The 983,501-nt window shown below is 37.0% G+C and overlaps 3 protein-coding genes and 2 non-coding genes across 15 annotated transcripts; 4 read left to right on the forward strand and 1 right to left on the reverse strand.

Moving 5' to 3' along the window:
- Positions 1 to 12,496: 12,496 nt before the first annotated feature.
- On the reverse strand, positions 12,497 to 38,002 carry LACC1 (laccase domain containing 1). 4 transcript variants are annotated; one of them, XM_007501559.3, is made up of 7 exons: positions 37,795 to 38,002; positions 34,994 to 35,599; positions 26,439 to 26,617; positions 23,001 to 23,166; positions 19,329 to 19,554; positions 17,823 to 18,005; positions 12,497 to 16,201 (listed from the first exon to the last, which is right to left on the reverse strand). In XM_007501559.3, exons 2-6 carry the CDS (start codon positions 35,544 to 35,546, stop codon positions 17,831 to 17,833), a joined length of 1,299 nt encoding a protein of 432 aa, XP_007501621.1. In that variant the 5' UTR covers positions 35,547 to 35,599; positions 37,795 to 38,002; the 3' UTR covers positions 12,497 to 16,201; positions 17,823 to 17,830. The 4 variants fall into 4 exon arrangements, with proteins under 4 accessions (XP_007501621.1, XP_001363487.1, XP_056663623.1 ...); XM_001363450.4 differs by lacking the exon at positions 37,795 to 38,002 and adding an exon at positions 37,457 to 37,635; XM_056807645.1 differs by lacking the exon at positions 34,994 to 35,599 and having other exon boundaries at positions 37,795 to 37,932.
- A 162-nt stretch (positions 38,003 to 38,164) lies between these two features.
- CCDC122 (coiled-coil domain containing 122) lies at positions 38,165 to 76,417 on the forward strand. Of its 2 annotated transcripts, XM_056807648.1 has the most exons (6): positions 38,165 to 38,298; positions 44,011 to 44,096; positions 46,601 to 46,716; positions 49,733 to 50,131; positions 51,072 to 51,188; positions 75,161 to 76,417. In XM_056807648.1, exons 3-6 carry the CDS (start codon positions 46,603 to 46,605, stop codon positions 75,308 to 75,310), a joined length of 780 nt encoding a protein of 259 aa, XP_056663626.1. In that variant the 5' UTR covers positions 38,165 to 38,298; positions 44,011 to 44,096; positions 46,601 to 46,602; the 3' UTR covers positions 75,311 to 76,417. The 2 variants fall into 2 exon arrangements, with proteins under 2 accessions (XP_056663626.1, XP_056663627.1); XM_056807649.1 differs by lacking the exon at positions 46,601 to 46,716.
- A 119,494-nt stretch (positions 76,418 to 195,911) lies between these two features.
- On the forward strand, positions 195,912 to 196,018 carry LOC130456037 (U6 spliceosomal RNA). Its single transcript, XR_008914314.1, has one exon. It is a non-coding gene; the product is annotated as a U6 spliceosomal RNA (small nuclear RNA).
- A 94,526-nt stretch (positions 196,019 to 290,544) lies between these two features.
- On the forward strand, positions 290,545 to 868,364 carry ENOX1 (ecto-NOX disulfide-thiol exchanger 1). 7 transcript variants are annotated; one of them, XM_056807986.1, is made up of 19 exons: positions 290,552 to 290,602; positions 319,223 to 319,254; positions 392,435 to 392,551; positions 506,190 to 506,341; positions 601,540 to 601,683; positions 603,183 to 603,320; positions 663,871 to 664,044; positions 665,283 to 665,489; positions 671,235 to 671,468; positions 696,709 to 696,921; positions 722,584 to 722,690; positions 726,617 to 726,734; positions 751,292 to 751,315; positions 759,718 to 759,902; positions 804,286 to 804,393; positions 811,304 to 811,360; positions 844,253 to 844,355; positions 854,413 to 854,498; positions 867,365 to 868,364. In XM_056807986.1, exons 5-19 carry the CDS (start codon positions 601,671 to 601,673, stop codon positions 867,494 to 867,496), a joined length of 1,899 nt encoding a protein of 632 aa, XP_056663964.1. In that variant the 5' UTR covers positions 290,552 to 290,602; positions 319,223 to 319,254; positions 392,435 to 392,551; positions 506,190 to 506,341; positions 601,540 to 601,670; the 3' UTR covers positions 867,497 to 868,364. The 7 variants fall into 7 exon arrangements, with proteins under 7 accessions (XP_056663969.1, XP_056663968.1, XP_056663964.1 ...); XM_056807991.1 differs by lacking the exon at positions 601,540 to 601,683 and having other exon boundaries at positions 290,545 to 290,602; XM_056807990.1 differs by lacking the exon at positions 811,304 to 811,360 and having other exon boundaries at positions 290,549 to 290,602.
- On the forward strand, positions 712,907 to 713,012 carry LOC130456045 (U6 spliceosomal RNA). Its single transcript, XR_008914321.1, has one exon. It is a non-coding gene; the product is annotated as a U6 spliceosomal RNA (small nuclear RNA).
- Positions 868,365 to 983,501: the final 115,137 nt, after the last annotated feature.

A 983,501-nucleotide genomic window follows, 5' to 3' on the forward strand; every position in this document is an offset into this window, starting at 1 on the left:
TTTGGAAGATGTAACAACATAGACAACCCTATTTAATAGCTGCGTGCTTGTTAAAATCAAGCAAGGCACAGAGCAAGATTGCATGTATGCCCATCAATGACATTGGCCACTTGCACAAAGTGGTTCAAATATAGTCTAAGTCATCGGATCATAAATTTAGAGCTATAAGGAATTTTAGAGACCATCCAGTCCAAAACCCTCATTTTATCCATTAAGAAACTGTGGATCAGACAGGCTAAGTGACTTGCCAGGACCATACAATAAGTATCAAAGGACAAATCTAAATATGGGTTTTCCTGACTCCAAATCCAGTGTTCTAATTATTGGGTCATGCTATCTCTTGAACACAAGGGTGGCATAGGATAGAAAAGTAAGAATGACTTGTAATATGCATCCTTGAAGGAATAAGTCACAAGAATGAGAACATAAACCTATTGCAATAATTCTACTTTGGGGAATTTTCAAGTGAGTCAGCCATTTAATGACATTGAAGGATAAGCAATGGACTTGTTGTGTGGGATATTGGTACCCATGTGATGTCAAGAAACTTAAAGGAAGACCCTCAGCTTGTTAGGTGAACTCAATGTGGAAGATTTATGGGAGAACATGGACGAGAGGATGAAAAAGCACCGAGGAGCTGTGATCTGTGGCCTTAGAACAATTGAGATCATAGATCCACGGAAACATGTAATGTGCAACTCTGGTCCATTTCTTCCCATGCGATATAGTTCCATCTAACATTTTGGGGACTTTCCTCAGAGTCCTTTACATCATAAGGATAAAAACTTAGTATATGAGCTTGTCTTACAGTTATCTCTTGCTTTTGTGATGTGATTGACCCACTTTATTTTTCAATCTTATCTCAGAGATTGCATTTTATATACCACTTTGCCTTATTCATTGTAATGAACTGCATTCTGTTCATGCCCACCATGTATCTTTCCCTTGTCTTTTTGATAATCCTCATTTTCAATCTTTCATACTATAATATTCCATGACATTCAGCCATGGTTCTGAAATTTGCAATTTCCTAAATTCATTCCAATCCACTCTTCTTCCTGTCCAGTTCTGAGCTCAATTGACTATTTTTTGTGTCTATTTAAGATATACTGTTCGTCCAATTTCATACCATCATCTTGGCACTAGGCATTTTCCTTTGACTTGTTTTTCCCTGAGTGAATAGTGAAGCCCATCTCTTAGTGAGTGACTTCATATCTCATTTAGAAGGCTCTGAAATACTGTATAATCCACAAATAGGAGGATCTGAAGGAGGATCAACCATAAGGAATCCCCTATCAACTGAAGCCACTAAGCCACATCTCCTCCATGATATTGTTGAATATCTCTGGCAAATATACATTCCTGGTCTTAAAATTAATAGTAAGAGTGGGAGTAGAAATACAGAAGAAAATGGGTCAATGGGGATATGACTGGGAATGTAGATTCTAAAAGATCACCCTAGTGCAAACATCAATAATATGGAAATAGGCTTTGATCAAGGACACATGTAAAACCCAGTGGAATTGCACGTCGGCTGCAGGAGGGGGAGGTAGTATGGAAATAGGCTTTGATCAAGGAGGGAGGGAAGGGAAAGAACATGATTCTTGTAAACAAGGAAAAATATTCTAAATTGACTAAAATTTTCAAAAGAATGAATAGTAAGAGGTTATCTCAGGTTATTAAGAAGGTTGTCTCAGTTGTTCTTTCTTTTGTCTTTCATGAAATCTTATTTAATTTTTATGGAAGACACTTTCTTAGAAGAGAACCTAAAAAAACAGGATTTTGTTCTACAAAGTCGTGGGTTTTTTAATGGTTAAGAGTTTCACAATGGGATTTTGTATGCTCTACATCTTTTAGATTATGTGATTCAAACAAGTCATTTCATCTCCTGATTCTGGGCATTTTCATTGGTTGTTCATTATGCACTGAATTCTCTTCACCCTTACCTCTTCCTCATTGATTCCTGAGCTTCTTTTAAATTCCAGCTAAAAATCCTACCTTTTACAAGATTTCTTTCCCAGTTTCCCTTAATACTTATGCCTTTTCTCTGTTAATTATCTCCAACTTATCTTGCATATATCTTATTGGCCCAAGGTTGTTTGCATCTGTCTTTGCATCCCTAGTGATTAGCACTTAAAGATGTGGACCATTATGGATTATCACATGAGAAGCAATAGAAGGAAAGACAAATTTAAAGAAAATATGGTGAGGTCACTGACAGAAAAATTATCCTATGGCCCCTTAAGGATGAAAATGGAAGGAGGACCAAAAACAGCTGGAATATGAAAAAAAAAATCTGCAAAGATTTTTATAACAAACTCTCTTCACCATTTCTTGAAGAGCAATAGAGCCACATCACACATCCAGATGTGCTTTTTAAGGAAGAAGAAATAGCATTGGCAGAAATATAACCCAATGCTTGGGAGGGAAAATCTCAGACTTCATGAGAGAGAAAGAAAGACATAGACAGAGGCAGACAAGACAGACAGAGAAAGAACAATAATAACTGCTGATTGAATTTCCAGCTTTCTCATCTTAGTAAAAACTGTATTAGAATAATCTTAACATCCATCGAAGCCATCCTTGATGAGTGATACTCAAAGAGAACTGCATAACACAAAACATTAAAATGCAGAAAACGGAGAGCTTTGAAAAATAGAGCTGTGCAACTTGGACAAATGTGCTTTCTATCTTACATTTTCTACAATGTTTCTTTTGCAGTCAGAGTGCTCTTTTTTCCCAGCCTCAGATAGGCAGTGTGGTGGTTTGACTGTAATGCCAGTAGGAAAATGTAATTGTTGAACAAAATAAAGTGACCATCTCAGGCTTACCAGAAACAACTCAAACAAAAAGGTCTGCATCAGATAAAGAAAGGGATAAAGTTCACCTGCTCAGGCACTTGGCATCAAGTCGGAGAGAACGTGATGTGAGCATTTCCTTTCTCTAGCAAAGAAGATACTCCTAGAGAGACTGAGAAGTCCGTCGTCTTGACGTGACCTTGGTGAGTGAACTAAATGTATGAAGCCTGGGAATGCTGTACTGGGGATGCTTTTTCTTTCAGCAAGCAGTGATAAAGCACAGAACATTCCTTGGAGCAGTTCACTCATCTTTGACATCGCGGCAATGGAATATAGCACAAAGGGTTTGGATTATCACTAAAATGGGTATTTCTTAGATTGGCTGCTAACGTAACACAATGATCAAGTGGTCCATGGGTCACATCCCTTAATGTCCTACCCTTTAGGACTTTGGGAATGAACAATTCCATTGCTCCACTTCATCTACTGGAGTCTGTATAAAATGTGTAAGGGTCGGGTTTTTTTTTTTTTTAATATATTTTATTTGATCATTTCCAAGCATTATTCGTTAAAGACATAGATCATTTTCTTTTCCTCCCCCCCACCCCCCATAGCCGACGCGTAAGTCCACTGGGCATTAGATGTTTTCTTGATTTGAACCCATTGCTTTGTTGATAGTATTTGCATTAGAGTGTTCATTTAAAGTCTATCCTCTGTCATGTCCCCTCAACCTCTGTATTCAGGCAGTTGCTTTTTCTCGGTGTTTCCACTCCCATAGTTTATCCTTTGCTTATGAATGGTGTTTTTTTTCTCCTGGATCCCTGAAAGTTGTTCAGGGACATTACACCGCCCCTAATGGAGAAGTCCATTATGTTCGATTATACCACAGTGTATTAGTCTCTGTGTACAATGTTCTCCTGGTTCTGCTCCTCTCGCTCTGCATCACTTCCTGGAGGTTGTTCCAGTCTCCATGGAACTTCTCCACTTTATTATTCCTTTTAGCACAATAGTATTCCATCACCAACATATACCACAGTTTGTTCAGCCATTCCCCAATTGATGGGCATCCCCTCGTTTTCCAGTTTTGGGCCACCACAAAGAGCGCAGCTATGAATATTTTTGTACAAGTCTTTGTGTCCATTATCTCTTTGGGGTACAGACCCAGCAGTGCTATGGCTGGGTCAAAGGGTAGATATTCTTTTGTCGCCCTTTGGGCATAGTTCCAAATTGCCCTCCAGAATGGTTGGATCAGTTCACAACTCCACCAGCAATGAATTAATGTCCCTACTTTGCCACATCCCCTCCAGCATTCATTACTTTCCTTTGCTGTTATGTTAGCCAATCTGCTAGGTGTGAGGTGATACCTCAGAGTTGTTTTGATTTGCATCTCTCTGATTATAAGAGATGTAGAACACTTCTTCATGTGCTTGTTAATAGTTTTGATTTCTTTATCTGAGAACTGCCTATCCATTTCCCTTGCCCATTTATCAATTGGAGAATGGCTTGATTTTTTGTACAATTGATTTAGCTCATTATAAATATGAGTAATTAAACCTTTGTCAGAGGTTTCTATGAAGATTTTTTCCCAATTTGTTGTTTCCCTTCTGATTTTAGTTATATTGGTTTTGTTTGTACAAAAGCTTTTTAGTTTGATGTAGTCAAAATTATTTATTTTACATTTTGTGATTCTTTCTATATCTTGCTTGGTTTTAAAGCTTTTCCCCTCCCAAAGGTCTGACATGTATACTATTCTGTGTTTACCCAATTTACTTATGGTTTCCTTCTTTATGTTTAAGTCACTCACCCATTTTGAATTTATCTTGGTGTAGGGTGTGAGGTGTTGATCTATTCCTAGTCTCTCCCACACTGTCTTCCAATTTTCCCAGCAGTTTTTATCGAATAGTGGATTTTTGTCCCAAAAGCTGGGATCTTTGGGTTTATCGTATACTGTCTTGCTGAGGTCGTTTTCCCCCAGTCTATTCCACTGATCTTCCTTTCTGTTTCTTAGCCAGTACCAAATTGTTTTGATGACTGCTGCTTTGTAATATAGTTTGAGGTCTGGGACTGCAAGGCCCCCATCATATGTGTTTTTTTTCATTATTTCCCTGGATATCCTTGATCTTTTGTTCTTCCAAATGAACTTTGTTATGGTTTTTTCTAAATCAGTGAAGAAGTATTTTGGTAGTTCAATGGGTATGGCACTAAATAGATAAATAAGTTTGGGTAGGATGGTCATTTTTATTATATTGGCTCGTCCTATCCATGAGCAGTTAATATTTTTCCAATTGTTCAAGTCTAGTTTTAGTTGTGTGGCGAGTGTTTTGTAGTTGTGTTCATATAGTTCCTGTGTTTGTCTTGGGAGATAGATTCCTAGGTATTTTATTTTGTCTAAGGTGATTTTGAATGGGATTTCTCTTTCTAGTTCTTGCTGCTGAGCTGTGTTGGAGATATATAGAAAAGCTGATGATTTATGTGGGTTTATTTTGTATCCTGCAACTTTGCTAAAGTTGTTGATTATTTCAATTAGCTTTTTGGTTAAATCTCTAGGATTCTTTAAGTAGACCATCATGTCATCCGCAAAGAGTGATAACTTGGTCTCCTCCTTGCCTATTCTGATGCCTTCAATTTCTTTATCTTCTCTAATTGCTACTGCTAGTGTTTCTAGTACAATGTCAAATAGTAGAGGTGATAATGGGCATCCTTGTTTCACTCCTGATCTTATTGGGAATGCATCTAGTTTATCCCCATTGCAGATGATATTAGCTGTTGGTTTTAGATATATACTGTTTATTATTTTTAGGAATGACCCTTCTATTCCTATGCTTTCTAGTGTTTTTAATAGGAATGGGTGTTGTATTTTATCAAAGGCTTTTTCTGCATCTATTGAGATAATCATGTGGTTCTTGCTAGTTTGCTTGTTGATGTGGTCAATTATGTGGATGGTTTTCCTAATGTTGAACCAGCCCTGCATCCCTGGTATGAATCCTACTTGATCATGGTGAATGATCCTTCTGATCACTTGCTGGAGTCTTTTTGCTAGTATCCTATTTAAAATTTTTGCATCTATATTCATTAGGGAGATTGGTCTATAGTTTTCTTTCTCTGTTTTTGACCTGCCTGGTTTTGGAATCAGTACCATGTTTGTGTCGTAAAAGGAGTTTGGTAGAACTCCCTCTTTGATTATTATGTCAAATAGTTTGTATAGTATTGGGATTAACTGTTCTCTGAATGTTTGATAGAATTCACAGGTGAATCCATCAGGCCCTGGGGATTTTTTCTTAGGAAGTTCTTTGATGGCTTGATGGATTTCAATTTCTGATATGGGATTATTTAAGAATTCTATTTCCTCTTCTGTTAGTCTAGGCAGTTTGTATTTTTGTATATATTCATCCATTTCTCCTAAATTGGTGTATTTATTGCCATATAATTGGGCAAAGTAATTTCTAATGATTGCCTTAATTTCCTCCTCATTGGAGGTGCTGTCCCCCTTTTCATCTTTAATGCTGTGAATTTGCTTTTCTTCCTTCCTTTTTTTAATTAGATTGACCAGTACTTTGTCTATTTTGTTTGTTTTTTCAAAGTACCAGCTTCTTGTCTTATTTATTAAATCAATAGTTCTATCACTTTCGATTTTATTAATTTCTCCCTTAATTTTTAGGATTTCTAATTTGGTTTTCTGCTGGGGGGTTTTAATTTGATCGCTTTCGAGTTTTTTCAATTGCATTTCCAATTGATTGATCTCTGCTCTCCCTTGTTTGTTAATATGAGCTTTCAGGGATATGAATTTGCCTCTGATTACCGCTTTGGCTGCATCCCAAAAGGTTTGAAAGGATGTTTCGCCATTGTCATTTTCCTTGATGAAATTATTAATTGTTTCTATGATTTCTTCTTTAGCTAAACGGTTTTGGAGTATCATATTGTTTAATTTCCAATTGGTTTTAGATTTGGTTTTCCATGTACCATTACTAATCATTATTTTTATTGCCTTGTGATCTGAGAAGGCTGCATTCATTATTTCTGCTTTTTTGCATTTGTGTGCTATGTTTCTGTGACCTAATGTATGGTCAATTTTTGTGAATGTGCCATGTGGTGCTGAGAAGAAGGTGTATTCCTTTTTATCCCTATTTATTTTTCTCCATATGTCTATTAATTCTAATTTTTCTAAGATTTCATTCACTTCTTTTACCTCTTTCTTATTTATTTTTTGATTTGATTTATCTAAATTTGATAATGGTTGGTTTAAGTCTCCCACTAGTATGGTTTTATTGTCTATTTCTTCCTTCAATTCGCCTAGTTTCTCCATTAGAAATTTGGGTGCTATATTATTTGGTGCATACATGTTGATTAATGATATTTCCTCATTGTCTAGAGTCCCTTTTAACAAAATATAATTACCTTCCCTATCCCTTTTGATCAGGTCTATTTTTGCATTGGCTTTATCAGATATCATGATTACCACTCCTGCCTTCTTTCTATCAGTTGAGGCCCAGAAGGTCTTACTCCATCCTTTAATTCTGACCTTGTGGGTGTCAACCCGCCTCATGTGTGTTTCTTGAAGACAACATATGGTAGGGTTTTGGATTCTAATCCATTCAGCTATTCGTCTACGTTTTATGGGTGAGTTCATCCCATTCACGTTCAAAGTTATGATTGTCATTTGTGGACTCCCTGGCATTTTGATTGCCTTCCCTAATTCTAACCTTTTCTTCTTCGGCTCTACCTTTTAGTCCAGTGATTTACTTTGAATCAGTCCCCCTTGTCCCCTCCCTTGATGTTTCCCTTTTTAGTCCCTCCCTTTTTGTTCCCTCCCCCTCCCCCCTCTCTTTCCCTCCCTTTTTGTTCTCCCTCTCCCCCTCCCCCCCTTGGTTTTCCCTTCTCCTTACCCTTGTTGGGTAAGATAGAATTCAAGATCCCAATGGATCTGGATGTTTTTCCCTCTCAGAGTTGATTTCCCTGAGATTGAGGTTTAAGTAACCCCCCCCCCTCTTCCTCTCCTTCTTATAGGAGTTTTCTTCCCCTCCCCTTCCCCTGTGAATCTTTGTGTGAGAACCATTATTCTATTTGGTCTTTCTTTACCCCCTATTTATACATTACATTTTCCCCACATATTAGTATACATAGGTTGATATAAATGTAGTCCTTATAGAAGAGAGTTTGAGTAAAAGAAGATAACATTTTTTCCCTTTCCTTAATATTTACCTTTTCAGGTATTCCTTGCTCTTTGATTTTCGGTATCAAACTTTCCACAGAGCTCTGGTCTTTTCTTTGCAAAAAGTTGGAAGTCTTCTATTTTGTTGAATGCCCATACTTTCCCTTGGAAGTATATAGTCAGTTTTGCTGGGTAGCTGATTCTTGGTTGGAGACCCAGCTCTCTTGCCTTTCTGAAGATCATGTTCCATGCCTTACGATCATTCAGCGTAGAACTTGCAAGGTCTTGTGTGACCCTGATTGGCATTCCTTTATATCTAAATTGTCTTTTTCTGGCTTCCTGTAGGATTTTTTCTTTTGTTTGATAGCTTTGGAATTTGGCAATTACATTCCTGGGAGTTGTCTTTTGGGGGTTTAGTGTAGAAGGTGTTCTGTGAGCTCTGTCAGTGGATGTATTGCCCCCTTGTTCTAGAATCTCTGGGCAATTTTCTTTGATTATATCTTGTATCACCATGTCCAGTTTGGTGTTTATTTCTGGCTTTTCTGGGAGTCCAATTATTCTTAAATTTTCTCTTCTCCCCCTGTTTTCCAGATCTATCACCTTGTCGGTGAGATATTTTATGTTCTCTTCTAATTTCTTGGTGTTTTGGCTTTGCTTTATTAGTTCTTGCTTTAAAGCCTGGTTTTCTTTTACAGTTTGGTCAAACTGGTTTTGTAGATGCGTGAATTTCTTTTGCATCATTTCCCACTTTTCCTCCCAGAGGGCTTCCATCTTTTTGGTCCTTTCTGATTCAAATTCTTCATGGGTTTGTGGAGAGTTTCTATTTCCTTTGGAAGATTTTGGAGAATTTTCTTGTATATCTTCTTCTATCTGCTCTGTATTTTGTATTTTGGCTCCATAGAATGTGTCCAGAGTCGCCCCTTTCTTCTTATTTTTCTTGGTATTTTGGGGCTTCTGTGCTTCTGTGGAGTTTGTCATCTCTGAACGTGGAGGATTGGCTTTTCTTGTCTTTGTCTGGTGATCAGAGGCTTTAGTCCTGGGCAGATGTTGGTTCTATGAGCGTTCCCTGGGTTAAACTGAATATGCCTCACTGGAACTGGAATGGAAGGGTCGGACCACGAGGCCACACTCTCCCCCTGGCTCGATTTCCGGAAGTTGCCTTCAGAATCCCTGGCCGTGAGGCTGTTTCCTCGGCCTGCGGGGGGATGGGCTGCCGCTTCCCCAAGCTCCGAGAGCACAGACTTTCACCGAGACTTGGATAGCAGGATCCAGCCCGTGAGGCTGTCTTGCCCGCCCTGAGGGTTGCTGTTGTTTTGACCAGCTCTCTGCAGCGGAGGCCCCAGGCAGTAACTTTCACCCGGACCGACCGGCTCTTTGCAGCGGAAGCCCCAGGCAGTAACTTTCACCCGGACTGGGACTTGGGTAGAAGACCCTGAGGGTTGTTGTTCCTCAGACCCTGCTCTCTGAGCCCCGAGCGGCTGCCGCTTCCGGGAGCCTTGGACTCTGCGCTCCTACCCCTGAGGTCCGAGGGATCTCGGGTTCTGGCTTTTAAGGGGAGCCGTACCTTTTGAACCGGGTCCAGGTCCAGGAGGAGGGTTCCCAGGGTCTGTGCTGTTGATCGTTTTGAATTTCGGCGCCTTAGGAGCTTCTAGTTTGAGATCGGTCGGGAAGGGTTTTCCGGAGATCTGAACTTCAGCTTTCTCTAAGCCGCCATCTTAACCGGAAGTAAGGGTCGGGTTTTTATATATTTATATTTATATATTTATATTTATATATACTTATATATATATATTTATATATTTTCTTTTAGACACAAACTCTTGTGTTTTCCCAGAATAACACACACACACACATATCCACATATTGTGAATAATCTGTATTGTGTGCATATTGCATTTGTGCATATAGTATTGATTGTATTTTGTATGTGTGTATATATGTGTGTGTTTCTGGATATAGATCTGTCTATGTCTAGATTCACACCCAGCAGGGCCTCATATCCATGGGGTAGATGTTCCAATGGCTGAAACCTTGGCTATGAGCGTACATCTGCTGACCGCCTTATATATGTATGTTCTCTCAGCTCCTGCCCCTTGATTTGTACTCTGCAGCCTCACGCCCCCACCAATGAAAACTCCTAAAAAAATTTAAGTGGAAGTAGGCGGGACCCCCAGCAGGCAGTCCTCTGCTGCAAGTAGACTTCCGGTCCTTCATGAGCAGACTTCTGGCACTTGGGGACAAGAGAGACCTCCAGGAATTTGGGTTGACTGAGGAGAACTGAAAGCAAGGGAAGCCAGATCATGGATGCGGGGCCCTTACTGTATGTTGACATTTGTGCTGTGTGTATGGTGTATGTGTGTGTTGTGTTCCCAGTTACACACATTTCAATACTACAGAATGAGAATGATCCTTCCTTTGGTATAACTCATAATCCTTCCATACTTTCTCATCATGTGATTCTGTCCATACTGTCCCATAAATCTCATGGCATGGGGTCGACTCATGCCTGGACACCAGGGCGCACTGGGACTCATCCTCTGTGATGCCTTTTTCTCTCCGTGACTTATTTACCTTCTTTTCCAGTCGTGCATGTTTGTTACCAACATTTTACCCAGTTTTTGATGCACGATTCTTCAACAGTAATGTGCCATGTACCTCTGTGGCCCAGTAGGGGCTTCAAATTTTGATTCTTTGGAAACTGTGGTTTCCCGTGTCTTGTAGCCATCTAGCTTTATTGAGACAATATCAGTGTTAAAAATGGAGGATTTGAGGGCCAGGAACAGCTTTGGGTGCATTGAAGTTGTAATGCCTCCAAATAAGTACAGATTTTCCTTCCTTTTGAATTCTAGGCCCAGTTCAGTGTGTGTGTGTGTGTGTGTGTGTGTGCAAGCATGCGCACCCACTTAAAGCCCTTCACAATTTGACTCAAGGCTATCTTTCCAGACATTTTCCCAAGTCCTTCTCGTGCATTCTTCATGCCAGTCAAACTGGTCTAATAATTGTTCTCCCTCATTTCTATGTTGGAATCCCTAGCTCTCAAGACTCAGGTTCCGCCTGATACCTCTTACCTGAGATTCTTGAATTCTCTCCCATTGCTAGGTTTTTTATATGCTCCCAAATTACTTTGTCTTTATTTGTTAATGTTCATGTTATATCTCCTTCCTCTTCTCTCCAACAGAACATAAACTTTTTGAGCACAGAAGAGTGTGACTTAAAAAGGAAGGAGCCAGGGCACCATCCATCCTGCTGCAATGGATCCTACCTGATACTACCAGACTTAAAGGAAGTCACTTGGCACTTTGGATGAACCCTCTATGTAAGATTTATGGAAGAATGTGGACAAGAATCATATAGAATAAAAAGGTATGGCCAGTAAATCAGTATTTAAGGACCTACTATGAACCAAGTACTGTGCTAGGTGCTGGGTACACAAAGAAAGGTGAAAAGACAATCCCTGTTCACAAGAAGCTCACACTCTAATGGGGAAGAAAACAAGGAAACAATTATGTACAAACATAGTATATGTGATAAATAAGAAATAACCAACAAGAGGGAAGGCACTAGAATTAAGGTTTGGGAAACACTGTAGGATATAATCTGTACTGTTGGAGTATCAACATAGATGAGAGCTCAGGTCCATTAAAGTTTTCAAGTATGGAGAAAAGTGACAAATATGAACTATCACCATCAGGTCTCTATCACTACAATTTTAAGCATAAGTTGGATAATTACTTGTCAGAGATGTAACAGAAGAATAAAAGTTTATGCTAGATGACCTTTATGTACAATTATAACTCTTAAAATTTCATGAATCCAACATAGCAGATAATAAAGGAATTTTCTAGAAATAGAATTCAGACTTAATTCCTTTCTGGAGGCCAAAAATCAAGTTTCTGGAATATTTAAGGTTATACTGTGGTGAGACTACTCTGTAACTTCTTACCCTTTCTTTTCTAATACTACTAAACATTTCTCACATCAGTAAAATCCAGGACCTCAAAGGAAGCTGTTTTGACAGAATCTACACACTTTGTAGATCCTTTCAGAAATTGCTAGTGATATGAAGTCTAAGCTTAGATGAGCTCAGTATCAACTTGCAAATCTGTGTAACTAAGGGCAAGCGACTTAACTCCTAGGACGTATTTTGTCATCTGTTACATGAGGGAGCTAGTCTAGATGATTGCAGAGGTCCCTTCCAGATCTAAATCTATGAGCCATTGATTTAGAGAAATCACTCAGGGAATGCTTACAGACTGTGACTAAATCAGTGTCTGTAATTCTGGCTTCACTTCTTTTAGTTTTCATACACATTTAAAAGTTTCTGAAAGAAACTACCTGGAAATATTTTTTCTTTGGTCTGATCCTATAGCATTTAGAATCCTCTGTGAAGAAACTCCCTCCACTGATGCAGATCCTGCAAACATGCGACAGCTTAATCTAAGAGCGATGGGACTTGAGAGGTTAAGTGACTTGGATAGAAACAAATAAAAGTATGTTTAATGCTCATTTTTTTAAAGCACTGAATAACATTTGTCAGAACATAAAACACTTCAGAGGGCTTGGAAATTTATTTAAAATAGAGAATGGTTTGGAGTCACATCAAAGAACAAAATACAAAGGTGATAAATATTTTTTAAATAATCTTTAAGTCACTCTCTTATCCAAATGAGAGAAGGTACAGTTTGTTCCAAGTCTGAAAAAAAAAAAAGAAATCACAGCAACAGTACATTCATATAGACTCCTGGTAAGACCACCTTCCCTTTTACATTTATTATACAGTATTAATTAAAGTACAGAACAATTAGAATATAAGATGGAAGTTATATAAGAAGCTTAGAGCTCTTCATTATAGTCAACCCTCCCTCCAAACTTAATCAATTCAAGGGTATACATTTTACTTACTACTCAGTCTAAATCAGCCACCAGACATTTCCTGTTTCCAATGCCATAAACATTTATTAATCACCTGTACAAGGTACTCTGCTAGTTGCTGGAAACACAAAAGCAAAATGAAAATCAACCCCTGCCCTTAAAGAGCTTACATTCTCCCAGGAAAGTGATATCATAAATAGAAAAGCATGACAATTAGAGGAAGTGATGGCAAGCACCACAACTAGGGGAAAAGGAGAGATTTTCAATGGGAGTTGTCAGAATCCCCAAGAGAAGTTTATTTTTGTCAAAAGGGACAGTGAAGCAAAGACTAAAAGGTAAAAGATGATGGGACAAATACCTGCAATTAACATTAACATTCATATAAAGAAACCACTTTCATAAAGAACCACTGATGTTCTCTAGAAAGAAATAAGCACACAGAATATGAAAGCCTTCTCTTTTCAGGATGTGCTAAAGCATGGCTTTCGAAAAATTTAAGTCTTTTTAGTAGTAATTGTTGATGCAGTATTTTCCCCTCAAAGCTAAAGAAAATGTATTTTGTGATCCCCTGAAGTTATATCACAGTCAATTCTTGCTTATCTGCATTGGCACAAATATAGTTTGTGACTCATCTTTTCCCAAAGCTGGGCCAAATACATCAAGTATTTTGATTAAATGACTTCTTACTGAGCTTTAAGGAAAAAAAAAGAGTAAAATGAGGTATAATTGTATCAACATGGGACGTCTTCATGTTAATTATATTATTTTAATTTACAATGCAAGATGTAACAACTGATCACTACAAAACTTTTTAACTCAGTTATTTTTCAAAAGTGCTAAGTACCTTGAAGTGAATGGCAAATTTAAGGATTTTGAAAGTCAATAAGAATTCTTTTAAAATGTCATATAACAAAATACATTAAATATGCTTGATATGTCTATGGTCTGTTTTAAATTAATAAATTCAACAAACATTTCTGAGAGGTCATGAGATTATGTGAAACATGCTATATTAGATCCTGTGGGAAATCTAAAAAGGTTGACAGTCTAACAAAGAAAGTACACAAACAACTATATATAAAGTAGACTGTGATAAGTGCATGTGAGAAATGTAAAGTGCTAAGAGATTCCAGAAAAGAGAAAAAAATCACATTTGGCTTAGGGAAATCAAAGAAGGCATAAAGAGGGCTAGGAAGAGATTTCTCTGACATGCTCTACTATAATTAATGATAATAGTTAATATCAATATAGTATTTTACAAAGTACTTTACATTTGATCCTCAAAACTTACAAGGTAAGTAATAAAAGAAATATCCCCATTTTACAGATAAGAATCTAAGCCTAAAGCATGCATGCTTTGTTTAAGAGACAGAAAATAAATACTAGGTTGAAGTCAGATCTCCTGACTCCTAATTCCCAAGTTTTTTTCTCCTATATCAAGCTGCTAATAAATAATAAATGAAGCAATCTCAATAAATAATGAAGCAATCTCAAAGCATTGTCATGGGAAGGTATATGCTAGTCTGTATAGTAAAACACATCTGGAAATGAAAGTTCTTGCCACAAAAGTCCTTATCACTGTGAAATGGTTTAATATCAAGAACAAAGATGGTTTTATCAATGGGAGTAACATTAAAGACATTAAATTACATTAATTACCACCTCTTATTTTCTGCTTCTATGGGGTTTTTCCACTTGCAGTTGAAATTACCTATCTCCTCTCTATATTCTCTTCTCCTGTTAGAAGAGAGCCATGGAAAGCAGCAGAGGGCTCATTTTTCTTACTGTATCCTCAAAAAGGTAGCACAAAGCCTTGTGCATAGCATTTAATAAGAGCCCCCGCTCTCTCTAATATGCTTTCTTTCTTCTTACATTAGCCTAGATCGTACTGATTTCATATCCATTCTAAAAAGAACTAAATAAATTTATTTCATTCTGAATGTTAATGAAAATACAATTTTCTTGAAGATAGTGAACTAATTTTTCAATTATCTAACCTTAGGTAAATCAAATGGCTTAGGTTTTTCCTCACTGGCAGGCAGAAAAGATCTAAATAAGCCAAGTCATCCCAAGGTCATTTACAGATGAAACTAGAATCTTATTATTATTTCCCTCCCCAAAAATGGTGATCAAGTAAACATCATTAATTCTTGAACCATAGAGTTATGATAACATATACGCTTACTGAGAAGGGTTTTACAAATGATATTCCATTCATTACAATGCCACAACTGACTGACAATAGAAGAGAAAATATAAGATTCTACTGTACTTACTACTAGATTGTAAACAAGTATTTAACACAGTAAAGCAAAATACTACCTTAAAGGCTGTCCTCCAACAAGCTATCTCCCATATGTACATCAAAAGCATGTAAGATATAAGAGATGACATTGTCAACAACTCTGATTAAAAATATCAGAAAAGCCTAAAACAGAAAAAAAGTTGTTCTTTCCAGATATGTACATAACTCTCAAGAAGGGGATCTAAGAAGTTAAAGACATAGGTAGATTCTTTATAGATGATAAAGTCTTAGAGATGACATTGGGCTGGCTGCAAAAAACAAAGTAACAATCCAGAGCCTCCTACATACGATCCATAATTACTTAAAAGAGTATAGTATAGCTATCCATACTGAAAAAAGAATGGTTGGTGAATGCCTACGGCCCAAACTATTACATATAGTTAGATGGACAATCTATAGAGAATCTACATTAGTCATTAGTATAGAAATCTTGGACAAACACCCCAAATGAAAAATGGCTTGGGCCCAGAACTAAACAGGATGAGGGGGGCCAGGTTAGATTTCCTCTGGGAAACTACAAAGATTTTTTTCAATGACTTCATATTTCTTTCTGAAACAAAAGTCCATCTTCTGGTGATATTGTATAGCTGTGAGCTATGAAATATTATGTTTTCTAAGAAATTACAACAGCATATTATCCAGAGAGAGAGCGAGAGTGAGAGCGAGAGAAAAAGAGAGAGAGAGAGAGAGAGAGAGAAATAGAGAGTCACATGGTATGCCAGGGCAATGTGACATACATCACAAATGAAGAATTACACAAATAGCATAATGGATGTTCTCTGAGAATTGTGAAAATGGAAAAAATGGCTAATCATGTAGTAAAAAAGAGAGATAACTAATGGGTAGTCTACATGCTATATTGTTACCCATGATACCAGAAGGACATCTGTCAGGCCTCTAATGATGAATTTATTGGAATGTATAGATTAGAATCCCAAGGAAGAGCAGGCATGCAGGGTTATATTTTCCATCACTGGGAAGAATATTCATATTGATGAGATCCTAGAGCCACTGGAATACTGGAAGCAGTCATATAGGCAGCAAGGAAACAACCCAGGTAAACATCCAGACTTGTACCTGTAAAATACAATGTAATCAAATATAAAAAAAATTGCTTAAAATATCAGGGAAAAGCATCTCATCCACACTTTCTGGCAGCAGGTATAAATCAAGAATTTATATAAAGTCCATTATGAAGAGGAGAAATAAATAGCACATTACATAATTTGCACTATTAAAATTACTGTGGGGAAAAATACTAATGCACATTCACAATGGTGTCTTATCTTTTGACTTTACAACTTAACTGAAAATATAGGAGGAGTGGAATAAGAAAGGAATGCTACTCACTGGATTTTGCTATTTGTTAGTGAGAAACATGTTTCTCCAACAGATATTAATTTTAAAAACCAAATTTGTTTTCTAGTATTACCTGCAAATAGCTGAGGCAAAACTAGCTAAGTTCCAACATGGTCTGCATGCCTAACAGTCTGAGATTTTAATGAAAAGTTGTTCCAAGGTTATTCCTTCAACTGGTAAAAATATAAATGAACAACTCAGAAACTGAGAAATTTACAGTCTCAACAAATTTATATTCCTGGTGTCAACATTTAATGAAGTGGCATAATATACACTCATTACTATATGCCCTAAGTAAGTTAAATGATCCATTATTAATATATAAATATAAATTTTTCACAACTGACAATAAAAATGAGGGCTCTTAATCATTGGACTACAGAAAAATGAGTTTTTTGAGTTCTGCTGTATATCATTAGTGGAACAACTTTCTTCATGTTTTTAACTCTGTGTTTGCTCTTCAGAACTTGCTGATAATTATCAGTCTAATATCACTTAAAATTACAATATTATTTCTTTTTTTCCCATTTGTGTTAAACTACTGGATACCCCCAATATATCACAACATTTTTTCTGGCATATACCAGCAAGACATCCCTTAATCACAAGAACAAGCAGAACTTTAAGAATTGTAAAATGTATGTAAGAATCCAATGTTCTTCAGTTTTCCCCCCCTAATAACTACTAACATTCATCATTCAAGGATCAGACTTTAGTGCCAAAGAGGACATTGGGTATCATTCAATACAGCCCCTTAAGTTTTAGTTAGAGATGAAGATATCAAGGGTTTAGAGTTGTTCAAAGACTTGCCAAAGGAGTTTTTTTTTTTTTTTTGCACACCGGCAATGGAATATAGACTAGAACTCGAGTCTTCTGAATCTTGGGACCCACTAAATAGCACTCTTCTGTCTTAAAATTGATACTAAGACAGAAGGTAAGAGTTTAAACATCTTTTTAATAAGTCACTTAACATCTCTAGTAATCTTTGTCCTACACCAAGTTCAAAGAACTATAATGAGGTTAAGTGCTTTGGAACCCTAAAGAACTACCAAAATGTGAATAGTCATTATTATTATTGTTTTTGTTATTACCTATTAACCAAAAAGAGGCAGCTACCCTTTAAGGAAGATCATCTTAGAGAAAATAATGAACATGTATGTTGCTATGATCTCCCGATATTGAAGCAGGCTCAAAATAAACTTCTGAATATTCCCCAGGTATTAAAAAAAACAACTTGTTATATAATTGTTAAGGAATTAACCCGTCATGGAAAACCTCCATTCACAAAGAAGCTCTTAATGCTTTCTAATCAGGTTTGGTGAAAAGAAAAAGGACTTACCATATTCATTACTCTCTAATTAATATGAAGCCCATTTGTGACCCAAAATTAATGCCGTCCCGGACATGAGAAAAGAACATATCAGGATGACAGGATGTACAAAGGTCAAGATTTTGGTTCTGGTCAGATTTAGAATCACCTTGAATATTCTGAGGAAGAATTCCTCCTCGTTCTAAAAGAATTCTTAAGACAAAAAAAAAAAACAACAAAGAAAGGGACCAACAATTTATATACCAGTAATCATAAGAGGGGAGCAGTTTGATTTTGGCATGAAACTGTCCTAGTAAAGATGTACAAACTACAAAGGAAATTAATTATATTTCAATTACGATACCTAGGCTATTCTGCAAATGGGTTCTTTATTCTTAATGAGAGAACAATGAAACCTTCCATATTGTACTCTACAGACTTGGTTTAAGTACACACTTTTGCAAACAACAAAAAGTATGGTGATACTTCTAAAGCAAATTTAAAGGTATTTTAATGCAAAGCTCATTTAATTAAATCATAGCATTAGACAGGATTCAAATATTTTAGAATTAACAATCATCTAATTCTCTTTTCTCCTTACTTTCTCTGACTTGATATTAAAAAAAAAAAAAAACCCTTACCTCCCATCTTGGAGTCAATACTGTGTATTGGCTCCAAGGTAGAAGAGTGGTAAGGGCTAGGCAATGGGGGTTAAGTGACTTGCCCAGGGTCACACAGCTAGGAAGTGTCTGAGGACAACTCCTACCTCTAGGCCTGACTGTCAACCCACTGAGCCACCCAGCTGTCCTCTGACTTGATATTTTTTAACAAGAAAAATAATTAACAAAGTAGTATATTAGAAACAAGTCTAGAAAGTGATAAAGTTGGTTCTTAAAGCTATAAGAAGAAATAAAGTATATTACTTTATGTTTATACAAAAAAATTTAAATTCTTTTCAAATAACTGCTTTTGAAAGCCAAAGAACTATTTGCTATGTGTAATTGCAACCAGGTGATTTTCTAAAGGTATTAATAAAATAACAAAAAATTCAAATAGCAAGGATCCAGAAAAATACCTAAAAGGCATTAGGTTTCTATCACCCTAGTTATTATTTTAAACTAAAGAACCACATTCCTCTACTCAGCTGAAAAGAGGAATGTTCTCTGCTATATACTGCTTTGCTTAAATAAATCAACTTAATATTGAACTATTCTTGGGAAACTTTAGCTTATATACTTCTCATGATTAAAAAAATAAATTTTGGTCTCTCTATAAAAAAAAAACCTTTTTGAAAATTGATTAAATCACATGCCCATTATTCCTCTTTCTTTTTAAATATAAAGACATTTGCAAAGAGTTTAAGGATAATTTCTATACTGTTTAGTTAGAACAGGTTTTGTGTTTTATCCACATTTTTTATATAACTGAGTTCTCAGCTATTTAATGTCAGCATCCTGACTAACCTCAGGTTTATGATTTTAGTCTTATAATGCAAAGTATGATATTTTATACTCTAAGGAAAGAAATCAGACTTACCGAGTGGCCTTACGTATGTCAACATAGGGATTTGGAGAGTCAAATAGTCTTACACACCGAGGGTCAAGATTATGAAAGGCCTTTGCTGAATCTCTTGGGAGAGTAAAACAGCAAGGTCCAACTGAAGGGCCCATTACAACAAGAATATCTTCCAAGTGACATCCATATTCTGCTACAAGAGCATTGACAGTAGCCATAGCAACTCCTAGCAAGGTTCCCCTCCAACCTACAGCAAAGGGGAAAAACTCCAAATTTAGAACTGCTAGACAATTATGGTTTAAACGGTACTTCTTGCATTACTGTAATAAGGGATCAACCCCACAGTGCTGCAAGTACTTTAAAAAGCTGTTATATATCAATATAAGGCCATGATTAGAAGAAACTAAGGAGAGTATGTACTGAGTACAACTTTAAAAATAGAAATGTGACATGATTCAGAGGAAAGACAATAGTAACATATATGCATACTTAATCACTTGGAAGATCAATGATTTCATCAACCAATGTAGATCAATCACAAAAATATATGACCAGCTTTGTGGTGACTGGCCTCTCCAAATTTAGCAAGGCCTCATTATTGTAGGATAGCCACAAAGTTCATAGCCAGAATCATAGCCAATGCTTTTCCAGGTTGGTAGGATCTACCAGAGAGCTTCAACTCCTCTCAATATTTGAGAACATAAAACATAATAACCCATAACAATAGTATGTGAATGAAGAAAGAAAATATTATATAAACATACATATGCTGTTATTAACAGTGGGACGACTTGATAATTTTTAAAATACTTAAAATAGAAGACATTTTATAATGTATAATAGTTAAATGTTATAATTTATAACAAAATAATTAACTATTTTCCACTTAGAATGGAATAGGAAGAACTGATCAAAGAAGGAAGAAAGAATAATATTGGAATTTTTAAAAGTTAACCATATATGCTGGTTAATGTTGAAATAAATTCTGATAGATGACTATGGATTCTCAATGGTCTGGGTGGCCAGGACCATCAATAGATGTTTAATAAATGCAAAGTATGAAAAAGTATGAAATAAATCATATTAGGAACTATAGTTGGAGTTCTACCCAGAGGCAAAAGAATTAACTAGGTGATCTCAGAGGTCTCTTCCAGTCCACAGAGTTTATAAAAGAAAATGACCTGATAAGGTAAGGTCTTTTACAATAAAGAAAGGGTTAGGAATGGACCTGAGATTTCTTACACAGAACTCACAAATCAGGAAAAACTCCTTCTAACAATGAAGGGGCAGATACCCATCTTCTCTATAACTTTAGTCTCATAGTTGTCGAGAGCAGAAGTCCATAAACTTGACTTATGAAACTTGACTTTCAACCTACAGCAAATAGGCTGAGAAGATAAGAATGGTTTTTACATCTTTAAATAAAAGAGAACTTTATTTATATAATAGTTTTTATACTTTTGAATAAAGTTCTCCTGTATTTAAAAATATAAAAACCATTCTTTGCTCATTGGTTGTACAAAAACAGGCCAACTCTTGGTCAAGAGTAGTAAGGGGTAAGTAACTGGTTTGTCCAGGGTCACACAGACAATATGTCAGAGACTGAAACTGAGCATAGGTATTCCTGGCTTCAGTCAGCTCTTGATCCATTACCCCAGATTTTTTTTTGTGCAATACAAAAGAAATAATGAATAGTCAATTGAAATTATAGGTAAGCATACTGTATATGTGCACAAGCAGGTGTGTAGACTCAGCTACAAAAATCTATACCTTTCATAGATACATTGAATATTGTGATTTGACAGAAATTAGGTACTCTGATAATATATGTACTGTAATTATTATCTATTTACTACAGTATACTAAAAACAGATGATCACTGCTACATCACCCAGAAAGAGGAAAAAATATAAAAGGAATTATATGTATGCATAATTCTCATGCTATTTACATTTAACTCTGCTTTTTATTCCATTTTATCATTCTTATTCTCTGACGGATGCTGCCACTAAAAATATGCTAAGATGGCCATTCAGTACTGAAGCTACAATGCCCCCTAATTTCTTTTGCCTATCAACCAATATTAGTCATGTTTTAATCTGGGACAAAAATTTCTGAGTCCTCTCTTCTACCTTTTAATTCAACTCTTCTTTTTCCTATCTAAGAAATGCTCTCAATTCATAGAACTGTTTCTGAGAACTTCCAAAGAAGATAACATATAAGAAGATAAGAATCTGCTCTATTTTCAATCCAGATTCTATTTCAAAGCCTAAATTACCACTTCAAGGCCCAATCTTATGGAGGTAAGTTTCAGAAAATATTACCATGGATAATGTGCTTTGGTAGCTAGTACTTAATAAATATTTATTGAATTAAAATGAATTTGAACTTCTAAAACCACAAAATAGGATCTGAATTTTGTTATCAGAATTATTATAATTAATTATTAGTTATTAGTAAATCTGGCTATGAATCATCAAATGATGTTCTTACAACCAGATTAGAAGCATTAAAAGATTTTTTTCTTTTTCTCAAAGCTTTAAGTTCTATAGCACAACGTAATGGACTGATGCTTTGCATCTCTTACTTTAAAAAGAAAATTAGCATCCACTGTCCAAAATATAACTCATTATCTTTCACCTCAAAGTCAACCTTCTTCAAAATGTCTCTATTTTTGTCAAAAGCACTGGTCTCCTAGGTTCATAACCTTGGCTTTCTCCTTGCTTCTTCTCTCACTTCATTTACACAATAGCCAAATCTTGCTGTTTCTATATCCACATCATCTTTTGCATATAAACTTCTCTATCTACTAATAGGCATCACTCTAGTACTAGTCTGGATAGCTTCTTGCCTAAATTACTACAAAGATCAAAATTTTTTCCTTGCCTCAACCCTCTTCCTCAGTCTATCCTACACACTGCTGCCCAAGTGATTTTATTTAAGCACAGACCTAACCATATCATTCCCTACTCCACAAACTCCAGGGATATCCTATTGTCTCTAGAATAAAAGATAAACTTCTCTGATTTTAAAGCCCTTCACAACCTTGCTCCAATCTACCTTTCTAGCCTCAGTAGACAAGCATCTTGTCACTCTGATCCAGAAAAACTGGCTTTCTCTTTGACCTTATTTGCACATAGCGCCTTCCCTTTCTGTGCTTTTATACTTGCAGTCCTCTCTGCCTGGAATGCAATTCTTCCTTGCCTCCACTTCAGAGAATTCCTCTATCCCCTCAAGAGGTACATCAAGTAAAACCTTCCAACTAAGCTCTTCAACTGCTAGTTCCCTTCAGCACCAATTATCTTTTATTTATTTATTCTATACATATTTCATATGTCCTTGTTGTCTCCCATGTCAGAACCTAAGCTCCTAATGAGTAAGGATTGTTAGTTATATTTGTATCCATAATGCTGAGTTAGGTGCTTAAGAGACAATTACTGATTAAATGAAATAAGAATCTAAATCCTGTTCTAAAAAACTTTCAGGAAGTTATCTTCGCCAAATACTCCAACCCATGAATGATGAGGGATCTTTGCTATTAAGAAGTTTTTCTTGATAGTTTAAGTTATTCAAGTTTCAGCTGAAGCTTCTTCTCCACTCCCAGTATATCTCAAAAGCAACTGACCAATATGTGCAAAACCTTAAATATTCTCTGATAAAAGAAGCTGACATTGAAATAAATAATGTCATTACCAGAATGAGCGACACCACATGCTTTTTTAGTAGGATCTGCAAAAATCAAAGGCATACAGTCTGCACCAAGAGCTGCTATGGCTACTCCACTTTGGTTGGTTGTTATTCCATCATACAAATTAGGTTCCTTCTTGCCCATTATCCAGACACCATTGGCATGATCAGTCTAACAGGGAAGATTTAGACAAAAAAGGGGAAAAAAATTTTAAGAGGAATTCATTAATAACTTTGAATGTAATAACTAACTGAAAAACACAATTGTTATAATCTTAAGATTACTATTAAACTTTTAAGTCCATAAGATATCTGACTCTTTTACATATAAATAATAAACACTAAGTTACCCTTGGACCTACAAATTATCATATCTTAATGTAATAATGCAAAAGCAAAACATTCATTTATTTATTCTTAATTCTTTCTCCTTTTATTCTCTTTTAGAAGCAAGTTCAAGGAATACAGTTGAGAGGTGCACTACTCATAAATCAATCACTCTCACTATAGCATAAATGAATGAAATGTATCTAGAAAAGTATCTAGAAAACACCTTATCAAAGTGACATCAACAAAGTAATATAGTAACAAATATAATATCAATGAGAATATTTACATACTACATAAACATTTTCAACAAAATCTTCATTTTGGGACCTTGCTGATCTTGGCCCTCCTTGTCACATATATGGTAATTTAGACATAAAATGACATAAATCTGTTATAGTGGCAGCAATGATGCAAGAACAGAGACAATTTTGAGACTAAAGTAGTTTTGTTGGTTGACAAATAAGAAAGCATAATCATTATATATGCGCAGATTGCTTATTTCCCACAGTGCACTGGAGTGGTCCTCTAAAATCTTACACAAAGACAATGTTTAGTCTATCTAGGTATGTCAAAGGTTTGGGGTTTTTTTTGCACTTCTTTGCTTTTCCACCTCAGATGTATCAAGTAGTTTTACAGCACCAATAACTCCTATTTATGCATTTGCAAGCAGTGACCTCTTGGGAAAGATAACATTTATTTGGATAAAATTGTAAAATACACAATCTGTATCTAGAAACTAAAAGCTGACAGCAAGTTGTTTGTATATTTATAATCAAACACTTCTCAAAAAGCATTTCTCCTTTTTATAGCTAGAAATATATCACATAATGAGGATAAAGCTTTTCAGTTGTGAAAAATGATACTGAGAAGGACTAAAAGATAAATTTCTATACATACACAAAAGTGCTACAACTTTTCATGTCATGTATAGCCTATTCTTTAAGCATGGCCTTAAGCAACAAGAAAATATATGCTTTCTCTCAGATTTCAGGGCATAGATTGCTTAAGTTAAATATCAGCTTTGATACCTGCAATTTCCTATAGTTATTGGGATATATACCATAATGACACACAATGGATAACATTGTTAATCTACCCAATGGCTCTTCGTTTTGCATTCATTATTGGGAGCAATGACTACACAAAGAACTAAAAGGAAAAGCTTCAATGCTAGTGGGAAAAAACTTCTTAAAAAGATAATCATAGTTATAAATCTGTAATGAAAGGAGAAATGAAAGGAAGTGTAGAGGATGGTAACTACTGGAATACTCTTTAACAAAGAAAAACATGTATATATATTTTCTCCTCCAATTCATACATTTTTTTTTCCAGACTCAAGTCAGGAGCTCTGACTCCAAACCATCAAAAGACACTGGTTTGTTTTTGTTTGTTTTTAAATTTATTTTTTATTATATACTTAGTAACCACCACCACCACCACCAAAAAAACTCACTTAAACAAATGCATAAAAAATCTGTGTAAAAACACAAACTACACATTGTTTTTAATTTGTTTAAAAATGTAAATTATATATGTATGCTAATATAAACATACTGCTTTTGAGTTCCCTTTGGTTTAGTTTTACTTGGATACTTTTTTGTCTTGATTTTGTGGGGGTTTTTTTAATAAATAGTCATGGTATGAATTATTCTTATTCTCTGAATCTCTTCATATATTTCCCTTATTTTCTTTATATTTCCAATATTTTTCGATTCTAATAACATAATACAATCCAGTACATTTAAATATCGCAATATATGCAGCCATTTCTCCCAATCATTTCATTTGTGTTATTTCCTGTTATTTTTGTCATAATAAAACTTCCATGAATATTTTCATACACACACAGCTTTTTACCCTTTTAATAATGCCCTTAGGGACTGACCCTAGTAATGAGATCTCTAGGTCAATGAGCATGAATGATCTTGTAGCTCTTAATGTATATTTCCATCTTCTTTTCTAAAAGTAACATTCACAGCTACTCTAGCAATATATTATTATGCCCATTTCTCCATGTTCCTTTCAGCATTTAATTTGGTCACATTAACTCATCTGGATCTCAGGAAGCATATATTAACAAAACCATTATTTGTTAGACTGGTCCTTAGGCTGCAGACATAATCTGCTGCCAGGATCATACTCTTTCCAAATCAAATTTTTGCAGTTTGGTCATATCCAGTGGTCGCTCTAGTTGCTCCAGTGTCACAACCTCTCAGGGATGCAGGACTACCTCCATAGTATGATGAGTGTTAAAGACTTTTGCATAATATTTATGCTCTCAAAGTCACTGTCACACCAGAAACTGTTTGGCTTATGTACATACTTAGACTTAGATCTACTACTAACTACATGCAGGTGCATATGAGAGAAGCAATAAATTTTAAAAATTTATTATTAAAATTTCCCAAATTATTAAAGGAAAACAGATAATGTACAGTAGTTCAAAATCCAACAGGTTCCAATTTAAACAGTTCACACAGGGGAAAGTAGGTAGCACAGTGCATAGTGCTGGGCCTGGAGCTAGGAAGATCTGAGTTTAAATCCAGCCTCCAGACATTTATTAGCTATGTGACCTTGAGTAAGTCATCTGCCTGAATTTCTTCAACAGTAAAATGTGAACAATAGCCATATCCCAGGATTATTGTGAGGTTCAAATGAGATTCTATTTGTAAAGTGCTTAGCACAGTGTCTGCCACTTAAGAGGTACTTCATACATGCTTGTTTCTCTTCTTCCTAGGGACATAGGCTTTGGCAGGAAAAGGCATCTTTTCATCAATGATGGTTCAATTTGCTTCTGATGCTGTTTGAATAGATTCCATGTGGTTTTAACCACATTCTATTTCTTGTAAATCAAAAAGGTTAGCCTGTGAAGCTACATACAATTAGGAGCTAATCCTAGAGCATTTCTGTGGTATTTCTATAGTACTTTTAGAAGTTCCAAGCAGCAAATATTATGTAACTTATCTATAAGATCTAAAGTGTCCATTGAAGAAAATCAAGCATAAATGTCTTTAGACTATAGGTGGAAAAACTGATGCTAACATTAAGAAGCCTGATCAGAAGTCACATGGTCAAATATAGTCTAATTTTCTCATCCACAGAGCAACAAAATACCTTTATATGGTGAAATTTTTCAGGATTGAATCCTGCCGCTTGAGCCAATCTGCACAGATTTTCTTGAACGACAGCCTTTGGATCTTTACGCTTAGTACTACTGAAGAGATTGAAAGAACTGAGAGTGGGGATGTAAGATATCCCACCTGTCCTTGTTGTGAAGCCATGTATGAAAGTATCTGTTGAAAAGATTAAATAAAGGGATTAAAAATAAATTCCATGCATGAAGACTATATAATGTTCCTGTCAGATGATACTGATAAAAGGGGCACTGATCAGAAAACCTTGAGGATTTTTATTGTTTTCAAATTCTGTAGGGAGAGCTACAAAGGGCTGTGCTAAATAAATGGACCTGAGTTAATCTAGTTTGAAAGGCAATGGAAGCCTTCTGAAAATTATTAAAGTAACTATGACTACATCAACAAGCCATTGCTATGGGTCTTCTAGCTGATAAGATATCAGGGTCTGGAGTGCTATGCTATCACCACTAGATAACTTTTCTACTTCCTCAAAAATTATTTAGACACCACTCCAGACTCTCTTAAGTACTCTACAGCTAGAACCTTGCCTGATACCTTGCTTTCCATGAACCAATCTTTCCAACTGTACTATCATTATCAAGACCCATCCTGGCAATCTTTGAAAGTAATTTAACCCTCACATGGTGACTGACTGACTGGCTATAAGTTTATTCCAACACAATTCTATAGGATGGAGGCCCACACAATGGGAATTCAGACCCTGTGGTCAGTCCCAACAATAAGTAGTAGAGAATAGTGTTAGCAAAATTGTCAACTGAGATTCAAGTGCTACATAAATCCTGGGCTAAGAACAAAGATACCTGTTACAATAAAAATCGTTCATATATATGCAGTTTAATTTTCAAAAAGTTTTCCAAAGCCAGAGAAGTAGATAATGTATCATTTTTTTCTTGTCATTTTTTAATCTATTTTCTCAAATTTATCTAAGTCCTCTTTAGTTTCTAGCACCATTGATCCATATCTTCCATGTTCTTCCCCACATGAAGCATAAAGTCTATCAGGGAGATTAGACAAACAAAATTATGTAATATTATTATAATTTATATTACTATTAGAGCTCCAAAATGAAATTTAATGTGAGGTCCAAGGGAAAAATTGTCACCACTTTTAGGTAAATGAAGTTCTTGGAAGTTAATGGATAGCTAAGAATTAACAAGTTACAGAAGGAAAAAATTATCTTAAGAATAGGAAACAGTTTGAACAAAGCCCTATTATATGTAGAGTACAAAAAAGTCCAGTTTCTCTAAAGTGTGAAAAACAGGGTGGTGCTAAATTTTGAAAGGTCTTAAATTTGAGAAAAAATAGTTTGAATTTAAGTTAATTGGCAGTAGTCTAAGGCACTGAAGTTTTCTGAAAAGAGTAACATGAAAAGATCTATATATAAGAAAGAGTATTCTAGTAGTAATATAAAACTTGGGCTGAAGGAGGCAGAAAGAATGGGCTGAACCTATTAGGAAACTAGGATAAGAACCCAAATGGGTGGTAAAAAACTTATAGAAGAATAGTGGTACAGGGAAAAGAAGCAGTGGATGAGATTAACAATACTTGATAAATTAATAGAACTGAGATAAAGAGTCAAAGGTAGCCAAGTTTCTGAACACGAAAATTTGAGTAAATTGCACTGCTATCAAAAGACAGAATGAGAATCAGGTTTAGTGGGTGGTTTGTTTTATCACTTTGAATTTGAGATACTGGTTGGGACAATCTGAGATGGTGGTAGTGGTGGTAGAGATGTCTTAGAGAGTGTGGATTTGTAGTCTGGGAGAGAGGTTGAACCTAGATATAAATCTGGGAGTAAGAAATGGTATTTAAAGACATGAAAGTAATGAGATTGCAAAGAATGAGGACAAAGCTAGAAGAGGGCCAAGGAGCGAGTTAGCTAACAAACTCATTAAGGGATAAGAAGATAAGGAACAAGGAAAGGAGAGGAAAATATAGGCTTTGAAGCCAAGAGAGAATGAGGATTTAAAAAGATCTGTGAATTTGGTGATTAGGTTATAAGCAGTTTTATTGATCTTGTATAACTGAAAATCTGTTACCATAAAAAAAGAACTCCATTTCCCAGGAGCCCACTGACTTCCTGCCATTTCGTACTTCCTATAGACAGAGGATATTAGCGAGTAGGTGATCCTCTTGGGGCTCTTTCTTGGGTTTGCAGCCAGTGTGGTGGTGATAAGCTAAGCACAGGAATTTTAAATGGGCTAATCAGCCATGGGCCCGTGGTCTTTATTTTGTATCCTCTTTATTCCTTGATTTCTAATGATCATTAATAAATCCCTTAAAATATAATATTTTATTGAGATTTAATTTTAATTTTTACAGAGATGGCAACCACTTGGAGAAAAAAATTCTCAATTTTTTTTAAGATATCCTAAATAAAAAAATTTTAAGCCACATTTTTCTTGCCACAGCTTTTCACCCCACCCCCTCAAGAACTCTGAGAGGACTCCAAACTCTCTACCTAAGTTGCTATATGACAACCTTTGAAAAATTTAATGAGCTAAATATCTCAAATTGATTTTAAGGGGTCTTTAAACATGAATTTTAGATTTTTTTCAACAACTCTGATCATTTTTTCTATGTCTGAGTTATTTGTAACAAGAGATAAAGGGTCTATTTTAGTAGCTGAAGTATTATAATTATACATTACTATAATCGTGACCGTGAAAATATGGGTTCAAGACTTTGAATTGCCAAAACTGTAAAGATAATTTTAGTGTCTTGAATTAAAATAAAAAAAATAAGTGGTCACCATGGGAAAAATTCCCAAATATGAAATACCCAAGTCAGCTGGGTTTTATGGAGATTTTAATTAATACAAATCAAGGAATTAAGGAAAGGGAAAGAGACAGAGTAAGAGGAAATAGTAGGAAAAGGCTAGGGCCTTTTCTCTTTAAGAGAGAAAGTAAGTCAGTCTTTAATCACTCACCACAAGATCTTTCCAAGCAAAACTCTAATGTTCAGAGACCCAGCAGCCTCCTCTGACTCCTGACCTCCAATTCAGCTACCAAAGCTGAACTAAATCGAACTACCTTGAACTGGTTCAGACAGATCCTTTTAAAGAGAAGTTTCTCTGTGTCACCTCCCCTAAATTTTCACGTGTACCAATCATAGTAGACGCTTTTCCTAGGACAGCCCATTCTTAGTTTTTAGTTCTCACCTTCTCTGGGTAGAGTATATCTTCTAAGTACTTCACACCTCTTTGTTAAGCTTTCCCCTTGCAAGTTGCCTGACCTTTTAGTGATTAATTTGACCTTCACAGGTACTTAGCACCCTTTTGTATTAGATCTAAAAATAGACCTAGCTTAAGGGCTTTTGCCTCACTATAAGTATGGGTTAAGTACTTTTTCATTGTTCAATAAGGAGTTTACAACTTTGTCTTCCCCTAAAGTATGCCTAAGTATGGGTGGAGTAATGTTAGAGTTCCCAATACATTCCTGACCAAGTACCTCCATTGTTTAAATGGGGAATAACCTTAACCATAACCTTAAGATAATGTTCCAAGATAGAGTCTGAGAAAATTTAAGATTCACACAATCCCCACTTCTGCATTTGTAAAAATATGAATGGATGGGACATAACGGTCTCATACCAAAGGAGCTGGGAAATTGATCATCACAGGGCATGATGGTACCCTTTGATGGCTCCCAAGAGGGAGGATCTCTCATTTTGTAACTCTTCTACTTATTCTATCCTTCCATTAGAATGATCTAGATTCTTGGTGACATTTTTAGACCCAACATCAACAGTACAGAGGCTTCTTGTTTTTTTTTCCTAGACTCCTCTGCCACATTTTTGTAATGATGGCAGTAATAGATTAAAAAAAAATATATCTCAGCCAAGGTTGAAACATTGCTACACCTGAAAAACTTGTGACAAGTACCCATTAGTTTTAAATGTCACATAGCAAAATCATGTGAATCCTAATGATAGTGGGTTTGTTTGCTATTGTCATTAAATGGGCTATTATAACTTTGGGGTTTTTGATTCTTTTTGAATGTCCATTACCTGTTGTACTACTGTTCTTTAAAAATACTGTTACTTTGTGAAAATCATTTGCTTGCACTCACAGTGGATCATGGCCTGGTTTGAAAAGGAAATGGATCTCATTTTTTGGTGAGAAACCTTTGTATTCTTCCTTTCTTAGCTGACACAGTGTGTCAATGATTGCAGGCTATATATTTTTTTTTAATTTTAAAAACTCTTTTATTATTGTTTTTGCTGGCATGTGCAATATACTTTTTCAGTTTTATTTTTCTCTCCTTTTCGTAACTGAAGCACATGCTAACAGTATTGAGATCTTTCTTTTTTATTTTGCAGTAATAAAAGTTTAAAATATGTTTGTTTTAATATTAATGCATACGCAAAAAGCTTTAGACTATAAAGATGATGCCATTGATTATTTTAAAAAATTATGGAACTTTGCTTAATGATTTTGTCTGATTCCAGGAGAAGGGAATACCAAAAGAGCCATTGCAGAGTGCCAAAGAAGCACAAAGCTAAACTGCATAGTGCCAATCGAGCCCAAGGTCAAAGAGACCAACCAATACCAATGAGATTGATGAAATTTTGAGCCAAGACAAGAGGACTTGAACTTCTTTGGGGTTTGAGGTTGCAGCTGTTTTGACATGTCAAAGGCAGGTCTTTCTTGTTCCACAAGAATCTCAAATTTGGCTCCTACCTAGCTCCTATAATCTAGTCCCTATTCTGTCTTTCATAGTGTGGCAAGTTCTTGTAGTCTTGGCTACAAATGGGTAAGTAAAATATTACTGCATTTTATCCTACAGACTTGTGAACTTACTTTAATTGGATTTTGAATTTTTTCTTTCTCCCAAAGAAGTTTTTCTTATATGTTTTTCCTTTATGTTTTTGGTTTTTTCTTTTGATAATTGATTCGTATACCTCATAACTCAGCCATGTATTCCTAAGTGATCTCTGTGTTTTTCAATACCCTCTTCAGGGGGGAATGAATTATTATTCTAATATACAAAGTTTAAATTCTTTTGAGAACAATTTTAGGTTAAGAAACATGCTACATCTCCGAATCTAGAAAGTGAACTGTTTGGAGAAGGCACCATGAAGATGCCTCCACAGACCATACACTGCACCAGAAGATCCAGAGTGAACTTTGGGATGTGGTGATCTGAACCTTGTGGGATTGAATAATTTGTTTTGTATGTATACTCTTATGCCGAAGGGGGCTGCCCCCTAACTGGCTTTTTGTCAATGAGCCTAGCAATCATTTGTTTTGTTCTCTTTTCCTTTTATCTCCAAATTATTGTAATTTCAAAGTTGGTTATGTTTACAAGATCTATTGGAGAGACCAGTCTTCCACGGATCTCAGTGGGGAATATATAATTGAAAATCTCTTACCCTAAAAAAGAGCTACATTTTCCGGGAGCCCACTGACTTCCTGTTGTTACATATTTCCTGTAGACAGAGGATATTAGCGAATGGGTGGTACTCTTGGGGCTCCTTCTTGGACTTGCAGCCAGCATGATGGCAGTAATAAGCTAAGCGAGGGTATTTTAAATGAGCTAATCAGCCATGGGCATGTGGTCTTTATTTTGTATCCTCTTTATTCCTTGATTTCTAATGATCATTAATAAATCCCTTAAAATATAATATTTTATTATTTGAGATTTAATTTTTACAATCTCTAAAAGTTTTTTTTTTTCTCTAGCTGTGCTCCTGAGACTTACATTAATGAACAGGTACTTTCCTACCTAATCACATGAAGATCTTTTTGGGAGACGATTAATAATGGATAAAAGTGCTTTTGGGGACCATAGACTGGATCTTTTGAACTCTGATGCAAGCAGCATAGTACAGGAGACTCTTGAACTTATAATAGTAGGATCCAATTTGAAATCCTGACTCTGCCACTTATCAGTGCCTGTGGTCAATTAACTTCTCTAAAACTCAGTTTCATTTGTAAAAAGGAAAAATTAAAATTAGATAAGTTATGGACTTCCAGCTCAAAACGAAAATGTTACAATGACCTTATAACAGCATGCTCTACATAGCTATCTTAATGAGATAGCATGCTTCCTTTTTTTAGTGATCCTTAGTCTCTCTCCTTTAAAGAGAGGAGGGAGCAATGTCTTCCCTCACATAAGATAAAAAATCCTTTCTCTTCCCTTTCCTTTGAGGCAGGTTTATGATATCAATGACCAACTCACTATTCTCCTCCTAAATTAAGAATGGTATGTTTTTTACCCAAACTAGATATGATATTTTGATGCAAATAAACATGATTACACCTTTTCTATCATAAGATGAGGTTTTTTTAGTATGTTCTACAGAAGCAAACAATTATCAGATGTCTACTTTTTAGTAGCCTCAAAGCTTTTTTGATACAAATAAAACAAAATGTTTGTGTATGTGTTCCAATATATGTATATTTACTTGCTTACAAACTATATACAAGTGCTATTCCATTATGTACATTATAAAAAGAACAGAAAAATAGGAATTAAAATATTTTATTTATTGGAAATACAAAAAGGTTTTTTGCTCTCACTAAAAATTATCAAAGAGGTATTTCTAATGAGAACAAAATGAATGCTTTGATTGGCTTTGAAATATATTATTTGCATTTTGTGATCAAGCACTTCACAGATCTGGCTTTCAGGTCAGTTTATTTAGAAACTTGGTTTTAATATAGATGTCATAACTAAAAAAGATACTTCACAGAGTCACATAGATTCGAGTCAAAGAAATGCACTGCTGGCAATACTTGCAAAATAATGATACTTATTTTTTGGACCCATTCAACGATTACACAACAATTATTGTTGAAATTCTGTTAGTTCATCAGTTTTTGATAGTTATAATGTACCAGGAATTCTGTAAGGTTCTTGAAAAATTATCAGAAGAATTTTATCTTTTAAAAAATTTTAACAAATGGGCTCAAAACACACCAAAAGATATCACTTGCAAAATTTTTAAGTAGATCATAAGAAATCTATTTCCAGGTGCTTTAAGAATATAGATACATTATTATAGGTGACATAAATATTGTGTTCAGCAACCCAGCAAGGAAACAGGAGGTATTCAATAGGAAAATATTACAACATAGATGAAGGAGGTAGAAGTCCACCATTGGTTATCATGGAGAGCATATCATATATTCTGCCTTCCCACTACCTTATTCATTGTTCACATATGATTTGGGTTCAAGCTACAGCATCCACATCGAAGAATACTGCTTTAAAAATGTGAATATTTATTGTTATTTATCAACTAATAGGGAAATCATCTTTACCAAATGGTTTAAATTCTAGGGGGGGAGAAGTATTTAAAAGTGAATACATCTAGAAGTGTTCTGGTACCAAAGAGATGTGAAATCTAACAAGTGGACTATGCTTATTCTGAAATGTTAAAAATATGTTAATGATACAAGCAAAATTATCAAGGTTAGATTGTTTCTATACTTGTCAATAAAATCAGTAAAACAGAATAAAGCTAGGTAGGTTGGGATCAGGTTGTGAAGGACCTTAAATGTCAAATGATTTTATATATCATACTAAAGGCAAGAGGGAAATATTGGAGTATAGCAAGCAGAGAAGTGACATAGTCAGACTGACACTTTAGGAAATCAATGATCAATGCTATGACCAAACACAATTCCAGAGGGTCAATTAAGAATGCTACTCACTTTCTGACAGAAGTTCTAAGACTCAGGATGTACAATAAGACAAATATTTGGACAGTCAATAAAGGAATTTGCTTGTCTAACTAGAATTATTTATTATGAGATTTTTCCCCTCTCTCAATTGAAGGGATAGGAGAGAGAAAAAAATGCTTAATTTTTTAAAAAAGAAAATTTCATTTAAAAAAATAATTGATAGTGTGAAAAAGTATGATAGTGTATATGGAAAAGATTGGAAAAAAGGAAAGATTTGAGGCTGGGAGACCAATTAAGTGGCTCTTGAAATAACCAAGGCAAGAATGCAATATGAGATTTCCCTGCCCCCCCCCCCCTCAATTGAAGGGATAGGAGAGAGAGAAAATGCTTAATTTTTTAAAAAAGAAAATTTCATTTAAAAAAATCATTGATAGTGTGGAAAAGTGTGACAGTGTATATGGAAAAGATTGGAAAAAAGGAAAGATTTGAGGCTGGGAGACCAATTAAGTGGCTCTTGCAATAACCAAGGCAAGAGATGAAAGCTGAACTAGAGTACAGGTGATAGGTGTTTAGAAAATTCTAAAATTTTCAAAAGTACCTTATCCTTCTTCTTTCTCTTAATATATCCATAATTTTACTGACCTGGGTACTTTATCTACCAATGAAACCAAAGAGAGAGACTTTTTTTGTGTGTGGTGCTCAATAGATATTTACTAAATGAGTATCAAATGAAGATTATATATGTGTATGTGGTTATAACTTTCTATGTGTGTGTGAAGAGACACAATAATAAGCCATGAAAAAGAGACCAAATCAAGTAAAGGGATGTGGAAAAGAGAAGAATATATGCATACATGAAAATAAATGGATATAACCTAAAATACCTGGGATCAAGGAAGATGTGAGAATGATGGGTTCTCCCTTCAGTCCTGGTAGACTTCTCAAATATGTTTTGATATCATTCTGGATTTCTTCTAATTCTTGGTTTGTAACACTGTTTAGCTCAATGGATTCTTTTATATGACTTTCTCCCAAATCTAGTGGTAAGTCTTCAAACTCAAAATGGTAAACATCAGTGAAGAGTTGATCAATAAAAACTTTCATTAGTGCTTTTCTCTGTAGTGTTGTCATTATTTTAATACTATCCAAATTTTTTTCATCAAGTTTTTGTTTAACTGTATATAAGACAGCAGCCATGCTGGAATTACTTATAACCTCAAATCCCATTTGAAGGGCTGGTAAACTATTAATCATTTCAAGTTCACTATCATGTTCACAGTCATTTTCACATTTGAGATTATGGCCACACATTATGCAAAGGAATTTAGCATTTGTGGCATGGAGGTAGTGGACAGCATTCAGTGTTTTTAGTAGCATACAGTTAATCTGAGAGTTCAATTTCAAACCAAAGATATCGATCAATACTGCTTCTGCCATATTTGAGTACTGTATAAAGATCCTCAAAAAGAATTCTGCACCAAATAAACTACCTATAAAGAAAAAATATATCAACAAATTATATCACCTTTTCTCAATGGTTACAGCAAAAAAAATTGTGTAATGTTTAGTTTTAAAATTTTGATTTGGATCTCGAAAATCAATCTATCAAATATAACAAAGGTAGTGATGCCTCCCCTATTTTCCATATAAAAACTTCTATGTCTTTTAAGCACAAATGTCTTTATAATGTAGTTTTATATATGAAGAGTTAAACATTAATAAGGGAAGAATACTAGTATACTTTTTTCATTATAGGTAGTAAGCTTAGGCAATATTTCTAAAAGTCACAAGACTTTGTCGTATGTCATATTCTTTGATGTGAAATATCCCTCAATCTGGGGCCAGGTTCCAGCATTGTTGCTTACTAGTCATGTCATTTTAATTTCTCTGAATCTGTTTCCTTATTGGTAACATAAATTTAATATAAAAATACTTCTATTATAGATCCTAGAGGATTGAGGTACAGATCAAATGAGATAAAATATATGAAAGAGCTTTGTAAATCAAAAGCTATATCTATCTATCTATCTATATAACAGCTTCGGTATATTGAACTTCAGTACAAAGAAATCACTAGTTTCTATAGCAGCTAATAAGAAAATAGCTTATACGAGTTAAAAGTTTTGCAAAGTGCTTTACATATGTTCTCATTTGATCGTCATATAAAATCTATAAGATAAGTGTATTATCTCCATTATTATGAGGAAACTGAAGCCCAAAGTGAACTGATTTGCTCAATATCACCCAGCTAGTAAGTAGAAATTCTAGAATTTAAACCCTAAACTTTTCAATTCTATGTACTATATATTACCTATCTTTAAAAGGAGAAAAATTAATAGGGAAATCTTTTTTTTATTATATATGTAAAATGGTTATTTATTATACATGCATTTAGATTAAATCAGTATAGATAAGTCTAACCCTCTTCTTCCTTCAGCCATTAACAAGGCATTTATTGGAGGTCACTGGAGGCCAAAGCACAATACTCCCAGCCCCTATTCTTTCCTTAGGCTTTACAGTGCCATCCCCTTCTCACATCCAACCCACTTTCTTGTTCACTAGCACTGTTTTATTTCCTAATGCACTTAATGCTTATATTTTCCATTCTTTATTAAAGATGTACTTACTGCTAATTTGTAACAGTTTTACCTAAATACAAATAGGGGGACAAGTAGGGAAGAAGAGTAGTAATGGGCATTAACAAGGATTTGTCCCTCAATACTCAGAGATGATCCTGCTGCTTTAAGTATTTTTCTTTTTCCTATAGTATTAAGATTAGTGTCGATCTTTTCTTCCTTCTCCCATCTCCTTTACTGGTTTTACAGATTCCACCGTCCAAAAAAAAAAGGAAAAAGGTATGTACACATCTACACAACTATACAGATTTATATCATTATCTATAAGCGTATATCTATATACATTTATATAGATAAGATATATGATTCACTAAAATGTGTATACAACTCGATCCTTAGGTTCAAGGCCAAGTTCATCTTTGATCTTGAACTCATCCCCTGACCTTGTTGGCAGCAAAGCTGTTCTCCCCTGTCCTGGTGGTTGCTTTCACTTCATTGGAAGTTGTTTCGATGGTACCCTAGCAAGACATTTCGCTTATGAAGTTTAAACTCAATTTTTTTCCAGCCCCATGTCCTGCTGGTTACTAGTTTTGTGGTCATCAGTGTCAAGCTCTAAAAATTAGACAATGCCAAGAAGCTGGGACCAAGTGAAGATCGCGGCTTACGAAGAATTCCGCAGGTACCACCGTCCTCACGACTCACACCCAGCACCCACCCCCATGACGCCGGGACTCACGGCAGCTCCTAGTTACTAAGTCATGCCTTACTTACAATCCGGGGATGCGGTGCAGGACAAAATACCTCTCTATATACTCCTCCAAGGCGAACTTCCAGGGAAAGCTCCACGAGCCTGCGCACTCAGTTCCATTCGGGATCGAGTTTGGGGTGGCACCGCAGCTGCGCCCAGCGTCGTGACACCACGGAGTTGCGCAGCACTTCCGGGCTGAGAAGCGGCGGCCCCGCACCCCTCCTCCCATCAAGCGCTTCCCCTCCCCCCACCCTGAGGCGCTGCCCGGTCTTAGAGCCCCCAAGGGAGGGGAGGAAAATAAACCCGGACCAAAAGCAGAACTAACCTAGGCTCGGAGAGGGGAGAAGGGTAGAGCGCTCACCTGAGATGCTGAGGCCAGAGCCGGGAGGGAGAATTTGGGGCAGCGGCGGCAGCAAGAACTAGGTCAAGGGTACCAGGGGAGGAGAGGAGAATGAATCCCGAGGGCGAGACCGAAGGAAAAGGAGAAGGAGCCGATGGCCGAGTGCTGCGACAGCGAAAAAGAGGATGGGAACAGCGCAAGGGCGGAGAAATGACAGGCGGGGGGCGGAGGAGAGCGATGGTTTGAGAACGAGGCTAGGGGTCTTGGGGGAGGGGAAGAGAACCACGGAAACGAGGCTGGAGGAGGAGATTGAAGAGTTACGCGGGGGTGGGGCCGCTGTGAAAGTGAGGCTGGCTCCATCTCTGCCAAGAAAGCCTACCACGTGCAATGTGTGTGAGGCTGCGGGGCCCTTAGACTGGTTCCTTGAGCTCCTCGGCAGGAGGGAAGTGGTCTTGGCGGCCATCTCTGGAACACCGTGCAGCAAACGGTGTTCCAGGGTTCCAGACCCTGGTTGTGTAACCACTGGTAAGTGGTTTGGGGGGCTCCCGAGGACCTCAGTTTCCAGGTGTATCAACTTAATGCAATCGTACTTCAGTTCATGAACATCTGTGAAAGAAAACACCTACTCTGTGCCACCAAGTGCTGATATTGATAGGATGCCCTACTGTGTGTATTACTCTGAGCTCCCCATTTTGAAATGAATACTCCAAATGTAATCTGACTAATCCAGAGTCCAGTGGGACTGCCCCTTCTATTGCTTTGGATTCTAGACTCTCCGTGAAGCCCAAGAGCACATTATCCGTTTTAGACTCTACAGGTCACTCACAAGCCTTTAAAACTGCCAGTCTGAAAATTAATCATTTTCACAACAAATGTGTTGTTTAACCACAGTTTCCCATCTTCTATGCTCTAAGTTAATGCTTAAATTCCCCCACCCCACCCCCTTAATGTATGTGTATTTGCATTAAATATCACCTTAATAGATTCAGCCCAACATTCTAACTAGTTAGAAAATTTACATAGGTTTATGTTGATATAATATCTAGTATTATACTATATAATGTATACTACACTATGTATTATAGATATGATATGCTATATATTTCTAGAAATATCATGTAATATGCTATATATGATAGATTTGTAATATAGTATATATTTTAGCTATATGTAACATACTCTATATTATAGATATGTAATATATGTATTATACATCATATATTATAGACTGGATACTGCCATCCATAATTAACTATCATCAAAAAACTTGTAACAATGCTATCTTTGCCTTCAAAGCATTGCTAAAAATGTTGAAAAGCACAGGACCAAGAACTGATCACAGGACATTCCACCTTAGACTTACCTCCAATTTGAAATCACCCCATTAATTAATAACTGTTCTTTGAGGCTGTTCCTTAAATCAGTTAACAATCTACCTGACAATAGTATTTATTGACAAGCTCACATATCTTTTCTTGCCAAAAAGGATACAATTATTTTGCTATATTTAATCTATTTTAACTTTGCGAATCATTTATTTATTGTCAGCATTTTAGGTCATTCATTTATTTAGATTCATTTGTAAGACAGTGTAGTTCACCAGAATTAGTACTGATCTGGAGGTCAGGAAATCTGGCTTCTACTCCCAGTCTTGTTACTATTTGACTTGTATCTCTTCAGACTTCAGTATACTTGCATTACAAAGAGGAGTTTGATTAGATGACTAATAGTGTTCCTCCTAGCTCTAATATCCTGTAATTCTACTACAGACAAGAAATTGTGTGGGTTGTACAAAGATATATTAAACTGAGGTTGCTGCTATGGAGCTTTCAGTCTAGCAGGGGATCTATGTACATTGAATGTATTGTAAAAGATCTGATAAATGTTATAAGCATGGCACAACCAAAATACTGTAATAAAGTCAGAGGAGGAAAAGCTTTTTGGATTTCAGCATAACCAAAAAAGACTTCAGGGGAGACAGTGGCATTTTGAGTTGACTTTGCTGTTCTTTACATCTACTGAAAGGAGCTACAATGTTGGTAAAATTAAGTTCTTGGTATTCCAAATCTGAGGAAGAATTGTATAGTAGATAGAGGACTGAATTTGAGTTAGTTGTGTGAGGGTGTGTGTGGGGTGTGTGTGTGTGTGTGTGTGTGTGTGTGTTTTGATCTGAGTAGAAGCTTCACTGAACTACATCACAGCTGTACTTTTTCACAGATTTTAGGGTTTTTTTTGGGGGGGGGGAGCCTGCTCAGCAATTGAGTCTATAGGTGGCACCCAGTAGTTTAGCAGTCACACAATACTTAAAAGACAAAGGAATCCCCAAAGCTAGGTTCAAGTAGAGGTTACTTCATGTCTTAAATTAAGTTGAGACTCATATTTAACCTGTCTTTATATAAATAATTACCCAAAATTCCCTGTCTTTATACTTTCCTTTAGAGCATATTCTTATATTTTGCATACTCAGTCAAGTTTTTTTTTTTAAATCCTCACCTTCTACCTTGTAACCAATATTGGTTACAAATTAGAAGAATGATAAGGCTAGGCAATGGGGTTAATTAACTTGCCCAGGGTCACATAGCTAGGAAGTGTCTGAGGTACTCCCATCTCTTGGCCTGGCTCTCAATCCTTTGAGCTACCCAGCTTCCCCCATCAGTCAAGTATTTTAAAATATATCTTAAACTAAAATTCAAACCCATTCTCTTTGATCATAAGAAATAGAACTAAAAGAAATCTCAGTGATAATATAATTTGAACATTTCATTTTAAAGATAAGGAAATTGAGGCCCAGAAAAGTTAAATTCCTTTTCTAAAGTCACATCAATAATCTGCAGACATATGTTCTGAACCAGGTCTGTTAGTAAAAAAGCGCTTATACACAAGGCACTGTGCTAGGTGCTGGGGAGAGAGACAAAAAGTGAAACAACCACTGCCCTCAAGGAGTAAACATTTCTATAAATCCTCTGATGCCAAAGCCAACATTCTATTTTATCATATTGCCTCTTATTCTCTACTAAGTGGAAGGGCAAGAGAGAAAGAGAAAATGAATGACACTCTTTATAAATAAGCCTACATAATCTCCCAGAGGCTATTACATTTCTTTTCTCTTTAAAATTTCTTTAAGGGGCAGTTAGGTGACTCAGTGGAGAGAGAGTCAGACCAGTTTGACCTCAGATACATCCTAGATGTGTGACTTGTGGCAAGATACTTTACCACAATTGTCTAGCTCTTAATGCTTTTCTATAGTATTGATTTTAAGATAGAAGCTAAGGGTTAAAAAGAAGTAAAGCTTCCTTAAAGCTAAAAAAAATCACAATTATTATCTCATGTCTTTCTAAATCTACTCTCCTGACTTTCCATTTTCTGTATGTGGCACCATGATTGGCATATATCATTTTCCACCTTATTTCTCATATTCGAAACCTAAATATTATTTTTATTTCTATTTCCCTCATCTCCTACATAAAAATTATCAAGTCCTATCCATTTCTGTGCAATACTTCTTGTCAGAGATGCTTAGTGCTAGAAGGGATCTTTAAAGGTCATCTGTCTCACACTACAGGAGGATATTCTAGGGCCTCTATCAGACAAGTAGCCCTCAAGGTTCCTATTTCCATTACTTCATATAGTGATTAAGAATTCAGGATGAGATATTATCCAATTGTGCCAGTAAACACAAGGTACAGGGCCCATTCCAGCTCAAATGTTTCACATGGAGCAGAGATATTAGTTGGCAAGGCAAGTGTAAAAAGTACCAGTGTTTTATAGTCAGAGGTAGAAATTAATTTTCTGTTCCTTTCAAAACCAAGCAATGGAGAAAACAGAAAAAGAATATTTTAAAACAGCGAAGTTGTCATGGGAGAGAGATGTTCTCATATTCTATTTGCATAGCCTTTCCCTTCACAATGGAGAAAATATCAGTGATGATATAACTTCTCTGGAACATATGTACTTCAAGAAATCAGCTGTCCTTTCTACTAAGTATTCTCTGCCATTTGGTTAGCATCTCAAGGCCGCTATTTGTGGATCTTTTGAGCCTTGGATATGATTCTTTGCCTCATTATTTCCAACTTTTACCCAAACTGAGGCACTCCATACATAATGGAGTTTTACATAATGGTTTTGATGGGCATGTTTCAAAATAATTAAAAATGCTTTAATTCCATGAAATAAACTCTACCCTACATACATGCTGTTACTACCACCCCCTTCCTTTGCAGCATCAGCTTTTGTTATGAAACCTTAGATTCAAAGGAATTAATTTCACAATCATGTGAAAATTATACATATAATTATTTTAATACAACAAAGATTTTTAAGCACCTACTTTGTGCAGTGCACTTTGAGAGAGGCTGGAAAAGTAAAGATAAATAAGAACACTAGGCCACAAAGAATTTATAATCTTATAAAGAGAGTTTAAAGTATTGTGGGATCATATGAGAGAAAGATTACTTTCATAAGAACTAAGGGAAGGCTTCAGAGAATAAGAGAAGCTAAACCTAAGAAAGCAAATAGGAAATTAATAGGCAGGATATATAATTTTCCCTATTTTTGAGTTAAAAATCAAGAAAACATGTTGGAGTGGGGGTAAGGTAAGAAAGCATACAAGATAAGGAAAGGCAATTTTGAATGTACTTTAATGATGGCTGCTTACAAGATCCCTTCCTTCTTTTGACCTCCAGCAACATGGAGCTCCTCTGGAGTGAGTAAGTAGATAGATAAGAGCAGTTTTTTTTGGGGGGGGGGGGGTTAGCTATTGTTGTTCTTCTGGACCAAATGGCCAGAAGGAATTTCTCTAACAATGTCTTCTACCTTCTATGAGGGTTTTTGATGTGTTTGTAACTGTTACTTGAGTAGGCATTGAGTGTAGTAAACCAGCTTTATTCCTTTTCTCTGTGTATGGCTATGCTGTGGAGAGGAGCAATTCCCTGCCTTTTTTGAGAATGAGGACATCTCCCTTTAAATATTAAGATATTTTATGTTCCTTGCCCCAGAAATAGTAAGCATGACTATGAAATGGTGACTATTATTAAGAAAATACTTGATGACAAAAGACTACAATGAATTCAGTCTTGTGTTTTAAATATTTTTATTACTCACATCAACTTCTACACACATTTAGAAAATAGCACTATATATGTTACTATTACAATATATACATATATTAACATGAGAAAAAGACTTGGATTTCAAATCCCAGCTCTGACACACTCTGACCAGGTGACCTTAGAATTTCAAGTTGCAGAGTAGCTGTTGATCTAAAGTATTAGAAGTTTTCTAACTGGGGGTTTCATCAGTGAAAGCACAGATCTAGACCCAAAACAAATGTCTCCATGTAAGACATAGTATTTATTCAGGCTGCAGAAGTTATATTTTATAAAGATCAAAATGTCAATGTTTAGTAAAAACATAGATTCTTGGTACCTACCAATGTTTGAGACTCACATTTTGAAAATCTTATACTCCTGCCATTACTACTACTTTTATTTTTATTATTGTTGTAATTACTAAAATCATTATCATTTATATAGCACATTAAGGTTCGCAAACTACTTCATATTTATTATCTCAGTTGATCCTGGCTACAAACAATGTCAACATTTTACAGATGATAAGTCAGAGAGGATAAATGACTTACATAACTAGTAAGCAACTAATATGTTATATATAAATATACACATATTTATGTGATATATTGTCTACTATAATAAATATATTACTTATTGATAATTGAATTAGTCAACACTGTTAGATCTCTGCAGGCTTTTTCTTAGTATGTGAAATTCCTGAACCTTAACAATAGATGGCAGGATTTCTTTTTTTAACCTTTTGATTTCCTCTTACTACTTCTGTAGATTGTAGGGTCTGATCAAAATAAAAGTGATTTTTTTTCTCAATAGCTGCATATCTTTATCGATGTATTTATTTGATGCAAATGTACCACTAATTTAAGTCTGTCCTTCATGTTGTCAGTATGTTTTTTTATACTTTCTCTTTCATTAGAATATTGGGAATATATGCTGCCTAAGCAAGTACTCATTTGGATATTGGGGAGCAGTCTATTGTGTTGTAAACTACGCAGGACCCAAAAGAGCCAGCCTATATGTACTTTAGTGGTATACAATCTAGTTTAACTATGAAGTGAAAGAGCAAGGGCCAAGACAAGAAACAGAGACATGTGCAGGTGGAAGGACACTAGTCGTTAATTTGATTTTTAATTCTATTTCCCCCCAATAGGACCATAAGGAATCACTTGACCTCCCTGAACCACAGTTTCCTCTTCTGTTGAGTAATAAAGTTGGACTATATCAGGTGCTTTAAAGGTAGGCTCCACAAGCTTGTATATAACATATATATATATATACATAATAGGTAATTTTGATGAGTATATTCAATATAATAGATTTATTTTGTATTCCTATATATGTTATATTGTTCATTTAAAAGGATTCTGAAAAGTGCAGAGGCTTTACTACACTGAAAGGGTCAGTAACTCAAGAAAGGTTAAGAACCACTGGCCTAAATAATTCATTCATTTTGTGATTGAAGCTGTAGCCTGTGGCCACAAGAATCCAATGGTCTCTTAAAGAGATTTTGTGGTCTTGGCTTCATTAGTACTGCTACACCAAACACCTAAACTGATAAACTATAGTTCATGTATGTAAAAGCAGAAGGAACATGGAATAATGCAGTGAAAAGAGTGAATGGTATACTTCACAGCAAAAGTGAGACATAGAGTGAGGTTAAAAGGAAAAGAAGAATATGGATTGGCATGGAAGAGCAATATGGTTTTAACTTCTTAACCATAGTGGGATGCTAATTTAACCTTCAAAATTTTTTGCATAAGGATAATAATTTAGGAGAGGATTAGCTATATGCTTGAAGAGTGGATTAGGGAATTCATCTAGTCGCTTCCACATAGAAAATACTGTGATTTTATTTCAATTGCTTTATAGACATTTATCTCAGTCTTTCCTAGTCTCTAGTAAATCTCTTGATTCAGGAGCCATCTTTTCCCTCTTTATTTTTCTTACACTTTTTCACATCATGGTCTAGCTAGGTAATAAAGGATAAATATTTAATATAGAGACTATCTCTTAAGAAGATACTTGTTCAATAATGGCTTTCTCTTCATTTGTATGCAGATAAGGTTTAAATAACTTCCTTATTTTTTGCAGTATAAAAAATACTCATTTATTTAAATCTTTCATTAGTCTGTTTTCTTATGTTTTCTCTGAGTTATTTGTGTCCAGTACTTTAGTTAATGAGTGAGCAATTGTATAATCAACTTATTATGCCACATATTGTGCAGGGCAGAGAAAGACTTTTTGCTTTTTTTTTTTTTTTTGCTCCACCACTGTTCCTAGCCCCAACTGTTTTCTGGAGGGTTCTTCTTGTTTTGTGTTTAATTTTAAATTTCATTTTTCCAGTTTATTGGCATGGTGAAGGGGTAAATATATAGCTGATGAGATTTTTAGGTACAAATGTACAACCCATTGAGTCAATGGGTCAATAAAAAGAAAAGTTACTTTTCCTTCCCTGTATGATTTTTCCAGTATTGATACATGTGTACATTCTTGGGGATAGGACAATTCTATTTAGGCCGTGTCTAACTTTTTCATTTTCTTGCTTACTTCTCAGTGGATTGTATTGCAAAGTGGATTGTATAGCAAAGACCAAAATACTATTTTTAAATCTGCAGAATGTGAGGTAAAATGGAAATATCCTGAGGGTATTTGAAAACTGGAGTGACCTTCAAGTATAGACAGTAGGTTAAATAGAGAAAAATTAAGGGATATCTATCTAGAATTGGCAAATCAGTTAATAAAAAATGGAGCAGATAAGCCAGAAAAAGAGAAATAGCAAACTGTAGAGATAGAGGGAAAAGACTATAAGGGCTAAAATCTCATGTGTGCCAATCAAGAAAAAGTGGGAAGAGTAAGAGGTACTTCAGAACTTAGTAAAGGAGCAGGTATGGGAGGACCAGGACAGCACCAACTGCAAAAAAACATTTTGTAAAACGGGATAATTATGTCAAAAGCAACATCAAATTAAGATAAAGAAGAGGCTGTTAAATTTAGAAAGGAGGAATATTGTATAGTTATAGAAATAAAAATGTATATGTTAAGATTATGTGTAAAGATGTATCAACCATAATTATAATATGGCAGTCTTGTTGTTACTGTAATTATAATACATTTAGAAATGATCTACCAAAAATAAGAAAGCAAAAGCATCATCTTCAATCAATAAATAGATATAACTCCCATCAGAAATCTATGAGGAAAGTTTGGATTGTCTCTCATTTTTTTGGGTTCAATTATGTTAGTTTAGGGTTCAGAATATATGTATATATATATATGTCTTATTTCCATTTATCAGTTCTTTCTCTGGAGATACACATATACCACCCATTCTTCAAATAATATTTCTATTGTTCTATATAATATTCTCTTGGTTCTTCTTATTTTACTCTCCATAATTTCAGGTGGGTCTTTCCATGTTTGTTTCTCAGTTAACCTGCTCATCATTTCTTACAGAACAGTAATATTTTATTACAGTCCTATGTCACAACTTCTTTAGCCATTCTACAATTGATGGGAATTCCCTCAATTTCCAGTTCTTTGCCACCAGAAAGAGAGTTGCTTTCAACATTATAGAACATATAGATTCTTTTTCTTTTTTCCTGATTACCATAGGAAATAGACCTAATAGTGGTATTGCTGGCTCAAAAGTCATATGGTTGTGTAACTCTTTGGGCATAATTAAGATTGTTCTCCAAAATGTTTGGATCAATTTTCAAAATAGACCTAATTCTTATCTCCAGATATGACTAAGAAAAATGATTCTTCGTTTTCTGATGTTGTAAAGGAAGTTGTAGAGCAACAGCAATCCCAAACATCTGAAATAGAGAAAAATAAAAAAATTCTGAAACAATTGCAGGTAATTTCATTTATGACACTTTTAATAAAATAGCAAATGTATTTAAAAATACTGCATTAATATAAGAGAAATAATTAAAGGTGATACGACATTTAATTTTTGAGGATGATTTTTCAACCATTCAGTTGTGCTTAATTATATTTATATGATCATTCTAGACATGTGGAAAATATACCATTCTCTACATAAAATTAATACAAAATATCCAATGCTTTATAAAAGCAGTTACTAAAGCAGTTAGATGGCACAATGTTGTGGATGGAATCCTTTCATCAGGAAGACCTGAGCTTGAGTCCTCTTAGCTGTATGACCACTTAGCCTCTCAGTTCCTCAGTTTCCTCCTGTGTAAAATGAGGATAATAATAGCCATTTTATAACTCAGGGTTCACATGTGTGTATATATATGATTTTTTGCAATTAATGCTAAATGCTTAACTCAGAAAATACTAACAGATTTTAATTTAATATTTTCAAAACTCTATCCCACTAGGGACTTAACCTGGATGGAGACTGATGACTTTCCTCCCTCCTAGGACATGAAACAGTTGTCTATACTTTACTTTCTCTTTTCTTCTAAGTACTTTCCAGTCTGGCTTTTAGTCTAGTAACTAAAGTTCCTCTCTCCAGAGTTACCAGTGCTCTTAATCACCATATCAGAAGGTCTTATTTCATTACTAAACCTTCTTGACCAGTGAGTATGCTTCATTTGAGGCAACTGATAGCTTCTCCTTCTAGATACTCTTTCTTCTCTAAGGCTTCTTTCTTTCTTTGTTTCTTTCTTTTGTAAAATACCTCTCTCCTCTCCTCCTTTGCCTCTTATCTTTTTGGTTACTTCTCAGGCTCCTTTCCTAACTCATCACCTACATCAGACCCCTAATCCATAAGAACTTTCCAAAGTTCTACCCTGGACCCTCTTATTTCTTCTATGTCCTATGATCTCTATGCATATAATTTCTGCCTCTGGTCTTCTTAGGGACACCCACTGTCCCTTCCCTTCAGAAACCTGGGATCACTCCACTACCAAGAAGAGATGTTGTTCCTTGAATTGGGCAGTTTGGATCACTGGGATCCTGAGCTAATCTTCCCTTTTTGGGGAAAGATGTGATTCTCCCCAAATTTTCTTCCCCCTTCCCAAGTATCAGAAACCAGCCAGACTTAATTCTAAAGTAATAAACAATTTATTTGGGTTCACACAGGGAAGGAAAGGTAGGGATGTCAGGCAAGGAAAGTGGGGGAGCAGGAAACCCTAATGCTTGTTCCCTCTGGCAGACTGGTGCCCCAAGTTCTTGGGGTTCAAGGCTCAGTGCCTTGAACCCTTTTCCAACCAGTTGCAAGTTGATTCCAATTTCTCAGCTAACTAGCTTTTAATTTAGGAGTCCAGGAAAAGGTCAGGGAGAGAGAAAGAGAGAAATCTCCAGGAAAGAACTGGATGGCTCTGGCCAGCATAAGTCCAAATCCAAAACCCCCTTGAGAATTCAGGTAGCTGTTCTTGAAGAGCCCTGGTGGAGGTATTTTTGGGTCCCAGAAGGAACAACAGGTCCCAAACGGATGGACTCTTTCTCAGCTTCCAGGAAAACCACTTCCCTCCTTCACCTCCCAGGCTGGAAGACTGTTGACCATTGGTTCAGAGTTCTAACTCCTTTAGAACTCCCAGGTATCTTATCTCTCTCTCTCTCTCTCTCTCTCTCTCTCTCTCTCTCTCTCTCTCTCTCTCTCTCTCTCTCTCTCTCTCTCTCTGCCCCTCCTCCACTGCTCTTCAGCTCATCTCTCCTTCAGCCTGGCTTCTCCTTGCAACCCCCTGGATCTCCCTTTCTTACATTACAAACAGATTTTAATCCTTTCAGTATTTTGTGACCTATTACAGCTTCCAAAACTCATTACAGGGTGGCTGACTTCATGGTTATTAGCTTTTCTGAATGTGGAGTGATATATAGGCTGTCCTTGTAGCCGTTGGCCAAAGCCTTTTAACACATAGGACCTTTCAGAGTCTGAATTCCACTAGCATAGTTTTCATGATCCCAATGATATCATGTTAAATCATCGGAAGAAGACTTCAGTGGAAGGATCTTTAGGAAGTAGATTTTAATTTGAAAATATACTACTACCATTATCACCACTTGCAACAATAATAATAAATAATGATAAATATCTTGTATTTATATAAAATTCAATATCTTTCAATTTTTTCAAACATATACTAAGACTTAACTGCTCAAATTAATTGTATAAATTGGAGTAGATAGGCATGTTTATAGAACTCCCTAATTCATATACTTGGATATAACCCTCATTAAAATTTTGAAGGAAATTGTCATTTAGCAAGTGTTTTTCCTTCCTCTTAGTCTCTGACTAAATGATATGAATTAGTATAGTTCTGGATTTAGATATCAATATCAAGATATCAACTATGATTTGATGACATTGATATCGGTATGACAATGTAGATTTTTGATTGATTATTAGGTATTAAACTTTTCTACAGTATAACGATGAAATATCTTTCATGCTTGAAGTCACTTTCACATATGTTATCTTATTTGATCCTAACAACAGTATGCAATAAGCTATATCAATTAGACTTTTTATACACCTGCAAAAAATGAAGTTTAGTGGTTAAATATTTTTGTCTTAGGCTCTTGGCTAGGAGTAGATTCCAAATCTTTGGGTACATAATCTAGTGCACTTTCTACTTTGCCATACAACTGCTGTGCATTGCAGTATCACTTCTTAGTTATGCTTATTAATACTTTTTTTTACAAAATAAAGCAGTAGAATCAAATAATAAAAACCAAGTAGCTAGAAGTACATTTTAGAAAATAAGAGCTCCAAATTTTAATTACTTTGAGACTTCACTGTATTTTTCATTTTCTTGTACATCAATTTTCCAAAACTTATAAATATATATTTTTCATGTTCTTGAAGTGATTTTTCTGTATGTATTATGCATCAAAACAATGATTTTCCTCTGATGTTGAATATCATGAATTAATAATGGTCATATTGAACTATATTACAGAATGAAGTCCGTGAGCTTGAGAAACAAATGGGATCTGTCATAGCAGAGACCAAAGAAACAGAAAAGCATATTTATCACCAAGAAAGTGAAATAGAAAAAACCAAGTCTCACTATCAAAGCCTAGAGGCTCAAATCAAATCCTTACATGCAGAAAATGTAAAGCTCAAATTTTCCATAGAAGTAGCACAAGAAGAGTTTGAGGAGTATCTTACAAGAAATAATGCATATGATGAGAAGATAAGAGCATATAAAGAAAGTATTGCTGAGGTAGAAAATAAGTGGCCTTCTATGATTGAACTGCATCAGAAAGAGGAACAAGTTAAAAAATTAATGAAAAAGAAAGAAGAACTTATCCACGATCTCCAAAATCCAGATGGAAACATGATAAAACAAGCACAGGTTTGAAATAGTCTTTTTTTTAGAGATCATCCTTTTTATTATTATTTTTTTCTTTCAAGGGCTACATGATTGATACATTAGCTGGCAAGAGAGTGTTAATTCATAATTAAGCAGCAAGTCTTTTTAAAAACCCCTACCTTCTGTCTTAGAATCAATACTGTGTATTGGTTCCAAGGCAGAATAGCTGAGAAGTGTTTGAGGTCACATTTGAACCTAGGGCTTCCCATCTTTCTTTCAGCGTGGTTCCCTACCCACTGAACCACCTAGTTGCCCTCTAAGCCTGACTGTTGAACTCTGTTATAACTAGGTTCATAAGCTACTCAGGTGGCTTTCATAATCCTTTCAACTTTGCCAAATATGTGAAATGAATGACGACAGTGCCTAGTATGTAAAGGCATAACTGAAAATAAAATAAAATTAGATTTACAAAAAATATATAGGCAGAAAAAAAACCCTGAGAGCAATTAATCTATTTGTGGTTTAAAAATTGTGATTCAGAGAAGTACTGGAGCATTTGGTTCCACACTGATAGATCCAAACCAACTCAAATCAATTTAGTATGCCTAATGCTGATATGCAAATAATATGAATTAATGATTACACCTTAAGCTATCTTCTTCTTTTTCCTGCTGTTCTTTGAAGGCTGGGAGCTACAAACTTAGGATGCCAATCATTTCTTAGTGCTGTTGCTGGGCAATAACCACCATGACTACCTCAATCATTGCATCTTATTTCCATTTGATTCTTGGTTTTGTTTCAGAATCTAAGGATTTTTTACTATGTTTCTAATTTTAGTTGTGCCTAACAGAAATACTTAAATGATTCTTAACAGCTCCTAGGCAATGTTCAGTGTTTTTAAATCACAATAATAACTGTGTCTTAGATTTTATATACTAGTACTCATCTTCAGTTCATCCATGTACTATCATTTTACATATAGGAAGAAATTATGTATCTAAAAGATAAAATTGTAACTGCGGATGCATCTATCTCCACAAAAATTAATTTGCTGGAGGAAGAGAAAAAAGTACATGAAAAATTGAGAAAAGAAATAGAGGTAAGTTTTTGGTATTTGAGTTAATTTTTTAAAATTCAGTTCTAGATTACATAATAATTTTGATGAAGTTAATTGTTAGTTATCCATTCTAGTGAAGGCAGAAGAATGAATAATACAATTTAAAAAATCTAAAATTATTTGTTGGATTTTTAAATGTTACTCTTCAGAAACTCACAAAACTTTACCATAAAGAGTGATCTGACTACTCATTTTTACTAATATCATCTCCTTTAAGGTCTAATCCACTGATTCTTAAACTCTTCATTGTCTTCTGATCCTAGAGCTCTATTTCCACAGAATAGTAGAAATGGAATACAGCCTGATAGAGCTGAGAGAAACCTTAGAAAAGACAATGTTTTAAACTGAAGAGTCCTTGGACATCATTGGATCAGCACAAGGCTAAGAAAAGGCCAAATGTCTGATTAAAACCCAGCAGGATTAATAAGAAATATCTATGGAAAAGAATTGGAATTGAGGATATTTCTTTTAGGCCTTGTATATTATTTAGCTGAGAGCTAAAGAATCCAATCCCATAATGATTTACATGCATTCAGCCTTCTTGCTTACATTTGTCCTGGAGTAGATTATAAGCTGAGTTTTCCTTCCCAAAAAACCATTTTTGTACAGTAGGATTTGAATCTTGATTAGGCCATTTATTACCTTTTGTCAAGTCACGTAATAACCTTAGTTTCACTTTTCTTACAACCCATTTTTATTCCTATGGATGCTGCAAAACCTGTTTTGTGGCCTTGCTTAGGTTTAAAGTGGAGCATTAGGCATGATGAATTATTGTTTAAAGTGGAAATTGATGTTTGAGACACTGAAGGGAAATTAGCCACAAAAAGAAAGACAAAATGGGCATATAGCATAAAGGAAAATTTCTGAGAGTAGTTAGGTCCAAAGACACTGCAAATAGTGACGTCTCTAAGGTCATGAAGCATGTGTGACTTCGTATGATTGATCTCACTCATTGATACTATTAACTTGAAGCATTATACATTTCTGGACCCAATCTGTAATTTCATATGGATGTTTATGAAGACACAAGTAGTAGTTATTACACTTAATTTCAGTAATAAAAAGGACTTGTTTTTTCATCAGAATAAGTCCTTCATCCATGTAGATATGATCTCTGCTATACCGTAGTAAACAAATGAGTGAACAATGAATAATGAATAGATGGATGAATAAATAGAAAAAAGCACTTTTTAAGCTTTCATTAATTTCTAGTCATTGTGCTGTGCTTTGGGAATAAAAAAAATGAAGAGCAAAACAGTCTCTGCATCATGGAATCAGTTCAATTATCATCTTTATGCTGATAATTCTCATTTATTTATCTAGCTCTGAATTCTCTCATGACCTCTAGTTTCATATCACCAAATACCAATGAACCTAGGAGACTAGATGTCATGTAGGCACCTCAAGCTTAACATGTCCAAAACAGAATTCAGTATCTTCTCCCTAAATTCTTCTTTTTTCTGAACTTCCTTCTTCCTATTGAGAACCAGGCTCCTAACCTTGGTGCTATTCTTCATTCCTTACTCATATTCATCCAATGTGCCTGATCTGTGGCTGGCTTGTCATTTCTGCCTCCATCCCCTATGTCAACCCCTTCTAGCCCTACTCACACAACTGCTCTGTGAGCCCAGGTTCTCAACCTCACTCCTAGTCCATTTCAGGATCCTCAAGCCTCTCTTCACTTAGCTGCCAAAATGATCCTAAAGCACAAATCAGACCATAAACTCTAGGCTTCCTATTCCCTTCAGGACCAAATAGTAAATCTTCTGTTTGGGTTTTAAAGGCCTTCACGATTTTGTTCCTTCCTACTTTTCTAATCTTACTCTTTTCCCTTCCAGTATTCTACAATCTTGTCTTCTTGCTGCCCTCACACATGATATCCAATATTCAGGCCCTGGCTTCCCTTCTTCAGGATGCCTTTCTTTCCCCTCCTCCTCACTGCTAGTGCTTTTGCTCTAAGATTACTGCCCACTTACACTGTATATATTGGATATATATGGAGTTGTTTACATGTTGTCTCCCTCGTTAGAAGCTGAACTTCTTGAGGGAAAGGAACATGTTTTGGCCTCTCTTTGTATCTATCCCCAGCATTACTAAGCACAGATCTTGGCACATAGTAAGTACTTAGTAGATGCTTATTGGCTGACTGATCCATCATTTCCAGGAACTAGCCCCACAGTAAAAGGAGTAATAGCAGCTTTGGGATTTGGATCAAGCTGGGCCTGACAAAGAAGGCTTACCCAGAAGAATCAGTGATATTTTGAAAAATATTTCATAAAAGTTCATCACTTATTGACCTTTCCGTTTTTGAGTTTTTCTGAAGTTAGTAAAGGCAGATCCCTAGATACCATAGGTACAATCTGTTGCCTGCTCCATGCCTTAGACTACCCAGCTTGGAAGGAACAGACGAGACTTGTATTCTACTAACCCAGTCTATGAGAAACTCAGTCATCTTCATGTCACATTAAGATATGGAGGGAAGACATTTAGGGAAAGAGCAGTCACCATATTATTTTATAAAGAGTATGCAGAGCTTCAAGTAGGATTGAATATTTTTTTTCAAATCTTTATCTCCTCTCTTGGAATTGATACTAAGTATTGGTTCCAAGACAGAAGAGCAATAAGGGATAGATAATTGAAGTTAATCAAGACCACAGTCACACAGCTAGGAAGTATCTGTGGTCAGATTTGAAACCAGACTTCCCATCTCTAGACCTGGCTCTCAATCCACTGAGCCACCTCACTGCCCCTAGGACTTAATTTTATAGTACTATGTTACCACAAGAAGACTTTAGTGACAATTCATGTTCAGATAGTTGGTTATAGGAGGAAATTTAGAATAGAGAGAAAAATAGATAAAAATAAAAATCTGTAAATTTTACAGATTTTACAGATGTACACATCTGTAAATAATGCATCTTAAAAGGATTAATTTAGAAATATTTTGTTTCTCACTTGTTTTCATTTAATTCAGAAAAATAACAAGATACAGATTGAATATTTTTATGTGGTGGCTCTTAAAGACCACCATGAGTGTAATTTATATTTCACTGAGAATAAAAATAAAAAAGTTACTTTTCTGGCCAATATTAATATTCTCAAATGTTAACTCCTCTACTTTAAAGGTTCACATGTATTTCATTGGCATGGATGTTTAGTTTTAGATGGAAGGGTGGATGAGTCTGAGGTTTTCATTTTTTATTACTTCATCAGATAACTTCTGCACTGAAAATTAATGAACTGTTTCAAAGCCTTATAATACCCAGTTTTGTCAAGAATATCTTTTCCATTATAATTTTAGCTTCATTGTCTTGAATATAGTTAAAAGTAGTTCTATGTTAATACTACTGTACTATTGGAGTTGAAAAAATAAAACTTAAAAAATTAAATACCTCAAGATTGTTATAAAAACAAAAGACTTAACTTATTAAATCATATATGTATATACATCTAAAACCTTAGTAGTTTGATAACATTTCTATCCATTCTTTTTCTCTTATCTGAAGAAATCTCAGAAAAACATCAGCTAACATATTATTTTTGAAATAGCATATTTCTTGAAAGGATATATTTCAAAGCTAAAATAATTTTGTATTACCCATTATACCTTTTGGATTTTAGTAAGGCATTAGAGGACACAGTGGAAAGAACACTGGACTTAGAATCAAGCAACAATCTTTAAGTATCTGTTATGTGCTGAAGTCATGTAATATATGAATTTGAATTACACCCCTGACAATTAATAGGTGTTTTTTATTTCCATATTATTCATTTTGTAAGTGAATAATCTATAAAACCAAAATCCCAAAACATTTACCCAAATAAACTAGTGATGTTTTCATTTGCATTCTACTCCAACAGTTCTTTCTGTAGAGGTGGGCAGCATTCTTTGACCTAAGTCCCTCAGAATTGTCCTTGATCGTTATATTGCTGTCAGTAGCAAAGTCTATCACATTTGATCATCCCACAATATTGTACTTACTATATATGGGGTTTTCCTGATTCTGCTTATTTCTTGTCAAATACTGAGATTTGGGGGTTAACACTAGATTGCTCAGGTCAATTGTTGCTTTACTATTCCATTGATCCACCAGATTATTTTGATGACAACTGCTTTATAGTAAAGTTTAAAATCTGGTACTGCTAGGCCACCATCCTTCACATTTTTTTATTAGTTCTCTTGATCTTCTTGACCATTTGTTCTTCCAGATGAATTTTGTTATTATTTTTTCTAGTTCTATAAAATAGTTTTTTGGTAGTTTGGCATGGCACTGGATATGTAAATTAATTTAGGTAGGATGGTCATTTTTATTATATTAGTTCTGCCTAATCATGAGCAATTAATGTTTTTCCAATTGTTTAGATCTAACTTTATTTGTGTGAAAAGTGTTTTGTAATTATGTTCATGTAATTACTGCATTTGTCTTGGCAAATAGATTCCCAAATATGTTTATTGCCTATGGTGATTTTAAACAGAGTTTCTCTTTTTAACTCTTGCTGCTGAACTTTGTTGGAAATATGTAGAAATGCTGATGATTGATATGGGTTTATTTTGCATCCTGCAGTTTTGGTAAAGTTAGTAATTATTTCAAATAGTTTAATAGTTGACTTTTTAGGATTATATATACATATAGAAATATATATATATATATTCCATCAGAGCATCTTCAAAGAGGATAGTTTAGTTTCCTTATTGCCTACTTTAATTCCCTCAATTTCTTTTTCTATTCTAATTGCTAAAGATAGCACGTTTAGTACAATATCAAATAATAGTAGTGATGACAGGCATCCTGCTTCACTCTTGTTCTTGTAGAGAAGGCTTCTAACTTATACCCATTGCAGATTATTCTTGCTGATGGTTTTAGATAGATACTACTTATTATTTTAAGTAAAGGCCCCTCTATTCCTGTTTTCTAGTATTTTCAATAGGAATGGGTATTGTATTTTGTCAAAGGCTTTTTTTCTGCATCTATTAAAGATAGTCAGGTGCTTTCTGTTAGTTTGATTATTGATATAGTCAATTATGCTGATAGTTTTCCTAATATTAAACCAGCCTTGCACTCCTCTTATAAATCCCACTTGGTGAGGGCAGCTGGGTAGCTCGGTGGATTGAGAGCCAGACCTAGAGACGGGAGGTCCTAGGTTCAAATCTGGCCTCAGACACTTCCCAGCTGTGTGACCCTGGGCAAGTCATTTGACCCCCATTGCCTAGCCCTTACCACTCTTCTACCTTGGAGTCAATACACAGTATTGACTCCAAGACAGAAGGTAACAATATTGACTCCAAGACAGAAAGTAAGGGTTTTCAAAATAAATAAACAAATAAATAAATAGATAAATCCCACTTGGTCATAGTGAATAATCCTTGTGATAACTTACTATAGTCTATTTGCTAGTATTTTATTTAAGATTTTTGCATCAATATTCATTATGGAAATTAGTCTATAATTTTTTTTCTCTGATTTTGGTCTTCCCGGCTTAGACATCAACACTATATATGTGTCATAAAAAGAATTTGGTAGGATTTCTTCTTTGCTTATTTTGCCAAATACTTTGTATAGTATTGGGATTCATTGTTCTTTAAATGTCTAATAGAATTCAATTGTGAATCCATCTGACCCTGGGGATTTTTTCTTGGGGAGTTAGTTGATGGCTTGTTCAGTTTCTTTTTGTGAGATGGGATTATTTAAGTATTCTACTTCTTCTTTTATTAATCTAGGCAGTTTATATTTTTGTAAATATTCATCTATTTCATCTAGATTATCAGATTTATTGTCTAATAATTGGGCAAAATAGCTCCTAATTATTGCTTTAATTTCCTCTTAATTGCAGATGAAGTCATCCTTTTAATTTTTAATACTGGTAATTTGATTCTATTTCTTTTTTAAATCAAATTAACCAATGCTCATTTATTTTATTTGTTTTTTTTTTATAGCACTAGCTCCTTGTTTTATTTACTAGTTCAATAGTTCTTTTGCCTCCAATTTTATTAATTTCTTTTTGATTTTTAGGATTTCCAATTTAGTCTTTAGTTATGGAATTTTAATTTGTTTTCTAGTTTTTTTGTTTTTTTGTTTTAGTTGCATGTCCAGTTCATTGGTCTGTTTTTTCTCTATTTTATTGATATAGGCACTCAGGGATATAAATTTTCCCCTGAGTACTGCGTTGAACCTGTTTTCATATTTGTGAAATGTGGCAAATAATAACTTACAAGGTTGTTGTGAGGCTCAAAAGTGATAAAAAAATAAAAAAGTTTTTAAATCTTAAAATGTCATATCAATCTCAGCTATTATTAATTCAGCTACTTTTGCATTTTTGTCCTTCACAAAATTTCTAATCAGCTGCCTTGTTGTGGAAGTGAATCTGAGTAGTGGAATGAATTAACCAACAAGCACTTAACATAAACTCATTATGTGCCAGATATTGAGGTAGAAGATCTACTAATGGGGCCCAAGGTCCCATTATTTATATCTAAAGATGTAAGATGTGTCGGTCATTCAAGGACAAGGGGTTTAAGCTTAGAGGAGCTCAGAGCCAAAAGCTTGGACACGTGCTTATCAGTTTTTTTGGATGTAATGTCTCCTGAGTCCAAGAGGTATCAAATGAGCCCAAGAGATGTCAAATTGTGCTCAAGTGGAGGGTCCAAGGTACACTGAGGAAATTATAGATATATTTCAGTACTTCAGCCCCTATGGCCTAAGCCTTAGTATATTGGACCTTTGCTTGGGTTATTGTACTGGTGCATTTCAGTTTTTAATGCTTTCAAATATTTTACACTTGGAAAGTCTTACTTTTATGCTTTTTATATTAATGTACCTTTGGAAGTATTAATTCAAATTAACTGTATTTAGCGTAATTTTTTCTAAATAAATTATTTTAATGTGTTTTTAATATGGGTCTATATGAAATAAGTACATGAAAATACTGTTTCTCTTCAGACACCTTAGAAAAAAAAGAAATGTAGGTAAATCTGGCTCATAGGCAGTAAATAAGATGGTAAAAAAGAAAAACCAAGCATACAAATTTCAATAAATGATTTTTAGAAGACAAAAATAGTATTTGCCAAAACTATGGATTTGGGCTCAAAAAGAAAGCTAAGGTAGTAAAAGAAACTTTTAAGAAAGTCAAGCAGGCAGAAATCTGTGACAAAAGGATTTTTGCCTGTATTGTATAGAGTTCTGGGCTCTACTACTTAAGACTAGAGAAATTGGAGAACATTCATTAATTCTAAACTCCTAGAATTCAAGAGAGTATATTTAACCTATTTTGTACAGCATAAGCACTTGATAAATGTATTCTTTTAGGACAGGTACAAAAGTGACTAAGGATTTGGAAAATAATACTTAAAGTATTTTGCCCAAGGTAGAAAACTGTCAGGGGGATTTAAGACTTAAAGTATATAAAGATTTTAAGCATAGTAATTGAAGAGCAGGCCTTGGCACCAGAAAGACCAGGTGTCAAGGTCCACCTCCCTCGAATTGACAATGAGACTAAGTCCCTTACTCTCTCACTGCCCAAGTCATGCTAACACTCTAAACTGTAAAGAAGATGCAGATTGTAGAGAAAGTCGCGAGCTGCTCCCCTGGAGCTCCCTACTCCAGTGAAGCCACAAGACTAGCCAAAATCAGAGAACACAAGTTGGTGACCAGATACATTCTACTAAAAGTAGAGACAAGAAGAAATAATGATAATTCTTTACATTTAAATGCTACACATTTAAGAAAGTTTTCCTATCTCAAATCATCTTTAATGTTCCTTTTCATTATCTTCATCTCCCAATTTTTCTGGCTCCTTTCAAGACCCAGATAAAATATCACTTTCTTTTAGAAGTCTATCCCTGTTCCTCTTATTTCTGATGCCTTTCCTGTGTTAAGTATTTCCCATTTACCTTGTATATAGCTTGTTTGTGTGTGCAGATTTGCTTGTTGTCTTCCCCCTCTGACTGGGAGCTCCTTGAGGGAAGGAATCATCGTTTGCCATTCTTTATACCCCCAGAATTTATCACAGTGCCTAACACATAGTAAGTACTTCATGTTTATTGACTGAGTCAGGAGTAGTACTCAGCTCACCTAACTCAGTCCAGTTCTCTTTCCTTTATTTCATGATGCATATAAAGAGTTAATTAAGGTTATAAAAAATTAGGACAGGTTAGTAAAGGAAAGGTGAAAGCCATTGGTAATATAGAAATATATTTTTCATGACTCCATATGCTAAATGAATATTGTATTTCTTGCTTTCTTAATGTGTGGGGGAAAAGAGAGGGAACTGAAAATAAACAATTTTTAAAGAATGTTTAAGTTTAAAGCCTTCCTTTTGAATGCTTAAAATACAAAAAAAAAAAAGTTACAATTTAGCTGAAATGGTTGAAGACAGCCAGTTATAAGCTATGCTTGGGCAAAAGTTTGACTAGATTAGAACATCATAGGACTCTGCCATGTTGGTTCTACCTTCAATCTTTCATTGCCATCACTGATTAGTTGAGGAAGCTGCTGTTGATATTAACCCTCCTGCACCCAGTATACAAAATTATATAGTTCAGAGAGCTGCACCTGTGGTATCAGCTGTGCCTCCCACATCATAAGTGTGATCCAGGTTTAGATATGTTTTTGTCTAATTGATTAGATCAGTTTTCAAAATCCCCTCTAGCCCCATGATCCCATTCTTTCATTTATTTAACAGTTAATGTCCTTTAAATAACCAGTGCTAACATCAGGAAACTTGAGTTTTTCTCTTCAGGTCTCTGAAAACATACTGTGATTTATCCCACACTCTTAGCTTCTTTATTTTAATCCCAAATATGTGTGATGCATACATACACTTAAAAGATACCTTAGAATTAATATACAACATGTGGAGAATAATTATTTCACATTTTTAACAACCTTGAAAGCAAAACTACTGTTTGAAACTTCTCTTTTCTTAAATATCTGTGAAAATGATAAACACAGTACAGATTTTAATTATTATCCCTAGATTATTTGATGTAATTTATGGTACAAGAATTGTTGATTCTACCTTCTGTTAGCCTCCAGAATGCATTGTAATAATATCATAGATTTTTAGAGCCAGGTATTCCTGTACATAACATTTATTTCAGTATTTCAATGGATCTCTGATTTAACCTATGATTGGTATCTTTCCATCAGTATCATTGGTAACACATCTGTATCTTCTCATTTTGTTTAAATCTAGCTCATATTCTTCCTTACATTGTCCATAGGTATCTATTCATCATGCCAAACACCATCCTGTAGGTCTTTTTTATATTTTTGAAAAAAGTATTTGGTATCTGTGATTCTTGCTATATAGCTAACCCATATCAATTTTTGTTCATTTCTTTTGGCTCTAGACTTAAAGGACCTGGCTTTAAATCTGATTCTTATTCCTTGTGTAGCTTTAGATAAGTCACTTAATCTCTCTGGGCCTCAGTTTCCTTGACTATAAACTAAGAGGTTGTTTTGAACTAGATGGTTTCTGAGGGCACTTCTGATCATTTCCTCAGTGCTTAGATCATAATCTGAAATATATCATAATTTATGTAGACGTATGACGCTTTGCAGTTTGAGTCTCCCACAACTTTGATTCTTAAAAAAACATAGTAGTCTAAGATCCATAACCATATAGCATTATCTATAAGAGCATTTGTGTCAAAATATAAATTTTTACACTGGATAGAGATTGATTATTGAAACACCATACAATTTCTCCAAATCAATACAGACTTTTCTCTTATGATTTATTCAAGAGTCAGCCTGACTCATTGTTTAGCCTCTCATAGACAGATATACTGATGTACTATATTAATGGGCTGGCTGTTATATTCTTTGGAATGATCTTAGACTTGTGATTTAGTTAGTAAAGGGAATTCATGATGAAGAATCTCTATTAATGCGCATACCTTCTACCTAATTCATGGTGTTAGATGCCTTTGATATGGGTATTAAAATGCTTTGTTAAGGTCCCTCAGCCATTGAGGTCCAGAGGCAGAACTTGAACCTGGGTTCTTCCCAACCATGATGTCAACTTTTTCTCTCCTATGTCACATCACACCCCACATAAAAATCTATTGTTACCATCACTGACAACAAAACCACCACATTCATATTATAACCTCTCAATCCCAGTTTACGATCCAGGAAATTGAAAGGGCTTAAAAAAGATGAAGTCAGGAAGAGTAGCCAAGTAAATACTAAGGAAATTGTACTGAGGGCAGTATAGTCTTGAAAGCATTAACATCATTTTGCTAGATATCTCCATTGGGGGAAGATAAAAAGAATAGAAATATTTATAAATGATATTAATATTCATAGAAGTGATAAGGAAAACACCAATAAATATTGACCAATATGCTTATTTTGTAAATCTTATGAGAATTATCAACATATGTATTTTCAGAGTTAATCACTTTCTTTGTATCACCAGTGCTTAGTGAAATGCTTGTTGATTTGGTGCTTAATGAAAATTCAAAAGGGAATAGTGTGAAAATGGTAGTGTGCTAGTTCATAGAGTCCAGATGCCTGGCAAATACCCATATATAGGGATCCGTCCAGCAGCGCCTCTGAAGATCCAAGGTCTCTCTGCCCAGATGTGACATCACGTTAGGAATAAGGAGATGAGACACACTGTGCATTCATCCACATATGCCGGCATCACACACAGTGCTCTACCATAGTACTGTGGTTTGCTTATTATATAGGTTTTTTTGGTACATACGTCTTTGACACACAATCAATCTTCTATGTATGTGACAATTTACAATTTGATTGGATATTATCAAATCACCTAAACAACACTCTTGTGATGTTACTACAACAAAGAATTCTATGATCATTTACTAGGTTTCTACAACACTTTGTGATAGATATGATTAATGTGAATAAAGCCATTTGTAGGTCAGTACCCCTTGACCTGCTGAGAGGATCATTGTGCTTTTGGTCAGCTTTCACTATCAATCACAATTGCTTGGGAGATGAACAACAAAACATCTTCGTATCTAGGTGTGAGGACTTAAAGCAGAGCAGTTTGGGGGTTTTCTTCAATTTATAAGTTCTGAATTTAAAAATCACTGCATTGATTTTGACAAAATACAATACCCATTTATATTAAAAACACTAGAAAATACAGGAATTAAAGGATCTTTCCTTAAAATAATAAGTAATATCTATCAAAAATCATCAGCAAGTATCATCTTCAATGGGGATATGTTAGAAGCCTTCCTGATAGGAACAGGATTGAAACGATGTTTCAATTATCACCACTATTCTTTAATATTGTACTAGAAATGTTAGCTTTAGCACTAAGAGAATACAATGAAGTTGAAGGAGTTAAAAGTAGGCAAAGAGGAAACTAAACTATCACTTTGCAAATGATATGATGGTATAGAGAATCTGAGAGAAACAACTAAAAAACTAGTTGAAATAATTAATAACTTTAGCAAAGTTGCAAGATACAAAATAAACCCACATAAATCATCAATATTTCTACAGACTTCCAACAAAGTCTGTTGGTTGTCTCTCGAACCATGGATGACGATTATCTTTGTGCGTTTTTGTGCACAAAGACACCTGTGCATGAAGATTTAAGTGGAAAAGTCGATGCACAGAGACAGTCCCACTCTCTCGGCGTTGGAAGCCTGGGTCCATTGGCACTAAAAGTCGTTACACCTGGAGACTTCCTCAGCTGCATTGGATGGCCGTGTTGTCTTTTGTGCTCCATCACGCCCTAAGCACTCCACAGTGTCTTGCCGCATCGCCATCTCAGCCGTTGAACCTTCTTGTTGGTTTCTTCCATCTGTTCAGCCGAAGCAGTCTTCACATGCTGGGTGAGCAAAGCCCTAGTTCACCAGGGGTCGATGTCGACCCGATGGCTACCCTCACAAGGTTTAGCCGGCCTGTCGAAGCCGTTGCCTGGGGTGTGGCCGCTGCCGCATGCTAGCAGCTACTAGGAGCCACAAGTGAGAGCTGGGTGTCAGGTGAGGGTCAGTGGCTGGAGAGCTGCCCTAGAAGGGCACGACAAGCCCTCCATACCGGAGATATTACCCCTTCCTGAGCACCCCATACACCCAACAAAGTCTAGCAGAAAAGAAAAGAGAATTTCCATTTCAAATCACTCTAGACAATATAAAATACTTGGAAACATATTTGTCAAGACAAACAGACAATATGTAAACAATTACAAAGCCTTTTCATATAAATAAAGTTAGATCTAAACAATTGAAACAACATTATTTGCTTTTCGGTAGACAGAGCTAATACAATAAAAATGACAATCCTAGGCCTGATTCTCAATCCAATGAGCCACCTAGCTGCTCATATCATCATCCTTCTAATCATCAGAGTTTATAACCTCAAAAATCGCCTCTGATTCCTACTCTTCTTACTCTCTCATCATTCACTCTTTAGCTGCAAGTCTCATCAGTTCTACCTCCATAGAATCTCTAATATCTGTGCCTCTTTGTTCACTCAAACATTAGATGAAGGTCTGACCTTTGTAAAAATAAATTGGTGAGTTATAAAAATGAAATATTTAGAGGAAAAAACTGTTCAAGTATAGGTTCAAAACTTCATTTTTTCTGGCATTCAAAGGTTTTTAAAAAAAAAATTAGTTTATTTAGTCAATTTAGAACATTATTCCTTGGTTACAAGAATCACATTATTTTCCTCCCTTCCCTCCTCCCACCTTTCTTGCAGCCTACACACAATTTCATTGCATATTACATGTGTCCTTGATCAGAACCTATTTCCATGTTGGTGTTTGCATTAGGATGTTCATTTAGAGTCTACATCCCCAGCCATATCCCCTCGACTCATGTATTCAAACAGTTGTTTTTCTTCTGTGTTTTTATTCCCACAGTTTTTTCTCTTAATGTGGATAATGTTTTTATTAGAATTAGTTGTTCTTTGAATGTTTGATAGAATTCATTTGTGAATCCATCTGGACCTGGGGATTTTTTCTTAGGGAGTTCTTTGATGGCTTGTTCAATTTCTTTTTCTGATATGGGGTTGTATAGGTAATCTATTTCTTCCTCTGTTACTCTAGACAATTTATATTTTTGTAAATATTCATCCATATCACCTAGATTGCCATATTTATTGACATATAATTGGGCATAATAATTTTTAATGATTGCCTGAATTTCCTCTTCATTAGAGGTGAGGTCTCCCTTTTCATATTGGATATCAATTTGGTTTTCTTCTTTCCTTTTTTAATTAGATTGGCCAGTACTTTGTCTATTTTATTTATTTTTTCAAAGTACCAGCTTCTAGTCTTATTTATTAAATCAATAGTTCTTTGACTTTCAATTTTATTAATTTCTCCTTTGATTTTTAGGATCTCCAATTTAGTCTTCATCTGAGGATTTTTAAATTGTTCACTTTCTAGTTTTTTTAATTTGCATGCCCAATTCATTGAACTCTGCCCTTTCTAATTTGTTAATATATGAACTCAAGGATGTGAATTTTTCCCCTGAGTACTGCTTTGGCTGCATCCCATAGGTTTTGAAAGGATGTCTCATCATTGTCATTTTCTTCAATGAAGTTATTAATTGTTTCTATGAGTTGTTCTTTAACCAATTTTGGAGAATCATATTGTTTAATTTCCAATTAATTTTTGATTTGCCTCTCCATGTACCCTTACTTATTATTATTCTCATTGCATTGTGATCTGAGAAGGTTGCATTTATTATTTCTGCTCTTTTGCACTTGTTTGCAATGTTTTTATGCCCTAATACATGGTCAATCTTTGTGAATATTATACCATGTGCTGCTGAAAAGAAGGTGCATTCCTTTTTGTCTCTATTTTTCTCCACATTTCTACTAACTCTAATTTTTCTAAGATTTCATTGACTTCTCTTACCTCTTTCTTATTTATTTTTTGGTTTGATTTATCTAGTTCTGATAGAGGAAGGTTCGGGTCTTCCACTAGTATAGTTTTTCTATCTATTTCATCCTTGAGCTCCAGTAGTTTCTCCTTTAGAAATTTGGATGCTATGCCATTTGGTGCATATATGTTGAGTACTGGTATTTCCTCATTGTCTATACTGCCTTTTATCAGGATGTAATTACCTTCCCTATCTCTTTTAACTAGATCTATTTTTACTTTGGCTTTGTCAGATTATCATGATTCCGACTCCTGCCTTCTTTTTGTCAGTTGATGCTCAATAGATTTGGCTCTATCCTCCCTGTACTAGGGATATAAATGAAAGAAAAGAAACTTTCAATGAAAACAAATAATCAATGAAAACATATTTGCAGAAATTCAAGTGCAAAACATACAACTACAGAAATTCAAAATGCAAAATACAAAATGTGAACTTTTGAAAAACTTTTGAAACAATAAAATATAGTTACAAACTAACTTGTGTTTTACAAAAGAACTAGTCTGTCTAAAATAAAAAACTGTTCAAAACTCAAGCAAACTTCATTTTACCAATCCTATTTGAACAATTCAAATAAAACTTTTTAATCCTATCATTAATGCAGAAAACCAAAACTAACGACATTAAAACTCAAAATCAACTTACTATACTAATAAAATCAAACTTTTTAATAATTTAACTATATATACATCTATATAAATATACAAATATGTACAATTTCTACATCTTTGTATATGTTATGTATAAAATAATTACATGTTGCAGGAGGAAAATAAATTTCCCACGTTAAGATAGTCTAAGAAAACCTTAAAGATTTTCTTTTATCTGTATTTATTTATATTGTACTCATCACCTGGTTATGATGTTGCAGAGTTTGTGAGAAATGTATCCTATATGTGTATGTTATTTTGTAGTGAACATTTACCAAATCTTTAAAGTCTCTTCCTCTGCTACTGTCTTTTCTCTTTATATTGTTACTATGTAGTGTTTTTTTGCAACTATAATGAAAATGTGTAATGTTAGAATGGGGCAAAAAAATCTTATAGTTCATGTCTATAATCAGTCTGTGTTCCTCTTCTCTGTGTTGATTTGTTTTTCAATGTATTTGTTACAATTTAATTGTCCTTTTCCCTGTCATCTATGTTTCTTCTATGTTGTCTTCTCCTTTTCTTAATCTTGATCTCTGTCTTCATTTCCTCCTCCTCCTCCTCCTCCTCGTCCCTCTTCTTCTTCTTCTTCTTCTTCTTCTTCTTCTTCTTCTTCTTCTTCTTCTTCTTCTTCTTCTTCTTCTTCTTCTTCTTCTTCTTCTTCTTCTTCCTCTTCCTCTTCCTCTTCCTCTTCCTCTTCCTCTTCCTCTTCCTCTTCTTCTTCTTCTTCTTCTTCTTCTTCCTCTTCCTCTTCCTCCTCTTCCTCTTCTTCTTCTTCCTCTTCTGATTCTGCTTCTTCCTCTTCTGATTCTGCTTCTTCCTCTTTTTATTCTTCTATCTTTTTGACTGTCTGATGTAATCTGTTCTTCTGCTGCTGCTTTTTTCACATGCGAGCAATGCAGCCACAATTCTTTCGATAATACACTTAATACTTAAAGTTTTTTATGTAAACCGAATCCCCAGGTTTTATCGTATGGAGTGCATAATCTAATAGACACCCATCACACCCACAACCTCTAAACTGGACTTTTGCAATAATCTGCTATCTGGTGTCCTGCCATGAGTCTCCTATCTCCAGCCTATTCTCTACATGACTGCCAGAGTGATATTCCTAAAGCACAGGCATGACTATCTTAGTTCCAGGATTACTCAATCTAATGGCTCCCAGTTATACCTGGAATCAAATACTCTTCTGTTTGGCACTGAAAATCTTCAGCAGCTGGTTAACCTGTGTTTATAGGCTTGGCCATCGCTTCCTTCCTGCTTTCTGTGGTCCAGCCAAGTTGGCTTAATTCCTGTTCTTCATACATACCATTCTATCCCCAGTTCCCTGCCTTTGTGCAGAATGACCTCCTGCCTATAATTCATTTCCTTGTACACTCTACCTCTTGTTTCCTTCCCAGATGATATGCAAGTTACTTCCTAGTAAGGCCTTTCCTGATCTCCCCAAATACTAGTATTTCCCTCTAAAATTTCTCTTGTATTATTTTTCATATTTTATATTTGCCTATATTTATTCAATTGTCTACTTCAATAAATAGCAAACCCCTTAGGAGTAGGGACTGTTTCATTTTGTCCCAGCTCCTATTATAATACCTGGTATGCCATATGCACTCAGCAAATGCTTGTATAGGGATTAGGAAAGAAATTATGGTTAAATAGTCCAAGTTTTCAAGTACTTCAATTTTCACTAACATTCCAAAATACATTTCTCATAACCTTCCCTATTCAGAAATCTTCTGTGGTTCTTCACAATCACTCAATCAATCCATAAGCATATGCCAGAGGCAGTGTGTGGCATAGTGGATAGAGAGTTGGCATCAAAACCCGGACTATCTGGGTGTAACAACCCATACTGGTTGTGCGACTACAGGCAATTTACTTAACTTCTCAGGGATCGAGGCAACTCTCTAAGATGACAGATTGCAGAGAAGGGGCTCTCCTCTTTTTTTTTTTTTAAATATATTTTATTTGATCATTTCCAAGCATTATTCGTTAAAGACATAGATCATTTTCTTTTCCTCCCCCCCACCCCCCATAGCTGACGCGTAAGTCCACTGGGCTTTAGATGTTTTCTTGATTTGAACCCATTGCTTTGTTGATAGTATTTGCATTAGAGTGTTCATTTAAAGTCTATCCTCTGTCATGTCCCCTCAACCTCTGTATTCAGGCAGTTGCTTTTTCTCGGTGTTTCCACTCCCATAGTTTATCCTTTGCTTATGAATGGTGTTTTTTTTCTCCTGGATCCCTGAAAGTTGTTCAGGGACATTACACCGCCACTAATGGAGAAGTCCATTACGTTCGATGATACCACAGTGTATTAGTCTCTGTGTACAATGTTCTCCTGGTTCTGCTCCTCTCGCTCTGCATCACTTCCTGGAGGTTGTTCCAGTCTCCATGGAACTTCTCCACTTTATTATTCCTTTGAGCACAATAGTATTCCATCACCAACATATACCACAGTTTGTTCAGCCATTCCCCAATTGATGGGCATCCCCTCGTTTTCCAGTTTTTGGCCACCACAAAGAGCGCAGCTATGAATATTTTTGTACAAGTCTTTGTGTCCATTATCTCTTTGGGGTACAGACCCAGCAGTGCTATGGCTGGGTCAAAGGGTAGATATTCTTTTGTCGCCCTTTGGGCATAGTTCCAAATTGCCCTCCAGAATGGTTGGATCAGTTCACAACTCCACCAGCAATGAATTAATGTCCCTACTTTGCCACATCCCCTCCAGCATTCATTACTTTCCTTTGCTGTTATGTTAGCCAATCTGCTAGGTGTGAGGTGATACCTCAGAGTTGTTTTGATTTGCATCTCTCTGATTATAAGAGATGTAGAACACTTCTTCATGTGCTTGTTAATAGTTTTGATTTCTTTATCTGAGAACTGCCTATCCATGTCCCTTGCCCATTTATCAATTGGAGAATGGCTTGATTTTTTGTACAATTGATTTAGCTCATTATAAATATGAGTAATTAAACCTTTGTCAGAGGTTTCTATGAAGATTTTTTCCCAATTTGTTGTTTCCCTTCTGATTTTAGTTATATTGGTTTTGTTTGTACAAAAGCTTTTTAGTTTGATGTAGTCAAAATTATTTATTTTACATTTTGTGATTCTTTCTATATCTTGCTTGGTTTTAAAGCCTTTCCCCTCCCAAAGGTCTGACATGTATACTATTCTGTGTTTACCCAATTTACTTATGGTTTCCTTCTTTATGTTTAAGTCACTCACCCATTTTGAATTTATCTTGGTGTAGGGTGTGAGGTGTTGATCTATTCCTAGTCTCTCCCACACTGTCTTCCAATTTTCCCAGCAGTTTTTATCGAATAGTGGATTTTTGTCCCAAAAGCTGGGATCTTTGGGTTTATCGTATACTGTCTTGCTGAGGTCGTTTTCCCCCAGTCTATTCCACTGATCTTCCTTTCTGTTTCTTAGCCAGTACCAAATTGTTTTGATGACTGCTGCTTTGTAATATAGTTTGAGGTCTGGGACTGCAAGGCCCCCATCATATGTGTTTTTTTTCATTATTTCCCTGGATATCCTTGATCTTTTGTTCTTCCAAATGAACTTTGTTATGGTTTTTTCTAAATCAGTGAAGAAGTATTTTGGTAGTTCAATGGGTATGGCACTAAATAGATAAATAAGTTTGGGTAGGATGGTCATTTTTATTATATTGGCTCGTCCTATCCATGAGCAGTTAATGTTTTTCCAATTGTTCAAGTCTAGTTTTAGTTGTGTGGCGAGTGTTTTGTAGTTGTGTTCATATAGTTCCTGTGTTTGTCTTGGGAGATAGATTCCTAGGTATTTTATTTTGTCTAAGGTGATTTTGAATGGGATTTCTCTTTCTAGTTCTTGCTGCTGAGCTGTGTTGGAGATATATAGAAAAGCTGATGATTTATGTGGGTTTATTTTGTATCCTGCAACTTTGCTAAAGTTGTTGATTATTTCAATTAGCTTTTTGGTTGAATCTCTAGGATTCTTTAAGTAGACCATCATGTCATCCGCAAAGAGTGATAACTTGATCTCCTCCTTGCCTATTCTGATGCCTTCAATTTCTTTATCTTCTCTAATTGCTACTGCTAGTGTTTCTAGTACAATGTCAAATAGTAGAGGTGATAATGGGCATCCTTGTTTCACTCCTGATCTTATTGGGAATGCATCTAGTTTATCCCCATTGCAGATGATATTAGCTGTTGGTTTTAGATATATACTGTTTATTATTTTTAGGAATGACCCTTCTATTCCTATGCTTTCTAGTGTTTTTAATAGGAATGGGTGTTGTATTTTATCAAAGGCTTTTTCTGCATCTATTGAGATAATCATGTGGTTCTTGCTAGTTTGCTTGTTGATGTGGTCAATTATGTGGATGGTTTTCCTAATGTTGAACCAGCCCTGCATCCCTGGTATGAATCCTACTTGATCATGGTGAATGATCCTTCTGATCACTTGCTGGAGTCTTTTTGCTAGTATCCTATTTAAAATTTTTGCATCTATATTCATTAGGGAGATTGGTCTATAGTTTTCTTTCTCTGTTTTTGACCTGCCTGGTTTTGGAATCAGTACCATGTTTGTGTCGTAAAAGGAGTTTGGTAGAACTCCCTCTTTGCTTATTATGTCAAATAGTTTGTATAGTATTGGGGTTAACTGTTCTCTGAATGTTTGATAGAATTCACAGGTGAATCCATCAGGCCCTGGGGATTTTTTCTTAGGAAGTTCTTTGATGGCTTGATGGATTTCAATTTCTGATATGGGATTATTTAAGAATTCTATTTCCTCTTCTGTTAGTCTAGGCAGTTTGTATTTTTGTATATATTCATCCATTTCTCCTAAATTGGTGTATTTATTGCCATATAATTGGGCAAAGTAATTTCTAATGATTGCCTTAATTTCCTCCTCATTGGAGGTGCTGTCCCCCTTTTCATCTTTAATGCTGTGAATTTGCTTTTCTTCCTTCCTTTTTTTAATTAGATTGACCAGTACTTTGTCTATTTTGTTTGTTTTTTCAAAGTACCAGCTTCTTGTCTTATTTATTAAATCAATAGTTCTATCACTTTCGATTTTATTAATTTCTCCCTTAATTTTTAGGATTTCTAATTTGGTTTTCTGCTGGGGGTTTTTAATTTGATCGCTTTCGAGTTTTTTCAATTGCATTTCCAATTGATTGATCTCTGCTCTCCCTTGTTTGTTAATATGAGCTTTCAGGGATATGAATTTGCCTCTGATTACCGCTTTGGCTGCATCCCAAAAGGTTTGAAAGGATGTTTCGCCATTGTCATTTTCCTTGATGAAATTATTAATTGTTTCTATGATTTCTTCTTTAGCTAAACGGTTTTGGAGTATCATATTGTTTAATTTCCAATTGGTTTTAGATTTGGTTTTCCATGTACCATTACTAATCATTATTTTTATTGCCTTGTGATCTGAGAAGGCTGCATTCATTATTTCTGCTTTTTTGCATTTGTGTGCTATGTTTCTGTGACCTAATGTATGGTCAATTTTTGTGAATGTGCCATGTGGTGCTGAGAAGAAGGTGTATTCCTTTTTATCCCTATTTATTTTTCTCCATATGTCTATTAATTCTAATTTTTCTAAGATTTCATTCACTTCTTTTACCTCTTTCTTATTTATTTTTTGATTTGATTTATCTAAATTTGATAATGGTTGGTTTAAGTCTCCCACTAGTATGGTTTTATTGTCTATTTCTTCCTTCAATTCTCCTAGTTTCTCCATTAGAAATTTGGGTGCTATATTATTTGGTGCATACATGTTGATTAATGATATTTCCTCATTGTCTAGAGTCCCTTTTAACAAAATATAATTACCTTCCCTATCCCTTTTGATCAGGTCTATTTTTGCATTGGCTTTATCAGATATCATGATTACCACTCCTGCCTTCTTTCTATCAGTTGAGGCCCAGAAGGTCTTACTCCATCCTTTAATTCTGACCTTGTGGGTGTCAACCCGCCTCATGTGTGTTTCTTGAAGACAACATATGGTAGGGTTTTGGATTCTAATCCATTCTGCTATTCGTCTACGTTTTATGGGTGAGTTCATCCCATTCACGTTCAAAGTTATGATTGTCATTTGTGGACTCCCTGGCATTTTGATTGCCTTCCCTAATTCTAACCTTTTCTTCTTCGGCTCTACCTTTTAGTCCAGTGATTTACTTTGAATCAGTCCCCCTTGTCCCCTCCCTTGATGTTTCCCTTTTTAGTCCCTCCCTTTTTGTTCCCTCCCCCTCCCCCCTCTCTTTCCCTCCCTTTTTGTTCTCCCTCTCCCCCTCCCCCCCTTGGTTTTCCCTTCTCCTTACCCTTGTTGGGTAAGATAGAATTCAAGATCCCAATGGATCTGGATGTTTTTCCCTCTCAGAGTTGATTTCCCTGAGATTGAGGTTTAAGTAAACCCCCCCCCCCCTCTCTTCCTCTCCTTCTTATAGGAGTTTTCTTCCCCTCCCCTTCCCCTGTGAATCTTTGTGTGAGAACCATTATTCTATTTGGTCTTTCTTTACCCCCTATTTATACATTACATTTTCCCCACATATTAGTATACATAGGTTGATATAAATGTAGTCCTTATAGAAGAGAGTTTGAGTAAAAGAAGATAACATTTTTCCCCTTTCCTTAATATTTACCTTTTCAGGTATTCCTTGCTCTTTGATTTTCGGTATCAAACTTTCCACAGAGCTCTGGTCTTTTCTTTGCAAAAAGTTGGAAGTCTTCTATTTTGTTGAATGCCCATACTTTCCCTTGGAAGTATATAGTCAGTTTTGCTGGGTAGCTGATTCTTGGTTGGAGACCCAGCTCTCTTGCCTTTCTGAAGATCATGTTCCATGCCTTACGATCATTCAGCGTAGAACTTGCAAGGTCTTGTGTGACCCTGATTGGCATTCCTTTATATCTAAATTGTCTTTTTCTGGCTTCCTGTAGGATTTTTTCTTTTGTTTGATAGCTTTGGAATTTGGCAATTACATTCCTGGGAGTTGTCTTTTGGGGGTTTAGTGTAGAAGGTGTTCTGTGAGCTCTGTCAGTGGATGTATTGCCCCCTTGTTCTAGAATCTCTGGGCAATTTTCTTTGATTATATCTTGTATCACCATGTCCAGTTTGGTGTTTATTTCTGGCTTTTCTGGGAGTCCAATTATTCTTAAATTTTCTCTTCTCCCCCTGTTTTCCAGATCTATCACCTTGTCGGTGAGATATTTTATGTTCTCTTCTAATTTCTTGGTGTTTTGGCTTTGCTTTATTAGTTCTTGCTTTAAAGCCTGGTTTTCTTTTACAGTTTGGTCAAACTGGTTTTGTAGATGCGTGAATTTCTTTTGCATCATTTCCCACTTTTCCTCCCAGAGGGCTTCCATCTTTTTGGTCCTTTCTGATTCAAATTCTTCATGGGTTTGTGGAGAGTTTCTATTTCCTTTGGAAGATTTTGGAGAATTTTCTTGTATATCTTCTTCTATCTGCTCTGTATTTTGTATTTTGGCTCCATAGAATGTGTCCAGAGTCGCCCCTTTCTTCTTATTTTTCTTGGTATTTTGGGGCTTCGGTGCTTCTGTGGAGTTTGTCATCTCTGAACGTGGAGGATTGGCTTTTCTTGTCTTTGTCTGGTGTTCAGAGGCTTTAGTCCTGGGCAGATGTTGGTTCTATGAGCGTTCCCTGGGTTAAACTGAATATGCCTCACTGGAACTGGAATGGAAGGGTCGGACCACGAGGCCACACTCTCCCCCTGGCTCGATTTCCGGAAGTTGCCTTCAGAATCCCTGGCCGTGAGGCTGTTTTGTCGGCCTGCGGGGGGATGGGCTGCCGCTTCCCCAAGCTCTGAGAGCACAGACTTTCACTGAGACTTGGATAGCAGGATCCAGCCCGTGAGGCTGTCTTGCCCGCCCTGAGGGTTGCTGTTGTTTTGACCAGCTCTCTGCAGCGGAGGCCCCAGGCAGTAACTTTCACCCGGACCGACCAGCTCTTTGCAGCGGAGGCCCCAGGCAGTAACTTTCACCCGGACTGGGACTTGGGTAGAAGACCCTGAGGGTTGTTGTTCCTCAGACCCTGCTCTCTGAGCCCGGCGCGGCTGCCGCTTCCGGGAGCCTTGGACTCTGCGCTCCTACCCCTGAGGTCCGAGGGATCTCGGGTTCTGGCTTTTAAGGGGAGCCGTACCTTTTGAACCTGGTCCAGGTCCAGGAGGAGGGTTCCCAGGGTCTGTGCTGTTGATCGTTTTGAATTTCGGCGCCTTAGGAGCTTCTCGTTTGAGATCGGTCGGGAAGGGTTTTCCGGAGATCTGAACTTCAGCTTTCTCTAAGCCGCCATCTTAACCGGAAGTCTCGGGCTCTCCTCTTCTAAGGAACTTTCTTATACCAGTGAGATCAGTTCTCGTTCCTGTCCTTGTTCTATGGTGTGCTAGGCCCTGCTAGGTGCTTGAGATTCAAAGGGGAACTGAAAACAGGCTCTACCATCAATGGGTTTCTATCTTGATAAGGGAGACAACATATATACATTAATTTACAAGATAAATAAAGAGTATAAGGATGGGAAACTCTAGAGGGAATGGCACTAATATCTGGCAGGTCCAAAAAAGACTTCATCGTGGAAGTGGGTCTTAAGGGAAGGAGAAGATTCAGGGCTTGGGGAGCAGCGGGTGGAGACCCACAAATGCAGGAGATGGAATGTTGTGTGTGAGGAAATGAAAGGAGGCCAGTCTAGCTAGATGGAGGGGGTAGATATGGGGGCGAATAAATTGTAAGAAGGTTAACAACTAGGAAGGGCTGGCTTTAAATAGCGTTGGATTTTCTGTTTGATTCTGATGGTGAGAGAAAGCCATTGGAGTTTATTGAGTAGACAAGTGAGTCGGTTGTATCTGTGCTTTAGTAAAACCAATCCATTCTCAACCTGGCTTGATCCTATCCATTTTCAAGACTCAGATCACATTCAGCCTCCTTTGAGATTGCTTTTGAGAACCCTGAAACCTAAAGAATTACTTACTGCCTGTTGCTTGTATTATCATCTTTTCATGTCCAATCATGTCCCAGCTAGAGTGCTAACCCTTGTGCCAGATTGTGTCATATCTTTTAAATCTCCCAAAGCAATCCAGAGTGATGCTTGCATATAAAAGGCACTCAATAAATATTTGCTTATTTGAAGTTTTATTATTTAGTATATGATTATTTCCCACATATCATTTAATTCTCACAACAGTCTTGTGAAATAAATACTACAGGTGTATCCCCATTGTACGGCTGAGGTTCATCGAGATTATTTGGCTTACACAGGGCCACACAGCTGGGAAGTGACAGAGCCAGAATTCAGGTCTCAGACTCTCCTGACTCCCAATTCACTGCCGTACTTACATAGAGCTAAGACTTATTCACTTATGAGGACAGCTTTTTTATATCCATATATACTATTCATTACAATTCCTATTAAATTGTCCAATTTGTTTTTAATAGGTACAAAATAAAAGGTATGATGCTATTTTAAAGCGCCTGCATTGTCAGGTGAACAAGCTTCAGGCAAACAGAAGACAATGGCAGTGGAATATTCAACAGATGGAAAAAACTGCAGAGGAACTAAGAAGATGCATAGGAATGAGGGAATAAAACAGTTCTCTAACAAAATGAAGAGTATGGTTGACAAATTTTGTCATCCTTGGCACACAGTAAAATAATTTGGGAACTAGTCCTTTGGATCTGTGACTAGTAGGGTCTACTTTCAAAGAGTTTTACATAGTAAATAAATTTCCTTCCTTTTATAAAAACAAGCTCTTAGTTGTTCATTAAGGCACTATAGTCAAGAACAGGTATGTGGTCAAAGAGACTTAAATTTTGAGTATGTACTTGGGAGCTATATTGATTTATACAGATGAGTTGTTGAGAAAGAAGCCCTATCTACAGTTGGATTATATGGATAAACTGACTAGGAAAGTACTTTATTCAGAATCAACCAGTTAAATGTTGAACTGTTTGAAAATTGAGTGTCTAATTCTGTTCTTCTCTTCTTTGTTTCATTTAGTACCAACAAATTGTAAAGCATTTAGCAAGAAAATATTTCTGACTTTGTGATCATTTCAATTTTAATGTATTTTTAATCTAACTGAAAGAAAGTGAATATTTCAAACTGAATATTAAAAATTGCTTTCTAGGCATCCATCTGAGTAGTACTCCATAACAAAGAGATTTGCATTAATTTTGTTGTTACAGGTTCAAAAAAATGTTATTTTTCTATTTTGTCCAGTAGGTGGCAATTCAATACCATTTTAATCATTTTCCTTCTTTGTTATTATAGAATAGAAATTGAAGTATTAGAGTTGTGATGAAAATAAAAAGCATCAATAAAACTTACTGTGTTGTTCAGTATATATCTTCTACCAATTTGTTTTAAAATAGCATATTTTTATTCCACCATTGCAACCAAAATCAGTTTTAATGTCAAGCTAAACAAATACTGTATTCTTTTTTTAGTAATACTTTTCCCCATTTACATATAGAAACAATTTTAACATTTGTTTTCTCACATTTTGAGTTCCAGATTCTCTCTCTCCCTCCCTTCCCTCTGCACTCTCTGAGAATGTAAGCAATTTGGTATAGGTCGAACATTTGCTATCATGAAGTACATAGTTCCTACTTCTCAAAACACTGTATTCTTAAAAGGATAAAGCCAATTTGCTTGTATTAACCCATTTTCCTCTGTTACAGAAAGACAAATAAATATCATAGTAGTGTAAGATGAATTTTGACTGACCACTTTGGAATGAATGAAAAGGTATTTATTTATTTATTTTTTCATTCATTTATTTATTTTTAAAACCCTTACCTTCTGTCCTGGAGTCAATACTGTGTATTGGCTCCAAGGCAGACTAGTGGTAAGGGCTAGGCAATGGGGGTCAAAGTGACTTGCCCAGGGTCACACAGCTGGGAAGTGTCTGAGGCCAGATTTGAACCTAGGACCTCCTGTCTCTAGGCCTGACTCTCAATCCACTGATCTACCCAGCTGCCCCCGAAAAGGTATTTATTATATGCCAACTCTGTACCAGGCACAATGGTAAGCACTGAGAGCACAAATTTACAAGTTTACATTCTAGTGAGGAGAAACAATACATTTAAGGGAAGTGGTAGCTAAGGACAGATGAGTGGAAATTATACCCCTCCCCTAATATTTGTACTCTTTCATCCCAAACCACTATTTGAAGATTTCTTTTAAAATACATAATTTGTGAGACTTCTTGATTTAAAAGGGAAGATGTGGTAGATATCCATCTCCTTCATTATCTGTACTTTCATTGTGCCTGAGAGTTAATGAGATCATTTAAGACCAAATATTTCTGTCCTAATCCTGTGATTAAGTTGCTTTGGCCCATTTCCCAGAGAATGAAATGTAGGGGAAACGAACATGAGAGTTGGGCTAGGTTAAGGAGAAACAGGCTCCTTACAAAAAAGAATTTGAGTTGTAGGACAAATGAAGGGGATGTGAGACAGTCAAGAAAAGAGCAGAGGGAGAAAAAGAAAGCCAAAGACACCATAATGTAAAAAAAAAATTAAGGAAGCCTAAGTAACAGAAGAATAGACAGCAGGTAGAGACAAATGGCTTTCTCTGTTTAAGTTTGCATTACCAATTTTACCTCCTTCTAGTTTATATTGCATTTTCAGTAGATGCCACAAACTGTTTCATATTTTCTGCTTAAATTCAATGTTTAGATTTTCCTCAGGCATGAAAAACTGAACACAGATAGAAATATTGTGCTATATCTAACCACTTTGGATTTTTACTAAAAAACTTCCTATGCATTATATAATTATTTCTAGACATGTTAAATATTAAATTTTAATGTTTATATAGCAATTTAAAGTCAAAACGTGGAAAATGAAACATAAAATATATGTATATGTTTGTTCTATATATATTTATATTTATCATATTACATATCATATATTATATTATATATTTTCTCACTGAACTTCAAATGTTATCAACATGGTTTTATTTCCCTAAAGAGAAACCAACTTCTCCAGATTAAAATATAAAGAGGAAGCATGGTGTAGTGGGAAGAGCATTGGACCCTGCCTGAGTCAGGAGATTTGACTCAGACTCCTGGCTCTGATACTTATTTATCTAGGTGACCTTCAATAAATCTGGGCCTCAGTTTCTTCATCTTTAAAACAGAGCTAATATGGTATACACTAGCTATCTCACAGTATTGTTACAAGAAAAGTGCTTTGTAAAGTTCAAAATGCTATATAAATGCATTATCAATTGTCCCTCCCACGATCAATTGTCTCACCCTTATGTGGTCCAGTTTCCAGGACCTACTTCTTGTCTCATTATGGAGATGACTTGTAAGCTTCAAAGACCCTGCCAATGAAGCGCCAGCTCCAAGGAGCCTTTCCAAACTGGAAAGTATCCATAAGGACCCATATGTGTGTGTGTGTGTGTGTGTGTGTGTGTGTGTGTTGAAGGTTGTCCCAGCCAACTTCAGATACACTGAGCAACAGGATGAATTTTCCAGTCACAACAATTCTCAAAAAGCCATCTTCAAAGATATAGGGATTGTGGCTTATTTTGGGGAAGAGCATGCCCAGGGCAGTAAGATTAAAGAAGCATGTGCATTAGCCTTCAGCTTTCTCGGTACAATGTGGCAGGGCTCTCCCCCCTCCTCCAATAGCTTTCTCTCTTATTCACTGCTAGTACCCACAAGAGAGCTCCCACCTCCAAGTGCCTTGGCGAGGCAATTACTCCAGTTTACTCTTCCCTAGATAGAGGGAACCGCCTCCTGTGCTTCCAGACATGGAAAATCCCCAACCCTTAAAACTTTTCCCAGCTTCCTCCTCTGAATTTGGCAGTACCAAAGATCCTTAACTACTGGTTTGTAGTTCATTAGAAGGAAAAGTGTTAATTTGCTTTCTTAGTATTCTTAATTATCTCTGACTTTTGTATTTATCCAAATCCACCCCCAAATCTGTCCTACTTTTATTTGTTAGAGATTGGGTTCCCTTAAAGCAGTCTAAACTACAAGGATCTGCATCCTTTTTCTTTCACAATCAAAAGAAAAAAAGACACCGCCCACCCCCCACCCCCATCCTAGAACTTGGTGACTCTCTTTTTTCCTATTAGATCAAGGTTACTCAGGTTTATACTTCTCTATGGACCTGCCTCCTTTGAAGCTTAATGCTTACATATATGATACTCTGAAGAAATAGCTAAAAGTATCCTTTCATCAGCCTAGTAGCTGCCAACAGTTGCAGTTTTCTCTTTTTTTCCTGAAATTTGCTTCAGGACTGAGACTTCTTAAAGCAAGTACTTTTTTTGCTTTTTGAGTTTTTTAACACAAGGGGTGGGGGGTGATATTTAAAGCATGCATAGGGCAGTTTCCTTACTGCTTACCAAAAAACATATGAAAAAGTCATAGGAATCCCTAATCGATGTTCATGCTAAGCAGCAATGCTGTATTATTGTTCATGTAAGAAATACCTTTAGTTCCTTATAGGCCAGTTGGGCAAAGAGCTTTAAAATTTTAATGTTATTTACATAGTAACTATTTCCCATTATTAATTACTTGTTTCTGAACGTCAAGGTTCACCTGTTTTAATGGAAGGCAGGATCTTTTCCTCATTATTTATCTAACAGCATTCTTTAAATATTAATTCTGGGGAAGGCTAGGTGGTTCAGTGAATAGAGTGCCAGACACAGAGATGAGCATTCCTGGGTTCAAATATGACCTCAGATACTTCCTCTAACTCTGGGCAAATCACTTAATCCCAGTTGCCTAGACCTACTACTACTCTTCTTTCTGCCTTTAACATTGATACTTAACATCAATTCTAAAACAGAAAGTGGAGGGTTTAAAAAAAATTCTCATTCAGATCTTTGTTCTATCAACTCAGTAGCCTAATTAAACAGAGACCATCAATTCAGGGATGATTGTCCCATAAATATCGAGTTTTCCCATCAAGCTATAATCATTTTGGTCTTTTTCATTTGACTATTAAACTATTTAACTCTAACTTTTTAAACAAGTAATTGATCATGAAAATGTGTAATGAATACAAAAATATCTATGGCAAGTATAATGATTTTATACAAAAATTTCACTAATCTGAGGCAATGACCAAAAACAAAGAGACTGTTAAAACTATATCTTGTCCTGGTCCTCCTGACAATAATTCCCTCCACTCCTTTTCTAGTCAGTATAATAAGTAAGGTTATAAAAATGAGTATAAAATAACAATAGCATAACATAAAATACAAAGGCGAACCTAGAAGTCACTTTCCCAGACTGTCCCCAAAATCTCAGGAGCATAATTTGCCAACTATATAATATGTCAACCAAAAGTAACATCCTGAGATTGGGTGCTATGTCAGGGGATGCCATGTAGACTTTTCTGTTAGGGCTTTTTGGCTCTAGGCTATATAAACTTCAGATAAATGCCCCCATAGTGCTGATAAGCTTGAAATCATGTAGAAACATTAACTTTAAAGATTTGCAAACAATTTTGAGATGATCTGGATATGTTAATGAACTAAATCCAAGGTGGCATGGGTAAGAGTTAGTCTGCCCCCAACCAAACCCAATAAAATGAGACCCCAAATTCCTGCTCCCCCTGAGTACTCTTCTACCTCCATCTGGGTCTATGCTGCCAAGTGTTCCCAATTCTAATCTATGGTTACATGAGTTTCTCTCTGTGACTTTCCCCCCCAATCTCTTCCCAATGTTGTCTGCCTTCCTCCACCACCCCATCCCAGTCCTCAAGCCTCTGCTTCTGAATCACACCCCTCCTACTATTGTGCCATTTGTTTTTCTGTATTTTCCCCTCTATTCTCTGTGCCTCATTAAAGTATGATTGAAGCCTTACTCCCTACTGCCACTGTGGTCTTTCCTGGAAAGTACCAAAAGAACTAAATGCCTCATTTCATAATTCCATAAGTTAATGAGCAATTCAGAGACCAAAAGAGCATAAAAGTGCCTTAGTCAGCAAACACTTGACTTACTTGCCAAGGGAGATGACAGCCAAAGTTATAACATAAACTCATTTCTAAAATTTTACAAAGAAGGCTGATATATGATACTATGGAGTGCTCCTTTGTAACAAAAGCAATTAAGGGCAAAACCATATTAAAGGATATTTGGGAAGAGATTTCCATTTACATTATTTTAGTTATTATATATAGTTTTCCTGGCACTACCTATTTCACTTTTCATCAGTTCATAAAAATGTGCCTATGCATTTCTATATTTGTTATTTTTCTCAGATGGTAAAATAATATTTAATTATGTTCATACTCCACAACCAATTTAACTATTTTCCAATCAATGGGCATCTATATTGTATTGTTATATACAATATAAATATTTTTTAATCATTCACTTCCTTGGGTATATACCTGCCAGTGTAATTTTTTAAGTGAAAAAATATGAACATCTTAATCACTTGCTTAATAAAATTCCAAAGAATATTTGGACAAGCTTATAGTCCTTACAACATTATGATAGTGCACTTACCTTTCCACAACCCCATCCAGTCTTGATTGTTCATTTTTTGGGGTTATCTTTTCCAGTTTGCTGAAAATGGGGTGAAAATTCACAATTTGCAATTTCTCTTTAGAGTTGTTTGATCAAATCCTTTGAACTCTTTTATTTGGGAATGCCTGAAATTTCAGTGACAAACTTGTCTCCAGAAAAGAGACCGTAAAAGTATCTCTTTACCTTCTTTGCAAATGTGAGGAATTACTGATTTGAAGCACTATAGATAGAATTTTTGATACTTTTGTTTTATTGAACTTTTAAAAAACTCTTTAATGTATGGTTTGGAGTTTGGGAGAGATACATAGTTAAATCTAAATTATATAAAATAAGAAATTTATTTTAAAAGTATTTGCAAATATCCCTTTTTTCTTTAGTTATCCTAGTTTCATCCTTAAGAGCCCTTATTCCTGTTATTTGTGTATTAATCTTGGATATAGGACCCTTATGACATATTTAATCCAATTATTTTCTTTAGTTGACCACTTCCTTTCCTATCCTAATTCTATGCAATTCTGTGAAAAAAATTCAATTCTGAGTGGTCAAATTCTTTTAATTGCCTCTTTCTCTTGTTTGGTTGAGAATTCAGACTGCTAGACAGAGCTGTGGACAGTACCTGATCTGACTCTTTTATTGGTGGTATGGCCTTTAATAGTCAAGGCACATAGGCATTTTGAGCTTATTATATTACATGATAGAGAATGTTGGTTTAAATCTAATTTCAGTCAAATTACTTTGTAGTTTTCCCAGGAGTTCTTATCAAATAGGAAGTCCTTTCCTAGGTAATTTGTATTTTCAGGTTTATCATATAGTGGGTTACTGAGTTCAATTATTCCTAGGTCTTCCTTGTCTAATCGGTTCCATTGATCTGCTTTTCTGTTTTATTTAACCTGCATTAACTATTTTGATGATTCCTGTTTCATAATAATTGTTTGAGGTGTGGACATTCTCTTCCAGAGAATGTTCTGGAAAAGATCTATAACCATTCAAAATAGTTTGATTTAACCATCTATAGAGGAAAGATCAAATGAAAGAAGAATGTGTGTTGTCTAGGTTATAACATTCATTGACTAGGTAACCATTAGAATTTATCCATCAGGGTATATGAATATATATATACAATTGTACATAGAGACACACATAAATGCACATACACATATATGTAGCATATCTCTTGATCTATATATAACAAGTACAAGTGGACAAGGAATCCATCCCCAAATAAAAATGGGGAAACAGAGAGCCAGATTGCCTTCACAAAAATTTGAAATACTTCAGGCATTTTTTAGAAACAATTGTCCATCCTTTTCATATCAATGTGTTGCCATTTTTGTCGTATACATTTTTTATGCACAATCATTTCCAAGGAATTCCAAATAAATATCTCACAGAGGGAAATGGAGAAGTAGACACATAGGATGCATAAACAGGTTGTAGCATATAATTAATGGGAAACTTCAAAGAACCAAAGTAAAAGATTTCATCAAGGAAATGTATGATAGGAAGAGAAGATAGATCAGACATATGGCAAGGGCAATGGATGACAGGGAGACCATAAGTGTTCCACTGGCATCCTTAGGATGTCTGCGAAAAACAACTGAAGCTTTCATTGTAGAGGGTGGATTCTCTGTGATAAACTCATGGGAAAACTCAGACAGTTTTCACACAGGATGATTAGGCATGAAGAAATGCTATTTGCATTACTGGAAGAAACACTCAGACTGATGAGATTACAAATGCATTTGAGTATTTGGGGCTTTTATATATGCCCAAATGCCTTGGACATTGTTATGTCACACAGTGCCAGGCACTGTGCTAAATGTTTTATGAATATCTTATTTGATCAATAAATCTGTGAGGTAGGTACTATTACTATCCCCATTTTACAATTATGGAAACTGATGCAGATAGAGATTAAGTGATGGACCCAGCATTACACAGTAAGGGATTGAGGCTGAATTTGAGCTCAGGAGGTCTTTCTGACTCTGGACTCAACTCTCTAGCCACTGGGCAATCCAGCTGCCTTGGAATAAAAATAAATATTACAATAAAATAAATAAGTATTAACAATAGGAAAGACCCAACTTATGGGGAGATTTTCAAAATATTGGTATAGAATATGTTTCAAAAATACAGTAACCTCTAGCATTAGATTTATATATAATGTTATTACATTTATTATAACTATCTGTATATGTCTTACTAAAGGAAAATATTAAGAAATATTAGTTTTTACTATCTTAAGAGCTGGGTATTAATATTAGTAACAGGTGAAAATTTAAGAACACCTCTAATGATAGTCCTAATAACAATATTACTTGCTTTTTCTGCATTTCATATAACATTAAGTGGATTTTGTGGAATAAATTACTAAAAGGACTTTATTCCCTTCTCTCTTTGCCTCATTCTTTCCAAATTTGAGAGCCTTTTTGGAAAGTGAGAACAAATCAGATTAATCTAAAAATGACTAAAAACTGAACTTTCCTTCAGGGCTAATGCTCAATCTCCAGAGAAGCCATTGTGAGGAAATGTGAGAAAATATTCCAGTAATAACACACATAGGCACGGGCTTTATGGTTTGAAATCACCAGACTGGAACACATTTGAGCCTGTTTTTTCAGTTATATTCACAACCACATTGGATTGGGTCATAGTTAATGAAGTCAAGTCACCACTAAAGGTGAATGAAGATGGTTGAAGTTTTCTTCTCTGCCAGACCACAACTTTTTATGGAAGATGTGGCCCAGTGGACAGAGTTCTTGAACTGGGAGGAGAGAGAGACCTGTATTTGAATCTCATCTCTATAGGATTGTCGGGGATAATCCACAGAAGCTCAATGAGCCTTGGGCGTCATCTGTAAAATGGGCTAATAATACATTTACTGAACACTTTGCAGGCTAAGTCGTGAGGCTCAATGAAATAATAGCTATGACCCTGCCACTATGACCATCAACTAGAGCCTTGACTATTCGGGCACTCCATCTAGCACTGGAAGGACATTTCAAGCTTTCTGGTTCCCCAAAAGCTGGTAACATGCCTCTCTTGCTCTGCCTCTTACAAAAATGGTACTGCCATTTGCTTTCGTTTAAAGGATATGGTCTATAGAGATTGATCTAATATTAAAATAGCTGTTAGCACTCCATCCCACCAAAAGAAAAGAAGAAAAAAAAACAGGGTCTCTGTGTTTCACTGAGTCTTAGTAACCTGGGCAGGGCAAAATGGAATGAAAATTATGCACAGAAATTAACTAAGCATTTATACTTTCTTTCTTCATAGGCATATTAAAATAAAAGAAGTGGCGTGTCGGCTAGGGGGGTGGGGAGAGGGGAGGGAGGAATAGAATATGATTTTTGTAACCCAGAATAATGTTTGTAAATTGATGGAATAAAATTAAAAAATTTTAAAAATATAATAAAAGAAGTGTATATATGATTGACAGATGGGTAGAATAATGGATAGAGATCTGGCCTCAGAGTAAGGAAAACATGGATTCAAGTCAGGAAAATCTATGACACACACTAGGCAAGTCATTTAAAGTCTCAGCACCCCAAGCAACTCTCTAAAACTGTATGATGCAGATCTGAATTGGTAGAGAGAGTTCTGTACCAGCAGCTCCAATTCCAATGGATTCACAAGCTCCAAAAAAGGCAAAAAAAAAAAAAAGATGAATTGCAAAGTAGATTTGGCTAGAGCTTCTTCCATATTCTGCCTTCCTCCCTCTAGGAATTTTAGGAAAGTCACATTCTTCCTTCTCACACTCACCCATCAGGAACACAAAAGGTCTCACACTTACCTTTGGAAAGGTCAAAGTGAGTTATTGAAGGACTCAGAAGCTCAATTTGACGGAATTGTTAATAGAACAGGAATGGAGACGGAATTGTTAATAGAACAGGAATAGGTAAATCCTAACAGAGAAAGAGGCTCCTTGGTTGCTCATGGCTGCTTTGTTCTAGCTCTGCTTCCATCATGGCATAGTGGATGGAGCAATAGGCTTGGAAAAAGAAGACTCAAGTTAAAATCCTTCATTAAATACTTACTAGCTTGGTCCCCCTGGATTATCCATTTAACCTCTATGAGCCTTAGTTCCCTCATCATTCAAATGAAGTACTTGATGACTACTAAGATTCCTTCCAGCTTTAAATCTATGATCCAATCTAAGGGCTCAAAAATAGACAGAATATAGACTCCCAGTCTCAGTTGCCAATTTCTTCTCTTTCCTATGTTCTTAAAAATGGGGTCCACCTGTCTCTTTGCTGCTGTGTCTGGATCAAACCTCCCCAGAGCTACTCTTCTGTCGCATTTTTTAAAGCATTTCAGCTTCATGTGAACACCCACCTTGAAATGCTTTGGGAGTAGTAGCATCTGAAGCATCCATGATCCCTAGCTGGATCTTAATATAACCTCTGCTACATAAATGTAATTTATTACTGGAGACTCACTTTTGGCTTGACTGACCTTGCCTATTTTGAACTCCCAACCACATCTGACTTAAGGAACAAAAAACTTCACCCCAGGTTTAAAGTCAAGTTTATTATAATTATGGAATCATAATTTACATCCAAATTTAATACATCATTTTAATGGCTCATAAACCAAAAATAGAGCTGAGTTGAGTTTAGATGATATGTAATCTTTTATGGTGAAAAGCAGCACCCAGATGAATGGAGAACATAGCACAACTGTCAGAAGAGGGAAAAAATTGGCCAAAAACATTGATTGAAATGGTGATGCCCACAAAGTTTTTATTGTGACCTTTTAGGTTCAAGCAGGAGATTACTGTTAAAGACCTTGACCCCTGTGCAATATTGCATAGTAATTTATTGGTTACAGAATCAATCCCTTTTATCTTCCCTGAAGGAATGAAAAGGCTGTATTGACCCTTTGGAAATTTAAAGCTATCGTGCATGAGGTCAAAGGGTTCAGAAGAATTTGAAAGCCCACCTTAGAGGCTGGGAGTTTGCTTATATTTGATTCCTCCTGAATCGATATTCATGGAACACAAATACCCACACACATTAGGGACTTCTAACATTTTCAGTGTCATAAATATTTTATTTTTCATTAGCTAAGCTAATGATTGCCAAAGCTAATGATCAGAAGCTAAAACTGAAGTTATGTGCCTATCAAAATAACCTATGTTACAAGCATTTGTTTGTTTTAATTTATCATGTATTCCTCAAGGAAGAAATCTCGTTTTTTCTTTACAGAAATACATTTGTAATGCAAGGTATCAAGTTTTGCCATGTGTTTCCTATATCACAGATATCTCCTTAAAAAGGTTGTCTACTGAATATTGCTAAACAATATCAGGCACTGGGAGTAGATGGGAATAAAAGGATTGGAAGAATTAAAGAAACCATTAGTAAAAATGTTCACCATACAATAGAATGGATGCTCCAAACTGAACTTTTTTTTGTACTAGATCTCATTTTAATAATTAATCTGAAGACTAAATCTTAGAAATATAAAAATAGCAGATGATTTGGTAATGATAGAGTTGCTGTTTATATACTTCAGTGAAGATAGACCCAAAGTAATGAGTCTTCTGCCTCTTAATTAATGAGATAATGTACTCCACAGCCAAAATCAGAGTTCATATGATAAATAGTTTTAATAGATTCCTTACCCCAAAAAGCTCTCTGACAGAGAAATTATGCTAAAATGGGAACAGAGAGTAAGAATTACAGACATTTTGCCAATATCGCTGAAACACATAGCATGTGGTCATTTTGAGGAAGAAGCACAAAGCCAGTTTTGGCTTAATTTTAAAATATTTCCAGAACTGAATGTTTGAGTCAAGAAATATAATTCACCTCCTCATTTGTTAATACCATATTTACTTCTTCTTCTATGACATGATTTCAATAAGTATAGATTTGACATCATTCTTACCGCCGAAGTGGCTAACAGAGTCAGTGCCTACAAGAGGTAAAGGCTTTCCAAGCACATGTATTCTGGGATCCAAGATATTTTGAGGTTTTCTCCCTGCTTCACCCATCTCATAATATTTGTGTTCAAGGCAGGCAACAAAGCAGTGAGTAAACGATTTGCTTGGGTTACTCTGTCTTCAGCATCCCACTGCTTCGTGACTCATGCAACAGCCCTACCTGATGTCAGTACATCTTCCTAACTGAAAATACCCCAAGGGTCTTGCCTTCAGCTTTTTTCAAAGGCACAGACATTGCCCTGCCACAAAAAATCTCTACCTTCTAGAAACTGAATTCTTTTCTCAGATCAGTTTCAATACCACCAATCTTTTCCTGATAGTTCCTCTGCAGGGTGGATCAGGCATAGTCAAGAAAACATCCCAAAGGGATGGAGCAACAAGATCTTTGGAAGGTCTTAGCCATAGGCCTCCTGCAATGATAATTTGAGTATTATTCCAGTTTCTGATTGGTCTTGAATTGAAGTAAAATTCCAAGAAAATGTCATCTATTTCTTAGCTATCCCTAGTAAACAGTCTTCAGTGGTTCACATTGAGGTTACTCATTTTCTAAATCTCCCTCAATTATGATTTTCAAGAATTCCCTGTTTTTTCTTTCTTCCCACTTTATCAAAATTGTTAGTCTCTTCTATCTATTCATTTCTGGAATCTGCACCATTTGTGTTGTCTTCCCCCATCAAATTCATATTTTTTGTGGTTGTCACCTTTCAAATTGTACAACTCTACTGAATACCGTATCCCTACCTGTATGACTTTGTAAGTCACTGAGACTCCTTTTGGGAGCCCCATTTTCTTCCTGTATAAAACAAGAGGTTTGACCTTCAAGGTTCCTTCTAGTTCCCAAATCTATTCATTTTTTTTTTAAATTTCCTACTTCTCTTCATCAATTTGCTTAAATCTAGTGCTCGAAGATTTCCTTTGATCTCTTATATGATTATAAATAAACTTTCTTGGGTAATCCAACCTTTTCTTTCTAAAGATGAAGCTTCTTAGAAACCTTAAACAGGCAATTATATAGTAAAGGTCTGCATTCCTCCACCCATTTCTTTCTATCATTCCCCCTTCTCTATAAAACAAAGCCAAGGAGCTTTGCACCCCTGATAATCTTAACCATATTCCTACGTGATGTGGTTATGGGGGGCACTAAAATATGCAATGCATCTAACTTGAAGAGAAGGCCTGTAGGGCAGGTACTTTATTTTCTATGTTTAGTACAATGCAAAGTGCACCGTTGGCTTTCAGAAATAATAAATTACTGCTTCTTATTATTAATCTCTGTCAGTGTGCTCAGGGGCTAGCATGCAGGCACATCCAATAAATCTAATAAATAAAAACATTATGATAATGAAAGCCCAACTTCCAGTTCAGGATATTTACTCAACTCAGATAACATCATATGCCCGATTCTAGGGCTGATATACTCATTATTACAGGCACTACAGATGTCCTCCACCCACCAACATTTTAAAGTAGCTGAGCAGGCAAAAACCTTTGGATTTAACTAAAATTAGTCTTTGTATTTTACTTTTCTGAATTTTTAATATTTATTCAAAATTCAATCCCATGGCTCAATTATTCTAGTCTACACATTTTTCCTCTACCACCACCATCACAACAGCAACTGTATATGTTTTACAGTTTTAGGATGACACCTAATACATGCAGGGTACTGTCCTAGGCCATGGAGATATAAAGAAAAAAAATGAAACTGTCCCTAGTCTTAAAGAACTGACATTCTGTCGGGAAGAAGAGGTTATGGGAATGATAAGATCACAGAGAAGTCAGGCACAAAAATAGTATCATGGAGGTTAAAAAGCAGACTCTTGGGTTCCTCTGGCTAGAGCATACCCAATGGATTGCTAAGCCTGGGCCAAGGCTTATGCTTTGGAGCCACATGTTCCCAAAATGGATGGGATGCAGGCTCAGCAATTCACAGGGTATGAGGACCCATTCCTCTTCCTCAAGGGTCCCATCTCAGCTCTGGACCAGGGACAGACCTGGGGGAGCCTTGCTTCTAATGGAAGACTTTGCACTGTTCCATATTCTTTGGTTCTTTCTGTCCCCCACTCCAGAACCCTGGGGAGAAGTACTTAAATTACTTTTCAGTTTAGCTTTCTGTCTTTAGAATTTCTTTAAAATAGAAATAGAAAAGGAATCCATTTCAATATAAATCAATTTCAATATAAATCAATTATAGAAGAGTTTTTTTTCCTTCCCCCCAAAAGAAGTGGCAAGCCAGAAAGACTCAATAGCATTCAAATTAAAACAAGTTCAAACCACTTTACTATAACTTTGTAACTACTTTTATACCTTCCCAAGAGAATGAGACTTAAACCATCAAAGTGGCACTGCTAAATAGTCATTGTTAACATTCTGTTCCCATTCTGCACTGTCTCTCTCAAAGACCATGTTTTCTACCAATCCAGACCAGGGTTTGGGGTTGCCTCTCCATCCTGTTTATGGTGATTTTGACTAAGAAGAGGAGGTAGTTGCAGGAAAGTCAATTCCTTCTGACAGAAGGATCCAGGACTTCTGGATGAATTGAATTCCAATTCCATGCATCTATCTCAGGATCCCTGTTCAGTCACCTCTTCCCCGGGGAAGAAACATGAGGAAGCAGCAGCATTTGGAACTCCCAGCTCAAGCCCACTTAAGCTAACAAATGCACTCCAACGACATGTGCTCCCATTAGCTATTTGAAGTGAAGTAAAAGAAAGGCTGTGCGCTTCACCTCCCTGTCTCAAAGGAAAAGCAGAGAGCCAGCGTGCCTCATTTTGAGCCACAGGTAGAGAGGAAGAGGGAGGATATTTCTCCTTTTCACTGACAGCATCTTTGCTACAGCATTGCAGCGGGAGGGGAAACCAAAGGGCCATCCAGGTTTGATGTATCATAACAAAACTCCAAGTCTGGAAGCCACCAGAAGAGAGTTTTAACAAGTCCTAAAATGAGCTCTAGTAAGAACAGACCAAGGCAAGCTCCATTTCAGTAGCATTTGGGGCCGAATGAATTGAGAATTAGTTTATTGCAAATGGTATGCCACAGTCAATAAGCATTTATTAAGCATCAGGCACTCCGCTAAGAGCTGGAGATACCAGGAAAGGCAAAAGACAGTCCTTGCCCTCGAGGACCTCACAATTTAGTGGCAGAGACAAAAAAAAATATGTACAAACAGGCTGGATAAAGGATCAATAGAAAGTAGTTTAAGGAAGACACTGGAATTTAGGAATGGGGAAAGCTAGGTGGCTCAGTAGATGGAGAACCAGGTTTAGAGAGGGGGGAGTCCGGGGTTCAAATCTGATCTGTAAGTCCCTTAACCCCAATTGTCTAGACTTTACTGCTCTTCTGCCTTAGATCCAACATATTATTGATTCTAAGACGAATGGTATGGGTTTAAAAAAAAGGAGGATTGGAAAAGGCTTCCTGGAGAAGGTGGGATTTTACTTGAGGCTTATAGGAAGCCGTGGGGCGCCAGAAGGTAGAGATGAAGAAGGAAAGCAATTTATTCCTGGGAGACAGCTAGAAAAAATGCCTTGGAACTGAGAAATATGTAATAGCAAGGAGGCCAGTGTCACCAGATCAAAGAGTAAGTGATGGGGGTGTGAAGTGTTAAGAAGACTGGAGAGGTAGGAGAGGGCAGGTTATGAAGGGCTTTGAACGCTCCACAGAGGATTTTCTGTTTGATCCTAGACATGACAGGAAACACTGGAGTCTGAGAATGGAGGTGACATTGTTGAAGCTGCTCTTGAGGAAAATCACGCTGCAGCTTAGACAAAAGGATGGACTGGAGTGAGGAGAGACATGCTGGCAGGCAGACCCATCCAGTTATTGTAATAGTCCAGATGGGAGGTGGTGAGGGTCTGCACCAAGGTGGTAGTGGTTTCAGAGGAGAGAAGGGGGGGTAGTAGAGATCTGATGCAAAGGTGAAATCAGCAGGCTTGGTAACAGATTGGATATGGGGGGATCCAGTGGAATAATGAAGTCAAGAATGACACCTAGATTGTGAGGTAGGGGGACCGGGAGGATGATAGTGTTTGGAAATACTGGGAGAATTTATGGCAAAGATAATGAATCACAGTTAGAGATCAGTGATCACTATAGTACTTATAAGTTACTCTTTAGTAAAAGATGAATGGATTTGTATTCCAAATTTGAACAAATGACCAACTTTTCTTCTTAAAGTATTTTGGGAATAAGGAGCACCGGGAAGATTAAAAACCATGCTAGGCTATGGTCTGAAAATGGCTTTTTCTTCAGAAGAGGGAAAGAAAAAAGGATCATCAGCATTTCCAAAATAAGGCCTGCAGCTGTTTTATAATCCAAGTTTCTAGCCTGAGCATAGGGCAACCTAGACATCAAACTATCCTTCTGCTCTCCCTGACAACACTTCTCATGGGTCATCATGGGATTGAAATGCGTGAAAATCCTACTCTGTGCTTCTTCAAAGAGCCAGATTCTCAGTCCTTGCCAGACCACACGAATAGACATTTTATGGGAAACAGGATAACAGGAAACATCTCTACATTCCCCCAGATCATGCTATGGCCTTACTGAATATTCTGCTTTTTTTCAGTAGCATTCCTTTTTCCTGTAATATCCTTTTGTAATTAACAATTCTCCTTTCCAATCATTCAATTATCCCTCCTGCAGCTCAAGAAACCAGCATAATAATCTGATGAAGCAAAAGAGTAATTAACATTCAGAAGATGACAAGGGAATGTGGAACAACTCAAAATATCGACAAGAAGAGAAAACACTGTAAAATCAAAAACAGCAGATGTCAACAGTGTTTCTGAGGTTTTGCAATACATTTGAACATAAATCACCAATAACAAATTATGACATTAGTGCAATATATTCTAAATGACTCTCTAAAATCTGAATATAGCAAAACTCATCTTAGAATTTGTTTTCATGCTACATTTGACTATATTAGGCCAAAACCAACCAAGCAATACTCAGTGATCTCAAAGTATTTTGTACATAAATTTGATAGCTGTAACAGAGAGGTACAAGTGTGTATGTATGTGAGTTAGAGGGCGGTTACCACACCGTGACAGGTGATATGATATTGAAGTTTGTTTTAGTTCAAAACATAAAGAGAGATCACAATAACACAAGTTAAAATTGTTTTAACTAGGTTATCAGGGTGGGATTCTATGGCTCTAGGAAACTGGTAAATCAAGACCCACAGAAAGAGAAGGGAGAAAATAGCCATATAATTACCAAGCATCTATCATCATCAAAGGCAAGAGGAGAATTAGGCAATCAGTGAGAGCTGCTATGGTGAAATTACTAGAAAGGAAACTTGGAGCCATGGACATACTACAAGGTCAGATGAGTAGAGAATCAACACAAAACAAGCTTGGAATTGTAAAAAGGGATTATTTGAATGGTAAATGATAAGTAAAGATCAGGGCTGTTAATCTTCCTTCCTCCCTTCACCCTCCCTTCTTCCTTCCCCCTTCCTGATGATTCTTCTATTGGTTTCTTTAAATCAATTCAGGGAGAGTTTTATGATGTCTCAAATAAAATACTCCTTCTCTTCTCTAAATTAAGTAAGGGGTTTATTGGGGAAGAAAGGAAAGATAAGAAATGGAAGGAAAGAGGGTTTGGGGTTTCCCTAATACTAGAACAATTCTTAGGTTCAATTTGAGAAAATAGGCTGACAGGTCTGGAAGTTCAGTCACTGTGTCATAACAGAGCAAGTCAGAGAGAGCTAGACTTTGTCCTTCTTCTGTCTTCCAAAGCCAAGAGACCACTCTCCTTTCTGTCTTCAAGGCTAAAGCCAAAAAACACAACAGACTTCTTTTTGTCTTCAAAGTCAAAGACCTCAGACTTCCTTTGGTCTCCCAAGCAAAGAGAAAATGGGGCAGGGAGCAGAAAAGAAAGCAGATTCCCAGATCAAGCCAAAGTCTGGGCTATGGTATTGAGAGTACACTTTGAGAAACTCAGTGATTTTCCTCTATCACCCCTTGACCATTGATGGCTGAATCCTATGCCTCCAATAAAATGCTACTATTTTCAATTCTTGCTCAATTCAAGATTTTGCAAAAGGAATTAATTTCTTCATTGTGGAACATGACCCCAAGAAAGAATGCTGTGTTGAGCCATTTTCAGTGAATTTTCTACAATGAATATCATGAAATAGATGAATATAAACAAATATAACCCATTTATAACAACACACATTTATATATCTCCCTGTGGGATAGTTGGCACATTTTTATTGTCCTTATTTTACAGAGGAGAAAACTGAAGCCTAGCAAGTTTAAATGGCTTGCCTGTGAGTCATTCAGCTACTAAGCATCAGTGGTGGAAAATGAACACAGACTTTTCTGACAGCAAATCCATTGCTCTTTCCATGACAGCATGCTGATTCTCCAGTTTTGCCATGGTCCTTGTCTGTGTACTAAATTGATATTGTGGACTACCGCCATTTTGTCTTTTGTAATTCAACTTCTCTGGAGTTGTGCTTTTGTCTCATAGCTATTTTGTTCATAAGTATGGGAGAAAATATTTCTGATTGTGTCTTGGATAATCAGGAGCTATCCCTTCCCCCTTCTCCCTCTTTGTCTTCCTGAAGAAAGATCTTAATATTACGACTCATCCTTTAAAGAATAAATTGTTGCCAAAGATCTGAAATGGAAGATGGTTAGAAAAAGAGAATCTGAATATGTTTGGAACTAAACTCTAAGATGAGCAGTCTAAACCATATCCCTCTGAAAAAAAAGAAGTTTAAAGCCTTTTGAGAGAGATAGGCAATGAATGGATGTCTATAACAAGAATAAACTGGACCTGGAAAGCTGGGAGTCTTCATTGAACCAAGTGAAAGAGGGACACCTTTTACACTCACCATCAGCAACAGCTGCTGCTTAGCTGCCCCACCGGCAGGTCAGCACAAATAGCAGCATCCCTTTTTTCAGGAAACCAATGGCACCACTGGTCCCACTTCCAGCTCATTCATTGCAGCCATCATTCAGCAGAGAAGAGACTGGCTATCCCCACCAGCTGCCAAATAGCTCCCTTTCATAGGGCAGGCAAGCCAACTAAGCTGACACATTAGAGCACCCTGAGAAAGAGATGGGAAATACAATGTTCCAGGCACACTAAGCCACCACATGACCACCTTTTCTCCTCAGAGCCTTGATGAGACAATGTAGGATCCTGAGCCCAGCAGTCTTTGGACCAACAATACTTCTACCCCCCCTGCCCACAGCCATCATCTTGGGACGTAACCCCTATGGCGATGCAACCCAGCATTTGCTCCTGAAAATGCCACCTGGGGAAAAGAGATGGGAACAAGCATTTATATAGCACCTTCTATGTACCAGGCACTATGATAAGTATTTTAGAAATATGATCTCATTTTATCATCACAAGAACACTATGAGGTGAGCTCTGTTATCCCCATTTTGTATCTGAGGAAACTGAGGCAGATAGAGTGACTTACCCAGGGTAATAAAGCTAGTAAGAGTCTGAGGCTGGTTTTGAACTCAGGTCTTCTTAATGCCAGGTCCATGCAATGTGCCACCTACTTGCCTCTATAGCCACATATGAAGACCCAGAAAAGAAAGTTTTGTCATCAAAGTCCTTGATGCCATCAAATTATTCAATATTAGAAAAAGGCAGAATTTCATCAGTAGAAATGACATTAAAGAAGATGCATCTGCTTTGACAACACACCCCAAGGACCACAGGACCTTTCTGTTTGACTTGGAGCAGAAGCCTTCCCTATATATTGTCTCCTCATTAGAACATGAGCTCCTTTAAGAGCAGAGATTTTCTTGTTTTGTTTTTTTTTTCTCTTTGAATCACCAGTTTTTTGCACAGTACTTTGGAAAAAGTAATCTCTTAATAAATGATTTGTTCATTCTTTCTTTCCCCAAGGTCACTAAATGAGGAATTTAGACAGAAAAACCTCCTAAACTGGACTCTGCATCCCTTATATCTGTGTACATTTCATTTGTTTGTGCCCATTTCTCTCTCCCCAGTATTAGGATAAGATTTGGGGTTTTGCTAAAACCCCAAATTTTGTTAAAAATAACCAAAATATTATCCTAATACCACCCACCCCCACTTGAAAAATAGTTTCTACTGCATGCAGGAAGACTGGCTTCATCATTGCTCTCCTTATCACTTTTTCTGGGGAGTAAATAATAACCATAAGAGAAAGCCCAGAGGGTAGCACACAGTCACAGTATTGGTTACTTTCTTGAGGGTAAGGAAGTAACAGCCATTTAGCTGCCAGCTCTCAATAACTAACTCTATAATGAAAAGTTGGAGCATAGACATCTAATTTGCCATATTTTCTAGCTCTTTTTGGATCAAGTGTACAGACAATCTCAGAAGATAGTGTGGATTTAGTTTTAGACCATCCCAATTAAGTGAATATCACAATAAGGCAAACCACACAATTTTTATGGCTTTCCAGTTTGTAAAAAAGTTATACTTGCATACTATAGTCTATACTATACACTATTCTGCACTATACTGCATAATAGAATTGCCTAAAAATGCCCAATGTAAATATCTTAATTTAAAATACTTTATTGCTAAAAAATGTTAACCATTATCTGAGTCTTCATTGAATCAATCTTTTTGGTGGTTGTATCTTGCCTCAATGTTGATGGCGGCTACCTGATCTGGTGATGATTGCTCAAGACTGGGGTGTTTGTGGCAATTCTTAAAATAAGACAAGTCTAGATTGATTCTTCCTTTCCCTTGAACCCTTAGAGGCCATTGTAAGGCCTAATTTCAATATTGTTGTGTGTCAGAGAATTGGGTGACCCAATGAGGAGATGGGAACAGTCAGTCAGTGGAGCAGTCAGGATACATGTTACTAATTAAGTTTGATATCTTATATTGCTGTGGTTTGTGTCATCCCAAAACAATTGATCACTGATTGTAGATCACCACAGAAAATACAATAATAATGAAAATGTTTAAAGCATTGTGAGAATTAACAAAAAGTGACACGGACAGTATGAGCACATGCTATGGAAAGAATTGTGCTAATAGACTTATTAGCCACAAACCTTCCAAAAAATCCGTGAAACTCACTAAAGCAAATTTTAATAATATGAGGGAGGCTTGTACTTTCTAATAATGTGTTTATTTGAAAATTTGGAGGGGAAGTTTTTCTTTTTCTTTCTTTCTTTTTTAATTCTTACCTTCTGTTTCAGAAATAATACTGTGTATTGGTTCTAAGACAGAAAGTGACTTGTTAAGTTAAGTTAAGTGACTTGCTCAGGGTCACACAGCTAGGAAGTGTTTGATGCCAAATCTGAACCTAGGACCTCGTGTCTTAGGTCTGACTCTCAATCCACTGAGCCATCCACCTATCCCAGCATCTGTTTTTCACTAAAACATAAGACCTTGAATCCACTGGTTGTGGCAAATAGTCCATTGTATCAGCATTTCTAAGATTATAGGAAGACATGTTGAGAGGTTTGTGCTATTATTGTATCCATTGTGAAGGGCTAAAAATATTGGGTAGGAGTTTTATAAAAGAATGGAGATCAGTTTGGTAAACCATCAACACTTATTTATTCTGAAGAGAGGTAGGTATAGGAAACAGGAGGGAGGAGAGTAAGATTATAGCTCTTAAATCTCATACTATGTCTAAAATCCAAACCCTAATCTAAAAATCCTAAGAAACCCTAAATCTAACTGCCTTCTTGGGCAGGATCTTCTTGCCTGGCAAAGCAGGCCTAATTAACCTACAATGACTATCTAAGATTAAATTATCTATCTCACTACCTAATATAAATCACTAAGTCTTTATCACCTCCAACTTCCTTACACCAGTATATGACTCCAAATTGTCAGAAGTCAACTGTTAGATTCTCTTGAAAGAGAGACTAATGCAGACCCCCCAGAACTCCTCCTCCCTCAGAAGCCAGAGAAAAGAGAGCTCCTTTCTCTTAACTAACTCTTTCCTTTATAGTTGTTCTCTTAAAGAGACAGAGGGTGAGATCTGACTGTTACTGCCTCCTAAAGAGACAGAGTGAGATTAAAAAACTCCCTCTAACTTATAAATTCTTCTCTTAATGAGACAGGGTAAGATTAAGAAAACTCTATCACACTATCTTATCCAGAGTCACAGAGCTAGTATGTATTTGAGGCCAGATTTGATCTCAGATATTCCAGGCTTAGAACTCTATCCACTGTACTACCAGATACCTGTGCTTTTTGTTTAATTGCTAGTAAAAGTCTGACTAGAATTCAGGATTATTATAGATGATTAGAACCTGAAGAATCATCTAATCTAATCCCTGTAGTTTATAAGGAAAGAAAGAAAATGAAGCCCAGACATTGACCTTCAGAATAACTGGGTCTTTTTTTTTTTTTACTTTTAAACATTATTTTATTTGGTCATTTTCAAACATTATTCATTGGAAACAAAAATCATTTTCTTTTCCTCCCACCCCACCCCCACCCCCACCATCCCTCCCATAGCCGACACACGATTCCACTGGGTATCACCTGGGTCCTTGATTCAAACCCATTTCCATGTTGTTATTAGAGTGTTCATTTAGAGCCTCTCCTCAGACATGTCCCCTCAACCCCTGAAGTCAAGCAGTTGCCTTTTCTCAGTGTTTTAACTCCCACAGTTTGTCCTCTGCTTATGGATAGTGTTTTTTCTCCTAGATCCCTGCAGATTGTTTAGGGACATTACACCGCCACTAATGGAGAAGTCCATTAAGCTTGATTGTACCACAGTGTATCCGTCTCTGTGTACAATGTTCTCCTGGTTCTGCTCCTTTCACTCTGCATCACTTACTGGAGTTTATTCCAGTCTCCATGGAATTCCTCCACTTTATTATTTCTTTGAGCACAATAGTATTCCATCACCAACATATACCACAATTTGTTCAGCCATTCCCCAATTGAAGGGCATCCCCTCATTTTCCAATTTTTTGCTACCACAAAGAGCGCAGCTATGAAAATTCTTGTACAAGTCTTTTTTTCAAAGTACCAGCTTCTTGTCTCATTTATTAAATCAATAGTTCTATCACTTTCGATTTTATTAATTTCTCCCTTAATTTTTAGGATTTCTAATTTGGTTTTCTGCTGGGGGTTTTTAATTTGATCGCTTTCCAGTTTTTTCATTTGCATTTCCAATTGATTGATCTCTGCTCTCCCTTGTTTGTTAATATAAGCATTCAGGGATATGAATTTACCTCTGATTACCGCTTTGGCTGCATCCCAAAAGGTTTGGAAGGATGTTTCGCCATTGTCATTTTCCTCGATGAAATTATTAATTGTTTCTATGATTTCTTCTTTAACTAAACGGTTTTGGAGTATCATATTGTTTAATTTCCAATTGGTTTTAGATTTGGTTTTCCATGTACCATTACTAATCATTATTTTTATTGCCTTGTGATCTGAGAAGGCTGCATTCATTATTTCTGCTTTTCTGCATTTGTGTGCTATGTTTCTGTGACCTAATGTATGGTCAATTTTTGTGAATGTGCCATGTGGTGCTGAGAAGAAGGTGTATTCCTTTTTATCCCTATTTATTTTTCTCCATATGTCTATTAATTCTAATTTTTCTAAGATTTCATTCACTTCTTTTACCTCTTTCTTATTTATTTTTTGATTTGATTTATCTAAATTTGATAATGGTTGGTTTAAGTCTCCCACTAGTATGGTTTTATTGTCTATTTCTTCCTTCAATTCTCCTAGTTTCTCCATTAGAAATTTGGGTGCTATATTGTTTGGTGCATACATATTGATTAATGATATTTCCTCATTGTCTATAGTCCCTTTTAACAAAATATAATTACCTTCCCTATCCCTTTTGATCAGGTCTATTTTTGCATTGGCTTTATCAGATATCATGATTACCACTCCTGCCTTCTTTCTATCAGTTGAAGCCCAGAAGGTCTTACTCCATCCTTTAATTCTGACCTTGTGGGTGTCAACCCGCCTCATGTGTGTTTCTTGAAGACAACATATGGTAGGGTTTTGGATTCTAATCCATTCTGCTATTCGTCTACGTTTTATGGGTGAGTTCATCCCATTCACGTTCAAAGTTATGATTGTCATTTGTGGACTCCCTGGCATTTTGATTGCCTTCCCTAATTCTAACCTTTTCTTCTTCGGCTCTACCTTTTAGTCCAGTGATTTACTTTGAAACAGTCCCCCTTGTCCCCTCCCTTGATGTTTCCCTTTTTAGTCCCTCCCTTTTTGTTCCCTCCCCCTCCCCCCTCTCTTACCCTCCCTTTTTGTTCTCCCTCTCCCCCTCCCCCCCTTGGTTTTCCCTTCTCCTTACCCTTGTTGGGTAAGATAGAATTCAAGATCCCAATGGATCTGGAGGTTTTTCCCTCTCAGAGCTGCTTTCCCTGAGATTGAGGTTTAAGTAACCCCCCCCCCCCCCTCTCTTCCTCTCCTTCTTATAGGAGTTTTCTTCCCCTCCCCTTCCCATGTGAATCTTTGTGTGAGAATGATTATTCTATTTGGTCTTTCTTTACCCCCTATTTATACATTACATTTTCCCCACATGTTAGTATACATAGGTTGATATAAATGTAGTCCTTATAGAAGAGAGTTTGAGTAAAAGAAGAAGATAACATTTTCCCCTTTCCTTAATATTTACCTTTTCAGGTATTCCTTGCTCTTTGATTTTCGGTATCAAACTTTCCACAGAGCTCTGGTCTTTTCTTTGCAAAAAGTTGGAAGTCTTCTATTTTGTTGAATGCCCATACTTTCCCTTGGAAGTATATAGTCAGTTTTGCTGGGTAGCTGATTCTTGGTTGGAGACCCAGCTCTCTTGCCTTTCTGAAGATCATGTTCCATGCCTTACGATCATTCAGAGTAGAACTTGCAAGGTCTTGGGTGACCCTGATTGGCATTCCTTTATATCTAAATTGTCTTTTTCTGGCTTCCTGTAGGATTTTTTCTTTTGTTTGATAGCTTTGGAATTTGGCAATTACATTCCTGGGAGTTGTCTTTTGGGGGTTTAGTGTAGAAGGTGTTCTGTGAGCTCTGTCAGTGGCTGTATTGCCCCCTTGTTCTAGAATCTCTGGGCAATTTTCTTTGATTATATCTTGTATCACCATGTCCAGTTTGGTGTTTATTTCTGGCTTATCTGGGAGTCCAATTATTCTTAAATTATCCCTTCTCCCCCTATTTTCCAGATCTATCACCTTGTCGGTGAGATATTTTATGTTCTCTTCTAATTTCTTGGTATTTTGGCTTTGCTTTATTGATTCTTGCTCTTTTACACGATCGTTGTCTTCCAGCTGCCTGATTCTGGCCTTTAAAGCCTGGTTTTCTTTTACAGTTTGGTCAAACTGGTTTTGTAGATGCGTGAATTTCTTTTGCATTATTTCCAACTTTTCCTCCCAGAAGGCTTCCATCTTTTTGGTCATTTCTGATTCAAATTCTTCATAGGTTTGTGGAGAGTTTCCATTTCCTTTGGAAGGTTTTGGAGCATTTTCTTTTATATTATCTTCTGTCTGCTCTGTATTTTGTATTTTGGCTCCATAGAATGTGTCCAAAGTCGCCCCTTTCTTCTTATTTTTCTTGGTATTTTGGGGCTTCTGTGGTTCTGTGGAGTTTGTCATCTCTGAATGTGGAGGATTAGTTTTTCTTGTCTCTTTCTGGTGTTCAGAGGCAGTCCTGGGCAGATAGTTCTATGGGCTTTCCCTGGGTTAAACTGAATATGCCTCACTGGAACTGGAATGGAAGGGTCGGACCACAAGGCCACACTCTCTCCCCGGCTCGCTTTCCGGAAGTTGCCTTCAGAATCGCTGGCCGTGAGGCTGTTTCGTCGGCCTGCGGGGGGATGGGCTGCCGCTTCCCCAAGCTCCGAGAGCACAGACTTTCACTGAGACTTGGATAGCAGGATCCAGCCCGTGAGGCTGTCTTGCCCGCCCTGAGGGTTGCTGTTGTTTTGACCAGCTCTCTGCAGCGGAAGCCCCAGGCAGTAACTTTCACCGGGACTGTAGAAGGCCCTGAGGGTTGTTGTTTCCGAGGACCCTGCTCTCTGAGCCGGCCGGGCTGCGGCTTCCGGGAGCCTTGGACTCTGCGCTCCTACCCCTGAGGTCCGAGTGATCTCGGGTTCTGGCTTTTAAGGGGAGCCGTACCTTTTGAACCGGGTCCAGGTCCAGTAGGAGGCTTCCCAGGGTCTGTGCTGTTGATCGTTTTGAATTTCGGCGCCTTAGGAGCTTATCGTTTGAGATTGGTCGGGAAGGGTTTTCCGGAGATCTGAGCTTTAGCTTTCTCTAAGCCGCCATCTTAACCGGAAGTGACCAAGTCTTTTTCCTTATTATCTCTTTGGGGTACAAACCCAGCAGTTCTATGGCTGGATCAAAGGGCAGACAGTCCTCTATCACCCTTTGGGCATATTCAAGTCACAACTCCACTAGCAATGAATTAATGTCCTGACTTTGCCACATCCCCTCCAGCATTCAGTACTTTCCTTTGCTGTCATGTTAGCCAATCTGCTAGGTGTGAGGTGATACCTCAGAGTTGTTTTGATTTGCATCTCTCTGATTATAAGAGATTTAGAACACTTTTTCATGTGCTTATTAATAGTTTTGATTTCTTTATCTGAAAACTGCCTATTCATGTCCCTTGCCCATTTATCAATTGGAGAATGGCTTGATTTTTTGTATAATTGATTTAGCTCTTTATAAATTTGAGTAATTAGACCTTTGTCAGAGGTTTTTGTTATGAAGATTATTTCCCAATTTGTTGCCTCCCTTCTAATTTTAGTTACATTGGTTTTGTTTTTACAAAAACTTTTTAATTCGATGTAATCAAAATTATTGATTTTATATTTTGTGACTTTCTAAGTCTTGCTTGGTTTTAAAGTTGTTCCCTTCCCAAAGGTCTGACATGTATACTATTCTGTGTTCACCTAATTTACTTATAGTTTCCTTCTTTATGTTCAAGTCATTCACCCATTCTGAGTTTATCTTGGTGTAGGGTGTAAGGTGTTGATCCAGACCTAGTCTCTCCCACACTGTCTTCCAGTTTTCCCAGCAGTTTTTGTCAAATAGTGGATTTTTGTCCCAAAAGCTGGGGTCTTTGGGTTTGTCATAGACTGTCTTGCTGAGGTCATTTACCCCAAGTCTATTCCACTGATCCTCCTTTCTGTCTCTTAGCCAGTACCAAATTGTTTTGATGACCACTGCTTTATAGTATAGTTTGAGATCTGGGACTGCAAGCCCCCCTTCCTTTGTATTTTTTTTTCCTTAGTTCCCTAGACATCCTTGATCCTTTGTCCTTCCAAATGAACTTTGTTATGTTTTTTTTCTAATTCAGTAAAAAAAAATTTTGGAAGTTCAATGGGTATGGCACTAAATACGTAGATCAGTTTGGGTAGGATGTTCATTTTTATTATATTGGCTCATCCTACCCATGAGCAGTTAATGTTTTTCCAATTGCTCAAGTCTAGTTTTAGTTGTGTGGAGAGTGTGTTGCAGTTGCAGGCTGCCTGGGGTGGTGTGTTTGACACTTCTGATGAAGACGGCACATGGGTGGAGTATTTAAGGAATCCAAGTAGTCCTAGAAGAAGAGGTAAGAAGAGCGTGAATTCCAAGCATAGGAGAAAACTGATGGAAAGACCTAAGAAATAAAAGATGGAGCAGCATCTTTAAAGAGCAGCAAATAAGGCAGGGGGAAATAATGTATAAGAAGGCTATAAAAGAAGGAACAATGTTGCAAAGAATTATAAAGAATTATAAACTCCAGACAGAGGAGTTTATTAATATTTTATCTTAGACATAATAATGTACCACTGACATTTATTGACTAAGAAGATGACATAGACCCATGCTTTGGGAAAGCCAATTTGGTGGAGATGTATAGGAGAGGGGAGAGACTTGAAGCAAGAAGACCAGTTGGAAAGCTATTGAAAGAGATTAGAGGGGACTAAATTAGGGTGATGGCTATGGAACTGCAGGAGGTGTTTCAGGAAGAGAAATGACAAGAGTTGGCTGGCAAGTTGACTGGGTACGTGACTTGGACTTTTGGGACATCTTGTTGCCAGAGCTAGGAGTCATATTCATGATAATGAAATCCATGACAGGTCACAAAGAGAGAGAATATATAGAAAAAGAGAGGACCATATGCCCTTCATTAATGTATATCAAAAATGCACCTCGTTCTTCAGCTTGTACAGCTTTACATACTTTGGAAAATCCTCCCAAGGAAAATCCATCCAATGTGGTAAGGTGGGAAGGATTTCTTCCAGATCTCTTATTATTGCATGGATAAACGTGGAGTGTTGCATGGTTATCCTTCACTTTTACTACATGACTACCTTCTGTGCTGGCCCATGACTTTCTCTGAACATTCACACTATTCCACTCATAATTCTTCATTAATGATACTCTACAGCCTACATATGCCCATTACATGCCTCCATCATAATTTGGGTGATTTTCTATTTTAATTTTTCAGAGATTGTGCTGTTTCATGATTCATAAGTATATAGAATGATAAGAACAATATCATTGTTAAAAACTTGACCTTTGTCATCTTCTATCTGCAATGTCTGTCCAAGATATATGTATTAACAAACCAGCTCAGTGAATTTTCCATCCTATTGTAGAACAATAGATTAAATTCTGCCTTTTTTCTCTGTAGATAGATAAAATAAACTCTTTTTGGTGATTATGGACATCATTCATGAGGCTGTGAAATGTTTTGAGACTTGATATATTATATCTAGAGAGCCTCACCATCTATAGGGCATCTCTCTTCAATTTGGACGTAGACCATGATAGTGGTAGATCCACTGGTGAACATTCATCTCCTATAGTACCTAGTACTTTATTGTAATAATAAGAGGATTGTCCAAATTATCTCTATTGTTGTATGTTTCAAAGAATCTTATGGTTTTGACATATTCCTGTTTGGAGTAGAGCTTTTGATATGATGTTTTGATCACTGATCACTACTGTTCCTTGATTGGTTAGGAAATTTTCTTCTAGGCATAATTTAAAAAATCATTTCTTTTTGTTTTATGCTAATTCTATTATGAAACAACCTCTTGTATTTAGATCAAGTATCCATTTGGAATTTATGATATGTGGGGCAAAATCATGTTCCCAATCTAATTTTTGTCGTCTTTCCCAGTTTTCCTAGAAATTCTTGTCAAAGAGAGAATCTTTCCCCAAGTAGTTTTATGTTTTGGATATACTGAAATCTCTGCTGTTGTGTTCTATTTTTTCTAATTCTTTTTTCTCCTGCTATTTCATTTTCACTTATCTGCTTTTATGTTTTTAACTAACAGAACATCATTTTCATGATTAATACTTTATAATATATCTGGAGACCAGGAAGTGCTATTCCCTCTTTATTTAATCTCACCCCCTTAGATTATCTCCTTGAATATTCTGGCCCCTTTACTGTTGCAAATGAATTTTCTAACTCTATAAAATATTTACATAGTACTTGTCTTAAGGGTAACTAGGTGGTGCAGTAGATAGAGTACTGGGCCCGGAGTCAAGAAAATATGAGATCAAATCTTGCTTCAGACACTTACTGTTTGACCCTGGTCAAGTCACTTAATTCCTATTTGCATCAGTTTCTCATCTGTAAAATAGAAACACACTGGAAAAGGAAATGGTAAACTACTCCAATATCTTTGCCAAGAGAACCCCAAGGACAAAATCCATGAGATCATGGAAAGTCAGACATGTATGAACAAAAACAAATGTAAACATTAATTTTGGTAATATTTCCATTTAAATTATATTGGCATGGTCCAACCATGAGAAATGAATAGCTTTATAGTCATTTAAGTCTTCCTTCATCTCCATAAGGAATTAATAATTAATAATTAACTAATAAAAGATTCTGAGCATTGACTCTAGCTCTCTTTCTTTCTATCACCAGGACCAAAAATTTATTGAGTTCATTCTTTCTTTATTTTGGGAGCCATTATAAATACAAATGAAGAAATATCTTTTGTTCTTCTTTAACCCTTAGAAAGAGAGTCTGTTTCCCCATTTACCTAGTCAAAAATTCCTTCTCCCTGTTAGATTTAATCCTTCAGGTACATGCACAAATAAAGGATGGTATTTTAGAGAAATGGATTTCTTTGGAAATAAATGGTAAAACAAGAGGCAAAACAAACTCTTAAAGGAAACAAGGATTGGTAAAGCAAGTTCATATCTCCTTCAAGAGGAAATGAGAGGACAAAGAGAAGAAAGTATAGGATAGGAATGTAGAATTCACTAGGCTCTATCTCTATCACTTAGTGGGCTCAGTACTTTACACAAATACATCTGACATACTCAGTCTTGCTCACCAGCACTGATATGAGGATTATTAGCATCAGATTTATGTCTGTCCTCCCACTCTCAGTGCTGGTCACTTCCCCTCCAGGAACTGTAGATCCTCTCTCTAGAGTGGCATTCTCTTTTCAGAAGTATAGCCCTTGTGCAGATGTAAGAATAGGGAATGGAAGTCAATGATTCAATCACTTCAGGGCAGCCAGGTGGCTCAATGGATAGACAGATCAGGATAAATAGAGACAGGAGATCATGGGTTTAAATCTGACCACAGACACTTATCTATGTGACCCTGGACAAGTCACTTAGCCTCTACTATCTACCCATTACCACTCTTTTGTCTTGGAACCAATACACAGTATTCTTAGAATGAAGGTAAGGGTTGTTTTTTTTTTTAATGAATCAATATCCCCCAAACACAATTGACACAGCTAACAAAATGCTCTTACCTAAAATTTGTCTTGCATATCAGTCAATATGGCAGGCTGAATCTCCAGAGTGTGGCTACTTCTTTCTTCCAGGTTTTAGAGGATCCAAAAAGGCCAGGAATTGTTTATCTTATTATCTAGCTCGTGAGCTTCCACCAGCTTCTTCCCAAAGGGGTTACCAGTTGATATCAGTTAGGCAGAGATTTATTTAGTTTTGGTTAGGAACATTTACTAAAGTGGTATACTAGTAGTATAAAAAGTTGGTTTAAAACATCCTCCCTAATTTTGGGAGGAATACACTTTCCCACAAGAATATATAAAATTCACGGAAAAGTAGGCTCAAGCTTCCAGCACATGTGGTGAAAGGGCAACTCATTCACAGCTCCTGCTTACTAGTTCTTTTCTCCCCTTTGTGGATTCCTTACAAAGTCACCCTTAGGCATGGTGCACAATTCTGTTTGTTATTTAGAGACCCAAAGATACCTTTCCTCAGTATGCCTGTTTGTCTCCTTCATCCTTGGCTCTTGATGAAGGCATAGCTCTTAGCCATTGATGTTCCAGTGATACTTCTTGGACACTAATGAAAAGTCCAAACCTTTCAGATCAGTTCACAAGGATGGATTATGGGTAAGGCAAAAGACTAACAATCTTCTCTCCATACTCCCAAGCAAACCCTTTATGGGAGTTTTGTTGGATCTTTCTTGCCTCATATAGGGAATGTTGGAACCCCGATTGGCTTACTATTTTATGTAATAGAGTATGATTAAATCACCTCAACTGATCTCCTTTGAAGAATCTTTCTATTTCATCTTCTAGCTTTCACTCCTTCCAAATTGTTCAAGGGTTACTTGTACTTGGTTTAATATTTTTGATTGACTGATTTGATTGGCTACTTCAAAATTATGCTGCTTTTAGGAGTTTGAATCTTCTTTCTAGTTTTGTTCATTTATGCCATTTTGACTTCAAGTAGTATATAATACAAGTACTGTATTGTTTGAATCTAAATATAATATAGCCTTACAGTAACTGATGGAGAAAAGAAATGTTTGAAGTTCATTTTCTTTTTATTCTCTTCATCCTCTTTCTGATTTCATTTTTAAATGCCCTTGGTATGATTAGCTCAGTTGAGTTTCTTGCAAATCTTTATGTAAATTTTCTTTTGTCTCTACTATTTCTCACTGTGTTATTACATCCTTAATAATCTTCCACTTGACAAAGATAGCAAATGTTTTTCGGGCTAAGGCATTTTCAATACTCTTTGGTTTTTTCAATCTGTCAATTGATTTTCATTAGTCAAATATCCTTAGGAAATAGAAATAATCTGCATTAATGTCTACTCTTTGATCCATTTCCAGTTTCTCAGTGTTAAAACCATAAATAAGGCTAGAATCCATTCAGTTAGGCATTAGGCACAATATCTTCGCATTGTGATTCCTTCTACTAATTTGAGATTTATTGTAATCATGGATCCAACAAGTTGTCTGGGTATACACAGATTATAGATTTTGAAAAGATTCCCTCATCAGCAGCCAATATTTTTCTATCTTTTAAAATATAATTAATTTCATTTTTATGATGTTATTTTATACTTAACATATCCAGCACATCCCATCTTCTTATAAAAATTGTTCATGATCCATAAGCTTCCCTATAGTTTTTGGCATATCTTATTCCTTACTCTTAAGTTATATTTTCCAACACTTTTTGTTCCACCCACTTTGGTGAGGAAGTAGCCAAGTATTGTTGACTAAACTGGTCAGATTAAAACAATTTCTTTATAGAATTCCTCTACTTACTTACCCTCTGCAACAGATGTTGGCACATAAACCACAAACATTTTCATTGTTATCTTTCAGTAGATCTTTATCATGACCACTGAAATGGGAATTGAACCACTGTCTCTTGAAAGTGATGTTTTTTATTGCTTTTGGAGGCCTGATAAAACCAATTCCATCCATTCCTTTTGGGTTCACCCTTCCATTTAGCTACAGCTCCACTTTCTCTTTTGGTTTCATTTATGATGAAAATGTCAAAATGGCTATGATTCAGTCCTTTAGTATTATGTCCATTAGTTGACACTGTATAAGAGTCATTTTGAGAGTTAAGCTGATGCTTCTGGAGTCTAAAGACTATGGTTCTTAGTACCCTCTATCATTGTAGAAATGGATGTATACCATACAACACTGAAGCCAGTCTGGAGTTTTCTTTTTTTGATGGACAGTCATTTAATGTAACACTAATTACTCTTGTCCTCGATACCTGACAGCCACATCTGTTCCCTTTCACCTCTCCTTCTTCCAGGGTTCTCTGACATCTTTAAGGAAATTAAGGTGTATCTACACTCTCTCTACAAATAGTTTCATCTGCCACCAATAATGTTCTTTCAGGTGTGTGTGTGTGTGTGTGTGTGTACATGTGTGTGCCCAGGTGCATGGGCATGTTTGGAGTATGGGGGCATTATCATCTCCCTTGTACTAAAGTTCCATTTAACCACTAACAGTTAAATTAGCTTTTATATAAAAATATAAAATTTATATATAACAAAATCTAAAGGTATAATCACAAATATATTAACTTACTTTAAAACATATGGGAAACTTCATGCCCTCCACCGTTGCACCATTTTGGTTTCTGGGGAGGAGGAGAAAGGATTAGATCTATGGCTTAGCTTAGTTCCTCTAGAGCCCAGGCTCAAGTTTCAAATCCAGAACCTCCTTCAGGATTGAGTTTCAGGCATCCTGGCTTCTCCTGACTTCTCTGCCAGGCTGACTGCCTAGAATCCTGATTCCAAAGTCAATATGGCTGGAACGCCAGTCCCCCACTACCCATCTGGCATCCGAAGCAGAATAAAGGCACAAGAGGGCTTGGGAGGAAGATATCTCCCCTCTTGGTTCAGTTCATAGTGCCTACACTACGAGTGAACAATGTGTGATCTTCACCCACCGGATGCTGTAAAAGAATATGAAGGATAATGAGAGATTGTCCCTTTCTGGTAGTTTTTAAAGAGGCAGCTTATTCTGACTAGGCGGCCAATCAAAGGAGGCTACTCCCATCCAGGTGGTAGCTGATGCAGGGAAGCAGGAGACTTCCATGTTAGGCAATCTGACCACACTTCAAAGGCTCCAAAGAATTCTCCATCAGGTGGTCAGCCGAGGTGGTACCAAGCCTGCTCTTACTTACCTAGAGTGGTCCTCAGAAAGCAAACCACATCTGTTACCAGTATGATTTTCAAGATAATTCATAAAGGAGAAAATTCCCAAAGAAAGCCTTTGGCCCTCAGCTTTTATCATCCAAAGGGAGTTTAATTCCATGACTTTAAAACCCCTTCTAATAAATCCGTGATCCTCTGACCCTTTCCAGCTTGGTAGAAACTTCCAGAGCTTGCATCTGCTGGCATGACCTTTAGGATCCAAGAGTCACTTCTTTACTGTGAAGAGGCACAGGAAAAGGATTTTTATAGGGATTGTTCTATGGAGAGGCTAATTATAAAAGGTTTGGTTCAAAATATTCAACCACAAACAAGAGGAAATGAGAGGCAAACAAGATTTGATAAAGCTTCGTTTTTCTGCAGCTCCATAGTTTGAAAGAGACTAAATGATTTTTATCATGATTTCGGAGTCAAAATGCATATTGATTTGCAACTTACAGAACTTCTATAAGCCCCTTGTGATTTAGAACAGGCAAAAGGGAATTGAAAGCTTTCACAGATTAGGCTTCGTGGTGGCCAGGATGTTCCAACTGTGACATGGAATGCTTTGATTGACATATGAAGATACCAAATAGCATTAAATCCATTTATTATTTGTGAAAGAACATGAAAAGTGCCTATTCAGTGACGACTTTCCAAATCTATTTTTTTGCTATTTTAATCTAAAATGTGTGAACGTTTTTAAAGGTTGAAGTCTTAGAAAAATTGCTTTTTTCTTTTTTCCAATTAAGTGATTCTTTTAGGTAGCTCTGCTGAGAATAAACATGTTTAATAAACTGCAATAAATGTGCTTTTTATGTCCTTTCATTACAAATAACTTGATTGAAATATGCTCTTTCAAGAAATCATGCCTGTGCTGGTAAATTATGCAAAGTGCTCAAAACACAAAATCCTGAAAAATAGGGTTTGTAATGAGCATCCTGATCACACAATCACAACCTCCTCCCTAGCAATGACTTGCTTGGATTTATGGGGATGAAATAGAAAATATCTGTTAAAAATGGAAATTATAATATCTCTTTGAGATTGTACATAACAAATCAGTAACAAGCTGGGATTGTATCTAAGGTGATCTTCAGTGACTTCACCCTTGTTTTTGCTATTTCTATATGGAATTCATGTTCATTGATTTTAACTGTAATTTTAAGGTAATGTTTTCCAGTGATGCACTTTATATCTCTCTCCTAATTGTACCTGTAGAGAAATCACTTTCAGAAAACCATTTCGCTCCTTATGCCTACCATATTGTTCTTTGTCCCACTGAAAATAGCTTCCCTTTTTCATTTTAATCGCTTTTAAATATTCTTTACATTTGCTATTTTTTCCTCTGGAATTATAATGTTTCAGGAGCTGATAGCAGAGGGGTTTCAAGTACGTTTTATAGTTTTGGCATCAGAAACATACTAAGGCATGCTTATTAGTCTTCAGAGACTGCTAATTTTCTCGTACAAAGGGAATTTTGAACTCTCATTAGGATGTTTCCCAGATGCTTTAATTTTTGATACAGTTTAGTACAATTATGCTTGCTTTTACTACAGAAATTTGAAAAATAATGCACAGAGGGAAACAAAGAGCCAGTTGTTTAAAAGCACAAATGAGTAGCTGATAAGAGAACAACAGAGGCAACATGGTTTTAAATCCTATATAACACAGAAAAAAATGGATACATAATAATACTAAGAATTATAATTACTAGTGCATTATGAACATGGGCAAATAAATCAATTAAAACAATAAATCAAGGAAGGATGCCAAAATCATTTAAATTTTAGGCAACCAACTAATCTGAATTAAATAGGAAATAGCATTCTTCAAGAGCATGAGAGAGGAAGGGGGAAAGATGCTAAATTGAGAGTGCTTTAAAAAAACAAACAAATCAGAGTACTGTAGAATGAGAATGTGGCAGCAAGTGGATGAGGACTATAAGAAATAATTAGGCTTCAACCATTTTTTAACACTATATTCATTCTTATATTCTTACCATTTGGCTTTAATGCAAACCATTCAATATTGGGGACTAAGATTTGGTCTGGAGAAAGGAAGTACTATAAGCTAAAATCAAAATCATTGTTCAGAGAAAAAGGTAGCTAAAAAATACAAGAACCTTATTCCACCCTTCTATGTAGTAGGCTCTCTCCACTCTCAAAAAGAGAAATCAGTATTTTTAAATGGGTTTCTACAGAAATTAGGAAGTTGTGATCTCCGTTTTCAACAAAAATCTTTGAGCCACAGTGGATACTATTCTCCCTAGAATTTTTTTTCATATTATATCTTGGTAAAAGAGCTGCTTATATGATAGGGTTCCATACATCATTTCTTACTTTCATGCCAGTAGTATTTAGGCTTATCTTCCGATGTCTATAAACATATCCATTTGTGAATTCCTCTTTTCCAAAATGTAGAATAGAAATTTTGTAAAACTGAGAAATTTAGCAACCAAGACCCTAAACCAAAATCAACTCTTTTAAATTAAGAACAATTAAACATATCCCCATGGTAGTTTCTGAAGACAGAAAGCACAGCTTGTTTTCTAATCTAGTTGTTATTGGTTACAAGTTGTTTTTTTAAATGCTTTTATTAGGTTTCTTGTGTTTTTATTTTAAGTCACGTTGGAGGTCATTCCCTCTTCTTGTTGTCTTCTTCAATATATAATCAAAGTTGAATAATTTTATATGTTGCTTTATATATTAGCTTTTTTATATAAAAGTCAAAATACATGAACAGGATCCTTTCTAACTCTAAATCTAGGGTCCAATAAACTTATTCACTTAATTTTATAAAAAGAAAAACTGAGGCACTCATAAGTCTTATGTGTATTTTTATTCCATTTCTACAAAGGTAGATTCCTCACTCTTGTGAAGCGCCAAAGAAATGTGTCTGTGTCCAGATGGGGAATTCTATTGTGTTATACAGGTTTATGGCAAGAATAGTATTGAAAATTCTTGGGAAATTCAGAGAAAGTTGGAGAGAGATGAACGCATTGGCAAGCTCCATGCTGAGCTAGCATGCCACATAGGATTATGAGCTAGCATACCACACAGAATCGCACAGGCTTTCTCAGAAGCTCCACGAATATTTTTCTCATAAAATTTTGTTTCCAGAAAAAAATATACCAGAATGAAATGAATCTCAGATACTGGGATTGTCCCTTAGTAGAATGTAGATTTGGAAAAGGTATTCCCCTATTTGTGTTCACTGGAAATCCCCCACCCAGAGCCCTTTATCTACTAAACATGAAGGACCATTTGAATTAAGAAAAAGAACACATTTAGTCACTCTCTTGGTCAGTCTTCATCAGACCTAATGTTGGAAAATGTTAGGAAAAAATGAAGTAGACCTCTGAGAAGGATATATATAATTTCACCTTTGTTCCTCACAGCAGCCTTTTGATGTAGGATACAGCCTGTCTAAAGGTCCATTGCTACACAGAGCCACTGTTCTTTCTCACCAAAAAGCCAGATTCATGCTGACCCTTATGATATTTCAACAACCCCATTTTTCTTTTCTTTTTTTTTATAATGCTTTCCTCCATTTCCCTTCTTTTTACTATGTTTATAATAATGGAGTGGCTACTCTAGTCTTGTTATGTTGAGATCTAGCCAAGATGTCTGGGTCTTCAGTTTTGGGGGACTAACTACAGCCTAAATAAAGGACTAGTCATTTACTGTACAGGCAGCGTATGGCAGGTCATGCCTCTCATAACATCCTTATCTCCTCTATGTATAGGGAAGAAGACAGTCGTGGCAAGAAGCATCAAGAACACACGGGACCCTGCAGTTCAAGGGCAAATCCAAAGAAATTTGACCTTGAAGACTCTCCATTGCTGAAGGAAAGGAAAAATTATCTGACTAATATATTCAATTTGAGACCTAATATATTTCCATCATATGAGAGTATGTAGAGGGACACATCCCCCACCATACTCTTTTTTAATATTAATTAATTTGTTTGTTGGCTACATTAAAATTCTCAGTCATTGCACCCCATTCCTTCTCCTTCTCGCACCATAGAAGGCATCACTGAACCAAATAAAAAATGCATATATAAATTATAGCTTTTGTATTTCAGTTTATCAGTTCTTTCTCTGGAGGAGGATATTCACAAGTTATTCTTTAAATATTAATTCTGTAGCTGCATATAATATTCTCTTGGTTCTACTCATTTCAGGCTTCACTATTTCATGTTGGTTTTCCAGTTTAAAAAAAAATTAACCTGCTCATCATTTCTTACAGCACCATAGGATTCCATCACAATCATATACCACAACTTCTTTAGCCGTTCCCCAGTTGATAGACATTTCCTCAGTTTCCAGTTCTTCACTCTACAGAGGGAGCTGCTATAAGTATTTTGGAACATAGAGGCTCTGCCCTAATTACTCTTTAGTTTTTTGGGAGTGATTTTGAAAAATCAAAACTACTTACAAGTGTTAGTAATCAGCAGCTTGATCCCCAATCCATGCTCCTCGTTGATAAGTGTGGAGCCAAAGATTAAAAAAAATTAAATCAGAGAAAAAGGGGGATAGATATATCATGTGTCTAATTCAAGCTGTCTTGGAATGTTGGTCAGTGAGTAGTTCTCAGTGGTGGACAGTGCAGTAGACATTGTCAGATTCCCATGGCCGTAGAAGATAAGGGAAAAAAAAGGATCTTCACATATCCATTCATATTCTACCTTTTTAAGCACATGACCTCAAGGGATTTCTGAAGTTTCTGCCATTTTTAGCAACTTGAGAGAAAAGAAATAAAAAGAGTTATAAGTGAAATAAACTACTCGGAAGTGTTATATAGTCTAAATGATTCCAGAATCCTTAGGAAGGAACTGAGAAAGCATGAGGAGAAAAACTTCTGAAGGTATTAAACAGGCTTGAAGTTGCTGGTTTACAGAGATCAATCAAATAGTTGCAGTTAATTCTTCAGCCATTCTGTGAAGTACATGGATGATATTTTCTTTCAATAGGGAATAAATATTGATCCTAAGAAAATGGAAGCATTCCTAATTTAGTAGTATTCCAAAGAATGATCATAAGCAGAATACTTTTCTTGGACTTGGCATCTACCCTCAGATACTGGATAGTGGCACTGGCCAACTATGAGTTCAGTGTGCATTACAGGCCACAGGAGATCAACATGTAAATAAGATATTTCAAGTCCATTAAATTTCATCTTATTATATAGGGTCTGGCCTGCTAACATCTTTTTGAAACCTTATTCTGTTTCCCCCAGCCCTATGTCACATGCAAATTTGATAAGCATGTCATCTATGCTTTTATACAAATAATTGCTAAAGATATGTGACAGCAGAGGGTCAAGTCCAGATTCCCAGAGCACTCCACTGGAGACCTCCTTTCAAGATGATATTTAACCAACAGTAAATCCTCTTCCAGCCATTCTCCAAATTCTGAATATACTTAATTGAACAATAATCTAACCCACATATTCCATTTTCCGCACAAGAACAGCAGGAGAGATTTTATCAAATGCTTTGCATTTAAAACAGGTGAGATGCATCTACAAAATCTCCCTGATTTATCAGTCTTATAACTCTGTTAGGAAAGGAAATGAAATTGTCTCACAAGACGTGCTCTTGACGAAACCTTGTTGGCTCCTTGTAATCACGGCTTCTTTGTCTAGATGTTCATTGACTTTTCCTAAAATATTCTGGAATTTTGACAGATATCAAGGTCAAGCTCACTGGCATACAATTGCAGACTTTACTGTCTTCCATTTTTTGAAAAGTGGAATGATCTTTTCCCTTTCTCAGACCCTGGCACCTTTTACATTCTCCATGATCTTTCAAGGAACATTGACAATGGCTTTGCAAACACATCAGCCAAGCCTCTTAATAGGATGGGGTTCATCTGGGCTTAGTGACTTGAAGGTACCAAAGGCAGCTAGGTGTTCTCTTTTTATTTCTCTGCTTCTCTTCTGGATTAAGTTTGAGATAGATTAGAGGAAGACTAAGCTTCCTAGTTCATTGTGTGACAAATGCACTTCTGTCCCACCAGAGGTCAGACCTGATGTCAGTGAGCCCAATCTTCCCTATGATGCTTTGCTAATGATTAAGAGGTATTAGGGAGGAGGCAGCTGGGTGGCTCAATGGATTGAGAGCCAAACCAGAGATGGGAGATCTTGGGTTCAAATCTGGTCTCAGACAATCCCTAGCTGTGTGGCTCTGAGCAAGTCACTTAATCCCCATTTGCCTAGCTATTACCATTTTTCTGCCTTGGAACCAATACACAGTAATTGATTATAAGACAGAAGGTAAGGGTTTAAAAAAGAAAAAAAAAGAGTTATTGGGAGGAGATTGGAATAAGGAAGGAAAATAGAGTCCTGCTAGTGAGGGGCAAACACAATCAGAACTAAAGATTGACTAGATAAGTAGGTTATTGCATGATTTATGAGAGCGTGAGGTAGCACAGCTGCAAAAACTTCACTTGTTCTTCCTATTTGCAAGTAGAAATATGAGTGCAGAGTTAACGAGGAGTCCATAGCACATTCTTTCCAAACATGAACCCAAATCTGTGCATGGGTATGGCTAGTTGGCACACAGGTGCCATCAAGATTGGTTAGCAAAGGAGGTGATCAGGGTCGTGTTTCATATGTCATATCTCTAGGTTGTAACCAGGCATTACAAGTTTCAAACATTCTTTGGATTGTTTCTGGTTCTAAACACCAGTGAAAGAGAGATAGGCCTTCCTTACTATTCCTTTGACCCTCTTCTTTCCTCCTAAGTGACTCCCCTATGTCAAGACTTTATAGTATTTAGAGCTGGAAGTGACATTAGAAGTCACTTTATCCAACTGTATCATTTTAAAATCTAGAAAACTGAAGACCAAAAAAGTCAAGTGATTTGACTAAGGCCATACAGATAATATGCAGGGATCTTTGATATCATTTTGTGATTTTAGAACTAAAGAAATTGACCAAAGAACTCAAGTGGCTTGTCTTGGATGGTAACAATTTAGTTCTTTTTCTCTTGCTGGTAGATTTTGTTGGGAAGCTCTTTGATATCTTAGCCTTTCAAAATATGTTTTCCCACCACTGAGCTTCAAAGGTGGAAGAGACCTAGAGCCTGAAGCACTTTCTTTATGTGCCACAGAAAAGCAATTATCCTAAAGTGCAGATATCAAAAAAAATTTTTTAATGAAACTCCCAGATCCCAGGTTAAAAAAATCTCTATTCTAGATTCTCCTTCTATAGGCTTGTGATGTACCACTTGGACTTTGAATTTCTAGATGAGAAATACTTCATTATTTTTGGCCTCCCAAGTTTTGGGGTCAGGTCTTGGGTTCCTTGGATTATTGTTCCATGATCCTTAGTCTTGGCTGTGTTCTAGGTAATGAAATCCTATCTTTGATCTACTGCCCCAGACTAATCTTACTAATCTAGTAGCCAACACTAGCATACCTTTAGAATGATATACAGAATAAATTTTTACAGTGAAAAAATGGTACACTTAAAAATAGTCTAGAGTGGTATGAGTTAATAACTTGGTTGCCAGGGAAACTCACTCCTGATTAGAAAATAAAGACAGTCACAAAGAAACATGGCATGAAAAAATAGTGTTTGACTCCATGATTATTTTTTTCTTTTATGCCATGGTTGATTATGAAAGTGAGTGATGAGGGTGGTTTCCCCCATGAATCATATCCCTAAGTGGTAGCAAGGCATTTGACAAAATCTCCCATGATGTTGTGTTGGACAAGATGATGACATGCAAACAAAATTATAGGATAGCTATGAGGATTCAGATGGGTTGAAAACCCCGAATAAAAAGTAGTCATTGAAAGAACATAATTATTCTGGAAGAAGGTCTATAGTGGAGCATCCTAAGGATCAGTTCTTGGTTCTATTAATAAAGTTCTAGAGTTAGAGTTTTTAAAAAGTATCAACTTCACAAATATAGAACTGAGGAGGCAAGACTAGACAATTGTTCCTGTGGAAAAGACTTACAATCTTTATTATACTAAAGGTTCAACCAGAATCAACATTGTGATATAGCAGTCAAAAAACTTAATGTTTTTATAAGTTTTTATATAAGTTTTTATGGACTTAATGTGATCAGAAATAATGTTCAGGATGAGGGAGGGAATTATTCCCCATGCACTCTCCTCTGGCCAAACATTTGGAGAATTTTATACAGTTCTGGCCATAAACTTTTGGGGAAGTACACTGACAAGCTGAAACATTTCTAAAGAGAATGACTAGAATGGTGAGAAGAAATTAGAATCCATATTAGCCATATTAGAATCCACCAAAGATGCTGGGGATGTCTAACCTGGAAAAGAGAAGTGGGGAATAGGAGATCTATCTTTAATCACTTAAAAGACTGGTACACAGTAGTTTAATTATAATTGTTTTGTTTGACTAAACAACAGAACTTGAAAATATGCATCAAAATTGCAGAAATGCGGATTTTGGTCTGACTTAAGGAGGAAAAAAACCCAACTTCCTAATAATTAGGATTATACGAAAATGGAACAAGATGCTTCAAGAAGTATATAATTTCCCATTACTTGAGGTCTTTAAGCTGAAGCCAAATGACAACTCATTGGGAATTTTTAAAAGGGGATGTCTTTTCAAGTCTTGGTTGAACTAGATGATTCCTGACATCTTTTCAAAGTCTGAAACTGAACAATTCTTTGATTATATACCTCAATAGGTTTAAGAGTAATATTATATCAAAACAGAGTTTAGTAACTAATGCTCTTAATGATGACCTAGGTTCTTAAAAACATGCCAGTTATGAAAATGAAAGACCAACTTTAGAGTAGTAAATTATTTCCTCCTAGACAGTATGACTCCAATTTGGGGGGTGGAAGGGACTTTTTCAAATGCTTTACTAAAATCTAGGTAAACTATCTACAGCGTTCTTCAGAACTATTGTCTGGTAACTCTCAAAAAAAAAAATAAAAAAAGAAACACTCTTAAACTGGTATAACCTGTTCTTGATGGAGCCAACCATCATGATTCTTGGAATTCATCACTTCCTTTTCTAGATGTTCAGTAACCATTCCTTATTGACATGTTCCAGAATCTGCCAGGAATTGAAGTCAAGCTCATTGTCATATAGCTTGCAGATTTTACTTTCTTCCTTCTTTGAAGGGCATAACAGTTTTTTCCTCCCTTCATGTTCTAGTATTTGAAAAGATGAAATTGTATTTATTGCTTTTCCATGCTTTTTTGTGAAATCAAGTCATTTCATATAAACTTTTAAGTTATATCTATAACTAAGATGGTAGAAAGGTTAGTCCCAGTAGTATATTAACTATGATAAAATAAGGAGGAAATTTGATTTAAGAGCTCCTATTATCAACCCTAAAATGTTAAGTATACAACTTGACTGAATCCTAATTCCTGATAAAGATAAGTCATATAGTGTGGGTATTTGTTTTTACATCAGTAATAGGATGCTTAGATATTATCTTTAAGTCTCTTTTTGAGGCATTAATAATAGGATCAAAAAATCTCTTCCTAGAGCCTTTGTCTGAAAGTATTGGGATCAATAAAGTGCATGGACTTTGTACTAGAATTTAGCAACTATCAGGTAACCTGCTTTGAACATTTGGTTCGATTTGTACACAATGACAGCAATATTGTGGAATGCTCAAATGTGATGGACTTGCTACTATCAGCAGTACAGTGATCCAGGGACTTGGGAAATTCTGAGGAACTTATAACAAAGAGAACTCTCCACTTCCAGAGAAAGAACTGTTGGAGCTGGAATGCAGATGATAACATCCACTTGTTTATTTGGCTATATGTTTCGAGGTTTGGGTTTTTATAAGATTATTCACTTACAAAAATGAGCAATATTGAAATATGTTTTGTGTCTATATGTGTATATATATATATATACATATACATATACATATATAACCCAGATCAAATTGCTTGCCAACTCTGGGAATGGGGAGGGAGGGAGGAGGGAGACAATTTAGATCAATAACTTCAAAAAACTTATGTAGAAATTTGTTTTTATATATAATTGGCAGAAAATAAAAATAAAATTAAAAATTTAATGAACATTTGGTTTTATTAATCAAATGATCTGTATTAACTGTCAAAATCCTTTAAAAAACAGGCTAGACAATTATTTCCATAATTAAAGATGGGTCTTCAGCTCAGAATGGTGGCCCAGATTTTCTTTATTTCTTACATATTTCTTCTTTCTCTACTCTCTGAATTGCTGATTATGACTTGGCAATCATCTGCCACTTATTTCAGTACTCTGGAATATAGATCATTTGGGCCTGATTACTTGACTCTTAAGAGAGAAAAATATTCTCTTACTTTCCCCTTAAGTATTGGGTTTCAACTTCCTTTGTCCTTCCCAATACAGGGAAAAAAAAAATTTCCATGAGCTGAGAAAGTAGAAGCAAAATAATTATTAATTAAACAACAATATAGCTTGTTTTATTTCTATTATTGTTACTATCGTGTCCATCAGAACAATGGTGTCATTCCTTTGTTGATCTTCCTATTTTCAACAATAGTTTTTAAGGAAAACAAAAAGCTTTATTATTTTTTCTTTTCCTCACCAATAGCTAGCATTTATAGAGAATACGTTTTGCAGAACTTTTTACAAATATATCATTTGATCCTCATAACAATCCTAGGAAGTTGGTGCTATTCTGAACCCCATTTTACAGATGAGAAAACTGAGGCAGATAGCAGTTAAGTGACCCTGCTAAGAGTCACAGTTTATAAGTGTCTGAAGCTGGATTTGAACTCTGGTCTTTCTGACTCTAGGTCCAATAAATCAATCTGTTGTATTGCTTAGTGGCCATAAAGTCATTGAGGTCTTTAGTACTCCAAATACTATTCTTACAGGACCCTTCTCTATTTTTTTTAATCAATATATATCTTTGAAACATTTAGGTTGGTCCATGAGTTTCCTGTGAATCCACATTAAAAAAAATGACCCTCGCCTTCTGTCTTAGAATCAATACTGTGTATTGGCTTTAAGGCAGAAGAGTGGTAAGGGCTAGGCAATGGGGGTTAAGTGACTTGCCCAGGGTCACACAGTTAGCAAGTGTCAGAGGCTAGATTTGAACTCATGATGTCCTGTTTCTGGGTCTGCCTCTCAATCCACTCAGCCACCTAGCTGCCCCAGTGAATCTGCATTCATAGCTTTAAACTACTCTCCTCTCCAACTTACATACTATTTTGATTTTTTCTCAAGGAACTTCTGGAGGACAAGGACTGCTTTTTCATTTTTCCATTTAGATCCTTAGCACCTAGTCCAGTTCCTGGCACACAGCAGGTGCTTAATAAATGCTCATTGAATACATGAATGAGGTTCGGAAGGGGGCTCTCTCCCAGAGACGGTGGTTGGCTTGGGGGAAGTGTATGAATGATGGACCATACATGGAGAGCATCCAGTGCAGCCCATTCATTTTGGCTGAAACCTGATGTGGCATACATCCTAGTCACCAATCTCTGATGCTGAGAGATAAGGCTGGAAAGAGGGCTGGAAGCATACTGTGGAGTGGCAAGCTATAGAAAAGGGATTTAAAACTATTTAAAAATTGAAAGAGTTTGAAATTGACCAAATAAAATAAAAAATAAAAAAATTTAAGAGTGTCAAGGAAGAGCTCTAAAGAGATATGCCAATGGAATAAAAGGCTTGACTTGGGCAACAGATTCTGTGACATCTATTTTGTCTGCTCAGAGGCTTCTAAAAATCTTGCTTTGCTTTGAGATGATGGGGATACATTAATAAAACAAACCTTAGGTTGCACAGACAAGTGTGAGTCTGTCTCCCCATTAAAACACCGTAAAATAAGACCCCAAACTGTTCCCCACTGAGCCATCCTCCATCTCCATTTGGGTCCATGCTACCCAAGTGTCCCCAACTCCAGTCCATGGTTATGTAAATGACTCTCCTCTCTTCTCCTCTCCCCATTCTCTTTCCCATACTGCCTGCCTCTCAACACCACTCCATCCTGGTCCCTATGCCACTGCCTCTGTACCCCCTGTGCTGTGTCTCTGAATTCTCTGTGCCTTATTAATGTGTGATTAAAGAATTTTTAAAATCTTGTTTTATTAATCTATTTTTGCCTCATTTCTAAACATCTCTTTCCCCTACCACCTACAGAGCTATCCCTAATGACATTGATTTAAAAAGAAAAACAATAAAAGCAGTTTAACCACCCTGAACTGCATCTAGCAGTTTATGTGACTTCCTATACCCAGAATTCCTCACCATCCTTCATCTCCTTACCTAGGGAAACAGAAGTAAATTTTCTCAATTCTAATCCAGGTCCAAGTAGTCATTCAAATTATACAGCATGCATTTTATTTTTCCATTCACATTGATGTAGGAATTGTGAACATTATTTCCCTAGTTCTATTTACTTCACTCTACCTCATTTCATATATTTTCCTATGTTTCTCAGGATTCTTTATATTCATTCTTTCTTACAACATAATAATATTCCATTATATTTGTGTAGTAAATTTGTTTAGCTAGTTGCTTTGCTACCCCCCCAAAGTTTAAACTATTAATATTTTTTTGTGTATATGGGTCCCTTCTTTGACCTCCTTGGGGAATAGGTCTAACAATGGGAATTCTGGGTCAAGGGATATGGGCATTTTTGTCATTTTTAAGCATAGTTCCAAATTGCTTTCTAGAATGCTTGAAGCAATCATTGTTCCAACAATAATGAACTGGTGTGTCCGGCTTTCTGCAGCTACTCCAGCATCAACTATTTCCATCTTTTGTCATCTTTGCCATTTTGCTAGAGGCAAGGTAAAACATCACAGTTGTTTTGATTTGCATTTCTCTTATTAGTGTTTTGGTACTTATCTTTCATATTAACTACTAGGTTAATAATTTTTAGTTCTTCCTTTGATGATTCTTTCTATCCTTTGACCATTGGAAGCTGGCTTTTATTTTCATAAATTCATTTTAATTTCCTATATATGTCAGATAGTAGTCTCTTACCAGAGACATTTAAAACAAAGATTTCCTCCCCAATTAATGATTTCCCTTCTTATCCTAGCTGCAGTGATTTCCTTTGTACTAAAGATGTTTGGTATCGTGTCATCAAAATTATCTTTTTTATCATTGTGATCACCTCAGAAGATTTTTTTGCTTATTTCTAGGTTTCTGGATGTCTTCCAAATAATAATATCATTACATTAAAATCTTGATTAATAATGCTTGGGGATGTATTCTTGTTAATTTGATTGTCTTTGACTGAAAGCTAAGCAGATAACCCTTCTTATTTCAGTTCATTGCTAGAAATCAATTCATAGTGATTTCTTCTTAATCTCTATCTTTGAAATTATTTTGCATTTACTTTTGGTTTTTTATTTAATTATATGTAGTCTACATATATACACACATATATAAATATATGTGTAAATATAATTTTTACAATAGTAGAATGTAGATTTCTCAAGCGAAGAAACTTTCATTTTTGTCTTTGACACACAGTACTTAGAGTGCTTTGCATATAGTAGGTCCTTAATTAATGCTTGTTGAATTAGGTTTCTAAAATGCATTAGTCTATTTTCTTTCCCTACTAAATACATCATATTCAAAACAATTTAATCTTTCTCTAAAAATTAAGAATCTTACTGCAATGTCATTATCTGAAATATAAATATTCATTGTAAAATAGCAAAGATTCTTAATTCCTCCCAATATCATTCACAAGTGACTCTTCTCAAACTTGTTTCTTTCTCCTTAAGCCCTAACCCTTATTGATAGCCCCCTCTTCTACTGAAAAAAACAAACAAACCAAAATTATCTCTAATAAGAGTCTTTCTCTTCCTCTACTCTTCAAAACTTCTCAGAATCATTGCTTCTTTCTGCCTCTCTCCTCTTACTAGCCTTGGAGGACAAATAGTCCTTACTAAGCATAATCTCTATACCTTTGATCTTGATTCCATTCCCTCTTGCTCCTTCTGGAATATTTCTCTAAAAATAATTCCCTCTCTTTCAATCCTTGGTACTTTTTTCTCCCTCCTTCCTACAAATATGTCTAGGACTCTCTAATACAAAATAAAGTCTCCCTTTGTTTTCTTTATTGTATTCAACTCACCTTATATCAGATATGACTTCCTCTGATCACTATTCCTCAAATACTCACTACGCAGAAGGCACTGGGCCACAGAACAACACAACTCCAGGGTGTGGAGCAGGACATATTAGCTTCTACTTCCATATTGTGCTCATCTTTCTATCTCCTTCCACACATCCACAAAGGCACTAATTAGGGCCTCATTATTGGGCTGTAGAGTTCCAACTCCCAGATCTGTGACTTTCTCCAACTAGCCATACCCCTATCACTCAATGCTACTGTTCTCACTTTCTCTGACTCATGTCATTAGACCTTCCGTCTACAACACTAATATTTCCATTCTCTCCATAATCAGCACCACATATCAAGGGGCCAGGCAATCAAGCTAATCATTAACTGCAGAATCAAAACATCTTAAGATCTCCACTGGTGCTAGGATCAGATATAAACTTCTCTATTTTGCATTTAAAATCCTTCATCCTGTGGTTCCAATATGCCTTTCTTTCCATATATCCAGCCAAACTGGTCTTATTGTTCCTCATACAAGAACTTCATTTCCAGGCTCTTTGTTTTCGCAGTCTTTCTCCATCCTCCATGCCTCAAATGTACTCCCTCTTCACCTCTACCTCTTAGCCTACTTTATTTTCTTCATGGTTCAGCTCAAGCTCTACCTTTTTCTGATCTCCTCAGGTCCCTCTCCCACACCTTTTATTATCCTTTATTTTTTTTTTATATTTATACTTATTTATGCATATGTTGTCACCATGAGGGCAGGGGCTTTTTTCATTTTTATCTTTGTATCCCTACTGCCTAATAGTGCCTGGCACTTATTAGGCATTTAATAAATATTCATTAATTGATTTATTTTTATCTTTATTCATATGACCCAAGGAATAATTACTGGTTAAGGATAGTTGGAAGTGTTTTCTTTTTTTTTGTCTTCTCATACATCTGTCAGCTGTTTTAAAGTTCAGAGTCTCATAAACCTAACATGTTCCAAATCAAGTTTATTATCTTTTCTGAAAAAGTTATCCTTACTTTTGACTTTATTATTTTTGTCAGTGGCATCACAATTCACCCATTCTCCCTTGTTTGAAGCTTTGATGTCTTTGATTTATCTCTCTCCCTTTTCTCTCATAGCCAATCCATTTCAATGCCCTGTCAATTCCATCTCTGTAATAGCTATAGCATTTGGCTCCATCTTCTCAGTTGCCACTACCTTAAGACAGAACCACATTACCTTAGGTATGAACTATTGCAATAACCTTCTAATTGATATTCCCAAGTCTACTTTCTACCGCCCTCAGAATCATCCTTCACTGCTCTGCCAGAAACATCTTCATGTCTAGATTTTGTAATAGTTCAGGTTTTTGAAGGTATCAAAACTCTATAGTAGTTCCCTAATGTCTACCAAGTATAACCTCTGAGTGCTTCTGGAACATAAAGAAATGTAAGCAGGAATTGAAATTTTGTGGATCGGAACAGAACTTTTTGGACTGTGATCATGAGAGTGAATGCTGGGACTCTGGGGGTAGGGCACTGAGCTGAGGTGGCTAGGGATGTATTCTGGACAGGAAGACTGAGCATGATAGGAGCAGTAAAAGAGATTTATAGAGGCGGAAGGGAGAGAGAGAAAGAAAGAGTCTCTAGCTAGCATTTTGTGATGTAAGCATAGTAACAAGAAACTGGGTATTTCAGGCAGCAGCATCTGCCAGCTTCAACATTATTCTAAGTTGCTCATCATTCCTGATTTACATAGAATCATAAAAGATCTCTCATTCCTAATACTAAATTTCGATTGGCCATAACTTCTTTGTGATATGTGTCAGTTCTTAATTGTAAATGGGAGGACTGTCAGAGAAAGAGCAAATACAGAGGCAGAAAACATAAAACTTCTCTTTATTAATAGCAAGATGGCAAGAATGTTTTCTCCCCTCCCCTTTTCCCCAACACAACTGGGGGCTCCTTAACTAAAAGAATTCCCATAAAAATTATTTAGTTTTGATTTATTAGTTTATTTTATAAGCATCTTCCAAAAGCAGAATTAAGCTGGATCTAGTTGTTTTGCTGTGCTCTCTTAACCTTTTAGAGGGGGAATGGATAACAGATGAGTCCCACTATCTTTTCCTTGTTTCCCTTTTTTTCATGCTTAATGTAATAAGGGTGATGACTAGGAAATAGTGTGTCCAGGGGGAAGAATAAGATGTGATTTGGAAAAAAAAGTGGACATGCCCATCTTTCAAAAGTGGGGACCAGAAGAAGGAAGGAACTTTTTTTAAATCTCCATCTTAAGCTTCTAAATTCTGGTAGATAGCATTATCAAGTGATTATACAAGTAAAAGTTCAAACTTTTTATTCTGACATTTAAGATTCTCTAAAATCTAGTACCTCCCTTCCTCTCCAGCCTCACTTCCTATTCTTCCTTTGTAACTCCCTTACAAATCTATCATTTATTATACTGCATTATAGTTATCTATTTATTTCTCATAGCTCTTGGTAAACTGTAAGGTCCATCAGAACAGTGAGCATTTTTTATCTAAAAATTTCCAGTACATGGCAGGCATTTAATACATGTTTGTTATATTGAATTGGTTGGAGACAAAAGGAGTGGATTAGGTTAAGGGTGTACTGATTCCCAGACATACTCTGTGAATTTGAATTTAAATTTGATTCTTAAGCCATGGATCTTAGTTTTATATATTATAATTTTTTTAGTGTGGAAAAAGTACAAGACCTGTAATTAGGAATATGTTGGGTTCAAATCCTGACATTTCCATTCACTAAGGAAGTAGTGACCTTGAGCAAGCCACTTAGTAACCTCTCTATCCTTTGATTTCTTCACTTGGAAAATGGAAATATTAGTACTTGTAGAACCTACTCTAGAGATGTTCAGAGAAGACTTTGCCCAAATTAAAGAGGTACATAAGTGTAGTTTCTCATTATTTGTTTCAAAAGTAGAACACTAAGGGGAGAGGGAAGTTGTGGCTAAAGTTTCCCTGACTCTGATTCTTATTGTCTCATTTAAATATCATTTAGTGACTATATAACACTATAAATATACCTATAAGACATACTCTTGCTCTCCAGGAACTTAAAATCTAATAAAGCTGATAAAAAAGATAACAACAGTTAAGTTGGGCTGTAAGGCAGTATATGAGGAAGCATATTTTAAAAAAATCTTTTTTAGAAGAATATAAAGTATTAATAATTATTTTCTATAGCTAAAACCTTTTTTAGAGCTTTCCCTTTAGGAAAATGGGAAAGTTACACTCCTGACTCCCCAGACTAGCTCAGTCATACTACAGAAAACTCTTTAACATAGAAGTTCCCTCACTTTTGGATCTCTCTCATTGGAAAGTATTCTCTGACCCTTTAGCCCCTCCTTCTGATTGGCTGGTTCCTCTCAGCATCTCCATTTGAAAGGATTTTCTCTTGCCAGATTTTTTTTTCTCCATTTCCTACCAGCCTATGCTCCTAACTTTGACTTTTTCCACCACACTCCCATGCTGGTACCTTCATCTCCATCTCCACTACTCTTTTGGCTTTCTTTGATATAATAGATTCCCCCATTAGACTAGAAGCTTCTTAAGGGCCTCTCTTTCTGCTTATATTTGCATTTCTAGAACTTAGCATACCACCTGGCACATAATAATCCTTGGTAAATGTTTGTTTACTTGAACAAAAATTAAGGCATTTCTTAAAGAAATGGATGAAGGATGATGACTAACCTTAAGAAGTTCTAGATGAAATAATTGTCTCCCCACCACTGGAAAGATGCAAAGACTCATCCTTCTCCATTGAGAAATGATACTGATAATGATTTCAGGAAGGAGTCCCATAGATTCCATGAAAATAATGATCTAGGAAGAAATAGGTTAGTGAATTTATGAACAACATTTGGAATATTAACCCTAAACTATATTTTAACATTGTGATTTTTATTTCTTTGTTTATGATTCCTATAAATGCTACCTCAAATCGTCTTGGGTAGAGTCATGTTGGAGGACGTAGAGGATCTATGCTAGTTTGGACATTTCTCTTTAAGCCAGAAAAGTCTTGGATATTAAATTAAATTGATTTTGGTAGACTTGTACCAAAAACACAGAGTATAATAGTGTATTTTTTCTTTGACAACATGCTTTACACAAAAATGAATGACAAAGACGAAAAGTGCTAAGGAATTTCATAGAAAGGGGCAACTTCATAAGGCAGGTGGTACTTGAGTTGGCACTCTAAGGGAGTCATAGAATTTGGAGGAGGATACAAGGAAGGCAACTAAAGGCGTGGGAGACACAATGATGAAAGACTTGGAATAAAGAATCAACACGTGTTTAGATACCCCATTTTAGGTTGGGAATAAATGAAGATGTTAGAAAACAAAATGCACTGCGCACAATGTTAATTTAAGACCTAAGGTTAGAGGTGGAGAAGAAAAGCTAATCTCTAAGTGCTCAGCAAATTTGCTATTTCTAGCTTTTAAATAGCTTCAGATATACCATGCTTAAAACTCGCTTATTCAGCCAATAGTTTATAATGTTCCTATAAATATTGCTACTCACAATAATCCTATAATTATACCTTTCAAAAAACAGAGTCTGGACCAATCGGTTCTTTCTCTGATCATTAATGTGGGGTTTTATATTGAACTATGATTTTTTTTTTCAAAGGCAAACCACAGCAAACCAATCTATCAATCCAAGTTAGAGTCGAAACCACTGATTTAGCATAGGCCACAAGAGTCTCAAGAGGTCTTTTGATTTTTAAAAATGTTCTTAAAATAGACTAAAATGAATTTTAAGAGGTAGGGCATTAAAAAAAGAATCTTATAGTTCTTTTCTAGAGCCACATTATGTTTTTAAATGTTATCTACTGTATGTGTCTCTCAAAAAAAGCTAGTTAAGGGTAAAGCATGTTATCAGCTGCCTTAGGGGAGTGGAAACAAAATCAGATAGTTTTCATCTTTGCAAATGCCTTTACAAAATCACCAGACTCTTGGCTTAATGCTCTCTGTAATCTGAACCCTTAGACATACTGGTGCCCTTTAAGGGTTGAGAAGGGGGAGGGGGAAGAATATCTTAGAGGTCTGATTTTAAGATCCTGATTGGTGTCATCTTTGGAACAGCCACTTCCAGGGCTTTGAATTTGTACTCCTATCCCCACAGGAAAACAACAGGGATATGGGATACAAATTGTCTGAATTTACAGTCGATTGACTGTAGCTTACATTTTACTCCTACACACATACTCTTTGATCCAGTGACACTGGCCTCTAGGATGTTAAAAGAGCAAGACACTCCATCTCTCAGCTCAGGGCATTTTCTCTGGCTGATCACCTTGGTTTTCTCAACTAAAATCCCATCTATTACAGAAATCTTCTCTGTTAATTACTTCCTAAGTATCCTGTATGTAGCTTGCTTTGTATATGTTTGCACATATTTCATTTCCCCCATTAAATTCTGAGATCCTTGAGGGCAGGAACTTTTGCCTCTTTTTTTAATGCCAAGATCTTAGCCCAGTGACTGACACATAATAGGAAGTAGGCAGTTAATAAATGTTGATTGATTAAATTTGGCCCATTTGGATTCTTTCAAACCAGAGGTTCTTATCCTGGGACACATGAACTTTAAACAAATATATGTTTATATATATTTAATATATACTATGCTATATTATAATATTTATTATATATTTAAAATATACTTATATAATATATCAATATATTTGAAATATATTTATATAATATATTGATATATCCAAAATATATTAATATAATAAATATGTGTATTGCATAAATATGCAATGATATTTACATAAATATGTAATGTATTTCATTATAACTGGATTCTCCTATAATCCTATGTACTTTGTGTTATGCATTCAAAACCTTTTTTTGTGAAGGGGTCTATAGGGGTTATCAAACTGCAAAAGGGATCCATGACACAAAAAAGGTTAGGAGCCCCTGCCCTAAATGAAGACTAGGGAATGTTGTATATTTGAATCATTCTATTGTCCCCATGAAAGTTCTACAATATAATAAAAAGAACTAAGCTTATTATTTATGCCTTAAGCCTTCCAAATCACATAATTCCAAATAGTCACTTGAATTTTCTTATTTAAATCAGATCAAAGATCCCCCAAAAGCATAGAGCAAAATAACTCCTAGTTCTCTGGGGGCACAGGTTTTGTCCATGAAAAAATGAAAACATAACCAAAAAAACCCTTTCTTTGCATAGTTTTATTCAGGGTCCATTCAAGTTGTGATTATTGCTCAAACTGCTGAAAAATTCACAACCATATGCTGAACGACAAATTCTGTTCCTGAACCATTTCTAAGCAATATTTGAGATTCTGACAAATTCTGGTATTCGGTGGATGCCAAACATTGTCTTCTAATTTAAAAGTCTCAGTATATTCCCCTTTTTGGAACATAACAATATGCAACAAAAGCCAACTTTCCCTTTCCTCCTTCTGTCTACACAGTCACACACACATACACACACACGTAGTAATGTGAGCATAAAGCTGAGAGGACTTTTGTCAGCTGTACTCATCCTGGGACACAGTCATGGGTCACAGAGCATGGTCACAGAACCAGTTACACACTGCCATTTACTTTCTATAAATGCCTCATCTAGGCTTTGCCCGTGTCCTTACTGCAGCAGGATACCATCATGTTTTGACAATTTTCTAGCCTATTGATGTTATCTGTTAATTTGAGAGATAGTTGGCAAGGAAGCTATTTACCCTGTGTTGGGAAAAAATCATTAGCTAGACATTTACACAGTATAGAAGAACAGTTCTGAAGGCACTAACCTTCACCACGAGAAGGTCTTAGATGGGGCTATTGTGTCAACACCTATTTTGTCTCTTCCCAAGCTAAGTGGAGCTGCATTATCTTTGGTAGAATTAAAGGACAGGACAACAGAAAAAGAATGTAGCTGGGAGTATTTCATGAATCCCAGAACTACCTGGCTTATTGATTTCTTTGAAAGCATAGCTACACACACACACACACATATAAAACAGTAATATAATATATATTTGTTATAAATGTGTAATAAATTATAATAAATATGCTTATTAAAGAGAAACAAATTCTTACATTAGCTATGTCCAAAAATCTATGTCTCGTTCTTTTTTTCTCCCTCTCCCCTCCCCAAGAAGGCAGGTAATATTATATAGGTTGTAGATATATAGTCATAGAATGCATAATTCCTTGTTCTTCATATTGTAAAATAAGAGACATATTGCTTACACTAGTGAAAAATTCATGGCAGAAATAAAGTGAAGAACGGTATGCTTCCATCTGTATTTGGACTCTGTCTGTTCCTTCTTTGGTGGTGGATATATTTTTTCCTCATGACTCCCTTGGGGTTTTCCTGTAATCTTACCTTAATGAAAAATGGTTAATCCATTCACAGTTGATCATCATACATTATTGTTATTACTCTGTACAACATTCTCCTGGTTCTGCTCATTTCACTTTGCACTCCCTAATATTGTCTTCCCAGGGTTTTTTGTGTGTGGATGGATGGATGGATGGATGGATGGATGGATGGATGGATGGATTGATAAATGGATGGATGGATGGATGGATGGATGGATGGATGGACAGATGCAATTTTTATGACACAATAATATTCCACTACAATCAGAAACTACAATTTATTCAGCCATTCTCCAACTGATGGACAACCTTTTAGGTTCAAGTTCTTTGCCACCACAAAGAGAATTGCTGTAAATATTTAAGAACATAGAGTTTCTTTTCATTTTTTCTTGAATGCCTTAGGAAATAAACCTAATAGTGGAATCACAGGTTCAAAAGGTATACACAGTTTTATAACTCTTTGATTATAATTCCAGATGCCTCTCCAAAATGTTGGGAACAATTTACAATTCCACTAACAATGGATTAGTGTCCACATTTTTCCACATCCTCTCCAACACTTGTCATTTGTCCTGTATCATTTTAGCCAATCTGATAGGTGTGAGATGATCCCTCAGAGTCATTTTGATTTTCTTCTCTAGCTAGTAATGATTTAGAGCAACTTTTCATATATTTTATATGGTTTTCATATATAAATTATTGATTTTTGATGTAGCATTTTGATTTTTTATCAATACACATCTGTGATTTGGTAAGAATAATAGAATTGACCTTAGGACTGGCCAGTTTGATTAAAATTAAAAAGATAGGGTGATAGAAAGTGAGTGTGATGGAAAGGGTCTTTGTCATCCAAAGAGATGCTAAGGGAGAGAGGGGGAGGAGCCCCAGAAATTCTGAGAATCTGGTTCATTATCATCAGGAACAGTCACTTAAGATCTCTATGAATCTCAGGATCTTTACCTATAAAATAAGAGAATTGTGCTGGACAGTCTCTAGGGTCCCTTCAGCTCTAAGTCCTGTGAATATGTTTTCAAAGGACAACATGGTTTACTATCTCTGTATCAAGTTAATAGTCCCTCACTGCTCTTCCAAGGCACACCCCTTAAATTGGTTACAAAGCCTTTTACAGTCATCTAGAATGTGCCCTTCACACTCATAAATGCCTATTCAGTGACTAGCAGCCGCAGCCGCAGCAACAGCACCTCATTCTTTGAATGCTTTGAAAATTAGTTTTTTTGTTTTTTTGTTTTTAATGCTGGAGCTATAAATCTTAAAATCAGTCCTTCTCCCCTCTGTGATACTCGGTGCTAATGATGTTAGAAATGCTGGGAGGGAGTGGGAAGGGTTATGGTTGGGCCCTTGTTTCTACTGGTTACTGTCAGAAATCTCAAGATTCCAATAACATGAAATAAAATCAATACACTAATCTTTACTGAACAAAGGAAAGCGTTATTCTGGATTTTATTTATTTATTATTTGGGGTCCAAATAATTTCACTGAACAGAGAAATTTCAATGTAGAAACTCCCTCCGTCAATGTCAAAAGATATACACTCACCAATTCTAATCTTACTGTTTCCTGGCAACATGGAGGGGTTACCCAGCTAAATTTTACATACGTCTATACCTATACACATACATACATACACACACGGAGTATAATTTACTCTCATTTTTATAGTTTCTTTTTCTAGCAAATAAATTCCGTAGAGAGAACATGAATACTTTATAAATGTATATATCTATAGCTATATAAATTATATATATGTGTATACCTACATATAGATATATCTAGAAGCCTCTATTAACATAAAATTTATGCATATGCATATATTTATATTATATACCTAAGTATATATAATCTTACATTTAGATTTTGACAGGCATTATTTATAATATATATATAAAGTAATCAGCACATAGAGAGTTGGATATATACATATATTAAGTATTCCACTATAGAAATAAAACTTATTAAGCATTCATGCTTTCTCTATGGAATTCATTTGCTGCAAAAATGAAACCATAAAGATGGGAGTAAAGAATACTGTTTGCTATTGCATCGAGGGCAATTAGGATGTAAAATCCTGAAAGTGGCCCTCAGAAGAGGTAGGAGATAGCAGGTTAGATATAAGCACGAGCAGAGTTATCTACTGGGTAGCAGATCTGAGTGAAAGCCAGGAGTCCTTGCTTCTTTCTCTTCACAGTTCTGCGCTTTTTGACTTTTTTTGGTAACAATTTTACTCTTTGATATTGGGTCCATTATAGCATCTCCCTTTAAAAGCATAATGTTTGTAAAGGCCAAGGCTCCAGATCTTAAGAGAGTTTAATCAGTTTAAAGAAGACAAGATGTGGCCCAATGACATTTAGGTAACTTCTACATGATCAGACAACTAACAAATGTGTTGAGTTAGAAGTAAGTGAATTATATCACTTCATGGGAAGTTAAGCTGCTGTGCTTGGTAAGCCAGTTGGTGGTAAATGGAGATATGGCCCAGAGAATACACAGGAGCTTTCTGAACTCTTCCAGGGGTTGAACTTGAACCAGTGGTAGAAGCAAGATGGAACTAAGAAACAGTCCTCACAGATAGAGGGAAAAGGAGGTAGAACCCAAGAATTACGGTGATTTATCTAGAACTCTGACTCTTTCATTAAAATTTAGGGATGCCCAGTAAAGTTTTCTGCTCTTTCTAAAGCTTAATAGTTTCCCATGAGTTTTCATTTTGTAGCTGGCCAGGGCCTTGGTGTCCTTATTAGGAAATTGGAGGTTACAGAAGACTGCGCCATGCTATGAACTTGGTCAAGGACCTAACTTTCCCAGTTTTAGTTTCTTAATCTGTAAAATAAGGGCTTACCTATTAATCATAAATATAGATAATAAGTGTGCTTGAAGCAGTTATAATAGATAGATAGATAGATAGATAGATAGATAGATAGATAGATAGATAGATGGATGGATGGATGGATGGATGGATGGATGGATGGATGGATAGATGGATGGAGAGATGGATGGATGGATAGATGAATGGATGGATGGATGGATAAATGAATGGACAGGCTGAAAAATGGATGGATGGACAAGATGGACAGATGGATAGATGGATAGTTAGAGAGATGTGTATATATGTACATATATCACATGCATGGAACATACAACATATATTTTATCATTGAAATATTTTGTGTATAAATATATGCATGTATACATATATTATGCATGTATGTATATATTTCCTAAGTTAATATTGAAATTATAGAATGCAAAAATTCAAGTGAGGAGACTAAAGAACCAGTAGATGGCAGTGTTTGCCATTTAAAAAACCTAATCCAGTACAGAACGTTTCCTCCACCCTGTTTGTTAGTATATATACATAGTATAAATCCAAACCTCCATTTTAATTCTTTATTTACAAATCCAATCTTTATGTCCCTTCCTGATATTTTTGTTGAATGATTCTGTCACAATTCTTTAAATAGAAAATATTTAGAGAAAATAAGCCCATTATTCAAAGACTCCTATTTCCTTTAAAAATACTTCTTTTTTGTCCACATGTAAAAAAAAAAAAGACTAAAGAAATATTTTAAAAATCACATTCAGGACCAAACTGTATCTTTATTCAATTATATAATTATTTATAACTAGGATATGCTAATAACAATAATAAACAAATTAATTAATCTTAACACCATTCTAAAGATTTTAATAGATTTCTAAAAGTATAAATTAATTGTTTCCCAAAGTAGCTAAGACCTCCAAAGTACTGTCCATTCCCTAATGTAGAAGAGGTTTATGGGGGACTGCTGCTAGGTCTCCTCTTATAGAATGCTGAAGCTAAAGGGGCCACCTAGCCAGCTCTTTAATTTTCCAGATGAAGGAACTGAGACCTAAGGCCACAAAGCTAACTTTGGGGTAGAACTAGGATGTGAACTCAGGTCTCCTTATTCCCATTTCCCCACATTTTCTACTCTGCTAGCCAGACTCATCACTCCTCTCTCAGAAGGGACTCAGGAAAGGAGACTCTGAGAATCCATTAATAATTAGTTCTGTCCTTCTGAACAGTTAGCTAACTGTCTCCCTAATGAGCTGGACACGACTGAACTCTAATAACAACCCACTTGGCCAGGAGAAAGGCCACCTAATTCATGACGTTTTCCCTCTTCATCCTCAAGTGATTTCTTCAGCTTCCTCTGCTTCTGCCACACATGGAAGAGTTTCAGCATCATTTACAGTTGAAGGTTAAAACCTCTGTACCCTATAATCTCCTATTCAACAAGCAATACCAATTTACTACCGAGAGGGGAAGCGTACGGCTGAAATGTTTAGCACAGTGTCTTTATTTCTCATCTTTGATTTAAAATTATGAAAATTATATATTGTCTGCAGAAGCAGATATTTCTAGTCAGCGATAGTTTCCCCACATCAGGACACTAAATGCATCCAAGTGCCAAGGTGTTTTACTCTGAATTAAAATTTGATCTCTGTCTGCATAAAATTTGATTAAAATGCAGGAGCCAAGCAGAGGAAGATTAACAAACTGAACTGGAGTATCCAGAAGGAAAGACATGCCAAGCAGGGAAAATGAAGAAGGAAAAAAAATCACCCCAACAACAACTTGGATTTTCTATATTTATCTGTGAGCTATGTGTATTTGCTTCACTTGGTTGTCAATTTTAATTGGTCTGCAACATGCAGGGCTTCGGTTCTCACTAGTTTTAATGTATTCAGAATTCCTGTTGTTATTTCTACCCTGTACTGTGCTATCCCAGAATGCAGTCCTTTCCAGTAAGTAATAGACTTTCCTCTCATTAGTGAAATAAGCAACTCATTAGAATGCCAGATCCTGGGATGCATTCGTTTTTATGGCTGTTGACCTAACGGTATAGGGAAGAGAAAAAGTAGGAAGTAGTCTTTTCAGCATAGGCAAGAGAAGTATGAGATAAATGTTCTCCATAAGCCTTGGTAAATAAAAGCAAAGCATGAGTCACTGAGGGCAAGAATCTGGCCTGATATTTATTAATGTTTTTCTGGGTAAAGACCATAACAGGTACACAAAATATTCTCAAAGATCCTCATGTTCATTAGTTCCAAAAAGGTAAAAGGAAACATACTAAAGAGATTTAAAATTTAATTATATTGCTTCTTGAAGACAAAGGCTATTTAAAAAAGAAATGAAACCTCTCTCTAGAACAAATATTCATTTTATTAAGAATAACAACCAGAGATGGCAATAGAATTTCATCTGAAACCAACTCATGGTACAAGTCAACCCCAGGAGAATCTAGCTATATGAAAATTCAGATTTACATGAAAAATAAATGTCTGATTATTTACATTACAAAAGCATTTGTTATGTTAAAGGAAGGGGAGCTACCATTTTTGAGTCCCTTAGGATTCTTGAAAATTTTATCTTCTTCAGGGTAGGTGAAATGTGATTTGATTTCTAAAAATATGATTGGCCAAAATATCAGCAGAAACCATTTGTAGAAAGTGGAATATATTTGCATGCTAATGGACTACCAAAAAGCAATTCTGACTATTGTTTGTATGTCTGGCTTTTGTTTGCTTCCATTTATAACCAAATATTTCCCCCTGGTCAGCTCCCACTTAGCATCTTCACAATAGCTTCTTTTAGTACTTTAATTTAGTTTAAGTAATTTCCCCCCTTCAATGGTATTCTCTAATTTAGAAATTATATAGTAACCCAACATAATCCCAACAATTCTCTTTGTCAACAGAGACTGAGACAAAGAGACTCTGAAAACAGTGAAAGTTCTTGCAAATACTTGACCATGTTAGTCATTGACATCAGAGTCTAAGCTTGTGGCCAGATAATCTAAATAAATTTGACATCCCAAAACTGAAGTATTTAAAAATATCTATTTGAAGTTTGAGAGGGGTTAACACAGGAACTTCCAGTTTTCATTCAGATCCTTATTTTCATGTAGAACCAGTTGAGAAACAGTCCAAGAAGCAATAATTAAACCCTAAAAAACAGACAAAGTCAATAATTCACACCTGTTTGACATTTCAAAAAAGTAGCCTGACAGAGGCCAAGCCATATTGTTTCTGGTAAATAATTTGCAATGACATTTAGTTACAAAATTTAGACAAAAATGGGATCCACTCATAAAGAAAGATGAAAAGATAAATAAATAGAGAAGAGATAGCATAGCCCATAGAATTTTTAAGATGGGGGAGGGATGGAAAATTTTGATATGGGTTTCCAATGCTTTTATCTTTATACCTTATATCAGCTGTACTTGATATATAGAATTGGACAAGTCACTTAAAATTTCTGCAATAGATTTGATTTCTGCAATCCAGGAATAATAAAAGTGAGCTGCCCTACATAGACAGTGTGTGGATAAAATAATCCACATTTATGCATCCCTATTTTCAAATAATCTCTTATTTGTTGGAAATGTTGTTTATCTGGTGGTGCATTCTTTGTTTTTCCAACCAGTTATTTAAAAAGACAACTGAAAACTGGACTAAGGCCATCAGGTTAGTGTGTAGTGTATGATTTGAGGATGTACAGTCTACTCAACAGGTCAATGGCCTGAGAGATGTCTAGGATATATTGAATCTAGCCACTGACTAGAGGGTGACCTCTTTCTGAATGCCCCATTAAATAGGCACAAATATAATTAAAGGGGTTGGTTGGTATTTGGAAAAATGCCATTGAAGAATAAAGTAATTTTACAACCTCCAAGTGGGGATCACATACACACATGAAAGATGCTAATTTCATTCTTTATAATGCAAAGTATAGCAATAACAACTGGTTGCAGAGAAATATAGAGTACCATAATGTATTATTTTTTACATCATTTTGTTTATTTATTTATTTACCAATTACATGTAATAACAAATTTCCACATCAGCCTTCCTAAGTTGTATGATCTAAATTGTCCCCTTCCTTTATTCACTCCTCCTCCTCCCCAGAGCTGGCAAGCAATTCAATGTGGGTTATACATGTATTATCGTGCAAAACATATTTCCAGATTGTTCATATAGTCTTATAAAACCCAAATCTCAAAATAATTATGTTGTATCATTATTCTGGAGTGCTAGTAAGGTGGTGGCAATTGGGACTCTCCTTCAGGGCACCAGAGTTTTCTTCCCATCCACCACTTCCCTAGCATCCTTCTTTTTGACTATCAGCTAACAGGCACCACGACTGTCCTGCCCCTGATCCAAGAGCCCACCATCTTCAGGGAGAAGCCTGTGCCTGCCTACATTGCACTATAAGAGTTCTGGAGTCTACTTTCTTGAGAGTCCTGTGTGGAGAAGAAAACCTGGGCTTTCCCCTAACGGAGTCAATTTTGCCCCAGATATCAGAACTCCTAGTTATGGTGCTCACACAAACAAGGTTGGGGACTGAATACAGTCAAACCAGTTGGTTTATACATCTAATGTGTGCAGAAAGAGCCATGTCAAAGACTAGCATGGCTGCAGAACTGCAGAAACCCCACCAAAGAGGAGCATTCGTGTCTGTATCTCATCCTGATTCCCATCCACTTCTTTTCCCACTCCAACCCCGAGTGAACGAAGGAATGTTGTTTCTGATCACGTCTGTACGGGCAGAAGTCATCTGAGACATGTATTTTGACAAATATGCTTCTTTCCTGGCCCCTAATGAGGCTCCCTCCCCTCCTTCAGTCAATGTCCACCTCTACATCTTATGATCAGCAGCTTCCCAAACATAGTACAGAATGCATCCTGCTGCCATGTGTATCCAAATCACACTGGATATTGAAGGGTGGGAAGCAGACTCAGTAGCACATCCTAAGCCCTGGGGGATGTGTGTCCTAGTATCCACATCTGGCTTCCACGGAACCCTGGCATCTCAGCACAGACAGGACAACATGCACATTCACCAGATCTGGAGCTGGGGAAAGGTTGCGTTTCAATGATTTTTAGGATCGTCCTTTATTTTATTTTGTAAGATACACCTAAGCTTATTAGAAAACCAAGTCTGAGATTTCTGCAGCAAAGAATGGTAGAACAGCTTTCTGATTCTGTCATCTGAAGAATAAGAAGGGGCAGCTGTACAGTGAGTGACACTCTGCAGGGACTATATTACTGAAAAATAGTACTGTGAATTGGCAAAACAGGTTTCACTAAATATAGTGGAAAACTGCTGAAATGGAACCTTTGGTTATAATGGCATAATGGATCGAGCCTTGCAAGGAGCCAGCTTGATTAAACATATATTGTCTTGGATATACACTGGGTGTGTATACACATGTGTATAAATGTAAATATATATATATATATATATATGTATGTATGTATAAATTGACTCTCTGATATGGATGGTCTTTGAGTTTTTTTGATGGTAGGAATTCCTTTGGAAGTTTGCCAAAGCCTATGCAACTTCTTAATGTTTTTCAACACAAAAGAAGATGCATAGGATTATAAAGGAAAACTGTTATGCTGAAATAGAAAATATATTTAAAATATACATACATACACATATATGCATGTATACATACATAAATATAGCTATATACACATATATGTTGACATAGATATATTATATAACCTGGTTCTGATTGGGTTGGGAAATATACTCCTAGGTATTGGATCTGCCACTATTAAGTGACTGAATAACACTGAGCAAGTCACTGAACCTCACTTTCCTTGTCTGCAAAAGGAGATAATTATCATAATGAGAGCAGTGAGGTGGCACTTGGGTTCAGATCTGGACTCAGACACTTCCTAGCTGTGTGACTGTGGGCAAGTTACTTAAGCCTATTTGCCTCAGTTTCTTCATCTGCAAAATGACCTGGAGAAAGAAATGGCAAACCACTCCAGTGTTTTTGCCAAGAAAATCCCCCAAAAGGGGCCACAAAGAGTTGACTATAACTGAAAATGACTAAACAACACCAAAAAAAATAATACTATTTGACCTATTTTTCTTATAGTTGTTGCAAGGATTAGATAAAATCTAATAAAATTAAATAAAATAAAATAATTAGATAAAATCATGACTATGAAGAGGTTTAGAAAAAATACAGAGAAAATTATTTTTAAAAATTACTTATATAGAGAACAGGAATAATAATTTACATAGATTCATCTTATGGGTATGTTATTTTTATTGAAATCTATCAAACAATAAGGCTCTTCTGCCACATTTAAAAATAGAATTAGACAGAGTTTTTGCCCTGTGGGTTTAAACTGGAAAAGCATACATGATGCAAAGATGGGAAAACATTCAAGGTAGACAACAGTTTCATGTGAAGATCAATGATACAGTGATTAGAAAGAAGCTCTGAGCTTCTTGGATGACAGGTGCACTATGAGCAATTATTCCTTTGACTATCTCATCATGGTGAAAAGTGGCATTCTAAATGATGCAGAGTAAAGCCTGGGGGGAGGAATAAATGAAGGCTACAGAGGACTGAGAGAAAGAAGTAGGTTTTACTGTGGAAAAAGAAAGGCACAGGCAGTAGAATGGAGATTTGGAAAAAGAAAAAAACAAACCAAAAAAAAAACAAAGAGAAAACCAGAAATGGAATAAAAAACCCTGAAAAAAAAAAGTCGGAGTTAATTAATTTTGCATACTTTTACATTCATTTAGATTTTCATTTTGCCTTGGAAATTGTTCCAAGAAGCCCAGGGTTAACCTTTTTTTCTTTTTCTTCCTTTTAGTTTTTCAAGGGAAGGCAGGGTTTAGTGGAACTATGATTTTATTCCTGTAGGGAGCTGCCTTCAAAGATGCAGATTTGCCACTTATTTGTAACTTGGGGCCTTAAAGAGTTGCTCAGTGGCATCAAGCCATGACATGACTTATCCAAGGCCACACAACTAGTACCTGAGTCTTCCTGAACCTAAAATTGACCCTTTCGCATAGAGTTGTTGAGTTGCTTTTTTTTAATGTCATGGAATCCATTGGGAGTTTGCCAAAGTCTATGATATTTCTTAATGTTTTTAAATGCATAAAAGAAGATGCATAGGATTAGAAAGGAAAATAGTTAAATGTTGAAATATAGTTACCAAAATTAAAGAAATAAAAACAGTTCATGGACCCCGAGGTAAGAACCTTTGCTCTATTCCACAACCTTTCTCAGGGTTATTTAGGGTGTTGATATCAGGCCTAGGAAAAGTTGAAATCATCAGTTTTCCTAGACTAATCCACCACCACAACGAAAAGTGTCATTCTGATGAAATATGGAAAAGAACTTCAAGGATAATGAATTGGGAAGTAATTTTAAATCATGAGATGAACTTGGTGATGCTGTCAACATAATTGAAATGACATGTCAAAGGCTTGGTTGGCATGCTGAAAATCTCATTCTCTTTTCTAAAATCTGCATAAATCCATAGTAGGATCGTAGATTTGCAGCTGAAGGGACCTTAGAAGCCTTCTTCATCCAATACTCTCGTTTAATATGTAGCCAGTATGCTCTAGCCCTCTCCTCGAGCGAGGGATGATACACCATCGTCAGGATTCCATTGGGATGCCCTCTGGGTTTGGAAGGATCTCCCTTCTCTCATGTCATCTGTTTCGACCTTCTTTCCATAGATATGTTTTTTTTATCCATCAGGAGCCAGGAACTCTAATAGCATGGACCACTTGGAACTTTGAGAAAGGGATATTTATTTTAATGATATACAAAGAAACTAGTCTCAGAGAAGCAAAATGTTAATGTTAGATGCAATGTTAAAAATGTTGTTCGTAGGCATACAATGTGTCAGAGGCAGTATTGAGCTATACATCTTGACTCCAAGTCCAGCATTCTGCCTCCTACATCATGCTACCTCTAAAGACATTTCTGACACCCAAGGAGAGAAGAGCAAGGCCAAACAGACAACGACCCAAGAAGTCCTCAGAAAGCCAAATCATAGCAGCATACTCAAAGGCACACATATATAAATAACGTGCAACCTTGAGGTTGATAGAGGGCCCTTCACTCATGAGAGATTCCCTTCAAAGACGAGTTTGTAATTAAGACATTTCAGTCTTGACAACAAATGAAGTCCTTTGATACTTCAAAGAAGCACAACCAGAATAACGAATAATATTTACACACAGAACCATTTAAAAATGATTTGTTAATTCTTAAGCACTTATGGTGAAAAATAATATCCACTTTCAGAGAAAGAATTGATGGAAACTGAATGCAGATCAAAGCATGCTTTTTAAAAACTTTCTTTTCTTTTTTATGTTTTCTTTCTCAACATGGCTAATATGGAAATATGTTTTGCATGACTGCACATGTATAACCTATATCAAATTGCTTGCCTTCTCAAGGAGAGGGAAGGTGCAGGAGGGAAGAAGCGAATTTGAATCTCAAAATTTTAAATAATGTTAAAAAAAACTTTTCACTTTTAAAAATGGGATGATTTGTTAGCAGAACTCTCTTTTGGTCTAGATCAAGAACCGCCTTTGCTGTGATAATGGAAAATTTATGATTAAAAAAAAAAAAGCAAAACCCAACAACAAATTGTAGCCTGGAATTTTCCAATGTTCTCTCTCTCTCTTTCTCTCTCTCTCTCTCTCTCTCTCTCTCTCTCTCTCTCTCTCTCTCTCTCTCTCTCTTCCTCCCCCTTTCCCCCACCTCTTTCTCTCTCTCTTCCTCCTCCTTTCCCCCCACTTCTCTCTCTCTCTGTCTCTCTCTCTTCCTCCCCTTTCCCCCCACCTCTCTCTGTCTCTCTCTGTCTCTCTGTCTCTCTCTCACTTGTCTCTCTCTCTCTGTCCCCACTCTCTCCCCTCTCCTCTCTTCCCTCCTTTCTTCCTAATAATAGACATAGGATGGTAAACATAATAGAACTATATCCTGGTCTGAACCAAGATCTCCATTCTAGAAATCCCCAGACAAACTTGCCTCCACTGGAAGGCTGCTGAAGGCCAATTTCCCTTTTTGTTCCTCCCTAGCCATAATAGCTTTGGCATAAAATTACACTAATAGTAGATTAAAATTAAATTTAAAAACCACAGCCACCACACCTTTTTTCCTAGCATCTAAGAAGAGCAAGGCTGAGGACTATGAGCAGGGTGGAGACAAGGGACTGAGAAACTTCCAGTTTAAACTTTAGGAAAGGCCACACCTAAATTATGCAGTCTGATGTTTCTGAAAAGGGACATGGAAAGAGAATCCACACACAGTAACTACTTCCTCAGTAACCAATTCCAATGGTCAACAATCCCTACAGTCAGGAAATTTTTTTGAAGCATTTAATTAAATTTTTCAGGCTGTAGCTTGAAAAAAAAAAAGTAAATCTATATAAGGGAAAATAGCGCTTCTATCCATTTTATTAGAAGCTATATTTCTTGGGGTCTCTGAAATATGTAAAAGAAATCACAAGGAAAGTGAGTTCAGCTATTTTTCATAAGCCTACATTCTGGCAGTTGCCGTGTAATGGATGATAAGCCTGAGGTCCTGGGGTTGTTGAGCCTTGGCCTAGGGTCTGGAACTTAACTTTGCAATATGAGAAACTGGATTTTATGAGTTTACTCAGGGGTGATCAGCTCCGGAGAGCTCCTTTATGCTGACCTAACTCAGAAGAGACTGAATTGATAGTCAGAATGCCATTTTAGCAGCGTGCAGTGAAAGATGTACCTGTCCAATGACCAGAATAATCATGCCTCCGATTAGGGGCCAACCCCCTACACTGTGGTAAGATGTATAAGGATTTAGTAACACCTGATTTATCTAGAAGTCACTTAGCTAACAATCTGACTAAATGGGACAGTTGTTAAAAAAAAAAAAAGAGGGATGTAAGATTCAAACCCAGATTTTCTGATATTTAGTATTCTCTAACTGGGTAAGGGAAAATTTATTATCAGACAATCTGGGTCTGAATCTTACCCACCACCACCACCCTTTATGGATTTTGTTGTTGTTGTGTCTACCTCAGTTTCCTTTTCTGTAAAAATGTGCTATAGAAGGAAATGGCAAACCACTCCAGTATTTTTGCCAAAAAAAACCCACAAAACAAATGAAGTTATGAAGAGTTGAACATGACTGAAAAACAACAAGTGGGTGAGGAATTATATAATGCATTTTGAAAGATTTCATAGATTTTAGATCTGAAAGGTACCTTTTATGTTGTCTGTTCAACAGTCTTTTTTTTTTTTAACTTACCTTCTGTCATAGATTCAATAATAAGTATTGGTTCCAAGGCAGAAGAATAATAAGGGGTATGGAATGGGGGTTAAATGACTTGCCCAGGATCACACAGGATATATCTGAGTCAAATTTGGACCTCTTATCTTCAGGCCTGGAACTCTATCCACTGTTATGGTGGGATCGTAAAACAGGAAGGAGACAGGAGGAAACATATAAATATTTTAAATGTATTGATGGGAAATGGAGAGGAAGGAGGGTACACCACTAAGCCACCTAGCCTCCCCTCAACAATTTTGATTAAAAGCAAGTAAACTGAGGCTAAGTAACTAGTGTGGAGTTGCATGGCTAGAGAGTAAGTAGCATTAGAGAAACCAGTAGTCAGTCTGTTCTTTATATGGCATTACACCGTATATTGATAGTGAAAATAAATACAAATGTTTCAGCATTTAAAGGAGAAACTTCCAATTATCTGGAAAATCCAGTCCTATGGAATCTCATTCCCGGATGATGCTTGATAAATGAGACACGATTGCTGCAGAACTAGAGAACCTGAGGGCTGCCAGGGACCTCAGAGATCCCCTAGTCCACCAGCCTCCTTTTGCACGGCTAATTTGTGGCAGAACTGGGACCAGAACCCCGAGTTTCTTGGCTCTGAGGCCAGTGCAATTTCCATCACACCACAGCTGTCTAATCGGAAGGTTGATTGGTGGGCCCAGAGATGGAGCAAAGGGAATTGAATAATCTTGTGCTGTATTTCACACAGGCTGAGAGAGAAGCCGTAGAGTCGTCCCTGTGCCCCTGGAATACACTTTCCCAGCGACAAGGATATTCATATCCTCTTGGGTCTAGACACAACACAGTATCTCTCTCTTTTCTGTAGCTGTGCTGGATAAACTCTGACAAATTCTTACAATATGACTCCTTTTTCAATGTTCCTTATCGCTCTCTTAAACCTTGCAGCATAATGGAAAGCCCTGGCTTTGAGTGATGATTTGGACACAAATTTACAGGACATAACTTCTCTGGGCCTCAGTTTCCTCATCTTCAGAAGCAGCGTGTCACCGTGGATAAAATCTTAAACTCAGAACTAAGGAGACTTGGGTCCTAGCGGTGGGACCATGTCAATGGACATCTCTGATCCTCAGTTTCCTCCTTTGTAAAAATGGGCATCATAATATCAATAGCACAGCAAAGTTCAAATGAAATAATCCATGTAAAGCACTTTTTTCCCCACCTGTAAAATGAAACATTAGACTAACTTATGTCTAAGGTTGTTCTGTCTCTAAATTCTAGGAACCTATTTTAAAAAATCCATGATACAATGCCACTTTAACATTTCCAAGTTTTTTCTTTAGCTGATATTTGGGGTAGCAATGTCCCACTCTCATGTAGAATGGAACCTTAATGTTGTGGAAGCTTTCTCAAAGCACACCATGGAAGGGCTTCTTTTTTTTAATTTTTAAAAAATTTTATTTAATTAGATGATTTAGAATATTTTTCCATGGTTACAAGACTTATGTTCTTTCCTCCCCCCCCCCATCCCTTTCCCATATCTGACACATAGTTCCACTGGGTTTAACGTGTCATTGATCAAGTTCCATTTCCATATTGTTAAAATTTGCACTTGGGTGATCGTGTAAAGTCTACATCCCCAGTCATAGCCCCGTCAACCCATGTGATCAAGCAGTCGTTTTTCTTCTGTGTTTCTACTCCCACAGTTCTTCCTCTGGATGTGGATAGCGTTCTTTCTCATAGGTCGAAGGGCTTTATCTTGAAAGGATTATTCTAGAACACACATGTCAGACATCTTGTACCAATTCTTGATAGCCTCAGAGAGTGGTGTTTGCGTGTTTTGAGCCCTGTAATTTGGGACATACTTTTCTTCTCTGGGCAGAAACAGCATGGTGCAGTCAAAAGAAGTGTGGATTTTTTCCCATGTGACCTTAGATAAGTCATCACATCCCTCTTAGGTCTCAGTTTATTCATCTGTAAAATGAATGTGTTGGGATGAGATGATTGTTAATGTCCCTTGCATCTTGAAAGACTATAATCTTAAAATCTCCCTGAAATGAACTAATAAAATCAAATTTCTGAAATTGCCAAGGATCCACCAACTTGTGAGACTCACTTAAAATTGTCTTATCATACATTGTAAAGCTATTTTTCAGTTGTTTCTGACTTGTGATTCCATTTCTGAGGTTTTGCTGGCAAAGATAGTGGGGTGGTTTGTCACTTCTTTCTTCAGGGATAAAGTGTTCAGTCTCCTCTAAGGAGATGAAAAGGAAGGGCAGGGAGAGAGGTTGTCACACAGTGGTTTGCATGGAGACCTTTTATAACAGTTACAACCCAAATCAAGTTTGGCGATTTTTTTTCCTTTATTTTTTTTTTCCTTACAGATGAGGAAACCAAGGCAAACAGGGTTAGGTGACTTGCTCAAGGTCACACAGAGAGTTTTTGAGTCTGAATTTGAACTCAGTTCTTCCTGATTCAAGGCCAAGCATTCTATTATTCACTGTGCTGCCTAGGTGCCCCCTTATCATGCATTATATTATTTTAAGTGATAAAATGTAAAAAATAACTTTGTATGTTTTAAGGTCTTTATAAATATGCTATTATTATCATTATTCATTCATTACATTGGCAAGATTAGCAAGTATGCTGCTATTATTTTTTTCATTAACAATACTGATAGCTTCTTGGAATAACTATTTGAGGTCAATTGGAAAAAGTCAGAAATTCCTTTGAAATTATAATGACTAATTGCAGAAAATATGAAATTGTTTGCCTGCTTGAAAAAACCCCACAAAAAACAAATGAACAACCCCACCCTCCTCCATGTGTCTGTATTTTGTAGTACATTAGAAGACAGTCCCTCATATGCTCAGGAACTCTTTTAAATCAATTCTCTCTTCTATTTCATGTAAAGTACCAGGTCCAAGGTTAGAGCTGGACTTAATTTCTCCATGTGGAGGTTAAGTAATGCAAAATACTCCCAGAATGTCCAGAGGCTAAGGAGTAGGGCTTGTGACTCCATCCACGTCAGTACAAGGTGAGGGTAATTTTTAAGAGCCTTTTAAAGAGGGTTCATTGGTACATGTAGTGAGGAAGCAAAAAGGAAATGTTTTAAGGATGAATGGCTAAAATCCTGTTTTGAAGGACAAGCTGCCCAAGAGACCATCTTGGAAAGGAAGGGTGTGAAAGCATAAATATTATCCTTTTAGCCCAGGGGAGCGAGTGTTTATTTGACTGCTGTGGTTAAAAATGTTAGCATTTAAATGGTTGAATTTAGTTTTGAATAACTTATTTAGAAGAAAGAGTAAGTCTCCCCTTAGTTGCTATTTGCCAAGAGAGTGTTCTGCAAGGCTGAATTCATTAGGCAAAATACCCCTGGACAGACATTATAAAAGTTGTCCTTTTTTTTATCACAAAAATTCCAAAAATGAATTAAAAATTGAAGTGAATTCAACAAAATGAATCCCTCGTATGTGCAAGACACTGTATTAAGCTGTCCTGTCTCCAGGGAGTATACATTCTAGTAGAATAGTCAAATACAAAGAATTGGAATTTGGAAAGACACCCAACCTATCCTGGAGAAGACAGACTTAACCCACAATTTCTTATGTTTGAATTTCTGCACCCTTTTTGGCTATCTGTTTACAATTTCTTAAATAGCACATCAAAATGCCATATTTCTGGAGACATTCATAGAAAATTACCCATTCTAATCAAGTATCTCTAACTTGTGACTCAGTAAAAGTATCCATCTGTTCATTAATCCCTTACTTCTATGTATTTCCCAGCATTCTTCTACAACTGGATGAAGGGAAAGAAAGAAACCAGCATTTGTTTATTCATTTATTTATTTATTTGGAGATATATACATATATATATATTTAAATTTATTATTTATTCATTTAATCATTTATTTATTTATTTATAAGGGTTTACAATGTGCCAGGCACTACGCTAAGCTCATTCAAAGGAAGAGAAAGTCCTTGCTTTCAAGGATCTTACATTCTAATGGAGGAAGATAATTTACTAAAGGGAGCTGAAAATAGGAATGGCGGAAATTGATGGTTCTGGGCCAAGATACAGGGAAAATAAGCAACAGATCTGGAAGAGGAATGAAGGCAACCACTTTGGGACCCTTTACAAAATGGAGGTTCCAGGAAGAAGTCACTTACTTTGTGAAGGGATAATCCATGGGCCAGAGTGGTAGGATGTTCTAGGCTGAGGGAGGCCCTGAGCCAGCCATGGGAGGGAGACATGGCTTTGAACTTCAGAGGATGAAAGGAATCCTGGTCAATCAGGGATGAATGAGAAGGAATTGAGGGGAAAAAAAGTATTAGTGCTTAATGGGTCATAAAATTATAAATTTAGAGCTTGAAGGTACCATTTAACAGATGAGGAGACTGAGGCCCAAAACTGTTATATGATTGCTTAAGTGAACACAGGTAGCACGAGAAAGAGGCAGGATATGATGAATGAGAGAACTGAAAAAAGGAAAATAAAGACATAGTGACTTTAAGGACATTAATAATAATGTTTGTTTTTTAAACCCTTGCCTTCTGTCTTGGAATCAATATTGTGTATTGGTTCCAAGGCAGGAGAGTATTAAGGGCCAGGCAATGGGGGTTAAGTGACTGGGAAGTGTCTGAGGCCAGATTTGAACCTAGGATCTCCTGGCTCTAGACCTGGCTCTCAATCCACTGAGCCACTCAGCTGCCTCCAATAATAAGGCATTAAATGAAAGAGCATCCATTTTAAATGAAGTTATTGTGCATTTAATAAACATTTTAAAATAGAAATAGATATGCATTCTTGCTAACACTTTCATATATATTGGATTGAGAATCAGTGAGGCCCAGTAGTCAGTGTCCCAAACTTGGTGTCATCAAGATCTACCTTCAGAGCCCACCTCTGTGACTGACTAACCTAGAGACCATGGGCTAGTCATTTACTAAGCTTCAGGATTTTTATCTAACAGGAGAAATGAAAGCCATCGTACAGGCTTACCATGAGGGTCAAATGAGATAAAGTACATAAAGTATTTTGCAGAATTTGAAGAGCTAATATTGAATATTATGTGATCCTCAAAAAAAAAAAAAAACAGAACAAAACAATCTATTACTCAGTTGATTGCTATCTGACCAGCTCTTAAAGATATCCAGGAACAGGGATTGTACAGCTTCCTTTCTAACATGGCCCATGATGCTGGATGTACAGAATCCTTTTTTTTTTTTCCTTTGTGATCAACCTAAATACATTTTATATTCAGCCTGAACTTAAATGGCCATTTTTGACACTCTGATTTTGTGTCCTACGGTCTGCCATAGGGATGCTACTGCTTCTAAATGATCCCTCCAAGGAGAGAGTATACAGCAGTGAGCTAGGAGAGCCAGATCCCAGCAGCAGCTCTGCCTGCTACCAGTCCTGCCCTAGGAGCCGAGGTAAGTCACTTGACTCACCAGGTCTCAGGCTTTTCAGGCTCCCCAATCTTTGGCAATTGAAGGATGCTTTTTTTTTTTTTAAACACACACTGAGACTCTTGCACGAGAGCAGTTTCATTCATGCTGCCTATGGCTAGATAAAGATCTAAATGCTTAGTACACATATGGGTTCTCCTATCCATATAACTTTAAGACCCCTCAGAAGTGCTCAGGCGAATGAACATCCTGGTGCAAACGTCAACACCACGGAAATAGGTTTTGATCAAGGACACATGTAATACCCAGTGGAACTGTGCACTACCGGAAGGGTGGAGGGAGGGGAGGGAGGGATAGAATATGATTCTTGTAACCAAGGAATAATGTTCTAAATCGACTAAATAAAATAAATAAAAATTACATATAAAAAATAAATTAATAAATAATAAATCTAAATAAATAAATAAATAAATAAATAAATGCTGAACTTATTTCACATGCTTTCATTAAAATCACATTAAACTAGTATTTCACAAAAAGCACAGTAACTTTTCATTTCCAGGCTCGGTTCAAGGTGTTTCTAACTTAAAACTAGGAAATCTTAGCTGATCTGGAGTCTGATTACATCAACACCATGGAAATAATTTCTGATCAAGGATATAAGTAAAATCCAGTGGAATGGCATGTCTGTTACAGGAAGGGGTGGGGGAAGGAAGGGAGGGAAAGAATATGATTCTTGTAACCAAGGAATAATGCTCTAAATGGACTAAATAAAATAAAAACTAAAATAAAAAAAAGAAGTGCTCACAGTACAGGTTAGGCGGTCTACAAGAGGAGGTGATCTCTAAAGCTCTTTCTAGCTAAACATCTATGAGTGCTTTGGGCATGCTACTATGCTCATATATAGGGGAATGCCCATCAATAATCAGCAAAGTATGCCTGTGTTGTTTAATGGTTTGTTTATTTAACTGATAGCTTCACCAGGGGCTGTTGGCACACATTTGTTTAGCCTGGCCAAGTGATATGTTCTGTTTGCATTCACTCTTTTTCTCCCCAGGAAAATTACTATAATAAGATTGTAAGCTTCTTAAAGACAAGGCTGCATGTATCCTAAGCTTCACTGATATCCCTCACAACATGTCAAACGATGCTAGGCATGTAGTTGCTGATTGACTTTGGAGACTGCAGTAGTATTGGGCAGTAGGGAGACTATCAGATTGAAGTCAGAAGGACCTATGTTAGAATCCTCATTCTGCTCCTTCTCTCCCTCCCTCCCTCCTTCCTTCCTTCCTTCCTTCCTTCCTTCCTTCCTTCCTTCCTTCCTTCCTTCCTTCCTTCCTTCCTTCTTCCTTCCTTCCTTCCTTCCTTCTTCCTTCCTTCCTTCCTTCCTTCCTTCCTTCCTTCCTTCCTTCCTTCCTTCCTTCCTTCCTTCCTTCTTCCTTCCTTCCTTCCTTCCTTCCTTCCTTCCCTTCCCTTCTTAGTAGTAATTCTTAAGACAGACATGGGATGAAGTGACTTGCCCAGGGTCACACAGCTAGGAAGTGTCAGAAGCCATATTTGAACCCAGGGCCTCTCAACTCTAGGTCTAGCACTCTATCCACTGTGTTATTTAGCTGCGCCCACTCTGCTATTTCTTATCATATAACTTCAGCCAAATCACAACCATTTCTGAGCCTCGGCTTCCTTATATGTAATACAAAGATAATATTACTGTTGTTGCCTATCCATAAAGGTTGCTTAGGAAGATAATGTAATTAAAAATCACTTTGCAAACTGAAAAACCCTATGTATATATACATTATTATTATTATACTTCACATGGACATTATTAAATTAAACAAATTATAAATAAAAGTGATTGAATGCTGATTGCTTATTTTCCTGCATAAAATGCCCATATGTTAAGGAAATAGGTCTAAGGTCTTAAGATAACATTGGCAATTAGAAAAGTATTTAACTACATATTCTTAAAACAAAGTATTTGAATTTTTCTTTGATTTAAACTTTGAAATTCATGATCCCTGGACCAACAGACAGCTAGACTGTGGCAATGAGCTTTATTTTAACCCTCTTGAATCCTGTTAAGATCCTCCCATAGTATGCATGCTTGCCCTATCAAAGGGCAGGACGGAGATGTGAGAGCAAAATGGATTTCCAAAACTTGCCTTTCTAAAAGGAAAAAGGGATACAAATTTATATTAAATTCACACACACGCCCACAAGGAATAGTCATTAGCTGGCCAATGAAGCTAAATGTCCACTTCAATACATCTTGTCCCTTATTCAATTGAACTCAATAAATGGTATTTAGTGCTTCTTCTGTGCAAGGCTCCTAGCTTGGACCTGGAGACACAAAATAAAAAATGAAACAATCCTTGCCCACAAGGAGCTTACACTCTGGAGCAAATAAAGAAACATGTCCACAGTGAAGCAAATTAAAGTAATATATAATTTTAAATTTTATATATTGTGTAGTAGTAGTAGTAGTAGTAGTAGTAGTAGTAGTCTTTCGGTAACCGAGGATGATGATTGTCTTTGTGCATTATCATCTATGGTGTATAGATGAGTGTGCACAAAAACACTTGTGCGGTAACTTTTATAAAATTTATATAAATTATAAATGTTATAGTCACAACTAGGGAATTGAAGAAAGGCTTTATACAGGAGGTAGGGACTATGCTGTGCTTTGAAGAAAGTTAGATAGAACTAAGAAGGGAGTGGAGTGCATCCTGGGGAGGGAGGGGCTGTCCTAAAGCATTAGGGTGGGAGCTGTAATATCAGGGAGAGGGAGGGGGACAGTTAGTAAGTTGGCTTGACAGGACTAGAGTATGCTAACAGAGAGAATATGAGCAAAAACTAGAGAGGCAAGTGGAAGCTAGCTCATGGAGACCTTTAAACACCAGATGAAGGATGCTGAACTCATTTCACATGCTTTCATTAAAATCACATTAAACTAGTATTTCACAAAAAGCACAGTAACTTTTCATTTCCAGGATCAGTTCAAGGTGTTTCTAACTTAAAACTAGGAAATCTTAGCTGATCTGGAGTCTGATTATGGATGAAATTTCCTGTCTCCTTATGCACACTCAGGACTGCTAAAATCCACTATAGAATCTGAGCTAATGGTTCCTTGCTTTGAACTTCAGAGAACTGGGTACAGGTTTTCTATATAAGGGCTTACTTTTGAAATTTGTAGAACATCAGAGTCTACTTTTATCAATCATTCAAGGCTGGATGCAAGCCATAGATGCAAAGCCATCTTTTTTGGCTTAGTCTTCTGGGGTAGATCAAACTTCAACTAACTAATCATTTTAAAGTGTTCCCTCCTCCCCCCAACTCTGTATTTTTAAAGAAGTTAATATTTGACTACTTTACCAGGCTATTGCAAATTGAATGAAGCAATTATGTTAAATAGCAATTCACTTTTTAGTAGGAAAAAGTAATTTTTTTATTACTATACCATGACAGCCTGTCTCTATTCAACTGGTAATAAGAGTATAAACAGATCTCATAGTGCTTGTGTGATTTGATTAGTTAGTATTTTAATGTCAAAGTGGTTTATGCTAATTTTCCAAGTGATCACGATAGAATAAAAGTTCCTTGAGGGTGAAAATTGCTTTATTTTTGTTGTTACATACCAAGATCTAACATAGTGCTTAACACATAATTTGCTCTATTTTATACTGCTCATTTCTTATTAGTATTTATTTCTAGAGGGACAGAGATGCTCCCCTTGGTGGACAAAAAGGATGTTGCAGCTTTGATAAAATACTTCCTAGTCGGGAAAATTGTGGTATATGTATATAGGAGTGCTGTCTGAATTGCTCTTTCATACTCACAGAATCACACACTAAATACAGCTTTTACTAGAAAACATCAATTCTGAGAAAACCAAAACTGCAGAAATTATCTTGGAGAATTTTGCCTCACAACAACTCTAGGGGCTGCTTGTCAAACAACCATTGGTGGGTTCTCAGGACTCTTCTCTAGATTCTAACACATATTTTCAAGTAAAAACTAAAATGCTTCTAAACTTAAAACATGGCAAAGAAGTACACAAATTTCAATCTTTTAAAAAAATGTCTACTAAGGATCTGAGTTGAGAGACAGAATGCAAATCTTTTAAAAAAGATCCTCAATTAGAGAACAAATAAAACCTAAATCAATTCATTGTAATTTATACTTCACTTGTTACCTTTCACAGCTGTGAGATCACCAGCAAAATTCTCATATCTTTAGGAACTGACAAGAAGCTAGAGGGAAAAAAATAAACCTCTAAAGGAGTAAAATTTACCTGGAAATATAAAATTGAAAATTGTTTTCAAAAGGATCTTTGCAGAAACCAAGCACATTGACAAGAGTGGACTTAAGATTCTACTGAATAATTCTTAAGCAGGGCAAATTATTCAAAGAGGGTTAGATGTACCACCCATATTCTATGAAGTGAGTGTTCAGGAAACACTTTCCTATACATATCATTAAAGCAGCTAGCTTTTGACATCCCCTGAGACAGGATTTTCTCTTGGAGAAATGTTTCCTCCCTCTTTCTGAGTATATGCAATCTGCAACTGCATTGGGACTTTCATATGTGTAAAGGTATCCTTGTCCAAGACAGAGAAAGATGAACTTTTGCTGAATGGAAGCATCAAATTAGGCTCAATACTGTGTCCTTTTAATGGACATCCTTGTGTTGGCTTGTATGATTTGGAGCAGCATTGTTTGTTGTCTTTGTTTAAAATGGAATTGTGGCACTAACCCAGTCAGCCAGAGGGGTGGGGAAAGGGCCACCCAGAGAAGAAAAGCAGAACAAACCAGTAGAGTTAAAATTAAGCAAGCCTGGGGCTAAGGGGTTGAGGAGGGGTGGGTTGGGAATTTATTCCATCAAACATTTATTCAGTCTTCTACCAGGAAAAATACAGTGCTTACTACTACTCTAGGCTAGGTTTGTACCCCCAAATCTAGAGGAGGGATTAGACAATACTCCGTTTTATTCATAGTTTATAACAACACATATATAATTTTAAGAATTTACAAAGTACTTTTGCCACATCTCTGCTAGGCAGGTAGGATCTTGTTTTTATTTTTGGAATGGACCAAAGTATATTTTACATTTATAGGGCACTTTGCTGGATGACTTGGGGGATACAAAAAACCTGGGAGAGATTTCTGCCTTATAGGAGGTTACAAATGGGGAAGATGTCCCCTATCTTTCCTCAGCCTCTTAATCTCTCAAACCCACCCCCCCCCCCACTCTGTTCAGCTTTAGGAAATTCTTTGCTGAATAACACTATATCTGTGAATGTGAAAGACCAATCAAATCAATCGATGAGCATTTATTATATTCCTATTTTGTGGCAGGTACTAGGTAGGGCATTGGGGACGTGGAAAAAAAAGTAAAACAGTCCTTACTGTACAGGATCTTATATTTTTTCATAAATACTAAGCATTAATAACAATAGCTAATCATTAATAAAAGCTAGCAATTATATTGTTTTAAGAGTTGCAAAGCACTTAAAAATACTCTTATTTTTACCCACACAATAATCCTGGAAGAAAGGCGCTTATTTTACAGACCAGGAAACTGAGGCAGAGAAGAGTTTAAATGAATTATCTAAGGATCACACAGCTAGTTTGAGGTGGGTTTTAAATTCAATTCTTCCTGACTCTGGGTTCAATGCATTATTCACTTAGTTGTCCCTGAAGTTTACAGTCTATAGGGAGAGACATGTATGTAAACAAACAAACAAACAAAAATATATATACTACATACAAAATACCTATATGTATACATTTAGGCAATTAGAAACACATATAACACGTATTACAAAACATGAATAGATATAAAGAGAGAGAAAGAAAGAAAGAATGGAAGAAAGAAAGAATGGAAGGAAGGAAGAATGGAAGGAAGGAAGGAAGGAAAGAAGGAAGGAAGGAAGGAAAGAAGGAAAGAAGAAAAATAAAGTTTCTTAGTACAGTTAAGGGATGGTGGGGGTAATCAGACTTCATGTAGAACGTAGCACTTGAGCTCTATGTTAGAGAAACCAGGTCTTTCTACTGGGAGGGGTGAGAAGGCAGTGCAGACTGCTCATTGGAAATAGCCAATACAAAGGCTCAGAGAAGGGAAATGGGGCATCCTGTGTGTGAAATTATGAAAATAACACTAGGGGGTCACACCTAAGGAGAGTTATTGTATAGAGGTTTTATTTGTTTATCTACTTTGCAGCTTTCAGGAGTCTTTCTAAACCAAGTGGGTCAAGGAAGGTGTCCTCTGACTACTCCTCCCCTCTTTGATGGTACCCCTCTGCTGTAGGATGGACTCTTGACTGAATCTTCACAGAGCTCGGGCATCTTTTACCTTTTTTCTCCTTAAACAAAGTTATGGGAGGTTAAGTAGACAAAAGGGGGGGGGAGAAAAAAGAAAGAAAAACCCATGTTTGGTCAAGAGGGGAAGAGGAAAGGGAAAATAATCTCAGATCTCTGAAGCAAAATACCCGCTTAATTCTCACTGCCTCCCTCTTCTCCCAGATCACCTTTTAAGAACCTGGATCCTGAATACCATAGGTTTCAGAGCCATCCTATGTGGTAGGGCTAGCTTTGATGCAGAGGCTGTTAGATCTGACTTCCCTTAGCCAAATTCCTCAGTTCACCCATTCCACCCCACCCTTGCGGGTCTGGCTAGGGACTTGGGGTATGTGTGTTGGAGGGTGGTATATGAGTACTCTGGCCCTTTCTCTTCTTCTGCCAACTAAGTACCCTGCTTCCCCGGGCTCCTTCAAGGTCGCCGTGGCAACCGTGGGTTACAGGTCTTCATCACGTCCCTGCCCCCACCCCCACTTCAAGCTGGAGTAGTCAGAGGCGGTAATGAGAGGGAGACGTCGGAGGAGGGGGGAGAAGGCGGGGGTCCTCCCCGGCAGGCAGCGAGCAAAGGCTCGCGCCTGGGCCACCGCCGCTGCAGTACCGGTGGGCACTCTGGTTGCTCTGCTCCGGGGGCTGGCGCTTCTCCTCCTCCTCCTCCTCCGCCTCCACCCAGCAGCTCCGCCAGACGAGACACTCCTCCTTCCCTCCCCCCGCCCCCCACCCCCGGCCTTCCACGGGTTGACGGCTTTCCTAGAGGGAAGAATTTTACCTCGGTCCCTGAGAGCATCTCTCTCCTCTCTTTCTCTCTCTTTCATTCTCCCACCTCCCCCCTCCTCGCGGTGACTCTCCCATCCCCCCTCCCCCAGCGCTCCCCTGCTAGCGCGCGCTCACATACACACTCACGCACGCACACACACTCACACTCACCCACACTCACCCAGTGGCACGCATACGTTCGGGATCCGGAGCTGCTGTTTCTCAAGCTCCCTTAAGCTGGTCCCACTCTGGCCGCCGCGGCTGCTACTCGCCCAGGCTTCCAGCCGCCACGGGGCGTCCTCCGTCTGCAGCAGCGGCGGCAGCAGCGAGATCAGCAGCGGCAGCGACAGCAGCGGCAGCGGCAGCGGCAGCAGCAGCAGGAGCAGCCCCGGGAGCAGCAGCGGCGGTGGAGGCAGCCTCGGGCTCGAATCGCTTCTCTCTGCCCGGGACGAGGAGGGGGGACAGACCCGGAGGGGAGGCGAAGCGGAGCAGCGGCGCCGCGCCGCCCCACACCGGGAGGACCGCCTCCGTGCTCTCGCCCGGCGGCCGCAGGTAGGGAGCTCTCAGGTCCGCAGCATCTCCGAACCAGGATACCCCCACCCTAGTCCATCCCAGGCTCCGGGGCACAGATTCGCAAGGTGGCGGGGGAGAGTGTTGAGATGGGGGATGTTGGTGGTGGAGTGAGGCCGGGGGTGGGGGAGCAGGCAGTGAAGGGGAGGGGGTTTCTGGACTCCCCGAGCCCCCCCTCTCCACCACCTCTTTCACTTTTGCCAGCCCTTCCCAACAGCTGCTCTAGGCTAAGGGAGCCCGTAAGCTTCCTCTTTGCGTCCGGGGCGGGAGCTTCTCGCTTCCCTACCCCGCTGCGCTCGGGACCCCTTTGCTGCCCCGCTACTCCTTGCCTTGACTCCCCCATGGGACTTCTGCCCGCTCCCCTAGCCAGTTTCCTCTAGGGCGCTGAGGTATCAGTTCCAGCGGCCAGCTGGCGGAGAAAGTTTCCTGGGCATTAGCTGGAGGAGAGCTTGTATTGTTAGACACCGATGCCCCCTCCCCGCTCCCGCTCCGGATCTTAAGGCCTCCTGGACGGCGCTCCCTGATCCCGTCCGGTCCCCTCCGACGGGCGCGCTGCACCTTCCAAGCCCACTGGCAGAAGAGGCATCGGGCTGGCCCGGGGCTGCGCCGCGCCCTGGGCGCAGGGCGGGCACCTGGGTAGCCACTGGGCCGCCTCTCCGGACAACACGTGCACGCCTCCCACGGTCCGGATCCCTCCCCGACCACCCCTCTATCCTCCCCCCAACACGGCCACCACCACCCCATAGGTCGGACTCCCGGGGCTCCCGCTTCCTGATTGGCTGAAGGCTCAAACCCTCCCTTTCCCAGTGTGTGGGGGTGGTGGTGGCTGTGGAGTGTTGTGGTTGTCTTTGACAGGAGCGCACATGGGGGAGTGGGGGGGAGGGTCAGCGGGTGAGGGAACTTCCCCCATCCCCGTAGCCGAGTGTCATTCCCATCTAATGCACTTTCTTTTCTCTACCCCATACTGAAGTCTAACCCTTCCCCTACCCCCCCTCGAAATATGTAAACAGTAGGGTTACATTTCCAAGTTATTGTTTTTACAACAGGAGACAGTTTCTTGAAATAAGGATAGGAGATCCCAACGGGGGGTGGTTAGAGAGAACTCAGTGTCAACCTGGGGCGATGTCTGTCGAATTGGATGATACTGAACTGGGATGCTTAGTATGATAATTTTGAAAAGAGAACAACAAAGGGGATGCCCCAGGTTTCAGAAGAGGGTGGAAAAAATGGAATTGGGGATGTATTTATGTGCCTTGGTGATAGTCTCTCCTCACCTCCAAGAGTTGTTGTAGAGCACAGGAAGCTATGAGAGAGAGAGAAGGTACAGGATCAGTCTCCTTAGGGAGATTGGGGGGGGGGGATAGGATGGTTATTCCTAAAGTATTAGAAATTAAACAGACAATGTTAGTGACTTTGTGAATTGAAGATATTGTGGTGGCCTTGAGAAATGTTAAGTTGTCTTTCCCTTTTATTTTTTCCTTATTTCTCATTGTATCATTGCCTTTTAAAAGATAAACTATCATCCTATTGGAAAGTTTTTGTTTTGGAAATTATTGACTGGTTTCTTGTCCTGTGTAGATTTCTGAATGATTACAAAAATGATGTGTGAGACTAAGAAAACTGAACCCAAAAAGTCTCTTTTGCAGGATTCATAATAATAAAAGTTACAGTTTTAGCAAATGATATAAAAGTAACAAAGTGAAAATAATACAAAAGTCTAGAAAGATTTATAAAGAGATTAATAAAGATTATAAAACCTGGGGGATATTTGCAATATATACACATAAATGATACCGATTTAATCATTTCCAGGCATGATTATATAGAATTATCAAGTTTTAATTCCTTCAAGGTGTTTTGATGCTAGCCTAATCAGTTCCTATACTGTGTATCTGCATTTGAGAATATTGTAATTCTAATCTTTAGACGCCTTGTCAATGCACAACAAACCGCAAGTGATACAAGTTAATGTTGACAATTTTATATTGAGTACGCTGTGCAATTTTATTTGTAAGCTGGTGAAATATGCAAGAGTAACATACCATGACTGTTATTCCCCAGGGACCCATATCAAAACAAAGTGAAGATCATGTGAGGCTATTCCAGGGAGAACAATTCAATTATTTTTTTAAAATGAATAAATTGTAAGATTCTTGTATATGAAGAGTAGCAAAAATTTTCCAATTTGAATCATAATCTCTATTCACTGCGGGAGCACATGTAATGTTATATAAAACAACATTAAATTTGCTAGATGACTCTAGATAATAGAAGCTTTTTCCATTTTTTAAAATTATTTTTTTTAAGGAGACAGGACTGTTTCTTTTTGAACTCCAGAACTATTTCCAAGGGATAGGACTGACTGTGCTTGACAAGTTGGAAATGATCACTGTTATTGAGAAAATAATCCTTAGTGTGCCTTTGTGCGTCTAGTGAACTTATGTTCATGCTGAGTTTTCCATAGAACCAAAATTCTTGTTATAGGCTTGTGAACTTTAGATAGATTTGACAAGGATAGGTATATTAATTCACACATGTACACAAACACTTGCATACATATATGCTTAATGTTTGGGTATTGTCATAGGTAATAGACTTTTGGGGAATTTTTCACCCTCACATTTCTGAGTGTCCAAAAGGTGGTCCTGTGTTAAATTGTAAAAAAAAAAAAAAGCGTTATCACCAATGGAACTGGGCAATAGATCATAGAATCAGACAATAGTATTTTGTTGCCAGGCAACCACCTACTGTGAACAGAAAACAAAACGGGTGGCAGCTGCTTCTGCATCGAGATAGTCATACTGTAGCTCAAGTATTGAAACCCTCCAAATGAGGGAGATTTACTAAGTAATTTGTCTAGAGTCAAATGGATTCTGTTTTCCTCACTTCCCAAAGGAATAAGAAACTCTAAACTAAACTCTAAACTCGATTCTAACTGGAATGATATTGTTATATATTACTGAATGAAACCTTTCTTATTCCCCTTGATTATCTGACAGGCCTACTACAAACTCAAAAAAAAAAAGAAGCAATGGCAGAAATGATGAGAAACCTTACCTCTCATCACTTGTAATATTAGTATGGTACAAATATATATATATATATATATGAATATATATACATATTTATTATAACCAGCTATTCTTAGACCCTTATGAGAACTTGACATTCCTTCATTAAACTTAGAATTATGTAATTATTAGATGTAAAAAAGCTCATTAGATTACTTTCTTCCATTTAACACATGTAGAAATTGAGCCTTATGGTAGTAGTGGTAGCCTCCCTGGTGTTCACAACACTGCATTGTTATTAATAGGATGTATTGTGGACTTGGAAAAAATAGACTTTCTCCTTGTTTTGTTGAATTCTAGTCAAAGCAAAGAGAGAACAAACATGTTCTTATGGCCATCAACTTTCTGTGTCTTATTTACTTACTTTTCTCCCTCAAGTTTTCTAGAGATCAGAATTAGATTAGGAACCTCATATGGTCTTCCTCTATTAGAATATAAACTCCTTGATGTCAGGCACTATATCTTGCTTGCTTATAATTGTATTCTTAGTACTTAGCACTGCACCTGGCATATAGTAAGCACTTAATAAAGGCTTTATCCATTTCACAAATGAAACTCAGTTTTGGGCATTAAAATGGATTTTAGTCTTAAATGCACTATATTTTTGCTTCCAGTTTCCAAAAATCTCCCTGAAATGTTGTTATCTGAGTAGGCTGGAAAACTTCCTCTTCACTTTTATATTTACAGCTTTTGACAATCCTCAGCACCCATCATTTTGGGTATAGATGCTAACTGTGATAATGATGAGACTTGTATATATCATCTATGACAGCAAGAACTCTAAGCATATTAAGTTTCTCTCATCACACTTGTTCAAGTCTTCCTATTATGATATGTAACAGAAATAGTATTCATTCATACTGAGATTTTTAATCCATTAAAGCACATGTTGTAATGGGAAGTGTATTGGATTTCAAGTCAGAGGATCTGGGTTCAGATTGTCACTCATTTTCCTGTGTGACCTTGGAGAGACCATTTAGGCATTAATTTCCCTATTTGTAAAATGGAGGGGAGGCAGCTAGATGACACAATGCATAGAGCACCAGGCTTGCAGTGAGGAGGACCCTGGGTTCAAAAGTAGCCTCAGATATTTCCTAGCTGTGAGATCCTGGACAAGCTACTTAAACACATTTTCCTAGATCTTGCCCATCTGTCTTAGACTAGTTACTAAAATAGAAAACAAGGGTTTAAAACAATTGAGGGGTTGAACTAGATAATCTTTTTATTTTTCAATTTTTATTTTTTATTTTTTCTGGGTTATACACATATTATCACACAAAATGTATTTCTACATTATTTATTTTCGTAAGTGGATACCCTTATAAAACCAAAACTCCAGATCATGTACCCAGATTAACAAGTGATAAATCATATTTTCATCTGCATTTCTATTCCAACAGTTCTGGAGGTAGTGTGACAGAGGCTGGCACTAGAGAAAAAGTTCCAGGCTGAAGAGTATGCCAGACTCTGTCACAATAGATAGCATTCTTTTTCATAAGACCTTCAAAATTGTCCTGGACCATTGTATTGCGGTTAGTAGCAAAGTCTATCACATTTGATCATTACCCAATATTTCAGTTACTGTGTATGATGTTGTCTTGTTTCTGCTTATTTCACTCTGCATCAGTTCACATAGGTCTTTCCATGAACTAGATAATCTTTAAGGATTCTCCCAACCATGGATCTGTGGTTTTGACTTTCTGAGGTACATGGTGTTTATGCCTTTTGTTCTCTGCCAAAGTTTTCTTCTCAAAGTTTTTTTGCTTATGTAAAACTAGAAGAAAACAACTATTCTCAGAAGTGATAATAGCCCATTTGATTCCTCAAGAATCTAATGATAGTTGATCTTGCCCAGAAAGACCTAATCTTTTCTAGCTTCTGTTTCTTTATCATTTGGGGATAATGCCCTTTGTACTTGTTTCCTGGAGTTGCCTTGAGGCTTAAAAGAGAGTTGTAAATCACTTCACAGACCTTAAAATGTCATGTTAAAGCATTTTATGATCATTTGGGTGACAGACCACACAGATTTCATCAGATTTAGAGGTGAGGGGACCTTAGACATTATGTGATCTAATCTACTTAAAAAAATTTTTTTTAAACGAATGTGGAAATGGAGTGTGACTTGCTCCAAGTTACAAAGGCAGAGCTAGATTCAAACCCATGTCTTAAAATCCAGTGTTCCTTCCTCTACCCTTTAACTTTAGAAATTGTCTAAGTGATTCCTGGGAGCTTTTTAAAAGAGCTATTGGTTGGAGTTATTTAAAAGAACCTGTATTCCATCATTTATTATTTAAACTAAAGGTAGGCATCAGTCCCTAATGTTACTTTTACTTTTCCATGAAAGAATGGTCAGAGAAAACAATGTAGCCACAGTTTTGAGTACCACTCAAGCTGTTTTCACCAGCAATGCCTGCACTTTCTGCAGCTTTATAGGGGTGAACAAATTGATTTACAGCATGTTTAACCTAGTTTTAGAAGCCTGCTATTAACTTGTTCTAGCTAGAAGGATCTTCAAGGAGAATAATAATCCAGCATATTTCTAGCCAATTCCCCTGATATTTTTGGGAAACCATTTTATTCTCAGACTAGTTAGTCTTAGGCAAGTGTTTCCTTTATATCCTTTTTAGTGGACATAGATTCAAAGCCACACATTTTGACTTTACTCCTTTTTCCATGCTTTGTATCTCTTGGAGTATAAAATCTTAGTGGATTTGATTTACATATGGGAAAGCTCTACAGACTTTAGCTGGGTGAAAAGAGAGCTGTAGCTGTCCTCAGAAAGATGAGGGTTCAAGTTCTACCTCTGATACTTCTGATACAGGTGATCTTGGACTAGTTTCTTAAACTCTGTGCTCCTACAAATTTCAGAGCAGATGGATATCAATCATTGCTTCCTCTGATTAAAATCACAGGACCCCCCCCAAAAAAAATTTTTTTTCTCACACACACACACAAAGAAAAACTCAGCATTTTCAGAGAAAGTAAAGAGAGGCTCCAGTAACTTTTAAAGTATGATATAGTTATGTTTTAAATTCCCCAAGCTAACTTCTGATTCTGTAGCCTACAAACTCTCACCCATACAGTTATGGTTGCTTAAAAAAAAAGAAATAGGAGTATCAAGTCTCTTAGCCTTCATACCACCCAAGAGGGTCAAATTCTTGCTATTCTTAATTTTATACTGAAATATCTGTGAGAGTTAAGACTCATGAACTGTCTTGATTTCAAAGATGGACTGGTTGAAGAATTATAAGAAAATGATGCTGGATGTAAGGGACAAATAAAAATTTTAAAAATACCCTGCACTTATATAATGCCTTAAGATTTGCAAACCACTTGGAAATATATCATTTGATTCTTACAATGGCCTTGAGATAGGTGTTGTTATTATCACCACTTTACAGGTGAGGAAACTAAAGAAGATAGAAGTTAAGTAAGTGACTTGCTGCTAGTCACACTGCTAGTAAATATCAAATGTAGGATTTGAACTTAGGTCTTGCTGACTTCTAGTTTGGGAAAAATTACACAACTAGAAGTACAAAGAAAGGAGTAAATTGAATTATTTTACTTCAAAAATTTCTACCACCCTACCTTCTGCAATCTGCTTTTGTCTGCTGGGCCATACTCCCAATATGTGTATGTGCATACACACACATATACATATGCATATTCTTCATATATGACTATCTATATGATGCATGTAGATGTATGTATATACACAAATACACACATACACATAATATACACATATGTGCATGTATGTATCATTTCAAAAGGGAAAAGACTAATTTTTCTTATCTGTGTAAAAATACAAATATTAATAAATAGGATAATCAGAAAATTCATTGTTCCTTTTTGACAGTTAATTTTTGAGGAAAAGAAGAAAATGGCATCTCTAGCTAATAATATTTTAGAATATACTTCTTTTTGCCATTGTGGAAACAGCCATAGAAGGATATTGATCTTTCCCAAATACAGCCATCTGAAGTATAAAATAGCTATTTAATAGCCCTCAGCAGCATAACAAAGGTTATGGTGGTAAGTCCAAGGAAATACTTTATTTAGTTGGAGCTAGAGGGTGAAGTTTGCTAGACCCGATGTAATTATCTAGACTGGAATATGGCCAAGGCATTGTGGTTAATATCCCAGACAGTGGGAGAAAAGTCATGGATAAAACTTTTAACGACTATAAGGGGACCATGTCTTTGTATCGGACTTGTAAAAATACAATACCTTCTGTAGCACAGAAGTCCTTAACCCTAAGGAACAGAGTTTGCACTCTTCAGTGCTATCATTGTAGTTACAGAACTTTTTAATGGAATGTTATCATTGAGGATGTAATAATCCCCAGAGATGAATTTTGCTGAAGTAAGAATTTTTGGTTTATCTCATGGCACTTCTGAAAAAACAAAAACCCAACCAACCTCCAAAAAAGCTATGAGTAACACAAAATTCAAATAAGTGAAGATAGGAAAGCCCCCAACTAGGAATCTCCCAGAAGAGCAGTGCTGACAAATGTGTGTGGTGGTGACCCCAAATACTTAGAGGTGAAAGGCTTTATTCCCAGGACTTAACCCTTGGCCAAATTTTGGAGCAGATAAAATGTGGCCATCCTCTCCCATCTCTGCTTTCTGAATTTCTCTTCCTTCTTTTTAGAAATTATTTCTTCTTTCTCTCCACATGCAACTTTCTTTTAGGGCATTCCTGATAGCTATCAACTCACTTATGCAGAGATATTGGTTAGCTTGGACTTAGAACATTATCTCTTTCAGGGGCATTTATATTTTAAAAAGGAATTCTCCAAGGTCTTGTTGGTCTAGTTTTAAGTTGCAGTGGGCTAAGCTGAGCAGGTGTCCCCACTGAGCCCCCCTGAAGGGTTGAGTGGAGAAGCACTAGGATACTGCCTAAGGAGGAGGGAACTGACTCAATTTGGAAATGGAGTAGATCAAAACTTCCATATCAACCAGTGGTAGAATTGGGCCTTGGAGTAGCCACTATCCTTCCAGGTGAGGAAGGCTCAGACTAAGAAGGAAAGAGGGAAGGAAGGAAGAAAAGACAATGAATGAAACTCATTATGATCTAAAGGAATAAATATCAGATAGTAGAATTTTATTAGGTCAGGAAGAAACTATTTGGGGAAGAGGGTTGAAGCAGACTGGCGGTCCTGAAATCATGTCATACAAGCACCTGCTTACTTGCAAGGCTGATAGTATCCTCATTTTACAGAAAGATAAAACAAGGTGCAGGAGTAACACTTACAATGGTAAGTCAGAAGCTTGTTGGTCAAACTAAAATTTTTTTTCAATTTCACTTGTAATCTGACAAGTAGTCAGGTAACACCATTTCACAGGATTGTCCATTGTTGTTCTTGGGCTTGTGATGAGAATTTTGTTGCTAAGCTCATTGTCTTTGTCAGACTACCTAGAATTAAATAGAATAATTCTGTGCATAAATAAAAGAGAGAAGAAAGATAAATTGAGGGATATAAATTATTCACAACCAAATGATTAAGGAGGGAAAGTAATATTTTATAAGAAAGATTTGAATATACTAATAGTTTTGGAGCAGGGTACCCAAGACACATATTGGCCACTATGTAATGAATAAATCATTAGTAGCCAATTGGAGGTTTTAAAGCCATTTCCCTCAGTTTGCTGGCCTTTGAACAGTAGCCCTTTTTGCCAGAATTTTTGCATCAGCTAGGAGAATAAGAGGGTAGATGAGCAGAATGAAGTAAGAAGAAAAAACTTTTAAAGGATCATTAGGAAAGAAACTTAGAAATGAATTCTCAAATAAAGGAGAGACTAAAGGCATTTAAAATTAGGGATGATAGAGTCATGCTTTATTGTCTTATATAGGAATATTAAAAATCTGGCTCTTTTTTTACTGCCAAAGATTTCTATAATCAAAGTAAGTGAAGCTGGCTGTGCACAGAGAGACTTTAGCAGAAATTGAGACTGATGATGAGCAAGAAAAGTGAACTCTATAACCAACAAGAGTTTGCAAAGATTTATTAGAAGTAAAAGGAGAAAAGAAAAACAATGAGTTATGATCTTTCAGAATTAAAATTTTGAGACAGGAAGAAATGCTGAAAAGTATAAGATGATCAGATGACTAGCCAGAAGAATGACACTGGAGAAGAAGAGAGAATATGAATAGAGGGCTTAAAATTTGTGTTTAATATATTTATAAGAACCTATGAGCTTGTACTGCAAGAAATTATGCGCAGATTAATTTTTTAAAAAACTTGGAAAGAAATACAAGAGATAATGAAGAGTGAAAAGAGTAGAACCAAGAGGATATTATATATATATATATATGTATGTATGTATGTAGCTACAGACAATATTTGAAGAACAATTTGTGAATGTTCATCTTCAGAGAATGAACTAAGAAATAGAAACATGAAATACATTCCATATTTGTTGCTAGATGATGCCTCCTATGATGTGGGGAGTCGCTAAATAAATAAATAAAACCCAAGTTCTAAAAAAGAGCCGATGAACTTAATTTAATATTTGCTCAATAGTTTTTACTTTGGTTGTAGGAAAAGAATTGTAAATATACTAACTGGCATGCCACATGTACTTTTTAGAATTAAAAAATAAACAAGATTTTTTTCTCTGTTAAAAACAGAATTGTTTGGATAGTTGGGTAAATGACTTCTAAAACCTTTTTAAACTCTTGAGATTTTGTGATTCAGTAATAGATTTTGATCTGAATAGACAGGCTTGATTGGATTAATAGAAGATATAAACCAGATGTTTGACCATCCTTCTTTCCTCTATCCCTGCCCTTTCCTTCCTTCCCTCCTTCCTTCCTTCCTTCCTTCTTTCCATCCTTCCTTTCTTCCTTCCTTCCTCCTTCCCTCCTTCCTTCTTTCCTTCCTTTCTTCCTTCTCTCCTCCCTCCCTCACTTCCTCCTTCCTTTCTCCCTTCTCTCCTTTCCTTCTTGATTTTTAGGTTAAGGGTCACCTCAAAGAGAGGGAAAGATAAGACATCTCAATAATGCAATAGTGTCTGTCTGATTTATTTATTCTAATATGAACTCAATAAATGTTAATAGCAGAACTTTTTATACAGGTCCTATGAAAAAGAACCTTTGCTGTTCACCTTGATACTCCTGAGTGTGATTGAAGACTGCAATATAGTGGGAAGAAGGCTAGATTTGAAATCTGAGGGCTCAAGTTCAGGGTGAAATCACCTTCTTTAGTTGTAAAATGAAGGGATTGTGACCATTAAACTCTATTCTCAATCTTTAGTCAATAACTATGACCTCTACCATCATGTCCTGTCCCACCGTCCAACCTTAACATAAGCAAGGCACAAATATTCTTTAATCACTCCCTCATTGAACTTCAGCAAGTCTTTCTCTTTTATGGGCATCCCAAGTTTTCTCTTCTTCAATGAGAATAGAAAGCTTCAATATTTTTATTACCTCTTCCCCAATATCAGAAATGTGTTCCTTTTGATAATTTCATAATTTTCTCAGGACTAATCTTCATTTACCCATATGTAAGCAGCGCTCAGGGAGGTCTTTTCAGTCTTTGTTTATCTGGTTCAGAGCCCTAGATCAAATGTTTTCCCATTCCCACATTTGGTTTTATTGAAGGCAGCAATTTAGGAGGTGTTTTTGTTTTCTATTTTTATGTAGGAAAACCTTATGGCTTTATTAACTTTTGGTTTCATGACTCACTCTTTTTGTCTTTTTAATTGTATTGACTAATTTATATAGTTTGTTTTTACATTACAAACATTTCTAGATAACTCTCACACCATGAAACCTTTCCTATGACAAAGTAAAACAGTTAAACTTACAATATAGTGACCTCATTTAAAAGTGCGTGGGACATTCCATTTCTGCAGCACCCTAACCTCTCTATTTAAACTTTTTCAATTAATGGAAATCTATTTTCTCCTTTCTGAATCCATTAAAAAAAAGAGAAAAGCAAGGAAATTTTCCATAGCAAATATGCATAATCAAGCCACAGAAATACTCTTATTAACTGTATACAAATATACATGTAAAACAAATATATCCTTATATAATGTTATTTATAGTACTTTATAAACTTATTTTATTACACATAATTATATGTCCTGATATATCCGCATATGTGTGTATATATGTGTATAAAATTGGAATCCCTACAGACCTTGCCAGATCTGGCCCCTGCTGCTTCTGGTCACTGCTGTTTCCTCCTCTGCCCAGCAGTCAGCAAGATTAAGAGCTGTCAGAATCAGCCTGGTGTCCCCTCTCCTCTTGTTGCCCCTATGTAGGGTAACTGCCCTCCCTTCCTTCAAGATGGCATCACTGTTGCTCTTGTCTTCCTTCCTTCTCTTCTTTAGCTTCCTGGTTTTTAAGCCTCAGCCCTCTTTGCTGTAGAACTCCTATACTTCTTGACCACACTTGTTTTGGTTCCTTCTTTAATAAATTGAAAAACAGAGAAACACACACACACATACTCACTTGTATGTATGTTTCATTACTGCTCCTTTAGAATCATTGATGGCCATTGTATTAATCATAGTTCTTCTAGCTTTCCAAGTTGTTTCTTTTTCCTGAGTTGTTCCTATTGTATAAATCGTTTCCCTGATTTTGCTCATTCAATTCTTCATCAGTTAGAAGGGATAGAATACTCTGAAATCTACATGCGTGTTGTAAGTTGTGTACTATAGATTCTTGGTTCTGACATGGTATATATTTCTGCCTAAGATTTATCTGTCTTGGTACATGGGCCCTGAGTCATAGTAGTTCCTGTAGAGTAGACAATAAGAGGGATGCTTTTGAGATTGCTTTGAGAAAGTAGGGGAAACTTCCTTTAGTTATCTTTCAGTAAAAAACATGCATATGGAGCTGTAGCAGAATTATAGCTAGGAAGAAGTTCTTTTTTTGCCCCAGGATCACAGGTAGTTTTTGTCTCAGGGAAAATAGGGCTTAACTCTACTCTCTCTGGTGGCAAAAGAGAGGAGAGAGACTAGCTTGACCTTCTTCTCCTCTTGCCTAAGACCCCAGCCTCAACTTAGAAGGGAATGAGAGGAGAAATAGCCTCATGGCTACTCAGGATTGGGACAGGCACAGAGATGGAGAATCAACTCCTTTAATTCTCTTTAATTCTCTGTCTGTTGGGCTCTGTTGTGGTCTCATGGGCTAAACACCATTAGAGCTATTCCTGTCTTAAGATGTTTTAAAAGGTGTCTGAATAATGAAGTCACAGGTATAGTAAAAATCCAGAGATTTCACTAGAAAGGAATTCATCATATTAGGATACATATATGAAGATGTCCTTAAAATTAACAGTCATGCAAATCAATACTAGACCCACTGATCTAGAATAGGTAAAAATTTTAATGGGTTTTGAAAATGAAACCTGGAACACTGGTAATAAATGTGTTCAGGGTCCCAATGCTTGCTCTGGCAGTGGAATTGGGATGGGGAGGGTTCATTGAGTGGATGAGTCAAATTTTTGTGGGTGGATAGATAACTTTATTTGTTTTTAAAACCTGTTTGTAAGGTTGCTTGTATTGTGCCTCCCATAATGATGAAAGAATTGTGGGTGCCAGGCAGGAATACCATGGATTAGGCAGCAATGTGTGCACTGACAATGGAAAAGAAATAAGCTTCTTTTAAATGGGCATAAGCTTTGAAGGCAAGTAATTAAGACACACTTCAACCTCATGGACAAATTAGGGTTCTAGTTAATACAAGGAAAAGATTGGAAAAAATAAATCACTTGCACACATATAATCACTTAGAAACAGTTTGTTTAGTAACAAAACACCAATTATCCCTTCTCTTTATGTGAATTCCTCCTCTATTTCCCTTTTTTTCTTTATCTTGAGGGACTGATTGAGTTCAAGTTCCCTCTCTTTTTCTCTCCTTCTTTTCCTTTTCTTCTTTTTTTTTTAAGGTAGTACTGTATTCTCCTTTTAAGAAAGTAGTGTCAGAGGCTTTTTGTGACATCCTACCCAGAAGGCTGGTCTTTTGCCCATTTCAATTGAATGCTTCTATGAAGATGAAGACTACATTTCTTTGCTTATTACTCAGTAATGTGTTGTGGCACAGAGAGTAGAGTTTAAAATAGGAATTTCTCAGACATTAGAGGCAGTTCCATCAGGAGATGGAAAATGATATAGGAGAGCTTTGCTATTATATCTGGTGAAGTAGCATATAAACTAATGGGAAATAACCCCTTTTATATGGATGCCATATAATGCATTAACACTAAGATGTTTATATTTTCCCATATGGCTATAAATGGCAAAATGCTGACATCCATATTTTCAGCCTATCCATACACTATAGCCAAAGTGACTGCAGATGCTAAAGGAAAGACATGTAATTTGGAGGAAAGGTATCACATACACTGTTTTTGATTATTTCTAAGTATTCACCTTATGAATGGTTTATAAATTCTCCCATTCCACTGCCCAGTTTCATCAAGTAGGGCCAATTAGAGCCAAGGTGGAATGGGAATGGGACCAGATCCACAGTGGTTCCATGAATGAATGAAGGTACTCAAAGATGCACTTTTATGTATGTCTCTGACTTTGCTCCTGAGCCAAATATAAATGATTTTGGAGACTATCATATTTGAGACTATCTTTGGTTCTGGGCTATTTTAACCTACCTCTCAATCTTCTTTGACAATGTAGTTATATGAGGGTTGATATAGAAGCGGTAGCCGTAGTTTATTAATAATGATATTACCATGAATTATAGTATAACTACATTACTATAATTTCCTGTGATACTACTGACTTATTGCAGGAAATGAGCTTTTAAAGCAAACCATTTTACAGTAACTTTGTAATTATTCTATATGGATATTCATATCCTACTTTCTTTACTTTGAAAAATTGTGTCCACATAAAATATTTGACAATAAAAGCCTGGTTTTAGAGATTCTGTAGTGGAAAGATTGGGCCAGTTGTTATAAGGAAAGTCTCCATTGTTGTGTCAATAAATAGGTCATGATTTTATCTTTTGTTCATATTTTGTATTTCTTTATGTGCTCATCTAACAGAATCTTAAAAAATCCTTTAGGGAAGTAATTCCTAAACTAAGACAGTTTAAGAACTGCTGACAGTGGTAGACACGTTTGACAAGTTTCTGTTTTCCTGCTTTAAACCTTGCTTGAGTTGGTTAGTTGTTGACCAAAATGATTTCTTTTGAGGACTTGTCTGTATATGCACAGGAGAAATCCTGTTGATGGGGAACCTTTAAGGTAACATTTTGCAGTACTGAATCAAAATGAATTTTTATGGTCAAACACTATCAACACTCAGAACCCTGCATACTCTATGTCAGTGGTGTGACTAAATCAATCAAGCAAGATATAGTCTACTTGCTGTTTCTTTTTCACATTAGTTGTCTAGGGTTCCCTTAATGAATATGCAAATTATTTTCATACAGTTTTTGCAGAGATAGAAAAGTAGGCACATGGGGTGGTGGTTACTGTTATTTTCTCATCACTTAATATTTTGTAATAAGGACTGAGATTTATTCTAGGGTTTTGATATTTTTCCTTTTTTTAGCTATCTTGAGAATAAAACCTTCAAGGAGGAACAGAAATAGTTTAAGAAAAGATAAATAAAAGAATTGACAAACAGATTTAATAGTTTAGTTCATGTTAGATAGTGTGAATTTGTACTATCACTTTTTCATTACTTTTTTTAGTAATACTTGCTATATATCTTGTAACCTAATCAATTATTCCTCACCACATTTTCTTTTTCAATTTATCTTTTTCCAGTTTGCTTTTAAGTTGCAATAGCAATCTTTATCAGTGCCTTAACTCTTGACGAAAAATATCTACCACATTATCAGAGAGAAGGAATTTTCAGATTTGATCCAAAAATTTGACTTAATCTTATCCATAACTGCTGAACTTACTTGAATAATTTATATTTCTAGCCAGGAATATATTAGTAAAATGAAATGAAGATTTGAAATGATTATCTTACAAAACCAAGATATAAAATACATGTAGATGGTATGTAGAATATTCTCATAATAATTTTGTGCAAATAGGAAAGTAGACATATGGTTAGTAGTTATTACTATCTTCTTAGTCATTATTTTGTAATAATTGAATTAAACTAGAATAAGGCCTTTGTTATTTTCCTAAGGCTTTTAGATCTTTGAGATTCTTGAGAAATGATTCCTTAATGCATTCAAAATTGCTTATCCTTTAGCATGGACATTTTATGTGCCTATTTGCTTTAATTCAACTGCCTTTCCCATCTTTAGTTCTATTTTCATTTATTTATGCAGCATATCATGGACTGGAATATTAGAATCCAAATGTAGTTGTTTCTCTATCTTTCTTAGAAAAGATAGTTTGTTAGCTTTTTGACATCTTGTTCCTTTTTTTTTTCTTTTTTCCTTAAGTACTCTGAGAATGATTTGGTTTAGTTGGGATTCTAATTGTAAAAACTTGTTTGTATCTCTACTGCTTCTTGCTTTTTTATGAAGGTAATAATACCAATAATCTCCCAGTGTTTTCCTTTGTATTTTAAAATTGAGCTGACATGCTGTATTTTTGTGCCTTTGGCTGCTATATCTCTACATGAATGAAGCCGACTGAGTGCTGATTGAGGTAATTTTTAGGCTCTTTTGTTCTTTTCATCTTATTGATTGATTTACATTTATTAAACTTTTTTAGGAGATTATGATAGACTATGTTGACATCTGCTCTTTTATCTATTTCCCTTTTTTATACCTCAACAGATTATTTAAATAGGTTGAGATTGAATTGCCTCATTCTCATTTTTATTCTTTTAATTTAGTATTAATTTTGAACTTTGTTCTAATGGGTCAGGGTTTTCTCTACAATAGTAATGAATCATTTTTGGTCATTTAAATGATATTATTTGGTGATCATTATATCAACCCTACTAAATTATCTTCTTGAATAAAGATATGTATCTTTATATATATTAGATATATGTATGATATATAGACTTTATTCTTTAAGCCTTTATCCTTTCTTGTTTTTTGTTTCTGATTTATCATTTTTTCCAACATATTTTCCCTGTCTTCCCCCTTTACAGTGAAGTTGTCAAGTATTACTGTATGCTTTGATTTAATTTGGAAAGTTTTATTATGTTTGTCATAAAATTTCTTATGTCCTTATTCTCTGCACAGATGTTGATGCATAAGGTATAATTTTATTCATAGTAGCTTCTCACCCCCCCTCCCCCAACTGTTCATAATGAATTCTGCCATTCAAGCTGCCCAGGTCCTGTGAAATGATATTATTTGTTGCCTTTGGATACCCTATAAAACCAACCCTAATAATATATTTGGCTCTTCAAGTGGAGAACCAATGGGTTATCCTTTCATTCAGCCTCAGCTTTCTTTTGCATTTTGGTTTTAGTCATAGGAAGAATGTTGAGATTAATACCCAAGTCACTTCCCCAGTACTGTGTCCACTTACTGGTTACTGGACAATGAAGTATATCACATTCAGAGTTGTTCAGTTGTCTCCAACTCTTCATGACCCTGTGGACCATACTTCCTGTGGGATTTTCTTAGCAAAGATACTTGGGTAGTTTGCCATTTTCTTCTCCAGATATGCCAAGTTCCAACTGTTAAATTGATAATTATAGATGATCTGGGAATCTGAGTTCCTGTTTTTACCATTCTCCACTGGTCTCAGGATTTTTTTATGCTTTCCTTTGTTTTATGATGTGTGATCAGTAGTCTAGGCTCACTATATTCTTTTCTTGCTGTTTTGCTCTTGGGCTTCTAGAAACTTAGCATTACTATAAAGGGCTTAGGAGCTCTCAGAAAGCTCTAGATAGAAGAGCAAAAAGCTTGTATTCCTTACTTGTATAAATTTTGACAATCCATCCTTTGTTAATATTTTAACCTTCAAAGAATCATCTGGAGGCTTCTCTAGGACCTGCTATGCCTCAGGAGTTAGTTTTTGATTATATCCATTACTTTCATGGCCAGTTCTACAAATTCATTGGCATATTCTAAGTCTTCCTTCTACTTTATCTCCCATCATTGAATTCTGCTCCTTGCATCATCTGATTATTTTAATTAAAATCTTTGCTCTGCTTCACTATTTTGAGAATTTCTTGTTGTGCAGATTTTTTTGGACCTCCTACAGTGAGTTCCTCTCTTATGGCCAAATGAGTGAAAGATTGTGTTGGCCTTGTATTTCCAAGGGTACCCGTGGTCATTTTTTTTTTCAATAGTCTCTTGCCATGGCCAAAAGAATGTTACTGATTGGCCAGACCACTGGTAAGGAGCCTTTCTGATTTTTTTTTTCTAGATTTGTCCTTAGAAAGAGAATGCAATATGTTTCTGGGACCATATTGGAAGATTTTCAAGCATTTTAGAACTTGTTAAAATTTGTGGTCATTTGGCATAGTCTTTGAACACTCAGGATTAGCGCTATGCCATGATGAGGCTTTGGAATGAGACTTCTTCATATCTGATTTGACCTTCATTTTGTAAATAATGACATGTTTTATTATCATCAATTTTACTGATGAAGTATCTGGAGTTATATAGAATGACTTACTCAAGGCTTTATAACCAATCATCTATAATGCCAATATTTGAGGCTTGTTTTCATTCCAGTGCTTTTCCCACTATACTACATGGCCAAAAATATGATTGCAATATGCCTTCCATGTTACTTTTATTTTTAATTTAATTTATTTTCATTTTAAAATTTAGAATATTTTCCCATGGTTACAGGATTCATAATCTCCCCTCCCCACTCTCTCCTACCTCCTCCCAAAGCCAATAAGCCATGTTATTCATATTTGCAGTAGAGTGATCTTTTAACATCAAATTAACATCAAAACATCAAAAAACAACCCCAATCCTATCCCTATTGCACTTTGTGATTGAACATATATTTTTCTAATGCATTTTTGGTTCCACAGTTCTTTGTCTGGATGTGGATGGCATTCTTTCTCCCAAGTTCCTCTGGATTGTCCTGGGTCATTGTATTGTTACTGGTAAAAAAAGTCCATTACATTCAATTGTGCCACAGTGTATCATTTAATGTTCTCCTGGTTCTGCTCTTTTCACTCTGCATTAATTCCTGGAGGTCGTTCTAGTTCACATGGAATTCCTCTAGTTCATTCTTCCTTTGAGCACAATAGTATTCCATCACCAACATATACTACAGTTTGCTCAGCCATTCCCCAATTGAAGGGCATCCTCTCATTTTCCAATTTTTTGCCACCACGAAGAGCGCAGCTATAAATATTTTTGTACAAGTTCAGGGTACAAACCCAGTTGTGGTTTGGCTGGATCAAAAGACAGGCTAGTCTATTAAAGCTCTTTGCACATAGTTCCAAATTGCCTTCCAGAATGGTTGGACCAATTCAGAACTTCACCAGTAGTGTAGACTGTTCCAATTTTGCCACTATTTTTATTTTTTAAAAATCTATTGATGGTTTGTTTTTATACTGCCTAAATTTTCATCAGCATCTCTCATCCTTTGCCCCTCCCAGAGAAACACATGATATTTTCAAAGAAAGAGAGGGAAAAGCAATCAATAAAATCATTCAATACATCAAAAAAAATGAAACCATTCTTTATTTCTGTGAACCTCCCCGCCTCTTCAAAGAAATGGGAATGAATGAGTTGTTTTCTTCTACCTCTTCTTTGGGATCATGGTTATTTATTTGTTTTTATAATTTTGTATCAGGCACTTTGGATCATTTTATAATTCTTTTCATTTAAATTGTTGGGGTCATTTTGCATGTAGTTTTCTTGACCCTGCTTACTGTTGTATATTATTCCATGTAAATCTTTCCATGCTTCTCTGTATTCATTATATTCATTATTCTTTAATATCACAGTAGTATTCAATTAACTTTGTTTCCATTTGTGATCAGAATTTGTGACTATAAATATTCAGGTATAGTGGCCTCCTTGGGGTATTGCAGGGAAATGGAATCCTTGGGTCAAAAGGCACATTACTTTGCAAAATAGTTGAACTAATTCAGAATTCCACCAACAATTCTTTTAGCACACTGCTTTTTTGTTTTCTGTGAGGTAGACGGGGATAGAGGGACAAGAAAGGAAACTAAGCAAATAATAGTGAAGTATCTCAATTTCAAAAAAGTTGGAAGTTTCTGCAGAGTCCTATCCTCCTAGTAATATTATCTCAAAGGGCATAATTATCAACAGTGATTAAACTGTTAATGATGTGTGGTTTACTGCTCCAAAACTAAGCTTTATCTCTCCCTGCCCCCACCCCATCATATAATGCAAACATCCCCCTCTACCATCAAGTTTTGTGCATTTGTAACAAATACTGTATCAGTCTTCCTTTATCCCTCAGAACCTGTTTCCTTTTCTCTCCCCTTCTTTCTTAGATCTTAATCCAGGAATCTGAAACATTCAAACCTTGTAGAAAAATGTACATTTTCAGCACACCACATTGTCTCTGCTCTAGAAAGATACACATGATTTCTGGCTTCTTTGATTTTTTATCTTGTGTAAGTCCAGGGTTTAAAGTAGCATTCCATAGATTCACCATGAAATTTTATTATAGAATTCTATTTTGGGGGCATGGTTTGCGTAAACATTTTTTTCTTTCAGGCTTATTCTAGTTTGGAGTTGGTTATGAAGTTAAAAACCATCAAGTTCATTCCCTAAAAAAAAAAGATGGAATCAGTAAATATCATGGTATGAAACTCTTAATCAAACACCATTTGGGGACAACTTGATCACAAAGCCTGTGTTGAAACAGGTTGGGTTAAGTTAAAGGGGGAAAGAGAAGAAAATGCTTTTGTCATTTCTCAAAAACCACCAGGATGTGAAGATGGATTAAGTGTACCTTTCATGTTATTGTATCCAGGGGGCCCAGAGGTTATATAAGGAAACAGCTAACAAATTTTAAATACTCTCTACCTGAATACATAGCAGCAAAGCAATTCCCAAGCTTTATAAAGAACAGCCTCCTGTCTCCCAATGCATAAACCCAAACCAAAAGGAAGCTATCATTAACTAGCTTTATGACCTTGGGAAATTCCCTTTAATTTAACAAACATTTTATTAAACTACTTAACTGTAGTATGTCCAAGGCAGTGGACTAGGTGCTATGGATGCAGAGATACCAAAGAAGTAATTTCCAAGAATGAAATGATTCATTTTACCACTGTGTGTTTCCTCATCAAATAAGGGAATTACATTATATTATTCCTAAGGTCCCTCCAAGTTCTAAGATCCTGTGTTTTGGTGTACTAGAAATAAATCATTTTTAAAAAGCATAATTTATGTGAGTATTCTCTTACAACAATGACCAATATGGAAGTATATTTTGCATAATAATACATGTATAACCCAGATCAAATTACTTACCATTTCTGAGATGGGGAAGGAAGAGGAGGGAGACAATTTGGATCTTATAATTTCAGAAAACATGTTGAAAAATCATTATTACATGTAATTGGGAAAATAAAATATCTTTGAATAAGAAAAACATTTATTATGCTCAGTATGTTACAAGGCACTTTATTAAGGATTGGGGCTACAATTAAGGAGCTTACATTTTAACAGGGGTGGGCAATACAGCAATCAATCAATTAGTATTTATTAAGCATCTACTGTGTACCAGGCACTGTACTAAGTACTGGGGATACAGAAGAACCAGAAGATAATCCCTTACCTCAATTAATTAATTGAAATAAAAAGGAAGTCAGGGAGGTTAGTAGTTGGAGATGAGAAGGGAGAGCATTCCAGGCATGGAGGACAGCCAGAGAAAATGCCCTCAGTGTCTTGTTCCTCGAACAGTTAGAAGGCTTTTGTCACTGGATTGTAGAGTATATGACATGGCGTGAAGTACATGAAGACTGGAAAAGTAGAAAGGTGCTAGGTTATGAAGGACTTTGAATGCCAAGCAGAACATTTTGTATTTGTTCCTGGAGGCAATAGGGAGCCACTGGAGTTTATAGAATAGAGGAATGATCTGCATTTTAGGAAATCATAAAAGAAAGTTCAACTGCAGGGCAGAAGGCAATACCTGGAGGTCCGATAGGTATAGTGACCCACATGTGGCAAAACCAAATGTCCATATATTTTGAATGATAGCTTCAAGGCTCTAGAGGGCATAAAAGAGGGGCAGATGATAAAGTCTAGAAGACTTTAGGATGCAGTTCAGGAGAAATGGTAAGTCCTAGTGGTTCTCCATCTTACCAGAAGGAAGAGTTGGGGACTCTCATCTCACTCAAATTATCTGAGAAGCCAGGAAGTTTGAATGGATATTGGCTAGCTGGGACTGGGAGAAGATGAGAGGATCAGGTTTTGGGTGGCTGGTGTTAAAAAAGTGGGTGAAGAGATTACTTTACTTTTAGAACAACTATTTTAGAAGGTAGGAGTTAAAAAAGAGAAGCTTGATAGTTCTGAGATCTTCAATTCCACGTAACAATCAATAAATCCTTAAAGAACAAAACTGGACTTAGGGGGAAGGGAAGAAGTAGTAAGAATAAGAAATGTAATTAGTGTGCTCTATTGGAAAGAAATATTAGGAATCTGTATAAAATATTCATAATTAAACAGAAATTACAACTCTTCTAATAGGAGAAAAAATATCAACAATGATGGGGAAGGCTTTCAGTGTCAAAGCATAAGATGCAGCTTAAAGTGTGAAGGAAGTGGGGAGAGGAATGTGTCCTATCAGGGTTTGGACTTCCCAAGGAAGAGTCCTAACATGGAGAGGACCACTGATTTGTTATCCATCCCTAGCTCTATGGGCTAGTGATATGTGTACTGGGAAACACAAATAAATACCATCTGGCACAATTTTTCTCTTTTGACACACTCATTACTCCATACATTGCTGTGTATTCACCCTGTTTTGTGAAATGAAGAGTGGAGTGAATTCCAACGGAAGGTCTGAGTGTTGATAGACCTATACTCATCCTCATGCTCCCTCTGCCCTCATTTTTTTCTGGATCTTTGCCACTTGATGTTCAATTTAGAAAAGCAAATAGCTTGGAATCAGCGTACCTTGGAGATGGCAGCATTTGGGTCACCTGTCTTGTTTATCTTGGCTGGATATGTGACTTTGGGGGCAGTCATTGGGAGTTCTATATCATCAGGGTGATATTTGTTAGGTTAGAAAGTTTATTTGGTATAGTAGATTGCATGAGCATGGGTTGGAATAGTTATGGGCACAGTGTTACATTTACATTTACATATATATATATACATATATATATACATACATATATATATAATAGGTGGTAGATTCATCTTTCTGAGTTCAAATCTGACCTCAGACATTTACTATCAGTGTGATCCTGGGTAAGTCATTTAATTCTCTGTTTGCCTCAGTTTCCTCATAAGTAAAATGATCTAGAGAAGAAAATGGCAAACCATCCCAAAATTTTAGCAAAGAAACCCTCAAACAGGGTCAGGAATAGTCAAAGGATTGAACATGCTTTAAATGACTGAACAACAACAGGAATAATCCAAAGTGGAAGCAATGAGAAGAGTCCTGGTTTAGAATTTGGAGGACTTAATGTCATTAATTGAGTGACCTTAGGACAGTTATTTCACCACTGTGGGTCCCTTTGAATCCTATAATTTTCCTTGAAAACTAGGAGAAGGATCTTCAGTAGTAATAATGACTGGTATCATTCAAAGTGTTGATGCAAGAGTAGGTTTTATTCAGCATGTTAATGAATGTTTCTAAAGTAGAACAAACTGGCCAGTAATTTTGGAGAATAATATTGAAGAAATTAAAGTGACATGTGCAAACAGGAAAGGCAAAAAAGTATTCAGGGACCAAAAGAGTTAAGTCAAACACAATAGAGTAGAATTCATCCAGGGAATCTGAGAAGAGACTTTTTTTGTAGGAAATTGCCCTGAAACTCAAGTGTTTCATGGGCATGAAAAACAGGGAAAAGGTCTCAGGCAAGTGAAGAGAGATAAGACTAAATTAGATAGTAGATGTGAAAGTGCTTTGAAGAATTAAAAGCACTATAGGAGCATGATTAATCCTTATGATTGTTATATTTATTGGGAAAGGAAATGGGGAGGATAGAAAAACTGGGGGATAATGGGAGGTTTGTATGGGGTATGGAGGAGTTAAGGGGAGAGAGGGTATATTGCTTCGTGAGGCAAGGGAGGGAAATGCCCCCTGCTGAGAGGAAGCAGCAGGGGTCCAATAAGGACTGTTTGTCCTGGAATGACTGAACTGAAGTTCAGCTCCCTCTATGACCAGAAAAGATAGTCCACTTATCTGACTGTGAATTCAAATAATATAAAATTTAATAACCAGTTGGAATTGGAGTTTTTCCTTAGCTTCAGAGTATAAGGCCAGGCCCCAGAGGCTGGCAGAGGGTTCTCCCACTCCCATCTACTCTATATCAGTCCAGTTTTGTGTAATTCAGAATCTTAGCAGTAGACAGAAAGCAAACAAGAACAGTTCTAACCTTCAGAAGCCTATCTTCCGGCTGAACTAAAAAGAGCATGCCACCCCAGACTGGGCTGAACAAGCTCCTCTCTCCTCCAACACTAGGAAGCAAGTCCTACCCCAGCAGGAAGGAAGTGCTAGTCCCAAGACCTAACTGCCACTCCCAGTTGCCCCTTCCCCCACCGACTGTCAGTCTTGTTTCCTTTCCACATGATATTAGAAAGAAACTGGCAGTAGAAGGGAAAAAAGGTACTCCAGAGCTAGATCTGGTTACAAAGTGGGTGAAGGATGGTACTTTTTTGAGTAGCCTGGAGACACCTTTTATTTGGAAGGCAGTGGTGGTGTTCCTTTTTAGAGCAGAAATCCAAGGAAGGTAGAAATCTATTCACTTAAAATTATGGATCATGCAGTCAGCTGATTCACAACTAATTAGTGTCAGAAGCAGGATTTAAATTCTATCTTGCTGATTTCACGTTGGACAGTACCCACATTGCCATAGGAAGAAGCAGAGGTGAAATTCTAAGCCTATCGTTTCATTTAAAACAAGATGGTCCCAAACATTTCAGAGTTCTTCATGAGGAATATTCTGTCTGTATGGAGCCCAGAGAAAGCCTGGATCCATATTTTAGGACTTAATTCACTAATGCTACATAAAAGTGGAGGAGTTGGAAAGATTGAGTTGTCCTTGTGGTTCTATGGAATTTGGCAGCAAGTAGAGAGAGCAACACTGTCGGCAGTGTCTCTACTGTCAATGTTTTCCTTAGTCTGCCGGTGGGTACTGGTTTAGAAGACATGGTAGCTGGACTTGTGCTTGTCAAATGCCCAACTATATATGATACACATTCCTTAAGTATCTTGGTAGACCCCGAATTCATCTTTTCCCATTGATGCTTTAATGAACCAATTATAGAATATATATTTTCATTGCTTCCTTAGTCATCTTTGTGGGGAACTGACTCATGGCCCAATAGCTGTAATCACTAGAGATTTTCTTTTTAAGACTTAACCTAAGCTTTTATTTCCTTGTCTGGAGGCAATTGATTGTAACTTGCCCTATTTGACAAATACCATAGTTGTGGTGGTGATTGATTGCCTAGTAAAATGAACTGGATAAAGTTTGGATAGTTTGGCTCCCTGCATCCTCAGGGCAGAGTTTCTTGCCTTGGGGCTGCCAAGACTAGAAATAAAAAAGGTGACTAAAAATGTGATCCAGTAATGTGTCCATGATTTGGCTTGGGAATCCAATGGTGACATCTGCTCTGCAATGTTATTTATAAGTGCTACTACAAACCCCTAAATGTTCCAAATCTATGCTCTTGTCTCTTCAGTCTTAAAATCTTAGCATGAAATATTTAGTACCCTAGGAAAGCTAAATTAGTGGTGAGTCAAAGTAATTAAGGCAAAGTAAATAATCTCCAAGGTTCTCATTCCCCGTGAAACTAATTTCATATCTTATCCTTCATGTGTTAAAAATAGTTTCCCGCTAATTCAAGATGCCTGTGTACTGTGTTGGTGAAGTGCACTTCAGTTCTATTGAAAGGATGCAGATTAGAGAGTTATTTTCAATGGGGTGGATTTTTAAAATTATTTTTTAAGAGAAATATTCATTTTGGCACCATGAGAGTGTGAGTTTTTCTGGGTGAACTGAGAGTCGGAAACAGCTGCATCAAGGCAGATGATGGGCCAACTAGCTTGTGATAACTTGCAGCTGGAATATCCTTTTTATCTTTTCTATGGAAGCAGAAAGATCCTATCCTTCTACCCCAAGAATAAATTATTTTCATTCTTTTTCAGGGTTCTTTGTTGACATCATGTCTACCTAGCCTTTTATCCAAAAAACCTGAAAAATAGATCTTAATTCTTCTGAGCAATGAGAATGTTAGGACTCAGACATATTTTTTTTTCTGTTTTGGTCCCCTTAACAATATTGGTAGAAAGTAAAATAAGAAGGATCTTTGAACTTTTTGGTTTGTAGATGTCAGAAAAAAGCTTATTTTTTGACATTTTTGGCCATGTAAATTAGCATCGGCCTCTGATTCTAGGGATTGATAAAAATTAGGTCAGTCTACAAAAGTCTGACTGTGAGAAAGCAGGTTAGTATAAAAATAAAAGTGGCATGTGACAAAAACAGCATTGTTATTCTGGCCAATGATATTCACTGTTGTGGGATTTCTCCTAGCTGTGATGTTGTTCTGCTTAGGAAAAATTTGCCAACATGAGAAAAATGTAATACTCTCTGGGTAAGTCTGAGCAACCTCATCCCAATATGGCAAATGAGTATTGTTAGAGTAAGGGGGGTTACTGATAGGGCAGATGTTCAGAGAGGAATGTTTAACATCTAAATCCTACAGCAGCAACAGGAGATCATTATCACCTTTGTTGCTCACCTTCAAATTCCCTCAGTTATCTTCTTCTCTCCAGAGAGATGACTAAACCACCGAGGGCATTTCTGGACTTCTTCTTCCAGTGCAATACAGTGTTAATAATGTTTTGAAACAGCAAGATGGAAACAGAGATGGAAATGAAGGCTAATGCCCATTGTCCACTTTGGTTGTCAGGAAGGAAGCAGTTTCATAGAAGAATGTATCTCATAAAGAAAGGAGAATTTGACATTATCATATTTCTATGTGATGTTGGTATACATATAATGTGTCCCAAACATCTTGGCACATCAAATATGCCCCCCCCCCCAATCCCTACCTTTTTTGATGCAGAAAAATGTCTCTTTTCTGCAAAAGTGACAAGGAATTCCATAACGCCAATATAAGTAATTTTATTGAATGCATATCAAGCTTTTATGAAGATTGTAATAACTAAGAAAGAACATTTAAAAATAAAAAGTTTTAAAAGAAGCCTTTCTGCATATGTACTGGTTTGCTTGCATATGCTACTGAGAAGTTTTGAGATTCTTGAGGGAAATTGTTTCGTAGTCTATTTATTTGATTGGTTTGTTATTAGCATGGGCCATGTCAGGGCTAAGATCATCAGAGGCTTAATTTTTACAGGCTTATTATTATTATTTTTAATAATGCTTTTATCTAATGTCTTTCCATAGAGACAATTTGCCTGAGCTTCTGTTTACAAATCTGTGGAGAAGGTTACTATCTATAAATCAATCAGGAGTACAGAAGATAGACTGGAGCCTGAACCCCTTAGATATTTAAGAGTGCACCGTGCCTGCTCAAAAGTGGTAATTTCAGGTGGGTAGCTCAGTAGATTGAGAGCCAGGTCTAGAGATGGGAGGTCCTAGATTTAAATCTGGCCTCAGACACTTCCCAGCTGTGTGATCCTGGGCAAGTCACTTAACCCTCATTACCTAGCCCTTACCACTCTTCTGCCTTCGAACCAATATATGATATTGATTCTAAGGCAGAAGGTAAGAATTTTTTTAAAAAGTGGCAGTTTCATTGGCTAGGCATGATTTGCCCAAAGATTCACAGATACGGGCAATATGTGGTAGTGAAATCTGAAAAGTACATATTATCATAATCTTTGAAGAGTGATATGTTGCAAATTATTACGTCTAGATAAAAGTGCTATTGTTTTATTGTTTTACTTTGTTTTTGCAGGGAGGGAAGAATATAGCAAAGGAAGTATTAAAAATAATTAAAAAATCAAATGATTGATGAAGGTAAAGCAGAATTAAAGCATGGTAGTCAAAGGTTGATTATTTTGCTTGAAAGCGAGCCATTTGGGTAGCTTGCCTACACTGTATGTGGTATAAAGAACAAACCTCCCCATCTTTTTTTTTTTCTGAGAAGAGCCACGATGTTATCTCAGTAATTGAAAATAATCTTCTAAAGTTGCTCTTTAACTAGAGTTACACAATCCCCTTTCAAATCAGCTGTTATCTTTCCTTACATTTCACAGAAAATGTTGCTGTCTGCACAGCCCCTGCTAACAACAAGATGAAGTGTAATTCTTTTCTTGATTTGAAATAAAGTATTTCTTTTGTAATTAGAGTGGTTCCTGGTTGTGTGGTGACAAGGGGGAGGTGTTTTTTCTACTGAGTTTGTGAGGATGCTCGAGGTGAAACATGATAAGAACCTTTACTCAAGCAAATTTTCTTATACAATAAATGTTTTCAAATATAAACCATATTCTCTGCTTCTCAAGATGTTTGATTTTGCTTTCAGGAAAGGTAGCTACTTTCTAGATGAACAATATTGAGAGTTATGGATTTTTCTCTTAACACAATCCCCTGGAAATGTTGGAGTGGGCTTGGATTGTGTTAACATCAGTTCCTGTGCCCCCATCTGCCTCTCTGTAGAATTAGAATGTTTCTGTGTGCATGTATGTTGCATCAAGGATGGAAGCATTTTCTGATAGAGTTAAAATTGGGATGAATTACAAAGGAATGTTGTTGAATTCCCATTTCTGTAGGACTTTCAGGATCTCTAGGATTCTTATCTATTTCCTAGGATCATAGATTCAGATTTGGAACTTAGAGGTCAGTTGGTCAGACCTTTTTATTCCAATAGTTAAAACTGAGGCCAAAATAGGGAAATGATTGGCCCAAGGTGATTCAGTAGTTAGTAGAGGAGCTAGAATTCTCAGCCTGTTTTCTCATCTGTAGAATGGGAATAATATTGTTTGGACAACTGACCTCTTAGGAATGTGCTTTATAAATGTTTATAAATGCTGTTATTCTCAACATCAGGGATTGCTGGATGGGGTGGGATTGGAAAGTGGGACAAATTATAAGTACATTCATAGTCTCAGAAAATCAGTAATAACAGGTGAGGAAACTGAGATGCAGAGAGTCGGTAGAATGTCTTTCTATTTATTCTAGCACTTCATATTTACTTGTTCATGTTGTGGTCCCTCTTGACGCTAAAATGGGATGAGATCAGCTAAATAAAGCTTTTTGCTTGAAATGCCTTCTGACCCAAGTTACTCATTCATTAAACACTTTTTAAGCACCTACTATGTGCCAGACACTCCTAAACTCTGGGAATACAAAGAAAGGCAAAAGGCAATTCCTACCCTAGAGGAACTAAGACTTTAATGGAGATTACTGATTTAGGTGGAAGTCTATAGTGTATGTCTTTTACTGATGAGGATAAGTACCAGAAAGTTTAGCATCTATCCTAGACTTACAGGTCTAGTGAAATCCAGAGTTAGTAACAGCCAGCTCTCCTCCTTTCGCTACTCTCCCCAAAACAAAATTAATAATTCATATTTATTTTCTCTTTAGTTAGTGGTAAGGATTTTACTGTATCTACTTGGCTACCCACCCAGATGACAATTAAGATTTACTTTTTGAAATTGGAAAACATAGAACATACTTCTACAGAACCTCCTGACTTTTGGATTTCCTCTCATTCACATCTGCTCCCCAATTACCCAGCCACAGGCATTCCTCCCATGCTTACTCACCTCTAATAGTCTGCTAAAGTTTTATTCCCATGGAGATGGCCCTGGATTCTTACAAAGTGTGCTAGTGGAAACCAAGCTGTTGTAATGTCCCACCAAGCTGGAAAGACTTCAAAGAGGAGTCTTAAATCTATACTAATTAAGTCTGGAGCTATCCATCATTAGAGTACTGGTCATCCAGTGATTAATAACTTTGGTCATGACCATTCATGAAGACCATGATATTGTAAGAGGCAATTCAAACTTTGTGACTTTTATGGTTCCTTCTGACTCTAAAATTGTATGATTCTAGGGAAGGTAGGTGGATAAAGAACCAGACCTGGAGGTTGGAGGTCCTGAGTTTGAATCTGATTTCAGATACTTCCTAGCTGTGTGACCCTGAACAATTCATTTAACCCCAATTGCCTGCCCTTTACTGCTCTTCTGCCTTTGAACGAATACTTAGTATTGATTATAAGACAGAAAGTGAGGGTTAAAAAAACAAAATATGACTCTGCAACTTCAAATCCTGAGCTCTCCCTATGATCAGTGTTGACTATGTTTGTGTAAATTAAGTTCCTTAAAAGACATTCTAGAAAAAATTTCCCGAATATGAATTTTGTGTGTCTTCCACAGAACTTAGTTATTTTGGGTTTTTAATTTCCCTTAAGCACATTTTTAAAAATAAAATGCCTTCTGACTTGGGTCACTCACTTAGGTCTATAAACATTTATTTAGTACCTACCACAAGTCCAGCACTGTGCTAGGCTCCGGGATACACAGAAAGTAAAAAAAAAAACCACTCCCTGCCCTCAAGGAACTCGCAATTCAATGAGAGATTAGTGATTTAGTGATTCCTATAGTGTAGCTACTTTATAAGTGAGGACAAGTAAGTACTAAAACATTAAGCAGTTATTTCAGACTTACAACCTTAGTTACTGGCAGTACCAGGATATATTACAGTGAAAGAGAATGAGCTGGGAATTAGAAGGCTTCCATTGCACTGCAGACCCTGCTATAAGCTAGCTGTTTGATTTGGGGGCAAATTGTTCATCAATATGGGTCTCATTTTTACATCTGTTAATTAGGAAGCTCGAACTCACTAATTACCAGGCTACCCCTTCTCTTTAAGATCTGGTGAGCTTAGTAATCCAGGGCTCTCCCATTCCTTGTTTAATGCTTCTACAAAACACTTCATTCCTTATGACATGAAAAGGGGAACATTGTTGGGAACAGTTGTGTAGTTTATAGATTACGAAGGTCTTTTGCTTCTCCTTTGTGAAATGCTCTTCCCCACCCAATTTCAATGACTGAACACCTCCATCTAAAATATATAAGGGACATGGAACTGGGTAGTGATATTCATATCTAAGTTCATGGTTAGTAGAAGAGCAAGTATGGTTGAGAAAGAATTTGATCTTGATAGCCAAAATAGGGGTTTTCTGTCAATTTAGCTTTTCCCCCTTCAATTTTATCCTAAGTAATTAAGATGTGACCCTAAATAGTGCTTTGAAGTAAAAAAAAAAAAGAATTCTATTCCACAGACATCTTTGCCTTCACACCTGAGTAGTTGAGTGACAGCATAAGGACAAAAAGGAAAAATGGTGGGTTGGCAAAAGTAAATGGCTCTATCTGCAGTTTACATTTATCCCCAGCTTCCAAATGGAGAACAAAATAGGGGGAAAAAGAGGAAGAATCAGTGACTATGTTTAAAGTGCTCCTGGGCAACTGTAATTTATGGTTTTCTCACTTAAGCAAGATGTTGCCAGATGAATTCCTCAGATTTTTGCCAGCACTGAGCTATCCTTCCAGACATAACTCAGCAGTCATATCCATCACAGATACATTCATGCACATTAAGTATCATGTCTTTACCCACAATGCATGATAAGCAATGTTAAGTCCAGTTTTATTTGACATCTTCCTCAGTGATGTAGAAGGAGAAGAGAAAAAGAGCATATTAATTAAATTTGCAAGGAGAGGCAGCATGGCTGAGTATGCTTATGGTAGCAGAGAAGCTTAAGAATATTTTGTTCCCAGTTCTGCTGTTGACTCTGTGGGTAAGTCATGCAACTTCTCTGTTTCAAAACCCAGTAGTGAATAATACTGTAGGAATGGAGTGGGAGCAATATATTTTATTTGTGACAGAATCAACACTGGGAAAAACTTTCAAATGTTTATTAAGAAGAATTTCATAGTAGACAAATTGTCTCAAGTCTCTCCCTAAAAAAGATACAGGTAAAGAGAGCGGAAAGAATCCTAAAGCTATCACCTTTTTAATTACAAGTATAGACAGATCCTAAAAGAATGAAATTTGTACAGAGAAATGTGAGCTGACATGTCAAGGGCAAAACTCATAAGAACATGGGTATTGAATGGGAAGAAAATGTTTGGAATATAGTTAGGTCAATAAGTTTCTGTGAAAATAAAGTTTTATGTGTGTATCTTGATTCCTCTGAGAGAGTCAATCTTCTAATGGCTTAGATTTTGAGTGGCAAATGTCTTCAATTTTTGTTGATCTTCCTTTCCCAGAACCTAATTTTTTCTTAGCTCAGCCCACACTCTTTTGGAAGAAAATAAGATAGTCATTATTATAGACATTCCATTTTGATAGTATTGTCAACTGGAAAGAACATGAATACTAGAAGATAAGGAGATAGCAAAGTCTGACATTCTATCTGAACTTGAGCAGCTCACTTACCTTTCAGCATCTTACTTTCTCCATTAATAAAATGGAAACAATCATAGCTCTGTCATAGAAATGTTAAGAGAAAACTCAGTGTTTCAGGGATCTGTAATTTGGACAATATGACTACACCTCCCTCCACTAATGCAAATTAAAACCATCCTTGACTTAGCAGAATAATCTTTATGAGTTGCTGTGGCTAAAAAAAAAAAAGCCATTGCTTGGTGACCAATCCTCTTGTGATGAGCTTCTTCAAATAAACTAAGCTGATCTGCAGGACACAGATAAACACTTTACTTAGCAGTAATTGCCATCTTTTGGTAAGACCTTTAACTCCACTGACCTAGTCTTAGTGAATGGAGGCACATGTCTTTGACAAGCTGATGCACTAGAGTAAAATTTTAATGTGGAGCTAAGATAATAAATGAAACAAACTAAGTGAAAAAGTTTTAGATTTTATTAATAAATAAAGTCTATAAATGAGAAGTAACTAAACTGTATGACTTGTCAGTTAGTCAAACTCATCCTGCCTCCTTCAACCTCTCGCCATCCCCATTTGCTTAGAATATTATCCATTCCCATCTTGACGTGTTGAAATCCTCTCCTACCTTTAAAGGTACACCTTAGATACCATCTCTTTCATGAACCATTTTAAGGTTCTCCCAATCAGAAATGAATTCACTTCTCCTTTTTTGCTCATGTTTCTTCTATGTATAAAAACCTCAAAGCATTTGTAATTTTATTAGTTTGGGTAATTCCAAATCTGGGAATGCTTTTCATCAAAGAACATCATCTTCAGTCATTTAGTTAAATAAACAGGAAGCATTTATTAAGTGCCTAGTATGTTCCAGGCACTGTTACTAAGTACTAGAGATATAAAGAAAAGCTGAAGACAGTCCTTGCTCAAGTGGTTCGAAAACTAATGGGGCAAATGACATGAAAATAATTGTTTAAGTAAAATATAGTCCGGGTAAATTTAAGATAATAACAGAGGGAAGACACTAACATTAATGGGTATCAGGAAGTTGAGATTTTAGGTGGTACTTGAAGGAAACTAGAAAATCCAGGAAATGAATATGAAGAGGGACAGAATTTCTCATGGCAGCCAGGCATGAAAATGCCTGGAGTCAGTGGATGGAATGCCTTCTCTAAGGAAATTCAGGGAGATCAGTGTTTGCTGGATTGCATAGTATGTAGGGACAAGTAAATTATAAGAAGACTGGAGAAGTGGGAAGAGGTCTGGTTGTGAAGGGCTTTGAAAGCCAAATAGAAGATTCTAGGTTTGATTCTGGAGTCTTTGAGGGGAGAGACTTGAGACAAGCAGGCCAAACAGCAGGCTATTGTAGTAGCCAAGGTATGAGGTGAGGAGGGTAGGTGCAAGAGTGGTTATAGACTCAGAGGAGAGATGGGGGCATATACAAGAGATGTTGGGAAGATAACATTGATAGGTCTTGAAAACAGGTGCCAGAGAGAATAGGAGTCCAGGCTGGTATCTAAATTGCAAATTGGGTGACTAAGACAATAGTGATGCCCTAGACCAGTATGGAAGCAACTAATCAATATCTAAGGATCTCTGTGGGCTGTATATTGACTTAGTTTTAAAATGTCATTATTAAAAGCCATTGATTAAAAAGTTAAATATCCATATGCTTCAAAATATCTATAATAGCAGTTTTGTGATAATCAAGAATTGAAAACAAAATGGGAAAACCTTTTATTTGGGAAATGGATAAACAAATTGATAAATTGTGGTTCATGAATGGAATGCAGTGATACTATATTGTAAGAGATTATGTGTATGATTAACACAGAGAAGCGTGGAAGGATCTATATGAACTGATGCAGAATGAAATAAACAGACCTCTGATGAAGAGGAAACTAAAGTAATCATTAGGAGTTATTTTGCCCAGTTATATGACAATAAATTTGATAATATAGGTGAAATGGATAACTATTTACAAAAATATAAATTACCTAGATGAACAAAAGAGGAAATAGAATACTTAAATAATCCCACCTGGAAAAATAAATTGAACAAGCCATCAATCAACAAACTCCCCAAGAAAAAAAACCCCAGGGCCAAATGGATACACAAGTGAATTCTATCAAACATTTAAAGAATGATTAATCTCAATAGTATACAAACTATCTGGCAAAATAAGCAAAGAAAGAGTCTTACCAAATTCTTTTTGTAACACAAATATGTTGCTAATACCTCAGGCCAGGAAGACCAAAAAGAGAGAAAGGAAATTACATATACCAATTTCCTTAATGAACATTGATGTAAAAATCTTAAATAAAATACTAGCAAAGAGCCTACAGCAAAGGATTGCTCATTATGACCAAGTAGTATTTATATTAGGAATCCAGGGTTTAATATTAGGAAAACTATCAGCATAATTGACCATATCAATAATAAAACTAACAGAAATCACATGATTATCTCAGTAGATGCAGAAAACGTCTTTGACAAAATACAACATTCATTCTTATTGAAAACAGTAGAAAGCATAGGAATAAAAGGGCCTTTCCTTAAAATAATAAGTACTATGTATTTAAAACCATCAGCAAGTATCATCTGCAACAGAGATAAGTTAGAAGCCTTCCCAGTAAGATCAGGATTAAAACAAGGATGCCCATTATCACCACTATTATGTAATTTTGTACTAGTAATGTTGGCTTTGGCAATTGGAGAAATATATGATATTGAAGGAATTAAAGTAGGCAACAAGGAATCTAAACTCTCATTCTATGTGAATGATATGATGGTATACTTAGAGAATTCTAGAAAATCAACTTAAAAACTAGTTGAAATAATTAAATAACTAGCAAAGTTACAGAATACAAAATAAACCCATATAAATCATCTATATATATATTTCCAACAAAGCAGGAAGAATTAGAAAGAGAAACTTCATTTAAAATCACTCTAGACAATTTAAATACTTGAGAATCTATTTGTCAAGATAAATGAAGGAATTATGTGAACACAATTACAAAACACTTTTCACACAAATAAAGTTAGATCTAAAGGAAAAACATTAATTACTCATGGATAGACTGAGTTAATATAATAAAAATGACAATCCTACCTAAATTAATTTACTTATTCAGTGCCATACCAATCAAACTACCAAAAACTATTTTTTAGAACTAGAAAAAAATAACAAAATTCATGTGGAAGAACAAAAGATCAAAGGAAATAATGAGAATGAAATAAACAGAGCTAAGAAAACAATATACACATTAACTACTATATAAATCAAAAGAACAGACACACCAAAAAATCAAAAGAAAATATAAAAAAATTATAAAGATCCTCCACTGAAGAAATATGAGAAATTCCTCCCACTCCAACCCTTTGTGGACATCGAAGGTTCAGAGGTGTTACACATTTAGCACATATTTTTGGACTTATTCCAATATATTTACTAGGCCTGCAGATTTTTTCCTCTTTAAAAATACTAAAAATACTAATTTTCAGATGGAATGGCCATGTGATGAAGATAGGGAAGGATACTTGGGATAACTATGATGATATAAGAAACAGGAAACATCAATAAAAGATTTAAAATCTGACATCTATATTTTATTTTGTTCTTATTTTATTTAATATTTCTTAATTACATTTTAATATGGTTTCTATTGCTTTCCAGAGCCCCTACCAAGTGTTTTATACCTCTGCCTCAGACTATAATTGGGAAATTTAGAAGGGGGAAGGTATGGAAAGAGAATAAATTTAGTTTTTGACATGTTGAGGTTTAGATGTGAATCTGGAATTTAGAAGAGAGGTTAAGGATGGAAAAGTAGATCTGAAAATAATCAGCATAGAGATGATGATCAAATATTTGGGAACTGATATTTGCAAAGAGAAGTCCAGGATCAACCTTGTGAGACATCCATAGCATGCATAACCTGGATGAAGATCTAGCAAAGAAGCCTGAGAAAGAACAGTCAGGCAGGTAGAACAAGAACTAGGAGGGAGTTAGTGTCATGAAAACTTAGAAGAAAGTATCAAGGAGAAAAGAGTTGTCAGTGGTGGCAAAGAGGTCAAGTAGGATGAGGACTAAGAAAAGGCCATTAGATTTGGCAACTGAGAGGTCATTTTTAACTTTGAAGAGAGTAGTTTTGGTTAATTGCTGGTTAGATGTCAGACTATGGAGTTAAGAGAGTGAGATGAAAGAAAGTAGAGGCATCTTAGCTACAAAAAGGAGAGATATAGAATAATAGCTAGTGGGAATAAAGAGATAAAGTCAGGGTTTTTAGAGGATGGGGGAGACATGGGAATGTTTGTAGGTAGCAGTGAAATAGCCAGTAGAAAGGGAAAGATTCAAGATAAATGAGATAGAAGAGATATAGAGGGGCCAATATGCTGGAGAAGATGGCATCATCTGTCCATGTAGAGAGAGGTTAGCCTTGTCAAAGGAAGAGTTTCATCTTCATAGGAGACAGGGGTGAAGGAAGAGAGTGGCTAAAGGCATCTGGGTGATGTGAGATAATGAAGAGATGAGAAGAAGAAACTCAATGAATGGCTTTAATTTTTCAGCAAAATATGAGATAAGGTTCTCAGCTGAGAGGACTGAGGAAGGGAACCTCTAGAAGACTTGAGAATGGATTAAAAAAAAGTATGGAAAAGGTATAGAATGAATTAATTAGGGAGGTGTAAATGGATCACCTTGACACAGTGAGGGCCAAGTTGAGATTTCATAATAAAAATTTGCAGTAGATACATTTTACAAGGCTTTATGATTTTCTGCCCTACTCCCCAGCTTTGTTTAGCAGGAATGATGGCAGAGAATGGTGGGAGTAATCCAAGACTGAGGATTATATATAGGATATATATATGTGTATATATATATATATATATATATATACACACACACATATGATGATGATGATAAGATAAGAAATAGTATAAAAGGGGCAAAGGACTGGAGAGAAGAGGAGAGTTGGACTGTGTAGAGTTGAATTGGACCACCAGGGAGTCAAAATAGGGAAAGGAGGAGGAATATGGATAGCGCAGGGTGTAATGACTAGAGAATGGTTATGTTTTGAACAAAGAATGAAGTTTGGGGTTGGAAGGCAGAGGGAGAGGTGTAATGACAACAGATGGTAGTCTCTTCCACTCACCTTTAAACCCTGTGCAATCTGGCTTCTGTGCTCATCACTCCACCCAAGTTGCTCTCTCCAAGTTGACAATGATTTCTTACTTGACAAATATGATAAATGGCCTTTCTTTGAATCTCATTCTTCATTTCTCCATAACATTTGACTATCTATTTTTCTGGATATTTTCTTTTTGGAGGGTTTCTATGACATTGTCCTTACTTGGTTCTTTTAATTAATGCTTATTGAAATACTTAGTGAACTTTTGGGGAAAAAAATGCCCAGTTTAATTCATGGATTTGCTGCTTACTCAGAAGTGTTCCTAGTTTTTTGAAATTTAATGCCCTATACACAGTAGATATTTTTTAGGAATTTGCAGAAATGAATTGAATATAGTTACACCTAAGCTATGATAGAGATGCTGATTGGTGCAGTGTTAGTCATGCTGGTCTTGGAGTCAGAAAGCCTGAATGTTAGAGCTCTAGCTTCAACACAGCCTCTATGAATATAAGCAAGTCAATCTCTCTAAACCTCAGTTACTTTTTTTCTTCCTTTATTATTTAAAAAAAAAACCTTACCTTCTGTCTTGGAACCAATACACAGTATTGGTTCCAAGACAGAAGAGTGGTAAGGGTTAGGCAATAGGGGTTGTGACTTTTCCAGGGGCACATGCTAGGAAGTATCTGAAACCAGAATTGGACCCCAAGACCCCTGTCTCTGATCCTGGCTCCTAATTTATTGAACCACCTAGATACCCCCTTTTATTTATTTATTTTAAAACCCAATTTCTTTATTTGTAAAAAGTTGGCATAATAATGGGAGAACGCTTTATAAATCTTAAGGTACTCTTTAAATATGAGCTATTATGAAAAATCATTCTTTATACCATTAGGAGATAAAAAAACTGAAGCAAATGAAGAAAGTGAAGACCCAAGCCCTTTGAGTATGCCCCATTTATATCTATTCCATTGTGAGCATTTCCTCTGTGCCTGATAATCCATGGATCACCAACCCCAGAGAGTTCAAGATTTTATTTTCCCGGCAGAGAAAAGAGTTTTTCTGGGAATAATAAGATATTCCCAATGTGTTAGTAAAATGTCTCCAAGGGGTCATTTCTATGTGCTTTGGGGGAAGGCCTAAAGACTATCTTTAACTTTATTTCCACATATAATCTAGTAAATTTTTGAACTTTGATTAATAAACATTTTATTTTTGGTGGGAATTCAGAATGGACAGGGTGATAAGAGTTACTGTAGCTTATTAGACTAACTAGTATATTATCACCTTTTAAAATTTTACTATGTATGTCATTTTACTTATATTTCAGAAATTTCTTTACCTTGGGTTTTTTAAAACTAATATTTGCACACACACATACACACACACACAAATGCAGAGCAAGAATATAGTAATTATAATGTTAAGAGTGCCTTTACTTGCTTCATGAGGTTGCTGTGAGGTTTAATTGTTTACTTACTGATTGCTTAGGTGCCTTAAAGTTGGACAGGGCTGATTATTGCCATTATTACTGTTTTTATTGTTATTAGTTCAGAAAATAACATTAGTCACATTCTCGGAGATCACTGGCTGGTTTAAGTTTTAAATTAATCCAGGCCCTACTAATTGCCAGGTAAGGAGCAAGGCTAATCCCCTGCTGGGAAACAGGTGTGTTCCCCATCATAGCAGCTCCCTCTGACGTAGCTATTCCTGGTGTCACCAAGCACTCCATTTCCATAGTTCCTTCTCTGCAGTGCAGCCTATACCATAGGGGCTCATCTCCATGCACCTGTGTCAAAATGGAAAAAAATAGAAGCCTCCACATGCCCTTGAATTACAAAGTCTTTTTACTTCAGGGTAAAATAGCAGCAACTAAACAAAAGCAACTAATACCAACAGCTTCTGGGTCCTCATGAGGTTGCATAATCCTGGTGTTAGGTAACAAGGACTCAGGAGTTTTGTTAGGACCTGTTATATCATCTTGGAAAGAATTGTAACTGTATTTGCTCTTTGCCCCTCCGTGCCTTACTCTGAAACTGTTAATCAAAATCGAACAACACTTTATCCTATTGACTCTACTTGTTCAGTTTTTAAAAAACTAGTATAACTATTTTTTTCATGTAGGACAGCATATTCCTCCTGGCTCCTTTTAAAAGCATAAAACCTAACAAATCTCAACACTTCTTTGTTATAGTGTAGCATAAATGTTTAAATGGGGCTACTTGAAACACTTTCTACAATTAGAAGAAGCTTGTAGACCTTGTCTGAATTATTGCAGATTCCAAATGAGAGCATTCACTGCATTCATGGAAGCCTGTTCCTAGTTCTTTGGATCCCTGGACTGTGTGATCTAGACTGTTATTTAATCTCTGTCTCCTCCAAGTGAAAAATAATCTTTATTTGGGGCTCTGATTCTGTCCAGGTATCAACGTCGTGGAATTTAAACTTAGCCTCTGGCTTATGAACTCTCATGATAAGAACTCACATTTATATAGAGCTTTAGAGTTTATAAATCACTTTCCTCTCAACCACCTTGTGAGAGGAAGTTCAAATATTATTGGTCCCCTTTAACCAGTAAGAAAATTGAAAGAGCTCAGATTCAAATTTAGGCTTTATAATTGCCATACCAGTGCTTGCTTCAACAGCACATATACTAGAATTGGAATGATGCAGAGAAGATTAGCATAGCTTCTGCATGAGGATGACACTCAAATTAGTGAAATGTTCCATATTGGAAAAAAAAAGTTGCTATGCTAGTGATCTTTCTTCTATACCATGCTCAATAGCATTCACATCTTATCATTTCTGCCCAAGTTTGTGGGCTGAATGAGCCCAGGATTTCATAGTGTGAAGACATTTTGTGTTCTTTTGTGCATTTAAACATTTTGGTCTGTGATCTCACTTATGTGTGTATATTCTTTACTGGTACAGATTGTAACCTGTCCACATCTCATCTTTTGTGACTCTTGTCCATGACATTCTGTAAATCCTTTCTAGGGGGGGATACCTCAAAAGTGGTGGTGGGGAGCTTGATTGTGATTTCTCTTTTAAAAACCAATCTGAACTTAGTAAATGCCCACTACAATGAGTGTTTCCATATATAAAGCAAAATAGAAAAAAAGAGGATTGCACGTGCAGCCAGGAGCCTTTTGTAAAAGTGCTTTCTAGCTTGCTGCTCCTTCCAAGTATACAAAAATTCAACATGTTTTCAAAGTTGTCTGGCTTGTCTGTTTTCCTTACTGATCTTTCCTCTGTTCTCTGCTTTGCATTTAAAAATGTTTCAATGACCACCTCTTCTTTTTTTTTTCCCACCTCAGTAATGTGGCTCTAGGTGTACAATGGTTAAAAGTGGCAAATCTAGGAAGATTAATCTTCCTGAGTTCAAATCTGATATCTGACACTTAATAGCCATGTGACCTTGGGCAAGTCACTTAATTCTGTTCGTCTTGGTCTCCTTTTTTGTAAAATGAACTGGAAAAGGAAAAGCAAACCACTGCAATGTCTCTGTCAAGAAAACCACAAATGAGGTAATAGGATTGAATATGACTGAAATGACTAAACAACAGCAATAAAAAACCCTCTGCTCCTTCTCATTTCCCTACCCCCTTAAAAGAAAGCAAAACAGATCCTTACAGCAGTCATGTTCTGTACCTTGAGTTTATCACTTAACTGTCAGAAGATAGATAGCATGTGTCATCCTCACGGAATCATGGTTTTATTACATAAATTGTGCTCTTGGTTTTGCTTACTTTACTTTGCATCAGTTTATACTAGTCTCCCAAGGTTTGTCTGAAACTAATCCCCTTGTCATTTTTTACAATATTCCATTATGTTTATATCTCATTGTGTTCAGTCATTCCTCAATTAATAGATATTGCCTTAATTTCCAGTTCTTTGCCACTTCAGAAAAAACTATATATTTTTTTGTGCTTAAAATTCCTTTTTCTCTTTCTTTGTTGTTGTTTTTGTGGGGGTATAGGCATATTAGTGGGTGTTATTAAATCAAAGGGTACTAATAGACTTTTGGAGTTTTCTTTTCAGAATTTCAAAGATTTATCAGCAGTGTGCCAGTCTTCCCATTACTCCTCTAAAAAGTAATTTTCCTTAATTTTTTTCTAATCCAATATTTGTGAAGTAGAATGTCAAAGTTATTTTAATTTATGCTTTTATAATGATTAATGTTTTGGAGCATTTATCATATATCTATTGACAGCTTAGGGTTTTTTTTAAGTTTTGAGAACTAGTGTTCATTTTGGGGGGCAATTTATCTACAGAGAAATATGTTTTCCTTATATATTTTGGATATCAGTTATAACTTTTCTTTCTAATTTTAACTGCATTAATTTTATTTCTTTAAATCTTTTTCATTTTTATTATATTTGAAAAAATCTTTTTATCTTTTATGATCCTCTCTTCGGTCATGAATTCTTCTGCTATCCATAGGTGTGATAAGTATGTAGTTGTTTGCTTCTCTAATTTGTTTATGACATGACGTTTATATTTAAAGTCATGAATTCATTTGGAACTTTATTGGTATATGGTGTGAAGTCTTGGTCTAACCCTAATGTCAGCAAAGCTGTTTTCTAGTTTTCATAGCAGTTTCTATTTAATTGTAAATACTTGCCTACTTTTGGAGTGGTTGGGATCTCTGGTTTTATTGAACAATTACTTTCATTTGCTTCTGACTAGTTCTATTGACCACCTTCTGTACTTTTGAATCAGAACCAGATACTTAAAAAAAAAATTAAACTCTTACCTTCTGTCTTTGGAGTCAGTATTGTGTATTGGCTCCAAGGCAGAAGAGTAGTAAGGGCTAGGCAATGTGGGTCAAGTGACTTGCCCAGGGTCACACAGCTGGGAAGTGTCTGAGGCCAGATTTGAACCTAGGACCTCCCATCTCTAGACCTGGCTCTCAATCCACTGAGCTACCCAGCTGCCCCCCACAGAACCAGATACTTTCGATGATTACTGAATTATTGTATAGATTGAGATTTGGTATTGGTAAGGTCCTTTCCTTTCCCCTTTTTCATGATTTCTCTTGAGATTCTCAACTTTTTGTTCTAGGTAAATTTTGTAATTTTTTTCTATCTCTATAAGGTAATTTTTTTGAAATTTTATAAAGAATTAATGAAGAAAAAAAGAATAATTATAAATGCCACACTTGATTTTACCACAGTTTCTAGTATTTGCTGGTGGTGTACTATTCTAAGTCTTTTCTATTTTTTAATTTTCCTTGCTCTGTAGAGCTTGTACAAGGAGCAGAGCAACAAGGCTGCCCAGATGTTCCATCTCTAAGACATAGTCATGAAAATTGCCTGAAATTGAAACCAATTTTTCTGTTTAAAGGCAAAAAACTGGAGTGGAAAGTTCAGATGCTCAGTTCTAGGATTAAAAATACTCAATGACAGATGAATAGCTTTTGAGCCAATTTATAAAACAAATTAATCAGTGCTTGTCTTAACTTAAGACACATTAGGAATGGGGTGTGAGTTTTCTCTTTTCCCTAAATATCAGTTCCAATCCTCAGCATTATTTTTCTCTTGGCTCCTTCTTTCTCTTTTGTTTTTCAGAAATTCCTGTCAAGGTCATTCTCTGTTCTTAGACATCCCTCCTGGGATTTTCTTTTCACTAGCTACCTTTTTAATAATTCTCCACAATCCTCCAACTTGTTTTTTTTTCCTCATCTCCAATAATTAAGATTATGTATTGATTCCTGTTGTCCCTCCCCCTTTGAAGATCCTGTTGGTGTAGTCTTGCCTCTTCTCAGACTTGCTCTTAACCAGCTTCTAGTCTCTTCAGTCTTAGGAAACCCTTCACATAAGGGGCTGCCAGGGAGACCAGTCCTGTCCCTCCTCCTGTGGTATGTTCAAGCTTCATTCAGCACCCCATACTGGTATTGCTTAATAAATAAATAGTAATCATTTGTGAGGGAGCCCTTTCCCATTTCTTTCCTTGAGAATTGACTCCACATTGCCTATATAAACATTGCCTTCTGGATAAGCTTGTACCCTGTTGGTAATCCATAAATGCTAAGATGCATTTTAGATGTAATTTATATTCACAGAAGTTTACACAGTGCATTATTTAGGCAGTTCAGCACCAAGGAGAGTGATTATTTGCTTTCCTTTGGGTTCAAGGTCAGTGGAGGATTTACTGTGTTTAGGCCTCTGCTATGCTGTTGGCAAGATGTAATTTTTCCATAATAGATGGAGAGCCAAGCCCTGTATAAACACACTTTAATAATGGTGAAAGCACTGGCATAGCCTTACAGTGAGGAAATATTAAAGTTCATATTCCCTTAGCTTAGGCTTAATTGAAGCAAATGGTCTAGGTATTTAAATGTTGTTTGTTTGTTTTTATACACTTTTTTCTTAGTGCTTATTCACAAGCCTCTCATTCTTCCAAAGATATATCTTTAACTGCCTTTCCTACAGTTTCACTTAGTCTCTGTCTTGTCACCAAATCCTTGGGGCAGATTTACAACATTCTTTGTGACCCTTTGGAAATCTCTGTCCTTGTATCTCAGCATCCATTCCTCTGACTGTCTCTAGGGCTTAACCATGCTGCTCCTTCACTGCCTGGCAGTTCACTATAGAGTGACCTGAGGTGCTCATTTGTGATACAGGCAGGAGGCTTCCATGTCTATCTGCATAAAAAAGCCATTGGAGCCAATTCAGGGCACTTTGGGGCATGATTTTCCGGGAAGCCCCAAAGCTTACACTTTCAGATGGAAGGAATGCTAGCCAGCTAGTACATCTGGTGCCTAGTAAGTACCATGCACCCTGTGGACTCTCAATAAATGTCACTTGATATGGAAATCCTGACTAGGATGAAAGGAATTGATAGTTACTAAAAATCAGAGGCAAAGCATCTTTTTTGTGTGCAAGGGAAAGGAACAAATTCTCCTTTCTTTTCTGAATACTTTAGTCTATATCCAATTTCAAGTGCATGATGGACCTCTCCTAAAGTAACGGAAGTCAGATTAAGTCTCTTCAATGGACACTAGAACTGCTGTGTCTTTTCTGTCTTGCAATAATAAGGGGTTTTTGAGTTTTGCCTGGACCATCTTTTCAAGTAGCCAGAATAGGGCTCTGGGACAGATATCTGAAACCTCCCCAGACAGTCCTCATTGGAAAATTTCTTACAAAGAGTGCTTCTAACAGCTGCTGAGTTAATAGAGTCAAGGTACTCTCTGATCCTTCAGTAAAAATGTCATATATTGTATTATTTTAGAGGGTCTGTACATAGAGATGAATGTGTCGACAGGCTAAAGCAGAGATGGAGTGCAAATCAATAAAGTGACTGAGGTTGGGCCAAATCCATTTATTCTCACATTCTTTAGACCATTTAAACTTTTTCCTTAGCCTCTCCTACTGGGCAAAGGGTTGGTTCTTGGTTTTAATATTGATATCTTTTGTTTCTCATTCATTTATTTATAGCTTCTAGCCACATTTTGAAGCTTTTAGTTGGCTGAGGTATATCTCTGACATTTCAGAATTCACTTTCTTTATTGACAAAGGTCCAGGTAGCAAGGTAATTGTTAAGCTCTGATTTAAGTCAATATGATCAGAGGAAAAAGGCTTTGCCTGACATTGAAGGTCTTCTGCCATTTATCCCTTACCTATTTTTTTTTGTTTTGTTCCTTACTATTCTCTTTCTCATACCCTAAGGTTTAACCAAATTGGACTATTTGCCTGTCTCAGAAACCACCCTATAGTATTCTCATCTTTTTGTTCTTCATCAAGCTGTTACCCCAATCTGTAAAATTCTCCCCTTTCCTCTTGCACTGTTTAGATCTGCCTTTCAGTTCCTGCCAATTCTTTAGAGATTTCTTCAAATTCCATATCCTCCATGAAGTCTTCCCTGACCTTCCATCCAGCAGTAATCTCATTCTTCTTTGAACTAACTCATCTCCTTGAGGGTACTAGGAACCACACTCTTTTTCATAAGTTAATTGCTGTGCCTAGTAGAGTATCTTGCATGCAGAAGGCAGTTGTTGAATTACTTTTGCTATTATACTCTCATATTCTGTCTTTACCACTCTTGATAAGTATATATGATTCTCCAAACTAGATTGTAAACTCCAAAAGGGAAGGGATCTTAGTTTGTGCATCCTTGGTTTGTGCATGCTTGGTTTGTGCATCCTTGGTTTCCGAGTTACCACCTAGCTTGATACTGCATATTAATAGGTCTTCTTTGATGTTTGTCAAATGAATTAATAAATTGAATGAATATAATTTTGTGAATTGACAATTTTTGTTGCTTTCCATTAAAAAAAAACATAAGATAATATGCACAGTGAACACCCATATGTTTGTTGGCTGTTGACTGACAACTTTATTCAAGATTCCCCTTCTCCATGAAATATTTCCAGATCAGCTTTGACACCAGTCACCACAGACACACCCTTTCTTTTATTCTTCTCCTATTTCTGATTATTAGCATTTGTGTAAAACTTATTTCTGTCTCTGTTTCTATAAAGGGAATTGGACTGATTTTCAGGAATAACTTGGAAGGTAGTTAATTTCTTTTAGAATCCTATAGATAGTGGCTTGCGATTCTTATGCTAAAATATTATTTGTGTCTTATTCAAAAGGAGAGAGCCCTGCACATGGGGTACACTTTCTGAGCCTCTATTCAGATAATATAATTTATGCCAAGACCATTTGCTTGAGATGGCTATCTTTCATGATGGCGTCACCTATATTGTATATATAGATGATTGTGTAAATGTGTATCTCCTCCTTACAGCTTATTTCAGATGTCCTGAGGGGAGGGACCATTGTTAGTGCCCAGAGTAGCCATAAGTCATGTCCAGAGTGTCAGGTATGATGTGCAACTAAGTGGTGTTGTTGGTAGTGGCTACTTACAGTGACCCACCTGCTCATGGTATCTCACTCAGAATAAGTAATTTCTTTGGATTTAAGCATTGGTCTCCTAGAAGACTCCTTGAAATGCAAATGTGATACCTTGAGGGATAATGGATTAACTCCTCATTAACTAGTCAAACATTTTAGCTGTTATTAGTTTTTCAGAGCAGTTAGTTGAAATATGACTGAGGGCAGAGTTCTAAGGGAGGGGAGAGAGACCAGATAATGTTTTCATAGGGTACCAGGAATTGGGGGAAGAATCTGTATCATGGTAGAGGAGGAATTGAGGAAACTCTACCTTAGTCCTAAATCAGATATCACAGGAGGATCCTAAGTATCTAGGGAAATGGGGAAAGGGAATAACCATTTATTAAACAAGTTCTATGTGCTAGACACTGTGATATGCATTTTACAAATATTTCATTTGATTCTCACAACAACACTTGGAGGTAGATACTATTATTATCCCTCTTTTATAATTGAGGAAACTAAGGCAAAGAGTTTAAATGATTTTCCTAGACCACACACCCAGAAAGTGCCTAAAACTAGATTTGAACTCAGGTCTTCCAAATTCCCAGAAAGTATCTAGGTAATATCAGGAGAATGAGAGGACCACAGTACATATAAGGTTAAGAATGCCTATTGAGATAATCTCAAAGATCCCTTTAAAGATGTAATGTTCTTTGATTCTCTGATTTATTGATTAATGGACTATCAAGTACAAACCTGTAAATGCAAGACAATATAGTTCTAGAACTTAGAGGTTCAGTGATATACTTTGCATTCATTTTTTAGCACTTTAACAAATTTCACATCCTTGGAAGTTATGTAGGACTGGTGTTATTGTTATCCCTACTTTATATGTGAGCAAATTGGGGCTCATTGGCATTAATGTCTCCAGGCTAATATATAGTACAAGGAAGGAGGGATCCAAGATCTTTTACTTCATTCATTCATTCATTCAACCAGCCAACTTTTATTGAACACATTTTTTTATTTTTTCAATTTTTTATTGTCATGCAAAACATAATTCCACATTGGTCATTATTGTTAGAGCAAACTCATATGTAACCAAAACTCCAAAATAAAACCATAAATACACTGAAGTGAAAGATAACTACAATAGTTCTTTCTCTGGAGGTGGATAGTATTCCCCATCAGAAGTCTTTCAGGATTATCCCAGATCATTGCATTGCTGAGAGCAGCCACATTTTCACAGATAATCATGGTCCAATATTGCTATTACTGTTTATAATGTTCTTCCAGCTCCGCTTATTTCACTCTGTATCAGTTCCCACAGATCTTTCTAGCTTTTTCTGAATTCATCTTGCTTATCATTTCCATTAGCAACATGTACCACAATTTGTTCAGCCATTCCCCACTTGATGAACATTCCCTTGTTTTCCAATTCTTTGCCACCACAAAAAGAGCAGCCATAAATATTTTTGTACAAGTAGGGCCTTTCCCATTTTTTATGATCCCTTTGGGATATTGACCTAGTAGTGGTATTATTATTGGATCAAAGGGTATTCACAGTTTTATAGCAATTTGGGTACAAATTGCCACCCAGAATGACTGGATCAGTTCACAACTCCAACAATGCATGTGTCCCAATTTTTCCACATCCCCTCCAACATTTACCATTTTACTGCATATCAGTCAATTTGATAGGTATGAGGTGGTACATCAGCGTCTTTTAATTTGTATTTCTTTAATCAAGAGTGATTTTTTTCAATTATTTTATTGTCATGCAAAACAATTTTGCATTGGTTATTATTGATGGCTTTGATTTCTTCATTTGAAAACTAATTGTTCATGTCCTTTGACTATTTGTCAATTGGGGAATGGCTTGTATTCTTATAAATTTGACTTACTTCTTTATAAATTAGAGAAATTAGACATTTATCAGAGGTGTTTATTATGAAAATATTTCCTAGGTTGTTTCCCTTCTAATCTTGTTTAGATTTGTTTTGTTTGATTAAAAGTTTTTTAAATTTAATACAACCAAATTATTCATTTTATATCTTATAATACTCTCCATCTCTAAATTGGTCATACATTCTCCCTTCTCCAAAACTCTTCCAGGTAATTATTAAACACATTTAATTTATTGTGTATAAAGTGCTGTTCTAGGAACTGGGGGACACAAAAAGTTTAGATAAGGCATGGTCATTATACTTATTGAGCCAATAGTTTAGTAGAACATCTATTTCCATTTTTTTCCCTTTTTACATCACATTGTCATTGTTAATATATGTCTGTTGTGGCTAAATTGGTGGAGGACAAATAATTTTTGTACACCTCCCCTAGAAAATATATCTGCCATCTTGGATTGCTTGTTTGACACTAATTCCCTTTATTTTTTCCCCCCAAAACATCTCTAATGAAATGCAATTAAAGGATTATTGTTTTGAAGAAGCTTCTCCTTGAAAACGAGTTAATGAAAACATTGTTTCTATTTAAATGTGATTGAGAGTGGGTCATTTAAACACTGAGGGTAAATATTGTTTTTGCCAATATATCTTTTTTAGCTAGTAATTTAAGAACTATTTTCACTGTAATTGTATATTTGGCATAAGGGGAAAGAAATTATTATTCAAAATCAAGTCTTTTTAAAAAATCTAATAGAATTTTTTCTCCCTTCATTTAATCTCATAGTGCTTTTTTGTTACAATTACTATATGTTGTAGCTTCACATTTACTTGTGAAATACTGAAGAACTGTGCTTTTTACTTTAAATCCTGCTTTGTCAAAGTCAAATTAAAGACTACTCTCATCTCAGTTATAAGATGGTTTTTCTCGAGGTTAAATCACATACTATATAGAATTTGAATTTGGGCTAAAGATTTTTGAAGACATTTATCTTGCAAAACAACAGATTTAGCATTTAGAATGGTTAATATTCCTATAGCTGAAAAAAACAAATAATTTTTCTTTAATGACGTTTACCTGTCTGTTCTAGCTGAAAATGTATAAGCTTTTGACATTTTAAATAGTATAAGTCAAAATGTATTTATGCTATTCCATGGAAATGACTTGTTTTGCTGACAATTGTAAGTTCAGACATTAGACCTTTGTTCAGGTAGAAGTTACCAGAAGTTGTTAAAGATAAGTTGATTATTTCATTTATAAGTAGAATAATCTTCTCACTCTTTTGCATTTGCTTTCTCCCTCTCTTTCTTTCTCTCTCCCTGTCTCTTTCTCTCCCTCTCCTTCCCTCCCTCCATTTCCCCCTCACTTTCTCTTACTTTTTCTCCCTCCAATGTCCTAGTGCCCAGAGAAGAGAAATTTAATGGAGAAGGACCTTAAATCCATGCCATATGATGTTTGATTGAAGTCACTGATGATGTTTAGGCTAAAGAAAGAAAGACTTTATTAAGTGCTTTCTTGTTGTAGACCAGTGGTTCTCAACCTTTCTAATGCCGTGACCCTGCAATACAGTTCATGTTGCAGTTGACCCCAAACCAAAAAATTATTTTGGTGGCTACTTTGAAACTGTAGTTTTGCTACAGTTATGATTCTGAATGTAAATACCTGATATGCATTATGTATTCTCATTGCTACAAATTGAGAGTTTGAGAACTGCTGTTGTAGAGGAATTAGATTTGTCCTGCTTATCCTCAAGGAGATAGAAGTAGGAATAATGAGAAGTTACAAAGAGGTAAATGTAAGCTTAATATGAGGAAGAATTTTCTAACAATTAGGATTACCTAACAACAAAATGGTTTATTTTGTAGGTAGTGATCTCCCCTTCATTAGGCACCATGAGCAAAGACTGGATGATAACACTGTGAGTGGATTGTAGGATATTTTTTAGGTATTGATTGTACTAGATATTCACACATTTTTTCCAACTCTGAAATTCTGTGATTCTGAGTTGAATCTAATGAGAACATTGCAGTGTAATGAGTCTCTGAAGTCTGATCACATTCACTGGTGGGTGTAATAATTATAGAAAATATGGGGAGGATGAGAAGAACAGGGGATATGGAAGGTTTGTAGGAGGGAGTTGAAGGGAGAGAGGGAATATGGCTGCCGGTGAGGCAAAAGGAGAGAGGCCCCTGCCAAGAGGCTATTTTTGAAAAAAAAATGGGGTGTTTGAGAACTGAGCCAATTGTGATAGCTTGCAGGGAAGTCATCTCTATGGATTGATGTTGAAGATGCCCCAGAATAGGTAAACACGGACCCTCCTGAGGGACAAGCCTTTCCCCAGACTTTGGTTGCCCAGTAGGGGTCTGATAAGGACCATTTGTAATTGGATGACTGAACTGAGGCTTAGCTCCCTCTATGCCCCAGAAAAGATAGTCCACTTATCTGACTGCAATATTCAAATAAGACAAATTTTAATAACCAGTTTGAATTGGAGAGGTTTCAGGGAAAAGGGAAGATGAATGTCCCTAAATAAGGTTGGAGTCTTTCTCAGCTTTTGAGCTGAGGCCAGGCCTCACAGGCTGGTGGAGGGTTTCTTTTATTCCTGTCTATGCTATATCTGTGCTAGTTTTCTTAATTTCAGAATCTTAGCATTAGACAGCAAACAACAAGAAAAGTTCTGTCTTTTAGAGCTGATTGGGCCTGTCTCTTTGGGCTGAAGAAAATAGAGGCACTTCAATACAGACTGGGAAGCCAAAACTCCTTCCACTCCCCATGCCAGGCAGAAAGTGCTCTAGTCACAAGACCAACTGCCACTCCCAGTTTCCCCTTCCCCCACCAACTGTCAGTCTTGTCAATTTCCTCTCTCTCTAATATTCCCACTGTTGCTTGTTCCAACACAGTGGCAGAAAGTCCAGAACTTGTTCTAGTTTCCTTTCCACATGGGTCACCTTATTTAGATCTATCATAGGACCTGTTTCTATATCATTGACCTATTAATCCTAGTTCTATAGAATTGTTATGGATTTTTGGATAATTTGTTCCTTGATAATAAATTTGCAGCATCTTATTAATTGATTAGCTCATGTACCCACTCCCATTTATTAAATAATAATTATTTACAAACTAGAAAAACAATCCTTTCCCCAGACTTTACTTTTATTTTCTAATATTTAAATAAACATTAAAGTTACTAAATATATCAACCATCAGCACAGGAGCAGTTAAATATATATGTGTTCACATATATTTGTTGTTGAGTTGTGTCAGTCATATCTGGCTCTTAATGCCATTTGGGGTTGGTTTTCTTGGCAAAGTGGCTTGCCATTTCCTTCTCCAGCTCATTGTACATAGGAGAGAACTTGGACAAACAAGATTCAGTGAATTTCCCAGGATCTCATAACTAGTAAATGTCTAAGGCTGGATTTAAACCATGTTCTCCTGACTCCAGGCTTATTGCTTTATCTACTATACCACCTCCTTGCCCCAACCTGGCACACAGAAAGTACTTCATAAAAGGTTGACACCTAGCTTTGTCCTACCTCTATCTAGGAAGATGGGTAGGATTTAGTCCCAGGTTCCTACTATTCCTAATGAGATCCACCCACAGTTAGGATTATAATGGAAGTGTAGGCACTTTAGTTTATTGTTAGGAGAGTGGAATTTCCCAAATTCCCTTGTAAAACTCTATTCTAAAGAGATTAAAACATTGTGACAAAAAGATAGGCAAAATGACTTGTTAAATATGACCCTTCTTAAAGAATCTCTTAAATAAACCAAGGATTGGAATTTTAGCCCTGAGCTAGAAACTTTCTTCCTGGTAAGTTTTTTCCACAGACCTTAAACTCATGGGCATAGAGAAATACACATCTGAGTGAAATTTGAATGCTTGTGAAAATTAAAATTGGATCAGTAAAGAAATCAAGTTCAAAGCAAAGTTAAGGATATGCCTAGAAATACATCTGAACTCAAGCAGGGGAATGGGAGAAATATAAAGAAAGTTAAGTGTTTCTGCATTCCTTGTAAAGGGAATTTGAGGTGAGCTTCAGCCACCACAGGTAATGTGCCACCATGACTCAGAGCTATTTACAAGTCTCTGGGACCTCCTACAATCTTCCTTTATCCCTGTGGGCTTGGGATGGAACTGGAATCTCAGCTACCACTGCTGCAGTTCTTAAACTGATCATAGCCTGTGAATCCAGCTCCCAGCTCTGCAAAATCTAGCCCCCCACCCCCACTCCACCTCCCCAATCTAAATTTCTGGGTGATTCTCCATTTGCTTCCAAGCAAAGAGGGTATGATGCTGGGTAGAATTCCATTTCCCAAGATGATTTGCCAGAGTCTACAACATTGGCCCTGAGATTTTAAGAATAATTTATAGGGGGATGTTTGTATATAAATATATCCCTTCCTCCACTGATTTACAATTTTAGAGAGTTGCCTGGGGCAATGAGAGATAAAGTTACTTGCCCCAGGGACACAAAGATAGTGTGTATTAGAGGCAGATCTAGAACCCTGGACTTGCTGATGCTTCCACTGGCATCCCATCCACCATGGCTGCCTCTTAAAAGTGCTTACACAAAGAATATCATGGAATCTTAAATAACCAAATCTTAGCATTTCAGTGCATGTGAGAGGCCAGTATGTATTTGAGGCATGAAACCAAGGGTGTGCTAATTTTAGTGTAAGCATTTATACCTTGGACATTGGCCAATGCTGTGTAGCAGGGCTTGATTTATTGTTTTATTAATTGTTTATAGACTTAAGAAAGTAATGCAAAAAAAAACCTGTTAATAATGCAGCTCGAACTTAAAAGTGTGGTGTGCAATCATTGAAGATAAGCTGGTTGTTAAACATCTACCATTATACCTCTGCATGAACCCCCTCTGTAGGGCACTTGACAAGTGGTCACTTAGTTTCTGCTGAAATACCCCTGTGATGAGATATCCATTTAATAATGAATAAGCCATCTATTATAATGCTAATTATTAGGAAATCTCAAATTGAGTCAGTATTTGTTTTCCTATAACTTTTCTTCCAATTATATTTGCCAGAACTATATAGAATACAGAATAAACTTAATATATGCTCCACATGATAATAACCATTCAGGGAATTTAAAGACAAGTTGCATCTTCATGATCTAGATTCTTTCCTTGTCCAGAAAAAAGCATTCCTAATTTCTTTAGCTGATCATCACATGACATAAATTCCTTTCTCCTTGTTGTTTTGGTGATCTACCTCTGAAATTGCTTCACTTTGTCAGTCTCCCTTCTATAGTGTATTGTCCACAACTGAACACAATAGTTCAGATATACTTTGGCCTGGACCCCTTCCCCCCCCATTCTGAACACAATATAGTAATTTTTAGCATAAGTTTAATTTAGCTTTCAACTTCCCTATCACAATGATGACTCAAATTGAGTTTGTAATCCACTAAAAGCAAAAGGTCTTATCCAGGAGAACTGCTCTCTGATCACATTTGTTCCACATTGCTCTTGTGAAAATGATTTTTTTAACTCACATGTAGGACTTTGCATTGATCTTTATTAAACTTTATTTTATTGGATTCAATGTCTTTCCCATTTGTTTGAGTCTTTCTGACCCTGATTCTGTCACCAAATATATTTGTGATTCCTCCTAGTTTTATTCCATTTCTAAAATTTGATGAAAGTCATCTATGCTTTCATTTACATCATCAATAAAAATCTTTAACTGAATGAGGTCAAGGACAAAGACTTTTGGCTTGCTCTAGAGACCTTTCTACATTTTAAAGGGATCAGTTAATCAAAATTCTTTGAATCTCATTATTTAGTAATAAAAACTTCACATTTTTATCACACTGTAATGTTCACAAAGCAACTTTCTCACAACTTGATTAGGTAGGTATTGCTTTTTTTTTAATAAATGAAATTTAAGTTTGTAGAATTTAAATGATGTACCCACAGTCACACAGTTTCTAAGTATTAGAGCTGGGATCCAAATCTACCAACCTGTATCACTTGCATTTTATCTGTCGATCTTATCAACAAGGATATTATGGTATTGATATATGGCATGATATGACGGCATGGTAAATGATATGATATGTGGTATGAAGTATGGCACAATATTCATCAGATTTTTTTTAAGGCACTCGTTTCTAGTTTTGCAAGTCTGGTTGTTTTTTCAATTGTCCATGTCCTGCCCAAAGGATTTTGGAAATGACAGATATCCTTGGAATTTTGGAAGAATATTTGTTCTAGCAATTCTTCCAGAAACCATAGCAAATGTATATGTGTGAGTTCTTTGGATATTTCTGAAAAGGATATTCAGTATAAATGAATGAAAGATTTGTTCCTATTTTCCTGAAAAATCACCTATTTTTCCATGATTAATATGATATAGTACTCATAGCTAGAAGAAACTCTTCTTGCATTTCAAGTATAAACCAAACATGGGACCCAGGGAGTTACCCTTTTCCTACTTTTTTCTCTTTGACTCTTTCCCCCTTTGTCTCTCTCCCTTTTGGGTTTGGCTTAATCACCCCAATTTGTCCTCACACCTACAGGTCTGGTCTAGATATTTTTTCTAGTTTGGAGTATAAGGCAGTAGCATAACTATGTGGCTACCACCCAGACTCTCTCAGGATCCTAAGGTTGGTATGGGGGACATAAACTCTGTTGCTTACCATTATAGCTCCTAAGTCCCACTGGTGTGCCTCCTATTTTCACAAAATCAGTCATAATAAAAACATTGACTCCTAAACATGAAACATTTACTAAATGCTAAAAAAAAGAACAAATATAACTCTTATTATAATTATGTGTTGCTTAGTACATGTCCCCAATAAGAATAATAAAAATATAACAATCCACTTATAAACCTGGATCACATTCTTCACTAATATAGGCAGTGTCTGTAGGGGAGAGGAGACATTTATTTACAGAAACCTAGCAGGAAATTACAGGAGTAGAAAAACCCATTTGCCGAGGGCGACTCCTGACCCTCACTAACGGACCTTGATATCCTTAGTCTCTTTACAGAGCATTTTCCACCATGTTTTACCTCCCGGGCAAAAAATTCTAATTGCAAACTTATGATGTGAAAATCATATCTGTCAGGAATGACCCCAGCTGCCTTTATATAATCTTTTCATAGACCCTAAACATTTATTGATTGATAATATATCAACAATGCTGTTCCATTAGACTGAAAAGCTTCATGAGACTAGGGCTATTTTTTTTTCTCACCAATGTTTAACACAGTGCCTGGAACATGGGAGATACTTAATAAATGCTTGCTGACTGACATACAAATAGAGTGCTCTGACTTCAGATATGTTCCCTTGGTAAATTTATCTGAGACAGTTTTCTCTCTAGGCTCATGTGTCTCTCCATCATCACTGTCATCACCATCATCATTATTATATTACAGCCAGCATTTATTCTTAAATGTTAGCAAAGTATTTTATACATATTATCTCATTTGGTTCTCACAACTTTGCAGTATAGATGGTATTATTATCCTCATTTTACAGAAAAGGAAACTGAGGCTGGGAATGTTTCAGTGATTGTCCAGGATCACATAGCTAAATGAGTATCTGAAATAGGATTTGAACTCAGGTCTTTTCTGATTACATGTCCAGCTGTCTATACACTGTACTGTCTAACTGCCCCTATGTTTTACCTTAGAGACTGGACTTTGAGTCAAGCTTTTTTATATCACTTTTCCTACATAGTAAAAAAAAAAAACCACAGATACAAGACTGACTGTGATATGGTCAAATTAGACATTGACCAATCATCCCTTTTTCAGTCCTTGTGATTTATTCAAACCATCCCTGAATTGAGAGAGAGAATGAGGGTACAGATGGGGCAGAAGATGAGTCATTCCCACATCAGCCTGAGCCAGGCATCTTTGACAGAGAGAGGAAAAAATATGTATGCAGTCATGGATTAAAGCAGTAAACTATGTCTCTCCTTTCACTAGTCAGTCCCCAATCTGAGCCCCGTGTCTTTATTTTGGGGAGAGAAAGCTGGAGAATTGGTCTTGGGGGCAAAAAATTCCTTTAGCCTTTGTTACTATCTGGTTGTAAAATTGAGCCTAAAACAGAAGTTCTGTGTTCCAAGCTATTGTTGAGATCCTTTTAAGTACAAGCTTTGGATATTAATGATAGCTCATAAAACAGGCTACTAGTACTTCTCTTGGGCTCCACATATAGCAGTAAGGAGACCATACTGTACAGGGGAAAGAGCACTGAATTTGGAGTCAAAGCACCTGGGTTGCAATCCTACCCCATGTCACTATGACTTTGATCAAGTCACATTCTCTAGGAGTCTGAGTTTCTTCTTTTATAAAATGAAGGGGTTGAAGAGATGGTCTCTCAGATACATTGCAGCCCTAAATCTGCCAGCCTATAAATAGGTAAATATTTATTAAAATACTAGCTGCCTTTTAACTACCTGTGTCGTCCTAAGAAAGTCACAACTCCTCTGGCTGTCAGTTTTTCATCTGTAAAACCAGGGAAAGACCTTGATGACCACTGATGTCCCTCATCTATTCTCCATCTATCATCCCCAAATTTTAACCCTTTTTTTTGCAAAATAGTGGGCTATTATTTACAGTTCTTTTGACCAGGTACCATCCCACAGCCCAGCTGAGTGTATTGGTCTCATGATTTGGCTAAACTTGTATAGTTTACATTTTCAGAGAAAATAATTGCTTGCTGGTAGATTGTAAATTGATAGATAATCTCCATACAAAAAGATCTAGGTAAATGAATTTTTCTAAGGGGCACACAAAGCTGAATTACCTTGACAAAATTAACTTTACCTCATTGGGCCTCAGTTTTCTTTGTGAAACTGAGAGAGTTAGATTAGATGGCCTTTTAGTTCTTTTCCCAGAATTCTGTTATTCTATGAAACTAGCCATTTGTATATTTCACAGGGCTGTGAATAGTCATTTAGGGATTTCATTTGATTTTTTCTTTTAGTTTCTTCTTTTTTTTTTTAATGATCAAGTTCTGATCACCAGCTTTTCTGGATCATGTGGCCTATATGAATAATTAAAAAAATCATTAAATGTACTTTTGCAAAACTTTCTACACCAGTATTAACTGTGTGCAATTGAATCAATAAGAAACATTAAAAGATGTGTCCTACAACTGAGCTAACTGAGAGATAGCAAAGTGGTTTCTTTTTTTAAAAAATCAATGAAAGTGGGGAAATGGAAAGAGTTAGTCCTGGAAATGGGTTTTGACCATCATCCTGTAGTTCACTTTACTTTTCCTAAAGTAGCAATTTTAAGGGAAGTCAAAAGAACAGATGATTTTACCTGTCATTTTCTGTACTACAGTCACCTAGCATAAGCAGGTGAGAGGAGGGTTGATGGGCAGGCCTGTTTTTCTTCCTTAACTCTGCTTTTCCTGCGTGATTAGACAGCAAGGGTATTAGCTGTTCTTTACATGAAGCTCTTTGGGTTGGAACTTGTTATTTTCTCACCATGACATTTTCTTTTTCTGTTTTTCTATTTTTTTAATACCCTTACATTTTGTCTTAGAATCCACACTATATATTGGCTCAAAGGCAGAAGAGTGGGAAAGTCTAGGCAGTGAGAGATAAGTGACTTACTTGCCCAGGGTCACACAGCTGGAAGTATCTGTGGTCAGATTTGAACCCAAGAAATCCTGCTTCTAGACCAGGCTCTCTATTCCCTAAGCCACTTTGTTGCCCCCATCCCACTTTGTTTTTCAGAACTGGCTTTCTTCTTTGAACCTCCCCTCTTCTACTTTGCTTTCCACCCAGCTGTTGTTTAAAGTGAATCGTAGTAAAGATGATTACTTGTTTCTGTTTAGCAGTAACAGTAATATGTCTTATTGATTGTTATTTTGTTAAATATTCTCTTAGCAAAGATACTGGATTTCCTTATCCAGCTCATTTAACAGAAGAGGACACTGAGGCAAACAAGGTAAAATGACTTGCCTAGAGTCATATACTAAGCATTTGAAGCTAAGTTTGAACTCAGAAATTTGAGTTCTTTACTCTAGGTCACTGTGCCACCCAGTTGCCCCATCATAAATGCCTTTTTACTAGGTTACACTTTAAAGTTGTATTCAAAAATATATTGAACATGACACATGTAAAACCCAGTGGAATTGCTCATTGGCTACGGGAGAGCGGTGGGAGGAAGGGAGGAATGGTTCATGTAACTATGGAAAATGTTCTAAATTAATTAATTAAATAAACTTAAAATATGTATATATTGAACAGCTTGTTTTCTTGATTGGGTAGCAATATGCTATATTGCAAAGAGGATGAGACTAAGGGACTAGGAAATCTGGATTATAGTCTATGCTCTGCCACTAAATAGCAGAACATATCTCTAAACTTGATGTATAAAATGAGGGAGTTGGAGAAGATTATTGATAAGGCATCTTCCAGTGCTTTGTTGACTTTTGTTCAGCCTAAAAGTTGGTTTCCTTTTGTTCCTGGATCTGTTGACCCACTTTAGTTCAGTTAGCTATTTATTGAGCCTTGAAAAAAAACTGATTTAAAAAGGAGACTCTCAAAGAGCATTACAATGCATGCTGTGATACACACTTTATTTGAGCAGCTAGGTGGTGCAGTGGATAGAGCACTAGACTTGGAGTCCAGCCTCAGACACTTACTAGCTGTGACTTTGAACAAGTCTCTTAACTCTGTTTGTCACACACACAAAAGACTCTCTTTGAAAACCTTGAAGCAATATATAAGTTCAAGCTCCAAGATATTTGTAAAGTGTATAGCACTATGTGCTTCCTTCTTCTTTGCATCCTCCTCCTTTTCTTTCTCTTTCTCCTCCTCCTTCTCTTCTTTCTCATCCTTCTCATCATCTTCCTCCTCCTTCTCCTCCTCTTCTTTCTCCTCTTCCTCTTCTTTCTTATCCTTCTCATCCTTCTTTTTCTCTTCCTCCTTCTCCTCTTCCTTCTTTTCTTTTTCCTCTTCCTCTTCTTCTTATATTAAAGAGAAGATCCCATGATCTTATGACAAGACTAGTTCAGAATTGGGAATAGAAATATCTCTTTCTTACATCTTAGTTTTCTTATGTGTAAATTGAGTGAATTGGACCTATTTCATGGACTATATGCTCTCTTAAATGTCTTTTCAGCCCCCCAATTCCATGATTGAATAACTTCCAGAATTGCATTAAACCCAAGGTGGGCATGTTCCTTCTTCTATTCCAAACAAAGTTGATTAGAATCTCCTTTCTAACATACTTTACTACCACAATTTCAACCTAAAAAAACCTTTGTAAGTCTAGTTTTCCACTTGAGTGGTGTGTGATGGGATTGCATTGAATGACATAGAGGTATAATCATCTATGGGCCTATGCATCCAGATGTTAAAATGGCATGTTATCAAAGGCACTTATCTCTAAAATCTGGGCAGTATGAAAAGAAATAGAAATCTGAAGGTTGGCAACTGATTAGGACTTCTAGATTTATCTCATTACCTCTTTCTTCCTGGATGCATTTCCCTTAGAAAAGGAAAGCTGGATAGAGGAGAGCAGTTGGTGCTTGGCATACTCAGCAACATTATCCAATAATGCCTGTGAGTGTAAGGGTTAATCCTTCTGGTGATGTTACTGCTTTTTTTTTTTTTTAGTTTTGAATGTGAAGTGCCTGAAAGAGTTTTCTACGACACTGGAAATAGGCCCCAGGGCTGAAATCTTCCCCCACTCATTTATTGAGGATTGATTTAGTGGAGACCTATCTGAAGGTAAAGGAATAAAAATGATAATTTCTTAAGGTTCTTTCTAATCACAAGGCTGTGACTGGCCATTGCGAAGGGCTCCACCCTCATGATCAGCTCTCTGAACAGTCTACTTGGAAAACAAGTCTAATACAAGGAAAGATGAGGAAGCTTAACAAAGGACAATGCTTTCATGGTATTGAGAAATTGGTACTCCATTTCTCTGTGCAGCTTTCAAAGTCGAGGATAAAACAACCATCGGTTGTGGTTTACTCTAATGCCTTTTGATGCTTCTGACAAGTTTGTAAAGCCCAGGATTCATTTGTGCATGGAGGTTATTATCTTTCAGTTGTGTGGAAAATAACCAGACTGTCCTTGTTTTCCAGTAGCCCAGACCCTGTACCCTTCATCTAGCAAAAGATATCTCCTTTTTGTGTTTGTTCCCTTGCTGGATGGCACTACAGAGAGTATTTAAAGCTGTCTATACAGTTTATGGTACTGTTTAGAAATATTTTTTTGTCTTCCCATAGGCTGCTAGGATAAAAATAACTGATGGCAGATGGAAACCTTGTTGATGTTAAGATCTAAAAGAATCCACCATTTGTATCTGTGGTTTTTATCTAATTAAGGTAAATGAGCAGCTTTACCTGTGCCAGGAGCAAGATAAAAAATATTAAACTTGAAGGGACCTCAGGACCCAACTCTTGCATTTTTCAGATGAAGAAACTGAGGTCCAAGGAGTTTTAAGGAACTTACCTATGGCCATGTAAGTAGTAAACACCAGAAGTGAGATTTGAACTGAGGAGCCCTTCCTCCTGAGCCTAAGCACACTGTCAGGAAGGGAATAGTTAAAATGCAAGCTGCTCCTTCAGACTTACAAAGCCAATTAGACATGTGCTGTCTTTTACTCTGCACGCATGCCCCTGTGCAATTAAATGTAATTTATGTCAGTAATGGATGCTGTCACTGCTTAGTGACCTGGGCTCAGGCTGTAATACAGCCTGAGGAGGCTGATGCGGAAGGTAGAAGATTGCCTTCTGCTTTCATCCATCAGACAAACTGTTAGAACGGGAACAGTAGAGTGAGAACTGAGGGCCAATAAGGCTTTTGTTGGACCTAAAACACACGTACATACACAGCTACTACTACCACTGCTGCCACCCCAAAACCCAACCCAGCCCCCTGAGCTGAGCACGGCTGCTTAGCTGATTACTTCTAGGCGCTAGCATGGAAAGGAAGTCTGTCTTGTTGAGAGAATCTCAGAGTGCAGCAATTTAAGGAGAATTTATCTGAGTAAGAATTCTTTTCCTTAATAGAAAGCACATTGGCTGTTTTCTTGACTCATCTCTTTTAGTCTTGGTTCTTCAATGGTTAGCAGTGGGAATTCCTCCTATTAGAGGGGAGTTAGTTTACTTTTAAATTGTACAGAATAGTAGGGGGCTACTTTGGATGTTTCATTATCATTTGGCACATGTTTTTCAGTGATGTGGTATGAAGTGATAACCAGTTTATGAGTACTGAAATAGAATTTTAGAGACTTAAAGGGTTTTCATGCCTTGCCTCAGGAAAAGCTTTTTCCTAAAAGAGAATTTTAGGACTCATGCTTATAAACAAACATGTAGAGACTTAAATATGCAGATATGGTATGTGTTCTCTCCTGGAATGCAGATTCTTAAGAAGCAAAGCTAGAGAAACTTAAATTTAAGGAGACATAGAATTGAGATTCTGGAATTGAAAGAGACTCCTGGGGTTTATCTAAACCCAGAACATGACCTCTAATCAGGTCTGCAAGTTAATCTATCTCATGCGGAAAATGAGAGAACTGCCCCTTGGATAAGGAAACTTGTTTGTAGATCATAAAATCATCATTTAAAAGGCTGACTAGAGGTTGTCTTGGTGATCAGTGGCTAAAGCCAAGGACTGGTACAGAAGTGGCATTAGGCATTTAAAATGGTTTTTAGATTTCAAAGACTCCTGCAAAGCATGAGATTTGGATCCTGGTACAAAGTTCAGGTAAATATTGACTTAAATTTTCTTTCTTCTTTAGCTCCTCCCCTGTTGTACTTGAAATAAAATGTTAATTACCTCTCACCTATGGAAATTGTGACTCATTTTGCTGGTTTAATTTAGAGTATAAAGCTCCCTCCTCAGCAGTGTTAAGGACTCTAAATGGCAAAATGTTTATTTTAAAATTATTTATAGAACTGTAAAATAATATAAAACATTTTTATTATTTGTAATAATGATGAGGTCCTGCTAAAATATTAGGCTGATTGCATCTACTCAAAAATGATTGCCCTAGTTCTTTATAACTCGAAAAACACTTATTCCCCCTTAAACTAGTTAGACAGTGTGGAGATCTGAGTTTTGTACTAAAAATCAAAACGTGTTTTGAATACATTTTGAATTATGTTGGTTACTGTGAGCCAAAAGCAGCTATATTACTTCAATCTAAAATATATGTTTTAATCATTTTCACTCCTAACACCAGAATAGATTTTTCTCAAATGACTTTCACAGAGAAGAAAGAAAAAAAGAAGAGAAATGGATTGAGGCCAAGTTAAAAACAAAGTTTTGGCTGAGGAAAGAACTTATTCTTGAGTGAAAACAGGTGACTAGCTTTCTGGTTATAGACAACTTTACCTGGATCCTCTTGGACTGTAAATTCTATTGTTATACCTAAAGCAAGATGTTCCCTGTCTTTATAGAGAACTGAACCATTTATCTAGGTAATAATTTCATACCTCTTCACTGATCCAAGACTAAACTAGTAAACATTTAAAATGTAAAAACAAACTTTCTAGAGATATTGAAACATTTCCCCCAGATAATTGATGAATACCTAAATTTCTGGTCAATAAGCTCAAGAAAATAGCCAATGAGGGGAAAAGTTAGCTTAATTCTTTGATGTTAGCAAACACCTCTCCTTTTCTAATATACCTATAATTCCTCTGCATGTTATCAGTACATTTGATATGACCTCTTCTCCACATAATCCAATGGGACCACCACCTGCACATCAATTAAGTAAACATTTTAAAAGATCCTATCATTATTGTGTTCACCTTTAGAAAAGAAGTAAGGAAAAATGGATTGAGGTTCCTGCCCTCATGGTGTTTGTAGTCTTGTAGGTGTTCCTTATAGCTCTAGATCTATGATCCTATGAAATTAGCTTAATTTCTATATTCTCTTCCAATTTTTAAATGCCATAATTTGGTTATTCTATTTTTCTACTTATTATGGATGACAACAATCCTTCATGTAACCTAGGGCTCAGACTCATTTGCATGAAGCTCCCCTCATTGTTAAAGAATGATTATTTTATGCTTTGTATCTTCATTGGAGGTGGAGTTGGTAAGAGCTTGGTAGAAGAAAATACTAGATTAGTTTCTAGCTTCAAGAGAGAACACATAGTCTTCTAGGTTCTCTTCAGAGGGTCCCGGAGAGAGAAACATTCTGGGAAGAAGACAACATCTCTAGGAGCAGATGAGCCTTGAGTCATGTCCCTAATCCCAATTTACCTTATTAGAGACTTCAGGAAATTTCCTCATGCTTGAGATTGGTGACATTCTCTCTCTCTCTCTCTCTCTCTCTCTCTCTCTCTCTCTCTCTCTCTCTCTCTCTCTCTCTCTCTCTCTCTCTCTCTCTCTCTCTCTCTCTCTCTCTCTCCTCTCCCCCCCTCTCTCTTCCCCTCTCCCCCTCCCTTTCACTCCATCTCTCTGACTTTCACTCCTCTCATTCTCTCTGTCTCTGTCTCTCTCACATACATGCACACTCTCACACACATACACACACACATATCTGTCCTTTTAAATTCTTGGCCCTGCTCGTTATACAGTAACACTATGTGCTAATAATATACAAACTGTTATAACTATAAGATGTCCATTCACATTTAAGCCTTATCCATCAATAAGCAATTATTTTACCCTTATAATGTTCCTGGCACTGTGCCCATTAAACTCACTAATAGACATTCTTTGGCCATATAATAAAGCTATTAATCTGGGGTTTGTGAATTAAAATAAAAAACTTGATAATTATTTCAATATGATTTATTCCCTTTATAATCTTATGTATTTTGTTTTATACATTTAAAATATTATTCTGAGAAAAGTTCTATGGATGTTATTAGACTGCCAGAAGAGTTTATGACACAAAGTGAACCTTTGAATTATTTTTTTAATATACATTTATAGACCAAACTCTTCTTGGAGTGATTAGGGATCACTTTCATAGGATAGTTTCTGTAAAATGGTTGGGGGGACAGAGAAGAGCCCACCCAAGGGCTCTGAGTCGTGATGGTAAAGTAGTGAGATCAGATGTAGACAATGTATTCTGGGAGTTTAGCAATGAAGAGGAAGAGACAGATGAGATCATAGGTGAGTGTGACAGAAAGGTTAAGGAAAGGCTTTTCTTTGAATTGTAGAGACCTATGTATGGCACAGAGTAGAACAAGTTGTATTTGGAAGAGATCCAAAATGAATGGAAGAGAGAGGATAAGTAATTGGAGGCAGATCTAGAGGAGTCTGAAGTGATGGGGTCAGTGGGTGATGCAGAAAATTTAATCATAATGAATATTAGTGAAATGGAGGGAAGTTAGAGAGATTAGGTGGTGGTAGACTAAGGCATGAGGAATAGAATAAGAAAACCGTGAGTGGTCAGGCCAAATAGACCTTGTCTTCTCAGGTAAATAGGATGGTAGCCATATGCCTTCCTTGTGGAGGAAAGGACTGTGGTGGAATTACAGGGATGGATATAGGAGAAAAAAAGAGTTTGGAACTGTTAGCTATTGGCTGTTGGGAATGAGATAATATGTTCATAAGAGCAGACTAAAAGAATTGCTAGAGGGATCTACTTAGTTTAAGTGTCAGGAATTTGTACCACAGTTTTCTCTTTTGTTTCTCTTGATTCACGGGATCTAATTCAACTTCAAAAAGAAATTAAAATGCATTGATTATTTTCTACCTTGTCTTCACCTTTCTTTGCCTTGCCCTTATCTTGTATCTGCCCTTCCTATGACTTAATTAAAAATATTATGAACAACCAAACAAAATGTAACAAAGCATGAAAATGATCCACATCAGCCAGTTTCTGCCTCTTTCTATGCAGTCATTACTCATCCTCTGACCACAAAGAGAACTTTTTAATCTATTCTTTGAACATATATATATATATATATATATGTATGTATGTATGTATGTATGAGATAATGACTATATAATATTGATCTGGTAATGACATATATTAGATAACTAAAAAGAAATAGAAGTTTTATTCTTCATTATTTTCATACTTTCTCAACCTATCGATCAGTTATGTTGACTTTTCTTCTCTAAAAAAATAATTCACTATTTGTCACATAGGATGGCTCTACAGGAAGAAGAGAGGGAGGGATATGTGAGATAATATGGTGGGGTCAGAATCAGAAAACAATAAAAATTATTAATTTTTAAAAAAATCTACATTCCTCCATGGAGGAGGAGTATAGTATATTTTGGGGAACACAGTGGCAAAGCTAACCCTTAGCTAAGAGTGAAATGGATGAGAATCATGCACTTGTTGTCTGATTTAAAGGAAGGCATTTATCCGATCTCATATGGACTAACATCTGTTGTATGGAATTAACAAAAGACACAGAGAGAGAGCGATGGGGGTAACTAGAGGTTGATAAAATGATTTGGGGGAATCTTTACTCCTCTAGTGCCCTGAGAGTAGCAATAAGTGTTCTAAGTAATCCTGCAAGATCAGAATTGCCGCTCACAGGATGACAAAGAAAATAGGGTGAAGTTTAGGGCCAACTTTAGTGTAAGACTTTCACTGTAAGGAAAACAATTCAAATGCTTCTGCCTAAAAGAAACAATCTGTTTCTTCCATCTATTTTCCAGTGCTGAGCCCCGATCAAAGGGAATCTTCTTCCTTTTCCAACCCAAGTTCCTCTCTTTCTCCATAATTGTTTAAGCATTTGTGCCTGTGGGAGTGGTTGGAGGGAGTGATTCCAGGGTTCCCCTGCAGTTCCTTTTTGAAGCTGGCGTGAATAATAAGAGAGTGGTCATCAAGTGACCATTAGAAGAGAAACAAAAAAGATTGTTAATGAGAGTCAGACTTACACATGCTAAGATTTCTCTTTATCCTTCGGTATGTTCTGTTACAGGCTTTTTACGTTTCTGTAGTGGCATAAGCCCAGTACTCTGTCTGACTCTGAGACAAAGAGGACAGACAGACACACATACACACACACACACATACACATGCATGCATACAGGCATACATGTATGTGCACTCAATGAAAATATATTATATTGTAAAGATTATATAAGAATATAGAAAATAAATGAATTCAAATATAAATAGATCTAATATATCAATATATTCTGTATGTTAAAATATATACAATATATACAAATAAAATATTTATTATATAAATAAATGTTTTATATTAAAATATGTGACCTCTGTCTCTGAATTAAACAAGGCACTGGTATATGTATGTTTATGTTTATGTGAACATATTGACTACGTATGTATGTGTATATATATACATATGTACAGGTAGGACAGGTAGATGGTACAGTAAATAGAATGTGGAGTCAGGAAAAGCTGAGTTTAAATCTAGCCTCAGATACTGACTAGTTGATTGGCTCTGGGCAAGTCACTTCACCCATTTTTCCTGTTTCTTCATCTGTAAAATGAGCTGGAGAAGGAAATAGCAAACCACTCTAGTTTCTTTGCCAAGAAAACACCAAATGGGGTCATGAAGAGTTGGACGAGACTGAAAATATCTGAACAACAGCAAATGTATATACGTATGTATGCATGTGTTCAAAGTGTTCCCAGGCCAGGTCTGATCACTGCCTATTCTTGGGTACAGCCATCTCCAAAGGGGGAACTGATTATATCATCATAACTTGGCAGGGAAATAAAGTAGGTGCAGGGCTAGTAGAGCAGAGAAAGCAGTCAGTCTTGTAGAAATTTCAAGCTGTGGAAGAATACTGCTGCTCTGGGTCATTTGGACCTAAAGGTTATATTTGGGGGATCAAATCATCTTTTCTGATTTGAACTTTGTGTTCTCTCACTTCCACTCTTCCAGGCTGCCCCACATTCATCTACTCTATCTAAGTAGGGCCAGTTCTGAAGCCTGTCACTTGGACCACAGAGAGAGCCTTGAGCTGACGCCAGTGGCTGTTCTGGTAGGGGAAGTGATAGAATTAGCATCATCAAAGATGTGGATGATTGAAAGCAGAAGTTAGCCGGGCACTGGAGCAAGTGAGGAATCATAGCTGGAGAGCCTGAAGGTTGTGCTGGTAGCCACAAAATACTAAAAGAAGGAAAGTCTCTAGTGCATTGAAGAGGTCCTCTCAGATTTTTTTCCTTTAATTTTTATTTATATCTTTTTATCCTTTATATCCTTTCATCTTCATAGTTAGCCTTCTTCCATCCTCTGCCTTGTCAACTATTCCTTGTTCAAAGATTTTTTTAAAAAGGGGAAAGCAAAAAAGTAGCTGAGCAAAACTAAGTAGTATATCTGTCATTTGTTAGTACATACAAGCGTGAAGCACTCATGGCTTCCCATTTCTGCAAAGGGAAGAGGAAGGTGCCCCAATGATTCACAGAAACACAGGGGCATAGATGGGTTGCCATCTTCTGTGGTATAGAGAGTTTCCTTTTTAATGGCTTCCCATCTCTTGCATTTCATGCATCACGAGTAAAGAAACCACTTCGCAGCCTCAGTTATGACTATCCCAATTCATTGGAATTTGTGAAAATCCAGAATCTTGCAAAATCTCAGAAGCAGCTTCATGTGATAAATCGATTCTTGCCGATGGCCCATGGGAAAGGAGATGCTTGATTGAAAAGCCAAATTTTCCCCTTCTCCTACTTAAAGATTCTAGTCAGAAAAAAAAAATCTCAGCTAATTCCTTTCTGCCAAGGTCAACTGCCCTTGAATTACAACCTAATCATCAAGAAAAGTGGCAAATTCATCCTGTGCAGCCCATAACATTTCAGACCCACCCCTAGAACCTAATAGTGATTGTGGCTAGGTGAGGGAGTGCTGCTAATACAAAGTCCACATCTGATTGCCTGAAACACCCAAAGCAACTAAAATGAACTCTTTACAATTCAATCTTTTGTGTGCTCTTTTTTTAAGGGACCTGGAGAGAAAAAAATAAAGACATAAATGGTAAGCGTTGAAGCAACCTCAGACAGAATTTGTTTCCTCCCTTGCTCATTCGAGATGCCAAAGAATAGTGCAAGGAAAGAATTCTCATAAGAAGATGACATATTAAGTTGAACAGGCCTAGAAGCAGGAAGATATCATCAAGAAGTACCACATTTATATGGGAATGATACACCTGGGAACTTAATGCCAAGCCTGAAGATGTTTAGGAAAGGGATTCAGCCTTGCGCATGGGAGCCATACTGGTAATAGGAATGGGGGGAAGTGAATTTCTCTTTAAAGAAGTCTAGACAATGATTTGAATAGAATTATGATTACTAATATATAACAACTTTTGAGTATCTCTTGTGAAAAACGGCAACAACAATAACAAAACTAAACCACAAACTTTTGAATAATCAGGTATTGTAGTGGATAGAGCATTGGGTCTGGTGTCAGGAAGACCCAAGTTAAAATCCAGCCTCAGATACTTACTAGATGTTTGACCCTGAGCAAATCACTTAACCCTGTTTTCCTCAGTTTCCTCGTCTGTCAAATGAGCTGGAGAAGGAAATGGTGAATCTTTGCGAAGAAAATCCCCAAAGTCACAAAATTGCATAAAACTGAAAAATGATTGAAGAACAACAAAAAACCAGTAAAATTATTCTATATTTAGCTATAGAAAAGTATGCCATTTTTTTCTTAATAGCATGTAGGCTTCTAGATAGAAGGGGGTGTTTTATTTTTTCATTATATCTTCAGTGCCCAACATGGTGCCAGACACATGCTAAGTGCTTAACAAATGTTTGTTGTGTGATTAAAATGTGGTAATTAAAATTTAAATATGTTCAATTTAGTGTGATATGGTAGAAGGCAAGTCAGATTTATAGTTAGGAGACCTGAGTTCAAATTCTGACCCTGAGACTTAGTAACTACATGAGCAGAAGTAAGATATTTCTTCTTTACAAGCCTTGGTTTCCTCATCTATAAAAATATGGATAATAGTTTTTTTTTTATTACATAGCTCCCAGAGTAGTTGTGATGAAAGTGCTTTATAATCCTTAAGATGCTCTACACATAATGAATCATTACCATAGTGATAATACAGAGTGTCTTTAAACCATAATAGCTTAAAACTGCATTGAGACTAGACTAGGTATGGCATATTGATTACAAAGCCAGCCAATGATCTGCCCTGGCTGTGGGAGCCTGAGCGATATACTTTGCCTCTCAGTAATCCAGCCACTTGGAGATTTGTGGTTGCCCAGCAGGCATCGATGTGCATTGGTAAATGGACTTTCCAGGAATTTTCCCCAAATAATGAAGTCACAGGCCTGGGTAACCCAAATTACTACGTAGCAATTGTTTCATGCCTCTGGCTTCAATTTCCTCATCAACAAAATGAGAGGATGAGAATATAGGATCCCTAACCTCCCTTTGATGTTATATATGCAGGGTATTAGTCATGCCCTGGAAAGACTCTAGGATGGAAAGGTGGCACCTTTAGAAAAAAAGGTATTTTGGGGGCAACTAGGTAGCCCAGTGGATAGAGCACCAGATGTGGAGTTGGGAGGACTTGGGTTCAAATTTGGCCTCAGACATTTCCTAGCTGTGTGACTCTGAGCAAGTCTCTTAAGTCTGATTGGTAAGCCCTTGTAGCTCCTCTGTCTTAAAATTGATAGTAAGACAGAAAGAAGGAAAGGGAGGAAAGAAGGAAAAAAGAAGGAAGGAATGAAAGAAAGAAGGAATAAAGAAAAGAAAGGAAGGAAGAAGGAAAGAGAGAAAGAAAGAATGAGAGAAAGAAAGAAAGAGAAGGAAGGAAAAGAGGAAGGAAGAAAGATATATTTTGATTCTAATCACAGTTGTAATTGTCCAGCTGATGCTGAGAAGCTGTGTGGCTTTGGAAGAAGTGAGGAAGAATGGGTCATTCTCATTTTGAAGGGAGTATATGTTCCTGTTGGTGCCTCCATGGTTTCATGTGTACAGATGATGTGTAGACAGGTGATGCGTATAATGGAAGGAGGTTCAAGAGTAAGAGCCAGGTACTCCAGCTTTAACTAGCATCAAGACAAGATGAAAAATGGGCTCCCAGAAGCTTCTCCTGGTGTTCACGGCATTATTTAAAAGACCTAATGTGCTGTCATGTATGATTTATGCTACGTAGGTGTTTTTCTACTGCATTTGGAGCAGAGAGATATTAGAGCATAATATATTATGCAGTTTCAAATGTTAAAAAAAAACACTGAAGTGATGTGAGGAGATAAAGGTGTTGTACTGGTGATCAGATATCCCAGAATAACTGTTTTCAGTGAAAAGGCATATATTTGGACAGTCTTATACCAGAAAACATGCAAGGGCTTTAATTTTTTTTTCTCTCTTACTTCTAGTATCGGAGGTTGATCCAGCCCTCTATGCAATTACCTGTTCTTGCACATATGTTACAAATCAGCTGGAGGAAATCTGGCACAAGGATGAGGGATTGAAATAGAACTTGGGAGACATAGGTTCAAGTAGAGAGAGGACCTGCCTGGGAGCCAACAATCTGGTTCAGGTTTGGCCTCTGATACTTACTGGTTTGGTAATTTTGAGTCTAGGTCTCTGCTTCCTTATGTGGAAAATAATGCTGATTTTTGAAGTCCCTTCTAGTGTTAACATTCCATGATGCTGTGATCCTTTTCCTGTCTCTTTCATTAGCTACTTAGGAGATCTCTTGGGGCTTCAGTTTTCTCATTGGAAATTGAGGAGAATGATTTGCAAATTTTCTTCTAGATAGAAAATTCTAGGATTTGGGGGAGGGTGAGGAGAAAGGTAACACCTGCAGAAAAAATGATATTTTGATCCCAATTACCATTGTAGTACCGTAAATTTACTTCTATTTACTTCAATAAATGTATTTCTTGTCTCAGTTTTCTTACTGGTAAAAGTGGGATAACAGCAGTCTTGTTTTTACAGTACTTTGTTACCTACTTGAAATGAATACAGGGAGATTAAAGGTTTGAAGTATCTTAGGGAATAGCAGGGGAAGTGGACTTGCCTTTTAGATTCATAAATTTTCCTTTTATTGTATAGTGATGTCATTCCAAAGCCATCCTAACAGGTTGAGTAGTGGTCGTTGATAGGATTCCTGAGAAGTGTTTTTGAAAATAAAACCATTTAAATGAGCCCCAGAACTTTGCTTTTGCAAAACCTGGTTTTCTCCCACACTCAGGGCTTTAGTGTTGGTAGAAAGAGAACTTCGTCCTTCTGAGAAGTATAGCTTGTCCCTATTTTACTTCTGTGTTCCCAAATATGGCTTCCTTAAAGTGAGGTCCAGAGATTTTAAAAGAAAATGCATTTTAGCAGGTACAGCTGATGCTTTGAGCTCACCTGCAAAGAGGCAGATAGCCTGGTGCCAATAGACATAGCATTTTTTAATGTAGTTTAAAATTTGGAGAACCTGTCTTTCTCCCTTGGCCAACCATGGTTTTTGGTTTGTTTGTTTGTTTGTTTGTTTGTTTTTTGTAGTTTTGGTTTCTTCCTACATAGGATAAAAATAGACTTTGGAACCATGATCCCTTCTTTCAAGAAATTTATAATCTAATAATACCTTATTTTTATACACCAAGTCTCTATTTTATCTATTCTCTCTCCCCAACTCCTGGCCCTGATACATTACTATGCCTCTCTATGAATATTTAGAACTATCCTTTAGTGTAATTCCCTTACATTACAGTTGAGGAAACTGAGGTCCATAGATAGTGACTAGCCCCAAATCAACAAGGCAGTAGGTATCAGAGCTATGATTTGAACCCAGCCGGGTTCCCTGACGCAAAGTCTAGTGTTCTTTCTACTCCAGAACAAAGCATAAATATAATGATAATAATTAATAGTAATTAATATTTATATAGCGCCTATATAAATGTATGAGGCACTGTGCTAAGTGCTTTATCTCATTTGTTCCTCAGAACAACCCTGGGAAGTAGATGCACATATTATCACCTTTATTTTATAAGTGAGGAAACTGAAGCAAATAAATATTAAAACTATATATTAAGAACAAGCATAATTAAAGTTTTAAAAAATGAATGTATAATTGTATTTAATAGGGCAATGACTTTAATACCTAAGATTTGAGAGAAATTGCTATTGTTCTTTAATATCTGTTTTCCCCATATCGTATTGAGAGGTAATAAAAGAAGGGATGCATTTTTAACTTCTCAGTCTATCATTTCAGCAACTTCTGGATCACAAGGAAGCCACAGACTTTCTGAGCCTTAGCTTCCTCATCTGTAAAATGGAAATAGTAGTAATTATACTATTTAACTCATGGGATTGTTGGGTGGAAAGCTCATTGCAAGCTGATGGGTCCATTGTGTAAAATGTGTCATCATTTAAACAGTTTCCAAAGTCTTTTGTTGACCAGATAATATAGTCAGGGTATATCATAACATAAAAATAGGTAATTTAGTCACAAAGTTTTATGAATTTTCAATATGGAATTGTAGGATGTGGGGAGAAAGAAGCAACTTGGTTTAAGCCTTTTTCATCAGCCAAGGTAGCTAAAAAGAACACTTGTTGAATTAAATTGAAATGAAACTATAAAATTGGGTTGATAATAAGTGTACATTGCTATAATTCGTCTTTTATAGTTCTTGACTTCATCATCTCTTCTCTGCTTATGCCTTTTCGCTTAATATGTTAAATGTTAATAACTAACATCATCATTTAATTAATAATTAATTGGTTAATATAGTTAATAATGAAAAGACCTTTGTGTTGCTAGCATTTATCTAGTGCTTTAACGTTTACAGAGTTTTTCATATATTATCACATCTGATCTCACAAGAGCCCTGCTTGGTGGGCATTACTATTTTTATACCTATTTTACAGATGAGAATGCCTAGGCAAACAGAGATTTAGTGATTTGCCCATTGTCACAGAGCTAGTAAATACCTTCCTATCTCAGAGCCCTTTGCTTGTCCGTTGTGCCACCGTGGTGCCTCAGTTGGGCACTTTGGGAGTGCTTGCCTTTTTCAGTTTTCACTCATTGCAGAGATTGTAATGTACAGACCTCATGGTTCTCTGCCTTCCTGATCAAACCACTAACAACTTTTTCTTAACTTTCTATGGGGAAGGGAGAAGAGGTGCAACTAAAATGCATCCCTTTTGTTTCTTTTTAGTGCCTGAAACCCATTTTCCAACATGGAAAATGTTTGAAGCCTGGATCAGGAGTTCCAGTACTAGCCTAGTACTTCTTCTATCTCAGCTATAACACTGTCACTGTCTTGGAAAATTAGGACATTGAACTAGATATTCTATATGGTTTTGTCCAACCCTAACCTTGTGTGACTTTTTGTCACAGAACTTGTTAAGTAACGGTTCATCTGAGATTTCTATGAGAGGTATATGTACAACTCTGAGATCTGTTTCATGTTCCAGAAAGCCAGTCTACAACATTTTATTTTAGAATTAAAAATAAACAATTATAGTATTTTTTAATTAGATATATTCCCTTAGAGTCAGGAAAACCTCAAATCCAGCTCTTATATATGTACTGGCTATGACTTTAGGCAAGCCCCTTAATCTTTCTCTGCCTCAGTTTCCTCAATTATAAAATGGGGATAATAACAGCACCTGCTTCCAAGGTTCATTGTGAGGATGAAAATGAGATAATATTTGTAAAACATCTAAAATATACCTGATACATAGAAAGTGCTTAATAAATGCTTGTTTTCTTTCATTCCACCTATGTCTATTCCTAATTTAAGAAAATGAAGCCAAGGGGGCAGCTGGGTGGCTCAGTGGATTGAGAGGCAGGCCCAGAGATGAGAGGTCCTGGGTTCAAATGTGGCCTCAGATACTTTCTAGCTGTGTGACCCTGGGCAAGTCACTTTACCCCCATTGCCTAGCCCTTACCATTCTTATTTCTTGGAATCAATATATAATATTGATTCCAAGACAGAGAGTAAGAGTTTAAAAAAAAGAAAAGAAAATGAGGTCAAAAAAAGCATGTTTCAAAGTAGGGTTTATAGAGGATATCGTGCTTGCGCCAGATAACTTTTCAATGCAAAAATTTTAGAACAACTATGAAAAGGATTTAGTGTGGATTTTGGGCTAATGTTCTGTGAACTCCTGACCTATTTCCTGGTAAATGGTACCTAGAGAGCTTTGAATCAATGTTGGCACAAAAACAGTAATAACTCAGGAAGGAAAATGTCCTGATTGATGGACGATTTCTCACTTGGTAGGCTAAAAACTTGATGGGTTATCAGCTACACTATATTTATTGAAAGAGTATCTCCCCTTCTTTTTGCATTTATTTAAATATCAAAGGAGGATGGATTATAAATTAAAGAGATGTGAATAGTAATTAAGTAATCTATTTATTTCCAGGAAAAAGCTGTTCTTGCTACTGTTGACAGGCACATCAGCTCTCCAGATGGAATTTAAACAAAAGAAAATTATCATATAATCTCCTTAAAATTTAGGGAAGAGAATATTCAGGTAAATGTAGTATAACATAGCTAAAGATTAAACACTAAGTAATGTTCAAAGCGAAGGAAAAAAACAATTAGTAAGTCCATGAATTGTGCTTGAGTTAATACTTATCTTTCCAAAGATTAACTAAAAAAGACTTTTGGTGTGATCATAGCTTTTTATTAGATAGAAGTATTGACTAAGCTTTGCTTTCTCATTTGAAATTTGAGATGTGATGTTCAAACTTATTTGTGGAAATATGAGTATTTTTTATTCATTAATGCCTGAAATCAAGGTAAGAGGCTTTTATTAAATGGATGAGTGCCTTTGGGAAGACAAGTGTAAACTTGAGAACAATTAGTGAGTTTGCTAATTATTCTTCCCTGCCTATTAGTTGCAGTTCACTCTTCAGCAGTGAGGAATATAGCAAACCCTAAGTATTCAAGACATGAATTCATTTCTCTTCAGTTTTAAAATCTCTCTATGAAAACCTAGTGGCATTTGAAAGCTAATCTCCCAATGTGCTGAAGTAATTAGAGCAAAGTAAATAATCTCCAGTGTTCTTATTCCCCATAGAAATTGTTCTAATATCTTATCTTTCAAAAGTAATGTTCAGCACATTTAAAATGCCTGTGTAAAGTTCTTCACTGTTCAGGAAAGGAAGTGACTTTAACCAGCCCAAGAACACAGCTTCTCTCCATCACAAGGAAGTTTCCCTGGGGTACTTACTGCTAGAGGAGGAGAGAGAATTGTTTTCCCAAGGGTGGGAGACATGTGGTAAAGCACTGAGCCAGAAATCAGAATCCTGAACAATAAGCTACTGTGTGTAAACATGAGGCATTTTGTTTGGTGTGTTTATCATTCAGTAGGTGGCATTCTTCCTTCTCTCTGAGTCATTATTGAACCGATGCCCCTGTGTGATATGAGGGGGATGGGGGGTACCCGAACCGGTGGATGAGATGTAAGCAAAGGGTTCGTAGAGTTGTGCTGATTTATGATCCCGTGGGCTTTTCTCTTATTCCATCCTCTGTAAGATTTGTGGTGTTTGTCCCAGTGTCTGAGTAAATTCCACTATGAGTCATTATATTTCTGCCTTCCTAAATGAAAAGGCAGTGATAAAATGGGATGTGTTCTCAGCTTTATCTAAAGGGCTAGGTACCAGCACACGAGTGGTGAAGGGTGAAGGGTTCCTGGCCTTTTAAAAGGGCAAAGTTGTTTTTATTCCTCAGAACTGGCTCACCTGGTCACAATGCACTCAGGGAGAGTTATCATTTTTTCAAATGACAAAACGTCTGAGAAGAATTTCTCACCTTACATGACTTGGGTTCACTTGTGAGATAGCAAGATTTTGGGTGAGCCTTTGTCTCTTTGAATGTGCAAGGGGTTCATAACTGTGATGCCGTGTAGAAGATGTCATATTTCTCTAATATTCAGTCTTGTCTAATTTTATCAGTTGTTCCACTTGGATAAATTTTTTTTTCCTTGAAAATCTCTGAAAATTCTCTGGTTAAAAATAGTCTTTTTAAAATGTGGAATCCTGTCTTTGGAGTCAAAGAATGCAGGTTCAGATGTTGGCAAGTCATTTGATTTATTTGGACCTTGGTTTCCTCATATATAATAGGAGGCCATTGGAATAAGTGATCTTCCAAGTCATTTCCAGCTCTAAATTGATTATCTTATGGATGATAATTTGAGTTTTTGTAATTTAATAATGGCAGCTAGGTGGCACAGTGGATAAAGTGCCAGATCTAGAGTGAGGAAGACTCATCTTCCTGAGTTTCAATACGGCATTAGACATTTAATAATCATGTGATCCTGGACAAGTCATTTAAGCCTGTCTGCCTCAGTTTCCTTATCTGTCAAATGAGCTGGGGAAGGAAATGACAAAATAGCATCTTCACCAAGAAAGTCCCAAATGGGGTCATGAAGAGTTGGACACAACTAAAACAACTGAACAATCACAATTAAATAATGCCTCAAATTTCTGGAGTGTATTAAGATTTGCAAATCATTTTTTCAACACAATTCCTTGAGAGAGGTCCCTATTTTACTGAAGAAGTACAAATTATGTCTCCAAACTCTGTATCTTGATGATAATACTGGAAAACATAACAAAGAAAAAAGTATGAATGTTATCTCTAGGTTGGTAATATTAATTTCAGCTTGTAGCCTCACTATTGTGTTGCCATTGATTTTTCTCCCCCTTTAATATATGTGATATGTTTTGGGGTCCAGTAGAATTTTTGACATTTTGTTAGCTACAAATGGAGATAGGACCTTTGGGGGCCTTTAGCCCAATTTCATGCCATTGATCTTTCTTCTGTCTTCTTTAATATGTTTTCCTTTCAGTGTTTGAAATGTCTCCATTAAGAGGCATCTTATGGGCTGCCACTCTCACTGATTGGCTAGCAAAAACAAACAAGGGGAAAATAGTTTCATTCACTTGACAAATGAGCTTTCATTTGTTACACAGTATCAGCTCTGAAAATAGTGAGGGAAAAAGCCCAGTGAAAACTCAGTAAACAGGCCATATTCAAACAATAATAATATTTACCTATATTCTCCTAAATATGTCTCAACTCCACCCATTGTTATTATCTTCAAAGATCTCTCTCTATCCTGTGAGATACTATTGAGTGTTGCATCTACTTATTTTAAACTCTCTTCCCCCCAAAATCTTTATTGGCTTCGAGCCCATTTCCTACTGTTGTGTCCTATAAAAATTACATTCATAACCACCTTGTTATTTTTGTGCTATATCAGCCCATTCATAACTCACAAAAAGGAATAGATGGGAGGAAGTATTCTAGAGAAAACAATTAGAAGGTAAAAAAATCTTATTTGCTAGTCCAGATTGACCCTACCTCCACCATCATGGTGAGGCTATTGAATATACTTTTATAGTTGGGTCAGATGAGGGCAGTACAGATGAGATTGGAGTAGGGTATATGTAATCTTTGATGATCTTAGATCACCAGTGGGGTGCCATTACTGAGACTCCATGCCAATGAAGAGTATTTTGGTAGGAGAATACTGAGAAGCTTTAGCTTCTGAGGAAAGGATCAAAATGCTAAGGAATTAGAAAAAGGATTCAGAGGCAAGTGAAAAGCTTATATATTGTTAAAGCAGCTCAAGGCATATAGAAGAGAATGCAGTTCAAGGATTGCTGTCCATTGTTGCCTTATTTATTTATTTTGTGGGGCTTGTAGGAGACAGACTTTTTACTTAATTGATTTTTTGGTTACTTACTGGCTTATATTGCCTCTTTGGCAATAGACCAATGCATTTCCTTTGATGCATTTGTTTTTCCCCAGCTTGGCACTTTTTGCATTAGTGGGGTCTTGGCACTAATCCCGATTGCTGGCTATTGACAAAATGTGACATTACTCTGGAGCCTGTCATCAATTGAATGCATCATCTCTTTTCCATCCTCCTTCTCTCTAAACTTGCTCCCCTTTTAATAGTACTCATTCCAGGAAAACCAAAATAAGATTCCCCATTATCTACATGAATGACTTTTTCCATTCTGTGTTCAATCTTGTCAGCAAACGTTATGGATCCTTTCTTCAAGATTTCTCTCAGATTTAATACTTTTTTCCATTTCTATACTCATTACTCTATTTCAGTCTAATTATTTCAAAACTAGAATATTAACAATAGATCCCCAATTCATCTCCCTTGAATTCAGCTTTTCCTACCACACTATTGAACTAATCTTCCTAAAACTATTACTTTGATAGGTTACTCTCCATTCAAAAACCTAAAGTGCCCCTTCATTGCCTCTTCATCAGGTTTAAACTCTAATGCCTCACTTTCAACACTCTCCCATTTCCCCCTCCTCCACTTTGCCTACCTAGCCTTATTTCCCTTGTACCCAACAGCCCACAATATAACATCTCCTGATCCTGTCAGCTATTGATTCTGCATCCTTCTTCAGTATACTTCCCCTGGTTTGGAGTGTCTATTCTCCAACTCTGCCTCTCTGAATCCCCTTCATCCTTCAAGCCATCGCTCAAGTTCTCTCCCCCACACTTCTGAATCTTGGTAACCTCTTCCTTTCCTGTAGTCCTGTTGAATTTCTCTTTTGTATCATCCCATTGAACACTGGATATACCATCTTAAATTGCTCTCTAATTTACTTGTATGTGTTACCCTTGTTCCCGGATTAAATTGTAAGCTTCTTGAGGGCAGGGACTGTGTACCTTTCTCTTGGATCCTTTATAACATCTAGCATAGACCTGGAGAATCACAGTGGACTTAGTTTTGGCTTCATTACTTGTGAATTGGTTTCTATTCTCTTTGAAGATAGTAGATCTCAACTTGAAAAGTCTTTTTTGACTATATTAATGATACTTTAAATTGCCCTTTAATTTCCACACATTAAATCATTCATTCACTTCTCAATTATTTCTTGAGCAACTCTAACTTGGAAAAGGGAATATGGTACAGTAGAATAAACGTTGGACTTGAGAGTCACTTTAATCTTTAGTCCTATCACTTACTGCCTTCTTGGAGCCTCAATCTTTTTTGTATAATGAGGGAGTCAGTCCAATTATTATGTTGCACTACCTAGCCCAAAGGATTAACTACCCAAAAATATGAGCTGTCATCTCATGTAAAGAACTGTGCTAGACAATGTGGGAATTACAAAGATTTAAACGATTCTTTTTGGCCTATCAAAGAAGAAAGAACTTTACAAATTTATATAAAATAAGGCAGAATGGGATATGTACTATGTGTATAGTTGTGCATTAATGTTCAACTTTTTGTGACTCTATTTAGAGTTTTCTTGGCTCAAATGCTTGAGTAGTTTGCTATTTCCTTCTTCTTATTTGACTAATAAGGAAACAGAGGCAAACAAAGTTGAATGACTTGCCCAGGGTCACCTAGCTACTAAGTTTCTGAAGCCAGATTTGGACTTGGGAAGCTGAGTCTTCCTGACTCTAGGCCCGGCACTCTCTCCACTGGGCCACCTAGTTGCCCTTATTACTACAGAATACTATTTATGGAATTTTAGAGGGTTTTGAATAGGATATAATTCAGCAGAACCTAGAAGGATAAACTGTATTTTAACACGTAGATAATTGGAAAGAACTTTCCAAGCATCCTGAATAACTCCAGGAGTGAGATGTGGAGGAAAAAGTATTTTAATCAATCTTAAGTGACTATATCAAGGAATTACTGTTACTATGATTGCTTGAATTCAGCTTCAGTAGGTTGAGATTAAAAACAAAAATAAAAATAAAACCTTTTCAGTTAACCATTTGGTAACCCTAGAACCACCTCAGTCTTATATGTAGTGGGCAGTATCTTCAATGTACAATGTACTAAATTGTAATAAATTGGCACAATGTAATAAATCATCCATCCATTTTAATCTTTTAAAATAAATATAAATTTTATTTACTAAAAATAAAACTTTATTTTGATTTAATAAATTAAGCATTTATTAAGCACTTCATTATGCACAAAACACTCTGACAAATGCTGGGGTTACAAAAAGAACAACAACAGAACTTGTCTTCAAGGAGCTTACAACTCAGTCTATGGGGTGGGGGGCATCTAGGTGGCTTATGGCTTCAGAACCAAGCCTAGATCTAAGAGATCCAAGGTTCAAATATGGCCTTAGATATTACCTGGCTGTGAAAACCTGGACAAGTCACATAATCCCATTGCCCAGCCCTTGCCACTCTTCTGCCTTAGAGCCAACACAAGACAATTAGAGTTTTTTTTTTTTAAAGAATGTATTTTTGTGCTGTTTGTCAAAATAAATTATTAGAAAGTGTGGAACCATCCTTGATTGGAGAGTAGCGATACCTCTGTTAGTACAGGAGAAAGGAAGACCCAGAAGACTTGGGTGCCAGTTCTCTATTTCTTAATCCATCCAATGAGGGATTTTGTCTGATCATGAAGATCCCTTTCAGCTCTAAATCCTCTCATGTTCTTCTGCAGCTTGCTCACATTTAACTTGGTGCCAACAACAGATGCATTTCCTCCAGTGGAGCACAAACCAGCCTTAGAAATAACTTTGGTAGCCTGTGAGGCTTTTAATGAATAATAATTGAATTGATTTTGAAGTATAGATCGATTTGCCATGGACTCTGATATGTTATGTGCCCCTTGAAGGCTGGTTGCAATTTCTGGACCTGGAGCAGGAAAATTAAAGAGTTTCTTCTGCTGCTTCTTGTGCCTTCCTTCCTTTGCTGGCCAGGAGCCTGTGGCCAGGGGTGGGCCATCTGGCATGTTAAATAGACACGTACTCCAAAATTAAAAATAAACTTAAGCCACAGAGCTCTTGTAATTGTACTCCAAATCTAGTATGATAAAGTTAAACAGCTCATTAAAGTAGTCTTCAAAATGACTTTTTCAAGCGTTTATTTTGTGTCCAAAACATGACCTTCTTTCTCCACAACTGGGATGAGACACATTTGGTATGCAGTGGTCAGGGTTAAAAGAAGCTCAGAAAAGGACCATGGGAAGGTTGGGTTTTTGTAGGAGAAATGCAGAAGATATAACATCTGGGAAGAACTCTGGTAACTAAGCAGCACTCTCACTTGACTGGTAATTACTTAGGACAATATTGGAGGGAAATGGGACAGACTAGGGGGAGGACTCTTTGCCCATCACTAGGAAGAACTTCTGAGCAGTGAAGATGAATAAATTATGGCCTGATCTCACAAAGGAACTGAACTGATTTCTCCTGTCTTAGATATTTAAAAGTGGGTAATCTCTTTGGGGATGGTTGAGGCCGGTTTTACACGGGTACCTTTTTCACAAATGGTGTAGTTGGCATTAGGTCTTTTCCAAGCTTGATTTCCATTTTTTTTTACATTATGGAAAAGAAAGTGTGATAAATGAAAAAAGCTTCTCTATTGAGAAAGCTTGGCACATTTTTCAAATGTTTCTTGACACTAACAGCTTCATTCCTCAATTAGCAAAGGGAATAAAGCTGATTATGCATATCTGTGGAGTGACACTTTGTATTTGATTAGCAGCTGTAAGGTAAACATTGGAAAGGTCTCTGTCTTAATAACTTTAAGTTTTTTTCTTCCTGGAAACACCAGAGATACTTAATTATTGCTTGTCCCCCCCCCCAATCTATCCCTTACCCCCCTCAAGTTTGATAAATACTGTCTAAAATGAACATAGTCTAATATAGTATAATAAAATCTGTGGAATTTAAAAACACTGTTAGATTTTATTTTTGATCTTTGAATTTTTCTATCCATATTCTAACATCCATCTGTTTCTGTGCAATTATAACTCAGAAATGTTACAACTTATAGTCTTATGCATCAGAAATGGGGACATTTTATGCATAGACTTATAAAGTGTTTAAATTATCTAATACCATGTTCATTGTATCAAACTTTTTTTGAGCTGGAGGGTCATCTAATCGAGTGGTATAAAACTTAAATAGAAATGGGGGTCACTAACTTGTACAAAAGGATTCCTGCAGGCCACATTTGACTTAGTTTTAAAATGTAATATTTTCTATGTTTCATTGTATTTTTATTTTGTTAAATATTTCCCAGTTACATTTTCATCTGGCCCAGGTTTTGGGACTTCATTTGGGAGTGTTGTGGGCCAAACTTGGCTGTATTGGACCACTTCTTTCATAGTCTCTCCTTTGACTCTAGGCACAACAAACATTCAAAGGGAGGAAAGAAAAAAGTGCAGCTGTCTATACTTAATGTTATTTATATTATATATTTTAAAATTTCATAATTTTGTTGCTTTGAAATGAAAATATGCCCAATAAAGAAGAGAACATTTCCATATACAAATATGGCAAAATGCTTTGGGGTGACTCCCCTGCCTCCTACTTGCACTGAGAAGTGGCATCCCCAAATCATGGGTTTTTTTATCTATTTAGAGCTTTAGGAGTATGCTTGAGGGTTGAGGGTTGTCTTTCTACAGCTATTATCTTATGAGCCCCCATTAGTGTTTCCTTCATGATTGCTGATCAGCTGATTGATGATAAGATTGATAAATTCTTCAGCCAAGATTAATTCGGTTTTAGAAGAGAGTAGTTACTAAGATGGGGGCAGCTAGGTGGCATAGTGGATAGAATGCTACCTAGAGTTAGCAAGACTCATCTTGAGTTCAAATCTGGTCTCTGATACTCACTAGTTGTAGGATTCTGGGAAAGTCACTTCACCCTGTTTGCTTCAGTTTCTTCATCTGTCAATTGAACTGAGAAGGAAATGGCAAACCATTCCAGTATCTTTGCCAAGAAAACCTCAAATGGTGTCATGAAGAGTCTGATACAACTGAAAATGACTAAGCAACAAATTTACTAAGATGGTCTAGTAAGGACACTTGGTATAAAACATTCCTTCTAAAAGTCTTTTAACATATCTTCTATTTGTAGATATAAAGTCCAGGGGAAAAATGGGCTCAAGTTCAAGTAGTACCTATGACAAAAGGTTAACTAACAGTCCCTGGAAGTTGTTTTGCTTAACTCCTCAAGATTTCTATCTCATGTAGGGGTGAGCCTGAGCTGTGGGAAATAATTATCAAATTTTCAGTGAGCAAATTGGCAAATGGAACAAATCAGGGGTTGATTTATTGTTTTATTGATTGTCTAAACTTAAGAGAATGATAGAGAATATAATAATGCAGATTAAATTTAAAAGTGGGTCAGGTCTGCTTTTTTTTCCCCTTCTGGAAAGCCAGTTGTTAAACTGGTACACCACTGACTTTAGATATGGTATAGCTTTTATTTTTTTTATATTTTTTGACTTTTTTGGTAAAGTTTTTAATCTGCATCCAGTCTGTCTTTTGCAGCCAGTGCAGGCACTGTACTAGCTATTTTAGGAAGTTTTTTGGATATCGCTGAGAATATGGGAATTCTAAAATACTCCTGACTTTTTGAAGCTCTAATGGCCCTTCTTCAGTGGGTATGTGTGTGTCTTGAGAGAGCAGGAGACCAAGAAAAAAGGTTCCTTTTCAGAGGCTGTGCTGGAGTGCTCTCTTCTGATTCACTCTTTGTTATAAATCTTAGTTTCTAACTAGCTTGATGGTTTTATACCAGGCCCAGAGGATCTAAGTCCCTTACCTACTCTCTGGACAGATTTACTGTCACACCTAAGGAAGTGCCCAGACCTTGCTTACACCCAGTGATCAACTGATATTTATTCTCACTTAATAAATATATCAAGGTATATAGCATCTTATACTTTATTTTAAGTAGTATGGAAATGATTTGATTGGTTTATTTAGTAAGCTTCTTCCCTTATACAACAGAATTATATATGAAATTGCAAATCTCATTATGTATGGGTGGAATATTTTTTTGAGAGGAGGTTTTAAAAATGCATGCCAAATTCTAAAATATTAGTTCTGTGATTTCCTCTGAAGCTTATATTCTTTTTGTTCATTAAAAAAGTTTTATTCTCTTTCCTTCCTTCCTTTCCTCCCAATATCTATCATTACTCACTTAAATGTCTAAATCTTGCCTTGTTTGAGTTTTGATGCTGGAACAAAATGAGACATTTTCAATTATTCAGAGATTAACCTAAGGAGATTAATTTAGCCATGGAAAGAGAAAGATATTTAACGAGGATAGACATTGAAGATACAACAAGTAGATTCAGTTGAGTAAAACTCTCTTGCCAGAGCATTCAACCATAGTCCAACAAAAGAAAGAGAGAACATTTGGAGGACTTCATGGCTGTTTTGAACTCAGATAATAAGGAAGTGATGTCAACTGTCTGAGTCTTCAGTGTAATCTTAACATCTTTTAAGAAATAAACTATATAGTAGGAGCAATATCCTATCCCCCAGTTCCACGTAAATTAGGTTAGTTATTTTCTCCTTCTATCCTTCCTTCAATTCCTTCCTTCTACCAAACCTTCCCTTCCTCATAACAGATCTCAATATTGGCCATATCCAAAAATATAGATCCCATTCTGCACTTTCAGTCTTTCATCTTTCTGTTAGGAGGTGAGTAGTGATACACATCATTCTCATTCCTCTAAAGTCATGCATTGATCAGAGAACTTAAGCCATTAACATATGTCCTTCTTAATAATGCTCTACTTTTATAAATTATTCTCCTAGTTCTACTTTCTTTATTCTCCATCAATTCAGACCAAACTTTCTAGGTTTCTCTGGGTTCTCCAAATCCTCTCTTTTAGCACTTCAGTACTGTGCACGGTGCTGTGCACAGAATAGAGATTTAAATGCCTATTGATTGAGTGACCACGTTATACAATTCTATAACATTATATCTTTATATCATAAGTTGCCCAGTCATTTCTTAGTGGATGGACACCCTCTTATATTACAGCCCTTGACTAGGACAAAAAGTGCTTCTATGAATACATTTGTTTGATTTCTTTCCCTCTTTCTTTGATCCCTTTGGAGTATATAACTATTAGTGGTATTGCTGAATCAAAGGTATATGCAGCTTAGTGACTTTTAGTTTCCGGAATAGAGACATCAATTTACAGCTCTAACAATATTATGTTAGTATGACAGTCTTCTCACATGCTTTGCAATATTTATTATTTTCATTAAAACTTTTTGCCCATTGATGAGTATAATATGGAATCCCCAATTGGATTAATCTGCATTTTTCTTATTAGTGATTATTTGAAGCATACTTTCATATGTAATTGTTGATAGCTTGAATTTTTTTCCCTTAGAGACCTGCCTCTTCATGTCCTTTAATCATTTGTCTATTGGGAAATTGGGAAATGCATATTCTTATGCATTTGAATTATAATAATGGCTCATATTCATACAGTACCAACTCTGTACCAAGTACTGTGCTAAGTACCTTACAAATATTATCTCATTTCATCCTCATAATAACCCTGAGAAATAAGTGTTAATATCATCCCCATTTTACAGTTGAGGAAACTGAGGCAAGCAGAAATTTAGTGATTTGCCCAAGGTTACATAGCTTGTAAGTTACCAACTTTGAATTCCTGGTATAAATGTAGTCTTCAGAAAGTATCATCTTTTTAATATATTGTTGTAACCTCTTTCTTATTTTATTCATTTTCTTTGTATCTATATTCATTGGAGATCTTGCTCTATATTTTTTTCTCTTTCTTTTGAGTAGATATAAAAACTTCATATGGGGGGGCAGGTAGATGGCTCAGTGGATTGAGAGTGAAGACTAGAGAAAGTTGGTTTTGAGTTCAAATATGTTCATTTCCTAACTGTGTGACCCTAAACAAATTTTTAAACCCCCATCACCTGGGGCTTTCCACTCTTCTGACTTGGAACCAATACATGGTATTGATTTTAAGATGGACATTAAGGGATTAAAAATTAATAAATAAAACATTTGAATCATAGCCTTTTTTCTAATTTTGCAAACATATTAGAATTGATTTTTCTTTCAATATTTAAAAAAATTCACTTGCAAATAGAATTTCCCCCTATTTTAGAGAGCATGTTTATGTCCTATTCATTCCCTGACCTGAGACTTTTTTCTTATTCTGCTAATCCAAGTACATATATTTTTTTATTATACACATTTCATTTTATTATTTTTTCCTATGTGATTTGTTAAAATTATCTAATAATTCCTTATTTCCTTTTTATTTGTTGTGAATACAGTTTTTAAATTTTTATATTGGTAACTTGGTGTTCTTTAAAAAATTAAATTAGTTGATGGTTCACATGCTTTATTTCTTTTTATATAGCCAATAATACCTTTCATAGAAATGTTTACATTTAAAAATTTTTTAAATATTTTTCCAGATTATATGTAGATATTCTTAATAATTGTTTTCTGACATTTTAGGATCTATGTTCTCTCCCTCCTTTCCACTTTTCCCCCCTTCCCAAGACAGCAAATAATATAATGTAGGCTGTATATAGATCCATATTATCTATATCTATATCTATATCTATATATATCCATGTTCATCATGTTGTGAAAGAAGGCACATATTACTTACACTGGAGAAAAACTAATGGAAGAAGTAAAGTGAAGAATGGTATGCTTCAATTTGCATTCAGACTCCATCAGTGGATAACCTTTTTTTTTTTTAATTTTTATGAGTCCCTTGGAGTTGTCCTGGATCTTTGCACTATTGATAAGAGTTAAATCATTCATAGTTGTTCATCATACATTATTGTTGTTACTGTGTAAAGTGTTCTCCAGGTTCTACTCACTTTAGTATTACTTCATATAGGACTTTCCAGGCTTTTTTGTGATTATCTTGTGTGTTGTTTCTCATAGTGCAGTAATATTCCATTACAATCATATACCACAGTTTATTTAAATGTTCCCCAATTGACGAATATCCCTTTAATTTCCAGTTCTTTGTCACCACAAAAAGAGCTGCTATAGATATTTTTGAACAAGTAGGTCCTTTTCCTATCTTTGATCTCTTTGGGATACAGACTTTGTAATGATTTTGCTGGTCAAATGATAAGTACAGTTTTATGGCCCTTTGGGCATAGTTCCAAATTGCTCTCAATATTTTTAACTTGCAAATTGATTAATCTTTTCTGTGTTTAATTAGGATTTTATCAACTGTTGCTTTTCTAGTTTTCTTTAAGGGGTCATTTTCACTTGATAAAGTCATATACATATATTTAGATCGAAAAAATTTGTATTCCCATTCAATAATAGATATCTAGCATATTTAACTTTTCAACTTTGCTATTCCTATCTAATTTTTCTTATTTATTCATGTAAGATTTGTCTAGATAGTCAATAGTCAATAAAAATCAATTAAGCAACTGCTATGTTTCAGGTATTGTATGAAGCATCAGGAATACAAATATAAATAAAAACAAGCACAGTCTCTACCTTCATCCCGTTTATAATACAGTGGGGGAAGGTAACACACAAAAAGAAACTGAATAGAAGGGGGGGGTAGGAGTAGTATAACTGGTGGGAAATGGGAGAAGTCTGTAGTCAGTCAAACAAGAAACTCAAATAGAAGTCCTGGACCCTATGCCCCTGACTTTCCAGTCAGCAGGTCCAATAAAAAGGGCATGATGGGATGTGAGTATCAGGCAGATTCAGTTGTGCAGGATAATAAGATTTTCCAATGATGAATTTCCTGGGAAAGAAAGGATAAAGAGAACAAAGACATCCAGAAGCTGTGTAGCTGGTGGGAAATGGAGAGATGGAAGAAAGGTACATTAAAGCACCCAACTATTACAGCTTTTCTGTCTTTCCCTGTAATTCTATTAACTTTTCTTTTAATTATTTAAATACTATCCAATTCAGGGCATACATATTACATGTTGACATTATTCATTATCTAAGGTGCCTTTTATCTTGAGGTAGTTTTCTTGTTTCTAGTGTAATTTAGTTTAGTTGGACGACATAGATTCTGGAGGCAGTTCCAAAACCAGTCGGTAATATGTTATTTTCTCAGGGATGTGTAGTTACTCTCTAACGTAACTGCTGTATGTGTGATTTGGCATATTTTTAGTTTAAAATAGCTGTTCTGCCAGACCATAGTTGTAATTTCTCAATCCACTTATATTTGAAGATAGTATAAAAGTTGAGGCTATAACCACACTGGGGCATTTTGAGGCATTACGCAATTTGTGAAGGTCTGAATTCTTTCCATTCTTAATGGGGTCACTAGGGAGTCCTTAAAGAGCAGCCTTTTGGATCATTCTATTTGTTGTTGCTCCATTGAGTGGACATGAGACAAACAGTGGCCACCTTCTATCCTCAAACAGCTTCCTTATTCTTGACTTGAGCAATAGAAAGGACAGGAAAGGGGAAGCTGCATGTAGCTTCAGATAGCATCAGTCCAGTCAATGATGGTATAAATCAGTTTAAATTTTTGCTAGAATCCACTGCAGTTAATTCAACTTTTTCAGCAAATAAAATACTGACAGAGGCAGCTAAGTGGCTCAGTGGATTGAACCTGGGTTCAAATGTGATCTCAGATACTTCCTAGCTGTGTGACCCTAGGCAAGTCATTTGACCTCAATTACAGAGCCCTTACTGCTCTTCTGCCTTGGAACCAATACTTATTATTGGTTCCAAGACAGAAGGCAAGAGTTTTAATTAAAAAATTTAACAACAACAACAAATGAAAATACTGACAGCAGTGGGGTATGTATATGTGGAGGAGGGGAATGTGCTAGAGGGAAAGACTTTCCCTAACTTCAACATTAGGATGTAAAAGAATGATAGCATAATCACACAACTTAAATTAAATCAGAATATAGACCTTTTGGATTAGTTCAGCTCTTCTTTGGAGACCTAGTTTTTTGGACTTTTATTCTCTTGACCGTTGAACATGCCTTATATTTCTGTAATTCCTTAGGAACAGAAATATCAGGCGTGGTCAAGCTTGGGCATCTCCTACCTGAATGATAATGGACACATGGCCAAATATTTAATCTAAATATTATTTAAGAACATTTCTTATTGTCTATACAGAGACTGAAATTTCAGTCCACGCTTCATATGTGGAAGCTTTTCCTTCTCTATCCCCTTAGGAGCTTCTATAAATTGTTTTTTTCTGAGAAGTGCAAATTTCATCCAGTCAGTTGAAAACAAGTTGAAGTTTTTTTCCCCCCCAGTTTCATACATTATCTGCATCAGCAGCTAAATTCCAAGCTATACTTTGCAGATGATGATATTTGAAGGAAGCAGACTTTGAATAATGATGACCCTATAAAAATGGCAATAAGAAAGACTTGTTGGAGCCAATAAAAAACTCATCAGATCAAGAAGCTGAGGCAGAAGTATAGCAATAGAGGTTTCAAGTTTTACTTTTCTCATTTCTCCAAGGCTTATGTCTCCTAAATCAAAGACACAACTAATTTTGCTAATCAGAAGGCTATTAACATTGGTCATATTCACAGCGATGATGAGTACCTACTTGAAGAATAAATGAAGAATGAATATTTGGATGACTTGTACCACTGAGCTGCTAATCACATGCCCGTAGCAATCAAATAGGGGAACAATAATAATACATCAGTCAAGTATTTACTAAATGCCTACTATGTGCTGGGTACTATCCAAAGGACTGGGGTTGCAAATATTAACAGTGCCGCAGTCTTGCTACTCTATAAGAGCTTACATTCTAAAGGATCATAGATTTAGAGCTGGAAGAGAGATCCATAGAAGCCATTATTCCAACCATGTCTATTATTCCAACAACTTTTATTGATTAGAAACATTAGGTTTAGAGAACTTAATATGACTATCCAATTGAGAAAGTCAGTATTAAGGAGAAAACTTTTAGAGCTTTTTTTTTTCTTTACAATATATTTTTGTATGAATTGTTCTGATTTTGTCCACTTAATTCTATATCAGGTCTGTATCCAGGATTCTCTGAAATCATCTTCTTTCTCATTTTTTTATGATGCCATAAAATTCCATTATGTGCACATCATCTTAAGCCATTTCTCAATTATCTAAGAGGATATCTAAACTAAGTTACAATTGTTTTCTAGGCATGTGTTCTTTTACCTCCCTCTTTTAGGGTCAGGAATTTTGTTTTGCTTGTAGGTATTCCCTCTTGGGTATCATATGCTTAATGACTAGTCCCATTATTCCCATGAACTCCCACCTACCTATTCTTGTGTCTCTCTTGAGTTTGATATATTTCTGCATCATACCTTGTATATGTTTAAATCTTTTTGCCTACTTCAAATAATAGTGAGGTTTGTCTGATGCCCACTCCCCTCCACCCTTTTCTCCATGCTTTTATGCTTTTCTTTTCATGCATCCAGATTTGAGAAATAACAAGTCCTTTCTCCCTTCCTTCATTCTACACTAATATATTCCTTTTATACTCCCTTCATTTGACCCTCTTTACACCCTTCAAACATAACCAACATACGGTAGGGTCCTCTATTTTTCTTTAACTCATTTAATACTTTATAGAGAACATTCAGAATATTTGGGTTTCAAAAATGCACTTTTTTTCTTCTTCCTCTAGGTTTCTTGAGATTCTTGTATTTGTACATCATTGTTCCTAATTAGTTCTGATTTTCTTTTCATCAGAAATGCTTGAAAGCCATATATTTAATTTTAAATCCATTTTTCTTTCTATAAAACAATATTCAGCTTTGGAATTTTTGTTCTTAAGCCTATATCTTTTTTCTTTTTATAATATTGCCTTCCAAGATCTCCTCTCATTTTAAGTAGTAACTACTAGGTCTTGTGTGACACTGCCTGTAGTTCCTTGACTTCTTTCTGGATGCTTGCAGTATTTTCCCCCTTGATAGGAGAACATTGAATTTTAGCTAGCACATTCTAGGAGCCTTTCTTTATGGAATTTCTTTTGAGAGCTGATTGATTCTATTTATTTTCATTTTGCCTTCTGATTTATAATACATTGGGGCAGTTTTCATTTATGATCATTTTTCAAAAATAGTTTTGAGGGAGTCCAGTGATTTTTTGTTACTTCTCCTTGATTTGTTTTCCAGGCCAGCCTCTTTTGCTATTTCGTTCTGTTTTAATCTTTTGATTTTGTTCTGATATTTCTTCATATCTCATGAAGTCATTGATTTCTGTTTGTATTTTCTAGTTGTCAAGGAGTTCATTTCTTAAGAAAAGAAAGTCTTGTCATTTCTCTTCTAAGCCTTTTATTCTCCTTCCAATTCTTTTTTCCCCAGCTTTTATTTCATTTTTCATCTCAACCTAAATTTCTTCAAGGTATCCATGTAATCCTTGTAGACAATTTATTTTTTTTCTCTTTTAATCAGTGCTTACAGTTACATACATCTCCTTTTTTGGGATCTCTAAATTGGCATTAATTTTTGATACTTTATGATTTTCCTTTGATTTTCTTATTTTTCTTTGTTTAGCACTTGAATTGGGACTTTGTGCTCAATTTTGTTACCTGCTGTAATGTTAAGGGTGGTGGTTGGTCCTGCTTATTCTCACTTGGGATTCCTTGGTTTCCTGCATTAAACTTCATTTTCTCATGTTAACCCCCCAGAATCTTTGACCTTTAGGACACTTCAAATCCCTCCCTGGCATTTCAGGGCAGAATGTTGGAGACCTCCTATTGCCTGGACCAGAACTGGCCTGTTCTGAGCACCAGTATACCACACAGGTTGGCATGATACTGGTTGCTGTTTTTTCCTTTCAGATACTTTCAGGATCCCTCAGAGCTTTCTGAGGAAAGCTGTTTGCTTTGCTGCTTCAGAAATGAGGGCCTTTGCAGGCTACATGTTTCCCTGTCTCTGTCTGGCCAGTCTTGTAGACTATCCAATTCTGGCTCCATCCTTGCTGATATCCCATATTCCTATTGCACTTTGGTTTCTGACTGTTCCCTGGTATGGTTTAAGAGTGGAAGAAGACACTTTACCATAGTTGCTCAATGAATTTCTTGATTATGATTTTGTCTGATGTGAACTTTAGGGTTTTTCTGTAGTAGGAAGGTTAGAACTGGGCAGTCTCCTTCCCATTCTGAAAGCCATGTCGTCAGGAAGTCTCCCTGGATATATTTATATACATGGTGATTTTGATTATTAAGTGGTAAGTATAGGAAATTATTTGACCTAAATTGCTTAGCTTATGGGTACAGAAGAAAATGGAAGGTCAAAATTGTATTATTCAGACTCAAAGTATCAGTCTTTCATGCTAATGAATATCAGGTTCTGTTAAGCAATACATTTTTTTGATGCATGAAGAAGGCAAACCTGCTTGGGGCTTTCATCTAATTATCAGAGGGAATAAAGCCAATGTCACTATATTCATATTAAGTAGCAAATATAGTCTTAGGAGGCCAGAGTTGTGTGTAGTGATAGAAGCTAAAATTTTTGCTTCAAGAAATAGTGTTTTAAAAAAAAACAATTTATCATTTGAAAGGAAGAGCACCTATACAGTGACCAATTCTTAAAAAAAAAAAAGCAAGACTGGGGATGATGGGGTTGGTAGTGGGAAGTGGGTCAATGATCCTGCGTATCCTACAATTTAAAACTTAAAAGAATGATGGTAGTCACCAAGTAAATCAAATTGGGAATTAAATTTTATGGATGAGCTCAACCCTGTTATGGATACCTACTTTTGGGTGTTTGTCTGACCCTGGGCCATAGTGGCCCAATTTACTAAGCAAATTGGCAAGAATGAACTTTGAAAAATGAATGGAAACCAGGCAAGAACTTATACATGTTCTATTTATATATTTTTTAAAAATCAGTGATATTGGTGTGGGTGCTCCTTCCATCTTCTACAAATTGCTGTGTCTCTCTACATCTTAGCCAGTGAATTCTTTATGAACTCTCGTTCTCATAAAATTTTACTTGGTGTGGTGTAGGGAATGAACACTGAGGGCCCTTCCATAAAGGTGTAGGCTAGTTTTTCCCTAAAAGCATATTGAACTACATTTGAGATTTAATTGTCCCAGAGGACTCAGGCTAAGCCATTGAAACTAAAAAAAACAGATCAGGAAGAGTCCCTACGTCCACACCAAGGATCTAGCTCTTTAAAGTATCCAAAGTCACCTGCATGGCCAATACTAAATCAACCCTCTAGCTTTGTTACCATATTATCACTAAGGAAATTTCCCTTTGGTTATCTGCTAGGTGGTCTCTGCCAGTTCTCATTTTTTTTCCATTTCACTAATGGATGCTTTATTATATTGTTCACAAAACTTGTTAATTATTATATCATTTAAATCTAACAAGATCATTTGTACCCAGAATGTTAACCTAACCTCAGTAATTCTCCAGGAATACTAGAGATGGCTATATATTTTTTTTCTAGATCTTGGATCTACCCATAACATTCTTGTTTTGAGTCTCCACACCCAGGTCTTATTTGGGGTCTACTCAAGCGTGTGTTAAGACTTTGTCCAAATTTTATTGAATGTTTACATTTATTCATAGCCACCCCAATCCACCTTGCTTTCAAGTTGCCCTTTTAGCAAAACTGCTTAACTATGGATTTGTGGTTCATATATGGGTACCCTTATCTAAGTCATGTATGAAATAAACCTTCTAGAGCCTGGACTAGAGGTAGCCACACCTCCTTTCTAGTTCACACTTTTTTAAAAATAATTTTTATTTGATCATTTCCAAGCATTATTCATTAGAGACAAAGATCATTTTCTTCCCCCCCTCCCCACAGTTCTCATTTTTTTTAACCCTTACCTTCCATCTTATAATCAATACTGTGTATGGGTTCCAAGGCAGAAGAGTGGTAAGGACTAGGCAATGGAGGTCAAGTGACTTGCCCAGGGTCACACAGCTAGAAAGTGTCTGAGGCCAGACTTGGTCCCAGGACATCCTGACTTCAGTTCTGGTGCTCTATCCACCTAATGGCTCTTACACATGAAATTTATAGGTACATGTATGTGTATTAATATTCATTTATTAACAGAATACTCAAAGGCACTTAATATGATGTAGAAAGTAGCTCTGTACCCTAATCTAAATGAGAAACAAATGAAGTCATCATAGAAGGCATAAGGGAAAGGCACGGGAGAAGGAAGTGGGGAGAGTAAAGACAGCTATATTTCTAAAGCTGTGGATAATCAGTATCTTATTAAGTTCACTTTTCACCAATTTTCATTGTCTTTTGATAATAAGAAGGGAAGGTCTTCCCAGTTTCCTGGGTCAAGGGAGAAGAAGTAGAGGGAAAAGTTAGTTACTACCCTTTGGCACAAAGATGTAGTTAGTTCCTGCACTTTTGACATTTTTCCCAGGCAGGGGGTGGGTGGAGTGGGGGTCTGGAGGGGAGGCAAAGAGGGAGAATTCATCTCGGAGCATGATACAGTTGAACAGATTAAACAATTTGCTCATCTCTGCAGAAACATCAGTAGCAGTTTTTCCTTGACATGCTAATTTGAGTCACAGGAAAGAATTGCATGGATTGTTCCCATGATGTCACCCTTCCTCCCCAGGGTCAGCTAGGAAGCTTACAGTTGGTGTTGCTGAGGCTTGGGTGTTGGCTACGTTAAGGTCCAAACTAGGATAGCTCACAGCTGGAGGAGTATGCAATGCCCATGCTGAATTCTGAATTGAGATGGGAACCATGATTAAACCATAGATGATGCTGGCCAAGAACAGATCTCAGACTTACTTTGCAGTGATTCAGCTATTTTAGAACATTTACTGAAGGGCTAGAGTTGGGATATCAGGACTTAGGGAAATTCAGTTGGGACTTTAGAGTAATTCTGGACTTTTTCTTATTCCCTGTGTTCTCTCTCTCCTACATTTCTTGACAAGATGCCCTGAACAAAATCCCTGAAATCTTAATTGACCGTAACTGTGTAAAATAATTACAGCTTTTTCATTACTCCATAGGATCACAGATTGATAGCTGGAAGGGATTGTAGGAGTTATTTGGTCCTGAGGAGGAAATTGAGTCCCACAAAAGTTTAATGAATCACTCAATGTCAGGAAGCTAGTAAGAAGCAAAGCTGGGATTCAAACCTTTGGCTTAAAGTATATTTTTGATTGTATCATTTACCCCATAGAAAATCCAAATACCTTCCTTTTACCCAAAACTTCCAGGAGAGGGAGAGAGACAGACAGACAGACAGAGGGAGAGGGAGGCAGAGAGAGAGACAGAATGAGACAGAGAGGAGAGAGCAAGAGAGCAAGAAAACAAAGAACCTATAAAAATACCTTCTTATGTAGTTAATGATCTGAATTGCAAAATACATTATCTCACTCAGGCCCCCTCCTTACTCCCTTTTCATTATGTAAACTATTAATAGGTCACTGCTCAGATGGTAGAAACTCTGCTTTAGGTGACTGTGTAGTGCAAAAATACCTCTCAGCTGTGTTCTCTCCACTTGTGCAAACCTGTTCCAGGCTGATAGTCAACAGAAGCCAGCCCACCGAGGAAATTCCATGTATTATTAGTTGTCCTTCTTTTCCAGAGGCCTCATTAGCATCAAAGAGCTCCACCCCTTCTCTGGTACTCTTAGGTGGTGAACAACCTAGGAGAAAATGGGCTAGAAAAACCAGGGAACATTTTTTTTCCCTGGGAAGGTAAATGCTTGTTGGAAGAAGCAAATTAATTGGATCTGGGGGAAGAGAGATATATGGAGAAAAACTGTGTGGGAAAGTGTTAGTTCAAGTGACCTTCCAAACCAAAGCAGACTCTTTGGCAACAAATAAGTGAACTCCTTGGGGAATGATCTTAGGGTTCCTAGGAAATTGAGAAAAAAGCAGCAGAATTTTACATAATTAGGCCATAAATAGAAAGAAGCTAGGTTTTAGAAATGTTTGTAGAGCATGAACAGAAGTAATCTCTCAAAACTCTCACCTCCAGGGGAATACATCACAATTCCCTTTAGTTTATATTTTTAACATTTAATTCTCTTTAGTTTAAAGCTACCGAATAGATCAGAGCTTAACACCATTATCTCAGTGATGCCCATGTAAAATAAACATGGTTCCCTCTGAGGGCAACATGCTTGCTCTTTTTAGCCACCATCAAGGGAAAATGTCCCCCAAAGCTTCACAGTGTTAGTTTCTCAGTTTAGCTGTGACCAGTGCACATGAAGGACCCTTGGCTTAATTTGCTTTTAGTTATTTATGCTCTCCAGAGAGGATACCAGTGGCTATTAGTACAGGCGTTACAAACTAAATCACCTCAGAAGGTTTAGTCTTGTCCCTGTAAGTTGATGGTTCTCAGACAAGTGAGAAAGAATTGAATGCTGACCTCTGCATGCCAGAATTTGGGGAAAAAATGTATATATTTGAAGTGGTTATCCTGGTGATCGCCATCACTTTGATGTATTTCTATACTCTTGTGACATTCATGAAACTGCATGAGAAGAGACAGTAACGCTACCAAGAGTTAGAAGCCCATGGATATCTAGGAGAAACTTGGTGGAAAAATTCCTGGCTCCCCCAAGTCCCACCTACCTTCAAGTATTCTCTGCTATTATTCCCCTCAATATATTCGTTGTTGCAATCAGTCCATTTTCTGTATGCATTTCTTCTCTCCTTGTCCCTGCATCTCATGTCTGGAATGCATACCTCTGCCTTGTTAGACCTCTCATATCTCCCTTCAGGTTAGGTTCTGACTTTCTGGACTTCAACTCCATCACTTCAACATTTCAACTATATCCTCACCTTGGAAACTCCCCCAGAGCCAGTGACCTCCTCAACTTGGGATAGCAATCTGTAATGGATCTTCTATGATTCATTCTTCTTTCCCCCATTTTGGGGGCTGAGCTTCAGACTTTTTGGCCTTCTATACACTTTCCTTTTTTCATTTTCCTTTTGTGCTTTGTCTACTCCCGTTAGAATGTAAGTTCTTTGAGGGCAGGGAGTGTCTTTCTTTTTGTCTCCAACATTTAACATAGTGCCTGGCATATAGTAAGCATTTAATACATTTCTTGGCTTTGCATAAGAACACCCAGAAAACCTTTCTCAATTCTTATAGTTCTTATTTCACACTCCCTCTTATAATGACTTTGTATAAATCTGTACCTTATTATTTATGTTATGTACAATTACATTATTTATAATAATTTACATTATTCACAGGGTTAGAAACAAGCATTTAAGTGTCACTTATATGTCAGGCACTTTACTAAGTACATTCAAATATCTTAATTGATCATTCCTACAATCCTGTAAGGTAAGTGCTACTTTTATCCCTATTTTACAGTTGAAGAAACTGAGGCAGAGAGTGAATAAGAGACTTGCTGGAAGTCAAGTGCTTTTAGTTACTTGTTCAAATGTCCCATTTCCAATTAGTAAGTGTGAGCAGTTGGATATGAACTTAGGTCTTCTGGACTCTCTGTATGGTATGACACCACCTAGTTGTTTCTAAACTTGGATACCAGTTGGAGCTATCTTCCCCTTCCTCAGGAAAATGTGGACTCCTTGAGGGCAGAGACTGTTTTGTGTTTGTCTTGATATGTGTGCCCTGTTTCAAGAAGAGCTTACTACCTTACACATATTAGGAATTTGGTAGATATTTGTAGATAGAATTATGGTAAATAGATATGTTGAGTCAAAATGATGAGAGGCAGTGGGATGGTTCATTGGATGGAGTGCTGGATCTAGAGTAAAGAAGACCTGAGCTCAAACCCAGGTTCAGACGCTTAATAGCTGGGTGACCTTGGACAAATCAATTACCCTCAGTTTGCCTCAGTTCTTCACCTGTAAAAAGGGGAACATCATAGCATCTATATTTAGGATCATGTATGGATAAAATGAGATGATATTTGTAAAGTGCTTGACAAACCCCAAAGCATCTTATAAACCTTTGTTGTTGTTGTTTAGTTGTTTTTCATTCCTGTTCATCTCTTATTCACTCCATTTGGGATTTTCTTGGCAGATACTCAAGTGGTTTGCCATTTCCTTTTCTAGCTCATTTGTTAGAGGAGGAAACTGAGGCCAGCAGGGCTAAAAGACTGGCTCAGGATCATATATTCACCATTTCTTTCTCCAGTTCATTTAACAGTTAAGAAAACTGAGGAAAACAGGTTAAGTGACTTGCCCAGGGTCATCCAGCTAGTAAGTGTCTGAGGCCAGATATGAATTTGGGAAGATAAGACTTCCTGACTGCAAGCTTGACTCTCTTATCTATTACCCAACCTAGCTATCCTTATATAAATGTTAGTGATTAGCTATTAATTGCTTTTGTTCCCTAGATCTGAGATATCCTTCAGCCTATTTGCAGCAGTTTTATCTTCTACCTTTAAGGTCCAATTTGATGAAACCTTTCCTGATCTAGACCACACTGGGGGACTCCATCCTGCTGTCTGTACCTCTTAATCGAGTACCTGATTCCATTCTGCCTTGAATAGTTCTCTAGCTCCTGCCCATAAGAAAACTTGATCTCTCCAAGCTAGAGAGAAAATTCCTTGAGAGAAAGGACTTCCCCTTTCCCTTCTGTAACATTTCTTACAGTACCTAGAAAGGCACAGAGGATAGCTCACTGGTATTTACTGACTTGCCATGAACTCTAGCCAGAGGCAGTGAGTTGAAAAGAGTATACTGACACAAGTAATACTGGGTTGGTGATGGAACTGGAGGATTAAATTATGTGGTGAACTAGAGAGTTGTAGCTTTTCTCCATAAAAAGAGAAAGATAAATGGCTCACCAGAGTGATTTTAAATAGCTCCCTTCCTTTCTATTGACCTTCATGAACCTAATTGTTTTCTTGTTCTGACAGACAGAAGACAGAGGATGTTTTACATGTGGAGCTAAGAGTTGAAGGACCTGATTGCTTGTAGAAAATCACCCACTGTGGGGAGTACTTCATCATAGGACTAGGAGATAGCTCGCCAGAGATGCTGCATTTAGCTTCATGGTCTTGTGGCTCTGCCTTTTCGTTTGCTTCCAATTTGTTTGGCACTTCTGTTGGACATCTAATTTTAGAAAGGTCATGCCTGACTCATAAACAATCCATTGGATGACTTTTATTTAGTAAGTTCCTGAGACCTTCCTCTTACTCTTACATGAAACATAGACCTCTGTATAATGAAGAGGATACCCACGTATCAAGAAAAACTCAAGCCTGGTCCTGGGTGGAGGATCTCTCCTTCTTTTCTTCTTGTAGGCACTTCCTCAGAAGAGCCTGATAAGCTGGGATGGGGCAAAAGTCCAGGAGGAAACTTGCCTCACAAGTATCCCATGAAAAAGACTCATCAAAGTGCCCCAGGAACTGTGAAAGTAGTACAGCTGCCATATATAGCCATATACAAGATGTCTGATAAACCTGCTAATGAATCCTTCTCTACAGAGTGTATAATACTAATCTTGGCTTCATTTATCATGCTTTGGCTGGCATTCCCCAAGATGAAGGATGAAGTACCCACAGCATCCTATTGGAAATTGATGCCTTGCCTTCTCTCTGGGTAGCTGTTCGTTTTATTGGCCAATGACTATATTTCTGCTATATTCTAAATCTAAGGCTTAGGTTATGATTATGGCAAGTAGCTTGCATATAGAATTACTAGTCTATGAGGTCTAAGGAGAGACATACAATATTGTTTTAAAATTTGAAGTATCCTTGTGCTCATTTTTTTTAAACAGACAAATATTTTTTGGGGAAAAAAGGAGATTTCTTTTAATTGGCTCCCACCAGGACTCAGGTTTTGTCATGATTGCTGCTTGCTCTCTTTTGGTGGGTATCTAGAGATCTGGAATGGATTCTTCTGGCTGATGGGTGGTGTAAGAGGATGGGGTGGCATAAGGCAATATGTTTTTTTTTTCTTTTAAGTTTTGGCTCTTGCCTCAACTCTGACTGTGCTGGAGGGATTTGATTTTTTGAGACTGTTTTATAATGTTGGGTTCTGTAGCTCCCATTCAATTTCAGTCCTGCTATAATACCAATTGTGGCTCCCACCACCCACCATGAACCAAATCTGTGTTGTGGAAGAAAAATAAGAGACAGGGGGGGAAAGACACAGTAGCATAATACAATATAGACCGATGTAAATAATACTTTCCCAGCAGAGTTTGAATAAACCAACTTTATGCATGTCTAGTCCACTAGAAGTAAACACTCATTCAGACAACAGAACAGAGTTATTTTTAGAGGCCCAGATTCAGATGTTCCTATAGTCTAAACAACTATGAGAAAGCTGCCAAAATCTCTCCATTAATCACAGTGAGCTTGTGCTTTTTTTTTAATCGGACACACTGAAGCAAATGGGAGAGAGGATAGAAGTAGTGGGGAGGGGGCTTCAATTCAAAATATATGTTTTAGCCAGATATGTAGGGTTCATTCTTATGGATCTCCGTTATAACTAAAAGCATAATTATAGTATTTTCTTTAAAGTGCTGTTATTAAAAGGGATGGAGGGGATTTTGTCTGCCTGCTAATTTTTTTTGGTTAGAGGCCTGTTGGATTGAAGTGAGAAGAAGCTCTAAATTTCCATTCCATTATGCAAAGGAAAACTTCACTGGGAGGTGTGCATATTAATGTATTGTACAAACCCCCAATTGTTTCCCCCACCCCCAACACACACACATTTTGTTCCCTAGAGCTATAAGTGGAAAGAGGGAGTATGAGTTCAGAACTGTTTCCTTGGATGGAGTTGCAAGAGAAGAAGGCAAGGAGGTATTAGTATTTCAGTGGCCAGAAAGCAGAGGCAGCTAGAGCTGATAACAGAGTGGAAAATTGCAAAGACTTGGATTCAAAGTCAATTCATGGCACCCAGTACCCACATGACTTTGGGGGAGTCACTTAATATCTTTTGGACTCCATTTCCTCTTCAACAAAATTGACAGGGTTAGGCTGGATGACTGTTGAGGTCCTTTTCATCTCTATGATTTTAGGGTCTATGGAATGAGGGGGGTTGGACTAAAAGGACTTCAAGATCCCTTCGAAATCTATTGAGTTATATTATGATAGCCACACTATCTTTGAACTTGGGCATGACTTCATTCAGAACTCAAAGCAGAATAAAAGGCAGAAAGGACACCCCTTTATGGACAGATTGTAGGATGTGCCTGTGTGTTTGTATCTGCGTGTGAGCTTGCACTCGTGTGTTTATAGAAAACTATTTTGGTTCTTGGAAAGGAATTGCCTTATAATCACTGGCATTACCTCTTCTGGTCTCTGCTAGAGCCAGCAGGTACTGTTTTCATTGATTGAATACAGAAGTGCCTTGAACCTTTTTTTTTCCCTTGACTAATGCATTTTTTAGGTATATGTTATATCACAAGTGGGAATAGTTGCCCAACTGCAGTCAGGTTGGCCTGTCATTAGTCAGACAGGACCTGCCAAAGCATAAGGAAAAGCTTAATTTAGGGTTTAGCAAAGGATGAATTTAATAATAAAAAAGCACTCTTATTAAGTCTAAAAACAGGGAGACTTTCATTAAAGGAGCAGCAGGGGAAGTGGAAGGAATGCTGGATTTGGAACATGATCTTGGCTGTCAACCATCTGCATAGTTTGGGATATGTCACTTTGCTTCCTGGGCCTCAGTTTACTCATCTGTCAAATGACAGGGTTGGATTAGATAATGCAGCTGTATAATCCTATGGTCTTTAAAAACAACCCTTAACTTCTATAGTGGAATCAATTCAAAGTGTCAGTTCTAAGGCAAAAGAGCGATAAATGCTCTGTAAGTGGGGTCAAATGACTTGCTAGGAAGTGTCTGAGACCAGATTTGGACCCCAGATGTCTTGATTCCAGACCTGGCCCTCTCTCCCTTGTGCTTCCTAGCTGCCCTAATCCTATGATGTTTTAACATTAAAAACAAATGAACAACCCCCCCCCCCAAGAATTTCTCTTGGGAGTGGGTCATGCCTTTCAAATAGTAGATGAACAAGATAGACTACAAGAAGGCAGGTATTTTCTCTTGGCTATGACATAAAGAAATATTATGATTTGGCGCAGGCAGACTGTACCCGGAGTCATGAGACTTGGATTCTAGAACTCCGTGACCTCAGACCATCAATAAACATTCATTAAGTGCCAGCTATCAAAAGCTATCCACATCCATAGATGGAACAGAGTCTGAATGCAGATCAAATCATGCCATTCTTTTTTTCGTCTGTGAATTTTTTTCTAATGTAAGCAATATGTGTCTTGTTTCACAACATGATGGACATGGAAATATATATCGTATGAAAACATGTACAGCTTGCATCATATTACCTGCCTTCTTTTGGAGGGAGAGGGAGAGAGAGAGAGAGAACGTGGATTGAAAAATTTCAGAAAATGAGTTTAAAAATTGGATCCACGTGTAATCTTGGAAAAATAAAACCAAGAATTAAAACAACAACAATAAAATACATAAATGCCAGTTATGTTCCAGGTACTGTGCTAAGTGCTAGAGACACAAAGTTTAGCAAAGGAGGGCAACTTGGCAAAAGGTAATCAATCAATCAACATTTTTAAAGTACTTAATATATGCCAGGCCGTATGACTGGAGGCAAAGGGTCTAGGTTCAATCTTGCCTTTAATGTTTACTAATTATGAAATCTTGGACCAGTCCTTGAACTCTGGTTTTCAGTTTTCATACCTATAAAATGAGTGATTCCCTGAAGTTCTTTCCAGCTCTAAATCTATCTTTTAAATTATTTAACTAGTCTCTGACTGTTTCCTCATTTCTAAAATGAGTATAATGCTCCCTTTCTACTTGTCACTGCTTTCATCATCTTCATTACCTATTTTCTAGAGTTGTCCTGAGGAAAGTTCCTAGTGATCAATCAAGGCCTGAAATATAACCAGAAAAGGGAAGATAGTGTAGCTACCATAATGTAACTCAATATTTACTTTGGGAAAACAAAAGAGGACCTCTTTCCCTTATTTTCTTTTCTCTTGCCTCACCTTTTTAACAAACAAAGCTGTGTGTGGGCAGAGGCTATATCAGGGCGTAGACCCATTTAGAGCTACAAAGTGCCTTGTTCAGTTGTGCCCAACTCTTTGGGTCCCCATTTTTTTTGGCAGAGATACTGGAGTGGTTTGCCATTTTCTTCTCCAGCTCATTTAACAGATGAGGAAACTGAGACAAACAAGATTAAATGAATTGCCCAGGTCACACTGATAGGAAGGGTCTGAAGCCAGATTTGAACATGAAAAGATGACTTTTTCTGACTCCAGACTGGCACCCAATCTATTGTGCCACCTAGCTTCCCTTTATCTTAGAGAGGATACCATTATCTACTGCCCCACACTTCATTTCCCCCCTCTTCTCCACCATCTAACTTGTCTTGAGTATCCACCTTTGCTAGTTCCTTCCTTTGGGTTCATGTCATCCTTTCTTTCTTCTTGTCCATGCTCGACCTGCCCTGGAGAAGGAGACTCTTAGAGTCTCTCCTGGTAGGCTCTCTGCCTGTGAAGTATCAAGGGACAGTGTAGCATAGGCAATCTGAGTGCAATTGGTCCAGTCCTAGGCTGAGGGCGCCCTCCTATGCATACTTGTTGGCAAACATTTTCCCACGTCCCAGAAAAATATACATTTTCCCAGCAGAGAGAAACCCATGATCCCCTAGCTTAGGATATTTTCTTTTAAATGTAGAGCATTAACTCAGTGGTTTAAAAGAGTTGAATTTCAGTGTTGCAAATTAAACCAGCAGCATCGTTTAAAAAAAATTCAGTTGGTAGATTACATGTGTAAACCAGTGGTTATTTGAAGAAATAACAGGGGATAGAAGGAAGGGATCAGGGGTGGAGTAGAATTTAATTAGAGGAGGGCTTTCTTTTTTTAACTTCATAGATCTTATTCGCCTGGCAGCAGCAGCCTGGTATTTGAGATGTACAAGGCTTTCACTAATTATGAATATTTGACACAGCAAAAATAAGGATCAATATGTTTACACTTCAAGGTCAATGTTTCTTACTGTAAGGAGCCAGAGGAACAGAATGAGAAAACTTGGGGTTTTTTGGGGCGATGTTATAGTAGACTCTTGCAATAATTATCATTTGGGTATAAGACTAACATCTGTGTTATTGGGTTTCCATGTCAAAGCTAGTATTTATATAGTGCTTTAGGTATACAAAATACTTTACAAATATCTCTTTGGTTCCTCATAGTAACCCTGGGAGTTAAGTTTCATTATTATTCCCATTTAACCAGTGAAAAAACCAAGGATGTCAAATGTTAAGTGTCTTGCCAGGGGGACACAGCTAATGAGCTTCTGAGACTGAGTTGAAATCCGGTCTTCCTTCCTAGATTTCTTTCTAGTGTTATATCTATTGTACCACCGGCTAAGTGACAGAGTTGTACGTATACATCATTCTATACTATAACACTCCAGTTCTCTAGTGGTAAGCTTTCTGGCAGCCTCAGCTATTGGGAATGTAGTCCCGAACCAAGAATTATAGAGTTTAAAAACAAAATAAAACATGCTAGGGTCATAGATCATATTGGAAAAGATTTTTCCTTCCTCAAATGTCTCATAGTACTTTGTTTTAATTTTCTTGAAATTTTATCATATGTGTGTATTATCAATTTATGTTATTATAGACATATCTATACATTGCATTATTTATACATTATAATCCCTACTAGTTTGTAAACTCTTTGAGGTGTAAAAATCAAAATTAATATACAAAAGCCAAATATTATATTTTATTAAGTTTTATTAATAATAATTAAAGTAAAAGAACTACCTAAATCCAGCCAGATCACAAGAGAAAGAGGGTGTGGCAGGAGGCACAGCAAACTTAAATACAATCATGTAATCATGCAAATGTGGACATGCAGGAGAGATTATAGGGAATTTTGGGAAATGGAGTTTTAAAAATGTTTTTAGGGGTTCAAAAATTTCTAACTATACAGAGTGTAGCTTTTGCATCTTTTTTCCAACTTGACAAAGTTCCCAAGTTATATTTCAATGCCTTGAACATAGCAGCGTGCAATTATTAAATATGACTAGGATATTGTCACATATTTTTAACAATATATTTAAATAGTTTAATGTTACTCTGTTTCAAAGACTCCATAAGAAAGGCCTGTGAAGTCTTTGCTTACTAGACTATAAGCTCTATGAGGTTGGGAAACGTGACTTAAATGAACTTACATTGCCTACTCAGTTTTCTGGACACAGTATCTGGTTAATGAATCTTTGTTGCATTTAATTAAATAGTGTTGCTTAAAGTTTTACCTTCTCCTGAAGCCCTTCATTTTGGAAAATGCCTTTCCTGATGGTGAGAAATCTAGGGGCAGCTAGGTGGCATCAGGCCTGATTTTAGGAAGACCTGGGCTCAAATTTGGCCTCAGACTCTTTCTAGCTATGAGATTCTCTGCTAGTCACTTAACCCCCCCTTTCCAAGCCCTTGCACTTTTGCCTTAGAGTTTTTACAAAAATCTAAAAATACATGAAGAATTCCAGGTAGAGTGTTGGAAAGTAAGAGGCCACAATGCTGACTCATGCAGCACACTTCATAGGCTGTTAGGCTGAGTTATCCATTGAGAATTAGAGGGCATGGAGTTTTCTTTGTGTAACAGAGGCCTTGCCATGGGCGGTTGATTTCAGCTGCTACTTAACATCCCCAGTATATTCTACTATACTTGAATACTTGGGTTTTTTTTGTACTTTAAGTTGTGCTTAGTATTTCTGATTTCTAATTTTGCCTCCCACCCATTTATTGGTTATTTGAATAATATTCAGGAGGAGAATTTATGTAAAGTGACAATGGAAAAAATTAGCAAGCTACCCATTGGGAAGGTTTGTTGTGAACAGTGAGTATTATTCCTCCATTACTTTTGTAGGGAATTTTAGATTTAGATATAGTTGTAATTAATTGGATTGGCTGGAGAAGACCCAGGTATTGATTAAAACTCTAATACTAACTTTCCTTGAGAGCTCTGGTTTGATTTTAGTTTCCTCATTCATAAAATAAGGGGATCACTGGTCACCAAAATCAGAAATATACCACTTGGGAGGTAGAGAGGGGGAATGAAGGGTAGTGGTAGTGTGCCAGATGGACCAGGGGGATATGGGAAGAAATTTTAGAACTTCTAGTTTTCTTTCTTTCTTTCTTTTTTTAAAAAAGAGAACTAAATTAAGCTTTACTGATAATTACTCTATTGATGGACATAAGTGCCCTCATTTGGTCTCTTTTTCAAATGTTCACATAATATATGGTACTTGAATCACAATGGAGAAAGAGTTGGAGTTCTAGGAGAGGTTAACATTAGATTTCTTCCTCATTCATCTCTTTTCAGTGGATTGCTGTTTACATGCACCCATTTCAATGACCTTAAAGGTTATATTATCTGGTTATATTACCTATTTTTTAAAGGAACAAAACCCCACAAAAAGGACACAAGGGGGTTGAAAAGAATCTTGCAAAAACAAAACAAAGCAAACAAACAAACTAACTAACCCTGGGTTGAAGGTTCTACTAATATTTGAGCCCAAATAAGCAAGAAAACATCCTATGCTTTTCTTACACTCTTCTAAGATGACTTTTTGTCTGCTGCACAGTATGGGAAAGACAAAGGTGATTTAATCAGAGCTGAGAAGAAGTTAGCCTCCCAAAATTGAAAAGATCAAGATAATTTTCATTTTATCCACTATCATCAGTGATGAGCCTCACTCTATGTGTATATTGAACCTTGAGAGATTAGGTAGTGATATAATTAAGCCATCATGATTAGTGAGGTATTTAAAAACTAAGCTTTTGTTATCAAAAGTGATGTGTGTCAACTATAAAAATTCCCAGATCTATATCCTTTGAAAACTTGGAAATAGAATTTTCTAACTTGGTTAAAAATTGCCTCAAACACTAATTTCTATGGGTTTCAAACTCATTTGTTTTAAATATATACATACATATATATATCACATATATTTTCATCTTCTCCAACGTCACTCAGTGATTTTATAAATTAGTCTGAAGGCATTGCATTTATGTCTATTATTATAGATGTGCAATTACACCTATATTTTGCTATTTTATATTTGTATATAGAAATTATATATTAAATTACCATATGTATTGTAATGCCTTCTGACCAATTTGTAATAATAGTTGATTGACATTGGGGATGATGAAAATTTCTTAGCTGTATCTCATAAAAATATTTGATAAATGGATTTAGAAAAAATGAGTAGCATGATTCAATAAGTACAGTCAATGATTCACTTTTCATATTTGTCTCTACATATCTTTATGACTGATATTTTCAGCTCTAGACAGTCATTAAGACCAAGTAGGAGAATAAACTGAACTTAGAACCAGATCATTGCATTTTTAAAAATAGTAAAACATTCAGTCACATTGACAAAGAGGTTTTTGTGCCATTAATATATGAAAAAATAACTTAAAATCTTTCATATTATTCCATCGTTTTAATGTTCATTTTGTGCCTGTTTTATAATATATACATGTATGCATGTAATATATTAGTAAATACTAAAATATACAAATGAATATAAATACTTTGGGATGCTTACTCACTTTTTTATTACTTGGGTATATAATGTTTTGAAAATGAAGACTACTAAATGGGATATCACTGAGATTCCTTCCAGACATAAACCTACAACCTTGTTAATCAGTGAATCAACATACTTTTGAAGGAACTGAATTATCTCAAAAGTGACCTTTTCCCTTTGAATGAAGTTAAATAAAAAGAAGTTGCAGCTAAAACTTAGAAGAATAGTCCATTGGTCCTCCTTGGAGAAGTCTAAATCAGTACTTAGTAAGTTGCCCGCAATGGATTAGGCTCTGGGAATATAAATATCAAGAATGAAACAATCCCTTTTTTGTAAGGAGCTTATATTCAAAAGGATGAGACAACATAGATGTGTATTCAAAGTAAGTATAAAGAAAACATTTAAATAATTATAAAAGCAATTAAATTCAAGGTAGTTTGGGAGATAACATATTAGTTGGGGTTGGGGTGGAGTGAAGATGAGGAAAGTCTTCATGTGCTTAATGGTGCTTAATCTTTCTCTCTCTCTTTCTCTCTCTCTCTTTCTTTAAACCCTCACCTTCTGCCTTAGAATCAATACTATGTATTTTTTTTAAGGCAGAAGAGGAGTCAAGGCTAAGCAATAGGGGTTAAGTGACTTGCCTAGGGTCACACAGCTGGAAAGTGTGAAGCCAGATTTGAACCTAGGAACTCCAATCTTTAGGACTGGCTCTCAATCCACTGAGCTAACCAGTTGCTCCCCTTAATCCCTGCCTTGAAGGAAGAGAAAGATTCTCTGAGGTAGAGAGAGGTAAGGAAGTAGTGAATTTCATCATGAAGGATGACTAGTACAAAGTCAAAAAGATGGGAGATAGTGTGTCAAGTGTGACGGGTAGAGAGATGGCTAATTTGCTTGAATTTCATAGCATGAGATGGGCAGTGATGTCCAATGAGTCTAGGAAAAATAGGGTAGGGCTAGATTGTGAAGGACTTTAAAATCTAAACAGAAGAGGTTATATTTTTTCCTAGTGGTAATAGGGAGCCACTACAGTTTTTATAGTTGAGAAATTATAACTTTCATGGCTGCATGGTGGATGGATTTAAGTAGAGAGAAACCTGAGGCAAGAAGGCCACTGAAATAATCAAGATGAGAGGTCTTGCGAATCTGACTAGCTGTGTGAATGGAGATATAGCTGTCAGATTCAAGAGATGTTATCAAGGTGAGAATGGTCAAGATCTGGTAACTGATTGGCCATATATGGAATGAGAGAGAATGAGAAAGAGAATAATGTTAAAGTTACAGATCTGGATGACTGTTCTTCTATAGGTCTCCTGTGACAAGTTTCCTGTTAGCAAGGTTTGGAACTGGCATTTTCAAAGCCAAGAGCTCTGGTCCACAGATTAGCAAAGAGTTGGAGATTCTCTTAATTTGGGGGCCAGACTATCTCTACTCTGGCATACTACTCTTTCTTTGCTTGTCTCTCCCCAGAAGTCATCTTTAACAAAGGTGCCAAATGATAGTTGGATCTCTTAGTTATAAACACCCCAACATGAAGTGTGCTAAGCATCCCCCTTAGAATTAATCACCTGAGGTTGTAAGAGCTGTAGATAAATTCTCAACTTCGTACTTTCCAGGTGTGAAGAATATATGGGGATGTTAGGGAAAGACAAAGCTGGCCAGTAAATGTTCCATCTGTTCTTAGAATTTTGCCAGGAATAAACCACAAGCCTGCTGGTGTCTGGTTTCTGAAAACTGCCTTTTCTTTTTTTAATCCTGGGACAACAGCATTTTCCCATTTCCATTATATTGGCATCCCTGTCAACTAGACCAATCTCTAGGCTGGATAGGATAGCAAAAAATTGTTCAAGAGGAAAATGAAGTCCAATAAAGCATCAAGCTCCTCTAAATAAGTTAAATTCTCTAGGACGAAATGAATTACACCATTCTGCAGAGTTGCCAAAAAGTTATGGGTAGAGGTTTAGTCATCACAATTACAAAAAATTAACATTTGTGAGTATATAGGTTCAGAAGATCTATGTTCACGTCCAAAGGGCACCACTCACTAGCTGTGTTACTTGGGACAAATCACCTGACTTCTCTGAGTTTCTATTAGTTTCTATTGTTTGCCAAGTAACAATAATAATACTTACATTCTACTTCACAGGGTTATAGTGAGGTTCAGATAGTAGTAACTTAAGTTTAGATAACATTTTACATTTTACAAAGCACTTTCCTTACACCAACCATAAAAGGTAGGCAGTTCAGGGATTGTCCACAATTTGACAAATGAAAAACATAGGATCAGAGTTTATTGGATTGCTCTGTGTCATTTGACTAGTAGAGAGCAGAACTGGTATTCAAGTCTGGATTTTCTAATACCATTCATAGTGCTCGTTCCACTTTTCCTGCTTAGGATGCCTCTATAATTATAATGTAGGTTGTCATTCGGTCATTTCAGTTGTGTCTGACTCTTCATCACCCCTTTTTGGTGTTTTCTTGGCAAAGATACTGGAGAGGTTTTTCATTTCCTTTTCTAGCTCACTTGACAGATGAGGAAACTAAGACAAACAGGACTAAATGAATTGCCCAGGGTCATATGACCTAGATTTGCATTCAGACAGATGAGTCTTCTGACTCCAGATCCAGCATCCTACAAATGTGCTCCCTAAGCACCCCTAATGTATATAAATTGCTTTGTAAATAAGTAAAATATAAGTAAGCTATTGTCGTTATTTTGAGATATGATTCATCATCCCTCTGGAGAAGATCATTTATTGATCTAATCATTTAGAGTAGTGAGCTATTCCTTTACCATCTCCTTACCTATTCATTTCCATCATATTATTTTTATTTTATTTTTTCCAATTTGAAGATCATTCTTTTCAGAGGAGAATAGAACAAAATAGACAATAAACATTTATTAAGTACCTACTAGGTGCCAGATACTGTTATAAGTGATAGGGATAGAAATAAAAGTGAAGCAGCACTTGCTCTCAAGGAGCTTACAGTCTAACAGGAGAAGACATTCCACAAAAAAGAGGCTGAAAAGGAGAGGGATGCCAGAGGGTAACTGGCATGATGAAGAAGTGGTAGAGGCAAAACCAAGCAAAGCAGATGGTTGCAAATGGAGAGATGGCTTACATTTTGGGCCTTCTGTAAAGGGATGCTAAATGAGGAGTTTTTTTTGTCTCTACCTTTCAGACCTCCAATCCTGGAGGAGAAAAGTCAAATAAAATAATAATGATAATGCCAGAAACAGCAATAAGTAATGACAATAATTTAAAAAACAACAACTAGGATTTACATGGTGCTACTAGACCTGCAAAGCACTTGACTAACCTCTTTTTTGGTCTTCATGACAGCCCTGGGAGGTAGGTCCTATTATTATCCTTTCAATGAATGAGAGAGCAGAGACCCAGAGAATTTCAGGTACTTATTGCACAAGGTTGACCAGCTGCTGTATGAGGCCAAATTTGAATTGATAGCTTCCTGTCCCCACTGCCAGTACCCTAGTCACTATCACCTAGCTGAATTTTACAAATTGCATTTTATTTTAAATAAAATATAATTTTCAAATGAAATCTATTTTAAAAAATCTTAATTCTATGCCTTCTTCTCCAAGCAACAAGCTGCTTCCCTTTTATCTAAAACACAAAGAAGCTCCTTTAGGCAGTCTGCCCCTTTCACTCCTCTCCTATCTTGGTCTGGAAAACAGAGCAGGAATTCAAGTCACATCCCTGTGGATTAGCAATCATTTATGCTTTCCATTGTCTTCTGAAGCTCTATTGGCTATATGTGTTGTATTTAATAAGTCTCTAAGATAGCCATAGTTTGATGGGGTCTGATAACTTTGCTAGAGAGAAAGGAGGTAGACCAGCTAGGTAGCACAGTGGATAGAGCACCTGGCCTGGAGTTAGGAGGACCTGCATTCAATTTGGCCTCATATACTTCCTGGCTGCATAACTCTGGGAAAGTCATGAGATCCCTTTTGCCTAATTGCTTACCCTTTGCTACTCTTCTGTCTTAGAATTGATACTAAGAAAGTAAGGCAGGGTGAGAGAGACAGAGAGAGAGAGAGAGAGAGACAGAGAGAGAGACAGAGACAGAGACAGAGATGTTACATTTTTTTCTTCTGTGGGTGTGTGTGTGTGTGTGTGTGTGTGTGTGTGTGTGTGATATGCATTGAAGCCTTATGCCAGAAGCTTTGTATGAAATCAAAAGGAAATTGAGACAAGTCAGATATAAAGATAGAACAAGCAGATGTACAATTTCATACATTTCTACTAATGCATGGAGAGAGGAAGGAGGGTTCTCTCAATGTCTTCACCTCCTTTAATGTTTAAATAGTAGCTTGATCAAAAACATAGGTGAATGTGTGGTTAAAAAAAAAAAAAGCAAACTACTGTCTGTAGGCCAAGTGTATCCTGGAGGGGATAAGAAGACCCATGATTTCATTAGTGGCTATATTTCTCAAAATTTTTTCTTTTTTCTTCTAACAGACTTTGTAGCAGTGGGCAAACCAAGTAATGCAGAATTTAATGTTCTCATTAAAATGTTAAAGAGGCTTTATTCCTGTAAGACTAAGGCTATAATTACTTTATCTTTGTCAACTCAGAAAATTTGCTAGGAACTTTTGCAGTGGTATTCTCCTAATTTTCATTGTTAGGAAGGACTTTTGTGGATGGATTGAAGGGATCAGGTACAGAGCTGTGTTCCCCTGAGTAATATCTTTGAATTACAGACGGGGGAAATCTTAGCCTTGGAGAGGACAAAAAGAGTCCAGTCCAAATTCCTCCTGGTATATGATATCCCTTCATGATGTTCCTGAAGAATGCCCATCCTATTTTGTGATAGAATAGAAATAGTCTTTGTGTAAGAAAACATGAATTTAAGTCCCTAATCTGACATGTCTTAACTAGAAAGTCTATAAAAGCTTCATTTTAGCCATCTGTATAATGGGGATAATGGTATTTGTATTATCTATTTCACCTGGTTGTCCTGAGCAAAGCACTTTAATCTTTAAAATACTATGCAAAATGTAAACTATTATGAAATGTGAACAACCTCCTCTGAGGCATTAGATGGAGTGTGCTATGGAGAGAAAGAGTTGTTCTTGCTGGCAGAAAGTACTTAGTTCAAGGCTCCTGATCCTTACTGGCTTGGTGATCTTGGGACAAGTCATTTACCCTCTTAATGTTCTAGGAAACTTCTTAAGACTAAAAATCGCAGAGCAGGTGTCAATCTTTATTTAGCAGAGGATTTTTCCTTAGCAGGAGGTTGCTCTATTGACTAAAAAACACCAGTTCTATCCCTATCCTTTCATCTCAAAGCACTGTGTTTTACTTTGGGACTGCTCTAAGTTGTTAAAAAAGTTTTGCCCCTGCTTATATTAAATATAAATTCTGTTCCCTTTAATTTCTACCCATTGGTCTTACTTCTCTCTTCTGAAACAAAGCAAAATCAGTTGAATCCCTCACTGGTGTGACGATGTTTAAATATATATATATATATATATATATATGTATATATAAATTTTATTTACTCAATTTAGAACATTATTCCTTAGTTACAAGAATCATATTCTTTCCCTCCCTCCCCTCTCCCCATCCTTGCTGTAGATGAGGCATAATTCCACTGGGTATTACAGGTGTCCTTGATCAGAACCTATTTTCATGTTGTTGGTGTTTGCACTATGGTGATCATTTAGAGTCTATATCCCCAATCATATCCCCCTCGACCCATGTAATCAAGCAGTTGTTTTTCTTCTGTGTTTCTGCTCCCACAGTTTTTCTTCTGAGTGTAGATAGTGTTTTTTCTCGTAGATCCCTCCAGGTTGTTCAGGATCATTGCATTGCCACTGATGGAGAAGTCCATTTCATTCAATTGTACCACAGTGTATCAGTTTCTGTGTACATTGTTCTCTTGGTTCTGCTCCTTTCGCTCTGCATCAGTTCCTGGAGGTTGTTCCAGTTCCCATGAAATTCCTCCAGTTCATTATTCCTTTCAGCACAATAGTATTCCATCACCAACATATACCACAATTTGTTCAACCATTCCCCAATTGAAGGACATCCCCTCATTTTCCAAATTTTTGCCACCACAAACAGCACAGCTATAAATATTCTTGTGCATGTTTTTTCCTTATTATCTCTTTGGGGTATAAACCAAGTAATGCAATGGCTAGATCAAAGGGAAGGCAGTCTTTTAGTGCCCTTTGGGCATAGTTCCAAATTGCCCTCTAGAATGGTTGGATCAGTTCACAACTCTACCAGCAATACATTATAATGTCCCAACTTTACCTCCAGCATTCGTTACTTTCCTTTGCTGTTATGTTAGTGAATCTGCTAGGTGTGAGGTGATACCTCATAGTTGTTTAGATTTGTATCTCTCTGATTATAAGAGATTTAAAACACTTTTTCATGTTCTTATTAATATTTTTGATTTCTTTAACTGAAAATTATTCATGTCCCTTGCCCATTTATCAATTGGAGAATGGCTTGATTTTTGTACAATTGATTTAGCTCTTTATAAATTTGCGTAATTAAACCTTTGTCAGAGGTTTTTGTAATGAAGATTGTTTCCCAATTTGTTGCTTCCCTTCCAATTTTGGTTGCATTGGTTTTATTTGTACAAAATCTTTTTAATTTGATGTAATCAAAATTATTTATTTTACATTTTGTGATTTTTTCTAACACTTGCTTGGTTTTAAAATCTTTACTTTCCCAAAGATCTGACATGTATACTATTCTGTGTTAACCTAATTAGAGTTTCCTTCTTTATATTCAAGCCATTTACCCATTCTGAGTTTATCTAGGTGTAGGGTGTGAGATGTTGATCCAAACCTAATCTCCCCCACACTGTCTTCCAATTTGCCTAGCAGTTTTTATCAAATAGTGGGTTTTGGTCCCAAAAGCTGGGATCTTTGGGCTTATCATAGACTGTCTTGCTGAGGTCACTTACCCCAAGTCTATTCCACTGATCCTCCTTTCTGTCTCTTAGCCAGTACCAAATTGTTTTGATGACCACTGCCTTATAGTATAGTTTGAGATCTGGGATTGCAAGGCCACCTTCCTTCACATTTTTTTTTTCATTATTTCCCTGAATATCCTTAATCTTTTGTTCTACCAAATGAACTTTGTTATGTTTTTTTCTAATTCAGTAAAAAAGTTTTTTTAGTACTTCAATGGGTATGGCACTAAATAAATAAATAAGTTTGGATAGGATGGTCATTTTTATTATGTTAGCTCATTCTACTCGTGAGTAGTTAATGTTTTTCCAATTGTTTAGATCTAGTTTTAATTGTGTTGAAAGTGTTTTGTAGTTGTGTTTATATAGTTCCTGTGTTTGGATCAGCAGATAGATTCTTAAGTATTTTATATTGTCTAGGGTGATTTTAAGTGGAATTTCTCTTTCTAATTCTTTCTGCTGAGATGTGTTGGAGATATCTAGAAATGCTGATGACTTACGTGGGTTTATTTTATATCCTGCAACTTTGCTAAAGTTGTTGATTATTTCCAGTAGCTTTTTAGTTGATTCTCTAGTATTCTTTAAGAGTGATAGGTTGGTCTCCTCATTGACAATTTTAATACCTTTTATATCTTTTTCTTCTCTAATTGCTACAGCTAATGTTTCTAGTACAATGCTAAATAATAGAGGTGATAATGGGTATCCTTGTTTCACTTCTGATCTTATTAGGAATCCATCTAGTTTATCCCCATTACAGATGATGTTTGCTGATTGTTTTAGATAAATACTGTTTATTATTTTTAGGGAAGGACTTTCTATTCCTATACTTTCTAGTGTTTTCAGTAGGAATGAGTGTTGTATTTTGACAAAGGCTTTTTCTGTGTCTATTTAGATACTCATGTGATTGTTGTTTGTTTATTGATATGGTCAATTATATGGATGGTTTTCCTAATATTGAACATTCCTTGCATCCTGGTATAAATCCCACCTGATCATAGTGAATAACCCTCCTGATCAGTAGCTGGAGTCTTTTTGCTACTATTCTATTTAAGATTTTTTGCATCTATAGTCATTAAGGAGATTGGTCTATGGTTTTCTTTCTCTGTTTTTGACCTGCCTGGCTTTGGAATCAGTACCATATTTGTGTCATAAAAGAAATTTGGTATAACTTCTTCTTTGCTTATTATGTCAAATAGTTTGTATTGTATTTGGATTAGTTGTTCTTTGAATGTTTGATAGAATTCATTTGTGAATCCATCAGGACCTGGGTATTTTTCCTTAGGAAGTTCTTTGATGGCTTGTTCAATTTCCTTTTCTGATACGGGGTTATTTAAGAATTCTATTTCTTCTTCTGTTAATCTAGGCAATTTATATTTTTGTAAATATTCATCCATATCACCTAGATGGTCATATTTATTGCCATATAATTGGGCAAAATAGTTTTTAATGATTGTCTTAATTTCCTCTTCATTAGAAGTGAGGTCTCTCTTTTCACCTACAATACTATTAATTTGGTTTTCTTCTTTCCTTCTTTTTTGTTAGATTGACCAGTACTTTGTCTATTTTATTTGTTTTTTCAAAATACCAGCTTCTAGTCTTATTTATTAATTCAGTACTTCTTTCACTTTCAATTTTATTAATTTCTCCCTTAATTTTTAGGATCTCTAATTTAGTTTTCAACTGGGGGTTTTTAATTTGTTCGCTTTCAAGTTTTTTTTTTATTTGAATGTACAATTCATTGACCTCTGCCCTCCCTAATTTGTTAATATATCAACTCAGTGACATAAATTTCTCCCTGAGTGCTGCTTTGGATGCATTCCATAGATTTTGAAAGGATGTCTCATCGTTGTCATTTTCTTCAATGAAATTCTTAATTGTTTTCATGATTTGTTTGTTAACCAAATTTGCAGAATCATATTATTTAGTTTCCAATTAATTTTTAATTTGGCTTTCCATGTACCCTTAGTGATTATTATTTTAATGCATTATGATATGAAAAGTTTGCATTTATTATTTCTGCTTTTCTGCATTTCTTTGCCATGTTTTTATGCCCTGATACATGGTCAATCTTTGTGAATGTACCATGTGCTGCTGAAAAGGTTTATTCCTTTTGGTGGCTATTTATTTTTCTCCATATAGCTATTAACTCTAATTTTTCTAAGATTTCATTCACATCTCTTACCACTTTTTCATTTATTTTTTGATTTGATTGATCTAAATTTCATATCTAAAATTGATAGGTAAGTTCAGGTCTCATACTAGTATAGTTTTACTATCTATTTCCTCCTTCAACTCCACTAGTTTGTCTTTTAGAAATATGGATGCTATACTGTTATGTGCACACATGTTGATTACTGATATTTCCTCATGGTTTATACTGCTTTTTATCAGGATGTAGTTCCCTTCTCTATCCCTTTTATTCAGATCTATTTTTACTTTGGCTTTCTCAGATATCATTATTGCAATTCCTGCCTTCTTTCTCTCAGTTGAGGCCCAAAAGGTCTTACTCCAACCTTTAATTCTAACCTCGTGAGTGTCTACCCTCTTCATGTGTGTTTCTTGTAGATAACATATGGTAGGATTTTGGTTTCTAATATACTCTCCTATTTGTTTTTGTTTTATTGGTGAATTCATACCATTCATGTTTGAATTTATGTTTCCTACTTGTATATTGATATTCTCTTCTAGTTCTGTCCTTTCTTCTTTTGCTATATCCTTTTAAACCGGTGGTTTGCTTTTAATCAGTCCCCCTAACCACCACCCTTAATATGCTTCCCTTTCTGGCCCCTCCCTTTTTGTTCCCTTCTTCTTATTTTGTTTTAAGGTCTGTTAAGTTCCCTCCCCCACTCTCTTTCCCTCCCTTTTTGAACTCCCCAACCCCCTAACCCTTTCGTTTTCCCTTCTCACTTTCCCTGTGGGGTAAGATAGAATTCAATAACTCAATGGATATAGATGCTGTTCCCTCTCAGAATTGATTTCACTTAGAGTAAGCTTTAAGTATTACCTATTGGCTTTCTCTTCCTCTTTTCCTTATAAGAGTTTTCTTCCCTTCTTCCCTTGTGTCTCTTTGTGTGATAAAAATTATCCTATTTAACTTATTTCTTCAAATATCTATTGGTGCTATCTTTGATTCCCCCCTTTTACTTTTATTGTATATCATCTTATACCACTTATTACCTCAATCTCTTCCTGTGAATTATTCTTCTAGTAACTATAATAGTGAATATCAATTTTGAGAGTTACGAATAACATTTCCCCCATATATTAATATAAACAATTTGATCTTATTGAAGCCCTTGAAGAAGAAAGTTTGGATTAAAAAACATTTTCTCCCTTTTCCCTCTCTTTCTTATTTACCTATTCACGTTTCTCTTGATCTTTGTGTTTGGATACCAAATTTTCCACTTAATTCTGGTCTTTTCTTTACAAATACTTGGAAATCTTCTATTTTGTTGAATGCCCATCCTTTCCCCTGTAAGTATATAGTCTGTTTTTTATGGGTAGGTGATCCTTGGTTGAAGACCCAAGTTTTTTGCCTTTCTGAATATCACATTCCAAGTCTTGTGGTCCTTTAGTGAGGAAGCTGCTATATCTTGTGTAATCCTGATTGGTGCTCCTTGATATCTGAATTGTCTCTTTTTGGCTCCTTATAACATTTTCTCCTTAGCTTGGGAGGTTTTGAATTTGGCAATTACATTCCTGGGAGTTTTCTTTTGAGGATTTAGTGTAGAGAGTGTTCTATGAACTCTTTCAATGCCTGTTTTGTCCCCTTGTTCAAGAACATCAGCTCAGTTTTCTTGGATAATTTCTTGTAGTATGATGTCAAGATTTCCATTTATTTCTGGATTTTCAGGTTGACCAATGATTCTCAAATTGTCTCTTTGATTGGTTTTCCTGATTCATCATCTTGTAAGTGAGATATTTTATGTTTTCTCCTATTTTGTCAGTCTTTTGCCTTTGCTTTATTAATTCTTTCTGTTTTGCAAGACCATTGACTTCTAATTGCCCGATTCTGGTCTTTAAGGCCTGGTTTTCTGCTATAATCTTTTGATTTTTCTATTCAGTTTGGTCTATCATGCTTTTTGTGGCTTCCAGCTTTTTCTCCAATTTGGATTTCTTGTCCTTTAACATGTTATTTTCTTTTTGAACTGTTTCCCATTTTTCTTCCCAATATTCTTCCATCTTTTTGATAAGCTCCAATTTAAATTCTTCAAAATTTTTCGGCCAATTTCCAATTTTTTGGAAGCTTTTTGTGCATTTATTTGTATTTCCTCTTTTATTTCCCATGTAGCCTGGGTTTGTCCTCTGTAAAAATGATCTAGGGTCAACCTCTTCTTATTTTTTCTTGGTGTTAGGAAGTTGGTTCTGAGCATTGTTTGCCATCACTATAGTTGTTTTTCCTTCCTTTTCCAGTCAGAAATCCCAGTGAGGAGGGCAGGCTCTCTGTGTACGGAGGTATGGAGCTAGGATTTTGCCTGAGGCTAACTCTGGAATCTCTGCAAGTTCTACTATTTGCTGCCTTTCTCTGTGCTATCTCCCCATGGAAGCCCATGATCTTCAGTCTTTAGCCTGTTGGGGTTTCAAGTCAAGGGCTCTCAGGGATAGGTCTTTGGTGGTCTTATTAAGCTGCCAAGGACATAGAGGTGCCCCTCACTTGCTCTAGAGGTGTCCCTCATGCACTCACTGCTTGCATTGGCTCTGACTTTGGCTCCATGGTGGGGTGGGGGAAGGTAGGTCAGCTCTTATTTTGGTGAAAGCTTTTTAACCCCCTTATAGTGTTTAAATGCCCAAATCCCAGATACCTTTAATTCTGTGCCCTACTGTAGAGTCCCTTCATTCATATGAATTTTTTTTTTGGTCTTTTGATGTAGTCTATATCAGTATATGCTGAGGAGAGGAAGAGTACTGCATTTAGACTGCTGCCATGTTTACCTGGAAGCCTCCAAGTTTAAATATATTTAAAATTAGTAATTGAATCCAAAAGATTTATGGGGAGATTCAAAGGTAGGAGGTAATACATTTCATATATTTTCAGACTTTTTCAGTACATTGATCAGTTCATTGATCCCTTCTACCCCAACTTCACTTTCCTCTTTTTTTAAAAATCATCTTTTTTATATATGGGGTAGCTCTCTGGTGTAATTGAGAGAGCGATGCTGGGAAGAATTTTGGTAATGCAAAAATAAAAGATAGCAATAAAATATATCTTTTAAAAGTAAATAGAATCATTCCTCTGTAAATACTCTGTAAATGCTGCCTTCTCCATTTCTTTCACTGATCCTCTTATGGAATAATGGTCTTCTGACCATCCAAAATGCCTTTTCTAGAAATTCTATGAAAAAAGTGAATAAAAAATTTACATTTATGCTCTGACCAGGACACATCTTAGAGGGACTTTTTCTCTTTTATTCCAAATGAATGTCATATTTCTGTTCATGTGTTTGGGGACTGCATTGTCTTTCTGACTATCATTTCCCTCTGCTTACTTATTGAGTTTGCAGTGCTTTGGAATCCCCAGGTCATTCTCACACAAATTGCTGTCTACTCATATTACCCCTTTACTTTTTCTGAGCAGGTGATTTTTTGAACCAATGTATGAGTCTTTACATTTATAATAATGATAATATTAAAAACTGACATTTACATAGTATTTCAAATTTTGCAAAGCTCTTCATAACATTATTTCCTTTGATCCTTACAATAGCTTTCTTGTGATTCAAATGATTATGATAGAGTTGGCAGGTAATTAAATTTTAATATAGTAGCCCATTGTTCCATTCTGATGAGACCTTCCTTTATCTAATACATTAAGTATCCTTCCAATTTTGTGTCTTATGCACACTTGATAAGCCTGTGTCTTCAATGGTTTAAAAAATAGTGCAAATCAGTCAAGAACAGAGCTCTGTGATTTACAATTATAAACACCGCTCTATAATAACCTTATGCATACTTGTTCAGCCAATTCAAAACCTACTTTAATCTTTTAGTTGTTAATCTCCAGCCCACATTTTGTCCATCTAGATCATGAGAATATCATGAAGGTCTTTGCAAATGTATAAAGGCATATGTTATTTCCTTAATCTGCCAATATAATAATTCTACTAAAAATGAAAGGAAATTGCTTTGATGTGACTTGTTTTTTAATGAATCCATGTTGGTTTGTAATGCTTGCTCTTTTTTTTTTGAGTGCTTACAAATCATTTGTTTAATAATCTACCCTAGAATTTTTCCAAGAATCAATGTTAAGTCCTTTGACTTCTCTGTAGTTTGAAGATTCCACATTCTTGCTTTGTTAAAAATTGGGACAAAACTGTCCTGTTTCCATTCTGTTTATATTTTTCTCATTTGACATGATTTCCTCATTATTTCATTGCCTTGCTCATAAATCTTCAGTGATGCCCTATCTTGGATTAAATACAGATTCCTCTCTTTGGCATTTAAAGGCTTTCACAATTGGACTCCATCTGACCTTATTTTTACATTATCAGATTTATTTCATATCACTCAGCTTTGTGTATTCTTCACTGTAGGTAAACTACCATTTAAACTAAATCTACTCTTCTTTGAACTTGGCATTCTATTTTGTCCCTATGTTTGCGAAGGTGCAGGCTTCCTACCATGTCTGGAATGCACTCCCTCATCTCACATTCATCTTAGAACCTTTAGCTTCCTCCAAAGCTCAACTCAGACACTGCTGCCAGAGACCCTTTCTGATACTTCTCATCATGAACACTCTCTCTCACCTCAAATTATCTTCTTCTTCCTTGTTTACGTGTTGTGCTCTCTAAAAGAATGGAAGCTCCTCTAGTGGCCTTTTTCATTTTTGCCTTGTTATGCTCAGTAAAATGCCTTGCAAATATTAGGTGCTTTATTAATATTGAAGTTAGTGGCTTAAGAATTGTATTTAGAAGTTCTTTCAGTAGCCTGGGATATTATGTTTTTTTTCTGGACGAGGTGATATGAAAAATTAATAAAATGACTTTCACTTTTATTTCACCTATCATCTTTCCTGGCTGATTAGAATCAGGTCCAGAATAACTGTTTTGTTCGCTGATTTCTCCTCTGTCTGATTGATTACATTATTAGCTAGGCAAATAATAATAATGTCAGGTGGTTTTGCTTTAGCAGAGATTGGCCTCCAGCTTACATGCATATAGTTGAACTTTCCCATCACAAATATATCCTGCCTTATTTCCAGCTTTTTGATCTATTAAAGCAACTCGTCATCTCGTGGAAGTGTCTGTGGTATATTTCTTCTGTATTGTGCTTTTGTTTTTCTAGTTTAATTGGTTCTCTAGTCTCTAATTCACCCTGTTTATTACCCATTCTCAGGGCATTGGTGGACAGTTAGTTAGCTGAGGGTTTAAGTATAGTTTCTGTCTCTCTTCCTGGTCACTGACTTCCAAGCAATATTGAATTCTTTCCCTACTAAGATGCTATGCTCTATGAACATGGTAGAATTGCAGTAGTTCAAAAGAAAATGTGAGATGTATAAATAATATAGAGATGTCTCTATCTCAAATGTTCAATGAGGCTATTTGTGCCTGACCTGTGGTAGAGTTTTCCTATTCTGACACACTTCATGTTGACCCTGACATTGTGATATTGAAATCACTTTAAAAGACTGATATATATATTAATTTAAGATCACCAAGGAATTCACTTATATAATTCCTAAATGAAACACTTAAGTCAGGTGCCCAAATTTTATGGTGTTTTAATTACAACAGGAGGAAGAAAGTATTAGAGGGATAGAGAAAGAGAGAGAGAGAGAGAGAGAGAGAGAGAGAGAGAGAGAGAGAGAGAGAGAGAGAGAGAGAGAGAGAGAGAGAGAGAGAGAGAAGGAAAAAAGGAGAGAAGGAAAGAGAGAGAGAGGGAAGGAAAAAAGGAGAGAAGGAAAGAGAGAGAGAAGGAAAGAGGGAGATAAGGAAAGAGGGAGAGAAGGAAAGAGGGAGAGAAGGAAAGAAATTTAACTCAGAACCACTCTGGCTCAGGTTGAGCCAATGCGGGCATTAAGGCCTTGGATAGCCAAAATAGGGAAAGGGATCAGTCCTTATCACTCACGTGACCAATCTGAAGGAAAGCAGTCTGTGGGGCTCCTCCAACCTCAAGCACCAGCCTCGAACTGAACTCTACCTTCCTCACAGGAAGTCCAGAGAACTACCTTCCTCACAGGAAGTCCAGAGAACTCCAGGCTGGACCTAGGAGTGCCCAGAGGCCTGTCCTTTTTTTGCACATGTGTGTTGAAGGCCATATTCTTAAATAATTAAATCTTGAGTTTGCTGCAGCCCTTCCTAATCTTGTTACACTGAGTAGGGTGGAGAATGCAGTTTCCAAGACCTGATTCTGTTAATCCAAGTATCTCTGTTGTTATTGATCAGGAAATAGCTAAATCCCATCTTCTAAAGAATGGTCTGAATAGGGTGGAGTAGTTTTGAAATTCACCATTCCCCCTGAGGCCAGAGAAAGACTAGTCTTTCTGATGGGTCTTGTAAACATACCAGCTATGAAATTACAATAGTTAGAGATAAGGGAAAAATTGGAGAGATAGAGAGAGAGACAACAAAACCAATGTTTTGCTGGGCACATTGACAAAAGCCAATTAGGGGGCAGCCCCCTTTGGCAGAAGAGTGTACATTCAAAATAAATTCAATCAACCTTCAGTTCAAGCAACCATACCCCAAGGTTCATTCTTGATCTTGATGTAATGTAGGTTTTCTGCCATCTTTCTGCAACAGTTCATTCTCTGGATTTAGGAGTTAGCAAGTTTCTTTCTTGAAGATCTTTCTCAAACAAAAAAAACTTTTCAATACTTGGATTTTTATTAAAATACAATCCCTTCCCCCCAAAGTGGGTGTTAAAAAAAATCTAGTTCAGAAGCTCAGGATGCACTGTTGAGTTATGGGGGGTATATTCAAGTACAAAGGACAGCAACCAACCAAACAGATGTACCTTACACTTACTCTTCACTATAGTATCTGACTTTGAAGTTGTATCTTGGTATTTTCTTCCTTCCTACCCCATTTTTAGTTTAAAGCTCTCTTGAGATCAGTAAGTCTCCTGGTTTTTTCCTGGCTCTGGAGAGAAATACTCTATCCCTTGCCAAGAGCCCACCATTCCTGTCTCTTACATTATGATTCAGGAAGCCACCCTTTGTTCTTTAACACTGTCTTCTTAGCCAGCTTGTCACTTCTTATCTCCTCTTTTCTATTCTAATGATCCAGCCTTCCATCAGCAACTGTAATGAAAGCACCACCTGTACTTTGAAGTCCTTCAGGTGCTTGCCCCAATCTTTAAAATTGCCAGAGATTATTTTCAACTTGCTTCTAGTGGTAGCATTAAATCTCACACAAATCAGCAGAATTGAGTAATGGTTGTCAGGTTTCACAAGTCTTGTATTATTCTTTGTCATGTCCTGGATGCCATTCCCAGAAAGATACACCTCCTAATTGGGCCTATCAGATCAATATGCATTTGCCTTTTATTGAGAAAAGCCACTGACTACATGAAAAATATTTTTTTTGTGATGTGTGTGTGCATGTGTGTGAATGTGTGTGTTCAGTGTTCTCCTAATTGTTAGATCTGATGGCCTTTTCTCTTTCCTTTTATTTCTTGACCTATGCTACATTGGTGATATTATCTATCCTCTCTTCCTAGATACTATATCCTCGCTGTTTTCTTTTTCTCTGATGGTGCCTTCCTTTTGTGGCTTGGCTGTACCATCTTGGTAGTTAATTATCATCTCATATTGTACTCCCTGTTGGATTGTGTCCTTCAAGGTTCTGATTTGGAATCTCTTACCTTTATACACTTTTTCTCTTGATTATCTCATTAAGGCTTATGGGTTCAATTATCATCTCTTTTCAGATGACTTCCTAATCTATATCCCAAATCAATATGTACAACCTTAGCCTCTCTTCTGAGTTCCTTCAGTAATGCACCAGTTGCCTAATAGATGATTGTTGACTATCTAGCTATTATATCTTTAAAAGAGGGTATCCTATAGACCACTAACACTCAACATGTCCCAAAAATTATCATTTCCTCCAAAGCCACCCTTTCTCTCAATTCCCTGTTTTTGTTGAGACATCATCTAATCACTCAGATTGCCAGTTTCCAAATCATCCTAATTCCTTCTTCACCTCACAAATCGAATCAGTTCCAAGCCTCATTGATTCATAGCATTTTTTGCATCCAACACCTACCCTTATTGGGCTACCACCTAAGCTTAAGCTCTCCTAAATTCTAGCTTCCTGATTGATTTTCCTGCATCAAGCATTGCCCCTCTTCAGTCTCTACTCCACACATCACAGTTTGGCAAGATGATATTTCTAAAGCCAGTACTGAATGTGTCACTCCCTTGCTCGGTAAATTCCAGCAGCTTCATAGTACCTAATACAATTTTGTCTTTTTTTGCATTTGAAGTTCTTCACAACCTGGCTTCAGGCTACCATGTCAAGCTTCTTATACCTTATTCCCTTCATGTACTCTTTGGTCCAGCTAAACTTGAATTCCTGTTCCTCACATTTAATATTCCATCTCCCATCCCCAAGCTTGGCACAGGCTGTCCCTTGTGCCCAGAGTATACTTTCTTTTCTTTTAGACTCTGGTTTAGGAGTTAACCTTTTATATGAGATTTTTCCTGATATCCTGCCCACATTGCCTTGTATTTATTTTGTATGTGCTTGTAGGTATACATGTATTTTCTTGAAAGAATATAAATTTGTTGAGTAACGCAACTGCTTCTCTTTTGTCTTTGTATCTCCAGTGCTTGCCACACAGTGGGTGATTCATAAATGCTTGTTGATTTGTTTGCTCCTCGTAATGCTTGATCTTCTATAGAAAGTTCCTTTTACCTCTCATGCTCCAGTTCCAATCTTTATGGAAAAAGCTTCACACTTGTAAAATATCTCCAGTGGTCCAGTAGGCTTCTGGTTTGATTCCTCTCTTCTCCCTCACATTCCATTTACCCTGAGCCTCCCTTTTGGAGAATTTCTTTCAAGTTGTCAAAGAACACTTTGTCTTCTTTGATAAGCTGGAAAGTAGAGAAAGAGCCCTCGGTTTTTTTCATCTTCAGTACTATAAGCACACCACATTGTCTTGACTGCACACATATTGGTTCACTACCTCTAAAAGAAAGCCCAATATAATCTTTTCTAGCCACTGGAGTAGTTCCCACTGCTCTTCATACCTGAGATATGCTTGTTGTGTTTACCATCATTACCAGCAAATGATGGTTGTATTCATGAACTATTTGCAAGATCCTTTCACTATAGAATTTCAGAAATCTATTTGATTCACTCCTTTCTTATCTATTTCATCTTCCCTTGCTCAAACCCTGGTTGCTTTCTGGTACAATACACACACCTGTATATGATTCGCTCTATGCTAGTCAGGCTTCTTATGGAAGCTTTCCCAGATTCATGTCCTGTTATCTGATAAAACTTTATTCAGTTGTTCTAGATCAGTAATTAACATACATTGTCTTGACTTTCATGCCAACAGTATCAACAACCAGGAACATTTGTTAGTCTTGCAAAATCATACCAAATTACCAGGAATTCCCCAGCTGCATGTCTTCCTCCCTTCTACACTAGCTGTCCAGCCTCTTCACCTCTATTTGTACTCATCTGTCATTCAAGGCAGCAAATGCGTTATTGTTTTTCCTGCTGGGTCATTTTCATATTTAGTGCTTCCTCTTCTTTAAAATCTGTTGACTATTCAGTCTCCAGTTCTAATTTGGAAATCCTGTTATGGTTCTGGCCAGAATTCATATGTATATACACACACACACAATATGGTGGTGGAGGAGGCATAATATTAGGTAGTTCACGCTTTACTTTTTCCTTAAGCTTTGTTTCTCACAGTGTGGGATGATAGTAGAAGAATTCCAAAGATGGAACAGCTGAACAGAGAGCAAGTTTTGAGCCTCTGCCTGAAAAAGGTAAGAACTCCTTGTTCAGGCAACCCAGATGGAGAAAGCACTTGGAACTGGCACTGGGAAAAGATAGACTGCTTTCTGCTATTCTTCTCTGTCCCCAAGGCCCCAAAACAAGTTATGCCACAGCTGAAAAATACTGCTATAGAACTTTATGTAGTGAATACAGATGGTATGTAAAACTACTTCCTGGTAATGAATTGTAATGATGTAGAAATCAGAGTGAAATGACAGAGCTAGAACAGCAGTGGCTGTGGCTGGAAAACTGTCAAAGAGTAATTTAAGGGACAAAAAGATCAATGAATGCAGATGGCCTCTCTCTGGTTTTCTCATGCCTGGAATTAAAAAAAAAAAAGACCTTGTTAGTATGGGAGCAAACTAGATTCAGGAATGGCAGCTATAGCTAGTGATTGATCTGAAGTGTTACTTTTTTTCTTTTTCCAGTTTATCAATTTTAAAAAATTAAGAAAAATTAGGCATAGTGTGGCTAGATTGGATAGTTCACTTGGGTCCTTTGCTCTGAGTTTGAAGTAGGGTACTTTATTATTATTTTGCTTTAAGTCATCAAAATTGTAGCTTTCAGTGAGGTCAAATTCCTTTGTTCTTATGTGGATATGGGGCTTTTATTAAAACCTATTCATATCCAAGGGTGTAATTAAGTTGAAAGATAATATAGTAGACTAAATGCAGTTTATAGTTTGGAGTGCTTTAGAACTGCTGATAGGTCAATGAAGGCTTCTTTTGGGGGGAACCATCAATCCTAAATCCAGTGATGGTAAAAGAGAGGATATAAAAATGGATCTCAACTTTTTCCTAGACCATGAAGAAAAGTAAATTCCATTTTCTGCAACAGTGCATATTGAATATCATGAATTTATTTTTAAAGCTTTTGCAAAATTCAGGAGCAAATGCAAGCCCAGTCTTCCCTAGAACTTCTACCCAGAGAGTATGCAACATAAGTCCTAGGAATTGCCTTCCAGGTCCACACACAGTAGGGTACTCTTTTATCTCTTGGACTCATGTACACATGTGCATGTAGGTGCATGTATTCTTTTGGTTCTTTGTTGTACAGAGAGTTACTTTTTCTGACGCCTGAACATCCCTAAATCCAAATTTTGAATTCTAGGTTTTAGTGTTGGTTGGGACTGGCCTGTGAATTTCCAGACCTTCTTTGTCCATAGATGTATATGCCTACTCAAGGTCCTCTGTCAGAATGTGTCAGCTTTAGAGCCCTCTGGCTAGTCTCAGGAGATTTTTGATATATCTTGAATTATGGGTATACTAGCTAGTTAATCCTTGGAATGATTTGTAATTATTCATTTGTTTTAGTTGTGTCTGAATCTTCATGACCCTGTTTTGGAGTTTTCTCAGCAAAGATACTGGGGTGGTTTGCCATTTCCTTTTCCATCATATTTTATAGATTAGGAAATTGAGGCAAACAGGGTTGAGTGACTTTCCCAGGATCACATAGCTAGTGAGTGTCTGAGACTGAATTTGAACTCAGGAAGATGAGTTTTGCTGTTTACAGTCCTGGTATTCTGCACACTGTGCCACCTAGCTGCCCTTAGAATGATGGAAATACTAATTAAACAGAGATGTGCAGTATAAGTACTACTATCCCCATTTGACAGATGAAGTGACTGAACTCAGATAGGCTAAATGATTTCCCTATGACCAAATAGCTTGTGAGTTATAAAGAGACTTCAACCTCAGCTGTACCTCTAAGTTTAATTTGCTTTCTTCAATTTCCATGTGAATCTCGTAATAATACTTTGTTGTACAGTGCATTATAGCTCACAAAGTACTTTCACACAGATGATTTTATGGGATGTTTCTTACAAATCTTTGCAATGGGTGGATCAGCCAATAAAATAGCTATCATATAAATGAATAAACTGAGGTCCAACAAACTTAAGTAATCCATGGTGACAGAAAATATAAACTTGAACTTTAGAATCATGGGGCCAAAGGCTATAAAGGGGATAAAGATTATATAATACAAATGATTTATTTTACAGATGAAGAAATTCCATCCAAGTGGAGGAGCTTGTCTTCAAACTCAGGTTTCTTGATTCCCAAGTCCTAGGTTCTTTTTATTATATCATGTTGTCTCATTAAGGAATCAGTTAGGGGAGAGTAGGAATAGCCATGACTAAGGGATGATTTAAAAAAAAATAAACACACTATGAGTCACAGAAATTTCACAGAATTGATAGAATCAGAGTTGGAAGGGACTCCAAGACCACCTAATCCAACATAAGTGGTCGCATATCCTCTGCTTAAAGACCTCACTACTTCCCAATTCTTTCTGCCTTTCGATAACTCTAGTTGTTGTTCCCCTCTTCCCCCTTGAATTCCACTGAAATCAGCCTCTTCAATTTACATTCATTCTTCTTCCTTTCGTCCACTCTGATCAAACAGAACAAATCTCATTTCATTTCACATAAAATCTCTTTGAATTCCTGAAAACCACTATTGTGCTTCCCCTCTTGAATTGTCTCTTCTCCATGAAAACCTTAATTTACTTCAAATGTCATCCTTGTGTGATATGGTTTCTACTTTCCTCCATACCCTGGTTGTTCTTTAGATACATGTTAGTTTGTCAAAGCTTTTCCTAAAATGTGGAACCAAGTGCTCAAATCATGATCCAGGTAGGGTGGAATTCATGGAAACCTATCCCCTGCTATGTGGGCACTATGCCTTCATCAACGTGATGTTAGCTTTTGTGGGGATCACTTTGTCACACTGTGGTCTCACATTGAAGCAGGGCATAGTGGAGAGAACAATTCAGGAGTCAGAGGATTTGGACCCAAATTTAGTCTCAAGATTTTGTTTTCTGTGAGACCTTACTCTTCCTGGATCTCAATCTTCCTCATTTCTAAGATATCAGGATTGGACAAGATGATGTCTGAAGTTCCTTTCAGTTTTAGATCTGTGATCTAGTCCACTAAAATTGCTAGCTCTCTTTTACATGGGAGAGGGAGGGATGATGAGCCATACCTCTTCCATCCACCCATTGATTTCATGTTGTTTTTGTTTAACTTGTTTATTAAACCCAAGACTTTATGTCTGTCCCTATTAAATTTCATCATATTATATTAATTCTTTTTGAGATAATTTTAGATCCTGATTCTTTGATGTAGTGCATTTATCTATCTCTTCTAGCTTGGTACCACCTGCAAAGCTGATGAACATACTATCAGTGCCATCCCTAGTGATTAATAACATTTTGACTGAATAGGGCCAGACAGAGCTGGGGACTACTCAAAAGAACATTCTCTAAGCTCACATTGCTCCATTAATGAATGATATATCCTATGAATCGCTCCATTAATTATGCAGAGTACCTCCAAAATGTGTATGAATTTGCCCATTATTCTATGGTTTGGGCCATTCAACAAGTTTAGGATCCTCTTACCTATTCTATTATTCCCCGTGTATAGAATGATGCTGTCTCTCCTCAGTCTCTGCTTACTGACCTCCATGACTTCCTTTAAACTCTATCTGAAATCCCACTTTCTACAGTGAGCCTGCTCCTCTCAGTTGTAGTGCCTTCCCTCTGTTAATTATATTCTATTTATCCTATATATAATTTGCCATATATCCTGAACTCACTCTCTCTCTCTCTCTCTCTCTCTCTCTCTCTCTCTCTCTCTCTCTCTCTCTCTCTCTCTCTCTCTGTATATATAAATATATACATCCACACATTTTATATATATATATATGTATATATATATATATATAATTTGCATGCTGTCTCTCTCATTAGATTGTAAGCTCTTTGAGGGCAGGGGCTATCTTTTGCATTCCCTGAACTTACATAGTAGGCATTTAATAAATATTGCTATCTAGACCACATGTCCATCTTTTTCATATGACAGACTTTGCCAAATACCTCACTGGATGTGATGTGAGATAAAGAATCAGACTAAGCTCCTTAAAAGTTGACTTTTAGCCACCTTTCTCTACTCATTACTTCCATGGTTTCAGAAAAGTCAAAGCTAGGCAAGAATTTTATCTCATTAATGTACTACATTTCTAGTGTGTAGCTTTTCCAGGACACCTGGGAATTGGTGATTTATAAATTCTATAATAGATACAGACCCAGAAGCTTTCCAAAATCATGATTCAAATTAGAAAAGTACTATATTCCTGGTCATTTAAAAAAACAACAACATTGAATTATGCCCAGGATTTAAAATATCCTTACATTGTTTCCTAGCAATTTCATTTATCTTTGATTGTACTATGTGATTCAAAGAGATACTGAATTCCCCTAACAAGAGAGCCCTGGTATATCTTTGCCAAGGTAACACTTATTTCTATCCTTATTTTCTATAAAGTTAATAATAGTATTTTATAATAGTGCTCTATATTGATATAGTTGACTACAAGGAAATCTCAGCAATCTGCAATCCTTACTGAAAGAACTATTCTGGATAGCTGAGTTTTTTAGATAGCTGAAGCTTTGCAACCTTTTGAGTCCCATTCATTATTTTTTTATTTAACCATTTTGAATAAACAAGGCATCTGCATTTTCATCCATATTATTGACAAATATGCTGAACAAAATAGTGTTAAGAAAAGGGTATTGGGGTACCTCATTAAAGACATTTAAAAATATTTTACACATCTGTCTTTTTTTGTAAAGTATACTGTAATTTAACATAATTTAACCATTTATTTATGTCTCAGGGTCATCATTATGAATGTCAACTATTCCTCTATGTATGCCTTTACAGAATGACTAACATTTATTGAAGACAATGTTTGCTTATCCATTAAGTGACCACTGCATTCTCTGGTTTTGGTATTCTTGGGTCTACTTTTTAATAGTCTTCTATCCCTTTTGTTCTATGGTCACTTCTGGTCAGTTTGCTTGTAAACTGCTCACTTCCCCTCTTCATTCATCACTAGAAGACTCATTATCACAGAGATTGTATTAGATTTGGTTCTAGTATCTCATCTATAAACCTCAGATACTTTCCCTCTAATTAGAAGCCTAGAAGATAGAACAAAAAGGACTTCCCAAAGCTTTTTTTTTAAAAGAGGGTTTTGAAGCTCAGCTGACTTTATTGGATTTGAGTCTTGCACCTTATTTTCAGCCTCTTGTGTGTGGCTTTTCCCAATTAGATTTTAAGATCTTTGAGGACAGTGACTATCTTTTTAATTTATATTCTCAGCACTTAGCACAATGCACCTGGTACATTATAGATGCTTAAAAAATATTTGTTGTATTGTACCATATTCCAACTCAATGAGGTGATAATTCTTTGTTCATTGAGAGAAAGTTTCTCCTTCCAAATGGCTTGGTATCTGTCTCTATCAACTGGGACTTATGCCAAGCTTTGGGACTGTGCAAGGAGGCATAAAAATTGGAAGAAATTGTTGGAATACCACCATTTTGGACTGTGTTTTTCTTCATCCACTTGGTCTTCTGTCTTTAGGCTCATGGTCGTAGTTCTTGGTCTGTGGGACATTGCTGATATTCTACAGCAAATAAAAAGAAATGACTGACTTTACAAAGGACACTAAGTTGCTCCATTGTGTTTCAAAGAAAACAAAAAACCTGAGATGACCCTGTCCTACCATATGCTATCATATTTATCATAAGCATGTTAGACTTGGCATTTTTGAAATGCTAATATTCTTCATCTAGTCTTTAAGTGGGAACATGTAAGGCTTCCTGTCAGGGGCATTAAATGGGGGTTTTCATGGACTGCATTATGCCTTCTTTGTCAAGGAGGAATCTGTTAACTCCTGCCTGTGTCATTCATGGGACTTGTACTGGTAATGAGGCCTATTTCAGTCACTCTGGGCAGGTTTTTGGTATTTGCACAATGAGGGATAAGACTAATGAAGGGTAGGATTCATTTGGAGAGAAAAGCAGTCAGGGAAAGAAGAATACCAAGAATAAAACCTATTTTTCCACTACATTTTATTTCTTTATACCTTTCCTAGCAAAGCCAGCTGAATATACCTGAATTGTCCCACTGTTAGAAAAAAAAAATTTTCCCCCTGCTTTTGCCCTGGCAGTGTGCTAGGAGACTGGTACCTCCCAGTGGCATATTCTGTTTCCTTTGAACAGTACAGGAGTCCAGTCCTTGTTTCTCTCATGTCTATACTCTGAGCTAGGAAGGACTGGCTGTGTGCTGATAACAGAGATTTGACACTGGGGAGGAAAGAAGAGCTATAAAAGAAGTCGAGAATGGAAATGTGCTAATATTAATGGATAAGAGGAGAAAAGCCACAAAGGGGAAAAGGGAAGTAGAAAGACACCTTTTTGGTCCCCCATTCCCTTTGCCTAATGCATAGGAGCAGGGAAAAGGAAGAGAATGAATAAAGGGGTAAAAAAATGTAGACAGACTAGGAGACAAAATAGAGGTGGTGAGCTGGGGTATGAGGAAAGGAGAAGGCGATAAGGGAAAAGATGAATTAGTCAGAGACCACAAGAATAAGAGAGAGGAGCAGGAGAAAGGAAAAGAGGCAGTTAAGTAGCTTAGGAAGAAGAAAGAGGGGTTCAGAGAGGGGTCCACATCCTTTGGTTGCCATGAGAAATTTTCAGTTATTCCTGATGGTATACCTGCCAAATAGCCAGTGTGTCTCACTGAAGACATTTTACTAACTTTTGTATTAAATTTAATTGGATTCTCTTTCTAATTCCTGGATGACTGGTTGCAGTTTCACAAACACTCTGTGAGATCAAAAAAAGCAAAAGCCAACCCCCCGTTCTGTCCTCTGTGACCCCTTGCAGTGTTCTCTAAACTGCTGAACTTCTGCCATCTGCATTTGATGTTTGCCAGTCTTCCTTGCCAACAGGGAGAGTTAGTTGAAAGGGAAAAAATAGTCTGGAGAATTGTCATATTTATAGCAAATTCATGAGAAAATGCTGAACAGATAGATGTATCCCAAATACTTTTTAAAGAAAAATGTCCTTTTGTAGACAAACTCATTGGTCATTATTTAAGGACTGCAAACAATGATTTGTAAGAAAGAAAGGACCGAGAATCCTAAAATTAATCATGGAATTTATAAGCAGGTATCTTTTAGAAAAAATATTTAACCTTTATCAGATTCAGTTTCCTCATCTATAAAATGGGGACAGTAATGCTTATGCTACTTTTGCACAGAGTTATGGAATAGAAAGTACTTTTTAAATCACAATAGAAATTTAAACTATGATTATTAATGGATACTAGTTCACAACAACTATAGATATGGGAGAGAATGGTTGGCTTTGTATGATAAAAAAAAGACTTTTTAGTCAAGATATAAGTTCTAGACTCTCCATAGTCTTTGGAGATACCTCCCTGGGTATGGTCTCTAAAGGCTCTCCACCATTCTTACTGTTTCCTTAAATTGGTGGATGACCTCTGACTATCAGTAATGGTTTTAAAGATTCTGGTGATTTGTGAAGTAAAGGGGAGGAAATGGACTTGCAATGTCATTGATATAGGGAACTCCTGGATGAGCAATCTGTCTCTACTTATACAAGATGATATGTTCTCTATAACACACAGGGTTACATTAGTGCCACCAAGAGTACTGAGATGTTAAGTGTGCAAGTTCACACAGTCAGTATGTGTTGGGGGCAGGATTTGAACCCCGGTCTTCCTGGATTTGAAGTTGATCCTAAAATATTAAGGATTATTAAAATTTCAAGGCCTGTCTATAGATAATATTCACCAATAACTTCAGAAAACGTTATCCTGAAAACCTCAGAAAGTTTTAACTTACCTTTCCTACACTGGATAATGAGGCATCTTTTACTTTTGAGTATCATCAAAAGTGAGAAAAAGTAACACTGTGCTTGAAAAGTTTTTTTAAAGTTTAAATCTTTATGAACCTCATTGCATAATTCAATTCAAATTCCTGTATAATTTGGGGAGGGACACAGAGGAGAACCAGGACTGTATTATTTTGTGTACAATTTACTATAAATGAAGAGTTAAGTATATTATTTTGGGGAAGTTTGAAAAAATGATATACTGTATTTATCATAAGACTTTCATTCTTAAAATCTGTCAGATAAATTCTTTCAGAAATAATAGTTAGGAATTACTATTAATAGAAAAAAGTCATATCCAAAACTCAGCCAACAAACGTTTAGTAAGTGTTTACTATTTGCCAAGCCCAGAGCTAAGCACCAGAGATGCAATACAAACAAAAAGACAGTCCCTGCCCTCAAGGAGTTTACATTCTAAAGGTAGAAGACAACATATGAAGAAAGCTGAAAAAGGTTAATGGGGGAGGGAGACAAGGGACATTATGGTGAAGTCTGAAAGAGTGCAGCCTGGTAAGAAATGAAGAAATGACTCATTTGGTCACCCTCTTTACTTGGAGGTTCTGGGAGGATTAGTCCAATCACAAGGAGGAACTGAAGGGACAAAGGGCACATAAGACATATAAGTTCTCAGACTGAAGTGAGCATCCTTGCTGAAGAGTTTGCTGGAGCATGGTGGGGACCTGGTAGGAAATGAATCTGTAAATTAAACCTATGGCATGTTTACAGAGGTCTCTTTGAATGAAATATTTCATGACTGTTTTAACTTTGGGTTACTTCTATTTTGCAGGTCATTTGCAGTCAATTTGATGTCTTTGAGATATATGCTTCACTGAGTCTGGAAAGAAGAGTCATTAGCCAGGTAAAGTTCTCATGTACTCTCTCTGTCTCTCTCCCTTTCTCTCTCTGTCTCTCTCTCTCTGTCTCTTTCTCTCTTTCTGTTTCTCTCTCTCTTTCTTTGTCTGTCTCTGTCTCTCTGTCACTCTTCCTCTCCTTCCCTTCTCCCTTCATGTCTGTCTGTCTGTCTGTCTGTCTGTCTTTCTCTTTGTCTCTGTTTCTCTCTCTTGCTTTCTCTGTCTCTCTCTGTCTCTATTTCTCTCTATTTCTGTCTGTCTGTCTGTCTGTCTGTCTGTTTGTCTCTCACACACATATACACACACACAGCTGCAAAGGCAGATTTTTCAGTCTTGGGGGACTTGACACAGTATGGAGATCTCTTTGCTATCACCCTTTTATAACATGTCTAAACTTACTATGACAGAATTGGGCCAAATCGTGGATGAAGGTGGATGCAGAGTAGGGTATCTCTACCAATCTGTTGTCAGCAAATATTTCTCAAGTGCCTGGAGTCATGTAGACTCATAGAATGTTGGTGCTGGAAGGAAGTTCCTAGGTTATCTCATTCAAGGCTACTTTCCACCCTCATATTTTACAGATGCGCATGCTGAGGCTAAGGAAAATTGTTTATTTAATGACTTGACTGAAATCGCCTAACAAATATGTAGTGGAGCTGAGAGTAGAACCCTGGGTCAATAGTTTCATTCCTGAATCAACAGAGTTTCACTCCTAATTCTCTTCCTCCTCTAACATGTTGCCTCCACTCATTGCCCAATACCCTGCCTGGGGGGAAACAGGGGATGTGGTCATTGGAAAGCTCTTTCCTCATGGCCACCGTGTTTCCTATAGAACTGTCAGTGTTTGTTGACTAAATATTGGTCTGGGTGTATCCATCTGTTCAGTATTTACTCTGATGAACGAATACTGCAGTGTCCACTTAAAGTCCTTCCCGTTGTCTGCATCCCTTTGTCTCAGGCAGCTGCTCTAAATTCCCCTTGCATTTCTCCCCTAACATACACTTATGCCCCATAGCTCTGATCTTTCCAGGAAGCTCAGACAGATCATCAGGTTTAATTTTCTATTAACCTTTATTGTCTGGGTTCACCTCGAGGTTGTCTTCTTGAAGCATTAAATAATCCCTGTTTGGCCAGTCTCCTTTTGGGATGTAAAACACTACCCCATGGATGATGATTGTCCTGAGGCAGAACTTGGCAACCTGTAGGCAACCAACCCATGGCCTAAAGCTGGCTAAATGAATCATGTTAAATCATGTCAAAGAGGTCCTTTCTATATCCAAGCATTCCTAGCAGTTTTTTTTTTTGGGGGGGGGAGCAAATAATTGGAATAGTGAGTGCCTGTTAACTTACCAAACAGATTATGCCTCATGAACATAATATTATTGTGCCATAAAAATGACAAATGTAGGAATTTAAAGAAACTTTGGGGGAATGTATGAATTGACTGAAGGTCCCCAAGTTTGATCCTCTGAAGGAGGGTATGATGTACTGGGAGAGGCTTCTGGAGATAAGAATAGTCACTTGGCTTGGGCTTAGCCTCCACCTCAAGAGGGTTGTCTTTCACCTAAGGGTCCCCCACTCAGTCTGAAACTGCTAGCCTGATATTCCCTTCAGGGTGGATTCCCAGGGGAACAGGGAACAAGAACAAACTTTGGGGTCTCCCACCTACAAGCTAGTCCTGAAACCTGGGGTTCACTAGATTCCACTAGGACACAAATTTGGGGTTTCTAGATTCCAAGTTGACAACATAGAGTGAAGTAAGGAAAACAATATACAAATTGAGTACAACATGTAAATGATAAAAACAACAAAATTAAACTGAACAAGGAGACCCTTAAGAAGAGACTACCTTCCTTCTTCAAAGGAAATAGGGGCTACTACAGACATGGAATGTTGCACCTGCAGTCAGATACAATTGATGAGTTTGTTGATTTTTTTTGCTGATTGAAAATGATTCTTGGTTTGAAGAGAAGGCTCACTGAATGGGGGCAAAGGAAGGTTGTATTAAAAAATGAATGTTTTATAAAAAGAAAAGGCATAGATAAACAACTCCTCCCCCACCCAAATAACCATTCTAATCATTCTGTACATAGATTTAAACAAAGTTTCTAGTCAATGATGGCTTTTTAAATTCAAATTTATGGTTAGCCTGCTTTTCAGGGGTGAAAGAGATATGAGTTCCCTGTGCCAATGAAATCCCAAGTCCAGACCCTGTCTATCCCTACTATTATTTGCCTTGATATTATTCTGTTTCATATGTCAAAGCTTTCATGGATTCCTCTTTTGCTTTTGAAATATAATCTAAACTTTAAGATTGACCTACTATAATTTGGCCCCAGGACAACATTCCAACCTTTTCTCATTCTAGTTAACTTTATGTACTCTAGGCTCCCTGTGAGCTGGATTATACATATCCTTCTCCCGGAACACTCAATAACTTCCAAGACGCTGTGCTTCTGCTCATACATGCCTTCCATCTGGAAAGTCTTCTGCTCATCGCTCTGTTGAAATTCTTCCCTACCTTTGAGGCACAGGTCAAGTGCTCTGTCTTCTGGGAAGCCTTCCCTGCTATCCGGCAGAAGATGACTGCTTGCTCTGAACTAACACTTCATTAGCTATGGGCTATTTACATTTTAATCATCTGCACACAGTCACTAAGTGGCAAGGATGAGGCTTCCTGACCAAAGTATTAAGTCTTATCTCCCCACTAAACCATGAGATCTTTGAGGGCGAACATCTTCTGTCATGTATTATCCCATCTCAGCCCTTTGCTGGGGGAACAGTACTATATAGGGGTAAGAGCTGTGGGTTTGGCATCAACAGAGGCAGGGATTTGGGTCTCACGTCCAACACTCAAGAGTTGTATGACTGTAAACCAGTCACTTAATTTCTCAGAGGCTCAGTTTCCTGGACTTTGAAGTAGAGGTAATGAACTAACAACCTTGCCAACCCCAGGGTCATTGTGAGAAAAGAGCTTTGAAAACCTTGAAAAAGTCTGTCATCATGGACTAATTATTATTTTTATAGCAGGCACATCAGATTTAAATCAGGTGCTGCTGAATCCTCCCTTTTGTGATTCTCTCATTTATTGCTCCCTAAAATTATTTTGTATTGGCTTATCTCAGTGCCAGCTACATCCCTCAAGAAACAAACGTTGTTTTTTAAAGAGAGAGATGGCTTCAACTTGTTTTTGTGCCCTTACTATGGAGTGCGACTCTTGTATGGTATTGTTGTTCAATCATACCATTGTGTCTTATTCTTTGTGACCCCATGGACCAATCATGGGATTTTCTTGCCAAAGATATTGGTGTGGTTGGCTATTTCCTTCTCCAGTGGATTCAGGCAAACACAGGTTAAGTGAATTGCCCAGGTTTACCCAGCTAGTAAGCATCTGAGGCTGGATTTGAATTCCTGACTTCAGGTCCATTGTTCTATGCACTGAGGCACCTAGCTGCCTCCAGCTACATATTAGCAGGGACATATTAAGTACTTGCTTGCTTACTTGTTGAATGAGTGAATGAATGGTTGAGGTAAATACTTACTCATTTGAATTAGAAGTTCAGAGTGAGGACACTGGCCACAGGGATCTTATAGTTTAATTATTTTAAGCTCTCTCTCCCATTCCAGCTCCCTCCCAACTCCCACCAAATCTTATAACATATATGTCTAGTCAAGAGCAGCAAATCCCTTCATTGGCCAAATCTGAAAATTATATACCTTATTCTTATCATGAATCTATTATCTCTTCTCTCTCAGGAGATAGGTAAAATATTTCATTGATCTTCTGGAGTCCTGGTTGCATTGGAGTGATCAGAGCCCTCAAAGGTTTCAAGGGTGATTGTCTTTAAACAGTTGTTATTGTAGAAATGTTCTCCTGGTTTTGCTCACTTATGCATGCATCAGTTCATATAGAGCCCAGTTTCTTTTGAAATCCACTTCATCATTCCTTATAGTGCAATAACAATCCATATAAAAATTTTGGGGAGGCATTCCCAAATAGATGAGCACAGCATTAGTTTAGGGCAGTCTTTTGCTTCTATGAAAATAGCCTCTATAATTTTTTTTATGCCTATGCATCCTTTTCATCTTTCTTTGACCCCTTTGGGAGTACAGATCTAGTAGGCAGCTAGGCAGTCTAGACTTAGAATCAGGCAGAACTACCTGAGTCCAAATCCTATATAAGATTTTTACTTGTTAAATAAGTTAATCTTTTTCATCACAGTTTCCTCATCTGTAAAATGGGGATAATAATGGTATCAACTTCAGAGGGCTGTTGTGAGATTTAAATGAAATAACATATGGAAAGTGCTTTGTAAACTTAAAAGTGATATATAAGTGCTAGCTTCTTCTTCTTCTTCTTCTTCTTCTTCTTCTTCTTCTTCTTCTTCTTCTTCTTCTTCTTCTTCTTCTTCTTCTTCTTCTTCTTCTTCTTCTTCTTCTTCTTCTTCTTCTTCTTCTTCTCCTTCTTCTTCTTCTCCTTCTTCTTCTTCTTCTTCTTCTTCTTCTCCTCCTCCTCCTTCTCCTCCTCCTCCTCCTTCTCCTCCTCCTCCTTCTCCTTCTCCTCCTCCTCCTCCTCCTCCTCCTCCTCCTCCTCCTCCTTCTTCTTCTTCTTCTTCTTCGCAGTGCTGAAGATTGTGATCTAGCCAGATCAAAAGATATGCACAAGTCAGTGTCATTTTTTATAGCATAATTCCAAATTGCTTTCCACAATTTGTCAAGGGTATCTTATCCCTTGTGGATCACCATCCTTAGTGAACCCTATCTAGGCTTGAAAAATAACCCCTGCTGAAGACCATCTTGTAGATGCGTGCTAACTGGTCCCCTAGAAAGAAATATAGTGTTCTTGGTTTTACTTAACCTACCCCTCTGTATGTGGGTTTAAGCCACTTTCTTGTTAGCCTTTTCTGATGGCACTGCACATTGAACCTAGAATATAAATGCTGTACCTATCAGTACATCAAGATTTCCTTCCAGCTAATTCAATACCATTTAAATCATACTAGCTAGGGTGTTCTTTCTTCCCAACTGTATCACATTGCTCTTATTAAATTTCACATTCTCTTTCCCAGCTTTAATCTATAAAAGTAATCCTGAAAAAGATCTATTCCATCTGTGTCTTCTTCCCCATCTTTTAGCTTTCTTAGGACAGAATTATTTGAATTTATCTTGTGAGTTTGGGAGTTGATAAAAATATTGGAGTACTTGTCTTATAGTAAAGCCCTGAGAGATCCACTCGTTATGGATGTTTATTTGGAAGAAAGATTATTTCTGGCATATAACACTTAGGCTATTGTCATTTCCAAATAAGAATTTATTTTCTTACCAGAGAGTAAAGATAGTGCTCACAGAGGACAAGCAATCTCTTTTTTTTTCAGTGTGTAAACTACTATAAGGTGGGTAACTCTGGAAATTATGATGAGTCCTTTAGAAAACTAAGATATCTTATATTAGAAGCATGCCTAAGCTTGAATCTTGACCATAAGCTTGAAAAGTTGAATGCCATGGTAGGGTGCCATCTTAATAAAAGTCTCCCTTTAGATATAGTCTGAAATTTTAAAGTCATTTGAGTAACCAGGCATGAGAAGATTGGATGATCTCTTAAGTTCCCACCTGGTCATAAATCCTCTGATCATAGGATTAGAAACACTATTTAGATTCCCAAAGGTTCATAGCAACATGAACATATGGAATTTTAACAATATTTAACAATAATAACTAGCATGTATATGGTGCTTTAAGGATTGTAAAATACTTTATTTTTTGATCTTCATTTGATCTTCACAACAACCTTGGCATGTAGATACAATTATCACCCCCAATTTATAATTGAATAAACTGAGGCAGACACATGTTAAGTGGCTTGCCCAGAATCAATCAGTTAGTAAATATATGAAGCTGAATTTGAACTCATGTGTTCCTGTTTCAAAGTCCAGTGCTCTAAAATTGGGTCACCTAGTATTTATTAAGTATATATAAAAAATATATATTTATACTTATATATAAAACACACTGCATTAGTTACTAGACATAATCCTTAACTTTAAGGAACTTATTTCTTCAAAACACTAATAAAAATCTGAATCATTTCTAAAAAAACTCGTCTAGTATTTTTATTACACTTAACTAGCCCTAAATAAATTGTTTAGTCAATCAGTGAAGAAGTATTTATTGAACACCAACCATGTGAATGGCATTGTGGAACCAAATGCTATGTCAGCTTTTAACTTTAACCATTTGGCTATCTTGCCTTTTATTCCCATTTCATTAGTATTTTCTATTTCATCTATCAGGGAAAATTGTATGTATAATTTACCATGCCAAGTCTATCAGAGACATATTAGAGAGCTTGAACAAAATATGTCTGATTAACCTTTCCTCTCCCTGTCATCATCATAAAGTCTAAATCAAAATGGCAATAGAACAATCCAGTTGATTTTTTGATAAATGAATTGTAAATAGTCAATCCTAAGTCTTAACTTGTCCTGCATCATGAACTCCCTTTTGCTATAAAAAGATATGAAAAAAAGACATTTCCCCTAAAATCTAGCCACAGACTTATTATATCAGGGGGCTGTGGATCCCAGCTTAAGAATCCCAAGTGTGGATCAGCAATTATATGAACCATTATTTTTCATAAGGCTGTTTGACAAAATTGACCTTAAATTCCTTTTAATGTATTCTAAATTTTTCTCATTTGTCTTCTTGAATATACTAGAATAGTCTCATATATTTCATATTTTGCTTAATTTCCCGTTTTAAGAGTTCAGTTCAAAAGAAGGACAATATTTCATGTTTTTATTGATATCTACTATTTCTACTAACTGCCCCCCCCGTCAATAAATGACAACCCAGAAGCATGACCTTGAGTGTCCTAACAGTAAAGACTGATTTATAATTTACTTATCTCTTATCTACCTTTATTCTACATTTTCCATTTTTTTACTAACCTCAATTCCTCCAGCCACCCTTATTAAAATGCAGGAACTTGTTTGCCAAGGAAGCACTATCAGTATCTTTTTCCTAAAGTTCTGAAGAAAAACTAAAGAAAACCATTTCCTTGCCCTTTTTATCAGTGTCACCTATTTAACTTGGTGTGATTTGTTTTAGAACTATTACATTAAAGGAACATTGTAGTGTTGCAAAGGTATTTTAATTATAGAAACATCCTTTGGAATAAAAACCTAATAAGCCCTTCTTTTTAGATAGTTTTAATTTGGTGACAGTGGCACATGACTACTAGTAAAGAGAAAATAGTGTACTTACATGGTCAGCATTCAATAAAGGTTTTCTGATAAGTTAATTGACTCTCCTAGATCCCCCCCTCCCCCCGCCTTTCCAATTGTACCTTTTTAGTATCTTTTTCTCATTATTTCCTCTTCTTCCACCCCCTTAATATGGGCATTCTACAAAATAATTTTAGCTCTCACTTTGTTGTTCAGCCATTTCAGTCATGTCATGACCCCAGTTGGGGTTTTCTTAGCAAAGATGCTGAAGTCATTTACCATTCTTCTCTACCTCACTTTACTGAGGAAACTGAGGCAAACAGGGTCAAGTGACTTGCCCATCAATATAGATATTTGTCCCAACTTAGAAGAGCAGTAAGGGCTAGACATTTGGCGTCATACAGATAGGGAAGTTGATGATGCCAGATTTGAACCCAGGGCTTTTTGGCTCTAGACCTGGCATTCTATCTACTGAACCATGTAGCTGCCCTTCAGAGTACTCTTTCTTAAAGCATAACCTGGCTCCTATCACTTGACTGAGGTTCAGTGGACAATGGAGACAACATTTTACTTGAAGTCAGAAGACTTATATTTTAATTCTGACTCTTCAAAATCTTTGCAGCTCTTCTAAACCTCAGTTTCCTCATGAGTGAAAAATGGAGATAATAATACTTTCATTTCCAACCTTGTATGAGTCAACATGGTATAAAAAGCTTTCTACAAAATCAGAAATAGTTGTATTGAAGGCCCATTTCTCACATATATGTGCTTTGCTGTCCCAGGTAAATTTCTAAACCTCTGGTAGCACAGTGGATTGAGAACCAGTCCTAGAGACGGGAGGTCCTAGGTTCAAATCTGGCTTCAGCCACTTCCCAGCTGTGTGACCCTGGGCAAGTCACTTGACCCCCATTGCCTAGCCCTTACCACTCTTCTGCCTTGGAGCCAATACACAGTATTGACTCCAAGACAGAAGGTAAGGGTTTAAAAAAAAAATTCTAAACCTCTCAGGCCTTCAGACAACTCTATAGGATAGATGAGTGTGCACAAAGATACTTGTGCATGAACGAGATTTAAGTGGAAAAGTCGATGCACAGAGACAGTCCCACTCTCTCGGGACCTTCTAAATTTCATAAGATATTCCAACCCATATTGATAGAAAACTTTTCTTACTGAAGCTTTTGAGGTTGGGTCCCCAAGCCGTCCAAACAAAAATTGGTCTCACAGGAATTTCTTTAAGTGCCAGATTAGATAATAAGTAAAATGCTTTGAGGTTTGTAAAGCTCTACATAAATGTATGCTTATTGTTGCTATTTTTATCTTTATTATGCAAAAGATCTCTGCCTTCTCTCATCTCTTACTGAACATTCTGAAGCCCTTAGCTTAGAGTTCATGGCTTTCCAAATTTTGTTCACAATCTACCTCTTTAGTTTATTCTCTCTCACTAATTCCATATAATACTACATTTCAGCCAAACTGAACTTCACTCACTCTCTCCCAAATGTGCCTTGTGATTTCCTGTCTCTGCCTTTGCTTTCTGTTAGTCTCTGCTTGAAATATTCTCTGCCACATCACAGTCTGGGCCCAGTTCCAATGTCATTTCTCCATGGAATCTTCTTGGACCCAGGTGAAATGTTTTCTCCCTTCTTTCATTTCCTATTTGGAATCCCAGTTTTTGGTGGGGAGTAAGTAGAAGTGATGGTACAAGACAGGCTAAGAAGAGAAGGCAGGGATGAATGTAGCAGTGAGGATCAGTCAGAAAAATAAGTCAAACAAGCTTAAGTATGCAGGTTTAAGGGATGATGTGAATGAGAGAAAGCCTTAAGACAAACATGGCACAAGTGGATAGTGAATGACAGATGACAGATGACATCTGACTTTGGCATGTGACATGATAGGGAAAAAAGGTGTTCTTTGCATTTTGTGTTAAGACTCTTTGGTTCTTTATGCAAGAAGATAGATAGAATACTTGATTCAGTAGAAGTTCCTCAAGGTGATGGAGATGGAGACAGTAGAGGGAAATGGGAGATATATTTGTGAAACTTAGTTGCCATTATATTTGAAGGGCCATAATATTGTTACTTTTACTTTAGAATTTGAAAGGGGGTAAATATGAAGAATTGAAAGGAGATTTTGATTGAATTATTAGCATATTTGGGGATATTGGGATAGAATTAATTAAATTAAATTCTATTTAATGTTGGACTTAATAGACTTCATTCCCTCCATTTAATTTTGTTCCTTTTTGAATAAAGTGTTAGAACATGTAAAATAAGTAAAACTGAACGGAAGAAATAATAATGGCAATAACTAGCATTTATATAGCACTTTGCTATATAAATTGTGAGTTGCTAACAGCAAACTCACACTCCTGAGAGGTAGATTCTATTATTATCTTCATTTTACAAATAACAACAATAAGGTAATATGATCTGCCTAAGGTCTTATATTTAAAATTTTTGAGGCAGGATTTAAACTTAGGTCTTCCTAGACTCTTAAGTCTGGCTCCCTATCCACTTTACTGCCTACTATTGATTTAAAAACTAAAACCCTTTAATTGTTATTTTACTAGAAGCTCAGTTTTGTTGTTCCCTTCATTGTTTTAGTCACGCTTTACTCTCCTGCCCCATTTGGAATTTTCTTGGCCAAAGAGATCTTGGAACCAAGGCCAATGGAGTTAAGTGACTTGCCCAGATCATAGAACTAGTAAGTGTCTGAGTCTAGATTTGAGATCAGGAAGATGAGAATTCCTGACTTCAGGCCTGACACTCTGTCTACTGTGCCACCTAGCTAAGTTAGAAATTTTTTTGCACTTTTGCAAGTAATGAAAAGATTAAATCCAAAAAAACAATGTTATGGCAAGAATTTCATAAAAATATAGTCAGACCAAAAAAATTTCATTGGTTCTTCTTTCAAAATATCTATTCTTTTCCAGTATGTTGCCACCACTCTTGGCTTGACTCTCATTATCTTGCAATAGAGTCCTGACTATCTTACCTTCCCTGGCCTCTACCATTTGTTTTTATCTCACATTAGATCAATTTTCCCAAAATGCCCACTTTAATCTTTTGGCTACCTCTTCTGAAAACTTCATTGTCTCCCAATTGCCAAATAAATGATATCTCACCTCTTCTGAATGACATTCAAGGCCTTCAGTCTCACTTTATGTTTAGCTATATCTACTTTTGGAGAGCCAGGTGGTTCAGTGGATAGAATTCTATACCTAGAGTCAGGAAGACTCCTCTTCCTGTGTTCAAATCCAACATCAGGCATTTACTAGCTATGTGATTCTGAGCAAGTAATTAAGTTTCCTCATCTATAAAATGAGCTGGAGAAAGAAATAGCAAACCACTCCTGTATCTTTGTCAAAAAAAAAAAAAGCAAAAAAAAAAACCAACCCAAATGGGATCCAGAAGAGTGGGACATAACTGAAACAACTGAACAACAAAGCATCCACTTTTTACATCTCTTCCCCCAAGACAAATTTGGCAGCACATCCCAGCAGTTCTTACTGTCTTGTGGACTTTGAATGATCTCTTTCATCTTTAATCACATTTCCCTTTTCTAGAATATACTTTCCCCCTCATACTCAAACATACCCATCTTTTAAGTCCTAATTGAAATTCTACATTCTTCACACGGTCTTTCTAGACATAGTAGTATCTTTCTCCCAACTTCCTATTGCATTGAATGCCCTAACAGTTCATTTTAGTCCTTAGTCATAGGCTGTCTTATAATTATTTTTAACCATTTTGTGTGCATATATCTTGTGTAGCAAATAAAATATGAAATCCCTTCAAAGACAAGTAATGTGACTTCTACGTCCTTTTCATTTCTCATGGCATTTAATGACCAACCATTCAGACATTATTAATTGAATCAAGATTCCAGGAGAATTGGCATGTGTACATTGGATTGGTTGGTACATGGTTGAATACCACAGAATTCTTTTAATATGGTATTATTCCTTTATCTTCCTTCATCTGGCAAATGTCTAGGAAAATGGGGAAGGGGTATAGGTTGTTTCCAACTATCATAAAATATTAGAGTTGGTGTTCATGGGGGAAAATTGGGGTATTGGTAGCCAAGAGAAGAATGCTGTTGGTGAAGGTTCTTTTTGTCTGTGTCATGATGAAGAGAAGTGGAGGCTTGGTTCATTCTGACTTCTTTACTCTTATATTTCCTGGGGTTGAAAACAAGTAGTCTCTCAGGTAACATGAAATTGGGAACAGGACAGATCTGGTTGTTTTTAATGTCATAATACTTTTTTTTTAAACTTGAGGGCTAATCCACAATTTGTGAAGTTCTGGTTATTGTAAGGAAGGGTAAGATAAGAGTTTATTTAATTCAGTAGTTCACTTTGTTAGTTGTTAATTAAGTAAAATATTGTGTGTATGTGTGTGAGAAAGAGATAGCGGGAGAGAGATAAAGAGAGATAGAGAGAAAGGAGAGAGAGAGGGGGAGAGATGATATAACATTTTGAAATTATCAGGGACTTTGATTTTATTGTCTAGTTTTATCCTCTTCAGTAGCATGGTTAACTGAGAGTTAGCAATAATCTATTTGAAAAAGGTATCAAAAGATGTATATCCCGAGTCTCTTAAGAAATAGCTAGAAAGAAACAAAAAACACTGAATACTTGCTTGCTTAGAAGAATTTTGTTCAGCTAAGGGAATAGACCTATACTTGATAATGCTTAGATTTGAAACAATGGCTCCTTAATTTGCTACTCTGTTAATGGACTGGCTGATTTTTTTCCAGGTCTCTGATATATTCTTAAAAACCTCTTAGGGGTTTTATCCTTTCAGTCTGAGGTATTTGTGCTTCATTTTGCCTTTTGTTCTTCAAACACCTTAGCCTCCTTTCTTACTTTCATCTTTTGAGAGGTTTCAGAATAAATCTGCCTATGGTGTGCACTAAATAATTTGGATAAGGCTTCTGACAAGTTTTGATGATGTTAAGCCTCTCAACATCCTGGAAAATATTCCCAGCTTGTTTTAGTGAAAGATTAATGGAGGAGATCTTCAAAGTTCCAATTTTTTTAAAAAGTACATTGTCTCTACTGATGATTGATAAATATTAACATTCTTCTTTGCTGGCATTACTGATTACAATTTCAGATTTGTAAAGTGTGAATGATGGTTCCTCATTTTCCAAGAGATACAGACTATTATTTGTCCCCGGCTTAATAGTTATTAAAGATTTTATGAATCAGTTTTTCAGAATGCATCCATAAGAATATATGTATTGTGTATAAGAACAAAAAATGGTAATTGTATCTAAGCAAATCTGTATGTTGCTTCCAAATAAGGCACATATTTACATACTATTTGCTTAAGAAGTTTTGTCCTGAGTAAAACCACAGAAGGAGTAGATTTAGCTTCTTGTAGTACTTGTTTGTAGGGTATGCATGTGTGCATGTGTGTGTTAGTATGTGTGCACAGAGAGCTGAGGCAGGTAACTACAGTGTGACGTAGCCTGATGGAGGTAATACAGAACTGAGTAAGTGCTCCTGTATCCTTGTCCTTATCACCTTGCATGTCTGAATATTTCTGGCATGAGCTCAAAAATGTGGGTGGCCTAAGCTACAAATGACTGAAAGCCCATGTGAAGCCCTAAGAAAAAGGGGCAGAAGTAGCTCATTGCCTTTTCTCTCCTTCTATTGTATGGTATTTTCAAGTTTGATCAATACTTTTTATTTTGATGAGTTAGCATGGGATAGTGGAAAGAATGATGGACTTGAAGTAAAGAAGCCCGAGTTGGAATCCTGCCTCTGCCATTTATAAACTCTGGGATAAGTCATTTAATCTGATCAAATCTCTACTAACTTTCTAACATTTATTTGCTAAATTATGAATTGACTCACCAATGAAATCCTAGGTCTTTGATTTCAATGTGCCTGCTTTGACCCAATAAGCATATGCCCCTAAGCCCTGCCACTACAGTATTCATGTATATATATATATATATATATACACACACACATCACACCACACCACACCACACTACACACAAAGAACATTGCCTCAAAATAATTGAGCAAAACAACAGAGTGAACATGTGTGATCATAAGTTCTTTTTTCCACTTTTGTATTTTTTAGTTGTTACTGGAAAGGAAAAAATGTACACTTTGATTTGGATTGTATGGCAAATTGTCCATTGTATCTGGAGTTATGTTAATTTTAATGCTTGGTGGGTTGTTTTTATTTTACATTTTTGTGACCATATTTTTGGTCCTGTACTTTTACACTCTGTCTCAAGACAAGTCTTCCTACATTTCTCTGAAATTGTTTTTTGTGGCTCTTTGTTTGCCATTCCTTATAACATAATAACATCTAGAGTCAACTTGGTTATAGACTGGATAAAGGCCTGGACATAGATGTGCATTCAAATTGAACTTTAAACACTATTTTTGAGACTGTGGGCAAATTACTTAATTTCCATGTGCCTCAATTTCCTCATCTCCAAAATAAGGATAATAATAGCCCTTACCTCCAAAGGTTGTGAGGATTAAATGAAATAATGTTTGTAAAGAGTTTAGCACAGTACCTGGAACTTAGTGAGTATCTAATAAAGGCTTTCTTGCTTGCTGATTTTCTCTCATCCTTCCATTATATTCATCTGACTCAGTTTGTTTAAAACATCGACTTTTGATGCATATACTTTGCTTCCTACATTTTGCTCTTACAAATGGTGCCATCATGAATGAATGTTTGTCCTTTGGGGTCTTGATGGCACTAATCCTTGCCTGAGTTATAAAGAATCTAGTAGTGGCATCACTAGATCAAAGGGTATAGATAGTTTAATAAGTTTTCTTACATAATTCTAAATTGCTTTCCAGGGTGGTTTGAGATTTCATTGTTTCACCATCCATGAATTTTCATGTCCATTTTCCCATAATCCTTTCAAATTAAATTTTCCCATCTTTTACTATCTTTACAAATTTGATAGGCATGAGATAATATACTAGAGTTGCTTTAATGTGCACTTTTCTGATTTTAGTGATTTTGAACAGCTTTTCATGTGGTTCTTGATAATTTGCATCTCTCATTATGAAAACTTTATATCCTTTGACCACTTGCTTAAGAGGAAATAACTCTTAGTTCTAAAGATTGGTCAGGTTCCTAAAGATGTTCAATATTAGACTTTTATCTGAGTTATATTTTCCGTAGGATGTATTTTTCCTGTTATTCTAACTATATTGTTTTTGTTTATGGGAAATGACTTCCATTTTATATGATCAATGTGTTTAAAAATAATTGCTACATCTATTTATTAAATTTCCCCATATTCTCAGTTGTGAAACTAACTCCTTAGTGTTTTCATATGAATAATTTTTTTGGTCATGTGTGTTGGGAACAAAATTGTTCTCAAGCTTGTAATTAATTTTTGTATATGGTGTCAAATGCTGGCATAAATTTTTTTCTGCCAATTTTCAACTTAGTTATCCAAGTGGTTATTTTAAAATAAAAAGTTCTTTCTGAAATACTTTTATTTTTAGTTTTATTAGAACTGCATTTCTATACTTTTTTTTCTAGGTCCTGCTTATCGAATTGAATTTACTTTTTTTTTCTTTCTAAAAATCTGGTAGGGTAGCTTGGTAGCTCAGTGAATAGAGAGCTGGACTTGAAGTTGGGAAAGCCTGGGTTTAAATCTGGCCTATTTCTTACCCCTCTTCTGCCTTAGAATCAATACTTAGTAGTGATTCTAAGACAGAAGGTGTTAAGGATTTAAAAAAATATAATGCTTGATAGAATTTAAAAATTCATTAATTCTTTGTAATTTCCTTTGATATTTCTTACATTTTTTCCTTATAATATTCATAATAATTTTGTATAATTTTATATCATCTTGTCAATTTGATGAGTCTAATAATAAATTGGAATACAAGTACAGAGAATGTCATTGGCATTTTTATTATATTGAATTATTCAGACATGAATATTGATTATCTAATTATTTCACTCTTAAATCTGTAAGAATTTTTTATAGTCATTATTTTTTCCTGTGTCTTAGTAAATTAATTCCTAGATATTTAATGTGTTTTTTCAAACCTATTTTTATTTATCTATCTTCCACATAAATTTTTGCTAGTGAGAAACAAATTTCAGATTTTTATGTCTATATTTTATCTTGCTACTTTAATGAAAATTTTTTTGTTGACTTTTCAGGGTTTTCTAAGTACACCATTATAGTTTCTGAAATAAATTTGTCTTATATTGCTGTGTTCCTTTATTTTTCTTGTCTTATTGCTGTATTTATAATTTGTAATCTTAATCCAAATAATATCTACATAGATAGTGGACTTTCTTGCTTTGTGCCTTATTATTGGTAAAGTTTCCAATGTGTTTGTACTATATCTTCATTTTAGATGAATATTTTCAAATGTTATAAAAAGATCCTTTCACTCTTAAGCTATCTTTTCTGCATTTGGGATATAATTATGTCTTTTTTTGTTACACTTTACAATAGACAGAACCAAACTATATGGAAATATATCCTCTCCTTCATTATATTTTCTACTGCCATTGTCCTTGACATGCTTTGAAAGAGAGCTTACAAAAGATGAGATCACATTGTGACCCTTTTATAGTTATGGTTATAGACACTTACTATAGTAAGATAACAATTTGTGCTCTGACCATTTCTACCTGAACTCCATTAGATATAAGAACAAGAATAACAATTCCAAAAACAATTAGTGAATTAAAGTAGCACTTGGACATTTATTTACATTGTTTAGGGTTTTTGAGTCAGGAAGATATGAGCCTCAAACATTGTGTGACACTGGGAAAGATACTTAATGTCTGGTTTCCTCATCCATAAAATAGGGGCATTACTAGCATCTATCTCACAAGTTGTTATAATGTTATAAAGTGTTTTATAAAACATAATGGTTTATATAAATAAATGCTTGCTCTTATATTGGTCTTCAAAATAATCCTAGGAATTAGATAGTGATGGTATTATTATCTCCATTTTACTGATAATGAAACTGAGTCTTAAAGGTTAGACAACATGCATACAGTCACTTATTTAAGACATGATAGACCTGGGAGAAGGAATGTCATCTTTTTTACTGCTCATTATATGCTCTTTCCACTGATATTCTGGATGGGGAGTTTATTAAAGGGTTAAAGTTGGTCAAGGAAAAATAATAAGCTCCATTTCACTTGTGCTCTGTTTTAAGTGACATCTGTCCCCATGGAGATATCTACAGTCAGCCAAGAATGCAGGATTGGAGCAAAGGTTAGAGGTTAGGGCAGGAGATGTAGGTCTGAGGAGTGCAATCCTCTGTGTATACATAATAATGAAACCATATGAGTAGATGAATATTCCACGTCGGCTAGTGGAAAGAGGGAAGAGAGATGGTTCTGGGCTAAATATTGCGAGGAAGCTGGAAGTAATAATATATGGAAGTCAGCAAGGAAGAAAAGGAGTGAGGTAGGAGAGGTATCACAGCTATTCAATTGTTTGATTTAATTTGTGAATGAGTTGTCAGTTTCTTGACAACTGACAGCCTGCTTTGTACTAGTAAGACATAATAAAGGAAGAAACAAGCTCCCCCCCTACCCTAGGGCTTAGAATAGAAGGAGGGCATATATTATAACAGTTGCTTTTTCCAGTCATCTGCAGGTCTACACAGATACTCAATGCCTAGCAGAATTTTCCTAGGCTCCACCAAGCTGATCAAGTACCATTAAGCCCTGTGGCCTCATGCAGGTAATTGTGAAAATTCTGCCAAAAATGTCTCATCTACTTTGGTGGGCGAGGAAGGAGGATGATGGAATAAGCTTCTTTTAGGAAAATTTTCTGGCTAATAACAATCTTATCTGAAGTTATGAAGCAATGGGATCTATTTAAATTTTCCATTATGATCAGAATCACACAAGAAACAATTATTTATTTATTTATATTTTTTACCTTTCAGAGTCTGTTATTTACATTTCTTATGGCTAACAAAGAAAAAGAAAAAAAAACATGGTCAACTGTATTCTGAACAAAGCTTCTTAGAGATGAGATGATGGTGACACAATGAATTCTTTCTGTTGTGTTAATGGTTACAGAATTTAACCTCAGGAATTATTTCCCTCCCAAATGATTTAGCAGGAGATAAAGAGAGTGAAAGGCCTTATAGAAGAAGGAGTTGCTTTTATAACTGTGTATGGGCTGTCTAAGAAGTCCTCTATTTTGTTTTAAAAAATCATTTTGGAAAGGGGATGGATTATACTTTGAATTTACTAAACCATCAGCATGTAGAAACATAGCCTGGCACCTGTTTAGTAGAGCGTGTGACAGTTGCATGGAATATGGAGGAGTTAATATTTTCTGAAATAACTTTCATGCTGGAATTTACTGTCTTCTGTATATATAAATTTGAAACATTAATGTGCTATTCTAGATGTTTACTTTTAATATGCATGCAAATTTGGGATGCATCCTAGGTGCAGTGAACATCATTTACGGATGCTTACTTTCCATGTTTGTTAGTAATTTTAAATGCTTTAAAAATTAACACATTAAAGAAATATACATTTTAAAGTATTTGTAATTATTACCTTTTGTTTGAAAAGGGAAACTATTCAGCCACTCCTCTCCCAGGGGAAAAAATTGTTTTAATGTTTAACAAAGTTATGTGGAGTACTAAAGGTTAAAATATTTTTGTTTATCTTTATTATGAATTGTTTTAGATTTGGTGTCACAGATGTTTGTCTCAGTTAACAATGCCAGAAAATTTGGTGTTTACAATGAATGATTGCAAGCTATGACATTTTGGAACCATTATGGATGAGTCATTTCAGTGATAAACATACAATATGTTGCAGAGCACCATACTGTATTTTTAAATGTAAAAAGATATGTATAGCACAATATAATCAAGAGCTTAGAAAGAAAGATTCCCAGATAGGGACTTGTAGTGGCTCTAGCTGCCATTTAGGCTTGTTGTCTTGACAACTCAAATACAGCCATCATGACTTTCCCCAGGCATAAAACATTAGGGTCACCTTTGACTCTGTGCTGCCCTTTCCTCCTCCCTCATCCAATATGTCAATGAATTCCGCTTCTGCAACTTCTATGTCTTTTAGATTTTTATTTCCTTTACCATCTCCATAGAGCCAAACCCCAATATTGAGGATTGCTTTCTTGGACAAAACAATTGAAGCTTCCTGAACAAAGACTTTAGAGTATCCCTATTGCACATATTTTTAGCCATTTGACAAAAATAATGAAGACATCCTTCTCATTTCACAAACCTCCTATGACTCCATATTATCCTCTGCACCAAAGTAAGTCTATTCTTCTTCCTTTACATCTGCCCAGCCATATGATTCTTTATCTCTCCCATGTTCTTTGTTCTATGTTATCCTTGTATTCCATGTTTCTCATTCTTGTTGTTTACTTCTAGACTATCATTTGTATTTTTAATAACTTTCCTTTATATCTATATCTACATGCTATCTTCACCTTTTGTAACCTTATAGTCTCTTCCTCTTCTCCATAGTCGCTTTTCTTTAATTGAGAGTGAATAGAGGACTGGAGTCAGAAAAGTTTTAGTTCACATCCTTTACTCATAAATGGTAGAATCTTGGGCAAGTCACTTAATCTATTTGCCTCAGTTTCCTCAACTATAAATTATTACCTTTATTTGAAAAGAAAGCATATTCAGCTACTCTTCTCCTGGGGGGGGGGGATTGTAATTTGTAACAAAGTTATGCAGAGTGTTAAGGGTTAAAATATTTTTGTCTATTTGTTGATAAACTGGAGGTCATCACAGCTCTTACTTTGTTGGAAAATTGTGAGTATCTGGTAAGATCATATTTGTAAAGGATTTAGTATAGTGCTGGGCACATAATAGTCTGAATAGAATAATATGAATAGTAGCTACTCTTTCTCCTTCTCTCCTACTATCCTCTACTCTTATATACTATTATTTATTAGTACTAGTACTACTACTTCTCCTATTTTACAGACTTTTCTCCCATCCTCCATTTTGACTTTTCAATTGCCTTTCAAACATCTTGAACTAGATGTCCTGTAGACAGTATGTCTACAACAGAACTCATTATTTCTTCCCTAGTACTCCCTTCTTTCTATTCCTTTTATTGCCAAGGGTACCACCATTCTCCCAGTAGCATAGGCTTGCAACCAGGTATTATCCTTGACTTCTCAATGTCATTCCCCACTTTCAATCAGTTGCCAAGTTGTGTCATTTCTCTATTTGTAACATTTCTTCTATATTCCCATATCTCTCCCCTATACTACCACCATCCTAGTTCAAGACTTTATCATCGCATTCCTGGACTATCTCCATGACCTTCTAATTGGTCACCTTGCCTCACATTTCTCTCCAATCCAATTTATTTAAGGAAGCTAGGTGGCAAAATAGATAAAGCGCTGGGTCTGGAGTTGGAGAATTTATCTTTCTAAGTTAAAATCTACCTCAGACACGTAGTAGCTGTGAGACCTTGGGCAAGTAACTTAACCTTATTTGAGTCATGAAGAGTCTGACATAACTGAAAAATGACTGAACAATAATAATGGTATGAGTTTGACCTTGTCACCCTACTCCATTCAGCCAAAAAGATCAAATATAAAATCTTGTACTTTTTAAACCTTTTCATAACCAGGCCCCTTCCTACCTTTCCAGTTTTCTTACACATTACTCTCCTCTCTGTAGTCTGAGTTCTAGTGACACTGGCCTTGTTATTCCTTGCATGTGATGCTTCATCTCCTTTCTTTGGGTATTTTCTCTGTCTCTCTCATGCGGAGACTTTTCTCCCTTCACATCTCTGCATCTTAGATTTCTTGGCTTCCTTCAGATCATAGCAAAAATCTCATCTTCTTCATGAAGCTTTTCCCAGTCTCCCTTATGAGAGCCTTCCCTCTGTTGATTTTTTCCAGTTTATCCTGCCTCTATCCTATTTGTATAGTTGTTTGCTTTTTTGTCTCCCCATTAGACTATGAGTTCTGTGAGAGCAGACGTTCCTCCCACACACGCTTTCTTTGTATCCCTAGAGTTTCACAGTGCCTTACACAGAGTGTGTAATGAATGCTAGTTGGTTGATTGATTTGGAAGTGTGCTCTAACTGGACTTGTGGTCATTATTCATGTAAGGGAAAGCATAACTTGAGAGGACCTATTACTGCTTTTATAATTAATGCATGGAAGGAGAAATCCTAAGGATTCATTACAGCTTTTCTGCCTTTTTGTGAATAAGCCAAATTAGAGCTGCTTTTCCCATGCTACTTTGGCTGAGGAAAAAAAAAAAGGACAGTGAAAATTATGAGGAATATTTTCAAACTACATCTTAGTTATATTTTGAGGAGGGGATGAGAAAAGTCGTAATTTCTATTAACCAATAAAATGGTGGGAGAGAGAATTATATCCATTTATTCCTCACCTAACTGCTTTGGGAACCTCATATTGTCTGATAGCCTCACAGTTGTTTGGCTGAATGTAGTGGCTAGTTTGAATTTACATTGTCATTTCTGTTAAAGCTTTTTGTTGTCTGTTTTAAGGGATTGTGCATTTGTCTTTTCTATCCCCAAAGAAGGAGCTGGCATATTAGATAAAGGACCATTCCTCTGGTACTTTAGTGTAAAAAGCTATCCTTTCCCTGGTAGGCACTAGCTCTCTGTCGGAGTCTTTACCAGGGAAATGAATCTAGTTACAAGAGCCAGTTTTACTGATCCACACAAGAGCCTGGTACAGAAGAAATCTGTCACAATAACAATGATCTAGCCTTCTACCAGAGTCCAGCCATATCCATATTCAGATTAGAACATGGAGTACTAGCTATAAAAATGATATCTTAGTGTTTTTGGAACATGCTGCCTTTACAGAATTCATAAAATATGCTAAGATCAGGAATTTCAGATTGTTTCCATGGGTTAAGAAAAGCACGTGTCCTTGTGTCATTTCCTGTCAAGTTTTCAAAAATAATGAAGCAATCTCTAACATAATCTCAAAGATAGACAGGCTGTGGTTGAACTGCTCAAGATGAGCCACTTCTTTGTGATGTGTTAGCTCAGGGTTAGTGTGGAGATCTCAGGGAACCTCAGACCTTGTGTCAAAGGAGGGGTGACAGAGAAGACAGATTCAATGTTGATTTGATACCTGCTAGGTGCAAGTATGTAGTAGCTGCTGAAATGTTTTACAATCTAATTTGCCAAGTATTTTTAAGAGTCTTTTATGTGAAAGACACAAAGTAAATGATCTGGAAACCTAGCTTTGTGGAATTGTGTTAAGAAGCTCATCTTGTTATTTCCATTTACATCAGGTCTCATGGAAAAGAGAAAAATAGCCCTAATATTTATTCATTCACCATTCATTCAACAAGTCTTTCTGAGGCTCCTACTATGTTCAAGGCACAGTGTGAGGAACTATGATGGATTAAAAAATGAACTAATGCTCAGCCCTTTGGTGATGAACATTTGCCATGTACTACGAATGGGAAATGAGAAACAATACAAACCCTGCCCTCAAAAAAGTATATAGTTATATGATAGCATATACATTTTCTCAAATCTTTAATCTTTCCTTTTCCACTGACCCTTTCTCTTCTGACTGTAAGCATATGGCCAGTTTCTCTCATCCTTAAACACTCTTACTTGATTATACAATCCCATCAAGCCATCATTCTTTCTCTTTCTTTTTACAGTTTAAACCCTTGAAAAAAATTTCTTCACTCACTGCCTCTCTTTTTTTCACTCTCTTCTTAACCCCTTTCATCATCATCAGAATTTACTCTCTTACTGATGATCTTTTAATCACCAAATTCCATACCTTTCTCTGAGTCCTCATTCTTTTTGACTTTGCTATGGTGTTTGGCATTTATGACCACTCTCTCTTTGGATATTATCTTCTTTATGTATTTTTGTCATAGCTCTCTATTAATTCTCTTCCTACCAATGTGACTCCTTTTTCAGTCTTTTTTGTTGTCATCATCCACGACCGACTCCCCAGCTTTGGATAGTCTTCAAGACTTCCTCAGACCTTTTTTCTCTCCTCTCTCAACATTCTATCTTGATGATCTCATCAGCTTCTAAGGGCTCTAATTTAGATGACTTTTAGATGTATATATCTATTCCTACTTTCTCTCCTGAGCTTCAATCACTCATCATTAATGACCTATTGGACATTTCCAACTAGATATCCCCAAACTATCTCAAAATATATGCAACAAAATATATGTTACCTCATCTGGCAAACACTCCTGCTTGAAATGTTTTATTTCTGTTGAGGCAATACCATCATCTTGATCACTCATGTTATCAACACTGAAGTCAACATCAACTCAATCTCTCACTCTACATACATACTCAGTTGTTAAATCTCAATGAGTCTTCTGTCACAGTGTCTCTTTTCTCCATCCCCATTTTTTCATTTATGTTGACACCATGTTTACTCAGACTCCTATAATCTCTTACCTAGTCTGTTGTAGTATATTTCTAATAGATCTCTTTACCTCAACTCCCTCCCCTTTCCAATTCACCTTCCATAAAACTGCCAAATTAATATTTATAAAACGCAAATCTGAACCTATTCCTCCCTGACTTAAAAGCTTCTGTAGTTCTTTGTTACCTTTAGGATCAAATACATTTCCTTTGTTTGATATCTGAAATTTTTTATAACTAGTTCCAGCCTACCTTTCCAGATTTATGATTCATTGTTCCTGCTTATGTATTCTATAGACTAACCAAACTGGCCTATTTCCTCACATGTAACTGTGAAAATTTAACACTAGCATGTACCTATCTCAAGATTAATTTTGGATTTTTTATAAAGGGTGATTTTTGATATTAAGTTTGAAATTATAATTTACTCCCTGAATTAAGTTATAAATTTCCCCATCCTCTGATTGAATTAAGTTGCAATTTATAGCACCCTCTGATTGAATTAGGATAGTGGTCGAGGAAAGATAGTTGAAGCAGTAGAGAAGAGTGGACATGGGCACTCTGAAACCATTTTAAAAGGTCTTGTGACTCCTGGCATCTAGAAGACCCATATGACTCTGGAGAAGTGACTTACCTCTGTATCCCCATTTCTTCAAATATAAAAAGGGGATCATAATAGTACAAACTTTACAAGATTGTTCTAAGTACCAAATGATAATTTAAAAAAAATTAGCACAGTGTTCTACTCATAGTAACTGGTTAATAAAATGATTATTCCTATTCTCTGCTAGAATATCAGCTCTTTGAAGGCAGAGATCATTCCTTTTTTGTATCTGTTTCACCATCCCCTAATACGGTACTCTTCAGTATTCGATACTCTTCAGTATACTCTATCTACTTATCTGACTTATCATTGACTGATTCATGGAACATAAACTTAGGATGTCATCCCAAAGTTTCATATGACAACACTTGAGCTGGGTATGCATTACCATTTTGCTTCATTGTTTAATACTGAATGCTTCAATGATATAGTAAAGGATCGATGAGAGCACAGAATATTGAAACCCTCAGTTCCAGGTGAGCCTGCCAGTAATTATAGGGTTCACAGCATTAGAAGGGATCATCATTGAATCCCCTCTGCCCTAGAAATGAGGAAGTGACACCCAGGATGGTCAAGTAAATTGCCTAAGATTATTCAGTTAGTAAATAATAGAGCAGTTATTTAAATCCAGGTTCTCCTGGACTCCAGACACCAGTAATTTATTTCCATACCCAAGACTCGTTTCATTGAGGGGAAGGGGCAGTGTGAAAGGGTGAGAAGGGCATAGATTTTTCTTCCATCAACTGTATGAGAGGCACACTTGTTTGAACAAAGCGATTGCTTTAGATACCCTCTATAACATTTTCAGGTCAACCCTTTTTTAGCATTTAATCAATTGGAGCAGTGGTTCCCAGTGGTGTATTTGGATTACCTTGTGCTCTATGCAAGATTCCCTAGTGATTCCTCTCTATTACATAGTGGCATTTACAGCTGCTGTTGGCCTCCATAGCCCCTAAGAGGAAGGAGGAAAGGTACCCTTGCATCCCAGAGTGGCTGTAGAGATAGCCTTGCCATATAATGTAGAGATGAGCTTCTGCTGCAGCTGACAGTTCCTATTTAAAGCAGCATTCTGGCCTTTCTCCCATGGAAGTATATAAGAATAGCCATGATGGCTCCTACACCTGACTTAAGAAAAGCTAAAGTAATTTTGTCCTGTAGAGAGGACCTCAGAGGCTCAGTTTGGGGTCAACTGACCCTACCAAGGTTTGGAACTATTATGTAATTAAGAATTTTCTAAATATAATGTTATGTTTTGAGTAGGTTTTTTTTTTTAAGACAGTATAGTCCTTGGTGTAGTTAAATGAAATAGTATAGAGTACTATGGAATAGCTATAATTGGTATTCTCTTTAGAAAATAAAGTAGCAGCAATAATAACTGATATGTAGGACTTAGAAGTTTGCCAAGGATTTTATATATGGTATCTTATTTTAGCTTCACAGCAATTCTGTTAGGTTGCTATTATACATATCATCATTCTCATTTTGCAAATGAGGAAATGGAGGTTAAGGAAAGTTAATTTGTTTCATATTACAGTGGAAAGTACACTGAACTTAAAGTCATGAGACTTAAATTTGGATCTCACTTCTGCCACTTAAAGGAAATAGCTGGATAGCTCAGCACTGGACCTGGAATCAGAAAGACATGAGTTCAAAAACAGACTAAGATACTTACTAGCTGTGTTACCCTGGGCTTAATTAACTTAACCTGAATTCACTGGAGAAGGAGGAAATGGAAAACTACTCTAATATCCTTACAAAGAAAACAAGAAAATCCCATGGACAAAATTGGCATGCTATGGATCCATGGAGTCATGAAGAGTTGATTACAACTGAACAACAATAATCCGTGCATCATTGGGTAAAACCATCTTATGCTCTCTGGGCCTCAGTTTTTCTTTATTTGCACAATAAGTGGGTTGGTAGAGATGAACTACAGATCTATGACTTGCCCAAGGCTCTGTACTTAGTCATGCCAAAAGGAAGATTTGAACCTGTCTTTCTGGTCTCCTCTCGGCACTGGAAGTCTCAAGCCAAGCCTCCAGTTCAGTGTCACATAGTCTATCTGTGTATCCATTCTTCTGCTTTCACGTGGAGGGTATTTTGTCGCTGTTGGGGTTAGGGAGGTGGGAAGTAATGGAGCACTGAGCCAAGGGGCAAAAGTGGAGAAAGAGCCCAGTACTGCATGGTAAAATGAACATAGGTGGTGTTGGGGAATGCAGATGTTTTTCAGAATTAATTACATAAAGTCAAATTTGCATAATAAAATTTACATAAAGTGAGAGAACTATCTCTATCTGTGCTAAGTCCTGCTCAGTGTCTTCAAGAGTAGGCTAGCCAATGTGGCTGCTAAACATTCATGATCCATTTGACTTGTTGAAGTTATTTCGAAAAGGTAAACATATACATGATTTGAGTTGTTATTGCTAATACTCTTTAAAGGTAATGTTCGATTCTTTCACGTGATTTATTTAATTGCTAGTGGTCATTCCTCCTCCTCCCTGTCTCCTGACCTTGGTTGTGCATCTCTAAAAATAGCATAGAAATCAATGGGAAAACAAAACATTTATTTATACTCTATAATTCAGGCATCTAATTCATAAAGTATGCTCAAGCTGTATTTATGTTTGGGACTGAAAAAGAGAAACTAGCTACCATGCCTACTTGTGTCATCTGTGATGAATAGAAGCAAAAAGAATCTGATTGTCTTTGATATAATTGACCTTTCAATATTATTTAGACACAATCTTGGTTATGGGTTTTGTAAGTGCTGTTAAGGCCATAACTTCTTAGATTTTCCCTATTAATAATGAGTTAAGCATGGCAGACACATCTTAGGTTGATGCTTTAAGTTTTTTGATTAATTGGCTCTTTGGAAGGGCTTCAAGCTTTGGATATTTTGTTAAACTTTCCCAACCAAAGAACTCATTTATATTCTCCATTACTTTTCTGGTTATGCAGTTGTGTTGGGGGAATTAAAATCATCTTTTAAACCATTCCTGGGATATCCTAAACTCATAAATTGATAGATGTCATTGGGAGAGTCAAGAGTCTTATTCTAGCTTAATATTATAGACATGTACCAAGCTTTTTAGGGAAAAGGAAAGGTTGACTTAAATCCACAGATAAAGATACTTTGCAGGTTTTGAAATATGTCCAAATTAATTCAGATATTCAGTCACACACACATACATACTCCAGCCCTGCTAACTAGAAATGTCCATAGAGAACGTTGAAACTAGTATAATCCTATAATGACTCTAAATAAAATATAAATATAAGATAATGTAAAAATAAAATGATAAAAATAATGATGCTCAAAGGTGTGATGGTAACAACTTCATAAAAACAATTAAAATGAATATTTTAAAAGTTAATTGTAATTAAGATAATTTTAAAAATCCATAGAGTTTGACTAAGTTGACAGAAATGTAATCTCTGTTTCTGGAGAGAGATGTGGAAGAGAGACTAGATTTAGCAAATAGGTTACATGCTTTGGAGACATATAAGGATCAGGTTACTTACTTTAAGCAAAAGCAGGAAAATAATATTTGGTTCAGTTCTATTCTATTAAGCAATAAATGTGTATCATATTCCAAATACCAATACACCTTAAGATAAAAAAGATGAAGAGCGAAAGCAGATTGTCTGATATCAGTCCTAAGAGTCCCAGCAGATTTTGATGGTAGTGAGCAGTAATATTTTATCTTAATTCTTTTAGCTAATTGGTTTTCTTGGTGGCTATTTTACTTTGGAATTTTGAACTATGTGAGTATTTGCTTAAACTGGTACAAACTGAAACCCATCTGCACCTTCTAATCTGGCTTGGTTGTCTTCTTCATTTTTCCTTACCTCTTATAAATTGTCTTTTAAAAATTATGAACTTAGAAGCACAAACATTTTGGGATACAAAGAACAGGGAATAAAATTACATAAAAATTGTAAAATTCAAATATATATACATATATATGTTTATCCAGTTTAAAATATATATATATTTAAATAATAAAGTTGAATAAAGTTGAAACAAAATTACTTTATTTGTGCTCCCTATGTGCTTTTTCCTCCTTAAATGCATTTACAAATATTTTATTGAGGATATTTTTTCTCATGCCTGTCAGTGCTCACTAGCACATTTTTACTCACCACCCCAAATAGAAGCCCTGACTGATAACAGATAAATTTGGTCAAATGTCTTTAACTTTTGCAGAGAGTATCTATCCAACAAAATGAAGTGGGAAGGTTCATCATTCCGCTGGTTCTTCTGATATCTGAGAGCTAGTGTAACACCCAAGCTGTTTATACTGTTAAGTATTTTTGCCATCATATGACTAACCCTTGACCCATCCTCTTTAGACCAAATATATCTTTAATTAAGGCAGCTAGGTAGTGCCATAGTGCACAGAGTGCTAGGCCTACAGGTAGGAATGACTGAGTTCAAATTCTTTCTCAGGAAATTACAAGCTATATGACCCTGAGTAAGTCACTTGTCCTCTGTTTCCTCAGTGTCTTCAACTGTAAAGTGAATAATAATAACACCTATCTTGTAGAGTTGTTGGGAGAATCAATTGAGAAATAAATTATTAAAAAAGCACCTATTTTTCCTTTGGTTTTTTGGTTATTAATAATTTTAATTCTTCCTAAGTTTATACTTTTCCATTACTCACAACCATAGAGTATAACTTGAAGAATATTAGTCTTTCACATGTTCATGAGATCATCAAAAACAATATACAGATTAAAAAAAATAAAGTCTCATTACCCCTTCCTGATTACCTCTAGTCTTAACATATTGCCCTTCTTTAGCACTTGTCTCTAATAAATCACAAAATTATAGGATTTGAGAATTGAATGAGCAAGACAGCAGCTAACTTGTTGGAAACAACTATGGAAAGAATCTTCTCTATAACTTAATGTTTCATAGGATGACTCATGATAAAGTTCATGGACTGACTATCTGCAGGTCATAATTTGGGGATGTGTGTTTTTATCTATCTATATATCTATATTAACACTTTGGTGTTTGTTGATTTATTTATTTATTTTTAATATAGATGGTTAGGCCAGTCTCATGGGCATTTCTAAGTTTTCCACTGAGAAAGTTTTGCATAGAGTTATTTTTTTTTTAAAAATAATTAACTTCTAATAAGGGCTAGGCACTGAGCGCTAAATGGCTTACCCAGGTCACATAGCTAAGAAGAGTCTAAATTTAGATTCAAACCCAGGAGCTCCTTCCTCTAAGCCTGGGTCTCAATCTACTGAACCACCTAGCTGCCCCTACATAGTGTTTTGAGGTTTCATGTAACTTTTCTGTATCTATAATATTTTCAGTATTCAATATTTTCTATATCTACATTTGAAGAACCTCTCAACAAAAAGGAATCTATCTTTTGTTTAAATTCTTTACAGGTTATCTTCCCTGATACCAGAAGACAACTAAGGTGAATATATGACTGCCAGTTTTGCACTTTATTTGATATCAATATTGAACAGAATTAGATCTATAGTCACATTTGTCAAGGAGGCTAGTGTTATTTTAGTATGCATAGGGTAGACCTTGTGCGAGACGAGCCTTTAAAAGTGCATTTTAAGTGTTTTAGACAAAGTAGGATTTTATATTCTCTATTTCTCTCAGGCAGTTGTGCAACCATAAAGATGAAGTCTGTTGTAGAAACAAAAAGGAAAAAATGTTTTCTATTTCCCATTTTTTGCATATTTCCTTTTCTTTCTCCCGCTCCCCCTGTACCCCCATCAAAGATGCCCTTGGTGCCTGAAAAGGACATTCTCTTAAAAAAAAAATAAAGCTTTTATAGAGGTGAGAAGGGTAAGCAGATGGATTGGTAGTCGTAGGGTTTGTGTAGGAGATGCTGTATTCCTCTGTGGTTTGGTAAAGGTCTCATCATTCGTGATTTTTCCATTCTATTGATATATTCCCTTTGAAACAGCCTGAGAATCAATTTGTAATTTAAAAAATTGTTTCTTCAAGGAAAGATTTCTTTGTTGAGTGATTGATGGAGTCCAACCACTCTTCCAAGCATCAACTTCCTAAGGGTTGATGTTTTTGACCTAGTACATTGGGTAATAGAGATATTTCTGTTTTCATTGCTAATGAAAACATCACTACAGAAGTGTCAGCAGAAGTTTCATCTATAGATACTCTCAGGATGATCTGGCTTATCTTGATTTCATGTTAAGTCTCTTCCTGATCATTTTCTCCTCAGTTTCCTTTTTTCCTTTTTTTTAAATGAAGTAATGCTATTACTAATTGCCGTTGTCTTCTTTTTTTGGATGTTTTGAAAATGACCTTGAATTCTAAGAAAGTATTGACTTTCACTGATCTGTTTTTCTATTTGGCAAAGACTTGGTGTTTGCTGGCTGAAGCAGTTTTTGATCTATTTCAGATTCCTCATCTTGCCTGCTTTTTTATGTCATTTAATTTTGCCTAAAAATGGTATTTGAGTCAATATATTTACTTTTATTTATATCCTATTTTTGCTGTCAACAGCTTGCTTAAACAAATTGATTTGAACTGGTGTAATAATACACAGTCTTCTAATTTTTAACCTTTGAGTATTGACCTTCATCTTTGTTCTAAACAGTCAACAATGTGACTACATAAAAAGCTGACTCTGAAAGAACTGCTATATCTGTAACCAATAATCTCTTGCCTACTAAAATATAATCAGTTCTTTCTTGTGATTTGTAGAATGCTCACGACCAAAAATAATTACTGTTATACAGAAATTACAGCTAGGTTTTGATTAGTGTGAATAATGCATTCCCGTCAAGTGGTCGCATATATTTGATTTCGCAGTATTAGAAGTTATAATTATTTAAAATGTGGCAATTGGTTCTAACCCAATGGAAATATGCAGTGAGAACTTGAATATGACCACTCCAAAGGAAGTCTTTATTTGCATTAATTAGGACTTAGCTGTATCCATGATTTATAGACATAACAGTTTATAGGCATGGTATAGACATGACCAAATGCTTGTAGACTAAAATATATTGAATAGCTCTCCTTTGGTACCATATCACTGTGCTGACTTATATTGAATGATCATTGGCCTTTTTTCACTTGAATCATTATCTAGTTACATCTACTACAAGCTGAACTTTGTACATTTTTTAAACCCCAAAGTAGTTTTTAAATCCCCAAAGTAAAACTTTATATTTACTTCTGACATTGTTGGTTTCAAACCACTGTTCTAGTTCACAAAACAATAGACTTGAAGAGCCTACAGAATTTTGGTTGTTTGTATTTCTAGATTCAGAACCATATTTTCTCACCCAAATTTAAGGTCTTAGTTTATATGTTAACTAAATTTGGAAAATCTTGTTAAATTCTTCATAATTTTCATTTAAATTCTTACTTGTTTTAAAAGGCATTGAAGTGAGGAGTCCACTTTTAAGATAACTATATATTCTGTTCATTGTGCCTACAGCAAGATAAAATTACTTTGTGTCCCATGGAATAGTGTAACTTGTCTTTGGGCTCACAATAAAACCATCGCCTTTCTAAGAACTCCTATGCCATTTTTTTTAATAGAGTTGCAGTTTCTCAAAGGCCATATATCCCAATGTGTGCCTGAATTGGAATTCCTTCTGTAATATCCCTGACAAATCGGTATTCAACTTTTGTTTGAAGACTTTCAGTCATGGGGGTCCTGAGGCAGTTCTACTTTTGGACAGTTCCAAAATTATTAGGACGTTATTCCTTACCTTGACTAATACTAACTCTCTGACACATTTACCTATTGCTCCTGATTTTACCCTCAAGCACTAAGCTGAATGAATGTAATCCTTCTTTTAAATGACAGTCCTTTGAATTCTTGATGTCCATTGGTTATCTTGTTGCCTTCCTTCACACATTTAAGAAGGGTGAACACATCTTCCCTAAGTCTTCCTTTGGACATAACCCAGCTCATCAAAATGACTTTTCAAAAATGTGGAACACAAAGCTTGCCATGATGCCTTCAGTGTGGTCTGACTAGGGCATAATTCAGTAAGACTGTCCCTTTCTTTCATCTGTAACTTAGGCTTCTACTAATGAATCCTAAAATGGTAATAGCACTCTTTTGGTGCCATGTGACTATGCTGACTTGTATTGAACATTCATTGGTCTTTTTTCACTTGAATAATTATGTAGTTATATCTACTCCACATTGACTTTTTTCCCCATTTTTAAAAACTCCAAAATGGGACTTCATGTTTTCCTTTCATATTGTTGGCTTCAATCCTCTATTCTAGTCCATGAAAATGATAGATTGAGAGCTAGAAAACACTTTGGAGATAATTTATCCCAACTTCTTCATGTTACAAATGAAGACGAAACATAGTCTCAGATAGTTGAAAAGATTTATTTAAGACCATAAAGATGGTAAATGGCTGATCAGAGTTTCAAACCTAGTCTCTGTGAATCAAATTCTAGTATTTTTGTTGAGATATTTTTATTCTTGTCCAACCCTTTGTGACCCCCATCTTGGCTTTTCTTGGCAAAGATCCTAGAATAGTTTGCTATTTCCTTTTTTACAGATGAGGAAACCAAGGAAAACAGGTTTAAGTGACTTGTTCAGGGTCACCAGCTAGTATCTGAGGCCAGATTTGAGATTAGTAAGATGATTACTTGACTCCAGGCTCAGTACTCTATTCATTGTGGCACTTAGCTATCAGTATTTCTCAGAATATCTCCCACTCCCTCTATCTTTCTGAATCTTGATTCTGATATTCACTATTTTAATTGTCTTGTCTTATCCCCCAGCTTCATGTCATCTGCTATTTTGAGTAGCTTACCATTTGTATTTCAATACATTAAGGATCTGTGATTTCATCAGTGGGACTATTCTCTTTATTGACAGAGATAGCCACCCATCAGTGCTTTAAGAGATTAGCTTTACAACTTGCTTGACCTGATGATGTTCTTCTCTTAGTTTAGCTGGGCTGGTTCTCAGACAGAAGATATATAGTTCATTGCTGAGGTCTAAACTCTTTCCAACTTGAAGACCAAAGCTAAGACTGCTAGTATATTGAGGCTAGTCTGGCAAACCTTGATAGTAATTGCCTGTGCTGACTCTGTGAATACATCCTTTCATTTTAGCACCCATAAATCATCCCCCTAGTAATTTATTGTCTTTTTCTTTTTATCAGGGAAAAGGCATCAAACTCACTGACCTCAGGGACCTGAAGGTGTTTACCTTTTTATCCTTTTTGAAAATTGAAGCAGTATTTGCCCCCCTTAAATCTTATGATGTGTCTTCCATTCCTCATGATTCCTCTGATTTCTCCTTTTTCATTCAGTTAGCATACCCACAAGTTCTTTCAGTACTTTGAAGTTATTTATATGACCAAGGAGACTTGAACTTCTTAGAACAACTAAGTACTCTCTTGATAGAACCTCATTTATCTTGGATTTCAATTTCCTCTTAATGACTTTTGTTCTAAAATTCCAATCTAAATATGTCTGCCTTTTTTGGTAGAGAAAGCAAATAAACAAGTTTTTTAGATTTATATATGAATGTATATGTATATATACATATGTATATTTAATAAAATAAATCATTCTTTGTAGAGAAAACAAAATAGTTATTGCATATAATGCATATATCTTAAGTATATAAGATAAACTTAATGTATATTAAATATATAACATATAATAACTAACCAATTTTTATAACAGATACATATGTAAATACATAATATATGTATAATATACATACATATAAAGTATAATATACATAAGTAATTTTAATTTTTTTATCTACCAAGTAAGACAGACAAATTCAAACTGGAATATGTGTATATGTATGTATACACACATTTCCTATGTTATCCTTTTTGATATATGGCTGAGCAACAGTATCTGGGTACTTCCTATCATTCAGTCAATTAACAAACTTTTATTAAGTACAAATTGTATACCAGGAACTGTCCTACATATTGCAGACATGGAAACAAAGAATAAAGTTATTTCTACTCTCGGGCAGCTTACATTCCGTCATGGGAGACAACATATATGTGTGTGTGTGTGTGTGTGTGTGTGTGTACACACACACACACACACACACACACACACACACACACATATATATAAACAAATCTAAACAGAATGAATATATGGATACCATTTTGAACATGTTGAATTTGCGATGTCTCTGGGATACTTGTCTAAAATGCCTAATAAGCAGTTGGTGATGTGGGACTGAAACTCTGGTGAGACACTAGGCTGTGCTTATAGATCTGCATCAAGATGATAATTAAACACCTGGGAGCTGATGAGATCACAGAGAGGTGAAGAGAGACAGAGAGAGAGACAAAGAGAGACAGAGAGAGGGAGAGAGAGGGAGAGAGAGACAGAGAGAGAGACTAAAGTCTTTTGATAAAAGCCTTCTTAGTCAAATTTGCTGGTCTCTAGGTAAATACATTGTTCCTGATCCTCATTAGATATGAGATATGTTCCATCCCAACCAAGAACACTTTAGTTTTGAAGCTTTTAAGTCCTTATCCTGCAAGCCAAATTCTATTCTTCCACACCATTTTCTTAAGCAAGTATATGCTTCCCATAACTTCCCATAAATAAATTACCATAAACTTACCCATAACTTACCTTAAAATAACTATTTTATATGAATTTTATATGAATATATCATGTAGCGTAGTGAATATTTCAGGAAAGACCTGGATTTAAATCCTCTTTACCTTTACAAACCAAGGCTAAATCAGTGTTTCTGAATCTCAGTCTCTTCTTCTGTAAAATCAGAATACTAGTTCTTACCTCACAAGAATACTGTGAGGGACAAATGAAATAAAGTGCTTTACAAGGTGATTATATGCAGTTTAAATGACAAAATATTTATTAAGCACGTACTGTTTTCAAGGTATTCTACTTAATAGTATTATCATTTTACCTCAGAAATTATTCGAATTGTTTTCTTTTTTTAGCCAAATCTAGTTTTTTTCTGTGATATTATAAAACTACTATATTATGAAAGACCCTATAATGAGGCCATGTCAGTCTTATTCATTCTATAGGATCCTGAATGAAAAGCTTCTTCAACCTGTAAGAGAATCATAACTGTAGCATGAATGAGAAATTGGAATGCCAATGGAGCTAATGGAAATTCAAATTCCAGGCTCTTACAAACATGAAAATGGATATTCCAATTAAAAGAGTTGTTGAGATTTGGGTGAGTTCACTGCACAAAGTTGCCATGTCAGCATTTTAGTGCACTGTCTTGGATGAGTGGTTAATTAAGTGGATGAATCCAATCACAGTTGAACCTCGAGGGAAAGTAGCCTATATTTTAGCCTTCTGTGTACATTGGAGCCATTGGGTCTTTAGTTCCATGGCAGCTGTCTCTTGGGTGCCTCTGTACCAACTTCTATTCCTTTTCTAAAACCCTGTTTCATTATATTGCACTTAATGTCACTGGCATCCATAGGAAAATTTTAATTGCTTTTATGAGAATAGGGCTTTATGTGACCTTATTTTTTGGTTAAGTCCCTCTACTCACAAGTAATGAGACATTGTTTGTTAGCCCAAACTTGGTTTTAAATTCTGCCTATATCTTATGTGTCTCAGATATACCTAGGTTACTCTTATGAAGGGTACGTTTTCTTCTATGAAGATAAATTAATTGTGTGGCACCCAGAGAAGTACATACATACACATTTTCTAATAGGCAGAAGTTGGGGTTTAAAGTTAGGGTGAGGGAGAGTATCTCTGGATAGAATTTTAGAGGAAACATAGGAAGAGGGCAGGGATTAATTTGAAGTAAAATTTTTGTTTCAGGATCTTTGAAAATGAGATACTTATTTTTATTTTGTAACTTAGATTCTTTGGCCATTTTTATTTTGTGAGTCAGATAACTACACACTAGTTATGACCTACCTGTCATCCATCTGACCACCATCCTTGCCACCTCTAGATTATCTCCTCTGTGGCTGTTCCTTCAGGGCTACCTGAAACTATGGCCTTGGTTGCTCAATCTATTCTGCTTTGGTACCATATTTTCCTGATTGGTGAGCTAGCTGGCATAAATGCTCTCTGTCCACTACATCCAGCCAGCTTCAGCTCCATATTCTATCCAACCATCTATTCCACCCATCTTCTTGCCATCTTTCTGCAATCACTCATCCTGACACATATTCCCTATGCTTCACCTCTTGCTCTGGGATCACTAATCAAATCAATACTACCACTGCTTCTAGAACAGATGTGTCCCTGTGGCTCTAGTCACCATCTCTGTGACTTGCCAAGCCAAAACTCCCTTCTTTGGCCACCACTTCCTTATATGTATTACTTAAGTCGCTTGAGGGGAGAGGCTGTTTCACTTTTAGATTTGTATTCTCAGAGCCTATTTAGCAAAGAGCATGGTAAGTTCATAAGAAATGCTTTTTATTTTGCTTATGCAGTATTAATTTATATTACTAATTGGGCAACCTTTTATTTAAATTTTGGAGAAAATTAAATAAAAATTAAAGTACCAGCCAGAGAAGACTTTATAGTCTATTCATTTTTATGCAACAAAAAATACAATCATTTTTTTGGTCAGGTATACTTTAATACATGATTCAAAGGAAATACAGGCTTAATTTTTTATTAGAGGTATACTATGTATTTTAAAGTGATGTGGTAGGGAATAACTTAAGATGTTTTGAAACTTATGCAGAAAATTAAATGACAGCCTTGCCATGCTCTTTGTTAAGGTAAATTGGAGCAAATACTTAAGTCTTTGCATTTATAAGTATACTATTTCTAATTCAGAATGGCAAGGCCATTTAGGAAAACTGCTGGCATGGTTAGGATGTGGATAAAGGTGGATATTTAGCTAATACCTTCTGCCACAATTCATTAAGATAGCAACTACCTCCATAAATAATCATTATTGAAATAATTTTATTTTTTAAAAGTCTCTATATTTACATAAATATTTTCTTCAACAGCACTTAGCATAATGCCTGACATATAGTAGGGAATTAAGAAATATGAATTGATGTAATAATAAACATTTATGATTATTTTAAAGACAGAAATTTTAAAATAGTCATTTCATTTATAAATGTGAAATGTAGTGTCTTTGAAGGAATGTTAAGAATAATTAGATTGGGCCAGACATTAGGGTCATGACTGTTATGGCAAGGAATGGCTTATGAGAAGTCACAGTTGATTTTCTAGATGATAGCTTCAATGGTTTAGTGGGTCCTTAAGTTTTTTTTTTTATTATTATTATTTTCCGATGTAAATCCCAAGTCTTTTAGGGGCAAAAATCCTTAAGAAAATGTTGGAAACTTGATAGTTTACCAAATGTGGGAGGTATAAGTTTATTTTCATAAACTAACTTTATCCCTTTTCCTATCCTGTTTTTCTTCTGGAATACAGGAAAAGCATCTCTTAGTTAATGGGACATGCTAGGTTAGGGTGGAGAAGGATTAGGCTATACTCAACTAGATGATCCAGAGGGCATCTTAGACCTTAGAGATTCTGTGCCTCTATGATTGTTGTTTTCTAATTTAGGATGGTACTTCTACCAAAAAAATGTTAATGACTCATCTTCAAAAGTAAACCCAAATATGGGGTGTCCCAAAAATCTTAGTGTGCATTTTTTAACTATTATACAAGAATGAGGTTACAGGAAGTCAAAATTCAGTTGGATATGCTAGTTAATCAGTACCACCTATTGTAGCTGCATGTAAATCCCAAATCCAAGCTTAATGAAAACAACACTGGGAGGGATTTTTAAACTGATAGAATGACATCCAAACTTGAAGGAATAGTATCTGTAGACATGTGTGTGCTCACCCATATGGTCATGTGAATGTGTTTACCTTCACATGTATAGCGTAACAGAGACAACTAGAGATAGGAAGTTAAAATCATCAAATTAAATTTTTTTTGAGGCCACCTAATAATATTCTTTTTTCTGGAAAGTTGACTGATCAGATCTAGCTTTGCATACTATATATCCTGTCTCCAAATTGACTTACCTGATTCAACAGTCAAGGAAGAATTTGGGGTTAGAAACCAGTTCTTCAGTTTATGGATTTTCTCAGAACATAACATTTTAAAAGAAAGAATGACAGACTTGGGGGTCAAATAGTATAGTTTTCAAGGGAAAAAATCCTAACTGCCTTTGTTGATGGCTTCAGTTAATTTCATTTCCTTGGGTGAAATTTCACTGTGGTAACACAGTGCATTACTCTGGCTGAGACACGTTATTTTCAATAAATATGGAAATGATGCCTCCCAGTACTGTGGCCTGGTATAAGATCTCACGGGAAACAGCTTAAAACTACATGATAGGCTTGAAATTAATTCTTGCCCCTCCTTTACCATCCTCATCCTCCATTTACAAGATATACTATTATTTCTTGGTATTTCCAAGAGGATGAGTAACTGCAGTCCTGAATTGCAGAAGGAGACTGCAGTGATAAAAATCTTCTGGCACAAATGTTCTCTCTAAAAGAGGAGATGAACAAAATGGGCTATAATTTTGTAAGTTGGCAAGGAGTGCTCTTTGGCCCTTATACCATTTATGATCACTTGTTGTTCATTTTCTGTAAAGTACCTAGACAAAAAATGCTGATTTGCATTATCTGTGGCTGAAACACTATAGTAGGCCTTTTATTTCTGGTCAGATAGACTATTGGAGTGGGGAGCTGGATTGCAAATTAAGGTTGGGAAGCACTTCCATGTTGTTCTCTATGTTTGGAAGCTTTACACTCTTGTATTAGTACCAAGTTAGGATAAAAAGCATCAGAGGAGAAATGAGTACATGTGGCATTTAGCAAGCATTTAGTCAATCAACAAGCTTTTGTTAATTATTTGTTATGTTAAGTGCTAGGGATTACAAAGCTGGCACAGCATGATCACTGCATTTAAGGAGCTCACACTCTAGCACAAATGTATATACAGGATATATACAGCCACAATGGAAGGGACACATTGTGGAAGGGCCTAGGAAAGGCTTCTTCCAGAATGTGGAATTTGAGGTGAGCCTTGAAGGCAACAAAGGTTAGGAGGAAGAATATTCCAAGCATTAGAGATGGTTAGTGAAAAAGTCCAGAGTCAAGTGCTAGAGTGATATATGCAAAAAGAAAAAAAAAGAAAAAAAGCAATGTCCCTGCATCTTAATGTATGGGGCGGGGAATAAAGTATAAGATTATTGGAATGTTTTTGAGCCTAGAGGTATCTGGAGCCAGTCAAGTTGGGAGAGGGAGGAGGCTTCCCCACATGGTCAGACTTATGCTTTGGATTATTCACTTTGGCAGATGGGTGGAGGATAGGCTTGAACAGGGAAAGATGTAAGGCATAGAGACCAACCAAAGGCTATGATAATAGTCTAAATGTGGGGATATAAGATCTTGTGCCCCAGTGGTGGCTGTATGAGTGGATATGAGATGGTCTGAAGGAAGAAATAAGATTTTACACCAGAGTTTGGTGTGGGCGAATGCCAATAAAGAGGTCAAGATGATTTGGTTGTAAGCTAGGTGATGCCCTTGAAACTAAGAGGGAATTCAGAAGAGTGTAGAATTTGAAACAAAGATAATAAATATTGGAACGATTGACTTTAAAATGTCTGTAGGATATTCAAACTGAGACATCCAAAAGACAATTGGTGATATGAGACTAGTGCTAAATAGAGAAGTTAGAACTGGACTTATAGATCCAGGAATAATCTGCATAAAGATGAAAATTGCACATAGGCTAGCTGATGAAAATACTGAATGATGAAGAGGACTCAGGACAGATATTTGGGAGACACTTATAGTCAAGTTAGTGCATGTAATGTGGATACCCAGCAAAGGGAATTGAGGAAGAACAGTTAGATAGGTGGAAGGAGAACCAAGACAAGGCAGTGCCATAAAAATAGGGAGGGGAGGATATTTATGACATGATGATTAGTGCAGAGAGATCAAAAAGGATGAGGATGAGGACTGAGAAAGGACCATTAGATATGACAGTTAAAAGATTATTGATAACGTTGGAGAGAATACTTTCACTCAAATGATGAAGTCAGAAGTCAGATTGCTGGGAGTTTAGAATCAAGTGAAATTGTGAGAAACGGGAGGCGTGGGGAGGGGAGGAAAGATATTGGAGAAAAACTAGTGGGGATGACTGGTTCAGTTGAAGATTTTATAAGGATTGGGGAGGCTTGTTTAAATGTTCAGGCAATAGGGAAGCATCTAATAGATAGGGAGAGATTTAGTTTTTAAAGAAATATTTAGAAGCCCTCTACAGAACTTGAGTATTCTGAATATTACTCAATCCTATAGTTAATCTCGATATTAGATTGAGTGGATATTACTTAAAGTAGCTCAGTTGATTGAAGCAGATAGAGAATAGCCAAGAGTTCCCCAGATTGTTTGAAGGTTTTATGTAAGCTCCTCGAGGCAAGGAACTGTTTTGTTTCTGTCTTTATATGCCTAATACATAGCAATCCCCTGCTTGTTGAATTATAATCCACCACCAGCATGGCAGTAAATGATCTTGAATTTCAATTTGACAAGGACCTGCTCAGTTTAGGCAAATCTAATCCATGGTTACCTTCTCCTGCTATATTGACTATATTGACAACAGAAGAGTAAGAATTGCTATTTGTCTTAGCTACTACTGGTGGTTGATAGTTCTCACCACAAATCAACAGTAGTAATGACATAAAAGTAAGGTGTTGTTTTTACTGAAGCTAGAATCAGGAAATGTAGATCATATTTCTGGCTTTCTGTCCAATGTGGGGCAAATCACTTATCCTACCTGATGTTGGCCCATCTGAAAAATGGTGGTAACAAATCTAACCCTGTTTTGCTCATTTCCACTTAAATGGAAAAGAACGTTGTAAAGATTTAGTAGATTAATAAAAATAGGTACATCTAGAAAGTGTTTTGAGCTCCTTAGAACTAGGTGCTGTATAAATTCAAGGTATGAATATATGTGTCAAACTCTGAATTGCAAGAAAGATGGGAAACAATGAACTGAGAGCATTTGGCTTTCATCCAGTCGTGCTACCAAGCAGCACCATTAGAAATCTAAAGCTTGTCTATAAAATGTCAGGGGTCTGTATTATCAGGATTTTGTTTCCATTTTTTGAGGCTTTCAAAGAGCATTCATCCTTCTAAGCCTATTAAATACTCATTGCAAAAGCTTCTTGGTCCCTTAGACAGGTATTATTTCAGAAGGATGACCTTTCACAATAGCCCTCACCTTTGCCTCCATTGTCTGCCTCTAACAAACAGTAACGTGCGACTGCCAGAGTTTGGTTCTCATACCTATTATCAAGTATCACTCCAAATGTCAGGAACAATGAATATGAGATGAAATATCTTAATATAGCAATTGTAGATACATATGTGTGTTCATGTGTATGTAGTCATAGAAAACTTCTTAGGTCATACAGCCAGTATACATATAAGGTAAGACATTAACAGAGCGCTCCTTAGCTCTGAGACTAGCCAGCTATATGCATATAATATATGCATGCACAAAAGTATTTTTATAAGGAGAACTTGTATTAGGGGATGATTTAAGTGAGAGATGCTAATTTCAAAATCAGAATTGCCAATCTCCTCCCTCCCTCCTTCCCCTCCCCTTTCCTCCCTCTTTGTCCCCCTTCCCTCCTTGATTCTTCTGTTGTCTCACTGAAATCAGTTCAGAGTGAGTCTTTTGGTATATCAGATAAATCACTTTCTCTTCTTTAAGATTAAGGGATTTATTTAAGAAAGGGGGAAAGGAAAAGAAGTTGAGGAGAGAGAGGGTTTTGGGGTTTCCCTAATCTTGAATCAATTCCTAAATTGGAGGATGGTGGAAATAGAGTTCAGATTTGGGAAAATGGTCAACAGGTCTTGAAGATTCAGTCACTGTAGTATATCAGGGAGAAACCAGAGAGCAGGACTTTTGTCCTTCCTCCTTTCTGTCCCAAGGCAAAGAGACACAGATTTTTTCAGTCTGCCTCTTCTCTTCCAACTGACCTTCCTTGTCCCCATTCTAAATAGAATGTCCACCTTGATTAACAGTTCTGGAGTCCTTGCTTTTTCAGCCTTTGTTGCAGACTTTTTCTCATCTCTCCTTCACACATTGAAAACTCTTTTTACTATGCATTTCATGAATATACATATGTAATGTATACTTTAAAAATTTTAAAAATATTTTTAAAAGAGGACTTGAGAGAACTAAAAATAATATAAATGGTCTATTGTATGTTACATATCTCCCACTGTTAGGAGTTCAGAACAGTTTTCTAGAGGTTAAATAGAAAATATACACTCTTCTGTGTGCATGCTTGTGTGTCTGTAAAAAGAGGTCTTTCATTGAAATGTGACATTATGGATAAAGAACAGGAATGAAAACCAGGAAGATTGATATATATTGTCTGTGTGACCCATGCTGTAGACTAGTGGGATCAAATTAAAATATAAAATAGAAGCTAATAGATCACAGAAGAAGATCCCTGCAGATCTTATATTATCTTAATTTTTATTTATTTGCTAAGTACTTCCCAACTGCATTTTAATCTGGTTTTAGCCAGACCCAGGAGTACCACAGACCACATGTGGCTATTTGTCTATGTTTGATAACTGCTCAAGAAAGCTTTCTAAGATTACAAGTTGTAGAGAAGGTGCTGACTGATAGAAGTGGAGGGAGTCAAGAGTTTCCTTGCTAGAAAACAAATCGATTCATACATGTTTGTGTATATGTGTATATGTACATGTAGATACATCTACATGTATGTACATATATAAAGACACATACATACACAATGATAATAGTGGTAGTGTGATGGGGATAGAGTTGGATAGAAGACTCCTCAATACATATGTATATATAATTTATATGCATTATATATATATATTCTGATAGATATAGAAACCTACCTATTTCTTTAAAAAAAAGTCTTCAGTTATGGAAGGAACCAAAAATAATATAAATGGCGTATTGAGTGTTGTTAAATATTTCACACTGTTAGGAGTCAAGAACACTTTTCTGTTGGTTAAATATAAAATTCATCAGGTAATGAACTTAGAAATACAGTTACAATGACTCTTAATCTCTGAGACTGTGGTCAACCTATAAAACTCATTCTCAACATGACTTTAAACTTAGATATTTTCCAAACTCCCATTTCTGAATCTATCTTCTTTCCTAAGTGATTGATCCCTAGTACTAAGTGTTTTTTTTTTTTGTGATTGACTTCAGTAAAACTTTGTCATATCCTTCTTCCTTCCCCTTTTTGTTCTACAGACATAAATATTTCTCACAAAACTTGATGATGAATGTAATTGGCAAAGCCCTCAATTAAAAAAATTGATAAAATTAAATAATCTATTAAAATCTTATCTTGACCTCTAGTCAAAAGTGGTTTCTCTACTTTTTGCTGAGTAATTCCTGGGATAACTTGAGCAAAATCCTAACTTTCCCTTTTGAAGAAAATAATGTCACTTTACAAAAATGAACAGCATTCTTGTAATATATGTCATATTTGCTCTATCTTTATAATTAACCTTTTCCATCTTTTGGAATTTACTGTTACTTGAAGGAGTATTTGTTAGGTCAATATACATATGTTTTACTGTTGCTGATCCTTTTTAACTATAGATTCTCTTGCATGAGGAAATTATAGGGAAAGCTGCCTCTGAACATTCCCTTATCCTCACCATCCTAGAGCAATTCCTCAGTTCCTCATGCATTCTCTCTGACTTTTTCAGGCTCCAACAAGTCCCCAAGCCTGCAGTTTCTTCCTCTCTGATCCATCCTTCACACAGCTGTATAAACAATTTTCCTTATGCACAGATTCAAGTATAGTACTTTCTTTGGCTCTCCATTGGCTCATCTGCACAGAAAAATGGCTTAGCTTGGCATCTACCAATTTACTCTACCATCTGACTTTAGCCACCCTTTCTAGATTTCTATTCTGTTTTATTGCATAGATTCTGTCTTCTAGTTAAACTGGACTGGTAGCCATATCATGATTGCTCTTGCCCTCTCTGGCCTCTGCATCTGTGCAGCCCATATGCCAAGCCTGGAATGAATTCCTTTTGTATCTCTGCCTTTTGAAGTGTATCACTTCCCTCAAGGCTTTGCTCAAATGCTGCCTCTTCTATGTGGACTCCCGTGTCTTCCTGTTTTCTCTTCAGATTTCATGTAGAATTTGCCTTTAATGCTTCCTTAGCTTCTCTACCTCTCTAACTTGTTTCCTACTTATTTGCCTCTACTTTATTTACACTTAGTAGGTTTCAAACTCCTTGAAGGCGGGCACTGTATTATTTTTCATCTTTGAATCTCTAACACCCATCACAGTGCTTCATCATAAAAATATAATAAATGTTTGTTAGCATTTGTTGAATTATTTTTCAAAGAAAATAAAAATGAAACTATGCATATATGCCCAATTATTTGTTTTTTTGTTACAAGGCAGAAAAATTAAATGTCATATATTCACCAAGCATTTGCTTTGTGTTTCCTAGATTTTGCTAAAGCAAACTCTCAAAGAAACTACATGGATAAAACATTTGTGGCTTTGTCTTCCATAATGTATATTGGTTTAAACAATTAATTGTTTATCAAGTGAAAAGTTAACTTTGATAAATTGCTTCAGCTTTTCTGCTTACCTGCTGTTTCCTAGTGGCTCTAAATCTCAGTTTTGCAGCGAAAAAAAGTGGATCTCCTTCAACTAAATTTGTTTCTCCTTCCTGGCTATTTGTGAAGTTTTTCTTACCCAGAGAGGAATCTAGGAATTCTTTTCCAGAGGCCAAAAATCTTTGAGTTGGATTTAGGATATGGTACCATAGAGGATAGCATGCAGGACTGCAGGTACTCTTTCATCACCAGAGGAAGCAATCTGTCCCCTGGGAGAGTCTGACCCTTGACACCACAGGGTTTGGGAGGGGGAGGCAGTGCACACTTAGAGAGGAGCATCACACCAATAAGACCCTGAGGACCAAATCTCAAAGGAGGTTTCTCAGACTGATTGAGCTGGTCCTCACTGCAAAGAGAAAGCAGCCTTCTTTGGATTTTGACTTACTGGGACCAATCTATTCCAAACACAGCTGTTTTCCTCAGCCACTCAAATGCTTTGTTTTGCCCTCTTCATTCACTCATATTCTCTCATGTATCCCACTGCCCTCCTTTCTTCCTTCTCTTCCTCCTTCTGTTCTACTACTTATTTTTCCTTATCCCTTTTCTTCATCTTATTCTTCATGTCAATACAATTCTGGCATTCTCAAAGCAGCTGTCATAGAAAAATCCTCCCTATTCCTCTTTAACCAGCAGAGTTTTCCTCCTCTTGAATACCACTGAATAGCTCTAATACAGGTAAAAGGAATTATTTCTCTCTTTACTTGGTGAGAGCACGTCTGAGAAGTGGAACTGTCCATTTTGCAAATGTCTGTTCTTCAAGATGCTTGGGAGTCTTGAGGAGAGATAAGAAAGTTTGGAGTAGCTAAGGTGGAGGGTGGGATAGCAAATAGGTTAGGCACGAGAAGAATGATTGCTTTGCTGCTTTGGGAACCCAATTAAGGTCAGATAACAGACATATAGTAGACCCAGTTGGCATGTTTTGTAACTTTCTCCAGCTCCATAAAACCTTCTCCAGGCTAAGCTCTTTTACTTATCCTTAGATGATATGATTTCAACCCCACTAACATCTGGAGGTCACTCCCCTTGGAATATGCTTCAATTTAAAAGTGAAGCCTAGAACAGAACCACATGTTCCAGATCCATTCTAACCTGGTGCAGAACAGTGAAACTCCATTCTCTCTCTTCCAGGACATTGTATTCTCTTAATGCAGACTAATATTCCATTAGTTTTTATTGGTACCCTATTGGTACTCTTCATTTATCTTGGACTTGGAGCCCACTAAAATTCCCAGGTCATTTCCTTATGAATTTTTGTTATCTGGTCCTGTATTTTCCTCATCTTGAATTCATGCAAATTATTTTCTGAATCCGATTGTAGGACTATATTTATCCTTTTTAACTTTCCTATTGCCACCTTTGGTATCAGCTCTCTCTCATAACCTTGTTTCATTCACACACTATATTCTGTCTGATCCCTCAACCATGTGATCAATAAAAAGGTTGAACAGAAGAGAGCCAATGGCAAAACTCTGGGGCACTTTAATAGAGATTCTCCGCAAATTGCTGAATGGCATTAATATCTATTCTTGTACCATGAGGTCTGAAGCCATTAATTATGCTATTATCTAGCCTATCTCTGCCTTGCTTGTTTTTAAGAATATTGTGAGACATGTGATCAGAAACTTTTGGCAGAAATCCAAGTGTGTGAATACACATGTGTGCAGACATTTCTATGCTACTATAGTCTTCTGAAAAACAATAAATTGTCAAAAACCTGAATGATGATTTTCTGACATGATTTTGTTGTTGTTGTTAGCCCACAGCAGTGGGCTTAAAGCAATCATCAAGTCTCTATTTTATTTTTTAATTTTTATTTATTTATTTTTTAATCAGTGGGGTTAAGTGAATGGCTTGGGGTCACACAGCTAAGAAGTGTCTGAGGTCAGATCTAAACCCAAGTCCTCCCAGTGTCCCTCTTTTAGTGTTCATAAATGATCATTTTAATAATTCATATTTTAATTTTATTAGAAATTGAAATCATAGCTCACTAGTCTTTTGAAAATTGGTGCAGTATTTGTCTGTGTCAAATTATCATGCTTAATGATTTTTTGAGACCCAACTGACATATATTCAGGGGCTACATCTGTAGTGCATCTGGACTTGCAACTAGAACTCCTTTTGGGTAATTAGGCTATCTCTGCCTCTCACTTTAATTTTCTTGAGTTTCAATGATTTTTTAAAATTCATTTTTGTTCTTTATTTCCTGGTCTGGAGGTGATCTACATTGATAGAGAAAAAAGAGCAAGAAAGAAGTTAGTAGTTTTGCCTTTGGCCCATTGTCCATTATTATCTTTCCAAGTATCCCTAATAATCATTTATACCATATTTTCCCTTGCTCTCAAATAGCATATGCTTATGCTTTTGATGACCATTGAGTTCATTAGCATCAACACTCTATTTTTATTGCATTTCAGTTGCTTTTCGTGCAAAGAATATACTACCACTTTTATTAGTTTTATAAGCATGTGTAACCTTGTGCCCTGGATTGTTATCACATGGTAACCATGGCAGTCAATATTGGGAGCACTGCAGAAGGATAACGGCACTGTATGTGTATGTGGGTTCATTTTCTATGCTGTCTTCTGGAAGCAAGAATGAAATTAGTGGCCGTAAAAGAAACAAAAATGTCATCCTTCTGACCATCTCCAAACATAGCAGGTTGAACAGAGATCCCTTTTTTCCATTTTTTCCCCTTAAAATGGTCTTAGCCCTGGCCTGAAAGAAGCCCTGATAGAAAGGGGTTTCTTTCACCTTGAAAGCCTATCCAATTCATTGCCCTTCTGCTAAGATAAAGGAAAAATGGGTGAATGAAGTCAATGAGGTTGTGTAACATTTAAAATAGTTGGAGACATAAACTGTAAGAGTTTAAATGGTCGGATGTCTTAAACTGTAAGAGTTAAAATAGTGGAAGATATAAATTATAGTAGATATAAGAGTGGGTGAGTAAATTTGTGACCACAGAAAATATGTTTTCACTACAGTGTCTTGTTTTAAATCAAATATAAGGTGGTTGCCAGGGAAATATTCCCAATTATGAATATACCCAAGTCAACTGGGTTTTATAGAGAATTTAATTAATTATATAATGAGGAATCAAAGAAAGAGAGAGAGTAAGAAAGGAATAAGTATGAAGGGCCTTAAGCCAACATGGCCTAGACCTGAGTCTTAAGAGAGAGAGAGATCAGTCAGTCAGTCTTTTATCACTCACCACAAGGTCTGTCTAAGCAAGGATTCTAGTGACAGAGTCTCCTCAGAGAGAGTTCCAGCCAGAGTCCTCCTCAAAGAGCCTTCCAGCCAGAGACTGTTTCAAAGGGCCTCTCTCAAGAGCCTCTAGAGGGACAGAGTCCCCTCCGAGGAGCTCCAGTGAAACCTCCTTAGAGATTGTCCTCCAAGAGCTTCCCTTCTTCAGAGCCTCTCTCAAGAGATTTATTCTCAAGCGATTCCCCTAAGAGCTTTCTGCTTTTTCTTATATAGGGGGTTTTGTCCTATGTCACCTCCCCTAAGTCCTTACATCTACCAATCACAGTAGATATTTTCCAAAGGACAGCCCTATTCTAAAAAACACTGCTGGGTCGACTAATCCCTTTAGTAAGTTTGAATCAGAAAAAACACTGCTGTGTTGACTAATCCCTTTAGTAAGTTTGAACCAGAAAAAAACTTCTGAATAAGTTTTCACCTCTTTGCTCCTGGCAAGTTTACAAGTTGCCTGACCTTTAATAGGTACTTAGCACCCCTTTGTATTACTTCTAAAAATAGGCATGGCTTAAAGAATTTTTTGCCTCAATATAAGTATGGGCCCAAGTACCCTCATTGTTTAGCAAGGAGTTTTTTCCCCTAAAGCAGTCCTTAAGTATGGGTGGAATAGAGATCCTCCCATTTCTGATCCAAGTAGAGTTCTCACTGTCAAAATAGGGAATGTTCCCAGTAGGGAATTGTTCCAATGGAGAATTCCCCAATGTGGAAATTTTTAACATTCATAAGTCTGAGAAATTTCAAGATTTACAGTTGCATTATTTATAATTTAAAACATTCACTTAAGATTACTGGATGATGTGGGTTTTGAAATTAATAATCAATAACTAAATATTATATTTTATAAAGTTTTATTAATAATAACTAAAGCAAAAGAACTGCCTGACTTCAGCCTGGTCATAGGTCCAGAAGAGGATGAGGGAGGGGTTACAGCCACTTAAATACAATCATGCAAAACATGAGGATCCAAGAAAATGGAACCCAGGGAAAGATTAAGAGACTTCTGGGAGATGAAGTCCAAAGGCTCAAAATCTCCATTTATACAATGAAGCTCCCTTCCCCCCCCCAAAAAAAATTAGTACACATAAATGAAGATTCAGATCTTGAAGGATAACAAAACATGACCTACAGGAGAAAACCTGATTGCTTCCATTATTATTCTTGTGAGCAACCCCTGCCATAAATAATTAGAAATCTCATTGTCTTGCCAGGAACAAGGCATCTGGGCAACACACTCATGATTCAAGAAAAAAGTTTTTGATAAAACAAATCATTTTATTTCTGTTTATCATTGAATTAAAAGTTCAAGGACCTGTTTTATTTCCTATCCAGCAACAATGAGTTCTTGTCACTTAAGAGGAAAACAAGCAGAACTCTGCCTTCCCAGACCTGATGTGGAGGTGGGATATTTATTAGCTCTTCTGTTCCCCCTCTGAACAAGTGAACCTAATCAAGGATGTAGGACAGTAGTATAGCCATGGGAACAAGACACAGCAGGGAAATAGAGAGGATAGCACTTCTCCTACTTATCCATTGGTTGACAGGGAAGGCACCAGGCAGTTCAGTATTGACATATCTAAATGAGACACATTTTGGAGAGTTTGCATCATTACTCATCCACAGAGTTGTCACAACTATAACCATATGCCTGCTGAAGCTTATTCAACAAAGAACCATACACGGAAACATTGTGTTTGCTAGTTTTGAGGATGGCTGTGCTCATGTGGATTTAACTGTGCACAGGCTTCTATAAGCAGATTATTATTTTTTTTTAATTGTTCCTTTTTCTGCTACTGAGTCCAAACAATAACACAAGAAAAGTAAATGATCTCTGCGGTCCACAAGATGTCGAATCTTTTACTGGTTTTCCTCTTCCAGTGAAGCAAATGTCTTATGCCATTTTTGACTTATTTATTGCCTTTCTGGTGGTAATTTAGTAATAATAAGGGCAGATATATTCATAATTGTAGCATTAGAAGGGATCTTAGAGATCATCTGGTCTAACCCCCTCATTTTATAGATAAAAAAACTGAGTTGAGAGAGATTATTAGTTCCTCAAGGTCATACAGCTAGGAAGTGTTCTTTTTTAAACTATACCATATGCTCTTTTGTAGGGATGTTTTAGGACCATTTTGGTAGGGCTTCTACTATCAAGCTTGGGAAGAAGCTTTGCCAAAAATGTCATGTACCTACAGATGGTGATGAAAACATCATGGGAGACCCTAAATGTGCATAGGTTAAAACATGTGGAAATGAATGACAATAGAGTTGATGATAAGCACCAAAACCTTTTCAAGTGTTTTAGCAAATGTGTCTGTCAATTTAAGCTAGGGCAGCTAGATGACACAGTGAACACAGCACTGGTCCTGAGGTTGGGAAGACTCATCTTTCTCAGTTCAAACCTGGCCTCAACTACCTATGGGACACTGGGCAAGTCACTTTTGTTTACCTTACTTCCTCATCTGTAAAATGAGCTGGAGAAGGAAATAGTAAACCACTCCATTATCTTTACCAAGAAACTCCAAATGGAGTCAGAGATGACTAAACCACATAAAAAAAATCAATCTAAGGCGTGAATAAAATAAAATAAAATAAAATCTACCTATTCTTATTTCCTTATAAAGAACTCCTCATCTTTAGAATGAAAAAGTAGCATGAATTTTCTTGCACCATTATCTTCACCAACCCTGTTCTAAGCCATTTACTTCTCATCATCCATTTGATCATGCCTGTGCTCATGATTATACTATTCATTCACCCAAAAAGGAAAACTGAGGTCAGAGATTAGTTCTCCTTATATAAGGAAAGTTATCACTCAGCTTGTGTAGCCTGGATATTTTCAGCTCAGGAAAACAAACAAAAAATTGTTCCTGTGACTTTGTTTGGTCTCTAAACATGTAGACCATTACTTATTTTCATGGGAGATCTATTTTCCAGGAAGGACTATACTTAAATTAGATAAATAGAGGGCAGACTTTCTACTAACTATTGAACACATTTCAGTTTCTTTAATGTAATAGGTCATTGTGTGATACACCTTTGAAAGAATGAATGAAAAATGAAACTTTTCTTAAGCAGTTAATATTTGCCCAAGCACTTTTAGAATGAAGTGGAATAATATGACTCCTTTCCTTAGTTATAATTATATATATGGCATGCAAAATTGCATTTTTATAACTTTGTTTCCATATGAGATGGCAATAACCAGATTTTGTTGATACAAAATTGTTTTCTTTGGTCAAGCTAAATTATTTTCTTCATTGGTCATCAGTGGTGTTATTCAAGATATAAATCTGTTTAAGACTACTACTTTCAAGGGGGCAGCTGGGTAGCTCAGGGGATTGAGAGCCAGGCCTAGAGATGGGAGGTCCCAGGTTCAAATCTGACCTCAGACACTTCTCAGCTGTGTGACCCTGGGCAAGTCACTTGACCCCCATTGCCTAGCCCTTACCACTCTTCTGCCTTGGAGCCAATACACAGTATTGACTCCAAGGTGGAAGGTAAGGGTTTAAAAAAAAAAGACTACTGCTTTCAAAAATCCTTACTTCAAAAATGGATAAACAATTTAAAAAAAGTGTTACTCCTTCCTCCTCCCTATCTTAGTGCCCTTCAATATCAAGCTTTGTTCTAGGTCTTGAGTAAACAAAGGACAAAAAATAATATCTGACACCAAGGAAATTACATAGCGTATTATGGAATTCCCATTGTATAGTTTGAATTGGGAAACACTGTCTGAAAGTGCCCTCAATAATTTCCATTTTCTAGTCTTATAAATAGTTTTGGAAACACCACTCATAAAAATTCAGTTTGGCTGCAAATATTTCATTATTCCTAGATTTCTTAAGTGTTCTACTCTTTCTCCCTATCATTAAACTGAGAAAACAAAAGTACTTGGTTGTAGATAATATGTCTAAAATATGTTCCACAGACAGATTCCTTTGGAAGATAAAAAAAAAAGAGATATAGAGAAAGAGCTGGGCTTATTTCTATTAGTAAGGAAGGCTTTAAAGAAATTTCTCACCTTTCCTGCCTTATCACATTTGTTCTATTGGTGCCTTATGTGTTCTGTCTTCCAAGCAAGCTCACCATCCCTTAGAGATGGCCATATTGTGTTCCATGACTGAATGCCCTCCCTATCTCACTTTCTCTCTGTTGACATTCTACCATACTTTAAAATCCAGCTCAAATGCTCCCTCTTCAAGAAAGTCTACACTGATTTTCCTGAGATGGCAGTTTTCTTGGACTTCACAAAGTCTCTTATGCAATTAGGCATTTTTTATAGTTGTTTATAATCCATATCTCACGTACTCCATGGACCATGTCTTATTTTATCTTTGTTCCTCCCTTCCCCCTGCCCCCTCCGTGTCAAAACAAACAAAACAAAATAAAACCAACAAGGGCTGTACTCTGTGTTCTTCATAAATATTTATTGAAATTGAAGTTTATCCTGAATTGGACTAGGTGTGTTGCCCATTAAGGGCTGAGTTTCTTCATCTGCAAAATTAGAGAGTTGGGCTAGGTTCCTTTCGGCTCTAAATTTTTGATGCTCTTAGCGTGATTCTGGGACCCTATTTTTAAAAATAGTACTTAAATATGTGGGCTAGTAATTATTTCTCTATTATTTTTCATCAATACAGCTTGTGACAGAAGGGACTATATTTATTTGTGTGGTCATTTACTCAGTAGCTACCGAATGCCTACTGTATGTATATTATCATATTTAAACCTTTTTTTAATGTAGATTATAATCTCCCTTTATAAACATTATAATTTGTCTTGATCATTGTAAACATATATTCTAAAAAATTTTATTTTATTGATTAAGAAAATATTTCCATTGTTACATAATTCATGTTCTTTCCCTCCCCTTTTCTACCCCCCTCCCGTAGCTGACACAAATTCCACTGGGTTTTACATGTGTCATTAATCAAGACCTATTTCCATATTATTGATATTTGCACCAGGGTGATCGTTTAGAGTTTACATCCCCATCATATCCCCATTGACCCATGTGATCAAGCAGCTGTTTTTCTTCTGTGTTTCTGCTCCCACAGTTCTTTCTCTGGATGTGGATAGTGTTCTTTCTCATAAGTCCCTCAGAATATATGTGACATAATTCTGTAACTATTATATTTAGTCCTTATTTATTTTCATTGAAATCATGAGAAGTTACTACGTTTCACTTTCTGAACACTACTGACCACCTCCCACCCCCCAGCATGAATTTAAAGTGAGTATATAAACATGTCCAATTAGATCATAAGAATAGGTATTTCTGCAGATTTGGGTTATTGGAAATAAGGAAAACTTGAGGAAAATAACCCCCCACCCATACTTTGGGGAATGGTAACAAGGAAACAAAACAGACCACTTTCACCTTTAGTTAGTCTTAATAGTAGTAGTCTCTTGGTAACCGAGGATGACATTTGTCTTTGTGCGCTTTCATCTGTGATGTAGATGAGTGTGCACAAAAACACTTGTGTGTGAAGGAGATTTAAGTGGAAAAGTTGATGCACAGAGACAGTCCCACTCTCTCGGCGTTGGAAACCTGGGTCCAGTGGCACGAAAAGTCATTACACCTGGAGACTTCCTCAGCTGCATTGGATGGCCGTGTTGTCTTTTTTTCACCTTTAGACTCTGGTTATAGCTCATTAGCTATATTAAAGCTTGGTTGGTCATAGAGCTTTGGGATCTCAAAGCTGAGAGCCTACATGATGCTAGAGAGTGTACACAAGGTAGAAGAGTGAGACCAATGACAACAGGTCTTAGAATCTTCCTTAATTGATTATAACCCCATGAAGGATTGGACTTGGTGGACAAAACACACTCCAGACCAAGGGAACTGTTGCCCTAGAATCTACCATGACTCCTCTGAGTCACTGCAATGATATAGTCCTATTTATTCTTGACTGATGGACTGCTTGGCTGGTGGACAACAGTGCCCCAGCTTTAGGCTTGCTCAGGAATATATCTGGAGGTTCCTTGCTCATTCACAGCCCTTCCTCCTAAAATCTCCCCTTTGGAAATCTGTTAACATGAAGAGTACTACTATTCAACCCTGAGTCACTGAAACAAATCTGAAGCTATCCTTTTGGACAAAACACCCAAGAAGTATGGGATCTCCACTAAAACAAAGACTCTGCTCCAGCAATTCCTGTTCCTCCTGGCCTCACCATTCCTGGTCCTAGAAAAGTGAGGCTACTTATTCTAGCTCTACTCAAGGACTGTGAGCCTCTTTTGATCTGAAATCTATTGTCCTGTTTGGAGGCAGGTGATATATGGCACATCTAGGAGGTGAGAGGGTGAATGGGACTGAGAAACTTCTGGGAGGGGCTCAGTTTTCATGAATGCTAGAAAATGGAAGGAATGTGAGATGTCTGATGTGAAAATAAGAGAATAAGACTTCTAGAGGGCACAGTGGAAGGAGAGAGGTCAGAGCAAGATGGGGTCCTGAGATAGATAGTTATGGAAAATAGGATATGGAAAGCAGGAGGCTCTAGTAGGGGCAGGGATATTTCACTTTGGCAGCCCTCAGTTTTGAAGCATAGAATTTAGGATATACTTGGGAATTTGCTAGTTGTAGTAGCATAGGTGCTCCTACTCTTAAAAGTTGTGTGTAAATGGAACATAGCCTCAGTTTGTATTTTCTCAGACACAAGGGAAAAGGGGAACTGGGATTGGGCAACCTGTCAATCAGGCTTCCAGGGGTATTATTGCACTTCAATTTAGTACCACTTAATTTACCTTCTCTCAATATGGTAGAAATGATGTGCAATCAGGGGAATCCTTACACGTTGGAACATATGTTTAGATCCTGGTTGGGTCTGATGTCTGACATCCTTTTTTCTAGATGAAGTCCTGACAGGAAGAAGTCTAGTGTCTGAGGCACCAGTTGTAGTTAATGCTTTGGAGGTGAGAAGCTTAGTGCCTTGACGACATTCTATAATTATAAAGGCTATTATGGAGGGCTGAGGCATTAATTTTTCCCCTGGATGTTTTGGTAAAGCCTTCACATATGGAAGTTGGTTTGAGCCTTCAAATTTAATTTCTGAATGTTTAGTAAGAAATGTGTTGAAGAATTATTTTAGTTACATAAAACAGAGTCAATTTTACCTCCACTAAAGTAAAGATGCTTTCAGACTCCCTTCCAATAGGGGCAGGATTATATGCCTTTGTGCGTAGAGTATATACTCTACCCAGAAGGAGTGAGAGAGAAGGAAGGAATAGGCACAGGGGCAAGGAACTCACTGTTAATGTAAGTTCCTACCTGCCTAAGTGTGTGTTTTTCTTTTTAAAAATTTTAGTGATGTATTTTTAAACATTATAAACACAGATTACTTCATGAGAGATTTCTTTTAACCAATTTGTAAAGTTAAAGCTAATAATAACTTGATGATAATTGGAGAGTGATTTTTTAAAAATTGTTAAGTTACGCAGAATACTTGAAATGTACACTTTTATTTGGGATATGCTTCTTTGGATACAGCATCTTAAACCTGAATTCAGCTGCTTAACTCCCATTTCATAGTGTTGATTCATATTGAATTTGTAGTCTATTAAAACTAATGCCTTTTCTTTATAGGAAAGGTTGTCCAGGTATGTTATACTCAATCCTATCTTGAAGTTGTGCTTGTGTTTTTTTATGTTTTTTTAATTGAATTATAACAGTTTCCATTAATCCCTACTATAATCAATCCATTGTTCTAGCCTTTCCAGATCTTTCTGGATATTATTGTATCTTCAGATTTGATAAGTATGCCATCTATGGATTCATATGTCATCAGTAAAAATATTGACTAGTACAGGAAAAAGATACATCTGTGTACTGCTCCACTAGAAACTTTTTTTCCTAGTTTACATAAAGATATGTCACTGTTTCTAGTCAGTCATTCAATCAATGCTTAGCCTACCTAAGTGTATTTTCATAGAGTCCACATCTCTTTACCTTTTGATTTTCTCTGTCAAATGATGTGCTGAAATATGGCAATATCTTTCCATAGCATTCTCCTGGCCGAATAATTATCAATAGTCCATCCATGCTATCAAAAACGGAAGTCAAAGTAGTTTGACATGTTTTGTTCTTGATGAACCCATGCTGGCTCCTAGTGGTCAATACACCCTTTTGCAAGCATGCAGAAGTCTGTAAATCAGTCATCCATTTAATAATATATTAAAGAAATTCACTAGAAAATGACATCAGACTTGCTGGCTTAACGTTTCATTCAGATACTGAAAACTTTTTGAAAAAATATCAGAACTCTAGTACAATGATCACAAAGTTCTCTGCTCTTGATTCCATTTTAGAGACCTAGGAAATGCAAGAATATTCTACTATCAGTAGCCTGTCCTTGTGTTTATTGAGGGTAGGTGTCTGGAATTGCCTTCAGGGACACCCATTGTTTTCTCTTTTCAAAGGAATTAATTTCATAATAATCAAACACAATTTGTTTAACTTGCTTATTAGTTAATTCTAAATTTAGATTAAAAGCACAAGAACAAAGGACTCTGAAGAAGCTACTTTCTGATAAAATTTATCCTAGATAATAAATCTATGATACTTTTGTTATCAAAATAAACAATAAGAACAAGGATGTGCCTTTGGATATTCTGCATCTTTGGGAAGGATGACTAAATTTATCTTCCCTTACCCTGGCCCCAGGACTCTCAAGGAAAGGGTAATACTGTCTTATGGAGCTGCAAAATCTTCATGCAGTATAGATGGACAATATCCATGAGAGAAGTGCTAGGGATATCTTTTAGGAGATGTTATGACAGAAAATCTACATGGGAGGAAAAGGAAAGAACAGATTTGGTATCAACCATATTTTCAAAGTATATATAGTTCCCTTTTGAGACAGGGGGTGAGTATGGGGAGGATTGGATATAGAGACAGACACAGAAACAGAGACAAAGAAACGGAGACAGAGAGAGGGAAGAAAGAGGAGAGACAGACAGACCAAGAGACAGAGAAAGAGATAGGAGAGAGACATGGAGAGAGGGAAGGGAAAAAGAGATAAAGGGGATGGAGGAAGACATGAGAGAAAAAGACAGAGGGGGGTGATGGGAGGAAGGAAGAGAGAAAGTCCATCATTTAGATTTGAGTCACAGGTTAAGTTCTAGGCAAAAGTTTGTCAGAAGGTAGGGTTCTTGCTTTTCTTTGCTCTTAAAAAAATATCCCAAATCCTGTTATTTTGCTATTTTGATGTAAATTTCAGGCAAATTCTTACAGCAATCAATTAATGAGTAAGACCTCAGTAGTAGTGGCTTTTCTAATCAATTGCTTTGTTATTTAAAGTAAAATTTTTTCACTGATTAATCTAATTCTAAAAACAAGCTAGTATTTTTCAGATCATCTGTAAATCTCTCATTTGTAGTAAATCCTAATGTTTTTGAAAGCATATATATGTACATATATATGTATATATATATTTATATAAGGTACACACCTCTTGATATATATGTCTGCATGCAGGAATATGATCATGAAATAACACTGTAAGTCTGCAAATGTTTTTATTTTGTTTCATGGTCACTGGAAATATGCACTTTTTAAATGGACTGTTACTCTTTGAAATTTTGACTTCTGTCAAATAGGAAATATTATATTTTGTTCAAAAAGTGCCTCTCCTTCTCTGTTCATTGCTCAGTATCAGGTTGATTGTTGCTTTTGCTTCCTAGATATGCCCTTGGTTTTTTGCCTTGAAATGTATGCAACCCAGTCAGTGATCAGAACTAGGATCAGTAGGTGCAGGGTGCAAAGTTGTACATTCAGGCTTGATCCTGGGGTGGTGAGGTGGCGTTGGGATTAGTGTAGAAATCAGGACTATACAAAATTGAAACAAGCTGCCTTAGAAAGGTGTTGCACAGCTCTCCTTCCCCCATTGGAGGTCTTCAAGTAAAGGTCATAAAATCAACTGTATCAAGGATTTATTTTGCCAAATGGATGAGAAAGATGGCTACCCAGAGCCCATTCCAACTCTGAATTTCTGTGATTGTGTGACAGGGTTCTTTTCTTAAATGACTTTGACTTAATCTGCTCAGGGCCACCCACCCCATTAAAGCTCTCCATAAACTGTAGGCACTGTTGCCAGATCCTTTAGATAATTGCACCATTCACTATCTCATTCAAAAACAGCATTCCAGAGGGTGAGAACTACCCTTGGGTGTTAAGGACCAAAAAGACTGTAGGATTAGCAGAGTGGCCAAAAAAAAAAAAGATGAAGAGAGTTTCCACTGAATGTGATATCAGAATCTTGGAGAGTGCTTTGAGAATCTGTCTTTGAGTCCAATACATTACTGGGCTGGATAGAAATGTAACATTGCTGGAACTGATGAAGAAGGACTGAGGATGCTCTGCCAGGGAGAGAGCCCAGGCTTCAGGGCAAAGCTTCCTCCTGCTGAGAGATTTGCTTGTTTTACAAACTGTACAAGTAATTGGCTCTTAAGTCATATTTTCTGATTTAAGGCACTGCCTTAGAAAATGGCTACAACAAAAGGTAGTAATGAAATGAAGTAGAGCTGTTATTTTGAGGATAGAAGGGCTTAGCTTAGATAGGCTCGATGAGATTCAATAAGATGCTACAATATTTGCCCCCAGATGGCTGAAAATGTTGACTTAAGCTATTTAAAATGTCAGAATTCTACAGTTTTCTTCAGAAATCAGAAGGGTCGTTAATGTTTCAAATATAACCCTACAGATTTTAATAGCAACTTTCCTCAAGATTGCCAGGATTTGTGCTACCATTATCCTTTTCATTGTTGATCAATCTAAATGACTATCACATTTTGACATCTAAGAAGAATTAATTGGGAGCAGTTAGGTGCTTCGGTGCATTGAAATCCAGACTTAAGAGAGGGGAGGACCTCTGTTCAAATCTAGCCTCAGACACTTCCTAGCTGTGTGACAGTGGGCATTGCCTACCCCTTACCAATCTTCTGCCTTGGAATCAATACACAGTATGAATTCTAAGATGGAAGATAAGGGTTTAAAAAAATTTTTTTTAAAGAATTAGTCAATCAGTGAACATTTATTAAGCACCTACTTTGTCATAATCACTGTATTGGATTCTTAAAATACAGAGTTAAAAATAAAATAGTCCTTGCCCTCAAGGAGTTTGCATCATATTTTAAGAGATGTGTCCAAAATAAATATACATTGAATACATATAAACTTAATAGAAGGTAATGGGGAAATTCTAACTGCTAGGGGAATGATTCTTGCTTTCCTTCTAATAGGTGTTGGAAATATGATTTAAAGGCCAGTAGAGATTCTAAAAAGGTTCTAGAAGAAAGAGAGGAAAATGTTTTAAGATCTGGGACCTGGGCTATATGAAGGTATAGTGATGCACAGGAAGAAGGCTTATCTGGCTAGATTTAGGAGTACAGGAAGGGAATGCAGTGTAATAACACTGGGGACCAGTTTTGAAGGACTTTAAATACCTAAAGCAGGTGTATGAATTTGATCCTATAAGTATCAGGGAACAAGTTAATTGTGCAGGGGAGAGACATGACTCAGACCTGTGCTTTATCTATATCACTTTGGTTGGTGGGTAGAGAATAGTTTGGACCAGATGTGCGGCCACATGTGAATTTGAAGTTGGGAATATGGAAATCTTGTTGTTGTTGTTGTTCAGCCACTCAGTCGTGTCTCGCTGACTTCAGACCTGGTGCTTTATTCATGAGCCATCTAAATATCAGTAAACATATTAAACACATGAGGGCAATTATCAGGATATCTTGACTTGAAGGAATTCTAATTTCTTGAAGCTAGACAGAACTGGCTCTGTGCATGTTTGTTGTGAGGCTTAGTATTGAAAAAGCAAAAACAAAACAAAACTTTTTTCTTTTCTATTTGTCATCACCAAACAATCTGAAAACACTACTCTAAAAAAGCCAAGAGCTCTTTGATTTTATAATATCCCATTACAAGAATGTCTGGACTCTGACCCAGTGGCCAGGGTATTTAGTGGTTATGATGTGCTAAGAGCTGGCACTTTGCTATTCCCTGTGTATGGAACCCTGCCATAGACTTTTGAAATAGGTCAAAGGGAGCCCTTAAGATGTTTTTTATATGCTAGAGAGATGATGCAAAATATAAAATTTGAGGGCTCAGCAAAAAAAAAGGGAGCCACTTTTGCACTTTAGAAGTCTAGGAAAGCAGTTGTCTCAATACAGACATATTTGGAATATGCCCTAAACTTCACCTAAGTCCCAATACCTGTGTTTCATAGAATTCAGGAGAAACTCCAACAGTAAGCCCCCAGAGAATAGAGTGGTCAAAATAGTCTCCTTGTACATGTCGTAGTTAATTTCTAGGACAGTGAAGTGGTACAGTGGATAGAGTGCTGAGTCTGTAACCTCAGACACTAACTACATGACCCTGAGCAAGTCATTTAACCCTGTTTGCCTCAGTTTCCCCTTCTGTAAAATGAGCTGGAGAAGGAAATGGCAAACCACTCCAGTATCTTTGCCAAGAAAATCCCCAAAGAGATCATCTAGAGACCTGTCAAGATTGAAAATGGCTAAATAACAAAACTTTTTAAAAACTGGAGGTATCTGAAGGAAGAATTGAGTTGCCTCAGGACAAAGTAAACCTCTTCTCAGTTGAGAATTTTGAGCATACACGGAATAAACAGTTGTCCAGTAGGTTGAATAGTCTGTTCTTGGTCAGATGTGGACTGAATTCTCTGACCTTTGAGGTCCTTTCAGAATCTAAGATTCTGTGATTCAGTGGTTTTGTGATGAAGCCTGAAAACAAAACTTTTGTGGAGGGAAGGCTCACGGTGACCTATTAGATAAATTCAGATTGTGAACCTGGTATTAAAAGGACTTTAGAATCTCTCTCCAATCTTTCCTTTCACCTTTATTTCATAGTTTTCCCCTTCATACACTTTATATTCCAGTCAAACTGTAAAAACAACCTTTTGGGATTTTAACCCATCATCTCCCTTCCTTGAGCTTTTTTTTTTTTCCAGGGGCTGTCCCTTCCTGAACACTGTTATATGCATGGGGGTTTCTTGGCGGCACAGTAGAGCCCTGGTGTTGAGAGGTTCAAATCTGGCTTCAGACATTTCCTAACTGAGCAAAATCATTTAACCCTGTTTGTCTATCCCTTCCTTTTCTGTATAAGACTTAGTAAGACAGAAAGTTAAAAAAAAAAAAGAAAAAAGCCATGTTATTTGTATGGATGTGGAAGGCTCAAGAGAATTTTCAGGTTTTTCTAGTTTTTATAGACTACATCTATGAAACAGCTTTCATTGCAACTTTCTCCAGAGAATAAAACTCCCAATAATTGTCCAACAAGAAAACTTGGAATCCAAGTCATGGCACCTATTTCCCTGGTTTCAGATTATTGACTAGTTATGTTAAAGCAGACAAGTCTCTGACCTTTGCTGAGCCTCAGTTTCCTCTTCTGTTAAATGGGATTTTATGGCCACATAACTTACCTTTCAAGGTTGTGGGGAAAACACTTTGCAGGCAATAAAAGAGCTATACAAATATGAACTATTGCTATTATCATGCCTGTTTAACATCCAACTGCTTCTTGATGGTGAACTTGCTCAGGAACTTTCCCTGGGGCAGCTCTGACAGAAATAGGACATTTTTTTTCTTTGTACTTTAGTACATAAAACATAGACAAGCCCAAACGAGCTTTGGCTTCCCAGCACAAATAGAGAAAGTTGATCATGCCTGATAAAAAGAGATAGGACACAAGAAAAAGAAGCCGCCTAAGGACCTTATCTTCTGTGCTTATGTGTTATTCACTCTGACTGCAGATTTTAAACACAACTGTTTCTGGGCTTTTAGAAGAAGAAAAAAATAGAAGAACTGCAAGCTTGTTGAGAACACGAGCAGAGGCAGAACACTTTGGGGGGACTCAACACTTCAGTTGTCATGGTAGCCAAAAGCTTTTAAGTAGATCAATTTTTTTCCATCACAGAAATTGAAGGGCTGTATTAGTATGCTGAGAATGAAACGATAGTCACTAGCAACATAAATGAAATGAGAGGTGAGAATATATACTTTTTCTTTTCCAACCATGGGTGTTGGGAAAATGACATCCTTTTAAAGTTCAAAAGTTTTGAGTTGAGCTAGGGGTAAGCAATCTGGGAGCTTGGCAGAAAATCTCAGTTTTTGTGTTGGTTTCTTGTCAACACAAGTTGTTTCTAAGTTGGTTATGAATAAAATTCGAGTAGGTTTCCAGATGAATGTATTTTTTGATGAATTTTGAAGAGAAGTACGGAGTGCCAACACATACCAGCATCTTTGGTAATAGCAGTCAGAACTTGCAAAGTTCGAGCTTTCAGTCACTGACTTTTAAAGATGATCATTGTATTGCTGAGAGAAGCTAAGTTTTTCACAGTTGATCATCCCACAATATTGCTGTTACTGTGTAAAATGTTCTTTCGTCTCTGTTTATTTCATTCTGCATCAGTTCATATAGATTTTCCCAGCTCTTTCTGAAATCATCCTGTGCATCATGTCTTATAGCACGATAGTTAGTATTACATCACTATCATATCCAATTCTTTGCCACCGCAAAAAGAGCTTCTCTAAATATTTTTGTACAAGTAGATCTTTTTTAAAATCTCTTTGTTTTACAGACCTAGTAGTGGTATTACTAGATCAAAGGGTATGCACAGTAATAAAATAGAAATTAAGATGATCTTTCCAAAATAATTAGTTAAGGAACTAGTTTTGTTAAAGTAGACAAGTCACCTTTCTTATAACTTGTTAGTAAATAAAGATGTGATTGAGTTTTAGCATTATGGCATCATTAGTTTTGCATACTATACTGATAAAACTAGCTTAGTCAATATTTTCATATAGAAAGGCAATTTAGTTTAGTTTTTTAAATTAAAATACACAAATATTGAATCTTTCAAAATTAAGGACTGGAAATATATAGCTTTAGCAAAAATTCAGTTGATATATAAGTACTATGTTATAGTAAAGTAAGATTCATTACTGGTTGAAATATTGAGTGAACTTAAAAGTGGTAATTAATAGTTTGGCTTCAGATTGGGGGGAAGGCTCTCAATGAGTGTCCCAAGGACTTGTCCTTAGCCCTGGGTTGTTTAACAGGTTTTTGGTAGCTTAAAAAAAAGGAATAGATGAAATATTTACCAGGTTTCCTGATGATACAGCATTGAGAGAGATAGCTAATATATTGAATAGCAGAGCTAGAGTAGAAAAAAAATGGTTAGACTATGAGGCCAAATCTAATATGATATATAGTAGAGATAAAAGAAAAATTTAAAGATTAGAAATCCATCTTTCCAAATCCATAGTGGACAAATGATGGCCAGGTAGAAATCTTGTTTGAAAAAAAATCTGGGGGGCTTTAGTAGACAAGAAGTGAAATACAAACCAATTGTGTCATACAGTAGACAACCAAGATAATTGGATCTGGACATAGTGTTCCAGATTAGGAAGGTTACCAGGTGCATTATACTCTGAAGTTTGCATTTCAGTTCCACGCTTTACATTTTAGGAAGAACATTGAACACCTGGAGGACAGCCAAAATGGAGAAGGAGCCTTGAAAGAGCCTTTATGGAATGAGTCAAAAAACTTGAGCAGTTTAAGAGAAGGCTTAAGGGTGCCATGATGACTCGTTTCATTTATTTGAAAAGCTAGCGTTGGAGTGAAGCATTGCAATAAAAATTCACTTCTTAATGACTAGTGGTATCTGAAAGTCAAATGAATTGTCCTGAGTGGGTGCTGTCTTCCTAGAAGTTCCCAAAAGGGTATTTCTCTGGTATGTTACTGGGGACCTTCTTGTTCAGATGTGGGTTGGAGTAGTTGGTTATTGAGAGCCCTTACAAGTCCAAGATTCTATTTCTTTAAGATTCTAAGAAGGAATGAGACAGTGAAAGGAAAGGGGGAAAGCATCAGGAAAGTTAGATCAACTGGAGAAGAGGAGAGGACTAGAGATAATGACTGAAGTACTGAAGTGACAGTATTTATTTAGCCCATTTCATCTATTGCCTCCAGTCCATCCCTCCCACACTGCCCATATCTCTTCTTTGCTGCTGCCCTCGCCTCATTCTCCACTTTGCCCTTGCCTATTTCTCTTATTTCTCTTGTCTCTGCTACACCTAACAGAGCTGCCTTACATATGGAAAAGCCATTCTATCCCTAGCAAGTATCTGTTATCTGTTTTGGGGTAACTTTGTAGAACTGGCTTGAAGAGTGCAGATAAACCCAAATGAGGGAAACAAATGGCCCTGGGCTCTTTATACATGCTCTGGATTTTTTTCTCTTTGTTTCATAGGATTAAGGATTTAGAACTGAAACGAACCTCTGAGATCATTTGGTCCAACCTCTTCATCCTATCCTGATGATTTATTGCTTTGTCTTTACTATAATTTTTGTCTGGATCTCATGTCCAGTCAGCTCTCAGGCTCACTTCTCTGTTATAAGCACATCTTGGCCTTTTGCCTCTGGTCTTTTTGTATTCCTTCTTGGCTGATCTGTTGTAAGCCTTCATTTCTTGTCTTTTCCCCCAAACCACCACTTTAGTCAGTTCTCTCTCCAAGATCTCAGATCTAGCCCCATGCTCATTGTAGCAAGGTAGGGCTTTAATTGCCAAAGGATAGGCAACTCCCTCAAAGTCTGCATAAAAATCTACTATATGTAGCTAAAATATTCACAACCAAACTCACACTTAACTCTTTGGAATGAAGAATTATATAAATAGAAAAAAGTCATGAATTTGGAAAAATACTATAAACTAGTTTTCTAATTGCTCTTCTTTGCCATAGATTTTTGGCTACATTTTGTTTTGATAATTTTTTTGATTGCTCTTTTGCATGGGTAATGAAACCTACACACACATTTTATTTTAATTTAGAAATGAGAATCCTTTTCTTTCTAGAATCAAACTTCAAAAGCTTGAGAGGACTTTGGAAATCATCTAGACATGGGTTTCTTAATTTTTTTAATGTCATGGATCCTTTGTGTGGTGGAGCTTATGGACTCTTAAGACAATAATTTTAAATGCATAAAATAAAATATATGAGAAGACAAAAGAAACAAATGATGGTAAAATACAGTTATCAAAATATTAAAAAATCAATTTTATGGAACCCAGGTGAAGAATCCTTGAAGTAGTCCAAACCAGCTCAATTCATTGAAGTGGGAACTGCACAACTATAACCGATTTAGACGTTATAGCCATTGACATCCACTGGAAGACCATTGCTTGACTGGTGGTTGTGATGTCACTCCCTCCGCCTCTTATCCTTGTGCATGAGAAGTCATTATCCAGGGAGAGAGAAAGAAACACCCCATTGTCAGCTTCTTTTTACATACCAGATTGCGGTTTCCCAGCAGTTGATTGCTTAGCCAGATTATTTGAAGAGGAATGTCAGTACATCCTCAAAATGTTGCTTTTTTTCCCTGCCTTGGGAATACCACATATGGGTGTGTGCACACATGCACATACATTATACTTTAGAAAAACAAGACTTAACGATGGGTGTGATTCAGTAAGGGAGAAAAGCACACTTTAAGCACATCTGTCTGCTATGTATGCAGAAACCCCAGTGTGACTCTAATAGGCAGGAGAATTGCAAAATGTTTCTGGTTCAGACTGCTGCTAACTTTGAGTCAGAGTACTTTACTCTTTATGCCTCAAATTTTCCATTTCTTTTTTTTTTTTTGGCCACCAGAGATTATGATTTAAACCTGTATAAGAGTGTTGGCGAAAAGAAATTAGTCAGGCTGTAAGAGAAAGGCAAATGGATGAGGAGGTCACTCTAGGCAGAGATCCGGTAGCAGAATTGGGGTTGCTATTCTCCTCTGAACTAATAATTAGTAGGAATTTTAATCCAATTACACTAGCAGGTCTGGGAATTAGTTGGCTCTTATTCTGCTGGTATTGTGTGAAATATTAGCCAAGTCATGTAGCTGAATAACTAGAGAGGATTTAATTATGATAGTTACTGATGTTTTTCAGAACATCAAAGACATCGCTGGCAGATTATGAAGTCAGATGTATTACACAAAGTAAGACTTGATCATCATTTTCTAGGTATTTATATCCTGTATGGGCAAAGGTGTAATTATTGAATAACTTCTACTAGGGAAGCCTTTTTCTCCCCCATAGCTCTGCAGACATTGACTTTGTCTTTTGGATTATGAATTTGCCTTGAGGAAGGTTTGGGAAAAGGATAGTATATTCTTCACAGTTCTCTCAAGACCTTCATTCTGCTGAGAATGTTAGTTCTCACAAATTTCAAGGCAGGATATTAAGTTGGTTAACTTAAAATCATATAGGCTGTCTTCATTTAAAAAAAGTTTTAATTCCTTTCCTGGGAAATATGAGTCTTTTTCTTGGCTTTTGTAATAATTTTGTTTTGTTTTAATTGTCTGCATTTCTTTTAAGCATAAAATTCTACACTAACTGCAATTTTTCCTGTGTTTGGCTTATTGAAGTAGGAACAGTAAAACAAACCAAAAACTCAGTTGAACTATAAGTCTGGTAACTTTCTTAAGTCTCCGGAATGCAGAGGTGATTTATTATCAATAATAAACTGGATTGCTGGACCTAGGGAATCCTCCAAAGAGAAATTGGTGCTTGATATCCAACTGATAAAAGCCTAAAGAGAAAGTGACCATATTATCAAAGAGTTTTTGTAACAAAGGAAAAGGAAAAATGAATATAGTTAGAGTATGTGAGACTTTTAAAAAGTGAGATTCCCAAAATTTCATAAAAGATGGGGTGAAAATCCTAATGTCTGAGGTCCTTAAAGGAAAGTTGGCTTAAGAACAGTGAGAGGCTATGAAGACTGAAATTCTGAAGACTGAATCTTGAATTTTATTACTGTGAACAAATAAGGGAGAAATTGTCAAAAGAACCTGTATCACATTAGAAGAGGCTTTCCAATGAATTTGGATTTTAAAAGGACCAGTAAAAATTAATCTAGGTCATATAACCAAGAATGGATAAAAAAAAAAGAGATAGATCATGCATGGTTCAGGAGGAACAGTGTCAAGAGGGCTAAATCTCTGAATAAACAATACTAAGAATAACAAAGGAACTTAAAAAAAAATCCTTGCTGTGGCCTGGAAAAACAAGAAAGTTGAGCGTGAATGAAACAGTAATAATGGATGATACAAACCAATCCTACTTTACTTTCTTTTCTCTAGGTAGGAGGATGATCTCTATATTTAAAGAGAACAAAATTAATTAAGAGGAAATGGAAATCTAAGAAATATAAGGAGATATTAGGAAACCATCTGGTATCCCTAAATGGATTCATTACATCTCAGGGCATTGAAAGAATGTGCAGATATAATTGCTGAAGGGTTTTGGTGGCCTTTGAGGAATTTTTGAAATTGGAAGAGGTGATTTAGAATTGGAGGTCCTTCCCCCCACCCCGAAAAGCCAGGAAAAAGGCATATTCTATAAAGTATGAACTTAACATTGACACTTGACAAAATTCTAATTACTGAAGATATTGTTCATAACTTCTTAGAAAAAGAAGTTAGCATAGATTTATCAGAAACATATCATTATAGACTAATCTTATTTGCTTAATTGATAGTTCTACTGGACTCAAGGTAGATCAGGGAAAAGCCATAAACTCAGGAGATTTGGATTTCAAGGATATATTTGACAAAGTCCCTTAATTTGGCCTAATACTTATGGCCAAGATAAAAGTGCTATGGCTGTGTAATTGTGCTTTTAGATAGATTTAAATGTGGCTGAATGACCAGATCCAAAGAAAGCAAATTAATTTATCTACCTGGAGAGTAATTCTTGTAGTATGAAGCAAGATTTTATATTCTGTTCTGTTCAACGTTTTTATCAGTGATTTTGGTAAAGTTATAGATCGTATAATTATCAATTTACTGATGGTATGAATTTTCTTATTCAGCAAGTATATATGCACAAAATATTGCAGTAGGTATTGAAAAAATACAAAAAGGAGATGAAACAGTATCCTGCTGTCATAGAGTTTACAGTATGGAAGAAAGGAATTGTACAGATATAGATAATGATAATATATGATGCTATATGGGAATTTTAGAGGTTTGCAAAACTCAGTGCAGTGTAAAGTCCAAGAGGGGGAGAGGAGATCTATTAGAGCAGGATATCTATCTATATGTGTATATGTCAGTGTGTATAGCCTAGAAGATTTCATGAAGAAGTTGGCATTTGAAATGGGGTGTTAGGAATGAGTAGGAACCAATGAAGTGGGGGTGATATATTACTTAATGTTGTTTATATTACTTTACCTTACTAAGCATCAGTTATTCAACTCTAAAATGAGGATAATATTTCTAGCAGTTAATGCTATAAATGTCAGAAATTATTATATTAAGAACCATTGTAATTATTAATAATAATCATTGACATTTATATAGCATTTCTTGGATTACAGAGCACTTTACAGAAAATATCTCATTTTGATCTTCACAACACACCTGTGAACTAAGAGCTATTATTGCCTCCACTTTACAATTGTTGAAATGGAAACTTAGAATTCCTAAGTGACTTGCTAATAATATTATAATTAATAAATAATTGAAAAAGGATTTGAATTCTGGTCTTTTAGACTCTAAATCTAGTTCTTTAGACCTTATGCCATAGTTCTATTAGATGACAGCACTGGATGACTTAAAATAATATCAGTGTGTTGAAATGATTTTCTTTAATTAGAAATGTAATAAGATACATAAAATGGCATGCTTTGTTGTATTTCAGTCATTGTCAGACTACATGGGCATGTTTCCCTCAGGCTGAACCACATTGCCTTGGGGGTTGTGAGCCGCTAGAGCACTTCCCAAGGAGGGCAAACAGAAGGGTGGGGGCACCAGAAATAATGTCATATTCAGTTCACTCACTATACACTTATTTATTACCTTTGGGTGTAAGGCATTGTCCTAGAGCTGAGCATAAAAGATAACAAACCAAACACTCACCCCTTCCAGGGGCTCGCCATGGCATTTGCTTTAAGTGTAGCACCTGGTAATTTTTAGACTTCGGAAAAGAGAATTTGAAGGAGCATCATCTTTATCTTTAAACACCGGAAAGCTTCTTGTGTGATATGGTATTAGGATTTTATTATGAGTACTCTCTCTAGCCACAACTTAAGACTTCCATTAAGATGATCATTCCAACTGTGTACAGTACAGGGAAACCAATATTTAAGTTTCTTTGCTCAGGTTAGCTCTCTTAATTTTTTTGGACAGACCCCCTGCCTACTCACCTACTGACTCACTGGCCTCTTGTCCTTTAAGGAGTAGATCTCTGGTCATCTTATTCCCTGGGAACGTCACTCATTTGTTTCCTTAATAACTTCACTTAGACCTTGAGATCCCTTGATAACCACACAAACCCTTCTCTCCCTTCCACTTTCTCTGTCTCTCTCTGTCTCTCTTTGTCTCTCTCTGTCTCTGTCTCTCTCTGTCTCTGTCTCTCTCTGTCTCTCTCTCTCTCTGTCTCTCTCTCCTCTTTTTCTCTCCCTCTCTCAATCTCTCTTTCTCTACTTCCCTCCCTTCCCCATTTCCTTACCCCTCTCTCCCTCTACCTCCCTTCCTCCCCACCCCCTCTCTCTTTCTCTCTCTTCTCTGTCTTCACCCCCTCTCTCAAGCTCTCTTCCTCTACTTCTCTCCCACTCTCCCTTCCTCCCTCCTTCTCTCTCTCTCTCTCTCTCTCTCTCTCTCTCTCTCTCTCTCTCTCTCTCTCTCTCTCTCTCTCTCTCTCTCTCTCTCTCTCTCTCTCCCTCTTTCTCTCCCCCTCCCTCCCTCCCTCCTCTCCCTCCCTCTGTTAATTTCCCTTGCTCTGTCTCTCTCTTGTTCTCTCTAGGATGTGTGTGTGTGTGTGTGTGTGTGTGTGTGTATATACACACACACAGAGATATAAGTATATATGTGTGTGTGTGTGTGTTTGTGTGTGTATGTTTGTCACTACAATCATCCTTGTAGTCATGCAGACTTGTACCTGTGCAATCATCCTTGATTCCTCACTTGTTGATTCTATGCCCACAATAAATTTGGTATCTGTCCCCTTCTCTCCAGTCTTGGAGCATCATCCTAGTTTGGGACTTTATCATCTTTCCCCTGGACTGTTGCAAAAACCTCCTAATGAGTCTCTCTGACTCAAGCCTCATCCAGTCCTTAGATCTGCAGAGCTTCCAGTGATAGTCCTGAAGTTCAGGTCTAACCTTGTTGCTGCTCAACTCAATATATTCTAAGTTCAAACACACACTTTTCTGTTGGTATTTAAAATTTTTCACAGCCTGGCTCTAACCTAACTTCCCTTGCTTTATAATTCATAGCTTTCCTTGATGCACTCTTTTGTCTAATCAGTACTTCTGGAAGTCTTTCCCCTAGACACTCCAAATATTTTGCTTTGGCAAGGTCATCTGCAAGCCTGGAATGCATTTTTTCTTCACTTTCATATCAGAATCCCTACTTTCCTTTAAAGCTCAGTTGAAGCTCTGCCTCCCTCCCTGTTTTCCCCAGCTACTAATGCCTTCCTGCAGAAATCACTTTGTATTTATTTTGCATACAATTTGTATATATTTATGTGTGGAGATATTGTCTTTCCATATAATTGGCCAGCATTCTAAACTTGGAGTTCATGGGGTTCTTTTAAAAATAATATTTTGATAACTCTATTTCAATATAATTGTATATTATTTCAAGCATTTAAAATCATTGGTCTGAGAAGGAGACTATAGGCTTCACCAGACTGCCAAAGGGGTCTATAGCATATAAAAAAGATCAGAAACCTCTACCAAATGGAATGCAATCTCCTTTGTATTGCCTGGTACATAGTAGGTTGTGCACATAGCACAATGAAAATAAATGTTTTTTGATTGATTTGTTGATCCTTACACAATCCATGTAAGGCATATATAAATATTATGCCCATTTAAGAGATGAAGAAACTAAGGTTCAGTGAATTTAAGTGAAGTTAAAAGCCACTTAACTAGTGAATTTATAAATATATCTTCTAGGGTCTTAAAAATGTATATGTGAGCATATTCAAAATCTATCACAATTAGGCAAATCCCTTTAGATATCTTACCTTTTACGTGTCAATGTGAAAAAAAAGTTTTGTGATCCAATTATTTTGATATTAACTGAGACATATATTTTCCTGGAGCAAATGGGCCATTTGGGACCTTTTTAGAGAAAGTATCCCTTGTTCTGCTTAAATTGTTGGTTATAAGTAAGACATAGGCTTAAAAATCAATTCATTGCTCAAAATTTAGAGTGCATTTTATATATTAATATTGGTTTCTATTTAACATCTTTTCACTTATTAGAAGTAGGTAGTAACTTCCACGATTCTTTCTGTTTTCTCCATATCCTTGCCATTATTGATTTTTAAAAATTAATAAAAATGTAAAACATTTGTTTTATAACATAATAAAAAAGTTTAAAATCAAGTATTTGTATGCAGTTGGGATTTATTCTCTTAAAATCATTCAAGGAGAGTCTGTTAATATATGGGGGGTAGTGATACTAGATGGTTTAGATTGAGAGCCAGGCCTAGAGATGGGAGGTTATAGGTTTGAAATTTGGTCCTAGATACTTCCTAGCTGTGTGACCCAGGGCAAATCACTTAACTCCAATTGCCTATTGTTAAATTTTTTGGTTAGACTGAATATTTAATTGGTGGTCTCTAGGGATTTAATTCCTAAATCCCAAAGTGAATTACTCAAATAAATGAAATATATAGTAGTTTATTTTTACAATAGGGGGAAGATATTAAGGAAGAGAGAAAACAGAAGAGAGAAAGAGGCAGAGCTCCAGCTTCCTCTGAGCCAGGCAGAAATTTTAAGCTCCAGCCAGGGGAAAGGAATCTCAAGATGATGGGCCTTTCTCAGGGGTTCATACCTCCAGAAAGGGCAAGGAAACAGCCTTTATACTCACCAAGTTGACCATCTAAAAGGAAAGCAGTCTAAGGTCTCCTGCATGAGCTCCTCCAGGGGCCAGTTCCACACCCAAGTGTTTTCACTCCAAGTCTAAGCGTCTGTCTTTCAGTCTCTCCTCAAGTGTCTGTCTTCTAGTCCTCCTCTGAGTGACTCTTCTTGTAGTCTCTCCTCTGAGTGACTCTTCTTCACTCCAAGCCCAAGTCACTGATCTCCTGTCAAGCTCTGAGTGACTGATCCTTTGATCTATTTCCATGTGCCTCTGTTTCCTCTATTTAAAGACCTTTTTCTCTTGTGTCACTACCCTGGAATTTTATGTCTACGAATCACAGCAGATGCTCCTCTCCAATACTGCCCACTCAATGTATGAAATGGATGCTCACATCTTTTGTCATTAGTTAACACTTTTTTGTAGTTAAAATGGATAGATCTACTTTAAATACTGAGTTAACACTTTGGGGATTAAAATCTAAAAATAGACAGGGGATTACAATTTAATCTTCACAATAAAGGAAGAGCTCGGTACCTTCATTATCACAGTCAGGGGAGAGCTAAATCCAATCTTCACACTATCACTTTCTGCTCTTCTGATTTGGAATCAATGATTCTAAAATGGAAGGTAAAGGTTTAAAAGAAAACCCGTATTATGGGGGAAGTATTAAGCTTACAAGATTAAAATTGTTGAAATCTGGAGACTAGTTAAGAGTATGTATGTATATATGTCAAGTAACATATACAATGAATGAATGAATGCATGAATGAAAACTCATGAAAATATTGCTATGTTCTTATCACTGTAATAAACACTGAGGATACAAATAAAAAAGCAAAGTCTTTGATTTGAGTCTTAGTGTTTGGAATTAGGTTTCCTCCTTGAGTGGACATGCCTTGTGGCATTGTGTATTCCTTGGACATGACAGAGTAAAGCTTAGGGGTGTAATCACAATGTGCAGATGAGCCAGACTGTCAACACACAGGATATTTCTCTGACAAAACATGCGATTTGTTATTGTTCTAAAGAGAAATAAGTACTTACTATCTCTGGTGTGATTTAAAAAAAAAAAGGAACTGAATTTACTAATGAGTTTTCTGGAAAGACAGGTAAGAAGAAATCCTTTCCCTCTTTCTCAGGGATGTCAGTTTCTATAAGAAATGTGGAGCTAACCCTAGGCTGTATTAACCAAGGTATAACATACACAGATCATGATATAATCCTCTCCCACTGTGCTCAGCATTGATAAAGTCCTTCCTTATTAGAGTCTAATTTTCAGCTCTACATTTTAAAAGCAATATGTGGAAATTTGAGATGAGTCAGAGAAAAAGAATGAAAATTACTTTAGGGTGGGTGGAGATAAAGGGTCTGTGTTAGAAATTGAAAAAGAACAGGAATCATTTGCCACTGAAAAGAGAAAGTGAAGTGGTGACATCATAATAGTTTGGGGCTGATCTACCATCTAGAGCACATAAGCCACTCATCATACATCAATTGAGTCTGACAAATTCCCCTTGAAATCAGTTGCTGATTGGCACCCTATGGTTCTCCCATGCCCTACATCTGTTGCTTGGAGAGGTCCCCTTGGTGGTTATGAAAGACATGGTTGTTTCTTGGTTTCGAAACAAATTCAGTGCCTGCCCAATAAGTTATAGGGCAATTGTAGTCTGGGAAGTCAGGGCAAAAGGAAATAGTTTCCGGACTTATCTACTAGTAGCAATGCAAAGATTCAGAACTATTTAGAGGGACATATGAGAAAGAACACTATCCACATCCAGAGGAAGAACTGTGAGAAAAGAAACAGAGAAGAAAAACAACTGTTTGATCACATGGGTAGGTGGGGCTATGATTGGAAAAGTGGACTCTAAAAGATGACCCTAGTGCAAATACTAATAATAAGGAAATGGGTCTTGATCAATGGCATATGTTAAATGCAGTGGAATTGTGTATCATATATGGGAAGGGATTGAGGGGAGGGAAGGAACATGAGTCTTGTAACCATGGACAATTATTCTAAATCATCTAATTAAATAAAATTTTAAAAAAGGAAATAGTTTCCCATTGTACTCTAGCTAGTCTTAAATCCTCAAGGATCAGAGTGTCTTGGGATTTAAGCTGGAAAATATCTTAGAGATTATCTGATCTACCACTCATTTTACAGATTAAACACAACAGCAGCAACAACAAGTCTAAGGTCCAGATAAGTAAGGTGCCTGCATTTTCTTGGGACCTAAGTGATTGAGTTTGGATTTGAACCCAGGTCTTCTGCCTCCAAAGATAGTGTTTTCTCCATAGACTATCTGTAGAGCCAGAGAACCCCTATAACTAGCATCGAGATACTCTTCTTTCTCTGACCATGAATATGGACAAGACTTGTAAAGTCAACAATATGAGGCAGTGGCACCAGTTTCAAATGGAAGCAATGTAACATTGGTCGAGAAAGTCACAAATTATCATTATCTATGTTGGATTGTAATTTTATTCATTTTATTAAACATTTTCCAAATATATTTTAATTTGATTCAGGCTCCTCTCAGGAGATTGCTGGCCTCCTTTGAATCTGACACTTTTTGTATAGGGAATTCTTTGGATAAAAGACATGAATCCAGATCCATATTTTCTCTGCTATCATCTTTTTTTTTAAACACTCATCTTTCCTCTTAAAATTAATACCATTTATTGGTTCCAAAGCAGATGATAAGGGCTGAACAATGGGGTTTAAGTGACTTGCTCAGGGTCATACAGCTAGGAAGTGTCTGAGGTCAGATGTGTGTCCAGGACCTCTCATTTCCAGGACTCATTCTCTATTCACTAAGACACTCACCTGCCTCATGCCTCTCCAGAATTTAGCAAGTGCTTGGCACATGGTAAGTATTTAATCATTGCTAGTTGACTGACTACCTTCCCATCTTTTTGCCTATTTGTCCACCTCTCTCATTTTTCAAATAACATTTTTTTTTGTTTTCAATCTCTACATGTATTACCTCATTTGAGATATCTACCTCCTTGAAAGGTGCCATTATTTTCCATTTTATAATTGAAGAAACTGAGGATTGTAACTTCTCCAGGGTCATTAAGTCATTATCTGAGACAGGACCCAAAGGCAACACTTCTTTAATCCATTGCACCAAAGTTGTTAGGGATTTAGGGAACAGGTATCACTGAAGGAAGAAATGCTTCTTCTGTTTGTCCCTCTATTCTATATCTCTTGTGGTGGTTGGAACAAGAAACCAAAGCACATCCCCTGCTTTATTAGTAAGTAATCCAGAAAAGGCTTGGGGAAGATTGTGAACTTACAAGTGTGGGAAATGTGAAGTATGGGGTCTATATCTCTGCACCAAAGCCGGCTTTTCATGAGAAGATGAAATCTACTATTTGATGCATTTAGAAATTTGGCGATTCTTTGGACATGATTGAATTTAAAATTGAATGAAAGAGTTTAGACTCATGTTCTGGATTGAAGATATACAAATGACATGCTCACACCAAAGAACGCATGTATTTGAAACATGGAAGCCCAGCTCCATGATACATTACAAATTATGGATTTTCTATGAAATTTTCGAGCATGGGTTCACAATGTTGGCATTTTGTATTTGATGGAGAATAAGACCCAGCAAGGTGTGGGTGTGTGGAAAGGGCAGGAGGTGTGGAGAGGAGGTAAAGAATTTACATCCAAATATACCTAATCAAACTTACAATGAAGTCATGGGCTCCTTCCCTGAGCCTCATTCTGTATGGGGCATTGACTGTTCCAACTGCCTTCTTGCACTTCCAGTTGCTGCGAAAGCCAGCTTTGTTGCTGTCTGAAGGTAATTAGAGTCTCTCAGCCTGATGCCTGGGCTCACTTCATGCAGCCAGGATTCTGATGGTGGGATAATAATGGAGCAGAGATGGCTGCTGTCCTGCTGATTTTCAGATTCTGGCTTTCTGTGCATGTATAATTACATTTTAAGAAAAAACACCAATGGATAGGGCCTTAGTTTTCTTACATTTTCACAGCTTGGATATTTGTGTATTTTTGTACTAACATATCCTTAAATTAGAATATGATGTGATAGGGCAGGTTCTTAACTGACCTTAACAAATTAAAGCGGTATCCTTCCCTCCCCTCTCCTTCCTTCCTTCCTTCCTCCCTCCCTCCCTCCCTCCCTCCCTCCCTCCCTCCCTTCCTTCCTTCCTTCCTTCCTTCCTTCCTTCCTTCCTTCCTTCCTTCCTTCCTTCCTTCCTTCCTTCCTTCCTTCCTCCCTCCCTCCCTCCCTCCCTCCCTCCCTCCCTTCTTTCCTTCCTTCCTTCCTTCCTTCCTTCCTCCCTCCCTCCCTCATCCCTCCCTCCCTCCCTCCCTTCTTTCCTTCCTTCCTTCCTTCCTTCCTTCCTTCCTTCCTTCCTTCCTTCCTTCCTTCCTTCCTTCCTTCCTTCCTTCCTTCCTTCCTTCCTTCCTTCCTTCCTTCCTTCCTTCCTTCCTTCCTTCCTTCCTTCCTTCCTTCCTTCCTCTTGAACTTTCTCTTTTTTTTTCTTTTCCTCATCTTTTCTTCTTATGGACATTTATTAAGCACCTATGATTAAGAAACTATGGTAATCGCTAAAGAAATATAAGTGATGTCATTCTTACTTTCAAGGAGCTTCTAGTCTTATGGGGAAAATAATGTGTAAATAAATAATTATAATACTAAACAGAATTGTATTATATAAGAGGTACAAAAAATACTGGAAAGACTTCATGAATTAGTTGACTCCTGAAGTATGACTTGAAGTGTACATAGAATTTGTTAAACTCATTTTTTCAATTAGTAAATATTTTACTTTCTTCTAACTTCCCTGATCACTGAAAAAGAAAACCCTTATTTTATATATATATATATATATATATATATATATACACATATATATACATATATATATTCAAGAAAAATAAACTCCCATATGGACCACGTCCAAAAATGCATGTGTCATCCTGTATATTTAATATTCCCCTTCTTTGTTATTAGTCCTCTGGAATTATGTTTGTAGGGAAAAAGTAGCCTTTAAAAGAAACTTTAAACTGATAAAGTTGGTTTCATTGTTTATACATTCTTTTTTTACTCCATTAAGTTTGTTATTTTTTCCCATTTGTATTTTTTTATATATCAAATCATCTGTTTTCATGTTTATTATTTTGGAGAAATAATTTTGAGTGATTCCCTATTGTTATTGATGTTCCTTTTATTTCCATTAACCAACAAGCTCAGCCTTGCAGAATATATTATTCTAGTGGTACCTTCCGAGCCTCCTTTCTGTGTTTCTGTCTCTTTCGGTAGATAAAGTATTGTTCAAGGCTTTGAAAATAGATTTTACTAAAAAATTAAAGGCTTTTCTCTTTATTATTTGTGATATTTTTGCCTAATGTTGAAAGTTTTAAATTTAACCACTGGATCTTTTGGTAATTGAAACTTGGAGTTAGTGATTTTTGAGTTCTGCCAATGTTAGTATGTGTTGTGTTCAGTTATTCTGTGGCTATTTTCTTTCTTTCTTTTTTAAAAACCCTTACTTTCCATCTTAGATTGATTCCAAAGCAGAAGAGCAGTAAGGGCTATGCAAGGAGGGTTAGGCAATTTGCCTAGGATCATAGGTAGGAAATGTCTGTGGCCATATTTGAACCAAGGATCTCTCATCTCTAGACCTGGCTCTCAATCCTCTGAGATAACCAGCTGTCCCCAGCTATTTTCTTGAATATTCCTGAAGTTACTGTATTCAGGCTTTTCACTTAATCATGTTATTTTCTGGGAGTTATTGTCCTTGAAATAGTTACAGGAGTATTATTCTCAAGATCAGTTGATCTGTGTGGAACTCTTATGGCATTTCAAATCTATATTTCTTTGATTATGTTTTTTCTTCTAGTTATATACTTTTATTTTCCAAATATATACTTTTAAATTCTTCATCTGTTTTTGTCATTTTCAGAGGCTCTCTTGTCTAGTGATATCCTCTGCTGTGTTTTCTAATTTGTCTACTCTCTCATTTATCTTGTTGAGTTATTCTTTTCTATCTTCAGTTACTACTCTTATTTCTTCCCACCCTTTCCCTCCACCAGCATATTTTCATTTAATTTCGTTTTGTCTTTTGAAGCATTATAGACTTTTTGTTACTCTTTTTATTCATTCATTTTGTGACAACAATATAATATGTAATTTTGATTTAATCATTGCTGGGTGATTCATTTACCATTATATGATATTTCTTCATTGTGTTATGGTCTTTTTTGGCTGCTGTGCTTATTTTTTCTTCTTTCCTTAAAAGTATCCTTGTTGGATTTTCTACATGAGAGCTTGCTTTATTTGCTTTATTTCTCTGTTGTCCGTCTTATTCTCAATTCCTTACTTTTTATGATCGCTACTAATGTTGCTTTAATTTTTTTCTTGATCTTCTATTTCCTGAGCCATATCTTAGAATTTGATTTATTCCTGCATTTCCTTGTCAGTTTTTTTATTCTCTACTACTGTTATCACCCTTTACATATTGTGCCTTTAACTGAAATAGCACTAGTGTCTGTATTTTCTGGTCCCTTCCCTAAGCACAACAGTTTATTTTCTCCTGTCTAGACCAGACCTTGAATTGGGAGTTAGAAGTCTTTGTAGCTGGCTGACAAATGGATATCATAAGTAAGTTTTAATCTTCTTCTTACTCTTCATAGTGGTTTGCCCCTATTGCGATTGATTCTCAACTCCATGCACAATTGTTCATTTTTTTTTACAAAGGCATTATTCTGCTACTATATAGCTCATAGTAACAGACTCAATACTGGAAAGAGTGATCGAATATACTCCAGTAAGATCATTGAAGGAAATTTGGTATTGTCAGTCACAGAGGGCTATTGTGGGAGGGGGGCTTAGGGTCATGAGTTTTCTATTTTATTTAGTGCTTTTACCTGATGAAAAAACTGAATTACATGAAGATATTTTCTGATGTCTTCTATTATTGTTACACTTTAAATAACAGCATTTCTTTTGAGTTGTTTGATGACTTTTATAGAAATTAATGGAAGTCATATTTTGAATAAATGTTTTCTACTCTCTTTTGTTCAAAGATCTTCTCGATCCACTTTTGTTTGTTTTGTTTGTTTTTTCAAACTACCAGCTTCTTGTCTTATTTATTAAATCAATAGTTCTATCACTTTCGATTTTATTAATTTCTCCCTTAATTTTTAGGATTTCTAGTTTGGTTTTCTGCTGGGGGGTTTTAATTTGATTGCTTTCGAGTTTTTTCATTTGCATTTCCAATTGATTGATCTCTGCTCTCCCTAGTTTGTTAATATAAGCATTCAGGGATATGAATTTACCTCTGATTACTGCTTTGGCTGCATCCCAAAAGGTTTGAAAGGATGTCTCGCCATTGTCATTTTCCTTGATGAAATTATTAATTGTTTCTATGATTTCTTCTTTAACTAAACGGTTTTGGAGTATCATATTGTTTAATTTCCAATTGGTTTTAGATTTGGTTTTCCATGTACCATTACTAATCATTATTTTTATTGCCTTGTGATCTGAGAAGGCTGCATTCATTATTTCTGCTTTTCTGCATTTGTGTGCTATGTTTCTGTGACCTAATGTATGGTCAATTTTTGTGAATGTGCCATGTGGTGCTGAGAAGAAGGTGTATTCCTTTTTATCCCTATTTATTTTTCTCCATATGTCTATTAATTCCAATTTTTCTAAGATTTCATTCACTTCTTTTACCTCTTTCTTATTTATTTTTTGATTTGATTTATCTAAATTTGATAATGGTTGGTTTAAGTCTCCCACTAATATGGTTTTACTGTCTATTTCTTCCTTCAATTCTCCTAGTTTCTCCATTAGAAATTTGGGTGCTATATTATTTGGTGCATACATGTTGATTAATGATATTTCCTCATTGTCTAAAGTCCCTTTTAACAAAATATAATTACCTTCCCTATCCCTTTAATCAGGTCTATTTTTCGATCCACTTTTATACTTGATGAGTTGAGATGATTTTGTTGGTGTTCATTTGTTTCTATCTTCCCCTCAGAAAGGAAGGTTTATCTGTATGTCTAAGTACTGTGTTTCCACTCAGTGCGGGTAAAGCTCTGCCATTACTTTGAACAGATTGTAATTGTTTCCAATCAGTGATGACACATAAGAAATATATTGTGTTTGCACTAGAGCCATAGCATTCAACCTTCTTGTTGACACCCAGACTTTCTTAAGGAATTTCAATCTCATAGTTACAGAATCCCAAATATGGATTTTTTAAAATTTCCCAGCCCACAATAGCCTAGTTCCTTCACCAACTGCAGAAATATATTTTGCAAATGGCCTTCATAAAAGACAGGAATACAATTGTCATTTGTAATCTATTAGTTAGCACAGAAGGATGTTCTATATCTTTAGTCCTCACAGTCACAGCTTCATGAGATCTAAGTGTCCAGGTGCTTGTGAGCTGAGTTCTGCATTAGAAGTACAGGTAGAGTCAAAACCTGTAGAAACAAACACAATCTGTTCTTTTGTTAGAGAGAAAATTACCCTGGGAATCCCTACTCTGTCCCTTATTATAACTTCATCTCTTCGAACCCCAGTTAAACAATAATTGGCTTCTCTAAGTAAATAATTTATTAGGAAGGAAAATGGGATAATATTTCTTTAAATGGACAGCATTAAGGAATTCACATGTGAGAGACAATTAAGGAATATGTTAAGGCAAAAACATTGCACAAACTGATCATCATAGAAATAGCTCATGACTTGGATGGTCAGAGTGAAGTGGGATCGATATTAAAGGATTTTCAGAACAAGTGAATTTGGAAATATATTTTGAAATAAGTGATGGACTTTGTTTTAAAGGAGAAGAAAGGGCAAAGTCTAAGTAATTCTATATCAGAATATTAAGAAATTTATTTGGGGAAGTTAGGTGGGTTAGTGGAAAGAGAGCCAGGCCTAGAGAGGGGAAGTCCTGGGAGTTTAAATTTGGCCTCAGATATTTTCTAGAGGTGTGACCCTGGGTAAGTCATTTAACCCTAATTGCCTAGCCCTTACTGTTCTTCTGCTTTGAAATGGATACTTAGTAAGGAAGAAAGTGATTTAAAAAAGAAATTAGCTTAATTGTCAAGGGGAGAATTGTGTTAGATTAAAAAGGAACTTGGTGATGACTTGTGATATGATACTAAATATAAAATCAAATACAGTAACTTTCCTGTTGCTTCTGTGTATTTGTGTATGTGTGTTTGTATATATGTATGTATACAGATAAGGATAAAGATCAGGAAATGGGGCAATAGGGATCAAGTGACTTGCCAAGTATTGTATAGTGAGTGTTTGAGGTCAGATGTAAATTCAGATCTCTGTCTGTCTGTCTGTCTGTCTGTCTCTCTCTCTCTTGCTCTCTCTTTCTCTCTCTCCCTCCCCCTTTCTCTGTCTTTCTCTTTCTGTCTCTCTCTGTTTCTCTTTCTCTATTTCTTTCTCTCTGTCTCTGTCTCTGTCTCTCCCTCTCTCTACCCACACACATGTATATGTGTACATGTATCTGTAATATACATATATGTATATGCATATAAGTATATACATACATATACAGAATGTTGCAGCTAGGTGGTTGTCTGGAGAGAACACTGGGCCTGAAGTCAGAATGATCTGAGTTCAAAGTTGACCTATGAAATGGGGATACTTGAAGAAAGAAATGGTAAATCATTCTAGTATCTTTGCCCAGAAACCCCGATGGATGAGCTCATAAGATCACAAAGAGTCAAGCATGACTCATATATTGTATGGATGAAGAAGTCAAGTACAGATATAGTCCATTGACTCTCATTAATTAGTTCCACAAAAATACAATATTAAGTGAAATAATATAATAGAGCACAAAGTTAAAAACTGTTTTGTTTTGTTTTTTACTGAATTCTTGCATCTTTGGAACATGTTTCTTAAATTAAATAATTGTTCCTATTGTGAAAAAAGGAATGACCGAAAACAAAGGAAATCTGAAAATTGAAGAAGATGCTTCTGGAGGGGCAAATGGAACATTCAGAGGGCCTATGGGGGGATGGGAGAGTTTCAAGTTCAAACAGTTGGAACCAGAGAGAGGAAGATTTCTGGTCTTCTTATCTAGGACTCTGAGAGAGCTGGGTAGGAGAAATACTCTTCTCAAACCCTTTTGTCTGAACTGAGTTGAATGAAATTTCTTGTCCAACTGAAGACAACCCTTAGAATAGAGACTATATTTTCCCTTAGGGGAACTCAAAGACATATTCCTTGAAGAGGTTTTCCTTGGCTAAGCCTTCAAGAATTGTAGTTAGGATGGAAATAGTAGGGACCTTCCTCCTTCTTTCTACCCTTTCCCTTCCTTTCAAATAAATTAGATACTTTGAATTATATCAGAATTGATTCAGAGTCTATGTAATAGAAGGGGAATTTCAATCCATCAAGTTTAGAAGGAAAACTACCCTCTGGCCTGACTGACTCCATTAAAGCTGCTCAGCCTAGTGGAGGAAGAGGAAGTGTCACACAGAACTCAGTCCTAAAAAACAGCTGCTCTCTGGTTCCTTCATCTTTTAATTTCCCCTCACTATTACACTATGGAGCTCAGCTATGGTTATATAAACACATCTTTCTCTATAGCTTCCAACCCTTTTCTGCTCCAGAGTTCCAAGGGATTGTTACATGGCAAGTAAGTATAAAGGAAATTTATACCACATATAACCATTGGTGTCTATAGCAGTCTTGGGGAGGAAGATGGCTTGGGCTCTCTTGGGATCATGGAGGCATGACCAGCGCTCAAAAGCAAACTGTGTGTTCATCGTGGAAGAGATGCCTTTTGTTAGTTCCTGGCACCATCTTAGGCTTACTTAGCAACTGATATTGGCATGAGTATTCAGGTTTTCTAAGGGGGATGTTATCTGGTCTCTGGAGATCACCTCAGGATTTTCCAGTATTATGGTTGGACTTATATTAACATGGTTATCATGAAACTATATTGATTGGGAATCCCTGGAATGAGGTATGCCTGAATACCTGAATAGTTAGAATATAAAGCAGGCTATGTGTCATATTCTATTCCAAATCCAATCCCTATCCCTATTCTATAAATATACTAAATACAATACAAGTGCTATGGGGATTTAGAAGAATGAACAAAAGTATAATTGGTTTAGGTCATGCTCTACCAAAGAGATGAATTTTGAAGGAGAAAACAGTATTATATAGTTAATAGAGATCCAGCCTAGAAACCAGGAAGACCTCTGTTGAATTCCTACCTTGGACATGTTTAGAATGTTTGAAACTAGTCAACACCCTTAACTTCCCAGAGAGCCCAGAAGGTGCTAGACTATATCAATTTGGAGTTTTCTTACCTGAGAATTCCCTATACAAATGAAACCACAGATCCATCCCCCATACCTATCCTATCAAGGATGAGGGGAGAGGATGTTTTGGGGAGAAGCAAAGGCAATAGGACAGAAAAGCACTGGGTATGTTTAAAGAATATTTCAGAAAACTATTGCATTCCACAGGAATCTGTGAACAGGGGAAGCTTTCCTATTCTTCTTTGCTCTCAATAATAGATGTTCTGGAACCTTTCATTCAAACTCTAACATTAAGCAAAGTAATGAGTAACCAAGTTTTCTAAATGGATTTAGCCACCTGGAAAACATTAATTTTTCTTCTTGACTTCATATGGGAATATCAAGGATAAAACATTGTGAAACCTGATATGTCTGTAAAATCATGAGCGTGGGGACTTAGCCAATAAAAATCTGTGGAACCTTGGGTTAGTTATATAACATTTCTGAGACTTATTTAAAAAAAACTGAACAGATTGGACCAGATAAATCATAAGTCTCATCCAGCTCTAACACATTTTTTAAAGGGGAGGAGGAGGACCTGATAAAATTAAATAATGTAAACAAAAAGAATCCCTGAGAAGGTATTAACATGACTGAAATCATGCTTCCCTTTTCTTTTGACTTTTTTTCTCACCTCGATTTAGAAACAAGAGGACAGACTTAACCAATTAGCACAATTCAGTATCCCTAAAAACCTCATTCTACCATCATTCTTCAGGGTATAATGGAAAGGATACTGGATTTAGATTTAACAGACCTGAGTTTAAATAAATATTCTGCTACTTTATATGACCTTGGTCAAGTGATGCTACGTTTTGTGGACCTCAGGTTCCTCATGTTATTTTATTATGAGGGTCTTTGACAAGGTAATCTACCATTCCATCTGTTCTATATTCCAAATCAGAGATGTCAAACTTGTGGCACATTGGCAGGCTCACAATAGTGCTGAATATGGGCAAAATCAGATTAATGTGAAATTTAGAAATATTGAACAAAGTAAATACAAGTAAAATAAAACAGAGATAATATTAATGTGTGGTTTTTAAAAGTTCAGATGCAGCCCTCAGGAATCCTTGGGTTGGTTGTTGTCCTTCATACTCAAAGAAGACCAAAATGACATCCCTTTGTTAGGGTCAATGTACAGCATGTCTGACCATCATTGATTAGACCAATATGAGTTTGAAGGTTCTCCCACTTGTTGGACACAAATAGTCCCCCTGTTTCCATTTGAGTTTGATACCTCTTTTCTAAATAGACTACAGCTGGCTTGGTCAACTTGATTTTTGGAAACCCCAAATTTGCCCTGATCCCTTGGGAATTTATTTGCCTTGAGGGATGTCCCAGATTGACATTATCTCTGACTGAATAACAAACTTGAAAGGATTTAATGGTCACAGGTTACCTGGGATTAGTAGATTGTCTTTGAAGTCCTCTTCCAGGTAGCCCATCCCTCAGCTGGACTCTTCCTTTTGCATCCATTTTAGCCCAGCCTCTGGCTATACAGTCTCTTTCCAAGCCTGTTTATAACTGATATTGTATGTTTGCCCTAATAAATTGACCCAAAGGTATGTAAGACCTCTGTGTTTTATTATTCTTTGGAAAATCATCTATGGTGGTGGGTTTGCCCAGAGACACTGCCCCCAGAGTCCCAGAGCTTTGGCTCTGTGTGGAATGACGTACTTGACTCTGTGTGGCAGCCGACTATTGAGCACTGTTTTCCTAATTAAAGATTTGGTCTCACTAACTAAATAAATAGAAAAATAGGTAGATAGATTGACTACAACTTATTTCCAAAATCAAAGTGTTTAATATCTAAGATGAATTGACTGTTCTTCGTTGTAACTAAGACCTTTGTCAGATAGAGCATGAGTATGTAATTGAAAGACTTCCTAAAGTTCTAATATAAATTTGTAAAAGCTCAAGTTAATTCTTCCCCACAGAAGATTTCAAAATTCCAAAGGAAAACAAACCCTTTCATCAAAAATAATTAAAAAAACCTGGAGTTAAAAGATCCCAAATGCTGAAAGAGTGGAAAAGGTACAAGTATTATTTGGAGTCAAAGGGCTCTGCCTTTTATCCTCTTGCTATCTATGAGACCTTAGGTAAACCAGAATTTTCCCTGGGGCACCACTGTCTCATGTGATGGGGATTAGGTAAATGATCTCATAATTCCTTCTTCCCTCTTATCTATCTTTCATCACACTATCAGCAGGCTTTTCCTAAAGCAAAAATTACTTTCCTGCTTGGGAATCTTCAATGACTCCTTGTTTTCTCTTAAGAAAAATACAACCTTTCCAGATTGGAACTGAAAGTAAGCTTCTGCCTACCTTTGCATGCTCACTCCACATTCTTCTTCTTTATTCATTCTGTGTTCCTTTATATTGGTTATTCCAGGATTTGTCATCCCCTTTTCATTGACTGCCTCTAACTTCTGAAATGTGCTCTCTTCTTACTTCCCTGTCTTTGAGTATTGACCTTCTTTCCAGATTCACCTCACGTGGCCAGATCACTTTAGTGGTTTATATTAGTGCCTCCTAATATAGATGTAATCCCATGTGAACATATCATATTTCCCAAGAGACAGTAAACATTTTTTATCTTTGTATTCTTAGCACCTAGCACCTTGTTTTGTTTAATTTTAATATTTATTTTATTTTTGTGTTTTTTATATTTAATGTTGTTATTATGTTTCTAATAAATGCTCATTTGTATCAAAATTGCTTGCCATATCTAGGAGGGGGAAAGGGAGGGACAGAGGCAATTTGGATACTATAATTTTGGGAAACATATGTTGAAAATTGTTATTACATGTAATTGGGAAAATTAAACATTAAAATAAAAACAAATAATCTGGTACTGACTAAGGAAAAATTGAAATGTTTACTTTTTGGTTGTTTTTATAACTGTATCCTATGATCTTATTTATGAAAATTTTCAATGATTATGGTAACAGATCCTCTATATAAATAAATAGGAATTAGAAGACCAAGGTCGTACCTGCTTTGCCATTTAGCATCTGTGACAGACCTTGGATCTTTTGGGCCTCCTTATTTAATCATCTGTAAAAAATTGCATAAAATAGTCATGTAGATTTCTGTCATTGTTACAGTTATTTCCTCCAATGATATGGGTCCATACCTTCTATCCAGACCTTCCCATCATGTAGAATTTCTCTTAATGTCTTCTCATAAATTTACCTTAAGGGCAATGTGCTGAGGGCCTTCCTTGCATTATTTTGTCTTCTCTACAATGCTAATGGGATGCACAGACTCTTCATCATCTTTCTGAACACATGACCAGCCGATCTGCTTTTTCATTTTGACAGTATTTGCTACCTAGTTTATAGCCTCTTCAAACCCACCAAAAATCTCACCTTTGACTTTCTTAGTGATTCTTAATTTTAATTCTTTAGCTCTTGTGATATTTTATTAAAGCAATATTATCAAATTGGTGTTCAATCATGTTGGTATTTTTGTGACCCTATTGAGGGTTTTCAAAGATATTGGGATGGTTTGCCGTTTCTTTCTCCAGATCATTTTACAGATGAGGAAACTGAGGCAAACAGGGTTAGGTAACTTGCCCAGGGTCACACAGCTGATAAATTTCCGAGGCTAGAGTTGAACTTAGGTCTTCCCCACTCCAGGTTCTTTCAGTCAGGTCTGACTCTTCATAGTCCCACTTGAAGTTTTCTTGGCAAAGATAATGGAATGGGCCATTTTCTTCTCCAACTCATTTTACAGTTGAGTAAAGTGGTATAAATAGGGTTAAGTGATTTGCCCAAAGTCATATAATTAGTAATGTCTGAGATCAGATTTGAATTTAGGACAATGATTCTACATGACTTAAGGCCTGGCCCTATATCCACTACACCACCTGGCTGCCATTTATGTTTTACAGATTAATATTCTATTACATTCATGTAGCACAATTTATTTAACCATTTCCTAATTGTTGGGCATTTTCTTAGTTTCCAGTTCTATGCTACAGCCAAAAATGTTATAAATATTGTTTTGTATTTCAGACCTTTTTTATTATTAACCTTGTTGGGGTATATACCTAGTATTATCTTATTTTTGTGTTTTTTTATATTTAATGTGTTTATCATGATCTTAGGATAAAAACATTTTAGATAATTTCTTATCATAATTCTCTATGTTTTTGGAATGATTGGCCCAATTATCAGGACCCACAATATTATTAGCTCCTGTCATTCTTTAGTCTCATCCAAATGAATAATAGGTCTTTCATCAGGTTTTCTTTTGTTGATAATAAGGCCAAACTCTTACTGATATGGATCTCTTTTTGGAAATTTTACATTATTCCAAGGGTTAATAAAATTAACACAATATCATGCACAAACATAAATAGCTAGAAAATCTACTATGTATAGACAACTTCCCTTTCATGTGAATTCTTTCCTGAAATTCTTCCATGCTAATGGTGAATACCTTTGATGAGCTTTAACTTTATTTTATGACTCAACTTTTATTAATGATTAAAAATCAAGAAAATTAGTTTGTCTTTGTCATATCAAAGAATCATATATAATTTTGACATGCATTAGATGTGCCTTATTGGAAGAGACCCTTCAATGTAATATTTTGCCGTATTAAAATAAATGTGCTTTTATAGTTAACACTGAGCACAGTAGTATCTTGTATTCTCTCTTCATTTTTCATTCTGTTGTGTAGTGGTAAAAATGTAACGTGTTGTATAATATCACTTGTGAAACTCTGATTCAAGTACTCTTATCAAGGATGCCTTTGATGTATGTCTGGGTGATTCTCATAAAAATTATATATATATATATATATATGTATATATATATATATATATATATATATATACATACACACATATGTGAAATCAGGCATCGGTGATAACTATTACTTTTTTTCCATTAACAACAATTAAGCTATTGTTTTCTCAGTAACCTTTTTTAGTCAATAATATATTCTGAGACTCCTTCCCTCCATGCCTTTGGCATCTTTCCTTCCTTCAGATACCTCAAGAATATATCCTTCAACACCCTCAGCCTTCTCTGTGTGTAGTTGGTCTAATTCATCTGCTTTCCCCTTCTTTGATTTCCTCATTAGCATCATTAAATTACTGTACAATCACATCTGGAACTGTGATGTTAGTTAGAATCCAGATATGGAAAGCATTCTGTTCTTGAAATTCAAGAAAGTTTGTTATAAAAATCTTTGTTGGTCTTTCCCCATCTTTTGTCTGTTTATTTTCCTTTCAGCTTCATCCTTAAATTCTCTTGGGGTGACTTTATTTAGTTGGATCCTTCCAAGCTTTATTTAAACTAGTTTATCCTACCACAATTTCTCTTTTTATTAGATCATAATATTTGTAATTTTCCATTCTTTTTGTCTGTAATATTTAATAAACAAGTTTATATTTTAAATCTATATTGCCCTTGGCTGTTGTACCTTTCCACTTGGCAAGTAAGTTTAGAGTTTACTAACTAAGTTGTCTTTTGTTTTCATTATGAAAATTGATGGGTCAAATTCATTCCTCCTTTTCCTCTGACTCAGAGAATTTCTAGCCTCCTTCAAAGTGCCTCTGACATAAAGCCTTTTATGATTACCTATTCCATATGTTTTTAGTGCTTTTTCTACTCAAAATTATTTTGTATTACTTTGTAGATATTTTACACTTTACTGTGTACATGTTATATCCATCAGTAGAACTTAAGTTCTGAGGTCAAAGACCATTTATATATGTATACACACACACACACACACACACACACACACACACACACATATATATATACTGAGAAAAATTATTGGTGTATTATATTACTTGTTACCAATATTTCTAGGTGAAATTATCCATTTCCTCATACTCTTAACCTCTGAAGGTTAGGCATTTCCTAAAGGGGGTAGCTGAGGAATGTAATCTATTCCCAACTGCTTTTCCCCCTGCACCCCATCTGCCTGGACATGGACCTTTACTTTTTGTTTATCCTATAAACAAAAACCAGCCTGAGCATAAAGCACCATTTTTGGCTTTGCTCTTCCCATCCTAAATTTTTGGAGTGACCATCTACAATAGAAGAAATTTAGTCATTGCAGACTTTGAGATAGCTTATGTTTTTCTAGCCAAAGATTGCTAGGGAAAGCTGGGGAAAGTTCATAAACCAGCTAGTATTCCATTTCTTAAGTGCCAAAAAGTTGTGGGTCAGCCACATTTCAAAGTCGTAGTAAAACTGTAGGGATCCTCCCTCCTGAAGAGTTGTTCTTCCCCTCTCAATAATGAAGTTATAGGGACAGAGCTGAGAACACAACCCTACTTCCTCATTAAAACATCCACCAGTTAGGACTGCCAGAGGAGGACCAAATAATGTATAGTGTCAGGCCAATCAGGAGGAAAACTCACCTATAATAGATGCTGGTAGCTCTCACTCCAACTCATGTATTTCTTTAGGTGTTTTGCAAACTAGAGGGAAAGAGCATTGATTGCCATTCTTGGACTTGGACCTCCTGCTCACTCAGTCCTTCAGCATTCACAAGGTTTTAACCTAGTTCTAATCTCCAATATTCCTTCACCTAAAGTTTAGAAGTAATTTCAGAGCCTTCTAGTTATGGTTTTGTGTTGAACTAAGTGGGCAAAGTTGACCAATTCTCTAGCCAGGTTGGAGTGGGGGGTAGAGGGAAGTAGGGAAGGGAGGGAGGGGGGGTGAAGAGAGAGAGAATGAACAGCAATTGATTCTCTTCGAATTCCTATCTAGTTCCAGCTCAGGTGTAATCACCAGTCAGCTTCTTTCCCACACAGTTAATGAACCAGAGTCAGCCATAGACAATTATACAGGTATTCCTTCCTCATCTTGGGCATAAGAAATAAATGAGAATTTTTTGAGAGTTTTTCTGAAGTTGCAGAAGACATGCTTAGGCTAGTAGATAGCACACAAAAAATAAAAATTAAAATGTGTTTTAATTAAAAAATCTGTACTTAACCCTAAAATTTGCAATAAAGTACTGTAAACACTCCATAAAATGAAAAGAAAAAAATCCAGACTTCTTTAGTATGGAGGGCCAAAAATTTTATATGGATTTTCTAGATTGTAGGGGGTACCATACCTCTAACTTCTGCAATGTGTAAGGGATGCCTGTATATATTTTGAGGTGGAGTGCTGGGTCCCTTTGCTTTATGACATCAGATTCTTCCAGAAGAATATTCTCCAAATGTTCCTATCTACGACCGAGTCCTCCTTGGTCTGTCCCTCGTTAATTACAGTAATGATATATTTTAAGGATGTAATCTTCCTTTGCCTCATCACTTAGTCTCTAAATAACATATTTAGCTTTGTTCTTATTCTGGCTAATAGTTGAAAGTGATGAGGCTCTCTCACATAAGTTATATCCCAGAAGAGAAAAAGCCAAGTTCCTTGACAGGTATTTTACTTTGAAGAGGTTGGTGGTGAAGACAACCAACACCGAATCTATAGCTAATTACTGAGGAATGTCTGCTGTAGCTCTTTCCTGAAATCACCAGGGTCCTGACATCAGCCTCCATGATAAATGGCAACTCACAAGTAACAGCATTAAGAGATAGTTAGCTAGATCCTGCTGAGAAGAGTTTAGGGATTAATGGGACTGAGGAAAGGGAGAAGAAACCTCATAAGAGCAGTCTAATAAAATGGATTTCAGATTGTAGGAAGAGGTGGATGGTATGTTCCCTGCCGAGATGCACTAATATTTCGATTACATGATTAGATGGGGGATAAAAGAAATCCAAGGGCTTTCCAATGCACAGAAGTCAAGTGAACTAAATAAAAATATATTTTAAAATGCATAATAAGTTAAATATATTTTGATTCATTATTTTGGAAGAGAAAGAGATCAAATGCCTAGGATTTTCTCTCTTTCTATGCCTTTATCAATGAATTCCAGAGTAAAAAAAGGAGGGGATTAAAGTGATGAGAAGGAAAGAATTTGCAGAAGGAAATAGAATTTTTCAACTGTGGTTTTCCTTCATGCCTTTTCTTAACATTTAGAGAAACCAGCAATGACTTTCTAACTTTGTACCCTTTCTACACAGGAAGATTTCTATATGGATACATCTCAGAATGTTTTAGGAAATGTAGATTAGCCTGGTATCAAAGAAAGCATCAGATAAGGTTCTAGTCTTACCTGAGGCACTAACTAGCTTTGTGAAATCAAGGAGATCCTATCATCTCTCAAGTCTCTCTAATCCATAAAATGAAAAAATTCTTCTTCCCATTCATACCTTTTCTGTAGTCCCTTCCCCAGAACAGATTCTTTTTTTAAGGGTAGGAACTTTTATTATTTTTTTTCTTTCTAGCCCCAAAGTAACAGAGTGCCTCACCAGTATTAGATACTTAATAAATGTTCAGCTTGTTGGATTTGTTCTTATTATCTCAAAGGTATATTTCAGTCCTAAGGATTCCGTGACTTGTGTGGTCATACTTGGGTTAAAAGGACCCCAGTCTGTATAGAACTTTTACATGCTGATCTTTCCCTCTTTTCCCAAAACACTTGAAGGAATACATGAGTAGGTCTATCAAAAAAGAGACTAAATGTGATTCAACAAAACTTTTCTACTTTCCATTGGAAGTCCAAAGTTTCTCCCTACTCTATTGGCTATCCCCCACGCTGCTGCTAAAATAATTTTCCTTCATTATAGCTTTTTCTGTGTGAGTCTCATTTTTTGTTGTTCATTTATTTCAGTCATGTCTGATTCTTTGTGACCTCATTTGGGGTTTTCTTGGCAAATCTAGGAAATGTTTGAGGCCAGATTTGAAAATAGGAAGATTAATTTTCCTGACTAGGCTTGACACTATCCAGTGCACCATGTACCTGTGATTGTCCAATTTAACCAAATTCAGGGACTTCCCATTGCCTTATAACTAAAATATAAATTCTCTTTTAGTGTTTAAAGACCATGTAATTTACCCCCAATATGTCTTTCCATTGGTTATTACTGGTTTCCCAAACCTCTCTTCTCCAACCTCCTGCTCTGCTTTCCAGCCAAGCTGGCCTTCTTCTGTTTCTTACTCACTCTATATTCTTTCTCTGTACCTTTTTGCCATGGCTGGCTCCCATGCCCAGAGCTCTTATTTCTGCCTCAGTGTCTCTTTTCTCCTTTACAATGCAGCCCAAGCACCATCTTCTGCATGAAGCCTTTCTGCATCCTTTTCAATTACTCTTCCTCTCAAAATGTCTTATGTGTAACTATTATAATATTTGTATTTACTCACTTTATATTTGTGTTGTATATACTTTGGAAGGAAATTATTCTCTATTATAAGCTCTTTGTGAGCAAGGATTTCATTCTTTCTACTCGTGTCCCAAGCACCTAGCATAGTCATTGGCACATAGTAGATATTTAATAAATGCTTGATTGACTGACTATTTGATCACACTCAATTTACCTTTTGACTTCACTGGTGACTGAAGTATTACAATTAATTACTCATTTGCATGTGTTTCAGCAAGAATAATTGCTGGTCATTCTCCTCCATCCCCATACTTTCCTCCAATGCTGCTGTTTGCTCCATCATTTCTTAGGAAAGTACAGAGAAGTTGTAGAGAATAGTAGTGAATTCTGTTCTGAAAAGTCTACATTTTCATATGTGTGTGTGTGTAGCCTAATTTGTTACCAAGAAGCAACAATAGATATGCCATAAAACAGATCCTTCTTCCCTACATCTCCAGAGAATAGTCTGAGGTCAGTTTGTCATATTTCATAACAGTTCTTCATTACATGCTTCTTTTGTGATAGCCATTATCATTTTCCTTTCAAAAATGATTCATTACAACATGTATTCAATATAGTATGATGTGGTATAAATGAATAATTCTAAAGGTGAAAGAATGGGTCACGTTCTTCTAGGTGAATGAGTTCTCCTTGTGGATAAACAGAGATGTGTTTTCTTAGGCAAATATAACTTTTTGAGGGAAGTGTGGTCTAGTAGGACTCCATATATTAAATTCTAACCACAGTTTACTAAGCGACTACTCCAGTGACTTACATATAATAGAAATTTACTAATATCTTCTTAAATTTTATATTTTTAGTAAGCTATCAATATATTCTGCCTCAACATAACAGACAAAAAAATAGTAGTGACAGAGTAAAGAAACCAATGTAACTGAGCAGTAGGGGCTGCAAAGCAGAACCTTTAGATTGTGGCCATAAAGACTACATCTGTCTCTCTCACACACTTGAATTCCCTACAGTTAGCTCAAAAAATCTAGGAGAAATAGAGATCCTTTCCTAGTATAAAAGGTTGGTCCATTGTATTTCCATTACAGACCAACCAAGTTTGTCTGTTTAAAGATGGAGAGTCAAGTGGGACCTCTTTGTGGAATAGCTCTGGATCTGGGGGTATCTAGTATACTTGAGTATTGTGCATATATATTTTTATTTGTGTATTTATGTCTATAGAAAATGTGTATATGCCAAAATGTATTGCCTTAGCTATTAGAGAGTCTCTGATCACAAGGATAAATCTGGGGCACAAGGTCACTAATAGCTGTACCCTTGAAAGCACCTTCTTGGCCATTTGTTCTTTTTTCAGTCATGCCTGTCTCAGGTCACAGTGGTCTCAGGAGAAGGGCCAGTTAGTTATGCATAATTAAAATTTGTAGTTATTAGCTTGCAACTCTCAGGTTGATTTTGCCCTCCTAATTGCTGACTCTGCTCTTTAGATAGAAGTATATTTTGGAGTAGCATTCTATAGCCAATATTCTGACGGTCATTTCTGATGTATAAACTGGTGACCTTCTACTCAGACTCATCGTGCCCATTTATAATTATGCATTTCCACTGTTCTATAAAATATTCATAAAATCTCTAAACCTTTTTCATATGATGCCTTTCTGTTCCTCTCACCATACTATTGTTTGTATGTATTGTCAGTGTAGGACTCTGGCATATTAAATTTCATTTTATTAAGATTTGACCCATTATTCATATTTATTAAAAACCTTTAGAATCTTGATTCTTTCACTTAAATGGTGGGTTTGTCTAGCTTTGTATTACTTACAAATTTGGTAAATTTGCACTCAAACTTTTATTGTATTCATCAATAAAAATATTTAGGCCAATGATAAATTTCTAAGCCTCTTTACTGTAGACTTACTTTAAAGAAGAATTTATTCCATTAATTAGTATCCTTTGGGTTAGCTGTTCAGTCACCTTTTAAAACAGCAGTACATTCATCCAATCTATAGATATCCATCTTGTATACAAGGCTATAATGAACAACTTTGTTAACTGTCTTGCTGACTAGTAACGCTGTCAAAAAAGCAGATGTGATCACTATTTCCATTTCTTAGTGTTTATAAGCCATCTTTTTAAAAAGGCATTTTAAAATTATACTCAAGAACCAGATTCAAACTCATAGGCTAACATCTTGAAGACTCTTTATTCTGAATATATCTTATTTGTACATAGTGCTTTGCATTTGTCTTCCCCATTAGATTGGGAACTCTTCAAGAGCAGGAACTATCTTTTGCCCTCTCTTTGTATCCCCTAGGTTTTAATTCAGTGGCTATCACATAGTGATTAACAAATGCTTGTTGAATGACAATAGACATAGAAATATAAACTTTTTTTCCTTTTAACGCTATTTAGTCTGCGGTGGCAAGGAGGAAAACACCAACTGAACCTGCAGAAACATCAGTTTCAAGCCTAGTGACTATGACTCTAAAGATATTTTATTTTCATTGTGATGTTGTGATGTTTATACCTTCATGAATACCAACAGCGGGTAGTGGAGAGTCAGAATGTTTGCCAAGTCTCACAATGCTATCCATCATGCCTCAGAAGTACACTCTGAGAAGACAGCATCACTTCTCTGTTTTATATCAGGTGAATGTGTAGATAGAAACCTTTGTACCCTTCTACAGGGACCTCCTTGCAGAACCAGTGAATCCTCATTATCTATGGAGCTTGAAATCTGCTTCCTGCTAAGATGGTCCAGATCAACTCCCATGGGAGAAAAGGCTGATTAAATTTATTACCAACATTTCAATATCTCTTCTTCTCTCCTTTTTGATTCATATTCTTCTGTCTTCTAATTCTATTGAAAGAATTTTTTTATTCTTTGGCTTATTTGCTTTCTTCTTGAAGTATTTCTACATCCTTTAAGAAACACTTTATTCATCTTTATAAACTAGAAATTAGAGAAACATTCCTCCAGACTCTTCTTTTCCAACTAGGGAGGTCATTCAACCTGTGCTTTGAATATATGAAGTTCTTCCTTGAATCTAGAGGAGACATAAAAAAGTCCTTGTAGTTCACTGCAACATTTTCTTCACCCTTTATCCTCTGAGCCCGAGATAGTCAATTTTCTATGGGTCCTTCATGTACTGGTAACCCCATTCTTTACGTTATTTGAAAATTTAATGAGCAACAATGACTTCAAGTAGATTATTGACAAAATTACTGATATAAACGAGCCAAGGAGAGAGTCAGATTGTGCATCACTAGTGAATTAGTTTCACACTGACATCAGCTTGACCATGTTTGGTCAGTGATCCAAGTCCAACATCCATCTAACTGTATTATTATCCAGTCAATATAACTCTATTTTTTCTATAAAATATATCTTATTAAAACTTACCCATCCTATTTACCAGTCTATAAGTCTAATAATTCTGTCCAGAAAGTAAATGTGTTCATGTAAGATGACTTGTTCTTAATGAACACATCCTCATTGGTAGTAATTGATTCTTCTATTTCGACATGCTCACAAATAATTTCTTTTATAATATATTTTAGGAATTCATCAGAAGTTAATAGTATAAAAGAAAGAAAAGATAATAATCCTCTAATATCTCATGTCCATTTTCTTCCTCACTATGGAAACTGAATATTTACTTATTTCTAATCCATTGACTTCTTCAGTTGAAGAAGTTGAGTAGTTCTTGCTTCATTGTCATGTATCATGTTACAATTTACCACACACATAGACCTCAGTTCTTTTATTTGCTCCCATTTCTGTTTTTCTTCCATGATTTAAAAATCTGAGTTCATATTATGAGTTTCCTATGCAGCCTCATTTATCTGTTTAGGATTACCTCCACCCCATTTTTAATCTTTATTAGTGTCAGTTTCAACTATATCTGCAGGATTTCCTTTTTGAGAATTCTTTTTTCCTAGGCAATGATATTCTCCTTATATTGATTCTGAATTTATTGAAATAATCTCTTCTAAAGTACAAGGTACACATCTAATAATGATGACTTTTCCTTTACAGCTTCCCTTATTCACTTATTTATTCTGTGCTCTAAATCAGTGATTGTTAACCTGAGGTCTAAGAACTTGTTTTTTAAGAATATATTTTGAAAACTTTTTTTCTGTTTAATTGGTTTCCTTTGTAATCATACATATGTACTTTATTAATTTAAAAATATTATTCTAAGAAAGGGGACCTTAGGCTTCACCAATCCTTCTAAAGGTGTATATGATACCCCAAATGTTAAGAACTACTACTCTGAGGTGCTATATATACTGTTGAAATTTCTGATTTAATGTGTGTGTGTATACATACATACATACATATATATATATATATATATATATATACATATATATATATATATATATATATATATATATATATATATATATATATATACTGTGAACCTTAAAAAATTCTCAGACCCTACTTCATAAGGTTTGGTTAAGACCATTCCCCATTTAAACAATGAAGGGACTTAGATCAGGAATGTGAGACCTCTACTCCACCCCTACTTAAGCATACTTTAGGGGAAGAAACTCCTTGTTGAACAATGAAAAATACTTAAACCCATACTTATAATAAGGCAAAAGTTCTTAAGCTGTGCCTATTTTTAGATCTAATACAAAAGGGTGCTAAGTACCTATAAAGGTCAGGCAACTTGTGAATTTACAAGTAGAAAAGAGGTGAGAACTTACTCAGAGATTTTTTCAGGTGTGAACTTAATCAAAAGTTTAAGCCTACTTAGGTGTGAATTAAGAATGATCTGTCCTTTGGAAAATGTCTACTGTGATTGGTAGATGTGAGAACTTAGGGGAGGTGACATAGGAGAAAATTCCCTTTAAAAGGAGATGAAAAGCTGAGAGAGGGGACTCTCTCTTGGGACTCTCTCGGGGACTGTCTCAGGGAACTCTCTCTGGAGATTCAGCTTGCCAGAGCTGCCTTGAAGGGCTTGGTGGCTGAACTTAGTTCAGCTTGCTGAAGCTGAACTGGTGGGTCTCTCTAAACACTAGAATCTTGCTTGGGACAAATCTTGTGGTGAGTGTATAAAAGACTGACTGATCTCTCTCTTAAGGCTTAAGCCTTAAGGCTGGCCTAAGATGGTCTAGCCCTTTTCCTACTATTCCCTCTTACTCTGTTTCTCTCCCTTTCTTTAATTCCTCATTTGTATTAATTAAAATTTCTATAAAACCCAGATGACTTGGGTATATTTAATATTTGGGAATTTTTCCCTGGCGACCACATTATATTTGATCTAAAACAAGACACTGTCTTGAAACCATATTTTCTGCGGTCACAATTTAAGCCAAACACTCTTTTATCTACTACAGTTTATAACTCCCACTATTTTAATCACTACAAAACATACATATATGTAATTTAGATAACCATTAATTTTTAAAGATGGATAGAAAAATTTTGAGACCAAATACTAAGATATATATACATATATTTCTTCTTCACTTTGCAGTATCTCTAAAAATATATTCAGAACTTTGTTTGAATACCAACCATCAGGACATCCTGAATCCAACATGGCTTAACTTCTTTGACCCTCTTGTTATTTTTTTAGTTTCTGCCTTTCATTTGCCTGTCTATTCCTTGAGCTTGTTAAGAAACCTTTTTTTTTTTTCATATAAATCATGTAGGTCCAATTTGTATTCTGTGTTCCTTGGCTTTCCTTATTATTTCACTGTTTAATTCTTTCCCCATTACTTACTTTCTCCAATAGCCTTAATGACACCTATGGCCTATAAACTCTGTGTTTTATTGGTAACCACGCTAACCATTGGTTAACAGATTCAGAGAGGCTAAAATACATTTTCTCTTTTGATACAAATTGCTTCTAAGAGAAAACAAATTCTGGTGAAAAAAAGTTTTATAAAAGTAATGACTTTTATTCACTGAGAATTATAAGGTCATATATGTTTGAAAACTCTACTGGGATTGAAATTGAAAGCAAAAATGCAATTTTTACCTAGCACTGGATGTTTTCAAATCCTGAATATAGTACAACTGTCTAGAATATTTTTTATGTTCAGTCAATTGCAAATAACTAAAACTAGAAACCTTCAAACTTCCTTTTTAGAACCAATATCCTTGGTAATTACTTAATAGAACAACTTCCATTGTGGCCTCCTAGGTCTTGATTTCTACTTAACACATTGATATCATTGGAAATCAGTGAATTGTCCCTTGAAGGTCAAGTTATAAGGCTAGGGATGGACGTGCTACTATGTGGTCCAGAAGAATAGATTCCGCAGTTTGGAGAACCCCTTGACATTGCCTGAATTTTCAGTAATTGGTTGGGGAAAAATGTTTTGTAACATGCTTCTTTGGTTTCCTGATTGTCATTTTTATAACCTTTTAATACCCTTGCCTACCTGAAAAGTCCCTCTTATGACCTCTGTCATTCCTATTAGATTGACACATATATTATTATATTTTAAGTAGCACTTAGTCTGTCAAATGCAGCATTAGCCTTGGAGATTTGCAGTCCATGTTGTCACTTTGAGGGGGGAAAATTGGTTAAATGACAGGAGAAATATTGCGCTTCATGAGCAGAATGGTTTTTGTATTTTGTTGGCTGTTCTGGTCATCCATATCCCTGTCACTAACCTCATTAGGTCAAGGGCTGAAGGCATTTTACACAGATATGACATGCATTTGGGGGACACTGAGGTGCACATTAGCATCTGAACAGTGGATTTTTTTAAAATCACACTTTTTAAAAAAAAAATATAAGAATAAAATTAATGGTGTTCAATCTCCAGAAAAAAACATTGAATGTAAGATCGTGAAGTTTGACTTTCTTTCTAGTTCATCATTAAAACTTTTCCAACATCTTACCTGAAACTACCCAAAGAAGGCTGATGCTAAAAATTAACTTCCTCCCATGGGACTCATTTATTTGGATGTTGTCCTTTTTTCCTTTTCCTGAAATCAGCAAAATCTATGGTGAACAAGATGTTAAGATTCTGAATCTTTCTGAGATATTTGTATTAGCCAAGTAATTGACAAAGTAAAGGGAAAATTAATCAGGCACATATTAAATGAGAGCCATGGAATGAAGCATCTGCAGCGCTAGGTGGCTGTCTGCATACCATCCTTGTAATGCTGTTTTGCCAGCTTACATCTGGAGTGGTTCATCAGCACCGAACAGATGCTAGTGTGAAATAGGTCATCGTAGCAGCAGGGCATTAGAACACTGAAATTTCTTTATTCTTGCAGCGACAGCTCTTCCATTCTATTCACACCAATTATGAACATTTTAAGCCCACTCTGAAATAGGAATACATGTGTGATGGCCAGACTTGGAAGCACAGAGAGATAGAAACCTAATCATCTCTGAGGATTTACCAAGGAGATTTCCCCATAATATAGAGAAATAACCTTCCTCATTTCCAGAGAGTAGGGGGTGGTTGTTTATTTGTTGCCATGGTGTGGGGAGGGTGGGAGAATTCGAAGGGTTGTTGAAGAGACACTTCTGAGTGCCTTCCTGGTGGCAGATGCCCAGAAAAGAGAGAGATGCTAATTCTCGGGAGTTCCATCAGTCATTGGAAAGGAGAGGTCACATAGATAAGAAAAATGAACAGCCCATAGTATGTGAAGCGGTGACATTCAATGAGTCCTTGTCACCAGCAGCCATTAGCATGCAAGCCTGCTGTTAGGTTTCTGTGCTTTATGTGTTTCCCTTGACCAGGCAGGGAGCCTTTGGAGCTCTGGTAGCAGTTAATATCATACAAGTTATTGTTTCTTTCTGGAATATCTTATATTTTTTAGTACCTTTGAGATGCTTCTCTGCCCCTTTGTGCCTCTAAAATTTTAAAGAGAATCAAAGAATGTATAATTTATATCTGTCCCAGAGGTAATTGAGTGACTTAATGATATCTATGAGAAGGATTTAAAAAAAAAATCATGTCTTATGCAAGAAGAGATTTTTATGGGAAAACTGTAAGGACTGGCCTCAGAGATACTCAGCTAATTATCCCTCTAACAGTGAATATAGATTCCTTAGAGATTCTAGCAGAGAGCAGTTGTGAATAGGACTTACCCTTGTGTATCTAGGCTGCCATTAGGAACCATATTGCAACTGATTCATTGCGTAGAACATAACTCAACTCTGACCCCGGAAGAGTATATACTAGAAGCCTTTGGACTTTTAAGACTAAGCAGAGTTGCTGAATGGGGGCAGGAGTGTTTTCTTGTGGAAGAATTCATCGTTGAGTGAGGATCTTTTTATAGCAAAAAATGCCACCCTCTCCTTTAGTCCCTAAGAGCATACACATCATTTTTTTTTGGTGGGGAGCAACCCTTATTGAGCTCAAAGTTAGGAATTACTCAAAAGTTCAGCCCCTTGCTATATGGCATATTGACACAGGCAGGAAAACAAAATGACATGTTAGTATCCTTCAGTCCAGTTAAAATGTATTCATGTCCCCGTCATCCAGAATAGTTGTGACAACATTTGTTAGTAAGTAGCTTTTTTTTTTTGCTATTTGTTTTCTCCTGAAAGATTAGTTAATAGCTTGGCTGCTCATTCTTTATTTGATTCTTCATGTATAAAAAGAAGAAAGGCTTTTGCAGGAAGTATTGTTTAAAATTTTGAAGCCAGTTTAATTTAGAGGAAGCAAATTTCCATGGAGATTTACATATAACCATATACATAAAAGGCAGTGTGATGGTGTACATTTATAAGAAACATAGACTTGGGTTCAAGTTCTGCCTCAAATATATTCTGACTATAACTTAACTTTGCGGTGACCTAGATAATTCTCTAGTATTGTAAGTTGCAGAGTAGGTGCCAGACAGTTTTCTTACCTGAAGTTTTCTTCATCTGGGAGGTAGTTCAGTTTTGTATCCACTGATGCTAAGACAATGATATCATGGTGATGGTGATGGTGATGATGATGGTATCAGTACTAATACTGACTGTATTACATCAGGACAGGAGATGTGACAGTTGTGACCCCAAAGGACTCAAGAGAGCCATGCCTTTGAGTTAGAGGATATACTCTGATTAAAAGTATTATCGAGAATAGAATAGATAAAATAGAGAGGTAGGAAGTATTTGAGATATTGTCTGTCTTTAAAAAAATAAAATTTTATTGCTTCCTTTCATTTTTATATCAACTTTATTTCCTGCTGTAATCTTTTTTGTCTTACTCCCAGACAACCACTTCTTATAATAAAGAATAAAAAATGGGGAAAATTCAGTAAAATGAATCAAGCTATTGAAAGTCTGTTGCTATATGTAGTGTTCTACATCCTTAATCTTTTGCCTCTGTAAAGAAGTGGTAGGAGATATTTTCTTATATCCCCATTAAGACCAAGGCTGATCATTTTAATTTTTCAAGATTCAACTTTGGTTTGCTATTGAACACTCTTTCTATTTAAAATTGTTATTGTAATTTTGTGAATGCTCTTCCTGGTTTTCCTAACTTCACATCAGTTTTTACAAGTCTTCCCATTCTTTCTATATTCAGAATTACAAATTGCTTTCCAAGATGGTTAGACCAATTCACACTTTCAGTGTATGTGTTCCCTTTAATTTCCACAACTCTCCTGGATTAGCCCTTATTTATTCCATTGGGGCAGCTAGTTGGTACAGTGGATTGGATGCTGGGTCTAGAATCAGAAGGCTCATCTTACTGAGTTCAAATCTGGCCTCAGACACTTACTAGCTGTGTGGTCCCAGACAAGTCACTTAACTTTCTCTGCCTCAGTTTTCTCACTTGTAAAATGAGCTGGAGAAGGAAATGGCAACCCCTCCAGTATTTTTGCCATGAAAATCTCACAAGGAATCATGAAGAGTCAGACATGACTGAAATGCCTAAACAACAGCAATTTATTCCATTGTAAATCTCCTAAATGTGTCCCCTCTTTACCCCTGAGATGATGAGTTAGGTTAAAAATGATGATGATGATGATGATGATGATGATGATGAAGATAGCAACTTAAATTTATATAGCACCTTAAGGTTTGGAAAGTCCTTTATGGAAATTATCTCATTCTGTCCTCCTAACAATCCTGAGAGATGCTCTTCCCTTCATTTTGCAGATGAGGAAACTGAGGCAGATAGGTATTAAGTGATTTGCCTGCTCAGGGTCACAGTGTCTGAAGCTAGATTGAACTCAGGTCTCCATGACCTCATGCCTGGTGCTATTTCTACTGTGTCACTTTGCTACCTGTAAAATAAGTTTATATGATTCTTCTAAATGAAATATATGGAACTGAGAACTATACGTGTATAAGTACAAAGAAATAGATAGTCTTATCTATTTTTGATTTCTGTTTGCTGCAGGAATGGCCAGGACAAGCTGTGACCTCCTTTTTGAAGCATACTGAAGTAGTTGCCTAGGACCACCCTTCATTGGCCATAGTCTAAGAGGTGAAGTCAAACCATTCCGTGTTTCTGAAGGTAAGCCATTTATGCATATAAGTTCAATTATAACAACAATAAAGGCACAGCCATTGGGCAGTATGGAAAGGCAGCAACTGAATTTAGTTCATGTGATGAGGACAACAGCTTCATGCTCTTTCTGGAGGCCATCTACAATTAGCACCTTAAATACTAGGGAAAATAGAACTACTTAGCTGTTCTTAAAGGCTATGCCTTTTTCCTACTGTTCCACAGATATTTGACCTTGCAGATGGGGAAGAGGGTAAAGAGAATAGAGCTTTAGAAGAGAGAAAGAGGGACAGACTTAGAGACAGAGAAAAAAATAATTAGATTAGTTTTGCTGAAGGATCTGTTGTTTTCCCTTGATGGCATTTCCCGTGTATTTAGTTGCCACATATAATGTATGCCCTGAAATGGCTGTGATACTGGTGGTGGTGAAAGGTGGGGAGATATTTTATAGAGTTATACTGTCAAACTGCCTAAAGCCTTAAATACACATGCAGGTACCAGAACTAGATAGAGCCTATTAAAATGGAAAGGGGCTTCAGTAACCATTTAGTTGAAACCTTATACAAAAGGAATTTCCACTCCACAGGTGGTTACCCAGCCTTTGCTTAAAGATCCCCAAGGAGAGAGAACTCAATACCTCTCGAGGTAGCCCATTCCATTTTTGGACAGTTCTAGTTGTTAAGAAATTTTACCTGATATTGAACTTAAATTTTCTTCTTTGCAACTTCTACCCAGTCTTCTTGGTCCTGCCCTCTGAGACCAAAGAGAGCCTAATCCCTCCATATAATAGCCCATCATATTTTAAAGACAGCTATCATATGCTTTTGGGTTCTTCCTTTTGCCAAGCTAAACATGACTGATTCCTTCAACCAGTTATCCAATGTCATGGACTAAAGTCCTTTTACAGTCCTGGTTATTCTCCTCTGGACACTAGAGCTTCTCAATGAACTGTGTATGAAAGAAAAAAAAATACTTAAGATGAGGTCTTCCGAATGAAGAGTATAATGGTTCTATTGCTTCCTTAGCCCTGTATTCTATGCCCCATTGACTGTAGCCCAAATTTGCATTAAATACTCTAGATTCTACATCATACTGCTGATTCATATTGAGTTTTTAATTCACCAAAACTCCCAAATCTTTAGCAGAACAATTACTGTCTGCCCCTGACTTCATCATTTTGTGGGCATGAGGTTGTTCTATCTATAATGCATTTTGTCTTATTAGAATTCAGACCAAGACACATGTGATACCTAGTGGAATAGTGCATCGGCTATGGGACGGGTGGAGGAAAAGAAAATGATCTTTGTTTCCAAGGAATAATGTTGGAAAATGACCAAATAAAATAATTTATAAAATTAAAAAAAAAATTCAGACCAATGCTCCAGTTCATCCATATTTTTAGGGTCCTTACTGTGCCATTCACTGTGTTCACTAGTGCTCCTATCTGTAGTTTTGATAAGTATACCATCAGTGCTTTTATCCACGTCACTGCTGGATATATAGCAAAAGTATAGTGACAATTTTGTCATTAACCAGGAAGGATTCTTGAATCATTTCTATTGAGTCCCAATGGGGGAGATCACACACACACACACACACACACACACACACACACACACACACACAATTTACAGAGTGATTCAGGTGAACCCTGAAGGAAACTAAAGAGTCTTTGATAAGGAGATGAGATGGGAGCATATTGCAGTCACAGGGTCACTGGCAAGGCTTGGATGTGAGAGATTGAGATCATGTATGAAAGGAATAGTAAGAAGTCTAGTTTGGGTGGCCCATGGTATGCATGGAAAGGAATAACGAGTAATGAGGCTCAAAAGTAGGTTAGGATAGATTGCAAAAGGCTTTAAATGCTAAACAAAGGAATTTTCACATTAGTAGTTGTTGGACTCTGATTGCTTTATGAGATTTCACAGGCCTCAAAGGAAAAAATTATTTCAGGATTGCTTTCTCTGAGGAAAAGGATTTTATTTGACAGCTTTCATCAAAATATTATAAATCCACTTAAATTAAGTATAATTTAATTTGACCCAAGTTTATAAATAGTGGTTCATCAAAGAATTGAGAAGAGTGTTATTCCATTAAAAAAGAAAGATATATCACTTAGGAATTTCTCATAATATATTTTGGAAATGTGTCCAATAAGCATTTTTTTTCTGTTTGAAAAGCATTCTCTGTTTTTTAGTTATATAAGGTAAATACTCTTAAATGTCACAAAGCTTTACAGCCAAAGCAGACTATAGTCTCATTAAAGAGCTGCATATCCAATGGCCAGAATTCACAAGTTGAGATTTCTTGCTATAAAATTCACTGTAAACAGAAAATTGGGAATGGGCATACTTAAAATTCAAGAAATACCAAGCTCTATGTTCCTAGCTTAGAAAGCCTCAATGATGTTTAAAGATGTGTAATTATTCCCTGAATCATGTTATCTGATTTACAAATCTGTTATTTGCAAGTTCTTTTTCTTTTTAATAGCTTTTTGTCTGTGGGAAAGAAGCTAGGTACAGTTTTGCATGGGGCTGTTAGTATGAATTGTGCCTGTGCAAGATGCTTCATTCCATTGTTCCTCAACTGAATTCAACAAACATGTTTTTAAATGTCTTTGCTATGCAAAGCATTGCATCTCAATATCATCCCTATAAAGTCAGATAATTATGATTATTATTCATTTACTTCTTAGAGTTTTCAGGGTGTAGTGTCTAGTCCTATTTTGAATGGAGGAAGGCAATGTTTTTATACATATGTATATATATATATATATATATATATATATATATATATATATATATATACATATGTATATTCTCTGTTCAAGAGATTTTTACTGAAAACTTGTATTTGACTATCCTGCTTCTCTGGGAAGGCAGGAGGCATGGATCATATTCAGGTCTGCAAGAGAAATGAGATGCATGGAATCAGTATGGTTAATGCAGGATTCTGAGGCTATTGACCTTGGAGAGAGCCTATGCTTTTAGCTGAGCCAATTGAGGAAATTTAGGCATAGATCATCAAGGAATTCAGGGTCATTAGTAGATCAGAAGGGCATTCTGGGAAAGAACCTTATGCTGATAACAATTTTTGGGAAAGCTAAGGTTGGAGAGAAAGACATGGACGCCTATATTCATGGTCCCAGGACTCCAAGTTCCTATATTGATCTTGAGCAGTAGTTTGAGGATGTTGTAAATCTTAAAATTTCTCAGACTTATGAATGTTGGAAATTTCCCCATTGGGGAATCTTCTACTTAAAAAAATTCCTTAGCAGATAGTGAGAATTCTACTTGAATGTGAGGGCTTGTTGCCTTGGGAATATCCCTGCTCCACCCTACTTAAGACTGCTTTAGGACAGAAAATGGCTTGCTGAACAATGAAAGTACTTTGATCCATGCTTATGGAAGGGACAGGAAGTTCTTTGAGTCATGACTGTTTTAGAATTGATACAATGGGATACTAAGTACCCATATAGGTGGGGCAACTTGTAAACTACTTAAACCTAAAAGGGTGATAACTTATTCAGAGGTTTTTTCTTAATGAAATTTGTCGACACAGCAGCATTTTTTTTCTGACTTACTAAAGAGATTAAAACTACTCAGCTGTGAATTCAAAATGGGCGGTCCTTTAGAAACATCTACAGTGATTGGTAGATGTAAGGACTTAGGGGAGGTGACAGAGGAGATTTTGCTCTTAAAAATAAGAGCTCAGAGAAGAGCAAGAGGAAGAATCTCGATTTCTGACTCTCATTCTGAAGGAGAGTTCCTTGAGGAGCTCCTCTGAGGGGCTCTGTCCCTCTGGGGTAGGAGCTCTGGAGGCTCTTGAGAGAGGCCCTTTGAAACAATCTCTGGCTGGAAGACTCTTTGAGGAAGGACGCTGGCCTGGTGTCACTAGTATCCTTGTTTAGTCAGACCTTGTGGTGAGTGCTAAAAAACTGACTGATTTCTCTTTTAAGACTCAGGTCTAGGCCATATTGGCTTGAGGCCCTTCATACTTATTCCTTTCTTACTCTCTCTCTCTCTTTCTTTGATTACTCATTGTATTGTTAATTAAAATCTCTATAAAACCCAATTGACTTGGGTATTTGAATAATTGGGAATGTTTTCCTGGCGACCACCTTATATTTGATTTTAAAACCCAAGACACTGTAGTGAAACATATTTCTGCAGTCAAATTTACTCACCCTCTCTTATATCTATCACAATTTATATCTTCCACTATTTTAATCACTACAGTTTAAGACCTCAACCATTTTCAATCTCACAATGTGTTATAACCATTGGTCACAAATTCAGCCACTACATTATGAATAAGGATAATTTACTTGAGTTAATAGAGAAAAAGAATTAGGTGGAGATCATAGAGATTTCTAGAAAAGAGGCTAAAGAGAAAGAAACTTGAAATCTGAGAGAAAAAAAACTTAGACTAAGAGAGTTGTTTTTCTCATGTAGGAGTCAAAGGAGAAATTTAATGATTTTATAAGTCTATTGCTCAAGAAGGAGCTGCAGATTTAAAGTCCATAAGGAATTGGGGTTGGGAGGAAGGGAGCAAGGGTTTGAGAAAATTGGGAGAAAGAATCTTCCTCCATGACTTTAGGTTCTCATATCCTTATCTGCAGGTGTGGATAAAGAGATTCCTGAAAGCTAAAACACAATTCACAATTACAGAAAAGGAAATGATAAAACAATAATATAGGACCCAAGTATTGAAAAAAGGGAAAAAACAAGAGTGAAGCCTACTGACTATAGATCATCATATACAACCAGTATTTGCTAATCAGCATGGAATTGTATGAAACAATCTGGAAAATGTCATCCTCACACAGGAACTTTTGAACTGGAGTACCATCCCACAGGGAATTTCTTTGCATCTTGGACTCCATGCCATATTAGTATGTAGCTGATTTCTGTTTGTTAAAATACATTATGCTTGTCAGGTAGAGTACCTTTGGATTATTTTCTTAAAGAAAGTATTCATGACATCTTGGTGTAAGCCTATATTTCTTCCTTGTGCTTTATTTAGGTGAGTGATAAAAGCAACCATGTCAATGCTTTATTCATCTCACTAAGGAGTGCTTGTAAGCTCTCTTTCCATTTAGGTTCTTTCTGTTTTTAAGACTTTCCTTCATTTATAGCAAAAATGTTAAGATTGATATGATTTACTTCCTCCAATAGTGTGTCCACTCGTTGGCCATTGGATAAGGATCTCATATTTAGATCATCAAAAGCTAAGTTAAGGATCAAAATCAGGACAAAGCATTCAAAACAATTGTATTTTGATCTATTTAAACAAGTTAATGACAACAATGAAAGGGATGTAGATGGAAGAAAGGGCATAGACACAGACTACAAAAATTCCACATACATATTTAATTGATATAAATTAAATTAGCCATAGTAAGTTGATCAGAAGAATCTATAAAGAGAGATAGCCAGCCAACAGTAGACTTTTCAAACAGGGAATTATGTCAGTTAATGGCAATACTAGTTTAGAGTATAAGCCCATCTATAAAATCTTATGGGAAAGGATGGTAGAAGATCATAAGCAATAAATACCTCATAAAAACTTTACAGAAGGATGGAGAGTAAAAGTGATTTAAAGAAAGCTTAATGAAGGGGCAGCTGGGTAGCTCAGTGGATTGAGAGCCAAGCCTAGAGATGGGAGGTCCAAGGTTCAAATCCAGCCTCAGACACTTCCCAGCTGTGTGACCCTGGGCAAGTCACTTGACTCCCATTGCCTAGCCCTTACCTCTCTTCTGCCTTGGATGGAAGATAAGGGTTAAAAAAAAAAAGAAATCTTAATGAGATACCAACTAAGCAAAGCCATTCTAAGGAGATTTATGGATCAAAATGGAAGAATAGGAAACAAAATAAAATTGAAGAAGCTCTGGAAATCTCTCTCTCTCTCTCTCTCTCTCTCTCTCTCTATATATATATATATATATATATATATATATATATATACATACATATGCTTAGATGTGTATTTACATATATATATATTCATTATCAAGAATTCTATAATGAATTAATGAAATATAGAGAAGCTCTTGGTTAATATGATTAAAACAAGAGAAGAAAACCAAATCACTAGAATAAAAAATGTAAAGGTTGAATTTACCACTAATGAAGGTGAAAGCAAAACAATTATTAGGATTATTTTGTCCATTTTTATGGCAAAAATATAATTATTTAAGTGAAATGGATGAGTATTTGAAAATAATAAATTGTGTAGATTAACAGAAGAAGAAACAAAATACTTAAAATACTTATTTGAGAAAAAGAAATTGAACAGGCTATAAAAGAACTTAATTAGAAAAAAAAAACATTGGGACCAGATGAATTCAATAGTGAATTTTACAAAATATTTAATGATCATGTAATAACAATACAAAATAAATTGTCTAGAACAATTGGTAAAGAAGGAATCCTATGACACTCCTTTTTTGAAACAAAAAAGCTTTTGACAAATAATTGAAAGCATAGGTATAAATGGATTTTTCTTTAAATTAATAAGATTCATATATTTAAAACCATCAACAAACATTGTCTGTAGTAGTGATAAGTCAGAAGACTTCCCTAAAAGATCAGGAGTAAAACAAAGATGCCCATTGTCACCAATATTATTTAATATTTTATTAAAAATACTAGTAATAGCAATAAGAGAAGAAAAAGAAATTAGACAAAATTGGAATGGGCAAAGAGATAATAATAAAACTATCTTTTTGCAGATGATGATTATGGATAGTAAATTTTAGAGATGAATTGAAACTATTAATAATTTTAGCAAAGTAACAGCATATAAAATAAACCCATTTATGATTATTTCTATAACAACATCTTTAAGAGATAGTAAAAGATAACCCATTTCAGGTAATCATAGATAGAATAAAGTACCCAGGAGTATATCTTCCAAAACAAATCCAGAAAATATGTGAGCATATTTATAAAACAATTTTTATATAATAAAACCAGATTTAAATAGTTGGAGAAATATTAACTGTCCATGGGTGAGCAGGACAAATATAATTAAAATGACATACCTTCCTAAACATAACTCCTTATTTAATGCTATCCTAATTAAATTACTAGAAAAGTATTTTATTGAACTAGAAAAAATAATAGCAAAATTCATATGGAAAAACAAAAGGCCAAGATTATCCAAGGAAATAATTTTTAAAATGTTAAGGAAAGAGGTCTAAGTAGTAACAGATTTCAAACTATTTTTAAAGCAGTAATTAACAAAGTTATCTGGTACTGACTAAGAAATAGAAAAGCAGATCAGTGGAACAGAATAGATGAACAACAAATAGCAAAAGATTATAATAACCTTGTGTTTGACAAAGGTAAAGTTCCAAAGTTTTAGCATAGCAATGAACTATTTGGTAATAATTGTTGGGAAAACTGGAAAGCAATTTGGAAGAAAATAGATATAAACCAATATCTTACACCATTTACCAAGAGAAGATCAAAATGGATAAATGACTTAGGTATAAATGAAGATATTTTAAGTATATTAGAAGAGAAGGGGACAGATTTTCTATTAGATTTATGAATAAGAGATGACTTTGTAAAAAACAAGAGCGAGAGAAACCATTGTGAAATGTAAAATGGATATTTTGGAATACACTAACTTGAAACTTTTTTCATGCAAATAAAATTAATGTAGCCAAGATTAGAAAGAAAGTAATACATTGGGAAAATTTTTATCAACATTTTCCCAGAGAAAAATCTTACATCTAAAATATATAGAGAACTTTCTTAATTATATAAGCCCCAATTGAAAAATGCTCAAAAGATGTGAACAGAAAGTTTTTGGATGAAGAAATCAAATCTATATAATCCTATGTGAAAAATTGCTCTTAAATCATTGATTAGAGAAATGTAAATCAGAACAACTCTTGAGATATTGTCTCATATCTGTCAGATTGGCTAAATGATGAAAGGAAAAATGACAAATATTGGAGGATATAGAAATGGAGAAATAGGGATACTAATATATTGTTGATGGAATTGTGACCTGGTCTATCCATTTTGGAGACCAATTAGGAAGTATACTCAAAGAATTATAAAACTATATACTTTTTTACCCAGTGTTAAGAATATTAAATTTATTTCCTAAGGTAATCTAGGAAAAAGGAAAACATTCTAAAATATTGATAAGAAGGCCCTTTTGTGTTGGCAATAACTAGAAATTGGAGGGAAGTCCATCAGTTGTAGAATAGAAGAAGAATTTGAAGTACACGATTATAATGGAAACACTATTGTGCCATAAAAAATGAAAACTAAAATGATCACACCAAAAAAAAAACAGCAACAACATGGAAAGCCTTATATGAAGTGATGCAAAGTGAAGTGAGCAGAATGAGGGAAATATTGTACACAGTAACAACAATAATGTATGCTGATGATCTGTGAATGACAACTATTATCAAGGTTAGGATCCAGGACATCTCCAAGGGACTTTAGATGAAAAAGGCAATCTACTACCATAAAAGGAAGAGAGTTGAAATTCAGATTGAAGCATATAATTTTTCATTTGATTTCCTCCATGAATTTTTCTGTAATGTAAGCAATATGTGTCTTCTTTCACAACATGAGGAACAGGGAAATATGTATTATTTAGTCACATATGTAAAACCTATGTAGAAAAAAGAATACTAGAATTATAATCTTGGACTCCAACATCTCAGTCCAAAATATCCTTATAGAGGAAATGGCACTAAAGAAAATACAGACAGAAAAATTCAGATGAGTTTTAGACTAAGTATACATAGAGCAGATCAATTTTAATGGTTTTAAAGAATTGATTGATAATATATGAGAAGGAAGGGGAAATTTTTAAAGCAAAGCATAGAAACCATCACAGATCTCATTACTAAGAAAAAAGAGATCATTGGGATAATATCCCAATTCTCAACTTGAGAACCTACTTTTTTCTTTTTAAAATTCTTTAAATTTTTAAAAAAACATTCTTAAAAAAATTTTTTTGGAGTTCCCATTTCTCTCCTTCCTTCCCAACCTTTTCCCCTAAGACCATAAATAATATGGGTATAGATTTTATATGTGCAATCACATAAAACATTTTTCCATATTAGTCATTTTGTAAAAGAGCTAAAAAAAGAACAAAAAGAAAGTAATATATAGTTTGTTTTAGTCTGCATTCAGATTCCATCAATTCCTTGATGGAGGTGATGGAGATTTTCATCATGATTCTCTTGGATTGTCTTGAATCACTGTATTGCTTAGAATAACTAGGGCATTGGCAGTTGACTTGCCCATCAAAAAATATTGCTCTTACTGTGTACAATATTCTTTTCATTCTGCTCACTTCATTTTATATCAGTTCATGTAAGTCTTTCCAGAATCAGAAATATGCTCATCATTTCTTATAGTACAATGGCATTCCATTACAATTATATACCATAACTTGTTCAGCCATTCCCCAATTGATACATATCCCCTTAATTTTCATTTCTTTGCTACTACATAATAGCTTCAATAAATGTGCTTGTACAAATAGGTCCTTTGCTCCTTTTTTTATTACTACTTTGGGACATAATCCTAGTAGTGTTTTTATTGGATAAAAGGGTATTTACAGTTTTAGAGCCTTTTGAGCACAGATGAATTTACTGGTGAGGAAAAAAGTGGCATCCCATTGGGTCAAAGTTCCTAGGACATGGGTCAATTAACACATTTTTTACCAGATTTACACAGGTAATAATAATACATAAAACACTCTTTTCAGTCTGCCATTAAGAAATGGCTGGGTTTTTTTGGTCTGGAGATAGTTGACTGATATGATGCTATCTTGTCTGCCTATTGTGAAGTCGACTGAAAATTTAAAACTATTGTAGAAATGTTAATAACTTTGGGAACAATAACACTCTGTTAGTCAAAAGTTCATGTTGTTTTTTTAGGAAAGGGAAATGTTAAAAATATCAGGTTTTTAAATCAATGCTGAAATGGGGAAAAGGAATCACTTGAAGGTCAAATTACACAATAGAGTATTTCAGAATAAGCTCTTCTATCCTCAATTCAATTGGGAAAAATGTATTTTTGCCCTTACTGTTAAGGATTTGATCTCCTGATCTTCACTCTGGTTTTACTCCAGGCTTTCAGGAGCTAAATATATCTATCACATTTTAGCTATACAGTTCCTCCATCTGTTCAAGTCAGTTCAAAAAACTTCTGTGAGAGACCAATCAGAATCTGCCACAGGCTGGTTTCATTATTATGAGTAAACAATTTAATATCTTGGATGAAAAATCATTTTGGTTGTCCATCTCTTTGTTTCTTGGTGGCAGGTTGCTGTGTTCATTTTTATTTTAAAAAAGCCTACGTCCTGAGCATTGAAGAAATCACATTTCTCTCTATAATTTTTGGAATTATAGGGAAGGAATCATGTATCCTTCTCTCCATACCCTATAATAAGAATCATAATAACACAGACTCAAATATCAAATACGATATACCCTTTGATAAGAATCTTTTGAACATAAGAATTGTCATATTCAGTCAAACTCATGGTCCATTCAGCAGGAGAATTCTGTTGTCAACAATTGATAGCCCCAAGGACTATTTTCTGTCCTTTCTGATGTCATATGTAAAAATTAAAAATGAATTCTGTAAGGTCCTACTTTTTCTTTATAATTGTATCCAGGGAGAGGAAGTGTGCATGTGTATGTGCTGTTATTGTTGTGGTTGTGATGTTTCTGTCATCATGATTTTTGTGTTGTTTTAGTCCTTATAAACTAGGATGTCCTAATTGCAGAATAATTGGCAAACAATTGACTGTGCCTTGGCAGAAATTAGAAGTCACATATTTACTGTTATGCTGTATGCTTCAACTTTGGGGCTAAAGTCCAGAAGAAAGAGAAGAAGAACATAGAGTATTCCTTTTCTTTCCCCTTGATGTTGTTATAAAGCACTTCTCTTATTATTCTATTCCTCCCCAGCCATCCCTTGCTTTTCAACAGTGAACAGGTGCAAATTCATAATCAGAGGTCAGGGGCAAATTTAGAGAAATATGCACCTTGTTCTGCATTTTACTCAGGATTGGTTAAATATTCTGCACTGTAAAGTAATCATATCTTCTTGTCTTCCTTTGCTCCTAAGATAATTTGAAGTAAATTATTTCCAAAAATTTCAAAATTGCTCTTTGCTACTATTCTAAAATAATGGAAACAAATCAGTTTTGGAAGAAAAAAATCTTATGCCCACATAAACTTTAGTAACCCATGATTTTATCTAAATATCTTTGAGCCCCTTTATGTCTTCATCCTGTGCCATTTTGTGGGATGAGGAGAAAGCTTGTTAACATGGTCTCATATTGCTGTTGTTTGAAACCTGGGAATACAGGTGAAAGAGAAACAAAATGGAACTTTAGTATATGTAGTGTTGTGCTTTTGCATTCTTGAATACAATGTGCTACAAAGAGATGGAGAATTGACTTCATGGTGAGTGGTTACTTTTTTATAAACATCTTCCACATGAAATTACAATCTTTGCTTCTGGGTTTTTATTTGTTTATTTTATCCCATCAACCTGTGTGTGTGTGTGTGTGAGTGAGAGAGAGAGGGAGAGAGAGAGAGAATCTGTGTACATATATGCAAAAACTCATTCTGACCCATTTCCATCACTTTTCTGTAGCTAATACTCTTTCCTGACCCATACCCCAACCAGTTTCTCTCGAGGTCCAAGTCTTAAACCTCTTCTTACTTCAAACCCTTTTGGGTTTCCCATTGGACTCCTTTATCAGTTGTTTTTATCTTAGCCTACCTACAAAACAGCTTCCAAATTTCCATTATTTCCCTCTTACAGTTATAATAATTATGCTTAATACTGCCATTGTGATGAATTCCACCACTTTCTTGCATGATCATTACTACAAAAAAAAAATCATTCTTCTTTTACAAATAAGCAAATTGAGGATCTAAAAGATTAAGTAGTTTGCATAGGGTTCTACATCACTGCTAGATTTTATCAGGAGACTAGAGTTTGACTTTGATCTGAACTTCTTGTGACTGGGCAAGTTCTTTTATATTTCTGAGTCTTGGTTTCCATTTTTGTTAAATTAGAGAGATTAGATCATGTAATTTTCAAGTTTCCTTACAACTTTAAATTGTTGACCCTGGGATACTAAGTATTAGGACTAAGATCCGAATTCCAGTGTCTCTTTACTCCAAGTTCAGAAATTTCTAATGTAATATCTGTTTCACCAGGACTTCTTATCAAGACTACTGACATAATTACTATATCTTTAATAGCCAAGAGAAATGTTAGAATGTTCAGACAACAAGCATTTATTAAGGACTATGTATCAGGCATTGTTCGAGTACTGAGTACACAAAAAAGGCAGCAAACCTCTTCTTCTTTTTTTTTTTTCTTATTTCTTTTCATAAATTTTATTTTACCAATTATATACAATAACAATTTTTGGCATAAATTTTCTGAAATAATATGACTCAAATTATCTCCCTCCCTCTCCATTCCCATAGATAGTAAGCAATATGATCAAGGTTAGGTATGTATTATCATGCCAAATATATTTCCATATTGTTCATTTTTTGTAAGAGAATATTCATATAAAACCAAACCCCCAAATAAAAATCTTAGCTGTGATCTTCATTCTAACTCTAATAGTTCTTTTTCTGGAGACAGATAGTATTCCTTGTCATAAGTCCTTCAGAATTGTCAAAGATCATTATCCTTGTGTTGTTGAGAATAGCTAAGTCTATCATAGTTGATCATTGTACAATATGGCTGTTACTGTGTATAGTGTTCTCCTGGTTCTGCTTATTTCACTCTGCATCAGTTCCTATAGGTCTTTCCTGTCCTTTCTGAAATTATTCTTTCTTATATCAAAATAGTATTCCATCACCAAAATATATACCACAGTTAGTCCAGCCATTCCTCAATTGATTGGACATCTCAATTTCTAATTCTTTGCCATCACAAAAAGAATTGCTATAAACATTTTAGTACAAGTAGGTTCTTTCCCCTTATCACCCTTTAAAAATCTCTTTGGGATACAGACCTAGTATTACTGGATCAAAGGGTATGCACAGTTTTTTAGCCCTTTGGACATAGTTCCAAATTGTCCTCAGTATGGATGGATCAGTTCACAATTCCATCAACAATGCATTAGTGTCCCAATTTTGACACATCATTTATTACTTTCCTTCACTGTCATTCTAGTTAATCTGATAAGTGTGAGGTGGTAGCTCCAAGAACAACCTCTTTGCTTATGAAGCTTACAGTTTAATGGGAAGTTATTAAAAAGAAAAGTAGTTTGGAGTCATTGGCACTTTCATTCCAGAGACTGCTATGAAGCAGCTAGGTGGTGTTTTGTTTAGAACTTGAGTCAGGAAGACCTGACTCTGACATTTGCTAACTGTGTGAACCTGAACAAGTCATTTAAATTCTGTTTGCCTCAAGTTTTTAAGCTGTAAAAGGGTGATGTTAATAAAACCTACCTACCTTGCAGGGTTGTTGCAAGGCTCAAATGAGATAATTGTAGAAGTAACTTAGCAGATTGCCTTCTGGAACATAGTAGATGCTATTTAAATGTTTTTTCTTTCCCTTTTCCTGAGGGGTCAGGAGAGCTCTATGGATGTTTTGAGTTTTGACTTATGAGATAAGTGTTTCATGCTATGGTTTCAGTGAATGTGTGCATGTTTAATTGGACGGCTGAGGATCACTGATAATAAAATGTCTCAGATCCTAAGCTAGAAGGTATCATTGAGGCTATCTTTTCTACCCCCTCTTTTTTTTTTTTTTACAGATTAGGAAGCTGAGGCCAAAGGAAATTAAGTGATATGCTAAAGGTCACACAAATGATTTAAGAAGCAATATATGAACTCACATCCTCTCACTTCAGAATTAGGTCCCTTTTCCCCTTACTATGCTGTCTTCCCAGAGATAAACCTTTTAACCATTAGGTAAAGAGACACTTTTATTTCTTTTTAGAATTTTCATAATTGTTATTTTATTAAAAAATACACAGTATTTTATAAGGAATGTGTCCAGAAAAGATAATTTTTAAAAAAAAATTAAAACCCTTACCTTCCGTCTTGGAGTCAATACTGTGTATTGGCTCCAAGGCAGAAGAGTGGTAAGGGCTAGGCAATGAGGGTCAAGTGACTTGCCCAGGGTCACACAGCTGGGAAGTATCTGAGGCCAGATTTGAACCTAGGACCTCCTGTCTCTAGGCCTGGATCTCAATCCACTGAGCTACCCAGCTGCTCCCGAGAAAAGAGAATGTTAAGAACAATTGCTTGAGAAAAAAGATAGTATTTTTTTTCTTCTCATGGTTGGATAGAAGTTGGAGAAGACAAAAAGAGTAATGGAAAAGCCTTATTTCTTTTTTTTTAAACCCTTGCCTTCAGTCTTGGAATCAATATTGTGTATTGGTTTCAAGGTAGAAGAGTGGTAAGGGCTAGGCAATGGGGGTTAAGTGACTTGCCCAAGGTCACACAACTGGAAAGAGTCTGAGGCCAGATTTGAACCTAGGATCTCCCATCTCTGGGCCTGACTCTCAATCCCCTGAGCCCCCCAGCTGCCACCAAAAAGCCTTCTTTCTTGATGAACTTATTTTAATCTTTTCTTTGAAAAAAGAATGAAGAGAATTTAAAAAATATTTATTTAATTTTTTAAACTATTTTTCTATGGTTACATGATTCATGTTCTTTGCCTCCCCTCCTCCCTCCTCTCTACACCCTCTTGTAGCCAACAAGCAATTCCACTGAATTTTACAAGTATCAAGACCTATTTCCATATTATTATTATTATTGCAACAGAATGATCTTTTAGAGTCTATATCCCCAGTCATGTCCCCATCAAACTATGTGATCAATCATGTTTTCCTTCTGCATTTCTACTCCCACAATTCTTTCTCTGGATGTGGATAGCATTCTTTCTCATAAGTTCCTCTGAATTGTCCTGGGTCATTACTTTATTGCTAGTAGAAAAGTCCATTACTTTTGATTGTGCCACAGTGTCTCAGTCTCCGTGTACATTGTTCTCCTGGTTCTGCTCCTTTCACTCTGCATCAATTCCTGGAGACCATTCCAGTTCCCATGGAGTTCCTCCATTTTGTTATTACTTTCAGCACAATAATATTCCATAACTAATAGATACCACAGTTTGTTCAAACATTCCCCAAAGGATATCCCCTCATTTTCTAATTTTTTTTTTTTGCCACCACAAAGAACACAACAATGAATACTTTTGTTCAAGTCTTTTTCCTTATTATCTCTTTGGGTTATAAACCCAGCAGTGCTATGGCTGGATCAAAAGGCAGGCAAGTCTTCTAAATTCGTTTGGGCATAATTCCAAATTACCCTCCATAATGGTTAGACCAATTCACAACTCCATCAGCAGTGTATTGGTATCCAAATTTTTCCACATCACCTCCAACATTTATTACTTTCTTTTGCTGCCATATTGGCCAGTTTGCTAGGTGTGAGGTGGTACCTCAGAGTTGTTTTGATTTCTGTTTATCTAATTATTACAGATTTAGAGCCTTTTTTCATGTGCTCATTGATAAATTTGATTTCTTTATGTGAAAACTTCCTATTCATGTTCCTTCCCCATTTATCAATTGGGGAACGACTTGAATTTTTGTAGAATTGATTTAACTCCTTATAAATTTGAGAAATTAGATCTTTGTCAGAGGTTTTTATTATAAAGTTTTTTTCCTCAATTCGTGGCTTCCCTTCTAATTTTTGTTGCATTGGTTTTATTTTTATAAAACCTTTTTAATTTAATGTAAAAATTATTCATTTTATATTTTTTAATATTCTCTAACTTTTGCTTGGTCTTGAAATATTTCCTTTCCCAAAGATCTGACAAGTATACTATTCTGTGTTCATCTAATTTACTTATAGTTTCCTTCTTTGTAATTGTCACTTACGCATTCTGAATTTATCTTGGTGTATGGTGTGAGATGTTGATCTAAACCTAATCTCTCTCATATTGTTTTCCAATTTTCCTGGCAATTTTTGTCAAATAGTGGGTTTTTGTCCGAAAAGCTGGGATCTTTAGGTTTATTGTACACTGTCTTACTGAGGACATTTACCCCTTGTCTGTTCCACTGATCCTCCTTTCTGTCTCTTAGCCAATACAATATTGTTTTGATGACTACTGCTTTATAGTACAGTTTAAGATCAGTACTCCCCATCTTTCACATTTTATTTTTCATAATTTCCTTTGATAGTCTTAATCTTTTGTTCTTCTAAGTGAAGGTTATATTTTTTTCTAATTTCTCGATAGTTTGATAGGTATGGCACTAAATGAGTAAATTAATTTGGATAGGATTGTCATTTTTATTATATTAGCTTGTCCTACCCTTGAGCAATTACTATTTTTTCAATTATTTAGTTCTAGTTTTAATTGTGTATAAAATATTTGGTAGTTGTGTTTGTGTTTTGTGTCCTGTGTTTGTCTTGGCAAATAGATTCCTAAATATTTTATATTGTCTAATGTAATTTTAAATGGAATTTCTCTTTCTAACTCTTGCTGCTGGGTTGTGTTGGAAATATATAGAAATGCTACTGATTAATGTGGGTTTATTTTGCATCCTGCAACTTTTCTAAAGTCATTGATTATTTCCACTAGCTTTTCAGTTGATTCTTTAGGATTCTTTAGGTAGAACATTATATCATCTGCAAAGAGTGATAGTTTAGTTTCTTCACTGCCTACTTTAATCCTTTCAATTCCTTTTTCTTCTCTAATTGCTACTGCTTAGGGTTTCTAGTACATTATTAAATAATAGTGGTGATAATGGGAGTCCTTGCTTCACTCCTGATATTATTGGGAAGCCTTCTGATTTATCCACAGGGCAGATGATGCTTGCTGATGATTTTAAATGTATTGTGCTTTTTATTTTTAGGAAAGGCCCATTTATTCCTATACTTTCTAGTGTTTTCAATAGGAATGAGTGTTGTACTTTGTCAAAGGCTTTTTCTGCATCTATTGAGATAATCATGTGATTTCTGTTGGTTTGGTTGTTGATATGGTCAATTATGTAGATAGTTTTCCTAATATTAAACCATCCTTTCATTCCTGATATTAATCCTACCTGGTCATAGTGAATAATCCTTGTGACAACTTGATGGATCCTTTTTTGCTAGTATTCTATTTAAGGTTTCATTGGTCTGTAATATTCTTTCACTGTTTTTAGTTTGCCTGGTTTTGGAATCAGTACCATATTTGTGTCATAAAAGGAATTTGGTAAAACTCCTTCTTTGCTTATTTTGTCAAATAGTTTGTATAATTTTGGTATTAGTTGTTCTTTAAATGTTTCATAGAATTCACTTGTGAATTCATCTGACCCTAGGGATTACTTCTTAGGGGGTTCCTTGATGGCTTGTTCAATTTCTTTTTCTCAGATGGGATTATTTAAGTATTTTATTTCTTCTTTCATTAACTTAGGCAATTTATATTTTTGTAGATATTCACCCATTTCCCCTAGATTGTCATATTTATTGCCATATAATTGGGGATAATAGTTCTTAATAATTCCCTTAATTTCCTCTTCATTAGAGGTGAGGTCACTCCTTTCATCTTTGATACTGTTCATTTGATTTTCTTCTTTTTTTATTTGATTAACCAGTAGTTAGTCTATTTTATTTGTTGTTCCAAAGTACCAGCTGTTAGTCATATTTATTAGTTCAATAGTTCTTTTGCTTTCAATTTTATTAATTTCTCCTTTGATTTCTTTATGATTTCCAATTTAGTTTTTATTTGGGGATTTTTACTTTGTTCTCTTTCTAGGCTTTAAAGTTGCATGGTCAATTCATTGACCTCTTTCCTCTCTAATTGTTGATATATGTAGTCAGGGATATAAATTTTCCCCTGAGTACTGCTTTCACTACATCACATAGATTGTGATAAGTTGTTTCCTCATTGTCATTCTCTTCAATGAAGTCGGTAATTGTTTCTTTGATTTGTTCTTTAACTAACCAATTGGTAAGAATTAGATTATTTAGTTTCCAATTAGTTTTAAATCTGCCTTTCCACAAGCCCTTAATTTTTCTAACATTTTATTCACTTCACTTACTTCTTTCTTATTTATTTTTTCATTCAATTTACCTATTTCTGATAGAGACAGATATAGATTCATATTTCTTTGTTATTTATACTGCCTTTTTTCAAAATTCAATTACTTTCCTTATCTCTTTTAATGAGATATATTTTTGCTTTAGCTTTGTCTGAGATCATGATTGCTACTCCCGCCTTTTTTGTCTCAATTGCAGCCCAGTAAATTCTATTCTACCCTCTTACCTTTATTCTGTGTTTATCTATATTTCTTATAGACAACATATGGTGGGATTCTGCTTTTTAATCCATTCTGTTATCCGCTTCATTTTTATTGGTGAGTTTATTCCATTCACATTCACATTTATGATTACTGTCAATGTATTTCCCTTCATTTTTATTTCCTCCCTATTTTCTGCCTTTTTTCTTATCCCTCTTACCCTTCCCTTTTGATTTAAGTCAGTTTCCCCCTTTTCCTTTCCCTAATGTTATTCCCCTTCCAGCACCTCCCTTCATATTGATTCCCTTTTTACGATAGTGACTTTTAAACTATGCCCTGCACCCTCTCCCTCCCTTGTATTGCTTTCCTCCTCACCAGCCCATCTATTATCCTTCTACTTCTCTATAGGGCACAATAGAATTCTCTGCTCCAATTGATCTGATTGTTCTTCCCTCTTTGAGTCAATTTCAGTGCTCATAAGAATTAAGTATTACCTTGCTCCAACGTCTTTTACCTTTCTATTTTATTGGTCTTCTCCCCTCTTCCCCCCAATGGATTTCTTTATGAAATATAAATTTACTTCATTCTGTCTCTTTTGCCATTTGTTTTAGTATTATCCTCTTTTTTTACCCCTAGTTTTTATATATAATATTTACATTTTCTCCTATACAGTTTGTTACTATTCCCTCTAAGTATCCTGATAATAATTCTTAAGAAATGCCAATATCATCTTTTATTGTAGGAATACACGTCATTTGAACTTATTGGGTCTCTTTAAAAAGTTTTCCCCCCCTTTTTTATTTACCTTTTGGTAATTCTCTCAAGTTCTGTGTTTGGGCATCAAATTTTCTGTTTATGTCTGGTCTTTTCTTTATGAATTCTTGGAAGTCTTCTATTTTATTAACTGACCATACTTTACCCTGTAAGAATATAGTCGGTTTTGCTGGGTAGTTGATTCTTGGTTGTAGACCCAGTTCCCTTGCTTTCTGGAATATCATATTCCATACCTCCTAATCCTTCAGTGTGGATGCAGCTAAGGGCCTGGCTCTTCCTAATCATGGTTCCATGATATCTGAATGGCTTCTTTGTAGTTTGCAGTATTTTTTCCTTGGTCTGGTTCTTAAATTTGGCTATAACATTCCTGGGCATTTTCAATTGGGAATTAAATGTAGGAGGTGATCTGTGGATTCTTTCAATCTCTACTTTTCCCTCTTGTTTGAAAATGTTGGGGCAATTTTCTTGGATAATTCCCTGTAGAATGATGTCCAGGCTTCTTCTTTTATCATGATCTTCCAGTAGTCCAATTATTCTTTAATTGTCTCTCCTGGATCTATTTTCCAGGTCTATTGTTTTTATCAATGAGGTGTTTCATATTTTCCTCATTTTTTTTTCATTCTTTTGATTTTGTTTTATAGACTCTTGCTGCCTTGTGAAGTCATTTTCTTCTAGTTGCTAGATTATAAATTTTTAAGACTGAATTTCATCCCTGACTTTTTGGTCATCCTTCTTCTGGTCTGATTTTCTTTGTAGATCTTTCTTCACTTTCTTTGCCTTGTTTTCATGCTGGTAATTCTGGCTTTCAAGACACTATTTTCTTGCTTACTCCATGTGCCTCTGTTTCCAGATGACTTATTTTGCTTTTTAAATTCTTTCCCCAATTGTCTTCAACTTCCCTTAATTGTCTTTTTAATTGTGTTTTTAGTTCTTCCAAAACATGTGTCCAACTCGCTGAATTTTCTGCATTTTTGCTCGGTGTTCCTTGATCCCCTTCTGTTCCATTTGCTCTTTATTACCTGGATAGAAGCTGTCAATTGCAATTTCTTTTTTCTTTTTCTGTTGTTTACTCATATTTTTTTTAATTCTTTTCCCCTGGTCATTAGTTGTAATCTCACTCCTCTGTTTATTTGCTGGATCTGTGGGTTTGGGCTATTCTCTTCTGAAGGGACTTCTTCTCTGTTATGCTGTTTGACTAGATTAGGCTGATAGATTATTAATGAAACCTGAGGTCAGGTATTCTCCAGCTCACTGCAGAAGCTGAAGGTATAGGCACAGGTTTGGAGGCTACAGGGAGCTGTATTTCCTGCCCTGTTATCAAGTTATTCTCTATTGGTAGCCTTCTCCCTGGGAGCTTAGTCAGCAAAGCTCTCAGCAAAGTCAGTGGGGGAGGGGTGTTGGAGATTGATATTCCCTGCCCACCGGTGTCTTTTTATCTGCCCTATTGATAAGATAAAGCATGTTGGAGCATATCTGAGGAGCTAGATATGTCCTATAGGCAAAACCTCAAAGGGGGATGGGGTAAGATGGAGAGTTTTGGTTGCTTGGCTGCCCTCTCCATGCTTCTTTTCTAGTTGACTCTGTGCTGACTGTGGTCAGCACCCTAAGCCTAGCATAGTTGTGACAGCAAGGCACTCCCTCTGGTCTGACATCCTTTCTCCTTTCTCAGGAGATTGCAACAACTGCCAGAGACTCAGAACAGTGGGTGGGGGAGGAGTCCTGGGACCTTCTTTCTTCCTTTTCCTTAAACCTGAGCATTCAGGCTTTTTAAAATTTCCTTTGAAGTTGAATCCAGCAGGAGGGTCCCCTACCTCTGATCTGTTGTTAGATTTTGTTTTTTATTGCTATGAAAGGGTTTTTTCAGAGGACTGGACTTTTGTTGTGTTTAAGTGGCCATCTTTACTCTGCTCCCTCATGAAGAGAATTTTTAAGGAGACACTTTGCTATTTTGAATTATCTAAGTGGTGTGATACTCTGCCATTACAGAGAGGATTTGAAGGAAGATTTTGGTTCCAATTTTTATCAAAGCAAAAATATTGTAGTTGCTTCTGTGTTTTTGTTGATTTTGTTGTTAATGAATTGTGTACTCAATAACTTTAATACAATATTTAAGTATAGGAAATTGAGAGATATAATTAATTGAAAGATGTCAGTAATCATCACAAATTATGGTTTCTCTAGTTTGCTAAATGAATAATATTTAATTAATTATTAGGAATTATAAACTTAGTTGCTTAAAAGAGGAAACTTCTTTAGTAATGAGAAAAATATATAAGCATATTCCTAAGCCCTGGGTGATCCAATTAACTTTGAGGCTGAATCAAATAGTGTGCCCTTAGGGGTTACCTATAAGTCATTGTCATCTATCAAGATCCTTGAAACCCTGCCATATTAATGTGCTTAGAAGGTGTCAAAGGCAACTTTGAAAAATCTCAGTAGGAAATTAGGTGCCTCTCAACATAGAACCATATTTCTCTTTTGGAAGTAGCTTTTATGGAAAGGGATGCCATCAGTAGTTTCTACTGGGCCACCTCTTCTGTACCCCAAATCATATTGGGAGCCTTTATTCTTAACCCTATCCTTTTGTACTTTAATAGAGCCCCTGTCCCCATCTTTCCCATACTTCTCTCTAAGAAGTCTTCTTTCCCCAAATGTTAGAGCCCTCTTCGTAACTCTTATGCCAATCCCCAGCCATCATCACTGGTGAGAAATAAGAGTAGTTTCTCATTCCCATGGTTGGGGCTCTCTATAGGGAAGATGTATCCCCAATAATTCAAGTTGGAACCCATTGCATTTTTTTATGAAAATATTGTAATAGTTGTCAATGAAGAATTTAGATATGTTATGGATTTTGTTTAACAGTAAACTAACATAATATGTAACGTTGTTTTATATGAAAGTGTTTTGAATCTGAAACATTTGGCTTACATTTCCCTCATTTATTTTTATTTGTTTATTAAATATTTCTCAATTACATGTAAATTTTTTTAAAATATTTGTTTTTGAAAAATTTGATTTCAATATTCTCTCTCTGTAATGCTTTCTTGAGATGGCAAGCAGTTTGATATAGATTATACAGATGAAATTATGTTAAATATGGTTCCCTATTAGCCATGTTGAAAAAGAAGTAATATACCAAAAACTCAAAACAAAGTAAAACAAATCCAAGAAAAATAAAGTTAAAAAACCCTTTCTTAGGAGAAGTGTAGAATTTTTCATCATAAGTCCTTCAGAATTGTTTTGGATCATTGTTTTGCTGAGACAACCTAAGTAATTTGCAGATGATCATTAGTACAATATTCCTGCTACTGTGTAACATGCTCTCCTGGTTCTACTCACTTCGCTTTTCATCAGTTCATATAAGTATTCCCAGGTTTTTGTGAAATGCAATCATATAACACATCCTTTTCAATCATTCCTCATTTGATAGGTATCCCCTCACTTTCCACTTCTTTGCCACCATGAAAGGAGCTGTAACAATTTTTTTCACATATAGGTCCTGTCCCTTTTCCTTTGGTTATTTTTTGGGGGGGGGTACACAGAGCTAGTAGAGGAATTATTGTGTCAAAGTGTATGGACAGTTTCACAGTCCTTAGGACATAGTTCCCAATTGCTTTCTAGAATGGTCTGATCATTTAACAATTTCACCAACACTACTTTGGTGCTTCGATTTTTCCATATCTCTTCTAAAATTTTACCATTTTCCTTTTCTTTCATATTAGCCAGTCTGATAGGTATGAGATAAGACCTCAAAAGATTTTTTTCTAATTTGCATTTCTCTAATCAATATTTTTGGAACACTTTTTTTCATATTACAATCGATATCTTTGATTTCTAATTTTTGAAAATTGCCTTTTCATATACTTTGACCATTTGTTGATGAGGAATGACTCATATTCTTATAAATCTGACTTGTTTCTATATATATTTTAGAAATGAGACATTTATCAGAGAAACTTGCTGTAAAATTTACAATGGTTAACTCTTTTCCAAATCTGTCCTATATTGATTTTATTTGTGAAAACCTTTTTCTTAATTTAATTTAATGTAATGAGAATGATCTACTTTCCATCCTGTAATCTTCCCTGTATCTTGTTTGGTCATACATTTTTCCTTTATACATAGATCTGACTAGTAAATTATTCTTTTTTTTCTTTTTTCTTTTAATTTAGAATATTTTCCCATGGTTCCATGATTCATGATTTTCTGGCCCTCTCCTCCTCCCTCCTGTAGCTGACAAACAATTCCACTGGGTTATGACTGTATCATTGTTCAAAACCTATTTCCATGTTATTTATATTTACAATAGAGTGATCTTTTACCATCAAAACCCTAATCATATCCATATTGAACTACATGATTGAACATATTTTGGGTTTTTTTCTGCGTTTATGTTCCCCTAGTTCTTTCTCTGGATATGAATTGCATTCTTTCTCATAGGTTCCTCTGGATTGTCCTGGTCATTTCATTGCTGCTAGTAGAAAAGTCTATTACATTCAATTGTACCATAATGTCTCTGTGTACATTGTTCTGGTTCTATTCCTTTCACTGTGCATCAATTCCTGGAGGGCTTTCCAGTTCACATGGAATTCTTCCAGTTCATTATTCCTTTCAGCACAATAACATTCCGTCACCATCAGCTAGTAAACTATTTTATGCTTTCCTAATTTGTTTGTGGTTTCATCCTTTATATATAAACAATTTTGACACTTTTTTGGTGTATGATGTGAGATGTTAATCTGTACCTAGTTTTTGACACGTCATTTTTCATTTTTCCTAGCATTTTTTGTAAAATATTAAGTTCTTGTACCAAAATATTGGGTCTTTGGACTTACCAAACACCAGATTACTATGGTCATTGACTCTAGAATATTGTGTTTTGATGATTACTGCTTTGTAATACTGTTGAGGTTTGATACTGCCAGATGGCCTTCCTTTGTATTTTTACCATTGATTCCCTTAATGATCTTGACCTTTTGTTATTCGCAGATTAATTTTGCTGGTTTTTTTTCTAGCTCTATAAACTACTCTTTTGGTAGTTCAGTTGATATGGCACTGAATAAATGAATTAATTTAGGTAGAATTGATATTTCTATTATATTGGTCCTGCTTACTCATGGACAATTAGCATTTTTCCAATTGTTTATACTTAACTTTTTGTGTGAAGTGTTTTTTATAATTATGTTTGTAAAGTTCCTAGATTTGTCATGACAGATAGACTCCCAAATATTTCATATGCTTATTCATAAAAAATTTTCTTTTGCTGCTAGACTTTGTTGGTAATATAGAAATGATAATGACTTACGTGAATTTATTTTATATCCTGTTACTTGGTTGAAGTTATTTCAACTAGTTTTTTATTTGATTCTCTTTAATTATCCAAAGAAACAAGATGAGGCACGGCACAAACATTTTAATCCAACATATTAATATAATTTGGAATAATAAAAGCTCAGAATATAAGCTTAGTTATTTTCTTTTTTTTTAAAAGCCCCTATTTTAGAGTCAGTACTGGTCTTATTCTATTGTCCATGTGTTAATGTCTAGAAAAATATATTTAAATGTAACCGATTTCTCTACTAGCAGCAATGCAATGATCCAGGACAATTCTGAGGGACATAAGAGAAAGAACGCTATGCACATCCAGAGAAAGAACTGTGGGCGTAGATACACAGAAGAAAAGCAACTGCTCAAACACAAATGTTGATAGGGATATGATTGGGAATATAGACCCTAAATGATCACCCTATTGCAATTATCAATAATATAGAAATGGGTCTTGTTCAATGACACATGTAAAACAGTGAAATTCCACGTAGGCTGCAGGAATGGGGAGAGGAGGGAAAGAACATGAATCTTGCAACCATAGAAAAATATTCTAAATTAATTAATTAAATAAAATTAAATATTTAAAAATTAAAAAAGAAAAAAGAAAAATATTTGTATTGATGGATCAGATTTATGGATTTCCCATCTTACTATGTATCAGTCTGTATGAGAGGCAGTCATGAAACACTTTTCTCTGTGTCTAGACAACTCTTATTTTGGAAAATCTGCAGTATTCTGGGGCTAAATTCAATAAGAATAATGTTATCTATCAATAGCAGCTTCCAGAAGACACATTTATGTAATGGCGATCCATCTTCCATTTGGATTCAATAACAATACTTCAAGCCTTTGGGAAATGATAGTCTTTACTGATATCTATTCTTTTAAAAGCATGTTTATTTTTAATATTTATTTTAAAAAAATTTTAAAAATTTCAAATTTTCTCCTTCCCTCCTGCCCCTTTCTCATCCATCGAGTAGGCAATTAATATGATATAAATTATATAATTGACAGTTGTTCTTTTATCCTTTATTATTTTTGGCATTAGCAACTTTTTGAAACAGTCGGTTTTTTTATTCTTTGAGTTTGTTTTAACAGTAATAAAATATTACGTAACAATTATTATATTTTAAGTTTATAAAGCATGTTACAAATATATTTTTTTCATTTGATCCTCATGACCTTTGGAGGCAGGTACTATCTTTTTTTTTAATCCCCATTTTTATCTCCATTTTACAGCTGGGGAAACTGATGCAGATATATGTTTAGTGACTTGACTATAATCACACAGCTAGTAAATGTCTGAGGTTGGATTTGAGCTTAGATTTTCCTGATTACATGGTCAGTACTTTATCTACTGTCCCTCCAGTTGCTTTGTTGTATATATTTACACAGACAGCTGGCTCAGAAATAAATCTAAGATTGACTAATAGTCACATCATTTCTATCAAAATAATTTTTCACTTTTTCTGAAGTTTCTTGGTGCTCATATAGTACAGAGTTTCTGAACTCCCATTTTGGAGAAACTATTCATTATTCTTAGTCTTGAGTGTTCTCCTGGCTTTCTTATTCCTAAGCTATTAATGAAGGTGCTTAAATATAAGAGTTACAAAGCTAGGCATTACTATAATTTAAATCAGGTCTTAGGAATCTGTGTAGGTCCTTTTTTTTAAATTAAAGAAAATTTCTCTTGTAGGTTCTTGGTTTCATACTGTTTATGTGGAGGTAGAGCTGGAGGAGAAGTAATAAGCAGAGATAATTAGAGCTGGTTCCTCATGATTTGAGTGGCTTTTGTTGGTTTTATGGAACAAGGACTGTCATGGAATGCTTCCCACAGAGAAGAATCTAGGATGTATTTGGAGGGAATCAAGAGGATAATGAGAGTTTTCTAGTATCTTCAGAAAGAATTGGGTCTTCCTCTCTTAACTCTCCCTGCCTCTTGTTGATTGTGTCATATAAAGTCCCATTAACATGCCCTGAGAACCTTTTATGGTTAGCCCTGTGATCCCTGTCACATTAGATTAACTAAAATGTCATTAAAAGGAGCTTCCTTGCTGTCAAAAAAGGCAGATTCTTTCAAAGTGATGGACATCTTACCTAGAAGTGTTTCTCTTCCTGGAATTTCTTTTCTGAATTCCAGATCTCCCAAATTTTAACACTCCAGTTTTTGATAAAATTTGTTCCTGTCTTATTTTGATCCTCTTCAGTTCTTTAAACCCTTACTTTTTCTTTTCCTTTGTGAAGAACCTGTATTAAAAGGAAATGAATATCTTGGATTTCCTACTTAACAAACCACAGGACCTTAGGCAAATTATCTGTTCTTCTAGGTTTTTACAAAATGAGCATAATAATGCTTCCAAGGTTGTTATAAGAAAAGTGCTTTAAAACGAATCATTATTGTTATTAATAGCCTCTAAGAACCTTAGTTTTCTCACCTGTAAAATGTGGCTAATAATAAATGTACTAGCAATCGTGAAAAATTTGGGTGAGTTAAGCACCTATAAGCCTTAATGTGAAAGTATTATGAATATGACTTGTTTTTGCCTAAAGTTTCATCCTTAGAAGATAATTCCTAGGTGCTTTGAGGTACAGAGAGGTACTATGGGTACTTTGGTACTATGAGAGACACTATGTTTTTATGGACTTAAGTGAAATTTTTGATGGGGGGGGGGACCACACTTGTGATTATAATAGTGTGGGGAACTCTCTCTACTATCGCCCACTGCAGCTTATTCACTTCGTGTCTCTAAGAGGCGACTGAGAATTGGTGTGATTTCCCTGACTTCACACAGTCAATACACACACAGACACATCATATGTATCAGGTATACACACCGATACACACACGTATATTAGAAGTGGACTTAAACCTGCATCTGTGATTATGAGGCTATTTCTTTATCCATTGTGCTACACTATTTTTTCAAAGTGGCAGTTTATTAGGTGCTAAGTAAATATTTGTTGATGGTAGATGAACTCAGCACATGGATTGGAATGTCTCTGAAATTCAGATTTCACCTCTGTAACTTGGAAAGGAGAAAGGAGGAGAGATGGGGCTTCACTGATGGTGTTTCCTAGACTGCTCCAAAGGATTTGAAATAACAGTAATATCTGAAAATGAGAGACAAATTTAAGGATACCAAGGCAGGTCAGCAGTGGGTCAGTGGCTAGCTATGTAGTGTAGTTTACTTCTGTGTTACTTCCATATTTGAGAGGCTGCCTGCTTATAGAGTATGGATGACCGTGGTCCAAATGCAAACACCCTTCCCCCTTGGTCCCTCCTAGTGGTAGAATAATTCAGCAGAGACCTGCCGACCGGCCAGATGTGTGTACATTTTCCATTGTTTGGCTGGGTGAATTGTGCATGAACTGAGACTGCCCCCAGTAACATGTCCTGCTAACCCTTGTTTATGGGGCTTTTTGGAATATGAAAGTCAAATGGGTTGGAAAGAAAAGAGATTAAAGGGCAGGGAAATGAAAGGGGTGAGAATGATATTTCTGTGGGGCTTTGTCACCCTTGCAAAGTGGATGTGTGCCCATTCGCCTGTATGGGTTTGAAAGCCATAAGTGGTAGGAAACAAACATTCATACGTGAGTGGAAAAAAAATCTCCCTCCCTATGGGTATATTTACTAGGCTACTAAAGAGAAACCTAGTGGGGGGAATGTGTTTAAAGACAATTATGGAAGCTCTTTTATAAAACATGCTTTTTTATATTATGATCTCAATGTCTGCTGTTGAACTTGCCATGTTAGATTTAGTAGTTGTACACTTGACATTGTGCCTTCATTATATTCCTCTGTATCATTTACCTGAAAAAAAAAACCTTAACAAAAGGAATGAATTTTAATTAATTAATTGGCCAATTAACTTTAGGGTAAGAAGTCAACAGTGTCTACTTTTTACAGTTAATTTTTTTTTAAGTCAAGCTGTAGGATAGGAGGGAATATGAATGGAGAAACTATAGCAAGGCAACAGACAAGAACCTATCAATGATTAATTTGTGAACATTGGCTGAAGCAGTAGAAACCTTATATCCCTTCTGTAATGACATTTAAAATCTTCATAGAAATTATTCTGGTTTCTTTAAGATATGGAATTGGGGTGTTATCCCAGGCTACTTTTGAAGCCATCTTTGTTATGCCTCAAGTAGCTGAGCAACTGTATAATAGTTTTCAAATTAACTACAGTTTGAGCAAAGATACTCTAAGGAATAATAGCTCAAACTAGAGACTGCAAAATTCATAAGCCAAAATCCCAGAGTCAACCCTGAAGATGACGATTGCCTTGCTGGAAAAAAAGTCTGAAAAATTCTTAAAAACAAGATAAAGGGAAACCATGGAGTAGAGATTACGTACCTATTAATAAGATGCTACTGATTTTCTTCCTACAACAGATTTTGTAAACCAAGGGCTACTCTTTAGCATGGCAGCAAATGAGGCTTATAAAGCCCTAATATTATTCTTCATTGAGGTATCCAACCAAGAAGCTATATTTCTGGAGGGCAATGATTTTCCAGGTGAACACTGATACTTGATATAATCAGAGTATCTTTTCCTATAAGTAAATTTCTGCTCATCACTTTAACTATGTTTGATGTCATTTGTTGGGTGGTTGGCTTCCTGACTGAACTCAAACCCACTTTTTACTCTATGACAGGTTAATCTTCTGTTTTCATCAGATTTTGCCCACAGTCAGTGGGCAAACATTGAACATTCATTCACATAATGTTCAAAATTTTTGTTGTTGTCGATCCTTTGTTTCTGAAAAGACCCAATGACATTGTGGCGTGATGTCTTGTTTTGTGCATGACTTATATTTAAGTGAGGCAGAGTTGCTCAAAGTCATCAGTCTCTCTCTTCCAGAGTCATCAAAATCTAATGGCAGCAGAAAAGCCAGGATAACTGATGATGGCCCGAGATGCAAGGGATGATCTTGGCTTTTTTAGTGTCCAAGCAAGCTCTAAGTACCTCACAGTGTCTGCTTCTACAGCCTTCATGGCCATTGTAACAAATTGTTCTCATCTGCCCCTCCAAAGGGGGAAATCTTCACATGCCTAGTCTAGATACCACACCTAGTTCATCAATGTGTTTGAGGCTTGTTTCTGACTATCAGCCTTGGTTAGCTCACTGGCCAAGATATTAGGGTGTAGCAGCTGCAGCTTCTTGGAGCCACAGATGAGAGCTATATGGCAGTGAGACAACAAAAGAGGAAAACAAGTGCTCACTCCATAGATACTAGTCTTTCCTGAACATTCCATATACCCCAGCAGGTAGGTGATACAGTGGATAGAATGCTGGCTCTGGAATCAAGAGAACCTGAGTTTGAATCCAGCCTCAGATACTTACTTATCTGCATGACCCTGGGCAAGTCATTTAACCTTTTTTGCCTTAGTTTTCTGATTTTTAAAATGAGCCGTGGGAAAAAAAAAATGGAAAACCACTTTAGCACCAAGAAAACTCCAAATGGGGTCACAAGTTGGACATAACTGAAATGACTGAACAACAATTTTAAGGTTTACAGAACATTTTACATATTTTATCTTAATTTGATCCTCAACAAAACCCAGGGAGGTATTATTATCAAAATCCCTAGTCTGTCATTCAAGACCTATTTTGGTTTGGCATTAGACTCCTTTTCCCATTCCATCCCTAAAGTACTCTCCTTCTAAAAGCCCAGGCTACTTACTCTTCCCCAAACTTGCTACATATAGCATATTGCTCTCTTAATGTTTTTGCTCAATTATTTCCCATACCTGAAATGCTCTCACCCATTCCATCTCTGATTAGCAATCCTTCCTGATTCACTCAAAGTTTACCTCTTCCATGAAGCCTTCCTTTTCTACTCCAAACCCAACATGATTCTCTTTGTCATTAATTTTTGTAGCACTGAGTTATAAAGTTTTATAGACTGAGCCACTAATTTGGCATTTATATAAAGTACTCTGTTGAGACATCCCTTTAGATTGTTGAATTATGTCATTCCTTAATTCTTTAATTGTTTTTCATATTTTCATGCATTTGACATTCTCTCCATTGAGAATTTCAGAGTTAATCCATTCTTTCAACTAAACATTATTAAACCCCTAGTTTGTTTAGAGCCCTGTGGTAGGCACAAGAGGAGGGAGATATGAAATTTAGATGAGTTACTGTTCTTGCCCTCATAAGAGTCTAAAATTCTAGTAAAGGAATTTGGCACTGATTCAGATAATGCAGCAGATTAAATAAAAAGTATATTAGAGAGGTATAAAAGAAATGCTCTACGAGTCCTGAAATGGAAGGTCATTTCTGTCAGTATTAGGAAAACCTTCAGGACACAGTTATGATATAGGTTTAGCTTCAAAGAACAAAGGTAGGAATTTAGGAGATGCATTCAGGAAGGGAAAACATTCGGACATAGGGAGCAGTGTGAACAAAGGTAATAACACAGCAAAACACTGTGTGTTTAGGGACAGAGGTAATCTAGTAACAAAAACACACTCTTGTCATTACATGTTATGAATGCCAAGCAGAGTCACAGCAGAGTTTAGTTAGTAACAAAACCAAAATGTTTTATGCTCAGTAGGTTTGGAGTATAGGGAATGTAGTGGGGAATCATGTGAATTAAGGCTGGAAAAGGCAGTGTGGTATCAGATTGGTATCAATATTTGGTTCTGAATGCCAGATAGAAGAGTTTGACCCTCACTTTGAATACAAAGAAGTTGCTAAAGATTTCTGAGTAGAGGACCAACATCAGTGCAATAGAATTCACCTAGACCCCATTCAGCACTTAGGACAGGGCTAGGTCCATAGTCCTGGTGTCCTGAGTATGTTTAATTGGGTTATAGCATTCACAGCCCTGAATGAATGAATGACTGAAGGAAGTTTGAAGTTTATGGATCATTTCTTTGTTTGATGTTTTCATATCTCAGCTTCCCTACTTGTCCTCTTAGTGCCATGCCTTATTGGGATGTTGTAAGGATTAATGAGATAACGCCTAAGTGTTCCAAGCTCTCCTGAGAAATATATTACTGTCATTACATGACAAAGGTGTCACGAGAGAGTCACAGTGAAGTCAAGTTAGTGACTCAACCAGGATGATTTGTGTGGGAAGTGCTTTGAGGGACATTAGCTTTAAGGGTGACAGAGAGTGTACTTTTGGGAGAGGGAAAGAGGAAGCAGGATCTTCCTCAATATGAATCTTTGAGATGTATTTCTTTTTTCTTCTGTGACACAGTGAAAAGGAGGATTATTAAGAAGAATTTGTACATGTATGTACTTATAAATATATGCATTATATATATATATATAAACCTACACATACATGTATATGTATATGATGAACAAGTTGATGAACACTTCTCTCCCTCTTCCCCTTTATCACACACCTGCTTTTTGAGAAGCTACAGAAAAGGTAGCTGCGGTTAAATGCTTTGGAAAACATGGTTGCTATTTTTCATCAAATGCAGTCAGATCACCATAGCATTTGGCTTGTTGCCCTTTATTCTTCATTTGCCCACTGGCATCAAAGTGCACCTTATTTTGGGAAATTATCCCCCAGTGAGATTATCTGAATTAAGACTAGGTAGGTCTGGGAAGATTGAAAATGCTTAAATGGGGGAGGATGTGAGTTATAACTGCCTAACCTTCCTTTTCTCAGATTCTAATGCTTTATGATATCTCTATAAAACAATATGTCATCCGGTGGCTACAGGGGAGCAAGTTCATACATATTTACCAGTTTGCAAATTATAAATGCTCAGCCCAGAAAGTAGCAGCGTTCTTTGTCTTCCTGCTTTTCTTCTTTCTCTAATGATTCAGAACTCAAACATATCTAGCACTGGAAGACCAGCCTTGCAAGTTGCTATTTCCTTTTGTACACCAATTAGGTCTTTGTAATTTAAATAGGGTTTTATTTTCTGAATTTGAAGCTTCCATGGAGGTAGACTGAGGTTTTCCCCTTCCTGAGACTGAGTTTGATATAATGATTTATTAAGGTACTAGGGGAAATATTGATCCTGCTAATAGCTTCTGCCTTGCCACACAATGTTTTACATTTTACTCAGCTAACAGGACCATATTCCTCCTCTCGTCATCTGATTGACCATAAATGCTTTGGCCTTTCCTCAGCAATTATCTCACTTACCAAAGCAGTGGGTAAAAGTCAAGTATTTATAGACTAATTAGAGAAGTCAACAGATCTAAATAGTGTACTTTACATAATACAAAGATGCATTGAATGGTAGAGTGAAGTTAGGTACAGTAAAAAAGTCAGTTGGAGAGAGCACAAAGGAAGCACTGTACATTATTGATTATGACTGTCTTTGGTGGGATTATTATGAGTAACACTGAGCCTGTGATCTAATAATAGCAGCTATGCCTACTTTATTGGCTTTTTCCACTTTAGCCTCTCTTCTTGATCCTTACCTCTTCTTCCTTATAAAAGTTTTCTGACAATACCAAGTTTTGAGCTCATTTCTCCTGGAATTTAGAATATAAATTCCTAGGGCATAGATGTACAATAATACAGTATTCAGTACTGGATTTGGGTAGAAAGACTCTGAAAAAATGCCAATGATTATTGTATTATTTATAAGGCACTTTATAGTTTTGAAATGCTTTATAATCCTTGATTAATCCATATAATAGCTTGGTGACATAGACCTGGATCTCTATTCATATTTTGCAGATGAGAAAAATGTAACCCAGGGAAGGAAGATGACATTCCAAAGTCAATGCATGGTAGATCCTGACTTATAATCCAGACATCATTCATGCACATACCAGCCCCCATGGCTGACTATGTTGTTGATACTCAAAAAATGTACAAATAAATTGGATGCTATTGGATTTTTTCTATTTGCCCTCTTTCTCCTCCCACTGAACCATACTGATGTATGTTTCTGTAGAGATGGAAGGTAGTGTTTCTCTTTCCTTCCTTCCTCTGGTGACACATCGAGCTATGTTACACGGAATTATATTTCTCCATCCCTTTCTCATCAAGCTTACCAGAAAGAGCATTTAAGGACTAGCTTTACCATACCTTTCTTTTTTTTCCAATCATTCATTCATTCATTTACTTTTTTATTTTTTTTACCAATTACAAGTAATACATTTCCACATAAGGTTTCCAAAGTTATATGATCCAAATCGTGTACCTTCCTTCCCTGTCCCCATCCTGGATATGGCAAGCAATTAAATCTGAATTATACATGCATTACCATGCAAAACATTTCCATAGTGTTCATTTTTGTTATTGAATAATCACATAAAACCACCAAACAATAACCCTAATAAAAAAGTGAAAAATTGTTTGCTCTCATGTGTATTCTGACTCCCAACAGTTCTTTCTCTGTAGGTGGATAGCATTCTTTGACATAAGTCCCTCAGAATTGTCCTGGATCCTTGTGTTGCTGAGAGTAGCTAAGTCTATGACATCTAACTTACATTTTTAGACTATTTAGCCCATCATATACTCTACAGTGCAAACTGGCTTACTTATTCTTCACCTACAATATTTCAGTTTCCATTTCTGTTCCTTTTCTCATAGCTGCCTTTTAAAATCCATAGTTTCCTTCAAAACCAAGCTCATGAATCCCATCATATTAAGACTTTTTCCTGATCCTCCAGCCTGCTAAATTACCTCTAAATTACTTTGTATATAATTTTTCTCTTTATTTTTAACCACGTTGTCTCCTCCACAAACCATAACCTGCATGGCTGATGGAATAGGAAACTCCTCTCTATGTATACCTTGAACAATTCCCAGAAGGGTCACTCCTGGCAACCTCTACATGGTGACCACTTTTCTTTCCAGAATCTTGGGAATATCTGTTGAGCCAATGTAAAAACACCATTTAGTGGTCACTCCTCTCTATGCTGCCCTGTGTGGTAAGAGTTGAGAAGTGACAGTCAATTTTTTGACTCAGTTTATGTATATATTTTTCCCTATCAGGATTATATCTTAACTTAGAACCAAGTGGATCTCTTCTGGAGTAAAATGAAACAACTAAATCCCCGGACCCTGAAAATTTTTCCAAGCATGGAAATGTAAGACATTGGGAACCAGAACTGGGAATGTCATATAACACAGTGACAGCAAAGGGCTTTTTAGCTATTGCTGTTTTTGCTGCTGCTGCTGCTACTGTTACTACTACTACCACTAATTACTACTACTACTGCTACTGCTACTTCTGCTATTGCTACTATTCCTCTGCCTCTTCCTCCTCCTCCTCCTCCTCCTCCTTTTCTGAATTCTTCTCTTCCCCCTTCTCTGTATCCTTCTCTTCCTCCTTCTCCTTCTTGAATAATTAAGACTATATGCTTTGAGATAAGACAACATATGTTGGGTCTTTAAAACATTTTTTCAAACATTTTTTACATTTCCTCATTCTCCCCCATATTAAAAAAGAATGACAACCCTTGTTGAGAATGTATTAGTTAACCAAAATAAATTCCCATATTAGCTATGTCAGTTCTACATATTTAGCCCATCATCTGTCTATCAGGTGATGGGTAGCCTGTATGATCTGGATTCACAGTTGGTCAATATAAGAACATGAATTGTTAATCTTATTTTATACATGGGGAAATTGAGGTTCATTTTTATTAACTTCTGCAGGTTTTTTTTTTAGCATAGGTCTTTCTTGACTTCAAGTTCAGCCCTAACTGCATCACCTTGCTACTATTCAAAAGTTTCCTTGTCATACTATTTCCTTAAAATCTTTCTGTGTTACCTAATTGTCAAGAATTTCTACTTGTAAAAATGAGTGGTAAAATTGAACAGGAATGATGAAATGTAAAGTGGCCTGTCAGTTTGGGGCTCTTGTTAGATAAGTTGAAACTACAAAGAGTAATTTTGCATTTCTTTACTTAAAAGTCAAGTATTCCAAGATAGAAAGATAGATTCTATTGTAACATGCCACAGAAATGTAAATTTAATTTGAATCTCAAATGACCAAGGTATTCCTAAAATATAATGTTCTTTGGTGACATTTGTTCCTATATAGGAACCTGCAACACAGTGCTGGGTTCGCTGACTCTATCCTGTAAATTTAGCATCTTTACTTGGCTCTAAACAAAACTTGAAAGTCAAAGCAGAAGTGTATTTTGTCTTTTCCCATTCTTCCTTCTGCACACATTTCAAATCTCTTATTTCCTTCTTGGTGTCTTATAACTTTACTGATTTTTGCATAAAGCTGAACCCAGTGCTCATTCCACTAAGGTCTACCTCTCCCATAAAAGTACTCCTATCCAAAAATTATTTTTCTTACTCTTCTGCTTACCTTGAATTCCCATTCCCATGGAAGGGAATATACATTTGTACCAAGGACTGAATCGTTTGTATGACCCAGTAACTTCATTGTACTCCTCCCAGGTAATCTTCTGTATTGACCCAAATAACTCTAATCAATGTACTTTCAGATAGTAAGACATAGTCAAATGAAGAATTTCTGAGTTAGAAATATTTTAGATGGAGAGTAGGGGAAATTCCTTTCTGACATGCCTTATGCTATACCTTAATCTTCAAGTAACTGTCTACGCTACCTCCATGTAAGACCAACCTGGTATATATCCATTTTCATCTTTAATAGAAGGATTGACTTTCATTCTACTTGAACCTGATGATGTAGGTAGTATCAGTGGCCCAGGATGGAAGAACAGAACAAAGAGATGTTAGAGGTGAAGCAAGATAGAGAATGGAGAGGGAAAAGGGAGAAGGATAAAACAAAGAGGGGAGAAACATAGAAAGGAAAATAGATGAAGAGGAAGAGAAGGGAAAAAAATCAAAAGGAAAGAGAAAGAGGCTCTATTATAATAGTAGTGGGGCATATTGGGAATAAGAGGGCAGGCAGGGTGTTTACCCAAAGGTCTCCAGGATAATAAATATATGATGATGCACTATTTAACCTCCAACTTCAGACTCTAGTCTCTTTGTGTGGCTTCTAGGAATTTCTCCACTCAATCAGTATGAAGCTTTGGCAGCAAGCCCCTTTCAGTACATCAGAGGTATTTTCTTATGGTGGAATCAAGGTTGTCAATAAATACTTCAGGGTTTTCTTTTTAAGCTTTTGTTGTTTCTGAAGTGAGAACACTCTAGGTAGAAGATCAAAGATACCACAGAGTGACAGTGCTAAAATCTCCACTTCTCCCAGTCAGGGGTCAGGAGTGGCTCATCCAGTAGGATATGAGGATGTCAAACCCTGCGGCAGAAGTGGGCATGTTGAGTGCTGAATGTGGATGTTGATGCTAATGAGTGCAGTGTTTGATCAATCCTATTTTTTCCCCTTCTCTCACTACATCAAAATGCAAAGAGGTTAGAAAAAACCCTAACTATTTTCATAATATCTCCTAAATCCTTAATTTTTTTAGCTTTTTATTTTAAAAAATATATTTTTCTTTTCTTTTTTACCAATTACATGTAATAACAAATTTCCACACAATTTTTTTCTAAGTTATATGGTTGAACTTATCTCCCTCCTTCCTTCCCTCCCTTTCCACCTCTTGTGCTGGCAGGTAATTCAATCTGGGCTATACATGTATTATCATCCAAATCATACTTCCATATTGTTCATTTTTGTAAGTCATCTTATAAAACCAAAACCCCCAAATACAAACCCAAATAAACCATTGAAAAATCATCTTCTTTCATCTTCATTCTGATTCTAACAGTTTTTTATCTCTTGAAGTGAAGAGCATTCTTTGTTTACATCCCTCAGAATTGTCCTGGATCATTGTATTACCAGTAATAGCTAAATTTGTCACAACTATCATTGCACAATATTGCTGTTATTGTGTACAATGTTTTTTTCTGATTCTGCTTATTTAACTCTGCATCAGTTCATGCAGGTCTTTCCAGTTCTTATCAAGATCCACCAATTTATCACATCACCATCATATACCATAGTTTGTTCAGCCATCCCCCACTTGAGGAACATCCCTTTAACTTCCAGTTTTTTGCCACCTCAAAAAGGGCTGCTATAAATATTTTTGTACAGCTGGGTCTTTCCCATTTTAAAAATCTCTTTGGGATACAGACCTAGTAGTGGTATCTCTGGGTCAAAGGGTATGCATTGTTTTATAGCCCTTTGGGTCTAATTCCAAATTGCCCTCTAAAATGGTTGGGTCACTTCACCACTCCACCAACAATGCATCAATGTCCTAGTTTTGCCACATCCCCTCCAACATTTATCATTTTCCTTTCCTGACGTATTGGCCCACCTGATAGGTGTGTGAGGTGGTACCTTGGAGTTGTTTTAATTTGCATTTCTCTAATCATGAGGGTAAATCACCCTTTTTTTTAAACCTGAAGTTGCAGTTGAGAAAGGATGGCAAAGTTTTCCTGAGGGGGGAAAGGGAGATAAAATCATCTGACTATACATATTACAAGAAGCTGAACTGGTACGCTTGAACTAGCCTACCTTCCTTCCTGAGCTCTGTCTTTGTCAAGATGGTGGAACTCCATTTAAGGGGTTTCACTAATGAAGGAGACAAATGGCCATGTGCACTTTTGTGGACAATTGGTCCATTCTGATGTTAGGTGCAATTTAAAATGATATTATGATACTCAAAGTGCTTTTGTTTGACTCTCATCAATGTACCAAACGCAATCTCTAAGCCTTGGAGCTTTTATTAAATATATGAAGACCAAATTTGATTAAATTGTAATGTACCTTTTGAGAGAAAAGACATTTTTAGTATATAAACATGCTTTGTAGCTTAAAAAGGTCAGTAGCTTCCTAAGGGGAAAATATGCCATATTATCTTCAGAAGATTAAAAAAAAACAGCAACCCCAACTCAATTTAATTGCTTCATTTGGGGGGTCTCACTAGAGACAAATGTCAGCTATGTCCTGTTTTGTGTGCTTTTATATTTGAAGGACGATTTGAGGAGGAATTTCTTGATGACATAGCACCATTGGTTATAGTTAAATTTTAAAAGGCCAAAGTGAATGAAATTTAAGGTTGGCTGGCTCCTTTTCCTTTCCTTTTCCCTAACTCTCTCCCTTCCTTTTCCCTCTCTCTCCCCCAGCCAAAGCCCCTCTCCCTCTCTCCTGACCCACCTTCCTTTCCTTTTTTATCCCTATTTCTTTCTTAAATAATTGTCATTGAGGGGGGGAAAAATGCATCAGCAAACCTACTTAAGAAACAACACACAATCCATGAGATTTCAGGGCTGAATTGTGAGCTGTTTATGATCTAAAAAGTCCTAAATAATAGCTTCTAGTGTCTAGAACTGTTGCTTAAAAAACACAAATTTACCTATTTGTTTCAAATCATTTTGTATTGGCTCAAGAAGAATAGCAGATACTTTCTGGTTCTCTTTTAACACAATGGAAAGTAGTTAGAACTCTTTTACCAGTCTACCTGAATAGAGTTCTTTCCAATCTGCAACCTATCCTTATTTTATTTTATTTTGTTTTATTTTAAAGGGAGGAAGATTATTGGCAAGAAGTAAAGAGATGGGTTTCGGTGCTTTTCTGGTCTTTGCCCTGCAATATCACTTTCTTTGAAGCATAATGACCCAGAGTATGGAATTTATTATAGAGTTTTGTGCTCTGTGATGCCAAAATTTCTCTTTGCATCTTTAGATAGTTTCATAAGCTGAAAATTTCTGGGGTTTGATGGACTGTTAAGACTCATTCCTCAGATGTTCTGAAGCAAAAGACGCCAAAAGTTCAGTCAGATAGGTACCTTAAAAAGCATTATGATTTAGCAGTTTTATGTCCAGAATATAGATTTTAAATGACTAAAAATTTAAGTACTATTTTAAGTGGCATATTCTATGACATATGTTTTTATATGTATGTATATAGGTATGCATGTAATTTATATGTATATGTAGATTTACATATACATGTATAGATGTGTGTATATATAGACAAATATGTATAATCAAACCTAATATACAACTTTTAAAGTTATTTTCTGGCTTAACAAGATTATAAACCAATAATTTAAATTCATTGATGTGGAGATGACTCAATGTAGCTGAATTATCTTATTAACACTTTTCAGTTTTATATTTTACTTTTTTAAAACATTAACTTACCTTTCAAATATGTTGTCTGAAAATATCTTAGGGGATAATGCTTATACCTAATCCACTGTTAACCTTGGTGAAAAACTAAGATGGTAGTCTTTCTCATTTATTGGTATTTGGTCTATCTGTTTACTTAACTACTTATAGGATGGAATCAAAGATTTTTCACTTTTTAACTATAGTCTCAGAAGAATTTCAGCTCCATAATTTGTATATTGAAATGATTGAGGATTGTAGACATGTTCTTTGTTGTAACTAGCTTTTATATATAGTTAGGGATAAGTGGATTCAATGATGTATAGGTTGTTTTTTTAAAACATATTTTAATTGTTTTTTTTTCTGGTTTAAAACCAAACAACTGTATTTATCAAATCGACACATTTTCCTGGAAGGTAGCCTGCATTTATCTTTGGGGGAAGTAAGGAAATCTTAACTTATTTTTAAACCAGAAATGGTTTTTTGAGGTGGTGGGCGGGCGATATGTCAGGAGGAGAGTGAAGTAGGAAAACATCTACAAGTAAATCATGTTTGTTAAAAAAGAGAGACCAGGTTGAAATTTAGATCTTATTGGTTGAGGAATTTTTAGTTTGGAGTTTTTAAAATTTCAATTATTTTTTAACATTTATTAAAAATTTTCTGTAAACTTGTAGTAGCCAAAATGATTCATTCTCAAATGGCATATTCACCAGGTCCTACAAAAACAAAGACCAAAAGGAGACCCAGGATCTCTTCCTTTTTCTCAGCCTGGCTATGGCAGGATTTTAGACAAAGAATCAGAGACTTAGGACTAGAAAGGACAGAATAAAATAAGTATCCAGAGACCCTGAGTGATTTACCTTTTTTTTGTCTCATCTTTTCAGGACTCATTGTAACATATTTTAATGAAAATAATTTCCATTTCCTAGTATCAGTGGCTCTTAACAATTATTTGATTTTCTACTATGTTTTGTTTAAGAAATCAAAACAGATATAGGCTTAATAAGGCCATTAGCTTGACAAAATTTAGCTAATTGCTCTTGGGAAATGTTATTTCAAAAGAAGGAAATCTAAACTTTGGTTTTATTAAAAGAACAAAATTCAGTTTTATCTAAATTAGTATATGTGAAGATGTAAGATTCTATACAGTTTTAAGGATGATTTAGCCCAGAGGAAGGGTGTTGAACCACAGCCTAATTATTCCATGATTTCATGGTTGAGTAGACTAGTTTAACAAATAACAAGTCTCAATTGGTATTGTATGCATTTTTTGAAACAATAATCACTGATTGTCCCAAAGGGAGATGTTGACTACACATATGGGCAGAAAAGCAATTTAGTCCTGCCTACATTATCCAAGTCTGTGGGATCTATCAGCTATACAAGAGATGCTCATTTCCAGAAAATCTAATCTAAAGATGGAACTTAGCCAGTGAAGCCCAGGGACCATGTGTAGTGCGAGGAACATATGTCTGGTGAAGAATTAGACTGTATTATGGTATCTCTATAGCCATTGTCTTTTCTCAATATTTCACTAATGGGAAGAGGAGATCAAAAGCCAATCCTGCATTCAGGAAGACCTGTGATCAAATTCTGTCTCAGGCATCTACTGTGTGACCTTGGACAAGTCACTTAATCTCCATCAGCCTTAGTCTCATCAATTATAAAATGGAGATAATAATAATACCTAACTATAGGATAGGCTTGGGAAAATCAAATGAAATAACATTTATAAAATGCTTAATACAGTGTCTGATACATAGTGTGTGCTACATAAATATTTACTCCACATCCTTCCATTATATTCTGTGTGTGTGACCTCTATTCAAATTAAAAACAGTTGCTTTGGGATTTAAAAGTTCCAGGATTTCAGTATAACGGTAAAAATCGGGGAACAGATTGAAATTACATTTGAAAAACTGAAAGTTTTACTCTGACCTTATTTTTAAACTACATGTTTAAAACATGTAGGTACATACATGCACACACATAAACAGAACTAGGTAGTCTTTTGTATAGGGAAAGGGGAGGGAATAAACATTTATATAGTATATACTATATACCATAGTTTATAGTATTATATTGGAGACTGTAATTGAGTACCTTTGATCTGAAAATCAAGTAAAAGTGTTCTTTCCTTTGCATATGAAGGCAAATTGATTTTATTAACTTAGGTAAGACAAGAAGTCATAAAACAATGATGATAATAATAATGTAAGCAATTGAGGAGGTAGATTTTATATGTAGTTGAGTCAATTCAGTATTTATTCCTTAACATTAGTCAAAAGTAAAACAAATTCTTATTTGCTGCAACTCCATTATTATCTGCATAGCCTAACTTGAGTAAACTATTCCATTATACTTTATCATAATAATAGGAAGTATGTGACAAATGAAATTATTTGGTTTTCAATGAATGCTTCAAATGAGTCGGTCATTTTTAGTGGCCAAAGAAGTGTCTGTGGATACTAAAAGTTAAAAACTTGGTTTGCTTGTAGGACTCATCCTCCAATGAAAGGCTTCCTGATATAAAAATTAGTTTGTTGGTGGTCAGGTGGTAGAGGGAATGGAGTGCTGAGCTTAGTGTTAGGAAAGCTTGAATTCAAATCCTGTTTCAACCATATTCTAGTTGTATAACTCTGGGCTAGTTGAATTTACTCATTCAAGAACCTCAAGTTCTTTATTGTAAAATGGAAAAAAAATAATTGTCTCTAATTCAAGAAATTGTCATGAAGGTCGAAGGAAATAGGTATATGGAAAGCATTATCAGTGTCATCATCATCATCATCATCATCATCATCATCATCATCATCATCAGGAGTACCATTATTTTCTCTCCCACATCTCTATGGCAGTGGTTCTCAACCTTTCTAATGCTGTGACCCCACAATATAGTTCCTCATGTTGCGGTGACCCCAAACCAAAAAGTTATTTTGGTGGCTACTTCAAAACTGTAATTTTGCTACAGTTATGATTCAGAATGTAAATACCTGATATGCATTATGTATTCTCATTGCTACAAATCAAACATAATTTAAACATAGTGATTAATCACAAAAACAATATTTAATTATATGTTGAGAAATATCAATCCAGCAGGAGGCAGCCTGAGAGCTGGGGCAGAAGGTAAGTCCTGCCTGGGGAGGGGGTCTGCAGATGCTGCCTTCTTTTTCTTGTCGTCTCCCTCCAGCTCAAGCTGAAGCTTCACTTTGCTGGGGTTACTTGGCTCCATTATCCACTCCAGGAGTTATCTACTTCAGGACTCATTCTTAACCCCTCTGGAGCCAGTGCCTGGGTGCTCTCGGTTTCTGTTTGAGTCTGGTCTCCAGGCAACAGAGTAAATCCATCGCCCCTCATAGGGGGAGGGCTGCTGATAGGTAACTAATATTAGTACAATGTGCGAGCGGTAGGGTCCCCATTCTTTCTGAGATTTTGCTGTAAAGTAGCGCAATTTCTCAGTGGCTAAAGCCATAGGAAATATGTATTTTCTGATGGCTTTAGTGACCCCTGTGTTTTGGTAGTTTGACCCCCACTGGGGTCGTGACCCACAGGTTGAGAACCACTGATTTATGGTCTTATAAATCAATGATATGAAGATAACACAATGACACATCTCTGGAAGTCTCTATTTTCCTTCTTGACAATTTTTTATGTTCAGGATCAAATATGAAGTTCTTTTTGGATTTTAAAGCCCTTCAAACTTGATCTCTTCTTACCTTTCAGGACTTCTTTGATCTTGCTTCCTTCTACCGACACTGTAGTCATATAGCACTGGCTTCCTTATTGTCCCTTGGATGAGATACTCTGTTCTCTGTGCATTTTCACTGACTTTCCCTCATGCCTAGAATTCTCTCCTTCTTCATCTCTCTCTCCTGGCTTCCTTAGTTTGTTGTTGTTCTATATTTCCACCATGTCTGACCCTTTATGATCCCATGGACCATGTCATCTCTGACCTTCTATCTTCTACCATCTCTCAAAGTCTGTCCAAGCTCATGTTTGTTGCTTCCATGATGCTCTTTGTCCATCCCTTCCTCTGCCTTCCCTTTTTTATTTTGCCTTTCATCTTTCCCAATACCAAGAGCAAAGCAAGAAACCTTTATTCATCCATCTTAATTGTAATGCCTTCCCTCTGAGATTACCTTAAATATTTCCAATATTTTTCTTATTTATATGCTGTCCCCATTAGATTATAAGCTTTTTGAGGGCAGGAGTTGGTTTTACCTGTTTGTGTATTCCCAGGGCTTATCCCAGTGCCTGGTATATGTTGTTCAGTCATTTCAGTCATCTCTGACTCTTCATGAGCCCTTTTGGGGTTTTCTTGGTAAAGCTTCTGGAATACTTTGCCATTTCCATCATCATCTCATTTTACTGAGGAGTACTGAGACAAACAAATTTAAGTGACTTGCCCAAGATCACACAATTAGTTAGTGTTTGAGGCCAGATTTGAGATTTTCCTAACTCCAGGCACCATTCAGATATACTTGGTACATAGTAGTACTTTAATGTATGCATCTTGAATAATTAACTTGACTTTGTAAATCTTTGTAAATTTGAGCATTTCTGGGCTGGGTCCCCTTTCTTTCTGCCTGCCAAGAAAGTAGCAGGAGGAATTGGCTATGTAAATATCAAATTTTTCCAGTTGAGCACTGTAATAATGTTTGTCCTCTATAGGCTGCAACACCTAGGCTTCTGATGTTTATGGAAGAATTGGCCATAGCTGCTCTCTTTAATCCTTTTCAAGATTTCAATAACTCTCTTTTGTCCCTCCCTGCAACTCTTCCTAGCCCCTTGGGCCCTATAAGCAAGTCTATAAGGGAGGAAACAAAAAGAAGCTTGACAAAAAGATTATTTTGGTGGTTTATTTTAATGGTAGAATTGACAGCAAATGCTACCCTAGGGTCAGCTGGAGAGGATAGTCGGGTAAGACTTTGTCTTTCATTATTATTTTAAAAGCAGTAGGAAGAAAACTGTAGAATTCCAAATACCTGGGAGTATTTTTAAATGGCTTTTGGTTTTCTGAGAGTTGTATGTGCTGGATAACAGAGAAGTACAAAAAAAACAACTAAAGAAAAATAATGCTTTAAGAAGAAATCTCTTAAATGACAAAAGGAGATCCATGGGCACTTTCCTATTTCTGATTCTTTTCTTATGTCAAAGTAGAGATTGGGGAGCAAAATAATAACCAAAAAAGAGGACATTTTAAGGAGAAACAACTATCGTGGTTGTGGTGTAAGAGGAAAAAAAACCAATGTGATGTAAGGAGTAAAAGAATGATTAGAAATAGAAGGTGATGAATGAGAAGGAAGAAGGAAATTAATTTATAGAGGAAGATGGGACCATCCTACATTTGATGTTGTTTACCCTAGACATAGAATTTTTGTATTTCAGAATAAATGACTTTCAAAAATATCTGGTGGGCATTGGACTGAATGTGGTAACATATAATGTGGTAATATATAATGCAGTAGAGGCAGTTTGGTCATACAATAACAGAGTCAGAAAGACCCAAGTTTATATTTGGCCTCAGATTCTTACTCTATGATCCTGGGTAAATCTTTTAGCCTCTTTCTTCCTTAGCCACATCAAGCTAAATGGGAGTACTAATCTAAACAAAATCTAAACAACATAATCTAAATAAATAAATATCCCCTACAGCTGTGAGGATCGAATGAAACAATATTTTAAAAGTGCTTTTAGCACAGTGCCTGACACTTAGTAGGCTCTTAATAAAAATGGTTGTTTTATTTCTTAAGTAAGGTTAGACATTCGTTTATATTACATTAAAAGACTCAACTTTACAGGTAAGGGAATAGTTTTGAAATAATTTATTAAAAAAGAAGAGAAGGGACTTAAGTGGCCTACTGTGTGTATAAGTGAGAGAGAAAGAGAGAGACAAAAAGGCAGATTCAGAGACAGACAGAGAGAGAGAGAGAGAGAGAGAGAGAGAGAGAGAGAGAGAGAGAGAGAGAGAGAGAGAGAGAGAGAGAAAGAGAGATTTGTGTTAACAGGGATAATTTCCAAGAATAAGGGAGTTTAAAGTACTGATGTCCTCTGTTCAATTCAGACTTCATCTGATGTCTTATATTCAAGATAGTAAGTGATAAGTTAGAAGACATGCAGAGGAGAGCATCCAAGATGATGAAGGGACTTCATTCCATGTCCTGTGAGGATATGATGAAGGAAATCCAGAATGGATTAGCTGGAGAAAGTGATTGAAAGGGAGAAGAAAGGGTGAAGGTGGCATGATACCTTTCTCTAAGAATTTAGAGGTATATCAAGTAGAAGAGAGATTGAAATCACTCTCTTTGGCCCCAGAGGGTAAATTCTGGAGCAGTAGATGCTATAAAGAAGAAAGTTTAGATTTGATACAAAGGAAAACTTCCCAGCAATTAGAACCTTACATAACTGGAACAGGATGCTTTAAAAGGCAGGGTTCTCTCTTCTTGGAGGTTGTTAGCTAAAGGTTGAGTGACAGCTGATGGGATTCCTTTTGGATATTTTAAATCCTATAATTCTGCCCATTCTTTTAGAATCTATTTCCCTTTGGAGATACTCGGGGATATCATTCCTGCTAAAGCACAAACACTCCTGCAGTCCTGCTGTGCTTACGATTCTTGACTTTTTCTCAGGATGAAGAGATGTGCTTTATTCATGCAGCATAAAGTCAAACATAAGCCAGGTCTCACAACCATCTCCCCTCTTGTTTTTTGAATTGCAAAGAAAACAGAGCATACTTTATCATGGTTATAATGCAGCCTAATGAAGCAATATTCTGGAACTACTACCCCACACCTCAATTTGCCTTAGCAGTTTTTCTTCCCAGGGGAAGACTGGCTACTTGTGCCTTCATGGTTCTAGGGGTAACCCTAAGGGGTTGGATAAGGGTCATTATAAGTCTGTAGCAATGAACCTCTGCTGGTGAGCTTCCTCCTTTAATTATCAGTTGATAACAATGAACTAGACAGACAATTAGCTTTTAGAAATCAGTATTTACTAGGCTGGCATAGGAAAAATAGTGTATATATTCCTTCTCAAAAAAAAAAAGTCTGGGACACATTCTCTCCCACACAAAGTCCAGGAAAATTGGGCTGAAGTTTAGATGATGTGACTTAGCATAAAGGACTACTAATTCCTCCTAATTAGCATTGAAGCTTAAATACTTTGTCCCCATAGTAGAGAATACAGGGATCATTAGGAAAAAAAAACACTGATGTTGAGAAAGATTGAAGGCAAAAGGAGATTCGAATGGCAGAGGATGAGATCAATTGACAAGATCATGGAAGCAATGAATATGAGCTTGGACAGACTGAAAAATAGTGAATAGAAGGATCCATGGGGTCATGAAGAGTCAGATACAACTGAAAGACTTAACAACAAAAAGGGCTCCTAGAAGGATATTTGTTGGAAATCCTTTTTATGCCTTTCCAGAAATTCTCATGAAGTTCTCATTATTTATGGTGTTGCTTTCTGCTAGTAATCTTGCAGAACCCCCAAACTGCCTTTCCTCAATGTGTCTAGTTTGTCTTCAGTTCCTAATTCAGTCCTCTGCTGGTCCAGGGATATGGTTAGGACCCCTGTGAGAAGGTCAAAATGTTCTGAACTTCTGAAATTGATATGATCTTATTCTAGTCAAGGGAGCAAGGGAGGAGAAGATAAACTCTTCTGCTTTCTAGTACCCAAAGAAATTCCCTCTTAGGCATTTTGCTAGAACTTCTTTACCTTGTTGATTTGGTCTGTGTGTTAAATGTCAGCTTCTAAACTGCCTTGCTATTTTATTTGGTGCCCGAATTTCTCTTGCTTAGTCAAATATTGCTGTTTTGTCCTTAACCAATCTTCGTGCATTTCTTTTATAGTAGCATTTCAGGTTATCCAGTGACTTTCATTCCTTCCACACTGTTGAAGGACTTTTCAGCAACTATAGTTCAATGTCTTTGATGGATTGATTCAGTGACAATGCTGTCCTTGGACAAAAATATAAATGTGTAGCATCTGGTTATTTAGTTTAAGTGAGGTGGTTGATTGATTGCATTTGATTCCCTTCCTTAACACTAAAATAATTAATTCCATAAGTTGACAGAATACTGCCTTTCCATAAATTACCAGGATGCTATTTTACTCCTTGTCCTTTGCCACCAATGTCTTACTTCTTGCAGGAGGCTGAAAGGCAGGATGTTCACCATGTTAGAGAAAGGAAAGGAACCATTTCTTGAGGGTGTCACTGTACTTAGTCAAATACTGCTGTTCTTTTCCTAACCATTTCATCTGGTGTGTCTCTCACCTCCTTCCTCATAGTAAATGCATATTTATCAAACATAAATAGTAATAATAAATATTAACTGGGTAAGACTAATTATAACGTGCTGTCATTTTGAAAAGGGGATCTGCCACCATTTGGCAAAAGTTTCCATATAATATGGCCATTCATGGAGCCAGTGCATTTAGGGCTTTTTACAGAGAAGTACCCCCTCCCCCAATAAAACAGAAGCATCTTATGGTCCTCATTATGTTGAAGAGTTTGTGTTCTGCTAGGGCAAAAAGCCCAAGAGATCTGCTTACCATAGAAATCAACTTAACTGCATAGAACCAGATGAATGTCAAATACCTTTTGAAAGGGCAGTGGGAACACTGCTCTCATTCTCTCATTAATGGAGGATGAAAAGAAGAGAACACTCTTCTTTGCCCACTGGGGGAAAGAATCACTGACTCTGTGGTGCTCTGTAGATTTTGATTTTTCCCTAACGGGTTTTCTGTCTTCTCCCTCTTCTTTCTTTCCTCCTCCTTTCTCCCCTCCTCTCTCCCCTCTTTTTCTTTTTCTTTTCTTTTTAAATCAAAGATAGAAGCTTTTTTTTTTACTATCAAAACTTGAAAAACAAAATGGGATGTAGACCCAATGAATGATTTGAGTGCTATCAATTCATTTATGAGTCAAGAATTATGTAATAGAAATTGTAGTGCTTTAGGTTGAATGTCAGAAAACAAACAAACAAAAAAAGAAACAAAAACAAATTTTATTCTGCCAGAATTGTCAATATGGATTTCATTCTTGAGGAAAAAAATGAAAGTAAAAACTTTGCAAGCAGCATGAAGGCCTTGTGCTTTTATTATGATAGTCTGGTGTCAGCCTGCTCTGAACATCTAAGCATTTCTGATGGAACTTCACAGCTTCCTTGGAGAAATGCATAATATAATATCCAGTGTAGCATTTAATTCCAATTGAAGTTCTCTTTAGTGTGATACCTCTTTGTAGGGGGAAAAAAGCAAGATTTGTTTTCTTTTAATCATGGAAATAGAAGGAGGTTTCAGATATTTGTCATGTCTTCATTTTAAAAGTAAAATGGAAATATAAAATGTTAAATTGAATTAAACCTATTTTCATATTGATTTTGTCCTTAAAGGGAACATTTTGTACAATTTTCCTGTTGCACTCACCAATCAAAAATTACCCAGATAATTCTTTTAAAAGAACAGAGCTATAAATGCTTTGGGAGTTAGTACTGCATCTGGCAAAATGAAGGGGCAAAGCTTGATTTCAGGGGAGCTCATAGTCTGAGTTTTTCTAGGTCACCATCTTCAGTAGTCTTAATTTCATAAGTTAAGTAACTTCCAGTTGCAGTCATCTAGATTGTGTAGTGCTTGAGAACAAGGTTTGCATCCTACCTAATTTTGCATCTCCCGGGCCTGGTACAATGCTTTGTACATAGTAGGAACTTAAATATATTTTTATTATATTGATGCCAAATTGGAAATATTTATTCATAATATAGCTATTTCTATATGAATTGTAGACTTTTCCTCCTTCATTCAATCGCTATAATTTCTCTTAAATTTTGCTGACATCTTATTTACTTTACTGCCTGCTGTTTTGAATTTTTCATTCCTGGAACTCTTTTTATCTTTTCTTTTTCATGTAGTTACTGAAAGTATTTGCAAGTGCATTTAGTTTTTTTTTAAAAAGTTCATTACTATAATGATATATAATATGATACCATATGATATAATACAACATAATATGATATGGTATGATATGTAACATAACATAACTTATCATAATATATAAACATTTTAAAAGATTGGAACATACAGGAAATGTTCTGCATTCCTGGGCTATATAACTGATTAATTTTAGAACAAGAGGGAAGAAGTAGTGGTAAAGAGGATTATAGGAGAATCAGTAGTAGAGGAGAAAGCTGACAGGAGGAAGAGAAAGAATCAGCCTGTCTTGTAATATTTCTTTCCTGAATTTCCATCCAGCAGTCATTGGAAGAAAATAAAGGTCAAAGAAACTATAGAATTTAAAATCTTATGGATAATCATGTATAACCCCATCTTTTTTAGGGATAAGGGGAAAAATGACTTATAAGATGATGTACCTGGCCAGTGACAGAGTTGGAATTCAAGTCTGGATTACAATGATAAAAATCACTAACAGATGTGCTGTAGAGTGTGCTATTTATCTCCTATTATCTGTCTAATTTATGTTTTATCACTCCTTTGCATTTATAAGCAGTAGACTTGATAGTCTATCTGTACACCATAAATGTTAAGTTACTCTGATGATTCCAAGACAATGAGACTTAACTTATTTTTAACAAACCTATTGGTTCTCCAAATGAGTGATGTGATCTCATTCAGAGAGATCACCTACAGAAGCCATGGGGTTATTGAATTGACAATACTGTTGTTCAAAGCATTTTTGGAATGCCTCTTTCTTCAGAGCTCATATTCCTTTCCCTTGAATTTCCCTAGTGGTGGAGCAGTTTCATCCTTTTGAAGGTGGATTTCATTTTGGAAAACTATAAAAAGATGATTGAAACCAGGTCTAATAAATGAGTATATGTGTGATAAAGTATGACTGTAAAGCAATGAAACTTTCTTATGGAATTGGCTCTAAGGGAAGGGTTTTTTTGTCTTTTTTTAAAGTGGAAATTCCAAAAACTTGAAAGTGACATGTTTTTTTGTACCACGTACATGGCCTTCCTTGCATGACTATTTTTAAGGCGATGACATTCATTGAGTCAATCAATAATGACTTATTAAGTATTTATTTTTTAAGCAAGGCTTTACACAAAATCTTGATGATGTAAAGAAGCAAAGACTTAGACTCTGTCCTCAAGGATCTCATTCTACAAGAGAATATAAGAAAATAGCCAGGTACATATTATATATATAAGTACAGTATGTAAGAATATATAAGAAATAACCAGGTAATACTTTATATATATCATTGCATTCCTGCTCTAAGGCATCTGCTAAATTGTGATGGCTCCCCACCCAACTAGTAATTTGAGTCTCTTTATTCTGTGAACAGGATCTATACTAAACCAGATACTCTTTGAGGTGATAAGCTTTTATATTTTTATACACATTTGCATGTATGTATGTATATATGTATATATACATGTACATAAATATATTTATATTGTTATATATGTGCATATATGAGTATATATGTATACATGACATATAAGCTTATATATCTATATCTATATATCTATGTATATATGTTATCTATATGTCTAGATAAACGATACCGAAATTCTATGAGATAAGATTCTGGATATGAGAAATCAATTTATTGACTGGCTTGCATTAATCAATAAATCAACAGTCAGTGGACTTTTTCAGACAAAGAATCTTTAATGCTTCTCCTATATTTTGTTTATGCTTGTTATTGGGTTTTCTCCTGAATAGGAAAAGAAAGCCCTAATTTGTGAGTACAAAATGAGGAGGTGGGCTAAGAGCTTTTAGTTCCTCCCAGGTTATCACATTTTTAAGGGTGGAGGTCAGCAGAGAAAGTGGCCAGATGGTAAGACTTTTGTGGTCTTCTGCAGTCAAGGCAAGAAAAGCCATCTCACTCATCAGGCTTCGACTTCATGAGCCAAGTTAGCCCAAACCTTAATGAGGGGGACCACAAGCAGAAACTCATCACCTCTGGGGAGTATCTGGTTTAAGTTAGATCCTGTTTATAGAGTGAAGAGATTCGAATTCCCAGTTGGGTGGGGACCATCCCAATTTTAGCAGATGCCTTAGAGCAGGAATGCAATGACATTTCTAGAACAGTCAGAGATGGGCATTTTCTGAATACTGTTGACAGAGAAGGGGATCTTACAAATTGATATTTACAGTCAAATGATACCATATTAAATTAATTTTCCTTAACATATATAGGAAAAAAAAAGGAAATCTTAGAGGGAAGGAAATAGCTTATGTATCGGACTGGGAATTGGGAAATACCTATTGCTAAAAATGAGATTTCAACTGATTTGAGAAGATAAGTGGCAGAAGGGAGGAGAGAAACCTTTTTAAGTATGATAAAGAAGTGGAAAGGTACAGATTTTAAAAGTAAATGTCATGCATGTGAAAAATACCAGCTATGCATAGAGAATATGGAGTGGATATAAGTGTATGCTGGCTGGAAAGAAAGCAAGAAAGATTGTATATGTAACCCAACTCCCAACAGGGTTAGAGAGAGAACTTTAGGCTGGGAAGGAAGATCTGACTCCTAATTGGTTCAGAATATCATGCTGAATATCTAAAGAAGGAATATAGGTGAGTTTGTTATATATATATATATATATATATATATATATATATATATATATATATATGTATATGTATATGTATATATATATACTTGTTGGAAGAGACATATAGAGAAAATTGTTCCAGAAAGACAGTAGAGGAAAATGTTGGAATGGCCTTGCTCCAAATTATAAAGATGTTGATTTCCATGTTGAGGAAAAGGAGGTCATTGACTGGACACTTGCTCTTTCCCTTGGCTATCTCCAAGAGTGATATTGGGATATATTTCTAACTGTCTGCTACAATTCAAATATTTATATTTGATTCAGGACAAAGATGTAGCCTACAGATCATAGTTGGCTTATGACACTCCCAAGTGTAGCCTGAATTAGAATACAATGTAATTAGGTCATATGTAACAAAATAAAAATATGATAAAGCACAAATAATGTTAATATGTAGTTTTCTAAGGCAATAGGTTCTGACAATGGTACTAATATTTGGTTTTTGGTCCCTGTTTCCATTTGGGTTTGACACTACATGTCAAGGAGGTGATGATCACTCATAAGGAGGTTGGTAAGCCTCATATTATAGATGTCATCTTGCCCCTTCCCCACCAAATTCTCATACCATAAAAGAACATCACAAATATTGAATAAGAAATAACTTCATTCATCCAAATAAAACAGCAAACAAATTTAAAAAAAATTTCAGATTAGAGTCTATCAGGAAATATAAAGAAGCTCAGAAGCTGGGAACAAGTTAAAATTTAACTCAGTCAAGGAGAGTTGAAATTATTTCACCCAGAGGAAGTCCATTTTCATCAATCTCTAGAATTACAAATCTAATGATATGATAGGGTTGACTTAATATGCATGTCTATCTTTTTATAATCTTTCCTTCTCCAGGACCCCTGTGGAACTATTTTCTCCATATGGCTCTCCTGAATTGCATATGGTACCAACTCAGTCATTTACAACAGCTTTTCCCCCCACCAATTAGTGTCTTCATTTCTTTTTTTTTCATAGAGTGCTTCATAAGCTATCTTTTCTATAACTTATCTGGGTAGGAACCAAGTTACATATATTCAATTTTGGAGGTAATAGATAGCTTTAGAGATTATTGAGTATGGGATTGACCTGAGGAGGCTTGGACTTTAGAAAAATCACTTTGGCTGCAGAATAGAGAATGAATTGGAGTCAAGAGAAACCTGAGGCAGGTAGACAAATTAGTAGGTTATTGCATTAGTCCAAGCAAGAGGTGATAATGGCCTATACTAGAGTCATGACTATGTGAGTCAAGAGAAGGGAATGCTTATGAGAGATGCGAAAGAAGAAAAACAAGAAGATTTGACAAGAGATTGAATATGTAGAGTGAGTACACATAAGAAGTCTAGAATGATGATGAGATTTTGAGCCTGGATAGTCATCCAGGTCATCCCAATAATAGGAAATTTATGAAGAGGGGAAGGTTTTGGGGAAAGAAAATGAGTTATCTTTTAAAAAAGTTGTATTTGAGATGTATATCATATATCTGCTTTGAAGTGTCCTGAAGATGGTTGATGGTATGTGACTAGAATTCAAGAGAAAAGATAAGAGCACAATATAGAAATCAGAGAATCATTTGTATAATGATAATAATTGAACCATTAGGGACTGAAGAAATAAACAATCAAGATAGGATAAAGGATGAAAAGAATGCAGGAAGAACCTAGAAGATAGTTCCATTCACTGCAATGTTTGTATGTTTAAAAAACAAACAGAAGATTGATGAGCAAAGACATACAAATCAACAACACAACACAATGTACACGTAGGAAATGCCTGATATGGTGAGAGAAGAGAAGAATAAGAGGACAAAAGAATGAATAAGTTGGATTTCTTTAGAGGAATTCCCTTTAAATAAAAAAAAAAAAACTACTTGTTTCCTAAATTGACTGGAATCTATTAATGAAAGGCTAAGTACATTTGAGTATTTAACAGAAATGTGAAAAAAAAATCATTGTCAACTTCTAAAAGTTGTTGTAATATAACTCCAGAGCAGTAAACAGTTTGCTATGGCAGTGCAAATTAAGAATAGTAGTTGTAGGGAATGTAGGCTCAATTTTAGAATATCTGCAAAAATTGTTCTCGTGTTTATATTTCTGCCTTCATTGAATAACAACTATACATATACTACGTTGTGTAAGGTTGATGTTTTTGCCATAAAATATATTGGAATAAAGCAGAAGGAAAGTCTCTCTTCTCTATGACCTATTTTGTAGCAAGATTTTGTTGAAAAATGGAAAAATATTGTTTAGGTAAGAAAGAAGAGAAGGTCCATTGAATCTTTCAACCCATTAAAAACAAAAACAAAAACAGAAGACTTCCCTCCCCTAGAGGTTAGTGCTAAATTCCCTTAGAAGGGAACAGATTCTTATAATTCCCCAAAATGATGATGGAGGTTCTCTAGAGATCATCCATATAGAGAATATCCAATACTCATCATGAAATGAAAAAGATAAAATTCTGGTGCTTGGCGACATTGCTAAAGGATCTAGAGATTGCCTCAAGTCGTATGCCTGCTTTACCTAAAAGGCAGAGAGGTCTATTGTCTTTCTGGGGTATGTTTTTGAGACATGACAGAGTGCCTCCTGAGACTTGTCAAATCTGACAACTACTACTCATTTCTGCTGATTTATGTGAGGACAGATGCTGGTGCTAGAGGGAACTTAGAAAAGATTGCTAGGGATTTTCAAGTTTTGGGAAGGAATCAGAAGACCTCAGGGGCACAGGTGCTATTTTCATCACTGATGCCAATTAAAAGTAGGGACTTCAAAAGACAAAGGAGGAATTATGAAATGGCTTCCGAGAATGTGATTCATATTTTATAACCATGGCCCAAGACACCATATTTATGTGCTATTTGCCAGGGATGGAGGATTAATAATAATATTGCCTGAATACTTGTAGATCTGATGGAGAAGGCATTAAATTAAAAATAGAAAGGATGGGGAAATTGCCTTTTACATATGCTACCACCAAAAGTATCAGGTGTGACACAGGTAGAAGAATATCAATGGAAAGAATCCATAATTCATAGGAAACAGTTTTGGAAACAGGAAAAGGGGAAAATAATGTTCACGACCTCAGATATCTATACACAAATGTGCATGGTATGTATATAAAACAAGTGAACTAGAAATATTAATGAAAGGAGGTCAATACTGGAATCACTGGCTCTAGGTAAGATGTATAAGTTTGATGACTAGACATGACTAGACAAAGGCAATGGAAGGTATATACTATACAGAAGAAATAAATGAGATAAGGAAAGCTATGGACTAGCATTGCATATTGAAAGGATATATTTATGTGAAGAAATATTTAAACTGGAGGCAGGAAGCATGGGAAAGATTAATGAAGGAAAAAAAAAACCTAAAACATTTGATCAAGAATCCCCTCTACTACAGTCAACAAGTAGTCTTGTCAGGTGTGGTGAAGCATGCTTATAATCCTTGCTGAAAACTGCATCAAGGTCAGCTACTATGCTGACCATAAATTATTTTATTTGAAGAGGCTTCTGACCAAGACTAAAGTGGAGAGAGAACTGGTACATGACTTTCTATTTGCAAATGATTGTGTGCTCAGATGCAACAGAATATGGATCCATTTTCTGCTGATGGGCCAAGAAAGCAGAGGCTTTTCACCAGCCAACATGGCGCCATGCATACTTGGAACCCATCAGTTATAGAAAGTGGAGGAGTTTTGAAGACTTTTGGTTAAATTCACTTATGTTGGCAATATACTTTCCAGTCTTATACACATAGATAATGATGTTGACACATGCATTGCTATAGCTAGCTCAGTGTTTGGGAAGCTCAGAAGGAAAGTGCAGGAGAGAAAAAATATTAGGCTGCTAACCAAATTGAAAGTCTAGAGAACTGCAGAACTGTGGTGCTGATGCCATTGTTGTATGACTGTGAAACCTGGACAGTATATACCAGTTCCATGCTAGGAAAATGAATAGCTTCCATCTGAATTATCTAAGGAAGATTCTGAAGACCACCAGGGAAGATAAGGTCTTGGATACTGAGGTCCTTTCTCTAGCTGCACTGCCAGACTTTCAAACTCTACTGCAGAGAGTACAACTCCAATGGACTGTCCACATTTTCAAATGCCAGACATACATCTGCCTAAAAGATCATTTTATGGAGAACTTTCAGAAGGCAAGCACTCACATGGAGGCTAAAGTGACACAAAGTCACTTTCAAGGTGAAGAACTTGGGTATCGATTGTGGGACACGGGAGTCACTGGCACAGGACTGTCCAGCGTAGTGTGCCCACATCAAAGAAGTCATGTTCTCTGTGACCACAGCAGAGTTGGAGTAGTTCAAGGGAAATGCAAGGGACATCACCTTCTACAATGGGAAATCCACTAGCTCTTCAAGTAATCCTCGAAGACTTGTAGACCGTTTTAATTACCAGGATATTTCCTTTTTTTTTTCTTATATGAATTGTAGATCTTTAACAATTACCAACCCCTGCCCCTGTTCCTTGCTGTGCCCTCCAAGGTCAAGCAGAGTGAGACTTCCCATCCTACCACATGATAGCTCTTCAAACAACTGAAAGTAATGTCTTAAAAAATCATGTCTTGTAAATTAGTCTCATTTCCAAACTAAATATAATCAGTCCTTTCACCAATCTTCTTATGCAACTTTCTCCAGTTTTCTCAAGATTCAAACTTTCCTATTTTGTACATGTTCCAGCGTTTCAATACCTTTTTTTAAATGTCTCCTCTAGGAATAAACAGTGCTTAAGATAGGGCTAAATGGGGCAAAATTATTCTGCATACCAGACTACTTTTCTTGTAGCCAAGCATTTCACTTTTCTTGTCTGCCATTTTGCACTACTAATTGATATTAAACTTGGAGATCCTTCATCTCCAAAAGCCTTCGACTTTGCTAAAGATTGTTGGATTTGGGGTCTTACCATAGTATGATTCCCTCCAACCCCTTTAGCATAGTTGTTGAATTGCTTAGCTGTGTCCCACTTGTCATGACCCCATATGGAATTATCTTGGCAAAGATACTTGAGTGGTTTACCATTTTCTTCTCCAGTGGATTAAGGCAAACAGAGGTTAAATGACTTGCCCAGAGTCATACAACTAGTAAGTATCTGAGGTTAGATTTGAATTCAGGTCTTTCTGACTCCAGGGCTAACACTTTGCCCACTGAGCCATCTGGATGCTTCTCTATATCTTAAGGTATATATCTATTATAACTTATATATCGCTTATAGCTAGCTCTATATCTTATAGCTGACCCTTCTGTAAATTACTTTTATATCATATTATTTAGGAATATACCCACATATGTGAATCTCTATATATTACATATATATGTTTATAGAGACACATTTTTCCATATATATACAAAATTAGACATCATATATACAAATGTAGACATGTTGGTGTGTATATATACATATTATATAGACAGATATAATAGATATATGTGTCTATTAAAAAGATATAAATATAAATAAAATATATTAATAAATATTTATATAGATATACATCAATAATAGACATATATACCTATTATACAGATACACATATATATGAGTAGGTGTACATGTGTGTCCTCCCTGTAGAAGTTCCTTGAAGTAAGGGATTGTTTTTCCAAATTGTATTTCTAGCACTTCGCACAGTACCTCATGCTCAGTAGATATTCAATATATATTATTAAATTGAAATTATATAATTAGAATTTGCTCCCCAGGACTCTAAATCCCAACTTACCATGTTCCTTCTCATGTTACGGACTAATATAGGGAAGATATAAGTTGTGTGTACCCCCGACCTCTCACTCTTTTCTCCTGATTGTGGCTGGGAGGTGGGATGAGTGCCAGGTAGGAGAATTTCTCTCATGTGGCTTTACTCAGGCTTTTACTTTTTTTCTTGTATTTTTGTCTACTTCAAGTGATCATTAATAAACTTTATAATATACAGTACTTGGAGTTATTGGATATTAATTTTAATCTTACAAGATTGAATGTATTGGAATGGTCGTGTCATTTAGTAAAATCATTGCAAAAGAAAAAGAAAACCACAGAAATATTTTTAAAATGTGCCTAAGATTTCTTATTATTTCAAATAGCACGAACACTCACCAATATGTTGATTTTGCCTATCACTCTACACACAGAGATGAAACTGATTTCTGATGGAGATAATTGAGCTGCCTACCACTGAGGCTCAGAGAGGATGAGCGTATCTCATGCATAGATTTGGTGTCCACTTTGCAGGAAGTCGCCCAGCAGAGTAATCGCTCTACTTGAGACTGTTTCCTTCATGGAGGAGAGTTTTAACATTAAGACGCTGAATATGTTTAGTTGATGCTTTTCATGAACAGGCCTGTATTTTGTGTAGTGTCCAAATGCCACATGCTAATTAGCCCATATTCTCTAGCCTTTTGATGCATTTCTGTAAAATGTGGACTTTGAGCAGGATGCAAGTAAATCAGTAGCAAATGACTCCATAGCAAATACTGTAAACTTTTCTAGCTGAAAGGACCAAATTACTGAGATGCAAAGCTAGTTACCTGCTTCATTAAGAAATATGAGTGCAAACAATTTTTATGAAAAAATTATGGAAAGCAATTGGCTAGAGAATGATTGCAGAGGTTAATCTGTGTACTAATTGGCTTGTTTAGGACGTACAACCAAACCAGATTCACCAATCATTTCTACTTTAAGTAAATGATGCAATATTATGGCAATTAAAGCATGATTCATTTTTTTCCACAGTGTTTTTGCATTAACTTAAAAATGATCATTTGGGCTTAATCCAAATCAAGGAAAAATATACAGCATCTAAATTAAGCCTTTACCTTTCAAGTATTTTTAAGCATTTTGAATGTGTAGAATACTATGTGCTATAATGCAGTGTCTCATCCCTGAACTGCTGAGCTTAAAAGATATTTTCATAAGACAAACCTTCCTCCCAACCCCCTTTTATTTATACTACCGGTCATTTTTCTATTGAATGTGACATTACAGCCATTTTTGCAGTAACAAATTATAATGTGGGTGCAAATTATAACTTTCTGCCACAGAATAAGGCAAGCAACTGTACTTGGAAATAGAAGACCTGAAAAACAGGAACCTTTGAATTCAACAAAAGCAAGCCAATTATGGAGAATTGATAAACTGAGAAATTCTTTCTCTGAGAGTCAGAGTATAGGGATGATTTCCAAGATGATTTCTCTTTTCTTTCCTTGAAATGTCCATCAGGTATAATAATGGCTTTTTTTTTCTCCAGAGAAAGAACTGATAAATAAAAATAAGACATAATTTTGTATAGACCTATTTTGTCAAATGTTTCTTTCTTTAATGGGTGGGAGGGGAAGAGGGGAGTGAGTGTTAACTGAAAATTTTAATGTAAGAAACAAATAAATTTAAATTTAAAAAATAGTAAAAGGATTTCTGGCCAATTTAACCTGGAAAAGAGTTCCACAGCTAATGAATGGCTTTCCATTGTAATACAGAGAACTTTTTTAGAACTTCTGTCTAGAGATTCCTCTATATAGGGGATGGGAGGATTATCCCATTCTTATTTTTTAAAATTAATTAAGACTCTTTGATATAGTCTGTTGGGAGCTTTGGTGGCTTGTTTGGTCAGTGCTCCTAGAAAACTCTCAACCTCTCAAGGTTATATCAGAACTCTGAGGAGTAGTCAGCTATTCTCTGGGACCTCATTCCACCATGACGATTGGGAGTTATGGAAGTAATCCTGTGGTAGGATGAGGATAAGGAACCACACTTCTTTTGGCCTGCCCTACTCTACTTTATCCTTTGACAGTAGGTGGAGGATTTTATATTCATCTCTGTTATTTTTCTCATAAAAATTGGTCCATTGTTTCCTCTCCAAATTGACTTAAACTTCAATGAGAGTCTAGATGTGAGACAGAAAGTCCCAGGAATAAAATCCCCCAAATTTATTTTAGTCACTGCTTGACAAGGCTATACTTGCCCATTCTGGAGAGAGATATCCTGAGAAGTCAGGAGGAACAGAGTGGGTCTCATTGAATGGGATGCCATATATCTTTCTCCAAGTATTAAAAATAAATGTTTAAAAAAAGTTAGTATTGACTCATGTGCATAGGAACATGAAGAAATTAGTCTGAACCCCAAAGGAGCTAAGAAGACAATCTTAGAGTAGTTTAATACATCTAATCATTTTTCTACATATGTGTGTGTTCAAAGAGAACCTTTAAGCTTATGAGAAATCCCAAATGATGACGTAACATCTACTAGCTCTGTGACCCTAGGTGAGTCACTTAACTCTGTTTTCCTCAGTTCCTCATTTGTAAAAGTGAGTTGGAGAAGGAAATGGCAAATCATTCTGGGATCTTTGCCAAGAAAACCGGAGTTGGACATAAATGAAATGACTGAACAATGAAACTAAGAAAATTTTTGCTGATATGAGGAGGAGGGTCTGTGAGACTGAGAAGGAAGGTTCGACAGATTTATTTTTAGGGCTTATGGAATTGTTTGCCATCCATTGCTTTTGCACCTTATTCAAAAGGGATTTTTAGAATTACACATTTAACTATACTATATAGGATTTAGGATATAGGATTTTCCCTATTCTGAGTTCTAACTATTCCAAGGTCCCATCTCTGACTCCTGTGATGTATATTTTAACTTTAAAATATTTTAACTGTTTAAAAATGCATTAATGTACTTAGAGAGTAATAGCAATTGTAAGTATTTCAGCATATATTTTAGCATGTACAAGTTGGTTTAAAGTTACTTAAATAGTCCCACTGAGAGACTATTTCATGTTTTAATGACGTTCATTGTATATGCATTTAATTCTTTTAAAAGTAATATTAATAAACCAGAGAATAGTATATTATATGGAATTTATAATCTACAAGATATTGCTGTGGCTCTTCTTGTTATTTATTATTCATCTTTAATTAATTATGTTTTTGAATTGGTTAATATAGGTATGTCTCCATTTAAAAAAATCTCATGTCAAAATCTAAATCAAAACAGAAATATGAAACTCTTGGCATTTCAGAAGTATTCACCATTTTAAAAATAGGTCATTTCAAATAGAAACTTACTTGGTTCACATTCATGGCATATAGATTTCTTCAGTGTGACCAAGGAAGGGGTAAAGATTGTTAGAGAAATAAAGTGTTTAGCAGCAACTGCTGGTTGAAGGTTAATTAAGTATAAAGTTAGATTCTGAAATTATCATGGAAATTGAGTGAAAGAAATAGGTGGAAGAAGAGCAAGTGAGTCTCCATACTATATGATAATTGTAAAGATTATAAAACAAGCAAATTGAGTAAAGGTAAAACCAAATTACAGTTTTGTTGTTCTTTGTAACTGAGAGAATTTGACTCCATGTTCCTTTCTTTCCTCCACGGTTTTCTCGTAATTTGAGTTCTCTGAAAAGCTTATAGGGAAGATTCCTTATGGCTGTTTTTGAGAGCTTCATCTCAGACATAAAAGTTTGGTTTATTGAATGGCCACTGGGTGCAAAATACTATAGTAGGTACTTCTGAGCAACAGTACCCCCCAAAACTAAAAATTAAATTCAATAAAGTACTTGACTTTGAATCAAGAAAACATGAGTTTGAGTTCTCCTCAGATACTTCCTAGGTATATGACTGAGCAAATCACCCAAGAGCTCTTAGCCTTAGTTTCATAATCATGAACTAGGAATAATAACAGCACTTCCTTCACAAGTTTATTGTAAAGCTCCAACAAGATTTTTATCTTTAGAAAGCCTTGTAAAAATTTCAGTGCAATGGATAAGAGTGCCAGAAGTGGGGTCAGGAAAATTCATCTTTCTGAATTTAAAATCTGGCCTCAGACACCAGTTGTGTGAACCTGGGCAAATCACTCAACCTTGTTTGTCTCAGTTTCCTCACCTGTAAAATGATCTGGAGAAGGAAATGGCAAAATAGTCTAATAACCTTGCCAAGAAACCCCATACGTAGTCAGTAAGTATTGGACATGGCTGAAATGACTAAATGAGAACAAACTTTTCAAGTGTTAAATATATATTAGCTGAAATTGGTATGTAACTGTAAACAAAAGTATTTTTGCTGTAAACAGAAATTACCTTTTCCTTATATTGATTTTAAGTAGCAAATCTTGATGTCAGCCAGGAATATTTGTGTAATATTAATTTTCAAATAAAATGCTTTCTTATCATTTTTAAAACATAAAATCTTAATATTTTAAAATTTTAGTAATTTGTACATTTCTGTTTCTTTTTTAAGATTAAAATTGTTGTGTTGACCTTTTCCATAGTTTAATTTTTGCGTTTATTTAATTGAATTTGGTAGAATTGGGGGGATAATCCTCTTCCTATCTTTAAACACTAAATCTACCTAATTTTTCCTATTTTGGAGTGGGGCCAGAGTTGGAAGACAATTGTTCATTCAAATTCTTTATTAGCTCTTCTTATTTACACAGTGTGAAGTTTTTTAGTCTATAGGTATTCTGATGTAGTTGTATTTTGAGTCATAAGAATGCTTATTCTCTGCCATCAGTTGTATAATGAGCGTTAGGATATGGGTGGTTTATGACTCAGAGGTGTCTCTAGGACAGATTCTTATCAGAAATAAGGATAGAATAATTCCGTGCAGCACCTTTCTATTATGTAATTTTGTTTCTTTGGGAGGAAGTTTTACCTTTTCTAGCTGTCTAAAAGGAAATCTCTGAAACCTTTTGTCTGTTTTCATTTTATAATTCTGGGTTTAATAGAATCTCTATCAGGCTTGTTACCTCTGCAGTATCAGAGAATTTGGACAAAAAGTTTATTGGTGTTGTTTAAAAGTCCAAGCAAAGGCAAGAAATTCAAACTATGTCCTTCAGGGTTGTCTTGAGACAGTACACTAAATTTCAATTTAATGTCAGAATGCTACTGGTCAGTGGACAATTCATTCTAACTGCAAGCTCTTGTAGGAAAGGATTCTGCATGAGAAAGACTCAACCTGAAAACGAAAGTTATTGGAGGTTGAACAAAAGTTATTGGAGTTACAGAATTTTATGAACTATATAGATATTTTTGATAGAAGTGATAGAGTGCTAGCTAAAATGGAACTTGCTAAAGAATAAAACAAATGCAATTACTAGTCTCTGGATCTACTGAGTTTTGAAACATTTATGCAAAAATGCTCTTACATCCTCCATTTTTGGGAATAAAATATGAAAGAATACTTGTAATATAAACATATAGGTCAAAAAATCTAAATCTTAACTACAGTTGCAAATAATAAGTTGAAATCTATGTTTTGAATAATACCATCACATTAAATAGTATTGAATTAAGCTGAGAAAATCCTGTGCATTTTATTTTTCACAATAAAACAATGAAGTTACAATCCTCCTAGTAGTAAATCATCCACACTACATTCAAGAAATATAATGTTGATTTTCCAGTTGACATTTTCTTAAAAAATTGTAATACAAAAAATGGAGACATTAATGGCACTCTGATAATTTCTACTTGTTAATTTCTTACCCCTTGTTTATTTTATATTAGCTTTTCAATAATGATCATCAATGATGAGTTTGTTCTTGAAAGCTTATTATGTGTAGGAAACTATAAACACAATATTTAATGTAGAATACTTTTCAATTTTTGTAAGTGCTAGAGGTAAAAAAATGATATAAATTATGACCCCTTCCCTGCAGAGGGTTTTGATCTAGTTGGATGAACAAGATATGCATGTCAAAACAAAAAAAGAATGATGGAGGTTAAGTTATATAGGTCTAGATAAAACTCAGGTGCTAAGCCCTGAGGATACAAAGAAAGACAAAAGTAGTCCCTTTCCCCAAGAAGCTTACATTCTAATGTGGAGACAACATATAAAGAAATTTACGTATATACACAATCTCTCTATCATCTATCTGTTATCCATCCATCTATTTTTTCTTTCTTTTTCCTTCCTTCCTTCCTTCCTTCCTTCCTTCCTTCCTTCCTTCCTTCCTTCCTTCCTTCCTTCCTTCCTTCCTTCCTTCCTTCCTTCCTTCCTTCCTTCCTTCCTTCCTTCCTTCCTTCCTTCCTTCCTTCCTTCCTTCCTTTCTCTCTCTCTTTCTCTCTCTCTCTTTCTTTCTTTCTTTCTTTCTTTCTTTCTTTCTTTCTTTCTTTCTTTCTTTCTTTCTTTCTTTCTTTCTTTCTTTCTTTCTTTCTTTCTTTCTTTCTTTCTTTCTTTCTGTACATTTTACATCCTTCTATCTGCCTATATTTTGGGTAAATTGGAGGCAGACTCAGAGGGACAAGACAAAGCCAGGGATGTAGGGTTGGTAGGATTTGAGTTGAATCTTGAGTGAAGCCAATGAAGCCAGGAGGTAGAAGTAAGAAAGGAGATCATCTCAGTCATCAAGAATGTCTAGAAAAGGCACCTTCCATCTACTTTTTCAGATGTCTCTGAAAAGGCAAACAGGTGATATGAGGTTTGGTGTGAGAAGAATAGCATGAAGGCCAATGTTATTAAATCATAGATTTTGTAGATGAAGGCATTAAAATATAAGAAGACTGTAAAGATAGGAAGGGATCAGTTTGGGAAGGATTTCAAAAGCCAAACAGGATTCATCATTTAATTCTAAAAGTAATAGGGAGCCACTAAAAAGTATTGAATTAGCAGGAGTGACATGATCAGACCTTCCATTTGGAAGATCTCTTTGGCAATAGAGATCTTGGGAGAAGACCGTAGGTAGTTAAGCAGAATATAATTATAATAGTTGAAATATAAGGAGATGAGTACCTGTACCTGAGTGTCAGCTCTATCAGAAGAGATACAGCATAATTTCAAGGGATCTCAATTTAATATTCATATAAACTCAAAGCCATTTTGCAAAAGGAAAACAATAAATTATTGATTTCTCACGGGGGCAAAAGACATTAATGTATGTACAGAAATCAGCCTTCACATTTGGAAGTCTTGCTTGAGTGGTCATTGAAGATCCTGATTCCAGAAAAAAAAAAAAGAAAACATTACCCACACGAAGATTACATTAAAGAGGTAGAAAACACTGAGCTTGGCAAAAGGTTGTAGATATGAAAAGAGCCTGAGTGAGGAACTGAGGATGACACCTATGTTTTGATCCTGGGTGTCTATACTTGTCATCTTGACAATAATAGGAAAATTTGGATGAAATGAGAATTTTGTTGGGGGAAATATTGAATTCTGTTTGGGAAATGATGAATTTAAGGTTCTTTGGGACATCCTGTTGAAGATGAGAAAATAAATGTCATACTCTAAATTTGATTTAATTATATGTAGAGATTGTTCATATTCACAACAACAAAAAGAAGATTTATCCCCCAAAATAACTGAACAAAAACATTTAGTTTTGAGCTGGAATCAAGTATAGAAAGTTTCAACCCCAAAGGTTAAAACCTTTTAGAAAATTGTGAGAGTGAAAATGGTATTATAATGGTAGTATTTCTACTCTATAATTTTATAGTATTCCAAACAGTATATCATCTCACTTTGCATTATGTTTACTTAATTAGATGTTTGAAATATGGAAAGCAATATTTAGAAGAAAGTAGAAACACAATTTTAATGAGAATTAAGCAGCATAAACAGAAAAAGATAAATTCAGGTGGCTTTGATCATAAAAATCATCATTCTGCTAAAGAAAGTGAAGTGAATTTTTGTCATCTTCTTAACCATCTTCTTGATTCTTTTCACTGTAAAATTTGTTTTATAAGTATACTAGGCTAACTTCAGTAAAAAATAATAGAAGAGAAAAGAATAGACAATATTTCTATATTCCTTTGCCACTGGAGTTGCATTTAAGAGAGTGATGAATTTTAAGGATTAACAAGCTTGGAATATATGTTTCTAGAGTTGGTATCAGAAAAGTTTCAATAAAAAGACTATAAGGGGCCTCCGAGGCTCTTTAATACAATTTATATCTTGTATTCTATAAGAGACCCAACAAATGATTCCCAGACTTTGCTTGAGAGTTTCAACTCAGCTCCCAAAGAAGTCCATTCCACTTTGGGACAGCTTGAATTGTTAGAAATTTTTCTTTATATTAGCCATAAATCTACTTCCCAGCTGTTTCTTCTTATTGTAAAACAGGTTTAATCATTCTTCCACCTAACAAGCCTTCTAATAGTTTTGAAAACCAGCGAACATACTTGCCCCTTAGTATTCTTTTTCCTGATTCACAATCCTACTTTATTTAGTCAGACATCATACATCATTAACCTGCATCTCTCTTCCATGCTAGTTGTCCTCTCTGTCTTTCTTCTAGTTTAGCAATAATCTTCCTAAATATGGTACTCAAGCATAAATATAATACCTCATATAATCTGGGAGGCAGTGCTTTACAATGGGAGGAATGCTGACTCTGGAGTCAGAAGACTTGAGTTCAGACCCCACCTCCTTTGTTTACTATTTCTGCAACATTGGCCAAATCACCGTTGGACAAATTAAGTCTCCTGGTTTTCATTTCATAAGAAATAGACTCATATTAGATAACCTTGGGAATTTCCTTCCAGCTCTGATCTATGACTTTGAACTCCCTAGTTCTAAACTACTTTATTCTCTTTATATAGCAAAGGATACAGTAATTTTCTTGGGTGTCACATCACCCTATATGCTAAAATATAGACTCATTTTCAGAAGGGTCAGACTATAATTTGGGAACATCAAAAGAGAACATTCTACCATCCATTTTATTAAGAACACTCATAAATGGAATGACCTTGTTGAAGGTCAGATAGAATGTAAATTGACCTGGATATAACATGATGCTTCTCCAATTGGTTTTTAATAGAATAAAACAAAACTTTAATTGAAGCTCTTTACCTTCTTGGGAAGGAAAGAAAATGAATTATAGGAGAGTGGGCAGAAAAATATATTCTTTTTCCTGTAATGTCTTCTGGAACAAAAGAATTCATGTCAGAAAGAAATATTTATATGTTAATAAAATATTGAAATCTTTAAAAAGTACTTTAAATTATGTTTTTTAATGTTTTTAATTACATTTAAAGCTTAAAAAAATAAAAAACCTATTTTTTAGTGTTTCAGAATTAAAAGCTCAGTTAAGGAACTTTTGTTCATTTTCTGTTTAATCAAGGGATTTCAAGGTCAGGATGAAAGGCAAAATAATGAATGGGAAACAAAGATTTTAGAATGTTAGATGTAGAACCTTTAATTAAAAGATGATGCCAAAGTTACTAGTTTTACAGATTTTTAATAAAGCTAGTTAATTCTATACTAATTCTCCTGGAATAATGCTCTAGTGAACTGAGATATTTTATTCCTAATCAGGCAGCATTATGTACTGTCAATAAACAGTGGTGCTTCCATTTGTCAGCCATTACTGAAATAAAAATGATACTTAAAAATAGAATTTTGAAGCTTCATCACCATCAAAAACATGTGAGCAGCACATCTGCCTCAGCACAGTGATTGTTAAACACTTTGCCGATTACAGTTAATGGTCATACTACCCTTGTCTCTCTAGGAGTTTATAATCCAAGAGAGACAACCGTAATGTAATGTGGGCAGAAAATAGGACATTAAACTATTGAAAAAAACTCTAGTGAACAAAATAGAAATTAAATTAATGAAGTAGTGGCTCTACCAGAATAAAACTGATAGCTTTAGAGGGGAGCAATCATGGAAGTTGAATGAAGGCTGAATGGAGACTGGTTGGACCAAATGAAGAAATCTACTTCTCTTCCATTTTAGTAGGAAATGATACCTAGAAAAAAAATGGATTTTAAGAAACTATCTGAAGTAATGAAGATGAATCCTTTGCTCAGTCTGTGAATTTAATAGGTATTCCAATACTTTGAGTGAAGACTCAGAATGGGAATGCAGTTCTATTCAGTATGCTCTGGGCATGCGAGAAGTAATGGGGAAGAGAGAGGAAAATGAAGTATGAGCAAACAAAAGAAAAGAATTTGAAGGATGAGAATAATTCTACTGCAAGTTATAATCAAAGATAGCATGGTTTAAATGGCAATTACAGCAGATGACAATACTTAATAGTCAATCAACAAGGAATTTATTAAGTGTCAGACCCTGGATCAGGGGCTGGAAATGAAAAAAAAAAATCCCTGTTCTCAAGGAGTACACATTCTAATGTAGACGGTATGTATCTAAATAGCCCAAGAAAGATAAATATAGGAGAGACAGAAGATAACTTTAGAGTAGAAGGAGTGAGGAGATATAGGGGCTGAGAAAGACCTGCAGAAATTAGGATTTAATCTGAGTGTGAGCTTGAGGAAACCAAATAAACTAAGTGTTGGAGGTAAGAAGAGAGACTTTCTAGGAATGGGAGGGAAGCTAGGGAGAGCCTGTAGTTTAGCTTTGCTGGACTGTGTAGTATAGAGATAGCAGTAATGTGTGGGAGGACTAAAAAGGTAGGAAGGGGCAAAGTCATGAAGAGCTTGAAAGGCCCAAGACATTGATATTTGATCCTGGAGGTAATAGGGAGCCACTGGAGAAAATTGAAAAGGAAAGTGACATGCTTTGACAGCTTTATGGAGGATAAATAGGTCTGAGGAGAGACTTGAGGATTGGAGATCAATTAGAAGACTTTCCAGTAGTCCAGGTGAGAGGTGATGAGCATGTGAATTAGGTGCCTGGGAAAGCTGAAAGGAGTGGACATATAGGAGAGATGTGAAGTTTAGAATAGTAAGATTTGGCCATTTGTTTGGATATAAGGTGAGCAAAAGTAAAGATTGAAGGATGTCAGGTTTTGAGAATGATGATGTCTTCAGTGTTAATAAATTAGGGACTAGAATAGAGGGGGAAAGAACTTTGAGGGGAAAGATGAGTTCTATTTTGGATATGTTGAATTTGAGAAACTTATGGGATTTCCAATTGGAGATGTCTTTTAGGTCATTAATGATGAAGGATAGGAATCTCTCAAAGGATTGTCTAGAGCTGAATGTATAGATCTGAATCATCTGCATAGTGATGATAATTAAACTTTTGGAACTATTAAGATCAATAAGTAAGATAATATAAAGAGAAAAGAGAAGAAAGCTGAGAACATAGACTTGAAGGACACCTAAAAATCTGAGCTTAAAGTACAGGTGGAGGGAAGTGATTTTAGTGAAAAGAAGATCATAATACTAAAGTTTGGATTAAGGCTTTAGTGGGTATGGGAAGGAAATATCAAATTTAGGGAATATTTTGAAGTAAAAAACCAATGAGTCAACAAGAAGTTTTAAATGGAGATTCTGTGTCAGGTACTATATTAAGTTTGGGGAAGCCAAAAACAGAAGTGTAACAATTTCTGCCTATAAGGAGCTTATATTCTCTCAGGACAGACAGTATGTATGTAGGTAAATAAAAATGTATCTCAAATGGGAATAGATTCATGTTCAAGTAGGAGTAAAACAGGAAAAGTCTCACATACAAGGTGGTGTTTGAGTTGAGTCACTTGGCAAAAGTCTATGTTTGTGGTTAAACCCCCCCCAACAATTTTGATGACCAAGATATGTTCTGTGGTTTTATTTTTTTATTTTTTTGTAGATAAAGATATGGTTTGAGCATCAAAATGGGAAAACTAGAAATCAGGAGAGACTTAGAGTGGAAAAAATGAACATCTTGATTTTGTCTTTGATATAAACTATTGATTAGATGTGTGCACCAGTTAAAAGGAACCAAAAGGAAAAGGTCACACGTGTTTCATACATGTTACTAACTGTATATGTTACTAACATGGGACCATCTGACATCACTAAGCGTCTCAAAATATAATAATCAACCAATGGACAAGCATTCTTTAGGCAGACCCTGTGCCTTCCTCCCACCTCCATGCCAGGCTTTGTGTTATAGGTGAGCAACAAAGATAAAATGATGATTAAAGTATTTCATGTCTGTACAGTCCTTTTTATTAACTTTCTTGAGTGTTTTAATAATGTCTGTTTTTCCCCCAAAATTCCTCTCTTAGTAGTTCAAATTGGTAGTATTTTCTCGAGGACTCCAAGCTCTAGACTCCTTCAGTTGGTCTATTTTAGTCCACAGACTCAATTAAACAGTTCAGGTTTGTCTCCTGGTTCCCCTCTCTTGGCAGACTTCTTATGGATCCAACTGTTAGAAAGTCAGTTCTGGAGGCTACAACAAAAGAGAAAACAACCAATGATTCTATTTGTGGTTAGACTCCAACTTAAAACTTAAAACTTAGAATTTACTTTCTAACACTGTCTCAGGACCCCCTTACCTGTAGCCTTTGTTCCAGCTAAATTGAATGACTAAATTGAATTCCTGAAGATGTTCAATGTTGTTCTTCTCCTTCACTTGAATGCATGAGATTCCCTCTTCATTGGATTTGATCCCCCCATTTCTACCAGTTCAAGTTTTACTCATCATTTAAGGTTCAAAATTTACCTTCTTCATTGAAGTTCCCTGAACATCCTTACCCACTCAATTAGTTATTATTTCTTTCTACTCTCACTCTCATAACACTCTGATAGTATTTCTTTCATGACATTTCAGTTATTCTACTTTATATTAGTTATTTATACACTTGTCCTTTTTGTCATACTCATCCCTTCTAGGAAAGAAGAAATAGACTTTTCATTAAAAATAAAACATACCAAACAAAAAACAACCCTGGTATAACTGATGGGCAGCCTCAGCTGGGGATGATTAATTTAGCATCATGTAGTAAAAAGAAATTTAGAATCATCTAGTGAAAAGGAGCAAGTAGGTGGAACAGTGGATAGTTCAAATATAGAACCCATCTTTTACAGTTCAAATCTGACATTTCAGACATTTAGACTTGACAACCCACTGTTTACCTCAGTTTCCTCATCTGTAAAATGAGCTGGAGTGGGAAATGTCAAACTAATCCAGTGTCTGTCGAGAAAACCCCAAATGAGGTAATGAAAAGTTGGACAAGACTGAACAACATCAATGAAAAAAATATTAACCATTGTACTGGAAGTCAAGATAACTGGGGTTCCCATTCTGACTGCTAACTAGTTGTATGACCTTGCTTGAATCAGAATACCTTTGCACTTTAGTTTCTTCATTTGTAAAAGGGATGATTGGATAAGCATCAATTGTCCCTAAGGTCCTCTCTAGGTCTAAGAATCTTTGATTTTGGAGGGATCTTTGGTAAGACATTTACGCTCTCGGAATTCCAATTTCCTTATCTATAAAATGAGGATAAGAATATTTTGATTTTCTACTTGCATATGAATAAATTGCTTTATAGATATCAAATTGCTATGTAAATAAGAGCCACTTTGAGTATATGGATTTTTTTCTCTATTTTGGAACAAATTTAAAAATAAAAAGAATATGAAAAATAATTAGCCCTTCATGCCCAAACCCCATTGGTCACTATATTTTGGCTTATTTTGAGGGAAATATCAAAACAGCAATATAAGCTTTTATAGGTTTTCTTAGAATGTTACATAATTCAAAGCAACTTGTTATTCCCTAGCTAACTAGATGCTGTATTGTTCTGTTATATAAGCATTGAATTGAATTGAACCCAGTCAATTCAAAGCCTCTTTTCCCCCAGTCCCTCAATTTCAAATTGAATTGTTACTGTATTTCCAAGACTCTCCACTTAAAAATAGATGTTGTCTGAATGATGGGTGTGAATCAAAATATTAGCCCCTGACTTATCAAAGCGTGGGCTTCCTGGAGGTACACAATTAATCTCACTTATTTTGGCCACCAGAGAAACATCAGAGAGCAATCGTTCATATTGGTCATTGCCTTTGCTCTCTGTTCAAACTAGTTGATTGAATACAATCATGTCCACATCATGTTAGAGAACTTTGCTAATGTTATTTCTGCTTTTGCCTTTGCCTCAAGATCATTTCTACTGTTGAAACACAGATTTTCAATTAGATCCAGTTAACAGAAGATGATTATCACAAATTAATTTTCCTTTCAAGTTCTTATCTAAGCCTTTTAAAAAATTGTCTTCATAACTAACCTATTGGTCTCTGTTTATGATTTAGTAATTGTAGGAACTTTTGCAATTTTGTTTTATAAATTTCCAACAATTTGGGGTGTTTGGAAGCCTTCAAAATGAAACGATTGTAAAAGATGGTTCTATATTTTTAAAAACTGGTAATAAATCCATATTAATGAATTAATACATGTTTCTTTCATTGAATTGAATAATTTTTCTTTCTTTGTTTTGAGGATGCAACATCCACCAATAGTATTATCCATATGTGCAGCTGTGATTCCCCAAGAAACAATGGGAGCTGTTTAATCATTCTTAGTGCTGATGACTGTTAGGCATGGCAAACCCAAGCTGGACTGGAAAGAGTGATTTGGTGATCAAAGTATCTCAGTTCAAGTCCCTTGTGTAACCAGCCATCTTTTTTTTTTAATTTTGTCTTCCTGTGAAAATGACTTCGGGTTTATCAGTTTAGTCCCTGTTAAGTGTCTACCATGTGTCAGCCAGTGTATTCATATATTCTGTATTGAGAGCCATAGCCTCCATTTTCAGGACCTGTTAAGTCCTGTCATTATTGGGGCTTAGTAAAGCCTTTCCTCACTTATGATCCTGGATTGATTTATCTGCAGTAGAGCTGTCTGCATTCCATAGGCATGCCATATCACCTGAAGTGGGGCTTCATACTTCAGTATGACCAAGAATTTCTCTTTGAGTTGACCCACTAAAGCCATACAATAACTCTATTTTTTCCTTCTCATCATTCCTCAGATACTCATGTTCAATTGAGTGGACCTGTTGTAGTAAAATATTACTTTTGACATCAATATGTTAAGTCTCTCCAGTTGCTGACAATCTTGCTGGACAGATACTAGGGGGAAAATAATGTATTAAACTTATAAGAATATTTTCATGCCACCTCCATAAAGAGGTAGAATCCAATGATTTCCATACTAGGAAATACAAAAAAAAATATTTTCCAGAAAAGAATTATTGGAAGTATTTTCTAGAAAAGAATTGTTTAGAAAAGAAATCTAAAATATAATTTGTTTTTAATTTTTGAGAATAGGGAGGGTTCTTTAGACTTGACACATTCATACAAACCAAAATAAGATAGTGAGTGACTCAGGATAGTATGACATCATACTATGGATAAGACACTGAAGTTAGAATTTAAAAGACTTTGGTTCAAATTCATTCAAATCCAGCCTATTGACAGTTGCTAACTCTAGGACCTTGGGCAAATCACAACCTTTTGGTGCCTCAATATCTTCATCTGTGAAATGATGGAGAAGAATACTGGCCTCTAGGATTACTTCCAGCTCCAAATCTTTGATACTACATTCCTTTGTTCGTCTTTAGTTCATAAGAGATCTGGGAAACTTGTGGAATAAAGAGATAGTGAGTGGGACTTGGAGTTAGGAAGACCTGAGTCTAAGTCTTGCTCCAGAAACCCTATAGCATCATGGCTGTGGTCAAGACACTATCTGATTGCCTCCAGGTACTGTGACTCTTAAGTTGCAGATTAGAGTTTCTGATTTAAATTGGTTCAGGGAGGTGTCTTCCATTAATGAAGTCACAGGTTTCCTAAGCCTATACATGCCCAAGTTTTCATATGTCCCTGTATAAAGGAGAAAATAAAATGAGAAGCTATGCATACATTTCCCTCTCTTCTGCTTCTTAGTCTCCTAACTTCAGGTACTTTTTTCTGTCTTCTGCACTGAATAATATTAATGGACTTGGGAAGTTAGAAGGAGTTGATGTAAAACTAGCCAGATTCCTTGTACACTTCCCTACACCTCAAGGCTGTAGTGAAAAGGTGGGGAATAATGTGAAATTTGTTAAATATGAGAGGAATGGAATGTGGCAGTTAAACAGATTTCTGATATTTTATTACCTATAGCTATTTAATAAGAATTAGGAGGATAAAGATTATGAATTCATTTATATAGGGACTTCCTAGTCAGGCAATTCCATCTACCAGTACAAGTCAGCACCTTCTCTATAATAAAGGATTTTAGAAAGTTGTCTCCATACACCATAGAAGGATTTGGCCAGGCTGACATGAATGTGTGTTGGAGAGAGAAGATCCACCCGGGCATAATTGCTTCTCAGGTCAACACCATTCATTATGAAAATACTGCCTCATGGAAAATAGCAGCTGAATGCATACTAATCTATTATAAATTTATTTGAAAAAAAAAAACAAATGTATTTGATTTGAGAAAGTCTCCTTAGTCTAATTATGATTATGGGACATGTTATACTAATGTCTTATAGTCCATCCATGGAGAGGAATGAAGTCTACACAACAAAATTGTCATAATAGAATTTAACAGCTAAATTTTTGTTAGTGGGATGAGGCTCTTGGGTCTGCTATGGAAGTGAGTTTGCAGATTAATGAAGTTCTTCTATATTATATTGCTTTGACCTTTGGTTGTAAAACTGGCCCCATAATTACACTCAAACCATTTTAATTGTTGGTCTTCTGAGGCATTGCTTTAGAGATTTGATGTATGTAAATCAGTGTCTAGTGATTTTGTCACCAAAAACTAGACAGAGAATCTTTTATTGCCCAGTCACTCTTGTAAATCTGACACATGGTGCCATGCTTGAGTTATCCACTCTTAAAATGATTTTTAAAAACTTTCTTTATTTCTTCCAGTAAGGGCTACTTTGAGCCATCATGGAGGTAAGCTTGCAAAGCTAGGGGAACTCAAGCACTAGGAGGCTCTGTTAGTCTAGAAACTAGTATTATAGACTCAGTGATAGATTATTTTATCTATTGATTGAACATCAGCCTAGCTTATTTGATGGATGCTCATTAACATAGGGTTGGTAAACATAGCATAAAGACCATCTTCTAAAGCATGGAGATATTCCAGTTTTCATCAGTTAGGATGGATAATTGATGCTTCATATCAATGAATTGTTAGATCCTTGATATCTTTGTTAACATAGGTGATAGTTTATTATGATTTCAAAATAGTATGTGTACATTTCATTAAAATACAAATTGAATAATCACATTGGTCACAATTTCTATCAAGAATACAAAGAGCAAGGAGTGTTTTCCTTCTTCTGTGTATTCCACTCTGCTTAGAACCCATCTAGAATATTGTGAATAGTTCAGGATACTGAATTTTAGAGAGTCATTTATTTAGAGAGTCATATCAAGAATGAAGTAGACAAAAATGCAAAGACAAAAGTAATAGAAACCAAAGAGTGGGGAAGAATGATTAAAATGAAGAGATTAATAATCATCTGACTTAGATTATAAATTCTACAAGAATAGTGACTGCACCTTAATTATTTCTATTTCTTAACACTTCCATAAAAAAGCACACCAAACTGAAAAATATCAAACCAATGCTAAACACATAGAAGACACTAAGTAAATGGTTTCAAAAGGAATAAATAAGTGACTAATAAGGCTGCTGTTATATATTGTGGAAAAACTAAGCCTATACGTTTGTTAAATTAATGAAGAGACAAAGAAGAGCCATTGGTGGCATTTGTATTCATGGTTGCTATTTTGAGATGAGTTGGAAGGGAAATAGATGGGAGTTTATAGTTTATAGTTTAAGTTGTATAGGTGAGAAAGATAGTAATGATAATAGCTAACATTTGTCTAAAGCTTTAAAGTTTGCAATGGACTTCACAAATACCTCATTTTATCCTTCCAGCCACTTTGGGAGTTAGATTTATTATTATCCTTATTTTATAGATGAGGGAACAAAGGCAAATAGCATTTAAATGCTTTTCCCAGGGTTCGCCCAGCTAGGAAGTGTCTGAAGCACTCAAATCCATTCTATCCACTGTGCTACTTAGCAGTGAAAGATCAAATATCAGTCCAAAATATAATAAAGAAATTAAAAGCATATAAAACATAAAATATAAATGTATAAGATACACATAAAATATGTAATATATAAATAAATATAAATTGGAGTTTGCACTTGAAAGGTACTGATATTGCCAGGACTTGATTTATATACCTTTGTTCTAAAGAGCTCAAGCTACTGCTTAGCTCTAAAGAGCATATGCAGATGAATTACAAATTTGGTCCCTCTTCTCATGAAGTATATGATCTGGTTTCATAGCCCACAGAATTAGAATTAGATTGGAACTCATAGGCCATCCAATTGAACCCTTTTAGTTTATGGATTTGGATCCTGAGACTCTGAGAAGCTGTGACACAAATGTAGTAAATAGCAGAGCTAGAGTTTCTTTCCTTATCATACCTTATTTTTTCCAATTATGTATAAAATCAATGTTGATATATTTTTAAAACTTTTCAATTCCAAATTCAATATTTCTTTCCTTTCTCCTTTCCCTTCCCTGCAAAAGCAAATAATTTATTATACATGTAGAGCCATGCAAATTGTATTTCCATATTAGTCATGTTGTGAAAAAAAGACCAAAACCCCCCCTAAAAAATGAAATATAAAATAGTATGCTTCAAACTGCTTTAAAGTCTATCATTTCTTTCTTTGATGGTAGATAGCATTTTTCATCATGAATCTTTCACAATTTTCTGAATCTCTGTATTGCTGAGATTCTTTAAGTCAATTTGCAATTGATCATTGTACATTATTGCTGTTATTATCTACAATATTCTCTTGGTTCTGTGCACTCTGGTTTGTATCAGTTTCTATCAGATGTATATAAATCCTCCCACATTTTTCTGGAAATGTCCTGCTTGTCATTTCTTATAGGAAGATACTATTACATCACAATCCTGTACCACATCATGTTCAGTCATTCCCCAATTGATGGACATCCCTTCAGTTCCCAGTTCTTTGCCACTACAAAAAGAGCTGCTATACATATTTTTGTAAATATAGGTCTTTCTTCTTTTTCGTTTGTTTTTTTAATGCAGAGCCAGGGTTTCAACTCAGATCTTTGGATTTCTTCTCATGTCAGCGATAGAGTTCTTTATAGTAGGCTGCCTCCCAGGTGGAAAGAAAAAAAAAAGACAACTTCAGTACAATTAAGCATATATAAAAAGTGATACAAATACAAAGCTAAAGGTATTTAGAGAAGAAAACACTTCTTTCAAAAAGCACAAAAATTTTGTGGTGAAAATTGCATTCATATTGAGCTTTTAATGATGGGTAGAATTTCAAGAAGTAGAATGTGTGTACATATATATAGAATATACAAATATATACATATACACAAATATAAATATGTCTATATGCTTGTGAATAGGTTGTATATGTGTTTATATATACATATAGATTCTTGTAAGCATGTGTTTATATATGTGAATATGTATGTGTAATCATGTGCATGTGTATATATGTATTTTCTACATCTTGGGGAAGAATGCAAAGATGAGGAGGAACATTTCAAACAGAGGGAACAATGGGAGAAAGCACATAATGGCAAGAGGCTAAATTATTCATGGGAAATAGTGAGGAATCCAGATTGGCTGGACCACATAGGGAGTGTGTAGAAAAGTCTAGAAATGCAAGTTGGGTCCAGATTTTTTGAAGACTTTGAAAATGAAGCCAGAATTTAGCCTTTACTCTGTAGATAATTCACGGTGAAAGGGCAAGATTGAATGGAGAACAGAGTATTGGTGGAGAGGAGAGGACCAGAGAATGAAAAGACAGTTTGGGAAACCATTGCCAGATCCATGTGGAAGGTAATATGGCTCTGATTTGTCTTTGTCACATTTTTTCTTGCAAGCAAACTAGAGAATTGATAGGATTTTTTTCAGATGGCTTGACTGATGCCTAGAAAGTTTATGAGTCTCCTGAGATTATATATGAGGCCAAGTTGGAGCTACAATTCAACTGTTGGATTCCAGTGCCTCTCACATACTATATCATAAAAATATGCTATATCAGAATACTTAAGGATTCTAAGCTTTGTGGGCGTGTTGGTGTCCCATCATGCTGCTCCTCCTGGGAGAACTCATTTCAAGTCTTTATATTGAAATGAAGTCATGAGCAACTGATGAAGAATAGACCAAATGAAAGGAGGGAAGAGCAAGTTATTTGAAAGTGTAATGTGAGGGATTTATTAACTGATGACAGTGCTGTTCTTGGTAGAGTCCAGATTTCTTGTTCTGTTTCTGGTTTCAAAGATATTTTTGTATTTCTTTTTTGCTTATGGTGGTTGATCTATCCATTTTTTCTAAGCTCTTTCCCCAAAGGTCATATTATCAAAATAGCTGATAATAATGTCCTTGGCCTTAGAGCAATGTAAAGCTAAACATCCCATGATAAAATCGAACTCATGACTTTGACATCAGTAGCCATGAGCACTAAATAACTGAGCCAAGCAATTAGAGGAATTGGCTAGACTTTATGAGTATTATAGAATTGTATATTTTTGTGACAGTACATGAATAATCCAAACCCAAAATTCTTAAGTATGTGGGTGTATGTTTGTCTAAAATAACCAGTCTGGGAATTTATGAATATTTTTTCCTTGCGTTAAAAAAAATAATTACAGTGTGTTGACTTCTTTTTGTTATCTGAGAAATACTGCTATATTTGTATGGCAATGTAACGTCTTTATTAAAAGTTTTTTTAAATGGCTTTAGTATGCATTTTTAGAGAGAAAATTAATGTGGGTTGCTCTTCCTAACCCAAAGTCAGTTTCTTACTTTTATGTAATTTCTTTGAAAAAGAAAAAGAAATGCCTCCATGTAGTTTCTGAAACTGAGCATGGGGTTTTTGAGAAGATGGTGAAACCTGCATTCTGTTGCCTGAGTGCTTTGTTTTTGTTCCTGGGATTTAATTGTGGCTCAGATGGATTTCAAGTCTTATAGGGAAAAAATTACACACAGGGGTGTGTTGAATCTTACACATGAGATGCCACTGTTTAAAAGCACCCCTTTTAGATTGGGAGGTAGGGAGAGATGACTCTCCACCCAAACAATTCCATTTTTTGGAGAATTTGATGTTCCCAAAGCATCTTTAGCCTTTGTAAATGCATAGGACAGCTCAAACTCAAATGCTAACTGTGTTTTTCCTTCAGGCATGGCAGAGAAACCATTAAAGACTGGTGCATCCTGGTGGGATAGATTTCCCTGGTTAGTGCCCAAAGACTGTCACATCATCCCCTAGTGGTCCTCCAGTGGCCAAGAGGGCACTAAAGGAATCCTAAATGCTACCCTCTAGAGGAAGAATGTCTGGATTCAAAAGCCAAACTTCTTTTCCTCTTCTTTGTCTGGTTACATATTTATTCTTTGGAAGCTCAGGGACATGAGAAAACTTTCCTGCTCTGTCTCGCTTAATGCAGGAGAGCTCCTAAGAGGTTTGTGCTCACATACCTTTTCTCATTGGTCTACCTGTTGATTTCTTAGGGTTTTTTTCTTAATTGTTGGTGAGACAGGAGTGGATTTTGGTTTTATTGCCCATTTTATCCAATGATTAATCAATTAACCCAGCACTTATTAACCCCTTATATTGGTGCCTAAAGTATGGCAGAGAATAATGGGAAATAGAAACATGAATACAGAGATATTCATCTCCTGGGACAGTTTTTCTTGTTTTAACTGATTTTAATAGTGAAATAATTATAGAAACATATTAAAAGGGCAGCTAAGTGGTATAGAGTATAGATCACCAAACTTTTAGTTGAAAAGACCTAAGTTCAAAGCCAGCCTCAGACACTTACTAGCTATATGACACTGGGTAATTCACTTAACCTCAATTTGCCTCAGTTTCCTATGCTGTAAAATGAACTGGAAAAGGAAATGTCAAGCCACTCTTGGTATCTTTGCTATGAAAACCTCAAATGAGGTCACAAACAATAGGAGGACGTGACCGAACAATAACAAAAAGATGGCACACAGGCATACCTACAATCTCTGTAAAGTATTTTTAAGTGGGGCATGCTTGAGAATTTATTATGCCTGATGATACACCCTATTTTTTCCAGGCAGGGAAAGAACTAACAGTTTTTATTTCTCAAAGATAGTAGCTATCACTCTGCCCCTTTTCTAATCATCTGAATTTCTAGAAATAAGAGGGGAATTACATATGTGTATGTGTGTATATGTATATATGTATGTATATAGACTATATTTATTATATATTACATATTTAGTATCTTACATATATTTGTTATATTGTTTATATGTCCTATATTAATATAAATATATATACTTTCCATAGACAAAAATGAATTATAACATTTTGCTTATGTCTAATTTATATTAGATTTAATTTATAGTATATTAATAATTTATCACATAATTTTATTATATATAAATTCCACAGATATAATTTAATAGTATGTATATATAAATGAATTCAACTCCTTATTTCATATACATGTAGATATGGTTATACAAATTAATGTAAAAATGGCATGTACCCATGTTGATATATGAATTTTCTTCAATTATATATAAACATATATATATATGCTTATGTATATATAGTTGTTTTTTTTCAGATACATGTACATTATATATAAACATAATATGCATGCATGTATCTGTGTAAACTGGGAGTTCCATAGTGAATAGAAGAATGTTCAAAAAGGAAGATACAATGAAGAAACCTTGTATTCCATTCCTTGCTTAAACCTTTGGATAAGTTATTTAAATGTTGTAGCACTTTAGTGAAATTTATGTGAGGCAACAACCAAGAATCAGATACTTGTCCACTCTAATCCTTACCAACCCACTCAAATACTATATAAATAAGCAAGTCACTTAATGTTATCCCACGCAAAAACTCCTCATATAGAAAATATAAATTAATTAACTAATTAGGCTTTTTTGAAATGTTATGAGAGATATCATTAAGGTAAAGATCTCTTTTATAAATTATAACAAAACATCATTAATTTGGAACAACAATCATCAAGCTGTAGAATCAGATTTGGATATTCTAAATTTGTGAAAGAAGTAGAGTACATTCAAGTGACTTAAAAAAAATAATTTGTTTGTTACATAAAAATTCCCAAGTATCTTCTTCCTTACCTCTCCTCCTCTTGTGAAGACATTGACAAAAGTATATATGCCTATAGAAAATTATTTTTTTTGAAAGTGTATATACACAAATCATGATTTAAACAATATTTATATTGCTGTATATTAACATTCTCTGGGTTCTGCTTGTTTTACTCTTCATAATTTCACATATTTCTTTTGATGATTTAAAAAAATTAACCTCATCATTTCTTACAGATCAGTAGTATTCCATCAAAACTATATGCCACAACTCGTTTAGCCATTCCCCAACTGATGGGCATCCCCTCATTTTCTAGTTCTTTGCCACCACAATGAGAGCTGCTATAAATATTTTTGAGCATAGAGGCTGTTTTCCTTTTTCCTTGATTACCTTAGGAAATAAACCTGAGAATGAAATATATGACTGTTGGACCATAGAAAGATATTTAAAGTCTGCATCCTGTTTAATTTTCTTGATTGTCTTCTTCATTGCCAGCAGTTGTTTTGTGTTATATGCCATAGAAAAATTTCTAAAGGTCTCTACTAATTAGTTTTTTCATGGGAAGTCAAGTTGGAGCTAAGCTATAGTTGACCTTTTCATATCTACATTAATTTTGTTACCAGTATTAGAATGATAAACAAGATTTAGAGAGAAGGGATGGTTATTAACCTATTTAAAAGAAAAAAAAATTAAAGTAGTTTAGAAAACAAGCTAGAAGAGTTCTTTTTTATATTCAGCTTTTTAAAATATATTTTTAAATTTTTAAAATTTTATTTAATTGATTAATTTAGAGTATTTTTCCATGATTATAAAAATCTTGTTCTATTCCTCCCCTCTCTCCAATCTCCTCCTGTAGCCAACGCATAATTATACTGGGTTTTACATGTGTCTTTGGTCAAGACCTATTGCCATATTATTGATGTTTGCACTAGGATGATCATTTACAGTCTACATCCCCAATCATATCTCCATCGAACCATGCAACCAAGCACTTGTTTTTCTTCTGTGTTTCTACCCTCCACAGTTCTTTCTTTGGATGTGGATAGTGTTCTTTCTCATAAGTCCTTCAGAATTGTCCTGGATTATTGCATTGATGCTAGTAGAGAAGTCCATTATGTTCTATTGTGCCACAGTGTATCCTTCTCTGTGTACAATGTTCTCCTGTTCTGCTCCTCTCACTCTGCATCACTTTCTGGAGGTTGTTCCAGTCTCCATGGAATTCCTCCACTTTATTATTCCTTTTAGCACAATAGTATTCCATCACCAACATATACCACAATTTGTTCAGCCATTCCCCAATTGAAGGGCATCCCCTCATTTTGAAGTTTTTTGCCAAAACAAAGAGAGCCGCTATGAATATTCTTGTACAAGTCGTTTTCCTTTTTGAGATCACCTATTCTAATCTTTCTCTCAGTGTAGAGATGCCTTCTATAATTTGAATGACAGATAAATGGCAAACTTGCTAAGGTTCTCTTTAGCTCTAAAATTCTGTGGTTCTTTGGAATGGCTATTCTGTGAGTCGGCCATTCTGGTTCGGTTTCTTCCTAAACACTTTAAGTAATAGGAAACTCACTAATTCTCCCACTGCATTCCCTACCAACTCCAATTGTTAAAAAGTCCTTCATATGGAATGGAAACCTGCCTCTTTATATTAATAATAATCAGAATAAACCTCTCCTTTCTTTTCAAAGGGATTTACATGCAATTCATTATTTGGAGGGAATCTATGCTTCTATTGTTGTGGATATTCACTTTAATTGTATAGATTATGACCCCTTCTGCTTTCTCAAACTGTGATTCTCATCTGCCTTTCTGTAAATTCTCCATAGATGATCCATCTATGGCTTCGGAGGTCTACTTCTGATTCTTTTTGATATTTCTGGGTTACTTCTTGATAGCACTTCTGATATTTTAGGACAAGTGCTTTTTACCACTGAACAATTCTCTACCTCAGGCTAAATGACTGCTCCTGTGCCAGGACCTCTTGCTGTGCTTGTCGTCCTTTTCTGGACACCTTCTGTTTTATCAGTATCCTTCTTATTGTTCCAGACGTTATCCCTCCACTTCAGAGTGTAGTTATTTTTAATAAAGCATACATGAAGAGTTTAGCACTTTCACAGTTTAACACTTTTCTTGCCACAAACTTTGGAGCAGATAAAATGTATTATGGTTGTCTTCACTTTATAGATGGGAAAATTGGGGTTAAAAGAACCCAAATGACGTTTCTCCTGTGAGTTCCATAGCTAGGGGTTTGGGAATATGGGGGAATTCAGGTCACCAAAGTTTAAATAGCCTTTCTACTACAACTCTCTGCCAATCTCTTCCTTGGTTCTGTTTACTACACTTTCATTAATGTAGGTCAAGTTTTTTTTTTCTTTTTAATATCCTTACCTTTTTAGAATCAATTATATATATTGGTTCCAGTACAGAAAAGTAATAAGGACCACGCAGTGGGTATTAAGCAGCTTGCCCAGGGTAGCACATCTAGGAAGTGTCTGAAGCCAAATTTGAACCCATGACTTCCTATCTCTGGTTCCAACTCTGTAGCTACTGTGCCACCTATCTGTCCCCTAGTCTAAATTTTAATTATCTATTTTAGTAGCTTTTACACCCAGTCAGCTCATATTGGGTGGTTATATATGACAGATTTAATAAAGTGCCTTGGACCAAGAGATCTGGGTTCAAGGATTGTGTCTGATATTTGACTAACCTCAAGTCGCTTACACATTAAGCATCCCAGTTTCCTTATCTGTAAAATAGAGATAGTAGTTAGTACCTACAAACTTTACTTAATAGAGTTATTTTAAAGAAAATATTTGGCAAATCTTAAAGGGCTACTTACATGGAAATTATTATTTTCACAGTCAGGTCAAATACCAGTGTAAACTTTTGTTAATTTAGATTTCTTTTATAATCCTTTACTTGTACAGTTGAAAAATTAGGCCTAAGTACAAAACTCCAAATTTACCCAGGCCAAATTTCAGCTTATCTACCTGGGACAATTGTCTAAGACTGTCAAGATTTTTGAATCTTAGTTCTGTCATTTAGCATATTATTATTTAGCACTAATAATTTTTGTCATCGTCAAACTTACAAACATACCATTTTTGTCTTTATCCAACTTAGAGACAAAATGTTAGACTGGAAAAACCTCTCCAGTATGGTATTGCTTCATTAGTCTATGTTCTTCAGTTTAGTTGCTCAAGCAGTGATGTTTACCAAATGATACATCCATTTAGTTCACATTTTTCCATTTTTTTGTGAACAAAGTTGCCAAAGTTGTTAAATTTCTTGCATTACTATAGATATTTTATATCTATATCATTCCACTGATCTATTAGCCCCATAGTAAAGGGAAATAAGGTTTAACACGTCTTGTTTTTAGCAAATGAATATTGGCTCCCAGTGATCACTGAATTGCTTTCTAAGGATTGCAAACTATTTGTTTAATAATCCATCATAGATTGTTTTTATGATTAATGTAGTTTCTAGAGCCTACCCTTTGGAAATCAAGACAATATTCATCTTTCTGGAAAGACTGCAGACTCCTTCTTGCATCCCATTCAATATTATTTTTCACAGGTTCTGTGATGATATCTACATTTCCTTTAGTACTGTAAAATGTAATTTCTTTCTTCCAGGATCTTTGGATTTTTAGGATCATAGAATCATCAACTTAAATTTCACAATTTGAAATTATTTATAATAGCCAAGTACATAATGTAACTTCAAGTAGCCTCACATATGAAAATAATAATGCAATTTTCCAGACTTGGACAATTTATATGGGATTATTTTGCATGTATTCTTACTAATAGAGTTCTTAGTAATTATTGCATTAAATATCCGGTCTACATATGGACCAAATTGGACCAAATATAACAACTCTCATCTCAATATAGAGAATAACTCTACAATTAAATTGTAGAGAAAAATGAAATTTTTAGATATATACTTGATGATTAAACACACAAAATTACCATATTAAAATATAGTTACTATGATTTTTTAAATTTATTTCTATTCTAATCATTATAGCTTTCATTATTTGTAATCATTTTCTCTTCATCTTTTTCACTGTCACAGTTGTTCTCTTGCTAAGAGTGTAATTATATAAGATGAATACAACCCAGTATGGTAGGCACATGCATTAGTTTCCATTGAAACAGGGTCACTAATGAGTTGGAAATTAGCAGCAGTGACAGGCTCACAATGGCACCAAAAAGATGTTTCATAACCCAAAATCAAGTCAGTTAGAAAATTTAAGATATTCAGAATTGTCTTTAATTGAATTACCATATATAAATTATTTTGAGTAGGATACAACAAGAACTAAAATGAAAACTTACCTAACCATTCAGAGTATCTATCACTGAACAGTTTGATCCAAAAGGATTAAAATTTACCTGATTTATTGATGTGCATGCTGGTGAATTATCAGTATATATACATATATATATACATATATATGCATATATATACACATATGTATATATCAGTGTGTAGATTTTTGTACTTATAAATGCATATATTCTAAAAGATTTTCATATCTTTTCTTGTTTTTTTTCTTTTATAAGTATTTACTTGGGAATTCCAGATCTTTATATCTTTAATGCATTAAAATGTAAGAAGTGACAATTCTTCTAAAAACATCACAATCAAGTAGTACAAATGGAGATCAATTTAAAGATAAGGAAAGAAAAATTATTTAGCCCTATTGTATTATTTGTTCATTCAGAAGCTGCTTTAAATTTTTTTTCTCACAGTTTTTACTACTCCAAAATAGCAGTTGATATTATAAGTGTAGACATTACTAATGTAATGTTGCAAGACTCCTTATTTTAAAAGTAACATAATTTCCAAGGAACAGATGGAAGGTTAATTGTTATTTTTAGTAGTCAAAGATTGCTCCAGTTATAAAGAGGTAAGTATATTTTTAATGAATGACAAATTGTCTACTTTTGATTCATATAGTTTTTATAAAAACATCCTACCTTCCATTTACAAAAATTATGATCATGCATCAAAGTTAAGGCTATCTGCTTAGGAAAAACATTTTCTCTTTAATTCTTCTTTTAAAAAAAAACAAACCAATGGTGCTTGTCAACATCTGAGGAGGAGGGAAGAAGGAATGGAGACAATGTGATTCATATAACTTTGGGAAAATAAAGATAAAATTAGAAAGTAAAATATTTTTTAAATTAAAAAACAAACAAACAATGGACTGGAGACTAAAAGAGCATCTTTCATTGCTTTGCCTTTCAAAGTTATGGTGAGGAAAGTCCTAGGTAAACCTTAGAGAGATAGGTGTCTGTTTATTTTTATTATCACCCTTAGCCTTACCAGAGTACTATGTGTATATTATATAGTTAATAAATTCCATTTGGTTGGCTCATCAATTGTTCTATAATGAATGAAAGTAAAGGGTTAAACCATCAATAAGATATTAGACTCCAGGTAATGAATGATATTTTCAAGAGGTCAGGCAGTTTTTTCAGGATACTTCCTTAACTTAACAATGTCAACAAAAAAAAAGAAAAGAAAAAGTGCTAAATGTATAGTAATTATAGTTAAATTCTGAGAAATCAGAATTATCATGCATGACAAAAATAGTTATGGAATAACATTAGAAAACTAAAATATTTAAAGTTTACATTCATTTTCCTCAGTCCCCCTCTCACTCTCTCTCTCTTTCTCTCTCTCTCTCTCTCTCTCTCACACACACACACACACACACACACACACACACACACACACACGCGCGCATACATGCCTCAAAAGGTTTCTGTCCAGCATCAAAACAAAGTGTAACTAAGTGGAACCAATAGAGGAGTTGTGTGTGAAAACAAGCTAGCCTGGAATTCACTATGCTTTCCCTCCGTACTCCATGCTAAAATGTTTTGAATAATTTCTTTATTATTATAATTTCATCATCTTGCATTCATATTTTCTCTTTGGCATATTTTTTCTGAGAAATGGTGATCTTTTAATTATATCTGTATATTCTCTCTTCAAGGTCAGTCACTTTGGCTTAAACAGATTTCATGTGTTCTTTAAAGTCTATTATTACTTTTTGCTTTTCTTCTGCAAAATTTTGTTCAACTTTTGCATTAAAAAAAATCCAAAATATACCATGCTTTTCAGTGCTTTTCTTACTTTTCCAGAGCCTCCTACACATGACATCATTGTGTTCTAAATTATCTACTCTATTATTTGTCATCAATATTTATCTATTTGTTCATTTATATTTTCATTTCTATTTATTCTTTGGGAAAAGATAGGGCACTGATACTGGAGTCAATCTCACCTCAGACACTTACTCTCAGTTTGAACCTGGGCATATAATTACTCTCCATCTGCTTTAGTTTCCTCATATGTTAAATAGGTTTCTGGGCTTCAACCTCCCAGGGTTGTGAGGATTAGTTGAGGTAACAATTATTAAAAGCATAGTACAGTATTTGACACAAATTAAGGCATTATGCAAGCATTTGCTATTATTATTTTGGCTTTGAAATGTCTGTTTTACAAGCCAATTTCTCTCCTACTATTGCCTATTAAAAGTTTAAGTTCTCTTAAATTGTTTTGGAGTTTCTACGTTCTCTGAGGAATCTACAGAATTTTTTTTTCATTAAACTTTTTTTCACTCATTCATGGCTTTAAAGAATGGCAATGGTGTTAGAGAATTGGGAGAGAGGGAAGGAACAAGGAATAAATAGCAATAAAAAAGGATACAAAGTAGGAAAAAAAAGTAATTCAGGGCAACTCTTGGCAACTGGCTAGTATCAAGAGAGGCTTCCTATAGAAGGTATCTCTTTAACTGACATTTGAAACAAATGAGAAATTCTAAGAGGAGGTGCTAAGAAAGAAATATATTCTAGACATGGGATGCAGGAAATACTCAGATGAGGAGATGCTCTGAAATGATGGTGATATCAAACAAAAGGCATCAATAAAACAAATACAAAGATACTCATTGGCTGGGACGACAATATAGAGGAAGGACTCAAAGATGATTCCAGAATTTGATCCTTGGGTGACTCTAATCTTTTGAATAGGAACGTCGTGGGTTTGGTTTTATCCATGATGATTTTGATGTGATGATAGAACATCTAGGCTGAAATATGCCACAGGCAGATTGGTTGGTGATACTCTGGAGTTCAGATAAAAGGCTGAGGCTTAAGATATAAGTCTACAAATTTAAGATTTCTTGAGTCAGATGACATCATACTTTTTCTCAGTGTCAGAAGCAACTTATCAGCTGAAAGCCCAGGGGCAAAATTGGGTTTAGGAACTTGAGCAATATATGAAAAAGGTTTTGAACAGACACTCGTGGCCCTGGAGATAAGATCATGCCAAATATGTCTAGTATTGGGGGTGCAATTTGCCTTGAAATGACTGTGATGTGAAAACAGAAGGCATTAATGAAGCTTTAAAAAGTTAGGGTCATATTTTATAATAGGATTGCTGCAAACCTCTGCGCCAGAATAAAGAGACTGTTAAGGAAGCTTTCCTTGAGTGTATCTCCTAATAATCTTGACTCATTTCTCCTATGTAAGTGTTTTTGCTGATGGCAAATGTTTTGGATAATTCAACTGTTGTTGAAATGCTTTAGGGTTCTTTGTAGTCACTTACTGTTTGGTGACATCTAAGGCATTTTCCATGGCAGTCTGTTCTCTTGCATATAAGACTGCATTTTGTTAAGTTTTGACAGTAGCATCTGTTGCCAATTTTTACTCCAAGTGTGGACACTGCTCGAATCCATGATTGAAAACAGGCAATGTCAGGACAGCCTTAGAAACTATTCTAAATCAGATGTGTTCATAGTTCAGGAGTAAAACACCTCAGAATCTGCTTACTACTACTATACCTTTGGGTAGAGTTCTGTTCAGCTGTTTTGGTCAATTTGAATTTTAGCAGCCCTTTACAGAATTCCACATGATGGGGAATTTCAAGCTGAGCTCACAAAATTAACTCTGTAAGCACCTGTAAACCTGTCCTGGGGTATGTGCATGATCACCTGTGGAAAGAAAATCTCCAATTCTTTCCTTCTGGCTCCTCTAGTTTAAACCTAGATTATTATTAAGGTGGTTGACAGCTGCTGTGGATGACAGTTTTTCCCCCAGTAAGAAGGTAGATTGATGCAGACCACTGGTCTAATGTTTCCCAAAGCATCCAGAAGTGGGGGTGGGGGAGAGAGAAAGAATGAGAATCAATAAAACTGCATAATACAGGCAGTTATCATGTGATATGGAAGAAACACAAGCTTGGTTATGCAGGGCTGCTTTGTGTGGGACATTTTTATATTTCTCAGGCAAAATGATTTCTTTTTTTTTTCCAAGGCATTTGCTGTTGCATTGATAAAATTGGTTAGTCTACTTAATCACACAAAAACCAGCCAAGTGACCTACTCTAAGCTGCCACTCTGGTAGAATCCAGTCAGGCTGAAAGCTTTGATTGCTGCAATGACAGCCCTGTAGTTTGTGATAGGAGGAAGTGTCGAGAGCTTTTCTAATTTTGTTTTTTTGTTTTGTTTCATTTGCTTTTAAAGGTGCCTGGATAATCCAGTGATATTTTCACTGACATTTGCAGTATAATTCTGTTGTAGCAAAAAGTCAACTTAAGATATATGTACCTGCTAGGTGAGGAGCAATCCAGGGCAACTCTGTGACTACACTCTTCTAAAGTAGTGAAGAAAATTGTCAGTTTGCCAGCCCTGAGGCTGTCACCATAAACGTTCTTAAGAAAATTAAGCATCTTATGTTATACCACATTGGCCTTTTATTCAATTCAGCAGAAGTTAGTATTCATGTTGTAAAGCTGCTGGTGATCTGCCTTGGTGGATGGAGTAAACTTCCTGGGAATTTCCGTTACCAGTGAAATCTCTGGTCCAGACCCCATCGCTCCGAAATAAATAAGTAAAATCCTCTAAAACTATTCAACAAATACATCTTTAGGACCCAGTGTGTGGAAACCTGAAGCAAGGTCTGTCATTTATATAAGATTTATATGATGCCCTTACGGAAATTAGTTTAGTAGGGGATCTGACACAAAGCTATATAATATTCTGTATACTATACTATCTAGTTGTGGTAATAGATTAGGGAAGTGTACTGTAATTTGGAGGGTGGGGAAAAGCTGTCTCCACTTGTAGGATCAGGAAAGGCTTCCTGTAAACTGTAACGCTAGCTTTCAAAGATGGATAGGAATTCATAGACTTAGAAGTAGGGAAAAGAAGCAATTATAAATGTAGAAAAAGTATAAATAAAGCCACTATGGAATGGTCAGGTTCCATTATGGCAAAACCTTTAATACATGGAATATTAGGGGAGCTAGGTGGCACAGTGGATAGAGCACTGGGTCTGAAGTCAGGAAGACTTCTTTTTATGGATTCAAATCTAGGTTCAGACACTTCCTGGCTGTGTGACCCTGGTCAAGGAACTTAACCATTTTGCCTCAGTTTACCCATCTGTCAAATGAGCTGGAGAATGAAATGACAAATCACTCTTGTATCTTTGCCAAGAAAATCCCAAATGGGGTCACAGAGTCGGGCACAACTGAAACGACCCAACAATAAAAATATACCCTTTACTACTTCCTTTCCTGATTGTTACTCTACTCTCCCCAACACATATCTCCCTCCTACCTCTTCCTCTGCTAGATTTATCTTCATACCCATTTTTCATTTTACTTTCAAACTTATCTTCCTTAGGCACATATCTGACTTGTCACTTCTTTGCTCAGACATCTTTAGTGCTTTCCTATTACCTGTCAAATTCTGATTCCTTAAATCAGCATCCATGACCCTCCCCCACCTGACATGATGCCACCTTTCCAGCCTCATTTCATACAACTTCATTTTACTCATTCTCTGTTCTATTCAAATAATTTCATCCTCACTTCCCCAAATGCACTGCTTTCCTGCATCCATGTCTTTGCTTATAGGAAGGCTTGATTGTTCTGCCTCCTTCCCCTTAAGCTTTTAAAGACTTAGCCATCCTTTAACATCTACTCCTATGCCTCCACATTGCTATTTGAAATGATTTGCTTCCTAAGAGCTTGTGAAGCACTTTGTTTTGTCCTTCCTAATGCACTCATTATATATTATTAAGTATTATATTTATTTATGTATGGACCCCTATCTCCATCTTTTCACCTTCAAGTTCTCAGAGAGAAGATATCCAAATATCTCAGCTAAATCAGTGCCTAACACCATGCTTTGCACCTAGTAGGTGAATGACAAATGGGCATTTTAAAATTCTACCCTCATACATACACGAATAAGCATAGAACATAATAATATATGATGAATACACCAGAGAAGGAAAAAAAAACTAAGTGTTTTATGAGCTTCAAGGAGTCGAGCCATTACAAATAGGAAGAGGAGGGACATTTGATTTGCAACTGCTTTGGATCAGATTCAAGTCCCTTGATTGGGTGCCTGGATCAGTACTGTCTTCCCAGGGACACTTAATTTGAGATGAACTGGGATATTCTGTACCCTTTCAACCTTTCTTGTATTTGAACTGGCTTCCTAAAGTGAACTATTAGCCATCCTAATATTCATTTGGGCAATGTCTTCTCAGTGTAGTAAAGAAATGCATAGACCCTCCTTGAATCTTTGAATTTGCTGAGACTTCTCTGAACAGGAATCACTGACAAGTTGTCTGTCATCCTGCCTAGGTTGGAAGACTTCCAGCAGTGATGGTGAATTCATTAACTCCTGAAAGATCCCATTCCACTTTTAGACAGCCTTGGCTTTAAGGATGTTTTTCCTGTTATCAAGCTATAATCTAGTGGTTGGCACTTTCTTCTCATTCCCTGCTTTCCCTCATGCATGAGAGCTCTTCACCTTCTGGAAGGCAACTGTCATTTCCCCCATAAATTTTCTCCTCAATTGAGAAAAGCACATTCTTTCAACTAATCTTTGTAGGGTATTACTTAAATTATTATTGTTGTTTCTTGATTAACCAGAATTCCTTCCTCTGAATATACTCCAACTTATTCCATGAATTGACTCTAGGTAACAGTAACCCTTCTTTAATTTCTGCTCCACTTTATCAGCTCAACATAAAAAAAATTTTTCAGACACCCCTCCCTTTTGTTTTCTTTTATCACCAGCCTCAATTCAGTCTGAATTTTAGTCTTCAAATGAAATAATAGATGTAAAATGCTTAGGATAGTTCTTGACACATAGTAGAAGCTTAATAAAAGTTTGTTTCTTCTTCTTCTTCTTCTTCTCTCTCTCTCTCTCTCTCTCTCTCTCTCTCTCTCTCTCTCTCTCTCTCTCTCTCTCTCTCTCTCTCTCTCTCTCTCTCTCTCCCCAATACTAGATAATGTATTTAAAAGCATATCATAGATATTAAAGCCATATATAAATGCTATTTAAGATATATTTTCATCATCATTCTAACTTGACCTTAGTTCCATCCTCTATATAAGTTACATTGTGGGTTACTTTAAAAACTTAATTGGTCAATTAGTTCAGTCTGCATCATATCAGTACATTTTTCCTTTTCCTATTTGTCTATCATTAAATGGTTTGATTGCTTTCTCCCAAGTTTTCTGTTGTCTTGGCATTAGCAATGATATGCATCTTTTAAAAATACATATTTTTAGCACTCTTCTTTTGAAATTTTGAATCACAAAATCTCTCTCTTCTTCCCACTCCTCCCACACCTACTAAGAAGGCAAGGCAAATGGTATCAATTATACATGTGAAGTCATGGAAAATATATTTCCATGTTAGCCATACAATAAAAATGCAAAAAAAATGTAAATTGAGAAAATTATACTTAAGTTTGCACTTAGAATTTATCTGTTCTCTTTATGGAAGTGGATAGTATATTTCATCATGAATCCTTTAGAATTTGTTTTGGAATATTGTATAGGGCCACAATATCCAAATCCTTCATAGTGATCATCATTACAATATTGCTATTATTGTACACAGTGATCTCTTACTTTTCTCAGTTCATTTTGTATCTCTTTATATAGCTTTTGCCATATTTTTTATCTGAACTGACACCCCCTATCATTTCTTTTAGTACAATAGTACTTCATCACAATCATTTGCTACAACTTCTCTAGTTATTTCCCAATTGATGTGCATCCCCTCAATTTCCAATTCTTTGCCACCACATAAAGAGCTATTATAAATATTTTATACATATAAGTATTTTTCCTTTTTTAAAAAAATCTTGTTAGGTTACAGACCTAGTAGTATTATTGCTAGGTTAAAGGGAACATACAGTTTTATAACCCTTTGGGCCTAGTTCCAAATTGCTCTCCAAAATGATTGTACCAGTTCAGCTCATCCACCAAAAGCTTCTCCATAAAATGGAAGTAGATAGCAGTATTAGAAGCCAGAATCTAATAATATGTTGTTTACAAGAGACAATTGAAATAGACACCCACAGAGTTAAAATGAAGGACAAGAGCAAAATCTATCATGTTTCAGCTGAAGGAAAAAAATGGCAGGAGTAGTGATCATGATCTAAGATAATACAAAAGAAAAGCCAGACCTAATGAAAAGAAATAGTCAGGAGAAACTATATTTTGCTAAAAGATAAAGGCAATGAAGTATTATAAACATATTTCATAGCAAGTTTCTTTGATAGAGTTCTCATTTTTTCAAATACATAGGGAACTAAGAAAAATTTATAAATCCCCATTTGATAAATGGTCAAAGAATATTAATAGGTAGTTTTTAGAGGAGGAAATTGAAGCTATCTATAATCATAGGAAAAGTACTCTCTCTCTATCAATTAGAGAAAGGTAAACTAAAGCAACTCTGAGGTACCACTTCACAACAATCAAAAATGACAAATGCTGGAGAGGATGAGGGAAAATAGGTACATTAATCTATTGTTGCTTTCCTCAACCCTTCTAGGAATTCTTGTTGGAATTGGATATAATTAGCTTTTTGTCTTTGAGGACTTGCTTGTAGCTGTTTTCACATTGTTGTCTTCTGAGTTTGTGTCTTGGTCTTTCTTGCTACTTTAATAGCTTTTTATGGCCAAGTTCTTTTTTAGTTGTCTGTTGGTTTTTTTCCAGCCCATTTTTTTGAATTTAGATTTTATGTTAAAATGTCTGCTCACCTGTGGATGAGGAGTCACTGGGCCAGGATTCAGACTTTTTTATGCTATTATTTTCAGACCTCATTCTAGGAATCTGCAAGTTTTTGGTGCTTCCAAAGTGGTATGATCTAAGGAGATATGTGATCACTAGTTTTCTTCTCTGTGCTATGGTCTTTACCCAGGAGGATCTCCTGCTTCCCTCCAGTTGCAAGCACTAGAACTCTTCTTGATACTAGAACTTAGACCAGGGACCCTACTTCCTTGGGAATGACCAATAACACTCTTCTCCACCCTGGAACTGGGACTCAGAACTCCATATAGGCAATAAAGTTGCCAAATAGCCAAGACCTGTGTCTAGGAACAGAAAACATTTCCCTCTATTTTCTTTCTGATCAATTGTATGACCCCCTGTGGAAGAGGAATGAAGGAAGAGAGAACTTCATGCATGCAAGACAGAAAGCTGGGGACATCATCTGTCAATCAAGATGAACATTCCAAATAGAATGTTCCCAGGAAGGTCAGTCTGGCCAGAAGATGAACTGAGAAATTTCCTTGGCTTCTGACCAAGGGGGAGACTTCCTTGGTTTCTGACCAAGGGAGAGACTGTCTTTTTTCTGACCTAGGCTAGGGCTTTGGTGTGGCTGATGTTGGTGATTGATCATTATATACTAGGCTGATTAGAAGAAGACAGAAGAAAATCAATTGTCCTTCATAACTCCCTGACAGACTTTTGTGTCACAGCTGTCACAGGATTGACACTTCCCAAAATCCTCCTAATCCTCCTTATAGATTAGGGATAACCCTATCCTTTTCACATCATCTTTCATCCTTGCCTGGTTGTTCCAAATAAATTCCCTTACTTGAGAAAGGAAGAGAAAAGAGCATTTTCCTCATAAATCTCATAGTCCACTTAGGGAAGGAGGGGGGGAGGGGTGAAGCTAAAGGCTTAAGAAGAGGGTGGTGAATGGTGATATTGATGGAGGAGGAGGGTAGGAAAAATATTAATTTATTAGCCATCCAAGGAATTTATAGACACCCTCAAGTATTCCCCTAGTATATCTTTCTATCTCTCAGAAGTATCTCTATCTCCATTATAACTAGACACCTTCAGGTTTTCCCTAGTATCTCTCTAGTCAAGTCAGAGTATCTCATTTATTATAACTAGAAATATCTCCTCAATATCCTTTTTAATACACCCCTCATCATCTCTGGGCTCAAAGTTCCAGACATTGTTGCTACTACTGCCATTGTAGGTCTCTCCATGGCCCACCCTTGGTGCTTCTGCCATGCTCCTGGGTTAGCTGCCTTTCTGCTGTCACAAAACTTTTATCAATATCTTAAGGTGTCTTGGGGAAATGTCCTACCCTGACCTGTTGTTGACTCTGCCACTCCAAAATTTGCTTTGCAGAGTTATTCTAAAATTTTTAAAATGGGAATGTTAGGGAGAGTTCAGCTAAGTGGCTGTCTATACTCTACCATCTTGCTTTTGCCACAGAGAGTTGCATCTTACTGACTAATATCAGTCCTAGAATATTTACTTCCCACATTGCTTCCTTCTTTTGGTAAGAAGGATGCTGTACCATCTGAAAGTTTTCTTTATTGCCTTTCCTTCTCAGTTCAAAGCAAGATTTGCAAATCCTCAGGAAAACATGTTATTTCTCACCCTTTCTTAATGTAGTCCATTCTTGGTTAAAAAAGAAAGAAACGAATAAAAAATTAACTAACAATCTTATATCTTAAATCCTATTTCAGGAATTGAGGTACTATCTAATCTGATTCAGTTTCACTGACCAACTATTTACTTCCCAAATATTTCTTTTTCAAGACTAATTTTAATTGACAGCACTGATGAAAATGCTACCCATAATAATTCCTTTCCCCAGACTCTATAATTCTTACCCATACTTTAAAAGTTTCTTTTGGTAAAGTCATTTTTTTCATGCTTATCTTCAGAAGTAACTAGTTATTGTTAAATCTTCCCTGACTCTGCAAGTTGTCTTTCAGGTGCCAAAAGTAGCCAATTGTTCCTTCTAGATACTTAACTGTTGTGAAAGGGTATTCGTTTCTTACCTCTACCCTTTTTAGATTGATTTGAGTTGTATATACAAGCTCTTTCCATGATGGTTTGGGATAGATACAGGGATTCTATACTATGGTTTATGATGTTTTTTGGATCCATAGTCTCTGCTGAAGGGGAAAAGTTCCAAATCAAAAATAATTATACTCATTCCCCCTTAAAAAAAGAAAAAGAAAAAGAATCATCCATCTCTAGGGTTGTATGTCTCGACATTTGCCAGCTGCTGGAAAACTTTCATTTAGGAAGGAAACAAATCCTGTAATTTCGTTTCTTCGGGAAATTCATGCCTGCATTCATTTTAACAACCCCTGCATGATCTTAAATACATTATTCTGTCTCAGTAGTCCAGATGTTTGCCACAAATGTCATTGGAAAAACTCTACATATATAGTATATACCCCTCTGCCCCCAAACTTGAAAAGGTGAACAACAATGCTATCATCACATGCAGACTCCATAGATACTCTTCATTCTTCTTAATGTCATAACTTCATTTGTTTGAAACTGATAAAATGGAGTGGGAGGAAATGCAGATGCATATCTCCCATTTTAGGTGACACGAATTCTCCAGGGGTCTACAGTGTTTAGATTTCAGCATTCTTATTTGAATCATGTTCTGTGAAGACAAGGCATGCTGAATCCTAGAAATGAAATTTTGGAATTGAGTGATGAAACTGCTTCCAGTGGGCAGTTTGTCAGCTGGCTCTTTGAAAAAAACAAAATGAATTAAATGCCAAACTCAAGATGATCCTGGAATGTCCACTTTAAATAATCTTCACTTCAAATGTTTGTTTTAAATGAAAAAGGCAATAACCATCCACAAAATAAGCAATCAAATAAATGAAAAAAGTAAAGGGCAAAATCTTACCCCCAAACCTCAGATTTAATAAGGAAGAACCAAACAATTAAACTAATATGTGTCAAGCAGAGAAAAATGTTCCCCCCCCCCCTTTTTCTTTCCAGGTCTGCCTGATTTGGGTTTGGTTTCTTTCTCCCTTTCTCATTCCCTCCCCCTCTTTCTTCCTTTTTCTCTTCACTTCTCTTCTTTAAAATAGATAATGAATAGAACTAAGAGAATGTCATATTACAGATATAGAATGAACAGTTGAAGAATAACTTGTGAATGTCCACTTCCAGAGAATGAACTGAAAAACAGAAACATGAAAGACACAATCACTATATACATTTCTTTTTGTCAGGTTATACCTTCTATGGTTTTGAGAGAGTAGGAAGGGGCTGAGATAACTGAGAATAAATTGTATTGAATAAATAAATTTTAAAAAGAACAAGAAAAATAGAAAAATAAAATTAAAAAGATGGGTAAATGGAAAGGAGAAAGCACAAAAGAGAGCATTTCAAATTCTGCTTCTGCTGATTTACAGTCTTTATTTTTTGTTCTTTAGTGCTAAAATGATTGCTATATCTTCCTTTCACATCTCATGGAGAGTTGTATGAATTTTCACTTACACATTTGACATATATCTTATGAAACGTTTACAAATTGTTCTGTATCGCTTCCCAACTAAATGTTCTCCAAATATACCAACATAAAATATAAACAATGTCCAATATACCGTAAAGATGTTATGGCAGTTCAGTATGATACTATACATTTTAGAATGGAATGCCTTTTTGGGACTCACATGTATAAGTTGGTTTAATGACTAAAGTACTGAAACATTTCTTTTGTCTCAGACCCTAATATTAGCATTAATATGTGGTTTCAGTATATAAGGATGACCATCTAGGACCAACTTAAATCTCATCTATTTTAAACAATAATTTGTATGATATAGTCCCTATTAACTAAACTTGATCAAATCTCACCTAGGGACTTTGAAAGTCTTTTTTTTACTTTGCCTTTGGAAATGGCACTATTCATAGTGGAAATTTTAATAATGGAGTTATACAAAATCATTAGCTTTTAAAGTGTACATTTTAGGCTATTGACATAAAGTATTATATTTCTTTAAAGACATCTTGAGTTTTTTGTGCAATATTATGATTTATTCTATGGTTCTTATCATACTGTAATGTACTGCCTTCATTATACTAGACATTTCTCCAACTGTTTGTAAAATTTAAATGGACATCAGAATTATCATATTATACCTACTTTATTTACCCTCTATTATGTCTACTAATTAGGATTCTCCTAAAAGAGAATCCTAAACAAGGAATATTTGCAATGAGTCCAATTGGTCTCAGGGAAAAGCCACAGGAGTGGAGCTTATAATTTTAGAATCTGAAATTCTAATTGTACAATTAACATTTCTTTAGTATCTACTATAAAGAAATCCCCATTCTAGACACTTTGAGAGTTAAAATGAAGTATAACCACTGTCCTTTCTTGAAGGATCTTACAGTCATATCCTTTCATATTCAGTAGTTCCATGGTCTGACTCAATGATGTAAGTAGCATATAAGTCCTACAGTTGATCAGGTTGCAAATATATCTTTATTTTCCTTTATAATTGCTGACCATGTGTCATCAGTTCCTTCATATATTATCTACTCAAACTACAAAATCCCTTTTGCAACGTCTTTTAACATTACATTGATATTAGGTCAATATTTTGACTGTCCATGTTTTCCCTCAGTCTTGTTATTCCAATTTTTTCCAGTATTGTCTTTCCTGCATGTAATCTCTAAGATCCTATCGTCATAACCATTCTCCCATTAGAATCAAGTTCCCTGTGAGAAAGAATTCTTTCAGTTATCATATTTGTATCCTAGCATCCAGCACAGCCCTGGATCCATGTTTAATAAATGCTTATTGGTTGAATGATGGCAAAATGAGATATATACATTTGAAAATATATTCTCTAGAACCAAACAATTCATTTCCCCCCAAATCACACATGCATAATGCTTATCCATAGCCTATAATAGATGTTATCTTAGGATCTACTTATTTTTTCTATTTCAGAGATATTGCATTATAGTGATACAACCTATACTAATTCTAGAATGGCTTTTTTGATGTGGTAATTAAGATAACAAGATGATATATGAAACATAATAAACTCAATAACATTGAAAGGAAGCAAAAATCATTTTAGGTAGTCAGTTAACAAGCATTTTAGAACACTTTCTCCATGGTATGTACTATCCTAAGATACTAAGGACTCCTAGGGATTCATAGAAAGGTTAAACACAAAAACAAAACAAAAAAAAAATCTCTATGTTTAATTGAGGAGACAATATACAAACAGCTATGGATAAGCACTATTATTAAACAATAAATTGCAGCTAGGTAGCATAATGGATAGAGTTCCAGCCTGGAGTTGGGAGGACCTGGGTTTAAATTTGATCTTGGATGCTTTCTCACTGTGTGACCCTGGGCAAGTCACTAAACTTCCATTACCCAGTCCTTGCTGTTCTTCTATTTTAGACTTGATACTAAGGCAGGAAATAAAGGTTAAAAAAAGGACAAATTTGGATTAATGACAAAGAGAAGGTTCTAAAAGTTAGGGAGGACATTTTGGTAAGAGTGAACTTGAGCTGGACCCTGATGAATGGGTTTAGTTCTGGTAACTAGAGAAGGAAAGGACTATTTTAAGCTTAAAGAATGATGCAAGTAAAAGCATTGAAACTACATGACATGTTCAGGTGATGGAATAGCGACCAGTTTGGTTACAATTGTTGGGTTCATGAAAGGATGAATAGCTGAAGACAAATCTAAAATATGAATTTGGAGCCAGATCAAGGAGGGTCTTGTAGAACCCAGGTGGCAAACTTGGATTTTTCCCTGTTTATATTAGAAGGAAATGGTTTCTCAGTAGAAGAGTGACAATTAAAATGAAAATTTAGAAAGGAGCTACTTATTATTTCAGGAAAAGATAAATAAATGTTGCCATATGAATATAATAGGTTATTGCTATACCCTAAAACTTAGTATAGATTCAGAGAACCATAAGAATACTTACAATGAACTGTTGAAAGTAAAATAAGTGAAACTAGGAAAGCAATAGATGCAATGACTCTTCCAAGTTAAGATGGCCTCAGCATAGAAACAAGGATCTTCCTCTCCTTACCACCAACCAATGTAAGGTGCCTCTGTGACAAGGAAATCACTTTAAAAGACTGATATATATTAATTTAAGGTCGCCAAGGAATTCAGCTATGTAATTCCTAAATGAAAACTCAAGTCAGCCATCAGCCTTTTATAGAGTTTAATTACAAACAGGAGGAAGAAAGGAATTAGAGATAGAGAGAGAGAAAAGGGAGAGAAGGGAATAGGGCTTAAATACCCCTTCTGTTTAGGCTGAGCCAAAAGGCCCAAGCCCTTAGATAGCTGGGGCAAAGAAAAGAGATCAGTCCCTATTACTCACGTGACCAAAATGGAGAAACAGTCTCAGAGGCCCCCACCTTCAGCTTCCTTCAGAGCAAGCTTCTCAGAGCACACTCCAACCACCCAGACAACTTCTCAACCACCACCCCTGAGTCTTCAGACCCCTCTATCCTTAAGGAAACCATCCAAGTTCCCTCCCCTCAGTTCTCACATCTACCAATCACTCTCCATCAATTTCCCTGTGCCAATGGAGGCTCTAGCTTAACCCAGGACCGCCCAGAGGTCTCTGGCTTTGCACATGTCTGTTGAAGGTCATATTTACAAATAATTAAATCTTTGATCCTTTGCTACAGCCCTTCCTAAATCCTGTTACCCTGAGTAGGGTAGAGATTGGAATAATTAAATTTTGATCTATGCTGCAGCCCTTCCTCAATCCTGTTAGGACTAAGTAGGGTGGAGATTGATTCCAAGTATCTCCATTGTATCAATTCTAAAATCAATCATGACTCAAAGAAATTCCTGTTCTATGCTTAAGCATAGGTCAAAGTCCTTTCCATTGTTCAGCAAAAGGTTTCTGTCCTAAAGTAATCTTAAGAAGGGAGGAGGAGGAACCTCCCATGCCAATGGGGTTCACATTCCAATAGCCAAGACCCACTATCAATAGGAAAATTTTCAAGTATGAAATTTCCCAATGGTGAAATTTCCAACATTTATAAGTCTAAGGAATTTAAGATTTACACCTCAAAAGGACAAAAACCCAAAATCAGATGAACAAAGGGGCTCCAGTATAGGACACAACCTTGTAGGTAGGTGGGTTTTGGCATTTCCATGGGTTAAATAATTCCTACCAAAGTGCAAGCTGATCACCCCCAGCCCCTAGTCTTCCTATGGTGCAAGAGTCAGAGACAGCAAGCCATAATCAGAGTGAGGGTGAGGCAGTTTCTAGGTACTCAGGAGCTGACTAAGAACACAAAGACTTACCCCTGAGAGCAGCATTGGTACCACAGGAGGCTGAGAAACAAGGATTTTGGGCACAGAGATAGAGCAGAGAGGAGAGGCACATAGCAGACAACATGGAGACTTGAAAAATAGCCTCAAGTCAAAGATCGCTCCATAGCTCCATACACAAAGAGCCTGCCTTCCTCACTCAGACTTCTGGCTGGGAAGGGAAGGAAAAAGCAACAAAGCAATGGCCACCAGCAGCCAAGAAATACACTCTATAACTACCAAAAAAAGAAAAAAAAAAGAAAAAGCTGTTGACTCTTGATAATTTTTACTTAGAGAAACAACAGACTACAATAGGAGACAGCAGAGGATGACAAACAAGCAAACACATTCAAACTTTCCAAAAAATTTTGAAATTGGTCAAAAGCTCTCCAAGAAATCAGGTTGGAATTTGAGAACCAAATTAAAAAGATAGGAGAAACTTGGCAAGAAAAGTGGACAATAGTTCAAAAAGAAAATAATAGTTTAAAAGACAGAATCTCACACTTGGAAAAAGAAGCCCAGAAATAAAATTAGATGATAAGCAAATCGAAGACCAGAAATGACCTGTTAGAAGCCACAAAAAGCAGGATAGACCAAACAGAAAAGGAAAATAAAAAAAATCATAGCTGAAAACCAGTCTTTAAAAGCCAGAATTGTGTAAGTAGAAGCTAATGATTTCTGAAGAAAGAAAGAATTAATAAAGCATTTACAAAAGATTGACAAAATAGAAGGAAACATGAAATATCTCACTGAGAAAATGACTGATATGAAAAACCAATCTATAAGAGACAATTAGAGAATCATTGGTCTACCTAAACACCTAGAAATAAATAGTAACCTTGACATCCTACTACAAGAAATTTTCCAAGAAAACTGCTCTGATATTCTTGAACAAAGAGGGAAAAATAGACATTGAAAGAATCCACAGATCACCTTCTACCTTAAATACTCAAAAGACAACCCCCAGGAATGTAATTGCCAAATTCAAGAGTTTCCAAGATAAGGAGAAAATATTATAAGATGCCAGAAAGAGACAATTCAGATATCAAGGAGCACCAATTAGGATTACACAGGATCTGGCAGCCTCCATACTAAAGGACTGCAAAGCATGGAATATGATATTAAGAAAAGCTAGAGAATTGGGTCTGCAACAGAGGATAACATACCCATTAAAACTGACAATATACTTCTAGAGGAAAGTGTGGGCATTCAACAAAATAGAACATTTCCAAATATTTGTAAAGGAAAGATCAGAACTAAATGGAAAATTTGATATCCAAATACAAAAATCAAGAGAAACATGAAAAGGTAAATAAGAGAGGGAATTTTTTTTCTTTAGGGACTTCAATAAGGTCAAATTATTTATATTTCTATATGGAAAAATGTTATTTGTAACTCTCAAAAACTGTATTTACTCTTATAGTAAGTAGAAGCATTATTAATAGGTAGAGATTTTGGTGCTAACTGCTTTAAGATGATATGCAAAAAAAAAAACAAAAGGGGGAAATTGAAGATGTCACTAAGAGAAACTTGATGTAATAAGAAAAATATGATAATCTATATCACAGAAAGAGGTGTATGGGAGGGTGAGGGGAAGAATACTATCATAAGAAGGAGAGGAAGAGAGTGCTAATAGTTAATACTCAAACTTTACTCTCATTGGAATCAATTCTGAGATAAGAAGAACATCTAGATCCATTGGAGTATTGAATTCTATCATACACTACAAGGAAGATGAGAGAGAAAAACCAAGGGGGGAGGAGTAGGGCTGGGAACACAAAAAGAGATGGAAAGAGAGGGGGGGGGTTAATAGATCCTAAAAAAAATAAGAGAGGAATAAAAAGGGAGGAGTGGAAAAGGAAGTAAAATAAGAGTGAGTATTAGGGGGACTAATTAAAAGCAAACCACAGTTGTAGAAGAAAATAGTGAAAGAAGAAGAGGCAGAACTATGAGAGGAAATCAAAATGTGGGGAATACCCAGGTGGTTACCATAGCTCTAAATGTGAATGGAATGAACTCACCCATAAAATGGAAGCAAATAGCAGAGTGGATTAGAAACCAAAATCCTACCTTATGTTCTCTATAAGAAACACACATGAGGCAGGTTTACACGCACAGGATAAAGTTAAAAGGTTGGAACAAAATCTATTGGGCTTCAACTGAGAAAAAGAAGACAGAAATCACAGTCATGATATCTGACAAAGTCAAAGTAAAAATAGATCTGATTAAAAGAGATAGGAAAGGTAATTACATCCTGTTAAAAATCAGTATAGACAATGAGGAAATATCAGTACTCAACATGTATGCACCAAAGGGTATAGCATCCAAATATCTTAAGGAAATACTAGTGGATCTTAAAGAGGAAATAAATATTAAAACTACACTAGTGGGAGACCTGAACTTTTCTCTATCAGATCTAGATAAATCAAACCAAAAAATAAATAAGAAAGAGGTAAGAGATGTGAATGAATACTTAGAAAAATTAGAGTTAATAGATATGTGTAATACATTTTTTTCTTAGCAGCACATAGTACATTCATAAAGACTGACCATGCACTAGGGAATAAAAACATAGCATACAAGTACAAAAGAGCAGAAATAATAAATGCAACATTTTCAGTTCATAATGCAATAAAAATAATAATTAGTAAGGATTCACAGAGAGGCAAATAAAAATTAATTGGAATAAATAATAAAAGTCTCCAAATAGGTTAGTTAAATAAAAATCAAAGAAATAATTAATAATTTCACTGAAGAGAATAACAATAATTAGACATTCTATCAAAATCTATGGGATGCAGCTAAAGCAGTACTTTGGGGCAAATTTATATCCTTGAGTGCATATAGTAACAAATTAGGGTGGGAAGAGGTCAATGAATTGGGCATACAAATTATGAAAATTGAAAGAAAATAAATTAAAAATTTCCAGATAAAAATTAAATTAGAAATCCTAAAAATTAAATGAGAAATTGATAAAATTAAAATTGAAAGAATTATTGTTTTAATAAGACTAGAAGCTGTTAATTTGAAAAAAAAACAAATAAGATAGACAAAGTACTGATTAATCTAATAAAGAAGAAAACCAAATTGATAGTATCAAAGATGAAAAGGAAGACCTCACCCCTAATGAAAAAGAAATTAAGGAAATCATAAAAAAGTATTATGCCCAATTATATGGCAATAAATGTGGCAATCTAGGTGATATGGATTAATATTTACAAAAATATAAATTGCCTAGATTAACAGAAGAAGAAATAGAATACTTAACCCTATATCGGGAAAAGAATTTGAACAAGTCATCAAAAAACTCCCTAAGAAAAAAATTCCCAGGACTAGATCAATTCACAAGTGAATTCTATCAAACATTTAAAGTACAACTAATCCCAATACTACACAAACTATTTGACAAAATAAGCAAAGAAAGGTTTATATCCCATAGAAATAATAAGGAAAAGTCTTGTACAAAAATATTTATAGCTGCGCTCCTTGTGGTGGCAAAAAATTGGAAAATGAGGGAATGCTCTTCGATTGGGGAATGGCTGAAAAAATTGTGGCATCTGTTGGTGATGGAATACTATTGTGATAAAAGGTATAACGAATTGTAGGAATTGCATGTGAACTGGAAAGTCCTCCAGGAATTGATACAGAGTGAAAGAAGCAGAACCAGGAGAACATTATGCACAGAGATGGATACACTGTGGCACAAACAAATGTAATGGACTTCTCAATGAGCAGCAATGCAATGACCCAGGACAATTCTGAGGGACTTACAAGAAAGAACACTATCTATATCCAGAGTAAGAACTGTGGGAGCAGAAACACAGAATAAAAACAACTGCTTGATTACATGGGTCGATTGGGATATGCCTGGGGATGTAGATTCTAAATGTTCACCCTTGTACAATTATCATTAATAATGAAATAGATCTTGATCAATGGCACATGCAAAACCCAGTCTAATTGCTCATTGGCATGCAAGAGGGTTGGGGGACAGGAAGGAAGGAACATCAATCATTTAACCATAGAAAAATGTTCTTAATTAATCAATTAAATATTTTTTAAAAAATAGATGCAATTACTAATGCTGTGTAACTTGAAAGTATCAAAAATTGAAACTGACCACTATATTATTATAATGACCAAGTTTGAAGCCAGAGACGAATCTGGAAAATATGCAGTGTCTGGAACATAGTAGGTGCTTAGTAAACATTCATTGATCAATAGCCATTAAGAGAAATGGCTTGTTTGTATACTTTTGTGCTGTCTTTCCCTTTAGATTGGGAGCCCCTTAATGGCCAGGTCTATCTTTTGACTTTATATTTCCAGCATTGAACATAATGTCTGACACATATCTGGTGCTTCATAAATGTTTATTGAATAACTGACCAATAAATAGATACATAGCCTGGACAATGTTAACTGGTTTTATAAAAACAAAATGTTAAATGAAACAGTTTTAGGTATCAGTCAGTTTTTTAAGAGCAATTTTATAATTAGGAGATATATTCTTGAGAGAACAAATTCAGACTATAAAAGCTTAAAATAGGTTTTTAAATGGAGACTTAAGACTATAACCAGGAGCAACAGCAGTGGAACTAAACTAAACCGAGCCAAGTTAGCTTGGAATAGAGAGAAATGGACTGGCTTAGGCATGGGGAGGTTGGTACCAATATTGGTGCTGCTGCCACCTTCAAGGAGGCCACAGTCTTTTAGGGAAATGAGAAGAAGATGCTGCTACATTTAGTAGTAAGTGTTCAGTAGTAAATTCTCATGATTCCTTTTGATTGGCAAGAAGTCAAGCCCTGATGGTAAGGGAAGGGAGCTACTGAACTAGCCATAGAGCTAAGCTCTTTTGCAATCCCTGAAACAGGAGCATAGAAGTTTGGGGTGGGTCATGACTCACCAGTATCTAATTGGAAAAGAGATGCAGCTGGCCCTTGTGCTCTCCTTCTTGGCCCTAGACATCTGTGGTCCTGCAGGTGGTGTGCCAGTGGGATGTACATTTGATGCCACCAGGAGGCCACTCCAGGTTCACAATGCTGTCTCTTTTCCAAAGGGCTTTTCCCTCTTTTCAGTATATTGTAAAAAAGGAGGCTTGTTTTACAACTTTCTCTTTGGAAAAGAACAATCATGGGATTTGTCTTGGACAGTTGTTCCAAGAAGACTACTACCTCAGGTTTCGTGATATTATTGTGAAGTATTATGTTATTATAAAAGGATTGTTGAATGTCATTGGACAGGGTATACTAATGGAGAGAAGTCTTGAGGGGCAACCATTTAGGGTGCAGCACAGCGTATTATATATTTTATTGGCTCAAATATAAGTAGTCCCAGAATATAGGCTATATACCTAAAATAAAATATTAGAAAGACATATACATGTATATATATATATATATATATATATATATATATATATATATATATATATATATATAATATATGTTCTTAGCCTGAATTCTGCTATTTTTAAAGTTATTTCAATAAATGTATTTTGGCATAATGGCTTTCATTTGTATTTTATTTAATGCATATAAATCATTATTCTGAGAATGGTCCACAGACTTCAACAGACTGATAGAAGGATCCATGATACAAAAAGGTCCCTGAATTATAAGGCTCCATGCCAGTATTTTATAACCCAGATTAATTTTTTTTAGTGGGGAGGTTGGAACAAGGAGATGTTTTTGGATCAATATGGTATGTTGAGTTTGAGACAATCAATATTTTCTTATTCTATTTGATAATTCAGCATTAAAACAGTACTTGGTACATAGTAGGCACTTAATATGCTTTAATTGATTGAAAGACTTTAAAATTGTCTTAAGTTTCTAAAATGTTTTTTCTTGCCCTTAAGGAAAAATATTGTTTTATCTTAAACAGTAGTTGTAATAACAAATTTTCAGAGACATTTAGTTAAATGGTAATTAACCAAGAGATTCTTTGGGTACATTATATTGTATTTCATATATATATATATATAGAGAGAGAGAGAGAGAGACATATATATATATATATATATATATTATTTCCCTTTTCTCTTATTCTCTCTGTCTCTGTTTCTGTCTCTGTCTCTCTCCCTCTTTCTCTCATTCCCCGCCTTTCCCCCTCTCTCCCCCCTCTCTCTTTCTCTCTCATATCTGAGTGTCAAAGATATGTTTATTTTTAAAGTACTTGAAAGCTGTGTAATCATTACATTTCACAACTTCCCTCTTAGGGTCATATTACAATCTGCATCTTACTGAAAGACCAGTGGAAACAAAAATACCTAAGGCTTCTGATCCAGGTTGTGACTGTGCCAGTGTTCCCATCTAAATTTCTCTAGTCTACTCCACCCTTTCTTTGGCAGGGCACTGGTATATTTTTAAGAATCATATGCTCAAGGTACAGATGTTCATTTTGCCCAGTAGCACCAACAATCTTACAATTAAAAAAAATCTTGCATCAAGCTTTAGTTCACCCACATGTGCTCTGGGTGAACAAAGAAGGAAGATATCAATATAAACTAGAGTAGTCAAAAAAAGACACTCTAGAGGAAAGTGTGAATTAGCTTGCCTTGGAAAATGGATAGGACTTAGAAATTCATCAGAGGAAAAGAGTATCCTAGGGAGGAACAGCAGGAATAAAGACAAAAAGGTGGGACAGACTGTTATGTAGGAGGAAGCTAGGGAGATAACTGGAGAGAATTTGTTCTGGGAGTTCTAGTCCTAAAGCTCCATAAGGAGGCAATCGGCAAATGCTCTGAAGAGCTGTCTCTTTGGAAAGCAACAGAGCAGGGACATGATCAAAGAATTTTTTTTGTTTTATTTTTTGGCTATATTTTGTGGCAGTCTGCTAGACAGATTTGGAGGAAGAAGAGACTAGAGGAAGGAAGACCAATTGTGAGGTTATGAGAAGCTCATTAATTCAATTAGGAATAGGAAGAAAAAGACAAATATTGGAGATATTTCAAAGAAAATAGACAATTTGTTTGACTATAGAGAATGAAATAAATGTCAGAGGCAAAAGTGACTTCATCATCCTTGCTTCTTCCAATCCTTAACATATGCAGAATTCCTAGAGACTTGGAAGAGTATGAGAGAGTTCGAACCCTGATATATTTATGACCCTTTAAAGAAAAAGACTGGGCAAAGAGCTTGCGAGCAAAATCTGATGTTATTGTGGTGGGCACAAATGATACAAGTCAGAGATCTAGAGACACACACTAGCATGGTTTGAGACCTCAAGTATTACAGGTTACAGATTTTTATGCCATAATCGGTTGGGCAGCAAAGACCTTTTGGGTTCATAAAGAGGTTCATATTCTCAGGCTTTTTATCACAGCTATATGTGCTGGGTCTCATCCCACTTCTTCTCCCCACCGTGTCACGTTCACAAGAGTGTCAGTAGCAACTACAAGGCAGGTTTTCTCAGTTTCTTCAGATCACAACCTGGTGATGAAAGTGTATAGGACAATGAGAGTTCATCGCAATATAGAATTTCTCTAATTCTAAATATCACACTTTACATATGACTATTTCTAAGTTCCATGACCATTACATCTATGATTATTATATTAATGATCACAGGTATTTAACTGGGTCTCTTACTAAAATCACACAGTTATAACTTAGTAAACCATTATAAAGGAAGCCTTACGATTAATTTCTAGTGATTAAAATCTACTTATTTAATTTTTTCTTACTCCTTACATTCAATGGAATTTTATGTTTGACAGATAAATATAACAAATACAGTCTTGATGCTCTCTTAATAAAAGGAAATATGAGGAAGAGACCTATTTTAAACAACTAAATTTTCTGAAGTTCAGTAAATTCAGAATGTAGGATAAACATTTTGGTTTAGGAAAAAGTATAAGAATTTTTATTAATATGATTATATATATATATATTTTTAACCATAGCTACAGTTTGTGACAAGGAAATCACTTTAAAGGACTGATATATATTAATTTAAGGTCGCCAAGGAATTCAGCTATGTAATTCCTAAATGAAAACTCAAGTCAGCCATCAGCCTTTTATAGAGTTTAATTACAAACAGGAGGAAGAAAGGAATTAGAGATAGAGAGAGAGAGAGAGAGCAAAAGGGGAGAGAAGGGAATAGGGCTTAAATACCCCTTCTGTTTAGGCTGGGCCAAAAGGCCCAAGCCCTTAGATAGCTGGGGCAAAGAAAGGAGATCAGTCCCTATTACTCACGTGACCAAAATGGAGAAACAGTCTCAGGGGCCTCCACCTCCAGCTTCCTTCAGAGCAAGCTTCTCAGAGCACCTCTCCAACCACTCAGAGCCAAAACTCTCCAACCAACTCCAGCGTCCTCAGACCCCTCTATCTTTAAGGAAACCATCCAAGTTCCCTCCCCTCAGTTCTCACATCTACCATTCACTGTCCATCATTTTCCCTGTGCCAATGGTGGTTCTAGCTTAACCCAGGACTGCCCAGAGGTCTGTGGCTTTGCACACGTCTGTTGGAGGTCACATTCTCAAATAATTAAATCTTGATCTTTTGCTACAGCCCTTCCTAAATCCTGTTACCCTGAGTAGGGTAGAGATTGGAATAATTAAATTTTGATCTATGCTGCAGCCCTTCCTAAATCCTGTTAGGACTGAGTAGGGTGGAGATTCCAATTTCCAAGACTTGGTTCTGTCATTCCAAGTATCTCCATTGTATCAATTCTAAAATCAATCATGACTCAAAGAAATTCCTGTTCTATGCTTAAGCATAGGTCAAAGCCCTTTCCATTGTTCAGCAAAAGGTTTCTGTCCTAAAGTAATCTTAAGAAGGGAGGAGGAGGAACCTCCCATGCCAATGGGGTTCACATTCCAATAGCCAAGACCCACTATCAATAGGAAATTTTTCAAGTATGAAATTTCCCAATGGGGAAATTTCCAACATTTATAAGTCTAAGAAATTTTAAGGTTTACAAGTTTCACTAACTTTTGTTTCTTGGTTTGGGGAACATGGAGTCATAGATTTAGAACTAGAAATTGCCTTATAGAAAATCTAATCCAGCCCTGCCTCATTCTATTGATGAGGGAGCTGAGGTTCAATGGGGCTATATACACTGAGCTTACGCATTAAAGAGCCAGAATTTAGATCCAGGTCCTTTGACTCTAATTGCAGCAGACTTTACAGTGTACCATGCTTCCTCTGCCAGCCTCAGTGCTGGCAACACTCGAACATCTTTTCATTTCTCTGACCAGAATAAAGGAAGGTGTCTTGTTTCACTTTACAGTGACAGACATGTTTTCCTAAACAATAACCCATAAAGGTCACATAGGAGATTTGAGTCATAAGCTCTATGATTCAAATTTGAGCCTAAGTTTTTAAAATGAAACATCCCCAGTTTGCCAAGTTCTGTTAAAATCCATGGTGTTAGGTTAGATTATGAAATAATGGACCAGGATCCAGGAGGATCCTATACCTTCATTGACAACACATACATAGATTTCTGACTTTATATTATTTGCAGGACCTGTATTGTAGCTGAAATGTGATTTTCACAGCAAATCCTGGAGTGATGTCTAATTTCATGGACTGTTTCTGTAAAAAGTAGTTCATTTTCTAGCTTATCAATTATCATCAGAGGATTTATGTAAGCATCTAATCCTTGCCATTTGTGCAAAGTTATCCTTGTATCTTTGAAATTTACCAGTGACAATTCTTTGGGGTTACGGGAATATGAGAGGAAGGGTGGAGGGTTGAGAGAGCTCAGGAGCATAACCTGAAATTGTTTAAAGTCTAGTTTAAAAGAAAAACCCAGACTGTTCTGTGACTGAGCTTTTTATCAAGTTCTGTGGTTTTTATTTGTTTATTATTATTCCTTTTGGTCTATTTCTTTCCTCCTTCAATTAAATGAACATTTATTGAGGTTTTGCTATGAACCCTTAACTTTTTTTTGTTCTTTGTCCCCATAGCAATGGGTTAGTCTAGTCATCAAAGGTATTTCCAAGTGGCTCCTTTTTGTTCTTTTTCTTCATGTAGTATTATTCCCCCTCTTCAATTCTGCAGAACTGAGAAATATCAGCAGCTTTCCCATTCCTGACATTGACTTTTTATTCATGACTTAAGTTTCTTGCTGCCAAAGAATGAATAGACTGCAAGTGACCTTCTTGCTCCCCATCGTTTTACAGCTCCCATCATAGCAAGCTCCTCAAATATCGCATGGAATATGAGCTAGTAGCCCTCCTTAGACACGGTTTCCCCCATGGCTCTGAGCGCTGGGGATTGGATGCGGGCAGTTGGCAGTGTTTGGTTGGTGGGCCCTAGAGAGATTGGGTTTCTCACACTTGTGACATGCTGTGATAAGCATGAGTGCTGGGACTACTCATGGTACACATCTTACCAGGCTGCCTGGCAAAGGGTAAGTTACGCTGTTCTCTAGGCTGGCTTTTGGAGCCCAGGAAAACATGCGAGTATTCACAGTTAGGAGTGAATGGTGAACGTGACTTTCTTCACTATGATAGGGGAGGGAGATAGGGGGAGAGAGAGAGATAGACAGACAGAGACAGACACAGAGAGAGAGACAGAGACAGACAGAGAGAAAGAGACAGAGAAACAGACAGACAGACACAGAGAGAGAGACAGAGACAGACAGACAGAGAGAGAGAGAGAGAGAGAGAGAGAGAGAGAGAGAGAGAGAGAGAGAACGAGAACGGGAGGAGGAAGCAAGGAGGCATTATAATAGGACTGAGCTCCAAAGGCAAGAGGGCTGAGCTTGGTACCAGAAGCCCTGGGTGTGAGGTAGAGCTCTACCCCTTTATTTCCATCATTGACTGCATTGATAGTAGCGGTGATCCAGAGTAAAAGAGCTGATGTGAGAGTGCCAGCATTCTTTCCCTCGGTCTCTCCATGTCTCAGGTATTGTTTTTGGTTCTAGGAATTCTGTTTTAAGAAGCACATTAGCAAAGCAAATCAGAACCAGAGGAGAACAACTATGGTGCTAGGGATGAAGAGAATGGAAATTAGGATGGAGGCTATTTTTACCTAGAGAAGATTTAGTGTGTGAAGTGATAGCCATCTTCAAGTATTTGAAGGACAGTTAAATAGACAAGTTATTGGACTTGTTTTACTTGTCCCCAGATGGAAAAAGGAGCAAAAGTGGATAGAAAGTACCAAGAATCATATTTTAGCTGATTATGAGGAAATTTTTCTAATAGGTAGAGTTGTCCAACAGTGGAATGAGTTACCATGGGAGGGAGCAGATAACTTACTGATAGTTTTTAAATAAAGGCTAGATGACTGTGTTTTTTTGGGGGGGGGATGGGGAGAATGTTGTAAAGGTAACTCCTGAAGTTGCTTCCAATTTAATTTCTTTCATTCTATTGTTCTCACTGCATGATTATGAATCATAGCCTCACTTTTCTCATCTGTCAAATGGGGCTAATAATAATTTCACTATATACCTTTCAGAGTTGATATGGGAAGAAAACATTGTAAATTGTAAATTTACAATTTTTTGTCATTGTAATTGTAAAAAAAATGTAAAATACAATTTACAAAGTAAATAAATTATAAAATTCCAGATTAATGTGGATTATTGTTTTTAAGTGTAGTTATGTTGGTATTAAAGGTTACTGGGAACACTTTGGCATGTTGCATTGTTGAAGCCAGGTATTACCTCGTATTGTGTACCTTGATATGTAGTAACAGATTTGGGTGGGAAGATGAAGTTTTAGAAGGAATGGAAAGGAAGAAGTAATAATAAGAAGGAGGTTAAAGTTTGATGCGCCAAACTTTCAACCATCTATAAGCACCTCCAGGGCCACAGTTAGATGTTTAATTACTCGTCTCTTGTTAAATTTTCTTTTAAAGTTTGGTGGAAGAACATGCCCTTGACAGTAATGGCTGTGTCCTTTTGCTTTTGTTCATATATTTTCTTATTTGAAAGGCAGTGTTGCACCAGGTGGTGCATTTCTGTAGTATTTGCCGGACTAGGACAATATAAGCCACACGTTTCTTCCTAATGTAGGATATAAAAGATGATTTCTTATGGAAATGAGTCTGCATTTAGGTAAATCCTACCTACTCTACATGGTGGTCTCAATTTTAGTCTCAAGATCATTCTCTAAAGATCTACCCACCTGGTTTCCTGGCTACCTATCTATCTATCCATCCATCTATCTACCTATTTATTTTCTCATTCATTAATTTTTTTCTTATTTGCTGAGCTGTAATTTTGCTGCCCCTTTTCAAGAATACTCTCCGTAGGCTCTATTCTTCTCCTCTTTGGTCCTCATGTTACTAATGCAAAACCCACCCGTTTGCTATGTTATGAAATATTGTTACTTTGGGGATTTTTCCCGAGTGTCATCAAAGAGTTGTCTGTAAGAAGACTGGGATGAACAAAATTCATTTTAGCAGTTAGTGCCGAGACTAATGGTGGTTGCACAGCTAGTGTTCAGTTTAATGTGCCTTCATGAAGATGGTTATTTCTGACATGTTTTTAGCACTCTGCTCTTTCTCTGACCTTCTTTTTCTTTATTTCTAGAGACATTCTGGTTATGTCAGAACTTCACACAAGTCTTGCCCCGGCCTTGTTCTGTGAGCAACTTCCATTTTAAAAAGTCCTGTGAGTGCATCCTTTTATACAAGTTCTCAGAGAGCCTGGAGAGCCCTGCCTGATGTGCTGCCATTTTTAAGGTTTGTGTGGTTTCCATTTTTTTTGTGTGTGTGAAATTGCCATTGATTATATAGACTATTTCAGAACTATAACATCATACTGCTGTGGCAAAGCGCTGGGTAGGGGTGAGGTGGGAGGAGTTTGCGTAAGATGAACGCATCCTTCATTGGACGGAGGCTTGTCAGCTTCATTGGCATTGAAGAGAAAGGAGAGGCTAGACCTGTGATTGGCCCATCACCAAACCAAGGCCTCCCCAAATGTGTTATAAACCAAGGTATGTCCCTGTATTCCCACATCTTATGGTTTATCCACATTTTGTGAAAACTAAATGCAAACACACACATAGAGTCCTGATTAGTGCCAATAATGAATTCCACGCAGTGGTTGTCTTATTTGATTTTTCCGTTGAGTTTCCTTTCATTTGGGTAGAACCAATGACAATGTTTTACATATCATTATCACTTCAAATTGTAAGATCAAAATTAATATTCAGTAACTCGAAGTATTATATTTTATGAGATTTATTAATAATCACTTGACGTAGAGGAAATAATAAGACAAATGTAAAAGCCTGAGTAAAGAGACGTTTTTCCAACAGCATTAGCGGGAGAAGAGAGCGAGAGGTGGGGTTCTTTATCTCCAAAATGTAAGGTCATGAAGTGATGATGAAAGTGGGCTTCTGGGAAATGGAGTCCTGGGGTACAAAATTCTATTTACACAAAATAATGTGGATTTGAATAATGAAAACCCTTCACAGAACTCATTTCTTGCACAATGAGAACCTAGTTATACACAAAATGTACATAAGCACGTGTATATATGCATATATCATATATACACACACATATATTTATCTTTGATGGAATTGGATTGAAAATGGTGTAATATTGTCTCTTTGAGCCTTTGGCAGACGATGCTAGAGTAAGATTATGATCCTCCAAGGTTCATCCTTCTGTCAGAATGGAAAGTTTAGAGAGAAGATGAGTCCATTCATCCACTCATACTCCCAGTGGGTTGGGGCTAGGGGCCATATAGTGAGGAAGTAGACACGGGGATCTCACAGGAATCATAAGTTTATTGTTCGTCACCAATCTGGTTGTTACCCTGAATGGGGCCCAGTTTGGTAAGCCAGTTCTGCCCCCTTGAGTTTATAATTCTATAGAGTGACATGGCACCATTTTCGCTGCAGTAATGTGTCACATAAGCTGACTCCTCTCCTTGAAAGACCTTGTTTCTTAAGAAAACAATAGAAGTCAAAAGAGCATCTCATCTTTGGAGTGGATGCCTCAGGGCTTGGCTCTCTCTTAATGAATACCTTGTTTCTCTGCTTTTGTTATCTTCCCATCAGACTTAACAGTAAAGTCAGGCTTGGAGACATACAAGGACTTGGCCCAAAATGACAAGCATAGTAGAAGGAGACAGCTAAAAATGTTCTTGAGTCAGGGCATTTTCATGTGCTTCTATCAGGAAAAAAAATATGTGTAGAAATATTATAAATAATTGGTAGAAATATTTTAAACATATGCATCCATGAGATTATCCTAGGATAAAAAAATATATAAAAGCATAAAGCACGAGTACAAAATATTTTCCATAGATGCTTACTTGTGGATCATGATTTCTAACAACATAGTCTTTTTTTTTTTTTTTTGGCAAATATTTTGGATGTTAAGAGAGCAGAAAGTGAAACACTTTTATTTTGAAAATACTTGCCTGGTTAGAACTGGCCAAAGGCTAAATTCACTTTATATATGGTTCACAGAAAGAAAAATCAGCAGGGCATAGGGAAAATAGTCAGTATAGTAAATGGATAAAAACTAAATGAGGAGCAGGAGAGGAGGGAGCACAGCATTCTCCCTGGAATGACAAGTCTTTTTTCCACAGGCATCCATTTCATTTGGTAGGACTTTTATTCTGTCCACAGTGACAAATGTTTTCTCCCTTAATAGCCCTTTACTGTTGGTTTTTTATTTTATTTCTACTGAGAAATCAAAGTAGATTGCACTGCAATGTATGGGCCAGATTCCAGTTTTCCCACTGCACCCTTCATCTCTGCACCACACATTTAACTCACTTTGAAGAGCAGAACAGGGTATGGAGGGAAATAAGAATTTATAACTCCATCTTCAGGACTCTGCCCTGTCATTTTGGGGGATGCCACCTGGATGTAGTGCCCGTGGAGTCGTAGACATGGAAGAGAGTAGAGAAGTCATCAAATCAGTTCTTTGTCTTCAGGCAAAACCATGCTTAAACTCTTCCAGACAGATATGAATCAATTGGTTTTAGAGCTCTTCATAGTCAGGGATTCTAAAACTTCTTTTAGTAACCTATTTCTTTTCCCCCTGTCTTATAACCCTCACTGACAGGAAAACCTATATTATTTCTAACCTACATTCCCTATGCTTCACCTTAAATTCATTTCTTCTTGTTCAGCCTCTCCATGGAGATGGGGAACATGTGGTCACTGTCCACTGTATAATAACCTTTTCTGTATTTGAACACTATTATTAAATCAATTCTCTGCCTTCTGGTGAAAATATCTCCTTTCTTTTTGCCTTTTTTCTCTCTAATAGGTATTATTTTTCAAAACCTCTTATTATATTTCAAACCCATATTACCTACCTCATAAGCTGGTTATAGCAAAAACACTTTGTAAACCTTAAAGCACTAAATAAATAAGATATATTATTAGAGAAAGCTCTTTTCTGAGCCTCCTCAAATACTCTGTATTAAGTTGAAGAAAACAGAATCAGTCACAATTGCCTGTAAATTGTTTGACCTGTACTGGATAGAATCAGATTGTTCCAATCAAGGAAATATATAATAAACACAATAAATAATACAAAACCTCAAGAAATAATAGAATGTTAAAATGGGAAGGGGCCTTAGATATCATCTTCTGGAACCCTCTCCTTTTGCAGATAGAGAAACTAGAGGTCCAGTGAGGGTTGTATAGTCACAGTGAAGAGGAGGACCAGTGGAATTGATTGCTATAGACTATAAGTGTAGGAAGATTTTTGTCAGGATGTGACTGAAGAAAGAGGGATGGAAACAGAGTGATAAAAAAGCAATGAGGGATGTGTAATAGATCAAGATTACCAAAGGATATATATATGCCAGGCAAAATGAGTAAATTGGGAGGAGCCAGAAAATCTGAAGGATTGATGGCAGACATCCATGTTGCGCGTGCACACACACACACACACGGAAAGGAGAAGAAAGATATTTTTCTATGACCTTTCTGTCTACATCTAACCCTATTTCTTTCTGTTCCTGCTGCTTCTTCCTTCCCTAGGCAAGACCACCAGAGGCTATTCTGTTGATATAATTAGGGTCAGCTTGCGGAGGTGAGCCAAATAGAATTAGAAATTCTTGGATACCTGGTTAAACATCCCCCCTTAACCCCTGCTCCATTTTTCTAACCATAGTCCTGTACTCAGAGATTGTCAGTTCCTCTTGTCTTAGAATTGCCCTGTCCTGTCCACCTTATTCTTCATTCAGCAGTATGGAAACTGCATCTATTTCTTATCTCGTTTGCCTGGTGAGGGAAAATAATAAGAGGAGAAGATTTAGAAATCAGAACAAGATCCAATCCCCGTCCCCTACCATTTGCTTAGGTCTGGTCTCTCCAAGTAGTTACTAACATAGCAGATCTTCCTTACCAGTGCTTTGAATAGTATCTAATGCAGTGTTGTACAGTTGTTTTTCACTTGTGTCTGACTCTTTGTGACCTCATTTGGGATTTTCTTGGCAAAGACAATTGAAGAGACTTACCATTTCCTTCTCCAGCTTGTTTTACAAATGGGGAAAGTGAGGCCAACTGAATTAAGTGGCTTACTCCAGAGTCATAGAACTATTAAGTATCTGAGGCCAGATTTGAACTCAGGAAGATGAGTCTTCCTGACTCCAGGTTCACTATCCACTGTGCCATATAGCTGTATTGTAGATCCTCCATAAATGCTTGTTGGCTGACAGACCATTCTAAATTATAACAACTGGAAATTTTGCCATGCTTTAAGCTTTACAAAACACTTTACATACATTTTCTCACTTGATCTTTTACAACATATCGATGAGGTAAGCACTGTGGATTTTATGATGTGCCCATTTTCATACAATTGGTAACAAAGGTAGGTTCAGACAATTCCATGTCTAGAATTCTTTCCCTTATATTAGGCTGAGTTCCCCATTAATATTCCTTTCTTCTAACTCTGTCAAAAATAGACTTGTCAAGCAAGGTAGCGCTTTATAAATCCAAATATCCTACCTTTTGGGACAAGAACCCACTATTTGTCAAAAACTTCTGGGAGAATTGGGAAACTGTATGGGAGAAATTAGGTTTAGATCATAAATTAGGTGAACCTAGATTAGTATACCTGTTAGATCTATTGGAAAGGAAGGAATTTAAGACCAAGCAAGAGCTAGAAAACACTACAAAATGTAAAATGAATAATTTTGATTATATTAAATTAAAAAGTTTCTGTACAAACAAAACCACTGCAACCAAAATTAAGAGGGAAATAACAAATTGGGGAAATTTTTTTTATAACAAAAATCTCTGACAAAGGTTTCATTTCTCAAAATTATAAGGAACTAATTAAATTGTACAAAAAAAATCAAGACATTCCCCAATTGACAAATGGTCAAGGGACATGAATGGTTTTCAGATAAAGAAATCAAAACTATCAATAAGCACATGCAAAAGTGTTCTAAATCTCTCATAATTAGAGAAATGCTAATTAGAACAATGCTGAGGTACCACCTCACACCTATCAGATTGGCCAATATGACAGTAAAAGAAAATAATAAATGTCGGAGTGTTTATGGAAAATTCATATACTAATGCATTGCTGGTGGAGTTGTGAATTAATCCAGTCATTCTGGAAGGCAATATGGAATTGTGTACAAAGGGCTTTAAAAGAATGCATACCCTTTGATCCAGCAATACCACTGTTGGGTTTGTTCCTCAAAGAGATAATAAGGAAAAAGAAATATACAAAAATATTCATAGCTGTGCTCTTTGTGGTGGCAAAAAATTGGAAAATGAGGAATGCCCTTCAATTGGGTAATGGCTGAACAAATTGTGGTATCTGATGGTGATGGAATACTATTGTGCTGTATGGAATGATGATCTGGAGGATTTCTATGTGATCTGGGATAACCTCAATGAGGTGAAATGAGCAGAACCAGGAGAACATTGTATACAGAAAGTGTGGGACAATCCACTGTAATAGACTTTGCTACTAGTAGCAGTGCAACAAGTCAGGATACTCCGGAAGGAGTTATGGGAAAGAATGCTAATGACATTGAGAGAAAGAACTATGGGAGTAGAAATGCAAAAAAAGATCATATGCCATGGGGTTTAGGCTTTAAAAAATCATGTTAGAGGAAAAAATGAATAATATGGAAATAGGTATATCAAGTGATAACATTTGTACAACCTAGCGGAATTGCTTGTTGGCTCTGGGACGGGAGAGTGAAAAGGGGAGGAAAGAAAATGAATCATGTAAACATGGAGAAAATATTTAAAAATTTAAAAAAGAAAGATAATGAATGACAGCAAAGGTTGATGTCAGAAAAACAAATTGCACATAATAGAAATTCCATTTCTTTTTTTTTTTTATTTTTTTTTCCCTTTTTTATAGTATTTTATTTGATCATTTCCATGCATTTTTCATTAAAGACAAAGATCATTTTCTTTTCCTCCCTCCCACCGCCCGTGGCCGACGTGTGATTCCACTGGTATCATATGTGTTCTTGACTTGAACCCATTGCCATGTTGTTAGTATTTGCATCAGAGTGTTCGCTCCGAGTCTTTCCTCTGTCATGTCCCCTCAGCCATTGTAGTCAGGCAGTTGCTTTTCCTTGGTGTTTCTATTCCCTCAGTTTGTCCTCTGCTTTTGGATAGTGTTTTTTTCTCCTTGATCCCTGCAGATTGTGCAGGGACATTACACCACCACTAATGGAGAAGTCCATTACGTTCGATGATACCACAGTGTGTTTGTCTCTGTGTACAATGTTCTCCTGGTTCTGCTCCTCTCGCTCTGCATCACTTCCTGGAGGTTGTTCCAGTTCACATGGAAATCCTCCACTTTATTATTCCTTTGGGCACAATAGTATTCCATCACCAACATATACCACAATTTGTTCAGCCATTCCCCAATTGATGGGCATCCCCTCATTTTCCAATTTTTGGCCACCACAAAGAGCGCAGCTATGAATATTTTTGTACAAGTCTTTTTGTCCATTATCTCTTTGGGGTACAAACCCAGCAGTGCTATGGCTGGATCAAAGGGTAGACATTCTTTTATCGCCCTTTGTGCATAGTTCCAAATTGCCCTCCAGAATGGCTGGATCAGTTCACAACTCCACCAGCAATGAATTAATGTCCCTACTTTGCCACATCCCCTCCAGCATTCATTACTTTCCATAACTGTCATGTTAGCCAATCTGCTAGGTGTGAGGTGATACCTCAGAGTTGTTTTGATTTGCATCTCTCTGATTATAAGAGATGTGGAGCACTTCTTCATGTGCTTGTTAATAGTTTTGATTTCTTTATCTGAAAACTGTCTATCCATGTCCCTTGCCCATTTATCAATTGGGGAATGGCTTGATTTTTTGTACAATTGATTTAGCTCTTTATAAATTTGAGTAATTAAACCTTTGTCAGAGGTTTTTATGAAGATTTTTTCCCAACTTGTTGTTTTCCTTCTGATTTTAGTTACATTGCTTTTGTTTGTACAAAAGCCTTTTAATTTGATGTAGTCGAAATTATTTATTTTACATTTTGTGATTCTCTCTATGTCTTGCTTGGTTTTAAAGTCTTTCCCTTCCCAAAGATCTGACATGTATACTATTCTGTGTTTACCCAATTTACTTATGGTTTCCTTCTTTATGTTTAAGTCTTTCACCCATTTTGAATTTATCTTGGTGTAGGGTGTGAGGTGTTGATCAATTCCTAATCTCTCCCACACTGTCTTCCAATTTTCCCAGCAGTTCTTATCAAATAGTGAATTTTTGTCCCAAGACCTGGGATCTTTGGGTTTATCGTATACTATCTGGCTGAGGTCGCTTTCCCCCAGTCTATTCCACTGATCCTCCTTTCTGTCTCTTAGCCAGTACCAAATTGTTTTGATGACTGCTGCTTTGTAATATAGTTTGAGGTCTGGGACTGCTAGGCCCCCCTCATTAGTGGTTTTTTTCATTATTTCACTGGATATCCTTGATCTTTTGTTATTCCAAATGAACTTTGTTATGCTTTTTTCCAAATCAGTAAAGAAATTTTTTGGGAGTTCCATGGGTATGGCACTAAATAGATAAATAAGTTTGGGCAGGATAGTCATTTTTATTATGTTGGCTCGTCCTACCCATGAGCAGTTAATGTTTTTCCAATTGCTCAAGTCTAGTTTTAGTTGTGTGGCGAGTGTTTTGTAGTTGTGTTCATATAGTTCCTGTGTTTGTCTTGGGAGGTAGATTCCTAGGTATTTTATTTTGTCTAAGGTGATTTTGAATGGGATTTCTCTTTCTAGTTTTTGCTGCTGAGCTGTGTTGGAGATATATAGAAAAGCTGATGACTTATGTGGGTTTATTTTGTATCCTGCAACTTTGCTAAAGTTGTTGATTATTTCGATTAGCTTTTTGGTTGAATCTCTAGGATTCTTTAAGTAGACCATCATGTCATCCGCAAAGAGTGATAACTTGGTCTCCTCCTTGCCTATTTTGATGCCTTCAATTTCTTTTTCTTCTCTAATTGCTACTGCTAGTGTTTCTAGTACGATGTCAAATAATAGAGGTGATAATGGGCATCCTTGTTTCACTCCTGATCTTATTGGGAATGCATCTAGTTTATCCCCATTGCAAATGATATTAGCTAATGGTTTTAGATATATACTGTTTATTATTTTTAGGAATGACCCTTCTATTCCTATGCTTTCTAGTGTTTTTTTTTTTTAAGATAAGTTTTTAAGTTTTATTTTTTTTTCTTTTTTTATAGTATTTTATTTGATCATTTCCATGCATTTTTCATTAAAGACAAAGATCATTTTCTTTTCCTCCCTCCCACCCCCCGTGGCCGACGTGTGATTCCACTGGTATCATATGTGTTCTTGACTTGAACCCATTGCCATGTTGTTAGTATTTGCATCAGAGTGTTTGCTCCGAGTCTTTCCTCTGTCATGTCCCCTCAGCCATTGTAGTCAGGCAGTTGCTTTTCCTTGGTATTTCTATTCCCTCAGTTTGTCCTCTGCTTTTGGATAGTGTTTTTTTCTCCTTGATCCCTGCAGATTGTGCAGGGACATTACACCACCACTAATGGAGAAGTCCATTACGTTCGATGATACCACAGTGTGTTTGTCTCTGTGTACAATGTTCTCCTGGTTCTGCTCCTCTCGCTCTGCATCACTTCCTGGAGGTTGTTCCAGTTCACATGGAAATCCTCCACTTTATTATTCCTTTTGGCACAATAGTATTCCATCACCAACATATACCACAATTTGTTCAGCCATTCCCCAATTGATGGGCATCCCCTCATTTTCCAATTTTTGGCCACCACAAAGAGTGCAGCTATGAATATTTTTGTACAAGTCTTTTTGTCCATTATCTCTTTGGGGTACAAACCCAGCAGTGCTATGGCTGGATCAAAGGGTAGACATTCTTTTATCGCCCTTTGTGCATAGTTCCAAATTGCCCTCCAGAATGGCTGGATCAGTTCACAACTCCACCAGCAATGAATTAATGTCCCTACTTTGCCACATCCCCTCCAGCATTCATTACTTTCCATAACTGTCATGTTAGCCAATCTGCTAGGTGTGAGGTGATACCTCAGAGTTGTTTTGATTTGCATCTCTCTGATTATAAGAGATGTGGAGCACTTCTTCATGTGCTTGTTAATAGTTTTGATTTCTTTATCTGAAAACTGTCTATCCATGTCCCTTGCCCATTTATCAATTGGGGAATGGCTTGATTTTTTGTACAATTGATTTAGCTCTTTATAAATTTGAGTAATTAAACCTTTGTCAGAGGTTTTTATGAAGATTTTTTCCCAACTTGTTGTTTTCCTTCTGATTTTAGTTACATTGCTTTTGTTTGTACAAAAGCCTTTTAATTTGATGTAGTCGAAATTATTTATTTTACATTTTGTGATTCTCTCTATGTCTTGCTTGGTTTTAAAGTCTTTCCCTTCCCAAAGATCTGACATGTATACTATTCTGTGTTTACCCAATTTACTTATGGTTTCCTTCTTTATGTTTAAGTCTTTCACCCATTTTGAATTTATCTTGGTGTAGGGTGTGAGGTGTTGATCAATTCCTAATCTCTCCCACACTGTCTTCCAATTTTCCCAGCAGTTCTTATCAAATAGTGAATTTTTGTCCCAAGACCTGGGATCTTTGGGTTTATCGTATACTATCTGGCTGAGGTCGCTTTCCCCCAGTCTATTCCACTGATCCTCCTTTCTGTCTCTTAGCCAGTACCAAATTGTTTTGATGACTGCTGCTTTGTAATATAGTTTGAGGTCTGGGACTGCTAGGCCCCCCTCATTAGTGTTTTTTTTCATTATTTCCCTGGATATCCTTGATCTTTTGTTATTCCAAATGAACTTTGTTATGCTTTTTTCCAAATCAGTAAAGAAATTTTTTGGGAGTTCCATGGGTATGGCACTAAATAGATAAATAAGTTTGGGCAGGATAGTCATTTTTATTATGTTGGCTCGTCCTACCCATGAGCAGTTAATGTTTTTCCAATTGCTCAAGTCTAGTTTTAGTTGTGTGGCGAGTGTTTTGTAGTTGTGTTCATATAGTTCCTGTGTTTGTCTCGGGAGGTAGATTCCTAGGTATTTTATTTTGTCTAAGGTGATTTTGAATGGGATTTCTCTTTCTAGTTTTTGCTGCTGAGCTGTGTTGGAGATATATAGAAAAGCTGATGACTTATGTGGGTTTATTTTGTATCCTGCAACTTTGCTAAAGTTGTTGATTATTTCGATTAGCTTTTTGGTTGAATCTCTAGGATTCTTTAAGTAGACCATCATGTCATCTGCAAAGAGTGATAACTTGGTCTCCTCCTTGCCTATTTTGATGCCTTCAATTTCTTTTTCTTCTCTAATTGCTACTGCTAGTGTTTCTAGTACGATGTCAAATAATAGAGGTGATAATGGGCATCCTTGTTTCACTCCTGATCTTATTGGGAATGCATCTAGTTTATCCCCATTGCAAATGATATTAGCTAATGGTTTTAGATATATACTGTTTATTATTTTTAGGAATGACCCTTCTATTCCTATGCTTTCTAGTGTTTTTAATAGGAATGGGTGTTGTATTTTATCAAAGGCTTTTTCTGCATCTATTGAGATAATCATGTGGTTCTTGTTGGTTTGCTTGTTAATGTGGTCAATTATGTGGATGGTTTTCCTAATATTGAACCAGCCCTGCATCCCTGGTATAAATCCTACTTGATCATGGTGGATGACCCTTCTGATCACTTGCTGAAGTCTTTTTGCTAGTATCCTATTTAAGATTTTTGCATCTATATTCATTAGGGAGATTGGTCTATAGTTTTCTTTCTCTGTTTTTGACCTGCCTGGTTTTGGAATCAGTACCATGTTTGTGTCATAAAAGGAGTTTGGTAGTACTCCCTCTTTGCTTATTATGTCAAATAGTTTGTATAGTATTGGGATTAACTGTTCTCTGAATGTTTGATAGAATTCACTGGTGAATCCATCAGGCCCTGGGGATTTTTTCTTAGGAAGTTCTTTGATGGCTTGGTGGATTTCATTTTCTGATATGGGATTATTTAAGAATTCTATTTCCTCTTCTGTTAGTCTAGGCAGTTTGTATTTTTGTATATATTCGTCCATATCACTTAAATTGGTATATTTATTGCCATATAATTGGGCAAAGTAATTTCTAATGATTGCCTTAATTTCCTCTTCCTCAGAGGTGATGTCCCCCTTTTCATCTTTGATGCTGTTAATTTGCTTTTCTTCCTTCCTTTTTTTAATTAGATTGACCAGTACTTTGTCTATTTTGTTTGTTTTTTCAAAGTACCAGCTTCTTGTCTTATTTATTAAATCAATAGTTCTATCACTTTCAATTTTATTAATTTCTCCCTTAATTTTTAGGATTTCTAGTTTGGTTTTCTGCTGGGGGTTTTTAATTTGGTCACTTTCGAGTTTTTTTATTTGCATTTCCAATTGATTGATCTCTGCTCTCCCTAGTTTGTTAATATATGCACTCAGGGATATGAATTTACCTCTGATTACTGCTTTGGCTGCATCCCAAAAGGTTTGAAAGGATGTTTCGCCATTGTCATTTTCCTCGATGAAATTATTAATTGTTTCTATGATTTCTTCTCTAACTAAACGATTTTGGAGTATCATATTGTTTAGTTTCCAATTAGTTTTTGATTTGGTTTTCCATGTGCCATTACTGATTGTTATTTTTATTGCCTTGTGGTCTGAAAAGGCTGCATTTATTATTTCTGCTTTTCTGCATTTGTGTGCCGTGTTTCTGTGACCTAATGTATGGTCAATCTTTGTGAATGTGCCATGTGGTGCTGAGAAGAAGGTGTATTCCTTTTTATCCCTATTTATTTTTCTCCATATGTCTATTAATTCAAATTTTTCTAAGATTTCATTCACTTCTTTTACCTCTTTCTTATTTATTTTTTGATTTGATTTATCTAAATTTGATAATGGTTGGTTTAAGTCTCCCACTAATATGGTTTTACTGTCTATTTCTTCCTTCAATTCTCCTAGTTTCTCCATTAGAAATTTGGGTGCTATATTATTTGGTGCATATATGTTGATTAGTGATATTTCCTCATTATCTAAAGTCCCTTTTAACAAAATATAATAACCTTCCCTATCCCTTTTGATCAGGTCTATTTTTGCTTTGGCTTTATCAGATATCATGATTGCCACTCCTGCCTTCTTTCTGTCACTTGAGGCCCAGAAGGTCTTACTCCATCCTTTAATTCTGACCTTGTGGGTGTCTACCCGCTTCATGTGTGTTTCTTGGAGACAACATATGGTAGGGTTTTGGATTCTAATCCATTCTTCTATTTGTTTACGTTTTATGGGTGAGTTCATCCCATTCACGTTCAATGTTATTACTGTCACTTGTGGACTCCCTGGCATTTTGCTATCCTTCCCTAATTCTAACCTTTCTTCTTCAGCTCTACCTTTTAGTCCAGTGATTTACTTTAAATCAGTCCCCCTTGTATTTCCCTTTCTACCCCCCTCCCTTTTAATTCCCTCCCTTATTTTCCCCTGTAGTCTTTTTAAAAATTCCTCCCCCCCACCCTCTCCCTCCCTTGTACTGCTTCCCTCCCCACCAGTCTGTTTTTTACCCTTCTACTCCTCTATAGGGCGCAAATCTATTCTCTTCCCCAATGGATTGGATTGTTCTTCCCTCTTTGGGTCAGTTTCAAAGTACGTAAGAGTTGAATATTTCCTATCTCCGACCTCTTTACCCTTCCAGTGTATCGATGTTCTCCCCCCTCCCGCCATGAGCTTCTTTGTGACATATAAATTTACCCCCATTTGTTTCTTTTCCCATTTCTTTTAGTCATAACCTCTTTTCTTTTTTAGCTTTAGTCATGTATATATATATACATATATATACATACACAGGTATATGTATTTATGCATGCATATCTCTATATACCTATTTATGTCTTGTCCTTTCATCCTATACAGTTTGTCCCTTCCCTCTGAGTGTAGTTCTTCTAGCTGCTTAGGTGATAGCAACAGTTTTTAAGAGTTGCCAATGACCTCTTTTCTTATAGGGATACATATCATTTTAACTTATTGAGTCTCTTAAAAAAAAAACCTTTGTTGTTGTTGTTGTTTTTCCCCTCTTTTTTAATTACCTTTTGATGATTCTCTTGAATTCTGTGGTTGGACTTCAAATTTTCTGTTCAGGTCTGGTCTTTTATTTATGAATGCTTGGAATTCCTCTGTTGTGTTAAATGACCATACTTTCCCCTGTAAGAATATAGTCAGTTTTGATGGGTATTTTATTCTTGGCTGTAGGCCTAGTTCCCTTGCTTTCCGGAATATCATATTCCATGCCTTTCGGTCCTTCAGTGTGGATGCAGAAAGATCCTGTGTTATCCTCACCATGTTTCCATGGTATCTGAATGGTTTCTTTTTGGCAGCTTGTAATACCTGTTCTTTTATCTGATTGTTTTTGAATTTGGCTATAACATTTCTTGGTGTTGTCAGTTGGGGATTAAAAACAGGGGGTGATCTGTGGATTCTTTCAATCTCCACTTTCCCCTCTTGTTCTAGGATTTCGGGACAGTTTTCCTGGATAATTTCCTCTAGTATTATGTCCAGGCTTTTTCTTTTGTCGTGGTCTTCTGGTAGTCCAATTATTCTTAAATTGTCTCTTCTTGAACGATTTTCTAAATCGTCTGTTTTGTGAATGAGATGCTTCACATTTTCCTCAATTTTTTCATTCTTTTTGTTTTGTCTTATAGTGTCCTGCTGCCTTGTGAGGTCACTTGATTCTAGTTGTTTTACTCGGGTTCTTAAAGATTGGATTTCATCTTTGGCTTTTTGGTCGTCTTTTTCCTTCTGGTCTGAGTTTCTTTGAAGATTGTCTTTCATCCTCTTTATCTCGTCTTTCATCTCCTTTGCTTCATCTTTCATCTCCTTTGCCTCATTTTCCAGCTGGATGATTTTGGCTTTCAGGACACTATTTTCTTGTTTTAGTTCAAGTGCCTCTGTTTCCAGATGACTTATCTTAATTTTTAAGTTCTTTTCCCAATTGTCTTCAGCCTCTCTTAGCTGTGTTTTGAGTTCTTCCACAGCCTGTATCCAATTCGCTGGGATTTCTGGTTTATCGTTTGCTGATCTCTCCCCCTCTGTTCCATTTGGTGAGTAGTAGCTGTCTATTGTAGTTTCTTTCTTCTGTTTCTGTTGTTTGTTCAAATTCACCCCTTCTTTCCTCCCTGTATTTGTCTGTGCTCTTGTTCCTCTCATTTTTCTGTTTTTTAGGGACTTCTATCAGTCTCCCCTCTTGGAGCTTTAACAGAGGATCTCTTGGTGTAAACTCTGAGGGAGGGTTGTTGGGGGTTTGAGCTTTCCTGTCCTCTGGAGGCTTTTGATTGGCTTAAAGTTCAGCAGTCAGTGAGGATGGATGGGGAGCCTGGGCTTCCCTGTGTTCTGGAGACTTTTGATGGGATTGAGTTCAGCTTATTTGGGATGGATTTATTCTGAGTTTTAAACTTCCTGGACGGCTGGAGCAGATATGGAGGATCTCTAAAGCTCTAGCCAGGCTGCCAGGTCTATGCTCCTTCTAGGCTGCCATCTTGACTTCGCCTCTAGGTTTCTGTTTTTTCAGAAGACCCAGCTCTCTAAGGGGGGAGGGGTTGTGGCTTGCCTGGACTCTGAGGGCTCCTGATGAGATTAGGTTCAGGTGGTTCTTTCAGAAGACCCTGCTCTCTAAGGGGGGAGGGGTCGTGGCTTGCCTGGACTCTAATGGCTCCTGATGGGATTAGGTTCAGGTAGTGTGGGCCGAATGATCCCGGAGCCAAAAAAGAAGAAAGAGAAAAGCAGCAACCTCCTCTTCTACAGTCTGTGTTGAATGCCCGGAAACTGGCCCGGGTTACTTTCAAGGCAAGCTCCCCGGAGCACCCCCCTTGCCAGCCCTGAGTTCTCCGTCCTCTCAGCAGCTCTAAGGGCTCCTGATGGGATTAGGTTCAACTGGTTCTCTCAGAAGACCCTGCTCTCTAAGAGGGGAGGGGTAGTGGCTTGCCTGGACTCTGATGGCTCCTGATGGGATTAGGTTCAGGTAGTGTGGGCCGAATGATCCCGGAGCCAAAAAAGAAGATAGAGAAAAGCAGCAACCTCCTCTTCCTCAGTCTGTGTTGAGTGCCCAGAAACTGGCCCGGGTTACTTTCAAGGTAGGCTCTTCGGAGCCACCCCTTTGCCAGCCCTGAGCCCTCTGTCCTTTCAGTAGCTCTGAGGGCTCCCGATGGGATTGGGCTCAGCTGGTGCCCCGAAGCTGGGACCTCCCCCGAGACCCAGAGGGAAGAACCCAGCCAGGAGGCCACAGGCTTCCCCCTTCTCTCTATGCTTCCCTGCCGTCTGTGTTGGGCGCTCCGGAGACTGGCTCAGGTTGCTTTCAAGGTGAGTCCTCAGAGCCCTGAGGTTCCCGCTGCTGCCGTGGGCTCAGCACTCTGGGTTGGGGGGGATGGGTCCTGGGACCTTCTTTCTGTCTACCCCTTAGATCTGAGTGATCTAGGGTTCTGGCTTTTGGGGTGCGGTACCTTTTGATCCAGGTCCAGGAGGAGGTTTCCCCAGGTCTATCCTGTTGTTCAGCTTGAATTTCGGTGGCCTAGGAGCACTTTGTTTGCGATCGGTAGGGAAGGGTTTCGGAGGTCTGAACTTTCGCTGCTTCTACACCGCCATCTTGACCGGAAGTCAGAAATTCCATTTCTTATGCAATACTAATTTTTGTTCTTCATTGTATATTGAAATGTCTGTTTACTAATGATTATGTTCATGATTAAATTACAAAAATGGTAAAAAAAGAAATAGACTTGTCAGACATATAGATTATTTTATTCTATGATAGACTATTTCTTCTGCTGAAGTCAGAAGCCCAAAATGAAAGCTATGGATTCACTTAGGAGACAAAGATCCGTTGACCCTCATATGTTTTTACCTCTATCACGCTTACATATTAAACACATAGTTGAAAAGAAAATTAGGTTGAAAGACTTCTTTTCTTTGTTTTCTATCAAAATGACAAAAACAAAGGGCAAATTTAAATATTTAATTATATATAGATAGGCTTGTCTACAACCTATAATATCTATCCTCTATCAACAATAGATAAGGTACTCTAAACAATATTTATCTGTAGTATCTAAGAGGCAACTAAGTTGCCTGGTGGACAGACTACTAGGCAGGAAGGTCAGGAAAACCTGAGCTCAAATGTGACCTCAGACACTTCCTAGCTATGTGACTTTGAGCAAGTCACTTGGCCTCTGGTTGCCTGACAAAACAATCCACTGGTTCCACTGGAGAAGGAAATGACAAACCACTCCAGTATCCTTGTGAAGAAAACCTCATGGATAGCGATGGTCCACGGGGTCATAAAGAGTCCTACATGACTAAACAACAACAACAACAACAACACCCAGTGCTGGAGAGAAGGGGGGGTGGAATGACCAAAAAATTTCCCTTTATATTCTAGTCATTCAGTGATTTTAAACTTTCTGAATAAATTTATGAGCTAAGTTTCTAAATATTGAAGAGCCGATATCTACTTATATGTGAAAGAAACACAACTTGATGGACTCCTTGGAGGTTCTCATTTCCTGAAATGCAGTGCCATAAGGGTGCCAGCTCTATAAAGACAAAGAAATAAATATTAGCTTTATGAGATCAAGTTCCTATTCTAGTTGAGAAATGGCTCATAACAAAAGATACAAGGATGTAATATAAGAAATTATAGACAAATAGAGCCTTTCCTTGTGGGCATATATCTAATCTACACATCCAGAGACAGCTTTCTTGGAAAATCATGCTTGCAGCATAATACAACTTGTGTCTGTGATATATTGCTATTCATCAGTTAACAATATATCTCAAGTGACTAGCTCCTTACCAGTGAAACATTTCAGACATTTTTCCCTATATCTTGTTAAGGAACTCGCTTGTTCTCCATATTGTTGATTGCAAGAATGATATATAATAAGTGATTATCCATTCTATAAATCTTCTAGGTTCCCTACCTGTTTATCCTGACTTTACCCTCTTCCTCCAGTGTACTCCCACACCCTTTGAACATTTCATCTCTTTGGGAATTACATTAGAAAATGTCTATTGACATTTTTAGTAGAAGTCTTTATGGGAAGAAATCAATGCTCTTCTACACAAAATACCAGCATTTTACGTGTATGATAACTGTTACTGTTATGTCTAGATGAAAGATATTTTGTGGAGGCAGAAAAAATCTAAAAGATTCACATTAACTCTTACGCTACCATTTTAGTACAAAATTATTAAATCTCATTAATAGTATACAAATCTAAACACAAAAACCCAGTATGTTTACATATTTCAAATTATATTTGTGTGTTCAAGTTATTTACCCTTTCTAAAAATGTCTATGGCAGCTCTTAATGAAAAGTCAATCAACCAATTGGCAAGTATTAAGTACCCCCAACAAGGCATTTTACTTAATCCCTCCAACCAAGAGATCTGAGCCAATTTCTTCTACATTAATTCATGATTTTTCTCCTGCTTTGAGCCAAAAACAACCAACCAGATAGTCTCTAAGGCATAACACAGTGGATTGAATATAAGGTCCTTGAGGTTACAGGCTGTTTTACTTTTGTCTTTGTGTCTCTAGTTCCTACTGTGTTACCTGATGCTTAGAAAATCGAATGGATCTGTGATCCCACTGATTCAGATACTCTCCAGAGATACAGATGACTTTTATCCCTGACTGTAGATCCTATATAATATCACCTCACTGCAAGTGGGCAATCTAATATAGTGGAAGCCTTCCTTGCTTCCTCTTAACTCACAAAGATACCACCAGAAGCCCTTAGACTATTTACCTATCATCCCTGTCCCTCACCAACATGACCAACATTTGTCTTTTTCTATCATTCATCTCCCTCTTCTTTGAAGTTCTTCCTTCATGCAGCTCATTCACTCCTGTAGTGTGCATATCCTTTGTCCTGGTGTAATCATTCAGTTCTTCAGGGACTTTTGTTTCACAAAATTTAAATTTTTGTTCACTTGAGTTCAAATGAGTTTTCAGGAATCATTCCATTCCATTTCCTGAATCCTTGCATTATCCTCCCCCTCCTTCAGTAATATGCATTTTCCTGCTTCAACCAGTTCTTTTCATATTCTGGGTATCTACCTTTCTAGTTCCTCAATCTTCAGGACCCTTGGTAACTATTTCATTCTTCTTCACATGGGTACCAGTATAATAGCATATCATCTTGCTACAAAAAACAGGTTTTTTGAATGAGTTGTTCTACTAAAAGAAATAAATTATTTTTCTTTTCTGTGAATTCATCTCCACAATCTAATTTTATTAACTATTTGTATCCTGAAAAGGGTTTTTAATATGAATTCCTAGATTCAGTAATCTGATCACCACAGAATGTGATTGTGTTTGAAGTGGAAGGAGATAAAAGAGAATGTCGAGAATTATTTTTAAAAAGAATATATTATCAAAGAAATGAGAGGATGCCTCCTAGTTCTTAGTCACTGAAGTGCTCTTATATTTTGCATGCTCCTCCCTAATGGATGCTTACCCCTCTTACTAGTTTCCAGTAACTAACCCCTAATTGTAGAGGGAGCCTGTGTCTGTGTCTTAATCTCCAGACCAATTTCCTTTTGTTTTGTGATACATTTTGGTTATATGGAAACAAAAAGTCAACTGAATTTTAATAATTTTTCCAGATTATTAAAGATTTCTGAGATACTCACCTGAAGCTCCATTTATTTTTCAGCCTGCCATCTTGAAATAAAATTGGAGACATTAAAAACTTTCAAATGTCATTGTAATTTCTTTGAAATTTGCTACATAGTATAAATTAGAGAGCCTTCTCGTTGAACTTCATAGATACTACTAATTCACTAAATTGTTCCCTAGTTTAATCTTTTTCTCATTAATATCGTATAGTTTTGAACACTTCAACCTACTGGGATGCAAATGAGAAGTTTAAAATAGCTCTTCTAGAAGCAAACAGCAGAGTGTAGAGCTAAATCGGAGCATGTAAAATGATCCTTCCTTAAAAGCTTCTGATGTTCTACATTAGCACAGTCTCAATACAGTATTCTCAAATTCCTTTTGGGAGATCAAATTGTATAAGACACAGATAAATTGTCTACTCTCTGGAATCTTGAAATTGCCTATACATCTGAGGTTTTAGCCTGTTTTCAAGTTGTTTCCCAGAATCTGCTACTCTATGAAACTTGGGTTTCTATTCCATTAATGATCATCTTAAAGTATAGCTGCCTGCTGAGACCACTGACACAACTAAAGCTACAACTTCTGAAAGGTTTTTTCTTAAAGTGACTAAGTAAAAAATGTAACCAGAAGGCATATCAGGTATAGGCTCAAGTTCAATTTTTAACTTTTTTATTGATTTTTTTTCTCCAGGATTCCAAAATTAACCAAATGCATTTTTGATATAAAAACAACAACCATCATTGAGTAATTTTTATTTGTCTTTTAGGTATACAGCTTTGGATTGATTCATTCTGAAAATCAATCAACAATGAATTGTCTTGTATGTATTGATGATGGCTTTCTGATAGACTGGGATCTGGGGTGCCAAGTTCAGATCTGCAGCAGACTTCTGAAACTGAGCATAAACTCTTTTAAAAAAAGAGGGATTTTGTCAGAAATGCTGACTCAGATTTCCCTAAAACTACTCTTCCAAGGCACCATCATATTATGTGGGCTTTCATGTATGACTAGAAACAATGGAGAAATGTTTTTCAATCTTACTTAGTTCACATGTATTTTTAAAGACAACTTTTGTCTTTGGGGCTGGTTTTCCCAGCCCATGAGAAGCAATGTTATTTTCCAAGCTATGCAAAAATGGCAACTTGACATTTTGCATTATATTAGACTTGATGTGATTTTTCATAAAACTCTCATTTATTATTCTTTGTGGTAGGAGTTTGATGAATTATCCATTTCTTCTTTTCTGGTGGGTTTTCCTTTGGGGTGCATGCCTATAGCTGGCATTCATTTAATCCATCTGCCTGTCCATCTGGGTGCATTCACTGAAGTGTGTCATATGTGTTGCCCTCTTCAGGGTAGAAGCCAACATAAACAATTCTCTGTAGTTCACCATTTCCAGTAAGTAATGAAATGTGTAGCGCCAGGTCCCTAATACAGACAGCTCTTGAGTCTGTGGTCCTTACTTGTAGTTGATTTGAATGATAACTGTGATATGCTCTTCAAAGTAATGCATTTCTTCCTATCCCTTCTATTTCCAACCTTCCTTGTGTTTCAGAGGCTTGAGGGCTGCCATATACAAATATCTCAAGTTTTGTCTAACTGCATTTCTTATTAGTGGATACAGGTTCAAATAGTGGCTGAGTCAGCATTTATGACAGGAGCTTTTGTTAAAGACTATACTCAGCTGAAGATCTGAACGCGGCAAGAGAAACCTGTTGATCAGAAAACCATCATCAATACACACAACTAAATTAATTTTTGATTGATTTTCAGTGGACAAATTTTTTGGTGATATATAAACTTTATTAGATTATATCATACATTTATATTTATGTGTATACATATACCTATAACCAAATATTGGTATGGGGGTACAAGGACCCCTGGCCACCCCAAGTCTCTAGAGGAATCTCACATCAAAGAGTATGTGAGGAATTTCCCAATCTTGTACCACTGCAGTGCTGACTAAAGAACGTTCGCCCCAATGCATCTAAAGAGACAAACTGCATGGAAAAAAAAGTGGTCTTTGAGAGACACATTCACTTATGTTTTAACTCCATTTTGCTGTCCTCCACTTGTTAAAAATCCCTTACCAGATAAAAAACAGCAGAGTGGAAAACCCCCAGTTCTGTGGCAGTGGCAGGTATGATAGCCAAAAGAGCCACCTCGCTTCCCACCTGGGTTTAAGTACCCTGTCCCTGACCACTGGCTTTCAAATGTCATACCGTCTGCTTTTCTGTGGTGAGATATTCCACTGGTTCTCCCATGTTGACATTATGGACACCCATGCTGATGACTAGCCCTGCCACATTGTCACTCACACTGAGAGTGATTTCAAGGGATGCCAGGATATGCCAGCATATGACAAATCTCTTCTTCTGATACTTTGGGAGATCATCATGTTAAATCTCCCCACTCTTGGTTCTCCAGGATATTAACATGTCTGTCTCTAAAATAAATCATTCTACATATGGAGTTTATACATTTAGGATTTTCTCAATAAAGTTATGAAAACAAAAAAAGATATTGTGCATTTTGTGGAGGGAGTTATAACAATTTTGGGAATAAAAGAGAAAGAGAGAAAGAAAAATGATAGGTGCATTTACAAAAGGCTGATTGGGGGCACTCCCCTTTGGCATAAAAGTTTACAAACAGTATAAATGGTGGGCTCAAACCCCCCTCAGTTCGGTTCATTATATCCAAAAGTTTACTACAAATTTCCATAAGAAGTACCTGATTTCTGCAAACATCCCTATAGTTTCTTCTCCAGAAGATTCACTTTCCTTGTCCAGGATGTCAGTGATTTTCTTTTCCTAATATTACTTAAAAAAATCTTAAACCAACAATAGAATTGACATGGGATACATGGCTATGCTATAAGGTATATGAATCAATTCTCCCAAAACCAAGAGAAGAGAGAAAAATTAAACTAAATATATACATATGTGTATATATTAAAATCATATGTGTAAAAATATGAGTAGAAATCAAAATCATAACAGATTCTTGATTAAACCATCAATGTTATATCCTACAAACATACAGGACAGTTAAGGCAATATTGCAGCTACCTGACATCAGCCAGAATTAGAGAAAATTGCCACACTAAAGAAGGAAAAAAGGGACAAAAGTCTGAGAAAAAGGGGAAATATGATTCCTAGGTCTGATTTCTACTTCAATCACAGGGATAGTAAGCCAAATTTAAAGTCATACAGATGTATATTTTAGTCTCATAGGAAGCCAGGAAACAGGAAAGTCTACCATCAGAACTTCCCAAACAACCACTTTCCTGAATCCTTCAAGACAGGTCCTCTGACTTGGCATAGATTCTCACCAATCCCACAGGAATTGTTCATCTCCTTGACCTTGTGCTCCTTCCCACTGGTCAGTGAATCATTAGCAGTCCTTTCTCCTTTTGATGATTCTCTTGTGTTCTGTGCTTGGGCATTAAATTTTCTGTTCAAGTCTGGTCCTTTACTTTACAAATGCTTGGAATGCTTCTATTTTGTTAAATGACCATACTTTCCCCTGTAAGAATATAGTCAATTTTGCTGGGTAGTTAATTCTTGGTTGTATTCCTAGTTCCTTTGCTTTCTGGAATATCATATTCCATGCCTTTGGGTCCTTCAGTGTAGATGCAGCCAGATCCTGTGTTATCCTCACTGTGGTTTCATGGTATCTGAATGACTTCTTCTTAGCAGCTTGTAATATTTTTTCCTTTGACTGATAGTTCTTGAATTTGGCTATAACATTCCTGGGTGTTGTCAGTTGGGAATTGAGTACAGGAGGTGATCTGTGGATTCTTTCAATCTCTACTTCTCCCTCTTGTTCTAGAATATCAGGGAAGTTTTCTTCGATAATTTCCTGTAGTATAATGTCCAGGCTTTTTCTTTTGTCATGGTCTTCTGGTAGACCAATGATTCTTAAATTATCTCTCCTGGAATAATTTTCTAAATCTTCTGTTTTGTGAATGAGGTGTTTCATATTTTCCTCAATTTTTTCATTCTTTTGAATTTGTTTTATAGTGCCCTGCTGCCTTGTGAAGTTGCTTGCTTCTAATTGCTGTATTCTTATTCTTAAAGACTGGATTTCATCCCTGAGTTTTTGGCCATTGTCCTTTTGGTCTGATTTTCTCTGGAAGTCACCTTTCATCTTCTTTGCCTCCTCTTTCATCTCCTTTGCCTCATTTTCAAGCGGATTAATTTTGACCTTCAAGACACTGTTTTCTGTTTCCAGATGACTTCTCTTGCTTTTAAAGTTGTCTTTGGCCTCTCTTAATTGTGTTTTGAATTATATTTTGACTTCCTCCAAGGCCTATATCCAGTTCACTGGGGTTTTTGTTTTTGTTTTTTGCTTGGTCTTCTCTCATCCCTCTGTGTTCTGTTTGCTCTTTGTTCATTGCCTGCATAGAAGCTGTCAATTATAATTTCTTTTTACTTTTTCTTTTGTTTGCTCATATTTATCCATAATTTACTCCCTTCAATTGCTTGTGTTCTTGCTCCTCTCAATTTTTTGTTGGATCTGTGGGCTTTTCTGTCAGCCTTCACCCTTGGAGCTTAGTCAGCAAATCTCTCAGTGCAGTCTCTGGGGGAGGAGTGTTGGAGCTTGTGCTTCCCTGTCCTCTAAAGGCTTCGTTGGGATTAAGGCCAGCAGTCTGTGGGGGAGGGGTATTGGAACTTGAGCTTCCCTGCCCTCTGAATGCTTTGATGGGATTAAGTCCAGCTGGGTTGAGCTGGATGTTCCCTGAGGCCAAAACCTCTAGAAGGGTTGGGGGGGCAATATGGAATGTCTGCACTGCTGCAACTAGGCTGTCCACTCTGAGCTCTGGGCTCTGTGTTTGTTCTCCAACTGCTTCCCCACTGCCTGTGTTCAATGCTCTGAACCTGGCACAGCTTTTCCTACAAGGTACTCCCTCCAGACCAGCACTGTTGCCTGCCCAGAGGTTCCAGCTGCCCTGGAGGCTTATCTCTCTGGATGGGGGGGGATGGGACCTTCCTTCTTCCTTCCCCTTAAAACCAAGTGTTTTAAAATTCAGGCTTTTTTGGGGGATGGGGTGGGGTGTACCTTTTAAGTTGAGTCCTGCAGGAGGGTTCCTTAGCTCTGTCTCATTGTTAGGTTTGATTTTCAGTCCCCTAGGAGCATTTAGTTTGTAATCAGTAAGGAATGGTTTTCAGAGGTCTGAACTTTTGCTGCCTCTATGCCACCATCTTGACTCCACCTCCAGTGGACAAGTTTTTGAGCTTCTTTGGGTCTTAATTTCCTCATATGTAGATGGAGGAGTTTGGATTAGATTTGTGGTATCATAATAAGAATGCCTGTGGCCAGCATATTGACTTAAGTTTTAAAATGTAATGCTATCTATGTTCTACTGTCTTTTAATTTAGTACAGGTAAGTTCTTATATTGGTTGAGAAAGCTATCATTATAGGAGCATTCTGATAGGAGCAAAGAAAAAAATGACTCCAGAAGATAGAAAGACATATCTATGTATGGGGATGTCACCACTTTCTAAACTTGTTTCCTTTAGCATTCTAAGAGGTAGAGGGGAGAACATAAAAAGAACAGTTGAAAGGACACCTGGGGCATGAGTAAAGGAGGATTGATTGAGCCTAGGCAAACTCACTAATAAGCTTTCCAAGTAGAAGTAGACAGAAGTTTTGGTAGAAATTGAAAAGGACAGGAAGCTAGTGGAAACTACTAAATGGTTCTCAATACAAATGAGTGAATCAGTAACCATTTTGGATGGAAGAGCACTTGAACTCGGTGTTGTTTAGAAAAAAGTAGCTGAGATTTGTCTTTCACACATCTTAAGAGGCCATCTGTCTAGTTCGGAGGTACATAACTTCATCAGAGTGATGTGGCAAAGAATTAGCATGTGTAGTAGCCTTGTTGTCAGTGAAATGTGAACTATTTACCAGTAATGCTAATCTTCAAATTTGCATCTGCCTAACTAGAATAACTGCTCACAGCCTATTGAAAATACAGTATACTGTTAAGGGGACTTCCCTTGTATGTATGTGCTAACTGAAAGGCTGTTGTGAAGGCGCCAGCACATTTGGATGTCCTTACAGGAAAATCACAGCAGTGACGACTAATACATCTCTTTATTACACTTTGAAATATATCTGGGGAAGGGTATGCTCTCTGCAAAGCCTTTTATTTCAGATAAAACATCTTATTTTCAGTACTTTAGATGCAAGCCCAAAGCAGATTCAAATCCCTTTCCTACAGAATGGTTTCATTATATCTGCTAATTCAGACACACCCCTACTCCCTGGCTTGTTTTAGCTTTTACAGGCTATCATCAGCTCTGGGAATCTGATCAAGAATGCACATTTGCTTGGCTACCAAAGATAAACAGTTCCATTCATAAGCTATTCACTCTTCCTAAATTTTTTTGGAGAAAGTTAAAATTGGTTGTCAGGTCTTGGGCAGGAAACTCCCAAACTGACAATGCTAGAATGTTGGAAAATGTTAGACGACATGTGCTTTCTGGTGAGCAACTGGGGCATGGTGAATGGACAAGTTAGAAAAGGGAGTATCCACAAGGGCTATGAAAAGATAAAATTAGTGCCACACAAAGCTGGCTTTTGAAAGAGTTGGCTTGAATGAAGGGAAAAACCTAAATTATGCTAAAAATCCAAGATAATTCCAGTTGTAAGTGCATACAGAATCATAGAATAGTGACTAACAAAAGCCTTACCAAGAAGAGAACCTCTCTGGCCTTTTCATGGATATCATATTTGCTCACTTAAGCCTCACCCTTTCCCCCATATTTGTATTCTAATATTGTCAAGGACTTCATGTTAGTTAAGTCTCCAAGTCCTCATCCACTGCTCCCTGCAGAAACCATCCTTTGCAAACGCATAGCGTCTCACCCAGTGACCAGCTGGTATTCCCCTTTCGTCAGCAGGATTCATTCTACCCTAGCACTGACTAGGAGTATCCTTTCTTTAACAGCATTGCTTCTACCATTTACCTAGTTGGTCTTGCTCAGATGTCTGTTTCTTCTTAGCTTTGACAATTCCTCGCTGCTTTTATTGAAAACTTTTCTTCAGAAAGCATGCGTGTGTGTGGGAGAGTCCCACGCAAAGAAAAGGGGAATGATGCTGATTATTTGCAAGCGACGAAAAATTGATGTTTATATTTGGGACTTCTTTTCCATTCAGAATTACGGGTTGGCAAGTGAGAATCTTTAGTCCAGGAGGGAAAATGTGGTAATTGTTTTAGTGTGAGTTCTTTACTTCAATCCCATGACATAAAGGTATGCTAAGGGACTAATAGCACTGTATTCTCTGCCCATGTCAGATTGAAAGTAAAAAAAAGTTAATCCTTCCCTCATTTTAGTACTTTTAGCAGAGGAAATTTCAATATCTTATAAGGCAGGCAAGCTCATGTAATTTTTAAACAACTTCTAACATTTTTCTTCATATCTGGTTGAAATCGCCTTCCATCCTTATGGTAATCAAGAAAACTTTTCTGATTTTCTCAAACTAGCCTTTCTTGTGCCTGGTACTCGGTTTTAGAAACAGCCCTTTTTCCTACCCGTTCCCCTCCTTTTTTCCCCCTCTTCCACACAAATACCTTTCTTTCCCCAGAAATTCTAATGCCCCAAATCTTTCAAATGAAGAACTTTGGTGTCCCACTCAATGTTGTGATTGGCTTTTGTGATATCAGTATCAAGAAAATAATTAGTTATGCCTAATCAAGGTCTCATTCATGGAAACAGGTAGCTCACTGGATTGAAAGCCAGGTTTAGAGATGGGAGGACCTGGGTTCAAGTATGACCTCAAATACTTCCTAGCTGTGTGACCCTGGGCAAGTTGCTTAATCTCTGTTGCCAAGTCCTTGCCACTTTTCTGTCTTGGAACCAATACACAGTATTGAGTGTAAGAGAGGAGTTAAGAGTTTTTTAAAGCTCATTCATAGTATAAAAAAGTTCATCTTCATCTACATTCCTGAGCCATTCTGTTGTATGAGATTTTCTCACATGTTCCTTCCTACATGGACCCAGGAAGCATAACTTGACTTTGGCATTCTGTATTCCAGATGAGGAGGATATCTCTCACAGCATCTTTGATCACTTTCCTCTTCTTGCTGTTTGTTCAAAGAACACCTCACTGCAGGACCCTTCTGCTTTGGCTGAATTATGGATGAATACAGTACCCTCCAGAAATCTGTCTCCATCCTTGTTTCTCTAGTGACTCTGATCTGGATGCCTCTTTAGCCCTCTTCACACGTCCTGCCTTATGCCTTTGGGTGTCTTTCTTTTTGTAACCTTAAATACTCCTATAAAAAGACCTATTCCCTTTAACATTACTGGCTCATCTGCTTCTTCTTTAGAAATCTCTCAGTCCCTATAAGTGCTTTAGCAAGCGAAACAAACTTCCATCCATTGGTCCTAGTTCTGACTTCTAGAACTATGTGGAATAATTAATAATCCCTCTTCCTCATAACAAGTCTTCAGTACTTGAAAATATATAACATGGTCCTCCTACATCTTCAGTTTTTTCATACTAAATATTGCCAATTGTTTCAACCATTCCTCACATGACATAGCTTTGAGATCCTTCATTTTCTTGGCCAGCCTTCCCTGAATATCCTCTGAAATCTCAATATGTCTTTTAAAATTAGTCACCCACCTTGCAAATGAGATGAAAGAAGACTATAGTCTAGGTAAAGCAACCTGCCCAAACCTACACATCTAATTAGTGCAGAGTTTCTTTCTTTGCATCCCTAGCCGTTAGCACTTGCCTGGTATACACTGAGTCTTCAATAAATGCTTGTTGCCTGCCTGACTCAGTTTGCACTAAAGTTCTCATAATTAACTTCAGTCTAGTGCCAATCTAAATTATTCTCAGGTAATATGCCTTAATTCAAAAAAGTTTCACTGAATATACATGTAGACTATAAGATTGTCTTGAAACATCTGATATCATCATATTTTTGATAATAATTTAAGTTAGTTTTCAAAATTGCACTAATGATAAGATTTCCCATATAGCTATTCTCAGGACCATTTCTACTCATTTGGTTGGACTACATGACCTTCATAACTTGGAGATTCCACAATTATATGATTTTCTATTCCACACCCAGAGTCATACAATACAGTACTATTTTACCGAACAATATACCAGTGTTAGGAATTCTGGCTTATATTTATAACAGGCCATTTATAACTCTAAAATAAGAATATATCAAAGGAATGGAATTTGTTTCTTAATTGATTAGTTTTTAAAACATTATTTCTCTGAATGTGGAAGACCAGAAAATTTATATCAATTTTACAGAAGAATCACTAATACAATATGTCAGAAAACTAAACAGATCTAAAGGATATAACAATTTATAGGCTCTAATACTGTTGAACTTTATCAATGTTTTGGCAAATAAGGCATTAAATTCAAAAGTGTAAAAGTCCATGTTGAATAATGTGTCTATTTGTAATAGTCCTAAATATTTAAGATAAAACTGTATAGAAAAACAATTTTTAAAAAGATAGTTTTGCCTAAGCATTTCTGAGTAGAATGAATGAAACACAACTTAGTTCTATCTGTTATTCTCATCAACTAATTCCTATTGCTTAGAAGCACCAGAAGGTCCTTAAACCATTTATAGAAGAAACCATTTGGATTGTATTTTTGCAATGAATGATTTAAAATTTTAAATTTAAATTAGCCTTTGAATAAATACTTTCTGAACTTTCTGTAAGTCGATTGCATTACCTTTACAATATTTAAGGTGTTCTCCAATTCTAGGGATGGGAGTGGGCTGGATGCCAGGCAGGAAAGGCTCTTCAGGATATTACTCTCCAAATGCTCATTTTATTTTTCTTCTCTCAGGCCCCGTTCTATTCATTCCAGTGGCATCTGGCAGACTCTTGAAATTTTTGCTGGGCCCAGCATGCAGTATATTAGAGTTTTCCTGGAATAACAGTCAGGGAAATACCACTTCTAAAAATACATTTTATAGAGTTTGGGTTGTTTATTTTTAATTTCTGGTAAAGTTTATATTCTATTAGCTTATTCACATAATGTCCCTGACAAAGATATTTATTCAAATGTAAGTCACAGCAAACCTGATATTCTCTGTGCATAAACTACTAAGCAATTAAACACATGTTTGCAAGTTCAGGGACGTTATAAAATAGTCAGGTGGATCAGCATTTCCCTGCTGTTGGCTCTGGGCTTATTTTCATGGGAATTTGCTTTTGTGAGTTGGCTTCAGGTACACAGAGCAGCTATACTTCATTTTTGTTGGCTTGGAGTAATAGTATGGAAAGTAGCAAGTGGTGCATGTGGTTGAGTTTGTAAGGAGGCTGATGGGTAAACCTGGTAGGTGTGGCTTTGGAAGCAATAAAAGTTTCCCTTGTGGTTGAAATGAATATTTTTTGCTTAAGAAGCTAATGTGAGATAAATCTGTAGAGGAAAAAAAAATCAATTCCCCCCATTTGTAATTTTCTCCAGGCTAAGGGGAATATACAGCCCTGCCTACAGTGTTAATAACATAAAGCAAAACTAGAGAAAAGCCATCCTTCTGGTGAAGAGACTCAAGATCAAGCCATACAAGGTAGGTTGAAAGAGGTGGGGATGTAGCCCCTAATGAAGATTGGGAGAGGGAGAGGAAGGAAGGCAGAGCAGGGAAGGAAACAGCTCTATGCATTTCACAGATACAGAGAACATTGGAGTTAGAAGAGATCTCAGAAGTCATCTAGTTCAACTGGTACTTGAATAGGAATCCCTTCTATAACATACCCAACAGCTTTCTTTGAAGAACTGACATTATTAAGGGTTGAATCTTGTTCAGCTTGACTCTGTCAGATGCTCACATGCACGTTTGTTGTTTCCTCTGTTAGAATGTAAGCTCCATAAGAGCAAGAATTATTGGAAGAAAGTGAAAAAGGGAGAAAAGAAAGAGGAATAAATACTCAGCTCTCCCCACTACTTCAACAAAGATGTAAGGAAAAAATCAGACCAAGTCATGATGGGGAAATCCAAGTTGAAAACAGTGAGTTATTTTCCCAAACTGGGGAGCAGGAATGGGAGCCAACCAGCAGCTGTGCCTCCCTTCTTTCAGAACTGGGCTGCAGATCTAATATAGACATAAGAGCAATTCTGGAGCAATACTTAGGGATGACCTGCAGCTGTGTTTGAGGGCAAGCAGTGGTTGTGAATCCATCAGGGAGTAAGCTTGATTGTTCATGCAATGAGAATGGAAGAGAGTCTGCTCATGTTACTATCTAATCTCAGAGTTGAGTCGCAGATTTAGTATGGGCTTAGGAGGGACCTATGGCGAGGCATAAGACTGACCTGGGATGATGTTCCAGGACAAAGAGTAGTCACCAATTCAGCAGGACTGGCTTAGCTCTATTTTGATTCTGGATTCTTGGCAAAGATCAATAATAGAATTGAGTAGCAGCTGTGTCACAATGACCCCAGAGTGAGGTTATGGATTTTATTCCATGATCTGAAGCCTGCATCTAAGTAAGGGGCTCAGATAAAGGGGGTTCCTGCAATTCTATTGTTCTGGAACTGGAGAACCTTTTACCTGACTGGCAGGAACAGGGGCCAACATCATTCTACTGGGAATTTAAACCAAGGTAAGCCTATAGTACCATTGCACAGATTCATGCTTAAATCAAGAACTTGCAAAACTTACAAGAGCAAGTCTTTGTCTTAGCTCAGAATTTGGAGACTCTTAAAGTTTTTATGCTTTTAGACTGAGCTTCTCTGAAGTCTGAAACAGGTACTCAGTACCTGGAAAAAGTCATATGAAGATCAGAGAAAATTTAAAAAGCAGCAAACAAGACCCCTTACTTTCCTACAGAAGTGTGTAGAGCCGAGTCCTAATACAAAGCATCAGTATGAGAAGAGAAGGAAGGTTGGAAGACTGCACGTTTTTTTTTTTTTAAGTTCTAGAGTAAAGAGCTATTATGGCATTATAGGTATTCATGATACAAACTCAAAAGAAAATAACACTAAAAAACCTATAAGAAAAGCCTCAGAGGCAAACACAGCTTCATCCTAAAGTCAACTAGAATTACTGGAAGAAATGAAGCAAGAGTTTTTTTAAATGATATTATAAATGAAATGTGAACCCTAGGGTTAATAATTGGAAAAGAAATGAGAATTTTGGAGTAAAAACTGGAAGAGATAATTAACAGTTTATAATAAGAGATAAAAACTTTATTCAAGTAACAGACTCCTTGAAAATTAGAATGGACCAAATGAGTTAAATCAGTACAAAACATTAAATCAAAGTTAAAAGACAGTAGTAAAAATTTAAAGTATTTTATATTGGAAATGATGTCAAGGAGAGGTCATTTAAGAATTATTGAATTGCCTGAAAACTAACCAGGACCCCTCAAAGAAAGGACGTGGATATTATTTTTCAAAAAACAATGAAGGAAAACATCCCAAATCTATTAGAACCAGAAGACAGGTGAAAAATAAAGAGAGAATAAGAGGCAGAGAATATATTTTTCTTTGTCTTTGTTTCCTTGTACCTAGCACACTAATTGATGCATAGTAGTCAATTAATTAAGTGGTTGTTAGTTGATTGATGGTTGAATTGAGAGGAATGGATGAAAATTGCTAAGAGCCAGATTTAGATTTGATGTGAGAAAAACCTTGCTAAGAAAGATTGCCATCCAAAAGTTCATTGAGTTCTTTTAGATACTGATAGATTTACAATTGTCCCTCTATGTATTGTGGTTCACCTATCAAGACTTCAGTATTTTGCAGGTTTTTAAATATATATATATATATATAATTCTGTATTTTGGTGTTTTTGTTATATTGTGGGATTTTGCAGATGAATACCATGCTATACACAATGGAAATGCAATATGCCACTACTGCTTACACAAGTTTGCCAATGTAAGATTGTAAACAATGCATTATTGTCTAATGGAATAAAAGGCGACCAACCACATCACTGTGTTCCGTATCCTGGGTGCTGATTGGCTCAGAGAGTGTAGCATCTGTCTGTATGCTTTTCTGCACTGTGCCTATTCATTTAGCATCTCTCCTTCATATCACTTTACATCAACATCTGATTGGTGTGTGTAGTGTTGCTCAGTGGTGTTGTGTTTTTGTGAAGTTTTTTGTAAAAGTTTGAATTTATTTCAAACCCTATGCCGCCCAAACTTTCTGAACCTTCTAAGACTTCTGGCAGTGAACCTAAGTGCAAGAGGAAGATGCTTAATAAAATAAATATAAATGCTGCTATTTTGAGGATTTTTACCTATCAAGGGGAGTATTTGGAACATAACTCCCCAAATAAGTGAGGGATCATTGTACTCTCACATGAGGTCTTTAAATCCCCTAAGAATTCCCATTCTGTGATATTTTACCTTATTCCTGTTTGCAGAAAATGGTAATTTAATTCAACAATTATCTAAGAGGAACCTATTTTATGCAGAACCCTATGTATAGACAGGAAGAAAGTCAGTTTAAATATCCTGCCTTTGTGCAACCTATAGTTTAGTAGGCAGATTTGACCCTTACATTGATTAATGTAATATAAAACAATATATGATATTGGAACCTGAGAAAACAGAGTCATATGTAATGTCCTGGAAGAGAAAGGTGATCATTAACTGGGCAGGATCAAGAAAAGCTACTTTTGAAGTATAGCTTTGAAAGGTGATTGGAATCCAGTTAGTGGAAAAAACAGGTGAATTCCAGAATAAGGCAAGGAAACATGAAGGTGCACGGCCAATATCTAGGGGTTGATAAGCCATCTATCCAGTCTGGCATGAGCATGCTCAAGTCTCCTTGGAGGAGAGTAGATAAGGCAGAAAGAGGCAGCCTGTTGCAAGACTGTGAAAGTCCTTGAAGGGTAGGCACATGAATTTGAACTTGATTATGTCAGCAATAGCATTTGGAGCAGAGATGTACCACGAGCAGCTCTGTACATGAGGGAAATCTGGTTCTGGTACATGATGTCTGGTAATACTGATAAATGAACAAGTAGAGGAGATGATTGGAATGGAGGCCATGTCAATACTCCAAGTAGATTGTATTGAGTTCCTTTATCACCTAGGATTGTGGCAATGAAAGCAGAGAGAATCTGAACTAGTAGAATTGATAAGATTTAGGAACTGATCTGATATGAGAGTTGAGGGAGAGGGAAGAATCACAGGTAGCATAAAGGTTTAAGATGGATGGCAAATACTTGCAGAAACAGTGAAGTCAGGAGGGACAGGATTGGGGGGAAATATAATCATAGATTGGGGCATGTTGAGTTGGAGATGCTCATAAGATCTCCTACAACCCCAGTCTCATAGGTTCGCAGATTTAGAATTGCAAGGGAATTTTGTTATTATCTGATCCATCTTGCCTCAATTCAAGTCAGTAAATATTTATTAGTTACCTCACTTTTTACATATTAGCTTACAAGGTACTGAGTCTTGGCTTGAGACTTTTATCATGTCTCACAGAATCCCAGAATTTGGGATTTGGAAAGAACCTCACCAGCCATCTGGACATATTCTTTTGCAGATGAATTGGTTGGCTTGGACTAATATGGATCCAAGCCATTACTTCATGCTGGGCCTATTTTTAAAAGGAGGGATTAGAGGATTCTCTTCTCTATAAGATACTGGTACTTTCTTAGACATTTCCCTTTCAAGGCTGAGTCCTAAAACTCTGATCCCTTTGCTTTAGAGTGAATCAACCCCAAAACTGATGGTGGTGAAAATTTCTTCCTCTTTTTCTTTAGTAAGCTGAAGTTCAGAACTTCTCATTGCATGAATACATAGTCTTCCTTTCCTGAGGCCACATGGTTGAGGGAACGTGAATCCCTAGCATGCCTCAGAAATTGCTGATCTAAGATTTAAGCAAGTGCACTTAGAGTTCAGGAACCCAGGGCTCATATATACTCACTACTCCACCACTAGCCTGGCTACTGCTACCTCTTAGAACTACAGGCTACCACATAGAAGGTTGAGGATACACATAGAGGCAGTCCCGTGGGGGCATGTACAGGCAACTTGTAGAGACCATAGTCCATCCTGAAGTTTCTCTGACTTGAGTTCACCTCTCCCTGGAGCTCTCAAAAATTTAAAAGGAGAAAATTGGCCCCTTTTAATAGTCTTAGCACAAAAATATGGCATAATGGATAGAGTTGAGTTGTTGAGTTTGAATGCTTCTTCCAACACTTTTAAACTGTGACTCAGGGTAAATAATTTAACCTTTCCCAGCTACAGTTTCTTCATCTACATAATTGTACTTGCCTGAATCTAGAGTCTTTGTGAGTTCATATCCTGGCCTCAGGCACTATCCGTGTGACCCTAAATAAGTCAGTTGACCCTCTTTGCCTCAGTTTCCTCATCTGTAAAATGAGTTGGAGAAGGAAATGACATCACTCTAGTATCTTTGCCAAGGAAATGCCAAAATGGGATCACAAATAGTTAGACCCAACTGAACAACAATTAGATTATAAGAAATTAGAGGGGAGGGGGAGCAGCTAGGTGGCTCAGTGGTTTAGAGATGGGGGTCCTTGTGACACTTGTGGCCTTGGATACTTCCTAGGTACGTGACCCTATACCACTCTTCTGCCTTAAAAATAATACACAGTGTTGATTCTAAGACAAAAGGTAAGGGTTTTAAAAAAGGAAGGAAAGAAAAGAGAGAGAGAGAGAGAGAGAGAGAGAGAGAGAGAGAGAGAGAGAGAGAGAGAGAGAGAATGCTTTGAGGAGGCTCAAATGAAATAAAATGCATGAGGCATTTTGCAAAACTTAAAAGCACTATGTAAATGCTAAGGATTATTATCATCAGCAATGACAATCCGAGCCAACCATCCTCAGTTGTCCCTAATGACTCTAAAACTTTACATGACCATATATCACAGGGACCTACAATAAAAGATCCAGAAAGCTACACCATCCTGCAGACTCGTGAAGTTGATGAGAGAGATGTCCTGGGCAACCCCTTTCAGTTCATAGCCCTTTGTATGTTTCCGTCATCTATTTTGTATGTTTTCATCACTATTTCCTCATTTGTGTCATTATGATGATAATGACTAATGTTCCCATTCTGCATATCTTAGCCAGGTTCCTGGAGTCACCCAGATTTCTAATCAGGTGTTCTGTAAAATCACTTTTATCCTGTTTGTCATCGATTGGCTACTTTCCCAAGTTAATCAGCAGATTAGTTTCAGTTGACTAGCTAACCCTAAGGCAGCCATTACATTTTTAGAAATCATTAAAAGAACCAATACTTCCTTTGTTTTAGCCAACAAAGATTTATAGAGTATTGAGATAAAAAACACAATAATTTTTTTCTTTGAATAAAAAAATCCCCAGCATTATAGTCACTTTGAGGGGGGTAGGGGAAACAGGTACCATCATATTATTCTTTCAGTCAGCACACGTCTAAGGTAGTTGTCAATAGAAACGGGAGCAGACATTTGTCTTCATTAGTTATTCCAAGGTGCAACTTTTTAGATGCAGGTGGCCTAACTGTTCACAGGCACGTTAATTTGCCAATTATTGTACCTGCAGCTCTGCATAGACACTGATTAGTTTCACATTTTGCTCAGTGGGCAGTTTAATGTTCTTGTCACCTTAAATTGAGCTTTAAATCTGCAGAGTAGGGGAGAGAATGTCAAACTCTTTTCTACAACTTGGGGGTGGCTCTTTGAAACTCATATGTTTTCTGAGTACAGGTGTTAATAGGTTGGAGAAATAAATTGAAGAACAAGCTAAGGAGGTGAAAGTCTATCAGAAAGGTAACATGATTCTTTGTTTTTTTTTTTAAAAGGCCTGTAATCATCGTCTTATTTTCTTTTACAAAAGGCTATTTGCCAAGTACAAACTTATAGGTTTGGATCACTGTCTTATTTTAGTCCTTCAAAGATCTGTGCTTTTGTTGATGTGGACCCTCCTTCCAATGAGACAAGTTTCAACCCTTCCTTCTTCCCCCTTAGTGCATTCCTGTAGCCATAAATATTCACCACCATTTTGGTGATGAGCCAGATTGCTGCTCAGTTGACAGGCTCCCTAAGATGCCCAGGGGACCGCACTGGAAACCTTGCCATCTTAGTATCGTGGTGCTTTCCCTTGACAAAGAATTCAGGAACCTGGGATCACTTCCACCCCACAGAGTGATAGCAGAAAAGTCAGGTAAACAAGATTTTAAATCAAAGGATTTAACTTCAATCCTCATCATTACTGGATACCATTCCTATGACTTTAGGCAAATTATTTAATCTCTCCTCTGTTTCAATGTACATTTCTCATCTCAGCTTCTTATCTAATCTCTGATTCAATTTCCTCATCTATAAATTGAAGGTCTTGAACCACATGTCCCTTCAAGCCCCTTCCACCTCTAAGTTTGGGGATATACTATAGGATGAAAAACATACTGGATTTGAAATCAGAGTATCTGGGTCTGAATCCTCATCCTGCTATTTCTTTACTGGTACAGACGTGGGTAAGGCACTTACCCTTTGGGTCCTAGTTGATTCAACTTTAAAAAAGACATACTGAATACTTCTTAATGTGAATTGAGAGAGATTGAACCATGTAACTTCTTAAAAGTTGCTTACAACTCTAAATCTGTGAATCTATGAGACTAAGACTTTAAGAGAAAACAAAATCTTATTACGATCATGACAAACATGCCTTGATAACGTTCTCATTTGAGTAACCTGAAACAACTGAGACCTTCTGCAAGCAAAGGGTAGTTGCTTTAGTTTTTAATCGAATGAGCAAAGTCACTTACCTACTTACATTTTAGTCAACTTTGCAACATCCATGACTCATTAATGCATTCTCCTGAAATCTGCCAGGGAATAGTTCCCATTGGAAAAGTCCAAAACCACAGTGAACATCTGCTGGTGAAGGTATTCATTAGTTTTGTCTGCTGTTCTTTTGGCTAATTGCCTGGGAGTGAAGTTGACGCATTTATCGTGGCTTAACCTGGTGCTAGTATTAGCAGAAAAGATCATGTAATGTTTGAGGAAGAAATGGAAACGTCAGGCATGTAGCATCCCAAACATAAACTTTATTTACTACTCTCTTGAACAGTTTGTTTGCCTATAATATTGTTCACACAACTGATAAGAGAAAATGTATTTAATAACTACTCAGTGCTAATATGCTGTAGTATGCATGGCTGCCTAATTTAATTTATCTCTGATTAAGCCTATTATGTTTGAGATCACTTTACAGAAGAGACTTTTTTTGCCAGCTGTAAGCTTATTTGAATTGTAATATAAGTTAATAATGTGTGAAATAACCAGCGGTGCCTGCTTCTAAATGTTAATTTTACCAAATGACTTCCTGAATTAATTCATACACAGATCATTCATTGGCATGTAGTTGGCATGTTATAGGTTTTAGGGGGCATTGTGTTGTGGTGGAAGGACTGTTTGGACTTGGATTCAGAAAACTTGTATTAAAGTCTAGTCTCTCACTTATTCAGTTTGTTACCTTACCAAGATCTCTGAGTCTTAGTTTTCCCATCTATATGTTCCATAAATAGTTGTTTCCTTTGGGGAAGGTAGAGAAAAAAAAGAAAGAAATGAGAAACTTCTTCCTTCAGAGTCCATCATTAATTAAATTATCTATTTATATCTAGAAGTGAATTGGAGATCACCTACTCAAAATCTCTCATTTGATTTTCTGTGTTTAACTTTATCTTCAATCCAACATTTAAAAGATGAAGAAACTGAGGTACATTTGATATAAATCAATTATTTTACTAGTAAAAAATGACAGGATTCAAACCCAGGTCATCCTGATCCCTAATTTAGTGATATTTTCATTATTCAATTGCATTACAAATATAATAGAAAATGAATTATCGACATTTTTCATCTTGATAAGTAAACACCATTGTTGAAGTTGCATAACTCAGGTGTCTTTCATTTGTAGATCCCCTTAAATGCTACTTGAGGTGGAAGATATATTCTAGGTAAATCTCCAGCCAAATTCCAGCTCACAAGGCTCCACAGATATTTCTTTTACCACACTAACCAGAGCACATCCACTATTTGAGAGTAAAAAGCACCTACTTTTAGGGATACCTGAGAGAGACTAGATCATGGTGGCTTGCTTAGGGAAAGTGGGAGAAAGGTCAACAACCTTTCAGTCATCTGTAGCCAGGACAACTGTTGCCATTTTATTACACATAATTCTCGGCAGATGAAAGATGTATCTCAGAGTTAGTGAAAGAGTTATAGTGTTCCCTGTTGAGCTTACTAACTCCAGCATCCTTAGAGGATCTTGAAGTTGGGTATTCAGTGACCACGGAGAGAGCTGCCTAGTTGTCCAGCTGGAGCAGAGATGGGGATACAAGACAGCAGCATCTTTGAAGGGTTAGAGGTAGTGTCTCTCCCTGGTGTGCCTTCTCCCCCTCTTCCCCTAAGTATCTTCATCCCACAGCTAGTATAAAACAAGTCTAGGGCTCCCTTCTAAATGGAATTCTTGCCTTGTCTTTGATCCTGCTGAATCCTTCCTTTCATAGCCGCTGATGGCACTCTCTGTTCTCATGGTATATCATCAGGCTAATGGCTTATTTTTTTCAACTAATGCAATCTGCTTGAGTCCTGTGCTGATCTATCTTCTCTACTACACTGCCATTTCTTGGTGTCTTTAACAAATTTTTCTCTTGTTGCCAACTGCTATCTCTCCACTAAATTGTAGTTGCTTTGTAGTCTCTTAGTCTCATAGGAAAAGAGTCTCAGCCTTTTTAGCTGTGAGCCCCAAGGGTTAGTTCAGCTCTGTGTGATTCAGAGACTTAATCTGTCAGACAGAGAAGTCTTTCATATTACACCTGCTTTTCCAGCTTTCTTCTACCCGAGCTGACTCTCCTTAATTTCTGTTTACTCCTTGAGCTAGGGTGAGAAAATTTCTTTCCAAACCCCTCATGCCGCTTTTTTTTTTTAATCATTCCAGAACCTTCACTACTAAGAGTAAAAGAGGTTGGGTAGAGTTGGCAACCTAGTCCTGCTCTGCAGACAGGAAATAAAAAAAGTTCTAACACTCTACATCTTTAAACCCTTTAAATGATTTGAAGCCAGATGGACAAGTAGGTGACATAGGAGATTGCCAATAAGTTATAAAGCATTTCATGCCCATGTGTGGACATGTTTATTGACACATGAATAGTGAAAAAATACTTGTAATTTTGCTGTTCTGTGCATTGATCTCTTAGGCAATGGCTGCATTTGGCCTTGTCTACATTATTTGACTGAATCAACTGTTTTCAACATCATTCTCTTTTCCACTTATAGTAGCTGATTGCTGAGTCAATGATTGAATTATACACAATTCAATTTGTTTGCTCAGCAATTCACTTTATTTCATTGTATTTTTTCAGAACTATATGTAAATCTTAGGGAGAAGATAAAGTTGCTATTGTGGAGCAGAACATATTTTTGTATTTAAATGTAGTCCTAGACTATATTAGGGCTGCAGTAATCTCTGATATATTCCTGATCAATGAGATCTTCTCTTCCAGCCTCAGAGCTGAGAGGCATGATTGTAGTGTTTGGTTTTCTATTGTTGGATTCAATTAACTTATATGTTGATTTAAATATTTATATTACCACTGTAGATCTGCTTCTTGGCATATCACCAAAGTCAGATTTTTCCTTGTTTGAAGTGATCCTGCAACTTCAAAAGTAACTCTAGTTGGTACATGGATAGTAATAGTAATATCACAATTTTCCTAAAGTTTAGAGATTTATTACTTTTGTAAAACCCATTAGATCCTCTTAAAAAATGAGATCCATGAGGAAGAAGAACCAGAAATCAAAAGGGAAAGGAGGAAAAAAGCCCCACGGTAACAAGATCTTATAGAGATCCAGCAGTTAAGGGGAAGCAAGGGACTTTAATTAGCACATTTAATTAAAGAACACTTGTACATTTATTCACTTTCATGTCTGCCATGTGTGTGAATTTAGAATATGAAAAGAGACCTTCCAACATGGGCTAGAAATCTCAAATTTGACAGCAAAAACTATAATTGTAACCTCCTTAAGGGCAGAAACATGTTATAATTATCACACAATTTTAGAGATGAACAGAGACTATTTAATCAATGTTTTAATTCTTTTAGTTTTACATATGAGGAGCAGCTAGATATCTCAATAGATAGAGCTCTGGGCCTGGAATCAGGAAGACTTAAGTTCAAAGTAGCTGTGAGATCCTGTGCAAGTCATTTTACCCTCATTTGCCTTAGTTTTCTCATCTGCGAAATGGGGATAAGTAATTGCACCTTTATCAGGGAGTGTTTGTGAGGATCAAATGAGAAAATAATTGTTAAGCACTTAACACAGTGCCTGTCACATAGTAAGAACTATAGACATTTTAGCCAGTAGTATGAGAAAGCTGAGACCTAGAGTGCTCTGCTCAAAATCACACAACTAGTTAGGATTAGAAACAGGGATAGAAGGCAGACTTCCTGATTCATAGGGACCTAGTTATTCCCTCTACAGTCTCAAAGCACATCACTCCCAACCCAAGTCTCTATCCTCCTTGTGCCTAACATAGAATGGTCACTCAATCAATATTTTTAAAAACATATCATTATTAACAAAAATCAAAGCTTGTTGTTTCCTGAAAACTGAAATTTGTATTGAAAGGATTCCAAATATTCATTAATAAGAGGAGAATTTTCATCATCCGTTTAATTGTCCCTAGTTTTAGACTGCTTGTACAGTGTGCTGAATCATCTTCTGACTTGCAAAATTACCAGATGTGCTTTGGTTCATTTGGCTGCCTCAATGGCCAAATCAAATGATCAAATATGTAGCATTATGGTGATGGGGGTGGGAGGGAGAAGGAAGAGAAAGAGACCAGAGGGTGGGGTGGGGGTGGACCCTCTGGGGAAGGACAGGGAGGAGAAAAGAAGGCAAAGGGGAGGAAGAGAGAAAATATTAATGGAAAAATAGTCAATTCAGCAAACTATATTATATGATTTTACATTATATGATAACTTCATTAATATAATTAGATTTTTCTCTCATTGCAAAACATGAGTTCAATAAGAAAGCACAGAATCTTGGATTGTTTTTTCTTTTAAAAATGAATTTTAGTATATTTAGTCTGCTACTTTTTCATTGTATGAGTACTATATAATCTGTTGCTTTAATCAAAAAGACTCCTCATGTTCATTTTAGGTATAGTGTAGCATAAATGTTGGTCAAAAGTCTGGGTTTGAATGCTGCCTTGATAGCAAGCGAAATGCCTCTCAAACCCCAGTCTTATAACAGAAGCTACTACTTGTTGTTATGGTCACTTAGGACTTTTCTGCATTTCCTCAACTTTGCTACCATGTCATAGTGATAATTCCTAAAAACATAAAATGTAACTCTGCTCTAGTTTTCCCTACGCCAAATTGTTTAAGTCTCATTCTTTCAGAGTATTTCTCAGCCTTCATCCATTGGTGTTTACTATGACCAGAGGCAATGTGGGGCTTAATAGAAAGGGTGCCACAATACTTGGAGTCAGGACACCTGGCCCAGAGTCTTTGTTATCATCAAGGATGATGATGTATATGTGACTGTTACGAAGTCATTCCATTTCTTCAGGCTTTGTTTCCTCATCAATGAAATCAGAATAATGCTTGTCCTACCTAGTGTGAAGGGTAGCTTTGTAGCCTCATATAAGTATAACTTATTACTTATTATTTTCATTATGCCTTCTAGTTTTATGACATAGTTATTTCTATGGATATTAGTGTCCACACTTGTGATTTGATAAACCCAGGTGGAGACTATCCACTAATGTAGATTCAAAATCTCACTGAAAATTTATAAGTGATATGCACTGGTCACAAGGTTAATTAAATTCAGAAATGGATCTTATATCCAGATATTCTGATCCTTTGACAGGGTCTCTAACTACTAGGATACAAAACTGCCTTGGAAATGAATACTGATGCATTTCAGCTCAATAGACATTTGTTGAATACCCAAAGTGTGCAAGGGCTCTAAGGATACAAAGAAAAAGGAAAATAGATTCTGTCTCCAAGGAGATTTTTAGTATTTTTTTTAATATTATTTGTATTTCTATCAGTGCCTAGGGAGCAGCTGTAACAGAGCGGATAGATGTCATGAAGACTCCAGTCATGAAGACTCAGCTTCCTGAAATCAAAGCTGACCTCAAATATTTACAAGATGTGTGATCCTAGGCAAGTCACTTAACTTTGCTTGCCTCAGTTTCCTCATCTGTAAAATGAGCTGGGGAAGTAAATGATAAATCATTCCAATATCTTTGCTAAGAAAACCCCAAAGAACTGGACATAATTGAAAAACAACTAAATAGCCAAAAACCAGTACCTAGCATAATTTAAAAAGTTTTTTATATTTTAGGGGCATCTTTTTAATTTTAATTTTTTCAATTAACCAACTCTTTAAAAATCATTATTTTTCTCATTTTTCTCTTTTCTGCCACTAAGTCAATTAAAAAGTAAATAAATAAAGCTCCCATTACATCACTGCATATCTAGCAAAACATTTCCTTATTTGGAATGCCCCAGTTTGTTCTTACATTTTAAGTTCATCATCTCATTCTCAAGAAGTGAGTACTTTTTTCCTCGATTTTCTTTTGAACTTCTACTTTAGCATTTCATTGATCAGACTTCAGACTTTCAAAATTCTTTAATTCTACAATGTTAACATTGCATACATTGTTCCACTTCTGCGCATTTCATTGTGTATCAGTTCACTTGAGGTCTTCTCAATTCTCTCTAAGATTGTCCACTTCATAGTTTCTTATGGCACAATAATATTACATTACATTCATATATCACACTTTAGTCATTTTTCAATAAGAGGACTCCTCTTTGGACTACTACTAAAAGAACTCTTATAAATATTTGTATTCTAGAAAATAGAATATATCATTTGTATATTATGTTAATATTTACCTGTACCCTAGCTGGTCCACAATGTGTCCTCTTCTCTTCTCCTCTATACTACTTCCCTTGGTGATCTCATTACCTCCTATGGATTTAATTACCATCTCTGTGCTGACAGTATTCAAATCTACCTACTCTGACCCATATTCTCTGCTGCCCTTTAATTCTTACATCTCCAGCTGCCTTTCAGATGTCTTGAGCTGGATGTTCAGTAGCCACCTTAAAGTAGATATTTCTAAAATAGGACTCATTACCTTTCCCCTAAACCCTCTTCCCCAACTTCTCTATTATTGATAGGGCAATACCATCTTCCCAATCCCTCAGACTCACAACTTAAATGTTCTTTTGGACTCCTCCTTATCATTTATCTGTTACAAGGGAATCACTTTAAAAGACTGATATATATTAATTTAAGGTCGCCAAGGAATTCAGCTATGTAATTCCTAAATGAAAAACTCAAGTCAGCCGTCAGCCTTTTTTGGAGTTTAATTACAATAGGAGCAAGAAAGGAATTAGAGATAGAGAGAAAGAAAAAGGGAGAGAAGGGAATAGGGCTTAAATACCCCTTCTGTTTAGGCTGGGCCAAAAGGCCCAAGCCCTTAGATAGCTGGGGCAAAGAAAAGAGATCAGTCCCTATCACTCATGTGACCAAAATGGAGAAACAGTTTCAGAGGCCCCCACCTTCAGCTTCCTTCAGCGCAAGCTTCTCCGAGTCCACCGCAATCACCCCGACCAAACTCCTCAACCCCCCTCAAGTCTCCAGACCCTCCTATCTTTAAGGAAACCATCCAAGTTCCTCCTCTCAGTTCTCCCATCTACCAATCACTGTTCATCAATTTCCCTGTGCCAATGGAGGCTCTAGCTTAACCCAGGACCGCCCAGAGGTTTCTGGCTTTTGCACATGTCTGTTGAAGGTCATATTTTCAAATGGTTAAATCTTTGATCTAGGCTGCAGCCCTTACTCAATCCTGTTAGGACTGAATAGGGTGGAGATTTATTCCAAGTATCTCCATTGTATCAATTCTAAAATCAATCATGATTCAAAGAAATTCCTGTTCTATGCTTAAGCATAGGTCAAAGTCCTTTCCATTGTTCAGCAAAAGGTTTCTGTCCTAAAGTAATCTGAAGAAGGGAAGAGAAGGAACCTCCCATGCCAATGGGGTTCCCATTCCAATAGACTATCAGTAAGAAATTTTCCAAGTATGAAATATCCCAATGGTGAAATTTCCAACATTTATAAGTCTAAGGAATTTTGAGGTTTACATATCCCTATATCCAAACTTTTATCAAGGTCTGGTGATTTCACTCTTATAACATCTCTCCAATAACGCCTCTTTCTCTCCTCTGACATTGTCACCACCATGGTAGAGTCTCTCATCGCCTCACACCTGAATTATTCCAACAGCCTGATAGTGGATCTACCTACCTCAAGTCTCTCTCCATTCTAAATACATCCTCCATTCATTCATTAAAATGATTTTCCTAAAGTGCAGATCTAACTATGGCATTCCACTGTTTAACAAACTCCAGTAGCCCTTAATGACCTCCAGCATCAAATACAAAATCCTCTGTTTGGTGTTCAAAGCCCTTCATAACCTCTTTCCCTCCTACCTTTCTAATCTTTTTATGCCTTACTCCCTGCCATGTATGCATTTCTTGATTCAGTGACACTGACCTCCTGCCTATTCCACAAACAAGATGCTCCATCTCTTAGCTCCAGGCATTTTCTTTGTCCTCTATGCCTAGACTACTATTCCTCCTCATCTCTACCTGCTGAATTTCCTGGCTTCCTCTAAATCCCAACTTTTACAGGAAAGCCTTCCCAAATCCCCTCAGATTGTGCCTTTCTTCTCTTTTTTTTTTAAATTTTATCTGTATACAGCTTGCTATTTTGTATTTGTTTGCATTTTGTCTCCCATTGGTTTATAAGCTCTTTTATGGCAAACCTGTCACATGGCAAGTACTTTATTGGTTTTGATAGATAGATAGATAGATAGATATGTGTGTATATATATATATGCATATATATATATATATATATATATTCCTTTCTTCTTTCTTTGATATCTTTAGGTAGTGTAACTGGGTCAATGGGTAAAGGTAGTTTGGTAACTTTTTGAACATAGTTCCAAATGACTTTCCAGAATAGACCAATTCCCAGCCCCAGCTGCCTGGCACAGTTCTTTGCACATAGCATGTCCTTAATAAAGACTTGTTGAATGAGTGAGATCAACTCCACAGCGTTACTCTGCTCTGTTTTTAATAAGTACTTAACTGAGCATAGCAAAATAAAAAGAAAGCCACAAAGATACAGTCCTATAAAGAGTTTATAGTCTGATCGGCAATAATGACATTTATAGGAAATTACATCTGGCATAATAAAAACTTTAAACCAAGACTACAGTTTAGATGGATATTATTTAGAAATAAGGAAGAATATGAACATTCAAAACAAGGTCTTGTCCATTTCTAGGTGGACAAGGATGAATAGATAACTGCCAGAAGATCAGGAAGGTAGCTTTGGGAAATCCATGTTCAAACTGCATAGCATAAAGGGAACCTTCAGCTTTTCCATCTGGTTATTTGTTTCCCTAGTGGATATGTTTTCCATTAATGAAGTTAGAGGGCACTGTAAAAAGAATTGCTCACTTAGCACTCAGTAATAGAAATGGCTGGGTGAGTTCCATAGTGTCTATCTTTATTTCTAGTGACCTCAAATTGTATGGCTCATCTGATTTTCCATGGTCTCAGTTCTTCCTAATGCAACCTGCAGAGCAGCTTTTGGCTTGGTCTGTTGTTTAAGAGGACTGATAATTTTATTTTGGTTTGATAGTCTTTTTCCCAGAAGTTTGAATCAATGCTTACTGTTTGGAAATTTGGAAAACATATGTCTCAAATTGGGCATCTTCCCAACAATCTAGAGCTCAAATAGTGGGAAGATAAAATAGGAGAAATTTTATATTAAAAAGTCATCTTCTATTGCCCCTTTCATTCTCAATAAAATTGCAAAGAGGTAACTTTCTGTTAGGAGAGAGAAATAAATGCTTCAGGCAAACCCCACCCTGATAGTCTTTGGCTGAACTGCTAAGAATTCTTTGTATTGTTTCATTGTTCTGTTAAGGTAACTCAGGAAAATTTTATGGATAAACACTGTACAATAATATGTGTATGTGTGTTTATATAGATATATCTACAGATCAAGTATATGCCAATATTCATTACACAAAGTCTTAGAAAAGAGTAGCAAAGAAACCACTGAGGACAAAGATACACTAGGTCAAAATTAAGGGTGTGGTTCTTTTCTTTTAATTTTTTTCCTCTAGAAATAATTTCCTAAGAAATATTTCTGACTAAGAAAATGATTGCTTTTTTTTTTGGCCAATTCATTTTTTTTTAAATTCAGAGGTTTTCTTCATTCCCTTACTTTGCCCTCAATCCCATTCTGTTACTTTGGAGATTTCATTAGATTCAAGCTGTCCCAGGGTTACAATTTATTTTTTCAGAAATCTAAATTGCCCTTGGGTCTCAACCCAGAGAATCAGAAACAATGGAATAAATGCTCTTTAAGAATAAGAGAATGAAGAAGTTCCTCTCCAATTACTTCCTTTCTAAGTGATTCTGAGATGTGGCTTTTCTAAGAGCCTGATTATTCTCCTTTTTACACAAATAAGAGCAAGGAAAAATACATTATAGAGTTGAATTGACTTAAGGAGACACAGGAAATGTTACTTACCTACCATCCATTTACATATACATTATTACGTATCATATGATATTAATATGCTTACATCTTGTGTATTAATGCATTTTGTATATTATGTATATATATATATATGATGTAATGAACTGAAAAACATTTTGTGAGAGCATAACTGAAAATGAGTAGGCTCATTTTCACGAATGAATGAATATATACATATTCATTCAATCAGCCAACATTTATTGTATTCCTATTATGTGCTAGGTGTTGTACTAAGTGCTACGCTTATGAAGATAAAAATGGTTCATTCCCTATTCTCAAAGTGGATTTATTTTGTTGAGGGCTGAGGATGGAGAACAGCAGACAGAAAAATGAATATAAAATATATTTCTAAATATTAAATATATTCACATGCAGTGTACTTAAATCATTACTGAAGAGTCTACAAAATCAAAATGAAAGTGACATTTCTGTGATCTCATAAAAATAGGCAATTTGGTGCTAATTGTATTTTCTTCTCCAAAACTCAACTCTTATACTTGATTATGACCTGAAGCTGGCCTGGGGTTCTCAAGGGCTACATCAGAAGAACACAGCTTCTGGAAGTTTTTACCTAGCTGAAAAAGAGTTTGAGTATGGGCCAAGTGGCAAATCATATGCACGTCATCCAAGGATCAGCCTGGCTATAGTCCAAAGAGCCATGGCGGGCCATGAGGTGCTAGATTTTTGTACACAGCTAAGAAATATGAAAGAGTTTCCCTCTGTATCAGTGAGAGTTATTCATAAAGAAGAATTACTGGATTAGATAAACAATCAGTAAACAATGATGCACTCATCATCATCATAATTGATTTAATGGAGTAATTTAGAGTTTGTACAATATCCTTGTGAACAATTATTCCCATGTTACAAGTTTAAGAATTAAGATTCGGGTTAACGCCATGGTCACTACAGTCACAGGCAGGATTTGTACCCATGGCTTCCAGCCAGGAAAAGTGTATGAGTCATTGATTAATTGTCCTGATTGAGTCTAGTTGTAGATTCATGCTGTCCAAGCTCCAAGTCTAATACTTTAGTCTAGTATCCTGCATGAATGACAAAGTCCATCATTTCGCCACATATTACAATAAGAAACATTTTATACATGGTCCTAAAATTTTAAAATATTTTTGATAGGTAGCTCTAAATAGTGGTCATTATTACTTGGATGCTGCAGGGAAGATTGTGGATGAAGAAAATAACTAATTGTACCATTTCTCTTCCTGGTGGTTCCTTGCCCCTCTATCCAAATATCTCTAGCCTACATTAAATCCATTCCATTAGTGTCTGTTTTTAACCTTTCTTTTCAAAGCTTCTGATTTAGAAAATGAATCCAGGAAAAGTATATGAGTCATCGATTCATTCTCCTGATTGAGTCTAGTTGTAAATTCATGCTGTCTAACTCCATTTGGATGTACCACATTGCTATGCTTTGATTTTATTCATATTTGTTGACTCCTTATTGGATTTTCAACAATGGCTGTTCAAAACCTTCTCTCCTAGTTTTCACACTCTCTGCTTTAACTCTACCCCAACATTTCAGCTTCCCACATCACCAAAAACTCTGAGGTCATATGACCTGAACACATTTAAAATATAACTGCTGGATTTATGAATTTGACCTCAGTCTTTCTTCCCAGACTTAGAATATCATCATTCAATTTCCTGCTGATCACTTCCAGGTCAGTTTCTTATCACAACTTATGCTGCTCAATACTGAAATGATACAATTTCTATACAAATGATCATTTCCTTGTCACCTCAGCTGGAAATCCTGGAGATGTTGTTAGCTCCTCCCTGTCTTTTGCCTCTCTATTCATTGGGTTCTCTCTGTTTAATGAGTTCTCCTTTAAAACAGCATTTCTCACATCATTCCCTTTTCCCTCATTTTCATTGCAGCTACTCTAATTAAGACATTCATTACATCTTGACTGAACAAGGATACCAGGATTTTAGAGTTGGGAGAGACTTTAAAGGCAATCTATTCTAGGTCCCTAACTGACACATGAATCTTTTCAACAACATATCCAACAAGTGATTGCCTAGCTTTGGCTGACATGCCTATGGTGATGGAAACACAATGAGTAATAAGGCAAGCATTTCTATTTTAGATAGCATTAATTGTTTGGAAACTAATCCCTATAATGAACCAATATTCAGAGGGTCATATAACTAGGGAGAGTTTGAAGTGGGGTCAATATTAACCACCTGGCCATCATTGTTTAGAAAAAAAGACACTCTTTTAAATAATGAATTTTTAATTTTCGTTTTTTTTTTTACATTGAAGTTTTAAGATGGCTCTTCCCTCCTTCCCTTCCCACCCAGCACACAAAACAGACAAAGTTTGGCCAAAATAAAATATGTTTATGTAAAACCATATCTTGCATACTTGTTTATCAGTTCTTTTTCTGTAGGTAGACATTCACAATAATTCTTCAAACAATATTGTTTACTGCCATATACAACATTTTATTCGTTCTACTCAGTTCATTCTTCATCATTTCATGTTAATTTTTCAATGCTTTAAAAAAATTAACCTGCCCATTATTTCTTACCATGGAGTAGTATTCCATCATAATCATATACTACTACTTGTTTAGTCATTCCCTAACTGATAAGAGACATTATTTTTCCCCTCTGTGGAGAATGGGCTGGAATCGGGCAAGATTTTGAGGTGTGGAGACAGACCATGAGGGCACTGCAATGATCTAGGTGTGAGTTGCTAAAGGCCTGTACTAAGATGGTAGCAATCTCAAAGAATAGGAGGAATGTATTTGAGAGCTGTTTTGAGGGTAGAACTGATGAAATTGACAATTAATTGAATGTGGAAGGTGTGAGCTAGTGAGGAATTAAAGAAGACATCAAAGTTATGAGCCTGGGGTATTGGGAGGATGGTAATAGCCTCTGTAGTAAAAGGAGAGTCTAGAAGAGGGTAAGGTATAGTGGAAAGGGTAAAGAGTTCAGTTTTGGACATATTTAATTTGAGATGTCTACAGGACATCCAATTTAAATGTCTAATAAACAGCTGGAGATCCATATTTTTAACATTTGCAACATGATCTACATGTATGATCTCTTTTGATCTTTAAAACAGTAACCGTTGTGGACTTTGTGCTCTTATTATAATTATTTTACATGTGAGGAAACTGATGACAAAGTCAGAATCCAGAAAGATCTCAACAGGCTAGAAGATTGGGCTAAATATGTTAAGGTTACTAGAGACAAATGGAAATCCTCAGAAATTGAGAAACTATACTTTTTAAAGAAAGGTTTTCTTTTGCTTTAAGCCAGAGAACATTAAAACTATTTGTGAAATACTATGTATTTTCATTTTATTTTCTAGTCTTTTCATTTTTTTCTTGGTCAAGGAAATAGAAACCAAATTGATAATCTTCTCTATATACCAACAAAAATCAACTTTGTTAGCTCAGTTGGGGAAAATGAGTCTAACGATGCCTCATGAAGGCAATATATTCACAGGTAGAATGTGCCTAAGGATAAGACATTTGACATTGCTAAACTACTCTGTAAGATTTAACTCACTTTTAAATAAAGATTATCAAGGATAACTATGTACAAGGTTGTAAATCTACTTAATGTTGCATGACTACGTTGTATGCCAATAATACTCTTTAAGCACAAGCTTTGAACACTTCAGAAATTGCCAATACAAATGATTAAGACCTCAAAGATAATAGAACCATTTGAATTGAGACCCACAAGGTTAAGTTGTTGGAAAAATAAATGAAAAACCTATTGTCTACTCACATTCATTCCCCCCACCTCATTGGCTTTTCAATATTATGTATACATTTTAGGGAGACATATGTTGTGCCAGTAAGCAGTAATTATGTTAGGTTTGCAGCTCCTCTCCTGGCATGAGTATTTTTATCTTGTCTCTTGTATTTTGGGGTATAATCCCGATTCATGAAAGTAAGCTAGCTAAAGTGATAGCCAAGAAAAGCAAATATTGGATGGCCATTGAAAGTATTTTTCCCCATCTTGTATCTCATAGAAGAAAAAATACTCTAGGTAATAACCATTTTGCCAGTGCTTATTTACTAAATAGTTGATATCCACATACATACATATGTTTGTGTGTTTATATATACATGTATGTGTATTTATGTATGTATATAAACTTTTCCTAGGAAAAACTTTTTATATTTTTTGGTGTGTTTTTTATTTGGTACTAGAAGTATACCAAAAATGGGAATTTGGAAGAGCATATTTTATGGTCCCTTCTTAGTCTGAAATTCCAATTGTCATTGGTTTTGACTTTTATGCCAACCTGTCAATGTTCCACATACGCAATGTTCTACACACATTCTAAAATGAATATTTGGACTTAGCCTTTTTTTGTACCTAAAGATTCTATAATTATTAGATGCATATTTCCATCAAGATAAAATAAAACTTGTATTCTTTCATTGTTCAAAACTGTGATTTTATTAACATGGGAATCTCCTGGTATGGAAATTTCCTCTATCAAAGTAGTTTGATAGGTGATCAATAATTCAGTGTTAGGTTCTTGCTTGAGGCACTGAAAATTTTGTTCAATAATTCACCCATTGTCTCATAGTCCATATATATTAGAATACTTGAACAGAAGTCTTCCTGACTTCTAAGCCAGCCCTCTATATGCTCTAATTTACTCCATATTTTTTACTTCATTATGGTTTTAGTAAGAAAATATCTAAGAGCACCAACATTTATTCCCTACAAATCAGATATTCTTAACCTGAGATCTATGAACATTTTTCACATTTAGATAACTATTATCAATATAAGTGTTTTCCTTTGTAATCTGTATGCATGAAAAAAAAAAAAACATTATTCTAACGAGTTCATTGACTTCACTAGACTGCCAAAGGGGTCTATGTTGCAAAAAAGAGGTTATAAATGGAGTCCTTGCTATAAATGGAGTCACTAGGGTTAATATTATTGATTCAGAAAGACCTGAAGTCTAGGAGGGTCCAGCATAAGCATCAACATCTGACTTTGCGTGTTTGTTTCTTAGTATGCACTTTATATTGCTGTCCCTTGACCCTTTCCTAAGAAATTAAACTTGCCTTAGGGAAATCTCACAGAAGAAAGTGTTTGCATCTGCTTACGGAAATGATTTGCTGAATAATAACTTATTTAGAGCCGGAAATGGAAATGCAATGGGCTGGACCAGCCAGATTGAGCAGGCAGAAAGCAACTTGTACCTATGCTATAAAGGGACCTACACTGGGAAGTTAAGTTGCTCACTTTGGATCTAGCAGAAACCTTCACACCCAAGTAGCATTTGGCCTCTCCTTAAATTTAAATTTAAAACTCAGTATAAAATTCCTTTCCTCTTGCTAAAGCTTCAAGGGATACCTTCTTCTCCCAAGCTTTACATTCATTTCTAAGATGGTGCGTGTTACTCGATTCAGCCCTCCAGACCCCAGTGTAGAAATTTCTCTCAGAGGTATGTTACTGTTTTAAACTTTGTTAATCCTTGGCAGTAATTGCAGGGTGCTTCTCAGCATGGTTGTTTATCTTACCTTGGTGAAATTACTTTTCTGTTAATAGTAGTGCAGTGTGCTAATGTGTAGATTGCCTGAAGACAGTTTGGTTCAACCATTTTCTAGACTTTCTGAACTGGGAATGAACCAAGAAGGCAACCACGATCTCAGGAAGAACAAAATTGGAGGCAAAGCAAAATCAACAACAATGCCACTGTATATCTGTTTTGTTTCTGCTCTCAACTCCTGTTTTATTTGTTACTTTTCTGACCCCCAAAAATGAGTTGGTCTGTGTGTAAGATAGCCTCAAGGCCAACAATTCTTTTAAAATGACCAAGGTGAGAACAAAGGCTCTTAAAATCAAGGAGATAAAAAAGTCCAGAAGTACATGCTTATTCATGTATGTCCAAGTCTCTTTTATTCTGCTGCTTGATAAAAAGATGGTGCCATTATCCACATTTGATCAGACAGATTGAATAGGACTGAGCTTTTGAGAAATGTAATGAGATTTTATGTTTCTTTTTCCATGTCCTTCAACAATGAGTAGATTATGAGGAGGTATTTCCCATAGTCTTCAAGGAGTTGCCTAATTCCTTCCTCCTAAAATGAGACCTGGTACTGCTTCTATGTGAGTTTACATACACTTGGATTAACTGACTGATACTGATAAAATAAAATAAGAACTAATATACAGTGGATCCAGGATGGTATATAGATGGCTTTTGTTCAGCAATATTTCAGTTAGCCATACATTTTTGGTTTACCTTTCAATAAATTTCACTCTCTTAATGGAAACATTTATTTTAGAAATTCATCTCTTGAGATGACTGTCGGGAGCCACAGCTGGAACTGAACGTTTCAGTGTCTCTCTCTGCCTTTCTGCTCAATTAAAACCATTGATTGCTGTGAGCACTTTAAAGGTAGATCATTTATATTTTGTGGGAAAGAAGCATTAACACATTTTAATATCATTTTAAAATCTTGCACACTTGATTAACCTCAGGATACTCTTACTTAAATCTTTTATAACTTCAGCAAAAAAAAATAATAATTGTCCAAGGCATGACACCTGGAATGAGGAGGCTGTTGGGCATACTAGACTTAGCCTCCATCAGATCATATCTTGAATAGTGTGTTCAGTGTCAGTGGCCATATTTTAGGAAGAATACTGGGAACCTGGAGAACATGTAGTGGAGCAACAAGTAGGATAGTGAAGGTATGGGAGAGCCCACCACACTGTTGGAACTGAGAATGTTTAGCTCATAAAAGACAAAACTTGGGAGCAGGGTGCAGGATATTTTAGTTGTAATCAAGCATTTGAAGACTCGTCATACAGACTTGTTCTTCTTACTTGAGAACAAAGAAGAGATATGTTTAGGCATGTCAGGAAAAAAACTTCCCAACAATTTATGTGACCTCAAAATGGAATACTTAGGAGAGAGTAGTTTTCCCCTCACTGGAGCTTTTAAAGTAGAGACTAGATAACTACTTGCTGGTGATATTCTAGAAGAGATTCTTCAAATGAGTTTAATTATACAGCTTCTGAGCTCTCTTGCAATACACAGATGGCTTGTTTCTTATTCTTTATATTTCAAGATGATTGGCTATCAGATGTACCAATGGGCACGAATCCCTCCCAATATACGTTCTCACATCTGATCAATGTTATTGGTTTTACTGGATGCTGAGATAGTTGTGCCTAAATTGATGACAGAATGAGAAGAGAAGCATGGCAAAAGCAAGGGACCTCTTTTGACTTAGAGCAATTTGTCCAAGTTTCGGTACTCGATAAGTCTTGGCTGGTCATTTAGGTTCACTGAGTATGCCTCAATGGTCAAAACTGCAGACCCTGAAAACTCTGAGACTTAATATGTCAGAAATCTAATATGAGGTAAAATCCCAAGGATTAGGAATTCAGCCCCTGGATTTACCAAGTTAAGAAAGAAGACAGTAAGAGGCTACAGACAGATTGGTAACAATTACATGACTAACTTGATAGTTAGTCATAGATAGCATAGAGATTAGATAGATAGATAGATAGCATAGAGAATTGATTTAATATTATATATTGTATATAGTGTATCTTCCTTAGAGCCAGATTGAGGCATGGCTGATTTTACACATAGCTGTGTCAATTGGTGTGCTTACTAGGTTAGACAATGGGAGCAGGGGGCTATAGAAGTTTGGAAACTCTTCTATACAAGTCATTCATATAAAGCTATGTAAAAATTAAAATGGGTTCCCTGCGCCCTAGGAATATATAATCTAAGAATGATAGACTATGTATAAACCATATTTATATATTGAGATCACACTTTCTTTTAGAAATTATCTCTGGTTTTTCTTTGTATTTTATTTATTAGATTCTCTGTTTCTTTTTGATATGATATTATGAACATTTATTCATCATTTGCTATGCACATAGTCCTATTTTAGTCTAGAAATAAGACACAGTCATAGGGATTTACAAACTAGTAGGCATGTATACAATGCTCCTCATAGGAAAATGGACAAATAGCTATGTACAAAGTGCAAAATGATAAATAATGAAAGAAGTACTAAATTCTTTGTAAGGTCTGAGTTGGAAAAATTGAGTAATAGAATCAGGAAAAGTTGCTAGGAGGAATTAACATTTGACCTGAGTCCTAAAGACTGGGAATTATTTCAGTAAACATGGAAGGTGGGACAGAACAGTTATTTCAGAGAGAGAGAACAGCATAAGGAAAAGATAGTGTTGGGGAAATAGAATATTTATGGAGAAAAGCAAATGGTCCAGTACAACATTAGGAGGTAACTTTTGGCACCAAATTGTAGAGTATTTTGAAGTCCAGGTTGATTGGTCTCTGTTTAAAAGAATGTCATGCTCTATTCTGCTTATAAAAATGATTAGAATATTTGGTCTGAGGCACATAGATGTATAGAGCACTTGGTCCAGAGTTGGGAGAACTGGGTTCAACTCTGTTCTCAGGTACTTTGTAACTGTGTCATCCTAGACAAGTCACTTAAAAACAGTTGCCTAACCCTTACTGCTTTTCTGCCTTAAAATTGATACTTAGCAGAAGGTAAGGATTTTTTTTTAAATAGAATATTTCATCATTGAGAATAAGATAGCAAAAGATGGAAGAATAGTGAGGAAGAAATTGGATAAGGTAGAAAGAATGTTTGCCATGGAGTCAGGAGAGTCCCAAGTTCTTTTCCTGTTTCTGACACCAGTTCCAGGATATTGTCCAAATCAGATTGCTTGTCTTAAACAGGAATTTCTCCATCTAAAAAAGGGGATAAAGATCACAGGGCTGTTGTAATGCTCAAACGAGAGAACAAATATAGAAAACTTTGCAAACCTTCAATTTATATATGTCAGCCATCATTGTCATTATCATTGGCATTGTGATTACTTTACATGTTAGAGGTTCCAGCATGCAAATAGAAAAAAATTACCTGTCTGCAAAATTGTCTGGGGACAGTTTTCTTGTAGAATATTTAGCAGGGAGAGCATGAGTTTGAAGGAGAAAAAAAAATAAAGGAAAGGGTAAAGTGCTCTCGCTCTCTCTCTCTCTCTCTCTCTCTCTCTCTCTCTCTCTCTCTCTCTCTCTCTCTCTTTCTCTCTCTCTCTCTCTCTCTCCCCCCCCCTTCCTTTTAACCAGCCTCCCATCTTTTGTGTCAAAGGAAATCTCTGTGAGGTGCTAGAATGTCACTGAATCGGTCAAATTGTGCCTGCCAGCTATTCTCATTCTCTTTCATGAAAGCAGTATCCACTGATCAACATTTTCTGGAGACTTGTTTGATGTCTGCATTGAAAGAGTCCAGGGTTTCTTTCTCTCTTTCTTTCTTTTTTTAAAGAAAGCTTACTCTCTCATATAACATTTATAAAGTCCCTGTTGAGTTAAAGTTGTACATAGCACATGGTAGAAACAGCCTATACATTATTTATTTAAAATGTCATATGTCACCAAAATTGGTCAGTGGAGTACAAAGAGAGACCTTTTCAAGGTCAGGTTGTAATGAGGGAGGCTCACAAGTTAAGCTGCCAAAGCTCTTTGATCCCTGCAAGACTTTTTCCCCTCTCAGCAATTTCAATCCAATTATTATATGGAATTATATAATACACATATTATATCATATATAATTGAGTTGAAATGAACCCTATAGGTTATGATTCAGTCAGTCAAAAATGTTTATTAAGTGCTACTATGAGTTAGTCATTGTATTTAGCTCTGGGGATAAAGTACAAAACAAAAGACATTGCCTGCCCTCTCAGTCTAATGAAGAAAACAACATGAAAAAAAATATATTTATAAAAACAAGGGTGTGTGGAGTGCATTGGGTGTTCCCAGAGGATCAGCCCTTCTGATGTGAGGACCTTCAAGGTTCTGTTCAGGGCTGCTCATCCACTTGTCACCCAACTTTCACCTGTGACTTCAAGAAGCTGTAGCATGAGTAGTGGCAACAGCCCACTAAAACCATCTCAGCAGATGGGTTTAAACCAGGTACAGCCGTCAAACCTAGTAGGGAGATCTTTACCCCAAGAATGTGAAGAGTTTGCCTAGCAGAATGGGCAGATCGGAATAATTTGTTCCAATGACCATGAAGATGGCTGAAACAGACATGGTGGAGCTCTTAGATCTTGGTCAGCCATAGAAGATGGCAAGGTCATCCACTGCATCCTGAGCCACTGCCAGTTCTGACTTTTTGTCTTGCCATTGGACTTGGATGGCTCTGGAAGAGAAAGTGAGGCTGATGGCGTTGAGCAACTCCGAATCACTTAAATCCAGTTTCTGTACAAGTCAGCATATCTCACTCTGATCTTCATTGATCCTCTTTAAAATGAAGGACAAAGAACAACAAATAAGATATATTAAAGATAAATTTGAGAAAATCAGTTGAGGGGAGACACTCGTATTAAGGAATGGTAAGAAAGGTTTCTTATAGAAGACAGATTTTAGCTGAGGCTTGGAGGAAGTCAGGGAAGCCAGAAGGTGGAGATGAGTAATATTAAGGAAGAATAATGTTATCATTACAGTGATTCCAAAAACATAAATTCCTGGAAGCTTGTGTGATGATTCCCTTCTGTTATGAAGTAAAATTGCCTAAGAGTCAGTTTGTCTTTTGCATTTAATAAACTAAAAAAGCTTACTAATATCTCATACTTTTTTCTTTAGTAGGATATTCATTGTTATTTAAAAGGGTTGGATCTGTAACTCATACTTCCTTGTTTGGCTGGTTTCTTCCTAGATACTAAGATTGAAGGTACAGATTCCTTAACTGGGAGGTAAAGTCCTCCACAAATTAGGCACTGGCTTAACCCTATCCTTGCTCCATAGTACTCCGCAGGACATGTATATTCTAACTATACATTGTAATTATCTCTTTATCCACCCTGAATTAGTACTGTTTTTCCACTTGTAGATTGCTTTCTTATCATGAAAAGAATCAAGTTTTCCTCTCCATTTTACTTCCTATATTTGGCAGCAAGTACATCTCAAAATGAGTGATTTTGTAGTAAATCAGCATCCACACAAGGAAAGGAAACCAAATGATATTTATTGAAGTATATTTTTTATTGCCTTAGGGGGATAGACACAGCATTCTACAAGTTTTCTAGTAGTACAACAACAAATATTACATCCAAACTTTACCTTTTTTATGTGGGAAAGGGCCTAGTTCTGATATGTTAGTGAAGGTGGTGATGGTTTATCAGTCTTCCCTTATTTCCCATTGATTTTGAGACATTGATTTGTAGAAAATCAGCCTGTTACTTCTACTCTAGCAACTACATTTTGGAATTTTTGAGCATCCCAACTGGATGAAAGAGTAAAGAAAAAAAAGGGGGGTGGGAGTGGAGAGGAATATGGCTTACCCCATAACTAATGGCAGAATAATTACATCTGTTCTCATTGTAATGGAAGCCTGTTCTTGTGGCCTTAACTTGATTCTAAATAATTCTCCCAGAACGCCAAGACTCATTGCAATGCGCCAGTTGGCCATGAACTTGTAAAAGATTCCATGTCAAAAATATGAGCCCAAAGAACACAAATGTTCGAGGTCTCAATTTCTCATTTAGCACTCAGACTCCTAGCTATGTGACCCTGGGAAAACCACTTGACCCCAATTGCCTAGCCAATGCCACTCTTCGGTCTTAAAATTTATACTAAAATAGAAATTTGGGGGTGGGGAGAGTGTCTGAGGTAGGATTTGAATTGAGATCTTCTTGATGCTTAGCTGATGTATCTTTGAGAACATTATAAAAGGGTTTCTAGCCAGAAACCAAACATTAATGCAATGAAGAGGCGGTTAGAGCTTAGCTGGCTTGCTGCCCTCCCATACACATCCTGAACATTCATGTCTCCTTGCCTTTGTATTTTTCCAATACACAAAATGCCTATGCTCACTTCCTTCATTTCTACCCTTTGATATTCTCAAAAATCTTCCCCAAATGTTATGTCTTCTGGGAACCCTCCCCTTATTTCCCCATCCATAAATTAAGTTTTCTTCCTCAATCCACTTTGTATCCCTGGTAAAATGTCCCGTCCTGGTCTGGAAGGGCACACCTGGCTCTGCATTTTTATGAGTTTGTGATGATGTGAATTGAGTTAGGAGTGAAGCCACTGTAGTGATGTGATGGCTTTGATTGTGGCACACAGGCCATCCAATTAGGCTCTTCTCCTTAATAACAGAGAACTATGATATTAATAAACACAATTCAGACTTGATTTGGCATTTAAAAGTGATTTATTGGTATAGCTTTCCTTTTAACCCCTATCTCTACATCAATCAACTGATCAGTTTTGTCTTCTGGGATGCAGTATTTATGTCTAAAGTCACACATGTCACTTGCTTTGTGCAATAGATTCTTGAAAAGTTGAATGTAAATCAAATGTTTGTAACAATCCGAGTCAATTGCATTCTGTAAATTATGTGAAAATGGTTTACCTCATAGGGTCATAGATTTAGAAATGGAAAGGACCAGAGAGTTCATCTAGTCCAACTTTGAATTTAAAGTTAGGACAACCAAGGCACAGAGGGGAGGGGCTTGCTCCCACAAATTTCTGTAAATCATGCCATGTAATAAATGCATGGGTGGGGTGGAGGGGGGGTGATATTTTTATAAGGAACCATAGCCAAGCCTTTTGCAAAGTGAAGAATGTATTTTTTTTAAAATGAAAAGCCCCTGAATGTATATGGGAATGGTGTTTTCAAAGATGGAATTCATTATTATTCTCTTAATGGGAGGCACACCTGCAGTTAATTCAAAATTCCTCTGGCATTAAAGTTGTACTTTTCCATAGTACATGTATAATACTGGACTTGCTACCAAGACGATTTCTAATTTACACAACAGATATTCTTGGAGCAACAAAGTGAATAATTCTTCTTTCTGCCATAAAATTGGTATGTATTATGTATCATTACTGGGTTCAGTTAATAAAAAATTACTTGTGTGGGCATTTAATGATTTTAACACAAATCTTTCTTGAAGGTCTCTGAATATTATGCCTTTGATTTTCAAAAAAAAAAAAAAACAACTAAGAACTGATGTGAATATATGTACAAAGCTGGGAATTTGGGTATGTGTACCAGTCATAAATCTGAGCAAAATATCGTCCAGAGAAAGCCAAAAATGTCATGCTAGGGCTGCAATTTGATGTGGGCTCTATTTAAATGTTTCTATTTTCCCTTTTCTAGACTGGGCACCAATGAGTTCAGGAGGTGACTGAAAGATTCAGGAGAGGCTCAGCTTAGTATTGTTGTCGTTGCTGTAGTCAACAATTCTCCAATAAATTAATATGCCCTTTCAGTTCTTGATCCAATATTGCCTTGGCCCATCCTCAGACACCCCAGGAGTGGGCAGAGCAAAGGTTTTTTAATACGAGATTCACCGAGTTGAAAAATAATGTCCTTGGCTCTGGAACTCTGCATTTAACACATTTCCAGCATATGCCATGTGGAAAACTCATTGGACTTAGCCGGTGCTTTTAGATTGAGGCAGTGATGTGCATGAATAAAAGACTGGAGTGTTGACCTTTTTTAGTAAACAATACTAGAAATGTTGAGCACCTTTAAAATTCAAATGCGCTTTTTAAACCATGTTCTCATTTTTATGGACAGCTGAGACCTGCCTGCACTAATACCCAGATAATCTGAGGACTTTACAAAGCTTGTGAAATTAGTCAGACCTGGTTCATCTATACTTGTTTTATCTCTTTGAGTGAAAGCTCTGCTGCTCTGCCCTGGTTCAATTTTTCCTACTGTTTGGGGACTTTAATTTCCCAGGAGACCTTTTTGCATGTCAGAGCATTTGTATTGTGTGCATAATATTTGGACCACTGCTTCCTGTCCCCAGCCTTGATTTTAATTATGTAGGAAAGCTGATCTTTATTTATTAGAATTTGTACTCGAAACACAAATATTCCTTTCCCTTTCCCTTTGTGATATCTTCTTCCTCCTCATACAGATAAATCTCTGACGATATTTTCAGTTTGAAATTTCATTAGTGTCAGTCATGGGTCCGAGTAAGATCATAGATAGCCAAATAAAGGATTCGATCAGGTATGGATCGTCTCACGCATGACATTTTATCTATTTAAAGCTCGCCCTCCCCCTCCCCCCCAGCCCATCCACTCATACCCACCTACTGGGACTGGAACACCACCTCAGGGCATGCTAGAGAAATCTTCATGATACTAGCTTGTACCCAGACTTCCTAGTGACAAGGCTTCAGCTGACCTATTCCACTCTATTAAAAATTAAAATCTGTTTAAGGTTAAGCTGTTCACTTTCCACCCAAGGCATCTAACAACATTTTCTGGGAAGAAAAATGACTTTTAGGAAGCTCCTCCTCCTCCCCTTGCTCCAGCCACTCTTTTCTACTCTCTCTTTGTTATAGAATCATAGTCTTTTAGAGCTGGGAGGTACCATAAAAATCTTCTAGCCCAGGAGTTGTTGATGGTATATGTCTCTCTCTCTCTCTCTCTCTCTCTCTCTCTCTCTCTCTCTCTCTCTCTCTCTCTCTCTCTCTCTCTCTCTCTCTCTCTCTCTCTCTCTCTCTCTCTCTCTCTCTTCCCTTCTTTCCCTTCCTCTCTCTCCCCCTTCTTTCTTTCTCTTCCTCTCTCTCCCCTCTTCTCTCTCTCCCCTCTTCTCTCTCTCTCTCTCTCTCTCTCTCTCTCTCTCTCTCTCTCTCTGTCTCTGTCTCTCTGTCTCTCTCTGTCTCTCTCTGTCTCTCTCTGTCTCTCTCTCTCTCTCTCTGTCTCTCTCTGTCTCTCTCTGTCTCTCTCTCTGTCTCTCTCTCTGTCTCTCTCTCTCTCTCTCTCTCTCTCTCTCTCTCTCTCTCTCTCTCTCTCTCTCTCTCTCTCTCTCTCTCTCTCTCTCTCTCTCTCTCTCTCATAAACCTCTTTGTAAGTCTGGTGAAACTAGTGACTTCTTTCCAAAAATTATGTGTTTAAATGCATAAAGATACAAAGAATAACAAAGGAAATATAAACAGCTAATTAGTACAGTGAATAAAGAGCTGGGTCTGGCATCAGGAAGACCTACATTCACATCCAGCCTCTAATACTTAGGAGTTCCATGACCCCAGGCAAGTGACTTAATTTCTGTATTCCTCAATTTCCTTAATCATAAAATGGAGACAATAATAGCATCTACTTCCCCCAGTGGTTGTGAGGATAAAAATATTTATTAAGTGCTTTAGAAATAATAGTTACAGGGGCAGCTGGGTAGCTCGGTGGAGTGAGAGCCAGGCCTAGAGACTGGAGGTGCTAGGTTCAAATTTGGCCTCAAACACTTCTCAGCTGTGTGACCCTGGACAAGTCACTTGACCCCCATTGCCTAGCCCTTACCACTCTTCTGCCTTGGAACCAATACTCAGTATTGATTCCACAACCGAAGGTAAAGGTTTAAAAAATTAAAAAAACAAAAGAATGATTGTTACCATTATTATTAAAAACCAATTATATTGAAATAAAGATGTGATTTTTGTTCCATACAAGTTCATGGATCTTTTGAAATCTATAAGGAGTCCATGAAATCTAGGTTAAGAACCTTTGCTCAAGACCTACCCTTTTATTTTTTGCATGAATAAACAGCCACAGATGAATAATGTGACTTTTCCAGCTCTACTAAGTAAGGTAATGCTAAAACTAAGCTTAGAATCCAGGTCTCTTGAATTCCAGGCAAATCTAGGTAATAAATTTAGAACCAGAAGGACTTGAGTTCAAATCCTGACAAACTGCTTATATGATGCTTCCCTCTTTATTAATTTTCTCAGCATCAAAATTGGTCTCTAAGATCACTTTCAGCTTGCAATCTATGATCATGTGATTGTTTTCCCCTACGTCACTAATTGAAATTACAAGTTTAAAGCTGGTCCCTGATGCTACCCCAGATGCTACCCCAAAACACACTGTTTTTGGAAGACTATGAATGAATATGCTTTGTTTTATGAGAAAGGAATCATAAAGTTTCAAGTAACTACAACAGTCAATAAGGATTTCTTTCTGACACACCAATTTTAGATGAAATTGGCAAATCACAAGAAAATAATTTCATATCTGGTTCTAATTATAGTGTCTTGTATATAGTAGACATTTAACAAAAGTTTATTGAATGCATTTGATTGTTTTAGATAAATTCTGTAATACCTGTTAGAATCAGCAATAAAAAAAAATCAGACTAATTTTCTGTGCCTTTCCATTTATCTTGTTGATTTTGATCATTATCCTACCTGTTTGAGGTAGTTTCAGATCTTAATTCTGTTATTTACTGTATTAATTATATTTTCCAGCTTCATATCCAGATTTGATCATTTATTTTATATAGCTTCATCCAGGTTGATAAATTTTTGAATAGGACCAAGGACAGAGTTTTGACATTATCCAGTAAAGATTTAGCTTGACATTGTCCATTAACGGCAGTGCTTTGGGTATGATTACCAGTTATGAGTCATCTAAAAGTACCACACTATGCTATCCTTTCTTATCACAAGGATATCATAGGGAACTTTATTAACTTGATTCATTGCTCTGAGGCAAAGATCCACAAAATAACCAGTTGTGCTCTCAATTGCCATTTCTAATTGAATAATGAAACTACTAACTCATCTCACTCATTCTGATTCTTATGTTTGACCTTTTGCAGTTGCATGAAATCAATATAAACTTGTACTTTTCTCCTACTCTATCATTCTTGTAACTGATGAAAAACTAGGGGATGAGAAGAGGGAGGATAACTTATTCTTAGCAGACCTATGCTGGCTCCTCATGACAAAGTATAACCTTCCTCCTGACTCCCAAAAACTTTCCATTTGATAACCTGGTGCAAAATTTTTCAGTAATTAGTATATGGCTTACTGGTTTTGTAATTTCTGTAATCTTGTTGGATTTAGAAAGCATTTTCTAAGTCTGCAATTTTTAAATATTCTTTCACTGGATCTGGACATTTAAGCTGATTACAGTCAACTGCAAACATCTTACTATTTCTTCACATTCCTTGTTTAGGTTGCAATAGAGAACCTACTCAAACTTAGCTCACTTCATATTTATTATCCATTGGTGATGATCCAGGTTATACTCTCAGAAAAAACATAGAAAGCTTTGTTAGGGAATATAAAATCTGGACCAAAACAAAAACACAAAATTGCAGCTGAAGGCCTTATGAGAACAAGCAGTATATTCATTAGAGTTACAAATTTAAGATAAGAGATTCAGAATAAAAATAACTGTTCGTGTTCAGAAGTCAATATATAAGAATGAGATTCTTTCCCTCTTAACCTTAGTTTAAGATAGAAGAATGATGTGCTATTTTTAAAAATTACGTTGATAACGGTTTGGTTTTATATCAATTTCATATCCAAATATATTGCTTTCTCTACCCTTCTCAGGAATTAATTTTTTTTAAACAAGAAGGAGAAAGCAAAAAAAGTAATTCAACAAGACTAACAGATATATCAGCCAAGTTTAACAATACACGTAATGTTCCATACACTGATTCCAAGAAGGAAAGGAGGTTCATTTTCCCATATATTCTCCAACATTAGGCCCAGACGGTATAATTACACAGAGTTCAATTTCAATTGTTGTTGTTATTGTGCTCTTCATATACATTTATATCGTTGTAACTGTGTAGATTATTTTCCTGGTTTTGCTTACTTCACTTTACATCAGTTCATTTAAGTGCTCCCATGAGTCTGTGTTCTTCCTATTTATCGTTTCTTATAGCTGAATACTGTTCTGTTACAGTCATGATGCTTCTATTTCTTTGTTGCTATGAGGAGTGTTGCTTTAAGGGCGATGGTGTTTATGAGACCTTTCAGTCTTTGATGACACTGGGGTTCTCATTTTCAAGCCTTAAAATAGGAACTAATAAAATCCTTTGGTCTTGATTTTGCTTGTTTTCTCTAACAGGGAAAATGATTTTTTTAACTTTAAGGTTAAGAACAGAACAAAAGTAGTTAACAAGGTGTTGGAATCCAGTGTATGTGAGGAGATGTTATGAAAGTACCTAAGTGCCCTTGGTGGGGTCAAGTCATCAGCCCCGATCCCCTACATTCAGAGTGTTAAAGGAACTGACAAATTTGTTAGCACAGCTGCTCGAAATGATTTTTTTTTTTAATTGCAGATGAGGGAGTAAATGTAGTAGGATTGTAGACAAATAATTGTTCTTATTTCCTAAAGAGGAGAAAAAAGTTACATTCTCAAAATAGAAGCTGTTGAACATGATTTATATTCCTGGAAAAATTCTTGAATACATTAATAGAGTAATGGCTTGTTAACATTTTAAAAGGGCCATGTTAATCACTAAGAGCCAGTTTGGGTTCATCAAGAACTGGTTATCTTAGACTTACCTTATTTACTTCTTTGATGGGGTTACTAACCTGGTAAACCAGGAGAATGCCATAAATGTAGCAATATAATTAAGTTTCAACAAGACATTTCACAGTATCTCATTCTATCTTCATGGACAAGATGGGGGTGTGGGCAAGATAGCCGTAAAGATGGATTCACAACTGCTTGAATTAATGAACTTAAGGAGTAATCATTGATGGAAAGATGCCAGCTTACTTATAAGGAGGCACTTCACTGTGGTGCTTTACATCCCTAGCCCTAAAACTATTCCTTGAAACACATTTTATCAATAAATTGATTGAAGGTAACATTCTTGATAAAATGTGCAGTTAGCCCAAAATTGACAGGCAGTATGGTACAGAGGGAAGAGCACTGATTAAGAGTTAGAGAACTTGAATTCAAATCCTATATGTGTTACTTATGACCTATGTAACTTGGCCAAGTCATTCTGAGAGCCAAAAGGGTTAGACTGCATGATTTCTGAGGGCTCTTCTGTCCCTCACTCTGTGTTTATGAAGGATACATCAGACCACAGAGTCTTAAAGGAAAAATAAAGTGGGGGAATTCCATGTGAACTGGAACAACCTCCAGGAATTAATGCAGAGTGAAAGGAGCAGAACCAGGAGAACACTATACACAGCGACTGATACACTGTGGTACAATTGAATGTAATGGACTTCTCCATTAGTGGTAATGCAGTCAAGTGATCCTGAACAACTTGGAAGGATTTACGAGAAAAAACACTATCCACATTCAGAGGAAACACTGTGCGAGTAAAAACACAGAAGAAAAACAACTGCTTGGTCACATGGGTCGAAGGGATATGATTGGGGATGTAGACTCTAAATGAACATCCTAGTCCAAACACCAACAGCATGGAAATAAGTTTTGATCAAGGACACATGTAATACCCAGTGAAATTGCACATCAGCTACAGGAAGGGTGGCGGGAGCGGAGGGAGGGAAATAATATGATTCTTGTAACCAAGGAATAATATTTTAAATTGACTAAATAAATTAATTCAAAACAAAACAAAATAAAATAAAATAAAATAAAATACTTCAAATATTTTTAAAAAGCCAAATAGAACTTGCATTTTGTCTCAGAGGTGATACTGGAGTTTGCTGATAAAGGGGTAACATGCTCAGAACTCCACTTTAAGAAAATATCTTTGGCAGTGCTGTTGGAAGTTATGGCAATTCCAATTAAAAAGAGTCTGAACTAGAAGGTGAGAGAGTTGGTAATGACTAGGAGAATGTAGGTAAAGGGACACATTCTGGAGAAGCTGAAGTAGAAAGTGTAAGATTTTGGATCTGCTTTTATAGGTGGAATAAGTGGAAGTGAAAAACCAAGAGTGATTTAAGTTGTAAATCTGGGTGACTAAAATGGCATGCAGTGTCCTAACCAGAAATAGGACATTTTATAAGAATATATTTTGGAAGAAGGATTGTATAATGAGATTCTTCCATGCCTTCTCACCCAGTGTGACTAACTCTGTCCCACCCAAAACAAAAAGGATGAGGCAAAATCAGTGTTCATGCAGAGGCTGTCCTACTATCCCATGGACATCTGCCAATAGATGATCTGGAGGGTATATCGTCAATGTGCTGAGACATAGGGTGGGAATTTATCTAATGGTTCCTTCATAATTGCCCACACCTTGTCTATTTTTTTTTGTTTTCAAAATTTTATTTAATTAGCCAATTTAGAATATGTTTCCTTGGTTACAAGAATCATGTTCTTTCGCTCCTCTCCCCTCCCACCCTCCTGTAACCAATGCACAGTTTCACTGGGTTTTACATGTGTCCTTGCAAGCATTTGTTTTTCTTCTGAGTTTCTGCTCCCACAGTTCTTTCTCTGGATGTGGATAGTGTTCTTTCTCAAAAATTCCTCAGAATTGTCCTAGATCATTACATTGCTGCTAATAGAGAAGTCCATTATATTCTGTTATACCGCAGTTTATCAGTCTCTGTGTTCAATGTTCTCCTGCTTCTGCTCCTTTCACTCGGCATCAATTCCTGGAGGTCATTCCAGTTCATATGGAATTCCTCCAGTTTATTATTCCTTTGAGCACAATAGTATTCCATTATCAACATACACCACAATTTCCACACCTTGTTTAGAAAAGAAATTAGGAGCTTGTCCAAGGGTGGGAGAGAAGGCAGAGAGAAGGACCTGGGGTGATAAATATAAGGGTAAAAATAGTTAGTTGTCTTAGTGAAAAGCCCCATGACTGGGTTTTTAGATAGTAGGATGCAAGCATGGAGAATGCTCATAAATATTTAACAAATAGCTCTCCAGGGGAAAAATTTTCATACTTTTAAGCTGTTGGTTGTTGTTATTATTGAGTCATTTCAGTCTCTTTGTGACCCCATTTGAAGTTTTCTTCACAAAGGTACTGGAGTGATTTACATTTCCTTCTCCAGCTCATTTTACAGATAAGGAAACTAAGGTAAATAAGGTTAAGTGATTTGCCCAAGATCACTTAGTGTCTGAGGTCAGCTTTGAACTCAGGAAAAAGAGTCTTCCTCACTCCAGACCTGGTGCTCTATTCACTACACTACTTCATTGCCCTGGCAAGGAAGATGGGACCCAGGTTAGAAAAAGAGGAAAAGATAGAAGAAAATAAAAAATAAATTTGATATTTCATTCTTAGAGGAGATCTGTTGATTTTTAGGAAATGTGGTATACTGGATAGAGGATAAGACTTAGTGTCATTATATCTATATTCAAATTCTGCCTCACATTCTATAGACAGAGTTCCTTTATGATCCGCTATGTCTTAGCTTCTTCAACTGTAAAATGGAGCCAATAATATTTGAACCCCCCCACTTGTGGTAAGGAAAATTCCTTGCAAACTTTAAAGTGCTTTATCCATGTGAGTTATTGGCATCTGTAAAATGAGTGTTGGTCTAGATGAGCTCTAAAGACCCCTTTTAGTTCTAAATCTGTGATACCATTATTAATAGTCAAGTCATTCTAAATGAATACATATTTCCTTCCCTGGGAAATAAAAATAAAGTAGCTTAATTTATCAATTCATTTATTTCTTTTTTTTCTGGAAAGTTAAGCCATGTGAAGTATCTAGCACAACATGCATTGGCATCCCAATAGAAAACAAATAAATTTGACCTTGCTCCCATCTTGCCACTATCTCCAACCCAATTTTCTCTGGTTTAATTATTTTGCATCAAATCAAGTCTGGCTCTTCATTTTGGAAAGAAGGAAGATTAAAATCTTCCTTCTTAAAGTTCTTTACTTACAGTTACCACGGGGGGGGGGGGGAGGGAGGATGGGGGGGAGAGTTAACTTTTCTTGAATGTACAGGATGGCTTTAGGGCATGACTCAAAATTACTTTCTGTTCCACTGAGTTCCTCTGACTTTGTGTACTATTGAAGTGGAATGGAAATTTAAAGATTGCTACTGATGGGGAAACCCAGAAGTATAAGGAAAGAGCCATCAGCAATCAATAAATTGCTTTATTTTCCATTAAGTTATGGAAGATTTTTGCATTTGATATAGTTTATTGAGTATAAAGTAAACATGCACTTGGATTCCATTTGCTTTGGGTAGGGAGGTAGGGAGTCATTAAAAAAAAGGAAGAAAGGAAAGAATGAATGGAGAAAAAATGAGAAGGAAGGAAATGAAAGAAAAGAAGTAAATAATTTCAAAACTAATTATGGCCTTTGCTTTTTTATGATAGCAAATTAATAGGATTTGTGAACATAATAACCAAAATATTGAAGTCTTTTAGTATTTCCTCAGTTACTGCCCCACTTCAAAATGGCATTCATAGGGAAGAGAAAATGAACTATTAATTTAGAGGCACATGGTATAGTTGATACAGTGTTGGACTTGGAGTTAGGAGATTGAGATTAGAATCTCACTTTGAGGACTAGTACAGTCATGGACAAGTTATTTAAGTTCTCAGCTTGCTTCTCTGTAAAATGGAGGCAAAAGCACAGTGCTTCACTGAGTTGCTCTGAGCATCAAATGAGATAATTTAAAGTATTTTTGCAGACCTTTTAGGCTACCTAAATAAGTTGCCATCAAAAATTCTCATCTTTATTATAAAAACATAAAATATTTAAGATGCTATTATTATTAACTAATAAACAAGCATGAGGGCCTTCAGAAGAGACCTTGCTTTTGTTTCCTTACATTTAGTATTTTAGTGGATTTGGAATACAACAGTGTAATCAATCTTCCCAAAGATGCAAGTGGCAGCTCATCTACATCTTCTTATCCTGTAATAAGCTTTGTTTAAGTGACCCATGAACCTTCTGAAAGGTGTCCATCCAACATGCTGAGTGCCTTTCTCTTGCTTTTAACAAGCACGTTTTTCAATTGTTATCATTTGTTCTTGTATTATGACTGGCTTTCTTCCTTTTCCAGTCACATATCGTCTGGATGATAGATTATATACCAGTTTTTATACATAAATCATTATTTGTAATATACCCTATCACTATGCCCACCATTCATCTCTCCATTTCCTTTTAGGTGAACTGCCATTTTGATTCTTCAGAGATTGTACTCTTTTTTGACTCACAGCTATTTAGCATTCCTGGAAAAATATTTGCGTTTAAAAGATACCTTTTCAAGTTTGGCATCAAGCATTGTTGTGTAAATTCAATGCAGTTTCTTCTTTCCTCCTCTTCAGTACTTAGCCCAGTTCATTGTCCATTTGTAGTGTTGCTACAAGATGTATCTATCTCTCTCTTTATTGATCAGTCTATTGATCTCTTATTGCTCAGCCCAATGGATTGTCCATTCAATTGCACATCAAACTAAAGACATGAAAGTTTCTCCCATTTGTTCTACTTCCTGTGGATTATTAGGCCACATTCTTTTGAGTTGTAAATTTATTTGAGGAATTCCACAGTGTTCTAGAGTTTAACGAGATCAGTAAAATGTCACATACAAACAGGAACTACTTGAGACATCTCTCCATCTATAGAAAATAATTTTTCCTAATACCCAAAAAAGGCTATTGAGAGTTCCAAAATAACTCCTGTTCTAACCCACATACTCACTTTCTTTTACCTATACACATATTAAGGATATTTGTTGAAAATACAAGAAGAGAATTGGCTGACCTTTATAATTCAAGTTCAGACCAGGGACAGAGCTTTATAGTCACAATGACTAAAAGTAATAGACAACATACAATGTATTTGTTGTTTCTTGACTATAAAAAGGAATTTGATTTGCCAGAGGAGTGTATAGCTTTAGACATTCTCTTACAAGGGGTCTCTCATTTATATGTTAAGATTATACAAAATTGAGGCAGGTAGGTGACTCAGTGGATAAAGAGTCAGGTCTATAAATGGGAGGTCCTAGGTTCAAATTGGGCCTCAGATACTTCATAGCTGGGTGACCCTGGGCAAGTTAATTAACCCCAATTGCCTGACACTTGTTGCTCTTCTGCCTGGAATGGATACTTAGTAAAGATTTTTTAAAAAAAATGTTTTTAAGATTCCTTAATAGACACAATGGGGAACTTTGATGATTCTATTTTTAGTAATAATTTTATTGAAAAGCTTTTAAAAAGGGAAAAATGTGCTTGCTTGAGATGTTTGCCATGGTCATGGGTGTGGTCCATACATGAGTCTACAGGTGGAGGTGCAACATTCACTGCAATATAAATAGACACATAAGTAATGGGGGCAGGGAGGGAAAAAGGAAGAAAGAGGGAGAATTGTGACTTGAGGAACTTAAATCTTCCAATTACCCTACTATTTCATTTTAACGTTTCCTTTCTCCAACCAAAGCTTTAATTAGATAAACTGGTATCTCCATTCTTGAATTTGTTTTCTATTATTTTAAGACTTCAGGTTCACCTTCCTCCTGAAAGCCTTTCCTGAGTTCTCAGTTATCAATGATCTCCCTCCTCTTAAATGTATATAGACTACTTTCTCGATTATTAGCTTACTCTGATCACATTCTACCTTTATTTGCATGTCTTCATTTCTCATTCTCTCCATTATAGTGTATGGTCCCCAGAGTCTGTTGTTGCTTCCCCAACACCTACAAAAAGCAATTAGCACAGAATACAATGCACTTATTTGTTGAATTCTTTTATTTCTAAGACCTAGTAATTTTCCATCCATATTAACCACATCTATGTGTCATGCAGCTATTTTGTAGAATGTTAGCTTCAATGGACCAGTGAAAGAATATTAAACAATTCTAATTACTTTTGATCCCCCTGTTGAGTCTTTGTTGCTTATACAGTAGCATAAACATATTTTCATTGTTTTGGTTTCAAGCATATGCAGTTATAAGATTGCTAGAGAAAACCAAATAAATAAATAAATAAACAAATAAGAATATGTTATTCCACAGGGCAACACTATGATCATATCACCATTAGGAAGTTTCCTCAAGTTTTTCGAATTTCATACGTAAATTCCTAGCCATTACATTGCACTGAAGTAGTTCTGTATGCCACCCTTTTTACTCATAAACAGACTTCAGCAATTCAACTCAGCATGGCTCCTAGTGTGTCTATAAAGAAATCATTTGAACTCAACATGCTTTTATGGGAAGAATATGACTGCATCTACTGTTTTATCCTGCAGCTCATTTTCTATATTTAATTCACAGTTCCCTTGAATTTTCTGCCCTTCCCCACACATCCTCCCTATCTTTCTAATGTCCCCAATAATGTCTTCTAATGGTAAAATCCATCACAATAAGATCCCTGTCACTGCTGGCCATTACTCCAAATTTAGTGTGCTGGATTAATAAGTCATGATTGCACTGGAAACCGTCACTGCCCTGTTTGATCTACTGAACCAAAATAACTCTTTCTCCTCTAGTTAATCATGGAACTGGACTTAGTGGTGGTATCCCTCTCCTACTTGAAGTTTAATCAAAGAATTTCCCATCATCCCCCCCTAAAACCATTTTACTCACTTTCTCACTTTCAAAATTTTAACTTCTTTCTTCTTTGAAACCATATTTCATGCATTTACCAGAATTTTAATTACTTAAGAAGTCTTCTCAATCAAACCAAATGCTTTTGGAGAGAATGAATGGAACAGAATACATAATGATCCACTGATGCCTGACATGAAGTTTTTTTTTTGTAGTTGGAGTTCATTCATTTGGGGATAGTGGTAAGTTTTTCAGAGTTCCAGGGTGAATTAACTAATTAAAATATCTTTTATTTAGTGTTGACTATACAACATCACTATTCTTAGTGCTGAGGATACAAATAGAAAAGTGAAATGATTATTCCCTGCCCACAAGGAGCTCTTATTCTACTTGGATGAGACCACATATATTGGAGCAACCAAACATATAGTGTGGATAGAAAGGCCAAGTGTTTGATAGGCTTTTGAAGTGCTTATCCATTTTACTGGCAGAATTTACACTGGCTAGAATATGAGTTCCATGAAGACAGGAATTGTTTTGTGTTTATTGTTGTTGTTGCTTTTATTTGAATCTCTGGCATCTAGCAGAGTAATTTGCATGCAACCTAATATATGCCTGTTGGGTTGGAGATCAAAACTTTCCTCAGCTCATCCTTATTTAGTTTTTTAAGGATTACGAAGCACTTTCCTCACAACAAGCCTGGAGATCTTACAGATTAGATATTATTGGCAAAGAGATGCAGAGTCCCACCAGGAGCCAGAAGGCTAATGAGTATCAGAGCCTGATCTTCTGACTTCAGATTAAGGCTTTTTCCACCGGGCCACCCCCAAAAGAACTTTCCTATTAGTCCCCTGTGCAACTTTTGATATGAGATCAAAGTGATAAAGCTCAGAAGCTATAGTTCAGGGAAATGGGGCAAGAGCTTTCCTGTGATATGCAAATTGTACAGCCAAATTTCCTTCCACATCTTTCAGAAGAGAGGCAAGGTTAGAGTGAAGTCACTCAGTCAGCTCTCAGAGTTTAAATGTATAGAATCATAGAGACAGTTTGCATAGTGGATAGAGAGTTAGAAGCAAAAAAGGCCAGAGTTAAAATCAGAACTCTAATGCCTTCCTACCTATGTGACCCTGGAAAACCATTTAATTAGGTACCTCAAAAAAGCTCACACAGGTTGCCATCTGTGTTGATAGAGAGTATTCTCATACCAAGAGTTCCTCTACACTGAAGGAATTATGTATATATGTGCATACTCTTATGTATATATGTGCATACACACATACATACATAATACATATACTATAAAGATATAATATTAATTACATAAAGATATATAGATATACTATAAATAAAGATGTATAGATATACTACATATAAAGATATATAGCTATACCAGTATAGACACATATAAGGATGTACTATATCTATAAAAAGATATAATATTAATTATATGTAGATATACCCCTATATATGTGTATATATATAAATATGCATCAATTAAAGATATGTGAATATACCACATATAAAGATATACAGATAAACTATTATATATGAGGGCAGCTGGGTAGCTCAGTGGATTGAGAGCCAGTCCTAGAGATGGGAGGTCCTAGGTTCAAATCTGGCCTCAGACACTTCCCAGCTGTGTGACCCTGGGCAAGTCACTTGACCCCCATTGCCTAGCCCTTACCACTCTTCTGCCTTGGAACCAATACACAGTATTGACTCCAAGACAGAAGGTAAAGGTTTAAAAAAAAAACTATTATATACATATAACATAATAAAAAGATAAAATATAGACACATTAATAATATATAAATAAAAATATACTATTACTACTGTAGTCATAAACTAACTGTTGTTTATATCACTGTTTCAGTAGAAAAACTCATTCCAAGTTCTTCCTGAAAATTCTAGGATCACAAAGATTTAAAGCATTTTGGAACCAAGAGGAACCAGCAGTGGAAGGTAGAGTTAGGAGGAATATCTTTCAGTTAGGGATTTCCATGCTTAGAAATGTGATAGTCTTTAGAGAAATGATGGAGATGTAGAATCTCTGGAAGCTGAGACTAAAGATGTGGGAGTAGTATACATATAGATGAAATTTTGAGATCCGACTCTATGGAACATCAATAGCTTCAGCACCCGGGAGAGCAACAACAGCTAGGAGAGCTCCTAGGGCAGCAACCAGGTCTTCAAAGCAGGAAGAAGGGTCTTGGTGGAGGCAATAGCAGCACCAGCCATTTGTAAGGATGACCTATTTGTAAGCTAAGTCTTAATAAATAGGAAGCTGCCTGTATTGGCAATAGGGACATGCTATTTCCTAAATTTTGATTTCTAAGGGATTATGTAGAATTGTGAATTTGTCCAATTCTTTAGTATTATTTTTAATAAAGGTATTGAACTTGGAGCCAGAAGACCTTGGCTTTGCCACTTTCTACCCAGAAAGGCAAGTCCCTTCTTTCTGGGCCTTATTCTCTTCTGTAAGATGAGGAGATTCGACTAATTTATCCCTTAGCTCCTTTCCTGTTCTAAATTCAGTCATCCCTTCTGATGTCCCTTAGTTCACAAGTTGACTCTAGTTTCATTATTTTTCCCTTTTTTCCATGTCTTGTGTTCTACTGGCACCTTTTGTCAGTAAAGGAAGGATTGGTAGAACAAGAGATAATCCTAGTATTGTGAGTCTTGGCCAAAGGAGGGAGTCAATAAACTTGTATGGATAGGGACCCAATGCCATTATCAACAAGTGGTAAATCTTTTAAAGGATCATAGCCAGAGACATTCACTACAGTGAAATTAATACTTGATGCAAGGACTAAGCAAGAAAACACTGTATGAGGATAGGAGTATTGGTTTAAAAGAAGAGCAGTTCACTCAGAGAACAACGGAGAAAGAAGATTTGGTTGCTTCAGATCAGAATAGTATCTTTCATACAAAGCATCTGAGTGAGGGAGAATAATTTTCTGAGAAAAATTTGCTATATCCTCTTCCCAGCATATGCTCAGCCAAAAGCAACCCAACCAATTATAGACAGATAATTGTAAGACAGACAGACAGATAGGTACACAGGCACACATTTATTTGAAAGTTGTTTTGCATTGTTTTTCTATAATGGATTTATGCAGACCTATTCACATCATCTCACCCATCTGGTCCCCTTTTGTGACCAACATCTGATATTTTCAAGACTGCTGGCTGAAGTTAGTACAGAGAGTAGCTGTAGAAAAGAATAAAGCTAACTGTCCAAGTGGAAGTCAAATACTTGACTTCTTCCTCCCTAAATCTAACCAAATGAACTAACCAGCTACAGATAAGAGAATCCAGAGAACCCAAGTTGAACCAGAATGTTTCTAAATAGTGAACATTAGACAAATTAGATGAACCAAGGAAGGAAAGCATCTATTCCTCTGGCCTAGGTATCAGTCTCGATCAAATGGCATTCTCTGGGCTAATTCTTATTTTGAGAAAAATTTCCCCTCAGTTGACCCATACTCCTAGGACATTGTTGGCATAGAGAAAATAGTTAATAAATTCTTATCTATCTGTCTGTCTGTTGTCTATGCCTTATATCCATCTCTCTACTACAGATCTTTTTAAGCTTTTTGTGCATATGTCATGGATGCCTTTGTCAGTCTGGTGAAGTCTATGAACTCCTCAAAATAATATTTTAAATGCATGAAAATGAAATACATAGGATGACAAAGAAAAATATAGAAATGAAGTTATCAAATAGTTTTAAGTTCATAGACTCCATGTTAGGAATCCCACGATCTAATATATCCTGGTGCCCATTTGTGAAGGACTCCTGCCATTTACATAGTCAGGGACTGTCCTCAGTCAACAAATGAGATATGCATCTCTTCCTTTCTTTGGCTGAATGTGAGATAAGGCCTATTTTAATCATCCTGCTTTTTTCTAGATGACTTGTACTCAGCTCTTAGGGTGTCTTCACTTCATAACATACATCTCCTGGAAACTCAAAGGAAGACTTTTTTCCAGCTGCTTTTCCCAACAAATTAGTAGTTGTGTTTTCTCACCACCCATATCACTGCTCCAGTGCTGTTCCTAGGAATCTTGACCTGTTCCTGCCTTTTCTCCATTTGACCTGAGTAAAGCCACCTATATAACACCAGAGAGAAAGAGTACTTCAAAATTGGCACCTGTGCTTTCTTTCCCTAAATAATCTTACCTGTTACAGACCCAGGACCAGAGGGAACCAACACTATGGTTCCCTTCACTGTTCTTTTTTCCCTCAGAACATTCCCTGCTGACAAGTTCTAGGAACGTCATAGAGAACCACTGAGGTTCCCCACCATGTTTTGATTTTATTTATTTATTTGCACTCAACTTCAGGGGATTAGAAAAACTCCCTGATTTTCTCCATCATTTCTACAACATGGAAGAAAAGAATGAACTATTTAAATAAAGTTTGGCTGAGGGAGTGAATGTGTGTGGGTATGTGCTAAAGGACTGATCAAGGAATGGCATTAGCATAACAAGATTTTTCCTTAAGTATATGGAACCTTCCATTTGGGGCATGCCATTGTATACATGTGTGTCAACATGACCAAGTCTTCCCATAGTAATTGGAGAATGGTCTTTATGTGCATTCACTTAACCTCTATAAAATCTGCACAAATCCTAAATAATATTTAGACTATCTGGATCATGAGTGGTAGGAGAAGAATGATTTTTTATACCTTAGATGACCATATAAATATGATTTGGAATAGGCACTAGAACTGTGATTTCAATGATACAGGGAATGCTCAGATGAGAAGGGGCACTCTTTTAATGTAAGTTGGCAAACTTTCTGCAAATTTTAGTCTGAGAGTTGCTGAGAACATTGGCAGGTTATGTTATTTGCTTAGGGTTAAAGAATCAGTAGATCTCAGGAATTCCTGTGTCCAAGATCTCTATCTTTTATAACATGCAGCTTCTTTAAATGCATTATCTTCATGACTGGCCACATAGTGCAATGGACCAGAGGCAGCTAGGTGACATAGTAGCTAGAGAGCTGGTATTGAGGTCAAGAAGACCCAGGTTCAAATTCCATGTCATTTTTGGCTCGTGGCCCTGAACAAGTCATTTAACCTCTCTAAGACTCATCTATAAAATGGGAGACTTTATGGCCTCTTTAAGTTCTTAAATCTGTGATCCTATGATCAATGACTCAACACCAGACCATACATAGGGAATGGAACCAAAGTGGTTAAAGTAAGAATCATTCCTAAATTCATAAATAATCAAAAGATATGAAAAGGCAGTTTTTAGAGAAAGAAATGTAAAGTTATCAATCATCACATGAATAAATGCTCAAAAGCACTAATAATTAGAGAAATGTAAATGAAAACAATACTGAGGACCCATCTCATACCAATTAGGTTGTCTCAGATGACAGAAAAGGAAAATAACATGCTGGAGGGCATATGGGAAAATAGGTACACCAATGCTGTCGGTGGAATTATGAACCTGACTGACGATTCTGGAAAACTGTTGTAACTCTTCCCCAAAGGGCTATAAAACAATACATACCCTTTGATCCAGCAATACCACCACTTGGTCTGTATCCAAAAAAAAAGATTAAACAAAAAGGAAAAAGTAATTATACATCCAAAAATATAACTACTTTTTTGTGGTGCCAAACAATTGGAAACCAAAGGGATGCTATCGATTCTTGAATTGATGAACAAATTATGACATTTGATTATGAAAGAATACTATGATTCCATAAGAAAGTATGAAGGGGGTGCAGCTGGATGGCTCAGTGGATTGAGAGACAATCCTAGCAACAGGAGGTTTTGGTTCAAATCTGGGCTCAGACACTTCCTAGCTGTGTGACCCTGGGCAAATCACTTAACCCCCATTGCCTAGCCCTTACTGATTTTCTGCCTTGGAACCAACACATAGTATTGATTTTAAGACAGAAGGTGAGGGTTTTTAAAAAAAATTAATTTTAATTTTTAAAAAAGGATGAAGGGGAAGGTTTTGAAAAACCTGAAAAGACTCATATGAACAAAGAGGAAGTGAAGTGAGCACAATCAAAAGGACAATGGGTACAGTAATAGCAATATTGTAATGATAATTAACAGTGGAAGACTTAGCCACTCTGATCAACACAATGGCCAACCATAATTCCAAAGGATTCATGACGAAAAAATGCTGCTTTCCTCTGATGGTGAACTGATGGATTTCGAGATCAGACTGAAGCATTTTTTTGCTCTTTATTTTTTCTTGCTTTTTTGCAACATGATTAATGTGGACATGTATTTTCCATTACTTCATATTTTTATGAGAATCTTTTTTCTTGCCTTCTCAACTGAGTGAGAGAAGGGGTCGAAAAAGGGAGAGAATTTGTAACTAAAAAAATGTTTTTAATAGTTAAATTACTTTTAAAAAACCTATAGAACTACTCACCAGAAGATCTGGGTTTGACTTATCATGGCCTTAACATTTACTAACATACATGAATTTCTATTATTAATAGTAATTATCTATTGTGATTAATAACTTCACTCTATGGTGATAAATGAAATAATTATCTTAAGGATAATGATATAATAAATCACAATCTGATATATATTTGTAAGTTTAAAAAATTATTCTTAAACGCTATGCAAATTCTTGACTAACTCCTAGTTGCTGGTTATTCATTCACCCATTACTTGAGAGTGAAATTTATTTCATAAAAAACCATCAACTAGGCATTGCTCAAGAATGAGAAGGCCAGTGAATTCGAGAACAAAAGCCTATTTTTTATTCCAAGTAAGACCAGAAGGGGGAAAAATGTGCTAATGCTAGTGGGAATTCTTCTAAAATATTTGTTTTGGTTGGGTTTAAACCATCTAGCTGTGAAAATAACAAACCATCATAGCAATAGCAACATACTATAATTCCCAGAAAACACATTCAGCATAATTTCTATTTTATATAAATAATAAAATCATAAATAAATATTATCACTCCAAGCCAACCTAAAATGATATGTAGCACCCTGGGCCAAGTTTTCTTTTTTTTTCCCCTTCTTTTCTGTTTCTGCTTCTTTAAGGTCAATTCCTCTCTGTTTTTTCCTCTCAGTAACTTTTTTTGTAATCTGTATAAAAGTAACAGAACATGGGATGTTTCTGAAACGTATTTGAGGAGGAAGTCATCCCTGCAAATTCAACCAGTCTTCCAACTTGGTGTCTTAGTGCATGAGATTGGAGAACAAAGTCCTTAAGTACTGTGGCCAGTTCCAAAGATGGCTTTCCTGGGTTCTAGTTACTGTTGGTTAGCCTGTGCTTAGCTGTGGGTATGGGGGTGCAGATGCTTTATGCAGAGTGTTACAGGGACATCATTAAGGATGCATTAGTTTAAAGAGTAACTTAAGGTGCTCATTGTGACCCTCTCAGTACATAAGTTAACTATGATATGGCACTAGTTTACACTGGCTACACTCTGTTTCATGTTTGGGTTCAGGCACTGATTAAATAGCAGTACCTGGGGTGTTTTGGAACACGGATAACTCATTTACCAAAGTTCCTCAGTTATTTGAAGGCTGGTTATTCACCCTCTGCAATTAAAATGTTCCACCTCATCGCATAATGTGTTTTCCATGGGTAGGTCAGAGTATAAAAATGAGCACATAATGAGAAGCTCGAGGACAAAATGGTACCAATCAGGGATTTATCTATGGCTGGCTCTCCTCAACATGAGAAGTAGTAGCTGCTGGCAGGGGTTTCTTAAAAGGGGTGCTATGTAACCAATATGGGCTCCATAGGGCGCCCATGCAAAAATTATTCTTTCGTGGGTTGTTGGAGCTGCTGGTTCCAGGGCTTCACGCCATTGACAAACTGGCCTTAGAGATTGGATGTCAAATGTTGATGCCATTGTTCCAAAAGAGCTACTCTCCCCTTGCAGGATTGCCAGCTGCTCTGTTTAGATTCCCTTTGCCTGCAGCTTTATCAGGGTGCTTGGGCTTCTCTGTATACCCCAGATGTCTCGTGTGCCGCCTACCATACTTTTTAGGCTTGGTTGTTGTGTGAGGACTGTCAGTTTCAAAAACAAAAGAGCTTTTGTCCAGTGAAAGGCTGTTGGAACTTGACAGACTTGTCTTCATTTAATTTCACTGATTCCTCTGTGTGGTTCAGGTAGCTGCGAAGTCCTGGGTTCCCTGTTATAGTGAGAGAAAAGTGATGTTAGACCATTTTCCTCACTGACTTTGGAGGGAGGAGAGGGATGACTTTAGTTCTCTCAGCTTTCAGATTCTGGCATATTGCAAGTACTCTCAGACTGCCCTCAGATTGAATGAGCTGCCTTCAAAAGAAGTGAGTTCACCATCATTGGCCATATTGGAGCAAAGAAGGGATTTCATCTCATCTCACCACATTTGGTGGCAGCTTGACCAAATGACCCCGTCTTAATACTAAGAGTCTATGAATCTAAAGTAATCACGAATGGCATTCTGATTGACAGACACTACTTAGAGTGGGAGTGCAGTTGTTTTAATGGAACCAATGCTATTTTTACTCCTGGGTTGCTTTTTTTTTCAATAATGCATTTACAATATGAGTCTGGGGTTATATGGCATTTCCATCTGGTTATTTTTCTTTCATATAGCAGAAATACTTTAAAAAGCAGAAATCAGTAGTATATGCCAATCTGTACATTATCTGCTTTTTATCTCTATCGAACAAGAGAATTATTTGAACTTTCAATATTGCATAGTCAATAAATTGATATTCATATAGAATTTGAGTTTTTTAAAGTACTTTCAATATTTTACCTCTTATGTTTCAACCAACCCTTTGATGCAAGTAGTATAGGTATTTGTCCCCTTTATCCCCTTTTTATGAGTGAAGAAACTAAGGTTTAAGGACTTGTCTTGTCCATAATTATGCAACTGGAAGGCATCAATGGTGGGATTTGAGCCTATGTCTTCCTGACTGCAAATCCACCACTTTTATCAGGCTGCTACTCCAAACGAGATTGACTTTCAATCTTCTAGTAGCTTAATACTCTATTCAGATGAAACAATAAAAAGCATCTCTCTCTCTCTCTCTCTCTCTCTCTCTCTCTCTCTCTCTCTCTCTCTCTCTCTCTCTCTCTCTCACACACACACACACACACACACACACACACACACACACACACACAAACACAGAGAAAAAGTTCCAGATTTTTAAATCTTGTTCATCTAAAGAATTTGAAAATATCACAGTATATACTACAGTCTTCTAAAGGAAAATAATGTAGCATTGCCATATTTTGTGGAACTCCAGGACTCAAAGATTAACTACACTGTGAATATCTACTCTAAGCCTTTCTTTATTCAAATGAGGAGACCAGCTCACAAAGAAATAAAATAACTTTCCAAAGGTAAGTAAGAAGCACCCAGATTTCTTAAACCCAGCCTAGTTCTCCACTCTTCTCCCTTGCTTCTTTTCTTTCATTTGGGAAGAATTTGCAAAAATAAGTAAAGTAAAATAAAGGTTTTCTTTAAGTTACTTTTTCTTTTTTACTCTCCTCCTCCCACCCCCACCCCCAGCCCCCAGCATTGCTCTGCTTTCCTCTTTGCAATTCCATGGAGTGTTTCTCTCCAAGTCAGAACATAATTTGCTTTGTTCACCGTTTCATGTGCAACCTATCCTGTTGAAGTCATCTCTTCAGAAAATTGTGTCATTTCATTTGATTGCATGATTTCAGAGGGAGGCCTTCTGGTCATGTCTCAATTTTATTTTTAATGTTGAGTTCTTCAAAGACTGACATGTCATTGGGTGAAACCTTATCATTTATTCTGTAACCATTCCTTGCCTGAGATGGAAAGTGAATGATTTACAATTTAAAATCAGGTGCTAGACAAAGTGAAAAATGGAGGCTGTAATCACAGGTCCAGAATGGCATTTTGTATTTAAGCAATGGGCAGATTTGCCTTTTATTATTGGCAGTTCATTGCCAAGCTAACACTCCCCCCTTCCTTCCAGTGATTTCACTATTTTAGTACTGTATGTGCCTTTGTTATTACTAATGCCTCACTTAATGGGTCTCAAGATTCTGTTATTTATAGACTTTGGCTCATTCAGGCAGCAGCTGCTGGAATCCTCACAAAAGGAGAAGCATCATTGTAACCTGCTGAAGACCCAGCATCGGCTGCCAGGAAGGGTTAGGATTTGGGAAATTAGCAGCTGACTTTGTAAAGGACACCCCAAGTACATCACGCACTGGCTTTCACTTTCATCTGACAGACCTTTGGGGGTTTTTTTGTTCATTTTGTTTTTCTTGACTTTTTTTTCTTTGGTTCTGCAAAGCAGCTTGTTTTGTAGATTCTGGAGGCAAAACTTCTCTTGTTGTGTTTTTCTGATTAGCTTCAAACAGCCAAGATGTTAGGGTGAACACTAACTAGAACATCTGATTTAAGAAATAATGGTCTTCCAAATGGCAGCCTTTGGGTTGCTTCTTACTTAAAAACTAAAAATTCAGAAATATTCTCTCTTTTGGGTTATACCACTTAGTGTAATGATGTGATTGTTCTTCCACTGCTCAATAATTAAGAGCAAAACACAAGAACTCAGTGAGCCTCCTGTTCTTGGAATGTTCCACCTCTTATAATTTATATTCTGAAAGAAAGAGGAGGAGGGGGAGGGAAAGAGTTACTTGAGATACTCTGAAAGGTTAAATATACATCAGAGCTTAACTGCAACCTGGATCTTGCTGTCTCCAAAGCCAACTTTCTATCCACTATGCCATTGCTTCTGGGACATAATAAATATTGTTGAATTTGCTTGAACTGATTCAACTAATACAGAAGGCTCAACAGAAAAGATTATGGAATACTTATCAATTTCATGACTTTGGGATAACATTTTTAGATGTTTATGTCTGATTGAATTAAATTTAGCCCAGCTCATGTGTCTGCCCATGCCATTCTCAAAGCATGAGGGTTTTTTTTCCCCTTCTTTTACAAGGAGGTTTCATAGATTTCCCAATGTTAAACAATTTTGTTTCTCTTTTCTTTTTTTTATATTTCTATTATGTTTTTGTTCAGTCCTCTCTTCTCCCCATACCATAAAAGGCCTCACTGGCAAAAATATTTACATTATTTCTTTTGTATTTCCACTTCTCAGTTCATTATCTGGTGGTGAACATTCACAAATTATTCTTCAAGTATGGAATTTATAGCTACATAGAATGTTCTCTTGGTTCTACTAGTTTCATTCTTTTTTATCTGATACACAACTTTGTTTTTCAATAAATGCTTTTTAAACCTAATCCAAATCACCACTACCACAACCTAATCCCATTTCATCTTACCTGTATAGTGGAATGATTGGTAGACTTACAGCCTAAAAAGACATGATTTCAAATCTCAATACTTATTGGTTGGGTCATTACAGGTAAAAATACAGAATCATGGAAATTTTAAGGTTAAGATACTTCAGTGGCCATATAATCTATATCATACCTGAAAAAAAGAATCGTTATTCCATCATACCTTTGGGAGGTCACCCAAACTCTTCTGGGTATTCTCCAATGAAAGACAACCCATTACCTCCCCCCAGTAACCAATTATACTTTGGCCTAGCTTTTTTTTAAAGTTTGATTAAATTTTGTTTTAGTTTTCCCCTATTACATGTAACAACAGTTTCCAACATTTTTCAAAGAATATTGAATCTCAAATTCTCTCCCATCCTTCTCCCCAACCCCTCACCCATGTTGAAATGGTAAACAATCTAATACAGGTTTTACATGTGCAATCATGTAAAACATTTTCCATATTAATTATTTTTGTGGAAGGAAACTCATTTTCAAAAATTGTTAAGTGAAAAAGTTTTCTTTGGCCTGGATATATACTCTGTCAGTTCTTTTTCTCTGGAAGCAGAAGGCATTTTTTATCATTAGTTCTTTGTGACAATTTTGGATTATTGTATTACTGAGAATAGCTGTTATTCACAGTTGCTCATTGTGCAATATTCCTGCACTATGTTCAATGTTCTCCTGGTTCTGCTTATTTCACTCTGCTTCAGTTTGTGTAAGACTTTTCAGGGTTTTTTTTTTTGAGGTCCTCCTGCTTGTTATTCCTTATAGCACAACAGTATTTCATTACAGTCATGTACTATAAATTACTCAGCCTTTCCCTAATTGATGTGTATCCCCTCACATTCCAATTCTTTGCCTGCCCAAAAAGAGATGCTTGAAATAGTTTTTGTACATGTAACTTCTTCCCCTTAACTCTTTGGAATACAAGTCTAGTAATGCTGTTGATAGGTCATGTTATAGCTTGTTAAACATACATCTCAATTGTTCTCCAGAATGGTTGAATTCCAGTTCACAAGTCTCACAAGAGGACCTTAGTGCCTCAACTTTCCCATATCCCTTCCAAGTTTTGTAATTTTCCATTTCTGTCATAATAGCCAATCTGATAATGTGGGGTGGTTCCACAGAATTGTTTTAATTTGAATTTCATTAAGCAATAGGGATTTAGAGCATTTTTGCATGGCTATAGATACCTAGTTCTTTTTAAAAATTCAATTTTATTTTATTTTCCATTTCAAATTCTCTTTCTATTTCCTTCACCCATCTATTGAGAAGGTAAGAAAAATGAAGCCAATCATAAATACATATGGTTATCTAAAACAAATTCTCACATTAACTTTGATAAGGAGGGAAGGAAAGAATGGAGGAAGGAAGGAAGGAAGGAAGGAAGGAAGGAAGGAAGGAAGGAAGGAAGGAACGAAGGAACGAAGGAACGAAAGAAGGAAGGAAAGAAGGGAGGAAGGGAGGGAGGGAGGGAAGGAGGGAAGGAGGGAGGAAATAAGGAAGGAAGGAAGGAAGGAAGAAAGGAAGGAAAGGAAAGGAAAAATATGCTTTGATCTGTGTTTTGAGTTCATCTCTTCTATATGGAAATGGAAAGCATGTTTTATCATGAGTCCTTTGGAACTATAGTTAGTCATTGTATTGATTCAACTTCTTAGGAATGATGTTTTTAATTATATAAATTATTCTCTTGGTTCAGTTCATTTCACTTTATGTCTGTTCATGCAAATCTTCCTCCATCTTTCTTACAATAATATTCCATCACATTTCATATACCACGACTCATTCTAATTCTTTGCTGCCACAAGAAGGAATGCTATTAATTTACTTTTGTATATATGCGTCCTTTCCTTTAGCTGTTCTTTGATCTCGTCAGGATATCCTTGTAGCAGGATATCCAAGTCAAAGGTATGCCCAGTTTAATAGCTAGTTCTAATTGTTAAGAAGTTATTCTTGACATCAAGGCTTAATGTTCTCCTCTGTGACTTCTACCCAGTTCTCCTAGCTCTGTCTTCTAAGTTCAAATTCTATTTAAAAGAATTCTATCTAAATAGAATAAGCTTTTATTTTATTATGTTGCATATTATTCAAATAATTCATTTCAAGTCTAATCCCTTTTTCATGTAATAATTCTCCAAATATTTGAAGGCAACTGAATCTTCTACTCTCGATTTGAAAGTTCTACTTACTGAGTGTCAGTTTCCTAAACTGTAAAGTACATATTAGACTTGTAATACTACTAGGGGCAAGAGACTCAAATAAAATTATGTACATAAAGTGCTTTGTGAACTTTAAAGTGATACATAAATCTGTCATTAATATCACTACTATCTATAATGAATACTGATATATAGAATATTTAAGATTATATCTTTAATACATAGAATAAAACTGTTAATTTACTCCAGGACTAATTAGATGTGGACATTTTGTCCTGCTTTAGAATTACAAATTTAGAATTTACAAATTATTCTTGTTACTTGAATATTCCATGGCTCTTCTGTATCTTAAAATTACCCATCATTTCCTCTCCAAAAATATTTTTTTACTTTGTTTCCCCACCTTTAAAATGGTTGGATATTGTAGAGTAGTTTTAGGACTGTACCATCACAAATATATAGGTCCTATAGAAGACTCAATTCTGTGATGAAACATATTTTTATATTTTGAAGACATAATGTTCTTTTTCCTTGCAGACTAAAGTGAGATATTTTCTCAGGGACTAAAAAGAAGAACTCTGACTGAATCTAGGATTGTTTTGACTATAAATATGCACCATTTGTGGGTGGAAATGAATAGTTTCTGAAAAACATAAAAGGATTCCTGGATGTTGAAATAGAAAACATGTTTATATACCAGACCTGGTGTCATATTGGAGGGAAGCAATTGAAGCCCCATTTGGCCTGGACTCTTTATGAGGGATGGGTAACCTGCTTTGCGCACTAAAGTTATTCATCCATGAAAGCAAGCATGTGCCTAGGGCTCAAAGGACATCAGGCAATGTTCCAAAGAAAATTAGGCAGGAGGCCTAAAAATAAATTGAATATGTCCTACCTCTCCTTTCAGCTTACTTTGTCTTTGGTTTTTACAGGAATCTTATATGGGTGGTGCAACTGTAGGTGCGACCAATACTGGTCCAGTTGGGTTCTAGGGAGCAATGGCAAGGGTTAGGAGGAGTTTGCATTGGTAAGTATGAGAAAGGCCAGTGCAGACTGTACAGGTCAAGTGGAATTGTTGGAGCCTGGATGGATTTCAAAAGCTATTTGCAAGGCTGGTCTAATCCTGTTTAAAATTAAATATAAATCCCCTTGTTAAAGTGATTATGACATTGAATGCGAAATTCTGTCCTGGAAAGCATCTTAAAAAGAAACGTATTGCAAAAGAAATAATTTGACCTTTAGTAGAACTATTTTTCCATTATTTCTAGTCTTTAATAGCCATGATTAGTTTATGGTGATAATCTATGTAGATAGTTCTTCCATTATACAGAGCCCCATATGTGTATGCTTTCCCATCCCCTGTAGTTGTAGTCCATGTCATCCTATAAATCTTTTCTGGAGGAATCATCCAAGGGTGTTGGAGGCCTTCTTTAGAGTCTTTTAATATTTCATGACTATTGTGGCAACATTATCTACATTATCCCCATCTATCTATGTTATCTACACTATTGTCTATTCGTGAGATGACTTTTGCCAGGTACACATGTACTCAGTACTGCCTTTTACTCCTTTTTTTTTTGTGGGGGGCCATTGTTTCTCATTGGTTACATCTATCTCATAGTGTCTCTGAGAGAATATTTGTGATTTAAAACATGACATTTTGTGGCAGCCGGTATATTGGGGTCATTAAAATTACTGTGTGGGTTCTCAAAGGCATTTCAGACTGCTCTCCTCTTCCTTTTCCCTTGTGGACCTTAGCTCATTTGTCCAGCTACAGCATCTGTGCAAGATATGAGCACTGATGGGCAAATCCATTAAGCTGCCAACTTTGCTTCATAATCTGGGTTATAGGCATTCTTTATCCACTGGGTTTTTCTTGTTAACCTAATCTTTTTGAATAATCTTTGATCTCATTGGCAAGGATTGCAGGCTTGAAATAATCAGCGAAATGTCATTTCCTAACAGAAATTCTTCACCTTTTTTATATTATGTTATGTTATAAACCACCTTCTGCAGTTTGATGAAGCTTCTTTACTCCTCAGAATATTGTTTTTAAAGCATAAAATGTAATACCTAATTTCATTAAAAAATTTAATATTGTTATCATATGCATATATATATATATATGTATATGTGTGTGTTTTAAATTCATAGACTCCAGGTATAAAAATACTGCTTAAAGGGAGCATCTTAAGAACCTTACCATTTATAAGGAATGTTCCTTTTCACTATTCTTTGCATAAAATACCCACCATGATTTATGAGAAAGAACACTATCTACCTTCAGAGGAAAAACTGTGGGAGTAGAAACACTGAATAAAAACAACTTCTTGATCACATGGATCGAGGGGATATGATTGGGGATGTAGACGCTTAAGTGAACATCCTAGTGTAAACACCAACATGGAAATAGGTTCTGATCAAGGACACATGTAAAGCTCAGTGGAATTGCATGTGGGCTGCAGGAAGGGGTAGGGAAAGGGGAGGGAGAGAAAGAATATGATTCTTGTAACCAAGGAATAATGTTATAAATTGACTAAATAAAATAAAAATAAAATACCCACCCTAATGTTGTTGCACACTCTTGGAAAACTATATATCTTCTTGCTTTATGTCTTGGTGGTTATTGTGACTGAGAGGATCGTTGAACGGTTACCTATTTGATCAGATATATCAAGAAACCATGAATGATTTTGACATAGGCAGAGGAAACACTTTATTGGAGCTGCTTCTTCAAGGCTGTGCTTTTTGCCATGTTGAATGCTTTAAAAACCAAACAAAACAATCAACAAAAAACAAATGTAGCCACATCTTGTATTCTCTGTGTCTCCTGGCAGCTCTCCAGGGTTGCTACTAGTAAGATGACAAGGATTAAGAATCTTACTTACAAGTGTGAAAAGCAGAGCAGATTCTGTAGTGACCTGCAAAGAGTGTGTGATGTGCGTAAATTGCCATAGCCAAGTTACTGCCATTTATGTTCAAACTGGAGGTTGGGCTTTCTCCTAGAAGAACCAGGAAAGGACCTTGAGAAGTGCCTCTATACTGACCAGGTTATCAAGGAGAACTAAGTGTTCCTTTAATAAAACTGAAGAATGGCTTCAATGGGAGAAGGAAAAGGAAAACGGGTCTATTGAAGCACCAACCAATCCTGGCATCTCAGCAGGTCGAAGGGGACAAGAATATCACACGGAGGAGAAAGAGGAAGAAAAAGTACTGTTGAAAGCTGAGAGCTAAGGATAAATTTGAGTCTCCTCTTGAAGAGGGAAGTTCTATAATCTCAAGGGGAATGCTTGGTCTCCAAGGAATGACTATGTCACATCCCCAGTTATGCTGTCAGGGAGATCCCATCAAGAAAGGGTCAGATGAGTAGTGGCTGTTACAGACTCTGTGCTGATGGGGATTCTGAGGGAACCTTTGGTAGCCCTGCTAACAACACCACTAGAGAGATTTGCTGCCTGTGTATTCAGACTGTGACAGACTACCTCCTAACACCTCTTAGACCTTAAAAATACTGGCCCCTTCTAATGAATCCCATAGTTACGAATGAAAATATGCTACAAGGAACCGAGGAAGCATTCCTAAAGATCATTAAGTCTTTTTAAAAAAGACATTTTATGTTGCCAATTAAATGTAATGACAATTTTCCACATAAGTTTTCCAAAGTTATATGTTCCAAATTGTCTCCCTCCCTTCCCTCCTCCATCCTGGAGCTGGCAAGCAATTCAATCTGGATTAAACATGTAAGATGATAAAGTCTTAGGCAAGAAACTGAAGACCCCGGGAACATAGGTGGTATTTTCAGCATTGTTACTCTTAGAAGGCAAGGGCTTTGGAAGGAAGGTAGATTTGAGAAAAGAGGAGCTGTCTGAGAAAATGATGTCTGAAAACAGGGTTTTAGATTTCTGTCCTCAGGCTTAAAATACAGCAATAATAGGTTCCTGGCCCCATTGTTCACATCTGATGAAAAAGAAAAACGCTACTATATACCTATAATTCTGCAGATCACATCTAAAGACATTAAGACCAGAAAGGAGGGAGAAAACCTCATAATCAAAAGAAAAAGGGGAGGTAAAATGATGGATAGTAACACGTTGAATGTTAGGAAGTTATTCTAATGTGAAAAATTCCAGAACTAGATTGTAAGCATTGTGGAGAACATTTGAGTGAAAAATTAATGGAGACAGAAACAATAATGATATTATCACAAAAATATACTACAGGCCACCTGGTCAATAATATGATAGTAAATCTTGTAAAGTAAATCACAAGCCAGGCAGTGAGCTGCAGTATCTAAGTAAAAGTTAACTTTAATTATCTGGACATCTACTTAAGCAATTTTCCTTGTCCTCCTCTCTCCTCCTTCTCCTTCTCCCTCTTCTATTTTTATTTTTTCCTTCTTCCTCCTCCACCTTTCCTGCCTCTTTCCCCTCCTTCTCCTTTGTCTTTCTCCTCCTCTCTCTCATTCTCACTTATACAATTAGAGCATCTAATAATTTCTTGATTTGCCTTCATGATAATTCCATCTTTCAAAAGGTTGAGGAGCAAACAAGAATATCTTCTTTTCAATTATCAACAAAAACCTCTACTTGCTAAAGTAGAAATAAAAACTAAAACAGGCTTAGGTTTCAACAAGAGACAGTGTCCAGGACTATGGAGATGATTTTCAACTTGTTTGTTGCCTATATGATATCTGGATTATTATGCTGAGTTTAGGTTCCACCTTTTAGAATTGACACTAAGAAATTGAAGAATGGCAAGAGGAGGTGAAGGATTATGTGAACATCCTTCAGTTCTTCCATATTTCAGATATGGCAGTCTGCTAAAAGAACTGACAATGCTTAGCTCAGATAACAGGATGAGACAAGATAGCTTTCTAAGTATTGGAAAAACTGTCAAGAAATGGAAGGATTAGACTTGTCTTGCTTGGCTCCAGTTGGAATTTGCAAAAGGTCATATACAGGCTTGATGCAAAGTAAATCTTCCTAGAAGTTGGAGCTAAAGCTAAGGAGGATGTTCCCTCATTGGAAGTCTCCAAGGCAATAGATTATATTGCATCTTTCAGTAGAACAAAAGCTCCTTAAGGGTAAGAGCTGTCTCATTTATGTGTTTTTATCCCTAGTATCCTGCATAGTACCAAGCACATAAAAAGTCCTTAATAAATGTCTGTGGATTGATAGATTGACTGAAATAGTCACAGAAATTGTTGTCTTGATGTGTTTTATAGTACTTGGCTCCTGTGATCCCTTCTAACTCTGAGATTTTCTAATTTTCTGATTCCATGATTGTATGACAATAGAGATAATGATTTCAAAAGACTGTCTTTCTACTTCTCTTCTTTTCAACAAGGGTGTCCTTGATACATATGTATATAGGCCATTCTCATAAAGAATTTGTAGAGACAAGGCATTACTGATTTCTTTTCAACTGCCCTTTCTATATAATAAAATTTTCTTCTCTCCTAGAATCTTTTCCTTCTATGGGATATCTTGAAAATCAATTTCACGGCACATTTTTTTTTTATCAAGGACTAGCTTTCATACAATTTCCTTCCTAATTTTATCTTATGTACTCAGTGTCACTCAGCCACTAAAATGGTAGAGACAAAATTTAAACCCTAGTCTTCTTTCTGATTGCAAATTGAGTATTACTTCTAGAATACCATTAGCCTACTTGTTGTTCATTATACACAACACCCTATCTCCAGACTCTCTCCTTTTCCGTTGCCTGTTTCCCATCCCCTCCATCTCCTAGCTTCTCTGGATTCCATTAAGACTCTGCTCAAACCCCCCTTGTGCCTTTCCTGTAAGACTTCTTTTTACCCTGTTAGTATACACTATTTGCATGGAGTCTCCCCCTCTTTAGAATGTGAGCTTTTTGAAGGCAAGAACTGTCTTTCTTTATTTCCCCAGCACTTTTCCCAAAGGCTACCATTTGGAAATGCTTGTTGAATGACTGAAAAGTTGTTGTTCATTCTTTGTTCTCAAAGAGGATGAATAACATCACAAAATACTGGCTTGACTTGCTTGTGAATTGGATTTAAAGTGAAGCAAAGTTGCACAAAATGGTCAACTTTACTCTTTCTTCCAGAATCATCAAAGTCCCGTGGCAAGACAAAATTTTAGGACAACTGGTGATGGCCTGGGATGCATTTGATAACTTTGGCATCTTCTATGTCTGACAAAGCTCTTAAGATCTCCACAGCACTGACTTCAGCCCCTTTAATGGCCCTTGGAACAAACTATCCTCATCCACTCCTTGTAGTGGTATAAATTTCACAGCCTTAGGAATAGATATCCCCCAAATTCAGTGTTGGGTTGACTTAAGAGTGATTGTGATTGGTTGTGCTTGTCACCAAATACTTTTCCAAAAGTTGCCATTTTAAAAAGTCAATGATTTCTCATGATAGGTCAGGATGGAGCTGTTTTGTCTTCTTATCATACCTTTTTCTATATTGGTTTTGATTTTTTCTGTAACTAGTTAATTTGATCACATGTAGTTATTTCTTGTGTATGAAAATACATTTATTTTAATTTCTTTAGTCATGTTTGGTACTTTCCATATCTAGTCCCCAAATGATGTTTTTTTCATAGTTAAAGGGTTTTTTAAATAAAATCTTAATATTCACATGTGGCTGCTGAGCAATAGATAATACTTTTCATCTTTTGATTTATTATTGTCAGTACTTCCACTGAAGGATACTGTAATTTGTAGTCTACTTTTTATAAAATCATCAAGAATTTCTTTAAAGTTTTGATGATTCACAAAGTAGGTAACCACAGGGAAAACTTTTTTTTTAATGACTTTGTAAGGGGAGGAAAAAGTCAGTGAACATTTCATAAGAGGCTAAGGTATCAGTTTGCTACATAGGGCGCTTGTATGCATGCAGTTAGTTGTGGAAACATGTGGTCTTTAGTATTGCAGAATTAATTACATAATTACCCACCACTACAGAGGGATCCCAGGGTACCTTAATGGCAAAGCTACACTCCAAAATGAAATAGTAATAATAATCAGCATTAACTATGTTCAGAAGACTTTGTAAACTTTAATTTAACCTTCCCACATCTCAACGATGTAAGTAAATATTCCTAGGAATATTAATCTCATTTTTAGTTATGAAACAAGAAAATTGAGATGTTCATAATTCTTATTTATTGTTAATAAATTAATAATATAATCATTAATACTGATTATTACTGAGAAAGATCATTTTATATAGTCCTGGTCTAGAAATTTTTTGACGCAGGGCAAATAATTTGTACTCTCTTCATCCTCAGATTTCCCATCTATAAAATCAAGATAAAAATAACACTTCACAAAGTTGTTAGTGAAGATCAAATTTCATATTCCCACATGTACATACATGTATATACATGCATATATATATAAATATAGATACATATCGATCTGTTTTTATATGTATGTACATATATAAAGTGGTTTGTAAACTGCATAGTGGTATATAAACATTAGCCATTTTAAGTAATACAATGGTAATGAAATAGTTAATCTGTCAGAAGGGAATGATGCCCTGGGGAGAGAATGTTTCACTAATTATTAATATCATTAATATAGAACCTCTCTTCCAAGGCTAATAATTCCCAAACTTTATAGTCCTTTTGATTTGATTTTCTCAATTTGGTACAATAGACTGAACTTTTAGTGGTGGGAACTTAGATCCAAATCAAACCCCTGCTACTTATTTCCTTCATGAGCTTGGGACATGCCCTTCCAGAGTGTCACCTTCAGTAATGGGGAGGCAGGGCAAGGTAGCCTCAGTCTTCCTTTATAGCTCTATATCTATAAGCCAATGAATCTATCCCACTCCCCAAAAAGCTATATGGTGTGCACTCCCATTTAATTACTGGCAGTATTCAGAATTTTTAAAATAGAATTACCTGACATCCCTTTATATGACTGATGATACCCCAAATTTTCACAAAACTGTTTTTAAAAAACATCCCAAGTTATGGAGGTTGTATGGGAGATTATTGTGGAAGTTCCCCAGGCCACTTAACTGGGAGAACTTAAGGGAAAGAATAGCTAGGTGATTGGTCCAAGGTTATTGAATGAAGCAATAGAAGGGACCTCTATGATAGTCAGGGAGAACAGCTGAATTAGTCCAGAAATATACCATTAAGTGGAAAATCCTAGATTTCCTGCATTTCAAGGGGTCCTCTCATCTAGGAGGCTTCAGCCCCAATCCATTTTGTCAAGTTGCTCTGTACCTAGAAATGCCAACCACAATTAGCATTGCACTTTGCACGGTGGAAAGCTAACACTTTTCTCAAAGCACCATGTGAGAGTGGCAGGTGTAGGACAAGAACTGGTTGGCTTGTCCTTGACTCCTAAACTCGACAAACGCAATCAGGTAAGATCCAATCTCCAAGGCTACAAATCCTTTTGAGGCTTCACAATTGAAGATTTGTTGGACAGAGGGAAAAGGTGATGTATGCACACTTGGGTGCAAATGTAGCTCGCCTCCTGGACTGGGAAGCTGGCCAATTCACTCCTATTTTGAGAAATAAGGAAGATAAATAGCCACTTTGAGATGATCAAATGAAAGGTCTCCCAAATCAGGGATATTTGGGCATTTTAAATGAACAAATTTCAATCTGTTTAGCTCTGCATAGACCACAAAAGTTTAAGCAAGAATAAACTGAGGAGGCTTTGTAGGGTCAGAACACAGATTTTGGTGGCATCATGGATAGCCGAAGGGTAGAATTTGGGGTATACCATTTTTTCCTCTGCAATTCAATTTGTTTTATGTGGTGGGAGGCTCTTTGTCTGATGGCAGTTATCGCCTGTGTTAATTGATATACTATCTATGTGAGTTCTAGATTCATATGGGTAACAGTTTAATTGTCTGGTGTAAAATCTGTATGCTGAGTACAATTGCTACCACAGTGATCAGCATTCATTGTCGTATGGGTAAGGACAGTTTATTTTCTTGGCAGCCTGTTTGAGGAAACTCTAAATGTCTCTCATTTCCTACTAATGGTGACAGTACAGCTTGCAACTTCATCAAGACAATGGGAATGGTTTGGGGATTGTTCTGGGTTCACCTGTGATCGCTTAGGACTTCTGCTCAAACAGGTTTCTACTTTTTGCCATCGAGTTCCTGCCAGCTGGGCAGGGTGTAGTCATGCCATAAACAGATACACCAGTCAGCAAAGAGGCACACCAAGAAGGTCAGCTTATACTTAGGCAGACCATATAATATCAAATTCTAAGGAATACATTGATATTAATTAGTGACAAATACACACTTTTGGAGATAAAATGTTTCCTAATATCAGCAAATATTTTTACTGATAGGTAAATATTTTCACTCATTGGTTGGCTTAAACCAACTTGCTATGCCATATGTTTCACTCTGTTAAAATGACATAATTTTTCTTCTAGTTTTGAACTTTAAAAATCTATCTATATATATTTTTTCAAGTACAAAGAATGTTCAGACTAAGTCATATTATGTCTAGGCTACAATTATATTCCAGTAAATATTGAAAAATAACAATATATACAGGGGCTACTAGGTAGCTCACTGGATTGAAAACTAGGTCTAGAAATCAGAGGTCCTGTGTTCAGATCTTACCTCAGATACTTCCTAGCTATGTGACCCTGGGCAAGTCACTTAACTTCAATTACCTTACCCTTTCTGATCTTCTGCTTTGGAACCAATACTGAGTATTGCTTCTACGATGAAAAGTAAATGTTTAAAAAAAAAGGACATATCTCTAGCTCCCAGCTAGACCCAAGATCTTTCAGGAAGGAACGTTATCATCTTTTATTCAAGATCTGCCATTATTAATTATTGCATTTCATTCATTTTCTGGGTTCAGCTTTAATATCTATAAATGTTGTTTTTACATAAATTACTTGTTCAGTAGGTACTATAGAGATTATTATATTCATTTTATGGATTAAGAAAATGAGTTTGGATGGAACTTGGTTACCCAGGGAATAAGTTTCAGAGATGCATTTTGGATCTAGCTCTTTCTGACTACAAGTTCAGCTCCTATTCTGTACTCCATGATGCCTTTTTTTACACTCCTCTCAACTCCTTTTATCTTTAAACACATTTTGTAGGCAACTATCTTCCAAACTTACGGGGTGAATTAAGTTCTTAACATGAAAGCTAAATTCTTAGTCAGCCCACTCCATTGATGTGTGTGTGTGTGTGTGTGTGTGTGTGTGTGTGTATACACAGAGAAGGCTTCAGAGGAGTTGGACCTAAGACCCCATTTGTGAAGACATGAGAGCTGGAGGCAGGGCATCTGACATCTTCACAAATGGCACTCTTCATTAATCTGTCACAGAACATAGATGGGCTAGTCCTTAGTTAAGGGGACTTTACTGGACTCCTACTAGTTCTATCTTGCCTGGAAGTGGGTTTCTTTTCATTTGGCTGTTTGTTTTGAAAAGACAGTGGTTATTCCCTTGAAGGAGACTGGATTTAGTTTCTTATCAGTCTTTTCATCCCCTCTTTGTAGAGCCTGATGATCTCCTTGTGGACCCTGCACATACTAACCAAAGGGCTCCTGCACCTCCAGGTGTTTATAATGCAATAGTAGAGGAGCGTGGAGTTGAAAGTGTCAAAGAGCGGCCCAAGGAACTCACCCAAATGATGGCTGCAGGTAAATACTGGTGACTACCAGAACACCTTAGCAACACCATCATAGGGCTCTCATTGGGAATGTTTACCTAGCCATGAAAATAAACAAAGACCCACATTCCCTGGGGTCTAAAGGAAATCAGGGGGTGGGACTATCATAAAGACTAGATTTAGGATTAAATCAAATTAAGCATTCATAGCTTCCCTTCTTTTTATTCCACTCCCTCTTTTAAATCAGTGGTGGTTCTGGTCTTTGGGGGAAAGAGAATGTGGTCATGGAAGCCTTGCTTGTGGACAAGTTCAAATTATATATGCTCTAAATCAGTGGATTCCAGAGTAGAAGCTGGAATCCCTGAGGAACCAATGAAGAACCCCAAGAGAGTTGGGATGGGAGCCCAGAGGGTATGAGATCAAACAATTGGCACAATGAAAGATGGATTGAACTCCCCCTTGCAATGCCCAATCTTCTAACTTGTCTCCAATTTTACCATATCTCTCCTCCAGTCTTATACTGAATTAGTTCACCTTTACCTATTGTTGCACCAACACTCAACCATTCTCCATTGGAGAATGGTGTTGGACGCTCAGGGGAGTTAAAACCCAAGTCATACAGGGCACCCACAGCAGGAGCTGTTCAAGAGCCATTGGAAAAATTCCACTTCCTCCTCAACCCTGATAGGACTGCAAAATGATTTTGGAGACCCCTGCTGTATATATAGATATTTCATTTCTTTTAAAGTAGTGAAATGAGGAGTTTGAAGAAGAGGATCCTTGATATTTTAAAAGGGGGTGCATTGGGAACAATTCAAATGAAATATTCTGATCAGCATTTTAGTGTTGAAAACTATTTGTGAAATACTTAGTCACTGAGAATCACCCGTTCCAAAAATACATGTCTGAAAACCAGTGTCTTTATTTTTAGTCTAGTAATTGAGTTAATCTCTTTGAAAAAGAAAGAAAAGATCCCTGCTTTGCTTATCATAATAACTTACATGCTTTTTCTTACCTGATCCTCCTAGTAATATTCTGATGCTACAAAGTATACACAGAATAGGCATTATTTTATAGATGAGGACAATGAGGTGCATAAAGGGGGAGTGGTTCTCCCAAGATGGCAGATCTTGGCAAGAAAATCTGGATTTTCTGACTTTCAGATCTGCTATTTTTTTTTTTGCTCCAACAAGGCTGCTTCCTTGTAACTTAACTAATGTTGTTTCACCAGGAGAAGGAAGTGCTTTTCTCTCCTCTTTTCCAGGGGTGCCTCAGTAATAGCTCGTTGTGTATAATATAAACTACATGTCATTAAGTTCCTTCTCAGAACTCATTCAGAAACTCTTTATGTTTATGTCTGGGGAAAGTGTTGCTGTAGATTACAGTGCTTTATTTTTTGGTGGTATGGGGATGTGGTAAATGAAGCCTCACGTCTCTGGAAACATAATTTCCTTTAAAACAAACATTCTTGCCTGTTGACTCCAACTTATAATTTGTTTGTTGTTGTTATTGTTTTTTTTTCCTTTGCAGCAGCTGATGGTTTGGGGAGTATAGCAATAGATACAACACAGCTGAACATGTCCGTCACCGATCCAACAGCCTGGGCAACCGCCATGAATAACTTGGGGATGGTACCAGTGGGCCTGGCAGGGCAGCAGCTTGTGTCAGGTAAGCTTTCTATAAGTCCCTGGGGTGGGAGTTGGGGGTACAGAATCCTAAAGATAGCCTCTATCATCTCCTGTGACATCACTGATGTTTGGAGGTGATGATGGGGACTGCCAAGGCTGGCGAATATGGCTGGGGGCGGGGGGGAAAGTACCCAATTCCTGCTTACTGGTCTGATCTGCAGAGCCCTCACAATATTAAGGCTATCTTTTGGTTTATGACTTTGTTGTATCGCCCTGCCTCTTCCTGAGAATGTGTGTCCCATTACTGTACCTGTCCCAATCAATGTAGTTATGACAGCCCCCTCCCCAACCCACCTCCACACCTCATGGCCATATCACATCCTTGTCAGTCTTCTCCTGAGAATCGGCATTTGGCTATACTTATGGGTTATTCTGTGAAGTCAAGAATATTGGAACAAAGAAATTATAGGAAATTTCTCCAGTTAGGAAGAATTTAGCATTGTGGAAATGGAAGCTGGACTGATTTTCAGTACTGTTTAAGGCAGAATCTAGTAGACTCTAGCCATTGTATGACTTGGATGACTGTAGCCATTCATTCTCATTGACCCAGAAAATGCTCTACTGTTGGATCTGAAGAAGGAAGACTTCTGCACTGGTAAAGGAGATTCCTGCCAGGATCTCTCTTAACTGATATAGACCTTATTTTTTTAAAAAATATTAATTAATTCAGTATTTACTGAGTAATTGTTATGCCCAAGACTGTCCTTTTTTTTTTGTCATGGGAGCTACAAGGGCAAAGTAGTTTATTATGCCTTCAAAGATTTTACATATTGTTAGGTCAACAAAACTAATGCATAGAAAATGCACCATTAAATTAAATAGTAAATAGTTCCTATTTAAATGTATCTGAAAGTCATATGGATATTCCCTCCCTCCAGTGGCACAGATTGCTACCTATCCATGCCCTCTCATTCTCCATCCATGCTAACCCAGAAATCATCCATAGAAGAACTACTCAATATGGCAGAGGTCTTTCTCTAGTTCTTTTCATATTGTGTGAGGACAACAATTACAAGGGAAGATACATGTCCTGGGCATGTGTTGTGTGCTGATAGGAGGTCAGTGTCCTGTTATTAGAGGAGTTATCAAATTCTCAACTAGCAGGTCCTCTTTCTCTGAGCTAGGGGTGGAACCTGGGTGGTCTTAAGAAAGAGATAAAGGATGCCAGAAAAATTTCATTTACTTTTTGCTATCGTTGGCCCTTAGAAAGAGTGCTCTAATAGCCTGAGTATCTAAAATGGGTATTTTTCCTTTTTATGTTGATGCTGGAATTAATGTTCAAAGAAGAAATGAAATTATATGAGAAAAGAGATGAGAGAAAGATCTTAAAGAGAAAAAAATAAAGAAGGAAAACAGAAAGTCTATTCATTGTAGCACTTCATAATCTGTACAAAAGATGGTACTTACTTAATGGCACTACCAAAAAAAATACAATTTGTCAGATTTGTTAGAATGACCTAAAGATATAATGTGTGTGTATGTATATGTGTACGCTCAGTATTTGCGCATACTACCAATGTACCAATAAAGCAGAGATAGCATAGTTTTCTCTCCCCATATCTAGTACCTCCAGATGAATTTGTCTGGTTCGAGGTCCCCTCAGATCACATGTTTCCTAGGTCTTCTCACCTTTAGGCTAATCTCACTAGACATTTCTTTCATTGAATTAACAAGTGGAGATTTTATTTTTTGCCCTCTAAATTTTTCCAGCCTCCTAATTGAAATATTAATAGGTTGGAAATTACTTTAATCTTCCGAACCCCTCCTACTCCTCCTCTGTTCCCTGAATACTTTGTGTCTTCTGGAGTAAACCATTTCCTCAACAATTCATTATTTTTTTCCTATGATTCTGAGACTTCTGACGTTTTAACCATGACCAATTTATGATTTTCCCAACAACTTACCATGAAAAGAATTACAGCCCTGCTCGTTATAGAAGATTTACCGTGTCTGCACTGAATTACATTCTCTATCTCCTGTATTAGCCAAACTGTTTAAACTGTCTCTGAACCTTTTGGGGTCTGACTTGGCTCTCTTTCATTATTTCCCAAACCTCCCAATTTAATTATATATAGCCTAGCTTTCCCTGACACTATCTAGCCACATTTGTTTAAGTTACAAAAATAGAAATCCTTATGCCATCTCAGGATGAAATTCTTTTCACATTCCCTTTTTTGTTTTTAGCATTGCCTATATTTGGTCCTTTTCTACATATATAACCAGAGTTCACCTAAAACTGTTAATTGGTTCCTCAAAAACAAAATGTTAGATGGAACAGCAAGCAGGGGAGAGTTATTTCCGTACAAGGAATGTTATAGTATAACAAGATTATTTCTTGGTTTCACCACAGATATTAGGACAAATTTAATGATTTTGTGGATGTGTGTGTGTGTGTGTGTGTGTGTGTGTGTGTGTGTGCACAATGACTTTGGCTGAGGCGAGGTCATGCAAGTTTTGCCAGGAGGCCCAGAATTCTTGAAGTAGGGAGGTGCTTCTTATTCATAGCCTCCCATGTTCTATTCAATTGTCTAGGTCAAGAATCAGAGACTGGTTGATGATGGCATGTAGAACAAGGGTTTTTAACCTTTTTGTGTCAGGGAAGCCTGAGGAAGCCTATAAATCCCTTTTTTAGAATAATTCCTTTAAATATATGAAATAAAATAGGGAGGATTTACAAGAGAAACCAGTTAAATCAAAATATAGTCATCAAGATATATATTTTTACGTTCAAGGGCCACAGGGTAAGAACCCCTAATATAAAGGCATGCCTGGAGCCCCTACTACCTTTAAAGGCTTTGTTTCAAAAGATTCTCCTTGCTGACAAATAATCATGTTTCTTTATTAGTCCAGGGAAAGTATCTTACAGACCATCCCAATTTCTTTCAATTTTATAGCACCAATAGATAAGATAAGATAAAATATAGCACCAAAGGATAAATAAGACAATCAACAAGCAGCCCACATGGAAACAGTCAACCATCATTAGTCCTGTTTAAGCATCTGTGAGAGCGGTTTTTGGAACCTGAGTGTTTATAGAAAGCTCTCCTTAAAATGACGAAAGTAGTTCTGAGCAATAATTCTCAATACTTCGTGTTTGACAAAGGCCAAGACAAAGGAGAGCTATAAATTTTTTACGTGTCAACACAATTTTTAATAATTATTTGCTGACATTTTGTGATCCATGTTCTCTCCCTCCTTCCCACTGCTACTTCATCCCCACGATGGCAGGCCATATGATATAGATTGTACATGTATTATCATAAATGGCATTTTCCCATGTTTGTCATTTCGTGAAAGAAGACACATATCACTTACTCTAGATAAAAATTCTGGAGCAAATAAAATGAAGAATGGTATGCAATCTGCATTCAGACTCTTATCACTTCCTTCTATGACAGTGGATCGTCTTTTTCATCAGGAGTCCCTTGGAGTTGTTTTAACCTTGAGTAGCTACTGCTCATGGATGATAGCATCATTGGAAATGCTTACTTTAAGCATTTACCATGAAGATATTCTTCCTCAAATCTTTTTAAAAAGTGGGCAGAGGGTTGGGCTCTTTTTAGCTTTCTTTATCTTTGAGATGGAGAATGGAAATTCTTTGTGGTTATATATAGCACTGTGGCACTGTGAATCCTTCCTGGCTTAACACACACACCACTTTCTATCCTTATAATAGTGTCCTTTTAGTCTCACAATATAAATGTTAATTTCTCATCTCCTGGCCAATAGGTGTTTAATTATTAAGCACAATGTCCTAACCTGGTATATATATCATATGTTTTGAACTATAGGATAGTGCTCCCTTCTCACTGTCAAAATTGTTTTGCATATATACACATATATCTGTATGTATGTATATATATATATATATATATGATATACACATGCAGTACATGAGTTGACACACACACATGCACATTTAAATAAATGTAGACCTATAAACATACACACGTGAAACAAGACCACTAAAGGCAATTCCAGTTGCTGGCCTTTCCTCCATCATGTCTACAGTTTGGTGCCAGTGACTAATCAGTTCTAAGTGCTGCAACCTTTTAAATACCAGTCTGATGTTATCTATACACTATTTAATCTCTTATCTATTGGTGCTATAAAATTGAATTTTTGATCTGGGCAAATGTCAAAGTCTTCCATTTGTAAAGAGAGACTCTTGTTAATAATTGTATAATGTCTTCTCTGCTTCTGTAGCCTTTGTTTCCACTTGTTATTCATTGGCATTTTCTGTTCTTGTAATAGTTCATTCTTGCATTATGAATTCACAGTATTACATGCATGCATTCCTATAATATAGTCAGGCTGAAAATTACCTAAAAGAATGCCATTTCATAATGCAACTCTTGCAAAAGGGGTTCAAGGAGAAGAGAATATGGTCATATTTGAAAAAAAATTTACTTTACCTCCAAGGTACAATTTTCATTGTATTTAGATAGGGCTTATTCTCTGGTTAGGTGACCTTCATATTTAGTATAACTTGATAATGGGAAACCCTTCTGCTAAAAAGTATTCCCCCTACTGAATCTGGTCATTTCACCATTATTGATTCATTCCTCTGAATTGTACTACTTGTCTCTTGGAATCCTTTAAAATGTTGGATGGATGGATGGATGGATGGATGGATGGATGGATGGATGGATAGAGAGAGAGAGAGACAGACAGACAGACAGACAGACAGACAGACAGACAGAGACATTTCACACACTCACACACATGCACTCACATATACACAACACACACACTTCTTCATATAGTTGAGTTCCTTTTGACTTACTCAGGATGTGCTGATCTAGTCCCTTCTTCCCTGAGTAACCGGACAGGTAGAGGTAATAAGTCTCTTTGGGACCCTGATGGAATATAAGCATCTTGTATGGGAGTAAGAGAGTGGTGATGAGGAAGGAAAGAGCCTAAAACAAACCTCGTATGATAATAGGTTTGGAATTTATCTAGATCACCTATTCTGGGTATTCTCAACCTTTTATATGACTGACTCATTTGGCTATCTAATGAACTTCTAATGGACTTCTCAGAACAATATGCTTAAATTCATGTAATAAAATACATAGAATTACAAACACAACAAATAATGTTGAAATAGTTACCATTTTTTTTTAAAAAAGCATACAAGTTTATAGATCTCAGATGAAGAATTTCTGATCTATTTCATCTCACACATTTTACAAATGAGAAACTGAGACCCAGATGTCCAAGTCACCCAAAGGTATTAAGTATCAAAGTGGGCATTTGAACCTGTCCTCTGGCTTCAAATCCAGGATTCTTTATGCTCTTGCTTGCCAACTCTCATCAGCATTTCTTTCAGTTTTGAGAAGGACCAGTGCTGTCTTTAGACTGTCTTTTAAAAAATAAATAAATATAATTAGATAGAACTTTAAGTTTGGTTTCAGAGGAGAATTTTATTATGGAAAATTGAATGCCAGAAAATGGATTTAAAATTTTAATTCTTTGTGACTATAATCTTTGTTAGAAATTCTCTTTGAAGTTGAGGGCTCTTCCCAAAGATTCCTGGACTTAGAGTTTGGAATCCAGAGATACTTGACTGTACTATCTAGGGGATACCCAGGAGGAGATTAGTAGTATCAGGTAGTTTGCAATGAATTAGTGATGGCTATCTTGCTTTCAAGTCCCTGAATATGATTTAGCAGGGCAATAAATACAGAAAAGGGGATAGGTTTCAACATTAAAAAAGAAAAAGGAAATCTCACACAAAGCAGCAACCAAATGGAGCTTTTTAATCATGAAAACAGAGAAGATGAATTAGAGTCAGTGCATAAATCCAATCAACTAAAAAAGCAGAATTGGAAGCAATGAAATATAGAACTAACAGGATTTAGGTTGAATATAACTCCAGTGTAAAATAAGACACATATAACTTCCCAGCAGAAACATCAGACCTTTTTTTGCCTCTGGCTTCTTGCTTAAAAAGCTCCTTCATTTTTATGAGCTATCAGAAGGGGAGGGGGAGAGAAAAGGGGGAGATGAGGAGAAATGAAGAGAGGAGAGTAAAAAAGATGTAGGAAACATGGCAAGAGGAGGGTTCAGCCTTTGTAGGTGGCCAAGCCCTATTCAAGTGGTTCAGAGATGAGCAGCCGTTGCTCCACATGTCTAAAGTAATAAAAAAAAAATAAGATCCTTTCACAGGGCATACTTAGGTGGGGTGGAGAGAAGGCTTTCCACCAAATTGTAAAGTAGTCAAAGTAGATATTCAAGGCTCTCCCCCTTCTCTAATTATATTAGTGCCTTAGTCTTGATGCCCCCTGCCTGACCCAGTTAAATCCCTCCCACCGCCATCCCCATCAGATACCTCTCCTGTGTCCCATCATTGTTCTCAGCTGACTGGTAGCCAAATCTTTAAAAAAGTGATAACTGATGCATTAAGGGATGTTTCCCCCAAGGTCATTTACAATTGAAAAGAGGATTCTAAAAGCTGACAAAAAGCACACCCCAGAGGCATACAGGGCTGTGCCTCTGCTTTTTGGGTGTGTGGACCCTTTTTAGAGATTTTGGGGTTGCAAAGGGAGTGAGGCAAGTAGTCTGCCCTCCACCCCTGAACAGATGAAGGCTTGAAATAGTGCCACTGAAGGGTCCTAGTACCCCTGATGGAGATCTCAGCCATGATAGCGACTAGAAAACCTAGTAAGTGAGGTTGGAACTGCCCAGCTATATTTAGAAAGCCCAGTTCTCCATGGGCTCTGTAGGTGCAGAAACACCATTCTTCCATTTGGGAATGGACAGGAAAACTTTCCTCTAGTTGAAGCATTTCTATGAAGCAATGGTTAGACTGGAGTTGGGACATAAATACCACAAAATGCAATGGTCCCTTTGAAGTGGCGACACTCAATGTTTAGCTGGACAGAAATCTCTTGATACCCACAATACATTCCATGAATGACCATTTTTTTCTTAATCTCTGGAAAATACTGGCTTCATAGAACTGCAGAGGTTTATAGACATCATCTATTCCAAACCCCTCAGATTTTAGATGAGGCCCATTTTAAGGATGTGAAAGAATTAAAAGGTTCAGAGAGGGGAGTAGATAGGTGGCTAAAGAGGTCTTGGGTTCAAATTTGGCCTCAGATACTTCCTAACTGTGCAACCCAGGCAAGTCACATAACCACTACCTCCATTGCCTAACCCTTACTGCTGTTCTTCTGCCTTAGAACCAATACACAATCCTAATTCTAAGACAGAAGGTAAGGAAGGGTATATTAAAAAAAAATTTCCAGAGAGGTCAATGCAGCTAGTGAATAGCTCAATTGAGACCTGAAACCATGTCTTCTGATTCTAAATCCAGGGTATTTTCTACTATATTCTTCCACAGTCTATTTTTAAAAGCTAAGCAAGAACTGGATAGCACCTTAAAGTATCAAGAGTTAGTCATTTATTCAATCTCAGTAGAAATCATCTTTCAAGGATGTCTTCTTGTATTAGAATATATAATGGAGCTGAACTGAGATTTCATCCCTCTCCTGATTCCTTGTACAGACCCCAATTTGGGCTTCTCTCTTATCTGTGTGCCTCTGAGGAAGTCACAGCCTCTTTGAGCCTATTTCTCAAGACTAAATTGATTGGGTTGGATTACACGACCTTCAGTATTCCTTCAAGCTCTAGATCTATGGTGTTCTAATTAAGACAGATGCTGGAGACATTCCATGAAAAGAACAGAAGCAGCAGCAATCTAAGGTATATATCCACCTGGCCCAACAGCAATTAAATAGTATGGAATAAATAGATATATAGATTAAATAGTATGGGATGGTGGAAAACCCATTGGCTTGAAAGTGATGGAGCCTTAGCTTCTGTCATTGGCTTTGCAAATTTCTCTGGGTCTTAGACATTTTACCTGGAAAATGTAAAAGACGTGGGATGGACTTGGACAATTCCGCTAGCCAAAAAATTGAGTAACTGAAAAAAGAAACTCAGAACCAAGAATAGGAGAAGTGAATGCTAACATTATACCTATAAAGGCAACCCTTTGACAAAGTAATCAACATAGAAAAGAGGGAGACCATCCATAGCCAATCATAAGCATCTCCATTTGGAACCAGCACTATGGAAATCCCAATTAGAATGATAGCCAAGCGTTGATTATTTGTGGTTGGTTTTGTTTTGGGTCTGTGCTTGTGCGTGTGTGTGTGTGTGTGTGTGTGTGTGTGTGTATTGACCCAGAGAGTCCCTGCTGAGTTTATCATACATTCTGTCCGATGAGCCTTCATGAAGGAGGATTCACCAGAGGAGGACTTTAATCGTTGAAGCCTTTGAGAAATCACTCCCAGATTACAGAAGGAGAGGGAGGACTAGCCAAAGGGAATGAGAAATGTGGCTTAGCCTCATTGCCTTTGTCATCAGACACATTGTTCAGGGTGCATCTGCTGCAGTGGATAATAATTGAGGTCAGAGATGAAAAGCATGTCGTCTGAAAGCCAGACACTTCAGCCGCTTCTCCACATTAGGGAGATTGCAGGGGATGCCTCGGACCTTGTGCACGTTCAAAGATAGTGGGAGCAGGCAAGCACAAGTAGTCATCAATTAAGTGTCCCAGGATTTGAGAACAACAGTTGAGTATCATCTATAAATCTGCTACCAATTAGGCTGGGGAATGCTTCATTCATTTCAATCCATTAGTCAGTCAGCAAACATCTATTACATATATGAGATGGTGAAAGAAAAATATAAACTGGTCTCTTCCTGGAAGGACTTTACATCCGGAATCCATTGCTCCGATTGGATATCCTCTCCTTTTCAAGGACTTGTATTTTTTGGCACTAGGAATAATCCTTTGTGGGACTTCCCTTATCTAATGCAAATGTGGGGGTTGAGTCATTTCAGTTGTGTCCAGCTCTGTGATCCAGTCGGGCTTTCTTGGCAAAGATACTGGAGTAAGTTGCCATTTCCTTCTGGGTCTCATTTGACACATGAGAAAACTGATGCAAACAGGGTGAAGTGACTTGCTCAGGTTCAAATAGCTAGTCAGTATCTGAGGCCAGATTTGAACGTGGGGAGATGAGCCTTCTTCACTCCAGGTCTGTTGCTCTCTCCACTGCATCCCTCTAATGTAGATAGCTGGCCTTTTACAAAGACTCTTCTTGGAGATTTCCCTGCATCTCAGAGACAGAGTTATTGGTCCATGGTTATAGCATGGGCAAATAAAAGGCAATAAAAATATGAAGTAGAAGCCTCTTAGTGTCCCTAGTGCCTAGCGATTGTAGGTGTTTAATAAATGAGCTAATAAGAATAAGAATAAATTGTAGTTGTTTAATAAATAATTATGGGCTTTATTTATGTCACTGAGAACTTGAAAACAGAATTTCCCAGGAAATTTAGTGATGGATATTCAAGCACTGATTATGTAATACGATGTAATTCATGAAGATGATGCTCTTGCTACCTTTGGGCAGAAATCAGAATTTTGGAATCTGAAATACCTTTGGATGAGAATATTTTCCATATACAGTGTAACGTGTCTTGGAAAAAGTTATCTTTGGAATTTCTTCTGCCTGTGTACTCTCTAACTTGATAACTGGCCTGGAGATGGCTCAGTGGATAGAATGCCAGGCTTGGAGTCAGGAAAACATGAATTCAAATCCAGATTCAGAAAACATGCTAGATGTGTAAGCCTAGACAAGTCATTTAACCCTGTTCACCTTAATTTCCTCTTCTGTAAAATGAGCTGGAAAAGGAATGATAAACTACTCTACTATCTTTGCCAAGAAAATTCCAAATAGGAAGAGTTGAACACAACTCAACAATAACTTGATTGCTAGAATCTCACCTCATCTGACATATTAAATAAACTGAGGTTCAAAAATGTGTGACTGCAGTAGCAAGACCCAGATCTTCTTGACCAGCACTCTTTCCTCATGTGCTTTTACTATTCGTTTTCTCTAGGAGACAGCCAGGCATGACAAGAGAAACTAGTCCAATGACGTTTCAGGTTTGCAAAGCATTGCACATGCATAATTTCAACTCCCGCTGACACCCTCCTTGTGAAGTGGGTCTTCTTATTAGCCCTGATTTGTAGACAGAGATACAGTAAAGACTGAGAGAGAAGGGACTTGCCCAAGGTCACATTGCTAGTTCATATAATTTTTGGATTCAGAATCAGAAGAAGGGAGTTCTTATCCAGGTTCTGCTTTTTCCCTATTTTAGGACATTTCCCGAATGACCTAATCTCTACAGACATCAGTTTCATCTGGCCTCTGGTTCTAAGCCCCAAATCCCAAGATGTTAGCCATGATGAGTTTGTTCCAGGACAAGAGGCAGAATAGTAGAGTGGAACAAACAGTGTGGACTAAGGGTCCACGGAGACCTGGCTTTGAATGCTAGCTCTTCGGGCTTTTCCATGCGATCTTAGGCAAGCCACATGATAATAATGATGATGATAATATCAAGTGCTAGGCAGGCACTATGCTAAGTGCTTTATAATTATGATATCATGTAAACTTCGCAGTGACCCTAAGAGGTAAGTGCTGGTTTTCATTCTCATTTTACAGATGAGGAAACTGAGGCAGAGAGCGGTTAAATGACTTGTCCAGGGCCACACAGCTAGCAAGTGGTCAAGACTCTCGACCTTATTGAGACTTAATTTCCTCAGATGGATAATGGGAATAGCTACAACTCCCGTAGAATATTGTAAGAAAAAAAAAACACTGAAAAGTTTATTGATGTGACTGATGCCTAACTTTCCTGAAATGTCTGCTTGGGCTTGGGTATGCCCCTTGGTGGACATGGATAGAGGCTGTCTGTGTGAGTAATTAACTAGAGGACTTGACTCCTAACTTTGGATTCAGTAGCATCAAACTCCAACCAAATGAACAAACAAACAGCATGCAGAAAATTATATTTGTGATTCCTCAGGAATAGCTGTGTATTAAAATAAAATGAAAGGGGGCAAGGAGATTGCACAGTGGATAGAGAGTCTGGGCTGGAGATGAGAGGTCCTGGGTTCAAATGTGGCCTCAGACACTTCCCAGCTAGGTGACCCTGGGAAAGTCACTTATCCTCCATTGCCTAGGCTTTACCGCTCTTCTGTCTTGGGAGCAATACATGGTATTGATTTTAAGACCCAGGGTAAGGATTTTTAAAAAATGAAATAAAAGGTAGACTTTGCCTCACTCACAGTCCCATACCAACAAACATATAAGCAAAAACATTATATATATATATATATATATATATATATATCTTTTAAAAATCCACTAAAAAGGGGTAATTATTGACCTTTCATAAAAAGTATAAAATTCTGTCAAAATATTATTGAATTATGTGGCCTTTGCTTCATACTCAAATCTCTCCTTTACTCATTTTAAATTCTCATCACCTCCTTTGCCTCCGAACCCTTCTTATTCTCCCTTATGACTAAGATAGCCTTCTCTTGAGTATGCCAATGGTTTGCAGAAAATGTTTTGTTCTGCAACAGCAAAATAACAAAACACAACAAAAACAAGACATTGATCCCCCTCTGGGGTAATTTAATATGCTACTCTTAATATTCTTTAGATTCATTCATTAAGTGCTTACAGTAACTACAATGGCAACTTTAGCCCAATAAAGCTCCAAATGGAAATTTACAAACCTATAATAATACTTTAAACTTGCACATGCTTGTTGTAATGGAAGAAAAATATATGTCACATAATTGGGCAAAAATTTACTGGTTAAGGTACCATTAAGGACTTTTTTGCTCAAACGTCGTGCACCATTGTGATTAATGCCCAAAGGATTCACAAACGACAAAATAGGAATCACTGGAGTATGGAATAAACTGTATACCTTGTCCCCATCTCCCTTTCAAAAGAATAAGAAAACAAGTCCCCTGAAAAGTGTTTTACCTGTAATTATCTCTTGCTTAGCCTTAGGCATGTCTACCCTGACTGTGTCACAGTAAAGCAGCCAGGAGTGCCAATACTTCTGGGAGTATGTTGTACCTGTACTTAAAGCCAAATGAAGACCAAGAAGGCAGTGAGGTGCTATTATTGTTTGAGTGTTTCTACTGGAGCTAAATAAATTAATTCTCTGCCTTCAGCAATTCAAAGAACACTTTGCCTTTTCTGATCTTTTCATTTTTTCAGTGGTTTTATTCTTTCTCTTTTTAGTACACGTTTTGATTTGAATTATTTCTGATTGCTAAACAATGAAATAAAATATCAGACTTTGCAGTTTTCTAGCCTTAGCAAGGGTTATTGCGCCCCCCCCCCCAGGACCCAACTTATGGTCACAAAAGGACAGCTGCCCTATTGTTCCCTATTGAAAATTGGGCATCATTTGCCACCCTTGTCTGAGTATGTATCTCGTTGTTGTTGGGGTTTTTTTATACAGTAGAAGGCTTTCTTTCTAGGATGTCATAAGATGATAGATTTAGAATTGGAAGGAGCCTGAGGGGTTCTCTAGTCAACCCTATTCACTTAAAATTCAAACAGGTTAAGTGACTCACCTAAGGATTATATAACATCAAGTGTCAGAGCTGGAAGTTCAGTCTGGGTCTTCTGAGTCCAAATCCAACCCTCCTTCTATTATCCTACACACCTGTATTTATTAAGCTTCATAATAGAAAATAATTTAGGGCCTTTTTTAAAGAAAAAATATAACTTTAATATATAAGTGAAAAAATAAATGAGAATATATCATATTGAAATATGGAAATTAAATGAAAATTTTATTTATACCAATAAATATCTTTATGTATTTAATAAATTAATACATAAAAGTTTAATAAATTTATATAACTATAAATAAATTTATATGCATAAGACAACATTTTTAAAGAATAACAGTAAAAATCAACATGAAGCCTACTTTTTAACATTTTCTATACCATCTCCCATTTTCTTGGTTTCAGAATAATGTCTAGACCAGTGATGGTGAACCTTTTAGAAACTGCATGCTGTGCTCGACCCCTACTGCATGCCATGCCCCACCACTACAGAATGGGGTTTCCCCCCTATTTTATTCCAGACAAGGAAGGAAGAAAGGGAGGGGAGTAGCCTGAACACTCCACTCAGGGGAGGGAGTAAGCACTTCCATTGCACTCCTTGGGAGAGGGACGGAGAGGTGAGATGGAGAGTGAGAATGGAGTAGCTCCAGCAGGTGATGGCTACATGCCCACAAAGAAGTATTTATATGCCATCTTTGGCACACATGCCATAGTTTTGCCATCATGGCTCTAGACAGTCTTCCCCTGAATCTGACAGGTTTATTATTAAATGACTCTTCAGTTTTCAGAAATCCTAGGAGTGAGATCACACTTTGATTCTGTGTCATAGATGGTAAAACTAAGTTACATAGGATAATGGAATCTTTTTGCTAGCTCAAGCAAAAAGCCAGCTTTAGGGTTCATTTTCATAATTAAAAATTAGTATAAAATTTAAATCAAACTACCTGGGACCTTCTTCATTCAGTACCCTCACTGACTTTTCAATACCTATTCCATGATGATTATAATATCTTACTACCCAAATTATGAATGATCATAGGACCCATAGAGTTAGAGCTTGAAAACTCCTTAGAGATCAATTCCAACCCCTTCTTTTGAAGATGACAGGTATGAGACCTGAAGAGGTTCAGGAACTAACCTTAAATTTCTTGTGGGAGAAAATGATAAATTAGATAAGTTTTGGCTTTTGACTAATCTTTGCTTCTTTCAAAAAGCTATTGTGCTGTATTGATCTTACTTGGACCTTGAGCTGTCACATCTTTTAAAAATAATTTATTCTGAATGAAGCTTAGCATACAGTTATTGTCATCTTTGCATGAAGTTTATGCTGGACATTTAGAGTACAAAAATGATAACATTATTCCTTCCACCACAGAGCTTACAATCTAATAAGAAATAAAAGACCCATAGATAAGTAAAATTCAGAATGAACATTAATAAGGACAAAAGGAAAAAAAAGGTAGATTTTTATAAGAAATACCTCGATTTCATTTTGAGTTTTTAGTCCACTGAGCCCTTTTTAAACTTTTATCTGCCATGGCTCCCCTATCTTCTGCTTGTGAAGTTGATTTTTTAAAAATTGTATGACTATATTTTTGTTGAAATTCATCTTATTAGATCCAGTTCAATGTTCTAGCCTTTCAAGATATTTTGAAATCTTGAGAGTCATGTAATATGTTCACTATCCTCCCTAGTTTTGTATCTTTTGAAAATTTCATAAATGTATATCTGTGTCTTCATTCTTTCCCACTCTCTTCAGCCTCAGAGGGCCAAGCATTAATTCTCTGGAGCACTGTAGGGGAAGAACACTTCTTCCAAGTGGACATTGACTATTGGTCAATCTAATCAATTCCAAAGCTTCCTAACAATACTATTATCTACCTTGTATTTCTTATCCTGTCCACAATGGTAGCATGAAAAGCATTGTAAAATGTTTAAAATCTGGGTCAATTGTGTCTTTAGAATCCAACTCTGCCTCTTCCAGTCTCAAGCAGTCTAGCCTGCTCTATTCTCCCTGCAACCCCCATTGTAAGTTGAGACTTTCATGATCTACTCTTACTGTGCTATGCTGGGCCTTTGAAATGACTGCTTCCTTTTTTTGATAGCCACTGATCATACATTTTATGTTATATTCTAGCAATTAGCAAGCATTTTAAATAAAGCTCATTGACTTATAGTTTGTGGACGTCACTTTTTTTTTTTCAAAATTTGTACTTCTCTGCCCTTGTAAAACTACTTTTTCCGTATAGTCTTTCAAAGATTTCTACTAAAGGTTTAGCAGTCAATTCCAAAAATTCTTTCAGCACTTTAAAATGTAGTTCCTTTGAGCTTGGTGTTTTGAAAATTCATCAAAGGCAGTTAGGTGCTCTCTTACTAGCTCCTTACTTATATCAGAAATCAACCTTTTGTTAGCCTTTATTCCCCCTCTTTTTTGGCCCTAAGATCACTCTTGGAAGAAAGAAGGAAAAAAGAGAAAAAACCAAATAAGATTTGAACTGAGCAGTTCAGCCATGTCTCTAAATAGAATTCTTTGATTTTCATCTTTTCCCCAGTATAACTACAAAAAATCTGAAATCTGTTTGTTCTTAGATTTTCTTGCTAGATTCAATTCATTCTCTTTGGCACTACTGGCATAATTTTACAATAGAATGTTGGTTCTAGACTTGGGAAGTACACAGCAGTTGGCTCCAGAGTTGGTCTCAGTGTCATCCCAAGGGGTATAGTGAATTTTTAGACTGTTTTAATGAGTCAGCAGCTAGCATGAGAACTTTCGGGTGCTTTCCTGGCTCTACTACCCTTCTGCCTCATTCTAAGGTTCTAGGATGAAGCCAGTGTGAGTAGGGAAAAGAGAATGAATGCAAGAGATGTTGTAAAGTTAAAATTGATAGTACTTTGCAACTGTTTGTATACAAGGAATGAGGAAAGAAAAAAGTTTAACATGACTCTAGGATTTTGAACATGGAAGACTGACAAGAATATGGGTACCATCAAGCCTCATTCTAAGGCTTAGAAAGGAAATAAGCAAGGACCAATGGCTCTTCCCATTAATTTGAAAGAGTTAGCTAATAAGTAGATTACAAGTTTATGGTTTTCATCCAAAGAGATAAATTAAATGAACTTTATTTTATCTGCCTGTATTTCAATAGATTTGATTGATAGATCTTTCCGAGTATAAAAACCTGGCATCAGATTTATTAGTTGTGTTACCTGGGCAAGTAGTTTAATCCTATTTGTATCAGTTTCCTCATTTATAAAATGAGCTAGAGAAGAAAATGGCAAATTGTTCCAGTATTTTTGGCAAGAAAATCCCAAAAGAGGTCTTAAAGAGTTGACCATAATTGAAGTGACTGAACAATAACAATATATATGAAAATCATTGAATGAATATCTTCTAAGGGAATAAATGTTTCTTTTATACCTTAGGATTTTTATTCTCACAACTTTAAAAGATGGCAAAAAAAAATCTCAAATTATTTCACAGCTTCTGAAGCAGATTACTATCATTATCTTGTCATTTCATCTATGTGGAAAGATGACCTGGAGAATGGACATAATGTTTAGATCTCTTACATTCCAATTGTTTACTGTATCAAAGTGAACTTAACTGATCTTTCCCTTCTCTCCGTCTCATGAGAGGAGGGGGAGAGTTCTGCTCCCACTCATGGTGCTACATTGAACTCAGCAAGAGCTCTGCCCTTATCAGTTATCCCCTGAGGCCAGCCAGAGAGAAGATGGTGGAAGAGCCCTGTCCAAGCAACCTCAGCCTTAGATTCTGGTACTAGCTCCACCAGTTATTAGGCGTGTTACCTTGGGCAAGTCATCATTTATAGGAGCTTCATTTTCCTCATCCATAAAGAGCCACAATAATAACTCCCCTGCCTGCCTCATAGCATTGTGAGAGCGGAATGGAATCCAGTATGTGCAGGCACTTCAGACAGCATAAGTGACATTTCCAAGTCCAGCCTTAACTCTCTTTAAATTGGTTAGGCAGATGCGCATTGCATGCTTGGCTAGCTTGGGGAGGCATCGTGGCACATTGGACCACGTCTTGGACTTGGCTTCAGAAAGAACTATGGTCAGCCATCATCCCCTCCGAACGCTGCCCGTAGAGGCAGCAAGATGTAGGTGCAGAGAGATGTAGGTGCAGAGAGCGCCTCTTGATTGAGCTGACTCGTGGGCAAGATGTAGGTGCAGAGAGCGCCTCTTCAGCTGACTCGTGGGCAAGATGTAGGTGCAGAGAGCACCTCTTCAGCTGGCTCTGGAGGGGATGTCATGTTGAATAGGAAAGGTAGGAAAAAATAGGTTAAAACCTTGTTAACAAATAAACTTAGTCAAGCAAATTGTCTTCTTGTGTATTTTTGTGTTTAAGTTCAGTATGACAAAATCAAGTTTTTAAAATGGCATGTTGAAATATAGAAAGAACCAGTTCATCCCGAAGGGCAGGTTGGTGGTTCAGTGGATGGAGGACTTGTCCTGGAATCAGGAAGACTGTAGTTCAAAATCAGCCCGAGATATTTACTAGCTATGTGACCCTGAAGGATCACTTAATCTCTCTTTGTCTCAGTTTTCTCAAGTGTAAAATAAAGAAAACAGGGCAGCTTGGTGGATCAGGGATTGAGAGTCAGGACTAGAGATGGGGGGTCTTGGGTTCAAACTTGGCCTCAGACCCTTCCTACCTGGGTGACCCTGGGCTAGTCACTTTACCCTCATTGCCTAGCCCTTGCCACTCTTCTGCCCTGGAACCAATATGTAAGTATTGATTCCAAAATAGAAGGAAAAGATTTTTTTTTAAAGGGGAAAATAATAGCACAGGGTTGTTGTCAGGATCAAGTGAGATATTTGTATAGTACTTTGCACAGTGCCTAGTACATAGTGAGTACAATATAAATGGTAGCTATTATTATGTACTTTAGAAGGAAAAAACATGAAATAAAACAACAGGAAAGGCTGATTGCAACCAGGTGGTGGGCCTTACATGGTAGCATGAGGAATTGGTATCTTTTCTTAGAGATGGCGGTGAGTCATGGCACATTTTTGAGCAGGGCAATGACATAGTCAAGCCAGATAACTTTGGTAGTTTTGTAGAAAAACACTGGGAAGGAAAGGGCAGTCAATGGAAGGCCTGAAGGACCAAAGAAGAGGCCATTAGAATAGTCCAGGAGAGAAGTAATGAGGAGAGACTAGACCAGTGCAATGCTGGTGTGAGTAGAGAAGAGAGAATGGATGTAAGAGATGGTGTGAAGGTAAAATTGATAGTTTATGGCCACTCTTTGTAAGAAAGACTAACATGACTCTGGGATTTTGAAACTAGAAAACTGTCAAAAATGCAGGTTCAGGGACAGCTGGGTGGCTCAGTGAATGGAGAGCCAGACATAGAGACAGGAGGTCTTAGGTTCAAATCTGACCTCAGACACTCCTAACTGTGAACCCTGGACAAGCCCCACTTAACCCCCATTGCCTAGCCCCTACTGCTCTTCTACCTTGGAACCAATGCAGAGTATTGATTCTAAGATGGAAGGTCAAGGTTTTTTTTTTTTTAATCAATACCAGCAATAGAAATAGGTTCATTTGGAAGAAGAGTAATTTGGGGTTGGCGAAAATGAGAAAATGATGAATTTTTTTTTCAGCTTGCTACATCTGAGATTATAGGAGGGCATCCAGATAAGGTGCACTTAAACATGCAAGGCTAGAATTTTAGAGATGTAAGGCCAGAATTCAAGAGTTTTCAAAAGACTAAATCTGGATTCATAGACTTCAGTGTCATCTTTATGGTGATCATAACTGAATCTATTAAGAGTTCTTGAAATCGTCATGGATAAAAAATAATCAGGGAGAAGAAAAGAGGGGCCAAGACTAAGTCTTGGAGGATAGCAATGCAAATTGACATTAAGCCCCCCAATAAAGAACCGAGAAGTGGTTAGATGTATAGGAGAACCAAGAGAGAAGCAGTATTACCAATGATTCATATGATCTTTTCCTTTGTTTAGGCCTTCATCAACTATCAACTGGACTATAAACTACTTTTCCAATTGATCTCATCTCCAGTCTTTTTCCTCTCTGATCCATTCCTTCTCAAACCCCAAGTCTGGCCTTGTTACTTCCCTACTCCAGAATCTTCAATGGAGCCCACTTCTGAATCTAACTCTAATCCTAAACCTGACCCTGGAACCACCAGGATAAAATATAAATTCTGTACTTTAGTAATCTGGATCCAGTATATCTTTCCTGCCTTATTTCATATTATTCTCTTCCACTAGCTATTTTGCATTCAATCCTTATTGTCTTTCATCTCAATTTGATTTCTGCATTTTAAGCATTTTTTCTGCTTAAATCTTTCTCCTATTTAGCATTCTGGCTGATTATGCCAGTTAGTAAGATTAGTCTTTTGCTATAAGCAAAGCATCTTCCTTTCTCCATAGTAGTTTGGATGTGTCCTTTATCTGGCTCAAGTCCCTTAAGTGACCCCAATCCACTTAATCCTGGCAGCCTTCATCTTCATTATTGATTCAGGCGTTCATTTTGCCTTCATCTTCCAAGTCTGCTGTTTTCCCTAAGAATATACCTGCCTATATCATTCATATGGCTTTCATTATTAATCTCAAGAACACTTTACATGTAGAGAACCTCTCCAAGTGGAAATAACTTCCATCTACAGCTTGGCTTTTTGTGTCTTTCTCCTAAGTTGCTTTAATATTATGCAATATTTTATCATACCTCCTCTTTGATGATTTTTGTCCATTAATTCCTGCTATAAAACATTGCCAAATGCTTTTAAAAGTCTTGTATGCCACATCCAGTGGATTCTGCTTATCAGTTACGGTAATATTATCTCTAAGGGATTCTAGTACTTAGTTAAACATTATTCCCTTCTCCCCTTTCCAAATCCAGCAAGTCTTCTCATATGACATTTCTTGTGGGAGCTTCCAAAATCTTTCCTCTAGTTAAGGTTAAAATTAGCTCAGGTTTTGACATATGAACCGCAATACCTGGTCAGAATTTCATTTCATCTGGCCAGAGTCCATTATCACACATTTGCAGAACAAAGAGCTCACAGATACATTGTCGTTTTTTAGAATTCTTTGCAAAATCCCAAATAGAATCAAAGTAGAGTGAATTTCACAATGTAAAAATTGATAACATTTTAGAATTCATCTATAATAAAAAAAGTGTCATAGAAACTGACACATTACTTTATCTTTTTTACCTATGGTTTAAGAAGTAATTTTAGTTGTGATTTTTTAAAGTGGTTGCTGAAAAAAAAAAGGCCCTATAACATATATGTTTTTGATGGAGAATAGCTGATATTTTAGGGTATAGTTCCAGATATGAAGTAATTAGATTAAATAGTATCCAAGAAAACTCTGGAGTGGTTTTAAATAAGTAGAGTCAGGGCATTTAAGTGGCTCAGTGGATAGAGAGTCAGGCCTGGGCACAGGAGGTCCTGGGTCCAATTCTGACCTCAGATACTCCCTAGCTGTGTGATCTAGGACAAGTCACTTAACCCTAGTTGTCTAGCTCTATTCGTTTTTTAGTTTTGATTCTATGACTGAAGGTAAAGGCTTAAAACAATGTGCAATGAAGGTAGACCATAACCTATATCCTAAATTTCTGTTGCAAAAATTAATCTAAAGGGATCTGATTTTGAATCTTTGCTCTTCTACTCAGTATGAGTAATACTTATGGCAAATCACTTCAGCTCATCATTAGGAAGAGGGTTTGGTAAAATGAAGTGAGGTGCACCAAGGCAAGGAAGAATCTCTCCATAGCCATCGCCACATCTCCTTCTTCTTGCCATGGCTTGAGGATGCCCTTTCCTTGCTGGTCCTGCCCTCTACGCTGTCAACCCTTCCCTAGAGTATCCTCTTAAGTCTCACATTTTCCACTGTGTGAATTAAAATGTACAAATAAAGGCCTCTTGATTTTAGCATTACTGGTCATCTGAATTCTTTTTGCAAAATTCAGTCTTCTGAAACAACTTTAATAGAATGGGACAAAATTTCAAACTTTTCTAATTAAGGGATGAGTGAAACAAAGGCAACCAAATTGTTAATGGTTGTGTCCGTACGTTAAAAATGATCTGTAGTGTTCAACCATTCTTGGGTTTATTTTTTTAAAATATGATTAAAAATCATTTCTTCAGTGCCAACAACTGTGTTAGGCCTTAGATCACAACTATAAAGTTAAACACAATATCCACCCCCACCCCTAAGTAACTTGAGTTCTAGTGGGAGAAAAAACATAAAGAGGGGAATGGTGGCACTTTGATCTGGAAAGTTATTGGGGCCACGAGAGAACAGATCAACATACCCTGTCCAGGACAATAGCAGAGTTCATTTTATCATGGCTCGTGCTTCCAAAACAGCGGATGGTGAGCAGGGCTAGGGAAAGGAGAAGCAAAGATGTACAAAGCTCATCAAGGAAGCTGACAAGGTGGCTGTTCCGGTGACCAGACAGGAGGGAATGAAGTGGACCAGGTCCGAGGCTTTCCTGAAATAGTGTTTTAGGAGGGGCAGTCAGGACAGCCCCAGAGCTAGGGCTCCTCCAGGGAAGGGTCTCTGGTGTGAGCCCTGAGCAAGCTGGAGAAGCAATGGTTTGTCTTCCTCTTTGTAGATTTAGCAACTTTGAGTCAACTTCTATGCACAAACACGCTTCTCTACAAGGATAAAACAAATGAAATTGCTGTTTAAAGCCAATAACTTTCATGTGATACTCTGCAGCTGCTAGATCGAATGGATTTTGCCTGTCTTGACATTTCTCTTCTCAACCTAATAAATCATAGAAGCATACCCTGGCTGAGAGGAGAAAGCACAGCTCCAGCCTCCAGATCCAGGACTCCTTTTCCTACACTATGATGCCTCCCTTTGGGGATCATTCTAGAGGGGTGGTTGGCTTGAGAGAACACACGTTTGGCCACCTGTTCTATCCATATCAAACCCTAGTAAGTCTATCCTTGGTGAGAGCTGAAAAGGACCTGCTCATTCCTTGAAATTCTGCCTCTGGCAGTTTTCTGTTTTTTCTCATGCCCTGCCTCAGAAAGTTCTGCTTCACTTTTGACTGCCACGTATAGGCAATCCCATCCCTCTCCGTTAGTTCCCCAAAGGCTTCAACATTGAAGGGGGCATCTGTTCATCCTGGACACCTTTCCTTCCCAAAGCCCACTTGTGCTTGAGAAGCTCTTCATCCAGAGACCTTCTGAACAGACTGCTAAGCTCCTTCTCCCTGTATTTCTATGGCAGCCCAGATAACAGTTCTGCTAGAACTGAAGAAGGGGGCCAAGAGTCCCTATTGGGACCAGAGGCGAGGGCAGCTCAGCCCAGTGGATCTGTAGCATGCTCTCACTTGGTACACTAATAGAGAATGCCTCAAGAAGACATTCCAACAAGGGGGGCTGGAGACAGTGCTAGAGTACTCCCACCAAGACAGAAAGAAGGGCCATGAGAGCATCTTCTGCTTCGTCTGAGCTCCATGTAGAGTCATTGACAAGGAGAGGCAGTGAGTGACGGAAGACTATCCGATTTCCCATTAGAAAACCCGAGCTCAGATCTGAATTCTGCGCCTTTCTTTGTGATTTTTGAGAACCTCTGGGGACCTCCCTTTCTGGATCGTGTAAAATGAAGGGACGGGACTTGATGGTGTCTAAGGACATGTATGTTTATATATAACATATACGCTATAGGCACATGTATTTGTGTGAATACATATCTGTCAATCTCAAAAATAGCATGTCAGCCCTCCTTATGCTTATTTCAATGAAGAATCTTCACCATCTGCCTCTCATTCTTTATAATCAAAAGGGATCCTGCTGATGTGGATGGTGTCATTTCCCTTTTCACCAAGCTCCCTATTTCTGTAATTGCAGCCCTATAAACATCAACAGCAGGGGCTCACTGGGGAAGACTTTGTTATTAATACCATGGGATGTGTCGCCGTTGAGTAAATAAATAGACAATCCTTCTTGAGCATTTCGAATACTCTGTTCTAGGAAATACATTAGCAAGACTTGTGGAGTTCTCATTAAAAAGAGAGCCAACCATTTTTCTAGCATACTATTGGTATCTCAGGCATCTGTTTATCTTGCCTTCCATTTTAATGCTTCATTCACTCACCCCAGATGATTAGCCCGCTTCCTTTTTCTATATGACTAGGCCGTGTTAACAACTGCAGGTTTGCTTGCGTATAATCATTATTAACATAAGGTTTAACCATTCTGTACCTCAATTTGGTAACTATTTTCCTTCCAATAAGAAGAGGAAGCCTCAGCAGTCCAACAAGATAATGAAAGCATTTGAGGGGAACAAATTCAGATGTGCAGAATCTGTGAATTTTATGTTACCTGAGCATTACCATTACTTCCTTCCTCCCTGCCCCAACACTCTCTCTCTCTCTCTCTCTCTCTCTCTCTCTCTCTCTCTCTCTCTCTCTCTCTCTCTCTCTCTCTGTCTGTCTGTCTCTCTGTCTCTGTCTCTGTCTCTGTCTCTCCCTCCCTCCCCCTTTCTCTCCCTCCCTCCCCCCCCTCTCTCTCTGTCTCTCTCTCTGTCTCTCTCTCTCTCTCTGTCTCTCTCTCTGTCTCTCTCTCTCTCTCTCTCTCTCTGTGTCTCTCTCTCTCTCCCTTCCTCCCTCCCTCTCTCTCTCTCTCTCACTTTCTCTCCCTCCCTCTCTCTCTCTCTCCCTTTCTCTCTCTCTCTCTCTGTGTCCCTCTCTCTCTCTTAACTGAAGAGTAGAAAATGGGATTTGGCCCTGTTGATATCCAGCCTCTAATTTTGCTCCTTATTGATTTCAATATTGTAAAGTATAGTTTGACACATGGTGGCTTATAATATATTGGGTTAAATTGAGTCCTACCCATAAAAGTTCACGTTGGATGTGAACCAACATAGCACTTCTTTTGTTCATATTATTAATTTAAGGGTTATGATTGGACTATCACAGTCATCCCTTACATATAGCACTCAATAATATTAGTAGCATATAAGAGATAAGAAAATCCATAATGGGCCAGACCCACAGGTCTAAACCATCCAACATTCTGTCCCTGACAGAGAAGGCAGTTAGTGTGACAAAAAGCTTTTTTCTGAAATAATCCTCAGAGGTTAGGGATGTAACTCTAAAAATTCATCATGAAAATAACCCATTTTTATGGGCACTTATGCTTATGAAGTTTCATCCATAATTGAAGAATCATCCTCTCTTTTCCTAACCCACCCTCCTTTATCAAGGTCAAAGTAAAGAAGGCTTTCAGCATGTTGGGGCAAACTTCTTCCCACCCTGAGGCAATCTCTGCCCTGGGGAGCTGACTCTTATTTTAATAATGATTAGCATGCAACTAACACAAGGAATATCCAAAAAAAAACTGGGAGAGAGCTAGCCATCTGACTATCTAGTCCCCAGCCTGGACCACCATTTTATGAGGGGCCCCAGGCATGTGACTTCAATATGAGCTCAAATTAAATCATTTTACCTCTTCAGTAGTCAACTTTTCCCCTGAATAGTGTGTGTATGTGTGTGTGTGTGTGTGTGTGTGTGTGTGTGTGTGTGCTTTCCCATTAGAGTGTGAGCTCCTCATAAGGGTAAGAACTGTCTCATTTGTTTATATGTGTGCCTCCAGAATTTAGCACAGTGCCTGGCACCAAGTAAGCATTTAATTAATATTCTATTTATATGAGAAGACATGAACAAGAGTAAGACAGATGAGTAGGATGGATTGGGATCCACATTTCTAGAGGGAACATCTCAGTTGGTAAGAACACAGATCAGTTTACACCTTACCAAGGTCATCTTCCATCTTAATTCTTATCTTTTATAGAACCAGGGTCATTTATACACCATAAGAATAGACATCTCAGAATTACCCCTTTTAAAAAAAAATAATGAATTTGACCTGTTCCAGAACCAAGTTTTTTCAGTAATGGTTACCCTCAGAATATAATTTGCTCAGATCAAGATTTTTTAGCTTCTCAGACCCCTTTCCTCCAGCCACAGGCAAACAGAAATACACCCCTTGCAAGGAGCTTTCAGAAATACACACATTGGATACCAAAATGGGAATGTTCAGAGAGAACATCCCACAACTGGGCTAAAGGAAGGGATGAGGATGGAAGGGGACATCCTGACATAGTGAATGAAAAAGTTCTGTGAACATTCTAGCAGTGGGACACCACAAGATTTATGTTGACAGATTGCTAGAAAAAAAAATCAGTAGTGATGGGGCTTTCCAGCCAATGGTTCTTAGTGACTTTAATGAAGATATGGAACTCAAAACTCCCAAGTGCTGCCTGAATCCTATGAGTGTATATATAGAGGGGTCTGGGTTCACATCTGACCTCAGACATTTGCTACCTGTATGATCCTGGACAAGTCACTTGACCCTAATTGCCTAGCCCTTACTGCTCTTCTGCCTTGGAACCAATACTTAGTATTGATTTTAAGACAGAAGGTAAAAGTTTTAAATATATCTACATATTATATATGTGTGTGTGTGTATATATAATTAGAAAATATTTAATGAAATAAAAACATAGTGCAACATAGATATTGTTCATCTATGTGACCCACAAAGATCAGCTTTTATTTGAGTTTGGCACCACTGCTAATTGAGCTAGGCAAAAGATGATAAGTAACATTTTCCAACTCTGGAACTATCTATTCCTTCTAAGCAACCCACATAAAGACTTTCAAGCAGTTCTCATTGAAAACACATTTTGCATATATTTTTAGATTTACCTTATGTTCTCCCCAGGAGCTGAAACAACCTCACCATATTACTTTTAAATCCCTTGAGGGCACACCATAGGCTTCTTTGTGTCCCCAGAACTTAGCACATCATGACCTAAAGCGACAGAGCTCATCATTCCTTTGACATAGCCCTCAAAATCCATGGGTCACCTCCACACAACCAAGAGACCTGTGTAGACAAGTAATGTTTATGGTCCATGTGGTCTCCAAGGTTCCTTCCAACCCTAGTGATGATGATGATGATGTAGTAAAAATACCCATACTATTTATATTGTGGGCCAATATATATTACATTTCCCATATATATTTTGGGAGGAGTGGGTTCTGATGTACCTTTATTGGCTATAAAGAACTTGAGAACTGGGGGAAGCTACCATGGCAGAAGAAGGGGGCTAGATAAGGATTAAATGGGACCAACTCTTAAGAGGGGAAGGAGGGTTCTCTTCAGGTATGAGGCAAGGGAGGAGAGGAAAAGGGAAAAATAGGAAGGAATGGGGGCAGGAAAGGTGAAAATATAAGGCAGAAAGGTGACAGAAGAGAACTCAGGAAGGAACTTTCCAGGAATCTCAAGCTGCCATCAGGGCCTGTTCTAGTTGTTCACAGATGACGAAGCACCTCACTACATTCCAGGAGCCCATGCAGAGGAAGGTGGGCATGAACACTTTTGAGAGTGCAGTGGCCAGCGCTGGCATACTGGCTCACAGCAGAGTTCATGTGTCTCATCTTTACCACTTCCACTGGGGAGATAATGATGGCGGTGCAGAGAGATTTCATATATAGTTGATCCCAGAACCAGTCTCCATGGTACACCACTTTTGCTCCAGGAGATTATCACATAAAAGCTAACCGTTCTTTGACTTCAACTCTTATGTCAGTAGAGAATAAAAGAATTGATGGATAGAGATATGGAATCGGCACTGGACCTGTCATTCCAAGTGAAGACATTCTCTCCAACAGCAAAGTTCAGCACTTTTCTTTTTGTGAACAGTCTTAACCCTAGAGCACAGAAAAGTGAAGTGCCTTGATCAGAGTTCCATAGCTGGAATACATCACAGACCGTACTGGAATCACAGGTTTTCCTTCTTTCAAAGTCAGATCTCTATCCTCTATGTAATAAATACAGCCTCTCAAGTTCTGCTCTGAAACCTAGAAACATAGTCACTATGTGATCTCTGCCTCTCTTATCTAGGTAATCTTTCCATTTTCGATAGACTAAAATTAACTTGTTATAGCTGATTGGCAAATAGGCCTGAGTGGCCAAATCTTTTTTTTTTAAATGAGAAGACTTTGCCATTTATTTTTCATTCAGTATTGATTTCAGATATGTGAAACCATGGCTAAATAATGCTAGCATAGTCTTAGTAGCCCAAATGAACATTTTTGTTGAGATCTGTGTGGCTATTGCAGATTTTTGTTTCTGTCTTACATTAAATATAGATTAACCAGCTCAACACTTTGTTCAGTAAGTAAATCCATGCTTTGTATCTTTGTGCACTTCAGAATGGGTAGTATTGGCATAAACTCAATTAGAAGTTGGCTTGCTGAATACAACATGACTGTATTGAGGAATGTGGAAAGACCTAGAATAAAAATCTAAGAGAGCCACCCATCCAACACCAATAAGTACTCAGTGGCTGGTCATGATGTAGTAAAAACAACCCCACTATTTACAGTTTGGGTCAGTATATTGAAAAACATAGCAATGGCTTAGGACACCTATTTATATACTGCTCTACTGTGGTTGAGTGTGATTACATCATATCTCACATGTAGCAACATTTTTATATAAGGTCTTTCTTGATTTAAAGGGTGTTATGTGTGCGTATTAGTGTCATATCCCTAGCCTTGAAATGGCAAGTCTTTAAAGGATGTGAGTAGGAATCCTAGACTATTCAATCACATTGGCAATTTCCACTCAACCTGTAAAACAAATTTATCGCGGACCTTCCCTTATCATAAGACTAAAACTAGACTCTGGTGCATCATAAGAACTATGACCTGAAGCACATGAAAACACACATGATTTTTGTTCTTTGTCCCTTTCCTTGAAGACTAACCAATAGTGGACAGAAAAGAAATGCCCCCAAACCCTAAGCCACCATAATAATCCCCCTTTCCTACTGTATGGAATACTACTAGGTGGTGAATCCTTAGTTGTTGTTGGTTTTTTTCCAAGAAAAGGATCACTTTGAGCGAGTCTCTGAAGTATAATTCATTAAAAGCTACCCCAGACCTACTAAAACAGTTCAGATTGCCTGCCTTCAGATAATCGTAACTCTTCACATGATAACAAAGTCCTGTGGTACCATGTTCAGAGAATTAATGACAAGAAGCCCCAGAAGGCTACAGTATTTGCTGTAGCACTCATGAACGGTAATGAGTACAAGAAAGAAATGGGCTCAAACCACGGTGTATTGTGTTCTCAGTGATGATTTTTCCCCCTGTCATTCTAATCAAACAAACAAGTGATCAATAGATATTGATTTTGTGTCTGGAATGGTGTGCTAGGGATACAGGAACAAAGATCTAACAATCATGGAATTTATATTCTTTTCATGGGAGTGATATGAACTCTTTTAAATAAGTAAGTACCAAAAATAAGTATCTGGTTATTTGAGAAGGGTAGACCTTAACACTGGTCAGGGTAGGAATCAAGAAAAGACAGGTAGTGGGTTGTACTTGAGCTGTGAAGATTATAGACTATCTGTGCTGTGCCATTCTTACTCATGGTCTTAGCTAGACTCTTCATAGTGGATCTACCCCAATTCCTTGAAGGTCTTCCTCTAGGTATTATCACATTCCAAGAGTATCGGTTCTGTACTTTTTCCAGCTATTACCTCTTGTTCTTATTATACAATCAGCCCATTTTATTTTCCAGCCATGCATTTTTCCAGTGGTGCCCTCTATAGCATTTCTTGTGCACCAGTCACCATCAGTAATATTTTGCAGCCTACTTGAAACCACCATGAATTTATCCATTATTACCCTTTATTTAGTCTACAATTTTCAATCTTCAGACTGAAATATTCTATGATTTGCAACTTTGTAGCAAGGCTGAGAGAATGTTTGTATTAAAAAGATGTGTTTTTGCACTAAAGAGCAATGTGATCATTGTGAAAAGAACTATAGGATATACCAAATGCAAGTCAACAACCTTTTTTCCTGTTAATTCTTTGCCCAAACCCTAAAAATATTAGCATGGTGAACAATGGAATCCTGAAGAGTTCAAGGTAACTTCAGTGATTTGTCAGTATGATTGAATCAGTGAAGACATTTTTCATATAATTGCTAAAATTGTTTGGGTCACAATGTATTCTTCGGGTTGCAATGATCATCCAATTGATATAACTGTAAGCTGTGTTGTAAATACCTTCAGTGAAAAGAATATGCTTATTAATGGTGGCCATAGGAAAGAACTCTTCTTAGGAAAGAACGAATTCAAACTACTAGAAATCAGTATCCATGAGATTGTGAATACAAGAACAATTTACTTTCATAACATTGTCAGTAAATTTCTGAGAAAGTTCTCTGATGTATTGGAAACTTGCAAGAGGAGGCCAATGTGATGTTATTTGGATTCAGATACACAGTCATAACTAGTGCCCCAATCTTGTACTCATTGTTTCCATCTCTGTTCAAAAAGCGAACTTGCTGGCGCCTCTGCATATTTTCAGCCTCTCAGTCAGCTCTTTGCGGTCCTGTTTCCACATCTGTTAACTTAGCATCTTCTCCTCATTGTCCATTATCTTTACCACATTTTCTGTAGGATTCCTTCTCTCATACAGTATCTTCTTCAATTATATCCATCATCTCTAAGACTCTGTGGAGGTGCTCATTTGTCATAAAGTTCCATAGACCCTTTTCATAGCCTTCTTTCCACTGCAGTCTAGGTGAATGTAATCTTTTCTCCTCAAAACACTTTTGATTCTTTTTTCTTCTTCCCTCCTTCTACCCCCATATCTAATCAATTGACATCTTTTTTGATTGAGCATTTTCTTGTGTCTACCCTTTTCTCCACACGCACCTCAGAAAATGCTAGTTCAAAGCCTCATCATCTTTTGAATGGATGGTCATAATAGGCTTTTTAATAGTCTCTCTACCTCCTGTCTCACCATTCCGAGCCATCTTTTGTATAGCCACGAAAGAAAAAAAATCTTTCTAATTCATGAGTTTTGACCAGATCAAAACTCTTTAGTGATACCCTATTGCTTTTAAAATAAAATATAAAATCCCTGTTCTGCCATTTGAGACTTGACAAACTGGTTCCAATCTGCCTTTCTAGATTATTTCATATTATTCCCCTCTATGTTTTCAAAGCAAGCCAAACTACTCACCGTTTCTGAATTCAGCATCTCCCATTTCTTTGCATCCCTGACATTTTTCTCTGGGACCTGGAATACCCTTCTTCATCAATGCCATTCAGCAATTTTTCTTCCTTCCAAGTTTAATGCAGGTGCCACTTTCTCCACAAAGACTTCTTAGACTGCTCTACATTAAAATTCTGTCACTGTCTAACTTCTTCAGATATTCTTTTTAAAAAGTTTACTTTTTAATTAATAAATTTTTAAAAATCTATCCTCCCTACTTTCCCTCATTGAACAATTTAACTTTTTTTTTAATTAAAACATTCAATACATAGTTGCAAGGAGTAGTAATAATATGGAAATATGCTTTGAACAATGATATATGTAAAACCCAGTGAAATTGTTCATTGGCTCTGGGAGGGGAGTGGTGGAAGGGAGGGAAAGACCACGAATCATGTAACCATGGAAAAATATTCTAAATTAATTAAATTTATAAATTTGATTTTTTAAAAAGGAAAAAATTCATAATTGCAAGGATTTGCAAAACAAATTCTTCTATTAACTATATCAGAAAATGAATGTCTCTTTCTGCATTTTAGTTTCACCTCTATGTCAGAAGAGAAGAATGCTTCATTCTTCATTTAGTCTTGTAATTTATCTTTGCATTGACCAGAGCTCTACGTTTTTCAAGTTGCTTTTCTTTATAATGTTATCATTATATAAATTGTTCTCCTATTTCTGTTCACTTTTCTCTCCAATAGTACACAGAGGTCTTCCAAGTTTCCTCTGAAATAGACCACTTCATCATTTCTTTTAACACAATAGCATTCCATTACATTTATATACCACCATTTCTTTAGACATTCCCCAATAGGAGAATACCTCCTTAGTTTCTACTATTTGGCTTCTATGGAAAGGGCTGCTATAAATATTATTGTACATACATTTCCTTTTCATACTTAATTTTATTTTTTAAGTACGGGCTTCTACGTAGTATTTCTGGGCAAAAAGTTATATATAGTTTGGTAGCTCACTGGGCATAGTTCTGAATTGTTTTACAAAATGATAGCCAATCCACAGTTCCACCAGCAGTGTGCTAATATCCTTGTTTTCCCAAAGGCCCTCTATCATTGGTCAATACCTTCTTTTGTCTTTTTCAGAGTTGATAGTTGGAGGAAGAACATCAAGTTTTCTTTAATTTGCATAGCTAATTATTAGTGATTTAGACTACTTTTTCATGATTGTTTATAGCTTATATTTCTTTAGTTAAAAACTGAATTTTAATTTTTTTATCAATTTTCTCTTGAAAAATTGCCACTGATCGTACACATTTGAATCAGTGCCCTATATTTCTTGAATATTAGGCCTCTATCAGAAATATTGCAAAGATTTTCCCCAGTTGTTTCCCATTAGATTTGTTTATTAAAAACTTTTACATTTTATGTAAACAAAATTGTCCCCTTATCTTGTGTAATTCTCCTTGACTTAAGTCATGAATTATTTTCCTAATTATAGATTTCAAAGGTAATTTGTTCTTTGTTGCTCTAATTTGTTTATGATTTGTCTTTTGCTTCTAGACCATATATTCATTTAGAACTTATCATGGTGTGTGGTAGGAAGCCTTGGTCTAAACCCAATTTCTGCCAGATTGGTCTAGTTTTCCTAGCACTTTTTGTCAAATAGTGAATTCTTTCTCCAGTAACTATAGTCTTTTGGTTTATCAAACACTGGGATTCTATGTTTGTTTCTACATGCTGTATACCTAATCTTTTTCCACTCATCTCTTTCTCTCTCACAATAATTTTGAAACCTTTATTCAATTTAATCTATGTTTACTAAGTTATATGGTGATTTCAAGGGGATCAGTGATTGATGTTAGATTGAATAGAGTTAAGATTGATGGGTATAATGCTATGTTATGTATGTTGGGACTAGATAATACCCTATGTATTAGAGATATCATTGTAGATATCTGCTATAGAGAATTATATTTCACTAACTGAAACTTTTTTGTAGCAACAATAACCCCATCACTGCTGCCCACTTCCTGAATGATCATTCTTTTCACCCACAACATCCCTATTTCTGTGAAAACTCTTGGTCAAACATTAGGATTTTAAGACCTATAGAAGGCCCTAAGAGGCTGTCAACAAAATCATTGCTGAGGTGTCAGGAGGTGCACTATCATCAAGAAAAACCTGCAGTTAATGACCTGGAATTAATGACTTAAAAGCTTCCTGACAAGCTGGTTTTTATTAATGCCTATGCCCCCTCAGCCAATCCATGGAATTTTCCACACTTCTGATGTTAAACAATCATAAAATGGTACTGCCTTGTTCTATTTTTGGTGTCCTCTCAGTCTGTATAAATGCTAGCCACTGTCAAGCAACAGTCATCCTTGATTATGAAGACGGTCTTGGACCAAATTAATCAGGAGACCACAAGAATCCCTAAAAATTCAACTGATCTTGTTAGAGCTTTGTCTCAGTGACTTTTGTTACAGATCAGACTCTGTCTCTGTTTTTGAATTTCTCTCTACTTCCTTTTCTCCCACCTTCAATATGAATAATTTTAATAATCAGTTCTTTTTGGTAAAGTTCAAGATTTGGTATTGATAGACCCTTGAGGTTCTTGACTTTTTGTTATTCCATATGAATTTCATTACATTTTTCTTGGGCTATAAAATCTTTTTTTTCTGCTAGTTTAATTGCTAGAACACTGATAACATTTCATTTTATTATATAGGTTTGACTAATTATTGAGCAATAATGTTTCTCCATTTATTTAGGTCTGTTTTTACTTCTTCAGAGTTTATTATAGTTAGTTCATATAGTCCCTGGAAAAACCTTGGTAGATTTACTTGCTATTTTTTAAATAGTGTCTATAGTTATTTTGAATGGAATTTCTCTTTCTAGCTCTCCCTGCTCTGTTTTATTAGTTATATGTAGGAACGATTTATGTGAATTTATCATATATCCTGCAACTTCCAAAATTATTTCAGTTAATTTTTTTGTTGACCCTATGGTTTTTAAGTTCATTATTCTGCAGTCTAGAAAAAGTGATGATGCTGTTTTCTCTTTCTCCATGCATATTAATTTCTTTTTCTTCTTGTTCAGTTGTTAAAGTGATATCCAATCCATCATGACTCCATTTGGAATTTTCTTGGGAAAGAGCCTAGAATGGTTTTGCATTTCGTTCTCCAGCTTATTTTACATATGAGGAAATAAGGAAAATGGGGTTAAGAGCATGAGGCCAGATTTGAACCCATAAAAATGAGTTCTTCTGACACCACGCCTGGAACTCTATCCACAATGCCACCCTTGTCATTGCTATAGTTAGCATTTCTAGCCTTATGGTAAATAGTAGTGATGATAATGCTCATCCTTCCTTTTCCCCTTTCCTTCCTGGAAAGGCTTTCAATGTTTTTTCTATAATATGTTTCCTCTCACTATATAATATTTTTCAAGTTTTTAAAACATTTTTCACTTAATTGGATGAAAAAACAATTTTAAGCTTCATTTTTTTCTTTTAAGTTAAGTCAAATTCTCACCTTTCCTTCTTTGATCTCCCTCCTTCTTCTAGAGAGCACAAGCAATCTGAAATAGATTTTGCATGTGTAATAATGTAAAACATCTTTCCATGTAAGTAATTTTGTGAAAAAACTTGAATAAACAAGAAAATTAAAGGAATGAAATGAAATACAGTGTGTCTCAGTCTGCATTCAGACTCTATCAGTTCTTTCTTTGAAGGGGGTCAGCATTTTTCATCACAAGTCCTTGAGGATTCTCTTAGATCACTGAATTGCTAGGAATACCTAAGTTATTCATGAGTTTTCATCATATAATATTGCTCTTTCTGTGTATGATATTCTCCTGTTCTGCTCACTTCACTTTAATCAGTTCTAGTAGGTTTTTCCGGGTATTTCTTAAATCCTCCTTCTCATCATTTCTTTTTTTTTTAATTTTATATTTTTAATTTAATTTAGTTTAATTTTAAATTTAATTTATTTAAATTTATTTTAAAATTATTTATTATTAAAACATTCCATATTGGTCATTGTTGCAAGAGCACACTTATGCATAACCAAAACCCCAAAATAAAACCATAAATACACTGATATGAAAGACAACTCCAACAGTTCTTTCTCTGGAGGTGGGGAGCATTACTAGTCATAAGTCTTTCAGGATTTTCCCAGATTGTCTCTCAATATTGCTGAGATTAGCCAATTTTCCACAGATAGTCATTGTACAACATTGTTATTGTGTGCAATGTCCTCCCAGTTCTGCTTATTTCATTCTGCATCAGTTCCTGTAGATCTTCCCAACTTTTTTTCTGAAATAATCTCATTTTTAAAATTCTCATATTAGTTATATTGTGAAAGAAAACACAAACAACAGCAAAAAATTCCAAGAAAAAAGTTAAATAAAAAATTTAAAAATCATATTATCATATCTTATAGCACAATAGTATCCCAGCACCAATATGTATGACCAACTTTGTTCAGCTATTCTCCTTCTGAATCAGGTTATCGCCTCAATTTCCTATTCTTTGCCTCTACAAAAAGAGCAGCTATAAATATTTTTGTACAAGTTGGTCCTTCCCCCCTTTTTTTAATTATCTCTTTGTGATACAGACCCAATAGTTGTGTTACCAGATCAAAGGGCACACAGTTTTATAGCCCTTTGGGCTTAATTTCAAATTGCCATTCAGAATACTTGGAGCATTTCTTAACTTCACCAACAATTTTGCCACGTCCCTTCAATATTTACCACTTGCCTTTTCTGCCTTATTGGCCAATCTGATAGGTGTGAGGTGGTACCTCTGCATTGTTTTTATTTACCTTTCTGTAATCAGGAGTGATTTAGAACATTTTTTTCATCTGATTATTGAGGGCTTTGATTTCTTCATTTGAAAATTACTTTTTCATATCCTTTTACCATTTTCAATTGGAGAATGGTTTATATTCTTATAAATTTGACTTAGTTCTCTATACATTTGAGAAATTGGGCCTTTATCAGAGATATATATTATAATTTTTTTTTCCAATTTGTTGTTTCCCTTTGTAAGATTAAAATTAACATCTAATAACTCCAAGTATTATATTTTATAAGATTTATTAATAATGATTTGAAATAAAAGAACTAAAAAGACAAAAGTAAAAGCCTGAGTAAAGAGAAGTCTTCCCAGCCATGTTAATGGGAAAAGAGAGAGAGGCAGGGTCACACCCAAACTTTATATCCAAAACATAAGGACTTAACATGAGAAAGAAAGTGGGATGCTGGGAACTGGAGTCCTGGGGTGAAGATTCTAATTATGCCATCCCCCTATGATTCCAATGGAAAACGAGCATGTAGAAATCTCCCAGACTTACATGCCTCATTTCCCCATGAAATCAGTTCACATAACCAACTTATATCTCTAAAGATATCTAACTAGCATTACATTCAATATTGCAGTTTCTAAGGGGAAATTATAATATTTTGGTGATGAGGGAAATAAAAGGGAAAGAGAATGAAATCAATAATTGCTGCATTGACAAAAAAACAATTTCTGGACAGCCCCCTTTGGTGTGAGTGTACATTCAAAATAAATGCATTCAAACCTCCTTCCCCAATTCAAATCACCACATCCCAAAGTTCACTCTGGATATTTTGTGGTTTCTACAGGCATCTCCATGGTGCCTTCTCCAAACAGTTCACTTTCTAGATTGTGGGAAGGTGCAAGTTTCTTATACTAAAATTACTCTCAATTCAAAATAATTTAAACTTTGCACCTTCTAATCTTGATAATATTAGTTTTGTTTGTACAAAAGCTTTTTCATTTAATGTAATCAAAATTATTCCTTTTACTTCTTATAATACTCTCTATCTCTTGTTTTGTCCCTTATCCAAAGATCTGCCAGGCAAATTATTCTGTGTTCCTGTAAAACACATATCCATTTTGACCTTATCTTGGTATAGGGTATAAGATATTGGTCTATATCTGATGTCTGCCATCATGTTCCCCAGTTTTCCCAAAGTTTTTGTTAATGAGTAAGTTCTTATTCCATAAGCTGGGATCTTTGGGCTTATCAGATACTAGGTTGCTAAGACCATTTACCCCTGTATACAAATATCTAATCCACTCCATTAATGCACCATTCTATTTCTTAGCCTGTACCAGGTTGTTTTGATAATTGCTGCTTTCTAGTACAATTTGAAATCTGGTACTGCGAGGACTCCTTCCTTCATGTTTTTCCATTAATTCTCCTGATATTACTGACCTTTTGTTCTTCCAGATGAATTTTATTTTTCTTGTTCTATGAAGTAATTATTTACTTGTTTGATTGATATGGCACTGAAATAAATAAATTAATTTAAGTAGAACTGTCATTTTTATTATATTAGCTCAGGTTATCCATGAGTAATTAGTACTTTTCCAACTCTTTAGATCTCACTTTATTTCTGTGAAAAGTATTTTGTAATTGTGTTCCTATAATTACTGCATTTGCCTTGCCAGGTATTTTATATTGTTTAGAGTGATTTTTAAATGGAATTTCACTTTCAAACTCTTGCTGTTGGTGTTCATTGGTAATATATAGTGATGCTAGTGATTTATGTGGATTTATTTTGTGTCTTGCAACTTTGCTAAAGCTACATTAATTATTTCAACTAGTTTTAGTTGATTTTCTATGATTTCCTAACTATACCATCATATCATCTGCAAAGACTGATAGTTTAGTTTCCTCGATGCTTACTTTAATTCCTTCAAAAAAAGAATTTGAAATGATTCAGTCTATGCCAAATTTCCAGAATACTTTATGTAATATTGGGATTAATTGTTCTTTAAATGTTTGATAGAATTCACTTGTGAATCCATCTGACCATGGGGGTTTTCTCTTAGGGAGTTCATTGATGGCTTGTTCAATTTCTTTTTCTGATATGGGATTATTTAAGGACTCTATTTCCTCTTTCTTAATCTGGGCAATTTGTATTTTTGTAAATATTCATCCATTTCACTTAGGTTGCCAGATTTGCTGCATATAATTGGATAAAATAGCTCCTAATGATTGCTTTAATTTCCTCTCATTGGTGGCAAGGTGATCCTTCAATTTTTATACTGATTATTTGATTTTTTTCCTTTTTAAAATCAGATTACCCAAAGCTCTATTTTATTTTGTTTCATAAAACCAAATCCTAGTCTTATTTGTTAGCTTAATGGTTCTCTTCCAGATTTATTCATTTCTCCTTTAATTTTTAGGACTTGCAATTTTGTCTTTAAATGAAGATTTTTTAAATTAAATTAATTTATTTAATTAATTAATTTAGACTATTTTTTCATGGTTATATGCCTCATGTTCTTTCCCTCCCATCATCCTATACCCCTCCCATAGTCAATAAACTATTCCACTGGATTTTTTGTGTGTCATTGATCAAGACCAATTGCCATATTATTATTTGCAAGACAGTGATTTTTTAGAGACTACATTCCCAATCTCATCCCCATTGAACCATGTGATCAAGTAGTTGTTTTTCTTCTGTGTTCCTACTCCCACAGTTCTTCCTCTGAATGTAGATAGCATTCTTTCCTGTAAGTCCCTCAGAATTGTCCTGGATCATTGCATTGCTGCTAGTAGAGAAGTCTATTACATTTTATTGCACCACAATGTATCCATCTCTGTGTACACTGGTCTCTTGATTCTGATCCTTTCAATGTGCATTACTTCCTTGAGGTTGTTCCAGTTCACATAGAATTCCTCCAGTTCATTATTCCTTTTAGCCCAATAGTATTCCATCACCAACAGGTACCACAATTTATTCAGCCATTCCCCAATCAAAGGGCATCCCCTCTAAATGAGGATTTTCAATTTGTTTTTTTTTTTCTAGTTTTTTTAGTTGCATGTCCAATTCATTGACCTATGTTTTCTCTATTTTATTGATGTAAGCATTTAGGGATATAAATTTTCCCTTGAGTATTGCTTTTCACTGTATCTCATAAATTTTGTTATGTTGTCTCCTCATTGTCATTCTCATCAATAAGATTATTGATTATTTCTATAATTCATTCTTTGACCCACCCTTTTAAAAAATTAGATAATTTACTTTCTAATTATTTTTCATTTGTCTTTTCATGGAGCTTTGTTGTTTATAATTTTTATCATGTTATGATTTGAAAAGAATGCAATTGTTATTTCTGCTTTCCTGCATTTGGCTATGAAGTATTCATGCCCTAACCTATGACCGGTTTTTGTATAGGAGTTGGACCTGGATTCACACATTCTAGGACCCAGGGACTGCCCCTGCCTGGGATCTGGGGGCCCAGCTCGTGGGCTTCACCAATGGTGATTGCAGAGTGCTACACAGACTATCTGAAAATGGGATTCAGGTCCTCACTACAAGCTCAAACGGGGACTTCTGGCCTTGCTCTAGTCCCTCACAGATCAGGCACACAGCATAGATTGCCTTGGGCTGGATTTCTGAACCTAACCCCAAATTTATTTGGAACTTTATAGAATGTGCATTGGGTTGCAATGTTGTTGGCTTAGACAGGGTCTCATCATCTGGATGTTGACCTGAGCCTGGGTTCAAAACCTGGAACTATAGATGTGGGTTATAGGGCTTCCTATTGACTTATTCCTTGTTCCTTGTGTTAACTTTATGCTGGCTTTGCTCCCCTCTTACCCCATAGACAAATGTTCTCTGCCTACCTTTCAAATTGTTCTCTACACGAAAGTTGCTTCATTCTGTCTCCTTGTTGGTTCTTTTGGTTCTTCACTCCTGTATTTGTGTTATGGTGGTATTTTAAAGTTTTTGGACTGGATTCTCATGGTGGTTTTGAGATTCCCTATTTCTACTCTACCATCTTGGCTATTCCTCAAGATGATCCTCATCATTTCTTATAACACAATGGCATTGCATTACAATCATTTACCAAAACTAATAATTCCCCAATTAATGGACATCCCTTTGGTTTCTAATTCTTTGCCACCACAAAAAGAGGTGTTTTAAAATGATTTGTTTTGTTTTGTTTTTGTTTGTTTGTTTTTGTACAAGGAGGTACTTTTTCCTTTTTAAAAATCTCTTTGGGATACAGATGGAGTAGTGGTATTGCTGGACCAAAGGGCATGCACAATTTTAAAGCCCTTAGTGTATACTTCCAAATCATTCTCCAGAATGATTGGATCAACTTATAATTCCACTAGCAGTTGATTCACTTCCCGATTTTGCCATCTACCCTCCAGAATTTATTGTTTTGCTTTTCTGTCATGTTAGCCAATCCAGTAGACATGAAGTGGTACCTCAGAGTTGTTTTATATTGCATTTCTCTAATAAACATCTATTTAGCCTTGATTTCATCTGAAAACTGTCTATTCATGTCTTTTGACCATTTAGTACTTGGAGAATGATTTTTATTCCTATAAATCTGACTCATTTCTATATATTTGAGGAATAAGGCCTTAATTAGACCCCACCCCCTTTCTCCTTTTCTCCTAATCTTGGTTGCATTGGTTTTGTTTGTACAAAAACTTTTTTCTTTGAATATAATCAAAGTTATTAATTTTACCTCCTATAGCACTTTCTATCTACTGTTTGCTCATAAATGCTTCCCTTATCCATAGATTTGACAGGGAGACTATTCTTTGCTTCTCTAATTTGCTATGATAGTATCCTTTATATATAAATCACATAATAATTTTGATATTATCTTAGTATACACAGTATAGTCTATATCCAGTCTCCATCATACCTTTTCCCAGCAGTTTTTGTCAAATGGTATTTTCTTGTCCCAAAAGCTTAGTTATTTGGGCTTATAAAACATTAAATAAGTATTGTTAGGGGCAACTGGGTAGCTCAGTGGATTGAGAGCCAGGCCTAGAGACAGGAGGTCCTAGGTTCAAATTTGACCTCAGACACTTCCTAGCTGTGTGACCCTGGGCAAGTCACTTGACCCCCATTGCCTAGCCCTTGCCACTCTTCTGCCTTAGAACCAATACATAGTATTGATTCCAAGACAGAAGGTAGGGGTTTAAAAAATAACTATTGTCATTTCATACTATATATTATATAGATAATCTACACTAGTGACATATTGCTCTATTTCTTAGCTAGTAGGAGATTGTTTTGATGCGTGCTTTGTAATCATTTTGTAATACAGTTTTCAATTTGATATTCCTAGACTACCTTCTTTCACATTTTTTTCATTGATTCCCATTCTTGATCTGATGTTTTTCCAAATAGATTTTTTTCTAGATCCATAAAATATTTTTTTGGTAATTCAATCGGGATCTCACTGAACAAGTAGATTAATTTAGGTAGGATGTTGTTTTTATTATATTGGCTCAACCAGCCCATGAATAATCATTATTTTTCCAGGTGTTTACATCTGACAGTTTTTGTGAAAAGTGTTTTGTAATTGTGTTCACATAATTCCTGGATTTGTCTTGACTTCTTAATGAACTCTTAAATATAGTGTCATATTTCAGTGATGTCCTGATCATGGAATGAATTTGGAAGAAATTTACATTATTTCAATGCAGAAGGTAATAGTTCAGCTGATTACAGTAGTGCCCATCTCTTCATGTTCTCCATCCCACCTTTGGGGTTTTCTTGCCAAAGATACTGGATTGTTTTGCCATTTCATCTCACCTAGTACTTGGTGTGGAAGAGAGTGGTCCAAAGAGAAATGAGCTATCCAAAAAATTAATCCATAAGATTTATATCCAAAAATATTATCTTTTATAGGAAATCTATACTGTTATTTCAGTAGGTAATAATTCCACCATCTCGACTAAAGAATTATAGTACATCCAAGAATTGTTTGCATTAAAGTATTATCTAGAAACTATTTTTGGTGGTCTGAAATTCTGATATTAAACACATTTTAAAAGAAGAGCATATCCCATGTCATTTATCAAAATCAATAAATAATGCTGATTTTATAGTTTTCAGGAAAAAACTTAATTGTAGTTGCCTCCTTTGTAATATAGTTTGATAACTATATTTAATATAATTTGTTAACTATATATATAACAATTTCTACTACAGTAATCACAACTCTAAGTCATCTATATGAAACACAATATTTGTCATATACTCAAATTCCAGTCATGAAATCTGCCTACTCTATATTAAATTTAAGGGAATATGAAGTGAAATTATACTTTCACTGTTTTACTTCATGACTCCCATGTATTCAGGTTAAGAGAATGGTAATGCCTGCTAAGGATGCTAAAGCAAATAATAAAAGGAAAATATGACCATTTTTCATTACTCAACATGTTATTTCATAAGATTCATTGTGCCCAGAGTCTTAAAACTTCCTGTGACTGTTACCATTCCTATTTACTAGAAAATTTAGAAGAAATACATATCCTAGATGCTGCTTTGTCTTTATTCATATTTCTCACAAAATAGCCTTTCCAGGATAATATGGTGCCCAAACCATGTTGGATTTCTGCCATTGTAATTGAGATCATAAGGTCTAGAGCACAGATAGATCAACCACATTGACTAATTATGAAAGTGTCATTCTCCCTCCATCCTTTCCTGGTAATGTGACAAGGGCGTTAGAAGAAACTCCTCATCTTAAAACATCTTTCTTGAATTCTTTTACCTGCTACTGTTGGTGCTATTAAATAAAGCAAGTTATAATTCTTCTTGAACTTTTGCACATGTTAAAGTGGTGTTTATATTAACAGAGAATCAACCTTATGGAAAGGCTTCTTGGGGTTGATTTTTTTAAATGTTAGCTTGTCAGAAAGTGTGTGTATGTGTGTGTGTTTATCTTCATATCTTAGAGCCCTAGTAATGCAATAGAGTGATAAGACTCTTTTCACTTTATTAATACTTCGTTTTTAATATCTTGTGGCCATCATGGATGCTACAGTGATTTACGGAGCTTTTGAAAGAATAAAGTTCAGTAATGTTAAAAAGCTGTCTTCCCCTGTCCATCAGTGCCCAACATGACAAAATGTTTTGAGGTTGATTTTTCCTTGTGTATAAAACCATAGCTAAAATGATAAAAAGAAAAAGCCATAACTCGTAAATGCATAGATTTCCCTCATAAGAATGCCCCTTGTCTAAAAAGTTCTTTGAAACTTCTGTTTTAGGTCCTTCAGCAGTGAGAGTTTCCCATTCCCAATTCTTACTTTTCCCCTACTGTTATTTCCTTGCTCTTTATCCCCATGTTAAACATTGTTGTTCTAGCTAGCATTTTCCTTTGTCCTGGAAGATGGCCATTTTTTTGGTTCCACCACAAACATCAACTATAATATTTGAATATTGTCTTACCAACTATCTTTAGAAACATAAAGATAATTTGGGGACTTCCTAGTTGAATTCATCATTTGAGGAAACTCAGTCATGATGGGAAATAATATAGTCATTGCTCAACCCAAACTTAGTATCTGACCTGTGGCACATCGACTGCTTAATGTTTCCATTTACCTAAATGTAATTTTTAATGGAAGGATCCTACTGAAAAGTGTGAGATCTAAAACTTTGTTTACTACTCCCTGTATTTCTTTGAAGATTTCAAAGAGAAGAACTGGGCCTCTGAGGCAACCCATTCTGTTTCAAAATAGCTCAATTATTAGGTTTTCTTTTGGTGATGGTGGTGGTAGTGGTATGTGCCTCTGTGTGTGTGTGTGTGTGTGTGTGTGTGTGTGTGTGTGTGTGTGTATGTGTGCAAGTACAGGTGCACATAGGTGGTTATTTATGTATTTTCCCCTTGCTTAATTCACATCTCTATAATCTTCTACTATTACTCATAGTAGTGAGAACCAGTTAGCATGCTCCTTGTCCAAATCTACTTTTCTGATCATGGCATTTTGAAGAATGTCGGTTATTATTACTATTTTCTGAATTAAAATGTAAATCCACAAGTGAAGAACAACATCCTAGCCAGGATTTAGAAAGCCAATCTTTTGTTACTGTCTCTCCTCTCTTGTTTTTATGGGGGTCTTCTTGATTTCCTCTGAAAGAATCACTTCTTAAAATTATTCTTAAAGTAAAAATGATTATATTATTCCATTTGAACTTAAGACTGACTCTGTAAGAAAAAATATGACTGATATTCTTGTTCTCATTTTAGAAATGTAAAATCTGAGGGTCAAACATGTTAAATGATTTCCATGTGATAACACGGCTAGATCAAGTGTCAGAGATAGAATTTAAACTCGTCTTCCTGATTTAAGTGTAGCTCTCCATTAAACTGTGCTCATTTGAATTTTTTATTTGTTTCTCCATTCCTTCATGAGCCACCCCTCCCCACCCTCTATCTTTACACACAGATCTTTAAAAAATACTTGGAGTGTCATGCTATCTGGGGCTGTGTGATTTGGGGATGCCAGAGCCATGTCTGTCCATTTGAGAAATTAGTAGAGTTATATCAGAGATTTCTATTTGTGTCTACATTCTATGTCTACATAGTAAGCGGTTTGGGTAAGTGCCATGTGAGCATCACTTATTTTAATTTTGTTTTCCCATAGTGTCTAGCATGGTTCTGGGCAGGTTTGTTGGTTAATTGACAAATAGTGGATCTCTAATGTCCAAGTAGATAGTATCAAGCCTACGGTGTCCATAGCATTGCCTTTTATGTACCCTCATTAGAGTATCTAAAAGAATTTAAATTATAAGTCACCCTTGAAAATCTGTACTTGTGATTCTGTATCTACACTCCACATTACCTATAGTTAAGGTGGGAATCCTCGAACCCTCGGCTTAACTTAACTGGTCGAAGGAAAACACCAAAATGTGGCATGCACCTTATATGCCAAAATCACAAGGATGCAATATGATTTTAAGAATCTTGAGAAACAATATGCTAAAATGTCAGTAAATTGGAATATTACTCCATGAACCTATATTGTGGTTTTTTAAAAATTCTTTTTCTCTGTCTATATATAAATAGACAAATATTTAATGTACATATGTATTTTTTTAAAACCCTTACTTTATATCTTGGTATAATACTAAGGATTGGTTCCAAGGCAAAAGGGTGGTAAGGGCTAGCAATGAAGATCAAGTGACTTGCCCAGGGTCACACAGCTAGGAAGTGTTTGGGGCCAGATTTGAACCCAGAATCTCCTGTCTGTAGACCTGACTCTCAATCCACTGAGCCACCCAGGTTCCCCCTGTACATGTGTATTTAAATGTATATATTATGGCATATATGTCTGTATTTAGGTCCTTCGTTTATTATTTTTGCCCTTTTGAATCAAGGACCATTTAAAAATATTTCATATTCTCCAAACTAGCTGTAAAATAACAATTAAATTTTGAAACAAAGACTTAAATAGGACAAGTTTTAAGACATGATATTATTCTTTTCACAGTCCCCTTAACATTCAACATGTTTGTATGTTATATAGGCAGAAAAATTGGTGAGTTTTAATATTAGTGATGGTAAGATCAAAACATATAAGTGGCAGCCCACTCAGATTTGCTTTATGATCTTGGGCACCTCATTCCATTTTTCAAATTGAGAAGAATAGATTAGATGAATTCCCAGGTCTCCTCCTGCTCTCTAGTTCTTTCTATCTCCTATTCCAACATGGTACTAATGTTTAAAAATATGAGAATGAGGGCCCTGATTCATTTTTATAATGATACTATGAGACATTGCAAATAAAATACTTTGTAGCATACAAAACTACTATATCAACCCTTTAGTATTGTTAAAGATCTATAATTCCATCGCAGTGTAGACTCCCTTATCCACTGTTCATCTCAGTCCTCCAAACCTTGCTCATTGGTTTGTCAATGAACTGCTGTGGCCAATCTTCTGAGGGCTTTGAATGATGAGACTTTGAATGCATCCAGCTCATTTCTTAGGACTACCACCCACAGAAAAGAATTAATTCCTTGGTTTAAACCCAAAGTGTTTCCATATTAGCAAGATGTGCCAGACTTTGCATAGCCTGTGAAGACTCCCATCTTCTGCCAATGCCATGGTTTAGCATCAGAAAAGATCTTCAGGGAAATAATAAGGCAAAGATAGGTAAAAAAATATCATGGATTGAATAAAGTCTGGGCGATGGAACAAGAAGAACAGCAATAACGATAATGATACCTTATCTTTGGGCGGTACTTTACCATTATCATAGGGCTTTCATAGACCCTAACGTTGTCTCATTTGTTGGAATGAATTTCTGAAAATAAGTGAATGGTAATCAAGCCTACTTAGTAAAGAAAACACTATGGAGCTAACATTAAATCATGTAATCCATTTAAGGCCATGCCAAAGTTTTAGTGTTGGTTCTTTTTACATGTACTGCCTGGAATTCTTGATATATTTAATTCTCTTAAAATGCTATCTTTATACTCACATAAAATTACCTGTGACCCATTAATCTTATTTATCAGGAAAAACCTGCAAAATTTCAATTTCTTAAAAGACTAGAAATAAAGAATACCTATATAACCAGCTTTAAAAATAAAAGGATGAGAGCATCATCTTGGAAGGTAAATATTGAACAAGTTTTGTTTCTTCCCACTTAAATTTATGGAAAGTTACCCATCATCCAGCTGCCTCTGCAAACTGAAACCACAGTTGACTTATAAAATCAAAGCCTAATCCTCAACAAATATCCTCTGCACACAACCAGGGATGTGAGGTGCAATTGGAAGATCCCTGTGCAGAGAGATCTCACACTCTGAAATGCCATCTGTGCTCACCACTCACTGACTGATCATTACTTCATTTACATGGGATTTGGCTCCCAGGATGGCCTGGCATTCACTCAACTGTTATCTTGACTTTGGTGAAAGAATTGAAGCAGTTCTTTGGATTGGGAGCCATTAAATGCCAGTGACAAGTGGGCTTAAATAAATATTTGGAGTTTTCAATGTATATTTGCAACATCTCCGCTTCTCTGAGAAGGATGTACTATGTGGCTGTTTGAACATTCAAGAAAGAAGTTTGCTAAAGTCCCCACAATTTTTTTTCTATCTGCAATGTACTCCTACAATAGTGATCATTTAAATCACTTGGGGCGGGAGGAGGGCAGAGATGGGACATCCACACACAACCACAAAGAACACCAAGAAACTCTTCAGAACATTTTATCATTTTTTTTAAAAGCCTGACATTACAAGGTCACATACCATTGTGCAAGATGAAAATTCATCATCCACTAATGAGAAAGGTTATGAAAAGAAGTTAGAGAAGAAATCAATTATCCAGGCTCCATTCTTTGTGTCTATTCTCTTGGATTTCAGGTGGGCAGCTGATCCTGAATGGAGTTGGACCTGATCAGAAGGGGAAGATAGCACCTACATTAAAGAATTGATTTGAGACTCAAAAGAGATAATACAGACATAGATACACACATATGTAAATATAAAAAATTAGATTTGCAAAACTTGAAGTTCTATAGGAATGGCAATATGATTGTGAGACAGGGAACTCAGTAGTCTCTAAAGAGACGAACAAAGGGGCAGCTGGTAGCTCAGTGGATTCAAAGCCAGGTCTAGAGACAGGAGGTCCCCAAATATGGCCAAAGACACTTTATAACTGTGTGACCCTGAGTAAGTCACTTAGTCCCTATTGTCTAGCCCTTACTATTCTTCTGCCTTGGAGCTAATACATATTACTGATTTCTAGATGGTAGGTGAAGGCTTTTATTTAAAATAAAGAGATAAAAACACAAACATTATGCAGAGGAAAATAGAGAAGTACATGGTGGATTTGAGTATCTGCAATATCTTACTATCAAAGAGTAGGAGTAAAAGATGTTCTCAGGAAAATAAATGATAGGAAGAACTGGGCTGCTTATGCAAATTGTAAGTGAAGAATGACAGGGGGATAACCAGAGAGCTGCACTGATAACCTCAACCTCAGGAGAAAGGCAGGGGAGCTACCAGCCACAAGACCCCTGTTGCAAACTTATAATTTATTGTAGAAAGCAGACAACAATAACAAAAGATGGGCAAACATGGATGACTTGTCCTTTACTTCATTGGAATAAAAATCAGTGAGAGCACAGATCCATTTGAGTATAAATGGTAGTAATAGTAGCAGCAGCAGCCCTAGTAGTAATTTTTGTTGTTGCTGCTGTTACCACCATGAGTAAATTGCTATCTGTCCTTAATCTATATTTGGGAGCCCTTCTCTGGATTTCTTGATTTTTTTTTTGTTATACAGATTCTGAGAAATGCTTAGGAGTTGCCTTCTCTGGCTGCCCAGCTGCTTAAGAATATCCCAGATATACTAGATTTGAGATCATTTTGAGTTTTCTTCATTTATTTTTTTTCTAAAACCTTTATTTTATGTTTATATGTCAATTTTAAGACAGAAGGGCAAAGGCTAGCCAGAGTTAAATGACTTGCCTAGAATCACACAGCTAGGAAGTATTTAAAGCCCAATATGAACCCAGGTCCTCCCAATTCCAGGCTTGGTGGTCTATCTACTGTGCTACCTTATCTGTCTCTGAAGTTTCAAGGAGATTTTGTTCATATTTGGAAAGAGAGAGGCAATAGTAGTTCTTCCAGATATCCCAAATAACTCCTCCTTTTTCTGTTGCTCTCAAAAACTGACATGGAGAACCCTCCATCCTTCGCTGAATTCTCCCCGACATTTATTCCTATTTGGAGAAAGAAGAGAACTGTACTTTGGGGTTCTAAAAGAGTGTAATTTTCAATAGAATATAAGAACTAACCTTTCAGGTTTCTAAATTTTGCAGTGTAATATGAGGCAAACCACTGGAAGGAAGGAAAAGACCCTGATATGGTATCAGATTTACTGAAGCAAAAGTGAGGACTCTCTCTTACTAGTTTAAAAGAACTAACCTAAGGCTCCCAAAGTACCTGAGGGTAATATAGAAAGTTTCATTTTACAGCCTCTTGGAACACTTTGCATATATTTTATTGTCTATTGGTCCAGTGATGTCTGCTCCTATGTCTTGATTTTTCTGGAAAAGCTGATATGTCGTGTGTGATTCCTGTCATGAGGATATTAGATACTCTCTACACTCCCTCTCCTCTATACCAGCCACCTTAAAAATAAAAGCATCTGTAAGATTATTTTACTTGAACCTGATAGAAAAGCCATTGAGGGCTCTTTGACCTGCAATTAAGCAAAGTTTCATTAAGAATCTCTTACATGGGAGTTCTGTGCTACATGCTTGGGACACAAAGTTGAAAAAGAATACTTTCCTTACTTTTCCGTTGATGGCAATACCATCTTTCTAGTTAATGCCCAGGAAGTCATCCTTGTCACTTCCTTCCCTCTCATCTCTCTTATCTAATTGTTCCTAAGACTTGTCTGAGATGTGCTGTACCCTATTTAAATTCATCTTCTTTCTCTTAGATTGCTGCAATAGTATTCTACTTAGTAATTAGTCAGCCTGCCTTCAGTTTCTTTCTTTTCCCAGCCATCCTCTCGATATTCTAAAAAATCATCCTAAGCTAAAAGATGAAAAAATTCCCTGTAGCCTATAGGGCAAAATATAAAACTCTTATATCTGGCATTTTAAACACTCAGTAATATAGTTATCTTCTACCTTTCCAATCTTTTTTTTTTTAACCCTTACCTTCTGTCTTGGAGCCAATATTGGCTCCAACACAGAAGAGTGGTAAGGGCTAGACAATGGGGGTCAAGTGACTTGCCCAAGGTCACACAGCTGGGAAGAGTCTGAGGTCAGATTTGAACCTAGGACCTCCCATCTCTAGACCTGGCTCTCAATCCACTGAGCTACCCAGCTGCCCCCCTTTCCAATCTTTTTTAAAAATTTTATTTAATTAGATGATTTAGAATAATTTTCCATGGTTACAAGACTCATGTTCCTTCCCTCCCCTCCCCCAACTCCCTCCCATATATGACGCACAACTCCACTGGGTTTAACATGTGCCCTCGATCAAGACCCATTTCCTTATTATTAGTATTTGCACTAGGGCAATCTTTTAGAGTTCACTCTCCCAGTCATAGCCCCAACGACCCATGTGATCAAGTCTACCTTTCCAGTCTTGTTATTCTCTCTCTGTCTCTTTCTGTGTCTGTTTGTCTGTCTCCCTCCCCTCCTTTCCTCCCTTCCTTTTTCTCCCTTTCTCCTGCCCCCATCTCTGGTCTTTGTGGTTTTGCTCAGTTGGTCTCCCATTTCCAGAACAGACTTTCTCCTCACTATTGTCTCACAGAATCTTTCCTTCCAGTTGCAGCTTAGGTATCATGTCCTTTGTATGTTATTTTTTCTTTTGCTTCCCCTGGGTGATTGTCACTTTCTCACTCTTGAAATTACCTTGCATATGCTTTGTGTTTTGTTTCTCTTCCACAACTTTACACTTAGGATTTTACACTTCCAGCTTTAAGATTTTAAAGATTTCTTCAGTGGTTCTCTTGGCCTTGGTCAGTCCTTTTACCTTTACATTTAATGAAACTGAATCTGGGAAAGTAGCAGTGACTTTCCCAAGGACATAGTAGTAAGGGGTAGAAAATTAGGTCAAATAAAATGAGGTGAAATTTGATAGCTTTCAAGGTACAGTCTTATAATAGGGTTCAGATAATCATCTTTGAAAACAATCTGTAGGAGGCAGGACTAGTTAGCATTTCATCTGAGAAAGATTGGAGTGGGGTGGGGCAGGAGAGTGAGTGGACTATCAACAATGTAACATGGCATCCAGAAATTCTACCCCAATAGTGGGCTGCATTTAGAGACTTGGAATACAGAAATAAGGAGTCAGGAAACATATGAAAGCAAAAGTGATAAGGGTTTGAAATTCAGTAAGAATAGAAATAAAGAGAGGAAGGGGAAGGGATAGCTGGCCTCCAAACAGCTTAAGCTTATTACCTCTTATATGCCAGATGCTCCATTAAAAGCTTTCATGTCCCATTTGTGCTGGTCCCTCTGGTATTTCTGTATTTCAGTAGGTCAATAAAACATTTTGATGATTTCCTCCGGGTGGTGCAGGCTGAATAACTATACAGTCAGCTTTTGTAGTTCTTCTTATCCACTCAATTCACCTAATCAGCCTAGGATGAGAAGCTCTCAGGGAGCATCCACCCAAAACAAGCATCTTTTTTACTCTTACCTTCTATCTTAATATTAACTTTTTTATACTTTCTATTGTTTTTCAATTACACACAGAAACATTTTTTAATAATTACTTTCTGACCTTTTGCAATACAAATTCTCTCCCTTCTCCCTCCCCAGTGTCATATTTAAAATAGTGGAAGATATAAATTATGATAGATATAAGAGAGGGTGAGTAAATTTGACCGCTGAAAATATGCTTCACTCCAGTGTCTTGGTTTTAAATCAATTATAAGGTGGTCACCAAGGAATATATTCCCAATTATGAATATACACAAGTCAATTGGATTTTATAGAGATTTTAATTAATAATACAATGAGTAATCAAAGAAAGAGAGAGAGAGAAAAAAAAAAGTATAAGTATGAAGGGCCTTAAGCCAACATGGCCTAGACCTGAGTCTTAAGAGAGAGAATCAGTCAGTTTTTTATCACTCACCACAAGATTTGTCTTAAGCAAGGATGTCTGGGGAACAGAGTCTCCCCAGAGGGAGTTCCAGTCAGAGTCAACCTCCCAAGGGACATCTTCTCAAGAGATCTTCAAAGGGCCTCCTCCAAAAGGATCTATCTCCAAGGATCTATCTCCAAGGATGGCTTTCTCCAAGGATCTAAGGATCTATCTCCAAGGATGGCTCCAAGGATTCCAAGCCTCACTTGCTCAAGAGATTCCTTTTCTTATATAGGGTTTTTTTTTTCCCTATGTCACCTCCCCTAAATTCTTCCATCTACCAATCACCATAGATGTTTTCTAAAAGACAGCCCATCTGAATTCCAGCTAAGTCGACTAATCCCCTCAGTAAGTCCGAACCAGAGAAAACACTGCTGTGTCGACTAATCCCATCAAGAGAAAACCTGCCCGACCTTTGTAGGTACCTAGCATCCCATTGTATCAATTCTAAAAACAGGCATGGCTCAAAGAACTCCTTGCCTCATCATAAGCATGGATCCAAGTACTTTCATTGTTTAGCAAGGAGTTTTCTCCCCTAAAGCAGTCTTAAGTATGGTTGGAGTAGAGGTCCTCCCATTTCTGATCCTGGCGAGTTCTCACATCAAAATAGGGAATATTTCCAGTAGGGAATTTGTTCCAATGGAGGATTCCTCAATGTGGAAATTTTTAACATTCAGAAGTCTGAGAAATTTCAAGATTTACACCAGGATCTGATATTTATCAATTCTAAAACAGAATAGCAAGGGCTAGGCAATCAGGGTTAAGTGACTTGCCCAAATTCACACAGCTAGGAAGTGTCTGAGGCTAGATTTGAACCCAGATCCTCCCAACTCCAGGTTCGTTGGTCTATCCACTGTGCTACCTAGTTGCACCAAAACAACATTCTTAAAGACCTTTTTTGTTTGATTACCACCTAATGAAGTTTGTAAACTGGCTGGCAGACTTAATTCAGGAACCATTGCTCTGGATCAATTCACCAGTCAGTCAGGAAACATTGGACATATAATATAGTGTATATAGAATATGCCAGGCATGTTGCTTAGAAATAGGCATACAACAAAAGTAAAAGATGCTCCCTGCCCTCATGGAACCCCCATTATAATGGGGGGAAATGCAAACAGCTATGTACAAACAAACTATGTGCTGGATAAAGTGGAAATAATCAACAAAGGGAAGGCATTAGAATTAAGAGGGATTGGGAAAGATGTCATATAGAAATTGGGTTTAAAGTTCCCATTACTCTTTGTTTTATCATATTTTCATAAATCTCCTCACCCAAAATTCCATAAACCTTAGTCAGCTCTACAAATTCTTCATCTCTCTGGATCCCACCAGTGTTGATGAAAAGTAGACTCAGAGGATCTGAGAACTGAAATGAGGTCTTTGTTTATAAAATGAACCTAGCAGGGCTTTAAGAGCACATGTTCGTTATGCCTCTGTTGTTGAGGTAAAAAAAATGTACTCCTTATGACTTTTGAATCACTGGGCAAGGATCACAAAAGCATTTTTTAAAAAAGACAGTTTTATTCTCTTAAAGATTTTGCTATGGGAGTCAAATTCTCATGTGAGTTCAATAAGATGTTCACCTTATCTCTAATCTCCTATGTGATTTTTTTCCCTAGCTTGTATTTCAGGTCCCTTATTGAATTTAGAGTGAAAGACAGCCTAAAAAAGGTTCATTTCCTAAGAAGGCAATTTTCAGAAAAGCTTCCAAACAGGAAATTAAAAATCATCCTTAAAAATTTTTGGCTCCAAATTGTGCATAAATATGTATTTTTGGAATTGCTTTTCAATGTTTCTGAAGCACCTCAACATCAGTCTCATTGTGGACCACAAACTGATTTGCCAGAATTCCAGAGACTGGAATGATCCTACAATAATAAAAATGGGTCTTTATAAAGAGTCTTTATTGCCCCTCACTGTTTTAACATGATTAGTTAATCGGCAGATCAGGTGTTAAATCATCCACTGCTCCTTTAGATTAGAAGGGCATCCTGATTCAATTCCTTTGTCTCATTTGTTTCTGAAAGGATCCTGTTCTCCCTGGAGATAAGAGACTGGGTAGGGGGACCAACAGAGATGGTCTCAGGGAATGAGGATGTGATGCCTCAAAGAGCCGAAGAGCCAGAGAGAAGAATGCTGAGAATGTTGGAATTGCACTAGAAAGAAAGCTGTTCTCATAGCCTGCACCCAACACAGTGTCTGTGTGGCCAAAGATTCCAGTCCGCCAACTCCAAACCTCTAGTTGGAAAAATGGGAATAACAAAGGGTCAAGCACTACACTAGGATTCAGGAAATTGTGAATTTGTGTCATAACTCAGAGAGATCCACTGAAGGAGATAACTCTTACCTCTGAGTGAGAAAGCAGTTATTTTGTATAGACAGCTTGATATAGTTGGAATAGCAGTGGAAAATGGGTCTTCAGGACCTGGTTCTGCTTATGAGTTATGGGACATTTACTTCTCAGTTTCCTCAGCTTTAGTATTTATGCTAACTACTTCACAGGATAGTTGTATGGGATCAAATGAGATAAGAGATGGGAAAGTACTACTGTAGCTATATAATACCCTATATAAAGACCAACATGTCAATCATTATCATGAAAAGAATTTGAGTCTCCTCTGCTTTGATTTGTCTGTTTTCACTTGTTTGGGACTAGCCTTACTATCTCATTCTCAGTGGAGATGGAAGGGTGGCATTGCTGAAGTCACCTGGGCAACTTTCAGGCAAGACAAGAAACAAGAGACAAGTCAATAAGGCAGAGTCTGCCCTTCCTTTGCCGTCTATGTCTGTCTGTGTATGGAAGCTCTTTTTCCAGACCCCTACTGTTATTTTTTTTAGTATAATTAGTAAAAAAAAATTCCTTTGCCAGCCAAGAGTTCATTTTCAGGTCTTCTTATACTATTAAAAAGTTCATGGATCTTATAAAATAAAACTCTAATCCTTTCCCACTCCCTGTCAAATTTGGGTCCTGTAAGATTCCACAGCAGAGGATAGTAGAAGGAGAACTGGTCTCAATGTGTGAAAGCCTTGTTTCAAATCCCTTTTCTAAGAATCCACTAGCTGTATGATGTTGCACCAGCTTTTTAACCTTGCTTAGCCAATTTCTTCATCTGCAAAATGGGGTTAATAATACCTCTTCTATCTACCTCACTTCATCAAGATAAATATTTCCTCAACCTTAGAATACTATATAAAAGTGAATTTTATCAATTATTCTTCTTTCAAGCTCCTTTCAAAGTACTGATTTCACAGGGAAGCTATCACTAAATCCCATATTCTCTGCACAATTTTGTCTTAGGAAAACCTGAGTAATTTTTAAGTTAAATTATTTCACTCATGAGATAAGCCATCCTTACCCAATAATCCATTTCTGAAGTTATTTTTACTTATTTTACCTTCAAATAGAAAGAGAGAAGGAAGGAAAAAAGGAACAGAGTTAAAGGAGAATGTGAACAACTGGACCTTGTAGTTGTGATAAATATTTTTTAATATAATTCATGGACTTTTCTGTGCTTGATGATTTGAGCTGTTTCAGTTTTAACTGATTTTTTTTGGTTGATCCATGAAGGGAAGGCTTCATGACAAAAGAAACAAACTCTATAGAGAATATAACTATAAAGTAATGAGATTACTATTTATATTTAGCCAAACATCCCAGAATTTATTTGTCTAAAATGCTTTCTGTCCCCTTCAAAGCCATCATCTCTTTGGAAGATTATATCTCTATTTTAGTGATGTTATCAATGTTCAAAACATTTTTTACCAGTTCCTCCTTTGAAATTGCCTTTAAGGACACATTCTTTTGAATATTCCCTGTGGTAGCAAGTATTTCTCTTTTGAAAAAGGTTTTGATTTTTGGAAACAGCTGAAATTCGTTTGGAGTCAAGTGTCAAATCTGGTGAATACTGTGGGTGATCAAGCTGAGATATGTGGTTTGGAAGGCAAAGAATGAGATGTGACTGTGAAATGAGACTCATTGTCATGTATGGTTCATAAATGGATCTGAAGGCATTTGAATTCCCAAGTAGGAGCTCTTAAAATATCTTGAGCTCTATCAGCGCAGAGTTACAGAATTTTCTCCTTTAAACTGGATCTCAGAGATTTTCTGTATCAGTAGAATACTATGTTCAGACCCCAATCAAAGGTCACTTATTTCATGAAGCCTACCCATAGTTTAAAATGATCTTTCTCTCCTAATGAACTCTCATAATAACATCCTGTTCCTGTCTTCAATTTGTATTTATATTCAGTTTTGGATTATTAAATCATTTTACTCTTATCCACTTTACCAATTTGTTGGTAGAGTTCATTTTTATTTAGCTCAGCATAAAGTATTTAATATTTTTCTTTCTAGCTAGTTAGCAGGTAAGTTTTCTTTCTATTTCTCTCCATGTTTACCACTCACATCAATTTGTTATAAGCTTGTGCTTTCCATTCCGTGAACTGACATCTCAAGTCATCTATAATGTAGTATTGGAGAGTTGTCAGAAGCCCAATGAGCTTCCCAACGTAACACAACTGTTAAACACCAGAGATGGGATTCAAACTCATCTTTCTGACTCTAAGCCTTACATTTTATCTGCTATACCAGTCTTGTGAGGCTTAACACATAGTAGGTCCTGAGTAAATATTTATTAAATTAATGAATGGATGGACCTACTTTAGAAGCTATACAGTCCAACCTCCTCATTTTATAGATGAGGAAATTGATGCCTACATCATTGGAATGAAGAGTGAATTTACCAGGTGGACTGCTTTTAAGGCCAGACCTTATGATTTCATAAGTCATGACTTCACAGTCACATTGCATATAGGTCCTAGGAGGAGTGAGGAATAGCATCTCATAGCTGAACAAAGATACTAGGGAAGATGAGACAACAGCCAGTTGCAAATAAAAAGAGGCAGAATCATGCTGCTCACATTGCTATCCCCACCCAGGGTTCAACACAAAAGAACAAACAGAATAATCAAGAAAACAAGAGGAAGATTCTCCAATGGGATATCCACTCAGAACAGATTTTCCATGATCAGAACATATAACAACTCCCTAAGTGTTCTAATTTGACTATTTATGCAATCCCCCAAACAGCCTCCCCTCATTCCTGTCCCACCAAGTTGAAAATTCTGTTTTCTTGTCCATTTTGTGCCTTTTATCATATTCTTCTCTGAATTATGCTATGGATAATTCTTTAATGCATTGTAAACAATAGGCCACTTGGGAGCAGGACAATACATCTTAATTATCCCTGCATCACCTCTCAGTATATTTTATCCATGGCAAGTCATTGATAAATTGTTGCCGTTACGTGGATAGTCTGGGCGGGGGGTGGTGTGTGGGGTCATCAGCATTTTAGCTTTAAGTGTCACTAGTACAGTTCTTTGGTGCATGCCACCGGTAGACCCAAGGCACTATCAAGGAAAGTAAAAATAGAAAAGAAAAGAAAGAGAATGTAGGAAGATATAAATGGGGGGCTGAAGGAAGAAGAAAAGGAGAAGACAGACAATAGAAGGGTCCATATATGGAGAGAAGCAGAGGGCCCTCACCAATGACCTACAGTGCTACACCATTGTGTGTGTGAAATAAATTGACTTTTCGCTATGCTAGTCCATCCCTAGAAAGATTAGCGTGCTACAGAGGAGAGTAACTGCTTTCTTTAATAAGTGAAACTCCAGGTAAAGTGAGTCTCATAAAGCGTTCCTCGAGTACTCTTTCTTGCGATTTAAGAGCTCCTTGTGTTTAACTTATTTCTCATTTGGGTTGAATTATCATACCTTGAAACCAGCCATTAAAAGGTGTTTCTGTTCTTTTCTTACTGTAACTTAGCTTCACCCTGTGGTTGCCAGAAAGTCTGATTTTTCTTCAGTTTTTAGAGAAAACATGTAGGATGATGATTCCAGCAATGATTCTGTTAACCAGAATCAGAGAATCTCAGATTTGGAGGATTCTATATACTTACCCAGCCAATGGGCCAATACAGACTAGGGATCAGGACAATCACTAGGGCTAAGGAAGGACAATTCTTTCCAGGAAAATAATGATAAAATGTGAATTGGAGTCTAAATAAACCCAAAGGCTTGGCCAAGTCAGTATCAAGTTTCTTATTTTTTTTAACCTTTACCTTCTGTCTTGGAATCAATCCTATGTTTTGGTTCCAAGGCAGAAGAGCATTAAGGCTAGGCAATAGGGGTTGAGGGGTTAAGTGACTTACCCAAGGTCACACAGCTAGGAAATGTCTGAGACCAGATTTGAAACCAGGACCTCCTATCTCTAGGCTTGGCTCTCAATCCACTGATCCACCCTGCTGCTCCTCATTATTTTTATGAAACACCAAAATCCAATGATTTTTGATGGATAATGAAAAATAGTTACAGTAACAAAGATTCATACTAAGAGATTAAAGCCAGATATAGGGAATGTCAGTGGACTTAATTCTATGGCTCAATCTGCTTACCCAGACATTCATTCTCTTATGGTGACTGCATTCATGAAATCACAGTTGAGAGTTAGAAGGGTGTTCAGAAGCTGTCTAGTCCAACCTGTATCTGAACAAGAGTTTCCACTGAAACAATTGTCAAGTGTTATCATACCTTCAAGTCTTACCACCACTGAGAAAACCCACCCCTTCTGTAGTCATTACATTTTTTGATAGCTCCAATTGTTAGGGCATTTTCCCTTAGATATCAAGTGTAAATTATTGACTAAATTGTCCCAATTTATCCCCTCAGAGGTGAAACAAAGCAAATGAAATTCCTCTCCTATCTGAAAGCCCTTCAGATCCTTTTAGGTAGTCTTCTCCTCCCTGAAGTCATCTCTTCTCCAGCTAATCACCCCTAGTTTCTTTAGCTAATAATGTTCATAGCCATGGTCAAAAATCTCCTTACCTTCTTGCCCCACTGAACTTTAAACAGGAAGTCAGATATCTAGGCAGATTTGATAGATTCCCTCTTTATTTTAGGAAAGTACTTGTCCTTCCTTCATCAGTTCTACCCTTGTTCTAGGAGGGTCTGGGATCATGAAGTGCCCTCACTTTTCTTGTATAAAATTGTCTGAGCTACCACACCATCACCACAGCTTCTGGCTACCCAGAAGTCACTGTTCTTCCCAAGGCCATATTTGTTTCTCCAGAAGCTACTATCTTCTTCTTCTTCTTTTTTTTTTTACTTCTAGAACTAATCCCTGAACACACCCTCCCTTTCTCTCCCCTTAATTGAGAATTGTTGGGTGAGGGAATATCTCCTCCCACTTCCCTCTATATCAAGACCCTGGATCAAAACTGCAGTCACTCATCTAGTTATGATTCTGAAGTCAACCCTTCTCTGAATTTGCTCTAGCTTCTCAACATCTAGTTTGTTAAATGGTTGTCTAACCACTGTGTTATTGCTTGGTTAATTTCTAGAAGCCACTTGTACTTATCAATTGAAATTCTGATAAGTGCATGTAGTATGCGCTATGTGCATCATTCAGTTTAATAAACTATTAGACTCAAGGGGATGGGGGAAAGAGACCATATGGTCTCCAAGTGCTTCCCCTGCTCCCAAAGTGAAGGCATTTCTTGTGTAAATGAGTAGGGACGATCTCCCCCAAGAGGCCCCATCTGCTCTCAGAGACGTGGTTCCCACAGAGTCAGGCATCTTCATGAGGCATCGCTTTGGTAGTAGCAGTCAGCCCCTGCTGTAGAGACAAAGCTCATCCTACTTTCTGCTGTGGCCACCGAAAATCCACCTTCTCTTCCAAACAGCCCCACTTGGTGGGTGACAGAAAGGATCGGAGAGAAGCAAACAAGCATTTATTAGGACATAATACATATGAGGAATGATGCCGCGAGCTTAACCCATTTTGTCTCATTTGTTCCTCAAAACAATCCTTTGAGATAAATACTGTTATTATCCTCATTTTATAGTTGTAGCAACAAAGACAGACAGAGATCAAGCAACTTTTTCCAAGGTCACCCAGCTAATAAATGACCATTTCACTTCGCTGCCACACAAGAATCCTCTGGATTCCCTAGTGCACCATTACTCTTTTTTTAGCTTTCTGGACATAGAAATCATGAGAACCTGTATTAAAATTCTGTCTCAGACACTTCTTAGTTCTGTAATTCCAAGTAAATCCAAGTGCAAAATGAAGAAATTGGACTTCATGGTAAGTAAGGCCCTTTCCAGGTGTAAATCTAGATCCTTTGTTCTTAGGGCCTTTTCTCTTCTTCCTACTTGTCCCTTAAGGAGAAGGGAGTGAGACTCAAGCAAGAATTTCAATCCTCTCCTGAATTTTACAGCTATTCTAGCTTTACCTTCATTATGCATTTTGATTGGAGACAAATATATCACATAAGCAATCATGCTTTTCTTTTCACTTCTAATTGGTCCTATCCAGATGATCATGAAGGCTTTGCTAATTACTACTAACTGCTCATCCTGCCCTCTGTGTAAAGTGGGATTAAAATCTTTTGATTAGCATAATTATGCCAGTGGCCATCAGAGAGAGCCTCCTATTATGCTTCCCTGACACATCCAAATAAGACAGGGGAGCCAGTGATGGCTGTGTCTCCTTTACATCTTCTTATCTCCCTCAGGATTCTTAGCATAATATAACCTTAAAGTGTAGAATATATCTCTCTGAGTCCCTTGATTGTTTCTCCCTAATGATTTTCTGCTCCTATTGTTCATCTTGTGGTTCATTGTTTCCACCTTTCAATACTAAGCCCAAGGCATACCCTATAAAAAATACTTGTTGGCCACCTACTATTTAGAAAGCAATATGGTAGACAGTCAGGGGAATTCCAATTTATATAAGACAAATTTCTTGCTCTCGATGAGTTTATCATGAAAAAGGAGGAATATAATATAAAGTGTGATTAGAACAAAAGAAATATTCTTCCCCCAAAAAAGAACTGTAGAAAGTTAGAAGAGGGGGAAAACATTCTCAACTGAAGAGAAGATAACACATGAATAAGGGAAAGCTTCTTGAACGTTCTGACACCTGATAACTGGGCCAGGCATCAAGAGAAGGATATTATCAGGAAGGAGTAGAATAAAGAGGAAAGAGTCATATAAACTAATGTTGGAAAGGTAATTAAAATTAGATCATGCAAGCCTTAAATACTAGGTTAAACAGTGTGTATTATAGTCTGTAAGTCCACTTAAGGTTGTTGAACGGGCAGTGAGATAGCCTGGGCATTGGGCATGGTGGTCATTGTGTTGAGTATGGATTGAAGAAAAGGAACAGTTGAGGTCAGGGAGATTGTTTAGTAGGGCTATGTGGTCCAAACCAAGAATCATAAGAGCCATAAGGTAGGACTCTGATTGAGTAAGAGAGAGGATGGATGCAAGCGGTACAATTGACACAACTTGGGAACTAATGAGAAACAAGGACTGAGACGTGTGAAAGAATGAAAGATGAGCCCACGATTTCAAGTCTTTGTGAATATGTGCCATTTATGTAAATTAGTCATTGGGATGGGGAAATAAAATCCATTTTAGAGGGGATGTTAATGAGTTCAATGTGGGGTACTCAAAGGAACACTGAGATATCCAACAGGTAGTTGATGACGCAGACCTGAAACTCGGGCAGAAAGATTGGGCTATGGATAATAGATGGATTCTAGCCTCATCTGAAAAGATGTGATTACTGATCCCGCAGAAGTAGAACTCACCAAAGGAGAAAGTACAAGCCAGTCAAAGGGCCGACCCACATTTGGGGATGCCCACTTTTGAACATGAATCAGTGAAAGAGAAATAGTGGACTGAAGGGGTAGTGGGAGACCCAGGCAGCGATCAGTATAGAAGCCAAGGCATCCTCTAGTAGAGGGTGGTCAGTGGAACTGTGGTATAGAAATGGCAAGGGGGCTAGGAAGTAAGAAAAAACCATTGGGTTTCCATTTTAAAACTTTTAGTAACCTCAGAAAGAGGTCACTAGTAACATGGAAGGGTCAGAAAACAAATTGCTGGGGCTTGAGCATTAATTGGTGAGGAGAAAAGCAGGGGCACATCATCTGGTCCAAAACTGAATGCATGAGCGCTATGAAGCCCATTGTGAGCCATAAGTGGCGAAGCCACTGGTTTCAAAGACAAGAGGGTTGGGCAGCCTCTGCACAGGTGATCAGGGACGAAACTCTTCCAAAATCAAGGGCATTTGGAAAAGAAGACCACCTTAACAAGAAGATTTAGAGAGCACTTTGGTGCTAAAAGATATTCCTCCACATTCTGGGTCACAACACAATGTAAATAGCATGCTGATGTTCTGAAATAGAAAATTGCAATTCTATGGAATAGCCAAACGTCATGGTGCATGGTGATATACTCTAATGGGCTGTGGCTACTTGGCCATATTAATATTGAAATGATCTAGCATTTCCTTCATGTAGAGTTCGAGGTTCACTGTTCTGCAGGAGTGTGCTTAGGGGGTGAGAGTTGGGAGATTGTGCCGGTGCCTTTCCTCTGGGATAGCTTGCTGGAATACAACATATCAAGGCAGGATCCTGAAAGAGAAAAGTCTAAAACCGAATGGTCTTTGGTATCCAAATGTGAACAAAATCCGTCAGGACTTCTAACCCAAGATTTTGATTTGTGTCTCTACAGATTCAATCTGTGTGCCAGGCTTTGATCCCAGCCTGAACATGATGACCGGAATCACTCCAATTAACCCAATGATACCAGGCATGGGATTAGTACCACCACCACCACCCACCGACATGTCTGTCGTCAAAGAAATAATTCACTGTAAAAGTTGTACGCTCTTTCCTCCAAACCCAAGTAAGTGACCCTAGTGAAGAAACATTTACTGATGGCTTCCAAATTATTTGTAAAATGCATTTTAAAATGTCTTTGTGCGTGTTTCCAGGCACTCACTGACATGGATCCTTCTTCTGAGCTTCATGTAACATACCTGCAAGCTCCCAGAGATCCTGTGTCTCCGTATGAGAAGGAACATAGGCAATGGCTTTCCCAGTCAAGAAACTGACTTTGACACAGCAGGGCTCCTGATAGAGCAATCTTTGGGAATAGGAGCCACAGTTAAACATCTTTTCAGCTGAACTAGAGTCTAGCATTGAGTACAAAACAATGTGTAAACAATGTGCGTTCTTCCATCCATCTTCCCAAGCAGACGGGCAAAGCCCAAAATGTGTTTTGCTAGATAGAAAAAAGAATTAGCTTGACAGTAGTTTCTTGGCCTGCATCTATGAACATTTCCAGACTAAATTGTGTTTAGTTGAAGGCAACATGGATTAGATGAGTCAAATGGGTCCAAATTTTTAAAAATATAATTTCAGATACCATGTTTATAAACTTCAATAACCGGAGTTGTTTTTGGGGCTTGGGCTTTTTTATTCATATTAATCAATGTTAGTTTTTTTTTTAAAAATGGTCTTTTCAGAAGATTGCTTCAGTAATCTGCATATAAACTAGGTAAAATGTTATGACAGTGTGCACTTTATCTTTTATACAGCTTCCCCCAAATTTAATAGTTTGCTCATTTAAATGTAAATAATAAAAAAGTGGTTTCTTCAGACTCTGGTGTTTCACAGCCAAGTGAGTACTCTGCGAGCTGTTAGGTTATGTTTTCTGTGTTCTGGCTTTCTGTTCAATTATCTGGCAACAAGACAAAGTAGATAACCAGCAGAGGTTTTTCATCATGTTGTCATTTCATCATGTTTTGTACTTCTCTCCTCCCCCCCACCCCCCATTTGCTGGGGCTTCTGTATTATGAAAGAGAAATGAAATTATGCTAACATTTGCTTTATCTTTGTTCACGGACGAGCGTGGCCATTCTACATGTAAGAATGTAAGAATGAACACAGACAGTAGAGGGTTCGGAGGAGGGGAGATGAGCTTGAAAATGACATGATCAAAGATGAATGCAAATGAGTATCAAACTATGAAATCTCTCTGGTTTTAAGAAGTTCCAGCTGAGCCTAACTTTTTGCCCACCGAATCTGCCGAAGGAAATTGAAATAAATAAAAAACAAAATCTTATGCTTTGTCGTGATTAGATCTTCCACCACCTTCCACAAGAGAGAGACCTCCTGGGTGCAAGACGGTGTTTGTGGGAGGATTACCTGAAAATGCTACCGAGGAGATTATTCAAGAAGTCTTTGAGCAGTGTGGCGATATCACAGCCATTCGGAAAAGCAAGAAGAATTTCTGTCATATTCGTTTTGCAGAGGAGTTCATGGTTGATAAAGCCATTTACCTTTCTGGTACTCTACATTCTACTTGTGGTTTCAGGGAGGGCTGGTTGGGACTTGTCCTTTGTTGTGGTAATATTTGCTTCCCACCTTTGTCCTGCTGCTCCAAGGATAACAGTTGGCGACTGGAAAAAAAGGGGGTGGGGAAGGGGCTACCATCTTACTCTCTTACTCTTTCACTTGTCTATCAAACAGCATCTATGAACTGTGCATTTACCCCACTCTGGAGCAAGATAACACTCTGCCATAATAATGAGTCCATCTTATTCTTCCTCATTTCTACTTCATATTTGCCAAATATCCTTAAGGTGGAAAGAATTATGATATATTTATTTTGACTCATTACTGTTATTGGATGGGGTTCACTGGAAGGCAAAGTACCTTTTGTCATATCACCTTTTTAAAAGAAGGTTCACTCTTTAGGATGCCAAGATTTCAAAATTAGGATAATGTTATCTTAGAAAATAGTTTTTGAACTTTAGGATCCAATTTAATATTATCCGGAAGAGTTTTGCATAATGGACAGAATGCTGTATTTGGGTTCAAGAAGACTCACATTGAAATCCCATGGCACACACTCACTAGACAGATGTGTGACCCTGCAACCTTTTATCTGCCACAGTTTCTTCATCTTAAGATGGGGATAATAACACCTACCTGTTGTGAGCATTAAATAATATAATATTTGTAAAGTGCTTTGCAAACCTTAAAGCACTATGTAGATGACAGCGATGATGATAAATATCATCCAGACTTTGCCAAATACCATTAGTAGGACCCTAAGCAAGTTACTTACTGGCCCTGATTCTCAGTTTCTTTATCTACCTAAAAAGAGTATCAGAAAATATGATCTTGAAGTTCTTTGCCAGTTCTAAAGTTACAATCTCCCCATTCAATGCCACTTGTAACTTAATTGGGAAGTCCTATTGATCTCTAGTTCTTTGGCATTAATTTTTGCAGACTTCTGAAGATTTTTGAAATGAGATATGATGGAGTCTTATATATCGAAATATGGGGGCTCGCTATGTGGAGGATAGCAGACAAACAGTTATCAAATAAAAACAAATGCCATTGGTACCAATGGTGACTTCAAAATATCTAGTCTTTGAAGTATATATATTGTTGCCACCTCTCCTTGACCTTTACTGCTTTCTTTTAGGGCTCTAAAATTTTTCAGCTTTATTCTCTGTTCTTTTGATTTTTTCCATTCTGCCCACACATACACAAAATAAACTTCCCCTTGCTCTTCTGTTTGCCTTCCTTCTCAATTTTCCTTCTTCTTCTCCCTCCATTTATTCCTTTTCTTCCTCCTCATAAGCTAAGGAAAGACTCTAGAATAATTCTTCTAGTCATTTCTCCTTCCTTGCCCATCAGAACCAAAGGTGGATCAGTTGAGTTGAAGTTAATGAGTAGAAAGGGAAAAACTAGCTGAGAAGCAACGTCTAAACATCATTGACAGATTTCAGCTAATTTCTGCAGGCAGCCCTTAATGGCCATGAAATTCCATCACCAACCCAGAGCCTTGAGTTGATTCCAACACTGCAGAGACTTTCCTCTGCTAAATAAAGACATAAAACAAGTCTCAGGCATGCTTATTCCAATTAATCCCTAAAAGAGGGAAGAAACAAATTTGCAGGCATTCTAAATTATGGTGGAGAGCACAGTGTGTTGGACTTAGAAAATAATTAATCAATATTTATTGATTTTAGAACAAAGATACCTCTGTCATTCACTTGCTTTGGGTATGTGGAAGTTTAAGTAATAACATTATGAGATTCTTAATCCAACCATTCTGGAGGGCAATCTGGAGCTATGCCCCAAGAGCTATAAAACTGTGTAAACTCTTTGATCCAGTAATAGCACTACTAGGTCTGTATCCCAAAGAGATAAAAAGGTGGGGGGGGGGGGCTGTTTGTACAAAAATATTTAAAGCAGCTCTTTTGTGGTGGTAAAGAATTAGAAATTAATGGAATGTACCCCAATTGGAGGATGGCTGAACAAATTGTGGTATGTGATGGTGATGGAATGCTATTGTTCTATATGAAATGATGAGCAGGATGATTTCAGAACGAGCTGGAAAGATCTATGTGAACTGATGCAGGGCGAAATAAACAGAACCAGGAGAACATTGTTCACAGTAACAGCAATACTATGGGATGATCAACTGTGATAGACTTAGCTACTCTCAGCAATACAATGATCTAGGACAATTCTGAAGGGCTTATGACAAAGAATGCTACCAACTTCTAAGGAAAGAACTGATAGAGTCAGAATTCAGCTCAAAACATACTATTTTCACTTTAGTTTATTTGTGTTTTTATTTTGGGTATTTGGTTTTATATGAGTATTCTCATACAACAATGTCCAATATGGAAGTAAACTTTGCATGATAATACATGTAGAACCCAGATCAAACTGCTTACTATCTCTGAGAGATGGTAGGAAAGGGAGGGAAAGAGACAATTTGGATCTTACAATTCAGAAAATCTATGTTGAAGATTCTTATTTTGTATAATTGGGAAAATAAAGTATATATTAATTTTTAAAAATAAAATATGATGTTCTCTTGACTGGCAAGCCAGTGAAGGTTTTCATACAGATCCTTTAATTTAAGCAACACTTGGGCAGCTTTGCTTTTGTAAATAAATTATTCTTCCACTCCCAGCGAGCCAGGTGACCCCCCAAGTTGTGACTTTAGTTTGTTCTGTAAAATGCTGGGGTTTCATTCAGTAAGGGATTTCAAAGGCCCCTTTCCAGATCCCAAATTTGAACCAATTACAAAGCTAAAAGACACTAATGAAGATTAGTAGGTGCCGCTTTAGATACCTGGCAGGGATTTTTTTTTCCTTCTTCATATTCTGATTATTTCTCATGTCTGAGAAGCCCCACTTCAGTTGCCATATTATTCCCAACCTACTTTAGCAATTCCTGAGTTTAGTCCCCGTTTTCTCTCTTATTTGCTTTTTTTTTCTTTCTAGAAAAGGAAGTAGATAGAGATATAACCCCTTCAGAATTCTGACTTTGTGACTGGATTAGAACCTTGGGATGATCCAAAAGTCAAACTGGGAGACAAAAAAGAAAAAAGCAGGAAAGAATGTGTAAGAGCTTCAACAAATCTGTGCACAACTGGAAGGACAAGCAGAGTTTGAGAATATTTTATATCTAAAGGCCAAGCTAATTTTAGGTTCATTATCAACAGGGGCCCTTTAAGACTTCTAGTGACGTTTTGGTAAAGGGGAGCCATGCTTTTTGAACCAGAGACATTTGCAAAACAATCTTCTGAACATGGGCACAGGGGAAGTTTTTTGGCTAGTAGTCTAAATTGGACAGCTGGACTGCTCTTAGGGATTCTGGACTGTGCTCAGCTGCTAAGTGTGGTGTGGGAGGTGATTTAAATGGCTGACATTCTTCCTAATTACTTTCCTTTCATTTTTTTTGACTCAGTTATCTACAGCAGAGAGAAACATTTTGCCTTAGTATTACATTTTACATTTTTGTTATCCAGATGGGAGAATCACTTTTTTTTAATGTTGCTTTTTTTCTTTCTTTTTCTTAGGCAGCAGTTGACATTGAGGAAAGAAAGAATTGAATTTGTGGGTGAATGCAGTTTGTGAGCTGCACATTATTTCAAACTTTTGTGATTTTTGAAAGGTGTGAAATGCCCTATTTGGGGATCTGAGATTTACCTGAGATTTTCACTTGAGTTTGAACCCCAAAACACTAAAGCAGCTTTAGAAAATATTGGATGATCTCTCAATAGCTTATTAGAATAAGGTTTCTGTGCACCTGCAGGGCACACACACACCTCTACCTCTCACCTCATTGGTGGCCCCCTTTTTTTTCCAATGTTAAAGATGCCATCTTTATTTACAGGTTAATTAAAAATTGTTCAACTCAACTTAACTAGATAGAATACATTTGTTGCAAATATTACATCTCTTTCAGATGACCCCAATCTAAATATAAGGATATTAAATTATATAATAATTACTCTTTTGAAATAACATTCAACCTACAAGTGAATAGAAAACATCTTTAAGTTTCTAAGTCAGACACAAAAATCCCCAATGTGATAAAAGCACCACCACCAAGGAAATCCAATCAGGTCTTTTGACAACTATTCAGTTACTTCTACCACTAAGGAATTTTCATCTTTCTTAAATCTACCTTCATATGGTCCTATATTGTAGAAGTCAGTATTTAGTTAAAGTCTTAAGTCATTGAAGATGAGGAATTTTGAGAAAATGGTCCTGATAGAATGTGTATATATGTGAGAGTCATTATCTAGACCATTTCACAACACACACACACACACACACACACACACACACACACACACACACCCCTTCCAAATCATCCTTTTTTCTTGCCAGTCTGGTTTTGTCTTAGAAGTAAAAATATAATTGGCCTAACTGATATCTATCTATATATCCATCATCTATCTATCTCTCTATCCATTCATCCATCTATCCATCCATCTATGCATCCATCCATCTATCTATCTATCTATCTATCTATCCATCCATCCCTCTAAGCATCCATCTATCTATCTATCTATCCATGTACCCATCCATCTGTCTATCTGTCTATCTATCTCTCTATCTCTTTATCTCTCTATCCATTCATCCATCTTTCCATTCATCCACCTATCCATCCATCCATCTATACAACTATCTATCTATCTATCCATCTATCTCCATCTATCCATCCATCCATCCATCTAACTATCCATCATCTATCTATCTCTCTATCTATCCATCCATCCATCTATCTATCCATCCCTCTATGCATCCATCTATCTATCCATCTACCCATCCATCTGTCTGTCTGTCTATCTATCTATCTATCTATATCTATCTATCCTATCTTTATCTATCTCTCCATCTACATCTGTGGTGACTTGATTCTGTAAAAGACTCAATTTCTGTTTTGAAGAATTCCAAAGATCCCCCAATTGAGTCTAACCTAAGAATTCTACCCTTCCTCATTTGAACTAAGACTGCCCAGAAGATTTCAGTCCTATTTATGTGGATTTCTAAGATCAGGTTCCTGCTCTAATCCTTGTAAGTTGGGTAGCTCACAGTAAATCCTCTAAAGATTTCCAGGCCCATTTCTGGTCTAACTCTGTTCTGCAGAGCTGATCCAAGCACGGAACTCCTGTGGACTTCAAAGGTTGCAGGAGCTATTTATACTGAGCTCGTGCCAGATGATCCATTGCGGGGCCTTTTAGGAAAGCTTTTTGTTAGACCTCCTGGTTGAAGGTAAAATATTTTTTTCTGGAGGACCCCCAGAGGATAAGTGGAAATAAAGCAACACTACTTAAGTGCATTTGTAATTGTGGCTTTTGTAACTGCAGAGAGATAATTGAAGCGGTAGCAGCACACGTTGTAGGGCAATGAAGTTATGGCTCAGGGGTCCAAGCACTGTGGAATTTCCGGCATGGTAGATGGTTATAAATAGAATAGGCCGTGGTTTAGGTAAGCTTCTCCTTGGAAGCAAGAGGCAGCTCTATGTGACCTCTGGAAATTCTTTCCGCCTAGGATGCCATTACTGACTCTGCAAGGTGCTCAGCTCCACAAAGCCCCGGTCTCACCTCCGAGGATGAGGGAAGCGCTAATGGTTCCCTGCCGACATGGCCATGCTGTAGGGAGGACATAAGCAGGATGCCTAGTGCGCCTTCGGGCCTCAGAAATAAGGTCCCCTGGCCTCCATGGAGTGTACTGCTTGCTGTCTAACACGTGCGTTCTTTGGTTCTAGGGTACCGCATGAGATTAGGCTCCAGCACTGACAAAAAGGACTCTGGTCGCCTTCATGTGGACTTTGCTCAGGCCAGGGATGACTTTTATGAATGGGAATGCAAACAGAGAATGCTGGCCAGGGAAGAAAGACACAGACGTAAGCTGGAAGAAGACAGGCTTCGACCTCCCTCCCCTCCGGCAATAATGCATTACTCGGAACACGAAGCCACTCTCTTGGCTGAAAAGCTCAAAGGTATTGCCTGGCTCCTTCTTGCTTTTCTTCTCTTCTGTCATTATTCTTTACCAGTTGATGCCTCCCGGACAGGAGCCCTGTGCTGGCCAGCTCGTGTCTCTCTTCTCTCTGCTTTTGAATTCCATGCTGAGGAAGGAAGGCGGGGCATTATATTTCCAGCCTTTGCAAATTCCTTGGGTTTGCCTTCTTGATTAGCGATAAGTATTTTCCAAACACAGAGCAGACAGAAAGAGCGATGGCGTACAAAGCTGAGCCGCCCCCCTGCCATCACCACGCCGAGGGAAGCCTTACTCTTTCCCAGAGCTCTGACCCAGATTCTTCCTGAAAGTGCGCGCTCAATTGGGAGTTCAGTTTCGATGGGGAGGAAGCCAGGCCCCTGGAGCTAATGGCTCCCTTAGAATGTGGCCATTTTTTTTCCCTGTAAGCATCTCACTCAAGATACAGCCTACTCCAGTGGGTCTGGTCTCGGTGTTCCTGCAATGTTTAAAAATTCTTCCCCCTGAATCATGATTCAACAAGTGCTCGTGGTACTGACCACCACGCTGGATGCTGGGGGGGAGCATTAAAGAACTGTAAAACACAGCCCGCTCTCTGCCATCTCGGGTCCAGTAGGGCAGATAGAATGACTGTGGGAAACCATTAGAAACCAGTACGGGACTGGGGAGGACCCTGGGGTGCCAGCAGAAAGCCTACGAGGAGTCCGGAGAAGGGAGGACAATGACGCAAAGTTTCGCAGAGGAAAGCTTGAGCTGGACCAAGAAGGATGATGAGGATTTCAAAGGGGATGGGGTTGTGAAAGGAAAGGAACACCAGGAAGGATTCGTGTGGAGACAGAGGGAAGGAGCCTTAGACCTGGAGTCAGGGGATCAAGGCTCAGATCCATGCCCCGCTATTTACTCTGTGGCCTTGAGCAAGCTATGATATTGGGATGGCCTTTGGTGTCTGCCATCTATAAAATTAGGGATTTGGATAAAACAATCTCCAGTTTTCTTTCCTAGGCAGCCAGGTGGTTCAGTGGATAGAATACTAGGCCCAGAGTCAAGAAGGCCTGAGTTGAAATGTAGCCTTAGTCATTTCTGTTTGCCTCAGTTTCCTATTGGTAAAATGGGGCTAAAACAGCACCTACCTCTCAGAGTTGTTGTGAGTATTAAATCAAATGATATTTTACTTCGCACAGTAACTGGCGAACAGTTTTAGAATAGGTGCTCCATAAAATGCCTATTCCCTTCTCCACCTTATCTTCCAGCTGTGAATACAACGATCTTATAGTTTTCCCATTTTTTTGCTTTTCTAGCTTAGAAATCCACAGTGAGAAACTGACTTTCTCCAGACGGGGAGGGGTGAGGCAGAGCCCAATCTTGTATGTCAATCCATGAATCTTATAAGGAGAAAGCACAATGTGAAGCCAAAGCACTTCTTGACCAAAGAAAGCTTTCTTTAACCCTGGATGATGGTTCTCCATTATGTGAAAACCCGAGAAATTGAGAGCACTGGGATGATTTTCATCTGCCTCAGATAAATGATCAGTGATGCTCCGATGAGGAGATTTATTCACATGTGGACAACCTATGTGCATTATTGGAAATAATATTTTCTGGCTTCCTATCTATTCATTCAGATTCTCTTAAGAGGACCAGTGGATGGGAGATTTCCTTCAGAAGAAGAATCTGTAGATTACTTCTTAAACAGATTAGTTAACTTCCACCATCTTCTCTGTCTTTTTAAATTTTAATATATTTGGCAATAAGCCTGTGTTTTCAGATGTCTCCTGTTCTAGGCTGGTGAGCGTCACCAGAGACAGCTGAGAACAGTCACTGACACAACAGATTACCTTCAAAAGCAGGAGGTTTTGAGGGCTCCCCAGGACTCCCTTTTCTGGCCTCAGAGGACGTGGGTTCAAGTACCACTTTAGGTGCTTAATTACTCGTCCCCTTGCAGAAGTTACTTCACCTCCATAGACCTATTTCTTCATCTGTGAAAGGAGAGCTTTGAAGCCAAGACCTCCCGGGGTTCCCTGATTCTAAGGGAAGCCTTTCAGGAGACTGCAAACACAGACCTAGGATATCTTGGAGACAGTGTATAAAACCACCACTTCTCCATTAAGAGACACTACCATATGGAATGGAAGGAAGGAGATGGATGGAACCAATTCATCTCAGTCAGGAGTATTACAGTGAGCATTCATTAAAAAAAAAAAAAGAAGCAGTGACTCAGTATCCAACATCCTAAATTTACATCTCCTGACTCAGTCTGCACTCATCATCCACACAGCAGACTGTTTGTATTCATGCGTGTCCACACCCAGGAGTGACAGCTTGGAAAACCACTTCTCACAACTAGGTTCTTTTCGGCCTTGCTTAAAGTGGCTGAAAAAATAAGCGTCTTCTTTGCCATGACCTCTCTTGTTGAGGCGTTATTCCCAAGCTGAGTGCTTCTTCCCCTGCTGCCATTTTACAAAAACAGACCCCAACTTTCCAAGGGAGTTCTTGTTTTGTCTTTTTAGGGCATAGCAAATTGGGAAGCGAGTTTGGTAATACAATTTGCAAGGCTTGCCATTTCCAAGCTATATATATTTGTATAGATCAGTGTAATTTGCAGAACTCGGGAGCTGTACCATTGCCAAGTACGGTGTGATCCCTTGAGAAGAGAACAGATTGGAAGTTTAAATAGATGGAGGATACAGTAGACTGAACTAACTGGGGATACATCTTAGGCAAGAGCCAGGTAATATTGAGCCTGTCAATTTTAGCCCATGTGCCGAGCTTGGACTATAAAAAGCAGTTAATTGCTTAGGAAATTGGCTAGATCGCGGAGAGGAAACCCACCTACCTTTCCTTATAATGCTGCAGAACCAGTTGGTGGGAGCTCGGATAACTGCTTCCCCAAAGATGAATTTAGGGATATGGGACTATTTAATGTAGTCAAGATTCAAGGTGAAAAGAAGTCTAAATAGAATCTGTAGGGCACCTAATTGGATTTGGATCTTCCCCCCTGAAAAGAAGGAATATTTCGAACATAGTCAGGAAGGTTGGATCCCAGTCCGTGTCAGATAATAGGAGCATTTTTTGCCACTTTGATAGTAGATGTTTTTTCACACCCTACTTTTTTTTCACTTCCTATCTGCATCTTCTTGTTGTTTTCCATTGTGACCTTGTACCCCTGGCCATAAGTGCTGATCAGTAACAGATGTAAAAATGCAATTTTCCAGCTGTGACAGGTGTTAAGGAATTCTCAGCACTCGGTGATAGGGCTACCCAATCCAGGGGAGGCCTTGCTGACTAGGTCAAAAGCAAACACATTTAATTTGAACTTGATTAGGTGCATGTCTCAGAATTGCCTAGTCTTCTTTACATTGATACACATTTTTAAAAATTAATGGGAACCCAAATGATTAAATTGACAGTGTTTTAAAACTATTCCACTTAATGAAGACTGACTGCAAAATAACTGCTAACGGAACTAAAAGTTTACAACATGGCTTTGAGAAAGAGAGAAAGAGCTCAATAACAGCATAATTACACTTTATTGGAAACAGTGGTACCAGCCAGAGGAGATAATGAATTTCTGTGTGTCTAACACACAACGTCCACCCCTGGAGGAAGCTCCTCCTTGGAGTGTGGAAGGAAGGAAGAGATTGATTAGACAGTGAGGAAAGATTAAGGTACTAATTCATTGGGGATTTCTCTTAGTAAGAGCATTTATTCCCCCCACCCCCTCGCCTTTGGAAAGCTTCAACTAATCTTTCATTACTTAAAGTAGAGAGTTTCTTTCTGAAACCAATATAGTTCTAACAAATCATTAAATCCTAAGCCCGAGGTCTTAACTTTTCCTGGCAATGCCATTGGGATTACGTGATATGTTATCTAGACTTCAGGAGTCTGGATCTGAACCAAGTGTAATCCACAGAAAATTGCCCTAATTTACATCTCATATGACACAGTCTCATCTTTCCAAATTCAAGACCAGAGGAAAATGGTGCCCGTATTTTGTTGAGAGTACTGTCTGTATTTGTGTGAAAGCAAACACCCCAAAGGCTCAGGCCATTCCCCTGCCAGGAAAGAATGAAGATAGACAAGGTAATGATCCTCTTTTGAGAGTCAGTGCTTCAGGCTATGTTGACCTTCATAGAGAGCAGGCCATTTTGAATAAAATTCATTTGTCAGACCAGAAAGTCTAACTTAGGCACACCTCCATTTTCTTTTCTTTCCTAGATAGGAACCGCAGCATCTTAGAGTTAGAAGTGACCTCAAAGGTCATAAGATTATAGGATTTAGATTTAGGAAAGACCTTAGACTAGTCCAGACTCCTATTATACAAAGAAGCAAATTGAGTCAGAAAGGAGAATGACTTGCCCAAAGTCACACAGATAAAAAGTGATCCAGGACGTAAACTTAAAGCTTCAGATTCCAAATCATTGTTCTTTCTCCTACACCATATTGCCTTCCATACTAGATTATCAGTGAATCATTCAGTTAGCATTTACTAAGCATTTCCTATATGCCAAGCACTGGAAATGCAAATGCAAGCAGAAAAAAAATTAGTCCCTGATTCCAAAAAGCTTACTTCTAATACTGGAAGACAATACATCAATGGAAACTCTAAAAGGGAATGCCAGGGAAGTAGCCAGCTAGAGGCAGGTTCAGGAAGTAGAGAGTGAAACCTGACAAGGAAAGAGACATGACTGCCTTGGCTACCCCCTTTAAAGGGAAGTTCAGGGAGGAGACATCCATTTAGAGGAAGACTGCATGGAAAACATGAGCTTCCAATGTGCAAATTCCGGGGCTGGATCAAGACTTTAGAATGAAAAGCTGAAGCAGGCTAGAAATCCAGAGTGAACCCTCAAGAGGAGAGAGGTACTAAATGAAGTTTAATTATACAGGCATGCATATGCAACTATATGTTCTGATGTCAACCAGCAAGGTAGGATCCATCATAGGATCATAGACTTAAAGCTAAATGGGAGCTGAGAGGGCATATAGTCCAACTCCCTCATTTTTTAAATCAGTAATACATTAAGAACCTACTATATGCCAGGCACTGTGCTAAATCCTGGAGTTTGGCTTTTTTTAAGGCAAAATATAATGTCTGCCCTCAAGAAGATAATCCAGTGGGGGAGCCAACATGAAAACAAATACACACAAAAAGAAGCTACACACAGAAAGACTAGGAAATAATGAAGAGAAAAGACCCTGGATTAACAGAAGTTGAGGAAGACTTCCTAAAGAAGGTGGAATTGTAGTTGGGGCTTAAAGAAAGCCAAGTGGTTAGTAGTTGGAGCAGAGGAGGGAAGCATGGGGGACAACTAAAGAAAAGAACCCAGAGCCCAGGAGCTGAAGTTCAGAGGCAGCCAGTCCAAGGTCACATGGGTTGTAAGCACAGATTTGTGGTTTGAACCCCAAACCTTTGACTTTATATTTGTCACTGCCCTAAAGGTGCCCAGGATATAGCCAGTCCCACACCTGTCTGAGCTATCACCCATCTCCCATTTAATTGAGAAGCTCTGAAGTTGAGAGTTCAGCAGACTTAGACACTGGGTAAAAATTCCCAGAAGTGGTAGCAGCTGCTGTTCTTGCCATAACTGCTACCTGCCTAGTATACATAGCCAAGCCATAGGTAGGTGGCAGTGGTTCTAAAGCCATCCCTAACCCTGCTCCTAAATTCCAAGTTTACTCCTAAGCTAGAAGGAAAGGCAAAATGGATAGTGCTTAGGAGCATTTGTGTGTATTTGCAGGCTATTTTGAACGAGAAAATAATGTTATTAAAAATAGCTCAAATGCCAAGAGGTAGAACTTTCAGGTTGAGAAAGCTCTCTACTCACCTCTATTCCATGAGGTAGGTTAGGTAAGACTTATCTATATCACACAGATGAGGAAACCACCACCTCTGACGCTCAGGAAAATTCGTGATTTTCCCTGTTATTTAACCATTTAATGTCTAACATAAATGCTCAGATTTTATATCCACTGAATGCCTTTTCCAAATTGCCAAGTAGCAACCTTCCTTTTGTCCACCCTCTGCAGGACTTTGTGTAATGCCAAACAAAGCATTTTATCATCTGACTTTTTCTAAAAATAAGCAAACTCCTGGGCAGCCTTATTTTTAATGCTCAGTTCTGGTAGGAAAGGGCAGCATTCGAATCCTGTGTTAGACACTTAGAAATTGTAGGACCAAGAGTGTTGGAGAGCGCAAATTGTGACGTTTTCAGAGTTAGCATTAATACCTCAGAAATCAGCAATCTTCATATATTGATTTGTTGTTTTGTTGATTTCTAGACTTGAATAAGTGTTAATAATTCAGATTCAACCTCAAATTCTGCCTGTCTCTTTCCCTCTTCCCCCATATTTACATATTTACCAGCACAGACATAGTAATAGCATTTAGCTCAGTAGGGGTACAGTAGAGAGGCAACTAGGCGATAGGGTGGATAGAATTCCCAGCCTGGAGTTGGGAGCACCTGGGTTCAAGTTTGACCTCAGAGATTACTAGGACAGAAGGACAGAAGTCTAGGACAGACAGACAGACAGACAGACAAAGATAGAGAAAAGGAGAGAGGGAGGGAGGGAAGAAGGGAGATGAGGGGAGAAAGGGATAGAGGAGGGGAGAAAGTGACAGAGGGAGGGAGGGATGAAGCAAGCACTTTAACATTTCCCAAGTCCTTGATGTCCATTGTCTTTCAAGCTTCATAATCATTCTGTGACTCTAGGCAAGTCACTTAACATTCATCTGCCTCAGTTTCCTCAACTATAAAATGAGGATAATAATAGCATCTCCCTCCCAAGGTTGTTATAAGAATCAAATGAGATGTTTATAAAAAGCACTTAGCAGAATGCATGGCACATAATAGGTGCTTAATAAACTCTTATTCTTTCTGTGTCTCTGCCTCTCTGTCTTTCTCTGTCTCTGTCTGTCTCTTTTCCTCTTTCTCTCCCCCTCTTCCTCCCTTTCTCCCTCTCCTGCTCCTCCCTCCACCCCCATCTTCTCCATCTCCCACATGATGAAGTCATTTTCACAGAATCACTAGTATTAGGCTAATATTTAGTCACCTAATATTAGTCATGAGGTCTCTAGTTTGATGAAGACTTGGTCCTCATCTAGTTTCACCTAAACCCCAGAAGAATCTATAAAATTACAAATTATAATACATTATACTATAACATTATTGATTATGGTAGAACTTATCATAATATTATATAATCAGCATTATAAATTATAATATAGCCCACTTATAACATTCCTGACAAGTGGTCATATACACTATGCTTGACCTCTTCTCTTTTTGGCACTTCTGTTTATCTATTTATATAATTTATTTATTTAGTTCCATTTATCTATTTTTATAGTCATCTTTTTATTTTTTGATGATTTGTTAATTTACCCATCCATGACCACCCAAACTTAGTTTGAATCCTGTTGGTTCAGATAGAGTTTTGGAATGAAGTATTACTAATTACTCTTGAATGAAAATTTTGGGGAAAGGAGAAGAAAGATTACCTGAATCAAGGCAAAGAAATCAAAAACTTTTTTTTAAAGGCAAATAAAATAGAATTGGTGAATGAAAGAAAATTATTTTAATTTTTTTTAAACCCTTACCTTCTGTCTTGGAGTCAATACTATGTATTGGCTCCAAGGCAGAAGAGTGGTAAGGGCTAGGCAATGGGGGTCCAGTGACTTGCCCAGGATCACACAGAAATTATTTTAATTTCCTCAGACAAGAATGCATTTACATGGAATGGTTCCAGGGAGCTGTAGGCTCCTTTTTGTAGATGGAAATTAAGGGAAGTTTACAGAAGGAAGAGGCTTAGAGCCAGAAGGGCTTGGAGATCATGTTGTCCAACCCAATTATTTCACTGATAAGGAAGCTGAGGCCCAAATAGGGAAAACAACTAGCTGAAGATCAAATATCTGCGGGGGGGGGAAGCATTTTTGACTGAAATTGAGGATTAAAAATGAGATTTTCTGACTTTTTAAGTCTAGTTCTCTTTTCCCTATATCAATCAGGTTGTATTGATAAGAGAACTAGCAACTGAGAATAAATCCATGCCTTCATATGTTACCTTGATCCCATTTATCTCCATTGGCTACAAGTTACCCACATGACAATATTCTGTGTTTTCCCATTTTATCTGTTGTTCTCATTCTTCTCAGGCTACAGCTGACATTTTGCCTTGCATCTCTCTATGCTTATCACATAATTTTGTGAATGTTTTTTCCCATCATTTGCCCCAGTGGACTGTAAGCTTCATAAGGGCAGGGATTATGTCTTATCTATCTCATGTTTCTCCTGTTTAACAAATGAACAAAAACTGTAAAAACTCTTGACTTTATTTGTCAATTTCCAATTAATCAGACTAAGTTGAATAAACTTTGCTGATTAAGTGAATGTCTTAAATTCCTAGTTTTACTCAGGATCATCATAACAGAGGATGCAAAGAAATGACGTCACCCATAGGGATGCATATAACAGAAACCAAAACTGCATTAACAGAAAGTATGTGCTCGCAATGAAGCTTCATCTCATCAAGTTCAGACTTAAGAGTCATAGAATCTTTTAACTGAAGGAGATTTGAGACATCAGCTAATTCAGCTTCTTACCCAATGAATGATTCTTCTCTATAACATGTGTACCAGATATTGCTGGAGTGCTTCCAGGAATAAGAACTGAGTATTTTGAAAGACAACAAATTATAAGAAGAATATTTTAGTATCATATAGCACAGTACAATGTAATGTAGCATAACAAAAGATTTACATAATATGATATAGTGTAGTATTTAACATAAGGCATAATATAGCATAGTATAATATATTGTTTTTCAGTCATTTCCAACTCTCTGACCCCATGGACTATAGTATACGAATACTGTCCATGGGGTTTTCTTGGCCAAGATACTGGAGTAGTTTGCCATATACTTCTCCAGTAGATTAAGGTAAACAGGTTAAGTGACTTGCCCAGGGTCATATACCTAGTAAATAAATTTCGGAGGATGAATTTGAACTTAGATCTTCTTGAGTCCAGGCCCATTGCTCTCTACACCAAGCCACTTAACTCTTTCTAGTATATTAAAATATAATAGCATAACATGATATAATATAATATAATATGATATGATATGATATAGCATAATATAATATAACATAATATAGAGTATAACACAATATAATAAAATATAATATATGTAACAAGTAGTCATTTAAAAGGCAACTAATTATAATAATTGGCTATATAATATATAGCATCATATACTATACATACTATAATGGTATAATATATTTAATATGATTATATATAATACATAATTTATTATAATGTAATACAACATAATAGAACAAAATGATATAACAACATATTTTGACATAATACATAATAGATGTTTGAAAGGCAACCGATTATAAAAATCAGTGAGATGCTAATTAGTAATAACTAATTTTATTTGATATATTATTAGTTTTAAGGAAGCTAACGTCTGCCTTCTAGTAGCTAACTCATCTTGGTTCTAGTTCTCCCCTCTAAAACTACTAGGAATGAGTCCAATCATTCTTACATATAAAAACTCTTCAACTGTGTAAAGAAGTTTTTGTGATACCCTGAAGACTTCTGTTTTCTAAACTAAATACATCCATTTCTTTCAGTGGTTCCTTTTATGTTATAGATTCAAATGTCCATACTATCTTGGTTACACAACTCAGGATGCAATCATTTCATTGATGGATCCATGACTTCCATGCGTCTATGATTTCATTGATGGAGTTTTCCCTCTATTGGTTCAGATCACAATCATATCTTGTCATTCTTTGCTATTTTTCTACCATAGTCCACATTCATATCATCTCTAGGGCACCTCTCCAACATGCCAAAGGTTCTATTTTACTTTTAGAAAGTGCCAATGGAGCCCTAGAACCAATCTCGTGTGACATGACCAGCCCACATCATTTTATGATCTTATGCATAAGCTGTTCCTTGTTGCTTTAATGCTAATGTTACCTTCAGCATGAGTTTTCTCTTGGCATGCGCTCTTAGCCTTCCCCCAATCACACTGCCCAACTTTGCCCTTCTAAGTGCCATTTTAGTTTTCCATATAGTTCAGCATTTACTGAAGTATTTCATCCCAGGAGTCTTTCTGTTAGTAATAATGAGAGAAATCTAGAAAATTTTGTTCCAGGTTTATGCCTGTTTGTGTTCTTTCAATACATTGTATTTCTTGGAAAGCTCTTGAGATGATATGGCTCATTTGGTTCTCACTCCAGGTTTCCTTTAGATTTATTTTTATTTCCATTGCTTTTACTGTTTTATAAGGTGATGTTGCTATTGATAATGATAGTGTAATTTTCCAGCATCCTTCTTAATAGTTTACCATTTATTTGGTATTGCTCTTGTCTCTTATATCTCCCCCTTGACAAAGAGATAATCATTTGTTAGCTGAAATGGTTTCTGGGTCTTTTTTGTGGTGACTGCTTTACACTGAATAAACCTTTAGAGGAAATGGTGATAATAAAGGTCAATAGCTTTGTCTGTTTGGTTGTTTTCCATTTCCCACTTATTGTTATCAGTGACATATTTGACTAGGTGAAGTTGAAGATGTTTCCATTTTTTATAATGCCCTCTTATCTTTAGCCTTTTCTCTAAAATGATGTTTATGTTTACCTTAAGAAAAAACAATTGATGTACTAGGTACATACAAACATGACTTCCAAATCAGTAATAAGAATTTATTAGCTATTAAGATATAATCTATTTTGTTTGTGTATGTCTGGGTTACCTAACAATTTTTAGCTCTCACTTGGAAAAACTATTCGTGGGATTAGTCTACTAACAATTGGCATCTTTGGCCTTATTTTCTTGTGTGTCTTAATCTTCTTTTGCTTTTAAGTCATTGAGTAAGTATTGAAATGTATTCTATCAAGTGCTCCACAATTTCTCTACCTTTTCATCCCCTGGAACAGGTGTTGATATATAAGATGCAGCTATTTTTATGCTAATCTTTTTGCTTCCTGCAAATATCCAAGTGTTTCATGAAATTGTGCTTTGTTGCTTTAGGCCACATGATGAAACCAATTCCACCAATTTTTTTGTCTTTTCAAGTAGAAAACCTGTGAGCAATCCTTTCCTTTAGCCACAACGTTCTTCTGTCTATATACCTCTTAAAAATAATGAACTGTAGATTTCCCATAATGCTCCAAATATCTATCAAGTTCAATCTAATAGTGCCATTATCTTCTTTTTCTTTCATTAGATGTTATTCTTCCTTATTAAAACTAGGACGCAATAATTTTGCCTATCACATCACACAAAATAGCAAAGTTAGAAGGAAAATCCAAGATCATCTTGTCCCTTCTATACCTGAACAATCATTTTCTCTCCATTATACCTAACAAGCCTTTGCCTGAAGACCTCATGTGAAGAATATGCTTCCTCCTAAGGAATCTCATTCTACCTTGTATATAATCTCTAATTGTTAGGGAAAAAAAAGTTTTCTCTTAATCAGTTCTAAATCTTCTTCTCTATAATTTCATGCAATTACTTACAGTTTTGCCCTCTGGATTCAAGAAGAACTAGTTTAATTCTTTTTTTTTTTTAACATTTGAGTATAGTACTCATATTTCCCATAAGTATACTATTCTCCAAACTAAATACTCAGTTCCTTAATCTAGTCTTCAAATGGCATGAAGCAGTGTTTTTCTTTCCCATTTGCTTTCCTTTGCTGTTTATCAATAGTCTTGTGAAAAATATGATGCTTACAACTAGACAAACTATTCCAGATGTAATCTGACCAGAGCAAAGTGTAGTAGGACTTTCCTTTCCATATTTCTGAATACCACCTTTCTTGTCTAGAATGAGATTGATTGCATTGGCTTTCTTGACTGCCATATCTCACTCTCAACTCACATTGAATACGTAGTCCACTAAATAACAACAATTGCTATTATTATGGTTGATAGTTTTATAGCTCTCTTTAAAAAGCACTTTATATAGATTATTTCCTTTGAACCATATAACCATCCTCGGAGGTGTGGTACAACCGTTTCATTATTCTCATTTTATAGACAAGGAAACTAAGGTCCAGGGAAGTTATGTGACGTTCTCATATTTTCACAACTAGTATCAGAGGCAGGACTCTGTCAGGTCCTCCTGACTCCAGATCCATCCTTGCATCAACTATGCCTTTCTGCCTTATAGAACCCAGAGATCTTTTATAGGTGAGTTGCCATCCAGCTGTACCTCCCTAGGTTTACAGAGTTGATTGCTGAATCCAAATTTGGATCTTTATATTTATACCTATTTTAGTTCTACTGGATTTGACCAAGTGCTCTAACTCTCAAGACTGTTTACAAATCAAGATCTTGTTAGCCATTAAGATAGATATCCTTCTGACTTTGTGGTATCTCCAGATTTCATTAATATATACATTTTTATTGAATTATAGGTAAAATTATGAAATCATGCACAGCCCAACAGATACTTCATTAGAGACCCTTGTTTCTCCTAAGATGACACTGAGCCCTTTAATGATTATACTTTGGGTCCAGCTAATCAACTAATTCCAAATCTACACAGTGTAGCTCATACCCCTTCATTTTTTTCTATAAGAATAGCATACTATAGAATATATTATTATAATAATTATATTTATCTGTTACATCATTATTTAAAATTACATTATCTTATTTATTTAAATATCTAATGATAATATAAATAATTAAAATTTTTCTAATAATCTTCTACCAGCTTAATACCACAGACTATAATAATAATAACAACAGGACTGGAAGCAGACCTGTGGGAATAGTCATCTGTAAGGAGATGTCCACTTTTTACTCTAGTTCCCATAGTTGGGCTCCATAGTTTGGCTGCCATTCCTAATGGAAAGTGTTGAGTATGGGTAGAGAAGTCTTGTATTCTTTTGCCCTTTTTATTTGTACCTTTTCATCTCTTATCTAACTCAAAAATATATTTTAAAATATCAATTAATTGAAATTATTGAAATAACACAGATTTATTAAATGCCTCCCGTGTTCTGAACGCTGTGCCAAGTGCTAGAGGAGTTAGAAGCACTAGGCAAACTATTTTTCTTGACCTCATGGTAGTTAGTCTAGTAAGCTACCAAAACCAATAACTAGGTCACATAATGATCACTGTTTCAAAGAGTTAAAAAAATAAAGACTCAGGTGAAGTTAGAGAAGGAAAATTTTTATAAACAAGATTCATAAAAGACTTTGGAGAGAAAGTAACCTTGAAGTTTTTTAGGACATATAAGAGATCATTAAGAGCAGGATGAAATGGGACAATGAGGTGGCCCAGGGAATTGAGAGCCAGGTCTGAAGATGGGAGGTCCTGGGTTCAAATCTGTTCTCAGACACCTCCTAGCTATGTGACCCTGAATAAGTCATTTAACCCATTGTCTAACTCTTACCACTTTTCTGCCTTGGACCCAGTATGTAGTATTGCTTCTAAGATGGAAGGCAAGGGTTTAAAAAAAATGAGCCGGAAGAAAGAATGTTCTAGATATTAGCATTACTAATTATTATTATTAATTTTATTATTTGGTATTATTATTAGTAAAGGCAGGTGACAAAATGTGTTTTGTTATCAAAATGTACCTCATTTTGGCTAGAGATCTAAAAGACTTGCAAAGTGGGGGAAAATAACAGAACAAATTCCACAGTGTTTGGTGGAGGAGGAGAATCCTAACCTTATTCCTTGGCCAGAATTTTCTTCCTCCTCCGTTATTGCTGTAGCAATAAGTAATACTATGATTGGAGTGAGAAAACGAATTACCTTTCATTTCTCCTGAGAGGGTGGTCAGAAACGTCAAGTCAGAATCTCGTCTGTTTTCAGAATGTAAAGTTCTTGGTTTTTTTCTTTATTACATGAAAAGAAGCATATGGAGGACAGAGTCATGGAAGCTGCCTAACTACATTAGATTTCTATGGCAAAAAAGAGAAATTTGTCTTTAATATGAAAAAAGATAGCTGATAGGTGGCACAGTGGAGAGAGTGCTGGGCCTGGAGTCAGGAAGTTCAAATCCAGCCTCTGACATTTACTAGCAATGTGACCCTAGACAATCTTCTTAATCCTGTTTGCCTCAGTTTCCTTAGCTGTAAAATGAGCTAGAGAAGGAAATGGCAAGCCACTCCAGTATCTTTGGCAAGAAAATCCAAAATACAACCACAAAGAGTTGGAGGTGACTGAAAAACAACTGAACAATAATAATAAAGGAAGATAACAAAGTAAATCTCAACAGTTGGGCTAAAAGTCCTTCCCTAGAAAACTAAAAACAAGTATAATAAATTAGATGGAAAAAGATCCAAATGACCAGAAATAAAAGAGCATTTGGGGCTAGTTAGTGTGTCGGATTCATTTTGTTCCTCAAAAGTTTAAGCTGTGGCCATTCAAAAATGAATTTTAGGGATGACTATCTTAGCAGATGACTCCTTTGAAGAACGATGATTATTTTGCTGGCCATACTGCTATGTCCATATGTGGAGCATATCAACAACTCCTTCAAAGACCTGAAAAGGGAGAAGAAGGGAGGAAAAAAAAGAACAAGCTCACAAGAATTAATATAATTTAACTATAACTGTCTCAAATTTTACTCATTCAGTTTTATTTAGCTATCTCTATTAACCACAGAATATATACATAAAGGAATTAATTACAATAAAAATAAAGATATAGAGGAGAATGCCTGATGAGAAATTAGTAGATTTAAATTTATTCTGGGAAATCTATTTTCAAGTTATCTTTTTGCACTGATGGAAGATGTTTATGTCAGCTCAGAGTGCTCACTGTTTTAATTATGTCAAAATGCCTCCTTTTCCCTCACTTTTGAAATTAGTTCTTACAACTAACCACTTCTGACTGTTTCAGAAAGAAAAATACCTTGGTTCAACTATGTGATTGATTCAAGAAGACATCTGAAATTCTCTAGCCCCTGATCACCTGCTGGTTGTCAGCAGTGGGCTGCTAGTATTTAAATACTTTTGATGTAACTTAAAACCCAGTGGGCCACAGAGACAATCTGGAGTTTAAAACAGTTGTTGCATTGTCATCCTAAGTATAGACTCTATTTAAAACGTCTGGGCCAGGAAGCCAAATGCTCAACAGACACTTAATGAGCATTTATTATGTACACAGCACTGAAAAAGTAAGTGGCAGGTACTCATCCTCAAGGAGTGCAGTGGGGAAGAAAGGCATGGAACAATGGCGAGACTTGATGGCATGCACTCCAGTGAGAAGAATGGTGGCAAGCGTTTCTTAAGCATGTTATGGTTTGCAAAGTGCTTTACATAGATTCTCATTTGGTTCCTACAATAACTAACTCTTTTGTTATTTTCCCCCCATTTTGTAAATAAGGAAACTGAAGTTGAGAGAAATTAAGTGACTTGCCCAGGGTTACACCATATCTCAGTTGGGATTCAAACTTAGATCTTCCTGTTTCTCAGTTCAACACATTTTTCCGCTACACCAAAGGTTTTATGTATCTGTGTGGTGGATCACTCTAGCTTATAGACTTTTGAGAATAATGTTTTTATGTGTATAAAATATGTAAGGCCATAAAGGAAACTGATTATTTTGAAACACAGTCATTGTCTTTCTCTATAAAGAAAACTGTTTTGAAATAATTATTATTCTAAGTTTGTAGAGGTCACCAATTTACTAAAAATGATGATGGTGGTGATAACATTTATGTCATCTTCTATGTTCCAGGCACTTTACCAATATTTCATTTGATCCTCAAAACATTCCTGGGAAGTAGGTGCTATTATTAGCCCTGTTTCACAGTTGAGGAAACTGAAACAGAGGTTAAATGACTTGATCAGGGTTAAATAGCTAATAAGATCTGAGACTAGATTTGAACTTAGGTCTTCCAACTCCTACCTTAGGGCTGTATCCATTGTAGCACCTCACTGCCTCTTTCTAGATGGAGCAACGTCTGAGACTTGAGATAGGCAGATGAGGAAGATTGGATACAGGTAAAATCAGGCAGAAAGTGAGCAGGATTATATTAGTGTTGTATGTTTCTGGGGCTGAGACGATGAACCCAGTGGGAATGGACGATCCATATTGGTAAATAGTGAAAGATAACATTTCATGGGGGTAGCCTATATGCATTCTCTGATGTTCTGCCCTATGCCCTTTGCTTTTCTTTCTCAGGGATTGGAGATCTTATTTATATCTGTAGCTTCAACTGTCACCTCTAAGTCATCTCCATTTCTTTCTCTGAGTCTTAACTCTCATCTGAGTTTCAGCCTCACATTTCCATTTTCCTGTTTGATATTTCCATCTATGTATCATGTCAATCATCACAGACTTAATATGTATAAAACAAACTTATCATTTTGCTCTCTAAACTAATTTCTTTTTTCAAGTTTTTTAACAATAGAATTTATTTCCAGGTATCTCAGTTATTTCCTCACCTTCCTACACCATAGAAGGCATCATCTAGTAAATAGATGTGTATATATAGATTATGTCTTTCATGTTTACATTTTTCAATTCTTTCTCTGGAGTTGAGTATTTACCAGTTATTCTTCAAATATTAAATCTGTAGCTCTTTATAATGTTCTCTTGGTTCGACTCGTTTCTCTCTTCAATATCTCATGTAGTTTTCTCCAAGGTTTTAAAAAATTACTCTGCTTGTCACTTCTTATGATGCAGTAGTATTCCATTACAATTGCATACCATGATTTGTTTAGCCATTCTCCAATCAATGAATATCCCCTTGATTTCCAGTTCTTTGCTACCACAAAGAGGGTTCCTTAGGAAATAGACTTAGCAAGATATTGCTGAGTCTAAAGGTATGCACCATTTTGTAACTCTCTGGGTATTATTCCAAATTGCTCACCATAGTGGTTGTATCAGCTCACATTTCCACAATAGTGTATTAGTGTCACCACTTTTGTACATTCCCTCCAATATTTGTCATTTTTCCTTTTTTTAATGTTAGCAAATCTGATGGGTGTGAGATGATATCTTGGAATTGTTTTGGTTCAAATTTTCCTAATAAGTACTAATTTAGAGTATTTTTTCATATATATCTATATATGACTTTGATTCTTCTTCTGAAAACTGTTCATATCTTTTGCTCATATTTCAATTAGGGGAATAGCTCTTATTCCCATAATTTGACAAAGTTCTTTATATATTTTAGATCTGAGACCTTTATCTGAGAGACAGTCAATTCATTTCTAAATCTCTTAAGTTAATATGATAATATAATTTAAATTAATACAATTCCCATAATTCTTTGTTGAAACTTGGGATTCATGTTTGAAGACTCTTTTGTCCTTTAAAAGATAGCATAACATTGTGAATAAAACACTGGATTTGGGTTCAGAAGGACTTGGGTTCAAATTCTAACCCAGACATTTTATAGTTGTGTGATCCTTGGCAAGCCATATAACCCTTCTGTTCCTAAATTTTCTCATTAGAAAAATAAGAATAGGAAGTACATTCATTGAATTCTAAGGTCTCTTCCAGTTCTAAACTAACAATTATAAGAGATTCTTCCTCTCTCGTATCAATAATTTTCCATTCATCCAATGGATCTTTCCTTTATACTAGGAGTTCCTAACATAGGGTCCACAAATTTCAGGGAATCCATAAAATTGGATGAGAAAAAGCAAATGTTTATTTTCATTAATATCTGCCTGGATTTTACCATTTCTTACAATTATTAATGAAGGCAACAAACCACTGGGCTTCATAAGAACCAACAAAAATGTCCATGACACAAAAAAAGGCTAATAACACCTACTTTACAATGTCTCTAATTTCCATTCCTTCTTTTCCTTTCTCATTTTCACTCCCAAGGCTAAGACTTTATTTCTTCATGCATAGGCCATTGCAGTGGATTCCCAATTATTCAATCTCTTCATTCTCTTTCTCAGGCTATCAGTACTGATAGATAAATTCCTAAAACTTATCGTTTTCATCATTACCCTCCTCTATAAAGACTTACACAAAATATTCAGAGTTCACCAGTGACTCCACATTGACTCTAGGGTAAAGTCCAAGCAACATAATTTGAAAAAGTCCTCTACAATTTGATGGCAAACCTCTCAGCCCAGACTTATCAAATCTTCATTATATCTAAATCAATCTATTCACTATCTCACTGCACACATACATTTTCCTTCTAGTGTGCCTTCTCTTATGCCTTTCCCTTCTGCCTTTTGAGAAGAGATGCTGTAACAGAAATGATGTTTAAAGAAGATTTATCTAGAAATAATGTTCTTGATGGATTTGAGGAGATAGTTACTGGAGTCAAGGAGGCCAGCTGTGAGGTTGTTCTAGTAATCTTGGCATAATGTAATGAGGGCAAGGACTAAATTACATCAAGTGTAATTCATCAAGAAAAAAAATGACCCCTAGTACTTTTTGAGAACTTAGTACAAGAAAGGATTTCTGCTTAGAATTTTTAAAGAGCTCTCATGACCAGGTTGTACCCTAGCATGTTCAGAAAATGTATTTGGAAATTTTATGAGTGCATCTTTGATGTGCTTCTTATGAGCAATATTAGTTTCTCTCTAAATGAAAATCTTTAATAAGGCTACAGCACTGATTCTATTTAAATTAGTTTATATTATTCTCTGCTTCCTCAATTATCTTTCTACCAAATAAAAAATTAAATTTACAATTGGGTATTGAAATTGGCCTTTCCTGATCTGCTCATGTAACCATCCAGAAAGTTACTTGGTTTTTTTCCTTAATTAATATAAATTAAAACTACCCCCCTATGTCCCAACAAATGTTAACTGATGTTACCCGCCATGACTTAACTAATGCAAGTCCAATGCAATTTGAATGGCAGTATATCACTCGAGGTTCCATTTGCCAGTTAAATGTTCTTTCTAACAGTAAAATAGCATATTTGTGAATCCTATGAGAGCAAGGAAGAGACAAAATAACCATATGCATTTGAAAGAGATGAGCAATAGTATTTTCATGTGTTGTAGGGTCTATAACAAAATGCTAATGATTTTCTTTATATTATGAAAGAGGGGAGAGTTATAGCCAAGGAAAAAAAGACAAGCACTTAGAGGTAAACATTTTTAAAGGATTTCTTATAAACTTTTGGTTTATCTCTGCTATCTGTTCAGAGGTCCATTCTCCTAGCATCTATTGGCAGGGGGAGAAGTACATTGTGTGAGGGAGGCAGAATTTATTCTGACTGTAACTGTTGCAGTGGACCTTTCACCAACATAATGCTAAATTATGATTCTCTCCATGGGCTGAACATAATGTTAAGTTATATGATGGATTTTTCCTTATAAGAGCTGCTTTGGTTCATGGAATGAGCTAAGAAACCACTAGCTCTGAGTTCACTGAAGGTCGAACTTAAACTGAATTTCTAAAGTTAACCAAGTTACGTGAGCTGCCAACTGATACTACTTTACCTGATCCAGTGGTATAAGACTTTGAGAAAAATTCTCTGGTTCATTTCCAGAGTCCGAGATGGGCCATTCTAGGCTCTCTGTTGGTGAATGCAGGACGTTTAAAAAGTCCCAGTTTCTTGGGTTCATATCCACACACTAGTTAGATTTTCAAAGAGGAAACCTCTGTTCTATAACCAGGTCACACCCATAAAAATCAATCCTCCTTAGTAGAAGAAAACTCAAATCACATATTCTGTGACTGTGCCTCAGTCATGTCACCTAACTTTGAATGCAAAACAGTAAGCATGATGTAATACTTTTCTTAGGAAACTTTCTGTTGTGTCAAAACAAAGTAGTCCATTCTATATTGGATATATCTTCTAAGCCAAATCAGCATTACATGCAGAATGAAAACTCTGGTACTACAGTTATATCTAAATATAGGTTATAGATAAGTATATCTTTTAAAATAATTTAGCATCTTTTGAATAACAAATATTTCTTTTATTAATCTGTCCCTCACAAAATCTCCTCTTAATTGATCAAATTTTTTAAAATCCTGAAAAGCAAATCCTTCAATACATAGCCACATAATCTGATAAAACAAAATTCTACATTAGTTGTGTGTAAAAAATGTGTATCTCTTTCTCTATTTTGGATTCATCACTCCTCTAGCCAGAGGTGGGTAGCACAATTTTTCTTTGTTCTTTTAGACTTATGGTTTATCTTTTGTTCAATTGATCAGAATTGTAAAGTCCTTCAAAGTTGTTTTTCTGTATAATTTTATCATAGTATAAATTGTTCTAATTTGACTTAATTCATTTTTCATCAATGCATAAAAGTCTTCCTTATTTCCTCTGAAATTGTCTATTTCATCATTTCTTATGGTATAATAATCTTCCATTGCTTTCATCTACTACACTGAGTCTAGTTATTCCCCTATTGGAGGTTACTCCATTTTGGATTTTCATGAAAAAGCTGCTATAAATATTTTTGAACACGTAAGTTCTTATAAAAATTTCTTGGATGCCTTTTGAGGTTATAGGGTGAGTAGTAGTATAGTTGGGTCAAAGAGCATGGACTGTTTGGTAACTTTCTAGACATAGTTACAAATTATTTTCCAGCATGGCTAGAACAATTTATGGCTCCATCAGTAGTGTACTACTATACTTATTTTCTCTCAATATTGGTCATTTTCCTCTTTTATTATCTTTAACAGTCTGATAGATTTGTAATGGAACTTCGGGTTACTTAATTTGCTTAGTGATATAGAATATTTTTTCATGATTGTTGATAAATTGGTCTTCTTCCTTTGAAAATTCCTCAATTCCTTGGGCAATTTATTTATTGAGGAATGACTCTTCATTTCATACATTTGACTCAGTTTGCTATATATCTCCAGTATGAGAACTTTATCAAAGACTTGTTATGAAGATTTTATCTAATTCTCTTCAAAATTTTATTATTAGATTTGTTAATGAAAAATTTTTATATTTAAAAAATTGTTCATTTCATCTTGTATAAATCTCTTTTTGACATACTAAGCATAAGCTCTTTATCTGTGGACCTAACAGCTAATTTTTTCCTTGCTCCTCTACTTTGTGATATGACCTTTTTATGTCTATATTATAAAACCTTTTGGATTTCATCTTGATTTATTGTCTGTACCTTATCTGCTCCTCTGAGGAACTTCTTTAAAAACAAAACAAAACAAAACAAAAAAAACCTCTTACATTTCTGTCTTAGTAACAATTCTAAGAGATGAGCAACAAGGGCCTAGGTAATTGGGGTTAAATGACTTGTCTAGTGTCACATAGCTAGGAAGTATTTGAGATCAAATTTGAACCCAGGGCCTCAGTGCTCCTGGACTGGAGCTAAATCCACTGTGTTGCCTAACAGCTCTCCATCTCCCCTAGCCATCTTCTCTCTTCCTTTTTGTAAACTAGGACCAAACACTTTTCATAATGATCACTCTGTAGTCCAATTTGAGATCTGATATCGATAGATCGTCTTTCTCCCCACTTTTTTTCATTATTTTCCTTGAGATTCTTGATCAGTTGCCCCTTCAAATGAATTCTGTTATTATTTTTAGCTCTATAGATAGTCTTTTGGGAGTTTGGTACAGCACTGAGTATAGATATAGATATAGATATATAGATATAGGTTATTTGGTCACTTTTATTTATATTGAATCAATCTACCTATGAAAAATTGATATTTCTTCAATTGTCTAGGTCTGTCTTTATTTCTATAAACAGTATTCTGGAAGAAATACATCTCAGGGGACAGCTGGGTAGCTCAGTGGATTGAGAACCAGGCCTAGAGACGGGAGGTCCTAGGTTCAAATCTGGCCTCAGCCACTTCCCAGCTGTGTGACCTTGGGCAAGTCACTTGACCCCCCATTGCCTAGCCCTTACCACTCTTCTGCCTTGGAGCCAATACACAGTATTGACTCCAAGAAGGAAGGTAAGGGTTTTAAAAAAAAAAGAAAGAAAGAAAGAAATACATCTCCCTGGACTCTCTACTGCAACTTCCTCAGACACACCCCACTTCCTTTGTGGGGGTGGTGGGGGTGCCTGAGGGAGAATAAAAGAAGAGAGAAATGCAGTTTTTGGTGCCTTTTTCCTGAACCTGGGTAGAGAGTATTGGTCCCTACATAGCTGCCAGAGAGCAAACTTTCCTATACTTTCCCAAACCTTCTCTTTCCTACAATCCCAAATAAACCTACCTGACTTTCTATTGAGTCTAGCTTTGATTTGATTTAAACTCTCCACCTAATTTAGTTAAGAAGAAAGCCTGGTCAATTTCCCTGCCACCTGGGGCTGGGGTGGGGGAGAATGGGACCCTGGCTATCTCCCTTCCCTTCTTTTTCCCCTATATTTTCCCTCCTTTCCCCCTAGCACCCACTTCCAATTCTCTTATAGATTCTGTCATAATTCCTAATGGAATTTACAGTTCCTTCTTGTTTCTGAGTTTTGTTGGTTATAGATGGGAATGCTGATGATTTATGTCATCCCCTAAGTCATCATCTATTATCTCATTGATCTTTGTGGGAACCTGGAGTTTCAGAAGGGCCTTGCTTACAAAGCCAAAGCTCTCACAGATTCCACGGAAATGAGGAAGTCTTGGTGTATAAGGCTAGTGCCAGACCTTGGGTCTCTTACCTACAGAGGCCAGCTACATTCCTGTGGGCTTATTGCCCTCTTGGCCAAAGGGAGATGAACCCTTCTACCACATGGGACTCTGAAGCCAGGAAGAGAATGCAGCCTTCATTGGTGGAGGAATACCTTTTTCCTTCAATCTTGAAATGTTTCAACTTTTGAAGAAATAGTTCTGAATAATGGCATGTAAATCAATATTAATGTAAATCATATTAGTTACTTAATGAGAAAATGCTGCATATATTTGCAGCAGCCTCCCCCTGACCTATTCAAATAAACCATCAATGCAAAACTATGGGGAAATGTAAAAAGGCAAAGATATTATCTCAGTCATCTCAGTTTCCTAGACAATTTTGCTGATATGCATCTTCCCTCCATGAATAGTCTCCAGAATAAGAAGGACAAAGGAAATCAGAAACTCCTGGGCCATTATCTCAAAGCTCCATGGCCTTTGTTCTTCTCATTATTAAGTGGGAGGACTCCAGTTCCATTCAATGACTTTGTGTCATTTTACTTTTAGTAAGGGATATTAGAATTAGAAGGGAAGCAGCTAGGCAGTTCAGTGACTAGAGTTCTGGACCTGGAATCATGAAGATCTGAGTTTAAATCTAGCCTCAGGATTTACTAGCCATGTGATCCTGGGCAAGTCATTTAATTTCCCTTTGCCTTAATCCACTGGAGAAGGAAATGGCAAGCATCCATGGACTGTATTGGCATGCTGTCGTCCTCAGGGTCACAAAGTTGGACTGGACTAAACAACAATGTATTTCCTTGACAGACCCAAAAGATGAAAAATTCAAACATTATCCTCTATTGTTCTTCCCTTTACCAACCCAGCTTCTGGGGAAAGTGGGTTCAAACTTAGCTCAGCCCTTATGTTATTCTGGCCTACCTCATTCACATCTAGATGTAGTATGACTCAAGATGAATCCTCATCTCAACTACTTCTGAGCAGAATCATAGCCCTGCTCCTCTCTGGACCCTGATGCTGCACTAATTGCTAATCGCAGATCCTAGGAAACGGAATGTTCTCTCTCTCCTGATATTAAAGCTCACAAGCTCAGAAGGTCTAATCTCTCTAACTAGAAGAGGAAAAAAAACCCAAACACTAGAGGCAAATAAATGGTCAAGGCTTATTTCTCCGGGTCATACAATTTCCTTCTTTTTGTGTGAGGAATTTAAATGAGCCAAACATGCTGAAAACACTCTGCAAATGCACCAGTCCCACTCCACTGACAGGAAACAAGAAAAGTCTTACTTCCTTTCACACAGAGATGCATGGCAGCCAGTCACTATGCATTTAAAATACAAACTCAATAGTAAGCTACCATGGAGGAGGAAGATAGGAAATTACAAGCAATATCAGTTCATAAAGCAACAAGAAGCAGCAGTCACAGAGGAAGCTTGTCAGGTCATCTACTTGGAAAACATCATCTAATAAGCATTCAGAAATGAGAATGGCCAAAGGGCTACTAAGAGGTACCAAATATTAGGCCTTCACAGAATCACCCTCTTCCATGGCTCCTTCAGCCCTTACTTGAAAACCTCTTAAGGGGTAATCAGGGGAACTTTCAAAGGTAGCCAGTTTCACTTTGGGACAACCCAAATGGAGAGGAAATTTTTCTTTACACAAAACCATTGGAAACCACACAGGGCAAATCTTATTTGTCTTCCGAGAAACAATCCTTCAAAGAATCCAAAACTTGAATTGATCTCAAATCTTAAATGATTACTTTTGGGGTCTGACTATGGAACCAGTTTGAAATTTACCTAAATACTCCAAATGTCACTGGACTATGAAATAGAAAAACAAAAATAAATATAATGGTAAAGTTTCCCTCTGTATATTACCTGTAAATATGAATAATACTTTGTAAAGGCTACTAGTACTGTCTATCCCATTCAACTCTCTAATGTATGTTTCTGGGTGTATCGCCTATATTTAGTTCTGTATATTGTACATTTTATGTCATCTAGCACAAATAGGTGTGTATTCACACACACGAGGATATGTACACACACACACACATATATAAACACAGAGACCTGTATGTATACACACACAGATTTACCCTTCTATGTCATATTATTGGGTGCATGTTGGTATGTGGTTTTGTGTCTCTTTATATATGTACAGATATAGATATAGACACATATATGGCGAGACACCATTTATGTGTGTATGTACCCTTATGTATATCGTGTGCATTTTTATGCAATCGAGGGCATATACAAGTACATATACATACACACACATAGACATACATGCAAACATTCTCTCATTTAAGAGCATATAAGCTTTTTGAGGGCAAAGACTGTTTCCATTTTGACTCAGACCAGTGAATTGCACATTGTAGATGCTTAATAAATTGTTGATCTATTGATTAGTAATAAAATATGACATATGGTGAACTGTCTGCTTAGAAGATAATTTCACACAAATGGAAAAAGAATGAGACAGAAGGTGGAAATCTGATGGCAGAGAATATTTGTCCTCAGATAAAATAATTTGACAATTCTGGGCCACACATCTTGGATAAAAACACCACCTTGTGTTCCTTCAAGGGAACAAAGGAAAACAGGCTTCAGATTTTTTAAAGTATGTGTGTGCATGAAGGGGAATTTATATATCTTTAAGCATTCTATAGCTATCCTCATTATATGTCTTTAAGCATTATTTAAGAAAGGGTTTCCTTTTCCAGACGACAGCAAGTTTTCTGAGGCCATTACAGTGCTGCTCACCTGGATTGAACGAGGAGAAGTCAACCGGCGATCCGCCAACCAATTCTACTCCATGGTCCAGTCGGCCAATAGTCACGTCCGCCGCCTAATGAATGAAAAAGCCAACCATGAGCAAGAGATGGAACAAGCGAAGGAGAACTTCAAAGATGCCTTAACTGGAATTCTCACTCAATGTAAGTAGCCATTTTGGGGGCCATCTCTTTGGTTGTGCCTTTGCCTTCCTTTGTTGGTATGTTTTTGGTGGTTGTTGTTGTTATTGTTGTTTTTTTGGGGGTAAGTAGTTATAACAACTTCCCATTCTACTCCATCCTCAATGGCAAACCTCATAACCTACTTCATATTCTATGGCAAGTTGGAGGAACATGGACCCATTCTCTAAGAGTTTGTTTCTCAAGGTGAGCAAAGTTTCCATAGCCTTCCATCAGCCGTGCAGCATCTAGCCTCCATATCAGGAGCGGGTGGCCAGACGCACCCCAGGCTTCGACTCAGCACATATTGTCTATTTATCTGCCGTGCACTCATCCACGTTTAAATATAGATTGTAGGTCACACAAATGCTGACAGAATAGAAAGCACATACTGATTAAATTGTCCTTGGACCATGCTTGGGAAAAAGTTACAGGTAGGGATCCTTTTCCTCCTCCTTGAGTCACGATACTCTGGAGGTAGAGTACCTAAAGGCCCAGAAATTGGATGCTCAAGAATAATATTGGCCCAAATAGTAAGGTCTAATTTTTTTGTTTGTTTTTTTGCCTTTACTCATTTAAAATGGAAGGCAAATTGCCTGGTGATTTTTTTTTTCCACGTCCAGATATGTGTAATTGATGAAAAGTTGTAAATGGAGCTTCCTTACAGAACAATTGTCAGGGTAATTACCCAGGGCTCTATTCAAAAAAGATTGTGTGTGTGTGTGTGTGTGTGTGTGTGTGTGTGTGTGTACATTTTTTAATGTGCACTATAGCTGTGCTTGTAGTTAATGTCAAAATGCTATAATGCTTCCCAGCTGCCGATGTTCTTTTGATTTGTAAGACCCATTTAACGGTGCTGTAACAATACTCTTGTAAATTCTGAACCAGACAAGAGGGTGATGTGTGAGTTAGGTATTAACTCTTTAAAAAGCTCTATTTTTCCCCAAATGAGAGAATCCACAGAAAGTGTTGTGTAATGGAGAAAGGGCTGGCATTGGCCCTATCTGGCAGAAAGTACGTACTTAATTAATGCTTGTAGGCTGATTATTCCAGTCTCTGAAGGTGATGCAGAGTTAGATGATGCACAGTTCCTACTTAACACAGAGGCCACCAGGACAATAAGACACTGTTATAGAATGGTTTAATGCTCAGGAATATATGAGAGTGTGTCAAAGATGCTAAATAATTCTGTTTTTGAGATTGGAAGAGGAGGACAGTTATTTTTGTCCATGAAGAGTTCCTAGAGGTCTGACACCTGGCTTGTAGGAGCACAAGGAGGCTTTATAGAATCAGGGAAATGCCCAGGAGAACTCTGCACTCACAAGTAGCCCCTTATGTGTGACTCTGTGTCCAGTGTGAGATCAAGGCGAGGCATCTGACTATAAGGACTAAGAATTTGAAAAGGACCAGGATTGTCCCTGTAGAATAGCAGGGAGAGGGTCATCTGAACCCAGACTCTTCATTTGGCTTTACCTTCTCACTATTTGACTAAACATCCAACTAATGTAAGGACAGATGGACCAGGATTAGGATGTAGAATATTGGTAATGATATTTTGTCTAGAGAAGGGACACAAGATTTTATCCTTTACAACACAAATGGGAGTATAATGCAGTGTTCCAGTAGGGGATTAGAGAGGCAGCATAATATAGCAGAAAGAAAACTAGAATTAGGGAATCTGCTATCAAGTCCCACTTTGATGAGATAGTGGATAGAGACTTAAATAGAGCCAGAGAGACCCAAGTTCAAATCCCATGTCAGACACTTGATAGCAGTGTGACCCTGGACAGGTCACTTAACCTCCACTTGCCTCAATTTCCTCAACTGCAAGATGGAGACAATAACTGTAACTATCTCCCAAGATGTTTGTGAGAAACAGATGTATTTGTAAAAAGCTTAGAACATTATAGGCACTATATAAATATTAGCTCTCGTTTTCATTATCACAAATGAGGGTAATAATATCATCTGCCTCACAAAGTTATTATGAGACCCAAATGATACAGTATTTGTAAAATACTCCACCAACCTCCAAGTGACTTTTAGGTGTGAACTTATTATTATTAAACATTATCATTTCTGCCTGATGATCTTGGGCAAGAACATTTACCTCTCTGAACCTCATCAGTAAAATTAGGAGTCTGAATTAGATGGTCCCTAAGGTCCTTCCACCTATGATCTAAAGTCCTGCTGGGTCACATAATCCAATCCAATTCAGCAAACATGTATGCATCACTTTTTGTATTCAAGGCGAGTAGCACAGTGAGTAAAGTTCTGGACCTTTAGTCCGGAAGACTCTTCTTTCTGAGTTCAAATCAAGGCTCAGACACTTCCTAGTTGGGTTACCCTGAACAAGTTACTTAATCCTGTTTGCCTTCATTTCCTCATCTGTAAAGTGACCTAGAGAAGCAAATGGCAGACCAATATAGTCTCTTTGCCAAGAAAAACCCAAATGAGGTTATGATCATTTGGACATGACTTTAAAACAACTCAACAGCAACAAAAATGTTCCAGGGCATTTTGTCTCTGAGAATACAAAGATGAAATAAGTATAGACTGTACCTTAAGGGACTTTAAAATCTAATTGTAAAAATACTACCTTGTTCTAGTTAACAGAATGTGAGAATTCTGTAAAGAAGAGGTCCAGATAAACCATTATAAGAAAACTGAGTAGTCAATTATAGGGATTGATCGTCACAGAGAAGGGAGCATCTGAATTTGAAGCAAAAGGCATTTCATTGGGCAAAAATGGTGGAAGGGAGTGTCCATTGCAGACACGAGCATGTGAAGAGCAAATACATGGAGATAGGCAAGGGCAAGAAAAGAATGAGGGATAACAAATAGTTCAATGTGGTTGGAATGTAGTTTGAGAGAAGGGAAGGATAATAGATTGCAGCCAGATGAAGAATGACTTTGAATTCCAAAATAGAGATTTTGTACTTTGTTATGCTGGCTCCATGGATAAAGGAGAAAAACAGACTAAAGCATACTTCCCTAAACCACCCTGGCAACGATCTAGAAGTATTTCCAGGTGTACTTTCAATGTATAACTGTAGAGATCCAATTTTGCTACAAATATTGAAGATAAGCCAGATAGTGAGTAATAAGAATCCTCGAGGTTTGGTTTTCTCTGGCAATGGCCATTAAAAGGGTAACTGCATGTCAAAATGAAGGGCTCGTAATAATGGATGTGTACTTTTTGTTGGAAGAGCATCAGTGATAACTAAAATTTAGGACCATGAAATCCACTAGGTTAGAAGGCCACCTGGTTGAATAGAAACCCTGAGATATAGTAGAAAGAGCCATGTCCCTATAGGAAGAGGACCTATGTTCCAGTCCTGATCTATTATGATTATAATAGATTACAATCACTTATTCTCCTTATTAAGCTTCCATGTCTGTTTTTTAACCCTTTTATCTTAAAATCAATATTTTGTTTTTTTTATTCTATTTATTATTTATTTATTTTGGTTCCAAGTCAGAAAAATGATAAAGGTCAGTAAATTGGATAAAATGACTTTAAAGGGGTAAAGGGTCACATGATTCAGGAAGAATCTGAATCCAGATTTGAACCCAGGGACCTCTAATTTCTAAACCTGACTCTCAATCCACAGAGACATCTAGCTATCCCCTCTTTATCTATTTTTGGTTTTGTTGTTGTTTTTTGTTTCTTCTTTAAAAAGGTTGGACTAGATGACCTCTATGTACTCTTCCAGCCCTGATTCTATAAGTAGAATCCATGGGATTAGAAAGATCTGCATTAAATTCCACTCCAACTAACTCTGAACAACTCCATAAATCTCTGAACCTCAGCTTCTCTACCTGTAAAATGTAGATAATGATAGCACCTACCTCAAAGTGCTAGTATAGAATCAAATAAAATAATCTATGCAAAAAGCCATATAAACTTTAAAGTGTTTGGGAAATAGGCATTATTGTTAATAGTTAATTGGTTACATTAATTGATTAGTTAAATTAATAATTCTTGCCTTACCAAGTGATTGTGAAAAATCAGAGGAAGGAACATATGTAAAGTATTTTGCAACTACAAAGCCCCAAATTATTATTATTCAGAAAATGTATTTTGGTCAGTTCCCAGCTGTGACAACTATGACAACCTGTTAATTTCCCATTTCTTTACTACTTGGTGATGTTCTTTTCTAGCTTTATAACTTGATTCTGAATTCCCACCCGACACTTTCACCAACTTGCTAACTTCAGCAGTGACTGTGGCAGGCCCAGATGCAATCTGAAGGATACCATTTGGCAGCATAGCCAGCACATTGGCAGGCATTCCAGCAGGCTTGAGAGGGCCCTGGGAGCCACGAGAATCTCAAAGTGACTTTGAGATAGGTGATTTACCTTAAAAGCTACAGGGAGGTTTTGGCATTGTGTCACATTTACCCAGCCCTTGTTTATTCTCAATGATGGGCTCATTCTTCTCCTCCACTGATAAATGAACTTAAGAGCTAAGGAGGAACTCAATGCAAGAATTCCTCCAACATGACTGGTAACTATGTGCTTAGTTGTACAGACAAGCAGTAAGTCCTTTGTGGAGCTTGGGGTTTTGTGTATCAATTTTTTTATGGATTTATTTATTTATGTTTTTTGGTGATGGTGGTTCCTAAGTATATAATTTTTAAAAATCAGAAAAAAGCATTAATTCTCTAGATGATGTCCTCTTTATTTGAATTGAATTTCTGATCTTGGATTTCTTTCAAAAAAGTTATATTATAGTTTCTGTAGGCACTGGTGGCTCATATCATGTTGTCCACATTCTCATCTATGTATGTGGACTGGTACATATAAAATTGAGTCAACCATAAATGGAAAAGATTCAAAAATTCCATGTATGCGAACCAGAAATACTACCCCAGAGGAGTAGGGTAGGTAAGGAGCAGCCTAGGAAGAACCATCAGGTTATTATTATATATAATTGGTCAAATAAAATATAAAAAGGAAGGAAGGAAGGAAGGAAGGAAGGAAGGAAGGAAGGAAGGAAGGAAGGAAGGAAGGAAGGAAGGAAGGAAGGAAGGAAGGAAGGAAGGAAGGAAGGAAGGAAGGAAGGAAGGAAGGAAGGAAGGAAGGAAGGGAGGGAGGGAGGGAGGGAGGGAGGGAGGGAGGGAGGAAGGAAGGAAGGAAGGAAGGAAGGAAGGAAGGAAGGAAGGAAGGAAGGAAGGAAGGAAGGAAGGAAGGAAGGAAGGAAGGAAGGAAGGAAGGAAGGAAGGAACATTGAAAGTAGGAGGACCTTTTAGGAGGCTATTTTAGCAGTCCAGGTGTGATGTGATGAGGATCTAAAGGAGGTGTATGGTTTGGTGGATGGAGAGAAGAGGCTACATGTGAAAGATATCATGAAGGTAGAAATCATTTATTAGCTCTCTAGACTTAGTACAAATGAGAAGTCAAGCAAAGATGTTAGCCAAGGATACAAACCTTGGTGACAGAGGAGATGGTGCTGCTGCCCTAGATAGTAACAGGATAATTAGAAGAGGAAGAGGTTTTTTGTGGAAAGATGAGTCCTGTTTTGGATATGGTGAATTTGAGATACCTGCAAATATCCATATCAAGATATCCAGAAGACAGGTAGTTGGTGATGAGGGCCTGGAGCTCAACAGAGCTATTAGAGCTGAACATAATAGATTTAGGAATCATCTTCACAGATGTAATCATTGAGTCCTTGGTAACTGATGAGATCATCTTAGGAAATAATTTAGAGAAAAAATGCTTTAAAAATATTTTCATTATATACTTAGAAACCACCACCAAAAAAATTAAATAAACAAATGCATAGAAAATTGATGAGTAAAACCACAAACTCCACATTATTTACAATTTGTTTCAAAGGATGTGAATTATATATGTATATACATATATATATGTGTGTGTGTGTGCTAATATAAACATTCCATACTTAAAAAATTTGTTAGGATTATAGAGATAAAGTCCAGCAATCATAGATTTAGAGCTCAAAGAGGCTTCAAACCCCCCCCCCCTTCCCCTACTTTAATTCTTGCATTTTATAGATGAAGAAGCCAATGTCCAGAGAGGTTAAAGACATGTCCAGGGTCATAAGGTAGCAAGTCCCAAAGGTAGGACTTGAATCCAGGACCTCTGACTATAGAGCTAGTTTTCTGTGTACTCCAGCCCCCTAGGATAAGTCCAGGACTCCAGAGTGAGGGAGATAGCAACATTAAAACTGCTATGGCATTTCCATAATCTCAACGACAGTCCTTTATGGTGAGCCTAATGACCACGTTTTCCAAAAGCTTCTTGGTAGTCAACTGAATGTCAGTAACATGCCTGCTTATTAACATTAATATTCCTGGCAAACATTGCATGGATCACATTTTGGCTTTTTTCTTTCGGGAATGAGCCTGGGATTGTTAAACATGAAAATTATATGAGAAAGGCATCTCAGTTCTCTGTCTCCTAGGTGACTGGAAATATTCCAGTTCTTCTGGAAGGCCTCCCTGAATGCCACTTCCCAATACAGTATCCTGATTTTGCAGTATCAGTATGCTTCTCTGTAGGCATCCTTAGGGGCTGAAGCATCACACTGCTGGGAACTCTCTGAGAAGCGTTTCAGGACAATTCTAGAACAGGGTCGGTAATGTTCTACTTTTGTAAACTTTGCACCAACGAGCATGTGGGAGGTTCATGAGCAAGAGATTCCAAAACTGTTCAATTAAAAAAAAAAACTGAGGAAAAAAGAAAGGCAGAACCCAGAGCCACCAGAAGAGCTCTGAAGTCCACCATCTCTATCCACCATCTTGACTGGCATTCCCCACAGGAATGTGAAACTATGTCAAACCCCTGATTAAAAAAAAAAAGTTTCCGTGTAGCTGCCTCCTTGAAAGAGAGGAGGACATCAGTAACTTTATGCGCCCTCCCAGGATTATGCATTATCTGCTGCCTATTTAAAGATCTTCTCAAGGTAGAATAGACATCCAGAATTCTTCATTTTAGAGATGAATAAATTAGTGAGATGCCTTCCCATGTCAGCCAGCTGAGGCTGAGGCAGAGCCTGGGTTAGAATCTAGGTTGTCCACTCCGGTAATACTCTCCTTGACCCATCTACACTGCCCCAGTTCCTACCTCCCCAAATGATTTGTGCAGATAGGCGAAGGCGAGGCATTACAACAGCTAATTTGTAGGTCCTTATAACAGCTTGCTCCAAAAGAGTGAGTTAGCCATGATGGGAACTAATCCTTCAAACACTTTTTAAATGTAACAGGTTTTAAGGGGTGTTTCTGGAAGTTCTGTTCCTGCACCCCAAGATGGCACACAACATCCAATAAGTATTGCCTCACAAATAAATTACAAAGAAGTTGAGGCCTTCCACCTACTGTTTATTTTCTGATTTAAATTCATAAAGATCCAGTGTTTGGTACCAGACTCAATGTCCAAGTCAAATGGTGCTTCCATTCTCATCCTCCCGTCCTCCGTCTGGGTGCTGTTGCTTGTAGCGTCATACAAGTCTAGAATGGCCTTGGATTATAGAGGTAAGGTTAGGAAAGACCTTAGAAGCTGCCTCATCCAACTCCCCTCATTTTATACTTGGGGAAACAAAGAATATATATATTCTCTGTTCATATATATATATGAAAAAAATATATATATACACACACATATACATGTATGTATAAACACATTTTTTTGGTTGTTTTTCAGTTCTTTCAGTCATTTACAACTCTCCATTACCCCATTTGGGGTTTTCTTGGCAAAGCTACTGAAGTGGTTTGCCATTTCCTTCTCCGTATTTACAGATGAGGAAACTGAGGCAAACAGGGTGAAGTGATGTACTCTGGGTCACCCAGTTAGTAAGTGTCTAAGGCCATATTGAACTCAGAAGGATGAGTCTTCCTTACTCCAGGCCCAACCCTCGCTCTATTCACTGTACCACCTAGCTGCCCACATATACCTATATATCCATTGGTATATTTCTGTGTACAGCTACATATATGAGATTTTATTCTCACAATCACATGAAGTAGATGCTATCATTTCCACTTTTCAAATGTGGAAACAGTCTGAGATAGGCGGATTGAAGCATGCCTAGGATCAGACTGCTAGGGAGTGTCTGAGACAGAATTTGAACTCAGATATTGTTGACTCCAAGCCCATTGCTTTATCCGCTGTACGTAGATTGCCTGCCTCCTTGGGACATCATGCTTCATCTCTACCTTTCCAGCACCTATCCCAGGGGCTCTCACATCCTAGGTGCTTCATCAATATTTGTTGATTTGAATCCACTAACTATTTTCTTCCCAACCAGTGCCACGTTGATCATTGCACAAAATAAATCAGGGACTTAAGTAGCAGTAAAAATCCCATCCAGGACTTTTGAGAGTATGGCATGCACTCCCTCTCCATTCTTGGGTCATCCTTCATTTCGAGTTACAGATGCATAGTCATTAAAGCGGGTAGAACAGAATAGGATGCTGACATTTAAAGAAGATGTGTGTCTTCTTTTCCTTTTCCGACTGGCCAGCTAACTCCTTTTTGGTGGAAATAAATACAGGTGTAGTGGACCCTTCAACGCAGATGAATTATCTCATCATTATGTCATTTTGTGATATGGGGCTGTCAGTTTCATGGCATAAAACATGCCATGTTTTACATCTCAAAGACTATCCTATTGTGGGATTATCTGCTTTATATATAGATATACTTTCCAGGAATCCCCCACAGGCCTTCCGGATTTCAGTTTTGTTTTGAGTATAACTTGTCATTTCATAGCTCAGATAGGAATTGTTTCTAAAATTCTGGAAGCATGTGCTGCTGCATTGAATTATTAATGTGCTACAACACTCAGAGACCGATGAAAATTTAAACAATCCATGATATTCCCACTCTGGTTTTTTCCCAACATGTTTCATGGTATGAGAAAATTGAGTCAGGGGAGCTAATAGACTGAAAGGCATAAAGGAAAAGAGAAGGCACAAGAAATGAGAAGAATGTTAGTTTAAGAATATGTGCTATGTTTATGCTTTATAAACACACCATAGAGTTTAGTTGTATTCAACAAATATTTACGAGTAATTAGGAAGGTTTTTTTTTCCTTTTAATTAACCAATATTTGCTCCTTTGCAACTTCCACACACTTGTGTGGTTCCTCTTGGGACCAGACAGAACACATCTAAATCTTTTTCTACACAGGAAATCTAGCTATGATCGCCACTTTGAATTTTCTCTTCTACAAAATGTACACCCCCAGTTATTTAATTTAATCTTCATGTACCGTCGTGTCCAGTATCCCATTTTCCTCAGTCATCTTCCTTGAGATGTTCTTCATCTTATCAGTGTCCTTTCTAGAATGTTATAGTCAGAACAGAACATGGTACTTCAGAAGAATGAATAAATTAACTACTAAATAAATTTAGCATATTATTCTAATTTGTCGAGATCAATTTCAAGTTAACTTTTTCAGTTGTATCACACTACTAACCCACAGTGAGTTTCAGTCAAATAAAAACTCTTGGTTTCCTCCACGCCCACAACCTGTGGTCTAACTCTGCCTTCCTTATCTTGAATTTGTGAACTTGAACTTTTAAACATAAGTATAGACTTTACGTCATATTTGATCTGATCCATTCCTCTAACCTATTCCACTGTTTTGGGATCATGAAGCTGATATCCAACATGGTTTTTATCCCTCCCAACTACATGATAAGCATGTCACTATTCAAAATAGGGACAAGAATTTCAAATGTCAACTAATATACTTGGAAGTTAATAAATGTTATTGTTTAATATGTTATCACTCCTACATTATATATGCAGTCTAGGTTATTTTTCATGTCCCCGATTCATACTGAATAACTTAAGAGAACCTTTCTATTCCATCTTTGTCCTACTTTTCCAGTGTTTTGTGTGAACTATTGCAGCTCGGTTTATTTATTAAGACTGAATTTCCATAAGTATGATTTGTGAGCCCACTGAATCCCCGAACAAGCTAGGCCAGTGTGGAGTAAGGTCATAACTATATGTCCAGTTTTAAATGTTCCAAAAATTGAATATAATTCATGTTGAGGACTATTGACTGTGTTCATAGCACAAAGAACAGTGAAAAGGCTTTTGGCCACACTACAAAAAGGTTTCCCTGCCACTTCATTGGAGGCAAGGGGTTATCCTATGAAAGCTTAGGAGGGATCAAAGGATCAAAGGCTTGAAGGGATATTAGAGGTCATCTAGACCAGGTGAGAAAAGTATGGAAGCTACTGGAATAATTAAGTTCCAGGCAGCAAAGGAACTGGCCCTTAACACCGCTGAGTATTCATACTTATGAGCATAAAACATACCATAGCATAGTGAATTTGGAAACAGGAAGCCTGGGGTGAGAATCCTACCCTAGATATTTACTAATTGTGGAATTATGGGCAAATTACTCAACTCAGAGCTTCAATTTCCTCACCTATAAATCTGGGAGAATAATACTCCTTCTCCTTATATAAGAAGATTGTTGGGAGAAAAGGACTTTACATACGATATGACTGTGAGTTTTTGTAGATGCAATAATTACTATTATCATGGTATACTCACTATGACACGGACATGATCCTGGATTCCAGACAGCTATGCTACTGTATTTGCTTTCAAAAGACAAGCCTCACCAATTACCAGACACATATCACCAATGGACTGGTTACTTGTGGAATTATCTGCCCTTGGAAAACTATGGGACAAAGGAAAAGGGACCTGAGTTGTACTAGGTCCTTTTCTGCATTCATGGTGCTAGATAGTACTGCAAAAAGAGATCAAGGGCTTTAAACTAAAAATCATAGAGGTTTTTAGATCATCTCTAACATTAATTTTTAGCACTCTCAATGTGAGATACTTGTCTGATGGCCAGTGAATAGAGATGTTATTGGAAAAATTGAGTTCTGTCAGTTTTGATACACTCACAATGAACAAGACCAGAAAAGGGAAAGAAATAACTTAAAGGAAGAGTGCCTTGTCCTTGGAGAGGCAAATAAAGGAAGAGGGGGAGTTGGCTTTATTGATCTAAAGGAAATAAGAAACATCATTTCATGAGACATTTTGTCATCTTATCTTTTAGTGGTCATGATAAATATTTGCAAAAAGACCATCATGAAATTCATAAATTATAAATTTAGAGCCAAAAGGAATATTAAAAGTCACCTGAAACAACTCCTCTATCAATGAATAAAGTAAGAAGCATAAAGATTAAATGACAGTCCTTTGGTTTCATGGGTAGCAAGTAGCAGAGTTAAGATATGAGCCATTGTCCAGTATCTTTAATCCATGTTGTCCTGCTGCACCCAATAAATAATTACATTTTATTCATTTGTATCTGTTGTAAAGGATGAAGAAGAGAAATCCTATCATACCTTCCAAATTAAATGCACATATTCATTGAAGCAGCTAGTTGGCACAGTGGATAGAGCCCTGGGCTTGGAATCAGGAAGACTCATATTCATGAATTCAAATCCAGCCTCAGACACTTACTAGCAGTATGACCCTGGGCAAATCACTAAGCCCTATTTGCCTCAGTTCCTAATCTATAAAATGAACTGGAAAAAGAGATGGCAAAGCTCTATGGTATTTTTGCCAAGAAAACCATAAAAATACGCTCACAAAGATTCTGAAATGACTGAGCAGTAACAATAATTCATTGATACTCTATAGCTTCAGCAAAAAAAGGTGGGAACAGGTAGAGGTGGTGAAAATGTGTTGCAAAATATGATTCAGGAATAGAAAACAAGAGTGACCAAAGATCTGTAGATTACACATACATCATGAATATTTTCTTTGAGAAATGAATCCAAAGGTATTTTATGTGGTGCATACAAGTAACCAACACTGGAACAAATGAAACATTGAATTTCATAGGCAATTAATGACTCTCAATTGATTGGGGGAGTAATTTCTGAATTATCTACCATGTACAGTGAGACCACTGCCTTATTAGAATAAGGAACAAAATTGATACAAAGCTAGAAGATAGAGCGTGCAGTTAAATAGTCCAACCTAATTTACTTAAACAAGTTATAGGTGCTGAAAATGGATATAGAAAAAGATATCAACAATAATCATAATTTCATATAAAATTTGAGTGATATAAATCTACTGTTATAATGAGATCAAAAGTCACTAAAATCTACCTTGACTCAACAAGTTGCTTCTCTAGCATAGAGAAGTAGTAATCAAGGACAACACCAGTTTCAGTTGTAAATTAATTTGTAAAATTTTACAAGGATTGATGCAGGGAGATTATTAGCAGAAACACTTCATAAAATAGTGAGAAGAATTAGAGGAGAAACCTGGTTTTATAGAAAGCTTGGTGAGAGATGCAAAATCATTCTAAGAACACTTAAGGATCAAATTGTAAAGAGGCCAACAAACATAAAAGATGGAAAAGATCTGAAATGATTATATATAACTAATTCTTCTCACCAGCAAAGACAATGGAGTCACTACATTAAACCCAACACAAGTATCAAATATATGCTTAAGAGGAAATAGAAATGGTACTTAAAAAAAAAAACAAAGATGGGAAAAGACATATTCTTCATACCAAGTATACATAGAACAGGTAGATCTCTTGGAAAAATAAGCAATAGAGAAAACTTTGTTAATCATCCTCTGATCATTATCATGAAGAAGTACATAAAACAGGGAGATATACACTCAGTAAAGTCCTCTGCCAAGGCGTCAGAGCAGACCGAGCCCAGAGTTCAAGTCAAGGCAGAATTTTCTCTAGATAACAAAATCCTCCCAAGTCTCCTGTTTGCAGTTGGCCTTGTAATGATTGCATCAAGACCCAGGATACTGCACAGACTTCTAAAAGAGCTCCCTAAAATTGAAGAGAATTTGACCTGTCTAGGTACAATGGAAAAAACAAATGGAAGACAAAATGTCCATTGCCCATAGAATGGCCCCTCACTTCTCCCTGAAATAAAATCCCATCTTTTTAATACTTCTATTCTCCCATTTTTCTTTGATGGTTGTAAATCATGGAATACTACAGACTCCATAGAATTTAAATTGATGATGCAAGGGATGAGCAAAAGGCACGGAGTAAATATGACTGGCTAGAACAGGTATCCGTACAAACTTGGGAAGGAAAAGGGATGTAAAGGATGACATCAAGGAATTGTAAGCATAAAAAAAGAAGATATATTGGTCAGATGGTGAGGACTTTTGACAACAGCAAGCTTGTGCCAGGTCATCGATAGGAGTTGTGGATGTGGATAGTTGGTCATTGGAAGCATTGGAGGCAGAAACTGCGTCTATAAAATTACATTAGCCTATTTCCATGATTTGGGATTGTTAGATCCCATCCATAAAGTGGTCTGTAAGATGAGAGGTGGGTGCCTGTGTGTGCAGCATACATCCACCTTCCTTAATGATTCACATCAGAGATCATGTCTGGCTCTCAAACTCTTTTCCTCAGACACCCACTTTGATGGTGGTACTTAATTTCAGAGCTTTTTTTGACCAAAAAAAAAAAAGTCTCTAAAATGAGCAGGGTGGGAGATGCCTCACTATTCACAAACAAGGACTCTGTCTTCCTGCTTAAAATGCAATAGTTTGTATAGTACAGTCGATTCTTGTTTTTGCTAGTATTTCCTAAAACTTAGACTTGATGGCATCAAATCCCTCAGCGGATAGGGTATAAAGCGAACTAGGTGTTATTCCGTACAGATTTCTCCAGTCTGTTTTTAAATACTACATTGTGGCTTAAAGTCACTTTTCAGATCTGAAGATCCCAGTTTGGCAATATGCAGTTGAGAAATATTCGAGGGCCAAATTATAATGAGCAGAGAGCAGTGAGATCCCTGGGTACTCTCCTACGTGAGCCGCCTCACCTTGCTTTTTGAAGTTAGCCCATAAAAGGGTCCAAGGATGTAGAAATCAGGAGAGTGAAATGCGAGGTGTTTCTGATATCTGTGCGAGAGCTGTTATCCCCTTCCGACAGATTTGTGGCTTCTACATTTCTTCTGAATGTGGAGCACTCCTTGAAATCAGTTATCTCTCAGGAACATTGCAGCTAAACATTTTTATTCCCACCAAGGGAAATTTGGCTTCTGTGCTCTGCTGTCCAAAGAGAATTTTATGAAGTGTTAAAATGTTTTTTCGACATTTGTGGCTATCATCTGTATAGCTCATCCAAAGAGGAAAGTCCCCCATATAACTGTTGTAGCAGCTCTGCAGTCTTTCTTTCTCCACAAAAGCATCCTCTATGAATAGTATTTGTATTTGCTGATCATTTCAAATGCTGGAGACTTTTCCACGCAAAGACGTCTTTTTGGTCTCAGAACAACAATGTCTGGTTGAATTATTCTTTTTTAAAAAAAAACTCTTACTTCCTATATTACATAGCAAAACTAAGACAGAAGGTCAAGGCCAGGCAAATAGGATTAAGTGACTTGTCCAGGGTCACCCAGCTAGGAAGCATCTGAGGCCAGATATGGATCTAGGTCATACTTATTGGAATCTGGTGCTCTATTCACTGGGCCACCTAGCTGTTCCTAAAGTAATTGGTAAAACAAATCAATGATGATGGTAAACATTTCCTTTTACTGGGGCAGGCAGATGAGATTGTTTGGGATGCTGAGAGTTGTTGGCCTGTCCATGGAGCACACACATTTGATGTAGACCTTTCAGACCTTCTTGCTCCTAAATGCATATGCTCAGCAAAGTAACATCACTACGTATTAGTACTTTAAAAGTGCAATAGTGGGAAGGCATCAAGAAAGTAAAAGAAGCTTGTACTCTGGAAAAAAGATCCCTAGACTGCCCACTCAATTCCAAGATTTACCAGAAGAGAATTCCAATAAAACAAAAGCAATTTAGGTAAGCAATCATTCCATTTGGGATTCTGAAAACTGTCAGCCTCAAAGTTGTTTGACTATGTAAAAGGCTGAAAAAGGAAATTATTTTTAACTGTAATAACAACAATTTTAATAATAATAACTGATGATTTATCTATTTAGGTTGCATCTTAACATTTACAAATTGCTTTCCCAAAATTATCAGTCACAAAGAAGTATAGTACAGTGGAATTTGGCCTTTGGCTCTTTAGTCCTCATCAATTAGAGGAAAAGAAAGTAAGGACTATTTCTGTCAGGCATTGTGCTTTATAGATATATTATTTGATCCTCATAACAACTTTGTGATCTAGGTACTATTATAGTCCCCATTTTACAGCTGTGGAAACTGAGGCATACGGGGATTTGGTGATTTGCCCAGGGCCACACAGCGAGTAAATGTCTGACATCAGATTTGAATTCAGGTCTTCCCCATTGCAAGCCCAGCTGTCTGACTACTTCCCCACATAACTACCCAAGAGGCCACTTGCACCAGGGAGCCGTCCCAACTCTAGGATCCTTTGATCTCACATGACAACCCTTTGAAGTAGGTTCTGCCGGTGATGAAAAACCGGCCGAAGGTCAGAGAGTTTAATGGACCTCTTCGTGCTCTCACAGCTAACATGGCGGCCGTAGTGAACCTAGGCGTCTTCTGATTCCCAAGTCTGGGTCATTCTGTTTTAAGTAGCAAAACTAAGGCAGCAGATCAAGGCTAGTTAGGCAAACTGGTGTATGATTCTGCTGCCTCTAGACATGGGCTGTAGGGGAAGCGGACTTGACGCCGTGCATTGGGACACATCCAGAACTCCTTGGTTAAAATCAAGATGCTTTTTAACCGTAGACAAATGAGGTGTCATGGAAGCCACTCCAGGAAGAAAATGGCGTGTTCTCAAGGCTGTACAAAGCTCACAAAAGGCAAGATCAGCCTTCCCATTCAAGATACAAAAGAACTTACATAGGAATACAGCATTTAGAAAGAGGTGACCACCCAGGAGGTCGCTATTGCAATATCTCTGGGTTTGAAGGGAATCGGGCAAAACAGGAAGGTGTTAGCCATAAAACCATTTCCCTAGAAGGGCTGGTGAAAAATCTGATCTACCCTCCTCAGCCCTATCCCATTTTAGAAAGGGAAAAAGGTGCTCGCTTTGGCAGCACATAAACTCAGATCGGAATGATATAGAGAAGATTAGCATGGCCCTGCTCAAGGATGACAGGCAAATGTATGAAAAAAGGAACAAAAATGGAGGTGGCCACTTCCCCCGGGGTCACGCGGTCCGTGGCAAAGTTCAGCAAAAGCCTTGAAGAGGGTTCAGCCTAAGCGTGGATAGAACACTAGATAGGCAGATCAACCGGGCTGAGGGTCACCAAAGACCTCAAAGCCATCAGTGATGGGGGGAGGGGGGCCTCCCAGGCACGTAGACTTCCCCTCGCCAAAGGGGCACGGGAGAACAATTTGTTCCAGGGACATATGAATACACACACCTATATATGTACATATATATGTGTATCTACACATATGTGTGTATATATATATACACATATGTCTGTTCTTATGTATGAATAAGTAAATAGACATATGAATCCATGTCCCTGTGCACGCATACACATATAAAGCCATATTGGGAGTCATCCCTACTGAAGGAGCTCCAGATGTCAGGACAAAGGGGCAGAGACCCTGTGGGATGAAGTGAGCTCCCTCCCTCTGATATTTTCCACTGCATGTTGGGAGCATCCATTGTCCATGTCCCTAAGAGCAGAGAAGGGGCCGTCCTAGGGCTCTGGCTCCAGAATCCATTCATTTTGCTCTTCTCCCTTTCCTGTTCCCAGAGTGAGCCAAATATCCAGCCTCCTCGTGCCCGGATGACAGTAGAAGGCACTGCTGACAGCACCAGAAATATCTGTTTGTCCATGTTCTGGTCTGGGGTTTAACAGGGTTGTAAGAGATGCAAAATGTCCCCCTACGGGCCCTTTAGCCCCTCTCAGGATAATGCCCCGGCGTGCCTCCATCCCTCCCAAGCCGACCTTGAAATTCGCATCTCTGCCTCCATAATGCTGAGGGTTGACTCCTTTCATTCCTTATTTACTGGGCATCTTGCCAAACGGATTGGCAGGCTCCCGGGTTCTGCGAACCCAGAGCCACCCTGCATAGAAGTTTTGTGAGAGACTCTTTGCAGAAGCCTTCAGCAAGGGGATGTCAAACAGCTTCAGACCTCTCTTTTGACTTTCACACGTTCTTCTGCCTGTCCTCTGAGAGTGGCTCCACTTCTTCCTTTTCTTCCTTTTAATTATTCCATCAGGGACTTCTTTGTATCCTTCCCAGCACTCCATCTAAAAATCCTCTGCACCTAGTGCTGGCCCCTTTGTCCTCTTCTCTCCTCCTGTCTGCTATTTCACTTAAACAACAACAAAACAACAAATACTAGAAAACCTCAGGTGGATTCTAATTTAGTTCATTTGTTTCTTGTGTCTGACAGGCTCTTAAGAGCTATTCCTGGGGAATTTGGAAGTTTTTATCTCTCAAAGAAAAATCCCTTCTGAACCCTGCAGAGTTGAGTCTCTACTCTAAGCACTGATGGTATTAAAAACAAAAATGAAGGTACTTTGTTTAAGACAGGCCTCCTGCTTGTAAAGATTTAATCCGGTTCTCCAGATACTTGGAGGGCTGAATGGATTAAGGATATTTATCCAATGAATGGATTAAGATATTTAGCTAAGGCTGGGGGCCTGGAAGGTACTGGGGGCCTGGGAGAAGGAGAAAGTGAGGATTCATGAGTTGTCCAGAATGTGAGTTTCCATTATCTGCAGCGTTCTGTCCCTGGGCCTTTTGGCTGGACCTGTTTGGGCTTTTTTCTGCTCAGAGGCAGAACTCCCCCAACTCCTGAAACCAAGGACTCACATTCCTGTACTCCTGGGCCTCTACTTCTTCCTTTCTGAAGAAATTAGTGGAAAAAAATACTAGAATATGTCAGAGGACCTAGTTTCAAATCCTGGGATTTTTATTTAATATCTCTATGACATTGGACAGGACTGCTTACCTTTCTGGGCATGAGTTTCTTCACCTGTAAAAGAAGAGGTCACATTAGTCTGTCAGTTAATAAACATTTATTTTGTTGTTGTTCAGTCATTTCAGTTCTACTCAACTTCATAGACTCATTGGCATTTTCTTGGTAAAGAGACTGGTGTGGTTGGCCATTTCCTTCCCTTGTTCATTTTACAGATGAGGAAACTGAGGCAGAGTCACATAGCTAGTATCTGAAGCTGAATTTGAAATCAGGTCTTCCTTCAGGTTTGGTGCTCTATCTGGTGCACCTCCTAGATGTCCCAAACATTTATTAAGCACTTGCTGTGTGTCAGACACTGTGCTAGATGCTAGGAGAGGGCCTCTGAGCTTCCTTCTAGCTTCAAATCTACGATCTTGTGAACCTCCCATAATATCTCAAATCAAGGATTGACTAATGTGCTCTACCAGGCTTTGGTCTGTTTTGGTAAGTGCAGAGGAGACAGAAGAGAGCCAAGAAGAGGTGTAGTAAACAGACTGCTTGACTTTTGAAGACAGAAAACCTATTATCCAATCTCTGTTCTCTTGTTTGTCATCTGTATGACCTTTCTGAGCCTGTTTCCCCATTTGGAAACTGAGAACATTGAACTAGAGAATCTTTAGAGACCCTCCGAGATCTAAATAATGGCAGAAAATATGGCTGACCCCTCAGAGTTATGCCCTTAGCCATGTGCCCCATGCCCACTCGTCTCTTCCATCCGCTATGCCATACCACCTCTCAAATACCACGTCCCCCAGTGAGGAAACTCCTTCTGCCAATGCAGGGTGGCCAGCTGTGCACAACGTAAAGTCTCCAACAAATGTCTACTTGTCATATACTCCCCTTAGCTCCAAAGTGATCTTGCTAAAAGTATGGCTCTTGACCATGTCACCCCTCAATTCAGTAAACATTGTTTTCCTATCCCCTCTAGGATCAAAATTAAAAAAAAAAATCTTTTGACATTCAGAGCCCTTGTTAACCTATGTCCCCCTTTCTCATGTACACACACACACACACACACACACACACACACTCTTCCTAGTTTTCTTAGGACTTATATATACCCTGCAATCCAGTAACAGTGACTTCCTGGCTGTTCCTCTCCAAAGTCACCCCATCTTTCTGCTCCACATGTTTTCTCTGGCTTTTCCCCTGGAACACTCTACCTCCTTCTTTCCACTCTTGACTTACCTGGTTTCCTTTAAGTCCCAGCTAAAATCCTACCTGTTTTAGGAAGCCTTTCCTGATCCCTCTTGATTCTATTCTCTTTCTTCTATTGATTATCTCTCATTTATCTTGTCTATATCATGTTTGTAAATAACTATTTGCATATTGTCTCTTTTCATTAGAAAGTGAGTTGTTTGAGATCAAGGACTGAGTTTTTTGTTTTTTACCTTTCTTTGTATCCCCAGAGCTTAGCACTATTTCTGAAACCTAGTAGGTGCTTAATAATTGATCACTGATATTGACTGACTCATCAAGTCAATCAGTAAATAATAATGTTTATTGACTGACAGACATATTCAGTTTGCATCAGAAGCATAGATCTTCCTGGCTCTAAGACTGGCTCTCTTAGCCAGTCTCTGTCTTGAGGGAAAGGAATAGAAATAAATATGGCGCCCATATAGACAATGAACCCATGAAGTAGGATTTGTTAATGTAGCATTATAACTTAACTAACTATGCCTTTATATGTATTGAGTAAATATATATTCATATGGAAATTTTTGCCTTTTTAATTTATAAGTGATTTAGGCTATTGAAGAACATTGTTAAGTGATTTTGTTTTCCTTCCTATTTTCCCATTTTTGGTTATTTTACCTATCCTCATTCATATACACACATAAGCATTCTATTTACATATATATGTGTGTGTATACACACACACACACACACACACACACATATATTTATTTATTTATTTATTACTGGACAGAGAACAGTAGAAATAACACTGCCTCTTGAGTGAGAGAACCTGGTTTCCATACCCTCTGATGGTTACTGTTGGTATGACCCTAGGAAAGTCACTTAATTTCAGCATCCTAGAACCTCAGTTTACTCATCTTCAAAATGATGAAATTGGCCCAGATGGTCTCAAAGGTCCTTTCCAGCTCCAGATCTATGGTTCTGTGATATATCTAGATATAAGTATAGATCTATGGAGATATAGGTAATATATATGTTTATGTATATATATATGTGTGTGTGTGTGTATATATATATGTATATGTATATATACATATATATATATATACATATATATATATATAATCCATTAAAATTTGACTCTGGTGCCTTATTGATAGAGAGGTCTTTTAGATTCTTAAAGACAATGCCAATGGGATTTCAGCTATAGCAGGCCCCATCAAAATTGGAAATGATTTCAGTACAGCAGCAGTGATAGATCAGGTGTCTCCCATTTGAAGACCAGTCTTGCTTAACTCAGAGAGTCTCATTACCAGAGATGACTCTTTTTGACCACAGCAACTAATGAAACTGTCTTCTGAGGCATAGAATGGGTTCCTCACTGTGTCAGTGGAGGGAGTTTTCACACTGACTATATAAAAATAATAATAACCACTACTTCTATAGCTCTTATTTATTATGTGCCAGGCACTATGTTCTTTACAAATATCATGGCATTTGATCTTCACATCATTGTAGATGCTACTATTTATTCTCATTTGATTGTTGAAGAAACTGACTCAAATAGATGTTCAATGACTTGCCCAGGATCATTAATGTCTGAGGCTGGATTTGGACCCAAGTCTTCCTGACTTCAGGCCCAGCAATCTATCCACCACACCAACTTTTGAACTTTATATATTACATGTAAAATTTCTATCAGATTTCTTACTATCTCAGGAAGGGGTGGGAGGGTGGAAAAAAAGGACAGAATTTGGAACTCAAAATTTTAAGGAAAAGAATGTTAAAATTTTGCTTTTACATGTGAATGGGAAAAATAAAAATGTTTTTAATAGGAAATATATATTATATAGATAGAAGTGTTTTATATCTGTCTAGATAAATATGGATATATATGCACATACATAGAAATTTACATACTGGCCTTCATTTCATCTACTTCAAACATGGAATCTACAACATTCTTTCCTGAGGGCAGACTTTGACATATTCTCAACACACTAATGTGCAATCCCAGTACAGTAATTGTCAATGGATTCTAGATAGAATTCTCCACCTTTTCCTGGCCCATTTGTAGTGGCAGGTGTGTTATATTCAAGCCTGACATTTTGGAATGTTATCACATTTGAGAGCACACTGGAATGTGAGTATCTACCAGAGTAGTGCTTTGCTATGGGAGTTAAAATTAAACCACATTCATCAGAAAAACTTTACTGAGAACCTTTTTGGTCTAGATAGAGTTCTTGGATTTTAGTGGTAATTTTTCTTGTTAGAGAGCCCAGTCATTCACATTGGACCTGTTTGACCTTTCTGTATACCAGCTAAACTGTACTATATGGGAATTCCAAACAAGATTTAAACATCTAGGAACATCTGCTTATGACCACAAAATCATGGGCCATTGAGATCAGCCAAAGCCTCACCCTCATTCCACATAACTCAGTGAAAGATGTATGGCATTTTTGTGAAAAGATTTAATAATTCAGACAGATTAATGTAACTTTTTAATAAGCTAATTAGATCCATCCCTGAAAATGCATTCATGAAAATACAAATGTATTTAGCCTTAACACTAAGTCAAAAATCTTAGTTAAAATTCTACCTTCCTTACTCAATATTAACTTGACAAAATTTCTTTTTTGGGAACTCAGCTTCCTCAACTATAAAAGTCAATCAGTCAGTAAGCATTAATTAACTAATTAAGTACTATTTGCCAATTGTTGTTGCTATTCAGTTGTGTCCAATTCTTTGTGACCCAATGGACCTTAGCATGACAATATTGTCCATGGAGTTTTCTCTGTAAAGATCCTGGAATGATTTGCCATTTCCTTCTTTAGTAGATTAAGGCAACTAGAAGTTAAGTGACTTGTCCAGGGTCATACAGGTAGTAAGGGGTAGAATCTGGATTTGAACTCAGGTGTTCCAAACTCTAGACCTACTGCTCTAGCCCCCTACGCCTCACAGCTGCCTCCATTAAGCACCTACTATGTGCCAAGCACGATTCTGAGGACTGGATATACAAAGGAGGGAAAACACAGTTCTTACCCTAGAAGATCTAATGGGAAAGGTAAGAATCAAAAAAAATTAATCCTCCATACTGTAAGTTATCCCTTTTAATGAATATCCTTATAAATAAATAAAGGGAAAAAAAGATACAGCAAAACTAACATATATATATATAAATAATTTCTATTATTATATGAAATATTTCATACTCCTACTCTCTCATGTCTAAAAAATTCTCCCTCCTTTTCCCTACCAGCAGCTTCATTGTGGGAATGGGCAGAAGCCATTATCACCATTATTTATTTATTTATTTATTTACTTATTTATTCATTCATTCATTCATTCATTTATTGACCACTCCATTGGGTTGTAAGCTCCTCGAAGTCAGGGACTTTCTCTTTGTATCGCCAACTCATTGCTTGGCATCTAGTTTTTCGTTCGTGTCCTCTGCTTCATGACCTCATTTAGGGCTTTCTTGGCAAAGATATTCAAGTGGTTTTTACCTCTCAATCGTTCACTTTCCAAATGAGGAAATTGAGCCAGGCAGGGTTAAGGGACTTGCCCAGGTCCACACAGCTAGTAACTCGGGAAGATGAGTTTTCCTGACTTCAGTCCCAGCTGTCTATCCACTCTGTCACCAAGCTGCCCGTGATAGGTGCTTAATAAATGCTTCTGAACAACTGTGAGAGCTCTTGGTAGCAGCTGATGCTTTCCTGCCCACGCCACTCAACGGTCCTTTCTTCCTGTTCAGAATAACAATAATTCCCTTTCTTGTGACCCCTCTGCTACCCCTCTCCTCCATTTAATAGTAAGATAATCCAGGATCTCAAAGTGCGTGTGGAACTTTTTAATTCCTTCCACCATGATTTTATTTTTTAAAACTCAGGTCAGCTCGATAAGGATGCACTAGCTATTTTGGGGTTTCCTTGGCAAGACATTTGCGTAGTCCTATCTGTTCCCCAACCCTAGTCATCCTTCAACAAGAGGATGGAGTATAAAACAGCCCTCCGAGGCGTAACCTAGGCCACGTCTAGGCTTTTTAGACCCTTTGCACAGCTACGTTGACAGGACACGATTCCTTTACAACACGTACTTATCCGTCCCTAAATCATAAACAAAAAACATCTGTGGTATTGAAGGCAAAGGACCAGCCATTTTTTTAAAAATCACATTTAACATCTGTCTGCAAAGCAGAGTTATGAACTCCATTAAAACAAGAGCCTTGTTTTAAGCAAGCTTTGTATCTCCCCCAGCGCACAGCTCCATCCACAGCATGTGCTAAATTAACGTCTCTTCAGTGGAGTGGGGTTTTAGAGCTGGAGAGTAACTTGGAGCCTCTGATTCATGCAAACCCCTTATTTTAGAAAATAAAGGAAAGATGAGGCTGAGGTGGAAGGATTTCCCAATAAATAGCCACCTCCAGTCTCAGCCCGGGTTGCCCACCCTGAATCTAGTTGTCTCTCCACACTATCAGCAGATGGCGAGTTCTCTGAGAGCGTGGATTTGCCATTGCTGTCCTCGTCGTCCTCGTCCTCGTCGTCGTGGTCATTTGCCTCTTTCCCTCTCCAGAGCCTAGCGCAATGCCTGGTACCAGAGTAGACGCTCATGGACGGACGGACTGGCTCACATACCCAATACTGTGCTCCTGAGCAGGACGTAAAGCAGTATAGGTTCCGCGTGGCCAGACTATATCACCAGGGAAGGAGGGAAGCCAGGCAGAGGTGCAAACAGGACCCAGGACAGAATCCCAATTGTAGAAGTCACTAGTTCAGCCTTCCACAAGGCAGCTCCCAGCCCAGTTGTCTGGAAATTTCTGTGCTTCCTTCCGGGAGAGGCTGGCTTTCATGGATCATAACAGACGGCACCTAAAACAATCTGCCATGACTGCCTGACTGTACCTGCAGTCAGGTAAGGGGGGCGGCAGAGGAGGGGCCGTGGCTAGCATCACTTGAGGCCCTGAGGGAAGCACAGACCTGAACTGATGACAAATTGTCCCATTAAAATTGAGTTAAGTAAATGCATCACTTGACATGATGATAAGATTTGATGAATGAGAAGATTGGGTGTTGGGATTCTTTTGTATGGAGGCCAAAAAAAAAACCCAAAACAATAAATATAAAAGCTTTTGAGAGAATAACCCTGGTGTTCTGAATAATAGCTGAATGTAGGAGCAAGTTAAAAACTGTGTTGTATGAATGAATGCCTCTTCTTCCCCATTTTCCATCCCATCCTACCTCATATTTACTTAAATATTTTTAGATGCTCTCTCTTTTTTTTCTAATTTTATGGAACTTTGTTGTGATCATTAAATTATTTTTTCTGGTCCCCCCTTTGGGGATTATTGTATCATTCTAGATGTTTTTGGCACATGAAACTTTGCCAGAATGCCTGTTTTGTTGCTAACAGCTTGTTTTTTTACAGATGTATTCATTTACTCATTTTTTTGAATAGAGCCTTTGTAATTACCTAATAAAGATCTACGGCGGGTTTTAGCTCCAACAGGAAGATTCTAATAATAAACAATTAATCATTAAAAAGTTCAGATGTTCACCTTGATTCAGGGACCACATGAATCTCTTTAATTTTTAATTCAAATAGTTCATCTGGGGTCCCTTTAACTCTTAAAAAAAAATCTTCAGGTTCCCTTTGCTGACAAAAACAACAGCTTTTAGAACAGTCTAGGCTGCATTTGGATGGCCCTAATCCCTAGCACACAATACGAATGGCTCAATCTTTTCTCTGGGTAGTTTAGTTAACAGATACTGGACATTTATCTTTCCAATAGCACTGTGCCTGCAAGCCACACAGGTGCTAAATGAAGTCAAGGAGACAAAGTTAGAACTTAAAGTGGTTTGGGAGCCAGAGGGAGGGGACCTTTGTGAAAGTGATAATGGAATAATAGCGAATGGTATATAGCCCTGATGAACTATGGAGGGCTCAAAAGGTATGTAAATGAAATCTGCATGCCAATGCAAGAGGGGGAACATTGGTCTTTTCTTGCCTTGAAGAAGAGGTATTGGCTCTAACCTTCTCAGTAGGATAGATGGGTTGGATGTGTTTGGGCACACATGATGGGGCATCCCTGGGGACCTGGGGAGTAAAAATGGAAGTGGTGAATGAGAGAAGAGGCGGCCAAATCCTAATGGGTCCCATGAAATCCCTCTAAGCTCCGTCCCTTTCAGAATTGTGCCATTGGAACACTGAGGTCATGGCCTCTGGGAATTCAAAGATTTCCACCTTGTCATTCAGAGACTCCTCTCTCTTTCTCAACTTCCAGCTCCCTACCTAGACATTATGAACCTCCGCATGAGGACAGGTGAATGGATAGATGAGGCATTCACACCTTAAAGTGATAGCTCAAGGGACTTAGAGGCAGATGCCCAGCCCAAGAAGTATCCAGGTCACATTTAGAATTGGTATAGGCTAAAGTTGTGGAGACAGACTTGAAGGGAGACATCCCCAACATTGATAAAATGTAAGTACAAAAGGCACGTGATTGGATGGCTATCGATGATGTTGTCTCAATAATGACATCATCCATAGACTCCTAGTGTCTTTGCTTTGCTTCACTATAGATCACAACATAAATTACCTGTCTTGTTTGACTTCCTTGTTCACCAAAGTTGAGCAGATTGTGGCCGTTTTCAACGCTTCTGCCAGACAAAAAGCTTGGGACCATTTCTCGAAAGCTCAGCGCAAGAACATAGACATTTGGCGAAAGCACTCTGAGGTTGGTGATTTTATTATTATGTTTTAACCACCATCACACAGCTGGACTGGCCCAGAATAGTGTGGCTGCAGCTAGGCTGTGACCTTCTGCATCTACCCCTTGCTAGTTACAGCTGGCAAGGCAGTCCACCCATCATTGTGCAATCTCATTATCTGCTCCAAAGCCAGCAAAAAATGTGTTCCATACCAAGAAAAGCGGCTGAATTAACACTTGGAGAACAGAGTGATTTTCTTCTGTGAAACAGAATATTATCATAGTCTTTGACTTTTCTGCTAGAAACTAGTTTGGAAATCAAGCAAGAACCTCTGTTCACCAAAGTATTTTAAATTAAAATTTAAGTTTTCACACATGTACCTTGTTTGTGTGTGGACATTTTTTTTTTGTGGTCATTTCAAGTGCCATCTCTAGTGATGGAGGTTTGTGATTTTGTCAGAGCTGAAAGATGGCAAATATTTCTTTCCATCTATATTATCTTACTCTTACCCATTTATTAGCCACTTGTGTTAAGTACATCTCCCTGGAATGAATCTAATGGGACTGATCAGGCTAAAAAAATACCCTCTTATTCATCCTTTACGCCAGTACCTATGCTTGTTTAAGGATTTTTAAACACCAGGAGAAAGAGACCAAAGCTCTGAGACTCCACCTTTATCACCTGGGAAACAGCACTGTGTGTCTAGTCAATGGTATTCCAGTTTCCATGTTTAATTCAGCCATGTAGTAATGTTCGCTATGAGCCTGTACTTAAAAAAAAAAAAAAAGTAAGTACACTGTTTGTCTTTGTTTCCTTCTTTTTTTCTTAACAAGAAAAATTTTCATCCAGATGCTTTTCCATTCCTAGCACAGCATGTTAATATTACAGTTCTCAAAATGATTTTTCCCTGTTTCAAAATCAAAACTTTTAGAAGGTAAGGTGTATTTATTTAATGATTTTGGAGCACAGTTTTTTTAAGTGTAGTTTGAGAAACAACGGAGTGCTATGATATAAATTATTTGGGTAGCATTTTAAGTGCCCATTAACTAATGCTAAATTACAGTTGAATACCAATGGCACTAGATGTAACATCCACATGAATACCAAATGAATTCTTTATTATCACTGTTATTATGGGGAATACCAAATGACTTCACCATAATGGGACACTTAAAATGCTACAGCAATTTATTGGTAAGAAAGACTTTTTTTTTTTACTTTGTTCACAAATAATATTTTAGAAGGTGGTGGCTGATAAAATAGTGTTCCTCTGGAATGGATTCTGGGGAGGATTAAAGAAGGGGTTTTCTCTTTGGTCTCCCAGAAGTGTAGGAGATTCTCTTGATTAGAGATCTTGAATTCAGACTCATACAATGTTTTCAGAAGGAGACAAGTAGCTATATTATGTAAAGACTACGAAGGACAGCTAAGTAGCACAGGAGATAGAGTGCCAGGCCTGGAGTCAAGACATCCTGAGTTCAAATTTGACCTCAGATACTTCCTATCCTGGTCAAGCCACTTAACTCTAATTGCTTAGGCCTTAACAATCTTCTGCCTAAGACAGAAGGTATGGATTGAAAAAGAAAAAGAAAAGATTATGAACGACCAAATGAGAATCCATGCAAATTATTTTAGACTTAGAAAGTCACTTAGATTATTTTACCTCCTCTACAAACAAAGCAAAGTCTTCCTTCCTTTCTTCTTTTCTTTCTTTCTTTCCTTCTGTCCTTCTTTCTTCCTTTTTTTTATTTCTTCAGTGGAAGAGGAATGCAAGGAGACACTAAACCTAACCCCCTTTTTCAATTCCTACCACTAGCCTGAGAATGTTAGCCAGAGACAGATGTCTTACATCTTTTTTCCTGATTATTCCCTGCTTGCTGATTTGTTTAAATGCACCTTTCCACCTGCCTTTACTCTTATGCCCCCTCCAAAACACAACCCCTAACAAAATCCTGATGACTCTTGAGAGGAAGGCTTAAAGGCTTCTGGCTATCTTAGGAACGTGACTGGGTTTTCCATCACTTTAAAGAAAGGTAGTAAAATCTATGTTCCCTGCCTATTGAATGTTCTTCAGCCCTAGAGCATGCCAATGTCCCATCTTTTAAAGAGCCCTTGTGATATTCTAACCCTGCCTACCCACTCCCATTTACTCTACGTTATGAAACAGAATTAGAAATTACCTTTGATTTTTTTCCCTGTGTGCCATTTAATTGATTAAATACCAGTTTGCAACTTACATTGTGGATAATTTCTCAGTTGCATACAAGCTTGATAATTGGCTTGATTTTTCAGCCTCCCCATGTACAGCATCTGTTAATTATCTGCAACACCTTTACAGACTTATTAGAATGTACTAGTGATTTACTGCTGAACTGGAGGCACCCTGTGGAAACACCCTCAGGTTTTTTTGTGTTTTTTTTCTTTCATTTCTTCCTCCCTCTACACCCCCCATAGCAACAGCTACTGTATGACACTTTATCATTAATTGCACAGAATAAACAACTGGCCCTTTCTGCCCCATTTATTCTTTCCACCTGACTTTTCCCTGTTTCAAATATTTTCAAGCTACTTCTTTGGGAATTTGGCCTTTTGTCAATAGAAAAATTAGCTGTCTACCTCTTATAAAGCAGCAGACTAATCATGGTGTAACATCCTCATTCAACACCTGGCAGTATGATTCAAGGCAAAATAGGCCCTTTTCTGTCTCCTTAAATAATGTGTTTTAAACAGAAGTCATTTCAAATAGGAAAAATTCAGAAACATGGGAAGACTTACATCACGTTAGGGAGCGATAGGAACAGTATACAAAATTGTGCTTGGTCCATGTTTGTACTGTATGATGAAAATAAAAGACTAGTTCTCAATAGTAACAATTAACTATTTTAATGAATGGGCTTTGGAGGAAGGTTTGTTTGAGTGTTTATTCAGAGGTGTCTGTTGTGTCAAAAAAATCGGTATCGATACTTTTTAGAAATTGATGAAGGAGGGAGAATAAGGAGGATGGAAAGGAGAATGACAGAGCAAGATGTGTGAAGAGCTTAGGTTTCAAGTAAACATACAAAAAAACCCAACAAACCCATATGGTGAAATTCGGAGGGGAGAAAAAAGGAGGCATCATCCACCCTCGTATCTCTCCTTGAAAGAAAACATAGAAGAGAGCTTTTATGTAGGCTCTGAAGGATGTGTAATCTTATGGGGTCCTGCCTCTCTGAGAGTGCCCTTTGTTATCCTGCAGAGTAGATATTTCAAGAGGATACACTCAGCCCTGAGCACTTCCTTAGAACAAAATTAATGCATTGCCAAGGAGATACCTTCTTCTGAGTCCCAGAGAGAGACAGGAGAAGGAATGAACACCAGAGTGACCAAATTCCCATCTTTTAAATGAGAAATGGCCTTTCTGGTTTTAATCAGCTCTAGGAAAGTTTAGTTTCAGAATGTTGTTAAATATTTGCACTACTTGGAATTCAATAAAAGCATAGTTGAAGGAGTGGATCCTTATTGAACTCTGATAATATTTTGTAAACCATAAAACCTTGTTTGGTCTTTTTTCTTCATATTTTCTTCAACTGGATAGAATATACAGAGGAAGACAGCACAGGGAATGGATTCAAGAAAACAATATACTATCTTGATTTAAAGTAGTATGACTATTTAATATTTATTAATATATTTACTATTTTTATTATTAAATAATACTAAAAGAAAAATGTCTTTTTTTCTTTATTTCATATCTTAAAATCTAAGATCACAATGATCCCAATGAAGGAAAACACCCCAGAGCTTCATTCTAGATGAAATGTAAAAAGAGGTATAAGAAAGAAATCCCTATTCCTATATTGACATAGGTGTGTTCCTCTAAGATGACCAGGGTACACTGAAAGGACTGTTGAGAGAATTTGGGTGGTTTTTCATTTTCCTTCATTCTAAAAAGCTATTGTTATTTTATTTCTAGGAGCTCCGGAATGCTCACAGTGAACAGCTCATGGGAATACGGCGGGAGGAAGAGATGGAAATGTCTGATGATGAGAGTACTGACACCCCTAATAAAAAAATGAGAGTAGACGAATCAGGTAATACTGATACCTTGCAATGTGAGATGGCAAAGGGGGTGTTCCAAATCTTAGATGAATGAGAAGTAGCAGAAAGTGTCCAGGGAACACCAAGGAAGAGCTTCCATTGAAAGAATTCTAACATTTTATCTCATAGTGGCTTTGTCCTTTGTCTACTGGACTTCAGACTCTTTAGAAGGAATATAATGATTTGAAAGCCATTCTCCCTCCCTCCCTCCCTCTCTCTCTCTCTCTCTCTCTCTCTCTCTCTCTCTCTCTCTCTCTCTCTCTCTCTCTCTCTCTCTCTCTCTCTCTCTCTCTCCCCTTTCTCTCTCTCTGTTCCCCTCTCCATTCTTTCCTTCTCTCCCTTTTCTTTCTTTCCCCTCATATCTAGAACTGTGATAGTTTTTATAGTAAGATTGTCCTCTTTCCATGAAATTATTTTCCTTGAAATGGCAGCTATAGCTTTCATTGAAAGATAGATCAATTATAATTCTTATTTAAGGGATTTCCCATCATTTGCAACTTTTTTTAGCCACCAAAAAAGTATTTAAGCTGTTGTTCTAACTCCCTTGGAATATAGACTGTTTCCTACAGAACTCCCTATTAAGATATGAACAAAAACTCTGGATTCAAAGTTAGAAGATCACAGGTTTGAAGTCCCAACTCAACCACTTACTATCTATGTGACTCTGGGCAGGGAGCATCCTTTCTCTAGGATGCAGTTTCCTCATTTTTAAAAGATTGAACTGAATGAACCTTAATATTATTTCCAGATCTAAATCTACAAACCTATCAACCTGTTCCATGTATTCATCTAATTCACAGTCAAAGAGCTGGCTTTCTTTATATCAAACAAGATGATTAGGTCCATTTCTTATATTTGATAGACTGAAGAAGCTTGTAGAGGAATTTGATAGGATCAGAAATTATAGAAATATGTTTTGCCTAATCTAAGATGCTGGCTTGAAATCCTTCCTAGTTTTCTTTTCCCAGACAGAAGAATTTGAAATAGAATGGGAGCCCTTTAGGAAGGTTCTGGGTAGAGAAGAAATGGGATGCTATGCAGTTATGGAAAATGAAAACCAAAGGGTTGTAATTTCTTTGACCTCTCTCTATATTACCAGATAACACAACACTGCCCTGCCTTGAATTCTGCAACTAAAAGATTACCAGGGAGCCAGGCAGAGGACAGTGATGTATGATTCAAAATAGGTTCTTAGCTGCCATAAACCAAAGGATTCTGGGAAGAGGGTCAGCCTGGTTAATAGCTTGCCCCATAAAGCATCGAGACTCACCAGTACCACAGTAGAGAATTCCAGGGCCCCTGATATTGATTAAGAATACAGCTTCTGCTACCTACATATTCAGGAGGGTTTATTAATTCTTTTGATAATTCCTTTTCATCTTTAAATTGAATTCATTAAGTACTTTCATGCATTTAGGCTAAGGGTGGACATCATAATAGTCCTTTCTAATGCCTCTCCAGCTGACAATTATTTTTTTACTTTACATATCAATATTTATCTATAGTTTAGGATTGGGAATTAAACTTTTTAGAGGTTTTTTTGGTTTATTATAAGTTTTAGATTATTTTTCTCCTAAGAAAATCAACATTATCATGGTTTTGTCTTACTTATTGCTAGAGATAGATAGATAGATAGATAGATAGATAGTTAGATAGATAGATAGATAGATAGATAGATAGATAGATAGAGATACTATAAAACCTTTAACTTCTATCTTAGAACTGATATTAAGTATTGGGTTCCAGGCAGAAGAGTGACAAGGGCTAGACAACTGGAATTAAATCACAGGAAGTGTCTGAGTTCATATTTGAACCCACAACCTTCCATCTGTCTTCAAGCCTTAGCTGCCCTACATATCATATACTTTTTAATTTTTTAATTAAATCAAAAATTTCTCCCAATCACCTGTAAAAACAATTTCCAGCATTTTAAAAAGAATTTTGAGTCTTGAATTCTCCCCCTCTTTCCCATCTCCCCCTGCCCTGAGATGGTAAGCAATCTCATATAGATTTTACATGTGCAATCATGTATATAAAATATTTTCCCACTTTAGGGATATATTTTTACCAGATTGAAGTTAGAAAAGTCGAAATTGCATTAGATTGGAGGCAGAGGACCTAAGTTTGAATCCAAACCACTCAGTAGTTGTGAGATCCTAAGCAAAAAATGTATTTGTCCAGACTATATCTATATCTATCTATCTATATTTATATCTATCTATATCTATATCTATATCTATATCTATATCTATATACTTTTTTCCTCCTCACTCTCCTAGTCTATTTCATTGGATTAGTGCTGAATAGCTAATCTAATCATTTTGGATTGGAAGATTTGTAAGGCCCTTTCCAGCTTTGAACTACTTCAAGTAAATGAGGCAAATTTTGTTTTTTCCCCAATGAAGGTTGTATTAATGTGATCACAAAAACGAATCAAGGTGAAATGAAGTTACAATTCTTACCCCTCTTTATAGGGTAGACTTAGAAGGATTTGAATACAACAGAAGTTCTCATTTGATCATGTAAAGTTTTGGGGGGACATTTTTCTTAAGCAGCAAGTACCAAAATTTCCAGGTAAGAAATTTGTCTAATTTTGCCCCCTGCCTAGGACATGAACAGCATGACAATTCTGAACAGCTTAGTCCCTGTTCCCATAAATTATCACTGAGCATGGTGATTTGTGCCTCACAGATCAGATGCTAACTAGTAATCTAGATCCATACCTCTTTTCATTTATTCATGGAAAAGTAGATTCTTCAGAGGCCTGATCTTTAAATCTAATCCATTCATTTCTTCTCTCCAAGTATCTCAGCAGCATCCACACAGATGCAAAGGACATTTTGATAGGATCCAGGGAGTTTCTCCATAAATCTGAAAAGCCAAGAAGGACTCTTTTTTTTATTCTCAATTCATCTGCCATGAGCATGAAAGAGAATATGAATTTGGGGGTGTTTTGAGTATGTCCAATTCTTCTATCAATAAATATTGAACAAGAGAGAGATTACTCTAGCCCACTGAAAAGGTTATCATCTGATTTGTATTTCTTATATACCTCTAAGTGATAGAACATACTGAGAAAGGCAGTTTGGGAGTTTAGATAGAAGGAAAAACAAAAAACAGTCCTATGCCTAGTAGAAATAGACCCTGATCCTGTTCACAGTGATCATATTGTGAATTTGAAATTGTCACAAGCTCTCTGTACCTCAGTTTACTCATTTCTTTAATGAGTATCAAAATATTTTCCCCATCTTTTTTTAATTAAGTTTATTTAATTAATTAATTTAGAATATTTTTCCAAGGTTACATGAGTCATGTTCTTTACCTCTCCTCCTCCCACCCCTCTCCAATAGCCAAGAAGCAATTCTTTCCCATCTTTTTAACATGCATTCTTTCCCCTTAACATGAAAACTTTGCCTTTTAAATGGCCAAGATACAGATCTATGCCTAAGAAGCCCAGCATTCAGAATCTACCTGGAATTTTAAAGGATTTAGGTTCTGGAATCCTGCTCCCAGGGACTCTTCTGTAGCTCAAAGTCCTCAGTATTCCTAGTTTTCTTCCTTTATTCCAGTTCAGCCCATGCCTTGCTGTCATCTCTATTTCTTACTAACACTTTATCCAGTGACTCTGGACAACAGGCTTCCAGACCTGAATGTGGTTTGTCATTTTTAGCTTTAAGTGCTCTGGGGCACAGGCTGATGAGAATTCCTGCCTGGTCTTTTAACCAAGTAGCAGACAAATGCCCAATAACTAGTGTATGCAGCGAGGGACCAGAGGCTCATTGCCTAAGGGGTACAGATCTCCCAGTGGTAGCTCATTAGGCAATACATCACTCATCTTTAGATTCAGGATTTAAATCTGTCACTCATAAACTAGCTGCTTTCTCCAAGTGTGCTGCCATCTTTCACTGATGTTAGGAAATACCAAATCCCCAAATTCAAGTGAAACTTTATACCTCCGAAAGAATCTCTGGCCCATCACTTCCAGCTGCCTCCTACCCCGAGAGACTGTGCCACAGAGGCAGTCAGTCGAGTATTAGCAGATCTATTCTGGGAGAGTCGAGAGGGATATTGTTAATAGTCATCCCAAGCTGGAAGGAGCTCAAGAGGTGAGTGAGTCTGTCTCACCGTAGAAAGATGCTGATTTTCATTCCGCCATCTTTGACTGGAAGGTGTTTTGTTTATTAATCTCTCCCTGCTTAGTCATGAACCTTTATTAAAACCTGGCTCTGGCCTCTATGCTTTTCTTCAGGGCTTTTTGGTCAGTGGGGACTGTGGGAATGGCGAGACTTTTTGATTTTTGAATAATGACCTTCCTCCTCCAATATCATTAATTTTAGATGAGGTCAGTGAGCTCTCTCTCATCATTTTGAAAGTGTGAATTTTGTTTGTTTGCCTGGATCTCTGATTTCATTGAGGCAAAGAAGCTGGCTCCTTGGGGGCTTTTTTCCCTCTCTTTTTTATCTTTAGCACTTAGCCCAGTGCCTCACACATAGTAGGTGCATAATAAATGTGTATTGATTGTTAGAAAGCTGCTTAAAGCTTATGTGATTTTCCCAGTCTCGTGAAGCTAATGCTTTCAGAGAAAGGACTTGAACCTAGAGCTGACTAAAGGTCAGCTCTTTATCCCCCATACACCTAGTGTATGGTGTTTTACTTATTATGCATGGTAATTACTTATAACCTGAGTTTATCAAAATCTCATCAGTTTTGCCTTACATCTGGATCCCACTTTTAATATATGATGATACAATAGTAACTGGCTTTAACTCCCCAACTGGCCTTAGGCATTCTGTTTTCTTTACGGAGAAAGAAAAAGAGAGAGAGAGAGAGACTAAAATGTATTCATCTCACTATTTGGAACTTGACAGGAAAATGGCAGTGATTGAAGTAAAACTGGGCTGATAAAAAAAAAGAAACCAGCTTGGTTAATAAATTCTCAAAGTGTAGTTATTGAAGCATCCATTCAAGAAGATACTGTCCTGATCAGAGGCCTGGGAAAGAGAGAGAAACTTGCATAAAACTGAAATTTATAGATGCTTGGTCTGCCTCTTGTTAGAGAAAAGTCAAGGTCCAGGAGTCAGGAACTTAAAGATCCATTCTAGTGTTAAAGCTATATCTGGCCTTTGATAAGATGCTAAATATAAGAGGATACAGTTTAAACACACACACATATGTTCCCTGATGCTTACAAATGTGTCTATGTCTCACCTATACCTTTTTGAAAAAAGAAAAAACCTTTATTAAATCCTCAACTTATTACTGTCTCTCCTCCCTTTCACATCCAAACTTATAAAAAAGTTTTCACTCAGTCTCCATTTTTTCCCTATTCATTTCTCAAACTGTTAAAATTTGGTTCATTAGACACATTACTTAACTGCAACTGTACTCTCCAAATTTCTTCTTAATCTCTTAGTTGCTAAATCTGTTTACCTTTTCTCAGTCTTGCTTTGCCTTGACTTCTCTAAAGCCTCTGATGCTGTTGTCCAGATCCTTTTACTGATTGTTTCTCTTTTCTAGGTTTTTGAGGGACTTCTTTCTTTCTTCCTATCTGTCTTGTCAATCCTTCAGTTTCTTTTGCTAGATCATTAATGTTGTATTCCACAACCTAATCCTCAGGATCCCTCAAAGCTTTATTCTGGGTCATATTTTTCTCCTTCCTTCCTTCCTTCCTTCCTTCCTTCCTCCTCTTTCTTTCCTTCCTTCCTCCTTTTTTCTTTCTTTTCTTTCTTTCTTTTCTTTCTTTCTTTCTTTCTTTCTTTCTTTCTTTCTTTCTTTCTTTCTTTCTTTCTTTCTTTCTTTCTTTCTTTCTTTCTTTCTTTCTTTCTTTCTTTCTTTCTTTCTTTCTTTCTTTCTTTCTTTCTTTCTTTCTTTCCTTCTTCCTTCCTTCCTTCCTTCCTTCCTTCCTTCCTTCCTTCCTTCCTTCCTTCCTTCCTTCCTTCCTTCCTTCCTTCCTTCCTTCCTTCCTTTCTTCCTTTCTTATGTATGTATATAAGCATACATGCATACATACCTCTCAGTGACCCCATTATTTCTCATACATTCAAGGATACATAAGATAACTCTGAGATCTATATACCCATCTCATATATCTTCTGAGCTCCAGTCTTGCATCTCCAAGTGCCTATTATATACTTCCCACTGGATGTCTCAGACTGGATGTCTGAAATACACATCTCCATTCTGAGAAAACCACCCCATTCTGAAATCCCATAAGTCTGACTGCCATTCTTCTGGTTCATTCAAGTTTGTAACCTCAGTGTAATCACTGACTTCGCTTTCCTTCTCCAAAGTCTAATCAGTTGATGCATTTCATTGAGTCTACCATCACCATCTCATTGGACCCATCACTTTTTCTCTAGCTCAATAACTACTCTCATTCAGACCCTCATCACTTCTAGCCCCAATTATCTCAGCAGCCTCCTAAAAGTTTTGTTTAAGACCCTCCATTTTTATACACAGTTGTCAAAGTTGGTATTTCTAAGATATTGACCTGGCCAGACCATTCCTCCAATAAGAAGCTCCAATAATTCCCTTTTTCCTTTAGGATACAAACTCCTCATTTTGATATGTAGATCCTTTGCAGTCTATTTTCAGCATATGTTCTAGGCTTATGGAACCTTACTCTTCCCTTACACCCAGAATTCCATTCACAATGGTGTAGTTTTTATTCTGCTTACATGATATACTCCCCTTCTCTCCTCTGCCACGGCCATCACTCCAGTGCAGGTTCTCATCACCTCATCATCTCATCACCTCATGTGGGTTGGCCTCCCTCTCTCTAGTTTATCCCCCCTCTAGTCTATCCTCCATTCAGCTGACAAAACCTCCTAAAGCATTGAGCCCTCCCTACACAATAAATTCTAATGACTCCCTGTTACCTCCAAGATCAAATATAGTGTTTTAGCATTCAAAGCCCTTCATAACCTGGCCCTCTTCTGTCTTTGTAATCACTCACATGTTCTGAGATCTAGTAACTTTGACTTCCTTGAGATTTCCTCACACAAGACCCTCATCTCCAGGCTGTAGGAATTTTCTCTGGCTGTCCCCTCAGGCTGGAATGCTCTTCCCCTTCTCTTCACCTGCTGATTTCCCATCTTCTATAAGAAGCCTTTCTTGATTCCCCTTAATGGGAAGGCCCTCCTATTCTCTCTAACTGACCTTAATATATTTAGTTTGTACATAGTTGTTGGCATATTTTCTTCATTAGATTATGAGTGCCCAGGGACTGTCTTTTGCTCTTCCTTTGTATGGCCAGTACTTAGCACAACGCCTGGCAAAGAGCAGCCAACTAATAAATACTTACTGATTGACTGCATACAAAAACGTTCCTTTTCTCATCTCCATGCCTTTGCCTAGGGTGTCACCTATGGCTAGCATGTTTTCTTAACTCACCATTACCTCCTTAAATCTGTAGCTGCTTTCAAGACCAAACTAAAGCGTCTCCCTCTACCTGCAATGTTCCCTGATACTCCCAGTTATAATGGTCATTCCCCCCAAAGTGCCAGCCATTCACTTTGTATTTATCTGGGATAAGCAGTTTTAGCTTTCCTTAATAGAATGTGAACGTCTTTGTATCCTTAGAGCCTAATACAGAACTATCTATGTATATATCAATATTATCTCTCTATATATTGTGTGTGTGTGTGTGTGTGTGTGCAAGGAGCTTAATATATGTTTGCTGGATAAATGAATGCAATTACTACGCTCTCCATCAAGTATCTCTTTCTTTGGGCATTTCAGTTTCTGATGAAATGGTTCTAAACCTAGCAAAGCAATAAGTTCAAGTAAAGCTGATTGGAATAAAAAAGTTTTAAATCCATGTAGAAGAAGAGAAAATGCTTCAATGCAAGCGTGTCTCATTCTCCAAATGAATTCAGGATTTTTATGTAGCAGAGTCAGTCTTACATCACAACTAAATCATGAGAGGACGATATTGCTGGACATCATCGTTGTTCTCCACAAATTGTAATTCAGGATCTGTGTCCTGCGTCGGGCTCAGTGGTTGTGGGATTCGTAGCAACTCAGATATATATCATCCTTAAAAGAGGTTTAGAGTTAGAGTAGAGTGAGTAGAGCACCATCTTGAATCCAGGAATAACTGGTTCAAGCTCCCCTGTGACCCCCACCAGCTGGGAGACAACCCATCTCTATAAGACCATAAAGAGCCAAGAAGATGCTGATGTGCACTGACGGGTCTCTCATTTGGGGTTTCCTATGCCAATGAAATCAGAGAAATCATCGGTTCTTATTCCTGTCCCTTCTGGTCAACCAAGCTTTAACCATGACTGTTGTCTTTAAAGAGATTATGGCCTCTCATCAGTAACTACAGAGTAGTGTGTGATTGTTAACCGAGTGGCCAAGGACACTTTTACAGGAGAGAATGAGACCTAGAAATTAGGTAGTTTGTATCCATATTGGCAGTGTTGGACAGACGGTGGTGAACTAAAAGAGGGTCTTTTTATTCTTCTAACTCCAGTCCCTCTCATGGACTCCTTACTAAGTCTAGTTTGCAGTGGGCAAGGATGGGCAGTTTGCATGCTTTCTAAGACATTAAATTGTGGTTACACGCTCGCTCTCTTTTTTTAAACTTTTACCTTCCATCTTAGACCTATACTTAGGACAATACTGTGTATTGGCTCCAAGGAAGAAGAGCAGTCAGGGCCAGGCAATGGGGGTCAAGTGACTTGCCCAGGGTCATCCAGCTAGGAAGGGTCGGAGGCCAGATATTAACCTGGGACCTCCCATCTCTGGAACTAGCTCTTAAATCAACTGATCCACCTACTCTTCTGCCTGTGGTTATACTCTCCATTAAACTTTAAGTCAACTATAAGCAATGTTTTGGTTTTTAAGTTATGAAATATTTTCTGGATTTTAGATTCTTAAAGGAAATTCAGAAGAATAATGATATATGTCATAAGAATAAGTATTTTTAAGGAGGTAGATATTCTAAAATATTCTAGATCCTTCAAGAGGCATGAAGCCAAGTTGGCCCTTAATTCTGCCATCATAGTGAATTTGAGCTTGTTTAATTGTGCCACAATCTAAGCAATTTCTTATGTATCTGGACACTCTGGATTAAGAATTATAATACCTTAATAAATGAATAAGTAGTTATTGAGGGGCAGTTGGGTAGCTCAGTAGATTGAGAGTCGGGTCTGTAGACAAGAGGTCCTGGGTTCAAATGTAACCTCAGATGCTTCCTAGCTTTGTGACTATGGGCAAGTCATTGAACCCCCATTGCCTAGCCCAGGCTGCTCTTCTTCCTTGGAACCAACACACAGTATTGATTCTAAAATGGAAGGCGAGGGTTTAAAAAAATGTAGTTATTGACTTGAGAATTTCAAGATTGCTTTAATTTTATCTTTCATCCTGGGGATTATTCAAGCTACATGACTTATGTTATATTTATATATAATATATATTATATAGATGACATAATTCTATAGATTATGTTTGGTATTTTGGCCTTCTGCTTTAGAGTACAAAATTATATTCTATTGCAAAAGCAAGTGTAGGTTTATGCCAATGTGTGTAGGGTGAAATTATGAAGAGTGACCATTGTCTTTTAGAATCACTCTGTATGGTAGTGATTCAGAGAGATTCTCAAGGACTTTACGCAGCTTCTACATCATGTGCACATGCAGATTGCCTCCTACCTGAGTCTCACAAGGGTTCTTGCTGCACGGCATGAGGCTGGTCATGGATGGAATAGGAAGACACTCAATGCTAAAATAATGGTTTTCCAGTGAACTGGAGGAAAATGGTGGCCTGGAGGGCAGTGAGATGACACTTTCTCATGAGACACTGAAAGATGATCAGAGATGATGGCAATAATTCAGGAGGGACACCGCAGGAACAGACAGGTCAAGAAAGGGAGGGGGGTGGCTTAGTCTGAACTGACATGCTCTATTGATGCCGCATCTAAGAGGATGTACTGAGAATACCAGCAGACCCCAAAGACCTGCAGTGGTGGGACGAAGTGCAAATGGGATATTTGATCATATTTTGGTCTTTCTTCAGAAATTTGACAGCATGGGCAGCGACATCTCCCAACCGAAAATAAGGTAATAATGGGCTGCCATCATCCACTGCTGGAAAAAAAAAATTCAGATGGTGGAAAAGAGCATTCTATTTCCATCAGCTACAAAATGTCATTGCAGAACCTAAGTGAAGAGCCAGAACTTCATCAGCTGAAACTAGTAAAGGGTTAAGGAAGCTAAAAGAGATTTTCTACAGTGGGCTTGGATTGGTCATCTAAATTCTTTAATTCATACAATAGGTTTTCATTGATATCAAATAATAAAGACCTCCCTCCCTTATTTCTTTTTATGTTCTAAACCAACTAAACAACAGTTTCCCTCCAATTTCCTTATAAAAACATCCCTCAATTTGTTGCAATAGAAGTTTGCTTGAAAGGCAGTTTTTGTCAATGATTATGCATGGGGAACTACTGCTTAAAGGAGTGCTTTTGTAAAGTTAGGTTTATTTTTTATGTGAATGATCACCCCAATGGATCTGCTTTGTAAATTAGTTTTTTATAGGTTAGCTTATCTTTAAATCAGAACTACCTATAACTTCAGCTTCTATAACAAAGCCACAAAGTTAGACGCCCCTCATAAGCTGACTTTAAAAGGCCTTTGTAATGGAGCTCTCCATAAAATGGATCTCCACTGCCATAGTGACATTGTATCTGGAAAATAACAGAATCATAGGATCATAGCTCTACAGATAGAAGTGCATTGTAGATCATCATTCCAGCCTTTCATTGGACTAAGTATGTCATCATGGTATTAGGTACTAACTTGTCCCTTTGTTGATGGAAAGTCGCTCTTCATAGCCCACTTTGGGAGTGGAATAAAGTGCCATTGGGCTGTAACACAGGAGCAAAGAAGTTTATAACCAAACTTTGAGGAAGAAAAATTGCCAAGATGCTGACCCCAAAAAAGTTGCCAGAAAGTGTCCTGCAAACCACATGTGTTAGCAGTGCTCCAGCAGAAGCTAAAGCCTGGGGTGCTCTGATGCCTTTCAACTGCCAGGAATACTATTATCTAGATTACATTTTATTATGTTTTCTGGGTATTTCATACTGATAAGGTTTTATGCAGGATCATTACATAGGAGAATAGATTTAATCCTGTTTTCTTAGCGGGCTTTAAGGACACTGAGGAATTATTTATGTAATAAGATGCAAAGTTGCTATGGAAAACACTATAGCAACCCACCATCTTCACAAAACCAAGCAGCCACTTGTGACAGCAATCTAAATTTACATTTATTTTAGTGTCATTTTATCGACACTCTGAGTATCTCATTTTGACAGGCTGTTAAAATATGTTTTCAGCTTGCGCTTGAGCAAAATTAACAGAGTGTTGTTGGAATTAAAGTGCATTTTACAGAAATTCTGGAAGTATTATAATACTTTTTGAGGGATTTTAGACCAAAGAAGAACTGGGCAAGTTTGTAAGTTTGGAGTTTGTTTTGCTTTCCCAGATCAAGCAAAACCATGCCAATTAAATACAGTTTTAATTCTCCTGCATTTAGCATATATAAAGTAAATAATGAAAAGGACCCCATAAGCATAAAATGGAATGACATTTGTAATGCACTCTGCAAACTTTAAAGCATTTTATAAATCCTAGCTATTGCTATTGTTGTTAAGTATTTAATCCTTTTCCCAGTCTGAGTGAGGAGAGTATTGGCAAAAATGACTTTAAATGGGTCATTGCCCTCTAGTATCTCAGGAACTTGAACTTACACTCCTGAAGGATGGAGTTAGGAATGGAAGCAATCTTGAAGACCTCCTAGTCCTAATCCTTTTTATAAATGAAGAAACTGACTTGTAGAAGTTGTTGCCTGCCTAAGATTACCCAGATGACGTGGTAGGGATTCAAATCCAGGTTTTCTGATCCCATCTCTCTTACTTTTTACTTTGTACCCCTGGGTCAACCACATTAATACAGCCCTAAGCAAAAAGAATTTTTTTTCAGATCAGTCTAATGCAAAATATCTAAAATCTCAGTGGTTTTTTTTAAAGTTATGTCTGCATTAAATTTAAAATGTGGAACAGGTTATTATAAAATCTGTCACCTGTCACTACACCTTTGGTGGTGGCACCACTTTCGGGGTTCAGAAAGGCAGCCTAGTGATGTTTGCACCTGGGCTTGTCAAGCTGCCTGGCCAGGCACTCTAAGAGCAGATTTTTAGCCCACTTCAATATGAGGGTGACCAAAGAGCTGTAGATATGTAGCCCATTTAGGAGTGGAAAGATAGAAAATATTGATTTTTATCTCTACCTCTTGGTCTAGGATTGTGAAGTGTGACTATAACATTGTTAAAGTGGAACCGCTGGCAGAGAGAGGGAAAAAATCAATATGGGGCCATATTAAAACATGTGCTGTTCCCAACTTCATAGGACTGTGATGTACTGCTTATTAGCACCATTCTCCTAATTCCCCTCTGCCTTTCTAAGGCTTCGAACATCAAAACAGTCAGCAACATAAAATTATCGTACCCGACTCTTAACTCTGTTTCCCATAAACTTCTCTCAACAAAACCCTAAAAGGGCTCCTCTGCCTTGCAGAATTCCAGGTTGTTGAACACATCGGATGTGAAGAGTCGTTTGGTTTTCATGCCCTCCCCTTTCCCTCTAATTAAGGATGAGAATATTTGCCATCAAATGGCACCTTGTCTAGTCCTTTGATCTCCTTGAACGTAAGATTCTACTGAAATCCACATCTGTATTATTGCGGCAAACGCTCCCATATCCCAACATTTTGGGAACAAGCCTCTTCCCTAGATGGACCGCTCCAGGAAAGAGAAGGGATCCAAGGGCTGCATCCGAAGCCCTGCTCCTGGTTGGGTCCTAAGTCTCCTTGATCTCCCCATGAAACATTCTATGGAAAACCACAAGGTTGGCCCCTAGGTCAGGGCTATCATGGACTCCTTGGAGAAAGCTGTGACAGTTCCCATAGCCATCTTAGCTCACAAATGCTTGGGGGCTGTTTGTTTGTTTTTTTTCACCCTTTACCTTTCATCTTTGAATCAATAGTGTGTATTTGTACTATGGTGGAAGAGTGGTAAGGGCTAGGAATGGGGTTGAAGTGACTTGCTCAAGGTCACACATCTAGGAAGTGTCAGAAGCCAGTTTTGAACCCAGGAGCTCCCATTTCTAGGTCTGGCTAGTTATACCCAAGCCCCTGATTTTCATTTGGGGGTTTAGTTACCAATTGATTGCATGCCCACAGCAGCTTTAATAGTTTATTCAATTATTCAATTCAATACACATTTATTAAATAACCACTATGTAAAAGTCATTGTGCCAGATAGTGCCTAGGGTTCAAATCCTATCTCCAATATTATTATGATGACTGATTATCATCATCATAAGTATTAACCATGGGCATGTCAGCTAAACTTCCAGAGCCTCAGTTTTTTCATATGAAAAATGGGGCTAATTTCCATAGTGTATTTCTCACAGAATTATTGTGAAAATCAGATAAATTAATGTAGGTGAAGTGTTTTACAAATATCAGCACTGAATAAACATTATTTCATATTATTAGGACCTGAGGATACAGTTAGATAAAATACTGCCTCTGCTTTCAAAAAGCTTATAAATCTAACAGAGTGGGGAAAGATACCAAAAAAATACTGGGTGTAAAAGTCTTAATATAGTTTTAAACTATTAAAGCTGTATCATACTTTTATTTGCCATCTCTTTCCCCATTCTCTGTAACATCTGCTGCCTTGAACTTCCTACATAAAGCTTAAAATAAGTAGTAGCTTAAAATTGCATTAAGATTTTTGGGACACCTTGCATTGTTCATTTTGTTAAAAAGAGATAAGAAGAAAAGTGCAAAGCAGAGTGTCAGCATGGAAATCTAGAAATCCCCAGTTTACTTAGTTTAAAGGTAGAACCCCAGGTTTTGACCTTGTCAGAGGAGAATTTCCCCCCACTTCACCAGACAATAGACATCCACTTCAGGTGGGGGAGGTAAATCCCATCCAAGTCAAGTAACTCTTTTGTCTTTCCCAGTATATCACACCCTCCTTCTGAGGATGGAACTCTGGACCTTCAGCTTGTGAGACTGATGTGCTACCTACTGCTCCAAAGCTGAAGTGGATGTCTGGTGTCTGGTGAAGTGGGACCTTCCCTCAGGGGGAAACTCTCTTGTGACAAGGTCAAAACCTGGGGTTCTACCTTTAAACTAAGTAAACTGGGGGTTCCTAGATTTCCATGTTGATGTGAGATACAAAGCGCTATGAGAAAAGTGTGTGGAGTTCATTTCCTTCACCTTGGTTTGGGTACCAGGGAAACCTTCATGAAGAAATTGGTGCCTGAAATTAACTGGATGCACCTTGAGTTGCTGGAGGTATTCTCTCTGAGCTATTTTCAGTAGTTTTACATAACTGATAATTAGGTTACTATTGCTGGTTTGGGGGAAGTTTACTGTGTTGTGATATTATCTCAAATATGGGGAAAGTCAAGATTTTATTTTGCATCAAAATTCTTCCCTTTCCCTGATCATAAATTCAGGTTCTAGGCTCAATGTCCAAAGATTATTTGCACAAATACCAAATGGACACTAAACACATCTCCAGTGTTCTAGACCAGGTGAGAATTTGCAGGAGATGGTCAATGGCCTCTTCTTGTTTCCCTAATGGATATGGTGGATATGAAGTTCATAGAAAGATTTCCCTCCGCCATTTTTTTCTTTTTTGGAAGTGTGGGGAAGAAGGAGAGAATCCCTTTCTGTTTTTCATAGCTGCAAAGACATCTGCTTCCATACAGGTTATGTACAAAGCCAGTGATCTTTAAAAGCTATTCCCCCCAAAAAAACTCAAGTTGCTTTTTGTTTTTGTTTGGTTTTGGAACCATTCTGGAAACTGGCATTCCCCTTTTGAGGAAGAGAATGTTTCCTCATAAGAGAGCATACCGTAGGAACAAGTCAAGAAGAGAAGTGCTCTGTACACTGTGCCCTGCTCATATTAGGTGTTTAATAGGTTTTTCTTGGATGAGCAGGGAATGAAACGTACCGACTGTGTCACACTTACCCTGGGTGAGGCTGCATCTATGGTTTGTCACACACCATCTTTTTCATTTCTAAAATCTGTGAACAGGTAAAGAGAAAAACAAAGATATTGTCAAAGACACTGATAACATCTGATGGCTACATTTATGAATGAGTTGAGCTGCAGTGTCAGTCCTTTTATTTCACATATTTTCTCTGAAACATCTACTACCTAGAACATTCTACATAAAGATGACCAAGTTATTGATTCCTGCTTTACTATCAACAGTTTCCAGGATAATATTTCTCCCTATTTGCTTTCCAAACAGCAAGAGGCTTCAGATAATGGGGAATATCTTTTAAGATGCCTTTAAAATAAAAGCTGAGAGAGTTAATATAATGCTGGCCTTGTAGACACATTACTCCAAGTAATTTTAATTGAGTTATAGAATATATAATGAAAACATACACTTGGATTTCATTTGATTATTAAAAGTTTCCAGTCACAACAGCTTGAGCTATAGCAAAAATATAATAAATCTTTGGCAGATGGGGAAGATGGCCAGATATTTTGCATACATACTAGAAAATATGTTCTCCCTTAAGTGATTTGCAGGTCAGTTGTTATAACTAGTTTCCATCCTGCTTTATATGGGCTTCTAATACACTTAACTAAATTTTCACCTCCCTAAATTGCTTTGAGATGTAAGCAGTGTGCTAATAAGATAGATTCAATTTGCTTTTTAAAATATAGCATTGCTGGAATTGGAATCTAGAATACCCAAGTTCTGATTCTACCAAGTCACACATGACTGGGTGAGTCATCATTTCCCATCTATACAGGGGGAATAATAATGCCTATGGTGACAACAGGGCCTCTAGGTGGGGTGTAGTGATAGAGTGCTTGGCCTGGAGTCAGGAAGACTTATCTTCCCAAGTTCAAATCTGGCCTCTGCCATTTCCTAGCTATATAACCCCAGGCAAGCCACTTAGCCCCATAAGTAAGCATTCTATTCATGAGATATGTAAAAATTCCTGCCCTCAAGAGGCTTACAAATGTCCAAAATTGTTTTCCTTTGATTTTTGGAAGAAGGAGAAGACCAAGGTTGGGTGGAAGACAGCAAGGGTCTAATAAAGAGCAGTTAGCTTGAGTTTTTCCTTGGTGATTATCTTGAAGACTTAAACTATGAAACATATTTCACATTCCCAGTAATCAAAGTTATTAGGTCCCAAGACAAAAAAGTTCTATAATCATATTGTGGGGGCATCTAGGTCACACAGTGGATAGAATACCAAACCTGATGTCAGTAAGGTGAGTTTTCCTGAGTCCAAATCCAGCTTCAGAGACATACTAGCTCTGTGGCTCTGGGCAAATCACTTAACCCTGTTTGCCTGAGGTTCCTCGTATGTAAAATAAGCTGAAGAAGGAAATGACAAACCATTCCAGTAGTTTTGCCAAGAAAACCCCAAATGGGGACACACAGAAAGGGACACACTAACAATGACTCAAAAACGAGATCAATCACATTGTAATTCTATACATTTAATTCTACAAACAATGAATATGTTATATTCATTTTTATGATATAACAATATATTATGGTTATGTATCATTTTATGAATGTACAGTTGTATAATATTTCCACTGTTAGCACCTTGTTTATAATGCACTTTCTTAACCACTCAGTGTCTTTAAACTGCCTCCCATTTTCAGTAACATTTCAGTTAACAAGAGACCTTCTTTCCCAGAGGATTTCCTTTAACCTTTCAGAAACAAAATATTTCATGTTAATTTTTAGCTTAATTTGAGTGCAGTCATTTCCTTAAAATCGCTGAATATGGGCTGAAGTCTGCTCCATCACTGACCTCTTTAATTCAATCAAGGTCACCCCCATAAAGTTGCCCAAACAGCTTTATTTCTCAATTAGAAAAGAGGCAGAGCTGTTTAAAAGCATTTAGTGTTTGATTAATAGTGCTTAACGGGTGCTTCAGCTCTTACTGAGGTTTTTTTAAGTAGTTGCTAGTAAGAATAAAACATTGCTAACTGAAAAATTAAACTCATCAGAAACTCAAAACAAATCATTTTAATGAGCAAAAGCAAAAAGTGCTTTTTGTGGGCTCCTAAAAAAGGTGTCCCAATAGAGAGGTTTTTAATACTTAGCCCAAGTCCCCTCTGGTAGAAATGGGTATAATTTAGTCATAGAGATAGTTATTTAAACTAACTACACTCTTGATGCTGAGCCTGAGGAATCCACAGAGACAAATTATCCTCTTTGGGGAGGAGGATCACAGAGAGAAGGGAAACGTGATCTTCCAGAACACGGCACTCTGGGAATGAACTGGAGTCTTGATGGAGATGGGTCTAGTTTCATAATAGCAAATCTGAAAGAATGAAGGTTTGAGATCCTTGAAAAAAAAAAGCCTCAGTATTGATTGGAGAATGGCGGAACAATTTCCAGTCCCTACAGGAGTGTCCTGGAGGCACCTGGAACCAGCTCATTATTAAATGTTCTTTGTGAGCATGGACCTGTCAGAAATCAGTAGATGCTACACATCAGAACTTGAATTATTGTTTTGTTGATTGTATAGACTTACAAGAGTGATGGAGAAGATTAATAATGTGAATTAAATGGGGTTTTTTTTGCCCTTACATTCCATCTTAGAATCTATACTGCATATTGGTTCCAAGGCAGAAGAGTGGTAAAGGCTAGGCAATGGGGTTAAGTGACTTCCCCACGGTCACACATTTAAGAAGTTTTTTAGGTCACATTTGAACCCAGGACCTCCTGTCTCTGGGAACTGACTCTCAATCTACTGAGCCACCTAGTGGCCCTCTTAAATACATACATACATACATACATACATATATATATATATATATATATATATAATGGCAGTAGCAATATACATTGAAAGAAAAAAAAACTGTGTAATTATAATGAATATTATTGTCCCTGAAGAAAAGAAGAGAAATTGTACTTTTTTTCTTCATTCAGAAGTGGGAGATAGTATTTGTAAGACATTTCATATAGCCTTTTTTCACTTGATTAGATGTGCTGAACTACTTTTTTTTCCCTTTCTTTTTAAAAATTCTTTGTTCCAAAAGATGGCTCTCTGGGCAGGGAAAGAATATATTTGTAAATGATGGTATCATTTAAATTAGCAGCACCAATTTGATAAAAGAATAAGTGAGGAAGGTGACCAGATTTTTTCCTCCTTGTCTCCTGGACAGGCTTGAAGGCCAGTATTACCATATGAGCTAGCTCTCCTTAGAAGGGAGCCCCTGGGGGGAAAAAAAAGGCAAACTTCCAGGATTAGAGTGAAATATCTCCAAAAGTGGGGATTGTTTGGTGTCATCAGAGAGAAAGAAGAAATGCACTGAACTCTTGAATTATAATCCCTACCCAAAATTTCCCATGTGACTTTCCTCTAAGTTCCAGTTCTCTCAGCTGTAAAATAAGGTCTCCCTAAAAGAGTCTTGACAGAGTTATGAGAGGCCACTAATCAAATGATCCTCCAAAGTCTCTTTACAAATTTCAAATGCTGTATAAATTATCAATAATTATTCCAGCAAGTGATCAAAGAGATTCTAAACTATGGGAGTAGATTATAATAAATTGAGAGAGAGGAAAAGAGTTTCAAGGCAAGTAAATAAAATGTGATTAGAAAACAAAAGTTATCAGGAAATTAAACTGAGAAAGAAGTCAAAATGGGGCCAATGATATCAAAATATGATTATTCAAAAAAGGAAAGAAAGTCCTAAGTTGTTGATAGGGAGAAGAGACAAATAACTTTATGGTAAAAGGTTGACCTCAGGAAAGACTTTGCCAGGTGCCAAGTTTAGCCATATCTCATTTGGAACAAACCATGACTCTGAAAAAAAAGATTATTTGAAAGAAAAGTAAAGTGATCAAAAGCAGAAAGACTGTCCATGAATGCCCAGTGAAAGAATTTCCCCATTCCCCTGATGTGAGGAGACTAGTTGACCCTTTGACTTGCAAATTTCAAAACATACCCATGAAGAACCCCTCTAGTCCTTTACTAAAGGAAGTGACTGACATGGGCTAAGGAGGTGGTGTTGAGCTTTTCTTTTTCCTCCCAAGAACATAGCTGTTAATTCAAGACTGAATATGTCATGTGGCATTCTAGGTAGAAACGATGTCTATATACTTGCAAAGAAAAATAATACAAGATAATATCTAAGATGAGAAAAATGTGCTTTGGAGACATTGGGTAGAGGATTTATGAAGTCATTCAATCATAGTATCATTATAGGAAAGCCATTAAGAGGCATTCATTCAGAAAGGAAGATGTAGCTTTTTTTTATCTAAAAAGCAAAACAAGAGGAAGAGAAGAAAGCTGCTTTAGATATCAGACCTTGAAAAGAATGTCAAAACAATGGAAAGACTTAAAAAAAAAAGATGGAAAGAAAGCAGGAAAGTGATAACGGCTAACATGCATGTGGCACCTTAAGGTTTGCAAAGCATTTAACATACATGATCTCACACAGCATCATAGGGGAGAGTAGGCACCTTCAATTTCATCCTTTTCTCCCCATTTTACAAATGAGGAAACTAATATTTGAATTTGTTTCTCCTGATTTATCATCCAGGTTCCTTTCTATTCTACCTCAGTCTCTTTTTAATTTTTTAAAATATATGTATTTATTTGTTTATTTGCTACATTAAAATACCCAGTTAACTCTTTTCCTTCATTAGAGAGGACATCATTTGACAAAAATATATTTGTATATATTAGTTCTTTCTCTGAAAGTGAACATACACCCCTCAAATTTTATGTGTGTGTGTGTGTGTGTGTGGTATTCTCAATCTCAATTTTAAAGAACATCAACCAAGAGTGAAAAGTCCTATAAACTGAGCCAAGCTCATTTTGTCTAAAAACAGGGAGTAGCCTCCAAAGTTATCAGAATCCAGTCATTTTTCCCATGCCAGTTTCATCTTTTCTGATTTATAAATCCTAAAGGACAGGATATTTATCCTGCTTTCTACTGTGTTTCCTACTGGATACAAAACATTGGAATTAGAGCCAGGAGATACACAGGTTCAAAATCCGTGCCTGACATTCATGAGTAAATCTATGTGTTGTACAAAATCCTAGATAAATCTCCTATCTTCTCTTAACTTCAGTTTCCTTATCCACCAAAAGGGGAAAATAATATATGTAATATACTCAACACAGAGTTGTCAAATGATAAAGTAATCTGCATAATTAAAACCCAATATAAATATTCATCATAATTAGTTTTTTAATATAATACAGTGCCAAACACAGACGGGTGCTCATGGATATTTTAGTATAAAATGAAGGAGTGGCTTATTGAGTTAGATCAAAGATGGGGTGACAGGTCTCTTTTTTTGGTATAATGGAGACAGTCTTCATACATTCAATTCTTTGAAATTCTGCCATTTCCCTTTGTAGCTAGCTTTCTTAAAGTTGGAACCTCAGAGGACATTAAATCCACTTGTATGTGAATAGAACCCCCAACCCCAATATCCTTGATAATTTTCTATGTTCTGCTTAAAGCAACTTACTCTTCAATAAACAAAATTTATTTGCCCCCTAAAGAAGCTCTCTCTACTTTCATATTGCTCTAATCATCAAGAATTTCTTTTTTTCTTTATACTGAACCTTTATTAGCCCCTAGTTCTAATTCCTTTTGTGCACCACAACCTTCAGATTCTTGAAGACAGCTCTAACACCCACCACCACCAACACCAATTTAATACATTTTCTTCATCCAGTCTCCCATCACAATATCTTCACCATGTTATTCATTCTTCCCTGGACATTGTCCATCTTTATCTGTGTCACATTTGGACTCCATCTTGCCAGTGTCTTAGTGGTCATCAGCACTGAACACAATTCTTCATATATACTGTAACCAGAGAGAGTACAGCAGGACTAACATGTTTGTTGTTGTTCTAAACACTATTTCTCATTCCTTCATCAGATTGCATTAGTCTTTCTTTAGTTACTATACTATGTTCTTTTTTCACTTCAAGATTGTGGTCCAAATAAAGCCCTGAAGCTGTTTTCACCCAAATGATGGATCCTGGTTTTAACTGAGTAGCTGATTCTTTTTAACCTAAAAACTTTGCATTTACCTTCATGAAATTTCATCTTATCAGATTCAACCCATTATTCTTAACTGTCAAGATTTCGAGGGGAGAGGCAATCCTGACAGCCATTCCATATGCTGTCTCTGCTTCCCAGATTTCTATCATCTTCAGAATTGATAAACATTTCATCTACATACTTTCATCTGAATCACTGATGAAAATGTTAAATAGCCTCGGACAAAGGACAGACCTTTGAGAGACTCCATTAGGTACCTGCCTCCGCCATGATGTGGACCAACTGGTAGCCCTTTGGGTCTATTCATTCAAGCAATTTTATTAAACAAATTTTTGAAATATTAGCATACTATGTCTGCAATAGTTGCCTGATCTAGCTTTAGAAAAAAAATAAATCAAGTTAGTCTGGCATGTCCTATTCTTAGGGAAACCATCTGTCTCTTAGTAATTACTACTTCTCTTTCTAAATTCTCAAAAATTGGAATAATATGTTCCGAAATCGTGTCAGAAATCAATATTAAGCTTATTGATTGGTAATTTGGAAAGCTGACCTGTGCCATAGGCATGAGATTTGCTAATAGATAAGTGTTTGTGGCATGAATGAAGGTTTCCAAAGAATATAAATGAAGTGAATGGATGATAATACATTATACATCTATAGTGCTCTTTTCTCAGACATTCTCTATATAACAACTCGTTAAAGTATATGGTGAAAATGTTGCTAATTCCATTTTACAGATAAGGAAATAAGAGCTCAGAGAGGTTAAGTAAAAGCACCACTGTTTACAAAGCTAGAAAATAAAAACAAGATATTTTCTTCCCAAGTCATTTGCCTAAGATTTAGACTATTTTGCCAGTCACTGAGCTGGTGCCCTAATAATCTAGACCACCCAGCTTCTTTGGGGTTTAATTAGCTGAAAGATGAATATTTGTATCTTTCTCATGAGATAATTATTTTACAATAAAATAAGTCAGCACCCAACACAATGCCTCGCATATTTTAAGTCTTATTTTTTATGGAGTGACAATCTAAAAAAATCTTAAGAGTTACAAAAGCAGTGAATCCCAAGTTACCAGAACTTTGCAAAGTTAAATAGCAGGACAACTCTTGAAAGAGATATAAAGTATTTTCACCATCATTGATGGCAAAATATGCAATTACGCTTGGCCACATAGAATGAAGGGGAAATTTTTTTTTCCTCCTATCAAAATTAGAGACATATTATGTGGTAAAATTATGGTGATGCTACAGCATCAGAAGGCTGACATCCCTTTAGTGCATTGGTAGGAGAAAATGGCAGAGGCTTAAAATGGGCGTACCAATGGAGTAGGGTACTCAAGACTTATCCATATAGCAGCCACACATTTAATGCTGTTTACTACCGTACTAAGTGATTGGAATACAAAGAAAACACAAGAAACCAGCTCCTCTCTTCGAAGGGCTTACCAACTAATGGCAGAGACTTTGGGTTAGTAGGCTGAAGGGTGCCCACTTGTGGGAGCACTTTGCTGAGCTTGGGATCCTCTCTGTGATAGTACTAACCAGTCCCTCTGGAGAAGCCTCACTCTGTGTCTCACAGAAAACAGAGGGGAGAATATGAATGGATCTGTGCAGATTTAAAATCAACCATTATAATTCAAAGATTGTTCAGAGAGAGCCATCAACTCAAAGACCCCATAATGGTCTGTAAATGATATTAGTATCAAAAGTAAAGAACTTGCGCATCACTAACCAGAAATGGGCCAAAAGGGGGAAAATTATGACAAAGGAAAGCAGCAGCAACAGGACTGGTGTTCTGCATGTGTGGAGTGGAGAGTTAAAGAGACATTCTACCTGCCCTCTTTTAGAAATATGACACCCTGACGCAAACTTGTCAGAATGACAGATTTCTGTAGGCACCTGGACTGACATCAAGCATGTGCACATTTTTTAAATCCATATTTAGATAGCATGCACACTCTGATGTAAATGTTTTATAAAATTGAAACTGCCAGTCCAAAGATGGTAAGTGAAAAAAGGGGGGGGGGATCACTACCTCATGCACAATTACAGGGAGGGAGGCTTTCTGTAGGAAATCAGATTAAAAGGTGCCATTTGAGAAAGGACTCAAATGAGAGAGGAAGACATGGACTATGTGGGCCAGCATGATACAGGGAAAGTCAGCCTGCTGTACTGGAAAGGATGCTAGATTTGAGTTGGGTGCAGTGGAAGGAGTGCAAACCTTGGGTAACCCCAACCTCACTCCTTGCTCTCTGTATTACCCTGGTAGGGGGCTGTTAGGGGTTAGTGGATAGGGAGGGTCATGTGCCTTGAGTCAGGGAGATGTGATTTCAAATCAGGTTTTAAATCACTTAACTTCTGATTGCCTGACAAAAGGTTCCACTGGAGAAGGAAATGGCAAACCACTGCAGCATCCTTGCTAAGAAAACCCTGTGGAGAGCGATGGTCTAAGGGCTCATGAGGAGTGAGGGTTGAGATGAGGGTTAGGGTCTGAGTTGGAGTTGGACATGACCAAACAAGGGAACAACAACCTAACCTTGGCCAAGTCATTGTCTGGAAGTCGTTTTCCTCCTCTGTAAAAAATGGCATTGGACAAAGTGACCTCTGGGGTACCCTCTAGCTCTAGGTCCAGGATTCTCTCTCAGCAGGGCCACTTCTGGCTACATGATCATAACTTGATCTTAGTGAACTCCGAGGCCTCATCTTTGCAATCAAAGAAAGGAGCACCTGTACCGTCTATCTCACAGAGCTGTTATGTGCAAAGCACTCCTCACTTGAAGCACTCTTTCAGTTTAGAGTGGCGGGGAAGATGGGGATGGCGGGGATGGTTCTGTTGATGTTGCAGATGGATGAGGAATGGGGGGTGGGGAGCTTAAAGCCTTCCCCTTCTGATTAAGCTGTGAAATAGTTCAAATAAACCCTGAGTACTAAATGAGAGATGAAATCAGACTAAGGCTGAATCCTCCAGCTAAACATGAAAACCTATCTACTTATCCTATAACGTCCTGCCTTCCCTTCCTCCATGGCGCGATCCTTACCCCCACCTTATTCTTACTAGCAACAAAAAATACTTAAAGAGAATAATTGAAAGCATCAGAGGTTGCAAACAGGTCAGGATCTTCAGTACAAGAGATAGAAAATGCAGATCAAAGAGAAAACTGAAATCCATATGCTTATTCTTTGATGCCTGGATCATCAGAGGTTCCCTTCTCCAATGCAAATCACAATCCGTACTTGCCTTCTTTTCCTGTGTGATTCTTGTCTATGTCTGTCTTTTACTTCTTCATAGAGAAGATCCCTAAGGCAGTGTAGGCCTTCCTCAAATGAAATTCAAATAGAAATCCTGTCTCTTAGAGTTAGGCTTGGGGTAGAGCAGGAACAAGTAAGAAGAGATGAATCTTGAAGCCAGTGGATTTTCAGAATATTTCTCTCATTTTTTTAAGGTCCTAAGGACGTCTCTAAGAATGGTGAGTGTGTTTTACCTAAACTTTGTATTTTCCACCCCCTAGTTCAGTGTTCTGCATGTATTAGTTACTTAATTAATGTTTAGTGAATTATATATTGCCGTTCTCTTTAATCCTATATCTTTTGTGAAAATTCAGAATTAGCCTAGTGTGGGAAAAGAGATGGAATTCTCGGTTTTCTTTTTGTAAACAAAGTAAAGGTTATTGGGGAAGAGAGCTGGTGATAATCAAAAGAAAAGTATATATATATATATATATATATATATATATATATTTGGTGGCCTGTTACTATTTAAATTTGAAAGACATAAGGATTCATGAGTGAATATTTATTTTTTTTATTTTTTATTTATTTATTTTTTTAAATATATTTTATTTGATCATTTCCAAGCATTATTCGTTAAAGACATAGATCATTTTCTTTTCCTCCCCCCCACCCCCCATAGCCGACGCGTAAGTCCACTGGGCATTAGATGTTTTCTTGATTTGAACCCATTGCTGTGTTGATAATATTTGCACTAGAGTGTTCATTTAGAGTCTCTCCTCTGTCATGTCCCCTCAGCCACTGTAGTCAGGCAGTTGCTTTTCCTCGGTGTTTCTACTCCCACAGTTTATCCTCTGCTTATGAATGGTGTTTTTTTCTCCTGGATCCCTGCAAGTTGTTCAGGGACATTACACCGCCACTAATGGAGAAGTCCATTGCGTTCAATTATACCACAGTGTATTAGTCTCTGTGTACAATGTTCTCCTGGTTCTGCTCCTCTTGCTCTGCATCACTTCCTGGAGGTTGTTCCAGTCCATGAGTGAATATTTAAACGATAGTTTATGGCTTGAAATAAACAGTACACACATAGTCATATTGTCTTAGGTGACTTTAAAATCTCCTCAGGAATATATATATATATATATATATATATATAATCTGATGTAGTACTTCAATTATACTCAGCATAGACCCAGAAATTAAAAGGAGAGAACAAGAAGAAAAATATCACATGAAAAAAGAAAGTTTGTTTAGGTTTGCAGAGTTTTGTTTTATTTTATAAGGGACACTTCCTGCTGGTTCATCTCCTCATCTTAAGCCATTTCAGTAACAGAATCTAGGCTTGTTTCTCTCCCCTAAATACCCTTATTGCCTGTGTCTCCCACCAGACAGAAACAGACGCCTTATTATGTTTTTGTTTTAGTCTTACTAATAATATCCAGTACAATGACTACATAGGACTCTGCAAATGCCATATGTTATTTCATTGCTGAGTAATAATAATAATGATGATGATGATGATGATGATGATGATGATAATCCAGAGATGCTGGAACTAAAAGGCTTTCTATAAGCAGATTTGGGAAGTTCACTGCTCTATACTCTTTACTTGTTCTATTGCTTCAAATTTTGACACAGATGTTTCATTAATTCCTTCAACTGTACCAACCAAGCTTAGCATTATGGAAGACAAAAAAAATGATAATCATAATTAGCACTTAGGTCATCCTTTAAGGTTTGCCAACCACTTTACTTATCTCATTTGATCTTCACAATATCCCTGAGGATTAGGTACTATAATTATTCCTATTTTACACATAAGGAAACTGAGGCTGAGAAAAGTTGTGACTTGCCCAGGGTTAAACAATTAGCAAGTAAACAAAGCAAGATTAAAATTCAGATTTGAATCCTGAGTCTGAGTCTAAGACCCTGCGGATATGGTCTTGTCCCTCATAGAATTCATAGTCTAAAAAAAATCAGTTATGTTATTTCTTCTGGGAATTAGTCTGGTTAACTGAAACATCCCAAGGCATAATTGTCATTATTTTCATAGTTCTGATAGTTATCTTTATCTGTAAGTGAGAGAGCCATTCAGTTCCTGATCTCTTCAGTTTCTTTATCTAAAAATTGATGTTCTACCTATCTTTTTTATACTTTTTTATTTTATTTTATACTTTTTTATATATATTTTATTTTATACTTTGTATAAGCAGAGAAGGAAAACAAAGAGTCCACAAACTCCGGAGTGCAGCCTTGGTTCAAGATTAAAATGACTTATGATTAATATATAGTTGGAAAGTATTTAACACAATAAATAAAAATACAACAGAAAATAGATTTTATTAATATGTGATTTTCTAAGTGAATATGAAGTCCATTTTGCATTGTTTTCAGTCATGTCTGAATTTTAGAAATTACCCAATTTAGAATTTTCTTGGCAAAGATACTGGAGTGGTTAGCTATTTTCTTCTGCAGTTCATTTTACAGATGAGGAACTGGGCAAAGAGTTAAATGATTTGCCCAGGGTCATACAACGTGAATATCTGAAGCTGGATTTGAACTCAGGAAGAGAAGTCTCCCTGACTTTAGATCTGGCACTATCCACTACACCATCTACCTACCCACAGGGATCCTTATTTATGGTTTAAATTTGAAAGGCTTATAAGGATTCATGAGTGAATATTTAAACAATAGTTTATGGCTTGAAATAAACGGTACGCTCATAGTCATATTGTTTTAAGTGACTTTAAAATCTCCTCAGGAAACATTTATCATATATATTTAGTATGTATTAAAGCTTTGGAGAATAGAAAGAGAATATTTAGTTCCTGCCCTTAGGGAGTTTATTCTCTAGCTGAGAAGACAAAATGTATGAGGAAAAATCTCAGGAACATTTATAAAGTAATACATAAGCAACTACTTTTGAAACAAAAAATATAAGTATATAATATAAAATATTTCCATAAGCCTTTTGTCCAATCAGAATCTTTACATGGTTCCCAGTCCTTAAATTAAACTTAAATTAAACTCAAATGTCTCGACAATGACTCATAAATCTTTACCAGGTGTAGATGTCAAAAAATTACCTTCTTGGAGGAGAGGAAAACAAGGTATAGAGAAGCCATTAAGGGGTTAATCAATGTCGGAGAGGCATAAAATCCAGTCCCCAAGACTTCCATTTGAGTGTACTCTTCCCAAAATGTAATTCCCAACAGTGTTCAGAAAGGGTCCTTTTGGGACATATGACTACATTTGGAGGTCCACTTCTCCTAGGTTCTGAACTAAAAGGTGAAAAAAGTGAAGGAGACCCTTTCCCTTAGGACCTTAAAATATTCTGTTGAAATACAGCATATGAGCAGATAAGTATTACACAAGATAGGCCAACAGAAGAATGCAGAGAAAGCCCTCTAGGAAAATTTGAGGTAGGTGGGAACCCTTAAAGGAAAAGGAATCAAGGAAAACTTCTTGGAATAAGTAGCCCCTAGAGTTAGGTGGCAACACAGACTCTCCGTTATATTTCCAGTAGTTTCCTGTGCCTAGACCAAGACTAGCCTCAGCAGCCTCATACATCCCAATGTTTTGCTGACCAAATCCAGCCCCTCCGTTTTGTAAATTAGAAGATGAAGGCTTGAAATATTAAATAATTTGCCTAAGGTGACATGAGTAGTAAGTGACAGAGGCAGAAGGGAGGACAGACATAGCCCTTTCAGAACCAGAGCTCTTGTCACTCTCCCCAAAACAATGCCCTCCTATGCCGTCCAAGGTGAAGGAGATCTTTGAAGTGCTCTATTTGACTAAGAAAATGAAGACTAAAGAGTAAATACATGCTCTCAGGCTCCTAGAAGTTCTGACATTGTGAACAGAAATTTAAACATGCACATTTCCCCAGTGACAAAAAGATTTACAATTCTTGAGAACTATAGATAGTGTTGGAAATAATATGTTAAAGTGTTCTCTTGTTTAGTTGTATCTTGCCTGAGCATGAAAAAGATATTAGCATATTATCAGGATACTGGGACAAATCCCAAAATAGCTTGCCTTTTTTTCATATAGTGCTAATTATTTTTCAGAAGCCAGCTCTAGTTGTTAACCTGGAAATTTCAATGTTTTCACCAGATCCTTTACTTAAAAGAAGTAAAACATGGCGCCATCTTCATCCAAAGAAACTTTCGATGATTTCTAGCTCCACAGGAGGCAGAGATCATGTCAATAAAGACAATAGTAGGTCATACAATATGTATTCCATTATAATCCATCCAACCCAACTGCAAAGAAACACTTTTCCTAACAAAATTGCATCTGCAAATTCATCATATTTATGCTCATGTCAGTTTTAGTTCCATTAGTTCCCCTGTGCTAATTAAAAACAAAAAACCTAGTTCATTTGGTTAGAAAAATTCCTCCAAAGTATAATAAGCTATAGAAGGCTTATAGTAGTCACCGAGCAAATGCTTAGTTGATTGATTAATGACATCAAAAGTCATTACTCTCAAATTCACTGCAATCTGACTCAGCTAAGATTAAATTGGGCTCAATGTCATTTTGTAATGTTGTGGATACTCTCTTGTACTCTAATTCTTTGATAATTTGTATACATTATGCGGTTCCAATCTCAGCTTAACCACTAGTTAACTGGGTGAACCTTTGACAATTAGGTCATCTCTTCCTTCTGCAAAATGAAGAAATGGGACTAAGGTTCCTTCCTTCTCTCATATTCTGTGGCTCTGTACTAACTCTCAGTTAACAAGATTGTTTTATAAAACAATATCTGTTGGCTACTCATTCCAAACAAGAAGTTTACTATCAATATTCTTTGTTTCTCAGAACAAAAGAAAAACTAGAATCTATCAAACATTCATTTGGCCATTGATCCATTACACAGGCATTCAGTAGGTACATTTCATCAAGAAAGATTTGATTTTTATGCTTTTCAAACCTTTTAATTTGACATCATTTCCTCCAGATGTTTCATGAGAGGCTGCAAAAAACTGAACTAAAGTAATGTCTTAAGGATTCATTTTAAGTCCCTTCTACATTATAAACCCCAATAAATTTCACTGGGTCCAAATTTGTCAGAATTTCCCTTCTTCTGGAACTATTGCACCTTTTCCAAAAATCCTAACATTGTCTTCAGTAAATAGTTGTTCTCTGGCGTATAGCCTCCGGGTTGTGGTCGGATATTGAATCATGTTTACAAACAGGTGGCTTAAAGTTAAGTGGAGTCAATATATGATTTCTCACCCTTTAGAATATTACCACATGGGTAACAAAAAAAAATCTGTAAATATCAAGCTTGAAATCCTTTAATCAGGAACATGAATCAGTTATACACCCCAATTATAAAAATGTTGATAGAATTGGCTATGGTGTTGAGGTTTTTTCCTATTACAGCTGTTTTCTTATAATGATATCACATCCCTCTTCCAGAAATGCAGACGCCACTTGTGTCTTGCTTGGCAGGCTTGGTGGTCATTTGGCTCAGGCAAGAATAAGAACTATCAGTGGTACCATTCCATAGGATTGTGAAAAAGGCCCCAAAAGAATAGATGGCCCTTTTCTCTCTATGTATTTATGCTCAGATAATTTATTTAAATAATGGTGCTGGCACATTTTGCTACACAGATTTCAGCTTATATTGCAGACTCTGCAATTCATTTGGAAAATGTAATTTCCACCCCTGCATACTAATCGATTTCTTCACAAACACCTGCTATCAGTTATGATAATAAAAATGCCATTCTAAATTGAAAAAGGGCCAAATAGAGCTTGCTAAGGAAATGACTTAAGTGTCTTTCAGTGTTGCTAATGTAGTAATGTGTTTGTTGAGCCAACACTTTTTTTCAGCCTTCACATTTTCGATAATTTTGCCCTGTTACATCATCCCTCTGTCAAATGAAACCTCCTTACAGTAAGTCAAACAAAAGGAGGAATGATTGTTTTCTTGGGTGGTGAGAAAATGATTGGAATTAGGCTATAAGGGGTTAAAATACCTGGTCCTAGCTCTCAAATCTAACTTGGCTCTCTTTCTGCCTTTGTGGATAAATCTCCAAAGAACTGTAAAACTGCCTGCTCCTTTGCTGCACACACCCAGAGAATAAACTTTTGTTTATCCAATTCCTCTTTCCCCTAATCCATTCAGCACACCACTCACTGCCACACTTATGTTGCTAAATCATAAGTTTCATCATGTCACTCCCCTGCTCAAGAATCTATAAGAGCTCCCAACTGGCTAACACATTAAATCGAAAGTTAGTCTGATGTCCAAAACTCTCTTTGAATGAGTCCTTCCTTACCTGTGCAGTCCTCTCTCCTTCCGCACAGCACCAAACCTCATTCAGATGTTCTCCTCTGTATCAGAAAATCAATCCAGCCCAATAAAGGTCATGTGACACATTCAGGGTCAAATAAGAAGTGATGAGCAGAGCCAGTTGTCCAGCCCTAATTCTTTGACCCCCATTTCCCATTGTGCTCATTTCCGTATCTCAAACTGAAAATATTCAGTTTTTCTCCTCTCTTTCACTACTCAATGTCTACCTCAGCAGACAAAGAAAAATGAAGAAAGCACTTTGTTGACTCCTTAATCTATAAAACAGAGACCTATAGGAGATCTGTCTGTAATAGTAACTAATAAGTTTTGTGTCAGGAGCGAGTGTTAGATAAAAATCCAGGCTCCTGAGACTTGGTTGTTTGGGATTTTTTTTTAAATCCTCACCTTCTGTCTTAGAATCAATATTGTGTATCCATTCCAAGGCAGAAGACTGGTAAGGGCTAGGCTATGGAGGTGGAGTGACTTGCCCAGGGTCTCACAGCTGGGAAGGGTCTGAGGCCAGATTTAAATCCAAGACTCCCATCTCTAGGCCTGGCTCTCCAAGACTGTTGGCCAACCAAACCACTTTGGTGGAAAGAAAAGATGGTTCTTAGCCTAGTAAAATGTGATCTCCCCAAAGGAAGGGACGCTTCTTGTTGTTCCTGTGTGCACTTGATCATTGCCTCAAACATGGAGGCATCTCCTAAATGTCTGTGGAATGGAATGGGGCGTGTGAAATCGGCGTCACTTTGGCTCCAGGCAGAGTTTTCTTTCCTCCTTGGAAACCACCTTGTACCGAAGTCCATCACTCTTCTTGACACGCTGGACTTGGCACCTCTTCTGGACACTCTTCAGAAGCCTGGCTTAGCAAGCTACTAAACAGGCATGAAAAGAAAGGAATCGGCATGTAGAGGAATAGCATCATTTGTACAAAACTCATGACTGGGCTTCCCATTCTATCTGGCACTGCATCACTCCATGAACAGTTGTGTATGTGTGTGTGTGTACATATGTGTACGTGTGTGTGTCCACGCGCGTGTGTCTACTATGCATTAGATACTGGGGCTACAAAGGCAAAAACAAAAGTGAATGTCCTTAAGCCGTTTCTATTCTATTGAACATATCAGGTCTAAAGAAAGACGTGCTTACGGGCGTAGAGCTTATGAAGTAAGGGGCAGACGAGGCTCCTCTGAAGCACACTCCCTGCCAGGTGCTGGACAGCTCCTTTAAGTTTCCCTTTCTGTAAAAGCAGGGGCGTGGCCTCGATGCTCCCAGAAGTCCCTGTAGCTCTAGCGGTGCGACCCCTTGTATGCTTGTTCTTGAAAGCATAGCGAGATGCATCAGGACAGTCACCATATTGACGTAGGTTGGGACCGTGCGTTCTATTCTACGGAAATTTCTAATCTTCACCATGGAGTCCTGACTGCTCCGTGAGGAAGGCGAGGCAGCTGTCATTACCTGCTTCTTTTTATTGAAGAAGAAACCAAGGATCAGAGTGGTTAGGGGGTGGGCCCAGGGTCACAAAACTGTTCAGTGGGGGCATGACGCAAGTCCTGGACATGAGACTACCAGATCATGGTCTTTTATATGGTACAAGTCAATAAAGAGTGTCCTGAAAGTCTCGCTGCGGTTTTAAGCTCTTAAGGCTGAATGCAGGGTGTCCCAAAAGTCTCAGTGCAGGTTTCACCTTTAATCTTTAAGAGAATTAAACCACACTAACAGTTTTTTTTAATTTGCCATATATTTTTAATGACAATTATAAAAGACCATAAACATCTTTTTCCCCCCAGACTGCCTTTTTAAACAAATGATTTGCTTTTAGTTACAAATACTATATGACAATGCTTTTTTTTTTCCCAAAACTAATACAAGAATAATTTTTGAACAAAATGGCTGATTTTTTTCTAAATTCTTTAGGAATGGGGAAGTGAAAGGGGAGAGAGAAAAGTCTGATCTTTTATAATAGGCACTCACAGTTTTAAGCTCTTAAGGCTGAATGCAGGGTGTCCCAAAAGTCTCAGTGCAGGTTTCACCTTTAATCTTTAAGAGAATTCAACTGCACTCACAGTTTTAAGCTCTTAAGGCTGAAGGCAGGGTGTCCCAAAAGTCTCAGTGCAGGTTAAACTTTAAGAGAATCAAACTGCACTAAAGCTCATGGGATGCCATGAGAAAGGACTGTGGGTTTTTGGTTTTGTTTTTCTGTTTTCATTAGCCCAGGGTGGCAGGGGGTTTCTCTACTCCAGGACCCAACCAGCACCAACCCAACCAGGTCTAGGAAGCATCCCCAGAGATGTCACTGAACCCCGTTCCTGAAATTCCTGTTTATTCCCTCAGCCCTGGCTGCTCAGGCCTATGCTCTTAAGGAAGAGAATGACAGCCTCCGGTGGCAGCTGGATGCCTACAGGAACGAGGTAGAGTTACTGAAACAAGAGAAAGGGCAGCTCTTCCGCACCGAAGAAAACCTCACCAAGGACCAGCAGCTGCAGTTTCTTCAGCAGACGATGCAAGGCATGCAGCAGGTAGTATTTCAGCCCCAGCCCGGGAGCCCTGCATCCCGGAGACGGTCATTTCCCAGAGGGAGGGTGGGGGACGCCTGACACCAAGATGGAAGGACGCTAATTTTGTTGAATGGGAGAGGATTTGCTGTTTACTTTGGGGGGGGAATAAAAAGGGAAAGGCAAAGGTCTGGAGGTGGCTGAGTAAAACTGACCTCTAGGTGCACAGTCAGACAGAGACTGATAGATGGACAGGCAGGCAGACACACAGACATAGATAGACAGAGGGACAGGCAGGCAGATAATCAGACAGAGAAACAGACAGACACAAAGATAAAGAGACAGAAGGACAGTCAGGCAGAAAGATAATCAGACAGAGACAAACAGATATACACATAAATATATATGTTTATGTTTATATATATATGTATATATATACACATAGATACGTGATACCTAGATATATAAAGAGGATAAATTATAAGACTGATGGAGAGGTTTTATTAATCATTTAACATTAATATCTGAAATAACTATTTCAATAAATTAAAAATTATAGACAGCTTATATTTTATGTGTTTATAATATATACACACATATGTATGTATGTTTATGTGTATATATATATATATATATTTATCTTCTGGTTTATTTATTTATATAATGAGAGATAATTAAGGGATCCCCCGGGGAATGTGTCCTGGATGGCCCTTGGGCATATGGGACTAGTCCAGAAGATCATGGAACCTCCCCTGATCTGCAACCTCCCTACACCCAATATATGCACACTACAACGAGAGAGACAGAGACAGAGACAGAGAGCACTATACATAAATATTTGCTATTCAGTCATTTCAGCCCAACTCTTGATGACTCCATTTGGGGTTTTCTTGGCAGAGTGGTTTGCCATTTCCTTTGCCAGATCATTTTATAGATAAGGAACTGAGGAACAGGAAGAGAGGTCTGGCTCTCCCATGGTCACAGGGCTAGTAGATGTCTGAGGTCAGATTTGGACCCAGGAAGATGAGAGCTCGGGATTAAATCTGGTGCTCTACCTGCTGCACTTTGGATCTATTTACATGCGTGTATAGCAGGATAGGTAGGTAAGTAGATGGGTATCTGAAGTTTAAGCAAGTTTCAGTGTCAGATGGTTCATAAAGCCTCATCAATCTTTCTTCTGGTAGTTTTTGATAGTAGGGAAAAGTTTTTAAAGAAAAAGTACCCTAAAATGATTTTTTTCATAAGTATGAACTTATGATTTCATGTTTCATTAGCATGTTCTTTTGTTCTTTGAAGGTTAAAACCACACCTTCTACTTCTTTTCTATCTCCACATTCCCTAGTATAGTACTGGGCAAATAAAAGACACTCTGACTCTATAAATGGAAAATGTCAGTGGATAGCAACTATCTGATGGAAAGCTATCATTGCTAGTCTCCCTAGAAAGATGGCACAATTACATGAGTTGGCTTAAGAGAGTGTCTATCAGTCAGATGTTGACTTGGGTAGACTGAATTTTAGGGTCTGTCTTTGCTTGGGTGTTATTGGAGAGGAAAAGATGTGGGCATTTTGGTGAAGGCAGAAAGCATGGATTATGGGGCATTGGGATAGGAAGAGGAGAAAGCAAGAATAGTGGTTGTCCAAAAAAATGGAGTGATTCTAGTCAGGATTTAGATGCAGGGTCATTGGGGAAGGGATTCAGGGAACTGGCAAAATCTATTCTTCTGATATCTCTACTCACGGATTGCCTTGAGAGGAAACCAGTTCCCTCTCACTAAAGGTCTTCAAGCCAAGGCTGAATGACTACTCAATGGCTACGTTATAATATGGAATCATTTCCTATTGGACTATCTTTCTTTTAAACTGTTATTTTGTATTATTTTTAGATTTTAGGATTAGGTATCTTCTTTCTTAAAATAATATTTTGTTTTTCCCTAATTATATGTAAAAACAAATATTTAACATATTTTTAAAATTCTGAATTCCAAACTGTTTCCCTTACTCCCTCCTACCCCATCCCTTCCCTAAGACAGTAAACAATCCGATACAGATTTACATGTGCAGTAGAATTAGGTATCTTGAAATATTAAAGAATCTTTCCAGAGAACCAATTGGCTCTTTTTTCTAGTTTGGTCATCTTCATTTTATGACTCAGAGGTAAAGGTCACTTAACATCACCGTCCATTTCTCTCCCAGCCCTTCTGTTAAAACACGTGCATTCCCTTAGGTAATAACCATAGCTCACATTTATTAAACACTGTAAAGTTTGCAGAGTATTTTTCATGCATTATCTCATTTGATAACTATTTGAGTAATAATAAAAATCTACCAAGTTCCCAGCAATCCAAGAAGGGAAGGGTACAGTCTTCATCACACTGTTAAATCACACGTAGACTCACCCCGCCTGCTGTCCAAACATATCCTGAGTTCCTTGGGGCCCGGTCTATACAGTTTAGATCACACAGAGAAGACAGGAAGGCCAGTTTGTGTTGGCACAGAACAGGAAGAGCAGCCCCTTAAAAGCAGATGGAATAAATGAGGGTGGTAGACCCTCAAAGAGAACTTAAAAAGTCATGATAAAAAATTTAGCTTGTAAATTGCCTTGTGAATAGATTATAGCTAAAGCAAATTCCAAGGTAATTTTAAAATGCAAATATACCTAGGTACCTCCTTACTATTTCATAACTTGAACACGGAATGTAGTCAGATCCTAGGGGAGACTACTATATTAGCTTCCTTCTGGAAACAAGATTTCCCCTTCTGTGATGGTGCTAGCTTTAGGTAATGATTTCTGATTTCAAGCCCCAAGTTATAATACAGAATCGACAAATTCTCATGATGTGAGAATATTTTCCGAAGGAAGATGGTTTTCATTTAAATTAAGATGGGGGCAGGCAGAGAACATCTAGTAACACTTTCATTTCTAGAACTACTTACTAGTGTCCTCAGGGAGAGCCCCTCATTTAGAAGGAGCTTATGGAGTCAAAGCAACAACGGATAAACAGCTCCCTGCTATACAAGGATCAGTGTTTTCTCATGGATGGGAATGAGTGCCTCGAATCAGAGATGCCATCCTATTTGTAAATTTCAAGGTTAGTGCCACCATTCACATGGATGACTCTGTAAGGGCCAACATGTAAGGGGTTAAAATTGAAGGGTTGGACTAAATTATTTAGGAGTATGGTCACCAGGAATTATTACTCAATTCCAAATGATTTTTTAAGGTAATTTATTTACAAAAGGAGAGAGAGTGAAAGTGAGAAAAATCAGAGAGAGTAGATGTTTATTCCAGCCTGGTAGGAAGCAGGTGAAGCTTAAGAGGCCCCAGCAAAGGGGGCCCAGAGGTAAATTACACAAGGGTTTTAGCCATGAGGTCTCCTCCAAGACACAGGCCTCTCTGAAAGCTAGTATCTCCAGAACAAGCCAAGGAAAGGAGTCAGCCTTTCTTACTCACCCACAAGGTAGTCCTAATAGAAGATAGAAGCAGTCCAAGGTCCTCCTGGAGCTCCTCCAGGGTCAAGTTCAAGGTGCAGGACCTGGTCACAGGAAGTTCTTGGCATTTTTAAAGACCCTTCCTTTTTGTCACTTCCTGTGCCTTCCTTCCATTTTACATGGACCAATTACAGCTAAAGCTTTGCTTAGGACTGTCCAGAGGGCAGTGGGTCACAGACCTCCCCCACATAAGGATAAGTGGGGTGTATATGCTTCTGGTGATTAAGTCTAAAAATGGACAGGGGAGAGTTAATCCCATCTTCACAATTCTAAGTTTAAGACCATGATCTGGCTAAAAAAAAAAAACATTCAGATGACTGTCAATTAGTTTTTCAGACCTGTCAGAATCTTTGTGACCTTATTTGGGTTTTTCTTGGCAAAGTGGTTTGCCATTTCCTTCTTTAGACCATCTTATAGATGAGGAACTGAGGCACACAAGATTAAGTGACTGGCTCAGGGTCACACAGCTAGTTAGTGTCTGAGGCTAGATTTGAAATCAGGAAGATCTGTATTCCTTACCAGCCCTGGTGTTCTATCCACTATGCTACCTACCTTCCCTCAAGAAATTAAAGATTTAACTAATATAGAAACAGTCAAGCAGAGAAGAAACAGTTGAGAAGAAGAGAAATAAATAGTTCATAACAATAACAGCCTCTCCTCATTGGGCACTGTCTGATCAAAGAAACACTTCTATCATTTTTTCTCTGAACAAGGTTGTAAGGAGAGGTTAATAATAATTCATATTTCTCTAACTCAAAAAGACTTGAATGTTTGTAGAACACTTGGCTCATAATCCCATGAGTTGTGGAATACAAGAATTATTCATCCCATTTTGCAAAAAAATAAAACATACCTTCGGGTTCTCATGTGGGGAAAGGGATGTGCCACAAAGTGCTTTATAAATCATTTTGTTATCAAACATTTGTTCTCTTCTATATTGAGGTCTCCCAATAAGGAACTTCCTCTATCTGTGCAGGTGGGAACCTGCCTGGTAACTTCTGGGTTTAAAGAGTAGCCTAGGGTCCTGAGAGATTTCATGAATTGCCCAGGGTCACACAGTCAGTGTAGGTCGGAAGCTCTTAGGCTAGTTCTGTATTCAACATGCTATACTGCTTCTTATGGGCAGCGAAGTGGCTCAGGGGACAGAGCACTGGGCTTGGAATCAGGAAGACTCATCTTAGTGGTTTCAAATCCAGCCTCAGATATTTATTAGCTATGTGACCATAGACAAGTCACTTAACCCTGTTTACCTTCGTAACTTCATCTGTAAAATGAGCTGGAGAAGGAAATGGAAAACCCTCCAATATCTCTTCCAAGAAAACCCAAATGGAGTCGCAAAGAGTTGGACAAGAGTTGGACATGACTAAAATGATTAAACAGCAGAAATATTGCTTCTCAAGGCATCCACAGTCTCATGTCTTCTCTAAACCATAATGTAATGTACAAAATGCCCCCAGAGTCTTAGGGTGACCTTAAAGCTTTCAACTTGGAGCATCATTAAGAATTACAGGTTTTCATTGTATCTCTCAGGATTTCTTTTTGTTTCCCTGTTTTCTCTATTTTCTCTCTCTCCTTGTCTAATGTTCCAGTATTTAGCATTTGTGTTATTGTCTCCACTTTGCAGATAATAAAACTGAGGCTTATCAGACAGTTTACATGGCATGCTACAGTGACTCAGTCTCAGAGCTATAACTTGAGCCCCAGGCCTTCTGATTTCAAGTCCACTCTTTCCACTAGGCTTTGATGCTTGCCTTGTAGTCTGAGATTAATTTACTAGCCAAGACACAGAAATTATGTACTGACATCTGTCTCCTTCAAAAAATGTTTGAATCTTGGCTTTGAGCACTAACTGGTTGATATTCTCAATATGTGTGGGACAGATCAGTGAGTTTCAAAGGCCAGCCAGAAAATGGTATTCAAATGACTTCTCAGGTTCCTCCATTTGGAAATAGATATGACAGCTGCTGTGTGGGTGGAGTTCCTGGGGATGTCCATCTGGTCAGGACGTTGGACGTCTGTCTCTGCCCTATGCCAGGATTAGGGTCTGTTGATTTCCCCAAAGGCATTAACATCACACCTCTATCTGCAAGCTGCCATATAACAGCAGGGCCCCTTTTTCTCCCCAGGGAACTCTTTCCTGTTCCTCTCACTGTTGATAAGTTCAAGAAATCCTTGTTCAAGGAGTCAGCAGCTGACAATCATTGCACTACATTGCCTTGAAATCATGGCATACCAGGAACAATGTGGGGGCAGAAAATGTGGGGGCAGGTTCTTTAGGAATCAGGAAGGGAAGGAGATGAACTCTTGACTATTCATCAGGAATAATCATCTGAAGAGGAGTTTCCAATTCAGTTACAGAGAAATGAGGTCCCATCCCAATCTGATTCCATACGTCTAAGGTAGAGCTGCTTTCTGACATATCAGTAAGGGTTCACCCTCTCTGATTGCTTGTTACCAACCTGTGAACAACTATTTAAAATACTGATCTTTAACAAAACAGAGCCAGCTTTTGAAAGATTTAGTAAATGAAAGACCCCCCATGACAGAGTTGGTCCATGAAGGCAGGAGTTCCCATAATGAGTGTTCTCTATGATGCTCATGAAATTTTAGGTCTGGATTCAACCCCCTTCTTCCCCCTGCACATGCCCCCCAAAAGATGTAAACCTGCAATTCTTGGCCACTTAAAACTTTTGTATTTTTATCTTTAGGGTTCTTGTTACCTTCGTTTTAAAAAACCTTTTCTTGTGTCTTGGAATCAATACTAGGTATTGGTTCAAGGCAAGAGATCAGTAATGGCTAGGCAATTGGGGTTAAGTGATTTGCCCAGGGTCATGCAGCTAGTACGTGTCTGAAACCAGATGGCACCTTCATTTATAAACAAAGCCCTACCTCATCTTCTCCCCTTCCTAGGAAGTCATCCATTAAAACAAAAAAAAAGGAAAGGCCAAAAAAAATGCTTTAGCCAAAGCAATCAGCATATCAGCCATACCTGACAGCATATGCAGTATTGCAGCATTCCTTTTTAAAATAAATTGAAGAAATATACCACAAACATTTACTAAGCACCTACTGTGTGCAAGACCTGAGTGTGCTGGGGAAAGAGAAAGGGAGAGTGGATACAATATGAGTAGTTCCTGTTATTCCTCCTCAAAGGACATTCCATATTGTTAAGTAGTTTCTTCCGGGTAGCACTTTCATATTATTCTAAGAGGTTTCTCAGGAGATGATAGACGAGTTGATTTGCCTCTATATACTAATGGTAATTTTCCCAGATGCACTATATATGCACACATAAAAGAGGGGGAAAAAACCAAGGAATGATTCAAAAATATCTATTCATTCTTCACTTTTTTTTTCTGCTTTGAAAGGAATCATTCTAATATGTCGTGTACTAAGCCTAGCCAGACAGAGTGGCACTCAGTTAGGTGATAATTTGCTTCCACATAGTTGAAGCAGCCACTTTAACCACTTTGCAAAACAGCAAGAAAAATAGTGTCCAACAAGCCCCGCCACAGCAGAATAACCACGGCAAGCACAGCTGACATGACTTGGTCTCCCATTCAGAAAATAATAACATGCAATTCAGCTCAGTCTCTCTTGCAATCCAAACCTAGTCAAAAGAATTTCAATTTTTCAATTTATTTTTGCCAATTAAAAACGTTAGCTGCTGTGAACCCATTTCTAGGTCTAAGAGTCAAGCTGCCTCAAAGGAGTTGGGATTCCAGTCTGTGATGCCTTCCTTTATAAGGCGTCTTTGCTGTGAACCACAAAAGTGTACAGTAATATACTGTATAGAGTCGGTGAAGTGAATAGATAGATAAACTGTATACTCTATAGAGCAGACTGTAATATAATGTGTACTTATTAAGTCAAAGAGTAGGATAGGAAGCCACTCTTGTAGCTTTAAAAGCCATACAACTACTAGAAAATATGAGAGATTAAATTAAGCAGAGATAATTCTTGTCACCTCTTGATTTGCATCCTTCTCCCCTCCCCTAGGTGCATTCCATGACATTAAAATCTGTCATCTCACATTACCTACCCACTTGGCAAGCTAAAAGGTCACTTTCTTCCAAGAAAGCAAATAGATAACAGTTTATTTCTATCATTTCTTTTTTTTTAACCCTTACCTTCCATCCTAGAATCAATACTGTATATTACTTCTAAAGCAGAAGAGCAGTAAAGACTAGGCAATGGGGGTTAAGTGACTTGCCCAGGGTCACACAGTCAGAAGTGTCTGAGGCCAGATTTAAACCCAAGATCAAATCAGTCTCTAGACCTGACTCTCTATCCACTGAGCCACCTAGATGCGCCCCCCCCCATCATTTCTATTCTTTTTTTTTAATTCAAGCCTCATTTTCTTGCCAAAGTAAAGTTACGCTGATATATCTTAGAGCCCTCCTAACAAGGAAGAAAAAATTTTGGATGATTTTTATGCTTAAGAAGAACCTCCCCTGGCTTCTCTCAGAGAAATCCTCAGCAGATCACACAGCTCCACACTTATAGGTGAAGAAGAAGGTATGGTCAAGAGTAATCTAGCCATCCATGTTCCCGAAAATGAAAGCCTGTTGTGTTATTGCATTGAAGTTTGATGCTTCTCAGTTCACTCCTTGCATTAAATGTGTGTCACAGTTTAATATCAGCCCCACTCAGAGGTCTCAAACAAAGGAGAAATAATAGCTCGTCTCCATGGTAACACAGGATAGCCTCTACCTGATCTGAAGATGGCAATGAAATTAACTTGTATCTCTGCCACACAGGTGGTGGTGTTAGCTTCCATTTATACCTGTGCGTGCCCGAACGGAGAACAGGCACTGCCGAAATCACTCATCTTCTGATCACCCCTCTGGAGTTTAAGGCCAACTGCAGCCTCAAGATGAGCTTTCAGAATGCCTTAATTCCGACTCAAGGGCGGAGGGCGATTTCTCGTTAAATGAGATCTGATTTCTAAAGCGTAGGTTCCTTTTGAGCTTGCATCACTCTGATTGGTGAAGTGGCTGGTAATGTCCCGATAACAACAGGATCTCCTTAGAAGCGCTGATCATAAACTGGCACATGACTAATGATGATTGTGCCAGCAGCCCCCCCTTAGGTAAGGCACAGATGATTTCATAAATACTTTAAGGCGATCCTTTATAATAGTATTAGCCAAGCTCGCCTGGAGACCCTGCTGGTAAATCGCCAGTGCGTGCAGAGCAGTCTTTCTAACAGTGTTTGACTTCACATGAATACCGATGAAATCTAGTTAGCTGTTTTGACCACCTTCAGGAAGCAAAGGTCAGGAATAAATTAGGATGCGTGGACCAAGGTAGGCACACTAATGCTTCCAGGAGTCACCCCTTTTCTTCCACTGTGTAGACCGCACGCTCTCAGTGTCCATTACCCTGAAGCCATTCTGATCATAAGTTTTTCTGAATTTAGCTATTACATATATGGGCAACTAGGTAGCACAGTGGTGAGAGCACTGGACCTGGATTTAAATCTGGCTTCAGATACTCACTAGCTGTGTGACCCTGGACAAGTCACTTAGCCCAGTGGGCCTCAGTCTTGTCATCGGTAAAATGAGTTAGTGAAGGAAATGGCAAATTACTTCAGTATCTTTGCCAAGAAAATCCCAAACAGGGTCAGGAAGAGTGGGACACAACCAATATGACTCAACAACAACAAATTGGCATGTATATGTAAATAAATATACGCATACAATTGCTACTAGGCAATTCATGAAGCCAGTGACATCCACTAATTTTTCAAAAAGTGAACCAGACATTCTGATCAAGGACACAAGTAATACCCAATGAAATTGTGCGTCGACTGTGGGAAAGATGGGTAGAGGGGAGGCAGGGAAATAATGTGATTATTGTAACCAAGGAATAATATTCTAAATTGACTAAATAAATTAATTTAATTTAAAAAAGTTAACCAAACACATTTTTACACACAAAACGAATATAGGCATTGGATATAAACTATGTTCTGTGTACTATACAACAGAACTTTGTTATTTCAATTCTTCTAATGGCTCATCTAAATTAGGGAAAAATCTAAATTCTAGAATATTTGAAAAGAAATACATTCTTATTGCTTTCTAGCATATAAAGTGACTAAGCTAATCACATGTTGGGCAATAGAGGTCTTTGGGGACCTGCATTAATGAATAAGTATTCTATTAATTAGCATAGCAATTATTTCCATGTAAACGGGTGCTTTTAAAGTCCTTGAAAACAGTAAGATTTTGTAAATTAAAAGTACTTGGCTTAAAAGACCCATAGAGCAAAAGCAAACTTCATTATAAATGATTCTAGCATATTCCATATGGGTCTGGATCTGGGTCATAGGGATGAAGATATATTGGAGAGAGTTGAGTGCCTTAGTTGATAAAATTTCAAACCTGGAGTCAGGAAGGCCTGAATTCAAATCCTGCTTTTGACATTTGTCATCTATGGAGCATGTAGTAAGTCACCTAAACTCTTTCAACCTCAGGTTACTCATCTGTAAAATGGGGACAAAAACAGCACTTAAATTGCAGGAGCATTATCAGAATCAAATTAGATGATGAGGAAAATTAATGTTTAATTATTTTGTTCATTAGCAACATTTCTATGAATCCATTTATTTCCTCAACTCCTGCTGAAGATCAGACAATAGGAGAAAGGTTATCCCCCTGCCTCCCCCAGGGTAGAGACCTCTACTCTTTATCTACCAAAAAACCATCCACCCTGCCAACTCCCCAACCCCACAAGTCTTCAGCCAGCATGAACCCTTCTTTTTTGTCTTTGCTAGATATCTCATCTAGATTTGGGGTAACCTGATGTACGATAAAGGAAACAACCACTGAAAACCCAATGGAGACAGTGTATGTTTTTCTAGCTGAAGATTGCTAGAGGAAGCTTTGATTCATAAATTCACTAACACTCCATTTCGTAAAGTATCAGAGACTGATGGGTCAGCAATATTTCCCTAGCTTCCAGGGGGGAGGGGATGGGGATGGGGTTGAGATTCCTAATTCCACCTCCTCATTAAAATATCTCCCAATTCAGACTGCTAAGGGAGGTCCAAAGGCCATATTGTCAGGCCAGTCAGAAGGAAGACATACTTGAGTCTAAAAATGATCAAATGGTCATTTAGTGTCTTTCCTTGCAGAGGCACAGGAGATTGACCTCACATCCCAAAATCTGGCCTCAGACACTTACCCTGGACAAGTCAGATAACCCCAATTGCCTAACCCTTGCTACTCTTCTATCTTGGAGTCAGTAATTAATATTGATTCCAAAATGGAAGCTAAGGGTTTGAAAAATAGATCACATGCCCCCATTAATAAACAGTATTAGATAAAAAAGGGCCTTATTTTATTTATTGGTTAAAATTCCAGGCACTCCAGTGACATATCTAAAGAATTCGAAAATAATACTTTTAAAATACTACATAAATGCTAGCTAATGATATTTTGTATTTTTGAGGGTTTTTTTTTAACAACTTAGAGTGTTCCTAGAGCAACAAGAAGCACCTGTCTCATGTCATTTTCAGTCATGGCTGGCTCTTCCTGACCCCTTTTGGAGTTTTCTCAACAAAGATACTGGAATGGTTTTTCCATCTCATTTGACAGATGAGGAAACTGAGACAACCAGGGTTAAGTGACTTGCCTGGGGATACATAGCTACTCAGTGTCTGAGGCCAGATTTGAACTCACAAAGATGAGTCTTCCTGACTCCAGGCCCAGCACTCTATCCACTGTGCCATCTAGCTCCCCAGTGGGTGCTCAGTAACACCTCAAATCACAGAGCCTGCGTGTCAGGAGCAAGGTTTGAACTCAGTTCTTCCAGGCTTTGAGACTGCCATATACTAGAATTCATCTGTAAAAAGGAATATTTTGAAAAAAAAGAAAATAGCTAGAATGGCTTATAAAAAGGCAGGCACAGGAATTCATAGTTTATCCTGTATTTCCTCTAGAACCACTTATGGCTTAAATCAGGGGAGTGCTATGTTCAGACTCAAGCATTAAGAAAATAGTTTTGTTTATTTGGTAAAGGAAAGGGAAGAAACAGAAGGAAAGGAAAAGAGAAAGCTATTACAAAAGGGCAGTGAATAGGGAGCCAGACCTAGAGATGGGAAATTTTGGGTTCAAATGTGAACTTGGATACTTCCTTGCTATCTGACCCTGGATAAATCACTTTGCTTATTTTTTAAACCCTTACCTTCCATCTTAGGATCAATACTATATATTGGTTCCAAGGCAGAAGAATGGTAAGGGCTAGGCAATGAGGGTTAAGTGACTTGCACAGGATCACACAGCTGGGAAGTGTCTCAGACCATATTTGAACCCAGGACCTTCCATCTCTGGACCTGGCTCTCAATCCACTGAGTCACCCAGCTGCCCCCTGGACAAGTCACTTTAGCCCCTATTGCCTAAGCCTTACAACTCCTCTACCTCATAACCAATACACATTATTGATTCTAAGAGGAAGGAAGGAAAGAAGGAAGGAAGGAAGGAAGGAAGGAAGGAAGGAAGGAAGGAAGGAAGGAAGGAAGGAAGGAAGGAAGGAAGGAAGGAAGGAAGGAAATGAGGAATGAAGGAAGGAAGGAAGGAAGGAAGGAAGGAAGGAAGGAAGGAAGGAAGGAAGGAAGGAAGGAAGGAAGGAAGGAAATGAGGAAGGAAGGAAATGAGGAAGGAAGGAAGGAAGGAAATGAGGAAGGAAGGAAGGAAGGAAGGAAGGAAGGAAGGAAGGAAGGAAGGAAGGAAGGAAGGAAGGAAGGAAGGAAGGATGGGAGGAAGGATGGGAGGGAGGAAGGGAGGGAGGGAGGAAGGAAGGAAGAAAAAATAAGAAAAGGAAAGAAGAAAAGAAAGAGAAAGAAGGAAGGAAAGAAAGCTATTGCAGAAAGGTAATGAGATGAAAATAGCAGCTTTAAGATAAACAAAAAGTTCACCTCCATAAAAAATGATAGCTACAGTAGGCAATAAGAAGTATTTATATAAGGAAACAGAATGGAAGAAATAGTCTAAGCACAAAAATCAAACCCGTGTAGATGCTTAGGTGATGCATATATATATATATATATATATATATATATATATATATATATATATAAAATCTAAATATCTAAATGAGCAAGAGTATATGAGAAGCAAGGTTTGTTGAGCAATCTTAAAAGACGAGGTCATGCTGGTCATGAAAAATGGAATATAAATACTTGGAAATAGAAGCTACCCAACCAACATTAGCAGGAATTCATCCTTCTCTGCAATGTTCATCATGGTGGTTCCTGAAACTCAAATATGGTCAAAGTAAAGGAGGGAGATAAAGAGCATGTCTGAACGGAAAGAGGGAAATGGTCAGTCTTTCTCTCATTCAGGAAACCTTCAGAAGGGCCATGTGCATTGTCTAGCATATGTGAATATACTGTACACCCATGTAATTATTATTCCAGACTCATAAAACTGGTCTGGGAAAGAAAATATGATAATTAGAGAATGGAGAAAGGACTTTCCCTTCATCTCTTACTTTATGAGTCAGTACTAAAACCTCCATTTAAAAAAAAGAGAGCTAGAAGTTTTCCAAAGCGAACAACGGAGATTGCATCCCATTTTGCTTATTTCTTTGTTATCATCATTTGCATACACTCAAATAAAACATGGACATTTTACACATCTCTACAAAAAGCCACTGATATTTTCCCCTCAACAGAAACACCTTAGAATATGTGACTCTTATGATTGACTCTATTAAAAATGTCTGAAAGATAAACTCTAAAGTTGCTAAATGAGAGGACCATCACAGACTTCCTTTTCCAGTCATTTGCATGAGTGAATATATGTTGACTGCAAAAGGGTTTTTCAGTCCTTCTTGCTGCCTACTTATCACTAAACCATCCAGGACTAATATATATATATATATATATATATATTCTAAAAAGCAGTATTTATAATAATAAGTATCATTTATATGTACACAGCACCTTCCATTTAGATGGCTCCAAGTCACTTCTGGGCACTTCTAGAACATATGCACTGGGTAATATATTTATGAAACTCTCTCCTGGAGAATTGCTGATGCATGATGTTAGCCAGGATTCTACTCCAGAGCACACCCCAAAGTTGGGCAACTTCTGACTTGGTTGGAGAATTCTCATGGTTTTCCTTAGGGTATAGATCATGCATTAATTCATTCAATCCAAGCATTTGTGAATCTACTCTGTACCAGGCACTGTACTAGATTAGGTATACAAAGGCAAAACAAAAAACCTCTTGTCCTCAAGAAGATAACATTTTGAAATAACTTGCAGATAAAAAGTCAAATGCAGACTATTCTACAAAAGCAATTTCTTGGGGAAGACACCATCAACTGAGGGGTCATTAGGATAAGTTTTCTGTAGGATGAGGCATTTGCAAGGAGTTTATCAAAGGGGCCAGCTCCCCAGTCAGAGGGAAAAGACAATAGGGGAGGGGATTAATGGCAGAAATATTTACAGAAAGAGCCAATTGTCCAGCTCTGATCCAGAAAAAAAAAAGGCAAAGAGAGTTGTTGAGGGGATGAAGAGGAGTTAGGGAGAAGAGGATTCTCATGATGGGTCATCCCCATTTTGCCAAATTTATTTTCCCAATTAAATGAGGTCTTCTGCTAAGGAGAAAACACAGTGGAGAGAGAGCTGACTCAGAAGGCAGGAAGACAGGAGTTCAAGCCCTTCCTCTGACACAGACTTATGATCCTTGGCAAGTCACTTTCCATTTCAGTGTTTCCTAGCAACTTTCTAAATCTAGTAACAGAGAAGGTGTTTATCTGCATGGCGAGAGGGAACTTCCAGTTCCTCAATCCTGCTTCTACTGAGAGAAAGGATGGATTGGAGTAGTTGGCTTTGAAGAGAGAAGAAAAGTTTTGGAGTAGTTGCTAAGGAAAATGGAATCTATATTTGATAAGGAAAAATATTGATGGGTAGCAAGAATGACCCTGATTATTATGATTATGATTATATTATAATTATATAATTTTATAATTATGTTGTAATTTAAAATACATATTATATTATAAAGATTATAAAACAAATCTAAAAGCCTCTTTTATAGCCAAGTATTTTTAACCTTAAGAGATCTTACTGTTTTCAAGCACTTTCAAAGCCAGACCAGTTGTGGGACTTCTCCATTAGCACTCAGTGCACATTTAGGAGTGGAAAAAGGAACATGGTAGGAATACTCTGGCACAGATATGGCCCTATTGTTAGACCTTTGGTAATTTCCTTGTCTACTTTGGCCCTTTTTTCCTCATCTGTAAAATGAAAGAGTTGGACTCAATGGTGTCCAGGAATTCTTCCTATTCCAATTGCTGTGATCTTGAAACCCATTTCTGCTTCAGATGATATAGCCTTACTCTAAGAAGGGAAGGGTAATCCATAGGATACCCAGAATCCAGGACACATTGAGTACCCAACTAGATATCTCCTCTTTGAAAGATAGAGTAAGCTTTTTTTCATAGGTGGGTCAGGTCCCCAAGTAGCATGGACCTAAGGATATATTTATAAGCCATATGACCCTGCGTAAGTTAATTCACGGTATTTGAACCTCGGCTTCCTCATCTATAAAATAGGGACAGTGATATCTGCCCTGTCTGTCTCATTGAGTTGTAAGCATTGAATGAGATAATATCCCTGAAATGCACTGAAAAAGCTATAAAGAGTCACATAAACGTAAAGCTTTTTATTTTTTAATGGTTATAGTTTTTAGGCATTAGGTAGCTAATTCTTCACCATATCACTCGGAAGTAGAAGGGGACCATTAAATGTGATCACCACTATTTTTCCAAGAGAGGCTGTGGAGACACAGAGATGAGGAAGGACCTGTGGAGCAAGCAATCCAGAGACAACTAAGAGAAGTTTTTATTCTTAGTCAAATTCTCTACTTTCTTACCTTCTAGGTAACCTCACCTATGCCTGAGCAGAAATGGAAAATGGGGGGGGGGGGCAGCTGGGTAGCTCAGTAGATTGAGAACCAGACCTAGAGATGGGAGGTTCCTAGGTTCAAATCTGGCCTCAGACACTTCCCAGCTGTGTGACCCTGGGCAAGTCACTTGACCCCCATTGCCTAGCCCTTAACCACTCTTCTGCCTTGGAGCCAAACACAGTATTGATTCTAAGATGGAAGGTAAGGGTTAAAAAAAAAGAAGAAAGAAATGGAAAAGGGCTTCTTAACTCCCGAAACAGATCAGTCTGAGACATCTCCTAGTTCCTGTCTCAGGCACTTACCAGCTTCTGTGACCTTGGGCAAGTCTCAATTTGGCCTCAATTTCCTCATCTCCAAAATGGGGATGATAAGAACATTTACTTTCTAAGGTTGTTGTGAGGATCAAACGAGATGACTATTATGATAGCTTTTGTCCAAAACCTGCATATATGATCTTTCAATTACTCACTCTTCTGGTCGCTCTGTTTCTAACCCTATTTCTTGAGACATGGCATTGGCTTCCATTTATATAGCATCAATTCTCATTTAACTAATCTTCCATGTTTAAAACCTTTGTTTTCTTAAGCACTTTCCTTCCTTATATGCAATCAATTTCCAAATATTGTTGATTCTGTCTCTTTTTTATAGTTCTTAAATCCATCCCTTCTTCTATTTTTCTGTCACTGCCTTTCATCTCAGTTCTCATTGCTATTTGGTTGAATTATTAAAAGGATGCCCCAAAGGCCTGAAAACTTCCACTCTTTATCTTGTAATTCATCCTTCAAACTATTGCCAGATTAAATTTACATGTAATCAAATCTGATCATATCATTCCTATGCTTAAAACTCTCTTTGGTAGAGCCTGGACTCCTTGGCTTGGCATTTAAGCATCTTTATGATTTAATATTACCCTAATTACACAACTCCTTCCATATTCTCCATGTAGACTTGATGATCTCTATTGTCCTCCTATTTCTTTTTTTAATAAAATTTCTTACCATCTATCTTAAGAATCAATACTGGGTATTGGTTCCAAGGCAAAGGAGTGATAAAGACTAGGTAATGAGGGTTAAGTGACTTGCCCAGGGTCACACAGCTAGGAAGTGTCTGAGGCCAGATTTGAACCTAGAACCTCCTTTCTCCAGACCTGGCAGTCTATCTACTGTACTTCCTAGAGGCTCCTCTTCTTATTTATAAATCTTTGATCTTGTGCCTTCCTGCTCTCCTCAATCCATTCCTTGACCCTCTGCCAATGCCATGCTTTTGTGTATAGAGTTCCTTACACCTAGAATTTCACCTATTTATTGAATGCCAATATGTCCATTAAGGATCAGAAAAATGATGTGCTCTGTAGGAAGTCGTCTTCTTCATTTATTTAATGTTTTTAAAAAAGAACCCTGATCTTTTCTCATGTCCATCCTCATTCCCTTACAACTGTAGAAAATGTTACTTACTTCCCTTCTTGGATCCCCACAAATCACATTGATTGTCTATATTTAGTAGGTGCTTAATAAGTTCTTACAGAAGTTATTGAAAAATCACTTCTATTTGCTCGGGCTTCTCAGGTTATAGGACCTAATTTCCTTTTTTTTTTAATTTGCATAAAGGAAAACCTGGTGTAAATAGTGGGGGAAATGCTACCTTTTATTTACTGATATTTTAGCTCTGAAGAAAAATTTTAAGCTTCTGGAGGGAGAATGAGAAAAATAGGAAAGGGGCCCTAGTAAAACGTAAGTAGAGGGGAATTCCTATCCTCACAAACTATACTTGAAGTACTATTAATTCAGTTTATCACCAAACACAACCTCACTAGTTAATATTCCTTCAAAAAATAGTGAGGCTATCAAAAGGTTCCAAATAGGGGAAGATAAATATCACAGTGGAAATATGACATTCACCTGGTAGACCTCAAGAAGTTTCACTTGCCACTTTTAGTTGCATTCTTCTAGACCTTAGCAGAGAAGGCATTCAGCATGGCAGAGAGGAAAGAGGGTCAGATCTAGCATTAGATGACTTGGGGTTTGGTGGCACCTTTTGCTACCTTCTAACCATTTCACTTTGGTCAAGTTCACCTTTCAGAGTTTCAGATTTTTCAAATCCAAAAAATGGAGGTAATCTTGTGCCACCTCCCTTCCAGGGTTACTATGAGGACTGAATGAATTCTATTCTGGGTACCAAAAATTTTTGCTAAGCTGGACGGTGGGCAGAGGATGAAAATAGTGACTTTTGGTTTTGTTTTGTTTTCTAAAACCCTTAACTTCTGACAGAAGAGTGGCAAGGGTCTATGCAATAGGGGTTTAGTGACTTGCTGAGGATCATACAGGTAGGAAGTCTTTGCGGTCATATTTGATCTCAGGTGCTCTGGATTCCAGGGTTGGTGCTATCCTTTGTGCTACCTGGTTGCCCTGACAGTCTAAGGAAGAGACCATTGCTAAGAGATTGACTCCAAAGTTTAAGGTCAAATAATTTGAATTGATAAAATGATGATGTTATCAATAGAAATTCGGAGGCTAGGGAGAGATACAGTTTGGGGGATTTTTTGTCTGTTTTTTTTCCCCATGAAAGATGATTAATTTCATTTTGGGGACTAGCCCTGAGTCCAGAGCAGTATGGTTTGGTAATTCAGTGCTACATCCCAGTTCAATCCCAAACACTGACTTCTTACAGAAGGCATTTCTGAATGTATATAACAGGTGTCAGACTCTCAGCGAGACTGCTGTAATTGCCCATCTCTCAACTGGGCTATAGTTGGTAGTGCTCCAGAATTTTCTATACACAGCTGGTGAGAAAAAGGAAACATGAGTATCATGAAGGACTAGCCAGTTTCCTGTGTCTGCATAAGCTATGGCTACAGAGAGAAAATCCTCTTGGGAGGGAAAATGAGTTAAGAGGCAAAAGGAAGAGTTAGCAGTAATGAGGTTAAATAATAAAGAGTAGTGAAGAATTTAAAAGAGACTTTTCTGAGGTACCAGTACAGTATCTAACCAGGGGAAGATGCAGAGAGAAGACAAGAAGCAATCCTGATAGGACAAGAACCAAAGTCTTCGCAAGTTTCCCGAGGCCATCCATGTGTCATTTTGAAAAAAAAAATAATAGCTGACATTAACTATCTCTTGATAGTTAAAGTTAAAATTGAATGTATGGAATTGAAAATTGAGCCCCCAAATGTATGGTATTTAGTTAAGGGCTATGTGTTCTTTGTTGAACAAAATGTAGTCATCATGGGCAGCTTCAGTGGTCAGTGCCTTCCTTCCTCCAGTGCAGTTCATCCAGCTGTCTTATCCATTAAGATGCAGGCTCTGGAAGGGATGCTTCTTTTGTTTGGATGTTTGTCTTTTTAGCTTTTCGTGCCTTCTATGTGTACTAGCTTCTTGGAAAAGAGAGGAGAGGAATTTTTCTCCCTAACTTGTCAGAAGTAAAGCCCAGCTTTATGAAGAACCCAGGAAAGAAAGAAGAGATTATATATTTATGTAGGTTATGGTTTTAAAGGAATTATATTACATGATCCTTTGTCCAAAGAGAAGGTATTTATGCACAGCCTTTCTGTATGACAATAGAATAGCTTTCAGTTTTCTAAACACTGCATACTATTGAGTTTTTAGACTAGTGGATCCAATAAAGGGTACTACAGGACCCTTTTGGTCTTCCTCTTAACTCACCCCCCACCCCACATAATTCAGTTAATTTATTTCCATTTTAGTTTTAAGCCAGGTATCACAGTTGGTTTCATTGGCCAGCACAGAAAGTTTCATCAGCAGGTTTTAGGAATATATATATTTTCATCTAAGATTTACATTTCATCTTGAGTAAGTCATTTATCGAACCAGTGCATTACACATTTTTCAATCATTTAAACACAGATGGAGAGAGGTACTCCATGATTTTGTTCTTCACTAATTCTCCGCATCTCTTGTCTTCTTCCCTCTAGGTTTATATTTCTTCCCTAGAGGTTTGTAATTCTTATCTTCAGTGCTTCTCACAATTTATTTCAGAAAGGTTTTGGTAATAGCCTAACTGCAAAGTCCATAAAAATGCTGGCATGCTGAGTTTCTTTTTACTATATAATTTTTTTTCCAGTAATCCTCCCATTTATCACTCCGAGTCATTGAGGGGAGGGGGTGCAGAGTAATTTAGGGACTAGACATCTGTTAATGTAAGCTCAGTTTCATTTCAAAGGATTTCCAGAGTATTCAAGATCTCCCAAGGCTTATCTTTCATAGGACTCTGTTTCCTTGTTGATGAGTCTGGACTCATCAAGCTGCCTATTTGCCCAGCCGGATATTGCACTTCCTTTATTCAAATCTGCAGTATTCCGACCATTTCTGATAGTACATCCAGATCTCTCATCACAACGAGCATGACTGATTAGTTGTGCATTCTATCTATGAAATAACACTGAGTTTAACATGAGGATGCCTGGGATTTTTTTAATTGATTTTCTCCCCTAGTTTCACATACTTTTTCCCACTTTTGTTAACAAACAAGGATTCAGCATCATAGAATGTTAGAGATGGAAAACGTGGTAAATCTACTCCTTTGTTTATAGATGAAGAAACTGAGAATTGGTCGAGTTATGGGTCAATAAGTCATCACCTGGTCAGTGGCTGAGCCAGGAGTAGGACAGAGGTCTCCTGACTTCTAAATCCAGTCTCTCTTTTGACCACAGAAAATTGTCTCCTCAAATTGTTTTTCATTCTGGAATCCTTCCTTTTATATTTCCATTATTTTTATTTTTAAAAATAAGTGATTTTCCAAGTCAGTAGAGGAATTATTGATTTTTTCCCCCAGAAACTGGGCAGACATTTATTATTTAGAATCTTCCCCATGGTTCATTACTGAATGTCTGGACTCACACAGATCCAAATTCATCCTGGAAGGTTTTTCAGTGTCCCCACTTAAATTTTCCCTTGGGATCCTCTGCTTTTGGCTTATTTTTTTTAGCACTTCTCTAGGCTTCCTCAGTTTCAGTGCAAGCATCAGGCTAACAAGACATAGAACCTAAAACAAGTTTGTTATATATAACAAAGCCTGCAGAAAGGACTCATACCTCAGCTCATATAGTGAAGAAGACTATGGTTTATGGTAAGTCCTAAATGCCTCAGGAATTTAATTGATATAACTGCATGTCACACTGAGATGTGACATGGGCAGGAAAAGAATCCCAGGTTTGGAGGTATCCCTTCTCCTAGAAACTAGTAGAGTTCCATCAGACTTGTTTATAGCCTCCCCAAAAAGGGAAAGAATTCAGGGTAACTAAAAAGGTACCCTGTTCTGTACAGCCAGCATGACTCAGAGAATTACAAGACCTTAATATCAAGACCTCTCTGGTCTTTGAGCTTAGTGGTACCCTTCCTTGCTCATCTCAGTGTCCCATTTCCTCTTGGAAATGCCTACTGCCTGCAAGGACTCCAGGCTTGCCCAGCATCACTCTGCATCTCTACTTTATATTCATCTCAGTGCCACTGGCTCTCTTATGCCCATCATGATTTGGAGGCTCAGTGCCTCTGCTGTTCCTGTTATCCCTCTCTGGCTGGCTCCCATTTTCTCTAGTCGCACTTTTGGAGACACCATCCGTTTCCTTGGCAAAGCGTTATCACTCTTTCGGAATGAGATTGCCCAGGTCGGTGCCCTGGGAGGTTCGCATTTACAGTTCTATGGTTAGTGAGATCTGTTCTCCAGACTGCTGACATGAGAAAGAGTTAGCACGACCATCCTATTCACCCTTAACAAACCAAAGAGCCTCAGCCAAGTGAGGAGGGCTGAATTTCATTCTCTGCCTCCACTACTCCCATGCATACTTCCTCCAGAAGCTTTTTTGGTAAGGGCTGGGGGGACCTTCTTTTCTTGAATTCTCTTTACCCTTCCCTCCCAACACTACCATCATAATCCACATAATTATCTTGAAGCTTAGAGAGACTTAAAAAAAAATGAAGGGTAGAACTGCCCTGAGAGGATGATGGCCAGAATGAGGCTTAAAAAATGATGACAAGAATCTGGTGGGAAAGAAGCAAACAAAATAAAATGTCTCCCAAAAGGAGCAGTGTATGTGTGCCAGTCTGATCTCTATGAATGTGGGGGCTCATAGCTCTCCCTGGGAGCTCATTTAAGAAGAGGAACATCAAGAGTCTTTATATTCACACGCCAACACTTTTCCTCTGTGATCATCAGAGCATTTCAGAAACTTTAGCTAATCTTGGGAAGTGACTCAGTTTTTATTGTCTTCATTTTACTTAGGCAAGGCAGCTAGGTAGTCCAGTGGATAGAGCATCTGACCTCGAGTCAGGAAGATCTGAGTTCAAATCCAGCCTCTGAAACCGGCTGTGTGGAAAAGTCATTTAACCCTGTTTGCTAATCTGTTTTCCTCATCTGTAAAATGAACTGGAAAAGGAAATGACAAACAACTCCAGTATCTTTGCCAAGAAATCCAAATGGGGTTGTGAAGACTGAAATGACTAAACAGCGAAATACTATGAACCCTCCCAGCTTTGTCCACTAACCTGTTTTCATGCTGCTGCCTCTTTAATATTAATAACAACTCACATTTATATAAAGCCAGAAGGTTTACAAAGCACTTTGCCAGCAGAAACCATATGAAGTAAGTAGTACAAATATTATTATCTCCATTTTATACACAAGGAAACCGAGGTTCAAAGGAGATTAATAAGTTGCTTAGTGTCATACATTTGGTACGCCCAGGAGCTAGGATCTGACCCTGTAGCTTCTGATTCTTTCTATCAGGCCACCAAAAGAAGAGTGTTTGTTGTAGATCATCTCTTCATCACTTGCTGTACAAAACTTCTCTTCCATAGCAAGATCAGATTTCCCCAAAAGATAATGAGGTTGTCTCTTCTTTGTTTTCTAGGTTTATTCACCTTTTTTAGTCTTGCATTGTTCCTCTATTCCTATGAATACCAGCAAGGACCATGACCAGAATATAGCTTAGTAGGGCTACTCCTGCTAAGAATACTTCCTCTATTATGAAAAAAAAAATTGGAGCCAATAATCAGCCTTTCCTTCTTATCCACACAAAAAGTGAGGGAGGGGAATAAAACGCTCATTCTCTTTATTTTGAAGAATTTAGTCATCAGTTTAGATTCTGGCATTTCATTCTGTCCTTAGGATGTGAGTTTGGAAAAACCAAATGTCATCTATGGCTTTTTCTTCAGTATGTTGATGTCCGGAAGCTGGACTTTTAGCTGATTTCAGCAAATCTGCTTTGGCTGAAATTTTCATTAAAAAGACATTAGTAGGTCTCTCATATATAATGTTAAAATGCCTCCACTTACAGTTCATGGGACAAATTACTAAGAATTTAGGGTGTGTGTTCCATCAGCATGTATTGAGGTTGAGGTTGGTATTAAGTGTGAAGGTACAGATTTAATTTATCTGAATTTTAATACTGAGAGTTTCAGATGTTTGGTAGATTTTGTTTTGTTTTGTTTTAGAGTTTTGTTTGTTTATTTGTTTTTTGCACTAAACTTATTAGCATTCCTGGTCATGCTGACACCATTCATTGCACTGGGTCTGAGTAATTCAGCTTGCTTCTATAATGTTTTCTATATTTAATGTTCAGAAGCAGAGAAGATTGGTTTAAAATGATAATTTTCTTTCTGTACTCTCAGGATCTGTGCAAAATGGGTGTTGCTGTATATTTTTTTCAATAGGTTTCAGCTCCAGAGATGGAGAATGTGTCAGCTCTTTTAACTCCCTTTGCAATACAATTGATCAAGTTTATTTTTCTTTCTTCTTCAAATGGCTTTAGTCACTTTCAAGAAAGCTACCAACTCAAAACTGTGCCTGGATCACTGGACCAGAGGCAGGCTCCTTAGAGAATGTATTCTTTTCAGGAACTGTGCTTGGCCATCCATTATGGGTCAGAAACCCAATGAGTTCTTAAATGTTTAGAAGAATTCAAGGGCTGTATGTGATGTCCAAGTGAAGTATGAAGCTCCTTTAGGGCACTCCATTGGAAAAGGATTCCTCAACCAGACTGTTGAGTTCTTTGCTTTGAGGGTAGGAACCTTTTTCAACCTGGCCTTTGTATTCATAGCATCCTTCATTGAGCCTGATATATAGAAGACACTCAATGAGTGTTTATTGAGATCATTTAATTACTAGATTTGTTTAAAACTCATTAGCATGTTTTGAAACCTGCCAACTACAGCTCAAGCACAATAAGGACAACTAGTCCTTGAATGTGGCAAGGGCTTCTGATGCTTCTTCCAAGCCCAGAACCCCCAAAAACTCCACACTAGGACTTTGAGTCATTCATAGGTCAATTTAGAAATGAGAAATTTAGAAATTTTTCAAGATTAAGATAACTCCAATAAAAATTCACCTTTAATAAGCCTTCAAATATGTGCATGATAATACCCTTCTAAGTTAAACCAATAAGTATTATATCCACAAAGTTAACTATTAGTCAGAGACCTAATATTAAGATTAACCAGATAATCTTGACATTACTTATTTGGTTCCACTTGATAATTCCTCTACTTTTTGTGATCATTTATCCTTTTCCACCATTGTAATCCAACCAGCATAACATTTCAATGTCCGAAGCTCTTTTCTTGAGACTACAACCAAGACATCATTTGTGTCTTAAATGTTCAGTGTTGATGAGGCCAGGTATATGGTTTGTGGTGTGGATATAAAACTTCTGAACTGAACTGAGCCAATTTTTTATGCAAATGACCAATGATAGCTCTTTATCCTGTAAGATTAAAATGAATATCCAATAACTCCAAGAATTATATTTTATAAGATTTATTAATAATCACTTGAAGTAGAAGAAATGAAAGTACAAAAGTAAAATAGCCTGAGTAAAATCCACTTTCCCATCCCCAGCAGGGGAAGCAAGTATGACAGCTACATCAAAATATACCCTCCCTACGTAAGAACTTAAGTAAACACGTAAATAGGATACTGGGATTTAGAGTCCTGGGAAGCAGATTCTAATTATATAATCCTCACTAGCCTGTGCAGGATTAGTAAGTCAATCAGTGATGAAAAGCTTGCTAGTTTCAAACATTCTATGAAAGGAAGTCATAAACATTAAGAAGAGAGAACAATTCAGTTGGCCTTTGGGGTACAATATAAGACCCATCTGTTCAATCTGGTTCTTGCTTGATTGAAGTAAATGGGCTGACCTGGCTAGGGATCAGCTCTCATGTTAATATTCTACATTTCTATATTAACAGAAGTACATGTGCCCAGAGGCTGAGGTGGTGACCGTGTTGTGTAAAAAATAAAAAGATAAATAAAAGATAAATCATTCCAGGCAAATTGAAGTACTATTTTTGATGGAGTGACCAGCTTAGAGAAAAGAATGCAATTAGTCCAATCCAGAAATACTAGCATACTGGTGTGCTCTCTCTCTCTTCTCTCTCTGTCTCTCTCCCTCTCTCTCTCTCTCTCTCTCTCTCTCTCTCTCTCTCTCTCTCTCTCTCTCTCTCTCTCTCTCTCTTTGTGTCTCTCTCTGTCTCTCTCTCCTCTCTCTCTTTCTGTCTCTCTCTTTTTCTTTGTCTCTCTGTCTCTGTCTCTGTCTCTCTGTCTCTCTCTGTCTCTCTCTGTCTCTCTCTCTCTTGCTCTCATCTCTCTCTCTCTCTCTCTCTCTCTCTCTCTCTCTCTCTCTCTCTCTCTCTCTCTCTCTCTCTCTCTCTCTCTCTCTCTCTCTCTCTCCATCTCCATGGAGAGCTAGTTTGAATTGACTTGGCTATGAACACTGTTAGATCAGTTGAAAACCAGACAAAGGACCCAGGAACAACATGACCCTGGAGGCTTGATCATTAAGTGCTCTGAATTCTAATTTAGACTCTGGAAAGCCATTCCATACTGGCCAGATCATTTGACCATTCTCAGTTTTAGCCTCTTCATCTGTCCCACAAGGATAATGATATCCCTTTCATTTTATTTGGTCCCTTTTGTCATCTAACGAGCTCCAAATACTTAATGGATTTTCTTGCTTCTCCCAGACATCAAGAGTACTGGGATATGTGCTCAAACTGAAGCTTGCTGTAAAATGTCTTGCCCACCATCCTTCACAAAATCAGTGGCAGGGTACAATTCAGGCCCATAAATGAACTCTTGGTGATCTACAACTGGGATCTGTCACATCTCTCTTCACCATTCCAGAAGATAATCAAGTCAATGCTTTGCAGTCATTTGCAAAATATTCTTCATGAGATACTCATGAGGGAGACTTTCGTCAGGGAAAATGATTCCTTTTTACAAATGGGGAACCTGAAGTTCAGAAGGTAAACTGGCAGGATATGGTGATACTCTGTCCAGCATCTCTGAATCTTTTAACTCTGCCTATAGTTTGGGTTTCTTTGATCCACACCACTTATCATGTGCATTTTCATCCTCTCATAATGGTTTAAATTGCATAACTGTCACAAAAATTTGTAAAGATACCCAGAATTATTCATTAATTTGGAAGAGTTTGTTTAGAAAGAACAAGTAGTGAAATGGGGAAGATTTGGGGCATATCAGTACACAGTAAAAATCCCTCTAGCTTTCTGTTACTTATCACTTCTATACTTTCCAGTAGAAAGATAAGGCAATGTGGTATAGTGAAATGGCCTGTGTATGGAGAGTCAGAGCACCTACAGTTCAGTCTCAGCCTTACTATTTTTTTTTCATGTGACTTTCTTTTTTTTTTTATTTAATATATTTTATTTGATCATTTCCAAGCATTATTCGTTAAAGACATAGATCATTTTCTTTTCCTCCCCCCCACCCCCCATAGCCGACGCGTAAGTCCACTGGGCATTAGATGTTTTCTTGATTTGAACCCATTGCTTTGTTGATAGTATTTGCATTAGAGTGTTCATTTAAAGTCTATCCTCTGTCATGTCCCCTCAAACTCTGTATTCAGGCAGTTGCTTTTTCTCGGTGTTTCCACTCCCATAGTTTATCCTTTGCTTATGAATGGTGTTTTTTTTCTCCTGGATCCCTGAAAGTTGTTCAGGGACATTACACCGCCCCTAATGGAGAAGTCCATTACGTTCGATTATACCACAGTGTATTAGTCTCTGTGTACAATGTTCTCCTGGTTCTGCTCCTCTCGCTCTGCATCACTTCCTGGAGGTTGTTCCAGTCTCCATGGAACTTCTCCACTTTATTATTCCTTTGAGCACAATAGTATTCCATCACCAACATATACCACAGTTTGTTCAGCCATTCCCCAATTGATGGGCATCCCCTCGTTTTCCAGTTTTGGGCCACCACAAAGAGCGCAGCTATGAATATTTTTGTACAAGTCTTTGTGTCCATTATCTCTTTGGGGTACAGACCCAGCAGTGCTATGGCTGGGTCAAAGGGTAGATATTCTTTTGTCGCCCTTTGGGCATAGTTCCAAATTGCCCTCCAGAATGGTTGGATCAGTTCACAACTCCACCAGCAATGAATTAATGTCCCTACTTTGCCACATCCCCTCCAGCATACATTACTTTCCTTTGCTGTTATGTTAGCCAATCTGCTAGGTGTGAGGTGATACCTCAGAGTTGTTTTGATTTGCATCTCTCTGATTATAAGAGATGTAGAACACTTCTTCATGTGCTTGTTAATAGTTTTGATTTCTTTATCTGAGAACTGCCTATCCATTTCCCTTGCCCATTTATCAATTGGAGAATGGCTTGATTTTTTGTACAATTGATTTAGCTCATTATAAATATGAGTAATTAAACCTTTGTCAGAGGTTTCTATGAAGATTTTTTCCCAATTTGTTGTTTCCCTTCTGATTTTAGTTATATTGGTTTTGTTTGTACAAAAGCTTTTTAGTTTGATGTAGTCAAAATTATTTATTTTACATTTTGTGATTCTTTCTATATCTTGCTTGGTTTTAAAGGCTTTCCCCTCCCAAAGGTCTGACATGTATACTATTCTGTGTTTACCCAATTTACTTATGGTTTCCTTCTTTATGTTTAAGTCACTCACCCATTTTGAATTTATCTTGGTGTAGGGTGTGAGGTGTTGATCTATTCCTAGTCTCTCCCACACTGTCTTCCAATTTTCCCAGCAGTTTTTATCGAATAGTGGATTTTTGTCCCAAAAGCTGGGATCTTTGGGTTTATCGTATACTGTCTTGCTGAGGTCGTTTTCCCCCAGTCTATTCCACTGATCTTCCTTTCTGTTTCTTAGCCAGTACCAAATTGTTTTGATGACTGCTGCTTTGTAATATAGTTTGAGGTCTGGGACTGCAAGGCCCCCATCATATGTGTTTTTTTTCATTATTTCCCTGGATATCCTTGATCTTTTGTTCTTCCAAATGAACTTTGTTATGGTTTTTTCTAAATCAGTGAAGAAGTATTTTGGTAGTTCAATGGGTATGGCACTAAATAGATAAATAAGTTTGGGTAGGATGGTCATTTTTATTATATTGGCTCGTCCTATCCATGAGCAGTTAATGTTTTTCCAATTGTTCAAGTCTAGTTTTAGTTGTGTGGCGAGTGTTTTGTAGTTGTGTTCATATAGTTCCTGTGTTTGTCTTGGGAGATAGATTCCTAGGTATTTTATTTTGTCTAAGGTGATTTTGAATGGGATTTCTCTTTCTAGTTCTTGCTGCTGAGCTGTGTTGGAGATATATAGAAAAGCTGATGATTTATGTGGGTTTATTTTGTATCCTGCAACTTTGCTAAAGTTGTTGATTATTTCAATTAGCTTTTTGGTTGAATCTCTAGGATTCTTTAAGTAGACCATCATGTCATCCGCAAAGAGTGATAACTTGGTCTCCTCCTTGCCTATTCTGATGCCTTCAATTTCTTTATCTTCTCTAATTGCTACTGCTAGTGTTTCTAGTACAATGTCAAATAGTAGAGGTGATAATGGGCATCCTTGTTTCACTCCTGATCTTATTGGGAATGCATCTAGTTTATCCCCATTGCAGATGATATTAGCTGTTGGTTTTAGATATATACTGTTTATTATTTTTAGGAATGACCCTTCTATTCCTATGCTTTCTAGTGTTTTTAATAGGAATGGGTGTTGTATTTTATCAAAGGCTTTTTCTGCATCTATTGAGATAATCATGTGGTTCTTGCTAGTTTGCTTGTTGATGTGGTCAATTATGTGGATGGTTTTCCTAATGTTGAACCAGCCCTGCATCCCTGGTATGAATCCTACTTGATCATGGTGAATGATCCTTCTGATCACTTGCTGGAGTCTTTTTGCTAGTATCCTATTTAAAATTTTTGCATCTATATTCATTAGGGAGATTGGTCTATAGTTTTCTTTCTCTGTTTTTGACCTGCCTGGTTTTGGAATCAGTACCATGTTTGTGTCGTAAAAGGAGTTTGGTAGAACTCCCTCTTTGCTTATTATGTCAAATAGTTTGTATAGTATTGGGGTTAACTGTTCTCTGAATGTTTGATAGAATTCACAGGTGAATCCATCAGGCCCTGGGGATTTTTTCTTAGGAAGTTCTTTGATGGCTTGATGGATTTCAATTTCTGATATGGGATTATTTAAGAATTCTATTTCCTCTTCTGTTAGTCTAGGCAGTTTGTATTTTTGTATATATTCATCCATTTCTCCTAAATTGGTGTATTTATTGCCATATAATTGGGCAAAGTAATTTCTAATGATTGCCTTAATTTCCTCCTCATTGGAGGTGCTGTCCCCCCTTTCATCTTTAATGCTGTGAATTTGCTTTTCTTCCTTCCTTTTTTTAATTAGATTGACCAGTACTTTGTCTATTTTGTTTGTTTTTTCAAAGTACCAGCTTCTTGTCTTATTTATTAAATCAATAGTTCTATCACTTTCGATTTTATTAATTTCCCCCTTAATTTTTAGGATTTCTAATTTGGTTTTCTGCTGGGGGTTTTTAATTTGATCGCTTTCGAGTTTTTTCAATTGCATTTCCAATTGATTGATCTCTGCTCTCCCTTGTTTGTTAATATGAGCTTTCAGGGATATGAATTTGCCTCTGATTACCGCTTTGGCTGCATCCCAAAAGGTTTGAAAGGATGTTTCGCCATTGTCATTTTCCTTGATGAAATTATTAATTGTTTCTATGATTTCTTCTTTAGCTAAACGGTTTTGGAGTATCATATTGTTTAATTTCCAATTGGTTTTAGATTTGGTTTTCCATGTACCATTACTGATCATTATTTTTATTGCCTTGTGATCTGAGAAGGCTGCATTCATTATTTCTGCTTTTTTGCATTTGTGTGCTATGTTTCTGTGACCTAATGTATGGTCAATTTTTGTGAATGTGCCATGTGGTGCTGAGAAGAAGGTGTATTCCTTTTTTATCCCTATTTATTTTTCTCCATATGTCTATTAATTCTAATTTTTCTAAGATTTCATTCACTTCTTTTACCTCTTTCTTATTTATTTTTTGATTTGATTTATCTAAATTTGATAATGGTTGGTTTAAGTCTCCCACTAGTATGGTTTTATTGTCTATTTCTTCCTTCAATTCTCCTAGTTTCTCCATTAGAAATTTGGGTGCTATATTATTTGGTGCATACATGTTGATTAATGTTATTTCCTCATTGTCTAGAGTCCCTTTTAACAAAATATAATTACCTTCCCTATCCCTTTTGATCAGGTCTATTTTTGCATTGGCTTTATCAGATATCATGATTACCACTCCTGCCTTCTTTCTATCAGTTGAGGCCCAGAAGGTCTTACTCCATCCTTTAATTCTGACCTTGTGGGTGTCAACCCGCCTCATGTGTGTTTCTTGAAGACAACATATGGTAGGGTTTTGGATTCTAATCCATTCTGCTATTCGTCTACGTTTTATGGGTGAGTTCATCCCATTCACGTTCAAAGTTATGATGGTCATTTGTGGACTCCCTGGCATTTTGATTGCCTTCCCTAATTCTAACCTTTTCTTCTTCGGCTCTACCTTTTAGTCCAGTGATTTACTTTGAATCAGTCCCCCTTGTCCCCTCCCTTGATGTTTCCCTTTTTAGTCCCTCCCTTTTTGTTCCCTCTCCCTCCCCCCTCTCTTTCCCTCCCTTTTTGTTCTCCCTCTCCCCCTCCCCCCCTTGGTTTTCCCTTCTCCTTACCCTTGTTGGGTAAGATAGAATTCAAGATCCCAATGGATCTGGATGTTTTTCCCTCTCAGAGTTGATTTCCCTGAGATTGAGGTTTAAGTAAACCCCCCCCCTCTCTTCCTCTCCTTCTTATAGGAGTTTTCTTCCCCTCCCCTTCCCCTGTGAATCTTTGTGTGAGAACCATTATTCAATTTGGTCTTTCTTTACCCCCTATTTATACATTACATTTTCCCCACATATTAGTATACATAGGTTGATATAAATGTAGTCCTTATAGAAGAGAGTTTGAGTAAAAGAAGATAACATTTTTCCCCTTTCCTTAATATTTACCTTTTCAGGTATTCCTTGCTCTTTGATTTTCGGTATCAAACTTTCCACAGAGCTCTGGTCTTTTCTTTGCAAAAAGTTGGAAGTCTTCTATTTTGTTGAATGCCCATACTTTCCCTTGGAAGTATATAGTCAGTTTTGCTGGGTAGCTGATTCTTGGTTGGAGACCCAGCTCTCTTGCCTTTCTGAAGATCATGTTCCATGCCTTACGATCATTCAGCGTAGAACTTGCAAGGTCTTGTGTGACCCTGATTGGCATTCCTTTATATCTAAATTGTCTTTTTCTGGCTTCCTGTAGGATTTTTTCTTTTGTTTGATAGCTTTGGAATTTGGCAATTACATTCCTGGGAGTTGTCTTTTGGGGGTTTAGTGTAAAAGGTGTTCTGTGAGCTCTGTCAGTGGCTGTATTGCCCCCTTGTTCTAGAATCTCTGGGCAATTTTCTTTGATTATATCTTGTATCACCATGTCCAGTTTGGTGTTTATTTCTGGCTTTTCTGGGAGTCCAATTATTCTTAAATTTTCTCTTCTCCCCCTGTTTTCCAGATCTATCACCTTGTCGGTGAGATATTTTATGTTCTCTTCTAATTTCTTGGTGTTTTGGCTTTGCTTTATTAGTTCTTGCTTTAAAGCCTGGTTTTCTTTTACAGTTTGGTCAAACTGGTTTTGTAGATGCGTGAATTTCTTTTGCATCATTTCCCACTTTTCCTCCCAGAGGGCTTCCATCTTTTTGGTCCTTTCTGATTCAAATTCTTCATGGGTTTGTGGAGAGTTTCTATTTCCTTTGGAAGATTTTGGAGAATTTTCTTGTATATCTTCTTCTATCTGCTCTGTATTTTGTATTTTGGCTCCATAGAATGTGTCCAGAGTCGCCCCTTTCTTCTTATTTTTCTTGGTATTTTGGGGCTTCTGTGCTTCTGTGGAGTTTGTCATCTCTGAACGTGGAGGATTGGCTTTTCTTGTCTTTGTCTGGTGATCAGAGGCTTTAGTCCTGGGCAGATGTTGGTTCTATGAGCGTTCCCTGGGTTAAACTGAATATGCCTCACTGGAACTGGAATGGAAGGGTCGGACCACGAGGCCACACTCTCCCCCTGGCTCGATTTCCGGAAGTTGCCTTCAGAATCCCTGGCCGTGAGGCTGTTTCGTCGGCCTGCGGGGGGATGGGCTGCCGCTTCCCCAAGCTCCGAGAGCACAGACTTTCACTGAGACTTGGATAGCAGGATCCAGCCCGTGAGGCTGTCTTGCCCGCCCTGAGGGTTGCTGTTGTTTTGACCAGCTCTCTGCAGCGGAGGCCCCAGGCAGTAACTTTCACCTGGACCGACCAGCTCTTTGCAGCGGAGGCCCCAGGCAGTAACTTTTACCCGGACCGACCAGCTCTCTGCAGCGGAAGCCCCAGGCAGTAACTTTCACCCGGACTGGGACTTGGGTAGAAGACCCTGAGGGTTGTTGTTCCTCAGACCCTGCTCTCTGAGCCCGGCGCGGCTGCCGCTTCCGGGAGCCTTGGACTCTGCGCTCCTACCCCTGAGGTCCGAGGGATCTCGGGTTCTGGCTTTTAAGGGGAGCCGTACCTTTTGAACCGGGTCCAGGTCCAGGAGGAGGGTTCCCAGGGTCTGTGCTGTTGATCGTTTTGAATTTCGGCGCCTTAGGAGCTTCTAGTTTGAGATCGGTCGGGAAGGGTTTTCCGGAGATCTGAACTTCAGCTTTCTCTAAGCCGCCATCTTAACCGGAAGTCCCTTCATGTGACTTTCTAAAAGTTTCACGTGTAAACTCTCTGGGTCTCAATTTCTTCATCTGTTAAATAAGGGGATTGGAATAGGTGATTTCTAAGGCCAGATCTCTGATCCTAGAAATCATGTCTATAATTAGGGCTGTGATATACTGAAAGACCCCAAGTACCCCTGAATGAAAAAGGTTCAATTGTGTTCACCATAGTTTTAGTGTTTATCGCCTGCTAGTTGTTGGAAAAGCGGCCATCTCTTCATTGAATATCAATCTAATCTCGTCTCTTAACCAGAATATTTGATATCTTTGAACCACAAAAAAGAAAGTTTACGTAGAGAGAGTATCCTATGAAAATCATTGGTAAAGGCAAAAGTTAAGAACTTGCACATTTAGCCATCATTAGCCATTTCTTAATTATCCAGTGACAATAGGTTACTTGCCTGATACTTGGAATGAGGTTGAGAGAGATTTAATAACTGATTCCCTCTCCTTTTAGCTTCAGCCAGAACAATAGGTGTCTGAAACGTGAGCTATGAAAAATTTTCCTATTGCTAACAGAGGGTTGAGCTTCCTTGATTTAAAACTCAAGATATATTTTTGTAAAGGACTGGCACTGCCACTGCCTGTAAGAGCTAAGAGCGCAGGCTATAAAGGCATGACATTGCCTCCAGACCTCATGATGTGCTTACAAATAGGTTCCAAAGTGTAGCTAGAAAGAAGATAATTGCATGAGGCCCCAATAGACAGCAGACGTGCAATGCTCAGGTCTTCCAGATGGCCCTGGAATCTTTTTCCTTCTCAGACCTTCTTTTTAACAAGTATTTATTAAGCATGTGCCAGGCACTCTGCTGGGCACTATGGATACAGAAATCAGGAACAAAATAGTTCCTACCCTCAAGGAATTTACCTTCTATTGGGGAAAACAACATGTTACGCAGAAAAGGGAAGATGAGTGAATCTGGAGTTGCTGGATCTGGGTTCTTTTCTCAGCTTTGCCACTTGTTTTCTGTGTGACCTTGAACAAATCCCTCTCTTAATCTCCATTTTTACCCATTGTGAAATGAAAGCTTTGGATCTAATGACCTGTAAGGTCTCTTTCAGCTTTAAATGTGATTCTAATTATGAAAACATTGGGGGAGAGAAAAGATACTGGCAACCATAGAAATCAGAAAAACCTTTCTGTAGCATAGAGTGCTCAGCCTGTTATCCAGAAAACTTGAGTTCAAACCCAGCCTCAGACACTTCTATGTATGTAACCTTGGGCAAGTCACTTCATCCTGTTTGCCTCAGTTTCCTCACCTATAAAATGAGCTGGAGAAGAAAAGGGCAAACCATTTTTTGCTGAGAAAACCGCAAATGGGGTCACAAAGAGTTGGACACCACTAAAACAATGGAACAGCAGATTTTTTTTTTAACCCTTATCTTCCATGTTGGAATCAGTATTGTGTATTGGTTCCAAGGCAGAAGAGTGCTAAGGATTAGGCAATGGGGGTCAAGTGACTTGTCCAGGGTCACAGAGCTAGGAAGTGTCTGGGACCAGATTTGAACCCAGGACCTCCAATCTCTGGACCTGGCTCTCAATCCACTGAGTCAGCTAGCTGTCCCCACAACAGGAGATTTTATGTGACCTTAGAAGAAGGCAGAGATTCTAAGAGCAAGAAAAAGTTCTTTCCAGGAAGAGGAGACACAGCCTATTCAAAGGCATAGTAATGGGAAGTTGAATATTATTTAAGTGTATAGTAAGTATACCCATTGGGCTGAATGTTCAGGAAAGTCTGGAAAAGTAGGCAGGAGCCAGATTTTGAAGGATAAAATGGAGAATGTCTTTTGTGCCCTGGAGGCATAAGAAGCCACTGGAGGTTCTTGAGCTGTGAAGTGACATGGTTAGACCTATGCTTGAGGAACATCTAAGCCTGGCAGCAGCTCTTTGCACAATTAGCTCTTGACTCTTCCTATAACAAGCAGAGACAGTATAGTCAATTTTCCTTCTCTCTTTCCCTGTTTGGTTTGGCACTAAGAAATCTGAGCATCCTCACCTCGAAAATCACCCAGAAGAGATCACTTCATGGCAGCAGTCCTTGTGCGCCACAATTTCATAGAAACATTATGATGGATTTTCACATTGAGTCAGGAATTTCCTTCTGTTGATATGCTTTTGAGTCTTCAGTAAATGTCTCCCTCTCTTTCTCTTTCTCTTTCTGTCTGTCTCTGTCTCTCTGTCCCTTTCTGTTTCCTTAATGAGGTTCAATTAACCAAGTGTCCTCTTGTTCACTAGTTAAAAATCATGAATTACTGAGGGAGATGGTGTTAGTTGCATCCCTAAATAAAGTAAGAAAAGAAGTCCAAAGCATCTCCCAACTTGCAGGGCAAGCCCCCTTCCCCCACCCCAGGAAAACATCTTCAGTCCACAAGCCCCCACTAGTGGATTTCCCTTTAATAGTTAGCCAGAGAAATCAATTAGCTCAGAGCAAAGGTACTGACTAGGATAGCAGGATAAGATTTACAAGAGAACAATCCTCTTGCAGTAAACTTTGGACACACTATCCACAAACAGCCACATCATCAGAATGGAGAAAGTGAGCATGTACACACCTATCTGAAGAGCCTCCATGTAAGGAACCTACACAGATGGATAGCTGCCAGCTCCAAAGCTGTAGGACCTCTAACACTCTGTGTCCTCTTGTGATGATGTCACCTTGTCCCAGGAGACTTACTTCTCTGTCTGTCTGTCTGTCTGTCTTTCTTTGTCTCTTTGACTTTCTCTCTCTCTCTGTCTCTCTCTCTCTCTCTCTGTCTCTCTCTGTCTCTCTCTCTCACTCTCTCTCTGTCTCTCTCTGTCTCTGACTCTGTCTCTCTCTCTCTGTCTCTGTCTCTCTCTCTTTCTCTCTCTCTCTGACTCTCTCCATCTCTCTGTCTGTCTGTCTGTCTGTCTCTCTTTAATATCACTTTTATTTTATTTTACTTTTAAATGAACAAGTATAGGTTAAAGATCAAAATGAGGCCACCCCATTTTAGTCTTGTTATCAGTAAGTACTTAGTAAACGATTGTTGATGGACTAAAATAGACCATTGAAAGCCTGACAGCAGAGCCCTCCCCATCTTAGAGGGATTTAGCCTATATCCCATGACCATGTATCAGAGCTACCTGTTAAGAAGCCCCAAAGCCAGAAAATGAAATTCTTGAAAACAGTGTCAGTGGCTCAGGTAGTACTCTGCTCCCCCTTCCCCCCCCCCACTGTAAGTAAAAGCTGAATCCCATCAGAGGAAGAAGATTGCCTTTCTGCCTAGCAATGAGAATGGCATTTAAAACTCAATATCAGAAAAACTATTGATGAGATTAAGGGCCTGGAAGAATTGATTTATGAGGAAAGATCAAAGAAATTAAATATGTAAGGCCCAGGATAATAGGATATTAGTCCCTAAACACAATTTCATTTTTGTTATCCAGTGTTCCTATTATCAGTTATCTGAATGGTCTAGTTCCTCTGCAGAGACAGCTTTTCCCTAGAGGGCTCCACGTGTGAGGCATTGCATGGCCCAGAGAATGAAGCCTCAGAATCGATACAGCAGCGGTACCAGAGGCCTCCTCACTATAACATATGGCCAGACTTGCAGGGGGCCTGATTTCATTACTGTGGATACACCCTCAGCCATGCTCAACACTTGCAGCGACCAAAAACTTTTACCTCCTCGTGGCCCAACCTGCTGAATCTCTCCAGACTAACCAACACGGCTTCCCAGAGGACAAACATCTGATCAGTTTGTTCCTAGCCCCATATTCAGAGCCTTCTAGCTTGTTAGAACCAGCCATAGTTTGTTATCCATTAACAATACCTTAGAGAACCCAGGGTCACTTCATTGATTAGATGAGGCATTGGAGTAGGACTTGAGCAAAGGCACTGTGATACAGATGGCATTCCCCAACCCCAACCCCTTGGGAAAGTGAATGCAGTTTTCAGTACAGATAGGTTCCAAACAGTCATCCTGCTCTTGTGGGGCACTAGAAGGAATGCTAGAACTAAAGGCAGAGAACCTGGATTCAAATCCCAGTTCCAATTACAATGGTTCTGTCACTAATTACTTATGTGACAAGGACTTAACCTTTTGGGGTAACAATTTCTTTCTCTGAAAAAATAAAGTTAAGGAGTTTTTTTAAAAAGTAAATAGAATAGAAACAAGTATAGAATATAGAATAGAATAGAATAGAAATAAATAAAAAGAAATAAGAAATAGAAAAAAGTAAATAGAAAAGTAAATAGAGGAAGGGTTAGACTCTATGACTTCCACAACAGTTCCTCCCATCTCTAAATCTATAATTCTATGATCCTATGATGAACAGTTCAAATTAGTTCAACTCAGCATTCAAATTATAATACATTTCAGGGAGGAATTTTTTTCTAAAGTCAAATAATGATAACCATGAGACAGTTGGAACTCTGCCCCCATTCTCCAAGGTCTCTGGGGTATATTAAGCATCAGTACCAAAAATTTCTCTTACTCTGATTAGAGCCTGCCCTCTGTGTTGTAAGCACATGAGTCTATCAAGTTCACACCCCTTGGTTCGTGTGGCAAGCCAACTCCATGTTCACCTTGTTCTTTAACACATGAGTTTTTTCTGTTTATAATTAGACACGATCTTGTTACATTAGTAAAAAGAGTACTGAACTGGGAAATAAAAAGACCTGGGATTCTAGTCTAGTTCTGCCATTGACTAGCTGTATGCCTTTGGAAAAATGATTTAAATTCCCTAGACCTCAGTTTCCCCATTTGTAAAGTGAGAAAGCTAGAGCAGATGAACTCTAAGGCTTCTTATAGCTTTAAGATCTTACATTTATATTAATATGGTTAAAAGAGAATTGATGGTTAGTAGAGTATCTCTGCTACCAAGAAAAAGGAGGAAAAACAAGGCACATGTACACCAGTATGTGTGAAAGAATTTGGACTAATGTAGAGTGCATAACAGTATTTAAATAAACTGAACAAAAAAGGAAGTATCTTTGGCTCTGCTGCCAAATTGATATTTCACATAACTCTCCTGTTTAAGAAACCACAATGACTCCCCATTGCCTCTAGAACAGAAAACAATCTCTTCAGGATGGTATTTGAAGCTGATCACTATTTGACTCCAGCCTTGCTTTTTCCAGACTTTCCTCCATGCCTGGAATGCCCTTCCTTCTCACCTTGACTTCTAAAATACACTGCCTCTTTCAGAACCCAGCTGTCATATCACTTCCTACATGAGGTTTTTCTCCTTCCTATTTTACTACTTCTTTTGTTATTCTAGAGGTGTTCATTTTATATTACAAAAGTTTTTTCCATTTCAAGTAATCAAAACTATCTATTTTATCTTTTAGTATCATCTCTGTCCCCCATTTGGTACAGGATTCATCTTTTACCCAAATCTATGAGTTATATGACTTGCTTCTCTTCTAATTTACAAATCATATTATGATTTTGAATCTACTATAAAACATAGTATATAATGTGTTAGTCTAAGCCTAATCTGTTGAATTACTTTCTAATTTTTCCAGCACTTCTTATCAGATAAGGAGTTCTTTCCTAGATAATTTATAGTCAGATTGACCAAAAATGGGATTGTTGAATTCATTATTTCTGATTCTCCCTTGTCTCATCTGCTCCAATGATCTACTTTTCTTTTTTCTAACTGACACTGAATGCTTTTGATGATTCCTGCTTTATAATATGATTTGGTGTCTGGACTTGTTCTTTCTTGAACCCTTTCTTGATTCCCAAAGTTATTAGAGCCATTCCTTACCCCCTATCATTTTGCATTTGCTTTGTGCTTCTTTTATATTTGCTCATGTGTGATATTATTTTCTTATTTCCAATAGAATATAATCTCATTCAGGGCAGAAACTTCTCTTTTTTTATGTTTGTATTTCATTGCCTACCAAAATGCCTTAAATGATGAGATACTTCATAAATGCTTGTTGAGTAATTGAAACAGCTTAGGATAAAACATTCTCAGGAAAAGAATAAGCATTTATTAAGATCCCTCTATATGCTAGACATTATGCTAAACACTTTACAGGTATCTCATTTAGTCGTCACAACAACCTTAGGAGAGAGATGTTATTATTCCCATTTTACAGTTGAGGAAACTGAAATAAACAGGTTGAGTGATTTGTCCAAGGTCACATAGCTAATTAAGAGTCTGAGGTTGGCTTTGAACTCAGGTCTTCAAGACTCCAAGGGTAGCTAGGTGACAAAGTGGATAGAGCACTGGCCTTGGAGTCAGAAAGACCTGAATTCAAAGCAACCTCAGACACTTACTAGCTGTGTAACTCTGGAGAAGTCATTTAACCCTGTTTGCCTCAGTTTCCTCACTTGTAAAATGAACTGGAAAATGAAATGGCAAACTACTCTAATATCTTTGCCAAGAAAATGCCTAAAAAAAGGGTCACAACATATCGGATATGACTGAAAAAATGACTAACACAATAACTTCCTGACTCCATGCCCAGCTCTACATCCACTATGCCAATTAGTTGCCTCTAGATTTAGTCATGTGTATAGATATGTGTGTATGCATGTATGTATATACATGTCTATGCAACAAAGGGATATTTTATATAAACGTATATTTTACATGTATACATGCAAATATATATTGTCCCATTGTTATTTCATGTAACAGATTTTTTTAAGCCAGTTCTAACAAGGACATGTTGTTCCCCAGAACTAAACCTCAGGAAATTGCAATGATTTTGTATAGCTCTTAGAGCATCATTGAGAGCTTTGGAGAAATAACAGTAACTCCAGTATCAAAGACACCATGAAGAGTTCATTAATGACAATATCTTCAATGAGATTTTAAGCTTCTTAAGAGAAAGGGTCCTCCCTAAGACCTCTTCAGTTCGCCCAATGCTACATACGCTGTAGATACTCACATGAAGGAGGAGAGGAGGAAAAAGGAAATCCTGTCTCCTCAAATCCTACCAGGGGCACCTGAGCCAGGGTAGCCTCACTGATTTCTTGTGAGGAAATGGAGCTGACATATTTCAAACAGTAAGAATTTGCACTGCTGGGTCTGACCTTCATGAAATGTAACCCTCTCTAATCTGTTGGATAGATAAAAGCCTCACCCTGGTAACACAGTGTTTAGAATGAAAATATGAAATTAAAGGAAAAAAAGAAAATGAAGGGGTTGACGTTCTCGCAGGAAAGTGAAATCGCCCACACGGCTCACAACGTCTACATGAAAAGCGTGCTTCCAGCAGCCTGGGTAGTCATTGAAAATGATGAATACCCAGGTAGATGCTGCTGCTCTGAGGACCTTGAGCTTGCCATGCCCTGATTTCCATTTCAAATTGACAGTACAGTTTGTCTGCTCCAGCACTGACTAAAAGTAGAAGCAGGAAACTTGGGTGGTGGAGGTGGAAGCTCACTCCCTGGGAGGGTGACCATGGTTGGGTTGCCTAACCTCTGTGAGTGTCTAGGCTTTTCCCATCTGGAAAAAATGGGAAAAAAAATAAACCTAGCCCTATTACACTAGGTTTTCAAACAGCACATGAAATGCATTTTGCATTCATAAAAGAGAAAGGCCCATTACCCATCTGACTCTGTCTCCCCAAAGAGCATTGCTGAATGCTCCCATTAAATCTATGGCCTGGAAAAATCACGATGTGTCAGGTCTGCTATTTTATTTACCTGTTTATTGACCACCAGAGCGTTTATATCTTGATTGACATATGGATAATTATCTAATTGGTACCCACTCATTTGAAACCACCCAAAATGTAATGCGGCATCTGTTTAAGGCTGTATTCTCAAATGTTAAATTGAAACCACACTGCAGTCAGCCAATATAGCAAGGCAGTCAACCGAAATGAGCTCTCATTGCTCTCACTGCCCATGAACCTTTGTCATTCGAAGCACTTTAGTATCTGACAACTCAACCCCACCTCCCCTAAAGAAAAAAAAAGATCCCCAAGAACTGGAAAGCTTCCTGCATTTCAAATGCAAAGGGGCCCAGAACCAAAGGCAGGGACTTTCCATTAACCAGGTTTTGAGTTTCCCACTGTTTTCCTAGATTATCTGGATGAATGGAAAATGAGGCTCCTTGACTCAGACCCTTTTTGGAATATACAAATACTAAATTCATGAGCTTTTGCTACACAAATAAATTAGCAGCCATTAATGGGATTGAATGCAGAGATGTTCCAGATGGTAGATGGTTTTTTAATCATTAATAGTATTGCTTCTTTTGGGGGTAGGGAACAGGAAAGGGATGACAAAACACTAACTTAACTGAATGGATTTTCATGACCTTGCTCACAAATACAGTGCTTTCTTCTAGGTTAAAAAAGACAATAACAACTTCTTCATTTCATCCCAAGTGAAGCAAAAAGAGTTCAAATGGAATAGCTATCTTCCTTTACATCTACTCATTTTGCAGAAATAATAGTCACCAAATTATGTGCCTCCAGGGCAGTGTTTTTGCTTTCCTTTTGGGACTTTGGATCAATCCCCTCAGAGTAATAGGAAAACCCAAGATTTATGCCCAGCTGTGTGTAATCCCAACATCTGAAGCCCCTGGAGGTGGTATCCACTGCGCAGTTCCCAAGGGTCCCTTAATTCATTTGACCTGCAAAGAGATCTTGTAGTTTCTACCATTTTAGGGAACTAGCCATAAATATACTGTGTAGCACTGACATCATTGTAACCACACTGAGGTCATCCCATTCATCCTTTAGCCACAATCCAGGCAGTGACATAATTGAATTAATAGAGCTGGATAAAGGATATTAAACATGATGTAATAGTCAGACCTAAGGTAGATTGGGTTCAATTGGCCCTAGACCTGCATGCTGACCTATAAAATGGTCGATACATTTGCATTTCCAACCTCACAGTATGGTTTCAAGGAAAGTTTTTTGTAAACCTGGATAGCTAGATAAAAATGATAACACAAGAGGCTATCCTCCCCCTTCTTAGATCTCCTATCATCACTAACGAGTTCCCCAGCCAGCTCCTTCACCCACTGAACTGGGAGAGAAGATCCAGGAAGCAGCAAATAAATAAATTAAGCTGTGCCTAGCACGTGTTCCCAGATATTCCAGGGCGGCATTTTAGAACTTCATCATGTCGAATGCTCGTGCTGCTTGAGACATTCCCAACATACACCAAACACAGCTGAAAAGCCATTTTCGGTCAAAGCACCTGACTCTAGTGACTGAGGTCCTGAAGTTAAAGGTCCCCAACTTCCTCATGTCACTTAGTTAATGGGATTCCAGATCTAAAGCTAGAAAGACCCACAGAGGTCATCCAGCCCAACCCCCTCATTTTACAGGCTTGCCCTGAGTTACTCAAGTAGCAAATGTCAGTAGTGGGGTTTGAATCCACATTGTTTCTGAGCTCCCTTTTATGCTTCTAATAGGACAAAGGTTGTAGAGACAACCTGGCACAGCTATTCCAGTTCTGGCCTTGAAGTCAGGAAGACATGGGTTCAAACTTCATTGTGGATACATCCTAGCTTTGTAATCCTGGATAAATCACTTATTCTCTCTGGGCTCCACAGCAACTACCTCAGACTTGTACGAGGGTGGAAGGAATTCTCATACCTGCATTCTCCAAGCTGAGACAATCACAGATTCCTGCTCTATCCAATCACTGATCTTCCTTGTATTTGTGCATTAACAAGGACAGAGGGGTTTAAAAAATATAATTTAGACCTCAATCAGGCCATCAAATTTTTATGAATTCAGTCAATCAATAAGTATTTTTGAGAGCCTGTTTTGTGTCTGACCTTGTGCTAAGCACAGTGAATACGATTATTACTGTGTAAGAAACTCCCTTTCTTCATAAGCTTTCATGGTACTTCATTCTCATTGTTTGATACTATTGTGAATTACCCATTGGATTCAAGGATATTCAGCTTGAAGATACAATTTCTCACCCTTCAATTAGTTAATTTTTTGACAGCAATTCAAACCCTGTTTTTATAAGGATCCAATGAACTGAAAACTTACCTTGTATTTGCTAAGCCGGGTATTCAAACTCCCTCAAACTGGTTCTGGGAAGCATGAAGAAACAGAGGAAAGGAAAAGTATCTTGCCCTATTGGTTGACTATTCATCATTTGTAGCCTCTTGTCTCAATGTCAAAGTACTGTATAAACTTTCTGGACTCTGTATTTTAATTGAATGTTATATGAACAAATCACATGAGGATCCCCAAGATGCTTTCCACTTCTAAAATTTTGAACCTTTTAAGAGAAATTGTGTGGGTGCATATTTAATTAACTTTGCTTCATTTTTTTGGTAGGCAAATTAACTGAAGCAACATGGAACAGACTAGATAATATTAAACTATCTAATATTTTAAAAATGTGTCTTCTACAATGTGATGAAAATGGAAATGTGTTTTGTGTCATAGAACATATATAATCAATATCAAATTGCTTAAAGTCTCAACAAAGGGATAAGGAAGGGGAAGAGAGGGAGAGAATTTGGAACTCAAAATGTTAGAAAGCGAATTCCAAAAATTGTTTTCACATGTAATTGGGAAAGAATAAAATATTACCAAAAGAAAAACACATTTTTTTTAAAAATTGGGTGTTCAAAAAGTCAAATATAAGTGACAACACTTGGCATTTCCTATGGTGTTTTTTTTCTGACCTGATACATTTTCGAAAGTTTCCTCCAATTGCTTGTTTTGAACATCAAGAATTCAGTGTCTACAATCATTGATCATTCAAGCCTTGCCAGCTCAGGCTTTCCCACATGACTCCGTAGCCAGATTTGACGAGGAACTGAAGAAGCCTCCTTGATGTATGAGACAGCTAACTCCGTGATGTGAATGCCTGAATATTTTTATGTTATTAATGTGGGGTTGATGATGAGTAAATAGAATTTGTACTTTACAACCCACTCACCCTTTGTTTCTGAAAAGAAATAGTTGTTTTTCAAGAGACTTTATTTTAAAGCTCATGAAGATACTTTGTTTTTTCCTAGCTTATGTTTATATTAATATATAACTTTGTTCCAAGTGGGAGTCAGCATGATACAGTGAGACATGTATATGATATGGGGTACAGCTCTGGAATCAGAGAACTTAAGTTCAATTATTACCTTTGCTAAACTTAGTACTACCTGGGACACCTTGGGCAAGTCACTTAACCTCTCGATGTCTCAGTTTCCTTATCTTTAAAATGAAAATGTTGGACTAGATGACCTCTGAGGCCCTTTTAGCTCTCCAGTTGTATGATTCCAAATGAAACCAAGTTGGGCACTACTCAGTTTCAGACAGCTGCAGTTAGCCTGCCTGTACATGAGTAACAGTTTGGAGAGTAAAGAGAAGCCCAGAGTTTACAAACATCCTCAGTCCCAGAAATACTTGAAGTGTTCCTGCTTAAAAATAGCAGTGCAAGTCAAAACTCAGTGTTTTGATGGCTTGTATCAGCAATTTTCTTGGCTGATCTATTGATTGCTGTTGGATTTCAGTCCTGCGGATCTAATATAAGACATCACCGTCAGAACAGAGTAGGAAGAAGGATCTTTACCATCCCCAGAAACTTGGTACGGTGGCTTCAGAATATAAGTTTACAGAGGATGGAATGTCTTTAGGCCGGTGACTAATTATATTAAAGGTCTTTGCCTTTAAAATTATTTATGACCACCGGCATCTGCCTTGGTCTTTTAAAACTACAGAGTGTGTTTCTCCAAATAAGAATTTGTTCAAAAGAATATGACAGTTCTTCCATGGAAGATATACTACCCCGGAGTTTGGTGCTCTAATATAACAAATAACTTAGCCATGTATTAAGAAATGCAGCCCTTCTAGAGCTGTGCAGTGGAGGGGGAAACCCACAGAAAATAGAGAATCGTTCTCTAATGACAGAGTGGCTTTGGTGACTATTTGAAAAACCCTTGGCCTCAAGACCCCCTAATCATAAATGTCCTTTGTGTTCACAGCAATTATTGTCCATCCAAGAGGAGCTGAAAAACAAAAAATCTGAGCTGGAACAAGCAAAAGAAGAACAGAGTCACACACAAGCATTATTGAAAGTTCTACAGGAACAAGTAAGCTATTAAGTGAATGAGACAACCCTAATTTATCCGTCAATTCAGACACACTGGTGTGTGTCTCCTATGTGCTTCGTGTATGCAAATATCGGCAGAAGTTAATCTAGGGTATAATTTGCCTCTACCTCGTCAGCCCCCCTCCTGTCCTTACTAGGTGGAATTTGCAATCCCAGGGCCTTCTGCCTTTGTCCTCAATGCCATACCTCAATAGACGACTCACACCAGGGATGTGTGAAGGTTTTCTTCCAGAAGACAGATGCATTTTGATAAAAGTTTTAAAAATATTGGGAAAGCAAACATATTTCAGAGCAAGCAGCTGTTTCCTCTTAAGCCTAATAGTGAGGAAAATGAGTTTAGCATAGCCTATGGTATTTCTGCAGACACATGTATACAAAAGACTGATTCATGGTGACATTTTAAAAAAAATCCCCTTGTATCAGGGCACTTATCTAACCATAGTGAAAAGCAAACCTTTTCTATAAAGTCAGTAAATCTGATCATTCCATTCGGGCTTTCTTTGATACTAAAGTGTGGCCTGACATTGATAAGTGGATTTGAAAGTATTGTCTTACAGCAGGGGAAGATGGATCGCTCAGCAGCCCAGGGAAATCTGAACCCTCCATCTCCAGGACTGGAGAAGGAGGGGAAGACAACTGCTAGGAGTCAGGAAAGCTCTCGAAATATATTTCCAGCACTGATCTTTGTTCACTGCCAAACACCTAATGGATCTTAATTAGGCTCAAGAAAATTGCAGAGCAAGACCAGCCTTTTGGGTCTTTTCAAATTTAGGGTTATTATTATTATTATACTGATTTTAACCATTAATGATTAGTTCCATATAGTCAGCAAAGATTTATTAAATACCTACTAAGTGCCAGGCACTGAGCTAAACAGTAAGAATACAAAGAAAGACAAAAATAGGCCTTTCCCTAAAAGAATTTACAATGTAATGAAGAGGAAGCAAACTTACAAACAAGACATATATATATATATATACATATATATATATATATATAAAGAGAGAGAGAGAGAGAGAGAGAGAGAGGATAAATTGGAGATTATCTCATAGGAAAATCATTAACATTGAGAAGAACTAGGAAAAGATTCTTATAGAAGGTGGGACACACATACAGGTACAAGTATATGTGTGTATACATATATATATATATATATATATATATATATATATATAATTCAGTTTAAGAGTACTATACAGGGGACATCTGGGTAGCTCAGTGGATTGAGAGCCAGGTCTACAGATGGGAGGTCCTAGGTTCAAATCTGGCCTCAGACACTTCCCAATGGTGTGACCCTGGGCAAGTCACTTAATCCCTATTGCCTAGTCCTTACCACTCTTCTGCCTTGGAACCCATACACAGTATTGATTCCAAAATGGAAGGTAAGGGTTTAAAAAAAAAAAACAGAGTACTATACAAATAAAAAAGTGATAATTTTTTCAAGATAGAGAATGTAGAAGGAAATGTTCAAGTAGAAGGAAAGTGAACCCAGCCAGATCTGATCCTGGTAACCTCAAACATGACTTTTTGAAGAATTGTTTTGGTTCAATGAAATTGATTTTCTAGTCATTATCTCCTTGAATTAAGTGCTTCTGAATTTTCATGGAAATTTTTGAGGGCTTCATTTAAAACCATTGGAAACTTCTGGGAAAGAAAGTTACTTATTAAAACAAAGGCCCTATTTATCTTAATATGGGTGCTATGGTAGAGATGAGTGATTGAATTAGAGAGAAGTGAAAAATAGAGTTAGTGAAGCCAATTCACGCTAGCCTACCATAATACAGGGCAGACCTGGAAACCTAGACTTCTGAAATCCCAGCCGTACCTCTTGCACTGTACAAAAATAAAGGGTCAACAAATGGATCCAGGAAACAGAGCTTTAAGGTTTTCTTGCTATGTTTTGTTACCCTTAATTGCCCAATTAGCTTATTAATTACTTTTTTGTTGCTATAGGACTTCTTTACTCTAAAAAGAAAATAATAATAATAAGCCTTTATTTCCCTCCTGATTGCAAAGGATATCCATATTCTTCACTTTGATTAGAGAGTTTCAACTCCAGTCATTAACAAAGATTCTGAGTTTTGCAGATAGTCAGGGAGATGGTACCAACTCTTGGGATACATTAGATAAGATAAAGCAGGAAGAAGATATGGAGAAATTGTACTTAGGGCTGGGCATGATGCCCTGAATGCTTCTAGACAGTAAATGCAGAGTTTAGAAAGAGATTGGTGTGTACAAGGCTGCAAAAATAATTAAAATGATGGAAAATAAGGTTTTTAAGGAAAAGTTCAGAGAAATGATTCATTCGCATGCATACATATGTAAAGGAGATTATAACTAGAGAAAAGAAGGTGAAGGGACAAGTACATAATGGTCTTCAAGTATGTGAGAGGTTGTTCATTATGTATATGAGGCTAAGGACCAGCTGTTTTCCATTTCTAAGAGAACAGAACAAAGGGAAATTGGCTTCAGTTGCTCCATGAATGGTTTAGATTAGAAGAATATCTTTATGCTGGAGATTGTTGGAATCAAGTGTTCAAAGACAAGATTTTGCTAAAGATGTTCAAAAAAGAAGAGTTAGTCCTCCAACTAAGATAGGTTAAGTAAAAGTAACCAGATTGCTGAAAATCCCTTTTCAAAATCCCCTAGCTTAATGATTGCTACCAGAGCTCTAGAATCTCCTCCAAAGGTCAAGCCCTTGATAAAAAGATACTTCCTGATATATATTATAATACTGACCTAGAAGTCCGAAGACCTGAATTTGCAAAATAGTCTAAAGACAAAGGTGCTAAATGAATGAACTTGGGCAACTTGCTTGTTCTCTTCATATACATGTTCTTAGACTCTTACCTTCTATCTTCAAATCTATATTAAGTATAGTTCCAAGGCAGAAAATCAGAAAGGAGTAGGCAATTGGAGTTAAGTAACTTGCCCAGGGTCACACAGCTGGGAAGTATCTGAGGGCACATTTGAACCCAGGACCTCCTATCTCCAGGCTTGGCTCCTTATCTACTAAACCACCTAGCTGCATCCTTCCTTCATATGCCCTGGAGATTTCATACCAAATTTTGGCTGATTCTTTTAACTTAAATCTTATTTAGTGGTAGAGAACTCTTCTTAAAAAAACAATTCAAGAATTATTCTGTCCATCAAATCTAGGGTGGTGGTTTTCAAGCAAAAAGCATCAAGAAGGCATAAATCTAAGCTATAGAATGTCCAACCACATTGGGCTGCTGGCCACAGAGATAGCCACAAAGAATCCTCAGTGTACAGTGGTGTGAGGTCCAGGCCATACACCTTCAGGCACAGGCCCTCATCCCCCTCACTAACTAATCTTCACTTAAATTTTACTTAAGTGCTTTACTACTATAATTAAAAAATAATTAAAATTTTAAACTAAAAATGACCTTAGAGACCATCTAGTCATGTTACATATAAGGAAACCGAGTCTTTTAAGAGGCAAAATGTTCAAGGAGCCTGTAAATCCTAGGGAACCCCATTACTGGAGCTTCCCATGGCTCTTGGGCACATTTCTATCAACCCCAGCTCACCCTCCCACCCCCGGAAATGTGGGGGCTAGGGTGCCTGTTCAAACTCGCTCCACAACAGACTCTCAAGGGTATTTATGTAAAAGTAAAAAAAAATAAAATAAAATAACCCATGAATGTTTCCTCATCAAAAAAAAATGAGGCAAGAGAAAATATGAACTGGAGATGAATATGCAAATAGATTCAGTGTAGTCTTTAATGGAGTGCATAAACAGAGCTTCCTAAAGTCCTGATGAATGACTATTGAATACAGTCATCATCATCAATAAATGCTTCTTCACTGCCTGCCTCTCTGGTCCTTCTGTAGCCCCCTTCATCTTGCTGGTCTAGACACTGGGTCCTCAAGGAATGATTGCAGATGATATTAATGAAGAAACTAGCCTTTTACAAAAAAAAAAAAAAAAACATGGAGCTTGAAGTGCCGGCAATGATGCGTTTTGGTCTGTTTTATTGATTGTTGCACCTGGAAGCCATAGTCACCAGTTGGAGATTGACCCCTGATTGAAAGGACCAGGTCAGCAGGCAGGCTCTGACCCAGGCATTGGTGCAGATAGGGGATGTGCTCTGGGCTCAGCCTCTCCCTTGAATCGTCAAGCTCTTAGTGTAGCTTACACGTGGGCTCCTGTATCTGATTTCCTGCCACCTTGGTAGCAGCAGGCGCTTCCCACCGCCCAAGTTATTCCTTAGCCTTCTTTCTCCACTCACACACGTAGCAATGCCAGCCAGAAGGCCAGCCCCATCTTCCCAGAGAGGGCCAGCTCCTCTAGCCTGAGGCAAAGCCTCTCACCTGATCCAGAGAAGCGCCAGCAGGCCAGGATGGGTAGGTTATTCCACACAGTTCTTTTCTTCTTGAAAACTATAGCAGATGTGCCCAAGCAAACAAAGGTGACGGGGCGAAGGGAAATGAGGAAGAAGATTGTAGATAGTGATGGAGGTGACTCTGGGCTAAGCAAATGGTTTGTCTTTTAAGGGGTTAGGGAAAGAGACAAAGGTGAAGAAGGAAAGTGGAAAATAAAGGGAGTTGAGAGGAAGATAAAGGGATCTTGGACTATGGTAAATGTGGTAGGGGATGCCTCCTTCACAGTCATAGAGTTCTAGTATGTTCTAGTTATAGCCCTCCCTTTTTTAAACTCTTACCTTCTGTCTTAGGGCAGAAAAATGGTAAGGGCTAGGCAGTGGGAATTAAGTGACTTGCCCAGGGTCACACGTCTAGGAAGTATCTGAGGCCAGATTTGAACCAGGACCTCCTGTCTTCAGGCCCAACTCTCAATCCATTGAACCACCCAGCTGCCCTTAAAACTCTTTAGGTTGAAGAAAAGGTTCCAATCTGTATTGGAAAAAGGAGTTCTTTACCCAGGAAGTCCCTAGAGAAATGAAAATCCAGGATCTATTTTTAAAAAATAGTCCAAGGACTATTCTAGGTCATGATGAAACAAAGACCGAAGGGAAACAATCCTTGTCCTCAAAGAAATTCCACTTTACAGGGGGAAATATATGTATGTGTGTATATATATATACACACATAAAATATATATGTCTGTATATATGTATATAATATGTATATATGCAGAATAAATAAAATGTAATGGGGAGAGAGGTGATAGCATTTAAGGGGATCAGGAAAGACCTTGTAAAGAAGGATGTGCTTGAGTTGAGCTGTGAAAAAAATAAAAGATACTCTTGCCATTTTCTCTTTTGCTGGCCTTGAATTGATAAAGGTGAGAGAGCCTGTTGGATGTGGGTCCTGCTGTCAGAAGAACAGTAAGAAGGCCCTCATTGATGGATAGAATGCCAGACCTTGAGTCAGGAAGGCTCATCTTCCCGAGTTCAAATTTGACCTCAGACACTTAGTAGTTGTGTGACCCTGGGCAAGTCACTTAACCCTGTTTGCCTCAGATTCCTCTTCTGTTAATGAACTGGAGAAGGAAATGACAAACCATTCCAGTATCTTTGTCAAGAAGACCCCAAATGGAGTCACAAGAAGTTTGACGCAACTGAAATGACTGAACAATAACCTAGTCAAGCCTACCAGACAGGTTGTTTAGGTCAGGGATCTGCCAGCCCAAGTCACCTTCATGTTTTTTGAAAGCTTTCTCCTGCTCAGTCAAGTGGATGTGACTTTCAGACTATGAATGTGGATCTGCTTTAAGGGAACTAGAATGGTTAAAATACACAAGTAACCAGAAGCAGCAGATGTTCTAAGTCTTACACAGTGGTGATATGTATGCGTTTGTTGTCATTTTCTTTTTTTTCCCCCCTTTCAAGCTTTGAGCATTTATCTCCCACCATGAAGCATTTATACTGGGCATAAAAGATGACAGACCTGCATAAAGCAGAAGGAAATGTAGGCAGACAGCTGGAAGGATGGCCAACCCATCCATCCCTTATTCCCTACACCCAAATATCTGCTTTCATTCAGGCTAGGGTCAAATGCCCATTAATGGGTTTCCAGATCATTTGTGAGCCTTCCAGGATAAAGACTAGTGTTAACAAATGTTTGCTGTTTTTAAAAAATCTCATTTTATGTACAGCAACAAAAATATTGTTTGAAGAATGACTTCTCTATGCCCACCCCCAGAGAATGAATTTATAGAGAAATAAATAAGATATAGTTTTATATTTACATATATCTTTTTGTCAAATGATGCCTTCTCCAATGGGAGAGAAGAGGGGGGGCATCAACTGGGCATTTTAGTGTAACAAACAATTTTGTAAAAGATAGCCCCCAAAAAGATCTCATTTGAAAAATAGCTTTTCTCTAAGTGCATCAGTGACCAAATCTTCCTAGTTCTTCCTCCCAACAAAGAAGCACAGGATCTCCTCCTTTTCTACCTTGAGAAGCAATGTCATGCATTGAAACAGTCTCAAGGAGGTCCTGTATGATAACACTTGGGTATTTTGAACAACCCAAAACAAATATATCATTCAAAACTAATCATTAGTATAACACCATTGAGCTAGTGGCAACTTGCAAACACTGCAGAATGTAAGTTAATAGCAATAACAATAATAAATGAAACCATTTATTATTCTTGAGAGCTAATTTTTTATACTTTATGCCTTTCAAACCATTTACTAGTTATTACTAAAACTAGTAATGTCCTCGATTGTGTGTGTGTGCACGTGTGTATGTGTGGACCAGCTAATCAACTTTCAGAACATGTTGGTTTCAAACTGGTTTCAGAAAGACTCATTAGAATTACGGCTCCCATCTGCTTCTTCTCTTTGGAAGCCTTATAAAATGCAACCTCAGATAAATCAGAGTTAACCATCAGTGTAGCATACTCTCGAGTAATGTGCCTTCTTGTTTATTTGTTCTATGTCTCTCCTTACACTTTGCAGTTAAAAAGTGCCAAGGAATTAGCCGAGACCAATGGCCACAGCCACGAGGATGCAAATGTAGGTACAGCAAGTTTGTTTACCACTTGTCATTTGATATTGGTTGGGTGCCCATTTGCATGTGATATTTTATGGATCAAATCAAAGGAGATACTGTTCCTGTCCATCGGTGGCATCCTGAGGTTGCTGCTTATGTCTAACAGTGGGATTGGTGGATGAGCGTTCGTGCTGTTACCTTAGATGCCTAAATGTTAGATTGAAAAATGCTTCTTACCAGCCCAGAATATCACAAATTCAAATCACAGGAAAGCAATTTGAATTTTACTTTCATGTCTATAAACGACAGAATTCCAAGAATGCTGAAGGGAAATGGAACATTTTAATGCCATAAAATGTCTTGGTTTATACATGTTATCACCCTCTTTATTTTAGAGAGCGAGAGCCTCTTAGACCATCATTTTCCCCATTAATACCCAATTCAATTCGTGATACCTTACATTTCTCTAGTGCAGGTGTTTTTAAACAGAAGTCCATCAATTTATTTATCTTCTAACTTTGATGAGAACATTTCAATACATTTGGTTTCCTTTGTAATGCATGCATAATGCATTATTCTGAGAAAGCTTCACCAACTGACAAAGGGGTCCATGGTAGGAAAAAGGGGCAGAAGCCTTGGGCTAGTATTTCTACTTTCCTAAAGGTAAGATCACTATTCTCAAAGTTCTTATGATTTGGGATGTATAATCACCATTTAATCAATCAGTATGTATTTATTTAGAATTTACTACCTGTTAGACCATAGGGCTAAAGGTATAAAAGTGAAAGGTTCCCTAATTTTAAGAAGTTTATAGTCTATTGACAAAGGGTACAGACCTATATTTATTTATTTGTCCTTTGAACTGTCCTTTTTTCCCTTTCATTTGCATATATATGCTAATATTATTCTTATCCAAAAACCACACTGTACACTTTTGTTTATGTGGCACAGAACCAGAAATATAGAATTTCTGAGTGAGCTTGGATCAGGTAGGAGGAATTTTCCATCTTGTGTACATCCTATTTAATTATTTTCAATATAGACCCCAGTACCAGTCTCATGTCTCTCTACTTTGCTTTAATAAGTACACATCTAAGCTTTCATCCAAGTCATTGTCAGAAATGCTGAACAACACAAGGTCCAAGATCAAACTCTGGAATGCACGCTCAAGAACTGCTTCCAAACTGACATCTCGATGTAATACTGGATTTAGTAGATTTTGTTGTATTGTCATCTAGCCCACATCACTCCTACCTTGCTCACAAGAATAGATACCATGAGAAAGACGATCAAATGCTTTGTCAGAATGTAGATAATCTATATCAAGAGAACCAAGATCAATCACCTCCTCATTAATAACCTAGAAACCTTCATAAACAAAAGGAGATGTCTGGTATGGCCCGTTCTTTATGAAACTTTATGAAATTTTGTAATCACAATTTCCCTTTCTAAAAGTTCACAAACCATCCCTTTCATAATATATTCCAGAATTTTACCACAATTCACTGCCAAGTTCACTGACTTATTATTTTCAGCATCTACCATCTTTCCTTTTGGGAAAATTAGGACCATAATCACCAGTTTACATTTGTGTAATACCATTAAGATTTTCCAAGAATTTTCAGAACCTCCTGGCATTCATTCAGCAAACATTCCCAATGGGTTTTTTCATTAACTTGAGATTCAGTTCATTTCAGCTTGGTTGCTTAAAATGATTCCAGACACCTAGAATGTTCTCTTATGATCTTATCTTATTTATATGGAGATGGAGTAAGGGTTTTATTTGTTGTTATTTTATTTTATATTTGTGGTTTTAATATTGTTTTGTTTTGTTGGCTTTTAGTGATATTAAAGAAAAACCTTAACCTGAGTTGGAAGAATAGTAAAGAGGGATTGAAAGATACATATGTAAAATCATTTGGTTTACTCTTGTTTTCACATGAGGGAATTGAGGCCCAAAGAATTAGTAAGAGACCAGATCAGGAAATGAACCACGTTCTTTTGCCTCCAGATTAATTTTTGTTGTTATTCCAACATAATGGCTTATAGAGAACCATGAGAAGGATCATGTGCTGGTTCAATGCAGTGACCCTATCTATCTCTGCTACTTTTAAAATATAAGGCGTTCAGCTTCTTCAGATCTTGGGTTAAAGTAGATTATCTTCAACGACCCCTTCCAGCTCTTACCAATATTCTGTCATCATAAGTTGTTGAATGAAAAGAAACTTGGAAGTGCATCTAGTTCAAGTCTTTCCTTTTTACAGATGAAGAAACAGATACCCACCTGTGGAATTCAAACATAGGGCTGGTTGTGACTACCATAGTTCTTAATTATATAAGGATCAATTATTCAATCAAGCCTCCATCTCCTCTCTTCTTCATCTCCATCTATTTTTACATATTCTATTTCTTACCCAGGATGCCATGTTGGGAAAGGAAAATGAAAAAGTCAGGTATTTGGACCATTTCTTAGTAGCTCTAATAAAAGGTCTGAAGGAATATTTGGAAAAAAAAATTCTGAAATAACATTTTTGTTCTGTCTGAAGATTTTAGACAGCTCTGTCTTAGATCTGTATTGACAATTTGAAGCAAGGTACTTTCACAGCTCATTAGCCTCCCTAAAAGCCTATATTTAAAATATTATTGGGTGAAACAAATGGATTTTTGCTACTGTCATTCACATCAGAAACTGGTACATAGTGGATCTGTTCTGACTGGGTAGACCATTCTTGGCATAACTCAGATTGGCATTTTGGGTTACCATCCAGGAACACTCGCTGTATTAGCTTCTGGCATTAGGTTTTGGCTTTCTAAAATTGCTTGGCTCTCACACATCAGGTGTGCACCTGAACTGTTTTGTCAGTCTTCTGAAGGATGTCTTCTAGAAGACATTTCCAACCCTGAAACTTACTAGCTTTTTCTTTTAGCCCTTTCCGTCCATCTTAGAATCAATCCCGTGTATTGGTTCCAAGACAGAAGAGCAGTAAGAGCTAGGTAATGGGGGCTAAGGCTCTTGCCCAGACTCACACAGCTAGGAAGTGTCTGAGATCAGATTTGAACCCAGGACTTTCCATCTCTGGACCTGGCTCTCAATCCACTCAGCCACTCAGCTATCCCCGAAATTTACTTGCTCCTTTCCAAGTCCCAAGGAGCTCCCAGATTCCAATATATTATTTACTCCTGGAATTATTTGAGAATCTCATTACATTAATTAATGCCTTTGGCTATAGTAGTTGCTATTTTTCTTGAGTACAAATTTTATTTAGCACTATATTTAACACAGAAAGAGGTACAAATCCTACCAAATATTCTCATGGATTATTGACGCCCTGGATGTTAGAGATTTATATAGTCCAACACAATTGCACAGATAAGGGAACTGAGGACTAGAGACCTGCAGAGATTTACTCAGTGTCACATAGCCAGGAATCAGACTCGGGTGCTTTGACACCAAATCCAGTTGTCTACAGTTTTGACTCAGATAGCCCCTTAAATAAACTACACCCTTTCCCTATTTCCTGGATATGCTAAAATCCTTTGCTAGATTCCCGAGCATCAGATTTTCCTGGAGGAAAGGATAAATATATCTCTGTTAGGAAAATGGAACAACTCCATCAAACCCTGATTTTGGTCAGAGTCCTAATTGGTGAGGCCAAACATTTTATTTGCATGTGCTATTTTGGATATCAATAGGAGAAATTACATCTTTCATTTTCCCCAGACTTAAAACTATCCTTTGCCACAGGCCTTCGGGAGAACATTTCATCAGTCTTAATCTTGTCTCCCTCCTCAAATCAGGCTACATATTGACCTTTCAGTCTTACCATATTCCCCAAACCTTGAGAAAGCTAAATGAAGGAACTCTGATTACCTATTCATAATAATTTAAATAATCAATCTTGGAGTCATTTTTTAAAGCCTTTCCTTAGGTCTTAGAATCAAAACTAAGTATTGGTTCCAAGGCAGAAGAGCAGTAAGTACTAGGCAATTGGGGTTAAGTGACTTACCCAGGTTCACACAGCTAGGAAATGTCTGAGGTCTGATTTGAACCCAGGATCTCCTGACTCTAAGCCTGATAATTACATAGCTATTGAGTCACTGAGCTACTTCTAAGGAAATTTTTTTTTAGTTTTCTTAGTTTTTAAATATTTTTCCAAAGTTACATGATTCATGTTGTCTCTCTCCTCTCTTCCCTCCCTCCTCCCAGAGTTTACAAGCAATTCAAATGGGTTATACATATAAGCATCATTTTTTATAACAAGGACCATAATATTTAGTTCTGAAAGGGAACTCATGCAGCCTGATGTTTTCATTTGAAAGAAGACAAAACCGAAGCCTAGAGAAACTCAGACAATTGAGATCAGCTTGTCCAACTCCTTCATTTTTGAGAGATAAATTATAGAAGGCCACATAAGTTTGGTGTAGCAGATCTGGGATCAGAACCCGAGTGTTCCAGTAAGAATTATTTCCTTCCTAATTAAAGTACTCCCCACCTTCTTGCACTTTGGAGAAATGCTACTGTGTTGATATAATCCTGGATGAAATGATTTCTTCTTACAGTAAAAGACAGCATGAATTCTTACAATGAAAGATCTGAGAGTTCATGTTTACACATGTTGGTACATTTATAGGCACTTCAACATGTGTGAAAATACCCGTCACAATTTTAAAATGTGACTTTCCACCATTCAGCAACTGAAAGATAGACATATATACAGATGGGAGGAAAATGTGGAAAAGAAGAGACCCCAAAGTAAATGGGGTCACACCTTCAAAGAAAAAAGAAAAGTCACAATGAATGTTCTCATGTAGTTGCTTCTCTTCATCTAACATATGAGACAAGGAGCCACTGGTGCAATAGATTTGCACTAGATTCAGAAGCCCAGGATTCATATTCTTCCTTTAATACTTCAGTGGCTTTGGGACCTTCCACAACTCACTTAAACATGTTGAACTTTAGTTTCCTTAGCTGTAAAAGGAAAGGGTTGGAATATATGACTTGAAGGCTCTTCCAGCTTTAGATTTATGATCCCAAGGACCAATGAGATGCTTTAATAGTCCAATATTTACTGCCCTTCCCTTTCCACTCCATGAGTCTGTTCTTTTATAAACTTAACAGAAATCCAAAGTATATCATCCTTATCCTTTTCCATATACCTTTGTCTCCTTTGCCCCAACCTCCTGCCTTCATTCTGTCCTCTTTCACTCCAGGGTTTCTCAGTCAGTCAAACCACTAGCACTTTCTCTGAACCATAGCACTGGGGATTCGAAGGGAAAAAAGGAAATGACCCCCCACTCCAAAATTGCATTCTAATAGAGGAGGAAAGAATGTCTAGAAATATATGTGGCAAATATGAAGTTAATAAAGACAAATGTATGCTTTATATATAGTTAAATGCAAGGTAGTTTGGGGAAGGATCAGGAAAGGCTCCACGCTGAGGACTGTGGGAAAAAGAAGATGCTTCATTAATATTTGTTGGTTGATTGATTAATATGAGTAGAGAGTATCCCCTTTTTGATGGCCATACCCTTATTTCACAAACAACCCCCACCCAACTTTTCATGTGTGTTATCTTCTCTTCCCTTATTCTGGGTTGGGGAACTGGTAGGGAGTGAATTGTAACATCAAGAGCACTGGGTTTGAAGTTAGAGGGCATGGCTTTAAACCCACTTCTCTTACTCAGTACTTAGATGACCTTAAGGAAACAACTTCATCTCTTGGCCTTAGTTTTGGGTAGGTAAGTGGATAGAATACCAGACCTGAGATTGGGACAATTTCACTTCAAATCTAGCTTCAGACACTTACTAGCTGTGTGATCCTGGGCAAGTCACTTAACACTATTTGCTTCGGTTTCCTCATTGGTAAAATGAGCTGGAGAAGAAAATGGCAAACCTACTCTAGGATTTTTGCCAAGAAAATCCCAAATGGGGTCATGAAGAGTCAGACAGAACTGAAAATCAACTGAACAACAAGGCCTTTGATTCCTCATCTATAAAATAAAAAAGGTTAATCATATGGTCTTTATGGTTTTCCAAGCTCTAAATCTTGTTTCCAAATTAGTCCAAGCCAAAGTGATGCTAAATGATAATGTATCAGTGGTTCACCTTTCCCAGGAACTTTCTCAGAGCCAATGGTATAGACTAAAAGAATGCCTGTAAGAAGAGGCACAAGCTCTTCTGAAATCCTAGGTGATAACCAGAAGCCATATTGCTACCAACTTGAGATAGGTGATAGGAGAAGATTCAGTTTGCCCTTTAGCACTCTCCCTGTTCCTTTTTTATTGTCATTCAACAATTTTATTAAGGTTGTGTAATTAGAAATCTGTTTCCCTAAAAAACTGCATTTCCCAGGAGCTCACTAACTTCTTGTAGTTATGTACTTCCTATAGACAGAGGAATATATCGAGTGGGGTTCCTGGTCTTGGGCTCTTTTTTTTTTCTGGGTTGCAACTGTGGTGAAAAGTGGGGGTTTTGAACAGGTAGATTAGCCATGGGCATATGGTTTTTTATTTTGTTTCCATTTTATTCCTTTACTTCTAATGATCTAATGATCTAATAAATCTTTTAAAATATAATTCTTTAGTTATTGTACATTAATTTTAATTTTTACAAGGTCATGTGCTTGGCACTTGGGCATACAAGAACAAAATGGAAAACAATCTCTGGCTTCAAGGAGCTAATGTTCAACTTGGGTAATATGATATTTCTACATGGTGCAGTGGTTAGAGCACTGAGCTTGATATCAGGAGCTCATCTTCAGGAGTTCAAATTTGTCTGTGGACATTTACTAGTGAGCATGATGGCAGACAGGTTGATGGCAGATTCCCTCCCCAAGAGGTGAGATCACCCGTTCTTTCTCCATATAGACTTTACTCCAAAGGTGTCATTTAGAGAGGGAGTCATTTGCATGGGACAACTTTTTCCTTTCCCCTTAAGGACGATGCATTCTTCTATTAACACCTCTCTCCTAGAACCTGTGTCTTTTCTCTCTTCCACCTCCTGGTGCCATGAATCATTATCCTTGGTTTCCTAATGCTGATGCTGCACTTCCCTCTGATTTTGCTACTTTCTCTTAGGCTTGTTTACTGCTTCATCTTGAATTAACCACATCCCCTGCTGCCTGCCAAGAAATCCACAATCCATCTGAGCAAACCCACAGAGAAATTCCATCCCAGTGCCCCTGACAGCTGTTGATGATAATTGGGACCCTTCCATGAACCTGGGAAACCAGTTCTTGACCCTCCCATACTCTAGGGGAGAATCAGGAAGAGAATTCCTCTCCCAGACAAAGAAGCTGGCTTCAGGCAAGCTTTGCTTAAGCTTGTTTTTCATGAATACTCAAGAAAGGAAAACTTACAGTGGGTTACATTTCCAAATAAGAGGATGTTGGGAATATATGATGACCTTGTGGTTTTATTCTGACTGACAGACTGGGAGTGGGTGGTTCTTGTTTGAGTACTGAAAGATTATCTCTCCTAATGTCCAGAGTTTAAGTGTCATGTGAAGGTGACTCCTAGGCTTCCTTTTTTCTTTTTTTTTTTAACCCTTTACTTCTCTCTAAGACTCAATTCTAAGATAGGAGAGTGTCAAGGACTAAGCAACTGGGATTAAGTGACTTTCTTGTGTTCACAAAGCTAAGAAGTCTCTGAGGCCAAATAGACTTTCTATGGCTATTGTAGGGGAAGATAAGCTCTGGACCAGTAATCAGAAAGACGTGAATTCAAATGTTGCCTCAGGTACTTAGTAATTGTATAATAGACAAGTCAACCTCACTTGGCCTCAGTTTCCTCAGCTGTAAAATGGGGATAATAATATTACCTATCTCCCAGAATTGTAAAAATCAAATAAGATAATATTTGTAAAGTGCTCAGCATAGTGCTTGGCAAAGAGTAGGAGCTTAATAAATACTCATTCCCTTTCTTTCCACTCTTTAGTAAATTTGCCACATAATAATGAATGCTTCAATCATAATAACTCTCAACAAGCCAGGTACTAAGTTGCAAAGGGGTTTATGATCTGCATGAGTGGAAGGAATGATGAAATCACAAATCCTAGATGTTTCTGAAGTGTTGAAGTAGGGTACATGTGACAGGATTAATATATGTTTGATAAATCTGTCAGGTTTTGTTCAGAAACTTACAATATCGTCTCGTCCCAAACCAGATTTTTTTTTGGAGAATAGTCCAGAGAAATGAGAACATCATCTCTAAGCCAAAGAATTCTTTGTGGCTATGACTATACTATTCATTGAAACCAGAACAGATCCAAAAGATATTTATCCATTTTGAAGATTATAACTATTTCCCTAAATGGTCTGGAGTAATGTTCTTACATGTACTAGCCCCATTTCTAATCGCATAGACCCTTAAATGCGTTTCCATATCCAGCTATGGATACTTTTCAGTAGAAATGTCCTTTTTGTGTTGTCCCTAGGTCATAGGAAGGAAAGAAATCTAGTGTCTCTTTTCAGTAACAATTAAGATCCCGTTTCCAAAAGGTGAAAAATTATAAGTAATGAAGTGGTGATAATTAAACACATAATAATAACAATAATAATATTATACTACCTGGCAAGAGTCAGCATGGAGTATTAGATGAGGATTAGCCTTGGAGTGCGGAAGATTTGGGTTCAGAGTTCTGACTTTGACATATTCTAGCTTTGTGGCTATGAGCATGTAATTTCTGAAGGCCCCAGGCACTTATGGAAGACTAAAAGTCACAGATGAATCGCTAACCTGTATTAGTACAGAGAATTTCTATACTTAAAGAGTTCCCCCACACTGATGAAATCATAGTTGCTTCTTCCAAGAAAAAAAATGCCACCCAACTAAGAATTTGGGACTTCTTTGACAGGAAAGAATAATGAGATACAGGCCATTCTTGAATAATTTTGAAAATCAAAATTATATCTATTCTCTAGGAGATTCTAGAGGATCATGGATTCAGGGCTCCATGAGGGAGCAAAAAAGTATTAGAAACTTTAAACATGGGACCTCAAAATGAAATATTTAAGCTTTAGAGGTCCTAGATCTTGGGTATTCTGCTGTCTACCCAGATCTAGGCTAAGAAAAACAAGTCACTCACTGTTTAATAGCCCAGAGTCCCAATGTGATTGGTTAAGATTTCAATTTATGAGCTTGAGAACACTAGCAAATTTAAGAGAACAAAATGGATTATATCTCTGAATAGTAATTAAGCCATTTTAAATGATTGAATAAAAGATATCCACAATATCCAAACCAAGCTCAATTTAATCAACAAAGGAATATACCAGAGGTTCAGCTATATAAGATAAATCACATTAGGAGACATAAGCAGTTCTGTTTTACAATTATGAAAAGAAAGTACAGAGATCTTATTCCTGGGCTTACTGCCCAGTACATGGCAGCCTATTTGTGACCTCACATGAAGGAGAGAAGGGAGGGAAGGGGAAAGAAAGGAGAAAGAGAGAGAGAGAGAGAGAGAGAGAGAGAAAGAGAAACGATGCCAAAAATATGCCTATCAGCCTGTGGGCATCCAGCTAAATGACATTTGGAATGGGAGGGAAGATTCTTTAGGTTAACTTCCCTTCTTTCTAGTCACTAAGTTTCCTGGAATTTTCTAGTGTGGTAAATCACCCACCCCAAAAAAGTCCATATAATACAACCTCTACCAGATAAAAATTGGAGGAAAAAGATAGGAGATAGGGAAGTAGAGATATATGAACTTTACTGACCTGAAATACATCTAGGCCAGTCTCCCTTGGGTAGAATTGGAAATCAGTGATTGACTCTGGTCTTATGAAAGGATTTTGCACCTTGCACGTCTTTGATTTTATCAGATCTTTCTGTAGCCTTGAGAAAGAGAACACATATTCTCCTTTCCTACTGACATAGTTCATTTACTGCCTGATCAAATTACTCCCCCAACACAAGGGAATACTCTACTGCACGGCATTGGGGGGTGTAGGTGTTGCTGGGAAAATGCTGGAGAACACTTGACTGGCGGGATGGAGATGGGGGTAGAGGTAGAAAGGAAGTTTGCATAAATTTCACTCTTCTTTATTAGACAGCCAGCTCAGGCTAATCAACCCTGGCGATTAGTGGGTGACAGATGTCAGAGTCAGATCTCCCTCACAGCCCATTCCTTCTTAAAGCCTTTGCCAGAGGTGTTTTTTCTGATGAGAATTAAAGCTCATGCATGTGATTGTAGAAAAGCTTGTCCCAAAAATAGATTATGCAATCAAATCAAGCAGTTCTATCACCCATGGGACACATTGCAAATGGATTGATTAATATTGGTAGTCTGTAGAGCAATACTTTCTCATAAAAAGGTTATGAAGGCTCTCGGTTGGGTTTAGCAACAAACGTTTTTAAACCACCCCCAAAGAAATGGAATATCCCAAGTTCCCTCCAACCTCACTGTTCATGGAATTTCTTTTTCTTCTTTTCCTTTCTCACACCAGGAGCCATCACTGGTTATGGAGTGGTGTCTAAAGCACCACTCAAAGAGATGGACTGCCCAAAGGTCCATAGAGAAATCTGTGCAGTCGTTCCTCAAAACCTCCAGTAGTAAAGGCTGTTACTGACCACCACTTGCACCCTGGCCTGTGGGACCTCACTCAGCAGGGAAGGAACAGGGCTGCCCAGCCTGGCTCATGAGGCTGTAGTGTTTAGGCAGCCAGATATGATTTTCCTAACTCGTGGAGCCTAAGATATTTGTTTCTGTAATTTTGTTAGAATAGTCCTCAAGATGGTTAGTTTCCATTCACATTTAAAACTTAATCAGAGAAGCAGTGAGGCTACACAATGGCCAGAGCACCAGGCCTGGCATCATGAGGATCTGGGTTCAATTATGGGCTCAGGAACTCCTTAGCTATGTGACTAGGCAAATCACTTAACCCCTTTTACCTAGCCATGCCCTTCTGTCTTTGACTGGGAAAAGCCATTTAACTCCTTTTGCCTAGCCTTTGACTTTCTATCTTAGAGTTATTACTAAGACAAAAATAAAACTGTTGTTTTTTTCTTTTAAACCCTTGCCTCCCATCTTGGAATTGATATTGGTTCCAAGGCAGAAAAGGCAGAAAGGCTAGGCAATGGGGGTTAAGTGACTTGACCAGGGTCACATAGCTAGGAGGTGTCTAAATTCATATTTGAATTCAGGGCCCTCCTTTCTCTAAGCCTGGCTCTCAATCCACTGAAGCCACCTAGCTGCCTCTAAAAATTAAAAACAAAAACAAAACAAACAAACAAAAAAACTTAATCAGGAAAATTCCTGACCACATCAAGCCATTAAAACACCTAGATAGCCAGAGGATGAACTGAAAACTATCTCTCCCTTCTTTAGGGCCTTAGTATCCAGGACAGTGAGAGCTAAAAGCCTTCCACAAAACTAGAAGGCATTGTCACATATGAAAAAGGATGGGGTTGAAATGGAGTAAAAAAAAAAATCTAAGCTTTAATTCTGAATCAGCCATTTCTTGAAACCTCCATGAGCCAGGGGGAAGTCACTTAATCCTTCTACACTATAATTTCTTATTGAATAATATCAGGATTAGACTAAATGACCTCTAAATTGCCTTCTAGCCCCAGATCCTATGAATATAGAAACTTTTCTCCTCCTTTTTACTTCTTCCTTCCCCCTACTGTATGTGATTCACTAAATTCTTCACCTCAGAAGAAACATCTCAGGATATTCCCATCATTCACTATTATCTAAACATGGAAGGGTATGAAGGAGAGAAAAGTTGCAATTACTATGATACCCTTTGATACAATTAAAGTATCAATGTGTCAGTAGTGACAAAAAGTTTCAGTTTTCTCTGTGCCTCAACAGGTCCACTGCCTTCCCGACTTAATCTTAGCTTTGCATGGGGATGGCTGTGTACTTCTCTCCTTTTCCACATTAATATACATGAAGGATTTCTGGGACATTCTCACACATTCCTGAGCTGATCTGTTCCCCCTGCCCCACTCCCTTGGCACATGCTCAGCAATTCTGGAGACGAAAACTCCATACTGATCTTGAGACTAGTGCGTTATCTTGAACCAGTTTAATGTCTATTAAATAAGAATCAGTTCTTAAAAGGAACTGAATTATGCGAAAGAAGTCAAATTATTTTTAGCAATGGGCCAGTCCTAGGCATCTTTGATCAAAGAATTGCCTCAGAGGAGCCTGTATGTTTTACTTTTGGGGAGCTTTGAATAGAGCTACTTTACTAAGGATACTGTGGATAGAGCATCAGACCCAAGTTTGAATCTAGCTTGACACTAACTAGCTGTGTGACCATGAGAAAAGTCACTTAATATTGTTTGCCTCAGTTTCTTTGTCTGTAAAATTACCTGAATAATGGCAAATCACTTTAGTATCTTTGCCAAGGAAACCCCTAAAAGGGATCATGAAGAGTCTGAAAGGACTGAAATAACTAGACAGCAACAATTGCATTTATTCATAAATTCAATGAATCTCTTTAACCTCAAGAGTCAAGGCCTAAGGGAAGATTTTAATTCCATTGGAGCATAAGGTAGAATAACGGAGACTCATTTTCAAAAAGATGTAAAAGTAGAGGTCTTATCTCTGAGTTAGCAATATTGGGGCATTGCTTCTTCCCTGAGGGTTAAAACAAAATGCGAAATGATGGGATGTTGGCCACCTCAGACCCACATCTCCATACAGACCAAACATGTTGGCCACAGAAGGGTCTGTCCCTCTGAGCCTCAGGAATCATTGTGTGTTGATTTCAGTTGGCACCAGCCTATTTTGCAAACACCCATAGAGTTACTGGAAGGCATAGGAAACAAGGTCCTTGCCAGGTAATGCCAATTATTCCATGAATCCTGGAAGGTTTTGTGGGGTGGGTGAAAGAAGCTCCCCCACCTTAGAACACTTAATGGTTTTGCAGATTTCTGTTCATTTAATTTGTTCAAGAAAATCCTATCAGCTTCAACCTTCCTTAGCCCAGAAATTGCCCTTGTAGGAGATTTATTGCTATGATGTTCCCCATCCCTGTCATAGAGTGTTTGTGTGTGTGTGTGTGTCTGTGTGTGTGTGTGTGTGTGTGTGTCAGTGTTCCCATTAAATCATAGAGGGTGAGTGACGGACATTTTTGTTTGGATCATTTCCATAGTGCTCTGGGGAGGCTGATGAGCTGCTTGTTTTTATGAGACTTTCAGATTCTAATTAGCACAGGCAATTTCTTTGTATTCCTAACTTTCAGGAAGAAGATCTTAAAATGTGAGAAGAGTTTGTGAGTGCAAATGTGCATGAGGAGCAACCTTCCCCATTTATTATGTGAATTTAACTTTTTTTTTTCCTACTCTTGCACATTTGGCAATGAAGAGGCAATCTCTTTTGGATTAAGTTCCAGTTTAGAAAAAAGAGGCACCGATTTATAACGCGATCCTTAAATTTGCCCCTTCCAGATAAATGTAGTCACCATAGGGCTAGATTGGTAGCCAAGGGAGACTATAAATGGCATTTATCTGCAAATCTGATCTAACTTCAAGCATGGAAAATATCACCTATCATTTGTTCTCATTGATGATGATACATAATAATAATTATTCATCAGCAATCATTTTTTGATAATCACGTCATTCATCTTGCCTGGAATACCAACTCCTTTCCTTCCACCTATATAATATTATTTTTTCATAACTAGCATTTATATAGTACTGACTGTGCCAGATGGAGGCAGCTAGATTGGTCAATGGATAGAATCCTAGACATGGAGTCAGAAAGACCCAAGTTTAAATCCCACTTCAGACACTTATTAGCTATGTGACCCTAGGCAAGTCACTTAACCTCTGTTTGCCTTAATCCACTGGAGAAGGAAATGTCAAACCACTCCACTGTCTTTGCCAAGAAAAACCCATAGACTGCTGTGGTCCACAGGGTCAGGGAGAATTGGACACAATTAGAATGTGCCAGGCATTGTGCTAAATGCTTTATAGTTATTATTTCCTAACAACCCTGGGAGGCAGGTGCCATTATTATCTCCATTTTACAAATGAGGAAACAGACCCAAGGAGGCCATGGAGGTCCAAGATTATACCACAAGTAACAGTAAGAAGAAGACTGAACACTTAAATAGTTTTACTATGTGCCAGGAATTATGCTAAGAGCTTTAAAATAAGGATCTCATTTGATTTTCACAAAAACTCTAGGAGGAAGGTTGCTGTCATAATCCCCAATAACCAAGGCAAACAGAGATTAATTTTCCCAAAGTCACACAATCACTGTCTGGTAGACCCTAACCATTCTTTAAGGACTGATTTGAGTTCTACCCAAGATCTGGTCTAACACCCTCAAAAAAAGAGGCAAGATTCATTTTCAGTCCAATTTTGATCCATATTTCTGACTCCAGAGCTAGTATTTTCCCCCCACTGTTCCATACTGCCTTCCATATCTCATCTGGTTTTCTCCAAGTTCTCCATCCCTCTTGAATCTTCCTCTGCTGTGAATTCTTATTGCATTTGGAATTGGACCACATAATTTAATACTTAATATTTATACCACTTCATGTTGTTCATTGGGCTAACAGAATCTTAGAACTGCAGGGGCCCTTAACCTTCATCTACTCCAGTAGTGTCAAACTCAAACTAACTCATATATAAGGATCCTTGCCATCCACATATTGAAAACCACTTATTAGAAAGCCACATCTTAGAAATGTGGAGTTAGAAAGCCACACGTTAATGTTATCTATATTCTATTTTTATTTATTCTGTTAAATATTTTCCCATTACATTTCCATAGTGTGACTTACAGGTTGCATGGTGGACACCTCCACTTTAGTCTCACCTCCTCATTTAACTGAAGAAACAGTGAGGCTCTTCAGTCTAGAAGAATGAGTGCTGGAATCAGTCATTCTGGATTACCCTAACTAACACTCATGTGACCTTGAGTGAGTCACTTAAACACTATGGGCTGTCGGGTCGCCGTCTGTAAAATAAGAATTCTAGGTGACTTCTATGAACCCTTTTAGTTCCAAGCCTCTGATGCTAGGGTGCTTATAATGACCTCTTCATTTTGATGTAATTATTCCTGGTTTGTTACTTTCAGTGGAATCCAACTCTTCATAACCCCATTGGGGCTTTTCTTGGCAAAGATACTGGAGTTGCTTACCATTTCCTTCCCCAGCTCATTTTACAGGTGGGGGAACTGAGGTAAAAAGGGTTAAGTAATTTGCTCACACAAAGGTAGTAAGTGTCTGAGGCTGGATTTGAAACCCAGACCCAACATTCTATCCATTATTCTACCTGACTGTCCCTTAATTATACTGATGAAAAAACTGAGACCCAAAGAAGTACTACAGTGACTTTTTCAGTATCATAATGGAAATAACTTATGTTTATGAAGTGGGTAGAACAAATATGATTTGTTCCCATTTTACAGATGAGGAAAATGAAGCTTTGTGATTGCACAGATAGTAAATATCAGAGCCAAGACATTTCTCCTATCTCTGCTCTTCCTACCACACCACCCTACCTCCTGTCATCTTCTTAGGTGCCAAGCTTTATCTCCAGATAGCATCTCTTACCATGGTAGGAAAAAGGAGGCATTTCTGAAATGAATGAATTGATCTGAACAATCCCACTTGTTTCGTCCCCTCTATCTACTGCAGCAGAGGCAGCAGCAGAGGTGGGGAGAAATAAAAAGAGGAATTTGATCAACACCACTCGGGGGCTAGGACATCTATGATATTTTCTTTGCACAACCCCAAAATTGCTAGTCGTGACCTGCATCATGATTCATTAATGTCAGGGGCACCCAGTTCTTCCTGGAATATTTCTCTTGTTCTATATAAGGAGAGGAGAGGTGACAATAGAGAATTGGATCTTAGGAAAAATTGTTTAATATTTACCAAGCACCCACAGTGAGCCAGGCAAACCTGGTGGGGCTTGATTTTGCTTTAATAATAATCATCCATTGACTTTTTTGTCCTGTTCATCAGTTCACATCCCATCTATTCTGGCAACCTATATTTGCCATTCGAAAGGTCAAATATAACCTCTAAATTTTCATATTATCATTAGTAACCTAAACTCAGCAGGTGAAAATTATGATAGTGGGTGCTTTGTAGTCGAGAAAAATAAGAAGTGTCTTTCTGAGAAATGAACTGGGAAACTAACATGCCAAGAGCACCATAATACAATTAATCTTTACCTACAATAGAGTTAGCATCATATGAGATAAATCAAAGGGACTAATTTTGGATGCACACACACATTTACAAGAATTTGGCTGTGCATTCTTTGGATTGTTTCTCAAATTGTATTGGTTATGGGGATTGTTTTTGCTCATTTTTTTCCCAAGCAGTGAGAGGGGATGCAGGAAGTATATTGAGGGGAAGGACAATGAAAAGCAAAGGAAGTGGAAAATTAATGACTTATTTTTTTAAAATATGACCTAGAAATACAAAAGTATTTTTGCTTAACTTAGCATACTGGGAAGAATGCTATATTCAAGAAATCATTGTTCTGATTTTCAACCCTGTGACCTTGGGTAAGTCATCTCATTCCCTTGAGATTCATTTCTTTTCAACTAATAGCTAGGCCAGGAAGACTCATCTTCATGAGTTCAAATACATCCTCAGACATTTACTAGCTATTGTGACTCTGGGCAAGTCACTTAATTTTGTTTGCTTCTGTTTCTCATCTATAAACTGAAAAAGAAAATGATGAACCCCTGCAGTTTTTTGTTTGTTTGTTCTTGTTTTTTGCCAAGAAACCCCTCAATAGAGTCATGAAGAATTGGGAAGGACTAAAAAACAGCTGAACAAGAACATGAAAAGGTTGGATTTTGGAAAAGATATAGATAGAACAGACAGAGCAGAATAGATAGAACATTGGACTTAGGGTCAGAAAATCTGGATCCGTGTCCCACATCTTCCACTTACTAATAGGGAAATAGTGAAAAAGTTGCTTCAACCTCTCTGAACCTCAGTTTCCCTAACTGTAAGATGCTGGTAATAATACTTGAATTTCTTACTCATAAGGTTGTTGTGAAGAAAGTACTTTGTAACTGCAAATGTAATCTCTTATCTCTAGGGTCTTTTCCAGCTAGGTGTGAAAAATAAAGTAATGTCCCCAATTAAGATATGATTCATCTAGCAATGGAGAGCTTACCATTTAATAAGGCAGCATTTAAGAAATGGAAATGCATTATCCCCTTGAATTGAAAATAGTTATGATCTGTAACAACAATACAAAAAAGCTCAGTATGTCTTAGATCTAAAATAATAGACATTATTATTTTAAAACATTATATATAAAAAGCTCAATGTGCCCCATACCTAAGCTAATAAAAGAATTATTTTAAAATAATGAGTATGATACTGTATGACCTTATAAAGTTATGTCTACATGGCATTATACATTTCTGTGGACAAAAATGGTGCATAATACCCAATGGATTCCATTATCTGTTCATCTCCTTTTCCAAACATTGATTCTGTTGTCATGGGGGAGTTCTCAAGATAAATGTCTACAGATTGACTTTATACAGATTTATAGACAATCAAAGCATATTGTTTAAGTATCTACCATGTACAGGTATCTATGGTAGACCCTGAGGATTCAAACACACACAGAAATCAAATAATGCTTGTCTTCCAAAAGCTTATGGTCTTTAGGGAAAGATAATAGGAACATATATAAATGTATATAAATAAATAAGATATAAACACACACATATAGGGAACTAAGTGGGTCAGTGGATAAAATGGTGGGCTTGGAATCAGAAAGACTCATTTATGAGTTCAATCTGGCTTCTGACACTTATTAACTTGTGTGACCCTGGACAAGTTATGTAACTCTGCCTCAGTTTCCTTATCTGTAAAATAAACTGGAGAAGAAATGGCAAACCACTCTAGCTAGTGTCTTTGCTAAGAAAACCCCAAATGAGGTCATGAAGAGTTGGACATAACTGAAAAAAAAAACTGGGGTTTTCTTGGCAAAGATCCTGGAGGGATTTGCCATTTTCTTCTCCAGCTCATTTGACAGATAAGGAAACTGAGTCAAGCAGGGTGGAGTGATTTGCTCAGACTTAAGCAACTGGTAAGTTGTCTGAAGTCAGATTTGAACTCAAGAAGATCAGTCTTATATGCCCTGGTGCTGGCCTCTTTATTTCTTCTTTTTAAGTACGGCACCAATCCTGTTGCCTCTTACACTCAGACCGTAATCACTTCAAATGATGCTTCTCTAGTCTCTCTTTCTCTTCCTCTCTCTGTCTGTCTCTGTGTGTTTGTGTGTCTGTCTGTTTGTCTGTCTGTCTCTCTCTCTCTCTCTCTCTCTCTCTCTCTTTCCTTCCATCTTTCCCTCTGCCTCCTCCCTTCTCTTCACTTACACCATTATTCTGTGGCTACTCTGATACGGCTGGTCCTTGATCATCAGCCCCCAGATAGCTTCCTGGTCCGCTTCCCTCCTACTGCCTTCATAATTGTATGAGAACAATTGCTAATCAGACTCAGCTGGAGACCCTGCTGTCTCCCAAGTGTGCTGGGAATCCAGACAGCCCGGGAATGTGGGAATGTGTGTTCTGAGTGTTCAACAACATTTTTCTGAAAGCAAAGCCTACCCATCCTGTGCCCATGAACCCTGTTGGACTGCAGTCATCTTGGGATAGTTTAGAATTCCCCCCCACCTGCACCCCACAAAAGACGGAGGCTAACTTGACCTTTGAAACCAGAAAACTTTCCAAGCCTGGTTGTTAGAACAGTCTTAAGACATAACAAATACTCCGCATGGCTCAGGGGTCTAGCAATTGAACACCAATGAGGTGGAAAGTCTCAGCATGTAGGCTGTGATAGCATCGTGATGAATGACTGCATCCATGCTGAGGAGCAAGAGCCTGTAGACTTCTCCCATTAAACAGTCTCTGTGGAGCTCAGGCGTGACCAGCATGCCTCCGGACGCCTCCTCAGTGCCAATGCCGAGCACTAAAGCTCCCCTCCGAAGAGGTCACCTATGGGTGGCAGCCCAACCCCCGGGGGGCTGACAGTCCCAGGCTCCAGTGATCACTTTGCTTAAAGAGCCCTTAGCAACTCTAACCCCATCCTTGCTGAGGCCCCCTGGACCCTGCTGAGCATCTGCTAGACTGACTTCTGTCTTTTTTAACTTTTAAACATTCTAGAACTTGTGTCCATTCCTCATTCCAACGGTTACTCATCCTATTCTCATCTCATTGTCTTACAGGCTTTCCTTTCTTCTTCTTTCTTTACTTCTTACTAAGAGTAATAATAATTCACCCAGTGGTTTCTTCTTGCCAGTCCCAGGAGTCCCTGGAGAAAGGTGGTATGAGTTATTAGCACCCCTCTTTTACAGATGAGGATTCTAGGGTTCAGATGATAAAATGCCTTTACCCATGATCACACAGCTGGTAGCTGTCAGACCTCAGATTCAGAACCATGCCTTGTCTCCTAGTCCAGGCTTCCCTCTGTTCTAGCTTTCCGCCTTTGTTAGATGGCAAGCTTTGTAAGGAGAGAGTCTATATTTCATCTCAACCTTACATCACCCCCCAGCTTCCTAGCATAGTGTTCTACTTGTAGGAAGCATTTGTTGAAATTAATCCAGTTGGAAACCCAAGATAAATGTCCTTCTATTTTCTTTTGCTTCACTGCCTTTTTATATAAGGGAAAAAAGAGGGTGGAGAATGGGGTGATGACAGAATTCCAGCCCATACCTGAAGGAAAAAACTCCCCCTCCAACACCCTAGTAACCGGTCATCCAGCCTTCACTTGGAGATTTCTAAAGAAAAGAAATGTGTTCTCTCTCATTCTTCATTTAGACAGATCTAATGGTTGAGATTTTTTTCTGACATTAAACTTAGATGGCTGCCTCTCCATAATTTCTATCCACTATTCATAATTCTGCCCCTTGGAATGAAATAGAATTATTTGAATCCACATGATATCCCTTCATAGACTTAAAAATAGGGACTCTTGGTTCCTTTCCCTCACTCTACTTCCTGCCCCTTCTCTTCTCCATACTAAACATCCAAGTTACTCTAACAGATCCTCATAGGGCATGAAGGTGAGGACCCTCACCATTCTGGGGGTCATCCTCTGGATGGCCCACACCTCATCAACGTTCTTCCTGAATTGCGGTTCCCAGACCTGAACAAAGTTCTCCAATTGTGATCGCACTTTGAAGATAGTATAATCATCTCCTTATTCCTAGGAGCCCTGACTCTTCTTATAATGAGCAATAGATTGCATTTCCTTTGTCATTGGTCATATCATAGTGTTGCCTAGACTCCTAGATCTTCTTCAAATTTCTATCCAGCCATACCTCATCCATGTTATATTTATGAAGTTGTTTTTAGGGGGCAAGTGTGTGATTTAGAGTTATGCTCATTAAATTCCATCTTATTCAACGAAGTCCAGTGGTCTAGCCTCATATTGGATCCTGAGTCTGCCATTCAACATATTAGGTTTGTGTCATCAGCAAAAGAAAAAAGAAAGTGTCATCCATACTTTAAGTCATTGCTATGTCAAGCAGCCTAAGACCAAGCATGGCTGCTCAGGCAGTCCCCCAGAAATATCTCTCTCAGGTGAGAGAAACCATTGATTACTATTCTTTGAGTTGCATGATTCATTTTTTAATTCATACAAGCATCCTTGTGTCTAATCCCCATCTCTATATCTTTTATGCAAGAATAGCATAAAATACTTTCTTACAACTTGGCTAATATCTAGGTAAATTATTTCTAAAGTATTTGCCTTATCTTTCAGACTGGTAAAACTGTACTCTAATTTTTGTTATATTGACTCATCCTACCCATGGACAATTGGAAGTTGTCTAATTATTTAAGTCTGTCTTTATGTTAACAGTGGTTTGTAGCTATATTTATATAGTTCTTATGTATGTATTTGGGAAGTTTGCTCCCAAGTACTTTATTCATTCTGTAAGTATTTTAATTCAAATATTTCTTTCTAACTCTTCCCTACTGAGGTTTATTGTTTTTATATAGAAATGCTGATGATTTGTGTGGACTTATTTTAGATTCTGCAAGGTTATTAATTGTTTCAATTATTTTTAGTTGACATTTTAGGATTCTTCAAGTATATTGTCATATCTTCTACAAAAGTTCTAATTTTGTTTCTTCCTTATTTATGGTTATTTCCTCAATTTCTTTTTCTTATCTTATTGCCATAACCAGCATTTTGAATAAGTAGTATGTTAAATAGAAGGGGTGATATTAGGAATTCTTATTTCACCCCTGATCTTATAGGAAAGGATTCACATTTATCTCCATTACATATATTGGTAGTTCTTCTTTTTACATGTAAACTATTTATCATTTTAAGGAATTATCTAGTTTTTCCCATGTTTTCTATTGAATTTTGTCATAAGCTTTTTTTCTGCATCTAGTCATATCATCATATGATTTGTTTTTGTTTTTTTAAATCAATATAGCTAATTAAGATTATGATTTTCCTAATATTAAACCAAAAATGCAATTTTGGTATAAATCCCACCTGGGTATATTTTATAATATTTGTGATATGTTTCCTATGGGTATGAATAACCTAGGTTTCTTCTCTTGAGAATTGTTTGTTTATAACCTTAGACCATTTACCAATTAAGAACTGACCTCTTTGCTAATATTTTATTTAAAAATTTTGCAACTCTTTTTTTAAGGGTATTGGTCTACAGTTTTCTTTTTCTGTTTTGATTTTTCCCTGCTTTATATATCAAAACCATATCTTCCATAGAAGGAATTTGGTAGGAACCCTTCTTTTGCTATTTTTGCAATCAATTTATGTCATATTAGAATTAATTGCTCTTTGAATCTTTAATGGATTTCACTTGTGAATCCATCTGGTCTTGGAGTTTTTTTCTCCCCTTTGGAAGTTCATTTCTATATCTCTTTAGCAATGTGTTTTAGAATTTTGACAGGAATCATCATGTTTGCTGGCCTATAGTTTTCATAATCTGCTCTTTCTTTTCTTTAAATAATACTCATTATTTATAATTATATTATAATCAGAACACTTATTCTCCTCCAATAAGATATTCATTTTATTCTCCATAATCTTTCAAATATCATTTACAGAAATTCAGCATCCACATAATAATAATAATAACAACAATAATAGGTAACACTTACAGAGTGTCACCTATGTTCCTGGCATTGCACTAAGTACTTATACAAATATTATCTTATTTGATCTTCACAACTCTGTTAGGTAAATGTTATTATTATCCTATTTAATATTATACTATTTATTGATAGGCAGATTGACTATGGGTACATAACTTAAATGTTTCAACTATGAAATTCTTTTACAGAAAACAGAATTAGTAATACTTTCCCAGAGTTGTTTTCCAGGAAAGCAGTATGTAAATTTTAAATGGTTCTATTTCCTCTATGCTATTGTTATCCTCAATTTACAGATGAAGAACCTGAGCCAAACAAGAGGTTAATTTGCCTAGGATCACACAGCATGTAAAGGGTTAGAGGCAGAATTTGAATTCAGGTCTTTCTGACAGGAGGTCTGGAGATATTCTAATTCTATTCACTGCACCACTCTGATGCTGCCTACCAATTCACATCTACCATTTCTTTCAATACCAGAGAATCTGAGACAAGTGATTTGAATTCCTCATCATGAGCAAGGTGTTCTCTTACTATCCATTTAGATTAGACATCAAATCTCCATGTACCATTTTGTTCCATTTTTATTCTAGCCCAAAGGTTATACTCCTTGACTAAAAAACAGGAACCAAAGCAAAGAATTAAAAGTCTTTTACTGTTCATTATCATTGTCTTGTTCTATTCTTTCTTTGATCTTTTGTTTCCTCTCATATCTTAAAACAAAAAAGAAAATACTTCCTTTTGTGTCCATAACTTTCGTTACCCACCTCAGCTATTTCTGAGTTTGACACTCTTGACATTTATTCTGCCATATTGTCCCATGTGTTTATATTCATCTTATATGCCTTTGCTTCCATATTACATAAACACATGTGTATATACATTTGTATGTATATATATTTATACTATTTTAAAAATCAAAATTGACTTTCTTTGTATCCATAATGGTCTGTTTTGATGACTCATTTTTTTCCCTTTTCATCAGAATTGTTTCCATTTCTGTCTTCAGAATTTCATTCTTTGCAGTTCTCATATGATTATGTTCTAATGACAAAAATCACTTTTGCTTCTTCCTCGTTGGTATTCATTCAAATGCTTTCCACTTCTTGTTCCAGAGTTCTCTTCTAAGTATACTTTCTTTTTAAATTATATATATTTTAACTTTTTTTTTAACAATTACATGCAATAAATTTCCACATAAGTCTTCCAAAATTATATGATCAAATTATTTCATTCCCTCCCCTCTCCTGGAGCTGGCAATCAATTCAGTCTGGGTTATATATGTATTATCAAGCAAAATATTTCCATATCTTTCATTTTTGTGAGTGGATAATATTATAAAACAAAAATCCCAAAATATATACCAAATAAACTAAAGTGAAAAATAGTATGCTTTCATCTATATTCTGATTCCAAGAGTTCTTTCTCTGGAGGTGGATAGTGTTGGGTTTTTTTTTTTCATAAGTCCCTCAGTATTGTCCTGAATCATTGTTTTGCTGATGATAGATGAATCTATCACATTTGATCATTACACAATATTGCTGTTACTGTGTACAATATTTTCCTGGTTCTGCTTATTTCATTCTGCATCAATTCATAAGGATCTTTCCAACTTTTTCTATAATCATCCTGATCATCGTCCCTTACAGCACATTAATATTCCATCACCATCATAACCACTATTTGTTCAGCCATTCTCCAATTGACGGGCATCCTTTAGTTTCCAGTTCTTTGCCACCACAAAAAAAGTTGCTATACATGTTATTGTGCAAGTGGGTCCTTTCCCTTTTTTTTATCTCTTTGGCATATAGACCTAGAAGTGGTAATACTGGATCAAAGGGTATGTGTTATTTTATAACCCTTTGAGCATAATTCCAAATTGCCCTCCAGAATGGTTGGATCAGTTCACACTAATTGTACTTTTTTAAAAGATAATGCTCTCTACACCATTCCCTTTACCTGTTTTCTTTCTTCAAATGAGGTATACCCTCCTAACTCATAAAGTTTTAGTGATACCTACAAAGCCAAATTTGACTCCTTGAGTTAGGACTTCAAGTTCTTTATTGCATAAAATGTGTATTTTGTTCCTGGAACTCTGAAGCCATAAGTTTTGCTTCTGACTTCTTTCTTGGATTTACTTTCCTATGGTCTTTTGAGTATGTCAACTGCCATTGTCCTCACATTGTAGCTACTCTCTTAAGTATATCATTCCGAGGGTACCATAGCATGGTGGAAAAGCAGGCAGTTTTTTTTTTCTTCTTGCATCTATTTCCATTTAAAACTTTTCATTTGATTTCCAGAGTACATCAAGTAGACATTCTTATCATCCCTCATTATATATATTCCACACCTGTTCAAGAGTCTGTTTTCTGATATTTTTAGATCTAGCTCAGAAATACAAATCCCATTCTCAGACACCATCTTTCTAGACAACTGTTCATTTTCCTAATCTGACTTTTTCTTCTTCTTTTCTTGCTTTCAATGGGAATACACCTCACATTTTTTCTACTTTTAACTTCACTGGGATTTTTTGCCATTGGAACCTCACTTTATTTATCTTGATAAACTAAATAAAGTACAGGGAGACATTTCTTGAGCCCCTTTGCCCTTTTAGTCTTTATCTTGTAGTAGGTGATTAGACTTAGTTTTTCAACCCTTCTTCTCACCCAGAACAGATGGAGCTATCATTCTTTCCAGATTATCTCTCCTACTTGTTGCTGGAGCAGAAATTCCCAAATAGTAAATTATTCCCAATTGAAAGTTAGGCCAAATTCTAAATCCTGTATACATCATCAAAGGAGATGGGTTTTATGTTTAAGCTTTAAAGAGGAAAAATTATCAAATAAACTTTATGTTCTGAGCCCTCTAGACCATAAATTTTCTACCAACCTCTACAAAGTAGTGTTACAAAATATTAGTATCTGCATGAAGATTTCCTCTTAATTCCTTAGGGTAAGAAACAAGTCTTTATCTAACAAATTTGGCCCAGGTTATACCAATGGGTGGGAAAACTTGGGAATTATTGTTAACATCAATGAGCTCTCAATGTATCCATTCCCCTCTTATTGCCTCTCATTTATGGAAACAAAAGCTAGATAGCAGGAAACAAAAATGAGGATGCATATCAAGGGAATGAGTGCTAGAGTTTGGGTTCAAAAAGCTTGGAGTTGAAATGGAAGGGTGAAGAAGAATGGTTATTCGACAGAAAGCAAGAGCAAATGTTTTTAGAAGATAGAAGATGCCTGACTCAGCCCTTTTCTTAAAACTAAAGCTTGGTAAACTGTTGAAGGAAATCCATCCATAGTGAAAGAGTTGAATCATCTTCTATCATTCTTCAAAATAATTGACAAGGACTTTTAGAGAGGAAAATTCAGCAGCAAGTAACTAACCCATTAAGAAGCCTGAAAAAGACTATAGCATCTGGCTTCCTGATATTGAAAACCTTTTTCTCAGGTCCCTTAATGACTCTTTTCAAATATCAGAGAAACCAGAGTTAAAAGTTAGAGTTAGAAAAGATTTATTAGGCCATCTTGTTCATTCTTCTACCAATTCAGAATGGTTACCTGTAGTGCATTTCCTAGTCTCATGTGCTTTTTACTGTCTCAAGTAAATGGTATTCTCACCACTTCCTTTGGAAGACTATTTCACAGTCCAGTAGGTCTCACCGTAAGGAAGCTCTTGATCCCTAGGCTAATGTTTTCTTCTTACTTTATGCTTCATACACCCCTAACATTTCCTTCTCTCACCCTATTCTTCCCATCCACATTCATGTCTGTTTCAGATATCCTAAGCATCCATTCTGATGCACTTATTGTACATTGCATTATTCATCACACATCTCTTTTTTCAGGGTCAGAGAATGTTAACCCAGTTAAAGTAGGAAGTATCTTTCTAATATAAGAAATAGATCATTGAAATATCTATTCTTCTGAATGCTTGCATTGTCTGGAAATCATGGTTCTACTGTGGAAAACAAAAAGAATCATTTTATGTTTCTTGAGTAGCTTTAAGCTAGGGAAATTTAGATTAAAAAAAAAACAACAACTACCAGGTTTAAATTACCAACTCTAAAATCTTCTAAAACCTTTAGGATCTGAATTCAGCTTGATTAGATGTGATAGAGCCCTGATAAAAATATTACACAATAGATAATTTAGACTATGGTCTGTTATAAAAGAAACAGGTGAATGGGGAAAGAAAGTTGCTGATGTTTAGTTAGTATTTTGTAGTAGTTCTATCAATGGCTAATGATGACAGTTCTTTTCCTTGATTTTAGTATGCTAATAAAATTATATTGTATTCAAATGATATGTTCTTTCTCAAAAAAAAAGTTCCCAGCTCATCAAAATAACTCTGATTTACAGAGAACAAAAGTAATATAAATTAGGAAAAGTGAGATTCTAATGTTACTATGCTAAACTCTCTAGTGAATATCCTCTCACTTTATATTTAATTGTGTTTATTCTTAGTATTTATGATATGACATCAAAGCTAACATGTTATATCAATTCATCCAAAATTTACTATGCACAGGACACTATTTTAAATACTACAAAAAGTTAAACTAATACAACAAGGTGTCTGTGTTGTTGTTGCTCCATGCCTGTTGCACTGTGCTGGACCCCTGAGCTGGGTCTGGTCATTCTTGTTCTAGTCTTTGGGTCCAAGACCCAAACACAAAACTCTGTGTCCTGCTGCCCATGAAATCGCTCCAACCCAGAGCTGTGAATGGTGTGGGGATGAAGCCTACATTGTAATTCAACAAAGGCAAAGTCAAAAAAATCTTAGATTTTACAAGAGGAAATAAATGAGAAAACTGGGTACCAATTATAGCTTGGATGCTTATGTGAATGATCTCTTCCCATTTTTCATGAGACACACATAAAAGATTGCACCCTATCGCTACCTAATAAAGACAATCCCCATAGAATCAGTAACTTACAACTTCTACCCAACTGGTACCCCAAAACCAAATCAATTCGGGAAGATACCTGGCTGCATAGTCTGGAATTTATTGTCACCTTTAAAGCTGTTGGCCCATGAGAAATTTAAAAAGAATAATGATGCTGGTGTGTCCTGTGATTTGTTAACAAGGAAGAATGAGTGATCACAGATCCATATGGAAAACCAGTTGCCCATATTGCTTGTACTGTTGAAATGTACAAGAGTTACAACCCCATATGAAATATCTGTGATGGATGAAATTCAGATATTTAAAGACAAACTAGGGAATGAACCTGAGTCAGACACTCCTGGGTTTCTGGAGGGAAGAAATCTATTTGTGTGGAAAAGCTGCTTCTATTGGTATTATGATGGAGCTGATGTATACCAAGGAGAGGAAGCAGAAGTTGGAAACTATAGGAGACTGATCTCCAGCACCTTACTGAATCACACTCTCCAGTATTAAGATAACCTTTGGCCCTGGGACTACAGTATGGTTTAGCAAGACTGATATTTACTCTGAATCATCACATTGAATCTTGAGGATTAGAGTCAGCCATTATGGTAGTCTTCCTCCTGGATCAGAGCTTGACCAGGCAAAAAAGTTTAATGATTCTGATGATTCTTGTAAAATCTTGGTGGGTAGTGATATAATTGGCACAGAACTGAATTGGAGGACAAAAAAAAAATTTTAACTCTCTCTTGAAGCCCTGTAACAATAAGAAGGGGGAGAAGAAAGTGGAGCCAATCAGCACAGGCTCTGAAGATCTCAGACAGTGGGTAGATTCAGCTTTGAATTTAAAGAAGGACATATTATAGGGACATATCTAGAAGATTCAAAACTACCAAAGGAGATTTGGAATAAGCCTGTGGAACCTAGAAGCAGCTGCTGTCCAGATTTAAATTTTCACATGCCATCTCCCAGATACTTTTCTTACCAATCTTACTGATATTTTTGTGGACTTTTCCCAAGTTGATGGGCAACATTTTGTCTGCAAATTGATCATTTTACATTCTCAGCAGATGTCATCCAACATATCCTACTAAGTCTCTGGGTGAAGTATGTCTTCTGCACAGGCCCCATCAACAAAAAGCAGCCATTTGTCTGCTCTTCCCTGTAATGGGCTGCTGATATTTAATTCCTGTTTACACCAATATACCAGGGGACTCCTACCCCCCCACTGAAAAACATTAAGGACCTTGTAGAATCAGAGTCCATCCATGATGTTTGGATATCTATCCATGGCTAAGCTACTGGTTTGTGGACATTTTCCCCAATGTCAGACTCATTGGAGATCTCCAGAAAGACCATGATGACATCATCCAGAAGAACAGGCACAACATCACTGTCTGATTCACATATTTGAATCCCAGGATATGTGGAACTTCTACAGTTCACTTGCAGGAAGAGGACCAGCTGCCAACAGCTGCAAAGCCTGCCTGGTGAGGAGCAATAGGACCCAAAGCTGTTGAAGCCATCATGACAGAGTCTAGCTTCACAGCCATTGCCCTCAAAGTTGGTGCAACAAGGGCAGCTCACTTTACACATGCAGAAGCAGCTGAGAAAAGAATGGTTAAAGCATCAGAGAGAGGAAGAGATGGCAAGGGCAGAGTATGGGAACCACTCAGAGCAGATGAAGAGAAAGAAAAATAATCCTAACTCTGATTTTATTTTTGATTACAAAATAAAAACAGCATCTGTCTTGAACTACTTTTTTCATAAGCTAATACAACATGGTGCCTGCTTGCTAAACACATACAATCAATCATCAATCAATTATTTGAAAGGTAAAGGAGAGACTATTCTATGAGATACTCAGAGAACATAATCAACATTAGAGATCTTAGCTATAGTGCTTGTTGATTCCTGTATCTGTAAATGGAAAGGTCGTTTCTAAGAAAAGAATTCTTGATCTTGGTTTATTGCAAAATAAAATAAAATTCTAGCTTACAGTGTCTTAGCTACATCAAGAGTATACTGCTGGGCATGTTGTCTCTCCCTTTTCATCAAATGCCCATTGGGAATTTCCAAGTGGATATTCTATAGGCATTCCAAATTCAGTGTGTCCCAAACCTAATCATCTTTTTTCTCAGCCCCACCTATTTTCCAAACTTCCCTATTTCTGTTGAGACTGGTACCATCCTTCTGGTCATCCAGGTTTACAACTCCAATGTCATCTTTAACTTCTTGCTTTCCCCTTACTCCACATACCCAATGAGTTACAAAATCCACCATACCTCCCGCATCTATCTCCTTTTACTCACAGGATCTAACACCTTAACTCAACCCTTCATCATTTCTTTCCTGGAATATTGCATTAAAGTTCGCAGTTGGATTCCCTGCCTCAAGTCTCTCTCCTTTCTCCAATCTATCCTCCCCTCAGCTACCAAGGTGGTTTGTTTTTTTTTTAATTCAGGTCTATGTTACTTCCTTGCTCAAAAAAAAATTCTATCTATTACTTCTACAGATATATACTCCTCTGTTTGACAATGAAAACCCTTCACAGCCTATTTCAAACTTATCTTTCCATCGTTACTCTGTAGACTCTGTAGTCTTAACCAAATTCCCCTTCTACTGTCTACCCATGGCACAATTTGACTTTGCATTGATATCTCTCATATCTAGCATATACTCCCTCCATACTTCTGATTCTTAGAATTCCTAGTTTCAAGAAGCCTTTCTTACTTCGCCAAGTATGAGTGCCTTCTCCCTTAAAAAGTATCCTGTATTTACTTTGTATCTATTTTATAGATGTCTCCCCCAATAGAATATAAGTTTCTTGATAATAGATATTGCTTTATTTTTTCTATCTCCAGTGCCAAGCATAAAACTTGGTACACAATAGGCACTTCATAATTGTTTGAAAGATTGATTGAGTCCATGTAGATGTCAGAAAGGAATTTATCATCTTCAGTCCCTAAAGTAGCAAGAGAGTTTATTCCATATTACCATGATAAAGTTCTAGACCCAAACTCTTGTCTTTCCATCCCATCCCTCTTTTGAATACTGTCTTATGAGTTCAAGTTTCAACCCAGACCCAATGGAAAACACACACTACATGACAAAGAAAGCTAAGACTTGTTCTTCTGCAGCTAAGCACAGAGCCTTCTGATTTCTATACAGGTAGTTAACCTGCTTTACTATTAGTGGATCATACTGGCAAATGAATGACCAAAACATAAGCTGTACTTGTCAGTCTCAAGCTGTGTCCAAAGAAAAGAAGACTTCAGCTTATTGGTTGAGAAATCATGGATCTATAATTTTTCTTACTTTTCTTCACCACCCTTCACCCCTTCCTTGGTTTCTCTTTTTCCCAAGTGGGCAGTAAACAGTTTTAGCACAAAGTTGCTTTCAGAACCATCATTCATAAGTGAATCAATAAATTCATTAAGCCTTCCCCACACAGACACCATCTCTTTCCTTTGGTTTCCAGTGCTTAACAACACAGTGTCTAGCACATAGTAGGCACTTAATATATATTGATTGATTGATTCTGATTCAGAAGTCAATGTAATGTGGCATACAACCATTTGGATGTACTCAGCATCTTTGGCACTTGCCATTTCCTACTTATTCCTTAAAAGCATGGAGACTATCCCTTTTACGTCCCTTAATTAACCAGTTTTTCTGCATACTTCAGTGGCCCCCAAGACTCTGCTTCTCCCATTATTACACACCTCTTCTCTTTTCATTTCAAATTGGTCATTCATATGTCACCACTATTTATTCAGGATATCTAGTCTGTCCTGAAAAAAAAAAAACTGGCCATACTTACCCTTAGAATTTATTTATCTTTTTCTTAAGGAATACAGTCTCAGTGTTAGTTAGGGCTCCTTGTCCACCAAATATCTTTTGTTTGTTATGAGAACTTTGGAGAGTCCTCATTCAGCTTTAACTTCCTTCTCCTTTCCTAGACACAGAAATCTGTGTCTGTTTTCCCTTGGGTCTTGGCTGTTCTTAACCATTCTGGAGAGCCTGTTATTGATGGAGCTCTGCAGGCTGCCTGACCCCCACTAGCTCAGGGAGAGGGAGTGAACTCACAATCTTTCTCAAGCTCTAATTGAGACAGCATAATCAGGAACCACCATATGCTGTCTGATCCCCAAGGAAATGAGTCCTTTCCCTGGGCTCCCTCTATACAAAATGTTCTGTTCTGATCCACATAGAATTGTGAGTCTGCTCTGTGTTTTCAAGTGCTTTGCCAAGTGACTGTCAGTTCTAATTTCTAGTGTCCCTTTTAAGTATTGCCAGTCAGCCTGTGGACATGGATTCACCTAAGTTTGAAACATACTTTAGCCACCCTTCACCCTTAATGGTCTTCAACTCACAAGTATAACCCACCAAAAATATGTATTCCACACCCAACAAACCCATGTCTCCTACCAATAGCTGACCCTCCATCACTCTCAGTCTCCTATTGACACTCAAATCAATTGATCTCTCACTTCTAATTTACTTTTGGTTCATTCTCTGCAATTTACCAAACCTTGAGCTGATAAATGATCCTTGTAATTGCCCACAAGTAATCATTAAACATCTCCAAAGACCCCTATTTCTTTTCTGTATCCTAAATCTCTACTTTCTTATTGATCACAATCCCAGAAGTAACTACCCTTCTACTTTTTTCACCTTCCATTAAATCATCCCTTCCATGTATCATGAACCCCTCAAAATCTAGTGGTTTCTCCACTTCTCCAAAGGAACCCCAGGCTCCTATTTTTTTTACTAATTTATTTCACTTTCACATTTAAATTATTTTCAACCACATACTTTCCCACTAAGATTTAGCCTCACTCTTTATAGAACCCGCTACTTTTTAATGGATGGCATTAGATAATGTTACTTTCCAGTAGATTCAAATAAGATCTGAGTTCAAGTCCTATCTAAGATACTTACTCATTGTGTGACTCTTTCAAGTAATTTAACTTATTTATCTTAGCTTCAGTTTCCTAATCTATAAAATGGGAATGATAAAAACATCTACAAAACATTGTCAAAAGGATAAAATTAGATAATATACACAGAGTACTTTGCAAACCTTAAGAAATATTAGCTATTATTATTAGTACTACCCCCACAAAGATAGAATTGTTCTTAGTTTACCCATAAAACTAATTCAAATTATTTGAACTTTGAAAGTTGCTCTACTGGTAGTGAGATTGAATAGGTTTGGGAGGGGATGAGTTAAATCTTTTTTCTCTCTCTTTTTTTAAGCCATGAGTGCATTTAAAAAGAGCTAGAATCGTTTGGCCTTGATGTTTTAATATGTTACTGAGTTATTGTACAAATTCTTCATTTTTAGTTTCCAGAAGAAAAGAATTTTCCAACCTTGTCTTTATCTACCTTCTGCAGTGGTGTCCAAGGATCTTTCCACACTTCACTTCAACCACAAGAACAACAATTATATCAGAGCTTCCCATTACCTTGGCCTTCCAGCAGCCCCTATTTCCATATGCGCGCGTGCACACACACACACATGCTCTCTCTCCCTCTCCCAATTTACTAGCACAGTATATTGTAAATCAGTCTGCAACATGGTTTGCCAGAAAATTTTCCATTCATACTCAAAATAACAGCAGTACTAAAAGTAACAACAGCCCTATTTAAATATGGTTTCTGCTAACAGAGTTTAATCAGAACTCGAACAAAGCTTGAAATAAGTAGTGACAAATTTGGCACTTTGACAAAGAGTGGCTGCTGCAGGACAAGAACTGGGTTTCAGAATTGCTCCTCTGCTCTTCAGGAAACAGATCATGTCTTTGGAATGGCTGTCCTCAGTTTTAAATGAAAGTGAATGAAAAGCCCTTTTTATAGCACTTACAAGAACAGGCAAGGTTTGATCAAAATACAAGAAATTCACATGAATATCAATTTTGTTTTTGTTTCCTAAAAGGAAATCAATGTGCTGACTGTGGCGTTGGTCAACCAGGACCGAGAGAACAATACGGAAAAACGAAGCCAAGGCTTAAAGTCAGAGAAGGAGGCACTACTAATTGGTAAGGCAACTTGACTGTCTTCACATCTTGTAAGAACACAGATCGGCACCCAGATTAAGTTATGCCCTTCTGTTTGCCCCCGCACGAGCCTGAAACACCCCCAGGGAGATAGCAACACTTTGGGCTAGAATCGCAGGGCATTAGAGCTGGGAAGTCCTCTAGTCCACCTCCTAACCCATCTTACATTATAATTGAAGGGACGTCCATCAGTTTGGGAATAGTTGAACAAGTTGTGGCATATAATTGCAATGGAATGCTATTGCACCACAAGAAACAACGAGCAGGTTCATTTGGGAAAAACATGGAGTGACCTACAAGAAATTATAAAAAGTGAAATGAGTAGAACCAAGAGAACATTATGTACAGCAACAGAAACATTGTCTGTAGAATGACTTCAGTCCACCTCCAGAGAAAGAGATTTTAAATAAAAATAATCAAGACATAGTTTTATATGTATATTTATCTTTTTGTCAAATGAGGCCTTCTCTGATAGGGAGATGGAAGAGATTTACCTGTGTTAAAAAAATAAGTAAATAAACTTAAATTTAAAAAATAAATTAGACAAGGAAATGAAAGTACACAGAGGTTAAAATGATCGATCCAATATTGAACAGCTAGTTAATGGAAAGTATTTCATAATAAGTTCAGGATTAGGGTGCTGCCTCTTAGTCTACCCCTTTCTGGGGAAGTGAAGTCTGATATTTAGATTATTGTAAAAGAAATGTGGTTTAAATGTTTTCAAATATGGATAACAAAAAAGACAACTAGACCTTTGAGCCTGCTTTTAATGAAAAAATAAATTTAATTATTACATTTATTTTTAAAATAGTAATGGATACTACTGACATTTTTTTCCTCTTTAAGTCAACCAGAACCTGGATTGTGTTAAGTGTTTAACAACTAGCTCTCCTAAAATGCACAATGCACTTTTAATTTTAATATGCATTATTAATATTTTCTCCATCACTTTCTTTATCCTATACAATCAATGAAGCAATAAATCAAGTCCTCATTTGTAGTGTTTACTGTTTGTTGTAAGTACTCACCCTTAAAAAATTTAAATTCAGCTCTTGTGAACTCAGTAGGAGTTGGTTCCAGCATTGTCTGAAATCAAGCTGCACTTGTTATGAGTTGGTAAATAACCATCGCTAGCCCATAGATCATTTTTCAAAGCTTTGCTAAGTGTTTTACAATTCAGTAACTCATTTGAGCTTCCCAACAACCTTGTGAAGGAAGGACCACAAGTATCATTATCCCCATTTTCCAGATGAGGAATGTATTAACAAAGAGTTATTTACCCAAAGATATACACGGAGAAACCAAGAGAGTCAGTACTCAAACTTAGAGTACACCACACTTGTCTCAATTTCCATCATCTGCCCAAAGTTATACATTGAGTAAATGGACTTTTGGAGTACAGCACACTTGTTACGATATCCTCAGCTCCTGGGCAGCAAGTCTCTTAAGTCTACAGCTCCCTCATGGAGTCCTTGCCAGATCCCTGGAATCCTGGGACACTCAAAGGTTTCCTAAAGGAATCAAGATCATTCAAGGATTCTCCGGTTAGAATCTGGAGAGAATGTGTGGTTCCTTGGCAAAGTTTAAAAGTTGCCTCCCCACGTTCCCTAAAAACATCAGGGCTGGTTTGACCTGTAGAAAGAACATTCATTTATTCTCTCAACAACCTTTATTGGCTACTGAGGGTGCAGAAACAAAAATGAAATCTGTGCCCTCAAGCTGCTCATATTCTACTAGGGGAAAATAACATATATAAATAAGTAAATATGCAATACATACAAAGTAAATAGGAAGAGAGACCACTAGGTCTAGAGATGGGAGGTCCTGAGTTCAAAACTGGCCTCTGACACTTCATAGCTCTATGCCCCTGGGAAAGTCATTTAACTCCCTTGCCTAGCCTTTACCACTCTAATGCCTTAGCACCAATACACAGCATTGTTTCTAAGACAATAGACAAGGGCTTTTTTGTTTGTTTTTGAAAAATAGAGAACATTAGCAGTTATGGACCAACAGAATTACCGACATGGCATTCACCAAAACTTACTTTCTGCTGCTTCATTGTTACTGTATTGTATTCATTCAACAAAGAGAGTTCTTGGTTAAAAAAATCTGTTTCTCTCCTTGTCATCAACCCCACAAGGGGTAATACTAACTGTCTCCCTTAATGATAATATGTGCAATTTGACTTAACCCAAAAGAAATCCACCTTTCATAGTAAGCAGAACTTTCTGACATCCCAATATATAAGGGGTAGAACCTCGATCTGGGATTTTTTCACTATTGGGAACTTCCAGGTGAACAAACATTCTCCACCAATGCAGACCATCACTTTTCTGTGAAACTCGTGGTCTTCGAGAGTTGCCCAGAGCACTAGAAGACCAAGCCATTTGCCCAGGGTCAGAGTGGGTCAGAGGCAGATCTGGAACCCAAGTCTATCTTGGCTCTCAAACCAATTCTAGCCATTGCACCATCCTGCCAGTCTTAAAATAGGTGAATTTTTAAAAAGATCATTTCAAAAGTGCTCCTCATTGTGCCCTAAGTAACTGCCTAAGCCCCGCTCTAAGATTTACTCTTCTTTTTTTAACCCTTACTTTCCCTCTTGGATCAATCCTGTGCATTGGTTCTAAGGCAGAAGAGTGGATTAAGTGACTTCCCCAGAGTCACACAGGACATGTCTGAGGCCATATTTGGACCCAGGACCTCCCAGCTCTAGACCTGGCTCTCAATCCACTGAGCCACCCAGCTGCCCACTCTAAGTGTTCTTCTTCAGTCAAACTAGACCTCCCCAAGATCTCAGGAGTAGAAAGAGAAGCCCCCAAATGACTTGGTGCTGGGCTAGACTCGCAAGACTCTCTGACTCCAAACCAAGACCGGCAGCTAGTCTGGTTGGGTCAAAATAAACTGACTATTTGAGACAGGGAGTGTCGGGGAAATAACTGCCTTTCACCTTCCTCTCCTCTCCATGGCAGGCTATCCAGGCATCACTTTCCGTTTTCTGTCCACTTTGGTCGCATTAAAAGCCAGACTGCCGAGGACCGTGTGTCCTTTAGGACTCCAAAAGGAAAGAGGACAGACCCACGTAGAGTTATTAATTCTTTCATTAGGGACACGTGAGTGATGTCTATGAAATTTGAGCTCAGGACTTTAATTCCTGCGTTTCAGGTATTAGGATGAATTCTGTTTCAAAGGCCCAGAACTCCCCGTTCAGGGAAAGGAAGAGCCCATCCTTCCTCTGTGATCCATAGTATTGATCTGAGCCATCTTGGCAGCGGCTCTAGCGCAAGGGTCCAAGTTTTGATTGGCTCCTCAGTTGAATGGTTAAGAGTGAGGAATGAGCCCGCTGCTCGTGTTAGACAAATGGCTTTTCCATATTTGGTTATCTGGCAAAAGTAGCTCCTAGTTGCATTTTCAAAGCACCGCATGCTCGCTCGCACCTCAAAATGACAGGTACACCGGGCCTTTAAGAAGCTGGCTCAGAAGGAATTAAATTTAAAAGATAGTCCAAACTTCATCCATCATCTATAGATTTTTCAACTACAGGGTTATTGAATATGACATCAGCTTAGAGATACTCCAAGGAAAACCAATTATTTTTCTCTCCTGTGATATACAGCTGTAATAACATGCCAGGCACAAGCCTCATAAGACATGCTGATGTTCTCTCTCAGCTCTAGGAACCCCAAAGGGAACCCACATGTAGTGGATAACTGGCTTATTCTCAGAGTGGAAAACAAGTCAACTTTTAACAAATGCTTTTCTCCCATTCAGTGGGACAAAGGGGTGATTTTCCCCATCCAGCCTTTGGAGAACAAATGGGAGGAAGGCACCTACAACCACCTACATTATTATTCTTTATGCTTCTGTACAGTGTAGACCACTCAGAGCTAGAAAAAGGGCTTTGGCTCCTCTCTGGATTTTTCCCTTGTTTCCCAGGGCATTTCCTCTGACCTCTCCCTGGAAGGATTTGGTCTACTAATGCCATCACCAGTATTGTTGTTGTTGTCGAAATAACTAGGTTATTTATATTGCTTGAGACCCAAAAACCCACTCTTTCCACCCATCCTTACCCATTCCCAGTAGGAATTTGGAAACTTGAGTTCTGTTTGTAAAGCCTTTCAAAAGCCCCGCTTGAGTGTCGCCCCAGAAAATGACTGCTTCTGAGTGACACTGAGCATCCTACGACTTCTCGTAACTGAAGGTATGAAACATGCTGAGAATGGGGAAGGCATCTCCTGCTTTCCTGCCCCCTTCCCTTTCACTCCCACATCACACTATCAAGGTTCTGCTCCAGCCTGTGAAGAAATCAAACTGCTCTCTTTTAGCATCTCTCCCCAAAATTAGTCACATATGAAATGTAGCATGGCAAGAATGATGGACTGATCCCATGCCAAGAGCAAGAGTAGCCAATGGATCTCCACGGGCTCTTTGGTATCATTCAGGACAAAGCAAGGAAGGTCTCTCTCCCCTCCCATGGCAAACCCATGGCAAACCCATGGGAGGACATGGACAAGAATCCCACAAGATGGCCAGGCCTGGCTGGGTTGGGAATGGCCACGTCAATGGCTTCCCAGATCCATTTGGATATTTTTGAGTATTTGTGTATATTTTGTGTCTTCTCATTTGTGTTCATGTAGTTTTCCCTCAAGAACATGTAAGCTTCTTGAGGAAAGGACGGTTTTATTTTTGTCTTTGCATGTCCAGGACTTAGCATAGGTTGTTGGTGTTCAGTCATTCAGTTTTGTCCACCTCTTCATGATCCCAAGGACCACAAGGTTCATGGAGTTTTCCTGGCAAAGATACTGGAGTGGTTTGCAATTTCCTTCTCCAACTCTTTAACAAATGAGAAAAATGAAGCAAACTTAGAGATTAAGTGACTTGCCCACAGTCACACAGCTAGTAAATGTCTGGTGTTCTATCCTCTGAGCCACCTAGATGCCTAACTAGCAGTTATGAGGTGCTTAATAAATGCTTATTGCTATTTTTGGCATAGTCTGTAGGGTGACATGAATTCTTTTTAAACAGCCAAATCAAGTAGAAATTGGAACAGGGTTGCAACAGTCATCGAACAGCCATTCTCAAACAGTAAATTATTGCCAGTAATTGCTTTTTAAGGGACTTTGCTTCCCACTGCCAGCCTTTCCAGGCATTCCTCCTCTTTGTTAGCTTCTTTTACAAAAAGATGGGCCAACTAGATGATGTGGTGGATAGATTGCTGGGCCTAAAGTCAGGAAAACCTGAGTTCAAATCCAGCCTCACACACTTACTAGCTGTGTAACCCTGGGCAAGTCACCTAACCTTGTGTGCCTCAGTTTCCTTATCTGAAAAATGACCTAAAGAAGGAAGAAACCACACCAGTATCTTAGCTCATAAAAAACAAACAAAATTTCAAATGGGCTTACAGAGTCAGGTATAACTGAAAAACAACTGAAGGGGAAAAAATGGACACATGATAAGAAATAAAACTCAAAATGAGTCAGTATTACTTTAATAAAATCTTTATTGGGAAGTTGGTTAAACACCTGGCAATGTAGTTTTTCCTTAGTATCCTTCATTGTCCCCTCTTCTTCCAATTGCAAATGTATTCTTTTTAGTCAGAAAAAAAAATGTGCCTATGTTTTAGGCTTGCCAAGCAACCCAAATCCCTATAGCTTACATCCATATTAAGTGGAAGGTAGCCAAAAGAGTTCATTATGCCAGAGGCCTCCCCCAAAAAACTTGCAGTGACAAAACAGCTCTGATCAGGGATAACTAGTTAATACAATGGATAGAGTGCCATACTTGGAGTTGGAAGGACTTGGGTTCAGATCTGGCTTCAGATACTTCCTAGCTATGTGACCCTAGTTAAGTCACTTAATCCTGAATGTCTAGACCTTGCTGCTCTTTCCTCATAGAGTTAATTCTAAGACAGAAGGTAAAGGCTTTTAAAAAGATAGCTCAGTACAGAGAGTACTATTACATTCTACCTTTCTCTTTGTAACTAACATATGTCCAAGTATACTAAAACTTGTTCCTCCCACCCCAGCCATCCTAGTCCAACTGACAATATGTGTTTTGTGGCTTTCTACCTACTTGGGTCCCAATCCTTACACCTTTCAAACCAAAATGTGGACCAGGATGGAAGAGGACATTGGCCTCTATCCAGTATTGCCAGAGGTCTGGAGAGATGAGAAGCTGAAATGGAGCTAGAGGGGTTTCCCAAGTAGTCAGAATGATTGATAACCTCAGCCAAAGAAGTCCTCTTCCCTGCCCCTTCCCCCTCTGAAAAACTCTTTAAGAGTGAATGGAGACTTCTGGGGGTGGAACCAAGATGGCGGAGTAAAGCAGAGAAGCTCAGGGTCACCATGAGAATCCTCTCCAACCAATATTAAAAAGTAGCACCACAAAGCAAATACAGGAGTGAAAGAACCAACAAAGAGCCACAGGGAAACAGCTTTCAAGAATAGGGTGAGTGGAACCTGACAGGGCCACCATCATGACGCCTGGACCTGCTGGGCTCCAGGCTGAACCTACTGGACCGTGTAAAAATTAAGGTAGGAGACCTTAAGGTAGAGGAGTAGTTCATGACCAGGCAGCACCAGCTGATGGAAAAAGCAGAATGCAGGCTTTCTGAGGACACGACAGAGACTGCTCCAGATTGGTCTCTAATGTAGTGTCCAGTGCAGCCAGTGGCCCAGAAGGAAACAGCACCACCATTTGGTGCCACTGGCAGGTTGGTCTTCTGAGAACAGCAGAATGTGGCATAGTAGCTACTAAGGATGAACATTAGCACAAAACCTGAAAAGATACGTGTGTCAGGGTAGGGAAATCTCCCCCAGGACAGAGCGTATCGTACATCCGCATGAGCTCCCCAGGACTGGAAAATGCAACCCCCCAAACAGCAGGATGCTCTAGATTCTTGGAAGCTGGGTCGAAGGTAAACTGACTGGCTTAAAGTCAGGGAGATTCAAGTTGGGGAAGGCTGGCCCACAAGATTCGTTTGGTTTTTGCAATTGCTAGGACGTTTCTTAGAGCTACACAGTCTTCTTTTACACTCGCCACTTGTGAGGACAGCTTGACATACATAAGGACAGGATTTCAGCAGGTCATTTTTGAGTAGGTTTTTTATGTTCCATAATTCTATGTTCCTCCCCCCTTGTTAGGTCACTCTGACATGGCACAGAGTAATACAATGCCAAAAACTCTTGAGTTTTTTAATGTCTATTCGTTATTTCATATTTCACAGTATAGAGCACATGCTGGATTTGGCAGGTGCTAGAGGTGTGTGGGATGTAATGATTCAATACTTTTGATTTCATCCCAGATCCTTGGAGTTCTGTGAAGCTGGACACTTCTGGACATTGTTAAAATAGAGAATGAACCGGAACTTATGCTGATAGATATCTGGCTCTGGCCCAGTTTAGGTTAATAGCTCTGGGAATATGGTAGCACTAGACAGCTGGTTCCTTATCACTTTATTATCTCCTGCATGTTACATAAACTAAAAGACATCCAATCAGAGGACTTTATATGTGGAAGGGACTCACAGAGCATCTTGTCCTGACCCTTCATCTTATAGAAAAAGAACTGAAGGCCCAGGGAGTTCAACTGACTTGCTGTCAGCCTGCTATCCTGAGAACCAGGACTGTGCCTGACATTGCTACTCATAATTTTAAAGTAGCCCGTAGATAGAATCTGTAATGTCCATTGAGCTTTCAGTGTTCATAAATCCATCCTTCCTCAGTGTCTGGCCTGATAAATATTCTCTAATTCCTTACTCTCAGGACAATCTTGTTCAACCATCAGTCACCCTGCTGCCAACTTCTCAAGCCCCTCTTTACCCGCTTGCCTGAGCTCTATGTTTGCCCTGACTCCTCCCATATCCCACTATTCTCTACCTGACTTATTTGCTTCTCACCCTCTACCCAAACAGCAAGTGTTAAGGTGAGGGTGCCCAGTTGGTAAGGTGACTTAATAGAAAACGGGACTGGAAAACTCACTGATCACTTAAGTAAAGAAATGTGGGGGGAAAGGGAGGGAAAGGGGGAAGAAGGAAGGAAGGAAGGAAAGAAGGAAGGGAGGGAAGAAGGGAGGGAGGGAGGGGCAAATGAAGGAAATGGGAAAAGGAAGGAAAGAATGAAGTGGGAAAGGAAAGAAAGGAGAGAAATAAGGAAAGTAGTGGAGTTTGGAGTGGGAAGTGTTTTTTCATGGTGACATTTGAGGAGGCAAGCTAAGAAGGGTTGCATTGTAAACAGGAGTTATTATAACAGTGGCATCTTAAAGATATTTAAGTAACTTTAAAAGAATCTAATTAGCATTAAACCCTAAAGTAATTATGTCACTCCATATTCTCTTCCAAATTGAGACTTGAAGATTGCAACCCTTTCATGCCTCTTCTATCCAGTGCAATTCTTTTTCAAGGCCTCCCACAAGTTCACCACAGAAGATCCACCCAGTGTCCTAGAAACCTTCCTTGTTTTGTTTTTCTTTTTTATAGTGAGGATACCTGTGGTGCACATAGGCTATCTATTGCTTATCTCTTGCCCTTTCCATTTGATTTGTCCATCTTTTCAACTCACACATCCCTTTGATGGAACCTTTTTTTTTTGTTTCCCTTTGTAATTCCTTTTTTCCCTCCTTAATGGCAAGGATTCCCTTTATTGTGTATCCCTACCACCTAGCATAATATCTGCTACATTAAATCCACTTAAAAGATACTTGTTGACTGATTTTTTAAAAAATCTGTATTGTTTCCCAGGTAGAAGAGTGATAAGGGTTAGGCAATGGAAATTAAGTGAGTTGCCCAAGTTCACATAACAGTGAGCCCCCATTCTTCTTGGTCCAGAAAGTATGCCCCTCACTCCCAGGATGCTCTGGCCTTACCTAGTCCAGTTACTCAGGACTCAGTTGTTATACATGCTTCAGAACCTCATTTCCCAGTCCAGAGTTATACTGGGGACTCTTCTCAAAGTTCTTAATTCAGGAAAATCCTAAAGAAGGGAGGAGAACCATCCATAGTGCTACACACACATCAATCCAAGCTTACCCGTCTCCTTTACAGGGTGACCCATTTTAAATAGGTATTCTTCCACCCAGCTATATTTCATCTAACAATAAGATCCGCAGCTCCAACCTTTGCTTGGTTTCTGACTCTTTCTTTGGTTGTAAACAAATAATTCATTATGAAATCCACTCAGAGACAGCTGGAGAATGTTCATTTGAATATGACTTTTCAACAATTAACCACAGAAAGCCCCTGGGGATGAGCCTTCCTTGTTTTCACCCTTTTAATTTTTGGGGAAAGGATTCAGGAGGACGGGGAGGGATTGCTTTTCACAGCAATGCTAACACTGACATCCTGCTTTTCATCTGTCAGAACAATGCTGACGGTTGATTTTTCATGATGGAAAAAGATCATGATTTATTATCTGACTCCAATTAAACCATTCATTCTTTTAGACCTTTTAAAATGTTCTTGTAAATTACAGTGAGGAAAGACAGAGCCTGGCTCCCTTTTAAACAGAAGCCACCACCAAAAGCCAGTGGGTGCCAACAAGAATTTGGACTTCCTTCCTTCAGTCAGACAATATGGATTAAATACTTTTTTGTAACTAGCAACTATAATTATTAGGAGAATTTGAAGCCCTGTGATTTCTGACACAGCTGCATTAGTGAACCCCTTTCCCACTGCAGCATCCACTGAGAGAAAGAAACACCATAATTCTATCTTTCCAATAACTACAATTTGATATTGGTAAATCAAGCATAAAATTGGTAGTTGAAATGCTTCCAGGAGTCTTTGTTTAGAAATACCTTTATTCATCCATATATTATCTTGGTCACTAGATTGCTAGCTGCTATCTTCCTACAGATAAGAAATTCTGTTTACTGTATTACCATTACCATATTCAAAATGTGTTGCTATCAAGTGTTTGTTGAGTGCTGCTAGAAATCAGGCCATAACTTGGCCAGGCAAAATGGTCACAGGGTAAGAGGGACACTACTTGGCCATGACCGTTTGTGCCTCTGGTAATCTCCAATCTTTGTCTTTTTAATAATGCAGGTATCATATCAACATTTCTTCACGTCCATCCTTTTGGAGCCAATATCGAATACCTTTGGTCATACATGCAGCAGCTGGATTCTAAGGTAAATGGCTTTTATCTAAAGAGCTTTCATTGCCTAAATTCAGTGTCATGATTCTTGATGGCAGGTGGACTCCACATGAAGCCCCAATAGGGACGTGATGGGGAAATGGGGCTTGTTCGCTTCCCTCATTCCCAAATTCTTTGGCAGGCAAGCAGGCAAGGCTGCCTTCCTTCACTTGCCTTTGTCTTTGTGATAGAACAAACTGTTATCTGAAATGACAATGACTTTAAGCAGATGCTAAATTACTTGGGGAAGCTTGTGGGGAATATAAAATGTAAGGTTAGCTGAGGGAGTCCCAAAGACATGAGAGAAATCAGTCAAAGGCTCCTGTTAGGGCATCAGCCTTGGAACATACTGGCAACTCTCCCAGCTACACAATATCCTTTGACTTTTAAAGGAACTTGATAGGGTGAAATAAGTGCTTGCAGTCACTTAAAGCTAACAGAAACTATATGGCTTTTAAGAAAATAACCGACAGCCTAAATTGTTTGATGTATTGTTGGACAGGTTAAAAAGTATCCCTGCTTCCTCTCCCCAAGCCATCCCCATCCCATAGACAAAGTCTCGTTTCCTTCTCTATCCATTTTGATCCCAGTCAATGCAAATGAGATTTTGTGTAAGAGTTACACAGAAGGATACTCTCAGCATCTTCCATCCCCTTCCATTGTGACAGTCTTGATACTGTCTGGAAGTTGAGACTTTTCTTGCTCCCTTGATGTCCTTGATTTTGCTTTCTCTTCCAATGCATGAGGGCCCTACAAGCATAATGCAGAAAGGAGCAAAGGGTATTGACAGCCCAATGGTGCCAAACCGATGCCTGCAGAACTCCTAATAAGAGCCAAAAGACCGGAAAAGCATGGCTGATTAATGACTAGAAAACAGGGAGGACCGAAAGAACCAGACTCTTGCCCCACTTAGGGTCACACAGTAAGATAATTCTCTAGTCCTAAACCAAGGCTCAGACCACAGGCCACTGTGATCCAAATGGAATAGATGAGCATTTAGGAAATGGAGAGAACTGTGAACATTTTAAGTGGAATATCAATGGAACCCACAAGAAAGAGTTAAAATCCAAAAACAAAGAAGAGAGGCCAGCTGCGGTCCTTGAAGGACTAATGAACACAAATTGAAATGGTAGGAAAATTCCTAAGAAAGCTGCCTATGGGAATCCTCTCTCTACCTGGAGCCTACAAAGAAGGTAGATCAGAAGATCTCTGACCCAATGCATAAACTACGAAATCTTGCCCAGTTCCAAGTACTCTCAGTAGAGTATGAGTTAAATGCTTCATTGATGGTCGGTTTTTGAAAGGCTCCAATGTCTTAAAGCAATCCCTGCATGAGATGCTAAAGGAAAGAGTCTAGAACCTTTTGCCATTATCAGCAGTAAGGAGTTTTCTTCAATGCTGCACGATACTTTGCCTTTTTTGTTTTCCTGGCTGGGGGAGGGGGCGATCTGGAATGGGACAAGATGAGATGAATGACCTGCATTGAGGGTCCTGATGGATTGCAAGTATCCTTCTTACCTCGGAGTGAAGAGAGCTGGGTTCTAGCTCCAGGTCCACTTTAAGACTCTGAACAAGTAATAGTCCCTTTCCGGACCACAGTAGTAAATTCAGGAGTAAATGATTCATGAGGTCCCTCCTAACAGCTGACATGCACACAAACATTTGAATTGTGTTTCCTGAGGCTGGAGGCCATATAATGTCCATCCTGATATCTGCCTACACTTCTAGCCATAATGCTGGATACAGTGTCAGTAATCTCAAAAAAGGCTGAGTTGAATAAGAATGAAGTTAGCAGTACACCCTGAGAATGTCAGCTCCTTTTGTTTCAGTAAAGTTTTCAGAGCTTCTCCTACTTGTCTTCTTATGTTGATCCAGCCCTTAGCACAGTGCTTGGCCCATATTAGACACTTAATAAATTCTAGTTGACTTAATGTAATTTTCCCTTGGAGTCTTGAACATTTTTTTTAACCTTTCTGGAGATCCTGAGAGAAAAGGAAAGCATTTATTGGGACGTAAGAAGCTTTTAGCAACAAATGGTATCAGCCAAAGAATTCCAAGAACCCTCTGTCTTCTACGTCATTGGTAAAGGTTGACAATTTATAAGTGCCACAGTGAGCAGACAGCGGGACTTTGAGTCAGGAAGACCCAAGTTCAAATCCTTCCCCAGACACTTGTTTATCATTTATTTATGTGACACTAGACAAGTCATTACATTTCTCCTACCCTCAGTTTCTTCATCTGTAAAAGGAGGGGGTAGGGTTCTGTGGCTTCCAAGCTTCCTTCTAGCTCTAAATCTATAATCCCATGATCATTATTTTTTCCCTCAAGGGATAATTAAAATAATGGTTTTTACTTATATTAATGGAGAGACTTCTTTCTCTATTCTTATGCCATTCATCAGGAATACCTCTCATTTGCAGGCAGAAAAGCTTTATTCATTTTATCCCATCAGCTTCTGGGGATGACAAATTCCCATAGAATTAGACCTTAGAAACTTGGTTCTCCAGGTTAAGTGACACATCCATGGTCATGCAGCAATCTAAGATAATTGAGATGATAGATAACAGAGCTTCCAGATGCCCTCACTGAGTTTGTTACCTGACTTGAAATGAACTATAACCCAAGGTAATCTCCAAATGTCATTTCTAAGTGATTTCCAGGGATCTTTGAAAAATTGTAAAAAATAGACATGAAGCCACAGGAATAGAAATCCGCAAATGCCCTGATTTTCAAAAAAAAAGAAGTAAAAAGCTGGAGTCTCTAAATGATCATTGAACTTGACTTTAGTTTCTAGCAAAATTCTGGAATATATTATTTAAAAACTAGTTTATCAGGGGTAGTTCAGTAACTCAGTAGATTGAGAGCCAGGCCTGGATATGGGAGATCCTGGGTTTAAATCTGGCCTCAGATACTTCCTAGCGGTGTGACCCTGGGCAAGTCACTTAACCCCCATTGCCTAGCCCTCACTACTCTTCTACCTTGGAACGGTTACTTAATATTGATTCTAAGACAGAAGATAAGGGTTGAAGTGGGAGGAGAAGGTGGTTTATGAGGACTTAGAAAGGAAAATAATCATCACAGATATAGAATGGGTTTGATTTAAAAGAGATCAAAACAGACTACCATTATTTGCTTTTCTGACAGGGTACTATACAAAGTACACTTGGATTTCAGTGATATATTTGCCCAAATCCTTCATGGCAGCCTTGTGAACAAATGGTAATACACCTATGTGAGTTTATAATTGACCAAACAGGAAATGTAGTGATAGATAGATTGGTGACTATCTGGACTATCGTCTCTCTCCTTGGCTCAGATCGTTTTAGCCATGTTTTATGAATTACTTGGATGAAATATATCGGATCTCTTGCTCCAATTTGAGAATGGCCTAAAGTTGGGTTGTCATTGTTCAATTGTTTTCAGCTGAGTCCAACTCTGTGTGACCCCATTTAGGGTTTTATTGGGAGAGACATTGGAATGGTTTTCCATTTCCTTCTCCAGCTCATTTTACAGATGAGGAAATGGAGGCAAGTAAGGTTAAGTGACTTGCCCAGGGTGACACAGCTAGGAAGTGCCTGAGATCAGATTTGAACTCACGAAGAAGAGTCTTCTTGACTCCAGGATCTGGTACTCTATCCACTGAACCAGGGCTGTTATGGACTCTAAAGGAGAGGATGGATGCAAAGCACTTTGTAAACCTTAAAGAACTATGAATATGCCAGTTATCATCCTCATCATCATTAGCCTCCAGTTACCAGGTCTCCAGACTGCTAATGACTACATTCCCTGAGTTTCCCACTGTTGTCTTGCTGAGTTCAAGCAATGTTTACTGAGCAATGAAAGATGCGCTGGTAAATATTTAACAATCAGGCTCTCCCAGGGAAAAAAACAACAAAATTATATACACATATATTTAAGTTTAATTTGCATTATTATCACTTTCCTTAAATATAGCCAACTAGAAAGCCAGCCCTGATTGTAATCATTGCCGATTTCTGAGGTGTAAATGCTAACAAGAAAACTTAGCCAGTTGGTGCTGGCTCCAATGTACCCTTATATATAAATATCAGCTCTTAAATAGGTTAGCTATAGAGAGTGTTGTAGGAGAAATAGAATTGCACGGGGGAAAATTGGACCATATGGCTTCTCAAGTCCCTTATTACTCAGAACTTTCTGTAATTCTATGGTCCCATACCTTTCCGTAGAGATTCAATTGGACGATTTCATCTTATCTCAGATTGGCACTTGAATCTTGGAAGCCAAGCAGGAAATTGTATCCCTGAGGCAGGAAAAGCCTAATACTTATTCTCTCAACATAAGACTCTACTTCTCCTCATCAAAAAAATTTCCCCCTGTGAGGAGACCATGGTAAGACTATAAGCCCCAGAACATACGTTGGTATGGGAAAAAACCTGACAAATGCTTTGATGTAACAATATTAGCTCACATTTCTATCAACCATGATAATTTATAATACAGTCCTTGGCAGAAGGATAGTGCAGGTTTTATTATCCTTTTTTACAGATGAGGAAACTGAGGCTCAGGGATAAAAAGTGGCATCTCTCCCATGGTCCCTAGTAAGTTATAGCTTACTATATATATAATATATATGTATATATACTATATGCTATATAGCCAGCAGGATTTGAATTTAGATCTTCTGGTGCTTAAATAAAAAGTGATTTCAACTACCTTTTATTTCTTCTTCATCTTTCTGATGTCATTCAGTGGAGGTAAAAAACTGACCCTCATCCTCATGCCCTTGAAGGGTCTGAAAATGCTTAAAGATCCTTCCACCATAGTTATTATTAAGGTCTCAATTGTGTCCAACTCTTCATGACCCCATTTGCTTTTTGGTTTTATTTTTTGGCAGACACTAGAGTGGTTTGGCATTTCCTACTCCAGCTCATTTTATAGATGAGGAAACAGGCAAACAGAGTTAAGTGACTTACCCAGTGTCACACGCAGGTTATAAGGGACTGAGACTGCTGTAAGCTTCTGAAGATGAGTTTTCCTGATTCCAAATCTGGCACTCTAGCCACACTATTATACCCATTTTATAGTGCAAAAAAAAAAGGGAAGGTTTAATTGACTTTCCTAGAGTCATCAGCTCTCTCTAGGGCAGGATTAGAACTCAGGTTTTCCTGACTATCGAGCAGCATTCTCTCCATTACAATACCTAGCTCTCTCCTGGTTAAGAGATCCCTTGGCCAATGCCTTTCAGTGACTGATTTGCAGTTTTTAAGACTGAGAGAATAACCTGGGGTTCTGACTTGTCCAGGTTTACACTGTCAGTATGTATTAGAGTCATTACTTAAATCCAGATCTTTCTAAATAATAGAAGAGCTCAGAGCTCTTCCCTCTCTCTCTCTGGTTCTCTCCCTGTCTCTGTGTCTATCTCTTTCCATCTCTGTCTGTCGGTCTGTCTCCCTCCTTTTCCCTCACCTTCTCTCTCTGTCTCTCTTCTGCTCTTATGTTTTATCTTACAGTTCAGGGAAGTGATTCATTCATGGTTACCCAGCTAGAAAGTATCAGAGGCAGGATTCAAACCCAAGCCTCCAGACTCCCAAGTTTGTTGTTCTCTCCCCACCACCATTGGCACCATTCTCCCTTATAGCTTTAGCTAACAATCCTCAGGTTTAAACTCTAGTACTAGACAGGACAGAAAGCAATTTCTAACAAAGGGAATTCTACTCCTGAACTTGGCTTCCCCCATTTGCTGGTTCTGACTCAGTTCAGACCTTCGCCTTATAGGTCTAAAGGCAGAGGGGGCCCCCCATTTTACTCGAGCTTCCCTCTGCCTTTCTGACTGACCTGGGGTGATCAGCCAGATAAGCTGGAAAATAAAATTGATTTATGTCTGCTCATGTCAATTTGTACATGCACCCAGAGGCCCTGGGCAAGCAGGTTTGGGGGAGAAAGGGAGGGTTAACTCAATAAATCAAAAAATAAACCAAGCAGATCTTATAGAATACCTCTGTGGTGTTTGTGCCCCATAAGCCCAGGAACGTAGCAGGTGACTCGGTTACTGAGAACCTGAGCTCATGCCCATTGGTTTTATTTAAAATTATAACAGACAAATCTGACTCGATCTATTGACTCTTCATCTTTGGGAATTTGAAAGGGAAAGTGGGGGTGGCAAGAAGGAAATCACTGAAAGCTTCACTGACGGAAGTAGCAAAGGCCCCCAGATGCTTGGAGCAAACACAGAGGAGGGAGAAAACTGATAAAAAAAAAAAGGTTGTTTATGAGCAAAATTTCCTCCTTCTCACATCCCAGATGCACAACATGGAAGGAAATGAATTCCAGAGACACACAACACCTATCTCCCACCTGAATCCCAAGGTTCCACCCCCTTCCATTTTCTGCACCTAGAATCCCTGGGAGGCATGTCAGACCATGGATTAAAATGAGGGAACTCGAGCTAAATACTCGAGCCGCTAGACCAGGGTTTCCCCCAGTGCCAGCGTGCTTTTAGGAGGGCCCTGCTCTTTTATGTTGGATGCTGCTGTTCCCAGAGACTAAAGTGGCCTTGAGTACCATTTAAAGGAAGCAGATTGGTGGCTGGTAAATTATTTATGTGGAGGAACAGGGAAAGGAATCAAGAAGAGCTACAGAGAGATTTCAGATAAACAAACTTGGGGCAAGACAAAAAGGCCAAAATAAGGGATCAAAGGCAGGAGGGAAACCTGAGAAAATCTAAATGCCTTGAATAATGTGGTGGGTGGATAGAGTGCCCTGCCTGGAGTTGGGAAGACCTGAGTTCAAATACAGTCCTTAGATGCTTCCCAGCTATCTGAGCCTGGGCAAGTCAGTTAAACTACTTTTGTCTCAATTTTCTCATTTGTAAAATGGGGTTACTAATAGCACTACTTTCAAACGAAAGTTTTAAAAGCATATCCTTCTTTGCACTCTTCTCTAACTTGGAAGGGCCAAGTTTTAATTATTTGTCACAAAATATTTAACGCAAGGATCAAAAGAAAGTATTGTTGTGAGAATAAAATGAGTTAATAATTGTAAATGCTTAGCCCCCATAACTTGCACATAGCAAATGGTATATAAATGTGAACTATCATTCTTATCCACTTCCTAGTTTTGTGACCCTGTGCAAGTCACTTACCCCCATTTGCCTCAGTTTCCTTATCTGTGAAATGAGCTAGAGAAGGAAATGCCAAACTGGGCCATTATGTTTGTCAAGAAAAACCCAAATGGAGTCATGAAGAGTTGGACACAACTGAATGACAACAACCTAATCATACATCCTTCATAAAGATCAGGATCAAATTAAGTGAGATATCATAATGCTAAGTACAACAATAATCATTATTATTAACTAGCAATGATATGGTGCTTTAAGATTTGCAGAGCACTTTCCACAGGTTGAGACCAGTCTGCTCATGTCCATTCATACATGTACCCAGAGGCCCTGGGCAAGCAGGATTGGGAGAGAAGGGGAGGTTTCATTCAATAAATCAAAAAATAAACCAAGCAGATCTCATAGAATACCTCTGTGGTGTTTGTGCCACATAAGCCCGGGAAAGTAGTAGGTGGCTTAGTTACTTCAAAGGAACTATGAGAGTATTTCAGGATGCAACTTGACTTGGAAAAATAGAACCTTCCAGATGGAAGTGACCTCTCTCCGCCAACTGGTCCACCCCTCCATTTCATAGAAGTGGTTCTCTGACCATGTTAAGGGACTTGCCCAAGGTCACACATTGAGGGTGACAAAATTAGGGGTCCAGGCTTAGATACACTATTGACAGAGATTCCTGCTTCCTCCCACTAAAGCTTTAGAAAAAGATGCTTCCTCACAGCACATAAAGAGGGAGTTTGAAAAGCACATATTTCTCAGCACTCTCTAACTTTGAAGGGCAGAGTATTACTTATTTGCCACAAAAAGGTTAACACAAGGTTCTAAAGGCAGCTTGGAGTGAAGAGGAAAGAGCACTTGACTTTGTTCTAGGAGCTGGGTTCAAGTACCAGTTGACACTTCCATTTAGCCTCAAGATGTTTCCTTTCTTCTCTTACTTCCCACCATTTAGTTTCTAGCCAGCTCTCTGAAATATATGTTAAGTTTTTGGGGGTAAATTGTGCTAAACACACTAAAAGGATTTAGTATGAATAATACTGTGCTTCTATACAAAGGCAGAATAGTAGAGTAGATGGACAGAGCTGGGTGTTTAAATGTAACAAACTAATTTAAGTTTTTTAAATTAAATAAAATAATTTTAAAATAGAGTACATTAAAATCTAGCCTTGGAGTCAAGAAGACTTGTGTTCAAATCCAACTTGTGCCATGTTCTGGTTACATAACCCTAGACGCCTCCTAGTATTCCTCCCTCTCCAGAAACTCTGAGATTATAAATTACAGATCTTAATTGGGAGAGTAAGTTTCCTACTTCATTTATAATCAATCCAGTCCAAAAACAAAAACAAAAAAACATAGCACTTATACACCAAGGGATGGTACAATCTCTACCAACACACATTCTAATCCCCACCCATCCACCATGTTTCTTAAATTGCTGTAGGGAAAAAAAAAAAAATATATATATATATATATATATTGACCTCCCCTTCTATTAATGAGCCTCTACAATTTATGTTGGTCAATCAAAAATTTTTTGAAAAGTACCTTGTCTCAGCCATGAGCATCTGAAGATCCAAACAAAAATGCCTCTGGCCTCAGTGAGCTTACATTCCACTAGGATGGTACCCCATGAACACATTTAAGTAAAGACAAACTATACATAAAGTAAATGCAACCTGATTTCAGGGAATGGCCCCAACCACCTTGGGATCAGAGAGCATTCTTGAGCTGGGCTTTGAATGAAGCCAGGGGTTCTCAGAGGTGGGAGTAAGGAGGGAAAGCATCCCAGGCATAAAGATGGAAAGTCATGTGCAAGGAAGCATGAATTAGGCCAGGGTGGCTGAAATGGAAAATGCATGATGGGGAGTAATATGTTGTAAGTCTGAAAAGACAGGTGGAAACCAACTGAGAAGGGTTTTAAATGCCCAACAGAGAAGGCAAGAGGGACCCAAATGGCAAATATATCACCAGTCTCTGAACTGGAGCTGTGCTTGGAGCCTTTCCAGCTTGGGGTATCTGCCAGAGCTGTTAGTGGAGCTGCCCAAGTTGAGAACCTGCACACCACAATGAGGCATTGGAGAAGGACTAGAATGGAGGATGCCGTGCACAGGAACCTTAAATTACAAACTTCAAAAATGATAAATCATGTTTAAAAGCCTATTTCTTTTTCAAATCTACCTGAAGTAGACCTTAAATAACTGCACACTCTAGGAAGAATTTTCCCTTATGAGATCAGTCAGTATGTTTATAAGAATGTTCTAAGTGCTTTCTAATGCCAGGTACTGTGCCAAGCCTGAGAATATAGAGAGATGCAAACGGCAGTCCCTGCCCTCCAGGAGTTCACAAGCTAATGGGGAAGATCACATTTAGAGATGGAAGAGACCCTAAGGATTTTCTCATCCAGCCCCTTCATTTTACAGATGGGGAAACCGAGACTTGGAAACTTGCCCAAATTTATACATATAACAAATGGCAAAACTGGGATTTGAGCCCTTGTTTTCTGAGTCCAACATCAGTGATCTCTCGCTGTACCACAATGCATGTTTACTCCTTCTTTAACCCAATTACATATTGAAATTCCTTTGGAAATGAATGGCATAGGATGAAGGGAAGTCTGGACATGGGTCATCCTACATCAGGCTACCTAATGGTGCTCTCTTTCATGTAGTCACTTCCAGCCTTGGTGTTGATTTGGGCTAAACCCTCCATAGACCCTCATAAGCTTTTGAGAGCCGAGCCTGTAATTGCTCAAAGAGGGGGGTCCTTCTGACTAGGTGGAACAGTCAGGCAAATAAGAGATGAGAGACAACTGAGTTCTCAGACCTGTACTTAGGCATCACTCAGTGTTCTGCCATTGCACAGGGTTTGTTTATTATATATCTTCAGTGAGTACATGCTTTTCTGGCACACAATCATTTTTCAACATACATGTTTCTGTAGAACCTAACAACAGACACGAAGCCTAAGGAAATAGTCAACAAAACATTGTTGCCAAGTGCAGGGTCAGAGGGTAGAATCAACATGACCCAGACATAGGTTGGGAAATTCAGATCACAGATTTGCCATAAGTTTTTATGCCTAGAAAAGAGGGTCCTATCTAAGTGGGTATATAAGAATCCTTAGGTTTAATTTTGTAAGTGGGGTCTCCTGGGGATATTCTGGGGGATAGAGTGGGACATCTGTATTAACTCTGCAAGCTTGTTGTTCTCATCTATTTTTCCTGGGACTAAGTAAGAATAATAATCATAGTAATTCCAATAATAAGGGGATGGTAATAAGGAAAGTGCTTGGGGGTGGGGTTCAGTGGATGTTTCCATCCTTCCTGGGGGCTGCTTTGCAGTCCACATGTGACCATGTCAAACAGCGTGGTCTTTGATGGCTCCCAGCAGTAAGCAAGAACAAATGTTTATTAGGCTTCTGGGCACAGTTGGCAGGACTAGCTGAGGCATGGTGCCCCTATGCAGTTAGCTATTGCCTCCATCCTCAGCAAGCTTATACCCTTTTTTTCTACCACATTCTACTATTATTCTACAAATAATCATTTATTAAGTGCATTCTGTATGCCAGGCACTGTGATAAACACTGGAGATAGAGGAAAAAGGCAACTGCACTGTCCCTCTCCTCAAGGAGTTCAAGTTCTAATGGGAGAGAGACAACACATAGACTACTGTGTACAAACAAGATAAAGCCAGTATAACTTGGCGATGATCTCAGAGGGAAATCACCTCTTATAAGTGGTGGATTTTTAACTGTGACTTGAAAGAGACCAGGAGACAGAAGTGAGGAGGCATATTGCAATCAATCAGTTCACATTTATTATACTATAACATATTATTACAAATCACATATAATTGTACATTGTAGTATAACATAAATATATATTATAGTACATTATAACATATAAGTGTATATTATAAAATATGTTATTTATATATATTATTTTATGTAATAATAATTTAGAAATTAAGCACCTTCTATGTGCCAGGCACTGTATTAAACCTGGGCATACAAAAGGAGACAAAAAGCAGTCCAGTCCTCAAGGAGCTCACATGCAAACAAATATATGCAAGATAAATAGGAAGAAATTGATAGAGGTAGGGCACTGGGAAAGACTTCCTGTACAAGGGAAGATTTTAGTTGGGACTTAAAGGAAGACATGGAGGTCAGTATTCAGAGCAGAAGAGAGAAATCTTCCAAACATGGGGAGAGACAGAGAGAATGCCCAGAGACAAAGGATGGAGTTGTCTTGTTGGTAGAACAGCCAGGAGGCCAGCGTCACTGGATTGAAAAGTATGTGGTCCAGTGGAAGGTAGAATACTGGAAAGATGGTAGGGGTCAGGGTCAGGAAAGTCTTTGAATGGCAAACAAAACATTTTGAAATGACTCCTGGTAGCAATAAGAAGCCATTTGAGTTTGAGGAAAGGGGCTCACAGGGTTAGTAAGACTTTAACTTTAGGAAAACCACTTTGGTGGCTGTATGGGGGATAGATTGGCAAGGAGAGAGACTTGAAGCAGGAAGACTGCCCCAATCCCAGCAACCATTCCAGTAATCCAGGCATGAAGTGATGAGGGTGATGAGGGGACAAGAATGGTAGCAATGTCAGAAGGGAGGAGTTGTATTGGAGAGATTCCACAAAGGTGAAATCTGCAACAGCTTGGATATGGGGGGTGGGAGGGTTTAGAGAGAGTGAAGAATCCAGGATGTGAGCCTTATGGACAGGGAAGATAGTGATGGCCCTAACCTTAAAAGGGAAAGAAGGGGGAGAGGGGAAAGATAATGAGTTCCATGAAAATGCCCGGTCATTATATGGAATATCTTATCCAAGGAGCAATAAGGGGACCAGTGTTGTGGAAGAGAATTATATGTAAGAAGACAGGAAAGGTAGGAAGAAACCAAGTCACAATGGGCTTTAAAAACCAGAGGATTTTATATTTGTGGGGGCAGCTGGGTGGCTCAGTGGATTGAGAGTCAGGCCTAGAGATGGGAGATCATTGGTTCAAATCTGGCCTCAGACACTTCCCAGCTATGTGACCCTGGGCAAGTCACTTAACCCCCATTGCCTAGCCCTTACTACTCTTCTGCCTTGGAGCCAATACATAGTATTGACTTCAAGACGGAAGGTAAGGGTTTAAAAAAAAACAACAACAACAACAAAACAGAGGATTTTATATTTGAACTTGGAGACAATAGGAAGTCACTTAAATTTATTGAATCAAGGGGGAGAAGAATAATATGTTCACATTAGTGCTTTAGCAGCAGAGTGGAGGATAAGCTCAGGTTGAATAAAGATGCTGCTGAAATCCAGGTATAGGGTGAGCTAGTAGCAAGCTAGGAGCCTAAAATCTCCTAAAACTTTAACCTTATCTGCCTTGCCCTGTGGCTAGCTAAATTAACTGGCCACAGATGCCATTAAAGAATAATAAATTGGAACACATGTCATATAGTGGAAAGAACACTTTCTTTGGAACCCAAAGGACACAGGTTCAAATTCCTCCTTTGAAACTATCAATGTGACCTTGGGCAAATCATGTATCATCCCTAGGACCTCAGTTTCCTTATCTGTAAAATGAGGGTGCTAGATAGTCTTGGAGGTTCCCTCTAGTCCTATATCTTTGAATTACAAGTTGCTTTAGGATTAATGACCCAAGAGTCTAACAATTCACATGCTGTTTGTCTCATTGGAAAATATAACCTCAACTCATCACTTGACTTCCTTCCATATTAATGAAAGATCCATTTGCTCCAACCGATTTTTCTCCCTTTCTCCTAGATATCGGCAAATGAAATTGAAATGCTTTTGATGAGGCTGCCACGCATGTTTAAGCAGGAGTTCACAGGCGTAGGAGCAACACTGGAAAAAAGGTGGAAGTTTTGTGCCTTTGAAGGAATTAAAACCACCTGACTGTGAACAGCAGACACCCCATTCTCGAGAAGCAACCATTGTACCATGTGGGCAGGGTGAGGAAATCTGGGAGTGAGATCTTTGGAGTTGGCACATGGCATTACATTTGCAGAGCCATCAAAGCCTCATTTTAGTTCCATCTGTGGCGTTCTCTTGTGAGTGGAAATGTAATTGTGCACCAGTTCCTTAAAAATAAATTTTTTTAAAAAAAGCTTCGTACTGTGACAGAGCTGTTTCCTATGAAAACCGAACAATGACACCCCATTTGTAAGGATGGTGAGGTTTTCAAATCAGCAACATCTGAGTAAATCTCACTAAGCAAAACATTGAAGGGAGACATGGACTCGCCACTCACTGTGGTTGTTACTAAGCTACTCAGAAATGTATATGTAATGTATAGTCGAGCTCATTAAATGACATTCCCCTGGAAGTCTCTCTTTCTGTTTTAGTATATCAGTAATTTTACAGTGAGGAAAAAAAATCATACCAAAAGAAAACTTGAATATTTGTCCTAATAGTTGATGTATTTTGTAAATTAAGTTATACGCTATTCCAGGGATTTTTGCCTTATTGAAAGAGGCCTGAAATGTGATTGGACTCCTCAAGAATGCTCTATCAAGAATATTATTTTTCTAAGGTAACAATTCTCCATCATAAGTTCTTTTAACATGGACTGCATAACAATTTTCATAAACATTGTAAATAGAGGGGAAATAAAAAACAGTGACCCTGTCTTGTACTTGGTATGTTACATTCAGGTTTATGCATCAAAATAAATATTCAGTTGCTTTACTGTTACAGATTTTATAGCAAAGATATTAATTTTTTTCAATAAATATGACTTCTACCATATTGGTTTTACAAGCAATCCCTTTGATGTTTCTTAGTTTTTCCTGTTTGAAAATGTACCATTTCTCAGACTCAGTTGCTCAGCCCCACCCTTGATCCTGGCACCTTCCCATCGACTAAACCCACATGAGCAATCGAACTAAGGAAGATAACATTGGCTCAAATGAGAGAAAATTACATTTTTTCAGAGCAGGAAGTGCCAAGATGGAAGATTATGCACTTGTTAAATAGAGCAGATATTGTTTAAAAATATCTAGACAAAGCAGCCAGATTTAACCAACATAAATTTCACATTTGTTCAGTGGTCTGTCAGATCATTACAATGCAACCAATTAGTCACTCTTGCTAACTCACAGATAATCCTTTTTGTGCATCACTTTGGATGAGGGATTAAAGAATTCACACTTGGCCCGGCATATTAACATTCAGAGGCAGAAATATTCATCCACTGATTCGACATTCAACACATATTTGTGGAGCAATGTGCAAAGCACCAGAGGATCTACAAAGAAAAATAACACACGGTCCCTGCCCTCAAGGAGCTCCCAAATTCAGGGGATCTAAAACTGTGACACAAATTCCTAACAGAAGATATGAATGTGGGAGTTCAATAAAAGGCTTTCATGTTAAATGTTTCAGGACTTTAGACAGAGGTCAAATTGTGGAAAAATGGAAAGCTCATCAGACTTGGATTACACTGCCCCTTAACAGATACTTGACAGCTGGGTGAACTTAACCAACCTGAGCCTCAGTTTCCTTATCTTTAAAAATACTTATAATGCCTACCTCACAGGGTTGTTGTGAGGATTAAATGGTGCCAATAAAAAACATTTAAAGGCATATAGAGAATATGCAAAGAGCCAGCTATTATGACTTGGAGATTACTTTAGGGAAGACTTCTAAAAGAAGATGGTGTTTGAGTTGCAACTTGGAGGATGTGTAGGAGTTGGACAGACAGACAAGAGAAGGGAGAAACAGTATTCCCAGCAGAAGGAACACCAGGAGCAAAAGCAGATGGTGAATAAGCCAGTTTGGCCGACATGGACAGAGCAAAAATTTGGAGATGGGTAGAGGGGATGGCTTCAGGCCAAATCATGGGCAATACTGCCAACTTAATTATTTTAATCTTTCACACACATGCCCCAACTTCCCTCTCTTATATGTAAAAGAGCAATGAATAAGGACACTATTAAAGGAACTGACTAACCTCAGAAGTGTGACTTTCAGGACTATAGCCACACCATAAATATTTTTCCAAACACCAAACAGATGTTATGTCTTCCTAAAGTACCGATGTTATCATAATTGTCAGGCAACATTTACTGAATTCTGGCATGCTAACTGATCCCTGGCTACAAGTAAATCCATTAGAAACTTGAAAAAAACAATGACCATTTTAGTCACTCCAACTGGATGCAAGGTTAGGAATTAGGAAACATTTATTGAGCTCCAACTATGTGCTATGCTCTACATTAGGCATGTTTTACAAATAATATCCCATCCTCACAACAATCCCATGAGGTAGATGCTATTATTTTATAGTTGAAGGAACTGAGGCAGACAAGTCACAGCTGGTAAATATCTGAAGGTGGATTTGAACTCAGGTCTTCCTGACTCCAGACCTATCTACTGTACCTCCTAGCTTCCTACCTTAGGGATTAGAAGAAGGTGTTTGTATGGAATAGATGAAGTTGACTGACTAAAGAGGACATCGAAGAACCATGTAATCCCACACCGTGTTTTACAAGTGGTAAAAGGAAAAACATGGAGATGATAGCTGTTTCGTTTCACTAAATGATAACTCACATAGCTAAAACAGGTGATGTGGCTTCTAGAATGGCTCTGCTTATTACCAAGGGGCAACCTTCTGTCCCCGAAGTCTGGAGCCTATGCTGACTGAATTGAATGTAAGACAGAATAAAACAGAATTAAAGGAATTATCCAGAAAAAGGCAGACTCTTCAATTCATGTCTTCATAAATGGGACTAGGAACTGGTCCCCTCGTTGGGCAACCTTCGGTCATATAATTCAAGGGTTATCTTCTTTAAATCCACAGAAAAAGCAAGCCATTGTATCAGTTACCCAGGGAAGGAATTCAGTGAGCTGGATGAAATATCTGAACTGACCACTCTATGATGGTCATCTTGATCTACCAGCCCATTGACGTTGTAAATTCCCTTTTCTTTCTCTGGTTACTGAACCAAAGAAAATTGGAGAAGCCAGTGAGATATGTCAGTTTACCATTAGAGACTCATGCATGAGTTAGCAGGAAAGTCTCAGAAATTCTAGCTCTTTTCAGTGTTCCTAGGCCCTGTTTTGTCCCCAGGACATAAATCAAGGCTGTGCTGACCAATGATTGCTTCACTCTGCTCCAGGCTCCCAAGCTCTTCCTATGATGTTGAGGCTACCATTGGTCATGATGACTAACATGGTTCCCCAGTTCCTCAATGGCCACTTCCTCTTCTCTCCCAACAGTCTGAATGGCAAGATCACAAGTGGGATGGAACACAAAAACAGAGGGAGAACATCCCTTCTTCCTATCATGTGACTTATGAATGAGAAACTAGATGAAATGGGAAGAAGTAATGAAAATCCTCATAGCAAGCCAAAAATCTACCTGCCTCTAATTTACACTCTTGTTCTATTCTACTCTCTGAAGCCATGCAGAATTAAAGGCAGCTATTATGTCCCTGCAACCATCTCTTTATAGTAACAATCCCCATTTCCCTTAAGCCACCCACTCATTTCATGCTGCCAGTCCCTGCTTGTTCTCTTCTGATTGCTCTCCTGAACATCCTATACCTTATCAATACTTATACTTCTAGGATTCTTTGATTTCATTAATATAGTCACTCATGTCACTGGCCCATACCTTTCCATAAGTACTCTAGAGAATAAGGCCCTTGTCTGGTCCTTTTAATATTTCACAGCTATTAGTACAATATGAGGACTGTCCATTTATTATTCTCCATTCATGTTCCATGTCTGGCCCAACTCCTCTGACTCTCTATTAAGATAGTGGATACCATTTTAAAAATAAAACTGTTCAATGCCTTACCACACAATGTTTTCCAACTAGTTTATTCAAAAATGGATTTCTGCTCCACAGGTTTGAAGATTCTAAGTGATGACACACAGGCATCAAGCCATTGGTCTCCATTTCTTCATCCCCAAATGGTTTCAATATATTTTCAATGTAGCTGACAGTACATTTTGCACAATTCTCTATTGGGTTTATCTTTAAGTTGAAGTCAGCAAGCACCAAGATGTATGTTAGTATAGATGAAGGATGAATGAAGGAGCTTGTTAGGTTTTTCATGGAGTTCTTTTCTTTATTCATCCTCTTCAAAAGATATTGCTACAATTAGGCTCATGTTTGCACAATGAAATCAATGCCAACAGCACCTTTCTTTTCTTTCTTTCTTGAGAACCTATGAACAATATCATTTAGCTAAATCTTTTCTTTGTCTTCTGGTTCCAATTAGAGGGAAAATATCGTCAATGTAGTGGTTCAGTCTCTCCCATTACATATCAACAAATTGGTCATTGACAAAAATCTCATGCACAAAATTGTTCCATTTTCAGTCATGTCTGAATCTCTGTGACACTGTTTGGGGTTTTCTTGGCAAATATACTGGAGTAGTTTGCAATTTCTCTTCTGCTCATTTTACAGATGAGGAAACTGAGACAAACAGGTTTAAATGACTTGCCCAGGGTCTCATAGTTAAGGAAGTTAGAGATGGAGGGAGGGAGGAAGAAAAGAAAGAGAGAGAAAGAGAGAGAGGAAGGAAGGAAGGAAGGAAGGAAGGAAGGAAGGAAGGAAGGAAGGAAGGAAGGAAGGAAGGAAGGAAGGAAGGAAGGAAGGAAGGAAGGAAGGAAGGAAGGAAAAATAAAGAGCTCTGGATTTTGGTTAGAGAAGGACTGTATTAGAATTCCAAGTTTGTTCTTGGTTACCTGAGTGTCCTTGTCACTTCACCTACCTGGGCTTTAGTTTTCCTATCTATAAAATGAGAGGATCTCTAAGAGTCATTCCATCTCGAAATTTATGATTATACTATACTCCAGATTGAAACTGCATTTCAATTATTGCAACATATGATGACATTAATGGTGTGCTATATGGGAAACTAGGTGGTACACTGGGGATAGAGTCAAGTCTGAAATTAGGAAGACACTTGCTAGTTGTGTGGTCTTGGTCAATTAATTTAACCCTGTTTGCCTCTATTTCCTCATCAGTAAAATGATCCAGAGAAGAAAATGATGAACCACTCCAGTGTCTTTGCCAAGAAAACCCCAAATGTGATCACAAAGAGTCAATCTTGACTGAAATGACAGAACAACTACATGACAGCCCACAATGCTAACAAATTTACTGTCACCTAAAACAGGGTCTTTTTTGACACATGCTGTTGTTTTTTTTTTTTGCCAAGCCTCATCTAACATTACTAATTGTATTTTAAGGTTTGAAAATATTATCTCATTTTATCCTCGTAACCACTCTGGGAAATAAATACTATTATTTTTGCCATTTTAGTGATGAGGACATTAATGTAGACAAAGATAAAATGACTTTTCCAGAATCATTCAACTAGAAAGAATATAAAATTAGACGTGAATTTGGGTCTTCCTTAGTCCAAGTCTGTTGTTTGATCAACTGGGTCACCTAACAGCCTGAGCTTCTAACCTCCCAACAACCCTGAGAGTTATGTGCTATTATTGTCCACATTTTACAGATTAGGAAACAGGCAGATGGAAGTTGTGTGACTTACCTAAGGTAACAAAGCTAGTGAATGTCTGAAGCTATATTTGAACTCCTCTCTTCCTTGACTTTCAAGCCTGGAACTCTATCCATTGTACCATCTTGATGCCTCACTGTGTATGTGTACACTTAAACTTACATATTCTAGAACAGGTTTTAAAACTGAATAGATATAAATATAACGTTAACTTCAGTCCAGTATTCCAATTTGTAAATCTCTTTTTGGACTCCAATTCCACCATTCAGCAAAGTACCCCTCAAAGCTTTGTATTACCTATAAGTTTGCCAAGTGTACTATCTGTCTGCATCAAATCATTGATAAAAATATTGAACAGAACAGGGCCCATCCAGGGTAAACCATAAATCTTTGGTCTTGAAGTCAGAGGACCGATGTCCAATCTTGGCCCTGGCTCTTACTACTTATCTGACAATGGGCTTTTTGGGAGAGAAGGCAGTCTGAGTAAATCCCTCAGCCTCTCTTGGCCTTAGTTTCCTAATCTATACAATGAAGGAGTTGGACTGCATAGCCTCTGAGGGCTCTTCTATCTTGTAGTCCATGATCCTATATCTTTCTCCTGGAGTTAAAAATAGCTTTCCTTGAAACTACTGATGCCTTTGGTTCTTGTTTATGTATCCATGGAACATGAGATGCTGCTTCTTCCTCAAAAGATCCTATTCTCTCGAGAAGAAGTCTTCACTTCCTTTATGTCATGGACCCCTCCTTGGCAACTTATAGACCTTTTCTCAGAATAATGATTTTAAAGGGACAAAACAAAATACATGAGATTACTAAGAAAACCAATTATATTGAAATATAGCTATCAAAATGTTAAAAGCTTCCAAGTTCAGAGACTCAAAAAATCTCTCCATGTCCCCTGTCATAAAAACTTCTAGTCTAGGGAAAGAGCCTCACATCCATTGCAAAGCTCTAACAGTTTGGAATTTCTTTTCGGTCCCTTTCTCCTCCATGTCATAGTCATTCTGTCACCAGCTTCTTTATCCTGGTTCTTATTTCCCTTAGTGTCATCAGAATCCTTTTCTTTCTGACTTCTCCAATTATTTCTTCTGTCTTAAGTACTTTTCATCCTCTTTAATGAACCAGCACCCAGCTAGGGATTGCTCATTCTTTTTTACCTTTTTTCCCCAAACACTCCAATTAATTTACATTTAATAGACACATTGCATCTGATTTTCTATGGAGGAAATACAAGGACATCATCCCTAAAGATCACTGGCACACCTCCTCCAACAAAGGCTAAAGTTTTCAAGGGAAATCATGATTTTGGTATCTTTTCCCCTAAAAAGTATCTGCTTGTCAGTTGGGGAGTTGGTGCTGGTACCATCATGGTAGATTTCTAGGCTTATTCTTCCCTTCTGTAAATTATCTTAAACTAATTTGTTTAGGTAAGCATTTGTCCCTAATCAGCACTAGTCCACCAAACATTCATTTATCCTTGAATGTTTCCAAGCACAAATAATTTCCTGCAAATCCTATGTAATATGGAGGAATTTGCATGAGGCAAAAAGCTAGAGAAGTCAGAGACCATGTCACACCAAAGGATTACCACCACACTGTAGGAGAGCTATGCCCTTATGGGTCAGATACCGAGAGAAATTCTGTGTTCTTTAGCGTTTAAAAACTCCTTGCCAGTAGGATCAAGGGAAACAAATTTTTATCATATAAAATAAAATCAGATATGTTAGAACATATTCAAAGGGAATCTGTCCAGTCAATGCCTGCCCATCTTGTTACCATTGTCCACATTCATCGCAAGAGGAGCTGATCCATTGTGAAGGGACTTTCCTGCGTTACCATTGATGTTTCAAGAATACCTGTGGTACACACAGGCTTTCCATCCATTATCAATTGCCCATTCCTGCCACATGGAAAGCCCATCTTTTTTTTTCAAATCTTGGATGAAAGGGATTTAGACAATATAAATAAGAAGCAAAAAATCTTTGTCTCTTAATAACTTCATTCACTTTACTTTTGTCTTTACTTAGAAGCCAAAATATGCTTCAGTCTTATAGAACAGAAACCCATCATTCTCTGTCAATTCCTTTGATCATTCAACAAATAGTCATTGATTCCCTACTATGTGTAAAACTCTGTAGCATATACTGTGGGGGGTGGAGGAAAGATCAATAGGCAATAAATAGTCTCTGCCCCCAAGGATTTAATAATCTCAGAAAGATAAATTATCTTATAAAAAGAATTATAATTCCAGCTATAATGTGAAAAATTCCATTAAGAGGAAAAAGTGGTTTGTGAATTTAGATGAAGGAGAATCAATCCCAGCTTGAGGAATAAGGGAATACTTTATTTAGGAGGTGGCATTTGAGCTGGGCCTTGATGTTAGCAGAGTAGGATTTCTACAGGTAGAGGGAATTGTGTTAACAAAGGGAAGCATGGAGTGTTTCATAATGAACAGTTCAGCTTTACTAAAGCCTTGTGAAAAGAGATAAAGTTTTAAAAAGAGGGAGAGGGAGCTTTGAATGAGAATATACTGTCTTGCTTAAATTTAGTGGATAGGAATTACACTACATATTGATTTACATTTTAAAATTTCCTCTAAGTTCACTTTTAAATAATCATTTTGAAAAAAATGAAGGTCAAGTAGCTATAAATAAATTTCTGAAATACTTTAAATCATCATTCAAAAAAATTCAATATTTCAAATTTTCTTGGGGAAAAAGTATTTTTCCCCAGATTTTTGTTTGTGCTACCCATTTGTACCTTCATACTGCTAGCCATGTGGCATATACTCTTAGCATCAGGGTACATGAGTATCCATAGAACCCTGTGGCTATCCATCTGTTATCTCTTACTTTCACCATATGACTAACCCACTCCTTTTCCTTATCAGACATTTTCTCAGCTGCATCTCTTATACTACATCCCAAGAATAGGTCAACATTGAAAATCTGTTGCAGACTACTTGTGCCCACCATATGTTTCTTCATTGTCCTTTGGGCCTTCTACAGCTTTGAGAGTCTATGCCATTCCAAAAATTGTTACCATACAGCTTCACCAGAAGGACATTTGTGTTGAAAATATGAGCCCTTGTGCCAGGGAACAACTTGGCATTATTAAAAGCATTGTGCCATTTCCCAAAGGCAATCGAGCCCACTGACTTCCTACTATTCAATTCTTGGTTCAACTCATCCATCTGTATTGCCTGTCCCAAATGTATGTCCTGATGTACTAAAGCATTTTTAAACACTACAGAGGGTGGCAGAATATTACAAATATTGCCTTTTAAGATAGCAAAAAAGGAAATGGAAACAAAAAAGCAAGCCTATAGAGAGCTTGGCATGGGACCTAAATGAGCCATATCCTCCCAAGAGTATTCATGGATGAAACTGTCAAGAGAATAACAAATAGACACAAAATGAAACAAATTTGTCAACATTTCTGTGATGATTTATTTTCATCATCAGCTTCTAAGGCACCACTGGATTTGGACAGTAATGCCTCAGTCCCTGATGTAGCCAATGGAGAAACAGAAATGGTGTTGGAAGATAGAATTGAGAGATGAATGGATCAGACCAACTATATACTGAGGAAATCTGTGCTGGGGACCCCAAAGGGAAAGCATCACTTCACAAGATGTCTCGAAGAGGGGAAGCTGATAAAGAATTAGTGGAGAGGAAGCTTTGGGTCCTGAGTCTCATAAAAAATGGAGAGTGATATGGAAGCTTGATAATAACAAAAAAATACAGATCTTGGCAGGATAACATATAAGGATGAAGCGAACATCAAAGAAAGATGTTAAGTGATGGTAACCACTAGTTCCCAAGAGTCTGGAAGTAGCAATGAAACTTAAGAAACTAGAATCTGATTCTTTGTTTTAGGGATGGGGATGGGCAGCATGAGAAAAATACCTAGTACTGGAAAGTTGGCATAAACTGATTTGGTGGTGGTGGGGCAATTTTTATTTTACTTTACTTCACTTCACAAGTATTTTATTATCTCTTTAGTTGATCATAGCTAATGAGTGGTGGGGGAATCCTCATAACAAATACACATAATCAAGTAAAATATGGCCATATCCAAAAACGTATTTCTGATTCTGTACCTTGAGTCAATCACCTTTCTGGCAACAAGTAGATTCATCATCAATCCTCTAGAATTATTATTTGCTATTGCATAGATCAGACTTCTTAAATCTTTTTACAATTGTTTGGTTTTGCCATATCGCTATTGTATAAATTGTTCAAATGGTTCAACTAACAGCATTCTCTAACAATTCAAACAAATCTTCCCCAGGTTTCACTGAAACCATACCTTTCACCAATTCTTATAGCATAATAATGTTTATATTTATATATCATAATGTGTTCTATCATTCCCCATATGATAGGAATCCCCTTGAGTTCTAATTCTTTTCTACCACAAAAGTAGTAATCATCAAAGTTACTTGGTATTGGTTATAATAGAGAAGATTGTCAGTAAAACAGATTAAGTACACAACATACTGAAATAAACAAATGCAGTAGTTTCAATAAATTCAAACACCCTGCCTTTGGGATTAAGGATTCGTTAATCTACAAAAGCTTCTGGGAAAACTGGAAAGCAGTCTGGCAGAAATTAGGTTTAGAACAACATCTTATACCATATGCTAAGATAAGCTTAATTTAATGTGATTTAGATGTAAAATGTCACATGATAAGCAAATTAGAAAAGGAAGAGAAAGAAGTTATGACCAAGCAAGAAGTAAAAAGATTCTCAGAAGATAAAATGGACAATTTTGATTATATAAAATTAAAAAGTTCTTATGCATAGGGTATTTGGGGATAAAGTTTTTTTGAATGTCAGAAAATGGAAAAGGTATGAAAGGGATTCTGGATTTAAGAGATATAACAACAACAATAATAATAATAATAATAATAATACTTTCTACAATGTGGCCATCAAGCTTCCATTGGAATAGCTCCTCTTAAAGCAAACTTGCTACTCCTGACATAATCCTTTCTGTTGTAGAACTGGATCAGAGGAGAATGAGTAGAGGCTACTTCTTCTCCCTGACTCATATCTCAACTCGTCTTTCCTCCATATGCCCCCAAATGATTTTCTTAAAACATAGGTCTGACATGTCATACTTCCTAAACGATAAGCTCCAGTAACTCTCATTTACCACAAAGATCTAATATAAAGTACTTTCATTGACTTTTAAAGCTATTTACAAACTGATTCCAATGTCTTTTTAAAGCCTTATTATATTTTTCTCCTTTATGTTTTAGCCATTCTAATGTGCTTGGTGTTTCACACATGCAACATTCCATCTCCCACTTATCAGGTATGTGTAGTGGATTTACCCCATGTCTGTAATTACTCAGCTGTACCTACTGGAATACCTATTTTACTTCAAAAGTTAACTGAAGTAGAACCAAGATGGAGGAGTGAGCCAGAGCTGCTCTGTATCACTACAAGAATCCTCTCTGACAAAGATTTAAAAATTGCCACAAAAAAATGCAAGAGTGAAAGAACCAACAAGGAGACAGGGTAAAGCAACTTTCAAGAAAAGAAAAACCCAAAAGGTAGGCAGAGATCATCTGGAGAACTGGGGTGAGAAGAAAGCAGAGCCAGCAAAAGTTTGTAGCAAGTAGGGAAGAACTAGACAAGAGCAAGCTTCACATAACACATCTGCTGTTCCAGGTTTGAAAACTAAGCCCAAGTTAACATTCAGTCTCTGAGATCCTGCCTGAAGTGGGTTGATCCATGTGGATTCAGAGAAAAGCCAAGATTTCCAGTCTGTGCTTAGGATAAGGATATAGTACACAGTTGGGGGTGGATGATAGTACTAAGTAATAGATATTGATTTTTTCTGCCTAAAGCTCAGGGCAGAGCTACAAGATAGGGTAATCAAGGGTATGCCTGATGGGATCAAGTACACAGGAAGACCAAAAACTTCAGGCTAATAGACCCAGGGATAGAATTTAATCAGCCCCTGACCTGATGAAGGTCAGAGTGAAATCCAAAGCTTATGTCCAAGCCTGAGGCAAGTCCTTAAGCCATCAGCATCTCAAGGGCCAATTGAATGAGCAGGGACAGGAAGCTCCCAGAGCTCTCAGACCTCAGACCCAGAAAACAAGCTGAGAATAATATCAAGCAAAGATTTTTAAGAGGGTTTAAGAGGGTACCCCAACATCTCAGAAAAAAGAGCCTACCTATAATTAGGAAAAATGAGAAAACAACAAAAAAAGCACCTAACACTAAAGAATTTTTATGGAGACAAAGAGTAAGGCACAGACACAGAAAGGGACAGTGAAAGCAAAGGAAATACATACAAAGTCAAAAAAGAAAAATATGGGTTTGACACAAATCCTCAAAGAGTTCAAAAAAGACTTTATAAACCAATTAAGAGAGGCAGAGGAAAAGTGGCAAAGAGAAATGAAAGTGATGCAAGAAGAAATGGGCCAATTGAAAAAGGAGAATCAAAAACTGACAAAGGAAAATCAGACCTTAAAAATCAGAATTGACCATCTAGAAACTAATTATTTCATGAGAAATCAGGAAACAATAAAACAGAATCAAAGGAAGGAAAAAAAAAAAACAGAGGAAAACATGAAATATCTCATTGAAAAAACAACTGACCTAGAAAATAGATCTAGGAGAAACAATTTGAGAATTATAGGACTATCTGAAAGTCATGATGAAGAAAAAATGTTGGACATCATATTATAAGAAATTATCAAAGATAACTGCCCAGAGATCCTCAAACAAGAAAATAAAATTGAAATTGAAAGAATATAATAGCTAAATTCAAGAGGATCAAACTAAAGAGAAAATTCTTCAAAGAGCCAGAAAGAAGAAATTCAGATACTAGGGAGCTACAATCAGGAACACACAGGACCTAGCATCTTCTACATTAAAGGTCCGAAAGTCGTGGAATATGATTTTCAGGAAGGCAAAAGATTTGGGTTTACAACCCAGAGTCACCTATTCATCAAAACCGAGTATATTCTTTCAGGGGGGAAAATGAACATTCAATAATATAGAAGATTTCCAAACATTCCTGAGGAATGAGCCAGACCTAAAAAAAAAAAGTTTTAAGTCAAAACACAAGACAAAAGAGAAGCCAAAAAAAATAAGAAAGAGGAAATTTAAGGGACTCATTAAGTTTAAAATATTTGTATGTCTACATGGAAAGAGTATTTCTGTAATTGTCAAAAATTATTTTTAATAGTAGAGAAAATAGAATGAATTTACTCAGAAATAGGGTGGAGAAGTAAGCGGATTATGATACAATGTATATGATGACATATGATGATATGATGTGTATGTAAATGTGATAATATGGAACATTATGTATATATGATATGATATGTATGCATATGAATGGTATGTAAAAAAATCAATTAAAGACTTAAAGAGAAGGTTGCACTGAGAGAAAAAGGAAGGGACAGATAGAATGGGGTAAATTATATAATACAAAGAGGTGTGAAAAATCATTATAGAAAAGGGAGAATAAGGGTGGTGAAGGGCAATGCTTAAACTTTACTCTCATCTTAACTGGTTCAAAAAGGGGGGAAAGTATCCTCAATGGGATATAAAATTCTATCTTACCCTACAGAGAAGTAGAAAGGGAACAAAATAAGGGAAGAGGGAGGTAATTGTAGGGAGATGGAAGTGTGTGGGGGGTGTGTGTGTGAAAAAACAAAACAAAACACTGCTGAGGATAAACAGAGAAAAAGGGAATAGAGCAGTATCTAAAGGGCATAATATGATGAAGGGCAATACACAGGTAGTAATCATGATGCTGGATGTGAATGGGATGAACTCATTGATAAAACAGAAATGGATAGCAGAATGGATTAAAAGTCAGAATTCTACCATATGTTGTTAACAAGAAACACATTTGAGGCAGGGTGATACACACAGATTTAAGTTGAAAGGCTGGAGTGGAATTTATTATGCATCATCTAAAATAAAAAAAGTAGGCATAGCAATCATGATATCAGATAAAGCTAAGGTAGAAATTGATCTGATCAAAAGGGATAAGGAAGGAAATTACATTTTACTAAAAGGTACTATAAAGAATGATATAATATCATTACTAAATATTTATGTACCAAATGGTATACCATCTAGATTTTTATAGGAGAAATTAAAGGAGCTTAAGGAGGAAATAGATAGTAAGACCATAATAGTGGGGGATCTCAACATTCCCCTTTCAGAATTAGATAAATTGAATCAAAAAATAAATAAGAAAGAAATAAGGGAAGTGAATGAAATGTTAGAGAAATTAGAATTAATAGATATCTGGAGAAAATTGAACAGGTACAAAAGGAATATACCTTCCTTTCAGCAGTACCTAGTAAATATACCAAGATTGACCATGTCCTAGATCATATAAATATTGCAAAGAAATGCAGAAAATCAGAAATAATAAATGCAAATTTTATTACAATGTGATAAAAATTATGATTAACAAGGGTCCATAGAAAGGCAAATTTAAAATTAATTGGAAACTAAATCTAATTCTTAAAAACTGGTGAGTCAAAACAGACATCATAGAGATGATGATGGACTTCATTAAAGAGAATGACAATGAGGAGACAACATATCAAAATCTATAAAGCCAAAGCAGTACTCAGAGGAAAATTTATATCTCTGAGTGCCTAAATCAACAAAATGGAGAGGGAGAATCAGTGACATTGACGTGAAACTTACAAAATTAGAAAAAAAGAACTAATTAAAGATTCCTAGATAAAAACTAATTTGGAAATCCTAAAAATTAAAGGAGAAATTAATGAAATTGAAAGTAAAAGAACTATTGAAATAATAAATAAGACTAGGAGCTGGTACTTTGAAAAAACAAATAAAATAGATAAAGTACTTGTTAATCTAAGAAGAGGATTAAATTAACAGTATCAAATATGAAAAGGGTGATCTCACCTCTAATGAAGAGGAAATTAAGGTTATTAGTAAGAACTATTTTGCCCAATTCCATGGCAATTAATATGACAATCTTAGTGAAATTAGTGAATATATAGAAAAATACAAGTTGCTTAGATTAACAAAAGAGGAAATAGAATACTTACATAATCTCATCTAAGAAAAATAAATGGAACAAGCCATCAAGGAAATTCCTAAGAAAAAAAACCCAGGGCCAAATAGATCACAAATGAATTCTATCAAACATATAAAAGAACAACTAATCTCAATACTATACAAATTATTTGACAAAATACTCAAAGAAGAAATCTTACCAACCTCTTTTTTTTGACACAAATATGGTAATGATTCCAAAGCAAGGCAGAACAAAAACAGAGAAAGAAAACTACAGACCAATCTCATTAATGAACATAGATGCAAAAATCTTAAATAAAATACTAAAAATTACCACAAGGATTATTCATTATGACTAGGTGGGACTTAAACCAGGAATGCAAGGACAGTTTAATATTAGGAAAACTGTCCAAATAATTGACCATATCAATAATTAAACCAACAGAAATCACATGATTATCTCAATAGATGCACAAAATCCATTTGTAAAATTGGTTGGACTGAATAAATTAATTGGTGGTCACCAGGGATTTAATTTCTAAATCCCAAAATGAATTACTAAATTAAAATGGAATTTGTGATAGTTTTATTTACAATAGAGAGAAGATATTAAGGATGTGAGAAAAGGGGAGTGAAGGGGAGAGTGTGTGAGTGCTCTGGCTTCCTCAGAGTCAGGTAGCAAATTCTAAGCCTCAGCAAGGGGAAAATAGTCTCAAGAAAATGGGCCTTTCTTGGAGGTTCAAACCTCCATAAAGGCAAAGAAACTAAGTCAGCCTTTAAACTCACCACAGTGACCAAATAAATGGAAAGCAGTTTGAGGTCTCCTGCACAATCTCCTCCAGGGTCGAGTTCCACAGCCAAATTTGAGTGTCTGTCTTCCAGTCTCTCCTCAAGTGTCTGTCATCCAGTCTCTCTTCCAAGTGACTCTTCTTCACTCCAAGCTCTAGAGACTGATCCCCACTCCAACTCTGAGTCTGAGTTCTTTGATCTATATCTTATGTGCCTCTGTTTCCTCTATTCAAAGATATTTTTCTCTTGTGTCACCTCCCCTAAATTTTACATCTACCAATCACAGCAGATGCCCTCTCCAGGACTGCTCACTCTATAGTTTGCAGTTTTTTGGTTAGATTATACCTTTTTTGGTTATCTCACACATGTTATAGTTCACACATGTTATAGTTAGTTAGCAACTTTAGAAGTTAGTTTGCACCTTTTACTTACTTTTTTTGTAGATTAAAATGGATAGATCTATGTCAAATACTGAGTTAACACTTTGGGAATTTAAAATGTAAAAATAGACTGGGGATTACAATTCAATCTTCCCAATAAAGGAAGAGCTAAATAACTTCATTGTTACAATAAGGGGATTACAATTTAATCTTCACACATGCCTATTAAAAACACTAGAAAGTATAGGAATAAAAGGCCCTTCCTCAAAATAATAAAGAGTATATATCTAAAACCATCAGCAAATATCATTTGCAATGGATCCAAGTTAGAAACCTTTCCAATAAAATCAGGAGTGAAGCAAGGATTCCCACGATCACCTCTATTAGTTAATATTGTTCTAGAAATGATAGTGATAGCAATTAGAGAAAGAAAAGAAATTGAAGCAATCAAAGTAGACAGTTAGGAAACTAAACTATCACTCTTTGCAGATGATATGATGGTATATTTAAGAATCCTAGAAAATCAACTAAAAAGATTGTGGAAGTAATTAACAACTTTAGCAATGTTGTAGGGTACAAAATAAACCCACAAAAATCATCAACATTTCTATATATTTCCAACAAAACTCAGAAGCAGGAATTAGAAAGAGAAATTCCATTTAAAATCACTATAGAGGGGCAGAGTAAAGATAGCAGTATAGAGGCAGTGAAAGTTCAGACCTCTAAAACCCTTCCTTACCAATTACAAACTAAATGCTCCCAGGGGACTGCAAATCAAACCTAACAACAATACAGAGCCAAGGAACCCTGCTGCTGGACTCAATTTAAAAGGTATGCCCCCCCAAGCCAGAATTCGAGAAGACTTGGGTTAAAGGGGAAGGGAGAAGAAAGGTCCTATGATGCATCCCCCCCCCCCCAGAGCGCTATGCCTCCAGCGGCAGCTGGAACCACTGGGCGGGCAAAGGCGCTGGTCTGGAGGGAGTACTTTGTGGGCAGGGCTGTGCCAGGCTCAGAGCATCAAACACAGGAGGTGGGGAAGGAGCTGGAGAGGGAGCACAGAGGGGGCAGCCTGGTTGCAGCAGTGGAGACCCTCCATATTGCTCCCCCCTTCCAGGAGGTTTTGGCCTCAGAGCACATCCAGCCCAACCCAGCAGGACTTAATCCCATCAACAGTCTTTAGAGGTCAGGGAAATTCAAGTTCCACCACCCCTCCCTCACAGACTGGTGGACTTTAATCTAATCAAAGCCTTCAGAGCACAGGGAAGGAAAAGCTACAATACCCCACCCCCACAGACTACACTGAGAGACTTGCTGACAAAACTCCAAGAGGGAAGAATGACAGAAAAGCCCAAACCCACAGATCCAACATATAATGAGAGGAGCAAGAGTGCAGGCACTACTCGGGGGAAAGAAAGGGCAAATATGAGCAAACAACAGAAAAAGAAAAAAGAAATTACAACCAACAGCTTCTATACAGGAAATGAACAAAGAGCAAATGGAACAGAGCAGAAGGAAAAACTAAACAATAAAACAGAAGTCACAGCTAATTGGACACAGGCTTTGGAAGAACTCAAAATAAAATTCAAAACACAATTAAGAGAGGCAAAGACAATTGAGAAAAGAACTTAAAAACTAAGATAAGTCATCTGGAAACAGAGACACTTGAACTAAAATGAGAAAATAGTGTCCTGAAAGCCAAAATCAACCAGCTTGAAAATGAGGCAAAGGAGATGAAAGATGAGGCAAAGGAGATAAAAGGTGAGGTAAACAGGATGAAAAATGATCTCCAAAGAAAATCAGACCAGAAGAAGAAGGATGACCAAAAAGCCAGGAATGAAATCCAGTCTTTAAGAACCAGAATACAACAACTAGAATCAGGTGACTTCACAAGGCAGCAGGACACTATAAAACAAAATTTAATGAATGAAAAAATTGAGAAAAATATGAAGCATCTCATTCACAAAACAGAAGATTTAGAAAATCATTCCAAGAGAGACAATTTAAGAAACATTGGCCTACCAGAAGACCATGACAAGAGGAAAATCCTGGGCATCAAACTACAGGAAATCATCCAAGAAAACTGCCCTGATATTCTAGAACAAGAGGGAAAAATGGAGAGTGAAAGAATCCACAGATCACCTCCTGTACTTAATCCTCAAATAACAACACCCAGGAATGTTATAGGCAAATTCAAGAACTATCAGACCAAGGAAAATATATTACAAGCTGCTAAGAAGAAATCATCCAGATACCATGGAACCACAGTGAGGATAACACAGGATCTGGCTGCATCTATGCTGAAGGTCCCAAAGGCATGGAATATGATATCCCAGAAAGCAAGGGAACTAGGTCTACAACCAAGAATCAACTACCCAGCAAAACTGATTATATTCTTACAGGAGAAAGTATGGTCATTTAACAAAATATAAGAATTCTAAGCATTTGTAAAGAAAAAACCAGACCTGAACAGAAAATTTGATGTCCAAGCACAGAATTCAAGAGAATCATCAAAAGATAATTTAAAAAGAGGGTGAAGGGAAAAACAAAACAAAACAGAAAAAAATTTTATAAGAGACCCAATAAGTTAAAATGATATGTATCCCTATAAGAAAACAGTTCATTGGTAACTCTTAAAAACTGTTATTACCACCTGGGCAACTGGAAGAAGTACACTTAGAGGGAACAGTAACAAACTGTATAGGATGAAATGGCATGACATTAATATGTATATAGATATATGTATGCATAAATACATATATGTGTGTATTTATATGTAAATATATGTATAGACAACTAGAGTTTTAAAAAGAGGTTAATACTAAAAGAAATGGTAAAAGAAACTGAAGGGGGTAAATTTATATGTCACAAAGAAGTATGTGGTGGGAGGGGGAGAACACTGGAAGGTTCCCCCTTAAAGAGGTTGGAAATAGGAAATACTCAACTTGTACTTGCATTGAAATTGATCCAAAGAGGGAAAAACAATCCAATTCAATAGGGGAGAGAATTGATTTGTAACCTATAGGGAAGTAGAAGGGTAACAAACGGACTGGTGGGGAGGGAATCAGTACAAGGGAGTGTAAGGATAAGTTTAGCATTGTGACTTAACAATCTAAATTAATTTAGTCACCAGGGAAAATTCAAATAATAAAATACCCAATTCAGCTGGAAATTATGGTGATTTTAATTAATATAGAGAGAAGGAATTAAGGAAAGGAGAGAGGGAGAGGAAATAGTTAATTTAAACTGCTCCAGCTCAGGCTGGGCCAGGCAGGAGTTAAAGGCCTTGGCCAAAGTGGCCTCCCTGAGCCCAAAGGAAAAGGAGACAGTCTTATCACTCACTACGAGACCATCTCAAGGAAGCTGTCAGAGGGAGATCCTCCAGGCTGAGTTCCAGTCCTGAACTGCCTTTTGCTGCTCATCTAGACCTCCTTTTAAAGATCTTTTCTCTTGTGTCACCTCCTCTAAATTTTCATGTCTACTAATCACAGCAGAAGCTTTTCTCCAGGACTGCCCTCTCTTTATTTCTCACCTTCTCTGGTTAGATTATATCTTTTTAGCTACTTCACACTTCTTTATTTCACCTTTTGTTAGTTACTAGACCTTTTTGTGATCAATTTAACCTTTTATAGGTACTTAACATCTTTTTGTATTAAGGTCTAAAAATAGACTTAGCTTAAAGTTCTAGATTCACTATAAGGTATGAGTTAAGTACCTTCATTGTTCAATCAAGAGTTTACAACTTTATCTTCCCCTAAAGTACTGTCTGAGTAGGGTGGAATAATTTCCAAGTACACTGGAGGGAGAGGGTGGGGGGTAGCTCAAAAGGACTATAAAGAAACTAAGTGGGGAATAAGAATGGAGGGGGGTAGAAAGGGAAGTAAAATAAAGGTGGGAATTAGGGGAACTGATTAAAAAACAAAACATTGGTGTGGAAGGAAATAGTGAAAGAAGAAAAGGCAGGACTAGGAGTAGAAATCAAAATGCTGGGAAATACACAGCTAGTAATCATGAATCTGAAAGTGAATGGAATGAACTCACCCATAAAACGCAAGGGAATAGCAGAGTGGATTAAGATTCAAAACCCTACCATATGCTGTCTACAAGGAAGGTAGATGCGCAAAGGGTCAAAATAAGAGGATGGAGCCATATCGATTGCACATCAACTGATAAAAAAGAAGGCAGGAGTTGCAATCATGATATCTGACAAAGCCAAAGTAAAAATAGATCTGATTAAAAGGAATAGGGAAGGTAAATATATTCTGTTAAAAGGGAGTATAGACAATGAGGAAATATCAGTACTCAACATGTATGCAACAAATGGTATAGCATCCAAATTTCTAAAGAAGAAACTAGTGGAATTCAGGGTGGAAATAGATAGAAAAACTATACTAGTGGGAGAACTGAACCTTCCTCTATCAGAAATAGATAAATCAAACCAAAAAGTAAATAAGAAAGAGGTAAGAGAAGTGAATGAAATCTTAGAAAAATTAGAGTTGGTAGATCTGTGGAGAAAAATAGAGACAAAAAGGAATATACCTTCTTTTCAGCAGCACATGGTACATTCACAAAAATTGACCATGTATTAGGACATAAGAACATTGCAAACAAGGGCAATAGAGAAGAAATAATAAATGCAACCTTCTCAGATCACAATGCAATAAAAATAATAATGAATAAGGGTATATGGAGAGGCAAATCAAAACTTAACTGGAAATTAAACAATACAATTCTTCAAAATCGATTAAAGAACAAATCATAGAAATAATTAATAATTTCATTTAAGAAAATGACAATGATGAGACATCCTTTCAAAACATATGGGATGCAGCCAAAACAGTACTCAGGGGGAAATTCATGTCCTTGAGTTCATATATTAACAAACTAGAGAGTGCAGTAGTCAATGAATTGGGTATGCAAATTTAAAAAGTAGGAAGTGAACAAATTAAAAATCCTGAGATGCAGACTAAATTAGAGATCCTAAAAATCAAAGGAGAGATTAATAAAATTGGAAGTCAAAGAACTATTGATTTAATAAATAAGACTAGAATCTGGTACTTTGAAAAAACAAATAAAATATGCAAAGTACTGATCAATCTAATTTTAAAAAAGGAAAGAATAAAACCAAATTGACAGCATCCAAGATGAAAAGGGACATCTCACCTCTAATGAGAAGGAAATTAAGGCAATCATTAAAAACTATTATGCCCAATTATATGGCAACAAATATGGCAATCTAGGTGATATGGATGAATATTTACAAAAATATAAATTGCCTAGACTAACAGAGGAAGAAATAGATCACCTAAACAACCCCATATCAGAAAATGAAATTGAACAAGCCATCAAAGGACTCCCTAAGAAAAAATCCCCAGGGCCTGATGGATTCACAAATGAATTCTATCAAACACTGAAAGAACAACTAATCCCAATACTCTACAAACTATTTGACATAATTTGCAAAGGAGTTCTACCAAATTCCTTTTATGACACAAACATGGTACTGATTCCAAAGCCAGGCGGGTCAAAAACAGAGAAAGAAAACTATAGACCAATCTCCTTAATGAACATAGATACAAAAATATTAGATAGACTACTAGCAAAAAGACTCCAACAAGTCATCACAAGGGTTATTCATTATGATGAGGTGGGATTTATACCAGAAATGCAAGGATGATTTAATATTGGGAAAACCATTCACGTAATGGACCATATCAACAAGCAAACCAACAAAAATCACATGATTATCTCAATAGATGCAGAAAAAAGCCTTTGACAAAATATATACTCATTCGTATTGAAAACACTAGAAAATATAGGAATAGAAGGGCCTTTCCTAAAAATAATAAACATAATTGATCTAAAACCATCAGCAAACATCATCTGCAATGGCGATAAACTAGATGCATTCTCAATAATATCAGGAGTGAAACAAGGTTGCCCATTGTCACCTCTATTATTTAACATTGTACTAGAAACAAAATAGCAAGTAGAAAAGAAAAATAAATTGAAGATATTAAAATAGGACATGAGGAGACCAAGCTATCTCTCTTTGCAGATTGTAAAGATTAAAATTAATGTCCAATCCTCCAAACATTATTTTAATGCTATTTATTAAAATTCTTAAAAGCTCCAGCAGGCGCCCTAAAGGCTCCTTATTTCCCACTAGTATGGAGCCAGAGAGAGCACAAGGGCTCTTTCTCAAACAAAAACTCACAACTTCCTCCATTTAAGTAGATGAACAAACAGAAAAAGGAAAAGGGGATAGTGGGAAATGTAGTCTCTAGGGTTCAAGTTTCTAAACCAATACAAATTGCCCTGTGATCCTTTGGGAGACCAGTCTACCCAATGGATCATGAAAACATAACTAACTTATAACTTGAACTAGAAGTATATACAAATAATACAGTTTTTAAAGGAAAATTACAATAATTTGGGGGAAAGAGGAAAATCAAAGCAAAAAGGAAAAAAACAATATTAGGTCCATTGATAAAAATCCAATTGGGGGGCAGTCCTCTTTGGCATAAGAGTGTAATTTTAAAACAAAAACATTTCACCCTCCCCCCCAGTTCAAATTTGCCATATTTCAAAGTTCCCTCTGGATCTTCTGGTGCAGCATGTGGAATCTGCAGGCATCTTCAGAGTGCTTACTAGACTTTGGGAGGTTGACTCTTGTTCTAAATTTGGCTCAAATTAAAGTCAAAGTTCACAACAAAGTCTACCGTGAGGAACATAATAATACATCCCCCCTGAGGAGGATACAGGGATGCATGTAGGAATTACACAGGGATACATGTTTAAGTCATAAGGCATATGAATCAAGTACCAACAAATACAAAGGAATCAAAGAAATTAAAATAAATAAATAACTTCTGAGTCAGATAAAAATATTAAAAGAAAACTTGAAGAAAAAGAAAAAAATTCTGGGAAGAAGGGAAAAAAATGAAAAAAAAAAACCATCACAACTCACAACAGGTTCTTATACTGATCCATGTCCCATAAGTGTATAACAACAATTAGGTTGATAACCCAATTTAGCAGTCTGGACTACAGTAAGTTGTCACATTATGAGAGAAAATAGAAAAAGAGACTAGATCTCAAGACAAATGGGAAATATAATTCCCTGTTTCAATCTTTTTCTTTGTTTTTTTTTTTGTTTTTTTGTTTTTTTGGGGGGGGATAATGGAGCCAGAGAAAACCATGTCAAATGCATGATATAAAGTGTGGTACAAGGAAGTCCTGCATTTAACACATGTTATACAGCCCAACCTTGAGTCTCACACATGATCAAGTCATTGTGATTTTTGTGCAGAATGTCATCAATATCCATAGTATTAGTTTAGTTTCTTTCACCTTTTTGTGCTTGTTTGGCACCATGCAAACCAAATTCTGTGCTCCTTTGTAGTCAGTTTGTCCTTGGATTAAACATAGTCATTGGAGCAAAAGTCTTATAATAGTTAAATAACTACTTCAGGTTGCCATAGTCCAAAGCTTTTTAGGTATGTTTTTTTTTCTTTTTTTGTATGTTAGGTAAATGGACATCTTAGGTTATGTGAAGATTGGATTTGGCTCTCCCCTGATTGTAACAATGAAGGTACTTAACTCTTCCTTTATTGTGAAGATTACCTGTCTATTTTTAGATTGTAAACCCCAAAGTGTTATCCCAGTACAAAAAAGTATATCATTTAGCATTTTAACCACAAAAGGTGTGAACTAACTACAAAAGGTATGAACACACATTTCATACATTGAGTGGGAGGTCTGTGACCCACGGAAGTCCTAGAGAAACATTTGCTGTGATTGGTAGACCTAAAATTTAGGGGATGTGACACAAGAGGAAAAGGTCTTTTAATACTGGAAACAGAGACACACAGAGGATCAGTCACTCAGAGTTGGACTGAAAGACAGTCATTCAGACTTGGAGTGAAGACAGTCACAAGGAGCTGGAGGGAAGACAGACACTTGAGGAGAGACTGGAAAACAGACACTCAGACTTGGAGTGAAGTCACTTGGCTGTAGAACTGGACCCCTGGAGGAGCTCATGCATGAGACCTCAGACTGCTTTCTTTTTAGATGGTCACTGTGGTGAGTGTAAAGGCTGATTTAGTTCTTTACCCTGACTGGTGCCTTAATGTCTTCCCTCTATTGTAAAATAAACTACCATAAATTCCATTTTACTTTAGTATTTCATTTTGGGATTTAGAAATTAAATCCCTGGTGACCACCAATTAAATAATTCAGCTCCAACTACAAATTTAACAGTTATGCTATTGCAAAAAGTAAAAATAGTTAAAAAAAACATTTTCAATACTAGAGACGTGTTTCAAAGGCAAAAATGAGAAAAGAAGGGAAAAAGCAAATACTGTATTAGGAATGTAGGAAGGAAGGAATGTATGTAGGAAGAAAACAAGATGTTAAAATTGTGTATATTTCACAATTACAGAAGTAAAGTATAGTGACTAGTTTTCAAAAAATAAGATTCATTTCTTCTTTGACTTACCATGATCCTCAGTGTGAGTGCAAATGAAGCAGATAAAGTAATGTGAGTGCAAATTAGGTAGACAAAAGCAATAATACATTCAAGGAAATAAAATTAGTAAAGGCACAAAATGTTACAAAAGTCACATCAGGTCAATATAGGTCACTAATACAGATTTTCTTCTATGAGGTAGTATAACAGTTAAAATTATAGTTGAGACAGAAAAAAATCTAAATTTAAATGGTTGCCTAGGGAAATTCCAAATTATAAAATACCCAAGTCAGCTGCCAAATTTTTATGGTGATATAATTACAGCAGGAGGAAGAAAATATTAGAGGGAGAGAGAGGGGGAGAGAGAAGGAAAGAGGGAGAGAAGGAAAGGAGTTTAACTCAGAACCACTCTGGCTCAGGCTGAGCCAACATGGGCATTAAGGCCTTGGAGAGCCAAGGCAGGGAAAGGGGTCAGTCCTTATCACTCACATAACCAATCTGAAGGAAAGCAGTCTGCAAGGCTCCTCCAACCTCAAGCTTCAGGATCGACCTCAACTCTAGCCCTCCTCACAGGAAGTACCAAGAACTCCAGAGGTTGTTCTCTACTTCACTTCCTGAATCTCACATGTGCCAATGGTGGCTCAAGTTTGACTTAAGACCATCCAGAGGTCTGTCCTTTTTTTTTGTACATGTCTGTCGAAGGCCATTTTCTCAAATAATTAAATCTTGAGTTTGATGCAGCCCTTCCTAATTTTGTTTCACTGAGTAGGGTGGAGAATGTGGGTTTCCAATATCTGATTCTGTTATTCCAAGTATCTCTATTGTTATTGATCAGGAAATAGCTAAATCAGATATTCTAAAAATGGTCTGATTAGGGTGGAATAGTTTTGAATTCACAGTAGTACTATAAGGCATTTTGCTCAAATAGATGGATCAATCAAATCAAGTAAACAACATAGTACAAATCCAGAAATAAAGAAGTCCAATCACAATCAATAGTCAAATACAATCAGTGCAAGCAATTATTCACCATCAACAGAATGTACTAGTTTTACATGGCTACAATGAATCGATGAATCTCCAATTTTTATGGCTGTTGGTGTAGTTAATTGGACTTGGAATGTTCCATCATAAGCAGGTTCAGTTGACCCAGTACATTTGAAATTCTTTATGTACATAGTATCACCTGTGTTTAAATCATGAAGCAAGAAATCAATAGGGTCTGCTTGAACTGCAGCCCCAGAGTCATGGAGTTCTTTCGATTTTGTTTGTAATTGTCTGATATATGTAGCAATGGTTGTATCCCCTCTTAACAGTGAGGTATAGGCAGGGACAAATGGTTGTGCTTGAATAGGTGGATGTCCAAATAGCATCTCAGATGGTGAGATGTGTAAATAACCTTTGCTTCTAAGATAAAATTGAGTGAGAGGTAGAATTTCAGGCCACTTTAAATGAGTCTCTGTGCAAAATATGCCAATCATGGTTTTAAGTACTTCATTCATTCAACTTGGCCGGACCTCTGGAAATGATAAGGTGTATGAAATTTAGGAGTTACTCACAGATATGAATAAATTTGAGATAACACCAAATCAGTAAAATGAGTTCCCTTATCCAAATCACTACGTGCTAACAGGCCAAAAAGAGGAATAATTTCTTTCAAAAGGATTTCAGCAACAAAAGCCGCTGTGGCATGAGCAGTAGGAAATGCTTCAGGTGACCTGGTCAGGTGATCGACTATGACCAGACAAAATTTATACCCTTCAGCTTTTGGCAGACAGATAAAGTCAATTTGTAGGTGCTCAAATGGTGTGTAAGCAAGAGGATGTTCATGAAAGGCTTTTCCTTGAAAGTCATGTTGATTAAAGGTCTGGCAGATAGGACAAGTTATACATACTTTGGAGGCAATTGTAGTTATTCCAGGTGCTTTCCATATTCTTTTAACAGAGTCTACAATGCCTTGGGTGCCAAAATGACCATATTTATGAATAGAGTGATAAATCTTGTTATAGAAATCTCTAGGGAGTAAAAGTTTGCCATCTGATGATACCCAGACTCCATTTATCTGTTTTTCTTTAAATTTCTGCTTCCATTTTTCCACTTCCTTGTCATTATAAGAAAGGAATAGATTTAAATCATCAGTAATTGTTAGTGACATAATTAATTAAGGGCCTTGTAAGGCTGCTACTTTTGCTGCGCTATATGCTTGGTTATTTCCCCTGGTGACAGGGTCAGTGCCACCTGTATGTGCAGAGCAGTGAACAACAGCTATAGCTTTGGGGAACTGGATGGCAGAAAGAAGTTCAGTAATAAGGTTTGTATTGGCAATACATTTTCCAGCTGATGTTAAGAATCCCCTCTGACCCCATAGCATATCAATGGTATGACATATGCCATAGGCTCATTGGGAGCCTGTGTAAATTGTGACTCTTTTGTCCTTTGCAATAATACAGGAATGTTTCAAATGTGTGTTCTGTACCTTGTGTTCTTACATTTGAGGGCAAGGAAAATGACCTCAGAGTATCAAATTCAGTAACTATTACAGCTCCTGTATAGAACATACCATCCTTCATAAATGAAGAACCATCTGTAAATAATATTAAATCTGAATCATCCAAAGGGGTGTCCAATAAATTATTATGAGTTTTATCAACAGTAAACACTAAAGATGTACAATCATGTAAAGACTCTCTGGAAATTGGTAAATCAGGGAGCAAGGTTGTAGGATTAAGGACTCCACAGTGTTTTAGTGTGATATGTTCATTATTTAATAGGCTTATCTCATACCTAGTAATCCTTTGGTCAATAAATGCCTATGTCCTATGTCTTAATAACAATGCCTCAACCTCGTGTGGGCACATTATGGTCAGAGCTCATCCCAATACCAGATCGGCTGATTTGGTTACCAGTAAAGCGGTGGCAGCTACTCCTCTAAGGCATGGTTGTGCTCCAGCAGCCATTGGGCCAAGCTGGGCTGAATAATAGGCTACTGGACATTGAGCAGGTCCCAAAAGTTTTTAGAACACCTGAACCTACCCCTTTTTGTTCATGGACATATAAGGTAAATGGTTTATCATAATTTGGCATGCCTAGATCAGGGCAGACAGGATAGCTTATTTTAAATTTGAAGGAGCTATTAGGTGTTCTGTTTTCAATTTAAGTGGTTCAGGGACTGAGTTTTTTGTGAGTGCTACAAGGGGTTTAGTGATTTCCCCATAACAAGGGATCTATTGCCAACAAAATCCTGTTGCTCCAAGAATAGCACGCGATTGCTTTTTAGTGATAGGAGCACTTAACTTTTGGACATTTTCAATACACTTGGGAGAAATTAAATGGGACCCAGCAGTTAAAATAAAGCCTAAATATTGTTCCTTGAGGAGATACCACTGAACTTTGTCCTTGGAGACCTTGTGGCCTCTCTTATGTAGCTCTAAGAGGAAGTGTTTGCTATTCACTTGGCATGCTTCAGCACTTGGTGAGGCCAAGAGTAAATCATCTGTATACTGAATTAAACAACAGTATTTAAGTTTTATGGCATCTGTATCAGCAGTTAAGAATTGTGTGAACAGAGTAGGGCTGTCCACAAAACATTGAGGCAGACAAGCCCAGGTCCCCTGAAAGCCTTTCCAGGTGAAAACAAAGCTGAGCACAATTCTACTACTATAAAGTATGTAGCTGTGCTAGGAATAGAAGAAATAACAGTATTTATGTTTTAAACTACAGGGTGTCACTTTATAATGTAATTGTTCACAGCTCTCAAATCCTGGACAAAGCCATAGAGATGCTTGCTATTGGGCCCCAGTTTGTTTGTTTTTTTAAATTTTAAAACCCTTGCCTTCCATCTTAGAATCAATACTGTGTATTTGTTCCAAGGTAAAAGAGTGGTAAGGCCTAGGCAATGGGGGTCAAGTGACTTGCCCAGGGTCACACAGCTAGGAAGTGTCTGAGGCCAGATTTGAACCTAGGACCTCCAGTCTCTAGGCCTGGCTCTCAATCCACAGAGCCAACCAGCTGTCCCCACCCCCACCCAAGTTTTGGCTTTTTAATAGGAAGGATGGGTGTATTGTTCTCAGATTTACAGGGAATTATGATGCCTTGGCCAATCAGGGAATTTATTACTGGTGTTGTGCCATCAATTGCCTCCTTCGAAAGAGGGTACTAAGGAATGGAAGGAGGTGGGCTAGATTTTGTTTGAATTTGGACAGGGAAAGCCGAATTTAAGTAGGACAACATACAAAGATGATGTGGCCCAGAGAGACACAGGTATATCAGCTGGGATCTCAAAAATAAGAGTTTCCTTTGTTTCATGAGTATCTGAAAGAAGTACAGGGAGTAAAGTTAATGATTCCTCAGGCAGTTCCAGTATCATAGAACCATCTGGAGAGCAAGTTACTGTGGCCCTTTGCACAGGTCTCTCCACAACTAATTTAAAGGGGAGTCAGGCATTAAGAGGAAAGAGTGTTCCACACTAAGGGATCCTATGGACACTATTCTAGGGGAAAGCTTGGGAACCTTTAGGGATATCCCTGATATCCCCCTGACATTAACTGAGCCAATAGAACTGCAATACAAATCAGGTATACTCTTCAATACTGACCGAGAAGCTCCACTGTCCAAAAGGCAATTATAATAAGTGTTACCAACCTTTAATGTTACATGGGGTTCATTAGTATGGGGGGGGGGTAAGTGGATAGGGACAATGGACAGTAAAATGTCAGGGTCTGGAAAATCAAAGGTTGTATCCTCTGATTCCTGTTCCCCAACACCCTTCCCCCCACACACACACCTTCATAATCTTTGGGTAGTACCTTGGGCACCTTCCTAAAGGGCAGTAGCTCCCTGGGTGGTTCAGGGGTGAGCTCTATTCAAAATAAACTGTTGTGGAGTCATTTGGTATGAGATGTCATGTGATGGATTAATGTCCCTAGGATTATTATCAGTCCTAAAATTATGATTTCTGAAATCACCATTATAATTATCATTCCTGTAATTGTTCTTATAAGAATTTCTCCTGTTGGTATAGGTCATCATTACCCAGGGAAAATTCCTACAGTTCATCATTATGTGCCCTTCTTATGACAGAATTGGCAGGTAAGGGGCTCATAGTTATATTTTTGGAAAGGGGATAGTGCCATTGGTTGATCACCTTGCCCTTTGTTTTGTTTATCAATCTTATCCTCCAAAATTTGATCTGTTTTTTCAAGGTTTCTATGACATTATTAGCTTCTTCCTGTTTTTCCTTTTGACCTTTAAAGACATAAGAAGCAGTGTTTCTCAACTCTTCAAGGTCCATCTGAGGCCACCATGGGCAATGCATCTTAAAATAATCTTGGACCACCTTTCAAGAGTTGTTGACAAAATGTTTCTTTATTTGCTTAATATCTTTGTCTTTAGATATATCAAGATCTAGATATCAACCCCCGAGCTCAATGAGCTTATCCATGAATTGTGAAGGTGTCTCATTATCTGATTGTCTAAGCCTTTCAATTTTGACCATGTTTCCATATCCTCAGAGAATTTTTGCATAGCTGTTATAATGGTATCCCTACAATGATGTAATTGCAACCTGTATGAGGTACTGTTATAATCCCATGTAGGATCCTGAGCTGGCCAGTGTGGTGCACTATGCCCCTGGACCTTGTTAACATGAGAGATGATTTTATTTTTCTCACATTCTGTTAGAAAAGTATTGAGGAAATTCTCAACATCCTTATAGGATGGGTCATATTGATAAAAAATATCAGCCATCTTCTTGGTCATAACCAAAGTTTCACATTCAAATGAAGGTACATTGTGTTTCAGTTCTCTAATTTCTTGGAGATTAAAAGAAATATGATGTCTTAGGGTCACCACATCCCCATTGTGTCTTATTTTGGGCACTTCCTTTAAGGGGAAAAGGATTTTATCATAGTCATCTCATATCTGTGATTCCTTAGAATTTTACTGTGGAGATGCTGAGGCAACATGGGTAGGAACAGGTATGGTAGCAGAACAAGATTTCTTTGGGGTTGGGGCTGGTCATGGGGTGGGAGAAAGGGCAGGAGAGGATGGGGGGGGGTTAGAAGAAGGATCAGGGGAGGTAAGATCAGCTAGGAGTTTCAGAGCATGAGAAAGATGTTGCAGAGTACAAGAGAGAAGTGTCTGTCCCTGATGTATAAGAGAAGGGTGTCTCATCTCCATTTCAGGAGAAAAAAGGATCATCCTCTATTTGTGGTTCAGGAACAGGCTTGCAAAATTCAGACTTGTTTTGGATGAGATCAGTATTTTTCATTAGGTCATGTAAGTGTTTGAAATTTTTTGTTTGAATTTTCCTGTTGGCCTGCATTTCTGCTTTAATCTCACTTATAGAGGCATCTTTTTTCTTAAGAATGAAGATAAGAAAAATAAAATGTCCTAGGAGTACAAGGAGGAGGAGATAATTTGGAATTTTACATGCTTCTAATTGGGCAAAAAGCAAAAGGCTTTCATGCATGGTAGCATTTATGCTGCTGAGCATTTTGGTCAAAAAAGGAGAAAAGTTATATATTTTTATTGATTTATTTTAAAATTATTATTATAAAGGGTGGGGGTAGAAGATAAGGCTATTTAGCTTAGTTTATTTTATATTTATGATTTTATTGGATAATTTTTTAAAAAGGGAAACATTTAAATTATTTATTTATTGTTGCCATCTAGTGGCAGCAAACAACCACTGTAGTGAAGCAGGAAAAGGGGTAAAAAAGAAAAGAAAATAGAAAGAAAAAAAGGAAAAAAAAGAGAGAAGAAAAAAAATCAGTGCTCAATATTGACCTCTAGTGGCCAAGAGGCAGCACTACAACTGTGAGGGGTTAGGGGCATTGTTAGGAACTGCCAGAAACCAAAATGGAGGATATGAATACAAAATCCAGCAGAGACGGAGAGATGGAAGAAAGGCAAATTTGGTAAAGCAAGGAGGTGTAGGAGTTAAGCTGGAGTGGTTAAAAAGGGGTTAGGATTTTCCCAGCCAAGACAAAGAACCTGGTGGAGCCTACAGGGCAATCAGCTGTCCAGAGGGGAAAGGGGCTTCCTTTCCTCACTGGCTGGGAAAAGGGAAACTTATACTTTCAAGGGATCAGGGCAACAGAAGCAGAAGCAGCAGCCATGTGGGGGTGGGGGCCAGGCTGGTACTAGCTCTGGCTAAAAAAAAAAAAAAACCCAACAGAGGCTTTGGGCCACAGGTAGGAGAAGCCAAGCAGGTGTGACCTGGCTTCAGTAGCAGTAAGATGCAGTAACAGCACCAGGGTGGGCCTGGGGTGCTGTGGCTGAGGAAGTAGTTTGAGGCAGCATGGAAAGAGTGGGCCTGCCCCTTAGCCGGGGTTTGGCCAAGCTGTGGGCAGGATTGGTCAATCAGGCTGATAAGGCTACTTTCCAGGCTGTGGGTGGGGAGTGGCTTCTCCACCAAGTCCTCTAAATTAAGGCAGCTGGGCCAGTAGGAGATCAGCAAGACAGGGTGTAAAAATACTCATTGCTGCCAGAGGCTTGGAAGGTGGAAGGAGAGCTATAGGAATGAGATGCAGCTGGGCAGCTGGAGAGGGTTTTTGAAAACTCCCAGCAGAAAGGCAGCTTTGGTTGCAAACCAGTAGCAGTTTTAAACTGCCAGGTTGCTTGACTGTAACCATGCTGCCAGCTTTAAAGAAAAGGAAAAAGAAAATTCTAGTTCTAGAATCTCTTCATGGTCTGCCAAAAATGTAAAGATTAAAATTAATATCCAATACTCCAAGTATTATTTTAATACTATTTATTAAGACATTTAAAAAGCTCCAGCAAGCACCCGAAAGGCTCCCTCCTTCCTGCTAGTACGGAGACAGAGAGAGCTCATGGTCGGAAACAGAAACTCAAAACTGCCTCCACATAAGAAGATGCACAAACAGGAAAAGGAAAAGGAAAAGGGGATTGTGGGAAATGTAGTCTCTAGTTTAAGATTCCAAATCAATACAGGATGATATGATGGTCTACTTAAAGAATCCTAGAGAATCAACTAAAAAGTTAGTTGAAATAATCAACAACTTAAGCAAAGTTGCAGGATACAAAATAAACCCACATAAGTCATCAGCATTTCTATATATCTCCAACACATCTCAATAGCAAGAACTAGGAGAGATTCCATTTAAAATCACCCTAGACAATATAAAATACTTGGGAATTTATCTGCCAAGACAAACACAGGAACTATATGAACACAACTACAAAACACTCTCCACACAATTAAAACTAGATCTAAATAACTGGAAAAACATTAACTGTTCATGGGTACAACAAGCTAACATAATAAAAACTACAATCCTTCCCAAAATTTATTTACTTATTTAGTGCCATACCCATCAAACTACCAAAAAACTTTTTACTGAATTAGAAAAAAAAAAAACATAATAGAGTTCATTTGGAAGAACAAAAGATCAAGGATATCCAGGGAAATCATGAAAAAAAATACAAAGGAAGGTGGCCTTGCAGTCCCAGATCTCAAACTACACTGGTCATCAAAACAATATGGCTAAGAGACAGAAAGGAGGATCAATGGAATATACTTGGGGTAAATGACCTCAACAACACAATCTATGATAAATCCAAAGATCCCAGCTTTGGGGACCAAAATCCACTATTTGATAAAAACTGCTGGGAAAATTGGAAGACAGTATGGGAGAGATTATATCTGGATCAACATCTCACACCCTACATTAAGATAAACTCAGAATGGGTGAATGACTTGAATATAAAGAAGGAAACTATAAGTAAATTAGGTAAACACAGAATAGTATACTTGTCAGATCTCTGGGAAAGGAAAGATTTTAAGACCAAGCAAGTTAGAAAAAATTACAAAATGTAAATAAGTAATTTTGATTACATCAAATTCACAAGTTTTTGTACAAACAATACCAATGCAACCAAAATTAGAAGGGAAGTAACAAATTGGGGAAAAACATCTTCATAACAAAAACCTCTGACAAAGGTCTAGGTACTCAAATTTATAAAGCGCTAAGTCAATTGTACAAACAATTAAGCCATTCTCCAATTGATAAATGGGCAAGGGACATGAATAAGCAATCTTCAATTAAAGAAATCAAAATTATTAATAAGCACATGACAAAGTGTTCTAAATCTCTTATAATCAGAGAGATTAGATAGCCGTAATTGAGTCTTAGTTCAGGGTTTCAGAAGGGATAATAAGTCTCTAAAGAAACAGGCTTCTTCTCAGCTTCAGGAAATCCACCTTTCTCCTCTAATTCCCAGACTGGAAGTGAACTGCCAGTTGGATTTTAAGCTTCTGATTCTTCCTTAGAATTAGTAGCTTTTCTTCACCTGTCCTCTACTCTTTCTTCAGCTGGTCCCTCCAAGAGACTGATCTCTCCTAAATTCAGAATCTTTCTTCTCTTATCTTACATATCCAAATTTAGAATGAATTGATTTGGGGATCAGGGAATTCCTCATTCCTGTAGGTCTTCAGACAAAGGGATGGCCATTTGTTGGAGTTGCTGGGGAAAGATTTCATGATTTGGGATAAGTTTGACTATAAGGCTTTTGAGATTCCATCTATTTCAGATTCTATGATTCTGTACTATTTCCTCTGATCTTCTAATGGCCCTGGGCAATGATACACTCCAAGGAATTTAGGCAGAGACAGCCCCTACCTACCTCAGCAATGCTAACTGCTAAAAAGAGATCAGCGCAAATTGGACGTGGGCAGATAATCATGATGCTCAAAACTACACCAGCTCTCTTAGCCCTGCTGAAGAAAAGAGCAGCCCCAGTCGCAAGAACCACACACAACACATGTAGAAAATAGCCAGCCTGAGTTCCCTGCCTCAGCTGCCTTTTTTGCCATGCAGCATGTTTCCAATAAACAGTAATTAGGGTCAAATACAGTCAACTGAGAAGACACTATATAGCTCTTGGCAATTGCCACTTTGAATGATGGTCAACTAGGTGTACGATATGCAAGGATTAAATAAAGTATTAATTATGTCTTTTAAAAAACCCAGGAGAGACATTGTCAGGGAAAATTATAGTTTCATGCAAAGCATACAGAAGTATTATTTGAGAGAACATACACATCTATTATAGTCACAGAGAGTATCAAAGCAAGTGACTCCAGCAAATCTGGTAATTACAGCACAGTTTTAATAAAATGAAGCATTTTGGTCCCAAACCCAAACTCAGTCTTTCTCTTCTTGGACTGGTAAGATATCTAAACCACAAAATTGGGAATGCCTGTGTGGCAAATTTCTGTTCTTACATAATGTACGTTTATGGGTACAGTGTAACATAATGGACTGCACTTGCTTCATGGGAAAAAACAGACTCATCAAAATAAATTGCAGGCATTTTACAGTAGAAAATGACACTATTTCATACAAAGCCAAAATGTAGTTAAATGTACAATAGAAAGTGTGTCATATGTAATGAAATGCATCTTTTGGGGGGCCTCGAAAATATATTTATTGTATATTGAAAATTGTAATATCTTCCCTAGCGCAAAGAAATTTCTATTATAAAGCTCATTTACTATTGTGGGTAGGGAAACCCATTTCTTGTTTCTAAAAGTAGTCGATCTTAATATTAGCCCACAATACCGTCAAGTTCACTTAGGAAGAGGTATGGGCAGACAAGCATTGAACTGACTTAGAAAGCCAAGTGCTCATCTAATTTCCATATCAGGGGAAAGGGCTTCCATCTGGAAGTCATCTCATCGGGAAAGCTTTTAGCTGGCAGAAGGAGGATCTCCAAACTGGATAAAGCTAGTCCTTCGTTTAATAAGCAATGGTAATAAGCAGGGCTTGGGTCCCATCCTATTTCAAGAAGTGGGGCATTTTAATTCCATTCAAAAAAAGTTTATTGAATGCCTACTAAGAAGCTAGGCATGGGGGACATGTTTCTGGCAGTATGGGAGAAAAATCTGCAGCATATAAAACTTGTTTCCATTTATCAATTAATTACTATGGTCAATCAGAAGACAGAATGCCTGGGTCTTGAATTAGAAACTTTTTAAAGCATTGGACAAGGATAAAAGGTCCAAGACTTGAGTGCCCACTCTGGGGGCTCAGGAAGGTCAATAAAAGGCTTTGTAGTCCTGGGGCTAGAAGGAAATCTAACACTGAATGGAGAAAGATCTAAATCCAAATTAAAAATAAGTCCCAGCTTGTGCGTATTACATTTTGCTGCTCACCCAGTAATAACTGGCATGGACATCCCTCTTTAAAATGCACAAAGTGATTTCCTCTCTGTGACCCTGTGAGGTAGACAGTCCCAGACTGTCTCTCTCCATTTTACAATGATGGAAACCAGGACTCGGAGAGGTTAATAACTTGACCACATCCCTCTGCCAAAATTCTAAACCCAAGAAGTGAGATCAAGACTTATATTTAAGTCAGGTTACCATGGAAAGAAAGTTGGAATTAGAAACAAAGAATCTAGGTTGGAATCCTAGCTCTAATATTTGTGAATAGGATGCTGGATCTGGAGTCAGGAAAATTTAGATTATTTAGACGCTAGTTATGTGATTCTGGGCAGATTACTTAAGCTTGCTGGGCCTCAATTTCTTTTTTTGTTTTTTTTTAACCCCTTACCTTCTGTCTCAGAACTGATATTAAGTATTGGTTCCAAGGGGGTAGAGAAGTAAGGAATAGGCAGCTGGGATGAAGTCACTTTCCCAGGGTCACACCACTAGGAAGGGTCTGAGATTATATTTGAACCCAGAACCTCCCATCTCCAGGTCTGTCTCTATTAACTGTCCATTGGACTCAGTTTCTTTGTCTATAAAATAAAGAGTTAAATACGATGGCCTGCAAGGTACCTTAGAACTCTATATCTACAATCCTATGACTGTTGGGCAGGTCACTCAACCTCTCCTATACCTGAGTTCCTATAACTAAAAAATGAAGGAGTTAGACAAGGTGGGCTCTATCCGTGAACCTATGATTCCTTAGCTCCCTTCTAACCCTAAATGTTGATAGGTATTGCTGGTGCATTAGGAAATGGATGTGGTGGAAGAAGAGGGAAAAGGGGGAACTTGGAGCGTGCTACCGCTATACCCCATCAAGCAAAGTTACATGTCTGAAATGGTCAAATGGGCTGGTGAGTTCTTAGAAGATGGTAGAGAAGCGTTTGTTTCAGTAATGGCAAAATCAGTCAAAATGAGAGATAACTGAAACTCAAGTTTATCAGGATTCATTTGCCTACTAAATTAACCCTTTAGTCATTTATATCTATATGCAAGTTGTATTTTATATAATAAATATTTACAAAATAAATACTGTTGTATAAATAAACAAATAAATACATATATAAATATTTATTTATTATATAATTATATGTATATTATATAATATTTATTTATTTGTTTGTTTATACAATAGTAATACCACCGGAAGGCCAAGCTACACTTCTGATGTTAGGCCATGTCCATGGATATCAGACATATTTTTGGATAAAATGGGAACCAAAGAGAGGTGAAATAATTTACTACTATAATAACTATTTCCCCACCCCTGATACACCCCTCCTTTTCTTAAGCAGCTGCTGAATGGGATCAGACACAGAAATTGGGTATAGTAATAATAAATTAATATTCATAATTAATATTATTAATCATTATTATACTTATTAAAAATAATAGTAGAATGTATATAGTACCTACTATATAGCAGGCATTATGCTTCTTAATCTAACTACTTCACCTTGTCATTTTGAGGAAAGTAGTTTTTTTTTTCTTTAGTAATTTCATTATAGTAGAGGAATGTAGTAGGAACAATATCTTAACCCCATGTCCCATGCGACTTAGGCTAGTTTTCCTTTAATGGTATTGAGATATTCCTCCAGACTTGAATGACTTAGACGAATAAAGGTTGTCAACAACATTTCCTGGTCCTCTGAATACAAAATAGTCATAAAGAGCTGCAGCAGTGATCAAATAATGGACAACTCAGGTAAGACCAGGAAGAATCAACTCAAATTGTCCTCAATGACTATCCTTTTTTTACCATCCTTCTCCTGTTATAACCAAGTGGATCAATATTGGTCCATTGTTAAATGACCTACTTGTGCCTCATGTTGTTCTGATATCAAACATAAACTCCTAAGAGTCTGACCTGAGGCAGAACCAATACCAAATAAGGAGTGACCAAGGGCTACTTAATACATTTAAGTGTTTTAAGTCCTATCTACTTTGATCTTCAAGCAAAACTATCTATTTTCCCTTTCTTAAACTATATTGAATTGTAACATCAGAACTGTTTTTCTCTGAAAAATATTGTTTTTGAAAACAAAACAAACTCTAAAAGCAGTGAAAGTGTTAGTATGATTAAGTGAAGCATATTATATAAAGTATTCAAATCAAACTAATATTAAATATTTTTCCTGGTATGTTATTGAACTATTGATGATCAAATAGGAAATAGGAAATACTGTCATATTTTCAATTGAAACTTCTAAAATGTGTTTTATAACATTGACATCATCTCAATTGGCTTTACATTATCTCATAAGCTTTGTCATGATTCTTAAAATTTATATATATTTTTTTACTTTCATAAAACATGATATGAGAAATATAATTTGTTATTTGTTAAAATTTTGTAACTTTGAAATAAACATCTAATTTGATTTTATTTTTACACAATCTTGAACGGTAGAGATATCCTCACTAACTGAGATGTGGCATTGGCAGATGTTTTAACTAAGTCTACTGTAGATATTAATCAGACCTTGGGATCTGGACCTATAAAATAGTCCAGATAAATAAGAATCATGTAAGAGCTAAGCAGATATCAGATATCTAATTGTATCTGAAAGGTGTATATTGTATATTGCCATAAGCTCCCAAGGACTATGCCCACACTCTAGTTACAGAGAGATGATGGAAGGCACGAGAAATGGTGGAATTATCCCTGGAGTGAAATTCTTAAACTTTGTCTCAGAGTCTCCTGAATTCTCTAGAGAAAACAGGAATGAGCACATATCCTCAGAGATGAAAGAGTAGCAAGGGACTGAACCACAAGAAAGGAGAACAAATGCAACCTTTTACTAATACCATCAGTTATTCAGATTGCCAAGGTCTCAAGGGAAGGGGATTACCTCCTTTAGCAACTCTAAATAGTAAATTCCTAATATTTTATTTATTATTTATTATTTAATTTTATATTATTATAATATAATTATTATTTTATTAATATTATTTTATTATTTATTATGTTTATTTATCATAAAATGGGATATCCATAAATTTTAGATAGCACTATATGTCTATCAGACTTAATAGTCCCTTAAGGGACCTAGGGAAGGGGGAGGGACATAAGAAGGATGTTAATTCTCTAACAATCTCAATTGTAAAATACATCAAACTCTTTCAGTACTAGTATAGTGATCCTTCACCTGTCATGGGAGTTACATTCCAGAGACCCCAGCGATAGGTGAAAATCTGCAAAATAATGCCATTATATTTATTTTATTATTTATATTGTTATGACAGAGGTACCAAAGTGCTAGGTACCACATCCTAAACAAGTTCAGGATGTGGTACCTAGCACCTTGGTACACTTAGACTGTAACCATATATATTTTAAGGCTTTATAAACCCTTCCCACTCTCCTATAAATCTTTCCCACACTCTTATAAATACTTCATATACTCTTAAACACTTTCTAAACTCTTAAACCTACATAATTTGAACAATATATCAAATTATATATGGTTACTCACCAGTGAAGTACTAAACCACAACTTGAATGAAAATCCTATAACTCCATGATACAGAATTAGATTAAAAAAAAAACCCACAATATAGTGAAGCCAAGATAAGTGAATGGCAATATATCAAGGGATTATTGTATAAATAAATCTGGTAATTTAGAGAGTTGTATAGGTCTTAGGTGTTGATTGGAGAAGCTAATTGAGGAATTATGAGTTAATGCTAGCAACCCCAAGTTCATTTCTCTTCTGAAGGAAAGAAGTCTAAATTATACAGTAGTTTTTAACCTGATGTATGATATATGTAAGTGCCTTGGAAGCAGGAAGGGATAACAGAAAGGAAGAGATAATTATACTGGGTTTAAACATAATTTATTTTCTCTATTTATTTCTTTCAATTATGCTTTAAAAAATTGTTTCCGTATTATGATTACCACTCTTATTTTCTGAGATTGTCTTGAAGCATTATATTTTTTCCATTTTCTTATATTAAGTTGATGTGAATCTGTATGTTTGAGGTGTGCTTTTTAAAAAGTAACATACTTTTGGAGGTTTAAAAAAACTAATTGTTTACTCTCTTCCATTTTAGGGTGATTTTATTCCATTTACATTCACAGTTATGATTTTTTTTAAAACCCTTATCTTCCATCTTAGAACCAATACTGTATACTGGATCCAAAGTAGAAGAACAATAAGAGCTAGGCAGTGGGGATTAAGTGACTTGCCCAGGGTCACACAGATAGGATGTGTCTGAGGCTAGATTTGAACCTAGGACATCCTGTCTCTAGGACTGGCTGTCAATCCACTGAGTCATCTAGCTGTCTCCTACAGTTAAGAATGTTAGATATGTTTTTCCTTCTATATCTTATTATAGTGTTTTTTCTCTTCTCTCTTGACCTCCAGAGAACTGGCAAAGAAACTCATTGAAAAAATTAATATCTTCAGTAAAGAAGCAGAATACAAACTAAGTCCAAAAAGTCAGTCAAAAGCCTTTCTATACAGCAATACCAATTGCTATAGAGAAAATAATACAAAAAGCAAGGATATTCATAATAACTACAAAATGTAAAAAAAAGTAGGGAAAGATAGGCACTAAGACTAATTTTAAGAACTTGTAAGTAAAGCAATTTTTATCTCTCTTCTTTTACCTTCCTTTTCCCACCTAGACTAGACTCAAGTCATTGAACCTTATTCTTATTTTCTCTTCTGTTAATTCACCCTTTATAATCAACCTTTTGAAATTGACTTTTGTTCTACTTGTGACTATCCTCCGCCCCAATTCTATCCTTTCTCATAAATTCCAAGCTTTCCTTTCGTGATCCTCTTCTTTGGGTTCTAAACTATTTTAGCTCTAGGCTTGGGGGGGGGTGATATATGTACATCTTCTTTTTCCTATATCAGAAAAAAAATGATGGCTACTTCTATCTTCACCTCAATATTTATATATTCTTTTGACATGAACCCTCTTACAGTTTATAAAGTCACTTCCTCTATTCAACAAGCTCCGATGATTCTCTGTTACCTCCACAATCAAATATAAAATCTTCAGTTTGGCTTTAAAAGCCCTCTATAATCTGTTCCCTTCTTACCTTTTCATTCTTATTCCTTGTTCCCTACCAAGACTGTGATATAGAAACAACTGTCTCCTTACTGTTCCTCACATAAGATCCTCCATCTCCTGACTCTGCATTTCCCCTGAATTTCTCTCCTGCCTGGAGGTCTTTCCCTGTTCATCTCTGTCTCCTGGCTCTCTTGACTTCCTTCATATCCCAGATAAAATGTCCCCTTGTACAAGAAGTTCAATCTCCTTTAATGCTAGTACTTTCCTTTTAATATAATTTCCAGTTCAATAAAAATCTCTAAGTAATTCTATTGATATGTTGATATACAGATAGAAATATAGATATATATTATATCATTTGTACAGAGATGCTTTTATGTTGTCTTCTGGTTTCAAGCTTAATGGGGTCTTTTCAGGGAGAAATTGAGGGGAAAATGAGCCAGGACCTTGTATTTTTATTAGAGAGAAATTACATGTGTGCAGAAAAATAAAGACAATAAAAAGTAATTATTGAAGAGAAGGCACTAGAAACAAGGGGGAACAGGAGAAACATCATATGAGAGGTAATATTTGAGCTGAGCCTTAAAGGTAGAAGCAATCAGGTGCCACATGTCCCAAATATTCCTCCATTACTAAATTATACTTTCTTTCTCCTAAGTATTTCATAATTGTATTTATATATCTTCAGTGTCCCTTAGAAGGTCTATTCCCATATTTTTTTACATTTCATAATTATTTTGAATGTCTTTGCTTTTTAAATTATTTCCTACATAGCAATTGGTATTGCTATATAGAACTGCTGATAAATTTCTGGACTTAGTCTGTATTCTGCTACTTTCCTGAAGATATTAATTTTTTCAATTAGTTTCAATGACAGTTCTCTGGAAATTTCTAAGCAAACCTTCATGTCATCAACAAATAAGGATAATTTTGCCTCTTCTTTGACTATTATATCAATTTCTTTCTCTTAGCTTATTGATATTGCCAGCATTTCTAGAACAACATCAAACAACAGAGGAAAATGTCAGCATTCCCATTTTGCTCCTATATTTATCTGGAAAGCTTCTAACGTCTGCCCATTGCAAGTAATATGAATGTTTGGTTTTAGATATATGTTTTTACCATATTAAGAAAAGGCTCTTCTATGTCTATCTTTACTAACATTTATAGCATAAACAAGTGTTGTAGTTTCTCAGACTTTTCTAAGTCTATTGACATAATCAATGTTTTTATTATTTAAATGCCACTAATTTCATGAACTCTTTTACTAGTGTTGAATCATCATCATATTTTACATATGTGTGTCCATGTGTGTAAAATATGTGTGTGTGTATCTTTTGCTAGAATTTAGGGGGGAAATTGCTGTTATACTCTTTAATGATATTGATCTATGATTTTCTGGTAATGTCTTTTCTAAAATGTGATGCCTAGAACTGAACACAGGACTCCAGATATGTTCCGATCAAAGCAGATCCTGACTGGATCAGCCCCTTCCATGTTCTGGATACTATACCTTTTACAATCCAGCCTACGATTTAACTGGCTTCTTTGGGCTGCCATGTCACACTATTGACTTGTATAGAATTTGCAATCCCCTAAAACCCCCCTCGTAATATTTTTCACACAAAATGTTCCTTTCCCTCATAGCCCGCCTTCCTATAGTTCTCCGATTGATTCTTTGATCGAAGTCAGGTTTTTACTTTTATCCCTATTCAGTTTCATCTTACTGGATTTGGGTCATTTTCCTTGCCTGGGGGATCGTTTTGGATGCTGAATCTTATCCAACATGTTAGCTATTCTTCACAGTTTTTTTTTTTTTACATTTCATAGAAATAGAAATAACAAAAACTAGCATTTATATTATACTTTGGAGCTTACAAGAGTACTTTTCTAGTAACAATTTTTATCAGGTACTTAACACAAATATTATTTTTCCTGTTTTACAGATATGGAAGTTGAGCTTCAGAAAAGTCAAGTGACTTAATCCAAGGCCACATAGCTAATAATAGTCACATCCAGGTCACCAAATTCCAAATGAAGGAGATAAAAATGGCAAAAGCTATCATCTTTGATCTCAAACATGTTTGAGATTATAATCTCCCTTCCAACTGTTGTGGATATTTTTAAATGGTATCTGTTTGTTGGTAAGAAGGGCCAGCTAAACTGGCCAAACTTTGTAATAAAGTTGTTATAGGCCAGGAAGAACAGTGAGGGACTGAGGAGGTAAAAACGAACCTCTATTTATTAAGGTTTATAAGGATTTAAAAGAAAGGTAAAAGCAGGACCTTAGCTCAAAGTTCCATCCAAGGCAGTGTGACAGTCTGAAAGGATTCATACTCTTGTCACTAGCTTACCAAACTCTTAATTAAAACCCCAAATCTATTTTACCCCCAATAATGCCCACAATGTGACTTTAAGGTAAAATAAGAAAGGTATTATACACCATTCTTTCCCATTTGTAAGTGAAGAAATCAAAGTAACCAAACAACTCAGATTAAAATGAAATACTTGAATTTTTTCCCCCTTTGGTCTTGCTCTGTGATTATATAGTTGTGGAAAGCTCCCAGGTGTTGATAGTACCTCCAGGGATACAGATCAGCAACTCATCTGCATTTTTTTTTTCTTCTAGAGAGTTTCTGGGGCAGTGAGAAGGGTCTTGCCTAGGGTGGCACAAGGTATCAGGGGCAGGTCTTGAATATTGTTTTCTTGACTCCAAGGTTAGCCCTCAATCCGCTATTCCATGAGACTTCTCATTCTTGAATATAAAATATTTACTATCTGGTACTAGAATTAAGGTTAATTCCTAAACCCAAAGCCCTTCCATCTAGCCCTCACTCGATCAAAGTAACTGCAGGTGTTGCTCATTTGGGTCCCACGGGGACATTCTCACACTTTCAACATATCTCCCACAAAATGCGCGATTATGCATCTATATAGTCATCTGCATCCCTCCCCCATCATCGGCTTTAACTCTTCCATTTACTAGCAGCCCTTTGGGAGTTGGGTTGTGGAAGAGGAAGAGCGAAAAGATAGTCAAAGGAAAAATAGTTTTTAGTATTCACAGTGCTGGCTGTTGATATTAAAGCTCCCTATTTCTTTCCCACCAGGGAAAATCTGTGCTCTTAGTATAACAACAATAAAAAAAAAAGTATGAAAAGTCTAAAAGGATAAAAACAACAACATAGAAACAGGAATAAAAATAGAGATTCAGAGAGCCTGTCAAAACGTCGGGCTCTGTCCAAAAACGAAATGGGGGCGGAGGGGAGAAACAGGAAAATAACAGCCCTGATTCTGCACTAATGAACCCAACAGGATGTTTTCTTTTCCCTCAAATCTCTGCCTGCTGATTAGATCTGACTTGTTTTAGATAAGTCACCCTTCGAACAGATAAGATTTGTCACTCATGGATGGAGGAAGTGGAATTGGGAACAGCTTGGAAAACATGGCCACCCCCTTGACTCCTCCTCTCTCATCAGCAATTGCTTTTAAGGGTGTTCATTAGCAGCCACAGAAGAAAAGATGCTCTGAACCCTTAGAAATAATCCATCTGGAAGCAAACAGGTTTGGGCTGCGCATCCGTTTAACAAGCTTCATATGCAAGAAAACATTTCCACGGCCCTCCAACACCTTATGGCACCGCCTGCTCTGGGGGCTCCCCTTGCCTTTTTTTTTTTAACTACTGCTGTTTTTGTATGAAAATGATTACTGGACAAGCGCTCCCATGCGCTGTGAGGAAAAGAACTTGTCCAAGCTGATGTGTTTGAGCATCCCCTCGGGGTCCAGGTGTCAGCATCTCCCTGCAAGTCTGCCATCGCTTCATTCCTAGCCAGCTTTCGTTGGCTCAGGCGGTGCCCCTGGAGTGCCCAACACCCACGCGGAGGGCTTTTGTGATATGCTGATAAGGCAGAAAGAAGCCAAAGTGATGCAGCTCAGTAGGCTAAGAGCGGAGGGCTCTGAAGTCTATCCCTGCTCGCCTCGTGACCTTGAACAGATCGCTCAGGAAGCTTTGGGACTCAGTTTCACCCCCTGCAAATACAGGGCAAGGAGAACATTTGCTGGCTGCTTACCTGCCTAATACATAATAGAATAAGTGCTCATAAAACATTCTGGATATGCTTAAAGAGGATAAATCAAACTGGCTGAAATCTAGGAACCATCCATATCACCGCTTTGGGCTCCAACCAAGACTTCAATTCCAGGCTCAGGTGATGAAAGGCTGGTGGGTGGAAACTCTTGTCAGCTGCCCCACACCTCTTGTCTCAGGGTTTAAAATGTTTGCCTTTAGATCAAGGATTTTTTAGGAAGGACTACCTCACAGTACAGTAGCATTGTTGTAATAACAGATTGACAAAAATGGAGACAGATGGCTGCTCAGCAGCAGTTTTTTTAAAAAATGAATTTACTGTTTATGAAATGTGCTAGATTGATGGCATTGGAGACAGAGAGAGGCGGCTGCTGAAAGGGAGAGAGACGGCATGGTACAAGGACAGGGGGGCCCACAGCAGCCACCCTCCTTCCCCCTCCCCAAAAGTATCCCCAGACAGACGCTTCAGCCTTGACTACCATTTGCAACCCAAAGGAATAGAATGAAGGCTCTGACAAAGGAAGAGGAGCATGGATCTCATTTAGTCCTCGTGGTTTGGGAGGAAATGACCCAAAAGGCCAAGTACTTGAGATCTTTCTTGCATATTTGTTTCAAATTTTAACTCCTTTCAGTTTTGCTTCTTCCCTAGGAAATCAGCCAATTTCCAAAGAGCTGTGATTTCATGAGTACAGTTCACTCCCTTCTACTGACACACACCACAATCTCCCCCTTTCCCAGGTAGACAGTTTCATGATTTTGATTCTGGTAAACAAATATTTATTAAGCTCCTTCTACAGTACGGGCACTTTTCTGAGTACGGGGCATATAAAGGCAAAAATGAAACAATTTGTTGTTTGCTGTGGTGGTGATGTTTGTTGTTGTTTCTGACTTGTCATGACCCCATTTGGGGTTTTCTTGGCAGAGATGCTGGAGTAGTTGGCCATTTCCTTCTCCAACTCATTTGACAGATGATGAAACTGGGGCAGCAAACAGGGTTAGGTGACCTGCACAGAACCACCTAGCTATCAGTGTCCTAGGTCAGATTTGAACTTGAAAAGACGAGTCTTCCCGACTCCATGCATGACATTCTATCCACCACACCGCCTACTTGCCCTAAAACAATCTCTACTGGCCTTCTATTTGACTGGCAGGATATGTAATATAGACAGATAAGTAAAAAATTCACCTCCTGGTGGCTAACCCTTTGGTGATGAGCCTCTTACAGGGTTTATACTTGAAGTCTTTTCAATTTGGTAGGGCTGGCCAGAGATTGTGCCCATAAGACAGTCCATGCAAAGACAAAGAAGTAAAAGATGGGATGCCAAGTGCAAGAAACAGCAAGTAGGCAAAAATGTATGAAATGTGGGATTAATGTGAAAGAAGTCTAGGCAGGCTAGAGTCCAACAATGGGGAGCTATAAATGGCAGGAAAAGATGTTTATGTTTTATCCTAAAGGCAATAGGGAGTCACTGAGGATTCTTGAGCAGATAAGTGACATAATTCAGACTTTTACTTTAAAAAAAGGTGTGGTTAATTGTGTGAATGATGGATTGAAGTAGGAAACTTGAATCGGGGGATTCAGACTTTTGTGAGTGCCCAAATGAGAAGTAATGAGGGTTTGAACTTCATTGGTAGCAATTTAAGTAAAGAAAAGGTCAATGGATTTTGCTAAAGATTAAAATTTTTCCAGTGATTCATAAATTACCCAGATGCTTCAAGTTTTCTAGAATTATTCATGAAAATTCTAAATGCCTGTGATGATTTTCAAACCACAATTTTTTGTCAAAGTCTGGCAGACTTTTCTGAACAAAATTTTCTCTTCCATCTTCTATGGATGTGGCTGAAAAGAAAATTTTTCAGTCTTGAAGGTCATTTATTCTTCAAAAATATCACAAATATGGATGGAATGCCCTGATCATTGACAATTAACACCTTAAGAGAAATTGTTGTTGTTCATTTGTTTCAGTTGTGTCTGACTCTAACCCCATTTGGATTTCTTCCCTTTTTTTGCCACAGATACTGAAATGGTTTGCCATTTCCTTCTCTAATGGATTAAGGCACACAGGGCTTTAGTGAAGTCAGTAAATGTCTAAGGAAGCAGTGAGGTAGCTCAGTAGATAGAGAGCTAAACCTACCCTAGACACCTGAGGTCCTGGGTTCAGATCTGATCTCAGATACTTCCTAGCTGTGTGACCCTGAGCAAGTCACTTAAACCTCCATTGCTTAGCTCTTACTGCTCTTCTGCCTTAGAACCAATACACAGTGTCTTAAATTAAAAAAAATTTAAAAGGTATCAAAGAATGAACTTGAAGTCAGGTCTTCCTGACTCCAAGGCCAGCACTCTATTCACTAAGTCATCCAGCTGCTTCTTTTGTTTTGGTGGGTGTTCAGTCATTTCAGTTGTGTCCACTTCTTTGTGACCCCATTTGTGGTTTTCTTGACAAGAACCCTGATGTGGTTTGCCATTTCCTTCTCCAGATCATTTACAGATGAGGAAACTAAGGCAAGCAGGGTTAAGTGACTTGCTCAGAGTCACACAGTAATTATTTGAGGCTTGTTTTTAATCAGTTCTTCCTTAATCCAGTCCTAGCACTCTTTCTACTGTGCCACCTCATTGCCCCGCAAAACTATTGTTGTTCAATTATATCCAATTCTCTATTAATCCATGGACTGTAGCATGCAATATTATCCATGACATTTTCTTGGCAGAGCTACTGGAGTTTGCCATTTTCCCCCCCAGTGGATTAAGGCAAACAGAGGTTAAATGACTTGCTCAGGGACTCATAGCTAGTAAATGCTGAGGCTTGATTTGAATTTATGTCTATACTGCCTCCAGGCCCAGGGCTCTATCCACTGAGCCTAGTAGGAATTAGTTGGCAGCCAGCTGAGATTGAGTATGATATATAGGCACATACCTGACAGGAGGAACAATGGGAAGTGAGCAAGGGTAGATAAAAGATAGGACAAGAGAGGGGAAGGGAGATAGGAAAATACAAAGTTTGCCAAAGTGTGGCCCTGTCCTTGTGTTAGTTCATATCTGTAGTACTGGGTTCCATTCTGGCCACCATATTTTAGTAACAACATGGAGAAAGTGGAAATCATCCAGAGAAGCGTGAGCAGGAGGAAAGGATCTCGGGACGCTGCCACGTGAGGTTCTAGAAATGTTTAGCCTCTACTAGAAAAAATTTGAGGAGCAAAAACCTGCTTAAAAAAAATTCCGAAAATTGGGTAAACACAGAATAGTATACATGTCAGACCTTTGGGAGGGGAAAGGCTTTAAAACCAAGCAAGATATAGAAAGAATCACAAAATGTAAAATAAATAATTTTGACTACATCAAACTAAAAAGCTTTTGTACAAACAAAACCAATATAACTAAAATCAGAAGGGAAACAACAAATTGGGAAAAAATCTTCATAGAAACCTCTGACAAAGGTTTAATTACTCATATTTATAATGAGCTAAATCACCTGTACAAAAAATCAAGCCATTCTCCAATTGATAAATGGGCAAGGGAAATGGATAGGCAGTTCTCAGATAAAGAAATCAAAACTATTAACAAGCACATGAAGAAGTGTTCTACATCTCTTATAATCAGAGAGATGCAAATCAAAACAACTCTGAGGTATCACCTCACACCTAGCAGATTGGCTAACATAACAGCAAAGGAAAGTAATGAATGCTGGAGGGGATGTGGCAAAATAGGGACATTAATTCATTGCTGGTGGAGCTGTGAACTGATCCAACCATTCTGGAGGGCAATTTGGAACTATGCCCAAAGGGTGCTAAAAGAATATCTACCCTTTGACCCAGCCATAGCACTGCTGGGTCTGTACCCCAAAGAGATAATGGACACAAAGACTTGTACAAAAATATTCATAGCTGCGCTCTTTGTGGTGGCCCAAAACTGGAAAATGAGGGGATGCCCATCAATTGGGGAATGGCTGAACAAACTGTGGTATATGTTGGTGATGGAGTACTATTGTGCTAAAAGGAATAATAAAGTGGAGAAGTTCCATGGAGACTGGAACAACCTCCAGGAAGTGATGCAGAGCGAGAGGAGCAGAACCAGGAGAACATTGTACACAGAGACTGATACACTGTGGTATAATCGAACGTAATGGACTTCTCCATTAGTGGCGGTGTAATGTCCCTGAACAACTTACAGGGATCCAGGAGAAAAAAACACCATTCATAAGCAAAGGATAAACTATGGGAGTGGAAACACCGAGAAAAAGCAACTGCCTGAATACAGAGGTTGAGGGGACATGACAGAGGATAGACTCTAAATGAACACTCTAATGCAAATACTATCAACAAAGCAATGGGTTCAAATCAAGAAAACATCTAATGCCCAGTGGACTTACGCGTCGGCTATGGGGGGGTGGGGGGGAGGAAAAGAAAATGATCTATGTCTTTAACGAATAATGCTTGGAAATGATCAAATAAAATATATTTAAAAAAAAATTCCGAGAACTGTTATAGGCAGAAGAGTGACTCACTGAATTTCACTTGGCCCCAGAGGAGGAATCGAAGATCAGTAGGTAGAAATTGAAGAGAACCACATTTAGGTGATTTGGGGGTGGAGAAATTTCCTAACAATTAGAGTTGTTATCAAATGGAACAAGCTTCTTCTGAAAGTTGGAAACCACCCTTAGAGATCTCAAGACAAAGGTCCAATGACTTTTTGCTGGAAATGTTGGAACTTTTACAAACCCGAGGTCTGAGGTATATGATCTGAGTCTGTAACTCTTCTTCCATAGATCATTCATTCATTCATTCTCTTGTTCACTCACTGTGTCATTTAAAGCAAACCTACTTGATTTCTCTGATTTCACCATCTGGGAAGCCACAGAGAGAAAAGCCTGCTCCATGGCTCCTTCTTGGAGATGACATCTACACAAAGCAATAGGATTTAAAGGAACTTCCAGAGCTATGTCTAGGGTTGTCCCCCTAGTGACTAACCTGAAAACTTTTGCTCAGGGTGGAGGAGGCTGCTTTGGAACTCGAAAGTTTTCACCCATGTGTCAGACTAGCCAATAAAAGCTGAAAGCAGTTGTTCTTCATTAGAAATCGATTTAACTCACTCAAGGGAAACCATAAAGCCAAAATTGAGATTTTGGGCGCCCAGAAGTGGTGCGTACAGGACAGCTTGTAAAAGGTAGTGGGGGAAAGGATCAGAGATGAGGAGATAGGGGTTTTAGACAAAGGATTACCATGCCCCCAGAACTCAGAGATGCCTCCATCGTAGCCCTATACAAGAACAAAGGCGCACGAGCAGCCTGTGACAACTACAGAGGCATCTCACTACTCTCCACTGCTGGAAAGATCCTCGCCCGTGTTATACTCAACAGACTCCTGTCATCTGTTTCAGAGCAGAACCTGCCTGAATCACAATGTGGCTTCCGACCAGATCGCAGCGCCATCGACATGGTCTTCACAGTGAGGCAAATGCAGGAAAAATGCCTTGAGCAGAACCTGAGTCTCTACATTATCTTCATAGACCTGACAAAGGCGTTCGACACAGTGAACAGGGACGCATTGTGGGTGATCCTTAGCAAGCTCGGTTGCCCAGCAAAATTCGTCAAACTGATCCAGCTCTTTCATGTCGACATGACAGGGGAAGTCCTATCTGGTGGAGAGACTTCTGATCTCTTCAATATCTCCAATGGCGTGAAACAAGGCTGTGTCCTCGCTCTGGTACTATTCAACCTATCCTTCACCCAAGTATTACGACATGCTGTGATGGATCTAGACCTGGGAGTCTACATCAAATACCGACTGGATGGCTCACTATTTGACTTTCGCCACCTGACTGCAAAAGCAAAGACAACAGAGAGACTCATCCTGGAAACTCTCTTTGCAGATGACTGTGCTCTCATGGCCCACCAAGAAAATCATCTTCAAACCATTGTGGACTGGTTCTCCACCTCAACAAAACTGTTTGGCCTGACTATCAGCCTCAGCAAAACAGAGGTGCTGTTCCAACCTGCACCAGGGAGGCCAACTGACCAGCCATGCATTATAATCGACGGCAGGCAGCTTTCTAACATCAAGACTTTCAAGTACCTGGGCAGCACCATCGCCAATGACGGGTCCGTAGACCACGAGATTAATGCCAGGATCCAAAAGGCCAGCCAGGCACTCGGGCGGCTGCACTGCAAAGTCCTCCAACACAGAGGTGTAAGCACTGCGATGAAGCTCAAAGTGTATAACACAGTGGTCCTCAGCTCGCTCCTGTACGGTTGTGAGACATGGACACTGTACAGGAAGCACATGAAACAGTTGGAGCAATTCCACCAACGCTCCCTCCGGTCAATCATGAGGATCCGATGGCAGGACCGAATCACCAATCAGGAAGTCCTCGACAGAGCCAACTCCACCAGCATCGAAGTCCTGGTCCTCCAAACCCAGCTACGATGGTCTGGACACGTCATCCGCATGGACCCACAGCGAATACCAAGACAGGTATTCTACGGTGAACTGTGAGCTGGACTCAGGAAACAAGGCCGACCAAAGAAAAGATTCAAGGATCAGCTAAAGTCCAACTTGAAGTGGGCTGGCATGACACCAAAGCAACTAGAACTCGCTGCCTCTGACAGAAGCAGCTGGTGAACCCACATTAACCATGCCGCCATCACCTTTGAAGATTAACGACGTCGACGTCTTGCCACTGCGCATGAACGCCGACACCAGGCTACAGCCTCACCTCCCGTAACAACTGGCGTCCCAGGCCCCATGTGCCACAAACTCTGTGCCTCAGCCTTTGGACTCCAAAGCCACATGAGGGTACACCGTAGATGAAACTGCACAAAGACAATAGTCATTCTTTGTCACCGAGAGATTACCACTACACTACCAGAGGGGCAAGAATATACCAGTTCTTGCTGACTAGCCTAGGATATGAGACACCTAAATCTCAGTCCTTCATACCAGGGCAGCTCAGTAAATGCAAAGTACCACGGGATTCACAGCAAGAGTCAGGATCTCTCTCAGGTACAGAGAGATGCTAGAGACTGCTCAGGGGCGGCCCCCATTCTGCAAGTTTCCTATATGGAACATTCCAGAGAAGGGGGGAGATATTAGGTAAAAGGGTGGTCTATGTCTAGAGCAAAGAAGTCGTTCTTGTTTTAAAATCAGATCTTCCCTATACCCAGGCTAGAAGTTCAATGGACATTCATGGGCACAACTCATTACTGACTGGCATAAGAACTTTAACCTGATCCATTTTTCTAACCTTGGCTGGTTCATGTCTCCTTAGGTAGCCCCGGTGGTACCTCTTGGTACCACTTTTAGGTAACTATTTGATTGACTTTAACCCTACTGAAGCTCAGAACTCCAGAACTAGACGATCCAGTAGCTTCAGTCTCCTGTCAGCAGAGATTATACCACCATGCCCAGCCAATATTACTTCATAATATTAAGGATCCTATGCCTCAAGCTAAATAAAATACAATTTAAAAGTCTTTAATATTTCCTTTATGAGTGCACTTTATAGCATTTTAGTCGTTTTAGTTCTCTTCCCAGCTTATTTAAATACATGGAACATTGGGAGTAGCTGGGTGACTCAATGGATTGAAAGCCAGGTTTAAAGACAAGATGCCCTGGGTTCAAATCTCCCTAATGCCTAGCCTGAAAATGTCTCCCTAATGACTAACCTGAAAACTTTCACCCCATTTTGAGGAGGCTGCTTTGGAACTCGAAAGTTTTCACCCATGTGCCAGTCTAGCCAATAAAAGCTGAAAGCAGTCGCTCTTCATTAGAAATGGATTTAACTCACTCAAGGGAAACCATAAAGCCAAAATTGGCCTCAGATACTGCCTAGTTGTGGGATTCTGAGCAAGACACTTAAGTCCCATTGCCTAACCCTTACCACTTTTCTCCACTGGACTCAATGCACAGTATTGAATCTAATATGGAAGATAAGAATATATAAATATATATATATATATATATATATATATACTTCTAATACATACATATGTATATATATTTGCATTTGTATAATATATAATTTATAAATTATACATATAAGTAAATATATAATTTATAAATTATAATTTATATTTATAAAATAGACTATAAATATATTTTAAAATATAAGTATATTTAGAAACATATAAAATCATAAATAAGCATAATTTATAAACATATAATAATAGTATTTATAAATATATACTTACCTTCCATCTTGGAATATATATGTGTGTGTAAAATTCAAGGACATAGGAGGGAAAGGGCAGGGGAACCCAGGAGTTCTTCTCTACTTAAGAAAAAGACCTAGTCTAAGCTTGGCTTCAAAATGGTCTTTAAATCTCAATTTCCTTTTCCTGGTCAGAACAATAAAGCATAAAAGCCTGTCTCTACTCTTCTGTGCATAGATGGAATGGAGGGAGGTCAGCCCCTTATTTCAAATGTATTATTACATTCATGGTACAGTTTATTCTCAACTAGTCAGGTCAACTTTTCTGATTTAGGGGTTAAATTTCATAGTCCCAAAGCATGAGAAAACAAGCAGTCAGACCCAGACTGGCAGACAAGGGAAATAAACCAAAGTCTGGAATCCTTCCTGGAACCTGTGATTATCTTTTCTGGTTCTCTAAGGCTGCAGGGCCGGTCAGCTCCCCACCTCAAAAATGAGCCCCTCCATTGGCCATGCTGCTCGCTAGTTCTCTGGCTTCCCAAATTCCACTCTCTTTCCATCCCCCATCTCCATGCATTCACATAAATCATTTTCCACACTTGGAACTCTCTCCTCATTTCCTCCCCAAGAGAATGTCTCAAGAATCCTTGTCATCCTTCAAAGCTTACATCAGGTGTCATCTCCTCTGGCAAATCTTTATTGACTCCTTTCTTCTTTCTTAAAGCTTTTTCCTCATTTGATTTCTTTTGTTCTATGGTTATCAGTGCACATATTGTATCACTGTCCTCTCTACACTCCAATAGGATGTCCTTAAAAAGTCAGTGAATTTTTTTTTGGGTCTTTGTATCTATCTCCTTTGTTTAGCATGGTCTTTTGTACATCCTAGATGCTTAATGAATGTTTATTATATTGAATTGCTGTCACTGGACCATACCGTCTTCACAGGAAGCCCCCATTCCTTTTGAGCAAAGTAAAATTGAATTTTCAAGAGTGTTGTTAGTTTTAGAAAGGTAAAATTAAAATCTCCAAACATATATCTTATAGAGAGTTACAGAAGTATTGAGATATTAAGTATAAAGAATCTAATCATTAGTTCCTCCCTCACCTAACCATATAGTAACTAAAAGTTTAGATGTACATTATTGGAGAATAGTTAAACAAACCATTCTTCATGAATGGAATGGAATGGAGACAGCTTGGTGGCTGAGAACCAGGGTCAAAGACAGGAGGTCCTGGGTTCAAATTTGGCCTCACACACTTCCCAGCCATATGACCCTGGGCAAGCCACTTAACCCCCCTTGCCTAGCCCTTACTGCTCTTCTGCCTTGGAACCAATACACAGTACTGATATGCAAGGCAGAAGATAAGATAATGGAACATATGGGAAACGATAAATATGATGAGACAGAGAGGCACAGAAAGACATGAACCCACCCAAAGTAAAATAATCAGAGCTAGGAAATAATACACACAATCACTACATCAACATAAATGGAAAGAACAACCATAAGACAACTGAAGGAGAATATTATAAAATTATAAAGAATGATATTTGATGCAAAGGAAAGAAATGAAAAGACATCTCTAAGTGTTCATGATGTTGCTTTTTCCATTTCTCCTCCTTTCTGCCTGAATACTCCTTCTCAGTCTCCCTTGCTGGGTCTTCCTCCAGGTGGCACCCATCAACACTGGGCATCCCTCAAGGCTCTGTTCTAATCCTCCTTGCTTCTCCCTCTAATCCCTTCTTACTTCAACAGCTCCTATGGGCTCAAGTATCATTTCTTTGCAGATGATTCTCAAATGTATTTGTTCAACCCCAAACTCTCTCTGGACCTCCCCTCTCGCATTGCCCACTGCCTAAGGGATCTCTCAAAGTGGATGCCCTCATCTTAAAGACTTGTCCAAACAAAAACTTATTATCTTTACCCTTAAACTTTCCCCTTTTCAACTTCCCTATTACTGTCCAGGCTACCACCTCTCTCCCAGGTTCCCAGGCGCAAACCCTCAGGGTAATTCTTAACTCCTCATTGGCATTAATTGTTCCCAAGTCTCATTTCTACCTTCTCAATATCTCCCATATATTCCTCCATCCCTAGTGGCAGAAAAAGTTTTCATAAGACAAAATTATGGATGCTTGAAGTATTGAGATAAGTAAAAGATACAATTATTATATGATGAAAGGCACATGTCATTCCTATTACCAATCACAGAGAGTCATTCCTTTACCTTGAGTTCCATTTTGAGATTTAGTCTATGGAAAAAATTTTGTACCCACCATAAAGTGCTGAGCCAATGGCTTTTGATGGCAGACACAACAAAAAGACTCAATCCCTTTGGAGCAAAATCCCATTTGTGTTGCAACATAGGTTACAGTGTCATAATTATAAGGGAATTCACGATAAAAAGATCTTTTTGAAAGAAGTTAAAACCTACCTCACATGCTAACTGATTCAGGAACATTTGCAGATAAGGACTAATACGTTAGTTCACACCCTAAGGCTGAAGTCATACAGCTAATAAAATGTTCTCTAAAAAAACAGCTTCATCTAGAAAATGAAAAGACCAGATGGGTTGCCAGCTAAGAAAGTCCTTAACCTCAGCTTTGTGTTTTAAACATGGAAAGATTGAGGTTAAATTGAAATACACTGTTTTATTGGTGTGCAGGAGGTGGTAGAGAGACATTGGTCTGTATAGAACTCAAAAATGAAATTTGATTTTCAGCTAAGGTGCTTTGGGAGAATATGTATTAAAAAAAAGCTTTAAAATAAAATTGAAATATAGCTTTGAGTGACAGACCAGAGTAGTAGATCCCCTAAAAGTCTCCCAAGGCATTTTCTGTCAGGGGCCAAAGTTTAAATATGAAAAATAGGCTATTAGCTGGAATGGGAGCAGAACTCAGTGTCCTTATGACCCTTTGGGAAAAGTGTCAGTCAATAAAAGTGACTCAAAACTTTCAAAAGTTCCCAGGTTGAGTGTTGCTGAGACAACCTATCCCGGAGTGTTGCTGGGTTTCTGTGAGGGAATCTTAAACCAATAGGTCTTCATGAGCTCCCAATGGAATGCAGCTGTCAGAGGATGGGAAACTGCTAAAAGATAGATAACAGAGTCAGATAGGAAACAAAGTCACCATATGGGTTACTGTTTAAGGAGGACAGTTGGTCTTTCAACTCCCCTGGTCCTCAGTTTAGCCTTCTGAAAATGAGTCCTTTATCGAGAGCACAGAAGCTTGATTAAAATAAAGCATGAGGGAATAAATCCATTCTTAGTGCCTGGAGGACAACTTATTGAAGAATTTGGAAAGTAATCTCCCCTAAGTCTGATGGGGATGGATTTCTATACAAGAAAACCCACCCAACCTCAGGCAGTTTATTTGAATTCGGGGGGGGGGGTAATAAAATATCAGGATATTGGTCCATTTTTATAAAAAGCAAAAGACATTTATCTTCAGGGGTTCTTTTTTTTTTAAAGAAGTGTGTATATTGTTCTATCAGTTCAAATGCAGAACACTAGATTATGAAAAATCAAGGATTGAACATTTTTAACAATTAGTTGAATATTTAGTTCACAGAGGTTGGGGGAGAGGCAGGTAATGAAAAGAATATAAGACCTGTAGTCAAGACACATGAGTTTAGTACCTAATTCTGTCACCTACTAGCCAAGTGCTTATGTCTCTTCACTTCTGGGGAACCCAATTTCCCCATCTGTAACAAATGGGATGATACTATTTGTATTAACTATTTATGAACATTGATTGTCACAACATATGGAAATATTTTGCAAATCTTAAAGGGATATACATTTAAGCTTTTAATAATAATAATTTTTTTTAAATCCTGGCATTTGCTATGACCATCAAATATCAGCCACCAAAAGATAAGAACACTAGTTACCTCTCTAAATATAGGATAATTGTACATTTATTTCTTTTTTTTCCCCATAAGCACCTAAAGCTTGGATTATAAAATAATCTACAAGTACCTTTTTGATTTTATGGGTGAGTTCATCCCATTATATTCATGATTATGAGAGAAATTATTTATTTCCCACTTCCTATTGCCTTATTGCATTTCTTCTCTATATTATTTTCTCCCCAACTTTTTAAAGTTCTTATCATTCTTCCCCTACCCCAACCTCTTCACTACTCCTTCCTCTAGTTTAGGATTTGTTATTATTATATTTTCTCATTTTATTCTCACAATAATCCTAGGAGGTGGGTGCTATAGTTACCTTCATTTTATAGATCAGGAAACTGAAACAGACAGAGGGTAAGTGCCTTGCTCAGGGTCACATAGTGTAAATCTTGAAATCTCTCAGACTTGTGAATGTTAAAAATTTCTCCATCGGGGAATTCTTAATTGGAACAAATTCCCTACTGAGAAACATTCCCCATTTTGATGTGAGAACTCGCCAGGATCAGAAATGGGAGGACCTCTACTCCAACCATACTTAAGACTGCTTTGGGGGAGAAAACTCCTTGCTAAACAAAAGAAAGTACTTGGATCCATGCTTATGGTGGGGCAAGGAGTTCTTTAAGCCAGGCCTGTTTTTAGAATTGATACAATGGGATGCTAGGTACCTAAAAGGGTTGGGCAAGTTTTCTCTTGATGAGATTAGTTGACTCAGCTGTGTTTTCTCTCCTTCAGACCTACTGAGGAGATTGGTCGACACAGCAGCATTTTTTCTGATTCAGACTTACTGAGGAGATTGGTCGACTTAGCAGGAATTCAGATGGGCAGTCCTTTGGAAAGCGTCTACAGTGATTGGTAGATGTAGGGACTTAGGGGAGGTGACATGGGAGAAAAACCCCTATATAAGAAAAAGCAGAATCTCTTGAAGATATATCCTTTTGGATATATCCTTTTGGAGAAAGCCTTTTGGAGGATCTCTGATGAGGACCGCTTGGGAAGAATCTCTTGAGAGAGGCCTTTTGGAACAGTCTCTGGCTGGAAGGCTCTCTGGTGAAGTCAGCTGAGAAGGAACTGGCCTGATGTTACTAGAATCCTTGTTTAGTCAGACCTTGTGGTGAGTGTTAAAAAACTGACTGATTTCTCTCTTAAGACTCAGGTCTAGGCCATATTGGCTTGAGGCCCTTCATACTTATTCCTTTCTTACTTTCTCTCTCTTTCTTTGATTTCTCATTGTATTGTTAATTAAAATCTCTATAAAACCCAATTGACTTGGTATTTGAATAATTGGGAATATTTCCCTGGCGACCACCTTATATTTGATTTAAAACCCAAGACACTGTAGTGAACCATATTTCTGCTGTCAAATTTACTCACCCTCTCTTATATCTATCACAATTTATATCTTCCACCATTTTAACTCACTATAGTTTAAGACCTCAACCATTTTAAATCTCACAATAGCTAGTAAGTACTAAACTAGATATGAACTCAGGTCTTTCTGTAACCAGGATCAGTTCTCTATCTAGTTTGTCACCTACTTACCAGATATCAGAGGCATGACTACACAAGTCATATGAAAAGGTCTGGAGATTTATTGTTAATTAACAAGGTGAAAAGAGAACCAAAAGTAATAATGCAATGTTGTCAAGAATAAAGATGATAATCTCACTGTATATTCATCTGTAGTCAGACCACATATGTTATATTTTGTTTTAAAGTGATGGACACCCTATTTTAGGAAGGTCATCTATTACATGGACAATGTCATGTTAGATATGTCATAGAATGGATCTTTAGTCAAGGCATATTGGACTAAGTGGCTTCAAATCCGTTGCTATGAGACTGTACAATTTCATGACTTCAGTGTGAAAGGGAGCACAGAGAAGGATGGCAAAAACTGTGTTGGAAAATATTGAGTTCCAAGAAATAAAGCATCAAGGAACAAAAGAAGCTAAAGGCTCAGAGGATATAGCTGTACACTGTGCCACCTTTTCTAAGAACAGTCTTCAGGAAATGGCAGCAGCATGCACCGAATAGCAAAATTAAGCATGTATTCATAGACTAGAAGTAAGATGATACTGAAATAACAGTTATTTCTGTATCATTTGTTTTGGTACAATCAGATCATCCAGTGAAAAGTACAAAGGTCAAAACAAATAAGAAAAAGAAGAAAGAAGGAGGAGGAAGAAGAGGAGAAGGAGGAGGAAGAAGAAGAAGTCTGTATAAAAAGCCTATATATGAAGTGCTATATAAAATTATAGCATCTCCAAAATCTCCAAATTGTTTAAATAGGCTGTTAGCTCGGGGGGGGGGGGGGTAAGAAATAAATAAAAGTAAAAAGTTAACTTCCTTGGGGAACTATATAAACCTTTCTAAAGTAGTTTAACCAAAGCTTGGTAGCTAACACAAGAAGAGTGTAGAAACAGCTATTTCATTTCTTCAATAAGTTGATAAATATGATTTCCAAGAGCAGCAAAGATTCAGAGGGCACACTCATTTAGAAAATGGAACAGAGGAAGATGATGAAAGATAATGGTGACAGAAGACAAATATATTGATTCACAAAAAGGTAATTGAAGAAAGCAAAAACTTATGGAAAGGTATCCAACTAATGAGCTCTTGGAGAGAGATGATAAAGAAAGAAAAGAAGCCCAAAACCAAGCTGTGAGATCTATCCTAACTCTGGCACTTTCTGTTTGATCCTGGACAAGTCATTTAACCCTATTTGCTTCCATTTCCTTATCTGTAAAATAAACAGAAGAAGAAAATGGCAAACAACTAATATCTTTGCCAAAAAGAAACTCAAAAGAGGTCACAAAGAGCTGGAAATGACTGAAAACAACTAAATAACAAGAAAATATAGGGTAGATTATACAAGAACCCAACCCTCTCCTTTTTCCTCCAGTGGTGATTATAAGAATAGACTCCTATTCAACAATGACCAAAAAATCCAAAGAGAAAAAATCAATGAGCTCATTCATCCAATCTAGTACTGTACAAAAATAGAGCTAGACGCCTTGGACACTGAAAGAGAAGTACTGCCAGAAGAGTACAAGAGGATAATCAGATGGAAAACTTGTAGCAACACCTGGGAAGTCAAGGCAGAGCCCTGACCTGGGAAACCCTGGGAATACAAAGGTCACCTAGCACTGTGCCCAGGGAATCTCTAGAGAGGATAAAGAAGGAACTTGGGAGGTCCTTGAGGAGCAGAAATTACCCAGAGACTTAATTAGGGAAACATAAAGAGGAGATGGAAGACAATTCTGAAGCCTGATCAAAGAACTCTTTTGGGGAAGGGGCTGAAGGTTGGCAAGAACACTCTGTCTCTGATCAAGGAAGCCCCAGGGGAAACAAAGATAACCCAGTGCCCTGATTGAGGAAACCAATTAAGTCCCAAGGATGATTTTAATATCTTTTAAGGAAAAGGTAGCCTAGTCTACATGGCAAATACTGCTCCTACCACATTGGGGATGTTATATTATAGTTAACTGTATATGTATCTTATTCACTGTGTTGATTGAAAAATGAAAAGGTAGGGGCAACAAAGTTTTGAACTTCTGAGCCTATCAGTCTATTAAGCAGTGCATGCCAATTGCTCAACAAATCAGAACCAGCAGCCTTCCTCAGCTTTGGTGCTAGACCCCAAATATAGGGGGAGACAGATTTTTATACAACTAAAAAATTTAATCAAACCAATTAATTAAAAGGATACAATACATTAGTAATCTGACTTCTAATTGGAAGAAAGAGTAGGGTTTTTCCAAGCTGGAAGAGAGAGCGAATAGGTTCAATTCCCTGAAATTAAGGAAGAAAACCCCACTCTCCCCAAGTGTCTATAAACAAAGGAACATGGAGACAAGAACTGATGAATTAATATAGGGCCAGCTTTCAGATAAGATACGTGGGTTTCTTGTCATATATAATTGTGAGAAAATTCCTGGCATCAACCCTTGAATCTTTCTGAGCTTCTGATTAGTGTAACCTAAGCTAATAACGTAGGTTATGTCTCTCTATACAGCAGTAGAAGCAGTCTAGCTTTCCAGCCAGGCAGGGCTAGGTTCATACAGCAAAATAAGTTTTTCTCCCAATTCCCACAAGTAAATTGTTTTCTCATTAGACAAAAATTGGACTAGACCTATAATTGAATAGAAAGAGAACTGAGCTAGCTCCAGAAAGGAATCACAAGATGGAGTCAGGATGGTTCACTCAATTCCCACGATGAACCACTTGCTGTCCTAATTCTCTCAATTTTCACCTTTCTTGCTGCTGCAGTCCCCTCCTCTGAGTAGAGTATAAGTTACAGGATGGCAGGAACTTACTTAGATTTTCCATCGCTACTATAATTTGGCACAAGGCTCTCTCTAGAGAAGGCACTTAAACGCTTATGGAATTTAACTGACCATTGCAGAACTGGCTTCTACATAGGTAAGGGTCATACCACATGACCCTGAGGTCCCTTCCTCCTGAGCTGTTCTTTGATCCTATGATTTCTTTGTCCCACAGGAGATGGTCTCTCTGCTTTATACTAGTATGTATTTATTGCATCTTTCTTTTCTACCAATAGTTTTAGAGGAATCCATTTGAAAGATGAAAGGGATCCTTTCCTTTTCCTAAAAAGGACTTTTTAGTAGGATTATTTTTGTCTCTCTGAGTTAATGTAAGGCTTCACTAGGGCAATAGTGTATTCGATGGGATATTAAATAACCGAAAATGTTAGATGTTGTGGTATCTGCTGTGAGAGTAGCCAATCAAATCCATTTTATCACCTGATGGGACGATCCTTATTTGTCTTTCTCCTTCAGCACTGTTGAGGAATGGCTTTCCCTTGGTTAATGATGCAGTTCTTAGCATTCTTTTCCAAAATGGAATATTGCCTGGATGGACAGACACACGTGGGAAATATATCGATGGCATCTTCCAATAAAATATGTGTCAAGGCAATCTCTTCCATAGAACACATTCGCTTATAAATGCCAATCCACCTCCATTTGCCAAGAAATAAGGTGCCTGAGATGGCAGCAAGACCCTATAAAGATGTATAAAATGCACTCTGCAAATTAGTCCTCAAAGATGAAAGTCTGTGGGTTAGGAAGTGCTTAAATCTCTGCTCCAATTTCAGATTTCTCCTGCTTGAACTATTGATGCTGGGTGTGATTCATCAGGGTCTCGCTCCTGTTCAGATGCCAGACATGCTGAGAAATGACCCAATAATCCCTGAGGAGGATGAGCACATCCGTCCTTTGCATTTTCAGAAACCCAATACATATGTCTACGGAAAGAGCAAGGTTGTAATATCTAGTCATGGCTGCCCATTATGTCAGGGCTTTCCAATCTCCAGGAGCTCTGGATCAATACATCCTGCACCAGTGACTTGTCCATAGATTGATTTCTTGAAATCTCCCACACCAACCCTGGATCAGCCTCCCAAGCATTCTGGAAGACGGGCAATAAAGGGCTGCTCTGGTTCAATGGGGAGCCCTTTTTTGGAATCCCTTGAAAGAGAAATGAAAACCAGGGGTCAACTTACATTCACTTAAGGTTATGTCTTTGATATCTGGTCTTTGATTTGGGGAGAAATCTTCTATATGTAGCAATGCCTTATTTAGTTACGAGGCAATTACGTGGATACTGAATTTGGCTTTGAAGCCAGGAAGACTTCAATTTGAATCCTGTATGTGAATCATTTCACTATTCTTACCGCTGTGAGCCTCAGTTTCCTCAGCTATAAATTGGAAAAATTGAACTAAGTGATCTTTAATATTCCTTAGAGCTTTAAATCTGTTATCCTGTCATGCTATGAAAAGAGTGAGGGCTTCAAGACCATCATGTGAAAACTAGAAAGCATGTCACTCCTCTTTCCCACCTCTGGAAACAGAGTCATTCTGGACCAGTCCTGGGAGTAAGAATCTGCTCTCAGGGTAAAGAAGCTGAGGGGAGTTCCCTGTGACTCCAAAAGACTCCTGCTGTCCCCAGGCTCTCCCTAATCTTGGGGTCCCCAGAATCACAAAAGGTAGCTGCACACATGGAGTGATTTAAGTATCACATGAATCCCTGAAATCTCTTTGTCAAGGGATGAAGCCTCATTGCACAATTAGAGATGAGGTTACTAGGCAAGTGTGTTTGGATCACAGTGACAAATCCTCACAGAGGTGGAATGAATACCATCTTTTCCCGAAAGTGGGTTTTAATAGAAGACAAATGAGAGAGAGTACTAGGGAGTCTAGGAATGAGGAGGAATAAGGATAATTTGTTGTTCAGTCATTTTTCAGTTGTGTCCAACTCTTCATAACCACATTTGGGTTTTCTTGGCAAAGATGCTGGAGTGGTTTGCCATTTCCTTCTCCAGCTCATCTAACAGGTGAGGAAACTGAGGCAAGACAGGATTAAGCGACTTGCCCAGGATCACACAGCTAGTAAGTAATTGAGGTCAAATTTGAATTCAGGAAAACAAATCTTCCTGATTCCGCATCCAGCACATCCAGCACAGTAACCAATGCAGAAAACAGATGTTGGGGGCCCTGAAAACCCATGGCATCAGCTTCTCAGTTTTAAGGACTGGACTTGACCATGGCCCAAACAAAGGGGAAAGAAAGGAGGCAATGGGGCAAGGTCAAAATTGGGCTGGTTATTGAACCTAAGTTATTAGGTTTCAAGTCTTTGCTTTGCCACTTTGTATTTGTGTGAATTTGAACAAATTATTCAACCTCTCAGTTTCTGGATCTATATAATGGAGGGATTGGACTAGATCACCTGAATCTTTCTATCTGGCTCTGAACTTAGGTTCCTTTAATCTGTGATCTTTATAGGATGGCTATGAAGGGGGGCAGAGACTCTGGAGTAACTTAAGTTAGAGGGAGAAACATTGGAGGAAAAAATCCCTCAAAGCATTCTCTCAAGGCTGGAATCAGCTTGCTGGCCCTCTAACTTCTCAGCCGCTATAGCCTTGTTTCCTCTCACTGCTTTCTCCAAAATTCTGAGTTTGGGATTTCAATTATGGGCTACTCCACCCTCCCTGCCTCCTTCTATATTCAGTCCCTCACTCGCTATTGGCTGCTGAATAATTATTCTCTGGTTGATTTTTATGATTGCTATTTACAACATAATCCAACTAGGAAATGAGTAGATATTTGTCATGAGGGGAATAAGAGTCTAACAGGAGGGGTCGGAGGCAGATTTAAGAGGTGTCCCACTTATATGAGTAGAGCGCTTTGTAAACCTTTAAGCGTCATATAAATCAGAGTACTCATTATTATTACTTCTTATTTCTCTTCCCTTCTGCTTCTGCTCTCAGAATTCATTGCCTGTCAGACATAACAATCCAGCCCCATCAGGGAAGCAGTAGAAAGTAATGAAGATGTCATGGGGTGATGGGGCTTGGACTCAGACACCACTTCTCTCTGTAGAGCTCTCTGGGTCCTGATGACTAGCCTATCCCTCATCTCTCCCCCATCACTGCACACCCAGGCAGTCTGGTCCCATGAGGAGAGGCATGAAGGAGCACTCTGGACAGGGAGTTAGGGAAGCCTTGCATTGGAATTGTGTCCATGACGCTTACCTCCTTTCAGTCTCATCTGTAAAATGGGTATTCTAACCCATGATAGCCAGCTCACAGGATTGTTTGGAGTATCAAAAGGGACAATGTATGGAAAGCAGACATTCCAAACTTGAACAGTGAAAGCATTGAAGGAGACAAAGTTTCCAAAGAGCTTCCACAGATTATCATTGTGGGTTTTCTTTCCACTGGTGCAGATGGCGCAACCTCCATGATTTCTTGTCTTGTCCAATTCGTGTCTACATCCTTCCACAGAATCCTCCACAGAGGATGCATTCCATGTTCTAGAAGCCTTTTTCTTATTTTACATTTTGAACTTATCTATATAGTCTATCTGTTACTCTTCATTACTCTTCACTCTTTCCATAATTTGACCTGCTGGATTCTTTTCTTAAAAAAATTCATGTCTAGGATAACTAGATAGTACATGGATAGAACACAGGACAAGGAGTCAGGAAGAGCTGAGTTCAAATGCTGACTTAGACTCTTACTATCTGTGTGACCCTGGACAAGTTGTCTGTTTGCCTCAGCTTCCTCAGAGGAGAATCAAAGATCTTTAGAAACGATTTATGTTTTTGTTCCTGTACTTCAATCTCACCATGTTATGAGTAAGTAAATTATAAAATGATTAAATTTTGTAACAATGAATGGAACAAAAAAAAAAGAATACTATCTCCCATCTAGGTTTGTTCTGAGGATCAAATGATTTAATATAAGTAAAGTGTTTCTTAAATCTTAAAGTGCCCTACAAATGCTGGCTATTATTATCTATATACTCTTTGCCATATTTTGCAAGTAGGCATCCTTGTTTTTATTTATATATAACATTTTATTTTTACCTAATTTTAACATTCATTTTCTAAAACTTTGAGTTCCAAATTCTCTCCCTCCCTTTCCTCTCCATCCCTTCCCTAAGATGGCAGGCTCTTTGATAGAGGTTATACATGTATTTCCATATTGGTTATGTTGTGGAAAAAGATATATAGCAAAAAAATCACAAAGAAAATAAAATTAAAATAATAGAGTATATAGTATAGTAAATATAATCCTAAATAAATCCTATTAGACCATCTTTGGACATATGTCACATCCTACTTACACTTACCATGTACTTACAAATTATCCTTTGATAGCTCTTTTTTTATTCCTTGGAAATTTTCATGTTCCAAGATTCACAATCAGGCATTCCCAAGAAGGATGAAGATAATCTGGGGATTTACTCAATTACATATGATGAACATAGATCATTCTATAAACAGTAACCACTTTGTTCCACTGTATGCCTATTGTCTCTCCTCTTAACAGTTTGATCCATGAGTACTCCTGGGATGATCTGATATATTTGAGTCTTGCACCAAACTCTCTGATTTTGCTCCCACTGCCTGCAGAAAAATGGCAATCATTCAGGCAAATATCTTTATCTTTTCTGATGAACCACTATTCATAGAGATGGATCACTGAAATAGGTCAGATTGAAGCTGTTGTGGTGCGTACTGTGCCTTCTCATGTCTAACCTTCTTCTAATTTGATGTTAGTTTTGACCTTTTATTCAAGAAGTTGATGGTCTGGCTGAATACAGATTGCCAGTTCTGATATGAATCCCCTATCAATAACTAACCACTCCCCATCTATGTGCTAGGATACAATAGAGTCATGTTTTTCAGTTTTTATGCATTTGGTTTTTGCTATATCTTCCACCTTCCAACTCTTCTTGGAGAGAGAAAACCATGATACGAAGCTGTGAGCCTTTAGAATAGACTATAATTCAATTCAATCCAACAAACATTTAATGACGTAATGTGTGCAAGATCCTAGAAATACAAAGATAGATACTAAACAGTCCCTGCCCTTAAGAAGTTTACAACAAGTCTTTGATCTCTTTTATTTCTCAAACCCATATTATTTTTCTCCATATTTTTACCATCCTGCTCTATATATAGTTTCACAATAAAGTCAAATAGCATAATACAAGTGGATTAGAGCTAGATTGTCTTGAAAAGTTCTCTAAGGAATTTTTCTGCAATAGTAAATGATGATGATAACAATTATTCCAATTTCTATTTGTAACTCTACTTGATTTCAACTCCACCAGAAAATGATGGCCATTCTCCTGGATAAGCTGATCATTCCAAGTCTTACAAGGGCAGCTAGTTAGCCCAGTGAAGAGAAGACTCATCTTCATGAGTTCAAACCTGGCCTCAAATACTTAACTATTGTGTGACCTTAGGCAAATCCCTTAACCCTCAGTTTCCTCAGATGTAAAATTATCTGGAAAAAGAAATGATAAATCAATCCTATATCTTTGCCAAGAAAACCCCAAATTGGGTTATATAGAGTGCCAGACAGAATTGAATGATAATTAAATCTCATTATCATGCTGCCCACTAAGCCTTAGATACTCAAACTCCTTCACATCTCCCTCAGCTTCCTCTCTCTCCTGATTAGAGAGTCATGGTATAGACCACTAAATTCATTCCAAAGCTCTTTTTTTTAATAGAGATCCACAGTTGTATTTGTAGCTCTATTTGGTGAACTAGATGATTTTCCTCAGCATGGTATTTCCTAATGTCTGTCCCACTTCCTCTTTGCAGTTTCCTTTTGAGTGTCTTCCACTATTAGAGTATGAGCTCCTTGATAGCAGAGATTCTTTCTTTTTATTTACAGCCCTAGCAATTAGCACAATACCTAGCAAATAGTATGCATTTGATAAATATTTATCAAATGTATTTACTGAACCAATAATAAGTATTCATATAGAGCTTTAAGATTTCCAAAGACATATCTGTAATTATCCTTCTCATTTTTATTAAATTTTACTATTTTTCAATTAAATTTTTTTCTTCCATCTTTCATTCCTACTGGAAAAAAGAAAAAAGAAATATAAAACTCTTGTAACTAATGTGCATAGTCAAGCAAAACAAATTTCCACAATGGATGGAATCAGAGAGACCTGGGAAGACTTTTATGAACTGATGCAGAGTGAAGCAAGTAAAACCAAGAGAACAGTTTATAACATAACAACAACATTCAAAAATGAACAATTTTGAAAGTTTTAGGAACTCTGATAAATGAAATTATCAACCATAATTCTAGAACAGGTAGGGTAAAAATGTGATTATATTCATAATAGTCTTTTGGGGCAGGATTGTTGCACTTTGTTTATTGTACCCCATCTGCTTTATAAATATCAGCAAAGGGTATACAGTGACACTCTATAAATGCTTATCAATTGATTGTTTGGTTGGAGATCTCTCTACAAGAGTTGAAGATCAATTGCATCATGAAATGTTTCTTATGGGAGGGGGCATTTGATGAAAACAGTTCCGAATAGTTCTTTCTTTTCAGAAAAATCTGTGAGTCATCCTTCTATTTGTTTGTCAACTTCCTTTTATTTTCTGTTTTTCTTTATTTCAAGAATATCAATATTGATTTGGTTGTTTCTTTCAATAGTATATTAATTTATTGGTCACTGCACAAAGCGCTCACATTTAAAGTGCCCTCCACTAAATTTTAAAGACAACCTCCTACAACTCTTCCTATCTGTTGTTGCACTACTGATGCCCTAGAAGCAAAAAGGGGTTCATGGACCTGACATGCATTAAATATTTTTTCCTTTTGTTTTGTAGATTAACAAAAAAGCCTTCATCACTGAATAGAGAAGTGGACTGGTAAGTGTTTAAGCACTGTCTCTCTGAGGGAGGAAATGTAATCACAACAACTTTAAAATTGAATGTGAAATATTAACATTTTGTCCAAGTCAAGCCTTGATTATAGTATTTGCTGATTTCAGAAGCATATCCTCACACTGAGCATTGAATAAGTAGCTTGTCTGGAGTAGTTTCAAGCTGGCTCCATCATACTTCTGTTTAGGAGCCATTAGATTGGTGAAGTCTTCTCCATAAAGCTGCTCTTCAGACAGCAAACTTAGATTTGTGTTAGGGTGTGTGTTTGTGGTGGTGGTGATGATGTTGCTTACATCATTACAGTTGTTTTGAACTTAAAAAATTTTCCAGCATGGAATTTCCACTTTGTGAACCAAGAATTACCTCCAAGCCCTGAAAAAGCATTGTAACAGGGCTTTAAAGTATTACATAAATATCAGCTCCTTTTTATTACATGAGATATTGGGAAACCAAGAACTACTGGAAGGAGAGATTCCTGAACCCAGTATTTAGAAATGTTCTTGACACTTTGGGTTATTTTAAATAGTATCACAAAAGTAAGGGGAGGGAAAGGGAACAAGCATTTATTAAGCACCTACTGTGTGCCATGTACTGTGCCAAAATTATTTTAAATTTATTTGTGCATAGATAAATGTTCATTTGTCCTTTTATGTACCACGTAAAACTCTCCATTTCAATATTTCACTTCCACAAGCCTTCTCCAAGCAGCTACTCTATTTGCATTGTAAACTACTCTGATGCTGCCCTAATCTTACTGTGTTTACCCACCTAACCTGTTTATGGACTTACTGGCTTTGAATTGGCTGCTAAGCCTTTGTATTCATAGGATCACAGGACTGAAAGTTGGAAGGGACCCCAGAGATCATCTAGCCCAAGCCTCTTGTTATTTTTTACATGACCCAAGTAGCCTGGCCACTGCTTTTAAAGCCTCCAAGTTATCCCTATAGCAGATAATGATGTTTTGTTTTCTATTCCCAAAATGAGCTCCCTTTCCCACTTACAAAGGAAAATTATGTATATGTGCACATATGTGTGTATGTATATACATATGTATGTACATGTATGTATGTAATGAAATATCCAGAAAAGAGAGTGAGAACAAGAAAAGAGAATACAACAAAGTCAGAGAGAAGAGAGGAAAAAGATGGATCGTCTCTTCTCCTTATTCTCTTTTATTTTGATGATCTTATCTCCCAAAATTTCAATTATCATCTCTATGTGGATGACTCCCAGATGTAGATATTCCACCTTAAGATTGTTTTCTGAGCTCCAGCTCTGTACTACAAACTACCTTTAGAACATTTTAAACTGGAAGTCCCAGAGACATCTCAAATCTGCCAAAGAAAAACATAATTATGTTTTCCCCAAAACTTGCTCTTCTTTCCAACTTCCCTATTATTGTAAATGGCCCATGCATCTAAGCCACCCACATTCAGAAGCCCAGTGTCACTCTTAATTCTTCACTCTTACTCAATCTGCATATTAAATCCTTTGCCAAATCTTGTCATTTCAACCTACATAAGATGTCCCATATATCTCCCATTCCTGTCCCAATTCCACTGTGAGAGTCTTCTTTTTTTTTTATTCCCTTCTTCAATTCTTTAAATATCCTGTACATACCTATTTTCAGGTGGTTTTGTTTTGGTTTGTTTTTTGATCATTTTGGCTTGTTTTCTCAAAAACCTTGCAATATCAGTTTGTCAAATTCTGTTGTTACTCTAGAGATGGGTGGAGAAAACTATCCTTCCATATACTGATTTCTGCTCTTTTTCTTTCCCCACTTGCCAATAAGAATGGAGACACACAAGCAATGTCAGGGTAAGTAAAGGCTTAGAGGAAGTGTACTGCTACAATCCAGGCATACTTGGCAACTAGAGAATGTGTTGCAGCTCTACCATAATGAGTCACCTATAGCCATAGAGTAGTTTGGTGGACCCTCCAGACATCTACATGGGTCTTATGATGTCCTCTGGTCTAGCATGATATTACACGTATAATTTCTGACCTAGAATCAAAGCATTGGTTTTTCCACAGAATGATTCAACCTTTATAATCCTTTTAAAACCACTTTCTTTTTGTCTTGGGCCTTTACCCAGAGGCTCCCCTAGGAATGTCAGAATTATAGGTCATGTCTAGGTATCTACAAAAAAAAACGAATGGACCCTCAGATGCCCTGAAAGCATTCAGACTAATAATACATCAAATACAGACAAGCTTTACTTTACCAGACAGATATTGTAACATACAAAAATGGACTTGCACATAAGCCCATGAACAGGAAAAACCACTCTCCTTCCCTTTCTACCTTCCCCAGGTGCTTGTATAGTCATCCAGACTTATAGTTGTATTGCAAAGAGGGGTGTCCCAAAAGAAGAAAGCATTTAAAGCCAGTCCCTACATAGTTGTGCCATTTCCCCTCAATGAACCCTACTACCCTAAGGACCTATATAGTCCTAGTTCCATGGTTGCCCCCCACCCTCCTAGAAGGCAAATTGGGTGGCCACAAAAGAATCATCTCTCTTCCCTTGGTCATAAATGGTCTGCATAGTTCGCAAAACTATGGGAATGTCAGATTTTCTTTTACTCCTCCATATCATGGTCCATTTTGGTTCCTGATGCCACATGGCCCCATAACTAACTCTCTGGTTGACCTAGAAACCCTGAATTAACCAGAAACTCCTACTCTTCTCTCCAGGAGACACATAACAATAATTCTTCCATTTGTTTAAGAAATCTCTTTAGCTCCTTCCCTTCTAGAGTTACATGTTTCCCTTAAGCAATTAACAGGTTTCCCTTTTAAAGAACTGATTCAGTTTCTATCTATTTTTGCATCTCTAAATTCTGGTTCTCCCCTAGTTCTTTCTTCCTTTGGATAATATGCTGAATGTATGACAATTTGAAAAAAAAAACAAATGCTACAAATTGGGGTTTAGTTTATTTTTCAGTTGATTATCTAGACCTGAAAAGGTAGTAGAGAAAATGTTAATAATGCAGATTAAAATGAGAAGTGTATCAAGTATATATATTTATGTAATGTATATTGTGTATAAATATATACACAAAAAACACAAACATACATATATATGTTTTGTTTTGTCTTTTGAAGAGGGGGTTTTCAATATTTATCAGCTCCCACTTAGGGATGAACCCTGGTCAGAGAAGCACTTTAAGTCAAAAAGATTGTATTTATCTGGGAGGAAGGGAAAGGACAATTGGAAAGAAAATTACAATTGTTTGTTCGGGTTTTCTCCTGTTCATGGACTTATATGTAAGTCTTTTTTGTGTTGCATTTTCTATTAGATAAATAAATCCCATACTGTATGTTTTGTATTGTTAGCTTAAGTGCTCGCATGGGAACTGAGGTTTTTTACCTTTTATCTAGAAATCTAGACATAAGAAATACACATATAAATATAAACATATGTGTATAAATATGTGTATATAAACACACAGAGATGAATTATATATATATAGATCAGCCACAACATAGGAAGTATCAAAGGAGAAAATTGTATTTTGAAAAAAGGGTTTATTTTATTTTGAGTGGACATAAAAAGCTCTGTTAAAACAAAATTCCGTGTTAAGAATATGATAACTCCTTATTCTGATGAAAGATTGTCTAAGAGTGTTGATATTGTTTTGGGACACTTAATTGTTTCAACATAATTGTTGGACTAAGGATCTTAAATTAAATTTAAATTGTTAAATTTAATTGTGGTTGGACTCTGGATATTTAATTGGTGGTTGCCAGGGATTTAATTTCCTAAATCCCAAAATGAATTACTCAAGTAAATGGAATTAATGGTAGTTTATTTAAGGAATAGAAGGAAGATATTAAGGAAGAGCAAAAAAAAAGGGGGGAGAGAAAGAGAGAGAAAGCTCTGGCTTCCTCTGAGCCAGGTAGAAATTCTCAGGCCCCAGCCAGGGGAAAGGAGTCTCAAGATGATTGGGTCTTTCTCGGAGGTTCACACCTCCAGAAAAACAAGGAAACTAAGTCAGCCTTTTACTCACCATGGTGACCGTCTAAAAGGAAAGTAGTGTGAGGTCTCCTACACAAGCTCCTCCAGGGGTCCAGTTCCATAGCCAAGTGTCTTCACTCTATGTCTGAGTGTCTATCTTCTAATCTCTCCTCAAGTGTCTGTCTTCCAGTCCAACTCCAACTTCTTCTTCTAGTCTCTTCTTTGAGTGATTCTTCTTCACTCCAAGTCAAGTGACTGAATCTTGATTTGACGATCTATATCCGTGTGCCTCTGTTTCTTCTATTTAAAGACCTTTTACTCTTGTGTCACTTCCCCTAAATTTTACATCTACCAATCACAGCAGACACTCCTCTCCAGGACTGCCCACTCAATGTATGAAATGGGTGTCACACCTTTTGTAGTTAGTTAACACCTTTTTGTGGTTAGTTAACATCTTTTTGTTAGTTAATACCTTTTTGTGGTTAGTTAACACCTTTTGTAGTTAGTTAACACCTTTTTGTGGTTAGTTAACATCTTTTTGTTAGTTAATACCTTTTTGTGGTTAGTTAACACCTTTTGTAGTTAGTTAACACCTTTTTTGGTTAGTTAACACCTTTTTGTAGTTAAAATGGGTAGATCTACCTTAAATACTGAGTTAACACTTTGGGGATTAAAGTCCAAAAATAAACAGGGGATTATAATTTAATCTTTACAATAAAGGAAGAGCTAAGTACCTTCATTGTTACAATCAGGGGATAGCCAAATCCAATCTTCACAGTTCCTATTATTTTAAGTTATATATTATGTACATAAGTCACATATGTCAATATGTAGATAACATATATTTATAGACATAATCCACATATGTGTATATATCAGAGGTACATATATTACTATAACCCTAAGTATAGTCTATATGCTTACATAACCCATTTACATGTACATATTTACATGCATATCCATAACCTACATATATTTATGTATATATTAGGATCCACATATATACACAGATTTGTTTATACATTCATGATGACCTACATCCAAGAACAGGTCAAGGTATTGGCCCTAATCCAGTAGCCATACTGAAACGACTAATTGTGCCATAAATTCCTAGCTTCACTTTTATAGAATCTATCAACAAAACAATCAGTTTGCTTTCTTCTTCAGTACAGAATTTTGTTTTGGCAAGCCTCTACATACATCCACCCAAAAGATATCTTATTTTGCTAAATATTATTTTCAGTACCGATGCTTCTTTTCACTCACATCCTCTATTGTCCTGGAGCTGACCAGTAGTTCAAGGAGTTGGAAGCCACACAGGTGAACTGACAGTCCATCCTAGTATAAAAATAAAAATCACTGCTGGGCACTGAGGCACTCTCCTCTGTCCTCTCCAGTAAGAGGGCCCCTTTCATGCCTGAGTCAGCACCCAAAGACCAGGTTAAGTTGTGAGGCAAAGTGGCCCCTACAGAGAGGGGTCAGCTTCTCTTTCTTGAACTCATTGGCTTTTTCCATACACTACCCCAGAACCCAAGGAAGAATCACTTAAAGGTTAGCTTCAGTTTATGTCTAGGGTCTTTGCAAAGAGAGAGGAATAAAAATTTACTCAATATATAATATAAATCAGGACCTGACATCTATTTATTTCCTCCACACAAGAGGCATACTTGGCACAAGAAACTCACAAGTTTTCATTAATAAAGATTTAAGCAAGCTGTAGTAATTTTTAACAATTATTATACTCTCTCATGGGGTTGACACTTAAAATATCAAAGTAAAAATATATTTTAGGACTGCTAAATTGGCATTTGATTTTCATCTTGGCTCTGTACTATCCAGATAATTTCTTTTGGGTCCATATCTTCTGGCAAGCAAGGCTAGGGCTTGAGATCATCATCCAATATGTTATTCTCCAAAATGGGTATATCTGCAGAGCCTTTACCCTGCTTCCAGTAAGTTTTAATTGAGGGAAAGTAGAAGGATGAACAAGAACAAAAAGTAGGAGGAGAAGAAGAAGAAAGAAAGAAGAAACTTTTTCAAGGTGGTAAATATCTTTTTGCTACCATCATGGGACCAAAGGACCAATAAGATAGTGACTAAGTCCTTTTGAGCACTGAGTCACACCTGGATGGACAAAATCTTCTATAATATCTCAATGCAGGTTTCTTGTGGTAACCATCCCCAAGCCCAATCATTGTTATACTAGGTCACTTATAAATTGGCCAAAAGCACTGAACACTCAAATAACTCTTTACAAGGAAGAAATAAAGTATGGTTGCCAATGAGTTACTTCCAGTTTCTAGCTTTCTAGCTACTAAAGGACAAAAATATTGAATTCTTCCTGATCATCTTGGTGATCAACTTAATGGCTTTTTCAATGGAACTTGCCAGCTCATGGGTATACCTAGGTCTATTAGATGACCAGAAAAAATTTGAAGTCCCCAAATGATGCTCATTGGTGTCATAATCAAAGTGTGTAATGGGTTAGAAAGACTTTAGAAAAGCCAAATTGTTCTCAAAGAATTTCTGTATGCTTGAACTAGTCCATCTAAGCCTTCCACCTATAATACTCTCATAAATTCTGCCCTTGTGGGTTAGATAGATCCTTTAGAAATGGGGAAGGGCACATACACTCAGTTCCTGTGTAAGCACAGAAGATGCAGCTCAGCACAAACTTGACCTTGGAGAAATAGACATGTTTAAAAGTAGGGAGAGAAAACATTCGAAGCTCTGACCCCTTGAAAACATCTTTCCTTTGAATGTAATATAATCTTGCTTGTAGCTCCCAGTAGCTTTTGACTACTTAAGTTCTTATGCTTGTGATCCACCCTACCCTCCTAGTTACTACATTAACACTCGGGATTATTTTGGTTTATGACCAACTAGCTAGAGACCAACTAGAATTAGAAGCCAGATTATCACCTGACACCTAATTCAAAGTCCCCTTTCATGCTTATGCAGTTTCTCTCTCCAACTAGCCAGCTTGTAGTCTATTCCTTCTTTGGCATATTTCCCAAAGTACCTACTATAAAACTATTACCAATCAGCATTCAGTAAAAGCTTAGTGAAGAGGAAAGAAAGGAAGGAAGGAAGGAAGGAAGGAAGGAAGGAAGGAAGGAAGGAAGGAAGGAAGGAAGAGAGAAAAGGAGGAAGTAAGTAGATTAAAATTAATATCCAATAACTCCAAGTATTATATCTCATAAGATTTATTAATAATCACTTGAAGTAGAAAAAATACAAGAATGAAAGTAAAAACCTGAGTAAAGACATGTGCAAAAAATTCTCTGGCCTGGCACTAACCCTACCTCCACAAAACACGATCAGGGGAAAATAGAGAGAGGGGTTGGACTACATCAAAATATATCCCCCCCTACATAAAGATATAGGTAAACACATAAATAAGATGCTGGGATTTAGAGTCCTGGGGAGCAGATTCTAATTATACGGAAGGAAGGAAGGAAGGAAGGAAGGAAGGAAGGAAGGAAGGAAGGAAGGAAGGAAGGAAGGAAGGAAGGAAGGAAGGAAGGAAGGAAGGAAGGAAGGAGGGAGGGAGAAAAAACTATGAATGAATGACTCTAGCCTGAACACATCAGAATGATCTTCAAGCTGCTAGATCAGCCATGCTCTGTTCAAATATTTCATACATCCATGCACATTAGATACACATCTTCACTTGTTAATTATGAATAATATATTCAATGTCATCAGAAATAAACCTGATAAATCAAATTTCACTAATTGCTTAAACCATCCCCTACATATACCCTTGAGGGTAAGAGAAGGAGGGTTACATGCTTTGATGGGGAGTGGAAATTATTTAGGTTCTCTTGAACCTATAAGGAAAACACCATCACTAACCACTAGAACATAGGATTGCATCCTTGTAAATTACACTGTTGCATTGGCATAGGATTGAGGGCAGAGGATATTTTGTAGATAGTGATTGAGATTTTTGTTCAAGCCTGAAGTGTTAGACCTCTGACTCAATCAATTAATTAGCAATAACTTATTAAATGCCTACTGTGTGCCAGATGCTGCAGGCACAATACAAAACTAACTCAGTTCCTGACTTTGTTTTTGTTTTTTTTTTGGAGTAAAATAACTGTACTTTCACACACACAAAATAATATACACATATATACATAAGCATACATTTGTACATATACATGAAGTATATATACATATATGGCACTTAGTTTTTGAGCATGTATTTTTAGATATGAGAATGTAAATATGAAAAGAGAAAGACAGACAGAGAGTGACAGAGAGAGAGAGAAAAAGAAACAGAGAGACATGATACTAGCAAATGCAAGAATCAAGAATGATTTCCTGTAGGAACAATACTTGAGCTGAATTTCAAAGCTCAGAATTTTAAGAGAGAGTGGTGGGAGAAGGGAAACCACTACAAACATGCTGAAAAACTGGTACGAAGGTACAAAGTGTCATCAGTTTGGGCTGTAATTTAGTGAAAGCAAAGAAAATGAATATGAAATAATCCTGGAAGGATTGTCTTGAGTTGGGTTGTAAAAAACATTAAACTCCATAAACAGGAGTTTGCATTTTTCTCCCCCTAAAGGTAATAGGGAGCCAAAGGAATATAATCAGAACTCTGCTTTAGGAATATCAATTTAGTGCTTGAGTAAAGGATGAATTGAAGAAAGTAGAAACTAGATTTAGGATAACCTGTTATAAAACTATAATAATAGACTTGCTGAGATATGATAAATGCCCAGCTAGATCTGTAGTTTTGTGAGCAGAGAAAAGAAAATGGATTCATATTTAATGGATGTAGACTTTTTAAGTGACTGAATATGAGGATGGAAAAGTTGAGGTTGACCCTATAGTTGTAAACCTAGAAAGAATAGAAGGGTAGAAGTAAGTGGTCAAACTATTATTCCATCCATTTTACTGTTAAAGAAACCAAGGCTCAAAGAAATTAGGTAGTATGCTGTAGATCAGGCAGTTGATGATTAACAAGTTGACTTTCAAAGATAGATCTTCTGAATATAGATTCAGTACATTTTTATTCTATCATACTGACCCTACTAGAAAGAGTGGTGGTGTACCACTAGGCAAGTGTTGAAATAATTTAGAGTGCAGTGCCTCAAAGGCAGTAAATATTCAACAAACAGTAGGCTGGATCCCACTAGCATTTATTTCAGTATGGGCATTCCTCATTTTATTACACCTGGCTTTATTGCACTTTGCCGATATATATATATATATATATATATATATATATATATATATAATTTTTTTAACAAATTAAAGGTTTGTGGCAACCCTCTATCAAGCAATTCTATGGAGCCATTTTCCCAACAGCATGTGCTCCTATTATGTCTTTATATCACATTTTGTCAATTCTCATACTTTTGCAAACTTTTTCATTATTATTATAGCCGATGGGGTGATCTGTGATCAGTGATCTCTAATGTTATTGTGCAATTGTTTCAGAATGCCACATCCATTCAAAAGTGTTATTAATCAATAAATGTGTACATTCTGACATTCCACCAACCAGGTGTCTCCTCATCTCCTACCCTCTCCTCAGACCTCCTATTCCCTGAGACGCAACAACATTGAAGAATATCACATAAACTTCCTTTATAAAGTGGCATCACAGGTTGAGAGGATTGACTCTAATTTGGAAAGAAGTCTATTGTGGGTAGAATTCTATCAGACACCACTGCTCACTACAGAGAAATCTTTTGTGAAAGGAAAAGTCAATTAGTGTGCCAAAATTCAGCATCGTCTTATTTTAAGAAACTGGCACAGCCATCCCAGCCTTCAGCAAACACCACCCACATCAGTCAGCAGTCATCCACACTGAGGCAAGACCAGCAAAAGATTATGACGTGTTGAAGGCTCAGATGATGGTTAGCATTTTTTAACAATAAAGTGTTTTTAATTAGGGTACATACATTTTTTAGACATAATGCTATTGCATACTTAATAGACTACACTATAGTACAAGCCTAACTTTTATATGCACTAAGAAACCAGAATTTTCATGTGACTCAATTTATTGTAAGGTTCATTTTATTTCAGTGGCCTGGAATTGAATCCACAATATCTCTGAGGTATGCTTATACCTGTGTGGGACACTGGAAGAAAAGAAGAAAAAAATTAATGAATATATTTGGAGAGATATTTATTTACCAAAAACATTCCTAGGTATAAGTTAACAAGGGAAGAGAATTTGTGCAAAGGCATTATGCTAGGTATTTTACAATTATTATCTCATTTGATCCTTACAACTCCTTAGAAGGGAAGTGCTATTAATATCCTCATTTTACAGAAAAAGAAACTGAGGCAATCAGAGATTAAAGTGATTTGCCCAGGATCACATAACTTGAAAGTGCCAGATGTTTAATTAGATAGCTCTAGCTGCTGTGCCACCTAGGACTTAATAAGTAAACACTTCCCATGTGCTAAATAATCATCAACAATTCAAATAATAGCAAAAACAGCCCCTACCCTTAAGGTCCCAGTACAATAATAATCCATATTTCCAGAGTCCTTTAAAGTTTACAAGATACTTTAGTCAAACATCCGTGGGAGGTAGGAAGTTTGAGCATATGATCCCCATTTTGCAGAGGGCAAATTGAGGATGCTACTTTACATGCCTCAGTTGTGGTCCCTCAAATAGTAAGTGTTCAAGTTGGAATTTGCACCTCGTTTCCTGACTCCACACCCAATAGTCTTTCTGCTCCACTGGATTGTCTCTCTCCCTATAGAATGTCAGAGCTACAAGATAAAAGTAGAATTTGTGGCTTGGTCATTTCGGTCATGTCCAATTCTTCATGACCCCATTTGGGGTTTTCTTGGCACAGATACTGGAGCATCTTGTTATTTCCTTCTCCTGCTCATTTTACAGATGAGCAAATTGAGGCAAACAGGGTTAAGGGACTCCCTCAGTGTCACACCGCTAGTAGGTGTCTTGAGGGAATGAGTGGGATTCAAAGAGTGATTGATTAATTGTAAGAATTGAGTGCACCACAAGAACACTTGTATTGTGGGAACTGGGAGAAAACCTTGTCTCCTTGTTTGAACCTCACCCTGCCAGCCTGGGAACCTGCTGCTTAGAGACCTTTAGCCAAAGACCTAGGTTAAGTACCTAGAACCAGAACCCTGGTCAGTTCCAAAGACTCACGATGCCGGTTTTCTCACATTGGCACGTCTCAAGCAACCCATGTGTCTTCTCTGAAACCCTCCCCTACTGCTCTGGCAGTGTTCCTTTGATTGTGTATGGATACTGGGGTAGAGGGGGACACCTTTTTTCTTATTTCAAGGAATTGCCGCTGTTCATTCCCCTCTCCCATCTATAAATGAAGTCCCTCATCTTGAATCCAACTTAGAATCTGTTTTCTTCTCATGAATAGGTTTCATTTGATGAATTATTTTTCATGTGTCAGTCTTCCTCCCCCTGCATTTGAGGTCCATCCCTAAGCTAGGAAAGATGCCTGAATGGCTTAATCTATCCAAATGCTCAAAAGTTCAAACCTTTGTTTCCTCTATCATTTCATCTTTCACCCAGCATAATCTGAATGGAGAAGGGAGAATAAAGCACATCAAAGTCAGAGCTGGAAGGGGCCTTAGAACAAAGTGCTGGGGTTTAAGGATGGAGACTGAATGGGAAAGGAGATGTGTCCCTCGTGAGGGGAGAAACCAGGGCTAGAGGAGCCTACAGAGCACCCTGAGAGCTTTCTACTCTGGTGCAGAGGAAAATTATTTATCCTTTAATCATCTTTGTTAACACTTGTGGAGCTTTGACAAGGGGCTGGCCTCTGATCTGTATGGATGCTGGGTTTGCATAATAATAGATTAAATGTATTCCAGTTTATAGCCTTCATCTTTATTAGAGAAACATGGGGAAACTTATTTGAACTAAGAGGGGAAAGAGAACAGTTTAAGAGAGCTTCTTCCTATCTCTTGATGCACAGAATCTGTAAACTGCAGATCAAAAGACAAAAGTGGGAAGCTGACTATGAATAATGAAATCACTCCCTAGGTCTACTAAGAACCAACTGGGGTTCCAGTCCTGTCTGACTCTTTGTGACTCCATTTGGGGTTTTCTTGGCAAAGACACTGGAGTGGTTTGGTGTTACCTTCTCCAGCTCATTTCACAGATAAAGAAAGGAAGGCAAATAGGGATAAATTGACTTACCCAGGATCACACAGCTAGTAAATGCCTAAGGCCAGTTCTGAACTCGGTGTATAAAAGAAGATTTTGAACCTTTGGACTTCATCCCCCAGAAATCCCTTAGTATTTCCCCAAATCCCCTTTAATCTCTGCTGCACCTAGTCATCTGCATGATTGTTTTGATTGTTTTATAAGTTCCTCTTTCTCTCTTTTTCTTAAGACCAGGCTGGGCTCAGGTAGTTCTTTTACTTCTGTTGTTATTAATAAAACTTTATAAAATAGAATACTTAGTTATTGTGTATTCATTTCAAAACCCACATCAGGAAGATGTCTTTCAGACTCCAAGCCCAACACTGGGACACCTCGCTGTCCTACTAGAAGCCAGACTCCCTTAAAAAAGTCTTTCAAGAGGGAAGCCTGGCATCCTGTCCTGTGTGGGGTGCTTTAAGGATAGTTGTCCTGAAGGGAGTGACCGAGGCATCACATGCCTCATATCCTGATGTGAGCATCCATTTGAAATCAAGCTCATTCCAAAGACTCCTCCTGGAACAATCTGACAGACTCAAAGGTTGAGAGGAGCGGGAGTTGAAATCCAGAAATACATTCTTTCTAATAACTTCACTCTTTCCTACTAGGTCAGTGCACTAGGTCAAAAGCTATTTTATTTTAAATTATTTATCGAAGCCCAAATTCTTACCAGAAATCCCAAAGAAAATTTCCATTTGATGAAATTATGAGGAAAAAAAAAACAAATCACAACTAATGATTCTTGACCAAATAGGATAAAAGTGGATCCTTACCCTCATGGAGTTTCTAGTCTAAATGAGGATGCAAACACCTCTACTAGGTTGGTATTCACACTCTAGGATTCCCTTAAGAAAATGACATGATAATGAAGTCATATATTTTGCAAAGGAAATTTGCAAGGAAATATGATCAGGGATCATATTAAGGGAACAGCAAGAAGTATTTGAGAGTCAGAGGATAGAGAGCTTGCCCTGGAGTAAGGAAGCCCTGAGTTCAAGTCCCCTGCATTTATTGTCTGTATGATTCTAGGCAAGCCATTTAACTTTTCAGCCCCCCTAATTTACTCTGAGATTTTGTAGAGAATGTAGAGAAAATCTCTTCTAAATGAGGAAATTGGTTACTAGGATGGCATTATACTAATGAAAACATAGATCTAGTTGTTATTTGTTTGTTGTTATTTTTCCCATTTGTATTCATTTATTTAGTCAATTTAGAACATTATTCTTTGGTTACAATAATTTCACATTATTTCCCTCCCTCCCCTCCCTTCCCGCAGCCAAGGCACAATTTCATTGGGTATTACTTGTGTCCTTGATAAGAATCTATTTCCATGTTGTTTGCATTAGGATGACCATTTATAGTTTACATCTCCAACCATATCCCTTCAACCCATGTATTCAAGCAGTTGTTTTTCTTCTGTGTTTCTACTCCCACAGTTTTTCTTCTGAATGTGGATAGTGTTCTTTCTCATAAAGCCCTCTGAGTTGTTCAGGGTCACTGCATTGCCACTAATGAAGAAGTCCATTACATTCAATTGTACCACAGTGTATCAGTCTCTGTGTTCAGTGTTTTCCTGGTTCTGCTCCTCTCACTTTGCATCACTTCCTGGAGGTTGTTCCAGTCCCCATAGAATTCCTCCACTTTATTATTCCTTTGAGTACAATGGTATTTCATCACCAACATATACCACAATTTCTTTAGCCATTCCCCAACTGAAGGGCATCCCCTCATTTTCCAATTTTTTGCCACTACAAAAAGCTCAGCTATGAATATTCTTGCACAAGTCTTATTCCTTATTATTTCTTTGGGGTACAAACTGAGCAGTGCTATGGCTGGATCAAAGGGCAGACAGTCTTTTATCACACTTTGGGCATAGTTCCAAACTGCCCTCCAGAATGGTTGGATCAATTCACAACTCTACTAGCAATGAATTAATGTCCCTACTTTACAGCATCCCCTCCATCATTCATTACTTTACTTTGCTGTCATGTTAGCCAATCTGCTAGGTATGAGGTGATACCTCAGAGTTGTTTTGATTTGCATTTCTCTGATTATTAGAGATTTAGAGCACTTTTTCATGGGCTTATTAATAGTTTTGATTTCTTTAACTGAAAATTGCCTATTCGTGTCCCTTGCCCATTTATCAATTAAAGAATGGATTGATTTTTTGTACAATTGTTTTGGCTCTTTATAAATTTGCATAATTAGACCTTTGTCAGAGGTTTTTGTAATGAAGATTGTTTCCCAATTTGTTGGTTCCCTTCTAATTTTGGATGCATTAGTTTTGTTTGTACAAAAACTTTTTAATTTGATATAATCAAAAGTATTGATTTTACATTTTGTGATTTTTTTCTAGCTCTTGCTTGGTTTTAAAGTCTTTTCTTTCCCAAAGATCTGACAAGTATACTATTCTGTGTTCACCTAATTTGCTTATAGTTTCCTTCTTTATATTCAGGTCATTCACCCATTCTGAATTTATCTTGTTGTAGGGTGTGAGATGTTGATCCAAACCTAATCTCTCCCATATTGTCTTCCAATTTTCCTAGCAGTTTATATCAAATAGTGGGTTTTGGTCCCAAAAGCTGGGATCTTAGGACTTATTATAGACTGTCTTGTTGAGATCACTTACCCCAAATCTATTCCACTGATCCTCCTTTCTGTCTCTTAGCCAATACCATATTGTTTTGTTGACCACTGCTTTATAATATAGTTTGAGATCTGGGACTGCAAGTCCCCCTTCCTTTGCATTTTTTTTCATGATTTCCCTGGATATCCTTCTTCTTTTGTTCTTCCAAATGAACTTTGTTATGATTTTTTCTAATTCCGTAAAAATTTTTTTTCAGTAGTTCAATGGGTATGGCACTAAATAAGTAAATTAATTTGGGTAGCATTGTCATTTTTATTATGTTAGCTCCTCCCACCCATGAGCAGTTAATGTTTTTCCAATTGTTTAGATCTAAATTTAATTATGTGGAGAGTGTTTTATAGTTATATTCATACAGTTCCTCTGTTTGTCTCAGCAGATAGATTCCTAAGTATTTTATATTGTCTAGGGTGATTTTAAATGGAATTTTTCTTTCTAATTCTTGCTGCTGAAATGGGTTGGAGATATATAGAAATGCTGATGACTTATGCGGGTTTATTTTTTATCCTGCAACTTTGCTAAAATTTTTGATTGTTTTGACTAGCTTTTTGGTTGATTCTCTAGGATTCTTTAATTAACTATCATATCATCCACAAAAAGTGATAGCTTGGTGACTTCTGGGTAAATATGGAGGCAACTTAGACGCGAATTGCTTCCTTTCCCCCCAAACCAAACAAAATAGACTACCTCAAAAGAGCATAAAAATCATCTTTAGATCAGAAGGACTCTCCAGCAGCCCACAGCAATGAAGGTATGTGGGGTTTGAACACTTCCACACTATAAGAGGGAGAGAAAGCTCGCTGCCAAGCGTGAGCTGAGCTGCCCTCCCCCACCCCAGAGTAGGGACCAGCTCACTCACCAGTGACAGCGAGTGAGTGAGGAACATCTCTGCAGTGAGTGGGGAGTACTCCAGGGTCCTTGGGATCTAAAGGGGACTCCCAGAGAGGTTTCACTGGAAAGCACGCAGACCAAGGGTGCTCCTGCAAACTGTGAACAGCCAAGGAGGCTCTAGAAATGGCCTGAGGCAAAATCTCCTCCTCTTCACTGTAGTGAGGAGGGGGACACCAGGGTCCCTGGAAACTGACAAGGACTACCAGGGAACTACCCCACGGAGTGGTTTTACAGGGGAAGCCTGTGTGCATGGGAGAGAAGAGACCACAGACTGCGTAGGTGGGCACGCTGACAAACTTCGGAGGCTGGGAAGAATCAGCCTAAGGTAAAAGCATCAAAATCCACCCATTTCACTCAGATTCCTGACTGAAAAGGAAAGGGAAAACCACCAAAGAGGTAGCTTAGAGTGCCCAAGATCAACCCTCCAAGAAGAAAGGGAAAAAAGTGACTATTGAAAACTTTTATGGAGGGAAAACAGACAAAAAAGAGGATGAAATGCAAACAAAATCAAAACACGCCCCCCAAAATGGAAACTATCCACAAGCTCTGGAAGAATTCAAAATGGAGCTTATCCAAAAGATGGAAACATTCTGGCTAGGAAAATGGGAACAAATTCAGAAGGAGGTCTGCAGCCTGACAGACAAAAATCTCACAATTGTAGAAAGAGCTGGAAGCCTCTAACAGAAGGACAGACCAAACTGAAAATCAAAACCAGTCCTTAAAGACCAGAATTAAGCAACTGGAAGACAATGATCTTGCAAAACAGCAAGAATTAATAAAGCAAAGTCAAAAAATTAATGCATGAGAAGAAAACATAAAATATCTCACTGACAAGGTGACAGACCAGGAAAACAGTGGAAGGAGAGACAACTTGAGAATCATTGGTCTACCTGAAAAACCAGAGATTAACAAAAACCTCAATGCCATACTACAAGAAATCATGGAAGATAATTGCCCCGATGTTCTCAAACAAGAGGGCAAAATAGAAATCGAAAGAGTTCATAGAACACCCTCTATACTAAATCCCTAAAGACAACCTCCAGGAATGTAATCACCAAATACAAGAGCTTCCAAACTAAGGAGAAAATATTACAAGAAGCTAGGAAGAGAAACTTCAGATACAGAGGTGCGTCAATAAGGATCACACATGACCTAGCAGTGAACACGCCAAGAGACCATAAAGCCTGGAACACAATATACAGAAAATATCCCTATGGAGAAAAATTCAAGATTCATATAAATATAAATAAAATACTAATTATAGAAATAAAGGAAAATAAATAATTATAGAAATGCACATTATTTATAGTTGATCTGTACCAATAGAATGAAATAATGATACCATTATTTTCATTATTCATTATATCATATTCATTATCACATTCATTTCACATATCACATCATAATCACATTCATTATATCATATTGCTGTGGAGTTACAAAAAAAAAAATTTTAAAAAAAACCTTACCTTTTGGCTTGGAATAGAAGATGGTAAAGGCTAGACAATGGGAGTTAAGTGACTTCAGGGTCACATGCAGGAAGTGTCTGGGGTCAAATTTGAACCCAAGACCTCCCTCTCTAACCTTGACTCTCGATCCAGTAAGCCACCTAACTGTCCCATGGAGTTACTTTTTAAAACTAATTGAAATAATAACAAAACTCATTTTGAGAGACAAAAGATCTAGAATGTAAATGAAGATAATTAAAAGATTAGGAATGAAGAGGTTAATAGAATTTCCAAAGCTCAAACTATATTAGAAAGCAATAATTATTGGAGCTATCTGATATTGGTTAAAAATAGAAAAGCAGATGACTGAAACAGACTAGATAATTAGAATAGTGTTTGATAAACCCAGGATTACAAACCACTTGCTGGAATTCCCTATTCAATATGAACTATTAGTGTAACTTGATAAAATCTTTTTTTTATCAAAAAAATTGATAAAAATCTGGCAGAAAATGGATTTAGATGAACAAATTATACCATATTCCACAACAAATTTCAAATATAAAAGTCTCCAATATTTTAAAAATGTAATTAAATGAAAGGAGATATATTTTTCAACTATGACTAGTAGAAGATAGATTAACCAAATAAGATAAGAAGAGGTCATGTCATATTTTTTAAAAGAGTCAATATAGGTTTTTTTATGGTAAACTTTTTGAATGAATAAAAAAAAAGCAATCTAGCCAGAATAAGAAAAGAAACTGTCAACTGGGGAAATTTTGCATCAAATATCTCTCATAAAAATCTGCTATAGAAAATATGTAAAGAATTAACACAAGGATGAAACATTTTTTTTCTAAGAGATCATGAGCAATAGACCAAAAGTGTGTATAAATATACATTTCCCAGATTCCTCTGATTTTCATTTTCCTTGCCTTTGAAGTGTAAAATTTAAATTAATATCAATAATTCTGGGTTCTTATTTTTCCATAGTTTTATTAATAATCACTAAAAGTAGAGAAAGCAGATTTAAGCCTAAACTAATCTAACTAATCATTTGGTTTTCCATATGGCTGTCTCTCTCTTAACTATGATCCTACCCAGCAAGGGAATATAGGGACCCCGTGCGTCTCCCAACACACCTTTATCCTTTTTTTCTTGAACCCAGCCTCATAACCTTTGGTTCTGAGCCATGTTCCTAGGGCTCTTCATCAGTGACCTCTGTTTGGAGCGGTCACCTGACATCCAGCCAGAGAGGCAGCCCAGTGGAAAACCACGTGGTCAATTAGATTCGATTAGGCTTCAATCTGCTTTCTTTACTTTTGGTGATTATTAATAAAACTCTATGGAAAAATAAACACCTGGAGTTATTGATATTAATTTAAATTTTACAGAAGGGATCTTCCACCCTGCATTGTTTATAGCCTGGTCCATTATTCCATTTCATTTCTTCCAACCTGCTGTTACTGTCAAATGAAATAGAACAAACAAGAGTAAGAACTTCCCCAGAAGAATCACCAAGGGGGAAGGAGGAGGAGATGAGAAAGGGGAGGGAGCCCAGGATGTGGAGTGGGTGGGGAAAAAGAGGAGGGGTATCCGGACCAGCGTGGATGGGGGAGGCATTATGCGCCCAGAATTATCTGAGCCTCAGTGAGATCCCGTAGAAGGCAAGGCTAACGTGCAGTATTCCCAGTTTTCCACTTTTCTAAGTGGTTGTCGATGAGTTCCGAAATTCATAATTCCTTCTCCTGCTCTTTCCTCCCATCATCTATCACTGTTCTATCATCCATCACTGGAGAAGGTGTCGAGGGACCAAGCCTGGGCCAGAGTTTGATTGCAGTTTGCCATTTGAACGTTCTTTACTCTCATCTCTGTTAGCTCCTGTTTCTCAGTTACCTTGCTGTGATTAAATAAAGCATGCGGGCGTTAAAAAGTAAATTGTCCGAGGGTTATGAATGCGGTCAGTAGCAGAAGAGGAGGGGAGATTCCGGACATGGAGCAAAGCCTCCCTCATTCTCCTAATTTAGAGTTGGGCTCCATTTTCCTGGCCCCATTTTCCTCTCACTGAGCTACTCCCTGAATTTTGAATCCAGTGATTAAGGTTGATTAAACCTGCCCAGCCCCATGAAGATGGAGGAATGGGAGGCTCTTACCTGCACACTGGAGAAACTTTGCTCCCCCTTGACTGGTTGCTAGGGTAAAGTGCCACCTGGTGGGAAAATTATATATCATATCCCTTGCTGGTTAATCAAACAATCAAGTTAATTAATTATTGAATAGCCCCTTCTCTACAGATTTCAAAGGGCAAAGGAACAATCTTGGGGCGGATGGGTACAGTTCCGGCAGCCTTTCCACATGTGTACTTAGTATCATCAATGCCATCTGTCACAAATATGACCAAAGGGTCATTCTCCAATAGGATAGTGGTCCTAGGATGTTACTAAAGTTTTCAGAAGAATTATGGATTAGTAATAATCATGTAGCAGCTCCAAGTTAATGATCAACAAGCATGAGCACCTGCTCTATGCTAGACTCTGTGCCTAGGAACTGGGGATGAAGATAAAAAGGAAAGCTTTTCAAAAAACTTATATTTCCAGTCAGGCCTAGAGACGGGAGGTCCTAGGTTCAAATATGGCCTCAGACACTTCCCAGCTGTGTGACCCTGGGCAAGTCACTTGACCCGCATTGCCTAGCCCTTACCACTCTTCTGCCTTGGAGCCAATACAGAGTATTGACTCCAAGATGGAAGGTAAGGGTTTAAAAAGAAAAAAACTTATATTTTATTGAAGGAAAAAAATATGTAAATGAATAATCAAACCAACTCGTTTGGCTAGACTGTAGAATGTAGAATTATACCTGGTTGTTAGGCAATTGGGGACAAAGTCATCAGTATTACAGCTACTTCTACAACAGATGGATAAAATAAAGCCAAAGTATCTGCAATAAAAGAAATTAAGTTTTTTTCTACAAAACATAGTAGATTATCTTTCAGAAATGCAATATTTTCAAGATACTGTTGCAAATATTACAGTGGCCTGTTTGAAAAGTTGAAATTAGGCAATGATGCAAATTTCCATTTGTTTTATCATGTCTAAGTAGAATAATGACATTGGACTTGGCTCTGGAATGAAAAAGCACTTGCTTAGAGCAGGTTCAATGTTGGGAGAAAATGAGCCACTCACAAGGCATTGAACAGTTAACAAGAGGAAGTTTATATTGTGCAAATACAGCCAGCCAGAAGATGCAACAAAGATATTGTACCACTTCTTGCTTCTCTGAATGTGGATGCCTTCATCTCCATATGGCAACTCTCTGGGCAATCGGGGTAGGAAATGGTGATGGAAATGGTGATTTCTGTGTTCTTCAGAGGGGCTCAGATACAGAGACACAACATTATCTGGGGCCTTTTATGCTCATAAGTAAGCTGGAAATTATGTCGGGAAGTTGATGAGGCTAATCATGCCCAAGGGCAGTTTTTATTTTCTTTTAAGGAATGCTAATCCCAGTCTTAGAAGGAAAAGAATTGGGGTGGCTCTAACCAAGGTTGTGGAGAAAATACTGGTAGATATTGGCTCTATCACAGATGGGTAGAGTGAACTTGGGTAATTTTTTTTTGAATCATTTGACTGTAAACATTTTATTTAACCAGAAATATTAGCATTGGCTAGTTTATCAGTGTGACCCCTCAACTTTCCAGTTACCCATATTACCATGTTGAGACCTTAGACATTATTCAGTATAAGACAGAGTATACACATTTTCCATTTAAAAAAAAAATCTGGTTCTTGACCTTCGTACCACACTTGGTTTATACCCTGCTTCTGTACTTAGGATCATTGATTTAGAACTGGAAAAGAACTCATGGATCACAAAGTCCAACCTTCTAATTTTTATGGACAATGTGGTAACAGAAAGTTACAAATAGTAGAGCCAGGATTTAACTACAGGGTCATGAATCCTCCACTGTTAAAGGAGACCCTCAAGGGCTTTTACCTCATCATTTCCCAACTGGCTGGTCTCCTAGATTTCATCATATCCAGAAACTCAATCATCCTATAAGATGAAATCAACTCAATAACTACATATCCTCAGGTCACTTCTTGGGCTGGAAGACTTCATCAAACCCCATCACTCAGTATCCTTACCTACCCCTTCTTCTCAGCTTCTTTCTCTATTTTGTTTTTCTCCATTTCATTTGAACTCACAGAGATGAGTCTTCTTGACTCCAGGCCTGGCACTTTATCCATTGAACCCATTCTCTGCTCATGTTCCATGTACTTTTTCACAAGTCCATTCACATTTATAGTCCTCCATTTTCCCATCTCTAAAATAAGAAGCCTGATTTTCCAAAGCTTAAAAGTAAATAAAATAAAATGAGCAGCCTGGAATAGATGGATTTTTTTCAGTTAATAAAAATAATTTCTATAGTTTAATATTATTGTGCTATAAAAATAATAAGCAGAATTTCAGAAAAACTTGGAAAGACTTACATGAACTGATGCAAAGTGAAATTGATGAACAAATATAAATGGCCTAGCTCTTCTCAGCAATTCAGTGATCCAAGACTATAATGAAGAGTCATGATAAAAAAAAATACCATCTGCCTCCAGAGATTTGTGCCAGTAGTCCTTTTTATAGGAGTTGGTGAATATAGCAAGTGCAGAGTCCTTTGGAGAATCTGTACAGGTTTCATGGTGTTGTGCATGTATACTTTTTTACTTTCTTTATATCTAAGACTGATGGAATCTAAATACCAATCAAAACATAACATATTTCACTTTTTTCTCCTTTTATTTCCTTTTCAAGATCTCTTCTTCAAAATGACTAATGTGGAAAAATATTTTACATGATTGCACATGTAAAATCTATATCAGGTTGCTTATCATCACAGGGAAGAAGGGAAGGAAGAGAATTTGGAACTCAATTTTTTTTAAATGTTAAAAATTGTTTTTACAATTTATAGCTTGTAATTTTTAATTACAAGCTATCAGTCTTTGCAGATGACATGATGGTCTACTTAAAGAATCCAAGAGTATCAACTAAAAAGCTAGTGGAAATAATCAACAACTTTAGCAAAGTTGCAGGATACAAAATAAACCCACATTAATCATCAGCATTTCGATATACTTCCAACTCATCCCAGCAGCAAGAGTTAGAAAGAGAAATTCCATTTAAAATCATCCCAGACAATATAAAATACTTAGGAATCTATTTGCCAAGACAAACACAGGAACTATATGGACACAACTACAAAACACTCTCCACACAATTAAAACTAGATCTAAATAATTGGAAAAACATTAATTGCTCATGGGTAGGACAAGCTAAAATAATAAAAATGACCATCCTACCCACACTCATTTACTTATTTAGTGATATACTCATCAAACTACCAAAAATCTTTTTACTGAATTAGAAAAACAATAACAAAGTTCATTTGGAAGAACAAAAGTTCAAGGATATCCAGGGAAAAAATGCGAAGGAAGGTGGCCTTGCAGTACCAGATCTTAAAATGTACTATAAAGCAGGGGTCCTCAAAACAATATGGTATGGCTAAGGGAGAAGTGAGGATCAGTGAAATAGACTTGGGGTAAGTGACCTCAGCAAGATAATTTGTGATAAACCCAAAGATCCCAGTTTTGGGAACAAAAATCCACTATTTGACAAAAACTGCTGGGAAAATTGGAAAACAGTGTGGGAGAGATTAGGTTTAGAGAAACATCTCACACCCTACACAAAGATAAACTCAGAATGGGTGAATGACTTGAATGTAAAGAAGGAAACTATAAGTAAATTAGGTGAATACAGAATAGTATACTTGTCAGATAGTTGGGTAAGGAAAGATTTTAAGACCAAGCAAGAGTTAGAAAAAATTACAAAATGCAAAATGAATAATTCTGATTACATTAAATTAAAAAGTTTTTTTTTTCGAACAAAACCAATGCAAACAAAATTAGAAGGGAAGTAACAAATTGGGAAACAATCTTTATAACAAAATCCTCTGACAAAGGTCTAATCACTCAAATTTATAAGGAGCTAAATAAATTGTACAAAAAATCAAGCCATTCCCCAATTGATAAATGGGCAAGGGATATTAATAGGCAATTTTCAGATAAAGAAATTAAAACTATTAATAAGCACATGAAAAAATGTTCTGAATCTCTTATAATCATAGAAATGAAAATCAAAACAACTCTGTGGTATCACCTCACACCTAGCAGATTGGCTAACATGACAGCAAAGGAAAGTACTGAATGCTGGAGGGGATGTGGCAAAGTTGGGACATTAATTCATTGCTGGTGGAGTTGTGAATTGATCCAACCATTCTGGAGGACAATTTGGAACTATGCCCAAAGTGTGATAAAAGACTGTCTGCCCTTTGATCCAGACATAGCACTGCTGGGTTTGTACCCCAAAGAGATAATAAGGAAAAATACATGTACAAGAATATTCATAGCTGTGCTCTTTGTGGTGGCAAAAATTTGGAAAATGAGGAGATGCCCTTCCATTGGGGAATGGCTGAACAAATTGTGTTATATGTTGGTGATCAAATACTATTGCGCTAAAAGGAATAATGAACTGGAGGAATTCCATGTGAACTGGAATGACCTCCAGGAATTGATGCAGAATGAAAGGAACAGAACCAGGAGAACATTGTATACAGAGACTGATACACTGTGGTACAATCAAATGTAATGGACTTCTCTACTAGCATCAATGATCCAGAACTATTCAAAGGGATCTATGAGAAAAGAAAAAAAACTATCCACATCCAGAGGAAGAACTGTGGGAAAAGAAACACAGAAGAAAAACAACTGCTTGATCACATGGGTCTATGGAGCTATGACTGGGGATGTAGACTCTAAAAGATCACTCTAGTGCAAATAATAATATGGAAATAGGTCTTAATCAATGACACATGTTAAACCCAGTGGAGTTGCAATCAGATATGGGAGGGAGTTGGGGGGAGGGGGGCAGGAAAGAACATGAGTCTTGAAACCATGGAAAATATTCTAAATCATCTAATTAAGTAAAGTTTTCAAAAAAAATCAACCAGTAAAAGAATTATTCTACATATAATGGGGGGAAATAAAATATTAAAAGTAAATAGACACTTAAAGAATGAAAAACAAATCAATTTTATCTCCCCTTTTAAACTGCTGCCACATATACATGCATGAAAGTATGCAGGCATACAACTACCACCATCACTGAAAAAAGAAAATCCATATTGCAAATATGCATAGTCAAGTAAAACAAATATCTGCATAGGCCATGTCCAAAAATATTTCTTTCTGTAACTTGGGTCTATCACATCATCACAATGGAAGCAGCTTGCCTCCTTATTGATCCTCCAGGATCATGGTTGGCCATATCATTGATCAGATCTCTTAAAGATTTCAAATTTGTTTTTTCTATATTATTGTTATTATATAAATTGTTCACTGGGCATCAGCTCATACAAGTGTTTGCAGGTTTCTCTTTAATTGTCCCCTTTTTTCATTTTTTAAGGCATAATAGCATTCCATTACCTTCATATACCACAAATCGTTCAGCCATTTCCAAGTGATAGGCGCTCTTTATCTCCAATGTTTTTGCCTTTTCATCTAGTTATTTTCCTTTTTCTTTGGTCTCTTTTGGGAACAGGCCTCATTGTGGTATTGCTGGGTCATCATTTTGTAACTTTGGGACACATAGTTCTACATTGTTTTCCAGAATATTTGCACAAATTCACAGCTCTACTAAAAATGAATTAGTGTGCCTCTTTCCCCACAGCCCCTCCAATATTTGTCATTTTCCTTTGTTGTCAAATTTGCCCATCTAACAAGTACAAGGTGGACCTTCAAAATTGCTTTAATTCTCATTCTTCTAATTATTTGTGATTTGGAACACTTTTTCATATGGTTCATTGATAGTCTAAATTTTTTCCTTAGAAAAATGTCTATTTATATCCTTTGATCATATATCAATTGGGGAATGGCTCTCATTCTTAGATGTTCAAATAAAGTCTTTATATATTTCACAAATAAAATCCTTATTAGTAAAACTTGTTGCAAAGATTTTTCAAGATTTCTCATTTACTTTCTAATTTTAGCTAAATTGGTTTTACATGTGCAAAATGTTTAAATTTTATGTAATCAAAATTGTTCATTTTATCTCTGAATAATCTCTCTATCACTTATTTGGTCAAGGACTCTGTTCCTAATCATATATTTGAAATGTAGTTTCTTCCTTGCTCATCTAATTTATTTATAATTTCACCCTTAATGTTGAAGTCATGTAGCATATATTGTGAGATCTGTGCCAGATTACTTTTCCATAATCCTTTTTATAGGAGTTGGTGAATATAGCAGAGTAGCGAGTCCTTTGGAGAATCCTCACAGGTTTCATGGTGTTGTGCATATATTCTGATAACCACGAGCTCTATATCTTTTTTACTTTCTTTATATCTCTAATGCTTAGTACAAGGCCTGGCGCTTCCTAAATGGTTATCAAGTGATTGATAATAAAACTACCTTTAAAATAATGAGGTGATGGTGTAGTTCCACCTTCAGTTGGCTAGATACTTATTTTAATTGTTTTTTCCAGTGTTGTTGATAAATCCATACTCTTACCCAGTCTCCCTTCTGATTAGTAGCATGTATTAAAAGATAGGTAGCCAGGAATGGACACAGACTATGAAACGGAATGAAACTAACTGAACCACCCAATGATTGTACCAATGATCAATGGCTTTGTTAAACAAGACATTCTAATCAACAGAGTCAAGCAGGTCCTGATAGACTCCTCTATACTCTAATATGTAGCAATAGCCTTTCTCAGATCATCACAAAGACATTTTCCAGGTCACTTGCAAAGCAGCCTTTCCTTTCTCCATCGGATCTCTAGTCCCCTTGCCTTCTTGTTGGCATTCCAGCCTGAGTAATATGGCACCATGAGCCCATTCCAAACTGGAACTGACCTCCCTCCCTCTGCCCTCCACCCTTTCTAGGTCCTGCACTTTGAATACTGTCTCTGATTTGGCATCTGTCCTTTCTCTGACTGCATTATCCCCAGCCCTGGTGGCACGAATGCTTTGTTGTGCCACAGGCAGGGAAGGTGTTGGCACTTCTACCACTCAGTCCAAGGCAGGGGAGAATGGACAAAACCAAACCTGGCAACCTTGATTGATTTAAAGGGACTATTTAAACTATTTTTCTCTCATGTCAGAAGCAGGAATAAAATGAATGTTGATTCAGGGGAGGCTTTGGGGAATAGAGGTTCACAACTTAACAGAAGGTAATTAACGCTTCATCTCCACCATGAAGGACTCTACAGCATCATTGGGATGACTCCCAAGAAACACATTGCAATTGTATCATCCCATCTAAATGACAGCATCTATATGCCAATGTGAAAACTAAGGAGAATGAGGGTAATGCTGAAACCCAAGGAGGTTTTCTTCCCTTCCATGGACAGTTTGTAGAGGGGGAATGGAAAGAAGAGCTCTGTCAAATCCCTCAATTTGTCTGTAGTTAATCAGTCTTATGAACTTCCCCAATTCTCCCCTAAAAGAAAAATTGTCTCTGTTTAATACTGTGGCATAAATCTACAGAGAAATGGTTCTGCTCTGGGTTCTGACAGTCAGACTATTTTAGTTAAGAGCCCTAACTGTGGCCCTCATTTTAAGGTTCTAGGTCAGGAGCTCTTAAACATTTTTGTGTGTTCTAGACTCTTTTAGTAGTCTGATGACGACTATGGGCTCCTTTTCAGAGTCTTTTTGAACGCATAAAATGCATAGGATTTCAAGGGAAAACAATTGTAATGAAATAATATCTCTCAAAATTTTTAAAAATAAGTTCACAGACTTCTGGTCAAGATGATGGCTTAGAGAAAGCTAAAGTTCAGATCTCCGGAAACCCTTCCTTACCGATCTCAAACTATATGCTCCTAGGGCACCAAAATTCAAAACAAACAACAGCATAGACTCCGGGAACCCTCCTCCTGGACCTGGATCAAAAGGTACAGCACCCCCCCCCCAAAGCCAGAACCCGAGATCACTTGGACCTAAGGGGTAGGCAGAAGGAAGGTCCCAGGACCCATCCCCCCCCCAACCCAGAGCTCTGAGTCCGAGGCAGCAGAGTGAACCTCTGGGTTCCCTCAGGGCCGGCTATTCTGAAGGCCGCTTCCTTAAAACAACCTGACTCAGTCAGGTGGGGGCACCCAACACAGACAGCAGGGAAACAGAGAGAGACAGGGGGAGTCTGTAGCTCCCTGGCTGGATCCTTCCATCCGAGTCTCATGGAAGATCCCTGCCTCAGGGCATACTCAGTTCAATCCAGTGAAAGTTAATCTTATCAGGAGCCCTCTGAGCTCCGGGAAGCCACAGCCCCTCCCCCCTCAGAGTGCTGGGTCTTCTGGCCGGCAAAGGCATTGAAACACCTCGCCAAGCCAGGCTCAGAGCATGGAAATAAGGCAACAGAGAAGCACCGAGAGGGAACTGAGGAGGGCAGTAACACCGAAACACCAGCAATTCCTGGCTTCCTTGGGAAGACAGAACAACTGTGGAGAATGGACAATTTGCCTAGGGCTAAAGCCTCTGAACACCAGACAGAGATAAGAAAAGCTACTCCTCCCCACTCAGATAGAGATGGCAAACAGCACAGAAGCACAAAAGCCTCAACAGTCCAAGAGAAACAAGAAGAAGGGGGCAACTTTGGACACATTTTATGGAGCAAAAATACAAAATACAGAGGATATAGAAGAGGAAACACAAGCAAATGCTCTGAAACCTTCAAAAGGAAATGGAAACTCTCCACAAACCCAGGAAGAATTTGAATTGGAAATGATCAAAAAGATGGAAGCCTTCTGGGAGGAAAAGTGGGAAATAATGCAAAAGAAATTCACACATCTACAAAACCAGTTTGACCAAACTGAAAAGGAAAACCAGGCTTTAAAGGTCAGAATTAGGCAACTCAAAGACAACAAGCAAGAATTAATACAGCAAAGCCAAAAGACCAAGAAATTAGAAGAGAACATAAAAATATCTCACTGACAAGGTCATAGACTTGGAAAATAGAGGGAGAAGAGACAATTTAAGAATAATTGGACTACCAGAAAAGCCAGAAATAAATAGCAAACTCGACATCGTAATACAAGATATAATCAAAGAAAATTGCCCAGAGATCCTAGAACAAGAGGGCAATACAGACACTGAAAGAGTTCACAGAACACCCTCTACACTAAATCCCCAAAAGACAACTCCCAGGAATGTAATTGCCAAATTCCAAAGCTTTAAAGCAAAAGAAAAAATCTTACAAGAAGCCAGAAAAAGACAATTTAGATATAAAGGAATGCCAATCAGGGTCACACAAGACCTTGCAATTTCCACTCTGAATGACTGTAAGTCATGGAACATGATTTTCAGAAAGGCAAGAGAGCTGGGCCTTAAACCAAGAATCAGCTATCCATCAAAACTGACTATATACTTCCAAGGGAAAGTACGGGCATTCAACAAAATAGAATATTTCCAAGTTTTTGCAAAGAAAAGACCAGAGCTCTGTGGAAAGTTCAATATTGAAAAACAAAGATCATGGAATACCTGAAAAGGTAAATATGAAGGAAAGGGAAAAGGAGAAAAATGTTATCTTTTTCTTTTACTCAAACTCTCTTCTATAAGGACTACATTTATATCAATCTATGTATATTAACATGTGTGGGAAACATAATGTGTAAATAGGGGGAAAAGAAAAACCAAATAGAATAATCTTTCTCACACAAAGATTCACATGGGAAGGGGAGGGGAAGAAAACTCCTATAAGAAGGAGAGGAAGAGAGTTTTTACTTAAACCTTACTCTCAGGGAAATCAACTCTGAGAGGGAAGAACATCCAGATCCATTGGGATCTTGAATTCTATCGTACCCAACAAGGGTAGGGAGAAGGGAAAACCAAGGAGGGTAGGAGGGAGGAAACACAAAAAAGGGAGGGAAGAAGAGGGGGAGGGGAGGGAACAAAAAGGGAGGGACTAAAAAGGGAAACATATCAAGGGAGGGGACAAGGGGGACTAATTTAAACTAAATCACTGGATTAAAAGGTAGAGCTGAAGAAGAAAGGTTAGAATTAGGGAAGGATATCAAAATGCCAGATAATTCACAAGTCACAATCATAACTTTGAACGTGAATGGGATGAATTCACCCATAAAATGTAGACGAATAGCAGAATGGATTAGAATCCAAAACCCTACCATATGTTGTCTTCAAGAAACACATATGAGGCGGGTTGATACTCACAAGGTTAGAATTAAAGGATGGAGTAAGACCTTTTGGGCCTCAACTGATAGAAAGAAGGCAGTAGTTGCAATCATGATATCTGACAAAACCAAAGCAAAAATAGACCTGATCAAAAGGGATAGGGAAGGTAAATATATTTTGTTAAAAGGGACTTTAGATAATGAGGAGATATCACTAATCAACATGTATGCACCAAATAATATAGCACCCAAATTTCTAATGGAGAAACTAGGAGAATTGAAGGAAGAAATAGACAATAAAACCATATTAGTGGGACACTTGAACCAGCCATTATCAAATTTAGATAAATCAAATCAAAAAATAAATAAGAAAGAGGTAAAAGAAGTGAATGAAATCTTAGAAAAATTAGAGTTAATAGACATATGGAGAAAAATAAATAGGGACAAAAAGGAATACACCTTCTTCTCAGCACCACATGGCACATTCACAAAGATTGACCATACATTAGGTCACAGAAACATGGCATACAAATGCAGAAAAGCAGAAATAATAAATGCAGCCTTTTCAGATCACAAGGCAATAAAAATAATGATCAGTAATGGTACATGGAAAGCCAAATCAAAAACTAATTGGAAATTAAACAATATGATACTCCAAAATCATTTAGTTAGAGAAGAAATCATAGAAACAATTAATAATTTCATTGAGGAAAATGGCAATGGTGAGACATCCTTTCAAACCTTTTGGGATGCAGCCAAAGCAGTAATGAGAGGTAAATTCATATCCCTGAGTGCATATATTAACAAACTAGGGAAAGCAGAGATCAATCAATTGGAAATGCAAATGAAAAAACTCAAAAGCGATCAAATTAAAACCCCCCAGCAGAAAACCAAACTAGAAATCCTAAAAATTAAGGGAGAAATTAATAAAATCGAAAATGCTAGAACTATTGATTTAATAAATAAGACAAGAAGCTGGTACATTGAAAAAACAAACAAAATAGACAAAGTACTAGTCAATCTAATTTAAAAAAGGAAAGAAGAAAAGCAAATTAACAGCATCAAAGATGAAAAGGGGGACATCACCTCCAATGAAGAGGAAATTAAGGCAATCATTAAAAATTACTTTGCCCGATTATATGGCAATAAATACACCAATTTAGGTGATATGGATGAATATATACAAAAACACAAACTGCCCAGACTAACAGAAGAAGAAATAGAATTCTTAAATAACCCCATATCAGAAAATGAAATCCAACAAGCCATCAAAGAATTCCCTAAGAAAAAATCCCCAGGGCCCGACGGATATACAAATGAATTCTATCAAACATTCAGAGAACAGTTAATCCCAATACTATACAAACTATTTGACATAATAAGCAAAGAGGGAGTTCTACCAAACTCCTTTTATGACACAAACATGGTACTGATTCCAAAACCAGGCAGGTCAAAAACAGAGAAAGAAAATTATAGACCAATCTCCCTAATAAATATAAATGCAAAAATCTTAAATAGGATACTAGCAAAAAGACTCCAACAAGTGATCAGAAGGGTCATCCACCATGATCAAGTAGGATTTATACCAGGGATGCAGGGCTGGTTCAATATTAGGAAAACTATCCACATAATTGACCACATCAACAAGCAAACCAACAAGAACCACATGATTATCTCAATAGATGCAGAAAAAGCCTTTGTTAAAATACCACATCCATTCCTATTAAAAACACTAGAAAGCATAGGAATAGAAGGGTCATTCCTAAAAATAATAAACAGTATATATCTAAAACCATCAGCTAATATCATCTGCAATGGGGATAAACTAGATGCATTCCCAATAAGATCAGGAGTGAAACAAGGATGCCCATTATCACCTCTACTATTTGACATTGTACTAGAAACACTAGCAGTAGCAATTAGAGAAGAAAAAGAAATTGAAGGCATCAAAATAGGCAAGGAGGAGACCAAGTTATCACTCTTTGCAGATTATATGATGGTCTACTTAAAGAATCCTAGAGATTCAACCAAAAAGCTAATTGAAATAATCAACAACTTTAGCAAAGTTGCAGGATACAAAATAAACCCTCATAAGTCATCAGCATTTCTATATATCTCCAACACAGCTCAGCAGCAAAACTTAGAAAGAGAAATCCCATTCAAAATCACCTTAGACAAAATAAAATACCTAGGAATCTACCTCCTGAGACAAACACAGGAACTATATGAACACAACTACAAAACACTCTCCACACAACTAAAACTAGACTTGAACAATTGGGAAAACATTAACTGCTTATGGACAGGACGAGCCAATATAATAAAAATGACCATCCTACCCAAACTCATCTATCTATTTAGTGCCATACCCATGGAACTTCCGAAAAATTTCTTTAGTGATTTAGAAAAAACCATAACAAAGTTCATTTGGAAGAACAAAAGATCAAGGATATCCAGGGAAATAATGAAAAAAAAAACACAAATGATGGGGGCCTTGCAGTCCCTGACCTCAAACTATATTACAAAGCATCAGTCATCAAAACAATTTGGTACTGGCTAAGAGACAGAAAGGAGGATCAGTGGAATAGACTGGGGGAAAGAGACTCAGCAAGACAGTATACAATAAACCCAAAGATCCCAGCTTTTGGGACAAAAATCCACTATTCGATAAAAAACTGCTGGGAAAATTGGAAGACAGTGTGGGAGAGATTAGGAATTGATCAACACTTCACATCCTACACCAAGATAAATTCAAAATGGGTGAATGACTTAAACATAAAGAAGGAAACCATAAGTAAATTGGTTAAACACAGAATAGTATACATGTCAGACCTTTGGGAGGGGAAAGACTTTAAAACCAAGCAAGACATAGAAAGAATCACAAAATGTAAAATAAATAATTTCGACTACATCAAATTAAAAAGCTTTTGTACAAACAAAACCAATGTAACTAAAATCAGAAGGAAAACAACAAATTGGGAAAAAATCTTCATAGAAACCTCTGACAAAGGTTTAATTACTCAAATTTATAAAGAGCTAAATCAATTGTACAAAAAAATCAAGCCATTCTCCAATTGATAAATGGGCAAGGGACATGGATAGGCAGTTTTCAGATCATGAAATCAAAACTATTAATAAGCACATGAAGAAGTGTTCTAAATCTCTTATAATCAGAGAGATGCAAATCAAAACAACTCTGAGGTATCACCTCACACATAGCAGATTGGCTAACATTGGCAAAGGAAAGTAATGAACGCTGGAGGAGATGTGGCAAAGTAGGGACATTAATTCATTGCTGGTGGAGTTGTGAACTGATCCAACCATTCTGGAGGGCAATTTGGAACTATGCCCAAAGGGCAATAAAAGACTGTCTACCCTTTGATCCAGCCATAGCACTGCTACCCCAAAGAGATAATGGGGTAAAAGACTTGTACAAGAATATTCATAGCTGTGCTCTTTGTTGTGGCCAAAAATTGGAAAATGAGGGGATGCCCTTCAATTGAGGAATGGCTGAACAAATTGTGGTATATGTTGGTGATGGAATACTATTGTGCAAAAAGGAATAATAAAGTGGAAGAATTCCATGGAGACTGGAACGACCTCCAGGAAGTGATACAGAGTGAGAGGAGCAGAACCAGGAGAACATTGTACACAGAGACAAACACACTGTGGTATAATCGAACGTAATGTACTACTCCATTAGGGGTGGTGTAATGTCCCTGAACAATCTGCAGGGATCTAGGAGAAAACCACTATCCATAAGCAGAGGACAAACTGTGGGAGTAGAAACACCGAGGAAAAGCAACTGCCTGACTACAGCGGTTGAGGCGACATGTCTGAGGAGAGACTCTAAACGAACACTCTAATGCAAATACTAACAACATGGCAATGGGTTCTAATCAGGAAAACATGTGATACCTAGTGGAATCACGCGTTGGCTATGGGGGGTGGCGGGGAGGAAAAGAAAATGATCTTTGTGTTGAATGAATAATGCTTGGAAATGATCAAATAAAATATTAAATTTTTTTTAAAATAAGTTCACAAACCTCAGAATAAGAATTGCTCTTCTAATTAAACTATAAGGGCTCACTTCCCAGTTTAGCTGCATGACCTTGGGCCAGGCATCCTTTTAATGTTTCTGGGTCTCAGTTTCCTATTCTATCCAATGAGAGGACTGAGTTGTATGGCCTTTAATGTCCTTTCTAGTTCTAAAGGTTCATGATTATTTCTTCTTTCTCTTTCTCCTTTCCTTTAATAATACACTAAGAATAGTAGGGAAGCGTCTCTGCTATAGCATTCAAAGCAGAGATGTCAAGGTGTCAAGCCAACCACAATGGCACTGAAGAAAGAAACTTCTCATTGTAATTAAACTCTAAAAAACTTGGTTGTTCTATAAAGTGATAATGACAGCAGATCTGATGAATGTAACATTTTTGCAAAAGGCTTCACACACAGTATCTCATTTGTTGCTAGGTTGTACAGTGGTTAGAGCATAGGTCCTGGAATCAAGAAAACTCATCCTTCCTAAGGACAAATCTGGTCTCAGCTAACTTAACTAGCTGTGTGAGTCTGAACAAGTCACTAACCCTAAACATTCAGTAAAACTGAGCTGGAGAAAATAGTAAATCATTCCAGTATCTTTGCCAAGAAAGTCCCAAATGGGGCTATGAAAAGACAGACACAACAGAAATGTCTAAAGAACAGCAACAGATTTCATTTGGACTTCATAGTAATACTTTAAAGAAGATACTTCTGAATATCTATAAGCTCATTTTACAGAAGTGGAAACTGAGGCTCGGATAGGTCTCCCTTAATATTCCATAGCCAATGAGTGTTCGAGGGGAAATTTCAATATAGGTCTTTCTGCCTCCAGATTCAGGATTTTATTCATTACACCGCATGGTCTAAAATCATTCATTCAAAAGACAACAATTTAGAAATAACGTGTACATACTGGCTGTGTGACCCTGGGCAAGTCACATAACCCCTCTGAGTCTCAGTTTTCTCATCTATAAAATAAAGAGAATCTTGTCTATAGTACCCCCCCATTATAGAATTGCAACGAGGTCCAAATGGGATCATGCATATATAGAGTGGCTCGTGATCCTTCAAATACTATATAAAAGTTGGCTATTTATATTGGTGTAGAATGCAGTTGGAGCACTTCAGTGCAGAATTCTCTTTTAATCCTTGACATTCTTTGGTTCTAAATATAGCACCCAAAAAGGACATCAGAATTGGGAAACTTTCTACTTTCTTTCTCTATTTCTTGATCAAATGTGATCGTTGACGTCACTTATGGGTGGAGACGAGGGAAGTTTCCTTCTTTCTTGATCTAACTTGTGGACTTTTACTAACATATTCTAAACGTGTTACCGCCTCAGTTCACTGGACTTGCTAAGCTGACCTTTTCTTTACTTCTCCTGACAACTCCTGCCAGGCTTCATTTATTTGTCTTCAGATAAAGCCTCCTTCTTTGGATATCTGTCCTCTAGGTCTGTCTTTCTCACATTTCTCCAGTGGAACCCTTGAGCTCAATAGTCCTTCCTGGGTGTGGGCTGCTGTCCCACCTGTTCACATACCCAGGGCCTGAGAACATTCTTTTTTTTTTAAATTTCTCCATATAAAACTTAACTCCTGCCTTCCCTTTAACTTTTAATAAACCTATGGGTTACCCGTGATTCCAAATTATGTAACAAAATACATCAAAAACATAGATTTTAAGCTGCCTTGGTAGACAAAGGCTAAATCAATTGTTATTTGTGCTTTAAAAAAAAATTATGATGAATGAACTTAGCCCCAAAGAAGAGATAGAAGAAGGAAATTCTCCCCAACCCTCTGCAGAGGAAGGGGATTGTGGGTATGGAGCATTGCATGGACTGTCAGCTTTATTTAATCTGTTGGTTGGCTTTGTTAAAAGGTATGGCACTCTGAAAGGAGAAGAGGAGGAGAAAAGACAGATAGATAGATAGATGGACGGATGGACAGATAGACAGACACAGACAAAGAGACAGACAGACAAATAGATACAGATAGACAGACAGACAGACAGACAGACAGACAGATAGATAGATAGATAGATAGATAGATAGACAGACAGACAGACAGATAGATAGACAGATAGATAGATAGATAGATAGATAGATAGATAGATAGATAGATAGATAGATAGATAGATAATTGATTAAGGGAATCCGATACAAAGACAGTCTTTCTACTGAAGGGGTTACATTCCATTGGGGAAAGACAGCAATGGGGGCAAGATGTATTGGGGGTCTAGAGTGTCATGTACCATCCAGGTGTGAAGAGAGAAATGACAGGGCAGTGGGGAAGCCTTCTTCAAATGGAAGTTGTAGAAGAACTCACCAATCAGAAAGAGAATATATGGATGAAAGGATGTCAGGGGCTTAGAGGGACACTGAGAAATATAGATGTTATATTTTAAAAGTTATCAATAAAATTTATTTAAAAATAATTTAGCTTTTGCATTTATATGAATTAGTATGTCATGAAGTAAGCAGAAAAAGGGAAGCAATACACAAAATAATTATAATATAAATCAAAAGAACAATAACAAAAACTGAACAAGACTTTGTATAATTGTAATAATCAAGTTTATCTCCAAAGAAAAGATAATAAAAATCTGCCTTTCTCCCTTCTTTGCAGAAGTGGGTGACTATGGAAGACTTAGTTGATATATTGCTTAGTTTTGTTAATTGCTTTTTTTTTGTTCTTCTAATTCTTTGTTATCAGGGATGACTTTCCATCTAGGGAGGATGTAGGGAAGATATATTTGGAAATAAAAATGATATTTTTAAAAGTAGCAATGCCTTTTTAAAAAGCATAGAGTACAAAAAGAAAAAAAGAATTTAGGCTTCCCATTGGTCATTATTTTGTATTGGTATTATTTTAGCATTTGCTTATAATTGATGAAATGTCTGTATTCAGAAGTTGTGAGAGATGATCACCTCTTTAACATCCCTATTAGACTTAAGATGGTTTATGACTTCAAATCAAGAAATATCATAATCTCCAGAGAACTCAACAGCAAGTTTCCCAAAGGGCAGTAGAGAAATCTAGGGAAGGCATAAGCAGGGAGTAACATGTTTCCACTGATGTCTAATGTGCAACAAGTACATTAAAAAAACAAACTCATCCAGGAAATGCATGATCAGAAAATAAAGATGGCCAATCATGTAGCAAGAAAGGACAAATGGGCCAGCCCAATGCTGAACTGGTCCCCATAAGTAACATTTTAAAAGTCCTAGAGGGGGCAGCTGGGTGACTCAGTGGATTGAGAGCCAGACCTAGAGACACGAAGTCCTAGGTTCAAATCTAGTCTCAGACCCTTCCTAGCTGTGTGACCCTGGGCAAGTCATTTAACCCCCAATTGCCTAGCCCTTACCACTCTTCTGCCTTGGAACCAATACCTAGTATAGATTCTAAGATGGAAAGTGAGGGTTAAAAAAAACAAGTCGCAGAGCAAGGTTTTCAATGGATTGGGTAGATCCTCTGTGGGGGGATTTAGGGGAAAGGCATGGTCAGGAATCACATAAAATGAGAAGACATAGACAAGCTGTGATCTGTCTTAGTAGAAGGAGCAGAGGAGCATGTTGTGCATCCACTGAGGCACTGAGGTTTTGAGAGGAGATTAAATGGATGGTATAGACATCAAAAATGTTGGCCGCTTGTTTTGGAGAGGGATGTATTAGGTTACAAGCTTTTGTTTTTTCACAAAATATATCAGAAAGTAACTTTCCTCCTTCCAAAACCATGCTGCCCATCATACCTAAACAAGAAATCAATGACACACATACCAAAAAAAAAGAACTCAAATTCATGACACTGAGCTTATGAAAAAAATGAGAAGAGGTCATAGTATAGTGAAAAAATAATACTGGATTTGGAGTCAAACAGCCTTGTTTGGAAAGCTGGCTCTGGAGTTTACTAGTTGTGTGATCTCAGGCAAATAAATTCATCTCCTGGGCCTCAGTTTCCTCATCTATGAAGGGAAGCTTAGATTAGATGACCTATAAGATACCTTCTAATTCTCTCTATAATTCTATGACTGGGTACATTTTTCTATTCATTCTGGTGCTTCTTATACTAAATTTCCTTGTGCTTTCTTTCAAATCTCCTTTACCCACCTTTTGCATAGTAGTCCCTACTCTGTGCCAAGAACTGTGCTAGATAGTGAAAACAAAAAGATAAAGTAAAGACAGTTCTTGCCCTCAAAGAACTCATCTTACTGGAGCATCCATGTACACTCCCACACACAGATACACATACACACATGCACACATTCACATATTTTCCCTTTCCATTTGAATACTTGCTAAATATCCCTTCAAAGAGAGACCAGAAGAAGAAATCTCCAATAAAATTAGCATCACAAATCTTTTCAGAGGCACTGGAATCCTCCTGTGTAGATTCTTATTTATACAACAGTGATCCAGATGCCTGAAAGTTCCTTGTGATTAAGGACCAGGGAGGATAAATTGATGCCCTATGATTCTGCCTCAGGGCATTAACTCTAGTCAATTATTGGAATTAGGGTCACTTTTGAAATAGTATTTGTTTTCCTTCAAATAATGGAAGTCTCACCAGCAAAAAGAGTCCCTCAGCAGCCATTCTGGCTCTAGTGAGAAATAGGAGGAGGATGAGAGGTTATGAGGCAGTTAAGACCAAGGTCTGTCAATTCACTAACATAACAATCATCATTAATCCACAAGAAGTCAGTCTGGAATGGGAGATAAACATTTTGTTTTGTTTTGTTTTGGTGATCTAGGAAAATGAGGACACTCATTAATTTATGTTTAACTAATTGGCAAAGCAGTCCATGCATGCAAGTTATGAATGAAGATGTGAAATGGTCTTTATGCAAAAATAGCAGTTGAAATATCCCCTCACCCAAGTGAGCTCATATGCTTGGCTTACATCTATTAGCCTGTTAAACTCAGAAGTCCCATATCCTCTCTGCTTCTCAAAATTTGATATTCTCTTTGATATGATCAAAACAATTATTAACTTCATCTGTCCTAGCCAATCAATTGGAGTTCTTTGCATGGGTGGAGACCTGAAAAAATTAATTGTAGGTTTGGTATCATTTCAATAATGTGGCTGGAAGCCAATAATAATGCATGACCTTCAGCTGCATATTAAATCTCTTCTAAGGTCCTTTCTAACTAAGATATTATAATTCTATGACTACAACTTGACAAGATTTTAGCTTACTAATAATTATCTCATACTGACCACTTTTGGGGCACATCCCATGAATTACAATGGAAATTCCCTAACCACAAAAAACAAAAATTTAACAGGTGAATTTTAACCAATAACATTTTCTTTCTTCTTTCCTTTTCCCTTTTTTCTTTCTTCTTCTTCTTCTTGTTCTTGTTCTTGTTCTTCTTCTTTGTCTTCTTCTTCTTTGTCTTCTTCTTCGGCCTCTTTCTTCATTTCCATTCGGTTTTTGTTCTTTTCTATCTTTCTTTCCTTTCTTCTCTCCCACTTCTCTTCCTTGAACCAAATAAAAATACATGTTCTGAACATCTTTCAATCAATTCTTATAACTGGACCTTGAGATTTGCAAGTAATCAATTCACTGCACATGATTATAATATTTAGGGCTCTTGGACAGGTCCAGAACTGGAGCTGGTCCCTCTCTAAGAAGCTGCATAATTGTCTATATCTATTGAGCTGAAGCATTGAACAAATACATACTAAAGAATTTTCCTATATAAATGATGGCAAACCTTTTAGAGGGAGAATGCTGGACCCCACACCCCCTCAGACCAAGTGTCATGCCCTCCAGTGCCATGTACCACCCTCTGCCCCCTCCCCTTACACCAAACAGGGGAGGAAGGAAGCACTCCCATTGGGCTGCTGGGCAGGGGACAGGTGATGAGAGGTCCAAATGTGCAGAATGAAGAGAGTGGCCATAGTGCTCTGCTCCCTTCCAGCTCTGTGCCTCACTGTGAACTTTGCTCCCTTCAAACCTAGCTCCTCTCCAACCATGCCATAGGAATTGCCTTTGCCATAGAAATAACAGACTGCCCAACCCTCAAGTAGCATGTGAGCCCCTCCCCTTTTTCCCTATAGCTGCATCCCTCCCAAGTGCCTTACCCCAGTCAGGGGAGGGAGGAAGCTCTCCCATTGGGCTGCAGGAAAGAGGGGCAAGGGAAGTGAGGAATGTCCTCAGACCCATGGAGAGGAGGAAGGGAGCAACTCTGCCCCCTGTTCCTCTGACTTTCTAGTAACGAACTCTGGTGGGCGACTGCAGGTATACCCACAGAGAAGGCTCTGCATGCCCTTTTCGGCACACATGTCATAAGTTTGCCATCACAGTACTATATCATCAGATTGGTGCTTGGGAAGGAAAATTTCAGGCTTGCCCAGAAGTTCACAAGTCCCTAATATACTCCTAGTACAGAGGGGTCAACTCCCAAGTGCTGCTGATCCATATGATAATGTGTTGGGGAAATATTTAACAAAGTAAATAAAAATATAATAGAACCTAGATAATATCAGGTTGTGGTTTTTTTTTTTAAACCCTTACCTTCCGTCTTGAAGTCAATACTGTGTATTGGCTCCAAGGCAGAAGAGTGGTAAGGGTAGGCAATGGGGGTCAAGTGACTTGCCCAGGGTCACACAGCTAGGAAGTGGCTGAGGCCAGATTTGAACCTATGACCTCCCATCTCTAGGCCTGGCTCTCAATCCACTGAGCTACCTAGCTGCCCCCAGGTTGTGGTTTTCTAAGTCAATATGCAACCCTTGGTATTCCTTATACATAGATTAGTGCACCTTTTTATGTGAATTTGCCACCATTGGGATAGAAGATTTGTCTTTGAAGTTATGGCTAGTGAATTCTAAGGTACCTCCTTTGTATCCCCAGAATCCTTATAGAAGTGCCATGTGCTCAACAGGGAGTTAATAAAAATGATTTGCCTTATTGAAGAAAGTATAATTAATCTATAGCCAAGAGAGATAGAAGATGGGTGGAGAGTGTCTCTTAGGGAAGATAATGTCTTCAAAGTCTGGCTTCAGCCTCTGTAAGTGTAGACACAGCATACCTAGATTTCAGTAAAAAATACAACAAAATCTTTCATGTTCTCTTAGCAGGCAAGATGGAGAGCTGTGAGTTGGATGATAATACTGTTAGGCAGATTTGAATCCAACTGAATAACTAGATCCCCCCAAGAGTAATGAATGGGCTATGTGATGATTGATTAGTCACTGTAGATGTGGAGAGTGGTCTCTAAAGAAATACCCTTGGTTCTTTACTGTCTAGCAATATTATCAATGACTTGGATAAAAGAATAGATGACATTCTTGCCTAATTTACAGATTTGACACAAAATGGGCTAAGATAACTAATATACTGAAATACTGAGTTAGGATCCCAAAAGATTGTGACAAATTAGGATTATGGGCTAAATCAAATGGGAAGAAATTAAATGGGAATGAATGTAAAATCCCACAATTGGGATAAAGTAATCTAATTCACAAACAGAATGGGGGGAGAAGAATCAACCATTAATTCACTTGGAAAAGTTCTTGGAGTTTGAGTGGATGACAAACTAAACTTGGGTCAAAGATATATCATGGTGGCCAAACAATTTTATACTCTCTCAGCTCACATCTAGGAAAACATGCACATTGGAACAAAGAATGTTTGTCTTCCTGCTATGCTCTGTTCTGGCCTGACCAAGTCTTGTAGTCTTGTATTAAATTCCGGGTGCCATATTTTGATAGGGCATCAACAAGCTGGAACATTCAGCCTATATACTATTGCCAGGATAGTGAAAGGACCATATAAGAGGCCATAGGAGATTTGATTTGAAGAGCTGAGAGAAATAAAGACTTACTTAAAAGGACATGATAACTGCTTTCATTAGTTTGAAAGACTGTCACAGGGGAGAGAAATTATTCATTTTGGTCCTAAAAGACAGGAAAAAAAAGAGCAATGTCTAGATGGTCATTGAAGAAGATTTTGCTTTTCTATGTAAAGAATTAGAGCTGTCCAGACATGGAGTAGGCTGCTTCATGAAGTAATGAGCGACCCATCACTGGAGCTTTCCAGCAGACTTTTAATGACCAATTTAACATTGATGATGTGGAACAAGCTCTTGGTCATACATGAGTTGGACTAGATAGCCTCCAAGTCCCCTGCAAATCTGAGATTCTGTGAGAGGAGAGCCTTCCTAAGTCTGCTGGGAGTCTATACCACTTGAAAATGTGAAAAATTACTAAAAATCATCTCGTGGCTAATTGACTGCTCTAATAAATAAACCCCAATGAATATTTATTAAGCACTAACTATGAGCAAAAAGTTCTGATAGGCAAGAAGGAAGATAAAGACATAGTCCATGCCTTGAAGTCTATAATAAAAAATAGAATGTGACAATTATATGATAAAATATGCTATATATATAATACATAATAAAAAATTGCCACAAACAATAGACAATAAGGCCTCTAGGAAGGAAGCAGCAATGCTGACTAGATCAGAGGAATAAAAGAGAACATGGGGGAAGATGGAATTTCAGCCAGATCTAGAAGGAGAGAAAAGGAATATTGCTTTTTTAAAATTTTTATTTAAATAATTAGTTTAGAATATTTTCTATGGTTACAATATTCATGTTCTTTCCCTCCCCTCCCTCCACCCCCCTCCTGTAGCTGATGCACAGTTCCACTGGGTTTTACCTGTATCATTGATCAAGACATATTTCCATATTATTGATATTTGCACTAGGGTTTTCATTTAGAGTCTACATCCCCAATCATATCCCCATCAACCCATGTGATCAAGCAGTTGTTTTTCTTCTGTGTTTCTACTCCCACAGTTCTTTCTCTGGATGTGGATAGTGTTCTTTCTCATAAGTCCCTCAGAATTGTCCTGGATCATTGCATTGCTGCTAGTAGAGAAGTCCATTAATTCGATTGTACCACAGTATATCAGACTCTGTGTACAATGTTTTCCTGGTTCTGCTCCTCTCACTCTGCATCACTTCCTGGAGGTTTTTCCAGTCCCCATGGAATTCCTCCACTTTATTATTCCTTTTAGCACAATAGTATTCCATCACCAACATATGGCACAATTTATTCAGCCATTCCCCAATTGAAGGGCATCCCTTCATTTTCTAATTTTTTGCCACCACAAAGAGCACAGCTAAGAATATTCTTGTACATGTCTTTTTCCTTATTATCTCTTTGGGCTACAAACCCAGTAGTGCTATGGCTGGATCAAAGGGCAGACAGTCTTAGTGCCCTTTGGGCATAGTTCCAAATTGCCTGAGAGAAGGAATATTTCAAAAGATGGAGGGTTCACCTAGGATACAGAATGCTATGAGCAAGGACTCAGATTCAGGAAAGCATAGTAAGAGTGTGATAGAATAAATGATTGAATGAATTAGTAAATGAATCAATGATCCATCTTGAGTAAATATAATTTTTGATAGGAAAAAGAAATATCTTGTTGAAATCTGATTGTAGTGTTCTTGGGTATTGGATAAGGCTTTAAGGCACCACAGAATGTTGCAGAAGGCTAGAGACCCAGTTCTTTTCTACCAGTGGCAGGGTACCAACTGACTAGAAACATTCCTGCCCTCTACTGTCCATGCATGGAATTGCAATTTGTTTAAACAGGTGAAGTCCCATCCCTGGCTAAACTTGGATTGATAATAAATTTTCTTCCACGCTTAGTTCCTGCAACAGCTCTGCCCTCTTATTCTCTGGCAGAGTTCTGGGATTGCAGCAGCTATCTAAGGAAGCAGCCAGCTGGACATGAAGTCCACATAGTATCAAAGGGGATGGTGAAATCTGTTTTTGAGCAAGGCACTCAAATACCACTCTTTTGAGTGCCTGCCAAACATGTGCTTTGGAAATGGCAGGTCATGGGGGAAAAGGGAACTTGTGGGCACACTTGGTGTCCCAAAGAGCTGTAACAGAAGAAGATGCAGGATTTAACTTGAACGCTCCACTGCATTCCACAGACAGCAGCCGGTTGTAGGAGCTGGCTCAGAAGGAAACCAGAGGATAGAATTGGCATTCTACTGGCCCCAATGAGTGCAAGATGTGTTCTGTCAACTGGTAAATTCGCCCCACCCCACTACAGTAAACAATTGCAAATCCTGTAAAAAAGGGGGCTTTTTATTTCCTTCCAGATACTCCCAAACTTTTGTCCCATAGTTTAAAAACATGAAAATATAAAGGGATATATACACACATCCATACTTACCTACACACCTACCCATGCTTTAATACTCCAAGGGTTGGTGGTTTTGTGTGGGAGAAACAAACCCAATTTTGTAACAGGGTCTCACCCCAAGAATGGAAGAATGGAAGACTGAAACTCTGTTCAATTCAAAAGTTAAAAAAAGAATTTTATTTGAAGAAGTGGTTTATGGTCTCATATAATAGCCGAATAGCTGGTGGGATAGTCTGGGAGTAACCAGGTAGCCTTGGGGCTGATGGATAAGAAGAGTAGTGATCTCTTTGGACCTGATAGCATGGAGTAGTAGTTCTGCTGTAAAATGGCAACTTCCATTATAGAGTGGCAGCTTCCATACCCCATGGATCAGGGTTGGCATGTTATTGGGGTTTAGGAACTTGTCTCCCATTCTAAATTCAGGTGCAGGTATGTTTGGGGTTTCCATAGGAAATAAGGAGCATGCACAAATTTGGGGGATTCTTCTGGAACACCAGAGTCCCCAGTGTGCAGATTCCATGCTCTCCCATTGTCTACTTTGTCATCATTTCTCAGCGTGGGAGAGGTCTGGCTACAATTCTAGAATGTAAACATGGTGGGGGAGTGGGGAACCCAATACTAGAGGTAATTAATTATGACTTATAGTTCCAAGAACAATATAAGTAATTAATAAAACAGATTACTCACAAAGCTGTTGCCCAATATAGAATATTACAAATCCAGTATACAGAGTGGGTAATTGATCAATCTGCAATTCATGCTTGACCAGTGCTGAAAATACAGGTTTTGCAGTACTAGTCCTAGCTAGTGAGAAAGCAAGATTTCAGAGTATAAGGGTCCCATTCCTGCTATTACCCCTCACTGCCCACATCGGTTTTGTTGGTGGGGTTAGTCCTCTCACGGATATAGATTGCAACCCTCTATGACTTAGATGGTTGTTGAAAGTCTCCGAGTCTGAAAAAGTCAACACTTTGCAACTAACTTTTCCACCAATTTTTCTAGTTCACAAAAAACAGTCAGCTTGGTAAGATTTCCTAGTGCCTGTGCTCCACTAGTATTGCCTTTGAAAGGCAACACACTAGATTGGGAAGAACAACGGAATTGTCACCTGATCAGAGACCTGGGCTCAAATTCTGCTTGTGACACTTATTTGGGTAAGTATTTGCTATGATAAGGTGTATTATATTACGATTCCACTTTTTTCTGACCATGGTTTGTCAATTATTCAATAAGCTAACTGCGGAGTTTAAGACAAAAACAGCTCTAGTCCTGAAGGAGCTAACATTCTAGAGAGGGTTCTGTGACTGATTTTAAAATGCTCCGATAGCTACATTCTAATATAATTGGGTTCTTCTATAATCTGATGAATTTTATTTTATGCTTTTAAAGCTTCATTTTGTGAAGGAGCTTCACTGGAATTCCTAAAGGCTCTCTGACAAAGAAAAGTTTAAGGACCCCCATTGTATAGAGAAGAAAACTTATACCTCCATTTTCTGGTAGAAAAGAGCATCTGTCGTGCTAGCTAACAGCATTCTTGAGACGGTCAGATGAGATAAAATGTGCTGGATAGGCATTAGCTATTATTATTGAGGACACTGACATGAGAACTCCATACCATGAAGTGTCAGACGAGGACCTTAGGAGAGGATGTAAATCCTCCCCAAATATATCCTAGCTTCTACAAATAGGAGCAGGTAGGTGGCAACATGGAGAGAGCATCAGACGTGGAGGCAGGAAGACTCATCTTCTTGAGTGCAAATCTGGCTTCAGATACTGTGGCTGTGTGACCCTGGGCAAACCACTTACCTTTGCTTGCCTCAGTTTCCTCATCTGTATAATGAGCTAGAGAAGGAAATAGCAAACCCCTCTAGTATCTTTGCCAAGAAAACCCCAGATGGGGTCATGAAGAGGCAGACGTGACTGAACCAACTCAACAATTGCCAGCTGTATTGTAAACATGGGTATGTCTCTTACTCTCTCTGGGCCTCAGTTTCCTCACATGTAAGATGAAAGGGTGGTACTAGATGCCCTCTGAGGTCCTTTCGAGCTCAGAATTTATAATTCAATGTGTTCTTAACCTCCTTTTACAAAGAAATTGGGACTCAGTGAGGATAGATGGCTTACACACAACAGATAGTTAAATATGGCAGCTAGGATTTGAACCCAGGTCTCCTGTGTCCAAATTTAGGTTTTATTTCATCACACTATGCTGATACGTGTGTTTATGTATATGATAAAAAGATGAGATTTTCCATAATTCATGAATTAGATCCAGCTCAAGCTGGCCAGGAGGCAAAAAAAAAATTGTCCTAAAACACATGCTGAGATTTGAGGATAGACAGCAACTATTAAAGAATTCTCTGAACCCTCCACACACCATGCTTTTGTCACCCCAGAATGACCTCAAATAAAATGTATGCCCAGACATAATGAGCTCATTCTTTCTAATCAACATTGCAGGGCAAGTCCAGGATACGTATTAGTTTGCACGAATATCTATCCCAAGCAATTCTTTCTGGCTGAGATCACTTTGTCATACATCTTTCAGTGTGGCTTCAAACCAGGGAAACTGGAGAATAGCTTAATTTTGCAGCCTTTGCCTCCTAGTTTGTTTCCCATTCTTTCTACAGGACCCATAAATGGCCATGTTCATGTGAATATAAATGCCCCCTCTTTAGAAGACCTAATACAGACAATTCCTGGAGTTTCCCTAAGGTAAAGTCTTTCAAATGTGCTGTGTCTCTGAAATCTGTCTAGTAACAAAGACAATAAAAAGGATGAAAATGTGAGAGGCACACTGTGCTCTGGATGGTACCCTGAGACAGTTGCATTAGGCAGGAACGGCTTTCTTCTTGTATGAAGGGAACATCAGGCCAAATTCACTCCATCATCAGGAACAAATACAGATTTTAGGCACCAGCATCACATGCCAAAAATAATTGCCATCCGGTGAATGAAAGTGAGAGGAACGGTTGATTTTCATCATTAAACCTTTCCAAAGACCTCCAACTTTCTGGAAAAAAAATTCAGATGACCAATGCTTGAATGTGATGAATATGTTTGTTGATAGACTTTCTTGGTACTTGGCCCCTTCGTAAAAACCTCCAAATTCATGCATTCATTTTGCTGTTTCTTCTTCCTCTGCCTCCATTTGATCGCAGTCCATTCACACAGAGAGTGATAGATTCTAGGGAGTAGTATCACCCTTGTCTTTCTGGTACACACGTTGTCTTTCCTTACAGTAGACTCTTAGATAGAGATCATCGTGTACTTATACATCAAGTATTTGTAAAGAACAGGTTACCTATTTAGTTCTCAGACCCCGAGTGGGTGTCATACAATGGAAATGCATAGTGACTTTGGAGGCAAAGGGCCAGGACTCAAATGCCACCTCTAATACTCAAGATCTCTGTAACCTTGGGTTCTTCATCTGTGAAGTGGAAAGCCAGACTCAACCTCTGATGTGCTATCCAGCTTTTTGCCCATTAAGCCCACGACGTCTTCTCATGTGCCCAAGGAAAATGTAGTGCTAAAACCAGCCATTTCTCTGCCTTAGGCAGCACTTGTCTTCATATTTCCCCTCTTCATCTTATCCCCACTTCTTACCTCTTTCCAGGTCACCAAGACAGAAAATCATTGATCTGAAGGCTTCATTTCTTTGAGAACAGGGCATCTATTCAACCGCTTTTCTACAGCAAAGCAAACTTCCAAATCAAAAGAGAGCCAAGAGAAGAATCCAAAGGTCAACTTGGTTTTCTGCAAATATAGTCATTTTTATATTTGTGAGTTACTTGTATCTCTCTTGCTGGGATAAGAAATTCTCAGTGGGTAAATATTTGAATTAATGTGTGCATAGAGTAGGCAGATGTCAGCTTCACAAGGTGATATACTTATGAATCTCAGTGTCAAGAAAATTAATCAATAATCATCCAGAATGGCAACCAAATGTCACAATGAAAAGGGTTGGCATAGAAAAGGTCTTTTAGGTATCTCTGGAGTAGACAGGAACAGAAAATAATGCATTAGAGAACAAAAGAAAAGAAGTTAAGAGGATATCCCAGAAGACACTAGGATATATGTTTCGCATGAAAGGATGCCAACATTCTCTTTCATGGACTGAAAATGAATAAATGGAAAATCATTTGCTAACCGTTTACCATGTATAAGGAACTCTGCTCAGTGCTAGGAATTTAAACACAAAAATTAAAATGGTCCCTGCCCTCCAGGAGGTTTTAGGAAAATTAACAGGGGAATGGTCCTCAGAGAGTGGTATTTTACCCAGTAACCACAGGGTTAGAGAATCAAGAGCTATAGGGCAGTTTGACTGACATCCTTTCTAGGAATAATAGTGCTGCTTACTTATTTCTCCTAGTCAGGGATGGAAAGCAGAGGAAAAGGGACACTAGAAGAGTGGGGGGGGGGGCGCATGGGAAAAGATGGCCAGAGAGTGGTATGGCAGACCTGGATCTGGATCTGGCCTAGATTAGAACTTTCCCCCATCGGGGTCCTGAAGTTGGAGTGCCAAGTTGTAGGCAGAGACTAGAGCAAGGAGGAATGAGCAAAGAGCA

Source organism: Monodelphis domestica, chromosome 8, assembly GCF_027887165.1.
Source record: "Monodelphis domestica isolate mMonDom1 chromosome 8, mMonDom1.pri, whole genome shotgun sequence".
NCBI lineage: Eukaryota > Metazoa > Chordata > Mammalia > Didelphimorphia > Didelphidae > Monodelphis > Monodelphis domestica.

What these genes read in the sequence shown, in the direction of transcription:
- ENOX1 (XM_056807986.1), top strand. An exon ending in CTTGGCTGAAAAGCTCAAAG is followed by an intron (nt 671,469 to 696,708) that starts GTATTGCCTGGC and finishes TTCCTTTTCCAG; the next exon opens with ACGACAGCAAGTTTTCTGAG. An exon ending in AATGAGAGTAGACGAATCAG is followed by an intron (nt 726,735 to 751,291) that starts GTAATACTGATA and finishes CATTTTTTTAAG; the next exon opens with GTCCTAAGGACGTCTCTAAG.
- CCDC122 (XM_056807648.1), top strand. Translation starts at nt 46,603, where the DNA reads ATGACTAAGAAAAATGATTCTTCGTTTTCTGATGTTGTAAAGGAAGTT. An exon ending in AAATTCTGAAACAATTGCAG is followed by an intron (nt 46,717 to 49,732) that starts GTAATTTCATTT and finishes ACTATATTACAG; the next exon opens with AATGAAGTCCGTGAGCTTGA. An exon ending in ACATGATAAAACAAGCACAG is followed by an intron (nt 50,132 to 51,071) that starts GTTTGAAATAGT and finishes TTTTACATATAG; the next exon opens with GAAGAAATTATGTATCTAAA.
- LACC1 (XM_007501559.3), bottom strand. Translation starts at nt 35,546, where the DNA reads ATGGCAGAAGCAGTATTGATCGATATCTTTGGTTTGAAATTGAACTCT. An exon ending in CACATCTTCCTTGATCCCAG is followed by an intron (nt 26,618 to 34,993) that starts GTATTTTAGGTT and finishes TCTTTTCAACAG; the next exon opens with ATACTTTCATACATGGCTTC. An exon ending in ATGTGGTGTCGCTCATTCTG is followed by an intron (nt 19,555 to 23,000) that starts GTAATGACATTA and finishes CCTTTGCTGTAG; the next exon opens with GTTGGAGGGGAACCTTGCTA.